Source organism: Agelaius tricolor, unplaced genomic scaffold (genome assembly GCF_023055355.1).
Source record: "Agelaius tricolor isolate 1412-34295 unplaced genomic scaffold, bAgeTri1.0.p SCAF_2, whole genome shotgun sequence".
In the NCBI taxonomy this organism is placed as follows: Eukaryota; Metazoa; Chordata; class Aves; order Passeriformes; family Icteridae; genus Agelaius; species Agelaius tricolor.
Window position 1 is genome coordinate 70,481,296 of NW_027269262.1, and position 1,153,433 is coordinate 71,634,728.

The 1,153,433-nt window shown below is 38.9% G+C and overlaps 16 protein-coding genes and 2 long non-coding RNA genes across 81 annotated transcripts; 8 read left to right on the forward strand and 10 right to left on the reverse strand.

Moving 5' to 3' along the window:
- The first annotated feature begins 100,602 nt into the window (after nt 1-100,602).
- On the forward strand, nt 100,603-150,744 carry LRP12 (LDL receptor related protein 12). Its single transcript, XM_071421397.1, has 7 exons — nt 100,603-101,041; nt 129,839-129,895; nt 136,726-136,861; nt 138,298-138,500; nt 143,140-144,241; nt 145,119-145,251; nt 147,521-150,744. Exons 1-7 carry the CDS (start codon nt 100,963-100,965, stop codon nt 148,382-148,384), a joined length of 2,574 nt encoding a protein of 857 aa, XP_071277498.1. The 5' UTR covers nt 100,603-100,962; the 3' UTR covers nt 148,385-150,744.
- A 7,855-nt stretch (nt 150,745-158,599) lies between these two features.
- DPYS (dihydropyrimidinase) lies at nt 158,600-189,120 on the forward strand. The gene is made up of 10 exons (XM_071449344.1): nt 158,600-158,869; nt 162,073-162,231; nt 164,354-164,533; nt 165,396-165,585; nt 172,255-172,411; nt 173,383-173,524; nt 175,359-175,501; nt 185,254-185,461; nt 186,961-187,066; nt 188,883-189,120. Exons 1-9 carry the CDS (start codon nt 158,600-158,602, stop codon nt 187,033-187,035), a joined length of 1,524 nt encoding a protein of 507 aa, XP_071305445.1. The 3' UTR covers nt 187,036-187,066; nt 188,883-189,120.
- An 8,446-nt stretch (nt 189,121-197,566) lies between these two features.
- On the reverse strand, nt 197,567-203,120 carry DCSTAMP (dendrocyte expressed seven transmembrane protein). Its single transcript, XM_071449357.1, has 3 exons — nt 202,064-203,120; nt 198,712-199,032; nt 197,567-197,961 (listed from the first exon to the last, which is right to left on the reverse strand). The coding sequence occupies exons 1-3, from the start codon at nt 203,087-203,089 to the stop codon at nt 197,890-197,892; spliced, it is 1,419 nt and encodes a 472-aa protein (XP_071305458.1). The 5' UTR covers nt 203,090-203,120; the 3' UTR covers nt 197,567-197,889.
- Nucleotides 203,121-245,383: 42,263 nt separating this feature from the next.
- On the reverse strand, nt 245,384-690,536 carry RIMS2 (regulating synaptic membrane exocytosis 2). Of its 50 annotated transcripts, XM_071421443.1 has the most exons (35): nt 690,092-690,536; nt 603,554-603,764; nt 577,119-577,426; nt 500,161-501,086; nt 459,613-459,821; nt 458,138-458,257; nt 456,193-456,292; nt 455,344-455,467; nt 450,590-450,636; nt 449,341-449,453; nt 443,700-443,747; nt 436,216-436,346; nt 433,365-433,536; nt 432,669-432,822; nt 424,910-424,936; nt 417,804-417,872; nt 407,226-407,382; nt 402,599-402,715; nt 377,991-378,170; nt 376,766-376,875; nt 375,920-375,952; nt 369,735-369,788; nt 368,299-368,343; nt 357,699-357,788; nt 349,140-349,172; nt 338,952-338,987; nt 334,075-334,175; nt 314,410-314,582; nt 313,201-313,440; nt 298,597-298,838; nt 252,226-252,367; nt 250,739-250,851; nt 249,893-249,994; nt 248,795-248,934; nt 245,384-248,336 (listed from the first exon to the last, which is right to left on the reverse strand). In XM_071421443.1, exons 1-35 carry the CDS (start codon nt 690,259-690,261, stop codon nt 248,118-248,120), a joined length of 5,256 nt encoding a protein of 1,751 aa, XP_071277544.1. In that variant the 5' UTR covers nt 690,262-690,536; the 3' UTR covers nt 245,384-248,117. The 50 variants fall into 50 exon arrangements, with proteins under 50 accessions (XP_071277544.1, XP_071277513.1, XP_071277500.1 ...); XM_071421412.1 differs by lacking the exons at nt 313,201-313,440; nt 357,699-357,788; nt 368,299-368,343; nt 369,735-369,788; nt 375,920-375,952 and adding exons at nt 629,321-629,407; nt 629,813-629,845 and having other exon boundaries at nt 407,226-407,295; XM_071421399.1 differs by lacking the exons at nt 313,201-313,440; nt 357,699-357,788; nt 368,299-368,343; nt 369,735-369,788; nt 375,920-375,952 and adding exons at nt 629,321-629,407; nt 629,813-629,845 and having other exon boundaries at nt 349,140-349,169.
- On the reverse strand, nt 385,512-391,854 carry LOC139587296 (uncharacterized). The gene is made up of 3 exons (XR_011678365.1): nt 391,577-391,854; nt 387,867-387,932; nt 385,512-385,574 (listed from the first exon to the last, which is right to left on the reverse strand). It is a non-coding gene; the product is annotated as an uncharacterized lncRNA (long non-coding RNA).
- A 20,566-nt stretch (nt 690,537-711,102) lies between the features above and the next one.
- Nucleotides 711,103-736,848, reverse strand: DCAF13 (DDB1 and CUL4 associated factor 13). The gene is made up of 11 exons (XM_071421454.1): nt 736,701-736,848; nt 735,524-735,723; nt 733,309-733,416; nt 731,488-731,577; nt 730,412-730,567; nt 729,632-729,709; nt 725,677-725,759; nt 723,597-723,761; nt 720,355-720,490; nt 712,443-712,606; nt 711,103-711,659 (listed from the first exon to the last, which is right to left on the reverse strand). The coding sequence occupies exons 1-11, from the start codon at nt 736,768-736,770 to the stop codon at nt 711,572-711,574; spliced, it is 1,338 nt and encodes a 445-aa protein (XP_071277555.1). The 5' UTR covers nt 736,771-736,848; the 3' UTR covers nt 711,103-711,571.
- A 16-nt stretch (nt 736,849-736,864) lies between these two features.
- Nucleotides 736,865-753,951, forward strand: SLC25A32 (solute carrier family 25 member 32). Its single transcript, XM_071421456.1, has 7 exons — nt 736,865-737,065; nt 739,784-739,934; nt 741,013-741,098; nt 742,318-742,478; nt 748,344-748,457; nt 749,017-749,162; nt 750,636-753,951. The coding sequence occupies exons 1-7, from the start codon at nt 736,894-736,896 to the stop codon at nt 750,769-750,771; spliced, it is 966 nt and encodes a 321-aa protein (XP_071277557.1). The 5' UTR covers nt 736,865-736,893; the 3' UTR covers nt 750,772-753,951.
- Nucleotides 753,530-760,860, reverse strand: CTHRC1 (collagen triple helix repeat containing 1). The gene is given in 5 exon segments (XM_071421457.1): nt 753,530-754,382; nt 755,520-755,736; nt 757,081-757,302; nt 760,245-760,423; nt 760,426-760,860. Coding segments are annotated over 5 exon segments (900 nt in total). The 5' UTR covers nt 760,565-760,860; the 3' UTR covers nt 753,530-754,239.
- A 303-nt stretch (nt 760,861-761,163) lies between these two features.
- LOC139587295 (uncharacterized) lies at nt 761,164-774,369 on the forward strand. Its single transcript, XR_011678364.1, has 2 exons — nt 761,164-761,766; nt 772,002-774,369. It is a non-coding gene; the product is annotated as an uncharacterized lncRNA (long non-coding RNA).
- FZD6 (frizzled class receptor 6) lies at nt 769,796-836,888 on the reverse strand. Of its 2 annotated transcripts, none has more exons than XM_071421453.1 (6): nt 836,752-836,888; nt 780,489-780,685; nt 776,612-777,629; nt 774,125-774,273; nt 772,314-772,742; nt 769,796-771,825 (listed from the first exon to the last, which is right to left on the reverse strand). In XM_071421453.1, exons 2-6 carry the CDS (start codon nt 780,668-780,670, stop codon nt 771,669-771,671), a joined length of 1,935 nt encoding a protein of 644 aa, XP_071277554.1. In that variant the 5' UTR covers nt 780,671-780,685; nt 836,752-836,888; the 3' UTR covers nt 769,796-771,668. The 2 variants fall into 2 exon arrangements, with proteins under 2 accessions (XP_071277554.1, XP_071277553.1); XM_071421452.1 differs by lacking the exon at nt 836,752-836,888 and adding an exon at nt 797,420-797,789.
- LOC139587542 (uncharacterized) lies at nt 797,661-801,126 on the reverse strand. Its single transcript, XM_071421977.1, has 3 exons — nt 801,072-801,126; nt 798,301-799,144; nt 797,661-797,800 (listed from the first exon to the last, which is right to left on the reverse strand). The coding sequence occupies exons 1-3, from the start codon at nt 801,124-801,126 to the stop codon at nt 797,779-797,781; spliced, it is 921 nt and encodes a 306-aa protein (XP_071278078.1). The 3' UTR covers nt 797,661-797,778.
- On the reverse strand, nt 801,740-837,087 carry BAALC (BAALC binder of MAP3K1 and KLF4). 2 transcript variants are annotated; one of them, XR_011678363.1, is made up of 4 exons: nt 836,752-837,087; nt 819,404-819,573; nt 806,225-806,377; nt 801,740-805,505 (listed from the first exon to the last, which is right to left on the reverse strand). XR_011678363.1 is itself a non-coding variant. In XM_071421458.1 (3 exons), the coding sequence occupies exons 1-3, from the start codon at nt 836,915-836,917 to the stop codon at nt 814,212-814,214; spliced, it is 441 nt and encodes a 146-aa protein (XP_071277559.1). In that variant the 5' UTR covers nt 836,918-837,079; the 3' UTR covers nt 810,873-814,211. The 2 variants fall into 2 exon arrangements, 1 of the variants encoding a protein (XP_071277559.1); XM_071421458.1 differs by lacking the exons at nt 801,740-805,505; nt 806,225-806,377 and adding an exon at nt 810,873-814,316 and having other exon boundaries at nt 836,752-837,079.
- Nucleotides 837,088-856,165: 19,078 nt separating this feature from the next.
- Nucleotides 856,166-875,646, reverse strand: ATP6V1C1 (ATPase H+ transporting V1 subunit C1). Its single transcript, XM_071421459.1, has 13 exons — nt 875,497-875,646; nt 871,528-871,710; nt 869,393-869,460; nt 868,224-868,309; nt 867,434-867,528; nt 863,663-863,754; nt 862,526-862,624; nt 861,141-861,209; nt 859,742-859,834; nt 859,560-859,653; nt 858,936-859,033; nt 857,688-857,814; nt 856,166-856,775 (listed from the first exon to the last, which is right to left on the reverse strand). Exons 2-13 carry the CDS (start codon nt 871,657-871,659, stop codon nt 856,680-856,682), a joined length of 1,149 nt encoding a protein of 382 aa, XP_071277560.1. The 5' UTR covers nt 871,660-871,710; nt 875,497-875,646; the 3' UTR covers nt 856,166-856,679.
- A 28,952-nt stretch (nt 875,647-904,598) lies between these two features.
- Nucleotides 904,599-930,378, forward strand: AZIN1 (antizyme inhibitor 1). The gene is made up of 12 exons (XM_071421460.1): nt 904,599-904,894; nt 910,480-910,617; nt 917,412-917,609; nt 919,636-919,809; nt 920,071-920,243; nt 922,870-923,004; nt 924,500-924,581; nt 925,403-925,477; nt 926,543-926,708; nt 927,238-927,356; nt 927,531-927,745; nt 928,360-930,378. The coding sequence occupies exons 3-12, from the start codon at nt 917,508-917,510 to the stop codon at nt 928,469-928,471; spliced, it is 1,353 nt and encodes a 450-aa protein (XP_071277561.1). The 5' UTR covers nt 904,599-904,894; nt 910,480-910,617; nt 917,412-917,507; the 3' UTR covers nt 928,472-930,378.
- Nucleotides 930,379-953,454: 23,076 nt separating this feature from the next.
- Nucleotides 953,455-958,921, forward strand: KLF10 (KLF transcription factor 10). Of its 3 annotated transcripts, XM_071421462.1 has the most exons (5): nt 953,455-953,650; nt 953,850-953,985; nt 955,205-955,444; nt 955,547-956,423; nt 957,343-958,921. In XM_071421462.1, exons 3-5 carry the CDS (start codon nt 955,214-955,216, stop codon nt 957,600-957,602), a joined length of 1,368 nt encoding a protein of 455 aa, XP_071277563.1. In that variant the 5' UTR covers nt 953,455-953,650; nt 953,850-953,985; nt 955,205-955,213; the 3' UTR covers nt 957,603-958,921. The 3 variants fall into 3 exon arrangements, with proteins under 3 accessions (XP_071277563.1, XP_071277562.1, XP_071277564.1); XM_071421461.1 differs by lacking the exon at nt 953,850-953,985 and having other exon boundaries at nt 953,458-953,650; XM_071421463.1 differs by lacking the exons at nt 953,455-953,650; nt 953,850-953,985 and adding an exon at nt 954,665-954,686.
- Nucleotides 958,922-983,087: 24,166 nt separating this feature from the next.
- Nucleotides 983,088-1,005,636, reverse strand: ODF1 (outer dense fiber of sperm tails 1). The gene is made up of 6 exons (XM_071421475.1): nt 1,005,519-1,005,636; nt 990,529-991,601; nt 990,039-990,139; nt 987,936-988,070; nt 983,690-983,865; nt 983,088-983,501 (listed from the first exon to the last, which is right to left on the reverse strand). Exons 3-6 carry the CDS (start codon nt 990,042-990,044, stop codon nt 983,207-983,209), a joined length of 612 nt encoding a protein of 203 aa, XP_071277576.1. The 5' UTR covers nt 990,045-990,139; nt 990,529-991,601; nt 1,005,519-1,005,636; the 3' UTR covers nt 983,088-983,206.
- Nucleotides 1,005,637-1,006,161: 525 nt separating this feature from the next.
- On the forward strand, nt 1,006,162-1,091,064 carry UBR5 (ubiquitin protein ligase E3 component n-recognin 5). Of its 10 annotated transcripts, none has more exons than XM_071421467.1 (60): nt 1,006,162-1,006,539; nt 1,023,841-1,023,885; nt 1,024,355-1,024,436; nt 1,024,613-1,024,689; nt 1,025,472-1,025,591; nt 1,028,695-1,028,884; nt 1,030,603-1,030,762; nt 1,037,213-1,037,362; nt 1,039,336-1,039,547; nt 1,043,876-1,043,992; nt 1,044,072-1,044,182; nt 1,044,892-1,045,046; nt 1,046,932-1,047,049; nt 1,047,858-1,048,042; nt 1,048,817-1,048,926; nt 1,050,534-1,050,646; nt 1,057,248-1,057,391; nt 1,057,489-1,057,600; nt 1,057,806-1,057,960; nt 1,058,797-1,058,994; nt 1,060,128-1,060,338; nt 1,060,974-1,061,018; nt 1,064,069-1,064,195; nt 1,065,110-1,065,261; nt 1,065,661-1,065,756; nt 1,066,171-1,066,294; nt 1,066,614-1,066,711; nt 1,067,514-1,067,662; nt 1,068,097-1,068,188; nt 1,069,106-1,069,252; nt 1,069,352-1,069,470; nt 1,069,566-1,069,692; nt 1,069,798-1,069,921; nt 1,070,143-1,070,303; nt 1,070,810-1,071,049; nt 1,071,202-1,071,325; nt 1,071,922-1,072,033; nt 1,073,084-1,073,215; nt 1,073,857-1,074,118; nt 1,074,462-1,074,726; nt 1,076,452-1,076,663; nt 1,077,020-1,077,250; nt 1,078,793-1,078,866; nt 1,079,429-1,079,601; nt 1,079,701-1,079,814; nt 1,080,353-1,080,573; nt 1,081,219-1,081,339; nt 1,081,444-1,081,542; nt 1,081,810-1,082,053; nt 1,082,639-1,082,750; nt 1,083,299-1,083,443; nt 1,083,738-1,083,868; nt 1,084,751-1,084,811; nt 1,085,099-1,085,274; nt 1,085,642-1,085,726; nt 1,086,630-1,086,785; nt 1,087,166-1,087,279; nt 1,088,543-1,088,687; nt 1,089,273-1,089,358; nt 1,090,444-1,091,064. In XM_071421467.1, the coding sequence occupies exons 1-60, from the start codon at nt 1,006,478-1,006,480 to the stop codon at nt 1,090,654-1,090,656; spliced, it is 8,436 nt and encodes a 2,811-aa protein (XP_071277568.1). In that variant the 5' UTR covers nt 1,006,162-1,006,477; the 3' UTR covers nt 1,090,657-1,091,064. The 10 variants fall into 10 exon arrangements, with proteins under 10 accessions (XP_071277568.1, XP_071277571.1, XP_071277566.1 ...); XM_071421470.1 differs by having other exon boundaries at nt 1,065,712-1,065,756; nt 1,069,792-1,069,921; XM_071421465.1 differs by having other exon boundaries at nt 1,064,072-1,064,195; nt 1,069,792-1,069,921.
- A 5,401-nt stretch (nt 1,091,065-1,096,465) lies between these two features.
- On the forward strand, nt 1,096,466-1,117,124 carry RRM2B (ribonucleotide reductase regulatory TP53 inducible subunit M2B). Of its 2 annotated transcripts, XM_071421477.1 has the most exons (10): nt 1,096,466-1,096,739; nt 1,101,217-1,101,369; nt 1,102,813-1,102,929; nt 1,103,873-1,104,006; nt 1,105,535-1,105,629; nt 1,107,607-1,107,740; nt 1,113,052-1,113,156; nt 1,114,219-1,114,332; nt 1,114,806-1,114,976; nt 1,116,678-1,117,124. In XM_071421477.1, exons 1-9 carry the CDS (start codon nt 1,096,632-1,096,634, stop codon nt 1,114,956-1,114,958), a joined length of 1,113 nt encoding a protein of 370 aa, XP_071277578.1. In that variant the 5' UTR covers nt 1,096,466-1,096,631; the 3' UTR covers nt 1,114,959-1,114,976; nt 1,116,678-1,117,124. The 2 variants fall into 2 exon arrangements, with proteins under 2 accessions (XP_071277578.1, XP_071277577.1); XM_071421476.1 differs by having other exon boundaries at nt 1,096,467-1,096,739; nt 1,114,806-1,117,124.
- Nucleotides 1,117,125-1,153,433: the final 36,309 nt, after the last annotated feature.

Sequence of the window (1,153,433 nt, forward strand, 5' to 3'; positions counted from 1 at the left end):
AGACCCCAGATAGAGTAATGTTTCCCATTTTGGTCACCACACTTCAGAACAGATACAGACAATTTAGAGAGAATCCAGAGGAAAGCAAAAAGAATGATAAGAGCTTTGGAAAACCTGACCTACAAGGAAAGGTTGAAAGAGTTGGATTTGTTTAGTCTGGAAAAGGGAAGACTGAAGGCAGGCATGATAATGTCTTCAAATATATAGAGCTTGTTAGAAAGAGTGCGGCGATCAATTATTCTTAGGGCCTGAGTGGGATTTGTAGGAGAAGAAAGCCAAATAATTTGAAGCAAAGGAGATTCAGGTTACAAGGTTTCCAACTGGAAGGGCAGTTAAGGGTTGAAACAGTTCACTGAGGCAGGTTGCAGAATCTCTTTCACTGAAGGTTTTTAAGAGTAAGTGAGATATGTCATGCTTGTTTTATGTACAGTGAGGATAGGGGATGAATTATCCTATGTCTGTAGATACCTTCCAGCCCTATATATCTGTGATTCCCATGACAATGAAGCATTGATTCCACAGACACAAAAAAGGATATTGTGGGATGTATCTATAGACTGCTTCTTGACAGTAATTTGTATGACTGCATTGTAGACTGTACTGTGTGTTCCAGAAATTAAAGAGCTAAAATGTCCCTAGTAAAGATCTCTACTAAGCTGGTTCTTCAAATAATAAATAATGTGGGTTTATACACATGGATAAAGTGAGCAAGATGTCCTATTTACTCTTCACATAAATAAAATAAACACATTTCTCTTGGAAATACAAAAATATGGAAATATTTTGTTTCTTAGAAGAAAAATTACTATTTGTCAAACCATGAACCAGTAAGTGGCTAAAATGAACATAAAGACAATGCCCACTGGGTTGGTAGCCTCCTATCTCATTACAGTGGATGAGATACCCATAAAATTCTGTGATTTTCTAGCTGATAACAAACACCACATAAACTGAGACCATTATCACAGTATTTCATCAATGGCAGGAATTCACTGCAGCATCTGAACCTTGGAGACTAGCAAAACTGTGCTGCCCATGTCCAGATGAGTATCTAAGCATAAACAAAGTCAGGGTGATGTAAGCCAGAATATGAACTAAGTACTGCATTGCTCTAAGTATGCAAAAGTAGGTTTTTTGCATTATCATATGAAATTTGTTAATGGCAATGAGAGCTAAACTGCTCCCATGAGGATTGCAGTGGAAGAATAGCATACTTTGGTACATCAGCACACAGGGATGTCAAATTCTTTACACTCACAAGTCAGGGCCCTCAAACCATGTAATTGGCTTTAAAATATGCCTTTACAGTCTCTTACAGTGTTTGTTTCATTTGCTTTCTAGGTTTTAAGCCTGCAGTGTGGACCCAGACCACATTTTCAGCCTTTTTTCAACAACAAAATTCATTGGCTTTTTAACTTTTGTAGGGAGGAAAATAAGTAATGAAAAAAATACATTTGCAATCAAATCTCTAGCCAATACTAGTTTCTGTTATGATTTACATTTTTTCCAGATATAGGTGAACTGCTTTGGCCAGCATGGTGATGCTGGTGAGCCTGGATCTGAGCACTAGAACACAAGCTCTAGTGCTCAGATCCAGCAACTATATTGCTTTATTGTTAGTACACTGCCTCACAAAATTTTCACTTCATGCTGTGTAGTTTTCTTTGTGACAACACCTGCACATGACTTATATTACAGCACAAGTCAAGGACCAGCCTCAGCAATAAGCAAAAGAGAAGCCAGAATTCCTATGTATGACCAATTGTGCACTTTTTTCTAAGTTTTACTTCCATTTGCCAAAGAGAGAGAAAAGCACACAATATGTGTTCATCTCCAGCCAAAATTAAGTGACCAGAACCCTTCAAAATCCAGGTGCCCTCTGCTTCATTTAAACTGCATGTAAATAAACAGAAGGAAATCCTGCTGCCACTAAACTCCTGACATTATTTCACCTATGGATTTTCACATGAAGCTTTATTGAACAGGAGGACTGCTACTGGGAGAAAGAATAGCAGTTAGTCCAGAAAGGAAGGAAAAAGTCACTTTTGGCTTTTTGCATGCTATGCCATGATACGTCCATCTGTGATGGGAAACAGAGCAAACTGGATGCAACAGCCTTCACACAGAAAATAAGAAAATACGGTGAATAAATACAGGAAGATATTTACATCCCATATAACAATATAAACATATCAGTAAGCAGTATTTACATGTGTAGATCTAGATATGTGTCCCATTTAGACATGTATTCTAATATAGATAGATATATAGGTAGAGATATAGATACACACACACGCAAACACAAATAATGGGTTATATTTATACTCCTTCTTAATATCCAGGACACCTCTCTCATCAATGGCAGAGCTGAAGCCTTTCTTGAAACCTGTTTGAATTTTCCCTTTACCGTAAGGACAATAAATTAACTTTAAACTAACCTCTAAATTGGGATTTCATCTCATACAAAGTAAAGTCAAAAGCCAGCAGGTTACCAGTGGAGCATTAGAGAACATGGTATCTGCACTGATACAGTGGGTGGGGAGAGGAAGCTATTAACATGTCTGTAACACTTCGCTTTATACACAACTACCCTGCTTTTAACTCCAGCCTTGGTCGCTGAGGTCAGGCAAGACAGAGCTGAGTAATAGTGTCGCTTTCCTCCTGCCTTCAGTGCTCACCCCGGCGCAGCACGACAGCCAGCGCTGGAGGGGGTGGTGTAACACCTCGGCGGGCGCCGGAGAATCGCTCAGTGCAGCTTTTCATTAGTGGTGGATACTAGGGAAAGAAGTGTCACACTGCCACAGCTAAAAGCTGCTGAAAAGAGAGCTGCTTAGCCATTCATGAAACACTGTTATGTTAACACAATAATGAATAGGACAAGGTCCCTCATTGTCAAGCAGGTGGTGGACTTTTACCCAGCATGAAGGGACCTGAGTGCCCAAATTGCTCTAACCGAGTGTAAAGAAGCTCACAAAACATAGCTGTCAACTCATTATTTCAAGTTTAAAATATAAGTATGTGTGATGAAATGCTCCAACAGAAATTGAATCTTCAGAAGTTTCAGTTCATAAATGCGTCCTCCAGACTGATGTATGCAGAGGGGCATTCATATAAAGTTATAAGCTAGTGGAGCATGAAGCATTCATTCAATCATGTCATTTTTGAATACGAAATAACAGCAGATTTTTTGCAGAAAAAATCTGAAAATCAGTTTAACCTTTCCCCATCACTATGGCTGTATTTGTACCTGTCATTCAATAGAAAAATGAACACCAGAGTAAGGGGCTTTTCTCAAGTCCAGTCAGTCCACAGCTCACCAGCAAAGAACGGTGCCGTGGAGTGAGGGCTGTAGGCAATGCCTACCACTGCTACTTTCCTCCAGCTTCATAACTTTCATGCTCAGCACATTAGCATGGTTAAGAATCCAGCACTTCCTACAGAAAATTTCCAACAGGGAGACAATGGGAATTTTGCCCCTAAAGCTGAGTATTTTGGCCATAGGTACTGCAGTAACTGGAATACATGACTTAGAGAAATCTGGGCCAATATAGCACCACAAAACTGAGTCTATCTCTTAGCCTCAGGAATATTCCTAGACCAAGAAGAAGGCTGTCCTTCTCCAGCAGAAGAGCTTGAATCCTGAGTTCATGATGCTTTTTCCTTGTATCCTGAATCCAAAATGCTTTTCCATCACTCTTCTAGGGTAATTCAGATTTCCAGAATTGGAAGGTAAGAGGTGTTAATTTTACAGGTGATCTTTCTGATTCATCCTATTGTAAATCCTTTCAAGATTCCAAGCAATTCAAGATCCAATTTTCTCTTCCTAATACAGTTTTTTTTAATCAAATATAACATTGGGTCATTTTAGTTCATAGAAATTTGAATACACCACCCTTAACTAATGCGATAGAATTCTTGATGCTAAATGCACTTGATATAACTAAATTTATCAATCCTGCTTACAATGTAATTATTAATGTAATGGATAAAAAAAACCTAAAACCACAAGAAATTTTGTAGAAAATATATCTAGGACTTCAATGGCATTCTGAAATGGGAGAATTGATGCATACTTGCATTAAATATAACAATTAATGCAGAACCTCAATATCTCTTTTTTAATTAATGCTTTTTACTGGAAAATGAAACATAAATATGCTTATGGTATGTGGGATCACTTCTTTATAGAGAAATTTAAGACAATAGAATTATAGAATCAAACTATTAAAAACATGACAAACATTTCTAAAATGAAAAAAAACCAAAACCCTACAAAAAATAAATTAATAGAATAGCTCAGATATAATCTATCAAATCCAAAATGTTTCACTCAGTCATTCTTCCTGAAAACAGAACTTTTCCTTCCATCACTCCTGCTATTTTATTTTCTCTACAAAAATAATGCAGCATATAATGGAAATGGTAAAAAATACCACAATGACACTAAAAGAATTTCAGGGGTGTCACAGGTTGCCCTGTGCAAAGAACTGCCTATGAAAAACAGGAAGGAGTATTAAACCAGAGGATTGAACCTCCAAACAAAACAGATTCTTTCCTGTAGACAGGAACAGGTAATTCCTCTAATGTACCCATGTGGAGCAGATTTTCCAGTTCCTTACTCCTACAGTTTCCTAGCAATTCTGTTCAGTTTGGTGAACTCACAAATAAACTGGAAAAGGATGTAACAACTGGAGTGTTTGCCTAGCCTTTTTAAATTAGAAATTTATTTTGAACAATGATTCCCAGCTTTAAAATCAGGCAACAGACTTGTCCATAATACCAGATGATTCATTTTACTTTCTCTAAAGAGACTATGGATTTAGACAGACATTTGTCAAAGATGGTACACTGAGAAGCAATTACACATTCAGTAAGGACTTCATTCAAAACACACAGGCAGAGCTGATGCTTAGTGAGACATCTGAAATACTGCATCTGCTTTTGATAACCCAGTGTGAGGACACTTATAAACTTCAATTTAGAACCTCCAGCTGGACATGGTGGAGAATTTGCTGTATAAGCAAGCTGAGCTCCTCCAACCTGAAGGGGCAATTCCAGGCATCTAAGAGCCTCCTACCAACACCTGCTGGGAGGCTAGGCAGTTTCCATCTCTTTGTTTTTCAAGAACAGACCAGATAGAGCCCTATGCCCTAACATAATACATACAATATTATAGTTGTGTACTCCAACTATCATTGTTTATACTGATGATCATATTTTCTTGGTTGAATTAATAGGAATCTTGAATCAGTGTAAGCCTAAGGAAATGCTAAAAAGTTTGTCCCCACTTCATCCACAATATCAACAGAGTTGCAGGCTGTGTTAGAGAGTGATGCAGTGCATCACTGGCTGATTTGACCCCTGTTTCTCTCTGTGGCTAGACAGAAGACAATATAACAGGAAGACTGATTTAATAATGAAGACTGATCTTCCTTCCTCTCATATTCCTTCTTCTACATCTCACATAGTCACCCAAGAACAGGAGGATTCTGAGTTAGTTGAACATGAATTTCACTGTGATACTTCCTTTTGTTTAACCAGCAGCATTCCTAAAGCACAGCACACAGATTCTTGGGAGATGCTTCACTACTTCAGTGTAGCAGTGGGATTTGAGAAGCTTGGAAGGTCCTGCATAATGTCTTGTTGTGCTAGTAAAAGAAAACAAACTTTTCCTTCAGAGACAAGAACTATTGAATTAGGTCCAAAGACTCCTATTTGTTCTGTGGGTCAATTCTCTATATTCAATGCATCTGGAGTTCCCAGCAAGAGAGAGGAATCAGTCCTGAGTTTGAATGTATGAAGAATTTAATTATTTGTATAAATGTTTAAAAATTAAATTTTAATTTTCTTTGTGAACATTTAATTTTCAAAGTTGTCTTTAATAGTTACACTTCAGAAATCAATTAATGGGAAGAGTGTCAGTTAATGGGAACTAGAGAATCAGTGCAATGCACATCTGAATTCACTCACTGTGGAGTCAGTCACAGTTTACAGCCATGAAGATTAGTACACAATCTGGCCATATTTTCTTTTTCACAGTCTTCAGCTAAAGAATGACAGCATGGCCATCTTCATGATGTTAACTGAAGTTGTTTCTTCCTTGTATCTCACCTCTGTACACATTTGGAGTCTGTACACAGTATTGGAGTCTTGAGTATCAGGTGGGTTCTTGCAAGACTTCAAAGCAGTACTTCTCACTACAGACCTGGGCCACGAATGTGAAGTGCAGAAACACAGGCTGCACACATTTATAAACACCTGGGCTTCAAACAGCCCCCCATCAGGGCATTTATCTTTCTAATAAGCACTCTTTAAATGCCAGTTATTAAAATGAAAGAAATTCCTTCGTTGAAAATACTGTTGATACTGGCAAATCCTTTCTGTGGTGGAACAATTAATTGGAAAGCAATTGATTGTATTTGGTCACTGCTTCAGAATGTAAAAATCCCTACATTTTTTCACCTCCAAGGCTGTTTTTAAAAAAGCCAAAACCATAATTTTTTAATATATTTTTGAACATGCCAGCAACGTGAACTTTTTTTTTTCCTAATGGTAACAGAACAAGGAATTTCTACAATATGGATAAAGTAAATGCTAACTATCAATAAAATATAGGCCTCACAGGGACATGACAAGATGAATACTTTTACAAGGCTAAGGTGTGATACACCTTAAATATGGCAAGCCTTGTAAAAGAAAAGTCATTATAAAGAGGGATGAAGAGTTTTCCATACAGAAATGTTCTAAAAAGCTTGAAACACATTTCAGAGTAGCTTACATCAGCAATGCACCCTCACTTAACTTCATAAATGGCTATGTGTACTTGAGAATTCATGAACATATTCTGCTGGGTCGTCAATCTATTTAGGTTTTCTGTTGGATCATGTGGTCAGAACTTTGTTCCAGGCATCATATTGAGCTGGGCAAGAATCCTACATACAGACTGGCCTAGATAACATTATTTTCATTTTAGGTCTCTCTTCCACCCCTTGTTTCTCAGGCCAGCATGATTTTTCATTACTTAGATATCAATAAGCACTCCACTGGGGCTTGCTTTGCTGAAAAGTCAGAATTCAAAGCAGGAACAAATCTGGAGGCAGTGTAATGGTGGAAGATATTGTAGTATAAGAAAGCAATCCCTTTTTCCTCCTTGCTTCATGCATTTTAGTGGGTTCCATAGAGCCTCAGCACTACTTGATGGTCACAGGTTAGCAGGGTGCATGTGGCTGAAGTGGAGGAAAACTGGGTAGGCAGGGAAATGATAGTATAGAAGGAAGAGTTTTGGTGCTGATGGTTTCCCTTGACTAGCTGAAATGGGCAATAATGGAAAAGACGTATGGGATAATCTACTGCCACACAGTCTCACACACATTAGTACAATTATGACCAAGTTGCAGCACACCTGTCATGCCTACTCCTTTCTTTTCATGATAATGTATTACAAGACTTTGTGGTAATAGCTAAAAAATAGAAAGTAATTTTCTAAACCATTATGATTTTGAATACATTACCCATCTCAAACTCATTCCAACATCACTGCAGATTTAAAGGAAAATAGGAATTTTAACGGCACACTGAATACAGGAATGTAGAAAAATAAAAATAAGGCAACTGACCACTGTCATAGTGGCACAGATAGAAACCCTGCCCCTTAACTTTTGTTATGTAAATTTCCTGCAATAGATCATGGCTTAAATTTCTTGCTCAATTACTCACTGTAAATCAGGGACATTTAGGCATCATTTAGGCATATACATATTGGATACAGACTTGTGTCCCAGATTTTTCTAGAATGACAGTAGACACTTCCTGGGCATGAGATTTAAAAAATAATTAGAGGATATGTGAACCTATGCCTTACAAGTAGGAAAGTATATCATAGAAAATATATGTGAATCAGGATAAAAGGTCCTGTGAAATAGATTGCATTCTGGTATAGCAGTTCAGTGAAAAACTATTTTGAAAGTTAGTTTAGAAAATAATTAAATGTAAAGTCATTTTAATATACAAATGTCTGACAGGAACTTGAAGTCTAACCTTTAACCCTGAAAAAAAAAGATAAAATATATTTAGATTAAAAAAGGATTTGAATTTCTCTAAAATCCACAGAAAATGTTACCATTTAGTAATGACATTCCCTTTCCATTTGACCCCAACTTGACATGCTGAATTGCTCTGAACATCCACCACCATGTACAGAAAGTCTTACTTCTTAACTCTTGCCATTCTAATTTGCACACAAAAGTACATTAAAAGGGATGTTAAGGCTGTGACATAGAACAATAAAAGCAGAAAATTCATAAGTAATTAGGAAATATACTATACAAAATGTTCTCCAGTGCAAAAGGGCTGCTGATACATCACAGGCAATAGAGTTCTATGAGAAAACAATGGAGTTTTCTGATACATAATGCCATGTTTCCATTTTACAGGGAATAAAAGAGTAACTGCAGCTAGTAAAGAGAGACTAGAATAGCTATGTATGCTTATAAAATATTATGGCTGATTCAGAGACAAAGTCAGCACCATTCTTTCAGAGGTGTAGATATCCAAAGGAGTGCCTAAAAAATGTTTTAGACCTCTATTCTCCTATGCAAACTATGTCTCTGAAAGCATCAAAGGCACCTTCAATACTTTCCTTCATCTTTCTTCTTTTTTCGCCCCAAATTCCACTGAAATCATGTGGAGAGAAAGAGAGATCAAACAGTACAAAGGTGAAAGCTCTTGATTCTTCCTGAGGATGGGCAACTGTCTGCTCTCCTTCAAGGAAGGCTGAATGCACTAGACTGATGTGAACAAAGACTTAGACCTACTTCACTAAGCTGAACAATTGCAGCTTCCCACAGGTTTCAGGCAAGGGCAGGGGTAAGCACAAAAATGCTGGCAGAAGGATGGCTCTGGAAGTAGAATGGGATTTGTTATTGACCCACTGATACCAGTGAGAGATAGAGCTACATCATGCACCTCTGAAAAATGGCATTGCAAGCTCTTTGGGAATCTGCTCTGAAGAAGGGGAGAAGGAATTGTTTTACATATCGAACACCCAGAGCAATTGTAAGTGCTAAATAATGTAGCAGCATGTTTCAGGGCATATAAACTCTGCTGAAAGGGGACTAATTCAATAATAGCATTAGGTACTTCTGGTATTATCTATCAAGGTATGAGTCAAATTTCCCTGAAAATTTTAAATACTTTAAGGCAGTGGTTTTTTGTTTATATCTCCACGCCTCATTTTGCTAGCTCCTTTCCCAAAGGTCTTTCCCAGATACTTTCTCAATGCCAAGCTCTCAGAGTTTCTGCAGATGTAGCCCTGCCACAGTGTAAGACTCTCCAAGTCAGGTCTGCCATAGTCACAGTCCGTGTCTCCTCCAGAATCACCTATTTGTCCTCCATCCACAATGGTGACCCAGTAAAGGAACCAGAGACATCAATGGAACAACACAATGACATTTTTTTAACAGATAAGTTCAGAATCAGCACACAGACAAGGAACAAGCAGTCGAGAGCTGGTGAAGGGAAGGCAGAGCCCACCTAGATGGGATTATGACACTGTAGAACTGGGCTCTGAGTCTCATCTTTTCCTGCATTTCGGCTGTTTCCTGCCCTTGCATAAAAATTTCAGTACAAAAAAGGTATTAGCACTTTTTTTGTACATACATTTTGTTAATATATTCTGGTTAGAAACATGTCTGTGATTAGAAGGCAGAATGCTAGCTATATAAAGGATTTAAATGGTTAAATTTATGGACTGCATGCCATTAAAGATGGTGGTTACGTACTCCTTTTTCAGAGGAATCTGGCTCAATCTAAAGCAGAGTTGTCAGCATTTCTTGATGGTATTTTGTATTTTTAAATGGAAATTGAAGAACAATGGAAAACATATTCTTTTTTTTTGTTTTTCCTAAATGAACAAATCAAGCTTATGCTGATTTATACATGGCATTCAGTTCTTGCAAGCATTCAGGTGATAACCTAGTATTTGTAAAAAATACAGTTATGAAATTATTGTAGGAGAAGCAGTTTTCTGGGAATCAATATCAGAACTGTATTCTTTTTATTTACTGTTTTTAAAATCACATTTTTCCTTCACTCTTTTTAATATATCATTTTTTAATTTTAAAAATGTCTTCCAGTAAAAGAGCAGAAAAAGATCACATTAAGTCAAGTGAAAAATCTCAGTCCTTCTACCAGCTGGAAAAAGCAAACAGCCATCTGCCTCAAAATGGAAGCCCAGTGAAGACAGAATTCCTAGTACTTGCAACAGGATTCGATGTCAGGTACCAGCAACAATTCTCTTAAGAGAACAATAGAGGTAAGAGGAAACATTTCCCCCTAGATGTTAATAAAAGAAATATTTTGCTGTGATCTTTAATATGTTAAGTTGTAAGATGCTTTGTAAATACTGACTGCCCCAAATTTGGGAGTCAAAATTTCCTTTTCCTTACAATAAATTTCCTTCACATTATACACATTTAGATTTCTTCTTCCCAGCAGTCTCCCTTCTTAGAATTTTGACTGAATCCAGTAAAGCAATAAAAACCTAATTAAACACAAGCAAGGAAATACACATAGTTAGCTCTAGGAACACATCTCTTCATTAAATGCTTCTGGAGTCCTTTCTGTGTCCCATATGCCTATGTGCATCGCACTTATCATCCAGTTTGCTTTCTTCTATCACTCTTACATCTCCTATACACACAAGGTCTCTGATGCTATCACTCTGATATCTCTTGTTCTTTCACTTTAAGGTCTCTTGTTCTCTCACCCCTATCTCCTGGTATAGCAGGTTTCTCCAAGTTTCACCCACTCCTAAAGTCTGTTGTTGTCTGTTGTGTACTGTTATTACAAGTGTGAAACAACTAAAAAAATGATGTATTTTGTCTTAAAGATAAAGCAATTTTGTTATTTCTTTGCCTACATTTCTAACCTCTCTATGACCCTTTGTATCATTTCTTGTTTCTTGCAATATCTCTCATCCAGTTTAGTATACAATAATATTGTTAACATGCTGGCTGCTGCTTCATCTTGAGATCATTAATTACACTACTAAAGCCTGGAGCTACTATTTAAGAGTACCGCTGCCCTCCACAGGAGAGAATGACAGACTGGATTGTGTCCAAAACACCGTGTCTGTAGAGCCACACCTTACAGAGAGTCTTCATTTCATCTGGAAGAAACCATCAATCATCAGTGGTCTAAAAGGACAGAAACGTGACAGTGACATGTTCCATGTATGGGTGAGGTCACCTAGGGAATGAAGATTCTCAGCAGCCCTGCCCATTTATTCTCATTAGCAAGTGTCCACCGACTGTTGTTTCCCTTTCTGCTTCTGGGTAAAACACAACACATGAATACTCCCTCCTTAACTTTGCCGCTTGATCAACAGTAGAAAAGTAAATCCTTTGCCCTTCATCTTGTGAAAACATCATGCAAATACTTTCTATGTGTTTCCTCCCTCTCTGTTAATCCATATCCCCCACAGCAAATATTTCTTCTTTCCATGAAAGCCTTCCACTTTGGAACCTCCTCACTTGCAGACTTTCCTTACTCTCTAATCAAAAGCACTTGAGTATTAAAGCCAATGAAGTAATTTAGTGGATCATTTGCCCTGTAAATCTAAATCTAATCTAAATCTATCCTACACTGAGAGACCTACATCTTCTTCCTCTCAGATTTGCCTTTACCAATGACTATGAAGTGCCCCAGTCTCCTGTAAAACTTACTTTTCAATAGCTGCTACTGACCCAGATCAAACAGAACAAGAAAGCCCTCAAAGTTTTCCTAGTGCCACTTAGTCTACTGAACTGCATCCTTACTTTGCTGGTACATGGTCTTGATTCCCCACTACCCCCAGTCAATTATACTGAAGTATGGTAAATGCTGAAAAAATGAATTTGAAAATAGTAAGTAGTTTGCGCAAGGTAACATTTATTTGGGAACCTGAATGTTTTTCTCTTTATCTAGAAACGACTGATTAACTGCATTACAAAAGATCAGTTCCCAACACATAGTATTAGGACTGGCCACATCACTCTCATCAACATTAACAGATGTGCTCATCTATAAACTCAGTCCTTTACCTTTACATGTGGTGAAGTATTCTGAGATAAGACAATCACAGAGGGAAAATGAGTAATATTCACTCCTTCACTTCTGGTTTTGCCTGGAGTGATTCCAACATCAGCAGTGAGTTGTCTCTTTTTTTGTTTCCCTATAAATAAACACGAGAGTGGCCAGTTTTACTTCTCATTATTTATAAATAACAATGTGAAGTGTTATCTCAAAAGGGAATTTTGGTAGTGAAGTTACATATCCTTTACAAGAAGGATTTATAACAGGAACATATATAGAAAGAAACTATACCCTTGGTATTGTAATTACGCTTTTAAAACCCGATAATTCAGTGTTATTTGTTTTTCCTTTCTTTGATGAACTGATAAATGTCACTTGAATATTTGCATGAGCACTCAGTAGAGAAGCTAGTTTTCTTCAAAAGAAAATAGCACACACACTTATTTCTCCTCTGCTGTACATAAATTCTAAATAGTACCTTGGAAGAATTATGAAATAAAAATGGATGTTTTTAAAGGCATTTGTGCAGTCTGGGGAATAAATGATAGAATTTTCTTATATTTCTCATATATGCAGATAACAGATACATTTAATGCAAGAAGGAAATAGAATTTTAATAGAATTTTTAACTAAAGATCTTGAAACAAAACTAGACATACATTTTAATTGAATTTCTGGCTCAAATTACAGCAAACCATTATAAATCATTAGGAATCAGTTTTAAAACTGCTTTCACTTTTACCCGTATTACAAACACAGAGGTAAGCTTTTACAGCTACAGATAAGTGTTAATAAATTACCCGAATTTCAAAATTAATGGCTGCCCGGCTGCTTTGGGGAGATATCATTGTGTTTCATGAATATTTTGATTTTGTGATTAGATCAAAATGCACTGAATTCCTAAACAGTCATAACTAAGGTCTGCTGATCATAAACTGTTCTTTTTTTAATAAATTATATTCCTCACAAATCTGCTGATATGGAATAATTAGAAATTGGTTGCCTGCATTTACTGTAATATTTGCATGACTTTAGATCTCCACCTACTGATCTAGTGGCTGGCAGGAAATGTACATTTTGTACATTTCTAAATATACCTTGCCTGCAGAGATAATGGTTTATATTGTGATGTTAAGAAGGTTTTTATTTGCAAAAAAACAAAGAGGTGTCACTTGCCAGTTCTGGAAGACATTGATTAGGCTGTTTGTGTCATTCCTATTCAGAACTTATTATTTACAGCTTTCCTGTTTCCTTTCCTTTGTAGGAGATAATGATCTGTCTCCTGTAAACTGCTTAAAGTGTGCCTATTTTCTCTTTTTTTTTTTTTTAGGGAGTCTTGAAATACATTTTATAGAAGGCAAGCATATTGAAATGGAATGTAAACTGTAAAATACAGCATATTAATCGAAAATGATATCTTTCAGTATAATCTTTAAATTAAGTGGCATACAAATATTTATAGTTAGGGAAAATGAAAATTGCAAATCCATTTTTCATTGTGGAAGGCACATGCATCTGAATGTGATCCTGTAAGACATATACATCCTACAATTAAATACACTTATATTTTGGGAACTATTCATTTTAACAGTACTGTACATGGGCATATCTGTTTTTTGCTACAGATCTTTATTGAGGGAAGGGAGTGCTCATTGCTGTCTAGCATTCAGGTCTCAGAATGGCCTAAGCACACAGTGTCCCCATGGATGCTTTATAACCATGTGCTTCAGGACACATTTCAAATTTAGAAAGGTGGATTCATTTTTTTTGCCACATACTGCAGAGATTTAACATAATTGTGAATGTTTACTGCATTAACATGAACAAATATTAAAATCAATGCATCACAGGGGTAGGCTGTAGTCTAGTATATAATATAATTAGATAGCAGGGCAAATGTATTTGGGATAGGCACATGCTAAAATAATCCTCCATTTCAAGAAAAGCAAATAAAAATTGTTACCATTGCCATGGCTTTGTAATGTGAATGATAGATCAAGGAAAACAAATTGATGACAGGTAAATACTCAGCCAGTTCATGAGACCTATAATTTATTCTAATGATTTCTGAAGAAAATTCTATTTAATTTTGAAAAAAAAATTGATCCCACTCTTTATTCCATCCCCATTGCTACTGTAGTTGTTTTTGCAGCCCAATGAACAGATCTTATTCCCACACTGGACAATTAGTCCTGTAAACTAAAAGATACGTAAAGTGATCAAGGAGAAAGCTGTTAATTGCTCACAATCATGCTCTTTTACCATTTCAGTCCAGCCTGTGTGGTATTTATTTTATGGGTATTTATCCCATTTGCCCTGGTAGTGTGACCTACTCGCATTATAACTTAATACTGAGTTTCATTACCAAGGTATCCTATACCAATTTCAACTCTCCCACAAATAAAATCTTTTTTCTTTTTTAAGATGAATAAAATAAGCGTAGAACAAGTCCAGTGCCTCCACTTGTGGAATCATGTATTGATTGATTGATTGATTGATTGATGCTTCATCATTAGCCCTTAAACCCAGAAACATTAATGTCTATAGAAAGTGCTCCTGCAATTGTGAAAAACCTAATCGTGTGCTATTCCTTTTTCATGGGTTGTACTGGATAACAGATTCCTGGTTTCCACGTTGGAAACCTGGCACTTTGGCTGAAGTCCATGGTTCAGAGCGTGGTGATGTGTTGGCCCTTCTTCAAAACATTGTTTTTAGCCCATGAGTAATTTCTGGTCAGAAGCAAACCCAAAGGGGAGGATAGGAAATGTGGAGAGCCTTCTCTGTGCCCACAGGTTGGGCACATTGCCTGGGCAAGGGGGAATGTGACCCACAGGAAGCAGAAAAGAACGGGCTCTCCGAGCACCAAACAAGGTACTTTAGGTGCCTAAACTGGACATCTTTGGTTCTCACAAAGGTTTCTTTGGGAAATTTTCAGACAGGAAATCAACTTAGGCAGCCTAAAGTGTGCTCTAGAAGAGTCATTGTCCTCATTAGCTACATTGGAAGCTGAGAAATGGCAATTTGGAGTGCAAATTAGGCATCTAGAGTTGGCCAAGGAACATACTAGTAAAAAGGTACTAGCAGTTTTATACTAAGTATAAAAAATAACAAATAACTGTAGAAAGACAGCACACAATGCAAAACATTAATAATTGAATTGAGGTAGGGTTGTGTTTCTTTGTTTCATTTTGGTTTTACCTAAATTTTTAAATTAAAATCTGCAAAATAATCTGGAAAACAAGACTGAAGTTGGAACAAATAAATAACTAGAACGTCTGACATTTGAGGAATATTTGTTGTTCTGTGGAACAGAGACCCATAAAAAGAAAATTTCATGGCCTAGAGGGAGAAAAAATATGTTTTACTTTGAAAGCTATGTTTGACCAATATATCCTTAAAAAGTACTATGTAGGACATGAGAGCTGCTATGGTTACAGCAGTGAAGATTGTTTTATTTGAACCTAAAGATTTCTGTGAGAATCCTAATTCTACTCTTAGCGGATATAGCTAACTCCCATTGATGTTAGTTCTTCATGGGACAAAGTTTGGGCTGGAGGATTGTTAACTGCTATAATTCTTATGAAAAGAGAATATACATTTCTTCCTGCAAAGAAATAACAAGGGATAATCTGAAGTGCTCTAAGCCACCATCAGGAGGAAGAATTATTATCTTTTCTTTTCACAAGGAAAAAAGAACCTACATTTAAGCTAATATTGACAGATCTCTGCAGACCAGAAGAGAAACAATCCCACAGCCTAAGCAAAGCAAAGAGATCAGTCTCTGACATCCATTCAGAGACCAGCTGCTGGTGAAAGAGAACAGAGGAGCCAGGAGCAGGAGGAACAGATGTGTCTGATGAGATGTGTGCAGGGCATATTCCTGGGTCCCAGTAAGTAGGCCCAGCTATTTAGTAGATTTTGTAAAGTACCTTTTGTGTGGAGAATAAATAGACTAAACTATGATCCTGAAGATTTCAGGATCATACATGGCATAAGAAACTTGGGGAGCATCAGTGTTCTGCTGCTGAATTATTTGTACCTGCACATGTTTGCCTTAGCGATAGTGACTTCAAAGCGCTGGGGTGACAGTCATTCTGCATAATGCCAAACAGCCAAGCCTGTTTTAACAAGGGGGCAGGATTACATTTTCAACAGTTCTGGCACTATTTGCTTTGTGAAAATGCTTAATTGTATGTTAAATTGACTGTAGACATGATCTATTAAAGCTTGGTTTTTCAAGGGTACCTCAGGGAGTTAGCGCCCACCTCCCCATGACACATCATGTGATTTGGGCAGGGAACTCCCTCAGGCTCATGTGAATATCCCAGCCTCACTGCACATTTCTGAGCAGATGTGGTGAGCATTGTCCTGACTCGTGGGCTGATTAGTCAATATTTATATTGTGTTCTGCTGGCTGGAAAGTAGGAGAGAAGTGCTAACTCTTGTTGTTTTTATTACTGATTTACAACATGAGGAAGCTGTGGAAACCTCTCCTATGAATCACAATCATGTTCACACAGTTTGTGTTAAAATATCCAGCCTCAGGAATACGCTTGGCAGTCTTTGAACACTATGCATTTACATGTGTTCATGTCTCCTGCCCCTGAGTCACAGAAACTGCGCATGTGTGACTGCAACCAGGAGCATCATACCCTTAAATCAGGGAAAAAAGGGCCCAATATGTTTGCTTGGGTTGCAGTGAGATGCAGTGTAAGGGACAGAGAGACAAAATCTCTAGTGTTTCCTACCAGTACCTAAATTGCAGGACTAGTTCAGTGTATAGTCAAAACCAAAGTTAGTCTGTGTCATGCAGACTTTGGAGAGGTGGGATTTTGCTTATAACTTTCCTAAATCCATCCTCAAGAAGATGACTGGTCCTCTTTTTGTCTTCCATTCCTATCTGATCATCCAGAATCTTCTTTCTTCCATCACTGGTGTGCTCTGGTGTGCTCTTCACAGCAGACCTCCCTGGATGTAGATGTGATCATGAAAAATGATGTGGTCAAGAGACTGGAAAGATTGCTTTCCACTTTTGGTCTATTTGGTAAGGACCACAAGGGAAGGTGCAGTTAGGATTATAAGAATAGGAAGTGCTTGTTAGGAGACCTGGAATTACTGAGTATGTTGCTACTGCAGCTCCCTGAACATAAAGACGAAAGACACCAATTGCTAGAGGTAAACTGTAGGACAGGCAACATTTGGCATGTCAGAAGTCCATCTTTATTTGCCTTTATTCCATCAGACCAGAGGACAGCAATGTTCAGAAATGAACAAGGCATTTGGGACAGGCTGCAAAAAGCCAATCTCCACTTAACACCACTTATGTGGTACTAAGACTTTCCAGTTCTCACTGGAACCAGTTTATTTCCTGATGTGTGTGGAAACATTCCTGTCATTATCAAGTTGAAATAGTGTGTGTTCTATTCAAATCCATCCTTGTGCCTGATTTTGGGCTTATTAGTGCACACATTTCTACTATGACACAGAAAAGCAAATTTATTCTACTGTGTGTAAACCAACATGAATTTAGAAAATGAAACCCTAGCCTCTGCATATTTAGACACTTTGTAACCAATTAAGAGTGTTCCATGAAACACAATATTGCATCACACATGCTTGTCTTTTTAGAGTAGCCACTGACTATGGCTTCTTAGAAGATGGATCAGTTATAGTTCTGCTGAAATAGGCAGATGTGCAAAATACTGATTCCTTACCTGGATTCTGACTCACCAGAATGGCAACTGGATATGGCAAAAGCAAAGATTCAGTTGACAAAGGGGAACATTACCTATGAATATTTATTCATACTCATATGTATGGTAAATTTCTTCAAACTGCAGCTGGAATTATGACTGACATGTGAAAAAGAGCTTACATATCTGAAACAGGATGAAGTTAGCTGTAAAAAATCAAGAGGGATATCTTTAAATATCCCTCTTGAAATATTCAACTCAAGAGAACAATTAAGCCCAAGAGTAGGCCCCCAAGGCACAACCTAGAGGCACCTCATCCTAGAGGCACCTGTGTTATTTATGAGCTGGGATATGTGCCCACACAACAAAGAAAGTGCTGTGAAAAACATCCTTTGGAATTCAGATGCAATATAGATGCTTTTGAAGATCATTCCTCCTGATGTCAGGGGTAGTTCCCAGCTCCTGTGCTACTGTATAGTGTTGTGCAGGTGTCCATTAAGATCCAATGGATATTGCAGAGGTAAGGGCATCCCTACTTATTGTTTCTCTTGCTGCTGTCCTCCCTATGGAACTTTTCTGCCCGCAATGCGGGACTGGGAGATCACTGTCCCTGACTGGATTCCTTCTCCCTTTGATTCACTGCTTGGCCTGTTTCAGGGCAAGCACTATAGACCAACATTTTCAAAATTAAGCAGGTCAACCAGACACTTCAACCCATGTAAGTCACTTCAAAGAGTGGACAGATTCTACATCATGTAAGTGCTACACCTTTCATAAGATTGATTTGGAGGTATCTGTGCTCAGCAGCTCTAAAATCTAGGACATTTTTATTTAGACTCCTAAAGCCAAAATCAAATACTTAGCTTTAGGCAACTTCATCCTGAACCTTGGTCCTAATCTCTTTTTTAATACTCTGCTAAGTAGAAAGATGCAAATAGTTACTGTGTACATAAATCAGTGTTGTTTCAAAGATTAGTTACGACTAATGTTATGCAAAGTTATGTGTTAGGGTAAATGTTATGCAACACATTAAGCATTTCCATTTTTATTCTGTAAAGACAGTGGAAATAAAAGACAATCACTTTTATCTAACTTTTTCTGTAACTCACATTACAGTATTATTCAAGTTGTACATTAAGCTTAAGTTTTCCACATGGGTTGATTCTCTCTAGAGAGAGTATGAAATTCCTGTGGGATAGTTGCTCTGGATTGTGGTAATTTTGTTTTAAATTTACAAGCTTCTTTGGGGTCCTGTTAGATAATTCAATGAAGAAGTTGTTTTCCAGGAGGAAATTTAGTGAAGTTGATGTGGGGAAGATCAAGAAAACCTTTACTTGTACTGAGAAACATTGCCATGAACTGCCATACTTCATGAATAGATGATAGGAAGGCCAAATATAAGTATTTTATTTGTAGCTGTGGCTAGACAAATTATGGATAAATCTTTATTACACTGAACTAGTGGGAATTTAAAGATTTTTCATATCTCCAAGGAGTTTAGAATTAGAGATATGATGAAAGTTTTTCGAAAAAGTTGGATTATGAAGCTTACTCTAAAATTCCTGGAATTTTGCCATTAATAAAATGAGTAGATTTTGGTGGTAAGAGCACAAAATAATTTAGGATCTTGGAAGAATATATCTACATGTAATAATCCATTCTTAAATTTCTCCAAGAAGCTAAAGAAATTCACTAGGCAGGCTCACACTCAGACATAAATTCTCTCTGAATTTACTTCAAGAATAACTGCACATCCACAACTGTGGTGATCCACATGGAAGTACTTTTAGGAGTAATTACTTGCCATCAAGGAGCACATAATCAGGCTCATGGTCTTCTTGTAACAGTGATTGCCTCTGATTCTGCAAACCACCAGCAGCTCAAAATTGGAAACTCCCTGTAAATCATGGCTAGCCTAATCCAAAAGCTCACCCCAATGCTCGTGTGAAGTCAACAAGGGTGATGCAGCTTTCTCCCTAGTCATTGTTATTCATGCACATTAATTAGCCATTTCAAAACCAGACATTTGAAGAAAGAGAAAATTATAGATTTCACAGAACCATTCAAAGAAACAGAGTCCAACAGAGGGTCAAGCATTAACTTCTGCTGTTAAAAAAAAAAAAAGCTCTTTTCCAGTTAATTTGTGATCTAAAAATTGTATTACATACAGAGCTCTCCATTTGTCCTAAATATCCTAAAGGAGATATTTTCAGTCCTAAAGGCTGAAAAACCTTCAGCATCTCCAGGATATAGTCATAACTTTTCAGTGTTCTGTGGAATGATTGCTGGATGGTATGAGGTCTTCGTAGAGCTGGACATCTCTGACAGTTTGAAACACCTCTTTCACTTAAAAGTTTCTCAAGGTCATATTATGTTGTTCTATTTCTAGAGTCCTATACCTCTTTGGTGCCTTCTTATGGCTGCTGATCTTCACAGCACAGACTCTTTCTTCTGCATGTTGTGCTCTCTCAGTTCAGGGCTCTTTCAAGGCTCTCCCTGACTGGCTAACCCACCCCCTTTTATCTCAGTTACCTTTATTGGTCACAGCTGCAGCCTAATTAAGGACCTCACAGCTGCAGCCCATCAAGGACAGCCAGGACCTCCCGGGGTAAAGCCTATGTACAGATATTCAAGTACAATACACTTCCTCTACTATATTTTCCCCTTTTCTTTTACTTACAGACCTAGGTTTTTCATATAATACTTCAAGTACAATACATACATTTCTCTATGACTCAAAGGCCACATACAACACCTATAGCTCTTTGCTCAAAGGCCATACTCTTTCACAGCTCTTTGACCTAAAGGCTATGTTCTTTCACAGCTCTTGGCTGTCTTATCTTCTACCAAACATCACCACAGCTCTTGACTGTCTCATCCTCTGCTAACTATCACATCGGGGTCACCAATCATTGCTGTTCTATTTCTAGAGTCCTATACCTCTTTGGTGCATTCTTATGGCTGCTGATCTTCACAGCACAGACTCCCTCTTCTGCATGTTATTCTCTCTCAGTTCAGGACTCTTTCAAGGCTCTCCCTGACTGGCTGACCCACCCCCTTTTATCCCAGTTATCTTCATTGGTCACAGCTGCAGCCTAATTAAGGACCTCACAGCTGCAGCCCATCAAGGACAACCGGGACCTCCCGGGGCAAAGCCTATATACAGATATTCAAGTACAATACATTTCCTCTACTATAGTCGTATGTTTTAGCCCATGAATTCAGAAGAATTTAAAAAAAAAGAAAGATGTATCACTTAACTTCATTAATCGTAATAGAAAAATTTGTCATAAGGGGAATTTCTGTTTGAAAGTTTTACCAATTTTACATATCCAAAGTAAGAAACTATGGTGTGCGTCTCAATTTCTTAACAGGATAATCACTTTCAAAGCATGAAATGTCCAAGTAGAAAAGAGTATACTCACACTTTTCCAGGTACTCATCTTATGCCTGAGAGCACAGGTCTCTTCAAATGTATATACCAATAAAATTGGTTTCAAAGCACTTCCTGTTGTAATGAAAACACTTTAGAACAATATTTATTGTTCTGAAATTATACTGAATTTAAACACTGAAATGAATTACATATTGAAGTACTCTAAATCATAGAAGCAATACAAATCTGCTGGCTAATTCATAAATTACCAAGATGTAGTGCTGGAAAATATAATTTGATTATATCACCTGATCTTCTACATAAGGCAGGTATATGGAAGCTAATATTCTTTACAAATAGGCAGAATTGTAACAAATAATATCCACATTGTTTATTTTCTCCTCACTGGAGCATCCTGCAAGACCCCTAATTTTAGGCAAAGTTGCATGAGATAGTAATTAGTACTTTTGTATTGCACCATGAGAGAAATCAATCCTTGTGGAAATTTTCCATACAGAGACAATGTCATAGCAATTTTGCTAAAAAAAACTGTACAATTTCTGCCTGGAGGATTGAAGGACCACAATTACAGCCTGAAAGACATATCCACTCAAACACTCCTTCAAGCACCTGAAGAGGAGGAACAAACACTAAGTGATTTCAACAGAGCTACACAAGTAGCCTCCTGCCTCTGTTAGCAATCTTTTGGCTTTTGGGACTGCACAGGAAAACTTGTATCAGGGTACCACTTTTGGAACAGAAAATATTTCTGTCACTGCTCCCTATTGTTATGAGAATTCACAGAATTCACAGAATCACTAGGTTGGAAGAGACCTTCAAGATCATTGAGTCCAACTCATGCCCCAACATCTCAAATAAATCATGGCACCCAGTGCCATACTCAGTCTTTTTTTAAACACATCCAGGGATGGTGACTCCACCACTTCCCCAGGCAGACCATTCCAGTACTTTACCACTCTTTCCATAAGAAACTTTTTCCTAATATCCAACCTATATTTACCTTGGCACAGCTTGAGACTGTGTCCTCTGCTTCTGTCAGTTTCTGCCTGGAGAAAGAGACCAACCCCCATCTTTCAGGGAGTTGTAGAGAGTGATAAGGTCACTTCTGAGTCTCCTTTTCTCCAGGCTAAACAACTCCAGCTCCCTCAGTCGTTCCTCACAGGGTTTGTGTTCCAAGCCCCTCACCAGCCTCTTGCCTCCTCTAGAAGTGCTCAAGCATCTCAACATCCTTCCCAAACTGAGGGGCCCAGAACTGGACACAGCACTCAAGGTGGGGCCTCACCAGTGCCGAGTACAGGGGAAGGATGAAAGGATGATCTCCCTGCTCCTGCTGGCCACACTGTTCCTGATGCAGGCCAGGATGCCCTTGGCCTTCTTGGCCACCAGGGCTCACTGCTGGCTCATGTCCAGTCTGTGGCCAACCAGCACCCCCAGGTCCCTTTCTGCCTGGGCACTGTCCAGCTACACCATGCCCAGCCTATAACACTGCACGGGGTTATTGTGACCAAAATGCAGGACTCAGCACTTGGACTTATTGAACTTCATCCTATTGGACTCTGCCCATCCATCCACCCGATCCAGGTCTCTCTGCAGAGCCCTCCTACTTCCAACAGATAGACACATGCTCCCAGCTTAGTGTCATCTGCAAAATTACTAATGGAAGACTCAATCACCTCATCCATGTCATCAATAAAAATATTGAACAGAACTGGCACCAGCACAAGCCCCTGAGGGACACCACTCCTTGCCTCAGTAAACTGAGCTATAAACAGCTATGGGATAGCTGTTTATTTTCTCTGAAAAGAAACTGTGTATCATCCCAAAATTTCTCTATTATAGAGAAATCTCCAATGACTATTATGGTAGTACCACACCTATTACAGCAACATCATTCTCCTGCACTTGTATCTTCCCAGTTGGTCAACACTTTGTGAGGAGATATTTATATTAAAAGCCTTGTAAAGTGAAGAGAATGAATTTTGAATAGGCTAGAGTTTCTCAAGATGGGACTGGGATGGAGTACCTTTTCTGAGCATTTAAAATCATCCATCCTAACAAAGTGTGCCTCTGCACCATAGAAAAAAAAAATGGAAGAGTGAACAGTCTTCAGAGCATGGCATATTTAGAGTTTATCAAAATACTAACCTAATTTTTACAAAAGCTGATGATGCCAAAACTATCCAGTAGCTGTTTGCATTTGAAGTCATGCATCAAAAGGAAATTATAGTGTTGAGATGCTGATAAGTACAAGCAGAGCATGGAGCTGACTGGGGCAACCACTGGACAGACTGTAATGCAGTATGTCATATCCCAGGTAGGTACCACTACACTGACCTCAAAAGAAGACACAAAGTTATGAAGCAAAAACTATTTTGAAGGACATTATGACCCAGTCATTCTCTGATGTTGAAGCTGTTCTGAACACTGGCTTCTAGGTCTCTGCAAAGAGAATTTCAATGTGAATTAACACCTGTCAAATTATCAGACTTAAAAAATTCTGCTCTCTAAAGCTTTTCAGAAGTATGTATTTTAAAATACATATCTCAAGGGCAGCAGAAAAACATTTTAATGAATGCTAACATGTTTGTAAACACAATGAAAATGGTATTTCCTACTGAGCAGTATAGGATCATTTAAATAAAATATCTGCCTTTGGACATCAGACCCTGCTGGTGATCCCAATAGGATTTGTGCTTCATTTTTCTATTGGAAAACACATCATATATGGACATGTTTTATGAGGACTGATAAAAAGAGAAATATCTGACACATGCCATCTGTACAGATTTCTCCTTTTTAAATCTGTATATCTTAATAAACTTCCAAAATTCATCCCTGAAACTGTGTTGACTTGTTCCAAATGCCTCATGCTAAGAGGTGAATATCAGCATAAGAATTCATTATTTTAATAGAACTAAAGTCTGTCAGAGGTAGGAGAACAGAATGCAAATGTCAACATTGCTGGAGGTACCAGCAAACTGATAAAGGCCATTTATTTATATGACTATATTTCCAGTAGAACAGTGTCACTTGAATATCTTCAGTCACATTTGGTTTATCCTACTTTCTTTATAAAGTGACTTCTACCTAACACCACAACTTGAGGTACTTACTCAGTAAATACTGAGTTTTCAACCGATAAAATTTTTTTGGGGCTAAATCCTGAAAAATCAATTAAAACAGTGAGTAGAGACAGTGCTGGAAGACCTTTCACTCTGAGTAAGTGAGAGCTACAAGTAAGAGAGCATGAGCATGTGAAGGTGACCAGAGAACATCCCAAGGCTCAGACTCCTTGTTTTGGTGGGAACCAAAGCCTGAGGACCCTGATGGGTGACCAAGACCCACAGATGCCTGCTGCCATCTGTGTTTTCACCCACCTGCTCTTAAAGACCTGCTTGTTCTTGTGCAGTCAGTGGCTGTTTGGTGGAACAGCACCTCTCTCTGACCCCATATAGGTAGTAGCCATGACTTCCCTAAGTACTGTAGGCACAGCAAAAGGAAGATTTTTCTCCTCTGAGTTTCTTTTTCTCACATCCTACAGCTAGTCCTTCTACAGCACTTCCAGTTTGGATAAATATTTTTTTAGACAGCAATGTCAGATTTTTGCACAGAGCAACAAAGGAGGCCTTATTAGCACAGTGTGTAATGGCCCTAATACATTTTTTTCTCATAAGTTCTCTTCTGTATTTGTCTTCTTCATCACTGCAGATTCCCAGCAGCCTTCAGCCATCCTGTGGTGATCTGGTACACCAGGCCCTCCTCCACTACAGGTTTTTGCAGACGGTAACCTCTCAGGATGAGTTTCTGAACATATTTTTTTTCCTAATGAAGACCAAACCAAAACTGACACATCACTTTCAAAATGGTCCTGTGGGATGTGAGCTGTATGAAGCTATCAAGTAGCTGTGCTTCAAACCACTGTAAATTCATTTGCCATAAACTGCCCAATCTATTCAGCTCACTATGTATTTTAATTTATTTTTCTTAAAGAAAACATATGCAGAACTGATTTTTTTTTCTTTTATTTCAAAATATTATTTTTATTTCCTATTGAGAATAGCAGGAAGATTTATATATATGTACTCACAGCAACCACATCTACCAGTATTTCTATAGCTCATTACTGAATCTAACGAAGGACTATTCACATTCACGTCAGTGATATATATTCAGTAGCATAATTTATGACATTTGCAACACTGGATGGATACTGACTAGGAAATTCTAGCTATGTGTGATACAGCACTGAAAAAAATCTGAAGGAACACATTTTTAAACGCAAGGTCTGAGTGCTGATTGACATGCTTTGTACGATAGTAAAATCTGGCAGGTGCATTAACTTGCATTCCTCTGATCTGTACACATCCACACTTGTCTTCTTAGGGTACTTGGTAATAAGCTTCTTTAAAGATCCCTGAGTAAGCACTGAAGATAATATCTGGAGTATGTAGCACTCAGTCCTTTTAGAATGGCTTTTTCCTGCTCCTTTCGTTTTCTTAAGAAAATGTCAGTTTAATCATATCTTAATGCTTTGATAATGCGTTTCTTTACATAGCTGTAGAACACTCACTTCAGTGTTTTAAAAGAATTAATGTAGATGTAAAAATGCCAGTTAAATGAGATTTCTTTCAACGGGCTAACAAAACTGAAGTGCAAGGCTTCAAAACTTGCAAGACACTCGCACAGCGACTCAAACGTGCCACAGCAGAGGCCACTCTGTGTTTATCATTGCTGAAGAAATTCTGTCCCCATTTGGCAACTTCAGAGAATCTATATACAAGCTAGCTTGCTGTCAAATGCTATATTCAACTTTTTCAGAAAAGTTTATTTCTTATTTCTACCTAGCAGTACCACAAATTTCACCAACCCAGGAACCCCTGTGGCAGCCCTTCATAATAAATATTTGTTTCCAGAGCTAGCCAAACTCATTATACTTGCCAAACTCATTAACCCTGCTACTGCTGAACAAGGTGAAGAATTGCACCATGCACCATGTTGCCACTGGCTTGCTCCATACCAACAAATACGTTACAAACCAGTAACATATTCTGTGCAGGTTGTCATGAAAGAGCGGGCACACCATAGATGGGGTTGAGGGAAGAGCCTTCAGAGGCAGGCAGACATTCCTCAGCTGAGTTCTACTTGGTTCACAGCCTCCAAAAATATATCTCAAACTGCTTGTGTCTCTAAGCAAAAGTAGCCATGACTTTACCTTTCAATTATTTTCTTCTTACAACTTATTCTCAAATACAAAACTTTCTTGTTCAGTTAAATAAAATTCACTTATTTACAAAATAAAATTAAATGTGTTGCAATGGCATAGTTAGAACTGGCCCAGGGAGTATTTGTGTTTGGCATTTAATTTAAGAGAATCTGCAGACTTAGGAGATTCTACAGAATTCCTTCTTCACAATTACATTTGACTATCAAGAGACATCTACTTTTTATTATTGATTTCTAGACTCAGCTCTTCATATAAGTATAATGGAATGGTTTTGTGATTCTTGCACGTTAGTTGCTAAGATTAAAAGAGGCTTTTTCCTCCAAGAAGAGCACAATTTATGATGTACTGCAATACACATTGCATGAGATAAATTGACAACTTGCATGTCTTCAGCTGTAATCACTTTCTATAAGTAGAAAATGCTTCTTATTCCCTGTGTGTTTTGCAAAAATTAAATATCTACTCTGAAATCCAAATGCAATTTGGCAGAATACAACATCAAGTAAGATGATCCTACCTTCAGGTATTTTGTTTGAAATTGCAGCCAACACTCTTCAGTGTTTCAATAGGCATAGAATAAAACCAAGGAAATTCTTCACCCACACCCATATGACTTTAATGAAATTAATTTAATGGATGAATGAATACATAGGTCTGGAATATTTGTGGTCTGATATTATTTTAAAAATACTTCTACTACAAATTGGTTTCATATGAATAAAGGTTTGGAGGATATGTCCTTTTTATGCCCTATGTCAGAACAAGTATGACCAAGGCCAAAATTGTAACAGAAATAATGAAGCACAATTATTCAGAAAGTTCATCTTCCATTTATGCCCTTATCTAAAGCATATGTAGATTAATCAATTTTTTTCCAATGATACAGTAGTCTTTGGATGAAGGCCTTACAGAGGCACAAAATTTACAAAGTTACATAGTCGTATAACAAGTGAAAATGTGAGAGAACCAAGACTTTCTTAGCTTACAAACCTTTATCCAAGAGATTTTGAAAAATTTACGTATTATTAAAAAAATGTTTAGTGTCATTGCTCCAGATTATTATTTGAGCAAATTGTATTTTTTGGTTTTGCTCCAAGAGGATGTTTCACTCCTGAACTGATAAATCTTCAGCCATTTTCTTTTGAGATATGTTGGCTTGATTCCAGCCCTATTGTTTGACATCATTTTTTGGGCTGTTCCTTGTAACTGTACAGACAAGTCTGTTCTTGTTGCCCCCCATCATCAGGATGGATCCATTTTTTCTTTGCTTGGTTTATACCAGGGATAGGCAGGGACAGCTAACATCAAGAAGAGCCACTAAAGCCATTACTTCTTCGTGAGCACTAGGTGAGTCACAGCAGACTATTTTTAGGATTAATAATTGGACTTCCTAAGTAAAAAGTGAAAATTCACAAATCCTTTTAAAACTGAGAATTGGTAACAATTTCAGAATTCAGAATAAAAATTGCATTAACGGGGCTTTTGTCTTTGAACTCCAATATAGATATTCCAACAACAAATTCTCTGCCTGGAGAAGACATGCTTTATTGGCATACCCAGAAATACAACTTCACTTAGATGAGAAAGAACAGAGCTCAGAAGTGTAAGGTAGAATAGCAGACTAAAGGAAATACAAAGAACTACTGTTGAAACAAAGAAAGTACAGAATTTGACACAAAGTCTTTCTAATAAGTAACTTACAGCTCTTAAAGCTAGTATCTAGCTGTTCTCCTCATCCTTCTCATGCCTTTAAAACTATGTGAGATAGAGCCTGTGATTTTGTTATAAAGAGCTGTGGATAAAAAACATGAGCCAAAGATACTTAGGGCTCTTGTTTTGTTCTGCAACTAAATATTATGGTTAGTTCTCATTGAAACAACAGGATGCATTAGGACTGCAGACTTTAAGAGTGGGTCTCAACAAGTCTATGGGGAGATAAGATGCTTAGAATTAGACTTTAAAAATTAATTATTAATTTAGTTTCCCAAATGATTATCTAGGGCAATATTTGCTTGAAGTAGGCTCATTCAAATAAAATGAACTCAAACTACCTAATAGAAGTTCTTTCTTCTGCTGTTAAAAGAAGGTGTCACAGTTTTGACAAAAAGGAGAAATTGCTTTTTTATCAAGTCTAATGAATGCAAAGTCTAGCCTTCCAAACTTTATTTGTGCCTTCCTTACAATCTCTTTTTGTCCTCCAATGAGCCATAAATCATCAATAATTGTGAAGTAGCAAACAATGCATCAGTTGAAGGATGTGACCTCTTTATCATTATGCACCTCTAACACCCATTTTCTTCTATTGCATGTTGCATTGGCTTTACAATGAACAGGAAATGTGCAGGGCATGGACCACAGCATTTGGATTGTGTGTTCTCCCAATGAAAGTCCAGTCCTGACTGGACTTAATATTGCGAATGCCAATCTTAAAACTAAACAATTATGGACGTTACTCTATCTGATTAGCCAAGATTACCTCCAACTGTTTAAGCTTGTACTATTTCATGCTGCATAAAGCCGTCATTATATTTGAATTCTGGGTGTGGATTTGTCACTGTAAAAGTATCAAAAAGGAATAAAGATACTAGATAATTCAATTAACTCAGTTTTCACCTGTTTCAATTGGAGGTCCTGGATCTTCTTAAAGATTTAAATTCTTCTTTAAAATTTCTTAAAGACTCCACAGAGGGGAAACATGTTTCCCATGGTGAAAATTGGGGAAAAACACCTCCTACTGGTAATTTTTTATTAAGAAAAGGCAGTCTGCCAGAAGCTTTCAAGCATGCATTTATTTGGTCCTTACTCAATAAATCCTCTTCTGACACTAATTTTCTTGTGAAGAAATTATTGTCTGATTGCTAAACATCCCACTTCTAGGCAAGATTATTGAAGAGATGATAAATAGCAAGTACTGTCTAACATCTTTCCGTCTTAATTTTTAGACATCAATCAGTCAGGTTTCAGATTTCTACATGGCATCTGGAGGGCATCAGTTTCTGTGACTGAAATGCTCCCTATGTCACTAGGACAATGTTCAGTGTCCTCACTAATAAATCCAGGTCTCAGTGACCTTCTATCTTCAATTCCAGAGACTGCCATGTGCTGTTTATTTGACTGCAGAACCTAACAAATGCTAAAAAAAATTAGTTTATCCTTTCTTATGCTGGAGAGGATCCAGAGGATGGGTTATGATCATTCGCTTTTCTTCTTTAGGGGCTTTTCTGGGGCTGCCTCTGAAGTACAGCCCTGACAGCCTTAATCCTCTTTTTTTTCTGTGCTGAGGGGAAGACAAACTAGGAAGCAGGAAAGTCATTTAAACAAAACTGGGCAAATTTACAAATGTAGAGCTGATGATATTCCACTTGGCCTCCTTTTTTTTCCAGATCCTGGCCCTGAATTAAATACTCTCAGGTAAAGGTCTTGCTGGCATGGAGGCAATGCTGGTGGAGGAAAGCCTACTAGCAAACAAATAAAACTTACAAGCTTTCCACCAAGGAACAGCATCTTCCTTTACATTTATAAGGGGATATGTGTAGATACGTGGCCATGCCAAATTAAACCTGGGTCTGTTTTCCCAAATGAAAAGGATCCAGGTACATGTTTCTGTTCTGCAGTTAGAACAGAGCAGATGCCACCACTCTCAGCATATTTCTCTTTTGCCAGGGTTACACCAGAACATGCATCACATATGACCTACTGTGAAATGTTTGTGACATTCACATACAAAACTCAGTGGTCAAAGTCCACATAATTGGAAGAAAGTTCCTTTCTCTCTCTCTTTCAAACCCACACATCTACTGCAGTGCTAAGTGGAGCCAACCAAAGAAAGTGGGGCTTGGACAGTTCAGAGGGCTTGTTCTCTTATTATCCTATGTGCAATTCAGGATGTAATGAAGTAAATACAGGAGCAAAGGATTGTGTCCACATGGTGGTGGTGGTGTCTAATTCATCCTGGTTTTGAGGCTTCCTCCCTCCCTGCCTGGGAGAAAGCAGAACTATCTGTGCCTGCTCCTGGGAAATGGTTGCTTTTTACTCAGATGTAGTAGCATTAGATGTCTTGGATTGAGGGATGGAGCCCCTCCCAAATAAACCCAAAACAGTGACAAGGTAAAATAAGGATTAATGTCAACTAATAAGATCAAAGTTAGAAGCCATGGATTTAAAATCTTACTGAGAAAAACAGATTCTGAAACAAGTTGTTAAAAAACCCTTGCATCAAAAATATAGATTGCTGCTGTTTCTGCAATGTATTTTATGGACATTAAGCATTTGAATAACATTGTGGAGACTGAATTTTCAAATGGCTTTCCACCTTCTCCCTTTCCCCACTAAGGGTGTCCTTTGTGATGAACATTCCCCACTTCTGGGTAATTATGTAATATGGGAGTCAGCCACTCACCAGTCTGTCTAAAGTTTCCCTCCTTTCATATCTGGTACACATTTGGATTTTGGAACTCTAAATCCCACTGGAATCAATGAACACTGCAGCCTTCCCCTTCCAGCTTCACAAATTCAAATGGTTACAGGAGATAGTTTATATGCAGTATGAGGGAGATCTAATAATATGTGTTTAAATGCAATTGTGAGCCAGTGCCATATATTCTTCAGAGTCTGCACAAGGCATTTCTTGCAGTACCTTGGTCTCTGCATTGCACTACCCTGAGAGATTTAAGGCATGTCATATAATAAAGAACCAGGGGAATAAGTGAATTTTCAAATAAATATGAAAGAGATTTCATATAGAGTTACAGATATTGAAAAATTATAGATTATGAAAAACATAAAGCAAATTTTTATTTATTTGAATCTTGGTTTCTTCTATTGATACCTCTGTATCATATCACAAAATGATCAAGAATTTACCATAAGAGAAATATGAGAGCCCAAAGAGAGCAGCACCAAAAAGCAGACCAAATACCACATGGTCACACAACCTGCAAATTCATGTAAGGCATTTGTACCTATAATTCAACTTGAGCCAAATCTTAAATTCATCTTCGGACAGAATAAAGTAAAAATACTCTCCTCAGATATTTTGACAAAAGTGCTGCTTTGCAGAAATATTTTCCTAGCATTAAATTGTTCCAAAATCATTGGAAACATATTTCAGTAAGAATACTTAAAGGAGACTAGCATAATTGGCTGGAAATATTAATATTATATATTTTTCCTGAATAATGAGGGGTTCTTGCAAATAGAAGGTGATATATCAGATTTACAGAATTCACATAGAAAGCCAAATATAACCATAATTTCATTAAAAATATTGAGCATTGTTATGTATTATACTTTGCAATGTTCTCTGAAGGGAACTGTAGGAAGCTTCATCACTTCAATCTCTTAAGGCTGGATTAAGTAAAACATGTTGGGAGGGAAAAAATTGCAACTGGTAGATATGGAAGACTAAAATTTCTAGCAACAGATCTTTTCCATTTCCCATTTGATTTTGGTATATTAACGTGAGAAATACAGAGAAGCAGAATTATGCATCATCACAGCATAGTGTTACTTTCCACAGATAGAATTTATCTGGTAAGATTTTAAAAATCCTGGTGCTACAGCAGGGAAAGCCGAAGCTGTCAGAAACTAGGCTGAAACCTGAACACAGTTCAGTGTGTACACAGTTTCCAGTCCGCTTACTCAGATCCACACAGTTGTTAGAAACTGAAAAAGGATTTGTCTGTTGAAAGCCCTTGATTACTGCAAGTAAATGCAGGGCCACAGCCCCATTTAGCTGCTTCTCTTAAAAATATTGTTGAGCTTTTGAACTGCTATTATTAACATGTATTTTTTTGCCCTCTGCAGCAATTATCCAGTGAGCATTTCTGTTGTGGAGAATACATAATAAACACTTCCACAACCTGAAAAGCTATAGTTTCAAGCCAGTACTCAGTAATAGCCCTTTTACTCTAAATAAAATTTTGTATGTATTATTGTCAGATACAGCTTTCTTTTAACAACAAGCTACTGATGAACCAAATTATTTTATGAGAGACTTCATTACAGCATAATTTTTCCCTATTGTCACAGATGTTGTTATTTGGTAAAAAAATCAATCCTAATGGTTAAACTGTAACTGGAATATGTATCTTTATTCACAAATCCAATATTTAATACTCTTTTGTATCCAGCAAATCATGCAATCACTTTTCCCCTCATTCCTCAACAGAATGGGTGATGTCCTCTGCCCTGCCTCATATAGCTCAACATCAAGCTTTGAGACTTAATTAGCTAGAATCCATTAAGTGTTTTAAAAATCTCAAACAAAATATGTAGAGCTACTCTGAAATCACCCCTGCTTTTTGCAGGTCTCTTCAATTGCCCTAAATATATACAGAACATGTATTTGGGTCTTTTTATTATTTTCTGATTCTGGAAAGGTTTGTTCTTTCTGCTATTTTAATATCTCAGGTTTAGGATGGGAAGAATAAAATGTCCCTGTCGATGTATACTGCATGTAGCAGCTGCTAAGATACCACAAAATAAAGGTTAAGTCAAAGAAACACATTTAACTAAATAAAGAGGTGCTGGCAGGGAAAGTCAGGAAAAACCTTTACCCATCTCTTCTTAGAAATAATAAGAAAGTTATCAAAAGATTTCAACATTTCAGGATTTCAAAATAACTGGAATTCATAAGTCTTAAGAAAAAGGACTTTGCTAAGTGAAGTAAGTTCAGTCTTTGCAATGTAATTCAAATTGCACTTGTAATTCAGGTCCTGGAATTAACCCACTGAAGCAAAGCTTGAAAAGATTTAGATTTACTCAGGCTACCAACAATACAATAATATCTTACAATTTCACAACTCCCTGTCTATTGGTGATACTGCCAAATGGCGGTAATCTGTCAGTTTGAGGCTCAGACTTGCTAATTGTTAAAAAATGAACCTGGACATCATTCCTGAGTTTCTCTGGCTGAAAACTTGTAGAAATTCAAGCACTTTTTAATCAGGATAAGATAACAACTGAGCTCTTAATTGAGATACTTAAGGAATGATTTCTACTGTGGTGCTGCAGCCCCATTTTTTAAGATAGGAGTGTTCAGGAGACAATTCTTGCATTGTCCAACCATTGACTCTGATGAAAAAAGACTCTCTCAGACCATTGTTCTCCTTGAGGTAAAATTCACATCACCTCAGCTATCAATATATTTTCAGAGGACGAACTTGTTGGATATTGAGCACAGGGATATTATTTTATATTGATATTAAAATATTTTGTTTTTTAATTACATTGTTTACTTATTTTTATTTATTAATAATATTATTGTTTATTGCTATTGGAAGGAAAGAAGTGGGAATCTGGGGGGAGAAGAGAAAGAAGGAGGGAGAGAGGGAGGAACGGAGGGAGGTATGGGGAGGTGGGCTGGGAGAAGGACTTGGTTGAGGGTATCAGGACATGGCACAATCAGCACATGGGGCTGTCTGTTGGCCTTCTATAGAAGCAATTTAGGCTAACTCTGCTATTACATCTCTATCAAATTTAGCAACCATTCAGACAGTAAAGCAAATAGGGTTTAAAGCTTCATTTTTAATAGCTATTATCTTTGACACCCCGCCCCCCAACAATGCTGCAAAATGAGTAACATTATTGTGATGGAAAATATAAAATTTCATCAACATATCCAGCTATTTTTAGAAGTGTTCATGATTATTTGGAAAACCTGTCTGAACCCCCAGGGGACACTGAATACAACTCTTCTTTGTCTTAATCTCCATCCCCAGGGGCAAGTCAACTTCAGCTATCTCAGCCCCTCCAATGATTTCAGTGGGCTTTGGATCCAGCTCACTCTGAGTAAGAGAAAGCTGCAGTAATGTACTAAAACTGGTGCTACATAAACAACTAAAATAATAGGAAAACATAATGATTTCAAAATTGCACACACACAGAGATAACAAACAAAATGCTTCATGCAGATGCTGCTCCTACATGAAAAAAGAATTATTTGGACTACCATAAGGGAAGTATTGCTGGTGAAATCAGAATTCTTTCCAGCATTTTTATATGATACCCCTACATGAAAGATATTTGTTATCACAAAATATGTATACTTCTTGTCTCATAAATAAGATAAAATTTAGTATTAGAATACTGTATTTTCTGCTAAAAGCACCATATGCAAAGCAGTGCAGTTTTACATATATTTAGCTTCCTGCTTTCTCTCTTTTAAAACATTTATTAACCAGAAAGACCTCACTGACATGTAAATTTCATTTTCTATGCCCAGCAGATTAAAATACATCTGTTTCAGACATCATTCAGTAAAGAAAAAATTTGAATAGTTCATTTTATTAGAAAAAGATTTATGTCAGCATTCAACTACAACAAGAGAGGGGGATAGTGGCATGTGCACAATACTGGAAACAGATTTTCCATGAAAAGTATCTGCATTGAACAGAATCGTTCCAGAAATAATGTGGGCTTTTTGAGTACAGGTTAACCTAGTAGGTTGTGGACAACACCTGTCTTTCCAGGTAGAGTTATTCTGTTCCTTCACTGTACAATTTACTCGTGCTCCTGAATTAGCAGCTGAGTCAATGTACGTTTAATGCACACTGGGAGAATGTGTAGGATGGAGTAGATGGGGAGTCAATCCTGTCTCACTATATGGATCTCCAGGGGTTGAGGAGACAAATTTCATTCTCATGAGGATTTAATTGTACTGTCTCAGGAAAAGTTCATTTTATTTTATTTTTAATTTCTTAGAGTTTGCAGCAAGATCAATAGGCAAAGGATCTCTTTCATAAGGACACAGTGAACCTAAAGCATAATTAATACAGGAATAACACATCAGCATGTGGTATCCTGGGCTATATGATCTAGCAGCATATTATAACACACTGGCATCTGAAAGGTGATAAAGTTCCATGCATGGCTAGGTAGTTTAGGGCATTAGAATATAATACAGATCCCATGTTATCTAGGTCACTACTCTAAAAGCAAGCTGTTTTTTGTGATCGAAAGTCATTATTATCCAATGTATTTTTAGTACTCTACTTGGTTAAGATCATCATAACTTCATATTTTAAGAGAAAGTATTCCCCCCTCACATCGGCTAAACTCTGGTTTCTTCCAGGACTGAACAAAAGCGACTACTGTGTTTTGAAATTTTTGATTTTTATAAATATCAGGATAGTATGCATACTATCATATATTCATAATGTAAATATCAAATAATTAATTTCCTTGGAATATTCACACTAGTCTGAGAAAAATGTTTGATCCTGTCAAAGTTAAGATATGCTTTTCAAAACATGCCTAAATACAGAAGGTGGGAAGCCTTCTTGAACTGGAGCATCCAAGGAAAATGTAAAGTGGAAGAAAGGATATCTCTATTAAACAACTTCTTTGAGGAAGATTATTCAAGTTAAGATTGTTATTAAAATATACTGGCAGGTAGATTCAGAAGAAATTGATGTCTCTGCACCTCTAATTCAGTCATACCATGCTTGTAAATCTCAGCTGCTGGTCTAGGGACTACATTACTACAAAACTTCAGATGCAGAACACAAAAAAAAAGTCACACTGGTTGAGCATATTGCAGCATTGTAATGTGTTCCTGTTCATACAAATATTTGATAATACTGAACATCCAATGCAGGCAGATGCAGAAAAACAGAGTATCAAAATAGAAGCAGAAAGAAAATATCTTCAATACAACCATTATTGTTGTATTATCAAGTTAAATCTTGATAAAAAATCACACAATTTTTTTACTAAGTTGCCAATCCTTGCTTATGATAGATATCCTTTAAAAAAGGATTTTAAAGCACTTGCTTTATATACCTAAGAGATATTGAAATAAATCTTGAGACGTGAAAAAATATGTACAACTCAGTTTGAGATAAAATATTGATAGAATAGAAAAAAATTTGGAGGAGAGTGGTAAGAGGTTTTTTTTTTAAATACTAGCTATAGTATTCATCGATCAACATTTGTGTTCTTCACTGGCAAAAGTATATCTATATCGGCCTAATCTTGTAAACCTTTTAAATGTCTGCATTGCTTTGGCTCTACTCTGCTAAAAAAAAACTGGTAAGAAACTGACACACTGGTTTGCTTCAAAATCCTTAGAGTAATTTTTGAATTTGGCTAGCTATAACTAGAGATTTGGAAAACAGTTCCTCACATTGCAATACAGTTATAAATCGGACCTCTATAACTTAGGAAGAAAACTTGATTTTGTATAACAATTAATATCTAAATGCATTGAAATTGTCTCTTAAACCTTTTCCATCCTTTAAATATTTAAACAATATATTTTCCACATGTATCACCATTCAATTCTATGTAATTATCTCAGTACATGTACAAGCTAGAGTGAATAGTGGCTTGTTTTAACATATATATTATGTTCCGCATACAAATAAACACAAATCAAAAAGTTTTACAGACTAAAATTACTTTTACACCAATTTTATGTTCATGTTTGGAAGCCATTACAATATGTTTCTGAGATATATGAGTACTGCCCTATTTTCACATTAAAAAAAATGGAGTAATAAATGAGCTTTTGAACACATTTTTCTTTCTGCAGTGTATTGCAACTCTCGGTTAGAGATCTCCTGAGAAGGACATTTATGATGAGAAGGTACTGTATGTCTCAATTTAAGGATCATCTCCTGGTTAAATAAACCAAATTAAACTTTTCATAGTAAAATAACAAACAGGAAAGTCTCTTGCATGATGCCAAACATCTCCATTCCTCTTTTTGTTGTAGATGTGATTTCCAACCATTTGTACCTCCTGAAGGATTAACAATAAATGAGAAGTAGAGAAGATTGCCAGTTTGTGGTGTGGGACCAGGCTTGAACCCATACACCATTTATTTTTTATTAATGAAATCAGGTATGGCAAGCCTTGTTTAACCCATTCCTGCTTCATGCAATCCCTGTTTTATTCAATGTAAAATAGCCTTTTAAAAAAAAACAGGCTAAAGAAAATCCTTTTCAGAGCTTTGTATCAAAAGCCATTCCCTTTAATTAAATTCTTGGCAATAAAAAAATTTTTATTATTATATCTCTGAAATAGATTTGGTGACATCCATCATAAAGGACCACAAGCTGTCTCACAAAAAAAAGTGTGTGCATGTTTTTCAAGCCCACAGTTTCACAAGGAGGTGAAATTTTTCAGAGCAAACAGTTGCTTTTTAACACTGGAATGGAAAAGGGTGCACAAAAATGCTGCACTGCATGATTATATTTTTCTTTTTTAGGAAGAAAATTCAGAGAGCTCTCATTGACGGGAGTTGGGAAGGAAAAGCCCAGATCCAAACTGCTGGTGCAGGGAAGGGAAGCAGCACAGCTGCAGGATTGGGCCCACGTGCGCTGCTTGGGCGCCGCTGCTCTCGCTGAGTGCCGGGGGGAGAGATTGGCTCACAAGGGTTTCCTCACCCACACTTCGAGTCAAATATCATTTAATTATTAAGGCCTTTAAAAGCAAGAAAGACTAAAAGAAAGAAGAGATCTTGGAAAGATCTGAAGGGAAAATGGCATTTTTATTAATATAGAGATTATTTAACTTTGGAGCTCTACTAATGATAATTTCTGTGACCAAAAATGTCCCCTTATGATTAATCAATTATGCAAACCATCCCCATTTCAAGGCTAGTAAAGACTTATTTAATGACATTTTTCATGCATCTCATGTCTTTAATATATTATTTTTTCCTTTTGCTCTGACAGAGCAATCAGCTCTGCAGAAGCAGCACTGTGTGTCATCAAATAAAATCATTCTCCATATCGAGAAACAATTGTTTATTTATAATACATTCTAAAAATTCATCCTTTTTAAAAGAACTGGTTCGGTGTTCAGCTTGTTTCTCTGCAGCACGAATTATTCCTTCACCGGCATGTTTCAGTTCGGAGTGTTCCAACAATAATGGCATGAGGCATAAGAACAACAGGCCACTGCAGGGTTGATTGTTTTCTTTTCCCTCCTTTCTGCTGCCCGAGGAATGATCCCATTTCACCTTGGATATACCCTGGCTCCACAGATGCTGCAAGAAGTCATTCAGTCCTTTCACTAATTCCTTCCTGAGTATTTTCTGGGAAAGAACTGGCAATAATCCCAAACTGCATGTTACATAGTGTGGGCTAGTGTGTCCCTACAAAATGAGCTGAGACAGCCACTTTAGCCAAGACCAATCCACAGCAGAGTCTGAAGGCATGAGGTTGGTGCCTCATATATGCTTCTTTACAATGCAATTTGCAAAGCCCAGTTTACTGAAGGAAGAAGAAAGAATCCTTTGAGAAAGGAACTATTTAAGACAATGGCTAAAAATATGATTCACATTTTAAGGCTGAGCTTGACATCACATGAAAGAAAGAGATACTAAACAAACAACAACATGGTAACAAGAGAGATTAATTTATTATCATGTATAAAAGTCATATGGAGATTTGGGGAAGATTGAAGGAAAGCAGCTTTCACAGCTGTATTTCTCAGGTTTAGTTAGCACACAAAGATCTCATTTATGGAAATAACAATGCTTGGGTCATTAGTACTGCCGCAAATGAGCGACTCCGCCGCCTCTCCCCTTGTCAAAATCTGTGCTACACAGCGGTGAGACAATTGTCACTGTAAACTGCATCCCTCACTGAAAAGTGAGAAAACAATTGCAGTGTGCCATTGGAATTAAACAAATAATTAGGACGAAGAAGAGCATGTGCTCTACAGTTCCAGATGCATTCCCTTCTGTTTTGAAAGATGCAATGTAGCCTTAATTAAACTTGCATTTTAAAAAGTAAATATTTATTTACTGTAGATTACCCTTCCCCCCAAAAAACCTTAGTATAAATATAAATGCCTGAAGAGTAAACTTGCATCGCATGTACTCTGTCCATGATAAAACAGATTAAAATAAAGAAAAAGCAGGATAAAGGTGTCTCTGGCATGACTGACTCAAGATCCCCATCTAGCGTCCAGATGAAGATTAACAGAACCTTTTGAAAACTGGGTTTTAAATTTAAAAAAAAAAAAAAAAACAAAACAAACCCAGAGAAAACCAAAAAAACAAAACCAAAACCCACACACAAACAAACAAAAGCACCAACAAAGAAAAAAAAATTCATTTTTGGCCACTGTTTGGTTTTCTCTTCACTTCACGAATCACTTCTCGTCTAGTCTAGTCCATTCATGTCCTTTAACTGCCCTCCTAACTATTTATTAGTATCTTTAAGGGGTACACTGAGTATGTAGATATGATAGACACTTCATGTATTTTCCTTCTATCTTCTCTTCAATAGCAATTATGTTTAGGGATATGTTTAACTAGGGTATACTGTGGAGAAGAGTGGCTTTGAGTCCAACTGGTTTGTGTTAATTGCTTTTTGTTGTTGTTGTTGTCACTGCACATGCACATATTTGTCAGAATATTTGCCATAAAAAGCAAGATCAGAATAAATTTCTGAGTACTCACAGCAGCAAGTTTGACAGTTTGAGAACCTGGGTTCTGCTGCTACCATTTGGGCCCAACATTCCCTTCCCATAGAAATAATCATACTAAAATAGGGTGTTCATATGTGAACATATCCCATAGTCATGGGATGTTCACACATCTGATCCCCCAATGGACGGCAACACAGTAACAAAAACCAGGGAAATAAAAGTTCCTAATATTTATTCCAAGCCTATCATACACACTTAAAGCAGTCTTTTAAAAGACCATTTAAAGTTAAAGGGAAGAATTTCCCCCTTTTCTCCTCATTCTTGTTCTACTCTTCTATGGTTCCTATAGTTTAAATAGGAAAATGGTTTTTAATTTATTTTTTTTTTACAGTATGCAGGACATACACCTCAGCCAGCATCCTCTAGCTAGCAATGTGGGAAGAAACAGCTGCATGGACTCAGCAGTGCACAGGAAAGATGCATGCCCCTCTTGGCTGCTCAAGCCTGGCTCTAACTCAGCTACACCCAAAAGTGCTGGCCCTGAGTGCAAGGCAGAGCCCTGCAAAGTCTTGTTTATCCAGGGAAACCCAGGGCTGTCACTCTTCCATTCTGTGGTCCTGGATGAAGGGGTCTTAGGGCACAGGATGCCTTGATGGTTACCTGGATCAGAGCCACTCTCAGGTGCAAAGTTTTGGATGTATCTTCAGTGCTGGCAACAGTCAACTCAGGAGGAGAAGGAAGAGCATTATGGGATGCCTTTTGTACTTAAAAACAAACCACAAAAGGCTGAGATGGTAAAATATGCTGAGGTTTAATATTGCTTCCAACAGGTTTGTAACAAGTATACAAAAAATTGTAAGAAAATGTCTTCTCAGAGATATTCCTGGACTAGAGCAGTCAGGGTGAAATGAGCCTGCAGCTTCCTGAGGCTTGTGCTTCTTTTCTTCCTGTGAACTGAAACACTTGATGGGCACATTTATAAAGCTGCCCATGGTTTTCACAATTTCATAAAATCATAGGAATACTTAGGTTGGAAGGGACATTTAAGATCATTGAGGCTTCCAGGCTTTTGCAACAGCCCTTATATTTACAGTGGTGAATGCCCCTAGAATTGGTAATATTTCTGAAAGTGGAATCAATTTTTCAAGATCAGGACTGTAACTAAGCCCATTACAGCCATGCTGAACTCAGCGAGTGAACAAGGCTCTCTGAGGTGGCTCCTAAACCCAAGAGGATATTCTGAAAGGCAAGGATAAAACAGTCTGTCTTTTCTATATCTAAACTTTCAGAGCAGCAGTGGGCTTTCCAACACATGAAGACACATACTCCTGCTGCATACACACACTGTGGTAGTGCCTCCCAGCTTTGCCTGGAGGCTTGTTACAGGAGCTGCACAAATGCAAGAGAATGAGCAGGAGTGAACCCCACACGCCATAACAGTCAGATGGATATAGACAGGGAGACAATTCTTGTAAGTAATGGACAGTTATCCACAAAGCAGTCACCTCAACAATGGCAGATTGTCCTGCAGACACCAAGGCAAAGGTGTTTTAACTATGAAGGCTAAGGACACCATTCTCTCAGACATTTTAGAGATGGAGGTTAAGGAAAACAATCTTTTAGACATCTCCCAAGCCTGGGGCCAGTGTGGGAGAAAGAAGTAAGATGTTTCTGGTAAAAGGTAAAACTAGGAAACAACAGCTGGCACTCACAGGGCAAAAGGAGGTTGGAATCAACCATGTCAAAACCAAAGCAAGATACGGAGGATGAGAGAGAGAATTAATACCTGAGCAGTGAAATGACAAAAACACAAAAGCAAAAGGAGGTGAGAGGGGTAAAGCTCTTTATGGGGCAGAGCAGTGTCTTTCTTCCTCAAGACACCAAGGGCTGAGGATCAGAGACATGCTTTTGGCTATTATTAATGTTGTTATTTCTTTCTCATAGTAAGAATCAACTACACCTTTAAAAGAGTAACTAGAAAATTATAAATTCGTACATAATTATATACTATATGCCAACATTCTTGGATTGTTAGAAGCAAAAATATCTCCAGAAGTTTCTTTTTTCTTTAATTTTTTTAAGCCAAATCTGTTGACTTTTTCCATTGTTCTGGGTAAAGCAATATAATTGCATATAAATATATACAGTGCATGTGTGCTTCCTTTAATTCACTAATAGCTGTTCTTTGACTGTACTTATATAAACTGTCAAATATTTTGTTTAACATAAATGATGGAGGAATGGCAAACTGACAAATAAAATGAATATTAATAAATTTCTCATGATCTTTTATGTACCAGTGAAATAATCACTTTCTCAGTGGTCACTGCATCTTTTCCACCCATATTCATCAAGGTTCATTTTCTGTGCTCCTCGTGCTTTTAAGAGCAGCCCTTCTATCCAAACTTCTTTCCTCTTCAGATCAGTTCTGGAATTCCTTCTCCAACACACTTTGATTCCCTTGTTTCCTGTGATTACCCAAAACAGGTTGTATGGCTTCCTGTCTGGTATGTAAACACCTTTCCATTAGTAGTACAGTGAGGATACTTTTTGTGGGACTATGTGCTGCTGTTTGATAAGATAGCAGGAATGAAGCTATTTTCTGATTTAAAGATAGGGTGTCTCTCCTGATTGCTTGTGTGACAGTTAAAAAGTTCTAAAAACATTTGGATTCCCATTAGGACTCTGATGGTAGGGTACAGATAAAACATGTCAAATTTTATCAACACACAGAAATTCCCTCCATTTTTAAGGTGTAAATGACATCCTAATATATCAAGCATTAATTCTTTAGGCAAAACAAAAGTCACAGAAATTAAGGGACCTGTAGGGTAGAGAGGACTGTACTACAAACCCTGGCCTCATTTGCAAAGTTTTTATCGAAGAAAGGGCAACTTCACATGGATTTCTTGGTGAATAAGCTTTCAGCTATAAAAACTGACAAGGTTTATGGTTATAAATCAGTTCCCCAGTATCATCAGTATCTGACCACCAAGCATGCTGTCTCACTTAGACTTTTTTGTGAAATGTACTGGGACAGTTTTACTCACAGCATTGTCAACAGTAATTTCTTAGCACTGCAGGCCCTTGACACACACAAGAAGTATTTGCTTTCTACTTAATTCTTTCTATAAATAAATATGCCTTCAGAGTGGTGCAGTAACTTTGCAAAAGTATCAGTGAATTTGATGAGTAGTCTCCCATTGCAGCTTTGGTAATGTTTCCTCACAGCTGATGTTTCCTCACAGCTCATGTGTGCTCTCTTTCTTGGGCATGATGGTAGCATTTAATAGTAGGCTCATGGCCTTTTCTGGGGCTGCCCATGCAGATTAAAAAATTTCAGTAGTTTTTTCTAGCACTAAGGCTTTTCCTCAGTCCTGTCTCACCAGTCTCATTCTGATGACCTGGTATCATTAAGGTTGTATTTACATAGCCCTTAAGCAGTGTGCTGTCACCTGGTACCAATGCAATGATAGAGAACTTGGGAAAAAAACTGTCTCAGATAAAAAATAAAACCAGAGAACAATATATCCAGGCCTCCACACTGCCAATCTAAATCTAGCTGGGGTGCAATCACCAAAGCTGTGGTCTCAGCTTTAGGGTAGTAAACTCTCCCTTTGTGCTCTTTGTATCCCAGGGAAATCACCATTCATCTCCGGATATCAGTTTTCAAAACTGAAGTACAGTTTAATATTTAAACAAGACATTGTTTATTCAGAGTGGGAGAGACAGAAGATACTGACAAAGCCAAGAAATAAAATACAAGCCTGACCAGAAACTTCCTAGAGGAACTTAAATATCAAATATCATTGTGAAATAGTGGTAGCATTAACCTTCCATGGAGCTGACTCCCTCTCTGATATCAATAATCCTTAACAGGTCACCCAAAACCTTTTCTTCATCTTCCAAAACATCTGGTACTCACTTCCAAGAAGAAACTGTTCCCCCACAGGCTCCAGACAAGGAAACACCCCTGAACTGTGCTCATCTCAGCCACAGCAGCGGCTGCTGCTTGAGAACTGCTTTAAATCAACACACTTACCAGATGCTCGGCCCCGCCAGCTTTGGCAGCTGCACCATCTGTCTCAGTCCCCAAGATGGAGTAGACTTGGTGGGCTGCTTGTAACTCCCATGGGACCCTCTGCACAGACCATACACTGCTGGGAATGGCAATGTACCAGGGCTCTGCCAAAAACCCACAAGGAATTAATCCATCTGAATGCCCCGGGGCAAAAATGAGGGTAGCATGTTCCACAAACTGTCTCCTGCAATCTGCATCCCAGAGGAGGTAATCTTTATTTTCATATAGAACTCCCAGTTTCAGAAGAGATGACAGCCTTGGGTTTTAAATCTACAAAGACTTCTTAAAGTTCTACCAACTCCTTCTTTCTTGTATCTTTTGGCTGAAGTCTGGAGAAATTGTTATCACTTGCCCTTGGAATTCAATGCTTCTCTCTTTCCTGGCTGCCTGAAGGATCTTCTCCTTATCTCTCATTTCCACTAAAGTCAGAAGCATTGTGTTCTTGGAAGGAGTACCCTTGAGTTGGTTGTGGGTGAGTATTTTTTAGCATCAATCAATGCAGGAAACATCCTCATTCTCTGACAGCTCACAAATAGCAGACTGCAATTTTTCTAGGAAATCCACTAGATCTTTTCTGTCATTTCCAGCTGAAGATACTGAGATTTATTCACAACACGGGTCTGGTTTAAATACCAGCTTTTTTTTCTGAGCATGGCAACACTCTGACCATAGATTACATGGTTCAGTTTAACAGATCTCTGTTTAGTCTGCATGCAGAAGGCTTTTCTGTCAAGCCATTGATCTGTGCAGTCAATCTGATTTCCTTTTATCCATGTAGAGCAGTAGTACTCACTAACTTTGCTAGAAGCTAAACATCATCCATACAACAAATACAAAACCTGCATTAGTAATTAGGATCTGAAGATGCAATGTTATCATTCCCTCCTCATTCTTTTTCTCTCCCTTAATCTGGAAATCAGCCATTTGTAGGGCTGTAAAAGAGAGTGTAGGCACAAAAGACCTCAGATGAAACGTCATTTAATAAAATTGATTCAACCCTCTGAAGTACTTTTATGATCCAGAGTAAAAGCCCAGAGCTGTAATGGCCTAACAATACATAGGACTAGAAACTTTGGTTTACTGGGGGACAATCTCAGGAAGAAGACAAGGAGGGCAGGAGAACTGGATTCTGCTTCTGCCTCCACCACTGAGCTGTGCTTGGCAAATCACCTCAGCTGTTGCTGCCTCCTGGCCCCCTCCACATTTTGCACTTTTTGACTGGGGTGGCAGGGTATAGCATGTGGTCAAAAAGAGGTTTCAATCTCTCAAGATTACTTACAGTACAAATTACTGTTAATCATAAAATCCAAGGTAAAGAGTGTGTGTGACAGGCTGCAGTGGCCCCTGGATGTGCACCCGAGGGATGCTCATGATTTCCCAGTACATGGGGTGTGGTGGGGAGCACTGTGTACCTGATGACTCTCCCCACCTTTGCCTCTGAAAGCGTTGCAGCCAACAGGGGTAGCTGCAGGAGATGGAGAAAGGGCCTCTCCTTCAGCAGCCAGTTTGTGCAGAACTGGGGGAGTGAGGAGGTGCTCGAGCCATCCTGCTCTTCTCTTCATTATCACCTCTGAGTAACAGAGAGGCAAGACTGCTGGCTGCAGAAGGCCTGGCTGGGCAAGCTGTGCCTGTGTACAAGCCATAGTGATGGTAAAAGATGCAGAAAAGGGGCTGTGAGGGTGTAGCAGAGAAGAGGACAGGAGACAAAAGCCCCACAGAACTGAATGACAGCATGGTTGAGCCTTTGAGGATGAGAAACAAGATGCAAGGGCAGAACAATGGCAGACATTTGATGACAAATTCTTTCCAGAAGACTTTAATCACAAAAGCTGACATTCTCTACTGAATGCTATAGCCTTATACTGATGACCACATATATGCCACTATATTCATTAACATCTCAAGTCATACTTAATTATAGTAATTATCTCCTTTTCCTCTGTTATTTTCCTCCTGGATTTTATTTCTTCATTTCTCTTTCTAATTTTGCTTTTTGTTATTCACTTTCCCATCTCTTTAAAATTCCATTAATTGTTGGAGACTGCAAAGATTTTATTAAAAAGTTTATATTAAAAAAAAAGCATCCCTCACTGAGTGCCTGATAAAATCAAATTACATGTTAGTCCATATTAGATGCATTACAGGAATGATCTTTTCTGTAAAGTTCCAGATCTCTCTGTGCTGAAGGGGTGGAGTGTGGAGAAATCCACAGATCCCATTTCAGGGACTATCAGATACTCAAAAAAAAAAAAAAAAAAGAAAAAAGGGTACAATAAAATTTTGCTGTGTCACCTCTGTGCCATGTTGCGATTACACCCACCCTTTTTCCACTGGAGCAACCCAGGGTGTGATGGAAATAATTGCACAAATTCTCTACCAGCCAGAGCTCCTCCACCTCTGGATACTTTCTGAGCAAGCTGTTTCTGGTACCTTGTTTCAAGTTAGATCTTCATGAGGACTAAATCAGATTAGCTCCACGGACTGCAGGGAAATCATATCAGTATAAATCAATTCAGACTGTGATAAAATCTTCTTGAAACTAATTGAAGTAGTCTTCATTAGGAAACTTTCAAGACTCTAATTAAAATTAGGAGGTTATTATTTGACATAAACTGCAAGAAACATATATATGGCAATTTTTACCTTTTTTCCTTTACAAATTAACAACAAATGAGTTATAAATTTGTCACATACACTTATTGTTTGAAGTCAGTGGAAACTATGAATAATTTAATCCTTAAATTGTGTATCTCCAGGACTTACTAAGAATTTGGTATTCACAGTCTCCGATATTTATTTTTGTTTTGACTGAACACACAGATCAGTGATGGATTTCTGCTCATTAGTATGAATTTTATGTTGTTGCACATAAGATTTACTAGCCCATAAATAATATCAGCAAACTCATTTGTTAGTATAGCCTGACAAAATGAACACAAAACGAGTATAAGCACAGCTGCATATAATGTAGCTAGAAACTGAATATTCACAGAATTTGACCTTTTCGAAGCCTCTTTGTATGAGTCCAGTTTTAGTATGCTGCAGAGCAGTCAAATATCTAATGTACTTGGGAGAAAACTGCATTTATGTTCCTTTACACCTTTATAAATGGTCTCAAAGGGAATTGAAAGTATATACTGATGAGATGCTGAAAAGGTAACAGCTGGGGGAAAGGTAGAGACAAAGAGCTGGGCAGAAGGTGGACCTTGGGCATATGATGAGAAAATAATAAAATAAATTCAATCTGCAAATATGCTGGGAGCAGAGGGAGGCAGCACCTGCTCTGGGGCCACATGGTGAGCCAGCAGTTGAAATAGCCATGGCTGGTTAGAGAGACAATTACAGAGGTTAGAGAGGTTAGACATCGTCCTTTTTTTCCAGCCTCACCCCCCAAGTTCTGCCTATTTCTCGCCATGGCTCCTTTTCCTTGAGGGAATTTGTAGCAACCATACGACCTTTCTGCTGCTGTTTCAGGGCTGGAGCAGCTCTGGGGTACCCCTGCTGTCAAGCCTCACCCACAGTCTCAGGGTGCTGGCCTGAACCTCCCCAAAGAGTCCACGGGGCATTGCAGCTCTCTCCAGGAGGCCTGTGAAAGTCTGCCAACAGGAGCATTTCACTTCTCCTGGGTCAATTTGCTTTGTTTGAAGTCTGTTATGTTTGCCCTTGAAATAACTTCTCCTGCAGTGGAAATCTCTATTTGTTCTCATTTGATACTGTTTTTCTCAGGCACTGGGTTTTTGGTACAGCATTACACTGGTATTTGAAACAGCTATCTTGAAAGCAGTTTCTGTCCAAGTACTTTCAGAATTTGCTGGAAGACTACTTGCCTGAGCAGAGGTAGACAGTATAAATGTTTAGGTTTTTCAATATGCAACTACAAAGTGCCATTTTATTTTTTAGAATTAAATGGGTAAAAATCCTTCTGTGGGTCTACATAGATTTTTCTCTTTGCTTGTGAGTTTTAGTTTGGGGTTTTTTTTGTCTTTTGGCTGGTGAATGCTTTGACATTAAGGATTTAATCATAGAACCACAGAATAGTTTTCCTTAGAAGGAACCTTTGCATGTTATCTAGTCCAAATCTCCTTGCACTGAGCAGGAACATCTTCAATGAGATCAGATTGCTTAGAGTCCCAGTCCAACTTGACCTTGAATGTTTCCAGGAATGGGGCATCTGCTACCTCTCTGGGCAACCTGTGCCAGTGTTATACCACTCTCATAATAAAAATGTGTACCAGATACCTAACCAAAATCAACCCTTCTTCAGTTTAAAACCAGTACCTCTGCAGTGTTCTATTGCAACAGGCCCTGCTAAAAAGTCTGTCCCCATCTTTCTTATAAACCCCTTTAAATACAGAGATGCGGCTACAAGATCTGCCTGGAGATTTCCTTTCTCCAGTCTGAACAACCCCAAGTATGTCAAGCTTGTCTTCATGGGAGAGGTGCTCCAGCCCTCTGATCAACTTCATATCCCTTTTCTGGACTGGTCCATGACCTCTCTCCCCAGAGCTGAACACAGTACTCCAGGGAGGCCTTACAGGAGTGGAGTAGAGGGGCAAAATCACCTCCTTGATCTGCCAGTCACGCTTCATTTGATGCAGCCCAGGATATGTTGGCTTTCTGGGCTACAAGTGAACAATGCTGGGTCACATCCATCTTGTCCTCCACTTAGTATGTCTGCCTGTTCTCCAAAACAGAAGTGCCATAAAGCTCCATAAAGGGCAATGTAACAAATGTATTCTTACATGTGCTATGTGCTCAACTTATTTTTAAGGGTTTCTGTTGTTTCTCTTTTCTTGATGCTTCAGACTATTTCTTTTCCTAAATTATTTTTATTGAAAGATGAGAAAACTGCAAAGCCCTAGCTTACAATCTCAGCTGAGAAATGAGTCATACCACCATGGACACTTCCCAATAATGCCGCAAGATTTGTGTGCATGATTTGTAGTCATAGTTTGCAGGAGAAAGGAGAAACTAATTTATAACTATGCATCATGGCAATGTTTCTTAGTGAAAAAAAAAATACTGTCAGGAAAAAATGAGGCCTTAAAGGACCTTTAGGAGGGAGGGCATAGCTAACAAAAATAAAAATGGGGGAGGTAGGGCTGCACTGGAGAAGCTGCATCCTCTTGGACTGAGCTTGTATTTGGAATCCCTTTGAGAGGAGGCTGTTTGTGCAGCCTGCTGTCGATAAATAAAACATTCACAAACTAGGTCAAGATTAGAGCTATGAGACACTAACAAAACTGGATGATGAGAGGCTTTTTTATGTTGTTGAATAAATACACCAAGACCCATGAGCTGAAACTACTAAAAATTACTTGTTACTAACTTTAAAAGTCCAGGGGAAAAAATGAGGCCCATATGAAAGAATTCTCTGGAAAAAATTCTTTGGGCAGAATAAGTATCCAGGGTATGGCTGCACAACTTTGGTTGAAACTTCTCAGCTTCAGGAACTTGAACTCTGAAGAATTTTTATAAATATTAAATATTTTTCAGAGATCTGTTTGGCGTATCCAGGCTATGTAGAAAGTAGAAACAAAATTGGAAATTAAATATGAAATAAATCAAATAAACATGTTTTGTTTACTGTATTTGTTTACAGTCTTTATGATTCAGCTTATACAGTGTACAAGATTGTCAGGAATGGCTTGGCAGAACTACTGGAAGCAAAAACCAAAATTTGCTATCAGTCAACTTGTGACAGGCAAAGCAGATGCCAGCATGCCGAAGGCATGTTATTGAACAAGACCTATCCCAGGCCACTCTTCTTGTTTCCACAAAGTTTCACTGCCATGTGTACAGAATCAGAGGATCAAAGGATCATTTATGTTAGAAAAGACCCCTGAGGTCATCGAGTTCAACCTTTGACCAAGCAACACCATGTCAACTAGACCACAACACTAAATGCCAGGAGTAATTTCTCAAATACCTCTAGGGATGGTGACTCCACCACCTCCCTGGACAGCCCATTCCAATGTTTAACAACCCTTTCTGTGAAGAAATTCCTCCTGAAATCCAACCTGAATCGCACCTGGCACATGTTCAGTGGGCTGTTGACCAGCACCCCCAGGTCCTTTTCCCCTGGACAGCCACCCTTCCCCAGGTCTGTAGCACTGCCTGCAGTCACTGTGGCTGAAGCATAGGAGTGGGAATCATGCTTTGTACACTCTCTGCCCCTGAGGCTGGGAACTGGGATGGTGCAAAAGAGGCAACAACAAACAGAGGATCTCTCAGAGATGGTGCAAAAGAGATAACAAATAGAGGATCTCTCACAACACTTCAGTCTCACTAGGTGGGCCTGTCAGCTTGGAAAAAACTTTGGTTGTGGTCTAGTTCTAGATCCTGACTGCAGGTCTGATGTAGGATTGTTATGGTAGTTCATTTAATCTGTGCAGTTATATTACTGTGTCATTTCTACAGTCTGCGTGCCTCTGGTGTTAGTATCACATGTTAATCACACTTTGATTTAAATTTCTCCACATCTTAAGAACAAAATATCATTCTTACTGAAAGGTTATTCAATCTCCAGCATCACACAACCCTGCTCCCAGCTCAATGCCACTGGATGCTATGCTAATATAGATGACCAAAGGAGTGTTTTTGTGAAATATACCTCAAAGGCTTGATCCAGAACTTGTCAGTCCATGGATTTTCAATTAGATTGATGGTGTTGCTATGCTGCAGGATGTGCTCCGTCAGCTGAAGAAGCCACTTCCAAGTTTACTTCTAAAGGACTGCTCCTGCAGCTTGGGTTGTTCCAGAATGTGCAAATAATATTTACTAAATAGGCCAATAAATTGTAAATTAATAAATTAAAGTGTTAATTAAACACAGGGGATTCACAGATCTATATATCAGCATTTGGTCCACGCACTGTGAATTTGGTCAGATAAATGCAAACTGTATGAAAGAGAAAACATAGTTTTTCTTGATTTCTGGCAGAACACATACAAAATGTTTTATTGCTTATCTGTTCATTTATGTGGACATACCTGTTTGGCATCAGTGAAAGGACACTAATCTGAGCCTCGAGATGAGCTGTTGGCAGATTAGCAGCTGGTTGATGATGCTACATGCCCTAGCAAGTTTTCTCATTTTCACTGCTCTTGTTCTCTTTCTCTTGTTTTTACCCACCCAGTGAGCTCACCCTAGCTGGACCTGCCTCAGGACAAGTTCTGGATGGGGAGTGCTGGGTTTTTACAGAGAATTGTTGCCTGTGACAAGAAGTTAGTAGCAGGCTGGCGTAAGTACCCTGAACAGGGACAGACTGCTGAACAGGGCCAAAGCAGCGGCACTTTACATCGGATGGAGACGAGTTTCTTAAGGAAGAGCCCGACCCGGGCCGCGGGCACCCGCGCCGCCGGCCTGGCTCCTTCGCCTTGGTTTCCCAGCTGCGCACCTGAGCTCGCAGCACCCACCGAGCTGCGGAGTTCACAGTCGGTGGTGCGGGCGGCAATGGTTCACCAGGCGGCTGTAATTCCCTGTGTCACAAACCAAGCGCAGAGCAGCCGCCACGCCGCCCTCACCTCCTCCGGCCCCGGCCCCGGCCCTGCCGCGGCCCCGGCGCGGGGCGGGGCTGGCGGTGCCGCCGGGGCGCGGTGCCGCCGGCAGAGGGCGCTGTGGCGCCGGCGCTGTGGCGCCGCCGGGCCTGGCTCGGCTGCGGGCGCAGCGCAGCGCGGCGGGCACGGGCCGGGGCCTCCCCGGGAGCCCCGGTAAACTCTGGCACCGCTTTTATAGCAGCTTTATAGAGCCAGCCCCCGGCAGGTTAAAAAAGATATGGAGTACAGGTATAGTCTGTGGAACAGTTCTAACCAGAGGTGTTATTTAGGCAACATTTTTTTTATCAGGCCCGTGTAGGATTTAGGACATCATGGTTTTAATCAGAGGGAGGGTCGATTTCGTTCGGATATAAGCGAGAAGTGTTTTGCGATGAGGGTGGTGAAACCCTGGAACAAGCTGCCCAGAGATTTCCCATGCCTGGAAACATTTAAGACCCTGTTTGATGGGGCTCTGAGCAAGGTGGTATCCCTGCCCATGGTAGGGGAGCTGGAACTACAGGACTTTCAAAAGTTTCTTCCAACCAAAACAATTCTGTGATTCTGTTATCTATTATGATGTACAGATCATAGTCGTGCATACTGATACTTTTCTTCCCCTGCGGTGGCCCAAGAATCAGTGACTCCTGTTCTACAGGCACAGCTCCATATCCAGATTTGCACCTCTTGTGGACACTTCTGTTGTGAACACTTGCTGTGGGCTGATCAGGCACAGGTCTTCCCTCTGCAATAGAGATCTGGCTGGTAGGCCCTGTGTGCTTGAATTAATGGTTATGTTTTCCTTAAAGGGGTCGATTTGAGCTCTAATATATGAACCTTCCCAGCTCTATATTTGTACTGTCATGAAAACTGATTTTCAGACTAAAATTCTTTTGGCAGCAATTTTTCCAAGATTATTTACACATTTTAAGTGAACTCTACACTAAAGCACACATTAGTGCTTCTGTGCAGCAATGCTCCAACATTACATTTTCTAATTTTAAAAAGCTGGCTAACCCCCTTTTCTTTCTTTTTTTCATTAAAAGTCCATAAATTGTTTTTGTGACACTGAACATATACACACACATACACATACATAAATCCATTAATTTTCATAATTTTCATTTGCAGTGACATAAGTCTGTTCAGTAAATAATAATGTGGGTCATAATCTTAGCATAATGGCATCAGAATCGGTAGAAAAGGATAGCTGACTGTAACTTTCAGCCACTCTTCTGTTGTTCAGCCTGTTGTTTCTTTCTGGGGTCAGGCTCTGACCATAACACTGTTTGCCCACTGAGATACCTCCTGCTGCTGCTGCTGCTGAGGGATATTCATTACTTCCAAAATTATCTCTGTTCACAACTCTGCTTTGAAAACTGCTTCTACTTTGCAATTAAAAGCTATTGTTGCTAATAGTATCTGGATGCTGCACAGCACCCTTAGTCCTTTGTAGGTGTTTAGATATGCGTGTATCTTTTTCTAAGAATAACTAAATCACACTGGGAAAACACTCTTCAAAACACTGCAAGCTGCTGTATTATTTGTCTGCTCCCAAGTTTGTTAAAAAGGAGGTCACAGGTCTGCATGTCAGCATTTGGTTTTGGAAGTCTGTAAGTTCCCTGATCCGTGAAGCTTACCTAACTATGCCCCACTTGTCCTTTCCAGTATCTGTCATCATTTGTCTCACTGACCATTCTGGTTGCTAGGAGGGAGAGGTAAACAGAATCTTGTCTATGTATTGCTCTACATTCATTCAAACTGATGGGCACCACAGCTTTCCTCTTCTCTGTTTTCGCATTGCAAATACTTCTGAGGGACTTTTGCATTTTATTCTTCATATAATCAGAGAATATCCTGGGTTGGAAGGGACCCCCGAAGATCATCTAGTCCAGCTCCTGGCTCTGCACCCAACAACCCCAAATACCACAGCATGTGCCTGACAGCATTGTCCAAACGTTTCTTGCCAAACCCTGGCAGGCATGGTACTGTGGCCAGTTCTCTAGGAAGCCTATTTTAATGCTTTCTCTTACAAATATTGCAACTTGAAGTAACTTTAATACTCCATACAGGCCTAAAAGACTTTTTAAACTAAGTTAGAAAGCAGAAAAAAAATGAAATTAACTCTGGCATGGATTTGTGTGATAGATAAAATAATGTTTTGCTTCAGCCACTGTTTCAGCCATAAGAATGTGTACTTATGTCATGCAGGCAAAGGTGTAGCTAGCAGGAGGCCAGGCCTCCTGGATATGGAGGGGAGAAAAAGAGGAGTGAAATGATGCTTGTTACTTCAGAGTCCCTAGTTCTGAGAGGGACAGAAAGGGGAGGGGAAAGGAGGCATCAGTTTGAAGGTGGTAGGCAGTGGAAAGAATGTGAATTCCTGAGTAGTCAGCCAAAGGGAAAAAGGGACAGGGACCCCACAAGTTGAGGAAGTGTCTAAAAGTTTGTGCATTTTAGAGAGAGAGGTTTGCCTCCTTAGTGAGATGTGCTTGACTCAGCTTACTTGTTGATATCAATGAATAGTTTTGCTTTGATGACTTTGTCCTCTTTCAGTTTTGTAAGTGAATGACTATTTCTCACAGCTGGAAGGATCATCATCACAGACAAAGTAAATTGAAGGGATCAGAAACAGCAATCCACTCTTTCAAAGAAGCTGCCTTTACTCCTGAGAGTGGAGGAAAAAGAGAGAATCCTGTCCTTCAGGTGATTACTACTGGTTTTCTCATTAGCCCAAGCTCAAAGATTCATCTGCAAAACCACAGGGGAATGTTATAGTGAGGCACTATAAGAAGGAAGGTGATAAAAAAGAAATTTGTGTATGTGAGACTACTAGATCTGAACTGCCAGCCCTGGACTACTTTTGAGATAGGGAACACTTGGTAGGGATGGAATAAAATATTTCATTTCAGATTTCAGTTTAAGCTAATAATGATAAATGCTCTGATTTTTGTTGAATTCAGAATTGCTGTCTTGAAAATAAATAAAATAATAGACATGAAATTAGAGAAAAAAGCCTCATTTTTTTTCCTCCATACAACACCAAGCTGAGTTGCAGTGTTGATCTGCTGAGGAAATGAATGCTCTTCAGAGAGGTCAGGACAGACTAGATCAGTGGGCTGAGGCCACCTGTGTGAGGTTCAACAAGGCCAAGTGCTGGGTCCTGCACTCAGCTCACAACAACAGCCTGGGGACAGAGTGACTGAAAAGCTTCCCAGTGGAAAAGGACCTGAGTGTGCTGGTTGATGGCAGCTGAACATGAGCCAGCCTGTGCCCAGGTGGCCAAGAAGGCCCGTGGCATCCTGGTCTGGATCTGCAATAGTGTGGCCAGCAGGGCAGGGATTGTCCTCCTGTACTGGGCACTGGTGAGGCCTCACCTTGAATCCTGTGTCCAGTTCTGGGCCCCTCAGTTCAGGAAGGACAGAGTGTGTCCAGAGAAGGACAACAGAGCTGGTGAAGGGCCTGGAGCACAAGTCAGGAGCAGCTGAGGGAGCTTGGGGTGTTTAGCCTGGAGAAAAGGAGGCTCAGGGGTGACCTTATCATTCTCTACAAGTACTTGAGAGGTGGAAGTCAGTCTCTTTTCCCAGGTAGCAAGCAAGTTTGAGAGGGACTGACCTCCTTGGTTTAGACTGGGTATTTAGAAACATTTCTTCACTGAAAGGGTTGTTATGCTTTGGAACAGGCTGCCAGGGAATACCCTGCAGGCATTTAAAAGACATGTGGATGAGACACTTAAGGGCATGGTTTAGTGATAGACTTAGCAGTGCTGGGTTTATATTTGAACTCAATCTTAGAGGTCTTTTCAAACCTAACTGGTTCTGTGACTCTACAAATCTACCAGAAACAAACAAAATTGTTTTAGTCAATATCTTTTCTTTATTTCTTTAAAGGAATAAGGAAATTTATCCAAAACAGTGCTTCCCTTACATATATGTATTTTTATTTATTTATATATATATATATATATATATCTGAAAGGAGGGCGATGTATAACTCTGCCATAAGGCACAGAGCAAGTCAGGAATATGACAGTAGTCTTAAAAAATCTGAATTGAAAAGAAAAAAAAAGGTGAACTGTTGATAATTCTTCAGAATAGCCAACTTTCTGTAGCATCAGGTTCTCAACTACATTAGATGGGAAATGGTCTCTTCTCTGCTTTGTTTTTTAACAGGGCACTTTGATGAGAAATTGTACTTACTCTTGCAATTTGACAAATCTTAGCATAGAGCCATACCAATGTTTAACTGAAGACTGGATCCTGTCAAACCCTTTTTTAAGTAGCTGTAATCACAAAATAACCTGTTCTGCCTATAAACAAGTCAGTAGGGGCCCTTTTGGTCATGAATGCTCAATGCTTCTTACTTCATCCTTGTCTCCTCTTTGTCTGATTTCCTAAGTACCTGAATGCCTTCACTATGCACTAAGTGAGCTCACTGAGATTTTGTCATGTGTAAATCTTTCCATCTTTCATCCCTTACTCCAGGAAAAAAATATTTATCCAACTTGTTAATGCATGTAGTTATGAAAGGTAAGGAGCATTTGAAGCAGGGCATGCATGGTTTTGCCTTTTACCCATAAATTACTTTATGAACAGTAGGATGGGGATTGAAGGATGAGAAATGTATTCCAAAATACAAAAATACAAAATACAATCTCCCAGATTTCTTAACATCCACAAAACCAGAATAGGGATTAAGCTATTGTAGCCATTCAATTGTTTTTCTGTTATATCAGCATATAACAGGAATCAAAGCATATTCAGCAGAACTGTATTTCTGTACTGACAAAAAATAGGACAGAAGAAACCTTCAGAAGGGTAAAGACGTGTACAGAGGAAGGACATATGCAGAAAGAGACTACAAAACTGTTTTAGAAACAATGCTAAAAAAAGTTACTCTGTATGTTGCCCCAAAGTTCTATCAAATCATCTACTCACTCTGCCCAGCAGAATCATTAGGGAGCCTTGTGCTTCTTGACCAAGCCTCTGCTATGTGCTCTGCTTAGCACAGAGGAAAAGGATGCTATCCTTAATACTTAGACATTGACAGTTTAAAAATACACAAATGGCAGGGAAGTGTCCATCTAAGAGTGATTTTTTGAAGAAACTATGGGTTCAATGAAAGCAAATCACTTGGGATCCCATCTGGCAGGATGGATCTCAAGATACCTATTAGCTGGCTGCTCTCCCTGCCTGGTGGGTGAGCCACCTCCCTCCCAACAAAGGATTCCGTCGGTCTACTTAAAATGTGTGGGTAGTGAAAGCTGGCACACCAGCATCAGGCTGCTGTGAGCCTCCTCCCACTTAGACCCAGCTGGGCATTTTCTGCTGAAGGTGAGAATATGCCTTAGGGGAATTTGAAGTTCAGCACCCTCTTGGCCTGAAACAAGCATGCGCCTTACATGACCTGGAAAAATGCTGCAACCACTGGGGTAAAATTAAGCTTTGGGAAACATATTTCTCCTCCTACTGCTGAAGAACTGCCTCTGTGGGTAACACAAACAAAACCCACATGGTGAAAAATGGGAATGGCGTTAAGTGTAATTATGTAATTGTCTGTGCATTTTATGCTAAACATTCATTAGATTAAAAGAATAGAAGAACCCAGGGAACAAATTCTCAGTTCCTTTCCTGTTGAGCTGACAAGTTTTTATCACTTCTGATGCTTATTTTGGAATTTGAGAAATAAAAAACCCCTGTTCTTAGGCAAGGAAAAATTTAAGTGAGAAGTTACAGGAAACTTTAATGGTCATAAAATATGCAGCTTCTCAAATCTGGCTGACAAAATCACTTCAGCTGACAGTTTCCATTGTTAGGGATGTAATGGGTTTAAAAATATATAGGAAGCAAATTATAGGCTCTCTACAAATCAAACCCACCTAGCACATTTCTGTGGTATGCAGCAGTCATTTCTGCAAGTCTCTGCCAGGCAGAGACCAGGGTGGAAGGCATGGTATACCTACAAGAGGCTAATGTGAAATACTGGTGAGGTGAATACACTGAATTGCAGAAATACTTTGCAGGGATGTGACATTAAACTTGTAAACTTTTATCCTTCACTCACAGTGTTTTAAATTTATTCTTTTGGACTGCATCACCTGGCACATATTTTTGAAGGACTGTTCCGCATCCTCCCAAGTTAGTCTTCTGTAGCTTTCCTGGGATCTAGCCTGAAAGACTCACAGTTACCTTGCCTAGCTAGAACAGATTTTGTGTCACCCTCTCCCTTCACCCCCTTAGGAACCCCCTTACTGGTAGAGCACACTTGTTGCTGGGGACCAGCAGGAAGAGACCAGTGAGTAGCAAGAGGAGGCAACAGGGCAGAGTTGAATCAGATGCCAGAGGGGAGGCCCCTGGTTTCCTCAGTGCCTGCTCCCCTCCCTCTAGATACACTGGGGATAACAGGATCTTGTCCTGCTCCCCTCCAGGATTACTGGGGATACCAAGGGGTGGAAGGTGTGTTGGCATCTGCTGCACAGATGTGAGAGTGTGAGTGCCCTCCTGACCTCTTTTCCCACTCAGTAGTGGCAAAAAGGTTGTGGCCGGCTTTGTGGCAATCATTTGCCATCACCACCTGATTTAAAGCTGCTATTCCAAATGGCATACAGGTCTCATTCCTTGTGCAGTTCTATTCAAAATGGCACTTAACTGTGCTGAGTGAATGCTGATGAATGATCTTTAATTAAAGTGCTGTAATAAAAAACATACGACATCTGTGCCAAGGTGCTAAGTAATCTGTCTAAACAGATGTCTAATTTTAAGTTTGGTCATATAATTCAAAAATTACTTAAAATTTTCAAATGGGAAATAGGGTGGTTGCTTTTCATATGTGCATTGTATTTCTTTTCACTCAATGCAAATCTCAGTCTGCATTTGGTACTATTTGAAGTTCAGGAGCTTTTCTGTTCCTTTGGGCTTCCAGTTAAGCAGCAGACATGCCGTGTTGGAAGACCGAAAAAAATTCCCTCTTTTTTAATTGTGGTTTAACATCCTAGCATTTATTGCATCTAAACTACTGGAAAGAAATAGATGTGCAGACATCTACTTCTATGATAAATTTGGTGAGCAGAAAACATTTGGGATTGCTTGTGTTGCAAACAATCCTTTTGATAAAGAGACATTTACTTGAACAAGCTGACCTTGTTAATGAGCTCTGCAGTGCTCCACAAGCCTCTGTTTTTAGTAGGGAGCCAACAGACTCCAGCATAGCCTGACTGCTGACCTTGAACACACAAAACTGCACATAATCCTAAACTCCACATGGGAGAGGCAAGAGACAACAGCCTGAGCTTTTCTAACAGGTATCTTCTACAAAACATAAAGTGAGATTTGATTCTACAAGAAGTTAGCTAAAAAAACCCCCAACATTTATTTCCAGGAATGATCAAGCTGATATTCACAAGCTATATCCACATGCTTGCATCTTTTCACTCTGTTTATTTTATATCCTCTCTGTAAAAAGGAAGTTCTAAATCAGTATTATTGCTGCTTCTCCTGTCACTAGTATCCACTAAAAATGAGATGACACCTTTCACCTTCTCTTTGCCTTTAAAGCTCTCTCTCACCTTCTGCTTTAGCCTTGGTATCACAACTTGTCTTGGGACGAAGTGCCAGCACCAGTAGGATTTGGCTGAATGTCAGAGCTCTGGAAACAGTTGACAACCACCTGGGCACTGGGAGAGCATGGGGCACCTCAGGCAGCAAGGCACACTTGGTGCAGTTTCACTAAAAGGTTTCTGGGATAAAGCCCCATTCTAAAAGTAGCTTTAATTAAGGTTTGTCACATTCTGTCAAGGTTTTCCCAACATTTGGAGAAATAAAGGCATATTTTTATTGTCCTTCCTGATGGCTGAAGCTTACCCCAGCTAAAGCTTGTCACTCACTACCCTACAGGGAGAAAAGCATGAAGAAGGTTATTTATTAGAAAAAAAAAACACAAGGAAAAATAGAAGGGGAAAGTCCTCTAACCAGGGCAGTGTTACAAACCTAAACTATATTGAGAGGTAGAAGGGCCAAAAGACTTTTTGCCTGCCAGTTTTTATGTGAGATGGGTAGCTTTTTCCAAAGGGAAGAGCAAATGGCCCTGACACTGACCCCAAGCCAGTGGCCATTGGAGACATAATCAGAAAAAAAAAAAAAGAAAAAGGAGAGGATATAAAGCTTCTTATATTCTTGAGGGGAGGTGATTTTACTCCAGGGATAGGTGGAAGGTGGGAATATAAAAAGTGCTGTCTGTGTGCAGTGAAAAAATTCAGAAAATGTTCAGTTGTTAGAAAGGACAGAAAAGGCGTGTGTGGATGATCATGGGGAGATAATGTAGGAAGTATGTGCAGAATCCTGTGTACATCAGGAAGGCAAATAAATGCAGGTGTGTGGAGAGAAAGACATTCGGGCACATGAACCCCAGTGAGAAGCTGGGTGTGGGGAGAGGGGCAGGAAAGAAATTAGTGGGACCAGGAAATGCAGACAAGTCTGGAAGTTGGAAGAATTTGCATTCTGTTCCCAATAGGCTGAGTGACCCTTGGGTCCTCTGCATGGGTTAAAAGGTGGAACTAGTCTTCTTCTAGACTACAGCTTAGGTATACAGGTACATAGCTAGGTTGTCTTAGATGCATTCTTCTCCTGTCTGAAAATTGTTCTTTGGTATCCCGTGTTTCCTGGCATGCAGCAACCTGGCAAACTGTAATTTCTCAGGTATTCCAGCCTATGTGCTGTGTGCTCCAAATCCTAAGCAACACCACTGTGGAGTGAATGCCAGCAGAAGAAGCAGCTGTGCTGCTATACATGAACTTTTCTGCACAAGCAGGAGATGCAGGCTCTCCCAGTGCATCTGAATTCACAGGGTGCGAACAGTGGGGGTCAGTATGAAGTTATGTGGAGGCACCACACAGCCTGTGCCAGGCAGTCTTTACATATGAACCTTTAAAAAGGGCCAGTGTTCCCTTGTTTTACTAAGACTTTCCAAGGATTTTTGTTGAGAGATGGAGAATTAACTCATACTTCTGGCTGCCAGTCAAGTAGGTCTTAGGAAAGCATTGGTGAGGCACACAGCAAAAGCAGCGTGTCCAACTTAATTCTTTTCTCCTTTAGATGGCGTGACTGTGGTCACAAGGGTTTTCAGGATGAAGAAGAGACGAGAATGTTGACTCCATGATCAGAAGGCTTGATTTATTTTTTTATGATATATGTTACATTAAGACTATACTAAAAGAAATAGAAAGGAAAAGGTTTCTTCAGAAGCTAGCTAAGCTAACAATAGAAAAGAATGAATAACAAAGATCTGTGTCTCAGACAGAGCAAGAGCCAGCTCTGCCATGAGTGGTCAAGAAATCCAAACACCCATAGGAGACCAATCACGGGTCTACCTGTTGCATTCCACAGCAGCAGATAACCATTGTTTACTTTGGTTGCTGAAACTGCAGCTTCTCACAAGGAAAAATCCTAAGAAAGGATTTTTCATGAAAGATGTCTGCGACAAGATGGTCCTAAGACATTTTTCTGTCTTGCCTGCATGTGGGGATTGGTTATGTCCTATTTCCTGCCCTCTCTATAGTCATGCTCTGTGACCTGCCACAAAATAACAACAAAGAAACCCCTCCAAGGAAATAACTGTTGCACCAAGCAAGTAGCAGCTCAGAAGATCTCTGCATTTGGTAGGAATAAAAGATGGGAGGCAGAGACTGGAGGAGCAGATGATCCAGCAGGATGGGAAGACAGACCCTGCAGTCAGATGGGTGGGATGTCCCGAGGGCCATCTGTTTTGCTGTCCTGGCTGGGCGGATGGAGCCCTGGAGCATAAGTGTAATAGCTGCCTCTGATTTATGTCTTCAGTAGCAGAAGTGCTGGGCAGCAAGGAGTAAGTGTCCCTGCATGAATGGTTTCTAGAAGGCAGATGCCGAGGAGCAGGAGAGGGAGAAAAGCTGTGATTTGATTTAATTGTGGCACTGACCCTGTCAGGATGCGGGAGTGGGCAACCTGATGTATTGTGTTACAGTTCTACAGAAAGCAGCTTGAAATTTCTTTAATCAGTCCTGATACTAATGGAAACCCGGTTTCTTGGAGTTGCAAGCAGTTCCACAAATGGGCAGCCATCCTCTCCTTCCATTACCATGTCCTAAGGCTACATGCTTATGAGATCTATAGGTTTGAATGGATCTTTGTAAATATTCATCTTCTGGTCTTTAAGCTATATCAGTCTTTATCATCTGAGGACTAATTTACAGTAATTTCATGTAATGCCTGCAAATATACTTCTGCATTTTCTATGGTCTCCACAGACTTTTTTACAGCCTTCAAAGATTTACCTCAGTTGTAGCTCCCTGCTCCCTGATTAAAGCTTGGCTTCTAGTGAGGTGACTCTATTCCTTATTTACCAGAAGGACCAAAACAAAGGAAAATATAGCAAATGCCATATTGATCTAGTCCATTAGTGTTGCAGCTTAGCATATCTAATTCTCAGAACAGCAAGCTTTCTAGAGAAAGGAGGATTTTTCCTTGTTTATGTTGTTTCTAAAACAATGAAGTCCAAGTCCTTGATGTGTGCTGTATTAAAGACTAATAGTACCTTTTTTTTTTTTTGTGGTAAAGAGAATGAAGCAAACAAGAAGGAGATGAAGCTCTATTTCTAAGGGCAGTGCAGAGGAAATGGCTCAGAGGAACATTCCATGGTCCAGTGCACCTGAGTTTGTAAGTAATATAAATGATCTCTTACAGGCGTCTTTGTCTTTGTGCACACAAGTGCAGGACCAGCATCCAAGAAAAAGAAACCATAGACTTAGGTTAAGGAATGGTGAGCACAAAAAAAGAATAGGTCTCCTGTCCCAGAAAAAATACCCTTCACACTGCTGCAAGGATTTGTGCTTGGATATCTGCCATTTCTAACCTAGGTGAAAGGATTCAGACGAATGTTCCAATGTGAACTGGTTAAAATATTAAGACTAAAGTGTTTCAAAAGCAGGATAAGCTTTGTGTGTATTAGCTGGAGAGGAGGCGATACCTGGAACAAATGGATTTTCTGAAAATACTTTCTGGGAGCATGATGTAATGGAGTTCCAGGAAGGAGGCAGATACCTTGTTTAATTAGACACTCTTTGTCTCCTCGGTTGTTTCCTTTCCTATTGGTTATTTTTCTCAGAAATTAATGCAGGAATTAACTAGAACAATGTAGGGAAAAAGTGACACTCATGAAAATCAAATGCTGTATTTACATAAATGCATGGGCAGAAAGGTTTACATAAATGTAAATTTACATAAATACATTGTATTTACATAAATGCATGGTCAGAAAGGTTTATGCACAAATGTATGTTAACCACTTTGCAATATCTCTGTTTTTCCTCTTGTTTTTTAAGAAGTTATAATTTAAGCAGTAAAAAAGTGTGACTTCTTACATGCAATTCTGCTGATTTTTTTTCCTAAGTGGAGGCAGTTCATCATGTGGTTTGTGTTTTGTACGAATGTGGTAAGTATTTATGTAGCTCAAAGACTTTCCTGGTAACTGAAAGTCACATTTGTGCAACTGACAAGTCATAACATGCTCTTGTTTTATTCTTACTGGGTCCTGAGGATATTTAATCAACAGTGTAGTCTGAACAAGTCTAGAAAATTAGTGTTGTTAATTAATAACTGTTTCAGTTGCAAAGATTGAGATGTTTCCAGTCAAAATAAGTAGAAGACAATTACATAGTGTGAATGTTTTCCTATTTCAAAACTATAAATATTTTATTTAAAATGTTAGAAATAAATATTTTCCTGCTGATCTGGTAAATAAATGCCATCAAGCCATTCATCATATTTTTTTTCAGTCTGCAGTTGTTTCTGTTTGCAAACTATTAATAAAACATATTTAGGTCTGAGAAATTTTGGACATGTCAGCCCAAGGCTTCTTTGCTCTGCTTTGGCTATTTCCTCACTCTTGTTAATAAGGTTTCCTGAAGTCCTGACAAATCTCATTGCAGATTGCATCTCATCTCTGGTCAGCTGAAACTTAAAAAGGGGAAGGGATTCTGAGTATCATTAATGATAGCTGAGTAAGCAGGACTAACTCATATTTTTTAATTTAGCAGGTTAGCTGCTCAAATACCACAGTTAACAAACTTTGTGTAACTCCACTTCTGAAACCCTTCATGATTGGTTCTATAGGCCATTTCAAAACAGAGAACCAGGCATTCTCATGAAGCTATTTTAAAAAGCAAATATAGCCATGAGTGAGCAAATTCAAGGAAATTGAATTTGACAATAAATGTGGAAATTGAAAAGACCCTAAAATCAGCTAAAATATATTTATTTTCCTAGCTGTAACATTCATACTGTGCTTGCTGCTACCAGTGGTTTCTTTTTTGTATAGCATATATGCCTGACTAGTTGATACTAAACCATGGTCTTGCTATTACATAACTTCCTCATCCACCTTGTCCTGTCTTCATCTTGCCCTGATTTTTGTTGTCTCAGTGTCTGTATGAGTGGTGCATTGTAGCCAGATGGGGGCTGCCTATTGACTTGTGGAACGTGGCTCCTGCTTGCTCCAGACATCTGTGTACACCACAAACAAAATAACTACAACTACTGTACTCTACTATGGGAATTGTTGAAAATGAAAATTATCACAGAGCTGTAAATCTCAAATAAATTTGGAATGTCTGTACTATGTAGCAATTTGTAGTAATTGAGTGTCTGTCCTTATTACTTTAAACAAGTTTCTTCTTTGGCAAGCAGCAAGGGATGATCCTTTGGAGGATGATTTTACATTAAGTATTCATGGCCATATTTTTTCACTGTGCTCACGTATGATGATTCCAAGAATATTTATCCATTGAAAAGGAGATACCATGCTCTTAGGTGTGCATTCACATTCTCTGAACAGAGAGAGACATAATTCTCTCTCTCAGTTTTTTCCTGGAGAAGCACAGAGATCAAAATAATTCTTATCTCATTTGCTGCTCCTGTGTTTGTGCCCATGTGGAATGTATTCTGGAGATTGTTTACCCAAGGTGACCAATTGGAGCCACATGTCTGGGTCAGGACTCTCAGGCAGAGAGTCATGTGTTTTTCAGTTAGCAGTTAGTAGAAGTTAGTTAGAAGTTAGGAATGATATGTATGATATAGTATAGTATGTATCTCTTTAATATAATATAATATAATATAATGTAATATAGTTTTAATAAAGTGAGCATTCAGCATTCCAAAGCCATGGAGTCAGATGCCAGTCATTTCCCAGACATCAGGGACACCCTGCTTTTACAATACTTAGGCACTGGAACTTGTCTGCCATGGGGACACCTTGATAATTAAGGATTATCACCAGCTGTGAGCAGGAGCAGAGATGGTGTTTGCTTTGGATGACACTACAGAAGGCTGTGCCCTTCCTGCTTACATTGCCTGCGGCAATACTGGGCAGGTCACTATTGGAAGTGGAGCTACAATGTGAGGATGAGGACACATGTGGGCAGCCCAGGCCCACGGGAGTGCCCAGACCTTCTCTCTGGCAGCAGCAAACCAAACAAACTCTATACCTTCACAAGATTCCTGTGGTGATTCTGCCCCTTCCCATGATCAAAGCCCTGAGGGTCCGTCCTTGGAGAGGTAAAATTAAATTTTGCTAATGCCCCTGGGGAGCCTTAACCTGTCTCTCCATACTGCAATTCCACACTTCATAATTAAAATCTCTTTTTTATCCTCCTCCTACACAAAACCTTTTCAGTTGAGGACCTCAGAAAATTTTCTGCATGGCTTCTGTGGCCTGAAAAGTAGCACTTAAGGGATTACTACACTGCATTGTATTAAAATCTTATCCAGTATTGCAGATAATAAAAAAAATCCGGAAAATTACAATCTTTAGCTGAAAACAAGTAGTGTTAAAAATAAAGTATGCATACATACATGTATATATTTTGATGAGTATGAACAGGTAGGTTATAAATTATATAATGTAACAAGTAGAAAAGCTAATACAGTACTTGATCTGAAAATGAGAACTAACCAACAATAGATCATTGTAACTGTGCATTTTAGCTCATTTGACATGTTTGTTCAACTCACCCTTGTATAAATATTGTTGTATTGCATATATGTCAGAGTTGAGAGGGCCACAATACACAGAGTATCACCATGCAATTTCAGAAGGCTTTAGGCAACTGCCCATACAGACAGACATCATATCACTTCAGAAGGCTTCAAGTGTTTACCCTCCTTGTTCTTTAGCCCAGCCTTTTATACCCCTCATGTTGATCATTGCACCTGTGTGCCCTCTGTTCCCTTTGGTGGTTGGTCAGTGCACCTGGGCCCTCCATGTCTCATTGCTGCCAGTGCTGCTCACCTGCTTTCCACAGCTGTGCCCACTGGGGATGAGGCTCGGCCGCAGCCCCAATCCCAATCACCATAAACTGTGTACCTACACATATACAATCACATTTAAAGCTAGTGGGGAAAGAATGTATTTAACTCCTAATTTGTAAATGACTGCATGATTCTGACCTGTTATTAATAGAGGTAGACTTGATGTTAACTTCAAATTTGAGATATGGAACCAGAGACAGACACACTTAAAGGTCCATAATTACTTGGAGTCAGGGATTAATTTGCTTACTAATTATTTCTCCAAGATCAAGTGGGCTAAGTAAATATATTAATCTTCAACACCTTGTTCTCTAGAGGATATATGCAATCCTTCAGCAATAATTTTAAATTTTTAAATTCTCCTCTTAAAATAAATACATGGTTTGGCCCCAGAAGGCAGCTAATGTAACATCATTTTATCATGAGGTCTTAGAAAACATTTGCACAACTGAGTATTTAAGAATTGTGTATAAACTGAGTATTTAAGAATATGTTTCATATTTTCATGCTGAAATGTATGCAAAAAAAATTTTCCATAATTACTGGAATCCTTAAACATCTGCATGAGGATAATCCACTTTCTTTTAAGATTCAGGTAGATGTCAGAAATAGAAGCCTGGCTGAGCTGTGCCTCCCTTTGATCCTGTTGTCATAGAGAGGATTCCTTTCATAGAAAAGTTTTGGTGTCTTTCTTTGGAAGCTAATGACAAATTCCTCCTGGTCTTAGGGGCAGCAAGCCTTCACTCAGCACAGGCGGCGGCTCCTGGCAGAGGTGTGTCACCGAGTCAGAGCAGGGAAGGGATAGCCCAGCACCTTGGATCAGTGATGACTCTTTGGTGAGAGGACGAGTACTGAAATACCTTTGAGGGATCTGGGAGTTTTATTGTCATTGTTTGTAACTGGGTGTCAGTCAGTTAAGCTAGTAATTAGGTAGCAAACTGTACCAAGCTTTTAAGGCCCATCTGGAGCAAAACATGTAAATGGAAAAGGGGGAAGCACATTTAGCCTTAAAATTATCACTGATGGTTTACTACCATCAGTGCTGCATCTCATCTTTATGGCTTTGCAGTCTAGGAAAGAATAACTGCTCGACTCTGGCTAGATGTATTTTAAATGTAATTACCTTGGTTGTTCAGCCCGTCAGGCCTAAACCAGATTTAAGATGACAAAGCATGGCATAGAGTTGTTTTCCATGGCAACTGTAAATATGAGCTGTCTATTGTAACTGTTCTCTGAATATACAGTTTTGAAGTGCTTATCCAAGCATATCCCATCTACCTGGAAAGGGGTAGAATAAGGTGCAGGGTGCAGAAGGCTATAAATAAGGCAGAACAAGCCCTGAGGGGTGTAATTGGGTAAAACTTTTCACCTCACAGCTTCTTCCACCTGCTTTTATGTGTGCTGTAGTTCAGTGTTCAGTGTATCTTACCTGTATGTACTACAAAGGGGGATGCAGTTCATCTTTAATGAAGTGCTATGGGCAGTCCTGAGGAAAGCTGATGCAGAAGATGCTCTTTCCCTGGGGAGGACTTTGGCTGCCAGGACTCTTTCAGAGCACAGCAGGAGAGTGGGAATAGCAGTAGGAAATTTTGGAGAGTAGCTGCAGGTCCTGTGCATGCAGTTGAAGAGAACTTGGAAGAGTTGGTCTCAGTTTTGATTGTAGGATTGAAGAATGCAGACAGCAGCTGGGAGAACCAGATGCACAAGGACACAGCTCAAATGCTATACAGCCATCTCAGGGCTATGTTCTTCCCATACTAAATGAGGACTTAGAGAAGAGTTTGGAAACTATCCTTTAATACATTGTTGACTGAGAGATTTCTGTGGGCCATTCACTTTGATGTGACAGGAAAAACTAAGGGCTGACTTGTTTCCCAGCTATTGCCTCTGATGGAGAACTGATGAATGTCTGAGGTGCAGTGTTGCAGATGAAGATGTGACTGGTACCCAAGTAGTATGTGCTTGATAAAATCCAGTCTAGAAACTAAAACCCAGAGACTTTCTTTCCTTTGTTATTTCTTTATTATTGTTTGAGTGGTGAAGACAAACAATTAACCAACAAATGCTGCAGGTGGTGTACTACCTTTATTGTTTTTAATAAATCTGAACCACTTTGATCTACATGGCTTTAAGTGGTTGCTTATTCAAGGATATTCTATAGCCTTGTCCATCAGAAAAAAAGATTATGGTCATGGTTCACTCTAATACGTGGAAGATTTTGTTGCTACTTAAAATACAGAAACAAACTAATATGTATCAAACAAGCATTGAATTTCCCACAGTGCTTGCCCTCAGTCTGGTGGGAAGAAGAAGAGACAGGAAAAAAGATACACAAACAAATACTGTGTGAACTAAAAATAGGATGTTCATAATAACTGGTTTTCAACTGGTAGAGAAGGGGCTTGATGAATTCCCACAGAATTGGCAAATGACATACATCACCCATTCCCACAAGGTCAGTGGGATGTTTCATCCTAATTCCTCCCGAAATCCACCCAAGAAAATAAAGCATATTTGGGGGGGGGGGAGGTACAGAAAATGGTTTTTTGCTGCCTGGTGAGATTTGGTGAGATTTGAAGTAATTTCCTGCTCTTGAACTTCCTCTACACAGCGAATCCTTTTCTTTCTGTGTGACTAGAAGATGCACATTGAGTCCAAAAAGAAAAACCAGTCAGGATGACTAGTTAAAATGGTATCTGCAAACTGATTTCAGAACTTCCTTGTACCTCATCCTGTGACCTTAAATGTTGTCTCTTAAGGTTGTTTGGCTAGGTCATTTTCATTTTGCTATGGAGAACACCTACTCCCTACCTTCTCTGAAATCTTAAAGTCTGTATAAATATTTCTGTGGGGGTTTTAATATGTGCCTCTATGGTGCCCAGTCTCCAGTTGCACCAGGATGCTGTTGTGTTGGAACAGTAAAGAAACACATGGACAAACATTCCCTTTCCAATACATTAGCTGCTTAAGTAGAAAAGTACTTTCATTTCATCTGACAAATGCGAAGCTATGAATAGAAACATGAATTGCATTGCTAAATACAAGAATTGACTTTAGGTGTTCCAACTGTAAACCCAAGATTTTAATCACATGTCAATCCAGCCAATCTCTCTTCTAGTTGTGGGCTTTTCTTTCATTAAGTCTTTTCATTATTGTTTTCTTTTTAATTTTTTGGCAGGTATTTTGTACAGTGGTTGCTGCAGAGTCTTAACAGATCACACTTCCTTCAGTGTGATAAATTAATTTACAATAATTCTCCTGGTGTGACTGGGGAATGGGTCATTTACAAAGCTTGATAATGATAAGCAAATGCAAAAGGACACTTATAAACCAAAATTTATTATAGTCTGATCTTTCTAAAATAAATACACATAATAAAATCTTCCTGAAATCAATGCTGTTGATCTAATGATCTAATGATCAATGCTGTTGATCTAACACCAGGTTATCTCTAATATATGAGATTAATTTATACTTTTAGTATGGGAAGGGTGCTAATGTTCTTATTAGCAATTATATAAAAAGATCTCTTAGCACAGTTATAAACTATTGCTTTGTAGGGTTTAAAAGCAGTTTGGAACTCTTAAGGACCATGCTATATATAGCTAATCTTTTCTGTGTGAGTAGAGAATGTGTTTCTATTGAAATGTATGTAAATTCGACACATCAGGTCAGTTCTAGAAAGGTAAAGAAAAAAGATTAGCAGTAACTAAATTGAATGAATTATGTACTTACTGACAAAGAACACTGGTATTTTCTAATCCCTTCTAAGACATTTTCTCTATGTGCAAGATTATGGGTAGTTTTCCTGAATATAATAATGTTTTCAAAGGTCCCTAAAGGCTGACACCTGAATCTTCTTACATTTTACAAAGAAAAATTATTTCTTAAAATTATGGGGCATTATTAACACTTTCAAACTGGTTCAGAAAGAGATTAGAAAGTTATACCCTACCAGATGGCAGTCAACATTTCTGAGAAAAAAAAATTTGTCTCCAAAGGAAACTAAGACTTTTGCGTGGGGTCAGTGTCTTTTTGTAAATCACCCCAGAATGGTCTTAGGTTGCCAACATTTTGGCTGACAATTATAGCTAACTTCCTGTAGAAATTTACGTTACGTTCACTTTCATATGGGTCAAAGAGTGATGAATCATATGCCCTTATAAAAAGTCCCTCTCCAGCTCTCTTGTAGTTTCCTCTGGGCTCTGGAACACTGCTATAAGGGCAGCCCTGCTCCTCCTCTGGCTGAACAACTCCAATTCCCTGAGCCTGTCTTCATGGGAGAGCTGCTCCACCCCTCTGATCATATCCGTGGCTCTCCTTCAGACTCACTCAAAGCTGTTTCCCACTCACAAATTTCTACTTTAAATCATAAAGCTATAATTATAAATACTTTAATACAGTATTTTCTAAATGATTTTATTTTTATTTCAAGGAGAAGACTAGAGAAAGGACCTCCCCTTGAATACATTTGATCGAAATTAAAATCTTTTGAACTGCACTAAAACTCTCTCTCTGAAATCAGTTCAACCTTTATGTGTTATGGATGGTTTCATGGATTTGTGCAAATGTTTTTGTGCCCCTCTCTTACTCCATGGTCTGAGCTTCTGTTTGCCTGTACATCTCTCTCATGATGCATTTTGGCATACTGTCACAGCAATCATGCACTGCAGAAAAGGCTGCCTAACTCTTAGGCAGGAGGGAGGGCTCTGGAATGACAGATCTCACGAGGCACTTCACCCTCACAGACTGCTAGATCTTTATGTGGCCTTCAATCAACTTTTCTTCAGTTGGTTCTAATGCAAGAAAATTAAATACGCTGATATGAAAATGCTGAAATTATTCTTTTGGATTTGGAGAAAAAAAAATCTTTTCTGGTTTTTTTTCCAAAACATTTCAAACAATTTCTCAGAATGTTTTGGTATTCAGTCTGTTTCTGGAACAAAAGTAACATCAAAATATTTGAGCTTAGAAAACATTTGAGTGAATGTTCGTGGGTGTCTCAGTCAATCCCTAAAATGAAAAAATATGCTGTTGAAGACAAATAAAAGGAAGAGGAGTTCCCAAAAGACGGTAGTGACACAATGAAATGTTGGGTACATAAAGTGGCTTTTATGTGAATGTCAGGGAACTGCTTGTCATGTATACAGTGGTTTTCATAGAATCATAGACTAAGCTGAGTCAGAAGGGACCTACAAGGATCATGGAAGTCCAGCTCCTGGCCCTGCACAGCACCGTCCCTAAGAATCACATCATGTGCCTGAGTGTATTTTCCAAATGCTTCTTGAACTCTGTCAGGCTTGAGGCCATGTTCACTTCCCTGGGGAGTCTGTTCCAGTGCCCAACCATCCTCTGGGGGAAGAATAACTTCCTAATATCCAATCTTCCCTTCATGCCATTCCCTGGGGTTGTATTGTTGGTCACCAAATAGAAGGAATCCCTCCACTTCACCTCATGAGGAAGCTGTAGAGCACTGTGAGGTCTCCCCTCACTCTCCTCCAGGCTGAACAGACCAAGTGACTTCAGATGCTCCTGATATGGCTTCCCAACAGGGCCCTTCACCATCCTCATGCTGCTACTTTGGGTGCTCTCTAAGAGCTTTATATCCTTCTTAAATTGTGGCACCCAAAACTGCACACAGGACTTGAGGTGAGGCTGCACTAGCACAGAGTTGAGCAGGATAGTAGCTGATGAGGCTGAATGACTTAAAATGCTCTTTTCTTAGCCTTTTGTCTAGGATGTGCTACTACTTGTTTCCTATTCCTCTGCATGGATGTACCTCCATAGTCGTCATGAGTTAAGCTATTCTTTTATTTAGTTGAGTTTCTTGAGAATTTTTTACTAGTTTATTTGGTATTTTATTTGACCAGAGTGGTCAATTGAAAATAACTGGCTAATGTTTCTCATTAATTTTGACTATGGGAAACTCCATAGATGGACCAATATCTAAAAAGCACTTTGGTTTATGGCTTATTATAGAAATGAAAGCATGCTGCCTTTGTGCAAGCATATACAGATGTGCATACCCTTCTTAATCACTTTTAAGCTCATTGTCCTTGCAGAAATCAGCCCTCAGAGACAATTGCATTTTGTGAAAATAGATGATTGTTTAGAGAAAGAAGATACCATACATGCCCTCAGGAAAAGATGTTGGGTGAGCTCATCCTTTTTTAAGCACTAGGAAATCAACAGCAGAAGGACAATACAAAAATGAGCTGGCTTTAGAAGTTTCAGGGGAGCTTGCACCTTTCTAGAGAAGTACAACAGAAGTGACTTACAAGTTGTAGAAATCAGGCAAAGTTCATTTTAGTATTTGCAATGTTTGAAGAGAAAATATCCATGTACTACCATGGTAGTCATTCATTCATTCAAAGTGGAAAGTTTCTAAACCTGAATTAAGGATCAGACAGAGAAAAGTTTTTCAGTGAGATGTTTGTGCTCCTGCAGTTCTTCAAAGTGATTCCTGTCTGGTAAGTGTCAAGGGAAGAAAAGAAACTAAAAATACAAGTTAAGTATAGCTAATGTATTTCTCTCTATTCTGCCATGTAGCTATATCAGTATATGATCAAGGGATGCTCTGGTCTCTCTTTATGTCACAGTGCTATGCTTGGCACAGAGCTGCTACAGAAAGATATTGGATAGGAAGAGGCTTATCAACTGTACTTTGTTCCTTTTTTGTTTTGACATCCTGCTATCAAGAAGGTCTTCTGAGGAAAAAGAGATGAGATTGTTAGATAATTCATCTACGTCAGACTGGTATTAAATAGAAACAAGTAAAATTCTTGCATTTCATGAAGTATGGAGTTAATATTCTGTGACATTTTCATTCAAAACTTTGCTTTGTTTCAGAACTGGAAGTCATTTTAGTGTCCTTTTAATACAAAGACCAGGGAGGAGAAGTTCCAGAAGAACCAAAATCCCTTCTTTAGGAACAATGCTATGCCATAAAAACTGTGCTAATTGAATTTGCATATTCTGCAAAGAGAGCTGAAATGAATTACCAAGTGATGGATGTTGCTTAGTCAAATGTCACTTTGACTTTAGTGTAAATGTTCAGCAGAAAGCTTTTTCATGAGATTTAGATTTCTTCCTAAAAGTCATGCTTCATCTACCTTCTGTGGAGGGAGGGGAATTCAGCCTAAATATGTGAGGTTGGTAGAGCTGACTTGTTTTTATCTCAGTCCAAAAGCCACTAATATTGAAATCTGGTCTCCCTCTATACCTCTAACTGACCCTAAAACCCAGCCAAAGTAAACACTGAATCGGTGAGGAGGTCCCAGGCAAAATTTGGATGCCACAGCTTATGCGCAATGTCTAAACTTTTCCTTCTATAGTTGACAATGTCTTAGATTTATCTCTATTATACTGCTGTCAGTGCTCATCGATTTTGCACACTCTAGCTTGATGGACCATTTAATTAACATTAATCTGTTTTGGATATACAGCCTGCATAGGTAAGATGTGTACCCTGTTCCTTGTTAAGTGCTATCTTTATATAATTAACTGTTGATAGCCTATACCTCATTTACAGATAAGCTCCTTATGAATTTCCTGTAGTGTGACAATTTGTTTTGTTTTGTTTTTCATTTTGGGTTTTTTTGTTGTTTTTAATGCAAGGTCATTGGCAAAGTTGCAGGTGTAATTTCTTACTGTAAAGCCTGACTTCTAACACCATACTGGTAAGTGGATTATACAGCTGGTTCTTGAAAATAGGCCTTTGAATCATTTGCCATCTGGTTACTTTGAAGTTTATGGAAAATGGATTTGGTGTCATTCCCCAGATGTCCAACCTCTTTTGCCATTTATGTTAATTGACCCAGTTTGTTGGCCAAGTTCAAAGAAGGAGCAAAAAGTTAATATATTCTAGAGATCAAATTTCTCTGTCTCATTGAAATGACTGAAAGGCTGGCAGGATGGGTCAGGAGAGCCAGCACTCCTAATTTACTTTCCAAGAGGAAAGCACTTCTTGAAATAGTCAGGGAATTTATAGAAAATCTGAATGAGACTTCTTGTCTTATTTAAAGAAAAGCTTTCATTCCCAGCGGGTATGGTGTTTATTAGAACAGTGAAAATATACATTCAAGATGAGCAACCAACACTAGCCAAGCTGAAAATTATTATAAGGGGTCTCTTAGGAGTAGCTTGTTATAATTTTTTTGTCCTATAGTCAAGGTTAGGAGAGAAGAAATAAAGGTTCATTTCAAGTATTTCAGGTACATCTGAAATAAAATATTGTCTACCTTCTCAATGTAGGTATCAAACTACAGAACCATGCTATGTAATTTCAATAATTCTTTTGGAAGAGGGGAATATAATGACTGAGAATTGTAGAAGGTGAACTTATTGACCGTAAAGAACACTAATATTAGAAATATTATAAGATTTGTGGTATGTCTTCCTCTTACAAAGGCTATTCTCTCAAGTCACTGAAGCAAAAAAATTACTCCAAGTTGTGATTTTTTGATTCTAAGATTAACCAGGATCCAAGAATTTTCTAAGAGAACTTCAGACATGGGAACTTTGGTGTATCTGAGATGCTGCTTACACCATTAGCTATGCAGGCCATATCTTTATACAGGTAGTCATGGAAATCAATAATGAGAGGAAACTGAAAAACCACCACATCAAAGCTGGAACTTCAGGTAAGCAAGTATCAGATTTACCTTACTCCAAAGGTAAATCATTAGCTTTGCCTCAGGACCTGCTTTCTGCTTTTTAAAAGGATTTTCTAGGCAGACCAGTGATACACATCTTAATCATTGTTTTTTTGAAAGACTGATTATTACATGAAGACCCGTGATCCATATGGTAATCAGTTTCAAAATTTTGGATACTGTTCAAGGCAAAGATGTAATGCCAGATCTAGATCTAAAATCTCTTGGTATTTCACTGTCATTTTTTGGTTTCTACAGGCAAAGACTCCACTGAGAGAAAGAAAACAGATGAACAAGTGCTACATGCCTTAATTCTGTCCAAGGGAATTGGTAACAGCCATGTCAGCAGAAATATTATTTTGCTGGTGTAAGTGAGGCTGTGGACTCCCCTCCCTCTCCATGTTGGCTGCACTGACTGGAGATATTATTGTACCCCAGCTGCTCATTGTAATCCTGTCCCCATCCACAGCTTTTCAAAGGAAGATAATCATGCCACCACTTCTGGGCTATCTGGGTGAACTGAAACCAGAGACCTGGGTGGACTGAATCCACTGGCCATGCTGACAGCAAGTGTAAAAGGGAAGTATCCCCCTGATATTCCTACCTGCAAAACAGGGATGGCAACAGCTTCCAGCAAAGAGTAGGCAACCAAGAACTGAGAATGCAGTAGCACACTCAGCCTGTAAGGCTGTCAAAAAGCTTATTTTAGGATGGTGTGCTGCTATGGTTCTTAGAGAACAGGAAGGTTTTTCTAGTGAAAACAGGTTTAAATTATTCCATAGACAGTAGTGTGAAAGAATATGTTCAAAAAACCTGCATATAATGAATATGCAAAAGGTTGTGCTGACACATTTAACTTTGGCTGGTTTTGCAGTCTCTATGTATCCTGAGGATAGCTTTTATATGGAATATATGTGCATGTGTATATATATATATAATATATATATATATATACACACATATATATATACACATATATATACACACACATACAGTATTTAACATAATCCAATGCTTTTCCTATATAAAATACCATAAAAAATCTTGGCTTCTTGTGATGACAAATAGCAAGAAAACTCTCAGAGCTAATGCATTTAAATTGACTGATATAAAATGGAGGCTTTTTTTTTAAAGGCTCTGAACATTTTCAGCAGTGCAGACACTCTAATTCATGTTCTGTGCTTAACTAATGGCAGCTGTATTCTCCAAAATTGTACATTTGGTCCTGTCTTCCCATATGCTCTAACAGCTAACCAACAAAAGCTCTCAGGAGTTAAAAAAAATCTTTCTGAGCTGAGGGCAAAAAAGGTTTTTACACTGATATTATGTTGCAGGCCTTTTATAAATCAATTTATCAAAGCAATAAGCAAATCTAAATTTTTAATTCTAACTATGCATGCAATAATTATTAATAAACTGATGGACAGCAGTTGAGTGTTCATGATGTACTAAATATTAGTTCTGCAGATGTCTCATTTACTTTGCTTTCAACATTCAGATATCAATATAAGTCATTAAAACAACCGTTTTTAATTAATGATAGATGATTTTATTGGAGCCTTAATCTTCTAGAGAACTGATACTTAACATTACTGATGCTAACAAACAGACTAGTCAGAAGTTTCGCTGACCACAGTTTTATTTATACAATTAAGTTTCAAGTGGCCAGGTTTGAAAATTAGGTGCCCAATTTAAGCATAGTTTGGAGTGTCATGTCTAGGGGATCATCCTAAAGACAGATGTTTTTAAAAATATATTAACAATTGGCAGAAATGCCCATAACAAAGGAAGAGGAAGAAATCTCTCCCTTTTTCCAGAGCCAGCAATTAGTAGGAATTATATTTACTGTAGTATTTACTGTGCAAAGATGTGTATTATCACATGGTGTTTTACTCTCATGGTACTAAAAAATTCCAAGAAACTAGCTTGCAATGCAAACAGAAAAATTATGTCAATAACTAAAAAACTAACCAAACAAAAAACTCCCCACCAAAGCAAAACAAATTAGCCAATGCATTTGGCTGTCTGTATTTTAGATTTACAGATTTCCTTCCACATCGATGAATAGTCTCCAGCCATGGAGCAACCCTTTATCACTATGTGACCATTTGTGCCTGAAAAAGACAGTCACTCTCGTAGGCAGACTCTGTGTTCAGTGGGGCTGTCTCACCCTTCTTGATGTTCACAGGAGTTCTGTGACATGCAGAGCATGTACAGTGGATTTAATACTTTTATACTTGGACCATCCATGAAAATGTTAGATCAGACTGACCAGTCTTTTAACACCACTCTGCATTTTGGTTTTAGAGGAATTTGAGGGTTGTCCCTGCACCAGGGCCATCCGTTGTGGCACTGCCTGATGCTGTTGGATAATCCAAAACCTAGACTGTGGTTATCCTTGGGGCACTGGAACACCCCTTCATTGTTTGCAGCTGGACTGTTACTGTTTTCTTCTTTCTTAACCACTTGGTCTTTTGGCCAAGGGAAACTTTTGATAGACAGTCTTTAGGGTCAGGATTAAGACCTGTGTTGCCAAATGCAGAGGATGTGATCTATTTGTTGTGTAAGAGCACTAAGAGAAGCATCAGTCTGAAATCACTTTGGGGCAAAAAGTTATAGTACAGACAATTTTGTCATCAAAGGGCTTTCATGTGTCAGTTGTTCACCCAGAAAGATTTTGGGGACTGGAAAAAAGGTCAAGTCTCTACCTAGCCCAGACATTTGGTAGCCTTGCTTACAATCTAGGGTGTCCTGATTTTCCCCCAAATTCTACTGCAGTGCTGCATCTTGACACATGTTGTGGGAAGCAGTCAGTCTCTCTAGAAGATATGTCTCTCAGTCTCATAAATGTCCTCCTCCTTTGAACTGCAGCTGTCCTCCAGCACTTTGACCCACTATGCTGGAGATGTAGCAGAGAGGGGAAACAACTCTGCCTGTGTAAGGGCATGATGCAGAACTAACTGCAGAGTTTCAACTCCTTTTGAGCCTTATGGAATGGGAGACTGAAATGTTAATTGTTAATGACTCAAAAAATCAGCCAGTTGCAAAAGCAACGGTGTGTTTTGGTGAGGCCAGATTTGCACTCCCAACAAAAGCCAGGGAGGAGAGGTTTTTGTGTGTGGTGGCAAAATCTCTGATCCACATAAGACAGAGGGGGTGAGCGCTCATCACCAGGAGATGACCACAAAAACCAACCTTTGTTTAGTAACAAGCTAGGGTTTGAGCCACATAAGGGAGAGAGCCAATAAGAAACAGATCCTACTTGGTGGGATAATGCATTTTATCAAGCCAATTTCCTCCCTTACACAACTGTCTCAGTTGTAAAACTTCCCCCCTCCCAGGAAGTACCAAGACATTCTCATGCAGGCATGAAGGTATTCATCCCTTCTGATGGGGCATAACTGGCTCAACTATGCTGCCTGGTGTGAGAGACAGCTGTCATGTCTTAGAAGGTGTCATGTACCATCAAAGATCCCCAAAGTGCCCCCAGACACATCTCTGAGGCTTTCCACCTCAGAGAACTGTGCATAATCCAGTGTTGCAAGAGATCTACAGGGTTACATCAGGCAGTGTAAAACTGCCCCCTCAGGGGAGGTACCTGGGCATTCCCACATAAACCTGAATTGATATTAACCCACTGAAGTCTGTGTTTTGTGGGCCTCCCCTACTCTGATGGATCGAGATTTTAATGACCAGTTCAACCAGCGGACATCAAAATTGAAATAGTCAAGTCTCATTTCTGGATCCACAGGTGGTGATATTTTCCTCTCCACAATCTACTCCTATCCTTTCTTTTTCTTTCTTTTCCTTATGTATTTTCTTGAGTGATATCTTTATACTTCTATAATGTTATATTACTATAGAGAATAATAACCAAAATGGCTACATACCTCCTTTCTATTGCAACCAAATTGTTCCAAAATAAACCCTACACACATATATTTAAACACTGATCATTCACTGTTGTTTCACTCTAATCCACCCCACGGGAATCTATTGAAAAGAACTTCAGTTACCCTCACCTTCAGGGACAGGTCATAACACTGAGTCTGTAATTTTAACAATCTAAGTATTGGGAGTCCAATTCCCTTTCCTCATTCGTGTCATTATTCTAGCATGATGCCAATGAAAGGTTTCTGGCTGCTGAAATTGGGAGCTGCATTTAAAAACAGTGAGTGATGAATCTAACATATGTTTTTATCTGCAAGCATTTATTAGGACTGAGCTGGTAAAGAGGGACATGGGACTAAGCAAGGTAAGAGGGGAAGTAGAAATTAATGGCAGGGAGCTAGGAAAAAGCAAAATGACAAAAAGTAGCCTGAGAGGAAGAAAGATGATGGAAACAAAAGAATCATTGCTGAAACAGAAGGATGCTTCAAAAGTGAACTCACAGACATGGTAGCACACTGGGGAAAGAAGATGTACAGAAAAGGAGGGAAATTAATAATGTATTGGTCCATTGAACTTCAATTCTGAAGTGGATGCTGGAATTATTACTGCAATTTTAAAGTTTTCCAACTGAATTGGAATCAAGCTCTCACTTCACCCTTCACATCCTATTAGGCAGTTCTTAGATCATAGCTTATAGGTGCTCATAATCTCCCATCCTGACTATGGTGGCCTTGGTGCAGCTTGACCTCCTTGAGCCTTGTCTTCCCCCTGGCACAGACTAAATGCAGCCAGCTCTGCATCCATCTGCAGCTGACCTCCCTTTTCATCCTATCACTCTGAGTTTTCCCTTATGAAACCTTTCCAACAATTTCTGTGTTTACCTTCTTTTTGCATCATCCCATTCATGGCATTTACAACAAAGGCTTCCATGTACAATGCCTGTCACATTTTATACCATACTGCCCTCTATAACTTGAATCTCATTTAAGTCCAGAAAATTATATAATCAAAAAGTGTTTCATGAACCAGAAGCTACTATTTAACAGGAGTAAATTTTCCTGTCAAGCTCAGGCACCAAAATGCAGCCTATTGTAAGCTGCATCCTTTCAATTACTGTTCATTAATTTTATGCTTTTTGTGACAAGTTTTGCATTTTCTTCACTGGTTGGAAAATACCTACTGTATGGGTGTTATGATCCAGTTCTTTAAGTTATTAGAAATGTCTCTGCCCGAATTGAGGTGCAAACAGGACCGTATGCCAAAGTCAATAGTATGGATTTTATTTAAAAGTAAATGAAAGAGGGAGAAAAAGAGAAAGAAAGAGAAAAGAGTTGGGGGGACAGAAAGAGAGTGAAAGAGACAGATAAAGTAGAAAATATCACCACTCCCAACAATGTCCTATTGATCCTCTCTATCCAGTCTTCTTGGTGGTGAGGATCCCCCCAGAAACATAGAGTCTGATGGACAAATATACATTTAAGCGAGGTGGGAATGCCCAGGGACCACTCAGGAGGAGGGCAGGTAATTTTAACACTGGGTCTTGTAACAGACTTTGGATCTGTTGAATTGCTTTGCATCATGTGCAGTGCTGTGAGCAAGGCCTCGGGAATAAGTCTGGGGAGCACTTTGGGAGGTCTTTGATGGGGTATGACACCCCCTCAGCTGCTCCTCACATGAATATCCCATGGATATGGCCTTCCTGGGGTGGGGGAGAGGAAGTCTGTGCAAACCTGCCCTCAACAGAGAGCCTGAGGGCTATGGCTTTCCCCACGCCATGGAACCCAGACAGGGATGATTTTCGGGACAGCTGCTGGGTTTGGCTTTCTTGTGGATGTATTCTTCTCCCTAAGCCTTGTTTGCTTTTTGAGATGACTGAAAATAGTGTCACCTCTATCTTATCTCAAGTTGCCTTAGGTGGCTTAGCTCAGAGTCCAAAGTTCCCTTTAGGATGCATCTTCAGGGAGGGGAGGGCTTTGGTGATCACATGTTCTTTATACAGTTTTGTCATCATGGGGAAAAGATCCTTCTTGACAATGTTTCAGCTATGAACCATAACATTTCAGTCTCTGACAATTGGGAAAAGAAAACCATTTCAGAAAGTGAAGACAGTCTTCATGAGTAAAGGTCATAATAAGCAAGCCTTGACTTCAGCCTGGCTTGCTAAGTTTTTGCTTTAGGCTACTGGGTTTTCTGAATCTCTCCATGAAAAGTAAATTGAAAAGTAACACAAAGGTCATCTGATTTACAGCTGAATGAGTTTTGAGACTGAGAAGAGACTGCCTGTCTCTTATCCACCTCTTCCCCACCTTTAGCCCTTCCACTGCCTTTGCCCCTCCGTCCAGCACCAAGGGATTTAAATTGTTGTACTTCCAATTATTTCATAGCTTGAGGTAAAGGAAATGCTTTGCTGCCTTCATCTACATGCACTGTGTAATGCGGGCAATTAGCAAGAGGTGGTAACACTGACATCCTCTCTAACACTGGAAGGACGACCAGTGCTCCAATTCACCATTTATGTAACTAGAAGATTTCTGAATCTGACTGTCTTTGGTGAACCAAAGCAGTTGTCACCAGAAACAATATGCCCCACCAGCCCTTCTTCTGTTCACAGAGCAAAGGGCAGGTCTTCACCAGGAGAGGAAGAGCTGATCACGCTCAGTGAGAAATTGAATAACAGGCACAGCAGAAGCCCTGCTGTAATTTCATTTTTTTCTTATTGTGTTCTTAAAATTATTCTGTTGTTGGTTAAAAGTTGTTGTTTGGCTTCAGTTATCTAGAAGTCCAAGATATGTAAAGTAGGCATTTTAAATGTAATAATCAGATTAAAGTGTATCTTGTGAAATATGATCAATATATAATTTCAGCCCTCACTGGACTGTTAGGCATCTGCATGACCATGCTGCCTAGTGCTCCCACAGCTGACAGCAAGTCCCATGAGACCTGTGACTGAAAGGCCACAAGACACCTGCTCCCAACTCACCAATATTTACCTTTTCCTCAATATCAAATTGAATAAATAAATGCAGGTTATGCCACCTGCTAACCTGCTTATGCCTTCTCTACACAGTCAGCAGCTCTGGAGAGCCATCCCTGGGTGGAACTCCACTGGGTAATAAGGCATTGTCAGCCACTGCTATGACCATGCACTTGACTGCCCATATCTCTACCTCAGAACAACCATCATCATGTATTTGCTTTTTTTGTTTGTTTCAGAGTGCACAAGCAGCAGAACCAAATGCATACCATTAGACTCATAAAGAATGTTTTCCCCTCTGCCAATAAATGTCAGCACCTGTATCTTTTTCTTTAGCTATTGCCACAACTTTATGGGCCACTTAGATCAATGAGACAGGCAAAAGAGTGATTTGGTTTTGGAACAATCCTAACATATTTTACAGTTCTGAAAACATAGTTTAAGAACTATCTGGCCAAAATTTCCTGTCAAGGATGGACTCATCTGTTCTTTGCAGTTTTAAAATAGGGAAACCAAAATGCATCAGTGAGATCACTTGCCCTGCCACATCTAACATAGCCCACAATGTGCACAAAACCTCAAGAGGAAAGAATCCTCTCCTTCTGCCTGGAGTTGACTCCCATGCAAAACCAAAGAGCAGATATTTTCAATTCAGCAAAACAGTTGTGTTGCTCTATGGCAACTCTGCTATAGAGCAGCAAAAGAAAAACCTCTGTCTTTTACATCACAGAGAAGATGCATCTGTCCCTCTTCAGGGAATAGCCCTATGAAAAGGAAGCACTGCTTTTTACTTTTCTTTTTGAGGTACCTGTACCCCAAAGGCAAAAATCTCATTATCTTTCTCTGTCCATCTTGGCCTGGAAATATTTTTAAGTATTCCCTCTGGAAATTAGGTCCGTGTTTTCCAGAACATATGCTTAGTGTGTGTCCTGTTGTTCTTTCAGATTTTAACAGGTCCAAATGCTGCCTTCCTTCCCATCCTATGGGTTTGCATGCTCTCCGTGACAGAGAGTGCTGCATGGCTGTGGCAGCTGGGTGCTGCAGAACCTGTGGACATGCTGTAACATATCTTCTCTGATTATGGGCAGTTTAACAGCAATGGGCAAAAATCAGGCACAGAAACTTACTGCTGATGTTCATATTTTTTGTGTCCCATTTTTAATTTGGGGCATGTACTTAAAGCCACAAAGTCTCCCAGGAAAAAATCTTCACTTTCCTTGGCCTCCCAATATGTTGGAAAAGAGAAGAGGGCAGACTCTACATTAGAAGTTAGGCTCCTGCCAGGTCACTACTCACATTCCTTTGTTGAGGTTGGGCTCACTTCTCTGCAAGCCTTGATCCAGGGGAATTGCCTGGAAAAGGTCTCTGCCCCAGGTTGCAACACCTGCTTTCCTGGCAGACCCAGCTGTCTCCCTGAAAGCACCATGCTAATGGTACTACCCTACTGTCTGTCTGTCTGTTTTAATGCTTGAACTACGTCTAGAGATGTGGTTAGAGAACCCATGGCTCCTTCATGAGTCCTTGGAAAGCAAAATGAACATTTGTGATTAGTGAAATGGTGGTGTATTCTGATTATGGTACCACTGCTTAATGCCACATTTACCCACACTGTACAAAAATGTGATCTAGTCTGGAGTGTTATAACTACTACAGGCCGTTAACCACAGCCTACAACTAACAAGGCTTGAAATTTGCCTGTTTACATGGCTGATAGATGAGGACTAGATTTGCAGTACAGACTAGATTTGCAAGTGTGACTAGTAGAGCAGAACCCCTTCACAGTGCTTGCTTTACTGCTGAGTAGATGAAGGGAGAACAGCAAAAATGCATATGTGAAGAGAGACTGGGAGAGGGGTAGTCTTTGGAGAGTCTTCCTAATCCCAGGCACTCAACTCTGGTCACTGGCCGTCAGTATACCCTCCATAAGCAAGTGTGTGCAGAGCATGAGCATGTCCTCTCTCTAAAGATGGCATTGTCTGCCCTTCAGCCTTGCTCCCCAAACTAACAGCAAGCATACCAGCAGCAGCTCACTTGCAGAGTAATGCCATAATGCTGGCTAGGTCAGGCTGCTTAGCTATGACTTATGCTGAACTGGAGGAAAAGTGTCACTGCCATGGCTACAGACTGGGCCTGGAACAACCTTCTTCTGTGTCTTGGAAACGAATATAGACAGGATGAATCATCTGATTTGGTCATAGACACTTTGTAAAGCATGAGGACCAGCTTAGTAGCAAGGGTAAATCTAGTGAGCTACTCAAGACTGAAGACTTGTTTTGGGGGAACAAGGATGTTCCACTCTGAGGTTTTATTTCTAAGTGAATTTTCTATTTCTTGGTTTCCTGATCCATGTGTACCAGGCCTGGGACAGATTAGTGCAACCAAACCAATACTTATGGGAAAACAAAGCTCATCCTCACCACCTTTGCTGCTGTTACAGCAGAAGGGAGTAGGTGAGAGCTGCTCACTGCAGTGCTGCATGTCACATCATTGGGCACAGTTATGGTGCCTTGTGCTTGGTGGCATGGGGCAAGGAGGTGGCAGAGTACACGGGTAAACTGGAATCCCAATTGCAATCTTGTCAGCTGTGACTACTTGCAGTTGCTTTGAAACCATCTGCCTGCCTCCAAACTTTTCCTTGCAGACAGATCAACACATAGGCAGCATGGATGACAGTGGACTAGAGCCCCTGTGAGAAATTCAGTCCAAACAGTATAAACACATTGTCTCATTACACATTGCTGCTGACAATGTTAAAAGAACTAAAGTAATATTTTGTTTTTCAGAAGTCAGGCTATAGATATCTATGATTAGGAACTTATCCACAAAGCACTGGAACATTACTAACAAAGTCATATGAAAAAGCTATGAAATTCTGTTACATGGGTTTCATGCCCTAAAGAATGCAAGTTTTCTCCCTCTCTTGGTTGAAGTTTCATGAGCAGAATCTTTGCTGAAAGAAATCCCAAATACTTTTCCATCAATGATGCATGGTGTCAGTGTATATGTTCCTGTCTGAAACAGAGAAACTGGAAAGCAAGGCAGCTGTGGTGAGGTTGATAGTAAATTAGTATTTTCCTATGGGAGTGTCTAGAGGGAGGTGAGAAGTATTATTAATTCTCAGTCTCCCCCACGGAATGGAAGCTGCGGTCATTTCACTACAGATTGTGTCTGCTGGTGTTTTTTCCTCAGAGAAGGACTCCTCACTTTCTCTGTGCCAGTGTGGGGTCACTCCCATGGCAGACAGTCCTCCATGAACTTCTCCAAAGTGAGTCTTTCCCACAGCCTCCAGTGTGGGTCCCTTCCATGGCATGCAGTTCTTCAGGAACATGCTGGTCCAGTGTGGGTTCCTCCCAAGGACACAAGTCCTGTCAGAAGGCTGCTCCAGCATAAGTGTCTCACAGGGTCACAGTCTCCTTCAGGCTCCATCCATAGCTGTACAGGCTTTTCCCCTTCTTAAATCCATTACCCCAGAGGTGCTGCCACTGTTACTGATGGCCTTGGCCTTGGCCAGTTGCAGGTCCATCTTGTAGCTGCTTGGCATCGCCTCCATTGGACATAGAGGAATCTTCTTACAGCTTCTCACAGAAGCCAACCCTATAGTATTCCCATTTCAAAAATCTTACCATGGAAACCCAATACAAAGACTTAAGAAAACTATTCAGTTATCTTGCAACTTAACATTTTGCAATGCTGCTTAACATTCAGCTACAGTAAGTGAAAGCCAGCACTGGCTACTGTGCCGTACTTCTTATTAAAGTTAACAGAGCAATACAGAGAAAGATTTATGGTTACTAGCAGAGAGGGAGGAAATGTTTCCAGCAAGAGGGAAAAGAAAATCATTCACAGGGCAAATGTTACTTTCATTTAGTTTCTGTTATTTATCTATGGCCCCAAACTCAATATGTGATTCTGAATAAGAGGAAGCTATTCATTAATGAAATGTATTTTCATGTAGTCAAATGAACAACATTTATTACAAATGAAGTTTTATACAATTGCCTCAAGATTGATCTATAGATTTAAACACTAAAAGACATAAACTGCCTAAATTACACAGATTAATTTCACTACACCTGGTGAAGTTGCTTAGTGTTCACACCTGTATGTGGGAGATCTTTAGTTACTTTTAAATCCCTAAGTGTGCTGTTGCACTCTTTTGACTGTTATATGATAGTCTGCTTAGTTTTGGCATAAAGCACAAGGACACATAGGCTTATTTAATAATAATATTTCTTCAAGACTTTATCAAAAAGGCATATGTACATTTATGTACCTAGCATCTTCTAAGTTCCCCAGCCTAATTGTGTATTGGGGTGTTACAGAAGAAATTCTTTTGCTTTTGCATAATGACATTAGATACGGAGGGACAATTCTGGGGTTTGTGAGCTGGAGGAAGCAAGTTGATAATGAGTCCAGCCACTTCTTAGCTGGAATCTCTCCTGATTCTTCACCCTTCTGTGCCAACACAGGCTTTTGAATGCCTCTTCTTTAAAGTGAGGACTGGTATATGCCTCCACACTGAAGCAAAGATAAATAAAGTTCAGTAAGAGATAATCTTTCTTTTTATGCCTCCACTGATTTATTTGCCATCAATTTCCCATTTGGTAGAGGTGATTTTCCTGCATCATCTGTATTTGGACTTTGCTTTGAAACCCGAAGAGGCATGAAAGAAATCTGCTGTAGAAAGGCAGACTATTTCTAGTGTTTATGCTTTTCAATACTGGTAGTAAGAAAGTGAAAGTGTCACTGAGAACAGTGACAGAGAGCATTGGGGATAAAGCTGAAGAAGAAATAAGTTGTATAATGTTCCAGAATAGGCTTGAAAAGATTCTTTTAGTAACTTTTCTACTATGCTCAAAGCTTTATCTTCTTGTTTTTTGACTCAAGTGTTTAGCCAGTATTCAGAGCTGTGCTCAATTAGTCTGCTGGTAAGGGGAATCGATTTTTACAATAAGATCTTTCTTTAGATAAATTCAGTTTATTTACAAAGGAATACACCCAGTGTCCTACTTCTATGGACTTACTAAGACCAAATATCCAGTTCACTTCCTCACATTTTCCAAGCTGTCCTTTCCACTGACTTTCACCTTGGGAGCTCAGCATTCTCCTTCCCCACACAACTGCAGACATGGGTCCTTGGGGTGATGGCTCTGCCCTCCTGCCCTTCTTCCCTATGGCCTTGGATAAAAGATGCACATATCTGCTGTCAGTCCATCTGCTGGTCCATGAGGCTTAGCTGTGCTCTGGCCCTGCCATCCTGCCATCTGGCCCTGTGAATATTTGTTTCATTTTGTGCATAATATGGCTAGCACCTGCAGAAACTATAAGAAAAGTATGCTACTGCCTGTTCCAGTTGATGTTTTTATGGAATTTCTTCATATATGTTCATGCTCACATTGTACAAAGCATCCCTTCAAAATGAATAGGGAGACCCTGTTCACATGTGAATTTAGAAAGGAATAGGAATACCATGTTTGGGAAGGAATGTGCATGTCCCAGTGTTACAGATGAAGTTTTGGTATGGATCATCACTGCTAACAGTTCTGAATTCCCCAGCATTCAGAATATACCAGTGGGGGCTATTTAATTTTATGCAAAAGTATTACAGATTCGGATTTTTAAAAAACACAATTGGATCATTTAAGAGAAAATATTGAAGAGTATAAAGCAAGTGTGAATGTGGAAATTCTTAGGGAAGCAAAGAGACTTCTGCTGGTGGGTATATGGGAAAATTTCATCAAGAGAATTGAAGTAAATATCTTGCTTGGTAATAGTATCAATGACCTATAGTAACAAAAATTCTCTTTTATTATTTTTAAGTGGTAGCATGTAACATTTTACTGTTTATAGAAGGAAGTTAAAGATTTTAGGTTAAAATCCTAACTGTGGGTGTTCCTTAGATACTGTTTTAATTCTGAGACTGTTGCCATTATGTGCATTTATAATGAATAGAAATTTTTGTAATTTGAAGAGCTATCCAAAGAAACCCAGACCTTTTTTCACAACTAAAATATCAATATTTAGGAGTAGTCAAAAGACTGCGTTATAGCTTTGATACTGAAGTTATGAATTATTCTAATACAGTAACTAAGATTTAACTCTAGCTGCCAGTTTTTAAAATGTTGACTTTTAAAATACAGTGTATGACTAGAGGGGAGGAGACAACCTCAATAGCTCCTTTACATTGAAAATTTTCATGGTGTGACTTTCCCTAGCTTTCCCCCAGGTAAGGACATTGCTGTTGTTTACATAATGCTGAACTTGTTTTTTCCTGTAAGGAGTGCATGACACACGAGCTGAATGTTTTCATATATGTAAGAATAAAATATGATGGTATTTCATTTTCTTGCATTTGTAATGGGAATTTGTTGATTGTTCAGCCTTGAATTATTTTATGAAATGTTGCCTGTTACACTGGAAAAAAACACATCTGTTTTCTTTGTTTTCAGATTAAGGAAGAACAGTGTTTGAGGAAATACTACATCAGATTTATAATCAGTACTTTTAAATAAAATAGCAGATGATTGATCTGTTATTTAGGTGTTCCCTAGAGTTAGCAATATAATCTCTAAGTACACTATTTAAACTCAATATTAACTAGAAAGATTACAGCTAGAAAGATGTAATTTCAGACATTATCATTTGGATACCATTAGACTCAAATTAAGAAATGGGCATTTTATTTTTTTATTTCCATAATTTTGTATCATATGATTAGTGAAATTCTATCTTCTGTATTCCACCAGTGACCAGCTACAGCAGCATTTTGGGTTTGTTGTTTTGTTTCATGTTTTTTTTCTTTAAGAATTATGATAGTAGATCAAATGGTAAATGGGTTACCTAACAGATGTTTTACATTTTTCAATTTACCAGACTTTAATGACATTTTGTTTCAAACAGTATATTTCTGTTTAAGACATTCTGTGTGATGCCTTTGTATCCCTTTGCAGCACTTAACTTGACTTCTTTAATTTGTCAATAATTACTCTTAAAGGACCGTTTGCTGAGCAAGCTAAATAAACGTAGATAGTATTCCACCTCTGGTAAAACTCAGAGGTCCTGCACGATAATCAGAACAAGCTACTCTTCTGAATTAAAAATGTACAAAGAGAAGGATTCTTAGAAATTAAGCTACTTTGGACAGGATGAAATATAGGTCAGATAACTCAGCAGATGAAAAACTGGCAGTATAATGCCGTGAAAGTGAAATGTCATTGAAAACTCTCTTACCCCTGCAGCTCCTCATTGCTAGCACTGCTTACATTGGTGTAAGAGCCATACAGCCAGGCTGGTGAGGAGATGTACAGACATGGCCTTAAACCTTCATCCTGGCAGCCTCTCTGCACTGGCATCATTACAGAGCTCCTTTCAGTGGCCAAATCTGTGTGGTAGCCACAGACCATATGTGTCTGATTCCAGATATACTTCACCTCCTGCATCCACATCCAGTGCAGTTTTCACATACTTGCACTGCAGTAACCCAGTGGGATCTATCCATTTCACCTCTGGAGAAAAGCACACCACCAGTACATCTTCACTTCTGCCCCAAGGGAGCAGCTGAGTGGCAGATAGATGTCCATCATCACCCTAATGCCCTGCAAAACACTCTGAGACCACAGCAATAAATGCAGTGTAAAAACTTTAGGTTGAATAAAATGGTAAAAAATATTGTCTACTTCCCACAGGAGTTCATGGGTCTTTTGTTTTTGACTTCAAATTCATGTAGAATTCTACCCATGCTTTTTCAAGCTAACTGGAAAGTTTTCTTGAAAAATTCTGTCAAATTTGGAATAAAATATTTTTTATTTTTCTTCTCCTTTTTTTTTTAATGAAGGCTTTCTCTGTATTTAACTAGGCTCGGCTTGTTAGGGTATGGTGCTAATAACAGCAAGATTGTAGGTTCAATCCCCATATGAGCTATTTACTTAAGAGTTGGACTTAATCCTTGTAGGTCCCTTCCAACTCAGAATATTCTGTGAATCTCTGATCTCAAACTCGTATTGTGGTTGACTATGGAATTTCTCCTCTTTCCATAACTCCTCAAGTCCCATCAGGTTTTACAGTTGTATCTAATAATCTAATGAAATTCTGACCTAAAATATTAAGGTGCCATATTGCCTTTGCATCTGCATCCTTTGAAACGTTAGTAGTCCTCACTGGAGTAGATACTTATAGATGTTCTTATTTATGATCTTAATTAAATTTATGATAGTTCAAGGTATATTTAGCAAATTGTAATTACTACTATTTCTTTATATGTAACCAAAAAAATAATCAGTCTATCTTTTCATTTCCAATCCCTTAGATATAATTCTGGCTCTCCTTTAACTTACAAAATATAATTACAAGTCATACAGTAATTTTATTAGTGAATACTCTGAAGACTACAGGATGCATATCTTCTAGACTGGCTCATCCTTATATATTCTGTTTCTTCATGTATTCCCTTACCTGCCAAATCACCAGATATAGTGGCATTATCTTCATTACTTAATTATAGTTATTAGTCAAGGGGTTTCTACCCCAGACATGCAGCTTTTGAGCAGTCTGTTGAACAGATTAGCAACAGGTTTAAAAAATAAACCATTTAATGATGGGAATATTATCTGCTAGCCACCTAAGAAGAACAGTAGAGTAAATACTACTTTAATATTTGAAGAGTCCTATATAATGAGCACGTACAAATACAGAATAAAGGCTGTTTGTGCATCCATTACTAAAATTTATTCATTTTTGAATGCACTGCAGTTTAAAGTACTTTTTCACGCAACATATGAATTATGCATGTATACATAGACATATATCAAAAATATTTGTATATTACTTATGTGGGCTATGACATTTCTTGGAGGAATTAAAATAAGAGGGGAGGGCTGCTTGATATTCCAGTGAAATCTAATTTGCAAGAAATTTGCAACTATAAATTTCACTCAAGAGATTTCCAGGTGTTTGGTGCACACCTACACATAGGAAGAATTTCCCAAGAAATTAACCTTAACAGCTGCAGTAAAATGTATCAGAGGCTTTACCTTTGCATCTCAACTCTCTGTGAATTTCTGCTTCATGGATCTGTCTTTTGCTTTTGTACTGTCCTTGTTTTTTAAAGGCAGATGAACAGACTTTTTACTAATGAGTTATATTAAGAGGCTGCTGGATTTCCAGACATACATGTCATGAATTATAGTTATGTTTTACAAAGACAGTTTTTCAATTCAGTTTCCTAAACACACTGCAGAATGCCTAAAACCAGAATCACTGAACTATGGGCAGTGTACATTTTTGCAGTAACACATCCACCATCAAAATCCTCAGTTTAAAGAAAATGGTGGGTAAAAGAGTATTACCTCATTTTTTACCTTGGAAAGTCAGAAAAATCTTGTTTTTTACAATGTCAGTGAGGATAATGGAAGCAAAGACGTTATCTCTTGATTTAGTGCCAGTTTGTGCCAGCTTCCATGGATGTCATGTCAGCAGCACTCCAATCTTCTATTACTCTTGGCTTTCTTTTTTCTTTTCTGGCAAAGCCTAAATGTCACAAGTTGTCACAGAGCTAAGCAGATCTTGCAGGTAGGCTGGATTATCCTATGCAGAGCTGTCTGTACTGAAGGTGATACTTTAGTCTAGGTTTGTTTAATGGGCAGTTGAAGGAGTCAGCAAAGCGAAATATGAAAGTTCCACTTCTCTGCACTACTAGTTAGAAGAGCAAGAAATGAGTAACTAAGAGTCTACAGAAAAATCGCAGCAATATGTGAAGCTTTCAGTGACCTTTCCTTTGTCAAGAACCCTTCAATCCTTAGAACAGCAAGTGCCATGTCTGTACTGGGCCTGGTCAGGAAACGCCAGAATGTTGCCTGCAAACAGCCCAACAGCAGCTGAATGGGAGGTTGTCTTCATAGGTTTCTTGATGCCTCAGATTGCTGGAATGAAGTTCTATAGTTCTGTCCCTCTTTTCATCAGATTTTAATCTCCTCCTACAGGAAGAAATTGCTAGGATTTGTTCTAGCACTTTATGTCCACATTCAGGCTAGGAAGTTGAAGTCTTCCAAGGAAGCAACCAAGGGAGTTTTATTTTCTCCTTGGTGTCAACAGAAGCTTCTCTAGAAAGCTGTATCTGTTCAGTGCATGTAGAGATTACCAGCATGGCCAGAGTGTATACTGTCTCTGGACACACAGATTAAGTGTGAGGAAATACTGGCTTCCTCTCAATTTTTATCCTTCCAGCTCTAGATCTGGGATGAATAAGGCGGGGGAGGAGGGCACACAGGGGAGTAAAATGAGAGATGGGTGCAGCAGTGTCAGGTAGCTGGCTTTTTGTGACACAGGCCAGTCATCAGAGACAGTGACAGAGGGTTTAGTGCTGACAGAGCCTATGTCTTTATCCTTTGGACCTGGACAGTCATGAATAAACAAGTAACTGTGAAAAATAACAAAATGCCTTTCGGAATTTTAAGAGCCTCACATGCTAGTTCTCATGAAAACTATCCCTACTGCCAGTATTTCCAGGACTCCCAGATACCTCCTCCAATGCAATTATGCAGGCTCAGTAGTAAACTGTTCTGCACATTTGGAGCTAAAGGACAATGTAATAAATGACTGCAGTAAACTACATTGATATTGCCTCTGAATCCAACACTACCAGTGTTGAAAATCTGCCCTTCGGCCTCTCACTGTCCTCTTGTCTGCTTACATCCTCCTTGATACTGCAATACCAGTGTGAGTCCAAGGTAGATTAAGAGCAGCTGTTCTGTAGCAAACAAACAAAAGCCTTTGTCTATTAGGCCCTATCACTTTTTTCCAGTGGGGAAAAAAAGCCAGATGTCTGTTTGCAGACAAGTGAAACTTCATCAAATGCTTGAATTTTTCACAAACAGAAAATCTGAAGCTTGATCCAAGAGTGATTTCAGGCAAATCTGGTATTAGTGGAGTTTCATTCACTTTGAAGAACAATGTTAATTCCTGCAGTTCATGATACAGCCTCTAACTCAAAAGTCTCTGAATATTGCCATGAAAATATTTCAGTGTTATTGTAGAAGCCTAAAGGAATATATTTTAAAAAATCACGTCAATAGATGAGCAGCATAACGTAGCAGGACTAAAGCTTAAAAGGGAAAAATGAAGTGCCAAATTGCCTGGTACAATGAAGAACTAAAATGTAAAACAACTGAGTCTAGCCCTAAATGTATTTTTGATATGTTGAAATGCTCCTCCAAATGATCATTCTAATTGTAACCCACTGATATCTGTAGCTACAGGGAAACAAAATATTAGGACATTCCTTCTGCTGTGAGTCTCCCACTGTCACTCATGGGAGATGCATTGAAAGAAGCAAATGGGATTCAGACACTCAGGCTTTAATTTACTCCTGTAGCTCTAATGACTAGAAGTAAAATGCACAGTTGATATGTTCTCTGAAGAATAGGTGACAGAATGTGAATGTGATAATCTTAATCTTCCTTTCACATTTTCTTGTAGATTAGTTAAAAGATGGGGAAATGCAAAAACAAAAATGTAATACATCTTTCTTCACTACAGGATATCACCCTACCACAAGGTCCAATTAGAATACTGAATTATTACATTTAGGACATTTTATTTTAATTTATATTACTTGAATAGGTACATCTTCAGGGTCTTGAAATGCACTTGCTCTGTCTTATGAGTGTTTTAATAGGGGTTTGCTTTTAGAAATAAGGAAAAGTTTGTGTATGGAGTTTCAAATAAAGGTGGTTTTGTCAGAGTGGACTAGAATGGTCTATAAAATACCTTTGTAAATGGAAACAAACTGCAAAATTAAATTTGCCTTGAGTTCTAATTTACATGCATATTTTGTACATACTTCAGAACTAAAAAGTTTGTATTCATCTTGGGGACATCCAATGCTTTGTAAATCCCTGGCACTCTTAACATAGTAGCACATGGTTTATGTTTTAGCTTTACTGCATCACCAAGTTTTATGAGTCAAGTCATAGGCAAAGTTTTATTGAGAGCCTTACAATTTTTTAATAACCATGTAATTTGGGGCAAGGGAAGGTGAGAACTAGAATGACTCTTAGGATTTTTTGAAATAGGTACTACTAAGATTAAAGTACCTAAGTAAGAATGGAAGGTGGAACAGTATATTTTAACGTAATACATACACACACACAGAGGTGTGTATGTGTCTGCTATAAACTTGGACTTTTGACAGAATAACTGTCATGTTCATTTGGTTAAGCACAAAAGTGTGGTACTCCTTGGAATGCTTTTGCTCAAGCCAGTAGCTGTTAGTTGCTCCTTCTGTATTTAACAGATGACAGCTTCTCTTGGGAGAAGCTCTTAGAAGACCCTTGCATCTAACCCTGGGTGTCCTGTTGCTTATCTTAAGGTCTTATTATAGTTAGATTATCTGACTCATAGTTCTCATAAATGTAAGAGATACCATTGTTTTTGGATTTAAGACTGTAGTTCCTCTCGCCAAATCCAGTTCAGTCATGCCTTAAGACCCAAATTATGATTTTGAAGGATAGTTTCCACTGGTTGGAAAGGAAAGGATGGAATGGAAAGGATGAGTAAGATTGAAGCAATGTAATCCCACTCTATCTGGCTCCTCTAGGTGTTCCTCCCTTTGAAGTTAGCCGTTATCCTACAGAGTGGTCATCACCACCTCCACATGTTTAGAGAAAACCCTATGGTTTTCTCCAAATCACAAATCACATCAATAAAAGGGCATTAGATATGGCTAAGTCAAACAAAATTTGGTAAGAATTTTAAAACAGCATAATTTCAACTCTCATCATGTAAGAAAAACAAACAACTTCATTCTTGGTCCTGGACAATTGTAGACATCAGTTCTGGCATCTACTAAGGAAGGAGACTGGATTAAGGTCCTGAATAATCATAGAACTGGGTTATTGGGTTGGGTTGGAAGGGACCTGAAAGATCATCAAGTTCCAAGGCCCCTGCCATGAGAAAGAACACCTTCCACCAGGTTGCTAAAAGCACCATCCAATCGGGCCTTAAACATTTCCAGAGATGGGACAACTGTAACTTCTCTGGGCAAATGGTTCCAGGGCCTCACCATCCTCCCCGTAAAGCATTTCCTCCTAATACCTAATCTAAACCAGCCCTCTTTCAGTTCAGATAAATTCTTCCTTGTCCTATCAATACCCACCTATGTAAAAAGGCCACCCTCTTTTTTATAAGCTTCCTTTAGCTACTGAAAGGTTGCTCTAGGGTCTCCTTGGATCCTTCTCTTTTCCAGGCTGAACACCCTTACTTCTGTCAGCCTGTCTTCATAGGAGAGGTGCTCCAGTGCTTGGATCATCTTCATGGTCCTCCTCTGGACTCGCTCTAAGAGTTTCACAGCTTTCTTATGCTGAGGATTACTGAGTCTGGAATCCTTCCCTCAGACTCAAAGTCTTCCACTTGGAGGTTATGGGTGCGCAGTAGAAACAGATGATCTGGAACCATGACTAAATACTAGCTGCACTCAACAAGATTAAAAAATCTGTTTGGGCAAAATATGAACATATTACACTTATTGCCTTTTCTTCCAGGTCTATCAACATGCAGAACATGACTACCACTATAAAACTGCAATTTATTGTGCTTCTTCAAACTTTAATAAATTCAGTAACTTTAAACTGCTGTACTTCAGAAGTAGTTCACTACTTCAGACTTTGTGCTGTTTCTGCTTTAATGACCAGTGGAGACATAATGTGCGTGTGCAGGCCAGATAAAGGTTCTAATTTAACCTAATTAAAAATCAAGAATATTACCAGTGTCAGAATGGAGCTTGAAAAGATAATTGCTTCAAAAATTGTATGTAAGAAAAAATAAATTTAATTTAGAAAATGAAAAAATCCACAAAAAACAACTCGTGGGCTTTTTAATAGTTCTTTTCACACTAACTAATTAGCCTCTTAAGTTTAGAAAACTGCTCATGAAATGTTCTGTTAGTATTGAAGAGATTTTTTTGATTTTCTATGCAATCATGAAGTCTTTTGCTTTAGCTTTTTCTTTCTTTCTTTTTTTTTTTCTTTTTTGCATATTCAGGATTTTTTGCCTTTTTCTTCCCTTTGGTCTTTGGGCTTATTCTAAAATTAAAATAACAGTTTAGTTCTTAATTTTATCCATGAATCAGCAGAACAGCTGAGCTCTTTCTGTGACTGCATAATTTTTAAAAGATATTTGAAATCTTTATACAAACATCTTCAGCTATAAATACATTGTTTTTACTAGACTTTAAACTCAGGCCTTTGTAATGGGTTTATTATGTTTTATTCAGTAATGTGTAAAAATCAAACAGAGATTTCAGGGATTTCAGAAGTTTCTCCAGGTATCAACAAGCAGATCTGGTTCCTTAATCCTGAGAAGATAAATTCAAAATATGAGAATGGCTGTGAAGAGCAGCCTTAGGTCTCTAACAACTGGAGTGAAAGACTAAATCTTCTTCTGGGGTGCAATGTAACTATAGACTCTGATTATCTCCTATCTTCTGATACTATTCAACCACTTGAGATAACCACTGCTGTTTGTCTAATGCACTGGAAATTTTGTAGTAAAGCAATGCTAATATAATGGTTCTTAAAGCGCTTCTGGGGCTGTTATTAAAGAAGCAGGCAGAAGAGTGAAGATATCACCACACTTGTTGATCTTTGCCTGTCGTTTAGGTCCACAGTAAGAGTTAAGCTGCTTTACTTAACAGTAAGGAATGCACTAAAGCAGTTTCAATACCAGTGGTGTTACCATGTTGTACTTATCTAAGCAATAAGTTATGTGGTGTAATTGCAGGCTGAATTAGGTCACGCTTTGTCACATGGCTTATTCCAAATTGATGTTACTTCTGTTTGATTGTCCTTTCAGAAGCAGCAATGTACTTCAATAAATAAATAAGCTTGGGCAACATTTCCAGAACTGTTTAAAACTACAAAATCAGGCAATTGCAATTCATGCAGCATATGACAGAAGTGCTATAACTGTCAGAGAAACTGCAGAATTTATAACCACAACTCATGATTTATTCTGCAGAGTTAGATGAACATAAAGCAGTTGTAAAAATATTTAAAGTATAATATCTGATACATGTAAGAGAGACAGTCCAGATTTGGATGATGAGCAAAGAAAACCCAACTACTGTCATGTTAGGGACATGAAGTACTTTTTAGCTGAAGTAAGAAATTTTGTGGACAGTTCTTAAAACTTGTTTGTACAAAAATCCCTTTCTCCTGAGGGAGATACAGTTACTTTGTTTAGCTTCTAGGCAAAGAGCTTACAAACTGTCTACAAATAGGTCCTCAGTCCAGAAAGCATCAAAAAGGAGCAGTGACCTACTCCAAGTGCTCTGCAGTGGTTTGAAGAAACAAACGTGAATCCCACAAGCAGCTAGTGGAGTATAAGTGCTTAAACTAATGTGCCCTACAAAATTAGTTTGGGTGGGTGCAAGCTACAAGGATGCAGCTACACTGTCACTGTCTCCAGGCACACTTCATTTGCTGTTAGCTGAACTATATTTGGACTACTTTCACTGCTAATGTACAGCATGTCCTGTGTCTGTAGAGTCCTTAGCAAAATGGGACCCTGCTCTTGACTGACCTCTAGACTGCACAGTGATAGTAATAATAAATACCAGGGAAATAAATGATGACTTAACACATTTGATATATTTCCCCCAGTATGAAAGAGCAATATGAATATGTACACCAGCACACTGTAAGCAGATTCTGATGTATGCTATATATTTTTAGCTCAATGGCCTTGCTCCAGACATTTCTGACAACATCTCTACTGTCTTTCATCATTTTGCAGTGGAGTTATGTAGGGTACTCTAGATTTGAGGTAGCTGTGGTTTAGTGTTAAAATTAAAGTTGTATAAAAATATAGTTTAGTATCACCCTTTAGACAACTGCTGTGCAAACAATCATTTGTTAGAAAAAATAAATGACTGAATAGATGGCACAAATAACTTTTGTCCCAGTGTTCATACGTTGTGCTGCAAAATAAACAAGTCTAGAGGAGAAATTCAGTTCCTCTGCTGCCTATTTTCTATGCTTTACTGTTTATAAATAATTGGTTTTACAAAAACTAATAAGAATATTTAGAATTCCATTGCTGTGCCTCTTATGATAAACTTCTGCAAAAAACAGAAGTAAATTCAAGTAAATTCAGATGTGATACAGGGCTCACCAAAAAGTTAAACACTGGTACTGATTATAGCAATATTTCTTTTGACTTCATGTAAAGGGAAGTTATGGGACAGAAAATAATGAGATTGCTAAAAAGAAGAATACTATTACTTTATTTAGCTGAGATCTAGTGAACATCTTAAATTTTTCTCATTCTCAATGTGTATTAAAATGGTGCTGAGAGGTTCCAACCAGGAATTGGCATTAGAAAGACACTGTAAGATCTTCTCCAATTTTACACACAGTCAGAGCAGGAATAGAGAGAAAGGAATTAAATGTGGAGTAGTTTTACAATGGACCATAAAAATGCTGTTAAATCTGTGGGTGGCATTTGCTAACACCATAATCTGAACTGGGAGAACTGATGAGGAAAAGGAAAAAAAGAAGAGCAAGGATGGCAAAAAGGAAGTGCATTTAGCAGGAAGTAAAATGAAACTGAAGTGACTATACCTAACTGATCAGTAAAAACATAATAATGTTGCAAAGAAAAGTACAGGAGGAAAAAAAATCATATGCTGATATTGTCAGTGCCTGATAATTCTTGCTGAAGCTGCCTCAGTAACTTCATGTGCCAACCTAAAGCATCAGACAGAAGAATAACTGCCTGTGACAGTAATCTTGATTTGGTTCAAGGTGAAGCATGTGTGCTTTCTTTTATCTTCACCTGCCTTCAAATACAAAAGAAAGATGCTGTCAACATCTGTGCCAGCATTTAAAATTATTCCTAGTAATAAACTTCTATTAGTCATCTTCAGATAACAGTACAGAGAAAAATCCAAACAAAAATGCAGCCATGATTAGAATTTCATGTACATAAAGTTATGACTGTGATTTACAACATACTTTTCAGGCATAGGAGTAATGATATTCTCCCAAAACATCAAAGAGATTAAGAAAGCTCTCAGCAGAGACCAAAAAGAGTAGCAAAAAAATGCCAAAAAATTAATAAGACTTTTTATTTGGCTAGGAAAGAAGTTCATAGATCTGGTGGACCTGCTAAGGGCATTGTGTGAGTAGATGTTGCTTGACATCCTGAGTGTTTTACCAGGACTGCTAACACATTTCCTTCCCTGGACTTAGAAGATACAGCTCATCTCATATGCAGGCAAACTGCTCCTGCAGTTTTGTTGTTTTTTTTTCTTTAGATGATCATTTTGGTATCTCACCATTAATTTGCCAAGCTCATTTAGTACTCTACTGAGGCAAGGCTATTTTGCATATTAGTCTTCACTCTGCATCTTTAAGAAGGGTGTTGGAATTAAGCCCCTGATGCCAGGGGTAGGTGCTCTGCTCTCTCTCATGAATGATCAACCTGGGTACATGGTAAAGCGTAGCCACTTGTTTCTGGAGTAGGCTGAAAGAAGTTTTGCCAACAGAGATATTTAAGTTGTTTGGAATTGCATTTAATCTTAAAAGATAATTAGTGTTGTCTTCTTTTTTATGCAACTAAAATCTATGGAAAGAGAATCATACCACACCTCTGTTTCAGCTGTAATTACCGTGCAAAGGTTAGAAGTCCCTGCATGCTCATAGGTTTTGTGTGGTGCCTGTTCATAAAAGCAGTAATGCCTCTCTCAGAAGCTACAGACCAGACCTCCTGAGCATTCCTTCAGTGCCCCCTCATCAATAATTACAAATAAAAAAGAAATGGGATAGAGTGCATGAAAAAAAGACCACCTGAGGTTTCACTGAAGAAGTTAGTTAGACTTGTGAGTAAAAAGAAACCTAAAAGATTGTTGGCCAAGCTGCTGTGAATGCTTCACATATTTTTATAAAACTATAGGCTGTGTATTCTTCTTCCATGAAATGTTAATTTTGTGTGCAAACTCACAGCTTTGGAGAGATGAACACTCATAGGTTCAAACAGTGACTAAAGGCCAATGTACTGAAGACCAACCCATTAAAAACTGTTAAATGCAATCATGCCACCTCAGGGTGTTTCTGGACCACAACTTCCCAGACTTGGAAAGAATTCATGCTTGGCTGGTTTCCCTTCCTTTTTTCGTTACAATTATTAATGCTGAATCTTCATCCTGATGCTCACCCTTAAACAAACATCTCCTCCTTTTCAAATGAGACATCCCCCAATATATTTCTCTTCCTTCCCAAATAGATGGGGATTTGGAAACAAATGCAGGAGAAATCACAGGACAATAAATGAAGGGAAGTGACATCGAGTTGTGACAGAAAAAGTTACTGAGTACTAGGAAACATTTCTTCACAGAAAGGGTTGTCAGGCACTGTAACAGGCAAGTAATTGACCCTCCGTTCCTGGAGGTATTTAAAGGATTTGTAGATGTGGCATGTGGGGACATGGTTTAGTTGTGGACTTGGCAATGCTATATTTACAGTTGGACTCAATGATTTAATGATTTTAAGGGTGTTTTCCAACCAAAATGATTTCATGATTCTATAAAAAATTGAGATGAATGAGAAGAAATAGCATAGAGTACTCTCCATAGCAATGACCATTTGTGGAGCAAGAACTCTGGTCTGACTCAACACATCTGCTTTCAAGGCGTAGCTGTAAAGCCTTACCAAAGTAAGTTTTGCTTTTCTCGGGAAGGGCAATACTTTGTTATTCCAAACAAATGGTTCTAGTGGAACAGGGTCAATAAATACTTCTCAAGGTCTGCAACAGCCATGGCAAAATTAAAGCAAAATATCAAAATTGTGCTGTGAATCCCACTTGCTTTTGACAACAGGTAACTGTGCAGCAGGAAAACAGGAACTGTAATCGAACAGGAAGTGTCACAAGGAATTTCTATGGGGTCCATAATTTTGCATGTACAGCAGTTGTGGTTTTTGTGCTCCCACGGTAATTTTTCGGTCTCGCTGCTGAAATGCAGATTTGGAGGTCAGAAGCACAGCAGCCACCAGCTGCCAGAGTACCCCTGTGCTTACAGACTGCGCTCGGATTCAGGCAGTTTTACTCAGGGCGGAGAGCCAGGGCACTCAAACACCCACTGGGTTGTCCTGTGTGGGCCGGGGTTTGGGGCTGCTCAGCCGCCGGCACATTCACCCTCCAATCTCCGGAAGCGGCCCCAGCCCCGCTGCTGGCGGGGGCTGCCTCGCTGGGACGGGGCGGGCCGAAACTCGGCGGCTGCTGCCCCGACGGGGTGGGAGGGGAAGGAGGAGGTGCCGAAGGAGGAGCGGGCAGGGCGGCGCTGCGCCGAGCGCGGCGGCTCGGGCCCGCCCCCGCCGTCTGGGGGCCGCCGCTCCGCCCCGCTCGCCCGCCCGGCCCGCGGCTGCCGGGAGCGGCTCCATGCGCTCGTGCCGGCAGTGCGCAGCCGCGGCGGAGCCCAGCCGGGAGGAGGAAGCGGCGCGCGGGGAGGGAGGCCGAGGCCGGCGGCGGTGGCGGCGGCTCATGGCTCGGCGGACGGGCGGGCGGCCGAGGCGTGCGGGCCGCTAGCGCTCCCCGAGGCGGCGGCTCCGGCAGGCGAGGGGGCGAGGCGCCGCCGGCCCCTCCTGCGGCGGCGGCGGCGGCGGCAGCTCCGGCTCCGTGTCGGGGGCGCGGCGGTGGCAGCTCCGGCTCCGCGCCGCCTCCCCGCGGGCGGGTGTTATGGCCCCTTGGGGGAGCGCAGAGGGCTCCCCGGCTTGGAGGTCAGCGCAACTCCTGCTCCTCGTCGTCTCCTGCTGCGGTAGGTACCGGGCAGTGACGCCGCCCGTCCGCCTCCGGCTCGCGGGCCGGGAGGCGGCCGCGGGGGAGGGGGAACAAAGCGGCCTTTCTCCCGGCCGGCCGCGGCGGGGTCCCTGGAGCCTCTCAGGACCGCCGCCACGGCCGGCTGGTGTCCCCGTACTTCCCTTCTCTGCCCCCAGCCCCGTCTCCTCCTTCGAACTCGACTGCTCCAAAATTCGCTCCGGGGTTTTTTGTTTGTTTGTTTTGGGTTTTTTTGTGTGTTGTTAATTTATTTATTTATTATTTGTGGGGATGGACGGAAATCTCCTCTGGGAAGTCCTTAAAACTGCGGCCGGGATTCTGGGATTTGGCCCAGCTGCCCTGGGCTTGCTCTCCCGCAGATGTGCGGTGCCGGGAACTCCGGAGTTGGCGCGGGGCCGCACAAACAAGCCAGCCCCAAATCCTCTGAGTCACGAGTAATCGCTGCCTGTGGATAATAGGGATGGATGCTTGGGAGATGTTCCACGTCCGGCCAGGACGAACGAGGCCTGGTGTCGGGGGCAGGGCGGCCCCTCCGGGCCGCGGAGTCGGGGGCTGGCACTGGTGATGAGTTTGTGACACATCGGCACAGGCCTGGAAGACCTTCCAGGGACCTTTGCTTCTGCTCAGCCTATCCGCAGTTCATACCCGAAGAGGATTTAATTCCTGGCTATTAACCCATCTTTAAAGCAGAACTGCTAATGAAAAATATTTGTGTAAATGTACGGAGGTTGGGTTTTACAGTGTAAAGGTGGCCCAGTAACACATGACAGATCAAAAACACAGATGCTTGACAAAGAGAGTCGTCTCATGTTTTCTCAGGGAGTTGTGTTTGTTTTAGGAAGTCGAGCATAGGCTGTGTCCATGGGCCTCAAGCAGGAAAAGCAGCCTTTGGCACAGAGCTGGGCATGTGCCTTGCCCTGAGGAGGACAGCGACAGGGGCCCTGCTTCAGCAGTTCCTGATGTAGATGCCTTTGCCCTAAACAAACGATTGAACATAAGAAATTGGAATCTCTCTCACTGTTGAAAAAGCAAGCTTGTATTTGGAACATCAAGATATTTCAGATTTGCCTTTGCAAAGTGTTTTGTCCAGCGCATGCCTGTGCTGTAACAATCAGTCCAAACTCTAAAAATGTAGATGTACTACATAAACTTGTAGGATTGTTTCCCATTTCATATTTACATGAGTAGAAGAGTAAGGAAGGTTTCTTCAAACAGAGCTACAACTATGCCAGTACCCATAACCAAATAGATACACTGGTAAAGTTTAATTTTTGAGTGGGTATATTTGCATAAACAAGTGGGGTACTGACTAGTCTTAAATGCGTATTAAGTAAAGCAAAAAAATTTCATGTCAAAAAGTAAACTACAAACACAACTGAAAGGGAGTTAGCTATTGGTGGAGCAGGAAGTGGTAGCAAAAATCTCAAGTTTCAATATATTAAGCTGTTCTTCTGTTTGCATGCTTAATGTACTTAAAAAATTAATTTTTGTGAAAAGGTTTTTTAACAAACTCAGTGTTCTGGTTTTATTATACTCATCACAGAATTGAAATTAAAAGTCAAAATTATAATTGTGATATTCCTCATCAGCCTGACCTAAGTAAAACGTTTTGAACTGTGATACTGTAACTTAGGTGTTACTGTCAGCATTTCCCTTACAAAAACTTAAATCACAAGCATAATCTTTGGTTTGAGAAAAACCAACCAAATTCAATTTTTTCTGGATAACGCTATTCATAGACCTTTAATCAAGACTTTTGAAAGTTCAGCCAAGAAGGCTTCATAAGTTTCTTCTGCCTTGCTAAGAAACACATCACCATCCATTAATACCACTGCCAGGAAGGAGAAGGTGCTTCTGATTTTGATCAGCATGCTGTGTCACTTCATCCTCATGAGGAATTAGTTTCTCTTAACAGTTTTTGTTAAAAATGTCTTAAGTTCTGACCAGTTTCACTGCTCAAAGGAAAGGAGCTTTATCGTTCCTAGGCTATAGTATCTGAAACAAAAGCAAGCATTTATTGTGTAGCTTTCTCTAGCTTTCACTTTGATTTCTCACATTTATTTATTTTGGGAGAAAAAAGTGAGACTGGGAACTATGTCCTATTAAAGCATTTTAACTTCCTGTACCACTGCTTTTAGCTCTTCCAAACTGATTTAGTATTGACATGAATTTGATCAAGACTGCTGTCAGCATAGCTCTGGACTGTAATGTTGATGCTGAGCAGAGCCTTGCAGATATCATTATGTTAAGGCTTTGAATGCAGTAGGCAGTACTCAAGGTAAATGCATGCCTGGGAAAGCAATGGTGCATCACTTCAGTTGCCTTCCATTATGTAGTTGCACAGCTAAAATGTCTAGAATTTTCTGCTAATTAAAATACTAAATTCACCAAGGTTGTTATGTGGGCATTGAGCTCTCCAGAGAATGTTTCTGTTTCCCTGTAGTTGGTGAATTTTTCAAACCTTCTTTCTGATGATGACTGTAATTATAAAAATTTGAGAAGGAGGAATACTGATGAGTGAAATATTGGAATAGCACTGACTGACAAGAATTACAGCTTGGTAGGGCATCGGGCAACAGTATTTTTGGTTTATATTTCCAGCCTTCCTGTTGGCCTTGAGAGTTTTATATCCAAGAAGTAATTGATTTTATGTGTCTCTATATAATCCTGGCCTAGCTTTTACTGGGACAAATATTAAGGCATTTCTGCTTATCTCAAAGGCCATAACAGTTATCTGAGTTTAAAACAGAACCATATGTTGTGCAAGTAATTATTTTAGGGGGAAAAATGTTGTTTTAGAAATCAGTCCTGTTCTTGAGGGAAGTATTTTTCAAACCCAAGTTCCATGATTGATAAGCTGTAAATTAAGTAAATCTTGGAATCATAGAATCGTGTAGGTTAGAATAGACCTTCAAGATCATAGAATCCAACTTTAAATCCAGGACTGCCAAGTCCATCATTAAACCACGTCCCTGAATGACACATCTACATGTGTTTGAAGTACCTCCAGGCATGCTGATCTTATTTCTTTTTTTTGCTGTAACATAAGTTTCAGTTAGAGAATTGAATTTCTAATGTTACCACTTTGTTTGATATTTATTTAACTCTTGGCAGTATGGTGGTTCATATCTGATTGGTACTGTGATGGAGCACTTTCGGGACCAGTTTGTGAGGGATTGGTGTTCAGAGCAGAAGCTGAGTTATGAAAACTCTCTGAGGTGGTATAGTGCCAGAAGCTAGGACATGCCTTCCTTTGGAATGGAGTCTGGAAACATGGGTATTTGGCTTCTTCAGCTTTCTGGAAATTCAAACTTTATATAGTCTTAACTATATTTGTCACCTAGATATATTAATTCGAATTTCTGTCGCACTGAGCAGAAGACTAGAGGCAATTTCTATAAAGTTTTGTACAGTTGGTAGCAGTCAGTGCAGTGGTACAGTAGATGAATCTCCCTGCTTCTGACTTCCAGATGTAAATGTTTGTCAAAAAAATATTTACAGTAGTAGGACAGGGACACTAAAAGAGTTCCAAGGTAGAAATGGCATCAGAGGAGGTCAGTCTTATTTATCCTTATTTCTAGGTTGGTCTTTGTTTTGGTGGGTTCCCTTGGAAGCACTGATGACTGAGAAACATTAGTAGAGATCATAAAAGAATAATTCCCCAAAATTGTGATTGAAACGTTGTTTTATGTTAGACTACTGAGACCACAGTGCTACTGATATTATTTTGCCCTGTTAAAGAAAAACATAGTACACTTATATCAGCTTTAAAACATTTAATTTTGGATTAGAACCATTCCAGGTTTCTGTACTACAGATGTTGCTGGAAGTGATAACTATGCTGTGTATATAACTCATACTTCATTTGGTTCTAAGGGAAGACAAGTAAAATTGTCATAAAAGTTCACTTGTCAGGACCCGAACTTTACTTGCGTGTCAGTTTGTTAATGATGGTGTGAATGCAGAAGAATAAATAGTTTTTTGGGTTCATTCACCTTGTTTGAAATAACAGCCTGAATCATATAAGCAATTAAAGTCTGCCAGCCAGTTTATTCAATTTTCTAAAGAAGTTGAACTCTAAAGCCAGAACAGACTGTCCTAAAGGAATCGCTTGACTTAATAAATTATTATATCTTAAACTCTTGACTGTCAGTCTTTAGTGATATTTTGTGATATACTGAACAGATATATTTTGCTAAGCTATAAATCATATTATTGGCAAAACCACTGCATTTAATTTATTAGAACAGTTTTGTAATCCTTTAAGAGAACATGTCCTAATTTTAACACTGTAGAAATTTATGTTGTCTAATAAGTTTATCGTATGTCAACTTGTTCAAGTATGTACACATTCAACTGACTGTTCAGAGCCAATATGGCATCTATAGTCAAAATGTCTGTGAGGTCATGTGGATAATATTTAAAGCAACTTTCATTCAAGGGGAGGAAAAAAAAACATATCCTAAACAACTTCATAGCAAAAAGTTTGAAAATTGAATATAAGGTAGTCGGTGTAATTGTTATTATGCAGTAAATGAGAATACTGTCAGCCAGAGAAAGAGCAGAGGTGTACTTGTAACCAGAATCATGACAGAAGCCATCTGACTCCATTCCTGTCATCAGAGCAGAGCATGTAATGAGGATGGCTTTTTCATCTGTTCTGTCACTGCTAGGAGAGGAAGAGCTCTACTGCATTGGTGTTGGAAGGACCCTACAGGTGAACTTACTTGATTCATTTACTTCAGTCACTACTGTTTTAATATCAAATAGATGTACATTGTATCAGTATTATTTTCAACTAAGCACTAAATATTTATTGTTTTGTACTTGGTCTGGCTAAAACTTAAAATTATTATCAGTGTTGTGATTTGTTAGCAGATCTCAAATTTTTAAACTTTGTGCCTTGGGTGTATTAGGTACATTCCTTCACACATAATATACCTTTGACCAGATTCCTCAGGTTTCCCCAGGTGTAGACATTATTTCCATACTTACGAAGTATAATTCACTAATTTCCTTACAGGTTTTTAAAAAATTCATGGGTACTCTTTGTACTGTGTAAATAGTGTGGTTTTGCTTTCTTAGATGTCTCTGCATTTTCTAGTTTTAGTGTTCCATTTATACTGTCCCAGATAGTTAATGATTATGTTAAAATACTGGAACAGGTGAGATATCTAGCTAGGCAGTAATTGAGAGAGTTTGATTTGTTGACACCCTGGGATGTTTTTAGCTTGTATGCATTTCAGAATTACTAGCTGTGGTGTTTTTGCAGTACTAGTTATTACTTGAGGTGTCAGTTTGTTGGAAAAATTGAGCGTCCATAGTTTACATGGTTTTAAGAAAACACTGGGTACCAGTGCGTTGGATACGAAAAAATTTGGTTGTAGATTTGAGTTCCTGTGTTTATCCCCTCAGTAGAAATAAATGCTCAGACTGGTTTATAGCAGGCTGTATGATACCATACGCTGAAATATTGTGAAGTATTTGTGTTGTTCTATGTTATTTTTTTGTTCCCTATACTTGATTTTTTGCTGCAGTTGTTACTTCACTGATGATTTATTATGCAAAGCTGTACAATTGCTTTGAAATATACACTATTGATTCTTGTGAGTATCTAAGTTAAAACTACTGAATTCAGCATAATTGGCAGATCAGTGCAAACACTTCAAAAACGCCCTAATCTAAGTTGTGGTTCGGACTTGTTTCTCTGAACAGCTGCTTTAAATTTTGGATATACTGTTAACTTTTGATACATTGCAATCATGGTAGTGGAGTCTTCTTATCAAGGCTAGAATATTTAATGGCTATGTACTAGCTATTAAATATGTACTAGATTTTTTTTTCCTGCTATTCTATTTGACACTGAATTTTATGTTATGAGGGAATTTCTGTATATCTTTCTCAGCTATTTAGTGAGGAGTAACTTTTTGTAACTAGTCAGGAAGTTAGCAAGCAAAAATAAAAGCCTCCCCGAAATTAAGAAAGCTTACAAGTAGAGCATGTTTGGAAGGGAGGAAGGGAGTCACACAAAACCATTTGGTTTAGTACCTTGAGTCAAGGTGGTCTCTCACATAAGCATTTTGCGAGTTTTGGTACTTACGAGACTTTCCCAGATACATTTATTTGGTCGTGGAATTTTTTGTTGTGCAGGAAAGCTCAATGTGGTTACACTCAGTAAATCATAAATTCTGCAAAGCAATGAAAGTGAACTAGTTGTGTTTCTCTGTGAGGGGAAAGTACGTTTGAACTATATATATTGAAACTGCATGTTTCACCCATGTGATTGTGTGTAATTCATGACTACCCTTTGCTTAACCTTGCAGATGTTTCCTCTGCTAAGTGGAAGCCCCTGGGACTGGCTGTGGGTGACCAGAGCAGACATGCAAAGTCAGTTGTAGCCATGTAACAGTAGAGTGATCCTCCAACAAGCAGTGTGAGCACACTTTGTCATGTAGTAAAAGTGTCTGTAATGAAGTTCCTTGTATTTAAAAGTTAAGAAAAAATTAGTCTGCTAGAGGGTCCTGTATCTTGGTTTTATTACTCCAGCTTCGTATGCATGTATTGGGAGATAGAGATAAGTCCCTCTGTAAGTACAGAAGGATTGTGAGAATATTTACTTTGTGGAAAAAATAAGATTTTCTTCTAATTTATATCTAGTGTTACTAGAAATAATTTTGTTCTAGTCAATAGTGTATCTTAAAAATTTAATGATCCTACTCATTTAAGGAGCTGCTTCTTTAGAAAGAACTTTTCAATAACTGAAGGCAAGCAGTGTAGAACAGAAAAATGAAATCTTGTTTGATGTACCTTGTAGTGGGAAGGCACACACATTCATATGCTCTGACTTCTAGAATTTAGCTGTATATGAATTTTCATAAGACTTTGCTTAATATCTTTTTTCCTATACTTCACAAAGGGTATTATAATTCAGTGAATTAGTGTTTCCTGGTAGGGTGTTTTCCTTCTAGGAAACTGTATGGAATAGCTCAAATAAAAGCTTCCATTAGAGATATTGTAGTAACTAGGACTGAGATAATGAATACATCACATACAGTAAACAAATTCATATATATATGTGCTTCTCTTATCACATAGATTTAAGTGGAGAATTTAACCTTCCCTTTCTTTATTTCCTGCACATAGAGTTCAACAGAGTAATTTTCAAACAGAGATTCATTTTAGAGTCCTAATTAAGGTGCTTTTTTTGTTTGTAATATTGTTGTATTTACTATAAGTAAATACAATATTACAAACAAAAAAAGCACCTTCATTTTACTAAAGAATTACATTTTTCCATTTGCTGTCTTCTAGAGAAGTGCTTAGGGAGAGTGTAGAGGGATTTAACTCAAAATGTGTGTTTAAACAACTTTGAAATATTTGTAACTGGACTTGAGAGAATACATATTTCATTTTTTCCAATTTTTAATTTTTTAAAGGTATGGAGGAAGAACATGATCTAAACATCAGTTAAAATTACCTAAGAGAGATGTCTACTCCTCAGTCAGGAAGATGAATGACATCAGACACATGACTCTTGATCACAGCAACTTGCAGCTGGAAGCACTGATGGGGATGGACTTGGGTGACTCTATAATTAGCAGAAATAGCTTCCCTTGTCAGGGCACCTCCCATTTGTCATGTTTCCTATCTAAAGGTACTGAACAAGCAGTCAGTTCCATGGCTAAAGTTCAGCTGGTGTCTGTGGTTGGAGAGATTCATGACGACAGAAGAGCTGGCATGGCAAGGGAGGGAAAGATTGGGATGTCTTGTTAAGGCGCGTTCACAGCTAAATGTGGCAGAACTGTTTTTCAGAGTGGAATAGGAGGCCAAGATGTCTACAAGAACAGCTGTTTTGTAAGAGGTTGGGCAAATAGAGGGAAGGAAAGGAACCATCCTTTTATTTTGAGGGTATTATGATGCCTGAGTGAGCATCTAATCAGTCTAAGAGGTTGCTCTTATGGGCAAGGAAAGAAAAGGTTTTGAATGCAGAAAGAGCTTGGAAATTTCTTGAGGTCTTGATCTCTGGCTATCCAAGTATTCTCAGGCAGAGGGGTATTACAGGAACATTAGATTCCTGCATTTGACCTGTACTTTAGCAAATAAGGAAATAAATAACTAGTAGAGATCTTTGAACATTTTGTAATTCAGCGAATGGTTTTTGTCAATATTTTTAAGCTTCCATTTTTGTGATCCCTTTTCTGGCTGATACTGGCGTTTGGCATTTCTGCACTCCAGCAGCTTTACTGCAGGATGTGCCTGGGATCTGCATGTTTATAGAGTCCAGTTACTAATAACCTACCTCCCTCTTGTTGCTCATCCAGCTAATGCTGTTGCCAGTGCCTGTTGCCTAGGTGTCATGTAGTTTGTCTCACTTCAATTCCAGATTTTAAATTATCTGTTGTGTCTGTCATCTATGCATACAGTAACAAAGCCTCAGTGGTATCACAGTTCTCATGCACATGACAATCCAATATACCACAGCTGAGTGATAATGTTAGTAATCCCTTTTTAGTCCACAATACTAGCTTTCTGGTTTTCCTCATCTGTTGTGGAAATGTGGGATAGTACAGAGGCCTTTTGCCTTTACACTGTAGATGAGTAAGGCTTGAGGGGAAGAACTCTACCTTTGTTGTCTTGCCATAGTGAGGAGCACAGTCCACTTTCCCCACTGTTAGTTGGAATTGCAGAGCTTGTGTGTAGAGCTGTAGTGGGCTGATTCTGACTGAATACCAGGCACCCACAAAAGCCACTCTTTAACTCCCTTCTTCAACTGGACAGGGTGGAGAATGTGTAACAAAAGGGCTAATGGATTGAGATAAGATCCTTAAGAGAGCTCACTCACCAGATACTGTCATAGACCAAACAGACTCGAGTTAGAGATATTAACTGAATTTAACAAAATTAGAGCAGGAAAATGAGAAGTAAAAACAGACCTTAAAACACCATCCCCCTCCCTTCCCTCTTTATTAGCTCTACCTCATTTCCACCAGTGGCACAGGGAGACAGGGAATAGGGGTTAGGTGAGTTCATTGCAGTTCATCCCTGCTGCTGCTCAGGGAGAGGAGTCCTTCTCCTGCTTCAGTGTAGGGTTCCTTGCATGAGAGACAGTTCTCCATGAACTTCTCCACAGGCAATAGCGGGAACTGCTGCATCATGGGCCATTCTTCCTTGGGGTGCTGTCCTTAAAGAGCAAGCTACTCCAGCCTGGATTCCCCACAGGGTCACAAGTCCTAGCAGGAAACCTTCTCCAGTGTGAGCTTCTGTCTCCATGGGGTTGCAGATCCCTGCCAGGAGCGTGCTCAGCGTGGGCCTCCCAGGTGTCACAGACTCCTCTCAACATCCACCTGCTGCAGTGTAGGTCTCCTCCGCAGGTGCACGTGGATCTCTGCATCCCTGTGGTCCTCCATGGGCTGCAGGGGCACAGCTGCCTCGCCACGGGCTGGCTGCACCATGGTCTGCTGAGGAATCTCCTGGCTCTCCTGGACACAGTGGAAGCTTCCAGCAGATCTTGTGGAAAGCCAACTCCTGTAACCAACCACCTGCTACTAAAACCTGGCCATGTAAACCCAATATAGGTGCTTTTAAGGTTCATGAGGAGTTTTCCTGGAAAAAGCAATCCTAATTGTGCAGATTAGTAGGAGCAGCAGTGCAACTGTCCTACACAATGATGACATCCTTCAAGTCAAATCTGCCCAGAGAGTAAAGTTAAAGTCATTGCTAGGGAGTTGAGAGACATCCCTCACTCCTACAGAACAGAAAGTTTTATTGGTGCTTGATAGTGACTTTTTTTGAATTATTATCTTGAAATATTCAGCTGTGTATCACTCTTAAAGCATGGGAGCCAGGAATATGTATGTGAAAATTAAATTAATAGGTCTGTGTTTCACTTCCTTTCACTAGTTTTCTGAAACCATCTGTATTTTGAAGCTTTACAAAGAAGGTCTATCTGAAGTCTGAGATAGCAGTTTAAAGTGTTGGTCATGAAGGAATTCGGCATAAAATATAAACGCTTTCAGAAATGATTGATGATTAAAATAAAGCTGAATTTAAGTTTTTAATCTGAGGTCTTACTTCCTAACCATACTGCACATTTGAGAGCCAATAAAGTGCTCAAAGTATCTAATTTGAAATAAACATGTGCAGTTTCTCAGGCATTTGTGTTGCTCAACTAAAATGATCATGTCAAACAATTTTTTTTGAGGGAGATGAGTTACTGTGGTTGCAAGGAGGTCTGAACTAGCTTTAAACTTGTTTGAATGTGGTGTATAAATTAGTGCTATGAACATAAGTATCATGGCGTTAGATTCTTACTAAGCACCTCCTTTATGCCTGTACTGAAATACATTGTACTTTGATGTATTTTTGAAGTGTCTTGATGATACTTAAATTTATTTAGGCAAGTAATCAGAGTTTGGTTTGCACTTTATAGAGTTCCATTGTCCTGGGAATGCTTTTCTCCCAGATCTGGAAATCTGCTCTTAAACAGGAATGATATGTACTTAAATTAGCAATATACTTCATTATATAAAGGCAGATAAATAGGAATTTGAACATGTAGGCATTATGTCTGACATTGATCTTGTACTTGTCACCATGCTGTGTCACATTTTTTGCTATTTTAAAATACAGTGCCTCCCTTTAAAAGGGCCGTAGGAGCAAGTGCTGAATTTTGTTATCAGGTTGGCTTTTAATAGAGTGAAATGTATGTAAAATGAAAGTATTTTTTTACCCTTTATTTTCCAGCTGAATTAATGCATTGAAACCTCCTCTTCCAGCTATATTTCCTAAAAAGGAAAGCCATAGCTGTTGGAACCTTAGAACCTTTTAGATGCAGAATAAAGTATCACCTGTTGTGGCATTTAAAAAATTTGCGACACCTATACAGTGGTGAGGACAAAGGCCGACAGAAATGCCATCTGTGTGGCTGCCTTTAGCCACAGTAAGCCTAACCAGTTACCTTCTGGAGACTGAACCAGCTCAAGTACTTTGAGTGAATACACAAATGTCTTGAGAAATCACATTGTCTTGATGCCCTAACACTGATAATGGCAGATTCCATCTAAAAGTTACCATGTAATGTCAGTTCTGAGCCTCTGAGTACTTCTGTAGATGATCCAGAAAGAAAAGGGAGTAAATAGTCAAGTGGATAACAATCAGAGTGAAGTATAAATAGTGTAAGAATTTGCAAGTATGCTGTCTTCACAACATCTGCTTTATCACAAATAAGCCTTACTCTTCAGTTTTGTAATCTCTATCAACTTGAAATTTCTCCCTAATTTTAGAAAGTTGTATATGTATCTACCATCAATAACAGATGAAGAATGAAAAACTCTGGTACAATGAAATATTCCAGGTTTTCTTTATACTTGTTTCCCAGAACTGAACCTCTTCTTGAGATACCCTTTTTGTTTCTCAAAGAGCCAACACACAGCAAAGCCAATGCCCTTAAACTGTGACTTACTATTATTATTCATTAGACAAAGTTACCAGTAAGGAATTGTAAGGGATGTAATCTGCTTTCATCAATGCAAAAGTGTAACAATGCTTTTCATGTGCATTGAAAAGAATCTACATCCAAAAGAATACAACTGCCTGTCAAGTTTGGTAAATGGTATTAACATAAGAAAGTAATGTATTTTTCACTTAGCTCTTTTTCCAAAGCATTCTTCATCCCTTCAAAAAAACACTTTTTTTTTTCTTTTTTTTTTTTTTTTTCAGTCTTACACAGGTTGAATCTGAGTGTCCCAACAAATGGCTGTTGTTTCTTTCCCTAGTTGGCTGTTAACTTCTCATGTGATCTCTCTTTATAAAGGAGCATGTATGTACCTAGTGGTGACTTGCTGGTACTGAGCTTTCTTCTCAAAAATAGGCTTACTCCAAAAGCATGCTATAAACTTCACTTACATCTGAATTTACTGTGCTTCAAGATGTGACACAGTTGGTAGCAAACCTTCAGTAAATATTTTTGTTTTAATATATTCTTTGCATTATCTTCTAAAAGCCCTTTACTCTCTAAATAAGGTTTAATTATTAAGATAGACTAATCCTGACAGTATTCCTGTAAAGTATGTTGAGCAAGGTAGAAACTGAAGCACAGAAAATAAGTAGCTGTTTCATGGTTGTGTGCGCATAGAGTTTGTTACTCCACATTTCTGATCCTATACTGATTCTGTGCGAGTGAACCGGGGAGTCTTGATTTGGTGTAATTTAAGGCAGAGTCTGTGTGGGAAAAGACAGGCTTATTAAAGGAATGTGAGGCAACAGGAGCATGACTTAATGATCTGAACTCCTCTGCAGAGAAGTCTCAATTCTCAGTGTAGGAAGATTAGTCTGGCCCTTAGAGGGAAGATAGAGAATGAAGAGTTGTCCTAAATTATTTAAATGCCAACAGCATCCTTCTGGGAAATACCCAGTTGCTGAGTTTTGTTATAGAAGTGGAAATAGGTTACTTTCAGAGCAGTGTCTGTTCTGCTTTATTTAAAACTCCAGCTCTTATCCTTGTCTGGTTTTACAATTGTTACTAACAACTGATTTCCTCTCATCTGCTCATTAGAAACACAGTCTATTGTATAGTTCAGCTGTGTTTAAGTGAGTGGATGCAGAGTGCTTTAAGAGTTTTAGTGATGATCTGCTGCTGCCACTTAAAGAGCTCCTTCAGACCACATACATTTTCTTGGAAGCAGAGGTAGAACATTCTTTATCATGGATTACTGTATTCTTTGTGGAATCTGTTACACTTAGTAGCAAATCTACAATGAAACCTCTATGTTGGAATACATATAGAAATGTTGTGCCAAACGTAGAAATAGTCCAAAGTGTTTGGAAGTTGTGAGGAGTCTGCAGATATGCACAGCTGAGTGATCCACAGGAAGTGAAGCTTGAATTGATAGTTAAATTGTTGGGTAACAGTGAATATACTCAAATTAAACAACTGAAGTGGCTTTTGGAGGATGAGGTGAACTGGATGGACAAAGGAGCAAGCAGTTACTATGTAACTTGACATTCAGTCATCTGGTGTTTATCAGAATTATTCTTGACAGGATTATCCACAGAGAGAGTTAATTTTTTAAAATATTATCCCATATATTTTAATAAGTTCTTTTTAGGAAGCTGGATTGCAGAAAGAAATAGTTGTTTCAAAATACCCTTAGGAAGTTAATGACTTCTGTAACAAGTAGTGAGAATGTTTTTTGATCAAGAAAAGCATAGATCTGAAGAGCTTGTGTCAAAGAGATGAGGTGTACTAGGTGTAGGGATAGCATACTGGAAGGTAATTACAAATATGAATGTAAGGGTATGTGGTGACAAGCATTTTGGAAGTACCTGTTAGATGGCATTCTCTTCTCCAAGGTGTTCATTCCTCTTACTATGTTTAAACCTCTCTTCCTATTTGTGCTTTTGTCGTTGGAAGCCTGCCCTAGAGCAAATGTGTTGGTATTGGTGTTCGTGTTTGTTTGTTTGTGTGTGTTTGTTACTCCTGGCTGCCTGCTTTTCCCCCCCAAGGAACTGATGGTTTGGTAAGGTTTTTCAGAACACTGCAGAATGGTGCTCTTTGGTTTTCCCAGTGCTCATCCCCAGTAGGCAAGTTTCTTTGAACCTTCTTTCCTAGTTCTGCTGGTGGGATAGGCATGTGGGTGAGCCTGAGAACAGGAGTATTAGAAATGGGCGGCCTCCTGCTGGCCTTGTTGAAGCTGAGGGAGATGGCATGGTTCCAAGTATGGCTGTGTTTCAGTGAGAGGAAGCTTATTTCTTTATCATTCATCTCTGTAGGCTTTTCCGTTGGTAACTGAATGAAAAAGGGAGAGTGGGCCAATTCACACTTCTGTAAACCTATTTCAGCTATCTAACTTCTGAAAACCTATTTGCTCTTTTGAATTGCAGTGAAATTACCTCTAAAACATGATAGTTCAGAGTGCAATGTGCCACCACACTTGAGTTAATTTGACCCTGAGATAAACATGTAACATGAATTTTATAGATGTTTCCAATTCTTTGCAAAGCTCTTTGATAGAAATTACGGTTCTGCTGCCCGGGACTACATGGATGTAGTTGACAGACAGATGGGAATATCTGTGCATATTTAAGGAAATCTGGATGTAGTTCAAATTTCATGTTACAGAAAAGAATGAAAGATTCTTGAAGGCTTAGAGCTACTGTAATATAATAAAATTTGGGGTTTTGTGACCAATAAAATGTGAGACTTTCTCTTACCGACTACTGAGAGTAGGCACAGAAAGTGCCTTTAGGGTCATACAAACAAGCCTTCATTTGTAAGGGGTGGCGTCTGTGAGTAATTGTGATCCTTAAGTTTCTGTGACAGATACTTGCTATGTAAAAAGCCAAAACCAGAATCCATATAGCAAATTACTTGTGTGTCTACTTTAACACAGTTATAGTTTTTCAGGAGTAATTTGTGAGTCTCAGGAATGTAGTTTGACAGTGGAAAATTACATACTTAAGTGTTTTAAAACAGTCTTTGTTGTGTTCTCTTCAACCAATGTTAGGTATACTATGGCTGTCTTGAAGTTGAGCTGTACTCTACTGAACTGCAGCTGCCTAAACTGTCTATCTTGTCAGATGCTTATCTAGCTCTACAGAAATTTTGATTTCTGGATTACAGGATTTTATTTTTCTTTTTTTTGCAGTTGTGGAGTCATAGTACTATCCAACACTCATGTTTGTAGTCACTGATAATAGAAGATTATCTTTTCTAACTACTGGGAACCCCCATGGCAAGAGGCTGTAGTACCCTACAGTCCTGTGCAATAAGAGAAACAGTATTCTGGCTGTCAGAAGTGCACTTGTTTCTAGTGCATATAAAGGTGGTAACGTTAACTGTGCTTATCTTAGAATTACTGTATTAAAAGTGTTTTCATGTAATTTCTCTTGTCTCTGTTACTACCTCCAGGACAATCAATGTAATTCAGGATTTCCAAATGTTTCATGAAAGGGACAAGCCTTTCCCTTTGGTGCTCAGAATTTTGTACTTTTCTCTCAGTGACTTGGGGGAAAGCAGGAAGGTGAAGCACAATGAGGGGATAGTTGTTAGTACAGGATATCTGTGTGTCAATTCTGTTTCACTTGGTTTTATTCTGCTGTTGTTCTGTATTTCTTTAGTCCTGATAGCTTTATCACTTATGAACATTACTCAAGGCTAGTCATTCTTTCCTTTGTGCTTCCCACTACCTGGGTAGTTCTGTCCAGGGAAACACAAAGTCATCATATGTGCTTTCTTTAACCCCACCTATCTCTGCTGTGCTTCCTGTAAAGCACAGCCATTTGATTATGTTTTGGAACGTGGTGGGTTGAGATTTCCAGTTTTTACAAAGCAATGAGTTCTGTGGAGCAAGAGTTGTTTTTCTTGTTTGTGCAGTTCCTGACACAATAAAACTATAATAATGAGAAAAGTTTATTTATTATTCCTGTATATTATTCCTGTACTGTTACAGGAAAAATAGCCATGCAGTGATATGTTACTGTATCATGAGCCAAGTAAAGAAGACTCCAAATTTATCACAAATTTATTTTGAAAATTTATTTCTAAGATACTCCATGGTGTTTGAAATAAAACAAGTGTACTCATGCTCATGTGTGATGTACAGCACCAGCATTATTCTTGCAGGACAAAAATCACAGGATTTATAGCAAATAGCGTGGAAGGGAAGGAGGAAGAAAGGAAAAGATCTTTTCAATGAGAGGGAGAGAATTTGGGTCTCAGTGATATGCATCTATTTGTCTATTGGTTTTAACTTTTTTTGAATACATATAGACAGTTTCTAGACTTTTAAAAAATTATCCATGAGGCTCTCAGGACTTTCCTATTTGGAATCAATTACTTGAATTAATGCAGTAGCTGTAGTGGAGTTTTCTCAAACAAGAATATAGATTTTGCATAAAACACTGGAGACAAAATAATTTTTACTAAATCATAAATTTTATTGGCTATTTCCCTTATCATGTTTGCTTTGGTGGATCAAGTCTATTTGAACAAAAGAATCTAAAAATATCAAGGGTGCCCTGCACAGAATTCTTTCTTAAATGGGTGCTGAGTGTACCCATTTAAGTATGTGCACACATGTTAATGTTAGGAGTATGCTTTAGCAATTTCAAGATCTGATTCTTACTTAAAGAAGCTACTGATCTGGGTAAAATGATGTCTTGCAGGCCATCTATCTTCTGTTAATGTCTTGGCTTTTTTTACTTGTTGCGATTCACAGTACATTTTGAGGAATGCAATATCTTATGACCATCAGGTTGTAGCAAGTTCATCTCTTATTCTTCCTGAGTCCTGAGGATATTTAATAAGCAGCACTGTTTAGACAACTCTAGAAAGTTAGTGTAGCTAATTAATAACCTTTCCTATCGTAGCAATTGAAATTTCCCAGCTGACATTGTTAGAGCAAGAATTGTGTCAACTCAATGGCTTTTCCGTAGCAAGAACAGAAGCTCCTGTGGTTGCCTTTAAACTCGGTGACATCTCCACTTCTGTCTGCTGTAACTAGAGTAGATCAAATAGCTTGTAATAAATAATGAAATTAATTTTGCACAAGGTTGTTTGCATGCGACTAACAAAAATATTGTTTCACACATGTTGAAGGGACAGGCAAAAAAGGTGCATTGCCTTAGAAGCTCTTTCCCCCTTTGGTTGTGCTTTTTCACACTGGGTGCACAATGGGTGCCGGGTTACACTGTGCAATGTTACTTCTACATTTTAATTAGTTCAGTGAAGCATTAACAAGGGACCCAAGAGTATGTCTTGTGTTACTGGAAGGTAGCTGGGCAGACAGCGTGACATTTGGTTTAAGTTCAGTTTCAGTGTGAATAGGTGCGTAGGGTCTAAAAACTCCAGGTACCAGACTATGCGTAAACAAGTCTGCACAAGTCTTTGCAAGGTCTGTGATTTCAGTGAACTTTTTCATACGTTAAAGGAAACGAGTTTTCTTAGGAACTTTACAGTGCTTTTTAATTCTATCAGTAAGAAAACAAAACACATTAAAAAGTATAAAAAGTTGTCAAAATCAAAGTTCTATTTCTAGTAATGATAGCAAGAAGGAAAGAAAACAGTTTTATCTTTCAAATGAGGATATTTTTCTTAGATGCAATAAACATGCAGTGTTTTTATGATTTTTATATTTGATATATGTGCAAAATGTGCTGTAAATATACTGTTGCTTCATTGCCCTTCCTGGTAAACTGCTTGCTTTCAAGTCACTTGTGTCACTACGGTGAGTTCAGCTGGGATGTATTGCAGTTAATTCTAACTTATTGTTACTGTCATAAAGGTGGAGTTAAAGCTCAGCAGTGCTATACCACTGATTCCAGTATTCCCTGGTTTGCTCAGGCCAATGTTCCAAAAAGAATATAGCAGATCTGGAAATTACGGTTTGATTTCTCAATCCTCTATTTTTGCTTCTATCAGAACTATGACATTTTCTCCTTGATCTCTGTCTGGATTGTGACAGCGTAGACCTTCTGCTGAATAAAGGCTTGAAATAAATTGATGTTGTAACTTTATTTTATTAATCCAGTTAATTCTGGATATTGAAACCATTATTCTCTAGATGTATCTTAGGCCTTTTTTTTTTGGCGCATGACATGTAGGCTCACTAGTAAATGTGCAGCAGTAGAGCAGTGTTTTCCTCCTTTGCAAAAACCCTTGTGATTCTCCCCCACCCTACAATATCAAGTACTCCTACACTAGTTCAGTCTTTTTTGGAAAAAAAAAAAATCAGTTTTAAATCTGAGTCATACTGTAGTCTGGAACCAGAAGCTTCAATGTTTTGTGGGTTCCTGGTAGAGATTCATGGAGTAATAGGAGATTATATTTTCAACCTTATAAGTTTTTGATGGTTGCAGTTATTATTTATGAATAATGATTTAATTTCTTTTGTTAGCATTTTTTCAGGATGGCACAGGCCCGAATCGTGAGAGGAAAAGAGGATAACCAACAGTATTTTATTTTAAGAATATAGGACCTGATGAAGTCCTGCTGTTAGCATTTAACTTGTGACAGAGTAGTGAAATCTTCTTTTTGTTTGTATATGGTTATGGGGTTTTGATTTTAATTTTTTAAAATACAATACACTAGCTCTACATAGATTGTTGTGTGCAAGCATTTGTTCTGTACTTACAAAGAATCAAGATAAGAAATAATTTAGCATGATGTAAAAACAAAACCAATTTTTTTTACTGCAGCCGTAATTTAAAGAAACCAGTAGGCAAAAGTACGAAACATGTGAAGAGTATGAATCAAATTTGCATTGCTCTTCCCTCTACTGTATAAGCACTGTGCAGCCCACACATCAAAATTTTCCCCTAGTCTGGCACTTCTCAAATGTGACGTAGTTTAAATTCTGAAATGGGGTTTTAGAAAAGGATAGTTATAGCCATTGAACATGTACAAATGGGCTAAGCAGTTCTTTCATAACTGTGTTTTAATACTTTAAATAGCTGTTTAAAATAGCTAGAAACTTGGGTTTTTTCTAGTTTTTTAAGTAATATAGCAGTGGAAGTTTCCAAATAGGAGGGCGAAGTGTTAGATTCAAATTAGTGGTAGGGTCTAATCAGCTAAGAATAGGCTTCTAACCCTCATAATGGACATAGCTCATTTAAGGACGGGCATAGGCAGTATGGTCTCTCTTGCTTACCCTGCTAGTTTGGATCTACTCTCTTTTCCTCTGATTTCCTCACTTTTTTCATTGAGATTTAGTTGTAATTTAGGTGACTGAATTCACTGTTTGAATTGTTTGATTTTGGTTTAGTAATCTGTTTTTTTTTCTACTCTGTCTAATGCAAAGTTAGATTGCCTGAGAAGATGTACAACCTTCAGGCAGCAGTCAGTCAGGTAACCTCCCTTATACCTGGCAGGGCAGAAGTAGGGTAGGGTGTGACGTGAATAGAACTACTTATGTACTTTAAATCAGGAATCTTGTTGAAGCTGAGCCAGTGTCTCTGCTAGATTTCCAATTTCCACTGCTTGCTGCCAAGTATATTAGAGCTATCTATAAATAGTTTGTGGAATTTTTGACTGAGAATAAAAAATAATGTCAGGTTCTTTTCTGTCCCTGCCTTTTAAAACAACAACTGAGAAGCTTTAACTGTTTTCTTTGTTTGTTTTTTTTTTTTTTTTGTTCTGAAACTTTCACACAAAAATCCCTCAGTCAAATCAGTTTAGCTGCTACTTTAAAATTATGTATTTTAATGGTAGCAGACTCAAAATACAAAGAAGAGTGGAAAGTGACTTAGGCACAAGAATGTGAATCATTTGTTGACTGCAGCATCTTTGAAACGTTTGCTTGATGTTTCCTGATGGTGCTTTGGGCTCTGTTTTGAGACTCAAGCATCATCTGGATGGCAGCATGTATGTGAAATTTGTATTATGCTAACATCTCAGATGATAGGGAATTTTATACAGTTTCTTATGTGTGTTGCAATGGCATTCACAACTGGTGTAATATTGGTGAATAATGTATGCAGTGCCTAGTGAATGCAGAATGAGAACTTGTGTAGTTTACACTGAATGGCTGCAGAGGCTGAGCTTATTCCTGAAATTGAGGTGGAGCCTCCCTGGCAGCGCTGGAGCTGTGGTGAGTAGAGGACATGCTTGGGTGTGTGTTGGTACATCCCACAGCCTGGCAAAAGGGGGTTCGTGGAGCAAAACAAGTTATGCTGAAGACACAAGTTTGTGCTATATACGTTTCTAAAGGGTTTTTCTTGAACTAGGTCTAATGTGGCCCAGAAACCTCAGTATCCATTACAAGTAGGAGCATATTCTCTAAAAGAAATCCAGTTTACTGATTCCAAGGCCCCAGTGTAATGTGCATGAAAGCACAGGGAGTGGAGGAGATCAGGACATTCAGAAACATGTCCTTACCAGAAACAAAATACTAATGTAGACAGATCCCATGTTCATGCTATAAAACTATCAGGAATAAAGAATGTATTATGTTTTGGTAGAGAAGCTAATAGATTTGTAATTTGTAAATTCAAAGCATTTACTGATGTAGCAAACTTAGATTTTTAGAGTATGGATTGTAATAGTCAATTTTTGAAGAAAGAATGCAGACTTTTTTTTAAGTTTGGAGGTAATTACAATGCTAAGAAACGTAAAAGTAGGAGGACATTTGTCTTTGGAGATTTTTAATTCAGTGTTACAAATTATAACATATCATTATAGAATGGCCTGTGCTATTAAAGGACCATCTATTTCACCTACTGTAGGCAGGGGACTTTCCACTAGACCAGCTTGCTCTAAGCCCCATCCAACATGACCCTGAACGCTTCCAGGGATGGGGCATTTTTAGGGGCAGAAAACATCTCTGTTCTTCACCAGCCTCACAGCAAAGAATTTCCTCCTGGTATCCAAACTAAACCTGCTCTCTTTTGGTGTAATCATTACCCCTTGTCCTGTCACTACAGGCCCTCTCCAGCTCTCCTATAGGCCCACTTTAGGCACTGAAGTAACCACAGCTGAATAACCACAGCTCTCACTCAGCCTTTCCTCATAGGAGAGGTGCTCCAGCCCTCTGATCACCTTTGTGGCCCTACTTATGGCAATAAAAGTAGGTGTGATGTTCATTCAAGTGCTGAATAACTTTTGAGCTTAGGCTTTTTAGAGCAAATGTTTTTTTGGAAGCTTCATGACTGTTTTATTCACCAAGAAATGAATAAAGACCTGTTTTTCAAAAGTGTCATGCAACTACATGTTATACAAAAAGTTCCTCTGAGAAAAGGAAAGGACAGTGTGAGAGAGTGATTAATAGAAAACAGTGTTAGACAAGTTTTGAATGTACAGTGCAGACTTTCAGCAGCACCATTCCCATTATTTTATACCCAAGAATAATTGTCTAAGCATGAAATGGTGGATATTGGTTGTTGCAAAAGGTAAAAAAAAAAAGTCTAAAACCTACATAAAATTATTCCATTGCAGAATTGATCCTTTAGGTTTTGTCTTAGTTTACTGAATAAAGTTACATCACAGTTGGTCTAAAATGAAAATGGTGCCACCACGTAAAATAATAGCATTGAGTATTGTAAGCAAATTCTGTGCTTTATCTGCTTTTACATTGAAATTGTATGTGCTTATTTCTGAATTGTGTATTGTTAAACATTTAAATAAGCCACTGTTTCAGTATAGTTTCATCTGTTAGTCATTTTTATTCTTATTTAGAGAAATTACCTATGCCACTGTAGTGTTTGCATATACAACACTTTCTCATTTTGTCTGAGCACTGGCTTTCACTCTTTGAAATTTTAGATATATTAACTGTATCCTCTTTGTAGCAAGTGTTCTTCTGTTACTGGAAGGTGCAATAAAGGTTATCACTGTTGCCTTGCATGCCTTCAGTAGAAAATCCTGACTGATGCCTATATGGCAGTGTTTCTGTTGTGTCTTGCATGTGTAATTTTATATTAAAATAAATGGTTGTTTAATCCATTCCTCACATAAAGGATACTTGGCATCTTGCTGCACATTTGAAATCTGATTTACAAATGATCACCTGAAATTCTGGTAACTCCAGTACTTAACCCTAAGGAAATATGGAAAAAAAAAGTAAACCTAACTAGTTAATGCCAAACTGTTGATTTAAAAATATATAATATAAAATTTGTCAATAACTCTTCTAGAGATTCTTCAGCTACACTGGAGATTATTGATCAGTTAATTCCTAAAAGTATCATTCCTTCAGTATCACCCCTTCTCATGATACTTTTTAAATTGCTTTCTGTCATGAGTTGCATGTTGCCCTTTGTCAAGGAAGTAAGGAGCAGCTGGTGTAGGACAAAAACTAGTGGTCAAAGTGCAATACACTGTAAAAAGTCAGTGAAGACAGGAAAATATGAGATTACTGTGATTTGTGAATCTTATTCCAAGTAGTTGATCCAAATACATATTGATGCACAAGCTAATTTTATTTCATGCATATCTCTAGTAGAAGGGATGTAGTGATTGCAAACTAAACTGTCAGAAGGCAGAAAATAGTAAAATGGTGCTACCTGTAAAAGCTTGGATGGGTATTGTAGAAATTTGGGAATGATACTGCTAATTTGCGTTTTTACTGGATATGGAGATATTACAAATAGTTGCCTGACTGCAGTGGACTGTATGTTCTGAGCTGTGCTCCACCTTAGTTTGAAGCATTTCCTGGTAGCAATAACTCCATATTTCACAGACTGTTCTGGGTGGGGGATAAGTTTCAAACTATTAGACTGGTTTGGTTTTTTTTTTCCCTTTTTCTCCACTGTTTGCTTCACTTTCAGTTCCTTCGCTCATGTAATTTGAAGTGCACATGCGGCTCTTCCTGTCTTCTCAGGAAGAGAAAATTTGAATTTCTGTAGTTCGATTTAGCAGTGGTTGGAGAACACATGGTGCACAGATAGAAAAGAAACTACAGGAGAAACCTTAATTTTAGAGACTCTGAGTTATAAATGAGGGAAAAACACATCTAGTCCTTTTTGCATGCTCATGTCCATCTGAGATTACAGAAAGTATTTCTTTCATTTGGTACTTTCAGTATACTGAATACTGATCCTTCTGTAGTGCAGGAGAGCTTGGTAGCAGTATGGCCATATACCTATGCATGTGTAGCTTTTGGCTGTGGATACAGCTTTAAATTCCTTCAGCTGGTGCATTTTATTCTAAATGCACATTAGTTTAACAAATATAAGGAAAGTGTTCAAGAGATGAGGTTGTAAATGATGGGTCAAAAGACTGAGAAGGCTCCTAACTGATTTTTTTTTTGGCTCATTTAATGCAGGTGGCCCACGAGTAAGTAATTCAATAAAGTATTTTGGGTTACATACCGAACTAAGGCTTTTATCATAGAATGGTTTGTGTTGGAAGGAACCTTTATAGATCATCTAGTTTATCTGAAGAGTAGTAGTACTTGTTTTTCTGTTGGTCTTCTACATGCTGTGCTCTGAGCTGTATCATAACCATGGATTAGCCTTAGGCGTGGTAGGCAGGCAGTGGCCTTTGCCACTTTTCTCCCACAGGCTTGGCAGAGGAGCCTGACTGTGGTTCAGCAGGACACACAGCATCTTCAGTGGAAGCTTGTTTCTGTTTCTGCTCAGCTGTGCTTAGGTGTTTGCAGGAAATGGGCCACTGGCTGGGACTGTCATAAAATGTGCTATCAAAAAGGGTCATTCCAAGAAGGCATCATGGATTTTCCAGCTCCTGCGTCTGTAGATGAAGAAGGTTATTTTTATTTTTTGTACTCAGTAGTCAAAGTACCATTGCTAATTGGTTTTTTAGGGAGGTGATATGGGAGGCAGCACCAGTTTGTTCTTGAAAGCATATAGTAACCTTATTTTGGTCAATTAGAAACAAAACTTAGTGAAGAATAATGCAGGGTAACTTCAGGACAAGGGGCAGTTTTGTAAGGTACAGGGTGAGAAGAAATTTTGGGGGTAGGATGAAGAAAGGATGTTTGGTCGTGAAATACGTTGTCTAAAGTAAAGCAAGTTGAACACGTATTATGATAAAGGGTGTTTAGGAACACATAATATACAGGAACTGTTGTTGATCTCTTGCCCTTGATAATTGTGATTCAAGAAAAATACCCTGTCCAGACTGCTTATGTAGCATTCATTAAAAAGTACCACTGTACCTTTTAACTCAAGGTAGTTTAGAAAAAGCTATCTCTTTATAGCTGTTCAGTTACAGCACTTCTTCAATTTGTACAGCTCTATTTATAGGGGGTTGTAATTTGGCTGTTGAGGATAATGGCACAGGCTTAATCTTGATACAGAAGAATTTAGCTTCAACAGAGATAGGTGTATGTGATTTTTCTTTGTGAACAGTAACTACTTAGTGTAACAGCAGAAATAAAGGTGACTTAAGTAGCCTTTGCTACTATGATTTTTTTTTCTTTTAATTTTTTAATTTCAACAATCAATTTTTCTGTAAAACACCATCTGGATTTAATTCAGTCTCAAGGTACATGATGTTATTTCAAACTGAAGTTACAGAGTTTGATTTTACAATCACAGTGGACAAAGTTGCATGTACCAGATCTTTTTGTGTGCTTTTTCACTATTTATCATTTCAGTGTATTATATTAGTATTACTAATTTTAGTCAATCTGAAATCAAAACTGCTTCATTTAAGAGTCATTATTTACTGTCTCAAATATATCAGCATTTAGGTAAACTTGTTGTTTGTTCAAATCCTTCAAGTTCACCTATATATATGTATTTATATATCTGGAGAGCAGAAGGTTGCCTTGTTTAATCTGAATATTTTGACTAAGGAACACTTAACTATAGGAGGGTGGAGGTTAGTGGGGGTCTGTTTCCTATGGTTTTGTAAATGTATGAATTTGGGTACAAATCAAAGGAGTAGCTCATATCAGGACCATTGGCTTAGTTTTATGATCTGAAGATACATGCACATAATCCTTTGAGTCTGATACTCTTCCCATTTTGAGAGAGCTGTGCTGCATAGGCTGTGGGGAAAGATGGATGTAGGGGTGTAACACCTTAAAATGAAGGCTGCTGCATTGTGGTTAGCCTCCAGAGTGAGGCTCAGCATCACTGCTACTATCTGGGTTTCAAATATATAGAACTTGGCAGGTGATTTTTCCAAACATGTCATGTTTTTCTAGTGTGAAAGCATTCTTTTCCTTTGCTCTTTAATTGAAGTGTTTGCTGCTGCCACATTTCCTTTGTTGCCAGCCCACTCCCCAGGCCTGTATTTAATCTCCTACCTGTGATGAAACTCAGAAGTAGTTAGTGAATCAAATACCTTCCAAGGCTATGGGTGTTACCTGCTGCATAGTTCTGTTCACCTCTCCCGATTACATGTAGGAGTCTTGGACCAGGATATTGGGAACTGATGTTTAGACAGTGCCAGGATTTTCTGGGTGGGGTATGAGATGTTTCCCATAGTTTCATATGGATTTGTAGGGGAGAAATTCCCCAACTGCTAGAAAACCTGAAGGCAGACCTAGTGTAATCTTGCTTGCTTCTGTGGTCAGTCAGCTGTGAGACATGAATCAAAAGGAATTAATTCAAGTGTCTGTGAAACTACTGGTCTGTCTCTGCCTGCTCCTTAGATGAGGTGGCATTACAGCCCAGAGGATTTGAGTGGACCAGAAAAAAGTGATGGAGGTCAAAAGGTCTGGCTTTGTGCTGTGAAAGTAAAATAAAATTTTATGGATACATCTATAAGAATGGGTGAACAACTTTGAACACAGCCATTCTTCCTTTGAACATTTGGGAGATTTTTAAATTTGTTGAAGACAGAAAGGTACCTCAAATGTTGGAGGTTGTTCCATGCTGTAAAACATTCTATCAAGAGTCCAACTCATTTAGTGACAGGTTGGGTGTGTTTTTTTGTATTGCAGTCAAGCAGTATTTAGAGATATTACCATGTATGGTGGCAACAAACTCATGTGCACCTCAGTAGAAAGCCATTAAAAGCACTTTCCATACTTTTCCTTAACCTATAGGCTACCAGTAGTTTAAAATCTCATATTCTGTTTATGAATTTATTTTGTTTTGTTTAGAAAAAGTATATTAAATGCTTGATTTTATCTTGATCCTTGTCCATTTGAATTTTCTAACTTACATGCAGTTGCTGACCATATCTTAAGCTGCAGGGCTAAAGTTGACATATATTTCTGCTTTGTATTTGTACTAAGTGTTTATAAAAGGATGTGAAGAAAGTGGATATAGTCCTGGTTACATAAGTGATGGAAGATGTTGGTTTTAAAGAAAACAATCCTAGTTTTTCACAGGCAGCACAGAAGGCAGGATCTTTTTGGTGTGTAGCTTCCAGTGTTGTGTGCTGTCAAGACTCCTATAACTGATATGGACCAACCTAGTGCTGAGTTTTGTTAGGTGACAACTGCTTCAGTTTAAAACTTCAGGTTGAAATGGGCATAAATAGCAAATATTTCTTTAGGACATAAAGAAATATAAAAACTTCGTGGTGACCTAAGAAATTTTATTTTACATTTTCATATTCTGCTGTGTTAAATAGATTAACAGGAATTTCGTTCCCATGTCTTAATGGAAGGTACTGATCTGTTACATGATATATTGGTCTTCTAGAAGGCTAACTTTAAAAGGAACCATGTGATTATTTGTTGAGATCATACAAGGATCACCGCCTAAAAATTTCATAAAGTTGTCAGCAGTTAGTAACATTTAAATGGCATATGAACACACTGTTTCAATGATAGTTTTCAAATAAAGAGGAAGTAATAATCTGAGAGATTCCTCATCTTTAATGTAATGAAAGTTTAGTGGGAGTTTATTTTTTGTAAAAAGACCAAAGACCTTATTTTGATACTGTAGTACTTGGATCTGAGTTTAAGCTTCAGCATCACACATTAGTGCCACTTCTGACTAATCATTGAAGTTAGTTTGACAATAAATATGACAACTCTTTATCTCAAGAGATGAATTGTTCGATTGTAAAGCATATTTAGATGGAAAATATTCAAGTGTTCTCTCTTTAGGTATTCAAGATTAAATTCTTCCTTTGAACATTTGGGAGATTTAAGTTTTCTTAACCCATTAATTCTGAGTCAACTCATAGAGGATTTGGACACAAGTTCCCATTTTAGTATGCTTCTCATTATTAATGATTTATAGTTTTTGTCAGTCTTTGATACATATATACTTTGTTTTGTTTTCCATCACGTCAGCGTTATGTCAGTCTTTTCATGTTTCATTGTATTTTTACCAGAACTGATTTTGTTAGTATTCTGAGGTTTTTGTTTTACTGGTCTTTGCATACAGGCAGTTTGTCAGGAATTCAGATTCTGGGAGCATCAATGATGTGCTCAAATACTGACTATCTTCAATGTAATTACTTCTGGGTTATTCATATTTCTAGATGTTTGTGAATTCCTTCTTTTTTGTCATGATGCTCATTTTCAGTGTTCAATAACAACTGCAGATATAACTGTATGTGTTAATGCCCCTTTTTACAAGTAAAAAGGTGAATAATCCCTGGTGTACTTGAAAGATGAAATGTCAGCAAGTTATTTTTATGTTAGACAAGAGGTTCTGAAATGTGTTAATGTTTTCTTTATGCTGATGGAAATAATGGAAAACAAAACAATCAGAAATATGCTTCTGTGGAATTAGTTCCAAGTAAAATCATTTTCCAGCAAAGATGTTTATTTTGTAAATTGAGAGCTATGTGTTACTGTACACACAAAATTAGAGTGGCAACATCCTTTGGCATGTCAGTGATATGCAAATCAGAGAAATTATTTGGACAACAGTTTTTTAAAACTTAGATGTATATTTTACTTTGAAAATAGTTTAATTGAAAAATAGTTGCTCACCAACACAGTATTTGAAATAGCATTTGTTTTAAAAATACTTCAGTGTTTTGAACATTGAGGAGAATTGTTGCAGTGTGGAATTTTTTTAACAACTGAGACAAAGCAATTTGGTATGTAAATATATGCAGTGAAATTAGTACTTTGAAAATGGAGTGGGAAACATGCCACTTTGAAGAACCAAGGAATTTAGTTTTTAAAACTAAAAAAATTAAACTTACTATTTTTCTACAAATTATGATCATCAGGTTTCTAACTGTATTGTGTCTCTAAGAAGCTAAAAATTACGGTTCTCTGTATTTGGTGTCAACCCTGGGAGCAATTTCTTAAACATCCTGTGTATAATCATTCTACCAGAGGAGCACCGAGGTATGCTCTGTTCTTGGTCAACATGTAACAGTCTTTAAATTGGTATAAAAGGAATTTGTGTTTTCTTCATATATTTAAGGTTCTTGTTCCCAGACATAGTACACTGACATTGCAGTGCTGGTAGAACAACTGTTATCACATGCATGAAAATCTGTGTGACATGGCAAATGTTAAATACTACAAAACTTTTAAGGGTTAAGAGTTGTGGGTTTTTTGCTTAGTGAAGTATTATACATTGTAGATTCACTGCCTGTGTTCAAAGGAACTTATATATCAAAGTAGCTGTTTCCTCCTAAAATTTCTGGAAGATTTTACTAAAAATTTGTTGTAAAGCTTAAAAGAAAAGATAATGAATAAAGGAGGGGAGAAATGCACACAAATACAATTTGATGTGTCACATCCTGTACAAGGACTGCCACCTGCCAGCAAATATGTTGGCTTTACCAGGCTTCTTTTACTTTGGAGAGTACAAAGTAGGATGGTGTTTGGAGGGATAGCTTTTTTTAGTCTCTTACTCTCGATGACCACATGGGTCTTGTTCTTGTTTGCAAGTCTACTTTGTTTTAATGAACACTGGGGGGGAGTTACTGTCAAAGGTAGCTGGTTCCCTGCTGTATCTGAACTGTCTTTCTGGACAAAGGGTGTAGGCTGCAGTTTTTCTGAAATAGATGGGTATAGTCCCCTGGATGTCTTATTTGCATAGCATTTACCAGCAAATCTTGCTCTAGAAGGAGATGAGGAAGGTGCATTGAAAGAGACCTTTCTTAAAAATAAAATAGCACTTGATGCAAAATACAAAGTTTACCATCTGACATGCATAAGGTTTCTCAAAAATTACAGTATCAGTCTCTGCTTTTTCCTTAACTTTCTAGTACATCTAATTGTTCCTAGTAAACTAACAATGCTTGGGTGGGGGCATTTTTTATTGTATGGTAACTTTCTCTCTAGTTTTTCTCTTTAATTTATGACAAAACTTATGTTGGACCTTTCATGTTTAATATTAATTAAAAGAACTTCAAGTTTGTTCATTCTGTTCTGTAAAAAGGTATCTGAAGAATTTTTACAAATTTTATCTTGGAAATTAGCTTATTCATTATGTTTAATTTTAGGAAATGGTGCTCTTGCAGAACATTCTGAAAATGTGCATATTTCAGGAGTGTCAACGGGTAAGTCATTTTTTGTAATGTTTAAATTTCATGCATGACTTAAATAGTAAATATTGAAAGCCACCTGGTATCTTATGAAGAGATATTTGGCTATAAAAATTATTACTGCCTTTTGCAGCATGTAATAAGGAATGAAGCAACTGGAACATGGAAAAATTCTCATAAGATAAAACTGATACCTGCATGCTCATGAACAGATTATGCCTTTCTAAGTGGACTGCTTAATTATTTTTCCATACAAACATTGAACTAAGAGAAAAGTTGGTTTAAGTTGAATTGATATTTTCTTTCCACAGTGAAGTTTTTGTGAAATGAAATTTACTGAAATGTAATTTTGGACACTGCTACTATCAAATAACATAAATCCAAGAGTTATGCATTCACCTGATTAGATTTAACTGAAATGACTGTACACTTGGCTGCACAGTTTCTTTAACACAAGAAAAAAAATTTAGAACTCATGAAACTGAGAAACTGATGAGATGCTGGGAGCAGAGGGGGTATAAAAGCAGTACACACTGCTCAAAAGTTTCTATGTTCCTTTGCAATAAGTCAGTTTTAGGCCTCTTCTGGGTAGCAGCCGCAGCCAGGTCTGTTGTGTGTTAGTGATGGGACTGTGTGGCCATTGAGACATTGGCGTGCAGTCTTTGTTCTTCAGATGCTGTGCAGTGTCAGCAGCTGCTGGGCATGGTTTATCATACAGATACCCAGAATATGTGCAAACAGCGAGATAAAGGCTCCTCAGCAGGTAGCAGAATACAAGCCTGATTCTTTCCCTAGGAAAGCTGCCTCTAATCCCTAGAATTTAAACTGATTTTCATACTTCCTTCTCCTAAAATAAGAGTCAAAATGCAAAGTTGTCCTTTTTGAGAACAACTTGTACATTTCACTGTAGTTATCCTTGCAGTATTGCTTTAAACATTACGTTGCTACTTATGCTTCTATGGTTGAGTTTTTGGATAAATTTATGGTCAGTGGGTGGTCTCTGTTACACCTACTGCTTTCTATTTCCCTTGTATTGTTCACCACTCAAGCACTGTTAAAAGTCTGTTGATAGAAGATCTTTCTTACCCATTCTTGTGCTGCATCATGAAGAATGCTGTTGCTTTTTAATAGTACTGGTGCACCAAGTATCATATGTACTGCATTTATGGCACACTGTAAATAATAAATACCTACATAGCTACTTGCCCCTCTTTGAGCAATTATTGCTGGAATTGGAATGGATGAGAGATGCCAAATCAACCTAAAATCTCGCTATGCAGCATTCAGAGTATGTTTTAACAATCCCTCACACCTTTGTTGACTGCAATGGTTGTGTCAAAAGTCACAATACAGGCGGAAAAGCATCTGCTGGGCAAGAGGTGAATGGAATTTTTGACTCTGCTTCCAGTACTTTGGCCAGCATGCTTGAATAGGCAGTGCCAAGAAGAGCAGAACACAACGTACTTTGTACACAAGATAACAGCAGCTGGTAGATAGAACTTTAACTACTGAGAAGAAAGATCCATTTAGAAATAAATAATAACAGCAACAACCAAAAAACCCAAAGCAAAACAAAAAAGGTATCTCTGATGTTCTTGTGTTTTTAAATAGCTTTCCAGATGAGAAAAGTTCTGTACTCCTAAGTTTTTTTCTTAATACAAAGTGCAACTTCTTCACTGGGGAATTTTGAGGTAATGGGAAGGGGTGATCTGTTCAGAGCAACCTCAAGAAAGCATAGACTGACCCAGTAGCATTTTCCTTACTGTTCTTTGTATGTACATCTTAAATTTTAAGTTCATAACCCAAATATAAAAGATGGTGATGAATAAAATTATTTTTTAGTTCCTTTTAAATAAATTGGGTCTCCCAAACGTATTGTGTAACTTGCAGCTTATATGTTTCATTAAGCATACCTGGACAACTTTACATTTAGCAGAACAATTTTAAGTTGAGTTTCTGTAAAATAGAACAAAAGACATCTGGCTTTTAATCTTTCTAAATCCAGCTTTCATCTGGTGTTGAAACCAAGCAAGCTATTGTCTTGGACAGTTGTAAAAAGACAGGATTTAAAATGAAACTTTTGTCTTGATGGTAGTTTTGCTGTCATGCTGCTGTAAGACTATATGACCTACCTTACTAAATTACATTTTAATAGCACAGACCTTTGTGGCGTTCAGTATTTATGCTTCTGCTGGATATTACATTGGCAAGTTACAGGTACCCCTCTGTATATGAGCGTGCTTTTTCTGCCAGCAGCAATTAGTGGAATGTTGTCTCTTTGCATATAAGTTATCACTACTGAGGAAGTGTTTATGCCTTTAAAATCTGAAGAGTTCAGAAATATTTTCATGTCTGTCTTTGAGGTATGTTGAGCCATAATTGTCATGATTGCAAAACCAATTCCCCATCTCCCCAACCCCTCACTCTACATTTTAAAGAACTGCAGCACTGTCATATATATAAAAAATGATTTCTTTTTTCTGCAAATGTCTCTGTATTGCAGAGTAAAGGGCATTTTAAATTAAAGCCTTTTGGCTTGACCTGGAGGCAAAGATTCCCATGCCTTCTTCCCCTGTAGTGCTTCACATAAGACTTTCAGTGGCTCCTGAGAGTTACAATGCAATAATTATCCTCTCTGTTCACGGTTTAGACTTTATCACAACATTATTCTCTTTTTACTCTAAGCTGTTTTAAACACCTTCAGATCATTTATCCAGCTGCATTCATGTCCTTACCATGTCCAATATAATGCATACCTTATCATCCTGTGGTTCACATTGAAAGCTAATTCTTTTATCTTTTCAACTAATCTCCTGGCATTACTGTGAAGATAAATCCCTAATCTCCCTCTCCCTGCTTTTCTGAAGTGACTTTTTTCCTTGACATGTTGTTCACTCTTACTACAGGTACTTTACTTCTCAAGATCTTGCTACAGAATTTTTGCATAGGTTTCTTAATTTTTTTCTTATAACTTTGTAGTTGAATTTGGTACAGTAAACTTTTAATTGGTTCTCTTCTGTTTACCAGTCAACATCCTGTAGTTTACAATAATGTTCTGTAATCTGGGATGGTAAAAAAATTTCAGGAAGAAGGAAATAAGAACAATTGTTTTGTCTGTTTTTAAAAAGTCTACAGGAAAATCCATATACACTAGAAAATTTACGTGCAAGTTCTTTTGACCATTAGTTTACACTGTAATATGTGAAACATCCTCAGTCCTAATTGCAGTATTGCAATTTACTGAACAGTTATATCAGAGTAACAAACAGAATTGCAAATAGATTTTTAATCAAATAAAGGTTATCAAAGGAAAGAGTTTGAAACAGGTAGGAGATGAATGAGCAGAATTGTGCCAAAGAATACTGGGGCATTGAAGGGAATGTAAGCAGACACAACACTCACCTAGAAATGGTTGTGCAGGAGGAATTTGTTCTCCCCTCCAAATATTACAGCCACCACCATGAGATTTGAAAACATCTTGGGCATGCATCACTGGGTGTCTTTGCTTCTCTATGATGCAACCTTCTCAATTTTTTTTGTGCTTCTGCCTTGATTGCAGACTCATTTCCTTTTATCCTGACTCGTCTAATTTTCATTCTGCTGTTCTCTTATGTATCTTTAATACTTTAAATAAATTATTCTAAACCTAATCAGTTTACCTGTTGTTTTAAGTTGTCCTAGACACAACTGACCTGTATGACAAATGCTTGTAGGGCTGCTAGCAATTGAGATTAAAAGTCCAAGTTTTCCTCAGCTTAAAGTAAGGATGTTTGCCTCTATTGATGCATTTCTGTTTTACTGCCATTTGGAATTTTTTTCAATCCCATATCCTTCGTGATGTTGCTTGCATTCTGCATGTTTACAAATATGTGAATAAAATGTATTTTACACTATAGTCTATTGTGGTGTAGGAGAAACATCCTTGTTAGGCAGAGGGTCAGGAACTGATTTTAAAGGCTTGCTATTATCTTTACAAAGTATATTCCCTTTAAAGCTGTTCTATTTCAAAAGGTTACCCTTGATTTAAAAAATTTATCTGAGAAATTATTCTCTCTCAAAAAGACTGCACTTCTGAAGTGCAGTTTCTGCACAGTTATCTTGACCTTTATACACTTTTTAAGCAAACAGATTTCTGTTGTCTCTTGAGTAATAAGTAAGAGATTTTAGTGCATGAATATATATCAAGTATGCAAATGTGTTTAGCTTGTCTAGCCAACTTGAAGTTGAGAAAGCTGTAATTCGCTTTTCAAGTCCCTTCCCTTTTTTTTGACTCCCCACTTTGTCACATGAATACTTTCTTCAGTGTTTTCTCCTCTACAGCACTTGTACAGTTTTATTCACCATGTGTTACTGTGTCTGCGATCATTCTTGCTTCCTTGTGTCCTCCATAGTCTGCTTCTCTCTCCCCATGTTGGGTGCTGTTGCAAGTGATCATCTTTTGCTCTCAGCTCAGTAGTGTGAGCTTTACTGGAAACAGAGAGAAAGACATCTTAATAAAAGCATGTAGAAATTACAGGGATAAGGTTGGTTCTGTAAAGGATAAAAAAATCCTGAGTTTGAGTAAAACTGGAAGCTTTCATGTGCTGTAGAAGTACTACCTTGGTTATACAGGATTTCCATGTGAAATTTCTTCCATTCACACTTGTGTACAAATACATTACTGTTTGTACTACTGTAGGGTTTAGCATGTTAATGTTTTTGGAGGTGGACTCTGTAAAACTGAATGAGCCCATGTTGAATGGATTTTTTTAATGTATTTTAGTGCAAAGTTTCCTTTGTCACATAAACTTAATAGCTTCTTTAGAAGTTCTCTGTTACAAAATTTTGTCTGTCAGTTTGGTAATATCTGATAGCATGTGTATCTTGTAATGTAAATTTTACTTCTAGGCAACTTCTTTGAAGTTGGGGGCTATTTCAGTAGTAACCAAGTAGTATATGGATTTGTTGCCAGCATTTGCAAGCTTGGTATAAAATGTCTTACACATTCTTCTACTTTTTTGCATGTTTTTGTTCTGTATGTTTTTTGGTTTTTGTTAAAACTGCTATTTTACTTTTAACAACTGAATAACCAGCTTTTCTTCAAGTCCTTACATTTATTGCCTGAACAAATGTGAAGTATCAAAAGATCACTTACACAGGAGCTGTGTTCCAAATTATGATGGTGTTAGAGCACCACCTATAGGGTTTGCTCAAAAATTAAAAAGAAAGAATGATTGCATATTCAAATTAAATAATATCTTTCTGTATTTTGTGACTTTCATCCCAAGATATTAGGGCAGCTCCTGTGTCCTACAGTTAAGGTATGTTAATACTTAACTGTGAAGCATGACTAAAGCTCTAAAAACATGTGAAAGCATGTGAAAAACTATTTAAAGCATTTTTCTCTTACAGATATACAGGAAAATAGAAAATTTCCTGAGTTTTTGCTGTGGTATTTAAATTAATATAGAAAATTCAGACATAAGTCAGCATTTTTGTCTTTTAGTCCTTCTAAAATATATTTTAAAGTGTATTTGTTATTCCATATAGAAATACTTTAATAATAATCTAATATTATAACTTACTATAATTTCAAGTCCCTATAGTATTGCAAAATTATTTTAAAAGCTTGATTATGTATACAAATAGAAAAAAGTAACCTGTCCACAAATTACATTATTGCAACTTTTCCACTGTTATAAATGCAGTTCATTCTTCATCATATTTGTTTATTCATCAGTTCTGATTGAATATTTTAATCAAATAGGAATTCTAAGAGGTTTTGATGATCAAACAATAATGGAAGTGCTTCCTTATTGGTAATAGTTCTTGTGCTCAAACTACTGTGTGTAACTTACTGGGCTACCAGTAACTTTGACAGCTTGGCAGATTTTGGACTATCAGTGATAAAACTGAAAAATAAAAACACAGAGGTTAGTTATTTTAATGTGTTTTCTCACCACTGAGACTTCCTCATAATTTGAAGCTCTGCAGTGAGAGTATTCCAGCCTTTCTGTCTATGTGAAGGTTGTGTATATGCTGTATGACAGGTTTTGGATATGAGGCTGCTAAGAGGGGGGCAAAACAGGAAAAAAAAATCCACAAAGTGTAAGTATATACTTCAAATAAAATCAGAAGAATTAAGAACACTCCAGCTGTGGAAGGAGCAGCAGCTGAGTTAAGGCCAGTGCAGGAAGCTATACTTATAATAAAGTAAGAGTACAAATGACTGAGTTATTTCAGTTGCATATAATTAGACCTATAAATGTAAGCTTTCTAGTCCATTATCAGAAATGTAGTTATGCAGGTCTCTCTGCTGCAGTAAGTGCTCTTTTCCTTTCAAGCATTTTGAATCATGTGTATGGAGTTCCATGCCAAGAACTGGAAGGGGGAAGATATTTAATTGATGGTCAAACACTGGGTCTGCCTAAGACAGGAAATTCCAGCTACTTGATTATTTAGCTTTAATTTGTTTTTCACCTTCTAATACACTTGTCAGTAAAAGGTGTTAATGCATGGGTAAATTGAACTGAATCTTTGTAAAGACTAAAAATAAATCTAAAAATAAAAAAAATCTTTAACCTAACAAAGTTGTAAAAGTCCACATAGAATAATCTTTTTTAATCTGTAATAGTAATTGACATAAGTGCAAACTGCTGCACTGGCAGCATTGGAAAACATCTTCTGGCTGATGTGTTCCATTACAAACTCCTTTAGAAGTTGTGGGTCTTTTAATTGGTATGTCATCTAACTCACTCTGTTCTCCCTGATTAGGTGATGATTGGTGGGATGGGGTTTTTTTGTCCTACTGGCTTTTTACAAAAATGAATTAATCAAGATGCTTTCAATATATGTGTCTTTTTTAGCTTGTGGAGATATTCCAGAACAAATTCGATCACCAAGCGGGACAATCACAAGTCCAGGGTGGCCCTCTGAGTATCCTGCCCGAATTAACTGTAGCTGGTACATCCATGCCAACCCAGGGGAGATCATTACTATAAGGTAACAGTGCTCCTGTAATATCCATGTGGGTGAAAGAAATACTAACCAGACATTTTTAGCTGCCAGTTGTACACATACCAGTTTTCTCTTCCTTCCTGTAAGTGAAGGATTTCAGTTCTGTCTGGGTTTTGCCTTTCCTTTTATCTGATTTGCCTGCACAGTCATGTAGCATTTGTTTTTAGCTGGACAATGGCTGACTAGAAGAAATTTTGGTGTGCTCATTTAATTGCATTTTTTCTGTGTGTCTGAAACATAGGAATTTTTCATTAAAAAGCATGTAAGTAAATGTGACTAAATGCTGTAATGCTTCATTGCTCTGAGGTCTCTTGGTGTGTTTAAAAATGTTGGAGACAAATAACAAGTCAATAGATAGCAGCTTAGAAAAGTCTGAGTTTTAATGCAGGGAGTTCCTCACAGTTTCACATACCTTGTAACTTTTCTAGAGTAGTAATGTAAAAAACTTGTGGATTCATGAGTTCATTTCTGACTACTGATTTCTTTTAGCATCAACATACAAATTAGTAGTGCTTCATAGACTTGATTATGAAACTGCGTTACCTGCATATTTTTTTCAGTTTCCAGTTCAGACTTGCTGACCTAAGAAACTGCTCTTCGTTATGAAGTATTTACTTTGACATCAGTTACTTGTTTAAATTCTGCCTCTTAATTTAAACAGTCCTCCTACTAAATATTTGACTGGCATAAATGCAATGTAAAGTAGGTAAAACTGTTCAGCTACTAGAATGCTTTCTAAACTTTTCATACTGTTTATTTTTAATAAAACTCTTTTTTTCTTTCATGTTGTTTTCTTCCCCTCATACATCCCACATTTCAGTTCTGATTGTGCTCTGTTGTCTGTACAGACCTGTTAAGCACAGTCTCCCCCTCACACGTCATTAGCATGGCAGCTTGTCTTGACCAAGTGCTGCCATACCATGGCAGTCCATGACATAATGCTGGGATAGCCAAGTAGTGCAGCTGGGAGAAAGTCTTATCTGAAAACATAATTTTGAACAATTCAGCTGTATTTATAATGTCAAATCACGTTACTGCCATAAGTGTAGCATTAGCTAAAATTCTGGTGAAATTTGAGTTAAAATCCCTTAGTAGTGTATGAAAGTCATTATATAAGACACATAAGGACAATTTAATTACCAGAATTTTAGATTAAGACAGTGTGTGTTTTCATAGCAAAATTGCATTTCTTTAAGTGGTGGATGCAATATTTTGTTAGACAGAATAGGTCCTTGCTGTCCTCATAATATAAAAGTATCAGCACAAGGTTAAACCCTATTTCTACATGGGTAGAGAGAAGGTACTCTTTTTATTTCAGAAGAAGTATTTATTTCAAAAAGAACTTCAAGCTAATTTTCATTCAGCATCTTGTTTGTGTTATATTCAGTTCAGTAGCAATTTTGACCTTTTCTCTTTTTCAGCTTTCAAGATTTTGATGTTCAGGGATCTCGACGATGCAGCTCAGATTGGTTAACAATTGGAAGCTACAAGAACATTGAAGGCTATAGAGCATGTGGCTCTTCCATTCCCTCACCATACATCTCTTCACAGGATCATGTTTGGATAAGGTTTCATTCAGATGATAGCATCTCCAGAAAAGGCTTCAGATTAGCCTACTTTGCTGGTATGTTTCAAATGATACCTTGTATAATTTTATGGTTTCACTTTTTATTTCCTCTTTCAAGAATTACTTCCTCGTAACAGGGTGCAGTACTGACCACGGGTCTTTCCTGTAGTCACCTCAAGGTCTGTTAAAATCAGAGAAAATACAGATTAGGTAATGTATTTTGATCCCATGCACAATCTGAATATTCAGAGTAGGAGTAACAATAAGCAAATTGAATAATATTTGGGAAGAAAAGGTTAGCCAGTGGTAGTAGGCACCTGGAAGTTCTTTAAACATAGTAAGATTTGAAATGTTTTCATCAGACTAAAATTAATTTCTTGGGTAAACTTGCGAGTATCATAAATACAGTGAGAGAGGAAATAAGTGGCAGGATTTTTTTTTTTTTTACTTTTCTTACAGAATTTGCATCATTTTTCCCATCTCCAGAAGGCATACTATCTTTTAAAAAAATAAATCTAAAAACACCCTCCCCCCATTGATAGATTCCAGCTGAGTGCAGACATGGTTCTGTACATGCAAAATTTTTCTTGTGTAATTACAGGCTGTGATAAGAGCTAGTTATCAGTAGTAATAGTTTGAGACTGGTTTGTGAGCCATTCTTGTTCTAATAAAGGTTGCCAAGAGAGAGGAGGAAGCCAGGATCAAGACTAGTTCCAAATTTTTCCTGGCTTTAAGAGATGATACAGTTTTATGTAATAGTATGATTCTGGTGTTCTACATCATGATCATCCCATATACTGGATTAGATTGCTCTTGGTTTTCACAGTGATTTCATGTTACCTTACTCCCTCCAAGTGTGCCTATATCCACTCACTGGCCTGCTCCAGATTCCTGTGCACGCCGGCTTTTGACTCCTCCATAAAACAATTCATACTTGTAAACATATCCAGTGCTACCCACCATCAAAACTGTTTCAGCAAGATTCAGTAAATCTACCCCTGATCTCCTCTAGTCTAAGCTCTTGGTTTTTAATCTGCACTCTTCTTACCTTGTAGCTTCCTCCGCTATGTCAGTCTCTCACAAACAAGCTTCCAAGCAGGCTTATCCCTCTCTGTCACCTGTTCTCAAGTCTACAAAAAAGCTCCTGCTGTGGTTCAGCTCCTTGCACTTTAGCAGGTCTTGGGGAAGTAATGCAGCCTTGCATTTGATGCTAGCCCAGCTTTCAGGGCAGTGTTCTACCTGGGTTTTGTGCACTGTCTACCAAAAACATGTCAGGGAGCAGGGAAGAAGCCACTGGCCAGTCAGTCATCCTGTGCCAGTCAGTCATTTCTGCCAATGGCCCAGGGGAACACTGCTACCTGTGTCAGGCATCAGCTTCTGCCCTTTTTCACCTCCCTCTTGAAGTAGGTGCAGAGGAAAGACAGCATTCCTTCCTGAGGGGTTTTGAGAAGGAAAGATACCTTGGATAAAAGTGTGGAATGGGTAGGGGAGGTAAGCCATGGGCTTTGTAGAATTTTTCCTCTTTCCAAATCCTTTCCTCTCTTTTTCTCTAATCTTGAGACAATTTCATTATGTAACCCCTCTTGGAAGAAGCTCTAACATTTTCAGTAACAAGCAGTTTTTTCTGTTAATTGATTTCTTCTATTTTGTGTTGTAGATTAGAGTGCTTAAAACCTTAATCTTATGTATATAAATGTCTTTTTTTAAAGAAATAAGTTTTATTTTGGGGAGATTTGTTCATTTTTTTAACAAACAAGCCTTGCTGAAACTTCGGCTTGAGTTTGCTCCTTATGTTGGATACAATATTTAGGAAGTATTACACAATTGAGGTGTAAGTGTAGTGTTTCAGTGATCAGAGTGATTTTTTGATGCTTTAAACTAACCTGTACATAGGTAGAGTTGCTTTAATAATCATCTGGTCATTTCTGCTTTGGAGTGTCAAAAAAGGCTCCTGAAATGCTAAGGCATTTGCTATGCATTCAACTGTGCCATTATGTTTAGTTTCTTCTCATCAGCATCATGCAATAGTGCTCAGATTAACACCTCAATAGGTTATTTAATTCAGTGTTTTTAAGGCTACTCTCAAAGTTGGCAAGTCAGCGATTGTAGAAAAAGGGGGGAAAAAAGTAATACATCAGTTACTTGGATGCAAGTTAGGCCTATCTGTGCTGGAATGATCAAAACACTACAGATTCCAAGTACAAAAGTGATCATTAGGGAGCCCCATGTTTAAAATCTGATATGGAAGACAGGTCTTGTGAATTGTTTGAATGAATTACTGTTTAAAGAAAATAATAGGGAAATATTCATATTTAACTTAAACCAGTAATAGGAAAGAAAAAAGCTTTACAGGTAGTAAGGGTACTGGACTAGAAAGTAAATTTTGGGCCACTTTTATTTGTCTTTCTTTCCTCTGTCTTCCTCCCACTACTTATTTATCACCCTTTTAAATTACAGGAGCTGAAATGGGACAGAGTTTCCTAATGGTGATGTAGAGTGGAAAATAAAGTTACTAAAAGCACTAAGAGGTCAATGGCCACTATAAATACAGGGAAGAATTGTGTTAGTCCTTTGGCTACAACTGGTTATGGGTGCTGCTAATCATCTGGTGCTGTCCTGAATCTTTTGTGTTACAGCTCCCAAAGTTAGTCTTATTTAGTATCTCTCTTATCTTTTTAAGACTCTAATTTTTGATTCATAGGTAAATTTTCTTCATGTAAGGATTGCAGGATTGTTGATTAAAAATGCTAAACCGAGTTCACGTATCCCTGCTCTTTTCTGGGATGTTTAAAAGCTTGTTGAAGGAAGAGCTTGGGTTGAAATTGTATCTGTTTTGTTACTGCAATATTCCCATCCCAATATTTATAACTCCGTGTTACAGCCTTCTTCTCAACCTCTTCCAGGTTCTGCAATGCATGAGGACTGAGGTAGATTATAATCAGTACTTGAAGGTTGAACATGAGGTTCAATGATGCATCTTCTCCTACCTCTTATTCTGCTACCTCCCACCTACATTCTATTACCTCCAGCTTTGGAGCTTAGTCATTCAATTTAGGTAGGACTAGCCCGGCAGTTCAGTTCTACAGGTTCTAAATTCAAGGCGAAGGTTCCAACTTTGCCATACTAATCTTGTCAACCATATGTATGTCTGAGTGTACTATAAATACTTACATATCTGTAACAGATCAAGAAGATTCTATCCTTTATACTGCATCTGTTCTTTGGATTTGTTTTGCTGTGAAATGAACATATTCTGAAAATTAGTCACTGACAACACATACATTTTGCTCTCCTTTCATTCTTCAGTCTCTGAAAGCAAATTTGTAGACTTAAACATTCTTCAGCAGTACATATAACATTTATCACTCTTGATGATTTCATTTTTTCCGTGCATTCACTTTTTAAAAGCCAAAGCATTTGTGAAATTTTAAAACTGTGTTGTACTTTTCTAAAGAAAAATTTTTATTTTAAGTTAGTGTATTTATTTTCAATGCTTTCTAAGTATTAAAGAAAGAAAAAAAAAAAAAGAGAACCAAAGTGTGATATAACTTGACCTATCACAGCAGATTAGTTCCAGCAAGAAAAACTCAAACTAGCTGTGAAAACTTTTATCATGTTGTATAGCAAATCACTGGAACTTTAAAAATACTTGATTGGAGAAGGCCCTGAAGAGCCTAATCAAACACCAGTTGACCCTGTTTTGAGCAGATGATTTTATTAGATGGCCTCCATTCCAATCTGAATTGTTCTCTTGTAAAAAAAGATAAAACATGCTTCTCCTGGGAGCATTGGGATTTCAGTGAGTTTATCATGCTGCCTTTCCTGTTTCCTTATTAAAACTGTAGGTATAGTGTTCCTTAGAATGAATGTATCTTTGTCTAGTTTATTTTCTGAATTACTGTTGTGTAGGACCATCTGCATTGCAGACTTGTTTTAAATATTTTGACCATGACAGTTTGTTTTATAGCAAATTTGACAGTCTGCACTGTGGTTTGTAGAAATAACTGATTGAAAATTATGCAGCAGTGTTTGACTCAGCTGAATTGTTGCAGAGCTGAAATAACTTGGATTCCAGGTATGCTTCTGTATTCAACATGGCTGGAACTTTAATAAGTAAAGGCATGCATGTGTTTTTGCATTTGCTGCACTCCCATCTTAGTTGCTGCAGGAGACAGGAACAAACAGTGGGAACAGGAGAGGGCAGAGGTTTCTTTTTGTGGTTGGTGATAATATGTAATCTTCAGCTGTCAGCTTCTCTCTTGCCTTAGATCCTTTGGTACGAAGTAGCAACCTCCAAAAGCAGGAGACAGTCTGACTGCTTTTCTGGGAAAGAGTTTGAGGAGATAACCAGTACTGCAGCACAAAATGTTTCTGTATTTTGAGTGATAGATGAGTGTTTTTCTAACTTATGTTTAGCATATTTGAAGTCAGATTTCTCAATAGCTATAAATGAGCATTGTTTTCTTGCTTGGGTTAAAGTTATTTGAGTGAAATCAGCTAAGGATAAGGTCCATGCTGATGTGTTGATGGAATTTTGATTTGAAAAACCTGTTTTGTCTTGAAATTTGCTAAAAGTTGCCGTGGTTTAAAGACACTTCAGACATTTGCTTTGCCCTGAAGCACCTGGCGCAGCAAATAAACACAACACAAACCATGAAGGGCTAAACTCTAAGGAAATTTTTTTTTTAACTTTCAGGGAAATCTGATGAACCAAGTTGTGATTGTGACCAATTTCATTGTGCTAATGGGAAGTGTATTCCAGAAAGTTGGAAATGTAACAATATGGATGAATGTGGAGACAACTCAGACGAGGAAATCTGTGCCAAAGCTAATCCTCCGACAGCTTCTTCCTTTCAGCCTTGTGCACCCGATCAGTTCCAGTGTCTTTCCCGCTTCACCAAGCTTTACACTTGCCTTCCAGAATCGTTAAAATGTGATGGTAACATTGATTGTCTTGACCTGGGAGATGAAATAGACTGTGATGTGCCAACATGTGGACAGTGGTTAAAATACTTTTATGGTACTTTCAGTTCTCCCAACTATCCTGACTTCTACCCGCCTGGCAGCAACTGCACCTGGCTGATAGACACTGGTGATCATCGCAAAGTAATTTTGCGATTCACCGATTTTAAACTTGATGGTACAGGTTACGGAGACTATGTCAAAATATATGATGGATTGGAGGAGAATCCACGGAGACTGTTGCGAGTACTGACAGCATTTGACTCTCATGCTCCCCTCACAGTTGTTTCATCCTCAGGACAGATAAGAGTGCATTTTTGTGCTGACAAAGTGAACGCTGCAAGAGGGTTCAATGCAACGTATCAAGTTGATGGCTTCTGTTTGCCCTGGGAAATCCCATGCGGTGGGAATTGGGGGTGCTACACAGAGCAGCAACGCTGCGACGGCTACTGGCACTGTCCAAATGGAAGGGATGAAACCAACTGCACCATGTGCCAAAGAGATGAGTTTCCCTGCTCTCGAAATGGTGTTTGCTACCCTCGTTCAGATCGCTGCAACTACCAGAATCATTGCCCTAATGGTTCGGATGAGAAGAATTGTTTCTTCTGTCAGCCAGGCAATTTTCACTGTAAAAATAACCGCTGTGTGTTTGAGAGCTGGGTTTGTGATTCTCAAGATGACTGTGGCGATGGCAGTGACGAAGAGAATTGCCCAGTCATTGTGCCCACTAGAGTGATAACTGCAGCTGTCATTGGGAGTCTTATTTGTGGATTGCTGCTTGTCATTGCACTGGGATGTACTTGTAAATTGTACTCACTCAGGATGTTTGAGCGAAGGTAAGTAGAACTCAACTTTATGAAATATTTTGGTGTTTTCTTCTGTTTGTACTTGAAGCAATTTTGTTGCCACATGGCTATTGTTGCACATGATTTGTAAAGACATTGCTCCTTTTTCTTTGATAGTAAAAAGAGGTTTGTTAATCATAGACTTTATCAGATTGGAAGGGACCCATAAGGAATATCAAGTCCGACTCCCTACTTCTTGCAGGACATCTGAAGCCAAACCTTGCTAAGACCTATGGCTGAGCATTGTCCAGATGCTCCTTGAGCTCTGAAGGCTGGGGAGCCAATTTTCTGGAGAGCCTGTTTCAGGGACTGACTACTTCCCCAGTGAAGAAAAGGGGATAGAAGTATTCTGATCACTTCACTATAGAGGGTTAAAGCTTTCAGATGGTATTACCAAAAAGGAAGTTTGGGGAAACTGCAGTTAATTAATTTGCAATTTGTATCACAGTTCTGTATATAACAGCATGTTTCTTCTCTTGTAGGCTGGTTCATACCAGGATTACATATCCTTCAATCTTTTACAATAATATAAGTGTTACTTGTGGTGCTTTTTATATTTAACTCATGGATTTGGGCTGGTTTGTTTATTTTTAAAAAATTTATTGTTGGGTTTGTTTTTTTGCTCTCATTTCAGCTGGACAGACTGACAGGAATGACTTTATATTCTTTGCCAATTAAATTTCAATTAAATTAGCAAAACTTCATCTTCTGAAGTTTTTTATTTCAGATTATAATAGTCTGATGTACTTTCATTCATTCATATGTATATATATATATATATATATATATATATATATATATATATATATATGTATATATATATAAATCAGTGTCTTATGTATTCAGAAATTTCTTTTCTCTTTGAAAGGTCGTTTGAAACTCATTTGTCAAGGGTTGAGGCTGAGCTGTTAAGAAGAGAAGCTCCTCCATCCTATGGACAATTAATTGCCCAGGGTTTAATTCCACCAGTTGAAGATTTCCCTGTTTGTTCCCCAAATCAGGTAAGATTTTAAACTAGCAAGCAAACCCCTTAAATTTTAGGGAGACTGAAATAAAAATATTTTAACTTTCATCTGCTTCCTTTTCCTCTTTAACATTTCCTTTTTCTCCTTTCAAGTCAATAGTGTTATACAAATGATTAGCCCTTGAACAAAATCAATGGTATAGTAACACCACAGTTTCTTCTGCAGGTTTTCTTTTGTTGGCAATGCCAGTAATACACACTATAGAACCCCCTCTTGCATGAAAAGTAATAGATTACTGTTGTGAAAGTAAAGATTGCAAGATGGCACTTTGCAATTTGGGAAAGAAGACCTAGACTTCTAATGAGGAATGGTAGTTCACATGCACAGTGTGTAGGTATGTTCATGCTTGCTGTGCATAACAAGATGATGGGGAAAGACAGGATGTCATATCATATAAAATTACCATGAGTGAGTAATAAAGCAAAAGCTAGTAAATGGATGGATGATTGGTGCATTTCTTACTTGGCTGATAAATGAGTTTCTCTCAAAAAGCTTTTCAAGGAGTTAAAAAATGTCTTACAGTTATAAAGCTCTTGTGAGAAATAGAAGTCTTAGTCTGGGAATCCTGGTGTGTTCTATTAGAGTTGGCATTAATTATATTGTGTTGCAGTTAATACAGCAAAGTTTATGGTAAGAAAAAATTGCATTACTATTACATGTTCTTTCATGCTCACATGTTCACAAGCAGCTGGAATCTGCCACAAAAGATTAGAGGAAAAGAGGAAAATAAATTGCAATTTACATGAGAAGCTTTAAAGAAACATTGTAAAGATTTTTTGGATAGCTAAATTAGTACTGAACTTCATTAAAGAATCTATTAATTGTCTGTAGTGAACACTGTAGAATCCCTTGTTCTTTTTCAGTGGATTACTGTGGTTATAATAAAGATCAGTATGTTCCTGTTTCAATCACCAGTTCTGTACTTTTACAAATTTGTCTTACTGTCCTCTTTTCCAAAAAAATTAACCTTCACTGGTGTATGATGGATCTGTGTTCACAAGTCTCTTGAGGTAGCGTTAGCTTAAGAACGTCTCTGGAGACAATGCAGTTGTCATGCCCAGATGTGTAAGTCCTCTAGTACAGGTAACTTGGAACAAACCAGTGCTTCCTGAAGAAGCACTGTCTGAAGGATGGTGGAAGAGAGATAAAAGTGACAGCATGAGAACACTAAATTTCAGTTTTTATAAATTAAGGGGAATACATGCATGTGTGTTAAGGGTTTAATCAGGCAATGGCTCTTCTGAAGAATATTCTATTTTTTTTGCCATAATCTTAATGAAAAGTTGTGAATATAGGCTTTATCCTCTAATTAAACACATTTGTGAATATTTTTAGAATGATGGGCACCCGGAAGATCTTCTGCCCTATTTTAAAATGGAGCTACTTAGCTGAGGCAGTGTTTTCTCTAAGTTTGAGTTAGGGATCTCCAGGATAAAGGACTTTGTGTTCTTATGTTTATGTTACCTTACAGTTGAAAAGTTATACAGGATTTTAAAGAGGAAAATTCAGGTATGCATTCTTCTGTAGCTGGATAACTAGAAAATGTATACTGAATTTGGGAAATTTATAGTTTAGAACACATAAGATAATTTTATTTAAATAGAAGCATTAAAGCATTTTGAAACTGGAATTACTGATTACATCAGAAAGGGGGGAAATAAGCCTCTGCTGGGGAAGATACTTAATTTAGTCCCTTTGAGGAAGCCCTATGGTAGTGGATAAAGAAGGTGGCCACCTTTGTTAAATCTTTCTGGAGGACTTTGTTTACAAATCCTAAACTTTTTGAGACTTGTTTCTCTGTGCTGTGCAGTAAAATCCACAGTGACTACCTTTTTGGTAAGACTGTAACAGATTCTGCGTGCCTCCTCTACTGGCTCTGTGGTTGTATTTTTCTTTAATCTGTGTTCCATATCCAGACTATAGTGCCTTGCTTTCACATTGTCTTTATTTAGAGATCCTTTTTTAGGGCAGAAATATACCTTGTATTGAAGCTCTTTTATTGCCTGTTAATATGTATTTCCACTTAATTTGCCTGTTTATAATGCTTTTCCTCTAGAGCATCTAGACTTTTGTCATTACTTTTGTAAATAGCATTTTGCTACATATACCAGATCCTTATTAAGAAGGATGCAACATTTTGTAATATTTAAGATTCTACATTTAACTTTGTTAAATGCTGTTTTGCACAATTATAGTTGTACCAGCAGACTGTCAATGCTTGATTGTTGCTTGTCTTCTTATTTAGGCTTCAGTTCTGGAAAACCTCAGGCTGGCAGTACGATCTCAGCTTGGATTTACCTCAATCAGACTTCCTATTGCTGGCAGATCAAGTAACATTTGGAATCGAATTTTTAATTTTGCGAGGTCACGTCATTCTGGATCGTTGGCATTGGTCTCGGCAGATGGAGATGATGTTGCCAGCCAAAGTACTAGTAGAGAAGGTGAAAGAAATAATACTCACAGAAGTTTGTTTTCAGTTGAATCTGATGATACAGACACAGAAAATGAAAGAAGAGACACAGCAGGAGCAGTTGGTGGTGTTGCTGCCACCTTGCCTCAAAAAGTCCCTCCTGCAACAGCAATAGAAGCAACAGTGGGAGCGTGTGGGAGTTCCTCTGCTCATAGCAGCAGCAGCAGCAGCACGGATGGTGGAAGAGAAGTGACAAATGTAGAGCCCCCGAGCACAAGTCCCGCACGCCACCAGCTCTCGAGCGCACTAAGCCGTATGACTCAAGGCTTGCGCTGGGTACGCTTTACTTTAGGGAGATCAAGCTCAGTGAATCAGAACCAAAGTCCTTTGAGACAGCTTGATAATGGGGTAAGTGGAAGAGAAGAGGATGATGATGTTGAAATGTTAATTCCAGTCTCTGATGTAGCATCAGACTTTGACATGAATGACTGTTCAAGACCTCTACTTGATCTCAGCTCAGATCAAGGACCAGGGCTTAGACAGCCTTACAGTGCAGCACATCACAGTGTAAGGTCCTGCAGTCGAGATGGCCCCTGTGAGAGCTGTGGCATCGTACACACTGCCCAGATACCCGACACTTGCTTAGAGGCAACAGTGAAAAACGAAACTAGTGACGATGAGGCATTATTACTCTGCTAGGTACGGATTGTTTAGGAAAGATTGTGTACAAGTTGGAGCAATATCTGTCATTGTTTTGTACTTCACAGTTAAAATTAGTTTTTAGTTTTGAAAAATCCAGGACAACATTATGTTAAAGCTATTTTAGCCTGTGTGGTTGATTAAACTTTTCTTATACTGGATGACATTATGGAACTATAAGAGTGAACATTTTAATGGCTCTGAATACACAATGTGTGTATCCAGTATAATTGGATTACTCTTTAAACTGAAGTTTTCCCCATTAGTTTCAAATTTAGTTTATCCTGGTACTATAGTTCAAACCCGAAACATGGCTGCTCAAGACTTAGTGGCTGCCTGTTTAACCCCATATTAACAGGTGAATTTGTACAGAATTATTTTCCTTTAGGAACTGACTCTGTTGTATTACTGCCAACATACTTGTAACTTAATATACTAAATATGGTAAGGATTGTTACTGTAAAATATGTACTTTCTTTGAGTTTATTCAACACTTTGTCTAAATATTCTTGAATTTCATCATAATGTGAACTTTCTTAAAGGGAGGAGAAACTTTCTCCAGGAGTATTCTTTTTCTTTCAGAAGTACAAAATGCGATGATATATGAAATTTAGGCATAATAGATAAAGTGATGGCAAAAGCTTTTTTAGCACTGACTTTCCTAAACTGCGATCTAATATGGTACAAGCCAAATAGTATGTAAAATCCCCAGTCATTAGTCTTTTTGATTTGAAGTAAAAAAGGGCCGAAGATATTACAATATGTGTTAGTTCTTTAAATATCCAATATGTACAAATACACTACAGAATAAGTTCCAACTGGTAATAGATCTTTCCCTAATACTGTAGGTTATAAAGCTTGTTTGGTCTCAAGGGATTTGCACTAAAATCATATTAAGGTCTCTAATGAGCTTAGTGCACAAGCACTATCACTTTAAGTACTATTATTGTCTAATATTGCAATGGCTATATATTTCCATGGCTCTTTTCTTGGGGTGTTGCGTTTTTGTTGCAATTGAATTTGCTTTACTAATTCCCTATTTATTCATTGTATTTAAAAACTGGTTTACTCAGTTGCAGACTGGTTGTTTAAAATAAACCAAAAGAAAACCCTTTTAGTGTATTTTTTTATGATATTACATGTTGGAGCAAAACAGATCAGTGAGGAAAAAAGCTCGTAACTTCCAATTTTCTGATAAGCAGGTTAATACGTGGCTACTAGTGTGACAACAAGAAACTACACCTTTTAAAAACAAAACTGTCAACTACTGTTTTATTTATTCTTTGCCAGTCTGTTTTTAGTAGGCTTAAAGATCCAGTATGAAATGTATTTGTGTGTGATTGTATGCTATTTATTAAATTTTAAATACTTTGTTGAATGTCATTTTAAAGCATGTTTAAAGTCTTGTGCATTTCTGTCGTGTTATGCTGTCGGGCAGAACTGACTAAAATTTTAATATGTATCAAAATTAAATTGAATTTTTGTTATGTTTTTGAGGTACTTTTAAAGACAAATCCAAGGTCTGTCTGGCTTTTTATTTTTTTTAAATCCTCATCTCTGAAGTACAAATCACATGCAGAAGGAAAAAACAATTGAATGGATTCCAAAGTGTATATATCTTCTCCCTCTTCTCTTCATTCACAGACACTGGGATGAGAAAAATAAACAATTTTACCATCTGGTTGATTTTTTTCGTGAGAGTTAGCAGGTAAATTCTGAGTTCAGGATGCAATGACGTAGATTTGTGCTTTTGAGGAACCTTATGTGCAATACAATTGTAAAAGATTTTATTATAACAACCCATGTGGTTTCAAGTTTCAGAACAGATCACATCACACTGGTACCAGATCAGGTACAAGTTGGCCCATAATTACACGTACTCAAGTAAAAGTCATCAATGGCCATTTTTATTCACATTGAATAATATCTAAATCTGTGGGTAATCTCTAGTCTGATTTCAGTAGCATTGCTTATAGAGCAGGCAGCTTTGCAATAGGAACATGGTAACATACCCTGAAGTATATGTGAACAGTATGTCCTGGTATAAAATACTGGGTTTTTAAACCTTCCTGATTAATTGTCATTAGAAAGTGGTTGTGGAAATGCTTGTCCCTGAGGCAGATAAATTTTAAAGAAAGAGTCTTCACAGAATACCTTCAGTGTTTAACACACATAGTGATCTAAATTTGTTCCATTAGATGCCCCAAATAGCATGTACCTATGGACTCCATATTGCAGATGTAAAAAGAACACAATGTTTAATTTGTTTTAAAGGAAAAATGCTACACATTTAACTGAGAAGTTGGATTTGATTGATAATTTGAAAATTGTAAATAAAATTCATATTTGTATGAGGTGAATTTGTTGCAGTGATTTTTTTTTTCTTAGTGATATTAAAAGGAGTGATTGATTTTTCTTTTGAGTAATGCATGAGTGATTGGTTGCATTCGTTTTGTTTGGTTTTATTGAGGGTTTCAATAAGACATTATTACCCTGTTTCTTTTTATGCTGGAGAGCTTGAATTAGTATTTTGTTTAATTGATTCTTGATTTAGCTGTGCTAAAATACTAAGGCAGTTTGAAAAAAAAGGCAGAAATATTTACTGTAGAATTGTCTTGTTTTCTGTAATAAATCACTTTCATCTGCCAGCTTTAAAGAACCTAGGTTATTGTGAGGCAAGTTTTCTCCTCATGTAAAGTTACTTAAACATGGAAAGAGTTTGTCACCATTCTTTTTCACATACCGCACTTTTTTTGTCATTTGAAACATTAGGGAGGGCTGACTGAGCTTCAGATGGTGGAAGGGCTTGTTTTGTTTCCAGAGTTCATTTTCAGTACAAGTTCAGCAAGTGTTGCTGATAACTCTTCTTTCAAAACAGGTTCCTGGAGCGGATGCTGGAATTAGTTACTGTATTATGTGTTCACTTTCTGTCTGAATGTCAAAGCATGAACTCGTGCCAAAGCTTGGATTCAGTCCAGGGAAATCAAGTTCAGGTTGGGACACAAATACTGTTTCAGTGAAGTTTATATATTAAATACTCACTGCAGATCAAATCATGGCTTTTTCTGTTGGGATGAGGTTTTGCTTCCTTTCTGAAAAGTGAGTGTTTTATTCTCCTATATACATCTCCAGATATTCAGCTGTGTCAATTGTCCTGAGGAAGTGCTGCACATTTCCCATAAATCTTGGTTTAATTCAAAAGTTTTAATCCTCCTTCAGTTGTGATGAAGCTTTCTGTGAAGTGTTTTGTCAGTTTGTGGGGTTTTTTTGACTGTATCTCTTTTCTTCCTCCCTTGTGACCTTGTGAGTTTCTGAAAATAAGCAGTTGTTAACTGAATTCCTCCAGGACAGCAGCTACAAGTCAATTGCCCAGAATGGGGTGTGTTCTGAAAGGACAAGGGAGAAGACTGTCTTGTCCCTTTGCCATGTCACCAAAAATATATGGAGGTAAACAGATTGATAGTTAAAACTCTTTCCCTTCTATCCTCCACTGGGATTTCAATAATTAGCTTTTGCTTCATCCAAGTGAAGTCCATAATTATTGGACTTGATACAGAGAAGTTCTATAGCACAACATTCAGGTCAGTATGTCTAGTTGAGGTTTCTGTTCATGTGCAGTACCCACTATCTGGTGAGTAGTTACGTGGGGGAAGAGAATGTAGGATTCACTAATGTGAAGTATTATCTAAGAATTCAGATGGACAAGACTCCCCATGTCATCAATGGAGGGAATAAGAGACATCACTCTCAGCAGTGTCAGTGATTCCTAATCACATTTTGAGAAAGGGCATTTACAGTAAACAAAATATAGCTAATCTTTGTGCATATCTGAGAACAAATTAGTGTTGGTGATATTTTTACATGCAAATTGAAAAAAAATTAGCAGATGAGTTTGGTTTCCAGCATTAATTTCTCCTTGTGACCAAGTTACATCCTTTTATCAAAGAACCAAAGAAAAGACTCAAATGCAAGTGAAGTTTTTGCAAGATTGAGGTTTTTTGCAGATCACAGTTGCCTTTTATGCTGTTTGTGAAGGAAAGAAATGAGTAGAAAACACAGGAAGCAAAAAAAAAAAAAAGATTAAAAGTTTGAGTCACTAGATTTTGAATTTGAATTTTAGAAAGGTTGTAATGAAACAGACAAGATACTCTAAAGGAATATAATTATATTACATTGCCCAAAGGTTTGTTGGTTTTTTTTGAGACACACAATTGTAGGAGACCTTCCCAAAAATAAGTCATAGTGGGTAGGACATGTGAAATCAGGAGATAAGAGAAAGAAGGAAGGAGTTATAGTTTACTGTGGACTCCCTTACAAATAATAAAGGTTTTTATGCAAAATGTAAAGGACAAAGAAATAAACTTGCTTTAAGGAATGAGGACATGATCCCTGAAATAAGCATACATTGTACATATTATCTAAGAGGCAGGTGTCTGAATTCAAAGCAGAAATCTCAGATTTCATCAGAACATGATGACTTGTGTTACAGAGGTTTTGTAGAATTGCATTAGTACCTTTGCAATGAAATAATCATGCTTCTGAAGGTGTGCCAACAGAACTGAAGAAAGAGATTTATCTGCTTCTCCAGGTTTATAAAATTGAGGAAAAGCAACTGGTAAAATACATTGGTTTAATCTGTTGTCTTTCCTGTGGTTAGTTAAGAACCACCTTGAACAGTCACGGTTAAAAGAAGAAGTTTTGGTGCACCAGAGGAAAAAGAGGAGCAATATACAGGATAGTGAGAAATGTCATAAACTGACAGCGTATTTCTGCAGTGGCACAGCAAGGAACAGAGATGTTCAGTTTTGCTTTCTCTCATCTACTCTGTTAGCCAGCAGTTTTAGTTCTGACTTTGTGTTCCTTCAATAGATGCTGAGTTTAAGAGTTGGAGAAAATACAACTAATATTTTGCAGTGGGTTTTTTTTGACAATGCATGAGTAAAGATAACAGTTTCCAAAGATAGCTAATCCCTGTGCTTTTGTGGTTATGTTTCTTGGAGTTTGGAAAAATCCCACCTAAGAACTTAGTTTCTTTGACTGAGGTTGTGCTCCAGGAAGTAACTGACAGGTATGATGAGTTGTTTTTTTTTCCATGGTACTGTGAGACTTAGAACTTCAATGCCTGAGTTGAACTGTCTCACACATATTTAGAAAGTGGACATTTCATTAGACCCTTATGAACCAATGAATAGTGAAAAGAGCAAAGAGCACTTTGAGAGAGAATATGAGGGTTTCTTAGTTGCTCCTCTGCTGGATTCCTGGTCATTCCTTTTTCTTTTTTGGTTGTACTGTCTGTGGTTCACCATTTGTGTTGATCAAAGAGGAGGAGGCACTTGGTCTTATGAGAATGAAAGAACAGTCACTACTTATTGCTTCTCTAAAAAGTAGAATGGTCTTCAGCACACACACACCTTTGTCTGCCTTCCTTTGTGTCACATGTGTGGAACCCAAGGCTGGGTGCTAATGGGCTTCATCACTGCTGCTGTATTTGGGGCACTAGGAACTTGGATGTGGTCCGGTACTTAGGAGACCATGTTTATAGTTCAGGTCACGTGGAACTAGAGGATTGAATTCCTTTCTTAATGTTTTTTAGCCTTGTTTGGTTATAGAAAACCATGGGGTATGCTTGCTAGTTTTGGAAAGCTTTTACAACTGAAGAAGGCTTGGGAGCTTAGGTTTTGAAACCTCACCACTTGTTTGTGTCTGAAAATCCATCTCATGAAAGTAGCCAGCAGACTCTTCTGAAAACTTGTGAGGTTTTGATAAGGGCACCTGACTTGTCTCACAGTTATGAAGACTTTGCAGGTGCAATTACATTTAGACTGTCTGGTTTTATTGAATGTGTTAAATTCCCACTGCAGAGAAGAGTGTGAAAGTAAATCCCAGGTGAACAGGCATTATGGGTTTTTTAATAGGAGTTGCAAAGAAATGCTTACTGAGTATTCAGTCCTTCTGATTTTCTGAATATGGCAAAAGATAACCATTCTTTCCTTTCTGCAAATCCAGACTGCACCTCAAACTCACCAATTCTCCAAAACCTAATGCTTTATCCATCCTTACTGAAAGCTGTTGGTACTGTTTTTGTTAATTTTCTCACATTGCAAATGTTCATGATCCGCTCTTTCTTCCTTGGAGGAAAGTTGTCAAAAATAAGTAATATTATAAATCACACATCTTCATTAGCTGAGCTTTCCCTCTGCTGCCCATTATCAGCCTCTAGCTTCCTTCACAAAATGTCTCTGTTTGTTCAAAAGCCTATTTGTCTGCTGCTCCTGCATTTTGAGATACATTTCAGCTTCACCAACTTAAATTTGAAGGTTAATGACAGTAGGAGTCCTGGAGTTAAGAAAGAGCTGAAGACTGTGTGGTGGTAGAAGAGCTTTACAGCACTAGGGTGTTGTAAGAAGAATGTGAAAATGGAAGCAAATGGAAGATAAGAGTAAGGTGTGATAATTAAAGGAGAAGTTAAAAATAAATAATATTTTATGCAGGCAGGTAGCAGTTAAAGGTTCCAGGATGAAGTGGGTGAAAGTATGTGTCTTAGAGGACTTTAAACTGATGGTTTCTGCATTATAATGACTTTTAGATGCCCTCAAGGTTTGCTGGATGTTCCAAAATTCAGTCCCCCGTTTCTTGCAAAATTAGCCCTAAATTTGCTAAATTATTTTCATTTGGTAAATCATGGATGTGGATTCTGTTTCCTTCAGAGTTGTTTAAATGGAATCAGTTTATCATTAGGCTACTGTGAAACCTCCTATGATTGTATTTCTGTGATAGTTACACTAAACAAGACACTGCATGTTTAGATTTCTAGAATTATTTGCTTTGCTAGACACAACAAACGCATTAGCATATGGTTCAACCTCAGATTTCTGAGCTTGGGAAGACATTCTGCAATGACTCTCAAATTGTTGAGCTACTATGTAACATTTTAGGATCCGTAAATGTTTCCTAACAGGAAACTTCTCTGCGGAGTTGTGGTATAAGCCCAGCTGGTATTTGATCACTGCGCAGCCACTCACTCAATCAACTTGGAAGGGAGATAGTGTGAAAACTCATGGGTTTGAGATAGGTAAAGCAAAAGCTGCACTTGTGAGCAAAGCAAAACTAATTCATCCCTCACTTCACAGGGGGAGGCAGGTGTTCTGCCATCTCCAGAAAAGCAGATCTCCACCATCCACTAAGGGTGACTTGGGAAGACAAATGCTGCATACACCGTATGTCTCTCCCCTTCCTTCTTCTCTCCCCAGCTTTATATGCTGAGCATGACACCATATGGCCGGGGGTGTTCTTGGGTTCAGTTGGGCTCAGCTGTCATGGCTTTGTCCCCTTCCAGCTTCTTGTGCACCCCCAGCCTCCTCACTGGGGGGGCACTGTGAGATGCAGAAAAGCCCTTGACATTGTGCAAGTGCTGCTCAGCAATCATGAGAACTTTCCTTTGTTACCAACAGTGCAGCACAGATGCAAAACAGAGCAATATCAGGTACTATGACAGAGTTGAACTCTTCCAGCCCAGATCACTACAACAGAGCAGAGTCAAACATTAATATGGGGCAAAGATTTGTTTGAATCTCTGCAAAGAGAAAGATAAAAAGGTAAAATGTTTTGTGGGTAAGTAAATACTACAAAGTCAATTAGGAGCCAGAAGCCCTGTTGGAGCAGCAGTAGATATTCAGTGATCACTAAAAATGTAGGACCAGTTGTCTTCTCTGAGTATTTTAAGTATCATTTCTGCTCCACCAGTGGTATTTCAGGCTATTTTTTCTGACAACAGCTGAGCTGTGAAGTATTTACCAAATATACATAAATGCAACTGATGTGAGATTATCTTTTTGGTCCAAATGGTTTAAATAAAAGGGCTGCTTAGACAGAATCTTGTTATATACCAATATGTTATTTAATGTGTTCAAAACCCCCTGTGGGATAAATTCAGTTTTCCTAGGCACAGCATTGCAAGATGTTATGTTGCTGGTTTGTGGGCAGTTGTGCTATTTTGAACTGGGCATGAAATCACAGATAGGAAGGTTTAGGCATTTAAGAGTAGGATCCACAAAGTCTAAATTACCCAGGAGGAAATCAGAGGAGAGGAAACAGAGTTCAAGCCTGTTCTTGTTCAGAAGCAGATGTAAATACTCTTGAGCTGTGCTACTCTTCATGCATTTATGTATGAAAGTTGTATCAGCTTTTTCCTGTGCAACACACACAAAGAGGGAACTGGATATCCCAGTGCACACTACAATCTGCTGTGATGTGGCTGATCTGCCTTCAGATCTCCCTCTGATCGCCCAATTTGACAGAAAGATTTGAGCAAAAACAGTTCCCGACTGCTACTAGCCCAAGAGCACACTCAGAGATGGCTGTCTAGGTCTGTCATGTCAAAACTCCTTTCACAGAAAATACTAAGTAGTCATTGGCCAGGGAGAAATTACAAGAAAGTGCCTATTTTAGGTTGGTAGTCTAGGTATTGAAGTGATGCTGAAATTTCAGGGTGAAGTCTCTTTGACAATAAATACTGTAAAATCTGTTGATGCTGTTCAACATCAAATCATTAAATATCCATTGGATGGGCATAGGAGCTTAACTGCTATACACAACATGATCAGATGAACCTCTGACTTCGCTACCCCCTCTCCTCACTTAACAAAGGTCACTTAATTTATGCAAAGGGAAGCTGCTTTTCCAAATGAGTTTTGACCTGTTTTGTTGCTGTGTCAGGTCATAAATCCCAGTAGGTCTCTGTTCCATTGCAGAAAGGTGAGATGTAAGACAAGATACTTTGGGATGAGCAGATAGAAAACTAAATGTATGGTAATTCTCTCTTACCCATCATAAGGGAAGGAACAAAGGTGACATGCTGATGGGAAGGTGAGATTTTTCCATATCTTGCGTCCATTGTCTAAATGGCTTTTTGATATCCTATGTGTGCACCCTCTCACAGCCCTCAGAGGCAGTGTTCTATCTTGCTAAATCATCACCACTGAACTGGAAGAGGTTAGGGGATGAAGATGCAAGTGCTCAGCAGATTTAGGGACACACTTGAGCAGTGCCATGTCACTGCTGAGTTTGCAAATCCAGGGTTATGGGAGAATTGGGAAAATGCCATAGAAATGAGTGCCTCTGAGATGGTACTGAGCAGGTCTTTCCTCTGCTGTTGACAGTCTCTAGCTCATTTTTCAGTCGTCCTCCTTTTACTTCCCCACCTCTTTTTACAGGTGTATATTCTGAAACACACAAGCCACATCCTGCCAAGGTCACACCAGCCTTGTGTGAGACCCACCACAGAGGATCCTGACTTTCCCCTGGCCCTCGGGAAGGGCTCCTGTGGGGCAGGGAGGTTCGAGGGGCCGGCACAGCCAGGCTGGCAGTGGTTGTGGGGGCAGCAGTGTGGGGTGTGGCGAGCACAGGCCGGGCCTGCCGGGCGGGCACAGCGGGGCTGTGGGGCTGGTGGAACCTCAGGTACTGAAATGGGATTTTGGATGTTGGCACACACACTCTGGCTGCCCCCTCAGGCCGGAGTGCTGTCTATGTGGTGTCATTGCAGTGGCAGCAGGGAGCCATGTTTGGATCCTGAGGGTGGTGTGTCCCAAATCCTTTGACAAACAGCCTGGGAGCAGTGTGGGCCCCACCATCTCCACTGAGAAGGATGCAACACCTGGCTCACCAGAGCACTGCACTCTGCCTTTCCCTCTGCACAGGCTGGACCCAAGGGCTCCCCAGACATGGCTGCAGGAAGCTCAGGTCACCCCATGGCTCTCTGGCTGCTTCTGTGGAGAGCCCAGGTCACCCTTGGTTTCCTCCAATGTGGCTGCAAAGAGCTTAGTTTGTTTTTGGGCATCACAAGATGACAAAATAGCCCCACTTTCAAAGCAGCTCAGCAAGCTGCAAACCCACAGGTGCACAGGGCAGGCTGGAGCGTGTGCTGTGAGAGCACCCTGAAAGCCTGGCTCGCCTCGTCCAGGCAGGGTCTGGAGCAGAAGGGCCCAAGGGCAGTGCCCTGCTCCCATCCGTGTCACTGGGCTGCACGGGAGGAGGGAGGAGGAAGGAGGAGCTGCCAGGGGCAGAGGGGGCAGTTCCATCGGTGTCTGTTTAAAGAGCATGGTGTGCTGTGTGTTCAGGGCCATTTGGAGAGAGCTGCTGCTCTGGGAGGACGGGGCAGTGAACTACTCTGAGGCAAGAGCAAGTTTCTGAGCTGAGGCCTCGCTCTCACCTGCTGGCATGCCACCCCAAACCCGGGCTCAGCAGAGACTTTTGATCAAAGGGGGAAAAGTTGTGAATGATGACCTCTCTGTGGTGGCTGATGTGTATGTGGCAGATGGAGTGGTGCAGCAGGTGGGAACAAACCTAAACCCGGAGCCCTCGACTGGACTTGTTGTGCTGGATGCGACCAACAAGCTGGTGATCCCTGGGGGCATTGATACTCACACACACATGGAGTTCCCTTTCATGGGTAGCAGGTCAAAAGATGACTTCTACACTGGAACCAAGGTGGGTGCACATGTGCATGTCTGTGTGTGCATCTGGGCTTTCTCAGAGCGGGATGTCTGCTGGTCCTCCAGTATTATTTCTAAAATAGAGAATAGAATGTGAATCAAGCATGGCCAGTTGTTCCTGTCCCTTTGTCTGTACTCAGGTGGGGTACTCAGAGGTCCACCCCTAACCAGTATGTTATTTGGGCTCCTCCAGAAACTATTGTGATTGCAGGGGTCAAGTGGGGCAGGCATTTACCCTGGCTGTCAGCATGCAGACTACAACCTGCCTTGATGCATCAAGCTTCATACTTCTCTGAGCAAAGGTTAACTAAAGCAACAGTTTAATTCCCCTGTGCTGTTTAAGCACTTTTGTGGTAATCTGATCTTTCTCCTCTGTTAGCATGAGGGAATGCAGGCTTTTCTTCTGTCATTCACTTTGGTGCTTACTGTGTGTCTCAATGAAAGTACACTTCAAATACACTTTATGAAAGTACATTATTTCTCCCAGTTTTACACTTGGAGTGGGTTTTTTTTCAGCTTTTTAGCTGATCTTATTATATTCTCTGAATATGAATAGTGTATCAATTACTCATATTAACAGTATTATGCATCATCTCCATACAGGTTCCATAACCAAAACTTTCAAGGCACTTTTCTAAGAGCTTTGTTGTGCAGACTGAAATCCTTTGTTCACAGAAAGGATCACATTGCCCCACTTGGTTTGTCTGCTAGCCATCACCTTCACAGAGATTGTTATATCCAGCTCGTCTCACTGGGGAACAGGGATTTACTAAGAAACAGAAAATAAGTTTTTAAGGTTTTCTCAGTAATTCTGAGGTACTTATAGGACAGGGAAGCTGCAAGACAGAGGCTGCATACACAAAACAGGATGTCCAGATAGTTGCTTCAGTGCCTACAAGAAAATTCTAGATCCAGCTTAGCAATCAGATGTCAAAAAGTTAGAGATTGTGGCTATCCTTAACCCAGGTCAAAGTGTGGAAAGTATTCAGACTATTCACTGATGGTCATCCTCTGACAAATATTTTGGCAAGAAATTCAGTGGACAGAGTTGTATTCCAGGTATTGCAAAATGTGCTACAATGATTAGCTATAATGATTTACCCATTCAGTTGAACAAGTAAAGGCATCTCTCTTTACAGACAGAGGGGGAAAAAGATGTAGGGAATAAAAAGAGACTTCAAGTGGAGTTGTGGAACCCATGACTTTTTTTTTTCTTGAAGTCTATAAATTTTCTTTAAATCCTGTTTAATAAATAAGTCAATCAGTCTTGTTGAAAAATATTTGACAGTTTGAACAACTTTTCCTGAAGAAAATGTTTTGCTCAATTCATTAGAAATTACAAATACTTGTGTCACTCTCCAAACTTCTCTTTTTGCAAAATATACTGACATATTTACAGTTATTCTTCTGAATTCTAAATGAGCAGAAGGAAGAAAGAGACTAATTGTTGTAGAAAAAGGAAAAGTAATACAGCATGAGGGACCTGGACAGGTTGGATAGATGGGCTGAGTCCAACAATACAAGGTTGAACAAGTCCAAGTGCAGCATCCTGCACTTTGGCCACAACAACTCCCTGCAGCGTTACAGGCTGGGGACAGAGAGGCTGGACACTGCCCAGGGGACCTGGGGGTGCTGGCTGGCAACAGACTGAACATGAGCCAGTGTGTGCCCAATGGCCAAGAAGGCCAATGGCATCCTGGCCTGTATCAGCCACAGGCCAGCAGGAGCAGGGAGGTCATTGTTCCACTGTACTGGGCACTGGTGAGGCCACACCTCGAGTGCTGTGTCCAGTTCTGGACCCCTCAATTCAGGGAGAGCATTGAGGTCTCAAATGCATCCAGAGAAGGGCAACAAGGCTGGTGAAGGGTCTGGAACACAAGGCTTGTGAGGAGCAGCTGAGGGAGCTGGAGCTGTTCAGCCTGGAGGAGGCTCAGGGGAGACCTCATCCCGAGAGGAGGGCGCAGCCAGGTGGGCTTGGTCTCCCAGAAAACTGGCGACAGGACAAGAGGACACAGTCCTAATCTGAGCCAGGGGAAATTTAGGCTGGACATTAGGAAAAAATTCTTCACAGGAGGAATGACTGGGCATTGGAATGGGCTGCCTAGGGAGGTGGTGGAGTTGCCATCCCTGGAGGTGTTCAAAGAAAGACTGGATGTGTCACTTAGTGCCATGGTTTAGTTGATAAGGTGGTGTTAGGTCATAGGTTGGACTTGATCTCAAAGGTAGTTTTGAATCTAGCTAATTCTGTGATTCTCTGATCCTGTGAATTTGAGCTGTACATATTTTGATCTGAATTGGTTGTTGCTGTTTTGCAAAGGGACATTGCTCAGACCAAAAGAGAGGATTTCTTTTGCTAATCTGGAAGAAAGCAACAATTTCAACAAAGGAACTTCTGTATTGTATCAATTTCTTTTAGTCAAGGATCTGGCATCTGTGTAACTTTTTTTCTCTCCAAAGGCAAGAAAAGTAATAATTCAGTTTTCCATTAATAAGAGTGGAAATTATTGGTTAAAAAGCAATTTTTGATCACCATTCGTCTGTTAAGTAAAGTTGTAGTTTATTTTATTACTTTACAACATTTATGTAGAGAATGTAAATTCCTCATTCTATTTAAAACCCTCTATGCAGTTTTACTAAATTATATTCTGTTTCTAATAAAAATACGTTTTTAAACACTGTAAAATATTTTAGTATTAGTCAAGAGTTTGGGGGTTTTCATATTGCATTTTCAAACTCAATGGTGCTTTTTGCTGTTGTGTATTTGCCCCTTAGCACTTGCCTGTCACTCAGGCTTGTTTTTTCCACTACACAGACTCTGAGGCAGCACATCTCAAGCTGACTGTGCTCTTCTAGTGCTCTTCTTCCTCAGTGATTCCATACACTTGAGGAAATTCACTGATGCATAAACACTACAGACACATCTCCACTTCTTTGATAAGTTTTTGTACACAAAGAGAAGCTTCTCCTTCAGTGTGAGAATTTCACTTGGATTCTCCTGAACATGCTTTTGAGAACATTTTTCTCAAAGCAAATGAAATTAATCTCCAAAATCATTTTTCAAGTCTGGACTTTACTCCGGGGAACTCCTCAGTGGGTTTTGGCTTTTCATTCCAGATTAATTGATGTAAAGGAGTTGGAGAGGGTGGTAGGAAATTTGCATTATTTCTGATTGCTAAATATTAACTTTCTTCTTTTCAGGCAGCTATAGCAGGAGGAACCACTATGATCATCGACTTTGCCATCCCTCAGAAAGGCTGCTCTCTTACTGAAGCTTTTGATACATGGAAAAGCTGGGCAGACCCTAAAGTCTGCTGTGATTATTCATTGCATGTGGCAGTTACATGGTGGAGCAACAAGGTAGACACAAGAGCTGATTTTAAATTCCATAAATTTGTACTACACCTGCTTGGAATCAGTCTTCATGTGCTAAATATTGCTTGCTGGTTAGTGATTTTCTAATTAAAAACATTTTAAATAGCCCACACCCTTCTGAGGGTATATGTATTTGAAAGAAGATTGCAGATAGCCTATATCTCTGGAAAATACTGCACAAAGTTAAAGGTAGGGATTGTGCAAGACAAAAATCAGGCAGGTCAGAGGGGGAAAGAGGTGTTCACAATAATTTTGTCTTTTGTTGCTTGAACACTTGATATTTTATGCTTCTGATGAGTTTGGTTGTTTTTTTTAATACAAGTATATACATAAAAAATATGGTACTTGACTTCATTTATAGAGGAAGACTTATTTTCCTGGGTGGCTGCAGTAAAAACCATGTAAAGTAAAGCAGGACTGTAGCAAATAGTACATTGAATGTGAAATAGTCTAAAAAACCTTTTTTGAATTTACATATTGGAGAATCATCTTTGCTGAGTGAATGTTTGCTGATACCCTGAAAGCTTCACTGATAAATTAATTTTTCAGGTGCTTGATATCTATTGGAATGAGACCCATGTTTTACAATATGACTTTGGATTCTTGGAGAACTATGCATCAGTACACAGATATACTAAGTAAATTCCTATTTTATATATGAGTACTTCCTCTAATTTTTAAATTCTAGAATATATGCACCAAAGCATTCACTCTTCAAAAAACACATCTTTGGTATTCTGTGTACTGAGTGCTAAAATAGCCTGATCACACCTTCTAACTTAAGGCAAAGTCATGAAATGAATTCTCCAACGAAATATGAGTAATGTACATTTGAAACAGCCTCAGCAGACAATAGTGGAATTGTACTGACAAATCCAATAAAAACAGGGTGATGTAAATCAATGAAATGTTCTAGTTTATATTAAGAATGTATCTGTTTTTAAAGGCCAAGATTAAAAGAAATAGGTTGGACATTTTGTAGCTGCAAAAGGCCTGGGTGAAAAAGACTGATATGTCATACCCATCTGATCAGCTCTCATCTCATCAGGATTAATTAATTGAACCATTAATTAAAAGCATACATTCTTTACAATGCCTTCTGTGAGTTGTAAACAGTGAAGAGGATAAATGACATGTCTCTATATTTGTGCCATTTTGTCAGGTACTTCTTTGATAACTCCCACTCAAAATGTGCTCCCATCCCTCCTCTGGATAACTAAAATATCTCCTTGAATTTTTTATATATCTTACCCTTCTTGGGCAGACTCTACCAGATTATTAGAGAGAAGATGAAAAATAATATTTTACTTTTTGAAAGGAATTAATCCCATGGAAATTCTAATAGCATTACAGATGCATATCAACTACAGTAACCATCATTTTACTGGGAGGGGAGAACCAAAGTTATGTAATATATGTTTCTAGCTAACCAGTTGTGCAAGAAGCCTTGAGATTAAAATATGTGTCTTTCTTTCTTTGTGATGTAATGTTTTGCTGGGCTTCATAGGCTCTAGCTGAAGCAGGGAATCCTAACAGAAGTGAATTAAAAAAAAAAAAAAGAAAAAAAGGCAGGCCTCCACGTAGCATTTTGGAGCTGTTTTGTTTGACAACAAAATGTTTCAAAAGGCTGTGTGTGTTGTTTAGAGTCAGGACAAAGCTCTAAAAGATGAAATCTTTTCTGTCACTGTGTTGTTTGCTAGAAGCTGCAGCCCACTGCAATCCAATTTTGAAAATCAGTTTTGCATAAATGTCCATGTTGTGTGAGTTGGACACATTGACTGTAATATTGGAATGGGTGTTTTCAACACCAGAAGGTTTATTTGAAATAAAATTCTGCCTCATTACCTTTTGTAAAAAGCATTCCCTCCTGCAATTAGCTTGTGCTTCTAATATTTTCACTGCAGTGCTACCCTTTTATATACTTTGAGAATCAATTTGATACAAGAAGAAGAGTCTAAACCAGTCTTTAAATACGTGACTATTTGTAACTATTTGGGCTATTTGTACTGAACATATGTTTGATGGTGAGTAAAGGTTCACCCTCCATACTTAAAATTTCTTTATATAAAATTATTAATATGTAAAATATAATTGCTGTATTTTTCAGGTGAAGCAAGAAATGGAAAGTCTTGTTCAAAACAAAGGTGTCAACTCCTTCAAGATGTTTATGGCCTATAAAGATATATACATGGTCAATGATGAGGAGCTGTATGAAGCCTTTTCCTGCTGTAAGGAGCTTGGGGCAGTTGCTCAAGTCCATGCGGAGAATGGGGAGCTAATTGCACAGGTGCACATTTGACATTTTGTCCATCAAAGTCAGGAATATAGAGGTCCTAGGCCTAGGTCTGTCCAGACATAGTCAGCTCATGCAACAGAAGCAGATCCAGAAGTATGGAGAAAGCTCCAGTGGCTGGGCACAGAAGTCTCAACATCCCTCTGTGCATAATTCATAAATGCTTCTCTCCATACTTGCTTCTGCTACCTTAGTGCTGAGGGGAGGCACTGAGAGCTCTGGGGCCCTGAGGGTGTAACTACACTGGTAATACTGGACATCAGTGGTAACTTGAGTGGCTCTAATAGAATATTCTCTTCAGCTATTCCAGTCAACAGCGCTTTGACTCTGCCCCACGTCCCGTAACAGAAATTAATTCATTGCTAAATAAACTCAAATAAGCAAATCTTAAATTCCTGGAACAGCATAGGGAAAAAACCTTTTTGCCTCTTAAAACCTCTTTGCTTCTTGGAGTTTTCGGAGGCTCTGGATATGCATCTTTGTGCTTAGTAAGAATTTTTCCTTTTTTTCTCTCCAGTGAGGGTTAGTAGCATCATTGGACATCATTGGCCATGATAGTTAAATGTACATATTGAGAGAGGAGTAGGATTTTCAAGAGCAGTGATTTAATCCTGCAAGCCAGTGAAATGTGTTCTCTGAATTTACTTCAGTATTCTGAGACCTGAATTTACTGAGAGATATATTAGATTTCAGGTAAAACTACAGTAGCTTATTTTGGAAAATAATCACAACTGCCTGGATTTTTTTCCTTGAACTGGCTGCAATGGCTGCTTCAGAATCCATTTGACTGGCAGCATGCTCATGACACCGTAGATACATTTTAACTGACTCTTACATGCTTGTGTGGGGTCTGCAGGGTGCAAAGAAGATGCTGGCAATGGGAATAACTGGCCCTGAGGGTCATGAACTGTGTCGTCCTGAAGAAGTGGAAGCTGAAGCTACACAAAGAGCCATTACCATAGCAAATGCTGTGAACTGCCCCCTTTATGTAGTCCATGTCATGAGTAAATCTTCAGCTAAGGTGATAAGCAATGCACGAAGAGAAGGTAAAAGTTGTAATTCTTTTATGCTTGGACAATGGCATTGGGGGAAGGGTCATGGAAAACCAAACACAGCATTAGTGTCTTACTTTTCATGGGTGTTATAAGCCTCAGATCATGGGTGAATTTCTTGGAGTGGGATGTCTAAATTGTGTGTGTGTGTGTCTGTCTGTCTGTCTGTCTGTGTATTGTTGGGCTCAAGGGGAGCAGCGTCTAAGAACAGCAACCACAATTCTCCCCAGAGCAAATTTTTTCTCTTCTTACTGTACTTCCAAGGTCAAAATGATGGTCAGGACAGCATTATTGCATTAAAAATTATGTGAACAGTTCAAAACAATAAATACTCTACTGTTCTTCTCTCTCAAGTTAGTCTGTAAGACTTTACCAAATATCTTGATGAGAAATTCTATAACAGAGACCACACCATATTTTTACAGACAGTGCCATGATGACTTCTATTCACTGGGCATTTAAAAGTCATGGTGAAGATGACAGTGTCTGAAAACCTTGATTCCCACCAGTGCAGAGCTGCTCAGGTTTGCACTGCAGTGTTCACAAATAACTCTGGTCAGCCAAGGGGGCCTGACTTTCCTGACCATCTGTTAGGTAGGCTAGAAGCAGCCTGAAGGCTGTAGGTATTCAGGATGCTTTATCTCCTCATCTGTAAATTCATGTAAATTCATTCACAGAACAGCACTGTGAGGAGACATTATCAAGGTGGAAGGAGCAGGACAGGAGCCCAAGATTTGGAGGACTTAAAATTATGTGTCCTCATTATCTTTTTGAATCTTTTTTACTATGGTTTTACATCTTTTGTATTTACAGCTTGTTTTCACCTGACTTGGTACGAATTTCATATATACCTCAGTTTTACTATTTCTTGTCTTTACATAATGCCCCTACACAGGGGGCACAGATTATTAATATTAAAATGTAGAGTATGTGATCATGTTAAATCAAAGCAGTGTGATGTCATTGTACTAATATAGATGTATATGTTTATGCACAATATGTATGACCATGACTTCTATAAGATTTAGCAGTAATTCAAGTTTGTGAAAGAATTTACCAGAATATATTTTATTGGCACATTTTCTACTGTGCTATACTGGATTCCTCCACTAGATGCCAGTGCTGCCAGGAATGTGGATTATATCCACCGGCTGGTTGTACATTCACAGGGTGTACATTCACAGGGTGCACATTAACTACAAGTTATGACAACAGTTGAAATACCCAGATTAAAGATGAAAAACTGTCTGTGAACATAGAAGAGCTAAGATAGTATTTTATAATACTGTTCAAGTAAAGAATTTTATGCTGACACTAAATACTGTAAAACATGGATGAGGTGTGTGTTGTAAGAATAGTCTGCAGTGCCAGTTTGATTACTGAGGATAGATGTATGCTTTTCCAATATGTATGCTTTCCCAATATTACTAAGAAAAAATTGGGACAATTGATGCAGATTGGGGAGCAAATTGTATTTTATTGCCTCCTGGGCTGCTGCAGTCAGATTCACCAATGCTTTCCTTTGTGCACAGCAACATATAACATATCTTCATAATTCATATCATCTGCATAGAAGTATACTGTTTGTAAAAAAGAAATATAAGATTGATTAAGAAATGTCAAAAGATAACCAGGGTACCACAAAGGTAGTTACAGGAATTGTAGTTTTTAATGAGATTGATCTGCATGAATTTTGGTAATTGAAAATTCACTATTGTTGGTTTCAGTAGAAGTTATTTTTCATTTTTCAGTAAAGAGTGGTAATAAAAAGCAAGGAATTCCAGACAAAAAAAAAATTCGCAAAGTATTGTATGAATGATATAATGGACAGGTTAAAAACTACTCTAAATCTGAAAGTTGTGTAAACTCTTAGATACTGGACGCCTCTCAAACATTTGAAATATTCACTCTAAAACAGTTTATGCATCTTTTCAAGATCATTTCTCCATGTCTTCCTGCTATTCACAATTGTGAAATTTTTCATTGTTCTTTTCAAGCACTTAGCATGAAATACAAAGTGTGTGTACATATTCATCCCTGCCCATGTCAGAGGAAGATTGATATCCCTTCCAATTCCATCACTGACCTCAGAAGGGGAAAAACAGGTCTTCAGTGAGTGAAATCTATTTTCTGGTTGACAGTGTGATACCAGAATTGAATTGCAATTGAAGAGCTCTTGCATTGCTTCTCAAATTCTATGAGATAGTAATTTTTCTTGTCAAAAATGTAACTCAGAGCCCAGCTCTTCCTTGTCACTCATTTAGCTATACAAGGTGAGCTACCATTAGAGGCTGAAGGCCTGATAGAGCTTGCTCTAGACACTAGGCATAATTCTGTTGTCTTCAGTGAGCTATGGCTCAGACCTTGAAGGTTAAAATCAGTCATACACTCTGTAAAGGACCAGCAGTTCTTATTCTAGATTAAGCAAATTTAAGAGAATGAGGTGAGCAAAAATCTTTCCTTCTCTCTTCTGTGTCAGAGTTCACCATCTATGTCTGCTCTGATCTCCAGCAACACCACTCAAGGAAGGAGAGCTCCAGATTATAGCAGCATGTTTTTCATGTACATCTGTAATAGCTGCTGAATATTCAGCAGGGAATCCAAAATTCCACACTGTGGCCATGTTGGAGATGGACAAGCTAACTCATGCCCCTACCCTGTTATTTTTGTGGGGTCCTACCAGCCTGTTTGCCAAAAGCAAGGTTCATCAGCTCTCCACTGAGAGGATCAAAGACAGCACCTCTGTGAGAACGGCAGTGTGTGACAGGTGTGACAGCACCTCTGTCCTTGCTTGTCTCAGTGGGCTGTTTCTTCATCCCTGTGCAAAATATGGCCTTGAATCTGGACAGAGTAGGTAGAGGAATTGTATTCTTCTACATAAGGGCAGTTTGATATATTTGTGTGCATGACACTCTCATTCCCTCAAGTGGGAAGACAAAAGGGATTCTCTTCCTGCTATTGTGTAAAATCTTCCCTCCAATGAGAATAAAAGGCTGTAGAGCTCTCGTGTCAGGCTGTGCAGCTCCTTCTCCTTATTAGGATTACCTGATGTGAACTTACTGGGGAAAAATAATGTGACCTTGTCAACCACTCCTGCCACCAGAAATGCTTGTGGAGAGAACAAGGCTAATAAAATGTGATTATGGGGTACATGATTTATACTGTTTCCTCCTAAAAAATGCTTTCAATCCTAAGATAAATCTCAGCTAAAGATGGAAACCATAGAATCATAGAGTGGTTTGGGTTGGAAGGGATCTTAAGGATCATGCAGTGTGATGATTAAAGGTCATGTCCCTTTTCTCATTTAATGTGATGCTACAGCCAGGAATGGAACTTTCTAGTGGAAACCTGGAGAGCACAATCTTACTGAAAAAGTAATTTTTAATAAAAGTTTCTCCTTTTTAAAAAAGTGCATAGAAAAATATGTCCTTGGCCAGATTCTAAGAAGCTTACTTAGGCTTACAAAATTGCTTCCTACCAAGTCACGAGTTATGTCTCTTCTTGGTGAGGGGAAAGGCATGTCCATTGCTGAGGGAATACAAACTCTCAAACTGATTCTGAGCACAGGAATGCAGCTAAAAATGTCAAATTTTTAGCTGTCTCATGCAGGACAGCTCAGGTCCACGCTGTGTATAGCCTAATGGATGCAATGCTATCTGTGATTCAGTAAACCCTGCTTTGCAGTTCTGCTCCTTTCAGAGCTTGTGAGTATCTTTGCCCCATATGACCTTATCCTAAGTGCTTCTAAAACTTATACTAGAATAAGAACATATGGACTAGTTTTTCAAATCTGTCAATGTTAGTTGGTGTTTCAACTCAGTATTTCAACTCTTTTTGAGTTCTGGTAGGTGGTACAAAAATAGCAATTGAATGCTCTACTTTTTGATAAAGTAATCTATTAAAAATAGATTTTTTAGCTAGCCAGTTAGGGCATGTGATAAAAAGTCACCAAATACACAGATGTTTACCAGCTGCTCAGAGGTGTCAGGAAGACCAAACAGCAGAACACTTAGTGGTTCCTTTTTTAATTGAATGCTGGAAAATATAAAAATTTGAAAGACATGATTTATTACTGCATTACTTCACTTTTATGCCTATAGGCAGAAGTCAATCAAGCTAGAAGAACCTTAATGCAGAATTCCCTTGTTGCCAGTTCAGCTGAAAGAGCCTTAGTGCAGAATTTCCTTTTTCACTAGGTTTAAAGCAGAATCTTGATGTTATTGTATCCTTCAGGCTGGCTTGTCATGGCCCAAGTGAAATGCAGGAAGTTGCACATTCAGCAGAACTGTCCAGAGGTAGTCTGTTGAAACTGCAGTGTTCAGATTCAAAATCACTTGAGGGAATAACTTCTATTCCTCCCCACTCATGGGAACAAAGGGAGCTGGTCAGCTCAAACTCTGACTGCAGAAATACTGTCATCAGCTATGGTACATGAGCTAGAATCAGTTCAGCATATCCAACTGGGAGCTTGGAAACTTCTTTTCATTTTCATGTTGTGAAACTACGATGAGAAAATTATTTTTCTATTATTCTCTGAAGTATTTATTAAGCAAAAAAATAATTTTTTCCTGCAATTTTAATTTTAATAATTTGTAGCTATGTCCTAATGATTCATAGCTCAGGTTTACTTTGGATGAAAGCTTCTTTATCTTGTTTAAATGCAGAAGAAGAGACTCGAACCACACTTCCCCTCCCTCCCTCCCCTTTCTGGTGGCTTTGAAAAATCTGCCAAAGGACTAATAGGTAAATGTGACAGATTGGTTACATATACCAGACCTTCTCTATATACCTCTAGTTTGGTGGCAGCCTACCCTCAAATACAGTGTTTGGAGTTGGCCAGGGAAGGCCAAGGGTTCCTGCAAGAGTCAGGGAAGACCTTGCACTAAGGTGAACCGGGTTTCATCCTACTTTCATCCATTCTCCTGGGTTTATCCATGTCTCTTCTTAGGTTTCCTCATTCAGCTCTGAATTAAGAAAACACTGATCTGCTCACATCTCCTCATCAGTGAGTGACCATATCACTTCCATACATGGCCTCATAGTCAGTGCTTTTGAGCTCCGAAAATAAGATGTAAAAAACCAGTAAATATCTGCCTAAGTAATGTTTTCAAGTCTAAAAATTGTGGTCTCCCTCTGAGCCCAAGTATTAATCTATAACATACGTAGGTAAGTGGGACTGAGAGCTTAGAATGCTCCAAGCCAAAGCATCAACATGAGACAAGCACATTGAGCATGTCAGAGTGCACTGACACTGAGGTTGTTGCAGCAAATTAGTTATGCTAACAGGGAGGCTTTAGGCTGTGGACAAAGCTGTACTAGGTAGTACTTGGAATAAATGTACAATACAGTAGCACCAAAGCAGACCTTGAACCACATAGAGATAAAGTTGTATGAGGCCTTTTAGCAAATCTAGCACCAAAGATTTCACAAATGGCACTAGTGCAATGAGAAGTGTATTTTGAAGGTAATTGAGCTCCTCAGTAGCTACCTATGCCAGTGCAGGAGTTACGATCCAGTAGCTCACAGAAGTAGCAGTCTAATGTACAGAGAGAGATCTGCAAAGCTTTGCTTTTTCTTTTCCCACAGTACCATGACTGCATGATTTACACTCAGAAGGTCAGAGAAAGGTCACAGGGTTGTATCACCAAGCAACCCCCAGCTGTGGCCTTGCTGGGTCAATGCAGTGATGGTTCCAATAGAAACTGTGCCTGGACTGAAATCTGGCATCCAATGCAAAATACCCACTGTCTGTAGGGACCAGGGGAGGGAGAAGGCTCTTGCTGGGACCCAGCAGAGGCTGCATTTAACCAGCACCAAGTGGCCTCTCAGCAGGTGTGGGAGGTCATCCTGGTTCTTTAGTGGCCATTGCAGTTGGGGGCATTTCCACCTGTCAGCTGCAGAACTGCAAAGCGTCTGGACCACTCAGGGAGTGTTCATCTTGTTCTGATGAGTGTCAAATTCATGTTTCCCAGAAGAAAAAAGTAGTTAAAATATGCTAGCTCTGTCCAAAGGCTAACAGCCAGTCTGGTTTGATGACTTCTTCTGAGGAAAATAGGATACTGTGCAGCAAAGGATAAAAGATTAAAATTTGGGAGAAACTTTTAAAATCAAGTTATTTATAGTTTTTGATCTGGGAAATCTTTCTATACTTTCTGGCTTATGTCTCCTGCCATATTGTTCTTCCAGGCATAATTATAGCCTGACAATTGAAAGTGCCACCTTGCAAAGTCTGTATGCTGTATATATTAACTGACACTGTTGTGTAGTCAGTAATTTCAAAGCACTAAACAGGTACTAGCAAGTATATGAATCTTAAACATAATTAATGCAACTGAGGACTGCTTTCTTTTTGAAATCTCAATCACATTCCTAGTAAACAATGTGTAAAACCCATTACAGTATATCTATCAACAATTTAATTAAAAAACTTGCCCAAGCAATGTTCTTAGGAGAAATTATATTGGGAAATCACTAGCAGAAAATTCAGAACAAAGATGCTGTGTTATAGCTTAGTTTATTATGTCCTTCCATATGTAGGTGTTTAATTTGAAACACTCATTCAAATTTAAATTCATTGCCACCAAAAAGATCCTTAGCAGAGAAAATACAGGTTATGTATTTTTATGTTTTTTGAGGATGATACCTTTGCTTTACATTTTTCAGGAAAGGTGGTTTATGGGGAGCCTATTGCTGCAAGTCTTGGCACTGATGGCACCAACTACTGGAATAAAGACTGGGCTCATGCTGCAGCATATGTGATGGGACCCCCACTGAGACCAGATCCATCTACTCCTGGTTTCCTCATGAACTTACTGGCCAAGTAAGCAGATGAACAGTGACCACTGATACCCAAATGCACAGCAAATTTTGTCAGGAGTACATAATAGCCGGCTGATGCTCTGGAGATTTTTTAAGTACAGAATGTTACATTATCAGAAAAGGAGAAATGGAGGGTGAAATCACAGATTGAAAGAATTTCTCTTTTCATATTTTATTTCTCTGAACTCTTACAGCCTTCTGTCCACATGTGATTTTATTCAATAAGCCTTGCCTTGCTCATACCACAGCAAAAATTGTAACATGACCAGGAAGACAGGCTGTAAGTCAGTGGGAAATGTGTAAAAGGTGAGGTCACAGCCAGATTTTCTGGGGTTTGTTGTCTGATGTCTTTTTCACTTGAAATTCAAGCCTGCTAACTTCTGAAGGTACATATAAGATATTCACTTCATAACATCTACTTAAGAAGCATGTAGAAAAAGAGGAATCTTTAGGACATCTGCACTTAACAAGATGTGTGGTTTGCTGTGTCATCTCATTACCAGTAAGGGTTAACTGCACAAAAGGGTTGAATTTGATGGAACAGCCTGTAAAGGTATGCCTGAACACAGAATAACTGTTGTGCAGATCCATAGTAATTTCAGAGGTAATATGGAGTGACACAGACTGGGGAATTTCATTTCTCAATGTGAGGGTGAAACCAAGCTGCTTGTTCTGGGCAAAGTGGACAATTCCTCCATTTGTGGGATGTCTTTGACATATCCAGAGTAAAAGAGTCAGTGTTGGTGCTTGTTTTCTTCTGAGGGGTTTCTGAAGAGGAAACTGCTTCATAGGGCAACTAGCTGTTACTGTGGAGCCAGTCTTGGAGGATGGGACTGAGGGCAGGCTGGCAGGGCATATCAGGTTTTGTCTTGAAGGATGGATGTCTTTATCTAGCCAGCCTTTCAACAGGCTTTCCTCTGTGCTACTGTCTGGTACATGCCCTGATTCATAATGAACTTTGTTTCTCTGCAGTGGGGACCTATCTGTGACAGGGACTGACAATTGCACCTTTGACATATGCCAGAAAGCTCTGGGAAAAGATGACTTCACAAAAATCCCTAATGGAGTGAATGGTGTGGAGGATAGGATGTCAGTCATATGGGAAAAAGGCGTTGTAAGTAAATCAAAATGTCCAAACATAGAGTAATTGATTTCTCCCACAAAACATGATCTCTCAGCAGGTACTAACTCTTCAGTTTTATCCAGTGTGTTTATCATAAGATAACTCATTCAATTGAAAATTGTTACAATTTTTATTAGCTCTCACTTTATGCTTATGGAAGAGGGAAGAAGATTCTTAGTGTTTAAAGTATTTCACTAAAGAATAATTTCTAGTGTTTAGCATTAAGGGATTGCTATTGTTTCAGTGGTACTGCAAGTATATTTTCTTGAAGCATTTTTTTCAACTTGTGAAATGAAAATAAAAGAGGTACCTACAGTTTCAACTCTATCAGCTGTGTATTTTTTTCCTTTTTGATCTCTCTCCAACTTAGCCATTGGAGGAGTTTGCACAGTGGTGTGCCTATCAACTTCTAATTTATGTTTTAAGAAATGCTTCTCTAATGTGATAAGATGAAATGAGCAGCTTCAAGTCCCACTGACTTCAGATTCTCATACCAACACAAGAATGGTCAGTGCTTCTGATGAGGGGGGAGGTAAGGAAATCTCTCAAGGAATCTGCTGCATACTAGGTGTTATGATTGCTCTGGCTAATGCAAAACTGTGACGTTCTGGAGGCTGCAGTTCTATTGAAGTTCTCTTGCAGTAGTGAAGTCACCTTGACAATGCACTGTGAAGCATATTCACTTGTCACAGTATAATTACCTACCTCACACACTTGGTGAGAATGTGGTTCATGATATCTCTTGCTTATCTGTATTTGGGATTTCAGCTTCAGCTGGTATGTTCAAAACACACACTTGTGCCTGTACTTCCCTGTGGCACAGCTCTAGTGAGATTTCTTATGGTGTAAACAGAAATCTAGCTTGTGGCTCATATGAAACTGAGACATGAATGTGTTCAGCAGTGCTACTTTTGAACAGTGCATCCTGTTGGGCAAATTCATTTTTTAAAAGTTCTTCAATTGATAATATCCTCCCTTTTCTCATTTGTAAAATATTACACAGCTGTGTGAGTTTGTTTGAGCAGCTTCCCTCTCCTCCCACACACTATTACTTAGAAGAGCAGTGTTCACCATTTTCATTATACTTTTCTTCTCAGATGACTGCTTGCAGACCACCATAAACACATTTTTGTGATAGTCTGATTCCCAGACTGGCCTGTGCACAATATTACTGCCAGTGTAGGTGGCTTCCCAAACAAACAACAGTCGTGGCAGCTGGATTAAATTAGTTACACAGCAGTGGACAGTCTCAAGACAAATGTATATCCGTTGTTATTTGCTATTTTTCTGGAATGTCACATCAGCAATCTGTTTTTTATACTATTTGATTGCAGCATTTGCTGATCGCTGCTACACTCTGTGTCATTGCTAAAGAAATTTGCAAATCAGTTTTCCTGTATTACACATTGTACCTTGCCTTGCCTTATCACCTTCTAGGCTCCCCTTAACACTGTGTCACCATTTTCAGAACCAAGATACTCAAGAGATGCTACATTTCCTGAGGAAATTGCTGAGCAGAACTACAGATTTTAAAGCCACCTAAAACATTTCATTTCAGTGGACTTGAGGCTGGATCCACAGAGTGTTTGGTTTAAAGTTGTCTTTTTTTTTCTCTTTGCTGTGGGATAAAGATAAAGTTACTGTATTTAGTAAAAGTACATTGCATTATGGGCATCTGAGACAGTTACTTTTACTTCTAAATTCTTCAGTATGACCTTTTATAAAAATGATGGATGTCACTCACCCTAGTTTTTCAACAAGAAGAGCATTTTTTCATTCTGTGTTTAAAAAAGTAATGAGTTTGCTTTTGTGTACTGTTTTGCAGCACAGTGGAAAAATGGATGAAAACAGATTTGTAGCTGTTACCAGCACAAATGCAGCAAAAATCTTTAACCTTTACCCAAAGAAGGGCAGAATTGCTGTGGGCTCTGATGCTGACATTGTAATTTGGGATCCTAAAGCTACAAGGTATGCATGGGAAGTTGTTCTCCCCCCTCCCTCCCCTTCCCCCAACCCTTCCAGCCTTTCTGTAGGAAAAAAAGCAACACAAAGACTTTGTACAACAATTAGCCTTTAGTTGAGGTTATGGTAGTTTTAAATAGCACCTTGTGTGAATTAATTAAAGGGGTTTTTCTCCAACAATAGCGTAGGTAAGGAGAGATCTTTGATCTCTAGATGGATTAAAAGGCATTCTCTCTGATTGCTGACCAAGTACAAAAATTAAAAAGTCTGCACATTATGCAACCAGAGCTTGGTATCCTAAGAGTAAAAATAACTCCTTTGGGATTTTAGAGCAACTCTTTTTAGTGCTGGAGTATGTTTGAATTCTTCCACTGCAAAGGGCAGGGAGAAGAGACTGCTGCAGCATGACCCATTACAAACTTGTGTTTTGAACTTAGAGCCACTTAAAGCATGTTCAAAGGTAGATTGAACTTACTTCTGAACGTCAATCTTTTCATGATTATGCTTTTATTTAATGAGTTTTCTGATTGTGTGCACAGTAATTCTGCTAGAATAGAGCTTGTGGTACCAACAGATGCACAAACAGTGTCCTGGTGTCTCACCCTGCATGACTTGATCCCATGGTACACCATGGAAAGGGCATGAAGTGAACTCACACAGCATAGTGTGCATTACAGCTGATTCCTGTCCTCAGGTGTATTCACACATCAGCCAACTCCGTGGTCAGGACTCTATAAACATTTCAGGAATTATGTCTTGAGTCTTGCTCTGGCTCTTGTGCCCATCCTGGTCTTGTTTCAGCTGCCTGGAAATGGTCTGAGGGCTGTCTGTCAGAGCCAGATCTCCTGGGCAGTTGTGTCTCAGCTGAGCTGCCTAGAGCTCTGTGAGTGCATCTCCACTGTCCCAGTGCTGTGCAGGGTAACTCAAGTCTGCAGGACCTGTAACAGCCAAGCCCTGCCTCTGATCACCCGTGCGCACAGCAGGAGCAGCAACAGGTCAGGAAGTGCTCTGGGCTGGTGGTTTTCTTCATGGGCTCAGCTCTAGTGAGCAGTGTGACCATACAACTGTGCTTTCAGTCTTTGATTTTTGAGAAGGAAAAAGTTAAATACTCTGTTCATGGTGTAGGAAAGTTCTGAAGCATAACTGGACATGTCTAATTTTGGTAGCCAAATAGATAACATGCTGCACAGCCTCTGCCCAATCCTAGATTTACCTTACACAGAGGTCTTTTGACCAATCTTCTGGGTTTTTGATTTTTGATATGCAATTCTCAGTCATTTCAGTATATTAATGAGTACAAAAAACAAGTGAAAGTGTGAAGTCTTCTGTGTTTTAAGCTACAACATTTGAGGATATGGAAGTTGCTTGTGACAGTGTTCACAGGGGTTTCAGGCTGAGGGAAGAGACGAGGACTTGACTCCATGTTTCAGAAGGCCTGATTTATTATTTTATGATATATATTACATAAAAACTATACTAAAAGAATAGAAGAAAGGATTTCCTCAGAAGACTAGCTAAGAATAGAATAAGAAGGAATGATAACAAAGGTTTGTGGCTCAGGCTCTCTGTCCGAGCCAGCTGGGCTGTGATTGGCCATTAATTACAAACATCCAACATGGGCCAATCAAAGATCCACCTGTTGCATTCCACAGCAGCAGATAATCAGTGTTTACATTTTGTTCCTGAGGCCTCTCAGCTTCTCAGGAGGAAAATCCTAAGGAAAGGATTTTTTATAAAAGATGTCTGTGATAGGCTGCTATTCAGAAGTCCCACAAAAAAACTGACAGTACCAGCAAAAGAATTTTCAGGAGTGTCAACAACCCAAATAAATATAGAGGCTTGCCCAGTGCTGGGTCAGGGAGATTTTCATGTGCATTATGCCTTCTGGCATGTTGAGCAGGCATATTTTGAGATACCAGCACTAAGCTATTTCAGGAGAGTGGAGCTATGAACTCTGATTTAAAAAACCCCTGAAGGATTGTTTTCTGAACTCTCTTCTGCTCTGCCTGGGGACAAATGAATCTAGAGGGATAGCAGAGTTCTGACAATGTTCTCAAGGTGCTTTGTCAGCCCCTGTAATTATTTAATTTTTTTGCCCCTCAAACATTTCTTCTGCTCCCCTTCACTCTCTCCTGAGTGCCCTAATTGCCTTTTCACCCTCTTTAGCTGTGAAAGTGCAGTTTTTCTGTAAGCATTTTTTTTAAATTTTAAACTGTATTTTCTTATTGAGCAAGCTTATTTAAGGTTCAGCCAATATTTTTCTTCAGGAACTGGTACTGTTTCCACTGTTGATCCATTTGGGTTTGCTGGGAACAGTCTCTCTGCAGGTACAATTTTGTGAACTATATGAGACAGTATAAATAAATCTCACTGGAACTTGTCTATTAATTTCACTACAAATCCTGAAGAGGGCATAAACAGCCCAGTAGAAAAAAGGGATCTAGCTAATGGATTTCAGCCATTTAAGATGTTACACAAGGCACAGCCTCCTGTGCTTTGTTGATTCTGGGGAGTGATTTTCAGTTTCACAATAGGCTTGTTCCTCTTTCTTGCTAAGTTCTTCCTCTTTTGTGCATGATTTTTTTTCTTATTTGCAACCATGAGTCTTGCAATTTTCCCGTTCTGGTTTGAGATTATTTTGCTGTAGTCTTAAAATTCTGATTGAAGCCAGCCTAATGAGTTAGACAGTTGCTGAAGTATTGCTGTGAGGAATCAATCTTATCACTGTCTGTCAGAGGAAGTCTATACAGAAGATTCTAGAGTCATTTAGAAAGGTAGTGCAGCTCTTTCATACAAAAAACTTGTATCCCCATAAAATCAGCGGCATTTCCCCACCCACATCATTGCCCAATAATGTTGGGTGCTGAGCTCTCAGGATTTTCTCTTTCTAGGTTACGAAACCCCAGTGAATTCGATGTGACGGTTCTGCAAACTGGGAGCAATTGCAATTTAACATTCTGCTTCCAGCACTGCTGCTCTAGCTGAGGCTTTCAAGTGTCAGCTTCATTGACTGGCCTATTTCTGTAGCATTTTCTGGTAATTTCTGCAGAAAATACTATATCAACAAGTGTAACATTTGCTACTGTGTTTAAAAGCATCTGAATATTGGTTTTAGCAGGTCTGCATGACAGCAAGCATTATTGGGAAAAAACATTAAATGTACAAATTGGTTAGAAACTGCATTACAAAAGATGGGTTGTGAGTCCTGCCCCAAAGTAGGTGTTTTCGTTAGCTTCCTTATACTTATTCCATTCATTAAAGGCCACAAAAATACAAAAGGGATCTGTTGGTTTATTGCAAGCCATGTGCTACCAAATATCATATTGCAGACCTCAACACCCTCAGCATCCCAAGTACAGTCTGTGCATACAGGATTGTTCTGTGAAAACTCCTTGGGAAAATGCATGTAGGCAGCAAATGTGTACTCACTGTACCATCTTATTTTAATCTGTGCTTTGATCAAGACTGTTCACTGACTTCTTTTGTGGCTGCACACAAATAATATAAAAGTCCCAAGTCTGTGAGACAAAAGCAACTGTAATGACTTTTTTAGGAGGAGAAAGCAGGGTAAGTAAGGGAAAGGGAATTTCACCTGTCAGCAAGTCAGTGTCCTCTATAGCTGATGCCTTTAGCTATTTGAAAGCAAGCAAGAGTATAAAATCTCTAAGGTTTGTTCCAGAAATGCTCAGCAAGGAATCTAAACACTGCAGTGCCCGATTCAGGCAGTGAAGAGCTGAGCATCCCTTGTAAAGTAGGGGCAGAAGGTCCTAAAGATCTTGTAAAGAGACATCCAGCTCCCAGCAGATATTAGGGCTCAATTAATTCACTGTAGCCTGTCAGAGCCTTGCAAGTAAACTCTGGATCAGGTCCCAAAGGCAAGATCAAACACCCATAAGGATAAAAAACCTGTCTCAAATAGAGTTTAACTTTCTAAGTCCAGCCACTTCATTATAACAACATGCAAATTGGGAAGCCACACTCCCCAGGGTTTTTCCCTCATTAAATATAGCTGAAAAGTTAGATACTTCTGGTTGCAAAGGCAGAGCTGGCTGTGCAGGTAGCACCATCCTCTTAGGGCTTTGCTGGAGTGGCCCTCTTTGGCAGTGTGTGCCCCACATGTGCTGGTGCAGCTGGGCTCAAGCCCTGAGCAGGGCAGGGGTGGCTACAGCCCCAGTGCAGCTGCCAGAGTGGGGGCCCTGACCAGCAGGAGATATGGGAAAGCTTTAGTGGGGGTGGGAGGGAGGAAAGGGACAGGTCACTCTGTAATCTACCTGCCTGACATGACAGAGGAAGATTTTTGTTTCTAGTTTGTTTCTAGTATTTTTGCATTTTAAGGGAAACAGTGACTGGAGGTGAATCAGCAAAATGTCAGAGTTCCCCTGTCTCCTGGCATATGCCTTTGCTTCCATGCAGATATGTTCATGGCTAAATCTTTTGCATTTGTTAGAACCAAAATCTGTAGCCTATGTCTGTCTCATTTGTAGTCAAGTCTTCAGCCTCAGAGGCTTAAGTGGGGACTTCACAATGTTTAAGCACCCTGCCAAGTAACTGCCTGTAATTTTTAGTAACATAAGAGAGGAAGAAACCAGGATGTTAGCAGAAGTTTAGAATAAATAATGCTGTAACTATCTTACTCTTTTGATGAATGAGCATAATTTTGAATACTGAATATATGGATGACTGCATCTAATCACAATGAGACAAAATTAAATAATGTGGTGTACAAATATCTATGCATAGGACAAGTATGTTCTGGCATTTTCAATAGCCCCATGTTCTGCACAAGTGAAAGCAGTGTGCACTCATGAATGTACACTAATTCACCAGAATCCTGCCAAAGACATCTTATCTCAGATTAAATAAATGGGGAGAAGGAAACAATAGGCACAAGTTAAAATATAGGAAGTTCCATTTCAACATGATAAATAATATTGTTTTTCTGTGATGGTGATCAAACACTGGCACAGGTTGCCCATAGAGATTGTGGATGTCCCTCCTTAAAACCCAATTTAACATGGCCCTGAGAAGCCTACTTAGACTGACCCTGATCAGAACAGAGGGCTTGAAATAGATGATATCCAGAGATGTTTTCCAACCTCAGTGACACTGGTTCTGTGGCCTGTAAAAAGATGAGCCTCTCTGACAGTGCTTGATGTTTGTTTCCCTAGTAACTTGCCATCTCCAAAATGTCACTTGGTCTCTTCAGAAAAGTGAATCTTAGAAATGTTACCCAAAAAATTAAATAATTCTTTATTTTCCCTTTACATAATTCTGACTTTTTCCCTTGTAAGCACTTCAAGATCTTCTCTAGTCATTGAATAGACTAATTCGTGTTCTTCTTTTTTTTGTGTGCTTTTCTGCAAGCTATTTTTTGCAAGCTATTTTTTCATTACTGCTTCTCTTCTGCCCACAGTTTTTCCCAAATGTTCACTTCCATTCTGTATCAGCTTGGAACAATCGGTAGGACCAGACTGGATAATATTGTTTACAAATGAGCTACTTACCATAATAAAAAAAATTATTTTGTTGTCATTGTCTAATCCCCTTAAAATGATGAATTTTAGGAGATATGATTGCATGAAATAAATATCCCATTTCTTCAGATAAGTCAATTTGATCTGAAGCTCCCAAACATTCTCTTTCTCCCTCTTTTTATCTACAAATCTTCTCAATTCATATGACTACTCAAAACTAATATTTATTGAAGATAATTTTTAAGAGGCTAGGAACTTTACAAATAGTTGCCTGCATATTTTTGCATATGCAGTTATTGCAACTCCTTAATATAAAGTAGACCGTAAGGTTTTTAATCCACATTATAGGCTTATAGCTATATTTTTACACTCAGATTTGAAGACTTTCTTATATTTCCTCTACTTTTTTTTCCCTGTTCTTTGCTTTTCTTTTTAATAAAACTCTTAATTATCATTATAAATGAGTGGTGACTCAGAAAACACAGAAAGGTGAAAGATTTATTTTTTTCTAGATTTTAGAAAAGCAGGTTAACAATATGTAGAATTCAAAGGTATCTGACGATGAAGAGGCAATTCACAAAGGCTGATAGTGTCCTCAGCCAAATGGCATTTCTCACCTACCCCCAGCTCTGAACAGCTCAGAGATACTGCACAATAAGCATTGAGAGAATTTACTTACAGCTCAAATACTCACTCCTACATAAACTGGTTTTCTTTGGCAGCTGTCAACAAAGCAACTATTTTCAATTACAGGCTTTCTTATTACATTTTAAATTAGGTAATTAATTGATTATAAAATAGGTGTCCTCCCTTTACTGAAATGTTGAACAGCTATTGTTGCCTAAGGGCTGTCATCTACAGCATTCCTTCATATTCCTGTCGCTGAACTATTTAAAGAAATCTGAGTGAGGTATGTAGCCATTTCTATTGACTGTAATTAAATTCTTCATTTGCTTGCTTATGTGATCTTGAAAATTAAAAGGACAATCCTTATGACTGTCAAAGTTTAGGTTCTAGAGCTGATGAACCTTCATGTCCTATGCATTAGGAAAGGTGTAAGATCACTCTAATATATCCAATGATTTCCCTTCATCCATGCCCCCTCCTGCCCAGCTGTAACTCAATGTTTACTGTTTCCACCTCTGACTGGAGCATTGGCATGTTTTTGAGATGCAAACTGGTCCCTCTAACTCCTTAACAAAGTTTAGGTCATAACTTGAGCTGACTACCTTTATAATCTTGAATTTCACCCTATGTGAAATTCAAGTCTAAGCTGCTGCTCTTTTTCAAGTTTCAAGCTGCAGTCTGTGTCTTATTTAGTTGCAATACTCTAGGAGTGGCTGTAAAGTCCTTTCTCATGTAGAGCATAAATAAATACAGTACTGCTTGTCACTGCATCTTCACACAGAGCAAATCTGTCAGCTGTTCTTAGACTAAATTACTCTTTGACTCTAAATTAGTTGGACAGATGTATGATGGTGAAAAAAAGACAATTTCAGAAGCGTGTCTTCCTCTTTGGTACTAGAGGAATGGCAATGTATATATTAATAACTTCAAATTGCTTTGCAAGCCAGGTATATCAAAAGCAGCTGAAGTGAACTGCATGGAAACACTGATGTGAGTAAGAGCGGTACAGGACCTGATGTCTTTAGAGTATCCTCTTTGTAGAGGAGAATGTTCTTTTAAATGTTGAAGTAATTGCTCTGATCTCAGCCTCCATTTGAGAAAGGGTTGTTTGAAAAAAGAGCCACTGCAATTTATAACCAGAATTAGATAATTTTACAAGTCTTCTTTTAAAAATACAATACAAAGTTTTGAAAGGAATCTGTTTTCATGCTGAGTAACACTTTATCACTTGGGATGCTGGAGACAGCTGTTAAGTTGTACTCTGCCATGGTGGTAGCCTTGGTTTCTTGGATTATTAGTGGGTTACAATTGTTTTTGCCATTAGCTGAGAAAAAACATCAGAACTTTGCTAAGCTGCCTGCTACTGAAATGGGTGACACAGCTGTAAACAGTCTGTTGCATCAGGTTGCTGAATTGTGAGCTTCAGACCCAAACATACCATCTAGTTCTATTAGGTTGGTTGGTTGCTTGCTTGCTACCTGAAGCTTTTACTGGCATTGATAATGTCAGAGGGTTAAATCACAGGCAAATTTCGGTGATTTCCATCAGGGAAAATGCACTTCACCTTCAGAAAGGGCAGCATGATCAACAGCTTGTTTCAACAGAAAAGCTGTAAATGAATTCTCTTGAGGTTTGTTGCTGAGGCTAGCTCTGGAAATGTGTTTTGTCCTATTGCAAAGTTTACCTGTACAAATGGATATTACTTTAAAATGTTCCAACTTCCATTCATTTTGTATCTTTAAATGAAGGATGTACTTACCTCTGAGACATGGTTACCACTAGTGATCCTGTTCTTGCACCTTTAAACAGCTCACATGTTGATGAAGAATCTTGCTTATTTTTCTGCATTTCCTCAAATTACCCTCTTCATTTTTATTTTCATGTCCTGGTGCTATTGTGCAAGTAGATAGGATATATGGGCAGAGAATGCTGAAGATTATTATATTACAGTTGTTCTTACTTACTGTTCTAGCAATTGCACCCACAAGGGTAATGCAATAAGCCTGAGGAATATGTTCAGAAACTCCTATTAGGGCAATTATAACAACCATGCATAAATTTGTTTGACAGCATTCGATAGGACCAGTGAAAACAAGAGAGGTTTGATTTTTCCCAACGTGAACCTACAAGGTGATGCTGATATTGGTGAGCAGGCATGCATAAGTTTTCTGTTCAAGGTGTGTTGTATAAGGCAAAGTTTTTACTTCTATGGGTAGACTAGTCATAGACAGTATTTACATATGCATATATATAGCCTTTGAAATGTCAGTTACCACCAAGATTTAAATGTAGCCCTTAGCAGAACCAATTATTCTTAGTTCAACAGAATGATATGAAAGAACACTGTGTCCCTCCATGAATTCTTTTTTCCTCTTTATATGTAATAATTTTTAATATTTAGTATGATTGTTTTTGAAAATGCTATACTTCAAGTAAGATACAGATTTTTGTGTTTCTCATTTTGGTAAGGATATTGATTAAAGTTTAAAAAAATTCTTCTCCAAATGGATCAATATTTTAATCTATTAATATTTCATATTTCTTTTGACTTTGATAATTCCTTTGCAGAAAGATGTAGTCTCTGGAACAATATGTATGCACGTATATGCATTATAATATATGCATGATAGATTTTTGACTGCATGAGCACCCATCCTGGAAAAAGCCCGATTAGTAGCCAAAAGCATGAAGCCTCTTTCTTTTCAGAGACTAGAAATGATGATAAAAATATAAACTCTCAAATAATATATATAATCTGTAGCTTGGATACAGGAAGTTAATAAAATAGTTAACTGAAACTCAAAGTCTGTTGTTACAGTATATAGTAAGTAGCTTAGGAGGGAAAATGGACAATAAAGGAGGTGTACACAGCCTGGAACTTCCAGACAGTAATGTCAGCTCTAGCATTGGCTCTGCCTTTAAAGTAGCCAGCTGGGATTGGAAAAATGGTCTAGAAAAATGGAAATCATATAGAATGAAGTCTATATATACAAAACCCAACAATACAATCATTCAAATGAATACTGTTGAAGTCTGAAGTTCTAATTTACTTAATACCCTTGGAGGAAAGGTATATAGAAGTGTGATGTCTTTATTATTTAGCAGCCTTAAGATATTTGGGCTGTCAGTCATTGAATCAATTGAGCTCACACCAAGCATTACCAAAAATCATTACCATCTACTGACTTTCCAATGAAATGGTCTTTGTGTTATTTGTGAGACTCAATCTCTGAAACATTGTAGCCATGCTTTTCAAACTTGAAATTGCAAGTCATTCCAGCTAAAAGGTCAGAGCTTTTTCTGATCGAATTGTGCATAGATATTTGCTTGACAAGGCAAAATAAAATCATGTTATCCAAAGAAAATATTACAACCTGGGTTTTTTTCCACTAATCTCTTTTGAAGTGGAAAATTTTGCATTTAAAGGCTGCTGAGTTCTGTCCTTTTGACTCCCTCTTCATTCTTTTGAAATGCAATTACTGTTCAATGAAATGTTATTGTGCTATCCTATTTTTACAGCTGCTCTCTGATGTACTGTACAGGGCTGTAGTTAAATAATGCTGCTAAATTTTCTTCCTATATCAATTTATCAACATTTTATAATGAAGTCAAATGCACGAATCATAGTAATTTTTGTGTGTTGTTTTGCAAACACAGGACAATATCTGCAAAGACACATCACCAGGCAAATAACTTCAATATATTTGAAGGAATGGTCTGCCATGGAGTTCCAGTTGTGACAGTTTCAAGAGGCAAAGTGGTTTATGAAGGTGGAGTTTTCAATGTCACAGCAGGAGAAGGCAAATATGTCTCCCGTCCACCATTCCCTCCATATGTCTACAAACGAGTCAGACAGCGGGAACAGGTTAATTAAACTAATAAATCTCTGAAATGCCTTGTACAACATGAGGATAACTAGCTCTTGAGAAAAGAAGTTTGGGGATTCAATGGTAATTTTCCTTACTAATCAAAATATGCCAAGGTGGGAGGAAAGGAAATGAAGGACTCAAATTTTATTGGTCTTTATATTACAGAAAAATATTGTAGACTAGTTCCTGCTCTTACATTAGTCTGTCCAGCTTGTGAACTAAGCCTCAGTACTTTTAGAAATAAACATGTCCTACTTGCAATCAAAATGGACAAAGCTTTGCTTCTGGGTAATCTGCTACATTTCATCACTGATTTCACTGAAAATCAGAGAGCCCAAATTTCATATGGAGGAAGAAATATTGCACCACGGAAGAAATAAAAAATTTTCTAATTCTTTCATAGATCAGATATTTTGATATTAACCCTGCAGACCACTGAACATTTTGCTGTGTTCCAGCAAGAATGTGTTAAAACAGAACATCTGCAAACGACACTGCTGGGCCAAGCAAGTAGCTCTATTTAGGCTTTTGTTTTCTTCTATTTTTTAAAGAGAAATATTTCAAATACATAAAGATTGGATTTTCAGTGCCTATTTACTGTGCAAGCATCCATGATGCTTTTGCATCCTTAATGTACTGTGAATAGTAAAGCACACTGAGCAAGTACATTTTAAAATCACCACCTGAATCAGTGGGATTCATTGCAGGATCTAAAAGCTGAATCCATGTGAAATAAGGCCCAGTGAAATGCCTCCAAAATAATTTTGTATATTTCCTTTTTTCTGTTGTCTTGATGGACTGAGAAGGGCATGTGAAAGTGGCTGAAGGATGCTTTCCTCCAAAGAACACAATTTCACAGCATGTAGTGAGCTGCCTGCATGTTCACACATACAATACAGTATCAAAAGTAAACTAAACTGAAATTTATAAGAAATTTGATAATTACACAATTCTGAAGGACTTCCATGAATGTAGTGGTTACAATTTCCCATCAAAGCTAGAGAGAATTTTCCCTTAACCCAAATATCAATTGCAGCATGTCTTCAGAAGTGATTTTTCAACCAGCTCAGACTCCTGCAGCCAGCAATTGGAATAGTGAGTGATAGATACCTACACAAGGCAGAATTTGCTTTGTTTCATTTATATTTATTTACCTCTCTTACCTGATGTATTGAAAACATCACTGGAAAATGTGAATACTCTAACAAATAGAAGAATCCATAAAATGAGGTGGCACATGTTGTTTCTTAAAAAATGGATTTAGAATTGGATTGCTACAGTGTTGAGCAGATTTAGCCATCATCTCCTGATGAAAGCTGAGAACTGAACAGTTTGATCCCAGTGCAAGAGATCTTTTCCAGAGAGAAGTTAGATGAAAGTATTGGGATGCATTTCATAGAAAGAAGATTATCATAGGACTTCTATTTCAATTTTGTCCAATTAGCAATTGCAAGAGAAGACAAAATAGTGAAAGATTTAAAATATTTTTTTGCAGGTATGTCAGCCTGTTCCTGTCCAGAGGGCACCATATACAGGCACGGTCTCAGGAACACCTGTCACACGAAAATAACAGGCTCATCCCCCAGTTTTGGCTGTTGCAGGTAACCATCTCTTTTTCTTAGTAAAGACTACTTATTGCTTCTCTGAAACTTCAAGAAAACAAAAGGGGAGCAGGCTGTTTATCTGGTGAAAGGCTTGTCTGAAATAAGCCCTCTCAGAAGCTGAGTTGTCTTGGTATCCGTAAATTCAACAGGAAGGTCTGGCATCCCAGGCATGGAGAACCTCATTTTGATTGGAACCTTATTTAAAAAGTTCAGCTGAAAGAAACTGATGAAGTTTAGCTGTTAGACTGAGACATGGGTATGAAGGCCCATACAAAACCTGGGTTCAGTTAGCAACAAGAGTACAAAATGAAGCATGACTGTTTGACTTGCAAATTTACAAACAGCTTGATGTGAAAAATTAAATTTGTTATTGTCCTGTGTTACAGACAATAACCCCCCAACAAATGTGCTGTTTGGGTTAAGCTGACAGATTTGTTTTGCAAAACCAAAAGCTGTCTTCACAGAAAGAGAAGGCTCCAGGGAGACCTTAGAGCAGCCTTTCAGTACCTAAAAGAAGCCTGTAAGAGAGCTGGAGTGGGATTTATTTTACAAGGACATGGAGTAGTTGGACAAGGTAGAATGGCATTGCACTGAAAGAGAGAGTAGGTTTAGATTAGATATTAGGAAGAAATTCTTTACTGTGAAGTTGGTAAGGAACTGGAGCTGGTTATCCAGAAAATTTGTGGATGCCCCATCTGTGGAAGTGTTCAAGGCCAAGCTGGATGGGGATCTGAGCAACCTGGTTTAATGGAAAACATCCCTGCCCATGGCAGAGGGGCTGGAACTAGATGATCTTTAAGCTTCCTTCCAACCTACACCATTCTGTGATTCCACAAATAAAGGTGCTGCAGGCAGTGCCAGCAGTGTTTGAATGAGTGTGAGCTCATCACTGCTAACAGGAGCAACACCCAGCATCTCCCTTTCCCTCCTCTGCAGTGTCCACAGTGTGTAACTTGGTTATTGACAGTCCTTGTATATGCCCTGGTGCTTGGCAGATCTTTCTGTGAGCAGAAATCAATTAGATTTGTTTCCTGGGTTAGTTTTCTGTTGCCTTGGTGAGTTGAAGTGTCTCTTAGAAGAACCAAACAAAGACCTGGGCAGTGCAGCATACGAGTGGGGTGAGGCACTGGGAACAAGGACTAGTGACAGCACCACACTCTCCAACTGCTCAACAAGCAGAGGAAATGCTTCAGGAAAAGGTGAAAACCAGGCAAGTCCTTCAGCAAGCACAGTCGAGCCATGCTGCTGCTCTGTGCCAGCTGCAGCTGAAATGTTGTCAGCTACAGCAGGGGAGTTGATTAGTATGGGCAGGGGGAACAGTGAGTGGCAGGAAACATGCCAAAATCCAAGCTGAAGATTTGGGTGCATATGTGTATCAACAATGAGATCAGCTAGTTTGAGAAATGATTTCCCAAGAGGTGAACAGAAAGCCCCAGTTTGTACCTCAGATAAAATGAGTCTGCTCTTAGTGCTAATTAATATGGGACAGGAGCAGACCTGCTATGGTAGGAGGGTGAAATTAACTTTTCCACATTTCATGATATCATTCTTTTAAGCTACCTTACAGTGAACCTCATCCAGGGCAGCAGTAGCAGCAACAGAATGCAGTATCCTATTTGTTTTTCTCTGTCCGAGGGGAAAAGCTTTTCTAATAGAGAGGACTAAAGGCTAAAGCTTCAGTAGAGTGAGGGAGCAATAATCATTCTTTCTAGCTCCTAGCACTCCTTCTCCATTATTACCTCTGAGTGACAAATTGCAAAGAAGAGATTTTCTTTTGAAAGATGATATTGTATTGTCTTTTTCTCCTCTGTAGATAAAAGCAACTGAAAATGACCTTGCTGCCCCCACCAGCAGTTCCTTCTGGGTCCAGCAATCAATCCACTATCAACTTCTCAAGAGCCAACATGAAACAATAGTAACCAACAAGCATTATACTTGGTTTCCTACATAAAATTGTCATTGAAATTTATCTTTGAAAATACTTTTGCTTTAAGAATTGGAAAATTCTTTTTAGAAAATGGAGTAATAATTTAAAAACCTTACAATTATAATGTGGCAACAGTGCTGTGCATTCTTAAAATCTTGTAAGTTTTGGGATGGTATTTCTTAATGTTTATCTTTAGAAGGTATCAGCTATCCAATAAAGTAAAAGCAATGAACACTGGTGTTTAAGAATGGTTTTTAAACTCCTGCTCCATTGAGTCCCAAGAGATGAACCCTAATCCATTAATTTTATATGTTAGGAAGATCTCTGTTGTGCTTGGCAATGCAGAGAATTCTGAGAGCAGATGCTGAATTTTATTTTTTTAATTTTCTCTATCTGGAAGTGGTCAGTACAGAAAAATGCTGATTCAGAACACTCAGTATTTTGGAGCTGCTGCCCCATCTCCATGTCACTATTTTTAAAGAACTTTATATATTTTGTCCCTGCCAACTGCACCACCGAGCTTTTATTGGTGGCTTCAGCTATTTCCCTTGTTGAGAAACAAGGGAAAATGGCAAACCTATACCAAACATACTTGTGAACTCACCTACAGTAATAGTTCGTGTTCTGGCTTCATGGAGAGACACACTTATCACCTGAAGGCTTATGAACTGAGATCACCAGAACAAAACATTAGTATCAAAAAACCCTTTTAACTGAAAATTAGGTTTTTCCCAGTGTAACTAATACCTTGTTTTTTGTAGGATAGGATTCCTAATTTAAAAAAAAGTATCTCTTTTCCTCAATTTATCTAATTCCCATTTTCAGAGGTTGTAGTACTTTCAGAAGCACTATTCTGCTACCATGTCTAGACAAATTTTGATTTGGAGAACTGGAATGTTGTTTAAAGTTGCACTTTCATATGCAATAGCTGTCCATTTTAAGCAGCCACCACTGGGAAAAATTTGAGACTGTCATGGTTTAATCCCAGCTGGCAGCAAAGTACCACACAGACATTTGCTTGATTTCCCCCCTCCCCAGTTATGTGGGGAAGAGGATCAGAAGGGTAAAAGTTAGAAAACTCTTAGGTTGGGATAAAGACAGTTTAACTGGTAAAGCAAAAGCCACGCCTACAAGCAAAGCAAAACAAGAATTTCACTCCCCATTGTCAGGCAGGAGCTCAGGCATCCCCAGGAAAGCGCTCTGAATGTTCCCCCTGCTTCTTCCCCAGTTTTACATGCTGAGCATGAGCATATGGTCTGGAGCATTCCTGGGGTCAGCTGAGGTCAGCTCTCCTGGCTGTGTCCCATCCCATCTCCTTGTGCATGCCCAGCCCTCCTGCTGATGGGGTGGGTGAAAAACAGAAAAGGCCTTGATGCTGTGTGAGCATTGCTCATTGATAATGAAAATATCCTTGAATTACCAATTCTGCTTCCAGCACAAATCCAAAACATAACCCCACACAAGCCACTGTGAAGAAAATTAACTCTACCCCAGCCAAAAACACCGCAGAGAGAAATGAGGCCAACACAAAATCACCTGTACAGTGAGTTGGCTGTCCTATGTGTAGAAACAATGTAACCTGTACTGTGCACCCACAGGCCAAACAGGCACAGAAAGTGCTGCTTATTTTAAGACACATTAAACACATTAGGTACACATTAAACATATGATAATTAATATTATTTTTGACAGTGGAAAGCAGACTTGCAGTTTCTGCTATATTCATAGGCATACAGTGATGTATGAGCTTTTATAAAAAATAAACTACTATTAGGTCAGTAGTTCTTGTGTCTCTAAACAGAAAAAGAGGGTTTTCCTTGTAGGATGATGGAGGATAGTCATGGGTATGATTGAGAAGGTCTAGCAGCATTTCTCAGGTTTATCTTTGGTGTGGCAGAACGTCAGAACCAACCAACAATCCAGCACTATTACAAGGAAACAGAGTTCACTGCTCAGTACAGACTTCTGTACTGTCATGCTCTGCATCTCAGTTTGTTGTCCAGGCTCCCTTTACAATCAACAGAGAAAGAGATACTTCTGCAACTTTTTTTTGTCTCTGCATCAAGATCTCACATAGGTAAGATAAATTGGTCTGGAGCTGTTCTTTGGGATGAGGGGGGCAGTTTTCTTGCAATACTGGTTTGTATCCATTGATTATCTCCAAAGTCTGTGTAACTATGGTGCAGACTTCTACTCTGCAGCTGCCTTCCACTCAGCCCATCTTTACCTCTCAGAACTGGAACTTTCTTGTATGAAGGATGCCTGTCTTTTCTTATGTTTTCACTCATCAACAGTGCAGGTCAACCACGAATCCATTCTTCCTAATTAATCTTTTGCTACATTAGAAGAAGAGCAGAAATTTGATAAGAGTAATCTCCAAACTATGAACATGTATTGTCTATGGAAAACTGTATAATTCCCTATGTTTGTACTTACTTCTCTGTATCATGGACTATTCTTCCTATAGGGCTATACTATTTTTTGTTTAAGAAATACCTACTTTTGAATTCCAGTGAGTCTTAACTATTGTGCAGATGAAAGAAATTACCTGCATATTGTGAACTGAGATTTACACCAAATCATCTGCTGTATTTTTGCATCCTTGGGTACAATAAGCTATTGAGCCTGTCAAATCTGTTATATTTATGAATATTTGTTTTGCCATGACATGTGCTGGCCCTAGTACCTGAATCCTGCCTCAAGCCACAAGGTTCCAAGCAATAGCCCTTGAGGAGCTGTGTGACATCAAAAGAATTTCAACTGTGCTGTTCAGGCACTCCTACTAATGTTGAAACTGTCAGATTGTAAATCTCTGTCATCCTTGTTCTTTTTCCCCTTACATGGGCTAGGCTATGATGGTGGGATCTTCATAGGGATGTAATTTTGGGACTGCCCAGGTCTCCATTCTGAAACACCAGTAAGGAGTGATAGCAGAGCCAAAAACAGAAGCATGGGATTTTTTTAGTGGGCATATAGTTTGGGATTCAATGGGATTACAGTTATGTCAGCACAGGTCCTGAACTGGAGCACTGGAAGAAGCACTGACTGGTCTCTCAGTTGTATCTCAGCCTCTAGACCCTGACAAGACTTCTGAATTCATTCTACAATCCATCCTTGAGCTATCACTTGCTCATTACATTCTCAAGTTGCTGCTTTGTCTGTTCTGTAAATGTCATGCTAAGACAACAGATGCCACACACTAGGTTGGAAAGGTGGTTTAGAGATGACTTCTGCAGGCCACACAGTTGTCCTGAGCCTTTCATGGGAAAGCAAGACAGATGTTTGAATCCTGTCTCATTTAGCCATAATCCTCAGGTTTCTCCACCACCTACTGAGAAAAAGGTTTCCTTGCTTTGACTCTTCCTTCAGTCTGTTGATCACTCTGATTGCTTTGAGAGGGGATACTGCTGCATTAAACCCCTTTTTCTCTGGAGCAGTGCCTGTGCAGAGGAGCCAAGGAACTGTTTTGTCAAGGCTAAAACACTGAACATCCTTTTGTTGCTTAGCACTTCTTGGAATGCTAGTGGTTTCCATCTCTTTTATTGTATGGAAAAGTTTATCATCACAGGTCCACAGCCAGGTAATAATTAGCATTGACTCCATGATTCCAGAAAGCTGATCAATTATTCTATTCTATTCTATTCTATTCTATTCTATTCTATTCTATTCTATTCTATTCTATTCTATTTTACTTATTAAGAAACTCATCCCCCTACAGACAGTCCAATACAGCTTTTACCTAGTTGGTCAATCAATCCAAACAGTGTCCAATTAAGAAATCACCCTTTGGTAAACAAATCTCCATAACACATTTCACATGTGCACAACAACAGGTGCAGCAAGTGGAGATAAGAATTGTTTATCATTATCATTCTTTTTTCTGATCTTCTCACAGCCTTCTCCTGGAAAATGCCTGGGGAAGTCATGCCTGCTTCTCTCTATGGAGAGAGCTGCAGCTACAAAGCTTGAAGATTCAAACACTTTGTTAAAGTAAGGAAAATATTCTGTTAACCATATTTTCATCTCTCTCCCCACCCAGACAGAAATTTGGGATCTTTAGTATTCCATTCTCCCTGGTGATGTGGATTCCAGAGGCAGGAGCAGAAAAGCAATTTGGAAGATCAGATCCCTGATTGCACAGTAGTGCTTTCATCACCATCATTTGCCAGAGGAAGCCTCATATGGACGGTCTGTGCTTATTGCTGGCACTGAGCTCACCACCTGTGAAACCCACGGCTGTGCTGCAAACACCCACGCCTGCAGCACTTCTCTCTTCAGCTGGAGCAGCACGGGGGGATCTCTGCAGAGCAGCAGTCCTGGGCCCTGTGGCTGCACTGGGCCACTGGAGGGCAGGGCAGGTACGAGGTATCAGCCGAGAAAGGCGGAGGAAGGAAGGCACTGCCATGCACAGCAGCACCCGTGAAGCGGGCTCACGGCTGGAAATCCGTGCCCCTAAAGCCGACAGAAACATCCCTGTTTCCAGGCTTTATTTTATCAGCAGCAGAGAGTGATCCTTTGGTCCTTACTCTCCACTTTTGCGAGGTAAAACAGAATTAGAGGAAAAGCTTTGATTATCCATTTATTTTTTAACTGCATCTCTGGACTATTTAAACTGGGATGAAGGCAGCGAGTCAATGTGATAATATTGACAGAGCAGAGATCACGGTGACAGCAGTTGTAACCCAGCACCCTTTGCACACCCAGCTGCTCACATGAAATGCTGCAATGAAACCAGAACAGAGGAAAAGAAGCCTTTAGCTTGGCTTGGCTTGGCTTTAGAAGCCAGCCAGGTTTGGGGTATGGGGTGCTGATAAGGAGAGGGCCATAAACATAGCTGCTGAAAGGAAATGTCCTTGTTTGTCAGGAGGGTCAGGAGCACTAGCATGTCTCTCTGAATTACCTTCACAAGACAATCAGGTCAGCCTTTCATTAATTTTACAAACCAGATTTGATCCAATTGGAGGATTTTTTTACAGTAAATCAAACAGCTCCTCCAGTGAAGGATGTTTAAAAAGGAAGTTGAGTTCTGCTGGGAGCTGAGAGAAGGACAGGGATGACTGAGTCAAAAGCCAAATCCAGATTTCTCACACTTGTTCTTAGTGCTGAATGTGTTTCTGACAAGTCCTAGAGAATCATTTAGAGACAAAACCCAGTAACATGATATTAATAGACATTAAAATTTATATTACACCAACAAATGAATAAAAATGCTTCATTTCAACTGCACCTATAGTTCTCTTGTTCTCAGCAGAAAGAGAAGCATTGTATGCTTTTATGGATGAGAAAGAATGACTGTTGGAGGTGAAGAAAACATACTAAAAGAGGAAAGAACACTATGAAGGCAAGAAGAGGAACAGAAATAATTGTGGGTGGAACACTGTTTTTATATTGTAATTCATCGACTTTGTTTTTAAAGAAAAAGGAACAACTGAATCCTGTGGTTGAGGGTTATGGTTAGCAGAGAAGCCAAGGAAATAGCTGAACAACTTGCAGAGGAGACAGCTGAAGATAAACAAACCCTAGACTTCCCCTGCTCATATGACATAAAGAAATGGAAGAAACTAAAAAGAAAGTAAGGTCTGGAGAGAAAGAGAAGTGTGTCTCTGTGTAATTTCAGGGGAGTGACAGACCTGCCTTTTCATCTGTACAGCTAAAGAAAGACACTGGGCAACTGAAGGAATAGGTCCTTTACTGTAGGTCAGGGTAAGAACTGTCCTGCTGCTGAGATAAAACTCAATACCTTTGAGGCATAGAAGGTAGATTTCATTTATTAAAAAATATTTTAAAAAAAGGTGCAGAATGTGCCATTTTCCCTGATAAACCAGGTTTAGGGAGATGGAGGGAGAGCAAAATTATCTCCTTTTTACCTGCCATTCGGGTCATGTTCAGCATATAGGTATGCATGTGTATGATCACAAACAAAGTGTGCATTAATCCACTCAAGTATGTGACTTTTCTGAGTGTAATTGTAACAATATTTTTCAGTTGGCACCCTTGATGCTGGCACAGCATATTCACAAATTAAAACAAGCTTTTGCTGTGCATATCTAGTATTTTTCCTAAAATGTGCTGTGTTAAAATCAATAATCACAACATGGCTGAGGCTGTTGGGCAGCTCTGGAGATATCTGCTCCAGCTTTGCTGCTCTGAGGTGCTCAGAGCAATGTCTAGTGGCTTTTAAGTATTCCCAAGGCTGGAGATTCCATAACCTCTCTGGGCCTCCCATTCCAGTGTTTGACCACCCTCACAGTAAAAAAGTTTTCCTGTGTTTCAGTGTTATACCAGTCAGCTTCCTGGCCTTTATGTTTGGAAGCAGCTACCAGGGGAAAATTTTCCATCACCTTCCCACAGATTGAGATGAGTCTGACAAATCTGTAGTTTCTCAGATTTTCCTTCTTGCCCTGCTTGAAAATTGGAGTGACATGTGCTTCCTTCCAGTTGTCAGTAATGCCTCCTGATCACCAAGACCTTTTACAAAAAATCAAGATACCTTTCAGTGACATCAACCAGCACCATCAATAGCCATGGATACCTCTCTTCATGTCTCATAGTGTTTGAGTGCTCCTGTGTGTTTGAGTCCTCTCTAACTACAAGGGGTAAGTCCTCCTTGCTCCAGCCTTTCCTTCAGGTCTGAGAGGTCTATGGCTAAAGACCAGTCTTACCTGCAAAGACCAAGACAAAGAAATACCTTGGACTTTTCCATGTCTTCTGTCACTGGTAGTGAGGTCAAGCCTAGGTAAAATATTTACCAGAACTGAACATGTTTTACAGAATTACAGTTAGTTGCCCAAGAAGGATTGGTTTTTATCAGTTTGAAGGGCAAACTAAGCAATGTTTAACTGTCCTGACAGGTAGTGGGGTGAGCATCCACATTCAACATTGGCTGAATTTCCTTAAGTAAATGAAAAATGCAGAAATGGCACTGTCCTGAGAGTGTACTATGGAATTCAAAATCCTAGCATATTTAGGCATCTCTCCCAAAGATTCACCAGCATCTGAGTAATTTTGATGAACCATTCCCATGGGCTTCAAAGCTTTCGTGTGCTCCTCATAGAACAACAGAGTGAAAAGGTATTCTGAGTGGCAGCACCATCAAACAGGACAGGCAAGAAACTCCAAACCAAAGTTTTCCTCCAGGTGATAAGTGCATGGTGTTCTGTGGTAGTGCTGTCAGTCAGATTTGCCCCCATATTGGGGCTTCTCACCAGCTTGTCCTTTGGGATTAGAAGGAGCACATCCAACTCCTGCCTGCAATTAGTGAGAACTCTGCCAAAAATACTTAGCTCTTATTGACCTGTAACTCTTCCCCTTTCATCTGCAATGATAACAAGAGTGTGATCCTCTTATCAATAGTACCTGGATAGCTATTCTGTTTTGGGTTCCAAATTTAGAGCAACCTTCTAAATGCTTCACTCTCACCAGAAAGCTTCTTGCTACTGGTGCTTGACAGTAGCACCTAAAATACAAGCTGACATTCTGCTGCTATTCAGGGCTGTCCCGCTTTAGCAAAAAGGACATAGTCAGGCCTCTCAGAGACATTCAGCACAACCCTCAATAATGCATGGCTTTAATCCAGCACTGTTTCCCAGAGACAAATTGTTGTTACACCAGCAACCTGAACCACCTGCGTGCATGGAGAAGTGAGACTTTGGAAGGCCCAAAGAAGAGCAGTCTTTGTGTTTTTCAGTGTTTTAAGTGCAAAATAACTTCTGACACTTGCTACTGGAGAGTTTTAAGTCTTAATTCATTCAGATAACAGAGACATTGATCAATGGCTGTCCTGAAACCATGCATGTATTATAGAGGAAGAGAGCAGAATTTCCTATTATTCAGACTAAAAAAGGAAGTTGGCTGTGGCTGCAAATCAGAAATATACTGCCTGTTGGGTATATTTTTTAGCTCTACATTAAATCTCTAAAGCTACATAAGTCATTCCTACGTCTTTAGGTGTTTTGCATTTGCTCTTGTATCATATGAAGGGCACATCAGCATTGTTGGTTGAATAGGTGAAGCACTTCAGTATTGGCTCAGTTTAATTGAATTGAAGTAATTGGTGCTTATGCAACATGATTAAGCCCATTATTGTCCCTTCTTCAAGCTTCCTCAGTCTGCAAGATCTGAAATGTTGTTCACCTCTACTTACATGCCTCATCCTTTAATGATACCTTGTTTGCCTGCACAGCACCTGATTCCTCTCCATTCTAGCTCTTGTGACCATTCTCAGTTCTGCCTGTTACATGATTTATCATGATTATCAAAGTCATAGAACAGTCTGCACTAGTGATACAGTCTATGGATATGTGGAACTGGGGACTAAGACCAAGTAAGGAATTCTGGGTGGGAGACTAGATAGGAGACTAGAAACTAGGGATGACAAAGATCCAGGCTGAAGAGCTTGAGGCTTGAGAAATGGATAAAAATGTCTAGAAACATCTAAGTCCCAGTTCTTGGCCATTCCAGAAGGCAACGGATGCACAGCCTCTGCTGTGTCTTCTATCTTCGGTGTCTGGCAAACCTGAAGACAAACCTGCTGATGTCACTACATCCTCTGTTAGCTCAATCCAAAGAGGTTTCTGGTGTAGACCTAAAAGGTCCAAACTATTTTATTGCTTTAGACAGAATTACAGATCATCCACGATTATCTCAAGTACCAGATAATGCAAACCCCAAGCTGAAAAACAACTGTTAATGCAATCCAGAGAGATCTGTGGTGAACTGCATGCACACTACCCACAATGGCATCTTTTCCAAAATACTGCTACTCAGCCTTTGAGTGTGAAATTTTTACATTTTACAATTGACATTCTATAGGAAAAATGATGCAAAAAACAGGTGGAGCTAAAGCATCTCAGCCATATCCAAAGATTCACTTGGTCTCTTTCACATCATCCTGTCATTCTGCTATACTCCTTTCTTTCTTCCTCACTGCCTCTCTTGCCTTGAGTATTGGAAACCAAAAGTTGACCTGAAAAAACAGAAATATGATCTGTATGATAGTATTACTGAGTTAAGATCACCCAGACACTGATACCCTGTATATTCAGTATTGAAGGCTGTTAAAAAAATGAACTTAAACAAACTATATGTCTGCAGCTTTCTATCTGGATATGCCATAGGTATATGCATGTGTGCTAGTTGTTTCCATTAGTGTGTCTGTGTGTGTGTGCATGTGTATATATATATATATATATATATATGTATATATATATATATGTGTGTGTGTGTGTGTACAGGATAAATGTTTTTGCAAGCAAAAGTTCTGTTTCCTAATAGTATATGCAGTCATACTGTGTTTTAAAATAGAAATATACCACCTTCCATATTGCTAAGCAATATCAGAATATCTTTCTCTACATTTAGGGCTGCTCTTATTGCCTAGCACTTGCTATCTAGATTCAGGAATACTCTAAGTGCTTTTCATATGTTCATGAAAACAAAGTTTCTTCTCTGGAGGACTCTGAATCTGAGAAGTATTTTCTTACCAGTACATAGTCATTTGAGTATACCAATGTCATGTCTGAGGCATGTGTGCTGAAGTACAGAACAAAACTATTAGATGATCTAATCTTACCATTAGGCAATATGTGTCTGGCTTCTGAGCATTGGGGAAAGTCTATTAGCACATAATTGAAGTTAACAAGTGTCTAAGTATTTCCTGCATCTGGCTACCACCCAGTTGGAAGGTTTATTTTTTTCCCCAGAGCTCATGGCTTACCGTTCTTGCAAACATGTTCTTCCCAGTTTTCTCTTGTAGCTTTTTTCTTTTTTTGAGTAATTTTGCATGTAAATAATGTATCCGTTTCATCTCAGTATCAGGATAAAAGGAAGTTGACACGAGTATTTTAAGTTGGGTCAGGAGGCCAGAGAATAACCCAAAAATTATTAAGAAGAAGATGATGACTCCAAGCTGAATCCATGTTGTGGAGAGAGCAAGCTCGGGATGAGGGATGCAGTTTTGCTTAACCAAAGGGATCTTGAAAGAATCAGTCTTGCCAATATGCTCTTTCATAGAAATTATATAGCTTTTCTCATTCTTCTGCACAAGAAAAGTGAAAAAAAAGGTGTTGATTATAAGACAGATTCCCTCCTTTCTTAATATTTCTTCCACTGGACATTCAGATTTCAAAGGACTCTAAATCATCTAGACCATCCAGTGTCTATATACAGTATGCTCAAAACAATATATATATTGGCTATTTATAAATGTTTTGGACTCTATTTTCACAATTTCTCTTGGTGGACAATGTCCAGCACTTTGGATCATTAAAAACTTACCTTCTCAGTGGCTCTGACAGGGAAATATTTAGCTAATGTGGTTATAATAGTTTAGTATTTTTCCACTCCTATGACTCTGCTCGGATGCCCTGTTGGAGGGTCCTTCGTTGAGAGTAAAACTGCAGAGCAGAGTGTCTGTCCCTTTGGTTTTGTCTCAGCACATGATCAGCAGTGCTCCCACACCATGGTTCCACAACAGCCAGAAATTAAACTCCAAATAAGCCTCTCCCCTTCCAGAAAGAGAGGGACAAAGGCAGAGACTATGGGTGGAGATAGCAAGTTACTGAAAGCAGCAAGCAATGGAATAAGACATGCACAGTAACAGCAGCAATATTATTAACAAAAGTACATAAAAAGAGAAGGTGGTTTACCTACAAAAGGTATTCACCATCTCGACTTAGTTCCACGTGGCCCTGGGACAAAGCCAGGATGGTGGCTCTTCCTATGCCCGGCACCACGTGGCTGTCCCCAGACAAAGACAAGGTGGCAGTCACTCACCACAGCACTCTCTCTGTGCCTGAGCCTGAGACAGCAGAAAACAACAACAGACAAACCCCTAAAAGTATGAAAGTATGATTGTCCTCGCCACACTGCGCCACTGCTTCGGACACTGGACTCAACTCTGTGCAGCAGTTTCCAGTACTGGTGCTACTGACTGCTCCTCCCAGCTCCACCCAGCTCCACTCAGCTCCTTTCAGCTCAGCTCAGACTTGGCTGGGCTCAGGCTCACTTCTGCCACTCTGTTCCCCGCAGCTGCTATTCAGTACCGTGTGCCTGAGTCAAGTCTTGGATGAACAGGAGGGCAATGGGCAGCAGAGGGGCAGGGCTGATCCTGACAACCTTCCCAATGGAGAGAGGGAGGCAAAAACGTCGCATGATCAGGGTGCTCACCTTTTTTTCCCCCTGAAACCACACCTGCAGTGATGTTGTGCGTGGTCTAGAACAGCAACCCAGCCATGCCCACACGGCACTAAGCTCTGTCCCCTCTCTGCAGCCACACACTGGACCAGGCAGTGCTCTGACCAAAGGCTGTCACACAAATGAGGCTGCCTGACCTCCTCTTGTAGCTGCCTCTGCTTAGCTGATGTCTTTCACTGCTTGTGGACTGAAAAGCTCAATAAGAAGAGTAAATTAGACGTGCTGCTGGGACCATACTATCAGGCAACTTTCTGTTCTGTGAATTAGAACACTGTAGAGTCACTGAATAACCCAGCCTCTTTTCTGATCATGTCAAAGGAATAATAAGGTCTTCCTTGTGGCTTTTCTAATCACCCTACAGAGGCCAAGCACTTCTGTTAGATGTTCATTGGACAAATGAAGTTCCCAAAGCATGCTACCCAACTTCAGCCTGTTAGCCCTTCCTTGACATTATCCTGTTCCAAACTATCTCAGGCCATTTTATCCCTAAACTGAACTGATGTATAGGCAAGAAAAATCTTCATTAGGAACTCAGTATGAAACAGGGGTACTAGTGCATGAAGAATTTTACTGTTCATGCTAATTAATAAACATCTCAAGTGTCTGAGTCTGTCCTTTTCACCCAGCTTCCTGGACTCCCTGGGATCAGCAGCCCTGAGGCATGATATTACAAATCTGTTGAGATTAAATTTTACATTTTAATGTACTTAGCTTTCTTTGGGGAACTAGAAACAATCTGATGATGGCATTAGTTTTCTGTTTTGAAAGAGTCAAGCAGCTTTCCACATGAGTGAATGATGCACACAAAGAGAGAAAATTCATAGCACAGGAGCCATGAATCAGCCAGGCATAGTGCTCAGGACTTCCGTCCATGGGTAGTGGGACTAAGCTCCTTTGCCCTGACTCAGGTCACACCCAAGGCAGGTCATGATAAGAGGTTGCCTTCAAGGTACAAAGGATAGAAACACAGGCAAAACGACACACAAAAATACACAGAAAATAGTGAGTACACAGCAAAGGCACAACAACAGGTTGATTAGGGTTGTGATCAATTGGCTCCTTATTATCTTCAGGAATGGACATCCCACAACCTATCTCAGAAACTTGTTCTATTGTTTGATCAACTGAAGAGTAAACAAAAAATGTATTTCCTTCACTTTGTCCTAATTTTCTCTTCTCCCTGAATGGTGCACAGAACTGAAAGGTCACAGAATCATAGAACAATTAATGTTGGAAAAGACCTCCAAGATCATTGAGTCCAATATTTGATCAAACAACACCATTAAAACTTGGTGCTATTAGTACCATGCTCTAACCAGCATGTCCTTGGTTTGAGCATGAGGTTGGTCTTGATGGCCTCCAGACTTATCTTCCAACCTAGCTAATCTATGGTTCTCCATGCTGCTGCTCCTGCTAGAGGGACCTGGAGATTTTGGCAACAAGTCATTATTTTGTGTGTATGCGCCCATCCATACAAGCAATGATGCATCCTCACAATACTCAGTAAAAGAAAGGTAGACATCTCTTACATCAGTGTCACAGTGACTTTTGACTATAAAAAGTAGTGCTTCACAAATTTCAGTTCTGTGAGTTTCCAATTTCAAGCCTCTGGTTTTCTTCATATATATAAATGGAGGAATGAAAATCCTTCTTCTTAAATTTACCATTCTCTAGAAATATGACAATGCTCTGGAAAGAGCTGTCTGGTTCCATCCAACCAATGTATGCTGAGGCAATGACCCTTTTTGAAATGAATGATATTCCAGGAAAGAATTGATGGCTCATTGCTATATGTTTGCTCTTGCAGCTGCTGAAGATTAAGAGAAATTTTTCAGCAATAAACTAAGAAATATATGGTACTGATAAGTACTTACATTCTGAAAGAGACTGAGTTGAATGTCTAGATCCGGTACTTCTTGGAGATATTTGTTCACAGAAATAATTAACAAATAAAACAAAGAGTCTACTGCAGCAAACAGAAGCCAGATGCAAAGATGAATAATTATAGGGAGAAAATAACGCAGCATTTTTTTCCTGTCCTTTCTTGTGAAGAAGAAGGATGGGATCATCACATAATCTTTTCTCTCTTTTCTGTTAAGTGGCAGAAGACAGGGTCTTTGCTGTTGCTTTTGCTGCTCATCAAATGCAATGAACTGTTTTGTGATATAAGTATTCTTAAATTTGGTACTATGAGAACCCACAAATTTTTTGATAAAGAGGCCAGTTCCAAAAGAAACTAGAAAAACCCCAAATACAGGCAATATTTTCTGACCTATATAGGGCAGTATAGTCAACATAAAAGATATCTGGTTAGCAATTCTCTGAATTTCTTGCTCTGTGTCATTTAGCTCTTGTTTTAATGCATCATCTAAAATTGAATAAGATGATGTGAATTTGTGCTTTAGGACCACTATATCTTTAGGTAGCTCAGCAGGAAGCTTGGCCACCTCATAAATCCATTTTATTGCCTCAATATAATATTTTATCAAGGCAAATTGCTCCTGCTTTAAATGACAGGTTATACTGTCTGCCAGAACCTTTAGATTGTGAAAAATATTTTGAATGTTGCTGGCCACAACAACACCCATGCCAGCAGTAATAAGAGCATCCCTGCCATTTTTCAGTCCGCAAGAAAGGAGGAACAGAACACTGAAACAGCGCAGATGCTTGAAACAAAAGAGTATGATAGAAAACAAAATCCAGATGAATCCAGAAATCAGTAAGGGCCCCAAGGAATGGTGTGCCAAGGAGAAGTGCATGCTAAGGAAAAACAAAAAGCTGGAGAGGAAGCCAACTGCAGAGCAAACTGCAAAAAGCTGCATCTGATACTTCCAGCCAGGCTTCCTTTCAGATATAAAAATTTCCCATGCATTCTGAGCTATTGAGATGAATTTTTGCATTTTCTTCTGATTGTTGCTGACACTGCAATGGCTCAAACTAAAAGGAAAGGAAAAGAAAAACACTGTTATTTACAGGGTCACACTAATGACAATGATGTGCTTTTAACTGACTGTCTGATACTTCTTCACACTGCACAATCTGACATGAGGGTGAACCACCACACATGAGACCAAAATATTTGTCTCCAATATCACAGATATAAATATTGAAGAGGTGACTCTAAAAGCATTTCTATCTTTTGCCCTTTTATATTTTGCACACTGATTTTTCATTAGCTATGTAGAGACAATGGTTCACATGCACATGTGTATGTGTGTGTGGGTGTGAGTGCATGTATAAGAAAGAGACCAGCCTCCTGTAGCACGCACTGCTCCCCACAGATGCTAGCTTTGCCCTGTAAGCACCAAGAAGGGAAAAAGAGGAGCACAGAAACTTCCTATTGGTAGCCCAATGAAGGGGAGCATGGCTCAATCTGCAGGGAGCAGGCAGAGCAGCTGCCAGGGAGGAAGGAGCTGGCAAAGCAGCATGTGCACACTGCCCAGGGATGGGGAATGAAGCACAGCTTCTTCAGGTGGAGGTAGGTTAGTACAGAGCAAAGGAAATGTGCCTCAGAGGCACCATTCCTTCTTTGGGTCTCCCCTGGAGTAGCACACCTACAAATTTGTCCATATCCAACAAGCTGTCCATGAGCCAGCAGGGTGCCTCATGGCCAAGAAGGCCAATCCTGGAGTGCATTAAGAAGAACATTCACAGCAGGCTGAGGGAGGTGATCCTGCCCCTCTGCTCTGCCCTGGTGAGGCACATCTGGAGTGCTGTGTCCAGTTCTGGGCTCCTCAGTACAAGAGAGACTTGGAGCTCCTGAAACAGGCTCAGTGAACGGCTATAAACATGATGAGGGAACTGGAGCATCTCTCTCAGGAGGACAGGCTGAGGGAGCTGAGCCTGTTCAGCCTTCAGAAGAGATCATTGAGAGGGCAATCTCATTAATGTATACGAGGAGCTGAAGGGAATGTCTCAAGGCTCTTCTCAGTGATGACAAGCAACAGGACAAGAGCCAATGGGCAGAAACTGATGCACAGAAAGTTCCACCAGAACTTGAGGAAAAACTTCTTTACTCTTGTAAGATCCCCAAAACCCTTGTTCAACATGGCTCTTAGAAGGGCTTACAGTTGCTCATGTAAGCTCTGAGTTAGATGCACAGGACAAATATGGACATGATATTCTCAAGGGGTCAAAACAACTAAAAAGCTTTGCTGGCAACTTAAAAAATCAGAGAACTTTGACACAATATTCAGTGCAACATTCAATCAATATAAAACACTTCTCAAAGCATTAACTTAGGAAACTCTGATGTTAAGTTGCACAAAAATTCTGAGAAGAAAGAATTAGAAACAGAAAGGCAGAAAATACACAGATACATAGGAGCCACAAAACTCCCACTCCTGGATTCCAGTGGTGTGCAGCTGATAGAAATTCCAAGAGGCTGTAGAGTCAAGACATGCTTGCCTCATGTTGCCCTTTAAACACCCCTTGGCCCTTCCCCCAGGGGGGACTCCCAGTCATTTGGTCACTCAGGAGTGGGTAAGGGGCTCCAGGGGTGGCGTGTGCAGCTTTGCCTCCAGTGTGCCAGGGACTGGAGCCACTGCCAGGCTGTGATACAGGCTCTGGGCTTGGGGCTGTAGGGCTGGACACTTCCTCACCAGGGCAAGGCTCCACCTGCCCCTTCCCCCACACACATGCACCCCAAAACATCTGGAGACGTCAATCATTCCAGCCTCTCCTAACTGTGAGGGTGACCAGGCACCGGGAAAGGCTCCCAGAGAGGTTGTGAAATCTCCATCACTGGAGATACTCAAGAACCACCTGGATTCAATCCTGTGCCATGTGCTCTGGGATGACCCTGCCTGAGCAGGGGGGTTGGAGCAGATGACTGACTCACTGTGCTCCCTTCCAACCTTACCATTTTGTGTTTAACCCTTATTAAGCCTAATTGCTTGTGCTTGTCACCATCTGTCCTGCTTACCAGTAAGCCTGTTATGTAAATTACAGAGTATTTCTGTGATTCAATTCTGTTTGATGGGAGATGTTATAATATAATATTTATAGTGCAATTTGTCCAAAGATGCAAGGTCAATTCACATGCATATTAGCATTTTAACATTCTAGAATAAATGAGATAATAATTAAATAAAATAAACAGTGGTAAATTTATCTTAAATAGGGAATAGTTGTCTTTGTAAAATACATCCTGAAGATACTACTTCGTCTTTTGCTTAGCTTGAGCACAGCAGGTAGCCAGGAACTAAACTATAATTTTGTACACATACTATATTTTACTAGTATTAGCCTTTATGAATCCTGCTAGCATTCACTGCACCATTTCTCCCTCCTTCTCATTGTAATTAGTTATTAGTTGTGTCATTATCTCCTTTGTACGCAACAGGAGCTGAATATTATGGGAGCAAGCATCCATCACCAGCTGGGACCTTGTTGTACTGATGTGCTGCTTTTCCTTGGCCTTACTTGGGCTTGATCCTTTATAGTGCTGAGGACTATTCTGAAAAATGCTGGGTGTTTTTTGTGTTTAACCACTTCACACAGGCAAGCAGTGGGCAGTAGGCCCTTGGGGGGGGTTAATTCCTAGCACTATCACAGGGCCTAGGAAGGCTGAGAAAATCGCTCCCCTCCAGTGCCTAAGTGAACTCAGCTGTAAATGAAGTACAAGAGCAATTAACAGCTCCTTCGCAGAAGCAAAATTAGTTAGTCAATGCCCTAGAAGTAAGTAGAAGAAACCTTCCATGTTTGGGAAGGTGCTGCAAGTGAAATGGGGAGGAGAGTTAGCACAGTCCAGCTCTGCTATGAGCAGAGCTGCCCTTCTGCTTATATGGATGGTCTGCTTTGTCCTTTTTCTACTGAAAGATGTTTTTAGGAAACATAATCAAAAAGGAGAGGTTTATGATCCTGAAATCAAGAAGAACCAGACCTAACAGCCAGCAAAACTTGTCAGCAAATCCTGACACCTCCGTGATCAGATCGTTAAACAGTATGGGCTGCCACAACTTCTTTGTAGATCTAAGAAAAATTGCCTTGCACAGTGAATACATCTGGCATTCTGTTCTTGATTTAAGAAACCTTAACAAAATAAAAAGCAAGAAGGCTATTTATCTAACACTGTCCAAAACATCTGTATAAGAAAATAACACATTTTCAGTTTTCTTTAGCAGCACCAATTTCACAGCTGTTCTCAGGCACAGTTTTTACATGGTTTTGAGCATTTTATGTATGAATATGGTGAATTTGGGTTAATGCTTATAAGCATTCAGTAAACGGCTGCAATATGTGACTGGGATTTTGGCATGACGGCATCCCTAGATTTAATAAAGTACTTCTGGACTGGGAGGCTGGAGACTTGCAAAATATGGGCAGAACTCAAAAAGAATCAAAAAGTCTCATTTTCTGAACAGATTCAGTCCTGTTACATGAGATTCCTGCAGTATTCAGAACATATATGATAGGTTTGTCCTGACCTGCGTGAGCCCAGAGCTTTAAGGCAGGAAAATCATTGTAAAGACACATTTTGTAATTTTGGAGCCTGTGGCATGGATGTTCAAGTGTCTCTTCATGGTCATTGGAGGTCACAAAGGGAGCATCCTCATCCCCTCAAGAGCCCATCTCTAAGCTTAAACCTTTCCAGGGTAAGAGTCAGGCTCACAGTGTGCATTTCTCTGGCTTGCCTGACACCTCAGTTTTCCCCACATGAGGTATCAGCAATAGGTATAGATATTCAGCACTGAGTACAGGAGAACCACTCAAAGGATGAAAACTCTAAACCTGAAAAAAAATCTTTGGAGGCTGAACATTCTTCTATCACTAGGCACTTACACAGCTGTGAATGCTTGGGAAAGGAAAATAATACTCTGGCTTAGAGGTAGAAATAAATTCTTGGCATCACTAAAGAGGCTAATTCAGAACTTCAAGAAATAGTAAATTGTGAGAGCTTTCTGGAATGATTCTTCTTAAAAACATAAATCACAAAAGTTTCCTGAGGCTGTTTGGTGCAGTTAGAAATTATAACAGGAGGCTGACAAGAACAAAACCTTCATTTCAATTGCAGTCTGAAGCAAAATACTTTTTCTCCTGTCCTGTAACATGAACTAAGGTGGGGGCTGCTGCCACTATTTATGTAGCATAAGGAAAGAATGATTCTTGGAAAGCTGTTTCTTGCTCTGAACTCCCAATTTCTTTCCACCATAGTTTCTAGTGATGAAAAACTCCCCCTCCCACAGAGGGGAGCCGGAAATTCTTGTGCTCTAGTTCTGATTCTGTAACTGATTTTTTAGTTGGGTCCAAGGGGAACCTCTCTATGCTTTAGTTTCCCTCTCTAGGAAATATTTACTCAACTCTGAAAGCATGATATTCTTCTACCATATGGCATGCTGGCAGGAGTAATTATAAAAACAAATTCTCCAAAGGAGCTTCTCTGGCAAGGAGGTTGGGCCACAGTTCTTAAGACTTGTGATGTACTGAATTTAATGCAACATATTTAAAAGGCATTTTTCTAGTTTCATTTTAAAATAAAAAGACAAATTTAAAAGCATTTTAAGTTCCTGTTTGTGTTTTTTCAGATATGGCTACAGATTTGAGGAAGCAGAAGATAAGTACAAAGCATCAAGAGTCCCTTAGAAATGTCCTTCCAGTTCAGCCATGACCCCTGTGCTGGAGCTATGTAATTTTTTTAAAAGCATGTGTTTGTTATGTATGAATTCCTCCCTGCCTTCTGTGGAGACTCCTCCATATTTATCCTCCAAGCAGTTGTGGCTGCCTCTGCTACCAGCTTGGTCCTGCCCTAGTCCCTTGCTCACCCTGCAGCTGATGATGGCCTTGCTACAGATAGAATGGAATAGAACAGGGCAATTGAGTTGGAAAGGGCCAACAACAATAATCTAGTCCAACTGCTATAGATTGAAACTCTAAATATTTTCGGAGAGTATTTGTGAAATCTTTTCTACATAGGTTGCTTGCTTAGAGATGAACAGCAGGTCTATATGTCTAGTATGTGGATTAGTCACTCATGCAAACATCTTGCCAATTTTTAATACAAAGGAAGAAGCAGGTATCTCCTAAAAATATATAGTGAGTAAAAGAATAGGATTTACTAAATAATTAGGGGTTTTTAACAGAGACACAGCTGATTTGGCAAAGCATGACAAAAGGAGTCAGATCTCTAAGTCTACTTTCGATTTTGATCCAGACCTAAGTCAGGCAAAGCCTGGGGATTACAACAGACATTGATTTAGGCCTGAAAGTACCACCCAGTTTTTGCATCTTCACATCAAGTCTGATATATAACTTTCTCTGCACAGCACTGTTGTTTGGGCTGATCTCAGGAGCAGTATGGAAGTTTGGCAGGCCCTTTGCCCAGAACAGTGTGTAGGATCCTTATACATAAAAACAAAATCTTATTAAGAAAAACATTAGATCCCATTGACACCCAGCTTCACAGTGATCTTTGCCTCATAAATCCTGTTGGGATTTTATACAGGAATTAAAGAATAGAAAGGAACAATAAGATTTTAAAAAGAAATATTTCCTTTTTTGGCAGTTTCAGGAGCCTTCTTTTCTAGCCTGAATCAGTTACATTGAAATGCAAGAAAATTACTTCCCTTTTTTGGATGCCGTCAAAAAATCCAGTACTGAACTATGGCATAGTAAAAGCAAAAATACAGGAGGGAGTCCCACACTATTTCCTTTGGTCAATACAGAGCATTCAACAGAGAAATAGCAGCCAAATAAAAAATCCAGCAACATTACTGCAGCTATCCCCAGGGCTTCATTGACACCCTCACAATTTCTCAAGTTCATATTATTTGCTTTTAGCTGCATGAGGAAAGAAAGTAAATGGTACTAAACACATTAAACAGAAGGGATGACTAAAATATCTAATCATGTATGTGCACATAGGAACTTGAAATACTAAACAACACAGCAATGCAAATATAACGATTTATACACAAGGAAAAACAAACATGCAAAAATAGCAACTGAGTGAGATCTCTTTTTCTTCATGTATTGAAAATAGCTTGGGATAATTCTTAGCACTGCACAATATGACAAGTTCTCTAGGATACCACAAGTTGATTAAATGTCATATATATGAGATGTCTATAGCTGGAGGTTGGACTTGATGATCTTCAAAAAGGGTTCTAACCCAAGTCTTCTGTGATTCTGTGATGTCCACTTCTGAGCTGTCTGTATGTCAATGAAGAGAAAAGGGCAGCCACCCAGAACCATTACTTCAGACCTGTTTTAGAAGTCCACCCTCTCAGAAGATGGATTGCATTCTATGAGAACTTTAGCTCAATTGTGAAAAGTGTCTGAGTTACTCAGACAGAGCTATCCAAAGCCTGGGAAGATGAACCTCTCCCTTTGTTCCCTAATTGCCAGCACAGGCTGTATTTCACTGAGCTGGGTACTCAGAGAAGGACACAGAAAAGATGTTTTGGGCACCCACGGAAGATGGACAGCTATGGAAGGGACATAGAAAAAGAAATCAAATTTTCTCACAACCCTATGGGCTGTGTTAGGAAGCTGTGATGCAATAAACCTACAGCAATTCTTCCCTTAAAACACAGGAAGGAATGTAGGCCCAGTTTGGGAAATCCAAATGGCAATTTGCCTATTGCCAAAAACAACTCTACAAAACACAGAAAATTCTAGTGTGAGGGAAGGAAGGGAACATATGAGATTACATAGTCCCTCTCCTACACAGAATGGCTCTACACATACTTTTGGGAGAGTTTAGGAGTAAATAGTTTCACAAACTTTAGGAATAGACTCTCCAATCGGTAAGGTGACAGCAGTTAACTTAAAGCAAGTCCTTTTACCTTAGAACAGCTAGCTCAGTCCATGATCACTGTCCAAAGTTCCTTATTAACCTTAAAGTGTTACTTACAGGCACTGCTGTAAAGCACTTGAAGGTTCTTCCCAGTGCTGTGTGTCTCTTGACTTTGGTGGGGAACCGAGACAGACAGTAGTAAAAAATCTCACATGAGTAATTTTTTTCCTATACCCTCCCTCAATGACTCAGACACAATACAATTTTGAAATTGTTCTGGTTTTGACAAAGATTCATGAGGAAGTAACTTGTGCACAAGACCAGAATAGCATATAATTTGCAAGTGCCACTTTCCACCTTTTTTCTGGCAGGGTAATAGATATCAGCAAATGAGTTCAGGGCCCAAATTTCAATGATTTAATATTATGTTGAGTAATGCCTTAGGTCTAGAACATTTTAGCTATTTTGGTACTTCCTTTGAAACTTGCAGAAATTCAGTACCCAAATAAATTTAAAGCTCTAATAATTTTCACCCCAAAAATGTTCCTACTGAGATCTGTGCAAATACTTTTGTAGACAGTCAAAATATGGTCCTTAGAATAAGACACATCTTAAATATACAATAAAGACACAAGTTATATATAATACAGATAATTTATATACAGGAGGGTTGAAATGTTATGCAGAGGAACTTCAATTTTTGTTTTAAATCTGCTATTGGTTTCTGCAGACACAGTTTTCATATGCATTTGTGCGTACAGAGGAGAAAGATAATTCTGGACACCCATACTCCCCACATGAAATGTGTCACAACATCCTGCCAATTATTGGATTGATCTATTGAACTAGTCAGTCCTTTTATTCAGTTGTCATCAGGACCATCTGATAAAGAGGACAACAGATTTAAAGCAAACCAAAGGCTTATACACAGCTTCACAAGGACAACAGCAATGAAAAGAGTAAGAGGATTGTTACATAGCTACAATACCTTTTCAATAACATCCTTCATACACTGCCTTTTCCAGCCATTTTCAGAACTAACTTGCAATTATGGTTTTACTGTTTATGTTTAACCTTTCAGATTCATTTTTCTCAAAAATGTCGTAGGTAGTTTGGTCCATTGCAGAGAAGTTACCTGCTACACGTAAGGAATTCTAAACTGGAAATTGACTCTTATTTAGACTCTGATTTCAAAGATCCAGAGCTGTACACTAGTCTCAGTTCTGTCCTTGGACTCTTCACAGAATCCAATCAGTAGCTACTGTAGTGCTGGCATGCGCATTATCTATTTGCCCTTGCTTGAAATGTCCCTGCATGTAATTTTCCAGACAGCTGGTTTTGCAGCAGACACTGATAGTACTGAAGTAGCAGGTTGAGCCCAGGTTTCCCCTCCACAGAGCAGCCATATCCTTGCTCTTCCAAAAGCAGCCACTGAACAAGTTCAGAAAGCTGGCAGACAGAATGGTGAACATAGCACAATGTTCATAGCATCTAAATTATGCATAATGTAGGGCTATAATTAGATAGAGTGGACCATCTATAACTGGAGAAAGTCTCTGATTATTATAGGTTGAATAGATGAAATGATCTTTTAGCAGAACATATTGTTCATATTATGAAATAAGGGAATATTCTGTTAAGGGATGCAGGTAGGTGCATATTAAATCAGACCAAGTCTCCACTGAACCCTTAATAGCAGCATATAGCAGATGTTTACAGAATCCCACATGGGCAATATGGACCATTTGGACATGGTCTAGGTGACCCTGCAAGGAGGGGGAGGGAGGGGTGGAGGTGACCTCCAGAGGTCCCTTCCAACCTCAACTATTATTTGATTCCATGATCATTGACATTCGTCTTTTCATTTTTCTATCCTCTGAGGCCAATCCAAATGGCAACACAACCATCTGGGGTATCAGGCATCCCTCTTAGGTTATTGTCATCTGCAAAGCTTCTGAGGGTGCACCCCTTCTAGGTCAGTAATGAAGATGTTATTATTACTGTATGGGCCCCAGTATGAACCCATGGCACACACCACTAGTGAACTTTGTGTGACTGAACTTCCTGTGCCTGACCCCTGGGACCAGTAGCTCACCCAGTTTCCAATCCAACTCACTGTCCATTATCTACCCAATAGTTTCTCAGCTTGTCTATGAGAATATTATGGGAGACTCTGTGAAAGCCTTTTGGAGGGCGAGGTAAACAGCATCCACTGCTCTCCCCTCCCCCACTTAGTTAGTCACCTCGTTGCACTCTGTCACACTGAGTAAGCGTGAATTCCCCTTTGTAAATGCATGCTGAATACTCACTGCAAATGATTTACGAGATTAGTTGCTTTGTATCCTTCCCAGGGATCAAAATGAGGCTGACCAGTTCCCTGGATCATCCTCCTTCCATTCTTGAAGGTGGGAGTAACATCTGCTTTCTTCCACTCTCCAGGAATGTCTCCCAAGCCCCATGATGTTTCAGAAACAGTCAAAAGTGGCCTCACAGTGACATCAGCCAGCACCCTCAGCACCCCTGTGTGCCTCCCATCAGGTCCCGTGGTTGCACACCTGCTTAAATGTGCCCCAACATGGTTATCCTCCACCGAGGTTAAGTCCTCCTTGCTCCATCTTTGCCCTTGTCTCAAAGGCCTGGTGCTCCTAAAGGCTGGTCCTCCTAGTAGAGACACAGTTGAAGAAAGGCATTTTTGCATTCCCTTGGGCTCTATATGAGAAAGAAAGTAGTTTATGGTCACGTGGAGGGACTATTTCCACACCTTACATTTTCAAGAACAAGGAGTTGTATGGGCAGGCTTTACCCATATCCACCAATTTGGATCAAGTGCTGACAGTGACGGGCAGCATTTCTAGTGTCTCCTAGAGAATCAAATATTCTGTAAAGTACATACAGACAATGTAGAAATCAACCCTGCAATCCAAAATCTACCTAAGGCCACAGCTCCCTTCAGAGGTACAACATTTTGATAAAGAGCTTCAGCTGGTCTTTCTCAACCCCTATGCGGCAACCAGGTGTGCTGGTGTCACTGCATTTTTTTGACAGGTTTTTTAACAGGGAATATTTTAGTGACCCACTCACAGCACGCCCTCACAAACTCTTGTCAGTACCACAATTTCTGGGATCAAGGTGAATGCCTGCTGGCTGGTGGTGGCTGAGGAGGGATAATATTCCCCCTGATGGGGGAATATTGTCTCTAGCAAACATCAGCTGCTGAGGCTTCTGGTTCCTGGACTTCCCTGCTGACATTGTTGACTATTGGTCACTGTAGAATGGGAGGAACAGACAGTTCACAAATTGTAACAACAGTACAGTAATGGTGTCGCAGACATCTTTTTATGAAAATCCTTTCCTTAGGATTTTTTTTCCTCCTGAGAAGTTGAGAGGCCTCAGGGACAAAATGTAAACAATGATTGTCTGCTGCTGTGGAATGCATCAGGTGCATCTGTGATTGGCCTCATGTGCTTGTTTGTAATTAATGGCCAATCATGGCACAGCTAGCTCTCTCTCTGTCCGAGCCACAAACCTTTGTTATTCATTCTTTTCTATTCTTAGCTTAGCTAGCCTTCTGATGAGAACTTTTTCTTCTATTCTTCTAGTATAGTTTTAATGTAATATATATCATAAAATAATAAATCAAGCCTTCTGAAATATGGAGTCAACATTCTCGTCTCTTCCCTCATCTGAAAACCCCTGTGAACACCGTCACATAATGGCTCCTGGCTTTTCTTCTGCTCTGTCTGCCAGTGCAGTGTAGATGCTTCTGCACTCAAAAAAAGTGATAATCATTTCAAAATTAGTGCATCTATGACCATTTCCCCAATTTTCTTCTTAATCACCACAGAATGACTAGCAAAACTTGCTTGCACATAAAAGGTATTAAAAATGTCACTGCTTGAGCTCCTACTGTTCTGGCAATTGCTCAATGCATTTCAACAGATAATGATGAGAGTAACACAGTATGTGTATTAATTTCAACTGTGATTAGCATCGTTTGGATAACACTGTGCTTCAACCATTGTAACATGCAGGCTGGATGAGTGGTTTTTGGGCTTTTCTTTAGGATACTAAGATTGCTTCCTTTTGTGGCAGCTGTGTGTGACAAAAACAAAGCAAGCTCAGAGCTCTGAACATCACATCTCATTGAAAGCACTCCCTATTCTGCTTTGCTTTCTCCTACCTAAGGAAGATTAGCTATCATCTAATAGTCCTTCCTTGTGGCTGGCTTCCAGAGAGCAAGGAAAGAAACAAACATAAGCATTTGTAAATATTTGCACCCTTATTTTTGAGTCATGGCTCTAATTATTGTTTCTGTTTTACTGCTACAGCAGGAATTCAGATTAAAAAAAGACAATTGCATTTTATTTTCTAAATATCTGAGGAAATGAAATAATGACAGTGGGTTGTTATTCCCAATGAGCTGCACCGGATGAGCAGTGTGTCTGGAGCCAGCAACAAAGCAGCTATGAGTAAATGACTCTTGGATTGAATCAGGAGTGTAGAAACTCAGTTCTGAGGGGCCCCAGTGAAAAAACCTAATCCAAATACTGCTGAGCTTGGGTAAAGTTTGTATTTAATGCTGGTAGCTGAATCTAATCTTTATATGATATACAGGTACTGTTTGAACCTTTGAAAACACTGACTGGATGTTTGCTATAAAGAACTATTCCTGTAGGCAGAGCTGAGGAATGCTCCAAAAAGCCTCCAGGAAAGCAGTTAAGTTTTCAGCTGACTAATTGTCATTGATAGCCACATAAATGCTTCTGACTTGGTCCCAGGAAATTGAGATATTGATATCTCTCTATGGAGTCTTGATTGAGTGTCCAAGAGGTATCATGAAGTGACTGCCCAAGGTGCAGATTTATCACATCCTTCTTTTCATGAAAGCTGGAAATGTCTCTCTTTGCTGCTATAAGTTACTTTACTTTGTTTGTATTTCATAACCTCCTCTATGTAGGAGATGCCACTTCCAACAAATTATAGAGCCAGCTACAGCTGCTACCTCCAAATGCAGAGAGAATAGGCATTTCAAATGGAACATAAAATCAAAATTTAAAAAAGCACTTTTAGCAGTTTCACAGTTATAATGAAGAGCTGCACCTGCCAAACTAGCTCTTCCAAAAAACAGGATACAGCATCTGTGAGATCCTGGATTAAGGGGTCTGTAACAACAACCTTATTTGGAAATAAATGCTGGTTGGTTCATGGCTGCCTGTGGGATTCCTGCCTTCGCTCCACAAACTGAGCTGTTGAGCAGATTCATGGGCACATTCTTTTGGGCTGGAGTTTTGCCTGGTGTAGTTATGTACCTTGTTTTGGACTCATGTGAGTCCCTGGCCTGAGCATTCCCACCCTCCCTAGCATTATGTACCCAGCTGCTCACCTATTCCTGCTTTAATTCATTACAAAATCACACTGCTTAGAAAAAATATATTTTTAAAACCCCTTTAAAATAAGTGGTATCACTTTAACACTGTTAGACTGGCTAGAGACTGAACAAGAGATTATTCTAGAAAATTTGGGAGGGGAAGTATTCTCTGCTGAGCCACAATAATGGGAATGGACTGTGAAGAGCACAGAAAGTTCTCAGCCTGAAGATGCTGTGTGCACTCCTGCTTGATGGGGGTACACCTGGGGGTACTCACAAGACACATTTCCAAGAAGCAGCTTCTAGATTATTTTCAGCTTAAAGTGACCCTCAAACTATTCATACATTGATAACTGACTTTTCATTCCTTTTTTTCTCCTTTGTGTTTTCATCCAAATATTTACTTAATATCATATTAGCTTTTATACCAAAACAAAAATACACCAGACATAGGACCTGAATTCTTTAAAAAACCTAAAGGAAGTGCAAAAAAATAGGACATGCTACAAAAAGTTTTTACCCCAGACAGTTACACTGTAATGAAATACCAAACAATTCCAATCTCATTTTTCTATAATATATGCTATTCCAGATAACTGAAGCCAGCATTGCTCCAGTGAAGATGCCCAAACAGCAAAGACTGACAAAATGATAAAGGAAAAAGGTTATATGGAGAAAAAGAGTTAAATATAATAACAGCATTTGTTGGACCATATCTTACCAGGAAATCTGATACATTACTAATAAATTTCTTACTGTATACTATGAAAAGAGTCACTGAGATAAGAAAAGAAATAATATTTCCAAGGAACAGCAACTAGATAGCAATCTTAGCTTAGAATAATGTAAGTTGAATTTATAATGGATCTATCAAAGCATCAGGCAATGTTGCTATAAAACAGGTCTGGCATTTCCATTTTTACCCCTCACTTACTTAGAAGGCATTTATAACTTTGCTAACCTGCTTGAAACTTGCAGTAAAGTATTATTTTCCAGTCTAGCTTGGATGTTTGGGTATTGTTAGTGACTCAGTCTGCCTTATTTCTTCTTCTTTTTTCTGACAAAAAAAAAAAAAAAAGGAAGAAGAAATAAGGCAGACTGAGTTCTACAAGGCAATACTTGCCCAGTTCTTTCCAAAGCCTTTCCTTGTGTTGCCTGCTTTTGACCAAAGACTGAAATTTCTGTCTTCTCTTTTCTGCCTTTCGCATGGTTGTGCTAAAGAATGGCTTCTTTATATTAAAAAGAAATTACAAGGCAGGAAGTGGTTGATGCAATGAAGTTCTTGTGCACAATGAATATATGATACTAAAATCAGTATAGAAATAGAGTGTTATGAGAAAGAAGAAGTGGCAAAACAAAGAGGAAGACAGAGAATGAAACCCACAGAGTATTATAAAACAAACCTCAACACATATGAGTTTGCAGAGTTATGGAAATAGTTACACTTGCATGAGATACTAATTTACAGGATCCCATCTGCCCTGTAACTTTACAGGACATGCTGTCTCCCAGGATAATTATTGCTTTGGGTTAAAAGGGACCATAAAGACCATTAAGTTCCACCTTCCCTGCCATGGGCTGGGACACCTCCCACTGGACCAAGTTGCTCAAAGCCCAGCCAGCCTGACCCTGAGCAGTTCCAAGGAGGAGGCACCCACAGCCTCTCTGGGCGACCTGTGCTTCACCATGCTCACAGTGAAGATTTTCTTCTTCATATCTAATCTAAATCTACTCCCTGTCAGTTTAAAATACATTATTCCTTATGGAAGCAAGCAAAGAGAGATGGCACACAGCCTCCTCACTGGAAATTGCAGCTCATGACAGTTCTGGTCAGGAGAAGGATAACTCAAATATGGAGAAGTAAATGTGTATTTATAAATAACATTATAACTCTAGTAAAAAGTGAGCTCCCAGTGTGAAAAACTGAAAGGTGGGATCCTGCTTTTCTTCTGATCTATACAGAAAGTTTTTGACCCCAATATTTACTAATAAAATCAGAGGACTAGCTGTATGACACCTTAAAAGAAATTTGGTGTAGTGAAAAAGTAAAAGAAAAGCATTTTCTTATTGATGATATAAATACTGCTAATCGTCCGCAAAGAGTGGAAAATGAAAGAAATTTCCTGTGGTTATACAGTTTTTTAAAAATCTTAAACTGATTCATTATAAGTTTTGAAGTCTCGTACAGTGATTGCAGCAAATAATTATTTGTTACAGGTAAACAGCATACATCAAATGAAGCAAAATATAAAATCCGACATTAAATGGTAAAGTATGTGATTTATAACAAAAAGGGGTTTCTATTCTTGCAGATGTACTTCCTTCTGCGTTTTTATGAAAAGCAACATTCAGGCTTCCCATATATCATCCTTTCTTCAGTAATTGAAACTTCAATTAGCATTTGTCAACATTTGTACTTCTTTAGGAAGAAAACATCTCATGAGCCATTTCCTTTCCTGCAATCAGGCAAAGATTGTGTTCAGGGTGGGACAAGCCAATTTGGAACTGAAAAATTTTCTGTAAATATGGGAAAGAATAGGGGGAAACAGGTTGCAGCATGAAAGATTTCTCAGGTAATAAGGCATTTGACAGAAAACAGGGGAGTAAGGAGGCTTTTAGGAAAACAACTTTCCAGCTGAATTTCAGCGGTCAGAGCCTGAGCTTTCTACAAGCACTCAAACAACACAGATCATACTCCAACACCAGGCAAACATGGTTAAAAACTGATTTGAACAAAAAGATTTATAGGACAGGTAGCTGTTTTGAGGACACTTTTGTGTTGAACTGTAATTGCTAATGGGATGAATTACACTTTGCTGAAGGAGCTCAAGAATAGCCATGACACTGTTAAGGATTGTTTAGACACCAGCCAGACTGCCTGGAAGCAGGACAGGGAGTGAGCCTGAGGCTGGTTCCTCCCTCCCCTTTGGGAAACTGAGACAGTACAGAAGAGAGTTTGCAAGGAGAGTTAGCTCAAAATCTAAAATATAGATTATACTATATTTTAAAAGCTCTGTAATTAAAGTGAATAATTCTTGCTGAAAAACTTGCTCCTAGCTAGCAAATGCCCTGTTTAGTACTTTTTAGTGTTCCCAAAGAAAATATCAGTGCTATGACATAATTTTTTTTTCTTTGCTTTTGGCATGCTGCAAATGTTTTACTCAATTGGATGAGAATAACGGAAGATGTTCAATACACTGTAATTACTTTCCCTATTTCTTGATTTACCAGTTCTCAATGGATCTTCCCTCTTCATCACCATTATACTGAAAGCTCTTTATTTCTTTATCTTTTCCATAGAGATCGTTTAAATATGAATGAGATGAAATGACTGTAAAAGGAAGTGCAACCAAGTATTTTCAGTAACAGTCAGTGAATTTCATCCTTGTTTCATTTAAGTATCATAACAAGATTTATATCTCAGTTACTGGAAAGAAAAAATCTTTGTCATTTCTTTAGTCAAACTGATTTGCTACCATTTATTCAGAACACAAGTGCCATGAAGAATTTAATCTTGCTCTAGTATAATGAGTAACTATTGAAGTCTATTATGTATGAACCCTACATTTCCTGTAGTTTGCTAAATATTCATTAAAATACAATTAGATTGTTTCATTTTTTTTAATGGAAAAACTTTTTTTTCCTAAGTGCCACTGCTCCAGTGTCCCTAGAAGGGAAAGACCTAATCCACATTAGTGGAATTTATGTAGATGGTAGTCAATTGTTTTGCCTTCTTCTTTGGCAAAAACCCCCACCTTGGACCTTTTCCTACAGCTCTAGTCCTCTATTCAAGCAGAACATCTAGGATTTGATTTAGGCACATGATGTCTCATAGCCACACAAATTATGTTAACATTTCTAATACACAAATGATTCCTTTCTTCATGCAACCCAAACAAACCATATAATGCAAACAAACTATATAATGCACCTTTCCATGCCTTCCTGCTTCCCCACTCCTGATTGTTCTTTGGGCTTTTATCTTTCTCCCTGGGAAGCAAACCTCATGTTCCACACCAGGCATTTTCTTCAAATCATGGAGCATCTCATATCCTCTCATATCCTTCTCCCTTTCTAAAACATCCAAACTTCCTTTCTGTATAGTTTATAACCCATATCAAGATGATGCCAAGAAAAAAACCCTTCTCAGATTGTTATTACTGACCCCACCAGACCTTTGGCCCCACCAGCCAACCCAGGTGCCTTCTTGGTCTGGCCATGCCCTTGTCCAGAGATTCAAGCAGAAATGTTTTGCAGCTTCACAGAAGTCTGGTTTTAGTCCTGTGTCACCACTTCCAAAAATTTCAAAGGTGAAGGCAAAAAATTTTCAGATTTGGCTACTTCAGTAATTACATAGCAGTGGCAGTTCATGTCTTCAGCTGGAAATATCACCCTAAATTGGCTAGATATCACAAAATTGCAATGCAGAGCTGGTGGTTGTATTCTTCAGTCCAGATACATTAGAAACTGGCTGAAAATGGGCTTGTCTCCAGTGCCCATGTGAAATGACCCAGGCCAGATCTGCCATGGTGGACAGATTTCCTGACACCCTGCTACAGGGTCAGAGCTGTGACATTCATCACAGGAGCACCCAATGCTTCAGCTGCATCACAGAGGCTGCCAGCCACCAGCCCAGTCAGTGGCACTCCTGCAGCCCTAACAGCTCCCTGCAGCTCCTCAGGACCAACCCAACGCTCTCCTGTGCTCCTCCCACACAGTGGGAGAGGAGATATTTGTAGGGAAAGGTAGCAGGAGAGAGGAAAAACTAAATTAGATAGTTTTAAGAACTTTCTGGGGACAGGGGAGGAAGGAGAAATGTAATCTTGGCTGCTAGTCTTGGTCCACTCTCATATCATAGTCAATCACCTACATAATTCCCTCCTTAAGCAGGACTGGAGGCTCTCCCAACACCACAGCTGGGCATCATTGTCTGGGGATTATTTGATAATTTGTCTGGGGATTTCTTGTGTTGATTTTTTGCTGTTGTTGTTTTTGTTTGGTTGGTCTGGGTTTTGTTTTCTTGTTTTTTCTTTTTTGCTTTTTTTTATCCTCTCCAGGATACATAACTCCTTTTTCATATAATATAAAGAAAACTCTCAAGCTGCCTTGACTATCAACAGCTGGGCTCGTGGTGGGAGTGTGGAGCTGGCTTCCCAAGGATCATTTAAAGGATTTTGCCCCACACATGTGTAAAGCTGTGTAACAACTCTATGCGTATTTGAAGTTTACTTGACCTTGTGTCAACAAAATACTTACCCAGCCTCTAGGGCTATTCTTTGATGGCCCTTTCTTATATGTCTTTGCATTTAATAAGTTGCTTTTCTGTTTTAGAGTGGCAGGGTGTGCCTGTGTGAGGGTGTGTGTCACAAGAAACATAAGACTCTTTTAGAGCCCAACTAAAATGTCTTGTTTTCACTCATCTGACAGTTGTAAGGAATAAGAAGATCAAAACACAGCTGACCATACCTGGGGGATACCAGTGGGATACACATCACTGACAGTGCCATAAGGTACTTTTGAGTGGGCAGACAGGCTCTTCCTGGGGCATCCAGTGGCACGAGTCCACTGCACTTCCTATCCAAAATCTGGGTTACTCAGAATGTACCACAGAGATTGCTGCTGATCCTTCACCCCAATGTGATTGAGAAACACATTCTTAAACTACTCTAAACTGATTTAAAATCTCTGTGCAGGCACAACTCCATGCAGCTGGCCAGGACGTGTTCTCTCCACAGCCCAGGGTTAAATAGCAATTGCAGTAAAACTGCGAAGTTGTATTTTTTTTGCAGAATATTGTGATTTTATTTATGAAATGAATGAAATTATGTCATAAAATACTTAGATTATATATTTTTCTCCCTTTTAACTACAAAGCAATACTTGAAAGACCATGTAAATGGCCTGTGGATATTTTTCCCTCAAAATTAAAGTTCTTTACTTAAAACAGGTTAGGATAAATGGCTTTGGTGGCACAAATGCAGCATATTAAAACCGGTAATTAGCCCATGTGGCAAAGAAGAATGGAACTTGTTTCTGTTTCCCAAACTCAGAATGATTGTGTGTATTTTATTTTGTTTTTGTTTTTAATTAAAACTCCAGTACAGCATCTTTTGTGTTTGTGGTAATTATGCTGAACTTTGTATCCCAAAGGAGAAATGTGTAAATGGTTCACTCTTTTGTGGCTATTTGTTTGTGACATTAGCTCAGGAAATATATTTTCCAAGCACTGCATTAGTTTAGCCAACTGGTAACAAAAGCAGCCATTTGTGTAAACACAAGAAGAGCAGAGTTAAGCAACAGAATAGACTACATTTTTAAGTAATATAATATGACCATCTGAGGAAGCAGTAATTGTACAGAATTATTTAAGTTTATTCTTTATTATTCATATGCTAGTTGTCAATGTGGATGGAGAACAGCTCATAAATCTTTTACAGCTGTCTCTGGAAATGTTTATGTTTTGAGAATTTTTCAAGCTGTCCTGCTGTCCTTGAAACCAACATGGATACTACTCTCAACTTGCATTGTAACAGGGAATTTAGGTTTTATCAACCATATATAATACTGTCTGTCATGGATTTGAAGGATCCACTAAAGATGCACCTGGACAGGTGGCTGAGGCTCTGCCGTGAGCCAGCAATGCTGCAGCACACAAGCAGAGATGCTGAGGGCCACTTACCAGCTCCAGAGGGGAAATAACTGAGTGATCCTTCACCAGCACAAATATAACTGGTAGGGCAGCATGGTACAGGCATCCATGAGCTACCACACCAAAGATTTTGGAGAAAAAAGGGTGTGCATTTCAAGACAAAAATGTTGAAGTCAGTACAAGTCCATCAACATACAGTGAGTTCCCATGGAGGTAAGTGTTACAGTACAGAGAGTTTGCACTCTTAGGGTCCATGGGGGATACAGGACAGATCTGGATTCCAGTGGTACAATGGAATTCAGGAGAGTGATACCTGCCCACTGCTCACCTCTGGTGGTAAGCCACATCCAGAGCTGCACATGGTTGCTGGAGGGCCCCATGCTGCTCCTTGATCCCCACAAACTCACTGGGACACAGAGAGGGTCCTTACACTGTTTTTACAAACTCCCACAGGGCTCTGGAATTACAGACACCTGCCAAGCTCACCTCCTGGCCGCCTTCCAGCTCCACATCCTGAAAGTCCCTGCTCCCTTCCCCAAGTCCTTTCCATATCCCAATTTCTCCTTTGGGGATCCCAGGGCTGTACCTTCTGCCACCTCCACTGCCAGCCTTCAGTCTTGGCTGATCCTGCTGAAAATCCAGCCTGAGTTTGTGCTGGCAGCACCCACATCCCTGCAGACAGCCTACCAGCACCCTGAGCTCCCTGCCCCATGCTGTGCCAGCCCACCCTGCCACAGTCTGTGCCTTATGCCAGGTAGCTGCCTGCTTCTGCAGAAATGCTCTGGAAATACCTTTCCAAAGAGCTTCTCCACTTAATATCAAGAGCTGACATGGAATAGTGCCAACAGATTGTTTAGACTGTCTGGCATGCACTCTCCCTTAAAAACACCACCTCTAAACCCCTTCTGTTCTACAGTGTTTCAAATACTCCTGTTTCGTGCTAAAACCAGGAGTATTCCTGCAGCAAATTCTTACATGTAATAAATCCTGACAAACATACTTTTGCAGTAATCCTGAAAGTTTAAATTTCATAAGTTTGCACTTCAGAACTTGAATCTCAAAAATGGTGCATGTTTTCTCAAACGCGTGCCATATCAAACTGAGGACCCTCCCATCCCAGCCAGCTCCACTAGGTCACATCACCTGTACAATCATGTCCATATTCCCTCTCCAACAGGAGGCTGGACTAAAGTCCAGCTGAGGTCCCCTCTATGATTCTACTATTCCTTCCCAGGTACAGGACATTTTATTTGTCTTTAATGAATTTGTGCTTTTGGCCCAATGACACAGAGCTCTCGAGCATTTGCCCGATTCCTGCCCCCTAGTTGGGTGTTGAATGCAAACTTGCTGAGAGCAAACTCCACTTTGTCATCAGTAAAGATGTTTAAGTTGACAGGTCCCAGGACAGACCCCTGAACTCTACTCCTTCAGCATCCAGAATTCAATGGATTATTTCCCATTAACCACTGCTCTTTAATCCTGACTGCACAATCAATTTTTTACTCATCTAGCTGTCTACCCGTTTAGACGGTCACATCCTAACTCTGCTACTTGATGGACTTCATGTTTGCAAAACAGAGGACATGCTCTGTCAGCTCTTCTTGAGCTTTCTGAGAACTGCCATGAGGATCTATTGATCCATTTTTAACGTCAGCTCTACAGTCTTTAAGAGCTTCATTGCATGTCCTTTCCTTGTCTTGGATCTGTGTCAAATGAGTCTGAATCACTGATTATCCAAACTTTAACTGGAGTTTAAAGTCAGAGTAATCTTATATGTCAACTAGGTTTAGAAAACCATTACATTGTAAACACTCTAGACAATAGCTGTTTCAATGATTATTTTATGTGAGCTCTAGTTGACAGCTGAGAGCTTTCTCCTGTCTGATTGCTACCATTGACCTGCAATGCTTGTATTTTCTGTAATGGCTCAAGGACAGGTGAACAAGAGCTATTCTGTCCCTCACAAAATACCGATCTTTGTAACACAGTGCTAAGGAAATCAGACATTTGAAAACTAGAGACAAGTAATGCTTGGCTGGTTGTCTGCTGCTCTGACAATGCAAGCATGGTTTTGCTGGCCAGTGAACTCTGCCTGCTATGGACTGTTCTGAATATTTCCTTAAAAGTTGAAAAAATTTGAATGATTTTGCCACCAGACTCCATAACAGAAAACATTAAAAATAGCAAAGGATGTTGCTCAGTGTTTATTTATAGACTCAATGCTAATTGTTAAAGCCCAAAGATATTTCTAGACAAGAATGGAGATAAAGCTGCTCATCAGCAAGATAGGGGTAACAAATACACACTCCAAATTACCTACTCTGAAGCCAGATAATTCAAAGTCAAGCCAACAGAACTATGCTGACTACTAGTGACGTATCACTGAGACATCCACAAAAACTTAATGCTTCCCAGCAGTGATAATGTGAAAGCAAGATTTTTTAAAAGAAGGTCTTTAAAAAAAATCACAAAATCAAAGAGTACTTGAGGCTGACAGACATCTCTGGAAACCATCTAGTCCAGCCTCTTATTCAAGCAGGCTTGGCTATAGCAGGTTTTTGGGACCATGTCCAGTCAGGATTTGAGTATCTCCAAGGCCTGTCAGTCCACCACCTCTCTGGGTAATCTGCTCAGTTTGACCAACTGAGCAGTAAACATAATATTTTCCTTATGTGGGAGTGGAATTTCCCATTTCAATGTAACGCTATTGCCTCTTGTCCCCACACTGGGCACCGCAAAGAAGAGTTGAGCTTCAAGAAGAGGTCGGATTGAGAAGTAGATTGGACTCAAATTATCTCAGAGGTATTTTTCAACCAAAGTGATTCTTTGATCCTGCAATTCTAACTCTGAATCCTCTTATTTACACCCACTCATCATCAGATATCTACAAACACTGATGAGATCTTTCTGAGTAATTTCTTTTCAGCCTCTCCTTGTATGACAGAGGCTCCTGCTCTTTCATCAACTTTGTGAACGTGCACTGGGCTTGTTCCATTCTGACCTTGTCTCTCTTGTGCTGGGAAGCTCAGCAGGGGTACAGCTTTCCAGATGGGCCTCACCAGTGCTGAGCGGAGGGGAAGGATCCCCTGCCTTGACCTGCTGGCAATACTTGACCTAATACAGCCTGGGGTACGTTGGCTTCCTTGCCACAGTGTTGGCTCATGATTAACCTCTTGCCCATACTCGTGAGGTTTTCTCTGCAAAACTGCTTCCCAGGCAGGAGGCCCCCAGCACCTGTGATGGTGCATGCAAATCCTTTCAGTCTGTTAAGAAAAAAATAAGGGTAACATTCACCAGATGACCAATGTCAGAGGCCTCCTTTTAGGGGTGCACTGAGTGTCTCATACGTGCTGACAACACATTGTACAAAACCACAACAAAAGCATCACAACTAAGGTGTGATGTTGTCTCTTACTGCTGTGGCTGTAGTGGTCAGGGCACCAGAATGTGTTACTTTTCCTTCACTCTTCACCCCTTGCCCATGTTGCCCTGTGCTGAAGGCATGTCATGGAGAAGAAAAAGAAAAATTACTTTTCATCACCTTAGGTAGTGCAATGACCTGACACAAAGCCTCCTTCCACTGAGGCACTGGAGAAAATATACAAACAATGGCTTCTTTCTAGTTGACTTTTTAGGGAAAGAATTGTAAGCCAGTCATTCCCATTCAAAGAATATGACAGTGCAAAATCCAGTCCCACAAAAGCACCTCAAGGTTGCAGGTAAGCACTTCTGCCCAAGAAAGAAAGAGAGAAAGAGGGAAAAAAAGTCAGTTGCTTCTTCAGAATCATAATTCCTTTTTTCTCCCTTTCTGTGCTTTTCCTCCATCTCTGGTACTATTGTTATCTCCCTCTCAAGACAAATGGGATGGCTATGGGATTTCATCTTTGCAGAGCAGAGCCAAAGATGCTTGGATGTTCTAAGGATATTACAAGTTACTTCATCTCAAGTTACAATCTGGATACCATTTTCCAGGTTGTATAACTTTTAGTTATAACTTTCTGATGCTCTGTGCTTCGTTTACTTTCCTTTTCCTTCAATGCCATCTTAACATATCTAGGAACATCAACAAGAAAACTAATTCCAGTTTTTCTGTTGTTTTGCATCTCACTCTACAAGTTCTTCTATAGATACATGTTCTGTACTACTGCTAAGAACTCCCCAAATTCTGACTATTCTTGTCATAAACTATTTTTGTTCTTGAAGCTGTACATTCAGGAATGTCTAAGCTTACTGAAGCAAGGACAAAAGGTTGGAGGCTTTTTTGCTGGAATATATGAGCCACTGGGCAGTGCAAAACCGGAGGGCCAGGGTAAGGCTACAACAGTGCTGTACCCCTTCAGAAAGTAGAAGTTTCCTGCACAGAAGCTGCAATGACTCAGCTGCAGGGTGCACAGTGACTGCAGGTTTTAGGAGCAGCTGGTTTAGAGTGATCCAAAAATATCTTCTGAATCACCAAAGGATCCCAAACTGCATTCTCTGTGATGCCATGGCAAAGCTTTCTGTTTCTGTTTCAGGTCTTTTCTGAAAGTGGGTGAAATTCATGGTATGCCTTTGACATGCTGCCTGAGCATGTAAAGACAGTCTTTTCCTCTCTTCAACTACAAGCAGAGAAGACACTACAGTCAATCAGAACAAATATCACCAAAATCAGTGGATCATGCTGATGGATTTCTAAATTCTGTGTAGATTTCACTTTCACAGCACTTGAGTCTGTTACAATCAATGAATTTCATGTAAGGACTAGGTATAGAAAACAATATATAAAAAATATATAATATATTGAATTAATATAATCAAATAATTGGTCAATGTATTTCCTAAGCAATATATTATATTCATAATATATTATAAACCAATAGATTATTTATGAAATAATAATAATAATAATAATAATAATAATAATAATAATAATAATAAATATAAGCAGTATGAAATTATAGAAATGTCAGGTCAGATACTATGACTGAATTTTTAACAGAGATTGCTGAAGTCCTTATCCTTGTGCTTTTTATGTGTGAGGCACAATATAGTGGTATAAATCAGCCATGTACCAGTGAGGTTATTCAGTAGGAGCAATAAATGACTCTTTAATCACATCAGCCACTTCACATGGAGAGAAACAATGCAAAGCTCTCTTCCCAGCTGAACTTGCAGAGATCCCTTTGCCAGGAAGATACAATTGCCTGGGACAGAGAACTCCCATCACATTTCTTATGTTTCCCAGTGGCCAGAATGGTTCACCTTCAAACCCATAAACCAAGTCCACTCCTTTAGGAGAATGCTGTGCATAAATTCATGCACAGCATCAGTGCAGCAGCTCTCAGTGGGAAAAGCCCACATCCTACATTGACAGCACTGCTTTTCATGTCTGTTGCTCAGAGCTTTCCTGCCAGCCTCCTACCAGCCCTGAGATATCCCACTCAAACAGTTCAGCTCCAGAAAGATGGATGAAACCAGAGCACACAACCATACAGCTGGAGACCATCTTCTCTCTGGACTTAACTCTAGGCAGTAGGACCTACAGATGTGTGAGCATGTGTTACTACAAAGCACAGAACAAGAAATGGTGTGTGTAGCAAGGATGAAGATGTGAATAGGAACAATTAATTAAGTGCAGAGGCAGAAGAAATTGTGGAAGCAGTGCAGGATTTGTGGAAGGAGTGCCTAAAGCATGGACCTTAACAGTTGTGTAGCAGTGCCATGGCCTGGTGCTTCTCTCTGGCCAGTGAATATTTGATTCTTATACATCAAAATGAGGACACTTAATAATATGGGTAGTGTATTCTGAAAAAACTTAGTTTGTGACCCCTGCCAATGTATACACAGAATCCAGGTAAGACTTGGTAGCAAGCAGTTTTAACTAAATCATCAGATGGCAATGCAGCTTTATTACTTAAAACCTGCCTGCCCCCTGTTATGAGTGAGGGCAGCTGTGTGTGTTACTGTAGGCAGCTGCAGAATAGGGACCCAATGCTAACAGAGGCAGTCAGTGCAGGTTAAGGATAGATGTGCACCAAGACTCTGCTCTGTTCCTCAGGAGGTCCATGCAAGCTGCTCCAGTGTGTTGCCTGAAGCCAGGTCCCAGGAGCAGCACTGAAACCCCTGAACAGACCCACCCTAAGAGTGCAGCTCTGCAGCCAGAGCCCAAGCTACTTCCAGGGAAGGCGATTCCTCCCTGCCCTTACTCTGTGCCCATGTATTCTCAACACCTTCATCTGCCAGCCCCAGATTCACACAACTACATGGTTACTGGATCAGAGAGCTAATGAGATCTACTCCTGGGCATAATACAGCTTCTATTGTCAGTATGGCAGAGCTCAGCCTAACTTACCTGAAATCCCACTCAGATTTGTATGCTTTGCCTTGAGGAACAAGGAGTTGATCAAACCCCATGTCAAACTCAATACAAAGTGGGCAAAGATGACTCATTAGCATGCCAAAGGATCACATGATGACTGTGTGAATAATAACTGAACTCATCTTGTCCCACTACCGAAATAATTACCAAGGAAATGTGCAGATTTCTCATGCGAGTTCTCTCTGCCAGTCCCTGTCTCAGATTTCTGCTCAGGTTTTTTTAAGATCTCTTCTGGGCTTATTTTCCTCCCTTTTACTTGTAATAAAAAACTTAGCTTTAAGTTTAAAGGGAACAGAGTAAGGTCTGTTTGGCAAATTTCCTCAAGTAAACATAAAATTACAAGGGTGTAGGTAAAAAATTGCAGTAAGCACTTCCAGTCACATCAGAACATGATTTTGAGTAGCATTTATCTGCTAATGATCCCTTAATGGTTATGTTTGGCAAATAAAACAATGAGAGGAACTTAAAAAATGTCTCTGCTGCTGATTATGACTTCTGTGGTGAGAGATACAGATCTGTCTCGGGTGAGTCAAAGGTAGGGTATGGGAAACATTACAGTGACAAGAACTTGGTTTCAGATGTTTCTCATCGCCTATGGAGAAACACCAGTTATGGAAGTGTTGTATTTCATTTGACCCTGTAGGAAGACAAGCTTTCACAGATTTTGGTGGGGTTTGTGAATCTTTGTCCCTTTGCTTTAAAACACAATAGCTGGCGCAGGCAACCTTCACATTTTTGGTCTGGCTGCAGAACATGTTCAGCTGCACAACATAGCTGTGGTTTTCCTTCCTATTAAAACCAGGATATCATGGATTCAGCTATTACATTCCTTTATTTTTGTTATGTAAAAGTGTAATACCAGGTATTACAAGAGGCTGTCCCCAGCCTACAGCATGAAACTCCATGCTATTCAGAAACCTTCCCAGCACCATGAAGAAGTGTTGATAGCTCTGTGCTACCTCCTGTATGCCACTGTCTGTCTGTCACCACCATGGTGCTCTCACAGCTCTAGGGGAGGCTGATAAAAGTAATTCCTTAAGCCAGGTACATTTACATAAAACACATATGTGCAAGATAAATCATGGCTTTAGACTGCTCAGAGCTGTATTTTAGAGGAACCTTTTTCTAGTCTTTCTCTAGTTTGCTTATAGCACCTCTGTTTTCATGGTTGACTTAGCAAAGCAGGAAATCATGATTTATAAACATGGGAGGAAAGACTGGGAACAAACACATGTAAATAAAAATAAATAAAATAAAAGTAACAAAATATGAGAAAGAATCTCCTGGATACAGTCCTGTGTAATGCATTTTAGGTCAACCCTGACTGAGCAGGGAGGTTGGACCAGATGACCCCCTGTGGTCCCCTCCAACCCTACCCAATCTGTGATTCTGCAAATGGAAGACCTGGTGCCTCAGGACTTTGTAGGCTATGGTACTTAAGGTGATTTTCCAAGATATTTGCTCCATCTAGGTTATAGAGGCATTTACCTACAGACAATTGATAGCATAATGTGGGTCACATATGTCTTACCAGGAAAAAAAATCACATCTGCTTCTGCAGTTGCTTTTGGTTTTGCTCTGTTTTCACTAACACAGGCAGCACAGAGCACCACACTGGGACATCAGGGGACTGTGTAAGCACAAAGCCCTGGACTATCCTATTGCTATCCCTAGTAACAAACCATAAGCTTTGATACAAGTCTGATGAACCTCTGATATAAGCCTTTAGGACTGAAGATGGTCATGCTTGCCTTGCCTGAACTCTTCCTCACCTGCCTCCAGCTCTGCTTACTTGGTTGAGAGAGCAACTCCTCTGACTGTTCAGATGTCTGTGGCTAAATTCTTTTATTTTGTGAGACACAGTCAGAGTAACAAGAAGCTAGTCTGTCCTGGGTGAGATGCACCACTCCAGCAGCAGATGCAGTGCAGAGAAATACAGACCTGGGGCTACAGCAGAGATCTTGGGAAGCAGGGACATGGAATGCAATGTAGAGAAGCACAGGCAAGACATGATAAGAGATGGGGTGTAGGCTGTCACCAGAGACACTGTGGCTATAAACAGTGCCCTAAGGGTCAGTTAAAGCAACACAGAGACAAATCTGGAGAAAAGTGGGTTTAGGGGAAACAAAGAGAATGAAAGATTGTATCTAACCAATGTAAAAGGTAGAATTTACAGTAAATGTGGACACAACATGAAGCTGCACTGGTCAAGACAGGACAGAGGTGCAAGAGCATGTTAGCAAAGGATGACTTGGGTGGATCTTGGAAAGAGAGGAAGAAGAAACCATAAACACGAACATTATATTCCTTCTGAGAGGCACTCCAGGTGCTGAAATCTCCCCCACCACCAGAACACATTCACCAGCCTTTAGATCCATTGGAGCAGCGGAGGGATGAGAGGGAAAAGGAGTAGAAAATAATGTGTGTGTGTGTGTGTGTGTGTACAACAGTTTTTAATTTGGTTCTTGTTTTGGGAATCATCCTCTAAGCGGAAAAGCAAGGTACACAGAAATCCTCTGTGTTCTGACGTGCGGCATTATTATTATTGTTGTTGTTATTATTTTCTTCTAAATTGGGAACTGAGTTCCACAGGAATGTTTATTGTACTTACATATGGCTTCAATGACTACTTCATGACTTCACAAAATGTCTGTGAAATGCAGGCATCTCAGAAAAGTCACTGACTATGGTCCTTCCAGTTGCAGTTCCACATCCATCCTATTAGATAACTCTGAAACTGCCCAAGGTCAATCCATACAGAATTACTTCTCCATTTACAGAAAATTGAACATCTGAAACATTTCAAAACATGTGATTTTGAAATTGTTATTCCTCCCTCTTGACACGGAGTTTCAGTTCCTTCAGTGAATATTTATACCCTCTGACTTAATATTATTAACACTATAAAATATATTATTGACACTAAAGAAATATGGGGAAAATATTTCTTATGGTTATTGTTTAGCATCCAGAAATCTTATGTTTCATGTCTCACCCTTAAATTCATGAATGCATTCAGTTCCTAAAAGAGTCCCAATAGGCACAAAGAGTCATGTTGATTTCTGTTGCATTTGGGAGGTCTGGAGCCAAGGTTTTAGTGCAAGACTGCTCATGAGATGTTTTCTGGAAACAACATAAGTGGTTTAAAGTCTACGAGCACTTAAAGGCCACATGGGGATATTTGTATTACTGCTTTACCTACTACTTTAGTAGGTAAAAGGAAAACTTCAATGTCCAAGGCTATTGAGCTGGCTCTAAGAATGTCTCCAGCAGCTTTGTTTCAGTGTTGGCCAGAGAAGAATTATTGAAATCAGTTTTAATTATCCAAGGTGATCCAACCAGATGATGCAGGGGTAAAACCCCCTTGCATAGTGACTAGAAATACTCATGCAATTTTCAGTGGTGAAAGTTGTGATTTGGCATTTGCCTTCTGAGCAAAGCTTTCAGGCAATTTCAACCAAGTAGCCACTGATATTATAGCCCAGGTATTAATTAGTCTGGAGCATGTTTTTGATACCCAAACCCTTGGAAATTAAAAAACAGATTTGAAATCCAGTCCAGTAATGCACATGTTTTGTACACAGTCACCCTTGCCTCATAGGTGTCAGGGAGATACATCTGAGAAGTGAAAGTGGTTGCTGCAATTATTAGAGAGCAGTGATTGAAAAACAAGGGCATCATCTTAACATCAGGGGTTTGTAGATCTTAGGATTTAGCTTGCACTGTGTGTGAGATGAATAACTGAACAAAAAGTAATGCAACCTGAGTAGGCTGCAAGAGTTTATCTTGTCTTCCTTCCCTCTTTTATTAATTATTTCATGGCCCTTATTTGTAAGTATCGATTCTTTAGTAAATGTTAATATGGGATTCTCCTCCAAGAAAAAGGTCAGAATATTAAACCATGTATTTTAGTGGTCACATAACAGGGTTAAGTGGGGCAGTGATGCATCTTAAATCTACCAAAGGGAAAAATGCCATCAGAGCTAGAGGATGGGAAAGATGTCAGGACCCCACTGAACAGATTCAGTGGAGTCTTCACTGTCCCTGTGTGTGCATGGCTGGCTTCTGTCTGTCAAATGCAGTACATGCAAAAGATAATGCTGAACAGCAGGAAAGAGCAGAATGCAAAATATCACAGAGAAATACATAAAAGCCCATTGCTAAATAATGCCCTTTTCTAGCTGGAAAAAAAAGCAGTGCATGTAGCACAGTTCAGCAGAAGGCTTTTCAGAGAAGTCCTGTGGTGGCTGAGCACCTCATTGCAGCCACCCTTTCCATGGAGCCTTGCACTTGAAGGGTGAGATAATCTAACCTGAAGTTCATCTCTGTCCTGCCCATCACGTGCCTGGGAGTGTGACTGCAGAGCCTGACAGGGACAGGCAGCCAAGGGCTGTGTGTGCTGGCAGGAGAGGCTGCTGCCAGCCTGTGCCGCTGCTCTCGTGTGCCAGTAACACTTAGCACAAGCATCTAATGTAGAACTCTTTTCTGTAATTTGAGTATGCTGTGATCTGCAGTGGAATAAATGAATCCTGCAGTACAAAGATGAGAAGGAAAACCTCTTTCTCCACAGGTGGCGCAAAGCCCTCAAAACTAATTTGCAAAGAACAAACTAATGATAGATAACTCTCCACTTTTCCTTTCTTGGGCTAAGCAAAATGTTCAGAAAAGCAAAAATGCTCAGACCACCATTAAAACTGAAATTTATTTTAGAGATCAAACTTTTTAATATAGGAAATGAGAGGTTTTAGTGGAAATAAAACATTTTACGTTTTGGTTTCCTGCCACTCTTCATTGCTCAAGGCAAGCCTGTTTTCTCCCACCAGTTTCCTGGGACTCTGCAGGGCCCCAAGTGACTCAGAGCAGAGGCTGCAAATCTTTCTCCAATCAGCCACCCGCAGCTGATTGCTTCTCTCCATGGCTCTGTTCTCATCCATCCCGGAAATTGTCACCCCTATCAGTATAACACTTTATTTACCTTTGTTACATTCTGGAGAAACATTCAAGAAAGTATCTTTTTTGTGTTGCTCATTTTAATAGTCACCATATTAAACAACCAACCAACCGGCCGACCAACCAACCAACCAACCAACCAACCAAAAAACATTGGAAACTTTTCTCCACTTGGAGGTTCCAAAGTCCTTAAAAGTCAATAGACAGATGTCCACCAGATACAGTTTTAACTGCAACAGTCAATAGGAATTTTGTTGATGGCATTGATTAAAGAAGGAACTGAAACAGATATCTCTGTCTCAGGGTGGGCTCCTCAAGTTTAAATAGTAAATTGTTTTAAAACAGAGGGTATAATTCCTGCATGGTTTTCTGTGTTCCCAGCTTGTACTGAAAACACAGACTGACTTGCAAGTTCCATTATCTTCCTTTATACATCTTTTCTACAAGCTTGGGTTCAAAACAAGGCTCAAGTTAAATAGTAGCCAGTTCAACCCAAGGTTAATAGCATAGAATGGCCAGAGAGAGTGGCCATAGGCACAAATATGGCATTCAGCTTAATTTCATCTGCTTTAGAAATAATATCTAATATTAAAAATAAACCTGCACAAATCTGCTCTCCAAGGTAACAGCTTTATTTGTTTACCAACATGCTTGCACAAATCTGGTTTCAAACAGATGATCAATTCCTCATCCTCTGAGTGCAGAGGAAAACAGATGAATGTGAGAATTGATGAATACATTTAGGCCACAGAACCCTGCTCTGAAGTTCCTGTATAAAGTCAGGGGTCTTCCCTCATGCTGAAGGTAATTTTTCAGTACAACAGCCAGGCCCTAAAAACTAACAGTAATGCTGAAAGCATCATGTCTGCAGGCTAGCAGCATATGAACCAATAATATCCCAGAAGGAAAGAAAAGAAAAGAAAAGGTTACATTTTGTTATCAGAAAATGCTGAAAGCCTTACCACTTTGTCTTTGGTCTTGTTGAGCCTTTTCTGTGGGGCTGGAGACCTGTCAATTAGTGGACGTTTTGTTCCTGAATAGACCAGGCTTGAAAATTTGGAAGGAAAGCCCAGGAGTAGCATACAGGGAGAACTTTAAGAAATACAAGTAACGCATTTCCCCTAGTGTGTTCTGCCTTGCTTTCTTCTAGCACCTATTTGGTTGCATGCCTCTGGAGCAGCCTCAGGAGGCAGCACTCATCCTCTGGCTGTGCTCTGAACATGGTGCTGTCACCTCCTTGGGCTGGACTGGCCTGTTGTTGTCCGTAGGACTCATAAAGAAAAGTTCCTTACGTGTCTGTGATTTTCTCAACCAATGTCATGTGTATATTTTAGGCTAAACTGTCTTACAAAAATGGTCCGCTAAGATCAGGCTTAGCCCACAAGTGTAGCAGTGATTTCTGCAGCTCATACACAAACCAGATTCCCTTTAGCACAACACTTCCAGCCTCACAGCACTGGAAGTGTCAGTCTGGACAATAACAGCACCTTCCTCAGCCATAGGTTATTTCAGCTGCTGTTATTACAGCACTCAATATGTATCTCCAGTGGCTTCAGAGGGGATGCCACAGTGGGGCCTCTTCAGTGCTAGGGCAATGTAGCAGGCTTCAGTCAAAAGCCCATTTGAGTCAACAGCAAGACTCAGTTTATGGGTTCCAGTGGACTAGATGTGCATCTGAGCTACTCCCTTTATAGCCAGGGCAAGAATAGGCACAGCTAAGCTATGACTCATTTTCTTCTTAAAGGAGTGTGCTGGTTTGAATGTAAACCAGTAGGAGAAATGAACCTCACACAACTGCCTCGAGATTTTAGGTTGGAGTTAAAATGCAATAGAAATATTACAATAAATGCAATGATACCTAGAAAACTGGCTTAAACCCACTAAGTCAGAGTACAGCCTCACACCCTGTTGGTCAGGGTGATGGTTACAGTCCTGTTGAAGTGATGGTGGTTGCAGTCAAAAGTGGTGGTCTTGTAGAGGTTCTGGTCATCCTCTGGACCCATTGAGTGGTGGTAGTAATGCCCCAAGTTCCCAGTTATATATGGTCAGGTTCAGGTGGGAATGCTCAGTACCACTCCCACTCAGGGCAGGATTTTTACAATGGAATGATGTAATCCAGTGAGTCATCTGCCCATTTTGGTGGTGCCATTGTGTCCATGATAGCCTGCTAGCAGAATTGACCCCCCCAGGAAGGGTGTGACTGTGCTGGTGCTTCCCCAGGGGGAGTTATCACAGCTGAGTTGTTTGTGAAAAGAAACACAGCCCTGCTTCGAAGGGTTGCCTCTTGTCCTTTGTCTCATTTGATACCCAGCTTGTAGCCTGTGTGTACTGGGCAGCTCCTGCAAAAGACCCTTGAGTAACAGCTTGTCAGAAATCATATAGAGGGGAGTAGAATACACAGTTTGGGTTACACCCACATAGTGCAAAACTTTTCCTGTAACCTGGGCAGGAGATGTCTAAAATATGTTTCAAAGGTACCAATTCCACTGCATATACAGAGAGACCAGAAGACACATGCCCATCTGGCTGACCACTGAAATTAGGTGAGATGAGTTCATACAGAGTTGCCAGACAGAGGAGCAGCCTCAAGCTTCAGTACCTGGGTGAAGGTATTGCAAAACACAGGGGAGGTGTTGATGCAGTTAAGGGACATGCATAACCCAGGCAAGGCATTTAAGAAACCCATGCAGCAGGGAATAGAATCTGATGTCAGGGCAGGCAGAGAGCCCAGTTTGTAACAGGGATCAACCATCACAAAATCTGTCCAGTGCCATTAGATGAAAAAGCTGGAAGAGTCCTTTCTCACAGGGGGACTGACAGAGGGAGGTAATGTACCTCTTTTATGCAGATACCGATGTGTAGTTTATTCACCTGTCATGAGGGGTCCCAGTCTTCCAGGGTAGTGGAGCACTTAGCAGAGGGCACTCCTCAGACCATGCACAGAAAGGGTTTGGTAACACAATAACATCATTCAGTGCTGACTGGAGCAGTGATTAGAGGGCAGGTCTTTCTCAAAGCTACATGCTGATCAGCATCCAACTCAGCCATGACCATCATCCCTGAAGACCTCAAGGGATCTGTGCGGTTTCACAACCCCCACAAGTGGTTCCTCTGAGGCTGGCTTGAGCTCTTCTCCCAACAAAGAAAAGTTCCAGAGAAAGCTCAGTGGGAGATGACTGCATCACAGCTTCTTCCAGCTTATTCTTCCCCTGCGGAGTTTGGGTAATAGATCTTCACTTCCAGGGAAGATGATGTATGTGATTTGGCACCAATTGACAATGGCCTATTGTGGAGCCTTGCAAGGCAGGCACTTATTCCTTAACTTTCCTTTTCTGCATGAATTGTGTGCTGTCTCCATGCAATTTGCCATGTTCTTCTTGGCCCTTACTCAAGAAACCACATTTTTTTTTTTTAAGAAGAATTTGTCTTGAACAATTCAAGCTGTATTAACAGTTATGACCTGAGTACACGTTGTCAACAAATAATAGCATAGTAAAATATAAAACAAAATCACATTTGGATGTAAGGATGATTGAGAAAGAAAGCAGGTGTCAATTGATGACTTACAAACAAGTCATCTCATCTTTGTGCCATCTAATTTCACTGTTATTTGGCATCCTTAAAGACAGTCCAGCAGCAAGACTAAAGCTGGTCTTGAAAAACATGGGAGTCACCACCCTGGATCCCAGTCTCCTGTTTCACTTTGGTTTGTCAAGTATCCTTGTTAAATGCTTCAGAAGAAAGTACACAATATTCTTTGGATAGAAGCAGGGTAATCTGACCTAACAAAACAATTTATCTTCTCTTGTGCCTAGAAGCCTTTTTCAGCCCTTCAGCCCTGAAACTTGAGTAATTGCATCACTTCCAGAAATTTGTCAGGAGTGGTTGTAATACTGAGATCAGTGATGGCTCTTTATGAGAAAACCCACCAGCATGCTGCTTGGTTTTTTACCTGTTGAAACAATAATGGGGTTGTATCACAGGTGCTGAACAAGACAAGACAACACTGTGGTTGTAGCCAAGGGATGGAGAGGAAACAACACCTTAGCAGGTGTTTTGGTTTTTTTGTCTTTTCCTTGGACTTTAATTACTTTGCTTGGTTCATTCATGTTATCCTTATTAATTATGATTAATTGACTGACCAAGAGTCTGTTCTCCTTTTGCAAACTTGTACAAGTAGGACCAATTTGAGCAAGGTAAATATTCATCCAGGACAGCAGACTTCTGGAAAAGTGGAGAATAGATCCTGTAATTTACTTTTCCTGCAGCATCTCCTCAGGAAGCTTGTTGGCTCTTACCTTTCTTGCTGATGGAAAGCAGGGTATGTGCTGAAGTGCTTTTTAGTACCTTCTTCTCCTCCCAGACCTTCCATCTCTCCTGTGGTGGCAGCAGCACACTGTGGTACTTAAACACCATCCAGATGTTTCACAAGCGCAGAATTGTTGGAAGGGATCTCTGGAGATCATTCAGTTCAATACTCTGCCAAGGCAGGGTAACCTACAGCAGGTGACACAGGAAAGTGTCCAGAGAGTTTCTGAATGTCTCCAGAGAGGGAGACTCCATGACCTCACTTGGTAGCCTGTTCTAGTGCTCTGTCACCCTCAAGGTAAAGTTCTTCCTCATGTTGAGGTGTGTTTTAGTGTTCATGTGTTTTAGTTTCTGGCCATTGCTCCTCATCCTGTCTCTGGGCACCACCAAAAACAGCCTGGCAGCGTCCTCTTAGCACCTGCCTTTGAGATATTTGTATGTATTGGTGAGATCCCCACTCAGTCTTCTCCAAACTAAACAGGCCCAGCTCCCACAGTTTCTCCTTATAAGAGAGATGTCCTCATCATCTCTGGGGCCTCTGCTGGACCTTCTGCAGTAGCTCCTTGTGTGCTTCAGACCAAAACTTCCAATTTTGCTCACAGTGCCCAGGAGCTTGGCCATCTTACAATAGCTTTAATTTAAAAATTCTTGTCGATTTCAGCCTTTCTCCCTTAATAGACTTGCATTTATTTACAGATTTGTTTAAGACCACATGGAGTGAAAGAACAGGCTTCAAATCTGGCAGAAGAAGTGCTGTGTTCCCGGTTCAAAAAGGACAGATTTACCCTTTGCTCATCCACTTGGACTCCCATCTGGCTCTGCCTCCCCACATGCCAAGGTGGCCAGGCTGCATCTGTAAGCAGGGACAGGCCATGTCCTAAAGCCCTGGCCTGTGCCACACTCCCTGTGCCATCTCTGTCATGGCCCCTGCCATGGTTTTAACCCACAGAAGAAAACATTCTCCCAGGAAATGCTTTATGGTGGCATTGGCGAGCCCTTGCTCCCAGAAACCTGGGAGAGGAAAACTCATTTGGGGCAGGGAAGGAGCAAGAGGAAAGGAAGTGAGTTCAGGTGTATGGATGCAAATCACACCATTCTGCTGGGTCTCCAGGGCTGCAAAATGGAGCTGGCATGCTTCAGTGAGCAGTGCAGATGTGACCCAACTGAACAAGGGCCAGAGGCTGAAGGGAGGCAGGGGTGCCAGGATAAGGCTGTTGTAGGGCTCCAGCAGCCAGCTGACACTTTGCTGTCTGCAAATGGAGCTCCAGTAGCTGTTTGAGAGCAGGAGTACGACCAAACCTCATGCTGTGACCTCTCACTGAGGCCAAGGTCAGACATGGTGTTAGTCTGAAGGGCTGAGGTTTGCATGAGAAGATAGAGAAGCTTCAGTGGGTCCATTTTTTCTCTTCCCCACATTTTTGCTTTCATAATGTTCAATTTCATTGTAATTTGGTTCTCAGGAAGGAGATTTTCCCAGGTGTTTTCTGGGAGCAAAATGTACTGAAGAGAGTAAGGACCTGATATTCTTCTATGTCTTATCCATAGTGGCATCCTCATTTTAGGAGCTATTTGCATTACCTACCCTGGAAGCTGAACTGCCTTAGACCTCATAGGCAGCTAATAGTAAAAACTGTTCAAAATGGCTTTCCAGAAGATCCTAAATTAGAGTTACCATGGAGGTTCTCCTGTCCCTTTTCATTGAGTGCAATTAAATAGACTATTAATTTTGGCCCTCTGAGTTTCACCTAAATTAGATGTCTGAACACATCCTGAGTATCCATCTTGGACTGTAACTGTGGCTTGACCCAGCTGTCACAGCTAAGTTTATAATCCAACACTGGTTAGGAAAGCAAAGCTGCTGAGGGTGTAAGAAAACTGTGTTCTGAATCTGTTGCCTAAGGCACCTGCTCATATTTGAAGTATCAGATATGCATGAGATGTGGAAAAGTCACAAGGAAGCATCTTGGTTCTGGATCCTTCTTAAAGAAAACAAGGAAATAAAAACCGTGCCTAAATAGTTAAAGAAAACAGTATAAAAATATGTTCTTAGTTAAACATGTATAACTAAAGAAACTGGTCCTACAGCTGCACAGATACTGTGATTTTTACTGATACCATGCTAATTGAAAACAAAAAAATCCTGGGTTAGAAATGAGAAGAATTCGCAGCAATCCAAAATGAGGATTCTTACGTTAATTTTTCTTAGTTTTTCATCTTAATGAAACTTTCAGAGCTGGAACTGTGCCAACATTGTTTTGTTTTGTTTAAGATTCTTTAATGTGCTGACAGGAATATGTCACCTCTGTATGAATGGGGATTCAACATTTCTTTGTCTATCACCTGACTCATGTGTTCAGGGGACAACTCAGAAATGCAGTTGCATTTTAAGTGATTTAAGTGGCCTTTTTCCCTTCATGTTATCCAAATGCTTCTTGGCTCACTCTGAGATCCACCCTTCTTAGCTCTCACTTTATTTCAATAGCCAAAGCACATGAGGATATATAAAAAATGTCAATTCTCCAAGTTGTATTTTTGCTAGTGAAGAATCAACTTGTCTGTTGGTGAAGTGCCACCCTACCCCAGGGCTGTTCCTAGAGAGCCAGAGCTGCTGGCTTCCAGACTGTTGAGCCAAAACAGTATTTGTACAGCCAAAACACAGTGAAGGACAGGACTCATTTGTTCGTGCATGAGGTTGTGTAACTGTGTGCACTGACACCTCAGGCATGTGGCAGATGGTAACTGAGGTGTCTGGAAGGCCTGGTTAGCAGATGTGAGAGTAAGCAGTTCTTGAGTACAAATTCCAAAACACAAAATCATAGCTCAGAATTTGGTACGGAATCAGAACATAGGCTGAGAAACTGTTAGATAAAGAAAATCTTTGCGACATTTCTGGTGCGTGGGAGACTGTAAGAAGAAACTTCAAAAGTCCTCAAGCTTCTTAACTGAGTTTCTTCCCAAGCAGCAGAACTCACAGTGTGCTGGTCCCTGAGAGATGCTGCCTGATATAAATGATTCTTCCTTGTCTTCAGGGATCTGTTTTGCCAGTATTCAAGAATGTTGCAGCAAAAATACTAATAAACAAGAAACAAAAGGGGGGGATCAGAATAGATATCAATAAAGTATCTGCTACTTTGATAATTTCACATTACTATTTAATCCCTCAGTATTATCTAAATCTCTTTTAATTCTCATCAAGGGGATAATAATTTTGGCTGCTATCAGCATTCTCCACTGGCAAAGGTAGTACTGGCCCTTTTCTTCATGTGCCAGTTGCACTATCAGCATAGCTGGACCTACTGGTTGAGTTTTTGCCTAGCAAGTTTTGGTGTTTTCGTTTGTTTTCATTTCAGTGAATGGTGTCACCCTAATATAAATATAATCTTTAAAATTCCTTTACCAAAACTGTAGCTAGACAGAAGGACCTTGACTAACAACTCTTACATGAGCCCTAACAGCTGTCCAAAGAAATCATGGAATATCTCGAGTTGGAAGGGATCCCTAAGGAGCACCGAGTCCAACTCCTTGCTTCTCACAGGACTAAGAGCATCCTCCAGACACTTCTTGAACTCAAGACTGCTTCTATGGAGAGCCTGTTTCAGTGAGTGACCACCTTTTAGTTGAAAAGCCTTTCCCTAATATTCAATCTGAACTTAGACCAATGCAGCTCCATTCCATTTCCCCATGTCCTATCACTGCTCCCTGTCATGGTTTGACACTGGCACGATGCCAGTGCCCCTATGAGAATACCCTCTCCCTGGTTTCTCCTGTGAGATGTGACCAGGAATAAGCAAAGCAGGCTCCCACTTAGAAAAAAAAAAATATTAACTAAACTACAAGGAAAAAAAAAAACACACAAGGAAAATGAAAACTTCACAAATACATCTCCTCCTCCTCCCCACCAAATTCCCCATACAATACATCCCCCAATCATCGACTCTCAGTCTGGCACCACCCTTCAGAACACTCAATCCTCAGTTCATCAAGAGGAGGAGGAGTCCTTCTTGTGCCAATGGTGACCTCTTCCTTTCATGTCCAGCGCTCTCACCACTGAACACGGACCAGAGCTGCTTCTAGGGTCGACTTTTAAGGATGCTTCATCCCACTCCAAAAAGGCACTGTCTCAACTTTGGGACATCTGTCCCCCCCATATTTTTCACCCCCTGGGGCTGGGGGGTACCCACACCAAACCCTCTTGGTCCTGAGGCATTGCCTCCCCCTAGAATGCAGTCCCCGTATCACAAGGAAACATGGCTCTGTCCATGGCTACACAAAAAGAGTCCAGCATAAGCTACTCCATCATCTCTTCCACCTGAGTTCTTCTCTATTTCTCTCGTGGCCCATTTCCTCTTATCTTTATCTGTCTTCTCATTCAGCTCCAGGAGGATTAGCATTTGTAAGGTTTCCATCATCCAAGAAAAGGGTTAAAAATCTGAGGCTCTGTCTGTCCAGAACTCCCACGGCTGCCCAGCCAGGCACCTTCTCGCACTCCCCCCTTCTCCTTCTCGGCCGGCCACTATTAAATTTCAAGGTGGCTCAAGCACAGGCACAGGCTCTCTCTCTGTCTCTCCTGGGTGAGGGTGGCTGCCCGGTGCCTCTCCGTGCTCCTCCACCCTTCCATCCTGGAGGGGCCTTCCCCTCCCTTCTGTCCAGGGCCCGGCCTACCTCACCCGGCCCCATGGCTGCCCCTGCCCCGCCCAGCCCGCAGCCGGGCAGGGGAGCTCTGAACCTTTCCCTGACCGGAACCCAAGAGAGCCTCCCAGGGGAGAGCCCTGCTTTAACCCCGTGTGCTCAGAGGCGGATCCAATGTCCCAATGGCCACATTAGGTGCCAATATTAAAATCTGAGCACCCATTGGCCTGACCACAGCATCCCAGAAAACATATTTCCTGTCAAACCACCACACTCCCCAAGAAGGAGATCAGCACCTCCCCCTCCACTGGCCCCCGGGAGGAAGCTTTAGACTGTGGTCTAAGGAGTCACTCCTTATCCTTCTCCAAGCTGAGAAAGCCAAGGGACTTCAGCCACTGCTCGTGAGTCTTGAGCTTGAAACACTACCAGTGCCAAACCTGCTCCCACATCATTAAGGTATCCTAAACCTCCATGTCTATAAAATTAATGGCATCCAGCACCACTCACCTATTCCATCTTCATGCCAACATCACTTCCATTATATCTACATTTTGGATAGCACTTGATAAACTGTTCTTGGTTACAGGAATAGTCACACCAGACAAGCACTTTTGACAAACTTTTCCTTAGTCCTGTGCCCTGCACCCTCTGCACATCTAGGATGATGTTTCTTTTCCATGTGACCTCATGGCATATTTTAGGGCATCAGTGCTCTGTGATTTAATTAGTATGGCTGCTTTTCTTTCTCCCTGGGGCTGGGCTGAGGAGTGACCTGACATGACAGTATGTCAGATCTGGGAAATTATTTCACACCCATTTCCTCCTTCATTAGTTATTGGCTGCTTGCTGCCCTCAGTCCTGATAATTATACAGGCAGTTCAGATAGGTCTTGCTACTGAAGGACTATGTAATCCTCATTCTTATTTCTGGCTATTATGCCTGGATCTGCTTCTCCTAAGCACAGCTGCTGTGAAGATAGAAATTCAGCACAAACCAGTCATCACTTTCTGCCTCTGTGGCCAATGGAGAGAGAAGGAGAGAATCTGATGTCCACAGCGTGACTCATCCCGTTCTAAACAAGATATCAAAAATAGGCAGGTATTAAGAAAATAGTGCCAGAAGTTAATTTATCTTTGGTATTAGTAGCAGATAGCTGTAATTTTTTTCTAGCCAGCTAAGCTAGGTCCCATAAACCTGTCCTTTGAAGGTGAACCAATCTTTGCTGGGCACATGTATCTTCTTTCTTGCATTGCTGCTTGCTCCTGGTGAAGCATTGCTGTAAATACTTACCAAGGAAGGGACAGAGAGGATAGTCACAACTGGAAGCTGGTTGTGATATCTACAGCTGTGGTGTCTGCTCTTTGCTGCTTGGGTATCAGAGAAGTGAGAATCGCACAGAAATGTGCCAAGGGAAGAAGTACAGACTGTTCTAGACTCCCACACAGCATTATCTAACTTTGTGAGGAAGCTATGAAATCTATTGCTTTGTTATCTTTTATGCCATATTAAATCTCTATATAAAAAACTATAACATTTTAAGTATTATACAGCTGTGAACAGATATTTGATAGTAGTGGGAAGCTGCGAGAATGCAATGGTGTGCTGGTTAGGAGACACTGGCCCCATGCTCACTCTCAACATGGTGCCTGATATACTACTGCTATGCCATCATGCTACTTAAACCTTCTAAAACTGAAGTAAAGGCATGGAAGTAGAAAGCCCCACAGTTAGGGCACCATGGTGTTTTACTGCATTTTTTACAGGCACAAACTCTTCTCAGCATAACCAGATGATTCAGCCATCTGAGCCAATGTTGAGTAGTCATGAGTAAGGTGGTACTGTTAATATTAAAATGATCTAGTTTTGTTCTGAAATTAAGTGGACATAGACAAGAAGAAATTGGAGAGGGGAAACAGCAAGCAATCTTGAGAAATTGTCTCAGAGAATAGGACCCTTTAGAAAAGTACATGTTGTAGCTTTCTTGGTCTGTACAAAGGGTCTTTTCAAGGATTCGCTGAGTGTAATGGAGTACATTTCTAACAAGTACATTTCTAAAAGACAGACACAGTCTCATGCTCAGCTGTGGGAGGAGGTGTTTTGCTGCCACCCCACCACAGGGCTGGAAGTGATGTGCTCCAGGGCACAGGGCAGCCTCACCTGCCCCCATAGTCCAGTTCCTACCCAGAGACTTGCCTGACATGCAACAGCAATGTCAGCATCAGCAGAAGAGGGACCTGCAGGGGTATTAGTGGTTTAACACACCAGAAACCTGGGTCTGTTCCTCCAGCAATCCACTTGCAGATGCCACGCAACAAATGGAGTTTCTGTCTTCACAGTTCCCACAACTGCTCTCGGCCCAAAATACATTTGCTTGCTTTTTTGGAGGTTTTGTCTCATGACAGTACTGCAGTGCTTTTCTTTCACCTCATATCTAGAAATAAATACACACACTTTGCTGTGCAAACTGCCAGCCACTCTTCAGTAAATTTCCAAGTCATAAGTGCTTAAGTTTTGCCTAGTCACCACTGCCTGTGCTGATGCTGTCTCTGAAGGGTCAGGGAGAGATAAATCCTCTATTCTCCCATCTCCACCCACCCCTCTCATTGCTGCAGAGTTGTTGAACCCCTGCTCCCTTCTGCAGAGGCTGCATGAGCCCTTGCAGGCACCACTGTCAGGTGGGCATTCTGTCCTCATTTGTACCCTGCTCATGAAGAAAAAAGGCAGCTAACATTAGGTGGTACATAGGGATAGGGTGGAAGTCTGACTGGATGGTGCAGCCACTCCACAGCAGCTGAGGGCACCTCCTCATGGTCTCAGCACATTTAGTGCACTGGTTATATCAGAGCTGGAGCTTGTCCTGGCAGCCAGGAGCCTGTCCTGGCAGCCAGAGCCGGCAGCTTGGAGCCAGCTCCATCCTGGGAGCCGTGCACTGGGCACGGGAGCCCGAGGGTGGCCAGAGCACAGAGCCCAGGGCCTGGCTGGTGACAGGCACAGCTGGCTCCCACTGCTCCTGAGCCTGGCAGTGACAGGGGCACCTTGACATGGCATTTCACCTGCAGCCCTGTGGCAGAAGAAAAGCACAGTGTTCTCCAGCTTGCTCTCCAGCTGCGTGAGCCGCTTGCACCAGCTCCACCGAAGGGTGTGGAAGGATGCTGCTGACCGCCTTAGAGAAAAGCAACAAAATTCTGCACACAAATTCTGTAAAGAAAATGTTTTATTTAAAGTGTTAAATACCATCACCAGAATGAGTTTGATTTACATTAGTTGGTGTTCATTACAGGCCTAATCTGCCCTTTTTTTTCCCCAACTGTAATTCCTTTTAACTTTTTAAAACGTACTATTTACAAGACAGCAGTGATCACTGGAATAGTACTATTTACATGACTAAACCATAAGTAGAATTGCAGACGTGTGAAAATTAAAAAAAATACATTAATTTTTTTAAAATAAATACTGCATAATGACAATTATGTACAAACCTTCCATGCGTCATGTCCTTGATTTTAAAATTTGAAATAATTTATAGAGGACTATGCATACAAGAATGTGTGAGCACATCTCACAGTGTCAGGAAAATGGTTATGTATTTCTGTTTAATATCCTAGGGGATATTGTAGACTGCATGTTAGTAGTATTTATTTGCTGCTGGTAGACAGGTGTCTAAATTATTTCAATAAATACAATTTTACCAGTCTGTCTATTAACTTAACAATAATCCATTATATAAACTCTGCAGACAAGACACAATCTCATTTTCTATGATATTGCACAAAGTAAAAGGCATTATAAGTGATGCTGTTATTACCTTTTCCCTCTTATGAGGCATATACAATTTGTAAATGGGAAACTTCAACAGATTTTCAAATAAAATCAGAATAATTCTGTGTGGCCATAAAGGTAAATGTAACATACTTCAAAAATTATTGCAAGATTTCAATATTAAACCTTAAGTAGGTATTAAAGGCATACAAAGACCCAGGAAAAAGAAAAAAAGAAAAGGATATTTTGTTATTAAACGTTAGCCAGTTACATTCCCTTTAAATAATAAAACTTAATGAAAAGCTTGAACTTGCAGCACCACCCAATGGTAGTTACTGTCTGCTACAAAACCCAGGGTTCTGAAGATCCATTACCTCCAGCGAGGTTCTGGCAATGGTGTCAAATAGCTGACAGAGTGGTACTGAGAAGTTTTCTTTAAGGCTATTTTACCAACCAAAGACTGATACTTTCCAGACTGATATTATCTAATTATGTCTTTTGCAATGCAAATGTAATTCATGAAAATTGAACTTTACAGCAGAAGAACTGTATGGATTTGTAAGCTTTGTTGCTTCTGTTATTTCAAAAATGTAGCAATCAATTTGGTTTAGTGCAAATAAAAGTGCTTAAATTCGTTTCCTAAAAATCAATCAGGTACTTAATTTTTCCTCTTTCCAAAAACCTTCAAGAAATAATAGTTCAGTCTTTGAATGAAAGATGCTGGTGCTGAACACAAATTTATTGAAGACATCTTACAATGGCCACATGATTCCAGTATTTTGCTGTAGAATTCAATTTGAAGGTGAGAAAAAATGAAAATAAGTTACCATGCACTGTACAATAAATTGCAAAAGTTCAAATATCTTCTTTATCAAATACATGCTGAATTACATTAATGTACTCCCAAGCCATGTTGCAAAATCCTTTTCAACATGCTTGAAAAAAAGTAAGCTCTCAAACAATATTTTTCTCAAATAATTCAGAAATGCAGAACAATCTGCAACCCTGAACCAAATATGGGGCATAAGACAGGAATAAGTCAAAAGGTAGCCATTTTAGAATATGCTGATCATCCTGGGAGGTAGAGGGGGAAAAGAGCAAAAGGAAGAAGGGAGACTGGGAGGAGAGATAGAGAAAGAAGGAGGTAAAAGAAGTGTACAATTTGCACATTATGTTGAACTTTACAAGGCTTGTACCTTTTACATTTAAATAAATTTAATATATTACACTTATTTCTTGTCACATAAACAGAATTTTAAATATTTGCTAGAAATTATTTTTTTATTTTTAATATAAGTCTGCAAAAACACAGACCATGACTGGTTTAAAGAATGATAAACGTGGTATGTCTTTGTATCACCCTGTTGCATTCTCTTCCCTTTAAAACCATGCACTAGTGAAATTTATCTTTAAAAATAATATAAACTGTTGAAAATGGCTGATTTATTCTTTTTTTTTTTTTTTTGCAAGTTGCAGCCCCAAGAAAATAATTTAAGTGTTCAGCTAAATCTGTGTCCATGCAAAAAAGTTTCTTAATTTCATACAGTACAGTATATCCACAGAACTTTATTTTTCAGAGAGTCCATCATGTCTGGGGTTTCACCGTGTGGACAGCTGGAGGTATGAAGCCCACCACTTTAAGTCTTGAACCTTTTCAATATGAAGAGTTTTCAGATCTCAAGCAACTGCTGCAAGTGCCAGTTGACTTTTCCATCATCCTTAGATTCTTCTTTTCTTCCAATGTCTGCTAATCCACTGACTTGTAACGTGGCTCCATGGGAGGGTAACTCCGTTTCTGTGGCATAACCAAACTTTAGGAGGGGAGGGCAGATAAATAAAGAAAAGGGAGCAACAAAACAGATATGCCATTGAAAAGGACTTTTGTTGCATGAAACAGATTGACTTTTTTTAGTTTAGTCCATGGCTTCAGATTGGACCAAAACTGAGTCCCTGAACTCCAAACCTATCAGTTCTTCATGATTTCAGTCCATCACCTGAGGGCCTTCCGTAGGGCACAATGTGTGCAACTTCCTTGAGAACACAGGATCGCGTTGCAGCCCTAGAAACAGGCTCAGAAGACACAACATTAAGCATGCAGTGTTACCAGGGTTTGCGACCTGTAATTTTATTTTTTTGTAACGCTGGTTGCTATGACAACAGTTTCACAGCTGCTATGAGCGAGCATACGAAGGTCCTGTTGAACTTTCAAGAGATGATTGGGAAGCTCTTCTAGTGAGAGGAGCTAAGGTTGGGTCTACTAGGGAAGAAGGAGGGAAAAGTTTGAACCACCCAATCACCATGTTGGACAGGTCCAGTTCATCTAAAAGTATCTGTGCCACTCCCATAAAGGATTTGTGATCCATACGTCCATAGTCTCCCCAAACAATTATCTGTTAGGTAAAGAAACACAAGAAAATAGAAAAAAATTAGTGAAAATGTCAAAAGCTTTAATCTGATTTGTCAAAAATGTCTGGTTGTTTAATTACAGTAAGGAATGAAATATCCAACTGCTGCCATAGTTTAGTTCTGTGTATCCTAATCATGATGCAGTGACAGCAATGATCTGGGCACAAACAACAGTTATCCACGATACCAGGGAAAGCCCAGTGAGAGGAGCCCATTCATACAGCAGAAGGAAAATAATCCATAACTCACTTTTGCTCCCTTCTACTTGCATACTCAGTTTCTACTGGCATAAATAGCTATTACTGTTGTGTTTATCTGCTCAGCAAGTATATAAAATATGAGCATTTACTGCCAAATGAAACCTGAAAGAAGTTTGAAACTCATTCAGTGAAAACTGTACAGGTGACATTTTCAGGTTCAGAGGAATATTTATGCAAATTACCTGTAAAACTTTCCCTTGGGGACTTTCTTCAAACGATAGAAGTTGCTGATAAAGTGGTTCCAGCGTTTTTCTTGCTACCTTTGTTTTCTTTTTGGCTATGCAGACTCCATTTTCTAATAGATACACCTTTACATATGGTGCTTAGAAGAATGAAAATAGAGAACAGTAGGTAAAGAAGAAGTCCAGTTTTTTTGTGTAACACACACACTTTCTATCACCATATAAAAATTTGCTTTTAAAGGATATATAACTTACAAGAAGAAATATCCACAAGCAATATTAACAATTATTCCCATAAAAAGCATCCATGCATTTTCTTTACTGTTCTCTTTGGGTGTATTTTTTTCTTGACTTCTTTTTGTATGTCTCTTTTACCATAAAACAATTCAGATTTTGACCTGAACAAATCAAGTATTCCTATATATAGCATCCCTATACTATACAATATGCAAAATAGGCCTATTAAGTAAATGCAAGACTTGCAATGACTTTGGTGAAATCTGGATCAATGCTCCAAATTGTTAATAATTTAAAATTATCTACAAGGTGAAAATCAGTGAAGAAAGGACTCTGACACAATTTCTATTTTGGCAGAAGAGCTTGCTAAAAATATCATTATATTGTCCTTTTTACATAGTGTTACAGGACATCAGATTATAAAATAAGGAGTAAGTATCAAATATTGGTCTACTTTTTGAGTAGATACCTATTCCACATCTCTTAATTCCCTCTTCATTCCTGAGACTCCTATATAAAATCTTCAGTATATACTTTTCTTCCTACCCCATAACTAAGGATGCCTTTGCTATTACCAAAAATACTTTGAGGTCTTCTGGCAGCCTGATTTTTAATTTCCTCCTGAATTAGGGCTGATTTCTGATTTCAATACAGTATGAATTTCAGTACAAAACATTATAACCTACTGGGACTTGAACTTGTTAAGAGCTGGCAAAGCTGAACAGAAAAGCCACAGACCTTTTTGGTAGAATGCCATTCTCAGAATCATAGAATATACTGAATTGAAAGGGACCCATTAGGATCATCAAGTCTAAGCCCTGGCCCTGTGCTAAGATTGTTACTAAGGTTTTTCTTCCTTACCTGGCAGTGTCTTTGAACCTGGTTTTACAACAAGGCCACGGGCTCGGATTATTTCTACTTCCAGTTGTCCTTTCTTATCCACCATTCCCACCTGAATATCTCCTAGATAACAAAAAGAAATCCCAGCATTGTAATTCAGAACTACTTTAATATATGAAATGTTGAAAAAATTTCTAGGATGAATATGTGGTGACTTTTATCACCTGTTTTCCATCAATAAGTATGATCTGGATTTTAACACTACTATGTAATTTAATGTTTATCCTCTTCACTGCTGTTTATGTTAGTAAACAATTTAAAACCTCTTCAATAACACCTTCTCTCCCATCTTCCATGCCTCTATAATTTCAAATTAATTTCTATTTCCTAAGAGTTTCATATTAAAAAAAAAGGCAGCGAGGGAATTAATACAAAGCAGCTCTGTAAAACTGCTTGAAATCTCTTCACCATCCCTGTAGTTAAAGACAAATTATTAAAAGATAACTTGTGAATATACAAGCCTCTAAACACAATAGTAACAAACATTTTGCACCTAAATTACCAATTTTTATACAATATTATCCAAGTGATTCAGAGAAAAGTTTGGTGTCATTAGCCCCATTTTAAAGATGGAAAACTGAAGAAGAGGTAAAAGGCTGACCTTTTCAAAGCAACTTTCTACTTTTGCATGCCTTCATAAGCATCCACGATTACATTCAACTTTGGCTGAGGTTAGAACTTTGGTCTTAACTGAGTTGTTCAAAACCACAAGAGAAATCCATATTTTAAAGGGACTCTAGATAAATTTTATGTTCTAATTACCTGACCAAATAGAATAGATCCTATCTAGAAGGCACAAACACTTACCCATTGATGGCGTTGCCAATGTCTGTCGTCCTACAAGCTGGGCAGGACCAAGTCCATCCAGAAAATCACTGAACTGGCTGTCTGCAGCCAACCTCACACCAGGGAAGATCAAACTAGATATAATATTGAAAAAGAAACCAAACAAAAATACACTTAAATTTGCCCTTTGTTCGTTTGTGGTTTTATTTATTTGTTTGGTTTTTTGTTTTGTTTTGGCTTGGGTTTGTTTTTTGTTTTCTAGATGTTTTGCACTTAATGTTTGTGGGTTTGGTACTACTGTAAGGAACTTACAAAACAATTACTGTAATTTTTGAAATCCCACAGTGTTCAACAAGCAGTAATTTAGCCTCCAGCATATAAACAAACAGGTAAAGAAAGCACTCCCCTCAATAATTTCCAAATTTTTATTCTTCCATAATGTTCTCCTTTTCTAATGCATTAAAGACCATTGTTAATTAGTGCTGATATGAGACCAGTTCATTAAGATACTAACACACACCCTTACCAGTGATTTAGTTACATGAAGGTTACATTGCTCACACTTCTCAGTTACTGAGAATTCAATGGTTAAATATCAAATGTATGCAGTGAAAGGAAGACATTAGACCAAATACTGGTTGCTATTTTCAAAATCGCCATTCATTCAAAATATTTTGTAGAAAATGTCTTTGAGAATGACGTCTATTCAATAATAGAACTGAAATCCCTTGTGGCAAATGACCAAAGTAACTTAAAATTAAAATGCTTGCCATAAATTATCTGTTACCCATTACAGAGCAACAAGAACTAATGAAATTTGTAATGACCTATCATTAAGAAATGTCCATTTCAAATGCATATAGTGCAACAATTGGAAACACAATATATATTGTGCAGCACAGATGGATTGTCCAGTGCTGGGAACACCACTAATAAATCAACCTTCAATAAGACTTCTCTAGGCAATGTCTCAGATACATCACTTGGAAGCTTTAACTTGGGTTTTTATGATGCTATGATAACCATGATACATTACAGACTTGTACTGCTGCCCAGATAATTTCTTCAGGTTAAAAGTAGCAGAATCTTTGAAAAACTCTTGAGCCCAGTGACCTGGAAATGCTCTGGAAATGCTTTGCTCTGCATAGCACTGGCATATGCCAGGAGTTTTTGGAAGAGAACTTATCCATATCTGTGTTTTACTTGGTGTACTGCACCTGCTTCCCCTCCTGACACACGTCATGATGATGATCTGACCTCCGACGTGCCCTTCTCATGGCACAGCAGAAATGATCCTCCTCCTTCCTGCACCAACACTGGGAGACTCTTTCCAGTTACAGGGGAAGACTTAGGCTGAGTCCATCAATGACACTGGCTTGTGAAGGGAATTCTGACTGAACAGGACCTACACACTCACTGTGCTTCTCTCTAACAACCAGTTTCATGGAGAAACGTCCCCCAGCTTCATGGAGAAACGTCAGGAAACCACAGGTGTAAATGCCGCTTACTTTCCCTCAGAGCTGTAGCTGTTCATGCTCCCATCCGTTGACTCCCGGCTCGCCTGGCGAGTCATCCAGTTCCTCATCTCCACGGCCAGCCCCGTCTCCGTGCTCCTCTGGACGGTGCTCCGCAGCTTCTTGCCCCCTGCTTCTGTTGGAGACAAAAGAGAAGCCCCCATGCCACTGTGCTGCCGCAGCTGGGCAGCTGTGCACACCCCTGCACCATGTGGTACAGACAGTCAGAGCCACAAATTAATCACCTGTAACAAAGCTTCCATTTAAAATGCATCAATTTTTTAGTAACAGGAAAACAGCATCATAAATATCTTTACAGGATCTTAGTTCTGTCACCACGTGCTTCCCAAGGTCAGACAACACAAGTCTGCCCATGGAGGTAACCAGATTTAAACAATCCACAGTCTAGCATGTTTAAAATATATTTTCCCTGGATGAATAAATCCCTCTTAGGAATTAAATTAAAATGTTACCATGATGTCAAAACCTGAAGAGAAATGTTCTAAATCAGATGGTCATTATCTCCTAAATCAAGTTACAGATATCCATAAGTGAGGATAGTAAACTAAAAATCAAGAAGCCTTCTCATGCCTTCTTCTCCATTCATTAGCTGATAAATTTAAATTTATATTTAAAATATACAGTATTTATATGCACAATAAGAAACCTTATCACCTTCAAGAATAACATCTTTTTCTATCTATTTGCATAGTTTAATTTTACTTAGACAAGGGAAAAAATACTCAAACAATATAATAGCATTTTAGTGTAGGAATTTTGATCAAGACCTCAACTGGATAAAATGAGTAGGAATGAAGCCTCAGTTTTTCTTTTATGAATAAGACAGATGGTCCATGTAATTTCTGATTTTAAATGCTGTTTCTTGCACTGGGACAAGGAATTCTGCATACTTATTTCTTTTAATCTGTTCTATGCACCTCTGAGTGCAGCACAGTTTTGTGTAATATACTGATATTATAAAAGAGAAAAAAAGTTTAAAACACTACAATAATAACAATTCTTAAATACTGATACAATGAGGGCCGAGTAATATCCAATAGCTTATGACATCAATGGACTCAACTTCCTTGTGCAGTTATTTGTAGCATGTTACCCTTTACACCTTCTCTGCCTTGTCATGTTCTAGAGGTCAGAAGAACTTCTGGACCTGTGAGGATGGTGAAGCATTAGGGATTTGAAAAAGGAAATGAGCAAAAGGAGGAGATTGTCCTGGGATGAGGACTATCACACCCCAGGGGGAATGTGGGAGCACAGGAACTGGCTTAGAGTAAGAGGATCTGCACCCTTGGGCAGGGAATGGGAGAGAGACCACAATTTCCATTGTCACTGTCCTACAGGCTGCAGTGTGGGTTGAAGTCTCCCAGGCCCCTCAGTCAGGAGGAATATTAGGTCAATAAAGAACATGGGAAATGTAGTGATGTGGGAACTAGACACCAAAAATACCTTGAAAACCACTGCCTCCTTGTCAAGAAAGATTAATAACTCTGCAATATTTAGCAGCAGTAAGACATTTGTACAGCAGTATCATGAGTGGTTCAAATAATATTGCTTATTAAAAGTCTTCTATGTATTCCTTAAGACCATCACTTTGAATCAGTACATACAGATAGTAACAATAATAGAAGTAAAAATTTTCCTCTAGAATTTCAGCTACACAAATGAATTCAGTACACAGGAGAGTGAAAAAATAAATTTTATTGCATCAAAATTACTTCTAAAAATGCCTATCATCTTACATCATGTTACCTGATGTAAGAAATGCAAATAAAAAAGGCACCAGGCTACTACAACATACAAAAATGAAGGTCAGAAATCAAGAATTTAATTTCTTTTGGGTTGTATCATTCCAAGTGCCTGCTGGTTTATTATTTATATTCAACTAATGAAAGCTGGCATCTAACTTCCAATAGTGGTCCAGAGCTGTTCTAAAATACAAGCACTCATTTCAAAGAAATATTCCCACAAACTGCCAGGAAAATATCGTGCTGTAGTTTTGTAGAAAAGGTACACTGCATCACAGTAACATGTGAAAAGCATACAACTCTGAAGCCCCACAGGACATTACTCCTCTGTTCTAAGAACTCTTTAGATGAGTAAGCATTAATTTTCATTCAGCCTCATTGAATGATGGTCATTCTCAATTCATTATTGCAAAATGAAGCCCTTAATGCAAATTCAAAAGAACATCTCCATCTTGCATGATTCTTCAGTATCTTCATACATGTTTCAAAGATTTGGGAGTTTGAGAGAAATATATGTTTGATTATGTAATATGTGAAGGAGTGTATAGTAACTTTTATTAATTTGTAAGGCAGATTTTTTTTTCTGAACTAGAATTGTAAGTCTGTATGCCTTCATTGTAGAAGAACAGAATAAAAAAATGAACATAACCATTGCACATCAATTGACTGAGAAATTAAGGCAGAACTCATGCAACTGCCAATCAAGTCTTCATAGAGACACATGCGTTTACAGCATCCCTCTAAACCTTAATTTAAAGCAGTTTTACTTTCCCACATTCATTTTAACTGAAATAAGTAGTCTGGTTCATATGACAACAGGCACACAAAGATACAACTTTGATACAGCATGAAAGTTAGATGTGTAGTATATCCAACTTTTGTATAAGTACAAGAAAGGAGGTTATGTGAATAACTATTTCCTAATTTTCAATAGAAACAGGCAGTGCTCTTGAAAGGTCTCCAAAGAGAAAGATCTGACCTTTCATCAATAAATAATCCTACAATTCCTCAAACAATTTAAAAGCAAAGATAGTGTTTTTGTCATCCATACTTCATGTTTCATAAATTCAGCATTAAAAAATTAAAAAGGTTTCAAACAGCAATGAAACCACAAAGTAGCTGCTCAGCTTAAAGAAATAGCCTTTGGTGCCAGACTTCCAAGCTGTAGCTGGTAGAGAATCTGACTGAAGATCATATCACTCTACTAAAACCAAACTGTTTTCCTCATTCCTGCCTGGAAACTGAAACCTCTTCTCTTGTGCTAATTCAACTACCCATGTAGCTGCATTCCATACTGGACCCAAATTAAAAGGAACAAACAAAAAATATGATTTAAAGTTGTTCTTTTTCTTTCAAGACAGATAATTTTGGAAAAGATATTTATCAAGACAAAGCATACAGCTGAATGAACCCAACAAAGGCAATGCTAACCTCTAGCTACACAAGTAACTTGGGTACTTGAGTACCACTCACTCAGAAATAACTATCTAACTGGTGTCACTGCAAAAGTGAGGGTTGGTTTTATAATCCTGAAGTATATATACTAATACCACTCATGTTATGCATGCTGTTTTAATCTTAACAAATGAAAAGATACGGAAGTGAGAGCTTAGAAGTGTACTTTGTTTTTATGTTGCTGAGTACTTACAATCAAAATAATTTTACTTATCATTTCCTAAACTCTAAAAAATAACATTGAAAATGTTCTCCAAATTAGTATAAGCTAATTGCCCTAGCAAAAAGAAATTTCTCTCAAGTCCCCCAACAAAATATGGAATATATTATCTGAAAAACACTAGCTCAGATTCTCACAGCCATATCACAAGGAGTGGAATAAATTACCACAAATAATTGCACTGGTATTTATGAAAGCACACTCATTCTTACAGTTAATCACACTGGTAATTTAACTAATATGGTTGCTGCAAATAGACTCTGCAGGCCACATTTTCTAAGTTATGCACGGAATTATTTGTTCCCACAACTTGGAGTGCAAATCACTTACAAATTAGGGATGCAAAACTACTGATACAATCTTCAACAGCGAGAAGTCAAAAGCTGCAGTGAATGCAGCAGATTACCTTCCATCATCTGGGATGCAGCCAGATGAAATCCGCTGCTGGTGGTGAGAGTGAGAGCTCTCAGCTTGCTCTCGGCAGGAGCTTCCTACAACTGCTCCCCAGCAGGCACAGAGCCATGAGAAGACAAGGCACAGGCACAGGCAGGCTGGCTATGCCAGTCCCCAGATGGTATGTGATCTCTTGGTAGGACTTGTAGGGGGTACAGAGCAGCTGTGGCTTCAGAAACACACTGAAGTGCTTGAGGTGGCTCTTCTCTGCTTTCCCCACCTCATCAGAAAAGCTGCATAAAAACTCCTTCAGCATTGTCATCTCAACTCAAGAGTTAGATCCACAAAGAGAATAAGCTGCCTTTAAGTGCCCATTTTTTAAGACTAAAATTATTTACAAACCTAGTTACCCGTTCCAGATATGTTAACAACTGGCTAGATAAAAGACAGTCTAAGAAAATGTGAACCAGTGGAAATGTGGACCAGTTATGTCCCAAGAAAAGGCGGACAGGGTAGGTCTCAAATTCCCTTGCAGCTGCACAGCTGTTTCTGGAGTAGCCCAAGTTTTGTTTGCACTGAAGAAGGCATTTAGCTCTTGTTGAAGCTCTAGGAAGCACAGCCAAGTTATTTTTTTCCCTGTGTTACCCACAGACCCCAAGCAGAAGACACAGTTTTAGAATCTATTAATTTAAGCAGGATTTGGGCAACACGGATTCCATTGCCACTTGAGTTTGAGCTCATTTCACTGATTCTCTTAGGCCAGTGCTAACAATCAGTTAATGAAATTTTGGGTTACAGTCCTTCCAATGGATATTTTCAAAGTGCATGCTGTCAGCACTTCTGAAACCCAAAGAGCATTTCAGAGCCAGGGGAAACTGTTATGGGGGCTTTCTCTTACTTGTAAGGAAGAAAGGAAGATCTGCATTCTAGTTCCTGCTTCCATGAGTATCTGAATGTAAAATACTGATAAACTGTGACTGGGTCAGGAATGGCCTGCACTGATATGCCCAAAGCAGAGCTGCCTTCAGCAAGAAAGCACTTCAGGATGGGAGCAGCCAGGTTTGGAAGGTGTGAGAGTCTGGGCTGTGGGTGTCAGTCTGCCCCATGCATTTTTAGATTTCTTAGGAGACTCATTAGTTTTTCATTTTTGGTCAAGAAACACTTTTTCACTCTTGTCCTACTCTTTTTTTTTTCTTTCTCTGGCCATAATGGAGGCATGGTTAATCAAGAGAGCACCTAAGAAAACGTAAAAGATAGAACTGAATTAAATAATCAACAATAATCAACTGCAAAACTGTTGCATGCACTTCTGGTCAAAAGCTGGTATAGAAGACTTGGCATGCCATTCTTGATGAATTTCCTACAGGACCCAAGAGGCATTATGAATCTCATTTGCTCCTGGCCAGACTGCAGCATCCTTTGCCTGCATTCTGCTTCCCTGCCATGGCAAGGCTGGTCATATGTTCAGCCAACTCTGTGCCTTGCTGTGGCCATGTGATGTGAAGTCAGTTTGCCACGTGGCTTCTGAGCAATGCTGTGGTTTAAGGCAAGGATCTGCTCTTTATTCTCTCCCACATCTTAATTACATCTGCCACTGTAATTTCACTGTTGCTCTGATGCCCATTCTCCAGTCTTAACTGATCCTTCATAATTGTTAAGAGCATCAGAAAAGAGAAACTGATTTTGTGTGTGGCACCCATCACTTTAGGATCTTCAACTCATGGTTTTATGTTCCCAAAAAGGTTTTTGAAATATTTTTACAGGACTGAACTGTAAACAAAGAGCTGTTTTCCTGCATGCATTAAGTACAATAAGTACTTAATGTTCATAAAACTTTACTTACCCCAGCATTTTTATTCAGAATCATATGCTACACATAAAAAGCATGAATAACCATCTTGAACACCCAATGGTTTGTTTTCAAGTACCAGTGCTAAGTAACACTCCTGGTAATCCCAAGAAAGTATATACAGCATCAGAATCATTGTGTATATATATACAGTACATACAGCACAGAGGTCTGATGCTTGGCCACTCCCTTGACAAAGAATTTACCCCTGATAAGAGAGGCTGTCCCAGGGAATCAAAACTAATTAACCACAGCTGTAAGGAAGAGAACAGTTAGTGCTGATGTAATTCCCACTTCTCTTTTGGTTATCTGACTCTGGTTATACAACAGCAAACACGCTATGCAGGTCTGGCTGGATCTTTGTTTTTCAGGTGCTGATTACAGATCTTGACAGTGAGATGCAGATCAAGAATAGAACTACACACAGACACTCAGGCCCTTCCAGCACCACTCTGTTACTGATAAGGCCCTCAGTTTTCTAGGTGTGGTCCGAGGATTTACCTGCCAAAAGCCGTTTACCTGCTGCAAACCTGAACACAGAGATAAGACAACAAAAAGCACATGTCTTTGTAGCCCACAGCTGTATCTACCATGCGACAAGTGACCTGAATGAACAGATTCTCAAGAGCCCTCAGTTAGACCAGTTATGATCTCCACACAGATAAATGTTCTTATCATTCAAATGTAATAGGTCTATAATCATTTGTACATATTTTGTGCATGTGTCAGAATGGTAGCATTCTATATCCACTTTGTACATCCTGTACAACAATCTATATATATACATATATATATATACACATATACATACATTACATATATATACATATACATTATATATATATATATATATAATGTAACTACAAAAAGTGCAAAGCAGTGGAAAATCAGTCTCATCCCAAATCTATTAAAATCCTGAAAAACAGAGAAAGTAATTTTGTGGAATTACATTCTAATTTTGTATACAATTTATATAAGGAATATAGATGTAGAACTAGATAGGTGTACATCTTCACCACAGGAACTCTTTACATCCAGTCTCTGATTTTGCCAATGACAAAGGATGATCATCCAAAGTAAATAGAAACCATTTCTGCAGTTTTAAGAGGTAAATGATTTTTATGTTTACATGTACACTCAATTTTCTGGATGTATACCATTCTTATATATTTTTTAATAACTATTATTTCATGCAGTGTCAAAAGCAGATTAAAAATGCTTAAGCAGCAAAGAGTACATTTATTGAGGAGCTTAGAATTGCTTTTTTTTTTTTTTTTTTGCATTATATGAAGTGAGAGATACTTTCTAAATTTGGAATAATGGCAGTAACACTATTCTTTATCTCAACCTCTATTATATTTATTGTAGCAAGGGTCATTGCATACACTATCAGACAGATCTGGGCAGCATTTTTGAATGATGTAGCAAATGTGTTGAAACAATTCAACACCCTCTATTAAGGCTTAATGAGGTAGATGGTGCCAAGAACTTGGATGGCTACTGAGATTACACAAATTAGAAACAGCTCTTCCTCCATTTCTTTGTCTAAGATGAATAATGATCCTATGCAAATACCATTATTTAAATAACCACAGTTCACAAAAAAGGGAGCAAATTTCACACTGAAATGACCTATTTTCAAACTACTGCTCTTAAACATTTACCTCTCCAAACTGAAACAATGACAACACATTGCATTGTTCTTCTGACCACATTCTTGACTTTGACATTGAAAAATGAAAATTACAGCACATAGATAGGAGATGGGTTTTTACACATTTATGTAGGTACCACCAGAGATGCAACCTATCATACACTGTAGCTCCACTGCTGCTGCTACAGCCCCATCCGAGTTATCTGTCAGCTATTCAGGTACAGGCTGCAGTGTAACCAGCAGCGCAGAAGAGAAACACAACTATTAGAGAAATACAGCTTTAAAAATCTACTGGGCATTTCTAACTCAGTTTGAAGTATGTTGTGCTTTGAATGCCAATCTTTCTGCAGTTTCTTCCACTTTTCCCTTAGTTTTCCAGAACACATAAGATTTTTTTTGTCACGCTCTTTGCTTTGCCAGCAACAGTATAGTTTTTTCTATGCTTATTTTTTTAAAGGTCTTATCAATTTTGGCATCTACAGCCACTTCATTAGTACAGTACCTGAGTATAACTGGTAAAAACACTTGTGACTTGCTTGAAATGCCTGCTATACTGCCTACACCCTTGAACTCAGCCCATGGAGCTGCAGAAATGGGACAGACCGACCACCATGATGGAAAGGCTGACCCAAGACAGCCCCTGAACTGTGCCTTAACAGCAAACAGAAAAAATAATTAACTATAAAATTAAATGTCATGCAGATTCTTACGGAACAATAATTATTGCATATTCAGAGTGCTTTTTATCTCCAAGATGAGTGACCCCACCATTGCATGCAACGTGCAGCAGACGATCTCTGGTGTGTTAGCATCAATCGAGGCAAGATCTTTAAAGGTTCATCTCTTACAGGATAACCTGTCACAGGGCATTATACCCTTCTTTCATATCCTTCCTTGGCTCTGCCTATGAACATTCCACATAAACAAGGTCATCTTTACCACCAAGGCTAAAATGTAGGCCAATTCCCCCAAGATGATGTAGTTATTTTCGTTTTCTTCATAGCCTGATACTCCTATATTACTTTATTCTTTTTAAGATGGTAATTTTAAAGGATAACTACTTAATCTGCAGAATTCTCTTCACTTTAGTAATTACTGTGCTAATGAATTTATTGTTACTACTTCCCCCATTTTCTATTTCTGGTCAAATTATTGTCTGCTTGTTATTGTCTACTGGGACCTCCAGAGGGACACTGTGATCTGGCGGTCTAACCACAGGAACAGAATCCAGGAACTGCTGAGTTTTATTCCAGCTGTACCAATGTGCAGTGATTAATCAGTGAGAAATGCCACTGAAGCCATTACCAGTGCTCAACTGAGCAGCTCTGTGTACCTTTAAATAAAGTCCTGAGTCTTCACTCAGGGGCAGCACTCCTGCTGACACCTATGTGGGATCCAACAACCCCTCCAGCAAGTTTCCCAGATAATTATCAGCCCGATGACAGGAGAGTAAAATGTGCTTCTATTCCTACTGAACTCCTGCAGCCACACTCAGATACTTCTTTCAGTAGACATCAATATGCAAAACTGAAACGTAACTTCTCCTCAGCTAACGCAACTAACTTTTGCTATTTTTGGCATGATTGTCTTGGACTGAAGAACATTCTCTGGCTTTCTTTTTAATTGCCTTTTGTTTTTCTAACATACTGGGAAACCAAGATGCTTTCCAGTTCTTTCTGAATTAATTTATGTCTTAAATTATCATAAATTATCTCTTGAATTGTCTTCAGCACCTGCAAAGCATTTGGCTTTCCCCTTCAATCTCATAGCTTCACTACCACCCAAAAACTTCAGCAAAGGAAGATATTAAATTGAAATATACTCCCTTTTGGTGGGCATTGTTCTGCATACAGACCTTGCCATAACCAGCAGCTCCACAGCTGCACTCCTGGCAATGTGCTATTTAACTGTTTATTACAACACCTCAGTGTAAATGCAAATCAGAAGTGAAGTATAAAAAGGAAATCATAGTGAAAATTTATTACAGTAAACAATACACAGTGTAATTTGAGGAAGCACCAAGTTACCAGTCCCGCTCATAAAAACAGACATAGGCCTTCTAGTGATCACATCATGTGACCTGAGCCTCTCTTCTTTTCTCTGCACGTTGGATAACTCTACTTCTTCTCCAGTAAGCCTCTTGTACATAAGAATTCATTCGCTCAGTTGTTCACAGGAAAGTTTAGTGCACTCATGCACTACTTGTAAATGTAGCACGTGCACGAGACTTTGCACCATGACTACACAGACATCTAAAACGATGCCACATATATTTATAGTGGAAATTCTCTTATCGTTTGACAGTCACAAAATTTCTTTAACTTCAACCAAGCCAAGATTTCAGAAAAAATATGAATGCCTCAAGAGCATTCATACGGATACTGATTGGTACTCTGTCCCCATACCTCTTCAACAATTTCCATGTAATAAATTGCATTTCCATGTAATTCCAAGTCTGTTCTAAGTGGTATTTGACACCAATTCTCACTTCAGTATGCAGGCCACACATTTTATCATTAGTGAATCTAATAAAATAAAATGCAAAAGACATCTCTTTAAAATCCTTGATACTTTGACAACATAAATTTCTGGCACCATGTTAATCCTGTGTGTATACATGCAGAAATGCCAAGAAGAAATGGATAATACAAGGAATTTTTTGCTAACACCTTTTACTAGATATGGTTAAGAATAATAAACTCCTAAATAATGAATGTGCATAAACTTGAAGGATTCATCTCATCTGATCAGCAGGTAAGAAATGCTATTTTAAATAGCATTTCTTAAATAGCAGCTCCCTGTACTGCAAACCAGGCCAACCAGGGCAAGTTTAAGCCTAGCCATGACAAATTCCCCTGTACTCTGCATTGGTGAGGCCACACTTCGAGTGCTGTGTTCATTTTCCGGTCCCCCAAGGACACTGAGATGCTGGAGGGTGTCCAGAGAAAGGCAACAATGCTCTAAAAACCAGATCTTATGAGAAATAGCTGAGGGAGCTGGGCTTGTTTAGCCTGGAGGAGACTCAGGGGGACCTCATCACTCTCTACAAGCACCTGACAGGAGGTTGTAGTGAGGTGAGCCTCAGTCTCTTCTGCCATGCCTGCAGTGAGAGGATGAGAGAAAATGGCCTTAAACTGAGACAGGGGAGATTCAGATTAGATACTAGAAACAAAAATTCACTGTTAGGGTGGTCAGGCATTGGAATGGGTTGCCCAGGGAGATGGTGGAGTCACCACCCCTGGAGGTGTTCAAGAGGTGTCTGGATCTGGCTCTGGGTGATGGGGTGTAGGGGTTGCAGTGACAGTGCTGGGTGGGCAGCTGGACCGCATGTTCTTGAAGGCCTCTTCCAACCTTGATGATTCTGTGATTCAAATTCATGGCTACCAAAAACAACAAACAGCAGCCTTTCCACAGCCCACTTCTTCCGTACATCACAGCTTGGATGCCAGGGCTTAAGAGATCTCCTCCTTTAATCAGCCGACAGGTAAAGGGATCTTCTTAATCATCAGGTTCAAAAATAGCTACAAAAATTATTAATTTGTTGTATTGAGTTACTTGCTAATAAATTACTTCTGAACCTGACAGTACTCATATTCTTTCATACCAAAAGATACACCTCTGGACCAGTATATCTACTTCAGCAGTTAATAAAAGAAGTCTTCAAGAGAGTATCTCAAATGTATGCCTCAACAGGTATTTTCTAGATTTTTCTATTTGTATTAAAAATATGACTGAGTGTGAAATGTAAAAAAAAAAAAAAAGAAGAAAAAGAAAAGCACCCTTGTAACAGGTCATATTTTTTTTTTGCAGAAATAACTACATCACACGCAGAAATAACTACATCACTAGGACAGTTAACTTATGAAGTGGGTCTGACACCTTTTTCAGATGAAACTGTAAAAGAACATTTGTATGTGAACATGGGAGTATGTACCACAACCACTTTAATTACATTTCATTAATATAATTGTATAAACACTCATAAGACAACAAATTCCAATTTGAGTGCAGAGGTGTTTGCCATCCAGAGAACACATCACAGTTTTTTCTTTCTAATCCCACTGAGAACACTTGGGAAATGATTTTTGCTGTCATGCCTGCCATTCCCTCTGTAACCTGGTATGTCTAAACTGAGGTAGAAGAAACTCAAATCCATAGAACTGCATAGCAGTTCCATTTCTATTTTTTTCATGGGAATTAATGAAATGCATTTTCAAGTGTAGCCTACATCTAAATGGGATCTGATAACACAAATCAACACAATATGTGACATGTTCATCATTATACAATCTTTTAACACTTCTCTTTGAATAATTTACCAGCACAAAATAAATAAATCATTACAATTATCCTTAAATTTACAGATATTTCTCTACTGACTTTCATGCACTTCATATTTCTTTGAACCAGTGAACAGTTTTAAGCAAACACAGATTCCATCAAGGAATAAATTACATGCTTCCTAGAGAAGGAAAGAAAACCAAGTAGAAGAAAACAAATCAATACTCTGATTTCACACAGGATTAATGCAATTATTGTATCTAAAAATCAGGACTGAAAAGAAAAAGCTTCAGGAATGATAAAGAAAAATATTCTTCAAAGAATACCTACACATTTAGTTTAGGATAATTTATGATATTTTCGGTGTGTGCTTTCAGCCATAGTGTTTATTAGCACATCAATAGTATTAAAAATGCCATCTGAAGCCTACCCTGCAGTCTACTGGCAATATTTTGCAGTTCACTTCATTGTTCAAGGCAGGGAGCAGATGAGAGTACTGAAGGACAGCAGAGTTTGCCCCAGGGGGAAGCCACTTCTCTTCCACTGAATGTGGCAGGCTGGCCAGCCCCAGAGTAAGAGCAGGGAAAAGGTGAGGGACCATGCCTGGGGATTCAATCAGAATTGAGAGGTGCTTTGGAGAAAATAAATCAGAGACCATCGCACGTGAGAAGATAAAACACACAAAGACAGACATTACCCACTGAACTCAGCCTGAAATGTGGAAGGTGATAAATGAACATGCAGGTATTTTAAATAGATCATGAATAGTGTACACACAGAGCTGAAACATGTTTGCACAGCAGCACTGGACATTGGTTTCTCTGTTTTATAGTGTTCAAATCTATTGAAGGTGCAATTTGCTCCATTAATCTTAATGAAATTAAAAATCTTGAATTAGTTCTGATAAAAAAAGGGAAATCCCATGGGTTCATTCTATACATAAACATATTTAAACACAACAGATTACTTTCTTTATGAAACCAGTATACTCAAAACAAACTCATGAAATACAAGTTCCATCCTGGACACAGTTTGGTGCCATGCATAACTAAGAATGTACATTTGCACATTCCAAATAGCAAGTCTTTTGGGGGGCCATGGCCACACACAAAATGCACTGCATTTCTCCTGTTAGCCTTCCACCCACACTGCTGCCTCTAAGGAAAGGGTACTTGGGGCCAGAATGTAATTGCTCAACTCTGGTTCTATACAAATTCTGTTATAATAACAGACAAGGGGTATCTGAACAAGCCCGCAGATTGTCAGAAAAGCACCCGCGAGGAAGTGTGGCTTGTTTTTCGTATGAATGAGCAGAAAATGGAAAGAATGGAAAGACCCTCTATCCTTTATTTCTCCCCCCAACATAACTAAACTTCAGCTAGCACCTTCATTCCCAATGTGACGATAAACATCATCCGTTAAATCCCACCTCACTCTCCAGCTACAAGCACGGTGCTACAAATCTCTCTCTCAGCCCAAGCCACTCTCCATCACTCGCGTCCCCCATCCAGCTCCTCGCCCAGCCGAACCCCGGCCCTTCCCGGCGGGCGGCCGCCGCCGAGCCCGGCCCGTCCCCGGAGTGGCCCGGAGCGCCCGCGGTCCCCGCGCACACCTGCGGCCACCATGCCCCGGCCCCTCACCTCTGTCCTCCTCCTCCAGGGAGTTCATGCAGGGAAAGTAGACGGCCAGTGCCTCGAAGGAGGCGGAGAGGCTGCTCCGGCTCTGCGACCGCTGCATGGCGCGCCCGCCGGCCGCCGTCTGCCGGCCCATCTTGGCCGAGCGGCACCCGCCTTTGGCGCGGTACAAGAAGCGCGGCGTCTTGGCGGCGGGGGCTGAGGGCGGCGGGGAGCGCTGGGCGGGCTGCGCGCCGCGGAGCTGGGCTCTGCCCCGCTGTGCCCGGCTCTGCCCCGCGGTGCCCGGCTCTGCCCCGCTGCCGCCGCCGCTGCTCTCGGCGGGGCGGGCCGCCGCAGCCGGCACGGGGCCGCCTACCAGCGGGGCGAGCAGTCAGCCGGCGGCGCGGGGCTCCGGGGCGGGCGGAGCTGGACGGCGCCGTCGTGCGAGACTCGCGGGCGGGACGGCCCGGCCGCGGCCGCTGTAAATACCGAGCGCGCCGGAGGCAGGACCGGGGCACGGCGCCGGCCGGTAGCGGCGGGACGTCCCGCAGGCACCGCCCGCAGACTTTGTTCTCCGCCCGGTTCACGCCGGGCTGGCGAGCGGCCCCAGCGCGGCAGCAGGCGGGAGGGGCGCGCCGGGGCCGGCCGGGGCTCGCAGGGATGCTGGAGGCGGGGGGAGGCCGTAGAAGGGGCGGCCCCGTGGCCCGGCACGGAGCGGGGAACGCAGCTGCGGCCCCGGCGGGGAGTGGGGCTGGTCAGCGCTGCCCCCACTCCCGGCCGGCAGGACACACCTGCCGCCTACGGGCGAGAGTCTTCTCGGGTGGGGTCTGTAAAAGAGGGAACGAACCACTGGACCAGAGAAAGACTGAGCTGGGAAGGGGTCGCTGGGTCATGAGGCAGGGTCACCAGGGCCAGCTGCCCTGACTGGGGGCCAGACGGCTTTGAGTATCTCCAAGGATGGAAACTCAGCCTCCCTGGGAAACCACTCATCAATGCTCACTCACCCTCACAGTGAAAAACTGCTGATGTTCAGCGTGAGGCTTCTGTGCTCACTGAGCTTGTGCTCATTGCTTCTGTCAGTGGCCCAGCATCTCCTGAGGAGCTGGGCCTGCAAGCCACAGGCAAATCCTTCATCTCTTCTCCACTTTAAGCCAAGCTGTATTTCTCTAAAGCACATCTGCCTCCTTAGCAAACATTAGTGTACCTTTTCTAAAGTCAGTCCTTAGAGGATTTGCTTATAGCTACATCACATAATTTTGGGGCTTTTATCCAGTCTTACTTCCATATCTTCCTCAACACTATTAAATGTTACCTTTTTTTCTTTTATCCAGTATGTTACATTGAGTATATAGCAATTGGCAAACTTTTCCCTAAACTGCTAAGAAAATAAAGCACTGGACATGATTAAAAAGAGGTACTAGCTACTGCACCCATCTTTTGAAGCATCAGCAACTTATTCCACCATAGTTCATGATAGTGCAAAAGTGCTACCAAACCTTGCACATGGTAGTTGTTTCCTTACAGGCCCTTTGAACAGTAATGACAGTAAATGCAGGGCTTGGGGTGCACTCAGTTTTCTTTCAAATAAAAAAAGAATTATCTCAAAATAATGGTTAAATATAATGTTTAGGGCTTGATCTAACAAATTTTGCAGACAGAATGATGGTTTGAAGTGAACTGAAACTCTTCATGAAGAAAGTGTGTAGAGTGAAGTACACTTCACACCCCTCATGTGACTTCCTTGAGCTGATGATTGGAAAGGATAATAATAAGACATTAAAACCAGCCAACACTATCACTGATATACTTTGCTGAGGAATGAAAACTAGTTGGAACTTTAGCATTCAGGGATGGAACCATCACCACTCAATCTACAGCAAAGCAGTGAGTTTTTACAGCTATTTTTATCATTTGCCCAATAACTTGATTTCTAGATAACTTATAATACACTAAAGCACGTTTCATGTAACATCATAGGAACTTATTTTAGAAGAACATAAATCCCTTTTTTCCTCTTTACTGGCTATAAAAGATGCCCAGGGCAGCTTCTCTAGGCTCTGACATCTTTTAGATGTCTCGTTCAGGTCATGTTCCAAAATGTGTGTTTAGTTGCTCATCATGTTTCTCTGGCCACATGCCCAATTTTGTCCCCTCCCTGTGATGTTTTTCAGATTAACAAGAAGGTGAGCTGCCAAGACCAGCAGACACCTCTCTGGTATGCCACAGGCAGGCCCACAGGCACTCCATGATGGCAGAGACCTGCCAAGGTCTGTGGAGGACACCTGGTCAGCCTGCAGTACCTCTTCCCCTAAAATCACCCTTTGCATTACATCCCTTTAAAGTATTTTCAAGTGGTAGAGTGAGCTTTTCCTGTTTACACTTCACTCTAAAAAGACATTACTGAAATACTATAAAGCAAACAACTCTAAAAGAAAGTGTAATGGTAGTAATAATAATAAATGTCTAATATACAAAATCATATAATTGGCAAAACCCAATAAAATGTGTTGAAATAATTGCTAAAGATATTTTTAAAAGACTTGGTGACTATAGAATTTTCTATCTATAAACATTAAAGCAGACAAAATAACTTCCTTCAACATTTTTATGAATGTAAGATTTGGCAGAAAAGTAAATGTCCATTAAATAATAATTCATGACTGCTTTTGAGAAGTTGGATAATAAAAATGAGTTAATGTTCATTACATTTCAGATGAACTACTGGTTACTTTCACAAAAACAGTTAAATAAAACTGAAAAGACATTGAGAATGCAGAGAAAGGCAAAACAACAGTTGGGTGACTTGGAGATAGATAAATATAAATATATTATATTAAATATAAAATATAAATAAACTCTAGAATACATATTCAAAAAAGAGCAACTGATTTGGAACATCTGTTTCATCTACTTTCACTCACATTTATAAATATTCTTGTGTAAGTACTCCCCTTAGAAGTGTCTCTTGTAGAAGAAATAATACCTGCTTGGAAGCCAGGAGGCTTCTAAGCCATTAACAACAAATTGACATTTTTGCTAATATTGTCAATATAAAAAACCTGTTGCTGTCATTGATAAAATCAGCCTATACCAAGAAAAGCACTTTAAAGCCTCAAACATCTGTAGTCAATTACAAATAACCCCAAAGAGACATTGGGATATTAGGCACCTATGCAAAAAAATCCGTAACAAAACACTGGATCACCATCCTATCCAAGCTTCCTCAATATGCTTCTGTCCTAATTTTCTTTCTTTAAAATAAATGTTTAAATTGAGAATGAAAATAGACATAAAGAACTGAGGTGAGAAATCCATAAATTCTCATGGTATTTGAGGAGGCTGTCCTCAGTTTCTAATGATTGCATTATACAAATAATCTAATTGATGGCAATCTAGACACATCCTGAACTGCAGAAAACAAGTTTACTACCCTGGCATTGACAACATCCCCCAGCTGTTTTGCTGATTGTTTAAATTTTAACTGACACTCATTGATTTGCTTCACCAGGTAGAAGTGAATAAAATTCCTGTTAAAGGAACAGCACCCGAATTCCCACGTCAATGCTAAATATTAAGACAAAGCAAAAGACTCCCAGGTATGCTATTTTTTTAACATTTTCATAGTTTGCTGAAAGACACTATGTTGTAGGAATCCAGGTCAAACAGAACAAGGTCAAACACCTTCTATAAATGTATGTACTGTCCTAAAGAAATGCTATTTGTAGGGTTGGATTTAATATCAAATATTTTGGTGGCTCGTCTAAAGAACTGTGGAAGCAATTGCTTACTAGTTGTGTTCCCTGAAAATTACTTAAAGATGAATTTGTGGCACTGGATATTTGGTGTCAACCTACTCTAAATACAGCCAGCCAATAATAGAATTCTAAATTTAATAAATGTACCTTTCTCTTTTTATGTAGATATGCCATGTGAGGTAATTTAAAAAGTAGCATGGAAGTTAATGTATTCCCCATGCTTTTCCATGTTTCATCTGTAACTGGGTGTATTTCAGCAAGCTTGCTTCAAGTAAACACTAATTATTAGACTTAAAATGGAGATGCTTCAGAAAAATAATGATTTGATGATTCCTTCATGAAACCATAACTTTTATCAAGGACAGAAAAATCAAAAGGAAAAATTAAATTTCTTCACTTCCCATTTCTACTTCTATGTACTGAACCCACAGGTCATAATTCCCTGGAATGAAGAATTCAATAATTTTTATGGCAATTATTATTTTATTATTGCCTATATTATGGATTAATTCCTAAAGCCTGCTTCAGCTTCTGAACATAAGATAAAAGCACACATTGCCATAAAAGAGTTCTTGAGCCCTTGTGCACATTTTGGAGAGGATTCTCCAGGGCAGCCACTATGGAAGGGTGATCTAAAGTTTCTCCTTTAACGTGCACTTAAGGAAGGTATCCTGGGAATGGGACTAGAAAGGAATTATTGACTTTTCTTTGTTACCTCTTCTGTCGAGCATTGCCCACAGACTTCTTTTGTTGGCTACAGAAGGGATTTATTTTGTTCATGATTGTCTTCAAAAAGAACCAATTCAGTGGCTGAGCTTTATATGCTGGTTAATTATCTTTAACTTGTACCACACCTATCAACTACTAGGCATAACATATTAAAATTGTAATTCAAACTCTTAATGAATTCCCACTTATAAGAAATCTTTGTGCAACGTGTCACTACAACAAGGGCAAACTGCTTCCTCTTAAAACAGGAGGGAGAATCCCCCACACCTCCCACACTGTGTTTTGTTTCACTGAGTTTTTGTCTCCTCTCATGCCTCAGTCTTCACTAATCAGAGACAGCCAACATGAGACAGAGAAGAAATATTTGACAAGGACCTTAAAAAGAGTTAACTGAATTGTCTCCCACTCCAAAAAATAACCCAGTTTGAAAACCCAGCATTTATCTAATTCTAGGAAGACACAAAAGGAAAAATAAATACCAGTATTGGTTGGAGGAAATGTTATTCTCCAACTGAGTCTCCAATTATTCAAGTAATTTCCAGTAATTTGTGCAGATTAAGTATCACTGGAATATACAACTGCTATTATTACTGAATTGAACCTTTTTTTTCCTTTGTGTAAAGCTAAAACAATACACGGAAAAGATCATTAAAAACATGGCCCAGTTAGTGTAAAACAGGGCTTATGTATAAAAACTTGTAACATGTAGTAACAAGCTGCTATTGTCTATAATTTGCTAAATGTTAGGACTGTGCTGGCTGCCCTCATTCCCTACAGAGACGGCCAAGTGCCAGCTCCAGCCCAGCACTTTGAAAGGGCAGATTCCAGAAATCTACAAGATCCTTCACAAAGTAATGGCTGCTTTTACTGAATCCTGTCTTACAAAAATTCACTGTTCTTGACTTAGTATTTTTTTGATCATGATCAAAGAATCATAGAATGGTTTAGGTTGAAAGGGACAGTTAAAACTCATGTAGTCCAATGCTTTTGTGATGAGCAGGGACACCTTCCACTACACCAGGTTGCTCAGAGCCTGATCCAGCCTGATCCAGCCTGATCTTGAATGTTTGCAGGGTTGACATATCTACCTGTTCCAGAGTTTTACCACAATTGTTATAAAAAAACTTTCCTTATATCTTATCTAAACCTACCCTCATCTGGTTTAAAACCATTACCCCTTGTCCTGTCACAACAGACTGTGCTAAATAGTTGTCCCTGACTCGTCATGACCTTTGTCATGAACTCCATCCCAGGGCAATAGCTCCCATGCAGCATTGACCTTCAGTGGTCTCCGACTCTTCTTAAACTTTCATGATATAACAATAATTCCTATGTTATTTCTACATCTAGCAGTTAGCTATAACTTTTCTAAATTCTACTTTATTTAAGTCATACATTTGGGGTTTTCTGAGCATCCCCTACTAAGCAGTCCCAGAGACTGCAGGTACACTTTTCTGTCCACTTACATGGTAACAGTAAATTTTTCCATTCTCCCACTTCTTTGGCATTTTCTACTGTAAGGTCAACTCCACCCCAATATCAAGCTAGGTACACAGTACAGATTTATACTAAAATAGCTTTGCTGACTGACACAGCTGTTCTGGGAGAATTCCCTAGTTGTTAGTGCAAGTGCAGTTATATCAGCAAAACAGGATTCTCCTAGAACTGCTTGTTTTGCATGCCCACCTTAGGACTCATTTACAGGTACACAATTCCAGCATTCCTGCATGGGAATAGTGGTTCCGCTGATCCCATCACCTTAACAGTCTCTGCCAATGGGACTCTACCTTCAAGCAATTCAGCCTGTGCAGAGATAATTTCAAAGTCTTGCACATTTTCAAAGGATACAGATTTGAAGAGCTGAAAGAAATTACTTTCACTACATCTCTTTCAAACACTCAACAAATTTCAGTTTCTAAAAATAAAATTGGGAAATTTTAACATAAAAAATGTTTTAAAAGGTAGAAATAGAAAAGTCCTTTGGTTTTTTTCTTGGAAACATAGGCTGCTTTCAGATGCATAAAGACACCAATTTTAGTTTCTTAAACAACATAGTTGTATTGCTTGTCCTGCAGTTGGCATTCTCTTCTGCATTAAGCTCTCTATAATGAACATAAAGGAAATCTATAAAAGTAACTCTTTTTCTTTAATGCTAATATTAATCACATGTGAAAGCTTTCTGTTCTTATTTACACAAAATATATTTACTTTCCCCTTCAAGGTTTATGAGAAAACCACAAAACCAAAATAAAGTAATAATTTTTCTGAATAACAAAAGGAGTTTTTAATGGGCTAGCATTAAGCAACACAATGTAGATAGCTCACAAGTAGCTAAGAGGTTGGAGAGAGAAGCTCTACTCTGCTGACTATTTCTGTTTTGATTAAAATAATTTCACATCTTTATGATCACAAGGTGATCTGCAAATCACAAGGTGTTTTAGAGCTTGGCAAAAACTATTACTTCGTAATGCTTCATCAGGGAGAGAAACCAAGAGCACAGAAAAAAAAAAAGCTACATGTTTTTTTGAGGAAAGAAGTGTTGAGAAAAGAAACCCATAGGAGAAATATCAAGCAGTTTGAAAAACTAAAGGCAAGTGGCGGGGTTTTGTTTGATTTGGTTTGTTTTTTTTTTTTTTGTTATAAATGCATATGTTCTATCTGCTTCCTCTGTTTTGATCCCAACCCACCTTTTTGCCTCTGAGAATGACCTTCATAATTCATCACACCCATCAGCTTAAAAACAAGCTGTAGTTATTCATTTATATGCTCAAATTATATTATTGCAGCTGCCTGTGTACTCTACTGAAAGTTTCAGAATGTCTTAGAGGAGGACAGTGTAATTAGTTTCAGACACTCTAATTTCATGAAACATGATTTGTTTCCCTTATAATTCCATCTTCAGTAGAGATGGGACAAAACCAGTACAGAACTATTGGCACTTGAGTGGCGTGTGGAGCACAGCGTCCTGAACCTCTGTTTGGGCTGCAATCTGCTGATGCTACTGAAGAGGATGTACTGCAGAAGAACACTCTATGATCTTTATGCTTCTATTCTGGGTCTTTATTCTTGTATTCTGCCAGAAAAAAAAATACAAAGAGCATCCTACTGAAATGAAATGTGTTTTGCAAACAATATGTAAAATTATGAACATGTAAACAACAAAGTGAAAAGTGTGTACCTGTCACACGTTGTTCTCTGCACTCAAGAACTGCAGTGACTAGAGAACATAGTTTGCCAAGGACAGAGCAGGTCTGGTTCAATATGTTTGCCTTTTAAGAGTAATATGTTATCATCAAGTGTCAAAAGCCTTGTGAGTCCAAATGTCAGTGTTGAAGAGACATTTGTCTTGCAAGTCAGTCAGGTAATTTCAAAATACCCCGTAGAAGGTTAATATATATTAAGGTGGTGTGATTTTGCAAAGTTCTGTGCCTATTAGGTTATCTGTTTTCTTGAGACCACAGATTACATTCATTGAAAACACTGTGTGCCAGAGTCCTGTGCATGATTTCAGTGCAGAACAACCAAATGGGATTTTCTGAGGCTCCTTATGCTCTGCAAAGCACTGCAGAGACTTGCCACACCTATTTGGTAAATCATGCTCTTTCAGACTGCCTGCACTGTGTAGAGCACAGGTAACCAGCTCCATCCATCAGCCAGCCTGGCTTTCAGGCTGGCTGTAACCATCATATGGTTCCACCTATAACCTTATGGTTACCATCCATATGGTTACTGCTAACTGGTAGAGGGGAATCTCTGAATGCCTCAGAGTTCCAGAATGTCAGTGGAAGCTACACCATTTTAATGATGTCATAAATTTCTCTTCTTATGGGTACAAGTGTATAGGCTGCAAATACTTTAAACCTTAACTAGGATTTCACAAAGGGACCATATTCACTAATGAAACACCTTATTTTTAATGGTCAGCACTGAACTCACTGTTTAGAATCTGAGTCAGCTGGTGGGCACCAGAATCTACCTAGAAATAACAATAAAAATATTTTCCAAGCAAAGTTTAAATATATTTTGATCTGCTGAGGTCATGTTTATCTGACAAAATCACAGATTTCAATTTTATTTTGTAAGTTTTTACGTTATTTATAATTCTGGCTGAGGAATGTGTGCTGTTGTCATTAAATGTCTCTCATTTCCATGGTGTTTTAGTCATAGCAGTGTCTCTTCAGACATGCTCACACAATCCATGAATCTCAAAATGCCAATAATGAAAAACAATTTTATTTTTCTATTTCATTTGTTTATATCTGGTAATCCACAGCTATGTCAACATGAGCAAATACAATATCAGGACACATTCTGATGCACAGAATGTGTTGAGCTGGAAGGGACCTTAAAAATGATCTAGTTCCAACCCGCGTGCTGTGGGCAAGGACACATTTCGCTATACCACATTGCTCCAAGCCCCATCCAACCTGGCCTTGAACACTTCCAGAGGTGAGGCACCCTCTCAGCTTCTCTAGGCAGCCTGTTCCAGTGCCTCACCACACTCTGAGTAAAGAATTTCTTCCTAATATCTAATCTAAACCTTCCCTCTTTCAATTTTAACCCATTACCTCTTGTCCTATCACTACATGCCCTTGTGAAAAGTCGTTCTCCAGCATTTTTTTATAGGCCCGCTTTTGGGTACTGGAAGGCTTTTATTAGGAACTGGATCATTTTACAGCTACGTTTTCAAAAGAGTCTCTAGCACAGTATCAGCTTAAAGTTGTAGAGCATCTTCAAAGATGCTCTGATTCAGGAGTTCAAATGGGCCAGAAATCACATCTGAAGTCTGTTTTGGTGTATTACAATCTGGATTTGTGTAATTGTGCCACCTGGACTCAGTGCCAGGGTTCCACCCTGTGTGATTTAACACTGTAATACAGTAGAACCTTCTCTCGGGTATGACACTGCTACATATTTAAAACTGGCAGGGAGGATTTGAATTGCAGATGTAAAATACAAAGTTTTACAACAACTTATTTGACCCCAGAGTCACTGTGCTACAAAGAACATTTCCTCAGTTAGCTGTTTGAAAGCCAGTTAGCCATACTATCACCATATTAATGAGTTCAAATGGGATTTGAAACACCATATACAAAGGCTTAATGTGTGTGCATAACCTGGAACTCTTGGAAAGCTTTCATTCACATTTCATACATGTAAGGCCACACTGGACATCATTTCACAATCTAGCATTTCAGGACTGAGAGTAACAGATAGAAAGCAGTAAAATTTCATTGACTAAGATTCTACTGCTACTGCTACTGTTGTTACTAGTGCACTAGCTAATATTGATTACAGACCAGATGTGCTGATACAAATTTGGCAATGCATTTGGTGTATCCTACAAAATACAGAATAACTTAAGCTTCTTTACTTATGCTGACCTTTAAGAAATAAATTTTACTTCTCCAGCCAGTAAGGTGTCCCATCCAAGAGGATCTAAATATATCATACTTTCCAAAAATCCCCCAGATATGAGTCTCATTATCTTCCATATACAAATTAGGCTGTCACCTAAAGAGTAAATAACTGAAGCCAAAAAGGTGAGAGGTGTATAATTGATGTCAACCTCAAAATAATTTTGTTCATCTGCAAAACCACTTATGAGCATAGGTCTGTGAATAATTTTCACCCTTTTGATCAGTCTTGCCAGGATTATACAATGCTTGCTCTTTGTATTTCAGAATCTGGCTACTTTTTGCTGCATGTTTAGTTAATGATAATGCTAGAAGAGCAAGAAAGCTTGGACATGAATATAGAAAACACTATATGAACTCAAATAATTTGAGTTTTTTTCCTAAAAGAGTTTGCAATCTTGATGCTACAGCAGATAAAAACCTCAGGCTGCAGCATAGAAAGAAATGGCACCAAATTTACATTACCCCCAGTAAATCAGCAGCAAAAACTTCCTGCCATCTGGATAATCTCCATCAGCATAGAATATTTCAAATGAACTAGCAAATAACATCCTACAAATCTTTTCATATGTTTCTATATTAAGAGAGAGTTTGTATCAACTTCCTTTTCACTTGTGTTATTTCAGACTGGTGTATTGAAGTGAGGATTATGATTTCCTCAGTGGAAGGGACACTGAAATGTGTGCCTCTTTCTTTGTCTCCTTGTATTAGCTTTTTAAAATAAAAGCCAGCACCAATATAATTCAAAGAATTCTATTCTTTTTCAAGGGTCCTAGCAGTCCTCATTGCTAGTGATAACCTAAAGACTCACCTAAGGACAAAGGTGTTTCTCTGGTTTAGAGAAGAAAAGAGTCTCTTAACTAAAGAGAAAGGAAAAAAAAAAACCAACTCCCAGTGGTTCATGCTGAGTGACATAATATGTTTACTTAGCACAATGGACCCAGTACTTTAGCCCCATCTCAGGTACTGGAAACTACATCAGTGCTGGGTCTGGCCAGGCTAAATAGCTTTGCAGGAAGTCACTTGTTTGCCTGGAGTTAGCTCAGGTATTTGCAACCCTACTGTGCTGTGTGGCCATGACATGCACCAAGAGCCATCTCATTTCACTTCTGCATACCAAAAGTAGGAGTCTAGTCTAAACCAGCTGCCTGTACACAATGGACAAAAATTTGAAACAACATGACTGCAATGCCAGAGTACCAACTATAGCAAATGAATGAATTTTCAGTCCCAGAGGAGTTAACAGCCAATGCCAACTGAAAATAGAAAGCCCATGGACTCCAATAGGAACTACACACAGCCGCAAAAAATGCAAAAATATCAGAACCTAGAAGATGACGGAACCCCAAAAATCTGACTCATCTGGTGACAGTCAGCTCTGTAAAAGGGCTTCTCAAACCTTTTTGGACTAGTAAAGACACATCCTTCCTCCATAAATTTCAGCTAAATAGTACATAAGCTATTTCACACAGGAGCTAAGAAATATTCCACTTCTTTTGGAGTGATTTTTCAGGAACTCTGGGTTTTCAGAACCCTAAAAATCAAGCCAATAATTCTTTGCTTATTTCTTTCCTTCTATCCTGCTTCTTTTGTTTCAGAAAAAAAAAAAAAACAAACCAAACCCAAAAAGATACACATTTTGTTAATTAAAATTCCTTTTTTTTTCTGTATGAATACTGGCTATTGTTACTTTCTAAAATAATCCTTTGTGGATTTAACAAATGTCAGGATTCTGCACCAGCATTCTTGTTTAGAGAGCTCTTCAAAATTCAATTAGAATAGAAGCAACCCACTAAGTTGAGCAAATTAGTTATTTGAATACTTTTTTTACATCTGCCTATTATGCACTGCATCAAAAATAGTTGACTTTTTTCTTAATTTTATAATGCAATTTCTTAGTTAATGTTTGAATAAAGTTAATAAACTTTAAATTTTCTCTATAGCTATCCTTATTCAGTCTGTCCATGTATAATAATCTTAATATCTTTGTATTTAGTTTGGGGAATATCTTGAGATTCAGGGTCATTTAATACACAGGTGACTCCAGTTCTGTATGCATGGAAAGAGAGAAGAATGTTCTCCAAGAATGAATGTGACAAATGAGCATATGAGAACATTTTTTTTCCTGTAAATATTTAGAGAACATTTTAAATTTTAATTTAAGCCTTATTTTAATCTATGAAATGTCATATATAGCCAAAAGGTACAGACTGCACAGCTAAACTTTTGGTGCCAATGTCTACTGAAGACATCTCCTGTCAGCTTGTACCCATGCAAATATGTAGCTACTCCATGAACCTCTCTAGATGATCACTAAATTTGAGTTTTCATAAAAGTGTGTCAGGTAAGCACAGCAATCAGTTGAGTTATGCACCTATTTGATTTAAAATAATTTATAATTAAGCTAAGATCATAGTTAGAGTATTGTTTGTAGGAGAAATATATTATTGAGCAGTAGTAAAGATAAAAAGCTTAATGAAATGTTAAGCTCTTTAACTGGGATGATGAAAACCAGCTTTGATATGAACTACTTAGACTTTTACCAAAAGCCAACCAAAATTGATAAGAGATGAAGACTTCAGAGTGAGGAAGGAGATGTGACTTTAAAGAGCTGAATCTACCATGCTAGATAAAAAAGGCACACAAACTTCTGGTTTCCAAGATCCACACAATCTAGCAGTCAGACTGCTTTTTTCAAGTCCCAGACCAGAGGCAAATATGAACAAAACATAAGAAAATCCAAATGGCCATACCAGGAAAAAAAAGAAAGATCCAATTATTCAGTATCCTTTGTCAGCATGGCTAATAACAAAGCTTAAGAAATATATGTAAGAAAAGAAAAGTATGGGAAAGAACACCTTTCCTTTGCTGACTGCTGGTTTAGAGGCTGAGTTAGACCTCTTTGTGTTTAATTGCCATTGCTAGATCAAACCCAGCTCGCTGGTCTGATCTCTTCTTGAGCCAGTACATACATCAGGTCCATGCAATATCCTACAGAATGGGTCCCTTAGTCTAAATTTGTACTGTGAATTACTTCCTCTGGTAATTGTCTGCAATGCTCTCGTTCTTGCATTGTGGGAGCAATAAATAAATCATTCTGTAGTCATCTTTTTCACAGTATCCCTGACTTTACAGGCCTCAAATGTCTCCTTCAGTAATTTTTTTTCTGTACTGAAAAAATCCTGTTTCACATTCTTCATCATCGCTGCTGCAATCTCTTCCTACTTTCTTTAGCTCTGTGTCCTTTCTGAAGCTGTGGGGCCATTAGATGTGCATACATCAGAATAATTATATTTTCTGTGCTGCTTTGTGATATTATTTTCCAACAATTGGAACTTCATATTTTGGGGGAAAGAAAGCACATAGGAATTTGAGTATGGAGACAAAACAGAGGGGAAAAACATTAAACCACATCTTCAATTTGAGATGACTAAATAAGAAATGAACTCTCTCATTTTTTAAAAACTTCTAAGCTGTAAAGAATGATGAAAATATTTCTTTTCTGTTTTGGAAAGCCTTGGCAGATAAAAATCTCTGTTGAGACAGTGAGCAAACTGAGTTTTTGAACTCAGGGACCTGTGCCTCTTTCAGCACACAGTATTTGATTCAGGTCCTGTACTTACTTCATATTGCATCCAGCATGACTGAAGTGTATCAGATAATCCCATTTCAAGTCCATGTATAATTGACAGAGAGAAAACTATAAACTCTGACCATTTTACAAAATGAAACTATAGAGAAAAATGGGAAACTTTGCCTTCCTAAGTAGGAAAGTCTTTGAGTGTAAGTAGAATTTTGTGATGGCATTAAGGAAAATAAGTGGCTAAGTTGTTTCCAAACAACTAAAGAGATCTGTCAGAGGAAGCCAGCAGTCATATCTGGAGAGAGAAATGTTAGGTGATGATCATATATAAGTGAATGATAAAACAAAATCAATTGCTTCCTAGGGTGCACACTAAGGAATGACAACAATCTATATGGAAACTGGAAAACACTCTAAAACACAGGAAAATACCTCAGTCTGTGGTTTGACATGGATTGTGCAATTAATTTCCACATGAGACTAGGAGAAATCACTGATCCTCAGTGTCAAATTTCAGTTGGAAGGGGAAAAAAAAATACCATTCATGCAGTTCAGGATAGACCGATAAAAATGAATTAAAAGAATGACTGTAGTCAGCTACCCAGGAAATCTGTGGCCCAAATAACATAAAGGAACCTGTAGACAAAATCCCTAATGCCTCCAGAGGGATGGTGATCATAGTGAAATCTGCAGGGACATAAGGTCTGAATAGTCATTTACTAGCTCTGCACCCTAGGAAAAGGATTTTTGATATAGGCAAGTACATGCAAAGACCAATTGGAAGACAGATAATTGGTTCGTATTTGAATTCTATATGTCCAAGGATGGGATTTCTTATGGAAGAGAAACAATTTAAAGCAGAAAAAATTCACTGTGAAAGGAAACTTCATCAATCATATGAAGATTGGGAACATGAGGAAATTTGCAACAACTGCAGAGGAAAATAGACTGAGAACCCTGCTGAAGGCAGCTTCAGAAGATTGTGCTGGGAAGGTAACCTTGTGAGATTTGAAGTCACTGAAGGGTTCAGAATTTATCCTTTTGGCTTGGGTGAAACTAGCAGAGAATTGTGCCTATTTTTGTTACAGAGAACACAGAGGCATTGATTATGATTTGGACTCCTAACCAAATGTCCAGATAACACACATAACCGACATTATAGGAAATTTGACTTTGTTTTCAACTGGCTAAAGCATCAAGTAGTGTGGTCATTGCCTATTCCACTGCCCTGAGACCCCAGTCCATGTTCCATGAGGTGCAAGGAGGTAGGTCCTTCCAGCTGGTACCCTGGCCAGCCCTGCCTGCCAGCTGTGGCAAACTCTTGGGACAGAGATCCAACTACTACACTTTAAATCACAACCTCCAGTCACTTTGAGGCAGTAAAAGAGGGAGTCTTTGCTCAGTGGCTAAGGTTTAGCAGTTCTGACTCCAATCTTTTCCTTTTTTCTGCAGTGCTTTTGCAGGTATCCTGCCCGTGGCAGAAGGCTTGGAATTAAATGATTTTTAAAGTAAAAAATTATTCCAAACTATTCCATCATCCCGTGATTTTATGATTTTCAGTTAATATTTTCTTTTGTTTGCTTGTGCTTTCTCACTATGGTCCTACATATTGGTATCATATCCAAGGTTACTGCTAGAAGGCTGTTTTACCTACACATGAAGGCTGTTTTATAAGATGGCATCATATCTTTGATTCACAGTTTAAACTCAAACATACAAATTATCACATCAAAGCAACCTAAACACTTTCAAATTAGGAAGACTTAGGCATTTTGTATCATGGCTACCTCATGAACTACTTCCTCCTTTTGTAATGACTCCACTAGAGAGTGTCAGCTGTACCTAATCTATCAAACAAAAAAGATGTCAAGAGAAGGTTAGTTTTAGAAAAGGATTCTTCGCTTTCTACTGTATTTCTGCTTAAAGATCAGGAATGTCTAAATTTTAGGGGAGTCTGTGAACCTTTCCTTCTTCCTTAGGATTTAATTTTTAGAAACAACACTATATGAAAAGAATCCTTTAAGAAAATGTAAGAAATTTGTGAAAGATCATAGTACTAAATAATGTTTAGTCTGTGAGATACTGTGTTTATAAATCAACTATTTCATTAGAGAGGCTCCTTTAACCTCAGCTTATATTGGGTTCATTTTCAGTAAAAAATCTGATCGAGTGCCTTGGGCACTGGAGGGGTGTCAGTCCAAAACACTTCTGGAAAGGACTTGGGTCATTGGAACTGCAGCTCCCTTGCTGCAGGACTTTGGAATCCACGAGGTTTGAAAAGACAGCATTTACAGGTGGCCACATTGCTATTTTTCAGTCTCTCATCAAGATGCATTAAATGTTTTGTGCCACCTGCCCTGCTTTCCTTGGACTTCCACAGAAGTGCCAAAGGTGCATTAAGCCTCAAGATCTGTCTCTTTGCCACAATCCTGTTTAGGAAGATTAACCAGTGAGAATATGGGAGTAAACAGTCAAATGCAGATTAATTGGGGTAAGAAATAATGATGCTGAGGTAAAATAATATTAGCATCATAAGTGCTGAATATGCTGAATCTGGATAAACAGTCATATGAAAATCAGGTTAACAGATTTCTAAAAGAGCTTTGGAGTTCAATAGCAAGGAACACATCTGTTCTTCCTTACAACTGAGGTACTTTTAGTGACCTTTTCTTTAAAAAGCTGCACTCTCAAGAATACACATTTATTATTTAACATTTCATTAAATACTTCTGCATAATCAAAAGATAATGTACATGGTCTGAATGTCTAAATGATGAGTTTGAGAGTGGAATGAAGTTGCATTCCTGTTCCTTTTATGGTTTTCTGTACTGGCAATTTATTTTCAGAACAAATAAAAGTAACATTGTAATTATCCTTTTATGCTAACAGTTTTGGTATTGTATTAAAAATGTTTTAAAAGGAACACATGGTATTCACTGGTATAAACACTTGTGAAATTGCCCCATTCTGCTTATGCCTGCTTCTCCACTGATATAATTTAAATATAAATTTAAATATATTTAAATATATTTAAATATAAATGAAATAATATAACTGCCTATATTATATTTCTATTTCAGCAAGTTATCATTTTTATGAGCAAATACAGTATTGTTTGACAAAATAGAAGGAAATAGAGAAGTCCTGATCTACATTATTAAGATCATATTGTGTACTTAATTGCCAATAAACTTGATGATTCTAATTTAATATGACCAGATGAAGTAAAATACAATGATGTTCAGAAAAGTATCAAAATATTGCATGTTAATAGTTAGGATGCAACTCAAAAGGAGTGTGGTTTTCTGGCATTGTAAGACAAAAGAGGGTGGAAAAAGAAGTGCATGAAAAATAAGTTTACTGGCATAATGTTAATGCTTATCAGATTATATGAATGAAGGTTCAACATTCATTCAGGAAATGGGAAAAGCACAAGTGTGCAGAACACTACATTTCTGTCAAAACAGCTGGGGAGCCAATGACATAACAGAGCTGCAGGTTAGGCAGAATAATTTTAGGCACTCAGTACAATCTACACATCAACCATGCATAGGACTAATCTTTTAATAAAAGTTAATTCCACTGAGCTCTACCCTGTCTGACAGCCTAATATTAATTTCTCCATCACTGAACTAGTATCTTCCCGAAATTTCTTTTTTGAATGTTCACCTTACCTCCCTTGTTGAACTATAATAATCTAAATATTTTTTCTATGACATATAGTGGTGTACATGTATATGTAAACAGAGTGAGAGAGAGAACAATTGTCTTCTCTTCCCACAATAAACCTTCTTCATTTCCCTTCTTTTTTAAAATGGAGAAAAAACACTTTGTTCACTTGCTCCATTGTTTTCTAGCCACTGAAAAACCATGTAACCCAAACCTGAGAGCCTAAAATTGTAAAAGAGAGATTTTTACCAAAAAGAGAGATAATTTACCTAGTTTATAAATATGCAAGGCTGTTTTCTGTAATAGAGCAAAGGAACTTACTTAAAAATTATTATGATGGTCCTTGCCATGGTCTACCCAACATAATTTTCTAGTTTTTCTTCAGTCCAAACTCTATCTTTGCATCTAGCTCAGCCATGAGAGTGAAAGGAAAAGAAGTAACTTGATGAGAAGCAAAACTCACTTAGGACAAGAGGATGAATCATGAGGGATGTTGAAATTCAGGACATTGGGTTTAAATTTATGGACATAAAAAGCAAGAAAGTCTGTCAGAGAAGTAGGTAGGGGAAATTATTTTTAACTACCAAGTACATGAGGGTTTGCTGACAGACAGGAGAAATCAAAACATCCTGGGCTGCAGGACAGAGCTGCATATACAGCACAGAACTCTACAGTACAACAATAGAACTTGACTACTCTGGGAAAGGGAGTTACTGTAAAATAGTGATTGCCTTCAAAAATTAATTGTTTGCAATTTTCCCTACAAAAACTAATCTTTTTACACAATATCAAGTCTCATCATTCCTGTGTCTGTCATATTCTATCCTAATAAAAATAAGTACTCTGCGCTTATGAAGCTAAGCAAGGATCTACAATTAAGTCCTGAAGGAAGTCACAGGAAAAAACAGCTCCAGGAATAATCAATGGTGAAGTCTTTAATTTAATGTAATTTAATTCAGTTTAATTTAATTTCAGTCATTCTTTCAATTGATCTTCTTTCTGCTTAGGGCTTAGGCTTTTGCAAAACAAAGCTTTGTTGTGTTTTCAATCTGGTAAAGAGTGGGTGGAAGTAATAGTCACCATTAAGAAATCATTTCCATGCCTTCATGTAAATCTCACTCTTCTTTCTTGGAGTACTTCTATGGCCTTCCTCACTCATGACTGAAATGTATTAAATTTTGCATATGAACTGCATATGGAGATTGATCAGTAGATGGTCCCTGAAGCTGTCTCTTGACAAATCAGAAGAAAAAGAATCCCACACCCTTTTAGTGCCAATTTATTGCAAAATGAACTGAAGAACTACCACAGTGCAGATGAGCTTGCATGAATGAGTCAGAAATTAAGCTGTTGCTCGCCCTTCCAGAGAAAGCATAAGCATAGGCACTGTTACTTTCTCATAATGGCTCAGTTTGGAAGATGAGAGTGGAGTTCAGTTAGAATAATATCTATCACATATATAGAATATATCATTTTTCATCAAGAAAATTACAGAAATTAGAAACAGAGAAATCTCTCAATCCAGCTACCCACTGCCAATGCCAGAGCCAGCTTGTATACTCTCAGGAAGCCCATTCAGGAAAGGAGCAAAAATGCATGAAGCTGTTACTTACTGTATGTTGGACCAATTGCATTTTTAAAAATAACTCAGCCTTTCTACAATACACTATTAATTGTTATGTAAGGAAGACATTAATTTACAGGCTTCACTTACATACATATGGCTTTAAATTTGGGTCAGAAACCAGTTCATAGCATAGTCCCTCAGAAAGACATTGCAAACTCCATGACCAAGCACCCGAGCCAACTCACACATTCCAGCTGGCAACTCTGTGCTCAGCCCAGAAGTGAAAAGTGATGGTGACAGTGAGAAAAGCTCCATTTCAGGACTGAAGTATGCCACCAGTATTGGTTATCATGTCCTGATGCACCAAGAACCCAGCAGTGCCCAGTGCTGCAGCCAGGCAGGATCACTGCAGCTGCCCAGCACAAAAACCAGGGCTGTAATTCCTCAGTAACCCCAGTAAAAGGTTCTCACACAGTCAGTCACCTGTCTGCCTGTGTGGGCATTCTCCTCTAACTAACTTTTCAACCAACCCATGTAACATTTTCCTTTACATCCATGGTAGATAGAGGTATTAACTTCCTGGGGGTTAAATGAAAGCAAGGAGCCCGAGCTCAGGCTGGACTGTGCCAGTCACCATTTGCACAGCTCATGTCCCGCAGGAGGGAGGGCGTGTGGGAGGGAGCTCAGGGACCTTCATGGGCGTAGGAGGTTTGAACTGAATGAGAGATGTGACCTTATTGTTCCAATGAATGATGTAGCTTCCAATGCTTCTAATATTTGTAGAAAAACTGAAGTTAGGAAGAAATAAAAAACTTTAAATGTGTACACAGAGAATACATATATGCCCATATATGTGTGTTTTTATTAAAAATCCATGACAGAAGTGTGTACCACTCAAACACATTTAAATCAGGTAGGTATGCTTTGTGACTGTTGAATCTAAATTTTTTCCAAGTAATCAAATATTTTCTATTTTTCATTATAAAATTAAAAGAGATACTTCAAAAAAAAACCCACCTCGGAGGCATCTTAAGGTAATACAAAAATCCAGATGAACTTTTAAATCAAAATAAAAAGAGAATTTAACACAGCTGTCTAATTTTTTAATGTGTTGAGTGAGGATGGCTTTGTGAAACTATAATCTCATTTCCTGTCCCCAACAAAGCAGTGATTTTCAATTACTGTTTTTGCTTATTAGAAACAAAACAACATTTTTTTATTATTAAATTCAATAGTAATTATTTAATAATTAATATTAAAACCAACAGGGGATACATTAACAATATGTAAATATTTTTACTGAGCTCAAACAACAGCAGAAAGCTAATTAAGTCTTCCAAGGAATGCAGAAGAAAAAAGCATAACAGTGAGAAAAGAAAAGGAATTGCTCTCTGAGTTGCTCTTGTACTCTGCTTTCTCAGGACTGCCCTGGTCACTCCAAACTGTCCTACACAATTCTCCTTCACAAAAGCTTTTGTCTTTTGCTATAATTTTTTCCAGCTCCTCTAACTGCCTTGTTCCTGATTCCCACACTCTAATGTGCAGCCAGAACCATGCTGTCATTTAGTCCCCTCCTGTGTGTGCCTTCTTCTCCCTCTTTCACTGCTATAATTGCTGAATTTCTCCATACTCCACTTCCCTCACCTCTTGACTTTCTCTCACATTAAAGTCTGCATTGCTGCCTCCTGCTGTGGTTCATCCTCATCAATCACTGCTGCTCTCAGACTGTGGCTCATCTTTGCTGAAAGTCTTTTCAACAGGCTCCCTGCTACCAGCCACTGACCCTGAGCCCTTCAGCCTGGACCTGTGCACTTCTACTGAGCAGGTCTACCTCACCACCTTCCCTTGATGCCAGCATTATCCCACAATATTAGCTACTCCCTTCATACTGATTCAAGGCCCACGTCTTAAAGACCTGTTTTCACAGAACAGAAAAGTTTCTTCTTAATATTTTGAACTATTAAGGCTTTTTTTCTAAAATCTGGAAAATTCCTAGGAGGTCACTTTTTTTAATATCTCATATCATGTCAAGGATACTTACTTTTGGTGAGATCCAAACTGTCTGTGCTGAAAACAAAAAAGCAACCAAATATGTTCACCTCTTTGGTGTTTAGACACTGGACAGACATGCCATAACTCAGGATGAGAGACAGAGAAAAAGCAGGAATTGATGGGCTGAAGGTGGAACTGGAAAACACAGTTAACTCTGCTAAAGGGAAGGAGCTTAAATTAGCTGCAAATGGCTAACTAACTGCCTACAAAGTATTTTCATGTGGAAACAGAATTCTTGGTGAGATGCCAAAAATTTAAATGGAAAATAAGGTCAAGGATTTTAATGAGTTTTACCTGTGTGATCACTGACAGATTTTGGCCACTTCTATCCTGTCCACACTTATATATATATGAGTGTGTATGTGTGTAAAAGAAAAGAATTAGGAAACACAAAGCTATAAATCAGAATAAAAAATGTGGAAACAGAGGCTGCAATAGGATTTATATGTAGGTACTTATTATGAGCACATTACTCTGCCATCTACCTTATTCTCCTCAAGTTATTTATTTTTGTGGTCTATTTATTAATATGTAGATGAAATTAACCAAAACATTATAAAATTGTAAGGAGTTATGGACAGTGCATGCAGACAAATAAATCCTCCATCATGTAGGGGTGACTGCACAAAAATAATTTTCTCAGGCTATGTTTAAAATACCAGAGACTGTGGTAATTTTATTTATCCTTACAGACAAAACCTTAAATGATCATAAGATTGAGAGCTTTAGAGGTCTTTCCAGAAGGAGACCTTCAGGTTCCTTTCCCCATATACTGCATATCTTCAAATGCCAGATGATTATAGGATGACACTAAGGTCTAATCAAATGACAAAAATTTTCTTTTTTAATCCTGAAGGGGTTAGGATATGCAACTTGAACAAAATTGGCACATGCTAAGATTCATTTCCCCACTGAGAAAAGACAAGCATGGTTGTAAAATCCAGGATCCAGCTTTAACCATCTGAAAAAAATTCATTTCAGAATTGCAAAGAATTCTTTTCCCAGTAGGGTTCTGTTCAACAATTCCTATAATCAGCCAACACGCTGCATGGAAGCATTTGCTTAAATTGAATAGCAAAATGCATGCAAGTTAATGACTTCTACTGAGCACTGAGCACTTAAGGCTTCATAGGAAAACTGCTGAAATGATTTATCTGTGTAATTCTATGCAGCCTGACCTCTGAGGGCTACCAGCTGCTGGCACCTGGCTTTGGCAGTGCAGAAACAGAATGTGAGGAGGCTCAGCCTGCACACTGCTAAGAAATGCTGCTTTCAAAGGTAACTCCTATGGCAAAATGGTCTCCAGTCAGTGACGGATTGGCACAGGGAACCGTTCTGTCCAGACTTTCATGTGCATTATTTAACTGCAAGAAAACTGCAAGATACTTGACTGCAATTAATTTTCTAAGCTTCCCTGCATTTCTGTCCTTCTCCTGATGAAGACATGACTTTGGCTATTGATTGGGTGGTGAGGTTAAACTACAAAGCATAGCAATGGCAGCAGTGACAGAGATGAAGAAGATTCATCTAATTCTTGTCTCTTAGTGGTCCCTCCAAAGAAAGAGAGCAGAAGGGAAACGGGATTGCCTGTGTATGAAAAGTGGATTCATGTCTTCCTCCCCTGTGTGAGGGTCAGATTTCCTCAAATGAACTACTAACTTAAGTGGAGCTACTCATATGCTTTTTAGTAATCACTGTACATAGCTAATTTCCAACATACAAAAATAATATTCAAGCTCTGAAATAATACCAACATCGGAAATAAAATCAGAATGTCTGTAAAGCGGACAAACAATAAAAAGTCTGCCTAAACGTTCTTCTTCCTTCAAGTTATGCAGATTCATACAAATCAATTTTATTTTCATCTTCTGGATGTGAGCTCAATTTTCAGTCACTAATGCAACTCATGGCTTACAGAGATTAGGACCAGGAATTTTTCAGTTACCTACAAACTCAACCAAGGAAAGAACCAAATGCTTGCTCTGTAGGTAGGTCCAAGACCAGCAGGGAGATCAGCACTGCCAGTGAAACAAGAGAACATAGCAATTGGGAAAGAGTGACAGAACAAGGAAATACAGCTGGTAGCAGGGAGAAGTTCTTTGTCCTTTTCAAGAAAAAGAATGCTTTGGTGAAGCAGGTAATGCTTCTCACTAGATCTTCAAATTCAATGGTATTTTTATGATGTTCATATATCATAGCATATTTCTATGCTGTATTGAAAAAAAAAAAGTAGAATATTGCCTTGCTAGAACATGTAAGTTACAAATTTTAGGACACCTCAAATATAAACTTTCTATAGAACTTAGCTTTGTTTTTTTAATGTGCTACTATGTTAACTTTTCTACATAAATATTTAAATTGGCTGTGCCTTAACACTGCAGGTTATAAAAAAGATATTGCATTAATTTAAAATTTAAAAAATATTAAACACATCCACCTTATGAAAAAATCCATAATGCTGATAACTATTAATTAATTTAGTTAATCCGAGGGTAGTAATTTTTCCTTCACAGTACAAATTTGTTCTTGACAGATCTTACTGCAGCAAATAGTAACAAGAACAGTACTTATTACTGTGAATATTTTCAATTAAGTCTCAACATGATTTCATAGACTGAGCTAAAAATAATTTTTGCTGGCACCAAATTCTAACCAGACAAGGGCAAACCCAAAATATAAGAGTACTATAGTTACAAAAATGAATAAAATCTGACTGTAACTTTTGGAGCAGAGATTTAATTAGTACAAGAAAACACATATAGTTTAACATTTCATTAAATGAAATGATCATGACAGTAAAAAATTTAATGTCATTCACACAAGCACTTGCAAGCATAGGATAAACTCTTAAAAGTAAATATAAAAGGACAATCCACCATTAAGGAAACTATGTTTTGCTTACTTTACCAAAAAAATGTAAGACTGCTAAAAAAATATCTCCCAAAGGATCTGTTTTTCTTAGGTAGACAAAGAACCATGCACAAATTATTTAGGTGATAAGGAAAGAGGTAAATTTTGCATTTGTTAAGAGGCAATTAATCTTTTCCTAGGTAGACTACATTACAAATGGGTTGCAAACAGCTTAAATGTTTTTGTCCTTCTATGAAATGTTCTCCATGACAATTTTTGGCTGCCTGAGCATGAAAAGCAAGTTTAACTGAACTCACATATGCCTAACAGTATTGGAGAAAATTGTATCACTTTGTTCAAGCAATACTCAAAAGGCAATAACAAAACCTGTACAGACATTTACAAATAATATGTGGAAGCAATCCTCAGTTGTAAACAACCAGAATATAAAATACTGCATCAAAAATACACAGTTAGCCACTGCACTCCTTGAGCTAGATTGTCATGTTTCCACTTAATTTGATGCACTTGGGATGTCTTTAATCTATCCATTTCCTCAGTATCCACTGCCAAAGCATTTGGTATTTGTAAAGTATAAGGATGTGTTTTGCTTTCTCAAATTTAAAAAAATTAAGACTTTAACCTGGAGTTCTTCAATAGCATAATTAAGAAGCACAATGAGCAATCCAGAAGGACAGAAAAAATAATTTCACAAAATCCTTTTTGTTGTGCTAAAACAGAAAGTAAAGTATTGATGAGTTTTAAGTTTATATTTGGCACTCCATTGACTGCTGCTGGTCTCAAGTAATTTTTTTCTGTTCTTTTCTTATAGCCGGCTGTGTTTGTCTCACTTCTCTATACAGACTGCAAAATCACATATGAATGAAAACCAGCTTAGTATTGGATACAAATTCCTAAAATGCACAGGAATCAATCATCTCATTCCAAAGTAAAAAAAAAGTTCCTCAGATTCAGTATTTTTCTCCTAATTTTCCTTCCAATTTTGATTCTATACTGGCTGAGACACCACTGACTTGCCACCATGGAGATGGCAGGGCACATGAGCATTCAGAAAACACAGGTCCTGCGCATTCTGCCTCAGGGACAGATCTGGCAAGCTTTTAAAAATGCAGCTGCAGAACTTGGCTCAAGAAATTTAGTTTTGACTGCTGCTTTATTTTATTATGTCTCTAGAGAAGCAGAGACCAAATGTCTGTCTCATATTGCAACTAACCAACATGTATCTGTGATTGCAGATCTGTGTTCAGAGCCCCTCCCTTGCTGAAGGAAAATAAAGTTTCCCAGTTTCTTGGACCATACCTGGCATACACCATCTGGCACACACCTGAGATGCATGCACTATTTTGCAAACTGAAGTTTTTGCTAGCATCCAAAAAAAAAGAAAAAGGATGACCCAATATGACAAATAAAGCATGGATAAGAGACTTGAATATAAACTAATAGGGTATCTTGATTGTGAGCAAAAGGTTCAGCTTCCTGATCAAATGGTTGCCTGTGTATTTATCAAAGCTACACTTAAATAACTTTAAATGACTCTGTTAATTTAATTTCTCCTGTAGAGGTCTCTGTTAAGAGTTTACTGTTAGTTTTGGGTGATATCACCACACTTGTTCCTTGTAAGACAAAGCCAGGCTAAAGAGCCTGGAGGTGCACTGTGAGTCATAGCCCAGTTCATTACACACAAAGTGCCTGGAAATGTGAATAGCACAACTGTGGGCTCAGCACCTGTGTGATTTCCCACAGGCTGTACATGCCGTGGGGTGTTTAAAAGCAGGAGTTCTGTAACTTTTCCCTCCCTGTTTTATCCTACAGAACCCCGGATTGCTGTGTTGTAAGGCAATTGACAGCAGCAGCAGAAAGGGGCAACGGGAGAGTGCAGTCAAGGGAACTTCTGTGACACAGCAATGTCCATTAACTTGGATACCAGTCAAGGCCAGAGAGCTGTTCTGAATTAGTCTGCACAGCATGCCTCTATTACCACCTTTTGTTTTGAGGCTATTTTCATGACTTTTTTATTTCCAGGTAATTTTTCTATAAATTCACTTTTATCCTTAGAAAGAGAATTCCATTTATCAAAGGGTTATTAATAACATTGATAGCATGGGTAGTGTAAAAGACATTATTTAATATTAAGATACAACTTGCCAAAAGACATTTAATACTGCATTCCATTTAAGTACAAAGAAAGAAATCCTGTATTATTACGAAATGTTAAATTAAAAAAATATGCAGCTGTAATGAATCTGTAAATATAACTGTAATATTTATTTTTGGTGTGCAAACCATGTCTCTGATAACTGTTCAACAGCAAAGTACTACAGCCCTTTTCCTGCTGGCCTTTGGAGATATGAAGTAAATCTCCCTTCACAGCCCAGTGTTATTTAGTGACGATGGTTCACAGAGCAATGGCTAGACTAATATTTTCCTTCTAGAATAATACAAAGAGTGTTCATTCAGGTGGTTATGTATGAAATTGACATAACTAGAGATATTATTTAAGCTGAGAAAAAAACCCAACTGAATTTTCTTTCTTGAAGTATAAACTACATATATACACAGAACTGTAACTTCAGATAAATATCGCAGACATTTCAGCCAAAGTGAAAACTGAATAATTGCCAAGGTATGAGATTGCCCTATAAAGTTCTCTTTTTTGACTCTCAAGTTTCAGTAGACTGAAATCAGTGCCTTCTTTCACAGAATAATGAAAAAGAAATTCTCATATATTATATCACATGTTAACTAAGGGATTAAAAATCCCAAAAGGAGTTTCTAAATGGAAACTTTCTTAAGGAAAGCCTAAATTTTTCCTTATGTAACAACACAAAAAACCCCAAATCTTGTTTACTGCAAAACCAGAAATAAAACAGCTTTATAGTTTGGGGTTTTTATGAGATGTATATTTTTTTTAGCAGGGATCTTATGAGAATTCTTCCACTCTGAAAAAGAAAAATAGTTAAGCAGTATTCTTACCAGGAAAGATCACACCACATTTCTGTCTATTTTTGCCTCAAATTATGGAAAGAAAGAAATTTTTTAGAAGGTCAAGCTAAATGTTCTGCTCCCACTTCAAACTTTCTCCTTTTTTTCCCCCTTATTAATGAGTTCAAGTAGTAATATAAGAAACCTTCTTTTTAGTAAAGAAATGCAGAAAATCATTTTTAAATGATAAGTAAGGATTTTTAATATCATAAATGCCTACAGCTAGGGGGATTAGTTCTACTTCTACCACAGGCAGGAGAAAGTCTTAAGGTGAGTACCTCACTGAGCTGATAACTATATTACAGAAAAGTTTGATGAGTTATTTGTGACTGAGGCAGTAAGGCTCAGTTGGTGTACATGATCTGCACCTTTTTTCCTGAAATTAAGTCTTTTATTCTAACTCTCTAGTTTTACCACAGGGTTTCCTTCTCATTTGCCTGGAGTTTCTCCTCATATATGGTGTAAGGTGTCTGCCACACTTTGTGTGTGAGAAATGTCTTTCAGAGGACTTCTATAAGATCACAGCTAGCATTGGCTGGAGTTCAGTTCTGGCATCTCAACTCTATGTTTGTTTTCACTGCATCCATCTCTCAGAAAACCTTTGTGAACATGTGAAGATTCAAATGCACACCTACTTCCTCTACAGAAAATCTGCATAAATTTTTCCCTGCCATAACTCCTTTCCTAGTCTTTTCCTACATGTAGAGAAAAACAACAGAATTTAAATACATTTTAAACCCTTTTTAGTTTGCAATTAGAGTCTCTTTATTTATTAGCATACTTTTCAGAGCTTATTTAGTAAAAGCTGATTAATGCTCTTGGTAATGTATTTATTATAATAGTGCTTTCTCTTTGGTAAAGGATTCAGTTCACAATTCTCAACTAATGAGTAAGATAAATATGCCCTAATCTCTTGTCAACTGCTAATCCTATATTTCTATCAATGCATTATGTGTTAATTTTGAAAGTAAATCAGATTACACATCAAGAGTATTGATGCAAGTGTAATACTACACATTAAGCAATCTATTACATTAGCAGTCTGTCTCTGGAATAGGAGAAGAAAAAACCCCCAAACAAATAGCTTGTTTCAAATTGCCTGTATTATATATATGATTTAAAAAAAATTAAAATACAATTCCAAATTAAAAGTAGTGGATGATAATTTCAGTTGCCATTTTGATCACAGAAATTAATTCTAAAAAAAAACAATTCTAAAAAATAGCAATTATGTAAACCTTGTAAACAATTATGCCTATTATGCAAACAAATACACTTTTATTCAGTAAATTGTATGCTTACCATATACTATCTCATTTTAGACAATGAAAGGCAATCAGTGTAGTTTCTCCTTTAGTCACCATGATTCCAAGTGATTAAGCACCCTCTTTTTAATAGGAACAACACTGACTGTATGTGTAGTAGAATACTATTTTTGTATAAATCAAATTTTGAATTGAGAAATGTGAAGTTCTATACCACACCAAGAACAATATTACCAATAAATTCCTCTCAATTATTCCATAAGTTGAGGAAATTGCTCTACAGGCAATATCATTGGTTCCTAACAGACATAAGTGAGACTGTTCTACTTATAAGTACAGCACTTCAGACTGCAGTTTCAACACTCTTCAAACCATACAGATTCCAAAATTTGGTTTTAAACACAAATAAAATAAAATCTCACTCAAATGTTTTGCTCTGAGACCTAGTTCTCTTATATTTCTTCTAAGATGAAGCCATGAAACATCAACATTTCTAAATACTTTAATCTCTTTTCACATGGGACCTCTCCAGAATTTGCTAAAATGGAAATACCTCATTTTGATAAAAACTATTGAGTTCACACAACATCAATCATCATTTTGTTGTCACAGAATCAACTGCTGTTTGTACTTTTCCTATAGAGAATTATAATTTCAATAATATATGGCGAAGTTTAACCTCAGCAAAATTATGAAGGATACCAAAATATCTCCTAACACTGTCTCAAAATTTCAATTTCACAGCCCTATAACTTCATGCCACATTTGGCATCCTAGCGAGGGTTCTTAGGTGACATGGAGCAACATGTTGGCACAAAGCAAGTGCAGTTCATGCAGCATCAGCTGCCCCCAGCACCACCTGCTACGTTTACGTGTGCAGGGCCCTCTAGAGCGCGGCGCCTTGGAGCAACACTCTGCAGAGACACGCGAGGGCTCTGATTTCTATCCAAACATAGTTACACCTCTCCGAAGGCATTCCTGCACTGGTCACTCTCAAGTTGGGCTGTTACTTCCTTTTTTCATCTCTTTTAATAGATTCCTCCTATTTGTAATCAGATTGCCAAAGACATGATGGGTCTCAGTCCCTGAGAGTGCGCTGGACCTGCACGGGTCACCCAACATACACACGTGATGTTTTAGTATATAAGATCCATGGACTGCCCCAGATTCTGAAAAGGTGCATTAAAGTGCTTTGGCTCTTGGCTATAATCAGCCTACAAACACAATAGGCTTTGGCTAACTAAAGAAAAGACAAAATATTTACCTTGCTGAAAGAGAAACGTCAGCTAAATAAGGGCAGTGAAGGCACACGGGTATCTGCCTGCCAGAGACAGTGCGTGTAAATTGAAAGGGATGCCTAAGATGGCATGATAAGAGTATGGCAAAGATTTTACTTATTAATGAAATATAACTGAGAATTAGGTCTGCATCTCTATAGAAATCTGATCAGTTCCCTCAGGGCTGACCAGCAGGAAAACAATTTCACTCCAGATATGAATAGCTAAGCCTGTTAAGTATTGCATTTTGCATTCTGTCTTCCCCAGTAAAGAAAGCTGTCTTTTCCACAAGGAAGAATGCCTGTTACAACATAAACTTCTAACCCATCAAATTTTAGCTTTTAGAATCGATAGCTTGACTCAAGAATGAGGAGTATACCTTTAGCTATGTTTGGAGCCCTGGAAACGTACAGGAACCAGAAATAAAATAAATTCTTATTTATCCTGCTGCTCTATTCTTCAGAATCTTGTCATTTACCCAAGTCTTAAGTAAAAGCTACCTTACGAAAAATTACTTTTGTGTCATTCTCTTTACCCATAAAACAACTGTTCCTACCTGAAAAGGAATACAGAGCAGAATAAAAAATAAATTTCTATATCTATTTTGAGTGTCAACTTCTTAACACTATGAAATAGCAAGAAACATTATAAACATAATTTGAAAATGCATTTAAAACTGACCTTATAAGGCATGTATTGTAAGTCTGATACACAGTCCTGAAAACAGTTATGATGACCTACTTTCAGAAAAACTTCTGGCATAGATTTAGTTATAAAATATGAATGAAGAAAACCACTGAAGTAAAACTGTACTTTACAAAACACTTGAAAAAAGCTTCAGAGATACAGAGAGTATCTCTGTATGCTCATATGGAAATACTATCTGTTTCTCAGAGATAGTGTAAAAAAAGTTATATATATATATATATAACTTTTTATAGAAGTAGTGTTATCTTCTGATATTGGTATGCTTTCTCAAGCCTGATATGTAAGGAGATACTTAGTCAGCATATTATATGACATAATATCTTCAGAAAGTACCTAAGAAACTTATATACTTAATCCAGTTTCTACATGGTACCAGTGCCCTGACACCAGAATAACTCCTGCCTCTCCATTCCAGAAAACTGTACTTACAAGACACCTGCAGGAAATTAGTGTTTTGGTTCCAGATTGTACCAATACATGATTCCTTGTGCAGGCACCCACCGTCTGAGAAAAGGAACATGATGAGACAAGCTAGAGAAATTTATAAATTCATTAAACACCTTATTTGTAAGTTTTAATTCTCTGGTATCAACATACAATGCTGGTGTCCAGCATTTTCTGTAAGATGTACCAATGGATGGAAACAGAACACTTTGGGTTGGAAGGGACCTTAAACCCATCTAGTTACTACCCCCCTGCAGGGGGGACAGAGACACCCTCCACTTGGGTTGCTCAGACCCCCATCTAACCTTGCCTTGAACATTTCCAGGGATGGGTCATCCACAAGGCAACCTGTTCTGGTGTCTCACCATTCTCTTTGTGAAGGATCTGAAGACATGCCAGGTATTTCTTCATGGTGTGGCCTCACACTCACCAACCCAACAGGCCATCGCGTTGTGTCACTGTAGACACAGCACCATGCACGCACCTCATCCAGGGCCTGACATGTGGCCACAGGCCTGCTCACCAGAACCAGCAACGCTTTTGTGACCCAGCTATTAAAGATGCTTGTGCTGTCCTGTAGCAGCAGCCACATGTGGCCACCAGACAGGGCCCCTTGGAGACACTTGTCCAATAGAGCAGCAGGAGCAGGTGTGCAGTACCAGCTCTACAACACAACCCTCAGCCCCCACCTGTATTCCCACCAACCAACATGAGGGGCTTTTCCAGGAGAAGGCAGCAGGAGCTGCTCTGGCTGCTCTGGTCAGGGCCAGGCACAGGCCAGCCCTGAGCACAGGACAGTCCTGGGGAGCAGCCAAGGGCCAGGGGCTGCTAGCCAGAGCCTTGCCAGCTCCCCAGCTCTTGCCACTCCTCTAACAGCACCAAATTATGGCTCCTCACTCAAGAGTTTGTCTGAACGCCCCACTCACCGTCAGTGGGTCTAAAGACTTTGAGTACTCTTTGAGACAGTTATATTTCACATTTGTCCCTGACTGGAGCATCTAATCAGTCATTGGGCAACTGATTGGATATAACAGAGAGAAAAACTTCAGTTTAAAAGTACCAAATAACAAAGACAGTGTGGTATTTAAATCAGATCTAGACCAGACACACAATACAGATTTTCTCTAATGCTGAGACATACTTGAGCAATGTACAAAGAGCTGCCATCTGTCATTTAATAGCTCTTATGGCAAGAGAGACCAGATTAGATAATAAAAAGTAATGTAGTGCATTGTATATGATTTGATATTCAAATACATCTGTACAGTTACATAGCTGTGTACTATCAGAAGGCAAAATTTTAGACTTCCAGGTAAGCAGGAGATCAATTTTTTTTCTTGCCTAACCAGACACTTCCCAGATTTGTCCAAAAGTGATTTCATCTTTTATCTGTCATTTATTTCAAAGAAATTAGAAATGTACATGAACCTGCCCTGTAAGTGAACTGGTAAAACACAAGGTTGCTGCAAAGTCTTGCCTACTAAGGGACTACTAACGGAGTCATCAGTGTCTGCATGATATTCTGGGTTTTCTCTATAGATATTCTTTCCCCTCTTCTTCATTCCCTCCTGTTCATACTACATTCAATAAAGACAAGCTTCCCACCCTCTTCCACATTGTTACCTCTCCTTCTTTCCTTTTTTTTTTAGTTTTACTCTTTACAGTACTTGAAATCCCACCCACACCCCTCAAAAGTTTAATTTAAAAATTTACCACATTTTCTGACAGTGCAAATCATTGTTTTGCTCCATTTTGTTGTACATTAAAACTCTTACCACTTTGGTTTGGAAAGAACCGAGAAATTTCTTATCTGTGTTTCAATGGTGGTTAGCACAAAGGAGACCTTCAGATAGGACCTCACACAGCAGGGCACTGTAAACTTACATTGCACTGTATGAAAGCATCACAACAGCTTTTTCTTAAATACTGAGAATACAACATATCTTCTGTATGTACCTTGAAATATATATTATATATTTATATATGCATACTTATATAAAGTGATTAAATACTTCTTTTATATGAATATTATTGAAACACAAGTAACATTTTTCCATGTAAAATACACTTGTCCTATACAGTGTCATTATTTAACATTGAGCTTTTCAGAGTGCATTATATGGATTTTCCCCAGAATAGGAAGAAATAGAAAAAAAACATGTAAGATTTTAAGTGCTTTGGACATCAAAGCAGAAAAACTCTTCATTTTCCTAGGCAGCACATTGAAGTATCCAATTTTAATTGAGAGAAACAGAAATGAGGAAAATTTCTACGGATGGCGAATAGGCTCGTAGGCTGAAAAGAAAATAATCAAAACACAAGAAAACATTTGCACTAAAGTAACAGAACATATCATTTTGTTCAGGAAAATTGCTTTGTTTCAAAATAAGGTTGCATGTTTAAAGGTGAAAAAACCTCATGTTCAAATACACAAACACACTATCTGTGACAAAACCAAAGGCATCTTGCAGCATTTCAGCGACCTTTCAGAAACTTTAGTAAGGAATCCCCTCAAATGAAAGTACAGCTCATGCTGGTTCCTGAAAAGCTGAAAAGTAAGGAATTAGTGTATTAAGCAGGTTCCAGCAAGCAGAAGATAAAAGCTTCAGTCCAACCTGAAAAGGATCTTTGCTGAAAAAAATAATTTAGTAAATGTTCAGAGGAAAAAAGATAATTGACCATTTTCTTCATTCCACAGAATATTGTTGATGAGGCAACTTCAACAGGATCTTCAAATGATTAAACTGTAATATATAAGTATTATATTATGCACATTTAACTGATAATTTGAGAGAGAGAAAAAAACTGTAGTTCCTACCAGTTTGGCTGAGTTGTGACGTGCTACGGCTCTTTCTGGACAGCCCCACGATGGCGACCATCTTTGCACCAATGCTGGAGCGCCTCTTTTTGCTGCCACCACCAACAGTACCCACTGCCGTGTCCGACTGGCTGCCATCATTCTTCTCCAGCGTGTACATCTCCCCACTGATGCTGGTGCTCTTTGTCATGTTCTTTCCTGAGATGGCCATCTGTCTGCTTTGCATTTTGGATGTAAAGACACTGTCAGCCAGTTGATGGATAAACAGTGCAGACAAAGAGTAAAAAGGGGAAGACAGAAAAGGACAGGTTTCAGATGGAAGGTTTTGGGAGACTAGTGGGTAAAAGCAGCTAATCACACAGATAGGGTTTGGTTTTAAGAGGTAAAAGGAGAAACTTTAATTCTAGGGTCCTGTTTGGTCCACTGTAAAAATACTTGGCTCATCAAAATTGTGTTTTAAATAACAAGCTCTTATTTACCAATCGACTAAAAACTTATTACTAGCAAAAGCATACCAAAGAATTAATGCATCCATATATCATATAATACTTCTTGCTTGGAAAATTTAAGTTCTGGACTCAGTGCTGTGTGCCTCTTTTTCTCACATATATACACTCAAATAACCTATATTCCTCTGGGAAACAGACACTTGATTCTTTACTGAGTGGAAAAGAGCATCAGTCTGAAGCCCAGTTTTGATTATTAGCCATCCAGATATTTCAAGGATGTTCTCATTAATCTGGTTTAGCTCAGTTCATCATACAGTAATGAACACCCACAGGTTTTTCCTCCATCTCTGCATCAACAAATGCAAGTACTAGATATCCATTTCACTCAACACTTGACTGTTATGTGGCATAGATCATCAGTACTGATAAAATTGAATTCAATTCTAATGTATCTTTTGTACTTGTTTAGAGGCTCTGTAAACGTGCTCTATGTGGCTGCATCTAAACTGTCTGATGCAGCATTTCAGGTGTCCCAGGGGAACCTGATCTACCAGCAGTCCAGGCTAAGAGACCTTTCCTTTCCTCAGAAATGGCCATCTACACTGATGACAACAGCACTTATCCAAATTTTGCCCTGACATCTAATTGGTAGGTATCTGAACAAATATGCAGAACTGGAAGCTCTGGGAGACATGTGGGGCTGAAAATATAGAGAATTTTCTATATCAATGAAGATCTTGCACAGAACTTAGACCTTTATTATTCTTTTCAGTACAGTACTTCTTACCAAAAAGTCCCCATGAGATTCCATTTTAAACAATCCACAAAACTGTGGAATATTTCTGGAACCCAGGGGAAATTTTTTTTTGTTAAATATATAGATAAATTTGTTATTTATTTATATTATAGATAAATTTTTTTTGTTAAATAGATAAATGCTCAAATGAATATTTTTTTCTTCTTAAACAGATTTTCAAATACATGCAAAAGCTGTTGCTAGAGCTTTAGTGCTCAGCAAATGTCTCTAGAACAAATTTTTCTGTGTATAGAAAAATATATCTACTCCTCTTCCTTTACCTATTATGGCCTGAAATCGATTTCCTAAAAGGAAGGAATTATTGTTTCTTTATGAAGATTTTTGCAATACTCTTTCAGTTTTTTTCAATATTCTATCAGTAACTTGTCTATGGAATTAATGCAGTGCACTCAAAAGTAAATAAATACTTATAGCTTAGCCCCAACCCAAAGGGAAAGCTAAGAGTCTACTTCTACACAGCAGAAGTAGACCTTTGCCATCGAAAAATACTGAGTGTACTTCTCAGGGAAGGCACAGGGAAAAATATGAATAAGAGTTTGGGTCAGCAGATGGAGAAGAACAAAACAAAGCTGAGAAAAAGTCATAGTGGCCTTGCCTGGACACACAATCACAAAGTACTGAACACAGTGGTAACCTGAAAGCTTTTTTCTTACCCTCTTAAGCTCTCTGTGTTGTTATGTGTTAGTACACAGTGACTCTCATTAGTACATTTATCACCAAGGGAGGAGTGGGATAGGATGTGGGTAAAGAGGAAGGCAGGGAAACAGTAATAGAGAATTTGTATTTCTGTGTCTTATTAGCACCATGTTAACTTACTTGTTAGATGATAGCATCACATGCTGTATTTTTAATCAAACTAACTCCTCTAAGAATTCAGTCAAAGAAAACAGACAACACTGAAACCATTTCTCAGTTTCAACATTACCTTGCATGTAAAAATACTAGAGGTCTAGGAAAAACATGGCTGTGAAGAGCTAGTATCTTCAACTTTATCTTAAGCAAAATTTTATTAAGAATCAGAAAATTAGAGCCCCTTATCCAATAAGGCTATTTTTAATCCAAATTCTCAAAGGAAATATGATAATTGTGTGCTTTCAGTCGATCTCCTTCTTTTCAATGTGTTTTAAAATCAGATAAATTTGACAGAGCAGTAGGAAACTAAACTATTTAGTTTCTAAAACTGTTTTGAAAACAGATCCCTGGAGAGAGATCTTATGCATGCCTCTTTGGGGAAAGATGGCAGAAGAAGTCATGGAATCTCTCTTAGTGGAAGCTAATTCACAGATACAGGCTGGCGGAGGAAGTAAGGTTTTCACTGCTTGCAGAACAACCTATTTCAGTGATTCCTTTTTTCAAAAATAATACCCAGAAAATCAGTGAGTTCCTATCATATAGCAAACAGTAATCAATGCATTGTTTTTTAAGTGTTGTTACCATTCAATAAAAGTCCTATGTCATCAGTGGAAACAAATATTCTGCATTTTAGTATAAAAGTTACACTGAAAAGAAAGTCACAATTTCCTGAGTTGAATGTGTCTTTGAGGTGCTTTTTTGTGTCCTTTCCAAGATTTATAGTTCTATTTAAGTGGAATGGATTACAGTAGTTGCTCTATTAAAGAAATCAGTGTCTTTAAAGAGGCTGGTTGCTATAGTTTCACTGTGCTGTTATCTGTGAAATTGTTTTGAATTACTAAAATTTGCTTCTTGACTTCTGTACCACAAAATGTTTTGCTGTATACTGCTGCCAGTAATGATATAGGCTTCAGTCAGACACCTTCTCTTGGCCAACTTTTTAAGAAAGGTAGGAAAGGGAATTCAAATGAGAAGAAAAGAAGGGATTTAGATTTAAGCGGATATACCAAATACTAGTACAAATAGCTGATACTGAAAATTCATTCACAAACCTCTATTTTTTTTTTCCAGTCGAACTCTGTTTTCTTCCATTAAAGGCTTGGGGGTTTTCCCCTTCTCTAAAAGCAGCAGGGAATACATCTTTTCTACAGTCCTAACCAGCAAACAGCCCTTGGAGAAAGCCATCCCATAGCAGGGACTTTGGTTTTTTGCAATTCCACTTAGCAAAAAAACTTTGAGAAATACATACCAGGAGAGTTATGAGTGGTTTATAGTGCCTCAAAATAAACCTAGAGTGGTCATGAGCACTTCCTCCAGCAGCACTTTGAATCCTTTCTGGCCATCCAAACCCTCATTTACTAATTTTTCTTAGCAGATACTTGATACCCTCTCCAGTAGAAACCATCCTTCTACCCAGCCTGACTTTTGAAAGTGCCACAGATGGATCATTCTCAGAAAAACTGGGTATTGTATGTCAGATTTGGTTCCTTTCTGGGCTAATAGAAAGGTTTTCCTCAGAGTAAAATTTAGGGAGTAAATCATACAATCTTTTTTCTTAACAGGAAACAGAAATTACTGGAAGTTTTCTTTATATTACATATACACAAACCTAATCTCACTCACATCCAAATACATTCAACAGTATTTTAAAATAGACATTATATAAAAGTAATTTATGAAATTGTATGAGGTAATGAATAGATATGAAGTAAAAATAGGGTTCTCAAGGTGTCTAATAAGATAATAATAATTTTTAAAATATCCTCAGCAAAGAGAATATGCAGCCAGATGCTGGGGGAAGAATCAAATACAGAAGGAAATAAAGTAATTATCCTAGTCCAAATAATATGTGCATAATGACATAATAATACTATTATTAGAATGAAAACCAGAACAAAATCAGCACACAACCCCAGCTATGTGGCAGCCCACAGCCTACAGCAAGAGCAGAGTGAAGGTGGCAGCCAGGCTACTGCCTTTGGCTTAACAGGACCAAACAATCAGCAAGAGCAGGATGAAGGGCAAAGCTCCCATAGGAACATTGCTTCCTGCACTATCCCAAAATCCAGGAAAACTCTTGAGGAAACCAAGAGCTGCAGACAGGTCTTAGTGTAAATATCTTTTCAGACACTTCAGTTTTCCAGTGAAAAAAGGAAAAGGAAAGATGCATACACTTTAGAGGAATACTCAAAGATAAAACAGAAAGTCCTTTAAAAAAAACCACAAGAGAAACATAAGACATTAGAAAAGATATTACAGTGAGATAGCTATATAGATTTGTAATTTAAAGCCAATGGTGGAGTATGAGAGCCCTAGCTACTAAATAGTATTCTTAAAAATATACTATGTTAGCCAGCTGAGGAGAGTCAGACTGACAGAGACCTGTCATGTCAAAGGTATTCTAAAGTTTGCTGATGATACTAGATTAGGAGAAGCTCCTGACTCCCTTGAATGCAGAAAGGCTCAGCAGAGACTTTGACAAATTAGAGGTCTGGGAAATCACCAACCATATGAAGTTTAACAAAGACAAGTGCTGGATTCTGCACCTGGGATGGGGATTGTGCATACAGAACACGAAACAAGTCTGGAAATCGGCACCACAAAAAGGGACCTGGGGGTCACTGGCAAGCTGACCGTGAGCCAGCAGTGCCCTGGCAGCCAGGAGGGCCACGGGTGTCCTGAGGGGCATCAGGCACAGCATCACCAGGCAGCCAGGAGGGGATTGTCCTGCTCTGCTCTGCACTGGGGCGGCCTCGCCTTGAGTCCTGGGGGTAAATTTGGGCACCACAATACAAGAAAGATATAAAGGTATTAAAGGGCACCCAAATGGCAATGAATAGTGAAGGGCCTTGAGGAGAAGCCATATGAGAAGCAGATCAGGTTACTTGGTGTGTTCGCTCCGGAGGAGACTGAGGGGAGACCAGTCTTTACAGCAGTATTAGAAATCACAATTTTTAATTTCATTGCTCTGCCATAAACATATGTATCAGAGAATCAGATTTACACAAGTCATTTGGCAGACCTTGCAGGTTTCTTTATTTCTTTATTTCAAAGTCAAAGCAAAATTAATATTATTGCTTTCCAGCTCAGTTTTTTGTTAATGATCCCTAACGAAGAAAAGGCATCCAAATTAGTGAAAATTCACATTGCCAAGTGTGTAGTACAGCTGTGGGCTGTGATGTCCTAGAGAAAGGATTTTAACAATTTTTCAGATGTTGTAAAAGATATATTCTAATATATGTCTCCTGTGAGACTGGACAACCCACTGAAGACTTTGTTTACTGCTTTTTACAAGCAGGAGATGAATTTTAATGCCATTCATAATAGACCTGCTAACTCAATCAGAGATGCTCTTATTTCATTAATTTACTGAAGAAATTTAACAAAACCAGCGTTATGGGGACAGCTGTGATGTAGGAAATAACATTTCCATGGGAATAGCGCTTCCGGCCAATACTCGTACTCATCTGCCAATTCACATCCAAGAGAGACACTGTAGGTTCAAAATTATAATGACTTAGTCTCTGGAGATCCAAAATTATTCAAATGGTCAAAAATTATTCTATTAACTTATTGGTGGTATAAATCTCTAATAGCTACTGGACTGACTTAATTGTTAGGTTCGTTTCATTGAAATTATTACAAGAAAGTTGGGAGGAAAAACAGAGCAGTCTTTATAATCTATTTTTTTATGTATATTGCCATTCAAATAAAATTAGTGGCCACATCTCAAAATAGAAGTAGAAATATTTTGATATGAAATTTCTTTTTTCAAAACTCTCTTTCATTACAAATCAGGAATACCTCACCTGCTACAGTACATAGGTTGACTTGAGCTGTATTTCCCCCTTTCTGGTAGATGTAAAGCTGTCCACACTGCTTTATTATTATAAATTGATGGAAGTATTCCATGACATCTCTAGCAATTTTTTTTCAAATAGGAATAAATGGCAGAGGCAGGGGTCAGGGCATTAGATTATTTACAAATCATAGCCACAGCAAATGAATGATGCAGAAAAAACACTGTAACAACTAGCTGTTTCCAAATGCTAGCAGTTGAATTATACACGGAGCTTCAGAGATTTTTGATATAATTTCTCACCTTCAGAGATTTTTGATATAATTTCTCACCTCTGATAAAATAATTGGATATTTTCAAACATAAAAATACAGTTGATATCTTCTGTTAATTTAAATAGCAATTATAATGAAGATTACAGTAATATTCATCTAGTGTCAATAAATTTTCAAGTTTTCCTCTACAAAGTTACAAAAGAGCTTTATTACCCTGCTAACAGTAATGAATCTTTGATGAAATCCCTTTTTTGGATATAGTGAACTAAACCAGTGATTTACTCTGCATGGATGCAAAAAAAGTCTAGCAAGAAAATTAGTTGAGGTCTAGAAGTCTTGCATTAGTCAGCTGTCTCATATTCACTGGTAATGAAAGAAGTCCATATGAGCTCTGAAGGCTTGGAAATAAAGTACATTGCAGTCAAAGACCAAGTGAACTTTGAATAACATCCAAATTCTTTGAGCTTAGAAACCATCTTCTTTAACCCAGCCTGGCAAAGAGGCAGTTTGTAAAAGCTGGGTACCAACTAGCTTGCTAAATTAAAACTGATCATGAGCAACCTGATTTAATCGAGACTGTTCTCTTGCAGAAATGTGCCTTGCATGAACTTCATCTGAAAGTTAAATGTTGTGTGCCTGTTCCAGCCTGCTGTTTAATTAGTCTTCCAACAGGGAGGGAGGAGAGGGCCCAGTTTTCTGTATTTACACTGCTATGTCACAATCTATGCTGCAAACTGGCTTAGTGCTGCTCAGTGCTGTTTCTTGAAGGGCTGAATAGAGCTCTATGAAATGGCAGGCAAGCAGTGAATAGCTAAACCAGACATTAAATCCAGTATGTGTCCCAGACCTCAAATCACCAGAGAAATAATGTAAAATTAAGTCAGGAAAGTGAAAAAAAATTCAGACTTGAAGGCTGAAGTGCTCAAAAATATACAGAGGTAAGACACATAATGTTTTGCCTGAGGGTAAGAAGTACTATAATTTATCATCTTGCTAAACTGAAATTGCTGTGAGGGAGATTTAAGTATTTAGAAAACTCACTGACAGTTAGAAAACTTTGTAAGATAGACATAGGGGAACTAGACAGGATGAACTACTGAGATTACATTAAGAGAAAAATCACATAATACACAGGGAAGATCCAAATGTCTTGGAAAAGGGCTTTATTTAAATAAATTTCTGTCAGCAATATGGATCTCACTATAGCTGCATCTATACTTCACTCATGAAAGACAGTATTTCTATGATTAGTACTGCACAAAGGGAATATGCTCAGGCTCATTTTAATGTTTATGTGCATGTATGTGGCAGTGGCTGTCTAAAGACTACAACAACTCTAACATTTCCTTCATCCTTGTGAATGCAGGTTGCTTGAGGACTCTGAAAAATCAGGGTCAGAATAGGCACTGCTAACATCTCCAAAACTCATAGCATGTCTCTGAATTGATCTTCTGGGACTGAGAACTAAATGGACACGAGCAAGAAATCTGAAGCCGTAATTACTTCAACCAAAGACACATTATCTGGGACACCATGATCTTGCCTGTCTGACTTCTGTCACTTTGACAAAATGACTTTGAGTCACTTTTGGTCTCTGGGGGAAATTATAAAAGCATACAGAAAACTTAAGACCATCATAAAAAAGAAAATGTGAGGAAAGGTGTCTCACATCTTTCTGAGCATGAGCCTGAAACCTTTGTTTTTCTGAGCTGGAGAAGGCAGGTCTGTGACCAAATGTCCCTGCTGAGACAGTGTGTACATGGCACACCATGCAAGTTTGAAGCAGCTTTCCTCTTTTTTACCTTGGGCCTCCATAGGAGTCATGTTTATGCCATGGCTGCTATCTGGGAAGTGCTGGGCTCTCAGTGGTATTTGTCAGGAAGTTTGATTTCCTCCTAGGGGCTACCTGATGACACATCTCCCAGCTTGTTTAGCTGGCACCTTATGGGCCTTAGGAGAAGTATGAACATGCAGTGAAATTACTGAAAATGTTAATATGTTTGGTCAAAACCCATTAAAAACAGACATATGGGCAATGCCCAACCACTGGAACATTATCTTTCCACAGCTATTAAGCACACAGTAGTAAGAGCAGCACTGGGCCCCTTATCCTTAGTTAAATATAGTTCTTGCTAGATAGGCCTGACAATGTGTTTCAAAGGCAATAGCACAAATCCAGCAACTGCATTTTAGGAATACTTCTAAGAAGTAACATGAAGGAATTTATATTTGCTTATTGGAAGGCTAAATGATAAGCTTATTAAGTATTTTTAATGAAGTACATTTTTAGGAATATGTATTAATTTTACAGAATCTTGTCACTCTTCTTTTAAAATAATACTCAGGTAAAAAGAGTGAAAAGATGGAATCACTAAGACAGAGCCATATCTGTGCAATCATAATGTCCAAGAAAGAAAAGCCTTATAATCTTCAATATTCAATCCCTTGTTTTGATAAGTTTCTACAACACTTCTAGTTTTTCTGTTGCTATTCTTGTCTGTTGTGCTCAGTCCTGTACAAATAAAAAAGTCTGTCTATTGAAAATCTTATTATTCAATCTAGCTTTAAATATTTTTAGAAAATTAATCTTTTTATAACACACTTTAAAGTGCAAAAACTAATTTCAACATTTATATTTGCTACAAACCCTCATTTTAACTTTTTCCTTCATCTCTGCTTCCTTGAGTGTCTACAGGGCTTTCTCCCTTCATTTCTTGTGGTTTTGTTTTGTATAAACTACTGATGTACAGTTTTAAAATAAACTTTAGCAACAGGAGTGCATCATGGCTCAGGAGTGCTTTATGAACCACAGGTCAGAGCTGGCTCAACAGAGGTAAAACTGCAGGCTTCATTTCATGGAGAGGGAAGCAGTCTCAAAGTAATTGCACTGCAGTCCAAGTAAGAATGTCTGAGTTCCCTGCTGAATGCCTGATATCAAAGCTGCAGACTGTTTCAAATAACTTATTTTTATTGTTCACCTGTTAATAATGTGCACTTCCAAATTCATTAATTTATTATATCCCAGCATATCAAAATGAATTTACTAACTGTAAAGAAGCCTATATATCTTTTGTATTTACTCCAAAGTAACAGGAAAAAATAAGAATCCAAGGGTTCTATAGACAGTGACAAATAACTTAGAAACAGGTGACTTTACTAGATTTCTTAAATTATTTTTATTCTATTCTCAGTACAGATTTCATAAAAAATATATTTGTTCATATAATTTGGATTGGAACCATTGATCTTCTGCATATTTTTCCATAATATTTTTCCAGAAGCTATAGATAATTTACTTCTAAATTTCATCTATGAAAATGTAAAAAAATAAATGGCCAAATTATTGTCCATGTGTGTTGGTACAGACCCAGCAGCTCTCTGAATTTATAGCTTTTGAATATATTTGCCTTTGTGTAGAAAATTACAGGTAAAAATCTTACATTGAAAAGTAGTGACCTTGAATGTAAGCTTCAAATGGTCAAGAGTTTTTCATAAATTCCTAACAGATTCCACCCAGATCAATAATACAAGGAAAATTTTACTGAAAAAACCCTTTCTTTTTTTGAGTCCTTTTTTTTTAAAGACACAGACTGGCAAAATGCAAGCAGCTCTGCTTATCTAGTCATAAGAGCACAAAAGAGTAATGTTAGAGAGACAGAAAGTTGCTGCTTCTTTTTCAAGGACCCAGTGCCTCACACCTGCCCCAATTGTCTGGATAATGCAACATTTTGCAGCTGAAAAGAGCAACATTGTACTGCAAACTGCCATTCTCATCCCAGGAATGGCAAGACCACTTGGTTGTCATGTTAAAAAGTTGAAAAAGACCAACATCTTCTGTTGAGAGCTGTAGGAAACCGCATGCTGGCAATCTTTCCCTGAAAACCTACGTGAACATGGATATACTGAACCCAGGTTCTCTCTCCTTCCACGGCAGAAATGACACTGGGTGAAATCTATCTATCTATCTATCTATCTATCTATCTATCTATCTATCTATCTATCTATCTATCTACCTCTGTTGGAAGCACAGACTACCTTTACTGCAATTCTGCTACAAGACTGATCATGCAGTGGGGAAAGAGTCTCATGCTACATTTTTCTCTTCCAAACATTTGACCTGTTTGGCTACAAAGGTTAGACACAATTAACTTCTTTCATCGAATAGTCTAGTTGAAGCAATCATTAAAATACTTTTGAAATAGCTTTAAAAACCAAACAGCACATATAATTGAAAATGGATTCTTAGTGTCTGTTATCTTTTGTACAGTTTTTTATATTTTTACCAGAATAAAGACTTTCAAAACCATTACTGGCTTCCATCCCTGTGAAGGAGCTTGCAAAGACTGCATTGACATGCTTTTTCTTCCAGAAAAAGTACTGCATTTAACTGTTAATAGCTGCAGTCACAGTGGAAGGGTCATAAAACCTGAAATACTAAAATTACAATGTAATGAAAAACTAAGGAACAAATAGTCATCAGGAATCAGTTTTAAAACCTACAAATTAAATTCTTTAATGTCTTTTTTTTACTGAATGAACTAGAACTAGAGAGTAAATTAGAAATGAATCTTTATACCTAACAATGGAAGGTGCACAAAAAGCATTAAGAACCTTTGGAAAGAAATAAGGATTCAGCTAAATAAATACACTACTTAAAGCCATACATTGCACTCTGTTTCTTGAATTTTTAAGTGCTCTGCAAAATTACATCCCAGCTGAATTTTTCCACAACAAATTTTCCTTTCTTGGTTGTGTCATCTTCTTACTTAATCAGCTCTATTTCTTCTACTATCTTTTAGAATTCACTTTCTTTTTTCAAACAGGATATCACTGATTCCTTCCAAATAAATAGCAATATTTTGTGACTTGCACATGCTTTTTATTTCCAATCTCTGCCCTCTCTGTCCACCCACATAGACAATTTCTTTGTCCACTCTCTCACCATTTCAAATGACAGGTACTGCATTACTTTTCTCTAGCCCTGGCAATTTACCCAATAACCCCTTCAAGGACACTAGAGAAAAGGTAAGTTTCATAGCCTTTCTATTTGGTTGTCTCATCTTCCTCCACATATCAGTAAAAAGTTACACTCTCTTTTACACAGTTGTCCATAATTCATCCTTCTTCCTAGTATCTTGGCACTTGTTCCTTATCACATTTATCATCTTTCATTCAAGACTGAAAGATCAACTCCTGATCATCAAGCTTGCCCCTCATGCACTTGATATATTTTTAGCAAGGACCTCATGTTTTGTCCTCATTGTCTTGAATGCTTGAAAATAGCTCTCCAGAAACATTCACAAAGATACTTATTTTCTCTCCTCAAATCTCCCTTTAGTATTTGTTCTCTGTTGTCAAGATGTCTCCAGCACTGTGTTGTACCTATCTCCTGTGGAACTTCTCTTTGTTCTGTGCTTCCCTCTCTGGACTCATATGTTATTTCATAATTTAGACTCTGTGTGCTTGGAACAGAAGTTGTATTTTTCTACTGTATTTCAACAGTGAAATCCTGCTCTGTCACTACATTTGCTCTGTACTCTCATGGTAAAACAAAACTATTGTGACCATCAGAATTAATGCTTGGGACTGACATTTTAAAAAATATTAAGGGATAAAATTTAGGGCAGTCTAAAACAGATTCACTTTAATAAAAAGTATTAATGATCAAAGATTATAGATAAGGAGCATTTATTTTTTACCCTAAGATTATCAAGGAGATGGAGTAAGAAAAAAAGTTAGTGAACTCCACATAATAAATACCCAACAGCAAAGCTGGAGCCACTCTTTGTTTGTTAACGTGCACTGCAAAGAACACAATTATGATTTCCCTACATATCAAGCATATGCCAAAGTTTAGTTTTACAAAGTTTAATTAAGGCTAAATCTGATGCTGCAACTACTTCTGGCAAAAAAATTAACTGATTTAATGTACACCAGTGCTCCAAAAGCTAATGCCTTTTATTGTGCCAAGGTACTCTGTGAAATAGGCATGGGATGAATTAGTGATCAATGTCTGTGTTTACAGCCATTTCAACCCACCCATGATCTCAGCAGATTGAAGACCTCAGTGGGACTATTACCATTACTGCTGAAGTATATAAACACAGAAACATCAAGAGGGATGATGTATCCTTAACAAGGTGATTTTTTGATGTTGGAGTGATTGTGAGCAGCCCCTGCATTCCATAGTGCCCAGAGGAAAGGTGGCTGCTGTCCAACTACAGATGCACCTCTGAAGTAAAAAATATCTTGAAAATTCCCATCTGCAATATATCTTTCCTTGATGCCTAAGATCTCAAGAACTACATGATAATTTGCTACTATTCTATCAAGGGAGAATTGGCTGCCTTTTCTGCTGGGTGTCTCAAATACCTATTGATATTTTTAATTGATATGTTTGGTTACTTTTAATATTTGTGGTGTGTCTGAAAACATTCTTTTTTGGAAGCTGAAGTCATTACCCTATCTTATAAATTTCCAAGTGTCTGTTATTTTAAAAATTGCCAGAGAAATGAGCAGAAGGCACGGAATTTTCAAAAACTGATCCTGCCTTTGGGTTTGTCCACTGAACACACAAGTCATAATATTTCAATATGTTAATGAGACACAGCTACATGTGTATATAAATGTGTATACATATCTATAGCTGCCCCTATCCAGGAATCAATCTGGCTTTTCTGTTTCATTCTTACCCTAGAAAAATGCTCAGACAATGCTAAAAAATGAGCACTGACTCTACCATAGTAAAGGAGGTGAATACAAACTTTTCTGTTCATTCCCAGCTTGCATACTAAAATGGTCAAAATGTGCAAAGTGGGGAAATAATATTAGAGACTGATTTCCTTGAAGGGAGCCAAACTCTAACACAAACAAAAGTCACTACGCAACAGTCACTTAATAACATCTTGTTTCTTTATAGGGATTCCTGACTTGTGTCACTTCTTCCTGAAGGCAGAGAGCAGCTAGCAAGCAGAAGAACAAGCTGGCTCAGGAAACAAGGAGGTGCTCCTCAAAAAAGGATGTTACTTTCTATGGGGAACATCATATTGGCTAAAGACCAGCTTGAGTGATCTAGAAACCTGGAACAGAGTCATGCTGTTGAAAGGCCAGACTTTCAGATCCATTAGACTGGGAAATTAGTGGGAAATGAAAAAGGTCTTCAAGTAATCCTTTCACACAGTACCATACTACAGGCCCTAGAACACATATGCCAAGGCACTCTTAAAGACAGCTGGTTCTAAACAACTGTTTTTGCTAAAATCTAAAATGCATGAATGTGAGTAAAAGGAATGATGGCACAATATATAAAGGCAGTAGTATGGATATGCCAGTTCCTATCACCCAAGACTCTACACTAGTCATCTTGATTCTCTCTTTGAATCCCCTTTGTTTTAAGTATGTTATGTATGTGAATATCTACAAGCAAGCACATGTATAAGTTTGTAGCAAGGAAAGAAAATGGATTTCCATGGATTGCTCTACACTTACCCTAACGTATATGAGCACAATATAACAGGCATAAGTTATTTAGAGGTAGTCCAGAATTGTCAGGCTAAAAGAAAATGTATTTTTTTCTGAGATTTTCTGCCATTCTTGTGTGACAGAGAATGGGTTCAAGAATATTCATCAAACCGGAAACTCATTTTTTCTAATGAAGAAAAGAGGAATGTTGTATTTCTCTCAATGGGACATATATGGATTTTGCAATACAAAAAGTCAGACAGTTACATTGTTTTAAGGATTTGTGGCAAAATGTATAATTCTAGAATATTATCTAATAAAACCAGAGCCAGTTGGGCTGCAATGTTTCTGGATACAACACAGCAGCTGAAGTGCATGACCCTTCCACAATACTGCAAACCTTGACAATTATTCACATGGAACAAAAAAAGAAAAAGGAAGAATCCGCTTTATCCACATAGATTGCCAATCAGTATGCACCACAAAGAGGACTGAAAAAAAAATCCAGATTTTCTTCTTTAGTATGGCCATAAATGTAAGTAAAGATAATTTTGATATTGCTGAGTTTTCACTCAACAAAAAATTTTTCCATTAAATAATAATTCAAGTAGGAAATCTAATAAAGAAGCTTAAAATTTCTACTGTTTATTACAGTCAAACCCAAACTTTAGTCTAAACTAATTTAAAAAATAATATGCTGCAGTTGTATGCATATTAATGACTCAAGTTGATGTGCTGCCTCATTTGCTATGCAGAACAAGTTCATTGAAGCTGAGAATGAAACTTGATTAAATATGAAAGCATGATGACTGAAAGCAAAAACAAACAAACAAAAAAAAAGAGCTGCAGAGAGCACAGGCAATAAGCAAGCAAAGGGAATAAAAAGGGAAGACAAGTAGGGTGCTGGAACAGGAAAAAGAATAGATCTACATAAACAGAAATATATTTTACCTGTCATCCTCTTTCCCTTCCTCAGCTTGGTCTTCTTGAGCTTTTTCATCATGTCCTGATTCTTTGATCTCCTCCTTATCACAGTTCTCTGTCACCTCTTGCCCTTCCCCTTTTTCATTAATTTCTTGCTCTTTAGCTTTTTCCTCCTCCTCCTCTTTTTCTTCCTCCTCAGGAAATACTTCATCTTGTTCATCCCCTTCCAGCCCTCCCTCTTTTTTCCCCTCTATATCCCTTGTTCTTCTGAAGTCAATAAAATTGAAAAAGGCATGCAAAAAGTAAAAAGAAAAGAATAAATTAAAGTTAGGAGAAGAGCATGCATGAAGAAAGGAAATGCAAAAGAAATTAAATAAAAACTAAAGGATAGAAGCAGACATAATGTAAGTCATGCTTGCTAGGAGCCCAGCCTACACTGGAGAGCTTTGGAGCATTTTCTTAGTAAGTCCCTATTCAAATAAAACTTGCATGGCAATACCTCACATTTAGAAAGAAATGTGTGACAGAAACAATGTGGTCCTAACAATGCTCATATGAGCAGATGCTTAAATTTGCAAATACTTTCTTTTAAGAGGACAATTTTCTGAGAATTACTATAGGTGATGGAGGTGGGTTACACCTAGAAAAGTTAACTTTCATTTGTGCACCAAATGAAACCCAAAGCTCCTCTGAGTGCACACAGGGTGCAGGCAAAGAAAATGCTGTGCTTTGGTCACAGATACACAATGTACATCTTGTCGAAGAGCAGCTCAATGATTGTACACCTACAGTTAAGTTGGACTAGTGTAAGAATTAAATAAATTGAATTGGTCTCTCTAAGTATTAAATAATACATCTATAAAAGTTCAGCGTTCTATTTAAAAGAAAAATAAGATGCCTCTGCTGGCACAAAATTTTTAAGTTAAACTGTCTTTTCAGTCATATTAAGTATATTTTACAAAATGGTTTTCAGAAAGCGTGTCTAATGCTTCCTGACAGCATATGTTTGTTATTTCCTTGTATGTTAGATAATCCAAGACAACAAAACTTGGCTAAAAACAAATTCCATGAAGACTTCAAGAAGCATTAGATAAAAAAGACATTTGAGCCAGTATTTTGCAAAATCCCTGCAGATATCATTCTAGGCGAAATGCTAATGTCAAACACAAATAGTGATAAGTGTTCCATTACTAAAATTACACAGCTACGGCTGCCACTGTAGCTCATGAGGCTCACCTTATTTTCTTGCTGCCCCTGGGGCGCTCTGACTGCACAGACATGTAGCTGGTGCTGCTGAAGCGGGACGCGCTGCTGGTGCGGGACACGGCCGAGACGTCACTGACATCGCTGTCCGAGGACTTGTTGGAAACGTTGTCCGAGCCTCGGTGAGGATCCCGCCCCGACCGATACTGCAGGAGCAAAGGGACAGAGATATGGTGTTGTTGTGACAGGCTACCACAGAGCAGCTGTGGACCTGGTCCCTCCTGCTATCCAAACTGCCTTTGTCACCACACTGCCTGAACTTTTAAATGAAGATTTTCCCTGATACAGAACAGAAGTTATGTCTTGGTATCTATTAATTTTAGTCTGCTTTGCTACCCCGGTCCTCAGTTTCAATTTGTACAAAATTTCCAGCATGTCCAAAAGTTTCACAAAGCTTAGAAAAGACATCTAAACCCTCAAAGAATATTCGTACCACAACTGTTTCACCAGTGCAGAAAGGAAAGCAGAGAGATTAGTGACTTGCCTATGATTACTGAGCTCATGAAAGATTAAACAGGAGACAGAATGTGCTGCATGCTATCTATAAAGTACAAGTCTCTTTTGGGGCCTAGCCTGTTTACAAGAACTTCTAACTAACAAATGTTATTTTTTTTTCTTTTCGAAGTAAATAGATAAAGTTATCATATAAAAAGACAAAGTGATGTTGCAGCTGTGCAAACAAACCCACATCTTGCTGAACTGCTGGACTGAGAAGTCTGAAAGGATGGGACTGTACTAGAGGTGATTTGTAGAGAAGAAAACGTATATTTGCCTCAGAAACTAAAAGATTGCAAAGGCATTTGAGCTTGTTAACAGTAATATCAAACATAGAACTGGCAGGTGACTGGTGATCAGCAGTCAGCCCATACAACATAGACAGTATCCTGCAGCAGTCTTCAGGTTAGATCTGAACAAAATATGATCGATATTTGTTTTTGTTACACATTACACTAAATTAATGTTAAGTCTGTGCCACTCTGCATGGCACTATATGTAAATATAGTAAATACCAGAATTATATTTTTCCTTCTCTTTATATACACACATGTCTGTGTATACAGAAATCTGATGGGCTGCTACTGGTAAACTTTTCAGGAAAATAGTACTTCAAGATGAATTGTCAATGATCACCAGGTGATTCTTTGGAAATAAGACAGTACAGAGCAGTACAGATGAAGAACAGCACAGACAGGACTGAAAGAAAACAATAGGAAAAAATAATCTACCCAACACACCAGTGGCTTGTTAAACTCTTGGGAATAGCGACATAGTACTCAGCCACATGTAGAAAAGAAATCATAATGTAAAATGGCAGACCTGTGAGGTACTGCAGAAGAGAAGGGTGTCCAGGTTTAGCTCTTAAATTGGTCCCTTTTTTATAGATTTAGAAGAACTGTCTTTTGTGAACTAGACAGATAATTTGTTTCTGTTCTCTTGCAAGGAATGTTACACTGGGAAATATTGTGAAAGACTGTGCAATATCTAAATAGGATTTCAGATATATCTGAATAGGATTTCAAAATATCATTTCAGTGCCTTTCTCAGAAATTATTTTTACATGTAGAAATAGTAAGCTATTTTACTCATTTTAAGACAGGGAAATGAACAAGACAAAAATGCTCATGCAAGTTAGACTGTACATCTGCTGCAGAGAGTGACCAATCATAGCCATAACTCCACACTTACAAAAATGGTTGCACATTCTATGCCAGTCTTTATCATTTTTCCTGATCTGTACTAATTTACCATACTTGTGTTCATCAACAACCACTCAAGTCCCTCACAGCCTTTAAGTGTAAAAGTGAACTTAGCCACCCATAAACTCAGAGTACCTCTGTGATTATAATATTCAAAAGTTTTAATATTTACTAACTGGTTTTATTGATGCCATTAATGTTGTTGCTTGATGAAGAAGACAGTGCATATTATTACTTATATATTCTATTGGGAATTTAAAAGCAATGATTAAACATCTGTCCTGATCATCGGAGATAATGGAACATTATACCAGAATAAAAGGAGTATCCTTTTAAAGGAGCAACTACTTAGCCCTTTAGAGAAATAAAAAACAATTATGCCTAGAGATATGGTCATGTATTGAGTCCTATCCCCCCACCTAACCTTCCCTAGGATGATTCTTCATTTAGACAAAGTTATGAATGTGGTTTCTGCTGATTTAGCCTAAAGCTACCAAGCACAGCCGGGTGTACTGTGCAAGCATCACACACCATGGAAAAGGCAATGCAGAGCTGCCCCCAGGCCTCAGGCAGGCAGATGTCACTGCTGTGCCAAGCCCTGTGCTGCCATGGCCACAGTGCCACTGGCTCCCAGCAAGGCAAGGCACAGCCAGGACATGGATGCCTGTGTGAGCAGGGCTCCTGCTGCCCGCGGCGCTGGGCACGCCGCTGGCTCTGCTTTGGAGAACACAGCACCACGTGAAAGCCATTGATGGAATTATTAATCCTATGGCAGTCAGCAGATATAGACAATCAGGTGTGGTGACTCATAGAATAACAGGACTCAACCTGCAGATCCTACACTGAGCTTGCCCTGCAGTCCATGGAAATGAGTCCTTCTAAATTAAACATGAAGTCACAAACAGAATCAGCATTGCACAAAGTTGTTCTAGAGTCATTCTGCAATACACAAAGTGTCAAAAATATGTGGTTTTGATTTTCTGTTTCATTTCTACACCTAGAGAATGTCAGTTTTTAAACTACTACATAGCAATGTGGTGTATATAACAAATCAGACATTTCCATAAATAAAAACAACCCTTATTGTGTTGGTTTGGGGTTTTTTTTTAGCCATGCAATGGTAATAATCTAGTGATATAGAATGAAGACTGAGAATTGTTTTGGAAAGAATAGCAACCTAAAAGTAAATAATTTTACAAATATAATGTGGAAAAGGTCATCAAATCACTACCTTGTCTGTTTTTTCTCAGTTGTACATAAAGATATTTCCTATTAAATGCTTTTTGTTGAGACAGATGTCACTGAAATATTATTTGACTGTTACAGCTTCAGGATGTTTTAAGATTAAAAATGGGAAAGCTAATTGTTCCTGTCATTAAATTGGAATGTCTCAATATACAATATTTTCTAAAGGTTTTGTTTATACCTTGTCTGAGTTACAGTCTCTTGTTCCTTGTCTGAGTTACAGCTACCGGTTCTAATATATACAAAAATGCTGCCCACCAAGGAAATGAAAATTAAATGTAAATGAAATTAAATTGTCTTTCTTGCTGGAAAAAATTCAGATACCTCATATTCACTCATAAACTGCTCCTGATTAACCTTTATTCTGCTGCTGAGGTGTACTTTTAACCTTATGTCTGACTTAATTTTGTTTAGGAAACTGATTACAGTAGGGTATTGCACATTAGTGTTTCTGTTACTCCAGCAAAGAAGACCAAAGGAACCATATTGCTTGTCTGAGAGAAGCTATGCTGCCACTTTAGTTTCGGATTTGTTTCTTAAATTGCAGTTCTATACAAGGCTTTTGAAGTGCTCCTTTGCTGACTGCCTCAAGAGTAAAATTGCACTTTCACTGTGCAAATACTGATTTTTTCAAAAGCATTTGGTCCTCATGTCATATACTTCAACTGTAAAATGCAATCATTTCTTTCAGTTTTGTACTACTGCTTTTTCATCTTTTGTGTGGTTAAAGTTGCCCCAAGGCATCACATCATATATTTCACATCCAAATTTCTTTCTTCCTCCATATTTCACTTTCCTTTTTTCCTAAATGTCACCCACTGTATGACAAGATCAACTATTGGATTGAAAAAGTAATTTTTAACCAAGTGCTAGCCCCCCATTATATCTGAGAAACAGATACCATTTTCCATCCCTCTCCACTGCTGTTCCTGTGTCTTGTGCTGCAGGATCTGCACAATCTGACTGCACATTGATAGGGAACTGCAGTCCCCATGGCTGGATCAGCATGGCCACTGATTTTGATCATCCAGCAATTACCCTGTGTGGTCCAGCATCCCTCAGCAGAAAACATGAGTGCAAGCACACTAATGAGCATCACGCCTCCTCTGGGTTGAACAATCAGATGATCAGGGTGTGGTGAAATGTACCTGCACACTATGAAGATTAGCTAAAAGGTTTCTTTCAGATTCTTTTTTTTTGTTTTTTAAATGCCAGCCATGACAGTAGGAAAATTATCTCCTGACTTTCTCCAGGCTGGAAATAGTGTTGGAATATGGCTAAATTTTCATTTCCACCCCAATAAAGACTCATATAATAAAGGTAATATTCTGGACTTTATAAGCCAGTGAGCAGTCAACCCAACCTCTTCAAGCTGCTTCAAAAATGGGAAGTCTGCTGAAAGCAGAGGGATTGATTAAAAGCTGCTTTTGAAATTTTAATAGTAAGATGGCTTTTTCCTATTTTGCAGTATTGAAGAATGAAAAAAATTTCATTATTACAGATTCTATTAAACAAGTATTCCAAAGTTTCTAAAAGCATTTTTATCTGTGTTAGCAGAAAAATCAGCTGGAGAGCCTAACAAAATGACAGTTAGGTATTAGTACCTATGCCTTTTAACTTCAAGAAGTTACTGTCCTTTAGTGAAAAATTCATTATTTTTAAAGCTGAAAAACAAATACCTACTCTGCTTCCTAATACAACAACCTCTGCAAACATTTTGACCTCTTTGTGAACTATCAGTAAATGGCTGACAGGACACAGAGAGCTGCAACTTCTCTGACACTGATGCTCTTTTTTCTGCAAAGAAACTGGCTTGGAGCTTCTAGTTCAAAGGGAGTTTTAAAGTGTTTCATGTTGCTTTACTCTATTGTTACCAGTCTTCTATCTTGGACTATACAGTCATGCAGTTGTCCAGACAATTGACATTGTCAGTGATTTCTAAATGTCTTTCTATTTTTTTAATCTTTTTATTATCTTTTCTTTTTTTATAGTCTACTCATCAGGTTTTATTTGCTAGCATTTACATAGGGACATACAAATCTGGTCAATGTTTTCAGTGATCAAAATGTTGGGAAGATGTTTCAGACAATTGTCTATTGTGCTACTACCAGAAGATTAAAGAACCATTCTGGACTATTTCAACAGTTCTTTGGCTCACTAACAAAAGCTCTCAAGCAGCCAGAGCACAGCAATTTGAAACCTTCTATACCTCTTGGTGTGAATTCACAACCTCTAAAGGCACTGTAAATTTTAGTTATTACCACACATTATTTGAATAAATGTTACTGGATTGTTTGATTCTTTCTAAAACTTTTGTTAATGGCTGCCTAATGAAGTCTGCCATTAAAATTAAAGCCAAATACTTACTGACAATTACAGCAATAACATTAGACTTATATAAAGCAAAAAATTCAGACATTTTTACAAAATATCACATACACATGAGTATATATGTTTATCTTTAGCTTGCATACACACAAACTCAAGATGAAGGCTATGATTAATCTGCCCTTTTATGTAATTTATACATAGCCAGCTCAATAATCTGTGTTTACATTTGCCACTCCTGTCAAGATCAATCAAGATAATTGAGGTACAGCCAGTCAGGTCTGCCTTTGCCAGTTCTGCTTTAGCTATCACATGGCACACAGCAGTCCCTCAGGAGATTAATTCTTGCACTGCTCTTGCATTAGATGTTAGGTATGAGATCCACAGTTGCCTTGGGCTTCTCAATATGGAGCTGCAGCCAGTCTACCTTAGACTCATTCTTGGCTGCCGATCCTGTCTTCTGCTTTGTAGTCCTGGATCCTTCCTATCTTCCTCTTTTTTATTTCTAACTCTTGGATCATACTTTTTAACCCTATAATTTTCATCTGATGAGTCATTGGAACACTGGCATTGTTCCAACTTTTCTCCCTTCCCCCAGTTCTTGCTTTGTATTCAGCACTCTCTGATCTCCTGAGCCTGGCCCTGTGCACCTCACCTGGCATTCTTGCCTTGCACTAACATAAAGGAGGGAGCTATTGTGTTGCTACTTCTGAGCAGGACAGTGCCTGGACCAGTAAATCTAAATCTAGCTGGATGTACAGTGGTTCTCTATACATTCATCCATCACTTCCATTCCTTATGCAATGACTTTTTTCCTCAGTATTCAAAACATTCCAATCCACTTCTACCTTGAATAAAAAGAACTGGCTGTAATCCGATTTGCAAACCCACCTTCTAAACCATCCAAATTTCCAATAAATTAGACCACCAACTAAAACATCAATAAAAAGGAACATTCATATTTCTATTGAACATGTGAAAAACCTTTTTTCAAAAGTTTTCACATCCTTTCCTTTGTTGTGTGGTGTCATCTATTTATCAATTTCACTAACCAATACTCACATATGCAGCCTTACAGAGTTCCTAAAACCTGATTTCACTATGGAATTAAGAAATGCTGCAAATTGCATCCTACAGCTAAATTAGGGAAGGAAAACAACAATGAAAAAGATCAAGTCAGCAGTGGGGCTTTGCAGGAGATAAGGGAAGCTTTGGTTGTACTGACTTGAGCACAAATAGAACAAGAGGAGAGATTATTCCCCTCTATTCAGCAGTCACTAGCCTGCATCTACAATATTGTAAGCAGTTTTGAGACCCCAAGTGAAACACTGACATGGATAAACTGGATTAAGTTTATTTGGAAGGCCACCAAGCTGGCTGGGGGTGCTTGGCTGGTTCTGACTGAGCAGTGATAGCTGTGGGAGTACCTAACAGCAGATTATCAGGTCATAGAGGGAAGAAGTCAAAAAGACAGAGCAAAGAAATTTACAGCAGCTCTGAGTGGTATAAGGCCCATTTTTACCATAGGCAGAGTGAAGTAATGGATCAAGTTACCCAGAGTTTTGATCCTTGAATATTTTCAAGACCTGACCAGCTAAAGCCCTGAGGAGCCTGTATTGATGTCACACTGACCTTGCCTTGGACTCCTGCTAAAGGTTGGGCTAGACAGCTTTTGAGGTCCTTTCCAACACAAATTACTCAGGGTGATCCAGGAGTTGAAGTTGAAACTTCAAGAGCAGAAGTAATACAGAAGTCACCAATGTATCAGTGCCTAGGGACAACTGGAAATCTAGAGGGAAGTAGTCCGGAGGCAAGCCAAATCAAAAGACAAAAAATCATCAGCTTCACATATGTTGGCATATGGTGTAATTTTTTTAAAGAACTTTCTAAGTGCACAATGTTGTATAAAAAACAGGAGAGTACTAGAAAATATTCTGTCGTTACTTCAAGAGAACTTACAGACCCTGTAAATATTTGGTAAAGTAGGAGCAGTAACGCACCTCTTAAGTATTTGTGTCTTTTAGTGAGCTTGAAAATTAGCTTGTCAACAAGTTTGTCTTCCTACAAAAGAATATGTTCCTACAGTAATTTTCAAACACCAAGTAGCTTTTTCTCTCATGGGTTTTTTTTCATACAGTATGACTTTTGGAATATCAAGGCAACCTCTAATTTCAACTGCTCTAATACTTGTTCTGAAATCAAGCTGTTATTGATGCAGAATTAATTCACAAAGATTCTTTCATCTAGTCTAGGGAGCTAAATGTTATTATTTAATCTTACTTTAAGTCAGGACCAAATTTAAAAAATTTTGGAAGGAGAGAGAACTGCAAACTTTCAGCTGGAATATATAAAGTTACCACTTTATTCCAGACTGTTCAAAATCACAAAGACATTGTTTAAAATCCCATCTCTTCTTTGATAAACACAGTGGGTGAAAAACTGTTGTGTAAGATAAAGTAAAAGACAAATCAAGAGAGGAATAATTATAATCATCACCACAAAAAATTCTTAAAAGGCAATCTAAGTTGTGCTACATATTGCAATGAAAATATAGGGTTTATGATGGCCAAGCAGGTGTCTCCTAATATCTCATCAAAAGCTACCTTAAAATAATTACACATAGAGAGAGCTTCTACATCAAATCATAAACATAATTGAAGCGTGGGACATGACACCACAGCAACCCCACAGACCCCTTTGGTGGTATGCCTCATCTACTGGATAACCAGACACCATCTTTAAAAGTGAAGGCAACAGCTTTCTATTATTTATCCATGAAATTGAGGTGTTTAGGAGGAGTTTTGACAGCTGGAATAATAAAGGTGATTCTGACAGATTAATTGAGGCAAAAGAGAGGCCCGGGTACAGCACATGGCTAGGGTGAAACAGCTATAATTGACCATATAAGCTACAAGGAATAGAAAATCTTATGTGTCCTGTGGATGAACTTCATCTTGCTACAAGAGCTGATGCTTTGTATCAAGTTATAAGCAAAGCACAGAATGCATTTCTCTAACCACAAAATACCCAACATTTCTTGAAAAAAGGCCAAGATCTTGAAGAAATATGAGTCTACCTAATATGAAGGTGAACAAATAAGAGCTTCAAAGGAAGATCCTTGCAATCATACTTAAGGGTAGAAGGATATCCAACAATCACTCCTCCTTTTCCATGTGAAAGGAATTCAGAAAAGTATACAAAATGGAAAATAAAACAACGATCTTCCAATGATTTCTTTGAAACATTTACTATCCAATTTCCCTTTCATATTGCTGATCTCCACCAGAATTTTAATTGCTATTTAAAACAGGGCAAAGTCAGTCACCAAGTTTCACTTTAGAGAAATGGGTCCACAGTCTGGCTATGTGATGGTGGGTAATAAACTCTAAAGTACATCTTCTCATATTTCCCTGAATCTTTTTGACTGCCATACATTAACTATTCTGTCTTACACAGAAGGGAGAATTTTTTTTTAAAATAGACACCAGCAATCCTTTAGCATTCCACAGCACCACGTCAAGACTCCTGAAGATGCATCACCATGGACACAATTCACTGTAAAAAGTCTGGGTTGTTCAAGTCAGGGCAATTGCAAAAGACAGGTATCCAGGGCCTGCCGAATTTACTGTGCAATTACATTGGACTGTATCTCCAGTATTTAACTCCTGTTGAACTTCAGAATGTTTGTAGGACAGCCTGGTGAGCCTACACTTGCTCAATGGGTCCAGTTTGGGTGATAACTCTGTTTTTTCTGCTCTAACACTAGTACATCCTACTCACATTGGATAGAATGAATCAAAGTATGCTTCCTGTATTTGTTTCCATTCCTCAAGTGGTTCACATGCCATTTCTGCCACCACTGCACTCAAAATCTTTTGCACTTCATATACTCCTGGAATGCAGTCAACAGCTTATTTTTTAAAAATAGTAACAAGGCAGAATTCCTGCTTAAAAAAAACCAAAACACTTTTTCCTATGGTTGTTCTACCTAATTTGGGCTCCTTTGAGATGTTACTTTGCAAATGGAAGCTAGGACATCAAATCATATGCAGTTTATGGAATTCTTTTATACATTAACCTGGATTTTAAACTTTATTTCCATAATTTGATTTCAGTCCTTTGGTCTCATGAAACAAGTACAAATGAAATAAAAAGATGGCAAGGCAACCATCTTTTCTTATCACAGAATTTCTGTTTCATTACACTTTATTTCAACCCAAAAGCCTATTAACTATTTCAGCATACCTGATGGCTTAAGAACAGGAATACAAACTTTCCCCTTAATCCTACCTTCATTATGTAACATTTAATATGCCTTTCACCAAATTTGTCCTGGGACAAAGCACCTTCAAAAGAATTCATGCTGAAGAGAACAGCTGGATTGACACATGGCCATCTGGTGAGTGCTCATTCCTGTAAGCAGAAGTGCCTAAGGCCACAATTGTTCAAGAACAGGATATATTTATATCTTTATACAGCTATGATTTCACTTTCCAAGTCCTTAAATCCACAGATATCAGAGGACAGCCTGTAAAATCAAGCATGATTTGAGGGGACGTGACATAATCTTCTTTCTTAACGTTTTGTTTTCACTGATTATTAGGATACATCTTGGAAAATCCATGCACAATAAGAAAATGCAAGCTCAGCTGATAACTTTCCTGAAAATTTTATGCTGATTCATGTCAAGCTAAAGGAGGAACCAATCTGCAAGATAGATACCATCATTTCCTTATCAATCCATAAACAAGGTAAACTGCTTAGAAAACATTATTTTCCCTAAAACATATTTCCTCAGCAGCTTTACTCTTGCTTTATTGCAACTAGCGAAACAAAGGCTGCAGGGAGATCCTGAACAAGCAAACTTGCAAGATCTCCTACAGATCAGAAAAACTGAACTCTCTTTTTCTCCCAGTCATTGTCCTTGAGGGAGTAATTAGAAAACATTTACTACTTATGTCTCCCATATCTCATTTTAAATAATGTGATTTGCCTTTGCTTGCTTGTAAGGTTAATCTGAGTTCACTTTTACTGAAAACATGCAACATCTATTCATATTATTTACAATTTCATCTTCACCACAGAAACCACTTAAAGAGTAGGGCATAATATGTAACATTTGCAGAAAAAAAAATTAAAAAATATCAATTGAAACCACATGAAGAATTTATTTCATTTCAAAAGACAGGTACTTAGATTAGAGCTATTCTGAGATCAAAACTTCTGTAAATATTTTTGAAGATTTTTAATGTCTATGAATTCTTAGAATAACTTCAGATCTTGAAGTTATTTTAATTTTATAAATGTTTCCTCAGAATAGCATTAACATAATATTTCCCAAATTTATGTGACTAGAAACTAGCTTAGATGAGGGAAAGGAAATATTTTAAAATGCCTCCTAAATATCACCCAATCTGCTTCTTTACAATTCTTGAAACTCAGAGTCAGCCAGAAATTAATTTAAGTTTTTGTCCCTTACTTACAGAACTCTATGTCACAGTGTTTTGATTTTTTTTAATAGAAAATCAGATGCTAATTAAAGTTCAGATGCTAATTTATTAATTAGCTAGTAGTTTCAGATTAAACTGCAGAACTATGCAAATCACCAGAGTTATTCTTTACCTGATGGCATATGTCACTCAAGAGAGAGCAGAAAGAGAATTATGTATCCTGGTTCTCTGAAATTAATGCATCTAAGATGCTCTATATGATGCAACAAATTTAACATCCTTCAAGGATTTTACACAGTTTGAAGAAAAAAGATATATCAGAATAATTTTACTGTGATAGAACAAGCAGAAGCTCAGACAAAATTGTGTTATTTCCTGCTATTATTCACTGACTCCAGACTGTCAATGAAATCTCTGGTAAAACAATGATTTCCATCCACAGAAGAAGGATAATACTCCTCCTGATAAATTACTAAAGAAAATATTCTGTTTCCTAGCACTAAAAAATACTAGTTCTTGTAAGCAAAGCCTTTAGTTCCCAGAAACAGCAGTAAAAAATACCACAGGTTAGAAAGGACACAGAGGTAATTTCATGTCTTAGTAATATTCTCACTGTGAGTGTTGTTGAAGGCATTGAGGCTTTACAAGAACCTCCCTATGGTGAGCTGACTCTCCAAGGTCCTGACCCTACTTTGATTAGCTCCATTGTGCAGAACCAACTTTTCAGAATAATGGCTCTGTGGAACATCTCTCTAAACCCTTCATATGAGCTACTTGCAGTACAGGTGCTTGAAGCCACAGTTATATTAATGAAAAATAACTGTAAGAGTTTAGGTAGTTAAGGTACTTACTAAAATAAGAATCAAAAATCCACAGAGAAATCTGATAGACACACACACACATAGCATTCTTTCCCATGTAACAGCTGGCAAAATTCCTCAAAACCACAAACCTATTGCTTGGAAAAAAAAGTTGATAAGCTGGTTAAATTTTCATTTATAATTTTGGGGTTGCTATCAAAGAAAATCAACCTATTTAATAAAGAGGAGCACTCCCAGATGTGAATAAAACATCCAGACCACTAAAACATTATTATAGCCAGACTTACAAATGATAACAGTTATCTCTGGGCAAATCCTTCCTCTAAGTGTGCTCAAGCTAAACCACAGGAGCAGCTCTCCAGGGGCTGTCCCAGGAGCACCTCCTGGAGTTGGGCAGGGCAGGAGGGGTGTGAGGTGAGGGGGGAGCCAGCAAATCTGACAGTCCCTTCTGAGCCACCCTCTGTGAAGCAGACAAAGGCCCTGCTTCTTCAGCCTGGAGAAGAGAAGGCTCCAGGAAGACCTTACAGAAGCCTTCAGTAAAAACTGAAGGACTTTTCTACAAGACTCTGTAGTGATAGAATGAGGGGTAATGGCTTTAAACTGAAAGAATAGATAACGTATTAGGAAGAAATTCCTTACTGTGATGGTGGTAAGGCACTGGAACAGGTAGCCCAGAGAAATTGTAGATGCCCCATAGGTGAAGTGATCAAGACACAGCAGGGTGGACCTTTGAGCAGCCTGGTCTAGTGGAAGGTGGCCCAGCCCAAAGCAGGGGGATAGGAAGCAGATGATCTTTAAGGTCCTTTCCAACTCAGGCAATTCCATTATTCATTCTATGGTTCATTTTGAATCCTACACAATTAAACAGGCTCTGCGCAAGCCCTGCACTGAGATTTCAGGTCTGTCCTTTCTAAGTGTGTGTCACACTTTCCTTGATTTTTCAGGGTCAGCAGTCTAGCAGATTGATCTGGCAAACCTGTTTCCATCATGGAGCCACTGCTCTTTTGTACTTCAAATGTGAATAATGACTTTTTTGTACACATTTGGCATGGCACAGAATTAAGTAGCACAATATGGTGTGATTCATGTTATCACAGATTATTTTTCCAACTTCTTAGAGTTCCCTGATTGTTGTAGCAATTCAATTAACTTCATATGTTGTCTATTTTTGAATCCCACACCTTGGCACCCAGATATTTAGTACATATTTCCCAGTTAATTTTTTTTTTCTGTAGATTTTCTCATGTATTATCAGCCTAACAACAGTTTCAGAACAACTTAAATAATTAATTCAAGCATAGTCAAAGTATTTTGCACACTAATTGCTACTTAGTTCAATAGCATCTTGGAACTTTACAGCTTAAATTCAGATAAAAACTGTACACAGAAATAATTGAATTTACGATGAAAAGACAGTAGCTCTGAACCAATAGACTAACAGTTTAGCAATTCACTTGTCTATACAAAGCCATTCAGAAAGGAAAATACATTCTATTATAAAAAGGATAAAAGGATTTAAGATAGATTGCAGTGATTGCTCCGACTGGAAGTTGATCAAAACATCTCCCAGGTGAGTTTAAAATGTGATTATTAAAGGAATGGTTACAATGCTCAATTGAATTTGGCTTTTACAGAAAGCTTTTGATATAAATTTTGCTGTATATGAGGTATATATGTGCTTATTAAAATATTTTTTTCTTGAAAATACTTGCTCTTTGCAAAAGAATATTTAACTCATCACTATAGAACACAGGACTGTCTTACAGTTAGCATTTGTGCTTTTTAATGGAAACCCAATTTGCTGTTATTGAAAAGCCCTTTTTTTTCCCTAGTAGACACCTATAACTAATGAAAATTCAGAGCCAAAATAGAATGATGGTTTTACTTTTTTAACTTTGGGGTCATTTTTTCTCTTTGAGATTCATTGTAAAATTATAAGGTACTTCTTCAATAACATTTTATCATGTATTTAACCTCTTCTTTCTAAACATGATTACCAATAGAAGCTTACACAAAATCGAAGAAAATGTGACAACAGAAAGTACCTGTTGACAGCTAAAGACAGCCAGCATCAGCCTCCTTTCAGATGTTTAAATTTCAGACACAAGCATCATATGTGAATGCAGTATTTTTGGTAATCACAGTATTAAATTTTAAAATACCCTAAATTTCAGATAGAGACATGGACACTCAAGATTAAAAAAAATTAATTGAAAAATTATCAAAGCCAAAATAAATAAAAAGAGTGCTTAAATTTAAGGAAAAGGAAAATGACAGCAACAGATATATTTTCTAGGAGCTTGCCACACCTTTTACTGAAGAAGAAAATACTAGAAATCACAGCAACCCCTATCTATATTCAAAGTCACTAACTTAATTCTAACACATCAGCAAAATACAGTTTGATAAAAATAGAAATTAAAGAAGAGGTATTTTCTACATTACCATGTATATAGAGTTCAGTTCTGAATTTATTTCATCTAGATATATTTTTAAGGCTTATAACTGAGCTTTAAATCCTGTACTTATAGGAACCAGAACTTCCATTTCAGCAATTTATTCCCAACATTTTTTCTATTAAAAATACAATGAAATACTTGATTGAAAATATAGATGCTACCAGCACTATGGGCCAGAGAGATGCTCTGCCACTGACCAGCAAAATTCATTACAGATCCTGCACACATGAGTGATGGATTAGATGACCTGAGCACCCACAGGATGTTGGCAGTGACAGAACCTCTCCTTCCAGACCAGCTGGTGGAGCTACCAAGTTTCTGGCCCAAAGAACAATATTCATTAGTCCTCAGGAAAGCACAAAAGCCATGGAACAGGCAATAAGTAAAATGTTTCCTTCCCTGGGAAATTCTCAGTTGGTCTAATTGGTGTTTGGTTTATTTTCTGAAGACAAGAGCTTATTGGTGCAGAGGAGGGCAATGGGAAGGAGCAGGGAACTACACAGTGCTATTCCCTTTGGAAGCCTACCAAATTCTACTGGCAAGGCCCTTAGCTGTATAGGCATTCTACAGAAATTTATTGCACTCAATATTTGTGGGTAGTCTTTGCTTTCTTAACTATTCTCCAGCTCAGCTCCTTTAGAATTATTTTGTTTCTCCAAGTTTTATTCAGATACTTAAAATTTTAAAATTTAAACTGGTATATTAAAAAGAAGTATCTACAAAACAATTTATGAGCTGTTTTGAGGGCATTTGGATATCTAAATAGCCTCCATTTTGTAATTAGTATTTTGAATATTTCTAATTACATCCTTAACAGCATCAGCTGTAAGAAACAATTATAGATCAAAGAGGTATATGCATAATTATCATAAATTGTCAAATTATCACTGGGTATCTCATGATCCTCCAATAACTCTAAAACAGTTGTCAATATAAAACCAATATAAATCAAATACAGCTTATATGCAGCGAAATATCAAAGTTCTCAACATCCCTTTAGTTGAATGTTTGTTTAACTCCCTTTTCCACAAGAGTTTCAAGAAGAAAGGTGGAAAGTGCTTCTGCTAGCACACTTTGCTGCTCTGCATAAGGCTCTGCTTTGATTTTAGAGGAGACAAAGGGATTCCCAAAACACCATTATATGAAATCTTTCAGTTGACAGCAAAGGTCAAAGGATTCCACATGTAGTGTACCCATGGCAAAACTACTTCCTACAGGTTTCAGAGGGAAAAGGCAGCTCTTGGCAATGCTTTTGCACTTTACATGACCTTACAATTAAGATCTGCTTCTGAGGCATTCAAATTCGGCCTCCTCCACCTTCAGATCTTACCTTTTCCACATTCTCTCACACAGGAATCCCTTAAGGTTTTACTTGATTCACTGCTGAATCAAAGTGTCTCATTCTGCAGAGCTGCAGCTGCATCTACACTACTCAAAAAGCTAAACACATGCTTGACTCTTCTTTTCCACAGTTTAATTTGTCTTGATCTTGTTATCAGGCTAGAAGATCACAAACTAGCATGCTAGTATGCCTTATAGCACACCAAACACAGAGAATTATGCTTGTATCTAAAACTTGAATTGTGCTTGTTGATTATCAGGAAATGCAGCTTTACATATATCTGATGATGCAGAAAGTTCCAGTATTATAATCAATATGAATCATTAAAGGTGGAGTTAGGAAATCCTCTTTGATGTTCTGTATTATTCTGTATTTGATGTAGTCTTTTCTACATTTGGCTAAATAAGCTTGTTCAGCAAAAAAGTCAAGTTTTTATCTGCTCTTTTACTTCTTTTATCCCAACTTTATTCCTTGTTGCTCTAACATACTCTATTGCTAATTAATACGTTACTGACTGTTACTAATTGCTATATTATGTAACTGGATTTCTCTGCCTTTTTGTAGGTCATTTTTTTTCCTAATAAAACAAATAAAACGAGTCTCAAGATACTTAGAGGTTTAAATGTGTGTCAGCTAGTTGTCAGTCTCTGTTTTACCTTTGTTCCTAAAGAAAGCCATAATTTGTCACTGCTGCTGCTCCTACATAATTCCAGCTCCCTTTAGATTGACATCAGTGACCAGACTTTCTGTAGGGGCTAACATTAGCCCGAGTTATTGGAATTCTCTCTTGATTTCACTCTGGTTGCAAACACTTCTAGGGTTCTTTATACCAGAAGTATCTTCTCTCTTTTTTTCTTAGCAGCAGCAAAGCTTTTTAACTCTCCTCAGCCGATCCACTGTGCACGTTCTAGTCCTTGGGGCAAGGAGAGAGGAATGACAGGATTTCTCTCATCCTCCATCCTCAATTTGTCAGCAGGAATTCCTGTATCTGAGCACTGGTGGGAATGGCCAGAGGAAGATCCTGCTCACCAAACACAGCACTACCAATTTGTTTGCCAGAATGATGGGAGTAAAGAGCAGGAAGCAAGGCAGAGAGGTTCAGAGAGGTTTGATGAGGGAGTTTGGGAAGTGACTCCAAAAGCCACCTCCACAAAATGTGAACTGTGTGAGTCCAGCATGTGGCTCGCTCAGCTCCCATCTTCTCCTTCCCTCTTCAGAGTACATCTTGCTTAAAAATTTAGAACTGGGAAGCTTAGCTCTTATGCAAAACAATAAGCTAGTCACAGAAAGATTCTTGAGGGAAATTACACAAATCAGGCTGGGGTTGCAGAGGCACAGTATGGTAAATGGCTAATTTTGCTTCTGGTGGAACACTCTTGTGCTACTGAGCATTTTTTCTTTATTTCTATAGTTCAGGTTTTCCATTATGTCAGCATCTACCAGCACTGAAATTCAGACTTTACTATATATATCCTATTTAGTACAAGTTTACTAGTACCCAATAAGCAGAAATAAATAGTTGTTCCAATACCAGAAATTAATTTACCTCATCCTTAGTGCCTACAATGTTTTTCTCTCATCTGCTTAGCTGTAAATATTCATATGAAAGTTAATATATTACTTGCTTTTCATATGTCTGTCCTGAAACCACACTTCAGCAGCTTCTGAAGGAAGTTATTTAAGGAAATGTCTTTTGCACCCTACTAAACTAATGTATACAAAATATTATGGAAGCAGAAAAATTATTGTTCCAAAAATAATGAGGAATGTATAAGAATAATAGAGATACAATCTTTATCAACCCTGAGTTAAAAATATAAGGAGAATCAATTTCATATTTCAGCAGCTTCTAAGAACACTGAGATCTGGAATTAAACTTTTCCCACAAACTTCTTAATGTATGACTATGCACCACAGAAGGGTATGTACCTTCCTCTAAAGCCTCTAGTACTGACTTCCAGAGGTAGAACAAAGCTAGAGAGATACAACACAGGGTGACTATTTTAATATTTCAATATTTAATAGAACTCCTATTCTTATACCTTTTGCCTTCTCAGCAAGGAATGATACTCAATATTTTTTCTTAAGTTAAAGTAATCAAGAGGGACATAAAGATGCTGTTGACCTGTTGACTTCTATTTAAAGAAGGAAATAGAAAAGGTAAAAGAAAATTCTATGTGCTGGCTTTTCTGAATGTGCCTTAATGCCTACTTAACGATATTTTTCTCAAGCATGGCCATCATGAGTGCCTGCTTGTGCCAGTTGAGAAGTCTAAAAAAATCAAAGCCACTGTACACTGTACAGGACATTACAGTCAGCATTCGACATACATGTTTCAGTTCATGATTTCTAAAGAATTTTTGTAGAAACCCGGTAGATAAATTTTACTTACTTGTTTTCTGTCTCTAGATAATATAGGAATTTAATTAAGGGGAATTGAAGCAGTGGTAGTAAAAAAGTGAAGACGAAACTCTCATATGGCTTATGAGATTTATGGTTCTCACATGGCTTTGAAACTACACAATGTTAAGAATGCATGCTGAATTGCTACACATATGTGAATATTCAGTGTCTAGTTCCACAGGTTCGTTGATAGAATAAATAACTCACTTTCAAGTACTGAAACTACACTTAAGCAGAAGAATAAATTAACTGTTTATTTCTGGAGACATTGTTTGATATGTGCAAGAAATAAACCACCATATTCATCAAATAATTCCATTTATAATTTTCCTCTTTAATACATTCCAATAATACTGAAGGCAAAATTTTAATTAAAGAGATAAAAGATGTAGAGTGATGCCCAATAATATGGTGTAGGTGAAATGGAAAAACAAGGGTAATAAATACTTCCTTAGGTAGTCATGTTCTATCTCACTCCTTTACATGAGAACCAATTTAATCTGCACCAGTCCTACTTCTGACTCAAATTTCAGCTAAGCATTGAGGGAGCAGGAAAATCAGCAGATTAATTCTGGTTGTACATACAATACATAAAGTCATATTTTTGTGGTACATACAATCACAGCACTTAAGATAAGGGCCACTCACAGTGTTACGCTCATCCCTCAAAGGCAACGCCTTTCACAGCCGACAATATAGAAATTCTTTCCATAAGTGTCACATGAAAAAACAGCTAAACACGACAGTACCCAAGTCCCTCTTACATGTTAATAAACATTCCTATGCTTTGTGCAGTTAAAACTACATTTGCAAAATACCCAAATAACCATGCAGCACATCTACGGAATTTTAAAGTATCTTAAGCCATTTTCATGGTCTTGGTTTTTTTGTCAATTCTATTTTCAGTAGTAGGGCTTTCCATTTAGAAATGGACTTTGCTAAAGTGCTTCTATTTTCCCACACTGAAATGTATATTCTAGAAAGCAATTATATGAAGTGTATTAGTCTAAATTATTTGCAAAACAAATAATAATTAATTATAATAATAGTTAATAATTAATAATTAATAAATTTGATGGTTTATTTGCATTCAAATACTAAATGTCTCATTTTACAGTAGCTTTGCCAATCCTGAGAGCAAGGAAAAACAACCTGGAAATAAAAGTCTAAACCAGATATCTTTTCCTCAGCCAAATTTTATAGGTCAGAAGTCTCGTGTTTTCCACTTAAAATGCGACCTCAATTAATGAAGTCCTTTAGAGGACACTAAATTATTTTTGCATAATAGAAATTTAAATTGAAAATATCTTGATTATTTTAATTAACATACTCTATATGACATGACCCTGTTCCAGATACCAGGAAATTTTGGATAGTATATTTAAGGTTATATTACTACGTAGATATTCAGATTCTTGGCAATCTGCCACAGCTGGGGTAAAAGCTTTTGTTGCTGTACAAAATACTTTTCCAAGTGCTAAAAAGCCACTATTAAGCTAAGTAACTCTGCATCTTCCAGTTTTCAATGGATCAAGATAACTCTCTGCTCAACTATATGAAAGCCATGAACAAGTTTCAATAGCTCTCATGCCATCTGTCACTCAATAAACATCTTTTTTTCCCTCTTTGAGTTTTTAAATCATGGCACTATTGTTCATTCTGATAGACAATTACACTGCTTCTTTCATTTGCTTTAACTTATATTTCTTATATTTTAATAATCAAGAACACTGTGTGTTAAGAGTTTTGCTGCACATTTCCAAAATTTTATTATAGACACATTAGAAACTTTTACTGAAGAAACAACCTGGCACTCATCTATTACTTTCTAATAGGATGTTGGATATTTCAGTTTAGCATATTTTGTTGCTTTTCAAAACAAAACTCCCTTGCCTTAGAATGATAATCTTGTTCCAGCCTGGAATCTGATCCTGCTACCTGTTTGTACTTGCTCATTTTCATTTGGCGATTCCTTTCTTCTACATCCAGTGCACCTGTTAAGTTAAAAACAGAAGGAAAAAAAGAAAATAAATACACAAGCAGTCATCACTTTCAAGGTTAAAATTATGCTCATGGAAGTTTTAACAGAAAGAGATGAAATTTACTTAAGTTCCGTGCATGTAATTTTAGTTCCTGAATTATGATTTTGCAGAAAACCAAAAAGTTGTAACAGGAGGAAAATAGCAGATAAGTATTTCAGCAGAATCTTAATAAGTGTAACAGCCATGGACTAGCAGACCTTCCATTTACTATTTGAGTATATTCTTAGTATGCTCCAAAAATTCAAAGAATGACTAAAGGAATCTTAAAGAGCCACCCAGTGGCGTCACTGTATTACATTCTAATGAAACACAGCTTCAAGAACAATTCCAGGATTCACTCATCTTGGATAACATATGTGATTGGCTTTAGCCAGGGATGGGGTCTCACTACATGACTCAGCCAGTTATCTGCTTTCAACAAACTGGTACTGTACCACAATTTACAATGTAAAATAATAAGGAAGTGCCAAAGCTGAGGTGGAAGACTGAGAAATAGAAAAAATGAGAGGAAGACAACAGCTCAGAAAAGATTTTCAAACATAATATAATTAGCTATCATTCACACATAAGTATGATTCTTTTCCACTTTAACCTGGTGTAAGTCAAGAATAAATCATTACCCATCAAATGCTGAAAACCATTAATTTTGAATGACATTTGTCTTAAAATATCCATAATTTTAATGCAAAAGTTGTCTAGGATAAAAATTTCAGGATCCTGTTAATCATAAACAGAAGCTTCTGTATATTGTAAGTATTGAGCAATATGGATTGCATTTATGGAACTGAGATGGGAATTTCAGGGAATTTAGTGTACTACAGAAACCTGGTTTAAATTCTAAATCTCAGTTGAAAGCCATTATTTAACAGCAAAGTGGAGCTTGGCACACAACCTGGGCCTCTCAGCTTTCTGGTTTCTTTTTTTGAGAGCAATAGGTGTGGGAGCATATACTATGAGAGGTTGTGGCACTTCATAGGAAATCTGGAAGAAGAAGAGGTAAAAGGAAGTGGGAATGCAAAAACACTAAGCTGTTCTGTTCTCTATAAACTCTCTGGCTTCTAGTTTTTGTATTCTGACTCTCTAACTTTACACTCTACAACAACATGAAAGAAAAGACTGCATAAAAAATTTTAAGAGAAATTAAAATGAAGAAAAATTAATGAGAAAGAATAAATGGTGCTTTATAGGAAGAAATAAAATGAAAAAGAACGCAGCAGATGAAAATTTCTAAAATAAAATACAGTTCATTTTTCCTATCATAATTTTCCTCAACCATTATAGAACCCATAGCAGTGTTTGTCAATTTATCATTAAGATTAAGTGAATTTTTTAGGATCTAGTTTTAAAAGCTCTATTTTTTTTCTCTTGAAAACAAAAAGTTACACTGGAAAATATTTTCTTTTTTCAATGACAGAAGTAACACATGCTTTTTTTGAAGTAAAATACTCCAGCCTCCTCTCAAAGAAAGAAATCATCTTTTGCTGAAATCAAAATCTTCTTGTCATTTTTCAGTAATGTAAGAAAGGAGACATTTTTCACAAAAAGGGACATTTTTTCAATTTTTCTTATGTTTTATCATAAAACCATGGCATGTTTTCTCTGTCTCCAGACATTCTGCCAAATTTCAGGAAAGTGCAAGTGAAGAAATAACAGTTCCTGAGCATAAACTAGAAACTTCACAATTGCTTGAGAAAATATTCATTCTTATCTATGATCAGTCAGCAAAGTGAAAGTTAGATTTCCATACATCCAATTGCCTATGATATGTACAATATATGCCATTCAAAAGGGAAACATAAGATATAAGGCCTTGGTGTGAGTCCTCTGCAACAAAACAAACAAAATTTGTAGCTTATTTTTTCTCAAGAGAAAAACAAGACAGAAAAATGTTGAAGAAAAATTATTCAATTCCCATAAAATCTTATTAAAGGAAAATCTAACTTCCTTTGTATTTTTGAAACTGTCTTTAACAAGTGGGCGAATTCAGTTACGAGCAAAAAGAGGAAAAGCCGAGGGCAGTGGACAGTTCATAAAGCAGCAGAAAGCTCTGGCTCTGCTGTGCATGGAGCTGACAAGCAGAGAGTGCAGGGTCACTCTGTGCCCTGGGCTGAGCTCACTGGAACTGCAGCCAGAAGCAGCTGGGACCTGCATGGCAGCAGGAAAGGCTGGAGAGCATCTTCCCATTGCCCTGGGCCAGCATGAAAGCACGTCACACTGAGTGCTGGGAATGCAGGGCCATCATCACCTCCACTTCTGCTGGCAAACCTCTGCTTAGCTCACACCTGTGTGGGAGGGCTTAGCAGGAGAAAAAATACTTGTGGAGAGCTCAGTAACAGTCTGGGTGCATTAAAGCTTCAGCTTTTAACATGAGCTTGGTAACCAAGGCAGAACATTGGTCCTACCCAAGGACTCCAGTGCAGTCAGGAGCTGTTCATGGAGCATGTGTCAACAAACAAGAACTAACCTGAATCTAACCATTAGTTATCAACAGTGCTTAAAATGTAGGAGCATAAGCTTTCACACACCTGAATTACAAGGGCTGACTGAGCCCTTGTGTTATTAGATCCTGAGCTGGAGCCGAGTACAACACATTTTCAGGGCTATAAAGACTGGCACTAGAAAAGTTAAAGCTGCTTCTGATATACTGAAGTACTGCCACAATATATCAAAGTGTATGCAACCAAACTTTGGCCAGCTAAAATGAATTCAATTCTTCATGAACATCCTTTCAGAATTTTGCTTATAAACAGTAGTTGTGCCTCCAATAGAACTATCCAATGAGACACTAAAATTCCAGCCATATGAATGCAAAAAATTAAGACTGAAGGGAAGAACAAAGCCTGGTGCTGCTCATCAGACATAACTGGGGGCATTGCACTGTAGGCAACATTCTGGAGTTTTGGTTATTTTGAACTCTCTAGCATTAAATACCCATGGCCTGAAGGTTAGTTCAGTGGAGTTTTCATGGGCACAAGGCAATTCCTGGCTGACAGAGAGACAACTGCTGATTCATTACCAGCTATTCCCCATATTTTCAGAAGAGAATTTGCTAAGGGAAAGTAATATAACTACAGAACAAGGACTCCTGAAATGCTAGAGTAAGCACAGAAGTACTGAGCAGTGCAGCCCTGTAATCTCAGATCCAAAAGGTCTGCAGTGAGAGGCTGCTGTGCCAGAGCTTAGCTCTAGTGACTACAGTAAATTAAACCTTGAGCCACATGAATTTAATGCTTGCTTTTATCTATGGAAATGTACCTAATAGACAATGAACTATAATTTCAACTTTAGCTATAGGATATTTTGCAACAAAAGTAGGGATATTTCTCAAGACACAGACAAAAAGGTGCCTGGAGGCTGTGGGAGTAAATCAGAAGAGAAGACCCCAGATGCTGCAAACAGGATTGTATGAGCAGGAATGCAGTCAGAAAATGAAGCCACCTATAGAGACTATAAAATCCAGTAACAAGCAACAGGCAGGGCCCCAAATAAGAGGCACCCAGCTTGAACTCTAAATACTATTGCCAATTAAACATAGTAGAAAAAGGAACTCTGCTTGATTCTTTTATTGAACTGGAAGCTAGGGAGAAGTCCTATTGAGGTAAGATCCACATAATTCCTACCATGGTCTAGGTAGTGGCTGTATAATTCCACTCCTGCAACAGGACGCAGGACAGGCACTAAAATCACTGCTTCAGCTTCAAATAGAAAACATTATTTTCATGTTTTAACTTGAAATAAGCTAAGACGAAACAAGATAAGATTCAGCTACTTCACCACTAAAGTGAAAGGCTGCAATCAGTGATTTGGTTAATACCTAACTTTTCCTAACCCCTGAGCTGCTCAGTGAGTCATAGTTTTACAAGGAGATAAGCAATCATTGAATTCAGCCTAGAGCTAAAGACTGGTATTTGCTCTTCAGGTCAAATACTGGCTACTCTCTAGGGTAAGATTCTTCAGCTGATAGCCTGTGAGCCACACCAGAGACAAAAGGGACAACAAACTGGCCTTATCATCCAGCTAAGGCAAACCTATCTGGTTAAAAATCATAACCAGCTGGGACCTCTGCTCTTTCATTCTTCCTCTCATTGTCTTCTCCAGTAGGACGTAATAAACCATTCTAGTTCCTAGAGATGCTGGTGATGGAGATCCTGTTGAAGGATCTGAGTTTGGAAGAGGAGTTTGCTGTACAGTGAGGCATCTGTGGCACAAAGAATTAAAGGGAATCTGGTATGGAAGAAGAGTGAAGTTTGCCTTATAATATTAGAACAGATTTAGTTTTGAATATATATGGACAAAAGGGATAGAAAATTTGGGAGGCACAGCCACTAAGGCATGGGGAAAAAACGCATAATGAGGGGACTAAAGTCTGATAAAGACTGATATTTTGGAAATCAGAAACCTCTAATAGAGCAGAAACACATGTGCAGATGAGCATGCTCTGTGTCTGGAGAGGGGAGGACAGAAAGACGTCTTAAAGTGTATGATATCTGCATTTAGCTGATTCTGGTCTCTTTCTTACCATTTCTCACCCTTAATTGACACCCTTAAAATAGCAAAGGAAATACATTTGGGAAAGTCCTTTCTTAGGTTCCATTTCCTAGTGTCTATTTTGAAATCTGTAAAATACATAAAAATTGCACTCGAACTCTTTGCTGCATATTTGCTCAACATAACAGATCAAAGAACTTAAGAGAAAAACACAAAAATATTTTTAATAAGTCACCCTACCTGTATCCCCATTCTCTGGATCTGTTTTCTTTTCTTCTAAAACAAATGAAAGCAATACGTAAAGCAAAAAGAAGGGGAGAGAAAAAAAATGCAGAAATAATAATAAAAGTAATATAAAATGCATTAAAAAGGAAAACATTAACAAAACTCACCAAATTAATATAACATGAAGAATTTAGTCAACCAACCAAGTATGGTGCTCTGAATCTAGAGGCATATTCACTGCATGCTAGGGCATACATTTGTGTGCTGATATTGAACATTTACTGAAGGGAACCCATGGATATTTTGTGCACTTCCAGAATCATTAACACACTCAAGAAAAAGAGAGCAAGGTAGGTGTCAGGTAGAGTTACTTTCCAGTTTCCTTAATCAGGATGACACAAAAATAGAAGTTAAAAAAAATTTGCTTGTGCTGTAGGTTTTATGCAGTGCACACACAAGACACAGTCTAATGGTTCAGGCATAAAAATTGAATGTGTCAGAATCGCTTTTGGCAATTACTTTAAATCTTCTTTGGTTTAATCAATTCTCATAGCTTCTACAGGTTAAAAGGTTTAATAATAATATTACTGCAACTTGTCTTAGAGTTAAAAATTAGGAAGAACCAAAGACACTACAATCAATACTCAGAAACCCAGTTCATGCACAAAAACTCAGCTGACTGATGCCAACTCTGAATACATATCAAAGGTTGTAAATGGCTCAGGGCATTCATCTGTCACAAAGAAATGAAAATATATTGGATCCCTATCAAATAATTTGGCAGCCCATAAATAATCTGAAATCCAGTTTTGGTAAATAATGTGAAAGAATTTTAAGTCAGATGAAATTTACTTAAATTAGAAATACATTAACTTTGAAATAGGTTCTGTTTCCTTTTCAAAACTATATTAAATTCAATTAAAACAATCCCATGAATATAGAACAACAGCCCCCAGGCTACACACCAAAAATAGTATGCATTAGTAAAACTAAATATTTTTCCAGTTATTGGTTATTGAGGATTGCTCAAAAAATTATGATCTAATTTACAGTACACAGACTGAAGAAGAAAACAAGAGTTGTTGTATTTTAAGGAAACATAATTTTGTAAGTGGGTATCAAAGCAAAGGATGAAGTCAAATTCAGAGAGAAATCATACTCAAGCAAGGTAGAATCATAAGAAAGAAAAATGTGTTCCTACAGAGAGCATAAATAATATGCTACACTCCAATAGGACCTGGCTTCCTATCATGTGTGGGATCAAGATTATTGTTCTGCTGGCAATTTCTAGTGGAACTATTAGGCAAATTAATGGGAAACAGATATGGCAGGTCATAAGCCTACACTTTCAGCAATCAGTGGCTATTGAATCAGTTCTTGGAACTTCTCCCATTCCCTGACCTTTCCTGCCCCACACTCTACACCATTTTTAAATAAGGCTTTTTGTGCTCTTCTGAGTTGGCCTTTGGGCAGCCTGGCCTTACTATCTATGTGGGCTGTGGATAGTGCTAGGAAAATAGCAGAGAATGATCGATTTTTTTGCTCTTCAACCTTTTCCTTCAATCAAAAGATTTTTATTTTTCTTTTAGTTTTAAATTGCTGTTACAAACATATAATCTACAAATACAATATCTTTTATTGTTGCATTACTTTTTAAAGCAGAAAGCAATTTGATAGCTATAGCACTGATCCAACATAATGCACAATAGAAGAAAGTGAATTGAGTCATTATAACACCCATGAGCTTGAGCTCAGAGAGAATGATGACATTTCTAGGTTGGTCCATATGCATAGTGAAAAGAAATCTTTACTTTGCCTAAATATTATCTTAATATAGAAATCTTATACAGAGTAATAATTTTAAGAGGCCTAGAAGTCCATTTATCCTTATGTATAGATGTCTTTCAAACATGTATCTTTAAATAAATACATTGTCAAAATAAAGAAGTTTGAAACCTGTCAGACTTTCACTCATTCTTGTTCTAGATATAGAAAGTATATAGGAAAATATTTTCAAACCAGACCATAGAAATTAATATCATAGCATTTGCAAACATAGAAGTCTATTTGATTCTTGAATTTTAAAAGTGTGATTGAAGGGCTGTAACAAATCTCTACAATAGATATATTCTTTAGGTTTTAGTAGAAGGCTCAACACAGTGGATCCGACTCTTCACAATACATATGAACTGAGGTTTCATATGTATTGTGAAGAGCTGCCTGAAGAAGTACTAGAAAGGTTTGAAGATTGAATTGAGGAAGATCTTATTTGGGTGGAAGCAGCAGAACTGAACAAAACTGATATTATCCATTTACCAAATAAAAAAATATTAACATCACAGCAGCAAAGATCTTCACTGCAGCTATGGGGCTATTCATCACCTCTAAAGGAATTCATAGCAGGTTCAGGATGTTGATACTAAAGTAATTAATGCTTTTGTTTGTAATGTGTTCAAAACAAAAAAGCTCTAAGGACCCTTAATGTCTTGAAACTGCTGAAAACCCATAAATCACTATAAGATTATTTTAAAATGTCTCAAACTGAAAAGTATGAGAAGACAAAGTCACTCCTAAAAAATCTTGATCTGATTTTTTTTCTATATATGACCAGTATCATCACATTAGTCATTATTTTTCTACATTATCTAATTTAACCTTGATTTACAAAGTGAAAAGCATATATTGTGTCCTGTGGTGTAATGTTCTCAATTCAAGAACTAATTTTTTCAGAGCAATGTACTTTGAAGAAAATAAATCAATGCTTTAATGGAGATATTTCTGCATGTTACAGAAAATAATTGTATGTTTTCTGCTTTATCAGACTACAGATATATTTAAGTATATGGATGAAATATAGGAATGAACTATAGATATAGAGAGATTGAAATGCTAAAATATTCTCTCTCACAACCTTCTTCTACCATCAAAGTAGACATTGCTATTATAATGACCACTGACATTTTATTTAATAGTAGACACAGCCATGCTCCCATGGTCTAACTCCTTGTTTTTTCTAACTGGTTCTAATATCTCTGAGAGAGATCTAACAATTGAATATGTATCTGGAAGATAAAATGAATAGAAAAGAATACAAGAGCAGACTTGTCAAGAACTAAAACTGATCTAAAATGGCCTTGATTTTCTTGGAAATGCCTTAATTCAATGAACTTTACTCTTCTGATGGGTACCTGGGGGTGCCAGGACCCCCATCAGACTTCACCCACATCAAACCAAGAAGTCTCATGTAGCAGGGACTCCAAGTTCCTTGGAACAGATGAGAGAATAGAATAACAGTTCCACAGAAGAAGCAGGATAGCAGATTTCTCCCTAGTCATGGATACTGTGGCAGTATTGAACAATTTCTCAAAAATTACTGATGGCAGCATTGAACAACTGCTCAAACTTGCTGGCTTCCTGGTGGAGATAAGGGGCAACCTGATTGTGCAGCCTTAAGGTTACAGCTGGGAGGTGCTGGGCTTCCCAGGGTTTCTCCCTTCTCTCACAGGTGACTGCTCCAAACTTAAGGTTAAATCCTGGTTCTGTCTTGACCTTTCTCTTCTCATTCACCTGGGATCCAGGTGAATGAGATTTGCATAAACTGAACAGAGGTCTAAAATAAATCTTGACCTCCTTGCTTTGAATGAAAAAAAAATGCAGCTTCCAATGCTGGAGGATACACATGTCACTGCAAGAGACAGATATGGAAGTCCTAGTCTGTTTCTGAGTTTAGGCACAAGATATGACAATGACATAAAAGGTTTTATCCTTCTATTTTTCATATTTGCAGACACCTAGTATCAGCAATATGACTATGAATATGAATTCTATTTCTACAGCGGGTAAATTACCTCCTCTACTTATCTGCTTTATTAAAAATTGAGTCTGATTTCTCAAGGTAGTCCAAATTATTAAATAACATTTTATTTTTAAAATTAAATATATATGTAGTATCCTAACTTTGGGTAAGTACTTCAGAAAAATGCTAGCTGAATTTCTTACTAGAGATTTCTCTTGAAATGTTATTCATGAGAATATGGGAAAATCAATTTTATTCTGAAAAAAAATCCCTGAAACAACATCACAAAATCACAGAATATTCTGAGCTGCGAGGGACCCATAAGGATCATTGAGTCCAGCTCCTGGCCCTTTACAGGACAGCCCCAAGAGTTTCACCATGTGCCTAGGAGTATTGCTCGAAGATTTCTTGAACTCTGTCAGGCTTGGTGCTGTTGCCCCTGGGGAGCCTGTTACAGTGCCCAACCATCTTCTGGCTGAAGAATCTTTTTCCTAATATCCAACCTAAAGCTCCCCTGATGCAACTTCAGGCCATTCCCTCAGGTCCTGTGATTGGGCACCACAAAGAGAGATCAGTGTCTGCCTCTCCTCTTCCCCTCACAAGGAAGTTATAGACTTCCCCAAGGTCTTCCCTCGGTCTCCTCCAAGCTGAATAGACCAAGTCACCTCAGTCATTCCTTGTATGGCTTCTACTCAAGCCCCTGAACCATCCTCATAGCCTTATTATCAAATCAGGCAAAGGAAAGAAGATTGTCTCCTAAAATTAAATAATAAAATGTAGAAGTATTTGCTTTGAACATCAAAACTTGCCACTTAAAGGTCTTGTACTCAAAGGATAACATTTCCTCCTGTTTGCTGAGCTATTAAATTCCAAGTCTACCTCTAAGGAGTTAGCTCTAAATTTTTTCATTCTGGCTTTCAACAGTGTGAAAAATTAAACTGCCTAACTGGTACAGGTCTAGCAAAGTATCAGATGCTGTGATATAAATGGTTACTGAACTTCACTCCGGGGGTTCTTTTCTGATCTGTGGCAAATATAAAAAAAATATTGCTGCCGCAAACAAGTTCTTTCCAAGTCTGTGATCCACATCACAGTTTGAATGAAAAGAAAAAATAATTAATGGTTGTTGAAGGGTTCTTCTATATATATATATATATATATTAACTTATATATTCTTGATACTTAATATTACTGTTTAAATATAACTTATTTCTCTTAAAAGGACATGCTCAAAAAAAGACTATTTCAGCCAGCCAACTTCCTAGCGGGGAACATGGCTTCACATTCCTGTTTGCTATTTGAGGATTGCTTGATGGCTTTTTTCTTTTGTTGGTGTTTTTTTTATTTTTCTTGTTGGTTTCAAGCTTGACATACCAAAGAAAGACTAAAACCTGGGGGACATTTCTTGCCACTTAAATAAATTTTTATCACAATGCTAAAAGCATGTTAACAATGTTCCTTTGGATTATTTGCAGAATACACGACACTGTTTAGTAAAAGAACTAAATAAAATGGTGTGGTAATCTAAACAGGGAAGTTAAAGAATCTCTACAATCCTGGGTTTATAAATTGACAGGGTCAGCTAAGGTCTTCATCATTAGGTACAGATCAGTGCAGATGGTAAAGTGCAAATATATTTTTAAGCAAGTTGGAAAGTTCTATTTTGCATATTTATTAAAGTAATGATTAGGGCTATGGCTAACCCTTTTTTTATGCTGCCTAGATCCTTTTCTGTGATTATTTTTGCAGGGTAGCTGGTGATGTTTTTCTGTGCCTCGTACAAATGTGTACACACATTTTGGTGGCTTTCATAAAATACTGAGGTCTACATGGAAAAAACATGGAAGAAAGAAGTAGTAAGTCAAATATTAGCTAAAACATCCCATTTAGCCTCTCCCAGGAATTCTGGCACATCCTCCCTATATAACTGACATGAAATAGGATTTTGAAAGTGTAAAAGAAAAATATCTGAGTAGCCAGTAGGCCCTTATATTCTGTACCCATATAAATCAATTCAGATCAGCCCCACTATAAGTTCATCATTGTTTTCAGGAAAACCTGAGCAGTCTTATTATAAAGCTTTCCAATATCCTGCTTGCCAAGCATGCTTCTCAGAGTTCCCACCACTGGTACACTCCACAGCATAACCACAGAGAATTTCACATTTTGATACAGCCACTTCCAATCATAGGCACAAACATTTGGTAATAATTGTGCCTCTGCTCTCAGAAAAGCTAACAGGTACTAATAGAGATTCTTCAGCAATAGAAGAATGCAAAACACATCAATTAGCATCTCAATAACTAGAAAGATACTCAAAGGTTTAGCCAAAGAACACAAAATGATCACCTGCATTTGGAACTCAGAATAGTTACAAATTAAACTACCAAACATTTTGCAAAATTATGCTGTCATTTTAAATTACATGATCTGATGTATTTACTATTTTAGCTTCAGCAGACTGATCATCAGCATTTATTTTTGGGGTTTAGTACAGATGGCTACTTCAGAAGTCTTTGGCTTCTGGATTTAATTCTAAACAAACTAAAAAATAAGGACAAAGAGCTGCCCAGCCATCCAGTATAATACATCTATTACTATGCTAAGTACCTGTAGATTGAATTCAGAGTTTACAAAATTAGACTGAATTTGGAGTTTAACCTTTGGGTTTTGTTGACCAAATACAGATTTAGATGCTTTAAATGTCTCCTTCACAGTCTAAGGCACCAGATTTTAAATAAGCCTGTCAAACTAAATATCACAGAAGTGTTCAGAGATGCACAAGTAATTTAATCATAGTTGTGCTAAAATGTTACAAATCCTACCCAGAAATTTTTTTTCAACATAAGGAAAATGGAAACAGAACAGGCATCATCCTGTTCTATAAAGGAAAGTGTGTCACAGAATACTGACTGTAATAATAACTCAAAAGCAGAGGGGTGTCATGTTCTGTTTATAAAGGGTAAGTATATCACAGAAGATTCTCTTTTGGAAGACTTGAAAAACCTCTCATGGTTCTGTAAGATAAGAATGAATTAACAGACCTGTGCTCCTTGTCTTCTAATGCAGTTGATTTCTTAAACACTCTGAACTGTACCATTTTTTTTTTGTCCTTGTTTTCTCCTACAGTAAATTTGCCACACTGTTTGTTCACTGTTTGGCCCTTCACTGTCCAGGTTTATGAGCTCTTCCAATTTGGTCACTCATCCTCAGTAGGGTTTGTTAGTTTTTGTAGGCTTCATTTCCATAAATCATGTTATTACAAAGAAACTTCATAATTAAGCACCAAAAAATGGTATTTCAAAGTCCTTATCTATTTGAATTTCACTCTGAAAGTCAACAAAAACTCTAATCAAGCCTTTGTGTGCTCTTAACATGACAGTTTTACGCCAGAGGATGCAAAAAAGGACTTCAATATCTATTTCCATTCCTTTCATGGCCCTTTAGAAATGGAACAGTCTCTTCTAACTTCCATTCATGTTAGAAAGTTTAGAATGCCTGGGTATTACTATGCCAGCCCTTCTCATCCTAGAATTACTCACTCAGCACTATTTCTGCTGTATGTGCCCTGACTGCCATACCCTGACTGGCATGGATCTGCCTTTTGCAATGCCTTGATGATCATTTTTTGGGCAGTTACTTGAGTCAGCTAGATCAATTGTTGGAATTCTGAAGAATGTTCTCTGTATTTTATATGTTTGAAGAACCAGTAAGTATTATGTGCAATTGCCAGTAATTTTTGCCACGATGATAACTGGTTGGTCTCACCCATCTTAGAGATGAAAATAAAGATGTATGCTTCTCACTAAGGCTCTTGGGTAGACAAGGGCTCACTTCCACTTCTCCTGAATGGAAAAACTCTTAGTGAAGACATTCTCAACAGTTTTGACAACATCTAAACCTATGAAACATGTTAATTTGGAAAATATGAAAACCCTGCATCTCAAAGCAGGTTTGTGAAAGCCCTGGATCGCAAAGCTCCTCCTTCACCCAAGAAAAACAGGGTTTACTCATTAAGGATGCTATCAAGCTGTACTGCTGTCAGATAACAAAACTGATATTAAAATTCTTTTGCTTCTCATCTTTCTGAACTTGTTTTGTTTTTTGCGCTTGAAATATACAGCAAAAGCTTTGCACACACTTTCATAAAACTTTTCAACAAAAAAATCTAAGTTTTGTCAAGGGATATTTTTTTTTTTACAATTATAGATTTTAATATCCAGAGAGAGGAAATTGCAGAATTTTTCTGTCAATGCAGTTGTAACATATTCAGATATTTATCTTTCACAGGACTTCTTGGTCTAATAACACCCTTAAATCAATAGCTAATCCTCTGAAATACATTAATGTTTGGTAGCATGAAAAATAAACCATGATAAATAAACTATGTGAAAACCATCTCCTAAGAAAACCTGTAAATTGATAATCCTAGATTCACACTTTTTAAAGCAAATTCTAAAGCAATGGGAAAACAGTTTGTTCTAAAGTAGGCCTTTGAAATGAATCCCTTGCTTTTTAGCTGTGGTCCAAGTGCCTTGGATTGAAACGTGTAACCTTATTTGTTACTAAGGCAAACATGGAAGAGGACCTGTTTCAAATGTGCATCTGAAAATATGTTACTATACACACAACAATTTTCTCCTGAGTTTAAGGATATTAATAACAATTATTGCAACTGCAGAGCTGATCATGCTTTGGCATTTTTGTGCTAGACAATTAAATTCATCAGTGCCAAATACATTTACTTAACACTGTGAGCTAAGTAGTGTTTTGTAGAATTGCAATGTCAAAAATTTTAATAATAAAGAGTATTAACTACTTATATATGTTCAAGAAACACAGGTGATGAAAATAAATGGGTTTTTTTGACCAATTTAAGGTCTGATTTCTTTGAGTACTGAGACAGATATGGACTGATTCCACATTCTGATTTAATATATGGATTCAATCAATAACTCAGAGGAAGGTTTCGGAATAAAAAGGCCTACAGCTTTTATTATGAACAGATAGGAAATGGGTCACCCAATCTTCTAGTTCATTTTTGCAATAAAAGAGATTCAGAATCACTGCACAGGAACTGGCAGTGAATCATAAGCACAAGGTAAGTAAACTCAGTCTTTCCACAGCATAATTTATTAATTCCTAATAATAGTGATTTACAAAAGAGCACTTTCAGAAAATCCTGCCAGTTGTCTTCCCTACCCATCCTCAACTTTTTTTTAGCCTGTAATTTTAACAATTTCTATATTGCTATTTGTTTAAGATGAAAACCACAGCAAATAACATCTGCAAGATTCTGTAAAAAAAATCTATGGTTCTAATTAGGACAAGACCAGTATGAAAGGTAAAACTGAGCTCTGAAGGAGCCAGTCATAGTATAGAAAAGACAAAAATGTTTCACTAAATATCACCTAAATTTAATGGACCAGTCAATATACCCCAAAACTTCTCCAGATTTGCTAACCTAAATGGCATCCAAGTGGCTTCTCTAATTTGTTGGGATAATAGCAGAGAAACAGGAAATTAATTAAAGCTTTTACACAGTAATTGTAAAATTTGAATTTTATAGCTGAATTTAATTTAATTAAATTTGGGGAATTGTGGTATGTTGTTCTACATACCATAACTGAACAAACAGAGTAATGTGAACAAATACTGCATTTTTCGAGCTAGGGTGCCTTGATAGATATTAGTTCTCTGCCAGTAATATAAAGTACATGGAAAATTCAATTAAATGGCAGCTTAAAAAATTGTTATGAAAGAAACCATAAGTAATGTACAATATGCCTCATAAACAATGCAGCTAAGTGAGGACTCCTTCAGTGTTCTGACTTCTTGCTTTCATACTATCATAACTTTTTGATTTCCATTTTTGGCATGAGAAAAGAGCTTTTGTTCACTAAAAACTCTCTAACTGAAACACTAAGTTTGGAATTCAGTGCATGAAATTTAACTTACTGAAATTATTCCGTTTTGAAATTATATCCTCCCAGAGTCAAAAAGAACTAGTTATAGAAGAGTTTCTGCAGTTTTGTAGCAGTTTTCAAATGCATAGATAAAACAAATTATAGATTGCTTTCATGTGTTATCTGGAACTTTAAGGGCTAATTTTCAAATGATTTGAGATGGGAAATAAGAACTCATGTGATAGAATTCAAATCAGTTTAAAGTCTTAAGGTATAGCCTACTTGTCATCAGCTACCTTTCATGACTTTAATAGAGTTCATAGTTAATAGGTAATAGAAATTACATAAGTGTTTTAAATTAAAATTCTTAAACCTTGTCAATATTTTGCCAGTTTATTGAGGGGGAAGAGAGGGAAAAGTATGTGAAGTGAGCTGTGATAAAATCTATAGAAAAGGTAAAATGAAAAAATAACACAGAGAAAAGCAGTAGAAGAGACAGACCTGAGTTTGTTCTCCTTGATGATTCCGCTTCTTCTGTGATCACATCGTGTAATGTACAGACATAGACAAAGGAGATGGGCGTGAGAGGATGTATTCAGAAGGTTAAAACTGACACTGAGGGAAAGGGCCAAAAATTGTTTTAGAGAGAAGTCTGCAGAGCAGAGTTAGTAAGTGGAGAAAAAAAAAAAAAAAAAAGACACTAGAAGAAAAAAGAAAGCTGAGAAAGAAGTGGTTAAACTACTGTTGTTGGAAAAGAACAGTAAAGACAGAGTTAGTATAGAAGCTGAGGAAATAATAAAAGTTATAATTGAAAGCAAAGTCAATCCCTGTAATGATGCTGAAGAAAAAGCTGGATAGTAAAAGGTATGTTAACTAGCATAAATAATTTTGATCATGACTGTTCATTTTTTTGAATGTTATCTACTTGAATGCAAATATTATTTTTCTCTTTCAAGTATTGAACACTCAGTTTAATATTCAAGGGACTTCTGCTGTTAGATTTTTCAATTATTAAATTATTGTAATTTATGCTGAACCAAACTTCAGACACCCAAAACAGAAAATAATATTTTTTTTTGCAAATGTATGTACAAGCTCAAACATTTCAGAATCCACATAACACACTCTGGAAAGGACTGCATTATTTTAATGCTCTGCCAAAGGCAAAATTATCAAAACCAAAATACAGAACGTGTGAAAAGAGAATGTATAGCTATTAACTCTCATGGTCAGCTCAGAATACTTTTTCAGAACTAATGTTGGTCTCATCTCACACAAGTCTAAGTTACTACAAATGCATGCAAGTCAAATGCCAAAGCAACTATCTCATCATTTATGTTGTTACTTCACATTCAAAAGCACACTGCCATTTTAGACATGGAAAACATCTGAGGGACAGTGTCATACTATGTACTGAAAATCTATTTGTAGCTAAAGGATGGGAGGAATTCATCTTGAAAAGTAAAAACAATTACAAAGAACTGTGAAGCCACTGGTGCTAGCAGAACAAATGCTTTCTCCCAAAAATCATCAGAAACAGAAAAAAAAATCTATAAGCTTGGTCTAATTTCAACATGCAGTTTTCCAATAAGTCACAAAACACTGCTCATAAATTATTAATGCTGAAGATACTAGATAAAGAAGTCCAGAAAGTTTTACACATCACAAAAATATCTGTAATTTTATCATTATTTTACAGTCAATATCAAGATACCATTGAAAAAATGCAAAATTAGAATAAGCAACATAAATCAGTAAAACAAAATTAAAGACAACACCAAATTTTATCTGATAACCATTGTCTTCTGTACTTAACAATTTTATATTATAGTGTTAGATTATATTTCAATCTACTACCAAATGCCAAGACTACCAAAGTTGTTGCAAAACCAAGCAGCTTGAAATATACATAATTAGAATGCATTTCTAGGCAATTAAATTTGCTTACAGAATGAACACACATTAGAGCTATATATGAGATATGTAGTGTGAAAGCATAGCAGCTGTAGTTTTGACAAAAGTTGCTAAGTTTTTGCATGTTAAAAAAACAACAATGGAGTATAAATATTTTTTTATCTGGGCAAGTATAAAGAATCCATTGGAAGAAATACAAATAAGCAAATAGAAAGATCTAATTCTCTATGTCATGTTACACTCATACTGATAAAATGTAGCTATAATTGCTGTAAGTGCTAAATAAATAAATAAATCATTTTTAGCACCATCAAAACACAGCTAAAAGTATTCAAAATGATCTGAAAATATTTGATATTACTTATGTATAGCCCCGAAGTGAACATTCCTACTATAGCAAAAGCAGCTATGAGAAAGTCTCTACCAAGACCCCACTCCTTGGTTTATTTTTTTTAATATCCATAAGAATTAGTAGCTTTGAGACATATACTGCAGCAAGATAAATCCTTCTCTATAAATTTTCAAAGTATTGAATCATGTTATTTCCAAACTTGGAACATGTCTGGTAAGATAATGCAAGGTATTCTAGTAATGCCAGACAAACACAACTGAATAGCAAGGACGTCTCTTTGAATATTTTAGGATCAAATTATCAGTATTTGCGTGCATATCAGTCACATATACCAATACTTTTTTAAAATAGCCTTTTTAAAAGTCCTCATGCAAAGTATTTGTTATGAAAAAAAAAATTTACATTTCAAAGCGGCAAACAAAAACCATTCTTAATTACAAATATTTTCCAGTTTTAGATTTTTACTTATCAAACATATTAGAAGAATATTTCTAATAGAAGCCAGAGGGGAAAAAACGTAATAGTTGTTGTCTCACTGTGGATACCTGATCAACAGCTACCTCATCTGTTGAGATAAATGGATTATAATATTTTTGTATTTATTGTTGGAAATATTAAAGAATTCATAGAAGTGGCATGGTAATGCACCAGCTTCTTCCAAATAATGATGTGAAGAAGAAAGTACTAATAGACTGATTAATTTAAAAGCAGTGCGACTTATGTGAATCACTTTTTCTCTTGATTAAGACACCATGCCACAAATCTCAAACAATAGCTTGAAAATTCTCTGGTTTTGTAGCTTTTAATCTAAAAAATAATATTTTTGATAGAAATAGGTTTAAATGTAAGAATAAAACAACATCACCAATTCTATTAAATTTACATCATGTCAATAGCCAGTCTCCGTTTGTAGTTATTGCTTTTTTTTGTGGAACCAGCATTTATTTTCAACAATTGTTCATCTCAATGTATGAGAGTAGTATGTATAAGGCTATTATATACAAATTTAGAAACAGATGAAAATCTCAATAAATAAACATAAAAAGTTAACAAAAACTTTAAGTCTGAAACCTGCCCAAAATAAGTACCATCTCTTTTATCATGCTTCAACATACAGCTGTTCATTGTAAGTAATGTCACCCATTGAAGAGAAGTATTTAGGAACTCAGTGTTCAAAATATCTTTACATGGCAAACAGACCCAACTAAAATTCTTACAGAAGCAAAGGAAAGAGAGATATAAGTAAATTACTGGCTTTTTTCTCCTCAAGAGTTTTCTTAATTTCATTTTTATCTTTTCCTAAGAACCAAAGATCTTTCACTGCAAACAGAAGCTCAGATTTGTAAAGTCTCATTTCTGACACTCTTCACAAAATATGATCTGCAATAGCACAATCAAATAAGCATCATCTTAAAACACGGAATAGACTCTAAGACAGAAATGCTCCATAGAGTCTGTATGTTCCATAATTATATGTCATCAATCTGGATGAGATTAGACCTGAAGACTGATATAATACATTTAACTCTCAGGTAAGATATCCCCTGACATTATTCTAACTCTGCAATGCTAAGGATACATATAAACAAGAGTAGATAGAAAAGCTAAGAGTACAAATACTTGTTAGCAGAAGATTTAGATGGAAAGGCCATTTTACTACATTGAGATGTGAATAAAATCAGTATTACTTAATATTCTCCAAAAGCATTAAACCACAACTAGATACAGAGCCTGTCCCACACTTCTGAACTTTTTAATGAGGTAGGTCCCTCTTAGTTAGAGTTCTTTACCTTAAAGCATAAACCTATACACACAAAATAGCATCTGTATACTGGATGTATGCTGACATTTTTACTCAAAAATACATCAAAAATACAGGAAAGACTAAAGCAATACATTTAATTCTGCAATTACATAATATAGACTATATGTAATATACACTACATAAAAAGCACAATAGGTAAAGACAGTAAATATGAAAAATCTTACTCTTACCCAAAGACAAGGATAGTAGATACAATGGTAGAAAATAACAGAAGAAATTGTAAATATTCTCAGTATCATAAAATCTCTAATTCAAATTAAACCAAGTAGATTGCATAAATTTTTCGTAAATCTCAAAAGGTAAACTAAATGAAGAATCCAGAGAGAGCTTTTATTGCTTTGCTTCTCTGAGTAAAGTTCACGTGGTAATTTTATAAGGGGGGGAAAAAGAAAAAATAGTAACACTTCAAAATATTAATGCACTATAGTACACATTGGATTGGAATTATTATGAATCCTGAGAAGGAAATTAATTCTCTCTCTCTCTCTCTCTCTCTGCCCTATCCTTACTTTGCCTTTTTCAACTCATTTCTAACTATTTTCCAACTCTTTTCTCCCTTTTCATAATTTTCAATCTGTCATACTGTGAATTCTGACTACAAACTTCTAGTGAAATAAACACAATTTTGAATGATTTTGGACTACTGTTTGCACACTACAACTGAATTCATGGTAATAGATAAGCTACAATTAGTTTTCATTACATAACATTAGATTTGTGAAAGTCTTTGTCTATGTAGGTGTCATGGCATAGTCCTACCCAGGAGAGAGACTTAAGTGTTCCACAGATAAAAATAAGCATGACTCCCTTTAAATGGAAAGCAAATCTACCCATATAAAGACTTATCATTTTTAAGTATACATTAACGTTATATTTTTTGATGTGTTTAATCTACAATTGCTATGATTTCTCTAAAACTTTATTTTACTTCCATATTACAGAAATATGTCTTTCCCCAAATTAATTACAAGGACAATCAATTTTTACTTAATTCCAGTCCAAGATTTATAAATCCATTTTAACTACCCTGTGTTCTTCTGTTCAATAATATTAATATATGTTCAGCACTTTCTCACCATTCTGTTCTTCAACTGCTCCTTGGAAATCAAAAGTTTCTGTTGTAAAGGTTGGATATTTGATGACACTGCAATGTGCTCAACAGCCAGTGATAATGAAACCATTACAGGAGTGTTTCAGGTAATACCCATCAAATCTACTGGCTCTCTGTAGGAAAAACAGGGGAAAGCCAATCCTGCCCTCTTTGCTATCCTACAAAGGCAGTTTCTGTATTGTCACCTCTGGGTGGAGACACAGGTTGCTAGGCTGTATTCAGCTTCCAATATTTTGGATCGTGAAATGGAACAGAAATGAGTATCTCTGCCATGGTACCCTAAACTATGTCCTTTTCCCATTTTAATTACTTTGGTGGGGTCAAAAGACACTAGTGATGATACTGATTAAAAGAATTGCTTTTTAAGAAAAACAGTATCCTGCCTAGTTTTATCCATATCAGTACAGGACACATTCTCTACGCATAACCTTCTTTTCCAACTTCTTCTCTTAAGGCCTCATATATAAAAATGCAAAACCACGTGAAAATGTTTGCTTCCTGTATTTCTTTTTCTTTTCTTTTCACTGAAAAACAAAATCTGATTAGAGTACCAGAGTTTTATTCACTTTCTTTCAAATACCTTCTATTACAGTTCAGATGCAGTGGTGAGTGCTGAAGGTACTTAATAATCTCAGGTATGAACAAGTAACTGTTTCTAATGCTTTTTGATGTAGTGGTGTCTAGAATGCAGTATTCTCTGACAGAGTACTGACATCAGCCAAAGGAAGGGGACAGATTCAAAATATGGCTTGAATTTTTATGCTATGCTTACCTACGATTCTGTAGTTTTACCCTTCCAATCCTTCAAAATCTTCACATAAATACAATTGAGTCTTTGAAATATGCTTAACACTAATTCTGCAAATTGCATCAGAACTTAGAGTTTAAAAACACTGTTAAAAAACCCCATCACTTTGGTTTCTGATATTCAGGAAGAGAAATCTTATCATCAACTTCTTTTGAAAAGTCTGCAACACAAGAACCATTTCGCTATGTAATTTAATGACCTTCAATTGTCCTCCAACAAATTTGCTAATCCCATTTCCAGTCATGCATATTTCTTGAATATTAATGCTTTACAAGGTACAGTATTACTGTTATTTTTCTGGGGTTTGAAATTTCCTTTGTTATCTATTCATTTGCTCATAGATCTCAGTTCTGCACTCATGGTACTCATGTAATCAATGCCTATTTGCTCTCCCAGGTCTTCTCAGCTATACTACTGCCATGGCTATTTCCATGGCACTGGTTAGGTTGAATTCTTAACAGACAAACTGCACTTAAAGACAGTATAAGCTTTCATAACAGATCATATCAGAAAACTCATCAACAGATGAAAAGGCAATCACAACAGGGGAATATGAGGTGGTCCCTATTCCTTCTTGCCTCCATTGCACCCTCTGCATTCAGGAACTAAGTTTCATTAGTATCTCTTCACTGTTTTCTGTGCAGACAGAACATTTAAAGCACTCACAGATGAAAGAAAGTGCAGTCCTGTGCAGAGGGTAAATCCTATATTGTAAGGGTTCAAGGTATTTGAAGCTTTCTAGGTAGCTTCTGCCAGGCTGCATCACCATTAGATCATGGTCATAGATACAATATAGTTCAACATCCAGATATGAGTACAGTGTTGTGGCACCTTCTTCTAGATGTCCTGACTGCTATGCCTTGAAAGGTAACTGAAATGATACAGGGATGTCTACAGGGAACAATAGTGTGCAGACATAGCAGATTATGCCAGTCCTGCAAGTTGCATTACTCCACTCCTACCACTGAAGTACATAAAGGTTTTTGAAAGATTCAGTTTGGAAAAGCATCTGAGGAATACAGGGATGTGCCATTTGAGGCCCATTGTAGCTTGTTCAGAAGCACCTCAACGTTTCTGCCTCGTGTATCACCATCCCATGCATTACTGATTACAAGATATTGTTGATAATGCAAATTAAAAGAGAAGTTATGCTCTTATCAGGCATCAGCCCTCACAAAAAGACTTAGGACTGTAAAGTGAAGAACACAAGTTTTACTTAACTTTGTATCTATTCTAGACTTTGATAATGGTGACTGTGGCTTTTCAAACCAAGTCTGACTGGAGATCACTGGTTCTGTTCCAGACAGAAAAATAGATAGAAATCAGATGACTATCATTTTAATATACAGAACACCTGTAAAGTGAGAACTTTTCATTGCTCATATTTGATTCCAATTTCTATTCTTCTGCCTGTTTTTTTCTTTCAATTATAAGATTTTACTCATCCTCCAAAATGTAGAATACCCCAAGAGCAGCCATCTAAAAAATATGCTACCTCTCTCTAAAATATGAGGAAGGTGGCCCTAAATTTACTGCCAATAACTATAAATAAGTTTTCTGTCTAGAACACAGTCCTAAGCCCACCTCAGCTGGAAGATGGAGTTACTGTTCCTACTTAGATACTACATAAGAGAAAAGTCAGGGCACAGGCACTATTCTGCTCAGCTCTCCCTGGAAAGACAACAGTGCAGATGTGTAGACATTGTATTTTGAATCTATCATGTAACAGTTAAAACAGCTAGAAAAGAAGATATATGATATTCTGATCCTGACTCTCATAAACAGTATTTGTTTTATCCTGTAACTTCTGATGCACCAAAAATTTGGGGAACAGGAAATGCAAGGGCACATCTGGACTTTTAATGCTAGGTTGTCTAATTCCTAGGTTAGAATCAAGACAGATTTCACTGGTTTTCTTCAGTTCTGAGTCTTGCACTTTCAGCTGTACAGTAGTTGAACTTCAGCAAAACATTTGGATATTATCAGTATTCTATTATTATGTAGGTGAGATTGCATTATTAATTTAGGAGGTGACACAGCCAGCCAATCTTGTAAATTTTAATTTGTGCAATTGGGAGAAGGGTTGTTATTAGAGTGAGACAACTAATATGCACAATAGAGTTATTTGCAACACAAAACTGAACCAAGGCATTCTCGCAACTGAAAAATCCCATTGACTTGAGTAGATTGGATCAATCTTTAAAAACAGGATGAAACCTGCAATATAAAGATCCCATTTCCCTTTTCTTTCCCCTCCCCTTCCTTCTCTTCTCCCTACCTTCTCTACTCCTTAAAGTGTGCTTGCCCTTTGCAAGTGTATAAATTAATGTGATTAGGACATTTTATTCTCTGATTATGGAGACAGAATAACACTATTATTATCATCATTTTTATTATTACTAGCTTTACATTTTATTGCTATGCATTTGTAGGAACAAAGATAGCTGAATAATTGAACTTGCCATTTGAGGTGAAAAAAAGTTTATGACAGTTTTTAGTTTCAGAAGAAATCCATTTGTGTACAGAATGGAGGAAAGAAGAGATTTTTAAGATTTGAGAACTTCCAAGTATGAAGATATAAACTGCAGCTTGTATAAAAAATTACACTGGAACATTATTTCTGCCATGTGTGATAGTGAAAGAAGGTTTCAGATTTAAGTCTGTAGAAGATTATTTTCTCACCATACATGCAGTAGATACCTTGGTTTGGTCAACTAAATAAGAATCAGCATAGATTATACTTGGATTCCTGAGGCTTGCACAAACATATTAAGTCATAACAAAATTCAAAACTAAAAGCAAAATATATCTAATACTGTGCCAGAACACTTCTTTTCTAATGTATGTGCATTCTAACACAATTGTTTACAAAAGCAAATCTATTTTGGCTATTCTAAAACAAGACTATATCATCTAAATGGTCTCTACATGCTAAATATTTCACACCAAAGTGAAAAAATAAGGTACATAAAGCACACACGCATTACAAAAGCATGAAATGTGGTCTTATTGTCTCATGCTTTCATGTGGTTTTCCAAACCCTGACAAACCTGTCTCAGAATGGTGTTTCTTTTTCGGCAATGGTTTGTCATCAGTTATTGTACCATTCACCTTTTTCTGCTGGTCTTCCCATGTAACTTCTAGTGTAAATCAAAAAAAAAAATCAGAAAAATTATGTAACTTAAATTATAATACTCCTAATATCATCGGGGACAACTCAATCTAAACAAATGTATTATCATTAACAATAAAATTTAGATTAGTTCTTAGAGGCCTGGGGTGAAGAGAATAATTACATATCTTAAACACTCTGGAACAGAACATCTTATCCGAAAGTTAGTGCCTATGTAAATTGTCAAATATTCTGGTGTCTTTAGTATTTAACAACTGACATACAAAGCAGGGGCTTGTTTACACAATAATTTGGTCCATTTAAAAAAATTATTGTTCTACATTCTATAGCGTTTTACTATAGATTATAATACACATATAGCTTATAGTTTATACATAGATTATAGTATATGTATAGCTTATAACTATAAATTCTTATTATCATTGTGTTTCTGTAAGTTATACAGGAAGTTAGAAATATTTTGGTAAAAAATTCTATGCAAAGATATAATTAACAAAAATAACCCACCAAACAAAATAAATTAACAAACAAACAAACAAACAAAAGCAAATGAACAAAAAACCTGAACAAGCAACAATGCGTGCCTAATTTAAGTTGAAAAAGTGTTTTTAACAACTAATTCTTAAGCCAAAACTAAGTCAGATTTATTTTCAAAATCTGGAACTTGATTTAAATTAAGTTTTTAATTTGAGCAGATTAAACTACTCAATAAGAACTTTTGCACCAATTAGTCCTGTATCTGAAACTGGCATTTCTGATGTAACTGCTCAGGAAAAGAGCTATAGATAGAATCATGTACACTGCTGCACAGAACTACATTCTCTAGACTTGAGAGCTGTTAGCATTTTGAGGTTGTCAATTTATTTTTTTTTACACTTTAATTCTCTATCTTCTGACAAAATAGGTAGTTAGCATAAATACTATCAGTTTTAAACCCTTTGGGATCTCATGGCAAAACCAAATCAACACCAATTAATGGGAGAGATCCAATACTCCAAGCTCCATTTTTGCTTTGGGCTGTTGGGAATCTGCTTACTTTGCTTATCGTGTAAAGTACAGAGCTCCTCACAACCATTGCCCCCAGATGTTATCACTTTTACAGTCACAGAAATACCCAGTGATGGAGAATAATATGACAGATATGGAAAACGTTTTTAATCTTACCAATTCAAAGTAAACTGACACAAAGTATTTTAGCCCATGACTTTTTTTTTTTTCCTTTTTCAAGAAAACGGATGGATATCTAACATTCAAAATGCAAACTTGTGAAAGTGTTATCTGTGTGCATCCTGCAGCCTTTTCTCTGTGGCTGTTGTTGGTCCATGACAGGCTGGTGTCCTATAAAAGGCTGCTTTGGTTTTTGAAATGGGTGGAAATGTAGGTTGAAGTAAATTGTCACTGTAATGATTTCATGACACCACAGATACGCAAGCTGAAACAGTCTCTATCATCTTTGAAGTACCATGTGTAGTGAGTACTAAATGAGAAATTTCAAACAGAACATTCTGTTACCAAACCATGGCAATAAAATCCTAATATGATTATTCCTAGCGAGAATGTGATTCTTTCTTTTTCTCTATGAATATGCACAGTTAACAATAAAATCTTTTTTCTCAAATGAGTCCAGAAGTATCTTCTTAATTCACAAATCAAAAACTCAATGACCTTACTAAAACTACTTTTTAATTTAAGGAATAGTCACTGCTACCAAAAAATACCATTAACAGTAATTCAGGCCAAATAGTGGAGATTGTACTTAGAATAAGATAAAAAGTAGGCATACAAAAATCCAAAGGATTTTTTCATAATACACAACAAATAATCTAAATACTGGAGAACACTGAAGAATATCAGGAAGTCCACTGATTTCCATGCTATTTTAATGCAAATTTTAGAAGAGACTCTCTCTCTCTCCCTGACTCCTGGTGAGCGTCCTTTTCAGACCTCCTGGTTTAGTTCTGAACCTAAAAACTGTAGTTGTCGCAGCCACCAAAGTCACTTATTATAAAAAAAGTTCCCTATCAAAAGAAAAGCTTTACTAAACCTTGATAATTCTTTGAGAGCTCAGCATCTAGAAAATAGTTAACCCTCTCAGTAACACTCTGTTATAACGTTTGAACTGACATGAGTGAGGAAATAAAAATCAAATAAAAGTATCATTCTTTGAATAAATACTTTTGCCTCATGTTAACCTTAAAAAGAAAAACTAACAACATTACAAAAAGCAAGACAGGCTACTGTATGTTTTTGAGGAAAGTCATAGCATGAGCATGCAGACACTTCCAGAAAAGGTTCCAAATGACCTCTTTTCTATAGCTTCAGTTAAATTTATGGCATATCAGCATGAAATTCAAATGGCTGTTTAGTTTTATCAGAAGTTAAGTACAACGTTTAGATTGAGTATATGGGGTTTGGCAGTACTCCAGATCAAGTCAAAAACTCCACTAACTTCTAGAATATTGCAAGAGTTTTACTAATAATGGTTATTGTTTCAACTGAGAAATAAAAATAGATCTACCCATTGGAATTAACCAAACATTTGACCTTTTTTTCAACATTTCCTAATTTCATTTCCATTTCTATGTTTTACAAAGATGAGACAATATGTTTTAAGGAGAGCTTAAAGGACAGCTTTCTGTTTGGGAACTAGCATAAGATGCTGATGCTTATTCAAAGTGCCAAAATGTCAGTGTTGCCCTCTAACTCTCTGGTTAGACAAATAAGTTTAGTTAACAATGTACTTTGCACAATGTAGTTTCTAAAATCTTTTTTTTTCCCCAAGGCAAAGTGCCACCATCTATTCCCTTGTTGTTTTAATCAAAGCCAACTTTGGTCAGATAGTAAATATTTTGAAAGAAACCATACATTTTCTAGATCATCAGTCTCCTATTATCACTCTCACTTCCCATAACATAAACTTCATCCTATCATCTGTTGTGATAATCAGCTTGGACTTATGTATAAAGAGAGATGAAAAAATATTAAATATTTATCCAAAAAGATCTTATATAGATTACATAAAATATGGGATTCTTGAATCAGAGTATTCAACTGGCCAATGCACCTTTAGGGCCAGAAGGATTTGACAGGTGCCCAATGCAGATTTTTCCCACCAGAACGAAATGGACAATCTTTAGATGCAATTGTTTCTTTAGATTGAATTGTTGCACCTACCCCTGGGCACTGCACACCACAGTGAATAATGCAGCTGGGGTGACACTTGGTGTTGTGCCTTTCCCTGTGAGAGTGACACTCACCTGTGCTGCCTGGGAGAGGGGGCCTGGTGTGCTCCAGTACTCAGTGTCATGTACAACCTCAGCATTTCTCACACTTTTGTTTAGAATATTTAATATGGAAAACATTTAAAATGTGGAAATAATATCTGAGAAGAATAGTTGCATATTTCAGCTTTTCTGAATTTCTAACCATGCCAACTTAGCACCAAGAATGTTGCAGTTGAATTGGAAATGGTGCAGCAAACTGCAGAAGTACAAGATGATGCAGCAAAATACCAGATACTAATGATGAGGATTTTTCTTATGCCAATACTTGCCTTCTCTCTTCTTTTCTCAATACTACAAACAGTAATAGTGTTTCTCACAATACCCTTCACTTGAAACATTTTTTTATATTTTGTCTTTTTTTTTTTTTTTAATGAAAACCATGTCAGCTTTTATCTTTTTTTCAGCACCTAACTTTTCTGGGAACCAATTTTTATCAGTGCATTTCTAGTTTTAGACTTGATTAGGTTATCATAAAGTCTTCTCTGTTTCATTAGGACATATTTAATTTAGTCATCTTTTTCTGCAAATGAAAAGTACTCAGAACTTCTGTCTATTTTTAATTTTATATGAAGAATGCTCAGAAAGAAATTATGTTATTAATAATATATGGTGACAACTACTGTAAAAATAAGTCAAAAGTGGATTTGGCTAGTGCTTCTTAAACCAATGCAGCACAATAGGAAGTCATTTAAACTGTGGGATAAACTGTCAAAAGATGAGAAACTGTTTTGAATCATATACTTAAGATCTCAATTCATGCATGCAGGTTGCAAGAAGAAGAATTAATTAAGACTAAATTCATGGCATACAAGTTTTATTTTTTGTGAAACAAGGTCCGTAAGAAAATTAAAGAACATCGGTCTCTAGAGCTCACACAGAGAGAAATATTTTCAATGTGTCAAACCTCTACTAGGGGAAAGCAAATGGCTTCAAACCATGATGTATGAATTGTCCCAGATGTACTGAATTGTGTCTGGAATGAATCCAGTCCCACCTTGCAGCACCAGTGTGCTGCTTAATGGCATCAAGGCCAACTCGAAGTGACACAAAGTCAGCAGTCAAGATTTTATGCCAGACTGCTGATGTTCCTACACCAGAGAAACCTTCAGGTGCTTCATTAAAACAGTGTTGATGCTTCCTTACCCTGATGTAACAGGAACAAAACTCATCCAGTACCCAAAAACAACACACGTAGGAACACACGTAGTATTTCTCTGACAAATACAGAACAAGACCTCCTGCCTCCCCAGGCAACCCACAGCCAACCTGAGGACATAATCTTTTAGCTTCCTCTCTTGTCACAGTAACAGTTGATCTACATTTTTTTCTCCATACACTGGAAGAATACTTTACAGAATGTTTCTGTACCTTAGAGATCAAGGCATTTATCTGAGAACCGATGATCTGCCTTTCCTTCAAAATCTTAAATGCCTCTTAACACATTGCCCTGAATGCTGATAAAGTGTGGACAGTATAAAGGCAGGGAGGCAGGGACACACATACACATATGCACACACAACCTTCATGTGAAAGTAGTTTGCATATTAGTGCCAAATCAACCAATGAATACTAAGAAATGTTCTAAAATTTTAAAATAAAGAAATTGTTCATTAATGGCTTATATAATGGTTTTTAATGAATAGAGTGTTCCAATGCAATTTCTGACATATCTTAATTATTTATTTTGTCTTGATTTAATCTTTCTTACTAAACTACATACACATTCTTCAAAAAAAGTAAAAAACAAACAAAAAAAAAACCCCCAGTACCCAAACCCTGAGCTTCATTTCCTGAGGCTGCAGTTGGAATACATTAAAAGAACTTCAATGTAAATCACCAGGTCAGCAATAAAAAGAACTGCAACATATCTACATTTCATACTGTTGTTACTAACATTAAAAACATAATAATGCACTGTAGATTATTCCTTACTCCAGAAATGTTTTCTTCAAGCTGACTCCAAGGCTACATTCATTATTTGTAACTGCAAATCACTTAAGTCTAGTCCAGTAGCAGTCTCTTCTTATAATATTCTCTACCTTCAAATTCAGTCAATTATATTTTAAATTTATATTTTAAATTTTTTGCTAGTGGATTTCTCTATATGGGGAATAAATTGATTGTAATCTTCTATCTAAAAAAAAATTAGATATACTCAAGCAAGGTCTCAGAGAGCCCTTGCTGAAATATCGATCAGTAAAGTCATAGGCTATCTTTAGGTAAAAATCAGAGTAACATGTTACTACTTTTATAAATACAATGGATTTGTAAAACATGAAAAAATGACAGAAAATAAATTAATCCTCCAGATGGCTAAGAAGAAAACAGTCAGTTAATGTTACATTAAATATGAGTACATTAATATTTATTAAAGTATATTTAAATAACACAAAGATATTATTTGTAAGCCACTTCCAAGACTTTTTTTTTCCAGTACCATTTGAGGCATGGGGAGGAGTTGTTTGTTCGTTTCGCATCTTTTTTCATGTCTTTAAAATACGGCAGCTTTGCTCCCCCTTCTGGTTAAACGCCTGCACCACGGCAGGCTGCGCTAGAGCGGGGTCACTCAATTGGCTTCTCTGGGACATCTGGAAGGACAGCTCCCCCAAGTCCCTTGTTTCCATAAGCACTCCGGGGGGCATTTTGAAAGGACTGATTTAAGGAGGAAGAAACAACACTGAGAACCTATGAGGGAGATGAAGGCACCCTGCAAAGATACCACTGTTGTTTATGCAGATTCCTGAGGCACAGGGCATAGGAGACTGGGCAGCCAGGATCCTGGATAAGCTTCACTACACACTTGAACAGAATTCACAGAATTCACAGAATGACTAGGTTGGAAGAGACCTCTGAGACCATCAAGTCCAACCCACGCCCCAACAACTCAACTAGACCATGGCACTGAGTGCCACATCCAGTCTTTTCTTAAATGCATCCAGGGATGGTGACTCCATCACCTCCCCAAGAAGACAATTCCAGAACTTTATCACTCTTTCCATTAAAAACTTTTTCCTAATATCCAACCTATATTTCCCTTGGCACAGCTTGAGTCTGTGTCCTCTGGTTCTCTCAGTTGCTGCCTGGAGAAAGAGACCAACCCCCACTGACTACAGCCACCTTTCAGGGAGTTGTAGAGAGTGATAAGGTCACCTCTGAGTCTCCTCTTCCCCAGGCTAAACACCCCCAGCTGCCTCAGTCATTCCTCATAGGACTTGAAGAGTTCCAGACTCTTCACCAGCCTCGTTGTCTCCTCTGGATGCGCAGAATCGTCCCAACGTCCTTCCCAAACTGAGGGCCCAAAACTGGACACAGCACTCAAGGAGCAGCCTCACCTGTGCTGAGTACAGGGGAAGAATGACTCCTTGCTCCTGCTGGCCACACTATTCCCAGTACAGGAATATTTGTCCTGCTTATTTCCCTTTCCCTCAGCATCTACACCTGGTCTACTGAAGACCAGACACTGGGCTACATGGATTTTTAGTCAGAAACTGGTATGGGAATCCTCATACTGCTGCAATAGGTAAACACAATAAAAATCAAAATATCTTCAGAATTTAATGAATAATTAATTAAAAAAAAAGAAAATTACAAGTAATGTCCAAAATAAATATGGAATAAATATGGAGCAAAGAACAAGCTTCTGCTCTACACCTCTTTTCCATAGTGCCTCCTCAGTTTGCATTTCCATGCCCTGGATGTCAGGGAATACTCTGTGCATACAAGAAAATGTGAACAGCATACAAATTCATTCTGCAGAATGCAGAAGGCAAGGTTTAGCTTGATATAGGGTTTAGTATTTTCTTTCCATGTTATTTTTATATTTATTGAAAAAGATGCAATCTTATTGTAAGTCCTCAAACATTTTGCAGAAAGATAATTTTGTATTATATGATTATATATTTCTCACAAACACACCACACAAAAAGAAAAGCTCTGCAAGGTGCTAAGATGCAGCTAAGATTGAAGATTATGGTACCATTCTAAATTGTAAAAAAAGTCATTCTGCTCACGAAAGGGGTCTGAAACTAAGCCAAAAGATGTAAGCAATAATACCAACCAATAAAGAAATTACAATAAATGGCTTACACAAAGATGAAAAATACATATTTCTTTCTTCAGAAAGATCTAGTTTTTTCTGAATGTCAATTACTACTAAATAACATAAAAGTTTTCTTATTGCTCCAATTTGCGTGCAAATTGTACTTGCATCTTTACGTGCAAATACTGTTTGCACCAAAAGGCCCGTTTCACTCTTCTGCATTACTTACATTAGGTTAGTAACCAGACAAATTGTGTTTGTCTAGCAGATAAAATGACATCCCATTGTCACATACCAGTCTCAGAAATGCCATGTGGTATTGCCATGTACTTTTGAAAGATGAAAACTCAAATTTTTTATAAGTAAAATTTGAAGGTATTTATGGACAAGTTAGTAGCTAGACTTTTTGTCATCTGTAACATCTCCCTGGCAGTTTTAGAGCTAAATTTGTCAAATAGCCCCCTATATCATAAGGAATTTTAGCAGAATGTAGGTTCTTCAGTCTCGAGCATTTTACAGGTACTTCATTTTTCCTGGTTTGTGTTATTGTATTGTGGGGGTATTCTAATTTCACTCCTTTCCCAGCATGCAAATTGAAGTTATGTGCCTGTCCACAACTAGCACAATCTAACCAGGTCTTTACTTTATTTAAACCTTACTTTGCTTGAACTAGAATTTAATTAAAATGCAGTGTTTCTCTAGGTACTCATAACACATAGGAATATGTTAAGTATTCTCACAGCCCACGTAAAACACATCCAGTATAATTTCTCATGCAAAATTCAGAAGCTGTTGTGGTCTCTTAGTGAAGTCTGGAGTCAGTGAGCCAGAGGAAGAGAAAGCACCTAGGAGACTCACAGCAGTCATGTTCAGTAGTTCAGGCAAAGTGTAGGCCCCAGTTCCACAAATCCAAATGGTCTTAGAATGGAAAAAGATGCTTGGATCAGCCATTAAGATGAGAATGCCCTCTGGCCTGACAGGAACTTGCTTGTTTTTCAACAAAGTGTATTTGAATACTGCTTCTGCAAGTCAGTTAAGCAGGTCCATCTGTCATCGCTTCTTTGACTGGAGCCCCTCTATTCTGCCTAGTTTGCCTTTCAGTCACCTAAATTCTTTAGATTGTGTCTAAACTGTACAACAGTTTAGAATAATCTGGAATACAGAATAGTTTCAGTTCTATTCCTTCAGGCATCCAGACTGCTCACAGAGGAGTGGGACTCCCATGCATGAGGAAACCAGAGTGCACAGAAAGGGCAGGACTCAGAGACTTGGTTCTTGTCTTGCTATAAACTCAAGACACAAATATGCTCCAGACACTTCTCACTCTGGGAGATGAGAGCTGCAAAGCATTCCTAATTCCATAATACAGACATGCTGTAATGTAATCCTATAAAATATTCTGAAGAGTGAGGGAATATGAAACACTTAAAATTTTGCTTTAGTAACTTCATCATCTTCTATGCACCTAAATCAAGACAGCAAAGGGCAGAATTAACTGGATCCTTTTCCCACAAACTCAAATGATCAAAAGATGTCATAAAAAAAACATGAAAGGGAAATGCTAAAGACCTCAGGAACATTGGAAAGGGATGACAGTTTGGGTAATAAATATTTGAAATTCAATAGTAGAAACTGATCATTTTTTGAAGCTTAAGAGCTCTACAGAAAAAAATTTCTAAAACATAAAATGGACACCTTTGAGAACTTAATAAAAGTATGAAACAAACTATCTAAATAAAGGTTAGTAGGTAGTTTATTGTGCAATGTACATACACCTTTCAGGTTCTATAAGTGTATGATATAATGGTTTTGTTGAAGGAGTGGAAGACAAACCAAGAACAAAACCAACTTTAGCCTGACCAAATCACTGTTAATCGTTTTGTCAGCTTTGCCAGGTCAGTGGCAGAAGTCTTCAATCTTACTATGATTGAAATTTAGATCTTAAAAGTAAGACACTGAACTATCTGGTTAGTAGCACACATTGCAGTTAAAAAAGCAGACTTTCAGATTTGAATTCATTCAGGACTATGCTGGCACAGCCACCAGAGCAGGCAAGGTGACCCCTCAGGCTGGTGACACGGCCCCTTCTCTGCAAAGGCATTCCATTTGGTCTTGTCTACACTTGATATCAGAGACATTAAAAATGGTGTGGTTGTCCTTCCCAGACAACAAACTAGCACAGGCAAAAAAGAATCCCTGCTCTCCTGATATCTGTATTCCATCTGCTAAGTTGTTCTGGGGAATAGACAGCTAGATATGGTCCATAACAATGTAACTGGGTCTATACCCCTTGTAGTCTCCTGGTAGAGAGGGAACTGTAAGAGTGAATACCCAAATTTTAATAAATCCAAAACACTACCTACTTCATATTTCATTCACTGGCAGACGACACCAATGACACAAAATATACACGTAATAGGGTCTTAGAAGTACATGGAAAAGTAGTAACATACTTCTTCAAAATTATCAAAGCAATTTAGAAGCATGAACTCGAATAAAACTTCAAAGTAAGCTATGGTTGTTCATTGTAACTTTCTTGTTCTAATTTTTAGATACGAAACCTAAATCTCCATGTTAACATTTCAGCACTTTGAATTAAGCTTATTTCTACAGAATTTGAAAAAGAACATCAAACAGGACTACAAACCAGACAATAGAAATGACTGCTAATAACATAAGCCTTTCTCTAAAAGTATATGATAATTAAAATGGTCAGTTTTTTCTAGTCACATTAAAAAGTGCCAAGCTTGTAAAATATCCAAGCAATGTAAAAGAATATAGACCTGGTAAAAAGTGGAAGATAATGCAGACAATTTTGCAGGTGTCTGCAAACTTTATTTGGCCTCTTAGGGCAAGGCAGCCTAGGAATTCCAAAATAAGAAGAAATATAAACCTACCCCCTTAGCTCTCCATAGCCAACCTGATCACATATCAGCCTAGTGTAAACTATACCTTCAGTAATACAGTTAGCTGCAAAAACATAAACATTTGTAGGTTTTGATTCCAATAAATATTTTTAAACCTCAGTTGAAAATAATTATATCCAAGAAGTAAAACAACACACTGGAATTGAACATATGTGAACTTACTAATTTTGAGCTAGTAGAACTATGCAACACACACACATGCAGCAAAAAAAAAAATTAAATTTCTCAAGCACCCACAATTCATAAGCAATACCATAATCAACTTGCCTTTTCGCCCATTAACAGGTGGGGTTTGATGTTTTTCCTCACAGTCTTTACAACATTAAAAACAGACAATGATGATTAACAGTTGGAACAGGTACTATGAAGAAAAATGTAACTACAAGCACACACAAAACTGTTGCAAGCTATGTGAGCAAAACTCCATGCACTAGGCTAGAGTTACCACAAAACACACAGAGAGAAGAGCACACAGCACACAGCCCACCGAACACCACAGATACAGAATCCTAACAAAAGCAATAAAAAAGTAAACTGTACTATAACAAAAAATGGGAAAATGTTAAAGGACAATTTGGATGCCTAAGTGAGAACTAAAATTTAAAAAAAGTTTTTAAATTTTTAAATTAAACCTACTTTCCACCACTGAAATCGTGAAATTACGTGTTTTGAACAAGTAATGAATCCCATCACATCCCATCACTCCTGACTTTTCTTCATAGAAACAAATACTAATCTGCATTTTCTTCTCTTCAATATTCAATAATAATAATGGAAAGAAGGTTCAGGGCACAGGATTCGGACACAATTTTAAGCAGCATTTAGCATCTTAGGCATACCTTTGTAAGCTAGTAATTTTTCCTACCAGCTAGTACTAAATGTGTTTCTTGATCAACTCATCTATTTTTGTGCACCAGGCCTCCACCACTTTGGGAAATTATTAACTGTTAATTCATTATGGACAACAGAATGTAACCTATTAACAAGGCATGTAAATGCAAATGTATGCATTTATGATTCTTCCTTTGAGAAGGAAACTGAATAGAGAAATTATATCTTTAGATCTCTGCATATCTTTGAACCAGTACTGGGTGTTTCCTGAAGTTAGAAGTTAAATTTATGTTTTAATCACATTGTATTTGAATGGAAAAAAGTATTTGCAACTGTTTGATTTGATCATGAACTGTTCGTTGTCATCACACTACCAACTGTCTTCCGAGCAGGATGGAGGACATCATACAAAATGGTTGAAGTATTTCTACCTAATGCAGTTGCCTACTATTTTTGTCCAGCATCAGTCTGCTAACACAAACTAAGGGAAAAAAACCTGTCATGATACAAAATAATTTACTTCCCTGCATGTAAAACTTATTAATGCAAAGTACCACATCTAAGAGGTACCCACCCAGATCTGCCAAGGCTGTTACTTGAGCATAGTGACAGAGTAACTTCATAAAAAAGAATAATAAGAGTAAAATAGTTGGGTACTTTTTTTCACATTTAATTATTTTAAGCATTCACAACTGGCAAATAAACTCAATTAATTTGTTTTTATTGTTCTTTCATAAAAGAATATAAATGATATAAATATTCTGTGGGGGTTTTTTTATGTTCAATATATTTACAAGCTCGCTGGTAAATCTTCCCTATATACTCAGGGGAAAACATATCTAAAGGAGATAGGCACTTGTGGTCAGACAGACCTGCCTCAACCTCTGCCTCCTCAACTCCAGCACGCTTGTTTTCTTCAGCTCCTGCTGCATTAGATAAGCAAGGGATGGGAGAGGGAGAAAAAGCAAGACAAAAACACGCATGCTTTGTTACAAGCTGTTCAAATAAAAGAAAAACATCAAACAAAAGACCTCCACAATAACATACAAACCCTCAGCCTATGGCAGAAATTATTTTTTTAGTGAATCAAAGATGAAATAAATTGTTGTGCTATTTTTCATTTATATCTTTAGCTAATTCCAATGAGATCGTTCTGCAAGTAATGATGCTCGTATGCAGTCCTTAATGTTCTTTGTCACCAATTTCCTACTAAACTTTTAAGCACTGGAAAGCAGAAAATAAGTAGCAAAGCAGAGAAAACAGACAGGTATTGGTAGATAATTAGTTTAAATCTTCTGCTTGGCTTTGTTTTAGTTTATCTGGGAAAAAAGTCCAAGCTTCCATTCTCAAACACCATATTTAAAACTGTATATTAATCATAAACTAGTGGACATACTTGGTACCTAAAAAGAGCAGAAGAAACAAAGCAAATGCTTTTTCAGCTTGGGAAAAAAATATCCCAAATTTGCCAGATAATATGCTTTTTTTATCTGGATTTCAGAGTAGTTAGAACACAAAAAGAAAGACATTTTCCACTAGTACCTACAGTTGCCTAGAGCATATTTAGATACTAGAGAATGCTGTTGGGAACAGCAGTGAAAGTGCTATTAATGATAAGAAACACCAATATATTTTTAATGTCATTAATAAAGTACCACAGCTTTCTTTAGTGACAAAGCTCATGAGGGTAACAACAGTAATAATATTGAAGAGTGTCAAACTGAATTACTGATATGCCATATGCCTACTTTAATTTAAATGTCAATTATTTATTAAACAGCTTTGATGTGATGCAATATAGTGTAGTTTTTCAAGGCTTAGATTTTGATTGCTTATTGATTTTTCATGTTCTCTGTTTCTAGAATTCTTTCCAGTTCTCTCATTACATGTATAAGTTTATGTTCAATTAAATAGTTCATTGAATTACTTGACTTTGGGTTTAGCTAGCATGTAATAGTAATTTTAAAATTACTGTTTCTAGGAGGGTATTGTTAATAGAGAAATTCAGGCTATAATCAATGCAGTGCAATGCAAACTACTCTGCGCTTAGATTTTTGCTCTCCAACTCCATGATAAAACCAGGACACTTAAATTCCAATTGAAATCAGGACATTGAAAATTTCAATTAAAATATTCAGCAGGGATGTAATCTATACAGTCAACCTTCTCTCATTAAAACAAATGTATAGAAGATGTGCCTAAGACTTTAAAAAACCCTTTTCAGTAGAGTTGAATTAATATGTTTTTGGCATGTAGGTACCCTGAAAGGTAAATGAACAATGGCTGTCATAAGCACAGTTGTATGACTTCTCAGTCATTTTCCTTTTATGCCCTTTGTAGTCTCAGACCTATACAGCAAGATCTTCAAATTTCATAAAGCTGTTTAATTTCTTCTCTTGCCAATCCAAGAGAAATTTATAAGCTATTACTTCCCCTGAAAGATCAGAATTTTTAAGTAAGCACTTTAAACTCTAGGTTATAGGTAACATTTGTTCAAGTTTTTCTATGGAAATTGTACCAATGCAGCTTAAATATTTTAATACTCTTCAAGGTCTGCTGCCTCTCAGGGCAGTGAACTGATCATCCACAGTGAAACCCAAAGGTGAGTTTTTGCAAATTCGTAGTTGAAATCAAAACCCAAGAGTAGACTCAGAAAGTATCCTAAGGAAGCCTTACTGATGTTAACTAACCCATCCCGTTTACTTTGCTGTCAAGCACACAAAATGCAAGTTACACTGTGCAAGTATGAAGGCCAGTACCACAGAAGTAGTCACACAAAAAAGAGGCTGGTGCAAAGCTTTATATTTCCATCTTTTGGGCTGCTGTGTTTGCCTAAGACATCAAGTTCACAGCCAAGTTGAAGTAATCTAAGACCATATCCTATATTTTATACATATGATCAATCATTTTTATAAAACAAAGTATCCATATGCCATATATTTTTAAAACCCTGCAAAATCACATCTGATAGAGTATGATTGAATCATGACCAGTTCTTAACACCGGTTTTCTGCATTATAACCACCTTTCTGTGTCTCCCATCAAACTAGGGTAGGGCTGTGTAAACACAATAAGATTCCTTTCCATTTTGCAAAATAAATTCTCATTTAATGAAATTGCATTCTAAATGAGATAAAACCCCTTAAAATAAATGATATGCACTTCTGTTAGTAGAATCTGTGCCTTCCTAACCATCAGAATCTCTCTGTAGCTTCCACTCCAGACTGCATGAGTTGGAAAAGTATGTTCTCACTATACATCTGTCCCTTTTAGAGATTTCAATCTGTACCTGAGAGATACAAACCCTAACTAATGGTTTCTAGCTATCCCTGATTAAACCTAATCAAGCATTCCTGTTAATCCCATATTCCTGCTAATTTTCATATCTAATTTTATTCTGGAAAAAGATTACCCACACCTGAAGTTAAGAGAGGACAGTTAATCAGCATTAATTTCAGGCCTAACAGGTTCTGAAATAATTTTCCCAAGACACAAGATTATTATGAGATCATATAATTAAAGTCTTTATGATAGAGCATAAATAGAAAGGCAAATCCTTACCGAGCTCTATTTGTTAAATTTCTGAGCACTTCATTTCCAAATTCTAAGGTTTTATTACATCTGTTTAGCCTAACATGATTTTCTATTTTTTTAGGGTCGGGTGAATGGTTGGGGGATGTTTTTGTAGAAAGAAGGAAGAAAGGGCTGTGTTGATTTTTAAAAGGAAAAATAAAAATCTATATTAGGAAAAAGTACTCTCTCTCTGATTAGTAATTAACAATGAACTGAAAGGGTGAATACTGAATACTTTAACTTTATGGTGCTCCATTTTAATTAGGAGCAAGTGGTCAGTGATTTCATCCTTCTGCCACGGTGAGTAAGGTGAAAGAAATACATTGTAGCCACATATAAATGAAAAAAAAAATAATGTTGACCCTTAAGAACTATAAATACTGCACTTTTCACTTCTTGTCAACTAGTGTGAAAAATACAGAACACTTAAGAATACATCAACATGTTAGCACTAAAACCAAGTTCAATTTAACAATACTTTCTACAAATGTTCATTTCAGCAAGATATTTCTATCTCTCATGTAATTAAAAAATATACAAGCAAAAGTTTAGCTGAAAAAAAAGTCTTCTGGCATTTCAGTAGTGAAAATTTGTTAAGTGGTCCCAGACATCTTTTCAGAACTATTTTCAAGCCACATAACATGAAAATATACCAAAGTAATAAAATCTAAAGCAAAACCCAAACTGCCTAGATGCTAAGCTATAGCCTGGGTAGACAAGGCAATGACATGCATTTCAGAAATACCCAGTTATTCTTCTCAACAGGCAAAACTGATACTGCAATAAACACAGCAGTGGCAACCTAAGGAATTAGCAAAAAAATCATAACCATAAAAGGCTGTAAATGCAATATAACTAAGGATAGTGTATGTTCTACTGAGCATGTGGGACACTGATTAAAATGTTTGGACCGGTACACCACAGATAGGTGTGGTCCTTCTTAGCTACTCCCAGGTAGCTTTCTTGAAAGCAAACAGTTTGGGTTATTTTGAAATAAAGTATTCAAGAGGAACCTTCATGTCCTGGAGCAAAAACTTGCAACCACATAATACAGCTCATGGAACTAAAGCTAACCCAAATCAATGTTTTTTACTTCTGATCCTAACTTGGAAAGCAGTTACCCAAAGGGTTGGGTTTTTCCCTGTAGATTCCTTCCCTTCCATTTCTAGTCACAGCCATAAGCATACCATATTCCACATTCTAGTGAATGCTGCCCTGCAACAAAAAAATATCTCCAGCAGCAAATTACTCCCTTCTTTCTACTTGAGTTCTGGCATTTGTACAACATTTAAAGAAAAGGTATGCAGATACAACCGTGTAAGAAATACTAATTATTCAAATGTATGCAAGCTAAATGAGCCCACAGAAGGAGTCTGCTACAGATAAGTTTTTCCTACTTTCTTTTTCTCTTTTACAAAGCTAGGATGACTCCCAATTCATCATTGCCTATAAGGTACCTTTAACTAACTCTTTTCATCAGTTTGATTTTAATTTTATCTAGTCAACAATAAAATCTTGATTTCAAAATACAGAAAGTTTAACCTTCCCAGCACGTTCCCCTGCAATATAGAAACACCTTTCTCATTTGAGTCAAGTATGTGTTCTGCAAGACAGAAAGGAGTGACAACTCCGTGACAACATTTTTAGATATGGTCATATAGCCTCCCCAACCACATACAAAAGTTTTGATTCACTGAGGCTTAAAAAAGGCATTAAAACTTACTCAAATATCTACAAAACTTGCAGGTTTACTTGGTGCTATATTTGCTAAATATTAACATAAGTTCCTTCTATTATAGTCAGTGTTTCCAATTCTACTAAATTTCAGTTTTTGTAACTAGTACTTCATTTGCCTAAAATAACTTTCTGTAAAATTCAATTCTCCACAGTAAAAAGACTGCTATTAATCTTAATTATTTCTGCCACTGAACAAAGTTAGGTAATCTGCTGTTCTTGCAGAAGACTATCCTTTTTAAAGAAAATTATTACTGCCTTTAAAGAAAATTATTAGAAAATCCTAGAGAAGGACAGGAAAATCCTCAAAGAAAAACTCTATTGGTATTAGAATATGAGCTCTTAATTCATGACAGAAAATTACATAGAATGCTCTATGAAAGCTGTAGCTCTGGATTAGGTTTTAAAGAGTGTTTACCATCTTTGTACGTGTAAGTTCAATATGAAATGTATCTTGTTATTGTATCTCGATGATACTTATGATGCTTTGGTTGTATATTAGAACATCAGAGTCTGTGGATCTGACAATTTTCCATAACCCAGATTTTCCAAAAGACTACTTTTTTGAAAAGACAAAGTAAAAGGAAAATATTACTCAGTTTTTGAGTAAAAAGAGATTTCCTCAAGTCCCAGCAATACTTACCAGAGGAAACAATTCTAGAATTCCTATAAAAAATAGTTATTTTATTGTATTTATTACATTTCTCTCTATAGAACCTATGACATAAATGATAAATAAGACTTTTACCCTCTCTAATCAAACACAGCAAAAGTACAGCACTTCACAATTGCTGCTCTGAGGAGCTCACAGTCTAAATAGATATACTAAGCAAAGAGCAGGGAAGAGTGGTAAAACATAAAAGCATATACGGCAATGACAGGAAACATCATGTGATTAGATGTGATTATTTTCTGGAATATCTAAACTCTATTTCATATAAGCAATTCACAACACATAAGGTGACAAAGAAATTAATTTAATAAGAGTAATGATCCGAGAAAACAAGAGTTTTCTTTTCATGAAGTTTTGTTTCCAAAATGGAAATAAATATTGTAAACATTGGAAATACTAAATTAAAAAGTCTGATGAGACAAACACAGTAATACTACATAAAGACCCTCAGTGGTACAACCAAGGACTGCAATTGATATCTTGTGGCGTGCTATTAAGCAAATTAAATTGTTTTAATACTGTAAAATATAAGGGGATTTTATTTTAAGCAAAAATGTTTTAACTTTTTGAAAGACTACCTCAATTGAATATTTTTTCCCATAATATTTGCAAATTACCTACTAATTCAACAAATGTATCACACTACAAAATATTTGGAATAAAAACATTCTGATTAAATGAATGGCTAGCATAAAACATGTCAAATATCCTCCAATGCTTATATAGAAACATGTGCCTGAATATCTGCTAATCTGGGAAAGGTACATACATAACTGCTGAAATGCTTTTATTTGCCATAGGGTAAATTCTAGGTTTTTAAAAATGGGTACTTGTCTAGGTACTTTTCTAATGACAATCATAATTAGATAGCATTATTTATATTGTCTTTTTTTCATGCAGAATCCTGTAGAATTTATGAGCCACAGGGCTAAAAATAAACACTAACTCATTATGACAATAATTCTGACTATGTCTGTGCAATCAAGTAACATCAATTGCAGCTGGGTTTGTTTTTCCCTATACAGCCTCTGAAAAAAGGCTTCCAGGTGAAAAACAAGCCCTTCTTTATGTACAGACCTTCATAAGACTCTATCTCCTTGTCTCCATTGTCTACAGAAAGTCACAAAAACAAAACAAACAAAAACAAAAAACAAAAAAAAGGAACCAAAGCACAGGGGTTAAAAACAACAGAATTTTTTAAAAGATACAATATACATGTTAAGAAGGATCAAAAAAAAGGAGTGTATATGTCCATTTAGACTGATTTTGCACAGCACACCTAGTTACTAAAAACAGAAGTGTGAAAATGTATTTGCTGTCAATAATGTATTTATATACTTTGTTTCTAAACATTTCAGAAAATATCTCCATCAACCAGTGCTTTTAATAGACATTAAAGATAAGCACAATTACAGTACCAGTAAAACATGAATCATGAAATATCTGACATTTCTTATTTTAAAAATCATTACCTGTCTTCTTGCTCTTCCTGTTTCAAGATGCAGAGGTTTTATATCAGCATTCTGTAATACACTCCATGTGAGCCCACAAATTATCAACTAGGTTCCTGACTCCCAAAAGAGCCAGAATTTTGTCGCTAGACAATACACTAAAGATCACTTCCTGTGCCTGTTGAAGTCAATGACCAAACACCTACTGACTTCAAAAGGAATAGGATCATGCTAATAGTCCACCTTGTTTTGTGTGCATTATACTGCTAATTATTCATGTCAGCCAAGAGTATCGTAGATGTTAAAACATAACAGAAGAAAACAGTAGAAAATGCAATACCATTACCAAATCCCAACTCTGTACACAAAAAATCAAGAGATTTCAACTGTAATGGCAAAAGAAAAATAATGAATACCATCAACCTTCGTGAGCAATTGGGCAATGTCATTAGGAAGAAAACCATCCACTTACTTCTCTCCAACGTCCCCTTTGGTGGGAGCTGCGGTAGCTGCCTGCCCCTTCGCCCTACTACTGGAGTACTTGATGGGCTTGTCTGGACAGACCCAGTTCGAGGATGTGACCTATGAGACACATATCAAAACAAACCACAGCCATTAAACGACCAAGTCATTCTTAAATATCGTCAAGAACTGATCATGTAACTAAGTAGACTTTACATCACTTGGGACCCTTGCAGTACCAGAGGGAAACTATTATCCCTATTCAGAAAAAGACCTGATTAAAAAGAGAAATCTCTCCATTAAAAGGAAGCCAAATTGAGGCTGAGGATGCTTCCATAAGGTACTTTTTTACACAGTCAAGCCAGAAAATGTGTTGTGTGCATATTCATGTGCATATGGATATAATAGCCACATACACATAAATTTATTCACAAGTCAAATTCAATTATCTTTACTCAGCTGGTATTTTTTTAAATTACCTTTGAGTTGCAGTGAGATTACATGAATTTTTCTAAACAGAGTAATGAACTGAGGAAAGACAATGATATTTGACCCAATTTTCACTGGGGATTTGATGATACTAACTCTAACTTTCAGAAAACAAAATAATGTATTCTGCAGTTCTAAAATACAGAAAGGCTTTCCTGAACATGATCTAGACCAGAATGTGCTCATCTTTTTATTGTATTATGTTTGTTTAAGCTAAGACTAATGTATAGAAATCCTCAAAATATCAATAAGGGGTACTCAAACAGGAACAGTACAGACTATGGCACAGTAAAATGTAGTCAGAGAAAATGGTGGTTAAAATGATAAATAATAGACAAAGTTAGTACAGTGCATCTAAAGAAACTTTTTTTTTAAAAAAATAGTTTCATTTGATGTTATGATGATTGTTCCATAAGCAATGTCTGATGAACACAAATAATTTCTCATTCTGTAAGAGAAGAATATGATAGTTATGAGGTGCTTTATGTGGAAACCATCCAGGATTCCTGACAAATGAGAAATCATAAACAAACGTAGTTAAATACTGTTAGCAAGCAATTTGCAATGGTAGTCACACCATTATATCCAGAGTAGAATATAAATAGTGTGTTCACACTGAAAGGGTTAGTATCTATTGCTGCTAGTGATCGGCTAAGGATGAGGCGATACCAATCAGCTACTGGGAAAATAAAATGGTGAGCTGGTGGGGCAGAAGGGGTTTAGTCCGATTGATTTGTCTGTTTCACCTCGGTAAGGCAGGTGAAGGAGGGGCAGATCTTCCAGTCATTAATGAAGGCATCGACCTGATGAGGTTTGAGTCAGGACGCTCTGTGGATCGGGAGCGGGAGTTGGTCCGCTCTAGCACAGGACGTTGCTCTGTTGATCTGGATCTTTGATATGGCTGTCTATCTGCTGCTTCACAATTCCTGTAACGTTAGTCAAAAAGCAGCTCAGTTGAACTTTAGCTTTTCTATTAGTTATAAAATATGCTGCATGATACTGGTTTGGAGCAAATCATTTTATTACATACATTTTTAGGGGGAATAAATTTTCTGAGATAACTTCTTGATAACATATAGTTTGTTTACACGTATGATTTGACTTGCTCCATACTCTTGATAAATGGGCTGAAATGTTTCCAATGTCTCAGTAATGACTATCCATGCAATAGTCTGTTTCCTGACAATTTCTGGATTAAAATATTGTTATTTTGTCTATTAATGTATCAACCTGTGAAAAAAGAGTAGCTGACATAATCTTAAGTCTCAATAAAGCTAAGAACTCATTAATAGTGCAGTTTAATTGTGCATTTTTTTCTCAAATGAATAGGTTTTTACGTATTTCTTCGAGATTTCATTCTCTCTAGAGGTAGCACTCTTGTTTGTAGGAAAGTCCACAATCTGGATGTTATAATTACCATGTAGCACTGTTAACTATTATTAGACTTGGGGATGTCTGTCTATAGGCTAGTCAATAAGTGATAGATTCATATGTGGTGCTGAGACTGTAACCAGGTGAAAATCTATATCATTAGTACTTACAGAGGTTCCAACAACAAGAAAAAAATTGGTTTGTAATTCAAAAATTCTTTTAACCCACAGCCTATGGAACTGTACCAAAACAGCAGTGGAAAGAGTTATTGTTGGAGATGTAATGGGAAGAAATTAGACTGAGTAAAAGAGATTTTTTTGATCAAGCAGTGATATCTTCTACTATCTCAGGCTATTAATCAGGTCATTACTTTCAGAAATTAATCAAGCCCCACCTTTTTTCCCAATGTAATTGGTCTGTTTTCAAAGAGTAATATTTGTTAGCAATATCCTGAAATACATTAAATCAACGCAATTTAAAAAGTAAAATCCATAGCCTAATGGAGCTATTTGTTAAAACCACACTCCTCCCAGCTCTCCTTGAGTAACTGAACAGATACAGAATACAAATGGGGAATGTGTACCCTTCAGGACTTTTCCTTGAGCGAAGTCATGCATTTTACAATGAAGTCAGTTAATACAATGAGTGGCTTGATGGTGATTAAGAGTAACAAGGAGTCAAATTTTAATTAGTATCAAAAGGAGAGAGACATACCACAGCCTTATTATGAAGACTTTTATGTTAGTAACAGCATTTTATTTCTAAAAGCATTGAAAAAGAGTATAGTGGCTGACTTTGCCGAATGTGTTTATAAAATATTCATTTAAAACAGTCTTTTCAGGCCTTCCATGAGGTCATAATTGCACTCCTAGCACATACAAAGGGCTTGCCACAGACAGATTCAGAACAATACCATACATCATGAACCTACATCTATAAGCTCCTAACAAGCAAACACACCACAGTAACACATAAATGGTAATTATAAGCTGAGGCACTAAAGATTGTAGGAAAAGTACAATGAGCCTGGCACAAAACCACAACAAAATTACCTCACTTCTTCTTCTATCAGTTCTGTTTCTGAATAGGAAGCTTCATCAGCAAAAACATCCACTGTCTCGCTTCTTTAACATTGTTGATAGACAGAGAAACACAACCTTAGCTTTGATATGAATGCTGTTTAGTTTAAGTGACAGTTTAAGTGAGGTTTCTGTGTTATGGAAGGTGAGAAAAATGTCACCCATCTTCATGATGCCAAGAAATGAACATAGAATACATTCTTTGACTATAGGAATAAATTCCAAGAAAAAATATTCAACAAAATTACAAATAATTATATCCAGGTCTTGAAAAACCCACCCTTATCATGTTTATCCACATATTTAAGAATATTAATGAGCCTTCTGAGACTCTCTCCTTCCAACAGCCAGTAGGACACACAGAGGAACAGGTGAGTGGCAGCCACATGCTTCTCATAAAGACTTCATGAGAAGTTAAGGCTTCCATTTGTTACTCTTAAGGCCTCATTCTCTTTAGCTCTATAGGTATAAAAAATAGTTTTTAGGATATTAGGGGTCTGACCTATTGCCTGATTAGAAGGAAAGTAGGCATTCTTACCATTGGGATCAATACTAATGGCTTAATGGGCAGATTTTGTGCTCTGCAGAACATCATGGAGCAACTGCAGCTAAACAGATAAGGCCTCAAAAATGTCACACTCAGTAGCTAATACACTGTTTGCCACAATCTCCAGTGGGCATTTCCTTCAAGTGCAAAAACAACCAGGAGTTCCCCGAAGTGAAGGAGAGGGTGGATTTTGCCAGTAAACCTTTGAAGCTGAGGCAATGCTGTTTTGTAGACTGAAGGATTTGAAGACTGAGTCCTGAAGCCAAACTGATTATCACCCTCAGGTTCCAGGTGTCAGGCTGCAATCCTCCCAATAAGCACTACAGCAAATGGAGGGCTATGTCAAGGGGACAATCTTCCACTTGAAAGCTTCACTTTGTGGTTTTGCATCATACGCATATAAAGAGCAATTCAAAAAATAGTTTTACTCTCTTCATCCTCACTTATTCTTTTATCCTTTTAACAGTAAACACATGTACTACATCATCCCAGTCTTCAACAATGGTCCCTTTTACAGAAAAACTATCTGATAACCTGCTTGTGCAGGGAAACCCCTTCCTTACCAATTATGCTTGAATATCAAAATCCAGCCATACTTATGGGAGGAAGTTAAATTAAAAATGGAAGTTTCTAAATCTTCAGATATCATTCTTAAAGACTTAGGCTTACAAATTATCTAGATGAAACTTTCTTCTTTTCTCATTAGAAACCATATCATGTGAATTACTGATTTTTGAAGAGGGAAATATGGTAGTCTTAGTTAAACTATTCAACATCCATATAATATTTTAATGTCCACTAGCACTGTTTACCTTTGCTAAAAGACTTTCATTATGAAAATACAGTTAATGAAACATCAAATAATGACCTCCTCCATCTAATTCTACCTATTTTAGCACCCTTCTATTTTTGCTAGGGAAGACAGGCATGGTAGATGGCTAATTTCCATGCCAAAGTCTACAAGACTTGTAAGCATAACAGTCCCTTACTCTGAGGAAAAGGTACAGCAGTGTTTGCTTCTAAACCAAGCAAGCCAATCCCTATGAGACTGTTTGAGCTCTCTGTAAGTCACTACACAGAAAGCTCTGTAAGTATTCACGGTTTAACTTCTTGTTCCAAACCCATCAAGTATTAGAAATAGAATCTAGTATCATTTAGGTACCACTGTAAACTTTAGTTGCTGTAGTACCTAACCAAAGGTGCTCACAGATTTTATATTTTATATTCTGATTTATCTCCATTTATATATATATATATATATATATATATATATATATATATATATATATATATATATATATGCATATATATATACTTCAAATTTCAAATGTGAACTCTTTTTCCCAAAGCAGTAAATAACTTTCCAATTTTTAATTTTTCAGATTTGTTACTTTTCTTCACAAATAAAAAAGAATTTTCAACAAATTACTATAGTCATTTATCTAAACTTATGGATAGAGAAAGCTTTATAAAAGATTAACATTTTCCAACAGTAAGCAATTGTAACAGCTTACATAACAAATAGACTATTTTTCCCCCCCCAAAATTACTGAAAACCATTTATTTAAAAGCCCATCTTAAATTTTTTTTACTCTGTAAAAATAATGAGGTTATGTCAATCACCATTTTAGCATTAGGTTTTTCTTGTAACAAAAAACTGAAGAAATAAAAATAGAATTGCTGTAGGATTACAGTACACTACAATTCAGCTCCTAGTGTATTTTTTTCATCTATAAACACTGAACAGAACAAGAAAAATACAACCACACACTTTCTAAGTACCATAATTTCAAACTCCAGCTAATATACAATGGCAATACCTGTCAGTGTCTGTGGATGGCTGCTGGATTTCAATCCTTGGACATGTTATTCTTCTACTATCTATAGGAACTTTGCTGTTTAGTCACAGACACAAGATCCTCTGTTAGCATAACATAGATAGGCATGTCTAAAAACAAATGATATTTCTAATACCAAAAAAAACTTAAATTTGAGTCATAAATATTGCAGTGGAAAATGGGAAGTAGTACACTGTCCAATCTCTAGAAAAACTGGTGACAGGATATCTCAGCAAGTAACTAACTCATCTGTACTCATAAAGGAAAACTCATCTATACTCATAAAGGAGCTTAATATAAAATCATGTGCTGCTATAGTTTTTAAAGGACAAGAATGTAAAGCTTTTAGGTACTCTGGTTTAAAAAAAGGTAAAGAAAGATATTTTGGTTGCTGTAATATTCTGTAATGTTTTTTATATATGTTATATATATATATATACACACATATGTATACACATATATATATGCATCCATACACTGATATGATCTGGTCACATGCATTAATACCCTGTGGTATATGGGATAACTACCAGTATATCCCCATGCCAGTGACAGTCATGATTAAATCGCAACATGACAGAGTCTGAACTATTCTGCTAACTCAGCAGACAAAGCAGGGAACTCTGCCATGATCCCAGGCACGTTGTGCTCCACACTCCTGGGTTCTGCTGCAGCCACAGAAAATTGCTCCCAGCTTGCTCAGGTATCTGGACCTGATGCTGCGGTCACTTCATGACCATGCTAACACATGGCATGGTACAATTATAAAAATGCTTAAGGAAAGCATATATATCTACGCCCATGGAGATTTACTCTCCAAAATATGTGTCATCATTGATATATTTGCTGAGGAATAGCAAAGTCATGCTTCACAGAGAGTTAGAGGAGACAATGTTTTTTCCAACACAAACTATTTTATGATTCTTCTGATGCAGAAGAATCATAAAATAGTTTGTGTTGGAAAAAACAAACTTTAGAGAGCTTTATACTAGGTATTACAATCAAATATAAATAAACCAAATAAGTAACGTAAATCCTTGGAATACTGAAATTATATGCATTTTATGTCATTTTTATCTGCAAAAAAGTTGTAGAGTGTTTTTACTTTATTGCTTCTGGTACTTGCAATATATCTTTTGACTTATATAGCCAGCTGCCTTATATAATATCTTGTATTTTGACAACTTCTTCTAACTTTCAACATCCTTTAACACAGACACTCAACTGACACATGTAAAAGAATCACCCTGCAGGAATAAGCATCTCTATGTTCATGAGATGACTCACTGAAGATCATGATAAAGCTGATTAGGATTCAAAAGCTGCGAATTCAAAATTCTCAAAGATGAGAGCTGAAAACCTCTCCTCTCTTTCACCCCAGCTCAGTTTTATAACTGAATCTACTGCAGTGATTCTCTCTAGATAATAATCTAAACTTCCATTAAAGTACTGGAAATATTCCAAAATATAACACTTTCAGCTTTATATTATAAACATATTCCACAGTTTTTCCCATTTCAGAACACAACATTTCACCCACTCAACTTGAATATTATACCACGATGCATGAGCAAAACCAGGAACATGCCTGGGTTTTAATTAATATGTCTCATGACTGAAATATAGTGGTACATAAGACAATGCATAGAGGATCTTGAGAGGGGAGCAATGAAAAAGAAGAATTTTCTAGTAGAGCTTGAGTATTCAAATGTAGTTCAGCAGAGCACCTAGACTAATCAATTGAAGTAGTTCAGGCTTAAAACTAAGCATGAAACTTAAATATGCCTTTTAAAAGTGCAGTACTAAATGCAAAATATGAAAAGTACTTGGTTCTTGATGGATTTTGTGAGATTTTTTCTCTCAGATCTTAAATATAACTTTATTTCTATATGCCACATACACATAGTTGCCTTTTTTTCAGTGGCATTTTCAAACACCAATAATATGGCAGATGTTTAAATAGTAAATTACCACAAGAGTTGTAACTATGAAGTTACTGCATATATATACTGCAGCTACCTATTTACCTTCTTCTTAACTTTTGGCAACAGATCTGCAATTCTGACCTCTCTGATAACAAGGGTTTTGTCCCTTGATGAGACCAGGATTTCAATCAGATCATTCAAACAGGAGCAGGTATGTAAGGCTTTATCATCTTTAGAGTTCTTAAATTATGAATGAACAAAATAGCATTCAGTTTTTGTTAAAGGCATTCTCTAAATCCATTGACCTGTACAGAATCTGATCCATTTCAGCAGTCTTTACTCTAACGAAGTGTTTTCTATGCCTTATGTTTTATGTAAAAGTCATAATGGTTCACAACAAATTATTTTATCTTTTTTTCTTTTTGCCAAACATTTTAGGAGCTAAATTTAAATGGAGAAAGAGAGTAGTAACTAATAAGTTTCTTTTTCATGCTAAAAAACTATTTTTAGATATTTACCCCTGATATTTACCTATGTTAGCATCATCTACTCAGCATAAAAAGTAAGAAAAGAGAAGACAACTATTTCATGTGATTATCGAAAGCAAAAGCTTTAGTTACACCAAGCACTTTCCAAACTCCTTTAAATGCTGTTCATTTTCAGTTTGTTTATGTAGTTTCCAGGATGAAGTAATAAGTATGGCCTTTGCTGTGCACTTAAAAATGAAGAGCCAAGGAACAGTGGCACTGTGGTTCAAAAAGCTAGAGAATATATATGGTCTCAAGTCTCTGCAACTGCACTAATGTTTAGCCAAAAGACCTTCACAGATCTCTCCTGTCTAAAGAGGAGAAAAGTCCACATTAGAATATTGATTAATTAAATCTGGGTTCTAATTTCAATTTAACTGTGTCTCATGTTCTCTGTTCATATTCAAAAGGAAGTAAAAAAAAAAAAGAAAATTCTTGCAAGAGCAATAATAAAATGAGGGAGAAGCAGTAAAGTCAACGAACTAAAAGCAAGGAAAATTTGTGTGCTTTCTTGATCAGAAGCCAGCCACCACTGGGAAGAGCTACAGATTCTAAGGCACACAGCACTTTGCATGGGTTATGCATCAATCACAAAGGAAGATAGGTTAGACAGATAGAACTGGGATTATTTCTAAAAGTAAAAATGTATTAGGTTTCAAAGGCACCTTCCCCAGCCCTGCAGATGTAGGCAGGTATCACTAAAAAGTTGCTTTTCATCAAAGCAGCCCTGAACAGTGAGAACATGTTTTAAAAATAGTTCAAACATAATTAATGTTCTTTTTCTATTTGTAACTGAATAAAACAGTTTAATCTTGGAAAAAAGACTAGAACATAAGTGCCTTAGTTCTGAGTCAAGAAAGAAAGACATCAAGAAAAAGACATTTACTAGGAATAAATTTGGTACAACTATAAATGAACTCATATTATAAAGATCCAAAATACATTTTAGTTTTATCTGTAACACTACACTCTTTACTTACCCATATTTTTCAGCTGAACCATTGACTATATCATCTGCCCATGAACTTGCACCATTGTACCACCTTACAATGCAGTCAAAATAAAAGAAGTGTTATTAAAAAATTATGTATTACTATTACTATTAGCACTCTAATTCATGTGACATGACCACTTCTCAACAAAATAGGAAGATTTCCAAATGTTTTCAAATAATTTTGTACATTTCATATTTTGTTTCAGGTATGAAGAAAACCAACTTTTTCAAAACCAAACACCAAGAAAATCATAGGGCTTTTTTTTTCCTTATATAACTATAATATTTTATCTCTAGTCTTTTCAGCAGTTAAGCCATAAACTTCAGTTACATAAAGACTAATTGATCTCTTGTCTTTGCGCACATAAATGTCTTCATGTTTTCAATGGCCATTGAACTTGTGGAATAATAAAAATTAATTGTGGAGACAAAACATTAACAAAAATAACATAATATACATTAAGAGTTTAAAATATTGCTTTTAACTTCAAATACATGACCTTGCCAGTTGTAATCTTTTTTTCTGTTTGATAGGGTAGATGATTTCTCACAGGTATGTAAGAAGCAGAAAAAAATTTGCTTCAATGATCAAACAATGAAAACTAATTAAATTTTATAGTGGTATTGTTCTTCCAAGTACTGAATATGGGGTGCCCAAGCATTTGCAGCAGCACTTCAGCACATCAGTTGAAGAAAACATAAAACACATATAGAAGTATTTTATCTTAAGAGAAAACATAGAGAAAAGAAATAATGCGACAAAAAAGGTTGCTTTAAGAAATCAGGGGATAAACTTCTTATGTGCCACTACTCCAATATATCAAAAATTAAAAGTAGATAAAAATCATGCACCATTTGGTTAGGGAGTTTCAACTAAATCTCTGGAGTTTTATACTTTCAGGATCTCCCTAGGGTAAAGCCAGGGAACTCTTATGTTGTCTGTATTCAATGATTTCCACATGACAATGAGTAAGAAGACAGGGATTATCAGCAAATATCAAGACACCATTATATGATCAATTTGCTTGTCTGCCTTTTCTCCAAACTTCACATGGTGCAGAATCTGAGCATTTGCAGTATGTTTACAAACTTAATAACCCCACATCTCCTGGATATTATGTTGAGGGAAGACCATATGGGGTGCAATATATGTGAATGTCAATCAGCTGCCCTTGTTTATTCTCTGTCCAATTGGATGGTATGGGGAGCAACTTTTTTTTTTTTTTTCTTCATGGTTTATAGCCAGATCAATGGCTGGATGAAAGTCACTTCAGTTAAATCTACTTGAGTTTTAGACTTAATCACATATAAATTAGAACAATGCTGGAGTATGACAGGTACATCTTTATACTCTGCCTGATAATCCATATCCTGAAAACTAAAGCCAGTCTCTCCAGTTAGCCAGTATTTTAAATAAGAGTTTTTGATAAAACTACTACATTGCAGACACCATAAATACATAAATATGGGTTTAAAATTGCAGTGCACTTTATTTTTTCTTAAATATGACTGTATTTATTTATAGCAATCAAATAAAAACAAAATTTCTCGCTATTTGTTAGGAAAAGATCCCTGCTTTAACTGTTCTCATAACATAGACAAAAATCAGACATTTAAAGAGGGAGAGGAACATTGATTTCCTCTTTTCTTCACATTTCCTTCTCTTTTGGCCTAGCTCTTTAAACACGAACAGCTGTTATCAAATAACTATTGCCAGAGACACTCCAAAACTTTTCAGATTACATGTCAGATTTTAGTGATATTATTCTCGTTGTGATACATTATACACATAACAAAATTTAGGAAGAACAACAGTACTTTGATTCCTAGCATGGTAAACACTCAAAACCAATTTGAAAGCATTTGGGTAGTCCTTTTTTAAGTCAATGTGGGCAGTAACATGCTAAAAATTGAGCACCATCTTAGGGTACTCAGGTTATTGAAGGAATGAAATTGAGGACTGTAAATTGCCCTTGAACCACTTCTGGTGACAGAAAAGGTTAGCCATTAGAATTATGGTGCAGTTAAGTTTAGAAAAACCCTTCAGTTGTACCTAAGCTCCTCTGTACTATTCAGTTTTCCTCCCACATCTAATGAATAAAAATTTTTTCAAGCTAAGAATTATGCTTAAAAAAATCCTAAAGTCAAATTAATGGAGGGCTAAAAAGAAAATGAGGTACTTAAAACTATGGAGATTAGTTGTTCTGTATTTAGAGAAATATGGCATAAAGTGCACTGTAAATTTAAATATCATTAGTCTAGGTCAATTAGAATTTTAGACTATGCTTCATAAAAATTTATTACTCAACTCTATCTATTTTTACTATATAAATTAAAATACCTTTCAGGAGTATAGGCTGTGTCATCATAATATGAATTAGGCACTCTTCTCTCCTGCCTAGTCCTCCTGAATGTGGAATAAATAGCACAGATATTTCAGACATTTTAGAGGGTGCTTTTTTCATTATGTATTCCCTTACTGTATTATTAAGATGTGATGAAGATGGAGCTAATTTATCTTCAATTCAGCTATATACTCTGAACATATATTTTCATATATATATATATATATATATACGTATATATATGAAATTTAAAATCCTGCTTTCAAATTCAATTCAGAAATATGTAACAACTTACTGAGAACAATTGATCAATGCACATATATTTCATGGAAGTAAAAAGTTATATTGACAGAAAACTGGTACTTGAACAACAGAGAATGTTCAACAAAAGAAGGATTTTGATGTTAGAAAATGTCTGCTGGGTAAAATAAAAGTCAGGAAAGAAAATGGAAGCAAAATCTAATTTCCTTAAGTGAAACAACAGAAATTCTGCCTGAAAGAAACCTCACATCCTGCACAAAACATACACAAACCAGCTTTTATGGACCTACAAATGCTAAACTCAAAGGCTAAGTGGAAAAAATAAATTGGACAGTGTGGTGCTCTTGCTGATTAAGCTGTGCTCTTAGGTTGGGAAGCTGAGAAAGAATTTCATTTCAGTGAGGTTTTCAGCATAATTTTATTTGGAATGAACTGCTAATATTTTTTAAACACAAGAAAAAGGTTAAGAACAAGAACCTTGAGAACATTACTTTGTTTTTGAGATCATTGGTGCATCAGACAATTTAAAATGTTACTGTCCAATTATGAATTAGTCCATATAACTCTGCAGGATTCTGAGCTGGGGGATACAGATGCAGTGTAAGTAAAGCTCAGCATGTCCAGCCATGATGCCTTGTGTACCTGCACTGTGAGTAGCTGCAGCAGGGTGAATTGAGCCCAGCTGGTGCTACCATGCTGACTGGAACTTTGAACAGCCAAGGGACCTTGGGGTGTGGCACAGAGCAGCAGGATGCTCTTGGCAAGACCGCAGGTCCTAAGGGCTCTGAAGTCACTGAAGATGCACAGGTGCTTATTGCCTTTCTTAGGCATAGGCTGGAGTAAATATCTTGTCTATGCTGCTGTTCCTTTTGGGAGGGAAACAGTTGGACTTCTTCAAAAGGGGGGAGCTATCAGAAAAAAAAAATTATAACCTAAGAATGACCTCAGAAATTAAGGGTTTTGATAATGTTAATGTGTCCTAGAACTAATGAACTGAAGTCTGTCATATCAGATAAACAGTGACTGACACAAACTTCAGCAGAGAAAAGACAAAAGAGAACCAAGTAGTCACTCTGTGGGAAAAAAAAAAAGGAAAAAATGCTAGAAGAGACCACAAGAGTTAATGGAGTGGCTGTGAATGACTACAAGATAAGCAATAAAAGGAGCCATGAATAACAAAGGCAATTTTGACTAATATGTTTATATCATTTATTTGCCTGCAGGACACAGACACTGATGGATTCAGAGTGACATGAGATAAAAAACTCTCTGTCCCAGATGAGAGACTCTTTCCTGAATGCTGAACTGTACAGAGCAATATTTGCTATTTTGGTGAATAGTGGAAACTGGAAAGTTGATTCATATGCATGATAAAGTGAAAGTAAAAGACAGGAAGAAATGTAGTTGCTTGATATCAACAAGACATTGATTAAGAAGATGGAACAAAGAAGACAGGAAAAACACCTTGGCCTACAAAATAATGTATTTTAGAGCAACCACTGAACTGGGAAAGCTGTAAAGATAAAAGAGGAAACACTGTTTAAAAGTAATTGTTCATATAATTACAATGAAATTGTGAAATAGAAAATTACTTAGTGTTTTTCAATGTCTAAGGAGAAACTGGATAATGATTATGCTATAAATTGTTCTTCCATTGCTGTTAGAGTACAGGAAGACAAAAAAGATGAAAAGTCCAGGAACTAGAATTGTGGCTTTGAGGTATTGAGAGGAGCTCATATCTGGCAGGATGACTCAAGTAACTTGAACACTAATGTTACCCTCAGGCAGCTTGGATTCCAGAGGATCATAGAATCCAGGATCAGTTCCTAGGCCCAAGGAATCTTGAGATACTGTTCTAACAGTGAGCTAGAAATATTCCACTTCATGTCGGATTTTCATTTCTGATCCAGGCAGAATTAGCTTTAATAACCTTCAGTTCCATAAAGCCTTGGAAAAGATTTTCCCACTGCTTAAATCCTAGCTTTTTCATCTTTATGAAGTACTGTAACTTTTGTTCTTTAGTTTCATTGACTTTATTTTTGAGAGAATAATTTCAGAAACAAAGATTGAAATTAACAAGTCAAGAACCTCAAAGTAAAACAATTTGAGAATAGCTCCAAATTTCACTAATATCTGAACAGTCACAGACATAACCAGTAATCTGAAACAGGTTCAGAGAAACTAGTGCAAATCAGAGTATATTTCTAAGGCAAAAAAAAGTGTATAAGAATTAATTATTGAAATAGCATACAGATGAGCACACTTCATCATGCATTTTAAGAAAACAAAAAATCCTCTCCTTATTGAAGTTTTTACATGTGGACAGAAATATTTATACATTTCCTTTATACTAGGTTTCATGTAAAACAGCATCATTTCAAAACAAATGCTTGACTGAGTTCTAAATGTCAAAATTTTTAATATACCATAGTTTTGGAGAATTTTAAAAAAGGAATATTTCTTTCAAAGGATTTTTCAGATCCTTTTTTTGTTTCTGCACACAAAAGTAATTTCACATTCACTTAAATATATGGTGACATATGATCTGAATACAGAGCAAGGATTAATGAACTTCTCAGACTCATATCCAGAGGGCAGCCATGAAGTTAATATATAAAGAGTTCTTTACTTGCTTTGGAAATTTTTTATATGGCCCCTCTTTTAAAGCAACACCTCTATCAACCATTGTATCTGATCTGAAGTCACCACTTCCTCTTTACTGGCTCACAGCTTTCAGTTTGATATTCTTATTTCTATTTACACACAGCTATGTAAACTTTTTTGGTTTGCAACAATTTTGAAAATATCTTAATTACTGTACTTGAGCAGCATAACTTAAAAGCCACTGTATTTCAAGTGGCAAGTTATTTCACAGAAATTGTCATGGGCTCAAATTCTCGCTCCATATATTTCATGTGTAAATAGGAACTACGATGTTCTGCAATCACACACAGGTATTGTGAGTGTGTACAAGTATTCCTAAATCACAGAATATATGTTTATACAAATATAAACAACATAAGCTTACATAAGCATACACTTTTCACTCTATTTTTCAGTTAAGCAAAGTATAAGACTTCAGCAGACACTCTTTCTGTGTACTTTAAAGTAGATAGGCTTTTCCTTGTTATTTCAAAGAGAATAATAAATACTACAAGTGCTCTGGAAAATTCCAGCAAAAATAAGGGTTATAAAAGACACAGATATGTAATATCCCTATAATCTATGTAAAGCTGGCTTCTGCAAAGCTATTTGGTACCTCTTGGGATTTACCCATGGCCCCAAGTAGTCAGTTTTAAGATGCATACATAATCATCAAGTACTATAAAAATATATTTACTGCATGTGTTTATCTCTTAAAACACAGATCACATTCCCAGTTTGTAAATCAAACATGGCAGCGTCAGCGTGGCAGAGCTAATGGCACACTCCACATCAGTTATACCTCTCAAGATCATAGTAAGCACCCTCAGAATAGGTACGGCACATCGTACGGGAGCGGAGCAATCTGATTGCATCTTCACAAAATAGAGGATACATTGTGTGATCCTGGCTGCCAAAACAGAATGGGTGAACACAATGAAAAGCAACAAAAAGATGAAACAAGGACAAAACAATATGAAAAGCAAGCAATGTCAGCAATAGAACAAAACACTGGAACAGAACATGACTGGAACTTTGGTGAACTTTGAAAACTACTTTTAAAAATTTAATTATATTGGCTCACAGCTACAAGAGCTACTAGACTGAGAAAGGTATCACTCTCCAGTTTTATCATAACCTTTAGCACAGCCACTCATATATGGTTTTATGCATACTAAAGTCACAGTATTAGCAGGTATTAGTGTTTGCTAGTTTAAATTATTTTCTTTATGTATTCTCTAAAAGACGTCAGAGTGATGTAAATAAAGCATTATCTTTGAGGACCATCAATTACAGACTATTGGAAGTGATAAAATATTCAAGTGAAGCACAGGAAGAATTACCCAGTGCACACTATATTAACAAATCTAAGGATGATACTAACTCAACTTCTAAGTTTTCTACCACTATACACAGACAAATAAAACCAGAAGGGAACATGTAGGTACAAGAAATACATGCATTACCCACACATAGTCACACAGAGGAAAACATATACCTGACATCCCTGTAATGGTGATCTGAGGACTGGGTGTACCGGGAACGAGGTAAAGTAACATAATGACTGAGGTGATGCCAGAAAGAAAAATACAGATATGAGACAATAAGATGGAGAAGGAATGATACACAACACAAAACAGAAAACATTATAATCATAACATTATGGTTTAAGAACACTGGACTTATTAACAAAATAATATGATATATGGTTCTAAACATAAATTATCTAGATGATTCACATATTTATTCTGAGAAGCCAGTGGGAGATTATGGATCAAGAAGATAGCTAAAATTTGGGATTTTCTACAGTATTTCAATTATTTTTCTTCCTAATTGAAATACTGTAGAAAAAATAAATACATTTTACTGTAGTAAAATGCATAAATCTCTGAAAGCAAATCAGAAGTTGGATTGCTTATTTCCTTTTTTGAAGGCAGTCATAACTTTAGTATGAATAATATCTTTGAAAGAGATTTACCTAATCTGTCTGAAAGGCTACCACCATTTTGAAATCTGTCCCCACGCAGCTCCAGAGCTTTCACATTTCCACATGTGAGTTCTCCTAATACTGATCATATTGTGATAAAAGGTGAACTTAGATCAAAATGTTTAATTATTTAAATAAATAATGAAGAGATGTAACCTCAGTACCAGAATATGCAAAAAAAACCCAAACAAATGCAATTCAAATAATAAAAGTAAGTTATTTATATTTTGTTTGTATTATGAAACAATGTCAAAATTTATATATTTTAAATATATTGGTTACTCTAAATATTCTCCAATTAGCAAAAATAAAAGAAAGTAATTTTACTTTTACTACAAATATAAGCACGCAGTACAGGGAAAAGGGTTTGGAAAAGAGAGGGGTTTACCAATAACAAGGAGTTTGTGACTACAGTTTCCATGAAGATGGGATATTTCAAAGGGAAGTCTAATCACAACTGCCCACATTGGAAGTGTAAACTGACTTCACAAGAAACATGGAAAACCTCACCCTTCATTTTTATTTCTCATATCTTAAAATTTGCTTATGATTACTGTTTTCCCAGTAATCAAACACACTGTTACCAGTAGGCATATTACATATATTTATTATATTTACCTCTTTTGCATGAGGATAAAATGCAGCATCACCCACATTAAAATATTCCTTACATTATGTCAATTATATATAGTATGAGATGTCTTTGTGTTCACTTCTTGTCAAATAAATGCAAAAGAGTTTCCACTATAAACAACAAACTTAAATCCCTGATTATGCAATTTAAACTTTGCAGTTTGTTACAAGAATGAGGATCTGTAAACAATTCAACAGGGCCCAATTTAACATGGTATAGTTAAAATTTGAAGAAGAACTAATAATTATTAAAATAGTCACAGAGTTTACACTGCAAGCTGTGAAAAAGTATGAATGTTTCTAAAGTAATGTAAAGACCTAAGTATCAAAAGCAGTCTACCCATAACTGCCTGTCAGTCAGCATGTTGTCAAGAAACATTAAAAAAAATTCACCATGATCTTAAAATATTCTTTGGAATATATGCACACCCACAGGAAGAACAATCAAATAAAAATCTAGGAGTCTACCCCCAGGAGCTAAATGTAGGATGATGGCAAACAACTGCATACCAGGTTATTCTCTCCACTACATGGATACATTGCCAGGCTATGCCCACATCAATATGCCTTTAAATTATACAGGTGCAACCCTGGAATTAACATCTCAAAACTCTTGCTCTACTATTAATAAGCAATGAAGTGTTTCCAGCTGGTAGATGACATTTTAATTTTAACAATTCACTTTATCGTTCCAGTGAACTGCTGACAAGTTTTCCTGGTAGTTTTTGAAAAATATATGACATAAATAAATGCAATATATTTAACCATTATTTAAAAACAAACATCTTAAACAAAACTAGGACTTTAGGCAGAACATGTGCTGCAGAACATGAGTGTGCACAGAAATGCACATGCTATTTGCAAGTAGATTACTCACGGCCCATAAGAAGGAACGCCCCAGACTGTTCACTTCACTGATTTGGACATGAATGAGACACCATCAGTTCATGTTCTGCTTAGGATTTCAGTCCTAATAGCTTTTCATATCTCCACCAAACTATGTTGATTGCCCAATTTCTGGTATTGAGTTTTGATTTAATACTTCTAGAAACTCAGAACTCCAGTGTCCTTACCAAGTTCTGGGAATTTTTCTTGGGAATTTCTGGTAGGAAGTTCAATCTTTTCCCTTTTTTTTTTTTTTTTTTTCATTCTGTTCAGGATTTCAGAATCAGTATGATAGCATTTAGATGGCTTTTAGAGACAACCACTTATGCAATTTGATATGCAATAACTTGCAACAAGTTTAAAATAAGCTTCTTCATCACCCAGAACTTTGCCTATCTGTATATAGGAGTGGGGTTAGCTTGAGCTTATACTTGACCTGACCCTCTGGAATTACTTTCTATTCATACTTTTCCTTTTTTCTCAGAGCCCATGTTAACCATGCTATTTAACTTGACAGAATCATAGAATCACTATCAAAGATCATAAAACACAACCCTTGACCAAATACAATAAGCCCACTAAACTATATTGTAAAGTGCCACTTCTACTCATTTTTTGGACACTTCCAGAAATGGTGACTCAACCATTTCCCTGGAGAGTGTGTTCTAATGCATAGACTCTCCTCTCTTTCAGTGAAAAAATATTTCTTAATATCCAGCCTGATTCAACATGCAGAGCAAAATGCTTCAATGTCATTTTTCTTCTGAGCATCCAGCCAATACCATACTAGTTGATTTTTACCATTAAATACATTACTATACATTTTTATCATTTTATATATTTAGGTTCAAATAAATTCCTTTTGCTTTTATAAATATGTTAGCAACACCAAAAATGCCCATGACTTATTCTCAATGTCCAAAACTGAAACATACATCATATTTATTTGGCTAATCCCCAGTACAAACTGCTTAAAATCATAAAGTAAATGTATTATAATGTAGTAAAAACATTAAGCTTTTCATTGCCTAAGTGCAAAAGAACTCCAGTAATGTTCCAGATCTCCATCTCAACTAAATATATCATTTGAGCTGTCAATAAAAATCATTACCCTATATGCACATATACACGGGAATGCTCAGAAGACAATGGAGACATGGACAAAATTTAGATCTGTCAGATTTTAATATGACAAAAAACCTCCAGGATACCTTTTTTTCTTTTTTTTTTTTTTGTGACATTGATTTAGATTTCTAGCCTCTTATTACACATTCTTTACTTCCTACATTATAGTACCTCATGGTACTAGTATGTAAAATGATGGCATGGCAAAATGAGCCTAACCCACATCCTAACAGACTTATGAAATATTACCTATTTTGTTACAGATAGAATAGACAGAAAATTTGCAGCTACAATTCATCATTTTACTTAAAATAATGAAGTTTTTCTAATAAGGCAGCATTATAGGTTTTGCAATATGATCATTATTATACACATCCACACTACCATCTCCCCTTCCACACCATATCAGCTGAAAAGTGATTTCCACTGTTCTGACAAGAAGATTCCAGGTACATAGGTAAACAGGATAGCTTTCCTTTTTCTAAAAGTGAACAGAAAATTAATTAAAAATTTTCTGATATTTCTCACCTATTTGTCCATTTTCTTACAAAATTCAGTGAACCATTAGGGTAAGAAATCAGTGATTCAGCAACTGATTAGATTGCCAAATTGGAAGTACTTAGTATCCAGGATCAGGCTTAGAAAACCAGAAGAGTCTCAGAAGCATGCATGAAAACACTCACACACAGAGTACCTCACTTGAGCCTCATGGAATACCTTTCTGTCCTTCCTATGCAGCAAGGGGAGTTTAACCTGCTCTCCATTGCTTGGGATATTTTGTTTAATAGTGAAGAAGAGGCATTTAGGAGATAATTTATTCCATTCAATTTTCACTCTCTGTGACTAGGTCCTAAAATTTGATTGACATTCCACCTTTACTAATACAGTGGGTAGTAGAGGCCCAAATGTTTTTGTGGAAAGGCTAAAGTGCTGTGCATTATTACACCCTTGTGCTTATTGGAATATCCTTAAATAATTCTGAATACAAAACAAGTCTTTGTGTTCCTTTCTGTTAAAGCCTGCATGAATGAAACTTCAAAGAAATTTCTCTCATCCTATCACTGTTTATCTATTCCCATATTCAACTATTTACAGTGTATTGCAATTAAAGCAATATATTGTATCATTTGCAATAGTATTATCCTCTATTTTCAGTAACACTCCTTTACATTTTTTTCAACTGAAATAACAAATTAAATGTAGGGAAATTATAAAATTCTTTAAATCATTAAAAAATAAATATTTTTTACTGGTATGAACTTGCCTTTAACCAAATACTCCCGAATTTCTCAAGTTACAATTTTCTGAAAACTAGCAACATGATAAAACAGAAATTAGCTTAATCAGACTGCAGAGTAAGAAACAGGTGGTTCTTGGGGTCAACCAGTTGGAAATTTAGGGGGGAAAGAGCCACTGAAAGTGGTAGAAAAGAGAAAGCTGCCATATGAAATTTAGGGTAAGCACTATGGTAAGGAAGGAAGTGAAAAATTGTTCTTGGGATCACACTGACTGTGAGGTTGAGCACAGAATTGTTCAAGGGAAAAGGAGGCAGGAATAATAAAGTGATATGGATTCAGAGAAAAGGCACAGCTCTGTGAGTAGCTTGCTCATTTCAACAATGCAAAGCAACTAAACTAAAACTAATTTTTCCAGGGTCCAGTTATGCCATTCTAAAAGATTATATTCTCCTCTGAATAAAGCAACAGTTAATGTTCTCTGTGGTAGAATGTTTTCCATGCTGCTTCCCAAACACCTGGCAAATCACATCAACAAACTATGTGAACAAAATGTGAAGTCAAGCTCTTAACTCTTAGAAAATGTCAAATGCCATTCAAGAATAAAGCACTGGTTGTGTAATTTCCCCTGCTACATTTCACTGAATACATCAATAGAATAGTTTTATTTAATAATTGGTTTTTTTAAAGAAAAAAACAGATTTTCTTTACTTATAAACATGAACAATTTTTCCACCAATAATGGTATGGGTGCTTTTTGTTACACTGATTCTATAGAAATTTCTGCTAATCTCCTGGAATAGATGAAATCCTAGAAATGTTCCATCTGAATGTAACTGACAATTTAAAGACTTTAGTTGTGAAACAATAGCAATTATCAGCAGAAAATTATCAGCTGACACACATTCAATCAAGATGACTTTAAATAAGAAAATCAGTATCACATTATCACAGTGCTCCCATACTGCCTTTTAAATCATTGCTCCAAAGGTGCAACACTGAAGTCTTTTATCAGAACTGCATTGTTTTTAACACAGGCTTGGGTTTGGGTTTTTGGGGGTTTTTTGGGTTGTTTTGTTTTATTTTGTTTTTTGGGGGTTTTTGTGTGTGTGTGTGTGTGTGTGTGTGTGTGTGCATTTTGTGTATTTTATTCTGAGGAATATATCTATGACTCTTGGTGGTGGGGTTTTTTTAGAAAATTTGACTCAAAGCTTCTTCTTTACCACCTTCCTACCTCGCCATCCCTGCTGGAGATAATCATCCTTCAGCAGACTCATTGAGGTACCAGGTGGGTGGTGCAGATAATTGTGCAATTAAACAGTGATTTGAAAGGAGAAAAAGAACTTAAAGACACACTGCAATTATTGAGAATCAAACCAGTGCAAACATTTTATACCATAGCTATAAGCAAATTTTCAGCAATGCATTTCTTTTACTTTACTGGGTATTCAAAGATGCAAAGCAGTGACATTACATAGCCCCATATGGGAATGTTACCCACACAGTACACACTACTGAAACCTGAAAAAATTGTCCCAAAATTTCCAAACAAAGCATCAGGAACTCTTTATACTTTATAAGATCTTTGTATTTTAATTTGCATTTAAACGATTTTGAAGTAAAATTTAATAAACAATAAATAATAAATAAATGGCTACCTAGTTACCTATTATTCAGGTCTGTATTTAATAAAGACTGGGGGAAAAAAAGAGTTCTTTTCAGTGTTTTAATATGGAAAAATGTATCAAAAAAACTTTACCTAGTTTGACCTAATCTGGCATCTATTTAATAACAGTATTAGATTAAGAGTCTGCTACCCGTAGATGAAGCAAGTGCGCAGTTTAAGATGACATTTAGAGATGTAAAATTTATGTTGCTCTTGCCCACCTTTAACTTTGTGTCAAATAATAGAAGAAAATATTTACACTGTGTTTTAGCTAACATTTAACAGGCTCTTTGTAGTGAATTATTTTGGTCCTCACTGGTTTGATTATAGCAAATGCAATTGTTTGGCATGTATTTCAACATTCACTTTATGTTAAAAAAATCCAAGTCACGTGGTTTCAACAGAATAAAAAAAAACCAAACAAGTGTGTATTCAAATATGTGAATGAAATATCCTCTCAGTAACAGGGTGTGATAGTCCTGCTAGTCCCAGCACATCTGGATAACATCTTTAAAGTGATTTTAAAATAATGGACAATATTTCTCTAAATAACCATGCTTATGACTACCCAATTAGTTTAACAAAACAGGTAGCAACTTTTCTTCTTTCAAATGGAAAGTGTGCAATAGCTTTGATGAACAAATAGTGGATAATTTCCCTTTTCTCTTGTTTTCTTGGAGGTGCTTCTCAGAAAAACACTCCAGGAGCTTTCTCATACATTTCTCCTGCAGGACTACTTGAGTTAGGCATTCTCAGAATGCTCTGGCTTTAAATACTTATCCTAAATAGCCCATGGGAAACTTTATTCCTCAGGGAGAACCCACCTTGGACATTAAATATAGTTAAATCAATACTTGTTAAATAATATCTAAGTTTGTTGAGGTTGTGGGCCTGAGTACAATTTTCCCACACTGTCTTGGTTAACAGTTGTTAACTGCAATTAACAGTTTCTAACTGTTGATATATCTTGCAGAAAGAAACACATAGATATAGCTTGGTGTTTTTGTTGTTGTTTGTTTTTTTCTTTCTGGAACTATGCTAATATTCTCACATTTTTCCTCTAATTCACCTAATTATATTGATTGTTTAAATATAAAACTCTGAGGTTAAACCCAACTGTTTCCAAATTTTTCTCAATAGTTTCTATAGTTTCAGTTTCTCAAGGAAGGTAAAATCAGTTTTAGAAAATTTATCAAAACATATCAAACTGACATTTACAAGGTTATTCCATTACAGAAAATGTTCTTATGGAAATTGGGTCCATATTAGGTCATAAGCATTCATATTTCTTTACATTACAAACCTTGGCTATTTCATAGGAGTGTGAGTGCCCACAAAAAACTTCACATTTTGATAACAATTAACGAGTAGATCTATATTACATATACAGGTAAAAATTTGACATGGTTTCTCAATTTGAGTTAGCAGTATACATAGTGCAATTTCACACTTTTGTTAATATAGCAACAGATACAAATCTAAACGGTTAATTTACCCTTACATTTTACAAAAATAATTATATTATATGGCCATATTTTACATAATTAAGGGTGTTTGAAATTAAAAATATGTCCAAATGTGTCTTTCAGGGGTTTTAATTTTTTTTTTTTCTATTCTAACTATGCCTTCAGTTTTGAAGGAATGCTTCATTGTCATTTGACTTGAGATCAATAGACTTTTTTTATGTGGTTTCAACTAACTCCTCAGCACAATATACTTTAGAGAACTTAATGCTGAATTATCTAGAAAAGGAAGGAAAGAATTTTCTTACTCATATTCTCAGTCACACTTTAACTTAGCATCTGAGCACATCTACAAGACTATTTCAAAATCCTCTTTTTGGAAGCAGCTTCAAAAGCTGTTTCATGGAAACAAGAAGCATCAGAGCTGTGGGAAGGAAATATGTGATTTGTTTTCAAAGCAAAATGTGGATAACATGTAGACAGATTACAAACCTATACAAAAATGCAGTTTTTCAACTTCCCCCAACTGCCTGCCATTCTAGAAGTTTTCAAGAGCAATACTATTAAAGAGCTGCTTTAGGGATACCATTGGGTTTTTATTATATAGCAGAGACAGCATCATAAATACTCATTAAAAAAATTGAAATATAATAATTTTTCCATGCAAAAAATCACTGTCAAATTAACAATGAATATAAAAAAATATAAATATTTTGAAATAGTCTTTTCCTGTTCAGAGATTGCATGTTGCAATAGAGGCATAGCTAGTCAATAATTAGCTTGCACAGGCAACAACTCACCATGTGAGAAGAGGGGATGTTACAGACAGTATATACAGTATACAGACAATGTATAAAACTGTGTTCAGAGACTCAGAGCACCCCTCTCAAGCAAACACCTATTAATCTAGAACGGTCATGAAAATTCAATAATCTCATCCCCAACAACCTTCTGACATTGTTTTTCTGACGTGCTCTAAAAAACCCAGTTATTTTTCTCTAAATCAAGTCTGTCAGTCCAGGAGGGATTATTTGACTGAAGGGATGGAAAAACATTGTAGTACTGAAATTCAAGCAACCTTTCAGAGCTACGTATTTATCTGGAAGGCAGGAAATGAACTTGCACAGTGAGCAAATGCAGAGCATTCCATAAGGCATACACAGGCTGTAGGGATGAGTTTAGATTCTGTTTCAAGGATGACTGGTCTAAAAATCAACATAATATTGCATCCCAAAAGGATTCTGTAGTCATCTTTTAAAGAAACAGCACAGAATCTTCAAGTTATTGCCTTCTGTATGAAAATCATATTCTAATGAATCAAGTGAATATATTTTTTTCCATAATTTAAACAGAAATAGTAATTATTTTAATGCTAAAAAGAGGTTGACTTATGATCTACCGTGATGAATACACTTATGATCTACTTGTGATGAATACGCTTCCTATTCTAGATGATAAACATTTCACTGTTTTTTCATTAGCTTTATTTTTGCCCATTTGACTTTTTTATTCACCAAATTAAATTACAAATCACTTTGAATAGATTTGGGTTTTAATTCCTTTTGATACTTTTTTGTAACATGTCTTTGGGAAAAATTAATTCATTTTTTAATCTTATGAAATTAAGATATAATGTTTTGAAAAGTATTTTCTTGCATTCCATATGATCATTGATGATCACATTACTTAGGAAATATGGTCTCTTAAGACATATTTATCTTTTCTGTTCCATATTGCTAACAAAAAGCCACTGATTTCTCAAATTCTTTGTATTACTGTTAGAAACCCTAGAGATGTGTTTTGATGTCACTTGAAGAATAACCTGTGATAGCTATCTGTAAAAGCATTGACTTCAAATGCTAGTCCTATATTCCTCAAGATTACAAAACATATCTGTATTACTCCTTGGTATATGCAATTATAAAATAAGACAAAAGCTAGCATTATGCCTCTCATTATAAAGTGCAGGAATTTCAACTTGGTGCAAAACAGCTGAAATATTTTTACAATTAAAGATAATAAATGCTTTCTGTTTTGATTTTCTACCTGAAGACAATGAGGTGGAAAAGACCAATAATTTTTTTAATGTAACAAAGTCATTGCCACAATTAATTCAGCTAAATTAACTACATTGTTCAATTATTGCTGCAATTCTTTTTTACATCATTAAAATTCATAGAGGTTGCTTAAGCTCTACTTACTGTTTGGGAAGTTCCATTAGGCAAAACATAATTCATAGTGAGATGTAGCTTCTAAACATAAAGACTCTGATTTCATACATGCTGTCCTAATAATTTTTTCCTTTTCTTTTTTACCAAGGGTCTCAGAAGGTTGAGCAAAGACAAAAACAGAACACAGTACTAGAATATACTTTTGTTACATATGTGAACTGCACTGTATCCAAAGGGAGTATTACATTAACACTGAGCTGAAATTATCTACTTTTATGCCTCTTTATTCAGCAGCAAAAACAATCAAGTCTACTGAAGTTTTTAAAAAAATATTTGGTACTTAAAGAATTCACTGTAAAACACACAAACCAAAAATATTTTATATGAAAAAGGACAACTAAACTATTCAAATTTTATATTATACATTTTCTCATAGATTTTTTCAGATTCCCTCCTGGCAAACATACACTCACTGGACAGTTTTGTCAGCCTTATGTGCACTGATATTTTGTAATATATGTCATGTGACTGGTGGATAAAGGAGAAATGCTAATCTCTGGGATTAGGTACGTAATTTATTTTAGCAAACTACCCTGCTGAAGTTACTCACATTGATGCCTGTAGGCTGCAGCTGCTCCTAATTCCAGCCAGGTACTTACCTCTCTCTGTCTGGGGAGTAGTGGTCCTCTACTGCTCGGTGTCTGTCCATCCGGTTCAGGGTGTTGTAGTGCGCAGGGGTGGATCGAGTCCCTCGCAGTCCCTGATCCACATTCCGACTAAGGATAAAAGATATCAGACCCTGAGTTTTGCCTGCCTCCTCTCACTGCTCTGTGCAAACAATTATCAGCAACCATGCTGGTAACAAGGTCTGTTAGCTGGCCAGACTTTTCTATACATTTAAAGTAAAATAATTTTAAATCTTAAAGTAAAAAAAAAAAAAAAAAAGTCTCATTTAGAAAATGGTGCCAAGTCCATGATAGGGATAGAGTTCTCTTTTTTTGTTCCAATGTTTTCTAGAAATATAAGGAAAGCTTTTTCATTTCTTCATTAAAAATGTTAATCTTGCACAACATTTCATTAGTCTTTCCAGACTTCAAGCAAAAATTCATTTCTGATGGAAACATGCACTGTAAATAATTTTTCATGAGTTCTTGATTTTGGCTTTACTATAAAGATGTAAACTGTAGTAGGACACAATGGGGACTTGTGGCTGTTGCAGTAGAGTGCAGCCTGATGAAAACATGGTCATCTGAATTTAAAAATAGGACTGTATGTAGTACCCACTTAGTGGGTTAGAGCAGGCTTGGGTAAAGATCACCTGTTCTAATTGAGACCAGAGCTTTGCCAATCGATTGTTTTGCTCAGTTTATCTATCAATACCTACTGACACACATTTTACTTTTTGTGCTCTGTAAAACAAATCCAAGAATAGGAAAATAGGAGACAATGGTTAACTGTAATAATTATTGGATAATAAAAACATAATTGTTTTGTATCAAATTGAAAATAACAAATTGGATGCTTCGCTCCACACAAGTTCAAGACCAATAAATTCTTCTGTCTCCCATCCTTTATTACAATCTTCTCTAGTGTGAGCCTCAGTTTCCTTTATTGTTTTGATTTTGTATGGCTCAGTTCCCCTTTCTTTTCTTGTCACTATGTCTGCCCTTTTGGTACCTGTCATATTTAACCTTTGTCTTTTACCACTTTCTGACTAATGTTAACTTGTACTGCTGCTGCCATGACATTATTTATTTCTGCATATAAGTGCTATAAAGATGTTGCATTACACATAAATTTTTGCCTTCAGGTCTACCTCATTTGTCACAAAGCATTTTCCACTCTGGCATTCTTGAATCCAAATACTGGGTTTACTCTGGCTAGTAAAGAGTAACAAGAGCAGTAACAAGATATTGACAGCTACGATGTAGTGGGCCTTTGGGGGAGTTTATTAAAAAACTATGTAGGATTGAGGACTACAAAATGGTTTCTAAGAAATAACAGCAACTCCTATGGCCCAAAACCTCCTGCCTGCAGGAAAATCTCTGGGCATGCAGAGTGCTCAATGCAGTTTGGACATTTATAGAGTAGCACATGTATAACAAACAGGGTGCAAAATGTGATAATTCTTATAGATTTCCCGAATAGACATGCATTTTCAGTAGAACTAAAAAAGATATTTCTGTAACTCATAGCTTATACTTCTCTTCTGCAAATCCTCAAACTCTCATAACCAAATTTTCTGAGCTCAACAAGTCCTCAAAGAATTTGTTTGGTGTGTGGGCAGGGAAATATTACTCAAATAATGCATTTGATTCTGACATTGTAGGAAACAGCTGCAATAAATTCAAAACTATATTTAAAAATTTAGCTTTAGGAAAGTTAAAAAGCAAGAGATTTTGAACATGTAAAGAAATCCAAGACTACAAGAAAATGAAAAGTGGATTTTTCAATGGTGTTAAACAAGTGTTAATCATCAGCTTGGGTAAAACTTCTGCCAAAAATGCACACAGCATGCATGCAGACAGAAAAACACAAAACCACAAACACACACACACAAAGAGGTTTTGCTTATATTTATGTCTATATCCAAGACAAATAACCTTTGGAGATTTAGTGTAGGCAATTACTTAGGCTGAAATCAGTATATTAAGAATCAGAATAGGCCCCTTTGTGTCTATCACTTATGTCTCATTTCAAGTCAGGCTGACTTGGTTTTAGATGGGTTTAGATTTCAAGTAGAAACACACAGTTTCTGCCTCTTAGCTGTATGAGATGATGTGGGATAATTTGAAATCCTAATATCTCACTAATGCAAAAGGCTATCATATAGGCTATATCCATTAGACAAAATGGTAAGTAAAAACATAAGTAAGACCTTATGAAGTCAAGAGAATTTTAACTTAACAAAAATGTCGTGGTTTGAGAGGAAATGAGTTTTTTGGGATGCTGTGGTCAAAACAATAGATGCTCAGATTTGAATATTGGCACCTGGTGTGGCCATTGGGGACATGGATATGCCTCTGAGAACACAGAGGTTAAAAGCAGAGAACTCCCAGGAAATCTCTCTGAGAACACGGAGGTTAAAAGCAGAGAACTCCCAGGAAATCTCTCTCTTGGGTTCCAGCGGGGAAACAGGCAGACCTCTCCCCTGCCCAGCTGCTGTGGCTGGGCGGGGCAGGGGACGCCGTGCGGCCGGGTGAGGTTGGCCTGGGCCCTGAGGATGGAAGGGTGGATGGAGGAGCACCAAGAGACATCGGGCAGCCACCCCCCCAGGAGACAGAGAGAGCTGGTGTCTGTGTGCCTGTGCCACCTTGAAATTTGATAGCAGCCAGCCGAGATGGAGAAGGGGAGGGGGGTGCGGCGAGAAGGTGCCCGGCAGGGCAGTGTGGGAGTTCTGGACAGGCAGAGACTGAGATTTTTAACCCTTTTCTTGGATGATGGAAACCTCACAAATGCTAATTCTTCTGGAGCTGAATGAGAAGAGAGACAGAGATGAGATAAGACGAAATAGGCCACAAGAGAAGTGGAGAAGAATCTTGGGTGGGAGGAGGTGATGGAGTGGCCTTTGGCTGGACTTTTCTTGTATAGCCATGGACAGAACCATTTTTTTCCTATGACACAGAGACTGCATTTAGGGGGAGGCAATGGCTTGGAGCCAAGAGAGTGCAGTGATGCTATGGGAGTGCATGAACAGAGACAAGGGGTGAGGAGGGTGGTTGGTGCCCTCGATCTTCAGTGAAAGAGAAGATCTCTGTTCTTGAGACCCCTCGGCCCCAGGGGGTGAAATTTGGGGGGGACAGGTGTCCCAAAAGTGAGAGACTGTGCTCTTTCTGGAACTGGACAAAGCACCCTTAAAAGGAAAACCCTAGAAGCAGCTCTGGTCCCTGGGCAGTGGTGAGAGCACTGGGCATGGAAGGAAGATGTCACGATGGCAATGATTTCCGGGCGGTGCCATGAGTGACAGGAAACCCAAGAGGTCTCAACTGTGTTTCCAGGGGAAGCCTATGGCACAAGAGGGACTCCTCACTCCTTGATGAACTGAGAATTGATTATCTAAAGGGTGATGATGGACTGAGAGTTGGTGTTCTGAGGGATGGATGTATTGGAAATTTGGTTGGGGGAGGAGGAATGTTTTTGGAAGGCTTTCATTCTTTCTGTGTTTTTCTTTTTACATATAGTTGTAGGTTAGTAAAGTTTTCTCTTCTGTATTCCTAAGTTGGAGCCTGCTTTGCTCTATTCCTGGTCACATCTCACAGCAGACACCAGGGAGAATGTATTTTCATGGGCGCACTGGCATTGTGCCAGCGTCAAACCATGACAAAAAAGAACAAAGATAACAGAAAGGAAAGCAGAACAAAAGAGAATTAGGATGTCTGAGAAAAAGGGAGATGAACATGGACCTGCCAGAAAGTATTGGATAACAGATCTTCAGTATCAAAGGGAAATTGTGAACATTATGGGCAAAACAGAAAACTTCCACTTTCATTTCAACTGAATTACTTCATCTGGAAACCTACCCATACATAGCAACAAAAGGGCTGGAAAACAGGTTTCATTCCCATTTACATCTATCTCTCTGCTTCCTTTCTCTTAAGAAAGCTTATCCTGCAGGGTACTAAATCAATTATTACATGTTATCCAAAAGTACTAGGTTTTTGGAAGAAATTTCCTGGTCTAATTTTCTCAAGATAAATACTTATCAGAGATCTCCCAAGATCAGGAGTTGATACCTTTCACTATAAAATTGTATGTCTGTCAGTTTATTCTTGGTGATTTAGAAGTATGAAAGAAATAGTAGAAAGGAAGCTACTCTGGGCAGCAAGGGAGGCTACCCAGAATCTTAATTCTACAGAAATAAAAGGGTTGAAAACATCTGCTGTCATATGAATGCTAAGGTAATGTTGAACTATCACATACTATAAAACATGGCACCTGTAAATAGCTCTAGGAAATGAAAATGTGGAGAGATATTTTTCTTTCCTTAGATTGGACTGTACTGAATTTTGAAGAAAATCAAGATATAAATAGTCAGAAGTAAGATACAATTGTGAAATCATATAATAATTTTAAATAATATAGTAATAATAAACCATAAGTAACACAGAATTATATATAAATTAGGCACATCACTATAATGTAAAAAAACCAAAAACATTATTGGCTTAACAGAATTTTGTAAGATCTAACCAATTCATTTTTGAAAGTCTGGAGATTATTTCCAGTATTGGTACAAGATCAATACCAGTTTAACTAATTTAACTGCATAGTTGAACAAGAGTTTACCTTTGTGGGGGAGGGACACTGGGAGACCACGATCTAGTCCGTCCTATACTATCTCCACGGTGAGGGGACCCTGATCGAGAACAATGATTAGATGACATTACTTGCTCTGGCACTGACAGTGTTGAACTTTGCAGATCTCTCCCGTTATGTCGGTAATCTAAAAAGAAATGTAAATATTCAGTGAATCTGAAGTTGCACTTTTCAACTTCCTGCCGTATCTGTAGTAATGAGTTTCTCAGGATTTGATCAAGAATGTTATAGTGTGTTCTTGGGTTTTATAATAAAACACACATATGTAAATTGACTCCTGTTGTTATGCTGTATTTAAGTACAATTACAGTTCCTATAGTTATGCTTCAATAGTATAGAAATTAATACCATGCACCAAACTGGGGACTTACCATTTATGGTTAATACAATGTATTAATAATAAAACAAATTAAACTGATTTTTCCTTAGAATAAAAAACCTAATTGTTGCATTTTTAATTAAAATTATATTTCAAATGTTGTGTAAAATGTTTTTCAAATAGAAATGTCCATAATTAAAAATTAATCCAAAATTTAGTTTAAAAATTTGGGATAGGAAGCTACTATGGAGTTAAATAATGAGATTGAGTTCAAGAAAGATTTGTATTTCAGAAATATTTAAGGTAACAATGACCCAATGACATCAGATTTCACTCACAATTCTGAATTTAAAAATACATTTTCTTCACAAATATCAAGCACCCTGGACTAATCTTGAATAAGCCTAACGGAGGGCATAAATGGTCTAAGCAAAAGCCTCCAAGTTACACTGGCCTAAAAGGCTACCACATGGACATTTAACACAGGCTTTTAATGAAAATCTTTTTTAAAAGCTTTATGTGTTAAAAGTGATGGTCTTCATGTAATTGAAAAAGTTGAACTCACTGTCCCATGGTGCAATATTCTCTGTGGAAAAAAAAAATACTACATATACAGCAATTTCAAGTAAGTTTCCCCAAATTTTGTGATGATGAAATTAAAACATAACAATAAGAAATTGAAGATTTGCAATTGTTAACCTGATTATAACACTTAGCAGGAATAGGTCTTCAGAGAGTTCCTGGTGGCTATGACAACTGATAGAACTGATTTCTTTGTTCCAAAGACAGTAACCAAAAAAAGAATACTTAGAGAAATCCACCCGGCACTGGAAAAATTCTGGCTCATGCAACTGTTATACTTTTCCCATGAGAATCTTCCAAGAGTAGAATAATCTTCTGCTCATGATTTTCTTATTTTTCTTCCCGGAAAATGTTCATTAGAACCTAAACAAAACCTTAATAATTCATTCCACTTTATGGTTCCAAGTATGTTCAATACTTTCAACTTTAGAACCTAAAAAAAACCTTATTAATTCATTCCACTTTATGGTTCCAAGTATGTTCAATACTTTCAAATGAGTACTCATATTTACTATATGGCCTTACAACCAGGGATATATATAAACAATTCTAATTCGTAAACAACTTCTTCCTTCTATGTTTAGTATAAATGGCTTTGTGTGTATCTGGCATGTGTACTAAAGGGAAAAAAAAAAGCACATCACCCTTATATTCCACTAATATAATGATGCTGAGGATGACATAGTCTCTCCTCACTACACCACAGTCAAATCATGTCATGCGTGCCTTCAGCTAAGAGTCAGTAATGAAATACCAACTTTTATCCTATATACGAAGTAAATTATTATCATAAGCACTGAAAAAATATATAGGGGCCAGTGGAACATAATTCTGAGATCATCACAGGCAAGATGGGAAATTTTATGTGTTTTTGAAACAGGGTGTTATTCACTCACTAGTAAAATGTAGGAGATAAATAAATTTTTTGCAAGTCAGTCTGGAAATCAATACACTCTGCAATTCTGCAATTCTTTAAGTAAAAGAGCTAAAGGAACAGTAGTGAAGAGCCCACCCTGCAGCAGACTCCTGGCAGGACCTGTGGACCTGTGAAGAGAGAAGCCCCCCCTGTAACAGGTTTGCTGGCAGGACTTGTGACCCAGCCTGGAGTAGTTTTGAGCGGCTGCACCCTGTGGAAGGGACTCATGCTGGAGCAGTTTGTGAAGAGCTGCAGTCCATGGGATGAACTGACATTGGGGAGGTTCATGAGGGACTGTCTCCCATGAGAGGGACCTCACTCTGGAGCAGAGGGATAGAGTGAAGGGAGGAAGGAGCAGCAGAGACAACGTGTGATGAAGTGACTGCAATCCCCATTGTGCAGCTGAGAGGGAGGAGGTAGAGAGCCAGGAGGGAAGTTGAGACCAGGGAGAAGGAAGGGATGGGGGTAAGGCTTTAAAATTTCAGGGGGTTATTTTCTCATTATGCTACTCTGTTATTTGCCATAAAATAATATCTCTGAGTTGTCTCTTTTGCCCATGACCATAACGGGGAGTGATCTCTTCCTGTCCTTATCTCCACCCACAATATATTTCCCACAATAACCCACTGTTATATTTCCTCTCCCGTTTCCAGCCTGTGAGGGCAGTGATGGAGCAGTTTTGGCAGCCACTTGGCACCTAGCCAGAGTCAATCCACCACACATAAATGAGCAGCAAGTTATTATAAACTTCTAGATATTGAAATAAAAAACAATTACAGTACAAGAACAGAGAGAAATATTGCCTTATTATCCTAAAAATGCATATCTATTGCATAAAAGAAAGAGATAGTCTATCTAGATAGATCTCCTTGCATACACAAGTAGAATTTGTTGAATTTGGAGATGAAAAACAATGTAGAGTAGTAACATGAAGAAACAGGTAAATCCTTTGAAAAAGTCAGCAGTTTATATAATATTTGATATGTACAGACATCGAAGTATGAGGGGAATGAGCAATACTCTAAGATTTTCTAGGTGAATAAACATAATGAAGGGCAAGGTAATCCATTAAAAAAACACAAACAAAAACCTCCTTTAAAATTCTAAAAAATGCTAAAAAAGTCTAAAAAATTCCTAGAAGTGAGAACAAGTAAATCAAAATTATTGAACTTATTACATCTGGACAAAGAAACAAATTAATTACTTTGGAACAAAAAGCCTCTTCCAGCTCTAATTTGTTATTGTAGTTGACCAAATGAGCAGTATTTTTGCAATAAATCAAAATATATGAGTTTGTAATTAATTGTCAAGTCTAATCCTGATCAAATATGTGCTTTACATTAATTTTGAGGTAGTCATGCAGTGCTTTCTAGTAACTAACTCTGATACTGCTTCCTTATAACAAAGGCAGAAACAACCAGCATTCCTAGAAATTTTGCTGAATCTTGATAAACTTTTGCTACATTTTTTGAAGAAAACTAGAGGTGTTTAGCTGTGATCAAAGAAATAGATTAATGTTGTCTAATAATATTGTTACAAAAAAAAATTGACATTTATGATCCATTTACCTAAAACAAAAATAATTATATTTACAAACTCCTCTTTTTCCAACAGGCCACACATTGAAAAGAACTGTTTAAATAAGACAACCCACTAACATGTGTTAATGAGGTAATTTCAAAGTTATCCTTCAGTTTTGTAGAGTTAATGTAGCTCTGATTTAACTGCCTGTACTGTAGGTAATTTACCTTCTGATTTCAAAAACTATTGCACATCCTGAAAATAAGGTTAGAGAAGTTAAGTAAAAAACATTTTCTTGTGAAAATAAACTATAGACAGAAAAGACAGGTCATAAGGGCAGCTTGACCAATGAGTTGCTATTGAGCAAAGCAGATATTTATAGCAGTAGTAAAAATAGGATAAACATTATCCTGCTTGCAGCTATAAATATTGAGTCATTACCATAGAATCAAAGGCTCTGTAACTATGGCAAGCCTCTTAAATCAACATAGAGGGTACACAGAACCTGATAATCAGTGTAGACATAATCAGTGGTAAACAACTGTGAGCTGCAGACACCTAAAAGACAGACACATGACAAAGATAACTGCAATGCCACCACCTTCTTCTGTCATGGGAAGGTTTCATTAAAAACTGATACATATGAAAAGAGGGATTTTACAAAGCACACTAAATACAGCTTCTTCAGACCTGAAGTTTTAGTTTTATCTGATTTAAGAGAGACTATTAATATATTTGACTTAAAATATTAATCCACACAGTATGTACTGTGCTAATATTATGCTATGCAGGTTACATATTCAGTAAATACTGATGATTGAATTGTTATTAAATTATGAATCTTTCAGGTCCAAAATTACAGAAAATCACAAATTTCCAAATATCAGGTTCATATCAAACAGCCCTAAAATAGGCCTAAAAAGAATTAACTGAAGTGTATTAATGAAGATTTTAATTTAAATGCCTTGCTGCTTGATTTACTTGAAAGAAACTCTTAGTATGAAAATTGTTCAAGAAAGGCAGTACTAGAATGGCTGCTCATCATAGGCAATGTAATTGACCTGTTTCTGACACCGATGTTAAGTGGAGTTTTCTCCACTTTAACATCTGTATTTGATTGAAGCATCAAGCTTTCAGATATTGAACTTTTTAATACTCACAGTGGTTGGGCTTTGAACAAGCACTAATTAAAATCAATTATATAATCAAATTGCCAGAAATGCCTAACATACCAACATTTCACATATGGGCACTTTAGAGAGAGTTCAGTTCTTTCATACAAATGTGCTCAGCTTCTGGGCTGATTTGCACATCTAAATGAAGATTTTAGATGTCCTCTAAAAAAATTGCTGACAGTCTCTGATCAAATAAATTGAATTATTGATATCTGAATGCTTTATAAGTTGAAAATACATTATTAATTGCTTTGGGGATTTTTTCCTTTTTTTTAATAAATATTATTCTGCAAATATGGGAGGAATTAATGTACAGTCAAAGGAATCAGTAAACATTACAGTAGGAACAACTGCTTACTTGCTGCATAGCAGCTCAATTTCTCACAGGCATATTTAGCTCTACAGCACTAATTGTATTTATGGGCCCATGACACTTGAGACAATTCTTTTCTTATGGAAAAGCATTCCCACACAGTAACTAAAGCTTGCTGAGTTTTCAGCGCTGTTCCTACATCCAGCATGACATGCAAAGCTTGGGTGGGGGGAAAAACCCTAAACCACCACAGGTACTCTAAAGATCTTTCTTCCTAGTTAAGCACTCTCCATATATATTTCTGTCCAACAAGTCTCCCAAATTAGCCTCCTCTTCACACTGTTGATTGGAATTTATCAGTCTTTCTTGCTACATTTCCTTTCTAGAAGTGCTCCTCTAAATTACCACAATTGTAACTCACCCCAACCAGTGATCCCCTTATGTGAAAAGTATCCACAAAGAGCATGTCTAATAGGAATGCAATTTCATTGCAATTTTCATTGCCTTTTGATGCCTTTGTTACTCCATCGATATAGCTCTGTGGTAAAATCTAAACAAACACACCAAGTTCATATTTCCTTAACTTTCTTCAAAGAGAGTGCTATTGATAATTAATTATCTGAAAATAAAACTTGAATCAAGTTACATCCTTACTTACAAAGTGAAGTGATATAGCTTATATTTAAAAATAGTTTTGACTAGTTTAAAGAAAAGCATTGAGAGAATTTGGATGTTTGAGGAGAAAGATGATTTTTCAGCTGGGGAAATTATACTGAAGATTTTCTTTATTGTTTTTAAATAATAAAAGTATTACATTCAAAATTTAAATAAGAGAATAAACATGTAAAATGGAAAGTATATATTAGGAAAGAAAACTAAAATGAAAGAAAATCTTGAAGAATTATAATAATGTGTAAATAACTTTAGGCAAAAAGTTATAAATAATATATAAATTATTTTTTTGAAAGAAAGGAAAATGGTTAAAGATCCATTGATCTAGGCAGTCAGCATAAGGACTATTTAACATTGCTTGAACTTCAATTTGGAAGGGGGATTTTTGTGATACACAGACTAACATTTTTAACCAAGGGAGAGCCCAAAAAGAACACATTTTAGAGCAGGGCATTTGGTATCAACATACAATAAAATAAAACCCTTGTCAGTGTTTAGGTCTGAAGTTACTGGGCTTTTGGGTCACAACAGGCTCCCATTTAGAGCTAGCTGGTAATCTGGTAATACAATGAAATCTGTATTTTAGTAGGGATAAAAGTAATCCACTCTATGTGCTAATGCTGTAAGATATCTTTCTATAGGCAGTGGTAAATTCTAGTTGATTTTAATCTGTAACCAAAGTGTGTTTTCTGCATCTGCTTTAAGAAGCAATCATCCACAGGATTCAGGCATAAAAATTCAGCCCACGTTATCAACAAATAGAGAAAAAGACATTTCCTCTGCAGCAAAGGCTGCAACATGACAGTGAAGGTATTCTTTTGAACAAAGAATTCCTCAGGTGTTTTAAGAGGTGAAACAAAAATTGATAATTTCTTTTCATTCTTCTTCAAACACAGAAATATTTTTGAAGGTTCAGTAATAACTGCTGTACTGATGGTATTCTGCACTATTTTTTCAGAATTTACATGGACCCAACTATCTGAATAAATATCTTCTTTGTATTCTTATTTCCTCCTGAAACATACAGCTATCTTCTTCATAATGATAAAAACTTATCACTATAAATGTTTTTCTTCTCAAAGCCAGAGACTGCACTCTTTTACTCAGAAAAGCTCTTCTCTACAGAGGCTTGTAATGCAGTCTATGCAGCATTCACTGCCTTACATTCTTCCATGATTCATTTGTTGCTTCTGTTGAAACATATCTCAGATTGCAAGTGTTTCATAATACATAATCTGTTGTAATGCAGATGAGCTATTGGTGTAGAACTGAATTTTAAACATTATTATCCTACTTAATATTTTAGTGTTACAAAAACAATAGGTGAGAATTTTATGATTAAATGGTCTTGACAATACATGTCTCTGTTCATAAAGTCAGACTCAGTAGGCTGCTTGTATTCCCTAGGTTCAACATACACTAGAAAGTATCTGGGAAGAAAACTATTTAGAAATTTTAGTCCATATTCCTTGAATTTGTTAACTGCAATGCATGCTTAACTTTGGACTAGAAAGAAAAAAAAAACACCTAAAAAGCCAATCTGCCTTTCACTGAGTTGTATTTATTGTTATAATATAAATGATGTTTTGTAAGCCTTTCTGGCATTAAAAAAAAAATCAATGTAAAAATACTGTATAGCTTTTATCAAAAAGGACATAAGAGCATTCAAAAGGGCAGGTGTAGATGCTGATGTAATCTCACACAGAACTAGAACTGCTGGTGACAACTCTGAGGGCCCAGGTTTATTGTTCAGGACAGCAAAATAGATGCTTCTAACTGTTTGAGAGCTATGTATAACCAATCTAGAGACATAACCAGAATTGCTAATGCTGCTTATTCCACTTTCCTATGGTAAGATTAATGCTAGCAAAGATGAAATATTAATAAAGATTCTATTCTAGTGTTTTCCAAGATGAATTTACATAATATTTGAAGAGAGATATTTTAGAATCTAGTAAAAATTTGCTTTTTAAATATGTAATATGCTATAACTCTTTGTGACAATTGCTGTTGGAGAAAACATGTAGCCAGAAAAAAAGACATTGAAGTTTTTCAATCTGTTTCTCACTATTTTTTTAAGGGCCTTTCCTGTTGACAGAAAAACAGACTGAAGTTTATTACATTTGTCTAAGAAGGCTAAGATCCAATCCACAAGAAGTGATAGATTCGGTAAATAATTTTTCCAAAAGTTCATAAAATGACAGAATAGTTTTAATTGGAAGGGAACTTTAAAGAACATCTAGTCAACCATTATGAATAAAAGTAAATTGAAGAGGAGCAAAGAGTTAATTTTTCTTCCTCTTAAAGGCTTCTGGAGTTTAGTTCACAGGTGTGATACTAGGAATTAATTTTACGGAAAGGATCACTGAGAGTACTTGAAAGATGTTGGCAAGCTTAGTTCATGTAATGCACTATTTATATAGCAGACAGAAGAAGAGCAAAGTGTCATGTTAAATAAACCTGAAAATACAAAATGAAAGAACTGGGATAAGTAAGAAAGAAAGAAAACTAAGAGAGACAAATGGTGCATAACAGTGCATATATTTAAACCAAGATTGTGATGAGTCTACAAATGAAGAGAGGAACTTTAAACGATTGAGGGATTGATAAGGAGAGTGGATGGTAAGACAAGACAAGACTAAACAAGAAGACTTACAAACATAGTGGCAGCAGCACAAAAAAAGTAAGGCACTAAATATTTCAAAACCTAAAAACCATCCAATTTTCCTACCCACACAGCCCAGCTGAATTAAAATCCAAATAAGGTGTGGAATTGTTCAGCAAAAATTCAATAGCTGAAAGATCCTAAAAAAGTAAAGGTACGTCAGAAACTCAGGTAAGGAAAGTAGGGTCAGTCATTGAATTGTAAAGACCATAATTTTACAAGTTGTCAAAAGATAAGTTTATTGAATCAAAGTTGTAAATCTAGGTGCTCCATAAGAATCCTGCTGACGTTCAAGCACCTGGTAAAAAAAATCTGCAAAACTTGGTACCTTTTTCCAGGACAGGAAAAACATTTCACTATCAAAATTATACTCTACTGGGCACTCTAGAAATATATCCATTAAATCCAGTTATTTCCTGCCTTTGTTTTTAAGCTCCTAAATTAGATTGATACATTTTAATTTAACTGACCTATAGCAATATGAAAGCTCTTATTTTTGGGAGGACAGGCAATTTGAACATCTTAGTGACTACTAATTACAGACAGCAAGCTCATCAAGGGCTGAAAGTACAGTAAATAGGAACAAAGGGCTTCTGAGGATGGTTGCCTCTTTGGTTCCAGTACTTCACACCACTCTGGCTATCCTTCCTGTGTTCTGACTGCAATAAAGCAAACAGGGGAGTGGGAATATAAAAATGCTGTAAATGTTCCTTAATAGTTTTCTAATTAAAGTAATAATCTGAAAAAATAGCCTGTTAATGTTTGAAGATAAATGTTTTAAGGAACACAGAAACTTTAGTGCTTTGGCAGGCCTAACGTTCTTTTTTTAATCTGGTAAAACTCCTGGAATCTTAGTACAAATATGACTTGCCCTGTTTAAATCATAAAGTCTGCAAAATTTTATCAGAAAAATAACTGATTTTTAATAACATTTACATGCTGTATATTATAAAAAAATATAAAAAGTTATCTCCTTATCCCAGCAAGTGCAAGACCCATAGCATGGAATAGTAACATACCAGGGTCAAAAATGAAGCACAGCCTATGAGCTAACCATGAAATAGCTGGAAATAAAAGCATGACTATGAAGACAAAACAGAAATACATCTAAGCTCAGACAGCTAACAGATTTTAAAGCAGGACTAGGCCAACTCATATAATTAGATAGTTCACTAAATGTCTGGATTGATCAATACTTGGCTTCGCACCATCTCACAATATTCAGGATTGCCTACCTCACCTCTTTTTATTCCCTCTTAGCTCTGAGGTGAGCTGTATTCCTCTCATTCCCCTTTCCTGTCTCCCCTCCCTCAGCCTCCAGCAGAAGGTCCTGTAGCCCATGTGCTGATGGGTGGCTTGGACTGACCCGAGCAGATCACACTCCCACAGCTGCTGTGTAGAGCAGACAGATTATACTGCTCAGCTTTTCCCAAACCCCACTGTCTCACACTGGAGCTGGACCTCACCCAAGAGAACCAGAAGTTGTCTAGCACAGAAAACCCTGTGTGTTAAAAATCTCAGAACAGCAGCAGGGCAACAGAACATACACTGAGAGGAGTACCCCACTCTGTGCTGATAGCAGCAGCACTCAGTACTGGTTAGAGGTAGCACAGGTGCCTCCTTTGGACTGGATACTGGGAAAAATCTTCCTGAAAGAGTTGTCCAGCAATGGAACAGGCTGCCCAGGGAAGGGGTGGAGTGACCACTCCTGCAGGTATTTAAAAGACATGTGGCTGTGGGACTGGGGGGCAAGGTTTAGTAGTGGATTTTGCAGTTCTAGCAGTTGGACTTGATCCAACCAAAACATGTCCTTGATTCTTAAATATATTCTCTGTTGTAGTAATCAAAAGTATATGGTTGGGATTTTATTGTTTTCAGCAATGATAATTTTTTATTTGGTATTATCTTTTCTCTTGGAAGGGGAGACATACTCTTTGACATAACTTTTTTCTCCAATGGGCTCCATTCCAATACTTAGTGAAACAGATTATCTGCTATCTCCTGTCCTGCCTTAAAATGTTCATGTTTCAGACCTTTGGCAGTGTTATTATTCCATCATGAAATTTTATAGGATATATCAACATATGTCTGTCAAAAAAAGAGAAATTAACATTTCTGGACATTTATAAAAAAAAAAACTACCTTTATGCTATTTTTATCATTATATAAAAGCAATAAGGACATTCACACACTGACTTTTTTCCCCCATTAGTAATTTTTGAGTTTAGACATGCATTATACATAATATTTATTTTGTGTCTCTTAGAAAAATATATACTTAAGTTCCACTTATACTTCATCAGAAAAACATTGCAAAATTCATAACAAATTGTAAATAAGAAATATTTCTACTGAACTTGGAGAAGTAAATGTAAACATTAGTACCTGAAACAACACCAATTCCATCATCACAGTCATAATCAGAGACTTCACTGTCACTGATTCTTTTGGATCCTGGAAAAAGAAAAGACATGTGTCATCTTCCTTCCTGTAAGTTAAAACTATCCTCTGTCAATAATACCTAAAATAGTGTATGCATTTCATACTATACCATGAAGCATTAACATCAGCATATAAATGTAATTATTAATGTTATAATTGTGGAACATATATGACTGCATCAATTATTTCAGCTAAATATTAAAAGTAATATAAAATGAAATGCTGAAATACATCTCTACAACATTGCTTTTATGAAATATTTTTATATAGTTTATATTAATTCCATATACACAGATATTTGTATTCATTCTGTACTGAAACTAGCATCACACTGTTCATCTTCCAAGTTTTCACATACAAGGCACCATCCCTCCCCAAAGTCTCTGAATAACAGAAAGATTATTAATAGCAATAATATTAAATGCATGTAGTACTTTCTTCAAGTTCTTAATAAGGATTATCAGGAGAAAGGGCAGCTTCACACATATAGCGTGCCATGGAACACAATCAATTACATTTATACCTGCCAAAATATCTAGAGCTGAGTTGGCTAAAGCAGATTCCACTTCCACAATTAGAACCCAAATGTAGGTCACACAGGAAAAGTAAATATGTGAGGTTTTGTTCTGCCTAAATTTACTTCAGTCTTCTGTGGCATATTTAAACATATTTTATTGTTGATATCACTGGCATGTGACTGATAATTATTCATTTACTTCTTTTAAAAGTGAAAAAATCCCTGCTCTTCAGCAAGATGGTGTGTCTATTTTAAGTTTCTGACCATCTAAAAATGGGTAATTGGAAGGCAGAAACTTTAATTGTCACCATACCTTCAATCACATGCAAGATTTTTTTTCCTGCCTCAGAACAATTTTTCTGAAAAATGTAGACACAAAAATATCAGTAAAAAAACTTTGAGTAAACCTGAAGAAGCCCAGGACAAAGCAGCCTTAATGCTCTGAGTGACTGGCACAGAAGAATGTCTACCCTCCTTTCCCAGCAAAAAACTGGGAGAACATGTACTTAAGAGTGGTTTTGACAAAAATGAAGAGTTTTCAATGTAAAGAAACTTTAGAAATTATTTGAATTATAAGAACTGCTGTCATTTTAGACTGTTGAACATCTGTTTACCTACCCCACTAGAGGATAGTGGAAGGTTTTCTTTAGCAGAAAGAGTGTGCTTACAGGATCTGAGACTTCTCCTAAGCCATCCTGTATACAATAATTAATCAACTTATTCTCTACATGTAATTTCATTTTTAGTCACAGTATTCTCTTGGCCTCTGCAATATTCTATGTGAGTAAATTCTGCAGTTGGAGTATGCATTGTGTGAAATCAACTTCCCTATATTTTATATCTATTATCTCATTTTAGACAATGCCCTCCAAGCTTTTGTATTCTGAGAAACATGAATCAGCATTCTGTGTTCTGCTATAGTTATCTCTTTGGTTTGCACTTTTTTTGAGCTGAAATATCATTCTTTGGTTCCTGCACACATGCCAACCTTTCCAAATTTCTGATTGTTCCTGCTGTATTAGTTTGTACATTTTCTATTTCTTCTCTGCCTTTTATGAGAAGTCAGAAGTCACTGCAGCATTTAAGATGTGGGTGTATGGATTTGTAATCTGGACTGCAGACTATTTCTTTGAGGATAAAAATTTCTCAGTTTAAAACTTATTCAACTAAAAAATGGTGTGTGATATGTGCTAATTATTAGAAAACAATTTAGCCTGCCAATACATTATGCAATTTCAGTAAAGAAATTTTAATTGTCTTTATTTAATTGCACTAAAGGCTGATGTTTTCCTCACAAATAGGAAATTAAAGCTCAGGGAAAGTCACGCAATTCTTATATAGTAGCTCAATTTATTATAAAATTTTAGAAATAGCCACGCTACAATGGGTAGGGGACAAATATTTTTGAATTCAAGAAATAACAAGTCTTTCTCTAAAACAAAAAAATTACAAGCAAGTGATGACAATTAGCACTCAGGAAAACCTAGATGATGAGGGCAGAAATGAAGGAAAAGGTTTCGACCTCCTCTGATTATTTTCTTAATTATAGTATTACAAAGGCCCACTCTCTCTTTTTCCCCAAAGAAAGGATCCATTCCACCTGTGATGCTGTCCCTGTTGCCATTTTCAGGAGAAGCTTCTAATGGTATAGTGATACATGTGCCAGTAAGCAAGAAGGATTAGTGTCCATTCTTCTTAGCCACTGATTCAAATCCAGGTCCACTAAAAGAGGACAATATTTGTGACCAAACACTAAGCAAGAGAGCCCTACTAGCTGGCTGGGCTTTGGCTGGGACCTGGAAGGCAAAAGGCCCAAAGGGAGTGCAAAGCAGTGGGATTCTGTCTTTTGGTAGCCCTGACACTGATGTTGCAGTGGGTCTGTGGCTGCTGTGCAGAGATGCCAATAATGTTACCCAGGCCCTGTCAGAGAGGGGATTATGGCATGGGAAGATGAGGGTAGATGAGTTTGCTGATGTTCATCACATGGCTGCTTGGAAAGGTTTCATCATGAAAGATGTAAAAAGGCTGAATCAACTATGATTTGAATAGATGTCATTTACTCATCAACTAATTCATTCTTATGAATGAATCTAATTAATTGCAACTGAGGTTGCTTTTTATTTATGTTTATATTTACAGCTAAGTACATCTGCTTTAACATATTTTTAGAATATTATATTCTGTATTCAGGAGGAGATATTTGCATCTTTGAGGATGAAAATAGTCAGCTGTTGTCACAGTGGGCTCTACACTTCCCAGCTGTGTAGCTAAAATTATATATTGTTGTAGTCACAGGATACATCTGGCAGAAAAGAGAGATTAGGAAGCTTCAAGAGAGCACAGGTATAAAAGACAGGGTTCTCTCTCTCTCTGTCCTCTCAAGCCACATCCACCTGTTCCAGAATTTCCTAATACCTCAGCTCCACATCATCTTCCAGGATCTAGAGATCTGAGCCTCAGGAAAGAGCCAGTGCAAGAGAAAGTGAACGGGCCAGGATTGAGACCTGCCCAAAGGATAGGAGTAGAAAAAGAATAAAAGTAAAGGAAGAATCAGATTTCAGTGATTTCTCAAACTGTCTTTGCCACTGAAAAGAGGAGAGTCTCTTGTAACACCTGACATCCTTAAATATGAAAGCTTGATCTGTAAGATGATATGAAGTTTCTTCAGCTCAGATCATCCACTCTAACTCCTCAAGCTGCTACAAGCCAGCTCTAACTACTAACAGAATTAAACCAATTGAAAAAATAATCACGTTTAAGGAATAGTTTTCATTTCCTTACAAATGTAAATTTAAATTATAGTAAAGAAGTCAGAAATTTAAAGCAGAATTAATGACTTGGTTTTATCTTTGGCAATCAATTTTTTCAGGAAGGGGGAAGGAAAGCAATGCTATGTCAATTAAATGTGTAATATTGAGAACTACTGCCTGGAATACATAATTTCTGCAAAGGAATCAGATTATACATATTTAAAACATTTTCCATTAACTTCAGAAATGGAACAAACTAGAAAGTGCACAGGTCAAAACCTTTTATTGAAGCAAGTATTTGAAATGTCAGTATAATTACTAGCAGAACAGTTTAATAGTTTTTAGAATCTTTGCAAGAGTGATTTCATCTGCTTTAAAATAATTTTAGATGGTACTTTCCTTTTTAACCTATTGACAATGTAAATGTGAAGATTTAGGCATGTGTCCCACCTTAGCCATGTCTTTTCAAAGTAGTACTTCACTAAGTAATTTGGACCACTGATTACAAAAAAGAGAAAGAAAAATTCATATCTTATCTGTGAAATGGGACATTGAAGCCTCTCACAAATTATTGCAAATTAATATTGTGAATGAAACTGTTATTTAGTATTTAGTTAATGTCTTAAACTCTTTGACATATACATTATAAAATATCGTCCAAAAATCAAGACCAAAGGGTTTAAGTCCATTCTTACATAAATTCAGAATTCAGAAAAATCTTAAATTCCAGGATACTGTCTACATTAAATGAATGCACTGGTGCCAAAGGTTTGCCTGTAGTTAACTTTTTCTTTGACGCCATTCCACTAGTACGTAGTTTATTTATAAAACTTTATTGGAGGTATTATTCACCTTTTGTCTGATAACTGGGCAGTAATAGATGGTGAAGACAAACTTTCAAATCCCTTCCACCCAGATTAACAATTATTACAGTTACGGACTGAAGGCAAAATAGATCCCAAGCTACTGTAACCCTCAAAAATGCCTTATTTCAGCATAGCCCCAGGGAAATAAAAATATATATTTTTTATTCCATTTAGCAAGTTTGGGTTTAACAGCCTTAAACTATCAATAAAACTTTTCAGGGGAGAGTTTATATTGGGGACAATGGAAAACCTCCCCACCAGAACTTGCCAACGTTCAGCATCCTCCTGCCCTTCCACGCTTCCCTACTCCTTCCCTGCAGTGCTGCTCAGGCTACCACCTCACCCAGCACAAGAGCTCTGTGAGAACATGTGCACAGCAGAACTGGAAGTTCACAGCACTTGCAGGGTAGGGGAAAAACCCTGTCACCTAAAAAACATTAGGACCATTATTTTCAATTTCAATTTAGCAAGTACTTTCTATTTAATTTTTTACTATTTGCATTTTTACTTTCTATTACACAGAAAAGGAACTTATAATACAGTAGTTTCTTAGTATAAAAACATTTCCATTTTTCATCCTCGGGGATGAAGTAACAGGAAGTAAAGAAGTAGTAGGAAGTAAAGTAGTAATAAGAAGTAGAGAACAAAATGAGGTGTTTCATTCAATTTCATTAAGGAAACAGTTATTTATTTTTTGTAAACTTTTCATGGGATGCAGTGTTGATGGCCGTGGAAAGCTCTGACATCTTCTAGATAAAAAATAATATGGGGAAAATTGAAAAAATGTTTATAGAATATTCTTTGGTTTTCCCCAAGCTGTCCATGTTTAAAAAGCATTTGGACGATGTATTTAATAACATGCTTTAGATTTTGGTCAGCACTGAATGGTTGGGCTCTTGGACTAGATGATTGTGGTAGGTCCCTGCCAACTGGAATATTTTATTCTATTTCACCAGAATCACATTTCCCTTCATAACAACATTCTAAATAACTGGAACTCTCCCATATGAATGAAACAATACGTAAAAAAAATATTTTCTTACAAAGCAACCAAAATCTGTGGAGGGTTCCAAAAAACCTTCTGCCTTCCACATGACAACTGCAGTTGGCACACAGCTTTTCTTCACTCTCTTTTTAATATACAGAGGAAATAATACAAACTACCTTCTGAGCTTCATAAATTCCCCACAGACATTTCTGATAGACTTCAAGAGAAGATTAACACAGGAGGTTCAATGTTCTATTAAAGTGTATTTGATTGACCAACATAGTTAGCAAAATTAACTAGGACAGGGGGTAGAAGGAGAAATAAAATTAGTGTGCATCAGCCTAAATACAGAAGTGCCAAATTTATGGCTCAGTAATTCTGCACTTTTCTTGTGGAGAAAGGAAAAAAAAGGAAAAAGAAAGCAGACCAGGCTCCCAGTGCTGTCCCTTACAATGCAGGAAGCTTTTACAAGGTTTTGTAGACTCCCTGGGGCAACCAAGGGTAGTAAAGCATGCTCACAGTTCCCTCCCTGGAGCTCACAGAAGGCCTTCACAACCACTTAAAGTCGCTTAGCATAGCCTGTATTTCTTCTGTGTTCAGAGCTGACATACAAGCACCCCCAAAAGAGTCTCATAACAAGTGTTTTAAGAATTTGCTCTTTGATATTCATCCAGCCTGTGCCTGAGGGTCCTTAGTGTGAGCTAATTTCTCATGCAGTCCTGCTGTCTCCATGTCAGTCTGTCACTTCATCTTCCTGCACATAATAGTGGGGTTTAGAGGCTTTAGACCAATTTCATCTACACTGACAGAGGAGTTTAAATATCAAATTCTATTAAGTTCCTACAGGTCTTTGAAAATCGTTAGAATAGGATAGATGAGAAAGATAAAAGAGAGAGATACAACGTATGGATGGAAGAGAGAGATACAAATTGGAAGTCTTTAATCAAGACTCTTTTTTAGAATTTTTAAAATCTCTCAAGATTCTTTTTTTAATCAAAAAGAAACTATCCATATAGAATTTGCAGCTAATCCTCATGTGTGCAAGCCCACAGATGCCACACCAAACTTGGTCTCTCCCCATGTGAAGATATTGTAAAACATGAGAAGAATGTGGGATTATTTCAGGAGAGAAAGGAGTAGAAGAAATATGGGAGACTGACATTAGATGTAATGGAAAATGGATTTTATTAGTACTACTCTGAAGAAAGTTCTGCCCTAAGGGGGTTTTGTTTCTCTCCATCATGGTATGGATCTATTTTCATAACAATGTGAGTTTCATTTTTTAAACATAACTAAAAGATAATTAGTTGAACCAATTCTCAAAGAGATTCCAATAATTAAAACTGAAAAACAGTAAAAAGTCCCAAATGAAAAGCACTGCAAAATTTAAGTTGGCAAAAACTGTATGTTATTAATTTACTTATATTTAATTAAGGCAAATTCCTCAGATAGAGCTGGATTTGTAATGGGGATTTATATCAACAAGAAACTGTAAAAATATATACCAGTGTAAATACTGATTTTGCCAGTACTTCACTTACCCCACATCTGTATTCTAAATATACTTACACTAGTTCTCAAACAGCTGCAATATAATAGCATTCCTTTTAATCCAGTTAAAGCTAGATTTTCCTAGTATAGTTAATAAAGCTCACAACAGCTTTCCTACCATATCTCTACCTAAAATAAAGGCAAGCAAAGCAAGTATGGTGCTACAGTATTGCTCCAATATCAAAACTGAGACATTAACAATAGAGAAAGAAAGCCAACAAAAGACCTATTACTGAAAAGCAGACAAGAAAAGCCAAAGAACTTTTATGCAATTTAGTATCTGCGCAATAGGTAGCAAAAGCACACCAATAAAATATCAAATTAAATTTTGCACATATATGGAAGCAATAAGCATTTATGGCATGCTGAAAATTTACCTGAATTATATGAATATAAGCCTTTATCTGGAAAAAAAATATTGAAATGAAGTAGTGTCAGGGAAAAATATATGAACCAACACATGTAACAGGGATGATTAGAACCTTAAACTTTTCTATAACTGCTGCCAGAGATGGAAGAATTTGATAGTGTAGGCCACACTCCTTCAAAATTATAAAACTCAAGCAGCTAAGAGAAATTAAACCACAAAAATGCCAATCACTTCTGGATCAATAGTTTTTACAACAGCCATAGGGATCTAGTAGAGCAATTTCAGTCATTTCCAATTTTGAAATACGGTCGCACACTTATTGTTATAAGTGTTTAAATTTTTAAGGGCAAAATGTATATTCACTTGGGCATACAATATGAGCTGCTACCCTTAAAAATATTGCATGCTTCTCTTGGCCCTGCAGCACTAGCAGAACTTTCCCAAGGTGTAGTTTTGAATGCTCCTTTAAAATTAACATACTCTGAAGTGATGTGCCAGTCAATCTTCTCCCTCTTGCTAGGTCTTGACCTGGTAAATATGTACATACACAAGAATCTTAATTATATATTGTTGTTACCACTGAATTTTTAGAATCCTGATATGAGGTCAATGATTAAATGCTTGTAATACCTGATTTATTGTTTGCATTCCTTAAATCTGACTGGTTTATGTATTTTAGCTTTCCAAACAATCATACCAAGTTTTCTCAACTGAACCAAAGAATAGGATGTGGATATCTGGACAATTCTGGAATAGTGAAATGTTAATTGGATTCGTAGATTTTGAAATATGACTTCCATAAGATGTCATAATACAAAGAAGGCAGGAAGCCAGAATAACATTAATAATATCCTGTCATTAGCAAGATTTTGTAAATATTTTTATTCCTTGTAGTTGAAAAGCTCTCAGACAACATACTAAACAGAAGAGTGCCAGTCTGTAAGTAAATGATGCACCTCAGATGATATGATATGACAGTGTTAGAGAAAATTTCAATTTCTTGCCAAATGGTGCTGTTAATGGATTCACTGGATGACTAAGTGCCTTCTGGCAAGTCACACTTTTTCTGACATCCAGGTACTAACTATTTTAATATGTGGATCATATTACTAAATCACCTACTACTTACAATTTCTAACTCTCTATATTTTCAACTTTGGTTTCCTGATAAATGTAATACATTTTTATGTCTCAGAATTCTATTAGGCAATATAATTTCAAAGTAAATTATAGGGTTTTTTTCAGCATCACTTACAACCTTTTAGATGGGATTTATTGTGTAAGTTCTCTAATATTTGTATTCCTTAATACTAATCTCTTCTGGTTATGGACTTCATTAAAAATGATACTTTTTTGGCTACAAAATTATGAAAAATGCAGTTTAGAGACTTTGTCTAGTTTACCCTGACAACATCAGGTGTTACCTGAACACTAAAGGTGGAAGCATGCCATGTGCCCACAAAATAAATCTATTAAGACAGTGTAGAAATTATTCATCTAGTTAAAAATTATGGACTTTCTGAATTTAACTGCTGGATAGATCTTCAAAAACATACAGATTCTTGAAGAGAACAAGAATATGAAATTAGTGATATTATAATGGGATTGAGGACTAGGAAAGCAATTTTTGTTTCTATATGGTCATAACACAGAAATGAAGAAGTCAGAATAGTATTAAAACCATCTGAAAATTTCATTGCACAACAGAAGAGTAGTTTAATAACATGATTTTATCAAGTACCAGAGAAATAAAGTAATTCTCTTCAACTGCTTCAAAAAAGGTTTTCAAATATTTTTGTAGTTTAATTACAATTTAGTAAATTAATATTCTAAATTAGTTTCTTTCATTAGAAAAATAAAAATATTTTGATATTTTTAAGGCCTTTTTAGACATCCCTGTATCATGTTAAATACCTTTTAATTAAAGTATTTAAGAAACCATAGATGTACAATAAAATATAATAAATAAATAATAGATGTACAATAAATACAATACTGGTATATATATCCATATTCTGTGAACAAAGTATCAATGCATGCAAACCAAGATAACATGCCCAAGGCCTATGCTTCATTTAAAGAAAGAGAAAAACTAAGGAAGAAGCATGAAAGAGAAAATTAATTGTCATTTTGCCTCTCTAGGGTAAAATGCATGTAATAAATTAATCATGGCCTGTGCCACTGACCATAAAATGCTCCATATTATAATTTGGAAAAAAGTCTCTGATGCGTGTGTCCATTAGCTACAATTCACTTACCTACTAGTGAACAGCATTATTGTCATTTCCTCAAGTCAGGTTCAGTGACATTCATTGAAAATGATGGTGCTGACTTCCCAAGCTCACAACAAACTAACAGGAACTTGCTGAGACAGCAAGATCCTGATTCTGCAGTGAAATGAGCCTCTACAGGGCTCCAAGGAAGTGATTAATTTTCAGTGGAAGAAGATTGGCCATCATTTCACAGGGGCTCATATTTCACAGATTAAAGTTTCAGATACATTTGTAATTAATTGTTGTTAAACTTTAATGATTTTGGTACTAAGAAATGTATATCTTGATGTTCTACCATATAGACTTGATAGCTTTACCATTTAAATAATGGAAGAGAGGGATTAAATTAACAGTTATGACATTCCTCCTTGATCAGATAGATCAGGTAGAGCCAGAGGACATTCAAAAACTAAAAACTGTCAGCACTCAGCAATGACGAGTCCCTCTGAAAATGTTTTTCAAAAATTAATAAGCAATGGGATTATTTATTTTTTAATTCAGTCTATCAGTTTGATTTTTTCTAGTCAGATTTAATGATTTTTATCATGTTAAGGTCTCAGCATTGCTGCAGAAAACACAGTTTGATGGAAAAATGTACAAAGTAAAAAATTGAAAAGATGACAAAATTTTTCATGTTACTCAAAACACTTTGTTTACACATCATAGCTTTTCTTTATTCCCATCCAAAGAGTGAGTAAAATTAGGAAAAAAAAAGAGTTATATATATAGCTTTTTGCACACTATATGCAGATTTTTTTTTAGAACATAACTGCAGTCAGATTTTGTCCCGACAGTTTAAATTCTCATTACTGTAATTTGTCTCCTTCCAGATTTTTTTATGGACCTGGTGAATCATGGAATGCAGTGAATGGAGTCATTGATGAATTTCATTCTAAAAGTAACGAAATTCCTTTTACAAGAAAACTACTCCAAAGTCTGTTTATTTACATTTACTTTAATTTTAATTGATTTTTTCTGGTCTTCAGATCTTGGGAAAAAAAAAATTGACTTCTACATGTTGATTTTTAAACACTGTAATTTCTAAAATCTTTGAGATCTTGTTCTCAGCAGAGTTTATCTTCCGTAGATTTATAAGTTTTCCCTTACTGAGGATGTTCAAAATATAATTTTTTTATTTTTCAAACCATATTGTGAATTCTCATGGTATTCAAAAACTGTAGAGACCTGCTGCTGTACAGACCTATGCTGCAGCAAGAGACCTGAAAATGTCTGGGTTTATTGCTATATTCACATTTCTTCTCATTTGCACACTTAGCTGTTACCTACACTGCACATTGCACTCTCTGTAGGCTGCAGATCAATAATTCAGACAGTTTCATTTTAAAGCTGCAGAATCTGACTTAGAAAAGAAGTGTCAGTCACTTTTCAATCCTAAGTATTTGGGAAAGTCTTAAAAAACTTGGAGTAAAACAAAATCTGCTTCTGAAACAAATTCAGCATTAATATAAAACTAAAATACTGTTGTTCTTCAAAACATAAAATAACCCCATATTCTTTCTCAATTCACAATACCAGCTCACACTTCAAAAATGCTCACATTACATAGATAAAACTGTAAAAGATGCAATTTGATTTCTATCTCTATATTCTGGGCTCATGGAGAGGAACTAATTTTAGATACACGATCCCATGGTATAAACCTTGTTTTATTTCTGTATAATTTCTCAACAAACAGAAATAATAACAATAACTTGCACATCCTAATTACCATGGACACAGCACACAAAGCACATTCAATTTGGTATGTATTCTCCAATATGATTCTTAGCTAACGTGAGATGGAAAAACAGCTTACCAAAAATGGGAATTCCTAAATATTCTCTAAAATTATTTTTAATTTTCTGGTTACAATCTTTTTCAGAGGCAATATAAAAAGAACTTCAGTTTGGCTGTAATTCTAATTAATGTCTGGAATTCTGGGTGTATGGCTGATTTTATGGTAAATATTAGAGAAAATGAATTCTAAAAACTCACTTTTAAAGCTGAGCACAGTAAGTAAAATAGACCTACTCATTACCCCACATTTCTCATAAAAAAAGTTTAAAATAAACTCATTGGATCAGGTTATAAAAATCTCTAATATAATTAGCTGAAAGAGCTAGTAAGTCATAATCCTATGTTCTATATTAGTTCCAGTTTCTAAGTAGATGTCTGTCAAAAAACACAAAGGGAAAAGTATAGGAATGATTCTTTATCACTAGGAAATTAATGGAATGTATGGATCAGAGGACTGGGAAAGAGAAGGTGGACAGCTGACTTAGATCAGTCTGTACCACAACACACTGCCCACTCAAAGATATTGAGAGATAAATATATGTAGAAACTAAGCTACTGTCTCTGAAAGCTGGCTCCTAAAAAACCAGCATATGGGGCTCCGTGGGAAGCTTGCACTTTGCTACTGGCAATCTGTAAATACAACTTCACTCTTCAGGGCTGACAGTCTGCTCTTCTTCAGGAACACTGCAATCCAGGGATATTAAAAAGAGAATAGAAGTGCTAAGTGTAGGTGGTTCTTTTAAACTACCTTTAGAGAGTAACACTTAAGTATTGTCTTCAAATAAATATGTTTATCCCTACTCAACAATCATAAGGATAAAAAAGCTTAGATGTGTAATGTGTATTTATACAAACAAAAAAGAACCTTTTAATTCAAAATATCTCTCCTGTCATTTCCCACACTAGCAATTTTTGAGGGTATACAATAAATTCCTTCATCACTAATTCTATACATAGAGAGAATGCAGAAAAGAGCAAAAGGTAGGAGGACTGAACTGCTGAGATTTTGCACCCCCAAAAAATTGAAATCAGCCTGCTTAATAACAGCCCAGTACATGTTCTAAGAAGTGATTTGGAAAGCATTGACAAACATGCTAGACATGCCTTGCTCTAGAGATTTTCTTCACGTTGTCATAATGTGCTGCTGGATAGCATGTTCTGTTTCATCATATATAAGAATGTTATTGAGAGATACAGAAACATCTTCAGACACAAGAAACTGATCTATTGACTTCATACTCTTTTGACACCTCAAAAAAGGTAAAAATCCTAGACTTCTATGCTTTATTAATATAGTATAAACATTTTACTTAGTGAGGGCAAACAGTCTTAAGAGGTGCTGTCTGCCCTTCACCAGTCCCCGGTGATGACATTTAGATTGGGAAGAGCATTTTGGAGCCCATCTGTCTCAGGCTTGGACAACTTGCACTGCATTGTTTACAGCCTTGTTCAGTTGGGTACTGGACCTCTCAGTAGGATATTGCATGACCTCTTTGGACACCAAGAAGTACTTTTATTTTCATTTCAGAGGTGTGACAGCAATAAAAGAAAAATTTTATTTTCCCACTGCTAAATGGATTCCGCTGCCCTAGCTGAGCTCTGATCAGATGCTAAATTTCAAATTGTATACTTTTTCAGTCCCCAGAAAGCAAGGATTTTAATTCCAGGATACCTTGTTCTGTACTTTTAAACTTATCTGTTTAAACTGAAAATTATTTATGATACACAAGGATTCAAGACATTAATATATCCCTAGGCCACTAGAGAAAATCCTTCTTTATTGGGTTCCTATCTCTGTACAAAAGGAAATAGAATAATTTAGTGTAGAAACATCTGAATTCTCCAGCAATAATAGTGAACATCTGAAACTGCTTATTTGATTGAATTTTTTAAAACCAGAGGCTGAAAAACTAGCCCTCTGGGAACAGTCAGGCTAAACCACCTTCACTGAAAAGCAGGACTTCTATAACAAATCTTCATATTTCACCAAAACAGAAGATTTGCTAAGTCCTTTCCTCTATATTTACAGAGAAGCATGTACAATTGTTCAGTTGAGCACATTATGAGTATTAGTACTTATTAGTTATTTTTTTATTATTTATTAGTATATAGCAAGATTACTACGTAAAAAAAACCTGAATGTCTTTCAAATTTTGAGTCAATATCATCCAACAGAACTTCACTCAAATATCACTAAAATTTGTTAAAAAAATCATGAATTCATTCTTAATGTCAGTTATTTATTGCACAGACAGAAATTCTGATAGACAAATAGTGTTTGTTTGCAGGACTGGATATTTCCTGAAAACCAGAATTTCACTAACTTCACATACAAAGAGTCCAACTGTAAAAATAGTTGTAGATGGAAACTTCTTAAAATGTATTTAAAAATGGCATAGACCGTATAAGAATTATTATTTAAAAACTTTAGTTAAATAACAGTCATGTCATATAAGACTGAAGAGGATTGAATTTCAATAGAACTCCTTACCTTTTAACTATCACTTCTTTCATCTTTTTGGGGACAAGTATAATCTTAAAACATCAAGGCTATGCAGTGTAAGTCTCTGACAGTGTGTCTATCTCAGAATATTATGATATGGAGCATTTTAATCCTTCTCACCATCAAGTGTACAGAACCAAAACAGATCAACTGCTTGAAATACTTGTATACAATGGGTTATATAATAAAAACTCTACATAGCACATATGAAATATCCAAGGTTGTTTTCATGACTACACACATAAGTTTCTGCGAGTTTGTGTGAAACATGCACACACACTCACATTTCTTCTTGAGTCATTCTTCAATGACTCAAAGAAACTCCAAGTAAATCTTAAAAATTACATTTGGGCTGTTGTGTTATTATGGGTGTTTCTGTTTGTTTTGAGGTTTTGGTTTTGTTTTGGGGGGGTTTTGGGGTGGTGGTGGGTCTTTCGGGTTTTGGGAGTTTTATTAATTTGATTGGTTCATTTGGTTTGTTGGTTTTTTTAAAAATAACTGCCAACTGCTATTTATAAAGTTTATTCAGTGAAGAAGAGCTTTAAATCACTGGCAGTATTGAACAGTTAAACTGGAGAAACCATGAAGTATTGAAGAAGTAGATTTTTCCCCTTTACTGTTTTATTCTTATGTATCTATTTTTATTACCATATTTTATATATGCTAGTTTCAAAATATCTACTGATTAACTACTATGGACCAAGTATAACAAACTCTACAAAGTAGAATTTTTAAAGAAATTCTGTTGGTGAATCTAAGCACATAAAATAATATCAAAGCAAGACAACAGGCCATGATATTAATTTATCTACATATGATGTTATATACAGGTTACTTTAAGAAATATGAGCTAAAGAGAGGTCCTACAAATCTACTTTTGCTTAAACAATGAAATTATGAACATAATACAAAAAAAAGAGCTTCATGAAAAAAAGAGCACATTGCAAAAAACAAGATAATTTACTCCAGCTGAGAATCTGAACTGAGTTATAAGAAAAAAATGGTGCAATGCACAGTGGTTTATACCATTTGTAGCATGTCACTCTTATCAGTAACCACAATGATCTAATTCGTAACAGCTACAAATTAACATAAAAATTCTGTCAGCTTTCCATTTGCAAGAATCTAATAGATTTTATTATGCATTCATTCAAATGAACTATACACAGAGTGAAAAACTAATAATAACCTACTTTGTAACCTCCGTGTGGGACTCTCGCCATGGAGCTGTCTGCGTGGCAAATATGGTGAGGGATGGGGAAGTGGCAATGAAGAGACATCATGTGTTTGAAGTTTGTACCAGTGGGGTTCATCATCTAGTAATGCTGTCTCTAACTCAATAAGAATCTGAAAAAGAAAAAATGGTTAAAAGTAGGAAAGCATTGCGCGACAGAATATTTTAAAATAGATATACCCATGAAATTTATTCTATTATTCTCTTACTGCTAAGGACTTTGTCTGAAGTTATATAAGAACCTTGCTTTAATATGCAAGAATCTTCTGTGCCTTTTAGAACACTAAATATACCCAAAAAATCGTTCACAAAACCCTTATTACCTTATGAGAGCCTTTACAGCTTTCAAATAAGTAAATGAGCAATGTTCCAAAGTTTTAGTAAAATATGACTATGGATAATATGGATTTGAATGAACAATTAGCAATTAAGAAACCACATTCATGCTGTTACTAAAACAGAAAAATGCAGAAAGTATCTCATATCAGGATTATGTAATTTGCGTGAGATCACTGTTTACTACTAAGTGAAAGAAAAAGTAAAACAATAAAACCAACATTGCTTTGCACAGTTAGTAATTTTTTGAAAATAAGTATCTATACATGAGTATGAGAGAGCAACTGTATTTCTGTAGCAACTACCAATACTTGTATACCTCTCCTAAAAATTCACTTTCTTCCTCTCGAACTCGTGCTTGGTCCCAAAGAGTGATTTCTAACATTCGTTCTCTAAACTCTCTCCGATGAACTGGAGAATAAATAAATGTCTGATTCCACTTAGGTTCCAATGTTTTCTTTACTGTTTTTGTTCTTCTTTTATTTTTATCACTGAAAAAAACAGTTAAATATTAAATATGTTCAAAACACCATTAAACTGAATTAAGTATATAATGGAAAACAGGAAATCTTAAATCAGCAGTTCAGTTTGTAGGATCGGGGTACTATAATCTATATCACATTATAATGGTCACTGCATATATTGAGGATAATTCATAAGCTCATATTAAAAACTCAGGCTAGGTGATCTCAAGTTTACGTGCCAATTCCAATTTTAAGATGTTTCCCAAAACCCACAAATGTTTTAATATGATTTTGCATGTATTCTCTTTTATTTTGGAAATAGCATTTTATAAAATAAAATGTACTTCCATAAATGGGATTTCCACAAGGCACAGTCTGACAGTAGAACATCTCTACAGACAACATTGGGCATTGAGCTGCATTTCAAAAAATGAGCCAGCTGGTTCACTCAAGTTCCAGTCCTACAGCGGCTCCCTCCAGCTGCAGAGCAGGAAGGAGCAGCTGGCCCACATGAAGGATGGTCAGGGAGCTGGGGGCAGTACAGGGTTTTCCTGGCTAAGGGCTCCTTATCCACCTGGGAAACCAGAAGCCCCCAAAAAAGTTACATGTTCTTTTCCAGCAATACTCGAACAAACAGCCTTCTCAAAACAGCTTCCCAAATCCTTTGGTCGCTCCAGTGAATCACCAGGCTGAAGGTGGACCTCCACTGTGAGGTGAGGTCTCCAGGCAAGGCTACCCTGGCAGCCTTGGTTCTGGCTCCAGGGTGTTGTTGAAAGTAATGTTTTTGCAGAATATTTCTGCTAGAAAGAATTAATATTTTCTGATTGAAACAATTTTTGCTGGAAAACACCCACACTGCTCCTACTGAGAATACTGACAAGAGTCCTCATAACAATGCTTATTCTAAACCTGCTGATTGCTGCATAATGCAGCTGCCAGACTAATTTATAAGGATTTTTTAATAGGCAATGCAGATGCAGTCCATTCATTAATACTTGCAATTTTAATAAAGTCATTGTATTTCTGAACTGTTGCTTGGAAGTTGGATCAAAAAATTACCAAAGTAATAACACTTTTAGACACACTGTTAAAAAAAAACATAAATTATTTCTAACATACTAAAGGTTTCTTTACCCTTGTGAACTGAAATAAGTTACATTGTACAATATTTTGCAATTAAATTTCTTAATTCAAAGAGAATTCGGCATCTTCATCTAATTAAATGCTTGACTTACTTAAGTGTATTTTACCTCCAGCATGTTTCTTTCTACTACACAAGAAATATACTGTTGCTTACTTAGCTTTTAAATCTAAGGAAACAAAAATGAATTTCCACATCAGAAAAAAACCCACAATTCTACAAGACAAATTGCTGATCATAAACACATAAAGCAACTAAAGGAAAGTTCTGAATACTTCTCATAAATGGGAAAAAATATATATTAATAAAATTTAATGTCAATATATTTTAGTTATCACAATTTACATTGTAAAACATTGTGAACACACTTTTGTTAGCCTATTAATAACTCATTATTATTGAAAAAGCAGGTAAGATAATTGAAGCAGACCTGATTCTCAGTTTAGCACAGCTTCAGCAGCTACAAACACACTACACCAGTTTGAATAAACTAGGGATCTACACCAAGTGTTCAAATACTGGTGAGCCTGAGAAAATCTATCCAAAACCTTTTAATCATCAATGACACAGCAAATTAGGAAGTCACAGAAAATTTGCTTGTCAACATATGGTATACAATAAAAGTGGAAAAGCAACTTGGAAAAGTCTTCCAAAATACTAAATAGCTTTAATTCTTGCTGAAGTCAAATGGTAACGGAGATAGCTAGCACCTTCCCAGTTTAGCTATTTGGAAAAGCGAAGGAAGTAAAAATACAAGTTACATTCTGTTCTAAAGATTCAGTAATCCAATGATCTATTATTTTGAGTGACAGTAAGACTTGGAATTATTTGGTTAGTATATTATAAAATAAAGGTAAACATGTTCCCCTACTGACACAATCTGAGGAAACATCAATTAAAAAAATAAACTGGAAAACGCACTATCTCCTCTGCTGGTCTTCCCAACACCCAAATTGAACCACAGAAAATCATGGACTAAGAGGTGAAAGAGCTTTTCAGGAATAGGGGTCCCACCACAGTTTAACTTTTCCTAAGTGCATATATGATACCATCCAGATTAACATGAGTCCTGTGCTCTAGGGAAAGTTTTCAAAGTGCAAATGTGAACTCTCAGCTGTGTCCCCTTCAGCCTTACCTCAATTATATTGTGAACAAGTATCTGTGGGTTTCAGACGCCAAACCTGTTACTGCCTTAGAATATAAAGATGGGCCAAACCAAACTGCTGGACTCATCAGTCCAGAAATTTACGAACCCAACCGTGTAGCATCTCCTTTGCTCTAGAGAAGAATAACTGGCATAGGAAATATAGGCACTATAGTACAACATTCTTTGCAAAGCATGTTTACCTTTCCTTTCCTTTTCTATTCAGTACTTTATAACATAACCAGGGAAAGCAAATTTGTGCTTAGTGTTCAAAGACACCTTGCTGTTACATACCATGTTCAACACAAGAGCTCAACACTGTAAGGCTTTTTCCATGTAAGCATGGCTGATAAACTCAGCTGTGCATGTCACCTGAGTATCAGACTAATTCAAATATTCCTTGTCTTTGTGTTCACCCTACCTTCTGTCTGGAAGAAAGTAAATTTTAACATAAGGATTCCTTGGCCTCCCATCTTCCCTTGAAGGAAGATCCTTTGCTCCCAGTATGGTCACTATTAACTGATGACCAACCTTGTCATACCACAGTTTTATCTGTAGGAAGAAAAGATTAATTAGTGAACTCATTTCTACAATGAAGTTGTATATTAATCCTTAAAAATAATTTTACTCATGAGCTTCTATTTATATTGGTTACTTAAACAGAAAATATTATATTCTACTTTTCATTTATAACAAAGAATAAAAATAAGTTAATATTGTAATAGCTTCAGTATATACCAGGAGTTACTCTTTTTTTTAAAACCCTGTACTATAAGTACCTTACTTCACACTAATTGTTTTTCACATGGTGCTCTGGTTAGGATTATTCTCCTTTGTATTGTATTACTTGCATTATTAATGTACAGTATTCATATATATACATCTCTAAGGAGTTTATGCACAATGAATAAATAATTTTTCATCTGCTGTTGTGCTAAAGAGACTATGGGATAAACCCGTAAATATTTCATATCACTTAATATTTTTCAACATATATACACTTATTCTGAAATCATATAAGTCCTCCATAAATACTGAGAGGAAGGCTCAGTAATCCAACCTTCTTCATAGTCCAACTCAGTAACAAGATAAAAACCACTATTATTCATTTGTAGAAATTGTTATTAACCAGTCTAAGGCTTAATTTGCTATCCTTTTTTACTACAGTCATTACAAGCTGCTATTCAGCTATTTCAGTTTGAATTCTACGACTGCAAGTACATCAGCCAAGAAAGGGATATAACTACTCCAGGGCAGTCACTGCAGAAGGGGGAAATGGTGCAGTTAGGGCAAAGCAAAGCCTTCCAAATAGGCAGGGGGCCACTGCATGCTGGTAGCACTGCAGTGTCACTAGCTGCAGCTTACTGAGGAGCCTCTCTTCATGCGGACTTTGCCCGAGACAGGACAAACCAGGACATTTAAAGAAAACAGTGACCCTGCCTGAACTTAAGGGAATCAGAGAGGATAATGCCCAGCTGCACACCTACCCAGGCAATACACCTTTAGGCATGAATATACCCTATCTAAGGTAGACATAAAGAGGGGAAGGTGCATTTTCTGTGGAAACAATCTCACTTAATTTCAGCGACAAGGTTTTCTTCTGCTATCATAGCTCCTCATCTTCAACATTTCAGACTCCTAAAGAAAGGTCTTGATGTAATTCTCAAGACTTTTAACCCATAAAGAAGAGGCTAATTTAGCTCTCTGCCATTCCTAATACCTCACTAAGTGAGATTACACTAAGACACACCAACTCAGTTATTGGTGGCAGTGTACTTCTTCCTTCACTGCTTCAGATCTTGCAATTCCTGTAGCCACTAACCATTTGAATGGATATTAAAAATGGGATATTTGTCCTCCATTACCCTGTCATTAGCCCTGCTACAGACTTTAAAGGCTTCTGGTACTAATAATTAAAGGGCCCTGTGGCAAATCATCTCAGTGTGAATTTTAGATATTGTTCCTACATTCTTACAAGCCAGGGGCTTTGAAAGTATTTTTTCTACACCGAGAATTATCTAGACTTCTAGCTATCTCCATCCAGCTACAGATCAAAAGCAGAAAGCTTTGTACCAACAGTACACCTTTAATGACCTCTGAAGTGCAAGTCAACTTAAATGTTCTTTGACACTAAATGTATCCACCCGCAGGTTTCCTTGGGAGTCCTGAAGCAAAAGACAGACTTGGCTAGTCCGACATCTCAAGGGGAACAGCACTGAAGACAATCTTCTTCATCTGCTTTTTGTGGAAAATTATGCTTGCTTAAGGAGAATGAAATATATTTGTGATACAGATACTATCACAGACTGTGACTGATGAATGTGAAATCATCTAGATATAGGCACCAAGAATACAACCAGAATTATGTGTTCATATGCAAGCTAAATATATTTGTTTCAGGCTGATTTTTTTACAGGAAAACTTCAGTCAAAATATTTAGAGAATTACTTAAGCAGAAACTGAAATAATCTGACACCACTTCATTGAGATGCTTTAACAACGGCAGTTTGGATCAAGAGCTCAACATTTGCATTGACTTGTACCTTCTACTTTTCCCTTGATGTTCTGAAATAAAAAAATTGGAAAAACTTGAACTTAATGGGCATATTTTCCCTGTAAGGCTCTTTAATTTGCCTTGTTACAGGAAAAGCCAGGAGTCAGAATTACGACCAGAAAGCTCTCTACCCTATATTCACACTGCTAGCACTCCAATACACAGCACAGGTACTTGTAACCCAAGCAGTCGTTTGACTAGGATGCAAGGAGAAGAAGGGAAGAAACTGTGAGAGAATGGTCAAAGAAGCCCATTGAGGGGAGAATGGGATTGCATTCTTATGGGATTAGAAGAAGGAAGAAGGGACAAATAAAAAGCTGCTTTATAATTACAGTGAAAGTAAAATAGACAGGATACTTTTTGGTGAAACACGGGAAGAATGGAACCACTAACGTCAGGGACCAGAGATTAAAAGACGGGCAAGAATAGAATGAATGAGAGAAATGCTATGAGGTGAATAAATAACTAGCCATGCTAACTGGCACAAAATATGTTGAAAGAGAGACTGGGATGAACAAGAATCTAGCAAGATTTTTTACAAACACACACATTTGTATAATTTTAGAACATCTAAGAAACTTCAACAAAGCAATCCTGTTATAAATGAAGGAAATGGAAAGCTAAACTAGCGACACATAAAATATGCTATATAAAAAATCATGCTAGCTGATGCTAATGTTGAGACTAACACCTGAACAAAACCTTCTTGAATGGGATTTTGTCTGTCTAGGTTACTTATGATGTAGGCACCTAAGATTCACTTGGAAGTGGTGCAACCTGAATACTTTCCCACTTTGCACTGAAGTCCTGGAGACCAATTAGCCATACACATGCTCATATACTTTCCTTCCCTGGGCTCCTTCAGCAGCCAGACATGCACCTAATGCTTTATTAAGTTTGTGCTGTGACCTACATTCAGGCAAACAGGCATCTAAATTCCGTGTATCCTGATACTGAGATGCATTGAGATGGTCTGTTATTCACCGAGGGGTGCATCTGCTGCAGACAGGCTGCCAGGTAGGAATAACTGCCACAGAGTGCAGGAAACAGGAACTCCTCTGCACTCAGAGGATTGAAGGAAACAGAGATGTGGCTCTGACCCCAGTTTCATTCCTTCTGGTTTTTAACCAGTAGTGTTCTAATACAAGAGGAATACAGGTCTGGAACCTGTTATGCTAAACTGAAGCATGCTTTGGTAACACCACACACTCCTATTCCCAACCAAAGTGCGTCTCAGCTTCAGATGAGACTTTGTACTCCAGAGAAGAATGGGATGTGGCATAGCTTGATAATAAAGGCACTATTTTGATACACAGGTTCAACCTCTTCAGTCTAAACAGTATTTAAACAGCAGTATATGTCCTGTTTCTGGAATAAGCTTCCCACACAAACAGTATATAAAAGCTGACTGCTGCTGTTGCATTCTGATAAGTGAGGATGCAGGTATCTAGAACATCTATTTAGCATTCCTGGTTTAGAGAATCACAGAATAATGGGTTAGATTGGTCCTCTGTAGCCTCAGTAGAAGGTGCCTCCCCTGGAGAATCAACTCACCCTCTGGAGCAGCCTTAGTTTCAAATAGATTTAAAGGGCTTAGGTGTCTTTTATTTGGGTTAATCACCCACTGCAGGTATTGAGGTACTTAGATCTTTCCTTCAACTGTACAGGTGAAAGCTCTTCCTCAAGGCACCTCAAATTTATGTGAAGTTAGTGTAAGTTACATAAATTAAGGATATAAATTCAGTTTACTAGATTTCATTTTTTTCTATTAGATCTCATCTTCACTAAAAATTTTAGAGGACTGACTGAGGTCAGAGTTTAGAAAAAAAGTAATCATGTATAAGGAACCCCTACTCTTATTCCCCCTGATAAGGGAATCAGTTAAGAAAATCTGGAAAATATTATTGTTGCACTTCCTATACTCCTATCTCATGAACGTGTGACTGCTTCCTCAACTATGCAATTCTAATGTAGTTTTATACACAGGACATACAGGCAAAACATATCTTCAGCCATAATTTAGATTTAGAAACAGAGAATATTTGAAGTTTTAAATCCTATGTTACAGTTATGTCTTTGTTATATAAGGGTTACTTCATGAATCTCATGAAAAGAGATAAAACTTATGCCACTGGGAGAGACCATCTGCCCTACAGCTGATTTTTACCACCACAACCTACTCAAACATCTCTGGCTTTTAGAGACAGCTGGCCAGGCTTTTTTTTTTTTTTTCTTCTGTTACTCATTATAATATTTCATGTAACCTACACAGATGTTTATTATGTTTATTATTATTTTAAAATTATATACTAATTTTCTTTCTCACATTATTCTGAAACCAAAGTGGGATCTGTTGTTTGAAAAAAAAAAATCTCAGCTCATTTTTAAAAATACTTGCAGTAATCTTTTTATTGGACTTAAGCTTATGTAGATGCTGAAACTGCCCTGAGGTGGTGATGTCTGTGGCAGAGCTGAGGCCACTTTTGAATGTTGTTAAACACACCTCTAAAAAATCCTGAGCAATGAGGGTTGCTAAATCAAGCTACTATTGCTTTCTGCTTCAGCTGCTGTCTAATATGCTTGAACAATTACAAGAAAAGACTGTCAAATGGAAAAGCGTGTAGGATATAAAGACCAGGAAATTATAGAAGTATTTATGCTGCCCTAATCTATGTTTATTTCTTAAATCTCTTTTTTAGTGGTTTCCCCTTTTATATATTTTTATACATGATCAAATATATTGATGTTCTGTATTAAAGCCAAAAGGATGGCTGAAATTTTTGAAGTTAGAAAAATCCAGAGGCAACTCAAGCTCAAAAGAATGCTTTGCCAAGTAAACAAGAGATACTGCATAGAAAACACAATTTTAAGAACAGATTTTTCCCTACAGAGATTCATAAAGCATCACTCTGTAAGTTTAAAAATTACTGGTAAGCCAAACTGAATCTAAAAGTTCAGGAAATAAAGATGCACTTTTACAAGTACTGTAAAATTAGTAAAAGCTCAGTGGGCATTTGATAGGAAAGAAACTGAATGTCTTTCTTCCCAATGAAATAATGATGATTCTATGAAATCACCCAGTGAGGTAGAAGATGAATGGAATGTCATGGAGGGAAATGTGGAAGAGGAGCTTTTGCCAGAAAGGATCAGTTTCAGACTAACAAGTAAAGAAGATGCAAGCAAGAATAAAGATACACATTTCCTGTTTAGAGTGATGAAACAAATAAGTATAAACAGAATGTTTGGAGATTCTCATTCTTGTAAGGAGTTCTACAGACACAGCTATACCTCAGCCCACAATGAAATGTATACTTCCTGACAACCGTAAACAGCAGCTCAGAGCTCTGATTTAGTGAATTTGTCATGCCAAAAAAGTAACCAGAATTCTGCACTGCTGCTGGACTGCTCCTAATACCCTTGTTTGAAGACCACTGGAGAATTCCTGTTCTTTCAGCAGCTTGCCTGGTAACTATATCTAACATTAATCTTTTTATACTATCTACTATCACCACAAAAAGTGGGCAGAGAAATGACTTTTTGTTTCAGAGTAGGAGCAATGATTTTGCCAATGTCATAATTTTGAGTTTTTCAGGAACTCTTGTCAAAACCCTTATGTTTAGCATAGATTGTTACTAGGCTCTGCAAAAAAAACTGTTAGACAGGTCCACAAGGACTCCACAGGCACTGATTGTTTAGACAAAACTGGGTCTAAGGACAATTCTTACCTACAATATAAAAAATAATGCATCCAAAGGGTGAGCAAGTAAGCCTTAAATATTTTCACCTCTTGTTAGATACTTTCTAGCAAACGACGCTTCTTTTCTTTTCTCAACTACCATAATCATTTGAGTAAAGTATTTTTTTGTTTCATGAGAGGATATTAGTCTAAGTGGAACAAACAACTTTTATGTCTATGTCTTTATTTTGTATAATGGAATTAAAATATGGAACTACTACATGTCATTTCTACATTACAGTATTTCATGAAACATGCAGATTTCAGGCAGAGATTTCCTTTTTAAATTGAACAATCAACTGTCATATAACTTATAATTTATTTAGCACATATATAAAAAGAAAATAAATATTAAAAAAACTACTTATATAATATTTACCTCTATGAACTACTTAACAACTCGTAATTGTACCTCTCTGATTTCATTATCATGAGCAGAATACAACTTTCTTAATCATGCTAAAGGATGTTTTAAATTTTTCATACAAAGCCAGTTTATGTCAATAGCACATAATAAATTAGCTTTAAATCATACAATCAAGGCATTATTTTATAATCTCTTTTTTCTTTAGAAGTTCTTAATTTTTGAATTTATATTCAGGCACTTGTAAGGAATACTCTTGAGAATACTGCGTTGTGAAAAAAAGTGTACTTTATCAAATATGAGTCATATCTGATGTCTTAATTACAGTCTTATTTAGAATTACTTTATAAAAAAATGATCTCTTTTCCATTTCATAATGAAATTCAGTCATCTCTTTCTGATCACTTAGGTCATCCTTTACATTTTGGTCAATTAATCAAAGAAAAACATTTATAAAGCTGCCACACAAAAGATTAACATCTCCATAAAGATATTTTGTAAGAAAATCAGATAATATTCTGGTTAAAAAAAAAAAAAAGAAAACATGCAGCAAAGCAAGATAAGCATTATAAAATATTAGTAAAACCTATTTTTGCATAAATCTATAGTACCTTAGAAGCTTCCTAATGAAAAAAAGGCAAACAACTTGTACCTAAACAGAATATCAAAGCTAAATAAATTCAGTAAGACAATGGGAGAATTCATTTTTTATTCAAGTAAAATTTGGCTATATTGATGTACTTAAAAATGCAAGAACCAAGTTCCATAAACAAGAAATTTGTTTATTTTAACAAGGTACAAATTTTTTGCCCATCTTCTACTCAAGGCGCTACTATTATGTGGAAAATGCAAAAAAAATATATGTTAAGTAATGATAATGAATGATTTAAAGAGACATTCATCTTTACATAATAAACTCAAGCACAAAATTATTTATTGCCTTAACAATGCACAAATTTTGTATGTGGGATGTATAGTCATCATCACTATTGAAACCTGTTTCAGTTTAATATTGGGCAACTAGAAAAAACTAGATGTCTCTTTAAATTTAAATTTAATGTTTTAACCCCCATGCAGAATTTTACAAGCTGCTCACAAGATGACATGAAAGTTGTTAATATGGTTTAAAGCAACACACTCAAAATATGGGAAAACGGACTATAATGTAACGTTTTCCTACTATGCATTTTCCATAACAAACAAAAGAAAAACCCACAACTTTAGTTTCTGTCAGGCAGACGAAGTCTTTACCTGAACCCTAGGAACAAAAGGCGTTGTTCTTCTACTAAGGCTTTGGCTCTGGTAAGCAAAATTAAAGAAAAAGCAATAAAACAAAACCAAAAACGACAACACGCTGGAAACTAAAAGACCAAAAGTAAAAACAAAGACACATAACTATTACTTTAAACACAGCTTTACACCAACAACATATTTATCTAACAAAAAGTATTTTAATGCAATGCATAAATTAAATCTGCAAATCTGTTACCAAATCATATCAAAACTCTTTGGTGGAAATTCTTGCCGTAGGGAAGTCAGCAGGAATTTTGCCACTGATTCCCCACAAGCAAGGATTTCTCTTTGCAAGTCTATAGACAACATTTACAATAGATTTAGAAATAACATGTAACAGAAACAAGAGGTAGGCAAAGTGTGATTTAAAAGTGGGGTAGGAAACGTAAGGTTGATCATCTCTTTCAGGGAGATTGTACATGCATATTCAGAGAGAAACAAGTACAATTCACATACTGACAGCTTTGGTTACTTAGGAAAGTGAGTAAAAGAAAAGGTTTTCTCTTTTTTGCAATTTTAAGAGTCATGTCTTTGATAAGTCCTCCTAAATACTTAGAAAACAATTAAAAGAAAGTTTGTGCTCTCTGATATTAACTTTACATGTGGGAAGGTACAATCTATGTTTTTCAACTCTCTAGCAATCACAACAGAAATGACCTATGGTATACACACAAAATCCTTGCATGAAATGGGATCTAGAAAATTTAACAAACTGCATATATAGATGCATTTATAACATATTTTTGTGCTGTAACACTTCAGACCACATACAACCTTGTGGCCTCCAGCGGGTTCATCAAGACTACATCGAGAACAGGCAACACAAGTTCCTGGACTACCTGCAAATTCCAAGCAACCACTCCCCACCTTCAGTTTAGGCCAGCAGCTAATGGAGTGGCACAGAATTGGTACAGAGTATGGGACATGGACAGGAAAAGGAGCATCTGTTGATACCTCAGAGGGCTGGTGAGTGGGAGAACAGGAGCATGGAGTAGGTCACAATAATCACAGCCATCTGACAGGTTGGAATCTCCTTTACCTATGCTCAGTTTTCCTGATATTATTGTTCTAATTCAAAATGATAGAAAGAAGCTACTACTCAATATTCACTTCCATTAGAAATGTACTCAAAGCATGGAAATAGGCACTGTGCTGATGCTTCTGCCACCCTCCTTGCTTATTTGGCATGCACAGATGATCAAGAAATCTGTTCTATAAAATGTGTGAAATAATCTGTTCTTATATCAAAGAAAGAGGATACATAAGAAAATTTGGCAGTCTGGATCACGGGTTTTGTCTGATGTGCTCCCTGCGTTCTGCAAGGTGCAGCAGCAGCACTCTCCTGCCACTCTGCACAGGCAGGACTGCAGAGCCCAGTGTTAAGGGTGTCAGAATGTGACCTAGTCACAATAAAAGTAGACCTTCAGCTTGCTTCAGCTCCATTTTACAAGGGAAAAAATAAATTATCACAGGATATTGCAATCCCAAGAATCTCTCCCACCATGCACCAAGGGTTCTCACCTGTCATATTCTGCCTTGGAAATGGAGGAAAATCAATACATTGTGTGCACTACCTAGAACTTTCCAGGTTTTGGTGTTAGAGCAACAGCAATTTAATTTTATAGAGGTACAAAGGGAAGGAAGAAAAGGAAAAAGAACACATGAAAGGGGAGGGGTAGCATGTGTTGTACTTGATCTCATCCCCTCGATGTGCTGACATATAGGCCCTTCATAATATACCATAAAGGCTTTCAATTATGTTGCATATATTACAACTATAATTACTATAACTTTATTTTTATTGCTTTATAAACTGAATATGTATGGAAAATCTATTGAAGTGGTTCTATGGTTCAAGTGTACAGGGATATAGATTAATTTTATAAATGACACCCCTTTTCTGCTAGAACTTCCACCAGTACAAAAATTTAATACTGTGATTTTATACTGGTATCCATTTACATGGTCTTATAGTTATGTTGTTATTCCCCAAACCTAACTATTGGAAAAGAATTTCAATTATACTTTTCATACAGTATCAAAAATGTAGATAAAATTCAGTAGTTAAGCTAAGAGCACCAACATACAAAGAATACTTTTGACTTTTTCAAAATTACATTAAAGGAAAAACAACTCAGTGAAAAAAAAACAGAAACAGGAATGAGACAAAGCAAATAATAGAAAAACTATAATTGCAATAACAAACAGATACTCCCCTGAAAAACAACATAAATAAAAAGTGCTATAAATAAAACACAGATAATATGGATAAATAATATTAGCAAGTTATAACACACAATAGTTTACTGTAGTTGCACATAATTTGTTCAATTAAATATGTACTTGGGCAGAATAATTATTAATGTAAAGAGGATTTCCTGCCTATGTGCAATGGTTTACTTTGTGGTCAATCCTATTAGTCAGCTCTAGACTGACACTGTGACCTCCACAAAGAAAACATTTACACAGACCAGTGCCAATACAGAGGAAAACATGGAAGACTGAACAGACAGAGAAAGACATCCCTGAATGCTACAGTGGCATTGCTGCAGCTAAACCAGCCAAAACCATACTGAACATAAAGAAATAGATTCCAAATTCCAACTACATATAAAAATGCTTTAAGGATCTAGAGTACTATTTGAATAAGCCTATACTCAAGTATTCATTTAAATACTTCAGACTTTCATCCAAACTGTTGTTATCTCCATTTCTGCCTACATCTCTTGTATTTCACTGGCTATGCCAGTAACCACAGCTGCACTAACAGCAACCCCTCAGGATACATGCTACTGTTCAAAGGCACAGAAAATACAGAAAACACTTCCAAAATCTTGCCTTTCATCTGTTCCCTGAGATCCATCACACCTGCTTGAATTCAGCCACCATCACCCAGAATATCACTGACCCACCACTTCCACAAAAAACAGCATCCTCATTTACTAATTTACAGATCATTTGTTGCCAGGGTTCTGTAGTTATTCTCCTGTCTAGGCACTCCCCACAAAGAGCACATTCACAATTACATTCAGAATTTAGTATTTCCTTTCATTTCTACCTTACTCAGCTATTTTGAATGAATATATGATCCATCAACTGTTCTGTTAGAAAAGAGACAGTTAAGACATGGAAAACCAAAATACTGAAGCACATCCATTTTGAAGCATTCAAAATAAAATATATTTTGTAACTTTAAAATTCAGTTTTACCTTACTACTTCACTTTTGTTAAAGGTCCAAAATTAGAAAATCTCATAGTTTATTCTAATTTTTCAAAACATCTCTAACTTTACAAACAGAATTTTTTCACTATCTCTTCTAAAGTTTCAAAACTTCCAAAAATTGTAGAATGATAAACCCAAATATTAAAAAGTGAAGGAAAAATTATTCATCATACTACTTTCAAGAACATAAACACCCAAATCTGATGTCACAACATTTTTAATTTTTCAAAACTATCTTAAAGGATCAGACCAAAAAGAAACTACATTGATTGTTTTGAAAACACTCTTCCTGTAGAATACTTCAATTCTCCTAAAGTCCTCTATTTCTAAAAATGCATTTAGCCTATACATTGCAATTTACCCACTTAGACCTCATGTTGCCACCAATGCAGAGCATCTTCAGACACTATGACAGCCATCTTTGCTAGCAAAGCAAAAATTTAGTACTTCCCTCATAAAGTCTTGACCCAACAGCAGCAGGAGCTGGTTTGTGCCCTTAACATGATTAACATGAAATACAGCTATTTCCATTGTTTCATTAGCTGGGCAGACAAGGCCAGCTTCCAAACTTTCAAACTGCCTACTAATTTTAGATGTCTAAATTGCAACTTTAGAGAGTTACAGAGGATTTCTGACTTCAGTTTCATCCAGCTGGAGCTTTGTGTTCTCAGATAGATATCAGCTGCTCTCTGAGGGAAAGAGATAATATGAAGTAGGGAGTATTGAATATAATTGCAAACAGTAGATAAGGAAGTACCAAAAAAAAGCAAAGATTTTCTAATGTCTCGTAATATTATTGGATTTCCTTAGATGGAAAAAACATTTTAGAATAGGCATTTATATATTGAAACATTCAAAAAATAAATAAAATTAGGAATTATGCCTTTTTGAGGTAAACACTGCATTTTGTATAACATTCTGAGAAATAAAAGCTTTGGATTTCTGTTATTCTCAATATAATAGAATATACCTCAAAATTTCCCAATACTGTGATTATATACCTTAAACCTCAGTATCCTATGAAGCCACTAAATCAAAATATTTACTGACTTTACTAAAAAATCTTAATCTTAAACTCATGATTTTGATCTGAAACTGAGAAAGTGAGAAAGTCAGTTCTATGTAGTTTCTATTTGAACAATTATTCCATCGTGTGTGTGCACTGGTCAACTGAGCAGCTACTCTGGCTCTTGAATTTCCTGCTGGGAGCTAGACACCGCAACTTTTTGACAGCCTAATCTTTTATGAAGTTTAGAAAAAAGGAATTTCTTCCTTGTCTCCCCTATCAACAATTTTTACTGTCTTGTAGAAATAAGGTTTTTAGAAACTTTGGTCTGTGTATTTTGACAGTTCATGTTCCCTTGTCATTGTACTTTTGCAAAGCACTTTGAATTCTGCAGTCAAGATTTTTCGTTTTCCATTTATGCAAATGATTGAATCTTTCAAAGTAGTTAAGTACAACAACTACAGAAAATTATGTATTGTAAATGGTTTTTCTGATGAGCAAACAAATAATGTCTCATGCACTGCAAGATGGAGCCAACATGGCCACTGAAGAGACAAAAATATTCTCTGTCTCCTCTATCCATACCATAAACCATTTCTGTGAGACCTAGAAACAGTCTGCTTGGATTTTATTCATATTTTTATGGTACACTCAACATATAAAACTTGGAAGTAACATGAATGTGACATTTCCAAACTTCTTTAACATCAGTTTTGCACTGCTTCCCTTCCATTTGCCTTTCCTTTTCAATATGTCGGGCCTCACCTGAACACTTTTGAAAAATCACACTTTGGAATTTTAAATAACATGGAAAGATGCACAAAACCCAACTTTTTCAGTTTATTAAAAAAAAAGTACCCTTTAAAAGAAAATATTCACATAATGAACTTTCTTCTCAGTGAGAGTGAAGAACAAAACTGAGTAACATCAGTACACAGAATACAACATGAGTAAAATATCAGAGGGATATCTGGGGAAGTTATATATGAAAGTTAGTGCATAAGAAATAAAGAGTTGTAACATCCAGGCACACAGGTAATAAAATCTACCAACTCTACACACAAGTATGACAGTTGAAAAAATGTTTACTCTCAACTGCACAAACATAACTAGAGGCCAAGATAAGACCCTTCTGAAAATTTGACTCTACCAGTCTAGCTTACCAGATACATATACATGTATATATCAAATTTCAAAAAGCTAATAAAAGGAATATGATTATGAAATTCTGTTCCTGCCTACACTGAGATGTATAGCATTAAACAAAAAATGTAGCTAGTTTAACAAGAAATTTCTGTAGCTAGCACTACAATAAGAGTTGTATATGCTGCAAAAAGTAGAACATTAAAATCAATGAAATGTTTACATACTGAAAGTTGTCCAGACAAGAACTGTGGAACATCCCTTAACATGCCAGGACTCATAGGAGAAGTCACTGAAATAGAAGGTCGGTCCATTTTTTGAGACTCAAACGAACTAGAACCTGTAATTATAAAGAAAAATATTTTATACATAGTAGAAGTTATGCATATATTTCAACATTCTTTAAACAGAAATGGTAGAAATATTACCAAACATGCAGTAAAACTGTGATAAATATCAGTTTTTAAAATCTATTTAAAATTACCAAATGATGATACTCAATCTCTTGGTGATCAGATGCAATCAGGAGCTTTTATTTATAGAATGGAATATAGATTATTCAGATATTTCTGACTGTAATTATGTCAGTAAGTTGAAGGTCCAAAAATAAACACTTCACTGTGGTCAAATGAATTCAGTCTTCTGACTTATTATCTCGTACAATCAACTAATTTTTAATTAGATTTTTACAAAAATATCAAGATGTACGCAATGGGTTTGTACATTTTGTTTCAAATCTACAAGGTCTGAAAATGGTCAGAGGACAAGTTTTGACATACAAAACATAGAAGAAAAGTGAAGTATTTTTATAAATACAAAAGACAATCCACATCTCACAAAACATAAAATTAATTTTAAGAATTGGGCAATGAGTAAAATGTCATTGAAGGAGTTTTTCATATTATTATAATCAAGCTTATGCCATTTCATTTATTCATGGCTTCTATTATAATAGTATTCTAAAACAATGATAAAAAATAACTCCAGGCTGAAATCCATCTTATCAGATCCAAGCCAAAGAACAAGTTATTCTTCCCTACATGAAATATGGGTTTAGTCAATTTAAGTACCAGTGAGTGGCTCTAATAAAGGGTATTCTGAGTTCAAAGTAGCTATCACTCAGGCTGTAAACCAAAAACATTTATTTCCCATTAGATTATAAGATACTATTGAAATGCAAAGCAAGAGAACAGGAATTAAAAATTGCTATTAATGTTTTTATATATTAGTTAGAATTATATTTTCTTCAATCAAAACTCATCTAAGCTTATAACCAATGTTGAACCTAAATCACAAGATTCTGTTTTGATAGCTTATTATTAAACAAAGGTAGATAGATAATACAGTAAGATGACATATTGAGACAAATATAGACAAAAAGACAAGACCTGTACTGACTGCAGAGGACATTTTTCAGTCTATTTGTGCTTGCATAAAAGAGAGAGAAGATTTTCCTACCCCACAATTGAAACTTACTGGACTCCAGCTGTGCATGTGTGCTGTCGGGTATTCTGGGAATGTCCCTGAAATCAGGAAAATTAAGACAGGCTGATCCTTCATCTAACAAGCATATTTAAATTTCAGTTACACTATAACACTTCCCAATCCACCATGGAATGCCTCAGGAATTGTGCATGATCTGCTGGCTGTCTTCAGCTGCTGGGATGATTATCTGTTATCCAGTATAAATAATTTCAGTGTCAACTTAAATCCTACAGAAAAGATTTGGTGGAAGTAGGAAACAGGCTGCACAGTCACAAATAAAATAATTCAGTAAATAAAAGAACAGTCTCAGAGTTAATGGTAGACTAAAACTGTGAGTAGTAGCTTGACAATGACATAACACATTAATTACATTTACTGGACCCTCACCAAAAGATACTCGGCTGCCAATCATGGCTATCCCAGTACATTCTTTACTGAACTTGAACCACAAATTCAAACTATCTTACCTTTTCCATAACCAAATAAAATGTATAAGTTCATTTGGCAAAATTGCATTCTTTCATATACAAGACATGTTGCAGCGCCTGTATTAAATTGTGTGCAGAGCCACATCATTTTAAATCACTCAATCACATCCCCCCAAGCAAAAGATCATATTATTCCTCTGGGGGGGCAAACATTACTGTATGCTAATAAAAACTATCAATATGCTAATAAACAGTTTCAGAGCTATTTGAGCAAAACTGAGCAAGATGAAGAGCTTCAGTTCAGAGTCACAGCAAAACCAATATTTACAATCCTGTTGTGTGTTTCAGTGCAGTTGGTTTCTCCAAGGCCACAGCCAGTCCTGAGGGGTGGCCATGGTGAGGAGAGGCTGTGGCTGCACCATGCTGGGCCCAGCTGGCTCCTTGGGTGCCACTGTGATAACATGTTTAATAAAGGACAAAACAGCTGTGCAGCAGCTGTGAGAGAAAACAATGAGAAAAAAGGCCATGAGAGAAAAGTCATTGCAGACATCAAGGTCAGGGAAGAAGTGGAGGAGGAGGACTGGCTGCAACTCCCTTTCCCCATGCCATGGAGTGCTTTGTGGAGAAGGAGACAGAAAAACCAGCGAAAAATGAGTGAATTTGAGCCTGGGAAAAAGAGAGGTAGGGGTAAGGGGGCTTCAGTTTTGGTTTTATTTCTCACTATTCTTTTATTTTATTAATTCCTAAAAAATTAATCTTCCTCAAGTTTGTTTTGCCCACAATGGTAACTACTGAGTGGCCCATAAATTTTTTCATCTTATTTCCTCCACGAGTCCTGCTGAGGAGGGAAATGGAGAGAGCAAGTCTTTGGTGCTCAGTCAAGGTCAACCCACCACAAAGGTAAATGAAAAGGAAGGGGAAATGAAAAAAGTTCCAGTGATAGCTACTGTTTCATACAATGAAAGAGTCAGTATGATACATAAATAACTTATCTATTTTCTTTAGAAAAACTTTTCCAGAATACCTTCAGTATTCACTAGAAAGACAGCTTTACTAAGTAGACTGTGGAATCTTTCCAAGTGAGTTGATGCACAGTATCCAATAATTGAAATAAACCAGAGGGCATGAAACTGCTCTAAGTGCCCACTACAGACAAGAAAAAAATCTCTGTTGTTAGTACCCAAAATTTGTGAGAAACTCACAAGCACTGTTGAAGAAGCAAATATTTAAGTTTGTATATAAGGAGAATTTATAACAGGATCCAATACTTGCCTAGTAATTGACTCAGAACTACACTCTTGAGCTTAACTCATAAATACAAAAAAACTTCTACCATACAAGTCTGACAAGAAAACCTTGGGAAAAAAAAGGGGTATATATAATACATAAATCATTCTGAACAGAATGAATAGGAGTTTTCTATAGATAGCTGAAAAAATAAACTTGAGAGTTTTGAACATTATCATTTACACTCCTAAAGCATACAGATCCCCATATTTCATGGTAATGTGAATGGTTTTTCTCATTAGGAACTCTCATAGAGATAAACAGATGGAGGAGAAGTAAAATTAGTTTCATAAAGACTCTTAGCATAGTAAGTTACGTTCCACTGCAAACAGGTTGTATAGAGTAATTATTAAAACACAGTGCATTACTTCTTCCAAATCCAAAACTGAAGAAACCATTAAAATTAAATGCACTTTAAGTTCTCTGTTTCTGAGAATTAGAAGGCAGAATAAAGGTAAGTTCCTGGGCATAACAGACAGCCAGCTCACACTGATTAGCAATTTGGCCATCAATTTTTATTCTAAGATTAAAAAAGTGATAAATTGCACGATAAACTGGCATGTTTTGTTGGGATTTTTTCAGAATGGCTTTCAATTTTATCTGCCTTGTCATCTTAGCCTGTCATCTTCAGTTTTCATAGCACTCAGCCCATAATAAAGAGAAAAAAACAAATAACTGTCTTTACTGGAATTTGGGTTTGTTCTCAGAGTATCAGGACGTGAACAGGTTCTCAGCTAAGTTAATTTCTGGTAACTGGAGATTTTTTGCACTATTTAAAGTGTTGCCATGAAACCATCAAGAAATTCTCCTTATAAATAATAGGATTTATCTCAATCCAAAAGTAAAACCCTTCAACTGGGCATTGATAATTCTAATAAAATAAATATCACTTCTGATATCTAGGAAATAAGAACTTTTAAATACTGTGCATACACTGAGACTTTACTTCCCAGAGCAGAACACAATTTTATGAAGTTATTGTTCCTTGGACAAACATAACTTATTAATTTTTGTTGTGCATTTGATTATGAACATAAATCTTCTAAACTGAAAAGAGTAATAGTCTTTCTAGTTCACCAGCTCTAACTTCATGAAAAACATTTCTGACGTTATGCTGTTAATATCAAACTCCTAAGAGTTACACACACCTAACCAAAATCTAAAACCTACCAATTTGTAGGAAGTATTCATCACTGAGACTTTTACATATACTGCAAACTGACACTGGGAATCAAATAAACTGATCTTTTATCACTGATTTAGCTTCGTTCTTCAGACTATGAGGTAAAAGAAAAAGGCATCTTGAGAGCCCACAACACTTGGTTTAAGGAATTATAGATGAGCTGCTCAAGTGACAGCAACATAATGGAGGGCATGATGATAAGGAAGCTGAAAAAGAGACAGCAAATATAAAAGCACAAGAAATAATACAGGAGATTTTACTCAATGAAAAGAATGCAGAAAGATTTTTAAAAATGGATTTTTCAAGATGTGAGTTGTTCTTTGAAACTTTTGCTATAAACTTCTATTTGAGAGATACTATGGAAGATTTGTGCATGAAATTGATTTGAGACCTCCTTTTCTGAGACGAGTAATGTCTCAGAAAAGGAGTAAAGTCTGTCCCTTACCATTACTATTATACCCACACCTCCCAAGTTTTGCTAAGACATGACAGATGATACAGTCATTACCCTAAAGGGGTTGCAATTCCATATGTATGCAGGACATAACCTCTCATCTCAGTGACAACATAAAGCTAGTTTTTGTTATTATCAAGTTTGTTTAAAATTGTCATACCAAATTAAATTCCTACACCTTAAGTTCCTGATGTGTCCAACACAATAAGTTCCTATTATAGCTGAAACCCTAACAGTCATCCTCACTGAAATGCCATTCTCAGATTATATAGTTCTAGATTTTTTTAGTACTTCTTAATTTTTAGTCATGTTTTCTTATATTAAGATCATATGCGTCTTATACAAAATAAAGGGATACATATATTTATTTAAATGTAATTATAAAATCCTAAAACAGTCCAGGTTGGAAGTGATCTTGAAAGATCACCTGGTCCAACCTAAAATTAAAAGGGAATCTAGATGATATTACCTATCACCCTGTCCAGTTCTGTGTCCCGTATATCACAAAAAAAATCTGGGAGAAAAAAAGAAAATTCTTAATAACTGTAAATATCTTCAAAATCAGTGATAATCATTCCCCTCTTCACAACCCTGATGTAACCAGATATGGAACTTCCAATAGAGAATTAAAAACGTGATGCATATGCCTTTAGGGTGTAGGAATTTGGAAGAAAAAGAACAGTTGAAGAAGAGGAAGTACAGTCCAATACAGCAAAGCAACTACTGCTATGAAAGAAAAAATAAAGTTTAGACATTGAGAGATAGGTTTGAAGCTTAATAAAAATGGGCAATGTACAGCACTAAAGAAAAAGTCCTATACAATTCTAACTATTCATTCAGGTGTGTTCTGTATTGCATAAAAAGCGATAATTTAATAGTTCCATAGATGAAGGTGATGTAAATGTGGATTTGAGACTTTCCAAAGCATATTGATTTTCTTCATTAGCATATTATATTTCACACAAAATTCTACATTGCAGATTGTCAATAAATGGAGTTCATCATCTGTTCATAGACCAATTATGATCTCATAATTTTATGTATGTATAATAAAAAATGCGAAAAGAGAAATAAAAATCAACAGTCAAGATTCACATCAACCAGTATAACCACAGTTTCAGAGCCAATATAGGCTGGCTCACCAACTGAAAAGCCAGAGAAGGGAACGTATTTTTAACCATAACAGCAGATGATGCCCAAGACTCTGAGAACACAGGATTTCACACCAGCTCTTTTTACTCACTGGCATGATCTATCATTCTAACTACATTTTTGGTTTACAGAATTTTGCGTAAGATTTTTCTTTTTACAATGTTAATGAATGTTTGATATACTCCATCCTAAAAGTGAACAATTTTATAATATTTAATATAAAACACATGAAATTACTTACCCTATTGGTCTTGAAACTACAAGCTCTACTTGTGGCTCAGGTTTGGATTCTAAAATGATATTATACACCTCCTCAAAGGTAGCTCCTTGTAGTATCCTTCCATTCCATTCTAATACTTCATCACCTGTAAGTAATAACACCTTGCTTAGGAAGTTTGCTGTGGACAGCACTTACAACAACTATTTAACCCATTCTACTGTCAGTTTATTGGATTGTGAAACCTGTGTTATAGAACAAGTTTGGAGGCCTTCATGCAGGAAAAACCTGAGTATTAAAGGTTTTCTGCAGCTCAGCCTCAAACATGTAAAGTTCTGTGAAACAATAATATAATCAGTAGGACCCCTACTGACTTAGATGGTGCTCTTACTTGCTTTGGCAGCTGTGGCTTACAGAAATCCCAACATGCTCTTTAGAAAATTCATAACTAAAACATCATATCTCATCAACTTGGTTCAGATAGTTCATATGCTAATATTTCTTGAACATCCAGTGCAGCAATCTATGGTTTGCATGTTGGAACAGAAGCAGCTTCCTAGGCAAGGTGGTTCTGCTCATACCTTTTCATAGCCTGGTTTGCTCTAAACAAAATATACACCACAAAATGACTGGGGAGGACATCAACAGAATATTACTTTGAGTATAAAAATGAGAAAAAATATTAAAATATTTTTTGAACAGCATAAGAATATATATTTTTATAAAAGCAACCATCTAGTAACAGTGTCAGGTCAAATTCTGCAGTATTTCATCACATCTATTCAATATAATTTCACATGTAATTAAACTTGTTCACTTGTTATCACCTTCAGAAAAGAAACTCAGCAGTATAGATCTGTAGTAGATACATACCTGGTCTAAGATGCCCCACTGTATCAGCTAAGCTTCCTTTTTTAACTTTGGTGATAAATGCGCAGAGTCGACCTGATTCAGTCATCTTTCCTCCTACTACCTGTTTCAAATAGGAAGTATTTTCACAGTATGAAAATTACTTTAGATTATTAAAATGTTCTGGCAATAGAAAGAATTCAGCTTTTTCCTTGTGTTTTATGCAGTCCAGGTAACACATATACACTAGGAAAAAACACCACAGAAGTTTGGCTATGGCAGGTAATTTTTCTAGCTATTCTGGCAATTTGTACAATTGAAAAAGAATGTAAATAGAGAATCCTAAAGCTTTTACTTTTTAGCAAATAAATGTATAGTATCTCATTGTATTATAAATTACCACCCAAAACAATATAAGTTATTGGTCATTTAATTGCTCGCTTCGCTATTTTTTTAACTGGGAAAAGATATATTAATGTAACACAACTCAGGATGTTCACAGTAAGCAATGAAATTCCTTTGGCTTGGCAAGTCAGATGAAAACACTTGTCACACTGAAAGTCCAGACAGGACATGGCTTTCTCTACAGGGAACTTCAAAAGGTTTGACCTTAATATTTATCTTACTATCAGACTTACATGTCAGAATCAGTAATAGCTGAATAATCTTCAAATTCTTTAAGTTTCTTACTGGTCTTCATACTGGGATTTAAAATTTGTAATACTAAATCCAGTTTAGTTTACTTTCAATATGTAAATACTTGAAAATTCAGGTCAGGGATAACTGTTGGAAATCACTCTTTCCAGATGTCTATTGAGATTAAAAAGTAGTTACTCTTGAATCTGAACTATTAATGAATCTCACTGAAGAGTTCATCTTCATAATATGAGATTTGAGAAATTTTAACATAGATTTTTAAACAAAAAGTGCTTCCTAATGGCACTGTTAATCTTTTCTCTTGCATTTTCTGACAAGACAAAAATAAACATTTAAAACTTGATGTTCAACTGGCTTCTCCATTGACTTCAAATAAAATTATTTATTAATTAAATAAAAATTTTAAATCTTTCCAAAACATGTTAGCATATTTAATACATAAACACACTGATTTAATCCTTACTCACAGGGTGTGACAATAATGTAATCTGTATACCTGAGGTGAAGTAAGAGTCATGCTAAAGGAGAACAGAAAATTTAAACTCCTTAATAATTTCTCGCAGCAATGATATGGAATCAAAATAAATACATGTCTGTTTCTTTCACTGTTTATAGTTTCTTCTCATTCTTGTACTAACATTTCTGGGACTGCAAATAATAGTATCACACAAAATTGAGATTAATATCTGAGCTAGAAATAATTAATAATGTATTTAAAGAACACTGCATCATGAAAAAGATGTTAACACATAAAAAAGAGTAGATTTTGTGATAAAAACCAAAAATATTAAACTATTTTCCATTTTTTGTTTTTAAAATGAGGCAAATCCAGCAATCAGAGGAGCGAAAAATTCAAAGAGGAAGTTCCATTGGCATACTCTGATCTGGACTGAAATGTTATTAACTCACAGATGGCCCCCAGGTCTTCAAGAGAGATAATTTTTTTTCATTTTTCTTCTCTTTCTTGGGAAATAGAAGTTATACCATGGTGCAATGCTCCATACTGAACAAGACAGACAGGACTTGGCTTTCCTAGCAAAGGTGCAATTTGCACTTTGCTAAGAAGACGTCCTCAGAAAACATCTGAAAACACGTCTAGTCTTTCAGAAAGACACAGTTTTTTAATTCTGCCAAGGACCCTACAAAATTACTCTAGGTAAATTAATATATTATGTCTATGTTGTAATTTTGAGAATGATAAGGCATTATCAATATTGGTATGCATGCACTATATAGTGTGAGAATACTTTAATTATAAAAGTAGCTAGTTTAACTGAGAGAGTTGTTAGTTTCAAAATTGCTCATGACCAACCTTCAATCCAAGCATTGCTCCTGAATCTCTAGGCACACTTCCATCTTTCAGTCGCTTATTTAACAAAATCCGACCGATGAGACGATCTCCATCTTTGGATGGTTGCCAAGTTACTGGATGCTATCATATGGTGTTAATGGAAAATACAGTGAATAGCATTTTAATGAAAAATATTTCAGTAATACTTTTCATTTGCTGATATATTTTAAAAATGCTATGAAAGCATTATGATTACACCAAAATTTAATATAAAAATGACAGAAAATTGTGCTGGAAAATATTTATTTGGACATATCATACATCAAAATGGATATCTAATATTTAATACCATTATCTATTTTACTAAATCAAATTTGTAAACATCTAGAATGATCTTTCAATCTTGACTTGACAGACATAGACAAATACTCATAGTTATCTACACACAATGAGATTTACACCTCAGTATTGAGAAAAACTTTGCTAAAAGTCTAGTATAAGAATAATACTGGAAAAGAAGTTTAACTCAAACTGAAAGTTTGATATTAGAAATATCTTATTTTTCCACTCCTTCAAACATTTCAATTTTTATCCAAGACCAACAAATATTTTTAGTGTTTTACATTCTCTCAGTAGTAGTACATTCAAATTTTAAAATACTGGTAAAAGGTATATTCATTAATTAATTTTAATATTCTGTTTCTTTCTTGGAATAATTAATTCACACATGAAGCACAGTTTCAGTGAGCATTATTATTCCATTACTATACATGGGCACAGTTATACTTGTCTATTGGCCTAATTAATGAATTGTTCAGATTTTCTTTTGTGTAATCATAGTACTTTCTCACAGAAAAATATTATTTCATGCTCTATTTCATGCAAAATTAGCAGGCACAGATAAATCTGCTCCCATTACAACTATTAACTCTAAAAAGATTTATCATAATCTCCACCAAACAGAAAGCAAAAATAAAAAATACCAAAGCAGATGGCAAAGTCTTTAATTCTGCACAGTACTGCACAAAAATTACATGGCAACAAAACAAATGAACAACTATGACAGTGAAAGGGAAAAAAGAAAAACAACTTTTCTGTGCAGAGAGACCCAATTTTCTCCCTTTTTCACCTGGGGTTTAAACTATTAATTTAATTTCAGCCCCAGGAGTTTGGAAATAATAAATCAAATAAGCCAATTGGTAGAATCCTTATTGTTAATTACTTTGTTCTTGAAGGTAATATCAAGATATGCTAATTTGCAACCATAAGAACAACATTCCTTTATGCCTCTCAATTTTTTTTCTTAGGCTGCCAAACAGTAAAAGCTGCAAGCATGCAAAGACTTTTCATTTGTTTTTCTTTTCTGCACCTTAAGAAATGCTATATTGCCTCTAGAAACACCCTATCTTTTATTTTATGCACTATTTTAATGAGTGACAGAGAGCAAACAAAGACCAAATGAGCAGGTTAAAATGCAGGCTCCATAATCTCAGTACCTTCTCACTATGGCTATGTTCCTCGTTTAGAGTGGTGCTACTACACGTATCTACCCCAGAGTCTTTTATCTGAGGCTCAGACCATTCCAAGTCCTCTTCCAAGGAGTGGCCACCAAAGCACACCATTTTCTTTTGCCTCTCGGATAAGGTGTTAGAATCCGACAAAACTGCCTGCTCACTAGTTTTTCTTTTTCCCCTTTGACTGTCCCCTATAGGTGTGGGATAAAAAAGGATACAAAAAAAGAAAACATGCAAAGGTGTAAATAAAACCAAGGAAATGTAAAATGACAAAGGCAACTAAATGGTAAGGCTCCACATGTCTCACCAAAGACATTGGGGATGCCTCACTGCTATGCCAAGATGTATGGTCCAACCAGTTGTAATCCATGTCTCCTGCGAGAATCAGACAGACAAGATAGTGCAGTAAAGGAAAGGTGAAAGAAGGACAAACAAAGATACAGTAAAATTGTAAAGACTTCTGATTATCCTATCTGATTCATAACCTCTGCCTGGAGGACTTGCAAAGGGCTTCCAAGAAAAAGTTAAGGCTTCAACAACAGAGTACATGGAATATGAAAAACAGTGAGGAAGGAGATACATTTGTGTGTGTTGATGTGTGCAAAGAATTATGTACAGAGCAAAGCATCCTTGCGCCAGATTCATTAACTGTCCCTACAAAATTATAAAATTAAAAGGCAAATTGTATTTCTAATAGAATATCCAGAAGGGAAAGCATTTTAATACAGAATGTCTTAAGGAACATATTTCTTTGCTTTTCTAACACAAATTAGTATTTATTCTAATCACATCAATAAAATAATTAAAACAATGGCACACTGCATTCATTTTGCAGTAGATGATGTTAAGGAAGGTTAAATGAAAATAAAAATCTAGAAACTATATTGAGAATAAAAAGCATATTAACTTTGCTTTGTCTACTGGTCAAATATTAGGATTAATTCTAGTAAGTGCAGGTACCCCACAAAAGGGAGTGTTTAGGGTTTTGACAAAACAAATATTTCATAGAATCAGAATTTAACCTCCATGGCAGACGCACAGTAGAAAGAAAAGTTTGAAAAACAGTTTAAGAAGAGATCTAAATTAATGCTGCTGTCCAAAGAATTGGGGAATGACTCATGTATTTTAATAAAACATTCTCTTTTATGTCGGTACTTTAAACTGTAAATTATGCCTACACATTCTGCACTATTATGTTTATCTCTTTTTTTTCTCTCACCATTGTTACTACATGTAATATGAAAAATATTTTGTTACTGAATGTTGCATAATATTGTTATATTACTATGTGCAGGAAACAAATGTCTAATTTTCTATCAAATTTGACCAAACTAAAGCAAAGTAGTTCAGGGTGCCTTAATACAGACCTCAAAAAACATTTTTCTCTTTCTGTTACTTCAGATCCTGCTTCAACATCACTCAGCCTGTTCCTCCGGAACTACATCAGTAGGGTGGTGAAATGTAACTAACAAGTCTTAGCAATGTCTTAACACTTGTCTAGAAAACTTTACAGAAAGGATGTGAAGATACAGCCCCATAAAACTACAAAAAACAAAAGAGGCTTTAGTAAAGTAAAACATTCTCCTTGGAGAGGTATCACAGAATTAACTAGGTTGGAAAAGCCCTTGGAGCTCATCAAGTCCAACTTAGTATATTGTATATGTACAATGAGAAATACAATTTTTCAATTGTTGCCTCCGAAAATAGAGACTTGCATATGCTGTATGGAAAAAAAAAATCAAGTCTCGTTTTCATTTTAAAGAAGGACATATTCAAAATACAAAGGCTTTGTTTTCAAAAAGATACTTTGAACTTAGTCCCTTACACATTGCAGAAATCTTGTAGCATATTAAATAGCCTTTTCTTTCATAAAAACAATGATAAAGTAACTTCATAGAATTATTTTGAGGCATCAAATAATTCATATTTTCTAAATAATAAATAGGCTGTAAATCTATTAACTACGTTTCTTGACTCTCGAAAGGAAGATAGCATTTAAAAATGGGAAATTTTTACCAAAACTGCTTTGCCATGAATGTTAACATCTTGCCTGTATTACAGATTAAAGTGTGGTTATCTTGCCAAAGGGGAAAGAAATACTGTTTTGAAAGCTAGTAATATTTTGCTAAAGCTACTTCTGCAATGGAATTTCCAGTGCTACTTTTGCCTCCAGACATTGCTTCAAGGGGTACTGAGTGAAATCATCAGTGAGCTCATGAAGATCTAGCCCTTACTCACAAATACACATTTAGAGATATCCAGAGGATAGCAAGAGTTCCAGCTTACATATTGCCTGTTTTACAAATTCCCTGGGGCCTTTAAGCATTGGTCCCAGGCTCGTCTGCTGGTATAACTGGTTTCTGCTTATTCCATGTCCTGTTACCCTTTTATTACTGTATGGTGCATCCACAAACAGTATGTGTCCAAGATTAGATTCAGTCATTTTGCAAAAACAGTTACTCTTCATCAAATGATAAGCCCTGGAGCTAAAGCTGCACAGAGGAACACTTGCAAAACTGAGCCTGTTACCTGATAAAAGCACTCCCTCTTCTTGCTCTACCATTTTCTCTTCCTCTTTTCAAACTAGATGTAGAAGGCTTTTTTTATTGTAGTTGTGTCTCACAGTAAATACTAAATAATTGGCATTTATAAAATGAAAAATTAAAATAAGCAACAACTCCATCCAAATACTGTTTTGGTTTTATCTGTGTAAAATATGCAGTTACCTGTTTCCAAAAATTATCATATAAATTAGAAGTTGTAAAGCTATTGTAGATCTTATAGATTTTGCCCTTAATACTGTATTAATTGATCTAAATAACAGGCATAAATACTATGCAAGTTAAGAAAAGGATGATTGTCTGGAAGCCCTGTAGTGTATTACATTTTTATGACAGACACGTATGGCTTAGTATACCTACAACTTTTTGAAGTAAAACTAATAGCTTGATAAAGTCACTGGACATCAGTTTTTCAATGGAAGTTCTAGAAATATTAAAATCTTGACAAGGGAAATGATTTTCGAAATCTTGTCAAATTTAAAGTAATATATGTAGAACACATAGGTCTTTGCATACAAGAAAAAAACTATAAGTAAATAAACAAACAAAAAAAAAGTTAAAACATGATCTTTTGTAACATAGACACCATAGTTGTAACTCTTGAGTACCAGAGTTTGCTGCTCTCTTAGAAATTAATCATCATTAATAATCATAATTAATATTAAAAATACATTTGCTGCTGTCTTAGAAATTAATCAGCCACTATAGAAAATACTTTATTATTGAGAATATATACATTTAGGGTATGCAGCAGAAATTATACAGGAAAAAATGTCACTTCATTGATAAATTAAAAAGGATATAATATCAAAATCATGATTCATGGAAAAGGGACCTAATACATTACTAAGGAAGACACAGTCCTAGTTTACTAGTTTATGCCATTATAACAATATTCAGATGCTTTTTGAGTTCAGGAGTACAGCTGGATATAGGAAAGGACATATGTGAGGTCTGCTCTTATTAATGTCAATGAGTTCTATGTGTATATGGAAAGCTTCCATGGACTAATCAGGTTGGGAGAACCACAACATCAGTAACCTTGCCCTTCTGCAGAAACAAGGTTAAGCTGAAGTCTTTGTAACCTTACTGTTATTCAGTGTTCTTTTCTTATTTTCTCTTTACAAAGCCAAACAGGCAGAGGAAAATATGTTTTTCTTCTACATTCAGGACCCCCCAGCAATAGGACCTTCCTGTAGCAATGGGAACTTAGAATTTTAGAGTATATTTTAAAAGAATTTTGGTCAGTTTCTGGTTTTTGTTTACTATAATGACTTTCCCACACAGAAATACCATAATTGAGTATTTTTTTATAAAGCATTAAGGAATTTGTATCTAACATACATCTCCTAACTGCTCAGCTCCCAGTGCAACCTTGTACCAGAAGGTCTCTGGAGTGAAGTAAAAAGTGAATACAGCTATTAAGAACTTCCATTTAAGCAGGTTACTTTCTGTGTTTGCAATACTATCCATCCAGACTGCCACACAGTGGGTGACTCCAAAGAGGAGCTACACAGCTAGAACTGCCTGGAGGTGATTATATGAGTGCTTAAACAATTGCTTTGTCAGCTCTGGACATTTCAGGGACATTGTAGCTTTTGGTGCAGGAGCAAACGTAAAGCTGCCTGTCACACAGCTGACTGTAAAGCACAGAAATATTTTCCAACACAGTCACTGATGAAGTCTGAGTGCTGATTAAAAAAAGAAGCACCTTCCTGCAGGGCTTGCAGCAGGCTTTGAAAATTCCTACCATGCATTTCAACATTTCTTCTTGGAAAACTATTATTTCTCTGGATTTGTCAACTTTCAACATGGAACAGCCTAGGAAAATGTCTGAAGGATCTGATCCTACCAAAGGAAAAAAAGAGAAGCTGTTCTTTAGGTAAAGGATATGAAGTATATTTTGACTTTTTATAAGTGAAATACAGAGAAATACAGCAATTAGGAGAAAATTGTATAAATCTCCATTAGTGAATAGCAGAGTGCCACATTCCACAAGGCAGGTGAGAGAAAAGACTGAGGGAGGTGGGAGCAGGTAACAGTGCATACCCCTGTGGCAAGAATGATGACATTGACACCATACAACTATTGAATAGAGACACTGCTAGCAAAGAAATGTCTCTGGACCTCATGGGCTAGTCACTGAGAACTTAGTAATATCCTGAATTTCTTTTTTTTTTTTTTTTTTGTTTTTGTTTTAAGGGATACTGTTCAGGGGAAGATCTTACTAAGAGATTTTACTTGAAGAACCTGGTTTACCCTCAAAAACTATGTAGCCCTGCTTTCAACTACTACAAGAACTGCTTAACAGAAAAGATATTACTCTTGATGTAAAGATTACCTAATGTAAAGGTGAAAGGGTTCCAGCATGTCTATTTCGTTCTGCTTCTCTTTCTGAAACTGACACTTAGGATCACTATTAATAGAAGAATATTTACTGGAAGTATTTTATTTAATTATGTTTTGCTAGAAGGATTTAAATTGCTTTCTTCAAAATTACATATTCTAAAACAAAATTATGCTCAGTCTGTTCATCAAACATATTTTGATAAATGTTTTTCCCTGGAATAAATTGAAAGAAAGCATATTTGCATGGCAAATATACTTGGTCACAGCTCAGTACACAAGCTGGATGACCTTATACATGTAAAATTATGTCTCTCATACGACACCTAAAGTGTGACACTGTATGCCACACCATGACCTCTATCATATGATTCAATACACAAACTTAATCAACAAGAAAATGGACAGGTACAGTTTAGTTATATGGGAGACAGCCAGACATTTTATACTGTGGTTGCAGTCTACCACAGCCAATTTGTTTTCTAATTAGGATTCAAACTTTTCAGGTTTGCACACCTTTGTTATATATTCCCTGCTACTCTAATAAGATCAGGGAAAACTAAAACTAATTAAGTATAATATCCTATGGGTTTCTCTCTTGCTTGATTATCTTTAAGACTTTATCTTAGGAAGCTGCTTATTTCAAATTATGCTTTTGACCCTACTTAGAGCATTTTCACTTTTTCCCTTCTTCCTTCTGCTGTTAAGAAATTTAGAACCTGTACCTGAAAAAAGGAAGTTCTTTTGGCAGAATGCAAAGGAAAACACACATTGAAAAATTTCACTAAGACAGTATTTTTGGATCATGCCCAGTGGTAAGTAATCAAATGCAATTTATTACTCTTTCATTATTATTTTTAAAATACTTCTTTTTCTTCCCTATTCGCATCCACAAAGACCACATATGTATTCCTGGGCTGACCTCACACATCTTCCCTGATTGTGTGTTATAACCGCATCCTTTCACCTTAGGGTGATCTGCCAGCTTGATCACAAGTTCTTCACCATCTCAGGCCTGCAACCAGTATCAGCAATACCAGCTTGCCTACATCTGAATGAGGGACTCATATAAAGAGGAAACAATGCAGGGGAGAATAATCCTATTAAAGAATCTCATATCTGGCTCTTGTTTCAGCATCTTAGAGCTGTATAATACTGCGAAAATGTTCTCATCAGCTAAAACCAGATAGCCTATTTAGGTGTTCCCAATGAGCCCAACCTTTTTCACAGACTGGTCTGCTGAAAGTCAACAAGTTCTTGGATATAATGCACAGAGGAATTATTTGGTGTCTAGAAGGTGAGGAAAACCCCTGTATTTCCTGAATCACTGAAATCCTGATTCAGAAAAATGAGCCATCTTGACAACTGCTAAGGAAGCACAGAATCCAACGTTTCTTTGATGTGTTGGAACTGCTGCACAACTGGCAACCAAACCACACATGCACAAGAAATCTGTCCTCAGACTTTGAAACCAGTCCAGGCAAATTCAACTGTTTTGCTGCCAACAGGAAGGCAATAGTAAAACCTGACAAGCCAGTTGGAAACAAGCCTTATAGCCCCCTGGAAGTGAAGACAGTTCATAATTGGAACACTGAAAATTTGTGAGAAACAGCTGCAAAATTTAGGAAACAGGTTTGGGGTTTTGTGTGCTCTCAGTACCTATTTCCATTAGACTTTTCATTACCATTTTATATACACTCACTGAAGAAGGCTTAGTTAAACTGAAGAAATAAGTAGCTTGATGAAAACTCTATTTAGCATTAGTAGACCTATTTGCTTATGCAATTCACTTCATGCTGGCTTACCCTATACCCAGCTTTCTGCAGATATACACTTTTCTACATCCTGAAGTTGTGACTGTGCCAAAATTACTGTCAGAGTAGCTCCAACAAGGCTGCCTGGCATCTCCAAGTCTCAAGGCCATAGGATTTAATTCACATGAACTGAATCCTAAATGTGACCCTATTTCTATTTGGACAGAAATAAGCTCTCTGCCTTTGAGAGGCAGAGTATAACCAGGTGTATTTTCATTCCTTTTAGTAATGGACATATGTTGACAGGGAGCCTATAATAATGTTTTCTATATGCATAGTTTCTTCTAATACTTATTAACAAAAGAAAAAAGAAACCAACAACAACAACAAAAAAAAAAAAAAAACCTCCCCTATATTGTGTCCTTATTTACTTTCAATCTTTACTGCTTTGATGCCAACACTAATTACTACAGAAAATAACCCCAAGCTACTTTGAATCAGTATATCTTAATTAATAAGTACGCTTCAAATTTGCAAAATTAAGACAACAGGAGACCAAGAAAAACAGCAAAGGAATGGATTCTTCATGAGGCACAATATCAAATTCACAAATAAGGACATGGACTTAACATGCCAGTTGTACTCATGACAGAGCTGTACTGTCATAAGTACAACTGGCATGCTAAGAGTTCATCAAGAGAACTATCAACCATAAGTAAAGCTGAAATAGTGAACATGTCAAGCAGAAAAGTCTTCTTAGCTCAGGTTTAAAGAAACATAAATATATTTATTCATAACAGTTTCCTATCTTTTATCCCATGTAGAGTTAATCCTAATGAAAGGAGACATTACTAACATAGAGATGGCTCCTTTCATAGGCACATCATTATCTAGAATCAATTTCCATCACCAGCCCAGCAGCCACCCATATATCATGACTGAGGACAACCCAGTTCTTTCATTGATCACATCTTTTTCCTTTCTCTCCACTACTTCCAGTCAAGATCGCTGGCATCTTGCTACCAAAAAGTGATATTAAGAATTACTTATTTTGTGATTTTTCAGTAAGAGATAAACAATATAAAAATAACCTATATAATTCTTTTTATCTAATAGAAAAATTCATCATCAACAACAATAATAATAAATTAAAAATATAAAAACTTTTACATTTTTGAGATGAAACAGTTTTCTAAAATAATCAAACCGGTATCTAAGTTCCAGGTACTTGCTGCCTTTTTCTGTTCAGTTCTTAGATTTTGTTTGGGATGAAAATACATTTTTACTTTTACCCTTGGACATGGCTGTTATCCCACAAGGACAGCTGAAGGGAAGGACTAATGCAAAAAAGGTCCAGTTCATGTTTTTAAGCATAGCATTATTTCTTACAAACTCTCAGTGGGTACAGAACACTCTAAATTCACTCTAAATGTCTTGATAACTGATGAGGAAATGCACATTTCAGAATAGAAATAAAAATAACCTTTAAAACAGTCCTCTGTATTACATACTTGAACAACTAGTATTTCAATAGTAAATCATCATTCAGTAGTTAAACTGATTAATTTTCTTGTCTGTAAATCTCAGTTTACATTATGCAGAAAGACATGGGCAAATCTCATAATTCTACCTAACAATCAAGAGGGAAGTAAAACTACTGTGGCAAGTGTCACCTTTTACACTGTGCATAACAAAGAAATACAGCATTTTTTTACAAGTCATAGCAGTTTTTTGGTTTTGTTTTTCTTTAAACCTGACCTAACATTTCTCACATGGAGTACAAATAACTTTCTGGTTGTCTAAACAAATATAATTTTTAACCTGCTAGCTTCTCAAAACTAAACTGCAGGAGACACAACATACATTCACTTTACTTTTAAAATTGTTTGCTTTAAGACACAAGAGCTTAATAGCAGGTGTAAGTCCAAAGCATCATCCATCCCTGGCAGCACACATGCCATAAATTATCTAGAAATATGCAGTGCATCTGCTGATTCAGTTAGTTGTACTGGAAGCAAAAATAAAAACAGTGCAGGAGGCTCTTTCATCACCTTGACACTGCAATAAAAGCCTTTGTAAACTAGTAATTGGATCATTAATTATTGATCTCCCTTTTAGCAGTCATGATTAAGAAAGTAATTTGGTATATGTAAAAACACCTTTTGTTTTGAGCTTGCTTACATGTTATTTTTGTCAAACCATCTTCTTTGAAGGAAATTAATTACCCCTTTAAAGATGAAGAGAAATCTGAAAATGAAACTCCAGTAGATCCCAGAAGTAAAAATCATATCCAACTGTCTTACTTAGTTTCATACCTTCTGTGCATAGGCTTGACAGTGTGATACTGTATAATCAAATTAGTTTAGAGCAATGATCTGTTACACCTGGGTTACAGCTTAAAGAACAGATGTGCAAAAATAAAATAGCAATGATGGTGGTTGTTTTTTAAGACACTTAAACACAATGAAGGTTATTTTGCTCATGTACACACGTTTATACATACATGCAGGAAAATTCCCATACACATTACATTAAGAGGAAGGGCAGGTTGAAAAATTAAATATTCAGTAAGTAAGGGTGGCACAAGACTTAGCTTGCCATGAAGCATTTATTTAGTCCCTATACAAATGTATTTACGTAAAATATTTCATAATACTGTGGTAAAGTCCCCCATCCTCACAATGGATCTCCTGTGCACAGAAAGAAAGGTGTAACCTAAATAAGGAACTAGCTCATATCATTGTTTCTTCAGTTAATGACCCCTTTCATTAGTTACTGAACATAATCTAAACGCAAAATTATTTGTCTCCTGAGAGCTCTGGTGCTGTGAGAATAGAGTCAGGGTTAAATTCAAGGAATTGTTCTTTGTGGACTGTCTGCATAATGAAATGAGCAAGATGCTACAATTAACCTCTTAAAATGAGCTGCTGACATACAGATGTACCATCAAACACTTTGAAATATTCCAAACAACTTTCAGTGCCAAACATGAGAAATACGGGGCTTGAATTTTTTTTTTATATTTTCTCAGATTTTAGTTCTGCCTTTTCCCTGCTCTATTATACCTATTCTTAGAAAATGTCAAGAATTTATACAAATCTACTCACAAACTGAGCAGTAAATTTTATTATATGATTAAAACAAACAGAAAAAAAATCATATTCCCAACATTTATCCAAGACTGCTCATGTCTATGTATACAAGCTGGATGGAAACCTCCTTCAAACAGAAATTCCCTAAGACTGTATTTCAAAGAAAACCAAAATAGTTTAAAAAATGTTGTGGAGATTTAAGGGTAAGATTGTTAAAGTAATAAATAGAGAGATACAGATGCAATTTGCATTTTAAATTAATTTAGAATCCTAATGAAAAAAGGTGTATTTTTTCATTGTAATTTGCACTGACTTCATTATTTCGGAAGAATATAGAACAATGGAAGAAGTGTCCACAGAAGAATAGGGGATGTTAGCTCTGCAATTATTTCATTTCGCTGAATACATAAAGAAGCACATTGCTCAGGGACCTTTCAACAGTCAACAAGAACTACACTCATAATTATAGCCTTTATGGTAGCTGAAGCTGTAATAAAAGTTACATAAGGGATTTAATCTCAGTCTCTTGTTTTTCTACGATCACAATTACCCAAAAATATATCTCCTGAGGCTAAATATTTCCAGAACGAGTTTAAGTAAAAGGTCAGTATTTTCCACTACTTTTGAAGGAAAATTCCCTCACATCCTCTACTTGTTCATGTTTAAATTTCTGGAAATTTGTGATAAGAGAAGAAAACCATCAGGGTTTTCAGATGCATCATCAGATGCAAAACCATCAGGGAATTCTGCCTCATAAATTGGACCAGACCCTGCACTTTGGAGGCTCTGATTGCTCAAAGCAGTTCTTCAGACAATGTAATTTGTCTGGGTCACACAGAGGTTTTCAGAAGGAATCACACTGGGTAGCAGAGGGTGGACCAGCCTTCTCCAGGTAGAAGAGCTACATCACAAAATAGAAGGGGCATAATTGTGATGTAAACACAGAGGCTACTGCTTAAAGGGAGGTCAGTAACTTATTCTAGTTACAAATGTATTTAGGACAACAAAGCAATATTCTTCAAAAGGCTTCAGCTGACTTCAGACAGAGTTGAGTAAGACACTTGTAGTACAGCCAGTTTCAAGCCATCCTCTCCCTTGCTTCATTTGCTCATTTCCTTAGGTATGCACCTTACTTGACAATATAATTTATCCAGATTAACAGAACTCTTCAAACCAAAGTTTTACATTTGCCTGGTGACTGTCCAGTTCAATTTCATTTTCAGATAAACTGCTAGCAAACTAACCTGCTACTGCCTAAAGAAGACTAACAGAAAAGGCATCATGTTATCTCCATAATTTGTCCAAAGTCTTATGCACTTCACTCATGAACTACTTATTTATCTCTATACAGTATGAAGCTGAAAGTCCTTAACAAGGAAACATAGAAAGAAATATGAAAATCACATGTAAACATTTTTGATTGATTGGAGGATTTCGGTATTTTTTTTAAATTTTAAATTAAAGAGGCTCCTCTTTTCATTATGCATTCTTAATATGAATGAATATAACACTCAGATGTGGCACAGACAGCTGGCACAGGTGTCAACACAATGACCTTACCAGCTATGGCCATCTGACTGTTAAACAACAAAAGGATCATTCCCCTGATTTAAATCTGGCAGTGAACACTTGAAAATGCCTCCATTAGACCCTTGCAAGACTGCTCAGCAAATTTTTCTTGGAGTTCCAAAACATTTTTCTGCCTCTGTCTGCTCAGCGCAGACGAAATTGCATAGAGCATCTTCACTGCACTGGAAGAACTGCAGTCTTGTCACAGTGAAGGTTTTATAAAAATGCAGAGCATGAATAAGCTATAATAAATTTATTATGATTAGACTATGGTATTACCTAAATCTGCCATTTTTTAAAAGTCTGTGATAATATTTTACTTATTTTATAGTGATTAGAAATAATTTTAGCTGTCAGTATCTTTCTGTTGCTGCTTATTATCATGCAAGTAAATTTGGACTATTCATATCTATCAAAAGAAAATAAAATTTTACTCAAATGAAATTTTGATTGGTAATACTGAAAATGTACAAATAGTGACACCATTAACATTTATTATTTTACATTTTATAATGGACTATGATTTGTAATTAATTCCCTTTCTCGAATTTGTTGAAATAAGGAGATACCACAGGTCTTTGGAAATGTAGAATTGGCTATGCTCACAGCTATACACTGTATACAACACAACTAAATGACTTTTTAGGGTGACATTGCTGTTCTGCTTTTCCTTTTTTTTTTAGATTATATTCTGTCAAATCTGATAAAGAACTGGAAAGTATAATATGCTTTGGGAATAACAACTTTGGCAAACTACTCATCTCAATGTAAACAGTTACAGATTTTGACTGCTTCTCTGCCACAAGTCAGCATCTTTTCTTTTTTATTGTTGATTTCAAATGAGATCTTATGCCATAAAAAATGGCATTTCATAGAATCTACATTTCATAGAATCATAGAATTATTTGGATGGGAAGATTCTCTAGTTCCAACATTCAACTTCATAAATGACTGTGTTATTAAGATGTTTCTTGGAACTTTCTTCTTTTCTTGTTTTGCAACATCCTTTCTTTTATAAGGAAAATATAATAAGGAATTTGTTATTTCTTCAAGTCAGAAGCAACAAAATTTTACAATTAAAAAATCCTACTTCCCAACTTCATATATTTCCAAGTATTAAAGAGTTCCAATAGGGGGCAAGTAAAACTTCACGGCACTTTGTCTTTCATTTCAGCTACTGCACACCCCAAGAACTTAGTAGGAGATTTGTGCAATCCTAGAGCAAGACAATTTTGGATACAATTTTACTCAGCTACTTGTCTCAACCTGCATCAAACCAGTACAATGCTATAGTCTTCTCACTGGCAGCTGCTGCTTTCATACTTCATTCTTTTGTGTCCCTGAACATGACAGGGAAGCATTCCAGGTGACACCTTAGAGTAAGCCATAGCTTATGAGTTACCAATCCACAGTGTAACAGAAGACCTACATGACCACTGACCTCGTCCTGACAGCTTGGGGACACTGAGGAATGGGAGCCCTGTCATCTAAGACAGGCATAATAAAATAGTTGACTCTGCAAGATTCATGCACTTTTTAGCTTCCATGGAAGCTGTCTACTCCAGCAACAAACACTCTAGAGCTGTTGTGTAACCAGCAAATGGGGCATGGTGGATGTCAGGACTGCAGTTCTTTCCCTGGTTTAAAGGCACCCATCAGGAGGATGAGCGGGCAGACGGCACAAGGAGGCACCAGTGTGGGTTGTCCTTCCTCAAACGCTGTGTAACAAAGGCAGACATTCCCCACTGAAGACTTCAGGCCCTGTTCCCAGCCCTGGCCTTGTACAATGCCCTAGTTACTTAATCTGCTAGAAGAGATTAATCATAAAAAGAGCAAATTTGGGAGAGCTTTGAACGCGGAAAAAGGGTTATGAAGTTGATGCACAGGAATGAAAAACTGCTAATAGAAGAGAGTGAAATGCATATCACAGTTTAAGAATTTAGAGATTTTGATTTTTGCAAATTTTACAAGACCCAGAAGAAGGAAGACTGTCATGCAGAAAGTGAAAGGAGCAAGCCTGGCAGTTAGAAGGAAGTGAACTGAATGAAGGAAAAAAATTGATCTTTTGCTTTGTTTAAATGCTTTGTGCCTTGACAGAACCCAGATTTTAGCAAGCAATCCCAACTGAAATCTAATAATTATAAAAATAGTTAGCTGAAATGTGGATCTTCAGTTCTTCACAAAAGAGTAATGAGCAAAGGACTCAAAATACAAGGGATTTGAATGCTAAGCTGAGTTCTGACAGTGATCCATTGATTTCCAGTCCATAAAACCAAGATAATAAAGCTTTCTTCCACGTATGGAAATAAAGGAATAAATGCAAGCCATTGAAACACTACTGTGATGAGTGTTCTGCAAAGGACCATTAAAAGATTGGACCATTAAAATAATTCAGGCTCTCTTAATAAGAATTAAAAGAATAAGTATGTCTCATTTTTCCAGATACCATCCATTTCTACAGTGAAAAAGGCAGATGCTGAAAAAGGACCATGGGGTAATAAGCAAAAAGAGATTGGTACAAATGAAATATTTCAGGAAGCAAAATATAGCTGACCATGCAATCTACTTACTTACATTTTTTAATTCATACGTGATTCTGAAGCACAACAATATTGTTCAAGGGAAGTAATGAGAGATGGGCTCTGATTCTGTGCACAAAGGAGCAAATACCTTCTCAAAGGTAAATACCCAGAGTTTAGATTCATCTGGCTGATATGTAGAATCTTTTTTTGGCACACTGTGAATTTAGTTTTCAAGAGTAACCTTAATTTTTTTGCACCAGTTACTTTTTTTAAAAGCTCTTCTTTACAGTTCTTGTTTGCTTTTGAGTTAAGTCACATTCTAGTATGATAACTTGGAAAAGTGAAAGAAATTACATTAAAAATTCACCTAGTTCAGCTATTTCACACAAAGCTAATGTAAATTAAATTAGTCTATGTATAAATAAAATAAAAGAATAAATAAATAAATGTGATCACAGCTATGATGCTTGGGAGTATACACACATACTTTTTTACTCAATTCAGATATTGTTAACGTCAATATTATAATAGCATTAATTATACCTCAGCAAGTATTATGCTGTATTTACTAACATCAAAATACTGTTCTCAGTCCATATTTGACATCACCAAGAATGTTGTCAGATTGCATTCCAAATACAGATGTGAAAAAGAATTTGGCTGGCATTTCTCGCATTGTATTTATGGACTAGTTTATTTCTTCTGGCTTAGGAAAATACTTGGCTTTGTTTTATAGAGATATAGCCCTTTTAAGTAAGTGTTAATGGGGATATTTTTATTTTGCTTTCTGCTAACATTACAGATATGAGGATCATTGAAAGAGAAGTATGCCCATCATTACACCACATTAAATAAGCTGTATTCATGGGCACATTTTTTTTAGAATTGAGGGGAAAAATGTGTTTCTTCATATAGAAAATTCTCATTTTTGAATTTGTAAAATACAGTAAAAATTAAATACATCACTTTCATCTGTCAAGAGTAATTACTTTTGTAGCTTGACACAATTTGCCTTTGGTGACTAGGGTCACATGAGGTATATTATGCCAGAATGTGCATTGTTACAAAAGCCTTATGTGAAAAGTTGCAAACTTTTGGTCTTTCTGCAAGCAGCTAATGCTGTATTTAATGGAATTTTTCCAGGACTTCACAATTAAAAAGATCTGATTGCAATAAAACAATACTCATTTTTCAGATCTTGAATACTGCTTTGTTAGTCAGTTCTACATAAATTGTTTTCAGTATTTAGCCCTTCTGCACACAATGAACATAAATCCCCAGCCTCTTCCTCATTAGAACTTCCTCCAAAATCTGCACTACACTGTGCACAATATGGAGAATACAATGGACTTGATAAAGAAAAATTACAGTATAATGTCTGCTTCAACATTACTATAAACAGTCAACATTTTAAAATATTACCACACTGCTTCAATACTTATTCCTGTTTTTTCATATGACATATTGTTTCACATTGTTTCTGCTGGGAGTAAGTTACAGATATAAACAAGCTCACTAGATTTCTAGCTTTGACTATGCATTAACATTATCCTTAGTAAAAAAGACAACCATAATCCGTATAAATGCCTCCAAAGGAAATAGAAAAATTCTCAGCTGACTTCTGAATTCATGACTTGCATATTTTGCCCTTTGCTCTGCCTTGTTCATTATTCATGATTCAGGATAACAGATACCAGGACACATTAACATTTAAAATTGAAAATTCAATTTTTGTACCCTTTCCTACCAATAGAAATACTTCTCAACTAAAGGCAAAAAGTAACTTTCAGTGCATATTAAAATCTTTCCCTAAAGCGAGTTACAGACTTTAATGAAGAGCTTTCAGTCTGCCAGCATTAAGTATCACATGCACTTGCCATGCTGCATTTCCACTACCAATTGCTGGTACTTTTCTCTCATTTTCTTTGCAGAGTTCTAAAGGCCTGCTGCTGGGTAAAAGACATGTAATTTCTTAGAAGCTAGCATAAGTGGAAACTCATATAACTCTAACTTTCAAAACAAGAACTTCAGAAAGTCGCCTTTTCCCAGAAAAGATGCAAAAGTTGCCAATGAACATCACAAATAGAACGAAGAACAAATAGAACTAAGATTTCCAGTCATTGCTCAGCTAAAAGGAGCTATAAAATATGGAGCTCCATACTGATGTCTGGTGATTTCTGGATGAAATCTGCCCCTACTGCAAGCTTAAAAGGCACTGTTTCCACAGGAAAATCAGCCTGTACCTCAAGACCCTCTTCAAGCTTGTACAACTCCAACTGGAATTTGCTTTGCAACCAGAACTTTTCTGATTTCTGGAATTGAGAAATAAACCATCTTTTCCTCCCACATCTCTGGGGTGTTTACAAGGACACGCAAAAGAACATTAGTGAAGAGATTTGACAGGGATGGCAGCTCTTTTCACTAAAACACCAATTTTAAAGTCATCTTACAGAGGAAATAAAACACTTTCAGCTGTGGCTGAAGAAGGAATAATACAACTGCTATTAAACAAATATATTGTTCCAAGAATACAATCTCATAAGATTAATGAACACTTTGCTTTTCTGAATTTCTACATTGAATGAGAAAGTAACTTCAGAGTTTATTCGTTCCCCATGTTTTAATTTATTTATAAATTTGCATATAAATCAAATAATAATAGGACTCACCACTAAGAGTAACATAATGAAATATATGAAAACAATTTTTGTTATAAATAATGACTGACACAAAACAAATTAATAAGAAATGGCAAATGCTTTGGCAGTGTAAAGTTCTCTGCTTTGTCTCTAATTTCTATTTCTTTAGTTGTGAGTTCTGTGTAACAATGCAGAGATGTAAGCAAAACAGGTGAAGTGTATAGCAAGCTTAGATTATTGCATAATATACAACCTGCATTTTTTTCTAGTGAATTGACTGTTTAGGAAACATTTCAAAAACCATGGATTTTTCTGGATGTTCATGAATTTCCTGATGCTAGTAAACTTTTTCTTTTGAAATAATACAAAAATATTTATATTGCAATTCATAAGGCAATGAAGGCCTTAACAGATAAATCTCTCTGGTATAATGGACTCATTTCATATATTTTAAAAATTGTTTTAAAATGCTGGTAGCATGCAACATGGATTTACAGCATCACCAGGGCCACTGTCATATACTTGCCTATTTTCTTCATCAAATACCAGTATAGCAAATTTCACCCTTTAATCTCAGAATACTTTAAATCTGTAGATTCATAGAATAGTTTGGATTGTAAGGGATCTCTAAAACCCCTAGTCTAACTCCACTCCCCATTCCCATCTATCACATCTCTGGGCATCCTAGTGCTAGTGCTAGTGTTTTACCACCCTCTTTTTAAAAACCGTCTTACATCTAGTTTAAAACTCTCCTCTTCTACTTGAAAATAATTCCCCCTTATTCTATCACTACATGCCCTTGTAGAAAATCCATCTCTATCTGTCCTGTAGGTGCCTTTTAGGTACTGGAAGGTGCTCTAAGGTCTCCTCAGAGCCTTCTCTTCTCCAGGCTGAACAGCTCCAATTCTAACAGCCTCTCTCCACAGGAGAAGTGCTTCAGCTCTCTGATTATCTTGGTGGCCTCCTCTGCACTTTTTCAAACAGGTCCACATCCTTATTTTGGGACTCCCAGAGCTGGCTGCTGCACTGCATGTGGGCTCTCAGCAGAGCAGAGCAGAGGGGCAGAATCCCCTCCCTGGCCCTGCTGCCCACAGGGCTCTGGATGCAGCCCAGGACACATTTGGCTTTCTGGGCTGTGAGTGACCATTGCTGGGTCATGTCCAGCCTCTCACCCATCAGCATCCCCAGGTCCTTCTGGGCAGGGCTGCTCTCAATCTGTTCATCCCCCAGCCTGGATCAGTACTGAGATTGCCCTGACCTGGGTGTAGCATGAGCACTTGGCTTTGTTGAACCTCATGATGTTCCCATGGCTCTGTTCTTGAGCTTGTCCAGGTCCCTCTGGGCAGCATCCCATCCTTCAAGTGTTTCAACAGCACCACTCAGCTTGCTGCAGACTTGTGAGAGTGCACTGGATCCCACATCTCATTCACAAAATATTTCAAATTAGAAAGATTGGGTAGGGAAGAGCAAAACAGTGGAAATTTGTATGGACTTACTTAAGAGTATAGAATCTAACAGCATTGAAGGGAAATAAACTCCAAATTTTGCTTCATTAATTCTCTCAAAATTTATCATTCAAAAGTTGAAAAGAAAGAAGGAAGCATGCCTTTACTTTCTTTGCATGCAGAACTGCTTATTTGTAACTCTCTTTTAATTGCTGAGCTGTCAGTGGGATTAATTTGATCTGATACGCACAAGCAAAAGAATAAATGTTCAGAGTAGAAAATATGCCTCATCCCCACTGCAATTCACTTTCTCTTCAAAAACGTGTCATTCCATCCTGTTTGTTGACCAAACCAGCACTGAACTTCAGGAAAACAGAACAGCTGTTTCACGAAGCTGAAATTGCAATAAAAGATACAAAGTTCCAGAAACAAATCATTTGGATTATCTTTGACAAGGGCTGTGCAGTGAGCAGCCATGAGAGAACTTGGAAGATTTGCATTAGAAATGCTTTTAGCCGTTCTATCAGTCTGACTCATGTCAATGACAGGCATTATCTTCGTGATTGCTCTGTTTGCTGCACTGCATTTCAGTGCTCTTACGTGCGAATCCAGGGTGTTAGCCTGGATTTACTGCCCTCCTGTCCTACTGCAGGGACCTACATCAGCCCTGTGTCCCAGTTCTCTGTGTTGCAAATGCCTCTTGCCAGGTCCACACTGTTCCATTTTCCTCCCTTTTCCTTGCTACCATTATTATTTTTTTCTTCTCTCTGCTCTCTGTTCTTTCTTTACTAGGGTGCCAGAAAATGCAAAGACAGATCCTGCTCTGTGATTCTGATTCTTCAGGTTGGCAGATGCTTTCTATATTTTTTCATATAATTAAACCATCACTGTTAGGAAATGACTTGCCAAGTGTTTTACCACCAAAGTACCACGGGAATGAATTCACTGTGAACAAATCGCAAGCAAATGAACATAATTTTTATCCATAATATAAAGGTTCTAAGTTGATTGTTTCCTAATGAAATTTCTTATGTGAATATGATTACTTTATTTGATCCAATCTTATCCTGTGTCAAACTGATGCTTTTTTGAAATTTGTCACAAACAGCCTTTTTCTTCCCCTCAAACAAAAGCCATAATTCCTCTGTTTGCTAAGAAGTAAAAATATTAATATAAGAAAAAAAATAAGAAAATGGTGGTGCTTTCATCTTCCAAGACAATTATTACATTAAAAGTCTCTCTTAAGGGGAATGCTTTCACCAAGACTAGCAGGGGAAAAAGGCCGGAACATGAAAAAAGACTAAAGACTAGACACAGAAATATGGTTGGATAAAAGGTGGTTAATCCCAAAGACTTGAATTAGAGGATTATGGGGCTTCTGTAGGGCAGATGGTTGTTTATTCATGTCACAGGACATAAAAAGTAAACAGAGGGGGAAAAATGAATAATCTTTCACTGACTAAAGACTTCAACATGCTAGATACACCTAGTAGTATAGACATTCTTCAAAACCACACAACAAACCCTGGTTTGCCTACAGACTGCAAAGGCAGTAAGGAGTTTTATTTGTCAGTTTTCAGTTATATTCCCCATCTCTTTTCAGCAGTTTATAACTGTCACACTGCAAGTGTCCTGTGTGGCAAATATTCACAAGCTGCCTTCATAGGGAAAATCATTAACACTCAGAGAAATTACAGCATAGAAAGAAGGTCACAACGAACAAGTCTGCCCTTTGAAGTTCACCTCAGTGAATGAGCACTACATTATAATGATTGTATTCCCTCATCCTTTCTATCCTTAACAAATAGTGTGCTGTATTCTCCCCACTGTCTTAGGAGAGCATTCCATCTCAAATGAACTTATTCTGCAAATGTGAGTAATGTCAAATAAAAGATAAGAATGTGTAAGTTGTTTACTAATAAGTTGAATCAAGAAGCTAATTATGAAAAATTAAACTCCCTGCAGATATAAATATCTACAACTGCAAAAATAAAATCTGGGACAGAAAACCTTGAGCTTAATTTGAATTAAACACAAAATTTTATTGTCACTTTACCTGAGCATAGTATCAAAAATTTAAATTCTGAAATTACATTATCTTAGCCTCATAATGCATAAGAATTTGTAGTGCTGAAACATTTTTTTTATTATTTTTTAGCTGAAGCACCTGGCTAAAAGCAACATATGACTTAAATTTTTTCTCATCTATAATTTATGCAGACTGTGAGCCTTTTATTTTGTGAGGAATGCACATCATGGAAGCAAAACATGTCATATGCACAATTTTCAACTGCATTACAATCCCACATTGTATCACGACATAAATAAAGTTTTACAGCACAACCTAGTTTAGAAAAAATAATGTAGATGACATGCTTTTTACTGCTTAGTCATATATGTGATGCTATAAAAAGAAGGTTGTAATCCTTACAACCTTCTTATCAGAGAGATATTTTAACCCTGGGCTTCAAAAGTCCATGTGCTATTCACCACCATTCAGAATTTCCCTGGTTTGAATCTTACTCTTCCACCAATACAATTCTCTTTTGTGTTGCTGAAACTATATTCATGATGATACTTTTTTCTAAATCTGCTCATGAGAAGAAACTTTCATAAAATCATAAAGACAACTCACCAGCCTTCATATTGAAGTATTTGTATAGATGCAATTCAAACACCTCCTCAAAAAACATCAATGTATTTGGAAAGAAGACTAAAAATTTCAGTCAATGATGAGGCAGAGCTTTGCAAAAACATTGCAGTCTTGGCACAGATGCAATTAATAATTATGTGCAGATGATTTTCACAGCAGATGTATAAGTGCTTTACTTAGTCACATCTGCACAGACATTTGAGAGCAGACCTTATCTGGTGTGCCAATACATTATCATAGCAAAGGTTTACCATACTAATAATTAAACATAGTTTTGGTTTCCTCTTAAAGAAAATAATTCAGATTTTCTTAAAGGCAAAAAATATTTAATTCAAAATTATGGCTCCCAGAAAAACAGGTTTGACTTTCAAGACTTTTCCCAAATAAAAATTAAGAAAATAGAAATACTGCCATTGAAAGTGCATTCTTCTTTATTTCTTTTTTAAAATTTTTGTAGTATATAGCAAGCAGAAGTTGTTCCAGGTATTTTACAGGTCCTCCACATAAATGTGGATGTGCTTCCAATTCAGATATTTAAGTATTTATAACTTAACAATCTTTTTTCATTCATGCTTTTGCCTGATATTAAAACTTTCTACCACTTTCAATTTTTATGTTGTTTTACTTGAGAAGATTTCTTAAGAATTTTGAGTCAAATGACCACTGAAAAGTTACACAAACTGTCATGTTCAGCTTCTATTGGCTTCTAGCAGAAAAATCTAGTCTGCAAACATTAGTCTTTGCAAGAAAGTGGCTGAGCATTTGCATTTGTTAAAATAGATTTTTTTGAAAGTGCTTAACTTAACTGAATTCATTTTTTGTAATTAAAACACAAATCCTCACTCCAATTGATGCATTTGAGAAACTTCCTACTAAATTCAGGGAAGTCAAAAATATTCTGGCCAGATTGATTCAACAGAAAATAATCTCATTGTCTAGGTCTTTGTGCAAACTCTTCAAATGCACATTTAAAATAAAAATTGATGTTAAATGTAGAAAACACATTTTGATGGTTTATTATCAATGATAATGCCCCTCTCAACAAATAAACTTGGTTGCATCTAAAAAAGGAACAAAAACTCCCATTGACTGCAGAGCCTAGATTTCTCTACTGCAGAATACCGTGGAGATGCCACTGGCCATCAGGATCTGCAGCTCCCACTTTGTCATCCTGGAGACCAAACCTTTGCTTTCAGGCTGCTTTACTCACCATTCCTGATGGCACTGCTCTTCCTGCTGATGACCTAGATGGGTCACACCAGAAACCTGTGAAGGGGCTGGCTGGGTGAAACAGCCTTCAGGAATACACTCAGAATCATTATTACATTTTCTCCTTCACCACATTTCATTTCCTTCTCTGACATTTTCTTGACTTCTATATAAGCAGTTCCAAAACTGCCCAGTTTCTGAATTGACTTCATGGTATCACCACCATCATAACTAGTATGAGAAACTCAGATGTAGTTAGCAATATTGTCCAGACTGATAGCAAAAGTAAAGGAGGAGAAAAGCAAAGCAATTAGTATAACCCCAAACTAAAGTCCAGAGATTAAAAGCCTGCCTATTGTCAAATATTATGTTTTCATATTCCTGTACCTATTGCACAAAAAAAAATAAAAACAAAAAACCAACCAAACAAACAAAACCCAAAAAAACTAATGGGAAAGAAGTTTCCTTATTTGTTTTTTTTTTTTATGAATACTATGTTCCTAAACTGAAGAAACAAAGTTAGCAAATACAAATGAGCCCAAAATCCCAAAATCCTCACTTTTTTACCTCTCCTTTTCCCCAGTAGTAACAATTTGCACATGTGAGAGTCCCCTTAACAGGTGGGATTTTTTTCCTTCTGAGGATGTTAGAGAATATGAAAGAAAAAGAGTCATTCATTATTTCACTTTAATATTCCAGTCATCAATTCATTTTCTGGTTTTGACTGTAGATATTATAGATGTCAGTAGCAATAACTTTTAAAAAAATTCTTCCTGTGGAAGAAAAAACTGTTTTTAAGGGCCCATCAACCATAAAGAGCTGTTCTGTTGCTGCAACAGTACTTTTGCACATACTATTCCCATCCTTATAATAGATATCATCTATAGAGACAAAGGGAGAGTGGTCAATGTGCTGGTTTAGATTATGATCTGAAAAAATTAATTAGAAAGACATCTACTCATCCTTTGATCTCCTCTGTTCTGCAGGAGACCAGAAATGTTAGCAGACACGTACAGAGCCAAAGAAAAGTTTCTCAATTTTGTAGAAAGAAGTGAAATTTTCTGCACTGAAGTCCAGTGGTGTCCTGTATTTTGGGAGAAGGAGGCAGAGGACATGGAGGTGAGGGTTAAGGATTCAGCACCAGGTTTGTTGTTCCTGCTTCCTTCAGGCCATGGCTGTCACTGCAGCCTGAGGCAACCACTCAGCTCATCCTCTCCCTGTCCTCAGCAGCAGCCACTGCACCAAACACAAACCTCTCTTACAGCAGCAACAGCAAGCTCAGCATGCAGAATAATCAACTGGGCAATTTCACCAACCCTAATTATTCTGGGCTGCTGCCTACTTAGATTAGTCCTGAAACTCATCCAAAACATTATCTACACAATCAGCTGCAAAGTCCGACCTGCTTTCTTCTTCTACCACTTCTGCCAAAGATGCACAAACAAACCCTCAGTTGGAAAGGGCATAATTGTATTTATGCAAACTGTGATCATGCTGGTAACCCTAGCCACTCTATTGAGTTTATTACCAGTCACACACAAACGTGTAGAAATGTCTGATGGCAAATGCTGCTCTAGTTCAGAGCACAGAAGGGGATGGCACTTACCTCTGAGGATACATTCAATTGCTAATTTTACTCATTTGCATCTTGTTAGAAATTCAAGCCAATCCAAGTAACACAATACATCAGTCTTAGAGACACAGAAAATTCAGTTCTTTTCAGTAAACATGAAATACTTCATTTATTTTAATAGTCTTAATATGTCACTTCTACATAAAAAGGCCTCCTAAGGCACGTGATGCCAGGTTTATCGAGTATCCACAGTTTACATAAATATTTTTGCTTTAGTTCATTCCAAGTACTTTAAGGTAGAAATACCTTCACCAAGCACTTCAACCTGCTCCTTTAGGCAGAGGTTACCTGCTCACACTGTCAGGAAGGAACTGTTTAGTACAAACCCTCCCTGCATCAGCCTGCTGCAGGATCCCCCGTGCCACCAGGAGCTCAGTGTTTGCCCCATAAGAGCTGGCAAGGGACTGTTTTCCCACTTCTCAGCCCATCCCACCAGCAAAGAGGCTGAGGGTGCATGAGAAGCTAGGAGGGGACACAGCTGGGACAGCCAGCCCCAGTTTGACCAAAGGGTGCCCCACACCATACAATGTGTTGGGTTCCAATAAAAACTGCAGGGGAAGAAAATAAAATCTGAAAGAACAAAAGTTCTTTTGCAGTCCACAGGAAAAATACTTCATGTCTATTCTCACTCTTTGACAACTGTATTAATCAGGAAATAGATGATGAAATTGAGCTATTTTTCATTCTTTCTTCAATATTTTAATTTCAGTTGTCATAAAACCCATTTTTTCCATTTTAAATATGATCTGACTGTTCAATTCTTCAAATTAATACAGTTTCTAGATCTGATGTAGTAAAATAGTGTATTGAAGTTCAACAGTCATGAATTCAGTAATTCCAAGCAAATTTCCAATTTTCAAGTACACAAAAGATATTTAATGAATCATTTGAGCCTAATTATAAATCTGTATTTTCTCCTCACATAATTTTAGAACTGCGTCCCCTCACTAATTTTAAATTCACTAAGCATCTTTTTCTAGTAAGATAAATGGCTAAATTATTACATCATATATCTTATTCTCTCTTATCACTGGAATGATAATGATAGAAATAACCATTTTCTTGGATCCTCATTTTAAAGAGCAGGAAAGAACTTATACTCTAAATCTAATTGGTTTTGAATTTCTTCCCAAAAAACCTATTGTTCTCTTCTCTGCAGGTCTTTTCCTATATAAACTTTTATCTAATTTTAATATTCCTCTTTAAATAATATTAATCTATTTACAGGTTGATAGCTCTCAACATCTAGACTATCATGAAAACCTAAAACAAATCAGTCAGTTCATATGAGACACACAGCAATGCGTATCCTCAAACATAAATATCATTCTATAATTAAAACACAGTATAATCTGTTCTGCTTATTTCTTCACATCTTTTAAATTCAAAACTTCTCATATTAAAAGATGGAAAAGACATCGAGCTGAACTCCAGAGCACAGCAGTTAGGAGATCTGTTTAGGCATTGAACTAAGGTTATTTTGTCTTTTTTAGATAGGCTCAGTCCTCATAATTGTTAATGAAGATATATTCAAGTTTAATGAGATGAAGTTTTACTATTTGCAGCAATCCTAGGAGCCCAGATTACATGTAGCTATGAGTGTTGCTGTCTATTTCTGTTTACACACAGTCTTGGGCAAATGCAGAAACTTATATTTTAAGATGAATTCCACTGACTTTACCAGGATGCTTTAGAATGCATAAAATTAAGACTGTATCTTTCAAGATGAAGGTTTAAAATACATGCAAGGCTAGATTAATGTTTTGAATGTAAATTCTCACCTTAAATGGCAACAGAAATCATCTATTTAAATTAACTTTTAAGAGACATCATAGATTCTGATCTCTCCATCACACAAATGCTGGATGCCTTTCAAGAAATGCCCTTTGATCAAGCACGAGATGTTCTTCAGTAATACAAGTTATTGAGCTCAATAACAAATTAACAGCATGTCACTGAATGGACTATGATAAATAGCAGGCTGCATTAGATGTTGTAATGGTAATTATTCATTCTAAATTCTGTGAAGCTATAAAAACAGTTTAGAAAAAAGCAGCAGAAACACTCCACAAGTCCTAAAGCAGAGCTCTCCTGCTCAATAAAACATTGTCAGTTCACCAAGTTAGACTCTAGACTGCACTATATTGGTTCTATTGCTATAGTACCTAAAAGCAGCAGTCAAGGATTAGGACTCTCTTGACTATTCCTCAGCCTGTAATTTGGAAATGCAGCTACAATTTTATGCTTATGTTTTTATGATAAATAGTTTGCAAGTACATGATCCGATGGGGCTGTCTAGTTCAGCAAAATCTGCTTTATTTTTACAGGGAATATAACAGCCGAAGCATTTGGTGGATTATGCTATGTAATACCAAATTTAAACCTCTGATAGGCAGGCCAGATCCCTGGCCTTGAAAAAGACCTACTGTGTACTCCTAAGCCATCCAAGCAGGCTTAGCCAGGCTTCTGATGAGCCAGAGGGGCTGAGAAAGTTTTGGGGTAGGTAGCATGGAAATGAAAACGCCAGCTACTTGGCATATACTTGTGCAACCAAAATATTTCTGCACCCCAGCAAGGCTCAGCCTAATAAAGAATCAATTGGACAGGCAAAAATATGTATCTACATTTTAGAGGACACTAGGACATCACAAGCTGATGTGATACAGTCCAGTCACAGCTGTGCAACACTTGAACTGCAGCTGTATCCTCCAGAGTCACACTGACACCCTACCCACTCTGTCCTCCAAGAACAGTAAAGCTTTTGGGAGCTGTTGTATATGTAACTTCAGTGACAGATAAAATAAACAAACCTCATGAAGTAGGATCAACAAATGAATACAGATCCAAAGCCTAAAATGCAAGGGAAAACTCAAATCCATCAATCTTCTACAACTGAGTTGAATTCCCTTTTGTCACTTGCTATTAGGCAATCCATTTGAAAATTATTTACAACCCCTCTTGACAAATACGATTAGAAAAGATTTGGCAACTGTACTAGCTGCAATCATACGAAGATAAATCTTTAATAACTTCTACCCTTACAGCATCAGAGTTTTCAAAACAAAATTGGAGAAAAAAAATTCAGCTAGAAAGATCTAAAGAATAGCAAATACTGAGAAAAATATAGAGCAGCTAAAAGATAGATGAAATATATTAAAAACTAAAAATTTATTGAAATTTGTTCCAAAAAATGCAATTCCTGAAGTTTTGTTTTTTGAGCTTGCTTATCCCATTGCAATTAACTGACAGAACCATGTAATAGAGAACAGTAGAGACAGTTTCTATGCCTTGTTATTGCCAAAGAAAGCACTTAATAATGTATTTTAGTGCATCTCTGCCAGAAGTCTAGACTGCAGGAATTTACTTAAGGAACAATATTATTATAAGTACAAACAACTTACAATAATGATTTTAATTAAATTGCAGAGAGTACTATCTGAACAACATTTAACATAATTCTCGCCAACCAACATAAGGAGTCCTGGGGTCAGCAGTATGTAGAAGACATATCAAGAATACAAAATATATAGTCCTTATTTTGTAATCCTATTCTGCCTTGGTTCAGAGCACTTAAAGGGGAAATCCTCTTGTGGCTATGAGTATGCAAGACAAAACAACTTAATTCCTTAGGAAAGGTCCCTATGTATTGCAGTTATACACAGTAGCCTCAAGAAGTACAGCAGAGCCATAGATATGAGCAGCCAAACACTAACAATTCTCTCCTAAGCCTCTGTGAATTATGATTTTTGTTCAGAGGCTTATAATAAACTCTGCCAGTTTTCCTCAGTGACATAAAATTCATGCCCTCAGAAGGAAGGTTATGCACCACTTCAAATTAGTGTCTTACGTGTTTTAACATGGACAAAACAAGACATTTTCCTGAAGACTCATTCTTCGAAATGGCAGAATTACATTTTCTGAATTGTTATGGGGATTTAAAAAAAAAAAAAAAGAAGAAAAAATCATCCCACAGCACAAATCCAACACATACAGCCAAGTCTCACTGATATAGAACCTAAAGACAAAGCAGGAAGTCAGAGACAGTGCTACAACCTGGGTTTTTTTTCAAACAGGTGACCTGCAGCTGTTATCTATAATTAGGAACAAAATTACATAAATACAATGTACTTTCATAGTACTTCTTACAGCACAATTTACTGTCAATAAAAAGGGAGCTTGAGCTTCTCACAGCTCTGTCAAATGCTCAGTGAGCTGAATCTGCACAGTCACTGAAGGTCAGCGCCTTCAAAGGGTGATGGGATTTCACACTCACTCAACACAAATGTAAACCACTCAAAGAGACAGGGCACTGTGTACAAGTCTCTTTCCAGATATTTAAAAAGAACAAAGGTGTTGACTAAAGCATTCTGTGCTTTCATTGAATTTCATAGACACACTGAGGCTTTACACTTCTGAAAAATAAAGCTTTTATCTTCCCCTGCAATGCATGTTGTCTAATCATCTGATCTACTGTGGAGTGAACACAAGGAAGGTGTTAGTATTAATGCTAGCAAATCAGAATATTAATTTCTTACACCCACTTTTTAGTTACTTTGTACAGATAAAAAGAGACGGGAACAACAGAAATTCAGGCTCAGAAAATATTGAATGAGAATCATGTCAAGATTCCTTATTATGTATCTATTTTTGGTGCATTTTTCCTTTCTTACAAAAAACTATTAGTAAAAAAGGCAACAACATTAAGCAGATAAGACATTTTTCTGATACAAAGTTTGCCACAACCATATATTTTGTGAACATAACCTACAGTAGTAACACAAAGTACTGGCATTTTCCTAGATGCTTGTTCTCATCTTACACAGGTGCCATAAAGGACTCTTATTTGCACAAGCTTACTGCTTAGACTAGTCATCCCTTTCCAAGAGGCCAGGGTTGAAAAGCTGCTTATCTCACAGGGTATCTGTTCAACAGCAGAGCCTCTGTAGTAACAAGGACATGGACACAGCAGCTCAGCACACACTCATCACGTGAATATTTACCCAGGGTCTCAGCAGTCAGCACTCTGCAGCTCCAGCTATCAGCACTTTAACTGCTGCCCTCCAAAATGGTTTGCATCTGCCAAGATGAGCTGCAGTCATGCTTTGGGCTGCAGTGCAGACCTATCTTTAGATAAGATATGTGGTTTCAATTTTAGGAAAATAGGAATACCAAGAGGTTCTCACCTACTCTGTCACTTCTCAAGCTGTCACTTACATCACCCTTTATAATTTGCAATTTTGCCTGTGATGTTGCCAGTGTTGCTTGAAAGTCATACTATTATTTATTGCTTAGTGGAAATGTGGTCCATTAGGCAGCTGAGTTATCTAAGAGCTCTTTGTCACTGGGCATGGCTCTCACTCTTCTCCATGCTGCTCCCAGCAGTGTGACTGTGCTCTTTTGTGCCAGTTCTGGTAAAGGTGATATGCCATAGTAACTCTTCAGCTTATTAAGGTGAAAGGAATGTGTTCATTTGTTGTAGCAGCTTAGTTTCATACCAGTAGTCACCTACAATGGCTTGCTAAAAGTCAAGTAAATTATGGATTTAGTCCAGATAAATAATCATGAGATAGGATGAGGATGATAGGATGATTTCCTTCCAGGTGACAATGAGCTTCTGGCTCACTACAGCTCACCCTTCTGAGCCACACTTCAAGATAAAACCTTGTGTTCTCAGTCTCTTGAAGTGGGACCCTAGCACTTGGTGACTTCACTTTTTATGGGGTCTTTAAATTGGTTCACCCACTCCACTGGCCTGAGTTTCCATGAAAATTTTATACATTTACAATGAAATTCATGGGTTTGAAGAGATTAATTTTTTCTTGCAATACTACAAACACAAAGCAAAGAGCAGAAAACCTTCTCCAACTACCTCTGGTTATACTGAATTACATCTATGAAGATTTCAACTACTGACCAGCTTTGACTTTTGTAAAGGTTCATAATGATTGACTTGAGGCAATGGACTACATATGTCAGAAAAGAACTTTCAGCCTTATAAATATATGTTGTACACTAAAAAAAAATTTAAAAAGCAGCCCTTTAAATTGTGCTGGGATATTAGTCTGAAGTTCAAACCTAATTCTGATGACTTTCCTCAGTCAGAAGCTTTCAAGAATAAATTCAATTTCTTCAACACATCAATATCCTAGATTTAAAAAATGGCAACTTTGTAATATTCTTTTATAAAGTGTATTTAAATTGTGTGATTAAAACAGAACATGAAGACTTTTCAAAGGAACTCATCTTTTAGAAACTTTCAGTATGAACAGATTTTCAGAGTTAATCTCAGAAAAAAAAAATTAAACAAAATGATAATATGCAGAAATGGCAAAATTATTAGAAATTATAAATTCTAATGAAATATACTGCATACATTCACTCCCTAGGAGTAGTAAGTGTAGTATCTAAACATCTTTCATAGTGCATCACAAGTTCAGCTTTTCCTTGTTATAGATGTATATAGAAAATTACCTATAAATAGGCAAAACAGTAAATAGTCATGGAGGTTTGTGATGAAAACTTTTATTTTATTCTATTTAGATTATATAACTAATGCCCATATATTTACATTTTCCAAGTAAACAGGTTATATAACTAGGAACCTAAAAGATATTCATAATCTAAATGTTCAGAAAGGCAGAAAGTATAAACACAGGAACTATCTCTTATAGAATATTTCTCTAGAATAACACTGATCTGAGTACATTTTCATAAGAATTGGTGCCTTCAGTCTGGTGTAAACCTCAGTGCGTGACACAGGTGTTTTTTATGCACATATTCATTCAGTTCATCTGCCTTTACACATTTCAAAAGAACATCTTAACATAGAATATAGTGTTGCATGAATACAGGCTACTAGGTTCACTTTTCTATTGCAACAGATGAGTCATAAACCTGAAGCTTCAATATCACACACTTCTTTCACAATCTGCTCATGAATGCTACTCAAACCCTTCCTTGGAAACAACTTACTTAATCAGTGAGGTGAAATGGAGAAATCAGATGTACCTGACTTCTACAGCACTTTTGACAATTTAGCAAGTTAAATATTAACTGAAATAAACTCTTTCAAAAGTATCTTCAAGTCTGAAAGCCTGTTAAGTGCTGCAGCATGATCAAACAAATCATTGCCTAAACTACATGGCTTCAAAAAAGAGGGAAGGGTGAAAAAAACTATAGAAAAATTGAAAATTCAGTAAAGAGAAGAAAAACCACTGAGTAATGTAAAGACTTTGATGGGTTATACAAAGGGAGACCAGGCTGCAGTGTAAGTAATGGGGGAACTCCATGAAATTTCTGAGAGATATTTCTCCATTTTCCCCCTTCTCTTTTATTATGTAATGGTTCTGTAAACATGTGACAATGCCCAACCACGTTCAGTACTAGCTAGGACCAAAAGCCTGAAGACTTGCTTTGTTCTCAATACAGCAGAATATTATAGAATGTCACCATTTTAGTGGAAAAGCATGATATATTTTGTGTGAAATATTTTCCGAAGTAAATTAGGAATTAATTTTTTTAATCCTTTCACATTTCAAAGCCTCATATTTTATGGCAATAAAAGTTATGATTTACAGCCAAGAAAAAGCAATGGGGGCTAAACATTCTTATTTTCTTTGTGCAATAGTCTTTACCCTTTCCATGAATGATAAGACTACTTCAGTAGAAAAGGTAAAAATATTATTATATATGTTAGCATAAAACTTCACTCTTAAGAGAGAAATAGATACTTTGTATTTCAAAGCAAAACAAATTCCTCACACAACTTTATAAAAAAAACACTTAGCACTAATTTGATAGACTGCAATGACCCAATCCTCTTCAAACAGTTTTATTTAACATTTTCTTAATTATCATAAATTTCATTATCATTACATCCTTTTTTTCTATCCTCCCCCTAAAATAAGGATTTCATCATCAGTGGACCATCAGAGGAGAAATGCGTTAATAATTTTTTGATGTTACTGATAAACACCAAAAACTTTAAAACACATATATAGGGTTTTAAATATACTTTTGACAGAATATTACTATTGGAAAAAGTTAGCTAGAATTTTCAACTTAGCCAGAAATTGGGTGAAATTGCATTCCTAAATCAATAATCAGACTCCTAGGCACATGGCCTGATTTTTGAGGCACTCAGCACCTGCTGAGGCTCTGAGTAGGAAGGGTTTCTGTAGGACTGTCCTTGGGACTGCCCCAAGTGTCTGTCTCACCCCCCACACTTGTGCCAGGGCTTACCCCCAGGAGCAGCTTCACTGTCACACAGCAGCTCCTCAACAGCTGCAGCTGACACTACAGCCAGACAGAGAAGGACACAGAAATTGGTGCCACCTTGCCCAGACTATCTGTATAAAATATTTCTTCCTGGCGCCCAGATTGTGAATTGCAATGGATGAGACTTGGATGGAGTGAGAACTGTGAGAAGATGGAAAGAACATGCTTTCCTCTGACAAGCATATGCTTCCAGGTCTCACCCCTGACAATATTTAGTTTAATCTCAAGCAGTTTCTGTGAACAACTCCAGGTCTTGAATGGCACATTTTGGGGAGCTTGGGACAACAGGGCCAAAGGATAGAGCATCTGAGGAACAGTTCTCACATGAATGACATATGTACAGCCTGTTCTGCTTATTTCCCCTTCACTTTGGTCTCTCTATTTCTCCCATACTGATTATCCTATCTCTAATGAAATACACAAAATAAAAACAGAACAAGAAAGACATGTTTTTACAGAAAATGAAAAAAAAAAAAAAACAAACCCAAACCACTCAATTGATAAAATACAACCAACTAAATAATCTTTCTTTTCATTAATTAAATTTATTTGACAGTGACCCATTTAGTTTCTGACAGTTAACAGAAGATGTAACAAAATTACCTGCAAAATCAATAAATAATAAATATGCCATAGGAACGCACTAACATAATCTAAAATGACACAAAGTATAATCTGTGACAGATAGATTTGTTTTGTTTCATTAGAAGAACAATGATTTCATCAAAGTATGAAGAAAATTATAATTTGAAAAATACACTTCATGTATTCTGGAGATAGTACATGTGGGGTTTTTTCTTTTTGTGTTGTCATAATTTCTGTTTGTTGGGACTCTGTAAAAAAGACTAAAAAATCACAGTATTTACATAAATATTAAGAAAACTTCAAAAGAAAAACTCCATGATGGTTTTTTGTTCTAGCATGGCATTGTAAAGAACTGAAATGTTTCACATAGAATCCAGTAGGTCTTCATTTTGTCTTATCTGTGCCAAATCTGTATTAATTATTAGCACTTAGCCCTGATGCAAGATTTGATTATCAAGTAAAAATTTCTAACTTAGCTAAAGTGTAATTGCAGTTTGAAATAAGTGGAGTGGGTTGAATAAGATAAGAATTCCCTACATTGGAAGCCTTGCATTTCATAGGATGACTCCCTTTCCAGCCATGTTTGTACAAAAATTTCTTTCATCACTATTAAAAAGTTAATGGATATTTATTGATTTTATTCAGCAAATATTCCACCTGCCAAGATGGTAAAGAATAGTGAAAAAAGTATCTTGGAATGATAATTCAATTTTCTTTTGTTTTCTATTTAAATTTCAAAAAGATAAAAAAGGGGTACAGAGAAAGCAAAAATTGTTTATGATACTTTTAATATTGGTCACTCATATGATTCAGTGGTCTACAGTTTCAATTGAAAAAGAACAATCCTTACCTTCAGAATAGAATATTTTCATAAATTCCAGGGGAAAGGAATCATACATACATACATCTTGCAGTTAGTGTTAAAAGGTAAACTAAAGCTAGGTTCCAATGATTCATAGGTTAAAAATATTAAAAATCATGTTGCTTTGTTAATAAAAAACTTAATCTCACCTTAAACCACAGATAACTACAACAAATACACTAAAATACTTCAGTAATAATTCATAGTTCTTGTGTTACACTATTTCAGAAGCTTATTAATCTTTTGCCCAGACAACAATTCACCTACAGCCATAGTTCCAGCAAAATCACAGAGTAAAAGGAAACATGATTAAAGAATTACAGTTTTAATTATTCCTGTACATCTTTATACAGAAGGTATACAAGAAAATTGAATATTAGACATTTTTGTTTGAATTTATGTGCTAGGAAATTATTCATGTTCATTTAACTATGATAAAATATTCTGTATGCTCTGATTACTATATGAAAATATTTCTGCTTCCTGATTTCAGGAAATCCCTGTCTATCCTCACATTCTGAGAATGCAAAGTTACACACCATCTTTTCAGCATGTATTCTAAAATCTTAGAGGACAATCATCATTTAATAAGGAAGCTTCTAATGTTAATATTTACCATCTTTTCACCTAGTTAGAGTTACCCCACAAAGGTTTCCTGGCTTGATGCAGTGTGCACCTGCCTGAATGCTTCTGCCAGAGGGAGTGATAATAAGGATGTGAATATGCAGCCAAGAATAGGGAAAAGGCAGGGCTTTTTTCAGTGAGGGATGTTATTGGCTTACACAAATATTTTAAATTACTGCAAATTTAAAATATGTTACAGTAGAGTCCTCTAAGTGCTGCAAAGGTCACACCCTTTTCATGCCTTCTAAGTACCATGGAAGTGTGTAATTAGGAGAAGGTTTAGCAATACTTTTTTTTTAAAATTCTCTACAATTAGAAATTTCTGTAACTTTAAACATTCTAGTTCTATTCTCATCTATACATCTGTGAAAGATATTTTTTATAAAAAATATCATAGGCAATACTAATACTTTAAAGTAGTTAGGTACTTCTTAGTCAATGTTATAAGAAGTACTTTCAAAGCAGTGACTTTTTATTGCTTAAAAATAGACAGAGAAAAATGTTATATTTCTTATCTCTCAATATTTCTTATATTTGCACCTAAAATAGAGGTAGTTCATAGGAGTAAGATTAAAAAATGGAATAATAGCATTCTGAATTTCCAGTCAAACTCTTTATATATTCAAGTTATATTTATCTTACATAGGAGGTAGAGGTGTCTATAAAAATAAAAGCTATTCAATCACAAAAACAAAACACAATCTCCTAAACTGCAATATTAAGTGAAATTATAAAAGGAAATTTTGTCACTCTCTGAAATCTGTTTTAATAAAACATGTCAAACATTTCATCATTTTAAATAAAAATTTTGCTTTGATCATTTAAAATTTGTACTTTGAATTGTAATATATTTCTATACTGAAACTGTGTGAAAATTCAGTCTTTTCGTTCAACTGCTGCAGCTCAATCCTGAAATTTTGCCTTCTAGTATAATTTGTTCCAGAGAAGTTAGACTTTCAGGAACTTTCTAACCTGAATGAAACAAATTTTAGAAACAATGACCTCGTTCTGATCTAATTTAGCTCAGTGTAAGTTTGAAGCCAAAGTTGTTGAAGATGTATGAAACTGGCACAAGCAAGATTGAAATCAGGTCCCTTATCTCTCTGAATTTAAAAGTGAGAGCTCTCTGATGGAATCCCACTTCCTTGGCATTTCTGCTCATGTAAGACACTCACTGTTCTTGCAGTAGCACTCAGGAAATGTGCTTTCTGCTTCTCACACCATGAGCTACCACACTTTTTCTAACTTGTGACAAGCATATTGTTTTCAAATAGACCTAATTCTCCATCAAAAACTAAACTGGATGTCTACCAGATTGGTTTCAAATCTGCAATAAACAAGTAGGCCCTGGAGGCTATTCCAGATATGAGGATATTTTTGCTTCTATTACGAAAAAGGACGGCCCTTCACAAGTTGTGTAAATGACCACAACACAGCCAGTGCAAGGTTATGTATTTATGTTTTAATGTGCTTAGTGACAAAGTGTATTTTCACCTGGTCCTGCAAGCACACATTTCTGCTCAGACAGCCTGCACTCTGCAGCTTTCAATCAACAACACACGGATGTTTAATATTTTAAGATTGCTCGAGTCTATCCACATGTTTTGTTAGGAGGTTGGTGAACAGCTGGCTGAATATGAGCTGGCAGCATGCCTGGATGACTAAGAAGGCCAGTCACATCCTGGCTGGTATCAGCAAAAGTGTGGCCAGCAGGACCAGGGCAGTGATCATCCTCTGGTACTCAGCACTGGTGATGCTGCACTTGAAATACTGGGTTTGGTTTGGGGCCCCTCACTACAAGACAGACATGGAAGTGCTGGAGCGAGTCCAGAGAAGGGTAACAAAGCTGGTGAAGGTTCTGGAGCACAAGTCCTATGAGGAGTGGCTGAGAGAGATGGGGGCATTTAGCCTGGAGAAAAGGAGGTTCAGGGGGGACCTTATCACCCTCTACAACTACCTGAGAGGAGTTGTAGCCACATCGGTGTGGGACTCTTCTCCAAAGTAACAAGCAACACAAAGGAGAGAAATGGCCTCATGATGTGGCAGGGGAAATTTAGACTGGGTATAAGAAAAAAATTCTTCACTGAAAGGGTTATCAAACACAAGAACAGGAACAGGCTGCCCAGGGGACGAGTTGATTCCCTAGTCCCTTGGGCAGCCTTGAAGGTATTTAAAAGGCATGGATGTGACACTGGTTTAGTGGTGACATTGTCATTCTTAAGTTAACAGTAGGACTTTATCCCAAAGATCTCTTCCAACCTAAAGGTTTCTATCTTTCTATGTATATGAGTTTCTTTGACAATAAAAACTAACTAGCTATCGTGTTTTAATAAAATAAGAGTGAAAGCAAACACTAAATTTAAGAACTGACAAAACGCAAACACATTTCACTTTCCCACCACAGATTCCACCCACATTAGATGTCAGCCACCATTTGTGCAAACAGATACCTCTCACAGGGTGCTCTGAAAAGTGCTGGGAGCATGGTTTGCATGTATGCCTGAACTGTTTACCATCATTGGAGATCTACTATGTCCTACTTTCTATTTTGAACAAATTAGGGCAATATTTAGAACTATCACACACCTAGATTTCCTTGAATGAATTCTCTTCTTCCATGTAGAGATTGTCTCTTGCTGAATCCCTAGAGCTTGAGAGATTTGTAAAGACTTGTTTTTAAGACCCTCAAGTGTTTGGGGAAGATGCAGACAGAACCCCAGCTTCAGCGCAGGTCACCTCTCTCATGCCTTTGCTCTGAGTGGGGGTAAAACAACCCCAGGAATCACAAGCTTTCCTGAGTCTCTTCATATTGGTCCTTTGGCAGACTGCAGGTGTGACAGTATTGCCATAAGGAACACATGGGCAGTGGTACTGTTTGATTTTCTAAATTTACCTGTAAAGCCTGTGGACACACAGAATTAGCCACTCGGCTTCACATCTGCTTCATGCTGGCTAGCAAATTATGGGGGCCCTTTCAAACCTCCCCTTAAGGCCTCCTCCTTAGAATTGCACTGAGAAACATCTAACTGAACATGAAGGTAAAAAAGTACTCTAACTGTCCCTCGCAATAGAAGACACTTAAATTGGACAATCAATGTAGAAAGGTTGGCCTGACTTGCACACCACAAAATACAGCTTTATTTGGACCTCTGTAGGTGACATAGTTAACTCTGCTACAATACCATCACAAATGTTCTCTTTTTATTACCCCCATTTCTCAGCGCCTTCAAACTGCACCATGTAAACTGAGATGTTTTTGGGAAAGAATTGGTGATTTGAACAGTCTAGAACATTTATAATCTCATTATAATCCCTGGGTTTAGTGATGAAGGAGCTATTTTACAGCCATTTAAAATTCACAATTTCATAAAAACATTGGCATTTCATTAATTGTTTTTCTCTAACATTTTAAGCAATTTTGATCTTTCATTATTAGGGAAAATAGCAATATACCTAATATTTTGGTCCAAAACATATAGGCAACTTCTTTTTTAACTCCAAAGTGTATTTCCTAAGACAGCCAGGAGGTCCTGTCATGGAGATACAGCTTTGAACTGTCTGCTACACTGATCTCAGGACTGGCAATAAGTGTTGTAAATTGAGACATCTTTGCAGTTACAGAGTCTGGTATTCACAGCAAGAGTGAAGAAGGGTTTCTTACATAATGTGGAGAAAATATTATTAGTTTCAGAAAAATTTGAATAACACAATAAGAAAGAATTGTTCATCCTATTCACAGATAAAGGCAGAGGCCATCTATTAAATTGGTGCTCGGTTACGTCACTAAAGAGAGTTTCAATGTCTGTGAAGACCTGCACAAAATTCACTCTGAAAAATATGTCTAATTCTGGCACAACATAAGTTTCAGGTAAACACATTTGTAATTTCAGCTATGTCCATTTAGCACTGTTCTCATGCGTTGTTTCCTGAGCTTCTAAAGAATAACTCACCTGTCAGTGTCAGGTCCTGACCATGGTCTTAGCATATCTCATCCCACCAAACACCATCCCAGCCCTTCATGTCAATGCTGCCAGGTCCACATTTCTTGCACAGGAGTCCCTGTCCCTCTTTGCAAAAAATGCCACTCCAGTGGTTAAAGAGCAGGGGAGAAGTAGGAGGGTCTGAGGATATTATTTGATTATGTGACGTGGGCTGCTGAGCCTGGCACAGCTGGCTCTGGTTCCAGGTACAGGAGTTACTGCTGGAATGACTTCCTGTGCTATGCATGGTCACTTCCCCCAGCCCAGGATCCCCAGCACAGGCTGGGAGCAGACACAGTCAAAGCAGTCACATCCTGCCCCAGTTCAAGCAGTTGCTCTTCTCCTTTATGAAAAACCAAGGTTTTCTCCACATCAGTTTCAGCTGCAGGCCACCACTAGGCCACTTTGACACAGTTATACTCTGTATGTCATTACAAAGTGCTTACACTAATTCAATCAAGATGAACAAAGCATAGTACAGAATGTTTTTCCCCTGCAAAATCTTTGCAAGCTTTTTAAGTTAATTTGTATAACAAATATTTAGCTTCATTCACTCCTTCAGGAATCAGGACAGACATAACATTGTCATTATTATTAACTACTGTTATCAGTAAGAATGTTGTCTTTGACACCTAAAATGCAAAATTATTTAAGTGAAAGCTGTAAGTTTTGTAAGATGACAAAGAACCTAGAATTTATTACAGAGAACCTAGAATTGTTAGAATTGTAGAGGATGTTCTAAACTCTCATCTGAAAGGAGCAGAAGGCCCAATATGCAGACGAGACCCACTTCTTGTCAAAGTCCAGTGGATCCCTGAGACCCAGCTGTGAAGGGAAAGGTTCCTATCCTAGCAAGGCCTTCAGCAGTTATGGATTGTTCAGGTGGGCAGAAAAGTGGCAAGAAGAAATCCAAGAGCAATCAAAGAGAGACATCAATGCTTTAGGATGACAGGTTAAGGAACCAGAAGTACAAGTGGGCTTCTCCTCTATTCTCCCAGTTGCAGGAAATGAGGAGGGAAGAGAGGGACCCAGCAGACCAATATTGGAGTCTGAGCCTGGTGTCACCAGCAGAATTCTGTGGGTTTTTGATCATGTTTACAGTTTATATGACACCACGCCTGCTGATGACAAATGGGGGTCACCTATCTCAAAAGGAAAAGGATTTTTCTCAGGCATTAGCAGGGTTCATCGACAGAGCCTTAAACTAGGTCTGAAGGGGAAAGGCATGAAACCAGACTTGTTACAGATAAACTAGGCAGCACCCTTCCAGTGTCTGAGAGACATTGTGCTAGTGGGGTCCTTCATTCTGCTGTCTCCATGGAGGTAGGGGATAGAGAGCCGTGCAGCAGCAGACACAAGGGTTATTGATGTGTTAGAAGCCATGGAAGTGCTAAATTAGTGGAAATCAATAATCTTGAAGATCTTTTCCAACCTAAATGATTCTGTGCTTTTATAATCCTAAATGTATATGCTTTGTTATGTGTACAAAAATATATTGTCTATATTATCTTGTATAATACATTTCCTGCGCTGAATGGCATCAAATAAACATTTTGTTACTACTTCCCCTGTATTGATTGGTCCTATCTTTCTCAAGGTTGCTTCTAAGAGCAAAATCATGAACACCATAAAGTTGGTATAAGTTTTTTCTACTCATCAGGAAGACTAAGGGGGTCAAGGTTTCAGCACAGTTGTTTCACATACGTACATGCAACTGTCTACTTTGACGTAGTGAAATTTCCTTCCATTCTACACAATCTTGCTCCTTACTTATCAGACCATGGTTGTGGATATTGACATATGAAAATTCAGAGTTATTTCACTTACTCAAGTTAATTACTTGCTTCAGAACCAACTTGATAACAATATTAATAATAATAAAATAAATAGTAGTAAATTTTCTATTCACAATCCACAACAGCAGATAACCATTTAGGGGAAGTAACAAAGGTTCACTGGTATAAGAATAATAACTCAAAAAAAGCTTAAAACAACATAAATGAAGGTAAGTGAACTCATAATATTCATTTGATTGAGTTTAAATTCATGGTCTCCAATACTTTCATATTTAATTAGAAATTATCCTTTTATAGGCTGGGAAGTAATTTCAATCAATCTTAGTTTTCTTTCTGAAAGTCATTCCAAAACTATTTCTAAAAAGCACTAAAATCAAAATTCATCATAGCACCACAAGAAAAAGAAACCTCCATTGGTGTAAACAGCATCAGTCATTTTAAATTTGTCTCAAAACTTCAGTGGGTTAACCTTATATACACAGATCTTTTTGCAGATCAGACATTCTTTAACCTGCAGCAGACAGCGTGAAACCGGCATAAGGGCTGTATCATGTGCTCCAGTTAATTCAACAAAAACGCGGTCATGCGCCCACACTTGATCCAGATCAAATATGCACTCATTGTGATCCAGGAGCACGCAAATCTGGTATTAAAGAACATGAAACCGTGGCCTTATATGACAGCCCAGCTTTAGATATTTTGCAGATTTCATTGATAGGTTTTTCAGTAGGCATGTTTTTTCCTTTAACTAATCCAAATACTTATAGGAGCTGTGATGTTCTTTTCCACATAAATCATCACATTTATGTAAATGAAACACAAAATCAGAAAAAAACATCCCAATTCCCATCACAACAAAGTTGAGTCATCTGTGAAGGGCTGTAGATGTGTGGTTGCAACCATTTTAAATAGCTAAATGTCCAAAGTAATAGAAACCAAATCAAATCTATATAGTGAACTAATCAAAAAATTAGAAATCTTACCTTTTTCACTAACACTTTCACTTTCAATCTCTACATCATCACAACTTGTATATTCTGGAGTGGATGCCAATTCTTCTTCTGAGCTACTTAATGAAACCTGGCGCATTTTACCTCCTTTTTTCGTTTTATGGGGCTTTGGTGGTGGAGGTCTGACGGATTCAGACTGGTCCGAGCTGAGTGAATCATTCCGTAACATGGTCTCCATCTTTTCACGCTTTGTTTTCCGAACAGCAGAACTGGGATCCAAATGGTGCTGTTTCCTTAAAGAATCAGAGCGCCTCATGTCTGGTCTTTCCAGAGGAATTGGACTCCTCCTAGGTGTAGGAGGGCTATGATTTGTGGTCCTCTGACGATTGGGACTTGGTCCCTGAGCCTCTCGAGTTCTTTCCATAGAGTATGAACGTTGGTTTTCCATGGCGGCCCTGCGCTCAGACACTGATCTTTGTCTTGATGGCCGTTCCATCCTGAGCATGGACATCCGAGAATCTTCCAGCTCTGTATTTGCCAGTGAGACATCGCTATGCCTGCGTTCATGACGCGCGCGGGACACTTCAGCATGGATACGCATTTGTTCCTCATATGGCTGTGGCTTGACTGGATAACGAGCCAAATTAGGATCACTCCGGTATCGTGCCTGGTATTCCTCTTCCCTCCTTTGCCTCTCATATTCTTCCCTGCTTTGCGCATCTTCTTCTTCTACCGGATACTCCTTGGAACGCCTGCGGCTCCTTCTGTTGGAATCTCTATAATCACCCAGTTCAGGTTCTTCGTACAACTGGGGCCCACGCTGTGACCGCCTATCTGAATAATCTGATGGTGACCTGGGCATCGCACTGTCTGATGTAGCATACTGTGAGTATTCGTCTCTCTCGTCCCTTTGGTCGTATCTTCTGCTCTGTTCTCTTGATATTGAAGGGCTTCTTTTCCTAAATAATCATGGCAAGAAAGCAGAAAGAGAATCCTGTCAATATTTTATGTAGCACAAATATACAGTTAATGCTAGTTAAAAGATAAAATGACCAGCTGATGGAAAAAAAAATACGTTCATTGCATTTTTTGTGAATATGCTCTCACATTTTCTGTACCAAATTAAAGAAAGGATGCCATGCTATAAATCTGCTTACAGTGCATAGTTTGAATAAAAAACAGCTTCGAAGGAAAAATGCTGATGTGACTTTATAAAATATAGAATGCAAACACTTAGGCTACTTTGTAGTCATGACTGCTTTACAAGTACCAAAATTTTATAATCCTTTGTAATCATTTTACAGCAATATAACTTGACCATATACTTCTCTTTAATGGAGTTTTTTAATCACCATGAAAATTAGGGCTAGAAGGATCATTCAGTTAGTTTACTCTTTTAGCAGCTGTTATTGCTCAAAAACACACATTTCAGTTACCACAAAACTATAATTTGTGCCAAGGGCAGAAAACAAAGATTCAATGGCAGCACTTTTCTAAATCAGATGAACTCAGAAGTCCTGAACTCAGAAAACAAACCACATTTTTTTGTTGTGGAGGGAAAGAGTTTCGAAGTGCTGCCTCTGTCTATCTGATAGGAGAGAAAACATTATTTTCACAGCCAGGAAGGAAATGCAGTCTCTGCACAACAAGGAAAAACAACAACTGTCAGTGCAGAGTGTGCATGGCCTGTGGGGTGTCTGGCAAACTGGCATCCTGTACTGTTTTAGGTACTGTGCTTGAAAGATTTGGACCCAGTATTGCCTTGTAAATAGTAAAGTACTTTAGCTTTGCAATGGCATGTAAAAATGAGAAAACTAATTAAATCTTGCAAAAATGAAACTCTTTGTGTGAAGCATGACAAGTTCTGTAAGCATCATGCAGATGCCTATTTGCTTACAGTGAAGCTAAGATGTCCCATCTGTGTTGCTACAGTGGTGTGTTAGTACCAGCAGAAATTATAACCTCTGTATGTTTTACAAAATCTCTACAGACTCTGCTACTGGGGACTCAACTTGAATCATTCTAATGTAACATGAACAGAGTTTCAGAAGGCTAAAACCAGAATGGCCAACAGGAAGGGACAATTAGAACAACAGAACTACCCGAATGCAGACAGTTTGCAAAGATATAGAAGCTTCATTAGGACAACAGAGATTAGATGCAGAAATGCTTTCAGGAAGATAAATATTTTTCACTTAAATACTTGAGACAATGAAAAATTTTGCCACATCCCAAAATAAGTTGTTCCAATAGAAAATTACTCAATTCCTGAAAATTTCTGTCATGGCTATAGCAAAAGTGTGCATAACTTCATCTCCCCAGTTTTGTCCCTCATAGAGGAAAAATCTGCATTGATCAGATACAGGCATTAATCCATGTGAATCTCATTGCAAATTTGAGACAAATACATGTACACATGAAATGTACACATACTATACTGCCAATATTCATACTGTCTATACTCAGTCTATATAACCTTCATGTGTCTTCAGAGCCACATTGTTCACATCAATTTGATCCTCCAAAGCATTAAAACTCTCTAGAACATGTGGTTTGTAGGATCAGCTCCATGATGAACAGTGTAACACACAAAGCCATACAGATTCTAGTTTGACAAATCTCATGTGTGCCTTGGAGCAGCCTGAGTGTACACATGCTTCAGTATTAAACATCTACACACTTGTATCTACAGCAATACAAACAACACAGCAGTAAGAACTGGTTTAGCTACAAATAGAAGGTTATATAAACATACACAAAACATGCACATGTGTATATATACATAAAAATAAATAAATATATCACTCTATGTCACAGCAGCCTCATATGGATACAATCCTCTTCTGATGGCATTACAGCTATAATGTCATGGGGGGGAGGCTGAGGGGGATAAAAGACATGGATTTCTGTACAAGTAAAAATATTGTTGTAGACTTGCTGCTGAGGAAAATGTATTTCTATTAAGGAAAGACATCATCAGATGAACTGGCACAAGACTTACTAAAAAGTATGCCTCTTTTTTCTAGCATTGACTATGATAATGAGAGGATAATGTGCTGATTTAGCATTATATTTTTATACCACTTCTACAAACATTCTCTAACCTCATGTGCTACATTTACTACAAACAGTAATTTTCCTCCCTCCATTTAAGATATAAAAATAGGAAACCATCTATGGCAGACAGTAATGTGAAGAGCAGCTGGGTCCTCAATCTACTCTAACCTTTAATGAAGGAAAAAGCTTTGCATGGCTGGCCTGTGTGTGGCAACTACTAGGGCACATGCAAGAAAAAGGACTTACCTGCAAATATAGTGGTTTTCTTCAGAGAAAGCAGCCTAATAGAAAAAAGTAACTAATTGAATTCCTGGCCTATGTTGACTGACACCATCAAGCCCCCTTTCTAATTAATTTCATTCCTGTTGAAGTCAGTTTACCTCACTACTGAAGTTACTGAACTAACCAGAAGCTGTAGTCCTGTCCATCAGAAATAAATTAACTGTACTGTACACCTGATCAGCCAGAAACCTTCTGCCAGGAGAGGGCTCATCCTGCCCCACAGTCACCAGACCCTTAGTACTAAAGTCTGTCATTCTCTACTGATCATCACAGCACAAATTGCCTCCCTTTAATATTCAACAAATTTTTAATTCTAAAAATACCTGCTATATACAGAGTTGTAGAATGAATGCTATACATTTTAAATCAGAGTTATGAAATCACAGTAGGAGGCAACTAGTACTGATGAAAACTTATGGCCTGTCCCTAATATTAAAAATCTGCTGCTATTTTTAGATCACTAGCTAATTCTCACTCACCTTCATCTGTCTAAGCCATTTCTCACCATTAACTACCTTAAGGATACCTTAATAAAACCCTTTCATCAAGTACCCCCAGCTGGATACACTATGGAAAATGACTACTCCTGTCTTCCCAGGACTTCCCTGGAACCTTAAAAGCTAAGTGAACTTTAAGGGTGTGATATGCACCCTCCAGCTGCCAGCTGAACTAAGCACTATATATCTCTTGTCAGAAGGATTACCACCTTTTCTGAAAAGGTTATCACACCTTTTCTGAAAAATCCTCCAGGCCATTGTGATTGCTACTTGTTTGAAACAACCATAAAAAAAAAATCTCTATTATGGTTTAAAAACTGCAAAAATCTCTTTGTCAGGCACATTCTATAAATGGTTTTTTTTTTTCAGATACAGAATATGAAACTTATTTTTCCTACTTATTACTGTGTATTTATTTTTATTGTAATTTATCAATACATGACATTTGGTCTTTTAATACACAACCCATAACCCTACACTGATGGAAACCTTATTTGAAGTGCACTACAGATATCACTAATATTATGGAAAAGCAAATAGCTTGACTGTAATCTGTACTCCTGCTCATAAAGTTAAATTATTCAACTCCCCCACATCACAATAGAACTCAAGTGCTTAAAATATAACATAGAAGAATATAAGACAGCTATTCAACTTTGATGGCTGTGATTTCCATAATGGAACTAAATATCTTGAAACTCTTTGACATTCACTTGGATTCTGCCTTAAAGAGAAAAACTCTACTTCTTTGATTTAGTTTTTTAGAAAATTGACCCAAATATATTGTAGAAAAGGATATTTTAAAAATTAAGTCTCCATCACATTTCAGAAGTCAGAGACATTAAAAAACATTGTAATGTGTAAAGTATTTATATCACTGTCAAAACTAGATATCAGACCCTCCTGCTAATAATCTTTTCCTCAGACTAACAAAATACACATTTGAACTGGAGAAAAACCTTCATGAAGATATCATTCTGAAGTTGTATTTGACCACCTGAAGCAAGCTTATTGCATTTACTTGAAGAGTATTATTTATCAGAAGCTTTGGGTGAATTAAAAAATTATAATTTGGGTCATTAAATAATGCTCTGAGTGGGCCTGAGCCATCAGCTACTTGGAAATTAATACTGGCCATCTACTTGTAAGACCTAATTATAATTTACTAGACAATACTTTCAAATTTTGTTCTCTCTTTCCTATAAATTATCAAGGAATAAAGTTGAATGGAAAATTAAAACTGAAAATATCTCTCCTGCATATATTGTAATTTTGCTTAACTCAAAATGTGATCCTTTCAGTACATGAAAGAATAACTCAGAGAAGGTAAAAAATTGACATTTGCCACCAGAACTTTTTGACAAAAGCCATTCAAGATACAGATAAGATACAAGAGCTCCTTGTTAGAGACCTCATCAAATACCCTGAACACAGCTTCATTTCTCCTTTACTGTACAGTTTCTGTCCTGGAAAGTGCATTTGTTGGTCCCTGAGTGATCATTTAAGAATAGTCCTACTATTTGAAATTTTGTATTTCTATGTGTTGAATTCAAAGGTCAGGACACTTATTTTAAAACAGCAGTGACAGGGAGCAGATAAAGCACTTGTCACACAGTTCCCAGGCTGCCAGGAGCTGAGCTGGGCACTCTCTGGACCTTGCACCCAAAGCCCCATGAGTGCAATGAACCCAGAAAACTTGCTGTGCAGCTTTAGAGTCTGCCAGCCTTTCACAGGGAGGGTTCTACTCTCTCATTTAGGAAACCATCTCCACAGACTTCCTTTGCCAGACTGAAAAATCTCCAAATTTTTTGGCAGCGGTTTTAAGAGGCTGTCTGGTAATGATTTAACTCTTCATTCTCCTCATAACTTCTGCCTCTGCTGAGTCATACTGTGCAGGAGAATTAATTTTGCACATTCTTCAAAGCAGCTATGGCTCCCTTATTGAAAAAAGAGGTATTTTTTTGACTTCAAAGCAGTTCCAGTTTTCACCACGATCTCTCTTTACAGTTACTCTATGCTGTCCAGTTTTATACTAGATTAAACTTATGATTTATAAGTTCCCCTTTCTTAGTTTCTCACCCCTCAAAAAAATGAAGAATGTAGGCAACCAGTGCACAATTCACAAGTTCATTAATTTAAACAGCTTACTTTGATAAATAGAAAAGGTGTTTATTGCATTTGACCAATATGGTTTCAAAAAATTATTCTGAAGTACATCTAACACTCTCACATCTAAGGAATCCACTAGATAAAGCTCATGTGAGATAATATTTCATTCCTCATTTCAGCCATGCCTTGGAATTTTACCTTATAGAAACCATACTTAAAAACATTAGAATACATTCCAGCTAAATATCTCCGAAGAATATGAATCAAGCTTACAATGAATATGAATTAAGTTTACAATTCAATAAATTTCCTGAAGCATGAGATTGGTAGAGCGGATGTTGATCTCTATTAGATTTTATCTGAAAATAAGAATTCACTGTCTGCAGGCTTGTATCAACAGAATGAAAGGAAATCTGTAGTAACAAAATGTTAATATAATTAAAGTCACTACTGATAACAATTTTGCTTTGAACTTGACATGATTGCACAGACATATGAAATAATACATTTTTATTCTATACAAGCAATTCAGCAAAAATTCAGAATTGCAGCAGAGCTACTTTCAATTTGTGTGAGGAAAAGAGTTACAACATGGAAAAAACTGCTGAACAAAAGAGGTGATTTAAGTATCAATTGCTAATTTACAAATTTTTAGGCAATACATTTGTTTCACTTTTTTTTCTTTAAATAAAAAACAACACAGATAGGAAAACTGGATTATTAGAAATTATTTTGTCCTCCTTTATTTTGCCTGAGTATTCAGTAGCCCTTAAATCATATAATATGATTTTAGAGAACTGCAAGCTGAGAAATAAAGCAATTGTATTTTACTGAGTGTTCTTTCAGATATATTGAAGAATGCTTACCTCTTAAAAATAGGTTAAACATGCCAAGATTTTTCATTCTTTCTACTTCTGAACATTTTCAAAATTAATATTTTGCTAATTATTTCCACTTAATAGAGAAACAAGCAATATTGCACCTTTTCTTTCAGTAAAAATTTTGTCTCAAAAAAGATAATAATAAAAACTATACTAAAGAGCAAATTGATTAGATTGTTTTCAAGAATATAATTGGTAGGAATGGGCATTCTTGTTATCTGCATCAGTACCAACACTACCAAAACCATTTGCAGAAGGGTGGAATCAATTAACATCTGTCTAACAGCAGGATTTAAATTACTTTAAAACACAGGGTGTTAAAAGAATAGTAGGTCACAAAAAACACTAACATAAGAATGAGTAAATATAATACTGAACTGTTACTAAAAAGTACAAATAATATAAAATAAAAGAACATTTCAAAATTCTATATATACTATTTTTATTAAAATAAATATGTTTCAAGAATTATTTTTATCACAGAAAATAGAATACAATTTAAGAAACTAAGTTATAGAGTAGCAAAAGATTTTTTTAAAGATAATATTTGCATATATCTGAAGCACAAGAAAAAGTTTTTCAGTACTTCCATTGATTTTTTTACTAAAAGTAAAAAAAATCTCCCTAATCATCTCCCCAGAAGAGCAAGAAATGCTGAGCATAGACATGGTTTTCACACAACACATTCTGCATCTTTCTTCCCTGCTTTACCTTTTGATCAGCCACTGCACATCTGGGTAGTTGGAAGCCTCGGGTTCATGAGAATACATCAATTTCTGCTCTCGCTAGCGCTTTCATTTAATCCTCTAGGTTCAGTGAAATCACACAAACAGTCTCTTCATTTCGAGACACAATTTTTAGGCATGTATTTTGCAAACCCTTCCCTGCCCCCAAAATGCACTTATAAAATATAAGGCATCTAGGAAAAAAATAAAGTTTAGTATCTGCAACAACAGCAATTCAAGTCAGAGAGCTGACCCAATGGGAAGCTATTGAGAGCATGAGGGGAGTGTTATAGTTTAATGCTGTTACCATGTGCTGTATATAGCTGGAGGTCAAGTAAGAATTTACCCTATAAGGAGGATTATGGTACTTAGCTGATTAGTGCCTTGCTACAGTACTATTGCCTACAAATGTACATGCTGGTCAGGACACTTCATTTAAACTGTTTTTAAAATTCAGCAGGTCCAGTATTTCATATTTTGTGATACTAGTTCCAGCATTTTCTTTATGTTCTAGGTCTCCAGTAAAGTTATGTATTATCATACTTTAATTTGAAGTTTTAGTTTTAGTAAGAAGTCAAATTTTGGCATAATTTTCAACTATTAGGCTAAAATAGTTGTGGCATCTATTTCAGTCTGATGTGTTGCCCATACTGTAAAACTGAAAACGTTTTTTCTTACACAGTTAAAAAAAACAGTGAAAATCAATGGACTAATTATTTCCAAAAACAGTTGTAAAAACTCACATTCAAAATATGTTGAAAATGTGAAAATAATAGAAAGCAAATGCGTATCTTCATTTGCCTTAAATAGATTATAAACACATTTTTGTACAGTTTTCAACAGCATTTTCTACCTATGCAAACTAGCTTATGAATACATTATGTTTAATATAAAGCACCAACCATATCTGACTGCAATATATTTAAGCCATGATAAAGTAGCATGACATGGAAAAACTAAAGACTTAGCAGAAACCTAGATTTTCTTCACCTCAATAAAAGTGAGTTCAGATTCCAAGGAAAGCATTCTGCCATCAAAGTTTATTTGCTCAGCCATCACAGAGAATATATTATAATAGACTTAATCTATACATCATTTCATCTAATTTTGAGTCTAATCTTTTTTAAGTGTTTCAGTTTCTTATCACAAGGATTGTTCAGCAGGTGCTTTTACCAGCAGCTGGAAGTATCCTGGTTCTTCAAAGGAAACCTTTAAGTTTGATGACAGGGAGAATTTTCTTTCAAATAAACACTCCATTATAATGTGGGCATTATTACCATTACATAAAAAATAAAGTTATTTCAATAATGACCAAACTAAGAAAATATCAGTGACATGAACTGTCACTTGAGAATTGTTTTCCCTAATAACATCTGGAGGCTACTTTGGACTGTTGAACTTTTAGAACTCTAACTTTACTAATGAACTTGAGTCAGTACCTATTCTGTTTTTTCTCTCTATCTTCATTGTGTCCACAATTACAATATAAATGTGATATCATACAATGAACATAAGTCTTAAAATATCTCTGTGATTCATACTTCAGTCTGGAAGAGATGAAATAGATCATACTGAGCAGTTTTGATGCCTCCATAAAAGAGCAAGCATAAAATAACCGCTGTGAAAATGTCCAGTTGCCTCAGTTATGGGAGGTAAAGACCCGTTATTAAATCTTGTGAATTAGATCACTGGTGGCTCATCAGTGAATGATGGGCTGTCTGCACCAGCTTCTCCAAGACCAAGATGTCAGGGTAAATGTGTTCCTGCTAGGGAACATCAGCTGGACCATTATGGAATGAGACAAGTGCATTAAATAACTCTTGGAAATTACCTTGGTACATAAAACTTTAAATTTCTGGTTCAATTGTAATTCTCAACATACTGCTGAGATGAGATTAAATGTCGGTATTTTAAAGTAGCACCTAAGTCTATCATAGAAGCAGACCACAAGTTTAGATGAAATTAAGTTGTATTTCTGTAAAAACTATAGCACCTGCGTTATGAGTTGGTAGGACATGATTTTACAATGCTTTTTAAGCAAAAGAACTTTCTCCACAGTACTTTAAGCAGTGGGCTCACAATCCACAGCTGTTATGCACCAAAATGTTCAGGATCAAATGGTTATGGCTGCCTAGACAGAGCTCCTTCAGTTCAGAGCCCCTCAGGCAAGAGGTAAGGATGGAAATCATTATCTGCACTGCTGGGTTTTCAGAGACACTATCTGAAAAATTTCCCACCACACTACCATGTAGTAACAACCTCACAGTGGATAATAACAGCCTGGTTTTTGAAACATCAACAGGTCAAAGAGCCATCCTTAGATACTCAGTTCAGATCTCTGATGTAGGTATTTCTACCAGCATTACTTTGTTTTTCTGCAGTGCTGAGACCAGCTCAGGATATTCCTCCCCTTTTATTCTCTTATCATCTCTTAGAGATGTCTGCACTAGAGCAAGCCTTCCCTAAAGAGGCTCAATACAAAGCTTTCTTAAAAGAAAATATATTCATGGATGTTTGCAAAAATCCATATGGAAAATCACGAAGTACTCTAGAAAGTGTGTGGAAGTGAACACTTGGAAGTGAAAAGGGTAACCTGGCATCTTAGCAACTTCCATACAAAAAGGTAGCACTCAGTTAACATGACAACAGTACAGACCACATCGAGGAAAATAGCAACCACTTCTAGCACGAAGCAAAACAATACTGAGTAGTCTTTATAGAACTACTAGCAACAACATAGCACTGAATGAAAGTCACTGAAATGTTGACTATGTTTCTTCCAAGAAAATTGTGTGGAAATCTAAGGCAATTTAAAATTAAACAACTAAAATAAACTTCATCTTGTAACATAAACAAGTCCACAGATGTATTCTACATTCTACTGCAATCAAGGTAGACTTAGTTACTCTAGTTTTACTTCTAAAATAAGATGACAGCTTTTTATATTCCACAGGAGAAATGAATGCACATTTTGTAACTTCATGTGTATATAAACAGCCCAACTCATTCAAGTTTTACAGTTCCTGTCACCAACATTATCTGCTTTACCCAATAAACTTGTTTCCAGCAGGATCCTACAAAGTCAAATGATGAAATTCCAACTGAAGTTCAGGCTGTGCTATTAGCAGATTTTTGACATAACATTGGCCACTTTTTCCATCAATTACAGAATTACTGTTATTATCAGATTTTGGGGACCAGGAGTATGTTTTAAGCTAAACTTTCATTGTTGACCCGAGCATGAAAGGTTAAATGTTTGCTCACTGAAGCACTTTTCAAAAATGAGATCAACTGGATAACAGGCTGGGGAGCCAGGCTATAAAAATTATTCAAGATGCTTAAGTTGACAGAGCAGAAAATCACAATCAAGTTTCAGTAATTCAGTTACTGTAATTTAAATGGTAAAAATGGATAGTTGGCAGATCTGACTTTTACAATTAGCACAGAATATTTCATGGTATATAATAATTTTGAAATGCATATTGAGGTGAACTAACACAAAATAGTTACAATATTATTAGATTCATATATAAAAAAGAGAGAAGAGAAACCATGATCAAGTAGTTTGATTTCCTTCTTCCTGGATACTTTTACAGAAATGAGATTAATGCTGGATATGAATGAAACTTTGCTGAGAAGGAATAAAAAATCAAATTAAAATCCTTATATTTGGCCTTACAATGGCACCAAGCTCATTTACCGTTATCATTAGAGAGATATATCCCAAAACAATGGATTCAATTATTTTGGATGATTATATGGATGATATGCTATTAAAAGCACAACCTGAAGAACTATTACATTTCCACTAGCTGGCCATTTCCCTACTTCAAGTCTTGTAGCAAGGTGAGAAAAACCAACACTACTCTGTTGGAATTGAGTTTGATTCATAAATACATAGAAATTTGGAGTAGAGGTTGGAGGGAGAGGCAGAGAAGAAAAGGAAGTGAATAATTATAGCCATGTTAGAATGTTCTTGCAGTATATAAAAAACACTTAAAATACAGGGAAATTCTTAAGAGAATTATCATCAATACCTAATAGAAAAGAAGAGGTTTTCTAAGGTCAGGTTTTTGTGAAAAGTGGACTGAAATATATCACTGGGGTAGTGGCTGTGGACATCACTTCTTTGGCCCCTTTTTGCTTTTTTTGACTAGTTTCAATATCTTCAATAACACATTAGAAACTGTCTGTGAGTGAAGATCTCAGGTGCAGTTGCTGATCAATAGAGTGAAGGGTAAAAGCTGACATTATTGATACAGAAGCATTTTCTATTCAATGTTAGAAAAATACAATATTAAAACACAATTTTTTTTTCAAAACTAGAGAAATATTATGACATATTTTCTCTTCCTAATTCCTTTAAGCTAAGAGGAAGAACTTTATTTATGTTCTATGATGTAAGAATGCCCTGCCTTGCTGATTGTTTATTCTGCACTTGCTCTTGTGCCTTGTGATGTCTGTTCCACTAGACCGTTAATTACATACAACAAAGTTACACTGCACCAGCATTAGTTGGGATAGTTCCTCCCAGTGCAACATACCCAGAGACTTCCAGAGACAAGTGCCAAGGCAGATTCACTTACTCTGCTTCAACATTAAGGTAATGTCAAGTGGAAAGTTTTTACACTGAAATATGAAAAAAAAGTCAAACTTCTAAAGTCATTAGGAATAACACGCATTTCTGCATGAGAGAAACTTAACATGAAAAACTCTTTCATAGCCAAGAGATTCAACATTTTACCAGACACTATGAACAATGTTTGTCAAGAATCATTAAAGATTGAGATCCACAGGCTAGTACAGCAAAATACCTGAGGACTTTGCAAGACTGGCAAAAGTTGGCAATTATGTAATTCATCCTAATTCAACTTAATGCAAAATTCTGTTTTCTCTCTTTCTCAACATTTTCAGGTCAGGTCAACCTAACATTAGAAGGGCCATGTTGTCTCACTGTCTGCAAATGGTAACGTTTTGTTCAAAAACTCTGAATTTAAAAAAGAGCCTTTAACTTGTACAAGAAGCTGGAAGATTTTGGTTTTGATTATCAAAGATAATGGATCTATTTATCACAAAAAATAAAATCATGAAAGATTTTAATAAAGACAATTGGATGACTGGCATTTTACGCAAATTATGTATAAACAGAGGGACTACCACAGGGGCCTGTAAATCCTGCCAGAACCTGCACTGGGAACTGCTATTATTTTAAAAATACAGGGAAGCTACAAACAAACATAGGCATAAGCATTTCAGTGAAGTGGAATAAAATGCTTGCATTAATTATTTTATATGGAAGGTTTATGTCTTGCAATCAGTATTGATCACCAGTTGGTACAATGGGCAAAGGATCTCATTAAGGTAAATTCTTAATCTAAGGAAGTTGTACTCAAAAAGATAATGAAATTGTCATTAATAGTGATTTGGAAAAAAAGAACAAGAACTGTAAATTGAGATTACAGCTTTTCAAATACTGCCTACAGAAATCAAAAAAAAAACCCAAAAAACCAGTGCCTTGAAAGACAGGCACAAAATAAAATGCAAACCAGGATATTTCTAATTTGATCTAATTTGATAGGTTTCTGTCATTTCATCCTCTGTAATAACAATGCCAGTTAGAAACAAGAAGGAGTGTTGTACATTCTACAGGAGCTATAATTTTCTCAGTGTAAGTACAGGCTAAGTACCTGTGCAGGAACAAATCATGATACTCTTTTTTATTTAGTTACGTAAAGACATGCTCAGAAATATCCCTGCTTTCAAATGTTCCTTATCATTCCCACTCCCAAGTTTTCAAATATAATTTTGTTAGGCTTTGTATGATTAGGAATGATTTGTCCCTTATTCTTCCTACTTGGAATGGATATTGCCCCAAAGAATCTTCTGGTCTGGAATGGGACAGTGTTTCTTCCCAATGGCACCTTCTTGTCTATCAATTCAAAGGAAAGTAGGGAGTTAACTGAGAAACTTATGTCCTAATCAGCCTTAAACTAGCAACAAGATGACAATAATTTACTCCTCACCTTAAAAGAAAAAGGGCAAACAAAGCACACACACACAAAAAAACAACCCTTTTTTCTCTTAAAAAATATGGGAGTGGCCAAGATTAAGAATTCAAGATCCCAAAGGGCCTTATGATATATACTCACAAACTCTAATTTTCAGTAAATCTCCATGTTAGAGTTTAACAAGAAGGAGTACAAGTCTCCATATTTCATTGTTTATGGCAAGCTTGCAGGTGCCTGAAAATGTCTCTCTGGCAATTATCTCATAAAAAATAGGAACAACTGCATGAGTAAAGTTAGGATAAGCATATAAGCACTAGGAATCCCAACAGAAATGCTCACATGAACAGCCTTCAGAAGTGAACAACAACAGGTAAATTTGATGAGGACATGTGAAAAAGCAGTGGTGTAGCCTGATTCCATGACCAAGCTCAAGCACCAGCTTAAGAGGGGGTTTTTAATATATATTACATCCAAAGATCAAGCCACAATTAATCCCATGGACTTCTTTCTTAAGCTCGTTGACTATTAAAGGGAGCTTCAAGACAGACTTGATTTCCTTTCCTGATCCCCTCTGCTGTCAAGCTACCTGCTGTCTAACAATAATTATGCTAATTTCATATAGCACACCAAGACATAAATACTCCAAATATTCTAACACAGAAGTTCATTTGTTTTGGTGCCCAAGACCCAAATATAGGTTTCTTCCAGCAACACAACCTGAACACACATTCTATTGCAAAACTTGTTTTCTGCTCATGCATTTTTTAAACTTTCCAATTCTTTTTATGTCCAGTAGTTCACTGGCATACTGAGGCACATAATGCCAGGTGGCAAAAGAGAAAATTAAAAGAAATCCACTTTATATAGACACACTTATCATATTTTAGTTAGCCTTCCATGTATTCTTGTTCTTTGCCATCAAAAGTATCTTGTGACCTTGGTTAAACCACAACATTACCAACACAAGGGATCCAGGACCTCTACGATCTCACACCATTTTTTATGAAGGGGTAAAAAATGAGGTTTCAGATGCAGTGCAGTGAATCAGATCTCTTCCATCAGAGAACCTATTTGCAAATCAGGCCTTCCAACAAAATATATTTTTTAAGCATCTCTCTTCAGACCATTTTTCTGACAAATCATACTGTCTTTCTGGGTCATCTTTTATGACACCCCTTTCTGAGGTAGGCAACAAAAAACCAGGCATTGGATTGAATGGTATCTCCTCATATGAACAGGACTATGCAGGCTTTTTTCAAGCAATGATTCAAGATCATCATGGGGGATAAAACTGAAACACATTCATATAAGAAGTGGATAATAAGCAAATAGAAAGATTAAAATCAGCAATTTAAATTAGAAAACTCCCAGAATTCTTGGTTTGAGGTGACCTCTCTGATTATCTTACAGTAACTAGTACACCAAGGAATAATTGTACAATTACTCTCCAATTTCTAACAATTACTTTTACAGCTAAAATTATTTAACATGCTATCTTCACTATTCCTATTCAATATTGTGCAGAGTGGCGCCTAGCCATGAACACAATTTAGGTGAAATCACAACACTTAAGCAAAGCCTCCAATGCTGCAACTGTATGAGGAAGTTTCAATGTTCATTGCCCATACTCTCTCGTATAGAAACCAAGATGCATAGAACATCAACACACACATATTCTGATTGGAAGTAACACTTCATTCTTCTGAATTTATTACTTTAGTAATGGATCAAAAAGAAGAAAGTCCATGGCAAATATAAAACCTTTATTTGGAATTTAGATGGAAAATGTAAAGTATAAGGATATATGACTCAATCTTCACAAGCTACTCTGCTGTCAGAATGAGACCATAGATTACTCCTCAATGCCTTCAGCACAAGAAGAAATGGAGAGAAAGAACAAAGAGGGAAGAATACATCTGCACAACTTCAAACAGGAGGCTGTAGAAAAAGAAATAGGAAGAGAAGCCAAAGAGCATGTGCACCATAATCTGCACCTGCTGTAAATGGCATTCTCTTTATTACTTTTGGAGGCCTATTTGGTGGTTCTGATATCAACAAATTTACTACAGCAAGCAGTCTGAGATTCTCAAAAATGCCTAACATCTCAGTCCATATTTCTTGACTTTTCCCAAAACCATTACTTTAAGACAGATAATCTTCACCAGAAAAACTATTTTCCTCTTATTACTTTTATCTCAGTAGAATTGCTGTAGGGGATTTAAAACCTCTTTATAGCTGGTCCATAACACTCAGCTAAATAGCACTCTGAACATCAGAAATCTAAGTGAAAAACTGTTTAAATACATGTTCCTTAAAATAATAAGTCCTTACTATTGACCATCTTTTTCTCTCAAAGAAACTTTAATATAGAAAAAAATTAATAAATCTAAACATTCTTTGTGTGAACATTCAGTATAAAAAATTTATCTTAATAGTGACTGGTTGAAACAAAAATTTTTCTTCTATCCGGACTACTGTTTTAACAAACATTTTTTAAGACTTTATTGTACTAAAGAGTAAAAACTACTCTAGGATCACTAACAATTTTCTGTAACTGCAGAACATGCATTGTCTCATCTTTGAAGAATTAGTCACCTATTCCTTGAAAGCTGATGTTCCTGTCACACATATTGTAGTGGTGGTTAATAACACAAAATTTATTCAGTCAGGATAACTATCAGCAGCCAGTAAGTTTCAAAGCCTATTTAAAATGTAAGTTATGAAATCAAGTCCACTTAGTCAGTCATATCCAGAGAATTCAAGATATTTCAACAATATTTAAAACAGGATTTTTAAAAAAGGAGGACTGACAACAGGAAATAATTATTCCATATATCATTGGATGGTTTATTGTACTTGATTTTACTAAAAATATTCATTTTCTCCTTCTTTTTGTTGAGATAAAAATAAGACAAAAAATAAAAGTATTGGTTGAAATTCAAAATTATGCATTTTAACAAAGCTTAATCTGACATTTGTCATGTGTGATCATCTCCTGCTGATATCACTATTAACAAAAACGTGGCATCCTCTAAAGAGTCCAAACCCTCTAAATCTGGAAAAATAATCCATTAAAAAAAATCTCATACTAGGTTAGATTTTCTGATGAAAAGCACAATATCAGGGGAAAAAAAAATCTATTTGGATAACCTCAGCCTTTATTGTAAGTGGCTAAAAGTAAGTATTGGTGGGAAGCCTGATTTTAGAAAGACAGAGATGTCCAAGTAGACATAACTTTAATTGCAATTCCAGGCACAAAGAACAGATAATGTCAATTTTTAAAAGATGTCCAGAGCTCTGTCAGGATGATGAAAGCTGGCTGAGGCAATAGGCAATCATGCTATAAGTTTAATAAAGTTTCAAATCTTTTAACCAGCAGAGTGTTGACAATTTCATCAGACAGTTTGGTTTCACTGTAAACCAGTTTTCAGGGCTTAAACAGCTAACATCAAAACATTGAATAAATGCATGTTTATGAACTCTCTGGACCACTTTATATAGATTAAGATTTATGCTTTTACATAAATCATAATACTGCTATTTTACCACACTCTGATCAGATAAAACAGAGTAAAAGAGATATTTCTGTTATGTTTTCATAGTGAACACAAAACCAAATGCAGCAAGTAAATGTCTTTATAATTCAAATCTTTTTTCCTAAATCCCAGATTACATTACTTCTGAAATAGAAAACAATTTACCAGTGCTTCTAAAACATTTTGAAACAAAGGACAGTAAAATTAAACATGTTATGCTGTTATAGTTAAAACTGCAGCTGTTTTTCTTCTCAGGATCTAAGGGGGGACATTATACAAGATATAAAATGACTGCTGGATCAAAAATGTGAGAGGGAGAGATGCTTCCTTATCTACTTTGGAGTATTGCACCTACATTTGTCACTTTTCCAAAGACATTTGTATGGAAATTTCTCAATTATCAAGGTTCAATATGCCCCTGAAGGATGCTCCTCAGAGTAAGAAAGCCTTGGAGATTTTTACATGTATTTTCTCTCTTGAAAATCATACTTCAGTGAATACATTAACTTGAGGTTTCTACACATCACATCTTTTTAAATCCATAGCATCCCTCGCTTCCAAAACAATGAGGTTGGACCATTTTTATTATCAGCTTAGAATAGAAAATATACCAAAATACTAGTAAATTATATTTTTCTAGCACTCAGAACCAAGATTATTTTTTACGATAAATGCATTAATACATTATTAAAATTTCCATCCCTCTGGCATAAAGTATTTAACTAGTTTAACCTATCTTTCCCCAGTATTAATTATACAATGAGATAATTATATAAAGCAACTGACTTAGTGTCAAGGTGATTTTCTGTTCTGCTAATGCATGTATTTTTTGAACCTTTAAAGGGTTAGGATTTTTTCCAGATAGAGACAGCTTCTAAAAATCACCATTGTATTTAGTCTCTAAATATTCTCTAAAACTCCATACTTTTCATACTGGAGAGTACATGCTGGGGCTGCATTGTACTTTCCAGTTGAAAGAACAGCAAAAGGAGAGAACTGCACATTTATTCTGATATTCACTAGAAAAACCTTTAATCCCTGCAAAACAAAAAACATGTTCACTCTGAGAGGCACAATAAAAATGCGAATAAAAAATCCTTTCAGCAAATAATGACTCATGCATTTAGTCTTTGTTCATTCTCTCTTATGGCTCATACGAAATGCTACAAAATATTGGGTCACTGAATATATAAAATGTAACTGCACACTAGTATCACAAAGACATGTTCCTTTACAGACTCTTTTAATAACAGGACATAGCTAACAAATTCAAAATATGCAATGCGGTCTACTGAATAAACCATAAAAGTGATGTGTCTCAGTTTACATTTGTGGCTGTGCTTAAGAAATGTAATTAAATGATCAAGCAACAACAGAAGAATCTAATCAGAGATGGCTTTCTGAGAGAATTCAGTGCCCTGTACAAACAGAAGAATTCTTAGAGAAAGTCAGTGAAAATAAATATCATCAGAAGAAAATATACAGTAATACATAAGCAGTCTGATTTTTATTTATTTTCCAAAGGGCAGACACCAAAAGAGAAGAAATATCTACAATAATTAAGGTTCTGAGTCACTTATTTCAAAGCATTATATAAAAAAAAAAGTAAGATGACCATAGAATTTAAAACCTCAAAAGGAGACTGAAATCTTTTAAAAACTATTATCTTTACTCTTCTGTGAATCACCAGATATTATGCAACAGCTCTGGACATTTGAAAGCATACTCAGCTCTTCCACCTGTGTATGCAATAAAAATTTCATTTATCTACTCATCATTTAGTCACTGCAGATAAGGGAGATCCATAAAATTTCACAGGAAGAGGCAGACTTTTTGGTAGTTCATTTTTAAAACTAAAGGCTAAAAGAAGCCAATTCAAAATTTGGTTTTACAGATAACTTTTGCAGCCATCATTTTTTCAGATAAGCCCTTTAAAGCACACATAGAGACTTAATCAGTTTGCCTGTTTGTAGGATTAACCATGGGAAGAGAGAAAAAAAGAAGAACAAAAGAGAGAATAATTACTTACCTTACAGTAATTGGAGTTCTGCAAGATGAATCGCTTTGGTGCACAGACACCTCAGGCACTCACCATGGAATCTTAAGGCCATCAATATTGGTTGGGGCTGTACCTGACTGATCAAACCCTGCCCCTTATGAGCACTGAGAGGGTGAGGTGTGGTCCTGCAGCTCAGGCCACTGCAGGATCCAGCTGGGAGATCCCTCAGTGGGAGCAGGGAGGAAGCACCATGCCTCCACAAGCACAGGATGCCTCTGGGAACCACAGGTATTGACATCTGCTGTCTTTGGCAAATGACAGGTCATCAGCAACTCATTTTTGCTGACTCACAAACAGTAACCTGATATGCAGAGTCTAGATGCTCCAAGTCCATCTAAAAATGACTCATGCAATTCTGCCAAAATGAGCTGCATACCTATAAGCCTTTATAGAGGAATACTATCCCACAAATGTCCATATTAACCCCAGAGAGAAGTGTTTTAAGAAAACCTACAATCCAGTTCAGAAAGTAAAGACTCAAGTTCCAGCATGTTCATGTTCCTTAAAAATAATTCACTAAAATAGTAAAAAACAAACAAATAAACAAAACCAGAAAACCGCCAAGCAAACAAAAAATCCCTGCCCCCAAAATACCAAATCACCCAATGATTGACTGTGTTGCACTCTATACAGAGTGCCTTCCCAAAACAAAAGAATTAAGAAGGGGGAAATGCTGAATTTCCTTCTGTAAGCTTGTTTAAAATTAACTACAAGGAAGCATCACCGAAAGTTTATGACTCAGGGTTTCATAAACCTGTACAATAAAAGTGATGAAAGGGTTAGTCACAAGCAAAATCTTTGTTGTCAAATTCACTACAAAATTAAACTTGAACATAAAACTGATGCTGTCAAAGGTACATTAAATTTCAGTATTGCTAACAAAGAGAGTGATTTTCTGGACCATTTTGCACATTGAGCCTTATGTTGCATTCACCCTGTTATCCCTACCAGTTTAAAATAATTTAATTTCTATTTTACTACCAAATGACATCAGAAATATACAGGGATTATATTTTTTCTTTTACTTTGAGGTACCTATATAAGGGTATTTTAGTAAATCATGTTTACCTATTAAAAATCAATAAATACTATGGCTAACATTATTAAGACTACATAAAGATCATATCAAGATAAAAGTCATTCAATTCAATAAATATATTTTTGCTGCATTCAACAGCAATAAAATCTGATCTGTCACATAACGAGTGTGTGTATGTATATTTGAAAACTCCTACCTGAAATTCAGAGTATGCAGAAAAAAATTAGAATTAGAAAACTGAATAACACACGCATGCAAACCCCTATCATTCTGTATCTTAAAATAAAAATGAAATCTAGTATATTTCACCCTAGAATTAACAGATTTTACTCCATCTGACATGCTACAGTGTGATACTGCTTTTAAAGATGCAAACAAAATAGCCTGTGGTTCACTCCCTCTCTCAGATATGGGACAAGAACCTTAATTCCCAACACACCCCTCAATGGGTGTACAAGGCCCATAATGCTTCCAGAGCCTTGGAGCCCCCTGTGTGCTTACCTGGGGATATTCAGACACTCCGAGTCACACCTGAGAATCTGCTCTCCCAGCTCCCCACTACAGTCAGGGTAGAGGGAGGCAGAAGATTCCAATGGGCAATTCAGAACAGAAAACTAAGCTTAGTTTAGGTTCTCTGAATGATCCCCTCGAAGCCCTTTCCCTTGACTATAAAGAGGGCCAAGGGAGATACCTTCAAGCTAAACTTAACATTTATCAACCTGTTGCATTTTACCGCATTTTGTAAGGTCTGAATGAACTAGCACATTTGTCATGGCTAAGAACTGATATCTACATCCCTTTTGGATGCTGTTTTGTGAGGAGAAAAAAAAAAAAGGAGAATCATTCACTTACATGGGCAATTTCCAAAACTTCAAAATTAAATTGGAAGTTTTGCCTGATATTGAACTTTACATGTTAAGATGTCCAAACTAGAAATCATCATCATCATTAAGACTCAATTGAAAGTCCAGAAGGAAAGCAACCTAAAAACATTATCAATGTTGTTTTCAATAGAACTAGTGGCCTTTTTACATTAAAAAGAATGAAAAATTTCATAAAACAACAGGAAAAAAAGAAACCCCAGACCAAGGGACCAGGTGATTTCACCTTGTTGGAAAGAACCAGTCATTTAGGCACTTCAGAGCAAGCTTCTTAAGTCATCTGTCAGTTCCTTAAACTAACTAGAAAGAAACAACACTTAGAGAATCTAAATTTCATCTCTTGCATGGAAAGAGATGATTTTTTTCCTAGACCTGCTTATTTATCTCCTTCTAAAGGAAGACTAGACAACTAAGATACAGTCTCCTACACTGTAGACTTATAATATCAAAAGAGAAGAATCCAAACTAAAGCCAAAAGCATTAAACTATCCCAACCAAAAAAATCCTAAACAAATAAAGGCAAACCAATCATGTAAGAAAACAAGAAAAATAGAAATAGAAAAACCATGCTCTAAGCTATAAAATAAGTTTATAAGAAAAGCAAGTTTACTAGGATCAGAATACAAGGGGAAAAAAAATCCTGTCCTTTACTTTCAGACTGTGTATGTGGGGTATATGTGATGCAGCTTCTGCATCAAGAACTGAGATGAATCGCATATTGATCTAAAACTAAACAAGTGTGACATGTAGTCATACCTGATGTGGATGTTGCTTAGTAGTCTACTTCTAATACTCTACCAATGATTATATAACTTTTCATGACATGAAATTAAAAAATATCAAAATAATTTGTTTAATAGAACCCCTGTATATCTTGGTCTCCTTTTGCTGGTGTTTTCACTGAGAAATAAAAATTGCATAAGCAGGTTATTTACTGCTAGAACAGGGAGCATTTCATAGCAACACAGAAATGTTGGGGTAAGACATCTTGAAGATCTTCTAGTTCCAATCCCCCTGCCATGAGCAGATACACCTTCCACTAGACCAGGTTGCTCAGAGCCACATCCAGCCTGGCCTGGAACACTTCCAGAGATGGGGCATCCACAACATCTCTGGGCAACCTGTTTCAGTGACTAATCACTACCTTTTTTGTTTTCCCTTAAGTGCAATCTACCTTATTTAGGTTTAAAACTATTGCCTCTTGTCTTGTCACTGCAGGCCCTAAGAAAGAGTCTTTCTCCATCTTTCATGTAAGTCCATTTATATATCAAAGGCCATGATCAGGTCTCCCTGGAGCCTGCTCTTTTTTATTCTTTGATATTTCTCTGAAATCTTTCAAGCAGATTGAGAGTCTTCGAAAGCAGTAAAATCTCTTGCAGAGCAAGAATTAAAGTTGAGGAAAATACTGTGTATTTTTGCATCACTATTAGCCTAGTGTTGCCCCTTTATATGTTGGAAAGCCCAGAATCAACATGTATGCTGCTTTTTGAGACACAAAGAATACCTGCCCTGCATTGGTCTCTATTCCATTGTTCTAGAAGACAGAAGATTTGAAGTATTTTTTTGACATTTATATTTCTTGCCTCCGTCTTGCTTCTTTTCTTGCTGCCCAACTCACATGCTGTCTATCACCATTACATATCTGATAAAAGGATGAGGCCATCTGGCATGAATGTTCTTTTCTCTCTCTGAATAAATGGCAGCCAGGATGACAACATTGCCCTCCAAATGTCCAATGCGAACTTTGAGACAAAAAGAGAATTGACTGAGACCTCACCAGGTTTAAAGCAGGATCTGAAAGCAAGGCCTTTTTCATTGATAATGTCTCAGTTGGTTTTGGCTTATTTTCCAAAACAGTATCAAAGAACTTTTGCAAAACAACCCAGAGAGCTTTAAATTTATTTTAATAAGTGGCTTCATGGAATAATTTAAATGTCAGGCAACAACAAAGGACTAATAAACAGTTGTTATAGGATTGATGTACCTTGAGCAAAATTTTTAAAATTTAAAATGTCTTTTTGGTTGATATTAAAAAGAGTTCATGATTTCTGAACAGAAAAATATTCTTTTATATATTTTAATCACAATTTGATTAAAATTTACAGGAAAAAGGCCCTAAGTCTAAAGATGTTTTGTAAACTGAGAAAAATTGGAGTATTGATTAGTTAATCAATAGTGTTCCTGAAGGGTTCTGATTTTTGACTTGACATTAAATAAAACTATTTCACATTATTCAGTCAATTTTTCGGTTGCTAACCCTGAATTATGAGTATCTCCAGGCTCTGCCTGCAAATATAAGAACAATGCTCTTTTATTTAGTAAAAATTAGTATTCTATATAGGTTACAGAGCTTTAAATAACACAGAAACTGAATTGTAGGGTCATAGACATCTTCCACTAGACCAGGCTGCTCAGAGTCCCATTCAGCCTGGCCACATCCAGGGATGGGGCATCCACAACTTCCAAGGACAACCTATGCTAGTGCCTCAGCACCCTCCCCATAATTTTTCTTTCCCTTTTGTTTTATCTTAATCTACCCTCTTTCAGTTTAAAACCATTGTCTCTCATTATTACTGCACTTTCTGATAAAGAGTCCTTCTCCATCTTTCTTGTAGTCCCCCTTTAAGTACTGGAAAGTGCTATAAATTCTCCTGAAGCCTTCTCTTTTTTTTTCTTTTTCTTCTTTTTTTTTTTTTAATGCAAACTCTGCAGAGCACTGATTTTTTGTCTTTCTGGCTGTCCTCTGGAACAGGTTTATGGGTTTCTTTTGCTGAGAACCCCAGAGCTGGACAGAGTACTCCAGGTGGGGTCTGTGAGAGCAGAGTAGAAGGGCAGGAACATTTCCCATGACCACACTTCTCTTGAGGCAGGCCAGAACAGGACTGGCTGTCTGGGCTGTGAGCCCACATTGTCTTGACTAGAAAAATACATATTCCAGAGGTGTATCAATGCCTCATTAATCAATCCATATTACTGCAACAATTTACTAATACCAGTTTAGATAAAATTAAGTGAATCTTACCTATTGCATCAATTTTTACAGGAAATTCTAAATTTTTGTTAAATAGAGAAGACATTGCTGCAGTCTGTTGTGTTAGTCTGACCTGCCAAAAAAACCCCAAAGAAATAAACTTTAATAGTCAATGGTTTCAGATAATGTGCAATTTTCCTGCCAGTATGTGTTTTTAAATAGTTTGTTGAAGTACTATATTATTATCCCAAATATAATAGCCAATCCAACAGAACAGTTCTAGCCAAAGCTCTTTCTAAATGCTGGTGAGTATAAAAATTTTCTTAAGTAAATGCTAGTGAAATATATATTCATTATTTTTCTGAGAGACATTCAGGCACTACTCAATATTTTCTGACTTGAGTAAGGAACTTTTGCAGTCAGTCTGGAAAATCCCATTCCCTAACAGGATCTGAGCTTGGATGCCTTCATTAAGATATTTTACTGAGTTTAAGCATTAATGTGAGCTGACAGAGCAACTGGCTCATGCTCGCAAGGTCAAAATGCAGGGCGATGTAAAATACACACAGTTAAAGAGTGCAGGGGAGAAGAGGTTCCTGGGGAGTTAACTCCATTTCAATAGAGCTTGTGTTGTTTTGCTATGAGATCTGAGCTCCTACATTTCCTGACAGAGATTCTCAGCTGGTGAGACAAGAAATGTCCCCTAAAAAAACAATGTTTAAGTGTACACCTGAAAGTCACACATGGCTATCAAGGAACCATTTTTGTAATGCCACCTATAACTGTTATTTGCTGAGATTATAGCACATAACACTCACAGATCTATCAAAAATCTAATTTTCTGTATCTTCTCCTTAATAAACATCCTCAATCACCTTTTTTTTTTCTCTTTATTCAAGTTACTTAGTAACAGGAAATACCTTGAAAATTTACTAAGGAAAAAAAATGCAAATCACTTGCAAACTTTTTATGTATGATACAACACAAAAACCAATTTTGTATCATCTAATGTAAATCAAGTCAAATCACTTTGATAATGGTTTTTAAATTGTTAAGCTTCCACTTACTTTTCACCTTTCAATCAGACTGCAGCACCTTCTTCCCCAGTTTCAGCACACTCTCACACTGGGAAATTATGGTACTATTCTAGTTCCAAAAGGACTACATTGACGCTTGTATTCTTACAAAGACCTTTGAATCCAAATTTAAATATTTTCTTAGATTTTGAAAAATAAAATGGGAAGTTATGTAAGGAGCTAATCTTACACCCAGCAGGTATAAGGATTAGAAGTGCAAATATTCAGAAAGCTGTGAAACAGCTTAGATAAACATTCCTTTCCTCATCCTCAATCAAAATATACCCCAATATTATTTGCCTGTAGACCTTCACAGTAAGAAAAGAAATATATTATCTCAACGGTAATTCACATTTTTATGGGAATCTAAAGCCAAAATGAAAATTAAATCTCCATACTAGTTCATTTTTAATGCTAAGATCAAAATACAGAACTGTAATTTTTAACCTTCATCATAAAAAGCTGTGGAAGCTAGAATATTATATATTTAGAGCCCATTAAAAAGAAAAAAAAATGGACCTTGTGTCAAAATTGAATAAAACTGCTGGAAACGAAAGGCTTTTATAATAACACTAAAAAAGGAATAAGAATATTTTAAGAGCAAATTATTTCTTAAAGACAAATGAAGGCTCAATTTCTAGTAGCACTTGCAGCATGTACAGTGGCTCTTATGTCATTTACTGGGAACAGGTACATGATTCTATTGTAAATTTCAAATATGCTAAATGAACATTCTGGTAATACAATTCAACTTTGTTCAGAGACAAAAGGATGTTTCAGTAATGCACAGCCTAATTTAAATACAGTATATCCAGATTAGCTGGGCAAATAATGCAGGCACTCCAAATAAAGAAAAACTTGTAGTTACGGTATAATGAAATCTGAAATATTTTGCATTCTGATCATTCTTGGCATTCTCAATTGTGCTTTCACAGTTCACTGCAACCTTAGTCAGCTATTCACCTCAAAATAAAATCAGCTTCAGCTAAAATTTTTGCATTTACATTTTGTTCATTCAAGTTGCTGTAATAATTCACTTTAAAGCAATTTACAGAAGGAAAAAACCCCAACACTAAAAACTTGATTAAAATTCCTCTTTTCATACCATTACAGAACACCCCGCAACTTTTGGTAATGGAATATTATACTGTATGCAATATTATGGTTTGCAACACTCTATATTCTGTTACATGAATATTAGCATGCTTTTGCCCCACATAGCCTATTCAACCTTTCAGTATTCAAAAATAATGTGTGGAAAGTAAAATGTCTTCATAAAATATCTTAATATCTTTTGTCCTTTATACTGTGACTTGCCAAGTAAAAAAAAAATTACTCTGCAACCAAAAAGTAAAAGAATAAAAAGATCTAATTATACTTTTCTTCTAAAGCTTCTTTTCCTATGTAGGACTAGCCCATTTAAGCCAGAGGCTACAAGAATGCCTTACCAAGCAAAATACATGACTAATTAATTTTTACAGCGTGATCTCATTTAAAAATTTACTTCCCAAAAATAAAACTTCAGCAAGCAAGGATCATTTTTGACACATTTACTTAAGAGGTATAACTATGAGGAACTTGTCATTAGTCAAAGGAAAAAAAAAAAAACAGACAAGTAACAAGAGAAAGCAAGAGATGCCCATTTTAGCTGTGTAAGCATTATATGTATAGCAATTCTTAACTCAGCCAGAAAAATGAAATTAAAAAAAAATACAATGGTTCACATGGGATTTTTCTCCTAAATGAAGCTTCAAACAAAAGCTCAAGTTGCCTATGGGAGCTAATTACACAGCCTTCAAAGATAGTTGGTATAGGTGTTTAAGGGCATTGAGGGTAAAAATAGAAGTCTGAACAACTAGTAAAGTATCTCTAATCCAAACGTTTTTCAAAGGGAAAAAAAGTCACTGTATAATGTACAGCTGCATAACTAACAAATTATCCCTATGCACTACTATGGAGTTACAATGTATGAGAAAGAGCAATGTAAAACAAATTTGGTTTATAAGGTAATTGCATGAAATAAATAGAAGTCCAGTAATGCATAAGCAGACTAACACATTATCTCTGAATTTTAGTTACAGGTATTCTCTTTACCATGATCAATATCAATACTCAGTATTAATAACAAATAATGGACTAGAAAGCCATGGTGCAGCAGGACCCCAGTGAGAGCACAGAAAGTACAGGGTCCCCCATATCTATGCTTTCATTTTGACTCAACTACTGTTTTTTATTTATTAAGTATCTAAAATTGTATAGGAAGTGGTCCAGCATGCTGCTCAAGGATGCACCACCTAAACTGAAGGAGCCATGAATGAGTTCTTGCAGCCCATCTGTCCAAAGGGATGGAAAACTGTGCCTTTAGAGCTAGGAATGTGAGAGATGAGATATGGGACAGATGAGAACAGACCGAAAACTCTTCAGCTGTCAAAGACAGTGTCATCTAAACTGTATTCTGAGCAGACTAATTGATGACTCACATATTCAAACTTAGGCAAAACACTTTTTGTGTTCCTGCACAAGATGGTCACTTGCATTTTTAAAGCTGTATTTCATCATATTCATTTCATTACAGATGGTATTTTACTAGGATTCACCCTATTTCACCCCTTTTTTCCAACTCAGGTGTTAGCAACTTCTCTCATTTAGCATTATCAGGATATTTAATTCACATAATATTAATCTCAACATACTTTAATAAAAATGTAGCACAAGATCAGATTACCCATTGCTATACAATGACCCTACAATAATGTTTAGCTAATAAGCTGGTTTATAATGGTAAACGCTAAAAAGCATAAAAGGGCAAAAAAACAGTAAGCAGATTTAACTTCTAGAAAACCATAAATAAGCTATTATTATCTCAAAAGCCTGAGACATTGTGGTCATTTTTCTGAAATATCATCTCAGTGGTCAATAGTGGTCAAAAGCATAGAAATAATGCATTGAAATGTTGAAAAGAAACTGTAGGCTGATGGAAGAAGCTTTCAGTTTATAAAGTCATGTATAAAAAGAAAAGATAAACAGAAAACACATCATCTCACAAAACTGAAAATACCAGATGAAACTGTCAAATTACAGATTTCAAAACTAGCAAAAAGGAAACAATTTTATTCCACAAAGGATGTAACTCACATGTTGTAGTATTAGTCTGTGGATGCTAAAACACTAAATGGAATAAGAAATTTGTTTAAAAATGTGAGAACAGATCTACCAGACAGCATCTATGTATAACAATGCCTCAAAAAGTCCCCGAATTTTTTGTCAGTGAAGCTGTTCTCCACTTTCACTGCTGTTCATATTCCTCCCTAAACATCTGTTGCTCATCCCAGTCAGAGACAAGACACTGTATGGAAATCTCTGACCTATATGGCCTCATTTACATTATGAAAATGCCAAAGGATGGGAAAAGAAAAAATAAAGGTTGTCCTTTAACAGGCACAAGGAACCAGACTTTTACATTATCATTATACAGCATGGTCCTATGGCATTAGAGTAGGAGCACAGTTATAAGGGGAACTATACAGCCAAAATAGTTTTTCTATTTTCTCCAAATATGTTTGCTTTCCAATGTATCTAATAAATTTTTTGTGACTAAAGTATCAGAAGGTGATTTCTGTGTAGTAGACCATGTTTTACCCTCTATTAAGTGATGGAATCATTGCTTCTTAAAAAATTCATGCAAGTTGAATATTACTTAGATGATCCATGTATTTAGCAGGGGAAAAAAAAAGAAAAAGAAAAAAAATAAGGAATCTCAGCTCTCTTATTTAAAAATCAAACACATCATTTTTAAAATAAGTTTAAATAGTTCTTACAGTGGACCCTCAATCCTAAAAATACCAAAATGAAGATTTACGACATCCACTCTTGGGATCAGAAGAAAAAATCCAAACCTCTGATTTTACAACCAACCTGAACTGAACCTTTAAACTTTAGTTTTGCTTTTCTTAGTCATAAAACTTGGTTGTGCAAGTGTTGTTTTATAAATTTATATAGTGTCTGGCAACAACTAAACACAGAAATGTGCAGTCCAAAATGATTCATGTTTACCAGCTGAAATTGACAGTTTCCAGATATGAAAAACAATCGTGGTTCTAGGAGTAATCAGAAAGTTACTTCTGGTAACAGAAAGAAGTTTGGTAACCTTGTATGATGCATTGTAAGACATCGTTTAGAGTACCTTATGTGCTTTGAGTCACCTTTAAAAAAAAATAAGTCACAAAACCTACTGGAATGACTTAGAAAATGAAGAATTTCACTAAAAATTATTTTAAAAATAGCTTGGCTTATCTAGCTATGTAAAATGAAACTCAAGAGGGACTATTATGACTCTAATTAGAGATACATATTGAGAGAAAGGAATAACTTTAGCGGGATAATGCTCTAGCAAGCATTATCAATACACATCAGTCATGAATAAACTAAGATAAATAAATACAAATAAACTAACAATATAAATAAACTAACAATACACATCAGTCATGAATAAACTAAGACTAAGAACCGAAATGTAACCTAATCATATAAGAATTATTTTTCTGTGACTGTGTTCCAAATAGGGTAATAGAGGCATGAAATCTGCATTGTTTTACAACAGAAAAAGTACTTTTAAGTTAGATGTCATCTGACCAAGATATATGAATATGAGCCTGAATTTTAGGCACATAGAAGTCTGTTTAACATTCACAAGGAAATGTTGAAAAGCAAGGCTTGGATCCTGCTCATTCCACCATCTTAATTAACTAGTCCTGCACTTCATGGCTTTCAGTGATCTAATTCTTGTTTCCAAGAAGCATAATTTGATTTTAGTTTTGCTAGACTTTAGTTTTCACCAATGTGTGAGAATCTGGCTCTATCTAGCAACAGATTTTTGAGAAGAGGACAAGCATGCTCCAGATGGTATGAAAAAAAAATCTCAGCTGTCTTATTGTTGCATCTTCTTTACCCTTTCATGGATAGCCTAATGGATGCAATTGGGGTCAAGAATGAATTTTAGGTATGTCAGATTACCAGGGACTTATTTATTCTTTCTCTAAAGTATTGTCTTCTTTTAGTGTTGTCATTTGGTATTCTTATCTATGAGTGCTTTCAAAAATATCTGATACTGGTAAAGCTCTTGGTCATTCCTTCCCTTTCCTTGAAATCTCACACAACGTCTCATTTTTTTAAGTGGTAAAAGAAAAAAGACAAAGAAATAGAAAAAGCAAGCCACAGTACTTTGTAGCATGCAGTATTTTGTAAACCTTCCAGAAGTATCAGTTTGCATCCTAAACAGCAATGAAAGTGATTGGACTCAACTACAGTACCCTATGTTGTATTTGAAGATCTATGATCTCCTTTGAGAACCTTTATACATTTCTGAAGGTAAGACACTAATTAGCAGCACAACCCAGCTGAGAAAGGCCAAAGGGTTCTCATCCAAACAAAGATGTACCACTGAGTCAAATTGTATTTATTAAATGGGTGAATTTGGCTACAAAGAATTGTTTCATAGGCTGCAATATTGAATGGGCCTCAAATAAATGTGGCCATAGCCCTGCTTGGCTGAGCTCTTTATACAGAAGAATGTAAGTGTTATTGTAAGTTTCATTACATGATCTCATTAATATTGGAAAACTTTAAATGGAATCACCTTTGCACTTTTCCCCATAGAGTACATACATTCCATTTTAGTTTTTAAAGGTTTTCTCTTTCTCTCTCCCCCCCCTCTCAAAAAGGATTCTTTTTTCACATTAGGAGCATGCAAAGGTTGGTGGGTTATTGCTTTGTTGGCTTTTTTCCTGAGTAGACAGGAGCCTAAAGGAAAAGGACAGAAAGAAAAATAGGCTGTTTGACTTGAAAGTGTGCAAATACTAGGGAAGTAGGAAAGTGACCTAAGGGACATTTTGTTTATATGTCCTGTGGCAAGTAGTAAAACACTACAAACCTCAGTCTTGCAAAATATCTGCCAGATACTATTATGGCTATCAGAAGGCAGCTTTAAGTAATAATTGTGCAAAGGAACAGTGCCTTGGAGAAAAAAAATGCTGCTTGCCTTTGCATTTTAATCCACTGAATTTCATTTCAGATAAAGCACTGCTTTTCTCACTAGTAGAAAAGCATAGGTAAGGTATTTGGAAAGCTTCTAAAATTTTTCAAGATGTCAGTGAAGTGCTGAAGAATGAAATCATATTTTGTTCACATACTTGTTTTAAGGTCTATCCAGCCCAAAGAGCAAGCCAAACAAAGATGTCCAAAGAGAGAGAGCAGGAAATATTCAAGAGATAGATATGGTCACTGATGATCTCTACTGATAGAATATAATGAAAACTTTTTTTAAAAATCAGTCAAAAATGAATACACTATTGATGCTATACAGCCTTCTAAAGTCAAGTTACAAGTTATAATTATTGCCTGATAGTGGCTTCTGCCACTAGTCATGATATATATTAGAATTAATGACACTGCCACACAACCCCTTCATAGGTTAGAAGAGTGCAGAACACTAAGAACTAATGACTAATTTTGAAGACATTATTAATCACATTTTGGAACTGAACATTTGCTTAGGTGTGGATTTAAAGAATAAATGCATCATCTCATAAAAGACTCATTTCTTCATACAATTCATGTCAATGAATGGGGGTCAGATAATTCAAATAATTCACTTTTCTAAATTACTTTCCTTTAATTCCTTTACCTGTTTTACATTCTCTGAATAACTTTCAGTAAAATTATGTCAAATGTTTTAGCATATAAAACAAGAGACAGAGTACAAGCTTGCTATAATTTCCCAGTCATGCATGAGCATCATCATGCACATACTTTGTGTCATGTGACAGGGCATCAATCAGTTGTTCCACTTTCATGTGTGGCTGCTGAGCTTCAGCCTATCTACAAAGTGTCCAGTCACTAGCTGAGTAAGTGACAAATTCATTAAGACTATAGACTATAACCTACAGAGCAACAAAATAAAACCTTTTCAATAATGGGGAAACATTAGAATAAGCAAATATGCCACATACTGGACATCTCAGGCTATCAATGCCAAAGTGTATCTAGAATTTTTTAGAATGCTGTCAATAGTGAGAAAAAAAATACTTCATCAACAGAAGACAGATATCATCCTGAGAGAACTAAGTCTGAGTAACATCCGAGGTACAACTGATCACAATTACTTTGTAAATGTTATATGATTGACAGTCAAATCCTTGTCTTAAATACAATGGGGTTTAAAGTCATCTGCACTCCAAAGCTCAAAACAATTTCAAATCAGGAACCAAATCTAATGATGGAAAAAAATATGAACTGAAAAGTTGAAATTCTGATCTATTACTCTTAACAACATTTTAGCACCTGTTCCTTACTTGAATGGTTAGTGAAAGCAGTTACACAAATATAACACACAGAAAAGAGGAAAAGATGATAATAATTGACATAAACCTAGAAGTTATCATGAACCTAGTAATTGAGCCAAAAATATATAAGGAAAATTGTTGCAGTGTGATGTAATATCCCGTCTCAGTATCCCGGTCCTTTCCCCAGGTGTGCCAATAACCTCTCCCTTCCCCTCCCTTGCTCCCTGCTTAGTGCTGTCAGTCAATCTTAGCATTCCAGCAGGGGCGTCGTGTGATTGGCAAAGTTCAGAAGATGCCTCTCAGCCCTGGGGACATTGGGCCATCCAGGTGTCATTTGTCCCCTGACACTTCCCCCCCCTTACCTGGTTGGTGGGACCCCTACCCCTTCCCTCCCCCTCTCCCCAGGGTTAAAAGACACAGCAACCACGCGGTTCTTGGTTCTGTTGGAGCTGTGGCTGCATTCAGAGGCCTGTGTGCCAGGAATAAAGCTCTGGATCGAAACCCTCCAGCAGAACCCAACTCCCTTTCCTTCACCTCGCCTAAAGCCTTTCCACCAGAGGTAAACCTGAGCTCCTGCATGCCTGGACTTGTCCCAAGTGCCCAAATGCAGCATCCAGCTGGCCAAAGGTGTCTCTGAGGTGAAACCACCACAGCTGCCGCCTCTGGTCAAGCAGCAAGGCCAGACGAGCCCAGGCACGTTCCATCCAGCAATACTGGGATTTGATTCCAACAGAAAATCCCTTGTCAGATGAGATTAGAAAGGCATGAAGTATTTCTGCAAGCACCTTTAGAGCACAGGAATTCTAACAATTATATGAGCCTTGTTATGAAATAGAAATTTTTTCAGTGGCAGAGAGAAACACCCAGCAAGTATTGCTCTCCTGTAGTTTGGAAGGAAGTCACATGATTTATTGATATTAGGAACTATTAGGTGGCATGATCACAGTATTTCCCATTCCATCACTACCAACATTACTCTAATGTTAGTAATGATTGGCTTATACTTTTTAATGATACAGAGTTTTTAAGTTTGTACACAGTAGCTTCAAATGGGGTACACAATGAGCAAGGTGATGTGTTAACTGTGATTTCCTAGACCCTGAAGCAATGGGGGTGTTGTGCCAATAGTTACTTACACATTGACATTTATGTATCTCCCAAATAGGCATGTACTTGTCAGGATGACACTAACTGAATGACTAAAGGGAGGAATAACTTCAAAAATCATGTTGCAGAAGAGCTAAAAATGCAATTCTTAACAGCAAGAGAAAACAGGCAAGTCATAATATTAGAATGGAAGACTCCAAACTGGGAAGTGGTCACTTCAATTTTCAAGAAAGAGCAGAGGGACTGATACAACCCTTGAATTTATAACTAAGAACTGAGGAAATTTAATTGATTACAGAAGTTGTATTATTATATTAAATTTATATTGCAACTGCCTTTGAAAATCAGGTCTGCATCTAATGATTGAACTCCAGGAAGCACAGATAGGCATGGTTCAACCGCTGGGAATATGTCACTTAAGAAAGACTCCATCAATAAAATGTATTTTGTTTATCAAAAGAGAAACAAATTTCCTAGGTTTCCCTTGATTTAAGAGAAAGAGCAACATGATCTAATGCATGGAAATAGAAACCAAATGATGAGTTGTGCTTCTTTAACAATAACCCCGTTAGAATTGGAATGATTTGGAAAGACTACGATGGATTGTAATGAAAGCTGTTGCTTGAAATATGAATATTTTCTGAACAATATAAAAGCATGAGTCCATTAAGCTTCAGCACTTATGAGATGAACAAGGACAAAGAAATTTATGAGTATCATCATAGATACTTTGATGGGGGCTACAGGAAACAGCAGTACACACCCCCTTGGAAAAGCTTCTTAAAATGCACAGAAACATACTACTAAATCTACTACTAAATTTATACATAAGGCATGTAATAAATACAATTAAAAACATACAGTAGTATATATTTAAATAATAAACAAGATATAAAATTATATTTTCAAGTAAGATAGTGATGTCTTAAAGCTTGTTTTAAAGCAAAATTAATGATAAAATTAATACTATTTGAAATGTCTGCTATGGAAAATTTGCTTGAATTAAAATATATGTTCTTGACTGCTGGCAGCTACAAAACACATTAGTAAGGATGTCAAAAGAAGAGCAAAATTTTCCAGTCTTTCACTGGAAAAAAATGGATGTCATACAAAGCAAATGTCTAAGGAGAAAAAATTAAACATCATTGTGTATAATATTTTATTATCAAGTCGAATTCTTGAATTCAAAATAATTTCTTAAATTCAAAAATTTTCCTTCAAAAGTGAAATCATATTCACCAGTTTGTGCTCAATTAATATTGCTGCTTTTTCATGTTATTGTTGATATTGTTCTTATACATAGACAAAGTAACAAAACAAAGAATATGACGTTCACAAAAAATAAACTTAGTGACCGTTTCTCACAGGAGTATCTTAAGGAAAAAGAATAATAAGATGACCATGCTGCCTGATATATATCCAGGTATGAAGGACCATGTGTCCATAAGCAGACTGCATTACTGCTATGCACTTTTACACTCTGCTCCCATACTATGGTTTTATCTCCACCCAGACACTTACTCCCTTATATTTACTACAGACTTATTTATCTTCCTTTGTCACAAATCTCTGAGGATATAGGTTTTTGTAGTTTTATATCCTCCACTTGGTCTTTAGTTACTATATAAATTACATTGTAGGGAAATTATTCTTATCAACTTCTGAGCTCTCACAGATAACAAAGACTAGAAGATTTCTTACACCACAACCATAAATTGCATTCCAGTTGAAAAACAATTTTCTGAAAAATATTCAGTTGTGATTTCGAGTATTTTGATGTCAAGTCTCTGAATCCAAGAACAAAACTTCTATCTTATTCTAGTCTGAGATATTACTTTCCTTGCAGCTAATGGATTTTGTTGCACCTAAGAATACTTTTCAGGGAGCAGACACTTATCAACGATTGCAAAGTGAATATTTCACCTTCTTTAAATATGCTGCATCTTTAGTCTCTTCAACTTTAAGGTAGGTTTTCCAGACTTTGAACTCCAATGTAGAGCTTTCTTAAGCTCTTCCCAGGAGGGAAAATCCCTATGGAAGAGCTGAATCTAAAACTGGCTACGGATAATGATCTTACTAATATTTTTCACACTTATCTCCCACATGGGTGAATCTGGTCATACTTGATTTATATTCACACCTCTCAGAAAAACAGAATTTTATCTAAATGAATAACTAAGTCATGAAATACAAGCCAAAAGTCACCACCAAAAGAAACGTACTAACTCATCAAGCCATTACCCCATTGTCAAACTCACCCATTTGAAACTCTTATTGTTCCTTTATTAGTATTCTACCCAATTAATTTTCTTTGAATTTTACCCTGATCATGAGTGAACTTTGGAATTGCAACATTCCTATGAGAAGTTCCTGAAATGTTAGTAATTCATTCAATTTTTCAGATACTCATGTTCTTGCTCCAAACTTTACCTCACCTCCAGTCCTGCTTGAGCATCCTCAGTTCTTTCTCTTTTCTCACATGTAAGATTTAATTACAGAAACCATAATAACTTAGCACAATACCATAATGATGATAATAAGTCACATACTGCTGTGAAGGTGACAGATTTTTTGCACTTCACTTATGATATCCACAGAGAGGCTTCTTCCTATGCCAAAACCATGGGAAAGAGCCTTGTGACTCTGAGCCCTTGCCTCTTTCACTCCCCTTCATTAAATCCATCACATTGAGTAGCTTGACTGCACTGTTTGGACACCAGCTGGATATCATTTAACCACTTCCACAATATACTGTGCTGGATGATGGTCTGCTTTATTACTCTCCTCTACAACTTGTAAGTGATTATTTCTGTTAGGGTTTGAGCATCTTAAAGCTACAATATTGTATAAGACTACAGTGAATGCAGTAGTGGGTCAGCAAATCTATACAATAATAATCTATCAATTTATTAAGTAATTAATTATCTATTTATGGATGACAAAAATAGTAAAATATTTTTATGCTGGACCGTTACTATTATTATTGCATTGTTAGTAGAATACTTTTATTTAAAATAGAGAGCTTCATGGACATTTTTCACTCAACTTATGTGTACAATTAAATGTTTCCAGAGCAGTTTAGACCAAACATCAAAATCTGGATTCTTTCTAACCTAGAAATTAATCTTCTAACAGCAAAAATAGAGAACAGAGTTTCTTTTAAGTGAAAGGATGTATTTGCATGATACAGCTTTGTTGTTGCCAATGCTTACCTTGTCATCTATAACCTATGGACAAATGGTTACTACATAATTGATAATAATAACAGCACATACTCCTTTTCTGCTCCTTAGGAAAACCTCAAGGGCTGCTGAGATATCAAAACCCAAAAATATAGATTCATAGAATTGTTTGGATTGGAAGTGACATTAAACACCATCTAGTTCCAATGCCCCAGCTGTAAGCAGGGACACCTTTCATCAGATCAGGTTTTTCAGAGCTCTATCTAACCTGGTCTTGAAAATTCCAGGCATGGGGCACCTCTCTGGGCAATATATTCCAGTGCCTCACCATCCTCAGATTAAATAATTTTTTTTCTAATATCCAATCTAAACCTACTCTCCTTCAGTTTGAAGCCATTCCCCCTTGCCCTGTCTCTACATGGCCTCATAAAAAGTCTGTCCATCCTTCTTGTAGATTTCCTTCAGCTGCTGGATGGCCTCAATTAGATCATCCTGAAGCCTTCTCTTTTCCAGACTGAACAATCCCAATTCTCTAAACCTAACCTCCTAGGAGAGGTGTTCCATCCCTCAGATCAACTTGGTGTCCCTCCTCTGGACTGATTCCAACAGGTCCATGCCCACCCTGTTCCAGGGATCCCAGAGGTGGGTGCAGCCCTGCAGGTGGGGTCTCACCAGAGCAGAGGGGCAGAATCCCCTCCCTGGCCCTGCTGCCCACAGGGCTCTGGATGCAGCCCAGGACACATTTGGCTTTCTGGGCTGTGAGTGACCATTGCTGGGTCATGTCCAGCCTCTCACCCATCAGCATCCCCAGGTCCTTCTGGGCAGGGCTGCTCTCAATCTGTTCATCCCCCAGCCTGAATTGATACCAAGGGTGGCCTTGATCCAGCTGCAGCACCAGCACTTGATCTTGTTAAACCTCATGACATTTCCACAGGCCCATTTCCTGAGCTTGTGCAGGTCTCTCTGGCTGGATCCTGTTCTTCATGTGTGTCAGTCAGTGTCAGCTTGATGTCAGCAGCAAACTCACTCAGGGTGAACTCAATCCCTTCATCTATGTAATTAATACATTCTTTTATTACAGTCTGAGAACACATTCTAGATAAACAATTTCATTTAAATGAAAGTATTTGAATCAGTCCTGTCTCTCTCATACTGTTTCTGACAACAAATCTGTTAATCAGGTTATCAAGATCAATCTCATACAAAGAATTTTTACCAATATTCCTTCATCCATCCCACCATTCCCCTGCAGTAAATAATCCACTAAACAGGAGAAAAACAGAAGGAAGGTAACTTTTCAGTATCTCTAGCTAGAACCTGAACTAAACACACCACCATCTAGAGCTTAGAAAATTAGGAAAAAACTGATATTACACAGAAATTACTAATGTTGTAGATTAAACTCTAGGGGGTATCTTTAATCTTCTCTGATAACATCTTTAACTATGAGAATTCATATAAGGAGATTCCACTGGTAGCTAAGGACTCCTCTGAACTCCTATGAGTAGAAGAGAGGGAGAAAGAATGATTAGAAAGGAGGGAGAAATAACGATGAAATCACTCACAATTTATCTATGTGACCTGCTGATATTCTTAAGATGCAACACTTCACCCATTTGCTCAAAAAGTTGGACAATGCTTATCTTGGTATGATAATTTTTTATCCCATATCTTCTTTGAAACTGCCCATCAGTAGAGACCTGGCATATTATGTATTATTGTATCTTCCCACAAGAACTTATCTACAACCTATTGCTTAATGTGCTTAGCAAGTAAATTTTATGCAGTCCATATCAACAGTTGTTTAATTACAGTTACCAAAATCTCAATATTTTATGTAAGAGGGAGTATATAAAATAGTGTATCAAAGTAAAAAAAAAAAACCAACAAATTATTCATTAATGACTTGCTATTAACCTATAAAGATTCCTTTATTTTCTCCTATTTCATGGGGTCTATCTTCATCAACAGCCTGCTTTCGATATAATTTTTTTTGCTTGAAATTTTATAAGCTTTACATTCAGAGGAAATGAACCGAAACAGAAACATTTACTTGTTCTTAGTCTACAAGATAATGATATATTTTTAAATGTGCTGCTGTCAGATTTTATTACATACGTGCATAAATATCCATTACACATAGGAGAAAAAGAAAAAAAAAGGAACTGTTTGTCCCACCTTCTAATAAATCGGATCTTAAAATCAGAAAATAGGGTCTGACTACGCTAAGGTTGCAGAGTCAAAGAGGAGAAAAAGATAATCTTCCATCCTTGCAAGAACTTAGGTATGAGAACAATGACAATTGCTTCCTAAGTAATTTATGAAGTGAGAAGTGAAATGCAAAGTTAATAATTAACCATTCTTATATTAGCAAATTAGAAGATTAAGGAATCTGAGAATTTGACTCACTGTGTTTCTAAGCAGTATATGGGAGACCTAAGTCAACGAATATAGGCGTCTGCTCCAACATTTGACCAGATTCCTGGCCATAATGAAACAGGCCATATCACCAGCAGAGAAAATTCTTAGTAGATTTTGGCATTTTTGGTATGTACTCTCATTCCCTCATCTCCTTCTTCCCTTGCCTTGAGCATCCCCCCACCTCCCTGGTGCTTCCAGGAAGTAGTGACCGCTGCCTGGAGAGCTTTGCTTTGTCTCTCAGCTCTGAGCCCCTGACTGTGGTCACCTTCTAGGATGTCCTTATTCTTTCACTAACAGGGGCGCAGGCTGCAGCTGTGCACTCTCCAACTGAGCTGTTATGAGGGCTCTGTGAGTGTTTCTGAGTGCCAAGGTCAGAGTGCCTTGTGCTGCCTTCAGGTCTGGGAATGCCCTCTGAGCACTCCTACTGCCCCACAGTGCTCCACGTGATGCCTTGTGAAGGCTGACCTAGAACAGAGGCTAGATAGAGTTAAAGAATAAAGCAGGTATTTATTAGAAGGCCTCAATGGACATACCTTGGGCAGCACAAGAGCCCAGCCAGGGCTACACCCAAGATGAACCCAAAATGGTCATAAAATGACAACAGGTCACACTTTTATAAGTTCTGGTCCATTAGCATATTGGAGTTAATTGTCCAATTATAGCTTTAGGTTATGAAGTCTCATCCTTCTTGTTTTTCTCTCTGCAGTCCACTGCTATTTATTCTCTGGGGCCTGAAATTTGGATCATTTGTCCTTGGTCCCTAGCTGGAGAAGGAATTGTTTTGCCTGCCTACTCTGTGAAGAGAGCTTACTATCCCCTAATATGAAGCTCAGAACTGCACACTAAAACAGTAAAGAATCTGAAAAATATAAAAGCTAAAACCTAAGGCATCACACTCAGGAACTTCATACAGTACTACCTGCTCGTTAGGTGACAAGCCATTGCAGAACTGGCAGAAATTTCTCAGAACTATGTCATAATTATGCAAATTGATTCATAAAAATGTAGGTGTCTGTGATCTATCAACTACCTACATACTTATCCACAGATTTCTATGACCTTCTTGATTTACAAGATGCACACATATTTATTTTCCAAAATGTATGCCAAATATTAAAAAAAGTAATTTTTCTTTAGGATAGTCACAAATGTTTTTTAATTATTACATCTATTTTAAAAAATGTGCACTAGTGTATGCATACATATTCTGAAAAATATCCTTGATGGATTTTTACAATAATTTACAGTCTAATGTTGCATCTCTAAATGACCGAAGAGAAAACTTATCTGGAACCAGACAGTCTGACAGTGCAGTTGGATATGTATTCTGAAGCATTTGGTGAAGTATGCTTTTTGTTTGAGTGAATTAATTGCGCAGTGTTTCAGAGCTATTAAATTAAATTTTGTGCTGCCTCTACTTTATAGAAAAAGAAAAAAAGGAGAAATTTCTGGAAACTGTAGCACAGGAGATAAAATGAAGTTAAAACAGAAATAAACAGACAATGATAAGTTTAATTTTAAGCACTGATTACTTTTATCCTGTGGCTATTCTTTAAACACAATCAGAATCAAGGCAAACATCTTCTTAGAGAAATAACTATATGACAAGCATTGCTTATTACTTTTAATTAATTAGTAATATTATTTTTCTTTTGGTGCACAGAGCCTAAATTAATATTCTGTAAAATGTGACTACATTTTATGCTGATTCTTTTTCATTTCAGTCTTTGCACCAGCTGCTGTTGACAGCCATAAGGAAAGCAAAGGTAGGCAGCACTGTAGTTATCTTTAGGCTATCATGGATGTAGAACATATTTAAAAGAAATTTAAACAAGCTGAAATAGACTAATTTAAAATGTACCCTCATTGGGAATATGATGATTTTTTATAAGTCTGAAATATTTTCTGAGAGTTTTTTGTGCAAGATTATATTTGAAGTTTTCAGTTTAGAAATCAATCTCTGTAAAGTGCAGGAAGTTGAATGGTGTTAAACAGTGAAGGTGTTTGAAAAAATAACTCTGAGAGTTACTACTCTGATATGTAGTTTAGTTGAAAATAATCTGCTTCTATGGCAAGTATTACAGTATAGAGCTCACTGAAGGAAACCACATTAAATTGTGGTTGCAGTGATAGATTTGATAAATTTACTTTCTGTAAAGTTCCAGTGCTCTCAAAGCATACAAGGATAAACAAAAGTTGCTGCAGGTTGGATCCCCCATTAAAAGAACATTCAAAGATTATTTTTGGATTTCAATAGATATATTTGAGTAGCCTCAGTCAGCATTTTAATTTTCACAGACTCAGGCTGTGATAATAAGAATTTCACTATTCTTATATTATGTATTTCTTTTAACTGTTACATAATAAAATTTTAATGTTTATTCTCTAAGCAGCACCATTGCTCTTATCAAAACAATCATAGTAGCTAGAGAAAAGAATAAGGGGGTTTTTAATAAACACTACATGTCAACTGCTAAGGAAAAGGATAGCATTTCTCTATCACACTATTTGAGACATGAATTCTTTTCTCTGTATGAATCCTACAATCAAAGTAGAAGCAATTGTTTTGCCTAAGGAAAAATACAGAAACTATTAATATTATAAACAAGCATTTAATCTTTAGCAACTTCAGTTTTCTTTAGATTTTACATTACCATTTAATATTTCCATGCATTACAATGCCAAAGTAACCACACAAATCCCTATAAGAAGGATACACTGTCCTCATTTAGACAAGTGATCCAAAATCTGGGTGCATCTAATGGTCATATTCATATGAGATAATTAATATTTGTGTCACAGTCCTTTTCTCAGATTACTCTGCATTTCATTATAATTGCCATTAACTGGTTAATTATCTTCAGCACGTGAAATGCTAGATGGCAATGTGAGCCAGGAGCATGAAGTGGGGATCTAGGCATCAAGGAAATTTTCAAGGAACAGTAATTGCATCCCTTGCACCCTCATCCCTCTGTAAATGAGCTCCCCAAAACAATAAAGCTACTACTGCCACCCCTCTTCAGGTCAGCCAAACACTTAAATTAATGCAGCTGCCTAAAGTATGGCACATGGCTCTGCCCTAAAACACTGATGTGTCTCCACTGATTTCACTGGAGGCCTGTGGTGCTCCCAAGCAGCATGGGAAGTCAGGTGAGACAAAAGCCTCATTTCCTTCTGGGTACCTGATACCAGCCCCTCAAACACAGTGTTAGCTTTTGAAATATTCCTTCCAGATTTTGAACTTTTAATATAAGCTCCATTTCATGTGTTGGTAAATACACTGTCTGACTCATAAAGTTTATATAACTGAAAATTATTTTAGCAATGCAAAGGGTAAAACCTTTCTGCTGAAAATTTAGAAACTGCAGATAAGTGTAGCAAGCACTAAGACTGCCTTCAGAATCTCTACATTCTGTTCCTGGATTTTTTTACTACTTCTTTATATAGATATTTGATTTCAGAACTAAGTTCTGTGAAGATAGACTAAATATACAATTAGAATTTAAGCAAACACAACTGCTGATGATGTCTAAACTACTGGTATGACCAGGTGAAAGTTGCCTCTTTGGAAGAAAGAGTGTTAGATTGGTGCTAGGTCAAATTAATTTTTAACCTCATGGGAAGAAACACATATTTTATCTGCAATATTATTCTTTAGAGAATCCTCCAAGCAAATAGTTTACATTATAAAATCTTGTGTAATGGGTAACATACAAACATGATAAATACATTTTTCTGAAAACTAGGTCTTTCTTGTCAAAGGGATAATTTAGATAAAGGATAAATAAAAATAATTAATTTTTATTTCAGCTCTTTGGCTTGCCTTGCATTGGACTGAGAGACAGCACAATTAGACAAATATAATAGAAGTGATGCTCACATGATGCCTAAAAAAACAGGAATAATAGTAGCAATATTTGACCTATTATTAATGAGATTTAGTCCATGTGTTTTAATTAGGCATTTATGCTTTGGAAACAATTCCTATTTTATCTTAATGAAATATAAACTTCCTGAGATAGTACTTAAATCTCACCTCTTGTATAGTATCCTGTAATGCCAGACAGTGAAAATAATCAAAAATACCTCCATTTTCTAAATTCACCTGAAAGTGAATGGCAGAAATAGAACACAGCTAGAGATGGAAAACATTTATTAGATCATCTAGTTTGTTTCCATGACAATGAAAGCTCTTTCCCCACAGTACATTTTCTAGAATTTACTCAATCTAATTTAAGGCTTATACCATTTCCTATGGGATTAATTCTATACTGTGGTAGGTTAAGAAATTTGCATAGGCATTCAGTGTAAGCCTTCCACTCTTTACACCACATTCCATGTTTGTTTTTTTTTATATCTCCCAAATAAATCTTTTTTCTTCTTGTCATTTAAGTAATTGCATACATATAGCTGCTGCTACTCTGTCTCTTTTAAATGCTAGCTAAACTAACCTGGACATATTTCCATTTCTCTTTACAATTCTCTCCTGAAATTTTTTACCTTATGCTTTTTCTGAAGCCCATATTTGCTAAAAATGCATTTCCAGAATTATGCACAGTGATCCAAGTATCAGGGTCTCAGAGACACGTTGGATGGCATATTAACTCTTATAGTTAACAATTAGAAATATTATGCAAAACCAAAGACAGTCTTCAAATCTTTTTATTTAGTTGATAACCTACCAGTCATGGTCAGCCCCAGCAGGCATCTGTGGACTTTTTGTGGAAAACATTAAATTGCCATGCTACAAATTATGTTTATCTAAAGTTCACTGTTGTTTCTAAAATATTTTCCATATTATCTCAGGCTTAGTTTCTAAGTGATATACAATAAACATATGTTCATCTTTAAGAGTTCAGATACAAAGTTCCTTTTTCCAACTAGTTCTCTAGAAGCCAAAATTTTCATCAACATACAGAAAGACAGTTTACAGAAAAATATAAGGCTGCTTGGGAGAGGTACTGATTTTATGGCAAAATGTACACCTACTTTGTTGAATTATATTTCCTGAGGACAACAATACAATACAAAACAAAACAAAAAAGGGTCAGGTTGGATGAGGCATTGAGGAACCTGGTCAAGTGGAAGGTGTCCCTGCCTATGGCAGGGGAGTTGGAACTGGATGATCTTTAAGGTCCCTTCCAATCCAAGCCATTCTATCATTCTGTAATGATAAATATTGAATCCTCTTTTATCACATAAATTATTTCTGAATATAAAAATTAAAATAAAACTAACCACCAGAGTGAAAAAAAAATCTTAATTGACTAATCAAGATCCATAATGATTCAGGGAAAGCAGCCTTAGCCAGTGACAGTCTTTTTCAGTTAGCAGATCATATAGTTAGAAAGAAATTGGGAAAATTTATCCTGATACCTTATTCCTTTTACTGTTTGTGCAGAGTTTTAAATACAAAGAGACACAGTTTATATATATCTATAATAGTATTTTACAGGATTAAAGATGAGATTTCAAAATACTCAGATAAATCTAACTTTCCTGAGAGAATGTTAGGAATACCTGAGATTGTTTTCCTTCATACAAATAACGAAGTTAAATATTCTCCTTCGAAGGAAAAAAAAAAATTACATTACCTATGGAACCATAATTAATTCATGATAATTTATGGATACCTGCATTAATGTAGTATCATTACTGGCTAAATATTCAAACAGCCTTATTTATTATACATGATTAAATAGCACAAATAAAATGCAGCAGCCCTGCAGCAGAAAGTAGAACTAATCAGCACACAGATAGAAAATATAATCATGTGAAATGGAGACTATGCTTTCACTGCAGAGTTAATACAGACTTCTGTTGTGATGCTGGCATTATTCTCCATCACAGCAGCTCGCAGAACCCCCTTTTTCCTGTTTAGTAATGCTTCTAAATTGGACTTCACAATAAGTTTAAAGTACAGCAAAGTCTATATGCAAAGGTCCTTACTATTTTTCTTTTTTTTTCTGTAGATGTATATAGGTATATAAACATAAAATCAGATTCATGCTAGCATTAGTCAATTTGCAATCAGTATAAAGTACATTCAGATTGATGATTGTAGCATTTCTTTATTTAGTATATCTAGTTCAGTCTTTGCTAAAGCGTGCTCTAAAATAACACTGTATGAAGTAATTAAGTACAAAACATATCCAAATAATAGAAAATAAAATTTTCTTTCTAGATCTGCTCAGTACATAGACTAATCCAGTACAGCTCTGAAAAAAAAAATTGAAATTAATTTTTTAGGCTGAGAACACGTTACCTTCTCTTGGTTTTGGTTATATAACTTAAATTAGTGCATTCTCTACTGGTAAGTAAAAAGACCTAACAATGGCCATTAGTGCAAAATTATTTTAAAATTTTAAACAAATGTAAGCTATTCGGTAGTGGTATGAGCAAAGAAAGACACTGGACTTTTAATTAAGTGTTTTTATGTAATAAATTCAGATTCAACCCCATATATAGTAATAAAGAGAGAAATTAGCTTCTGTAATATCTTATTTAGGTACATGGAGGTAACGAAATATTCCACTCTATTGCCATAGTTTAAATTTTGCATTGCGAAAAGGATACATGACATAGGATTTAATGAGATATTCTATTATTTTGAAGCATTTTTTCACCAAAGCAGGAGAAGAAAATCATATATATAGGCAAGAAACAGAAATAACTGCAACTCAGTGAATAGGTCCATACAATAAATTCTGTTTCCTATCTTACCTCTGCCCTGTAGCACCCCTTACATTGCAGTCTACTTTTTCTACACATTTTCATTCAAGTTAACATCACGTTCTGGAGACAAAACCATATCACATAAATACCACTAAATAAATAATAATAAATACATCACTCTAAATTTGGAATTGTTATAATGAATCTCCCGGAATTCATGTAAAGCTGATGTCCTGCCAAAGATGTATTAAAAGAAATATAATTCTTTCTTCCCTTTAGTTAGCTCATCTCACATCAGCCTGAAAGAGCAGTAGATTTGAGATTAGTTCTCAACCTGATCTGAGCTCTGGTTTCAATATCCACTTGCTCCAATCAAGGTGAATATATGCCACAGACTTCTTTCTGTATGCCAAAAGTGCAGGTCAGATATCACCTGTATGTGATCAAAATTAAATACAACTAATGTATTTTGCATAATTTCCATGAAAAAAGTGATTTTTGAGACAGCATTTAGACACCAGTGATTATTCTAAAACCTTCCCAAATAACAGTAAGTAGGAAATGGGTTTACTTCTATATTCAGCCATGAACTCCAAGATACAGACTTGCTCATAGTGGATTACATCAGAAGACCAAAATCCAATAAAAATCCCTTTGCATTAGTTGCATGGAAGTAATAATAAAATCCACAAAAATGTAGACTTGCAGTTTTTTGACCACTATACTATCAAGAGGCCACACAAAATTCTGTTCAGAATTGATAACAAATAAATAATTATTAATTAATAATTAAAAATAAGTTTTGGTCTGTGTTTAACGTGAGAACAGGTTCTTTTTGTATGCTACTGCAATCTTGTGAGCATAGTCTCCAAGTATCTTGTATGGTTACCCAATTTTTTAGTGCCTCCATTACACTTTACATTTTACATTACAATGTCTATAATATTAATATGTGTGTCATATATTAAATGTGATATAATAAACTACATCATATTATTAATATCTTTCAGGGACAAGATTTAGTGGTGGTCTTGGCAGTCCTGAGTTAACAGTTGCAAATGATGACCTTAAAGGTCTTTTCCAACCTAAAGAATTCTATGACTCTACAATTTTAACATGCTGACTGTACATCCTAACAATTGTTACAAATTTCCTTGTGAATTGCTTTATTTGTATATGAATATGCTTTATTTGTATATGAATAATGTTCAATATTTGAATTTAAAAGTTCTGAAAGACCTATCTCAAGAAAAAAAAATCTCACTGTAGTGAGGATACATCAGCCATGTAGCTGGCAGTACCAAAGGAAACAATCTGGTTAGTAATATGAAATAATGTGCAGCTGCTAAGACTAAGGGTGCAAATGCAGGGCAAGGCACAAAATCCTTGTATATCTCTAAGGTACTTAAGTTACTCTGCCACATGTTCTAATGCCTAGAGATGTACCTAAATTCCAAAAGAAAAGGGAAAATTTAATTTGTACTTTCATTTGCGTATACTCAAAAATTCATGATCATAAGACCTCTGCAAATATTTATAAATTAAAATTCATAGATGCACACGAGGCATTAAATAAGACATATATTCCTGGGAACTCCAGCTGTGAAGTTCACATGATTTTCTGGCACTACAAAGGAGATGTTGACAGTGGCAAGTGTAGAAATTAGACCTCTGTACTTGCCAGGTTCTTTGACTGAACAACACTATACTTTCGACTCATGCTTTATTAAAAAAAAAATTTGAATTATGATTTCTGGTAGTCCTTGTACATTCTGATTATGCCGTGTCTTACAAATTAGCAACTGCAAGATGAAATATATCTGTTAAGCACAAGCAAGCTTTTGTGGACATAAATAATTTGAATTATTCAGTTTTTTATATTGTAAGCCTTCCTGCATTTTAAAATCTTTTCTGTCCTCTCTGACACTTTTCAAAAACTTGCAAAGTATGACAGGTAGATGAAGCATGTCTTACTGGAAGAGTTCTTGCAAACAGGGCATTTAGAAGATTTTACTGTAGCTTATCTGAATAATGCTTGAACTGTGTTAGAGTCACTGTGACACAGAAGAGCAATAAAAAATGAGTTTTCTCTAAAACACTCATTGTTCTGGTAATTTTGTAGCAGAACAATGCCACCATTAGCAGGGAAAAAATGAAGGTCCTTAAGTGAATGAAAGACTGACTGCCCCTGGGGTCCTCAACTCCACACAAAATGCACTTGTTCTGAGCGCAACCTGAAGACACAGGAGCAACAACCTAAAACATAATATTAGGAAAATCAGGAAACATGAAGAGAAACATCATTGTATAGAAGAGGAGAGGTAAGAGGGGAGGAGAGATTTTAAACATCCTGTTTCAGGCAAAGATTTTAATGTTATTTTAATTTAGTTTGTATATCTATACTGGAAAACACATTTTGTAGGACAAGAAATAGTCAATATTCCTGAAATTCTGAGGTTCTATCTTTTACTAATGTTTTATTCATCATCTCCTTTGGTCACTTTAAAACTATTTTTAATGTCTTATATAGAGAAAAAAATACTAAAATTTGCAAAAAACTATTCTTATCTCATTATTCTACTATTTATTTATTATTGAAACTATGTTTTATTTATGACATGTAATACATGCCAAAAGGTCTTATATTTGGTGCACAGTAGTCAAACCATAGGCTAAACTTTTTGATTTAGAGCATTTCTCTGTGACTATATGTTCTATTTTAAAGGTTAATAATGAAAACTGTCTTAAAGGAATTATAATTGCATTACTTGCTTGTCAACTTAGTTTTGTATACCTTTACCAATCAAAGTTTATTATTCCTATTATTACATATGTGACTACCATTTTCTAAGACACAAGGGCTTAAAACTTATTTATTCAAAATGTTCATGAAGTTTCACGACAAAAAATTGACTTGAATACCAGAAGATGTGAATTTGGAAGTATATCTTAATCAGAAAAATGACTCAAATATTGCAGCAAGGTATTAATCAAGACATATTTTCATTCTTATAAATAAAGACACCATGCAAATTCCCTCTGATGTGCAATATATCCAGCTCAATTCTTATTATAAAATAAACAAAGTTAAAGTTTCAGCATTTCAATCGCTAATCTCTTTCAAACTTAGGCAACTTTGGGACAAATTTCTCCAATACATAACATTTTTATTTCATTTCTCAATCTCATATTTTTCCTTCTCAGGTTCAGAACCAAAAAAGAGCTTTCAGAAGGCTGACTTTCCCTCCCTATCACTAAGCACATGCTGAAGTGAAGCCAAGGACCTGAAATACCTCCAGCTTATGCTTCAAACCTTTTATCTCAGGGTAAAGTTAAAATTATGCCATTACCTCCAAACTCATCTCAGATTTCACAATTTTTCAGGGGTCAATATTATATTCATTGATTTCTTTCTCAGAACCCTGTAAATCATTTGGGCTCAATACCAATCTTTCTTGAACCACTTTGAAACACAGTGTTTCACACAGTTCTATGAGTAAACCTTCATTCTGCCTTTATAGTGGAAAATCCAGAGTATACTCCTGAGAAATATAAAGGGATGATGGGTCCATAAATAGTGACTGACAGTCCCATCACACCTGACAGGAAAGGAGCTGAGTAACTGCAGTACTCCTCCCTTCCATTCTCCCCAGCTTAGCCAGACCTACACAGCCAAACATCCCAATGCTATTTGTGCTATTTTATCTGTCTGTGCTTTCTATCCAGAAAGAAATAATGAAACTCACACCAATAGAAATGGTCTTCTTTCCACTGCTTCAGTAAATAAGTAACTGCGGTGGGAACAGCAGTAAAACTTCTCAATCAAGGAACAAAGTGAAGGCATAGCTTTTTTTGCTGGTAAGGAAAGTTTTGCTTTTCAAAGCCCCATATTTCTACCATGCAGTATAATTACTGCTCCTGACCTGCTAAAGGGATAGTGCCATTAGTAGGCACATCTTACCATAAATGTGCATGTGATTACTAACACAAAATGGAAAAAGCTAAAAGGATAAAGGAGTGTAAAGAAGGTGAGGGCTATGAGAGTGCTGTTAACCATTATTTTGTGCAGTTTTGGACCCAAGAATATAAGAAAGATTAAGCTCTTAGCATCCAAAGGAGGGAAACAAAGACAGTGAAGGGCCTTGAGGGGAAGCCATATATGTGAGTGGCTGAGGTCACTTGGTCAGTTCAAGAGACTGAGGGGAGACCTCATTGCAGTTAAACTTCCTCATGAGAGGAAGAGGAGGGGCAGGCACTGATCCCTGCTCTGTGGTCCCAGTGACAGGATCTGAGGGAATGGACTGGAATTGTGTCAGAGGAGGTTTAGGTTGGATATCACAAAAAGGTTTTCCCCCAGGGGGTGGTGGGGCACTGGAACAGCTCCCCAGAGAAGTGGTCACAGCATCAGCCAACTTTCAAGGAGTGTTTGGACAGTGCTCTCAGACACATGGTGTGACTCCTGGGGATGGAGCTGTGCAGGGCCAGGAATTGGAATTTTGTGATCCTTGTGGGTCCCTTCCAACTCAGAATATTCTATGATTTTTAACATACTTGGTAACAAGCAAAGAAGGATTGGTGAAGACTCTCACTAGAAGCTTTTGACCATATAGCTGGGGAAAATGAAATATTTATGCATATGACTCTGACCAGTTACAGGAAACAGTCTGACATTGACTTTGCTGCACACCAATACAAAAAACTAACTCCCAGCTGAGGGAGGACTTGCTTAGTACTCATGGCAGTTTTATCAGAGTGACAGCACCCTAAAGAAGAGTAAAACTGATACATAGGGCCCCTTATTGTTGTAGTCACCACAGCTCTGCCCTGCTCTGCCCTAGTCTGGACTCTTGAGTGGATAATAGGATGCACCTATTACCCACTCAAGGGTCAAGACTAGCAACCTTGATTTCTGGATGTTGGAACATGCAGTTCCCATAAAATACTGGGCTCTTGGCATTGAACAAATCTCTTAAATGCTTCAACTATACAATATCATAGTCATTTTTAATATCATGCTCTCTGCCTTTTCTTTTTCCAAAAAAAGAAGATAATACCCACATCTTATTGGGCTGTTCTGAGAAATGACAGGAATCATCTGAGTTATTCAAGAATAGAAAGAGATTTTTTTTTACATATTCTCTTCAAAAGGTTGTATTTGGTAACTCAGTTATTCCTTAGATTTCTGTTGCTCTCACCCAGGTGGGGAAAAAAAATCAAGTTTTAAAGCATATTTAATCATTTCTAAATTTAGGATTATTTAAATTTCTGAATTTAAGATACTAGCTGAATTGAGACAAATTATCCACCTCTGATCCATCCTCTTTTTTCTTCCTGGTGGGAGGTTAGGATCATATGCCAGCTAGGATTTTATTGCCATCGTCAGATAACAGCAGTTGATGCACAATGAGAATAGAGAGAAACCTGTTATGGCTGCAAATATCCACAGCTCTGTGAGATGCATGGAGGAAGCATATGTCACCTTATTAAATCTGTAGCAACTGAGGTGGAAGTAACAGAAGGTATCTCTCCCCAGAGCTGGAAGAGATGGGAAAAGAAATGGCTCTGTAAGGAAATCTCTTACTTTTCTGTCTCTGAAAATATCTGTAACAGAATGTTACAGGGAGGGTTTTTCCTAGAAATAGGGACTTAAAAACAAACCCAAAACCCAACAGCCACCTAGACGGGATGGAATACACAACTTCCTCTGAGAAAGAAATAGCTTTGCGGCAAGTTAGTACGTTGAGCTGCTTCCTCCAAAGAAAACAGAAACATGAGAAGATGAGAAAAATCATACTGCTTGTCCCACTTTGTCCCAAAAAGGCTAATCAAGGGCCAAAGGACTGATGAAGTTAGATACACTTATTTGCAGCGCAAAGAGGACATAAGAGTTCTCTGTGAGGAATGTTTGGCAAAGGTGCAGAAAAGACCAAATACACAGCTGTATTATTTCTCTCTGCCTTTTAAACTTGCTTTCCCAGCTGCCAGTCTTCCCTTTGTGTTTAGAGAAGTTCACATATATATATAGATATATATGCACATAGGGATTTACCTGAATATGGCTTATTTCTCTAATTTTAGGAAGAAAATAAGATAGAGGACTATTTGACATGGGCAAGTTTCCTACAGTAATACAGAGATCTAGAACTGGAATCAGCTTAGTTTTGGAATTCTGTTTGTGACTGAGGCAAGACACAGACAGTTAAGAACAAGAGGAGGAAATAGCTTTGCTATGTCTTTAATACATATTAAGGAAATATGTATTATATACAAATAAGGAAATACAAATTAAGGAAAAATTACATAGTAGGAATACAAATAAATGTATTTATGAACACTGTATATGTTTTACTTGAGAAAGCACATCAACTACAAATTTGAGGAATATACTTAAAACATGATTCTATTAATCTAGTGTGGAGGTAAAAAGGAGCAGATGTGAAAATCCCAGCAAAATAGAATTTTAAAGGTAGCTATAGACAAGCTAGTTTTGAAAAGGGGGGAGAGGCAGTTTCAATTACATATTACATATGTAATTACATACAATTACATACAGTATTCAGCAGTATTGCACCACAGAATATGGACAATATACTGTCAGTTCTAACACCATTATGGTGGTTTTCTTCTTGGCTCTTAGACTAGTAATATTTGAAAATGCAACATTGTCTTAGAGTATTAGAAAACCTCTTGCTACATTGAACCAATATAGTCAGGGGAAAAAAAAAAACTCAAATCTATTCTACAGAAATATTCTGACAATTTTTTTTCCCAACAAGGAAGGGAAAATTATCATTTTCCTTCAATGTCAAAGTAATAATTGTCAACACCAGAAAAAATAACAATTGCCTGTGATAGTAATTCCTGACATCATTTGATGGCTTCATTATAAAATGGACCTTTGGTAAATAGCTACTATATATATTGGTTAGATATATTGGAGGAAACAAAACAGAAAATTAAATAATGAAAAGAAATCATATGTTTCTGCTAAAATGATACTTTCAGAGGAAATGTCTAGTTTTGCCAAGTAACTAATTTATTTTGTTGTTTTATTCATCTTTTAAAAATCAGTATATATATACGTAAAAGATGCTCACCAAGGGATTTCAAAAGTGAAAACTCTTAAGAGTCTTCAAAAACACTGGAGTTTAATTTAATGAAAGAAAATACAATTTGTTTTTTTTAAGCTAGGTGTTTCTAATTTCAAAATGAGACAATTCCTAAGTCTCTATTGTACACAGAATTTGGTGAACAATCTTTGTACTGGTTCTAGGCTCAATATGTTAGTTATCTTATGCCCCTGTGTGGCCAAGCTAGACAGTAAACTGACTTTCACAGAACTGTAAAAAAATCCTAACAATATGTCATGTGAGAAACCAAGTTTAGGTGAATGGACCGCTTTCCATTTGACGAGAAAAGCTTCTAATATAAACTGCAATTGCAAAATTGGATTGATAGTCCTCTGTACATTTTCTACCAAGCTGAGTCACAAAAGATGCTTGCCATTATGCAGTAATGTGTTAATCTCAATACTGCCCAAAGCAATTGTGACTTCTAAAAGCATGTTGCTACAAATAGAGCATCCAACAGCACAGTATTTGTAGACTAAACACAAAATGAAGGATGGAAATCTGAAAATCCAGCTAACTAATTTACTAAAGGTTTAAAATAAATTTTAAAACTTATTTCATTGTTTTTTGTCATTTGAACAAATAGCATGTCAGTGAAAGTAATCAGAAAAATTTTAGACTGCACAAAAAGCAAACCTCCTTTAGATGCTGCTGTAAAATTTGGATGTAATGCAAGCACATACTGTGTTTTCATAAAAGGTCTCTTGATTTCTTTTCTGGACACATGATGAATTTATTCCATAAACTAGTTATTTGCCAAATGCTCAAAATACAGAACAATTCTTATGGTTTCCCAACATGAGGCCATTCTAATAATTTAAAAAAAAAAAATAACTTATTACCCAGGAAATAGCACCCCAATCCCCAACACAATTTTGAGGTAAAATGATAGCTCTTACTGCTTCAGCTGGCTGGAGTTGGTAATGTTAGACAGAGCTGTGTAGGAGCAAGAGGGAGGCCCAGCAAACCAGCTTTCTCTTTTACACTCACAATAGCATCTTACAGCAAAGTGCTGCCCTGTAGCTGGCAGAGGAGAACTCAGCAGCAATATTCCTCCATTAGAGGCTGCTGGGAGGGGATAACTAAAACCATTTAAGTACTAAAATCAATCTAACTCACAAGGACCTTAATATCATTTGGGGCCTCTCATATCAGCTACTGCAAAGCCAGAACTATGCAAATAAAAACCCAACTCTTACAAAATTCTTATGGGAAATGATAAAAAACAGTTTAATGTATGTTTCTGTCAATGGTTAGCATAGCAAGAGAAAGCAAAGCCCAAGATCCCTATCTTTCCTTCAACAAAATCTCAGTATGTCTAAACTTTCTGAAGAACTGAAGAACAAGAACTCCAAGAAAAAATGATGTGAAACTTAAGAGGAATGTCTATTCAATTAAAATTATCCATATACCACCTCCTTTCCTATGACTTTGTTTTACACTCTATTATCAACTGTACGATTTGTATGCATGAAGCTGTTTTCTTGACATTATTACTTTGTGGCAGTAGCAGTTAATCACTCTGTGCGTAATGTCAGCCGTTATCTTTCTGGACTCTGACTTGTACTTCTCAGATGTAAAAACAGAAAAAACCTTATTCAAAAGAGAAAGGATCATCAAAGGACAAAATATATAACTTTGAAGACTAAAGAGATAGAGCTCACTATACCTCATCAAAGCAGACTTACATGCGGGAGGTACACCACAGTTCTGAAGCATTAACTCTTAATGCATGAACAATTAGCTTTTAGCAAGTGCCTTACATTTATCCTGCAAAGCTTTAAATGAAAAACCTATCTAAATTACAGACTACATTCATTTAATTAAAAAAAAATAAACCAGATTTTTTTTAAATCAGTAAGACAATCAAAGGACTACCCTCTGTGATAAATGCCAGTGAGATTTTTAGTGACTAATAGATGACTTCTTCAAAAGCCTTTTATCAAGATCAGATTTAAAATACAAATAGATCTTTGGAAGAAAGAATCTTTTTACTCAAAACCTTAAAATACTTTCACATAACTTTATTTTCAGAAGACAGAGAAAGCATGAATTAGTCTCTCACAATTACTGCTGCATATTGTTTAAAAATTGCACAATGTTTTCTTGAGGCCAAAAGCATTGATACCTAGAAAAACACAACATTGCTCCTTATAAATACAGGAATATTCTCCTCCTAAGCAAAACAGGCCATACTAGGTAGGAGGTCTGTTCAATTTCCTAAGAATCCTTTCTTGTTTGCCAGTCTTCTAGAATAAATATACTCCTAAATATACTCTAAGGCACAGCAAATGAATAAAATAACTCTGTCTTTTTATCTGACACTGTATGCAGCTTTTGCCCAGGTCTCACAAGCAAAATAAACAGCAAAAAGCACCACGTACATGTATCTGTAAAAAAAAATTTTCAAAAAGTGTGCACCTCGATCTACAAAAAGCATGTACTCTGATCTGCAAAAGCAGAGCCAGGGAATCAGGACTGGGATGGTGGCTGATTAGAACAGTTGCTAAGGGCTTTGCTGGTTGCTGCAGGCCTGAAACTATGCACTTGGAAATATGCAGTTTTACAATCCCAGCTGATAATACGTAAATTATTGCTCCATTTTGTAGAGCTTCAAATATTTCACAGTGTACCAAAGGGATATAAGAAAAATCTCATTGAATACAGATTTCATATATACCTAAAAATACCTTAATTCATAACTGTGATTATGATTGCTAAAACTACCTACATAATTTTACATACCTAATTAGAAATTCATAACCAAGGTAACAAAACTTGAGAACAGTAACATTAAATAAATATCAACAGATTTTAAAAGGAAATATCAGCAGTAAGGGAGAGAATCCTTACAACAAAATTATGGGAAATAAAATTATAACCATCTTCTGAAGTATCAAGTGCAAATATCCCTGTAGTTAAGAAATTATATCCCATTTAAAAGAGATCTCTCCCACAGAGGCAGAGAAGAAGATTAAAATGCTGGATATAGTCTCTGCCTATTACTTCCACCCTTTTTCCAGAATGTTTCCATCAGTGCACTATCTTTATAAAAAACTACAGGATTCTTTTTCTTCCTGACCTGCACTTCCACTCTCTTAGATAAAATTATTAATATTTTTATGTTTAATATTTAATAGCAGTATGAAAAAGTTCCAAACGTCAGCACTATAATATGTTTAATGAATAATGACACAGAAATGTGGCGTTATTAATTAATTTTGCCCCTCCAAAAGTCCTAAGAAACCTATTCAAAAATTCTCACACCAATAAACAACAAGTTCACCTTATCATTTTTAATTCCCACAAAACAACAGCTATTCACAGAAGGATACCTTACAGGGCTGACTGACCTGCTGCAAAGCATCCACTAATCAGCTACAATTTGACCAGTTAAAAACATTATTGAAAAGCATTACACACAGGATCTAAATCTTTTTACAATAAGGAACTGCTTTCTATTTTGCAAAAGGTATGCAGGACTACTAATTTGCATCTTCCAATAAATTATGCATGGTTAAACAGACACATCTCTGAGCATTTAATCTTTTCACTGCCATATCCACATAGAAATCATTTTCTCTGACAAATTTGTTTATGAATATTTAATATGCTTTAAGGATTACAGCTAATAATGCTAGCTTCTAATGGCAGCTAATGTACTTGAAAGATACATAACCATCTTAAATATTTTATTCTATCTTTGCTGGCTTTATTTCTGCAGATTGAGTTATCATGTAAATCCTTACATAAAACATAAAAACACTAACAGACTCACTGCTACCATGAAAATATTAATATCTAGGAGTGTAGTTATAAAAGTACCCCACTGAAAAGCATGCAGATAGATTGCCATCAGCACAAAAGGAGAAATGATAAAGCAAAAATATTTCATTTCTACTTACCTAGTGTTGTTCAACGTTTGTCCAAAAAGATCATTTTGTAAAATATTTGGAGGGGATGAGAAAACCCCATGAAAATGAGATAAAACAGAATTGCAGACCTGGCGCAGTGTTTCAAATTGCATTTTCTCCCTTTCTTTCCCTTCTATTTTTCTTCACCACCTGTCTTAAAAGTCATCTATTTTGTACACACCATCAAATACAAATATGCCAATCAAGTTCCATATTTCTCCTGATCTCTGTAAAAACTGTGCCTAAATGAGCAGGGGCTGATAGTTAATTGTACAGTCATTATTCTTCTAATTCAGTCGTAGAAGATTTAGTACCCGAGCAGCTTTCTCCTGACTGTAGCAAGAATTCTAAACAGCAGTAAGCTTTTTGGGCATTCCCAGCTGAAGTGTGAAGCTGAGCTGCTTTCATGTACTCTACTCATATTTCTCTAAGCCTATTAAAAACACGCAGTGAATAGATGCTGTCGTCAGGAGTTTCAGCACATCTGGCTGCCAGCAATAAAATCTCAGAAGTAAAAAAAAGGAGGACAAGGCATCCTCACACTGTTACTACTATCTAAAAGGAGGAGGATTTCTGCATCTTCCCCTCCTCCTTCCCTCCCCTGTAAAAATGACTAATATCCGTGACCATGTATGTAGAATTCTTAATTTTTTCATAATGTAATGGCAATTCTAAAGGACTGAAAGACCACTCTAAAAAAAAATATGCACATAATAAACAACATGTAGCACTGAGACTGTAACAATAGATCTTTTGTCTCATATCTGAAAAGCTATACTGTATCTGAGATAACAGGATTTTAGTGCAAACATTTAAATGTAGTATCAATTCACGACTGAAGCAAACAGTATACATTCTATACCTAACACTCTGTCAGGGATTGTACATACAGCATCAAGGCAATGATTTACCATGCAAACTTGAGCAATTACTAAAAGGAATGGCTGCATTATATATAAGCACTGCATTACAAAATGAAACGTCTTCAGTATTTTTTAAAAGTTTATTGCACTGAATCAGCCATGATAGAACTGAGAAAAATCAATCACTTCTTAGGGTGCTCCAAAGCCATCTGCTTCCAGGAAAACCCACTATTTTAGGAGCCTGTGTACTGGTACACAGAAGTATCAGATATCAAAGAGCAAGAAGCAGAATCAGTCATCTAACGGAACAGAGTGAGCTTTTGCAACATAGTATGCACTGTGAATACCATGAAACGTACAGAAAATAAGTATCTCTGACTAAAAACCATTTTTTCTTTTCCTTCAATGCTTGTGCCAGAGGATGATGTTACATAACAATACAGAAAATAGTTTATCATTGTCAAATTAAAGAATAACAACTAAAAATATTTTATTTATAATACTTCATTTTCTATCCACAGCTTTTAATGTCTTAGCACTTATTACAAAATCTCCAAGTAAACAAACATAAAACGAGGTCTATTATTAAAGCTCTTCCACTGAAAGCAATTTGAATCTCAGATGATGTGGGAAAAAGCATCTTTCCAGCTAATTCAAGTGTGTTGATGTGCTCAGGAGGAAGAAGCCATCCAAGCTTCTTTGGCCAGAAGGATGGCAGCTACAACACAGATTTTATCAGAAAAAAGGAAATGGGAAGAAATTCATCTCCTGGCCCCTGTAAAAGGGATATATGTGACTCCCTCCTACCACCCATGTTAAATATTTTTTTACAAATCATGAAAATATCTACTAATAAATCTGTTTGCAAAACTCATGTGAAAACCTACCAAGTACTACCCAAAACAGTTTTAATACTTTTTTTTCTGTCCATAGCATACTGTGCATTATGAAAGCATTTGTATTTGAGCAATGTATTACAATTTATGATAAAAGAAATAGGCTCTATGTTTGCCAAAGCTGGTAACTTTTGAGATCCTGAAGGAGGAAACAATGGCCATTTGTGGCTATCTTACTATAATAAAATGAAAAAGGAATTCTTGGTAACCACCTTACTTATATTACAGAGAAGTCATGTTTGTAATGCAGGAAAATTTTCCTTTACATTCATTCCACCAAAAAACCCAAATTTTCTAATCTGTTCCAAGAAACAGTCATCTTGTCACAAAAGTTCGTCATTCCAATCAGTATAATATGCACCACTTCACAGTTCAGAGGCAATGTTGGCCATGGAGTAGATACAAGACCAGTATTTTATCATACATTTCAAGCACATTACCCTTTTGTTGCATGCCTTATAAATGGGCATCACAGTCAAAATGCTCTTGTAGTTGCAACAAAGTGCTGAACATTTGACATTCATCTTTCTATGCCTTCATTCTCAGATATTTAAAATGGAAGTTAGGGCATACACTCTATTTTTTTCTCTTCCTTATTTTTTTTTAAGATTGTCCTAAAACTATAGACAAAAGAAACATATTATAACTTTATGGTTTTTTTATTTTTATTTTGGAGTAAGGAATAAAGAGTACCCTGCAGATACTCATGCATGTAAAATGTTTCATAGGGATGTAAAAGAATACTTTTAAAGGCAAATACTTCATAGTTGCTGCTAGCAGAAAATTCAGCTATGAAGAAATGCCATTTGTGCAAATGCATATGTTTTTGGTCATCTAGAATTTTCATCAAAATTGACTGTACTATTGATTTAAAATACTATTTTTTATTTCAAAAAAAAAGAATGGAACAGAATAAAATAGAATTGCTTTTCTTTCCTGACCCTTCTAATGCACTCCAAGAGACCCTTTAGCCAATAAGCTATTGTTTCCTGTATTTTATTATGTGGTCTAGGGTAGTGTAGTGACCCTACTATGTGGACATCTACTAACATCTCTTTTAGGTCCTTCCACCTTTTCCAAAATGTCATCATTCATCTGGGAAGAATCAAGGAAGTAAGGAGACCTAACAAGAAGAGGCTGGAGGGAATGGAATGAAGGAGCAGGAGCAGAGTAGGCTCTGCCCACTGAAGTACCTGTCCTTTGAGAACCAGAATGAAATTGACAATCAAAAGAAGTCAGTAGAACCACACATAAAATGTATTGTCTGTACATGGATATTGTTTGTGAACAAAATGGAACAGGTACTATTTACCATATTTCAGTGCTGTTACAGATCTTCAAATGTGTCACTGTTTCTTACACTGAAAAATTCCTGTTGGGAAGGGCAGTGATTCAGCGTAATTTCTAAGGCTCAGGAAATTATACCCTCAGCGTTCCCAAATTAAAAGCTTCAGATAATAATGTTGAAAAAGACAGGGATTACTTTTCTGCCTATTTGATATTTAACTAGAGATCTCCTTTTCTGTTCTTCAGGCTCTCAGTCTATACTCGTTAATATCCACACTAGAAGAAAAAGATGTCTGATATGCACAGGCTTCTTTCTTTTGGAACACCCCTAATTGTGTACTTAATAAGCACCAGGTAAGCCAAGCACTGCTTAAACACTTCTGTTTCTAGCATTTCCTATCCTCTGAGGGCCTCATTAAAATAATTTTGACAGTGATCTTTATTATGGCATTTGGTGTATTTATACTTGCAAAAAGATATGTGTACATGCTCTTGCTATTTATGGTTTCATAATAATATATTTCATTTTCACGCAAATTTTATCAAGGATTTTATGGAAATGAAGACCAAGTACTTTAAAGATACTGCAGAGAAAAAGCAAAATGAGTACTAGATAGTCTGAACAACTACCTGACATGGTTGACAGCCTATTTCAAAATGAAAAGACAAGCCTGAGAAAGCATCATTGGATCCATTAAGCCAAGCTACATTGAGGTCCATACAGATACATTTCTCTGTAGCCAAACTGAATCTTAATAAAGGTGCACCAGATACAAGCTTTTAAGATGAAAAGTTAACTAGAAATCTCCCAAATATGAGGTTTTCAAATTTATATGAAATATTTCTATTTCAAACATAAGATTAAACTTCCTTGAATTGATTCTAGATTTCAGAAATGTAAATCTATTATACAAGAAAGTTGACAATATATATAAATATGTTATCTCCAACATTACTTACATGCATCACTTCTTATTATAGGCATACAAAAAAGATTTCACAGGACGTTGTAGTTTAAACAAGGTAGAGTCATACAAACTTATTAAAGCTACACATTACAGCTTATAGGACAAAGATTTTTCTATGATAAAAGATACTATCAAGAACAATTTTGGATTCAATTCCATTTTAATCTACAGGATAGTATGTAAGTATAGTTTGATGGAAATGCAGAAGAAAATTGTAGAGCTAAGTCACTTGGAGTTTGGGGATAAAAGTGGGATTTTTGAAATGTACAGAAAGTCTAATGTCTACTGTTTTTTCCATCTTGATACTACATAAAACTTTGTAATTAATCGCACATAAGTACCTGAATTTATAAACACCACCATCGCTCTCCAATATGCCCTTATCAAAGCACTTAGTTAACTACTCATGATCAAAAAATTTTGACTGACATCCATTTTGAGAAGAATAAATCTCTGAACAAATTCTTTTCAAAGAGGTAAGTTAACAACAGCGGCCTTGGACATTAAATAGTGTTGTATTATCACTGTTTATAAGACTAGTCCTTTTGGGTCAGCAAACTGATGCTCCCAGGTGGGACATGATTTTAAGGACAATTGGAAATTCCATTCAAGGATGGGCATTTCACTTCACTACTGCAAGTGAAATGCAAACAGACTTTCTTTTGGAATAAAGCACACACCCATTTGTATTTCATCACGTCAATGTTCAAAGGTTCAGTTTCACAAGAGAAGTTTATCTAATGCAAAATCCATAACAAGAAATTTAAACACATAACAGCACTCATAGAAGTGAGTATTCTGAACACTTACTATAGGAAATAATAAAGAAAGGGACACTAATAAAGCCTCAAACCCAAAAGGATAAAAGTACCTAAATCCAGGCTACAGGGAAGCATCAGTCTCTGTCCAAGACCTGTAAAAATGAATCTTCTTGTTCTGCTGGTGCCTGAGCAGTCATTCAAAATGCACCATTCTTCTTATTACAGGTAGCTGGGCCGTTAGAACAGTGTTAGAAAGCATGGAAAACTGAGTCCCAGGTTTCTCTACTGGCTTCCTAAAATATGCCCACAAAGTTTTTTATCAACATGCCCCTGGTTATTCCTAAGGGAATTTGTCTTTGCTGTTGACACTGTTCTCTCTCCCGTAAAATAATTAAATATTGAAAGAACTATTTAATTCACTGAGTTAAACATTAATCAAGAATGGAAAAGTGATACTGATTTTAATCCTTGGTAGTCAGGTCACAGATCTACAATGGAAGATACTGAAATTCCAGCTAAGAGAGCAAAGCTCGTTACAGAAAATATCCACTACTAAAGTATAGTAATGTAAAAGAAAGTAAATTCATCCTCATCTCACACCATAACATATTGGGGTTTTTTCTTCTGTTTTATTCTCAGCATCTTCACATTTCTTTATTTCTTTTTTGAGGCACTCTATTTACTTCTTCTCAGTATCCCTATTCATAATTCTCCCATGTAGCCATTTAAATTAATCTATACTCTTCCTTTAGTGTAAGTTACACTGTTTGGGCCAATAGATGAGATTTAGAAATCTGGACAGTCTGTTTATCCCTTTTTTCCTCCATACTACCATCTATCATCATGACTAATATGCTTGAGGTGACTGGGTAATTTCATAGGGCATAAGTATTTATATAGTTAAATTCCAGCAATCTCTGTGAAAATTTGTGTCATCACAGGAGGACAAAGACCCAAGTCAGTGCGCATGGAGGAAGAGTGGGTAGAACTGAGAACCATTACTCATTGACTTTTACAGCAGAAAGACAGTCAGAGCATGGTCAGCAAATAGCCACAACACTGCCACCTGAACTTAGGCAAAATTATCAAAAGTGATAGGAAAAGTTGCTTAAGTTATTGTGGTCCTCCACCATAACACAGAAGAATTAGGATGAAAAAACACGATATTCCACTATAGGCTGTACTGATTCTGGAGCTCATGGAACTGCCTCCCAGGTGTATTTAACTCCCCCTTCTTCATTTTCTATCAGATTTTCTATTAGAGGCATCCCATGCAGAAAGAACTCACAAAAGTTTATCTCCTGTTCCACCAACATTAATATCGAACAATGAAATAACAATAATTTATTCTTAGAATAAGCATCAAAAAAGAGTTAATTATTACAAACCTTGTAAGCATATTCTCTATTAAATGCTTTAAGATATGAAGCTTAAGTGATATGATTAAGGTTGCAGGTAAGAATAATGTCAGTAGTCCACACAGGAAGTGTGGACCCCAAGCCCTTGTCTTACTTGCTGTGCAGGATACTAGAACTTTGCCATTCCAAAGTCTGTTGAAATACATTCCTTGTAGCATCAAGTGTTAAGTAGCCTAATTCCAGTGAGATCAGGGATAACACTGCATGCCAACAGCCTTTGGATTAAGGCCCAAAAGCACAGTTCAACACTGTGCCTCTAGCACGTTCCCAGATACTGGAGCTGCTCTAGTGCCAGCGGAAGCAGCCTGTGCTCTGCTCCTCAGTCACGAACTCACCCAGCAAGTACAACAACACCCAAAATGGTAAGGAGGATGCTCTCATTAACCTACTTACTTTGAGGATAAAGTAAGCTGTCAGTTTACCTTTAGCGCCTTTACAGGTATCTGGATATTCCCATCTCTGAAAATTCTCAGTACTTATGTCTTCGACACACAGAGAAAAAAGGTAAACAACTGTCTACTTTTTAATAAAAGCAAAACTAACCTGGACATCTATAGATTCTCAAGGAAGTCAAGGAGTACAAAGTACACCAGCCCAAAAAGCTAAGTCTTGACGGTAAATTCCAGGGCAGCTTTGGACTCCCTAAGTAGAAAAGTGCCAACTGTCCTTTATTAGGTGTGCTGAGTTCTGTGAGGACACAACTCATTTCCCTGCATCTCATCATGGTCTAAGTAAATGAAAGAAATAATCATGATCCACTGATCAGGACACCTTTAAAACTTCCTAGAAAGTGGCCAACATGTTAAACATCATCTTTTGCCTGCATACTTACTGCTTAGGAAAGAATATATTCTACAAATAAAATACTTGGAAGCTGATATTTTGTATTTTAATCAGTTTTTTTAAATAAAATTTTAAACCTGCAAAATGATAAAATAAAGACTTGCGAAAGTTAAATGTCAGACGACTTACAATAAATACTTTAACTGACAAAATAACTCTACATTTTTTAAAACTCAGATAACACAATGGTAGGTCTAACTTTGTTCCTTACACAGATACTAGGAAATGTGCCATATGCTCACTTGGGAAATCCTACTGTTAGGGCTGGTATGGACACATACAAAAGCTGGCACTGACCACACACACATTGCGCATTTGAGGATGAGTAAGACGGGAAAAAAAACCAAACAAATTAGACAAAGGATATAGGAAAATCATAATTTGAAAACCTATTGTTATTTATTATGATAGACCACACCACAACAGTACTAATTCTTGAAATGAATAAGTAAATATGCCTCACAACTGGGTATACCTCCCAGTATAATTATTTTTAAGACATCTCTAACATGAGTAACTTTGACTTATTGTTTAATTTCCTTAGCTCAGTATAAATTACGGCTTCTCAAACCTCTCTGTGGAATTATCTTTAATACATTAGCTGAAAGGCAATATGGGAAGTATTATTTAAATATGACAAGGCATAGAATACTTGCAAATAATTACATAAAATGTATAATTTTAATTATTTCTCATATCTTTTTTTCTTCTGAATATTACACAATATATACAGCTTGCTTGGTCTGCAATAAAATTCCAGTGCTGCCTTCTACCTCATTTGCCAGTTCTGGGCTTTTCTAAGTATTCCTTGCTTAGGGAAGTCTATGCTTAAAAATGAAGGTGTTACTGATTTTAGGCAAATTCAGAAGTTGAATTTAGATTGTTTGACCTTAAAAACAAAGACACCCAGATTCATCCCACCTTAATGTAGATGACTAAGGAGTGCAATTTGGAAAGTTAGACACCTTTTCCTTCCTGTATGATTAATAGAAAGAAAGAGGAACATGTAGGGGGGAAAAATCATGTGACCCAAAACTGCATGAGCACCCAAAAACAGATTTAATGAAGTGTTCTTGTGCTTATCTAATTACTTTATTTTTGGTTTCATTTCTATTGCTAGATCTGAGAACACTTTCCAGTTCCTGCCTTGGCTGTGTTCTGACACCAAAAAAAATACAGGTGTGTGCATTCTCTCCCTTTTTCCAACTCATGCATTTTCCCCACATATAACACAGATGTTTTAGGGATCTTCATGGTTTCTAGCAAAACTCCTATTGATGGCAGATGTCATATATAAAAAAGAAGCCTTCAAATCTAGGGAAATGGGTTTTTTTTTATCCTGACCTAAGACATAATTTATATAAAGAGCTACTGAGGCAGAAATTGCATTTGATAAACAAGAAAGCTAACCTGTTTTTCTAATAAACGTATACAAATCACTTCTTCAATCTGCAAGAGCGTGATTCTACTTTGTACTAAAATAACTCATAAATGTTACTAATTTTTTTTTTCATTTCTGCAGGGCTGACCAGCTTCCTATAGGAGAAATACATCTCCACAAAATAAATTTCTTGAAACTCTGGATCAAATTATGGTTCCATAATCAGTTCTCTGCTTTCCCAGAGTTCTGATAGTTTACTGAAATGGCTAAGCATCCTAACTTTTTAGTGTGAATGTATACATTTGTCCATACATGTAGTATACAATATATAAATAATATTTCTAAAAGTATTGAAGGGATACTATTAAGGTGAAAGAATCAGAGTTAGAAAAGATCTAAGTGAGACCTCATTCCCCTCACTAAAGCAATAGCTCCTTTTCCAACAGGAACACCCAATTTTCAATATACTGGTTGAAGAAGTAGAGAAGTCTGTGTAATACTCAAGGATGCAAAAGCTCAATATTCAGTAGATGCTGCACCTTGTAGAAAATGTGGTTTAGAATAGTATATTTCAACCAGTTTTACCTTCAGCTGACTTACAATCAATTGATATTTTCTTGCACCTCATAATAGTACATGAATCCTGCTTTATGCCTCATTTGCAGTTCTGGATGGTTCACCAATAAGATGTGTCTCACTAGACAAGAACTGCTGGCCTAGAACCGAGATTTGATTGATTTTTGAAACAGTGCACTGAAAACTTCATCTGCTACAGAAGAGATTTCTGTTCCTCACTTTTATAAAAACTGATCATTTTTCACCTTTCAAAACCACAAAAGTTGATTTAAACACTACTAAAAAAGTATTATGCATGATTAATAATGTAAAATACTAGAAACAGGATCTGAAAAGACACTCACTAACAGTTTGCAGACACCTGTCTTTCCTCTCCATTTCAGGATGAAGTATTTAAGGTGCAAGTTAATTTCTTCAGTGCTCACAGGCAGTCTGTACTTATACCCATTATTCTCCAAGTTATAGAAATTTAAGCAATCAGTCAGCAAAAAACAAATCCTACAACAGTCCAAAAATGATTATCAATTACGTAAATGCCCCCAACAGAAATGATTCCAATATATACATTCAGATGAAGAGATAATGTTTTCTTCATGAAAGACACGGTTACCACAGTTACGACATCCTTTACACAAGCGCTTTTTTGGTGAGCAAGCTGATCATAAAGTTCCTTGTTATGTAAAGAAAATAACAATTGCATTGATCCTGAAATCCATGGTTATACATTGCAGAAATGATTTCTCATTCACAATGAATCTGGGAGTTTAATTAATTTTAGAAATTACTTTTTTCACTTGGAAAATATCTTGAGATTTATTACCATATCTCTATTTTCAGATGACTGATTTGGTCCTTAAAGGTCCAAACTTGTGTTGGGTGTCAATGTGTCCAGGTGATCTGTGATGGAAACAAAGACTAATATATGTGCAAACTAAAAGATACATCATTGTTCCAAATAACAATAATATTAAAATCAGTCTTTTCATTTAGCATAACAGAGGCTATGAAAACACATCTATGAACTGGATTGTGTATTAATTTTTGCTGCTCAGTCCACTGGTTAAAAATTTGAGCCTTCCATATCTTGGGGATAAGTTCAAAGAGACTAATTTATCTTCCTTTCATGTCATTATGAGATTTATGGTCTCCTGGGTTGCTCCTATATTCAGCTGATTGGAATACCAGAAGAATATTTTCCTGATGATCACACACTTCTGGAATTCAATTCCTTTGACAGTGTCATGGAGCCTGGATTTTATAAGCATTAAGGCTGTATAAATATTTTACTTTGGAAAGATTTCCATTTAATACAGAAGTTCTATTTTAGTGGAATAAAGGCATTATTGGCCACTTGGGAAGGGAGTAGGGGTTAATTTCATAATTGATTGTTGTAACTGTAAGGTTTCATGATACTTGATGACATACCACAGAATAAATTCCTAAATAAATCTCATTTTCAGACAGAAAAAAAAAAAAGTGCTTCTGAAAGAAATATCTGTATGCCACATAGAGAATGAAATTTCAAATCCTTGTCTTGAATGAAATCTCCTGGTTTGGTTGGCTTTGCCAAGCTTAACACTGAAAACAACTGACAGCTTTTGGGAACATCTGCCAAAAGGATACTAACATTCTTATATATGCTCTTAATCACCTGAAGGAGAAGTAAAGTAAAGTAGGTGAAAATTATCCAGATCTATGTTAGTGCATCAATCATTACTGCAATGCAGTTTATCACCATTGAAAACAATTTTTTTTAAAAGTTGAGACACTATAAATACTGTACTTAATATCCAAAGCTCGAGAGTTTGAGTTCCATCTACAAAATATTCCTATCTTTTCCATTATTCAAGTGACATATCTTCCTCTTTTCCTTCTTACTCTGGTTCTCAGGGTCTTTAGAAGTGACATTCTAATTTTGGAAAGAATGTCTGCATTAAAAAATCTGCTGAGTAGAAATTAAATTATACTTGACTTCAATTTTACTTTATTCAGAAGATCAAATTTCTTGCTTCAGATATTGATGTATATTTTTAAAATGAGAGTCAGTTCTTCAGTCTTCATTGCACGTACTTGAGACACAAGACACACCCAAATTCTGCATTGTTTTATATGAAATGCATATCCAAGTTAAATTTGGTTCCTTTCAAGAATATGTTTTTGTTCTAGACCTTGCTAATAAATGGTACAGGAAGATTAATCACTACATGACCATTTTAGGAATAAAATACAATTATCTCATCCTAGTGAGGAGGTGGAATTACTGAACTAATCTTTGAGTTGTCAAATTTCTTATATTCTTATATTATAAAAGGGTTGACATTGTTGAACTAATTTTGACTCCTCTTCTAGCTTAAATATTTTTCACAGTTCTAACTGCAGCACAAAGATGCAACTCAAGCAGGTCATTTTTTGTCAGCCCAGCACCTCATGCCAGATTCAAAAAGATTCAATTAAAATTAATCTACCTCTTCAAAAAAAATCGGGTTTGTGCACTGATTTGGAACTTTAGAATGAAATGTCCTTCTGAAGCTTAGCAATTTATTTGGCATTATAAAGCAAATCAGATGTTTTTTGCTTTAATCTCCTTGGCCTTGCTAGGTATTTGTAAAATTTTTTTAGGTGATCATCAAGAACTCATTTAAAGTCCAATATTTTCACAAAGTCATTACAAATGTAACTTCTTGCAGCCAAAATGCATTTCTTTCTATCACAACCTTACCATAAGAACTCTTCTTCTTGCCATTTTCTTTTTACAAAGAAAATGGGGTTTCTGCAGCAAAGTTCATGGCTCGTCCTATTACATACTGCATAATGGAAACTTGCTTCGGCAGATAAATTACATCTGGGGGCCAATTCAAGCAGATAATACCAGCTGACAAAACAGCAGAGCAGAAATCCAGAAAGCTGTGTTTGGAGCAACTTAACCTCTTGATATTCTATGAAGATGATAGACTTTCTGAGGTCCCTAATAGCATTTTCAGGAAGCTCAGTGCTGCAGAACCGGGCACTTGCTGAAGTCATTTTCTAAAAACATCAGGGCACGGTTACAGGGAACAGAGCTGCATAGTGCAGGAAGTCAGAACAAGTTGCACGTATACACAACCCACTGCATATCATATACAGATATTACATTGGATTTTAGAGCACCACTTTAAGAGTCACTGACTTCAGGTCACCTGCATTTCCTACTTAACTGGAAATGACATTGTACTGCACTACTTTGCTGCAACCATTCCCTTAAAAGGTCTGTGGCTGTCTTATTCTTGTTAGTAAAGAATGGATAGCTCTGTTTTTTCTGAAAGGTACAAAATTATGATTTCTCAAAGCTTTGGAGAGAAGTATCCAATTAGTTCACCACAAAACTGGAAGGACACTTGGGAATGGTTTCAGAATTATTGGTTGTGAAGTGAGAAAAAGAAGTGAACTACGTCATGGAGAAAGTAAAAGAAGTGGCTTAGAGAGTTAAAGAATGTCTGTCTTTAGGGTGAAAAAAGATCATGGGTATATCTTTGAAACCACTTTCAATGTCTAGCCAGAGTTTGGTTTTGTTTCTCACACTGGTGGAAAAGAGATAGCGATACACAAAAAAATAAGTTAATAAAATAACTAACTAAATAAATAATTCTATAAGGACATTCCAGAGTAGGCAAAGGGATGAAAGGATATGTCTTGAAGCAGGGCAGAAAAAGAAATTGAATAATCGTGCTAAAGAAAAGGTACAAAGAAAATCGTATTGCTTAATAATGTAACTTTGATTTATGAAAATATGGTCACCCTGGTCCTATTACATTCATTATTGTTACATTTTTTCCTCAAATCTGACTTAATAAAATAGATTGACAGGTACTAAAATTTTTAATCTTACCATCTAAAAGATAAGTGACAACTAAATTACACTAAAGAAGTGATTTCTTTATCATTTGTGACTTCTAGAGACACAAAGAAAAAGCCAAAGAAATTGCACCAGTCCATTTGCACCAGACCATTTGCATGCCATCTCACAGTTCTAGAATTTTTCTTTTCTCTTTCTCTCTTTTACAAACAGATTATCTTTCTCAAACAAAAAGGATCCAAAATTGTAGCTGCCATTGGTCGAAGGCCCAATGCTACTCAGTATAGGTTCTACAGCTAGATAAAGGTTCTGCTTAAAATAATCATAAAAGGTATATTTTAATAAATCATAATCAGTTAGAGAAAATAACAGGGGAGGAAGGGAAGCAATGCACAGCTCAGACAAACGCCACAGATGTCACAGTGTGGCTGCAGGTCCTGAACATTGTGTCAGAGATGACACTGCCCATGTGAGCAGGAGATACACAGAACCAATATTAGGAGACAAAGAACTGTACAAGGAGTTTCATTTCTCAAAAAACAGACAATTCTGCAAAGGTAATGGAGAGAAAAAGCTACACCTCTTTTTCAGAAGTTAGAACAGAATGAATATGCTACAACCTGCTGCAACCTAATAATGACAGGTAGAAACAAAGTGTACCCACTGTGGGTAGTCTGGACTGTTAATGGACAATGTAAATATCCTTCAGGAACTCCTTACAGAGACCTTGCCTTACAAAGAATATCAAAATCCTTACTCATCTTCATGTGTGGGTGTAGCTTAATCCTTGTCGTAAGTGTCTAATTATTTAATTAAAATTTCTGCACTAAAGGATTTCTGACTTTCTATATTTCACAAATACATGCACTAAAGGATTTCTGACTTCCTTAGACCCAAGGTGGTATTTCTCAATAATTAAATACTGTACTTTCTCTGGCTCTCTTCCCACAGATTTCAATTGCTTCCTCTGGCCATAGTTATTATTAAATTATTTTTTAATGTCATGTGGGATTGAGACTGCAGATAAACTTAACTTCAGTTTCTACCTAAAAACTGGAACAGCCATGAAATGCTGATCCACACCTATAATCCTATGTGTAGATGAATTAAATAATTAGAAGAGCAGTTCTGTGAAGAAAAACCTAATTTATTTGTTCTAAACTATTATCTCAAGAATCATAGAAAGCATACAATGAAATGAAAGCACAAGAAACAAAAGCAAAACTACTGAGAGTAGTTTCCAGATTGACATTTTACTTTACAGCTCTAAGGACTACTAAAGTGGTAAAAAATGCTGGATTGGGAGTAGGAAGATGAAAATAAAACCTTATTCAGATGAGTTCCAATTCTGTAAAACCTAAATATTTAGTCAATATGTTAAAAATACTGTAGAGTACCTCTAAAGACCTTTGCATCCTGTTCTAGAGCCAGGGAAAGTCATTGTGAGGCCTTTGCAGTCATGCATGGAAAAGAATACTGATTCAATTTTAAACTCAACCTGCAAATTTCTTGTATAGAGTATTAGACTAATTAATTAAGTGAAAGAATATAATTATACTTATCAACAATTGTGGGGTTTTGCTACTGTGGTAGTTAAAATGTCTAAAAAAAATCAAATTTTTTATGCCTTACATGAAGAATTCTAAAAGGTTTAGAGACACTGTTGTCTGAGCATGAACAAATCTGCACACAGCTTTATCAGTCTGACTCTTGAATGCCAACACAATTTAAATACTTTCTCTACATAACTATTTTAATATTTCTCACTGTATTTAAATATGTCAGCAGCTAAAAGAAATAGGTTAAAAAATTTAAAATACCTCTATTTTATTTGAGAATCAGGGAAAATACTTTGCTTTCAAATATGCTTAGTCTCCACGGGTCCAAGTAAAGGGGTTTTGACACATCTGGCCTAGAAATCTATCAACTCAGGTACTCAGAAATAGAAACAATCAAAACCAGAGGTTGCACTACAGGGACATGTCATAAGTGTTGCCGCAGAAAAATAGTGATAATCTCAAGAAATGGGCAGTTTTCAGCTTTTCAAAAATAAGTATAATTGACTGACTTTAATGTTACACTGTCATATTTTAAGTTGCAATAAACTACCATCAGTGCTATTCTCAGTGTCCATTGTTCATGATCCAGCAATTAAAGAAGAATCATTTTTAAAAGATATAAACATGAAACAGATGGACACACATTTTCATTTTCAAATTCATGCTGCTCTTTCATGTTTCTTGTCTCACTTATGCCTGCTTTTTTCCTCTCTCCTTCTTTTTCTCTCTTGTTTTGGTCTCTTTTCCTCTCTATTCACACCCTGACATCCCCAACTGCAGTCCCAAAAGACAGATCCTATGCTGCCAGCTCATACTGGCATTCCTCCCAAGAATGGAAGCGAAGGGACACAGGAAACCACTTTCAATGCTACTGCTATTTGGTGACACAACAGAATAAAGCCTTTATATGTGGGAAGCACATGTATACATTTCATAAAGAATACATGCACAAATCCTTCAGACCCTAGTAGACTCTTGTTTGCATTTCTCACTCAGAATAAAATACATCCTCCAAGCCTCCTATATAGTGTGTGGAAACCACCCTAAAAACCCCCTTTTTTTTCTGAAGTAAGAGGGTTGATAGAATATAATAAACCCCCAAATACATATGTATCACTGAAAGGAGAAAACAGGGGAGAGGGAAGTAGGATATATCTTTACTGTGTCTGCTGGCCTGGAAAATAAATACTGCTGTTGTGCAACTCTGCAGCTGCTCACTCTCTCAATTTGTTGTTTTTGTTCTGGTTTTTATGATTTAATCTCATATCCTTACAGTTAATCTGAAAAGGGTTCAGGCAGCTTTATTTATTAGTCTTCCTTCAGATCATGAGCTTACAGATCATGATCTTTTCCTATACCAAGAACCAATTCTCTCTTTGTGACAAGGCTCAACCTCTGATAGATGTAGCAGGAATAAATTGACTTATAACACATTAAAATGAACATTTCACAATATTTTCACTTTCTTTTTTTCATTGAATTTCATGAAAAATATCCTTGAGGAAGTTTTTCTTCCATTAATATAATGCCTGAAAAATATATATTGTAAAATTAAAGTCATAATTTTAAAATTTTGAAGAACATTTTGGATTCCTAAAATACAGATTAGGGAAAATAATAATAATTTTTTAAAACCCTCAAAAATCCACATCTACCTGAACTGCTTCAGATATATATTAATAGCTGTGTCATTGTAACCTTGCTTTGGGAAGATGCATGAGTCGTTTACTACTTTTAGAGAGCTATGCATATGTACAGAATAAAGGTTTGTGAAGCAATACTTCTGGAATGCCACAAAATATTTACAGTTTAAAACACTGAGTTCATATGTGGAAAATTACTGAAATGGCTTTTCAATGGATCCTACTGAGAGAAAAAAAATAATTATTTTAAAAGCTAAGTATGGCAACACCGCATAAAGATCTAACAATTCAGGCAAAGAGAATGACAAAGAAAAAAAGCTTCATAGGTTCCTTGTTTCCCAGATTTTAATTTTAGGGTGTTGTACCCATTTTAATAGGACATTTTAAACATGGGCTAGGAATGAAGAAAACAACCATTTCACAAGCTGATTGCCTCCTGCAGAATGACTGAAAAAAAAGAGATTATGTCTGTTCAAATTATTTTTCTTCAAGAAATAAAACACATATTGTATGATGAGTAGTGTAGATCTTGGAAACAATAGACTACGTGAAAGATCTTAATGAAAATAAAATAAAATCAGACCCCTTTGCCTAATCTCAGAATTAACGTGAATCTGCAAATCAAAGAACTGCGGCTACAAATCTACCATCTGTGCTCAGCAGACCTCAGAATAGACCTTCTGAATCTATGGATTGCTTAAAATAATATTTCACATTTCTTGGATTCGCGTCATTTTGCAGTTTTCAGGGAATCTGGTGTTACACTGTATCAGCATTCATACAACCTGCACACAAGTTTAAGTCTGTGAAAACCACTACATATGAGCACAGTTCAACTGTGCTTAGCACAAAAGCTCCATGTGGGACAAATTCCATTGGTCTCACCTCAAACAATGTCAAATACACCATGACCATTTAGTGAATCATACACGTGTGCCTACTGGCCCTGCCCTACCCACAGGTTTACTACATAAAAAGCAGTAAAAGCACCATGGGCCAGATTGTAAATACTGTGGTAAAGAATTTAAACTGAAAGAGGGTAGATTTAGGCTAGATATATGGAATAAAATCTTTACTGTGAGGGTAGTGCCACACAGGAACTGGTTATCCAGAAAAGCTGTGGATGGCCCCATCTCTGGAAATGTTCAAGGCCAGGCTGGATGGGCTTTGAGCAGTGGCAGGTGGGGGGGGTCTAGATGATTTTAAAGTTGCAGTCTAAGTCATGCTATGATTCTATTATATGAACTAAAAAAAAATGTAATGAAAAACTGTTCTGCTCTTGTTAAGTACAACTTACTTCTGAACATAATTTTTTTACATTTTGCTTTTTTCTGTTATGGATCCAATATAAGAAACGTGTTTTGGAGGATGTGTAATCCAAAATCATTCATTCTAGTCTTCTTCAGGCAAAAAATATAGATCAGTCAGAGAAGATCTATAAACAAGTACCTATCTATCTGTCTAAACAGGCTGGGATCTATCAATTGCAAATGGGACTGTTGCTTACATCAAGGAAACAGAATAGTAGTCTAATGGTTGAAACAATAAAATTTTAATGAAGAATAATACTAGTAAAGAGAGCAGGAAAAAAAATATGGTGAGTACTATTCAAGTATGGAAAAACAAAAAAGCACAATGAGAAAAGACACGGTGAGGAGTGAGACAGAAAGGACATTGATGACCTTGAGATTAAAGGAGTGAATGTTGCCCTTTACTCTGTGACCAACATGTTTCCAGATGACCAAGATAAGATATATGATACTTGATTAAAGAACTTCTAAGCAACGATTGCTGCAACACCCATGGAAGCTAGAAAAAGAGGTAAAAAAATTTGACAAAAAGAATATATTTTACCTTTCTAGTCAAATCATAACCCAAATGTATAAAGTCTTAGCAATACCTTTCTTTTCACAAGTGGTTATTGGTTTTAACTTTTTGAAATTATTTTTTGTGTCAAAACTAATGTCCTTCTGATGAAAAATAAGACAGAAAATACAGTTCTCACTTTCTACTTTTGTTTCTATTTACATACATCCATTATTGTGATTATGCAAGGCAAGCAACAACCACTTCTAAATACTTGAGACTTTTTTGTTTATTTCATTATTATTTTGGACATTTTGAATGGCCAAGTTTTTCTCAAAGAATTCCTTCATGTAGATAAATAGTCTAACATACTAGTTAGTGGCTAAATTTCTGCAGATACCTAGTTGAACTCTGGGATAGTCTTTCTCAGAACTGTTGATATTCTCATCTAAAAGCCCATTTGAATGGGCATCACAGAGGAATCTTTTAGACCTTCCATTAGAACCAGAAAAAAAGTATATGTGAGGAACATTAGGGAATAAAATTATTCAGAAGACCCTCTATCCTTCAGTAGCATATAATATATATCATATTCTAAGCATATTTGTATATGTTAATTAGGGAACATCAGTATTATTATCCAAATAAAATATGAATAGGCTAATGACTGAAAAAACTATCTGAACTTAAATAATATATCAAGTAGAAGTAATCACAATCAGCAAAACAGTTCTGATTTCAGGCACAAACCCTACATTCATCCTGTTGGAAAGTATTACTTTATACTGTCCATGTTTATCATTTAACTCTATTTAGGGTAGATACATATTGCATATCTCAATTATACATTTATTCATATATCACTCTCTACCTCCATATTTCTGCATGCATATAATACAAAACCACTTTCAGAGTTAAATTTCTGCTGCTAACAAGTGTTTGGAATTTTTTTTTATTATCTTTTTATCTATGATACCAATTTCCTGGCAAAATTAGTGGGAAAAAATGAGCCACAAGAGAATCAGTCTGTCTCTCCTGCTCTCTAATGTCAGATTAGGGTGCCAGTTGTGATTTTCAGACACTATACATCTAACTGAGGAGCACTTAGGACAACTAAGTACTGAACCCAACAGCCGAAATCAGAGCAAACAGCAATAGGCAGAAGACATTAAACAAAAAAGGTTAAATTCATTACATTCAATTTGCTCTCATGTAAGACCAAAAATAAGAAATAAAATACGGGGGAATACAAGACGTAAAGAAAAACGAAAACTATTTCCCTTATACTAAATGGAAAAGATACTATATCTGTCTAATTTCTTTCAGGCTCACAGAATAAATGTTGTAATGAGGTCATTTCTGGGCAGCAGAGAAAAGCTGCCAGATTATACTGCTCTGGCTGCCAGATTCCGAGGCAGTTGGAGGTCTCTTACACGCGCATGAGGATATCATTTCCATGGAAACACCTGAGCAACCGCACTCTCATCTTTCCCTTCCCACCATATTTAAAGTTCTATAGCAGTGTGGTTTAGGAAAAAATTAAACCTATTCAATGAAACCATTTTTATTTTTGTGTTCCCGTAAAACCCAGCCACTGAGATTGAGAGTTTTCTGGTGCCTCTTGGAATAATCACATTAAGAAAAAGAGAGGGAAGTTCTTGTTCCAGTCTCTGACTAAACCAACTCTTACTACATTAGCACTAAGAGTTACAGTTTCAAACAACACAAGTAACACCAATTTAAATCAGGGAAGAAAAAAAATATTTATACTAATGACAGTAGCTAACAGCAAGAAACTCAGAAACCATGAAAAGACTCAGGTCATTACACAAGGATTTCACCATCCTCAATACTATGTACTGCAAGTACAATCAGATGTCTTAATTCAGGAGTCTGAACAGATGCTGTCTTCCATTAATCTGCCTTTTTGAGTCCTATTTTGGATTTGCTATAGTGACCACAAAAGAAATATGGTGACATTCTGCACAGCACAATTACTGTAATTTGACCAAGTTGCAAGCACATGGACAAACTCTGTCACACTGCAACTGTCATGTCCCACATTTTTTGAGTGAGAAGGAATGAAGAGCACACACTGGCTATGACCATCTGAAACCAACAAAAGGCTTCTCAGTGCTGCTTCAAAATGCCCAGTATGTATTTTATAGGCTACAGAATAAAAACAAGACAAAATTATAAAAGATAAAATCAATTTTGTAGCATAAATTCATCAGATCTTACCAGGATAATCATTAAATATTTTCTTACCTGTCTGATGTGTCACTTGTTACTGGATGCTTTACTGTTGAACCATTCTTAACTGAGTCTTGTCTTGTGAGCCCTTGAGATCTGTTTTTGTCCAAAGCTTGTGTGGATATGTCACCTGGTGGTCCCTGGTACTGCGGATGCTCCTGCAGTTTTGCTTTTTTCTCTTGAGGTGCTTCCTCATTCCTCAGAGCTCTCACTCCTTCCTGGTCCGGCGGCTGCGGCGCGTGTGAGCCGCTGTTATAGAACCAGGCTCCCGATTTCGTGAGGATTTCCTGTTGTTTTCGGCACAAGTTACAGACCCACATTACCTGTGCAGACACATTTAAATGCAAAATCCGTTAGCTTGTGAACACTGTATGCAACATTTCCAGCAAGCACACATCAACTGACTGTTACCATTTCCAAAGGTAGAAAGACTACAGCTTTAATTCTATTAAAATTACAATATCTTAGCTACAATATAATAAAGTATGTCTGTACAACCTTGGAGTAACTGGTTTTCAAAAAAAATACAAACAAAAATACTTTTAGTCTTTTTTTTTCATTATTGGTAGTGCAAGGAAAAGCAACAGATAGTAGCAATAGAAATGAAAAGGTTCTAATACTGAGGTTCCAATGGTAATAAATGTAAGCTTTGAAAACTAACACTATAATTTGAGGATGGCAGAAAAAATGAATTAAAAAATCATTGAAATTTTAATCCATTTTAATTCTCTCACTAAGGAAGGAATATTAGAAAAAGTCATCTGCTGTTGCAAACAAGTCATTTTATAATTCTCCAAAATGCTCTGCTAATTTTCTTCCATGGTGTTCTATAGCCAATGCCTACTTGAAGATGCTGACTTCAAGATGTAACTTCAATTCCATAGCAATTTTAACTTAAAGCTGTTTTATAACTAGAATAACACAATGGATAAGGTGGTGTTTTTCTCCACTTCTCACCCACAATTTAGCTTGCACTATATGCTTACTAAATTATATAAGCATTACAGCTTCCCAGTCATTTGATCCTGCATGTAGTAATGAGATTTTTTTTAATATTCAAAAATGTACTTCTTTGCAAAGCTTTTGTATCTGATCACCCTAGTCCTGGCAGTTCAGGAAATCAACACAAATTATCTGTGATAAGTTAATTTCATAATAACAGACAGTTATTATGTTATATGAGAATAAATCAGAATGCAGTGAAACAAATACAACACACCAGCCATGAACACATTCAAACTGATTACTGTGTTACCCTAAAATTTGGATTGTAGACAGTATTAATTTACTGCAAGTTTCCTCCTTCGCTCTTTAATCTTCATTTTTCTTAATCCTTAGCTTTCTTTTCTTTTTCTTTCTCTTCCCTTTATATATTTTTGTTTAAGTTCACAGACAAAATTGTACCAGTTTTACTATATATTCCTTGAATGTCTATGCTCAGCCTTCAATGTCTCCAGTCCTAATCCTACAGAGAGCTGGTGGTTTTTTTCAATGGTTTGGAGTTTAGGACGTGCAAAGGCTTACATCAACATTCATCACTCTTTTAAATGTAGCCAGCTCCATGGAATCACATGGAAGATGTAGTCTCTACCTCCACCATAAATCTAGCTCAGTCCTCCAGAAAAGATTTCAGAAGTTACAATCTGTATCTTGCTTTCATTCTCCAGGCTGTTATCTAATAGATAATTTGGGCTCTCTAGTCAAGTCTCACATAAAATCTTTCAATGAGAGCTTCATGTAGAAGGTTATTTGGGTGCAAGGGTCAGACTCAAACTAAAGTCAACAACTGCCTCATTCTCAAACTGTCGGGCTGGGGCAGGAAAAGGAGGCATCACTTGCCCATTTAATGGTGGTGGTATGCCCCTTCCTTCTTACTTTTTACAGGGCTGTTATCACTTATGAGAACTCATGTCTGCTTATATCAACAATACAGAACAAACCACCAAAGCACTGAGGGGAAAAAGAGAGACTGCCCAAGAAGCAGCTTGCTCTCTGAGGTACATTTGATGTCCTTAGAGGACATTCAAAGGACAAAAATGCGTATGCTTTGGGCCTGGACATCATTCAAATACATATTTAAGAACAGGTCTGTATTACCTTTGCTAATTAAGCTAGGAAGTACATGAGAAAGCAGCAAAGTGAAATTTCAGACCCCAAGACAGAAGTATTTTTGCCCTCTTTAAATAGCTATTAAAAGGCTTTAATATTTCTGCTAGGTCTGTACACAGCTGAAAATAGTTCTAAACTTTCCATGTATGTGTCAGAGCAATGAAAGGACCAGATGTGATACAATTATGTAAGTATACAAATATATAACAACTTGAGTGACAATGAGATAAAATCCCCTGAAGTTCTCATTTGCTATTTTCACTTCTTTTAGTAGATGTTAAAATATCACAAAGGTTAGATACTACAGTCAAAACATTTGGGCAATTTTTCCTTGGCTGACAATCATAATTTTGTCCCCAAACAATGGACTCCAGGATGACCAGTTTTATTCTCCTGTACTCAACAGAAAAAAAGTTCCCTCTGAATTAAAATTATTTCCTATCCCCTCCTCTAAAAGTAGAATCAGGAAGACTACTCCTGACGTAACCTGATTCCTGAAAAGTTTATTTAGAGCATTTCAGATTGAAAAAAAAAATCAAACACATGGATTTAAAATGCAGAGATGTATGAATGTTGCAGATTTTTTTCTGCTTTTCTAGGCGCATTTAATGATAATTACAAGTCAGACTTCTGATGAAGCCTTATTTCCAAAATAACTTCAAAACATGCAGGATTTCATAGTGTTGACCCTAACATAATTTTAGCATCAAATACACACAGTGGGAAGAATGGGAACTGTAACATAGACAGAAATGTTTGTGCTTTCGGTGAGCACAAAAATTACAAGCCCTCAAATAGCTCTGGACAAAATTGCCTTCCCCATCTTATCGCAGCATGTAGAAGCATTCTCACAATTTAAAAAATACTGGCAATTTATGGTGCAGACCTCTCAATTAAATCCAGACACACTTGTAAGATGGTGTCAGAAGAGCACAGAGGGCACAGTGGCATGTTCCTGGACAGGATTTCTCCTCCTGCCCCAGTGCCTCAGCAGCTCCCACACATGCAGAGCAGCTCTGTCCCTGCCAGGCCAGAGCAGTTACTGAGACTGTGACAGCAGCACTGCCGAGTGGACTGCATGCTCAATACAGGCATTTTGGCAAACCGGGGAGGAGAAAACATAGAATTTTGCCTTCTAAAACTGAAATAATAAAGGAATAACCCCTTACATCAGAAATCTGCACTCCAGGGTAGGCACATTATCTATTACACACATTTGCAACTCTCCTAACCACCCTCCTAAAAACAGTCATAAGCACATTTTGTACACAAAAATCAGTGTTGCAATTTGTGGGTGTCAATCCTCCATACGAGAACACTGCCAATTTGAAAAGGAAAATATGGGAAAAAATCTCCTCTCCAACGCTAAGTACTAGTTCAAAACTAGAACCTCAGGTGCTAGAGGCACTGGATTGGGATGTTCTTTTCCATAGGAAAGGCTGAAACTCCACCTAGTGCATGCAAGAGGCATTGCCCAAGTTCAGTTCAAATCAGCTTCTCATTGTTGAAAAGAACGCACTAAACACACCTGACGTTTTCACATTACCCCTTATATCCATTTTTTCAAAGAAAAATTTCTTTTTTTTAATATACAACACAAGGATATAGTATGACATTCATTTTAGTATTTTCAGATGGATCGTGTGAAAAGACAGCTATCTTAAAAAACACCATTCACTGTCCCTGTAAGTACAGTTATTGATGGTCTAACACCTAATCCTGAGAAGAAAATGGAAACCTTATTTTATTGAAGATGAGATTAAAAGGCTCAGTATATTTGATTACACAGAAGCTTGAGTTTGATAGCTTTAACACTACAACCTAAGAAATAATTACACCAAATCCTCATCAGCCTTTAGAACATTACTTTGAATTACTGGTGTGCTGAGGTGAAAAATTGTAGTGCAATGTTTGCAGTATTTCACCAAATCTATTAGAGTCACCTGCTTGGCAGAAGCATCTAATATATATTGGCATTACATTGACTGCTGCACTTGCTGCTAGTAGTCTTGAGCAAATTTCATATGTTTTTGTTGGGTTTTTGGCTCTCATATTTCATGTAGGATACAATTCTTTAAAAATTATACAAGGTAACAAGACTACAGCACTGAAAACAAGAAGGACACAAAAGGAAGAGTAGAAAAACTCTGCTTGGGTCATCAAGGTAATTAATCATGATTACAAACACATTACTGCTAGTCCTTTTTGTTTTCCTAATTTGTCACCAGTACAAAACTTCATTACATCATGGAGCAGTGCAGTGTTTGAAGCCACCCTATACTAAGGAAGTTTCTTTAGGCATGTAGTACATCTCTCCATTAGGCACTATGTTGATGACAGGTGCACAGAATCATTAGGGTTGGAAGGGACCTCTGGAGATGATCCAGTCCAACCCCTCTGCCAAGGCAGGGTCATCTGGAGCAGGTGACACAGGAATGTGTGGTTTGGTTTCCAGGTGGGTTTGGAATGTCTCCAGAAAGGGAGCCACATTCCTGGGCAGCCCATTCCACTGCTCTGCCACCCTCAATGTTAATAAGCTCTTCCTCATGCTGAGGTGGAACTTCTTGTACTTTACTTTGTGGCTGTGGCTCCTTATCCTGTCCCTGGGCACCACCCAAAAGAGTCCACATGCCAATGTGGAATGCACACTGCCAAACCAGCACTGCCATGAAGTAACATGCGTCACCCTCCTCTGTGCAGTCAGGGAAACTACAATTTACTGTAGCAAATCTGTCCATCTTCAGGGAATACAGACCCAGTATCAGTAGGGGTCAATGGTATCTTCTTTACCTCTAGCCCATTTCTGCTAATCTTTCCTCATTTTGCCTTTGTGAAAGGCAAAACGGCTTCCAAGGAACTGTAATAAGTGAGTGTCCTGGGTTTAGGACTGTGAGGATTCCTTTGAACATCCACTCCCCAGAAAATGAGATGGAACTGCTTTTCTGGTTCTTGGGTTTTTTTCATAATACATTAAGCTCTCCCAAAAGTTTTCAGTAATATAACACCATTATTAATTGTCCCTGTCAGAAGTAAAACTTTTTAGTACACTACTTATTACTTAGAATTCAATCTTCCTCAAATCAGACTAGAAAACTTCTAGAAGTTAGCTAAAACTTAAAATCTTATCTACTTTGTTCTATACACTATGAAAACATGTCTCATGTTTGTATTAAAAACACGGTAGTTCCCTTTTGCTCTCTGAAGTCTTTGTTCTCTCTTACAACCAGGAGTACTGATTTCCACTACTGCTGGGGGAAAATTTGTGCTATTTTCTGTAAGGTGTTTCCTTTAAAAATTTCTGGGTTGACATTGCTTTTTAATGAAAGTGTCTATGACTGTGGAAGACTTATATAGAGCATGTGCTATCCATAGCCAACATTTATATTTTTGGAAAACACAGAGCCTTTTGCAATGTCTGTATGGTCTCTCTATGGAGACATAATTCTAGAGCTTTGGGTCCAGAATACAGGTGCATCTTTTGCAGCTGCTAAGATGTATTTTAAAGACACAAAATCATTATTTTGGAGTTATTGGAATAAATCTTTATGCTCTTATACTGCAAGCAGCAGAGTCTGGTTATAACTTTAATGAAACAGAAAATCTTCCATTTCATTTTACTGTTCTGACTGTACTGACAAGTCCCCTTTACATTTTCTTCTGTTACATTAACACATTTAGTCAGTGAAGCACATTACATAAGCAAAGTTAATCTCTGAATTTGTGACTTTTATAAAAGTTGATAAAGATTACCTGTTTTTTCAATATTTTTCTATGCCACTAGTCTGTGCTATGGTACTGACTTTCATGTTATAATCAGTTTGACTGAATATCAAAACTGCTAGAATAATTATTTGTCTTTTATATGTAATGACAAACGGATATCTATCCCTCAAATTTGTATTAAATACCACAAGAATTCCAATACCAGCTAAGAAAAGTGAGAATGTTTATAGTACTGGTATGAGACAAACACCTTTACATATATTTTAAGAGATACGTGTATTTGCACTACAACAATTCTTTGTACTGGGGGAGTGATTATATTCATTCTTGACTTTGTAGTGAATGGATACATCATGTATGAAAAGTTATAATGGCTGTAAATAACCAAATCAGAGTGAAATAAGCATATCATATCTTGTGCATGCATGTGATACAGTATATATTTACATGACACTACCTTTCTAGCAGAAAATTATGTGACTACAATTTTTAAAAGGTACATTCTTTGGTACAAATGGTGACCTTATTCTAATGGACAGTGTATCTCTTTTGTATCACTCTTTTACTATCCTTAAGACATATGCTAGTAATTTTGTTCATACTTTTTTCAACGCCTCTACATGCACAGCAGGACTAGAAACTTTAGACTAGGACTAGGCCTGTAAAGGCAGTAATTTGGGTTTTTTCATTGTGGCACAGGCACAACTCAAAACTGTCCAGTCCATGCCAATGAAGACAGTGGAAAATTCCTACACAGTGCCATATTTACCATACTTAGCTCCTTCATGAGCTTTCATGATTTCATTAAGAACTAGAATGATGTGCAGACTTCCAGTGACAAAATGGCTGTTGTGACATGGGGTGTGCTTTGGACATAGCACAAACTGATCAGTATTATGTCTCAACAAATGCTGCTGCACTCCTTCCAAAATGGAATCCATTAACCTACCTAGTAGTCCAGAGGACCATGAGGGTTTATTAAATAAGTGCACTGGGTTTGGCATGAAATAAATCTGCTCTAAGTGAACAGAGTTTACAACATGGTTCACAAAGAAAGTCTTTAATTTTGGAAATTTGAATAATTACTTAATATACTGAGAATATACAGTTGACCAAGCTACATGTTTACCAAACTTTCAGATTTGTAACAGTCTCAGAAAAACAACAGACCTGAGTACACAGTTCCTGCACTTTTGTTAGTAAACTTAAGCTCATTAAGTGTACTGGATAGGAAGAAACCTCATGGATTGCTTCCAGTTGCCTGCTGTTTCAAAGTTTTTTTAATTTCATAATATAATAAACTTTCTTAAAATTAACTATAAATAATGAGCCCAAAATCTGTCAAAACACTTTCCCAAGTCCTACAGCTACAATGGAAAGAATGCCTTTCAATTTCCAGTGCTCATGTGTTCCAAACTAGTTTATTGCTATTAATTCTTGTACCATTGGCATTTCTCTCCTCAGCGTTTGCTGCCTGATGTTTTTACAGTTACCAATCACACACCCTCTCTGCTTTCATTTTTCAAGACCAAATAGATTTTGCTCTTTGAGACTACACCTATACTAGGAAGACATAACCCTGTCTCAGGCCAGGTGCTGGCCCAGGATTCCTGCTAATTCTCATGCTTCCTGGCACAGTCACACCTTTGCTAACCAGCATCTCCCAGACAATGCCAGCACACAGTGTAGGAGAACAGCATGGAGCAAAAACTGCTCCTAATAAGCAGCTTGGACTCAGTTACCCTGCTATGGAAAGCAGAATTCAGGACTGTTGATCAAGACTGAGCCACACAGGAGTCCCTGGCCTGTAGTTCAGAGAAGAAAACCTTATTAGTCCTTAAATTCCTGATTTTACACTTAGTGGTGTTTTCTTGCATTCATTTTCACTATGGGAGTTCAGAAGGTCATCTGGTTCTCTAATGTGCAGTATCCCATTGCTCTCCTGTGCTGATAAGTATCCAACTTCTTGTAATGTATTTAATTACAGCTTTCTTGTTCTCTATGCCAAAGCCACTAGTGACAACATTAAAGGTCTTCCCCAGTGCTAAGGCTTGAGGAACTCATGTAGGATGTTGATTACAGCTTTCCCCTCTTTTTCTTTTATTCAATTAATTCTCATAGTTTCAGTTTAACCAGTTATTTCTGTTGGTCTTCTATAATTTAAGCTTCTGCAAAGAAGTTAGTTCTTTTACACTACCCCTTAGCCATCCCTGCACAAAAACAAGTTACTTAACTCCTCAGTCCAATTGTTTTTGCCTATTTGTTCCCTTAATGCCTCAAAAAATAATTATCTCTGTAAAGACTGTTGTCAGAGCAACTTTGCCCATTAGAAATTAGGATTAGAAATTTGTGATGGAGAAAAGGCAAATTTTTTTTGGTAAAAAATACAAATAGGCAATTATGATTGCAATAAGGAAATAAAAATAGGCATTAGAATTACTATTTTTCAAAATTTTTCTAGCAAAGTGAATCCTATTAACAGCTTTTACACAAATATTGAATGTCTGAAAATATTAAGGTTTTTTTAAATAAAATATCATTACAATATTTTATTAAGTTTTTAATAAAAATTAATTATTATGAGCTATCATTATACTAAATTCTTGTTTTCCACCAAATTTGGGACATAGGAAACAATCCAAATGACATCTCCAAGTTGTTTTATTTTACAAAGAGTTTTGCTCTCAAAGGCAATGTTAAATAATATTGAAGTATCATAAAATGATTTCATTCTGAGACTTTTGTTTCCTACAATTCTCAATTAGATGTTATTTATGCCTCTTTGTGTTCAAAAAATCTGTAATAATGTCACAGCTTCATTAAGAGATCAGCTAATAAAAATAACAAATTATCTACAGCCCAGAGGTGCTGAGCATATTCGTTAATTAACATGTGTAAACTGTCTGAAGATGAATGCACTAAGTGTTCACGAGTTATTTATAAATAGAAGACACAATATCAACATCAACAAGGGACCAAAAGGGAGGAAATGTGACAGGACCACAATAAGCCTGGGGTCTGTATGCAGATGGCACTAAACTGAAATGAACAGAATTACACCATTTGCATCATCTGTGTCATCATTCATTACTGAAATTGTCTGAGAAAAATGAAAGATCCAGCTCTAATGAAGTGTAACATAATGGTAATAGAAAAATTGAGATGCTTATCATGTAGTTACTGCTGTATTGAATCCCACATAAACATTCTTCAACTTCACATGAACTTGCTGCCTGAGCTCTAACAATGTAGTCACAGCAGCATAGCTCTCAGACAAAATGTAAAACATTTAAAATCATAGAATATGCTGAGTTGGAAGGGATCCATAAAGAGCATAGACTCCAATTCCCTGCTCCTCAAAGGACTGCCTACAACCGACCCGTATCACTGTGGGCATTACCCAGATGCTCCTGGAAGAGGCTTGGTGCCATGTCCAGGTCTCTGGGGGGGACTGTTCCACTGAAAACCCTTGCTCTGGTTGGACAGCCTTTTCCTAATGTCCCATCTGAAGCTCCCCAGTCCACCTCCCTGTGCCTGTGAGGAAGCCATAGATTGCAATGAGGGCACCCTTCTGCCTTCTCCAGCCAGGACAAGCCGAGTGACCTCAGCCACTACCCTTAAGTCTTGCCCTTGAGAATTTTCACCAATTTAAACTCCTTCCCCTGGACTCACTCTAACAGTCTGATGTCCTTTGTACAGTGTGGTACCCCAAACTGCACCCAGCACTCAGTGAGGTCACACCAGCTCATGGTATGGTGGGACAATCACCTCCCTGCACCATTCTCAGTGCTGTTCTGTCCAGCCTGGAAACCTACGCCAAGCTGCATGCTACAACAGCTGCACATCTTATGCCTGCAATAGATCCAGCCATTGCTAACCCTGACAGAACAGCAAGAAAATCTAACACTTAAAAAAATTATATGTATGTCAGTATGCTTGTTTCATGAATTTCAAAATAGAATAGACTACGGGTAAAAAAGCAACAGACTTAGTGACACCTTAGTCAGGTATATCTGCCTATCAGTATGCTGGAGAGAACAATTGTATTTAACAAAAGGACAAAAAGAACAATGAAATAAAGCTTTCTTTTTCTTTTTTGTTTAATCCAATGTCAAATAGTCCCCTTTGTTAGGAAGCAAATACAGTTAACTGTCTATACTTCTACTTCATTTCAATAAACTACACTATGCTTCTATATCAATTATGCACTTCCATAATTACTTTTTACTTTAAAATAGCTATAAATTCCACATATGCAAGTTCTTCTGCTACTTCAGCAGTGGCAGATTGGTGAATGCTTCCCCTTCTCTGCTAGTATAAATTAGCAGGCTTTGAAAGCATTATTAGTGAGAATTATCACCTTCCCTAAATTTAGTTCTATTTCAAATTCTCTCAGATAATTGTATCTACAGTTTAATGACCACTTCCTGCTTTATAATTCTATTGTATCATTCCCTCTGGCAGGAAAAGCTAAATATATCATGATAGAACTCTTCACGTACATATTCTGTGTGTGTGAACTGACAGTCCAAAGGAGTCATACTTTAATAATAATAAGTCCTTCATGTTCTTCCAAACTCTTAGTATGAGAATCCAGATGAAGCAAGAATAGCAAAAAAGCCATGGACAAAGTGTCTTGAAGAACATCAATCACAGAACTTCTCTTCAAAAAACAACCCACACCAAAATTGCAATTTGCAGCTAACAACTAAGTAGTAGGCTTTCCAAAGAATATTAAAAAAAGAATTTTGTCCTGAAAAATTTTGCATCAGTATTTGAAGCTCTCACAAGAATAAAGGGCCTTCTAGAAGTATATCCTGGAAACTATGTCTGTGCCTTAGAAAGGACACAGAATTTGCCTAAAAAAACCCATGTAACTTGTTGGGAATTCTTTCTAAATAGGTTGTGTAGTTTTACATTCCAACTCACAGCTGGAAGCTCCTATCAATTTACCCAGTTAAACCACGGAATCTTACTATTGATACATCTCCATGTGGCTTCTGCTTCTCCCTTCATTTTTTCAATGTTCACTACAGACAATGTCGAAGGAAGCAAGTCAGCTCTGTGAAGACACCACATGCAGCCTATATAATTGGGCTAGACTAAATGTTTGAGGCTTTAGAAAGAAAAGTGGTTAAACAGCCACTCTTGTTGAGATTAAATCCTGACACAATGATTTCTTTATGCAAGAATTTTTAATCTCCTCAGAAGATTAAATTATATATGGCTGAATTCTCAATTCTATTCAATTCAATTCTGGACCAGATTAACCCACATTCAAGTCCATGAAAAGTGAAGATGGTGGTCTGCTTCTCTTTGATAAAGCCCTCTGTTCCTTCCCTAACTGCTAAGTGTAAATTGTAACTGGCGGCAGGTTCTCTTTTGAGTAAGGGCTTTACACAGCAGGCAGCCTTTTGGTGGACTTGGGGCATGAACAAACCCTTACCTAAGACAGTATCAGAATCCCATTCATAATACTAAACATATCTACAGCATTTTTTTAAGCTTATGATCCAATAAAATTGCAGAAGCAATTTTAGGATTCTAGGATTCTAGGATCATAGCTATTCTATTTCAAAGTCTTTTATAAATAGCCAGTTAAGATAAACACATGAACAAGCTATAAAACAAAAACAATCATATTAATCTAGAAGTAATCAGGAAACACAAATTATGACCAAAAAATCTTTTGCAACAGGGTCAATATTAATAAAGCACTTTCTTTTTAATAAAATATAGCTTTTTAGACATTTTCAATGAGTACTTGAGATTAGTGTCTGAATCTATACACTACGTTTTTAACTAATTTTCACTTTTTGCTATACAACAACATTAAGAACAATGTAAACAATTATGCTCCTCCCAAGTTAATGAGGCCAGATATCCACTACATGGAAAGTTTTCTTTGGCCACTCACAATGATGTCAATAAAAAATAGAAGTCAAACAAGTATTAGATAAAACTAAAAAATAATTTGAAGCAAAGCAGGAGGAATTTGCTTCACATCTACAGAGCAAAACCAATTTGTTAAAAAAAATATAATCATCATAGCGTTATAATCTAAAAATTATCTAATATTGAATGCAAGGACACTAGGCAATTGCACACATTTGGAGAAATAGACATTTGAATCCTATCTTTAATGTAGAGGGTAAACTATTCTAATCCCTTAGAAAGATCCCATACTTTGTCTACCTAAAACGGTAAGAAATCCAAATCCTCAACAGTAATAAATATCATCTTTCATAATCACATGACCAAGTATCTGAGAGCAGGAACACCTTAATTAAACAGGTCATGACTCTGAAGTTATGTAGCAATTACACTGAAACTGAAAGATGAACAGGTTAAATGAGCACTAGTGATTAACTCTGACCAACTTTAAACATTTAAAGATAAATGGGAGGTATATGCAGACATAGGAAAAAAAATTACTAGGATTCCCACTTAATAAAGATACATCTGGATTCTATCAGTAATAAAACATTGTAGGGATTTATTTTGTGTAAGTATATTATCCCCCATATCAAACAGAAGTCCTGTTCATATGTATATGGTTTACAAACCTTAGATATTTTATTTCTTGCAGATCTAAAATGCTAAAAAGGGCTTGTGAACTACATGAAACTGATTCTCAAAAAGCCACAAACAGTAATACATATAAATTGACTGAAATTGAATTAGCTACCTGAAATCCAGGCTTTCTGTAGATCTTCTTGATGCTGAATGATGGCATCTTTATAATAATTTACACCAAGGAAGTTTTAATTTTTGAATACCCTGTTTATAGTTCATAGGTGACGTCTTGTTTTAACACAGAATTTTTCACTTTTTTTTTTTCCTTGAATGCACTGAAGTTCAGCATCTGCTAAAACTGTCTACATAAGTGCACTCACACTAAGCTGAAGAACTGCCTTGTCTGTGCATACAGTATTTCATATATCAACAGATGCTGGCCATGCAAATTCCATTTTTCACACAGCAGATCTAAAGAGCAAACAGATATTAACCCAGATGCAAAGCCTTTTTCATTTAATTCCTAAACCTACCACTAATCTGTTCCTTGAAGGCACTAGCTAAATAAAGCTCTAAATAAACAGTTGAGGGGGGAAAAACACCTTGGGAGGTTTGCTGCTTTACTCTATTACTAGCAATGTCTTCATTATTTATATATATAGGCACTGGTTTCCAGCCACTGAAGCTGAATCTAGATAATTAAACATTTATACCATCCCCTGCTGTGCCATAAAGTCTAACTGTGTCCAAAGAGTCCTAGGTGTGCTGTTACACACCTGGGACTGAAATGAGGAATTTGCTGAGCTACCTTTGATAAAGGTCTACACCTGGAACTCAATAGCACATGGTAATGTTTCTGCATATTGCAACAGGTGGCAAATAAAACTTACTGCTCAAGAACTGTTTCATCTTCTGGTTCCAGAATTGCTATTTGTAATTGCTCTTGCTCTATTAATTTGAACAAAAGTGAAAATCTATTGATGTGCTATAGTTTTTATTGTTATAGCAATGCTTCCATACATGTTTTAAGACAAGATTATTTTAGGATAGCTTGAAGAAGAATTTCAATGGAAAATTAATCTATTTTGAATAATTTGAAATTAAAAGATAAAATTCTATGGCTACCAGGATGGGAAAAATAGCTAGCAAAACAAAAACAGGTCACTCTAATTTCACCAGACTCTCTCTAAATCACCCCTAGTGCTTTTCAGAAATTCAGTACACCTAAAACCAAACCAGCTACTTCTAATTTCTGTAGTGCAAAATTATACCATCACAGTATGTAAAGGACAAGGTTTATAGGAAGGACTAGCATCTTTTACACATACTATGGTGGGTTAAAAAAATTATTCAAGTTTTTGGGCATTTAAACCCTTGCTCATCTAGTACAGAAGTACAAATATGACTGCAAAAAGAATTTCAGACTCACTCACAGTCATTTTTTTTTTCTGTATTTGCCTCTGTTCTTAAGCAAGAAACATATCTGAGTGTGCTTTTTAAGCACGGAGCATAGATAATGAAAGAAAAGTCTCCTTACATGGATCTAAAACTCCATGTAGCTATTGCATTGACATAGCTAAAACCATTTTAAAGCTACATCATGTGAAGAATTTGTCTTATTTCTATTCTCCAATTAAATTTCAAGCAGAAGCTGGAAAAGGAGATTGGCAGTTCCTAGGAAGACATATCCCTTTCCTTGAACCTTGTGGAGGGTAAGCCAATGATCTGTGCATGAAAAAATAGAGCAATGGGCATTGCAGAAAAGGCAAAAAAGAAAAAAAAAAAGGGGAAGAAAATAAAAAATTAAATCCCCCAACGTCTCCAACTCAAAAACTCAAAGAAGTTAATATAAAGTTGGACTATGGACTATAATGTAGTGTAATCTCCCTGTTCTTTGACTGTGATGGCCAACCAACAGTGTATTTTGGTATGACAGTAAGGCCCTAAAAGTTAGCAACACATGAGATCTCATTCAGAGAAAACATTTGCATGCCAATTTAACCATTAGTAGGAGATATTTTCTATGTATTGTCTTCACCAGGATCTCAGGCAAGTTTAACTCTGCTACTTGCAGATTTAAAAATCTGCGTATACTGACTACATTCTATTGTGTCACATCATGACAGTCCTGAAAACACTGAAAATAAAGCTGTATAACATATTTTGAGTAGAGGACATGTCTTGATTGCAGGATAATTTTGACAGGCAAAAGGAGAACCTAGTATTGAAATATGTTTGGCAATCCAAATCCAATTTCAACCAAGTTTGTTCACCTTCTGCTACTGGAGGTGCTTTCTGTTAGTGATCAAGGAAACAAGAGTGCAGTCTGAATGCAGTAAGATAAAGAAGAGCAACTTAGACAAATGGATATGTGAGAAACAGGATCAGAGAACAGGCTGGGACAAGTGGCCCAAGTGGATTCAGGAAGATCTAAGTTGCCAACTCTCTGAATGACTTTTAGAGATCCCAATCTGAAAGACAATACTCACGAGCAGAGGAAAATCATTAAGTTTCCCACAGCAAAGAGGTATCTCAGAAAACAATCCTATGTAATACCTGGTACAGGAGACTTTTGTCAGAGATATTCTAAGTATAGGAAATATTCTATATTTTATAGTGAGTCTCTTTCTAAAAAATTGATTTTTTTCCAAATTTCAGTGATCTGGAAGTTAACATATTTCTTTGTTAAAAAAAGATACCCAGAGCATACACAGGCCATGAAAATCTTGATGAGACTCTGAGTCTGTTTCTTCATAAGACACAAAATCAGCTTGAGTCAAGTGTCAAGAACAGGGCAAGAGTTTCTCCAAACAGATTATTTTCCAGAAGCAAGAAGGCAGAGGTAGGAGAAGCAGCCTATGGCTTCTGCAAATATTTCTCACATTTTTTCAGTTCCAGATGAGAAAGTTTTCAGGTGCTGTGGAGGTACAGAACTACAACACTGCTCGTTTAGAAATACTACAGAGCTTGGTAGGGCCCAAGACCTCTTCAGAATGGCAGAAGTAAAATGAGAAAAACTTTCTCTCTTTTTTAACAGTGAAATTTTCACAAAAGTGACAGAAAACATTATCATCAACACCTAGATCTCTCCTGACTGGAATAACAATGTTGAATACTTTGGAACATGGTGAAGTAAAACTGGGGAATAGGAAGTTTTAACTGCAGTAAGATAAAGGGATAAAGAAAAATGCCCTATGATAATTGCTTTTTTATCCTTTCTACTGTAATTTTATATATAACTGTTTTAGGAAAAAAACAGTTTTTAGGACTGGTGGAGGTTTCAGAATAGATTTTTAAATACAAGCTATTTGTCTGTGTCTTAAGTATTTCAAAATTAATAACATTAGAAAGGTAGAAGACTTACTTCAAAGAAAGTGCCAAATACTTTATTTCCTTGCACAGAAAATAAGGACAGAACAAAAAACAAGTTCCCTTGCATTCTTCCTCAGGTTTATCCTGTACGAAATTATAAACAGTTTCGGTGAAGGCTTTGATCTGTAGCAGTTTAAAACAGATTCTCTAAAAACAAGTTCCTGAATCCACTGGAAAAGAAGAATGAACCAAAAATGTATCAGAAGCTCTGAGGGCCATGCCACTACTGATTTCATGTCACTACAAAAACTTCTCACTCGAAAACAAACACTTAAAAATATGAATCAATTAATCTAAACCTCAAATGTTCATAACAAAACACTCCACTGGAATTTTACCAGCTTTAAAAAGCCAGACAATAACCAGCAAAGTGAAGGAACCCCATTTTCTCCTGTCAGCTCTTTCCAAAAATGCATTAGGTTGCTTACTTATTTGTTGTCCCCAAAGTATCAGTGGTTAGTTTAAAGTCATGGTCTCCAATGAAAGGTAAAAAGTCTATAATTTTATTTAAATTCATGATGAAATTTAGTAAAAATTTAGAAATTCTACTACTTTTGCATTTCCTACTATTTAAATAAAGATATATTTTTACCCAAACTGCATTGCACTTCCTAGTTCCTCATCAGTTTAACCACACTTTCCGTGATTTTCAGTGATACAGTCACAAAATTTCAGTATTCCAGCCAACATTGTTGCTCATTTCAATAAAGTCATTTGCTTAGGAATATAATTGTCATAATATAAGTAAAAGGGAGATTGTCCTGTGTACCTTTATTTTTTAAATCAATTTCATTTTTAAGAGTCTTAATTGATTCTAGTTTCTCAAAGAAATCTCTACCTCACAGTCACATTTTGACTGAAAATTAGTGACAGAAATGCAGGAAATCTTTTAAAATGTACCTTTGTTTCTTAAAGAAAAACCATCCAAAAGTTGGAAAAAATTCACACTATTTTTCAATTTTAAAACATCAGCTGTTTCCTTCTCAGACATGATCTCTTTTAATCTTAAATTACTCCTTTCTGGCACACTGGGGTCTCAATTTTGTAAAAGTACTTCTTTGTATACCTGAGTAAGGAAGGACTGAGACTTTAATGAGTCACTCCCATCTTCTGTGTGGGAAGAGGCACAGTGAGCTGCAAACTCTGAAGTGCTATTTAATATCATAGAACCATAGAATGGTTTGGGATGGAATGGACCTTTAAAGCTCATCTAGTCCAATCCCCCTGCCATGGGCAGGAACAGCTTCAATTTGATTGGATTGCTCAGAGCATCACTCCACCACCTCTCTTGCCAACCTGTTCCAGCATTTTACTTCCCACAATCTAAAATCCTTCTCTAGCATCTAAGTAAACCAACCCTCCTTCAGTTGAAAACCATATTCCCCTCTTCCTATTGCAGCAGACCCTGCTAAAACTATTTGTCCTCATCTTCCTTGAAGGATCCTTTTAGGTGCTGGAAGGCTGCTCTAAGGTCTTCCCAGAGTCTTCTCTTGGGATTGTTCAGCCTGGAGAATCATCTCAGCCTTTCCTCATAGGAGAGGTGCTCTGATTCCTCTGACCATCTTGGTGGCCTCCTCTGGACTCCCTCCAAGGTCCATGTCCTTCCTGTGCTGAGAACCCCAGAGCTGGATGCAGCACTCCAGGTAGGGTCGCACAAGTGGAATAGGAGGACGTGTAGTATAAGCTCCCTTGTGTGCATGTTTAATGATACAACACTAAAACACAACCAGGATCCATGTCTAACTCCATTCCCCATCACCATTAATAGCACCAGGAAACTGCTTTATGGTTGTCCCAATTATTCAACTCCATGTGCAGTTCCAGCTTTACTCTGCAAAATTAATCAAAAGACGTAACAATTACTTCTACACTAAAATATATTTCTTACTCTTTACAGATCTGATGCTTTGAATACATCTCATTTTCCAAAGCTATTTTTTAAATTGGGTCAACAAACCATCAGCAGTCACAAAGTATCTATAGCTTTATCTAGAAGCATTTTCTATTGAACTTGCCATTCTATTGTTACAAAATACAGAATAGGCCTCCTAAGAAATACTGGAATTCAGACCTTCTACACTAACACTGGAAAATGAAGGATAAAAAATAATATTAAGGCTTCACTGGGAGTGTGTTAATCTACTGGTAAGTGCTGTAGCATACAAAACACCACTATATTGAAGGTACCTATTTTGATACATTGCCCTGCATTCAATACACCAGAGCTTTTAACCTTACAGTAAGTACTAAAATACAAACAAAAATACCCCTGCTGTTCTTTCTTTACAATATTTATAGTTGAGAAAAAGTTGACTTAATGTATTTGTTGTTTTTTTTGCCTTCTAAAACATCTATTTCAAAATCAGCAGAATCAGACATTACATAAAGCAACTTAACCACTGTCCTTTTTCATGGAAAAATCTAACCAGTTGATTAGCTAGAGAAATTCCTGTCCCTTTCCTCCTTAGCATATGTACATGGCAAAGCCAGATAACAATATAACCTTCACATGTTTTTTTAATTTTATTTTCCAGGTGAATTTAGTATTTGACATGGCTCCAGCATGGATGATATCGCAGACATCAGTTGTTGGACTGACTGTGGGAATAAGCACTGTTAGCATGCATCAGTTACTTGTGAGGTTATACAGAAAGGGTACATTCTTCAAGGAGAAAATTGTTCCTTTTCTTCATCTCCTTTTTCTATTCAGCAGCTACCTGTGTATTCTACAAACTGCTGTTACTTCACAGCTTTTGAACTTTCACAGCCTTTTAACTGTGAGAAACACTGATGAAAAAGGCCAAAAGAAAGCTGTGTACCCTCCAACAGACTGGGCCACCAGGAGATGGTCCACCTCAAATGTCACTTGCCTGCTACTAAAGATATGTCCTCAATGGTATCAACAGCACATGGCTTACAACTTCTGTGTGAAGCAAAGTATTTCTGAATCATATGTGCAAGTCAAATGTGAGACTTGACACTTCTATCAGGAAGAAAAAATTACATTTCATTATAGAAAAAGCCATTCTCTGTATACATTAACAAAAAGTATACTAACTTTAAAGAATTTCTTTACTCCATCTCAATCAGGAACTTATTTTTCAAGCATTAAAGGGCAAATGGCTTTTGTAATTTAAGTTCTTTAGAATACAGCAGAGAGTTTGATGGACAACAGATTTACACCAGCTCATGTCGTTTTCTCAATTCTCTTATTTAGAAACCACTACACTAATTTGGTGAAAATATTGAAACATACCCAGGCTCATTCCCAGATTCAGATTTATACTACTATTTAAACCTGGCTAAACTAAAAGATGAAGGTAAAATATTTTTTCTATGTGTATTATTATCAAGACAAACAGAATGTCAGAGACATGCATAACATTTAACATTATTTCGACATTATGCTGAATACAATATGTGCACTATATTATAGGAAAGCCTACAAACCAGTTTGGAAAATAATTTATATTAGTGGATAACTCTATGACATTGCTGGCATATTCCTAAAAGTTTAAGATAGATATGTTTTCTTAATATCTACTGGTATCTAATTGTATTGTCATTGACAATCAGAACTGAACTACCATGCCAAAAAAATTACAACCTAAAATGTGGAAAGCATACATATCAGTGATACAGAGTGTAAAAATCATTATGATCACTTTATGCCACTTCTACAAGAACACAAATGAATTTTATCAAAGAAACACCTGTGACACAAATGACATTTAACTATTTTAAGCTGTGCACATATATTGCAAAAGCAAAGGAAAGGCAGGGGCATGCTCACAAAAGCTGCAAACAGAGAGGAATACCATGCATACTGTTCACAACAACTCACAGGTTATTAGTAAGCCATTTGAAAAACAGTTAAGCCTTTTATGCCAAGCATTGCTTTCATTTTAATGACAGTAATTCCCCTTGCCTTCAGTGGGAATTACACCTGTGTAAATGAGAGCAAATGTAGGGCAGGAAATAATTTGACCATAAAAGAAAATAATTTTAAACAGAAAAAAGGCTCTAACCACTTTGTCCTCCTGGAGTTCATATCCACGAAAGCAAGAAAGAAAGGACAGGGGGGAAAAAAAACACAAATAAGGAAAGAGTCACATCCATTTTAAAAGTACTAGAATTTTTTAGTAAGATAAACAAATAAATATCAAAGGAAGTAATATATATATTTCTTATTTTCCCTAGTGGTAAAGGAGATATGGTGAAAAAAAGTAATTTTAATAATTTTCATTATCTTCTCATGAGTGAAATTGAGGCTATCTTATAATAAAAAATTGTAGAAAAAAGCTCAAAGGAAGTAATTTTCATAAAAATAATTTGTGAGTCATAACTGAATTATGTTCACAAAAGAGTGGGTCTTGTCATCAAAAGGATGCAGCATTTAGCTCATACCTTGGATCCCAATACTGCAAATGATTAGCATTCATCAATCCTTTGCACTTGCAAAGAGTTCAGTGAAATTAAGAACGTTTGTTTATTACAGACAACTTGAGGGTATTCAAATGGCAAAACTGCATGTTAGTCACTCAAGAGATCTGTAAAATCCTGGAGTTATAAAGCACAAGGAGACAGACTTTGTCACAAGTATTTACTGCATGTCATGCCAGGTCTATAACACATATACTTTCCTTTTCATACCCATCAATATTATATACAAACATTCCTATTGGCTATTTTCCTCGAAGAAATTGTCTTCTTAGCTACCTAAATTGTAAATGGAACAATACTTTAGAAAAAAAAATAATATTTTTAGTCAAAAATATTCCCTCTTTTACTGAATGAAGAATGGTGATTTTTATCTGGTATTTTAATTTCACATGCAGAGTGAAATACAGAGACTAAATCTAGGCACTTGGTTAAGCATTGACTGTGCTGGGAATACAACTGTTTACCAAAAAAGGGTGACAACTAATTTGTTCTTCCAATACCTGTATGAAATGTAACTTTATAACATGTAATTCTTAGAGAAGGCTTAGGTTCCCTCCAATCCTAAAGTTACAAACAAACAGGAGAGAATACAACAGAGGCCAAACAAGACAGGCAATAAAATGCACAATATACAAGGAGAAGCTGAGGGAGTTAGGCTTGTTTAGCCTAAAGAAGGCTGGGATAGGGAAGGATGTGGGAAGACAGGAACTACTTGCATCCCTCAACTGTTTGACTTTTAGCTATAGGAAACACAAAGACAGAATTTTCTTGAAGATGCACAGGAAATAAACAAAATGTGACAATTAAGGTATTGTATGGCATGTAAGAAAAAAAAAATCACAAGAGTTGTTAATCACTGAAAGAGGTTGTCTCATGGGGTTTGGGATTCACTCTCTTAAGAGGTTTTTACAATTCAGTTGAACAAGGTCCTAAAAACCTCATCTGACTTTGAAGTTAATCCTGCATGGAGCAGGAGATTGGTCCAGAAAAACCTCCACGGGTCCCATCTGACCCAATTTATTCTATGATCCTATGATCAGTGGCAAAAGATTAAAGCATTTTAAAGATGCTATGGGTTTTAGTGGTATTCTCAGTAATACAAATAGTAAATAGCATAGGAAGCTATCTAAATCACAGGATATCCATGCATTATCACTCCGCAGAGACATTTTTCTGCTCAGTACCAGGTAGTCTCATACTTTCCTAGCATGGTTTCCTGTCCCATTGCAGTAAGAAAGTCGTGTTCAGAGACATTTCGTATGAAAATATCTACAGCCTCGATTTCTCATCCTCACCTCTGAAGAAATACACTCTACTATCCAAGACAATTATAATCCATAAATATGATTCAAAATACTGTCATTCATACTTTGATCATAACAGTAACCAAGACTTAATTCACACAATTAACCTATGTTGAATAATGTCCAGGATAAAAGAATCTCTTTTCAGAAACAAGCTACAAAATGTAAAGATATGTGAAGAAGTTCAAGGCATGCCATCACACTTTACGAAACACCCATGACTTCTTCCAACCTCTCAGCTTCCTCCACACACACATTCTTGAGTTCATAGCAATACACTGCAAGCAATTACGTTATTGAGAATCTGAAAGACAGCCTAGTCAGGCATTTCAATAGCAAAGACATTAAAGAAATCATTCAATTCAGTTTTCAAAGAACAGGGGTATTTGTCCTGTTCCACATGAAAATGCAGGTATATTTTAAAAGTGGTTTTAAGGCGAAAGGCCTTATCTCCATGAGTATTCAGTCACAAAGAAATATTAACAAAATAACCCATCCTATACTCAAAAAAAATAAAAGCCTAGAATGAGTAAGTATTTATCCCTTATCCTTTTCTTAAAAGATTTATTACAAGGTCAATCTGGCATCTGACTGCCTGAGCCAAAGCTACTCTTCAAGACTGTATGTTTCTCACTTTAATTGCCTAAAATTATAAGTCTGGGTAAAACTGGGCATTCTTCATTGTATCAGGATCATAACAACCTCTAAGGTTTATGAAAGCTTTATAGTAAAGAGTTTAAACATGAAGCCTCTGTTGAAATTGAGATCATCATTTGCTGTTTATTGAGATCAAAAGAGCTATTAAATGTAAATAGTTTCAAATAAATAAAACTAATAACAGAAATAGTTTGTGCAGTTGTCATTTGAAGGACTGATAATATCCACAAAGCTTGTATTAAAATCACAGGGGTTTTTAACAATCAAGAGAATCCCAAGAATCAGAACAGAAATGCAGATTCTGAATATTAGTTCTGCTAGGCATTCGTTTGCAAGTAAAGTAGTTTTTAAGTAAATTTACAGACTGGAAAGGAGCAATACCTCTTGGTTCAAAACAGTAGTTCACTAACTGTTTAGAGGAATCCTTTCCTCATGTTTGCAGTGTTATGCGTCTTTTGTAGAGAAATACAAACTCAAACCACATCTCCTAAAGACCAACTTACTTGTATGCAATAACAAACCATGGAGTGTATTTCAAATCCTAGTGACTTGGAAAACCTGACTGTGACAGACTAATTCTTCAGTTCTTGCTAATTCTCAACAGAATGGAAATGATTATGCATTATCACAAGTATGCTACCGTTTCGTGTTGCAACTCCATACAGATCACATTGCAAGTCCAGCAGTGAGAATCATTCAGTAAAGGGCTTGTTTTTTTCAAAATCAAACAACCCCAGGGAAATAATCAGAACACAAAGCTTGCACTGAACCAGGGGAACTGAGAGAAGTTCCCTACTTACACCTTGCACATTTCCCATGTTGTTTTTGGGTCCTACAAAACGACAGAAAATCTCTTACTATTCTTCTTCAAAGACAAAGAAATAAGGATGTTTCAGTAGCTCCAAGTGCTAGTAAGTTGCCAAATACCCTGAAAGAAGGTATTCAGCACGCATTAGGTTAACTTTCAGGACAAGCATTGCTTCCTTTCTGTACAAGTAAAAGGTTGGTTTAGTGAACTGCCATTCTGAGGTGCTAAAATTTATATTTGCTGCACAAAATGTTGTATCAAATCTGGAGGCTGTATTTTAGCATTTACATTTCTCACCTGCATAAACCTCATTCTGCTGTCTACTGACTCATTCAATGTGCATTTCCCTATATAAATTAGTATATAATAAAAAAAAAGAACAGGAGTATATTTAATATTTCAGTGGTACTCTTATTACTAAGAATTACTACTGCTTGCTCTCACATGATTTATTATTTAAATTTTAATCAATCTGAAAGTGTTCACAAACATAAAAGATGACTGTTCAAGGTTTTTTTACTCCCTTGAAATTTAATCCCCATTTAGCTAAATAAACCATTCACCAAGATAATAAATTGTACAGAAGAAGTGCTACCATTATCATTTTTATTTGTTTGAGCTAGAAGGAACTCCCACATAATGATAATTTTGTACAGCTTGAACTGAATGCTAATGCCTATATATTTAAGGCGCTTTAACAAAACTGAAAAAGGAATAAATCATTCAAACATTTTGAGAATCCTAATCTAATGCTCTGACAACTGTCAAAACATTTCCACTCCCTGCTCCTACTCATGGCCATGAACCATGTAAGCAGTAGTCAGCCTTGAGACCTTTGAAAGAGGAGTATTCTTTGCAATTTTCCATCATCTGAGGTGCAGGCTGCTAATACTGGTCTGTACTAAACAATTTAGGAGAAGAATCTGGAGTAAAAGGCAAAAGTTTAGCTTGAAACTTGATATTATGAAGATCTCAAACAGATCCACCAAAGAACATTTCAGACGGCATAAGTATCACCTTATGTAAGGTCCAAAGCAGACATATATATATAATGTCTACAGAGACCAAAAAAAGCAAATTTAAAATAGGAAGTTAATAGAAGTCATCTTTCCAGAAACTGAAGTTGTATTCAGAAAAGAAGAGAGATAAGAATGAATCCTGGCAGACCAAAATAGTATTAATAGAATAATCAGTGTAGGCATAAAGCAAGGAGACTGCAACAGTCTTTCTGGATTAGATCTTTTCAGTTCATATTCAGTGATTAGGAAGGTATTTACTCTAGAATATTATTTTATGCAGAATAAACTGGAGGACATACCTTGAACTAATATTTCAGAAAGAGAAGCTATAAAGTGAGTCAACAAAAAAATAACTTTTTTTTAATTAAATTATAGTTAGTGTAAAGAATCTCCAGTCTAGAATAGTTAGTAACTGTAATACAGTCTTTCACTGATAAGTATAAAAGGTGGCAAAAATACCGAAATGTTTTTAAGGAATTTCAACATTATATCAATTGAAGAATAGACAATTGAGTCTGACATCCACATTGGACAGATTTTTAGAAACTCAAACACACAATAAAATTAGCAAGCATATGAATAAATTATGATAAAACGAGGAGAAGTCAGAATGGATTTAGTAGAGGGAATTCACATCTGTTACATGTATTAGAATTCTTTCAAGTAGTCACAGAGAAAGTAAGAAAACGGGATTTAGTCCTACTGCTCAGTTGGGATTTACATGCTTTTAAAGAATCTCAGCTGCCATGGAATAGGAATAAATTCATCCATGAGAAAACTTAATTAATGAAAGGACAAGAAAAATAAACAGCAATAAATGATCAGGGTTTTTTTAAGCAAAATTTTCACCAGCAAAGCCTCACAGGAGATCTGTCCAGAGATACTCTGTTCACCTTATTCATAAATTATCTAGAACAAAAATGAATGAGGTGCAGGAAAGCCTCACACTAAACTAGCAAAAAGAAGAAATAGAGGAAAATGCCAGCTGAGAAGTGTTGCAGAACAGTCTCAGACTGAATGGAGAAGTTGACTTACTGAAAGACAGATTTGGGTTAGACAGTAAGAAAAGCTATCTGTGGTGAGCATGGTGAGTAGGAATTACCTAAGACTCTGTGGAAGAATCTCACTGGAAATCTGTCAAGAGAAGTCAGACATATATCTATCTGTCAAGTTCAAATGATCCATCTCAAGGAGAATCTAAATGGTCTATCAGAATGTGTCATTAGGAAATGAAGCATTCTTCCTAATGCTATGTTTCTAAGGATGTAGGCATAATGACTCAAATATCTGTCCTAATTGGCTTTTGTAATCAGTCTAAATGAATACAGAAATTATCTCTCTTATTACTAGCAACATGACTTAGTCAGTTATAAAAAAAAACAACAAATAAAATACGTAAACGTACTGAAGGCAGCATTTTTAAATTACCTTAATGGAAACCAAGGCGATTTAACCCATTTAGACATAATCTCAGTTATTTTAATTATCAGGAACTATTATTAAATTTTTATAATTTTTTATTATTTTATACTTTGTTAATCAAAAACTTCAGTCTGTTATTTAAACCTACTTTTCAATCTTAGGCCAAGAAATACATAACATGCATACTATTGTCTCCTACCTTACAAAAAATAATATTTACCAAATGCATGGTATTTGTAATGAGCATATTACTGAAAAAATTGACTTATGTAACTAAATTATATAAAAATATCACATGAATAAACATTAAAATAATAAAATTGTATTGTTTACAAAATACATATTTTCAAAAAAGACTAGCATAATACTTCTTGAATATTGCCATAAGTCTTCTACAAGTATCTGACAGAATCTGAGAATGATTCTGTATATCAGATATGAGCATTTTATCTAAAATGTTGAGTAAAATGATCTCAGAGGAGTTTTCTGTGATTACATCAGTTGTGCTGAATTTTTTACTCTATCCTTCAGCTTTTTTAAGAATTCAGATAGCTGTTTACCACTTGTTATATTATAAACTCCAGCATATACAGAACAATATATCTTAGTGCATTTAATTATTTCCCAGAAATAGGTTAGCATTTGCATATGTATGTACATATAAATATGCATAATATGTGTGGTATGTACAATAGCTAATAAATATTTTAAGGCACATTCTATCAAATAAAATGTTCTAACACTAATTTTACAATAATCTTGTACAGAAGAGCCCAGGCAAGCATTAGCATCACTAGATATACTTCTGTTTCTCAAATAGAGACTCATTCACCAATCAAAGAAATTTACTTGCTTGTTAGTCAAAAAAGGATATGCATTAACTTAAAAGCCATAATCACAAATTCATAGGCAATTGGAAATTACATGAAATGAGGCCAGGTATCTTAAAAGGCCCTGGAGTAGATTTCTCCTTGGAGGAAATCCATTTCAGTAGTTATGTGATTTGGATTCATAAGCAATGAGTAAGAGACCCTGAGTTTAGGAGGAACCTGCTGTTCAGCTCTCACAGCTCCATACCTTGTTGGACCGCAGAGACACTCTTCCTCCGCAGCGCGCGCAGAATTTTGTTTGGCAATAGGAACAGTTATGGCCACAGCCATCAGCAAATTTGGTTTTGTGGCAGATGCCACAGGTTGGGGCATCACCCTTCTGCTCCTGGTGCTGCTGTGATTCTTCACCCATCTTCTTCACTTGCTCCTTATACATCTCAAACTGCTGATGTAATTTTCTGCAGAAGAGAAGAGATCATTAGTTGTTGTTTACTTTTTCCCACAAATACTTCACAGTCACTAAATCATAATCATTTTTACAAATGAGAGAGAAACACTGTAGTAAAGCAAATATATTTAATTTATGTTCCAGAAGTGCTACATTCAAGAATTACTTCTTTTTCATTATAACTTAACTCTAGGAGGAAGCTCAACATTGGTAACACTGAGCTTGCAGTCCAGCTATTACAAAGAGATGAAACTTTGCTTTAGGGTGGGACCAGATGTTTGCTATAAATACAACAGCTGGAAACACAGGATAAGTGATCCAAGAGCTCAGATGCTAAATAATAAACTAGCTAAGAGGAGGGAAAAAAAATCTAATTATTCTTTAAAGTATACCTTTATCTAATTCCACCAGATAGATGCAAATATCTTTTCTTGATCTAGCTTATCTTCATTTATCTAACAACACTGCATAGAATAATGATTCCAAAATGATTTTCAATGACTTTTCAATCACCAGGTTTAAGCTCATAATAAGTTACCTCACATTAACAAATTATTATAAGTCATTTAAGCCATTCATATCATTGGATAGGAACTCTCATCTCAAGTAAAATGTAATGTAGAAGACAGCCTTAGATGTAAAATCCAGGAAAAATTGCTTAAGATACACATATATATTACCATCTATTTCCAGAACTAGAAACAAATGCAGTCAGTGGCCATGAGTGTCCAGAACTGCAACGTTCATTTATCATGTTAATCCATCCATATTTCTGAGTCCACAATCATCTAATCTCAATACATGATAATGGGAAGTGTCTCATGCTGACCAAACCTACAGACACATCTAATGCTCTATAATGGTCGTTTTTCTCAAGAGCTCTATTTCTAAAGGTAAATTATGTCATGGGAAATTTAATTTTCATTATAAATAGCCATAATATTTTAGCTTTTGCAGATTCTGAAAAAGATGGGGAGGGTGACATTGCATATCACAAGAGTTTCAAACCCATTGAGGAAAAAAAAAGAACTTTTACTTTTTTTTTATCATTGTGATTTAAAAGGGTCTGAACAGTGATGTCTAAATTTAATTTTGCAATCAAGACTTTAAAGTTTAGTAAATTAGAAGTTACTAATCTAATTTAGGCAGATTTTTTAGTTACTTGAATAAGTTCACGCAAAACCCAAAAAATTAAACACTTTTTGTGAAATATTAAAAATGTAAAGTAAGACCAAAAAAAAATTGCAAAAGGCATTTATTTTTCCTTAGAATTACTCTTCTTGAAAATATTGAGATTAAGGTAATAAAAAATACACATGAATCATTAGATAGAACAAAAAATGACCTCCTAGAAAACAACTAAATCCAGGACACCAACTTTCTTAAACATAAATATGTCATTTATATAGATCACATATAAATGAATGATGCAAAACTATTTCATCAGAGTTTTCAGAGGTGCCTACCAAAACAAGTATTACACAAGTCAGTTAAAAATTAACTTAAACAGTTATTTACCATGGATATTCACACATATGGCAAGAATTGCTGGGATTCACTTTGTTTTTCAGGCAAACTCCCCTAAGAATGTACTTGACATTAGACCACAGAGGAATTGTAGGAACAGGCAGGCAGCTCCCTCGCTCCAGCAGGAAGGACAGGAGGCTGGAGTCATGCCTCTCCTCTATACCAACCTGCTGCCTGAACTCCCAGCTGCCACCAGCCCTTTCCCAGGAGGAGGGAAAGAGGGTTACTTCATTTGCTGATGGGTCATTTTTCTGTGTACCTGCTCTTGTCACTTCAAGATCAATCCCAAGTCCAGCAGTGTGGGCTCCCAGCAGCAGTGGCTCCCTTTTCCCTCACCTTCAGCCCTTTCCCACCTGCACCAGCAGGGAGAGGGGCTCATCTGGGACCTCTGCAGGAGGGAAGGCAGAGCTGGCATTGCCCTAAAAGCCATTTGGGCAGTCAGGAGCTTCCTCTGCCTTCTCCCTGCTTCCAAAGAGCTCACTGCTGAGTGCTCTTTGTTGAATGGGGCAAGACACAAGTTACTAATAAGCAAGAGCTGAATGAAGTTGAAAAAACTGGAAGTCTGGAAACACGGCACATTTCAGTTTTTACACTGACAACACTAGATAATTGGTAGTTGGTAGTCTGGCCTGTTTCCATCAATAACACATGTAATCTCTGAGACCTTGCCTGCCTTTTAATTTTGCTTAACACTGCATTCTTCATTTAAAGCATATTATCTATGCTGAACTCCAAGTTTATTTTTAGGCTGCATTCAGTTTTGTGGCTTCCTTATAATCTACAGCCTTTGTTTGTATGATTACTTGCTTACCAGTCTCACTGATGCATAAAAAGCACAAGGCTTTTGCCAAATCTTAAGCCTCATGTACTGAAATAATTTCACTTGTATTTCCTCTTGGGCACAAGAATCTATGTAAAGGTCATAACTTCTCCTTTAAAGTATAAACTTTCAAAGGTCATACAGAGTAGTTTTCCAAAATCCTTGTTCTAGTAAGAGACACTTCATCTGCCAAAATTGTTCCTTATTACATCTTTTTCTGATTTGAGAAAAATATTACATGTATTTATAGCTGTCAGAAAAAAATTAAACAGAGAAGACAAGGATCTATGAAATATTCCATTAGACACAATATGTGTTCTATTTACTAAGCAGAACCACCTGAGATATGTACTCAAAACAAAATACAGAGTATTCATTTTAAGAATTTCATTTTTAAAATTTTGATCTGTTCTGTAGATAATTATTTTTTTATCATCTAGCCTGCACAGGTTTAAGCCAAAATTTAAGCTAAAAAACATACAGCAGTAATTAGGTGTTTAGAATAGCACAGTATCTGCAACACATTTAGCAAAAACTTGATAACAAAAATACATTTCAGAAAACATAACGCAAAATAAAATTCCATTTTGTTCAAGCTGTCTGCAGTCATTGCTGCCTGAGGGCTCAGAAGTTCACTTGCTAGGGAAATGAAAGTAACCAGTACCAAGGCAAACTTCAGAGTCTGAAGCCAAACTCAAGTATCCCAGGACTACAATTCCCAGTCCCAATATCCAGCGAGTTACTCTGTTAATGCAAGAGGTCAAGAGCCATCCATGATGGTTTAGGCTGGAATAGACTTCTAAGATCATTGAGTCCAGCTGTTCACCCAGCACTGCCAAGGTCACTGCTGATCTATGTCCCCAAATGCCACATCCACACATCTTTTAAATACCTCCAGGGATGGTGACTCAAACACTTCCCTGAACAGCCTGTTCTGATGCTTGAAAACCCTTTCCATGCAGAATTTTATAGATATCCAACCTACACCTCCCCTGGTGCAACTAGAGCCATTTCCTCTCATCCAACCACTGGTTACCTGTGGAAGAGCCTGACCCACACATGGCTGCACCCTCCTTTCAGGCAGAGAGTGATAGGGTCACCCCTGAGCTTCTTTGTCTCCAGGCTAAACAATCCCTGCACCCTCGGCTGCTCCTCATGGGACTCCAGACCCTTCACCAAATTCATTGCCCTTCTCTGGACACACTTCACCACCTCAATGTCTTTCTAGCAGTGAAAAAATGGGTTCTGCCCAAGAGTTGTATTTCAGGTCAAACTTTTGTTCCACAATGAAAAGCCTTATTTTTAGACATGATAGGGACTTTTTTTGTTTGTAAATCCAGATAGTTATATTAAATCATAATTAACTGCTCATTTAAGTGGAAAACTCAGAAATGCATACCCATGACCTTTATATAAGTGTATTTTAGCAACGGCCTCTACAGCACCTGCCATCTATCTGTACTGATGCAAAGTCTTACTCCTTTACTACATTTGTTTCAAAAATACAACTATGTACTTTAACAACTGCTATAAATTTTCGAGGAAAAGGAGAAGTTGGCGTGATTTTACACAGACACCTAATGATACTGAAAATTTAGTCTGGGAAACTGGTAATTAAGTTCTGTTCTTGTGAGAATTACTTCCCTGAACCACACTTGTATTGGCTGGAAGTTACAGCTCATGAGGCTTACATGACTAGACAAGCTGGTTTTTTTAAAACAACATATGCAAGATAACTTCATAAGAAGACATCTCACTGTGAAAAGCAGCTAAGCAAGATTTTGGATTGCTCTGCCAGCATCAAGATATAGTCTGTATTTGAATACTTCCTCTGTTCTGGAATGGAGTTAATTTAATTCTGCTTTTCCTGATTGCCCACCTTTCCGGAAATGAAAAATTCACTATCAGTCAAAAACTCAATATCAGTGAGTCTCTCTTGATCTGTGCCAAAGGCAAGTAAGAAAGTCAAGTTTATTATTGACATTTTATTACTGTACAGAAATTTTAATTTTCTCCTTCCTTCCAAAACTACCCCTAAAACTTTCAGCATTTTACCAAAACTAAAAAAAATTTATTGGCAAGTAGTTCTGAAACTATACCTACCTCCCAAAAGCTCACATAAATGTTTCTGAAACTTCTAAATATGCTAAAAATCTGCCACTAGAAGGGCAACTGTTAAGAAAGAATCCAGGATGCTTAGGCCAGATGTGAGCATAGAAGCCACTTCTCATTTCCTCATTTCTCTCTCAAAGTTTTATTACAGATGTAGCACTTGCCTCATTTCACATTCTCAGGCACAGACCACGGATGTGGCTTTAATCCAGCTTCAGAAAGGGTTTGTTCACTTTCAGTTCTGCCAAGTCCATTCATTTAACAATTTTTCTGCTGGTGGCAATGACTGGTAGCATATGACATTCTTCCTGTACTGTACTCTTGAAGTGCTTGCTTTTACAATTGTGCCAGCTAACCTGTCACTGCCTACACCCACTTCTTAATGGATATTACTCTTATATATAGAGCCCCATGTGTTGGTAGAGGTTGGGAAACAGCAGGCTGAACAGGAGTTCCACTGATAACAATCCCTGGAATGGCTGGAAATGGGCAATGGGTGGAAACCAGGCAAGGAGCCAGTGATGTGTGTGCTTGCATTACAAATTGGACAAATTACATATGGTCCATATCAGCAAGAGTATGAGCAGCAGAATAAGGGAAGTTATTTATTCCCTTTGACTGGCACTGGAAAGGCTGCACCTGGACTATTGTGCCCAGGTTGGTGTCTGCCTGCTATTGATGGATGTGGAAAAATTGGACACATTTGACAAGTCCAGTTTGTCAACAAAAAAGAAAATGATCATGTCTTTTCTCAATCCAGTGAAGAGGAATGGACTAAGGAGTGATTTAACACCTGTCTGAAACTAGCTATCTAATCTAAGCATTACTGAAAAGAAAAATTACAGAGCCAAATTCTTCCTAGTAGTCAAAAATCCAAGTCGAGCAGCAAAAGGCACTAACACGGCACTTTGTGAGGAGGTTCAGGCTGGGCATCAGAAGAAGCACGTACATTTGGAAGGCAATGCAGCACTGAAAAAAGTTGTCCCAAGACACTGTGGGATCACTACGCCTCGAGCTTTTCAAAACTTGCCCAGATAAGAGCTCCAGTTGCCTTAACTGAGTCTTGGCAATAACCATGCTCTGAGCAGGAGGTCAGTTCAGAGACACTCTTCAGAGAACATTCCTGTTGTTACATTATTGGCAAGAGCTTTATGGAATCAGACAAGAGATATGAAGTATAAACCCAAGCAGAATAATAAAGAAAAATATTCAACAAGAACTATTTGGCTTAGCAGTGTTGAAAAGAAAAAAAGTAACCACTTTTACTAACAGAAAAACCCCAGATCTCGATGTTTTTCATAAACTACTGTGAGAATAGCTCTCTCAAAGTCTGACCAATGAACCCACATTTGCTTTCAACTCTATGAAGTGCAAAGGGCAGAAAAACCTGGTTTTGATTTATGCTTTGATATGAGTATGCAAAGGCAGTAAAATAGAAATGAAAGCTAAAAAAAAAAACCAACAATGTTCAGCAATGCAAAATAGGACATTTATTAATTGAAAAGTGATCATTTTACCAGTATTCAACTGAAATGAGAATGGGAACCACACAAAACTCCTCCTCAGAAGACTATGATTCTGCTCTAATTCTACCAGATAAAGAAAAATTAAGCAACCAAAGACTCAAATCTAACTTCAAACAAAAACCTTACATCTAATTCTACTTGAAATTAATGGGTTATCATACCCAGGCAGATAACACAACTAGAGTATTGAAGCCATTCACAATTCAGAGTTTTCAGCTTTCATATCAATGAAAATGAAATATTGACAGAATGTAGATATCAGCAGAGATCTCTGCAAACATTCACTCAATTCACAGCACTTTAACTTTCTTGCTGGCAAGATCTCAACTGTCTCATCGGAATTGACATAGTTAATTTTTATTTGAGGAAGTCAGACAGTTAGAAATCCTATCTTCTAATGTTAGAAGGTTTAACTTCAGGACCACCTAAGTGAAATATCTAAACTTGGACCTTAGAATAAAAAAAGTATACTTCAAACTGAGAGGGCTTAAAAACAACTGTCAAGTAAAAATGCTGCTTTTTAATCTATGCACTGGAATTTACAATAAGTAGGAGAAATCTAATATATTGAAAGGAGCTAGACAAGAAGCGCTTGCTTTGATTTCTGCTGAAAGTACCAGTTTTAGCTAAACTTTCACAAACTTTTTCTTTTAAAACAGAAAGCTACCATAAAATCCAATTCATTTGAATCTCTACCTGCCTGGAGTCCAAGAAATCTATTCAGAAACAATAACTCCCAAGCTTATCTCAGAAGTGTGCATAGTTTCTCCTGTGAGTTGTACTTAGCATAAATATTCTGATTTTTATCTATTTAAGCAAAGAATATAGCAGAAAATGAACTCTACTATTTTTTTCCAGGCAGGAAATGCATTTTCCCGACTTTAAAAGTTAACAGATTTTTTCCTACCATTTTCAGTATTTTGTTTAGTAAATGAAGGTTAAAAGCAAATAATGACAATATTCGCTGCTATTCAGCAGTGTCAAATAGTGAGAGATTTCATTTTGACATTTTTTCTTAATAGAGTAAATCCTCCTGAAAATGTCAGTGGAAACAAATCTAAAATTTTTAGCTTTTTCACCTATTCTGTTTTGAGTTGGTTTACAGGTGGAACTACCTAGGAAAAGACCCATGATTTTCATGTCTTCTAATCTCTAACCTATTAAGGAATTATTCTTTAATTATTCTGTGATATTCATTAACATGAAAGAGACACATAAGAACAGCGATGTAATTTTAAGTGCAGAACATCTTTAAAGAGGGTACAGATTTGACCAGTCAGAGAATAAGGCAGCCCTAAGCATGGTAAAAGGTTTACTTACAAAAAAAAATAACTTTGTTCACACCAAGAAAAATACTACCTGCCTCTCAATCAGCGAAGTATTTATTTATCAATATCATATTCTCACTGAATTCACAAAAAAACCTTTAAGAAACCAAGAAAAAAAACCTCTAAGAAAAACACCTCTATATGGCCAAAGTCTGGATCCCAAGTAAAAAGGGCACAGAGTTAAAATAAGTTCACACATATGGAACTTGATGTCTTTGGATAGTTTCCCTGAAAAAATACTGTAAAATTCATATACTTTTAGTCTAATGCATAAATATATTCTAAATCTAAGTGAATTACATGGACTGTGCCAGAAATGCTGAAGAGACAAAAAAGAGCTAAGAGAATGGAAAGGAAGCAATGTGGCTGCTAAATGATCTTGCCCTTGGTTCATACCAGTGCCGCTGCTCAATTACAATTCAAGTGGGAAAAGCCAACTATATCTGAGCTAATGAGCATCCAAAACTACCAGATCTCTCTTTCAGTGTCTCTTTTCCATGCAAGGGAGCAGATGTAAAGATATAAAGATGTAAAGAACATAAAGATGTTCTGTTATGACCTAACATCATTTGCTTCATGTTGGAGAAGGAACCCAAATATTCTCTTTTGGTGGGAACCTCATAACAGGCTGTTCTTAGAAGTAAAATACATGGCCAATACGATGTCTTCAAGTTGGCCTGGCTCCATTCTCTCTTTTCCCCACTTACTAGGCTTACAGGTCACACTGCATCATATTTTGTTCACAGTTTGACCTCCCTCACAAAGTAGAAAATATTCTCCTATTGCATTCTTCCTGACATCAGAATGAATTACTTACTTTGGTATGATCCTAAATAAATTTTTGGCTACAGATGAAGCCACATCACTGACTCTAGCTTAACTTAAAACAGTCAGAAAGTCATTTAAAAAAAAGACAAGCAAGAATGTGGGAAAAAAAGCCCTTAATAAATGAGAATACAACTGTAAATGAATCAACAGGAAACACACCAGCTGGACAAAAAGCCTACCTGGAACAGACAGGATTACTTTACCTATTTTTTTTCTCTTTATAATGCTCAGTATTGAATAAAACTGCAGCCTTTGTTTATTAATTTTGTTTATTAGCAGAAGTGAAACTGCTCTTTATTAACAGGGGAGCAAGGAACAATAGCTAAGTACAATAGTCCTGTGAACACAAGAAAAAGTGAACATGAAGATGAACATACAGGCTAAAAAGGACTGACATAATTAATGCTATCATATTTCTGTATGGGTTTAATGATATTGAGATAAGCCAGACAAAATGCATAAAAAGGAAAAACAAAGTGGGTAGCGCCTGGCTGTACCTGTTACTCCCAGTTTTCCTCAGAACAACAGATACTTGCTCCTACCTTTTCCTCAGCAGTTCAAAGATTAAATTGCAAGACTGTTTCTTGTTTATTAAAATTCATCATTACTGAATTGTTTATTCTACTTTTACAATTAGAAAGACACAAGAAAATCTTTAACAGACAAAGCTAGAAAGTTGCAACTAAGTTTTAAACAGACATAATAGAGTAAAACATCCAATTTATCAAGATCTTTTCCAACACTTGTTTGGTGATAAGAAATATGGGTATTTAAAATTAAAGACAATACCACATTGCTCCAAAAGTTTAATGGCCAAATCATTCAGATAAAGCTCCCTAATTTCCCCATAGCTGATAGTTATGAGAGTAACTACCTGTAAACAAGTAAGGTTCCTTCAGAAGTCCATATGGAAACTACTTTACACCTTTGAATATTTTCACAGCACTGTTTTATTTCAATGTAACCTAGAAGGTTCTAATTATTCTTTTCTGGATCTTATTTAAAATCCTATGTTACAACAGAAGTTTCCACAACTTTCATGCAAATATTATGGTGATTACACTGTGATATTTTTCCTCATTCTCCATAGCTGCTCATGCTGCTCATAGTTTAAAAAAGAAATTAGAAAATCGTTTCTTAAACCATTGTGAGTCTGTGTATTCCTACCATGTTTTTCTTATTTGACTCTAAAATAGAATCAAAAATGCAACTAAGAATGTTTTTCTCCATAAACAAAGTCTTCATTTTTCCTCTAACAGATTTTTTCATCTAATTCTTTACCTCCTCCAGCTGTACTGGAAGTATCAGTGTGACTCTGGTTTTAATGTCTAAGAATCAAGAGGGTAAGCTAAATCCATACTGTTACACATAACTGTGGTAGTTTTCCTTCTGCTCTTTACCCTTGCAACAAGGCCAACGCTTCCCAGGTAATTTTAGGTCTCATTTAAAGTAAGATTAACCATGCCAGTTGTAATTGAAAAAGTGCCTGACTCTCCAAGGAAACTCTCCAAGTTCATTCCACAACTGCATTCATGCAGTTAAAAATATTTTATCTCCAGTTCCATGGCCTCGTCCCTGTGTTTGTAATCCACACTATCCCAAAGGAGCTGCTTGGATAAAGTGCTGAAGCTGTAAGAACTGAACCTCAGCTGACAATGAAGATCAAGCAGTTGAACTTACAGCAAAAGTAGGCTTCCAGGAACTATGTAAAACATAAAAGTAGGCTTCCAGGAAATGTAAAAATTACAGATAATTATGGTCAATTTTTTAACTAACTCATTACAAAAAATTATGTAAAAAGTCAATCTGCATGCTTTACATGTCCAGATACCTTCAACTTCACATAAAAAAGTTTTGCCAATTCTGATACAAAAAAAAAAAACCTATTGTCTCAAATACCATTGTGTTTCAAGTTTGGAAAAATAGTCCTAGTGACAGAAGGAACCTTTTAGAACTCTCTCATTTAATGGTAACAATGCAACATGAGCTCAAGCTTTACTGAATATTAAAAAGGACTCCATCAGAGACACCTTATAATCGGTGATACTCTTTGAATCTTCAGTTCTACTGATGCCACGGTATTATCATGTACCACTGCTGCTAAGCACTTTGGACAACTCAAAGTGGAGTTTTCAGAAATTGTGCATAGGAATAGTGAACTTTTCTTTCTGCATTCAGTCTCATATTGATGAGACATCTGTCCTTAATTTCTATAAGAAAAGGCACAACGGACAGGGAAGATCTTTAGCCTTATATTGCTGTAAAAGAAGCACATCAGGCACAGCATTATTCACACCCAGAATCATGACACGCTCAACTACCACCTCTTGCAGCTGTCTATTAGAAATTCCCAACCAGAAATCAAAATGTCTCTAGACCTACAAGCCAATCAACCACAAAAGATCCCCAGGTAAAAAAAAAAAAAGGAGAAAGGGTCAGAGCTCCTTGCTGAACAGAAAGGAAATAACATCTTGTGACTTTAAAAAAAAAACAACAGCAGAAAAGTGTTTTATTTTCTAGAATTATGATTATCTTGCAGCTATTGCAGCACCCTTAATATGTTATGAGCTTTATGCAAAACTCAAGACTCCTATTGGGATATTTTCCACACACAGTTGAGATAGGATGTAAACAAACTTTCATATCCTATACAAAAATTCTCACCTGAAATCTAAACTCCTAGAAATATACTTGGCTCCCATAAAAGTTTGCTTTTAGTCTTATTTTATCCTATCATTCTACTTTTTGTATCTATGCTGATAAAAACATGCTGATTTTTATAGTTAGAAGTTTCTTCCTCATTCACTTGAATGCTGTTTTGAAGCAGAAATATTACACTAATATAAAAGCATTAGAAATCCAGTTGTCCCTTAATTATCTCTACATTTTTGCAGATACTGCTTATTTTAGGAATTCTATTAATTATCAGTTTTAAGGAACCTGAGGCACATTTATAAAAATTTTAATTACTAGAAGTTACTTTTATACAGCCTTATTATTTAAAGTATACAAATTACTGTTCTAGCTAAATTATTCACTCAGAAGTTTCAGTTTCTCTTAGATTTTACTTGTTTGCACAAATGACACTTTTATTAATTTTATTCTAAATTTCCTTCTAAAGGGATACAGTATTTACCAAATGTGACAGAAAAAGAGGCTAATTCATATGTTGGCAATTAAGCACATTGCAACATTATTACATTTATAAAGGGCATCTCCAGCAGAGATAGTATTTCTCATAGTAACTCGGGTTACGTTTTTTGGATCATCTGTTGACTTACAATCGGAAGCATTCACTTCACAACTGTAGTTTTAGAAATGTCCAAAAGAAGTAAGGTACTGTGATCGATGTTTCTATCTTTACTATGAATAGAAAAATTACTTTTTCATTGGACAGTTACACACATAGCCAAAATAAACACACGCTGAATAATAGGTCAGACTGTCTCGGCTCCGAAATGTAACACCTCCTGACATTGCAGTATCATGATTAGAATGAGTTCATTCCACATTGTTTACAACATTCATGAGCATTTTCAATTATTAAGTAGCCCCTATCTTTTTACTTCTGTGACAGGAGTGTTCCTATCTTGATGATTTTCCTTTTCTAACAAACAGGAAATAAATGTGACCAATGCTGGGAAAGCCAGTGTAAGCAAGTCTTGGTTGTGCTCAACACACAGTTATCTCAACTTCACCCAAGCAAACTACACCAACATGCTTGATGCTGAATAATCACCACCAGAAGTGGAATTTGCAATTATTCCTGATGCATCTCAGTTTTGACTGTGTCAGAATTCTTACTGTAAAAGTAGCACCAATGAAGCCACATTCTCAGCAGCACTCTAGGGGGAGAACCTCTTGCAAGTTTGCCAATTCTGAGAAGACTTATCTTCCATACTGCTCATATTTTTAAAGTAACAGGAAGTAAGGCCAAAACACAAATTACTCTCATCATGCTAATATATATATTTTTTTTAATGAGGAAGGAGCTCAGTGAGGCTGATGTTCTCACCTGCAGAAGGGTCTTTTTGTAACTGTGTGAACAAGGTGTGTAATGATTTTCCTCACACTAATTATATCTAAATCCATGCCTCCATACATCCCCTTCACTGTAAAAGTGCACTGAACTCAAACTTCACTTCTCAGAAGCAAAATATGTCAGTTTAGGTTGCAGCAGTATTTCTTCATTTAAGATTAAAAGTATTTGATGAAAAGTATTTGGTAAAAGATAAGAAATTTTGGCATCAAAAACTGTATAAATAGTAGTAAATATACTATTTCTGACAGATAATGCTTGAGTTTTCCAAATAAGTGTAGTTGTACAAAACCAGCCCAACTAATCAGTGTCAGAGAGAAGATCAGAATTTAATCCTATATTGAAATCCTTTAACCTCTTAATTAAAGCCTATTAATTAACCATTAAGAGCTCAGAGTTACTGGGTACACATGAGGGTTGTAAGAGAATGAAGCCAGGCCACCAGCTGGCCTGCTGCCCATAACCCCACAAAGCGAAGGAAGCAGCAGCAGCGGGCCCTGGGAGCTACCAGAGGGAGCAGGGACACTGATAATCCTGTGAATATCTGTTTTCCTACAAAGCTTGAGTACTGTTGCAAATATAAATAAATTTTACTCGCATTTGTATAAGCACAACTGCACTTAAACAAGAAGAATAAGTCTTAGTTCTGCTCCTCATCGAGCACTTATTTTCCTGCATCGTAGTTCTTATTTCCATGCATTTAATTTTTTTATATCTTTATTGTTCAGGGCACATAGATTACTATCTTGTTATGCCATTGTGTAAATTGCTGAGAAGCCTTTTTTTCCCCATTTTTTTCTTTTTAAAAATATCTGCAGGCCTAATCCCTGAGTGGGTTCAATGCAAGTCAAACTTGGTAGACTGGCAGAAGGAAAGTCCTACTTTATTAGGTTATTTTCCTTTTGTTCTTTCTCAAAGAAGTACCCTCAACTACCATGACTTTGTAAAAAATCTACTATCCTAATTGTAGACATTGTGGAATAAAATTTTGGGGGAAACAAAGAATAGTTATTATCCTTCCCACTGCAGAATGTGGTCAATTCCATCATGCTCAAAATCAATTGCCACTCTTATTTTCTATGTCTTTTGTATGCAGGACTAACCAGACATCACTATTCAAAGATGAAACAATATCAACACTGATATATTTCCAACTTTTTCTCCTATTGTAACTAAGCTGCTTCAACAGGATCTTTGCAACAGTCTGTTTCCAACCTTGGAAAGAGCCTTCTTTAAATATGGAAGAAAGAGCCTTCTTTAAATATGGACACCCAAAGAAGCAATTTATTATACCTGCATCTTACTTTCATCTTTCCCTGGCCTCTAAAGGTAGAGTCAAAAGAGAGGCAGAGGCATGGCTGTGATATCACAGCCAATACCTGAACAAATCACCAGAGGAGATAAAGTTGTGATCCCAGGATTATCACAACTCGTCAATGTTGCATGTCTAAGCAAAGAAAGAATATTCATTTAGTGTACAGAGGTAATTAGCATTGCAACAGCTAGGAAATGGGAAGTGTACACAATGGAGTCCCAAATCCAATAGTTAATGTTTTAAAGAATAATTTCCAACAAGAATGCACAGCATAATGTTTTCTTAATAAAATTCAATATAGGTACTGTAAAGAGAAGGCAGCAACATCACTAGATATGATTAAATATGACTACAGTACACTTGTTAATTTAAATTCACATTTAATCCTGAAACAGACAACATGCTGCTGTTTCTGAAGTTACCTGTTAATCAGATTTTTGTCATACAAATATTAATGGTTTTCACCCTGTTGGTGAACACTGCACTAGAAACAATAAAACATGTTTAGCTCTTAGGTACATAACTGTGAGAAGGGGTGTTCACAATTGTTCCAGAACTGTTTTCTGACATGGTCTGTATGCATGGATAAAGTATACCTGAGATTAGAGGCCTGACTCTCTTCCAGCTGACAAAATCAAAGTTCTCACTGCTTAATAGCCTCACACTGAAACAAGAAAATCCACTTCCTACAACAAACCTATTCTTACTAATCAGCAGTGGAAACTAGTATACATACAGATGCAAAACTCCCTAAAGGATGAGAAAAAGGTGACATGTGAAAGAGTAACTTGAGTTACTGATCAGCTTTCAGATTTTGGGGCAATTGAATCATGCAAGTGACAAATCCAAATTCCAAATAGTCCTTGATAAAAACTGGATTTTTGTTTCTGTGACAGTGCCTTTTTTTGCTCTGTGAGAATCTTCACCGTCTGTTAATGTTATTCATAGATGAGACTTTGTACCCAGTGGTATTCCTCCTCACCCCAGGCTTCTGATCAGCTCACTCTGGTACCATCTGTCTCTGTTTGTTCTGAGGCCAAGATACTCCAGGAGCCACATCACTATGAATTTACTTTCTCTCTCTACAGAACAGAATCAGAAAAACATCTTTTGGAAGAGATAGGTAAATTTCCTACTTTTTAAAAATCTATATTAATTCTTCTATCATCAAAGAAAGCACCCATGAGTGCACAAGTAAAAGCAAATGGGAATGATGATGTTGAAAAAGTAAAAAAGTACACTTATCTGTAAATAGAAGGGCTGATGGAGGGTTTCATGATACAAATATTCTGTGGACTGGCCTCCTTTTGGAGCATACCTGAATGTTCTGACTATCTGTTCAATTGTCCTTAAATATCTAAAACTACAAGTAGAGTGAAGACTACCATCACATAAGAAAAATCTTCCCCTGATGATAAAAGACAATTGTCTCATCTAGTATGTCTTCTGTAAGTAAACATGGCAGAGCTCCACATCCTGTAGTCAGCCTTTCCAAATCAGTCTAATCCTTTCCTGCCTTAAATAAGGGAGAATAGACACTTTTTTCCTCCAGCCTTGCTGCCCCCCAACAACACTTCAGTTAAAGAACGAACATTATGATTTTTTATAATTAACTGAGAAAATACTACAACTATTCCTTATCAAAAGAATAAAACAAGACAACAGTGATAATAACACTTAACTCATCTTCACTCTGAAAATTATGCAACAACCACTGCAAATACATCAAAATAAAAGTACACAACTGAGACACTAAACCCTCCCAAAGACAAACACAGCATTAACTCACAGGCTTCAATTTAACAGAAATGTTGTTGAAAGAAGTTGGGAATTTAAAAGCATGTAACCAACATTACTGAACTTTCACTTGAAAAGCTCTGCAGCTGGGAAGCCTAACTGTATTTTCAGCAAGCCTAATTGTGTTTCCTGACTCCAGGGGCCAGGAATTCCCCAGATACTCTTGACTGACAGGTCTGGTTCTGCTTTCAACCTGCAAGTAAGCAAAAATACCCACTGCTAGTCAAACTAAGTATGAAAACCATCACTGTTTCCACTGGTATCATTAGCAGCTGGAAGTGCCCATATTAGCATTCAGTACTGCCCACAGCTGGGTCATTTGTAGAAGTCATTCCAGAGATACAAACTAGTCTCAGCACCAGCATTCAGTAGGAAGCCTTAATATATATGGCTTAGACCACACAGGAAGACTTGGTGAAGTACCAAACATTTTCTGTATGAAGAAACTCCATAGAGTTAAAAGGTATCCACCAGATCCATGTCTAGAGTTCCTGGCATTAACTGTTTCAGAACTTGCCTCCTGGTTCTGAGATTTGGTATTGTTTCATGAACCTAATTGCTGATTTTCCAGGAGTTCAATCCAACATCTTGAGGGTATTTATGCAGTTATGGTGCTATAATTGATTCAACCATGGTCACTGAATTTCTCCTCTTTTCTGAATATTTATTCAATATTTTTCATTATGCTTTTATCATGATATCGCTACCTGTGGTGCAAAATAGAAATATTTAGAATATTTTTAATATCAAATTGCTGTCCATTAAAACTACCTGTTGAAAGTCTTTTTTATTGCACCAATCACTACTGATTTAAGAAGCCTGATGTATTTGATACAAATAGTTAAAAGTAATTAGTAAATACAGATTGTTTCAGGAAATGTTATTTTTTACCACTGAATAAGCTTTTATACATCTCTGACTTGAAATCTGTCATCAGAATTGTCTTCAATTCATCTTATTGGATGAATTGTCTTCCCAATTCATCCAATAATTAAAAAACTTCTAGTTATTTCCAGAAATTTTTCAATCACTCAGTAGTACACACAGCAGAAGAAATGAAGCTATCTTCTGGTCATGTTTTCTTACTAACAGTTTATATGGAGAAAAAAAAACCGAACCAAACCAAAACTGGGATTACTCTGGATAAAGATACTGCTCTCCAAAAACTATACAAGTTAACACCTTTACATTATTCATACCCTTACTCATGTGTGATACCTCAATAACCTCAATATCTTGGGAGGTTATTCCTCTTTGGTAAAAGCCATGCTGAGTTTTTCCACATAAAATGTTGAAAGGATGAAACAGAAAGGAGGAGATAAGGAGGAATATATTGAGGAGAGGTACCAAAGGACTGTTTTGATCTCCAGCCTCATGCAAAAAGTCTAAAGAATCATCCCTGGAGAAAGTAGCTCTTAACCTATAATACCAGGTGAGCCAAATTACAAGTATTGAACACTAAAAAGCTCAAGTCAGCAATTTTCATAAAAAAACAGAAGCTGTATTACCAAAACAAGCCCAAGTCAGCCACAATTATTCCTCCTAAGTGATGAAAACAGACACTCATAACTCTGCTGTCTTGTGTGAGTGCATCCTGAACATACTCTTTACATTTACAGTACTATGAGGGTGGCTGCATGACTCACAGAAGCATGGCTTCAGGGAGGAGAGAGATCAGTTCTATTAAAGTCTAACTAGTTCCAACATCCTTTGATTTTATGATTCTGACTGCTAAGTTTATTATTTTCTTTTGGAAAATTCAACCAAAAAGAAGAACACTAACCTATAAGCATCTATTTTGACATAATTTCAAACTAGATAATGCAGAAAACACTATAATGGGTTGATCTATTCTCCAAATCCAATAATATTAAATTAAATTTAAAATGTTTAGAACACAGAAAATACTGACAAAATAACAAATATCCATGGTGAGGAAAACTTGAACAGAATGGAGCAGCACAGAGAACCAAAAAAAATACATGGGAAACTTGTCGAAGAGAGATAAGAAAATCTTTAAACTAGGAAAACAGTAGTCTTGAGTTTGAAGAAGACAGTCTGTGAAAACAACTTTTGTATTATTAAAAGGAATTGTCTCAACTAACTGGCACCCAGAAATCATATACAAGAAGCACAGCCTGGCTGGACATTCTGGTTCTCTGTTAGGTTTCAGATTAGGATTCTGTCTGTGCACAAAGGCTGTAGAATTGCTGAACTCCCAAGCTTCCTTTCAGTTTCAAGCACTCTAACTGCTGTTCTATAGCAGAAAGTTTTTCTGCTGGGCCTGTATTTCTAATGGGAATATTAATTCAAAATGAAAAATTACCAGAGGGCAAATAATGGCATAAAACATGCCATGCAAAGTGATTCAGATAATATAAACCCCATGGAAGTTCAGATTTTGGTATTTGCTGTGTTCACAATGAGAATCATGAATCTGACCACAATTCAGCAGCATAATATCACACATGTATTTTTTATTTTCCATCCAATTATGAGAAGAAAATTGTTCCCTGCAGAAACAGAGAAAGGCAAACATATTAAAAAAGCTGATGAAATTTTCTATCAAACTAACAAAACATAAGAAAAAGATATTCTCTTTTTCTTTTCTTTTGCTTAGTCTCTGCCAAGTCATCTCCATGAATGTGACTAAGAGGTTATTTTCTCAAAATAGAAACTCCATAAGAAAGCTAAGAATATGTCACTTATTGTAATATTTCCTTGGTTAAAAGAAAAAACAGTTATTAAAAAGTTACCTCCACAAACTTGAATTTCCCTCAAATTGACATAAATAAAAATTTCTGTACCATGAATGGTTGAAAATTTATAGATAATCCATAAAAAAAACCTCTGTACATCATAGCAGCTGTTTGTGCACTGAATAGTCACTTCTCATTAAAAAAAAAAAAAGACTTCCTTTAGCAAGTCAAAACCATCTTATGCCACTTCTTGGAATAATCTTACTTGGAACTAGTACCAGTCCATGTAAAACAGTGTTCACATCACTTCCACTCACAGAATACAACATGTCCAGCCATTTTAAGGACACTGACATTAAATTATCATTAATAAGGTAGAGCCATTAGAGTGCAGCAGCTGGGGTCTGATTTTCCCTAGAAGTTTTGACCTTGCTAATATCAGGACTTGATAAATCATATAAATTGATGCATGATTTTTAGCATCAATTCTTCACAGAATGAAATGCGTGATTCTTCTTTGGAAAATAAAAATTAAAGCATTCATTAGGGTTTCAGGTATTGCCAAAATGAGTGTATAGAGCCTTTATGTCCTGCAAGAACACCTTTTGCCTCTGTCCTAAACATTGCATTTGAAACTGAGTTCACTGATTCAGCTGCAGGCTTAACATGGTTTCCTCTTACGATAAGAATATCACTTCTGTCTTGTTTAAGTTAAGCTTAAGCCAGCATTTTCTAAATCTATTTGCTTATCTCATTCAGACAACCTGTCATCCCTCTAGGGGTACTGTCTATTTATTTTTGAAAGCAGTTCAAATCAGGATGTTGTCAGCATATTAGTAGTGCCACAGCCTGTGACATTCACAAACCCTGAGAAATTGCAAAAATAAGAGTGAAAATATTTCCCACAAAGGTTTTAGGAGCAGTTCTATGTTAATATGTTGTCTAGAAATCATCACCTTACACCTTTATGCATATACATATGGAAACACTCCCTTCTTCAATCATATCATATGTTTTACTACTTCTGTTATAGAACACAAAACATCTAGAGATTTTAGTACACAAAATAGGTCAGATACAGCTCCAATTCAGCCCTACCTTATTCATAAGTGGGCATTTTCCTTTATTATTCTTTTGTCCAGTTTATTATTTGAGTAAAGTATATAAACACAGATTATGTCATTTTGGGGGACTTCTTTCACCTTTTCCTTGCCCCTAATGCCAACTGCTGGCCAGGTAAGTACTTCTGGTTGTATTCTTCCTTCTATATGCAAGTCTGTTTTCATAACCCCATATCCTCAAGGAATTCTTCATTATATCATACTACTTGGTTTTTGGTTTAAGTTTAGCTCTATCTTTCACAAACAGACAATAGGTTTCTTACATTTTCCCTGATCTTTTTAAAATTCCTTAATAAAGTTTATAAATAAACTTTATTTTTTTTTAATGCAGCATCTATTTCTTTTTAATTAACCATATTCTGTGGTTCTACTGAATTACAAATCCATGTATGTTTTAGGATTTAAATAGATCAATTGGGGTACAATAAGAAATATATTTCTTATGATTACTATATTTACCTGTTCCAAAAATTTATTATTTATATAATGTTTTATACATGTTTGTCAGCATGTCTGCTGAAAAAACTTAGTTCCACTATATCCATAGAATCATTAAGATTGGAAAAGGCCTCCAATATTGAGTCCAACCTTTGACTGAACACCACCATGCTAAATAAACCACTGCACTAAGTGCCACATCCAGTCATTCCTTGAACACTTCCAGGGATGGTGAATCCATCTCTTCCCTAGGCAGCTTCTACCAATGCTTAAGAAGCCATTTCTTCACTGAAAGGGTATCCTAACCTCATAAACATTGTGAACAATCCAACCAACATAGAAAAGTTTTTCTTGTGTTAAATATTTTGAGAAAAAGGTCCAGGGCAACCATACAATCAGGAAACTACCATGTCATGTTGCAAATGGTAAATTTCATAGTCTCAGTAAGAGATGTAACAAGCCATCAAAATGACATCAGAATGACCAAAGCAACAGAAGTTCTTTTGTTACCTCATATTTACTACATTAAGGAGACAAAACCCGTTTCATAGTTAAGAGGTATTTTGTGGATTTCTATTTTCATTTACAGAAGCTACAATCTCCCTATATTCTTTTTTTATATATATTGCAAATTATAATTTTAACTCATTTACTCTGTTTTCTTTCTATCTTACTGCCCAAGAAAACACAGCAGAATGTTAGACTTCTCATGACTCCAATGTCACAACTATTGGCTGCAGAGACCTATTTTTCTCTTTCCTGAAATTATTTTTTCAAGTAGAGTGTTTTTAACAGGTTCTGTAAAAAAGCAGCCTGAACAGGAACTGCACTGACTGCAAATAAACCCACTGAGTGTATATATATAGTGTAAATTGCATTAAATAATGGTTGATGTGGGCTTGCTATCACATGTCCATTAGATAATTTGAAGACATTCAAAACTACCTTGTGGTTGACAGACATTCTTTATGCAGTAAATTTAGAATTTAAAATTAATGATCCATTGATTTCTGTTAAGTATGTGAGAAAAGTCGCTCTAGTTTAGAATTCATTAGAAATTCTTACAAACAGAAAATTTTACTGTTTTGCTGGTGTCATCTACCACGATAGAAAAGTTAATTTACAGAAAAATAGGCACAAAAAGGTTTTACTAGGTGTCGTCTTACAGTAATCTGCAACCCTCATTTCCTTAAGTGATAACATGACTTTCAGAAAAAACAAATATATATTTATTTACAAGCCAGTTTTGGCAGAAAAAAATACCTGTTGTGCTAAGCAATGTACATTTTTCAATCTCGCCTAGAATTAGTCTAGTTAAAGTCCAAAAAGGCAACAAAATATTGTATTTATTTTGAAATTATTTAGGTACAAAAAGCATTATGTTTAATAACTTCTGATGCTGACTCTATTTTGTCTACTGTTCATTAATATGCTCATAACTACCAAAAAGAAGAAGAGAGGCTCAATTTCTGCTGTCAAATTCAATGATGGACCTCTTACAGTTCTTAGCAATTAACCAAAATTCCAGCCTGAAAATAAACAAAAATGTTTATGGGAAAAGGGATAAAACCCACCATCTTTTCAATATTTGGATATCTTTAAGCAGCAAACATTAGAAACTTTCCTAAATCACTACTTAAAAACACAGAGCTCTCATATCTTGAATGCTGTGACACTGATCACTGTTAACTAAAAAGATCTAATCAGGCTTTTAAAGGGAGATAAGACAACAATGATGACCATAAGCAGTTCCTATCATAGAAGGAAAAACTCTAACTCCAGCTTAATGGTATTACTATGAAATATAATAGACTGCATGGAACAGAATAGAAATGTGGAAAGGTTGTCCATGTTATAAATTATATAACACAACACTAGCACTTCCCATTGAAAATATCAGGAAGCAGTTTTAAAACAAAAAGGTGACAATTTCTCCATACAGATAATTAAGTTGAAGAATTCAGTTTCACCAAATTCTGAAACCAAGAATACAAGTAGGTGTAAAACGGGACTGTAATTAACTGTGGCAAGCAGATTCCTTATTGCCAGGGAATAAATCCAGCAGTATGCATGCAGCCACTGCCTCAGGAAGTCACTAAATACCTGTATCACAACCATCCTATGCACACCCTTATCTTTATGTGTGTTCTCAGGTATTCATTGCTGAATATTGCCAATATACAATATTACAATAGTGGAATCTTCAGTGCCTTCTAGTACTGGAATTCCTTTATTGTGACAGGAGATTAACACCATTACATAACATTCCAAGACTCATTCAGAGGAAAGAAATAAATCCCAAGTCCAACCCTTAGGCACAAGACCACCACATCCTAATGAGGAACAACCTGAATACACCTTTTACAAAATCTATACTCTATAAATCTGAAGAAATAAAAATTGGCAGACTTATTGTTAAGCATCAGAACAGTTGCTTCAGAGGGCAACTAAGAATTTCTACTCTTTAAGGATTAAAATAGGGAAATATCTCAAACACTGCTGATAAAACTCATGATGAAGTACACACATGCTGGAGATAGACGTATTCTTCATCAAGCCAAGATATGCAAGACTACTCTCGGTATCAGAAGATCACAGAAACTGGGAGAGGTGCCAACATCTGTGGAAAGGAAAATGTCACTTCCATCTTGAAGAAGTGTAAGGATCTACAGAGCCACAGACTGGTCAGACTCATCTCAATTCCTGGAAAAGTGATGATACAACTAATCCTGGGAACTATTTCTAGGAACATGAACTACAAAGCAGTGATCAGGAGTCAGCAGACATTAACCAAGGGAAGTCATACTCAACCAATGTAATGACCCTCTACAATGAAATGACTGCAATTAGGGGAGAGCAGTGAATATTGTCCATCTTGTCTCAAATAAAGCTTTTCCCATTGTCTCCCATAACATCCTCATAGAGAAGCTGATGAAGTACAGACTGGGTGAGCAGACTCTGAAGTAGACTGGGACCTGGCTGAATGGCTGGGCCCAGAGCAGGGAGATCAGTGGCACGAAGTCTAGTTGGAGGCCGGTTCCTAGAGGTTTAGACCAGGGGTCATTTTTGAGTCCATTCCTGTTCAATAACTTACTTAACCAGAGATTTTCTAGAGTCTGCATCCCTAGATATAATCAAAATCCAGCTACACATAGTTTTAAACAGTGCCCCGAGGTGACAGCGTGAAAAGAAATGTTGGGCAAAATGACCTCCAGAAGTCTCTTCCAACCTCAACCATTCTGTGATTTTGTGGTACAGAACTCATGTCCAAGAGCATCAGACTAATCCTACCTCTGCCCATAGGCACACATGGTCAATGGTTCTACAAAAATACCTTTTCCAGAGCAAAAGTGAAATCTGTAACATGATACCTTGTTTTTAGACACTACTTACTCCTATTCTGCTAGTACTCACCACATTTTGTCCTCCCCAGATTCACTGTAAATAAGCTTTTTCATCAGCAAATGTGGACATTCAGTATATCTCAAAATTAGACTCAGATTCTGACAGCAATTTCAAGTGGAAAATACCCTAATATGTATGAATAGCAGTAAAAGTTTCTACAGACATTTATTCTCCTCCCCAGTGTCCCACAGTTCTCCCTGGTACAACACTTTTTTGTAAGCCACTAATGTCAGAAAAATAAATAAAATTTAAAAGCTGCACCACTAGTATTTCTGTTCAATTTTCTCCCTGAATGTTTACAATAATCACAAAAACAAATCCTGATAATTAACACATGAATGAAATTATCACAAATAAACAGTGCTGGAAGACACTTTTAAAAGTCATTTAGTCCATTCTCTTGTTCCAGCACATGACCAGCTACACTTGTGTCTCTTCTAACAGGTATTTGCCAAACCTGCTCCTTCAGATTTTCACAGCTTCCAAACAAGCCCTAAAAAAAGTATGCAAACATTTTAAGTTTTCTTTCCATTAAAAAATTCTCCCTACCAAGTTCAGTCCTCCCTAATGCAATCTAAGCTTACTCCTTTCAGCTTCACCATGAGATCAACATGGAAAAGCGATAATTTCCTTTCACTTGTCCATCTCCTTCATTCCCTGGGATTTTCTTTTAGGAGGCTAAATTAACTCATGTGTTTGATTCTTTCCTAACACATACCATGGTTTTTAGACACCTAATTATTCATTCCTATTACTCTCCACTGAATTACAACTGCTCCACATAATTTTTGAAGGGTATGCTATTCCAGATGAGACCATACCAAAGCCTAGTAGTGGGAAAACTTCTTCACAGTGCTTCCTGGCCAGTGTCTGTACATTCCTGTATGACATTAATCTCTTTCAGGATACTGGCTACTGCTCAACTTACATACTATTAGGGCTCCCTGATTCTCTGCCAAAGATCATTTCCCTACACAATTTTTCTTTGTCCTATGTCAACCACATAAACTACCCCTACGGAACATCCCTTGGCATTTTTCCTTTTGAATAGCATCATAACATCATAACCATTGTTTGGGGTTTTCAGGATAATTTTTAATATAATCATGCCATGAGTTGTTAACACAAGAATGGGAGAAGTGTATCTAAAAATTCAGTTAGTATACCAATTAATTCATTTCTTAGTTATATAATAAAAACACTGAACAAGACTGGTTCCCAAAGAGGTCCCAAAGAGATTCAAAAAGATCCTTCCATTCTAACAGTAACCATTTATTAATATTTTTTGTTAACTATAACTCATCGTTTAGACTGCCCATATAGTATTTTAAGTTTCTTGAAAGCCATATGCTTCATATTTACAACACTAGTGAGCAGAAGAACTTTTACTGTTAAGGAAACGGGGAATACAAAGTACTGTATAAAAAGTGTAATATTGCCAGTATCTAATAGTAACAATTAATATGTACACAATTTTATAAGCAGCTAAGTAAGAATATCAGAATATTCTCAGCTCAGAATAATACACTGCTTTACAGAATATCAATTTTATATCCTATTTTTCCATTTTAATTTGTGAAATGTTTTCACCATGTATTCTCAGAAAACATCACAGCTTTCATGACCCACAAGTAAGAAGATCCATTTAAATACATATATTAAAAAATAAACAAAAATTGATTCTGCTTAGAAAGTAATTAGCAAGTTATATGCATGCTTTAAACCAATTATGCATGAGTTCAAAAGTAAACATTTCTTTTGTCACATGAATTTACAATGTATAAACCTCTAGAAGAAAGAAGAGAGAGCAACTTAACTGTTTAAAGCTCAAATAACATCCAAAATACATTTTAGCAATTTGAAAATTTATAACAAATATTTTTAGTTTCTCTTTATGAAAGGAATATTTTCCTCTCCATGCTTTAAGTTCTACTCTAAGACCCAATGTCCCAGCTTTGCCAGTTTCTGTTAAAACTTAAGATTTTCAGATAGCAAAAAAAAAAAAATCATATAAAAGGATCACAGATGAAATACTGGCTCCATCAAAGTCAAAATTTCCTCTGCTTTGATTGACCCAAGATTTCACCTTATATCTGTTGAAGTTCTGAAACATTACAGATATTCTAAAAGCATGAAAAAAATGACATGATATGTTCCTGGTACTTAGAAAGCTCTTCTGATATATTATGTAGATTCATATAGCATTCTATGCATGACTCAGACCACACATATGCATAGACATGCTATAAATAATGCTACATGTCTTATCATTCCAGCTCCTCATGCACAGAAAACACATCACTTGACCAGAAGTTTCATTATAAGGGACATTTGCCAAAGGACAGACAAAAAAAAAAAACCAAAAAAAAACCACAGTAGCAGTAACTCCTTAAATTGTACTCTAATGCAATCACTTAAGTTGCTGATAAGGAGAGCAAGACCTGATTTTCAGTTTTCGCTTTGCGAATGAATGGTTGGAAAGCAAATTGTGCTCAGCTTGTAAAATGCCCTCGCCTGCATGTTCTAAAGGGGAAATTATTTTAAACATACCCTCCACCATGTTCTAATGCTATACAGATGTTACTTAATCTACAGAGAGCAGCTTACTTACGTCTGGGGCTCCTTTTCATTTTGCTGTTTTTGCTGTGGTTGAAGAACGTTATTTACCAGCTCAGTGATCCCACTAAAGGGAAACCACCTGTTTAAACAAGCAAATAATGTGACTGAATAACCAACAAAACCACACTAGTTGAAATGTTTTCTTATCCAACATTAGTAGAAATAGACAGGCAGAAAAGCTAGAGCCAATGGGAATGTGAGCTGCAGAACTAAAGAACTAAGTCAGCCACTAAGGGTGTAAGGGAAGTAAAGTTCTACAAGTCACCAGTTCACAAGCAGGCAGCAAGAACCTACATCCAGCTAACATGTGGATGGAGTAAGAAGCTACAGGCAGCTCTCTTACAAGCCAGTCAGGAAGCAGATGACAAACTACCTGCAGCCTATCAGGTATCAGTGAAAGCTAATACCATCAAAGGTGCAGAGAGCAGAACATGGCAAAGGTAGAAAAGTCAAGCCTAGTGCATCTTGAAGAGACTTTACTTACTGTGTCGGCTGTGGTTTTTGCTCTTCTTTGACCCTAAAAAGATAAGTTTGCACAACTGAGTGCAACATGTTCAAAACAACTACGCTGAATACTAACATCTGTATCAAATGGGAAGGGAAAAGTCCCTATTTTGAATTAAAAGGATTTGCTTTAATATTTGTCGCATGTTTATATTAAGCTGTACTATGGGTTTGTTTTTATTTCCATTTATTTTTAAAAATGGGGAGTGCCAAGAATAGAAAATTTTAATATGTAACTAAAAATTAAATGAGTCATGTTACCTGACTTCCAATTTTTTGCACATAATACCATATTAAAACATTTCCAGCAATACTTTCAGCAATAAATACAAAGGAAGGTGCTTTGATTATGTGAACTACAATCTATTTCTTTTTTATTTGCAACCAAACTGCCTGTCATAGTTCAAGGCAAATCTATAACATCTAATATGCTATTTAAAATGCAATAGATTAAAAGAAAATCTGCATTATATTTATTAAACTACAGTGATGTCAGAACCTGAAGACAACATAACTAAAAACTAAGGAAGGAAAGCAAGGAATTTTACTCAGTGAACTTTACTAGGATTTGCTTAAAGAAATAACTGGATAATACATACAGTAGGGTCTGTTTTGTACTGATTAGTAGTTGTCCACTGTCTTAAGCAAAATATTCCAACTAAAATACATGCTTTAACTTAAATGAGCAAGCTGATGTTCTGTACCAAACCTGTGCTGGTTTCAGCTGGGGTAGAGTTAATTTTCTTCATAGTGGCTGTATGGGTCTGTGGTTTGACTTTGTGCTGAACACAGGGTTGATAATATAGAGATGTTTTTGCTATTGCTGAGCAGGGCTTACACAGAGCCAAGGCCTTTTCTGCTTCTCCTACTGCCACTCTGGGGAAGAAGTTGGGGGTGCATGGGAAGTTGGGAGGAGACACCACCAGGACAGGTGACCCAAACTGGCCAAAAGGATATTCCAGACCATGTGGCATCATGCTCAGTAAGTTGGGAGAAGCAGGAAGAGGGGATGTGTGGAGTGATGGAGTTCACCTTCCCAGGTAACTGTTACACCTGATGGGGCCCTGCTCTCCTGGAGATGGCTGAACACCTCCCTGCCTATGGGAAACACTGAATTAATTCCTTTTTTAGCTTTGCTTGTGTGACTAGCTTCTACTTTCCCTATTAAGCTGCCTTTATTTCAACCCACAAGTTTTCTATCTTTTACCCTTTTGATTCTCTCCCTGATCCTACTGGTGAGGGAATGAGTGAGCAGCTGACTGGGCCTTGTTTACTAACTGGGGTTAAACCATGACAAAACCCAAGAATAGAGACATTGACCCACAGGAATATTTACATCCTCTAATTGCAGGTATTGGTCTTAAATATCAAGTTAGGATCTACTTTCCCTATATGCTCAAAAACCCAAAAAGGTTCCTATATAGATATTCTGAATGTCTCCATAGAGAATACTCTCACCTAACTAAACAGGAAGCACAGGCTCATAATTTTAAGTGGATGCTTGGTGTTGCACGGAAAAATAAAGCTCACCAAAATACCTCCATATCTTGTCCACCATATGATATCACAGGAAATAACTTCATAAACAGGATTCAGTGACTAAATAAGATTTAAATAAGTGGATGATGAGAAACACTAATGTCTTTCCAAAACTGAGTACTGAAAGGGAAAACTGAATATGCAACACACAGTAAAATGTCTTCTAACACAGTTTTGCCTCTTCAGCACTTTAGAAATACATATTAAAGTAACATTCCAGAACAAAAACCAAAATAAATAAACAAAGCCCACAAAATCAAGCAGGAATATTAAACAAAAAAGAAAAAAAAAGTAAAAACAAAAATGTCACATGCCATTGCAATTCCATTCTACCATGCATCTTAATCATATTATTATCTTTAATCAAGATAATCCACACTTGTTTTTCAATGTAGAAAATTCAAAGCAGGACAAATGGGAGGGATAGGAAATCAAAGCATGTCCATACTTTGCTCACAAGGTAGCTCAGGACATTTAATTTAGATGCCCAACATTATGAGCCTTGAGGCTCTGCGGTCAGCTGTGAGGAGAAAACTCCTAGATAATGATTCAGAATACCTAAGTTCCTTATGCAGAACTAGACACTAAAATGTGACCTCCGTGACAACTGGGCATTGAAAACTGAATGTATCACTAATCTATACATTCCTTTCCATACATTATTTTTAAACCTTCGTACTCAACTCTTTTATTACTTCATTGTGAATTGTTCTGCAGAACTAAACAAAGGAAATCCGAGCCCTTCATATAATCAGATTACAACCAACATATTTTCTTTGGATAGTGACCATGGTCAGTAATTTTTCATGTGTGGAACTGAGATCAAATTAGTGTAAGATCCTAAGTGTGTAGTTTGAAATCTTTGGTACACTTTTTTCAACAAGATCGAGCATATTTACATTATAGTATACATATGGTGGCTTCAATTGCAGTTGGAAACCCTCAGTATTTTTGAAAATCCTACAATCAATTTTTAGTTTTCCACCATCAAATAAAACACATTGTCCATTATCAGACACGTTGAAAACCAGCATTTAAAATTAATTTCTCCACATTTTATAGAAACACTGTGTTCTAAGTCAGATATGATATGACCCTAGAATTCAAAATATCTTCCTTACAAATTAATCTTTTTGCCTCCTATAATTCTGTCTCACTCACTATCCACTTTCCAACACTGCAGCTATGTGAGGACAAGAGCTTCCATTATTATATAACAGTGACGCATTCCTCCAGCACTCTCCATACATCCTTCAGTCCCCGGATTAGGAAATTATCTTCCTTGACTTTATAACAAGCATAGAAGACAAACTACAATTTGAAAAGAAATTATTAAGAAATCTATTGAATTAATAGATTTTACCATATGATTTTAAATTAATATTAACCTTGTGGATCAACAGGCCTGAAGCCTTCAGGTGTGCAGCCAGGTATTTATCTTTCAAGGTCAGAGAATGGATACAGATTCTGGATCTAAATACAAAAACCACTGACTAATTTCTGCTTTTTTTTTTTTCAAAAGACTTCATTCAGATGAAATTACAAGTTGTAGCAACTGATAGAAATAATTATACATTAGATGAAATGCACTGAATGTATTTTTAGCATTGCTGTGGTTTAAATATCTTTTTCTAGACAGAAAAGGACGAAAGAGACTCCAGATAACTTGAACCCTGCCTACATGTACACATACAGTTGTATTTCCTTTGGTTACAAGAGCTGGTTTGTGTTACACTGGATTGCATACCCCCATATTTATGCATTGTTTCTATCCTCCTTTCAAAAATCAGCAACAAACAAGTGCTTAAAAGTGCCTTGCCAGGTCAGCAAACCCCCAAACTTCGCTTTTCTCAACAAACCAACTGAAATACCCCAAGCAATATAACTACATTCTGCTCCTTCCAGGCTACCTGTCTTCATTTAATCTTCCTATGTCATTTCAGCTCTATCCACTCAAAACCCTATCAAGAACAGTGCCAGTTCTCATTATTCACTAGAAACAAATTCTGCTCTAAAAACACCAAGAGGCTGCAGATAATGTGTCTGATCTACAGTAACTGAGACAATGTATTCTAACAGTGCAGAATACTAAGTATTTTACCACCTATTAGAGGAGTTTGAACATTTTGTCACTACTTTTTTTTTTGAAAGATCACAACTCCATACACTACTCCACTTGAAAACAAGCCAGGATTTTTCTACTTGCCAACAATAAAGAATTTTTACACCTAGCACTTTGTTAGGGGAACCTCTGCCCTTTGAAACACACACAGCACCATTACTCTTGTGTTCCTCTGCAAGCTGACACAGTCCAAGTCCCAGACCCCTTTGATCTTTTCCAGTAGCTGGAATCATTAAGCTAAATCTCAAGTTACTGTGAACAGTTTTTGATGTTAGATCCTCTCTGTGTACTAAAAATTTCCTCAAAGATTAAGGCTATTCCCACTGGCACAAGGAATGAATATGAGAACAGAACAGAAAGAAGAGGGAAGAGAACAAGAAAAATGGAAGCAGGAAACTAAGTAATGAAATCAATATAAAAATTATTATCCCTTTAATCTCCTAATACTTTTCTATTTTTCAATCTACTGCCACCAGTAAAAGCTTCTCTCTAAAATCTGCTATGTCAAAACCATAAAATATTTTTTCCAAAAGGTGCTTTGGAGACAGGAAAACTAAAAAGCACTCTGTTACCAGAGCTCATCTCTATTTTCACATACTTGGATGCGTAGCCACAAAAACATAGGGGAAGAACTCAAGTGTCTCAATCTATGAAAATAACCCTTAAAATAGACTCTATACCTCCTAGATATTTGTATTAGTTCTTCTCAAGTGATGTTTGGGGAATCTGTATTTTAGAATCAGCCATCCTTGGCAGGGATAAACATCATAACATCTACCTCCAACCCAGAAATACTCACAAGATTCACACTTGCCATCCATGGACCTACAAGCACAAGGAGATCAAATGTTCAGGAGTAAACTGCGTGTACCTAATGTCTCCTAGAAACACTTAGTTGCATGTATAGCATATAACATTCTATATCACTGTCATTTAAAAATATATAGGTCAGTAATTTCAATCTTTTTCTCAATAATAGTCTATGTTTTCCATACTTCCTAACCAACTCCATGGACTAGGATGGACCAGGATAGAAGTTTTTTCTAGCCCTTTTGTTGAAATTGAGAAGATTGGAAAAGCAAGTCAATTTTTTGCTTGAAACTCACCCATGAAAAAAAAAAATCTAAATATATTTTATGATTACTGTTGATGCTGTAATGTTGCAAGTACCAATTTTAAAAAGCTGTTGATGCTTCTAGAGTAGTTATTTTTATCAAATATATTGCCTAGGAAATCCAGGGAGTTGGAGACTTGTATGAAATGTTTAAGTTTAGAGAATGTAGATCCTAATGACAAAGCAGGATATATGTGCAGTAGTCTCAATGAGCAGTGCATGTTACACTAAACTTGATTAAGAATCAACATGAGATTAAATATTAATGCTCCAAACTATCTGGTTTTCCTAAAGCAAATCATACAGGAAGGATGAGGGACAGTCTCAGATCTATAAAAAGAATTGTCACATTTTGCTTCCTCTGCAGATACCATACTGACATTGACCTCCAGCTTTGTTCACAATAAAGAAATAGAAATAGTTGAGAGAAGACAGCAGCAAATAATTTCATCTCAAACCCAGATTTATATTATACGCAATAAAAATGTGGAAAGCTGCTATTTTTCAAATAAAAACAGCAGCATGAATGCTAACTAGTTCATAACTAACTGTATTATAAGGTGAATTAAACTGAATACTATTCTCAGGATTAGGATTTTAACTTATTTGCATTCTGGACCCCACTAACCCAGAGGAGAGCACAGAGATGCAGCTTTCTCAAGAGTCAAGGCACCAACATCTTTGAAGTGTTCTCTCTCTCTTCAATAACTGTCCACAATTTTAAGCAGATTTGAACTATTCCAGAATCACTTCATAGTTAGCAAATGTCTTTTCAATGCAGAACTTGTGAAAAAATTTTAATGAAGGTATGTAACTAGCTTTACCTGGAATTTATATATTCCCATTGTCACAGCATATGAATATAATAATCTCTAAAAGTATTTACCATTGGCAATATTTCTTAATTTAGAACAACTTCCTCCCCTGGAACTTATACCCTTGAAAATGGCACTGAAAATAATATAGATTTAAAGAAACAATGATAAAATTCTAACCTCCCTTCTCTCTTGCTTCCCATTATTTCTGTCAAAAAAATTGCATTCTATGCATAACTATATCCAAACCACTGTGAAGATACCCATTCCCTCATTTTAATTTTGCTGAATGGGAGAGATCATCAGCTCCAGCAACATTTGAAGGTTTCCACCACCCTGTCTTAGAATGCAAGGTCCATTAATCCATTTTCCTAGATTGCCTGCTGTGGACTCTTTCCTTTTTTTTTTCCCCTAAGTCTTCATAACAGTATTTCAATTACATGCCCTGCACCAAATGAACAAACAAAAAAGGGTTAGTTGCAGTGACTACACTCACACATTGGAAGTCAAGACACGACACAAGCACAGTATATAACTTGGCCTGCATCCACCCTTGACAGAACAGGGGAGTTAACACAGACATATATTCAAATATAACCAGCTATTTTCTTGAGAAGGCATTTCTACAGATTAATTATGTTAAATTATGTAAGTATGTTAAACTCCAAGAAAGGAGGTCAAACATAAATCCATGCCAATTACATAACTGTAAAATACTATACATTACTGAATTGATTCTTTGCATTTATTATGATTATATATAAAAACCACATAATAACATGCAGTTTAGCTATTTTGATCACACTTCAAGTCTTTAATTTATATTACTGTTCCAAGTGTTTTATTATTTTAGAGAGTATCAACAGTTGAATTGAGAAGGACCATATTTTGGACAAGAAAGTAATGTCTTGAGGAATATTTTCCTTAATATATATGCAGGTGATTTTACTGTAACTTTGTAATGTTTGTAACAAACATACCAGTAGTTTCCAAAAAAAGCACTTCCACAATCAGTAGAGGAGTGGTAACTGGATATTTGATATAAGTGAACAAGCAGGTGGAGAAGTTGGGTACTTGGGCTAGAAACAATATTTTTTCTGGTACACAGAAAAAATTTAAAACCTAACTAAATCTAAGCTTAAAAGGTTAAACATTCCTTGAAGTCCAAACTAAATTTACTTTAAAGATATCTGACAAACAACAAGAAGGCACCATACATACTTTACAGATAAGCACAGACATATACATGCTCCTGTATAACAGCCTAAGCTGAATGAGATCCCTGAATGAGCCTCAGATGAAGATCATCCATAAACATAACAAGCTCTGTGAGATAAAGCCTACTCTGACATTTAGATGTTAACTAGAAATGGGATGGTTTAATCTAAGGTTCCAGACAGACAAGTTGTAAAGTTTGATGCTAATATTTTTATAAAATATCTACTAAAATGTGGCTCACTGTGACCAAAACCAGTGCTCAACAGCCCTGTACTTTTAACTCTAAAACTGAAGAAATGACAGTATGTTTTGAGTATTTCAGAATCAGCAAAACAAATTGGATTCTGCTTATCTTAGGATAAGAACTCCTCAGGGCAGAAATGCTTCCTACCATTCATTTCTGGGATGGGAGAAGGAGACACTTTGTTCTACAAATGAAAGCTCCCTCGCCTCTCACACATCCTAACTCAGCCAGACTTCTTCCCTGCTATTTGTTATGGTGTTCAGAGTAAAAGGATAAAAATCAATGTCAAACTCACCAATCAGCACATGAGAAAGTTATTATAGCAATATTAAATTAAAACTGTACTATTAAATAAGTACTACAATGAACAGTAGCCATTATGTTATATACAGTTACACATACACTATGTATATATAGTATATACACATACTGTATATAACATATACAGATGTTATGTGCAGTCCCAATAATTCATTCACCAATCAATGCTCTCTTTTGAAGGTTATACAAAATTGCAAGCAGGAGGCTTATACCAGGGAGGTGATATTATTAAAAGGTCTATGGGTTTGTCCAAACATACCACACAGTTTAAAATGAACTACTGCAGCTTTTTCCTTACTAAATATAGGGGAAAAATATTTTAGTTATCACAGATTAAATGGGAATTCTAAGATTTTGAAAGCCCTCAGCATTATAATTTGTTGCCCAGTTGCAGCAGACCAGCTGCTTCCCACATAGGTATCATGTGTCTGCTGAGGGAATGAGACATGTACAAAAACTTGGAAAAACAAAATTATAAAGTAAGAAATAATAGAAGGTCATGGATCACACAAAGCTGTCAAAGAGGGGCAGCAACCAGAAAACAATATAAACAAACCTAACAAAGGAATTATATTGGGTGAAATTGTATCTTTCAATCCTAAAACTTCAGAAGTTTTTTTTCAGATTGTCACATTACTAATATTTTTGAACTAGTAGTCCCACTAGATTTGCTTTTTTATCTGGGTAAAGCAACCAATATCTGTTCATCTCTAGCATCATATATAATAGCTGCAAGATTGGACCACCTAACTTGCAACACATAAAGCCAAAAATTAGCCTGTTTTAGAAATGCAGTAAGAACAAAAAAAAGATCAAATTCATGCATAAGAAGGATGTCAAGGGCAGCAGATGATAAACACACACAAATTTAAGGAATCCTTGAACCATAGTAGATATTCCTTTAAAAGTAGTTTACCTGTTCAGTTTTTATCAGCTCATTTAAAGAGCATCTAATGTTGCATCATTCTTCACTATAATGAATTTCCAAGTCCATTTCAAGGACATGAGATACAAGTAAATACCTCCTTGAATGCAATCAGTTTGTTCTGTCAGTAGACCCCTTTTCAGATTAAAAAAAAAAGGGGGCAATACACCTACAAATAACTTTCAATTTCTGTCAAAAGTTCAACTTTGAGAAAACAGTCACTGTCCTGCTTTATATTTGGTCACACTAATGTCTCCCTCACACAATCTGAAAAGCCCTGAGTTCTCTCTGATCTCAGGTCTCATATTTTAAACAGGCAGAAACACCTCACATGGGAGCCTGACACTTGTTCACAGCCTCTATAAGTAGCAACTGCCTTCAGTCAGGATGTTTTAGCTGATTGAACTTTAAGCACATGCATATTTCAATTCATTGGAGGAAAATAGATTTATTTGGATTTAATTTTTTCCCCAATTTATTAAATGTTACTCTCCTAAGTCCTGTAGATATGTAGATATTTCAGGCAGATGACTTACAGAGAATGAAAGAAATCACTCTGAGACAGCAGGCATCAAACCTGAAAAAAATGTTGGACTTTCCTCTAATTTTCCAAGGAGGAATAGAGACAAAGTTGTCCAATTGTCACATAGCATTTGTTATTAGATGCAATTTTCTGTAATTATGAGGACCTCATAGCAAGCCTTGGGTGAGATTTGCATTGAAAAAATGTTGAAGTTACAGATATCTCTACAACCTAAACTCTAGCAAAGATTAATTTTTGAGAGCTAGCATTCATTTGACTGTATCTATTTTCAAAAAGTCAGGTTTCTCCAAGGAAGAATAGCACTTAGGTCTGCCACATATTTTGTGTAAAGAGGAAAAAAAATATTATGCGTATTTTTTTTACACATATCTTGTGTAAAGAGTAAAAAAATGTTTTTCATTCTTGCCTACAGGACGTGTGAAATGAACCACAATAGCTGCATTACAGTGAGCCATATTCAATACCTGGAAATAAGAATGACTGTAACAAGGTAAATTTTATAGTCTTTTTCATGACCAAAATGCAAACATTTCCCACTACTATAGTAATAACACATGCATAAATACATCCAAATGTAGCATACACATGTACAAGACTATTCAAACTTTAGTAAATTATTATCTCCAAACAGTTTTACCAGAGTGAACTTCTGTAATGGATAATCAAATACCAAATAAGGTTTTGTCCTACAACAGTTTTTCTTAGAAAACACTCAAAAAAGGCTTAAATATTTTAAATTAGAATTTTAATCAAAAGGATTTTTAAGCAGATTTATTTCAGTGTTTGGATCACAACTTTTCTTACTTAATGCAATATTTCTTCTTTCTGTATTGGAAAGATGAGACTTGATGTTTTACTTATGCTTCAAAATGTTTTGCAATTAACTGAAATTCTCAAGGAATTCATAAAATAAAACAGAAAGCCCTAATTTTAAAATTGATACAAAAGCTAGGATATTGAAATCAAACACATTAGGACCTTTTTAGAACATGAGTTGAATTCTAATGTAAGTGTCCATTAATATAGAAATTTCTCCTAAGGGTTTTGAGTTGCTTTTGGATTGGATTTTTACTTTTTCAACAGTAGATGGCATTCCAAGCATCTCCTGCAGAAAGTGCTTTTATAGATGCTTGTTCTATCACCAGCTGCTAGTGAAAGATGCAACCCTGGGCTCAGATGCTAGCAGGTGAATTAAAACCAATTAATTTTAACTCTGTAATTAATTTTAAATGCTCTGGTAATTACTTTGGACTTGATATGTTATTTTGCCTGTTAAACAGCTATTCTATAATATTATCTCTGAGATATCCACCAGCTGAAAATCTTATACACTAGAGCTTAAAAACTACACAGTAGACAATAAGCTATATTTCTGACTGTGACATTTAATTGTGTGAAAGAGATTCAAATTTCTTCCATAGTTCAGGCAATCCTAGAGAAGAGTTATTGCAAAGGCTACAACTGGAACAGAAATTTTAAAAAAAATTATTAATTTGCTCCCATTCTTCTCTTCCAAACTAACTCTAACAAAGAGCCCCTTTTTGGAGCAGACTTGTGTCCTGCAGCCCCTCTGCACTGGATCACTATTGATCACAATGAAGCTCTGGATCACTATTGCAAAACAAACAGGGTGTTGGCAGGACAAGTGCTTCAGCTGTAAGGCTGGATTACTAAATGGCTTGAAAAATTCAAGTTCCCTACCAAACAAGAAACACAATATAACTTTTGCTACAAAAAAAGATATTACATTCTAAGATTTAAACAAGAAGTGAAAAACCAGGAAAAGAAAAAATGAGTGAGAAATACAACAGTAATGCATACAAATTCAATGACAATACTTCCAAATAGTCTATTTATCAAGAAATCATTCATTTTTTTCTGATTTGGTGGTGTTTTTCACATATATCTTGAGAGTTAAAAAGACTCTTATTTAATATTTTATGAGGGAATCATGCCTATGTTATTACATTATTCTATTATCTATTCTATATAATAATATAGAAGCTACTATACATTATTAGGCTGATGGTGGTATTATGATGATAATATCATTATATTATGACGCTATTACAGTATTATTAAGACCTCTTTTGTGAGACTAAAACATAAAATACTGGGGTTTTTCCTGAGAATATATTTAGTTGAATAAAAAAATAAATGGGAATACTTGCAGATAGCATTGAATTCTCTATTCACATACTCTATATAATTTATAGTTCATATCTGGAGGTCACAGGAAATTACTGTGATGTAATCTTATCTGTGATGTAATGTCTCTGACCACATGAGATACTAGAAGTAAATACAATGCCCAGTTTACATGCTACTGAGAGAAAGCATGAGAGGTTTTCTTTAAAAAACAGATGTTGTCTGGTGATTCATTTGATGACGAGAAAGTTTAGAATCATAAATAGAATATTATTATAAACTGTCTGCATGACTAGTTATAGCAACACAGTTTACAATAGTGGAAATGTTCTTCTCCATTGGTTTTATATGCCTGAAACAATGTTCCACTAAGAAAGAAAATATTCCAGAATTGTTTGCTATTTCTGTCTACATTTCTCTTTTTATCAGTATTCTGCTGGGGTTTGCTTGCTATTTGCACCTTTATTTTAAAGTGAACAAAAGTTAGATGATACTTGGAACACCATTTTCCTTGATTTTTTTCTGATGCTTTGTTTTTTATGCCCTTGTCTTGTATTTTTGCATGAGTAAGGCTCCCCTAGTTTGAGGGGTTTATTTAAATTGATCATTTTTGTGCACATTTTCCTTTCTCATATTGTACAGACATATTTACAGTGAGCAAGAAAGTGTTCCCAGAGCTACATCATGGATGCCAACTAAACTGGGGCTTGTATTTGTTTTAGTGAGCAAACTTTGGGCTCCAGACATGAACATAATCCAAACCCATGAGCACAGTCAGTTTTGAAACTACTGACAATTTTGCCTACATGCCACTCTCTCTGCTCTTAAAACATCCAACTCTTAAGGTTTTAAAAGACAGATGGTATTCTCTGAATATTGTTTTTAAAAAAAGGAACTACTTTAGCAAATGCCTTCTAAACAGAAAACAACTAATCAATAAAGGAAATAACACATACAAAAAAAACCTCATACAGAGCACATTGGCAAAATTAATCTTTAACAATTTTGATTTTTTTATCAGAATTAAAATTCTTTCAAATCATTTCTATGTCACAAATAACAATGTAAGCAGAAGCTTAAAAGCATTTAAATGACCTGCTATTAAAATTAATTAAAATATTTTCTTTCAATCTAAGCTGTAAGGGCTTCTGATCAAAGTATCTTGTCTTGGCTGACAATGCCAAGTTTTAGTTTTAAAACCTAAAACTATATTAACCATTAAACTGTATTAATAATCTCCATTAATTCGCATTAGGTCCTGCCACATATGATCCTCTGCAGTGGTCAGTGGCTGAATCAGAGACATTTCCAAGTTGAAGGAGTTGTGGATTTACTCAGCCTATGAAAATCTTGAGGTTTTGGGTCCACTGGGTTTGACATTCCAGAGTACAATGCAGGTTGATGTATCAAGCTGTTCTATATTTCAATGCTGCAGTGACATTATAAATTTATTTTTGCTTTGGGTGTTAATTTCCTTCAGTGTCTTTTTACAGTTTATTCAGAAAATTGCTTTAATAAACAATGAAAAAAGCCCTTAAATTTCAAATGGTACTACTATTTAATAAATTCCATGTTTATTTAAACTTCATTAATTGGCTTTCATAGGGTAACTACTCAGAAATTATTTTAACTCTTCCTCTGAGCAAATGATCTAACCTCTGAGGTCATACATAAATCACAGTTTAAGTCAATACAAGTTGTTGAGACATTTCCTTCTTATTCTGATTCAAAAAGTATATCCCAGTGGTTCCTGAAAGTAGTACATTCATTTCAATAAATGCCAAAATTCCCTCCCAGAATGATGAAGAAGATTGATCATGTGATTACTTTTAACATGTATTCGATTTCAGAATCTAGTATCCCTGAATTTGTAACAATCTTACCATTTTCTGTCTGACTTTTTTCTATATTTTTACTAAGATTAACTTTCCTAGTCAGGCTGCAAAAAGAACTTCAAACAATCTTCAAGACACAAACTCAAGTGCTGGTAACCTCTAAACCTTCTCACCAAAACTTATGGAAATTTAAGTGTACAATTAAACATCATACACTACTTAAGAATACAGTATTCTCTCAAAATTTAGCATTTTGATGTTGACTCAATACCTGAACTTCCTGAAAGGATGCAATGTCATTTGCATGACATTATAAAGTAGAATCTGAAGTTTACCCCCTTTGTTTTCTATTTCCTGGGAATAAATTTACTAACAAATTAAGAACTCAGAATGCTCTCCCTTACACACATCTTACCTGAAATGCTCATTACTCCTTTCTAAGAGTGATCAGTCTGGGATTCCAGAAACTTGGGACTGGCTATAATAGGTTAAAGGCATTTGTAGCAGGGGGAAGGCAGGGATAGGAAAAATAAACTTCAGATCTCAAATTCCTCCTTCAGCAAAACTACACCCGTTCTAGAGGCATTGACAGAATGCCACCTGTAGAAATAGTAATTTTGTGAGCATCATTATTCCTAAACATATGTTATACAAACTCTTATCTGAACAGAAGTTCTAAATGTTTAATAAGGGAATCCTGCATAGCAGCTTTGAATGATCTTTTAATGCCTAAATCTTTATTGTAATGCAGACACTCATTGTTCTCATTCCTAGTGAATAGCAAATATTCATTCGTGTCTGTCTGCAATTAGAGTACATTTAACATTAATAGAACTGCCATTCATGAGGACAGTAAATAAAAATGAAACTTAGTAAACACAAAGTGACATCAAAACCAGCTCAGATAATAGTCCTATGATTTAAAATGTGGTACATGCTAAACATCCTTGAAGAACTCACAAGTTAACAAACTCTGCAGAGCTACACCAGTATCAATTTGCAGCTGGGAGTATGAAACTAAGTTTTGTGAATTCAGTATTTTTTCATACCTATACTAGCAGTATAAATGAGAAGTAAAGGCAATCTACGGAAAACAAGTTTAAAAGTGATTCTCAAGTTCAAAACTTAGTAAATGCCTATGTTGCTGTTTTGTAACAAAAATACTCACTCCTTTCTTCTGAGTAAAGAGGTGTGTGGATTTTTGTTTAAAGAAAACATTTCTGAGATGAAAAACCTACCCAAAACCAGCAAAAGGAGTCAATTTTCAAAACTGCAGAAATTAATGACAGAAGGATGAGATTAGTATGTTTCAGAATGGTTATTTTCATTAGTCATTGTCTACCCCCATCATAAGTTCAATGCACTAAGTTGTGTGAGAGGCAAATGAGAAAACAGTACATTAAATAGATGAATATCTAACAAAACTTAGATCTATTTTCTATCTTCTCTGAATCTCCAAAAGTTAAGCTCAATACTTTTTGTCCCATCATCCACTCAGGGCATGAAAAACAGCAGCCTTTCATTTCTTGGAAATTTTGAAGTTCCCCTAAGTCTTCTGTCCTAAAGCTTATCTAAAGTGTTTAGCCTCTCCTCATGGCCTGTTTTCTAGAGATCTCACCTGTCAACTTACCCACTGCTATTTTCAGCTACAATTTCAAAAACTAAACTCATTCTAGCTGTGCGTTTAGTGGTGTTCATTATTGCCTGACAGTTTTGTAGGATATAGTAATGTTTATGCAACTTATGATAGCAAGTATCCTTTCCATAACCACATGTGCAATTAACATTCATTTTCAGCATAAGAGGCAGTTTAGAGCCTAGATACTGAACTTGGGAATAGATCCATAGTCAGTAGCTAACTTGAATTTCAACATATCATTAAGTAAGCATAGTACTTACTGAATAATATCCCTGTTGAATATCATTCAGTAATTTTAGACCATATCTCTATTTCCTAAAATTAATTTATAACTTTTCTAACATGCTTGTAGGTGCACTCTATTCCACCATTCTTAACATTAATGGATGTGCTTGACAACTTCAGCCAAGTTTCATTTGGTAAATCTTCGTTTAGACAGAAAATCATCCATGTATAGGAAGTAAAACTTTCTGGTTCATTACTCATGGGTAAATATTACTATTCTACAGTAGTTTTCTCTGTAGCAGCTGCCCTGGATTACTTAGGAATGTGTTTTTCAAGAAGATATGAAAGCCTTCCTAAAGATACTCAATTACCACTTCTCTGTCTACAGAAGCTGATATATGTTGCAGAATTAAATTAGATTTTTCTGGCATGATTTGTTCTTGATAAATCCACATTGACTGCTATTCCTTTATTTCTTACCTTCTAGATATTTACAAAAACTTAGCTTATTTCTTTCCCCTGGCTTTCTTGGAATTTCAGTAGACTGATTCACTGCTAAACCTTGGCTCTTCTTCCACTCACACCACCCCAGTTTTCTAAAGGGGTATTCTGTTCTTGCTGTTTTCTCATCTTATATAAGAACATACCCAGAAAAGTGATTCCATCACATTTTCTGAACTCATAAAATAGCTTACAATAAAATCCACAAGACCACAATAATAAGTAATTTTATCCTTTGTGACTTACAAATAAATTTAAAGTCACAACTTTAGAGACAATCTTAGCATCTCAATTAAAATACTACTTCAGCCTACTTTCTAAAGCCCTGTGTTGCTATCATTATATTGCAAGAGCTCTATTGTCATTTTATTACAATGGTTCTATATTGCTAGAGTGTTGTACCTCCTTGATGGTTCTTGCAGGGAGCTCCTCTAGGCACCAACTCTTCCTTATCCTCACAGCAGCCACCAATCCACTCTTTTATAACACTCTTCTGATTGGCTACAGCTGCAGCCTGTTAACATCAGGCCTGCTCCTAATCCTTAATAATTGGCTCAGCTGCAGCTCTTTAGGGGATAAGATTACTTTCTATACTAACTTTATTTACTTACATTGTATGCCCCTACACTGTCTATTCACATAGATACCTTGATCTGAATAAAAATATTAATAGGAAGCACGAGCTTGACCTTCTAGAATAAGACAAAGTATAGAATATCTGCAATCACTTCTGAAATTTTTCGCATTCCCATTGCTGAAAAAAAAAGGCAATGGTCTGTGTAGGTACAAGGTGCTCTCTCTGAAAACAATCACATTAACTAATTAAAAAAAAATTAAAACTGATTAATACTTTTGGGCAACACTATCTTAGAAAGCACAATGGTTTCATATTTTTACATATGATCCCTACTCACCAAAGACAGAGCAAGCACATGAATCATAACCCTGTGAGGCCCATCTGTGGCACTGCTTGCCTGTACCAAACATTCCCGATTTCCTTTAACTTATCTGGTCTATTCCCTCAAGATCTCAGTATTCTTAGTCACAGTTGAACTCTTACTTGAAAAGGCAGCCCTGATGGAGAATAGAAAATGAAGATTTATGGATGTGCTTGTCACAGCTGCAGAAATAACACATTTTGAAACTCATAGCCTCAGTTTTTTCATATAGCTAATAATGTACTTCTTTTTCCCTTTAAAAGAGATCTTAACTTTAGGAAAGACAAAGGCAGCTAAGCTGAATCCCAAAATTCATGAACAATGTACACAATTCAAAAATTTAGTTTAACCTTTCTTTGCAAACCATGTACAGCAAAGCAGGAGTGAAAACTGACAAATAACATTAAAGAGTTCAGAAAAGACGGGCAAGAGTGACATGGGAATTGGGAAAATGTGAGACCTGAGTTCAGAATTTTTTAACCTTATTGGAAAATTGATAAAAGTATGGTTTTGATTTCAATCTGGTTAATTTTTATGTTCACAGGAGACACAGACACTTTAACAGGCATTTTGACTGTTGGTTCATTTTCTCTTTGGCACTGTAGCCCCTTGACCATTCAAAGTGTGCACATAGCAGTTTGTAGCCAGCCCTATTATGACTGAACCAAGCTGTTACCTTGACTCAGGAAAAGCAGCTATGGATGAGAAGATAATGCAGGTTGGTCTGCATGGTGAATACAAGTCCTAGCTGGCTTGGATGCCTGGGTTTGTATCCTAACATATAGAACAGAATAGGATTGATATAAACTGAAATATCTGTTCTTTAGGAAGAGACATTTTGAGGAAAGAGGGAGGAAATTAGAACTAAAATGCAAATTTTGAAAGTTTAAGTTTTGTAAATATTGAAACATTTTACTCATTAATAATAGTGAAACTTAAGTCAATATTGGTTGTATTTCAAAATATGTTCTATTTTAATCTCATGTTCTTGAGCTTGATGCAGTTGCTCAAAGAGATTGATCACATTTGTGATGCAACCAAATCTTAATGGTTCCTCATCTGACTTAAAAATCTACTTAACCACTCTTTCCTCCTCTTACTATGAACTCAGAAAACTTCCCCTGTGGGATTTCAAATATGCAGCCTTTTTCAATTGATCACGCACTCTCATATAAGTCATATATGTCACTATCTATGTCCTAATGATAAATTAACAGCCATTTAACTGAAAAGTGAGATATATTTGAAATTAACTGTATGTGAGTACTTTTCACAGCTACTTAAATATTTAGAGGGTAAAAAAGATGTATTGAAAACAAAATAAAGATTGCATTCTACACACGAGGCATATGTTATGTTAATACAATACCACCACCACAAAATTTAAATCTATTTCAAATGCATACTATATAGATATTTTTAAATTATAATTAATTAATAACATTATGTAAAATTTTATGGGGGTTTATGTGCCCATTTTTCTCATGAACTATCCAAACAAATCTCTGTAGTTTGCATAGCTAAAACTATGAGAGTCCTTTTTTAGTTTGCTTAGAATTGTTTCAGCATCTCTGATAATAGCTGTAATGCAAATGATGTGATACAATGTAATACAAACAATGCCCTTCCCAAATAAATGCAATATTTTCTCACAACCTGCATTGACTAAAAACAGTAGCACTGCACAAAAGGAAGGGCTACATTTAGTAAGACTATAAAACTACAAAACTACTGAGCTTCAGAAGGAGAAATTAGCAAATTCTTCCAAATTATGAGAAAAGAGATCTTTTTACTTTCTGGAGAACTTGCATACAGTGGCTCCTATTGCAGCTCAAAGAAACCACACCTGGTTAGCATATTACTTTAGATAATGGACCTGACTTCTGCAAAGAATATAAGCACTCTAGGCTGACCTATAAAAAGCACAAAAAATTACTACCTAATTAATTACACATAATGTTTCTCATTGCTAATACAATAACACTGGAGAATAACACTGATTTGCAAAATGTTCGCAGAACAGAAAGCAGTGCTAGAAGTACTCTGCCATCTTCCACAGTTCTCAGAAGGAAATAGCAAGCTCTTTTGATTTCAATAAAAAGACATTCTATAAATAAAATGTATTTATATCTTTGCAAATAAGCAGAAGAGTTGCACTGATCATGGCTTTAGAAATCTTGCCTAATTTTTCCAAGATGCTTCAAAGCTCAGCTTAGCATCTGGATGTGCTGATTTTTATGGCTTTTATAGTGATAACAGGGTTTCACTACTTAAACAAGATCACCTCAGGAATGAAGAACAGCTGGTGCAAGCTGAACAAAAAGTAAATGGGCACAAGAGACCACTTTCTGTATCTCTATTTTGTTGGACATATATATTATCAAACTGTTAAATTAGTCAATTTAGTCAATCAGAATTTAGAATTCTCTTGGAATTCCTCCTGATAATGGCTTACCATACAGCACCTCCAGCAGTTTTCTCCTTTCCTCATTTGCTAGGAAAGTTTGCTATTCATCTTTAATTGTGCCAGTATTTATCAGCTGCCATTACCCTTACCTACCTCACCACAGTAATCCAAAATTCATCAGCAAGAAGCCATCAGCCATTATCACATTCCCTTTAACATTTTTCCACCATAAGCACTGTGGCCTACTTTTCTACTCTCTGCATTGATTTTTAAGAGAAGAGAGCATTGAGTGGTACTTTTCAATTCTTATGTTCAAAATGCTCAGCACCTTGTGTCCAACATGTCCAAGATAAAGATCACGGTCAGCAATTTCCCTCCTCAGGCATAATAATGGTTTTAGTCTATATGAATGGAGACAGAATTTTCCTACAACAATCATCCACTCCTAAACCATTCTGTCTTTTGTTGTAGGTGCAAAGTGCACTGACCTCACCTCTTCTAATATGAACACAAATATACATATTTTAAAAAACCCCCTCCATGTTATAACAAACCCCACTAACTGCACATGAAATTCCTCCCCCAGGGAGAGAATGTGAGAGAACAAATCAAATGTAACAGATGTTAGTCATATCATTTAATGCATGACTGGAAGACTAAAGATATATGTTGATGAGGACAACATAAGAACCTCCGCAGAACAGCATGGGATTAGCACTTCAGCATCTATTGTTAAAATAAGGGAACAGTATAAAATAAAAAACAAAGCCAAATCTCTTTTTCACATTTAATTAAATTGAGAACTACAGAATGAGCAACAAAGGCACATCAGAACTTCTAATTTGCTATAAAGCCTGTCAAAACCCCAGAAGCCTATAATTCAAAATGAACATTAAATCTGCCACAGATGACCACACCACAGCACTGTGGTCAAACTTACTGACACTAATAATACCCTTTGTCTTTTGTTGTTCCTGTGTATAGTTTCAGGATGCAAATGGGTAGACTTCATCACAGGCATTATCTTAATTAGTTACTGAAACAACAAGTGAATGCCAAAATTCCTATAATTATTGTATCATTAATTACAGATATTATTACAGCAGGTCAAAAAAAATGGAATTTGTTCTGTACATCACTAACAGTAGCTTTGAAAAAGCTATAATAAAAAAAACATTAAAAGCTATGTCTAAAAAACCTGTATAATAATTATATTTATTGGCAGTTACTTAAAAACCTCAGAACTCAACATGAACACCCATAAAGAGAGTACATAAATTTTAAATGTCTTTAAATATCCTTAAGAATATTTTTAAATGCTAGCCATTTTCCTAAATATTAGTTGAAGTTAAGAGAATTATTAAAGCAGGTGGTCAACTAGCAATTAAAAAAATATGTATGATGTCAAATATCCCTGTGGAATAGCCACAGTAGCCTTTCCTGTTATGAAACTTCAAATAGGCAGGAAATATAAGCTATTTTCTATAAAATGGGCCAGAATAGTAGCATCTGTGATGACACTGTTATAATTAACGTATTTTATCTAAAAATGCCACCTTCATGATAACTCTACAAAAATATATTCTGGTTGGAATGTCAATGAGCACTTAAAATTTTTATAGCTCTTTAAATATAAATCAATTTTGGATACTGCAAGTCCTTCTAAAACAAACAAAACACAAATTATCATTCATTCCCCAGGAAAGGGCAAATTCCCTGTAATCATCCCTGGAAGGAATCCTACCCCAGGATTACTAGTCTTGTATACAATTGATAGCTTAGACCTTTTAAGCACTCAGAGACAAAAATCTTACTGCAAGAGCCTTACACTTTTCAGGTATCTCATTTAAAAATAACAGCATTATTTTATACATATCTGGTATTTTTTACTCCATCACGGACATATCCATTTGCTGTGGCCATAATACAGACACAGCTATCAGGCAAGCAAATACAAAAGTCTTACACAAGGCAAGGCTAAATCAACCTTCAAGAAACAGAGTTAGAGTTCCAACAAAAAATATTATTTCTCTGCATAATGATATAACATGGAGGCCACAGGCAACTCCTCTCCTCCACTTATATGTTAAAGCCCATAGATACAGCAAAAAAAAAAAGACTGAAAATATTTAGGAACATCCCTAACTTCACACAAGTGTCTGAACATACAAGGACTTAATAGCAAGACTTAGCACCTGTTGTGCTGCACTCTTATGAGGCCTAAAGAGTACCCAAGAAAACTAAATTATGCACTAAGTATAATAAAGGAAGTATCCTCAAAACATAATGCAGACACCCAAAATCCAAAAAATAAGCTTTATAGATCTAACCAGCAGAAAGATAAGGACACTACTCTTCTGAATTTCAGTCTTTTCCATGAATTTGGGTACCTGACTGAGGCCTCTCTACATGTATGAACTTTTAAATTATGTGCAATAGTACCACAGATTATCTCTTCACAGAATATTCTTGTAGAAGTCAATATTTAACTGAACAAATTCATTTATTTTATAAATATGGTATTGATCCTTTGGCTAATAGCTTCTCTGGCCAGAAATAAAATTAATGGGACAGAAATCCAGATTGTTTTGCCCTCTCAGCTGAAGTCTGTACTTGTAGGACACTGACCTTGCTTTCCTGTGAGTCTCTGCATTTTCTGCATAATATCATAGGTTCAATACCTGGGAGAATGAAGGTGCTATCAGACATTCATGGAAGGTTTTGGGACATATCCTGGTGGATGCCATTTCCAAGCACAGGAGCGCGCAAACGTGTTTGAATTATCTGACTGCCACCTCTGGCTGTGTGAGGGGGCTGCAAAGCCTCGTGACCTGGTCTCCCATGGCATCCTCCTCGACAAACTGGGGACACATGGATTGGACAAGCAGATGAAAACCTGGTTGGACTGCAAGGCTCAGGGGGTAGTGCACAAAGATTGAAGTCCAACTGGTAGCCCAGAACTAGTGATGTTCCCCCAGGACCTTTTGTTTTCTGGGCTTGTATTCTGGTTACCTTCTTTCATTTCCTTATCAAAATACATTTTATGACAGACTCAAAACCATAGGTTTTCATAAGGTGAGCCTGCTGTATGTCTGATGATACTCAGACAGAGTTTAGGAAATTTTCTGGCTGTTTTTTGATTGTGACAAACTGAATCTACTTTTTCTTCCTGTTAAGACACATCTATGCACATGCTAAGGCCCAAACTTAGACATGCAAGGAGCTCTAGACCAAATACCAGGTTGCATGGTGATAGGTAGGCATAGGTCAGAAGATAAATTGCTAAGACATCCTGATCTTGCAAATATTCCTAAGACTGTGAGTAACCTTAGAAATTCTGAAGATTATTCACTTTTCTCAAGTTAATCATGGCTGTTCAAAGCAAAGTAGTACATTCATTGTTGCCTGCTGGTATAAGCATTGCTTTCTTTCTATTTCAACAGAAATGGCTCATTCCACAAACAAGTATCAGCTCCACTTTTTAAATTACATTTTTTTGTGTCATCATTCATTACACTACCTATCCATTTCCAAATATTATTGCAGTCTATAAAACCAAATATTTGAAGGAGGATTCAAAGAAACTTCTAGAAAAATAAGATTGGCCATTTTTCTAAATTATAGGTAAGTACTAGTGTAAAAAAAAGTTATTGTGCTTTTCATTTAAGTACACACTGTCCAAAAGAAAGAGTTGAAGTATCACCTTTACTTTGTCATCTGAAAAGCTGAAACAGCAAAATCTATGCAAGTTCCATTTTTTTGATTGTTGGAACTTATTACAAAATGTACTAGCTGTAAAAAACTTAAATAGAGTAATGAATATTTGTGCTGAAATGTGCAAACACAGTTCCTGTAATTGTTCTTACCTAAAGCAAAACGCATCTAACAAATAACTATATCCAGTAACATGACAGGTGGGTTCTAACAAATGCCACTGATCCTTTTTTGTTTAATACAGAGCAAATTATCACTATGTGACAAAGCGAACATAACATTCCTAGAATCATTTAGGTTGGAAAAGGCCTTTAAAATCATCCAGTACAACCATTAACCTAACACTCTCAAGTCCACCACTAAACCAAATTCCTAACATTTGCTTTGCAAAGGATTCACTGATAACAAGTGGACTGGCTACTTCCGTTTTAAAATTATTTTTATTTTCAAAATCTGCTGTACAAAAGGGATAAATTCATCATCCTGATGTTATGGATATCAAACAGGCACTTCATCTTTGACTGTTCACAGAAGGTGTTTCAATTAGTTGATCACAGAAGGTGTTTCAATTAGTTGATATATAAAAGACATCTTCCTTTCTAATAGAAAACAAGAGATTTAGAGCTCCAACAGTTGTCCCACTCTGAAAAGTTGCTCAAACCTAAGGATTAAAATAAGCAGGCAAATGAAACATGCTCATGCTCAGGAGATCTGGGCAATTTTTTAAAGACTGTGTTTCATGATTTTTTCAATTGACCAAATATGTTTAAAATATGGGCTTACACTAATACCCATTTGGAAGACAAGAGATCCTGTGATGTGTATTCATAAAAATATAAGTAGTGGCCTTTATCAGTATTTCTTTTTAGTTTTACAATGAAAGGACACAAATTTTGCTAGTAATGAAAGCGCAAAGTTCAATATCCAAAGAAAGGTGAAGATATAGAAGAATAGCTATATAATTTTTAACTAGCTCTCATAGCCAAAGTTTTTATCACAGACTACTACAAAAATTCTGCAATATGTTATACAGAAGTTAGACCATATGGTCATAATGACACCTCTTTAGGAGGATCTTCTCATAGCTGTAAAATCGATGACCGAACACTTTAACTACAAAATGTTAGGATGCATGCTGAATTAAGTTTACAGCAGCTTGGTACTTTTAAGGTAGATCTGACTAGTGACAGCAATTTTGTATTTCTTTCTGAAGAGGAAGCCTAAAGTGTCACATGAAAAAAAACTTAACCATGTCCAACAATAACTATTGTTTCAATCGTGATTTTTTTTAATAAAGCACAAAAAATTCAACTCTCTCCTACAATAGAAGTCATTCTTAATTTTTATTATGATTTAGTTATGACACAAAAGGATAATGATCTTTCATTATGAATTTATTATAGGACTGAATTTTGAAGTAATGACACTGATAAGCAGAATGTTTAGAAGTTATCCTAAATAAATCAGTACAACTATTTGCCTCTAAATTTTGTTTGAATTAACTTATTTCTATCAAATGTTTTTATTTCCACTAAAATATATTTATTTTTGTTTTGTAATTTTTCATTAAAAATAATGGAAATCAGCAAAAAAAAATGAGTCCCACCTTGATTAAGTAATAATTACACTATATATAATTAATGTATACATTATTTTGTTCTTCTTTTATGTTGACTGGTACAAGAATAAAAAGAAGAAACTCTGAAGGATGAAAAAGTTCTGCTTACACCACTGCAAGCATGCAGTTTTCTCTGTCTTGAGTAGAAGGTTTATGTGACAACTGATACAATGACAACTTTAGAGTAAAAAAATACCAAAAAAAATTCTAGGTGTGAGTAGTGTACATATGAATCTGACAAGATTTGAAGACCTAAATTTCAATTTAAAATAACTAGTTAGGTTATTGTATTGGGACTGTGCTTCTCGAAGTCTCAGCTGTTCTGTCACTGTGCTTCATTCCTAATCAACTCAGGACATGAAGATACTGTACAAGAAGGAATCCTACCTTTGCAATAAATCATAAGTCTTCCATGTTGAATTACTCTTAAAATTTTAACTGTCTTAGAACAATTGATATTGACAGGAAAAGATCCAGTAGGCAGAAAAAGCAAGTTAGCAACGAAAAGAACTTTTATTTCAAAATATATTTCTATCACCAAAGGACAATGTGTTAATGACACGTGGTAAACTAAACAGAAGATCAGAAACTAGCCTTAAATTATGGGAAAATACCAGCTGAAGAATGGGCTATGTTGGATTATGTCTTTAGTCATCATTTGCCACAGGACTATTTGCATCCCTTCATCTCCTGCGACCCACTGACCAAAGCATCAGTAACAAGCATTCATTGGACTGATCCTAAGAAATATCCCAGCCAGTCCAAAATTGTCATAAAAGGCATCTCAAACAGGTGTTCATAAATCACAGAAAAAACTTTGAGGAATGACCTATAACCTGTCCATCTCTTCTTTGCCTTTTACTTCCTCTTTCATTTCAGCTCCCATTGGCACCAGGTCAGAAACCTCCTCCAGAGCCCCAGACTCATGACTGGAGCACCCCCATGAGCCAGCACCGAGTACAACAGCGAGTACCAGATACTCCAGGCCAAGACGTTGTGCTCTGCTCTGCTGTTAAATTGTTTGCTAAACCCATTTATCCCCTCAAAACTGACTGAATATCACTCCTCTATGGCAGCTCAGCTAGTCTATTATTATTAACTTTAGCTATGGCAGCTTCCTGAGTGTTGAATGTTGTATGAAGTATAAGACAGCATGACCCCTCCTACACCAAATCACAATTTTCAATCACCAAACAGAAAAAAAAAGACAGGGGAAAGTAATTCAATATTCAGTAATTTAGTAATACCATATGAAAACAGGGTGGGTACCACCATCAGATCAGAAACAAAACTTGCTAACTGAAGAACAAGCAGCAAATTGATTGGTTTCATAATTCTATTTGAGAAAATCGACACAATTTAGTGAACAAAAAAGTGAAATTGAATTTATTCTTCCTAGCAATTACAATGTGATGTAGAAGTTATTGGTTTTCTGTGAAGACAGAAAGGCCCATGAACTAAAGTTATTTAAGGCTTCCATTTTATCAACAACTACAATATTAATAAAGTATTCAAATGATCTATTTTTACACTGATATAAGACAGTGTAAATACAAAATACATAGTATTATTTAATTTTTATATAAATACTACATATACTTCAGAAGGCTAAGTCCTTTAAATAGAAGTTTCCATCTCAAAAAAAATACACCTTGACACACTGCAAAAACTTTTCAATAAAATTTCAGGATTATTTAGAATATTAGAAAGAAAATCTGGAAATACATTTATCTGGACATACTGGTTCTTTCTGTGCTTTAAACACGCCGTGTGCATCACAGGTGAGATACAGCACTGCCCCTCTAACCAGGAGCCACCCATGGGAAGTGACCATTCCTGGTCCACATTCCATAGGGCACGTGAGCACACGCCAGGTAAAACAGAACCTCTGTAAGCACAGGCTGCTGTGAGAGTGACACTGATATGTGTCCTAAAAGTAAGAGTCAGCAAGTCAATTATTTTATTCCATGTTTACACCAATGAAGCTAGGTGCTCTTTTAACTTCAAATCTGATTATACCTCCCTCACTTGGCATTCTTTAAAAATCTGGCACACTTTCTTGCTTTGTTCTCCTCAATAAAACAAGAAAATTTTATATAAACATAAAAAATTAATGAATGTAATGCAGACATTTAAGTGTACTATCTTACCTACTCTCCATAAAAACTTATTTCATTATGCAAAAGGTTTTCTTCAATGCACAATTGAAAACAAATTGTAATTCTCTTTTTACAAATGTATATTTCATTTCTGTAATATGTGAGGCATACCATGTTTGTAGTATAAGTGTACATTCACAGACAACAACCTCCCACAAATACATTTACAGTGGGAAAAAAAAAACTTCCTTTACAGTTGTGAGTTGTTCTAGAGTTCTCCCAGTGTTGTCAGAGACCATAAAAATGGCAAATTTTTGTTAATAATGTATAATTTTTTAAGTTAAAATTACTGTCTTAATATGTTTTCCTTCTGTTTTTAAGTCACTTTCTTACATAATTATGTTTTCATTAATTTTTTACCTCCACTAATTTACCCAGCATTGTTCTGACAGTGAAATAAACTATATTTCAATTTACAGCCTAATTTTTCACTGTGCTATATTTTATAACTGTGCTATATTTGATATATTTTGACCTCTATTCATTTTTAGGAAAATTATTTACTGGCATTCCTTTTCCTGATACAGGAATTTTCATATGATAAAGAACATAAGTGAAAAGAGCCATGAGTTTAATTTAAAAATTCCCAGGATTTAAAGTCTAGCAGCTATAAAGCACTAAGATTTTGTTTCAAAGGTTTTGTTTTGTCTTTTTTCTGTTTCCTTAAAGATGACAGACTCCACCAGACATACGTGGAACTCCATACTGTCATTTCCACTTAGCCATTTTTCAAACATAACCACATGATCGGTTGCCTTTAGCCTCTCCTGTTCTCAAACACTCAACAAAAGAGATACTATTTCATACAGAGGACATCAGCCCCTACATCCTACCAAAGGTAAAATTAATCTTATTGAGTTTTCAGAGTGGATCGTGGACTCTTTTTTTAGCTACATCTGTGCCCTGCCCCTAAATTATTTTTCTGTGGTAAGAAACCAAAATTAATACACTATAATTTTAAAGAAAAAAAAAAAATATATATACACACATACGAATTCAGGTATGTTTAGTTTAGCCAATTAGTTTAACAATATTCTTCATTATTAATAGACAAGATTGATAATGGACTTCCTGTTATAAAATACTGTTTTCAATTGCATAAAACTTTGTCACTTTTCAACCATTCAACCTGACATTCTACACCACAGGTTTTCATTCACTCTTTCTTTGAATACCTCGATAATGGCCTGTATTTACATAAATAAAGCTGCGAGAGAACAAACTACTTTATTTTTTAAAAAAAATTTTTAAAAATTTAAATATTATATCATATTGAGCAAAAATCTCTTGTGGAAGACCTTAATATTTAACAAAGGATGTGCCATTGGACATCATACAGAAACCAGGGGAAAAAAAAAAAAGTTACTCTGAGAGTAACTTCAGATCACACATACTAAAGAGAATTCTTATATTTTAGAAGACAAATCCTCCAGACATTTTGTCTGCAAGGAGAGTCTTCTAACCTGGGCTGAACACAACCATATCCATAATGATAGGTCTGAGCTTCTGTGAGTCATATCAGGTTTTGATCCAGACAGTTGAAGTAAGAACAGAAAGACTTTTTCCTGAGCTCCCTGCTGGGTTCAGGCATCTTACAGGAGATGCATTATAATCCTCTATAAATCCTAATATGTGTTACATTTATTTCCCAACTCAGCTAAACCCAGAACCCACAACCCAGAGCATTCCTCTCCTAATACTGTTGAGAGTCACTGGCAAAATATCCCATCATAGGATTTCTGTGCATTCAGGAGAAATCAAGAACAGTCAATGCTAATTCTTCATTAGCTCCTGTAACAGAGATCAGAGCTGTCATTCTAGAGGTTCCATCCTCATGAGGACCAGTGTAAGGCAGCCTGATGTAGTATCTTTGTACACCTTCACTTTTGTTTATAAAAGGAGGACCTGAAGAGTTAGAAACCATATTAGAAAATTGGTGTTTTTTCTGTGTTCTTAGTGCTTTCATACTAGTCAAGAATTTTTATGTGCTTTACTGTGAGGGTCTTTGTTTGCCTCCAGTTCAGAGACAGAAGGGCAAAATAGTTTTGTTTAATATATATATATAAAATGTAAATTATTCTATACAACCCGTATGGAAAGTGACATCCAAGATGTGAAGCCATGTTCCAGTTTTGGAACAATATACAATTTTCAATTAACTTAATTAAACAAAGACTTTTAGAACTTATCTTGGATCCTTTTCTAAGTGAAATCTTATTGAGAAAAACCTATAGGGATAATCTTCTATAAGACTTTCAACATTTCAGACAAAAATTGCAGCCAGAAACCAAAAAAAAGCAGCACTGGTCCAGAGATGAAAGAATTACTGTAATGCCAGAGAATAAAACACAGTGAGGCACACGGGCACCAAATGAACCTACCATCACTGATACAATTTATCAATGTCTAAATGGAAGAGAAAGGTCACCTCAGGGTATAGTAAGGAAAAAAGAACTGTTGAGGAACTGGAAGTAGAACAAAGGAATGTTTCTTCAATCTCCAAACCACCTGAATAGCTGTGTGTCACACGTAAAAGGCACAACTTTGTTCTACACAGCACTAGGGGACTCCAAATAATCCCCTATTCTCCTGTTCCTTTTGTGGAGTTTTTTTAGATAGGATCTCTGCAGGTGTACTGAATTTGGCTGGGATGGAGTAAATTTTCTTCACAGCAGCCTCTATGGTCCTGAAGTTTTTTGCATTTGTGACTAACACTGTTGATAACACACCAGAATTCTGGTTATTGCTGAACAGGGCTTGCACAGTGCTAAGGCTTTTTCCCAGTCTATCACTCCAGAAGCAGGCTGGTGTTGGCAAGAAACTGGAAGAACACACAGCTGGAAGAGCTGATCCTATTGATCAAAAGGATGTTCTATACCATATAATATTTTTCTGAGCCATAAAATCCCAAGAAAGGGGCACGGAAGCAGGGAAAGTCATGGTTACACCCTGAGGCCACACTTACCAGAAATCGGTTAAATATCTGGCTGCTAGTGGAAAGCAGTGAATAAATTCCTTTACTTTGCATGCAAATATAGCTTTTGCTTCACCTATTAAACTGCCTTTATCTTGATTCACAAATGTTAATGCCTTTCTTTTATTTTTCCCCTCATTCCACAGGAGAGGGGAAGGAGTGAGCAGCTGTTTTTAGCTGCTGGCCAGGGTCAAACCACCAAAGCAGAAGAGGAAGAGTATCTACTAATGGCTATGTGCAATGGAAAGAACATGATAACAGCATCAAAATTATGCTCTAAAGACTACTTCTGTGGATGAAACACACTAAGTATTAAACTAATCTTGAAAATTCCTCACTTATTCAAGCAAAATTCCAGAGAGAAGCCCATATTCCAATTAATAAATTCATTTCCATTCTGACCTAAGCTGCCAGAGTGGAAAATATCTGCTGAAACTCTCAGACACGAAGTTTGGAGATTTTTTTGCCGTTCTTTCCTATTTCTGAGCTCAAACATCTGGCAATCACTGAACTCTTCCAAACATGTCTGCTCCCAGACACACATCCAAGAAGGTAAGAATGGCTGTCTGACAGAAGGGTGCTGTACTGAATGCCAAGCAAGGCCAGAAGCCAGAGCACTTTTTTAAGAAGCAGATTTGTGAAGAAAGTAAACTAAAGTCCAGGGAAAAGTTGTAAGAAATGAACTTTCCAGGGAAAAGTTATAAGAAATTAACTTTCCCATATTTATGAACAGACAGGAAAGGAAAAAAAGAGTAAATAAAACATAAGTAAATAGAGCAAATACAGGGGGAAAAAAGTAATGAAAAAAAAGAAAGAAAAAAATTATCAAAATTAAGATAAATTTTCCAGCTTAAAGACATGACATCCAGGATGTGCCTCATTTATTTGGATTTCTGAGGAAAGTATATAAGTCTGAAGAGGAGTATGCTGTACATAAGTCACTAAGGATAACAAAGTTCTTGAGATCATTATCAAAACCACTTGTGCCAGGGACACCTTCCACAAGACCAGGCTGCTCAAAACCCCAAGCAGCCTGGCCTTCAAGTCTTGCAGGTGTGGGGCATTTACAGTTTTGTGGGCAACCTATTCCAGTGTCTAACTGCCCACACACTAAAGAATTTCTTCTTAATATACAATCTAAACCTGCCCTCTTTCAGTTTAGAGCCATTCCCCCTTGTTCTGTCACCACATGTCCTTGTGAAAAGTCCTTCTCCCTCTTTTTTGTGAGCCTCATTCAGATACTGGAAGGTTCTATAAGGTGTCCCCAGGGCTTTCTCTTCTCCAGTTTGAACTACCCCAAATCTCTCAGCCTGTCTTCCGGCTCCAGAGGTGCTCCAGTCCTCTAAGCATCTCTGTGGCCATTCTCTGGGCTTGGCCCAGCATGTCCATGTCTTTTATATGCTGGGGACTCCAGAACTGGCTGCAGTTCTCCAAGTGGGGCCTCACAAGACAGGAGTAGAGGTATTGACCTGCTGGCCACACTTCTTTAGTCACAGCCCAGGATGCATCTGGCTTTCTGCTCTGCAAGAACACATTGCCAGGTTGTGTCCAGCTTTCCATGCAGCAACACCTCAAAGTCTCCTCATAGTTTCTCTCAATCTATTCCCTGCCCAGTCTGCATCTTTGCATGGGGTTTCCCTGACCCAGGGGCAGGATCTTGCACCTGGACTTGTTGAATTTCATGGGTTTAGGAGCTATAGCATCACAAACTAAAAGGAAGTAATTGTTTCCTCAGTCATCAGTATTATTCTGATGTGGAGCTGCTGGAGCAAGTCCAGAGGAGGGCCACAAAGATGATTAGAGGGATGGAGAACTTCTCCTATGAAGACAGGCTGAGAGAGTTTGGATTGTTCAGCCTGAAGAAGAGAAGGGTCCAGGGAGACCCCATTGCAGCCTTTCAGTATTAAAGGAAGTTTGTAAAGCAAGGAGAGCAACTTTTTGCACAGTAAGACAAGGGGAAACAGTTTTAAAGTAAAAGGTGAAATATTTAGATGTTAGGAAAAAGTTTGTTAGTGTATGAGTGGTGAGACACAGCAAAAGGTGAATTACAGAATTATAGGGAAATTATAGATGCCCCTCTCAGAATTGTTCAAGGTGAGGTTTCATGGGGCCCTGGGCAACCCCACGTGGTGGGTGGCAGTCCAGCTCTTGGCAAGGGGGTTGGAACAATACACCAATGATTTTGAAGGTCCCTTCCAACCCAAACCATTCATGACTCTATAATCTCTGCTCACAGAGGATCATGTGAGGAACTGTAGTGCTGACCACCAGCTTTGCTCCTAGGCCTTGCCCTCTACCTGATGGAGCAGGGAGGTCACGTAATTCATTAACATCAAATATATCTGTGATTAAGTATGCTGCTGGTATAAAAGATCATTTAGTCTCCATGCTCCTAGTTCCTTCTCAAAGCGCTACAGACAGTTGTACCCAGTACAAGATCAAGCTTTTGGAAGCCAATGTACAAAAGTCATTCATACTAGAGAGCAAGCAGAGAGGGCAAATAATTTGCAGAATAGAAGAGGAGAGTAACTGGAGAAAGATAACTAATCCAGCCACTTATGGTAAAGAAAGAAGCATTAATGCCAACACAGTGGTCCTGTGAAAACTTTGCCTTGAACACCACACACAGTCCTGTTTATCTATCTTCAAGAAAAATGAACTTAACACCTGGAGAGTTAGCAGGATGATTAGGGGATACAGAACATGATTTAAGAAGTAGGAGACATCTGAATTGTAGCAAAATAATAAATAAAAAGTTAGAGTAAAGGTACAGCCAAATATCAGAGAAAGAAGAAAAACAATGAAGAACAGGCATAAATTATCTGGGACTGGTTTAAGCAGGAAATTAGAAGATGGCTTCTAGCTGTAAAGAGAATGGTATACTAATGCATCTTCAAGTAAGAATAGTGAGAGCAGAAGACAGTTAAACTAATCAAGTTCTACCTATAAAATAGTTATGAAAGGGGCTATTAAGACTGCTTGACTGAGAGCTAGGGTTTGGACCTTATGACCTAAGAATCATCCATCCTGTCTAGAGATTCATCTTCCATTCATTCCATACATACTAAAAGAAGAGAAATAAAGAATAATTATCATGTTTCCTCTTAAAATAAAAAAAAAAGAAATATACCAGTAGAAACTTGGCATTTCTCCCTTTTTCCTCAAACACTTCCAAATATTTTTAAGTACACATGCCCCCATCCACCCACCCCAAAAAAATCTACATTTTCAAGAGTCAGCAATAAAGGTGGCTTGGATATTTAAACATACTGGTGAGACTTAGGGAATAGTCTTCAATAGGTATTTCTGTGTTATGTGGAATCCTCTGGTTGTAGGAGCCTTGTACATTTTGCAAGCATGGCTCTCACAGAATGCAGTGTAAATGCAGCACAGCAAGTACATTATAATCTTCCCAAAACTATCAGAAAGCAGTGTAATGCCAAATTTTCTAAATGTTACCAAAACAAACCAACCAACCAACCAATTAAAAAAAAATCCTTGAAAACCCAGAGATGAAAATGGATATTAAATAAATAAATTTTAAAACCTTAACCTGAAAAGAACAGCACTCCATCTGTTCTGTTATCTAAATTACAGTCACATATATCATTTTAACAGGAATTCCAGCTAAGTAAATAAATCTTGTACTATGACCATATACACATATGTCTATATTCTCTAAATTGTTCCACTTAGTAGAGCTTTGCTCTTTTTAAGGCAAACCAAATACTTGGCAAAAATTCTAAACAAAAAAAGGGGTAAGTTTTACTGCATAAAGTTATATTTATATTTAGACCATTTTTTCAGAATTTCCCTTACATTTGCATACATAACTATTAAAGTCTAACACTAATAATAAAATGATGTCTTGTAGTTCTGAGGTACAAAAAGATTTATGTTCAGTAACTGGATCATTAGAAGGCAAGTGAGTAATATTTGTATTCAAATCTACTTCAGGTTGTATCAATTTAATAAAATTATCAAACTACAGGAATTTCTCATCCAGACTGTACCTAGGACAAGAAAAATCTGAGAAAACCTTCATTGGGAGCATTACAAAGTTTTTAATTAAATATATGTGTTCAATTCCATATCTAGCACATTCTCATTTCAAGAGGGCAGTTCTCAAAGCATGAATATTGTCATCCAAACACAAGGCAAATATGAAAATACAAGTTTTGGTGAATGAATTCCCCAATGGTACAGACTTGCTGTAATTTTGTAACTAAATGCTAGATAACAGTCAGTGTGGGTACATAAAAAAGTAATGCATGTGACAAAAATAACCCTAGCAACAGATGTAAAGCTCTCTGATAAATTAGCTATTATGTTTCAGGAAAAAAAATCAGTTTCTAGTAGTAATCAAGAAAAGCAAAAGCGATAACTTTGGAGTTTATTATGAAAGACAATATACTACTATATTACTTGATAAATATGTGGTATTCTCATATCTTTAACCTTTCAGATCTAGTTACCACCCCTCAGAAAAAAAAAATTTATTTTAAAAAACTTACAAGAAGGACAGTAAGGGTGATCAATGGCAGAGAATTATTTCCACATTGGAAAAAGCTATGCGTGGTACTTTTAAGAACCCAAGATCAAACTGAGATAAACTGAAAATATCTAAACTGTAAAATCAAAAATTCAGAGGACATGTAGAAAATTCTATTTAAACACAATGAATTTGGTCAAGGCAAATTTGTTTTCATATAGAGCAAAAAAGGCTATAAAACTGTCTGGTGAGATATTATTTCTTACATATTTATGCCTGGCCCCTGTCAAAGATATCAGCCTGTATATGAGTGCAGGGGACCAGTTTGGTAGTTTGGACATCTTAATCATTTAGTCTGTCATTGTACATATTAATCTTTTAGTCTCTCATTCACAAATAAAATTATTTTGTCTGTCTTTTGCATTACTGAGAAGGTGAGGCAAAACAAAGCATTTATTACAAAAATTCAATGAGATTTACAATCCACAGGGCTATCCAGATCATTCTCCACTCTGTAATTGACTGTAACACCAGTGTAGATCAGCCTCATTTACAGTCAAGATGGACTAAATGATATTTCATTCCAACTCTTACAGAAAAACGATAAAAATATTGAAAAAATATTTTTATTCCTGTTCTGTGGAGAGCGGGGAAAAGACAGATCTCCTCTAGTATTTAAAGATTTGTTCCTGAATTACACTGTAGGTTCTTACTACATCAGAGAAACCAGGGAAATTGGGGTTTCTCTTACTATTTCAACTCCTGATGTCTCTGACCTTTGCAAAATGTACATCAGAAAACTGAGAAAGGCACAGTGTACTCTTTCTTTCCCAGCATATTTATTAATGAATGATCAATAATTACTTAGCACAGGACTTCCGATATTTATCTACATAGTAAATCACATCTGTATTAACCTCATTTTCTTATTGCCCATCCATTATTCTCTCAAGAGAATGGCTAACTTAGCACCTCATATTCCTGCAGAAGTTGACAAATTCTACTTATTTCTTCACCATTATTTGAGGTGAAAATATTAAAAGTCTAAGGATGCACTCACATGACATCCCTCATGTTGAAGGTTGTTTATCTTGGTGCACATGACTGTATCATTTACTGAATTACTGAAAGCCTCCTTTGGCCCCAAGCCAAAACAAAGTCATATCTGATTCTTCTGCAAAACCTCACTTTCTTCCCCAATACATCTGTTGTATTCTATAACATTTCTCTTGAATAAAATATTCCATAGCAAATAGCATCCCACTATGAATACAATATGTGTTTCAAAAATCATAAACAGGTATCTATATTCCCAGCTTCAATCAAGAGGTTTCACATTATTTTTAATTCTACTTCTCACCAACCAGGGGAACAACTGTTCCCTAACAGGCCTACTGTTACAGGCCTGTTACCAAATGATATTGCAAATGCATGACTCGTGCCCAGAAAAGAGATCTGTTGATAGGCATTACCAAACATAATTGGGTTAGAAACCCCTTCAGTTGTAGTGCCAAATTGTAAAGCACTGTAGGAAGTGAAAATAGCAGTCTGGAACAGGCAAACTTTTTCTCAGCATGCATTTACACATCTGTGACTATTTTGCCCCATAAATTAGTGTTTTGAATCTCTCCCATGTTAGCTTCTTCTATCCCCTTTACCGTAGCATATCCTACAAAGTTTGAAAGATGTCATAACATTTCTTTGGTGTCATGTTCCTCAAAACAATGACCTATAGCTTTTCCCTTAGATTCTTCAATCTCTGATTTTACTATATCCCTTTTCACATATATTTTCTAACACAGTCCTGGCAATATTAAACCAAATTCCTAGCTGTGACAGCTGTCTTGGGAATGCATACTAGCAAATGTGACTGCTTGCTCTATCATCTTATACCTTTAGCTTGGAAAATAATTACTTATAAAAATTAGAAACTGAAATTCCTGATGTTCCTGAGACACAGGAGCCTCATTAATTGACAATTTTAAATTTATAATTATTTTAGCAACTGAGGAAAAATTTATAGCTTAGTTTTTTACAGGTATTACAAGCCTATGAAAGCAATCCCAACTCCTACATTGTGCATTTGGCAAACAGAAAGGCTTTTCTGGTTCTGTAATCAGACAGAGGTAAAACAACACATCCAATCTGTCAAGGCTAGAACTTACAAGTGAAGCTAGGTCCATAGGGATCCCAGAAGTGGCAAAATAGCATTTAGGAAAGACCCACAGAGTCATTCGAACATGACTGGCAATAATATGCCAGTTGAGCTTTGGATCAATAATGTAACAAAAAGCAAACAGGTGAAAATGGCCTAAATACAGGCATAGCTATAGCAAATAATAAAAAAAAAATATAAAACATGCTTGGTGATTTTACATGGCCATTACCAACAGACTTTCTGATCTATGCCACTTCGAAACACAACAAAACAAAACAATCCGAAACCAACAATCTCTCTAAAAATCTATCTTCTGAGAAGTTCTCTAAAATATTTGTGCATAACATAGCACAAAATATTCCTTGTAGGTAGTTATGACCATAACCTTTTGGGTTGCCTCTTTTCTAAATGTTCTGTAGATGAAATAGAAGACACCAGATGAACATAAAATTAAATAGAAATCCCAATTTCAATAGATGTTCTCAAAAATTAAGCCTATACAATTTTATTATGCTAACACTTCATAATGATTGGATATCCTCAATTTCTTCATTCTCTTCCTGGAAATGGGCAGAGACTAGACTCTGCAAAGGTTTTGGTGAAAAGCCAGAGATATCCCACTGCTCTTCTGTTACCTTCTAACTTGTACCTGGAGGAAAACCACCTCCTTTCCAAAACAGTGGAATCACAGAATCGTTAAAATTGTAAAAGACCTCCAAGATCATCAAGTTCAACCTTAGACTGAATACCTTAGACTGAATATGAGTACCACCAGACCCACAAAACCACATCATGATAATATCCAAACTGAACCTCCCCTGATGTAACTTGAGGCCATTTTCCCTTGTCCTATCCCTAGTCGCCTGGGAGAAGCGGGACAACCCCCACCTCAACACAATCTCCCACCTCATTGCAACAAAAAAGGACACAAAGAAATTTCAAATATTTTACTTATTCAGAATTCTCCAAATGTCTCTTTGTTCAGCCTAATCTTCTGACATTTACCCCTTCAGACTTTTTGGTTGGCATGCCATGTTATAATAGAAACTAAAGAAAAAGGAGGAATTTAAATAACCAAAAACTGTGAAGGACAGAAAGAACATGATTTCAGTTCCATCGCTACATTGCTGTCTAGAGAGAAGCCCTGAAAATCTTCTTGACAGACTTTCCATCACAGAAGACACCATCAGGACACATAGCCCTTCCCAGAAAATCCAACTCTTATTTAGAATAAGCAAGGAATTCTATATGTGAATTAAGTGTCAGGCTGAAAGGTGAAAAGTCCGGTTTGATCCAAAATTTCTTTGTATGTTTTCAGTCTGCTATGGATACAAGGTAAAGAGATTAATGACAAAAACTTTCAGAACATCCAAACTGATCACCACTCCCCAAATTAATTCCAAGATAGTAAAAAATTCCTCCTGTTTCAAGGATTTCAGACTAAAACCCACTTTTCTTTCCAAGAAAATTGCTTCTATATGAATGAAACAGTCTGACAACAGCAACACAGCACTCCAACATTCCATGCAGATTTGCATGTGTAGCCTGCAACATAGAATAAACACAATTCTGGAAAAGCACGCCATAAAATCACTCAGGCTTAAAGCAAGAATGGCGAAAAACAGAGGGAATTAGTTATATTCCTCCAAGTGTAGATGAGCACTTCACTTCACCCACAAGTCAAGCTTCAAGATTTCTCACTTGGAATGTTAAATAAACTCAGAGAAAAAAAATGAAAATAAAATCTTCCAGTTCTACTGACTCAATGGAAAGAGTCAGTAGACTGCAATTTATTCTGAATCTTTCAGTTCTACTGACTCAATGGAAAGAGTCAGTAGACTGCAATTTATTCTTATCCTATAGATGTAAGACCACACCTTCAGCATCTTCCAAAGCATTTTTCTGACTAGAACACTTGCTCTTCATCATTTAGAAAAAATTCCAAAGATAGTACAGAAGAATTTTCATTTTTCTCCAAACTGTTTATCTGTGAATACCTCAGAGATCTTCCTCTTATTCTCTTATTCTTTTACCTCTTCTTGTGCAGCTACCTATTCTTTTTTCAGAGATTGACCCCCTGACTAAAAGGGCAGCTGTCTGAGTGTGTGGAACTGCTCCAGTAAAGTAGTCCTGGGAGAATAACCCAACACGAAATTCAGATGGTAGAGGAATTTATAAACCAGGAAACAGAAGGCTGTTGTTCTCTGGCCCCAACCTTTTTTAGTGAAGAAACAAAAGTAAAACCCCTAAACTAAAAAAAAAAAAAAAAAAAAAAAAAAAAAAAAAAAAAAAAAAGAACACCCTAAAAAACAGGTGAAAGTGTGAAACTACATACTTTTTATCTTAATGTCTTTGAATATCTGATGATAAATGGAAAAAGAAAAAAAACTGTTTAACATGGATTCACCCTTCAATAAATTTAAAGTTGAAATTTGTGTTAATTTTGTTTACTATTCTCCTTTTACATTTATAATTTTTTATTCTTATCTCTTTGTATGCTTTCAGCATGAGATCTTTTCCAGATTGCCCAAAAATTAATGAAAGCAGAGGCTTATTTAAGATTAAATCCTTTGGGGAATGCCAATCACAGTTATGTTTAAAAAAAAAACTTAAAGGCAAATGGTTACCACAAATTTAGCATAACCCAGAGTAGCCATGAACATCTAAAATAATAAAAACTCCTGTGAGCTGCCCCCAAATGCTAACAATATAAATTAGACAAGGAAAATAAGGAAAGGCAGGCAATTAAATTTTTTCTCTACTATTCTATAAGGATGGTACTAATTTAGTTTTCTAAGGAGTTAAAGAAGTTTCTTGTTCTAAATTAGACAACAGAAGGCTACTTGTTCAGTAATAACAATAATTAGAAGTATGTTTTGTTTGTTGTCTGTGTTGAATACACAGAAAAGTGTATTTAAATACTATATGGTATAGGAAATATCAAAGTTTTCATAGCAGAGTTTTAGCCCACTATGCTGCTAGATTAATATAAGAATGAACCATTGGTTCATTTTAATCAAATATTGGAACAAAATCAATTTAAAATTTTATGCCAATTCAGGATGAAAACTTAGTTGGTTTATGCAGTTTCAGTGGTTATTTCAGAGACTTCAGTCCCCAGTAAAGAGAGAGGCAGTCAAACTTAATAAGAATCTCTCACTGTATAGACTAACTGGGTTGAAATTTTCATCTTATCTGAAAAACATGTCAGATCATACATTCTTATAATTTCAATATTTCATTTGTAAAAGTACTCTTTAACCGTAAACATTGTTCTGCCACCAACAGAAGAGGGAAAGGTAAATGAGAGAAAGGCATTACATTCATTTGAGATACCAAAAAAATCCAGAGAGGAGAGCATTCAAAATTCACATAAGGAAAGGAATATACAAGCTGCAAGTCTAGCAGTGATTCTGTTTTATGGAAGAATGAAGACCACATATTTCAAATTTTTTCACAAACTGGAATTACTTTTTTTTTACCCACTTTAATTGGGAGTTCGGGTTTTGCAAAAAGCTGCCTGACATGCTGCCCAGAATTAAGGGTCCTGGAAGCTCCAGCTGTCTCTGTTGCTGAAGAACCAGGGACTGAACAAGTCAAAGGATGCAGAATATGGCTTCCCACCAGCCTGCCAGCGAGGCTGCCAAAGAGCTGGGGAAAGGACCTGGCAGAAATTCAGGTTTCTTCCATCAGAATCCAGATATCAAAACCTGTCTGGCTTTTAGCATCACATGAAAAGTTCTGTCAAAAAAAAATCCTGGCAAAAATTGAAAATAATCTTTGATTACTTCAACGAACATGAAAATTCCCAAAAAAGTTAAGAAGGTGTAATGAAGCTTTGAGTACATCAAGACCTTACTGAGGAGAAAAGATCCCAATGAGCTTAGAACATGCACAATACACTGCAGTAGAAAAATCTGTCGGTAGAATTTGAAGATAAATAAAACCCTGAAAACTCTACACAAAAGAAAGGTGCTTTCTCCTCTTAAAAATTTCCTAATATCACTTTTTACCTGGAACTGCCTTTCAGTGGTTCTCCTCCTGCCTTCCCTCCTGCCATCTCCCAAATGCCATATCTGATGCTGAATTCCTTGTCATTTTAGGAGTGCCAAACACTTCTCCTCCTGCCTTCCCCTGAGGAATTGATAGCAGCTGAGATTTCTCCTTTCCTTGCCCTTTTTTTCTTTATTTTTTTCTGTTTTATTTCCTCCAATGTTATATCACCTTTATTTCTGAACCAAGGAAATTTATGACAGCAAGCTAAATTCATCTATCATAAATGTCCTTGCAACAAATTTCCTGACATATAATAACATTTTTTTCCTGGAATGTAAAAGGAAAGAACAGGTCAAATAAACCCCACCTAATAGTATTCAACAGCAAAACTGTTGAAACAAGAATAAATGTCATTATTTGCTCTTAGATTACAGCCAGAGGCAGAGCAAGCTGATTGCTTCATTACAATGGACAGATTAGATTATTAAGAATGAAATGATTATCAAGTGCACTATCATAGAGTTAAACTGGATTCCTCATTTCTCCTGGTGGCACAGTTGTACTGATGGCAAAATAGTGTTTTTAAGACCATAAGTATCCAGGAGGCTGAACTTGCTGTTTTCAAATGAGAACAATGTCACTTTTTTTCATGCTTTAATCATTTTCTATGTAGAGTATTTCAACTTTTCCTAAAAAATATGAGAAAACATAACTTGTATAAAATTCAGAAACCTCCATGTCCAACAAGAAACAAGAACAACTGAGAGAACCACATCACCACACACTACAGTTAAAAACATGACTGCAGGGCAAGCTACAGGTTTTGCTGCAATAGATAGAATACTGCTATATTACATGGGTAATGGATACTACAATGCCATGCACCCTGCAGGTAATAGAATTTAGGAGGGGACCGAAGGTAAACCTAAACAAATCCTTTGTGATGCATCAGGACTCAGATATCCTCACCTCTGTGATCAGCTATTTTTTATAGTATACTATAACTGTCACAGAGAGGCTTCCTTTTTGTGGAAACCAAGACACAGGAAGCCTGGAGAGACTTGATAGACACTTTAATTTGGTGCTATTATGGAGTAATACCTCAAAGTTGAGTTGCATATCTGAATCCAGAGAACATGGAAGATGTACCATGCTGCAGGTACTGGGAAATGTGTTCTGAGAAGCTCTTGGATTCTCAGTACTCAGTAGAGAATAGTATTCTACCTGAAACACAAGTTTCTCAACTTTGTTTTCAACGACTAGACTTCCCAGTGAAAACTTTTGCAATAATAACATCCTTCCTCAAGGACAGAAAATAAAAGAAGCAGAAAGAGAGAGACAAAGATGAGCACACTAAGATATGAGTCTCGTGGATGATGCGCTTTTGCTCTATTTTTACCAAAAGCCCAGAGAAAGGAACAAAACCTACTTGTGCTGCTTCAGGGGCAACATTTGTTCAAGGCAGTAAAAATGTATTTTGGGAGTGCAAAAGGATAATCTAAGTCAGATTTGTTCTTGCTTCTAATCACCTCCTTCTTTGTGAGAGTGTAGACAATTACAAAACTTGCTAACAAATGTTAAGGTCAATTCCCTCTCCACTTTTGTCCAGGAAACACCCACATAACAGCTGGAGATGGAAAGTAGCAGTCCTCAAAAAAACTTTGCATTCCTCTTCAGTACAGGCAGAAACAGGATTAGGTGATTTCACTGTACCTTCAGCATTTTGGTGTCATTTTTACAAGCACCTTGACTCAATCTATCCACCCTCCAAAGAACGTAGACCAATCTGCACTAATCAAAACTGGAAAAAACAGATTGTTAAAATAAAGAAACATGGGGAAACAAAACTAGGGTAGAAATGTAGACTACAACTTCCTTTAAGTGTATCTGACAGATTGAGAAAGCACAAGTAGGTTGTAGCAAAGCAAGGAAGTGAATAAGCAAATGAACAGAAACTGATAGGAACCAGGCTCGCGCATTTTGACTGGCACGGCTGTCTGTCAGAAGCAAATTAAAAACAGTACTTCAGTTGGAAATGGTGCAGCTGACAGCACAAAAAAAGCTTCAACTATCAGATGCCAGCTCTTAGAAATAACATTAAATAAATTGGCCCTTTTAGGATATTGTTACTTTGATGCTTACTTGACAAAACTGGATAAATTTATCAGGACAGCAGTTAATTTTGTTAGCACCCATTTCTTTGGTAAGAGAAATATAGGGATTTTCCACCAAAAAGAGCTAATAGAAAGCTGTAGGTACAAAGATTATTCTAGGCAATACAACAGCTATATTTACATATTGTCTACTACAGATAAAATAGTGTTAAGACATTTTAAAAGGCAAAGCAAAAAACTTTGGATCAGAAAGATTTTCTTAATGAGACCCCAAAGGATACTGAGTAGCTATTGTTTATTTTTCAAAAATAGCTGTAGTTTTTTATTAAAATTGTGTGTACAAACATACAGAGGATATTTCAGATTTTTAGTAATAGTCAAGTGCATTCATAACTTCTTTTTTGCACTTGATTATTGAAATAACTTTCTTTTACCTTTAAATCAGAAATGTTCTTCAAATATTTTTTTATTTCCAGAAACATTTGTATAAAAATTGATTCATGTAACTCAAATAGTGTACGTGCTCTTAAAGGTGAGCTAACTGTAGAGAGACAACAAGAACCACCAAAAGCCCTACTGTCCTCCCTTTATCTGCTGTAAACAAACAAAAACCTAAAGCTGTATCTACATAAAAGCTGATGTCATAAGTGAAAATATCAATTTGCAATTTCCTTCAGCTCCTTCACTTTCTATTACTGTAAGCAGAATACTTGCTACACATGTGATTATTCTTGAACTTTAACCCAAAGCTTTATCATGTTTGTGAAACACACACTAATTTCAGTTTATTAAATTCTGAACCTTTATACTGTGTGTATTGCACAAATTAATGTTACACAAAAATATCCAGAGGTAGCAGAGTAGTCAAAGATGTATGAGATTAATCAAGTAATTAAGTTTAAAAAAAATAAAGGAGCATGCTCTAGAACCAACAGTGAAAACCACTGAGTGCTGATACTACAAGGCTAAGATCTTCACCTTTTACAGGTACAGTGGATAGCTGGATGAATTTCAACAGTTATAATGGATAACTGTAATTTTACTCTTGCTAGGCTATTTCTGGACTAGGTGGCTCAATTTTCATTTTATCTATTTTATATTTATCATACAAATATTTACATATAAATATATAAATTTATATAATAAAATTATATTATCATATGAATATTCACATATTTTATCTATTTATCTACATTCGGTGAAACACTAGATATTATGATGTTTATCCACTTCTTAGAAGGGAAAATAATATCAATCTTAACAGAAATTACCAGAAAACACGTTACTGTTTAAGAAAAATAAAGACATCTGCAGAATATTAGGAGTCAATCTACAATCCATGCTTTCACTACATGCACCTCCTGCTCCAGCAATGGTAACAGTAAATGTTAATTTACTGCTAACAGGAAACTTCAAAGCCTGTACAGTGAATATGAAAATGAAATAAGTATCCTTTTTATCAAGTAAGAAGGCAAAAAATCTTACAAAACCAAAGAATACAATTCCAATGTGACAGACTGTGTTTTCATTTGTTTCAAGATTTCACCAGGATGGGCACTACACCTCACTTCAGATTTCTGTTCTCTTCACTCTTCCTCGGGCAGCAAAGACAGTTCAGGAAGTACAAATTCATGGCTTAAATTCTACAGGGCTGGAGCAAGGTGGTCTGCAGTCTCTCACTCCCGCCTGGCCCTTATAGGTTTTGACATAAATGATGAAAATGATGCATGTAATTACTTTTCTTTCACAATAAGATTAAATCAGAAGTGATCTAATGAGATTAGTAGACTTCTAACAGAATAAAAGAATTCAAGTTAAACCAAAATTCAGCTCTATTGTTTCATTATGGAAACAAAATTTTCAGGAAAGCAAAACAAGAAAGCCCTGAAGTGTTTTATTTGCCAGTGAGAGGGTCTAAACCAAATATTTTCTTACAAGCTTCATTATGTCTCTAGAAAATGAGTTGGAGGAAGTGAACAACTTTAAATATGTGTATTAAAATACAAAGAACTGGCAGACTTAAATGGTCATCTCCCAGAATTCTTTTACATACAAAATGGATTTTAAATGCAAAAATTTGGAAATCCTATCTTGTATAACTTAAATGAAAGTAAAATAAAAATATTAAACTAGAATTTACTTGATTTAAAACTTATTTGTAGCATTGGAAGAAATATATAACTTCTTCTGTAGAAAAAATTCTTGTTAAACATGTACATGTCTTTCACAATATCTTTCATTTTTCAGAATAATCCCATTATCATCTCAGGTAGATCTCTATAGATGTTCTATTCTCCTTTTCTAGAGAGAGAAACATCTAATATAAGTGCTCTTTCTTTACATATAGCATTAGGAGGAAAGACCTTTTGGTATTTCACTTTACACTAACACAGACATTCTAGGCACCAGTACTACAAACCAGTAATGGAGTCACCGTACAGTCAGACACTGGAAATTTTTAACCAGCCACTGAAACAGTCCAAATATTAACCTGTGAGAAGGTAAAAGCTCACTATATCCTCCAGAAATGTGTGTGTGACATTGATAGGAAGAAGTTCAAAACAAAGTTGTAATAAAATTACTGGCTTCTGAATGAATATGACTTTTTTTAAATGCATAATTTATTCAGATTTGGGGGCAGCATATCTTTCCAGAAGAGTGGGCTTTGATTATGAAAGGAGGACCATCACAGTCATTTGGGGATATTACACATGTTAACATATTACAATATTGCTTTTGTAGTAATTTTTACCAGGACTCTAGAGGGGAGACATAAGAAAGGGGACAGCTGTTTTATTTTTCAATACAATGCAGATCAAAGATGAAAGTTCCAGCAATCTAAGAGAAAAAAAATTCTAACCAATAGTAGAATGTAGGTCCTTATGAATACTGGGCTAATATTAGCAACCAAGTAGTACAAAATATGTGAATATTTAATATTCCTACATAATAGTCCTAGTCCTGATAGATTCATTTCTCTTCTGAAAGAATGAAATGTCCTTCTAAATATAGCATTGCTTAAAAATAAGAATGCTAGGTAGGCATTCAGAAAATTGCTACTAGCATGGCAATATTTTTAATTGCTACATTTCTCAGACATTTTTTTAAATTCAATTAAGCCAATGAGGCTACATCTCAAATGCACAAGTAAGTCTGCAAGCCTGCAACTTAGGAGAATCAATTACTTTTATTGCGATTATAAAAAAAATAAATGCTTTGATGCAAGGTTTATCTTTTTATTATGTGTCGGCATAGACAGAATGATAAGTTCACACTTTGTATTTCTCTATGTAATCTTAAAAACATTCAGTAGTTAATGAATTCATGGCCCTAGCATATTGAAAGTCAATCATAATTTTTGTAATCCACAAGATCTCTATTTAAAATTATGTTTCAGAAACAGATTAAATTAGAACAAAAACTATTTCTGTGTCCTGTTTTTAAAAATATTGATGTAGCCTATATTTCAAGTAAATTGCAAACAAACTTAGAGCCAAAGCCATCACACAGTTTAAATGATCAGAAGATCTTCCCCTACATAATCTGAAATACTAGGGGTGAAGCAGCTCTCCCATTTTACACCACAAAAAGACTGTCCAGTCACCTGTGAAAATACAAGTGTGCATGTGTGCAGCAATTACAACTATGGCCTTTGCTACATATCTTTCATTATTTATGTCCCAGATCGCATTGGAAAATGCAACAGCTCATTCACTTAACCTGAGTCATCTGAGGTATTTTATCTCACCTTTTTGTCTTTTTCCTCTGAGCTGAACTAACTTATGTCTGAAAATCAGAGTTTTAAAAGGGTTAAAGAAGAAAACCTGCTGTTTAATATGGAGATACAAAACCTAGTTCTATCTAAAGTAACAACACTAATGACTTTCCAACTCCAGTTATTCAGCAGAAAAATTTTAGGAGCATTTTGTTTTCTTCACCAAAAATTTTTTCAACACTAATTTTGGTGGCATTGATTCACAGACCTTAAACAGCAACTTCAAAATCAAAACTTAGTTTGTACATGTTAGTCCACTGGTTTTCTCAATGACAGCAACATAACCAGTCTTTGCACACTGTGGAAATAGTGGTGGAATAATTTCATTGCTCTCAGAGACTCCAAAAGAACTGGAGCTAATCTCTCTCAGCCCCTCAGCTGTGCTAGCTCAGGATTTTGTAGGACTGTATAGTAAATCAGATGAGTTCCTTTCTGTAGCTTAAGAAGATGCTCTGCCAAAGTGATGAAGGGGGAAAAAATTTTTTCATTAGTTTAACCTCCCTGAAATAGTTTCACTAGGCAGCTCAACAGATACTTGCACCAGGGCCATGATGGTGTCATGGAGGCAGGAAGGAGCAGCTGGGCTGGCAATGGAGCTGCGGGTGCTGCACTGACAGCACAGAATTGCCTGGGGCTCTGGAGCTGAATTTAGCCTCTCAGATCTGCCTTCTAGAGAAGCCTCTCTTTTTCATACTGTATTGATTCCACAGGGACCCAGGAAGAGTAGTATCATCTATGCTCAAGTTAGACTTTGCAAATAAATTTGCTAAATAAATATTGTGGCGGATTAACCTTGGATGGCTGCCAGACACCCAACAAGCTATTCTTTCATTCCCCTTCCTCAGCAGGACAGGGCACAGAATAGGATGGAAAAGCTCATAGGTCAAGATAAAGACAGAGAGACCACTCACCAGTAACCAGACTCCAATTTTGGAAGATTAATTCAAGTTATTGTCACTTAATTACAGGGTAGGACAGTGAAAATAAAAAATCTAATAACAGTTCCCCCCCCCCCCCCCCACCTCTTCCTTCTTTTCAGGCTCAGCTTCACTTATGAATCTTTTACCTCCACACTTGGAGCAGTGCAGGCGGAGGGAGCGGGGGCATTGTGGTCAGTTGAGTGCTCTTCATCTCTGTGACTCATTTTTCCTCATACTTGTCCCCTGCTCCAACATGGGGTCCTTCCCATGGGATACAGTCCTTACTGAACTGCTCCAACATGGTCCTTCTCACAGCCTACAGTTCTTCAAGAACTGCTTCAGGTCTCTTCCACGGGGCACAGTCCTTCAGGAACATCTGCTCCAGCATGGGGCCCCTGGAGAATCAGAAGTCTTGCCCAAAAACCTACTTCAGTGTGGGTGCCTCTCTCCACAGGCTGCAGTACCTGCCAGGAGCCTGCTTCAGAGTGGGCTCTCCATGAGGGCCCAGCCTCATACAAGGTGCATCCACCTGCCCTGGCACGAGGTCCCCCACAGGCTACAGGGGCACATCTGCCTCACCATGATCTTGACCATGGGCTGCAGGGCAATCTCTGCTCTGGTGCCTGGAGGCACCTCCTGCCTCTCCTTCCTCACTGACTTTGGCACCTTCAGGGCTGTTTCTCCTATATTTTTCTCACCCCCTCTCTCTCACAGCTGTTGCACAGGATTTTTTATCTTCTCTTACACATTATCCACAGAGTTAATGTATGACTGTCCAGCAGTGTCACTAATGGACAATACAGCCAGTGGCAGATCCATTTTGGAGCTGGCAGGAACCAGTTTTTTCTGACATGAGGGCAGGTCTTGGTGTCTTCTGCAACCCCTGCAGCTTCACCCCAACATCTGGACATGTAGATGCAGCACGAATACTTCCTTCACACCAGAAGTGATACCATTTTTAGTTATTAATCTAGTGAGTTACACGCTTCCATATAAGTTTCTATAAGTTTTGTAAGTTTCCATTTATTATAGCAATATAAAGTTAATTATTAATTAAAAGGCAAAGAATAGTTGGATTGGTGAGCATCAGTTCAATAACTCCTTTCCTTCCTTTGATTCACATACTGAGAAAATTGTTGAAGAAAATCTTTATATTAAACTGAAACTAAGGGTAGAATATGTTTCGGCAATGTAATTACAAAAGCTATTATGCAGATGTTCAAACAGTCCCTAAAAAGATATTAACAATGCCCAAACCTACCAAGCAGTAGAAAGGCACTTTAGAATTTAAACCTCCTTCCACATCCTAATACCATTCAGGAACTAAATAAAATTTACTTATGTCCAAAATAGAAGATTTTTAATGGCAATTTCCCTCTTTTAACACAAACCAACATCTTTCTTTTGGGCAGCTTTACTGAAAATCCAGCAGTTTCAATGGCAGGAAAGAGCTGTTTTAAAATAGGTCATCATGTTTAGTCTTATTCATGTTAGGACCAGCAGTCCCTTTGAAATACAAATTTTTTGTGGATTACTATAATAAAACGCTCCTAAGCCCTTATCAAAGAAAAACCTTGTGGCTATGAAGAGTGACAAAACATGTTACCAATTCTAAACTGCTCTTTCTTATTTAACCTAAAAATAAAATTAGGAGCATATCATTAATTATTTTAATAATAACAAGAAAAAATAAACATCAGTGCTTTTACTTATTATGACCACATGATCAATACCTATTGAATTATGACTTAGTTTCCATAGTGAAACTCTAGGTTCGGTGAATGATTTTTGATTATTAAAGTTTTATTAGGAAAAATTATAAATCTAAACAAAGGCACTATTTTAACCCATATTCCTTTTAATAAACAAACTTCTTACTTGTAACTAACTGGTCTTACTTAATTAAGCAATAGTTATTTATATCTGAGACATTAAGTTAGGACACAGTGTTATCATTGACTAATTCTATCACTCTTCTTTGTGCAGAAGAAATATGATCGTTCATACTAAAAGTTAAAAATGTAACTAAATGTTTATTCTGTCTTTCTCCAAACAAAACCTTCTTCTATACATGAGAATATCTGTGTGATAGAAAGCTTGGGAATACATTACTCAGACCAAATTTTAGACAAGAACATTCCACAAATTCTGCAGAAGACAAGCTCATGTAAACTCTACAAAGTAGCTAAAAACACTTATCTTCCACCTTGTCTAAATAAATTCAGAATACATAAATGTACATTAGTGCTCAGCTATAGCACATGAAATTTCATTCAGCTTTGGCCACCTGCATTTTCAGATATCAAGCAGACAGAATTCAAGGCTTTCAAATAACAAGTACTTTCTCTGTACTCTACCCTGAAAGCACCTTTTCTTGGCCCAGTGCCTTCAGAGCATCCTCTACAGCAATTTTTCAGATGAACCATAAACAGGGCAGGAAAAAAATAGATTTGGATTTTTTATACATATTTTTGGAAGCTACAGTTTTTAAAGAGAAATATGGATACTAGGTAAAAATACAGTTTTCTTTCAATCATATTGGGATTTTGCTTAACTTTAAAATCTGGTGGAATCTTTGGTAAAGCTCCACAAAGAAATTAGAATTACTGCTTCACTTGAAATGTCTTCTGATGTAATATGTATTAGCATGGAAGTAATATCAACACTTCAGAAATATTTACCATTCACTTAAACTTAGCCCATCAGACTTACTACTTATATGTAAATCAGATTATCGTCAAAATATCAACAGGCATAACTTTACTACCAATCCAAAAAGCTAATACATTAATAAAAACCAGAACAAGCTGCTTCATTCTATCCATAGAATAAAATTAAGTTCTTAATTTTAAATAGTTTATAGTGTTTGCTATGTTATTTCATCACTTCATTACTGCAATGTTACAAGTAGTTTGAAAAAATATGATATTTTCCTGAAGCATTTTAACTTTAGTAAAAAATATGTGTTCGATAAAACCATAATCTTCAGCCTTCTAGAAGTGACAGTGATGTTATTTTTCTAGCTGTTGGATAATACATAGTTCAGCTGTCACTTACTGTGCAGCAGTCGGTTACACAGAATGAAATGAATCATAATCACAATGACTAGCCAAATTAATGAAAGCATGCTGAATCAAAACTCATGCTCCCAAACTGTCTTAGGGCCTGATTCAGCAAAAATATGTTTGATTTAAATACCATACAGCATATTCCATAGATACCTGTTTATCAAGATTTTCAAAGCAAGTAAATGCTGAATTCAGAATGCATAGCAGGACAACAGTGTGCTTTTAACACCCTACCATCAAAAGAGACCTATCAGCTTGTAAATACACAGTAGCTAAACAAATCCCATTAAAACAATACATAGCAAAAGAGAGGTGGTGTGTGACTTAAGGAAAGAAACTGTCAAACTTTATAGAGTTTATAGAGCTTTCTTTGGGTCTTAATGTTACATTGTTTTAATCCTACAAGTAGTAGACAAATCCAGTTTGTGACTTCCCATCTAGCAATCTGACTAGCTTAATCTATGAGATTCTACCTTAAAATATCTGTTAGTCATTCTTATTGGGGAATGGCATTGGAAGGTTTTCTTTGCAATGTTCTTTTGATGATGGGCATGCTTAATCCCACATGCTGGAAAGATTTTATATTCCAAGGTCTTCTTTTAGATCTCATTCTTCAAAGGCTTTCTGAATTCAGTATATAAAATATACCAAATCCTAATAATAACCAGGGACTAGAAGGGAAGCATACTCAGGTTCCCAGCAGAGAGTCTCAAATAGTAAAGTTATGGATAAATGAGCATATCCTAATTAATAATTGATAGAAATATAAGCAAAATATGCAGATTCAAAAACAGCTTCTAGGGAACCATAAACATCAGTGTCAGCTGGCAGTGTCCATGGCATTCTTACAAGACCAAATATATAATGAAGAGTTACTCTCAAAGGCAGAACTCTGCAAGGCAGACTCAACTTACCTAGCTCCAGAAGTCTGTGAGATAGACCTCTACATCTGACATATTCACTCTATCTTATTTTTAAGTCCACAGCCAGAAATAGGCTCTGCAATTCATCTGGCCCATTTGAAATGTCTAATTTAAGATAAGATGGATCACATCCTAAAGGCACCTCTTTATTTCCATTTGCTTCAAATTGAACCTAAGTGATTTCAGAAATGGATGTCTTCCTCTGTAGGTATTCAGATCTTGTCAGAAGAATCCCAAAGAATTTCTGGGCTCAAATAGTGTAATTCAAGCTTTAAACGATGTAGTGTGGAAATTAAAAAGATACCAAAACTGAGGAAATGATGTTAATTAGCCAAACAGTTCTATGCATGCTGAAGTTAAAGAAGTCTGATTTTGTGGGGACTCACACCTCATGATGGATTTATGTTGATGCCAGTGTTGGTTCTCCCCTGTAAGAACTCCTCGGTATGTAGAATGGTGTGAGTAGACTTTTTCAATCAGGAGTATGGACAATCACTTCCATTACCCATCTTCTTATCTTCATTGAACCCCTAATAATTATGTATTTTTGGGACCTCAAATTTTTGTCAAATTTTTTGTAAGTCAACCAACATCTTGCACCTACTGAATAAATATGGCAGCAGATGCAACTGTTTCCCTTAAAATAATATAGCATTTGTGTATTTCCAAGTTGGTGAAAGACCTCCTTTATCAGGAAGAGATTTGAACACAGCTCTCACTTCCCAAATGAACCAGTTATGGGTTCTGGAAAAGTTTATTCTGCATCCTAACAATGAAGGTATACAAGCGTGCAGTCAGGAATGAGAATGGACAGGCAAGAGGAAGTCAAATATCTCTGTGATTAGGATACTCTCTGTCCAGAGGCAAGTCCTCATTCCTGCTCCAAGGGCTGTTGTGCATTTTATTTAAGCAAATTGAATGCAAAATTCATAAGAGGCATCTGATATAGACAGAATACAACTCAATGGCACTAAAGACAAACACTGCATAGCTGAGGTAATCAAATTCAAAATACAAAATGAGAAATTACTGATTCAACAAGAGCTCTGCAGAAAAGCATGGTGAAAGGATAGTAGATCACAAGCTGACCATGAATCCATAAGTGCTGTACCACAACAAAAACCCCAAACACATGTGACATTGTCTATACAAGGAAAGAGTTCCATGCAAGACAGTTTTATCATCATGCTCTCCCCATACTTTTGGAATATGTGTCTGGGTTTGGACACTGTATTAAAAAAAAAAAATCAGTCAAAAAGTATATATAAAGACTATCAGCAAGAATGGTCAGAATTCTAGAAAATATGACTTGTTGAATCCACAGAAAGGAGTGATGAAAATACACAGGAGGAGATATTACCACATTTATGAAATACATAAAAGGTTGCTGCAAACCGAAAAATAACAGACTGCATTGCACTTCCATTGTGGACAGAGCAAGCAGCAAATGTCAGGAAAGAGATTTAGGTTTAACAGTAGGGGGGAAATTCTAGTGATAAGGATAAGGACTTTGAGTAACTGAGACAAATTATCTAGGGAATTCAAGAAATCTCCATCCCTGGTTGAGTAGGTAGTGTAGTCATTCTTCTCACACCTTTCAAGAGTAATCTATCATTTGAAAAATGTAAAATTTTCATACTGTATACAAGAGCTTTACCCTAAGATCTGCTTGGCCCACTCTTCACTTTCTGCTACATAGGCAACACAGCACTTGCAGAGATGATTAGCTTGAATTCAGTGCATTGTCTGCTATGTGCCCTTGCCTCGGCCAGAAAAGCTATTTATTTCACTGGTTAGGTGGGGTCTCACAATTGCTAATCACTACTTTATATAAATAAGTGTCAGAAACTTCTGTCTTGAGAGCCGGTCATGCCTTGAGGCAAAGGATGAACTGCATGACCTGTTGAGGTCACAACCAGCTATGTTTTCTATTATTCCATGTGTTCTCTGGGCTTTAAACAGCTTTAAAATCACTTCTTCTCACTCATCCTTTCTGTGATCAGAAAAATGTATAAATGCACCAAGAGTTAGATAAACACTATATGGAAAAGGATTTCTTGATAGCACACTGGAGTACACATTTTTGAAAAGTCATACAAAAGATGGTTGTAAACCATTTTCCAAAACAGGCTAACTTCTTCTAACTCACAATTTTATTTAAAGGTGAAAAAATTTTATGTCCTTCATATGCTTAAGATAGTACACATTCTAAAGTAAGTCAGCCCTCAAAAATACACAGAACCAAAATGCCACGTTATATTGAATACCTAGTAATGTTATGACCTGTTAAATAGTCTGAGAACAAATACAATATCATATTTGCTATAAGAAATGATTCACCTTAAAAATATTAATGTCAAATAAAGAATAGGTCATCAGGTAGTATTTAAGCAACCTCATATGAGATTTAAGAAGAAAAAACCAGCCCCATAGAGACAGTAAACAAAGAAAATAATGGGCTTTATGTGTTGTTTAAAGTTTAAAGATTTTTCTTATGAATTTTCAAAATAGAAGCACTCAGACTTGTTTGAAACACGAGTTCAACTCTTGCTAACTCCTGCTAGAACAAACTCACTATATTTTTAATAAAAAGGATATCTCACTATATTTTTAATAAAAAGTTTAAAGTTTAAATCAAAGATATTCTTTATGGCCTCACATCAAAACTTAGAAACTCCTAAAGATACAGATACATAAAATCAACTATTATGACTATTACTTTTCCTCTATCAAAATGCGTGAGTTTGATTTCTTTATCAAAATGCAACTGAGATCACTCTGCAAGCATGTACTGTGATGACAGCCGATACTTAAATTCAAGACTATAAAAATACTGTCTTCCACTTTCAATGACAGAAACCAGCAGAAATTGCTTTGAACTCTTACTATCCAAAAATTACATGCATTTACTTCTTATATGCTCCGCTATTCCCCTATACAATCTCTTTCTGTTTGTCACATTAACTCTTACAGTCTCAGTCCTTACTGACATCTTCACAGCTTCAAGACCATAGCTTCAAAAAACTACATAAGGACACAGCCACCACATGATATCATGCAGAGGCAGCTGTTGAGCACAGCACTGATTTTGCAATTGAATTCAGTGCATTGTCTGCTATGTGCCCTTGCCTCGGCCAGGAAAGCTATTTATTTCACTGGTTACATGGGGTCTCACAATTGAAAATCACTACTTTATACAAATAAGTGTCAGAAACTTCTGTCTTGAGAGCTGGTCATGCCAGCTTTTGGATCACCAGAAGTACAAATAGCTCCTGAGATGAAGTTGTTGGAGTTTACTGAGTTTACAAATGCACCACCAGATTTGGTGTAAACTGTTTTTATTAATAAACTATAACAAACCCTCAACAGAGTTCCTTCAAGGGTGTAACAGCTCCTCCTGTTACACCATGTAGTCCTGCAAAAGAGTCTAAACTCAGTAAGCATTGAAAACAATATAGGTTAATATGAACTTCAGATTTATAATATGAATAACTTTGTCTGAACAACGACTGCCTTCGAATGCCATTTGTAGACAACTAGTATTTCAAGAGATTCTTCCTGCTTATGAGTTTAAATTAAAACAAAGACTTGGCCACTCCTAGAGAGATGAGGTTTTCTAAGGTAAATTGTAGCCAATAACCTTGATATAGTAAAACATATTATTGAAACAGCCCTTGTGATCTAAACTTAACTTAAAAAATCATCCTCACCTCAAAGCTCATTGTTAATGTATAATGTCTGTTGCAGTAAAACAGGAATAGATGAGACCATAATGTGTTCACTTAATGTGTTCTTGGGATTTTATCTCCCCAGGTTTCTGTCAAAATGCATCATCAGTGAATACATTGGGGGAAAAGGAAAGATCATACCAAAATAATCCTTCTTGGAAAAAGATGGTCTAATGGTCTTAGAAACTACCCTAGCATTCTGACTGACTGTAAATATGATAACAAACTTGAAGGAAGCCACTAAAGCAAAAGGGTGAGGGGTGGCATTAAGCTGAAGAAAATCCCATTCCACTGGCTTAAAATTGCAAGTTCAAACTACCAGTTTACTTTTTCCTCCTTATTATGGAACTTTGAATATGTTGCAAGTATTTTAAGACTTCACTGGCAGGGTAAAACCACATTTTACACCAGTTCTGCAGTAACCAATAACTTCTGTGTATTTTGACACTTACAATATATACACTAATTAGCCATTGTTTCAATGGAAAAATCAATTATTTGACATTCTCAGTTATTTAAATGTTACCCAGCTCAGAGATGCATGCAGACAAAATCCAGAATGGACCATTCAGTCTCCTAACCTCACCTCCAGAGACCACTGCATTTCACCCAGTCACTGCTTTCTAGGATACAGTCCCAGCACCTTAAAATTATGATCTTCACTCCTCTCTTTCAGATGTAAAATTAAATGGTTTTTTCTCTTTTTTTTTTCAAAGAAGTGCAGAAAGATATTTATTTGACAAGACTGCAGAAAGCACATACTATCTGGTGTTGAATGTCTATTTTGGGGTTCTTTTTTAACTAAATCCTGTATCTGTTAGACAGATATTTCTCAGCCCTGTATGATGTCAAGCCTTTCTACATCCAACCAATCCTACTTGTACTTCTTGAATGTGGGAATGTCAGCACTATTGCAGTCTTCTAAAACTTTACTCAACATAAAAATTATCAAGCCAAATAATTAGTGTAACTGGTGCTCTGTATAATCTCCAAATATATTCTGCTTAGTCACTAGGAGGAAGTACTGCTTTAATCATTTGTAGACAGTGTCTAAAAGTGAGTTAGGTTCTTTAGAGAACAATTGTAAACACTGAGTCTTCTTGAAGAGCTAATGGTACAAGCCATAACAAGCGGACAAGTATTATCTACAGTATAAAATCTGTCATCAGTCTAAGCATGTGATAAGAGTGAAGAGCAAGGAACAATGACAACTTTGAGAGAGGCCCAAAAAGCAGTACAAATTATTAAAACAAAAGAAAGGGGAGACTATAAAGAATATTACAAGGGAGCAGAATGAGGTGGTTGGAAGGGAAGAGGACCTGGCAGGGCATGAAAGAGGGCAAGTATCCTCCTCAGCTATATATATATGTATATTTGTGTAACTTCCACTATCACTTATTTTATACTGCATAAAGTTATTACTTTTAATGTCACTTGGACCATATTTGATTTTATAAAACAGAGAAACAAGAGCAAAATTATGAGTGGTGTAGCAATGAACCGTTCTAATCAGCACTCCAAATTCAGACAAAATGCGGTGCAAAATTATGGGAGCATAACATAACTAACATTGCCTGAAGTCCTAGTTTACTTTTTAGTCAAAAGCAAATCTTTTTGCCTTTTACTCTGGAAACTTTAGGAATTCCTATACATATCTCCATTTTCCAAAAGCAAAATCAATAATCACCACATATATCTTCTTTCCAGCCCTGAAATCCAAATCCAAAACATACAATACTTTTAAGACAGTGTAAATCAGAGCTGATTATTTATAAAGTAAGATAATTATTTATAAAATAGTACAATAGCTTTGTGAGTCTGATATTTACACTTCTGTGAGTCATGGCCATCGACTTATTGCTTCCTCTTCCCCAGGTGAGCATCCTGCCCCACACCTCACCCACTCACAGTGTCATACAGAGCTCACAAAGCCCAGCTTCCTTGGTTTTGTTTGTCAGAGGTTTTGTTTCATTCAGTGTTGCTACCCCATTTTTATCACATCTGTGCAATCACCGCCACAGTAACTGAGCCTGCAGTCAGTTGTGCCTTCCTAAAGTTCACTCTGGACTTGACAGTGGTGGTTCACAGAGAGCCACCATCCTCTAGCTAGCCCACTGTTTCCACCTTCCTTAGGTAAATCAGCTGACAAAGCCACACACTTCTTTTAAAAGAAATCTTTTACAAGGACCTCATGGTAAACCTGTAATGCTTTGCAAATATATGAAAAGTTGGATGATTTCATTAAAAATTTTTTTCTTGGGAAAATTTGTCTACTACTGAGCCAGACTCTTGTGAAAAGTTGAAATACATGTATTTTCAGAGCTATGAGTTTGACTTTATGAGGAGAGCACTTTATCTTTAGAATACTTGTGATATTTCAAGTAGGAAAGTGTAGATGCACATCACACAGGCTGAAACAGAAGTCTTAATAAATAATGGCAGCATCCTAACATCTATTTTTATTCCTGTGTGCATTCTCTCAACGCAGTTCTTTGATACAGAAACGAAGTACAAATTAAAAGTAAAAAAGCACAAGACTGATCCCATAAGTCAGTCTGTATGGAGGAAATGTGCTGTCTAAAATCTGTTAAAAAGCTTACACACACAAAACTGGATTTTATAAGAGGAAGGATGTGCATAATTTAAAGGAAAAGTGATCATCAAAAATTCTATCCTCTATCCAAGACAGTAAAATATCCACAAAGAAAAAAGTTGAAAATATGTAAATATTCTTTAAACAGCAAAGACTTACACCCAGAGTACAGACATAAATTCATTCTGTCACGCATTATGCATATTAAATATTATGCAAAATATATATTCAATAACCTTGTCAAAAAGACAACTTCTTAGCCCATAACACTCAAAATGCACTCCAAGGGTCCCAAAAATTCTAGAAGAGAGACAGCCAAAGCAGCAGAGTTTGCCACCCATCCTTTTTAAAGCAGAAGCTCCACCTCAGGAACACAGTGCACAACTGTAGCTCAGCGTATTTCACAGACCAAACCAGGCCAAAGGACAGAGCAAATCTGGAAAGCTTCTGCTTTCCATGCCATCATGTTCCATCAAATCCTGGCAAGAATTCATGCTGACCCGATCACTATTAGTTGCTACAGATTACAACTCAATACCATCTGTATTCCCTTCCCCAAAAAGAGTAAAACAGGCATAAGGAGAAATTATGTATCTATTTTAAATCCACACATCTTTACCCCAGGGAGTGAAAGGAAAAGAATAAATAGTCCACATTACAGATGTGAGTCACACTACTTAATGCTCTTTTGGAAAATGCTCAAATACCACAGTGATGGGAACAGCATAAGAATTTGAAAAACACAAGATAGAAACAGAATGGAGAAAGGAAGTAGAGCCCAGGGAGAAGCCATTCATGCTGACAGTCAATCACCATAAATGATTTAAAAATAAATAGAGGGAATACATGCTTGCTGCTTTCTTCAACATTTGAACAGTCCTTGTGTTAATATCTCTAAATGTCAACTGTTGTTTTCAGCATTTTTTTAATCCTGCTATATGTCTCCACGAAATGAAATGACACAATTTTATTGCTGAGGCAAAAATACCTTCCACTTCAAAAGAAGCTTGCCTTCGAGGAGAATTACACTTGAACAAAGACTGCAGGATTTAGCTCTATATTTATCTCTATGCAATAACAGTAGTTCATTCATATAAACATGGGAGGGTTTTTTTATTCTTTCTCAGAAGGAAAATATCTCTAAAGAGAATTAAACTCAGTAATATCTACATAAAGATGCTGGTATGACTGGTGGAGGGTTGTGCTTGATAAATCTGTAGATATTTTTAGAATAAACATGTACCTGATGGTTCAAGGAGACACTTCATTTTAAGAAAAATGAAACTGATGAGTTATTCATCTGACACCAGCTCACTTCTCACTACCCTCTAAAATACTGTGCGCCATCTATTCAAATTCCATTGACAACAGCATTTTCCTGATAGCACTGCTTTAGGCTATCCTTTATGTATAAACTTTACACCTTACCATCTCCCTCACAGCTTACACAGAACTCAAGAGGACACTTTTAGTGAGACATAATGAGAAACTAAACCCTACATAAATTTTATCCTTAGATATGATCAAGACCTTTTATTTGCCCATTGTCAGCTTCCAAGATTCTCACTATTACAAATGAAAACAATTCTGCTTCATTTCTTAAGTTAGTTTTACCTTACCATTACTTGAGAACAGTTTATTCTTCATTTGCAAGCTTAACCATTCAAGCTCATCCTGGTATTGTACTGATGTTTTACTTCATATTTGATCATAAATATTACTCTCCACAGCAAAAGTTGACAGGAGCCTTCTTTAAAACTTTAATGTTATTATTATATATTTAATAAAAATAAATGCAACCTTAATTCCTTGAATTCCTGCAGCTTCCAACTTGAACTTCCATTTTTATTAATGATTTTTAAGAGTGCAAAAATTTTAGATGAAAATTTGCATTTATTTTGGTATATCACGCAACTTAATAAAATAGTCTAAATGGTTTCAAAATAAAGTATTCCAATAGCAAACAAACTGTAGAGCAAGAGACTAAGATGTGGTGACAAAAGAAGGTATGGTACTTTATTTCCAGTGCTCACATTACACTGTCGTCCTTCAGAATGTTCATTCAACAAAAACCTTTTTAAACAGATTTTGAAATGTTTTTAGGAGATCTCTTCAACATTTAGGAGCTGTCACACAAAGTATATTTGAAGTTTTTGGTATGATGCAGTGAATCTTGGAAACAGACTTCCAAAGTCAGCAACTAAAGCCCAGAAGACAGCTTCCAGGTGCTGAGTGTGAAAGACCAGCTGCAATTAACATGTCCAAGACACAATGCTAATTTTGGTACAAAAAAAAACCCACTTAGAGCTTAGAGCTTCAGCTTCACCACACTCATCAAAGTCACATCCACGACAGCAGTAGCTTTGCTTATTTTTAAACCACTAGAAGTCAGCGTGGTTACTCCATCACTAAGGGAGAACAGTTTTCTCGACTTTACTCAGTGTCTGCCAGCCGACTGAGAAGGGCGTGACCCACGCCGTGCACGGCAGCGGGACCCCCGGGCCTGCAAGGAGATCGGTGTCACCCCGGGAACGGGGCACGGTGCACGGGGAAACTCGCGCTTCCCGGGCCCCGCGCTCCTGCCCGGACACTCCCGGTGCCGAACCGGGCGGCCGAGGACAGCTCCCGGTGCTGAGCTGGGCCGGGGGACTGTGGACAGCTCCCGGTGCTGAGCTGGGCCGGGGGACTGTGGACAGCTCCCGGTGCTGAGCTGGGCCGGGGGACTGTGGACAGCTCCCGGTGCTGAGCTGGGCCGGGCGGCTGTGGACAGCTCCCGGTGCTGAGCTGGGCCGGGGGACTGTGGACAGCTAGCTCCAAATGCTGAGCCGGGTCTCTCCGGACAGCTGCCGGTGCCGGTGCCGGTGCTGGGGCCGGGGCCGCCCCCACGCCCGCGCCGGGCAGGCGGAAGGCGTCCCGCTTTCCCCGGCGCCGGGGCTCACGCTTGGAAAGAGCAGCGGGGCGGGGGCGGGCGGCAGACACGTTGTCGGGGGAAGATGGCGGCTGTGGCAAACCCACCCAGCCAGGCGGCCGGAGCCCAGGCCCCGGCGGTGCCGCTCCGCCCGGCAGGGCCGCCGCCGCCAGCACGGAGCCCGCCGCGCCCCCGGCACCGGGCCCGATGCTGCCGGTCCGCCCCCTTCGGCGGCGCCGACCGCCGCCCCGACCCACCCGCGTCCTCCCGATGGAACACGCCGGGTGAGGACGGCACCTGTGCGGCCATGTTGGGCGCCCGGTTCCCGCCGGCGCCGGGGCGTGCGGAGCCGGAGCCGCCCCGCGGAGCTCGACTAAGGCAGGCGCCGAGCGCTGCCGCGTCCCTGGCCGCTCCCGCGGGTCCCTCCCGCCGTGCCCCACACTCGCCCGGCGCCGAGCACCCCTGCCCGACCCCGGCCGCCCGACTCCTCTCTCCCGCCCTGGCCGTGCGGCCCCCGGGGCCAGAGGAGAGACTTTCGCGGCCCCGGGCCCGGGAGGACGAGAAAGGGATGCACCCGCCCTTACTTGAGCACGGATTGCTCCTTCTCCTCTTCCTTCTTCTGGCGGTCCATGACGGCCAGGATGATCTTCCGCTCTTCCTCCGTGAGGTGGCTGAGGTCCGGCATCTCGGGCTGCGGGGCCGGAGGAGGCTGAGGAGCGGCGGGGCCGCTCCGGGGCCCGGCGGGAGCCGACATGTTTGGTAGGAGCTGCCGCCGCCGCTACGAGAAGCGCTGCCCGAACTCCAGCAGCACCAGCGGGAGCGGCCGGCGCCGGGAGAAGCACATACAAATCAATACCCTGTAATCAACCGGCAGCCTAATGACGGCCCCGCCGGGGAGGGGCGGGGTGCCCGGCAGCCCCGACCTCGCACCCACCCGCCGGGCCGCCGGCGGCAGCGGGAGGACGGGGACGGAGGGGCCCCGGGGGGCGAGCAGGGGGAGCGGGGAGGGGAGAGGGCAGCAGAGGAAGGGCCGGGGGCGGGGTGGGGAGGGAGAGGGGAGAGGGCAGGATTAGCCGCGGGAGCTCTGTGGTTTGGGTGCGAGCGAGATTATCCCAACCCCGAGCGCCAGGCAGGGAGAGGGGGGACGGAGCGAGCGTCGGGGGGTCAGGAGACGGGGGCAGCGACTGCCGCCGTACGAGAGCGGAGCCCCGGCGCCCCGAGGCGCGCAGCGGGGAAAGCCCCAGCGGGCGAGCGCCAGTCCCGGCCGCCGGCCGCGGCTCATAATTCCTCGCCGCCGTCCATGGAAGGGGCCGCGGGGCGCCGCGCTCGCCTCCCGCCGCCGCCGCCTCCCGCCGCTCTTCTGCCGGACCGCGCCGCTTCCTGCCGCCGCCTCGCTTGGCTGGTGCCCTCTCGGCTGCGGGATGGAGTCCGCCTAACCCATGGCATGGCGGAGAGCCGGAGTCACGGGAGGGGGCTCCGCATCGCCCCGCTGCCTCCCTCTCCTGAGCCGAGCGGCGCGGGGCGATGCGGGGCCCGGCTGCCGCCCCTAGCGGCGCCGCGCGGGCTGGCGGCGGGGGGCGGCGGGCGGCAGCTGCCCTTATTTATTTATTTATCCCCGCACAAAAAATGGACGCGATAAAAATCACGCGAGGAAGGACAAGGAGGAGCCAAGGCGCCGGCGACGCGCTGGGAGGACCGAGCCCGGCGGCCGCGGGGGGGCAAGGGGGAGGGCGGGGAGACGCTGCCCCTGCCGCCGCTCCCGCATCTCCCGCCGCTCCCGCTGCCCCTGCCGCCCGCAGGGCGGCCGGAGAGGGGCACCCGCTCGGCCGGGCCGGTCCCCAAACGCAGCCCTAGGGAGAAGGATCTGGCGGGGGGGAGCGCCGGCCCCGGGAGGAGGAAATGGAGGCAGAGGGAAAGGCGAGGGCGAGCCGCCCGGGAGGCCAGCAGAGCACCCATATCCCTGTCCCCTCGTAGGCCCCACGGCACGGCCCGCAGATCGGGCAGAGAACCGCAGAGCACCATCAAGGGAGACGCGGGGTGTGCGCCGGACCGGCCTCCGGTTCCCCCGAGCCGAGAACCGCATCGCTGTTCAGCCGTGCGAATCCAGCCCAACAGACCTGCTGCTCCACGATCGCCCACATAAGGTCCTGCTGGAGTGTCCTTCACCCCACGCAAGGCGTGAAATCTACCCCAGCCTCTGTCTGGACAGATTCCTCTAACCCAGAAGAGCAAGAATGTGACACCCATTAGAGAAGATTGGAGAAGAAAGTCCTCCTCCCACATGGGCACCAGGTAGTGGTGAAATAAACCTCTCAAAACTCTTTTGCTACCTATAAATCCCCCACCTGAGTAGTCATTTTGTTGCAAGAAATAATTTCTGGGAAAAGCATCCTACACTACCCAAAATGCCATTCAGACCAAATAAATGGGAAATACCCTATCCAAGAATGCCAAAGAAACAATTCAATCCAAATCTGTATGTTTTTACTCTGTAAGAGACAAGAGTTCTTCTTGCTGTTTTCTCACTTGATGAGACATAACATCAGTGCTGGATAACATGGAAGTGTATACAGCAATAATAAAGTGATTTTAAAAGGTTTCATTTCAGCACTTTGAAATCTCATCCCAGATCATATAGTCTTGGAGCTGGTGTTGTTATCTGCCATGACATCAATTTATAACCACATGCAAAGACATGGGGGAAAAAGTAATGTTCCAGAACCTATTGTGGTCCTCATTAGCTGTATTTCCATGGAGAATAAACTCTAGGATGTGGGTCCACAAACTAAAGAGTTCTGCCTGCATGTGAAAACACCATTCCTTTGTGGAAACAAATTCTAGAGGAACAGATTGTTGGAAGGACAGGGGAGGTTTGCTGCGGTAAAGCAGGTCTTAAAATAATCTCTACCTATCATCAGGCACATAATTTCATTGAATTTTAATTTTTTCTGAGAAATGTCACTGGCATCCTTAGCTAAAGGAGACCATTCCATTTCTTGATGTAAACTTTTTATAGTAGACCCTATGGTAAAAACCATAAGCCATTGTGTAAGACACTGAGCGTATTATATTTAAGCAGATATCCTTGTAAAATAAACTGTGTAATTTTTCATTCAGTCCTGAAAACATTCTGCTCCTCCAGTTCACATCACCTTCACCTTTCAGACTGGATTCCAGCCAGCTGGCTCTCACCGAATTCCTGGTTTCTTCCAGGCACTAGATAAATCTGGCATCAAAATCAAAAAGAAGAGGAAATTTAGAACCATGTGTCATCAGATTCCCAAAGATAGTACATTCTTTATCAATCTATGAATGTTGAATGGAAGAATTAACTGTAGAGAAGCCTTTGGAAAATACATTTTATCCCAGGGAAGTGAAGAACAAGAGAAATCAGTCAATCACTTCTAAGAACGATTACAAAGAATCAGACCAATTGAAAGTAGTCACTCCTGTCAGGTTACACAGTTGGTTCAAGAATATTTCATGCCATGCCTCAACCATTCAGGCTGTAGTTTTGGTTGCAAGACATCACTACGGTTTTTTGTGTATTGCCTCATTCAGCTGAGATTCCTTCCAATGGATATTTATCTTTGAACTCTCTGGATTTACAGTACCTGCTTCTTTTCAATGTGCCTGTGATATTTCATCCACAAATGACAAATACTTGCTCTCAGCATTACTGTAGAATTTCAAGAGCTTTCTTTTCTCCTTGGTATTTGCCTTGTTTCCACTAAATCCCCTGCCATTACTGTAAACAAACAAATACAGGGACAGGAACTGTAATCCCCATATGTTATCTAGCTAATTGTTTTGAAAAGAGAGAGAGCAGATTCAGAGTGGAAGACATCCTGTCTTGATGACAATGAAATAATGGTTCAGCTTAACCTTTCTAAGCTTCTACCTTCCTTTCTCATAATCAGTTCCACCTATCATTCCTCACATTTTTCTGCAATTGAAAACAAACACTTTTTGTTCATGTTCCTGTCAGCCTGCACAGCATTGTCTCATGTTGCTACTGTTATTTACATTACTCAGGTGATATATTAATGACAACATACAGCACAGACTTCCCTACCCACTCCAGTGTAATGGGGTCAACAGCAGTTTATAATCGACCAACAAATGATCATACTATAATGAAGTATGATCAAAAATTATTTTTAAGGAGCATTCATTTTTAATTCTGACCTTCCCATTCATGTGTCTCCAGTTTCCCTGCCCTTCCTGTTCTTTTCATTTCTCATTCTGAACTCACTACCACCCTCCAAAAAAACAGATTCCCATTCCTGGTTTACAATCCTCTGCTGAAATTGTTCTTCACTGCAAAATCTGTAAATGAAAATTCACTCTAATTGTATATCAAAGTCATGTGATACTTTCTTTTAGCTTCTTTGGCTTCTGTAAGTCATCTAAATGTACTGACACCAGCAGTGTTATTAATATATTTTTTCTGATACCCTTTTTTTATCTGTTCCTTTTCAGTTCTGCTAGACATGAGGGGTTCCCAAGGAAACAGTGATATTGTAACCTAGTTTTATATATCATCACAAAATGTCTTTCTCTAAGGGTCTCATTATACTTACTCCCATTTCCTTCCTCATAGCAACTACAAGAGTAAATGAGTTGGTAGATTCATTGTTTAATCATGTCAAGTATAAGTCTTCTCTGAAAAGGAAGTGCTAACATCTGCTTTATAATGTTTTGTATAAGGGGAAAAAATCCAGTGTAACTAATTATTTATTATTTCTGTCCCAATTTGAAGCTCAGAAAACATTTTTATGTAGCTGACATGAAGGGAACTTTTAAGCATTCTATTATGGATGAGTGAATGGAGGAAATTAAAGACATACTCATGATTGAAAATGACCAGTACTCAGACTCTCAGTGGATCAAGTCAGATGTATAACCAGCAAGAAATATTTCCTGCAGGACACTTCATGGAATCAATCTGCAGGGAACTCCTCAAAGTCCCATACAGGAAGGAAAAACTACACTGCAACAAATTGTGTTTTCCAGGTCCTGTACTAAATGCTATCCAACCATCATGGACTGGTTTTCTGGTGCAGTCTTGGATCATTCCCAGCTTCCTCCTGTCTAAATTGAGGAAACATATTATATAATGTCATCAAATTGTCATTTGATTGCTTTCGGGAGGATTTTGCTACTCTCTATGCAATTCTTTTTATGCTCCAAGCAAATTTCTATTAGTTGGATACTTCCCCACAAGTGATTTGGACAATACTAGATATTTATGGGTAGAAGTTAGATTTTTTTATTTGTTAATCTCATTCCCTATAAAAGAGTGTCATCCATAGTATACACAGTACTGGCCATAACCAACTATATTAATGAAATACTTCCTCCCAATTTAACTGGTGTTAAGGATCTGTCTGCAGCAGATGGAAAGGTATTGGTCTTTCATCTACAGAACACATTCTTTCCTCCAGACTGTGAATACGATCAGCATCTTCACTGAGTCAGAATGGTAAATTTCTTAAGTTGCTCTGAAATGTGTAACTTAATTTTTACCCTCTACCAAACCCTTTCCCTGCTCAAGGAGAACCATTAACAAAACCCTTTTGGATTAGAGGACTGGGGGCTCTCCATGGGCATCATGGGAACTGCTTGAGTTATGGAGGATGTCCAACCTTATTCCTAAATTAGCTCTGCTAGGAAGAGATTTATTTGCCTTCTCTCAGTGGACTGAGGAGCTGGGATCCAGGTTGTATTTTGAAATGCAATATAGTAGAGGCCTTACCAAATATGTTTTCTGTAAGCACAGCTGGCTGAAAACTGAAGAGAGGTTCAGATCAATTAGATAGTTTTCTGGTTTAAGGTTGGGAGGGTTAGGGCAGCTCAGCCTGGAGAAGAGAAGGCTCTGGTAACCTTAATGTGGCCTAAAGAGAGTCTGTAAGTTAGATGGGGAAATATGTTTTAGCCTGTTGCAGACTAAAGTAGATATATAGAAGGAAGAAATTTTTTTATCGTAGGGGTAATAAAACTAGAACGTGTTGCTCAGAGGGGTGGTGGATTAGATGACCTTTAAAGGTTCCTTCCAACCTAAACTATTCTGTGAATGGGATACTTGCTAAACATGATTTCTGTAGCTTGAATGTTTTGTCCAGAGCAGTTATACACACACACAGGGTATATAAGTTTGTAAATATGATCAATACTACTAACTTTATTTTCTCTCATTCCTGCAGTTCTGTTTCCATGCTCAGTTTGAATATTCTGTCATATTTGTGACACAAAACAGGCTGAATTAAAGATGCAGGCTAAAATCTTTACAGGATCTTAAACTCAGTATTTTCTGTCTGAATTTGACAGTTCAATTTCGATTATTCAGTTAGTTGATTGAAAGACAAAGGAGGAAGTTTTGAAAGAACCTAAAAGTTCCCATGTAATGACAGTTCTTTGGTTATACATTTCCATTTGATTCTCTACATGTACCAGCAATGTTTCTAAGTAACTGGGCAGCAAGTTTATTCTTATAATCTAACAATCCTGATTGTAATAAATCAACAGTGTTGCAATTGTCCAGCTAAAAGAATTGTAGAACCAAGAATCCTAGCAAAACTATACAAATCTATTTTTTAGTCCCTTACAGATCATTCCTTGATATTTAATAGCTTTATTGGTATTAAAAATTGTCCCCAGCTTGAGCACTCTGGTTTCTTTTCCATTGTTCTGAGTTGTCAGATAGTACACTGGTTTCTAAATGATGGATATATAGGCATTATTCAACACATAAAGCACAGGCTAACATTAGCACAGTTGGTGCTTAGAACATTATCATATGTTCCTGTAAATTATGGATGCAGCATTGTCTTCCCTCTTTGCTGCCTTCTAATCCCTCTTCCCTGACCCCTCCTGCATTTATGAAACTCAAGCTGTTTCAGAAGAAACACCAGTATTCTTAAGTCCCATGTGATTTTTTTTAATTCAGTCATAAGATTGTCCTCCAGAGTTGGTACAGAATATCCTGTTCCAGATCTCAGGAATATATTCATTCCTATTGTAGTGACATCTTGAAAGTCCCCAATCTCCTGATTTTATACAAGATAGAAATGACTGTTTGCCCTTTTTCTTTTCTTCTTTTTTCCTTTCTTTCTTTTTTTTCTTTTTTTTTTTTTTCTTTTGTGGACTGCACTATGTGATTCTGTCTCTCAATTTATTATTCATTATTAAAAGTATTAATAATATCCTGATTTGTTGTTGTTGTTGCTGTTGTTGTTGTTGTTGTTGTTGTTATTACAGTCATGCTTAGAAAGCCTAATCATGTATGAAGAGTCTAGTGCCCTAGAAATCAATAGAAAAAATAGCACAAGAAACAGCCTATTGCCATAGAAAACTCAGAGAGCCACAGACAAAACACAATTCATGGGTAACTCAGACAAATGCAATTGAAATGAGAAGACAGCAGTAAGATAAAGGTAGCAACACTAGAGAAGTGAAAGATGACTACTTTTTCATGGACATTATTACAAGATGGTGTTAAACTGATCTTTGAAGAAAAATGAGACAGAATTTGGGAGACAGAGCATCTTTGCTAGAGTAGAGAAGAACTGTTCAGAGTTTTCCCAAAGTAGCATTTGAGTGGAAAGTTCTCAAGGTAACATCCATTAATGCAAAACCAGTCCACTACTGAGGTTCCTTTTTTACTGCATCCAGTTTAAGCTCTGACCTCTCTGTTGGCAAGAGATAGAAAATACTGGTTTGACTTTTTGTTTTCCTCAAAATCCAAAGGCAGCAGGGCTTTAGCTGTTTGGATTTTCAACTACAGTATATTCTCACAGACCCAGACTATAGCAGTTTTGATAATGAAAACATGCCTGAAAGGGATGATAATTAAAGTTTAGCATCTGGTATTTTCTATCTAGAAATGTACCTTTCTAGGTTGCACATCTGTCAAATGACCAAAAATTATCAGGAAGTTCAATTAATTCAAATAATAGATAAAGGCAGAAGGAGTAGCATTGTGAAACTGTTCCTAAAAGCACAGTGCTACAGGCAACTTAATTTTTTTTTAAATTCAAGTAAGCATACAATTTTAGCTCCAGTACATGAAGAAAGGAGCCAGTATCTTGTGAAAGTTCATTTTACACTCCAGAGACAGAAGGCACTAGAATGGCAAAAGCTAAAGTCTAATTGGAAAACAATTTCTTTCTTGTACATTGAGATCATTAGCACTTATTTGACACTTTCTAGCACTGTTTCCCTGAAAAGGCTCCCCATGAGATCCTAGTTGACATGCCTCAGATAAAATCAAACTGTGCAGCATGAAAAGTTTATGAACAGTCTTAATCAACGTTAATCAACTTTGGCATTTTACTAGGCTAAGGGGAAAATTGCATTAGGCCAAATGAGAGTCAGCAAACGCATAGTAACATGATGATGGCTGCTTTGTGTTCTGCTCTCCAGACCAGGATTCTGCCATACTTAGAAGTACAAGTATGATTAAAACAAGATTCATTCACTAGCTACATTAGTATAATTACATTCATAGTGATTTTCTAATAAGTAGAAAATCAAAACATTCTGAGAAGGGATTCACATGCACAAAAGCCTGGCTATTTTTACTAGCAATATTTGTCTCCGAAAATACACAACCTTTGAGTACAATTATTACCTTTCTCATGCTACAGCATCTTACAAATTGATACAAAAACTGTATGTTAGGATTGCTGTCAGACAAAGGTATTTAAAATATAAATGGATTACAAGTTACAATTTTATTTCCAGCTTTCCTGATGATAGTGAAGTATAAGCAGCAGCACTTGAACAAAGTCTGGTTTTTATAGTGGACAGGAAAAAATTCTCTGTAAAGAATGATCTTACAAAGGAAGGATGGAAGGAAAGGAATAATAAAATATGAGATCATTTTTGACATTTCCTCTTGCATTTCAAAGAGGTATATCAAAAAAAGAAGGTGCAAGGTATCTCCTACTTTGAATGCAAAAGGAGTTCTTCCACTGCCAGTGTGCAGAGAATCTTCTAGAGAGACAATATTTTACACTATCAGCTGCTAAAGTCTGCCTTGTTTCTTATAAAAGGGAATACATCCACCATAAAATTAGTAGATGACACTTTCAAAAACAGAGGGTTTAGGAGTTGGAAAAGGAAAGAACAAGACCAGTAACTACCCTAATAGCCACAAAGTATGAAACACTGAGTCAACACGGCTGCTTAGCCTAAATGTCATTAACACTATACTACAGTTCAGATTAGTGCTACAGAATTTATATACTACAAAGCCAAAGAGGATACACTTGTGCAGAAAGACTTCCTAGCCTCGTCTCTACTTTTCCATAGGAAATATTTTCACAGCAATTGTTCATGCTCTCCATGGAGCAAACTGAGCAGGTATTGGCAAGTACCCAGATGCACTGAGGGGCACATGTCTATAGTTTCTTCAGTAAAGCAGCCCTGTCCTTACAATGCTTGTCTCACTACTGCTGTACTTCTTTCCATAACAGTGGGCAGATTAATAACCTTTCTTACTTCCCACTGTATGTCTCAACATTAAATATCCAAATAATTTTTTCTAGTTATCTGGGTGCATTTTTTCCTATATTTCTGTCTTGAATATGACCTGGTCTGATGAGTAGCCACATTCTGTGTGCAGTCTCCCCTGTGCCAGCTATTTCAAAAGATACCAAGGAAAAAAAATCAATAACAGCTGATGGCATTTTGTTGGTGATACTGTGGATTTCATAGGTATTCATCCATCCATCATTCACAGTTGTTTTCAAAAGTATTCATGGCCGTCAAGAGTTCAAACCCATTCAAAACTCAGCCATAAAAATACAGAAAACTAAGTTATACACTAAAATAAAGCATTGCTTCTTATGTACAAATCACTGCAGTCCACAAGGTGGTCAAATCAACATTTGACAATTCTGGATGCAGAGGGAAACAGTGACATAGGATGAGGACAAGGCTGAGGTACTTAATGGCTCCTTTGCTTCAGTCTTTGACAGCAAGACCGATTGTTTTCTGGATATCCAGTCCTCTGAGCCAGAAGACAGAGATTGGGAGCAGAATGAAGCTCCCATAATTCAAGAGGAAATAGCAGCAACCTGCTATGTGATTGAAACACCACAAGTCTATGGGGCTAGATGGGATCCACCTAAGTGTACTGATGGAGCTGGCAGAAGAGCTTGCCACGATGCTTTCAGTCATCACCAGTAGTTCTGGGTAACTGTAGAGGTCCCAGTTGACTGGAAATTAGCAAATGTGTACAAGAAAGGCTGGAACGAGGTTTCAACAAGGTTTCAGCCTGACCTCAGTGCCAGAGAAGTCATGGAGCAGATCATCTTGAGTGCCAACATGGGGCATGTACAGGACAAGCAGGAAATCAGGCCTGGCAAGGTTGGTTTTATGAAAGGCAGGTCCTGCTTGACCAACCTGATCTCCTTCTGTGATGGTGTGACCTGTCTTGTGGATGAGGGAAAGGCTGTGGACATTGTCTGCCTGGGCTTCAGTAGAGCCTTTTAGCCTAGCCCCTAACCTGCAGTGGCAGATGACTGCAAACAACTCCAGCACTGCTGACTCACATCCTGAGAGCAAACAGGACATGTTGGACACATGGCTCTTTGCTTCCCTCACAAGGAACTACTTCTCATTTCTAGTCAGAAAGTTGCTTCCTGTGACTTTGTTCACCTGATGTAACATCTTAGGCTTTCATAGAGTTACCTGCTATTGCCCTACACTGTTACTGTCCATAATTCCATATCCAGCAAGCATTTAATTCCATTCTTTATGTCATGTTTCTTTCTATCAGTTCATAGGATGAGAAGTACATGCAAAGATGTCTCAGCTTTGCTTTATTCTCTCACAGAATATCTTAAAAAGAGGAAAAGGTAAACCTGTTCACTAGCTGAGGAGAAGTACTTTGTCTCCCTAGTAGATGATGTCCACATGTCCTTCAAAAAGACATTTTGTTGTGATCAGACCTTTGAAGCAGGAGAAAGGTAACATGAAGAAAGCAGCACAAATTATTCTGTTCGTGTATACTTTTTTTTTCATATTTGGTTCTACATCATGTATATACTGATTGCCTCTTGTACTTCTCCAATTTTGGTACAACAAATACTATACTATTTTTGAAAAAGAAGAAAAATTAGCACAGTATTTTTTCCCCAAAATGGTGAAGTTAGATGAAGTAAAAAATATATGAAAACAGTGTAGGGTGAAACAGAGCTAATCACTCAAGAAAGCAGTATCTGGGGTGATAGGAGACAACATTTGCATGACTCAAGAAGGTATAGAAATTTCTACAGGGCATGAATTCATGAGTCAGAATCACATATTAAAAATAAGCAATGGGCAAAGTAAATACTTTTGATTTATAGAGGTATTATTCCATTGAGAGTTTCTGCTAAGTGGACCATAAATTATCCGAACTTTACTCCTGTGCTTTATAACACCACTGAAACCTCCTCATATAGTCCATTATGTGTCTTTATTTTCCCTTATATTCTCACACACACAAATGTAGCAGTCTGCATAACCTAAAACATTACTTAAATACTGAAAGAATTTATCAGATTTCTAATCACATGCCATTTAGAAATATTTTACATCATGTGAAGAAAAAAACTTTAAAAAAAACCCAATCATATAATAGTCCACCAGACAACATGTAACAGTTGTTGTAGGTTCTATGAAATTAGCTGATGGCTGAGAATAGGATTTTCCAAATCCTCTAAGCACCAGATATGAACAAATAGAGGAAAAGCTAAATTAACCTGCTTAATTCTAAGTACAGTAGAATACAAATTGCCAGAATTATGCAAAGTACACACACGCACACGCATGCACACACACCCCACACAGAGGTAAACCCACATTTTCCCCCATTTCTGAACCTGGTACCTTGCTCTGTTGGGCTGCTTAGGAGACTCTGATCCAAAGTTATATCAGCAGGATTATGGAAGCTCCCAACACATCTACCAAGGCTGGGTAAATCAAAGACAGAGACCAGACAGAAATTTCTCTCTTGATTCTTCAAGCGTGGGAGCTGGATGCAAGGCTGACCACCTTCCTCTTCAGAAATATTCCTGGCTAAGCCTTCACTTTGTCTCCATAACAATATCCATCTCAGTTCCTCGGATTAGTGGATAGTCCCAGGTGAATCTGTGCAACAAGCATCAGTCCAATCCCATCTCAGCAAGAAGCTCAAACCTTGAAGTATCTGCTTCTCCATGTTATGTACAAGATCCTGGCGTGTACATCCAATGCTGCAAGCTGGAAAAATCAGCTCAAGTTATGAGGGAGATGGAAAATTACAGTATTGATATTCTCAGCATGAGTGGGTACAGATGGTCAGGAACAGATTGTATCAAATTGAAGAACAATAATAAAATCATGAACTACTGAGGTTCCCCTGCTGGAGGAAAACAGATAAGTTGCACTGATTGTGAGTGACACCACATAAAAAGCCCTGTGAGACTGATGAGGAACCAATTAGCAGCAAAGCAGCAGGTACACAGTTCAAGTAAGTGAGGATGAAAAGCCTCCAAATGGTACCATGATACAAAACAACTTCTTAAAACATCTTACAGAACCTTATTAACAGTAGCACACCCTCATCGACATGGCTGGGCATAAATGGGAAAGTAGGGAGGACTAATTATGGACAGAACATGACTGGGGATCTGGAATCTGTTCACACAGCAGCACCAATAAAGACATTATCCAACTTTGGTAACTAAATTATCTCTTGATGGCAAGAGCATGTTCTTCTGCCCACAAAATCACATCAGACTGGTGATAATAAAATACGGGCACAACATGGTTTTAACCTGTATTAATTTTTATTTGTTCCTCTGAACGTTTGAGCATGTAAGTTTTAGGTACCAACAGTGATGTGACATATATGCTGCCATTGTGGAAAAGAAATAAAATACTTGCAGAAGTAAATAAAAAATAGCCACTCAAATGCATGGTGTTTAAATGCTTTTCTTTAAAAAGCAATTTTTCCACTGAAAGGCATAATTTTCAGGTATCACAAAAACAAAACTTGAGTATCCTTAGCAAAATATGTTAGTAGAACTAAGACTTTTCTGGTATTTTTCAATAAAAATAGGGCTGGGTCACTGCAATGCTGTGGAGTAGCAGTGCCAGAAAGGGACCAGCAAAGCAGTACTTCCCAAATGGTCAGGACAAGTCCCATTAAAATGGAAAAAGTGAATAAATGTTTAGACATCACATTGGCAGATAGCGAAAAGGGGGCTCCTGATTTTGATAATAGCTAGAATTAACTAATAAAAAACAAAGGAGGAAATACCATTACCATATAAGAAACCCTACCCCAAATTAAGGAGGAGACTTCCACTTCATACTGAAACTGCCCTATCAATTGAAAAATAATCTATGTGGCTAATTTAAATAAGACAATAACTGTGAGAAAATAATCTTGCATTAACACAAAAATAGCTTAAAAGCAAAGAACTGGAAGGCACAACACAGTGTAGGGTAACACATATCAGATCTGATCAAAGGCAGCAAAAAGAATCACAAAATGATGCTCTAAACCTTGAACTGAGAACAAGAGAATGGATCCACTTTAGAAGAAAGTAGAAGAAAAACCTACAAAACTACCTGAAAGACAATTTTAGTGACTGTAAGGCTAACATAGCATCACAGTCCTCTCCAGAAAATTATCCTACATACTTACACTGAATTGGATTTGCAACATCACTGCATCATCAGGTACCTTAAGAACAGCAGATTACTTCTGGCAGCTGCTCTTGTGCTGACTGCATGTTCACTGTCACTGAACAACCAGTGCACAGTGGGACACAGGGCACATTCCAAACATACCTACACTGTGGCCTTTGGTATTGACTTTCAGGAAGCTTTCAAGAGGATCTCTGAAATCTTTTAGTGAATCTGTACAATACCCAGAAAATGTTATGGTTTTCATTAAGACACCAGATAGATGGACCAAGATCTCTAACCAGCTGGCTTGAAGTTAATAGTGAATTTACTGTATTTTGGAGGTAACACGTCATCAAGACAATGAAATTCTGTGGTCATGTCACGCACATGTAGGTCTGGACATTGCTGATGGTATCTGCTTCCTGGAGACATTGATAAAAAACACGCTGCTTGGGAACTGTCAGAACTGAATAAAATGTCCTGAAGTCAGAAAGTTGATAAACAAAGGTGATAAAAACCAGTGTGACCTCAGAGAATTGTATTGCTCCATAAGAGGGAAGTCTAAAGTATCATTACCTCACTAAAACAGCAACTTTTGCACGATTTCGACTGTGAGCAAATGACTCAAGTGGAAAGCTTTGCTTTGCCGTGGCTGGCCTCCAGCAGGGAAATCTAACGCCCTCCATGACAAGCTAAGAGTCTTTTGTAGCTATGCATTAAACATATATCTGCAGGTCAGGAAGGAACAGATGGAAAACTGCTGTCAGCATTGGTATTCCCCTTGGCTACTCAGAAACAGTTGCACAGAATAAAGCAGGCCCTGATCTCGGACTGGACATTGTGGCCCAAAACACCTGACCTCTGGCATCCCCAAAGACAAGAAAACCAGAGACATTTTCAGCACAGTATTCACTAAAGCAGCAGTTTTGCAAGAAAATTTGGGAAACTGTGATGGTGTTGGCTTCTGATAGTACTTCCTCAAGGCAGCTGAAGTCTTATGCTTTTGGTGATATGAAAAGTAGGTTGAATTAAGACAGATAAAATGAGAACCTGACAGATTTGCAGTTTCTTCCTTCAGGTATTTCTCACTGAAATATGTAACTGGTTAGTTTAGCAATCCACTGCGTACTATTTTAGCTTTTCCTATCATATGAATAAAATCTTTGGTTACTAAACATTTTAACGAAACTCATTTTAATAGGTTTTTTAAGAATTTAGTTCTGATCTGTTCTGCCACATTTTTTCCATGTCTGCTACTGTGACTCCATCCTTTAGTGTGACCATCCGTTTGAATTTTGGCTCTGTCCAAAATTCACTATGACATTTCTTCAACATAGAGAGCTCTGTCAAAATCTCTGTCTAGGGCTGTTCACACAAAAGATTCTCTACAGAGTAAGGCACAAAACACAAAGGTATTTGTCTTTTGAAGCAAATTACTACACATTGTCCATAATTTAGGGAATTGTCACTAAGCCAGATTTCTGGTTTTATTCCTTTATTCCTGGAGGGGAAAAAAACCCTCTTCTGACTAAACCTTAGTTTCAAATCACATTTGGGCACCCAATTACTGAATTAAGTTTATTCCACAGTTTGACATCAGTATCATAATCCAGTTACCTATCCCATGCTGCTTTAACTTGTGATAGTGAACATTTTCTGTTTGAGATATTGTACCACAGCTACTGGACAGCCATAACTGATAGGATTATGTAAAAACAGCAGCTTATCACGAATATCCTAACGTTTTCTGATGTTAAATACTCACTTGAGAATGATGCAACTGCAAATATTGCCAGTGGTTTTGTTTGCCAAGGTTATATTTTGCCTTAAGTGATGCAAAAGAACACAGGCTCTATTCCTGAAATAGCTGGTCTATAAATATGATACCTTTAGATACCCAGCTGAGCCAATGATTCTTTTGCCTTCAGACTTAAATGCTGGATTATCCCATTTGTGAGGAAAAAAAAATAGGTGTTTTTGATATTTCACCTTACATTCTTATAGCATAAGAGGGATTGAATTTTCCCTTTCATCTTCACTCAAACTGAGCGAGAAAACTGCTGACATGTTCCTTTCTTTTTGATCTGTGCCTTATAGCTCCCCCATCTCCTGCCATGCCAAACTGCACCCCTTTGGCCAGTTTGCAATTATATTTTGGTAATACTCTTTCCCCTTTGGCTCTCCTGGCTTCTCACCCTCCATGAATTTTTGAGTCCAGGTTTCCTTTCCCTTAATGCATCCCAAATACTGCGCACACCATAGGGTAGATTCACAGGCATCTGCAAATGATTAAAGCAACCATAGGTCTTTAAAAGCAAAACTATCCTCATTTTTGGAGGGATTAGAAGTAATATTGCCCCAGATATTATACAGTAGAAATAGCCTCAAAAAAGAAGTATTTCTATTTTCTGATTAGCAAAACCTAAGTCATTCAGCCAAGTCAATGATAACCACAGAGAAAGCAAGAATTTCTGAGGTGCTATTTTGGGAAGCAGGGATGTGAAGAGAACAAAAACAGAAGAGAAGGAAAACCATAATGCTGGAAAATCTGGAATCCTCAGATCAAAAGAGTTTTACAAATAGGAAGAAGTGATTTCATCCTCAGGTACTGTTCGATCTCTACCCTAGATCTCAAAGTGCAGAAAAACAGCAAACAGCTGTTCTCACAGGACAGAGTGAAAGGGAAATGAGTAATGATGAATGCTGCTGCTTAGCTACCCAGGGATGTTTGCCCCAGATAGCAAAAGCAGGAGTGCCCAGACTGGGACTCTGCAGCTGTTGATAAGGCCTGGCTCTGTCATGAACTAGTGGAGTTGTTTTAGGCAGTTGTTTGATGCAATGGCCTCTCTTAGCAGGTGTAACAGATCCCCTATCCCTTGCTACACCCCACAGCCCACTTGTACTTTACACCACTACAGCTTTCATATATTGCTTTGTAAGTAATTGGCATTTTTCAGGTTGCTGAAAAAAATTGTCATATTCTACAATAAGGCTCTTAGATAAAATCCCACATCTTCAAATAATTCCACTCTGACTGAATACAAGTTAGAGGCTTGGATGTCAGTATTGTAATAAATACATGAACACAATATGTCTACTGAATCTATATTAAATCTGTGGTTTTCTATCATATTATGGTTTTTAATCACATTTTTACAATGACAGTCAAAATACCATCTCCATCCCTTTATCTTCTTAATAATCAGCAATGCTCTTTTGTCTGCTGAAAGATCTTTGGTTTTGCCCACACAAGCCATAAAAGTAGAAAACATGATGCAACATGCTATAAGCTCACACTTTTTGTACCTGCTGACACTGCTCCAGCCCTGGACGAAATGAAATCATTAAGTATACTAATATTCATTAATATAAAAAAAATTAAACTCAAGATATTCCACTTTATATTCTAAAAACTTCAGAGATAACAGATCAAACTTTGAAGGGACTGGAAAACAGCAGCTCTGCCTTAAGTTAGTCTAACAGTAATTACTCACTACCTTTGAAATTAAGTCCTTAAGGCTGTTTCAAACTATTTATAAAGCACACAATCTTCAACTGAGAGAAATGTATACTTTTTTCATTTATTATAGTAAGCAATGACACTTTCAGCAGTTTTTAGTTGGTGGTATTTGAACTGTGATCTTTAATTTTGTGCTAGAATTCTTCGCGCACCTTCTAAGGCCCCAGAAGTCTTGGGTGAGCACATCACAGTCTTTTCTTTCTAATTAAAGTCCCTCTTCTTCAAACACCTTTCCATCTTTCTCTAGTTTAACACTGAGCTTGTTTCCCACAAACCATTATCCACAGAAATTTTTTGTCTTCAGTTACAAAACCTCATTCATCTCTCTTCAAACATTTTTAGACTTTTAGGTGCAGAATTGCAGAAGGTGCAAAAGGTGTTCATTTGTCACTGGTTTTGCTCATCTTGAACCTCATTGCCTCTGTGTGCAATTGTGTCCAAACCTAGACAGATAGTCATAAGTTAACTAGTCATATTTCACATCATAATGTTATGTATAAAAATAAGTTTTAACTAAAATACAAATGTCTGAAGCATGGGATAAACACCTCTTGAAATAAGCATTTACCCCCACTGAGTACAGATCAGGTATGCAAAGCTGTGCACTAGGCCTGCACTTCATACATCTAAGGTTAAGCAAGATGAAATCTACTGCCTCCACCACATTCTTGGTCCAGTCACTGGGAAAGTACTGCAGAGACACTTCCATATAACAGAGCATGTTACCTGACTAAAGGTTACCAATTAAACACAAAGTCACAGCAAGGATCAGAACAATTAGCAAAAACCAAGTGCACAGACCAATCCAAAAAACATGGAAGGGGAACGATACAGATGACTGCTCCTAATGCAAAACCCACTAAATAAGTGTAGGAAACTCCCCAGAAAACTCTGCAAACTGAGGGATTATCTAAAGATTATAAAACTTCAGAGGAATAAGAATTTAGGGAGTGTGTAAAATTTATTAGAGGATTATTTTTTTAGTGGACTGCAGCAGTGTGCCAAACTTCCTCTGGGATGTTTAAGGTAACCACAAAAAGTTTGTAAAGGGAGTGACTAAAGTAGACTGGAGAGAAAGAGGCATAGGAAAACCAAGGACAAAGAGGATAAAGGGGACCAGTCCCATGTAGCAGCTTACCAATTACACTGCAGTGCTGCAGTCCATCCCATATTAGTATTGCACCATATTTCCAACTAGTCTTGTGTGCATGTACCTGTCAAGGCTAGCAAACCTCAAGTGAGACTAGCCCATAAGCAGGACAACAGGAGCATGATCCACTGGAGCAGGACCACATGGCCAAGGCACTTGAAGGTCCAGGGAAAGGGAAACACAGCAGTCACTCCTGGAGGGTCACCCAGAGCAGCCACCAGAGCCCCACTGCAGCTGTGTGGACACCCAGAGGTGAGGCTCAGCCTGGCCAGCCGGAGAAGGAAGAGGGAGGAGCAGCAACACCCAGCCCAGTCTCTGTTTACACAGGTGCCAATACAGGCACTGCACTCTGCCCCTGGGATTTGTGGCTGGCAGTGTTTATTGTTTGTATTGTGTGTAGGTGTGCACACAGGTATTGTTTTATATTGTTACAAGCTTGATGATACAGGAATCACAACAGCCTGGGGTCCTCTGGCTTGGGAGGGGAAACTAAAAAAAGCCCTCATCCCAAAAGTCAGGGTATTGCTAAGGTATTGCTATCATGAGCAAAGTGAAGAAGGGTCATGCAGACACAGGCAAAAAAACCATCCTGTTGAAATTTTCAGTTGGTCTAAAGGTTTATATACTTCCACATACCTGAGTGGTCATTTAGTTTGTTTTAGGTATCTGTAACATATGGAGAGTAAAAGAAATTACTTTATTCAAATATCTGTTTCATTTCATAATTTGGCTATGATGAAATAGAAATAAAACATTGATGACTCCATAGCTGCTGTATGGAGAAACACTAAGGCTATGAATTCACCAATGCTATGAATACTGTTCTAAGTATTTATGCAATAAAGAAATTATTTTTCTTTCAAACCACTTCTTAGGTATCTCCCCAAAGAAAGAACATACACAGAAGTCTGGGGGCTTTTTTAATTAGCAGGTCTGTAGGCATTGGTTTAGAAAATAATGTCATTTTCCTTTTTTTCTTTAATCAACAACACCAAAATTTTTAAGGGAAACATTACCAGTTTCCTTTGATTTTCAGTATCTTATGTGGAACTAAGGATTTTATTCTGCATATACTTGGGTACACAAACATGCAGATGCATGTATCCATAGTCTTTCTACATACAGTCATTTTGATAAATCTAGGTAGCACCATTAAGGTGGTTAAGATGAGGTCTGATTACACCCCTCAAATCACTGAAAGGAAAAAATAATAAAAACCCCTGCCAAATAAGAACTTATTAAGGGCTCCAGCTCCTTTATTTTAATTTCTAAACCATTTCAGCAATGGCCTGTAACAGACTTACATGAGCACTTCTTGCAAGCACAGCTACCACCTGGCAACTACTACATTTAAATAAATGTTTTTGAGTGTTGTTGCATTATGCACTTCAGGTGGATGACCACAAAAAGCACCAAAGACAAACTGTAAGAGTTTCCAAAAGGGATAAATCAACAGCAGATAGCCCAACAGCATACAAATCCCTGGCCATGGATCCTCTGAACTGAAAGAGGATCCATGCAAAATTCCAATTAACTGATTTCCAAGCAGAAAGTCCCAGCTCAGAGCTACACTGATTTTACAACTAGCATGTTTCAATAAGTCACAGCAAGACTTGACTCTGGAAAACACTTTTTCCTGGAATGATAAGAGGGTGTGCCACTTGATGCCAAGACAAATCTCTGTGTAAAACTACATCCACAGATTTTGGAGAAGGAATTCATAACCGGAGGCACAGACTCTGAGTACTCTCCTAACATTAAAATTCCTTTTTTCAGCATAATTACAATCTTTCTACTAATTTTTAGCCAACCCCAATCATTTGAGTTGCACCACTCCAGATTCTCTCTGAAAGCAACAGTTCACAAAGGTGTTAGAACACGAGGAGATCCTTTGGACATGGCTCACACCCACGGCTCCACACCAATGCCACACCACAACCTAACCCAACTCCACAACTGAAAGCTCTCAGTACATTCAGAGTTCTGCAGCAAAGCTAATAAATTCCAAGCAGCAGGGCTTGTTCACACCAGCGGTTACCATGACTCAACAAATCAATAATCAACAGCTTCAACTCACGCAAAACTGACAAGGCTGAAAATTTTTAATCACATTTCAGGAGATTAGTCTGGTTTTGCAAATTGTGCAAGACTTGACTACAGCTGTGTCACAAGCCATATTTTGGACTGCATATTCTCCCTCAATTTTTTCAGTATTTCAGGAAGAAAATAAACTGTATTTGGCACAGAGTGCACTGTATTAGTACAACAGGCACACAGCCAGCATCAGCCTATTTCCTGATCTGTTCCACTTCTTCTCATCATCCTACTTATAGCTCTTCAGATCTGCTTCTCTTCCTGCATCACCCCATAAAGGTAAGTGATCCAGAGAGTCAAAGATACATTATGGCCTCTTATCACTAAAGAGCCATAATTTTGCCATGATGATTCAGGAATCTTCCCCAAACAGTACTGCAAGAGACAAGTTAAAGAGTAAGAACCAGAAATGCATATGGATTAGTGTCAGCAAAAGCATTAAACAGGATACTATATGAAGGCAAGTGCTCAAAGTGCTCAATTTCCAGATTTAAAAAAAAAATAAAAAATTAAGTTTACTCTAATTGAGTTCACTTTTTTTTTGTGCATAAGCTCAGGTTAAGGGGAGTGTCATTACACACTCTAGTGTTAAGACTTAAAAAGAGCTTTTTGTAGAGGTGATGTTAAGCAATTACAGTTATTACATATCTCATATCTCTCTTCAGTCTAGACAGCCTAGTTTAATTCCAGCAGAGTTTTCTCATCACCTTGGCAACTTCAATAAAAGGCTGTTTATTGCATGGGAAGAGAAACAGGGTGTTTCCCAGGCAAACTGTAAAGGAACTTTGGAATACAAATACCTTTTAAAGTGTGAAACTTCCATTTTTCTTCTATAAATGTAAAATAGAAAGCTTATAATAAATCTCATCCAAAGGAGTTTCTGTGGTTTATAAAATATATGTAATTTTTAAATCCAGATTTTGCAAGTTTTAAAGAGAAAAAAATTATTCAACTAAGTAATTATAAATATTAGCAACTTAACAGTCTAAAGTTTGGTCAGCTTATATAACAATAGTTAGAAAGACAGAGCAAAACTATAAACATTTACAGATGTCTGAAAATCCTGTTGAATTTCTTTCTGGATAAAAGAAAAATAATACATTGTACTGTAAGAAGTATAATGCAGACATTAAGAATAATCAGTTGAAATAATCAAAATCCAGTCCATTGCTTAATGTCACTTTATTAAATTTGTTTAAATAAAATTTTTTAAAAAGGACAGCATAAGGACAATAATTTTTGTAACTCTATATGGAGCAGGTTTTTTTGCTTTGGCAAGTATTAACCTATTTTATCCCTTTTTTGTAGTAACAGTACCAAGGAATAGAACTGGAATTACAGATATTTTCCACCAAGTTATTTGCTTGTATCAAAAGGGTCAAACTCCACTGCAATATGCAGTGTTGGGCCAGTAACATCAGACAAATGGCAAAAAAATATTACAGGGAAAATTCTCATAACTACTCAAAACAGATGATGACTTAAGAAGTCAGAGGATGAACAAAGTTGGAAGAAAAGTCAGGTTTCTGGAACCACATGCTGTCTTAGCAAAGTCCATCAAATTTTGTACAGTGTATTATTTTAATAGTGACATTTTTCTTTCATTGTGGCATTTTGTACATGTGAAAACAATTATTTCACTACTGCCACAATATGCTTCTTCCTCTCTGGCACGAAGGGCACGGATCCTGGCTTGCTGTGCTTACGACGATTCAATTCCCTAGGAACAAAACAGAAAAATGAAACTCAGTAGTCAGCACAAATGTTTAAGAAATCCTGTCTTCCTCCTCAAGCTACTGATGAAGTCATCCTACAAAGAAAGCCAAAAAAGTTAAGAATTGCTCTGTTTCTAATAACCAAAAGCCATATACTACCTTGGGAAAAAGGACTATCCCTTTTGAAAATAACTTTAAAGTAGGCTAATTTAGAAAGGTTTCAAATTAGCCTTTCTTTGGGAGCTCAGCTTGGTTTTCATGTCAACACAATCAGCTGCTCAAGTTTGTGGAGTTTTTAGCTAATAAATATGACTATTACCCGCCACTTTACTGTTAATTCAACAGCCATAGCAAAGTACATCACCTTCTACTCCTAGAAATTCCAACATGGCAATGATCCAGGTGGTATGAAACACTCATCCTGGAATCTGGCATTATCAAAAAAACCAAAACCAGAAACCCACGAAAAGCCAAACAAAAACCAAAAAACCCTCCACACACCCTGTAACAGTCCATCCTATTTCCACTGCAATGGGGCACCATGTCATGCTTAACTCAGCACTGTGGCTCTTTTCAACATGGCATCTGTTGCCATGTCTTCACTGTACTTCTGGGAAGCAGCCAGCCCTCACTGCCACTGGCACTCATCTGCGTTTTCCTTAGAATCAATCCAGTAGCTCATGATCCCTCATTGAGATGCTCCAAGGAGCTCTATCACTCCCACAGGCCACAGCAGGGATGGGTTTTATTTAGAGGAAGAGAAAGTGAAGGCAAAGAGGAGCACGCACTTGCGGCGCCGAGCCTCCCTCATGATGCGCTGCTCCTTGATCTGGCAGTAGATGCTCTTGGGCAGGTGCCGGTGCTGAGCTATGCGCCGGATCTGGGGGTGGAACTGGAACTTCTCCTTCAGCTTCTGATTGTAATTCATGGCTGCCTTCTCTCGGGGTGCAAGCTGCAGGGAAAATAACACAGACAAGCACGTTATAAAGGAACAGGGATTTAACTGTTCATCTCCTCTACAAAATAAAATTTTAACTTTTCATTCAAATGGCTTCTTTCTAGTAAATTCCTCCAGAATACAGGAAGGTAAGTATTAAAAAACCTAAAATTCCAACAATATCCCAATGCTCAAACACAAAACGTTATCATTTTAAAGCTGAGTGAAGTAACCAAATTTAATTCCAGAGAATCAGATTTTAATGTGCTGTAGAGTGACAAATGAGAACCTGAATAGCTGACAGTAAACACTCTTTGATTAGTCTTTCCTAACCTCGGATGTCAACCAACTTTCCCTGTAAAACAAAGATTTTCAGGCATTTTAATCACTAGGCAGTGTAATTAAAAATGCTAGAGGAACTGCCCTCATGAACAGCTTTACAGAAAGCTCTTCAGGTGGCCTGAATCTTACCCAGCTTCCCTGATCCCTTGGGAAGCACAAAGCATGGATCAGATTTCAAGTATTAGCTTGACTATATAGCACACAGAGAGCTCCGACTTTCTTCAAGCAGCTCAAAAAGTCTTGGTATCACAAGCACATGAAATACAGGTGAGCTGGTATTGCCATAAAAGACTAATTTTCAATTCATGTTCAAAATTCTGTCCAAGCCACCACCAACAACACCAAAAGTAAGAAACATGTTCTCTTGACAGTCCATCTACAGAAGATTTTTTTTTTCAACTAGGCTTTTTCCCTCTGGTTCTAATGTCTATTTATCAAAAAGAAAAAAATGTGTTTCCTGTGGTTTTGTTTAAAGCATGAATTGCTTCATGAGCAACCTCTATGTATTTTGGATTTACTTGGATCTTTGGAAATTTCAGCTGCATTTCAGTCTAGTGAGTTTTCATATAAACATAAAATCTGTTAATACAAATTTAATATGATTTTAATCCCATCCGCTTTTTCCTACCCTCCTGCCCAAACTCTGTAACTCCAATATTTCAGACATCTTAAAAACCCTTCATATTTTCCATTAAACCATGGCACCAGTCTTTTGCCATCCCATGTTTATGTCACAGTACTATCTCCACCTAAACCATTAAAAGTAGAACAATAGTTCATGCAACTACTATTTATTCAGCTTTGCAAATGACTCTGTGTCACTAACTTCTCACTTTCCAGAAAAGTCAAACTGATTCTAACAAAAAAAAAAAAAAAAAGCAACAAAACCAACAACTTTATTACACACACAATTGGAAATTTCACTTACAATATAAGGAGACACATGATTTCCCCCCCCCCCGCTTGAAATCAGCAATTGGCTACTTATTCTCCACTCTGGAGATCACTTTTGTGTGTGCCTTCTGGTAGAATTTTTCATGAATTCCGAATAAATAATTATCACACTCAGATGATTTTGGTCTAGAATACCATAAATGGTCTGAAAACAAGTATTAAAAAGTTACCCCAAAGGAGCTTCTGATTTGGGACATTAAGGAAACCAGGTACCAGATACAGAGTTGCTCATGGCTCAAAAAATTCTTATTCAAACATCAGAGATACATGATGCTCTTAACCTGTTTCTCCACACCCTCTTGTTCATAAAATCCAAATCCTTCTGCTTTACTTACTCATTGTGGCCTCTGAAATTGAAATTGAGTATATTTTACAGTCTTAGCCCACTAAAGTTACCCTCCCCCTTTTACTGAAATTCCTTCTTGTGAGCCAGCCTGTGAATAGCTGGTTCACTCTCAGTAAATCCCAGGTGTTCCCACTTTGCAGAAAACTGCCGACATAATCCAAATTAAAGAGCTTTATTTTAATTAAATGCAATGATTTTTCTTTAATTTTAGAAGAGCAAATTGCTGCCTATTTAGTATAACCTTGATGATTCTACAGACAAGAGGTGATTCTGTAAATTAAAGATACATCCAGGACATCTTATTTTAAAAAATAATATAGATTAAGAGATGGTGGAGCCTGACTCCATTTTTATGGGTAATGTGGTATAGAGAAAGGGACACAGCTGGTGACTTTCCACCCAACTACCAGATGCCAGCGGCCAATACACCCGGCTGTGCCAAGTGCACCCTCATCCACACAATGGGAAAAGAAAATGTTGCAGTAATGACAAGTTTCCTTCATGAGAGGTAGCAGATAGCTAAGAAAGCACATTGCAATAATGCACTGAATTCCAGCTCTCTCTTGTAAGTCACTTTGTGAAGTTCAGTGTGAACAGCTCAAGAGAACTGTGTTATTTCCCATTCTGTTTTGGGCTGGAGAAGATGCACAGCAGGATTAGAGATTTCATTTATAGGGACTAGAACACTCTCCAATTTAATATATGTAATAAATTAGGATTTATGTGACATCATGAGGGGAAGACATAGTTAAAGGTGACATATGACTGTTTTTTCCTATGTTCAAATAATGAATGTGCAATTTCTTTCCAACATGAGAAAAATGAAGATTATGTGGCAGAAACATAACTGATTTGTGTCCCTTACACAGGAGGACTTCACAGCAAATACTTAGGGTGAAAAAAGGGAGAAAGAGCTCTTAAATGCAACCAAGTTGTCAGCAATAGGAAAATGCCTCTTCGAGTAAACTGCCCATGCCTCTTCTCCTCCCTCTTGATGACATAGACTGCTTATTTTTCCATCTAAGCAGAAGGAAAGTAAGCATTTTTGCAGAGCCCTGATTAGAAGCTAAAACCACCCTTAAAAAATTCTTCTCTTCAAGAGGGCTGTATTTAAAACTCCACACTATTAAGACTTCTGTAATTCAGCATGAGAATATGAAATGAATGTTTATCTGTCCTCTTCAGGTTGCCCTTCTAGGATAGGGCAGGCAAGAGCACAGATGCAATATATTTTTAGAATCCAGATATATCCCAGCAATTTTCTACACCATAGCTTGTCTTTATTTATTTTTCTATTGCTCTGCGGAAAACACCTTCTAAATTTATAGCCATGAAGTTCATTATTCATTCTTTCCTGGACCAAAAATTTTGATCTCTTTACATCTAAATGGATGACAAAAGCAAAAAACCAGAAAGGTAATGTAGGGCAATGTAGATGTTAAGAGCATAAAATCATAGCTACAGGGCTGAATTTGCAGGTGCACTGAATCACAAACTGAAAATCACTATCAAAAGAATGCCATGACCCACAGTGTCTGGTACTGCTTGTTATCAGCATTATCTCAGAAAATGGAACCACATACTAGAAACAGACTGAAAGGATAAACAATTGCTTAAGACAGTTTGGAGTGCTCCTGCTAATGCACTTTGCTAGATCAAAACCAAGACTTCTAACAGCACTTTCTCCTCTCTCTACTAGCCCATACTCAAAATCTGCTATTTCTGCATTTTTAAGAAAGCAGTAAACCTATGCTCCACTACTGTTCACTCATTCATCAATAGTTTCACTAAAATTCTAAGCATCCTAACCCACTGGTCTGTACTAATTCATAAAAGTAACAGAGACAGAATTTTGCAGCTGTTACTCACAGAAGTTACTAAGAATTCACACTCTAAGAAGTGCAGGTATAGTTTCTTTTTTAATGTGGCAGACTGAAGAGCAATACAGCTTCTACAAGTTTTACTGATGGTTCATTACTTTCAGTACAATTTGGAGAAACCCAGTCTATCCCTTTCTTTCTGTCAATTAAATTAATTGTACACTATTAACTGAAATCCACTATATTACTGCTGCTTTTTCAGCCTTTCCACTCAGATCAGGCTCAATTTTCCTCCTCAAAAGTCAAAATCATTTTCCTTTTCATAAATCCCAAACTTCTTCAAAAGCACAGGTTAAATAAGCATCAAACATACTTAACAAGCCATATATTATGTATTTGAACAGTCTAGAGTTTCTCAAGTCTTAACTGAGTCTTTTGCTTCTGGGCATGCTGAGATAGATGCTCACTGCTTTAAAAGTAACACCTGTTACATCCTATTTAATAATACATACTAATCAATTGATGAAAATTTATTAAAAGCTAAATGTAGAAAATTATTTTGAAGCAACCTCTGCAGTAGCTCCAACACAGGTATTTGGGTTTTGTTACCCCGACATAAAACCTGTGCAGACTTAATTGTCAGTGGAGTAGAGACACAAGATGCCTCTGGCTCCTCCAGAAACTTTTCTTCTTTCTTTCATGTTTCACTGATTTTGAGTAATGAGTGCAGTGCCAAATACATTAAAACCAAAAAGAAACATGCATGTCAGAACTGATGACTGCTTGGGTACAGCTCAGAAAGTACAACTTTCCAACTGGATAAATGTTCACCAGCCACAACATGAGTATTACATATTCACTATAACTTCCTTTGAACTCAGCAATGTGAAAAAATAACTATGTACTCACCAAAGGAAAAAAACCAAAGTTTGATTACTATTTTTCTTTCTCAGTCAGGATGTTGATTTTTACCCACCCCTGGCACAAAAAATATCCATCTTAAAATACAATGTATTGCAAGATTTTAGCATTATATCAGAAATACAGTGACCTTTGGATGAGTCATTCAAAAAAATCTTCTCAGCAAAGAAAAACAGCAGACCAAGCAACTAAGCATTTAAGACATATTTTGACACTTCTGACAGAATTACTGAATGTTCAGCTTTGAATATTCAAAACATTCAAAAAATAGCCACAGACTGTGGAATGACTGGACACTTATAAAATAAGCAAGCATATGTCTGTGAAGATAAGAACACCAACACTCTAAAAAAGAAGCAGATACTAAAAAAACATCAGTGGAACCTGCTAAATAGCCATTAACAGTTGCATTCTTAAGAATCACAGGAACTACCAGGCTGGATCAAACAGGGATTCGCACTGAATCCAAGCAACATTCCCAAGATATATCCAAGAGCCTGATAAGCCATGAGGACTCCTGAGTCCTATTAGCTACAATTGCTCTCTAAACATCTGAAAAATAAAACTTCATAGTGCTTCTAAAAAAATTTTAATCAACTATAGCCACTTCAGACAGCTTCAAATTCTGTGTCTTGCTAAATTCATGGCTTCAACAACACCATGCTTGAACACATTACCACATAAGATACAGAGGTGTGAAATGTTCTTTTCTCATTATAATGTAATTCTTCACAAATTCTTCTCTGTTCTGTGAAGTGAGAGCAATTTTTCTATGCCCCTTTTAAGTTCTTCCTGTATTTCTAAATAGTTTTGCCTCTTAAGATGACTTTTTGATGTTGCGAGGTGTTTTCTCTAAGATAGGATGATAAATTATGGGAGGATTTTCACTTCTGACAGTAAAAAAAAAACCCAACCAACCAAAAAGAAAAAAAAACAGAAAAAAAAATCCCCCCAAGAATAATTTAAAAAACAGGGAAAAAAAAATCAAATAATAAACCACATATCCCTTGACCTGTGTCATATATAGCTATTGATTTGGTTCTCTTGGGAGCCGACAGCCCAAGTGCTGTGACAGAAACACACACTTTTACAGAGGTTACAAAAACTTCACTGGAATGATCCCACAAGAGCAGAACCATATTGTGGGTGCAGCCCCCAAGGGGCACATCAAGCAACAACACTGTACTCACAAGGGAAAACAGCAAAGGCTGTTTTTTGAAGGACTCCTGTAAGGTCAAGGAACACAAGAGTATTAACATGCAGACCATATCCAATAGCCAGTAGTCGCAACTAAGTACTGTCTTTTTTTAGGCCCATCCATGGCCAGTTTTCACTGAGCAAATACTACAGAAAAGAGCAGAATGTCATTTACCAGTCTGTGTTCTGAACACTTAAACAACAGCTAAGCTGTCCTTTTGGTATGCAACATTTCTGCAATGTAGGAGTAGCTGTGCTTGCCTATTATTTCCCAGTCTTTCATAACAAAAGCAGCCAATGCCATCTAGTAGTAGTCAGTGCAGTGAACTTTTTGTTCACATCTGAAAATATCAGGAATGCTTCTACACAAAAATTACATTTGTGACATTTTTTTTACCCACTTGTCCTTCACATGAAGGGCTCAGAGTAAAGATGAACATCAAAAATACCAGACAATTCTGTTACAGAACAGCATCTTAGAGAAACATCATGATCTCTTGCTAAAAATATAGTGAGCAAATGGAGAAAGCGTCAGTTAATATAATAAAATTAGGTAAAAAGGGTGTTGCCATGGGCATACGGATATAACAGAAGGAACACAGACAATATTTCTATCCAACACTGCACTATCTAAACAAATTCAACATGAACATTAAATCCAAAAGTAAAGTCTCAAAATAAGCAACTATGGAATTGATAATTAAGTCTTTGACTAAAGCACCAATGGGAAAATACCAATAATCAATGCAGAAGAGCGGGGAAAAAAAAAAGAAAAAAAAGTATCCATTAAAAAATTAAAATAAAAAAATTCAACATAAACAGTCATTTGTAATCAGAATTACTGCAGAGACCACAAAGCTGTGCGGTTTTTTTATCTACTGCTCTGTAGCAAAACTGGGAATACTAACAGGACTTCCCAATACCTATGGTGGGCCATGGCTAAAGATATACATGTTATTTTAACTGTGCTACTCCACATCCAGTGCTTCAGAGAGCACAGCAGTTCATGAATTATCCTGTGTCCAGTGTAGCCCAAAGTACTCCTCCACTCCCTCCACCTGCCACCTCTCCCAGCTCTGTTTCACTTCCCTCCTACAGATAATTCAAGTTGATGGAGCTTCAGGTAATCACAAGCAGTCCTAGACATCAGTATGCAAGAGATCCAGCATCTCAGCTGTACCACATTCTTCCCTGAATCACAGCTTCCCTTTCCTCTCCCCACAACCTTTCACAAGACCAAGCAGAAACTCCCCCAGACATTATCTGACAGCTCTGCTGATGGGCTAAGAAAAGGCAATCTAAGCACCTCCAAAATACCATAACAATATAAAGCTACATAAAGGGATTACTCCCAACACACAAAGTGCCAAATTCATTCTCCAAAGTCACTCAATACTTTGACTCAACTGTGCAGATGAATCTATGCAATTGGTAACTGAAAGGGAACATTTGGGCTTTGTCTGTACACAAACATTTGAACAAGTATGACAGAGAAGTCTTCCCTAATGAGGCTGGTGATCGTTCACACTAGGAACACCCCGACCAAACAGACTTACACGGAATTAAGCAGACTTCAGATAGCACCCTAGTTTTCCCACTTGGTATCTGAGAGTTACAAAGGTTAACAACAATCTCGGTGTCAAACTACACATCAGTGCAAAGCCTACTTTACAATACATATGCTTATCATAGCATGACTTTTTTTAATATACTTTTTTTTTAACAAACTGCATGAATGAATATGAACTAATCACATTTCAGTCAAAATCTTTAAAAGTAGTGACTCTAAACTTCAACAGAATTACTTAAGTATGGCTAAACAGAATTTATTACCTTTTTCCCAGTGGTAAAGGATGAATTCTAACCATTAGCACACACGTAAAAAATTCAATTCTAGTTTAGATAGAACTGATAATTATTGTTAACATTAAACATGACCAAAAGAAGTCATCTTGTATAGCAATAATGAGGCATCTCATTTTCTTCTTATTATTATAAGCTGCAGTAAATGCAATGAGCTGTACTGCACACGTCAATCTACAAATTAAACACAAATGTCATAATATTATTTTATAGCTTCCCTACATAAACAAGTTTTAAAAGTTGAAACGGCTAACTGGTTGCAATAATAACAAAACCCCCCAAACATCTTGTGATAACAAAAAGCAAAATGCAACTCTTACCACTCCCAGTTTTTCAGAGGCATTAGCTTTCCACAGGCGAATATTCATCTCATCCGAGCCACACAGAATGTATTTGTTATCTGAAGTCCATTTTACAGTGATGACGTGCTGCATTCGTTTGGTATGATAAACCTCCCTAGAGCAGAGACACATTTTTAAAGTATCTTTCATCACTTTTCTCACCATTACCTTTCAAATAGCACAGAGCATTCTGTTCAAGGCAAAATATTTTTGCATTTTCTTGCTGTTGTTTTTAAAAAAATCTGACCTTTTTAAACACTGCTGATCTTACCTTTCTATAGATAGAGATTCAAAAAAAGTGTGATAGATTGATAAAGGACTACCTAGGATAAGATGCTTTTTAAATAAGTGCTTTCACAGAAATCATAGTACTGAGTTAAATAATAACAACTCTTTTTGCAAATCATGCTAAAGGTATACAATATGAAATCCATACTGTTCCTGAAATAATTTTGATTAATATGCTTTTACATTGAGAGTATTACAGAATGGGAATGCAGAAAAATAGGCGCCAAAGAATCTAACACCAAACAGCAACGAAACACCTCCCAGCTGTCCATTTATGATATGGCAGTGGATTTGCTACTCTTCATTGTGATTTCCCTCCTTTATCCAAAAACGGACTCCATTTCTTTTTTAATTTCTGCTGATCAGACTCCTGCTCAACAAGTGCTGTTGAAAAATGTTTCTGCATGCTGCATTTAAACCAATATTTAGGTTAAACTTTTGTCTAAACTTTTGTTAAATTTGTCTAATTTTTAGATGTATCAAACAAGTTTATTCTTTTATTTCTGCTATAAAAATAAAGGACTAAATACACTTTTTTGGGAATTCTAGTTATTCATTAGCATTCTGAATTAGCATTCTGAAAAGAAGGAAGAAGTAAGGTCTATTTATTGTCTACCAATAGTCATTCCTTTGATGCATCAGTCATGCACTACAGCTTATTTTCTTTCTTCCATTCAGTTATTTTTGCAAGGAAAACCCAAGTAATAATGTAAAAGAAACACAGAAGCAACAGCTATTCAAGTGATGTGGAGAAACTTGACTGGGGTTGAGCTGAAATGGTTGCAAGAAAAGTAATCAATATATCAGAATAAATAAGCTTTAGTAAGCTTAATCACCTCTTCATTCACCAGCAAGCAATACTCTACAAGAACAACTATGTGGAAGACTAAGCACAACTACCATCAGAAAACATTAATACTCACATCGGCTTTTCACTGTTTAATGGCATGTGTGCACATCTGCACTTTCACAACAGCTTCTGTGTTTTACTTTCCTTCTGCCACATGACTCAGTAACAAAGCTTTTCTTCACCCACCTTTGGGGAACTAAGTCATTTTCATTTTCATACTTTGAATTTGCAGCCTTTGCCTATCCTGTGGCTGTCATCACAAGGTATTAAATGTCATTTTTCAGGGACAGGAAAAACAGAAAACATGGCCAAATAACCTGGATCTGTCATTTAGAAGTTTGCATAGAAATACAGTTCTGTCTGCTAAGCATTTACTAAATTTAATCAACTTCATAAAAAACCTTATTTCTTAGGGCTAAACAATTTCACTATTTGAATTTTCATTTAAAAATAAAATAGAAAGCAATTGCAGTTAGGAGTTTTTCAGACTGGGAGGACATCAGAAGTAAAAACTAGAATAGCACCAGGATCCTTATTTACAGTTATTCCTAACTGCCCTCTCAGTTTTCCAAGCAGGATCAGATCTTCTCTTTAGAGACTTTCTCCATTCTGTGAGATTAAAATGAACTGTGCAATTCTAAAGAAGCCCAGCTTCTAAAAAAATTTAAGTGTACCAGAACACTCTAATCAGCTTACATGAGGCAAAATTTTTCATTTGTAAAGCTTCTCCTCACTAGATTTATGGCTACAACACAAAAGGGGGAAAAGTGTGGACAAAGAAAAACCCCTTCCACAGGCCTTGGCAACAATCTGCTAAAATGTGAAATAAAGCCTTTTAGTGTTGTGCTATGGGGTCTGAAAACTTCTCTGCAGTGATGTGTGTTAACTTTACATATCACCACTTCCGTGAACATTCTTAATTCATACAAAGAAGCTGCTAACCATATTGTTTAATAATGCAAGTCAGAAAAAACTCCCAAACCTACAAAGAAACTGCACCATCTAATCACATTTAAAGTATTATTGCAAGACAAAAAGAACATGAAAACTATCAGCAGATTAGATACAGAGGGAATGTAAATAGCCCCTCCCACTATTTAATGCAGCATAGGAACACAAACAGTTACTCAGCATGCACAATTTCATCAATCAATAATAAAAATATACTCCTTCACCAAACCAGTATTTCAACGTTTTCAGCCTCAAACCACCTAGAACTTGACTCAGTAACAACCTTCTGGGAGGACAAGGCTGGAGAGAGGAAGTCAAGCAGAAGTAAAATAAAATTAAGAATAAAGAAAAAGGAGGAAGAACTGACAAGAAAGAATAATGAAGGCAGGTTTATGAAGATCAAATGATACCAGAAAGATCAGATAACTTGCCCCAGTTTTCATGAAACTGAAAGAAAACAAAAAATAATGGAGACACAGTAGATTCAATCTGAACTCAAGCAAAATATTTAATATACTGACTTATGAAACCTTACATGAAAAACAAACTCCATGTGAATTGTATTCAAAGCACTGTATTACAAATCAAAACCAGGTTAACAAAATATGAACAAAAGGTAGTAAATGCACTGAAATAGATCACAAAAGGGTCCCAAACTGATCCTCGGGAATTCATACAGCAATCTATTTTACATAATGTCTTCAGCAATCATTCACACAGGATGAAGACAATCCCTAGGAAACCAAATGCTCCAATGCTGTAATACATGGCAAACTCAAGTGGTGACAAAAACAGAACAAAGCAACCTAAAATCACTAAAGATGCATCAACAGGGAAATCAAATGGGATTCACCATGGTAAAATACAAATGACAGGAACACAGTAATCCACTCTAATTTCACCTCCATATTGTGGAAGAACTGCTACTTGTTAAATAGTTCAACTCTTGATCCATACTCCAGAACTAAGTCAACTACACAGCCTGTCAGTTTCAAACTACCGACAGAATTAGATTTCAACACTCACAGGAAGCAAATGCCCCAATGAAGATGTTAATGAATGAATCAGTAATTTTGAGGATTTGGAAGGAAGTCACTGGAATGAAGAGAGAGAAAGGTGTAAAACTACTCACCTGCTGTGACCTTTGTCTACAGGAAAAATGCGGATGGACTTATCAAAGCTGGCAGACACAAATTCTTTGCCAGTGGGTGAATAATCCACATCAAGGACAGCAGACACATGATCCATGTGCACCATCACAGGTGATTCAAGAAAGCGCATATCAAAAGTATATAAGCTGTAAAATAAACACATCACTAGCTTAGTATCTGAACAAGTCCTAAGTAAAGAGTACATTTTACATAAACCACACTTAAGGATAGAGCCATACTGCAGAGGGAACTCCTTAAAACAGCTCATAATATGTGAAAAGAAAGAAAATGGCTTTGTTTAGGGTTTGGAAGAAGCTTGTTAATCAAAGGATCTAGTTATTGGATCAGGTTTCTTGCTCCCTATCAAAGGACAGATAGGCTCCACTTCATCATCTGTCCATGGGTCAGATTGCAGGCATCACACTGGCCTCCTTTACTCCATCTTCCCATGTAAGTATGCACCCTGAACTTGTAAAAGCACCTCTCAATCATTACAGAAAGCCCATCAGTTCTGAAAGGTTTCCTAATATTCCCCTGCTGTGAACTCCTAGTAATTCAGAGTCTACTGTAAAGTTCCATTTGGTTGGCATCCTTTCTTACTGCCTAATTATCTTAGGCAGACAAGTGCAAGGAAAGCTTGGTGTAGCAAGTCTAGGAGTGCAGGGAAAGCTTGGTCCTTACCCATGGAGATGCTAGTTCAGCAGAGCACACTATCCATAGAAAAACATGGAAGGCAGGTGTTTTATGTTAAAAGTAAACAGTCAGCTGCTGGACCACAGCTGGTTTGCTCTTAAGGACTTGAAAGCTCAGATAAAGCCTACCTCTACTCCCTCTGAATAAAGAAGCCAGGCATAATCAATATGCAGATCATCAAATAAGCATATGTGAATTACAGACAATGCATTTTTTGGAACCTGATTAAGATATACCATTTAGTAGGACTATTATGTTAAAAAAGTTTAATTCAACAGATTTCTCACCTTTCTTTCTGCAGATGAATGCATAACTGAAATTAAATATATCTTACTGAATACTATAATGGTGATTATTGCTTTTTCCTTCTAAATTCCCCAAGTATGCAGCATCTTATTCAAAATTGCTACTCCATATAACCAGCAAATACTTGCATATGCATTGTTGATGTGTGCACTTGCCTTTGCATACTAAATGCTTCAGGCTACAAGAGAACAGTTGTCCCTAACAAAAACAGCTATAATTTTTAGTTTAGCAAGAGGAAAAAAAAAAAAATTGAAAAAACCCAAACCAGCCAAAACCCAAATTCATAAACAAAAACCTCAAACTTATAAACAAACAGATTAGGTAGTCTAATAGTTTTACCATAACATAAATACAAGAAAAACAGCACATTGAATATAACACCACTTTCAAGGTCTGAGCCAGATTCCATTTCCTTAGAAAAACAGCCTTAAGATAAGTGATAAAATTCCTATGTTCTAGAAGAAAACAGTGATCTATTGTTAGATCACTGACTTCCTGGAAAAAAGGATATGGAGCATATTTGCAATGGCCTAGTTTTGAAGAGACAGCTTTTTCAATATCAGATTAGCTGTTCATATGAATAGTATTGTTGAAAAGTAAAAAACTGCTCCGAGACATTGAAAGGATAAGTACTGCAGTCTCCAGAACTGTCTCACAAAAGATTATTTTTTTTAAGAAATGTTCTCATGAAAATAACTGATCAGTACAATGTATCAAGCTTCACAAGAGCTGGCAAGAAAATAAACACTTATATTGCCTCAGACTGGACCAATGGTACTTATTTTCCAGGGCCTATCTCAAGTTATACTTGCATTCAGCTGCATTTATTCTAAGTTACACTGCTTTTTACCCCCCAGGTACTGAGACACACAGAGTGGCAGTCTATCATCAATTCATATTTCTTAAAATCAGTATTCCTATAATTCTCTAGATTGTAAAGCAATCCAAATTTAGAGTTTGAGTAGTCTTTTAAAATTTTATTTTAGCACAATCATAAATAACCAAGATACAGATGAAAAATATAATCTGTCCAGGATTATCAAAAATCAAGGTTACACTTACTTGTAATCTTCATTGGCTGCAGTAAAATTGAAAGCTTCCATAGGGTTCCAACACAGTGTATTTGTCCTCATGTTCAAGATAACCTGAAATATATTTACACATTGCTACCTTGTTAAAGGCAGTAAAATACTCAGTGCAGTTCAAAACTTCCTACGTTCCCGAAGACAAGGACTTAGTAGACAGATAATTATGGCAGAGGAATAGTACATGACAGAATGTTTCCTCAGCAGTGTTAGAAGTGAAACCCAAGAACCTCCTGTCCCTCATTACATACTTCTGCTTTGGGCTACACAACAATTAAATTTTCCTCTGTAAATCACCTTAGAATCAAATTCATCTAAGTGGTCATTTAACATGGCAACCTGTTAGTAGTCAACAAGTAAATCTGGAACTTCCAAAAAATTTCACTTCTCTGTCCTATTTACAGGAACCTTTAGTTAAGTAATCTATAGACACACCTAATTAAATGGTTATTTCAAGGGACATAGTCATTAATTGAAGCTGTGAACCAACATTTGCAAAGCAATTGTAACATGTTTATGTTCTCCCAGTTATTACTCCTTCATTATTTTATGTCTAAAATTGCAGTTCACCAATTCTCCTGGCCAGCTGCCATTTCTTGTGGAAGTGCCAAGCAATGCACACACAAGTTACTGTGTTGTCAGGTACTCAGCACTCTCACTGTACCAGCAGTGAATCATTCCTCACACATTTCTAAGATTTGCTTGCTGCTTGTAAGCATATGGCCAACAAAGAGGCCAGCTGGCCCTGAAGTGGGAGGAAGGCAGCTGATAACAGATTAATAAAACCCTTCTGCTTTCTAACTGCAGACTAGACAAGAGGCACTAGCAAGCTGTATGTTGGATGTCCCCACCTTGGAGGACAGCTGGGCCCCTGTGGGACAAGGCAAGGCAGGGACAAAGTCATCTGACACATCAGACACTGCAGCTTTGGCTTCTGCTGAGTCTGAGAGGAACTTCCAACCATTTACTTGAAAATAAGAGCTATACAGTATGCCTGACACAAAGTGGATGTGTAATTACAGAGCAACTGATTAACAAACTGAACAACTCTATAAACAGGATTTTCTACAATGCTCCAGGCCAGCTATAATCCTACTTAAAAATCCTGAAATTTGTTTAACGGTATGGTATTCAAATCTCATTTTTATTCTTGGCTTACTACACTGAACACCATAAATTTACACACCTATTTCAGACTATAGTTGTACAATTATAACCCTTACGGTAATGAACACAGTCTCAAAACAAGTGATGATTTTACTGAACATCCCTCCAAAAGATTGCAATGAATGTGTGTCTATTCCTGTAATTCTCATTCTCCCTAAATCCTCATTCCCTAGGTGACACCATCCTGTTCATTATAAACTCTGTGCAGCAGAACACTGCTTATTTTCAGGAACTGCATGCAAGCAGAAGGGAATGCAACCATCAGATCTCTACAGTGACTCTAGTTTAAAAAGCAGACACTGAGATGTCCTCTGTTTACTCTAATGCAACAACTAGAATTTGCTCAGATTTCAGTATTGTTCTAGTTATAAAACTTGCACAAAACTGGGAAGTTAATAATCAAGGACTGTTCTTTATTCCTTCCTGGTACAAGTTTACCAGCCACTGCAAGATGAGCACACAATCAATGTTAGCCCACCATATCTATAAGTACTTTAAGCTGTTTTACAAAATAACTTCAATATTGCTAAAAATCCATCTCTTTCAAACGGAGTCAAGTCCTGTCATGCTCCGAATCTCTATTTTTACACCAAAATTTACAAGCCTTCAGTTGACTTCAGCAGTGGCTTTTGGAATTAAAATAGTACCTAAGAAATGAGATTGTATCTACAGTTCTAGCATTAGGTTTAGTAACAACTATGTAAGGCAACCTGGGCTGGAAGTGATTTAAGTTGCTGTAAATACATTAATAATGGCATTTCAGAACTATCTAAACCCATGCCAGAGCCATTTTTAACTGCTATTTTTAATCTATTGTACATCTTCTTAGAAAATGGGTAAGTTTAAGTCCCCATTAAGACAAGTCAAAATTGTGAAGTACCTGAAGACTTGGTTCTCTGGGTTTAATTATTTTAACTGTGAACAGTTGCTTACAAAGAATGTCAGTCTGGAAATGCTGACGTTATTTTAGTACAGAAACATTACCCAAATAATTAACCTGTCTTCCCTTACTATCAGCAAGGTTTTTGGTTGAGATGAACACCTAAGAATGTAACAAGCAAGAGAAAACACAGCTCCTGTCAGCTGTTAAAATGCTAAAGTCTATCTTTACAACACCCTAAGCTTTCCTGATCCCACAGGTTGCACAAGAATGACTTTTAAAGTGTACCAATTCCTATGAAAACATTTTCCTCTTGTCTCTGAACAGAATTGCTTTCATTCATCTTTCCCAGCTTTTTTTAGACTAGTTCTTCTTTTGAACCTAGGTAGCATCTCACTATCTCATCCCTCCCTTTTTAAAACTAAAGGCTTTGAAATCCACACTCAGGACAAACGGGCAACAGTGTGAGAATTGTGTGAATAGGAATGCATGTGTGATGTACTCCTATTTCCATTCATGAAGGGACTGCCACTGAGTTCCAACTGCTCTGCTGATCAAATTCCAGGAATGCAGCAGTGCCAGAAACCAGTGCCCATACATAAGTATGGTAACATTAATAAGCAAAACCAATCCCTTAGGAGTTCCAAAGTTCTTAGCTCTCAATGCAAAAATGGACATTTCACCTCCTCTCCACAGGAGAATTATCCCTATCTCAGGAGGAAACCCAGTACTGTGCCCATGGAAGCAAGGAAGTCCTAACCAGTGTTTTATTCCTACAGCATGAAATGCATCTCAGCATGCTGCTTACATGAGATACACATACACAAACATGTGCACCCAGTCTACAGTAATTCTATATCCACACATATGTACAGTCATATATTTAGCATATATACATAAGTAAAACTCTGTTAGATTCAAACGTAGTTCACAAAGGATCCAACTGCATCTTTTGACCAGATGCTGCAGCTCTACAGCACTGGCTGGGTTCATTTCAACATTCAGGTCTTTAGCTGGCATCACTGACAAGTTTCTATAAGCACTGCCTCAGTGGCCCAAATGAAACTTCACTAACAATTATTGGGGCACAGGGAGAGAAAGAAACACTGTTATGCCAACAACATTCCTTTTTATAACTAAGTACCATTTTAATGTTGTAGTGTGTATCAGCTCAATGACACCGCAGGCAGTATGTAACACTGAATACATACTCGCAAGCCAGAATATTGTATTTCAAGAAGAACATAGTTAAAATCGATCTGGGGCTTAGAACTACTGAACTTGATTGAGGTTTGATAGATGTGTATGAATTACCAGCCTCTTATCTAAATAAATACAAATATTCTGTTAAATAGGAATCTTTAGGTCATCAGTATGTTCCACATATAAATATTATTTTGATTACACTGCAAAGGATTTCTGAATGTTTATGGTGGGTGTATAGGGAAGGGTTTCTCTCCCTTTGAAAGAAAAACACCTTTTCAAATACAGAGCAAGGCTCTCCAGTGGTGAAGTTAGCTTGTTTCCTTCTGGTAAGGAAGAGAAAAAAAAATTTAAAAAAAAAAAAAAATCACACATACATAGACAGAATGCAATACAGGAACATAAAGTTCTTATTGTGAAATTGCTGTCAGGTCAGGCACTTGATCAAGAATTACAACAGAGTGAGCATGACAGCCTGTCTGGATGCAGAAGAAGGCCCTTCTAACTCTGCATTGTTTAAATCCCAACGTTAATTCAAACTCAGAAGACTCAGACAATGAAAACTCAGTTAACTCAGATTTCAGAGCTTCCCATTCTCTACTGTCACCAACAGTTACATGCTATTAACATATTCAGTATGATTATTAGCACCAGTAATTAATCTTAAAAAGAAAAATATTACCTTCTTTAATGGAGTTGATTTTCTGATATCATACAGCACAATATTTCTGTCAGAAGCACAGCTTCCCAAGAGGTAAGTCTGAAAAAAAAAACCCCAAAACCAGTGTTTATGGTCTTCTGAATACTTCTAGAGTGTGGTTAATAGCTTACATCAAATACCTAAGCTGTTTCACAAAGCTGGTCATGAGTTTCTTTTTCAGTCAAGGAAATACCTTCATCAATTTTTCTGTGCAGCTAATTACCCAGCACAAAGATTTTAAATAGCTTTCCCTGTAAGATCCAGAATCCATGCAGCGCCCTCTACTTTAAAACTAACGGACAATTCCTCATAAACACTTTTTCTGTGAGCACAGCCCAGTCAAGGGGTATAACAGAAGTGCTGTAAAAGATCAAATGCAATTGTTTTGCTGTGGGAAGAGAAGTCTCAGTCACGGGGAGCAGAATACTGGAACAGATGAACTGGCAGCTCCTCAGCCACTTAACTGCTACACTGCATGACTGAGGTACTAGGTATGTTGTTGTTGTGGGCAGAATGGAGACTGCTCTGCTTTTGTTTCTCCTCTCCCACACTAGGAGAGACAAAAGAGAGGAAGAAAAAATTGTATGGTACTACATTCCAAAATAATATAACCATCAAAATCTATATATGCATCTCCTTATATATTCCATTAAAACAAAATCTAAATTTGGAAGGAAAAAAAATCAAGATGGTGTAAACAGAGTTTACATTTCATATTGTTCAAGAAAAATACTAATTTCCAATAAATTACATAATCATTACCTCAATGGGATTAAATTTTACACTGCTTATGCTATCAAAACCCCAAGTCAGAGAACACTTGGGGCTTGTCCTTTGTTCATCCCAAATGTCCACTTGATGGCCACAGGTAGCAAAAACAGGCTCCTTCCAGTGGTGATCAATTCCCGTATACACTGTCTTTAAGGGAAAATAACAAAAAACAAAGCAAAAATTTAAAAACCCAATTGTATGCATAAATACTCAATTATGTTCTGTTAGGGAAAAAAAAAAATCAACAAATCTTTGCATGTGGAGTCTCACATGGTTTTTCTCATTTATATTACTGAAAATTATATTGGTGAAATATAGCAATGGTGAAAATTAAGTCACCATTGCTACTAGAAACTAAACTTTATCAGATGTACCCATGCCAGTAGGCAAGCTTTCTTTTCCATTTAAGGTGCATGTATGCATTTTTTGGTAATTTACAATGGAGTTGGCACTAAAGGCATATTTACAAAATCCTGGCTCATTTTAAAGCAAATGAAAAATTTAAGAGCGCAACTGTATTTTCAGTAGGGACTTGAACGGATCTCACAGACATTACAATAACTAAAGAGTTTCAAACCATCAATTTGAAAAAAGCATTTAACGTTTTTCTTAACACAAGCTTATCATAAATTCAAAGTGCCAAAATATCTATTTTTAGACTGCTTTTGTCAATAAGGAAGATGTAAAGTTAGTATTTTGTACTGAATGGCTGTGAGATTGGTATGAAAAGTAACTTATTTAATGCAGACTAAGCACTGACAATACACATCTGAAGAGACTACAGAGAAATGTGGCCAGTTTGCAGGAAAGGGATAATTAGTACAGACAGAGCTAAGCAGTCTCTGGTGGCATTCCAGGAGTCCTTTCTGGTTACATATAAAGTAAGTGCAATAAAAACATGAAGATACTTTAAAAATGCCACAATAAAACTTGATGCCAGCAAATTACAACCCATTATGATAATAGGTGATATCAAATTATTTCTCTCTCCTTCAAAAGCTAGATAAGAAATTATTCAAACTTAATTCAAAAGAGGTGTGGGAAAATCAAAACTCCTATTTTACTACCTTTCCAAGAATTGTATGAACAGGTTCTTCTTCTTCTCCATATTCTGGGCTCTCCATTTTCCACTGCTTTATGGTTTTGTCATCACCAACCTGGAAATATTGGAGAATTTATGTAATGTTTTATGTAAATATATTCTCTTTTATTTTGCTAGATGAGCTTTGCAATTAAATACAGGCATCCTTTCAAAAAAATATTCTGTGATATACACACATGCTTCCTCCTGTTTATTTTTTGTTCCATTTTACATCTTCAAGCTACAGATTAGCTCTCCTGGTCACAACATGTCATTAAAACATGTACATGGTCCGGCTGCAGTGAATATTCTTCACAGCAGCCCACCTGGCACTGTATTTTTGATGAAAAAAACATCAGGGCTGAAAAAAACATTTGAGCTGAAACAGCCCTGATACAGCCCCCAAGCCTTGGCTGTGCACTTCCCCCTGCTCCCACTCTGTCTCCATCATCCCTGCCTCACCCACCAGCAACAGGCTTGGGGTGGGCAGCAGACTGGGAGGGGACACGGGCATGACAGATGTCCTGAACTGGCCATAGGAGTATTCCATACCCCAGAACAATGCTCTGCAATAAAAGCTGCAGTACTGGGAGCAGAAAGAGGAGGTGGGGGCTGCTCAGAGATTGTCTGGGGATCTGTCAGCTTCTGAGAGCCAGCGATGGATTCCCAGTTTGTTGCTTGTTTCCCACCACCACCTTTCCTTCACCAATTCCATTGTCCATCTTGATTCACAAGGCTTTTCCAATTTCCAATATAGATAGCTGAATAGGAAAAAGGTGAGCTGGAATGATGGCTATTTTGTAAGGCTAAATTTTGTGGTTTTTAAACTGCAAATTATCTTCTGGAAGTGACTTTGGTGAGCCTGTAATCAGTTAAAAGGCACTTTCCACCTCAGTTGCTCTGGTTGCCTGCTCCAAATTTTGTTCTACCTCTTGCACTAATGCCAGCACAAGCTTTTGCAGGGCTGTGCAGTGACCTGGATCATGAAAAAAAAAGGCCTAAAAAAATGTTAGCTTTACAAGTTTATCCTCCCCTCCCTGACTGCACTATTACTATTTCTCTCCCTCTCTCAATTTTCAGGCAGACATTTCAAAAGGGGAGTAACTAACTTGGAGTCACTTAGGATTTTTTACTGTGACTTTCCCTATATCCTAACTACTGTCCCTGTGACCTAGTCTATACCTTAGAAAAAATAAATATACTGTAGCGAAAATGGCTCTTCTATGACCAGTTTAAACAAAGCATAACCTCAGGACACTCCCTGTTTTCAAAAACAGTTCTTGTTGTGTTATCTCAGAACTGTTTTAATGCCAACAGGAAGACATACTATTTCCAAGCAGTTTACATGCAACTGAATCTGTTGTGGTTTTTTATGAATCAATAAAGCTTTTTTCACCTGGAATGGTCTTAACTTAATCAGATTACTTTTAATCATAGTATATGCAAATGGTTACTTTTTTACATGGAATATGTGTATGCAAATGGTTACTTTTTAACTTTTTTAAGTCTTGCAATGAGCTACTACTACTTTACTACTTTAACAAAAACTAGTTTACTGGAGTTTTAATTACAAGACCATGTGTTAGCTCTTTGCTCATATTTATCTCTTCCATGCTCTTGAATGATATCCATATCCCAACATCAGAAAAAACTTCATCCTAAATAGAACTGTCGGGTTCACCGACACATTTAATAAGTGTATTCATACAATATTTAAATGTTCTATGGCAGAGAGCAAGCTTCTCAGTGGAAAACAGGTGGTGAGCAGGTGTGCTGCTGCACTGCTGAGGAGCCACATAATACTCACAGTGAAGAATGATGTGCCACAGAAACGGGCACACATGCCTCGAACAAAGCCTTCATGGGCTTGTATCGTGCGGATACACTGTCGTTTGGTCAAGTTCCAAATCTTAACCTGATAAAAACAAAAAGCAAATATTCTGTAAGCTTTCCACAGCTGCAGTTCAGTATTCAAGTAGAAGAGACCACACATGTTGTAATGAAATGGCAGAGTTGGCTTGGACACCGGTCAGATTTTATCATGTTAAAAAAGAATTATTTCTTTCTTGAAAAATAATTTTAGAAGTGAGGCTCTTTTGTTCCTACACTCCCCCCTGACCTAAGCTGTATACTTTCTGCATTTTGCACTCCCATGTTTTTGAACTAGAATTCTTGCTAAAAAACAGCAGCAGTTATAAAATTAGCAAAAAAATACCCTTTTAAAGACAAAAACACAAAGAAATTTGGAATCAACAGAATTTTTTCTGTCCAGTTGCTGTACTACATTGTCTATAGATGTCCACCTCTCACAGAGGTTTCTGTTTAAAAGCTTTTGGGCTCATTTAAAAACCAACAACAAAGAAATGGAGTTCACTTTTTATATTTTTATGTATTTACAGTACCCTGTACTTCACTTGCTCTATCAGTGAATAAGAAATTTAGGTAAGAACTTTCATAGAAATTTGTTCCACTTTCTCTGAAAAGGTTAACCTCCCTTATACTACTGCATGACATGAGCACTTTCTATAAAAAGCAGAAAGCAGCCAACTGCCTAGAAGACCTTTAAACTGCCCTTGATTACCTTTAAAGTATTCAAGTACCATCAAATGAGCAATGTAAGGGTGAGAAAAGACAGGTAATTCAGAAAAGACAGTTTTTTCGGCCACTAGTTCCACTAGTCCTTGATTGCTATTTATAATAGTTATGTAAAACAATAAAATATATATTAGCCTTTTTTAGGCAATAGGAAACCCTGCTATTCCAAAAAATTTTTGGCTGTATGCCCTTTCACCTTAGCTAATCTGGCAGTTTAACTTCTTTAGGGAAAGCCACATAATACTCACAGTGGCTCTTTAGGGAAAATCCCAACGTGTATTGGGTTTGCACAGCCAGGTTTTGGTAGTGGGAGTCTACAGGGGTGGCTTCTCTGAGAAGCTGCTGGAATCTTCCTCCACATCCAACAGAGCCAATGCCAGCCAGCTCCCACACAGACCCACCCCTGGCCAAGGCCAAGCTAATAAGAAATGGTGGTAACAACTCCATGATAACACATTTAAAAAGGAATAAAAGTAACTGCACTCAGAGAAGAGAGGGGCAAGAATACATGAGAGGAATAACTGCAGACACCAAGGTGAAGGAAGAAGGAGGAGGAAGAATGAGGTTCCTCTGAGCCTCTTGTGAAGACCATGGTGAGGCAGCAGGGCCCCTGGTGCTCATGGAGGAGGTTAATGGGAGTGCAGAGATCCACCTGCAACTGTGGAGAAGACCGAGACCAGATGCACCCAAAGCAGGCTGTGATCCATGGCAAGCCCTTGCTGGAGCAGTCTCCTGGCAGGGACCTCAGAACCCATGGAGAGAGGAGCCTACACTGGAGCAGGTTTCCCAGGACTTGTGACCCTGTGGGGGCCCATCCTGGAGCAGCCTCCTCTTGAAGGACTACACAACGTGGAACAGCCACCAACAGCAGCAATTCATGAAAAGCTGCAGTCTGTGGAAAGGACTCACACTGCAGAAGGACATGGAGAACTGCCTCCCATGGGAGGGACCATGGTGGAGCAGCAGAGCATCTCCTCTCCCTGAGTAGAGGCAGGAACAACTTGTAATGAACTGACTGTAACCCCCTTTCCTTGTGCTGATAGGGAGAAGGGAGAGCCTGGGGAAGGAGGGAGGGGTGGGGGGAAGGTAATTTTAAGGTCTTATTTTACTTCTCATTATTTTGTTCTGAGTTTGTTAATATTAAATTCAATTATTAACCCCGTGTTCAGTCTGTTTTGTCCTCGGTGGTAATAGGTGGGTGATCCCTCCCTGTCCTTATCTTGGCCCATGAACCTTTCACTACAGTCTGTCTCCCAAGTTTGTCTCCCATGTACAGTGGCAGAGTTATAGAGCAGCAAAACTGCGTGAGGTTGGAGGTAACATGTTGAACAGAGGCAGAAAAGTAAGGTGTGACCAAACCAACCAAACAACCCAACAAAACACAAAAGAGAAAAAAAACGTGTGTTTGTTGTGGTTTGCAAGCTTACCTCCCCATCACAGGCTCCAGACAGCACAGTAGACAAACTTTTTGGATGTTTGGCCATGCAATTAACTCCATCTCTGTGGCCATCAAGTGAACTAAGAAAGGGTTTTGCAAACACACGTTCTAGCTTTGTGGCATTCAGAGCTCTTACGTACTCTCGTGCAACCTCAAATGGATGCAATGCAGGGTCATAGTTCCTTGGAACTGCAACAGAAAGAACACACATTAGAAACCCACGCTGGAGCAGGTCCAGAGGAGAGATGAGCAGAGGGATGAACTACCTCTCCCATGAGGAAAGGCTGAAAGAGCTGGGGTTGTTCAGCCTGGAGAAGAGACACCTCAGAGCAGACCCCACTGTGGCCTTTCAGTATTTAAAGGGGGCTGTGAGAAAGATGGGGACAGACTTTTTAGATGGTCTATTATGATATGACGATGAGTAATTAGAGGGTAAATTTACACTAGTAAGAAGTGTTTTACAATGAGATGGCACATGCCCCATCAATGTTCTGAGCAGCCTGATCTAGCTGAACATGTCCCTGTTCACCACAGGGCAGGGTGCGGGGGGTTGGACTGGATAACCTTTAGAGCTCCCTTCCAACCGACAAAACTCTATTATTCTATGAGTAAAATCAACACAATTTTTGGCAGTTTAAATAATGATTGTACAAGAAGCAGAACTCCATATACCAGGAATGGAACAGCATTAAGTGCAAAAAACTGAAAAGGGTAATCTAGGAAATATTAAGCGCAATCTCGGGGTACCAAATCAGTGATTAAACCGCCAGCCCCCACTCCTGCTCTGACGCCGCTTCCAGACCAGGCTCTGGAAGCTCCAGGCTCTGCCACCCCGATGGGAGCTCCCGGCAGCCGCCGCCCGGGCCACAGCAAGGCAAGTTCAGCCCCGCAGAGGCCCCGCACGCGAATCCCCGCCTGGGAGCGGCACCCGCGGGGAGAGCTCCCGGTGCCCGCAAGGAGGGAAGCCCAAAGCCCCTGCCCGAGCTCTCCGACTCTCGCTGCTAGTGGTCAGCGGCGGAGGGGAAGGGACCGGAGCGGAGCGCGGACGACGGGCGCTCGAACGCCTTCCCGGGCCGCCGGCCTCATCCCTTCCGGGCGGGCCGTGCCGTGCCGTGCCGGGCCGGGCCGGGCCGGGGGCCAAGGGCCGGTGCCGGAGCCGCACTCACCGCGCTGCAGGTCCAGCTTAGTCTCCCTCACGTAGTCATCGGGGTTGCGGCTCAGCACCTTCACCCGCATCGCGCCGCGCCGGCACCGCGTGCCCACGTGACCGGATGCGCCGCGCGGGCCGTTCTCGCGCGAGGCCACGAGCCTCGCCGCGGCCCCGGCCCCGCCCCCGCTCCTGCGCGCGCGCGGCCGGCGATGGGCGCCGCGGGCCCCGCGTGCGCGGCGCGCGAGCCGCTGTCACGCGAGCCGGCGCTGCGCTCCGTGCTGCGGCACGTGCGGCTGGAGAACCTGGCGGCGGGAATGAGCGGCGGCGTCCTGTCCACCCTGGCGCTGCACCCGCTGGACCTCGTCAAGATCCGCTTCGCAGGTGAGGCCGGAGCGGCCGCCCGCCGCCGTCCCGCGCTAAGCACGCACCGGCGTGCCCGGGCCCGCCGAGCCGGCCCGGGACCTGCCGGGCTTCTCGCCCACAGCCCGCGCTTGTCTGCCCGCCCCGTGCGCGGCTGCAGCGCCCCGGTGCCGGGGGCAGCCCCACGGCTTGGAATAAACTGGCCGTGAGCCGGGAGGGTCTCCCGTTCTCTTCCCTGCTATCCCAAGGTGCTCCTTGTCCCGTGTAGGGGCTGCAGCGTGTGCGGTGGCCCCGAGCTGGTTGCGGGCAGGTCGGGGAGCTGCCAGCCTCTCCCCCCTGCCGTGGCCGCCAGTGCCAGAGGCACCCGAGCGCTGCCCCTTCAGCAGGCGGGCTGCCCAAGCCCACGTTCAAAGTTCACCTCTATGCCAGAGATTTTTAACACTCAGAGCTAGCGGTGGTTTTGGAATAACCTTGGTTGTTAACAATAGGGGTTTTGTCTTGCAGAAAACTCTGTGACTGGTTTGTTTCTCCACAGAGGTTGAAACATTGAAACATTTTACTGTATCTTTGGATTGTTTTCTTAAATATGGATGTTTATTCTTAAAAATTGATGATCTCAAAACCAAACTATCACAGAGACATTTTTCAAAATTCAAAACGTTGCATGTCCTAGTTGGGCACATCCTGGGCTGCATTCTGAGAAGCACAGCCAGCAGAAGGGCTCTTTTCTCTCTTTTTTCCATTTGTAAGACTGTCAGAAGTACTGTGTTTATTTTGGGGCTCTCCGAGACAAGGAAGGAAGACAGTGACACACTGGTGTGACTCCAGTGGAAGCCACCAGACTGGTGAAGGGGCTGGAGCACATGGCACAGAACAGGCTGACAGAACAGGATCCCTTTGGCCTCAGAAAGGAAGGGCTGAAGGGAGCTAAAATTGCAATCTATGACAGTGTTCTTGGAAGGCACAGAGAAGGTAAAGCCAGATTCTTTGAGATAGTTAGAAGGACCCGAAAAGGAACAGGCACAAGCATGGAGAATTCCAGTTATTTTACTGTGAGAATGGTCAAATACTGGAAAAGGTTACCCAGACAGGCTGTAATCTCTTCAGCCATGGAAACATTCAGGAGTCAACTGGTCATGTCCCTAAGTAACCAGGTCTAATTAGATCTGGTTTGAATACAGGTTTGGATTAGGTGGCTTTTGGAGGTCATGTACTTTCACATGCTTCTTTGGGTTGAAAATAATAATTCCTGTGTTTTGTCTTCAATGAGGCAGCGTGAGCTGATATCAGAAATGAATGTTGTCAAGATTCTTGGCAGCATCATTGACAGAAAGACTTGTGTTTGTGTCTCTGATTTCCAGTGTTGTTTCATATGTTTATAAACTTGACCTAGTGTCTGCATGGTAAAAGATTTCACAAATGTCTTTGGAAAGGTCTAGCAACACTTACTCAGGAAGGAGACAAAAGGTGTTTGTGTTCTAGTTTTGAGGGTTGTCAAGGTGTCCAGACGTTGTCACACTGTGCTCAGCAAAAGCATTTTGTCTTTAATGCTGAAGTCTGTCACACTGTCAATGGGACAAAGAGTTCAAAAGGAATTAGTAATAATGTGGCACTGAATAGAAGATGCCTGTTTACCAGGATTCATTTTGGTGGGGACACAAAAACTACACTTCTTATAAAACTTTGAGCTCAGTTTTCAGTACAGTTGCAGTCTAGCCATACAACTGTAGTAAGAATGAAAACTGCTGCTATGTTGGCATCACAGAGTAATTTAGCTCAGAAGAGAGCTGAGGAGTTCACCCCCTACTCAGATAAGCTCTGCTTAGATCAGTTTGTTCAGTCTTGTGCACTGGAGTTTTGAGTAGCTCCAAAGATGCTCTTCAGGCAACTTATTCATGTATTTGGCCATTCTGCTGGATAAAAAGTTCTGGTCAAAATTCCTTGTATTTCAGTTTGTGTCTGTTACCTCTTGTCATCTCACCATGGACTGCATCACATACCCCATCAGTAACCAACTTACTCCTTTGTTGTTATGGTAGGAGCAATAGTAGTCACCACTCCGAGCTTTGTGGACATCCTTGTTCTACATGATCTGTCAGACAAAAACTTGTCGTTTTCTGTATTTTTGAAGTGGTATTTTCTGAACATTTGGACAACCAGCTGTTAGGTTATTAGGTGGGAGAAGAAGCCTTTGTGTATCCTGGTAAAAAGGGATTGGCTTTGACTTGGGAATCAGTAAGACGTGAGCCATTGCTTTACAGAACATTTTAAGGAGAAAATTTGAATTTAAGGGTTGTTACTTAGGACTTGTCTAAACAACTTAGAGAAACATGTCAAGGATGCCATCCATATCACTTGAAATATGATGCACAATTGCTGGAGTGCTAAAAAGAAGAGACAGAAAACTTCAGATCCGCTGCTCATCAAAAATGTACAAAAGTGCCTTTACTTAGCCTTGTCAGATTCATAGGAACTTTCCTCTTACCAAGCTAAGTAGTTATCTCTGGTTTTTATTTCTTTTCCCCCCCTTTTTTCCCTAAGTTCTTCAACTCTAAGCTTATAAAGCTGTAAACCTCAGCTCTTGCATACTTGTGAAATAACACTCATGTAATACAGTTGATCAATTATGTTTCATGTTCATTTATTGCTTTGGAGGCTGTGGACTCCTGGGTTGGCTTGGAGGCAGTTGAACTTTATGCTTCCCGAAATGTTTTCCAGTATCATTTCTCTCTTTTGTAGTAAGTGATGGATTGGAGCTGAGGCCAAAGTACAATGGAATTCTTCACTGTATGAGCACAGTCTGGAAGCATGAGGGGCTTCGAGGCCTGTACCAAGGGGTAACTCCAAACATGGTGGGAGCAGGGGCCTCCTGGGGACTTTACTTCTTCTTGTAAGTAGAGCTGTAAAATGTGTCACTCACTGCCTGCACAATGTAGTGTTCAGATATACATTGCATCTTCTTTGTGAGGTATAAAAATGTGCTAAAGGACTTACAAACTTGTCATTCTCTTAGCTAGTCCAGGTTTGTTAATGTTTATTATGGTTTGCTGTTTTAGAATTTAAGCAATTTGAGTCAGAGAGTTGTTCCTTTGTCAGGTACAGTGCATTCCCTTGCTGCTGTGAAAATACTAAGGAATTTGAGAGGTGGTGATACTATTCAGAAAGAATTCTCTAAAAGTGCCAATACACTGTTCTTAAACCCCATGAAAAACAAGAATCTAAATTGATTTCTTGAAAATAAAGAGCGTGAAGTTTTCTACTAAAACTAAATGTTTGATTGTTTTTAATCATTTTAGTGACAGTTTTTTCATTGTTTTTGTCAGTTCATGGGCTTTGCTTTTAAAGCCCATTTTTAAATATTCTACTTTATTAACTCTGTTAGTACTTATCCCTGTTAATTCAAACATTTTAGGGACTCTGGGGACTTTACAGTTAGCTGGTATGCCTATGCAAAGCTCACTTGTCAGTTGTCTAAACTCTATTATTGTTGTACTTTGTTGTATTGTACTTTGTTGTATTGCTGTTGTATTGTTGTACTCCTTAAGCTTTGCTGTAGATTGCTATTGACATTTCATCTTCTGTTGACAATTCCTTAATTCACAAAGATTGCAAACTGGATCAAGAGAAGAATGCTCAGTGTATTTCTGAGCTAGAGGGTCAATACCTAGCACTGTGGGTCCCACTAAAATTCTTTTAAAAGTTAATTCTGGATATCTGATAATTTTCAAGATGCAGTCCCATTGATACTGACAGTTTAATTTTACAATTTAAATATATATTACCATAGTTCACTTTAAAGAGCTGACTGCTCAGAGACAATTAATCAATTAAATAACAGTAGTTTGGATGCCTTTTCTTCAGAGGCTGTGTACCACCATGATCTTAAGTCAGGTATGTCATTCTGGATTGGGTTTTTTGTGATGTAGGTCTGTGTTCACCTTCACTAAACTATGTTGTACATTTTCCAGTTACAATGCCATCAAAGCTTACAAGAAGGAAGGGAAGATGGAAAGTCTCAGTGCGAGCGAACACCTAGTGTCAGCTGCAGAGGCTGGTGAGGTTAAATGCAAAAATTAACGTTCACTTGTAGCCTTTCCATATGCTGTTACCTGCCTTTCTCTGTCAATGCAGCTTTTTCTTACAGATGGCAAGGGTAAGTGTTCCAGCCCAGCTGCAATAGTTTGTTGTCTGTAAATAAAACAAAGATGTCTGGCACAAATAGGTGGGTGACTGTGGTCTTCAGTTTTGTGCAGAATTAGCAGTTGTCAAAATGTCTTTTGTCCTAGTTTTCATTCTGTATAGGCACTTTACGTATTTAGTACTGTATTGGGTCCCAAAATGTAACTATAGAAATCTGCTGCTATCAGATTGTTAACTTGTTAAATATTTAACACCTGGACCTGGAAAGGAGGTAGCCTGTTGAATCATGGAATGGTTTGGGTTGGAAGGGACCTTAAAAATAATCTAGTTCCAACCCCCTGTCTTTGGCTGGGACACCTCCCACTAGACCAGGTTGCTCAAAGCCCCATCCAGCCTGGTCTTGAACACTTCCAGAGGTGGAGCATCCCCAGCATTTCTGGGCAACCTATTCCAGTGCCTCACCACTGTCACAGTAAAGAATTTCTGCCTTGTATCGAATCTAAACCTACTCTCTTTCAGTTTGAATCATTCCCCCTTGTCCTGTCACTACATGCTGTACAGGCAATTTGGAAAACTTCATTAGGCTTTTGAAACATTCATTTAAAGTTGAAATGTAAAGCATATTGTTTGAATGAAATGTCATAATGGATTCTGTCACAATGGTATTTTTAATAACTTATAAAGCTATAAGAGGTTCTTGCTATTAACCTGTCAAAATTATTAAGCAAATCTCACATCACTGAGATGTCCATTAAATTTTGAATTATTGTATATTGAAGAATAACTTGGATAATCAGTGGTACATTAAGAAACTGCATTTACTGTCTACTTCAGATTATACTACTAACTGTGGAAAGGTGAAGCAAAAAAGGGACTGTACTAGGAATATGCAAAAATACTTGTGCCCTGCAAAAAAGTACCACAGCAGGAGTGAATTGGACTGGACTGTGAGCTTTGGAGGGAGAGGGAGGGAGCAATGGAGGGCATAAACTTCACCTGTTTTGAACAGTATAAGTACTCTGGTAGGAGAAGTAGTTTTGTCATTGTAGAAGCCTGTGTTATATTGGACTGAACAGACTGGGACAATCTGTGGAGTTGGCATAACAATGGGAGTAACTTCTGTGTGTTCTCAGGAGCCATGACCCTGTGCATTACAAACCCAATATGGGTAACCAAGACTCGACTTGTGCTGCAGTATAATGCTGGTGTGGATCCATCCAAGCGGCAGTACAGAGGAATGTTTGATGCTCTCATAAAGATATACAAGACAGAAGGCATCCGTGGCTTATATAAGGTAATCACATTTCAGAAAAATTCCATGATTACCTGGCACCACCCAGTAGCATGGTGAGACTTCTAAATATTTGTCTACAAAAAAAATAAATTTTAATAGCTCACTTTGATTCTGTGAGTCTTCCCCACTGAAGAACTGCAGCAAAAAGGCTTAGTCAGAAGAAAAACCATTATACTGGTGATAAACTGCTTTGTAATTTTTTTGAATCTTCTTATAATTAGAATTTGGTTAAGCAGGGCAGCAACTATGTTGCTGGCAGTACTTCCTTGCATTTTATCCCTTATCTCTGTATTTCTAACCTCTTCTGGAAGATAACATGACTAAAGTACTTGCTAATTTTTTCTTCCACAATGCATGGTTTCACAACTGCTTATTTGCCCTCTGGTTATTGATGTCTGTAATCTGTCAGCTCTAGATACATTAAATTTGCAGACTTCTAAATAGGGCCTGCATATGTGTGGGGTTTTTGTTCCCTTTAATTTAGGGAAACAGATGGCAACAAGATTTGGACTTTTTGCCTCCTCCTCTTTTCAGGTCATGACATCAAGATGCATTCATCAGTGCCTGGAAGTTGTGAAGAAACCTATTTTAGTTCAGGCTGGCTCTTCTCCTGCAAGTCATGCTGCAGAATCATAGAATGGCTTGGGTTGGAAGGCATCTTAAAGATATTCTTGTTCCAACACCCCTGTGATGGGCAGGTGTACCTTCCACTAGCCCAGGCTGCTCAGAGCCCATCCAGCCTGGCCCTGAACACTGCCAGGAATAGGGAACAAGACCACTTTCTCTTAGAAATTATCCTGACTTCTGAACATTAGCTTATTTTATTCTCAGAGAAAAATGTGATCCTTCCTATTTTGTAAGACTTGCGTGCTTCATGGCAATGATTGCCAAATTCTAACACCAGGAACAGGGCACCTTACTTATTCCTAAATTGAAATTGTCAGGTTTGCCTGCCTGGATGTCTGCTCTGTTCCATGTAGATAAGTTCTGATTTCTTGGATCTGTTAGGTTTTAAGATGTCCTTCCACCCTTCTTTTCAGATTATTCCTGCCAGTAGCATGTGTCGCCTTTGGCACTAGACACTTCTTTGTAGTGTTAATCTGCAAATGTGGGACTAAAGCAGCTACTTCCTTTGAAAGAGCAAATTACTTGCTTAAATCTGCAAAGAAGGTGACCTAAATAGGTCCTGAGTGACCTACATAAGTATGCACACTGTGCAACTTCCATTTGACGTCAGGACTCTCTCAGCCTTGTCTGTACTGGGGAAAAAGGCACCTCTTCAGGTGGCTCTTGGACTTGTACATGCTTTAGCTTCCTCCATTTCAGTGTTTGGGGGAGCTTTTATTTTTCTTGCACTATTTGAAATTGTACAGCTAAAGCTTTGTTAATTGCTCTGAGTCAGGAGTTGTTGTACACACAATTGTCTTCTTTTTCCTCATAATCTTCATTTCAGATAGCATTCCTTGTAGCAGATAAGGGGATCTCAGGTAGTACCACCTTATAGTAAGTGAAGGGATCTCAAACAGAGCAACTGTCTCAGATAGAATTGGAAATAAAATCCGGAAGCAGTTTCTTTCTGTTTGAGATTTGTCTCCTTAGACAATAAAGAATGGTATTTCTGACCAAGCAATTCAATATTGCTCTTTACTGCACAGATGCTGTTACTGATCTGAGCAAATCCTTTCAGTCCTTTGAGGTACAAATAGGTTATGTCAGGCTACATCAATCTTTCTAGCAGGGATCAAAGCTGTCTTTATTAGCTCTGCTGGGTATTGATTGTTCATCAAACATAGTTTGTCTGAATCTGGGTTTCTCAGTAAGTTGTTCCTCTTGAACTTGGCCTGGTTCTGAAAAGGCAGGAGGAGTCCCCTTTGCTCCTTATCCCAGTCATCATCCAGTCAGTGATCTTCCACACCCTCCATCCACTGGGCTTTGTCTTCTGGCCCCCTGATGACAGAGCTGCTCTGCTGCACACCAGGCTGAATTAAAAAACAGCTTGGGGTTATGTACTTTGAACACACCCATGGATCTGCTGGATATTTGAGCTCTAAAAATTACCTTGCCATTAATGAATGCAACCATCTCCATTTTATGAGTGCTGTGTTGTTCTTTTCAAGCATAAGGTAGGAGTGCCCAAACAAGGTAAAATAGTTGTAAGATTGTAGGATTGGTGCTCTTAGGAAAACCTAAAATATCTCTGAGTTGTTGAGAAACTGTTAGATGTATATTCTAGAGTGACTGGCTACTAAGACATCAGTCAGGAATGCAACTAGCATCCTTCATGGCCTCTGTATTTCTGTATGTGCATTTTTTATTCTCTTTTATTGATGATATAGAAGCAGCAGTTGGAAATAGAGCAATGCTTAATAATCAAGAGTAAAATACACAGTAAATGTATAAAATTTAAGGAGATTAAAGTAAAATCCAGGTTCATCAAGACTGAGAATAATAATGTAGCATGCTGACAACAACAAAAGTCATAACATTAATGTGTGCTCGTTACCAAGTGAAATATATTTGGGCACTTCTGTGTTGGCATTTCACTTTTGGTAGGCAAGATTCTATGCTCTGAGGATAAAGTGCTTTTCCTGGTCCCTCAATGGCTAAGGCACTTAGCTCTCTTTATTTTGCATGCTTTGCTTCTGTTATTTTTCTTCTTGTAAATATGAAGCTTGTAAGCTTTCTATATCTTTGTACTTGTACATAGCAAAATCCATTGAGATTCGGCCATCTTGATTTTAATTTAAGTTGCAGGTTCTACAAAGACACATAAGCATAAGTGGCTTTCACATAAAAGATGGTAACATTTTTCACCATGAGGGAATCAAGATGATAATGGCAACTTCAGTGTCTTGTCTGCACAAGTTGTCAGAGCTGGGCACTCAGATGGTGCAGGTCTCTGACACACTGAGAGCCCAAATGAGGGCGGCACTGGAGAGATTACAAGAGGTATTTGCTGCATTCTTTTGAAACAGACAGCAGAGGCTGTTCTGGCTTGAGTGCTGTCAAACACTTCAGGCAGTGATGTGAGTACCACATCACCAAGTGAACCTTGTTCCCTTCTTTACTAAGAAGCACAGGTTTTCCATTGTGTATATTTGCTTGTGTTTCTTTTTATTGTGATGGGTAACCTTTGAAACACTGACCAACAGGACATTTTCTTCTTGTCTGGATTTTCAGCACTTAAAATACTTTAAGCCAACTTTAAAATATTTCTTTATTCCCACTGTCTGCTACTCAGAATTATATGCATTTAAATTTTTAATTATAGAATATAAATATAGAACTGTATTTAATTCCATCTATTGTTCTAATCCGTTGAAAGAGAATTCAAGCAAGACTTCTTTGAGGAACCATTCATCTTGTCATGTTTTCATTGGAAAAATCTTCTAAATATATATTTCAAATATTAAAGTAGAAAATAACAAGAAGTATGTGAAGTTATTATAAAATTTCTCTTTACAGTCATATTATGTATTAAAAAAAAACATTAAATTCTATCAAATTTTGTGGCAAGAAAGAATTTTGAATTCAAGTATTCTAAGAATAAGAAAACAGAATATGTTTCAAAAAGTTCCCCAGCCAAGATATTTCAGTGCTGCAAAGAAATCAGTTTTGCTTTGAAACATTTTTCCATCAGAGTACATTATTTTCTATGATCAATAAAGGTCTGGGTCAGCTCCTATTTTACTGAGGCACATTGGCTGACAGTTGCCTCACTCCCTTCTTGCATTTTTTAATATTGGCCCAACATTAAAAGTCCCTTAGCCCTTGGAAGCTCAGCACAAGACTTTAAGCCTGCTGGTATTTGTGTATGAAGTACAACCAGTAGATGCTTTAGGACTCAAGGGTGCAAGTTATCCAAACCTTCTGGCTTAAGTTTTAAGCGTTTAGCTCTCTTAAAGGTTGTTTAACATTCTTGTTTTGTTGGCAGGGAAAGTATTACCTCATTTTTCTATGATATAAATACATTGTTCTAATTCTTTCCAAGTGGAGAACAATTACTTCCACTGTCCTTTAGTTGTTTTACTGATTAATCACCAAGAAATGTTTGTGAAGATTTTCCCTGCTATCACTGTCCATAAGTTTCATACTGTTTTTGGTGGGTTTTTTTGCTGACCTGGATAATTTTTTCTTTGACATTTTTGTATAGATTTTTTTTTCTTCTTCTGTTTTTATATTGCTTTTATTTTCTTCTCTGATCCAGGATTTCTGAAAACCAAAGGTGTCCTTTTCCCTCTGTTGGGGCCCTTTGGCTTCAACTTCACTTTGTGCTGACAAAATACAGATAAGTGGTTTAATTCCACTTGTTCTCATTTGGGGAAGGTTTTTTTCCTGGGACTTTCACTAGGCTTTAATGCATTTCATTAGTTTGTGATCACTGATGTTGAGTTCATGACCATTATTTCTTACTGTGAGAAGAAGAAATTCTAAAAAATCATTTCCTGAAAGACTGAAAAACTTTAGAAATCTGTATGTAGCATTTGGAAAGCTGATCCCTGAAGTGGTATTTTGTGTATTATCCGTGCAATTTTTATGCCTGCTGTAGTTTTAGTTGTTGGCGTTTTTCTGCAATTTAGGATTTTTTTTATTTTGTCTTGTTAACACTAATTCAGTGGACTCCTTCAGGGATCTCTTCTCCTTTTCACCTTCTCCAGGCTTTTAATCATATTCTGATTAAGTCAGACTAAGTCTTCAACATTTTGGGCTTGACTTTTAGTCTAACACAGACTTTGGCATCTGAACACATTTTTTAATTCCTTTTTCTTGCCTGAATGGATCATGGGAAATAAACTTTGGTTCTTTGAGTCCTTTTACCCGCATTTTGAACACTTTACTCTGTTATAATTGTACCCTAATAGTTTGCAGCAAGCTTTTGAGTCCCTTTCTGGCCAAGATGAATAATCATCCATTTATTTGTGTTTTTCAATGCAAGTGACCAACTCTTCAAAAAGAATTAGTGCTTTTCAGAACCCCTGCAGCTGGCAGGTCATTTTAATGGAGCTGCCAGCTGCCAGGGGGGACTCCTGTCTTCTCTTCTCCTGCTCCTAGGGGAACTCCTGTCTTCTCTTTCTTGGGGAGACAGTTCAGAAAGTACCTGTTTTCCCCCTTCATTTCAACTTTTTTGAACCTAAATGTTGATGTGTATTTTCATGTGTTTGTGTGTGTATGAAAGACAATGCTGGAGCAGCTCAGTCTCTTCTCCCACAGAGACATGTTATAGTAGTGGACATGGCAGTGTTAGGTTTATAGTTAGATTTGATAATCCTAAAGATCTTTTCCAACCAAAATGATTCTGTTATTCTATATAGGCACAAACATTTTTAGTCTAGAAATATGTATATATATACATATATAATATGTATATATCTCATAGACACACATTTTTGTAGAGACACACATGCAAACACATGCATATCTATTTCCCAGGCTCAATCACAATAATGTTTTGTATCTGTGCTCCTGGTGGCTCTTCTCTGAGTTGCCAGCATCTGTCATTGCTTTAGCAGTCTCAGGTGGAACCAGACCCCTCAGTGCCAGTCTCTGGAAATGTGCACTGAGCTTGATTTGTGATCTTGCAATCCTAATCTGTGTTACCAGCTTGTGCTCTGTGAGGTGGAGTCCCTGGGCCATTTGTTTTATCTCAGTGACTCAGGAGGTGACTTTAGGCTGTATGTCAGAAAAGTAGCATTTTTTGAGTGTTGGTGTGATGCCTGCCCTTAAGGATACTGAGTCAGACTGGAACTGCAGTGCAGGCACAGTCTGTACATTAAGGGAGGACAAATGTAGGGGTGTGAGCTGTGCTCTGTCAAGTTGTTTAGATTTTGTGCATTACCCTTTAACCTTGTTTTATCCTTTTTTTAGGGATTTGTGCCTGGTCTGTTCGGAACATCACATGGAGCACTTCAGTTCATGGCCTACGAGGATTTGAAAGAGAGATACAACAAGTATAGAAACAGAGTATCAGATACAAAACTGGTAGGATGCTTGAGAATAAAATTGTGTTGTGGCATGTAAATAATCAGAAGTAGATTCCATTTGTCAGGTTATACAGCAGCCAAATGTGCAAAGTATTGGTACATTAATTAAAGTGCAGAATATATTGAAGGAAATAATACTTTCTCACTTTTTAGGAACAAGCAACTGGTTCTCACTGGTTTTGAAAACCAACTTCTTATTTTGGCAAGTGTTTTGAGAATTTTAGAGGAGGGAATGAGGGTTTTTTCTTACATTGTGGAACGAGAGGGAGTGGTATTAAACCCTGGAAAACTGTTTGGATGCAAGCTGGGCAAAGGTAGCTACTATTGGAAGAAGTGTTTCTCTTAATGGGAATGAGAAGGCACAGCACATGTTTTACAGTCAATTACTTGTAGCACTGCATGTAGTAAAAACTGACATTTCTTTTAATATGTTGTATCATAAGAGGGAAAAATCTAGAGTATTGTTTGGTTGTACGTTTAAAAATCAAATAAGATTTTGGGAACTGGCTAATTTAAACTATACCTAAGGCAAGCCTGACAATTTTTGTTGCTTTCAGAACACTGTGGAATACATAATGATGGCAGCTGTATCCAAAATATTTGCTGTGGTAGCAACATATCCCTATCAAGTTGTGCGAGCTCGTCTTCAAGACCAGCATAACACATACTCTGGGGTGTTTGATGTGATCCGCAGGACCTGGAGGTAGGTGTGCAAAATTAAAAAGCCTGCATGTTGCAGACTGAGTTTTACAGAATCAGAGCTACCTTTACTGGCTTCTTGCTGACTTGCAGAACCAGTACAGTTCAGAGCAATCAAAGTGTTAGTTGTACAAAGTCATGTTGTGCAAGATGCCACCAACAGCAGTAAGCTAAGGAGAGAGGAGGAGATGGGAGAGAGCCAATGCCCCCTGCAGGTTCCTGTTGTTTATTCTGTCTCCCTTCTCTCTTCTCCAGCAAATTTCACAGGCTTAAAAATAACATTGTCATGGCTGGTTTGGGACACTAAATGAAGTCTCACTTGAACTGCTTTGGCTTATCACATAGGACAGGAGCATTGTGCTGCTGGGAGTTGTGGCTAATCCAAATTCCTGGCAAGGTGAAGTGAGCTAGCCAGAGCTGATTATACTGATGTCCCTGGTTACCCTGGGGCCTGACTGCACTTGTTGTCTGGTCCCACCTTCCTGTAGGACCTTTAGAGACCTGTGACCTCACACCTATTCATATCTTCTCACAAACCTTCCCTGAGCTGCACAGTGCAGGGGAGAGTTTGCATACAGACCTGTGTGTTTACCAAGGGTGGCCACCTCTGCATGTGCATCCTTGGCTTTGGGCAGTGCTTCTGGGTTGGGCCATATTGCTGCAGAGGTGGGAATGGGCTCCTGGCTGTGAAGAGGGGCCAGCTCAGTAAGTGCAGTAAGTGCCAGCTCTGTTGTTCCAGGAGCACCCCTGGTTCAGAGGCTGTGCAACCATTTCAACTGGAGGCAATTCAGAGCAAAAGTAGCTCTGATGTGTCTGTGCTGAGCCCTTCCGTGCTGCAGGCTGCAGGAAGGCTTTTTAGTTCTGGTCAAGTGTAGTGCAGCCATTCTGGAGCCACTGCTGAGCTCTTGATGAAACAAATGGGACTTAAGGAGGGTTGTGTAAACCACACCCAAGCATTTCTTTGGATCTCCGTTTGCTCCTCCTTCCAGGTGTTCTATGCCTATGAGGTCTGCACCTAAAGAGCTGAGATTTAATGTCTCTAAAACTTTTTAACAGCCCTAGCATGACACACTGATTCAAATTGGGTGAAATTAGGTTCTTATTTATTGGCCAGTAGAATCAAAATTCTGGAAGGGGTGCTTAAAATCTCAAAAAATGAATGGTGACTTTTCTTAGTTGTTTACCCAGTTGTTGTAGCATGAAGAAAGATGGTAAATTGCCTTACTTAGACAAGACCCACAAAAAACACTCAAAGCCTGGGCTAAATAACTGATCTACTTAATGCTATTATATGTTCAGAAGAAAAAACAATGGGTTAATACTTGATGCACTTAAGCACTGTCTGAAATTGTAATTTCTAACCTGAAGTACATCTCTCAATGGGAGTGTGAGAAATAAAATGCCAGGCTTTGTTTTATGTCTCATTTTTTTCTATTAAAAGACATTAATTAAAACCTTTTTTTTTTTGTCTTTAAAGGAAAGAAGGTGTTCATGGATTTTACAAAGGAATTATACCTAACGTAATCAGAGTGACTCCTGCCTGCTGTATTACCTTTGTAGTTTATGAAAATGTGTCTGGCTTTTTACTTGGTTTTAGGAAAGAAAATAATTAAAGGTATGGACTTGTATTCCTAGGAAGGAATCTATCCTTTATTTTTTATATTCATGATCTGGGAGAAATTTACTTCAGCAGTCTTCTTTGACACTGTGAATTGATCTGGTATTTTAAGGAAAGAATGTAGAGACAATAAACCCTGCCAACATCTCTCCTGTTGAACGTTCCTGCATTGCTGCCTTCCTCCCTGAATCAGCTGTGTCTGCTTGAAGCAGATGTCTGCAACCGTGAAATAAGAGTGCTGTGACTGGGTGAAGGCAGCTGCACAGCAATTCCATTCATCCTGGCCTGCCTGGAATAACTCACTAAGCAGTTTCAGCAAGTCTCAAGATAACAGTTGGTGCAATTCTGCTCCTGCACAAGTGGAAAACTTCATATGAAAGCAACCCTGGGGGCTGTCAAAACTTTCTTAAATATCTGAGTCTCATTAAAACAAGGAATGTCATCTGAATCCACCTCTGTGTTATTCATCAGATTTTAGCATGTGGAATGCTCCAGACTCCATTGTTCATCCAACACAAAAATGTATGTCTCAGTGGGGTGCAGTTTGGAAACAAATTGTTTTTTTAAAACAGCTGTCCATTCTTGGGTTTGAATAATTGCAAGTCTGATGAAGCTCAGTTCTTGTCTCATAGCAGGCCAGGTTTGCACTGTGGTTTTTGACTTGGTTTTAGCAGCAGACCAACATGCTGAAAGTGCATACGTTGCTGGCAGCTTAATTCATTTTCTCTCTTTCATTCTCTCTCCATCTCTCTCTGTGCCAGTCTGTCTCCATTAATGATACAGCTGACCACATATTACTAAGAAATGCATATTTTAAAGTAGGCTTACATTTTAAAGATGAGGATTTTTTTTCTAGTAATCCCATAGTGATGCAGTGTTCAAGCCAGTGTAGCAAAAAATAGGACCACACTTACTTTCAGTAATATTCTCTGGGAAAAAAAAATGTTTCTAGTCTCAAAAAATCCTGTGCACAGGACTTTATTTAAAAAAACAGAACAATAGGTTAATGTCTTCTGATTTGGTTTAAGGAAAAGATTGTTGATATATTGATTGCTAATTTACTGATAAATTAAATTATAGTACATATCAGTAAATTTTTATAATAGTTATGGGTTTTTTTCCCACACCAATAATTGCCATCAAGGATATGTACTGTTTAGAGTTCTGGGTTTGGTGGTTTTGGGTCTTATTTATTTAATAAAGACATTACTGACCCTGACATCTGCCTCCTGCTGTTGGTAAGAAGATATTAAGTATCTAGTAAGTATCATTTAACTAGGAAATAAGTTAGCAAAGGCTATCAACAGGGGAAAATCATCAGTTTCATAGGGAGCAGAGTAATCACTTAGAGAAGTTTCCTGTTTACCAGGCTAACCTAAAGCAGAAAGAACAATTTTTAATAAAAATTTAACATATTAGGGACTTGGTTTAAATTTTAAGTTAAAAGCTGGAAAGCTACAGAAACTACTCAGTATTTTGAGTCTTCATTTCAGTAATCCACTCTCTTGTTTTTGTAGATACTGTTGCCAAATACCACATATTGTGTGTAACTAAACTTATTCATAATTTACACTTTCTCTTCCACAATCCCATCCCCTCTACTGATAGAGTTGATAATCTCATTGGAAAGAATAATCTCATCTGGGGCCAGCATGGCTGGCTTTGGTTTTTATTACGGAAGGTTCTGTGTGTATTTAGCTGAAGATAAATTTACTGGAAGTTTTACTGGCAGAAGCTTCTGCCTTTGGAGGGTGCTTACTGGGGTTTGTGTGTTTGGTGGTACACAGAATGAATTTAATGGAACGCTGAGTTAACTCTATCACCCAGGATCCAAAATCTATTGTGAAGACATATGAAAACATGATAAAAGAGGAAAAGCTGTGCACGTACTAGCCTGGATTAGTCTGCTCTGGGCCAGAACAGCTTACCCATGCTTCAGGATAAATGCAGGGGCAGGCTGTGAGCATGTGCACAATCACTCACTGTGTGTTAGCTGACGTTCTCTAAGTTCACACCACAGCCCAGCTCATAGTAACTTGTTTGTGTTCAGGTACCTTAAAACCATCCTCCAAGCCAGTGAAAACATTGCAGTTCTTCAGAGACAAAATACCAGCTGTGTAACTTGCTGGCTTGCAGCAAATCCCACACACCATCTTGCAGTTGGGCAAGCCCAAGTGCTCCCCTCACTGCAGGTGTCCTCCCCAGTATCTGCAACAACAGCTACAGGCAAGGGCTGCCCATCCTGGGGCAAATCTTACAGCTTGTTCATAAAAGAAAATGAGATTTAATTCTAAATAGCTGAAATAAATTCATTATCTCAGATTTAATGGGTTTTTTCCTTTTAATTTGTGGGAAGAGTGGAGATTTTTGCATGTTGTACATGCTTTTCATGAGTTTTTTTATTTTGTTAATGTAAAATTGGTTTTGTAATACAAATATGATTGTTGTTTCTCTTTAGAATATGTAAAAATTTTAAAAATGTTTGAATATGCCACTTGCAGCATTTGAAAGAAAATACTTAAAACACTGAAGCTTATGGTCTGTTGGCATGATCAGTGTTGTCACTTGTCAAACAGCTGTGACATCATTGTTTCACTTTACCAGTTCAGTTTTGGAAAGCCTAGGCATTTCAACCTGTCTTATGTCTGTATCTTCTAAACAGTTTAATACATCTAGCTTTTAACTAACACCAAAGTGATTCTGTATAACTGAAAGGCTAAATCCAGGAGAATTATTTTATTGGAGCAATGAAATTAAGTGTTGTAACTGTAAATTTATTTAGTGTCTGCATCTTAGTAGTGGAGACCAGTCATAGATATTACACTGAAATCCAGTCTATCAAGAAGCAAGAGAGGGAAGAAGAGCTTAGATAGTCCAGTTTTGCTCAGTTATTCATAATGAGGTATTTAACACTTACCACATTGTCTGGGTCACAGTTAATTCACCAGGAGTTCATTGAGACAAGACTGTAACAGCAGAGCATCCTATTCTGCAGTCAGATTTACAGGAGTGCATTTTATGTATGTTTTCTGAAGGCTAAAGCCAACACCTGGTTTTACTTTCTTTGAACTTTATCTATAAAGCCTTCTAAAGAAATCGTGTATCACAACACCATGTAAAATACCTTAAACAGATTAATGTTCAATAAAATAACCCGGATTTCTTTTTTGTAAAAGGTCTTATTTATTTGATACAAAAAGTTATGGTTAATTCTAAAAACAGTGGTGGTATAACATCAAAAAAGAAATTTAAAATGTTAATGAACTTGGTTTTGATATTTGTATTCTAAAATGATTATTATAAAAAGCCTCTGCTGTGTACAAAACAAGACAAAGGCTACAGATGCAAGGCTTTGGTGCCTTTCAGTCCAGTACTTGTGTCCAACTCTATTGAAATAAATTCTGAAAAAAATAGTACAAAATTTAAAAAAAAAAAAAAAAGGTATTATAAAAAGAGAGGGAAGTTATTTTGGCAGTTCTTCAATGATGATTCGGGAGACTGAATTCCATCCAGTAGAAGCATCTCCCCGTGGATAATCTGAGCACGTCCCCACCCAGATGGCAATATCCACCAAGCCAGCGTTGATCCCTTCACACAGACCTTCCACTGGTTAAAGACAAAAGTCAGGTTACCTCACCAGACACAATCCCTTTGTATTTCACAACTGAAGGTGGAATCAAGTGCATAAGAACAGCAGCTTGTTGCAAGCTTGTGCTATTTAGTTAAATGTGAAAAAGTTTTAGAATTTTAAAACAATTTCAGCAATAAAAACTCTTATGTAGATATGTGGCAACATCAGTTAAAGGCATGCAGCGCCTGTCTGTGCTGCTCTTTGACACTCACTGCAGTACCTGAAGCAGATCACCATCCACAGGATGGCAAAATGGGAGGTATAGCTGCTGCTTTAAAACCCAAATTTACACACTGGGAGCTGGAATATGGCTTCATACCCTTCCAGACATCTTTCTAGCAGTGATGGGAGGGGGTGGGGTTTACAGCCCAGCTCTGTAAAGGTGATTGCCACCCTGTAAGCTTTTCCACTCGTCATCACTGCTTCTGCATGAAGTTGCACTCCTGATGCCTCGCTAGCACCACTAGATGGAGGTGGGGTAATGAAGACAAGTCAGCTCTACCCCCTATGCTGAAAAAATCCTATAACAGCTCTAGACATTAGATTTCATGCAGTCATGCAGTACAGGGAGAAAAATGGAGAACGGACACAGACATTACATTCCTTTTTCTTAGTATCACATCCTTTTATGTTGAATGAATTCACTAATTTGCCTCTGCTAAGCGAATGAATAATTGCTCCCAGATTGCTCCCCACTTTGGAGGTACTTTTGTGCCCCTCCTGAAATCAGAGTAGAAATTGCAGGAGGAAAGTCTCATTTTTGCACTGATAATGTGCAAATACCAGTATTTTAAGCCAGGATGACACTGTCTACTTGGCAGTAAGGCTGTTTCTCCATGGGTTAATACAGCACAGAATGTCTCTGTAGTCATGTTGTGGCAGAGATCAGTAGACCTGTCTGGACAGAAATCTCTTCCATTTCTAAATCTCAGGATGTAGTACCACAAAAAGTACCAGAGCAAGAAAGTACCACTTAATAAATAATTATAATACTATTACTTATCAATAGCCAGCTCTGAGACAGCAGAGTAAGAGAACAAGTGTGAGTTGGCCACTCTCTGTGTTTGCTGCTCCCTCCTTCTGCTCCATCTCTGCTCTCCCAGCATACATACCTGAGGAAGTTCTGTGTATGTTAATGGTAGAGTTCAGCTCTGGGCTTCCTTGATCTAAGTATATGATGGCTTCGATGGGCAGTGGGCCGGCACACTCTGCCCCGTTGAAGGTGAAGTACCAGCGCTGGCAGCAGGCGCTCCTGCACTTGAGCCGCAGCGAGCCGCTGAAGAGCACGCGCAGGGCGCTGTTGGAGCGCATCTTGGTAAACGTGCATTCCTGACAGGAGACAAAGGTGCTTTGGCACAAACCTCTGGGTTTGAGCCCATTTATTTCCTATATATTTATATTTAGGACACTGATTTAGGAATGTATTTATTTCAAAATGTTTTGGCTATTCTCTTTAGGTCCCTCTGGGGGGAAAAAAAAAATTACAGCCTGGGAAATCCCTTGTGGTGCAAAGATGCAAATCAGAACAGCACCTCATAGATGGTAAAGGAGAAATGGATTATGGAAATTCTTAATTTTATTTAGACAATACCTGCTGTTCAATTGCTAGCCTAGTCACCTTCTGGGATTTATGTAAAAGGATATAAGCTCTCTGAAAGCTGCACTCAAGCCACAGGATCACACAATCATAAGGGTTGGAAGGGACCTCTAGAAGATTATCTAGTCCAACCCCCAAGTCCTTGCACAACAAGACAGCACAGTTTCTGTCTCTGCTAACAGAAATCCTGGACTTAACGATTACCACAAGACTTCTGAGCAGTTTATACCCAATAAAAGCTCCACAGCTGAAAAATAAATACTTTCAGGTTTTTAAGTGGTTGTTAACCTGTCTTCAAAATGCTTGATATCATAGGGGGAAAAAAAGACCAAAAAAAAAGAAAAAAAAAATAAAAAAAAAGACAAAAAAAAAAAAGACCAAAAGAGACCAAAAAAGAGGGAAAAAAGGAAAAAAGAAAAAAGAAAAAAAAAAAGAAAAAGCTAGGGACCATTCTGCAAGTACAAGGCAGGCAGTAAAAAAAGTCTACTGAAAAAGTTGATTCTCTCTCTAGCCACAGCACAGCAGTTAAACTGCTATAATCACTCTGGGCTTTGCTTCATAGCTGGGATTGAGCAGGGATTTTTTCTAAAAGTTTTACACCCAGGGCTGCAGTGAGGACAGACTGTTTGTGTCAGTCTGGGTGACACTGGCAACTCTGTTCCTGAGCAATGCTGATCCTTTGCAGTAGCATCCTGCAACTGCAACTGAGTTTCAGTGAGTAACCACTATGAAGCAAGAGTTATAAAGACGGGTACAAATAGCCGATTAAAGATGTTCATCCCTTCTTAGCATTGAAATGGTGAAAACCTTGCCCTGTTTTGGGCAAGCTAGAGGTACTTTTTTGGTACTGTGACTTTCAGCCTTACAGTTACAGATCTGGTCTACTGAACGTACTCTTACACCAGCTACAAAATTCTTCCTAAACCCTATTCCAGGAATGCAAGAGGCACAGAGCTGAAGCACAGCTGAGAGCAATCCAAAGTAGCTAGGCCTTTGAGAAGTTCCCCCTGGCATGCAGAAAAGCAGTAAATCTGTGAGGCCGGTGCAGTGTTGGCCCGCGGGGCAGCGCCGCTTACCGCGATCTTGCCCAGGTCGATGCCGTAGTTGAGCGCGCTCCACGAGCACTGCTTGAAGTTGGGCGTCCAGGACTCCTCGATGCTCTCGCGCATGCACTCGCCCTTCTCCCCCTTCAGCCCGTCCCTTCCCGGAATCCCAGGTGTCCCAGGGATCCCATTGGCTCCCGGGTTTCCATCCCGTCCAGGAACGCCGCTGGGGCCTTGCAAGCACATGCCATTATACTGGAAGAGAGAAGAGATCTTGCTGCTTCCACCCCTCCATTCCGAGGCTAACCAAGTCAAACACAAGTGAATAACAACAAAGCGCACACCCCCTGCTGTGCCACAATGGGCTATTTCTGCATCTCCCAGAAAACGGTTCCACTGAAGTAAAAAAAAAAAGGAAGAATGAGCAGTGCCAGCAGAATTTGCTGTAAAATAAGATGCTTTTTTAAATTAAAAGTTGCATAAATCCTAGCATTAAAAAATTGCCTAGTCCAAGAATTAAAACCTGTTGGAAAACCTCACAAGAGTCAAAACAGAAACAAAAAAAGAAGTCACATCTTAATAATTACTTTCTCCTAACCCACCATCACTTGTATAACTGTCTACGCTAATGCATATTCAGTATTATTTTTCCTTTTTTTTTTTTTAAGAAAATTTTCCATTTCATAGAGCAAAGGGTAGTGCCACTTTTCTTCTCTCACTGCTCCTCTGGTGAGGAGGTGACAACTAAATGGTGATAATCAAGCCCCACAATTCAGTCTCCAATATGCACACAAATGGATGGTGATATGGATGTGGGAAGCTGCATCCTGGAATAAAGCTGAACTCAGGAAGCTGTTTGTAACAGTGGGAAAGCAGACATGGGAGGAGGGCACACTCACATCCTTCCTAACATCACAGCATTAGGAAAGGTCAAATGTTGCTCTCCCAAACTCCATGTTAACACACATCACCTTCCCACCTTCTGCCCACCTTGGAGAGTAGGTTTGTGAAGCCCAGAGCTCCCTCCCTCAGCAGCCTGAGGGCTGGGATGTGGGAGGAGCACTGGGCATGGGAATGGTGAGCAGAAACCTGCAGGGGCTGGCCAGGGCTTTTACTTCATGTGCTCTGTCCTATCTGGTGACTGACTGCTTCCTCCAGTCTTCATCCCAAATCCTCACAGATTCTGTGAGGATTCTGCCCTTCCACTTTCTCACATTTATTTGTCTTCATCTAGTTTAAACCACTTAATGCCCATCTGTTTCAAAAAGAAACAGTGGTGCAGCTATTCCCCCTCATGCCAGCCATGCCCCTGTCTGCACTGCAGGAGCTGTAAACTACAGCCTCTGCCCTCTTTCCTTTGTCAGATTGGTGAATTTTCTTCTCTGAGGCTGTGCCTTTTCACAGGTTCTGGTGCAAAACCAGCAGAGCCATCACAGGTTTAGCTGGAGCCACACCAAAAGTAAAATCAGTGACTACATGGAGAGGTCTAGTAAGAAGTCAGATGAGGGTTTGACTAATGGTTGCTAGCTTTCTTACTACCTTTACCAAAGAAAACCCTGCTGGCTAAAGGCAGTGGAAATATTGGAATATTTTCACAAAGAAAACCATGTTTCAGAAAAGTTAGCTGAGAGAGGGCTGGTTGGCAAAGCACCAACCCAGGAGAACAATGCAAGGACATTTCTATTTCACACAGCAACAGTTATCTGGTTTTGCTCTTGCTTTCCCACTGGACTCCATTTGTAATGGTGACTGACTCTGGCTTTCGCATGTGGTTCCTCACCACAGAAATCCTGCATGTGGAAATAGGCAAGAGCTGGGTCAGGCCAAAGCTGTGGCCTATTGCCCCCATCCCCAGAGACACCAGGAAGGGCTGGCCTGTCCCCACACAGGGGCTGCCACTCACAGCCAGACAGGGAGAGCACCTCAGCCATGGCACGTCCCAAAAAATAAATGGGAGCACAAGAATCACCTGGGCTTTGGGCTCTACTCCAGCTAAAATGGTCTGTCTTGCCAAGTCAAGTCTTTTTCATGTTTGCTTAAGCTGGAAATGCATAAAACATACTTTAAACATCCACTGAAGGCAGGATCCCCCCTCAGTTCTGCCTCCACTCTGCCCTGGCAGGGCTTCTGCAGAAGCATCTGTACAGCTGGGCTGTGCATGAGTCAGCTGCCGTTGATTTACCCACACTTTGCTGCTCACTCTGCTGCATCCAAAAAGCACCAAGCAATTTCAATGCAATGAGGGACCCTGAAACACTGCTCAGAAAATGTTAGCTCATCCAAGTGTACAGGTTCCTTATTCTCAATGCAATTCAATTTCCACAATAAAAGTGAAAAGGCAACGAAGTAGTGTGAAAGGGAAGGAGCTTTGCTAGCAGTGTTGCTTCCAGCACATCACTTTAGGGGATCTCTCTGGAGATCATGGAAGAAATGGTGATACCACTGACACTCCAGCAACTCACAGAAATACCTTCACATCTGCTTTCTACATTCCAAGGACTGGAAAATTTCCCTCCTGTCATCTATCCCTGAGATGGGATAGTCCCAATGCATTCAGGTTTCTAGTAGCAGTGGAATTGCAAACAATGGTGTGCAGTCCCTGCTGCCAAAGGAAATAGTGCATTCGTGCAACTCCAAGGAAAAGTGTGCTCGGTGAGCATGCAGATAGTTTTCAGAGCATGCAGATAGTTTTTCTCATTACTATTTATCCACTAGCACTTTAGGAGCTAAACAGCAGTTAACTGCTTACGTTGGAAGGAACTAAGCAGCATTCACTGCTGATGTTGGAAGGGCTGGAAGATTCCGGCGTTGCCCCTGCCGTGCGCGGAGCCAGCCCCGGCACCGGGCACGGCGGGGAGTGCGGGCTGGGCCGGCTCCAGCCGCCATCCCCGCCCGGGGCCCGATGGGGAAGCCCACAAACACACACCGGGCCGCCGAGACCCCGCGGTTTGTGTCAAAGCCCGTGCAGCGCCTTCTCCGCTTTTTCCTGATTCAGCACAACAAGGGCTCAATTAACTGAACCGAGAGATGCCCAGCGGCGCGGGACCGGCGCTGCCTTGCCTGGAGCGGCCGCCAGGCTTTTCGAAAGCCTCTGATCTATCGCTTTTTTCGTATCTTTGCAATAACAAAGCGGCTGCGTGGCTCCTCCAGCCACCCCCCGCCCGCACCGCTCCCGGCCCCCGGCCCGCCGCTCTCACCACGTCCACCACCTCCCGCTGGCGGAGCGCCTTCTGCTTCCCCCTGGGGCTCTCGGAGCCGCCGTGCGGCGGGGCCGCCGCCAGCAGCAGCGCCAGCAGCAGCAGCAGCGGGGCGGCGGCGGCGGCCGGGCCGCGGGGCATCGTGCGGGGCGGGATGCGCGGGGCCGGCGCGGCAGAGCCCGGCTCCCCGCTCTGGGCGGCAGCGCGGCGATAAATGAGCCTTTCAGAGCGCGCAGCCCGAGCTCCCTCCCCGGGGAGGCCGGGAATTTCCATCCTGTAACCGAGCGAGACAGCCAGGCAGAGCCACCCCCCTCAGCCATTGGCACGGGGCCGGGGGCTCCCGCCCCCTCGGGCCGGCCCCGCCGAGCCTTCCCCGGGCCGCGCCGGAGCCCCTGGCCGAGCCGAGCCGAGCCGAGCCGGAGCCGAGCCGAGCCGAGCAGGAGCCGAGCCGAGCCGGAGCCGAGCCGAGCCGAGCCGAGCCGAGCCGAGCCGAGCCGAACCGAGCCGAGCCGAGCCGAGCCGAACCGAGCCGAGCCGCGCCGAGCCGAGCCGAGCCGAGCCGAGCCGAGCCGAGCCGAGCCGAACCGAGCCGAGCCGAGCCGAGCCGAGCCGAGCCGAGCCGAGCCTCGCGAGCGGCGGCAGCGCTGCGGGGCCATGCCCGGCGCTCCCGGAGCCCCTCCCGGCTCTCCTCCCGGCTCTCCTCCCGGCTCTCCTCCTGCACTCCCGGAGCCCCAGGCAGTTCCACGTCTTCAGGTGCTTGCTCGGCGCTCGGTAGCTCCTTTCCGATGAAGGAGCTGTGTCTCAAGACACCGCCAAACGCCACAGCGAAATGCTGATGCACCGCGAGGGAAACTGTGATAAGGTATCAGCTGGGCATCTGTCACAGATTTCACTTTAACAGAAGTTGAGGTAAGGACGCAAAATCCTTCTGAACAATAGAGGATTTTTGACTTTTTCGAAAAACCTGGTATTGCCAGACTGAACATTGGCAATTTAGTAACGAAGGGAAAGTTTTTGGCTACCCAATGTAAACCATCCCATACTGCTTTCATTCCGAATCAGACTTTGCTTTTCATCATTCTAGAATAGAAAGCGCTGTAAAATAAAGGATGTGATATATTCTCAAGAATTCAAAATAGAAATAACAAATGTTTGAGAGGTAGCTTCTGTATACTGCAAACTTCGCGGTATTTGCAGAGGTAGAGTTTCCAGAAGGGGGAGATAAGCTTCAACACTTTTTTTTTCCCCCTGAAGTATTTAACAAAACCACACATTTCTCCTGCAGGAAAGAATGCTACAAGAAGTTGAGTCATTCAAACAGGCTGCATGGAACCATATTTTTGTGTAGGCTGAACCCCTTCATGCGGCTCTTCACTTAAGCCACTTCTCCCCTTTCCATGTCTGTGCCTGTGGAACAATAGCAGTGAAGTGGGAGCTACACCACAGGTCAGTCACACTGCTGTCATCAACCCCGTCACACGCTGTCCTGAGAGCTGGGACTGACGTCAGCCACATTGCTGAGGTGAAGACTCCTACCTTGTGAAGAAGAGCAGCATTACATCCTGCCAAGTTCAAAAAAACAGCTGGTAAATTATAATGGTTCCCTAAACCAGCTGGGAAATTTTATGGAATGATGTAAATCCTTAATTGTAACAATTGCTTTGATGACAGCCTCAGTCAGCATCCACAAACACAGGCAGAGGCTTCAATTGAGCAATGGCTCAGTGCTGTCAGCAAACCCTGCTGCCTCTGGGCTGATGGCCGTGCTGTGAGGGCGGTGATGTTTGATTTCTCTGTCACCTGCATGTTCACACAGGCGTCCTTACCGAGGGCTGGGATCCTCAGCATCAACTCAGGCTGTTGCTAAGGTGTGTCCCTTCACAGGGTGCCAGACTTCTGCATTACAGAATTAATTTCCTCAGGCAAGGTGCAGCAGCTGAAGTACACAGTGCAGCAGCACTGCACGCCTTCCTAAGGCAATCACTCAGGGTTTTAGAGAATAAAATTTCCATGGACGTTCACAATTATTTCCCCACCTGGGTTTGCTCACCAAATGTTTGAGTGTGGTTTAGAAGCTTTGAAATTCCACATGGCTTTGCCAGAGGAAGCAAACTGAGGAGCACTGTAAGAGAAGGTCTTAGCAAACAGCGGTGGGACATCTGCTTTGAGCTCTGGTGAGTGCACTGTGCAGCTCCTAACCCTTGTTTGACTTGCAGTGTGCATTTCCATCTGGAAAACAGAAATGTCAACATCCTCCTTAGCCTTCTTCAGCCCAAGCAAGCCTTGCCATCTGTTAGGCTTATGTTTTGTGGTCTTCTGATATATTTAAATGCTTCTGAGGGCACAAACCACTGCCAAATGCTGGTGAGATACTCAAATTGAATCAGAACTACTGATCTACTTTGCCTTAACTATTTTGCAGTTCAAGGGAGTGATAATAAACTTGCCTGAGCATCCTCTGACCATGATCCATATTACATCAACTAGTGATTCTTTCATTTTATCCATCCTGCCATATGATATAGGCTTTATCTTTTATATCAGAACATATTAGGAGTTGTCATTAATGTCACTAAAATCTCCCAGATGGCCAGTCTGCTCCTTCACAGCCTGGGCAGGTTCACACAAGGTCACTGTGGCACAGTCAATGCATCTTGCACCACAGATGCTCTTAGATGAGGCTGGTACCATGAGTGCAGTCTCTCTGCTGCAGCTTGAGCTGGTTTCCCCCTCACACAGCCTCTCAGCATCCCAAAAATCCAGACACACAAGTCTGGAGAGAAGGATGTTCCCATACACACATGTGTTTCCATTCACCTCAGCTACAACATATTTAAATTCAAGGGACTGCCCATGGGGTCACTGGGTCTCTCTGCCTTTCCTGTCCAAACTATTCCAGTTGATGGATCCTGTTTGTTAGCACACTGGTTTGACTTCATCCACTGAGTATTTGTTATTCAATTTAGTTGTTATTCAGTCCTCAGTCTTTACAGTGTGAAATAACCGCAGGGAACCAGGAGCACCAGACTTAGGTGTCTATAAACATTACAGAATGTTCAAGGCTGAGGATCCTGAGACAAAAGAGGCCCAGTAAGGTAAGTGCCAAGACTTGGACTTTTCATCTGCCTTTAACTCTTATTGCTTCCTACATTTCCCTGTTCTGAGGAGTCTGGGGATTTTGACTTTGGCTGGCAGCCTGATCTCTGCATCACTCTGGGGAGCATGTTGTTATACCCTGGGTAACAGCAGAGCACAGAGGTTAGCACTGCAGTGCTCAGCACCAGAACACTCAGCATCCTTGCCAACCTGCCCTTGGTGCTTTTAACTGTGGAGTTCATCATTTTAGATCTTGTTCACTTTAATACTGACATTTCAGGGTGAATTATAATAAGTTGGTGTAAAAGGCTGAGATCAGGGAAAACTGTTGAATTTTTCAAATGGCTCTTTGCAGGCTGCCTGTCTGATCAAGGAGACAAAGAGCTGTCTGTACTGCTGTGGAAGAAAACCAAAGTAAGATCTCTCATGTAATTTATTACAGATTTAAGAAATTGATTCCAACTTACACCAAAGAAGCCTTTGGATCTGCATAAAAATCAATAGGATTGTGGCCTTAGTCCCTTCTAACACCTCTTAATTTAAATATATGATTGATATGAGTAAGATTTTTTTTAAAAATCCAAAACGTCTCTCTCTCTATTTTATTACTTTACTAGCACAGATAGACCTATTTAAAAAAATTCCAGTAGCTTCTGCATAAAATTATAAAAGCATTATATCCCCAGCAGTGCTTTGCAGGTACACATATTAACATTTCAATCTTAAAATCTAATTAGGGGCATGTGCTCACCCTTCAGAGGCTTGTCTGCAGAAGAGAATTCCTGTGTTCACACACATGAGGACAGCATTTTTTGAGTGTGAGAAAAAAAAATTCTGACAGTAAATGTTAATTCTTTTTTTCTGAATAAGCACATGGCAGTTTTAATGTTACTATAGGAAATGTATTTTTACACAATAAAAAACAACATGAGAGAATCAACACTTTTTGTTATTCATATTAATTATGTTTTCTATGGAGAGAAATATTTAACATTGTCTCTGACAAGTCAAGACCAGGACATAGGTCAGATACCAATGAAAACTTATGGAAACAGTTCCTTCCATTGCCTGCTGGGGTTCCAGGCAGATCTGTTTTTTTCTGTCCAAGTCATCAGTTGATTTATAGTTGCATTTGCTTGTAGCTGTGTTTCTACAGTAATAATGGAGGCACCGAATATTTTAAACTAAACACTATTCGCAGTCAGAGAGAGATAAACTTTAATAGAACTATTTGGGAGAACTGTCTGCCTCACTGACAAAGGATAAATCAGGACATCCAGATGTTTCCACAGTGCAAACTTTATGATGAAAAGCCCATCCTGCTTCCATTAGCTGCTGGTTGCAAATTTCAGACCCTGAAGGAGTCTGGTCTGTGCCTCTGCAAGGCTGCTCCCAAGAGCAGCTGGCACAATCCCAGCTCCAGTCACAGAAACATTTGGGTCTGCAGGGACATTAGGAGCACATCTGGCTGAAGCAGGTCCACTTGGATTGGGTTGTTCAAGGACTTGTAGAATGGTAAAATTATTTCAGTCCAGTTAAAAATTAAATTCACTGGGTGACCAGTGAATCATCACGTGCAAGGGGAGAGCTGAGTCTCAGGAGGAACATTTGCTCATTAGAGTGGCTGGGAATCAGCCAGTGGTAGACAAATCACTTGGCTACCTCATGAAACCTCAATGAATAGAAAGGCTTATACAGAACTGAAAAGCTAACTTTCCTTGAATCCTGTGCTAATAAATGGCTATTAGGATGTGAAATACAGTGCTCTATTCAGACAAGAAGGCTTCTTCAAATGAAGAGCACAATCTGCATTTTTCTACACCACTCATCAAATGCACTGCCAGAAGTTTGTTCTTCCAGTTTTGGAAGGTAGTAGCTCAAATTAGTGATAATCCTGAAATTAAAGGAATAGACTTTAACTTTGAAAGTTTTATTTTATTTGTGTCCAGTAAACCCTTTGAAAAGAAGTTCCTCAGGATAAGCAAGCTATGAGCAGGGCTGAGGCAGGGCTCTGCAGCCCTTCAAGGTGGCTTACAGAAACCAGAGGTCTACAGCCACCATAACAGGCACACACAAAATGCACACAGGTACATGAAAGATTTGGTCAAAGAAACAAACTAAATTTGCTCAAAGAAACAAACAAATTTTGGCCCATTTGTACAAAACTCAGAAGAGAGACAGATGAGCAGGGCCAAACAACAATGACAGATGGGAACACACGTGGTCACAGCAGCTCTGCCTCTTGGATGTAGTGGTGGATCTTGAAGCCTGTGGCATTCCTGTCACCTGGCTCCCCATGCCCACACTGAACTCAGTGAAAAAGTGCCATGGCTTGAGGCAAGCAGGGCTGTGGAGCTTCTGGGCACCACCTCCAGCATGTGCTCACTCATGATCCACTGTCACTGAAAGGGCGATGCATGGACAGGGGCTGCTGGGTCAGGCACAGGGAGGTTCACCACAAGTGGCTCAGTGGGGTCGTCCTTCAGCCCTGAGGACACTGAAATAGGTAAACTCTTGTATTTAAGTTGTTTTATGTGCTAATATAGGAATAATATTTGACTTACATCAACAAGTGACTGGTACAGTAGCACTGAAAAGGATCAAGCACCTGAATCCCTGGCTTATGTGGAGATGAAATTGTGTTTGGCCAGAGCAGCAAAAGACCCACCAGGTTCCTGTGAAGAAAAATGTGGTTTTGAGCCCATCTTTAAATTATATTTTTACAGCAGGTGCACATCTAACTATACTTTTGTGAGACATAACTTAGTGCTGGTTTCCTTGCTTCTATCCTTGTAACTTTGCTGTAATTACAGCACCTCTTGATTGATTACAGATCTTATTTATGAGTCCATCATTTCCCATTGTCAAGTAGAGCAACTTTCAGGATTTGTGTCCTAAAAATGCTGTTGAAGTAATATTAATTTAAAAGGCAAATTCCTCCTTTTTTTTTTTTTCTTTTGTCTGTGTGTGTGTGTGTGTGTATGCATGTGTGCTTTCTTGGCTTTTCCTGCAGGTTTGGTGACTGTCCATTTCTCTCCATAGAGAACCTCATCACAGCTATCAGCATCTTTAAGTTTTCCTCAGGATAATCTTAGGAAAAATAAATTAATTTGCATGGTGAGCCCTGACTTCAGCCAGCCCAACACATTTGCATCTCATCCACCCACTGGCACATCACACCTATCAGTGCCACATCTCCACATTCCACAGATTCATGTGTCTAGATTATTTACCCCTGCAGTGCATCCACTTGTTCTTTACTTGGCAGTCTGGATCACAGCCATGCCTGTAGGAATCTGGCAGGAGGAGAGCAAGTCCCAGATAGGACTGTGTCCAGTGGGCAACACCAGTGGCTCAAACCTAGTGCTCAACTGCTTCAGCTTCCTCAAAGCCTCCATATTCAGTCATTCAAGACTTACCTGCATTCCTGGATAGTAGGTATGATACTACTGGATTTGGGTCTGGAGGGAATGCTTCCCAGAGAGCTTAAGCCTTCAACTGATAAATAATTAACTATTAATTTCTTGTGATCTAGTTTCATGTGGTAAGGTAGAACATCAGGAAGATAATGGGGACACACATTCTCTTCTTAGTCCTTCATACACAACCAACATGGAACATCCTTTTTCCTGTTAATCCTTTGATGGCCATGTCTAATCATCCCCCCTCACCTCTCTAACAAAACTACTCAATGGCAACAAAATGTCTTCTTGCTGTTTCTCTTCACCTTGTATGGCAAAAATGAGTCCTAAAACACCTTTCCCCTTCAAATACCTGATGTTCTCTCATGACTATCCTGCTGTACATGAGAGTGCTCTCTGGGAGGGAAGTCAGTGTCCCTCCACATCACCTCCACCCAGCACTGAGTGCCTGTTTAGCACTGCCCTTCCACAAAAAGTGCTTTCTTCCAAACAGCAGGAACTACTCTCCTCTCAGCTCCTGTCTGTGCTAAGAAACCAGCTCTGACCCGTTTAATGAAGGTAATTTGTTTAAAGACCTCATTGGCCATTACTTTATTTCGACTAATAAAACTTGAAAGAAAGCAAACTTTTATTTCACATTTTGTTTCAGTGATCAAAGTTTGAAATGCAGGGAATAAACATTAACAACTAAGAGCTCAGATATAAATGTCCTGGCTGGTTTTTAATTATAATTTAAATTATTTTTTTTTATAATTTTAAGATTATACTTTTAATCTCAAGGGCTTTTTAACAGGAACTAAAAGCCAGTTAATAAACAGAAGTGGATTTCATAGACATACATCAGAAATACATTCTGAGCTCCACTTCTAGGTATACAAAGCAGAAAGCTCATGAATGCATGGTATAAGTTGCTTTAATTAAACTCCAGTCCATTAAAAAGTACAAGTATGATAAGTGTAAAGGCATGAAAGAATAAGTGCAAAAATAAAAAAAAGAAACTTGCAGGAAATAACATCTATACTCATGAGACTCTGAAATACCTTTGGTGCCAGCCATGTCAATTACTGCAAATACCACTGGTTAATACTGGCAGTGAGCTTTACCAGTGAATGCAGGCAGAGAGCAGCCAGATGCCTTCAAAGACTGATCCAACAAGTGGCCAGTGTGAAAGGAAGGATGCAGAATCTGTCCTTTGATGTGCAGCCTTCTGAAACAGCACGTTGAGACTGGGTGGTCAAACTCCACAGCAGAACAGGATTTTCATTCTCTTCAGCTACTGCATTTTTCAGCATTTTGCAGAATGCTAAACTTATTCTTATTAAAGAAGTTCAACTTTTCATATTGCTTTTTTTCTATTTTTCTTCTGAATTTCAACTGGATTTGACTGTTTAAACCAAATATATTCTGTATCCTGTAAGGAAAAAGGAGCTACAGTTCTCTGTAAATCAGCTGAACAGTTGTCAAAGAAAATTGTATGATACTTCAGCTTCTTAGTGCTCCATCACTGAATTGTTGGGATTTTTACTCTAAAAAAACCAGTAAGTTTTAAATAACTGCAGGTTTTTGTGGGGTTTTTTTTTCCCTTTGGCAATAGCACATTTTAAATGTTACAAACATAATTTTCTTTATATTTTCAAACTTAGACTTATTTTTTCAACTATATGCAGAGATTTACACTCTAGGTAAAGTCTACCCTGGTTTTCACCAAACACATTTAGCAAAATAGAGCAGTAAGATACAGTATAAACAACATGTACCATAAAAGTACCATATTGGTAATTTCAGGTGCTGTTTATTTCACAAATCAAGTATTATTTGATATGCTAATTTTATCTTGTCCTTTGAAAGATTTTCTATGCAATCTGAAAACTCAGTGCAATGCATAATTTGAACAGATTTATGACATCTTCATTCAGAGAAAGACTATTTGGCACACATAATTCCAGGTTTGGAGAAGCTGTCAGTATCCTGTGATCTAGCTTCTTGCATACAGTGGCAGCAAACAAGACTAAAATGGCTGTATCAGTGTAAATAGCTGGATTTACAGCACATCTTCCAGAAGACTGCTAGCCTCCATTAAACAACTTCAGCTGATGGAGATCAGCTCCCTTCTTCCCAGGGAGAAGTCATTCTCACAGGTTCAGAAATGCCCTTTGAACATGAATGGTTTAACTTCATTCAGATAACAAGAGGAAAGCAAACAAAAAAATACCTTTTGTTAGAGAAGCTGCTTATGAGATTCTGCATTGCCCCTCACCATAAGGCAGTCAGTCTTCCAGGCCCTGACTCATCTCTGTGCCCCTTTTCTCTCAGTTTCCTTCTCCTCATCACTGCTGTGAGCATTCAAACAGAACTTTAACTTCCCATTCACTGCTTGAGGACTTGGTTAAAGCACCCAGAGAGGGCACAGCCTCTGCCTGCAAGGATCACCCTGGGAATTCTGTTTTTTCTGGTGCAGCTGCCCTGGAACACAAAGTGCTACAGTCTCAATCTACCACTGATGAGTTTCACTGCCAGTCTATGTTTTGATTATTGCTTTGTAATTCACACTTTGATAATTTACCTATTTTTAAGCCCACAGTATTGCTGTAACTTCAAAATTACTTTACTTTTTGTAGAGCAGTTACCACAAAACAAACTTTTTTCCAGAGGTTCGTAAAAAGGGGGAATAGCACTAAAAATAAAAAATCAGTATTTTAAGAAGGTGGCAGCATGAGCAGTCTGGAAATACACATTCTACATAATCTAAAGGAGGTCTTTAGAGGTCATGAAAGAAAAGATGCTGTAAATATTAGGATGAAAGAACTAGTTCAAGTTCCTTACTCCTGCATAAGTCTGTGTTCCTGAGAACAATTTCCAGCATTGTTCTGTCTCAGTTTCTCACACAGGAGAAATAAAAACATTGCAATACTTACTAACTCACACAGCCCTACTAAAAAATACTTGTGTTTTAGGTGCAAAAGTACTACAGTAGTGGGTAGAGCAACAAACATGCCACATCTAGTTACTGAGAAATATCCACTCAGAAGCTCATAGTATACAACAGCATATTTTATTACCAACAAATACAGTAATAACAAAACTACTGAACATGTGTATAAAGTTACCTGGTTACAAACAGAACTAGAAAAATGAAGGGTATTTTGTGCACCTTTGCACAGGAGGTTTTTCATATCTTTCCTACTGCCCACTCAGTAGCAAGAATTCTGTGTACTTTTAATGGGAAAATTCTAAAAGAAAGAGCATATCCCATTGATGGCAATAAATTACAAATGCTAAAATGCAGATACTGTAATATAAAGGTAAATAAATTTCATTTTTAATGCATGATGGATAAAACAAATAACTTTGGTTTATCAGAACATAGTTCCTGTTGTTCCAGCATTTACATGTCCTTTGTACCATGCAATTTTCATTGTTCAATGCATCACCATGAATGCTGCCCCAACTCACAGTAAATTCTCTGCCTAATACCATAACATTGAGACACATTCTTATTAGTAGTCAAATGCAAGATGCTGGACAGTTTTACAAAATGCACTGACATTTAGGTTTAGAAAACAGCAAAATCTCTCTCCAAATTATCTCAAGTAACAAACCCCATTGGCTCTTAAAAAAAATTGACTCAAATGAAGTCAGACAATGAAATTGTCATCCACATCAGCAGTACTTGCTCCTGAGAACCACCTAGCATAAGAAAGGCTATATGTATTAAGGCCTTTTTGATTTAGAGAAAATATATTGCTGTAGCATAATAGAAAATTAGGCTTTGTAGAAAACTAGATTTTGGAGGAAAAGTACTAAGGCTGTCTTCTCTGTAAATAGATTGTTAAAGAAACCTGCATATTCATAACTCACCAGTTATTCGCAGCAGTTATCTGCAAGATATTTCTTTATAGCATTTTTTAAAAAATGAAGTTACTCACATAGAAACAGCACGAGATGAGCTCTCACTGCAGCTCAGGACAAAAGCCCCAAGCCTGCACATCAGGCTGTGCCCACTGAGCCCAGGAGTCTGAGGTGTCCCCTTTGTCACCATGCCCTGGAACACCAGGCCAGGAGAGGCTCCAGGAGGCATTTCTGAGAGCTGCACCTTCTGCAGCATCCCTGCAGCAGGGCCTGTCTCAGCCCAATCATCAATGCATGATATGGGTAAAGGTCCAGCCTGCTTTTCTCAGAACTGTCATGTTGCCTGATCACCAGGGGACTGCTGGCTTCAGCAACACCCTTAGGGAAACACAGGAACTTTCCCAAGTTTGTACATTACATACAAAAGAGCAATTCTAAAGATTGACCTTATGCAGTCACTTATTTACAAAATTCATTTTTATGTACAAAATAAACTGCTATAATTTCAGATTCCTTTTCATATTCAGTGTACAAGCTACCATAAACCAGTGCTATAATTGATACAACATGATGCATCATTTAGAGTATTTAGAAATTTGTGCATCACTTACTTAAGTGATACTGTTGTTTAAGAGACAGTAAAAAAGAGAAAAAATTACAAGTTTTGAAAAATATTGAAGAGGCAGATGGAATTTTATACCTTGAGAAGTAACAGTGCTTTTGAAGCATTATTTTAATGCAATTCATTACAAAGTGTTCTTTATATAAGGAATAATATTTGTCTCTCATCTTTTTCTTACATTATTGCCATGTCCTACAGAACTTCAATTTCCATTAGTCCTGGACAGGATTAAATACAGTACATTATTGCTAGCTGTCCCCACAACAAAACATACATTTTTTAAGTGCAAAGCAGGATATATGTGTTTTTAATAAGGCACAGAATATCCATTATTTCCAGTGTAACAAAGAACTCATGTCAGTTTTATACAATGCAAATGTTCATATAAATTTTCAGTCTTATGCAATACAAATGTTCATATACATTTGCCATCTTTCAAGGATTAGAACTGTTTCCTGAATCCAACTCTCTTCTGGTGTCTGAAGCTGAGTAGACAAGTAGTGATATGGAAGGTGACTGTGGGACATCAGGTATTTGGGAACAGCTCCTTTGCAGTGAAGGAGATTCACTAAAATCATTTTTAGGAGTTATTCTGTAAGTAAAGAAAAATAAAAGACAGTAACTTTTAAGCACAGTTTAATTTCCATTACACTGGGAAAAAATTGAGTAGTGAAATCATAATATATATTCAGCTGTATTCTTTTCAAAAGAATGCAGTAGAGTTCTGTACACTTTCCCAAGCCTACAATCATCATTGCTCTTTTTCAGACTCATCACCTCTCAAAGTGATTGCAGTGCAGACACAGGTTTCTTGAGGGTCACTGTTCAGCAAGGCAAGAATATCCTACAAGCTGAAGCTCCAGCACACAATGCTTAAAAGAAAAAGAAGAACCCTACAAAAATACAAAACAGCCCAGAAGCCAAACATACATGGCCACAGTCTGCAAGTTCTCTTGACAACTACTGAAGGTCAGGTGCATCCTGAGACTACCCTGATTCTTCAGAGAGAAGAAACAGAACACCAATAAAACCAGTGGTAATATGTAGAAACAAAGAAAACACTGAGTTCAGGAGCCTTACCTTCCTTCACCTACTCTCTTAATACTCTCAGCCAAAGTACTCATATGGCAGGTGCTGTCTGCTTTGTTTCTCCTTTCCAGCTGATCCACGGTCAGTTTAGCACTGGGGAACATCTGATCTCCGCTGGTTTCACCTTCCTCCACTCTTCGGGCGGACGCTCCATCTGCCTCCATCTCCTTCTCAGATGTCTCTGGAGAGCTTTTAATTTCTGCCACAGTTTCTTGGCTCAAGTAATCATGATTAGTGATTGCTACTGCAGAAGTTCCATGATTTGTTGTGCCACCTGTACTGGTCCCCATTGACTTTGAAATGACTTTCAGTCTGTGTGAAGTTGACTTGTAGTGCTTCTTTTTATGTTTAACTTTGGAATTGTGCCTCAAGAAAAATTCACATGATTCTTGCAGCACTCTTCGACTCTCGCTGATTGGACTGGAAGATAGTACAAGCACATCACTGAGCAAAGAGGATAATGTTAGCTATAATATAATAAAGAGTAGTACACAAAACCTTGAAAGAATAGCAACCAGTGATGCAACCTGAGCTGGGTGTTAATGAACACAGGGAAAAAATTATATGTGAGAAGAGGAGGAAAAATCATAACGGCTCCAAAGTAACTGTCTGTGGAACAAATAAATAAAGCAGATTTCTACATTTCTTACTTCTGCAAATAGGTCCAATAACTACAGTGAATTAATGATCTACTAGAGAGAAAAGAACAATTAGCTCATAAGCAGTTGCATTACCAACTCTATATAGAGTCAACCTCCTCCAAATGAAAAAATATTAGCATTGTAAAAATAACTTCATTATTTTTAAATCCTTGTAGCTAAAAGCAATTGACATCTGAAACACAAGGAAAAATTATACAGGAAATGGAAAAAGAGGGGAGAGGGAAAGGAAGCTATAGATTCACCATTGAGGAATGGAGATGTAAAATAAAAAGACCTTAGAGACTACTGCCTTGGGAAAACCGAAGAAACAAAATTATCTAAAGCCACAATATCATTTATAAGTAACAGATAATCTGAAAAGAAATAATCAAGACATAAAAAAGAATTGAAAAAAGCAACAACTATAAGAAATGGAGACAATATTTATAAGCTATTTAAATCCACAGATATAAATTTGCTTAAATTAGGTAATAAAACAGAATTCTTCTGTTTAATTAAAAGACATAATCAAGACATAAAAAAGAATTGAAAAAGCAACAACTATAAGAAATGGAGACAATATTTATAAGCTATTTAAATCCACAGATATAAATTTGCTTAAATTAGGTAATAAAACGGAATTCTTCTGTTTAATTAAAAAAAAAAAAAGGAACACTAGATTAATGCAATAAAAGTGGTAGTAAGGAGGGTTCAATGAATATTAATTTCAAAAGAAGACAAGCCTGGCAGAGGAGAAAAGAGAATATTACTACTGCATGACAGTAAACATAGTACTAAGTACTGTGTCAAATGAGGTGGTCACAATACCTGAAAAGAACTAAACTGATGGCTGATACTATCTTTCCTCCTTTGACTGTGAACCAGATCTGTATTAGCCAATGCTAAACACAGCAACACACCTTCTGCTCTACAAAAGAGAAATCAGCAGAGGAAAATATTTTCTGTCTTCTTGAGACTGTTGTTAAAGGGTCAGTGCATATTTAAAACTTCCCCAGATTCCAGTGGAATTCTGCTGATGCTCAAAGCAGCATTTATAGTCTGAGGACAACATTTTGATTATCTGAGCTATATATAAAAACACATGTCTGAAAGCCAAATTTAAGTATACACTTTAAAAAACAGAGGAAAAAAAATTCTTACTCTCTTTTGCGGTTTCTGTTGAAGAAATTGGCCCATTCGGAGCAGGTCTTTTTACTTCCCACCCAGAACACTGGAGATATGCCAACAATTAATGTCAGCAAATATTTCATCAGAAACAAAAATATTTCTGGTCTTGCTAGTGCCTTTGCCTAGAAGATAAAAAAATTTAATAAATGCAAAGAAGAAAATATACTCATTGATTTATTTTTTTAAATGAAGAAAACAAATACATTTCTTAAATGAGAGACTTTCTCCTTATGACTGTTGCTCTTTGTTGAGGCTTGTAGTGTGGACAAACATCAGACATGTACAGACAAGTCAGATGTGTTCAGCTGAATATACACACAGAAGAGATCTGTCAGAAGGAATTGCTTTTCTTTTAAATTGAAAGGAAACATAATTTTGGGAGTAATAGTATGAATAAAAATGTTCTCCAGAGGTAAATATGAAAGATTTATCCCTTCAACTTAAAAGAAACAATAAGTGGATCACAGAATGGTTTGGGTTGGAAGGGACCTTAAAGATCATCAACTTCCATCCCAGATGCCACAGGCAGGAACACCTCCCACTAGACCAGGTTGATCAAAGCCCCATTCCAGCCTGGCCTTGAACACTTCAGGGATAAGGTATCCACAACTTCTTTGGCAAACCCGTTCCAGTGCCTCTCCACCTTCAAAGTAAAGGATTTCTTCCTAATATCTTCCTAATCTAAACTTACTCTCTTTTCAGTTCAAAGCTATTCCCCCGTGTCCTGTCACTACATGCCCTTGTAAAAAGCCTCTCTTCCTCTTTCTTGTAGGCTCCCTTCAGGTACTGGAAGGATTAGTTGGGAGTTAATCTGATTAGACAGCATCTTCAAGGAGCTGCAGGGAACTGCACAGTAGCTGTTTATTGCAAATTTAATCCACCTATTTGCAGAGCTGTATCATAGGAGCTGAGACATTTAACCCAGTGAGAGATCATTATCTTCAGCAGTCATGCTGCAAGTTTAATTTATGCCACTTGTCTTATCTGCCAGACCCATCTATGAAAGCCACTATTTTTGTTAGCCAGGTAACATTAGCTACTTCAGTCTGGTTTTATTTGGTTTTCATCTGGCAAATGTAACAAAAGTCTACAAGCCAGCTCAGATAAGGCAAGGCCAAGCACACCACTTTGAGCTATTCCACAATTAGCACACGCTGTCTATCATAGGCACAGATCCCATAAAGTAGATCTTTGTGTAATATTTAATGCTTATATTTCTTCCTTCCAATGGGTTAATTAAAGGCTAAAAATACATGCTCTGTGTTATTATGCCAAGCTGTTATATTTAAGCACCACAAAACAAATTTATTGATTATTTTTAAAGCATAAAAGTCTTGTTTTCAAACTTGTATATTCTGAAGCATTTAGGTTTATACAGAGCTCAGAATAAAACCCACTGAAGTCAAAATACACTTGTTAAGAAACAGCATCGGAAGCCAAAATAACTAAGTAGTCTGTGAGCTGTGCTGCTCTCAGCCTACACTGACTTCAATCCAGAGGATACTAAATGGTGTTTAAGAATGAAAAAGGTCAATCCTGATCATTCAATAATGCCTGTATTTCTATTCCTCATTTTTAATGATAGTTTATTGCAGCAAAAAACATAGATGGGAAGTGTAATGCAATGAAAGATGACACAAGACACTTGCATTTTTTAGTGATGCTGTCTTCTTATATATTTGTTCTTAAATAGAAAGAAATAATACTTGTCAGTATACAAAACTCCCTGCAACTGCAGAAAATTTAATCTACTGAACATAGGCAGATTTAATTTAAAAGTCTTTCCAAAGAAGTTGGATCATAAGAGGCAAATATTAAACACAATCACCTCCACAATTTTAGTTGAGGTTTTTTTCTTTATTTGCTTTTTGTTTTGATTGGTTTTTTTAATAAAGAATTCTTTGCATATCTGAAAATCAGCCTGCAAACTACAGCTATTGTGGAAAAAAATATATGGGAAATTTGTTCTGTAATTTCACATGGTTTACACTTCTACACTTTAAAGAAAAAAAAAAGTGATTCTAAATCTGTGGTTATAAGCAGCATTTAAAATCCAATTTAGTCTAAATTTTTAAGAATCCTTATTTCAGCTTCAACCAAAATTGATGAAAATTCAATTTATGTACTTTGATAATGAGCTTGGCACTGAAGTACTAAGCAAATGCTTTCAGAAACAAATATTGTGAAGAACGACCCTCCTCCATCACAATTTGTAACATCAAGTTCAAAGATTGCAAAAAGCTATATATTCTGTTAGAGCTGCAAGTTGAATTTAATTGCTGAATGCTACCAATTAGATTAAAATTTTCAAAGCAAAAATAATATTCCATTGTTTTTTGACTTGAAAAGAAACTAATCACTCCATGTTTTTGAACTGATTACTCATTGCATGGCAGATATGCATAAGGGTTTTTGCTAATTAACTTTACAGTATTATTTATAAAGGAAAACGTTACTTGCCTGATAAGGGCAAGGAATATGGTACTGGTCACAGTGGTCAAACACCCAAGTAGTTTCCCAGATCTTCCGATTCACCAGTTCATAAACGTAACATCCAAGAAGGGCTACAAGAGGCACCAAGTACAACCCACTGAAAACTCCAATTCGGATCATGAACTTCTTGAGCTTCTCCTGGTTCCTGCCGTCGTGCTGAATGACCTGCCGCACGTGGTTCAGAGAAATGATGCCAGCTAAAAGGAGAGAGAGACCGAAAAACACACAGAGGCACAGCGGCAAAAGCACGAAGTACAGCGAGGCATCCAGGTCGTAGAGACCCACAAAACAAACTCCACTGATATTGTCCCCTTCCACTTTGTTCATTGCAAGGAGCATAATGGTTAGAAAACCAGGTATTCCCCAGGCAACTGCATGGAACCACATGGCCTTCTGTGCAATAGCTTCACAGCTCCATTTTCTTCCCGCTGCAAGGAACCAAGTGATGGTCAGAATCACCCACCATATAGTTCCTGCCATAGTGAAAAAGTACAAAACCATGAAAAGGACAGTACAGGCTTTGTTCTGGGAGCCAAGAACAACTGTTTCACCAATTTCTAACTTCTCATCTGCCTCATTACAGGCAGTTCTGTTCCCAAGTAAAAATCCAATAAAGTACATTAGAGAGACTATGCTGTAACAGACAGAATAATAGATGATTGGTCTCTCTGGGTATCTAAACCTTTTAACATCAATCAGAAAAGTTAGGAACGTGAACAGTGTAGCACAAAGACAAAAGATTGAAACTATTCCAATAAAACTTTTTGCCACATCCAATTCATAATTCTTGAAGTACATATTGGGACATGGGGGTGCACACTGATCAATTCCTAGAAACTTGTAGCCTTGTCCATTGGTAGTGTGTAGGTGTCGGGGACACCAGAATCCATAATCCCTTCGGATCTGGCTTGGGGTCTTCTGAGTTCCATGTATGTTTGTGGTTACAGCAGCAGTGGCAGGAGCAGCCTCATCACAGTTGATTAACCTGAATAAGTAAAGAGAAGAGGAAATACCTCAATAGCCCTCATCCTCAACTAGAATTGATGCCTTAGGTTTTAGCTTTTATATTTTTCAGACTCTTTACTGCTTTAGTGTGTAGTTCTGAGCTTCATATTATGAGATGGTAAGCTCTCTTCACAGAGCAGCTAGACAAAAACAATTCCTTTCCTAGCTTGGAACCAAGGACAACTACCCAAATTTCAGGCCCCAGAGCATAAACAACATGGACTGAAGAGAGAAAAACAAGAAGGATGAGACTTCATAACCTAAATCTAAAATTGGACAATTAACTCCAATATGCTAATGGACCAAAACTTATAAAAGTGAGAAACCTCGTGACCAGTTGTCCATTTTGTGACCATTTTGGGTTCATCTTGGGTGTAGCCCTGGCTGGGCTCTTGTGCTGCCCAAGGTGTATCCATTGAGGCCTTCTAATAAATACCCGCTTTATTCTTTAACTCTATCTAGCCTCTGTTCTAGGTCAGCCTTGATAAGACATCAGAATCACTTCTTATAAATATGAGAAAAATCTGATCCTAAGCACTATTAAATTTTATAGATGATGCAAATGTGAAATGATGTGAAAAAAAATCAGATGACATTATAAAATCCAAACTTCAACTATTCTAATTTCAGAAGATTTCAATTGCATTTAACTGTTGCTCTCTAGCTGTTGCTTTATAATTTATGAAACACTACTCAAATTGCAATCATTCTACACTTTAAAATTAAAATTATTATTATTATGTAAAATTTTACATATGCACATAAAATATTTACAGTATATCTTTTTTAAAAATGTTTGATAACTGACTGTTTGTGACAGCAAAAAATCTTGTGAAAATACAAGCTTCCAATTAAGGAAGAAGACAGACATCATACTTGATGACTAGTACATGATTATTAGAATTTTTTGTGTTGTACTGCTATTTCATTACCAACAATAAACAAACTAACTGAAAAAAAACCTAAGTAGAAAATGCAAGCACTGTCAAAATTATTAGTATTGTCACAATTTTCTAGCACTGTGCTGTTAATTTAAAAACTGCTCCAGGGTTTAACTGGACACAGGATGTGATCTTTTTATAATACTACCATATTAGTAGTGCTGGATGTATCTTCAAATAAGATTATGTAACTCAAGCAGGTAAGCATTTACTCAAAATGGGATTGATGGTCACAGGCCTTCCAAGTTTAAATGTACATTAAAAGGAACAAGTTTCGCATTCTAGCTTTTAAAGTGTAATTCTGTTACGTTGACATTCTTTGTCAAACACTATTACAAGAGCCTCTCAATTCAGTGTCCAAGCTCAGCTCCAGCTAAAAACTCCTTCAGTTCTGTGTTTTACTGCCTATCATGCTGTCCAACTAAATCCAGACTAATTGTTAAGAAAACTGATTCTGTGGCAGATTCTCTCATTAACCACAGGCTGGAGCAGTGCATGTGGAAAGAGAGTGAACTTCATTCACTCATTGTCTTACTCAGCTTCATGTTCCTCTGTAAGAATACAGAAGTGTGGACTTCAGTATTTCAGTTACATGCTCACACCAGCTCCTCTTCCATGGGCTGCAGAAGCAGGATCTCTGCTGCTCTAACAACATCCTGGACTTCTCAGAACATGGACTTTTCAGTACTGGCTACCAGGGAGGTATAACTTCATATATGAACAGGAAAGGTTCATTTCAGTAAACAGTATTAAAATAATTTGAAGTTGCACTAAATCCTGCAAAAAACATAATTTGATTTTAAATGTCATTTTAAAGATATATTGAATAATTGGATTCACTTGTAATTGTCACACTTTTTCAAAATAATCCTTAAAGATATCTGCTGGCTGATGGGCACTATTGTCACATAGAACCCCACAAAAGATGGGAGAAGTTAATGCCTCCTTGTCTTAAAACTCCACAACTTCTATTTTTCTGAAGAACTATGGGAAATGGCATTAATGTCACTTGTCATATTGACTCCAGTACTGATCTCTACCAGAAGTGATCCCCAGGACAACTGTCCCAGCTCTCCCTCAGCCCCATCACAGATTAGCAACCGCTAAAAATTGAGTTTCCAGTCTCTGCTCCTTTCCTGCACCTCTTGACTGGATGTGTGTTAACAAACAAAAAAAAAAATCTGGCCTTAATAATTTATAAATATCCACAGTTGGAGGTCATAATCTCAAAAAGATTGCATTGGAGTGTTTCCAGTGGTTTCCATTTAAAATATATAGAAATCTTTTCCCCAAATGAAGTATTAATTGTCCTCTATCTGAAACAGACATGTGAACACCTTTGAGGAAAAGGTGACACTTCAAAAAAGGGAGTTTTGGCAGGCAGTACAGGAAAAGCAACACAAGACTAGGTTGGCACACTAAAACAGTTAGGGGCAATGGAAAGTTTCTACTGTGCAATGTTCTGGGTCTGTTGAAATACAGAATATTCTACATTCCATCATCTTATGAGCAGTTACTTCTAAAACCCCTAATAAAGTAAGCATGATCATATCCCTAGTTTAGAGATCAGAAACCAAAGCAAAATCTCTGCTGTAACATATAATACTTAAAATTTTAGAAATGTACAGTGAAAAAGCTACCTCTTGCCAGGATGTGATTACTGAAAAGAACTGTCGCAGAGCTTTGTTGCAAAAACTGTCACAGGCAGAAAATGCAGATGATAATTTGAATAACAAAAAAGTTTTAATAAAGAAATGGTCCCATGCATAAGCACTGCAGGGTCAGCATAGTAAGGAAATTACTGCGAGGTGATATTTAACAGCCTGCCTCAGATTTTCAACTCAGTCTGTGTGAAACATGAAAATACCACTCCCACCACCTGTCAATATGAAAAATACCTGGTACATTCCAGCTCTTCAGGCCATGCAATTCCAAAAGTGTCCATCAACTGCTTGCAGTCAGAATACACTTTCTCACAGAGGCTTCGGCAGGGGTGAATCACGTGAATCTGATCTAGGCAGGCTGGGACAAAGGCTCTGCACAGAAATGTGTGGACGTCTGGTGAACAGTGAAGATTCATAAGAATAAGGAAAGGCTACAGGGAAGAAAAAGGCTTTGGTTAGCAATTTTTAAAAGCTAATTCAAAGCATCAAAACTAACTTTCATCACTGGGGCTTACATTTAATCCTATATAGGTTTTGAAAAAATATTAGAAAATAGTGTTTGTTCAGCAGTTCTGAAAAAGCAAAACCCACTGGCTTGAGTGGCAAGAGGCTCTGTTGGCACTTCCAGCCCAGCCCTTGTCCCAGGATCTTGGACAAGGATCTTTGGATTTGGCTATCCAAACTTCATTTTTCCTATGTGACAACATTAGAAATCTGAAAGGTATTATGAATGCCCAAGGTATTTAAAAATAAAGTAAAACATTGAGTTTCTTTGTACATCAGTCAGCTTCTAAACAAATGCCCTGAGGTTTTCTAAGGTGTGTCTGTTCCTGTAGTTCCTGTTAGATTACATTTTCAGTCCTAAGTGGTGTGATATACTCATCTCTCATGCTAATTAAATTTAGAGCTTTTTTTTTTGTTAATGAGGTCTAAACATTATTTCTCATTTTTAAACATCCCATTTAAAATCTCTCTCAACATGACTGAGAATTTCTTTGCCTGGATTACCAAGTATCGGGCAGTGAGTAACTGATGACTATTCTTACTAGAGAATGCATAGAATGAAGTTTAACTTTTTCTGCTCAATGCATTCAATTGCTTATTCACAGTCAGACAGGCTTTTAAGTAAAAAAACCCCAGCCTTTCTGTTCTACATTTTCTCAGCTTTATTGTTAGGGCAAATTATTTTGCTCAAAATACTACCGTGTGTGCAAATGTTATGTGTGATGTTAAACAGGAACAGCATGCAATTTTCAAAGTAGGTCAAGCTTTTAGTAAGATTTTTGTTTACTAAGAATTTTATTTAATTATTTCCCATCAGTATCTATGTCTTTCAGACATTCAACCAATGGCTGAAAAAGGAAAGATTAGATTCTGAGTCCAGAACAGTATCCTTACTTTTTCTAGCTTTTAAGCATTGCATATCTATCTATCTATCTATCTATCTATCTATCTATCCATCTATCTATCCATCTATCTATCTATCTACCTCCTTACTCAAGAAGCAAGTCTTGCTACTGAACATGCAGTTTAAAAGAAAAGACATTGCTAAATAAAATTCCCTTACAAAATGGAATACCTACAAGTCCTTAAAGGGTAATAAATACAGGAGGAATGTATGGGGAGGAAGGAAGAAGATAAGGCAGAGCAAGAATAACATACAAGTGCTTTATGACAAACCAAAAAATGCTGGCAGTATCCTTCAGAGCACTCCAGTTGTGTGCTGCATCTGCACAAGCCATTACAAGAGGCACAGATTAGTTTGACCCCCTCTCTGAATGTCTCCTCTGGAGCTGCCTTTGCTGGAACCCTATATTTGAGTATTTCGTGACAAGGACAGAAATGCAGCTCTGGTATACTGTGTTCCAGTTCCATAAATTGGATTATTTCCTAAAGTCTGCATCGCTTCAGATGAAAAAAGTACTCAGGAGTTTACCTTAAATGAATTAAATTCCCTTTGCATAATTATGATGCTTCTTTTCTTCTCAATTCTTAATTTGTATTTGCTCTGTTCTTCCCGGAACTTAGGATAAACAAAATAGCCTGGGTAGTCATATTCAATTGTTACAGAAATTGAGTTTATTTTTGACATTGTCTTGCAGAATTTGTCTTGATTGTTCTGAATTCTTCCTTTTTGTCATCCACAGTTCATCTCAATCAATAAGAAGTAAAATTAATTTTCTAGAGCAAATTTTGGACTACCAGCCAAAAACTTTTTCATCAATCTTATCTAGAAAAGTAAAGATTTTTTAAAATCTCAGTATTTATATCAATGAAACTGAGTTTACCTACAGTGATATTTTACCAACTATTTTCATAAGCAACTTGACAGTTTCTAAATAGCATTTTCCAATACAGATAATAGGCTTACATATTTTAAGCCTGCAACTTTGATAGAGAAAATGAGCATAAAGAAAACATCCAGAGAAGAAAGTCAGGACATAAAACTAACCTCTACCACTCTAACAGAGTTTCTGTCATATGAAGCTACCTAAAAGCTAAAATAGCACAAAAATCACAACATGTATAATGATATTGTATATTAGAGGCAGATAATGAATGACAAGCAAGAATAAAATGCTTGCATTTGCATAAAGAGTTTTACTAAAGCATGTGGTCATTGTCTAAACACTCGTTTAAAGAGTATATTTTATTTAAATGCAAAACCACCCTAACAGATAAATTTAAAAATTTTTACGAAGAATGCCATGTTTAGCCTATATTGTAATCAGAGCAGTATTCCAAGGACTTGGCTGCCAAGAGTAACTGTCCTTACAATATTTCTTTGATTTCTTTCAGCTTGCTAAAAATATTTACCTTCTGACACCTGAAAGTATGAGCACAAGAGCAAGTTTAATGTTCTGAAAACACAAGCTGACCTCCTGAGTCAGACCATCCAGCTGGACACCTCATTCCCCCCTGGCTGGTAGCAAGGGGGCTGTAATAAGACAAGCTGACATCTCTTCCAGTTTCCTACTAGCAAGGGTTTAGGAAACATGCTGCACATTGCAACACAACCACTGTGTTGAGAAGAGTGACAAACCTTTCTTCCTAAAATGCATCTTCTCCCTTTTTCAATCATTTCTGTTTGAACCCTTTGTAAAATACTACAGCAATAAGTTGTCCAGCATAATTTAAACAGACATTGGCAAGAAAATAATGCACTTTATCTGTTTATTGTAACTCCTGGTTTTGCAGCCTAATGTGTGTTTTGACAAACAGGTAACAGATTGCACTATACTTTTTCCTTTCCATTTTGTCTTCCTGCTATAATTTTTATAATATATTTATATATTAGTATAGTAATGCTTTAAATTTTGATTTCTGCTCCTTTTCATAATATACTTTGTCTTCTATTTGCCTTGACTAAATTTGAAGACTGACATCACATTTCCAGTGACAACAAAGACTTTCTGAGTGACAGTAACTGGTAAAATACTGTGCCCACCCACTAGTACAGATAGTGGGTGTTACTTTTCCCCCATATTTATTACTCTGGGGGTTATTTTCCCCCAAACTTATTACTCTGCATTTCCCTACCCTAGATCATACCTACCATATTTTATTGTCCAGTTGCTTCTAGTACATGATCTCTCTGCAATTCTTTCATCCCATTTTGTTTTCTCAGCAAATTCAGTACCTATCTCTCTTCTAGATCCATTTATGAATTAGTTTGTTATCAGAGGTTTCAGTACAAGTAACTAAGGGGAACCACTCCAGTGATTTATGTGGTATAGCATGAAACTATCAGCTCAGGATTTAATACCTCTTATTGGGAAAAAAACATTTATCTATTTATTTATACCTACTTTTCTTCTTGTGCTTTAGGCAGGCATTGGAAAACAAAGTCTACAATGGGTTACCAGCATAGTTTCTTAAAAAAATATAGGCTGTGAACATGTTTTTGGAAACTGAAGTATATATAATCTGAATTATCCCTTTCAACAGAAGCATGGAGTCCCTCAAAAAACTAATAGATTTTACAGCCAATGAGTTTTCTCAACCAAAAAAAAACCTCTATAAAACGTAAAACTTTGCCTCAAGCACACACATATGGAATTTGTAAATACAGATTTATTTTCAGCAACTGCTTATTTTTACCATTTAAGAACATCAGAAGTGTTAGTGAATTGTGCCTGGAACTCTGCTAAAATGAAGTATATTTAAATGTGGGCTTCACTTCCAGCTAGCCAAAATGGAAAAGTCTGCTCATAGAAAATAGTATGTCTGTGTTTCCTGATGGACCATAAAAGCAAAATCTTACCAAAACCAAAGTATTTGCTCCTCCAGCTTCATAGTCTGGAAGCACAAAGTAAAGCCAAGATCACAAGCTCACTGACAGTAAAATTCAGTTCTTTCAAGGACACTTTATCTGAACCATGGATGTCCCAACCACAAACCACATTTTACCCACGTGGTCAGCTGGGTAAACTGCATGCATGCACATGCTGGCGTCCTAAGCATGCAAGTCTGGGATTAAACTCACAATCTTATACCATAATCCTCCTCTCTTCAGGAAGTTCAGGGTCTGCATGTGGCACAAACAAACAAAATTCGCTCTTCCAGGAAACCAAGGCACTTGGCATTTTAAGCATTAGCAACCACTGCCCTGTCATATGAAGAAGAGATGAAAATCTGCACACTGGGTGATGAGAATGCTAAAAATAGAGTGAAACTACGCTCTTGAAAAAACAGAAAGGGAGCCTCACACAGTCAGTGTAAGTTCTAAAATATAAATTTTCATCTTCTTGACAATGGGAAACAAAACTCAGTAAATGTAAGACAAACTAGAATACAGTAACAATCTTTAAAAAAAAACAACAACAAAAAAACCCAAACCAACAATCTAATAGCAGGTGTAAAGACAAAGATGATGTAGCCTGTAACAGCAAGAGGGGCATGCCTCAAGCACTATCAATGAAGAACCAAGGACTGTGGGATGCAAACTTTCCACTAACAAACAGGAACACCTTATGAAGTCCTAGAGTCCTTACAAGGTGTGTCTATGTTAAATTATCTCCAGCAGCAAAGACAAGCTACCTCAGAAATCCAGTTATGGGGTGGTTCTACAAACAGTAACACAACAGAGACAAGTGAAGACAAATGGTGCAAAACACAGAAAGAATGTCTAAGTGCAAACATGTCCTTAAATGTGCTTTGCCAACAAGTAAATTGCAACCTAGAACTATATATGGATCCTGTGCTCCCCATGCTTCTCTGTTTTGTGCTTAGCAGGCTTACAACTGCAAGACACAAGAGAAACAAGTTCACTATTCCATGCAAACATTTCAAATGCTTGTTGTACCTCACCTCAGTCTGATCCAGAGAGAAGCATTACCAGAGATGATCAGTCTCTGGGGTTCAGATGTATGATAACTACCAGCATATACCAAAACAAGTAAGTGAAAATACTCTCCTGTACTCTGCTGATCAGTGTCACAGAGACACTTTCATAATATAGAAAACTGTGGACTGAAATATCAAAGTCTTTGTTACAATCATCCATGGCAAACCTTCATTGTAAAAGACAGGAAATACCTTGAATTGCACAGAGGACTTGAGCCTTTTTTCAGCCACTGGAGTCAGATACCTAAGACAGTAAGAACCTGCTCTCCTAACCACTGGGCTCTACCTACCATGTGAAAGCATTTAGCTTCATTAATCTAGTTAACATTGAGGTTACCCAAGTTAAACAATGACAGACACTAACTGTCGTGGTGTTAAGCCATGTCAGCTCTTTGATACATATGTTTTGATTAAAGGAACAACACTACAACCTTGTTGCTTACAGAACTCTGTATTTCAGTCACCGAAGCAAAGGCAGGCTTAAATCTGTATTTCTACAATTTTACTCCACTGTGTACCTCAGATTCCTACCTATACTAAAGATACCCATTGCTATTCATGTAACTATGTATCTGCTTTAAAGGAAATAACACCCACCTAAATAATGAATAATTAGGGTCATAGAACATCTCAGATTGGAAGGGGCCCAGAAGGATCACCAACTCCCTTGCTTATTGCAGGGCACTTTCATGATTAATAATTAAAAATTAATTGTTAATAATTTACAGTACCATACAAACAAACCTACTATCCAGTCACTAGAGAACTGAAGTATAGCCTCAAACTCTAAACCAAATATATTTAGAAACATGTAAGTTTTCAGATGTGATAGTCAGGAAATATAGCCACTGTCAATCACAGTGCATATAACCTATCTCAGAAGAAGAGACAGTAATTACTCTTTCTACTCACAGAGCTACACTAACAATCTTCACCGTATCTTTAGCCACTTTTACAATGATAATCTGTTTCCATTAAAAACAGTGGAGCAAGTATGGCACGGCTGATTTAATCCTACACTATTGTTACAATGGAGTTATTCTCAACTGGATGCACACAAGATTAGCATCACACCCAGAGGGATTAATGCCTTCATGCAATTCCTAGACAGGCTGGCAAGGGTGGCAATTTGCTGATGGCCATAGTGAATCAGCTGCCAAGAACCTCCGACTTCTAGTTCATGCACAATTAACTAAGTCATGATAAATAAATGTCCCAACACATGAAACTAAATGAAGGATGAAATGTACAAGTCCAATAGATTCAAAGCAAGGTTGAGAAAAGACTAGGTTTTTCCCACTGGAAGTTACATTGAGGAATTTAGATCAAAGGCAAGTTAAATACACTTAATTTGGTATGTAAGGATTTTGCAGGAAGCTGAGGCAGTTTAAGTGTCAGTGCCTTGTTGCTACATGCCTGCTAAAAGCTGCTACTTAACAGAACTGCAAAACAGGAACATGGGAATGCACAGAAACATTAGTGCAATGTAAACCATGCTTTAAACCAGCAAGGAACATGGTATGAGCTCATCTGAGAGCCCATATACACCATGTCTCTACCTGAGCTCTGAGTAATAATCAACTACTGCTGCCAGCAGCAAGTATCAGCTGTAATCTGTATTTTCTCAATTCAGTTAAAATTACATGGGTAAACCAACAAAAGTTTTTCAGGACTAAAAGTCACCATTTATATTTTAGCTATAAATGGATATAAGATGTACACTATAAATCTGAATACTTTTAAGTTTAATATGCATTATTAGTGCATCTTGATTTCACAGACGTAAAAAGAAAACCATCAAACATACATGAATTTGACTTCTATTTTAAAAAGTTGCTTTAAAAAAAACAGCATTACTTTCTGCAGCTTCCACAATAAACTAAAAGCACATGAAGTTTTGTTTAATCTAAAAGCTTTTCAAACATTTTAAAAATGTAATCAACTTAACATTTACATAGATAAGAATGAAGTATTTTGTCAGAGTACAAAGTAGGTTGCCCCCGTAGTTTAAAAGACAATAGTTTAAGTTTCCTACTCCAGGAAATCTGAAGTTCAAAGAGCTGGTAGAGGCTAGGAGTGGTCAGAGAAAGAAATGGGCAGTAAACAAGCAGTGGGACAAACGATGCCGTTCTGCAGAAAGATGTTTGCAAAGATATAAGCTTATTTTTGTCCTTCAACCGAACAGCAAAGGCAACACATGCACTTAGACTGTCGAAGGGCTGTGAACAAAGCCTGGCACAGCCCCGTGCAGTGGCTGATAAGCCCGACCGTGCCCAGCAGCGCTCCTCCCACAGCCGGACGGCCCGAGCTGCCTGCGGCGGATCAGTGTTCAGAGGGCAAAGGATGGCAGCTGATCCCCAAAACCCCTGTGCTGTGAAGTGCCCTGGCACCGGCCAGAGGGCAGCCAGGTGCCCCTGGGGGCGGGACTGAGCTTCATCATTCATCACTCGTCCAAGCAGGAGGGCAGATGCCGGGCTGGGCAATCGCTCAGGGAGCCCCATCGCTCAGCAGCCAAATGTTCAATGGATCTGCAGCAAGAACGAGACTGACTGCAAACTCTTCACCATCCCTCCTCCAACACAATATAATATACATACATACATCATATATATGCATGCAATATACACACATACATATATATTATATATATATATATACACACACACATGTGTCTGCATACACATCCTGGTCTGAACTTTCATATTAGCTACTCAAAGGTTATGGGAATATTAATCAAAAATCCTACCAGGGCAAGGATAAAGCACATGGGGGAATGTTTTCAAAGGTTGATAGGACAGCAAGGCACTCATGCACTTTCAAAAAAAGGTAAGACAAACTCCATAAAACAACTCCAATACCACACCTTGGCACTAAGGTTGCCATTGACACTATAAATGGGCACAGACACAGAAGGATAAAGCAGGCTATTCTGCTTCTTTACTTTTATACACTCTGAATGGTTTTGTACTAACTGTACAGAGCTGCAAGATATTCTGAGTTGGAAGGGAATCACTAGGACCAAGTCCAACTCAAGAGAATGGCCCACACAGGGATCTAGCAACAGAATTTCTTTCTGTAGTAAAACAACTTAATTCCATATTTTCTCTTTAAGTATTTTCACATGCAAAATAAAAATACATATATGCCTATATTTTTTAAGTATAGCAAAGGTTATAAACAATACAGACAGGAATTTTACATCTCACTATCTGAAACAAACTAAAGTACAAGTATTTCAAATACTTTTCAAAATAGCTTATGACCAAAATCCACTGCATTTTTTTGTTCTAACCTAAATTATAACTTGACCTAAATTATAGATATTCCAGCCTCTGCAATTTACAGTCTTTAACAAACATGAGAGCTTTTTCCCAAGTGTTACAGAACTGAACTATTTTTACAAAGATTTTCAGTTATACATTGTATCTGATTTAGGTTTTGCGTAAACTAGACAGCATAAAAGACAGAAAACTATGAGTTAACTGAAGGAAGGTATAATGCCGGCCCTCAGACATCTGAAGTCTAGACAAAGCTTCATTACATCTGGACTGCAGTAGCATAAGAATCTCAAATCTTAGACTCTCCTTGTATTTGCCATATGTTACAAGAGTACGTGGATTTATTGCTAAACTTTTGTGCAGCATTCAATGTAAAGGATTACCTGTAATAATGTTGATAGACAGTCTTATCTTTAAAAAAGCCCCCCATTTCTAAGAAATTCCAGCAGAAGTCATTACTGCTCTGGTTCCAAAAGTCATCCAGATTTATGCTTCCCCCTCTCTCTGTGAGCGAGGAGACACACTTCAGCACAACAGCACCGCCCAAGTCACCAGAGTAGTAAACCTGCACCGTTTCTTTCTTGCCTACTGCATTTTTGAGCAGTCTTAAATGAAAACTTTAGTGGTCTTTAAAAAAACAACTTTGTTATGATGTAGGAGATATCAGTCAGGCATGCACAAGTCATTTGACCAAGCTGAAGCCCATGAAGCTGCAGTCACCTACCTCAGCATCTGCAATCATTACCTCTGTCTGCTGCTTTCACTACTTCCAGTTGGTCATACTTTGAGACACTCCCTAGCTTTGAAAACCTGCATCAGACACCGTTTCCTTATTGTTAGCCCACAGTGCTCATCTTGGTGACATTTCGCTCATTATCCTCCCTATTTCTCCTGTTCTAAAAACTTAAGGCCACCTTTTCTTTCTCCCTGTCACGTTACAATTTGTGGGCCGCGTTAACCTTCGACATTTAACATTCTGTTTGTAACTCTGTGTATAATCCCCAGCGAGATCCTCCACCCAACTGGATTCTTAGAATGGTGCACCTTGTACCTTCCTTGCAAGAGCATTAGCTCATGTGAAACAGTATGCAGCAGGGACATGGCACCCTAGCAAACAGGTATTGCTAGGTCACCATGAGGTGGATGGGTACAATCCCTCTCCAGAAAAGAAATTCTTTTAATTTTGCATGCAGGAAAACTGTGTGGAGAGTTTGGCCACTAAGTGCTTTGTGGCAGTAGCTACTGAGTCTAAAGAAGTCTGGTTATGCAGGCCCTCTGGGGAATACAGCATGAGCCAAACTTGGAAGGATGTGGTTATTCTTTGAAATAACTTGATCTACCAGAAGTTTAAGTACAGGAAAGGTGGATTTTTTTTTCTTCCCAGGAAGCTCTTGTCTAGAGGAAAGGTATCTTCAGTAAGAGGACATCCTTACTGTCCTACAAAGACTGATCATCCAGGCCTCTCTCCCCTCATATACAGTAGCTTCTCACACAGTTCTTACACACCCCTGCCCGCCTCTCCCAATAGCTATGCAGAAATCCAGCAAGTCTCCACTCGTCTACACTACACAGCTCAGAAAAAGAGGGCAGACATATGCATCTTTTACTCTGGCAGACAAATTACCAACGTGTTACAGCAATCACAGATGCACACAAACACACAGAGAAGACCCAAAAAGGCAACCATGTGACAAAGGAACTATGTTTGCCCCTAAGGGCTGGTGAATCAACAGTCAGCACTGAGAGAGAGAAAAAGGCAGCAAATTTTGTGGTGCAGTTACTCCCACCCCCTCCTCTGGAATACAGTAAAGAACTAAAGAGATGAAACAACAGTAGTCTTAGAAATTGTCAGCTTTAATCACTGCATTGTCAAACTAGAAAAGAAACCATGGACATGTGACCACATTCCCCATCCAATGTGGTTATTTTCTGGACCATTTGCTTTTATGGTCTTTATCAAAGAAGGCATAGGTAGTATCTTGTAGCCAAGTTATCACTTTGAACATCCATCCTGCAAATGGAAAACTAAGCCTGCATTCCACCTCCACCAGCAAAAAAGGGGCCTGAGCTCCATCCAGCCTCCTGACCACAGAGCACTGTGGGCAAAGAGCATCTCACACCCAAACACCACAAAGCTTGCTTCAGAAAGACATCAGGATCCTCTGCCATTCTTAGGCTAGATTTGTAGATGACAAGCATCAGGAGCCTTGCAAAGATGTCCCACCATGTACCTTGCTTCACCAAATCCTTCAAGACTACCCAGTTGCTGTTGCCAGAGCTGCTGTGGGCCAATGCACTGGGTGTGAGTTGTTACCCAGTTGTTGATCCCACAGTTTGACAGCTCACAGACAGCAAAGGGCAAACAGTGTGGACCACCAGCACACAACAATATACAGTTTTGTCCTACTTGCCTACTATTCAAAGAAAGATATGTGAAGATGACCTTCAAAATCATGGTCACCATATCACCCTCAGCAGACCTATCCTACCTAATCTAATGCTCGGTTTTACTAATGACCAGGTGAAGTTCACAAGGTTCCATTGGGCAGCAGCCACTTCCACAAAAACACTAAGACAATATGGAAATTGCACCTGTGTCTCAAAGCTTTGTACCCACTGCTGACTCTCCCCACCACCAAGGATTATGTGTTCTCAGCAGACAGCTCAGCTCCCAGGCCATAACTGTCTTCCATCAGTGAAGGCAAAGCAGTCAAACTCAGTAGCTCTGTTCCTGCTTTCATTCTCTATATAAAGTTTCAGGGAAGCTGTTCTGTTCATCCACAGGTGTCCTCTAGGAGTAGGCTACAGCCACAGGACTAAGTCCATCACTGCCTTCATTTACCCAGTAATTGCAGATTTGAGTGTGGAGAAGAGGGAATTGGAGACAAGGCTGCACAGCAGGACTAAGAAACCACCTACAGCTTGCAGCTGCACTTAAATATTTACCAGGGCACTGCAGAAGGGACAGACATCCGCAGGAGACAAACAACAAGATACCATGGTATTTCTCAGAAGCTGACAAAGATCTGCAAGACAGCCTTCCACAGGCCAGCGTCAGACCCCATGAACAGTGAGACTGGCCAAAATCTAACCCAGAGTAGAACTCCTCTGTCTCAGGCAGCAGACAGGTAAGAAGTGTGCTGACAACTTCACCTAGTGATCCACTCCTGTAACACCAAATTATTTGCCAGAGTAGGCATAACCTCAGAAGATGGATAAAGAGGAGGCTCTTGGAATCACACTGTCAACACCATCTCCAAGAACCCCAGCCACCATCTCTTTGCCAAGCAAGCAGTATTTTGGACCCCCATGCATTCTAAACAGCATCCTTGCAGAACAAAGCCCAAGGCAGTGCTATGCACATCATCAAGCGGGCAAGTCCTGCTGCTCAGAGAAAGCAGCAGCAGATTTTGCAGACGACTGATATGCTCAGAGCCAGGATAATGGGATTCACAGATTTGCCTGTCTGCTTTCAGTCAATCTGCACAAGCCAATCACACTTGAAGGGCCTCAGTACTACAGGTAGCAAACACTTTTTTAGTGGCTGTAATTTACTGTACCCATAAGAATCAGCAAAAATGGTTTATGAATGTTGCTATAAGCACCACTCTAAGAAATAAACATGATGTATGTTTCCTTGGAATACCTGAGAGCAAGAGAGTACAAAAAATGAACACACATCCCAAATTTTTATGTTGTTTTACAAAATTACACAGATAATTCACATGTTTTCAAACCCCTAGTCAATGCTTTTCTGCAACTTCCAAGGTGATGCTCAAAAGAATTACTCATGTCCACTATATTTCTTGAGACATAACAAACAGAGAAGTCAGTTGTACTATCTTGTATTTCCTTTGATCCATATGAAGTATGTATAAAAAATACTTTGGCATCTGCCAACTTCCATTTAACAAGCATCAATTCAGCTGTTTCATCACCACAATCTTTTGTGACATGCACTACATTCTGAGAAGCTAGAAAAGTTTGTAAACAGTAACACATGATGTTCTAAATTTACCACTTTTTACAAAAGCCTCCCCTGCTCTTTAGTATCATGGTAAAGCAACAACAAAAATGTTACAACCAAAATATGAATTAAAGACTCCTTTGTGCTTGTTCCATTGGGTCAATGTCCACACCTCTGCACACATTTCTCCACTTTAGGGTCTGAGGCAGCACCAGGGACAAAACATAACTCCAAGCAGATCAAGAACACTAAAAGATGCTGAGATTTAAGCTGCAGGTTTCAAGTACTAGTGTTTCATGTATTACACCGAGCACTGCTCATGTGGAGCACAAGCAGGAAGCAAAGATGGCTGTCTCTAGAGATTAAGTAAATTCACATCTGTGATACTTTGCAGGCTATCCCAGTAATAACCTTTTCATGAAACAGCACTTATTTGCCCTAAACTCCCAACCTACAGTGGTAGACAGCTTTTTCCTTCCTGTGTGTACACACACACATGTACCAACTTAAGCTTGCAGACACCAGGTTTGCAGGTTTTTATAAGTATTGTTATATTGAATTAACTGTAAATTTGGATTTAGTGGAAGCAAATGAAGCCACTACATTACAAATTTTAACTCACACAACTTCAGTATTAAACTTTGGAAGGTACTTTTTAACCCCCTCTAAATGGCTTTGTTTCAACTGACCCCAGTTCTCACACAATTTCTGCCACTGCTGCAGCCAGCTGCATTTAACCCTCCACAGACACGCACACACATATTCTGGCACATGGCCATGAACTCACAAGTGAGTGGAAAACTCACTACTGAATCATTTTTTCAGTCTCTCTGAGGTACTTCATTGTTCTCTGTGCAACATTTTCCAGTGTTTTCTATAGTCTCCTCTAAAAGCTCACTGGCAAGGCTTTTCCCTTTGTACTTCTACAGACCTGGATCTTGCCCACAACAGGAAGTCTTAAGGGCTTGTCTCCTGTGGACACATTCCAGAACTGCAGCAGAACAGATTAAGAGATACGAATGTAAGTTACAACACAGTAACTCTCTGCCTTGATGGAATAATGCCTTCAGTTGACAACCTATACCAGGATAGTTAAAGTAGGAATTACTTTGGAATTAGAAGTGACTTGTTTTTGTGGACGACCACGAGGGGGAGTTACACCTATTTAAGTACAGCTGTAATGAACCAGATCTTCTTTTATGTCCACTCATTTTCCTCATCAGACAAACCGTACATCTTCCACCTCCCAATCTGAACTAGTAGTAACAAGAACAGTTACTGATAAACTGCTTTGAGATACAGAGGTGGTAGGCATCTGCAAATAATCAGATTCCAGAGTCATGCAGCTGTTTAGCAAACATACCCAAAACTTCACACCACAAAACCATGTGGTTTTACTTTCCTAAAGCCACCATTTGTTGTGTAAACAAAATGAATCCAAATATAAAGTAAAACTCAAGAAGCCAAAACTTGGTCTGTCAAGTTGAAAGCTCAAAATTAAACTAAATAATGGAGGAATGTGAATGGAGGGAGCAACTAGAAATTACTTATTTTTTATTGCAGAAAACAAGATCCCAGAGGGACTATCCTCACTAGCCAGAACATCCATACAGAGGCCCTAGGACTGAGTTAGTCATCTTCCTGTTCTAGTGTTGCAGTGTTCTGGTTTATAGCACATCATTATGAACAGCTGATACATGAGGCAGAATTGTAAAACCATCTATCAGCTGCTTTCCTCAAAGACAACCACTACCTGAGACAGTAGCTCCACATCATCCTCTTCTGGAGGATTACTGTGAAGACACCATCCAGAAATACCAATTTAACACACCCCCAGCACAGCTCTTCTTGCTATGCAACACTCCCTTGCAGCAGAACACACCTGTAGAGCCTTCAGAGTGGGGCATTGTGAGTTACCACTGTTTTGGAGAGTGAACTTCACCTTGTGGTGAGACTTGCCCCCTTGACAAATCATCATCCTTTTGGGGAGCAAACACTCCCCAAAAATTCTTAGAGGGGGTAGAAACATAAACCTGCATTAACACTAGGGCTCTTTGCACAAAATATTTTTGATTTCTGGAAGAAGGCCCTACCTTGTTCCTTAGGATTGCATGATCCTACTAAAAGTCAGTTATGATACAGGGAGCAAAATACTGCAGGCCTCAACCTCAAAACCCTGTGAGACCTTACACGCAAATATGTAAATCTCATGCCCAATTTTGAGAACAGGGGGAAGGGAGGGGGAAGAGCAAGACAGAATTAAAAAAGAAAGCCTTTAAGCATTCCTACTGAGGATCAAAGGAAAGCACTTCTATAGAGTGAAAACATGCCATTAAAATTCTTTCTTTGGTATGAATGAAGTTTGGACTGAAAATTAGAAAAAAATTTAAGCTCTTAAAACAACAGAAGTCTCCTCCACCTCCTAACACACTGCCTTGCTATGGCTGCAAACTGAAATTAAATGCTATTCCAGAAGTGAGTGACTCCTCCTCCCCTGCTGCAACACTGAAAATCCCCTGAAAAGCAGAATCCTTTGACAGTCCTGAGAAGGTTCTCAGTTGCAATCAACTATGGACAAATTGGCACCATTACTGAATGATATGAAGAATGACATCAAAACGTGTGACACCGGTACACACTGGCCCTCTCAGAAAGAAGGCCCAGCAATGAACCACGGTAAGCTTTTACCATTTTAATGCCAAATCTAACCACTAGCAGTGAATTCAACATGAACTTCATACAGAGTGGAGCAAAGACCCTTTCACCTGTAAAGCAGCTGTCTTAAAAATTCTCTTTGACCAAGTAATCCATCATCACCGCTGGACCACAACAAAGGCAGGCAGCCCACCACACAAGAGGCAGCTCAGAAATGTCTGCGCAGCACCACAGTAGTTAGGAATATCAAATTAGAGGCCAGGCAGTGGGAATGACAGGAGACTAGGAAGCAAATCAAAGAGGGTAGGCAAATTAAACCCTAATAGACACTGTTGTTCCCTGCAGCCACCCAGCCAGTTGGCTGAGTAGTAATCCAACACTAGTAGTCAGGTTATAAGGGTGACAGGATGGAAAAAGAGAGAAAACAAGAAAACTTCTCACTACCACACAATTGTTAATGAAATAGCTATACAAGAAGGTAGGTAGCTATATGTAAGGCAAGCCATGAATACTTTCCAGGAGGAACTCACTCCACACATGCACTAGACACAAGTTACTGACAGTTGAGAAAAGTCAGCCATAGCAACCTAATAAAAATGGCTCTGTGGTCTTTCTGCCCTAGCAGCAGCATGACTGGAAGGCACAAATACTGACAAGTGCTGGCTCAATGGCTGCAGTTAACACACACCGAGTCAGAAGCAGCAGCATATCTGAGGAGATAAAGTGGCAGACACTGCAGGAAGCACTCCTGAGAAGTGATGGCCAGAGAAGCACTGCACAGCTCACACCTGAAGCCTACAGCCTGCCTTCCAACTAAAAAGCCTTCAATTTGTCAGAGATCTGCAGCAAATTCAGTTGTCTGCATACAGATGGCTTAACATTTGATACCAGAATTTCTCACACATCTACACTGGGTTGACAAAACCAACATGAGACCAAAGCCTATGCTATTCCAGGCTGGGAGGGAATTGTGATTATCCCGAGCAACACTAAAAACATGTTTCGGCAGCTGAACCAAGCTCCTCCTCCAAGCTCAGTAAACAGTATGCAAATAAGATTTTAGTAGCAGTACCTTCAACACCACATATAATTTTTTTTGAAACAGAAACTTAATATTCACCTCACTTCTGTTGCACTCTCTGCATAGCACAAGACACTGAGCTTTTCAAGACCTGTGTTAAGTTTTTCCCCCTCCTCTTACCACTGAAAAGCCATTATTAAAACAGGTTTAAAACTTGTTTTACAAGCCTCTCACCCAGAGAGGCTCTCACCCTTCACAGGTATTGCTATGGGCAAAGCCTTTCCACAACGACGCATATTCTCAGGGGAGCCACACTTAGAGTCAGTTCAGGTAAGCAAAGTGCTTATTTTCAGTTTAAAAGAGTAAAGTTGCTCTTTCAGTCAGAAGTTTCAGCATCCAGTTAGAAGACATCAGAATGCAAAAGCCACAATGGAGAACAGGGCTAAGAATAACTTCAGGTGATCCTCCTTAGTAGATGTAAGGTGACAGAGGAGCAAAGAGCATCTTCTAAATATGATTTTTGCACTGAGTTCAGGCAGGCCAGGATATTATAAACTATTTCTCCTGAGAATTTCAACAATTGTTCTGTATAACAGTAAAGTGCCTGAGCCACATGTGATCAGCTCTGCCAAAATGCTCTGAATAGCCACATTGCTGTGCTACACCCATTCCTCTTCCACTCTAATACAGGATCCAAGGCAGGGCGGAGGGAGGAAGTTGGTAGCTCCCCTTATATAGTGCTTTACCAGGAGCTCTAGAACACTCTGTTTGAAGACACATCTACTAACTAAACATTACCAGTCTTGTCATTCAGTGCAACAGGTATCCCAAATAGTTTCTTAATGACAAATTTGTTACATACAATTTGGGGGGGGGGAGACGGGGGTGAGAAACTTACGTCCATTTTGCGAGCAGCCGTGTCCTGATCATAGTGTCCCATGAGGTTTGGGAAAAAAGTCATATTGTAAGGCATTCCTGAACATCTGGAAATAGTAATTGGCTCACAGGTGAATAAGCTGTGCCCTTGCACCAGAGCTAGAAGTAAACTGCAGGTCGCAGAGAACACAAGTGCTCCCATTTTGTCAGGATCTCCAACTTCAGCACATTGCTCTGTTCAGTAGTTAGACAGACCGGCGTTGCACAAGGATAAAAACATGCATCTTCCTCTGCTAGCTCCGGCACAAGGCAGCAAGGCACACAATCAGACTCCTCAGAGCTGCTTTAGCTATTGTCCCATTTTAGCTGAGCGCGACTTTGCTAAATCCCTTCTTCTTCGAGTCTGGACGTGCAAAGACGGGACAGAGAAGTGAACAGCAGAAACAACCCGACCGCGACCACCCGTCCGAAGGCCGAGCTCGGCCTCCCGGCCGGCCTGCAGGCGAGAGGGCGGCTCCGGCCGGGCCGGGTGCCCCCGCGGCGCCTCCCCGACCCCACACACCCCGCCGGGGCCGCGGCTCGCCGCAGCCGCGCTCCGGGAGCGGCGCGTTCGTCCCCCGCTCCCGCCCGGGCCCCGGAGCCGCCGCCGCTCCCAACGCCCCGTTCCCAGCCCCGCCCTGGGAAGCGGCGCCCGCGGGCTCGGCAGTGCAGTCGGCCCAGGACCCGGGGCTCGCCGGGCGCGGCCCCGGCGCCGCATCCCCGCCACGCCCGGGCCGCGCCCCCGCCGCCCCCTCACCGGGACCCGCCTCCCGGCGGCCACCCCGCGGCAACGCTCCGAGTTGGAGTCGCTGCTCCCTGGGACGAGACGGGACGGGGCCCTGACCCGCTGCCCGCTGCACTCACCGGTGGCGGCCCCTCCGCGATGGCCGCCCCGCGGCACCTGCAGGATGTGGCGTCTGGCGGGCGGGGCGGGGCGGCTGCACCTTCCCGCCCCGGCGGGGCTGCGGGCCGGTGGCGGCGGGCGGGGCCCCGGCCGGGGCTCTGGGGAGCAGCGGGGAGCAGCGGGGAGCAGCGGGGAGCAGCGGGGAGCAGCGGGGAGCAGCGGGGAGCAGCGGCCCGGCCATGCGGCCACGGCCGCGAAGTCGTCCGTGCTGTTCCAGCGCGCCTCGCATGCCGGGGGACCCCTGGCAGAGAAGGCCTCCGGGACTGCAGTACAGACGGAAACGGCGTGAAAATCCCTTCAAACTGACTCGGCACTGGGGTTTTCCTAAACATCTCTGTAAAGCACTGTATAAATTCTGAAGGCAATTTACAGACATTCGAGTGTCGGGCCGTGAACCTGTCCCGCCGTTGGAAGCGATCTCGAGGATTGTCTCCCAACGCACCTCGGCCTCTGCCAGGCGGGAGGCCCCGCGGCAGAGGGCGGCGGGCCCCGCGCTGACACCTTCACCGACACCTTCACCGTCACTTTCACCGACACCTTCACCGTCACCTTCACCAACACCTTCACTGCCACCTTCACCGTCACCTTCACTGACATCTTTGCTGCCACCTTCACTGCCACCTTCACTGACACCCTTGCTGCCACCTTCACTGTCACTCTCTCTGCCAGCCGTGCTGCGACCTTCACTGCCACCCTGGTTGCTACTTTCACTGCTACTTTTGCTGGCACCCAAGCTGCCATCCTGCAAAAGGCCCGAATCCTCAGGACATGATGGGTGCAGACACTCAGTAGATGAGGCTACAGCTGAGGAAGAGATTGATATTAGAAGTCAATGTTCAACAATTTAATTTAATGAAGGAAAGGGAAGTAATCAGAAATATTTGGTGAGGAAAGGGATGCTGTGGTGAGAGCAAAGGGAAAGAGACTGTTCAAGTGAAGGAGGAGCATTGTAGTGACTTTGGTGCTCAGACACTGCTGTCTTCCAGAAATGCAGCTGGAGGATGTGTGAACTGTCCTCCCACTGCTCCCGCACCTGCTGCTGGCCGAGACCACACATAGCAGACAAGTACTGGCCAGTAGTGCTCAACTGTGTTCACAAACACAGACCTGAGCTAATGAGATCTAACTATAGAAATGTGGAATGTTACTAAGCAGAGGTGACCAAATTTCTCAGCATGGAGCCATCCAAGGTCTCATCAGGCTGTCGTTCAGCCATGCAAGTTGCTCCATGCTCCAGGACTGGAACAGGAAACACCAGATGCCGAGACATGCAAACCAGATTTAGGAATGGTTTGATGATGTTCAGGCAGCACTGCTTCTCTTCTAATGAGCCCCTGGATAGTCTGTGCAGTCTGGCACATTCATCCAGAGAATCCCTCCATGGATTGTGTGTGGAGAGCATGAAACCTACATGTGGTTATTCAAAAGACAATAAGTATCTGGAAGCTCTCATTCGTGCAGATATTTTGTGTGTCATTGCCTGTGTCACCCTAAAGAAACATAAAACTGCTCCATGTTCCCTTACACCATACCATTTCAGCACCTCTATGAATCATGAGGAGAATTATATCTACCTGCTGCATATCCACATAGTCCTGGCACTTGAGCACATGGAGTAACTTGATACGTGGAATTAAATTTGCTGTACAAACAAGCAAATGATGCTAAATTAAATGTTATTTGCAGGTTGTGGAAGTTAATGTACTTTACTATTTGATAAACCCATCTACATTATCCTTTGTCGTTGCTCCATTTCTCATCTTCCAGCTGTCTTCTGTCCTAGTCTCTCAGTAGCTCTTCCTATCCTTGAAATACTACATTTTTCTTTTCATGAGCTCTGAGAGGCCACATACTCTAGGGGTGTGGAAGTGAGAGCCCCAGGAGCATGCAAGGGACAGTTTCCCCACTCCACTTCTGCAGAAGTTCTTATTGGGAAGTTCTTGATCAGCCCTTGCTGAAGTTCCAGAGTTGCTCTCAGCTCTGGGAGCAGCATCAGACACACTGAAACCTTGCAGAGACAAAGCATGTTCAGTGCAAATTCACAATCCACCAGATTTCTAATGAACTCTCTTTCCTTTCTAGTTCCATTGACTAAGGCATTATATAAGGTTGTGGCATAGTTTGTTCCATCAGAATGCATTTTTTAACATAAATCTCTGAAAAACAGATATGGTTAAGTAACATTATTTTCCTTCCCTGAAGACTCTCATGTTTTTATTAGATGACAGGAAAAGGCAGAGAACAGGAAGCATGAGCCCTTTCTTTCTTCAGTCACTCTATTAATATACTTTCTTTGCTCAGAACCTAGTTGTTAAGCAAGTTATTCCAGAGGCTGGTTCTCAGAGTATGATCTAAATATATTTGTTTCTGGCTCTATTAAAGTCTTGACTAACCAGAGGGGGGAGTGTGAGCACTCTCTTTGGTATCTAGCAAAGCACCTTCAAGTATGATTTAGTATTTTAAGCATGTGCTCAGCTGTATTGCTGATTAGGGATGCAGCTACTCAGATGTGTAAATACTTTTCTTACCTGGCACTGGAGATATTGTTAACATTCCAGTTAATATTGATTTGCTGATCTTCCCTGGCACTGCCTCAAACTGCAGAGAGTATAAGTTATTTAAAGCCTTATTTAAATCCTAGGTCATCTTCAGATGTCTTTCAACAAATTTAGCAGAAGGGAATTCAGCAGTCACGGACAGCAGATCCCTTCCAAGCTCTGCTTGCTCCCACCATCTTTGGAATGGATGTTCTGGAACAGGCTTTGTGCCATCCCCTCCATGCCCATGCTCCCTCCAGCTTGCTTAAACCCACCCTCAGCAGAAACATTCACATCTTGCCTGGGCTATGAGCTAAAACACCATTTTCTCCATCCAATTTTTTTGTGGTGACATCCCTCCAGCCAAGGCAAACAGCAAGGTGACCATGTTTACCCTGCTGCATGAACATGTTAGTGCCCCATGTGATTTGTGGAGGAGGTATCTCAAGCAGTGGCAGTTGTCAGGAAGAAGCCTTCCTCTCACACACCAGGGGGATGTGTGTGGTGATAATGCTTGGAGTCTGCACTTGTACATGAGCTTTCTCCTCTTGACACATCTAAAAGCTTCATAATTGAATTGCACTGTTGGAACATTGTACCGAAGTTTCACCTAATGTTATTTAAATGTTACAGATTTGCCAATTACATAGCTTGATGTCGGCTGATTCAGTTATAAGGCTCATAATGTTCTTATTATTCTGCATTTAAAACACATTATTCATATTTTTTTGGAATTTAAAAGGACTAAATAGCCAGTAGATGGCACCAGTCAATCCTGTTGTGAGACTTAGAATGGCAAAATGTAGTTCTTGTCTTTTTTACAAATGCATTTTGGAAATGAAAAAAACTAGACAAAACAGCATTACTGACAAAATTTTACTTTTTAATTTACAGTAATAGTTTTTGAACATAATGTTTGTCTGAAGTCAAAACCCTACCGTGTTATTGAACACATAAACTTGTGAGGAAGAACACAAAAATGTCTTACACTATTTCCCACTTATTTAGAAAATCCAGTCATTGATGGGTTAGTCCTTTCTGAGTACTTCTGCAGTCTCATTCAGCTGCATCAGCTTAAACCTTGTTTATAACATTTTCTTCCATAAAGCCTTTAAACTCTAACTCACCCCCCTCAACTCACTACAGCAATGAGGACTAGAGAAGGCTCATATAGAGAAAGCCAGAATGTTGGTGCATTGCTCTGTATTAATCTCATTACTGGGTACTTGGAACCCATGTCATCTTCCTCCCTGAACAAAGAATGTTATTTAGACTTTAGTCCTTCAAAATATTACAGCTGTGTGGGTTGTGGCACCCACACACAAGAAGATGTTGATTTCTTTGATGTAAGAAAGATCTCAAGAAAGATCTCATCTTTCATTTGTCTGTAAATGACAACAGCATGCCTTCACAGCATTGCTTTAATAAAACAGTGATTATGCTAATAGTATTTCTTTCCAAACAGGTTACCTCGCCTAGGCTCAGATATTAAGCATGATGCAAACTAAACAGGAAGTATGCTTGTAAAGAGTAAGCTGTCCTAACAGTTTAAGGCCAAGGACACTTCATTCCTTGTGGACCTTTAGCAGCTGCCTTCACTCCTGATAAATCTGCAGCCCATCTGGGTGGGTGACAGTAATGGTAGCAGCAGCAGTGAGTGTTTTTCTTGACAGAGCCCCTCTAGTCCCGTTGTTCCTGTGGCTGTAGTGGAACTCACCTTAGACAATGTCACACAGGCTGGGGAAAAAGAAATCTCTGTTTCAGAGCATGAGTGATTTCCTATGGAAAAGACTGACACAAACCAAGCGATCTCTTAGAATGGACAGGCAAGGTATAGGTGATTCTGACAGCAAAACAGAAAATCCTGGCTTAATGAGGTATATTGTAGCTTTGGGTTTTACTCCCTCCAAAAGATCAACCCATTAATTTGAGGTGAACTGCCCATTTTAATACAACGTGCAATTATCAAAGCAGAAGTGTCACATATAGGTAAAACCTTACCAAAAAAGGCCTTGTAAAACCATGGTTCAGGCCTTGTTACTTTGGCTAAGTATAGCTAACAGCTAGCCTGTTCCATGAGAACCTGCAAGCACATCAGCCATTGCTCATGAAAACCTGTGAAAATAAGAAGTTTATCCCGTGAGAATCCATGAAGAATAAATGTGAACATCTGTTGAAGAAGATGGCCTTAACACATACACACATGAGCACCTATGAACCAATTAATTGAGTGGCAAGAAAGTTACTAACCAATTAGAATTAAACACAAGGCTTTTGAAAACTGTATAAAAATAGGCTGTGAACATTAAAGTGCAGTTTTGGCTGCTTGACTTTGAAAGTGTCGTGTCCATCTTTATCTTTCTCACAGCTACACAGGAATGACTTCAGATACATTTCAAATGCTGTTCTTTAAGTTGGTAGTTCAAGATATTTATTGAAATGTGAGCATGCTAGAGATACAAGAAAACAATAGCTTTGGAAGTTCAGAGGCACCTACTACAAGGTGATTCATGTCAGCCTGTTAAAGGCAGACTAATGAGCATCCACAGCAGTGTTCCAGGACATTGATAATTATATCCATCCCTTAACCAGCTACTGTATCATCTCTCCTCCTCATACCACTCCTGTGCTGCAGGGATTTCCCAGGTTCTGGTGAGCTACATAACAGAGTACCTTGTAAAAATAAAACAGATCTGCCTGTAAATACATCCTCTCAACACCTTCTCCCAGAGGGAATTCTGGAGTAGCAGATTCACTATTTGCTAAAACATGAAGAAAGAAGTTCAGATAAGAAGCATAAGTCTTTCATTATTATTGCTTCTCAATTGCTTTACTAGCATTTCTTTTAAATCCTGTGGAATAAAGTTGTTGTTAATGTGTGGAAAATTAATTGGAAAGTGTCATGATCATTGTATGCGTCACCCTTACAAACAGAACAGCAAGTCATTTTCTGTCTTTTTTTAGTCACTGTTTATGACAACAAAAACTTATTTTAATAATGGTTTTAATGCTCAAAAATAATGTTTTTCCTAAGCTTGCTTGCAGGTGCTCCTAAACCATTATAAATAGAAGCATCATGCAGAATACTAAGTATGTTTTCAGCTGAGACATACAGTTTTGCCTGAGATCAATGCACAATACAAAAATGAGTCACACTTTAGATCTTATAGTAAGTATAACCACATAAGAACTTATTTCTCAGGTTAATAAAACCTGCTACACTCCAGGACTTGTGTCAGCACAACTGTTGTAAATTAGGATTTGCAAAATAGGGTTCTGAAACCAACTGTGTTCTGGGAGATAGTGCTGACCACTTTTAAGGCTTCCAAATTATATAAACCTCATTTTCTTAGTCTCCTTCCATGTTTTTTCATCCTTGATGTTTAAGATCAACCATCGTAGAACCAGTCAATGTCTGGAAACTAAGACTTTCCATCCAGGCATTTGTAGTCAGATGATAGAGACAACTGTGTGAGTGTGAAAGCATCTCAAATACACATTATAGCAGAAAATAAAATCATGGAATTACAGAATGGTTTGGGTTGTAAGTGGATCCTAAAGATCATCTCATTTCAATTTCCCTGACATGGGCAGGGACATCTCCAAATAGACCAGGTTGCTTAGAGCCCCATCCCACCTGGCCTTGAACACCTGCAGGGGTGGAACAAGTGGAACGTGGAATATTGTCAGGCAAAAAAATTAAAATAGACAAAGCCAATAATGAATGAGATAGGAAAGATTTTAGTATGCATCAGTAGTAATCACAGTAGGTCATAAACAGAAAAAAAAAGTTTCATTAGTGAGGGATTGAGTCTAACCATAAAAATGTTTTTCTGACTACATCTAGTTAACATTCAAATTTGTCTTCCCACTTGGCATGCCAGAGTTTCAGTAATTCACAGATATCATCAACTGTGACAGCAGACAATTTGGGACACAAGGAGGCAGACAAGGAGACAAGGGGCTAACCACTCTCATGTATTTTTACATGACTTTTGTACAAAGTGTACTGATTTCATGTTTGTGCCTTCACTTCCCTTCTCAGACTTTCTGACATATAACTGAGTGCGTTCAACTTGAAGGTGAAATAGGAGGCCAAAAGTCAGAAATTAAAGCTTCAGATAGAGAAGGAAGGCCAGGAGCCAACAGGGACAGAGGGGCACAATTCTTTGATGCCTAAGTATGAGAAGCAGAGGAGGAAGACCAGGAGTTCTTTGCTTCTCTGAGAAGAGTGTATGGCATGCTGGGTGAGAGATTACATGCTGGATGGAGATGGAAATTGTAAAGCTCAGCTGTGGGCAATTCCTAAGGATCTTACAAAGCATCCAAAATGGCAAAGCAAAGCAGAAATGTGGCATATAAGCAAGAAGAAAGGGGAAGCCTGAGATACCAGGTGGGATTTATGCTTCTCTGTGACACAGGAATCCTAATCCACCCTTCTCAGAGCCATCAGTTCCTGGATCCTAGAGACCTTCTGAGAAAAAGACAGGATCCATGGGAAAGTTCTCAGGGTTTCCTTCCCAACAGCAGCCTAATCTGTCATCTTTGTCCTCAGAGGACCCAAATTGCCCTTGAATGAGAGAGATGTCCATGTCCTCTTCCATGGAGCATGATGTGATGCCCTTGTCCTGCAACAGAACACAATTCAGAGCCTTCCAGTAGCAGAGGACAATGACTTAGCAATGGATAACTGCTCATTATTGTATTTAACTGTTTTCCAAGTCCAGCTCAGGGCTTTAGTTTTAGTCCTGCACTGCAATAAGTTGCATTCCTACCTGTGCTGGGCCATATGGGCACAAAAGACCACAGTGAGTCACCCTGTGCCACCAATTGCCAGCTCATGCACTGATGATCCTTTGCTCAAACTTTCAAGCAGTTTAAGAACCATCCAAAAGGTTCAATTTGATCATGATATGCTGGAGGTACACATTCTTTTGGAGCATTGTTTTTCATGGTTGTATTTAGGGGTAAGTTTGGAACTATTTTCTACGTCTGGTCCAATTTCAGAGTGGTATCATTCTGTAGAGCTGATACTTTCATGGTGGAAAGTGAAGAAAGGCAAAACAATCCCAGTGTAGTAGCAGAGGCCGTAGGTCTGCTGAGCAATAAGGTGGAAAGATTAATCATGGCTGGGAGCCACTCCAGAGCTAAGGATACTGACAACACTTAAGGGAATAGGCCAACCAATCCATGTAAAGAGGAGTATGGACATCCAGAGATGGCAACCCTGTTTACAGAGGTCAGAAAGATATTCCATAGCAAAGGTATTGTAATACACATCCTGGGACCCTTTCAAAATGTCAGTAGAGCAAAATCAATAGACAAGTAAAAAATCAGTTTAACTCACCCAATTCAATTTATGATGGAAATTCAATTGGAATAATGTTACTAGAATTTGTCAGTTTGGCCCTTGGATTCATAAATCCTTCATAAATTCAATTGTCCTGTCTCTTCTTTGTGCATCACCACTCAAGCAGTTATTTGCTCTTGAACAAAGGGACTGAAATTAAATAACAGACAAAGACAGCATTTTTTTTCTATTCTCCTCTTTGCACTTGCATTATATGAACATATGCCTCATATTTTGCACCAAATTGACTCAACTTCCTTAGAAAAACTCAGATGAAGCTGTTTAAGAAAGTGTTGTGCAGTAATTTATCCTAAAAACAGATACTAACAATTTCAATAGAAGTTAATTACAAGTTCTGTTATCATATGAAAAATTTAATGTATTCATTGATTTATGCAGGTATAACTAAAACAACAATTTAATCCAATGGACTGACATTCCTTTAATTTCATAATTTGTATGTTTCCCTTGTTCCATTCTCCTCTCTGGGCCTTTTCTGGCAAGATATACATGTTTCTGCATCTCTGCCAATTGCATTGTGTCTTTTCTTCAGCCACTAGCAAATACAAGGTTTCTACACTCCTGTGAGTAAAGTGAATAATTTAGCTAAGTTTTGTTTGAGCTCTACAAGGACTGTGTGAGTGAAACTGTTGAATGCCAGGAACAAGTTCTCAAATCTCCACCAATTCAGAAGAATCTAAAGTTGCTTTATATTCAGGAGCTCTAGCTGTGTCAGCTGAAGTGCTGCTTTTAACCTGTATCTGAATTTGAAAGCAATAAAAAGGGCAGAAAATCAAACCTGCATTACTAGGGCTTTCTGCTTTCATACTAATTTGTAGTGAAGTAACATGGTTTCTTCTAGATTGTAGACTATTGTAGGAGAACAGCAGCAGCATAATCCATGTTGAATGAATGAAACCAGAGGCTCACTAATGAGCAGAGCAAAGTAATTTTTTGGTATAAAAAATGTTTCTAAAATGTTGTCTAAAATTATAGAAAAAGTTATTTTTATGTTGTATAAAATTATATAAGCAAAACCGTAGGAAAAACTACAAATGCACTGATTTGAGCCCACAGTTAAGTCACTGTATGTCACAGTGCCAATAGAAAGTGTATAGAGTGTGCAAGCCATACTCACTTTAAAGTTTTTATGCTAACAAAGTAGACAATGGGGTATGCAAGGGCTTTAGTAGTAGTGAAAATCAGTGTCTCTTGAATCAGAACTTACCTTTGCTAAATGCAACCAAAATGGTTAGTTAATGGAAGGAAAAAGATATCACATAGACCTATTGCCACAGAGTTTTAGATATATGGAAGAAAATAACAGAGTAGAAAAAATTTCTATTAAATTGCACTGGTATAAGCAAAGCTTAAACTTGCCTGTCATGTGAAGATGGAAATCATTATTTCTTTTGATCTCAAAGACATCCCAAACACCCAGCTGAGGTGGAAGGTGCTATTACTTTTCTAAGAGTACAACAGACAGTCTGAGGGCACTGTCAAGATATATTTTATTATACTACACATGTCAAAAAAGTGGTCACCTGGAGTTGCTCCAGCAAATCTCCAACAGGTTCTTGAGAGCACAGAAATATATCTGAGTTGCACTGCCTCTTCAAGTATGTGGGATAAACCCCACATGAATTTGAAGAGAAACAGTCCAAAGAACTGAGCAGATATAAGTGAGGGTATCCTAAGCTAATCATAAATTTGCAACTGAAGATGTCCTGGAGCAGCACAGTTTTATTGCAGAGGGAACTGGTTGTTTTCTTCCTGTGTGTTCACCAGAGGTGGACTTGCACATGTACCACGTGTGCACAGATGGTCTGGGACTAGGATCCAGGAGCAGATATTGGAGCTAAGAGATTTGGCAGCATAAATTCACCCTGTGATAAAAATGCATCTGTAATATGAAATACCAGCAAGAGCTTATTAGACAGAAGTTAAAAATACCTATATGGTGAAGGCATAAGAAATTATTTCTCACCATGGATGCAAGTAATCAATACACTGTAAGAAAAGACAGCATGCAGACAGATGAGCAGCAATGATGACACCAATTTTGTGCTGGAAAAAAAAAATATATATACCAGTATATATGCTGGAAGTTATTCTGTTATACTTGTTAATTACTCCTCTAAATTGTCAAAAGATATCAGGCACAGACCAAGGACAGAAAATCCTTATCAGGTATGAAATCCCAGCTAGAGCAGGAATAGGTATAAAGTGTTGGCTTCCACCATGATTTTAAACATGTTAGTTCATCTGAAAGATGGTTTTGAGTCAGAAATATGGATAATGAATATCATTTGCATAGGACACTATACATGTACATTAATATTGCACTCCCTACATCCCAACATTTCCCAGAGGTGATGATACTGCTTGGGTGGGGTTGTGGCTCTTCAGTGAGTTAATGAGAATTAATTTTGTCCCTGTGCTTGGCAGTTGTGCTCATGAGCTTTAGTTTTCAGACTCACGTCTGAATTGGTAAAATTATGCTCTCAATAATATAATCATGTGTCTAATAATGTGCTGCAAAAAATATGTCATATTAATAATAAAAAAGGAAAATAATAAAGTGGAAAAAATCTTCTAGGAGGGAACTAATTTGAGGGCAAAGGAAATGCAACTGCACTGCAGAAGGGCTGGTTTAGGGACCTGCACAGGCCACAACACCCTATGTTTTAGGTTCAAATCTGTCCTTGAGTCAGGCAAACTGAACATAAAGCCACTTACAAGTGTGACCTGGAAAGTTCTCCCTCCCTTACATGAACAACCCCAATATTTAATTTCCTGGTAAAACCAGATGAACATGACTAATTTCATGCCTTTTGTATCTGACAGCTCTTCATAGCTGATAAAGAATAGGCTGCTGCTTAGCTATGGTGCCTTTTCTTAAGCTGCTTTTTGACTGTGAGCAAACTGTTTTTTCTATCCATGCAGTAATACCCCAGACACGTTTCCCTGTATCCAAACATGTGGGTGTTTTGCAGAGGTTAATGGAAATTAAATTAAAGCTGAATAATACTAATTATAATGCTAAAGAGTCAAGCAAAGCTAATGAATACAACTGGCAGCATAGCTCAGTCTTGCCCTCTGACACCACTCTCTCTCTTTTTCTCCCTCCATCCCATTTTTTTCCTAAGCAGGGACCCACAGCAACCTAAAGCTACTTGTTTTATACAGTCTTGAATGGACAGATACACAGCAGCATCCCACTTTTTGCACTCAGGACTTAAATGATATTCAGTCCTCCAGAAATGAATGAAAAGCTATTATGTTCTCCCTTTTTTCTTCTTGCTTATGAACATCCTAGTTCTACCATTAGGATTTCAGTATTTCCTAGATTTTAGTGTTTGCTGAGATTTTCTGTGCAAGGAGCTGTTGCAAATAAACTTGGATTTTATCTTTATTAAGTGACATATGTCAACAAATGTAATTTCTGGTGGACCACCTCACTTTTTATCCTATATTAATGACCCAACTTTGCCATTAGTTTACCAAAGGGCAGAAGAATGACTTTTAACTATGGATAGTATGTACAGGCTAGCTGAAAAATAAAAAATTGAAAATCAGAAGGAAATATTTGAAAACTAGAGGGTGGTAACAGGGCAGAATGAGATCTTGCATCCCTGCATCTTACAGTACACCTTATTTCTTGCTAGCACCCTTTCCACATGCTTCACTGAGACAGTCTGGAAAGCAGGCATCTGAGAAGGCATTGGTGCAATGAGGGATGCTTGGCCTGAGGACAATGAAAGTTTAGTGTTTCAAAACGAAACAGTGTATTGAGTTCAAAGGCTCCACTTGTAAGGTACTGTCTGATCCCAGATTTTGAAGCATCCTGTTTGTAGGGTTCCCATGGGCTGTTACATGCCTGAGTGCTGGACTACAGCTTCCTTGTGTCCCTAAATCCTTCTTTTTTGGCACATCTGAAAGCCATTCCTTTGATACTATTCTTCCTTTTCCACAGGAAACAAACCAGTTGTTGTGTCAGCATCCTGGCCAGGAATCAAAGAGAACAAGCAACTTGTCAGGCAACCCCAAGGGCACAGACAATTAGGATGGGGAGAATATTTCAGCAATAGCCTTTCCGCTAGTAAGGAAAAATATAATGAAAATTTCATGCAATTTTGGAAAAAAATAAGAAGCATCATCTGTAAAAGTTATGAGTTTATTTCTATGGCAGAAGTGAAACAACACCACAGCTACTTTTCCATCCTGTGCTCTCCAGTTCAGGCAGGAAAGAGAGCTTTTTTAGCTAGGTATTCTAGTTGCCTCATAGCTGCATCATGGCATCTTAGTAGACAAAGTGTCTCAGATTCCCACTGTCTTCCACTTTAGCCATGACAGCAACCACAAACTCTCCCATTTCTAATTACACAGGTACAACTGTATTTTGACCTCATAATCCCTCTTTGGCAAATACACCGATTTCTTATTGGAATATATATATTTTGCCTTCTTTCATATGAACAAACAGTCCATGAGCCACAACCTGAGGACATCAGATACAGAAATATTCTGATTCCATGAATAGCAGGTGTGCCATTCATTACACCTTTGCCCTCTTTGATCTCAGCTTTAAAAGCTAACCCAACCACAAACGCAGAAAAGTGAAATAAGTGGAGTAATAAACAGACACTTTAAAAATGTTCTTTATTTTTATTTTCAAATTTAAGGTCAATCTTCATTAATTTGTAGAGAGTACAAAAATGTTCCCGTTAGTCTAGCTTGAATTTAGATGTATTTGTAAATAAAACTAAGCCTGCTTTTTCAAATACCATTTCTGTGCACAAATGATATATCTCATTCTTTTCATAAAGCATGTAAAACAAATTTCAGTTCAAACATTAAAATATTTTACACTTGGGCATCAGAATTACAAACAGAAATTAAAAGTTCTCAGAAAAATGTGCCTGAAGCGCAGAAGTACACACTAAAGACATTACAACATACACATGCAGAGACATGCACAAATAAATATGTATATGAGCATACTAGGAAGATCAAAACTACCTGTGTCCTGTTTTTTATGAAATCTCAGTAAGTCTACTAACAAGAATGCATGTTTAATGCAGTACTCATATATTGCTTACACAATAATTATAGTTTCCTATTTATGTCAGTAGAAAATCATTTCAGTCACACATTAAAATTGTGTGTCTTCCTTCAGTGTCCTACAGTGATGCTGAAATGAAGAAATATGTTAAGGAATCGTAAGGGAGAAGATGAAGGAATAGTGCAAAATAAAGTTGTACTGAGTCTTTGAGAAGATTAATTTGCCTCATGATGAATTGGTAACTGTAAATCCTCTCTCTTCTTTAGACAATATCCTCTTGATTTTGAATGATTCCGTTTGTCACATAGTGAAAGAAAATATATCAAGATATATAGGAAAATTCTATGTATTTATGTATTTATTGTGTTGGAATTGTGGAAATGTGACAAAGTTTCTGTTTAAAATCTGAACTTAGATAAATCACAAGAACTCACCATCTGTTGGCAAATCCCTCCAGCAGAAAGTGTGTTGTTTCAGTGTAACTGTAGAAATCTTCACGTGCAGCCAAGGGACATCAAATAAATTATGTGTCAATAATGCCTTTTTGGGGGAAATTACATTTAAATAATCCTGACATATAAGACAGAGATGCCCACAGGTCCTTCATCTGAAAGTTCATGTCTTTTAACGTGGTTATTTTATTTGATGTCTTTGAGCCATTTATATTTGAAAGATGATGCTCAAAGAACAGACCCTGTAAATAAGACTCCTCATTTCTAGGAAGGCCACCTGGAGTGAAAATGTCCAGATGATTCTTTGGGCTTTCTTCTTCCACTAAAACTAAGATGGGAATCCATTATGAGGACTTTAAATTGTCTGAAGTAGTACAGACTAGATTCTGTCACCCTAATTATACAGAGTGGGGTATTATTTTATAAATTGGTTGTTTCTATTTGTGGTTATCTCTAGTCAAAGGAAAGTAAACATAAGTATATCCCAATCTGTGTACAGAAGCAAGATCTACATATCCACAATATGCTCTTAGTTTTGTTAAGGTCATTGGAAGCTTGCACATCAAACACTAAGAAGCTACCTAGGACATAATGTAATTTCTTTTCAGTTACTAATGCCTAATGATAAGAACAGTAATGTATTATATGGGGAGTGTGGATAAAATTGCTTGTTACTAAACATGGCTTTTACCACAGAAGTTGGATCCAATCTTTGAATGTCATAAAGTTAAGTTTCAGGATATAAACAGATTCAGGGGATCTTGGAGTAGCTCAGGAACATTATCATGAGCAGTGCAGGGCAGGCAGCATCCAGCACGCTGCAGCTGCTGCCCTGATGGGGGATGTGGTCAGCATGAGCAAGGTCTGTGCTGTTGCCCAGATAATTGTGTACCAAGGCCATCTCCTGCAAGCCATCCTGTCACAGCTCATGCTGGGAATACAAGGCTCAAGAGCTGCCTCCCTGATGGCTGCTGCCATGAGCCAGGGCAGCTTCATGTGCCATGCAGCTCATGGCCTTCCTTCTGTGGTGTGACCCGAGCTGTGTGACACATCTGCTCAGCTCATCATCACTAAATAATTTCTTAGCTAATAAATACTCTCACTGCCAGGACTCCTTTGTTCTTGCATCTACTCACTCTGATGTGGTATCCACCCAAGGCCACAATCTCTGGAACAGCTTCTTACCCAACCAACCTTCCATTTAGCCTTCCTTCAAAATCCTGTTTATCCTTAAACACATCAGGATCATTAATCACTTTCTGTAGCTTTCTTGTATCATATAAGTTTATACTGCACTCTCTCTGCCAGCAAATCCTTTTAGAATATGCTATGGTATACAAAATTCTGGCTCTAACTCTGGATTCCAGTTTGCCTTTTTGTTGGAGTAATTAATAAACAATTCCTATTGCATAGACTTGTTCTACAACAAGGAAAGTAACTCACACACCTAAGCAGCAAGCTATTAAAATGATCCTAATACAGAATAAACTAGGGTTCCATTCACAATTCTATTCTTTTATGCTTGTTTGAACACTTAAATGGCCCTTTAAGGATACTAATATACATCCATATATATATATATATATATATATATATGTATGCATGTATATTATGGATATATGGATATATGTCTGAAGAAAGAAAGTTAACTTTTTGAACTGACATTAGAATATGACTTTAAAAATTGTGGTTATTTTCTTGTAATGTTAAAGGTAACTTTTTTCCTAGTCAGACTGGGCTTCAACATAATCAAAGGGGCATTTATAAAACAACCAAGTAGCCACAACTCTACTTGCTAGTTGAGACTAGGACCTTCAAGTAAGGCTGATCAATATGAAAGTTACTATTTTTAAGACCAAAATAATGTCAATACAAACAATAAATTAAAACTAAGTAATTGAACATTTAATATAGAAAAACATTACTGTATGACTTAAATATATATAACCTATATATATAATTGAAAAGAGATTTTGTGGAAGACTAGACTTTAGTCTCACTTTCTTGAGATGTCTGGGTTTGTGTTTTAAAGTATGTGAGTGCTTTAAATGAACTCTGGGTTTCAAAACAACTTTATGATTAAAAATTCAGATTCATTTGTTCATTTCCTAGTTTTAATTGTGATGAGCTGTACCCCTTATTATCCAGCCTCATCTTAATAGCAATGTGGAACAGGACGTACACAAGGGATAACATGGAAGTTGGTAAAAACCAAATATAATGAATTTCTGTGTATGTCTGTGCAGTGCCACTGCTTTAGACAAATGACTATGTCTGTCTTTAGACAAACACTGTAATGTCTACAGTGCTTGCACTGGTTTCCACAAGACCTGCTTCTGGAGGCACTCAGTAGCAGCTGCCTGCTGTATTCAACCTGGAACACCTAGAGATCTTCATGTCTTCAGCCACTGACATTTAAAGTGCAGCGAAGCTTTGTTAAGTCCATCCTCTTCTGCAATTTTCTTCATTAATTGGCACAATTCTTTGTTTTTCTCCTGTCACTTTGTCTGATGCTTTTTGTAACATTAATGGCAACTTCTTGTGTGGACGTTTTCTGTGTGTCCCATTTACTCTGTGAGAGTTTTAAACAGTACAGTGAGTTCCACAAGGACAACAGAGTCACTGATGATTAACCCCTAATTTACAAAAACAGTTCTATGTAATTAACAGAATGTCTCCAGCATCCTTCATACAGCACTGTGGTGCAGAGCAACTGTCTCATTCAGTGTGGACACAAGCTTTTATCTGCTGCAAAGACAGCAGATATCAGTAGGCTTTGGATCAACATTCTTGCCTATAATTATCATCTCTGCATGTGTGTACTGTAAAGGCAGAGCAAATAAATCTGGTTTCAGTCCAGAAGTGAAAATTAGAGGTTCCTTTTCATGTCACTGTGAATAGTGCATCACTAGCCTGAGCTTGAATTTTCTGTACTTGATTTTATGTTTCTGATGTGAAAATATAGTTTTAAATTAACACTTCTGCCTGCATACAAGATCCAAGCACAATGTATACCTTTCAGAGATTCATCAGTTTATTTTCAATATTCAAAAAAGTCAGTCTGTCTGAGGCATGCAAGTACATCCCTAATTCAAATTTGTACTTTTCCATCTCCCAGACTGCTTGTTACCATAAGCAATGCACCATAATGCACAGGAAACTGGACAGGTCTAATAAAGTGTACCCAGATCTGGGCTGATAGAGACACACAGCTGGGTTAGGTGGGTTTGATTATTGCATTGCCAGTGTTCCACGAGACTATTTGTCAGTGTAAGGAATGTTAGGTAAATTAGGCATTATTTACGTGGTAAGAGTGCCAGGTAAAATAATATCTGATAAAGTTCAGCCATTGACATAAGGGAAAGGTTCATATATATCACAGAGAAACACCTGGAGTTAATTTGTTGCTGTGTATTATTTCACATTTCTGCAGCCTGAATACACCATCTCCTTTGCTATTTGCTCCCCCTGTGCTACTGCTCATGCAAGTCCTTGCCAAAAACTACAATGAGAATCAAACCAGATTATTGTCAGTCAGGGACATAATCTGGATACCACCTTTTCTTTGGAGGGATATCTGACCAACCTGTTACCTTCACTGGTATTAGCACTCTTTTCTTTATTACCGTCATCATCATCATCATCATCTTTTACTTCTAAATTGTTTTGACATTACAGTCATGAGAGGATAATAAAATTTCTGAGTCAGTCGGTGTCAAACCTTTTCTCCTTCAACAGCACAAGCTGTACCCTGTCATACCCAGGTATCAAGGGATAAGGCAGATGGCTGCTTTAGAGCTTGATGCAGGAGAAAGTGAGAAACAGAGGGGTGACATGATTTATCCCCTGCTAGCCCACAGGCCAATGGCACAACCCAAGCCTTGCAAGGGCACTATATGCTGCATTGCACTGTATCCCATAGCATGTCGAGACAAAAGAAAAACTCTAGGCATCTAAACTTAAGGTGTTCACATTATATGCTCACCTTATGGTCCCCTAAAAGTGGAAAAACAGAGATGCAGAATGGCAGACCAGAGCTGGAGCCTAAATTAGCTACTACACTTTCTCTCTAGGCATGTATATTTCTTTTTTTACTAAAAGAAGTTCAAACAACTTCTTATGTACCTGCATTGGATGTGGAGAATGATGTAAATGCTTTAGTTATTATCAGAAATTGTTTTGCACTGAGCTGCAACAGCAGAGATACATGTTACTGAATGTATCTCAGCTAGAAAATGCAGGAGGGTATCTTCAAAGTCATGGGGCCTCAGGACAGGAACCCACACTTCACTGATTAGTACCATTACAGTCAACACTCACATGATTAATATGTTGTGGGAATCTGCCCATACTCCCTGCTAAGTGCAATACAGAAGTAATTTTCCATTCAATTACAAAATTAGACAATTTTGTCTAACAGTAGGACAGGTGCACAGTGTAATCATCAATTGTGACCAAGTCTTTTTCAAATTGGATTGATAATTTTGTAGTTCTGTTTGACCATATCCAACCTCACCAATTAAGATTTCTCTGTGGGCTAGTGGCTAGGACAAGCATTTGGGCTTTTCATTTACAGAAATCCCATGGCTCTAGACGTCATGCTGCTGTGGAATGTGCCCCTGTCCACCTGGAGGTGCAGTATCTCATGAAAAGATACAGCAGTATCTGATGAAAAGATACAGTATCTTTTATGTCACCTGGGAATACCTTTGTACTATAGCAATACAAAAGACAATAATACAGTGGAGCTATAAAATAAATAGACATGTACTGATGTGTTGTGTGTTGGCAAATGCAAGGTGAAGTTCAACCCAAATTTCCTTTTTCATTTGCTCAGACCCCTTGGTTTAAGGATGTGACTCTCAAGATGGGACAGCTTCTGATGGGGTGGGTGTAGCTGTTCTGCCACACGCTGTGCTGAGGCACTTTCTGTGGAAAAATGTCAAAAGACTCAGCAAGGAGGAGTGTGCACACTGGCAGTAATTCAACAAACTGTGCACGCCTGAGGAGCAGGGACACCAGGGGAGCTTGTTCATGTCTGAGAGAGGCAAGAAACAAAGGATGGAATTGCAGAGAGGTGTTGCAGTCATTCTCTGTTTAAAACAACATATCTAACAGGACTTAAGCTGAAGGAATGACCAAAATGGTGACCAAAAGCTGAAATTTGCTTGAACTTGAAAAGTTCAACATCTTCCTTTTCATGCCCCATGTAGTATGCTAGCAAAGTAAAACCTGTACAGTCTTTACATGTATATAAAGTTACTCAAATGCCATTTAAGTGTGAAATTATGTCAACTGAAACATTTCCCCCCATCCTTGAAGAGAACAATATAAATATGACTTAACAGGGGAGGGAGGTCAGAGGAGGCTCTTCCTTTGTGTCCTGGGATGCTCAACAGTTCCCCATGGGAACTCCTGTCAGGTAAGCTTTATTCCAATAGTAAGTAATACTACTGCTTATGCATTCTGATGTCAGTGCATTTATCAACAGCAGTTTGTGGACCTTACTCTGTCCAAGAAGCAAGAAATTGCCCTGTTTGTGAATGTGGAGTTTGCCCAGACTTACAGTGCAATGCATGTCAGTTCTGCATCAGGGATTGCACTCCTGACCAGAATTACTGTGCCACCACTCTGTGCCTCTGGCACCTCCCCAGACTCAGAGTGCCAGAGTGCTTACTCTGAAATATTGTCTGTGAAGGTCTCCCAGGCTCTCAGACAGGCAGATAATACTGAGTGAGGAAGGGAAGGCCCCCAGGCCCACTACATCTGCAGACAACACAGAAAGCAAGGGGGGGTCTGCCTTTCCTAATTTTTTATGTGACAGAAGAATTGGTGTAGCCAGCAGGATTGCCATGGATAAACAGTTACAGAAGTATGAACGTGCTCCTTCCCAGGCAGGAAAGAAATGGGCCCAAAAATTCTGAAAAGATGAAGCAATTATTTGTGCAGTATTGGAGGCTCATTTATCTTACATGCAAAAGGGAATCAAAGAGTCCTTGTCTCAAATATATTATATATAGAACATGCTGCTTTGAAATCAGAAAATGGAGTATTAAAGTCATCACTGGCTTTTGAGAGGGAAATAAAAGAAAGATTGGAAACCAAATAACAAGCTTATAACTGAGAAAGATAATTTTAAAGTTCTGTTCGCTTCAACAGAGCATAGGGAAAGACAATTATTGTAGAAATTAGGTAGGAAAAAACCATAGCAGTGTGAAACAAAATCTGAGAGAGGAAATAGAGGGCAGGAAAACAACTGAATTGTTACTATCTTTGGAAACCAAGCAGCTGCACAAACAGTTGCAGAAAGAAAAGGAGATAAAGCAAAAACTGGAAGAAAAGGTAAAAATTATGCTTAAGAGGGCTGCCAATACAGCCAGCATTGTACAGATAAGAAAAACAATTGTATCCCTTGGAGAATGGTGAAAAAGCTGAGGGGATAGTGGCCACTCACCATTGTCTGCAGGAGACTGAATGCCAATATTACACCTTTAACTACTGCTGTGCCAAATTTTGTGGAACTGTAATGCAAATTCAGGGAGCATCCTATTCACAGAGGATAAAACTCGATGTAAAAGATGTTATTTATGATTCCACTCTGGGAATACCTCCAGGCTCAATTCATGCTCACCCAGAAGGAAGTGCAGTGTACCTTTGACAGATTCCCACAGGGATGTAAACATTCACCCATGACTGCTCATTCTGTGATTGCCAAACCTTTACAGTCTCCCTCTCCCCAGATGTGAAATTCTATGATATTGTAGCAAGAGGAGACTCCCCTGAAAAAGTAGGGGAAGCAGCAACAGCAGCATGGCAAGCACTTCTCAAAGTAGAAACTGAGATTCCCCCAGAAATGCCAAGGACCATGTAAAAGACTTTGTCTGCTACATCTGCAGATAACCCAGAAGACAAGGAAGTCTTCCTTCCCCTAATTTTTAGCTAACATCTTCTCATATGAGAAACCAAGGAAGCAGTAAACCAGCCATAGATTTTGGCTTTCTTTATTCTGCAGCAGCTCAGCAGCTGCTGTGCAAACAGGGCAGCAAGTGGAAGGAGGCTGTAGGAGACAGGTGGGTGGGTAGGCAGCTGTGGCAGGAGAAAGCTGGACTTTGGTATAGCCCCAAAGCCTTGTCCTTACAATGTATGCAATGTACACAACACATAAGTGAGGGGGAAAAGGGGGGAGGATCTGATCCAAAGCCTACTGAAGTTATTGAAAAAACACCCATTGACTTTTTCAAGCTTCATGTCCAGCTTTGGATGAACCAGGGTTCATGCAGTGCACATATTTTAAGCAGAACAGCAATTAAGGGAAAACATGTTCCTTTTCAGATAATTAATCTAAGTAGTTTGTATGATACATGCCACAACTGGCCTGAGTTGGAAAGAAATGAGCATTGGGGCTTTTTTTTCTACTGTAGCAAGTGTGTGCTACAGTGATTGACAAATAAAACATCAATTCTGTGGCTGTTCAGGCATGAAGCATTGCCAGAGGTACTCAGCTCAATCATGCCATGCCTGTAGTGCAGCCTGGCACCATTTTCTCATGTCTCAAGACATTGAATACAGTTTCACTGCAAAGAGAAAGGCTGTCACAAAAGTAACTTAGACCTGGTTGAAGCTAGTGCTGGGCAATAGGGACCATAATTATACTCATACCTCAGTGGTCCTGAAGCCATTCTGTCTCTGTGTTGTAGCTCCCATGCTGTGGGCTATGGGGTTTGCACACTGAGAGCCACAGTTGCTCCTCTTCTCAGCATTCAGCATTCCAGCTGTGGCTGATGCTGTAGGTACACCTGTGTGAGCCAATTTCCCATCCTCCAGAAGACCTAGCAGGGACACATGGAATTGGGCAGTTAATACTGAGGAGCAATTTGAGCTGGCTCTGCCGTGCCTCTATTTTGTCTCATTTTGTGGTGGTGCCAGTGATGCAAGGTGTGGTACAGTACCCCAGAGAGAGCAGTCTGCCTCCCTGTGGCATCTTCATCCTCACATTTGACATCATTTGGCCTTTTTCCTATGGTCCACTGGTCTGGGAAACATTGGCTCAGGAAATCTTGGGAAAACAGTCAATGAGTGCAGCATGTCAGTGGATTTTTGTCACCTGCAGGTCTCCACTGGCCTCTCTACACACACACCTCCTTGCATGAGCAAGAGTTGAACTTAAGATCCAGAGAAGGCCCCCTTAAATCTGTTTCAGTTCTGGGAAATGAAGGGGTTAGATGTGAGCATGACAGATGAGACCAATATGGATGAAAGGTTGCTCTATGCATGGCCTTGCCTTGAATGTTCTTTTCATTTGAAGTTAAGAAATTTAGAAAAAAATTATTTCATGTTGTTTTGCCTATCAGCAATGAAATAAATGAGTAATTTGCTTTCTGCTCTAGCTGTGTGGATACACATGAATTGTACGATATGATATTGGACAGCATAGGTGAATTTTCCCATCTTACTGCATTAACAAAAATCAGTTGTCATTTATGGTGGGTGCAGAGCACTCAACATCTGGTTGCAACAATGGGTCAGAAATCCAAATACAGGGGGTAAGTGGGATGCATGACTGTTGCTCTCAGTTGAGTTTTGGTCAAAGCTTATATATTAAGAGCTTTTCGTTAAAAGAGAAACTAAGAAGGCAAATTTACTAACTGATAATGCAGGTATCAAACCTAAAAAAATTAAGGAGTCACAGACACTAAATGAGAAAAAAGTATGTGGAAAAACAATGACAAGCCATGGCTGTATGAAGTGACATTGTGCCATCAAAACCTTCTACATTAATCAGGTAGGAATTCAAGTGCTGTGTTAAAGATATTAAAAATGAAGCAAAGTCGTGAATTCTTTTTCAGGAATCTGTAAGAAAAGATGATTTTTCAGTAGAAAGCAACATTTGTCAGTATTAGCTAGCAAAGGCAATGACTGAATTCAACAAAGTTTCACCCAAATATTCAAAGCCTTGGTCTTGAAAATATATAAAATTTTGTGAATAAAAGGTCTTTAAGTTTTCTTCTGACTCAAGCCATTCTATGATTCTGTGAGTTAATGTCTGACTACAAACTAGTCACTGCATTTCCCTGAGCAGTCAGAAGATGGAGGCAGAGTATTCCAAAGACACTTTGACTTGTAGTGGTTGTAACTAATAATGCTGTCATGTAGGTTTTGATAGAAAAAAATTGAACTGAAAGTTGAAAATATTATAATTTATTAAAAAAAAAAAAAGACTTCTGTCTTTGGAAACTGCCTTTTCTGCTAGATATAAAAACTGATGTTGTTCTTGTGTCCAAGTTTAGATGCAACTTCAGTAAGGCAACAGTAAACTTCACCTCTCCTACATCTCCCAGAATTCTCCTCCTAGATGTGTTTCAGGTCTTACCTCTCCCTGTCACTCCACAGGACCAGAGGAGAGGCAGACAAAGCCTTGGTGCAGAGCAGTGAATGGCACAGGCTGATGTTGCAGACAAAGGCAGCTGTCAGGAAGGGAGGTGGAGAGGCAGTGAGCCCCGTGTGAGTCAGAGCTCCAGCCAGGAGCTCATTGCTTCACCTTGCAGTGGGGCTCTGAGGATGAGCTTGAGCACAGCTTTCAACAGGAAAACTGCACAGGAATTACACACTAATTCCATTAATTGAGTCTTTGACATTTCAAACTTCCAAATGATGAGTTTTTTCTTCTGTGGAGTCATCCTATGAAATTATTTCCACCATGTATCTCTTTGGCCATCTGGTCTCTGACTAAATTGTCTGGTGAAACATCTGTCAGCTAAAAAGCCATTTTGTTATTAAGTCCAATTGTTCATTTATCGGATTGTGTTGCATCTTTTGGTCTTGCACAGAAAACTTTTTCTTACATTAATCCATTTTCAGAGGCAGATGGAAAATCTCAATCCTGAAAATGTGTATCTGTATCATTTTTTTGTCTCTGTTAGTTTGCAGCCTGAGCATACTTGCTGCATCCTGTGTTGCAGGGGTGTGACTTTTTTTGCAATACTTGTCAAATATAAACCAAGGATACTGAGCCTTCTACTATCACTACTATAAGTTTTATATGGATGACCTAGTGGCCACCAATACTAGGCAAAAAGATTTTTTATTTTATACTGTAATATGTTTGCTATTCTGAAGTTAAGGAACTATTTTAGAATTCATTTTCATTGGCAAATAGATTATTTAGACAGTGGGCAAGAGCTTAGAGGCTTCAGTGACTTGCTCATTATGTATGAACAGCAAGAAGAAATTACAGTGAGCATACATAAGCAGTGCTGTTAAGAGCATGAGATTTGTTGGCAATCCATAAAGCAATACCTATTTTATAGGCTAGATACATAACACAAAATGATGATTGCAAAACAGAGATGATGTTTAAAAAGGATTAGGAACACAGGGTTGATTTTAAGATAGCAAATATTTTTGCATTGCTATGTAGGATTTGCCACAGTACACAAAAGTGAAGAGTTAACTCTCTTCTGTACTATTGGAATTTAAAAGCCAGCAGGGTGGCAATAGTAAAGGTCTTGCCTCATTGTGGTTTAAAACAAGCAAACTGTTGAGATATTTATGCCATCCTCACAGCAGGGGTTTGGTAAATAATCTCCTTGGTCTTTCATGGTAGAGCTTCAGTTTACATCAGTGTTGTTAAATCACTGTAATATCTAAATGAACGGGTTCAGTAATGCTGTTTTCATTCTCATCTTCTCATTCATGGCACCCCTGCCAAAAGTCTGTGGGCCTCTTTAGGCCAGGGGAAACAGCAGATCCCCCCTCAGTGCTCTGCCAAGTACACACTTTACTTTCAAATGACCTGGCAAGGCTGCAATATTCTCAAGGTTCCCTTCCCAAAACCTGGGTTTCTGGGTGATTATTAAACGCCCACAAATGTGATGGGGACCCTTCCCTGGGGAATGGCTGCTTGGGGTTTGGGGACTGCCAGGCTGCTCCCTCTGTGGGCAGGAATGGAGGACGAGGGGCAGGTATTCCACTGCTTGCAGTAAAGTTTATTTGGAAGGAACACACATGAGTTCTGTGTCAATGGCCACAGGGAGAACAGCTCTGCAGCAGCTCCATTGCTCATAAATTCATAAATCCAAATCTACCTTTCCAGCACAAAGTGTGCCTAAAAGAACTGTCCTCCCACGGCAACGTTTTCCACCTTCCTCTTTGCTTGCTGGCCTGCACAGGCACACCAAGTCTTGCCTTTTTTACCATGCCAATAGAAATCCCTTAGGCTGGAGCTTGACAAATGCTTTTTTCAGCAGCATCAGGGGGAAAAAAGGGTTATTTTAAACTGAAGTCCATCCTAGACTTTATTCTTCCCCCAATGACGCAAGCAGCCAGACTGGCACAACTTGGGAGGTAGCACAGGAATCAGAACAAGCAGCTGAAAGCAGCTTAGCTTGGTGTGCTCTCCAAAAAAACAAAGCAAACACGATAATTTTAAAATTTTGAATGAGTTTTCATAAATTTTCAGATAGCATCATCCCAAATTTTGTGGTTTAGGAGACATTTAAAATTGCAGTCTGAAAGATTGCTCACAGACTTGCAAGCTTATGTCCATTCAAAATGTTTAAATCATATAGCTCTAAACCTCCCCCCCACATTTACCTGGGGAGGCGCTGTCTAAGAAAGCTTTGAAAATAATTATTTTAGTAAATAAGGTGCTCATCACAGAGAAGTCAGTGAAAATGTAAAATTCAGAATGAAAATTTAAGACATTAGACCTGTATTTCTTATTTTTTCTGGTTTCTTTTATTATAATGACAACACTAGTGAAAACCAAAGAGAAACATTGCATACATGCTGCTCTAGTTCTTCATACAGCCTAGTTACACCTAAGAATTCAAATTATTCAATAACAGTATTTCATAAAGAAAAGAGGAAATTTTTACTCTTAACTCTTTCTAGCCAGTTTTGTATGAATATTTTTGTATCACCTTTGTACAAAGATGATGTGAAAAGGGGGGAAATCACCTAATTTATTCAGCTTTTGAATGTAAAACTGGTCTGAAAAGCAAAGTAATGTCATGGATTGACATCTGGCACAGAGAGACAGAAAAGAGATCCAGCAGGCACAATTCTGTAGCCCTTAAATATCAGGACCACAGGAAACTTCTCAAACCACAAATAACACTTAGGTAGGTCTGCCTGCATCTCCTGCACAGGCTTAATCCAAAGAGTAAATCTTAGCAAGGTTCAAGGTGACCTGAACATTTCTGTGGCTAAGAAAATCAGTGATGCTGCAGTAGCTAATGCTGTTGAGAAGTTTGGGCAGGGTATGAAGCCTTGCAGTGAGGAGACAAAGTTAATCTTAGCCAGAAGAATCAACTGTTTGTAGAGAAAATTATTGCATGTGTGTTTGCCACAGTATTCTCCCACTTCATTTTAAAGCAGGACATGAATTCAGACCCAAACCTGCTCTAGGTCTGACCCAGTACCCAGGAGACCCTGTGCTATCAGGTGCTCTGTTATGGAACAACAAGCATACATTTGTTTAAAGCAGGTAGCTGTTGATTAGCTGAATTTATACCTTTGGAACTGACTATAAACAAACCAGTGGGTTCCATTTTCTAGTTCAGCAACACCCTTTTTTATTTATCAGGACTGTTATCTCATGTACAATGCATAAGATGCTGGTTTACAGAGTGCCTGCCTAAAAAGATGCTGCACTGTAAAGATGGACTCTGAGAAAGCTCATAGGGAAGAAAAATGGAAAGTATTATCACCACATACAGGTGCTTCCAGAGGAAATATGTGCTTGCAATCATCACCAAGTTTCTTGCATTTCATGTTAGAGTGATAATAAGCACAGAAAGCACTGAAACATTTGCTTTCTCTACCTATTTTCCTGATTTGAAACTATTTATTTTTGGGAAAGCCACGCACCTGCAGGCCTGAGGGCTGGTGCACACTTTGGCTGCAAAAACCAGACATAGCAAGGATCCAATAAAAAATGGAGTGGGGGCTGTGACAAAAGTCAGGTTTAAGTCATTTCCTCCAAAGCAGTAGCCTCGGGGATGAGGCCAGATGCTCAGGAAATATGCAATAGCTCTTTTACCTAACAAGAAACAATTTAGAAACTTTGAGGCACAGCAGAGAGTGGGTTTGTGAGCTAGGATGAAGGATCCAGATTTACAGAGGGATGACCTACTGCAGCAGGAAAATATTATCAGAAAAAATGTTTTGTAAATATAATAATGCAATAAATTTTCTTCCCAGACATTCAGAGGATCCAGAATGATTTCTCTGAACTCTAATGTGATATGAATTTTAGACAGTGAAGCAAAATACAACAAATGCATTTTCACTTTCCACTCTCCACAGCTGTCTCCAGGCAGCAGGGCTGAGCCATGCCCAGGCACAGTGCTGGGGTGGGGAGGCAGCCAGGAGCTCTGTGCCTTCCTCCATACTTACAGGAGGAAGCTTATTTCCAGTGAGCTCCTCCTAAAGCACAAACAAACTCTCAAGCTGCAAACCTTGATATCACTTGCATGGTCTAAATTCATAAGGACATGCTAAATTTTTGCATATTGGTATATTTCAATTTCAAATGGGGATACAGAATCACAGAATAACTGTCTTGTAAACAAATTTAATAGTGTTGTAACCATGTCTGTGAAATAAAGGTGAATATAAAAATTTATATTTATTCCAAATGGGAAAAGCATGCTGCAACACTCTAACAAATGTGTGATCATTTCAAAGCTCCAGACAAAGGGTTCTTCATGGCAAATAGACCCCAGAAGATGAATTAAAGGGAATTGGCCTGACCATCAAGGGAAGATACAAAAGGTAAACTTGAGAGAATTGTAATCATGGTGCTAGGCAAGGACTTAACACCAGAAAGATAACAGAGTTTAATGCATGAAGGTAGAAATTTTGATAACTGGAACAAGATAGAAGAACCAAATTTTCACTGTATTTTGGAATAAGCATCAGCAACATTTTGGAAGACCTTGACAGCTGAATACATCTTTTGCCTGGGAAAAATAACACAGAATGGATTCAGCAACTAACTAGTGTCACATGATGTGCCAGAAACAGATCACTCCTTCCTCCAACCTGAAAAACTAACACAAAATAGCAAAGCTCTGAAGTGCTTTTCATGGTACTGGATTTTAGAAGGATAGAGAGTGGGGGTATTTGCTTTTCCACATGCAAAGATACTGGCTGTGTTTCAGTAAAGCCCTTAAAAAGTACATGTTAAAAAATATATGCTCCATGCACAATACCTTATATCATGGGTCCAAATTATGACAAATCAGCCTGTTTTCCCAAAGTGCTGGCTTTTGGCTCACTTCCTGTCTAAACCTTTCCTTAAAATGCCAAGAAAGAAGTTTTCCTTACAGGAGAGCACTGTGTGAGATGGAAAACAAGCAGCAGGCAGCTGGCCCTCTCTCAGTCACGCTTCCCACCGCAGTACCCAGCCTGTTCTGTGCAGTGCCTTACAGCTGCAGGTGTCTGTCCACAGGCTCTTTGCCTCCCTCCCTCTCCTTTACCTGGGCTTTCCTTCTCCTTTGGGATTGGTAATAAAACAGCTCTCTTTATGGTCTAGACTAATTTCCAACATGGACATGGAAAGCATTACCATCAGTCTCATTACCTAGCTAAACACACGTGGAGTTTTATGATGAGTGAAATGCATCATTTCACTTAATCACACTGAGGAGCAGCAAAAATATGTAGGCAGACTAAATATAAATATAAATCCTCAAGAAAAACATTTGAAGGTATACATGAAACATGAGCTGAAATGAATCCTCACTTTTGCTTACCAAGGTTCAGCAGCTGGAATTGAAGTTAAACATTCCAAGTAGTACCTTGCACATTTGTCACCAGGATATTTTCTGAAACATCCCTTCACCAGGATTTTTCTCCTGAGAAGCTGAGAAGCCTCAGAAAGGAAATGTAAACAATAATTATCTGATTGCTTGGAATGTGGTTTGGAGGTTGCTTACTAACAGGTGCATCTTTGATTGGTTCCATGTGAATTGGTTTTACTTAATGACCAATCCCAGTCCAGTTGTGTTGGACTCTCTGGTCACTCACAGGTTTTATTATCATTCTTGTCTAGCCTTCTGATGTCTCCTTTTTCTTTCTTTAGTATAGTGATATGATATATAATATGATTTAATATTATTAACATAACATAGTATAATATAATATAATATAATATAATATAATATAATATAATATAATATAATATAATATAATATAATATAATATAATATAATATAATATAATATAATATAATATAATATAATATAATATAATATAATATATCAGCCTTCTGAGAACTTGGAGTCAATTCTCATCTCTCACCTTGTCCTGGGGACCCACAACACTGCAGCACACATTTATTTTTTAAAATAGTGATTGACTACTGGGATAATTTACAAAGGCTTAGGCAAAATGTCAACCACTGGAAAGCTGTAAGTTCAGTCTCAATATCCCAAAGGTATGTGTGGGAATTAACTCAGGGCAGTCCAGTGGGCTGTATGGCCTGGTGCCATTCCCAGCCTTACAGTATAAATATACAGGAGGATACTGCTGACTTAACCAGTGTAACTATGATCATAAAGTGCTCTGCCTTTAATGTATCTGTATGCCTGTGAAAAAGTCATCACTCACATTTATGTTCACTCCAAAATGAAGGCAGTAGCTACATTAAAACTTCATGCCATCAGCCATCAACCATCTTCTAGATAAATCCATTGCATTTTTCCATCTTTTCCACACACAGTGTAAACATTCAGAAAGCACTCAGGCATCAGCATTGTGCAAATGTCAGATATTCATGCTTTTAGTACTGCAAGTGCTTGAAACCATTCTGATGGCCCACATGGGAAATGCTAGCAGTTTACAAAAATGAAAAGTGCAAATGAGGACAATATCCAGACAAAATGTACAAAGACAGAAACACATCTATATACACTGTTTGGAAACTGGTAAAAAAACCCACAATAAAAATATTTCAGTCAGTCAATAAAGAATGAGCTGGTTATTTTTCTCTTCAGTAGCTAGCATGTATCTGGACCAGCTAGCCTAAATCTTCCATCTCCCAGGAGGAGATGGAGCCAGGAGGAGGCTCAACATTGCTTTGTTTTAATCAGCTGCTTAAAATGTGAGGCTCAGTTAAGCAAACAGCAATGTAGAGGGGCTCAGTGAACTCAGGAAAAACTTAAAATGTAAAGTCCTGGCTCACAGCCTCCAGCTGTCCATGTTAATTGGTAAAACACCACTCCTTCATCTACCTCTTTCACCTACTTTTAACGTGTTTTTTTCCTAAACAGAACAGAAAAGGCATTGTGGCAGTCTAGGAGAGCAGACTGGTGTTTTATTTTCTAATGTATTCATCAGAAGATAAAATTGCCTTATTGCATTATTTCTTTGTGCACAGCAAGGGACCAAGGCCCTTGTTTCATGTGACAGCTGCTGAAAAATGGACCCACTCACCAGAGCCCCAGAGATCTGCTCCTGTGCTCCAGAAAAGAGGGGTGCAGGTCAGAGAGAAAGCCTTACAATAAACTGCTGGCTTTGATCATTCTGATCCTGGGTCTTAAATATTACATATTCAATTGAAGATAAACCCCAGCTTTCAATCCCAGATTTCTTTTAACTGGAATATGTTTTAAACTGCAGGGACATTTGAGGGAAAAAAGTTGGAACTAGCAATACCATTTCTGTTTCTATGAAGAGATATATTTAGAGAACTGATTACAGTTAAAGAAAAGAGAGATTTTGGCCACTTCAATGCTGAATTACTGCCTAGTAATTCAGCATTGAAGTGCTTTATGTGGAAATTTTGGAAATTTTAATCAATGAGCAAGGCAAACTGCACTCTGAACTGTGTTTCCTGTGTGCAATACATTGCTCTTCTGCTTTGAGATTGGCAGGAATCTTTGCTTAAATCTAATTAAATTTTTAATTTTTTGCTGTGAATTTTACATTCCTAAACTGGAAAATGCAGAATTAGAACTGGCTAGAAAGTGTAACATTCCCAAGGAAAAGAAAAAACAATTTTTAAATGTCCTGAATCAGATATAAAGGCTGGGATGGAGCAAAGAGTGCTGTTTCCACAAAAAGAGTAATTTTGCAGAGCAATTTCCTTCTCAGCAATTTGCTGGCAGGATCTGCCATTGACAAAACCATGACTCAGGTTTTCTGTTCAATCCTTTCAGGCACTCTCCCTCTCTCATCATCCCTCCTCCCCACCACCTGCTGCAGAGACAGAGTAAAACTTCTTCCTTTAGTTAATGACAGACCTTTGGCTCTCAATAACTAGGAATATTTTTGCCTTTAAAGATTTCAGTGCTGCAAAAAAGATGTTTTTTTCACAGGGAAGTAATTTGGAGAGATGGTTCCAGTTCATCTTCCTGCAAATCATCTCTATTGATGCTCAACAGCCTTTCTGCTTTCTGGTACTGGGACAGCTGGGAAAGTCTTTCATGTAATTCAAGTGCTCCTGTATGTGACATTTTCAGTGAATTTACTTTATCATTGGGTAAATTATTATACTGGGGTAAACTGTGGGTGATCAATCCTAGCAGGTCTGCCTTAGACTGTAGGGAGGGTTTATCAAGGCTGTTGGCCACTAACTGAATGGATACTAATCAAAGCCTGAGAGGTTTTGTGGAAAGGTTATCACAGTTTAGGTTGGCTGGCATTACAACTTTTGCAGTGTTTTAAGAAAATCACAGAAGCAGACAGTGCAATGAAGAGGCTGCTGAGGAAGGAGGAAGCATCTGGAGAGCCCTGCCCTCCCTTCCTGTCCCAGGGCTGGGAGCTGGCTGCTCCCACCTGAGACACAAGGACTGGTCAGGAGGCTTCAAGCATTATCTCAATCACCTACTCTCAAACAAGATTGAAGATTTCCCAACAATTGGGTCTGATACATCTCACAGAATAGCAAGCTGAAGGGTCATAGAAAGAAATTTCTCATCTCTCAATTACCTTTGACATTTTTACTTAAGTTCTGCTATCTATGGATGCATCCTTTTTTTTATGGCAGTCAATATTTATTAAAAACCAATTAATTTAAAAATACTTCCAGAGGTGGTGGGGTAGATTGCTTAGCATAATCTAATGGGCCAAATAAGTATTGGTGCTGTTTTTTAACTGAAATGTGAAATGAAACCATTATTGCACTATCAAATGACAGCAAAGGTGAAATGTATGGAATGGAAGCATTAACAGCTAGGGTTGGGCTGAAAAATATGGTCATTACAAAATTTGTATTTATCATCTGAGTCTGATTTTTTTTCCAATCATTTCAGTGCTTTCTTGTGGAGCAACAAATAGTGATTTAGGCCAACACTGTAATCCTTGATTGGCTTCTACACTGAGCAAACCCCAAGTATATGATGTACTGTACAAGAAAATCCAAACAAAGGCTATAGTGTAGTGGTAATTTTCCTGCCAGAGAAGAGCAGAGTGAGAATAGGTGAGAGAAACAACCTTGCAGACACCAAGGTCAGTGGAGAAGGAGGGACAGGAGGTGCTCCAGGCACTGGAGCTGAGATTCCTCTGCAGCCCTTGGTGCAGCCCACAGTGAAGCAGCTGTGCCCTGCAGCCCACTGAGGTCCAAAGGGATGCAGAGATCCACCTGGAAATGTGGATGAGACCCACACTGGAGCTGTGGAGCTCACAACATGCCTGGAGGAGGTTGTGACCCTGTGGAAGAGCCAGTGGAGAGAGGGCCCTGCCCCCAGGCTGGAGCAGCTGTCCTTGGAGGGCTGCAGCCATGGCAGAGTGACCCACACTGCAGCAGTGGTGGGAGGACAGTTGTCCATGGGATGGACTCACACTGCAGCTGTTCACACAGAGCTGTTGCTCGTGAGATGGACTCACATTGGAGAAATTCATGGAGAACTGTCTCCTGTGAGAGGGACACCCCTATTCTCCCTGAGCAGCAGGAGAAGCCTCAGGTGATGAACTGACCATAAACCCCATTCCCTGCCTCCTTGAGCCACTGGGGGAGGAGGTAGAGCTGGGAAGGAGGGCTTATTTTACTTCTCATTATCCTGCTCTGATTTTGTTAGTGCAGTAAATTAATTTCAGATCGCTAAGTTGAGCCTGTTTTGCCAGTGACAGTATTTAACAAGTGATCTCTCTCCCGGTCCTTATCTCAACCCATGAAATCTTTATTCAATTTTCTCTCCTCTGTCCAGCTGGGAGGGGAGTGAGTGAGTGCCTGACAGCTGGCCCAGGTCAACCCACAACAGTGTGTTGAATGGGAAATGGCCAAGGCACTGCTCTCACAAATTCTCTCTCCTCTCTCCAGCTGCTGTTCTGCAGGTTCTTCCCCCCATTACTTCTTAAATATGTTATCCCAGAGGTGTCACCACTACTGCTGATGAGCTAAGCCTTGGCCAGTGGTGGGTCCATCTTGGAGCTGCCTGGCTCCTCAGGACATGGGGAAAGCTTCTGGCAGCTTCTCACAGAAACCAGCCCTGTACCCTGCTCCCCACTACAAAACATTGCCACGCAAACACAACACATTATTGTACCCAAGGTCTGGACTAACATGGAAAGGGAATGGCTGCAATATGTCTACAGTCCAGAGGAGCTGCATTTATTCACTTTTACTGTAATTCTGAACTGTAATAAGGCTATCTCCTGAAAATATCACATCAGAATCACTGTTATAGTTGTTTATTAAACACACCAGATTTTGAAACAGCCCATTAATAAAAGAACATAAGGGCACAAGAGCACAAAGAGATCCTGATATACCTAGGTAATGCGCTGATCCATCTTTTCCTCTTGACCTAAAACAGATGGTTTATTAAACACTTCTCTGCAGCCCAATTCACGAAAAACACTCTGCTGCACCGGGTTCTTAATTGACCTGATGTTTGCTTATTTATGTCCGTGGAGCTCTTGACTTTGCGTGCACCTGGCGAGGGCGGGAGCGGATGACGGCAGCGCGGTCCGAGCCAGCATCGTCCCGTTGTCACGGCAACCGGAGCTGGCACAGCCCGGCCCGGCTGCGGCTGCTCGCAGCGCCCGCCGCACGCCGTGCACATCGGACTGGCCAAAACTTCCCCGCAAAGGTTACCTCTGAAAGGCCGCCTTCGGCATCCTGGGGCCTGAGCACAGCGATGGTGATGAGCCTGGTCCAGGAAACGCCCCGGAGCTGTCAGCCACCGGGGAACAGCGGAGCAGCAGCAGGAACCAGGCACTCAGCCCCAGAGAGCAGGGCAAGAATCACTCATAAACACACAGGCATGTCAGGGCAATTATGCAAGATTAAACTGTTAGCCAGCCAGATTGCTAGACAGTGATAACATTTCTCCTGTATTCCTCTGATTCTCCCTATTTATTTTACAAAGGACTCGATTGCCCTCCCATTTCATAGCTGTTCTGCAAATGTCTTCACTGATCCTAAATTGCAGGTTTCATTCCTGGCAGACCACTTACTGCAGTTCTGTTTGCTGATGCCATGGGCAAGTTTTCCTTCTGAGTACATCAGGTGAGTCTGTGTGAAATATGGATAATGTTTTCTTTAATATGCTTCAGGAAAAAAAAAACCTACTTCACTAAGGAAAAAGTGTAAAGTTCAAAGAATAAAAAGCCATTTTTTTAGCTGATACTGTGGGTGACATCATGATAAAAAATCAACAAATAATTTAATAGCTGAGGAACAAGTCAGCCCTGAGGCAATCCGTATTCAGCTTTTCCATTCTGAGACAAGAGAATTATTTTTTGCTTGGGTGCTACATCATTTAAAAATTAATTACTTTTATTTGCATTTCAATAACAATCCCTATTAAAGACTGGGGTCTTACTGTGCTTGTTGTTGCTGTGGGAAAACAGTAAGGAGAGACCCTGTCTTAAGGCACTTGCAGCCCATGGGGTAAATGGATTGTAAAGTCTCTCTGACCACAAGACAACAAGCCATATCCACTCTGAGGGGCTTTCAGCTATAATAAAGAAAACATAATTGAATACAGCAGCTAACCTTGTAAGTGAAAATAGAAAGAAGTAGAAATAAGAGATGGCTTTAAACCTGCTTTAAAACAAACAACATTAATTTTTTTTTTTTGTTCATATTGAATGTGTTTATAGAGTACATTTACAGTTCTGGTTTCTGGCAATAAACTATACATCTTAAATTTCTAGGATATACATATACATATACATTTCAGCAAGTTATCCCAATATAACATAACAGGTTGTGCAAGCACGTTCCAAAATACTTGAGAGTTTTTGTGTGCTTTTTGTGAATTCAACCTTTTCTCCGTGGTTTGCGTGCAACCCTTGGTGGCTGCCCTGGGGACTCATCTGTACCCACAGATTATTACTTCCTCCAAAAGTCATTACTTTGCTAACAGTTCCACTCAGCTGAATCAGACCCTCTAAAGAGAAAGCAATTTGTGCAAAGAGTTGCAAGGATCAAGGAACGGTTACTAAGCAGAAATGCAGCCTATTATTTCCCCCAGCTATAGCCTACGCAGTAGCTCAGTCCTGTGAAAAGTTCTTTGCTCACATAGCAATGGATGTTCTTCCAAGAAATGGCTTTATTGTAAGGGCTCATTGTGATTCTTTCCTTTTTTTCTCCCTCACAGAAGCCACTCATCCTATGAACAGTACGTACACTTATTTTCCAGAAAATGCCTTTCAATTCCAGCACCTACAGTGCTTCATGGAGTTATTACTTTTCTATCCCTCCTCATCCACACCTGGTTGCCCTGTTCCTCATTGCCAAAGCCTCAGCAGTGTACTGCAACGCTATCAAGTTACATAATATACATTGCTATATAGGTTACAACCACCTATATTTGTGTCTGTTGGTGACTTCTCACCCCCAAAGTCACTTCTCATGAACCTAAGACCATGTCTCTTATTTTAGGTATGTTATAGCAACTAATACTGGTCTCTGTGTCTTCCTGTAAAAAATAGGGAGATTACAATACACTTTATAAAAATGGATGTAAAAAATCAAGTAGGGAAATTAATGAATAGTCTAAGAAGGGATCAATTGAAATTGGAAAAATAGAAAAGCAAATTAGAAAATTAAAAAACCTCAGTACTTTCCTATTAATTTAATAATATTTAAGCTTTCAAAATGCTTTGGTAAAAGCACAAACATTTGGCTACAGAAATACTCATAATTCCAATGAGAGTAGGCACAAAAAGCTGAATATACTGGATAAAAAAAGAGAAGCATATGATGAAATTTGTGATGGTATGAAATTACTAAGATTAATGTATGGGAGTTACTAACCCTTTCCTCACTGATACACTCTCTGATTCTGTATACACAACATTCTTTCATCCCTGAGTGATTTACTCCTATTTACATTTTGATGTCCAATTCTGCTGTTTTTTCTACAACTGAAACATGTTGGAAATCACAACCACCTCTTACTGCTTTTGTCTTTTCCCAATTTTTTTTCCCCAAATATTTCTTTCATCCTATCTCTATGTCTCTCTCTTCACAGAATTTCACCAGTTTATTGCAAATGAAAAATGACAGAGAAGAACTTCAACCTCTTTCCCCAGCCTCATTTGGCTGGTGCCCCCTTGCCTGCCTCGTCCCTTTCTGTCCCAGTTACAGCTCCTTCCTACCTTACCTTGTGCCAGTGCCATCTCCCATTTCCCCATCTCTCCCATCCTGCTCTTGTCCCCTCCCTTACCCTCCCTTTTTGTCTCTCACTCTAAGGTAGTTTTCAGTTCTCACAATAAAGTCACCTATTCCTCTTCATGTCTTAAACCCATATTTGACCTCATTTGCCCCTCCAATTGCTCCTTCCTCTCCCTTTCATCTGTAAATTCACTTAAAGTACTGTTATTGTCCCTGGAGTACCTCTCCTTATCCCTTTTCCTTCCCTACCTCAAACTTTACCCTACAACAGCTCTCCCTGAAGTACTTTATGACTTTTGAGGCACTAACTGGGAGCAGTGTGTGTTCCTCAGGCTCCTTAAACTGCTGCCACCACAGCTCTGTTGAAGAGTGAATCTCTGTTGAAGAGTGAATTGTTTTTGCTTCTACTCTGTCCTTTCCTCATCACTTTCCTTCTGATTTCTTCTGCAAGGTTGTCTTGTAAAGTGTTTCATGCCCTCATCAGTCTCTGCTGGTCTCAAGTGTTGTTCTCTTCTCCTTATCTCTGGTATTCTCATCTCCAAACACAAAGTATATAACCCCATGTTTCTAGGAAGAATACTTACTGATCTACCTCTTGATTACCTCCTGTTCAGAGTCAGATCTTGAACTGTCTAGCTTCTGTTTATGATTAGGCACAACTCAAAGTAAACATGGCTAAGATAATGGTAAGTGTGGGTAAAAAGCTAACACTCTATTTAGCTTTCACTGCTGGAACACAACACTGTTACCCATAATTTGAATTTACTGCTCAGCATCATCTTGAGCTTCTTTAAATTTCTTATCTAATCTTCTTTAATATGGTATTTCATAGACCCATTCACCTTCAAATTCTCATGGTTTCCCATGTGACTACTGCAGAGTCTTTCTTTAGCCTTTAGGAGTACAACATAGATCCTTTGTGACTTCTCCCTCCCTGTCTTATTTTGGTCAGCAGAGAGATTTGGTCTCCCTATTCCAGCTGGCCTGTGATGCCCACCTTTGTGTATTTTCACTCCTGCACTTTCATAATTTCTTCCTCATGCTTTGTTACTTTCTACAAAAGTCTGTAAAGCTACTTATTTACATCTGAACCTGCCTATAGGCATTCACTGCTTTACACGGAAATTGTAATTATTCTGGGCAGCAACCATTTGTACAGTATCTAGCACAATGAATTTCTGGACTTAAGCTGAGATTTCTAGATACTGCTGCAATACACAATAATTCTTAAATCAATTTAAACTGCACATCAGATCAGAGCTCCTCAATCCCTCTCTCATATCTGTCGCTTCTGTAACACCTCAGGTGCACAACTGGGGATGTAGCATACTGACAAGAACTGGGAAATTCAAACTTGCAAGTCTGCTTCTATCCAACCCACCCTCTGGTCAACTTTCTGTGTATCAGAAGGCATCAGAGGTAGTGTGGAAAAAAGCTGCCTCTTCCCCAATTTCAATTTATTTCCTAAGTTACTTGTCTTGTAAAAGAAAGAGCCACGTATGGGTAGAACCTCAAGAACCTCAAGGACCGAGTTCTCTTCCCTCTGATAACATTGCTCCACAGTTGACGGCGTCTGTACGCTGTCGCTCGTAGACCAGCATCCAGAGGCCGTGAGGGGCTCTAGAGGCCGAGCCGGCTCTGGTAGCGCAGAGCCCGGAGCGCATGGGGCCGCTCCCGACTCTGCCCGGCCCCGGGGCCGCTCCCGACTCTGCCCGGCCCCGGGGCCGCTCTGGCCGGGCCGAGCCGGGCAGGGCAGAGGCTCCGGGCGCTCCGAGCAGCCTCGGGCGCCTGCATTTCCCGCCGGGGGAGCTGGAGCGGAGGGGTACGTTCTGCTCACAGCAGGAACGCGGGTACACCCCGCTCCATGCACACACCGTGCGTGTGTACGGGTATATCCAGCGGCTGTCGGTGCACACACAGCGGGTGTCGGTGCACACAGGATGTGTAGGGGCACACACACGGTGTGTAGGTGCACACACAGGATGAGTAGGTGCACACACAGGATGAGTAGGTGCACACACAGGATGAGTAGGTGCACACACAGGATGTGTAGGGGCACACGCAGGATGTATAGGTGCACACACAGGATGTGTAGGTGCACACACAGGATGTGTAGGTGCACACACAGGATCTGTAGGTGCACACACAGGATCTGTAGGTGCACACACATGGTGTGTAGGTGCACACACAGGATGAGTAGATGCACAGACATGGTGTGTAGGTGCACACACAGGATGTGTAGGGGCACACACACGGTGTATAGGTGCACACACACGGTGTGTAGGTGCACACGCAGGATGTGTAGGGGCACACACACGGTGTGTAGGTGCACACACACGGTGTATAGGTACACACACAGGGTGTGTAGAGGCACACACAGGGTGTCGCCGCCGCTCCCCTCCCCGCGGTGCCCGCCCGCCTCTCCCGCACTCACCGGGTAGCGGGCCGCCCTGCTCCCGGCCGGGGCCCTCGGCGCTGCCGCCCTCCTGCGGCGGGCTCTCGGAGTCCGTGTTGGTCAGCCAGGTGGACTCGGTCTCCCGCGTCCAGCTCTCGTAGTAGCGGGGCTCGATCGCGTCGGCCCGGCTGCCCCCGCAGCCCATGGCGACGCCCGCTCAGAGCCGCCGCCGCCGCCGCCGCCCGGGCAGCATCGCCCCGCCGGGCACGGCCGCCCCGCCGGCCCCGCTCACGCCCTCGGCCCCATCCCCGCTCGTCCAGCTCTCCCTGGCTCCGCTCTTCCGTCTACCCCTTCTCCCCGGCTTTCTTATCTCCGCTGTCCCCCCCGCACCCCACCCAGACTCCTGGCTGTCCCCTCCCCTTCTCCTCCCGCAACCCTCTTCCCTCCCCTCCCGCTTCTCTCCCATCCCACCGCCTCCCGGCTGTCCCCGATCTTTCCCCAGAAGCGGGGCTGGCGCTGCCTCCGCCGGGGGCCGGCCCTGCCCTGCCGAGCCGCTCCGGTGCCCGCGGCCGGGGGCAGACACGGGGGCAGCTCTCTCCTCCCCGGGTTAGGGTCTGCATAGAAAGGATTTACACGTACATGCCCTGTGCCACAGCTGGCACCGCACAGCAGCCCCCCGGCCCGGTCCTGCACCCAGATCGTGTGCCCGGGCTGGGTCTTGGGCTCTGTTCCACTGAGCCATCCGTCCCTTCCCTGTTTCAGCCGGGAGAGCCTTGCTCCCACTTTGGTGCTACAGTTTGCTGCTGCATAATTGGGAACTGAAGCTGCAATACTGAGTGCTCAACTCCACTCTTTCCTCTTGAATACTCAGCTTGGGAAACAACCAAGAACAAGACTCCAGCAAAACAGACTGTAATTTAAACTGGTGCTCGGGTAATCGAAGTGACAGGCAGAGATTCTGCACTGAGTCATATTGATGGTGGTTGCAGTTTGTATTGCAAGAGCTGCTTCACAAGGTCCCTGCAGGGCTGGAACCAGCCCCATGAACAGTAGGCACTGTGGGATCATATCCTGAGGGGGAGACTTTATCCCAGGTAAAGTTTCTCTCCTGGAGTAATTTTGCAGTAGAGCAGCAGGAATGACTCTTTCCCCTGTGAGAACTTACAGAACAATACAGAAGTCATGTTCTGCACTTCATGCCATCACCCAGCATGGCTGTTGGCTATAAAGGATTCATCCACTGAAATCCAAAATCAAGCTGTCCAGCGTTTTGGGAGCTACAAAACACAAAGGAACACGAAGTCTCTGGAGTAAAAGCTCCTGTCCCTAAGGCTGGCTCAAGGTCTTTATGAGGATCCCACAGGCCTTAGCTCTGCATCCCAGGCAGTAGGTCCTGTTTCTTGTTCTGAAGGGATTCAGGTCAGACACTGCTGAACAAGCTGCCAAATCACCCACTGTGCTTCCCAAAACAGATGGCCACTGAGGTGCTTCTAAGCAGCTTCCCAGCCAAATACTCACTCCCAGCAATCTTAATTTCTGACTGAGATCTGCTGAGTTCCCTTACCCACATGGGTGCTGCCAGCAGCTCTTGTCCCCATAGCTGTGCTACCAAGGTCCCAGGGTGACTGGGGCAGTGATCTGAGCTACTTTTTCATTGCTGTGGTAATGTTTTGCTGATTAAAAATACATTATTTCTATAAAAAGCATAAAAAAGAGATTGTATTTCAATCCCCCTGCTCCCCAGGGCAATGGGACATAGTGGTGTCTGAGGCCAATAAGGAATGCCCAACACACATCCTGACTCCCTTCCCAGGAGTTGTGTGTGCCCTGGGTGAGCATAGGGCATGGCCCAGGAAAAACTGCCAGACATCCCTGAGTCTTCAAATGAAAACCTGACCAACACATCAGTGTCTCACACTGTAATTGTGCAAAACTTCCTCGACCAAGAGCTCTAAATGAAGAACACACTGGAGCAGAACCTTGGGGGAGCCTTTGTATATTGTTTCATTTTAATTTGAAAGTTTAAGGGGCTCTGGCAGGCTGCTCCCTGCTGGCATGTGTGCTTTCACATCACTTTGATTTCAGTTCTAGCTCTATTTGCAAGAACTTTGTCTTCTGACACTTATTTTCCTAGCAGTTTTCAAACCCTTGAAAAACCAATGGCAAGAGAGCAACAAACGGCTTCTCTTTCTTTCCTGTTATTACCACCACCACTAAAGAGGAATTAGACCATAAATGTGGAGTCTTAAAGCATTTTATTGAACCATGTTCATTTTCCTTGCACTAGTATTTCACATCACCTTCCAAATTTCCACTTTTGGTGGAGCATTGAGAAAATTACTGCAGAAAAATAATAATGGAGCTATTACAGATTTCATGTTTAAACTTCTGGTGTCATTTTGATTTTGAATTTAAAAACAAACTTTCAAATAAGATTTTTTTGTATGACTAAAATAAAATGTTTGTTAACTCTAGTAAGTAAATGATTTTATTTACTGAGAACTACTTTTTGAAACTGTAATTTTTTCCCCATAGCTAAAGGAAGTTTCATTCTTTGGTGTGTTTAAAATAAATTTAAGAGACTAGGAGAAAAAAAGATATTTGCATTGTTTTATTGAAAGTGCCAAATACAATTGTGGGTACCCTTTTATCATAATTAATTCTGAATTATTAAAAATGACTCCTCACTGCCAAGAGTGCAGGGCACAACGCTGATGGATCTGCCCCATTCTGACTCCCTCCTGAGCTAAAGAGCAAGCTCTGAGGCACAAAGGCACAGAGCCATTGTGCAGAGGGTGTGTGCTGTAGCTATAAAATACCACAGCCTAGGGCAGGGAAGTGCATGGCATGAAACAGAGATGGCATCTTTAATACAGCAAGGTAACAGTACAAGGGTATGAATTCAATAATGTTAGCTTTGTACTGAGAATTGTATAGGGAAAGGAAGTGGACAGACAAGGAAATCTGCCTCCAGAAACAGAAAATACCCAGGATCAGTTGAATCCCTGGTCTGAGTCCATCTCTTCCAGGAGGGTAATCATATGGGAACTACTCAACTGCTCACTACCCCTGTGAAGCTGGGTGGAGATCAATTGATGCAGGGCAGGGAGAGGTTGATGACAATGTGCAAGTGAAGAATTAAAATCTGCAGAACACTTAAGGGGAAAAACTTTACAATTTGTTTTTCTTCCTTTACTTCAGCACCTGAGGTGGTGTAGCCTAGCAGGAGAGGGATTAAAAATGCAATTTTTTAGATCAAGTTTAATTTGTCATGCTGCTACCCTCACACTTGGAGATGATTAAGGCATTAAAATCTGACCTCTCTTCATTAATTGCTAAAAAAGGGTGGTCTCCCACAGATCCTATTAGTGGAGCTTGGACTGTGTTTTAGCTGCTCTGGTTTTGTGCTGCCTTGTGCACACTGCAGTGATGTTTTTCCTCCTCATGCTGTCAGTGATGTCTGCTCTGTGTATGCTGGTTTCAAAATATGCTACTTGAAATAATGGGAGTAGGAAGTAAAAGGGCAGGGTGGGCAGGGGATGAACAAGGGAAGGGAATTTCAAGGAATTTACATTTACATTTACCTCGAAAATATGTTTAAAATAATGAAAAGAAACTCTTACTCATAAAATCCATGTGTAATTGTTGTAGGACCCATTACTAATTTTCCCTTTGGTGATACTGGGTCAGTAAATTCCTTTGCATCCCAATGGCCATTTCAGTGTTAGGTGCAGAAGAAGCAACAGGAGATTTAGGAGATGTCCTGCCTCTCTTCATTTTTTTTTTTGTGTGGCATCTCTGCTTGTTTTATTAGATGGTATTAAATCTGGTTTCAGACCCCACCTTTTCTCACAAATCTGTTCTCTTCACCCCAGAATGTAGATAGCAGATCAGTTTACTCACCTACTTAGGACCCCTGTAGTTCAAGAACATTATTAGAGGAGGGAGAAGAATTTGAATTTAAAACTTTTTCTTTCTAGTAATGTATTTTGTGTATCTGAGGAGAAATACAATTATTTAGCTGTGTAATACCCATTTGACATCATCACTCCAAGCTTGCAATATGTCTGGAAGCAAGATTTCACACTGTTTATATGAGTAAATGATCAAGCATTCCTCTTTACTGCTGTGAACACGTGAAGGATATAATTTGCTTGCCTTGATTTCTCAAATGATTGTCTTTAAAAGTTTTAAATTTATACCATATAATTTCCACATTGCTCTGCATTAATTATGCATTTCTTTCAACAAAGAAATAGTAGCCTTCATTTATCTGATATGGCAAATCAAACAAGGAAAGTTTTCAGTTTAGTATTCACAGCTTCCTGCACATGTGTGGGTGATACTCAATATTAACTACATGTGAAGGTTTGGTAAGATAGCTCCAAACAGCTCATAAACAGAGAGAAGTAAATTAACTCACTTGTCCACTGATTCTTTTTCATGTTTGAAAATTACTCTGAAACAGAACCTCAAATTCCAGTTTCACAGGGTCAGAGAGCAAGGCCTTGAATTCCCCCATCTGAAACTTTCAATTTAGTTTCAGAATAATAATTTACTAGATTCTCAATTGTGAATAACTGTAGCCTGGCAGCACAGAAGTTTCCTGTGATGGAGTACTATAAAGGAAATTTTGTGGTCATTTCTTTTCAGCTTTCTCAGCCTTTGAACCCACACCTGGACTCAAATGCTGACCTGAACTTGCCAGGGTCCAGTCTCCTTCCCTTGTGAATAGTGAATGTTTCCCAGTGAACAAGCTGTAAGCTTTGCATAAGTGGGAAGTTTAGGATCAGTATAATCATACTCACTTTCCCAGCAAGTAGTGAAAAACCAATACACTGCAGGCATCAAGGAGTCCTCACTGTGTGGCATCTCACTGATACCTTATGGAAATTGGGGCAGATGTGCATATCTGTACAATGTGCATCCTGCCCTTTCTGTGAGCTGTGTGAACAGAAATCTTCAAAATCCATATGTGGAAAGACAAAACCTTAGGTTTGCCTCATCTAACTTCTGACACATTGGAAGTTCAAACATTCCAAAGTTGCATGAGGATCTTTGCTCCGTGTGTGAATTGAGCAGCAGTGCCCTTTACTGCTCTTGGAATGCAGAGTTACCCCATTTGCAGTCAAGGATAGAAAGTAGATTGCAGAGACTGGGTGATGGTGATGGAAAAGTGGGATGCTTGGGGGATAGCATCCTTGCTAATTGCTAGCTGTATTTGTCCTCATGGAAAATATCTCCTACTTTCCTGTGAGTTCAAATAGTTCAAAGGGATCAAAAGAAAAGGAGGTAGGAAAAAGGTCATAATAGAGAAGTTTTGGCTTGGATGAACTTTGGATAAACTTTGTCACCTTGAGAGCTGCTGGTTGTTCTAAACAGCCCTTGCCTTCACCAGACTGTTTGGAGGGTGCAATGACCACCTATGGAAACACATCCTACAAATATTGCTAGGCTGTGACAGCCCAGCTAAGATCTCTTTCTTAAAGAAGGTCTAAGGTCTTCCACCAGTCCCTCTGGGTGTCCCAGGCTTGTTCAAATAAACAGGTATCTAGTGAAATAAAATTATTTTCTGGGAAAAAAAAAAACATTTGTCAGCTGTGCACCAGGCCTCATTTGAGAGTGTTTAAATATGTATTGATTAGGGCTCCTGAATAAAGGACATCAAGTGTAATATCCAGCAAGGATATTAGGTGTAAGAAAGAAAGGATAATGCAAAGAGAAGCTCAAAGTACTGGGTGGTGCTCCCCAGCAGAAAGAGCCATTGAGTTTGTCCCTAAAAGGTGCAAATCAGTCACTGCTGCCCTGCAGAAGCTGACATGGGCACCAACTGTGATGTCCCTGGAAAACTTAGACTGCAAATAGAGCTGTAGCACAGAGCAGTGATGGATTTATTCTCATTTACCCAAGTCTCTGCAGAGCTCCTCCACATCAAATCTGTTTATCTTGTACTCTGTTCCAAGACTACACTTTGTTCCTAAATAAGAAGGTAAATCATAAAACCTAGTTATGAAAGCAATATTTTATGTAACTAAGTATCATACTGGGTAAACATTTAGCACTTCAGTTGTTCCTGGCAGAGCAAGCCTGAAATTTTATGGCCCTAATACCCAAGTCTTAATTAAAATATATTTGACTTTTTCCTTTGGATGCATTCTTCTCTCTGTGGGTATTACAAAATTAAGCATGTACTGTCACAGTTTAATTGTTTACAGGTAATTCATTTGTTTTGAAACATACTAGATGCTCTATCAGCCTAATGCAACAGTGCAGGAAAATCTAAATGCAATTAAAAAGGAAGTAGTCAGACACTCCATTAGTTGTGTTCTACATTAGGAAAGCTCTGTAATTTGAGGAGTTTCTAGTTCTACATATACAGGGCCTACTCGGTCAACTATAAACCTGACAAGTACAATTTTTTTGCTGTCTTCTTTTCCTAGGCTTTTTTTCTGTTCCCTACAGTGCCAGGAGGACAGGAAAAAGGAGATGGAAACTGGCAGGACTTAATTACATTTGTGTTATAAGTGTATAAGAGTCCAATTAAGAGCAATCATGATGAATTTTAAACCATATTTTGTCATCTAAAAAAGAAAATGTCATCAAAATTTTGTCATCAAAAAAAGGAGAAAAAAATCATCTCCATTCAATAAGTACTTGTGAATATTTCTAAGCTTCAGCAGAACCTTTTGTACATGCCTTCCTTTGAGCTCCACTGCTTCTGCTGAGCTTATTTGAAAGTGCCACTGAAAGTTTACCTCAGTGCAATTATTCTGAATTCAGTCTCACTCTTTATAAATGCTAATTCTGAAAGATCCTGTCCTGCTATCTGTCCTCTTTTATTCTGTCTAAACACTGTGGAGCCTAGAGCAGCATCTTGCTAAGATTCCTCCAAAGTTTTGACTCCTGGGTTGGATGTGGTCAGTCCAGGGGAAACCAGAATAGCTGTGCACCACCCATGCCCACTCCCAATACCTTTTAGCAATGAGATGTGAAATGCAACTGTAAATATTTTGAGGTTTCCCCCCTTTTAGGTTGGTACACAGCATATGACTCACTGGCTGCTGCACAGAGCCGGTGTTTGCTGTTGCAGAAAGCAGATGATACTGTTATTATGCAAAATCACTTCCACCCACCCTGGTGACTCACCAGCACGTCACCAAACAGGATTTACATCAGTTTCAAAATATATCTCCATTACCATTCCCATCTCAGCAGATTACTGATTTCTTCCTTGCACTCCTTCTCTGGATGACGACAGCGCGGCCGCGTTTTCCTCTCGGAAGCAGAGCAGGGCTGGAGGCTGCTCCTGCCTGCTTGAGCTCAGTTTGCCAGAAGGTTTCACTTACAGATGGAGCAGAAACGCTGGCAAGGGCTGCCTCTCCATCGAATGACCAAGCCCTTTTCCTATGAGGGAGGTTTCCCTCTTCAGCTAAGATTTTTCTTGCTCTCTTAAGATCAGTATCATTAATTTGTATCTTAAAGAGTTGATTCACCTGTGAATTAACATAAGGTAGCACTGATCTCAGCTTGCTGTGATGTGACAGTCTGTAAATGGTGACAACTCAAGGGCTGCTTGACTTAAACAGATTAATTTGCCTCAGTCTAAAATTGTTACCCTTTTTAACTCCATAGTCAAACAAACTGCAGTGGGAAGTCCATCAATTCAGGAAAGGAAAACGAAGATAATCCTCTTTTAGAAATGTCTGTTATTCTCCTGTGGTAAGACACTACCTTAGTCTTGTGGAAGCACCTGGTGATGATAGTAAATAACTAAATGCATTCCTATTTATTTGAGGAATTCTATTAAATTATGAATTTCATGGTTCTCCACTCAGGCACGTTTTGTGTCTCAAAGTGAATAGATAACATTTAAGTGTCATTGAATATTTGGGCTTAAATTTAATTGAGATTGGATGGATTTGCAAACCTGAACATATTTGGAAATTAGGAAGTTTAGCTCTCTCCCTCATTTACAAACCTGCAAAAAGGCAATATTCCAGCCCTTGTTTGCTGGAAAAATAAATAAACACATTGAATGGGACACCATGCCAGTACACCAACTAGGATATATGTATAAAAGCTAGGATATGTATAAAAGAGGTCCCTCAGGAAGATCCATCCTGAGGAGTATCCCAGCTGCTTTGAGGAGGCATGGGCTCATTCAGGCTCAGAACATTCTCTGAATTTTTGATTCACCCAGCTACTCTTTTCAGAAGGAGCTGTTCTGTGGACCAAAACACTGCTGAAGGGTATCATCTCTTTATCCATTAGGTCTATCCATGACATCCTTTCAGTGCCCAGGTGTTCACTCTGCCTCTGCTGTGTGCTGTGGCTGCATTGTGCAAGCAGAGCAGCCTGAGTCAGCTGGCCCCAGAGGAGAGCAGCAGCTGGGAGGGCACCAAGTGTTTGCTCTTTGCACACCTGATGGTTGAGACCAAGCCACGAGCCTGAAGCTGCTGGGTCTGACCACAGCTGGATCAGTCCCAGTGCACTCCTCAATGCTTGGCTGGCTTCACACTTGGCAGCACCTTTCATGTTCTGTGTGTGATTCACCATAAAGATAGGGAAAAACCCCACAAATTTAAATAGCAAAACAGAGATTTGCAGAGAGCTCCAGGGAAGAACTGCAGCTTGAGGAGGTTGGAGACATCATAGTGTGGAAATGAAGCCCTTGGGATTCAGTATGAGATGAAGACATGTAACCCTGTCTATGGCCCACTACCTTCCATGGGGATCTAAGGAACAGAGAAGTTCAGCTGCTCAGCCAGAGGGGATTCAGGCAGACAAGCAAAGCATTTCATGATCCAGGCAGGATCCAGGTGGATATGGGCCTCCTACTGGCCCCATGTCTTACCTATCATCCTACCTTTGATGATCTTAAAGGTCTTTTCTAACCTAAAAATTCTGTGATTCTACCAGCAGATCTCGGCTGCCTTATTGTGTTTGAACTGGCCACCCCTGCTCACACAGCCCTGACAAACTGCTGCTCAGGCTGTCTGTGGTGAGAGCTGAGCCAGCCAGCTTACATGCAGACATCACCATTTTTGCTGTTTAGAGCTCAATTTCACACTTTGGTTAAGCTGCCTTCTGTTTGCTAACCCTGCTCCTCCCATTCTTTTGCAGGAAATGCTTCACATCCTGGTTCCCTTGCCAAGTTATGCAAGAAGGTTGGCTACTTCAAAATATATTGCTTTTAGATATTGTCCTTTGCCAATATTTGCTTAAGATAAGACAAGGTGTTAGTAATTACATTAAAAAAATAGTTCTATAAAGCAGCTGATCCACTTCCAGAGGTTGTTGTGAAATTCACAACTATCTTCTGAAACTTGAACTTCATTGTTGTGGAGGACCACTTGTTGTGGGTTTGTTGGTTTTGGTTTGGGTTTTTTTGGTTGGTTGTGGGTTTTGGGGTTTTTTGTGGAGAGAGTTGTTGTGGGTTGTGGGTTTGATTTTTAGTTTTTTGTTGCTTTTTTGTTTGTTTGTTTGTTTTGATTTTAATTAGGAAATAGTTCAAGATGAACAATGTATCCACACAGTTATTTTAAACAAAAATGGATTTTGTATTATTATTCTCGTTTGACTATTACATTTCTTGGGGTCAGCTGTGTGAGAGCCTGAATTAGGAGTCTGAACTGTCCTCCAGCAAAGCAGAACAACAGGAAAATTACAGGTTTGATTTAGCATTTTGAATGTAATCCAAGTCTGACAGAAACAAGTGGCAAGAGATCATTAACTGAAATGGGGATGGTATGTAACCTGCTCATTTTAGCTCCAAGTTTTGAAGCTTTGAAGTTTGAAGTGCTTGAATGAAAAATGTACTTTTTTATTACAACAGCTTTTTTCACAGAAACAAAAGAGAATCCCTATCTGTCTTAAGCAATACCTTTTAATAAGGCCAACTGAAATATTTAATAACTCTAAACCTGATTTTTAAGAATTAAAAGTGGTGTTTTTTTTAAAGAATGTGAAGTTATTTTAACCTAATTATTGTATTAGTATGTTTTCTATTAGGAAATATACTAAAATAATTTTAAACCACTACTTTACAGCACTAACCACAGTAATTTTTACAAAAATACCAAGATGCAGGTACCATAATCCATTCTGGTATCAGCTGGGCTAATTCTTCCTAAATAGTTTAATTATCAATTTTCCACTGAGTTTGGTCCCACTGAAAAACACTGAGTATTAGGTTTGAAACTGTTATTTGCAGTACTAATGACTGCCACAGCAGTCACAGTGCTGAACACAGTGGCAGTAAATGCCTACTTAGTATCTACAAAAAATACACCCAAGCCCATGAGGTGTGTTGGTGTTTCCACATGGCTTTAGTGCTGTCCCCTCAGAGACACAATTCCAAAAGTTCTGGTTCTTTCATCCATCTTCATTCATCTACAGTGCCACTGGAACACCTCAAATCTTCAGAGGAGGAAAACATCCTTTGCAAAAGAGCCAGCCAAAGCTCCCTCTGCCAAAGCAGGGCAAAGATGTTTTTCTAAACCACAGCATTTCCACAAGATGACAATCCCAGGTGAAGACCAGAGGGAAACTGGATTAAAAGCAACTCTAGCTGGTAACAAAGTTGCTCACAGATATGTACTTACAAGCATTTTTCTAAATTCTTATGAAAATTTAGCCACTACAGGTGTGTCACACATTTTTAGAAACGAACCATTTTGGACAGTTTAAGTGAAGAATTCTTATTGCACCAGTTTGGTATTTGGGAAGAAACTTGTTATTTCATTCTGATCAAGTGAAATTGATATAAGCTTTATTCTTCAAAGTTATGTACCCCAGTTAAAAATATAATTGATTTACTATTTAGCAGAAAATAGTTCATCATTATTAATTTCAAATTTTGTTGCCAGCACGAATGAAAATCTGCTGTTTTACAGTTTCTCTGTAAGTGCAGACACAGGGAGCCTTACAACACTCTGTGTGGACAGAACAGTTTCACTGGTGTAGAGCCAGGATCCTCCAGCACAGCAATGGTGCCAGAACTGATCCTTTTCAGATGGGGAAATACACTCAGCAAGTGCCACAATGGCATGTTAAGGCAGACCCTGCCACTTCACACCAGGCTGTGTGCAGGTAACAGCAGTGGCAGAGTAACAGCATCCCACTGGTTCAACACTATTTTATATGGAGAATTATTTGCTGGGAGAAGAAGGAAGCCAGAGATTCCTATTAGTTTAGAGCAAATGACAGTAAGAAATTCCTACAGGCTGGGGCTCTGCATGGCAGACATTCCTCTCTGTGCACAGATTATTCATCATGGTCTGAAAAAGTACATTTAAATTTTCCTTACAGTGTCTCTAAAGGTTCTGAGCCCTTCTAAGCCATCTGCATGCCCAGTGTATCAGTGGCAGGCTGGCAAAGCCTCCATGGTGCCACAGTGGCACTGACACCTCTCCCACACAGTCCCACAAGCAGTACAGGCCTGTCAGCTGGGCATGAACTCTCTCTGGCTGCACCTGCTGTCCATTTCCTATTGCATTCATCTAAGCTCATGATGCTTGTTTTCTTGGTTTTTTTCTGACACCTATTTAACTCTGAATTAAGTTGAAAGAACACTGACATAGCTAACTCAGATCCACAGTTTCACAAGGGGTAAGTGGAATTTTTATGGATAGTTTGACTCCAATAGCTGGTGAAAACAGTGTCTTTTAACCTTCATTAGTTGCTGTAGCATTAGTAGCTGAAAATCCATATGTAATTTAGTATTTTCAGACTCTTAATCAGTGGAGCATAATGAGCAGATTGGCCAAATAATCAGCCTTTCCTTTGCTTCACAATACTTTGGGGCATTGGTGATGGCTGCAGCATGATGGGATTCAAGTCACAGGCTCCAGAGCCTGGTCCAGGTTGGATAAACCCTTATGAGCAGGTTGCAAGTCTCTTGTAACAACACACAACACAGTCAACAAATACATTGTGAAATATAACCAATTCTGAAACAGTATTGTCCAAGAAAACAGTTTTAGTAATGACTACAAGCTTTCACAAGGGTGAATGTGGCAAGGTAAACTCTTATTTAGCTATGGGAGATAAAGACAAAAATGCATCTGAATTTAGGGCAACTAAGTGGGAACTGCAGGTACTAAACACTTCTAAGAAAACCAGGCTGTTGAGAAGAGAGGAAAAATATCACTTAGCAACATGAAAACATTCAAAAATGCAGCCTCTGGTAGTGTGGCAATTTATAAATACAAGAGGAACAAGGAAAGGGAGAAGTAGAAGAGTGTTAAGAAGTGGGAAAAAGGGGAAAATGGAGGACAGAGAATTAAGAGATTCAGTAAGGAACGTGCAAGGACCTGTGACAGAGTAATGACACCAAGGTGATATGAGAGAGCAGAACAGGACTGGGAAGCCAGCAGGGCTGAGTCCCTGCTCCTGGCTGCTCTGCTGTGGGAAAGCAGGGGGCCTTACCACGTGAGATTGTCCCATGTAAGCCAGAGTGACACTTCTTACAGCTGCTTTCTCCATCATGTGTACAGGTGAAAACAGCTCTCTGTTTTCCCTTAGCCAAAGGAGGTAACCAGGGCATGGGAAAACAGGTGGGGTTCAGCTGGACCAGCTGGCAGATCTGCTTTGGAGTGATGCTGTTGCTCACATAAGGCAAAACAAACAGGTGCAAGAGAAAATAACTGTGTCATGATTCCCACATGTCCCCAGAGACCAGGAATTTCTCCTGAAGAGTCTGAAAGGAAAAGGCCAGGCTCTACTAGAAGTTATCAAAGTCCTCCATTTTGGGTATTTGATTTTAAAAATCTAAGTTTGTTGTGGAAATAAAACTTAGTAGCTCAGGGACTACAGGAATATTTTCACACATCAAAAAACTCACAAATCTATTTAAAAAAAGATTGAAAGGCCTGCATTAAAGTTCTACAGCCTTCATCTGCAGGATCTCTCCTGTTGCCATGGGTGTGGAGCAGGGTTGAACACTGCAAAATAAGATAGTACAGAAGGTTGGAAGCTGAAGACTTTTGCTTTGATGGAAAGTAAATGTGATCCCTCAAATTCCTTCATTTAATATTTGGTAAAATAAGCAGTACTAGTAAACAGTGTAATCAAAGAACCTACTTTTAAAATATTGAAATCTTATAATGTACCTTAAATTAGACATATACCATTTTAAGTAGCAATTCTGAGTCCACCAGAATTCTCTTCCACCACTGGGACATGCCAATTGCTTCAGGCTCTTCAGAGAGAAGCTGGATATGTGCTTAGCACCACATGAATCTTTAGGGAGTACAGGGAAGCAAAACATAGTAATCATGGAGAATATTAAAAACTTCCTTGGTACTATGAGACCACGAGACCATTCAAAGACCAAACATTTCAGTTCAAACTCAAATCATTCAGCAAAGGCTCCGTGAGAGCTTTACCCCGGCAGTTATTTGAGAGCAGCTCGAGATTGCTCTCTAGAGGTGGAAAATACAGATTTCACTTCTGCAGATGATGCAATCAAAGCAACTCGTCAAGGACTCGTGACAGCACGCACCCGGACAGAGTTAGACAGGAGAGATCCTTGATGAGCCTGCAGAGGACAAAAGCTAAACCCATTTCATTTCCAGAAAAGCGATAGTGAGGCCAAAACCAAGCGATCAGTCCTACGATGGTGTGCACACACACTGCTCTTTGTAACTCTTTAGCATGACAGCGTTGTCATCTGCTCAAAGCTGGCTCTCCACCACCTCCTTTTGCCCAAAGTAGTTTCCCCTGTAGTTTTCTCATTGGCTCTGTCCAATGTAGGACTGTCCAGAAGTGTCCACACAGCCACAGCTTCCCAGGTCCCACCACCACCATCCCACCCAGTGTCTCAGGGAAATACAGCATTGCAACAACCTACTCACAAACTCCAAAGAACCTCAGGAAAACCACATTCCACTCAGTGAAGCTGAAGGAATACAAATATTACACTTGTATTTTCCCAGAGCCTTGGGATGTAAGCTTCTTGGTGAAACAGAAACCCCAGACCTCTGCAAGAGGAAACATTGATGATTTAGTGTATCCACAATTCTTGCCATCAATGCCACAGTACAGAGAGTGACGGAGTTCATTTGTTTATACTGAAGCAATATTAAATGATCCCAGGCAGGGATTCTATCCCCATGAAGTCAAGTGTGATACCATTTGCTTCTGACTCATCTCACCAATTGTGCTCTTAAAGATATTTAAGTCAGTATAAGATAAACTACACACTGTCTGCCTGAAAACAAACACTAAGCTGCTGGCAAATACTGGAGTCTTTCACTCTAAGAATCCAGTCCTGGTTGGGCGGAAGACAAACACTGCAATTGTTGACATAAGTGATGGACCACAATTCAAACATCCCTTCTACAGTGGGAATTCTGCCAGAAAAACACAATTAAAGTACAAAGATATCTGGGAAGAAGTTACTTTCTAAACACTTCTGAGAAACCAGACACTGCCTGAACTATATCTAATAGTTCAGCAGATCATAGATACATTTATCTTTCAGAAAGCTTCCAAAATCATCAACATCTTTATGAAACCTGAATTAATATAGAGGTTTAAATGCTAAGTATTTCAAACTATTATATATTAAAAAGAAACTGAAACAAAGATCCCACATCTGCTGGTCACCATGCATCGCTATATCCAAGAGCTATATTCCTTACAATAGAAATAACCCCAGAAGACAAGTGCTTGAACACTGCAGAGGCCTTCAGTACTCTCTGCTCAAGAAAATAATTAATCTCAAGAGCACCTTATCAATGTTTATTCATACTGGTGGGAGGGTGTAAAGAAGAAGCCTGACTTCTCAGTGGTGCCCAAACAGACAATGGGCACAGAGATGCATCTTATCCTGTCTAAACAGAACACAGGTTTACTACCTGGATGTTTGAACGCCAGGGAAGATTGCACTGAGAGGGTTGTGGAGTATCCAGTCTTGGAGATTTTCAACCCCTCACTGGACACAGTAGTGAGCAATCTGTTTTTCCTGACCTGCTTCAGGAGGGAGGACTCAATGATGGTCTTCAGGTATTGCCTGCCAACATCAGCCACTGCCAAGCTGTGGTGTCTCCTTAGTGCTGAGGTGAAGGGAATGAACCACCCTCCTCTACCCATTGGCAGTGCTCTTCCTAAGGTGTGCTGCTGGCCTTCTGCACTACAAAGGGACATTGCTGCCTCATGCTCAGCTTTTGCAAATGGAGCCCTGGGTCCTTTTTCTGCAAAAAAGCTTCCTGGCCAGTTGGCTACCAGTGTGTACTGGTATGTGGCCAATCTGGTATTCTTCCTCAGATGTGGGATTGACATTTCCCTCTGTTGAACTTCACAAAGTTCCCATGTTCCAACTTCTGCAGTGTACTGAGTGCCTCTGAACAGGGACCATTTGGCATATGAGCCTCTCCTCTCAGTTTTGTGTCATCAGCAAATTTGGTGAAGGTGCACTGTCCCATCATCCAGGTCACTAATAAAAATGTTTAAAAATACTGGCCCCAGTACTGAACCCTGGTATATACCAGTAGTAGCTGGTGGCTTCTGCATGGACTTTGTGTCACTGATTACAAACCTTTGGCCCCACAAATTCACCTACTTCTCAGTCCACCTCACCATGCATTTACCTAGTCTGTAGTCCATCAGATTGCCAATGATGCTACAGGAGACAGCATCGAGGGCCATACACAAACAGCTACTGCTCTGCTCTCATCCACTGATCCAATCATCTCATTGCAGAAGTCCATCAGGTCAGTAAGGCACAAATCCAGACTGACTACCCTTAATCACCTTCCTATCCTTGGCACAGTTTGCTCCTTCATCCTTCCCAGAGATCAAGGCCAAGCTGCCCAGACCTCATCAGTAAATCTGGGTTAGTAGTTCCCCAGATCCTCCTCTTGGACTTCTTCAAGAGAGATGCTTATTTTCTTCCAACAGGTTTGTCGTGGTTCATTTTCCTTAAAGTTCACTGAAGTCCTCTCTGACCTCAGCTATTGTGATGCTCCCCCATACCCTTTCCTGTTCAGTAAGGAATTACTAGGTCTGCTTAACTGCCCCTCCTGCAAGCTCCTGGCTGCACATTCCTACTGCCTCTCCCCAGTTCCCTGCTCATTCTTCTTCCCAGTCCTGGTGATTCCAGAACTCACTGCAGGTATTGCTTTGTCACACAATTTCATTACTAAGTTTTATTGGTGAGCTTTCAAATGGCATCCATCAGCATTTCAAGATCTATCTTAATTTTACTAAAATACTAGTGTATTGCTATTGTAGATACTTCTGCTACACAGGAGAAGAATCTCCCCTTCTCAGACTTTGACTACAGACTGTAAATTGTAACAATCCAGTTATGTCTGCTTTTCTTATTAAGACATAAATCATCTGTTGTTACTTATATTATAAGAAAAATAACATTCCCATACTCCTCACATTCCAGAGTGTACTATGTTTTTCATTTCTTCCACAAATTACTTTCTAACCTAATCACTTGCCATGCTTCTTGGAAACAAAATGAAAAATTTCCATTTCTACACAGTTTTAACTTTGTTTCAGTTGCCAGGAATCTTTGAAGAACCACAGAAATACAATAAACTGTAAAATTATGTGGTTCTGGTCCTAACTTCTCCCTATAAATCAAAACTAACAGACTGACTAACTAATCTGACTCCTGGCTCCTGTATCCAGGAATCTCTCTTCATCACTAGAAAGGTCCAACAATATCCAGACATCAGCTATTCCAGGCTGGTTACTAATATTTAATACTCTGCCATTTTCCCTTGTTTTAAACAGCAATTTTGAGTCTACTCAGCCACAAGTAATGCCAGACTAGATACATCACTGAAAAGAAATGCACTGCAGGTTATTTATTTACCTGTAGCCCACAGAGGGAACCACAGTGGAGCAGGAACTGTCCTGCAGCCAAATTAGAGGTCTGTGCCAGAGCACATATCCACACTGCAGCCTCTGGAGGACCCAAATCAGACCAGGGGAACAAGCCCTGAAGGAAATGTGACTCACAGAGGATCTGTGCTAGACTAGGCTTACTCTGAAGGACTGCAGCCTGTGGAAGGAGCCATGGTGGAGCAGGGGAAACGTGTGAGGGGGAAGATAAAGCAGAGAGGAATTATGAACATTTGACCATAACCTCTATTCCCCATCCCTCTAAGCTGCTGGACAGAAGGACAGAGGTTAGAAGGAGTTAAGCTGAGCCTCAGGAAAAACAAAGGGGATGAGGTGCTTCACTTTTTGTCTGCTTCTCACAAACCAAATCTTGAACTGGCAATAAACTCCTGCAACTCCAACTCTCCCATCTTGCCAAAGCCTAGCCTGTTTTGCCTGTGACAGTAACTGGCAAGCAATCTCTACATCTTTTTCTAAAACAGGAGCTTTAGCAGCCTGTTTTCTCCCCTGTCCCATCAAGCAGTAGTGAGAGAGCAGCTGGTGGGTAACTGGCCATCAGCCAAGGTCAACCCACCACAGCCTCCAGTGAGCATTTCCCGCATTCAAACTTGCATCCCTTGCCTCTCCTTATTGCCATGTACCTCTGAGAAGTTCTCAGACACCTCAGAAGGCTCCATCTTCTCTGTATCCTCTGTTCAGGCAGTTGGAAATATCAGTAAAATCTGCTCTTTGCTTTTCCCATCTCTTCCCCAGCATGGAGAGAGACACAATTGTCCCAGGCAGTGTCACATGCTCCACCTCCCTGACAAGCTTGGGTAGCTTCCACTGGACTTTCCATTGTGGTGCTCCATTTTCTTGCATTATAGAGCCCAGACAGGACTCTACAAGTGCCAAATACTGGGGAAGGATGGCTACCCTCTAGCTAGCAGCCATCCCAGGAGAAGGCTGGCCACAAGCACAACTAGTTTCCCATGAGAAATCCCAGCTCCTTCTCTGCAATGCTGCTTCCTGTCTAGTCCACACCCAGCCCACACTGGGGCATAAGAGTTTCTCATCCCCCAGCACTGAACTTGGCAATTCTCTTTGCTGCAGTCCCTGTAGGGCCTGTCAGCCCATTTCTACAGCATTTCCACATCTCTCTGTTTTTCAGCATATTAACTGCTTCCCTCACTTTGGATGGTGATGTCATTCTATTGTCCACCTGCCCTTTGCCTCCATTCATTTCAGAAGGATCTAAGGCTGACTGAGCAAGCACCAGTATCTTGAGCAGGGTGAAATACACAGCAAAGCATTTCATACAGCGCTTACTGAAAACCCAAGCCCTTACCTGCACTTGTTTGTAGAACAGCTTTGAAAACAAAATCAAAAGAGAACTAAGGTGAAAAACAGAGACAACAGTTTAGCCTGATTTCTCCTGTGATTAGAGAGGCAGGACAAAAAACCCCTCTTTACCTTTAAGCAGTGTGTACATGTTATAGTGGGCTCAGAACCAAGATGACAACCTTTGTGAGCAGCAGTAACAAAAGCCAGTGGAAGAGACAGGGCTGGGTGATAAAAGGGAAAACCCCTTCCACTTGGGCACACTTTTAACAACCTGGACAACAGACTAAATAGCTGTTATCTTCTGTAAGGAACTGAGAAGTGGGAGAAGCAGAAATGTGACCTCAACAGGACACCTGATCTCACTATTTCCCTTTTTGTCTATAAAAACGGGAAGAAAAGCAAACATAAATTTACACAGCAAATATTTTCATAGATGTCAAACCCTATCAAAATCAGTAGCTAGATGCAACTCTTGCACTCAAAACCTAGACTTCCCTTTTAATAATTAGAGATATCAATGTAGGCATACAAAGTTAGCCAGTTCCTCCAAGGTGCTGCTGGGTTATGATTAGAGATTCTACAGCTGAAATCTCTATAGTGCTTGGAGGTCTGATATTTTCAGTTAAGGACTAAATGAGAAAAGAATCCAGTGGTTACAGTACTTCAAATACTAATTTTGATAAATCAGAACTCCTCCAGTCTCACTCGACTCAAGTCAGTTTTAAACAATACTTCAGCTTTTACTGCATATTTAGCTACTCAGACAGGTAGAATACTTGTAATAGCTGCTACTGAAATAAACAACTCCTCTCTATCCACATTAGAAGGAAGCCATCATATTCCCTGTATGGAGAACAGATATTGCAAAAAAAAAAAAAAATTGAGCATCTAACAGTACAGTGCACAAAGCTATAAAATTGTCTCAAGCTTCAACTGACTGAAAAGAAAGAAGAATTACCAAAATCCCAGCTCAGCCTAGCTTGTTATTATCCCAGCTTGCCATCATCTTCCCAGTGATTGTCTCACATCTTTTCTTTAGTTACAAAGATACAAACATGAAAAACACTCATACATGTATGTGGTGGCCAAACGACTTGAGCCTTTCTGCACAAAGCAGAATTAGTTCCTGCATCTCCTACAAGTACTTGTGCTGAAGCCAATTGTATCTCTGTACCAGTGCATGCAGGATGCAGCACTATTAAAGACTTGATGCATTGCTTCAGTTTAGACACAAGTATCTGCAATTTTATGTGGTAGAAGAAAGTGACACATTTGCACAGGTATGTTTATTTTCCCTGCGTTTACAGTGCATCAGTTGTAATTTTAAACCATTCAGAAAGCACGATTTCATACCAATTTTACATACTTTACATCACAGTTCAACAACGTTAACACAGTTGTATCTACTAAATCAAATGAACAAAATGGCCATGAACATTTACACTAGTCTTCTGTAAACAAGTTTTTTGTATAAACAACAGTAAATGGAATTAACACAGACCACCATAGGAAAGAGGGATAAGCTTTTCCTTAAATAAATCACTCTGTTTATAAATACTTCAATTCTCTCAATATACATTTACAGACATAGTCGATTAAAAGCTGGTTACCTACACTGCTCTTTAAAAAGAAAATGTCTAGAGATGGACCACAGTGTGTTCAATTCACCTAACATAAGAAGCAAGCATATGATTAGTAGAATGTTAAAAGTATTACTATACTTCAACCTCACTTCTGTTTGTTTACATCAACACTGAGAAGATTGTCATGTTAGGGAACTTTTACTTGAATTCCAGCAAATTACAATCGATCTTGTAGTACACATATGGGTAGTACTCCTGTTGGCTGAGGTTTAAACCTGGAATATCCATAGTTGCCTGCAAATAAAGTTTTGAAACCAGTTATACTCTTACAATTCAGACTCCTATTAAGAAGTAGCTGAAATATTAATATATTTTAGAAGCAAATAGGCCAGGTAAGATTTCAAGGTTAAATTTTCAGATTCAAGTGACTGTTTAAGTAACAGGTAAAGTTAGAACTTTGATAAATGACTAACAGTATTTTTCATAAGTAAATACAAAGTGCTTTTTCAAACTCTAAGTAGTTCTGTACCAATAATTCACATCCATTGCTATAGTAAACACATCATCACTATTACATCTAAACACTGCCAGTTTCTGATGAGAATGCTATAGGGTGCTGAATGATCCAGGACATTATATAAGTTCAGCATCTTTAATTTTCACCTAAATTGTCTCACATCCTCTTTCCACAAAAAGGTCTGGAAATACATTACATTCAATATAACATTAAGAATCTTTTTTAATTCAGCTAAACTCATGGTATCTTCAGTTAACCTTTGACTACGAACATCATCACTTTTCAATACAAAGCCAATTAGTAGAATAGGCCTCCCAACAAACCAGTTTTTACACATGAAAATGAGACCTCTACAGATGGAAAGGCTGATTCCATTTTGACAATGACTCAGCCTTCAACAGCAGAGGACTACTATGCTAACTTGCAGTCTGTATCTTTCCATCAGCAGTAGGAAAGAATGCAGTAAGAAGAAATTACATGTGACTTTTAAACTAGACAGCTCTTCAAATATATTGGTTGCAACTTTAAATACCATCTGCCTTGCAAAAGTGTAAAACAGAGGCAGCATTTTTTTAAGGAGACAAAATTCTCTGTACTGTGAGAAAATGAAGAATATGGAGAGGTACAGCTTTTTAATGATGCCAATAGACTTTGTTTAAACATACTAGTAGCAGTTAAAAAGTACTTACATCAATGATAGCTGCTGCACTGCTGTCAAGATGTTTGTACAAGTCATACAGAACTTCCCTCAGTTTCTTCATTGTTTTCTTATTAGGCTGAAGCAGCATTGCCTGGAAGTTAACTGGCAAACCATACCTGAGGAAGTCAAGTAGAAAACCATGGAAATGCTGAAATAAACCTTCTTTCATAATTCAAAGCAGAATTTTTTTTTTAGAAAGGATCCTATTGCTGAAGAGGAAATTCTGCTAATTTCCATTTTTGCAAAACCATTCTGTGTCTACAATTCATAAGACATCAAAAAAGAACTTCAAGCTTAAAATAACAAAACAGAAGCCTAAATATTTTTAAAATAATTTAAAATCCTTGAATATTTAGCATAATTCTCAATGTTACCTGAACACAGACTAAATTTTGAACATTCCATTAATTTACTTTGCTTATGACACTTGGTGGACAATGTAGTTTCTACTTAATCTTCCTTTCTAGGAGTGTGGAAACTGCTGCCAACATTTCAGTCAGGTTCAGCTTTCTTCTTTACTCTTTACTCAAGTTTTGTCTTCACAATAAGGCCATAGCAGCAAGAATGCAAGTTCATGTGATTTGTTTTCTTTTTCTCCTCTGCTTTTCTCCTTTATGACCAGTAATCAAAAAGGCTAAAAACACCTTGCCCTTTACTGACCGTAGTAGGAACGTCTTCAACTATTAAAAATAAAGGTCTTTCCTTTGCAGAACAACTACATCTGTTCTTGACTAGTAACAACACTTGTGGATAGTATGAAGAAAAAAAAGCAGATAAAATTTCTAATTAGAATATTGAGTGGTTTAAAACTGAAAAATTTAGATTACAAAAGGCATGTCATAAAGAAAAAGCATAGATTTCATGATGCCAAGCTATTGTTATTCTGAACTATTCAAATTTTCCATTTAAATATAAGATGTAGTTAGTTCTTGTTACAAGCAGCTCTTTAAGTAACCTAAAAATCAGCAAATATGTCTCCCTGCTATGTACAGAGTATCTGTAACTCCTAAAGCAATAGTGAAAAGACTATCCAAGGGGAAGATACACAATTATCTACTTCAAATATTTCAAAACTGGCAACAAGAGCTATTGCCACCAACTATTCTTACCGCCCTGCTTTTTGCTTCCTCCTTCCCAGAAGAGCAGCATTCAGATGCTTCAATTTGGTAAACCCAAGCTAGATGTGAATTTTTACCAAGTCTAGGAAGGAAATCACTATTCAAATCTGCCTCATTACCTTAAAACAGATTCAACAAAAACACGTAATGCTTTCACATGAATCCATGCAATGAAAGCTTCACTGAAATTAACTTTCAGCCACCGAACCAGAGGCCCCTGTGAAAAAAAAGAGAGGGAAAAAAAATAAGCTAGTCAAACATCAGAAAAAGACTCAGCCCATTATGTATGTTTGAGCAGCTACTCAATATCTGTACCATAATAAAAGACAAGCTAAAGACAGAGTTCACTATGGACATAATTGGTCAAGAGTGTTTTGATAGAAAGTAAAGAGACATTTAATGACACTTCCCATTGTCCCTTCAGGTCCCCATCTCAGTTGTCATGATCTAACTATATTAAAGATCCTTTTAGTAATATCTGATTATGCAATTCAAACACTTGTCTATTTTCAAACTTCAAACATTATCAGCTGCAATACCAGCCCTTGGTTCAATGCAGTGAGGAGCACTTGTGCTGCACAAAATTCAATTATCCTGGAGTAGATTAGCTGGGTGGCAGGCTGGCTACATCATATCATCCCTACAATGCTTTCTCTGAATCACAACTTCATGAAAATTTTATGTAGCAATAACAAGTCTTAGATGTCTCACATTTCTGTAATGACCACTTTATTAAGACTTACAAACTGTTTCTTCTTGTCAGTTGACAGTCTATTCATTTCTTCTTTATCGGCTTTCATCTCTTCTTCATTGTACTGGAAGTCACGGACCATAAATCTGCATTTGGAAGTGAATAAAATCAGAAGTGTCTATCCAGAGATCCTTCAAAGCATGAGAGACAGAATGCACACAAAATAAACCTTACTTATATTCTCTGGCTTTGTGCTTGAAGTCATCCACTGCCTTCCTGAACAAGGTGACATTACAAAGGTAGCTGTCTTGGTCTTCAAAGAGTACACTACACAGAAAGAAAACAAACCAAGTGTCAGAATTAACCAGGATCAAGCCAGCACAGATCAGTCACACAGTACCACGTGTTGTACTTTATTGCTACAAGGCAAGACATGAATGTAGATAATTATACAAGTTTAGTTCCCAAATTAAGCACCTCATACAGAATGTCACTGACTGCTCTTAATTGCTCCCTTCATAAATAATGGCAGCTTACACTTCACATTGAGAGACTTCATCACACAAAATCACTTCATATGATATTTGTTCAAATTAAAACTTATTTAACAAAAAAAGTAACTGAAGCTGGTTTAGTACTGAAACGTTTGGACATTTATTAGAAATGTGTGTTTTAAAGAAAAATGAAATGGATATAAAACAGAAAAATACACAAATTAAAAATATACAGGTTGGCAAAACAAAATGTTTCTTAGGCTGCAAAGATGACCCTTAGATTTACTATTTTATAATTAAAAATAATATTGCTTATTTTGAGGCTTTACCTTAGGAAAAAAAAGCTTGAATGGATTTAGACTGTTCCTCAATGTCATACTGTCTTCAATACAAGCATTATCCAACAGTTTAACAAGTTGCCTTTTCTTAAGCTAGCCCTAGGCCATGGTTTCCAAATAATTAAATAAGAAGCACTAGCAGGTCTTCCAAATGTGAAGCTAGCCAGAGCAAGTTCAGATTTTTTAAGTGGCACAGAACTGGTAGCATCAGATTTTCCTGATCAAAACCTCAGTCTGTCAGTTAAAATTAACCCCAAATAGATGTTTTGTGCTACACATGGACTTCATCTTTCAAAGTGGTTACAAGGCTGCTAAAATGGTTTAATCTTGCCCACCACAGCACCTAGCACCAGCCTGATACCAAGGACCCAAAGAGACAAGCTACCTTTCTTTGAACACAACAAATTTACACTTCCAGTTGTCCATTCTTTGGAAGCTTTCACAGTTCATATAACTTGGTTCAAGTCCTGTGAATACAGACCTAAAGCCTACAGGCCAGCAGCCAGAATTTGTTGCTTATCTTCACCACACTCCACCCAGAGGCTGAATATATCTGACCAGAACTAGATTAACTCTTGAATCCTCTTACTCTTCTCACGTAAGTTTGATAATTTTGGTTAACCCTAGAGTTCTATTTTAATCTTTCCTCAATTATTTGATCAGATTTGATCAGATAAAGCTAGAAAGTTAGATATATTGACAAGTTTTTTGACCAATCTTTAAAATTCACAGTCTTTGTAGATAAAGACACCCCTGAAACACAGCACATTCAAATATGAGGTTTAGCATTTCACAACTTACTTGCTGGAACGTGGTACAACCATCTCTGCTAGTGTTTCATACTGCTTAACCCAGTCATTGTAATTTAACCTAGAGAATACACAGGTTATTGTTAGACTTTTAATCTGAGATTAATGGATCAAGGGTTTTTTTTAAAGGTAAAAACATTTAATCATCACATCTTCCATCTCAGGTATAGGTTTTAAGAAATATGCCAGACTCAAAAAACACTCAGTTCTCCTCATGCTGTTTTTATAATTATTGATAAATAAACTATAGTGATTGCAAAAGTAACATATTTTCAGTCTTCATGTCAGTTTACAAGTGCAACATTTTTTAAACCAAAGAACTATGAAATTAAATCATCATTAAGTAGAGATCTCAGGGGACCAAATGGAATTAACTGTCAAGGTTAATCAGCAACTCCTCATGCAACTCTGCTCTTTTGAGCAGAGGAATACTTCTTCCACAATTATAAACAGGTTCCCTAGACTCCTACACTTGCCTGAAGACTGGGAATTTTGGAAGCCCTGCCTTTCTCTAGGTACTTGTGAAGAGGTTCCATCCTTTTAACAGCAAAAACAAGACAAATAACAGCAGAGATATTCTAACCACCTGCTTTCTGCTAAAGCCACCGCAAAATTGGTTTTCCTTCACCAGAGGAAAAACATGTGACAGACTCTAATGGCTCCTGTGGTAAAGAGAGCCAGTGGGCTTTTCATAAATTAGGAGCCTTCTGCTTGCAGCTCCAGTCAAGGACCATTTTTTCACTTTACAACAGTTTTGAGGGCATCTGTATCACCACTTTCCTTGGCCAAGGGAAAACATGAGGTTTTTGTTGTTCACACATTTCAAATAAGAACAGCCTGCTCACCCAGCAATCCTTTGACAGAACATAAGCAGGGTTCCAATGGCACAGACTTAGTTAAGTAAAAAAAAACCCAAAAAACAGTGTTCAGGCAATCTAAAAACGTGCAGAGCAAAGCAGTAAAGAGTTCACTCAGTAAATTATGGAAGTTGGCATAGTCCTAACCAGGATAATTTAATGATTAAGCCTTCTAATGTAAAACAAGTCATGTTTTTACTCGGCACTTATTTTCATAAGGACACCCATCTGGAGCATGTCTAGTCATAGCAAACACTGAATAAGAGATATAAATCTAATTTCTAGTTTCTTCAAGAAATTCATGAGCACCCAGCAGTCCTTAGAAGAAGTTTTTGTGAACAAAGGAACACAGGCACAGACGCTTACTTATCTCTCCTGAGCATCTTAACAGTTCTGTTTGCTCATCCAGGAAAGCCCCAAGTAAATTGAGATGTCATTCTGACAGTATTATAGAGTTGTGAGATCTATTAAATTATTTATATTTCTTATTGTATTCTACTCTTAGGATGAATAGACTTACTTGGGCACAATCACTAATAATGTGACCAAATATTCTGAATCAAGTACAAAGTCCTCTTTCTTTACAATATCAGCAAGACTTCTGGTTAGCAAGCTTCCCCTGCAGAGAAACAAAGCCAGAACAATTACACATTTAAGAACTGAATTTGTCTGGACAACAGTTTCCAGTGCTTGATAATATAGCATTCTCAAAAATACATTTTACCTACACAATTGCTATTAGTAGAGCAAACAAAATGTCCTTATATGCACTTTATATCTCACTGTCCAAAGTCACTGACGTTTTTATCAGTAGCTCTGCTGCTGTGCGTCATTTCCATATTCCAAATACGTCACACGCTTAAGGGGCCAACTTGTCTTTTAAAAAGTGATTTAAAATTGCAAGAACCACTAAAGCCATTAAGTGTGGATTCTAGCACATGGAGCCTCAGAGTTATAACTAACGTAGTACGATCTACACACAGAATATCAATAAAAACTTAAAGCAGTGTATTTCCTTGTATTCATAAAAGGTTTAATGGCGCTCAGCTGACAAACTGCCATGGCTTAGCACAGAACTGATGTCTCACTCCTACAACAGCTTGTCATGTACTGTCATTGGCATGACCCATGGCTCTGAGTCAGCCAGCAGGCTTGTGCCATTCACTGTAACAGCAGGCACATTAATCAGCCCCATTTGCACAGAATAACTACTGTACCCCAACTATACTTATAATCATCACGCGTACGTGACAAGGCAACACACAGTCCTCGTTTAATTTAATATCTGTGTGTACCTAACAGCTGTCTCTGCTGGTAAATTCTGAGGGAAGAAAACCAGTTAAGGTGGTGTGAAGGGAAGACTTTCTTATTTAAACAAGACACCTAAGTAGCAGCACTACCACTAACAGCAAGCTCCTCTCAGAAGTTCCAGCAATTTATGCTATTTGTACATGCTTCTGTGATTTCTTAATTGCTTTTCAGTCACAGCTAAGTTAGCACCAACCAGACAGCTGATAATAAATGTTCTTTTATGACAGCTGCTCTTCAAGACTAATAAACACCTCAAAAATACATTAAGCTTAGAGTTAACATTTTCTTAAGTTTTCATAATTAGATAATGTTCCTGCACTACATTAGAAAAAATAATACAACTTACGCATTCTTTCTTTCCAAATTCTGAAGATTCCCTTTCAGATTATTGTATGCCGAGGCTCTTGCTTTTAGATCATTGTCAATCTGGTTTACTCCCTTAAAAATGAAAAGAAAAGGAGCTGTATCTAAAGAACTAGAATAGAACTTATGTTCAGCTTGCCATTACTTGGTCGCTCAAGTAATCCTGGAGGATGGATTTGAGAAGGATGGCTTAATTAGCATGATTACCAAAAATGATTCATTCCCAGCTAGATAACTTGGCAGCAAGTGGGAGACTACAAAACAAATGAAGCACTTTAATTAATGTGTGTTAAACTGCCAACCATACTCATATCGGTGTGCACCCTATACAAGGAGGTGTTTTAAAATCAGCACACTCAGTAACAGTTGGGTAACTGCAATGGCACAGTGTTGGTCTGGGATTATAATGCTGCCTACTGCTTCCTTCACTGCCTCCTCACTGTAGTAAGGAAGTACAAGCATGAAAAAATTCCCAGGGAAAAGTTTCTGAACACTGTCAAGGGACTCTCCCTTTATATAGACTTAGACCACTGATAAAACATTTTGTTTGCATAAAACACTTCAGCTTGGAGATTCAGATATGATTTTGTTTCTACAAAATAAATCTCTCTTAAAAGCAAGGTCACTTAATTAAATAGTGACCTTGTTTATGGTAGCACCTAAGTTGGTTTGTCTGTAGCAGGAAGTCATCAAAATCCTGAACATTCTGTTCGTTTCATGTAGCAACACATTAACAGCTTGCACCTTTACAGATACAGAAATCCTTTAGACAAAATACTCTGAAAATGACAAAATTAAACAGATGAGTACTTAAGGCTATTTAAATCCTTTGACTGATACAACCTTTAGCAAAGCAACATGCGGAACATTTCAGCAGGTGTCACACAACGCATATACCTTCATGAAAACTTTTTAATACTACAAGAAGTAACACCAGCACCTTTTTTTTTACATCTAGAGGACACCATAAGGGGAAAATTAAACAGAATATATTAAGCTAGTACCTTTGTGCATTTTAGCTCTTCCCCAGACTGACAACCCTTTGCCTTTTCCAAGGATCAAAACTTTCAACAACAGTATAACTATGCATTATTAATGACAAAACCCAAAAACTTTTGATACCATCATTGCCTTTACAAACCAGTTCCATTCAGCATTTCCTACTTGACAATACTTTTAATTGCTCTCATTTGTAGAGTCAGTAGTCTTTTAAAAAATGACTGCTTAGATAAAAACCTGTTACTGCTGCACTGACTGAAGTTTATTGTGAAAAACAACCAGCTTTGCTTCCTACTGAATGTTAGAGAATACAGAACCACAAACCTCTATGCCACAACAGAGCTCTTGAAAATAAATGTTTGTAAAATTACCAAATGAAGCAACAATACAAACTTCCTTCTGCGAGTAGAATTGGTGAATAACTCACAAAGGTCACTGCAAAAGGAGGCAGACTCACAGTATTGCTAAGGAAAGTGCTGTCTAACACAGGAAGCCTATCTCTACACAGAGCAATCCCAGATATTTAAACCCCTTAGGTAGTCATTGGCAATACATCAGTGTCTTGTAGCCATACAGCTGAAATGTTGCACTTTGATGCATGCCTGGGCTGCTGAAAAGGTTGGACATGGGCACTGAAAATATTGAGGCTGTCTCCTTGCATAAGTCTGATCACTAACTTCAAATCCAAAGAATAACTCAATTAAGTGACAGCTCTCAGCACAATGCCATCTCAAAAGTCTTCTGTATTCACGGTGGGGCTCACAAAATTTCTGTAAGTTGAAAGCTGAAAAAACCTGATGAAGAGTTTCAGCAGATATTTTATTTTAAATGTTTCTGACACTGCTGTAATTTCTTCTCAACTGACAAATCCCCACCGCAATTGCCATTACTCATTTTGACAGACATCAGAATCTGCTGCCTGAGTGAGTGAGGATGACATAAAACCACACAGGAAATGTAGTAATTCATTATTTGACAAACTTTTCAAATTATTTAACATCAACCTGTCAAGAGGCTTCACAGATTTTAATTAATGTAGCTCTATCAATTTTCCTATATCTTCACTTTGGCATGTGATTACATGAAGACTTTATCTCTGTCAGGACTCTTTCTGCCTTGGGACAAAACTGTTTCAAGTCCTGTGATATGATCTCCTTGGGGTCATTTCTGTAGGAACCTAAGGCATCTTCAGTCATCTTCCTTCTCTACTTTATGGACATACATCTACGGCTCACAGCTGAAAATATTTTGTAAACTATTTGAAATCAGATTTATTACACATTTATGTCCTAAAGCTGTTCCTATGGAATACAAGCACAGCTAAACATGAAGCAAAATGGAAAACCCCAACAGGATGACTCAAGCCAAACTCCAGCAGACCTGTTTGTCTACATTTACTATTCAATACAACAGGTCAATGAGGTCCCTAAAGTAGATGAAGAATGTAAGACAGTTGAAGTTAAGGTTCTAGAGCTTTGTTGAAGCAGATTATTTATCTAGCAGACTTTGGGACACAGAATAACATGCACTGAATATTTGATAATTTTCAAAAAAGTGCATATCTCTTCATGTCCTAGATTTCTTTTTCAACAAATTCAATTTCTGCAAAAACAAGTGCTGTACTATAACTGCTGTAAAAGCTTAGTGCTTCATTTTGCTACCTTCTTCTGAAGAAGCAAATATGTGCTAGTGTCAGATATTAATATTTTTATTTTATATCTGTAATATATTCTTAATGTGCAAATCTTCAGAGCCATAAGACAGCCAGTCATCCTCTAACAAAAGGCCACACTGCAGGTGTTTTCCAAGAATACTTACTAAATGTAATTTGTGAAATAAATTCAAGATACAATGATACTCCCAAAGAAAATGTCAAAAATGAAAGTACTAATTGCATTTTCAGTCAGCTTTGTAGCATATATTAAAATTTTGTAATCTCTGCAAAAAAAATAATGTAATAGTTTCAGGAATCTGCAGTAATAGCAAAGCACAAGTCTGCCAGCACTTACCACCATCCCAACCCCATTATAGTCCCTACACATCCACCACCAAAGACTGTCTCTATAGTACCCAGAAGAGCCTCTTCTTTTTTGCAAGTTATGTACTTCAGTTAGTAACACAGGAAGTTCCAAGAGCCAGTCTGTAGATTACAGAAAACAGGGAAGGGAAAAAAACAACCTGAAGAGGCTGGGAAGATCTTAGAGCAAGGATTGTCTACAGAGAATTCTCTCACTGTCTAAACCAGTCACTGCTGAGGATCCTGTAGAGGCTCACAAGCAAGTAAAAAAATAAAGCCCTTCATGTATGAAACACTTTGCCAAAGTTAAGATGAGGAAAACACATGAAAACTCTACATCTAACAATGAAGGCTTATTTCTCCCCTCACAACTGAGTGCCACAGCTTTCAAAATGTGAATAAGTTCCCTGGTTCACTGCTAACAGCCCACAAGGTTTGAGAACATCAGACAAACAATATGCTAGCAGAGCAAAACTAAAATGGAAGCATCATTTCCTGGCTATTTATTTGTTAGCTCAGTGATCCTAGGAAACAAAAATCAGCAGAGACAGCATGTTGGCCTTCAGGGAGCACTCTCCAAGTCCTAGCCACATCCCATGTATTTCTTTGGTTACTAACTGCTACAAAGTTCACTACTATTGTTTGCTGACTAAAACAGACAAATTGCTTTGAGAGCAAGTTTTGTGCATAAATATCTCAAGTTCAAATAGGGAAGTTTTATAAAACAAGTTACCTTACCTTTGCAATAATTTCTGAAATATTCTTCAAGGATTGCTTGATGGGGTATTTGGCCATATCCCACTGGAACCTTGTTATATAGGTGACCAAGTCAACTAAAATTTTAAAGAACTTTGTTAAGACTGACAATAAAAAGACAACTGTATTATATTCTGTGAAGAACTGCTCTAACAGAAGAGAACTGTAACAGACTGGACCTTCCCAGGTGTGGACCCTGTTGCTTAAGAAATTTGAAAATAAACAAGCTGTAAATTCTCCATGACCTCTGCCTTCAGACAGTGGTTTCACCACCTCTGTAGACTGTAAATGACATTTATTACTAAGTCAAGGATGGTTGGAGAACTACAGACAAAAGCAACTTCTTTTTGCTCTGTGTGAAAAATGGGTGGGAGAAGGGAAGGTTATTATGGCAAAAAAGGCAGCAATGATCATGTGGCTCCCCTGAAATGACAGGTTTGTACAGCTATCTACAAAAGACACTACTCCAAGCCCTTACCCACTGATACTAGCCTCTCTTGCATCAATACAAGCTGTGATAATTCTATTAAATGGCTCTGAAAATAAAATATTGGTTCAGAGAAAAGTGCAGCTCTTTACTGAAATAAAAAGCACACTGGCACCTGTAGGCACCCCAAGTCCTTCTTAGCAGGGCTGCTCTTGATCCATTCATGCCCCTGACCCAGGAGCAGCCCCTTGCACTTGGCTTCCTGGTACCTCAGTAAGTTTCAGGATCATTGCCTTCCCTTCTACAGTTTTAGAATCCATTAGGATATCATGGTTAACACATTACCTCCATTGGCCAGAAGATTCTCCTGAACTTTATCTTTACTGTCTTCCAGAACATCAGCCATATATTGGGCCACCTTCTTTACAACACTGAAAATTGGAAGATAAAGATATATTTTAAAAAAACAATAAATCCCCAAACCTGCTATTTGAGAAATACCATTCATAAAACTCATTTTAAGTTGCCTGAGATTGGATCAAAAGTGACTGGATCAAACAAGGATGATGACTGCTCTACATCCAAACTTTCTGAGAGCACAAGCTGGGCTCAATATCTGAAGGAGACCAATTTCTCAGTATTCCACACCTTTATTTAAAATCTCTACTGCTGCTACTCACCAGTTCTCAACAAGGTGAGGCTAGCTCCCTCACATTGGTGTTGACTTCAAGTGTAAAGTCACTATATTGCAAAATTTGTTTTAAGTCTGTTGTACTTCCAAAATTCTAACCCCTTTCTAGAAACAGGTAGAGGGGTAGAAGTCAACAGTAATACAAGCTAAACACAGGGTAACCCTGACAATGCAATGTGACATTCAAGACCTGCCTTCCTAACTGAAAAGCCATGTATAATATTATTCACATGTGCCAGGCCAAAGAGTTTCCTTTTCTATTTAAAAATGTCTATTTAAGATTGCTCTCCTTGAAACAGAAGATGGCTCCATGAGTTCTGGTTATGTGAAATTTTGCTACTTTTGCTTGAAATCACTTTCAAAAGGTCATTCGTTTCTTCAAAATTAGTAAGTTTTGCATTTTAATATTAGTACTTTTAAGTATTTCTATGGATTAGGAAATTACACGGTTACTTTCTCAAAGTGTGTAAACAGTATTCCTGCTAGAATTACAAGCTTTTACTTCATTTCCTCACCACTTCCTGCACCTGTCAGGCTCAATTTTTAACAATTCTCCAGGACCCAGCACCACACAGCACTACTGAAGAGAGAATGCATAATGTTCCACTATTCCATAAGAAGTTTAGAATTATTTTTCTTTTTTCAAGAACAGATACTGTGAAAACCAGCATCTTAGCTTTCTTAAATCTGAGCTTGCTGACTGGCTGCAGAGGATCACTGTGATACAAAAAAATGCTGAAAATAACCTGTGTATTATTAGAACTCAGCAAACCATCACATCATCATTCTAATACTTTCCATCCTAGTAAAAATGAACTGGTACCTCTCCACAAACGCATCCAGTTTAGCCAGCTCATCAGATAAACCAACCAAAACATCCAGTGTGCCAACCTAGAAGCAAAGATCAAAATGCATTAGCAGATGTATATAAACATAGAAAGAGAAAACCAGCTAACAGTAAAAGATACATCTCCCAAGAGGTATCTCTCCAGAACTACATAAAATGCTGGACTCTCAAGATTTCAGACATCTTGATTTACCAAAGTCACACTCTGTTTCACTTGTTAAGATATCGCCCCTGCTTCAAAACACCACAGGATCAGATCTAACTCACTAGTTTGGTGCTCAGTTTCAGTTCTGCAATCCAACCATCCAAAACATGTTAAAACAATGCCTATGCTATAAATTGGCTGCACTTTTCACAAAGCAGTTGCTTGAGCACTTAATTCACTACTTTAGATCAAATGAGAAATTTCACTGATCAGGAATCTCAGCACTGGAGGCAACACGGGCATCGAAAACTTTGACAATACAAGAGTACTGCAGCAGTGAGACCAACAAGAGTCTGGACTTTTTGCATCTTGGGTAATAAAATATCTAGCTTGTCTACAAGCTTTCACTCTTTCTTCCCTTCTCCTCCAGAAAAACACTTTCTTCCCTAATCTCATGTATCTAGAGTACACATTCCTCACTGAAATATTACAGGGCTAGTAACATTTAACATACTTGTAATCTAGCATCTACTTTCTATATATCTGACCACTCAAATTCATATTAGTCCTTTTCTGTTTAGTTCTGAAGCAGAAAGGAGCAGAATTACTTAAGAAATATCACATAAAATGACTTTCCATGCCTCACCTTCCTGTGGGCCACAAGCAGAATAAGGAAGCTCATTTTAACTAGTCACTTAAAAGCCTCAGGACTAGCAAGTCTTTAAGCAATAAGACTGCTGTTCAGCAGAGACTAAACCACTGTTTAAATGAGTTTTAACTAAAGGTTCTCACTGCTTTAACAGTCTCACAGAAGCCAGACTATTTCCCACTGTATATAAAGTATATTCAGTTTCTGGCCCTTTTAGGAAACACAGTCGAAGCAAAAGAAATTGCTTCTAACCCTGATGGGCCCCAACAGATTTCAGCAATAACTCCTCTAAATGCTGCAGGCACCCTACAGTTTGAAAGCTATCCTGACTCCTGTCCAAGGATATCCTGGGAGGAGACAGACATTTGTTCTAGTCACTGTTCTAACTCAGGACAGTCCAAATGTGAACACAAGTTAGGGCAGTCTGAAGATGTTAAAAGGCAGACTGAAGCACTCTGTGCCCTGGGCTCATTCCTTAGCAGCCACAGGAAAAAGGCATTATGCCACCTGACCTTGATGCACTTGTAGACCAAGACTGATGGCATTTTTCTCCTCAATTTTGTAAGCCTTAACGGGCTTTAACTGAGCTCCAATTCTTGTTCAAGAAACATCCAGGCATCATGAAAGACCTTTTCTAAATGAATACACTGGCTCATAACTTTTCCATATCCTGATGATTGTATTAACCCAAGATTAACTACTTATTTTGTTACTATTTGCTTCTCACAGAATAGTTCAAACAGATTTTTTTTTCATTTTCCACAACACATTGGCAGGTGACACTGGAATGCTCAGCCAGAGATAAACCACTGCTCTCATAGAAGAATGCTACTTCTGGACAGAGAAAAGGCAGAGCAGCTCTTTGATCAACTCCTGTATTTTAATTTGAACCTTTCACTGTATCTCAGACAGAGAAAAGGAGCAGACAATTCAGAAAGGGAAAAAACTTAAAATAATTTTTTAAAAAGGCAAAACAAAACCGTCAAAGGAAATTCTCAATAATCAGATCACAAGTTCCTATTTTTCTTCTCCAAGTAACTGCTACCATCATGAGATCAAGACTACAATCCTCAGAAAAAACTGCTTTATTTGCTGAAAGAACACAGGTTGCTGAATCTTGAAAACTTACAGTGTGAACAACTAGCTTAGAAGTTCAGAAAAAAAGATAACCGTTGTCTGAATTATTTCTTAGATCCACACATACACATCAAGAGAAGTCAGCTACTCTCTCTAAAACATCTGCAGGTTTTAATCTAAAGAAACAAAGATGGTGCAAAACAAACACACTTCTTAGGACAGGACACAGGGCTTACATACCTTCAAGTCCGGAATATTGAACTTTGAATTAGTGGAAAGGTTGTTGTGTTTTGTAGTTGCTGCATGTAGCTTCTCCCATGTCTGCTGACAGGTCTTTTCTCCAGGAGCAGAAATCAGCCAAAACTCTGTCATTTTTGTGCCTTTATCTTGATGGCTGTTGATTCTGAGGATAAAGGCAAGATGCTAGCAGAAGAGAAGCAAGAGAAAGAAGAAAAAATATCTGCCATTAATACAGCAGTCAAAGCTTTGCCCGAAGAAAAACATCTCACTCCACATTGCTATAGTGCTGTTACAGCCACTCTAAGAGATTTTACCAGAAGTATCATGTGGTTTCAAATTCATTTTTTCCTATCTTCCAAATCATATTTACACAGTTAGAAAATGTTTTTAAACTGCCCATCCTGTATGTTAAAGTGGGCTGAGTTTGCAACATTAGCACCTTTCATTAGCAACTGCAATTTCATAGAAAGATAACAAGCAAACAATCTAACTGAAAAGAAATCAAATAAAACAGGACCCACATTATATTTTCACAGCTATATACCTTTTCCAGTCTTGGGAGGTTGCAGTTTATTGCAGCCCCAAGACGTGTGAAAAGTCTCCGTTTTGGCCTGCATGTTCAAAGAATGAGTCGGAGTTCTTCAGTTCTTGGTCTCAAGGTTGTTTATTGTATCTCATCTATAAAATTCTTTCTCCTGCCCTGCCGAGATCTGTCCAGGAGGACAATTCCAGGCACTCTGCCTGCCCCCAGGAAGGTGGTGTCTCTTTATACTACATACTACGTATACAATGTTTACAATTACTTTCCAATACCTATCACCTATGTTAGACAGTGAGCTTCTACTCTAAACCAATATAAAAGTGCCAACATCACAGCAGAAGATGAAGGTAGAGAAGAAGAAAAGCTGGACACACCCAAGTCCCTCCATCTTGTCCCCAAAACCTCTATTCTAAAAACCCCAAAATCTACTTTAGGTAGTGATAATTTTATTATTACACTACTTAAACTTCTGTGGCTTTCAGGTCTTCATACAGAGCTGGTCATTTGCTCCATAGGTCATAATCAAACCCACAGGTGTTCTGGGCTGTGTGCCAGGGTCTCTGAACCCCCTGGCAGGGGTCCCGGCAACTCTGGACACCCAGAGAGATGTCCTGAGTTCCAACATTCCAGTGTCTGTATAACAGACAACTTTTTCTGAAAACATCAGAAAAAACAAGCAAAACCAAAAAATTTCAACTCTGACATCTTTTCTCCAATCACTTTTCAGATTAGGACAGTGTTTTAAACTAAATAAATGCCTAAAATTATTTAAATGCAATAATCTCTAGTTTGTTCTTTCAAGTAAAGAAGCTTCTGCTGGCAGCTAAACATTTCAACAAAAAGGAGAACACTTTCTAGTCTTGATATCTCTGTTACAACTGCAAACCATCAATAAGATTACACATACTGGCATTAGTCAAGAAAGTGTTGGTACTAAATACAAATGATGCTGGCTTATGTTGCAGACAAGCTCAGGAAGTTAAGAGTATGTGTTTTTTTGTCACTAAGAAGCAGAAACAGCTGGTTGAGAGTTACTGGATGTTTTTAATAAGAGAATGAAAAACAAAATCAAAGTGTACCTTGACAGAATCTAAATTTTGATATCTGCAATGTCTTTTGTAGCAGCGTTAAGGAGTAGAGACTAACCTGTATTTCATGAGCACAGAGTACAGCACTCAATTTTTCTGAGGGAGAATGAATCAAGTGTTGTATTTGCTAGAACTAGTATGTGGTAGCAAACTTTGCCCAAAACAACACATAGGTCCTTCCCCTCTGTATTCATTCAAGGGTGTTGAAAATCCAGGTGAGACACAGGCTTGGTTGCTGATTCTTTTGCTCAGCTCCTCAGGAAGCCTAAAGCTGAAGTTTACCAGCCATTAAATCACTATCATGAAGCACAGCCTGGCATAGCAGCCATCCATCCTCCTTGGACTTAAGGGGCCTTGTTCCCAGCAGGAGATGATGACACCCAGTTCTGAGGCCCTTGACAGGACACACTCTGTGACATCTGGCACTGCCCACCAGGCCCAGCACAGCAGTGCCAGACAATGCCAAGGCAGGTACAGGTAGCTGATAAATCACAGCATTTACAAGACCAGACACACAACATCAGTCATCATCATGCCACAGGGCTTCTTGGTTTAGCACCAGCTGCAGTATCTCACATAACAGGTCTCCACAGGACGTCTATTAATTACTGATGATATGGAACAAAACAAATTTTCCTCTTATTCAGGCTACTATGATGCATTATCTTCCTTAATGCATGCCAGACTTGGCTCAAGAGAGGTTTTCCTGCACTCCGCTGAACTCTGGCCCTATAAGAGGCACAGCCAAGGCTACAGTAAACTTCACCTACTCAGAGAGACACCACTACAACTGACACACACTCTCAAAGTTTGTTAAAGCTTTAAATTGTTTTTGTCTGGATTTGACTAGGCTAGGACTGGAAAAAGTTGTTGGGTAAACTAAGTGGTGGCAGCAGCAACTTACAAATATCCAAGCAAAAGACAGAAAAGCAATAACACAGAAATCCAGAATCCTACTCAGGAAGACACAAGGTACATTGCATTCTCATGTTTTCCACAAACATCAATACTCTCTACAGAATACTTATAAAATTTCCAGAAGAAACAGTTGTAGCTGCCAGGAATCATTAAGTCACTGCACTTCCCTTTCTCCCTCACCATTTTTTGTCTGTGTGGTTGTTTTTCCTGAAGCTGTGTTCCATCTCTAACAGTCATGGGAAGTAAGATGATTTCACGTTTCAGGTAAAAAGGAGGTATTATTAAATACACACAAGGGAACAAAAAGCTTGATAGAAGAGTTTTAAATGTTTTTTACATGAGGGGCCTTGAAACCAGAACAATGGAGAATACTAAACAAGAAGTGAAGAAAGGAGAAGTGCTACAGAGCGGTTTGAAAAACAGATACAAATGCTGGTCAGACAAAAAATACATACACACTGATTGTTAAAACGAAAGCCAAGCAAATTAAAGGACCACAGGATAAAGCTGGAAATACCAAGTGTTCAAAATAAAACCTAGAATAAGCAGTAAGAATGGGTAGCTTATTCACACAATATACCTCTTTAACCAGGACTTTTTTGTAATGTTCACTGCTTCATCCCTATGTTACTAGGAAAATGGATTTCCAAAGAAAAATCTTTCATGCAGTATACTACAATCTAAAATAAAACTTATGGTACAACAAGTGTTGTACCCAGAAAAACATATAGCCACGTCAAAACAGAATCTCAACTACAGCATTGCATTTTTCAAAAAAAAAAAAAAAAAAAATCCAGGGCAAGGGGCAGGGGACAATTGCTTCTATTTAGCTCAATAGGAAACCTCCGTTTACTGATGCGGCCCAGCACAGAGTCCCTAAAGTGTCACTTCTTCAAGCTCGTCTTCAGAAATCACGTCTGGTGCTTGGCCTCCACGTTCCCCAAGCAGAAGCGGCCATAGCGAGGCAGCCGGGGACATTGCTCCGTGGGGAGTCCCCACGCTTGTGCGGAGCGACCTGGGGCTGGCCCCGGGAACGAGGGGCGCTGCCCTCGCTCCCCACGGAGCCGCCGAGCCGCATCTCAGGGATTGGATGTCAGTTCCCACAGCCCGGCACCGCCGGCTCGGGCTCCCCGGGCCGCGCTGTCCCTTCGGCCTCCCCGAGGTAAACACTCCCGGCAGCGGCAGAGCGGCGGCCTGGCGGCCCCGAGGCCCAGCAAAGCCCCCGGGAGCCGCGGTACCGCCGGGCCCGGCCGGCGCTGCCCTTCGTGCCAGGCCTGCGCGGCCCGGAGCCGGGGGAGGCCGTGCGCCGGGGCAGGCCGGGGCGCTGCGGTAGCCGCTCGGGGTAGCCCAGACACTCGTCCTTCCTTCCGTCCTCCCCTCCTTCCCTGCCCCCGCCCGCTCCAGGCCCGGGCCCGCCGTTACCGTCACTGCTCCATCCCCGGCGCCGCCGCCCGCTCACCCGCCGGTGGGTCACGTGACCCGCGGTCAGCTGACGCCGCCGCAGCGCCGGGCACGAGGGGCGGGAGGAGGCGCTGTGCCGCGGCTGCGCGGTGACTGCCGGGTGCGCTGGGACTGCGGGTTCGAGCCCCGCCACGGCGGTATGGCTGCTGTCCTGCGTAGCTCGCCGTCGTCACAGGCGCCTCAGAGTACCGACTGCCTCACGCCACTTCTGATTAATCTGGGCTTGATTAGGGAATTGGTGTAAAACTACATGTGGCTCAGGGCGGCCCTGCGTCAAGAAGGCTTTGTACGATTCTGCTCTTTGGGCAGAGAAGAATGGTCGGGTTTGAAAGCGTGTGTGTTTCTTGCTGTGGCCAGTAGATTTTCCTCAGATTACGGAAACACAGGGCCAAGGAAACATTTAGACTGGAGAAGACCTCTAGGATCATCGAATCCACCACGTTGAACACTACCATATAAACCAGACTCTGCCACTGGGTGCCACATCCAGTCTATCTTTAAGGACCTCCGGGGATGGTGACTCCACCACCTCCCTAGGCATGGACAGTCCATTCCACTGTTTAATCACTCCTCCAGTGAAGAAGTTCCGCCTGATGTCCAACCTAAACCTCCCCTGGCACAGTCTGAGGCCTTGCCCTCTTACTCTACTGCTTGTTACCTGGGAGAAGAGCCCGACCCTCCCCTGGCCTCAGGCTCCTCTCAGGGCTCTGCAGAGAGCGCTCAGGTCACAGCCGAGCCTCCTTTGCTCCAGGCCGAGCACCCCCAGCCCCATCAGCTGCTCCGCTCAGGGCTTGGGCTCCAGAGCCTTCCCCAGCTCCTCTGCCCTTCTCTGGACTCGCTCCAGCTCCTCAATGCCCTTCCTGAACTGAGGGGCCCAGAACTGGACACAGCACTCGAAATGCGTCCTCACGAATGCCCAGTAGAGGGGAAAAGATCAGCTTTGGGAAAACACACAGTGCTGGAAAACAGAGTGTACTTTAGAGATCTTAGCTATGGGAACATGTGCTGAAATGCTTAACTGCTGTCAGTCTGCAGTGAAGGGCTTGAGAAAAGAGGAGGCTTGCATGCAGGTGACAGTGGAAAAACATGCACATGAGAAGAAACTGCTGCTGTTTTATTTTGGCACCTAACCCCATTTGTCTTAGCTTAGAGTAGAAATGCTGAGTGAAAAAGAGCAGATTGTAAATTGCTCTATTGCTAGCTAAGTTGTGTGAAAATGCCTGTCATTGTAATTCACAACATTATCTGAAGAAAGCAGAAACTGTACACAAAAGAGATTTTGGTTTGCTGGTTGTAGGGAAACAAATAGTTTGTTCCTATTTTTCTTCAGTTTTTTTTTTTTCTTTTTCCAAATAAGCAAGAGTTGGAACCATTGTATAGCTGTGGGTGGCTTGTGGGGAACTGCAGCAGAGAGAAGGCACAAATGTGACCAGAGATATCAGAAAGGTGACTTCACACAGTTTCAACCCAGCGAAGGATGTGGCTTTGTCACTCTGGGAGCAACTTCAGGCCTCTAGTCCTGTGCTCTTCTGCCTTTAAGTATTTAAAGATGCAGAAGCTCTAAACTCTGTTTAGTCAAAGTATGAATGTTGTTAAACAATATCTGATCTGACAGATCAGTTTTCCTTCAGCCATTTATGTTGTCCTTCAACCACCAGAGGCTGCTGAAAATGTTCCCATTGCTGGAGTGGCCATGGCCCTTTAAAATGCTCTTACATGCTCCTACTGGTAAAATTTTGTTAGAGAGGCTTTTCTCATATCAGTATAAAAAGGCTTACCCTAAACTAACACAGCAAAATAGAAACTTGCCTACCTTAAAAGTGGGCAGACTTATTTTTAAATCCCAAATTAACAATTGCAGCAAGAAAAATTTCTTAATAGATGCATTATTGAGTTCTCAATGAAAAATCCTATAAAATTTCACAATAGGCACATTTTTGCATTAGTATTGCAAGCCATTTCCTCAAAATGTGGCAATAAATGCCATAGGCAAACACTAACCAACAAATTCAAGACATTATCTGTGTTATTTTTGGAACAAGATAAGATTTTTTTGAGTGATCCGTAGCTCCAAGCTATCAGAGGGAAACTTGGCATCAACCTCTATAAATAAACAGAGTGGTTAGTAAATGATACTCTAAAAGTCTTTAAGAGATGAACAGCAAGCATTTCTAACCTGCAAAATGACAACATGCCTGTAAAACTGCAGGAGGGGATTCTGAGAACATGGACCTATGATCTGCTACCTAATGTCCACTGCCTAATGTGGTTGGTTCTATAATGATATTTGCCATTTGATTAACTGATATCAATGGGGTACAAAGCAAGGCTGTAGGCAATCTATAACTCTTCACTAGAAAACAAAAAATAAAAGGAAAAAGTGCTTAGCACAAATCAAACAACCAGGATATTAGCATTCATGGAATAAATGCACAGGACTGGTGAGCTGCAATATGGTCCTTAAATGAGCTGTTGGTGAGAAACCCAAGCCAGATGTGCAATCATTATAAATGCTGTTAGGGTGAAATCTGTAAATAGTAGCATTTAAAACCACAGCTGCTACAATAGGAGTGGATATATGGTAGATTAAACAGATATGTTCAATAATATTTTTATAATGCTTCCCTGTACTATTACTCCATCTGGCCTGACAGGATATTTGTATGAAGACTCTGAAGCCTGGAAAAAAATAAATACTTCTTCTTTTCTTATGTCTTGAGAAATCTATTTGTTGAAATTTCATTCAGGGAGGAGGGAACTATTAATGTGTCTTTTTGATCTCAGTTATTTTCTGTTGTAATTTTTGAAAAATAATTATCTCTTTAAATCATTGTATAGAAGTTTTGTTCTATAATAAAAATATATGTCAAAAATTACTTTGGGTCAGGTCTCAGTGTAGGCCTGTATTGAGCTTTGAATATCTGAATGATTCATTTTTGTTGAATACCCTTAATATGCACAGGCTAAACACAGATTGACTTGAGTATGCACTGGGCTGCACAGAGGTATTTGAGATAAAACTACTTAGGATTGAGGAAGCTTACCTGGGAGTAAGCAAGAAGTGATGGGGGCACGGCTGCCCTTAGACTTGATCTTTTACCAGCTGCATGAAGTGGTTGCTTTTTTAAATCTCTAGAGTGAAAATTAGAACACCTGAGATAGGTTATAAAAGTAGCTGCTGCAGTTTGAAGATGCTGATGATGACAGTAACCCTACTCAGGGTTAGGAGGGTCCCCCGAGCACGTCTTTAAGAGATGAACAGCAAGCATTTCTAACCTGCAAAATGACAACATGCCTGTAAAACTACAGGAGGGGATTCTGAGAACATGGACCTATGATCTGCTACCTAATGTCCACTGCCTAATGTGGTTGGTTCTATAATGATATTTGCCATTTGATTAACTGATATCAATGGGGTACAAAGCAAGGCTGTAGGCAATCTATAACTCTTCACTAGAAAACAAAAAATAAAAGGAAAAAGTGCTTAGCACAAATCAAACAACCAGGATATTAGCATTCATGGAATAAATGCACAGGACTGGTGAGCTGCAATATGGTCATTAAATGAGCTGTTGGTGAGAAACCCGGGAGTCCCCAGGGAGGGAGCCCAGGGCAGCTGGGCAGGAGCCGCGGCCAAGGAGCAATTGTGGGCAGCTGCCAGAAGCGTCCAGGGCTCTGTCCTGCAGAATCCTCTCAGCCCTGAGTGCAGACTGACATTCCACATGCCCTCACAGCAATGAGTGAACAACTAATGTGGTGAAAACATTCTAGCTTTCTAGTGTGATGGGTCTTGACATCTCTATCTCCCTCATTTTTGAGGGAAATAGAGATTTTATTTGAATTCTGGTTATTCACCTCTTCTAAATTTATTTATTTGATTTTTAGCCAAATTTCCTCCAATTATTATTGCAAAGCTGTGTGTTCTTTGATATGTGGATGTATCTAACAGAGATCATCAGAGATGGTACAGATTTCCCTTGCTTTTTGGTGTCCTCTGAGGCTTCTCTGATATACTAAGAAAAGCTGACAAACTGACTTGCTGAAGACAATGGGAATTTAATCATCAGATTTAACATTATCATAATTTTAAATTATTTTTTATTTATATGTCAGTGGGATTATTTTTTTATTCTGGTAATAAAGGTGGTAAAATAAGGATTCTATACAATTTGCAGGACTAAAGCCCTAAAAATTGAAAGTTATGATTTTAAAGCTGAAAAATATCTGTAGATCAAAAGATAGGGAAGAATAATATTGCTATAGTTATATTCCAATATCATGTTGTGCAGTATTAAAATATCTGAAAAATAAATGCCATTAGGTAAGGTCATAATGTTCTGTGTAACATGGGTAAACTGCAATATAAAGCCCCATCCTGCAGCTTCCATCGGTTTGGCTGATATGAGAATGAGATAAAAAATACTATTGTTTTCCCAAAATTATTCAAAGAAAGCAGAGAAAAAAAATTCCATTACTTTGTTATTTATTTTTCCTGGAGGTGCTCTTTTGAAAGCATTTTAATAAAAAATACCTATCAAAGCACACTGCACTTCAATCTTTCCTGATGTTGCCTGGGAGACACAAGCCTTAAGATTGAAATGTAAGTCTTTGAAAAAAAGACATTTGCAAACTGTAGAAAATATTTTTTGTCAGGTAAGCTTTGTGCTGGAGACAGAAAGTCACTTTCCTAGCTGCTTCTGTGTTTAAAACTTCATCCCTGAGTTTCAGCTTCAGTTCAAGTAGATGAACTTGAGGCAGATAATAAATCTGAATTTTCCAATTTTTTTTTAATTCCTAAATTACCACAATTTACACTGAAATCCCCATTTATATGTATTTATGCATATGAACATTTAATTATTCTCTACAATGTGGGCAGCATGTTCAGGACAGGTGCAGAAGGATTTAAACCATCATGCCTGAAAAGCTGTGGGGCAGGCTGTACTCTGACAGAGTTGAAATCCGTGTCCAAAGCCTTGTTCCAAATCAAGCTGAGGGAAGCTATGAACAGCATTTGTGATCCCAGTTGCACACTCCACATGGACAGCACTGACCCTGCCTCCCTCCTTCCAAACAGGACAGAGTTCTCAAATATTCTGCTGTTATTTGGGAGAGCACCTGATTTATGGAAGGGGGCACTGGGAAGCTCAGTATTGCCATGGATCTTTGTTTCAGAGCCCCTCATTCAGAGTTCTGGTGTAGAGACAAGCTGATGGGGGCTTCTTGTGGGGCTCCTAACTCCAGGCTTGCATTGATCAGAAGGGGCTGGGAAGGCTGTAGCCCTGTACAGTGTCCCACACCTGGGGACACGTTCAGCCCCATGGCTGTGCAGCACTTCCATCCACACCTGCTGCATCCAGATCTCATGTTAGTCCCATTCCCAAATCACCCAAAGTCAGAGGCAGTTCCCTCTTTGTCCAGTACACCTGTATCTACAGCAGAGCCCAGCTGGCCGGGCTCAGGCAGCAGAACTTTGCAGGGTGCACAGCAGAGCAGTGCACAGTTACTGATCTGTACAGTGGAAGGAATCTCTAAGTCCAGAGGGGTCTGTCAGCAGAATGGTTGGATGCTTCAGCAGCTGTGGGAGAAGCCATGAACAAGATCTTGGGACACCAGGGATGCCAGGTATCACTTCCCTGGATCCTCCCTACTGTGAGCCTACACTGAATTACAATTCCATTTAGATAATTTCATTATCATAGAGTAGTGTTAAGTGAGTTATATGGCTGTATATTCTGAAAAATGGAAACCATATGTAATCACATCAGTAATAGCAATAATGGGTTGGCAATTTATGTTTTATGACAGAAGATATGAGTGACAATAAAGTACTAACTGTTAAAATTTGGCACCCAGCTCTAGAAGCGCTCATTCAGCCTAGCAGGATGTATGTCCCTTGTGCCTTTGTAGATGACACATTGGAACAGAAGTTGCTGACTAAAGAAGACATAATACAGACTACCACCATGGTAGTTTTGACAGGAAAAGCAAAATCCCTGTATCGCTACTACAAAATTGTCCTAGACAGCTTTCCTTTAAAATTATTATTTAAATACCAATTTGAATAATTCAATTCATTGTATTCTCATAAGTTCTCAGTTTCCTCTCATTCAAATCCTTTGGTTATAATCCTGGCCAAATATTTTCCTCATCACAGCATTATGTTAGAAAATATGTTTTAGGACATATTTTGATAATGAACTGCTTGATATCAGATTGCAAAGACAGTTTATAATGTCATCATCTCCCTTCTATGTTCTTGTCTGCTGGTCCTGCCCCACATTTCCTCCCCTTTTGACCAGCATGAGCAATCTGCAACCACATAATTGACTCATGTGGCTGGAAAACAACCTTTTTCCATCCCCTCAGTTATTTTTCAGTGGAATCAGTTCTTTAACCTAATCTACTCAGTAGTTGTAAGTGTGCCAGTGCTTGAAGGACAGAGCTGGTGGGGGAACAAGAGGCTGATCCATGCAGCACTTCCTTTGAATCTTGTCATCACATAAATAAAATTATGTCTGTGTTTGTGATTTATATGGTGTTATATGTTTCTTTTGCTAACTACACGAATAACATCTGCTACATACAGAATTAATAAATCATGTAACTTTTGTCTTTACTTCAAATTTCTGATAGAGGGCAATGTTAGAACAGCTTATCTCCTGTCCTTGTTTTTCACAGTCTATAAAGGATGGTATGTCTGGCTCTTCACAGACGTGCAGCAGAGCTAATAATTCACTCCAGGTTCCTGGGAGCTGAAGTCCCATTTTGTCACAGATACCTCCAAGGCAACCACATGGACTTTGTGAAACTTATCACTGCCAGTTTATTTTTAATTTGCCAAAAGGGTGGTGATTTACCTGCTGGTAAATTTAGATCTTTGAGTATATTCCCCATTTTTTTTACCAAAATGAAATTATCTCACAGGAGGCACTGAAGTTTATGGTAGCACTTATTCCTTATTTATGAGAATAAGTGATCACCCGCAGTGGCATTTTGGATATTTTATCTCTGAGTCTATTCTACAAGTGTATCCCAAAGTTCAGACAAGCAGTACATTTTATTCTGTCTGACACCTGGAATGCAGAAACACAATAAACATTTTTCAGTTAATTCCATCACATCCCTTGCATCTTTTTGTCTTTTGTTTATTTTGGAGCTAAAAACATTGGAAGTCTCTCTTTTTAGCTGGCTCTTCTGGAGCTGGGCTAAATAAAATACTAGATTCTTCCATGTCAAATTCCTTTCAATCACATTTGTTCTGCTTGGGTGGATTAGTAATGAGATCAACAGTGTTTCAATTAAAAAATGAAGATAACACAATCTTGCACTGAATTCCCTGTATTTGGAAAGTACAATGAGAAACAGCACCTTCTTAAGATAAGGCATGCATTGAGAAGAAAAGGGATAGCTGGAAGAACTGTTGACACTTGTTACATGTATTTGAGGCAGCAGTAAGATACAGAGGCACTTTTTCTTGCCTGAAGCACAACCTGGATGGCAAAAAACCAAATTTGGTAGATGCAGTTCCAAGTTTCATGTAAGGTAATGCCTAACACGTTGCGGGTGAGAAAGGATATGTAAAAGTGTGAATAATAATAAAATACAATAGCAAAGATATCTCTTTAACATTACTTTCACTCTTAAATCTCAAATATAGGTCTCTCATATATGTTTATTTTATGAATGAGGAGGATGAAGCATTGGGAAGGGATCTGACTTGCTCTCATTCAAGCAGTGTTTGAGTGAAGATTGAATCCAGGCTTCCAGCCCCTAGCACATGGTCAGAAAGGCCCCACTGTGGAAATTGCTACCTTCTCCAGGCTGTCTTTTCTCATTAACAGCAGAAATCTAGATTTGTATTTGAGGATGCGCCTCTACTAATAGGACTGCTGGTTCTTACCATGCAAAGGCTGGCTGAAAGGATGCACTTCTCAATCAGGAAAATGAGCACAGGAGGGCTTCAAAAAGGACATAAATGGTGCAGTTCAACTTGGGATCATTATATTTGAAATCAACTGTCTAAATGCTGTATTTTACCTGTGTTTCAGGTAAAAATGTATTTAAGAAGGGCATAATTGCCAAAGGAAAGAAATGGCCTTCTCAGGCTATGACAGAGGGGAGGTCATCTAGCTGGACAGAAATTCATGGAAAACCTTATTTCTTCACATTATATATATATTTAAAGAGATATTTTGGCAGACAGTGCTTGTGGCAATGCAGAGCACATGCTGCTCACAGAAGTGTTTGGTGGATCACTTCCCTTCCTGTGTAACTGAATAAGATCCCTATGCTAACTTCAGCAACTGCTTTGGTTTATAACTACTATTGGGATAGGAACTACTTTTTTTCTTTCTTTAAAGGTGTTTTGCATGTTTTATTTCTTTTTTGAGCAAGTTAATTGATCTTGACTTCTTCACTCTCACATGCTTTTCTTCTTCTCAGTGTGTTTTTCCTCTATGCCTATTCTTCCTCACATTTTGCACACTGATCTGCTCCTCCTCTCCACGAGCCCTCCAGGGCAGTGCTGTCCTGCAAGTGAGGGACCACTATGGTTGCTGTGATGTGGTAGCCATGATTTGGAGGTAGCTCTTGAGTTTCTGTCACCCCTCTTCTTTAATAATGACAACTCCTGGGATCTTTTGGCCCAGAGGCTTGTGGGTTTCCAGGCTACCGTGAGCAAGAGTTTATTCTGATCTGATCTTCTAGTTGCATCACTGGGATTTGAGGAGTCATTGTCTGTTAATACCTGGAGTTACATTTATACAGTAGATTGGTAGGAGCTACTGTATGCTGTGGTCATGAGGACAGAGTGCCTTGGGAAAGCCTGGATGTGCCTCTAATGCATGCCCAGACTAAATGTCACAGCTGTGGGACCTGTGCATAGCAGTGCAGCTCTGCAGGATGGAGCAGGTTGCTCAGAGAAGTTGTGGATGCCCTCTTCCTGAAAGTGTTCAAGGCCAGGCTGCATGGGGCTTTGAACAACCTGGCTGAGTGAAAGGTGTCTGTGCCTATGGCACGGGGTTGAAACTAGGTGATCATTAACATCCCTTCTAACCCAAATCAGCCTGTGATTCTCTGATTCCATTTATATCTCTGTGGTGACGTAGATCTCATGTCTGTGTGAAGGATACACAGCTGAGCAAGGGCTGGCTGGCAGAAAGAGTAAGTGCCATTTCTGTGCTTCGTTGCTCTGCACCAAAATAGTGATAGTAATGTACAATCTGCAGCATGCCAGCTACAAAAACTACAAAATAAGTAATTTTAAAAAACCCCTTCTGATTACATTTTATTGATATCTGCTATTTTCTGATGCCACTAACAACCCCCACCTTTGAGTTTTTCTACACAGCCCATGATTTTTTCTTTTAATGAACATGCAGTAAGTGGGTAAAAACCAGTGTAATACTGTATGCTCCTCCAGTCCCTGTTGCAAGCATTGTGACACCGCCTCTGTCTCCCCACATTGGCAGAGAGACCTTTTGCCTTGGTAGCTTGCACATCCCATTGGTCTGAATGGCACACAGCCAGTCTGAAGGATTAATGCAGACTGTGACAACTGATAAGAGCTGGTGCTTGCAGGGAACCCAGGGTATAGGAGATCTAATACTTGATATGTCCTTTGCTGAGCTGGAGATGTGCACAGACTGCTGGATATTTCTGCTAGTGTGATTATATTTTAAATTTGACTTCTAAGTACTCAAAGTAGGCTATTTTTACAGAGTTATATATATTTAAATAGGTTTCTTTAAAGTGTCCCTTTATGGAAAGGAAGTGTGCAGGGCTAATTATGGTTGAGCACTAGCCTTATATATCCAAGGCCATAACATACCTGTAATCTAACCCATGCATCTGATTTTTAAGGGCAGCACACACAGGCTCCTGGCAGCTTCCACCTCCCATCCAGTCACTAGGTAGCTAATTTTCCAGATTTTACATTTCTGTCATTTTCATTTCCAAGTTCTTAATGAATTTATACAAGGCATAGAATACTCAAATGGGTGAGATACTCCTTAAAAGGAAAGCCACTGCCACCAAGGCCTCTAAGTATTACAAAGTCATGCTGTTTTTAATGCAACATTCATGTGTATGTCACACCAGCTGTTTTGCTGGATTAGCTACATGACTCACATGGCATTATATTCTTTCCCTAACAGTATTCAGCAGAGGAAGGGGCAAGAAATATCCTAATCATGTTTAGCTGAGGATTGAGGTAAACCATGACTGATTTCAAAATTTCAATGTGTTGCAACTCTGAACACTGATGTTGGTGTTCATGCCCTTACCAACTCCTACAGAGTTTTAGCCATTGGTGATATCTATCAGCTGGGAGTCCCACAGTTGAACTGTCTCTCATGAGAAAGAACCTTACTTCATGTCACTCCTAAATGGGTCACATTTTGATTTCTTCAACTCTCCATTCCTCCTTGTATCAGAAGAGATACTAGAAATCCACACTACACATTTTCTGTATTGTCATTATCTGATGCATTTCTGGTACTCATGTTTCTGTGCTTAAGCAGACTTTTCCATCTTCAGGCTTATCCACCCTGGAAATAAGCTGTTGTTAAGGAAGTTAGAGTGTGAAATTGAAGGTCAGTATTATTTTGCACAAACTTTTTGCACAGCTACTCCTTCTCTGCACTTGGAGGGCTTTTAAAAGTGTCTTCCAGATTGCTTCTACTGCATACTGAGAGCACGTTGTGAAGGTGCCAGCTTACTCCCCACAGCTCAGATCCTTTCCCACTATACCTCAACAGGCAGGGCAGATGTGCTGAGCCAGGTGCCGTGCACAGCAACACCATCTGGGCAGGACAGCCATGTCCCCTGGCAAGCTCCACTGCTAGCCCTGTGCAAGCAGCCCCTCCAGAAGGTTGTTGATGACCTCCCCAAAGCCTCCTTTAATCCCCTCTGACTCTATTGTTCCTGAAATAGGGTGAAGTGCTGTCATTGTGTGCATAGACATGGCTGGGCACAGTGCAAAGGAAAGGGCAGAGAGGGTTGTAGGTAAATAATTTGGCTGTGATTTCACAAATTCCGCATAATATGGAAGATTAAAATGATTTTAAAAAGAAGTGGAAAAAAATTAGATAAAAAAAAGGAGAAGAAGACATGTCCCTCCATTTTTCATGTCTGCATTTGCTGTGCAATCACAAATGCTTTGGTGCTCTGATTCAAGGAGAATTTTGTCATATGGGTGAGTTTGGAGGTAATCTTTGTATAATTCCTTAGCTTGTAGAGCAATAGTATGTCCCAGGTGGAGCTCTGCAGAGCTGTCAGTTTTATTTGTTAGTTGGGTTTTTTGGTGGTTTTTTTTTAATTATTATTTACAAAATATCTGAACATTTGAGCTACAAGAGCAATGCAGAAATCATTTATTCTGTAAGGACTTTTGCCTTAAAGGCAAGCTCACAGCCTAAAAGGTCTCCCAGGCTCCGTGGAGGGCTGGCAGGAGTTTCTGAGTGAAGGCCAAAAATATGTTCTTGCAGCAGTGTTTCCAAACTGATGGCACTACAACAGAGGCAGCTCCACTAGAGACGAAGCAAGCAAACCCACGCTTTGGCAGGCTGGGGAGTTCTGCCTGCCTAGACGTAAGGGTAGCTGTCATCTTTTCAGTTTTATTTGTCTTTGCCTAAGGCACTGGGAGGAATTATGTTCATATGGTAAATAAAAATAGTCCAGGTAAAAATATCCTGTGTCTTTATCCTCTCACTTTTATCTTACCCAAGAGTTATCTGCATCACTTGGGAAAGCTGATACTCTCTGAACACAGCACAAGCCCTATATAGTGTTGGGTGCTGTGACTAATTACTGGGTAGTTACAAGTGCTGAAAAGAGCAAAGAAGAAGATAGACCCCCTGAACCTTCCACTGTTTTTGTCTTGCTTTAGCTGCCATGGGCTTAGCACTCCTTTCAGCTGGGGCCAAGAAGAGGTTTCAAATGACTGGTGCAAATGAACTAAAATTTCAGGGTAGCACATTCCTGGGAGGACATTCTCTTCTACCAAGCTAATTCCCAAAATATAATCAGCAGGCATCGGCTGAGCTGAGGGAGCCTCTCACTTGTACAGTGCTTTACCCTGCTGGTTGACCTAGTTGCTGATGCAGAGAGTTTCACACAATGCCAAGCCTGTTAAGTGACTGCAGCTTTCTTCACACAAACAAGCAAACAAGAAATTAAAGAAAAGCTTCAGCAATGCTGATAAGCTTGTAGGGGGCACTTAGGGCTTGTTTGTTTGGTTTGGGATTCAGTTTGGCCTTTCTTTGAACCCAGCTAAGATGGAAAGCTGTAGTAAGCTTCAGTGCAGCACACAAGACCAGAGGAGGCCAGAGGTGGCTGCAGCTCCCTGGCCATTTGGGGCTTGCAAGAGCACACACAGCATCAGTCCTGCTCTGTGTGTCAGCTTCCCCAACGCCCTGGAAGTGTTTGCTCTGTCATGCTGGTGTTGAAGAGATAAAAGGAAAGATTGAAACCATCTGTGCTATAACACACCCTAGTCAAAGGTGTCCCAGGGTTTCTGAAAAGGAGCAGTGTCAGTGACGTTGCCATGCCTGCTTACCCATGATTATCATATCACTGAACATTAAAGAGACTTTGAGGAACTTCGAAGGGGCCTGAAAAGTGGAAAAGTGTGTAGCAATTTGTGCACAGTAGCTTGGTAAGGTCTACATCATCCTTAAAGGATCATTTAACTGCTGGTCTAAATCCTTTTCACTCCTAAAAGTACACAAATATGGAAATGCAAATACATTTAGTACTAGCCACATGTGTTTTAGACCTATATTTAAGTGCCATGTAAATGTTCTGGGGTAGTAGTTTAAAATAATTTCAGTAATTTTAGAAATTTTTTTTTCAGTAAATAAACTTTTGTTTTTAGTACCAGGCATTTAGTACCACAAAGTGTAGGAGATTATGGTAAAACATGATGATGGTGGAGAAGTGAAGCTTACTCCTCTAGGAGGCCCTTATCCCTGTAACACAGATAGGCAGGAACTGTTTTTATGTTCTACTTTGAAAGATTATTTCTGAATAATTTAAGAACTGAAGACAGGATTTATGATGCACAAAGAGAAGATAGTTCTTTGCTCAGTGGTATTACTGCTCAAAGAGCCAGACACTTTACTGGGTCATTTGTTGCTCTGCCTTTTTCAGAATATTTTCATCAGGTGTTTTTCTTATTTTTAGTATGTCTTCAGGCAGGGAGAAGTGACCTCATAATTTTGTTTTATTGAAAAGAAGGACCATGAATTTTCCTTCTCAGTTTGACTGTATATATGAGGTGTATGCACTGTGGTACTGGGTAGAAGACTACAACTCATGGATAATATTCAGGGCTGTGATGCTTTAGATATGTAACTGCAATAAGCTGTGGGTAAATGAATCTGATCTGCATATAAAATATTCTCCTAATGAAAAAGCACATGAAAGTAGACAGATCTTGATGGTACATCTACATTTTTAGGATCCTGATGACGATCACAGACTCTTTCAGCAACATTTTTGTGAGACATGAATGATCTAGAAAACATTCTTCCTACTAAAGATGAAACTGTGGAAAGAATCTTCTCATCACCAGCAGCACAAAGGACCCCCCCAGAACTGCTTTTCATTTATAATATATTACCCTGCATAAACATTAATGGGCCACGTGTGCTAGAGCCAAACCTTCTGAACCAGATCCAACAACCACAGGCATTACCATGGCAGTGTCTCCACCAGCTTCTGAGCAGTCTTCTTGAGCAGCTCCACCGTGCTGGCTCTTGTTCAGAGCCTGAGACCCAAACTCAGTCCCACAGACCTTCTTTTCCTACCCAGCTAATTACTGTCCTCTAGTACCCTTGCTACACAATTGCACAACCACAGCTAAGGTTTGCACTCTCCATGACAGTGCTGTCAACAAAAGGTCTCTTTGCATGGTTTTTGGGCTGAATGCTCAGAGATCTGTACTGCAACAAGGTCCCCAGGGATGTGGTCATGGCCCCAGGCCTGACAGTGGGCAAGAAGACTTTGTACAAAGCTTTTAGATGCATGGTTTATGTTTTAGTCTGCCCTTTGGCAGGAGTTGGATTGAATGATCTTGAGTCTCTCCCAACTCAGAATACCGTATGATTCTAAGTTTCTAGTGTTTTCTGCTTTTCCCACTTCTTGACATGTGACTACAAGGACATTAGCACAACTCTTTGGTGAAAACTTTTGAGATCACTAGCTGCAATAAATAAGAATAGAAGAGGGCTTAGCTTTCTTAGCTTTTAATTAAATCCAAAAACCCAAATAATGTTGCTTACTTACAATGCAATAGAAGTATCATCTGTTGGAGAAGGACAAACAAAGCTAATATGCAAACTCAAGCTGTCCTTCAGTGCATGTTACTATGGCTGGTAGGATTTTTACAATCTGCCTCCCCTGCTATTGTCACTTTATCCTACCATGGAAGTCTTACTCAGCTGAAAGTGTTGGTAACTTATCAATGCCCTGCTAGAGTCTGGATGTGAGCCTGTTTGCTGGATGAACACAAGTGCCAGGAGTAGCAGCTGGCCAAGGGCTGGCAGCAGGAAGAGGTGTCCCTCCATCTGTAAAGAAAATCCTTAGTCATAAATGAATCAAACCAGAACTATTACACTACCTTATGCAATGTTTTTAGAAGGGCATTTATCCTGATATATTGTGAACCTGGAAATCTCTTTTTCTCTCCTCCCACTCCCCTGAAGATATGTATTAAAACATTAAAAAATTGTGGCTGCTCGTACTTTTATATTTGCAGACTTAATTTCTAAAGCAGAGTGATTCTTTTTACTGCAAGATCTAACTAGAGGGTACTTAACTCTGCACCTCCAGTAATAAAAGAGGCACTGTTTCATTTATGAGAAGAAGCAACTGCAAGGTTAAGGTTTCTTCCTAACATCTCAGCAGCTGCATTACAAAAGACCATCACTTATACTGTCCATATTTCCATATTCTAAATATCACCAAAGCATGTAGACTACAAGAATCTGGACCTAATGTCAGAGAAGCTCCTTTATCTCACTTCTTGCAATGCATAAGAAAAGCCCAGTCATGGTAAAATGCTCATTGCTGCAAATTACATTTTAAGCACAATTGACATTCCAGGCTCAAATCTGGAAAAAAGTTCAAGGAAGGATTCCTTTCCAGGGGTTCTTTGAATTAATTCTTTGTGTATCATTGTAGCTATTAAGTCCTTAGTATTGGTCTTGTATATGTATGAAATTGTGATTACCCTGTGGTGAACCAAAGTACTGTTTTCACATAACATAGAGGATTGAGATGATATCCATTATCACCTTGGTACTGATTGTGGGTAACACTGAAGTAGCTTTTATTAAATTGACCACTTCAGGAAACAGGCAATAGGTCACTGAACTTACCAAAATGAGTTATTTGTTCAGGATTTATTTGAAACCTGATTGCTTGCAAGAGATGAAGCTGGAAAATAAGACAAATGTATCTGTAACTAAGACTACATATCTGAAGCATAGTTTGTCCTTGGCCTTCTATTATATCTGGAGTTGTTATGACAAGTTTAAGGGATGTGTGGCCTTCTGGGCCAAATCCTATTTTAATAATGCTGATGTATCTGAAGCTTCTATAAAATTACTGTGCTGAAGGATCACCTTCAGGATCACCTATGCTTGAGTATGATTTTTTTAAATTATTCTTTTGCTTTAGGAGCACAAGTATTCCCATATTCCCACAAAATGTATTTGCAAACTTTCCTGGCTGATATTTTTCTCCCAGTGAGCTGTAATTCTCACCTAACTGAAGGAACAGATCTGTGTTTTCAGAGGTCTGGACACCTTATATGCCATGTTTAGGACTTCTAACTTAAATAATTGAAAAAGAGAAATTTAAATGTTTCTGGTGTCATCACATCCAATGTAATTTCAGGGTGACTTTGATCTTTCCCAGCCTCCCAAAATACAATATAGTGGCTTGAAACTTGGTGTACTTCTTTCCAAAGAGCCCCTCTGGTGATGGGAGGATATGAATGACTGCTAAAGCATTTTCTGCTTCATATTTTATCCCCTAAAATACTGCATATAATTTGGTTGATTTTGCAATTACTGCAGTGGATACTAAACACTGGGAGATGGGGATGTACTATTATTTAAATAATGTTATTTCTAATAGTGTACCAACATATCAAACTTCAAGCATATTCCAGACAAGGAGCCTCTGTAGCCAGTAGCTCCTTGTCTCACAGCTTAGTTGCTTCAGTTGGTGCTGTGACTGCCATTACAGTGACACTTTCAGAGCACCAGTCAAGCACATTAATGCAGCTTTAATTACTGATACAGTTACTCTACAGGTATATAAACCTCACTCTACCAGCCAGTTAATTCTTTGTGGGCATTTATGTTTATGATTTAACCCACAGCTCAAAATCACTAATCCTTTAATAAAGTTTGTTGCTTTATCTCTCTATATCATGCCCTATACAAGTCTTTCAAAATTTATTCCTCACAGGTTTAGAAGTCATCACTTCCACTATATTATTAAGAAAACCTGAACTTCTTATCTGGGGTTCGGGTTGAATTTTTCATTTTTATCTTCCCCCGCAGCTTCTTTGGAATATCAGGTCTCTGATCTGCCTGCAAACCCCAAGCAGTTAAATACTACTTTGGGCAGCTTTTCTACTTAAGGGCATGATTTCAGATTGTTTGCTCTGACAGCCTTGCAGTACCAGTTGTTATCTGGCACGAGTAACTATTTAACTTTGTATTTTCATTGGAATCACACTCCTTTATTCTCTGTTCAGTGAGTACTGGAAGTTTAACATGTCATTTGGATTCTCTGTGGTATTTTGAAAAATATCAGCTGAATCATTATGATACAAGGAAAATAGGTGCCTCCCAAATTTGTCTCCAGTTTTCCTCCTCTTAGGGCATGCAAACTATGTGAAAACTTCATTTTTGGCTTGGCACAAAAGCAGTTCCACATAGAGCTGAACATTAGTGAAAACTAATTACACCATCCTCGGCTTCCCAGCAGTGAAAGAAAAGAGGAGTTATCAGAGGAGGATGAGCCAAGAGAATGACCTGGTTTTCCAACAGTGTGCACAGAGAGACATAAGCTGTGGCTGATGAGGAATGCTAATGGTATCATGCAGCTGGCATCCCCTGCTAAAGCAAGCAGCCACAGTGACAGCTTGGTCTGCCATCAGAGGAAATCAGTGCCTGTCTTGCAGGAAGCAGAGCTGCCTGGTTTCTCATCAGTGTCCTGAGGGATTTCACTGTAGCTCTTTATTATGACCTTTATTTTATCCTTCACTCATGGGGTCATTAAGCATGCCGTGTGAATGTGTGATTTAGATCTCCCCTATGGGGCTCTGGTGCATGGCAATGGTACATGAACTGCATGGCTTTGTGGTGTCATTGTCCCACAGAGGCTTATCTGAGGTGTGGTAGGAGAAGACAATTTGCCCCATGGACAGCAGCAGTAACCATGTCTGCTTCCCACAATTTGTGCAGAAATCCTATCTCACCTCATCCCATCCTTGTCTCCCTCCTCCTCCACAGCCCCAGGTTCCCTCCATATCTCCTAATATCCTTTGCCCCCAGTAGCCTGCCAAGGACTGGCCAGGGAGAAAACAGTGTATGCTGAGGCTGGTCCAAGCCAGTGCTGTTTGGCTAAACAGAGCAGATGATCACTGAGCTCCTGCTGATACCTCATCTCGGTGCAAGCAGCCACTCGGCTGCAGAAAAAGATGATGAGCAGAATGTGTTTACCCAGTGCCTGCTCCCCAAAAGAAGAGGAGGAGTTATTTGCTAAATAAATCCTTTTTACTCAGAAGAAAAAGCTGAAGACAAAACCTTCTGCAGGTGGTTCATTTTAACATGACTTCCTAGAAAAAGATGAGTGCTACTCTGGAGAAATACAAGGACTTTGGAGTACTAAAATCACAGAGCTGTATCTGACTGGAGTTGAGTGGAAGGCATAGCAAGTGTGATGGACTGCCTTTGCTGCAATGATAGACTGCTACTATTGGTGCCTGCAGCTTTCCTCAAACTGAAAAAGAAGCAGCTCTCTGCCACTTTCTGATATTTCTGTTGGAAAACCAAAGTTAAGAAGGTATGCATCATCTGTCAAAAATCTTTATGAATCTTACTAAGATAAAGATGAATAAAGATGATAAATAAAGATGCAGGGGCGATGAATACATACTATGGAGTGTAGGGGCAGAGTTAAGCAGAGCTTGCAGCTTCAGGCAGCCCTAGGCCAGTCATGCAGAATTTGTGGAGGTCTCTTTTATCTAGATGGAGAGCCTCAAGGGAAATGTTATCCCAGCCAAAATGTTGGCAGGAGACAGGATGTCATTTGGATTATGTGAACATACATCTGATCAGAATTTAGAGACCAGACAGTTTACAGAGAAAATAATGAGGCAGAGCCTAAAGTAAAGGCTACCAAAAACAGCAGTGTATTAGGTTGGTCCTGCAAGTGAAATTTCCCAAGTCAAATCTCCCTGTTGCAGCTGTTTTTATTCAAGATTAACAGATTAATGAAGATATTGTATGGACAACAAAATTGGAAGGATGATTTGAATGTCTAGGACACTTCTTTTTCTTCTAAGCAAAAATGCCAAGATGCCCTTTTTATTTCTATGTAATCCTTGGCAGAAGGGGTAATCCATGGTTGCTAATTTTTAAGATTTTACTGAGACCAGTATGATATTTGTGATTTTTTTAAGTGTTCATCATGAAACACTGGTATATTTTCTAAGTTTCCCTTCATCCCTAGTGTCAACTCTTCCTATCATCTTCAGGGGGATTGAACTGTTGAGAAGAATAACCCCTGCATACAAGGAGCAAGAACACATGGAGCTCAGAAAATGGGAGAAGGTACTAGACTGAGAAAAAATCTCTGAGGAATGGCAGAAGAGTGTAAGATTTAGGGATGTGCCTGGAGGGGCTGCAGCCAGGTGTGGGTGGAAGGAAGAACAGGGAGAGCTGGAGGTGTTTGGGAGGAGGCAGATAAGCGTGTGCAGGGTGACTGGGGCAGAGCCACCTGGTGTAGGCCTGGCTTGCTACTATTAAGGTAACCACAGAAATAGTAATTAATTGTCCATTTCTGTAACCCATCATGTTATGGAAGTATTTCCTCTAACAACAACCAGAATTTGCGGTCTGCATTATTTTGAAACTTTGAATAATATAAATCAAGATGGGACAGACCTGCCTTTTGAAGATAGAAGAAAATTTGGAAATAAGTGTATCATTGTTTGACACTGGCCAAATGCCAGGCACAGTTGAAATCTGCTCACTCACCTTCCCCTGCTACAGCTGGACAGAGGAGAGTAAAATTTAACAGAGGGTTCATGAGTTAAAGACCAGGAGAAAACACTCCAAGAGTAAAACAGGCTCACCGAGGAGATATAGAGTGAGTTTATTACCAAGAAAATCAGAGGAGGATAATGACAAGTAAAATATACCCTTAAAAACACCTTTTCTTCCCCCAATGCTTCCCTCCTTCCCACTGACAGTGCAGGGAGATAGGCCATGGGGGTTTTGATCAGTTCATCACCTGAGGTTTTCTTCCACTCCTCGGGGAGAGAAGTTATTCCCCTGTGAGACCATGGGGTCCCTTCCCACAGGAGACAGTTCTCCACAAACCAGTCCTCCCAAAACTGCTGCAACGTGAGTCCCTCCCACAGATACACAGTGCTCCCAAAATTTCTATGGTGTTGGTCACTTCCTTGGGGTGCAGTCCTCCAAGGAAGGCTGCTCCAACCTGGAAGCAAGGGCCCTCTGTCTCTGTTTGGGTCTCCCGCTGGATCACAGGCAGAAGTGCATCAGGCGTCTGCCCGGCTCCAGCATGGACATCTCCCCCAGGGGCTGTGGGTGGATCTCTGCATACCCCATGGATCCCCAGGGGCTGTGGGTGGATCTCTGCGTCCCCCATGGATTCTCATGGGCTGTGGGTGGATCTCTGCATCCCCTATAGATCCCCATGGGCTGTGGGTGGATCTCTGCATCTCCCATGGATCCCCATGGGCTGTGGGTGGATCTCTGCATCCCCCATGGATTCTCATGGGCTGTGGGTGGATCTCTGTGTCCCCTATAGATCCCCATGAGCTGTGGGTGGATCTCTGCATCCCCCATGGATCCCCATGGGCTGCAGGGACACAGCTGCTTCACCATGGTCTGCACTATGGCTATCACCATGGCCTGCAGAGGAATCTCAGCTCTGGTACCTGGAACACCTCCTCCCCTTCTTTCTCCACTGACCTTGGTGTCTCTGTGTTGTTTCCCTCACATGTTCTCACCTCCTCCTCTTCTCTGGCTGGAATTAGAACTGCACCTCCCACCTTTGTTTTGATTTCTTCTTAAATCTGTTATCACAGAGGGGTTACCATCACTTCTCATTGGCCCAGCCTTGGCCAGCAGGATGTCCATCTTCTGAGCCCTCAGGGATTGACTCTGCTGGACATGATGGAAGCTTCCAGCAGCTTCTCACAGAAGCCACCTCTGTGGTCCCCCTGCTACCAAAAACCAGGCCATGCAAAACCAACACAAAGTGAAAAATTAGGAAATTACTTTTGTCTTCTGAAGTACTACATTCTCTTTGTTAATTTTTCAATTATCGCGGTGAGCTCATAATAAATTTCTGGAGGGAAAAAAAAGTAATAATTTTCTTGTTAACAATCAGAAGATGCATTATGTTAAAAATGCCATAAGAACGTTTAAATTTGAACATTTTCCTTAAGATTAAATATCCATTAAGTGATTGCAAATCACTAAGAGGCAGCATAATTATTTTTTTATTTGTGCAGTTATGAGAAATATATATAAAACTCTTCCAATTTAAGGTTTTATGACTTGAGCATTGACAAGGATTTATTAAATGAAACTCATTAATGGAATCACTTTTTTCTAGCCTTTAGTATCTAATTTTGAAACTTATCAGTTTGCTACGGTTTAATATACATTAGATTTGTTAAATGCAAGAGTATAACCATTAGCTTTGGATAATAAATGGTCTGTTGTAAGAAATAATTTAGCATATCATCAAAGCAAATAGTAGAACTAATTGCATTCCATTTATCATTGACCATGTCAAATCTGGTGTGGTATTTAAAAGCAAACTTTGTCTGAGAATTAAATGGAAGTCATTGACATTGATTACACTTATGATTGTGTTTACATGTAGTAAAACCTCAGAAACACACTCTGCAGTTATTATTATAATCATTCATTTAAACTCTGCTGCTGTCATAAAAAATGGTAAGCACGCCTTTGGTTTCTCACAACAAACCTAAGCCCAAGGCCCTGCTCCATAACTAACAACATATTGGGATGTTCTGAGTAAAGGGCCATCTGGGAGATGGTAACCTTAAATACACACTGCTTTGGGCATTTTTTTCCAGGGTGGATGACATGGGGGCAGCCATCTCTCCTTCCAGCTCCTGTGGCACCTGAGCTGATGATCCAGCTCAACCATGGGACTACAGCAGCTTCCCAGATGCTGTGCTGGGTCCCTACCCCACATTTCCCATCAGGAGAAAAGAGAGGAACCAAATTCTAAATCATGCAAGAAAATTATACATGACAAGAAAGCTGATGGTGGCTTTGCTTTTTTTTTTGTTTGTTTGTTTTAGTTTCAAGATGGAACAGCAATTATCTGTGCCTTTGGAAAACTGTATCTAATAAAAAGAAACAAACCCCATTGTAAGAGCATCAGGCAAAGCTAATGGCCCAAGTCCAGTTTAGGTGGCATTTTTCATGAGCAGATGCAGAGTAAGTATGCAGGAAGCAGCCACTGCAGTGTGCTTACTGGTACCAGTAATAGCTCCTTAAATCAGACCATCTCCCTGCTCCTTGCAGCAGTGGAGCTTGCAGAGGCTGTTCCTTGGCCTGGGAGCTCTCTGCAGAGAGGTAAACAGCAGAGACATGGCAGAGCACCGTGGCAGGGAGAGGGCCAGGAGCCCTGAGGACTGGCTGGGGCTGAAGGCTCAGCTCAGCTCATCTCAGCAGCTCTTTGCCCTCTGCTCTTCCTGCTCTGCAGCCACCCAGTGGGGCTCTGGCTACAGCCCCCACTGTCCTGGGGCTTCCTGGCTGGTGTGACCCCATTGTCCTGCACCATATCCTCTTTGGGTCTTGCCCTGGGGTTTGGGAGATGTTAAAAATAGGTGAGACCTTCTGGCTTTGCACTTACATCTTCTGGTGTGAGTGTGCACAAAAGGCTGCTCACTCTTGCTGATGAAACAGGGCAGGACAAAGGACATCAACACAAGACACTGCTCCAGGCTTGTCTGGGGCTCACTTCAAGTTCAGTTTTCACTTGCATTTCTATCTGGTCAGACTTGGAAGGTACTGAGTACTTTGACCAGCTGCAAGGAAATGGAGTGTAACAAAAATAACCCAGCACTGTTTGCCTTGCTTTGCTAACTTTCCTGTTGCTTCTGCAAACCTGGCTGGAAATAGTGAAGCTGGGGAATAGCACTGACACAGTACCCTGAGCAGGTGATTTCCATAGCTACTGTTTCACCTCCAACAATGTAGCTGAGCCAGGACATAGCTCCACATTCTTGAGCCAAGGATGTCTCGAGTCCTAAACAAGATCAGGGATCTTAATGGCAACAAAATTAAAAAGGGGTTTCCTTCCTCGATTTTGAGGACCACAAAAAGACTGAGGCTGGGAAAACAAATTGCAAGCTATAAATCTTAGCATTAAGGCCCAGGCCCTAGAGAGAAAGAGTAGAAGGTACACAGACACAAATTCTTGAGGTGAAGATCAAATTTGGTTGAGTAAAATAAGGGACTCAGAAGCATGTTGACAAACAACTTGTTTGAAGACCCTGAGTTCCAGCAGCATCACACCTGCAGTGCTCTCACAACCAGACAATGGACATGACAACACCCTGTTCTTTCCTATGTGCAGGTGACACAGATGTGACAGATCCTTCTGTATCTCTGAACTGTGTTAAGGAGGTAACTATTCCATGCTGGTCACTATTGCCAACCCATAATCTGTGGCTTTTCTGTTTTTTTATATGGAAGAAAAAATAATTCTTTTTTTAAACAGCCTTCAATTTCTAAGGGAAAAATGTATATGTCACAGAAAATTCAAATGCAGAGGAAGTGAATAGTGCTACATGCTGCTCATGTTCCTCCTGCTAACATAACAACTCTAATCATGCAAGCAAAGTAAACAAGATTTACAGGATTTATATTAAATGGGTCAATTTTTCTTTTCAAATGTGCTGTTACTTGCTTTTAAAATAGCAGAGGAGTTTGCTAGATTTTTGTAAGAGTCCTGATCCTTTCATGCTAGTGGGAAAGTCCTCCTGCCTTTCATGCTAGTGGGAAAGTCCTCCTGCCTTGACTTGTGGTTCTCTCAACCCCAAAATGTGTGAGACAACATTGTCAGTGAGAGAGAAAATGCAGGCACACATTTGGAGGCATCTCCAATGGCACTGGAGTGCAATCTCAAGAGAGGACTTCCTTTCTTGCTGCTCTTGGATAACAAGGGGGAGATCATCACCACCTCTCAGAGCTGGGAGGGTGATGAAAGACATTGACAAGTAGAAAGTTCTTCTCCAGGTGTTAGCTGGAAATCTTTCTTTTGAAGACTGTGAGTCTTCACTCTTGCCAAAAGGCCCTAGCAGCCTGGGGAAGCACAGCAAAACTGGAGGCTATCAGGGGACGCTGTTACTAGAAATCATGAGACAAACATGTGCATGTTCAGAAAGCTGAAATGTGACTGCCACTGAAACTAGCAAGCCAAGCAGCCTGAAAAACACTCTTAATCATTGCATAAAGCTAGGATCACATTAGAGGAAGACTGCTTACACAAGAAGTACAGGGCTGAGAATAAACATCTGGGAACAAAAACTTCTTGCAAATGCAGCCAATGATGACAGAGAGAGTATTCATTCCAAAAAAAGTTAATAAGAAGAGTCTCCCCATTCAGTAACCATCAGTCACAGCACATGATATGCATACTTTTAACCTCCTTGCATGGTACACAGACCACTTCATCCTGCTTTAGTGTTTGGACTGTTGTGTTTTAAACTTGATTTATTGCTGCTGACCAGTTCACTCTTCTGGGAACCAGCACCTCCTGTTTATCTGCACAGGGGAACTCCATGCCACTTCTCCAAGTCCACAGAGGCATAACCTTTGGTCTTCAGCTGACCCTTCAGGTATTAGTGATGATCCATTGCACCTGGATAACAGGAACTGGAATGGGTGTCATTAATAGACAGCTCAAAATCTATCACACCATGAACCCAATGAACCCTAATTTCTAACCTAATTTCAACTTGGGCACATTTCCTACAGTAAAAAGTCCATATCATGTTGCAGATACTTAAAACTTTCAAGTTTTCTTTACTACTTAAAGTAGGCATGAAGGTGGCTAGACTCTCAAGTAATGATCATATCTGAATATTCTCTTAAATAGCCTTCATTTAGTAGCTTGAATGGTGCTGTTTTGGCTGGGGTAGAGTTAGTTTTCTTCACCGTGGCGGGTATGGGGCTACGATTTGGATTTTTGCTGAACACAGGGCTTCAAATACAGTGATGTTTTTGTTATTGCTGAACAGGGCTTACACAGAGCCAAGGGCTTTTCTGCTTTTCATGCTGCCATGCTGGCAGGGAGGCTGGGGTTGCATGGGAGATTGAGAGAAGACACAGCCAGAACAGGTGACTCAAACTGACCAAAGGGATAGTCCAGACCAAATGACATCATGCTCAGTAAAAAAACTGGGGGTAAGAAAGAGGGAGGGGGGCACATTTGGAGTGACAGCATTTATCTTCCCAAGTAACTGTTACATCTGATGGAGCCTTGCTGTCCTGGACATGGCTGAACACCTGCCTGCCCCTGGGAAGCAGTGATTCATTCTTTTCTTATTTTGCTTTACTTGTGTGAGTGGCTTTTGCTTTACCTAGTAAACTGTCTTTCTCTCAACCCAGGAGTTCTCCAGCTTTTACCCTTCTGATTCTCTCCCAGTCCCACTGGTGAGGGAGTGAGTGAGGTGATGTGATACTTGGTTTCTGGCTGGTTCTTATCTCTTAGTTTCTGCCCATCCAGTCTAGATTTTTTGGTGCTGACATTGTTCTAGCATTGAACTGCAATCAGCTTATGGTAAATCACTGAATATTTATAAACTGAGACTGACTTTTCTCTTGTTCTTTCCCTCTTTTTATTTGACCTTGTAAAACAACCCAAATTTAATTTTAATTACTTGTGATGCCCTTATGTAGTGCTTTGAGCTGATATTTCCATTAACTTTGTGTAAACTACTTGGTTTGAGTATGAGATCTATTCTGTAGCTATTCTCCATGGAAATTACACTCTTCTGAAACCAATAGAAAGGTGGAACCCTATTTTTGCCCCAGTTGTTTTGATTCAGTAAAACAGTCATTAAATATAGGTGAAAGGTGACTGTCCCTGTGAGTTAAGGAAGAGATGTCTTTCCTCCCATTGCCTCTGAGCTTTTAATAATTATGAATCATCCTCCAACTGGTTATCAGCATTTCTGTCAACTGGCTGGAACACTAATAGTTCCAAAGAATGCAGCAATAAAAAAGGTCTGAAGATCAGACTATCAATTGATACTACTTCTACAAGGTCCTATTTATACAGATTATTTTACTAAAAAGAGGAGCTACTGAAGTTCTAGTATTTCTATGTCATTGTTGGTGTGAGGGATCCAGAGCTATCACAGCCTTCATTTTCTTTTTCTTGTAACTCTTCCCTTTGCATAGGCGTTCCTGCCCTGAGCAGCTCAGACAAAAATGCACTTTGGACTGATTCTTTCCTCCCACCCCAAGAGCTGAGTGCTCCAGCTGGATGGTTACAGATTTTTAACTATACTGTGTCAACTATACCGAGTGCCACCACATGTAAAAGGAGATGGAACGGGGAACAGACTCTCAAGTCCAAGCATTCAGAAATTGAAGCAACTTTTTCCCTAGTTTGGGAGGTGGATCATTATTTGTATTTGTCTTCTGTTGCACTGAGTTTGCAATAGCTAGGAACATTTTATTTTCAATGGAAGATGAAATTCCTGCATAATCACGTAATTCCTGCACCTGAGGCTTTAAGAAAAAACACTGACCGCTGCAGGAGTTGGCAGCAGTGGGGGAAGAGGAAGAGGAGATGGAGGAGGAAATAATCTCATTCTCTCACTGCAGGCGTGGAATCCGACCCTGCTGCTGATGAGTGGCGATAGAGGGAGAGGAAATGGGAGAAGCAGAGGAGAAAAGAGCCCTTAGGAAGACATCCTTAAGAGAAGGAAATACCTGGGATTAGCAGGGAAGGTCATCAGGCTGGGCAGCCCTCAGACATCTGTCCAAACCAATCCAGAGCTCCTGGCCACTGGGGTGCCTCATTAGTGAGTATTTTTTGCACTCCAAAAGATGGGGTGGGGAAGGATGTCTTTCCTGCTCCGGTTTATCTGCGTCAGAGGGACAACACCTGATTTTGTCTATATCCAACTGTGAACCATACTCAAAACAAAGTGTGGAGGCAAAAAAAAAAACCAAACCAAAATGGTAGATGTGCCTCACAGTTGGAAGTTAGGGAAACTCAGAGCTGGAGATGCATTTTGTGCTTTATTCACTTTCTCTCTTTGGAGCAGAAAATGTAAATTTTTACTCTACTAACCTATGAAATGTGGATATGGAGCCATACAATGTTAGGAATCCAAGTATTAAAACTGAGTGCAGAGAAATGAGGCAGAAGGAAATTTTATACAAGCTTTTTTTTATATTTTGCCTCTCCAGACAAAACAGGACTGCTAAAATATGTACATATACATTGAGCTGTGGCATCAGTTTTCTAGTTCTGCATTAATATAATCTGTAGTAGCAGAAACGCTGCATAAAGCATTCATCCATCATTTTTTTCTCATTTTGTGTAAAGTGACTACACAGTTCAGTCTTGTACTCTCCCTAATAGTGTGCCACTCTTCTTTGTCCTGTAGATTTGAGAGGATGAAGTTTATGTTTCTGTTTTCAAGTGTTGCTTCCTTCATAAGCAGGAAATCCTCCCTCCCTCCATGCATTTTTAAAATAGTTGACAGATCCCCCAATTAATTGCATATCAAACTGAAGTTCTTTTCCTGTCCTATGTCACTATGCACTCCTCTTAAATAGTCCATCTGTTTTCTTACTCCAAATAAGAATATTAAAAACATCCCCTACCTACCAAAACAAAAACTCCCCTGGGAAGATGAATGTGGCAGTAACATGTGCCAATGAGATCACTCATATATCACTGGGATATCTTTGAGTATTACCAACAGGAGACCCCTAAGAACATATATAAAATACATAGTAACATCTCCAAAATAGTCAAGTCCTTTTCCTAGTTTATATCCCTTCCAAAGATGTGTTTTGAAAAATCCACCTTCCTAATGAATACAGTTTTCTGGGTTGCTCTTCTGTATACATCACTATGACCTTTGTACTCCCCTCTATCCCTTCCTTCTTTCTTTGCCTGTTAATAATTCACAATTACTGTACCATAACCAAGCTCTGCCCAAATTTCTCTTCCTGTCTCTCTATAGCTTTTTCTGGTTTGGTTTTGTTTGTTGGTTGGTTGTTTTTGTTTTGTTTTTTAATATAATCTAATCCCTCGTCCTGCACTTGCATTCTGGAATGGGAACTCAAAACACAAGTAAGTCACTGATGAAGGGTATAATACACAACACACCTGAAAAAACAGCATTGTAAACTGTAAAGCTGAATTTTGGTCTTCAAGGGTTTGTTGCAAGTGTATGTAAGAGGTTTTCTGACTTTCTAATCAATGTACTTGCTTTAACTAACTTCATCTATAACCTGCTAGTGCTTTCATCACAAAAAAGGAGACATGATAATGAGACTGCATATATTTCTCAGTTCACTTCCTCCTCATTTAAAATTATTTGCAAAAGAGAACATGGTAACAGATGAAAAGAGTAAACAAATTCCATCTCTGTGTGCTGTGGAACCTCACTCCCATTCTTTTACTGAAGATATGACAAGTGTATATCTATTCACTCCTTTTCTAAATTCTCTCTGCTATACAACTAAACAAACCCAAATTTGCTTTGGAAAAAAAAAAATGCAAACTGTACTAACATACCTTTTAAAAAGAACATAAATGTGCCCTGAGAAGAAGTACTTTTGGGAACAAGTGTATCTTTTGGTGGGTTTCAGTGAACTGCATCCCTATATATTTTAGTATCTGGAAAAAATTGTGCTGGGATGAATTTTTCAAAAAGCAGCTCTGTGAGGTTTAGTAAAATTGACCGAGCAGAGCCAGGCTGGTAGATCAGGGTTCATCCACAGCTCCACCATGAAACAGTTTTGTGGCTTTTAACTGAGGCACCTCATCTCTGGGTGGCTCTTTTCTACTTGCAGCTGAGCAACGCTCCCTCATAAGGGCGTTGAGAGAGAACTAAAGGCTTTGAGGTGTGCTGAAGATGTCCCAGAGCTTCAGTGAAACTCTGTGTGAATTCTATGGGTCAGCTAAAGCCTTCCATCCATGTATTTACTTACAGGATTCTTGAAGGCCTGAAATTGCTGGGAGACTGAGGCTGCCAGCTATGCAGTGTAATTAGTTTCCTCTGGTGAGCATTATGAGCAGCTTATCAATGCCCAGGGAATCAGGGCGAGCTGTCAGGCTGTTATTAACTCGGTGAACGAGGCCTCTGGCTGAACATTGAACCCTGGGCTCTTTTTCCACCTGCTCAAAGCCGTAGTGACACAGAATAGATCTCGGGTTAGTGGAAGCCATGACAGAAGCACAGATCCCAGATGCCGTGTGAAGACACGTATGGTAACCACCTGCCCGGGATGCTGACGGTGGCCCTGCCCTGGCTTGTGTCAGGAACTAACCAAAGACCTGACCGCTCCTGCAGCGCTCTCGGTGCCAGCCAGGGCGGGCGGCCCGCCGCAGACACGCCATCCCCGCCGGGGACACAAGCCTCACTTCCCCGGCCCAGCGCGCCCCGGCCGCCGCGGCGGGGGAAGGCGGCGGATCCCGCCCCCGGTGCGGTGACGGCGGCCCGGGTCCCGCCCCCCCCGCCTGCTCTATAAAAGCGCTGCCGGGGACGGCCCCTTCTTCTCGCTCCCTGTATCCGCTCGCTCGCTCGCAGCTCATCGGCCGCGCTCTCATCTCCGCTCGCCGCTGCCGCAGCCCCCGGCCCGCTCCGGCTCTGTCTCTCTTCGCCTGTGCCCTCTGGTCCCAGCGCTGCGCTGCGCTTTCCCCGCCGGCCGCCCCCGCAGCCTATGGCCCTGGAAGGCGCCGCTGCCGCCGCCTGTATTTCTGCTGTAGGTTCCCACATCCCTCTTTAAAAATTCCGCCTAAAAAGAGAAGACGATTTACCAAATCTTTCGGGCCGTTATCTCACGTGAGTACCGGAGCGGGAGACCTGGGGCTCTCGCCGCCCGTGGGGGGTGGTGGTGGGAGTGAGGGAGGGAAGCAGTGGCGACGCCCACCCCAAGCTCCGAACCGGGCTGGAGGGTCCGTGGTCACCGGCGGCGGGTGGGAGCGTTAGGGGCTTCCCTCTGCCTGGGGCCTGGGGCTCGGGGCAACGCAGGGAGGGACGGGCAGCGGTGGTCGTGGTGCCCGGAAAGGGCGGAGGGGCAGCCGGCGGGCAGTACCGTGGCGGTGACTGCCGGGGAGGTTTGGGGATGGGGCCAGTTCCTCCCGCTGCCCTTTCTCCGCCCGGCGGCATGGGGCGAGAGCGGCTGCCACCGGCAGCGGCAGATGGAGAGCGGCGGAATGAGTCAGGGCCGGAGCTCCCCCCGTCCCCCGGCGCGCCGGGCGGTGCGGGGCCGCAGTGCGGGGGCCGAGCGGGCGGGCAGCGGGACCCCCGCACCCGGGAGGTGTCGGCGGCGGCGGGCGGAGGGTCAACGGCCGCCGCGCTAACATGGCGGACAGCGCTGCGTGCGAGCGGTGACGGGGCGGGAGCGGAGGCCGGGCACCGGGGTGAACGCTGCGGCGGTGCCGCCGGTCCCCTTCTCCCGCAGTCCTCGGGACGCGGAAGGGCGGCGGGGCCGCCGGCTTCGCGGCCGGCGGGGGCTCGGGGCGGCCGCCCTAACATGGCGGATTCCTGCGGAGGGGGGCTGTACGGTGTCTTCCCCCTCGCAGCCGGGGCAGTGCCCGCGGCTGGAGACCCGCGCCTACCGGGCGCTGCTGCCTCTCGCAGGGCGCCCCTGCCTGGGAGTGGGGGCCGAGGGGCGTCCTCGCCTGGATCCCTCAGGGCGAGGGGCTGCCCGATGCCCTGTGGCAGCAGCCTGGGCTGCGGTGCGGGTGCTGCAGGCTCCCTTTACGCGTGTGACCCACACGCCGTACGCTCCCCCGAGCCCCCGGGGGCAGCCGTGTGTGACAGGCTTCAGCGTTGGCAGCCTGACGGGGGCAGAGGCAGAAGTGCTGGTGGCATGGCCGCGGCGTCTCCTCGCCTGCTTCTCAGGGGCCATGTTGTGCTTCTGTGAGCGTGATTATCCATCCGGGCTCCCGCTGCCATGCTCCACTTTTCCCCTCACCTGAGCTGCACGAGGCCTCCTCACCTGTCCCCTCGGCATGGTCAGCAGGGGCCACGCCGAGGAGCAGGGCGGCAGCGCCGGCTGTCAGAGCAACGCCCGAGCCGTAAGGGCATTGCACAAGTGACGCTTTCCGGGACTGCCTTCACGCTGAAGAGCCGTGGGGTCACCCGGCATTTGGAAGGGGAACCCTTCCCTCCCGTTAGCAGTCCTCTCCCTTTGCCCGGGGAGTAGTTCTCTGGTCATTAAACGGGTGCACCCTTTACCCTTCCCCTTGGTCCGACCCTTAGTGTAGCAGTAGCAGGTTTGGTGCCGCCGGTCCTTTTGGAGGTCTCTTGGTTGAGCTCAACCTTCTGGGCTTGGCTGTCTCTGCCAACGTATTTTGGTCCATTTGGCCACTGGTGTACTAGTGGCTTTTGGAAAGTATGGAGAAGAGATTCTGGTTCAGCTGCCAGCTGAATTCTTGTGTGTAAAGTGTGTGCACCCGAATGTTGGGGTAGCCAAAGTGTGTGCGTGTTGCCTGCAGTGCCGTTCCCTGTTTGGTAGGAGGTCAGCAGAGTTATAGTGGTGGGAGATCAGTGTAGGTGTCTGTTCCTGGTGGTAGGGGAGCTGAAGGCACGGTGAGCAAGTGGGCTCATGTGTGCGTAAGTGGGACGGTGGGAGTGCAGGGTCGTGGTGTGGCTGAAGAGGATGCTGGTATGACTAAGTACTGGACAGCACTGCAGGTCTTTTCCAGTCATCAGTCTGAGCCCATGAAGATGCCTGTGTGTGCTGGGGGTTACCTGGTTGTGGTGAAAAGGCAAGAAAGTGAGCTTAAATCTTTTGAGCCTTTCTGAAGGCATCCCCTGCGGTACTAAATCCTGTACGGCTGCCTTGTGCCTGTAGGCAGGAGAAGCACTGCATTTCAGACCTCTGCAGCAGTCTCTGGTGACTAACAATTGTGTAGTCCCAGTCGGTTGTAGCCACCCTGAATGAAAACACGGTGTGAAGGCCAATAAAACAGCGTAGAAATGCCTACCATCTAGTCAGATGCGTGATTGGGTCTCTTGTGTGTGAGTGGATTGGGGGGTAGTCCTGCCCTACTTCTTCTGCCCTCCCCAGCTGCCGGATTTTTGTCTCTGAAGACACTGCACTTGCCCATTATTCTTCCTTGGATAAACGTGGGAGGTAGTGGTGCTGGGGGGGAGGTGGGGGTTGTGAATAATGGTGATGGTAGGAGGGGTTTGTTCCAGTCTGGACTGGTCCAGTCTAGTTCTTTCCTTCCTGTCACCGTGTGAACAATGCTGCTGCTGCTGTGGCTGATGCCTGTGACAAGGCAGCCCCTTCCCCGTGTGCCTCTGGCTGTGGCGAGCTCCCTTCTCTGCCTCCTCTAGGCCAGCATCCCCGGCCTGCTCTCCCCCATCCCTCCTGCTGGGCATTGAGCTCCAGGGGAAGGCTGTTAAACCCCAGAAAAAGGAGGCTCTTTGGGAGGGGGAGGGTGTTGTTTGGTGGTGAGCAGCTGTGGGAATGTTTCTCCTGTGGGCACAGTTTTACTGGAGGCAAGAGGCAGGATTACTGCCTTTGAGCACTGCAGCCGGCCCCTGGACCCGCAGCTCGTGCCTCTCACTGCTCCCTGGCAGGCTGCTGCAGGTGTGTGATGGCAGCAGTGCTGCTGGAAATGATTCCAGCTCTCCAAATTAAAGGGGAGACAGAGTGCTCTGGAAGAGAATTAAGACTGTCTCTTCCTAGAAGCGAGGCTTAATCGTGTAGTGCACTAATTGAGGTATAATGGTAGATTTCAGCTCTAGATGCCGTTGACATATCACAGGAGCAAGAGTGTGGTTCATGGAGAGCTCCTCAGGGACCTGTGCTTCCTTCAGGACCTGATTCCCCCCCGGGATCCCCGTGCCACAGTGTCCTCTCCCTGCTCTGGAAAATGCTAACTGTAACTCAAAAATACCTAGGTTTTTCTGGGAACCAGAGTAATTTGGTGCCTTGGAGTCTGTCACTTGGTGTAAATGTGCAAGGTCATTGTAATTCTAGATTTTTAGGGTTTGGTTAATGGATATTTTTGCTCAAGCCACTAAAGGGTCTCTCCTCGGAAACAGATGCAGTGGATTTTTTTTTTTTTTCAAGAAAATGGACTGATGCCTGGTTTTGTAGGCCTGTTACCACACACAGGGAGGTGAGGGGGGCCAGTGAACTGGAAAAAGCCCAGCCCTGCTGGGCACTTACAGGGCTTGCTGCAGGGGTGCAGGTGTTCTGACAATTCTGTGCTGTGGACAGCTGGGGGGTGATTTGGGTCCTCAGGTGAGTTGTGACTGTTGTTGCTTGAGCTGTAGTCAAACCTCAGGAACCTGCTAGTAGAGTATACCAACAGATGAGAGATAAACACGTGCATATAGGTGCCACTTGAATATTAAAAGGCAGAGCTATCTTGCTTAACTATTCCCACAACTCAAAGCTCACTGCTTAGCAAAAAATACCTTTATACCTACTTTAAAACCCTTAAACAAGGAATGCTTCATTGTGGTTGATAACATGTGCAATTTTTGTAAAACTGGGTTTGCCCATATGGGTTATGGACATCTAACACACTTGTACTTAGTGGTAGCCCAGCTCTGCCACTCAACAGCAAAATCCCTTTCTACTGGTTAAGATAGACTTAAGTGACTGCAATTGGAAAAGCTCAAATTGTTCCATTTTCCTCTGAATGTTTAGAAGTGGGAAAGCTGCACAGAAAGAGCAGTCAGACTATTTTGTATATGTTTGTGGAGATCCTTTACATAAATATCATTTAGGAGAAGTTCTGAAAGACAGTTAGAACTTGGCACAACTCAAAGTTAACTGTTGCTACAGAAAATTGTTGGGTTTCATTCCTGCTCCACAGGAATTTTCACTGTGACCTTTCTTCCTTGAGACATGGGAGAATATTTATTGGCATAATATTGCAGGTGTTATTTGGCTGAAGCATTGCATTTTAAGTTTTGCACTTAAGGTTGTGTGCTCTACCTAGAAGCACTTGTGTTTAATGACTTGTTTGGCTAGGAAGGTAAACTTAATTCCTGTCACTGGAAAATTTGTATGAATTCTTGAGTATAATCAGAAGAGCAGTAGGAAGTAGTGTGACTACCAGTTAATTTTAAATGTTGGCCACACCTTCCTGTTGTGTGCAGAACTAAATGTTACTAACTTGCTTTAGTGAAAGAAAAGGATAAGCTTAAATGTAATACATATGCATTAATTCTAGCTGGCAAAATTCTGTAATATCTCAATTTTGAAGCATCGAGGTTTGTTTTTAATGTTGCATGCTAGTAAATGCTAATTTATGTGGTAAAGCTGCAGGGATTGCTCGGTGGGAGCTGCTGTGAAACAGTTACCCTCAAGTTTCATTACCTCTGTGTGTTATGCAGTACTTCATGGAGTGCACTTGTTTAGTTTTCCAATAGCAAGAATTAAGTGGAAAAGTGTATTTCAGGAGTTTAACTTACAGGGCCGTGATCTTTTGTGTTGGGTGATTCCCAGAAGTCAGGCTTTTGTAGTCAGCTCATGTAGTATTACTTAAATAATGGAAGTAGGAATGGTTCATTTTTAGAATAGGTTGGTATGTTCTATGTTTAATGCCATATATCACAGTGACTTTGTAGAAACTTTATTGTATGTTGGGTTTACATGTGACCAATTTGGTAGTGTATTTAATTGCATGAAAATTATTGTTGCTTTTAGGAGGAATAACTTCTCAACAGGCCTAATAAATGTTTCCTTGACTGCTTTTATGCTCATTGTTCTGTTTGTGTGATTGCTTTACCTTGAGTAAGCGAGCCTTGTACTTTAAAATGCTGCTTTGCTGATGTGTGTAATAGCCTTTAAGGGCTAGCTGAAATGTTTCCTCATTCCTGAAGACGAGCATAAGTTACTTTGTTTTTACTGTCTTGCTCATTTCTGGATTTGTCTGTGTGGTGCTCAGTTTCACTATATAAAGCACTATTTTTCACCCACATAGCTTTTTCACCCACATGCCATGTTCATTCACAGCAGAGGGAGTTAGGAACGTGGCAAGGGAATTCTAAAATAGAAAGGAAGTGGGGAGGGGAAGAATGCAGTGGTTACAGGGTTAAAAACACTTCAGGGAGAGTAATCCAGTGTCAAGGCATACTTACCCTACCATAGGATCATGTAGAGATCTTTGCCATTAGTTTTGAAAATCTTCTCATTCAGACTGTGAAAGATAAGTAAAATAAGCAGTCTCATGTGTTTTAGCAGTTCTTTGTACATCTGCCTTGTTCTGGCTCAGAGTTTGTATTAACTCTTGAAAACTGGGTGTTTGATGTGATTATAAACTTCCATGGTGGGGTGTTGCAAGCCTCCTTAAAAGCACTACTGAAAAGGTATTTGTTACATGTTTTATGATAAAGCTTTTATTCTGTTCTGGCTATGAAATTTATTTTTGTGTGCATTTTTCTCCCTACAGGGCAAAATCTCTGATCAAGTTTACAACTATCCAGAGGGCTTAGGAGAAGTGCTTTATAGAGAGCAGTTCGACTTCAACGCTGAGCCACCTTGGGAACCTAGCTGATGATAGTAGGGTTCCATCTCCTAACTTGTCCATGTAAGTCTCTCTTCATCTGTATGCAGGAGGATAAGCACTTGCAAAAATACAGCTTGTTTTTTGATAAGCAAGGTCTGGATGTAGATTAACAAAATTACGTAGGACTTTCATTCAGGATGGTGAGAGGGACTAAACTAAACATTTTATTCACCTAACACATTTCTCAGTGCAATTATCTGATAAAATTCTGCAGTAAACTTGGTAAATAAAGCTACTTTTCTGAATTAGGGGTGTTAGCTGCAGAAATCCTGAAATAAAATGCTGTAACTTCAGTCTCAGTGATAATTCTGAAGTCATGAATTGGACTGCATGACTGTTAAGATCAACTCATGACTTGCTAAGTGCGGTGTAGTTTGAGTAGTTCATACTGAAATAGTTAAGATTTGCTATTGTAAACGGTAACTCAGGCTGATCATGAAGGGTGTGCCTTCCCAAATGCCTGTCTCCATTATTTGTTAATTACTATCCATTTCCACAAATAGTTGTAGTGGGGTTACAGTAGAATGTGGAATTTAATGTTGGATGGAAAATGTGTACCAGCTATAAATGCCTTTATATTTTGAAGTGGCAAATGGGTATTAAAGGAAAACAAGACCTTGATAATGGAAAACAAATGAATGCACTTAGCTGATCTTAAGGAGCATAGAAAACTCTGAAATGTATATGGTTATCATGTTCTGTTAACTTAAAATAGTTTTATGTGGTTTTTAACAATAGTCTTAGATATTACAAATGCATTCAAGCTGACTTTATACAGTATTTGTACAGTATTACTTTTTTCCTTTCTAGCTGAAGGCATTTTTGTTTGGCTTACTACCTATAAATTATGGAATGCTTTTTAATGTAGAACTTGCAAGTGGTTAAGTACATCTTACTGAGCCAGGTACTTTTTAAAGACCACAAAGATTCCAAATGCCAGTTGTGTTAGTATGCATCCTAATAAGGTACTTAATATAGATAAACTCATTCTTTGAAAATACCACAATTGCTGAGGCACAGGATGAGCTTGGTTTATCCTGACTTTTGGCTGTATCTCCAGAGGTTATGTTCTTTGTTTTGTTTGAAACTTACTGAATTAACTGCATATATCTGATTCTTTGTAGTTGAATACTCCAGTCAAGTGAATTCAGTTAACACTGAGAATTTTCTGAATATCACTGTGATGTTTAAGGTGTGGTTTTTATAAGCAAAATATCTGAGAAAATTGCCTCTCCTGTTCAGTTTAAGTTTTGGTTTGCTCTTGTATGTGGCTAGAACTCTTGCATGACATTTTGCATTTGAACAGGAATAAAGTAAAGTAGTAAAAAGCTAGGAAAGGCAGAAGAATTGTTAGAAATGAGTGAATAAAGTATACAATCTTAAGGTACTATACATGCATCTTAATTTCTAAAACTGTTCTAAAACTGAAGAGAATTTTGGCTGTGACAGAAGTTCTTACTCTTGAGATGAAGGCTGTTCTGGTACCTTCTTTGAGATACTCCTTCTCTAACTGGTAGACTCCTGTGCTGTGACAAATGATACAAGGTATAAGTTGCCCTAGAATGGAAATGCCACTGGATTTGCTTCATTTGCAGCTGAATGTTCAGATAATGTGTATTTATTTTGAGGTTGGATCTATTACGTGTTCAGCAATTATGTACTGTACACAAATAGAAGTGATTCAGTATTGAATGTAGTGCTGATGTAGGTAGCAGTGGTGTTTGCCAGGAAATCTGCACCTGTTTTGGTGTGCTGAAGCACAGGTCATTGCCTCAAATGCAGCTAGGATGCAAGTTAAAGAGCTAATTGGTACTTTGTCTTGTTCAACTTGCAAAGTGATTTAATGGGAAAAAGGTCAAGTGAGCTTTTAAATATCACTGTAATGATATATGTTAATGTTCCAGTGGAACTAAAATAAAAATCTTCTGTCTGAAGAAGGTGTACTTACATTTCCATTAAACTCACTTTTTATCATTTTCTCCATCTCATTTTTTCATTGTATTACACTGGTGGGGGGAAGACTTGGGGTTTAGTTCCATCTGCTCTTCAGGCTCTCGCTCCCTGAGCAGTCCAGCAGCTGTGACCTGAAGTCTTTCTCCTTTAAAATCTCTTCTGTGTGTTGCCCCATCTGATTGGCCAGAAATGATGGAAGTCTGATGTATTAGCAAGCCCTGGCTATGCTAAGTGGAAGCAGTAGCTATCTGGACTCACTAATTGACAGTCCAGGATACTAATTTTGAAAGCCTTAGTAACTTAGTGTAGCTGGAGCTGGTGGCAGCTGGGGAACAGCAGGGCTGGGGGCTGGGAGTCGTGGGGGCAGTGGGGAGGCCAAACACTAACACTGACTGAGCAAGTAAGGAGATGGAATAGGGAAGTGACTGCTTGCACTGTTGTAAAAGAGAAGTGCTGGTCTGCTACCACGGAAGTATATGTGCACTCAGAAGAGTAACCATTCTTTTGTAAGCTTTGTGACCTTCTTGGGTCTGAATAATGTATTCAAACTCAAGGAATGCAGAAGGAGGTTTTTGTTCCTGTACAAGATGCTGGATGGGGCCATTATTTTTTCAGTTTCTATCCCAGTTGCTTGCTTCAGCAGAATTGTTCTTTCTACACTGCTCACTTAACTGTGTGGAATGCTGCTGAGAGAACAGAGTAAGCTGCAACTGACCTAAGCTGTACAGGTACCCTGCTTATGGCCTTCAGTGGATTTGTGCTGAGAGATAACTTGAGTAATGCAAAAGACACCTGTTTCAGCATTTCCATCAGCTGGTTAGTGGTGGTGTTCAGATAACTGAATTACAGTTGGTGAAATGGTGTCTTGGAATTTTTTTTTAAAGATACTTCCATTATAATTAGGTATTCCCTGCACTGAAAGCGGATGACTCGTGTATAAGGAGTATATATATATAATATATATACTTCTCTACTATACCTGTTCTGTACTGAATTGCTCGTGTCAGTGACAAAATTTCTTGTTTTGATTTGTTACCCCTGCAGAACCAGTATTGCAAGGAATGAGAAAATAATTTGTTTTTAGCCCTTTTTGATTTTTGCATCAGCATTATTGTTATTGGTCATAAATACTTTTGTTTAATAAGATGTGGTTGAGAGACATTATTTGGAGCCCATTTCATTTGCAGAGACTTTTTTTGCAGAGGAAGTTTTTAATGAAAGACCCAAACCTATAGGTGTTTGGGGTTTTTAAAGTTCTTTTCTTAGGCCAAACAATACATAGTTTGGACAATGTAAAGAAAAGAAAATTGTGTGTGTTATGGATGCTTACATGTGACAAGCATGTATTTAGACTCTGTTCAGAGAATTTTAATTTTCTTTTATTCCAGATGTCTGCGGTAATTGCAGTGTTTAAATAGGTACACTTTTATCTTAGAGTTCTTCATCTGGGAAGCCATTGTGTTAAAGAGCCTGAGGATGTAATGCTTACTTCAAAGAAAGCAATTACATGCCTATGTAGAAGTCTCATACCACTTGACAGCTTTTGTTTGACTTAAAATATATGTCCTGGAGCATTGTGCAGACTAACATTTCAGGTGTGAGAATGGGTGGTGTTACCACACCAAGTCTGTCAAATAATGACTTGCAGTAAGTCAGCATTTCCAGCAAGGAGTGAGCTCTGTGCTCTAATGAGTTCTGACTCATCTTAGAGACATCAAAAAAAGTCCTAAACCATCATTTAGATTTCCTTCTGCAAATTTTATCACTGATTCTCCTCACCCCCCTCAGGAGGGAACTAGTCAGGACAGAATAAGGTGACAGCAGAGTCCCAAGTCCTACTGTAAGGTATTAACCCCTTAAATTTCTCTAGCCACTGTCTTGTAGTGGTGCTGTAGCAGTGCTTCTAGGAATTTGTTTTTTCTTTGTAGAATATTCTTCTATCAAGACTGAAGAGATGTAATTTATTCCAAAAAGGGGGAATTGGACAGTAGTCAAACATTAGCTTTTTTTCTACTAGATTAATTTTGTTAAAAGGAAAAGCTTCCATGTCTTGGATGTGCTTATAAAAGCAATCACTGTTTAGCATGCTGGGAGAGGATATATCAGGTTGTTTATGGTTTGTTGCAATTGTCATTGAATCTGTACTGGCATATATTCCTTTTGGTGTACCTGCCTCTTGACCATAAGATGCATTTTGATGAATGAGCAGGAGGCAAGTCTTGTTTAGGAAATAATCTTTATCAAAACTAACTTACTAGATAATTGTTCTTTTTGTTGGTGGTGACTTTGGGAGTTGGTGTTAAAGAGTCCTCCCCCCCCATGCTTTACTTGAACTGAGTCTCCCCAAAATTAAAGGGGCAGCTTTTGAAGGAAAGTATACTTCTACACCATCTGTCTGAAAGCTGTGGACACCACAGTCATTAACTATGGAAAAAAAAGCCTTTCTTTTAAGACTACTAAACAATTAGCTTAAATCTACTCCACTGTAACTCAGATGAACATCCACACTCAAAGAGGAAAAGTGTGCAGTTAATTAGATTGGGCTGCTTCATTTGAAATAGCAGGTACAAGCAATTAGCTATATGTGTCTGGTGAGTGTAAAAATCATTCAGGCTGTGCCTGGTTCCACTGGGTGTGCTGAGACCTTCCAGTAGGGTAGATCTGGGGTGGAAGGGACTCTTGACTGTCTGCAAGCTTTAGAGTGTAGGAAGTGGCTTGTAGCATGAAAAAAAAAACCTCAACCAAAATTTAAAAATCTAGCTAAGTAGTGCCCTTATATATACAGTAATTCCTTAAAATGTTTCAGTAAAAAGCTGATGCCAGCATTTTTTTCTTGGGGGGGAAAAGATAACTCAGCTTTTTGGTCCTCTGCCTCTGAAAACCATGGATATTTTATGAAGGTAGTGTTCATCTTTGTTGGACTGATTCTAAGGCAAACTAAGTTCACAAGCTTCTTTTGTTCAGTGGTGGTATTTTTTTAAGGAGTTTTAGCTATTAGTCTCATTCTGAGATATGACTGACTAAAGACTTTTCTGGTTATTATAGTCTACCACCTAGTCATTGTTTTTATAACTCATTAAATCCTTACACCAATGTGATAATTATCTTGCTCTTCTGTGATTTGGATCTTCAGGATTCCCTTAAATAATCATAGGACTCACTATATATGTGTGAGACAACTATTTCTTACCTGCTCTACTTGTCTTTATCGTTCAGCTTCTGAACAGAACTGAATATTCTTGCTGCCACTGACTTAGCTCACCTGGCAGTAAATTCCTCTTGTAACAAACATAGGGGGCACATTTGAGTTGTGCAGAAAGCATATAAAAAAACCCTGCTGGCTCCTTTCCCGTTATTTGGCATAATGACAAGCAGGAGCAACTGCTGCTTAGTTGTGGTAGTATTAAACTACAGCAAAGTAACTTTGTTCCTATTGTTGACAACATTAACCAAACCTATGTTGCAAATTGTGTATTTTTTTTTTTTTTTTACTGTATGGAGGTGGTGGATGAAACATGAGACTGAGTTAATACCATGGCCCTGTGATGATTTGAAGCCAAAATTATCTTAATTTATATAGTCTTAATGAAGTATTTTTGGCTTTCAGCTGTAATGGTTGTGGTTTCTATAAATACTTTTAATTAGAAAAATAATTCTGCTATTGTAAATCTAAGTGCAGGTGGCTTTAGAAAACAACCATCATTTTTTACAAGTACTATGCAACTTCTGTTGAGATATTAAAAAAGCCTTAGGTCTTCATTTAGAGAAGGAATCTAGTTAGCTAGCTGGTTTTGATCCATCTTGTGTTAGTCATAAAGATGACAGTTGAAACAAAAATGTGGTCAGTGGGTTGATGTAAGCTAAGAAGCTGTTTTTAAACAACACCCACAACTCTAATGGAATGTGAACTGCAGATTGTTCTATTCATCAAGTAAAGCAAATGAAGGTATATAGTCAGCTGTTGGTAATTTTCTGCTGTCTGCTGATTTTTACTTGAGATTAGTCAATCTGCATTCTAAGACTATATTTAACAGTATTTTCAGTGTTTTGACTTTGTTGATTTAGATTGTCTTTTGGAAAACACTGTATAAACTACTAACTACCAAGCTAATTTGCAGTGAAGATCTGAGGAGAAGCAAGATGCAAATAAAGTTATACTGTAACTGTTACTTTATTTTAATAACAATGCTACTTGCTAAGATTATCACTTTTTAAATTACTTCTAGCCTAGGGGCTTCTTTACATTAACCTCTGTTTTGCAATTAACAGTTTTAAGTGTTGTAGGCAACGTTATGAACAGAACAACAAAATAAATGTAATAAATATGATGTGTAAATGCAGTGGTTATAAATTAGCATTGAAAGAACTAGAACATTAGTACAAATATCACTGCTAACATTTAATCAATAAGCTACAAGTTTTGTATAACGAATTCAGGAATGTTCTGTTACAGGCAGTCTTCCAGTTGCATATTTGAATGCTAGCATTGCTTAAGATGCTTTACTTGAAAAGAACCGAGCTGAGGCATTTGTACAATTATGCTGCACTCGCAGTATTTTCATAGTTTGCATAAACTCAGTGCAGATCAGTGTGCATACAGTCTGGAATTCTTCTCAAGAACAGCCTTGCATCAGTTGTATCTGGAAGTTAGTGTCAGATTTTAAGTTTTATTCTTGTCTTCCATAGAATTGTTCTATCCATATGTCTGACAAATGCAGGGTGAGCAGAGTAAAAACATCTTTGGTCTTTGTAGAGGGTGTGTTACTGTTTGTAGGACATCAGGTGTAGAAAGCTGATTTTTAAACAGCAGCATGGTGTGCTTTGTGCCTCTTTTTCCATTGACACATGTCTTCTTTCTACAGTTTGTTGCATAATTTAAGGACCCGGATTTAAGGCTTGGAAGCCCATCCCTTGTGTTTCTTGGTTTATGACTGTCGGCTTTGTGGAATACGGCTGAGATGAAAGGATTTCTTGAGGATGCAAATTACTCCATTGGTCTGTTGGATGAAGGAGCAACTCTTGCAGATGTTATTGACAACTGTATTTATGAACATACTCATGTAAGTTTGCTTTCCAGGTCTTTTCATTTAGTTCCCTAAGTCTTCAAACTAGGTCAAAGTATTTTAGAGCTGATGAGCTGACAGCAACAGAGAAACAGTCAGCTAAGCCTCACTCACCTTATTTATAAAGTAGTTTCCTCTTCTAATTCTGCTGCTTTGCTGTTTTCTTGCTTTGGGCAGAATTCTGTTGGGGAAATTTGGGCATCAACTCTTACTGTCCTGAGTGTGACTAGCAGGAAAGTAGTCTGGCTGATGTAATTAAATACAGGTTCCCATCTCACTGTTTGAAGAGATTTTATTAGCAATGGGGTTTAGATCAAGCACCTAAAATTATCCAAGTGGATATATTCAGTTAGAACCTTTTTGTTATTTCCTTGAAAATAATGCAGAGTTCTGAAAAATGTTTATGCTGAGCCTGTTTAAAGCCATGTTTAAATTTTCTGTAGCCCATCATGGTTAATATTCATACATCTTCCTGTTACCCTTCTCCCCAGTGGAAACTCTGGTACAAGCACATTGTGAGGTTCTCTCTTTCAAGAAAAACTGTAAAAGCTACTGAAGTTCAGCTGCCAACTGGAAAGAAAGTCGAATAATTCTGTGTATACAGTAGTCATTTTTTGAATAAGGCTTCACTCATTTCTTAGGAGGCAGGAAGATGTAGCTTTTGTTCTGTAGACAAAATTGTAGAAAGAGCAAACTTTAAAAATGTTTCATTAAGCAAATCCTGTGTTCTTCATATGCCATACCTGTGAGTTGCTCACTTTTCCCTTGGTTTATCAGAACTAATATTCATGTGCAAGTGGTCAGCTATAGTACATCAAATAGCTAAATTCCATGGCCTTCTGAACTCAGGTGTAGGATTCCCAAATCCTGATTCCTAATATTCTTTTTCTGTCTAGCAAATAAATAGGTAAACTACTGGCAACATGTCATGTCTCCAACCACTGGCTGGCTCACAGAGGATAGCTGCCTCCTGCTGCTTTCATTTACTCCTTTAGCTCAAGGGGTAGAGGCCTGTGCCATGGATCTAAAGCTCCAGATCCCAATCCTGCTGGTGACCCGTACAGGGGGTCAGTATGCTTCCACCCGATGGAATTTCTATTTGTGTTTTTTAAACAGAAATAAAGAATTTGTATAAAATAAGCCACAACATGTAGAGTTTCATATCTGCAAAAGTCAAGTGCTAGAATTAACATTTGATGTACAGTCTTGATTCAGATCCATCATGTGTTTTGTGATGGTCTTTGATTGATTTACAGTAGGGCATTCACCTACAGTACTTTTACAGAGTGCACATTATGGGCAAATCTGGAATGATCTGTTTGCAGTTGGATCCACTACACCTGCATCATGACTCGATAGTGGAAAAGACTATATTGTAACAGATGTGCAGAACTTAACATTCCAGAAAAGTCTGTGCATTTTCTTAAAGATTATGTACTTGATTCTGTCACCTTTAACGTGAAGTCTAGTTCTTAAAATTCCTTTTGAACTTCATTCTTCACAAGATGTGGAGAACAGTCTCAAACTTGACTTCCTGAACTAAAATACCATCAGACAAATTTTCAGTAAAACAAGCTATTAGATGTTAAAATAATGTTAGTGCATCAGATTTTATTCCATTTATAAGATAAATTCATTGAGACTGTGGAAGCTTTCATCCCAATGGATCTTCTTTCTATAAATAGCGGCAGACTTCTGAAAATAAAAAGTTGAAAAAAGTGTGTAACTTAATCTGTGTTTTTTTATAAAATCAGCATTTGGCATTTAAGTAGAATCTTTTATTCAGGAATCTCAGAATATTGTCAATAGCATTCATAATATCTCTGAAGTGGTAGGTATTCCCTTTGGTTTTTTAAAACTAGTTCATATTGCTAGTTGAACAGAAAAACATTATTCAAGGTCAAATCTAAAAGTTAAGAGCAGGGTAAAAAAAGGTACATAGTTCTTTAAGACTTGGGGTTGTTTGTCTTGACAGCAAACCTACAATTTTAGACATTTTATTTTCCTATTCTTCCTTTTGCAGACTGGAAAAAAGGCATTTTATGTTGGAGATCTTGGAAAGCTTGTAAGGAATAACATGCAATGGCAGAATGTGATGGCACCAATAAAGCCATTTTATCCTGTAAAATGCAATTCTACTCCAGGTGTACTCGAAATTCTGGGAACCCTTGGTGTTGGTTTTGCATGTTCCAGTAAAGTAAGTTTTTCTTGCCTGTGTGCCTTATTTTCTTTCATATGTCTGCTGGTGTAAATTCATCTCTTTGGTGCCAGGTGCCATGATTATAAATAACATTTGAACTGTGAATTCATTTGTGACTCGCTATTGAAAATCTGTACTTCTGCCCTAGAAGCAGTAGATAGTTTTCACTTTAGTGTGGTAGAAGAGCACATCTAATAAAAATTCAGGAAAGATGGTGCCGTGCACTTTGTCAAACTCTGGTATGCTCCTGCTTTTCAGTCTGAAATGGCATTGGTACAAGACCTGGGCATTTCTCCTGAAAACATCATCTACACAAACCCTTGCAAGCAAGCCTCTCAGATCAAGTATGCAGCAAAAGCTGGGATAAACATCATGACTTGTGACAATGACATTGAGCTGAAGAAAATTGCACGTAACCATCCGAATGCCAAGTAAGTGTCAAAATCCTGGTTTTGCTTTTAATGTAGGGGAAACTTTTTGCCTGTATTCTGGGTGGTTTGAGTTGCAAGCAAAGTTCATGGCTTCTTTAGTACAAATCACTTGTATCTGTTCTCCTTCTGTCTCCTTCGAAAATAGCTTTTTTGCATCTTTTCCTACTGAGTCTTGGCTTCCTAATACAATGGCCCTTGGTTTGGGAAAGATCTTGGGAGAAAGTGATTTTTTTTTTTTTTTTAGGGCAATCTTCATGTAAAGGTTTCAGGGATTAAAGTTCAGAAGTCTAGTATTTCATCATCTGCAAATAACATCTTCCTCCTGCTCTGTTTTGGCTTCAGTGTTATCTTCCAGGGAGTTGTATTTGGATATTAGTGGCTCTGGCTGAAGTCAGGGCTGAGCTACCAGCAAATGACCATGTGCATTGGATCCCATCTGGGGTTTGGGCACACTCTGCAGGTCTATTAAATACACCTACAGGCATTTCCACATAATTAAAACAGGGAGAAATTTTTTCAGTCACTTTGGTATTAGCTCAGCTGCTCTCTGTAGAATAGTGGTCAAAGCTGATAATCTGGCTGTTAAATATGGCAACTTTATTGCTAGCAATGGATAATGGTCTTTTGGACTGACAGGCACTCCTGTCATTTCACATCACATCCCTCACATATGAATGCTTTAGCTTTGGGCCATGCCTTTAAGAAATATGGAGCCAGAGCGAAGTCAATGTTACAGTGCTTTGCAGTGATTGAAGATGTAGCTTTCTATAAATGTCATTGGAAAAACTGAATTCCTGATATCCTTAACAAATTCCTTGGTTCTGAACAGTCATGATTAAAGTATTGTGTCATCTCCCAAAACTGTGACTTGTTTTGGTGCTTTTTTGGGGGGGTGGTGGTATTTGAGAGAGTTTTTTTCTTTGTTCAAGACTACAAGATTTAATATTGCTGTTGCTGGTGATTACACTTCATCCTCATGGAAGTCTGTTTGTGCTTTGCATACTGGAGAGAAATTTCTGTGCAAAAATGTTATGCATGATAAGTAAACTTTTCTGTAACTGCTGGCCTTGGTATACTTAGTGGATTCGAAAGCCTTGGCAATGCTAAAGCTGACTGGTAAATCATTAGTGTTTTACCAGTTATTCACTGGTGGCTTTAGAGTTTTGTTAGTTTTTATGTTGATTTATTTCCATGATTCGAACAACTTCTTAGATTTCTAGAAGTCAGATTTAGTGGGTTTTGCTTGAAAATACCTCGATTCACTTAAAATGCTGCTATAACAATTTGTCAATTTAATGTTGGATGTCTTAAGGAGGGGTTTTAACTAATCTTAATATGAGGTTACAAATCATAGTATGGATTTGAATTTTTCTATTACATTTTAAAGAGTTTGACTTGTAACAATTTTTTGCTTCAGTTAGCACATTTTTCCAAATGCTTCACAGAATATTGTTTGACTACAGATTTTTTGAACACAGTTTTCTGTGCTAGTGAGAAGCAGGAAAGGAAATGCTTGTGAGTTTCTCAAGATGAAATGGTACAAATGAACAAGGATTGCAGGGCAACCTGTTTGAGAACTCAGGACCTTTTGCTCTTTACAAAATGCATGTTAAACACACCAGGAAACATTTGGAAAGTACTTGTAGAAGTCATGGTAGATGTTAGGCCAGCTGTAGTGGCCAGGCTGAGTTCTGTTTGGTGCTTGTCTTATAAAGAGCTGTTTCACTCTGTGTGCAGAGTTTCTTCCACTCATTTACACTCCCCATCCTGGTTAGCTGCAATGTGCTCTGCCCAGTCTGCATGTATGTCATGACACCACCTCTGTTTAGTTTACTGGATGACTAATTACTTGATCTTATGGGGGGAGGGTGTGGCTTTCTCAGTGGACAGCAGTTTGAATTTGGGAGGTTTGGGGGTATGTCTCTAGAGGTTTGGATGTGACCATGCCTTTGCCCCTCAAGTGTTACTTTAACATAGAGAAAGGTCAGCATTGGCACTGCAGTTTGCCAAACCTACCTAAAATGAGGCTTTGACCAGACAGAGGAAGGTGTTCCACTGCATAAGAATGTAATAAATGGTGCCTGCTGCCTCTGTGCTCCACAGTGTCCTGGAAGAAGGGGCAGGGAATGGACTGACCACCCTACCCCCTCATCCTGAGTCCATGTGCTCAGCCAAAAGGGGAGGTTATGTGATATTGCCAGGGTGTGCTTTCAGCCTGGATGCTGAGTTTAACTAAATCTGATACATGTCTGACTGGAGGGGAACCTCTGGGCTGGGGAGGGGTACAGAGATGGGAAAAATCATATTAGTCTTACTGATTTTTTTGAGGAACTATGCTTTATTAGAAGGTAACATTATTTTTTATTACAGCACTCAACAGACTCTTGCTGCTGCAAGAGTCTTAGTTGCTGCATTTCGAAATCCCTTGTCCTTGTTGGCTCCATGTTTTAGCCCCTAATTGCTAGTTTTTTCTCTGTACAGGATTGTTATTATTAGGTTGCCTTGATTCATCCATCGATGGAGCTGGAGTACTGACAACATAATCAACACACTTCTGACAATCTTCAGGCTTCACATGTGCTGATGATGTAAACCAACTGCCCCAATCATCTTCCCCTTCTCTTAGGCTCTTACTGCACATTGCCACAGAAGACATTACTGCTGGTGAGGAGATGAATATGAAGTTTGGCACCACCCTGAAGAACTGTAGGCACCTTATGGAATGTGCTAAGGAGCTGGGAGTCCAAATAGTTGGTGTCAAGTGAGTAACTTTATTGTCCTCTGCTGGCTGAATAGATATTTGTGTGAGGTACTTAACATGTAAAAGAGAAAAGGATTTTTCCCTGGTGACACTATTTTACAGGGTTTTAAAAAAAATCAACAAAAACCCCAGACAAACAATATCATATTAATTTAGAATTGTGAGCTTTTGCTTGCAAGCACAAACTAGTATGAAACAAAGTAACTATTACAGGGATCAAAACAACAGGAAATTAAGTGTCATAAATTCCTTCTGTCAGCATGAAAACTAAGTTTAGAAGCCTCTCTTATTCTCTAACTGTACTCTTGAGCTTCCATGATAACTTGATTTGTATTTTTCCACCAATAAACGTCATAACAGAAGCACTAGTACAGCATGAAATAGGTTGGATAGTTTGAACAAGATGAACATGGGGTCAGATTTTGTAAGAGTTAAGGTTCTATGTCACTCTTTGATCATATCAAGACAAAATACTCAGATAAGTTGTTGGCTTGCAGGTGGCAGGAATGAATCCTAGAGTTCCAAATTCTTACAAATCTGTGGTATTTTAATTGGAAGCTTGATGGATATTTTACTGTATCTGAGAAAAATGCATGCACAAGTCTGCTCTGTCTACCTTCAGCTACAAATCTATCACATGCTCATAACTGTTTTAGGAAAGCAACCAAACAAATAAATGGGTCATCAAGACAATAAAAAAATGTTAAGCCAGATTTTGATGATTTAAACCACAAATGTTTTGTTGTGTATCTGTTTGAAATGGATGTTAAAGCATAAACTGCAAATGTCTTAAAAAATAGATACTACTGAAAAAAACATGCCTCTTCGTATAGTGTCTTAACCAACTTTTATAAAAACCATGTGCCTCTTGTACATTTTTTTAAAATAATTTTTAAATCCACACATGGATTCATGCAAGTAAGTTTGAAAAGTGACCTTTGCCTCAGAATGGCGTTCCTTAAAGGAGTAGACTTGGAGTAGAGAGCACTGTGTCTCGGGTGTGTGTATGGTCTGTCTAGAAGCAGTGGGCCATATGCCTCTTGAGGAATCCCATGGGAATGCTGGCACTTGTTCTAGCACCTCAGTGACTAAGTGCATAGGGCAGTACTTGAATCTCTTGAACAAGGAACAAGAGGGGATTCAGGTGCTTGTGGTAGGCATCAGTACTTCTCTGCAGCTTTGGCACTACTGAAAAACAACTTTCAGCTACTGTGATAGTGAAGACTGAAAAATTCAGTAAATCTGTTGTTTCTCAAAGATGAGAATATTGTGGAACATTCTTAGGATTAAGAGGAAGAGAATTCTCAAGTACAAGTTCAATAGCAGGCAGTGGTGGTCAGAGCTTCTTTGCACAGTTGCTGTATATTATCATTTAATCTTGTTTTGGGGCACTTGGGAATGAATTGCTTCTGTTGCTGTTTTATATGATGAAATTATTTGCTTGGTCTGAAAGCTGCATGGTTCAGTGTATTTACTGTGTTTTTATTTCTTTCAGATTTCATGTTTCAGGCTCTTGCAAGGATCTGCAAACATACATTCATGCTTTGTCTGATGCTCGGTGTGTGTTTGACATGGCTGTAAGTACATCTATACTCACATGCAATTGCTACAGTAGAGGAGCCATTCTATTCTGATTATATTAACAAACTAACTACATTCTTTCCAAAATAAATCCTTGGAAATTGAACTTTTAGTAAGGGACTAAATACTGCTTTGTCATGTGTGATAGAAGTAAAACCAACTTTGTCCTAATTATGGTAATGAATACTGTCCCACTGACAGGCAGTAGCCTTACATGCTGTTTAAATTAGTTTCCCACTTTTGCTCAAGCCTTTTTGATATTCAAATCTCAGTCCTGTAAATACACAACTGATGCTTTTAGGTTACATTGAAATTGAACAATTGTATGCTGGCATCTATTGTGGTATGAGGAGTTTGTAAACTAAACAGAGAAGACTGCAAGTCTTTTTACTCTTATTACTGCAGTGCCTTAGCTGTGGCTGGTAACATGTGGGGGCAATAAAACTGAGGATCTCACTGATCTTTGTGCAAATTTGTTGCAGTTGTCTTGTCACAAAATTTGTGAAATCCTAAAATTGTTTTGTCAGAATACACCACCTGTTCAGCAAATACTGTCTGCATTTAACAAAAGCCACAAGATGGGAGTTGATATTGCTGTGGGGCTTGCAGAGAATTGTATAACCAGCCTCTACTGACATCCCAGTGCTTTGCTCCTAGATTTAATGGAGCTGTACTATGCCCTTACTCCCTCATTAGATGTACTCAACTAAATAGTTTCAAAAGCTTAAATACACAGAAAACAACCACAGTAAGGAGCAACAAAATCTTTTTGCATTTACTGTTGTTCGTGTACTTACATTCTGCCTATGCATTTTAGGAAGAATTTGGCTTTAAGATGAACATGTTGGATATTGGTGGGGGCTTCACAGGTTCAGAACTTCAGCTGGAAGAGGTATGCAATGTGTTGGAAATTGAAACTCTTACTTTTGAAGAAATTGAGTGTTTAACCTTCAAACTGTAGCTTGAATTGATAGCTGAAACATGGTTAAGTTCCATGTTAGACTGTAACTCAAGATGTCACTAGTTGGGTTTGTATTCTTGATCATGGATAGTGTAATCCCTTCTTGGGGGTGATCATGACTTCTTTTTAATCCTGTTCATCTGGGGTGAATGCTCATTTAAGTGTGTTAGAGATTAAATTGCTATCTGAAGCAGCCTCAGAAGTAATACTTCAAGGTTTTTCTTGACTATTGTCCAGCTGGTGACTTGCATGGTTTTGGGCAGGGTGCCTTAGCATGCTTTGGATCATTAACCCTGTTGCTACTGGATGAAAATTTCCAGTATTTTGCTTTGGAACAGAAAGCTAAAGGTCTTGATTTGGCTGGCCTCTGATTTGGCCTAAATGCCACCTTTAGTATGAAGTGGCATGTAGAACAGGATACCCAGTTTACACTGGTATGTTGTCTTAAACACAGGCTCCATGAATTCAGCACAGAGAAAATGAGGCATTGCTAACAGCAATCAGGGCTTTTCTCTCAATTCTAATGGTTCTGTTACACATCCAAAATATTTGGTAATCTTGACATATTTGTCCTAATATATGAACATTAGTATTAAATAATTCTGTTTCTAATATGATACTGTTCAGAACTGATCATGAAAAGGTCCTTTACCCATTCTTGTGGGTTCATATGTAATTTTACATTATCTGATGTGCTGGATGGGCATTGAAGTTACTGGTGCACTTGTGAGTACCACAGCTTGAGCTTCAGTTGTGAAAAGAGACTGTGTAGTACTCAGACTCATGGTTCTCAATCTTCAGTGTTTAGCAGAATGACCAGCTTTCTTACATGTTTTTTTTATAAATTGTTTACCTCTGGTAAAGGCATTTCTCAGAGATTGGAGGGGCAGAGTAAGCATTTGGTGTGCTGACTAGACTTGTTGCTGACTGGAAGTATGTGTGTGATACATCTGTAAGCTGAGTTCTTTGGCCTTACCTCTGACTTCAATTTCCTAGGTTAATCATGTCATCAGGCCATTGCTGGATGTCTACTTTCCTAAGGAATCTGGTGTTAATGTGATTGCAGAGCCTGGATGTTATTATGTTTCATCTGCATTTACACTGGCAGTGAATGTCATTGCAAAGAAGACTGTTGGGTATGATAAACTTCTTCCTTCTGGAGGTAAGGGTTGGATTTGTTTTCTGTGTTATGACTCAGTACAGGTAACTGCCCACTATTAGTTGGGATTGACTAGTTTGTTTATATGTTTAGTGCATCCCCTAATTCTTACACTGTAATATGCCTTCTGGATTCTGACCATATGTTATCTGTGTGTCTCACTGGTACTTTTATGTGGCACTTCTTGTATCCTTACTAGGTTAAACCTATATTGGGTGCATCACAGATGGTGTGTTAGAAGGTTCTGTATTAGAACATAAAAAATCATGTCACAAAGCAAGCTACTTCCCTGCTTCTCTGGATTTATATTCTTAGCAGTAGTTATTACTGAAAGTATTAATTTTATTAAGCCTCTCAATGTTATAACTGAATTTATAATCTGGTCTCATACAGATTACTCTGCTTGTAATTCTCCTATTCTAGTATATATGGAACCCCCTTGTCAGGAGAAAGCAGCTGACTTAAGTTAGATTGCAGAAGGACTACTTATGACAAAACATGCATGCAAGACAAGTTCTTTTTTTACTTCCAGTGGAGCAAACCAGGAATGATGATGAACCAGTATTTACATATTACATAAATGATGGTGTTTATGGTTCTTTTGCAAGTAAATTGTCTGAGAAACTGAATACTATCCCAGAGGTTCACAAGGTGAGTCCTTCTATATTCTTCAGAGGTAGTCCTTTCTATCCTTGTCTATTGAATATATATTTAACACTTCATACATATATAATTGCATATTATTTATTAAATTAACCTTCTGTATATTTGAAAATTCTTGTTCAATTAACTGAAGCCTGAATTGCATCAATCATTTCCATATAGAAATACAAGGAAGATGAGCCTCTGTTTGCAAGCAGCCTTTGGGGTCCATCCTGTGATGAGCTTGATCAAATTGTGGAAAACTGTCTTCTTCCTGAGTTGAGCGTGGGAGACTGGCTGATCTTTGACAATATGGGTTCTGGTACCTTGGGTGAACAGTCCGCCTTTAACGACTATCAGAGGCCACTGATTTACTACATGATGTCTTTCAGTGACTGGTAAGAAAACTGTCTTGGTAGTGGCAAGGTTGCTTTTTCCTTCAGGAGTGTACACTTAGGAATTACATTCACAAATACAGGGAAATGCTGAGTGCAAGAATGTGCCTTTTTAGTTTGTGGATTTTTTTTTTGTCTCTGTTGTTTGACTGCTGAGACTAAACTGAGATCTGTGATAAAATGCCTACTTTGCTTTAGGGCTGACAAAGGAAAGCAGAATACCTGACCGATCTTACCTGGGAGTTCAGTGGCAGTTGTAAAGTCTTGTACTGGCTTAACAAAAGCTGTTTAACATCAACCTTTGAGCTTTCCTAATACACATATCCACAGCTTGTGTGCAGTGTTGTCACTGCCGTGGGCAGGAAGGGGAGTGATGCTCTTGTGGTGATCGGGAGTGTAGTACCCCATTTCTGTGCCCAGGCAGGGCCCTGTGCTCCCACCCTGGCGAGTGGCAGCATTTCTGAGTGCCAGGCACTGCCACAGCTGGGCTCCCTTCTGCTGAGCCAGGGCCAAGCATGCGGGGGCAGTTGGCTGCACACACTGCATGGTGGCTGCTTTCTGAAGGGAAATTGAACCGGAAAACCTGCTGTTACATCTCTTGACCTTTTCTGCTGCAGGGATGAGATGCAAGATGCTGGAATTGCTTCAGACACATTGATGAAGAACTTCTTCTTTGTGCCTTCGTGCATTCAGCTGAGCCCGGAAGAACGCTTTTCCACTGCAGCTTAAACAGGCATTAACGCTTCATTTAGACCTGCAGTTGCAAGTCTGTAGTTTGTCTGGTCAACATTCCAATCTGGAAGAAATGGAACAATCTTCAATTCAATTCATTCTCTTCAAAACTTGAAAACATATTAATAGTAATGGGGACCAGGCAAAACAAGCTACAGCTACAATTCAGTGGGGGGTGGGAGGGTTAGATAATGGTGTCCAAATTTAAAATCAAGTTCATTCAACCCCTGAGCGTTAAATATGCAACAAAATGGATGACTTAGTGGAGATGGAAACCCATCACTTGGGTTCTTCAACAGTTTACATACAAGTACACAGTTTTTATACTAAGGATTCCTGTTAGAAAAGTCTTGTAAAGTTATTGTCTTTCGCCCAGATATATCAAATGTCAGTGGGAGACCCGTGTGACTTCATTAGATGTTTTAGTGTATTTAGAATGTGTAAATTTGTGCTTTGAACTGTAGTTTAATAAATGTAAAATTGCATCATAGTATTTGTTGTATTTGACCCATGATGTATCCCTTGTATGATTGCAATAAAACTTTGTGTAGATTTTACTGTTTTTCAGGCTAACTTTGGGAGGAGCTAGGCAGATAGCTATAAAGTAGATGTATATATGATTGATTTGAGAAGCTTTCTTTTCTCAAGCCCATTGGTTCAGCTTTGTGTTAAACAGTAAAAATGTTAAGATTGATCAATCTGTATGAAGTGAAAGTCATGTAAGTTCCTGGAAGGCTAAAAGGCAATTTGTGGTGTGTTTTTAGAGCATGACCTTAGATTCAGTTCTTCACACCAACCAGCTAACCTGCACTAGGCATGGGTGTGCATGGAGAGGTTGTCCCAGCTTGTGTGCATGCAGTGCCCTGAGGCAGCATGAGTTAGTCCAATTCTGCATGTTGTCACAGAACCTTTGGCTCCTTTTTTAATAGTGTTTGTTTGAAAAGTCTTAACTTTCAACTTTAGCTAGTTCTGTATAGTGCTGACTCTAGGGTAGGGCTGCACAAGACTACAGAAACCTCAAATGCTCTCTTGCACTGGACTTCATTTCTGTATCCATAATGTAAAGGTAAATCAGACTGCTGCAAGTATATGTGCATTGAGTAATGAGCTGCTTGAACTGGTCAGAGAATTTCTTTTTGTGTTACTTTAGCCTCTCAATTTCTTCAAGGTCCTTTGCTTGCTTTCTCACTTTAACTTTCCCTACTTGAAGACTGGGGGGAGGAGGAGAAGGGGGTATTAGGGTTTTGAAATAATGCACTGAGGCCTAGATCCTACAGGTAATAGGGACTTTTTGAACCCTTTAGTTGGAGGTAAAAGTTATACCCTTTGGCTGCAAGTGTACTTCACATGAGTGCCAGCCAGGAGGAAATTTTATTTTCTGACTCTGTAAAGGAAAGGTTTTATGAAACTTCATTAAGTTTTACTTGAAAGTAAATTCTCAGTTTGGATTTTTCAGAACAGTTTTACAGGTCAGTTAGGAGATAAAAAATGGCTTATGCTTTGGAGATGCAGTCTAAGAAACACTTATTACTCTAATTAAATGTACAAGTGAAAAGGGAGTAAATTAAAGGGGGGAATGTGTGATTTGGTTTGGTTTTGGTTTTCTTTTTTTTTTAACCTGAAGTTACTAGCTGACCCATGTCAAGCAGTGATAAGCTCTTCCATTTACTGTTGAGGTCTTTCTAGACAAGACAGACTGCTGTGTGGTTTTTGACTAAATGCAACTACAGTTGCCTAAGGTTAGGTAATCAAACAGGTTTCTGTCATACAGTTTTTAAAAGTTGTTTTATGTTAACATACAGAGAAGTAGAAAACAATTTCTCTATGAATGCAGCAGTGGTCAGAGCAGAAATACTTGCTGTACTTGAAGACAGTCTGCCATTAAAGCCAACCTGGAGTCTGAACACAGTATGTATTTCAGTTTGATTTGCTGCGTGCTACTGTTTATGTTGTAACTGCAGTTTGGAATTTTTACCAGATATGAAAGCTGGATGATTTCTTTAGAGTACTTGGAGCTGATGTAGCCCTGTTGTGCTTGCTGGACAGCTGCAGCCCCTCCTGCTGCTGAGGCTGTGGCAAGAGCAGGGGTGTCTGACACAGGCCTGCAGACGCTGCTTCCCTGTGTGCTGTGCTGGTCCTGCATGGCCTGAACGCTTCCCTGACCCAGCCCTGCAGCCTGCCTTCCATTGCCTAAGAAGGATCCAGGGCTGTGGGCCCAGACAAGGCTGGTACTGTGGTACTGTGTACAATTGGTGTTGCCAATTACTTCTTAGGAACAGGAGGAAACGGTTCCAACTTTTCATTGTGTGCCCAAGCGGCTGCACGACTGGCTTACATTGGATCAGAATAAAAGTGGGTGCCCTGGATCCACCACTGGATCTTTTGCTGCTTCCTATGTACTCTTCTTGTTTCTGCTTTTTGGGGAGGGGGAGGGGTGTGTGGAATTGTCTATGTCTCAGGTTTGAACCCTTGGGGTTCTTTTAATTAAAAAAAAAACAAAAAAACCACCTAAAACCAAACGAAAAGAAAACCTGCCACCCAACCAAAAACAACACCCCCCAAAAAAAACTTGGGCTAGAAAACAGCTTTTAATCCTTGACAGCCAGGCAACTGCCCTTGTTCTGGTCCAGACTGATCTTGCTGAGCCAGTACCTTGTGAGTCTCCTTTTCTGTGAGGTGAGGAGAGGCAATGCTTTCCGGACTTTTCTAAGGCCTTGGGCAACAGCTGGAAAGAAAATTCGGCCCTAGGAAGCAGCCTGGATGCCAGCAAGGGGGTGGCAGTGGCTGCCTGTAGGAGGAGTTCAGTGGCTGCTGGCAGTACCAGCTGATTGCTGCAAGGAGCCAGGAGAAGCAACAGGGTATGTACCAAAGATGGCTTAACTGGCCTGATCGTAATTGAAGGAGAAAATATCTGTGGCTGCCACATGTACTGCAGGAGGGTGTCAGATGTTACACACCTGATTTTTCCTTTTGCTGGAAGTAAAGTACTTGCCCCGAGTTTTAGGGAAAAGCATGATCTGTTGTATCCATTGCTGATGGGAGTGGGGGTGTCTGTGGCACTGGTGGAGGGGCTGCCACGTGAAGGTCTCTCTAACCCAGGACTCCAGGGCTATTCCCTAAGAGCTGGTCCTTTCTGCTCCCACAGATGTGGGAGGGTGGGGACCCTTCCTATTACAGTCCTTGTGCTTGGAGTAACACGCATATTCACTTTATTTGCAAGCTTGTTTCCCTCTACATTTCCATCTATTTGCAACTCAGTCTCAGAGCTGAATTAGGGGCATTAACAGGATTACCCTCTTGGCTCACAGGACAAAGCTAATTGTGTTTGTCAGCCTGAGTTTGGATGTGGCAGCAGGGACTCCCTGCTGATCCCCCCTGTCTTCAGCTGGCTGCTTCCCATAAGTTCTGTTAAATATAATCCTTTATTTTAATGTTCTCTTGAAATGCTTGAATGCTGCAGTGGGCAGTAGTGCAGAACCCAATCTGTCACATGTGCATCGTGTCTTGTCCTACTGTGCCATGTCAATACAGGCAACTCCTTCGTATCAGTCAAATAGAGGAGAGAATTCAAGCCCAAGATTTTGCATTTAGATCTTGACTATATTTTGCTTAACTATCCCCTCTCTGAATTCCCTTCTTCATACCCTTAAGCAAACCACTTAGCTATGCGTGTCAGCAGCTTATTACCCCTTTCCAGGGGAAATCCCCGGATTGAAGGTGATGAAGCAAGGAGAAGCTGTGCACTACAGGTCACTTGTCAGTGCTTGCTGCAGCCAGGGATGGCCGAGGGATGTTCTGGGCAGCAGTGCTGGGCTCCACGGTGGACACCTTCCTCCCAGTAACCCCTTTGGAGCACCAGCAACACGCAGCGAGCTCCAGTGCGAGTAGTGCCGTTCGGAAGCAGCCCCTGAAGCAGCGGCCCTGGGGCACTGCTGGGTCTCCCGGCCCCTCTCCTTCCCCCGGCGGCCGCTGGAGCTGTGGCAGCATCGGGGCCGCGGGAACTGCGGCCAGCAGGGAGCTCCAGCGCCCGCCCGGAGCCGCTGCGGGGGGGAAGCGGGGAGGAGGGAAAAGCCCTGCCCCGCTCCAGGCCCGGGCCCTGCCCCGCTCCAGGCCCGGCCCAGCCCCTCTCCCGCCCGGGCCCTGCCCCGCTCCAGGCCCGGCCCTGCCCCGCTCCCGCCCGGGCCCAGCCCCGCTCCAGGCCCGTCCCAGCCCCGCTCCAGGCCCGGCCCTGCCTCGCTCCCGTCCGGGCCCAGCCCCGCTCCCGCGTCCCGGCGGCGCCGGGGAGTCCCCGCCACACGCTGCGAGCCGCCACGTCACGCTGTAACGCGCTCCTTAAATGCTCTTGGAACTGCGAACGGGGAAAGCCTCTGGATGCGTGAGGCAGTGCCAAGGGCTGCCCAGACAGGCTGTCGGGATCCTTTCCCAGCCCCGACGGGACACAGCCCTGGGCAGCCTGGTCTGACCTAATGGCTGAACCTGCCCAGAGCCCGCAGTTGAACCTAAGACCTGCCGGGCCCTCTTCCCCACAGAATCACCCGGTGAGTCTGACAGCGGATCACAAACCCCCTTTGTGGTTTGTGCTGCACCACTGCCCTGGCTGAGCGCTGCTGGCCCACACGGCTGGAGCTGTGCTGGCAGGTGCTGGCTGGAAAAGCCATTCTTTTGAGCTGTCTGAGTGAGGATCCAAAGCCTTTCTGTTTCGTGTGAGAGTGGGGACTGACCTACCCACACTAGTACCAGATACAGGGGAAAGGTGGGAGACACTCCAGGACACAGGACCAGGGGACTCTGTCTCCCATACACATACGAACATTCCCATCAAAAGTTGCAATTTCGACAAATTACTACTCTTTTCCAACAGCGAACACCTGAACAGCAAGTTCCCAGCCCGCCCTAGGTTTTAAAGTGCGTGGTCCTGGGATATCAGCACTGAGGGGAAGGATGAGGAGCGGACACTCCCTTCTCCAGCTGGGCTTCACCGGGAGGCGCTCGCCCCCGCCGGCTCCAGGCCGCGGTCCCTGGCCCCAGGCGAGCTCCCCTGGCACGGCTTCAAGGCCGGCGCTAAGGGCTGTGCCGTCAGCAGGGCTGGTGACACGGCCCATGTTATTCCTGCAGGACAGGGATTAGCCCCGCCAGCCACCGCACCCAGCGTCCCTGCCGCTGCACCCGCTCCATGGGCTGCACCGAGGGCAGGGACTGCCGCGGGGAGACGGGAACAAGGTGGAAAGGCAGCCCTGAGCACCTGGAGAGCTGGCGCGGTTCATTCCCTGGCGGGGAGCGGTAACAGCGGCGGCAGCGGCCCCGCCGTTTGAGGGCTGCATCCCAGCGCTGCGCTCCCCTGGGCTCAGGTTTCCTTCCTCCCCACCGGAGCCGCTGCCAGACCCAGCCCTGCCCGCGTGGCAGGCACGGGCTCCTGTGGAGCCGTCTGTCTGTCCGTCCGTCCGTGCTGCAGAGCCAGTGGCAGCTGGGCCTCACCTCCCTTAACCCCGCCAGCTGAAATCAGTTCAGATGAAATTTTCCACTTGAGAATCGTGCGAGACCAGAATAGCTTTCCAGGGTATTCTTGTTTTTTTTCCCTGCTAGCTAGAGGAAAGCCAGGCAATGCTTTGCAATATTTGCATTTAAAACACTCTCTAGATGGCTTTAGGAAGTCTCTACTGCATGGGCAGCCCCACAAGGAGGACCACTCAGGCTCCAGCGTGCCAGGCTGTGGCCGCTGACTCGGCTGCTGTTCCCCTGGCAGTCCTAGCCCTCCATCCCTTGGGACCATCAAGCTGAGTCCCACGGAACCATAGTGCATTTTTCCACAGTGCTGCTGCAGCGGCTGTGGGGGCCCTGTGAGATCCTGCAAGGAGCTGGACAAGTGGGGAATGGACAAGCAGGGGAAAGGCAGAAACAGAAAAACAGAAGAGGCATTCCCAGCTTCTGCTCGGGCCCCAAAGTGGTGTTTGTTTGGTGGCTTGTGAGAAAAAAAACAAACAATCCACAAAGCAAAGTTGGTTTGGCTTAGCACATTTAGCCTGCTGTGCTTCTGCTTCTGCCAAATGCATTTTGCAATGTCCCTGGAGCAGGGGCTCTCCCATCGCTGGCGCTGCCAAAGGGCTGGAGCCCCTCTCCAGCAGCAGCAGGCAGCCACAGCCCCAGCCCCACTGCACCCATGGCATGCACCCACCCACTACCACCCCCACGGGCCACTGCTGCTCTGCCTGCATGGCTGGCATGCAGCTGCTCTCCCCTGAGCCTGAGGCCTTGGAGGATGCCACCTGCTTTGGCATTCCTCTGGGGTTCAGCCATCTCAAACCTCAAAGCCAAGATAAGGGGAGTCACCTGTAGCCTGGCAATGAAGTGGCAGGCACATAAAGCCCACAGCAGCCTTGCAGCCCACGGCTCACGCATAGCCTAGCTCCAGATCCTGGTGCTCTGGATGACCTTCTGGTGCCTCTCACCTGGCTGCAGGCATGGAAAGCTGTGGCTCCAGACACTAGCTTGGCACAGCACACAAAGCTGCTGCTGCTGCTGGCCCAAGCAGTCTCTGGCAACCATGAGGTAACACCTCCAGCTCAGAGCAGGGAGTTTCTTTGACATTAAACCTATTAAACCATCAGACTGGTTATATTGGATGCACCTTGAGCAGGATGAGTCCTGCTCCAGTGCAAAACCCTGGAGGACACCAGAATTAGAGAAGTTTTAGAGGAGATCTCTCTGTCTCACATGCCAAGTGCCCTATCATGCACTCACACAGGACTAAAGCACTCAGATGAGATGGTGGCCACAAGCCCCTGGTGCAAGAATGCAGACAGCCTGCATGCCACACCAGGGCCACACTGCAGCCACAGCCAAGCTGTGTGCCTGGCTGCCGAGGCACTGGCATCTTCCACGCCTGCCAGCCAGAGCCCTGCACCTGCCAGGACAGGGCAGGAGACCACTCTGGATGTGACATGGCCAGCAGAGAGAGGAGAGAGGGGATATGGTGCCACTGTCACACTCTGTCACACCACAGCCCTCTGCAGTGCATCACAGCCCCCTGCCCCCAGCAGCACTGGGTTTCCTAGGAGCTGGTGCAGGCTCCCTGTGCCACAGACTGAGCCCATCTGCCCAACGTGCTGCTCTGGGCTTGGAGAGGGTGCAGCTGGGCTTGCTCCACCTGCCTCTTTCCATATGATCACATTTTCTTTCTACCTGTGACTTTCTATTGCCTCTCCAGTGACTATTAACAGTCCCCTAAACTCAGACTGACGTTGTCCCTTCGAGCTTCTGGGGTTTGTCTCATACTGCAGCAATTTCACCTTAAAACGTTGTCTCGTAAGCTTCTATTTCCACACAGTGCATGTTTTACACACACAGCATACTGGGCTTTCTGCAGCATGTCCCCAGGGTATTCAATAAACCAAAAGCTGTTTCTTTACCCACTACAGTTCCCAGCTTCCCACATAAATGAGATCTAAGGTGATTTGTTTCATTTTTAATTCCAAATGAATGATTGCAAGTCCCAGGAGCAGGGTTTCAGATAAGATGCACAATGGAAAGGTGAAGCTGAGGACATGCACCATAACATATAAGGCATCATGGTCTGGAATTAGCTACACTCAAACCAGCTGAAGGCCCTGACAGCTAGTCAGAAGGCATTGTTTCAGCATTAAGTAGATTGCTAATTTTTTCCAAAGACAATCAATTTCTACACTAGGCTCCCTTGCCCAGTTGAACAAACTGATAAAAGCAAGAAGCAGAACTGTAATGCTCCAGATGGAAGCACAGTGTTTGGCTTGGTATCTAGTCTGTAATTCACACAGTGTGTCTGTACTACTGTCTACAAATGGCAGGACCAGATCAGTAGAGACAACTTATTAAATGATTATGGCTTCTGTGGATGTTTTAAAATCAGTGATCTTGGGATTTCACAACAGATCTCCTAAAGGTCCTTTTGGATGGTGCACAGGCTGTCCTGTGCCCATGGAAAAACAGCAAAGGAGGAGGATACATGGTAGTATGCCTGTCTCACTGTTAAGGAAGTTTCTGTCTCCATTTGGGAGCCACTCTGGGAGTCTCACTCACATCACCCAAACTGGGCAGCTCCAGTGAATTGCCAGGTGCCCCACCTGACTCCAATCACACACCACTCACACGGTCACCATCCCCACCCTGCCTTTCCCCTAGCAGAATTTCAAACATCTGGCTCCTTTAAGTATTTTAATTGTGGTGCAGCAACAACAGCTTGAGCGGGTGCCTTTGGGGAGGGAACCCCCACAAAGAGATCTCCTTGGTTTCATACCTTCCCAGTCTGTGCACCTGCTCTTCGCATGCCTTGCACACATCTCTGGGTCCACTGATGATCTGTGGTCTCAGCTGTGCTGTTCATCGGGCCCCGCGTGACCATCCACCCCCACTGGGTCCCCGTGCAGGCAAAGGGTTGGTGTCCACTCATGGCTCGTTTCCTGCAGGCAATTATCCCCCCCAAGGCATGATGAGCAGCTGGCACACCCAGCTACTGGCACACCCAGCTACTGGCACTCAGTGTGCTCCTCAGGCCTCTCCCGAGCTGGCATGGCTTGTAGATGAGTAACTGAAGCATGATGATGCAGCCATGAGCTGTCACTCACTGCATGTGCTGTAGGTGCTTTCAGCCCTCTCACCTGGAGCAGAGAGGAGCTGCTGGCCACTCCTCATGCCCCTGGCAGAACATGGGGCTGCTCTTGCTGCAGGCATGAGGGAGCAGGGCCCTGGGGATGGGGCTGATGCCTCCAGCCTGCTCTGTGGCCACTCCTGTTCAACCAGAGTCAAACCAGAGTGTGTCTGCAAGTGTGCAAAGGAGGCACACCCTGAGCTGGCCGAGCAAGCCCTGCAGAGGGGATTACACTCATGGCAGGGACCACAGACATCAGGGAGCCACAGGCTCCCCTCCTGAGTGCCAGCGGCTCCGTGTGCCAGGCTACAATTAAAAAAACAAAAAGGAGTGCAGGAGAAGGTGCTGGTGCTCCATGGCAGTTCTCAGCCCTTTTGGTCACAGGGACAGCTGCAGGGCATGTGGTCCTTCCAGGGCTTGGAGTCTTATTTGTCAGCTCTTGTTCTTGGGGCTGGAGAGGAAATGGGGAGGGAAGCACCTTTGATAAATTGCTGGGGACAATTGAGTATTTTCTTTAACAAAACACCTACAGCATTTCCATCACTTGCAGACAACCCAAAATCTGAGGTTCATAGCATTTCAACGTGTACAGGTAAGGCAAAGTAATGTTTAAAAACCAGTCTAAAGCTATTGAGTTGCATCTTCTTTTGTGTGTGCCTAAAGCACAGCCAGTCAGTTCCATGCTCACTCTGAGAATAAGCAAAATCCCAAATTATGGTATTCCCAAGGAAATCCTCTCCTTGGTGGGAGTGAATGAGGAAAATGTTGCCCTAAACTAGAAGTCAAACCCAACAGAGTGCCACCCAAAAGATTGGCAAGGAGATCCAGGTCAGGTCTGGGGATGGGCTGGTTTTCCCCACACTTGGGCTTGCTCCAGCACTCTGCAGTGCACCAGCCCATCTCCACCATCCAGGCAGCTCAGAAAGGCATCACTCACCCTGTGCAGCCTGGAGCCGCGCTGGGTAGCCCCACTGACAGTGCTAGGAGCCCTGTGTCCACTGCCCGCAGCCGCTTCCACTGCTCGCACTGGCCTCCCCTGGGCCGCGGGCCGGGGATTTCCTTGCAGCGGAGCAGCTGGGAAGGCACTGGGATGGATGGATGGATGGATGGATGGATGGATGGATGGATGGATGGATGGAAGGAACACGCTGCGGCTGAGGCTCCTCAGGGCTTCAAGCAGCACCTTGCCAGATATGGAGAGTGGCGCAACGAGCCGCCTGGGGAAGCAGCACCCAGACAAGCTGTGCTTTCCTCTTCCTGCCCGGACAGAGCTGCCTGTGCAACATGAGCGCTCCCCGCTCGCACGGTGTAAACAGAGCACCCGCAGCCTTTCACCTACTCCGCTCTGTTTACAGATCCCATCCTCCCTCTTTTCCCACCGCTGCACAGCAGCTCCTGCTCTGCGTGCGCAGTGTTGCACTTGGCAGGGCCGTGTGGTGCTCTCCTGACATACATCTGAGGCCAGATACGTAACTGTACTGCTGAGAGATTTAAGATGAGAAAACCTTTCCAGGACATTTAAGCTGTACAAATAATGATAATAAAAGGCCTTTACAGATGTGTAGGCTTAGTCCAGACAAACCCTTTGCTACTCTGCTCAGTACAAAATATAAACAGACTGTGATTTAAGAGCTCCCTCAGTAAACGAAACAGCAAATGAGTAAAATAAACTGATATGTCTAGAAAAACAAATGCTTCTTAAAATTCCACTAAAACACATTTTTATTTCATGGCAGCAAGAAAAGAGCACTTAGAAATTATTTTAACATGGAAAAGGTCTTACCCCAATATGCTAAGATAAGCAAAGAATTATGACTGAGATTTTCAAATCTACCTAAGGGATTCAAGCCTCCAATTAAAACAAACAAAGTTTTAATCTTTAAGCAGCCTTGAAAACGATCCTATCTCTGTGCACAGGTCCATGCATATAAAAGTATATAGAGCTTCATGAGTAAAGATCTAGCATAGACCAAAGCAAGCATTTCAAAGCATTCTGAAAATATAAATACATAAAAATGAACTCTGGAGAGTGCGGTATTTGAAAGAGTGCTCATATGATCTAATCAATACTCACTGTTTATTTAACAAGAGTAAATTTGATCCAAAAGTTTCTAAAACCTCAAGCTCTCCAACACCCAGTGTCAGCAGGATTATCCAAGGGCATTCACCCAGAGTTGCCAAATAGCTCTTCAGTAACCAAACAGACCCACACAGCACTTGAATTTGGGCTGGTCAGATACTGTGCCAATAATAGTCATCCCAAAGAGAGGAGAGGGGTCTGTGCATGCAGGCTTACTCGTAGATCTGCACCTAAAAACAAACATGTCTTTGCTGTATCATCTGTGTCATCCTAATTTGGATCCAAAAAGCTTCCTTCAGCATGGGTTGCTATGCTGTGTTTCTTTAATTTAGGAAATGCTTTCCAGACATGGTTTTATTTCACGTACATGTACTTTAGTGTCTCAGCTTTGCCCTCCATGGCTGTGCTGACCAGGATGGTACAGCACTGATTTCTCTATGACAGCAATTCCTCCAGTTGCTCTTAAATGACATCTGAGCTTTTAATTAACTGAGCCTAAGGAAACAGACCCAAACTGTGACAGGCTGACAATATGTGACAATGCAGCTCATATAGGACACAAAACACTGCAGGGAATGAGAAGGAGGTGTCACACCAGTTTTAGGAGTTCCCAGGACTTCACCAGAAGCAGGAAGTCTTGTGAACCTGAAGCTCAAACAGCAGGCAAAGCTTTCTGGAGAATTGTTACGGATATTACATGTTCCAGATAAATTACAGTTTAGATCATTCCCTGTCTCATGAGACTGACCTGGATTTGAGGTTAACATCAAAGTTTCCTGAGGACAAAGGAACCCAAAGGGCTTCCACCTTCCTCCTTTTTTTCTGTACTCATGTTCCAGCACTGGTCCCAGACAGTGCTCACTGATTGTGAGCAGGACTCCTGAGAGCAGCATCCACCACCAGTGCATCCAGGTTTGTGCAGCTGAAGAATGAACACACAAGCAGAATAAAAGTGTGGAAAATGTGACCTGCTTTATCTGACAAAGCCTTCTGCAGGCACAAGAAGACCCTGACCCTTGCTGCTTTCTCTTCCACTCACACCCACATTGATGCTGGGAATGCCCTTTTTTGGGGGGGGGCTCTGAAGACTGTTCCTGGTGAGTGCATGACCCTGACTGCACAGAGCAGGATGTAACAATTTTCTGACAGTTAAAACTGTTCTAGCTGCAAAACAAACACATGTACACACACAGACATTATAACATCAGTGGGGTTTTTTACATCTGGTGCCATCAAATATATGAAGATGGTCTTCAGGACCATCTTGAAAACTTCTCAAAACTAACTAAGGCATCTTTAAACTAACCAAAGCATCTTGTTAGCTTCTTGAAACTAACGACTAGATGCAAGCTTTCTTCTGGTACACACCTCTTTCCCATTGCCTTTTAGTCCTTGCGCTTTACTCTTGATGCCAGTTCACTGCACTGGCATCAAGAGCTGCAGAATCACACTGTCTTTATTTCTGTCCAATATCTGCATTTTCAATCCCTAAAAAAAGGGAGATGAAACAGTATTTTGCAAGAATAATTTTGTCCTTCCACTACTGCAAAACAGTAACTTTTCAACAGCACCTGTGCAAAGGCTTCCTGAAAGTTTGTGATGGAAATGAGCACATCAGTCCATTTTCAGCCAATCCTCTTTGTGTAGAAATAGAGCTTACCTTCAAAACTCACCTTAAGGTAACTCAGAAACAGAAAGATACTAGAAAAATGTTGAAAGAAAAAAAAAACATTTTACAAAACCAAATGTTCCTAGAAGTAGCGAGAAATTAATGTCAACTCTCTCCTGGGAGAATGGAGCTAGTTACACACAGGCTGTCTCCTGACTTTTAAAATTATTTTTCAATACAAAATATACTTGTGAAAACTAAACTGAAAACCAAAGGGATCACAAAGCCTTTTACATCAGTCCTTCAGCTTTACCCAAAGAGACAGAGCCAGGGGCCAAAGAAGAGATTTTCACGATGGACAAGCGTGTTCCTGAAAAACCTGGAGGAACAGAGCCACTGCCCCTCAGCAGAGCAAACTTGCCAGTGACAGCTGCCATGCTGTGCAGCACATCCAAGGGGAATGGGCAAAATGGAGGCTTCTGGTGCAGGATAACAGTAACCAAGCTTCCCCTGAGGCAGCTGCTCTCTGTGAGACCCTGGTTCACTACAGGTCTGAAACTCTCCTTTATGTGTCCCGTCTCAATAGCTACACCATACCTACTTCTCTGCTTCCTTGGTGCCCTTGCAAGTCCCTCAGCATTTTCACCTTCTCTAAATTTGAGTGCCTGTCACAGTGTCTCCTCTCTCCCCTCAGTTTTTCCTCAGGTCTCTTGGCAGCAAAGGGTGGTGTGTGCTATGTTTGAGCTGCAGAGGTGGGTGTGAACACCTGCACGCCAACAGCCAGCAAACAGCCTGAACTGCTCCCACTGTACCTCCACAGGACTCTGCTCTGCCCAGCTGATGGTTCTTGTGGGCTTGTGGGGGGATCCACCTCACTCCACCTGCTTTGTAGAGTCACCCACTGAGGCTGCTGCCCAGGTTTCCATTATCATCAGGGAGATGGAGGCAACAGAGCTCAGAATGTAGTTCAGTCCACATCAGGGAAAATAACAACTTGCTTGAACCTGGTGGTTTATATTTATTAGCCCTTCACTGATGATAAAAAGAGCTATAAAACCAGATGCTTGTGTTATAAACACCTAATCTTAAATGAATTCGACCCATAGTGACTCTGGGTACACTTATATACACTTTGCTGTTGAAACCGAAGAACAACCATGGGCCCAGGGTAAAACACTGCAAACTGGCTCAGTTCTCTGCTGCAGACAACAAGGATCCTTTGGAGTAGACAGTTTGTACCTACAGAGAAGATGAAGGGGAGCATGTCAGCACAGGGCCCACCTGCCCAGGCCTTCTTGCCTTCCCATGCCTGTGTACTCTCCATGCTCAAGAGCCTTCCATGGCTGTTTTGCAACAGATGCATGCCCACATATCTACACCCTTTCAGACACTGACCTTATCCGCTGTCCCTTCTTCCCCTCGTGGAGAGGAGACTTTGGACCAGGACAACAGCAGTCATAGGCAGGTTCAGGTTGATGAGCTGTTTAGAAGGCTGCTTGCCAGCCCTTTAATGCCAACACATCACTCACAGGCCCTGCAGAGTTGTGGGTACCATAACCAGCTACATGGACCCAGTCTGCACCACAGATTCGGTTGGAAAAATGTATCCTCGCTACTATAGACAAGACAGTCCCTCTTCTACAAAAGCTTCCATTAGGTCAGGATGCCACTGTGCATGTCACCTCAAACAAGGCTCATACTGTCCCCTTTTCTTCTTACTGTTTGTTGTGGTTTAACTTCAGCTGGCAACTAAAGACCGTGTAGTTGTGTTGTTTGCTCACTGCTCCCCCCACCCCGTGGGATGAGGAAGAGAATTGGAAAAAAAGGTACAACATTTTAGTTGAGATAACAACAGCTTAATAATTGAAATAAAATGAGAGATAATAATCATAATAATGAAATATAATATATATGAATATAATGAAAAGGGAGGGAACAAAAAGAGCTATAAACCCAAGAAAGACAAGTGATGCATAGTGCAACTGCTTACCACCCCTGTCCAATACCCATCCTACCCCTGGGCAGTAACTAGCAGTTTCCAGACAATTCCCCACAGTTTATGTACCAAACATGGTATTCTATGGTATGGAATATCCCTTTGGCCAGTTCAGGTCAGCTGTCCTGGTTGTGCTCCCTACTGCTTCTTGTGCAACTCCTCATTAGCAGAACAGAGAAAGCTGAAAAAACCTTGATTTTTGGCAAGCCCCACTAGCAGCAACTAAACCATGAGTGTGTTATCAACATTATTCTTATCTTAAATTGAAAACATAGGACTGTACCAGCTTCTGGGAAGAAAATTAACTCTATACCAGCCAAAACCAGGATACTGTGGCTCCCACAGAGTGGGATGTCTGTAGGACCAAGGATGAGCTGTGGGAGTGAGGTGACTCTCCAATAGTGAGCTGCAAGACCAAAGTGTCTGTGTCCCATGCAGAGCTGCAGGAATGAAGTGTATGTCCCCAAAACTGAGCTGCAAGAGCCAAGTGAGACACACACAGAGGAGAATTCAGGGAGCAGATGGATGCTGGCAGCCTGCTGCCACCCAGGGTTTGGTATGCATAACCTGCTACACCTGGGATCCCAGCCACACCTGGGATCTTGCAAACGGATGAAAATCTTTGGGCAAGTTTTTCTGGTCATGAGGGCAACCCCACTGACAGGGGTTCCCTCCCTGAAGTCTCTGACCAAGCCAACACTGTCCCTGCACATTGTGCATTTTGAGAACAAAGAGAGATCTATCTCCCTGCAGCCCCACATGCCAGTCTGAGCTCACAGTGGAGATACTTGCACTGAGGAACACCAAAGCTGGCTTTCACAAAGGCTCTTGTTTTAAAGATTTAAAGAAGAATTGCTTAGTCCTTATATTGCTGCTAAGAGACTACGTGAGCAGTGAAGGTGTGGCTCTTATGATGTCTCTAAATGAAACACAAAGCCCTGATCTCCACAGGTCTCACAAGTGTGCCCCTTGCATTAATTCCTGTAAAATCTTAAGAAAAATAAGGAAATCAATTACTAATAGAGAGTGGGTGGCTTAACAGCGTGTTAGTGATGTGTTTTGTACCATGATGCCAAGGGTGTGGTATGTGAGCCAGGAATTTGGCAAGAGACAGCAGCAGGACATGGGAGAGCTCAAGGCCTGCTGACACATACAGAAGGAGTGTATCAGCTGCAGGGGGCCAAACTGGATGCAGTTTAGTCTCTGTCAGATGAAGGACATGCTACCTGCCCTTTTTCATTTTAATTTTCCTATCTAGAGATTGTTTGTTTGTTTGAATATAAACTGAGATACACAGTGGGTTCAGGTATTACATTCATAAATTAACACTGTGGGAGCTATTAACATCTCTATCTCATTTGTCATATGAAGATTAAATTAGTCAATAGTCCAAAAATAATTAAAAGTAGATTTAAAGGAAAGAAGATCCTTGGATCCCATGACTTCTATCAAAATACATGTCATGGTTAAAACCCTACCACTCAGCATACACAGCCACTTGATTATTCCCTGGCAATGGGAAGAGAATCAGAAAAATGAGAAAATTCAGGGACTGAGATAAAGACAGTCTAATAGGAACACAAACAAAGCAAACTAAGGAATTTGGAATTCATTCACCCCTCTCCATGGACAGCCAGGTGTTCAGCCAGCCTCAGGAAAGCAGGGCTCCATCACATGGAATGGTGACTTCAGAAGACAAACGTCATTGCTCCAGACATCCTCCCCTTCCTTCTTCTTCCCCTGGATTTATATGCTGACCATGATATGCTGATCCATAGGGTGTGGGATATCCCTCTGGGATATATAGCTGGCATCAGCTATCCCAGCTCCCTGTGCTCCTCCAGCCTCCTCACCAGGGGCATGAGGTGAGAAGCAGAAAAGACTTTGACTCTGTATTAGTGCTGCTCAGTGATAATGAAAACATTCCTCTGTTATAAACACTGTTTTCAGGACAAATCCCAAACACAGGCCTAAACCTGCTACCACAAATACAATTAGCTATACTGCAGCCAATGCCAGCACCTTCTCCACCCCTTGTTCCACACCATTTATGCCATGCTCAGGTCCCACATGGTGTGGGGACCTGAGCGTGACGTTCTATGGTCTGGAATGTCCCTTTGGCCAGTTTGGTTCAGATGTCCTGGCTGTGCTACCTCCAGGCTTCTGTGCAGCTCCTCACGGGCAGAGCATGGGAAACTGAAAAGTCCTTGACTTAGGGGAAGCACTACTTAGCAACAACTAAAACATCAGCATGCTATCAATGTTATTCTGATGCTGAATTCGTAACACAGCACTGTACCAGCTACTGGGAAGAAGATTAACTCTGTACCAGCCAAACCAGGACAATACCTATAGTGGGAGGTCTGGAAATTCCTGTGTTAGGAAAAAAGGCAAAGTGTCCCTGCTGACTTTTATATTATAGTGCTACATCCCATACCACCACCACCTCATCTCCTTCATACCTTTACGATGCTAATTTAGGATTTAGCCCATCAGATCATCTTAAAATGAAGCAGCCTTTAGGTCATAGTATAATAAGCAAATTCTGTTTTGGCAGGAAAAGGACACAAATGTGTTTCTAACACTTCCATTGGGAAAAATATTTATTTGATCATAGCAAGAACAGGTGGCTTTGTTAGCTACACAAGCTTATTCTGCAATGTTTACAGGCTGTCTGCTTCTCATTTTATTGGCTGTCAGTTCAGCTTCTAAGTAACTGATTTTTGATAGCACAAAATTCAAATTGATCATTTAAGTTTTATACTGAATAGTTTAATCAATCATGACACTGAGAAAACTCGAAATATATTAAATATACCTTTTCAAGTGATGAAATACACAGACCTTTATGCTATCCTCTCAAGCAGAAAACATTCTCTGTTGTGTTTTCTGATATTTTCCAAGCTCTGTCTGCAACAAAAGCAATGTCACTTTGCCACACTCTTCCACAGCTCTCCAAAGGTACCTATATTGTTGTGAAACGACAAACTCCATGTGACACAGCAGTGTTGCACCTCACTGGAGGTTATCAACAAACACACCAGCATTGCACAAGTGAAGAAAGATCACACAAGATACTAAACAAAAATAAACACATGGTCACACCATGGGAAGTGAAATAGTAAGCACTGAAGGAATTAACAAATCATTCCAATATTAATTCCTGATTGCCACTGTACTCCCAGGATTTCTTGGGTCAAGACACTCAGTGAGTATGTGACTTGGCTGGTTTGAGCTGACCAGACTCCTGTTTTGATTTGCCTTCCAAAAATTCAGATGGAAGCAGGGCTGTAGCTGTGCAGGACCCACCATCCTGTACGGTGTCCTCAGAAGAAACACAGCCACAGGACCCAAGGAAAGTTCTTGTTGGCATACAACCTAATCCTGCACTGAAACAGTTGAGTATAAAACCTCTCACAATTTTTAGTGTGTGTTGAAGCAATCTTTACTTACCTGGGTTCTTTCTGTGCTGACTAAAATAGCCATCTTGTCCTACAGTCTTATGTGAAATATGTACTCATCAGAAGTAAAAAATACCCCTTGATGTCCTGACATGAGAAGTGGAAAATGTCTCTTGCTTATTTGTAGGTAGAAATTAAAGAGTTTAGGATAAAGGAACAACTTAAAACACCTTCTTAATTTTGCATGTCAAAGCCAAGATAAGCCACAGATAACAAAGCTGTTTTTCTGAAGTGAGGGGTGAGATTCAGGAGACTGTAGTTTCACCTGACTTCGCCTCAGCCCCTAGACCAGTTAGAAAGCTGGCCAGTACATTACTAGCTGTGTTCCCAATTTTCTTTTCTAATTTATTGTCCCAATCCCATGACAATTTAGCTTTTCAATCAGAAAAACAAGGTACTCTATCCCTGGAAGAGTTCACAGCCAGGCTGGATGTGGCTTTGAGCAACCTGGTCAAGGAAGGTGTCCCTGCCTGTGGCAAGGAAGTTGGAAACAGATGATCCTTAAGGTTCCTTTCAACTCAAACCATTCTATGACCTGCAGGATGGACAAGTGGGTCTTCTGGAAATTTAAAGATATAGTGTAAGAGGCATACATAATAACCAACAAGTGCTTAACAGTCAAAATGCTAAACATACATACGAGAAAGAAAAAAGAAACATACATTTCCTCCTGGGTGGCATAAAACCACATTCCCAGCTTCTCTGGGAAACTGATTGGAAAATACTTGTGAATTGACAGTGATCCTTTAGCTGCTTCCAGTGCTACCAGAGAAGATCAACTTCACTGGAAACAGCTCACTTGCCAGAAAGAAGTTTCTCTCACCTGCCCTTTGGCTTCACTAGGGATGTTTAAAGTTTCCCCTGACCCCACGAAGCTGTCTCCTATGGCAGCAGTGCAAACTTCAACACTGCCAACAGCCTCTGAGCCTTCCACTGAGCAGGCACAGCAGGACTGGAACTGCAGTGACTCAGGCACAGCCACAAATGCTCCAGAGACAAAGGGCCATGAGCAATAATCTGTAAAATGCACGTACACAGAAACTGGGGTGACTATCACACAGAGCTGGGGAGGAACATGGCACTGCCAGGCAAACAGAATTTGCTCCATCTGGCAATCAGACTGGTAAAGCACAGTACAACCCATAAACTGAAATCTTAATGACAAGTTGTGTTTTTCACTTGGTATTCCAATCAGCAATTGAAGAACCGGGATGAAGCAGATTTTTCTTAAGGTTAGGATATGTGAGGAAAATGGGGCATGAAGAAGAAGGAAAAAGGAGACGAAAAAAGCACCAAGTTGTCTTGTTGCTGACTGTATGCTCCCTCTCCCCAGTTATCTGATATATCAAGCTTGGCAATTGCTGTCAGTAGCAGCAGAGATACTTATCTAATTCAATAACTGAACGGGAGCAGTAGAAGGACAGGGGGAAAAGAACAGCCCCACACAGTACAACCCTCTCATGGCCTGGACTTGCTGTCTGCTGCCTCCGGCCCTCCTTCCGCCCCCTCCCCGTTCTTCATTTGCTCCCTTCCTTCCGTCCTTCCTCTCATGTTCCCCAGCTGCCATTTCAGAGCTGCCTGTCCCCAGCCACCCCCTCAGCCTCAGCTGCTTTCAGACACCCACTGCATCGTTCTGCATATGAAAATGAGCTGTCACATTTTCCAGCCTCTGAAGCAAGAGATTATTTTTGGGAGAGGTGGTTTTGACAGTTCTGCTCTGTAACTCGAAGGCAGAGCACAGAGCAGGGGGAGAAGATACAGTGTATGAACATACACACAGGGCTCCTGACTGTGCATTTAGAAGGGACTGGAGGTCTCTGAGGGGACACAAAGCTCCTGTGGACTGTGGGACTCAAGGAACTGATATGTCTCCTCACTTCTGAGGACTGCTCTTCCCTGAGCCAAGGCCAGCTGCTACCAACACAGCTACAGGACATGCCACTGAGATGACAGTCGAGCCTGCTTGTGGAGGACAGGCACAGCAAACCCCCTCTCCACCCTCTCACAAAGTCCTTCACCCTACCTGCATCCCGATCCCCCACACCACCAGGCAGTCTTTTTTACAGAGCCCCCTGCCAAACCCAGAACTGGTCTGAAGATCTGGCCTAAAGGAGGGGAAGTAAAACAGTTTTTTGACCTACCAGTCCAACCCCAGTCTTTCTGAGTATTTTGACTGCAGCTGGTCAGTGCACAACGCAACACTTGCAGGGCCCTGCACCTGGATGGCAGCAGCAGCAGACAAGCATTGACATGGTGGGAACAAAGCCCAGGGGTGAGAAGAATCTCTCACACAGCAGAATGAGCAAGAGGCTGCCTGAGTAACCAGACAAGCAGACTGGAGAAAGGCGTGGTTGCAGAGGGCTGCTCTGGAAATTACAGTTGAAACAAGCTGCTTTAAAGAAGGAAAGAGGGCAGTTGGGGAGGCAGGGCTGGAAACATCAGTGGCTGGAGGTGTCAGTGAAGGAGGAATACATTAGGGAGGGTCCAGAAATGGTGGAGGAGGCAGCAGAATCTGAATGGCCATAAGTGATGCAGAGCAGGCTCTGGCAAGTGCAGGTTACTGGGAATGAGGCTTTCATGGAGCAAAAGCAGTACAGACATCATGGAAAGGAAGGTGCACTAAGGGGTATTAAGAAACATGGTGTGTGCCAGGGGCACGTAAGACTGGCAGCTGGGACAGGCAAGCCAAGAGGACCTGTGGAGAATCACTGCTGAAAGAGGTGCCAAGGCCAGCAAGGGTGATCCTGCAGCAACCACAGCAACAAAGAGCTGAAATGGCTTTCTGGGAAGGCGAGAGGAGGATGGGCAAGGAGATAAAGCAAGGACAGGGGAGAGAGAAGTAAGAGTGGGAAGAGAACAAAACAGAACAGGCCACCTGAAGCATGAGCTGCCATTGCAGGTCACTCCTTTATTTTCTCATAGTCACACCATAGCAGAGTCGAGAATACCTGTCAGTGTTGGATCCTAACTCACTGCATGTCACATAAACAAAGAAATATGGCAAAAACTCCAAAGTCACCCTTACGACAAATCTGAAATGCACATGATCAAGCTTAAACATCACTACGCTAATTTCACCTTTCCATTTTATATGAAAATAATTGCATTCCCTCCAAAGAGCACTTTACTTATAGAAGATTACTGTGGAATCACTGTAACTTCTTCCAACAGTCCAGCACACACCTTCAGGATGTTGCCATAGCAAGCAAACTAAAAATGGTGACAGTCGTTCATGTTACAGACTTCTGTTCATGTTGGAAACAAGATTTTTAACAGTTAAGTTCTTACTGTATCAGTAAAATATTTTTTATATGCATTACATACAAGTAAGGGTGAAAAAGTGACAATTTTCTGCTGAATGTACAGAGAAACTATTAGTTTTGTGAGTGGATTTATCACATTGGCTGGTGCAACTTTTAAGATTTAGTTTTAGTGGCAATAATTTGTTTCAAATGAGATTTCGGAATGTTTTAAATAAAACTACTTGCAATCACAAAAACTATGACAGAACTTGCCATAAACAGCAAAAAAAGAATTGCACCAAGAACTACTGAGTATTTGTTCCACAACCTTTATTTCAGCCAGGGCAGATGCACTTGTGGGGCAGGAGCTCTCTCCCCAGCTGTGCTTTGTGTGACAGTAGCACCTTCTGGCAAAGGACAGCATGTTCTGGGAGCCAAGCAACCATTTTATCAACATTCTTCCCTGTAGATTTGAGTGTGAAACACACAGTAAACACACTTTCTCCTTTCTCCACCCAGAGACATGGGATCCAATGCAGTAATTTGTAAACAACTGTTTGCTACTAGTAGTGAAAGGAGTTTGGATCATCCTGAAGTGAATTCTCTTTTGGGAATTCCCTCTAGATAAGGCAGTCAAGCCCCAATGTGTTTCCCTGCAGGCACTGCAGGAATCTTATAAAATCTGTCAGAAAGTCAGGCAGATACCCAGGCTGCACAGCAGAGACAGGGGATGGGAGATGCTGGTTTCCCTCTATGGCATGCTTTCCTACAGGTGCCAATTGTGGCAGCTGTAGGAGCAAGGAGAAAGGGATCCCACCACTGGCAGCCTGGTGCAAGGGGGCATAGTAGGAGAGCACATCCCATCAGATGTGCCTGGGGTACCACTGTGAAGCCAAATAACAGAGATTCCATCTGTACAATGTATCAGTTGAAATACTGGAATTAAAGCAATAAATAAACAAACAAACAAATTTTAAAAGTGTCTTCCTGGGAATAACATTACCACTCTTGTCAATACATGTGTGTGAAATGATTAAGTACTACTTTAAATTACTTACATCTATGGTCATGTTTTGCAATATTTATATCCCTTTTATCCTTTTTTATCTTCAGGCTGGAGAAACTGCTCATTTCTCGCAGGTTGGTTTGGGTTTTTTGGTGGTTTTGTTTGTTTGTTTGTTTTGGTTTTTGTTTGTTTGGGTTGGTTTTGTTTTGGTTTGGTTTTTTTTTCCTCTTTCAGGCATAATTAAACTCTCTGGGATAGGTGTTCCTTGCTTCCTTGTGCTCCAGCAAGTTACAGGAACACATCATCTGCTGCCAGACCCCTTCTGCCAATTGGGATTGGCTGACATGGGGAAGAATTCAGCAGAATGAAAGAATAGGACTGTGACACCATTGAAAAGGGGAAGGACAGGAAGAATGATATAATCACAGACCAATTAGGTTTGAAAAGGCATCTGAGACCTTTGACTGAACACCACCATGCCAATTTGACCACCTGAGTGCCACCTCCAGTCTTTCCTTAAACACCCCCAGGGATGACTCCAGGGCCTCCCCGGGCAGCCCATTTCAGTGCCTAATCACCCTTTGTGTGAAGAAATTCCTCCTAATGTCCGACCTAAACTGTCCCTGAGGCAGCTTGAGGCTGAATTCTCATCCTGTTGTTTGCTGCCTGGGAAGAAAGCTCAACCCCCACCTGGCTACACCCTCTCCTCAGGGAGTTACAGAGTGATAAGGTCACCCCCAGCCTGCTTTTCTCCAGGCTAAGCACCCCAAGTTCCCTCAGCTCCTCCTCTCAGGACTGGTGCTCCAGGCCCTACATCAGCTCAGCTATCCTTCTTTGGACTCTCTCCAGCACCTCCATGTCCTTCTTGAATTGAGGAACCTTGAACTGGACCAGCACCCAAGGTGTGGCCTCACCAGTGCTGGGGAGGGTCACTGCCCTGCTCCTGCTGGCCACACTATTGCTGATGCAGGCCAGGATGCCACTGGCCTTCTTGGCCACCTGGGCACAGGCTGGATGATGTTCAGTAGCTGTTGAGCAGCACCACCAGGTCCTTTTCTTCTGCACAGCTTTCCAGACACTGCCACAGCAGGTAGTGCTGCATGGGGTTATATGGACAAAAGTGTAGGACTGAGCAATTCTCCTTATTGAACCCCCTACCACTGGCTTTGGGCCATGGATTCAACTTGTCCAGATCCCTCTGCAGGGAATTCCTACTCCACAGCAGACTGACACTCACACCCAGCTTGGTGCCATCCACAAATTTATTGGATCCCCTCATGCAGATCATCAGTGAAGAAATGAAACAGGACTGGGCCCAACACTCATCCCTGGGGGACACCACTGGTGACTGGATGCCAAATGGATGTAGCAACATTCACCACCACTCTCTGGGCCTGGCCATCCAGGGAAGAACTTGCCTCTCCAAGCCATGGGCTGCCATCTTTTTCAGGAGTATGCCATGGGACATGGAGTCAAAAGCTTTCCTGAAGTCCAGGTAGACTACATCCACAACCTTCCCCTTAGATCACCTGGTCATAAAATGGCAATCAAGTTGGTAAGGCAGGACCTGGCTTTCCTAAACTATCCTGGCTGGGACTGATCCCGTGGTTGTCTTGTATGTGTCAAGTGACTGCACTCAAGATGATCTGCTTCATAACCTTGCTGGGCACTGAGGTTAGGCTGACAGGCCTGCAGTTCTCTGGATCCACCTTCTGGCTCTTCCTGTGGATGGGTGTCAGGTTGGCCAGCTTCCAGTCACGTGGGACCTCCCTAGTTAGCCAGGACTGATGATAAATGATGAAGAGGGGCTTGGTGAGCTTTTCCACCAGCTCCCTCATCACCCTAGGATGAGTTCAACCCAGTCCCATGGAGTTGTAAGCATCTGTGGCACAACAGGTCTGCTTCCTCCTGGATTACCGGATTACAGGGTGTCCATTCTGCTCCCTGTCCCTGTCTACCAGCTCAGGAGGCCTGAGAATAACTGGTCTTACTGTGGAAGACTGAGGCAAAGAAGGTGTTAGAAAGAAAAAAAAAAAAAAAAAAAAAAGGAAAAAAAGGAAAATGCTCTGACCAAACGATGCTGGACTGCTTGGGAGAAGAAGGAGGGGAAATCTCTTAAGTGAGGCTAAATAAGCAGGAGGAAAGAAACTGAACCACAATTAAGCGTCAAAGCATTTCTAGCGCCCAACACCAGTCACAGCTGCAGCCTGGCCTGGATCTGGCTTCTCAGGTCCTGACACACACAGTCGCTCTTTCAACTCTCATTACAACTTTCTGACGGGAAAGAGCCCGCCCTAAACCCTGCATGGAGCAGAGCGGCTGACACGGCTCCCGCCCTGCTGGCGCGCCGCAGCCCGCGGGGTACCGCGATCAGCAGTGACCCAGCTACGCCGCAGCTGTTCCGAGCCGCCCGGGCGGCAGCAGCCGCGGAGCGGCCGAGGCAGCGCGGGCAGACACGGCCGAGCCCGCGGGGCCGACCTGCCCGGGGTCTCCTCACGCTGCGTCTGCCTCGGGTCCCCGCCAACAGCGGCGCCCTGGGCTGGCACGGGCAGTGCCGGTGCAGATCGGGGTGGTCCCGACGCGTGGCAGCGACCTCCCCCACCCCGAGGGTGCTGCCAGGACACAGCAGCGGGTCCCCCGGGCGCGCCCAGCCACGGGCACGGGCCAGAAAGGCCCGAGGAGGTCGGAACCACCGCGCCGCTCTCTCCCTCCCCCTACCCGCCCGCGGCCCCGCTTCACCTCAGCCCTGCGGGGAGCGGGGCCGCACCGGGGAGGCTGCTCCCTCCCCCGCCGCCGTGTGACCTCATGCAGGAGGAAGCGCCGGGCCGCCCCCGCCGCTCCCACACGGATGCCGGGGAGGGGAGGGAAGGGCACGGCAGGGGGGGCGGGGGCGGCCGCCCTGACTCAGCCGCCGGCGGGGACACGCCGCGCTGACACTCCGGCCACGCCGCCGCGCGGCCGCCGATCACGCGCGGCAGCCCTGCGCCCATTGGCTACCGCCCCACACACCTTTGCCGGCGATTGGCCGGCGGGCGGCCGGGGCCCCGCCCACCCCCCCGCGCGCGGGCCCGGGGGCGCCGCCGCCCGAGTGGGGAGCGGCGAACAAAAAGAGGAAAACCGGGAGAGCGGCGGCGGCACCTCGGGGCGGGTTCGGCTCCTCCGGTGAGCGAACCGGGCATTCCGGGGGTCCGGGCGGCTGGGACGGAGGGAGTTCCCGGGGGTGGTGCGGCACGGGGATCCCTGGGGCACGTGCGGGAGGTACCCCCCGATAGGAGGGACGGCGGGCAGGAGGTCGGGCTGGGGCAGCGGCTGGAGGGGCTGAGTCGCGGTGTGGGACTGGAGCTGCTGGGGTGGGCTGTAGGAGCGCCGCCCGTGTGGAGAGCCCTCCGCGGGGCAAGCCGGCGAGGGAAGCCGCGAGAGAGACAGAAACCGCCGAGAACCTGTTGGCAGCGCCGGTCCGGCGCCGTGCAGCCCCTTGTGCCTGCGTTCCCGACCAGGTGCGGGCGCTGGCCTCGGCGGCTGCATGTACCGGGTGGCAGCGGTGACGGAGGAGGAGAAAGCCGGGGGGATCCCGGCGCCACGCGGGGTGGGCGGCGCGGCGGCAGGGAAGCGGGGCGGCGCGGCGGCAGGGAAGCGGAGCGGCGCTGCGGGAAGAGCCGGCCGTCGCCCCCGTAACCCGCTTCCCGCAGGGTCGCCGCTTCGCTTCGCTTCCCTTCCCTCGCGGCGGGAGGCGTCGGGTGTGGCGGCGCTGACCCCAGCCCGGCCCCCGCCCGCGGTGACGGCTCCTCCCGCCCGGGCTCCTTCCCCCGCCCGCCCTCACAGCCGGCCGCCGCCGCTCGCCGGAGGCGGGGGCGCCGCGCGGGGGAACTGGGGGAAAGGTCGGCGCGCGGCGGCGCCCGATCACGCTTTGTTCAGGTGCCCCGCCCCGGGCCGCGCCCTGCTCGGTGCGGACCAATGGGCGCCCGGCGCGGCTCCGGGGGAACCAATAGGGGAGGGCGGGGGCGGTGCGCGCGGGGGCGGCCGGCGGGGTGCGCTGAGGTGAGGGTGGCGCGCGCCCAACAGCCGGGGGTGGGGCCCGCGCCTGAGCCCCGCCCAAAGCCCTGCGTGAGGGCCGGGCAGGGAATACACAGAGCGGGGGTGCGGACGTGTGTATCTGTACGTGTGTCTCGGTTCTCCAAGCAAGTGATTTCCCTTGCATGTACGTGTGTGTGAGAGAGGTCTTTTGAGTATTTTCTAGAACATTTTTTGTTGTTAATACCTTTCGAAGAAAATGTGAATCAGCCCCAATGCGGTTCTTTCTCATCTGCCAAAATAAGCGCAATCCTGAGGGCTGTGTGTTTCCAAAGCAAAAATAGAAAGAGGGTGGGATGGTGGAGGAAGCTCTGATTTACTTTTTTTGGGGGGGTGTGAAGATTTTTCTTAAGTTCTCAGACACAGCTCTTGCAATGTGGAATAACTTTAACATACTTAAGATCCAGAGTAGTTCTTTTGTCTCAAGTAATTATATAATTTTCATCTGATGGTCAGATTTCCTTGCTAACAACTTCAGAAAAATATTACATAAATAAGGAAGGCAGGAAAATACAGGTACACAAAATGGATTTACCTTGTACGTGTTGCCCCGTTTGTTTTTACCAATGCCTTCTTACAGGCAGCTGCAAAATACTCAAACTTAGCATCAGGTTTAAAGTTTCTCTTTTTGTCTAACCAAAACAGGAGTAAGAAATGGAGATGATGACTGAAAAACAGAGAGATATGAAGTATTTCTGGAACAATACGCCTGAAAAAAGCGATTATGAGGCTGTAGAAGCCCTTATTTCTATGAGTTGCAACTGGAAATCAGACATCAAGAAACATGCAGAAATGAGACCTATAACTCCTGCATCTGACATGTCAGAAGAAAGTGACGAGGCTTTGCTTCCTGGAGCAGCAGACTTCAATGCCATACCAGCATTTGTAAGTTTTCCAATTTGTGTGTGTGTCTGCTTGTTTTTAACAATTAATGTGGTGAAGTCCTGTTAGCATCCCCCACTTACTGTGTCTCTTTCTCCTTCACAGTGCCTGACCCCTCCCTACAGCCCTTCTGACTTGGAGATGTCGCAGGCGATCCATCCTCTCGGCAAGGCGCTGCCCGAGGCTGCCAAGCCTCCTCTGGCCACACCTCGCAGAGAAGCAGAGAGGTCTCCAGCAGCCAGGCCTCTGAAAGCTCGCGTGACAAGTGTTATCCGCCACACGGCTGATGCCCAGCTCTGTGACCACAAAACCTGCCCTGTGAGAGCAGCCAGTGTGCTCCAATACCAGGACAGTGCTCGGAGGGAAGCAAACAGGAAGCAGAAGGCCAAGGAGGAGCCCTCCGTGTGCTCTGCCGAGGCACCGAGTGCAGCCGCTGCTGAGGCCAGCGAACTGTCCGAGGCAGAGGGAAGAACTGCAGAGCCAGCTGCTGGTCCCGTGCCCTTGACAAAGCCCTCCGTGAGCAAGGAGGAGTCTGTCCCTGAGCCAGCAGAGCAGCCAGCGGGGGCAGCACCGCTGTCCCCTGCCCAAGGCAGCGGGGCCCCCCCTGTGCCAGTGATTTGCCAGATGGTCCCACTGCCCACGAACAACAATGTGGTGACGGCCGTGGTGCCCAGCGCCGCGCCGAGCCAGCAGCCTGCCCTCTGTCAGCCCATGGTCTTCATGGGCACCCAGGTTCCCAAGGGTGCTGTCATGTTTGTTGTGCCCCAGCCGGTTGTGCAGGGCACAAAGGCTCCCATTGTTAGTCCAAATGGCACGAGACTCTCTCCCATTGCCCCCGCTCCTGGCTTTGTACCTTCTACAGCAAAAACCACTCCTCAGGCTGATTCTTCAAGAATAAGAAGTCACATTTGTGGCTACCCAGGATGTGGGAAAACGTACTTCAAGAGCTCCCATTTGAAGGCTCACGTCAGAACACACACAGGTTGGTTACTGCTGCTGCGTGCTAAAATCTAATGTAGGAAACTATGGTTGTGTGTACACCTTGTTACAGTTGTAGTGATTTCTGGGTCTGTTTATTGAACAAATGGTGGGCCAGCGATGAAACACTCTTTTTGCCAGCGTGCATTATAATGCTGCCTAATCTCTGACGGGAAGTCTCCCCGAGGGGAAGTTGACTCAGCACTTTGTTTGTGCTGGACTCGCTTTGGGTCAGAAGGTGTTCAGTAATGCATCTGTGGAAGCAAGGCCTTGCCCAACGTGGAGCATGCTTTCCAGAGTTAAAGATGCCTCAGTAGGCTTTTCCTCAGGAATGCCTTTGCCAGAATGGGTGAAACTTGGATATAGTTTTATGAGAGGATGTGAGAATCCACTCCAAACTATTCCTGCCTTGGTTATTCTAGAGTAACTTCTCCAGGCTCAGCCCTTAACTGCAGTAGCAGAAAGAGTTCCATGTATTTTCACAGAGGCTCACAGTGCACTTCTGGGGCTCAGTTACATAAAGCACCACTGCAGGCTGCGCTTCAGAGGGGAGTTTTGGGCGTGCTGAGTCATCATTATCCGCAGTTTACACGGAGCTGAGTGTTAAAATCAGCTGTCTTGAGATGTGAAGAGCATTTCAAACAATTTGGTTCTGGAGAATTTTTAACCTTTAACCCTTTTTAATCCTTTAACCCTTACCCATACTACTTAGCCTTGGAGATAGTGAGTCTGCATGTTTAAATATTAGTATATAAACAATTTTCCACATTTTGTGTGTATAATGCTTGCTTACTTAGATTTTTGGTTCAGCTGCCTTAATAGAAACTTTCCTGCCAATTAAGTGAAATCCTGCCAGTTTAGGCAGCGGTGTTTATTGCTCAGTACTCACTGCGTTTTTCCCTTTGTACTTTCTTCCCTTCCAGGAGAGAAGCCGTTCAGTTGCAGCTGGAAAGGCTGCGAGAGGAGGTTTGCCCGCTCTGATGAACTGTCTCGGCACCGCAGGACGCACACCGGGGAGAAGAAGTTTGCCTGCCCAATGTGCGAGCGGCGCTTCATGCGCAGCGACCACCTCACGAAGCACGCGCGTCGCCACTTGTCGGCAAAGAAATTACCCAACTGGCAGATGGAAGTGAGCAAGCTCAGTGATGTAGCCGTGCCACCAGCCTCTGCGACCGCCCAGTGAAAGGACTTGATCTGAAGACGGTGGAATTAACTGTTGTTGCTGGGATGGGCTGGCTGAAAAAAGGCTTTTTCTCCCGGTCTGTGGTTCTCCTGCACTGGCTGCTGCCAGCAGTACAGAGAGGCAAAGGCAGCCTGCGCTCAGTCACAAAAAATGCTGCTGGGAGAACCAGTGGCTGACTGGAATAGCGGGTGTCTTTTGCACTGGTGAGGAGAGAAAGAAAGGGAAGGCTCTAGAGCCGAGCAGCCACATTGTGCCAGTTTTGAATTTTGCAAATCACTTGTGTATGCTCTAGATCCAGTCCCATGCAAGTGTTTCTGAGGGTTTGCTGCTCATGCCTGAGACCAACTCCAGTTTTAGCTGTCAGTTGTCCATCTTCAGTAGGCGCAGATAAGGACAGCGGCAATGTTCAGGCACAGGCTTGAAAGCCCAGGACCCACCTGCGTAAGATAATCTAAATCTGTTTTGCTACTTCTGCCACCTTTGCTTGGTAGGAGTCTTTTTCTCCTAACTGTTCTCCAGCCCCATCGTAATCGATGATTTGGTGCCAGCCTCCTGGAGATTTTGGACATCTCCTTCTGCATGGGGTGGTTTACACACCCAGCTTTACACTGCTGTGTCCAGAGGGGCTTGGGATGGGCATGCAGGGGCAGTGCATGGGCAGCCAAAGGGCAGGAACATTTCCGAATCGTTATTAGCTTTGTAATGTTTTCCCAGCTGCTTTGGCAAGCTTTGTGATTGTTACAGCTGGTTATAGCTGGGCATCGCATGATGCTTCTGCTTTTGTGTTGCTTATGGTTTCCTTTCCACCTTCTCACTGCGCTTGTCATGAGTGGGTAACGGGCACCTTGAAGACAAACTTGGTAGCTGTAAACTACTCTGGTTGATTAAAGAGGAAAACCAAGAATCTTAGGCTTCTTGATTGTGTTATTCTTTGAAAGGCAGTTTATGCTAAAATTGAAAGGGATATATTATATATTGTATTAAATTAGAAAGTTGTGATTCAAAGAGGAAAACAAGGCAGTAAAGACACGGGCCTAGAATTTAAACCAGCTTTTGTGACAATGCATCGATTTTCACTATTTGTATTTTATCATATTATGTTGAGGACACATATCAGAAAGTGAATGGTTTGAAAATAGTGTATTAGATCTGCTTTTTGTGACTACTTTAAAGATTTGCACATTTCTTATGTTGTACTTTATACTTTGTTTACAATAAACCAATTTTCTGTAATGTTGACCTTTTTTTTTAATTCATAGTGGAACTTATCCCTTTGCAAGGAAAATAACCTCAAAATAAAATTGTCCTGACCAATGGAACACTATCTCTTAATTTTTCAATATTTTTAAAGCACTATAAAGCCCATGGGAATGGAGTTTCAAGTCTGTGCTTACTACTGTGCATCTCTTTTGGATTGATTTTGGGTTCTTTGTCCCAGCTTTGTCCCCCTGCTTTTCTTCAGCACCCAAGCTAATCATGCCTCTGTGGGCCATTATGACTCTGTTGAAAAGTATTTCCTTGACGTTGGTGATTGCACTGCCTTCCCCAGGAAGGAACCTGCTCGTGTTCCTGATGGCCGGGCTGTCGGGCAGAGGTGGTGGCTGCCACCCCACAGTGTGGGATCTGGGTCTCTTGTGGCCCTCCCCAGGGCCACTGGGCATGAGGTGCTGGCACCGAGATGGGCTCCAGGCTGGGGGTTTGCCTGCCCTATTGCAGGTGTTGCTGCAGGAATCCCCTGCCAGGAGGAGAGCAGGGAATTGGGGTTCTCAGGGCAGAGGCTGGGCAGTCTGGCTTCTCTGGCTGCTGCCCCGTGTGCCAGTGATGGCCATTGGCACCGCTAGTGTGGGCTCTTCCGCCTCCTGCTCAGATCCCTGCACGCAGGGATTCCCACATTTCATAATGGCACGGATGCTGACTCAGTGCCCTTCCCTGCTGTGGGTTTGGGGCACTCCTTACCTTATCCTATGTGGCACAGGGCCCTGCATAGGGAGCCTCTGAGTCATTGCCCTTCTCGTTCCAGGTGGGATATGCCATCATAGCCCAATGCAAAAGAGAGGCTCCTTCCTCAGAAATGTGAGATTTGAGTCCCATTCCACCATCTTGCTTCATGGTATTTCTCATTTCATGGCCATGAGATAAAATATTTTAACAGCTCTTAGGTCTGAAACCTTTCCATATTTGCAAGTAGCCACTGGACTAGGAACAAGGTCCCCTCACCAGCTCTCCTGTCATGCTGATCCTTGAGTGCCATTTTCTGCTGCAGGCCTGCAGAAGAAGAGCATACAGAAGGTGCCACCTCCCCACTGGTACTGTGCCCGTGCAATGTCACTGTCCCTCCTCAGCAGCGCATGCAGTGCGCTTTGAAGCCCCTCTCTCTAAGCATGGAGCTGAACTTAAATCTGACTTTCCAGGCAAGCACTCTCCTGCTGCCATGCAACAACAGAGGAAGAAAGTGGGTTTCCATGCCGTGATCTCCACTGCCTGTGTTTTCTGAAGGAAAAGCAGCTGCTGGTGCTTTTTGAGCAGCAACGCACTCTGGAGGTATGCAGGGGCTGTGCCCTGGGACCACCCACTGGCTGCACTGCTGGGAGGCTGCCGAGGGAAGCTTGTTCCTGGCATGCTGTGAGCTAAATAAAATACAGCTTCTCCCTCTAAATACAGAACTTAACAGCAAGAAGTGCACTTCTGGCTGGTTCCAGCTGAAGACAGAATCATAGTTGTGAATTTACCTCATGCCATTTTTAAAGCTTAACCGTGAAAGCCAGCTGGAAATTACATCAGCTATTTTGGGGTTTAATCCAAGGCTAACCTGAAAAATGTAGTTGAAAGGGCATTATTAGACACCTTTTCAATGCTAACTTTATTGTGCAATCAAATTTGGCTGCATAGTAGGAAGATTGATTTTTATGAATTTTCTACAGATTGCTGTGGATAATTAGAACCTCCTTATTCCTGTATGTAAAACAAAGGCACACCTCGTATTTTTTCCTCCTGTTTGGGTTCAGTGATGAAGCCAAACAGAAATACAAACCAAGATGCTCCCAGCAACGCCCACAATTAGTACTTGGATGCCAACACTGGCTGGCACTGGCTGTGGCAGGGCTTGCCAGGGTGGCCACGACTCTCATTTGCTGTGCAGACACGTGGCTCTGGGGAGTTAATCCAAAGGGATCCAAGAGATAGCATACATTCTTGGTAGATTTTGGAAGGATGGATAAAACCTCCAGCTTGCAGCTTAGCACTGCACTCTGGAGTGAGGCACACACAGAAAAGTTGATGCTGCAGGGCTGACATGGATTACAGGAGCTGGAGTGAGACACATTCTGTGTCTCAGATTGCAGTAGGGAAGAGCAGTGGGAGTGTCACAACAAACTGTCCTGGGAAAGGAGGGAGCTAGCCCCTGTGTCCAAAGCAAAGCAATACCACCCCACGCTCAGTGTCCCTCCCTTAGCACTGGGGAAGAGCAGGAGAGGGAGGCTGAGGGTGCCTGCCTGCCCTGGGTGTAGCACAGGCAGCTCATTCCAGTCACAGGACTGGCATCAGCAGGATAGGTTAGGGGGCTTGAGGTCTGCTTATCCCACCCAAACGGATCAGCAGTAGGGAACTGCAGTGCCAGAGTACCCTGCATACATCCTAAGTACTCTGTGAGTGTTCAGAGATTTCAGTCTCCAGAGAGGATGGAGAGAAGGCTGGAAATAGCAGACATTTTTCCTTGTGGTTTGGAAAAGAATGATTTCCATTACAGCAGGAGTATTTGTGGGAGACTTAGATGCTCTATGAGTGAACTAATATGTATTTCAAAAGAAGAAGGGTCCTGAGCTGGGTCAGCATGTCTGGACCCCCAAATGCAGCTGAGACAGGAACCAGGGCAGCCTGTCTACCCTTCTTTCCTGGTGAGTGTGGCTCTATGAGGCTTTTCCTCCTGAGCTTTACCATTCGGCAGCACTATTTCGAGACACCCTTAACCAACCAGTCCTGTAACCCTGGCACAGGCTGTCTTCAGCCTCTGTGCCAGGGTGGGTGCCATAGTGCAGATGGGGCTTGTGCCCAGAGAGCTGAGAGGAAGGACTCGATCATCAGCTGGCCTGAGACTTGCATGCCACATGCAGCGACATCAGGTATTCCCTTGGCAGCTCCCCACTTTTACTGTAAATGGATGATTCATTTGTCTGCTTTGGCAACAAACTTAGATAACCAAGGAAACAATCTGTTAGAAAAGCTGGAGCACAAAATCAGGTCAAGAGAAATGATGAATGAATATGTGCATTATGGGCTCAAGCTTTTAGTTCTGTATTGCATATTTTCTGCAGAGAAACTTTGCTTCTCCTGGAACATGTGGTCAGGGGGAGTAATATTCAGCTAGAACAATTGGGTTTGGGTCTTACAATGTAATTTAACATGTCACACAGAGCTTCCATGTGTAGGAATATGAGGATCTGGAATGCTTTCTGTTGTGCCCAAAAGAAAATGTGATACTTTGGCAGTAAGAGAACAAGAGCAAAACACATCCTTAGCTATCTCATTATATTAATGAAAAGACAGGAGATAAACTTGCCAACTCACTTCCTGTGCTGTGATATAGTAATCATCATATAAAATGCATTAAATAATTCAGAAGCTTTTTTAGGATAACACAGTTTTGATGAAAATTCATACTTTACTATGTAGCCTACTCTGAAAGTCATAGTTGTCTGAGGGAAAAAAAATTCTGCTGTTACCATGACTTCATTTCAACTACTCAGGAGGTTTTGGTAGATGTCAAGGTACTTGCATGGCAACAACTTCCTAAAAAAATGTACACAGCTGTGGTGGGGACTGCCTGTGCACTAACAGCTGTGGAGAGGCTGTTAGTGCACCCTGCCTTAGCTAAGTATTCCCCAGATCCTTAGCAAAACTTAAGTGGCTTTGAATAGCTAGGACAGAATCTCCTCTCTGCCCACCTCATCTCCTGACTGCTTCCAACACATGCAAGAGGATTTGACATTTGTCAAGTCTACCTTTAAAAAAAAAAAACCAAAGAAAATAACAAAAGCCTTCACAAACTTCTCTTTATTGCCATCCGGGCTGAATTCCATACAATTGTCTTTGTTTAATGGTGAAGGCTGGGATCTTCTCAGGGATAGCCAGGAAACTGGCATGGGGTTCTTGTTGTGAGCAACAACCTCAGGCAGTTAAAACCCTTCTGCTTGTGAAACAGAGCCTTTAGTGCTTAATTGCCTGGCAGTCACTTGGAAAGAGCAACCCTCACCTCCCCTAAATCAGAGAGTATTGCATGCAGCCTGCCTGGAATGAAAGAAAAACAGGATACAGAGAGTACCTTAATGGCCTAAAATGCAGGGTTATCAAAACGTGAATGAAACTCCCATCCAGCGAACAAAGCAAGTCCCCTGAGCACCCATCAGCCGTGATGTAACATCACCAGTCGCTGCACAGCAGAGGAGCAGCTGCTAAATAAAAAGGCATTTGGGAGGCACAACATGACAAGAGGGCAGAGCAGCCATCTTCAAAGAAGCTGTGCAATCAGCTCAATGAAGACAGAACTCTTGATCAGCTGTAATCAGTATTCCTCAGGTAATCCTGACTGAGGCAGTAGGGGCTGCAAAAGCAGAAGTGAGGGCTAGGAAAACCAAAGGGATTCCCCTGTTTGCAGCTGAGTGTGTTGTGCTGCTGCTGGCATCTGGTTGCTATGCAGGTTTAGGGAGTAGTTGCCTCTAATGCTCTTGGTTGAGCATAAGTGGTTTTACTTCCTTTTCTTCTCTCCATCATGACCTGCCCTCACAGTGCCATGCAGGTGCTCTGAGATGTCAGGATTCCTGCCTTCCTGGAGATGAGAGCACCTGTTCCTACCTGCAAGTGGCTGAATGCAGTCCTGGCAAGAGGGACTCCCCCCACTCTTAGGCTGTGGGGCACCTTACCAGGAACTCCCACCACAGAGAATTGGGTTTCCCACTGGTGCCACATTCCTTCCACCTGCAGGTGACAGTCACCCTGTCACCCCACCTTGTGGCACCACTCTGCTCCTGGTTCTTCATCAGCTTCTGCAGCCCAGAGCAGGGCTTGGGGCATGGGAAACCAGAAGCAGCCCTGTGGCACGGCAGCCTTGCTGGGGGCACTGGAGCAGCTTGAACCTCTCATTGATGCTGCTGGCTGCATCCCTCACTGGCCCTGACTCATGGGCTCACCTTCCCTTCCAGCACTGGCACCCACCAAACCCCCAGCCCAGCTTGGCAGCCATCCAAAACTGGGGGCTCTTCTTCTCCTGAAGCCTGGGAGATGTTAGTTAGTGTCTTTGGGTCCTCACCTCCTCACCTGGCTGCAGCTGAGGTGTCCCAGGAGCTTCCCAGGCTGCCAGCAAAGCTGGTGGCTGCTCAGGAGGGTGGTGTGAAACCTCCACGTCCTTTTGCTAGGAAGCTGCTGGCAAGAGAGTCATTCAATTTTTTGGAATAAAGGGAAAACTGTGGCATCCCTGCGAAATTCTCAATGCAGTACAGGAGTCAAAAATGCCAGTCATTGAGCTAAGGGAAAGAAAGAAATTGTTACTGTCTGGAGGTACCCAGAGGGAAGCAGGGCAGGCAGAAAGGAGGAGCACTTACAGACTGGCTGGCCTAGATAGCATTGCTCTGCCTCGCACTGATTCATCTCAGCATGAGCCTCCCAGCCATGGGACAGCAGGAATTACTTCAGGTCTTTCAGTATGAAGTGGTCAGTTGGTAATCTGCAGCTGGGGAATTTTTTTTCCCCCATTTAAGCAAGGGACTTTTCAATGCCCTATTTAAGTGAAGCAACAAGTATGATGAGTCGATGATGAGTCACCAGGCCAGGAAAAAAGCTGTAGGAAGGCTGGACTATTTATAAAATGTAAAAGAAAGAAAGGAAATATATTCTAGATGCAGTTAGATCTGGACGGTGACTCCAACTTCTCTTGTGGGACAGCATATTCCCAGGCGCCAGACGGCAAAGCTCTCGGGAGGGAGGGAGGGAGGGAGGGCAAGCGCTGCCAGGGCGCACACGGATTTTCCGAGAGGATTCATTGGCGCGGCAGGGAGCGAGGCGCTCCGCAGAGCCGCCGCCTACCGCGGGAGAGCTCCGCAGTCTGCCCCGAGGGGCACGGCCGGGCAGCCGCGCTGCATCCATGGGAGCGGAGGGACATCGGGCAGCCCGGCTGCATCCATGGGAGGGGAAGGACATCGGGCAGCCCGGCTGCATCCATGGGAGCGGAGGGACATCGGGCAGCCCGGCTGCATCCATGGGAGCGGAGGGACATCGGGCAGCCCGGCTGCATCCATGGGAGCGGAGGGACATCGGGCAGCCGGGCTGCATCCATGGGAGCGGAGGGACATCGGGCTCCCCGGCTCCCCAGCGCCACGGCACAGGCGTGGGCTGCGAGTGCCGAGGCGGCGCCCGGCAAGCGTGCGTCACCGCTCGGTACCCCGGTGTGTCACAGCCCAGTACCACCGTGTGAATCCCCTCTCGGTACCCCAGTGTGTCACCTCCCAGTACCCCCGTGAATCCCCGCCCGGTACCCCAGTGTGTGTCCCCGCCCGGTACCCCCGTGTGAGTCACCGCCGCGGCCGCGCAGGCGTCGCGCTCCGCTGGAGCGGCGGCGGAGGAGGCTGGAGGGGATTCCTCCTCCGCCTCGTCCTCGTCCTCGTCCTCGTCCTCATCCTCGTCCTCGTCCTCCTCCTCCTCCTCCTCCGCCGGGAGGCCCCGGGCCCGAGCGGAAAGCTCTCTGTAGCTCAGCCCCTGCAGCTCGGCTCCTCAGCTCACACCGCCGTCCCACTGGGAGGGCTGCGGAGGTGCCGCGGGAAGAAAAGCCGACCAAAAGAGCTCTTTGGCAGTAATTGTGCGGTGCTGGCACGGCTGGCAAGGGCAGCAGTGCGACTGCAAGCCGGCCCAGGGGATCCCACAGACAGGAGACAGCACTGCCTGACAGGAGGCTGGGCAGCGGAAAGCAACGAGAGCTTCACCTCCGGCAAGCACCGCCCGAGCAGACGCCAAGGGCACAACGTGGCATGGCCTCCTGATACAGCAGATATTTGTGTACAATATACACATTCCTTGGCCTTTTGACACTTAAATTCTGGACAGTTGTAGCTGTTCTGGAATACAGCTGGGCAGGGTTGGAGGGAAGGACCCATTGCTGGGAGGCAAAGAGCATCCGAGAGCCTCAGAGTCTCACTTGCAGAGCAAGATCCGTACCTGTGGGAAGGGGTTGGGCTGCAGGAACACCTCGTGCTTTGGGTGCAGAGGGGTCCTGAGCACGGGTCGGGCCGGTGGCTGACACAGCTCTGTCCTCACATCCCTGCCTATGCTCACATAATCCCTACTTCTGGCACTGTGTCAAAATCCAAAAGCCTGACACAAAACCGTGTCATGGCACGGTCAAAGAGGTGCTTAAACAGGACAGGGGGACCAGAAGGTGACAAGCTTTCTTTATCACTTTAGACATGGATTATGTGCTGCTGGCTTGATCCAGTGTGATCCACAGTTCTGATTCAGGACATGGCTTGGTGCTGATGTTCAGCACGCCCCAGTTTGTGGGACACCTGCACACCTAATGAGATTAATACCTTTAGGAGTTTATTTAGGCTCTAGTTTCATAAAGCACAGGATCTGGGGAAGAAGGAGGACTTGGAGTGTTTAGGTGACAGTGTCTCTTGACTGACTGAGTGTACTCAAAGTGAAAATATGGTCAGTGCTATTTGCACCCACTTCAGGCTTTGAATGGGCAGCAGCAGTCTGTGAGTGAGCAGTGTGAGCTGAGTGGCAGCTCCTCACCTGCTGTATCTTTAAAGAAACCACCCAGATCAGTGTGTTTCCAAAGAGAAATCAAAGTGATGCCTTACTGGGGAAAGTTAGGTTTTTTTGCCATAGTTAAGAAAGTTGGCTGCCCTTGTTAGCTACAGCCTTTAAGGAACAAAAAGAGGAGTCCAATTTGATGTACTTACAGTATTTTTGGTGTTAGTAGGTAGCAAGACAAAATGTGTTCCTGTGAGGCTATTTCAGTGGCTTTTACCACCACCACCATCAATAGAAGCTCTGCAACAAAGGATTAACAGATTTAATTTTTCAGTGCTGCTGCTGGGGAGGAGGAGAATTCCTCAGCAGTATGACAGTGCTGTCTTGTGTTCATCACATCATGTCAAAAAAATACAGACCCTGCCTCCTGAAAGAACTTCAGCCTATGTTGAAGACCATTTCAACCCTAAAGCAAATTTTAATTGACCTGAAAGATGTTGTTTTCTTAAATTACTTCAATAAAAATTATTTTTTATTACTTACTCCCAGTAAGGAATGGATCTGCTTTATTTCTACATGTTGCTAATGTTGGTTGGCTCAAATAGGCTGTAAATAAACTTTTTTTTTTTTTTTGCTTGCATTGTTGCAGCATGCAGTCTGTGTTGGTTTGGAGCTCTTGGGAAGGCACTGCCTTACTCCACAGAGGCTGAGCAGGGCTTGCAGGGTCTGGCAGCTTCAAAGCAGGTTTTAGATGTTACAATATCTGCTGCTCCAGTTTAGTGCCAGGTGAGACAGCCTGAAGTGTCCGCAGGCTGGAGACACCTCTCCGTGTCAGTATTTGGATGGTTGTATGTGGTTCTGGGTGTCTTTCCCCTGGACTCACCTTCCTGTCTGGAGCTCTGAGCCTCTGGTAGTTACTCTGTGAGAACTTTGGTTCTTATCTTACTGGCAGCTGCAGTGGCTGTGCTTGGCAGAGGGGATTGCCTGTGCTGTGTTGCAGAGGAGTCAGGAGGGCCAAGCACTGCTTGGGCTCAAGGGCAAAGGGTGGTTTCCATTTCCCTTCTTTCTTCCTCTGCTGGGTGTTGATTGACTGGGGAGAGGGAGGTGCACTTTGCCCTCCCCATTGTGAGCCTCTGAACTGGTACAGAGGTATTGGTACCTCAGGTGTGGGGCTTGGGGGGGAGGAGAGAACCAGGCAGGAGGAGCAGAGGTTTGGGGCCAGCCCCGCAGCCACCTGCACCAGGAACCACAGCTGAGGCCGTGCCCCTGTGAGTGTAATTAATGCCTGGGTTACAGGGGCACTTTGCAACCCTGAGTACCGATTGCAGTGTCATTTCAGGGCTGGGCTTGACATCACAAGGCTCTCTCTAAGTGTCACCCAAGTAAAATAAATTGTTGCTGGTAATTAACCCTTTTGCCTTTAGGCCTGTTTTTTTCCCTGGTACTTTTTGTTTACACACTGATGTTCTCCTTTCTGTTTTCCTTGTTGCTGCCTACTTACTTCTGTCTTCAACGTGTATTGAACAAATTTAATTTCCTATCCTCTGCACAGTTGATTTGCCACCATTGCAATTTGTCCCCAGCTTTGTGGGTGCACAAGTGGAAGTGGGATGCTTTGATACGCTGGGCTGGATTTTAAAGTTTTGACAAACACTGATATTTCCCATGGCAACAAGCTCCATACAATACTCAGCAAAAACCTTGCTCTTGCAGAAACAAATGCAGCTCTGCAGTGTCAACTGCTTAGATATGAAATGGGCTTCTGTGGCTCAGGTAGGATGGGGGAAGCCCCAGGGCTATGCTGGATACCACAAAATTAACCACACAAATTTACTGGATGTGACCTGACACTGTGCAAGATGAAGAGTCTTTGGGTTTTGCTAGGACAGTAGCTGGTACACAAACCTCTTCCTGTAAGTCCCCCTTGCTCTGGCACCCTTCTGGATCCCCCAGAGAGCAGGCACCACTGCCAGTGTTCCAGGTCTGGGTACTTGCTGCCTGACCTGTTGACATGTTAAACTGAGCACCCCTCTGACAAGGCATTTCCAGGGCAGCCCAGGACGTGCCCCTGTGGAGCCAGCTGGGCTTACCCAGCTCTCTGGCCTTGGTTTGCCTCCTGGCTGGCCAGGCTTGGAAATGCCACTATGCCATGCTATTTCCTTTGCATCCAGTTTCTAAGGACATCTAGGAAAACCCTCCTGATCCTGAGGCCACAAGAAGAAATTTAAATCTGTGGTGGAGCTCCTTTAAGCTCTCCCTTTTTGTACTTCCCAGCATACCAGAGCCAGGACTGAACTACCTTGTGTTTCAGAGAGAAACATATACAGAACTCTGTGTGAGTGTGTGTACCCACTTTTCTTTTTTCCTAAGAATGTCCAAAATTGTTTATTCCTGACATTTCATTCTGAACCAGCACTTGCACAGCTGCCTGCTGAGAAGTCCCTGAAAGGTACAGCTTTCCTACATGACACATCATTTGTGTAGGACACACCATGTGTCTTCTAAGGCCTCACAAACCTGCCTGAGCAGGGGGACCATGTCACAGGGATGCCAAGGCTTGAGCAATGGGGGAGAACTCCTGGGAGGAGGCAGCAGTCAGGGGAGGGCTGTTGCAGAAGGTCCACTTGGACAGTGTGTTCCACTGGGCAGCACCTGTGCTGTGAGCAGGGGGGGCTGGCTGGACACAGCAGCCCCAGCTGTTCTGGCCACTGTGGTGCAGCAAATGGAGCTACAGAGGAGGAAGTTGTCAGTGTAATGGGCCAGGACCAGGTAATAAGTTACATAGACTCCATGCTTTTATAGAAGGCTGAATATTTTTATTAAAATATTTTTTATTAAGAAACCCAGGCTTTTATACCTTAGTTTGTTACAGGTTGACCTAATTGGTCCTTCAATCAAAATACTGTCACCATTGGCTAATTAAAAAACCACCCTTTGCTAAACTAATGTCCATAACACATTCCACATGTTCACAATACCAGGTGTAGTAAGTTAAGAATTGTTTCTCGTTCTTTTCTCTGATCTTCTCACAGCCTTTCCCAGAGGGATGCCTGGGAAAGTTGTCTGTTTCTCTCTGTGGCCAGGGAGCTGCTGCCACAGGAGGCCACAGGGAGCTGCTGGGGGTGCCAGGGCTCTGCTTGTGGCACACGAGGTTTGCTGTCCTGAAGAGAGGGACTGGAGGAAGACTGAAGAGTGAGAGGCTGGGGTGGGAATTGCAATGGGTCCCTGAGGGAGCACAGGGTATGGGCAGGGCAGGGTGTCTGCTGGCACACTGATAGTTTGGAGTTGTGGCTCATGGGGTTCAAAAATATGTTACCCTAGCATTGTGCAAAGCGTAAAAGCTCTAAAAATGACAAATTTAGTTGTAGCTCGGCTTCCCACAAAAAAAATTAAGCCCAAGTAATGTTTTCCTTCTGCTGTTTTCTTCCCATTCTTAAGTGCAGTGCATTGGCATTCCTCATGCATTCCTCTCCTTGAGTCAGACCCCGGGGGGAGAGAGCAGCAAGGGCCAGGCCAGGCCAGGGCTGCAGGATCTTGGCTGCAGGATCCCAGCTCCAGGCCAGGGCTGCAGGATCCCAGCTCCAGGCCAGGCCAGGGCTGCAGGATCTCAGCTCCAGGCCAGGCCAGGGCTGCAGGATCTCAGCTCCAGGCCAGGGTGAGGGCTGCAGGATCCCAGCTCCAGGCCAGGGTGAGGGCTGCAGGATCCCAGCTCCAGGCCAGGCCAGGGCTGCAGGATCTCAGCTCCAGGCCAGGGTGAGGGCTGCAGGATCTCGGCTCCAGGCCAGGGTGAGGGCTGCAGGATCCCAGCTCCAGGCCAGGCTGAGTGCTGCAGGATCTCGGCTCCAGGCCAGGGTGAGGGCTGCAGGATCTCGGCTCCAGGCCAGGCCAGGGCTGCAGGATCTCGGCTCCAGGCCAGGGCCAGGGCTGCAGGATCTCAGCTCCAGGCCAGGGCTGCAGGATCTCAGCTCCAGGCCAGGGTGAGTGCTCTGCTGCAGGGATCTCAGCTCTGCTGTGTCCATGTCCAGCAGAGGCCAAGGCCATGCTGTGCTGCAGGCTGGCAGCTCAGTGCCATCCCATCCCTGCTCCTGCCTGTCACACACTCAGGAATGATGCGTAGGGAGCACTTGTTTGGGGGCTGTTTTTATTGTAGCTGTTCTTCCTTTTTCCCCTTTCAGAGTTTTGAAATCAAGGGCATGAACTCTTCCAGCAGGGATCTAAGACTCAATTACAGGAATGTTGCATGTCCCTGGCACAGGGAACGATGGGGAAGAAGGGCTGAATGTGCCTGTCAAGAAGGGAGCGGAGAGCAGCAAAAGCAGAGGAAGCTTTTCTGCTGTGGCTGAGCTGGGAAAGCTGTTACCTGTGGCTCCTGTAACATCACTTGCAACCTCCTTTGAGGCAAGACCTGCAGAACCTGCAGCTGGGAGTTTCATCTTGGCAATGTCTTGTATTTTTTTTTCTTTTTTCCTGTCCTGAGGTAATTTATTTCCCCTTCCTCCACATAGTCCTAAAATTAAGCAAAAAGGGGCCGAGAGGAGTTTTGTGACACACAACATTCCTGCAAAGCAGGAGACATTCTGTGCTGCCAAGGCTTTGCTCCCCATCCTTGCTGGAGCTGCCTCTGCCTGCGTGTCAGTCCCCAGGAGCCACCGTGGTGGGACAGAACAGCCTTGGCACGTCCTGCTCAGAGCGGGCTCCCCGGAGCCCAGAGCTCCTCCCAGAGACTGAGCCGCGATGCAGGCGGCCACCCCTCCCCTTCTGCTGCCATGTGACAGCCCGGTTTGCAATTCAGGAGAAAAACAGAGAAAACCTGCTTCTATTAATTTTTATTTTGGCATTAGAAAGGCAAATTGCAGTTCTCAGCAGACTGGACTGATCTGATTAAATTCTAAGTGGTTCCTATGCTGATGGCAGCGCTTCAGGTAACTCAGTAAATAGCCAAAAAATACTGCTTTACTGAGAAATATGGGAGGTTTATTTTTCAGTCCCTGTAGCTGCTTTAAGATTTTTTTTTTTTAAAACAAACAAACAAACCAACCAACCAAATCAAAGTAACAAAAATCCCACCCCCCTTTTCTGAATCTGAATATACTGATTTGGAAATGAAGCCATAAACTTTGAAATCCTCCATCCCAAGACCTTGGTGTCTGGGACATGGACACAGCATTTTGTTTCATGCAATGGGGTTTTCATTAGTCAAAGCTGACAAAAAGCCTCCAGCCCGATTCTTATCATTCTCCTGGTGTTTCCAAGGGCATTTAGGAGATCATAAATACAATAAGGGCCTTTAGGAAAGTTTACAAAGGAACACAGGAAGTTTCTAAGCTATGGTTGACCCCCAGAGGTATGAAGGGCACTAGTAACTATATGGAAACCTGATTTTAGGAAGTTAGTTCTGTAGTAAAGTCTGTGCTAATAAAAGATAGAAACAGATCTTCACACAGTGACACTTTCTCTCTGCCATTGCACTGTTGGAAGAAATCTAAGCCAGCACAGCAGGAGGGTGTTCAGCAAGTGGTGCCACCTGTGGGGATGTGGGCACCTCCAGAGCAACCCCACAGCAAGGGCTGCCCCTCTCCCAGTGTACAGCCCAGTCACTCCACTTGCAGTTTGCAGCTCCTGGTGCTGAGCCTGAAGATGCTGAGGCTGCCCAGCACAGGGTGCCCAGAGACATTGTGGATGCTCCACTACTGGGAGTGTTCAAGGCCATGTGGGACAGAGCCCTGAGCAACCAGATCCATGGCAGTAGGGTTGGGACCAGAGGGACTTAAAGGTCCCTCTTCCCCAAACCATTCTATGGTTTTTGAGCAGGAACTGGTGTGGGGACATGCTGGCCCCAGTGCCAGGCACTTGGGATCTGAGCTGGCTGGGCTAGGTCAGTGGTGAGCAGCATGGGGAACAGCCACATCCTGCCCAGGGAGAGAGCCTGGGACATTCCTCTGTGCCTGCCTGCACCCCAGCCCATGGATTGCACTGCCCAGGTAAATGCCAGAGCTGCTGGAGCAGCAGTGAGGAGGACAAGCTTGTTCTCTCCTGGCATTGGTCACTGCACCCCTGGAAAGGTCAGCTTTGGATGGTGGGAGAGAGCCCAACCCCTCAGCCACAACACCCTCCTGAGCACCTGGTGTAGATGCTCCTAAATGGCAAATACAGGAGAGATGCTTACCCAAGGCTGCAGTCAGGAAGACTTTGCCCATTCCATGCTGTGGGCTTTTCTTGCCCAGCTCTGCCTTTCCTGCCACAGAGAATTGATCTAGGCTTGCCCACTGTCAGCTGTTGCCTGGTGGGCTTCCCTGAGCAGTGGTCCTTTTGGGGCAGGAGGTGGCCCAGGACCAAATCTGCAGCCTCCTCTGTGTGTGATACTGAGATGTTGCTGCAGGAAGAGCCCTGCCAGCACCTGCAGTGGAGCTTTGGAGAGAAAATAATTTTAGCTGGCTAGGCTCAGTGCTCAGCAGAGGCTGAAACAGCCTCTCCAAGAATTTCAGCCCTGTCCAAGACATCTTCAAATCCTGGGAGACCGGAGCTGGGAGCAGAGTGTGACAAACTGCCGTGCTTCTGGGCAAACACTGGAGGTGGTGAGGAGGCCGTGGTGAACCTGGTGCTCCCTGGCACCACCTGGATATTCCTGGTGCTCCCTGGCACCACCTGGATATTCCTGGTGCTCCCTGGCACCACCTGGATATTCCTGGTGCTCCCTGACACGTGGGTGCCCTCGGTGTGCTGAGCAAGCACGTCGCTGCGGCATGGGCAGCTGCCTTCAGCCTGCTGCAATCTGGCTCTCTGCAGAGCAGGAATTGGAGCCAGGTGCAGCAGTGACCCAGGGAAAAGACAATTTTTTATTTCCTTTTAGGCTCCTAAACTAAACAGAAAATAATTTTGTGCTGCAGATGGTTTTGAATGCTTCTTTTCTGTAAATATACCTGCATCCAAGATCCAAACTGCAGTTTCTCTGTGCCAAGAGTAGTCCACAAACAGCGACTGATGGCCTTCTGTACCAGGAGTGAATGTCCTAAAATAAACAAGCAAAAAAGGGGAAGAGAAAGTTTGATCAAAAGGAATGTCAGTTGATAAAGTAACAAATCCATTTGCTTATGTAACTTTTACAACCCCTTAGAACTGTGGCCAAAAATTGAGCAATTCCCTTACTTCTCTCTGGTGCCAAGTGACTTTCAATCTGCACTATCTATATTAGCTCATATGAAACTCTTTTGCTACTGCTTTGTTGATTTTAAAGCCCAACTAACTTGGTGTTTTGAATTTAAATTACTGTGGCATTTGCTGGTGGAAAATACAATAAATTACTGTGGCTGGTGGAAAACACGAGCCTGTGTGACTTGCTTTTGTTCTTTATTTTTCTTTATTTGGAAATTTTAAGTTTATTTCTTTGCCCAGTCAATGACACTGGTGATGGTCACTTTTATTTCAGCTGAAATGTGTCTTAAAACCTGCTGGAGAGTCTCTTTGGCAGTGTGAATGTCTTGTCCTCTGAATGCCACCTGCCCCAGCCTGGGGTCCCTATCCCATCTGGAGGTGACAGGAGCCAAGGTTTATCTGGTCAGAAGAACCCAGCCTTATGTGGTCAGCATGGATGGATTTGTAACCATGTGCCCTCTGTCCTCAGCCCTTTGTGTGGAGCTGGGCACCTCCTGGCAAGCATTTATGTGGTGTAGGAACAAAAGAACAGGTGGGGTATGTGCAAAAGGATTTACCAGCACTTCCTTTAAAATGTTAATGCTGCCTCGGGCCTCTTGAGGGTGTTCAGTGATGTGCAATAAATTGCTTTTATATGGCTTTGTAAGCAGTTGTGAATTTAAGACTGTTTTCAAGGAGCAAGAAGTGGTCTATCAATAATCACAGTCAGGGAGATGGAATAAAAACCTTTCCAGCAAGCGAACATAAAAATATCTGGCCTTTACCTTTTAAGTCTTCTTGATAACGTCTGAAATCCAGTTAAACCTCTATACCCAGGAGAAAACTAGCACAAATAATGTCAGAGAGATTGATGCTAATGCTAAGCAAGGGACAGAGCCTTGGGCTCTTCAAACACATTCACTTACCTTTCCTTCTGTAAAAATAAAAGGAATATTCTAAAAATGTTATATTATTAGAGGTCAGCTCAGCTCCCTACTTGTGATTTGTCATACTCTGCTCTGGCATAATAAATGTAAGTGATGAGCTGTTGTTTCTGCCAGATCTCATGGGCCTTCCCCCATGAATCATTGGGAGCAAACTGAACTTCATCTCTAATTGGAATTCAAAGAGGCTGATGGATAGAAAGCTGTTAATAGGTCAGAAAGAATAAACTGAGGCCTAGAAAGGCACCTGAATTTGAGTGGAAAGTCTGGGTCTCCCTGAGGGGAAGCAAAGTGGGTGAGAAGGGTAGGTGCTGTGGGATGTTTCACTTCCAAGCCAGCCCCCATGATGGCACAGATGAAGTCAGGTCTCTGGGTGCTGTCAGGAGACACTCCTGCACAGATCCCAAGCCTCAGACTTACATCTCCAAAACATGATGGGCCAGGACTGACCCAATATTGCTGGAAGAAAAGAGATTAAGGACCAAAATTCAAATCCTGGGGAAACCAGAGGCTTTCTTGGAGCACTACAAGATGTACAAGATTTACAGACAAAGAACCAATTAAGCTTTCTTGTATGAAGATACCTGTTGTGCAAGAATGTGAGTGTTTAACTGGTAATTTCATCTATTTCTGATTTGAAAGACAAAATTTCCCTTACAGAATACAAAATGTGCTGGGATTCAAGCTGCTGCTGCCATTGGCAGGGGAGGTGCAGGAGCTCCTTCCTACACCCTGTGGTGAGACTTCCCCAGGATGCTCTGTAGAAGCTAATGAGCCTTTCAGACCAGCAGGCACATCAGGCCATCTGTTCAGCACACTGTGCTTCAGACCATTACATCTCAGCTGCCTGTCCCTGAGTTGAGCTAAATCTTGGGCTCTACTCCAGTTTTTGTCGAGAGGAATCCAGTATTGCCATGACACACCATCAGCAGGGGGAAATGCCACCAAAGCTTTTGGCATGTCAGCCATATTCCAAAGCCTGTGCCTCTCCCTGGTTTTGGGACAGGCTATTTGTGTAGCCATGCCCACTATTTTCCTGTTTGCATTGCTCCAAAGCCAGCTTTCCTCCTAACATGCTCTTACGTTTTATGCTCTTACTTTAAATTTGTCCCTCACTCTGATTCCTTCTGATGTTGTTTGGAACCTCTGCTCTTTGCTCTTTTAATATTTTGTCCATGTTTTTTTCACTCAGATGAAGTACAGACTCAAGCACTCTCTGTACCATACTGTGCTGAGTCTCAGACACAGAAGCTTTCTGCCAAAACAGTTGGGTACTGGACATGGTTCTCAGGCAGTCTAAGTGTGCAGCATCTCCCAGCACAATGACTCCAATGTCCTCAAGCCTGTGTTTATCTTGTCTATGGAAATTCTTACCTGAATTTTTTTTTCTGCCACCATTGACCAACCTTATCCTTGTTCTGTCAGTAAAACATTCCCAGAGAGATGGGCAGAAAAACAGAAAGGCCCCACCACTGTCCTTAGGCAGCACTGCTTCTCATCCTGGGTGACTCCTGTCTCCAGTAGCTGTGGACATGGCACAGCAGAGGCCCAGTGTGCTCCTGGCACAGAGCAGGGGGCACAATGATCTGGCTGCAAACAAGGTGCAGCTTTTGCTTTGGGGTCCCAGCACCCAGGGGACAGTCTATGACTGATAAATTCCTGTCACATAGGCTATTAGAGGGCAAGTTTTGGTTGTGCTGCCTGCAGAGCTGCCTGCTGCTGCTGACACCAACAGGCAAGGCATCCCTCCTCTCCCCAGCTGCACAGTGCTCCATGAGTTCATTTTCAAATGGCCTCTTTTAGAGCAGATTTTACCTTGCATCTAAATCTAACCATCTCCTGGTGGGAGCCAAGCTTTCCTGCTCCCTGGCAGCACATGGCCCTGAGGCGCAGGCTGGGGGCTCAGCAGTGGGTGTGCAGCCCTGGTGAGCTGTGTGTGTGTTTTCTCTCATACAGCTCAAGGGTTCATGCAAAATGCACCAAGTGTGCAGCACATCTAGCTGCATCCCATGCAGGGTGTCCCGTGTGCTGTGGTTCCCATGTGCTCATGCTGACATCAAGACCTGCATTGGCTTCTGGCTCAGTCCTCTCCACTTGCTGTCAGGGTGATGCAACACCTCTTTAAAGGTTTGTTTGTGCTTTAGAAAATTCCCCCCAAACACAGCTGGCACATTTGCCCTCACTAGATCCTCTCTGCAAGGGCTCTGGATCCATGTGGTGGGATTGAGGTGGTTGATCCCACTTCCACAGCAGGCTGCAGGCCCCCTGGGAGAAGAATGGGGTCCTGCTGTGGTATTCAACCCTGCAAACACACAAAGTGGGGACCCAGGAGCAGGAAACTTGTTCTTCTTACTATTAATGTCCTTGGGTGGGCTGGCGCTGACGGAGCTCAGCGCCGAGGGTGCACTGCACTGTGCCTGCTGGGAGCCAGGAGGACAAGAGCCAGTTTCAGGAGCTCCCATGAGGACAGGGCTCAAGCTGCAGGCAGCAGGACCCTGCCTGCAGGGAGCCCAGGCAGCCTGAGCCAGGCACTGCTGGGAGCCAGCAGGCTGCCCAGCCCCCAGGGCCACTGTCTGGCCAGTGGTTACTGACCTATTTACTGCTGCTCCCTCCCTGCCTGCAGCCATCCTCTGCCATGTCAGGACTTGCTTTTCCTCTGCTTCCAAATGAAGCAAGCACATACAAATGTCTTAATAGTACTACAGTGCAAGCATTGCTCCTGCTCCTTTAGTAGCTGCTCTGAAGAGTAAACAGTGAGTGCTTCCATCCTCCAGGTTGTTTTGGTGCTTTAATCCAATATGAAGTGTCATTCTCTGTGCACACTTTGCATACCTCTCCTAGAAGAAACCTACCATATTGTCATGGAGTCAGCTGCACCACATTTGAAATGTCCTGCTAACTGGGTACCCAGGCCAGACTGGATGGCTTGGAGTTTATGTAGGTCAGTCCTTGGGCTATTTTTAAATATTGAGGTGAGGATTACATTACACTGGTGCACTACCATCCACAAATGTCTCTGGGTGCCAGCCCGGGATTTCAAGCTAAGTGCCTGGCTCTCCAGGCACACCAAGCAGCCAAGAATGGGTGGGTACCTGGTCAGACAAGGTGGGATTTTGACACTTTCCCCAAGATGATTGAATTTTCCTCTTAGCTCTGTGTCCTGGTCATGTAAATATCTCTGTGTTTCTCCAAGGGCGTTAACTGCGTAGGTGTTCACAGAAATGGTGAAGATCTGCTGTGTGCTATTGTTGTCCAGAGGATTTAGTGGGAATAGAAAGTGCTCAAGACATGGCATGAGTGGGCTCATAGTACTGGAATTTAAATTTATTCATCTCTTTTCAATGTCCTGAAGCCTTACTGAGTTTGGAGTCAGTGAAACCTCAGCAAGGCTGCATGACTTTTAGCTGCTACAATCAGCTGTTGCTACCTGCTACAGTGCTGGTTTCCTTTTCTTCTGCTGCCTCTCTACCAAAAGATGCTCACTGATCTCTTCTGCATCCTGCAGATTCTGCTCAAATTTAAACATTTCTAGCAGGTTTCCAGAAGAGAGGGAAAAGCCAAGACACAAAGCAATGGTGGTCACAGCTTGGCATTTCTGCTGCAGCTGGATGAGCAGGAGGCAATGGCTCTGAAGCACCTTGGAGTTGCTCCGAGGGGCTGTGCTCAGGTTTGAGTGTCTTCAGTGCACCGTGCATGGCCCAGCCTCTCCTCTTCCCCACCCTCTTCTGCTCTGCCAGAGGACAGAGCCTTCCCTCCCTGCTGGGCTCTGGAGAGTCTGTCCCAGTGGCTGCCCAAAGCTGGGCTCCAGTGCCTTGCCATGGCTGGTGTCAGGCTGCTCAGCCCTGGGTGTGACAAACTCTGCCGGGTCCCTGTGCCTTCCCACTGGCTCCTGCTCACACTCTCCTGGAGGCTCTTCCCGGGCCATAGACAGCTGCTCTGGCTGGTGCTCCTGGTTCTGTGCCTGCAGGAGCACGGCCCTGTGTCCCACAAGCACAGGCAGGTGGTGGCTGCTGGCCGCCCAGGTGGCAGCCCGGGGCCGGGGCGTGGGACGTGGGAGGGGACAGGCTCGGCTGCTGTGGCTGCTGCGGGCCCTGCCCCTCCCTGACATGACCCAGGACTCTGCAGGGCTTTGGGGCCCAGACCTCGGCAGAGAGAGGATTTTGTTTTCTCTTTTGACGTGTTATAAAGTGCCACATGCACTCGTGTGACTGTGAGGAAGAGCCCTGGCAGCTCTCTCTTTTGCAGGCTTTTCTGCACGCACATGTGGAGATGCAAAAAACTATGACAAAAAACCCCCCAAACCCAAACAAACAAAAAAGAAGAGGCTGCATTTTATTATTCTAGCAAGTTAAAATCTGTTCTAGTGAGGTGTGGGTGCTGATGATTTTTAGTTTTCAGATTTTTTAATTCTAGCATTGTTGTCACTTGCAGGCCTTTAAAGACTCTGTAACACCCCAAGATAGGGACCAGCACAAGCAACCAGAGAGTGCAGGAGAGACCTGCATTATTGATAATTGATGCTGAAATTGAGAAACACAATTGCATGGAAAGGATTTCACACCACATAGCAGGGCAATTGAAAGGATAACCTCCAGGACAGCAAAACTTGTTTCACATAGAGTGGGGTTTCAAGAGAAGAAGCAAACCCTCACACATCACTTGTCAAAAGAAAGGCCTGACCTACAGCAATTGGAGGGGCACAAATGGGATGGCGGAGGGAATTAGAAGACAGACAAAGTTGGAAAACTTCCTTTTCATTCCAGAGACCAGGGAAAGGACCTGTAGGGTTAAAGAAGAGAAGCAAGAGCCAGTGTCCCATGCTCGTGGAGGTGGCAGCTTCATGACAGTCATGCCAAGCGTGCTGGGAGGATCAGCTTACTCCTCACCTAAATTCAGTGCAGCGTTATTAATGAGGTGGCAAGTGCAGAGTCCAGAATGACAACAAATCTATGGAGTCCTTGGTACAAAGCAGAGTTGAAAACATGGGTCCTGCTCTCTCTTATAAACTCTAAGGGCTTTCTCCAGGGGAGATGATGGAAAACAGGCTTGGAAAATTTACCTAAGAGACTAAGATGCCAAACAGCTTAGCAAGGACAATGGTTATATTTAACTTTAGGCACAAACACGATGGATGGATGAAGCTTCTCACCTCATGAGGAGGTGCAGTAGAGGGCAGCTGCACCAGCCCCACCTGGCTGGGGTGATGCCCAAAGCCTGGCCATGCTGCTGCTCTGAGGATGAGGACAGGAGGTGTGAAGAGTGGAGCTGGCCCCTGTGACAGGCATTTAATTTAGTCCTCAGCAGAAAGAGCCCTGCCAAGTAGGCACTGCCCACTGGGAGCAGCAGCCCCCTGCCTGAGCAGTGCTGTACTCTCAGGAGCAGTGGGCACCGAGGCACCGGGGGAGAGGAAAGATGGGACCTTTTCACCTTCTCATGAAGACACTGCTCTCCCCAGGTTTTCAATAGCAGGGAGAGAAACAACAGTTCAACACAGCCTCAGCCTGTGTAGAGCACAGCAGAGCACTGCCTGGCTGTAGGAAAACCCCTAGAAATTGATGCCTGAGGAAAGGTCTGGATTTAGCATCCTCAGATGACCTCTTGTTACAAATTCCTTGGCTATTTATAAATGCCCCCCATAAGACTAGAGTTCAAGAATGCACTAACATTTAGAACTACAGAGCCAATTCACCCTCGCTGATATCTTCCTCGTGCTAGGGAATTCAGAGAGAGGATCTACTGCATGAGGATGGTCAAGATTGGCCCCAAAAATAATTTTTTGCAACAACATGCTGAAGAATACATGAACCACTGAAGCTCCTGTTGGGCTGATAACTGTGGCAGAGACAGGCTGGTGAAGGAAATGAAAATGGCCTTAAACAGGAGCCTTAGCTCCATGGGGGAGAGCTGCAGGATCAAAGGTCAATACAATCCAGAGTAGTAACCTAATGGGATGGTGGTCTGTCAACAGGTGGTCTGTCCTGAGAGCTCTTGCACACCCAGGATCACAAAACAGCTCTGTCTCTTGTTCTCCTCTTCACTTGCTATTAGTGTTACAGAAAAAAACGCCAGCTCCAGTGTGTGCCAACCCCATTGCTTTGTGACACCACCCTCAGTGTGCTTGCTCTAAATAAAAGAGTTGCACGGTGGTAAATTTTAAAAAATAGTATCTGCCACCTAGTGGTAAATGAATTTTTTTTATGAGAGAAGATGATGTTACAGCTTGCTGGGTTAATGTTGGCTTTCTGAAGGTATTTTCTCTTTGAAAACTCTCAGTACATGTTTATGATAGATTTTGGGCTAAGTTCTAAATTGTTAACAGCATGTAGGTATTAACAAAACTAAGTGACTATTTCAGTGATTTGATTCTATTACAGAAAAGGTCTCCAAGATACTCCTACCAGGCTAGACTAGCAATTCACAGGATTTTGAAATTATGAATTCAGAATTTTCCTCAGAAAGTCATATCTGTCAATAAGTGCTCAAGAGTGTAATTTGGTTTCAGGAGCACGAGGAGCCTAATTTAGGGACAGAGTGTGAAGAGCATGTGTTAAAGGATGAGCAATAAGGATAAGAGCAGCCATAGCCAGCCCTGTGATTGCCGTGGGACTCGATGTATTCTGCAAGTCATGGGTAGAGGGGAGGTGTTCAAATATGTTTCCCTTTTGCATGCTTAGACAGCTTCTCTAGAAATCATTACAAAGTGCAAAAATCCTGTCACAAAGGGGTTTTGGTTTTATTACTTGGTGGGTTGCTTTGTAGGAAGATGGTCTTTCCCAGTCCATCCCCAGTCCCTATGCCTGCTGTGTGCTCTCACTGGAGGCTCCCTTGCAGCCTCCCAGGTGAGAGAGGTGGCTTAGGTTTAAACATCCTTGGCCAACACCAGCAGAATCAAACTACCTGTGCATGGGCACCCTCTCAGTATATTAGAAATGTCTGTAAGAATGATGAAGAGACACTTGATACCAAGGCCTGTAGTGACTGGAGAAGCAGTTTTAAATGGAAAAAGATTAGATTTAAATGTGACATAAGGAACATTATTTTTTTTAAATTATGAAGGTGGTGATACACAGGTTGCCCAGAGGCCAGGTTGGATGGGCGCTTGAGCAGCCTGGAAGATGTTCCTGGTCATGGTAGGGGCCTTAGACAAGGTCACCTTCCAAAACTATTCCATGGTTGTATGGTTCTATATTGACCCAGCTACACACTAAGCCCATAAAGTTTAACATTTATTAACAGATGTTATTTTAAGTGATAGCTGGATGCTGAAAGTATCCCAGAAGCAGTTAATTTCTTGCAGCACAGTTAAATTACCAAGCTGTTTCTAGCCAAGCTAAACTGATCCTCAGCTGATCTGTGTGTAACATGTTTGACTGAAGGAGCTCCCTTCCACCCAGAGAACAGGAGCAGGTGGTGATGGAGCCTCCCCCAGCCATGGACTCAGGGCTCTGTAACCCATCCCCTGTGATTCACCACCCTCATGAGGTGAAAGTCAACTGTGAAAGTGAGCCTGTCTGTGTGCAGGCTGTACATAAACGACTGGCATTGTTTTCTTCAGGTGTGTTTCCAGGGGAATATTCCCTGCTGCAGCAGTGAGTGGGTGCTTTTGGCACTGGGGACCCCTTGGGTGCACTGAGATACATTGATCCAGTTGGTGTGAGGGTCCTTTAGGAGTCAGGGTCTCCACAGGTGACAGCAACCAACTGCATTTCTCAGGCAGGCTAATGGCAGGGACAGCACTCCACTCTGAAGAGTTGCAGCTGTGCAGCACACCTGCACAGCAGCAGCCCACAGGTGCTCACCCTCTCCCCCAGCAGGTTAGGGAACAGATTCTGTGCCAGCACAGCCTAAAACATTGAGCTCCCTGTTAGAGAAGTCTGCTGCAGGGGAGTGCATCACATGAAGAGGAGGCAACCTTCCTCCCTCCAGCCCCAGGGGCTCATGAAGCCTGAAGCAGGTGGTGCTCACTGGGGAGATGCTGGCCCAGGTGGCTGGTAAATGCAGGTACGTTCTGCTACACTTTTCACTACACTTTTAAAGCATTACCTTTCTGCAGTGGGAGGTAATGCTACTTCCCACAGGAGTGCATACCCAAGTGCTGAGGCTAGGGCAGTAAATTAAAATTGCCTTCAAGCAATTATACTGACAATTCTCCCCCTCTCCCAACATGAAAAATGTTTTCTTATTATTTTGGAGCCATTGATTCAGCAGGAAATGATGTCATTCCCTCCTCAGCTGCTAAGAGTTCTACCCTAATCCCAACTCTTCTAAGGAAAAGCTCTCTGTCCTTCATCCACGGCTTTTCCTAGCCAGGCACTCTGTGCAAGAACCAAGCCAAGGGAACAAAGGGTATGGCTTGATCTTTTGGGGAGAAGGCTCCTCCCCTCAAGGGGTTTCTCTTCAAGATTTTCCTCCTAGAAGTACCCTAGAGCTCAAATGGAAGAGGTTGGATTGAGAGAAGTGTCCTTACAGAAATGTGACTGATCATAAGTGGTGCCTCTCAGCCTTTAAAATCTGTGAGATTGTATGCCCTGAATCCACCATCTCTAGCCCTGCTTTCAGTACCCAGCAAGTGCCCACAGTCATGTATGCCCAAAAATATCTTTGTGTTTTCCTGATGGCACTCCCCTTTTTGCCCACCAAACCCCTTCAAAATGAGGCTCACTCAACTTGCTCAGAATGCCGTTTTCTTTAATGGAAGAGGTAAGAGAAGCTCTGACACAGATCTAAATGTGACAAGGAGAAGGCTTGAGGCAGAGGAACGGCCTGGCTGGTTTGGCTTCCTGCTGCCGCTCAGTAAGGGCAGAGATAAGGGCAGCACTTGGGTGGCGGGAGGCACTTGGATTCCACGGAGTATGTCACCTCCTTGTCACACACCCCTGGCGGCAGGCAGAATTCCTTCACGAACTTTTTGTAGTTACTGGTCTTTGACAGGCCGGTGTTGCACTCCACCTTGCGCTCCGCTGACACCGTCACCTTCCCGTCCTTCACCGTCACCGTGATGTCTCTGGGGTCAAAACCCTTCACATCGATCAAAGCCAAATTTTGACCACTGCACGAGTTCAACATCATGCCAAGTCTTTTCGTTCTGGAATTAAAACGAGAGACCAGTCTTTACTTTCCCGTATCCCTTGCAATTTATTTCTCCAAAATGGCTATTTTGCTCCCACCCTACTTACCTGTATGAACCTTTGCTCCCGATAGCAATGTCAAACCTCCCTTTATCCTACCCTAAAGGTTGCCAATGCCCGTAGGAAGCAGGCAGCTCTCTCTTACCTCTCGTTTCTCGCAGCGATGCACCTTCTCCGGAAGCAGGGCTGGGGCAGGCAGCAGCAGGAGAGGACGCAGCGGTTCAGGCGGGCCGAGCACAGCCTCTCCCGGAGCAGCTGCAGCCGCAGGTCCAGCAGCCTCATCTGCCTGTTGATGTGCCGCAGGTTCTGCATGCTGTCCTCCTGGAAGTAACAGTGCGACATTGTCAGGCTGTAAGTGTGTCAGGGCAAGAGCGGTCTGGAGCGCCCTGAGAGCTTCATCTGCTGCTGAGCCTGGGGCAGGGCTGCCGTTGTTCCCGCAGCCTCCCGGCGCTGCCTCACGGCCCGGCCGCCACCGTTCCGCCGTCACCATGGCAACAACGGCCGGGCCCGCGCTCAGCCCAGGGCCTGCAGCGCCCGGCCCGGCCGGGGATGGACATGGCAGGGACAGGCTGGGGATGGACCCGGCAGGGACAGGCCGGGGATGGACCCAGCAGGGACAGGCTAGAGATGGACACGGCAGGGACAGGCCAGAGATGGACACGGCAGGGACAGGCCGGGGCTGGACACGGCAGGGACAGGCCGGGGCTGGACACGGCAGCAGGACATGTGCGCAGTGGCTGGGCTGCAGAGCCCCCACGGGCCTTGGGGAGCACGACTTGCATGCAGTTTTGTACACAATGTTGCTTCAGTGCTGCTGCCCAAAATTCCCAACAATGATACTGACCATCAGCTTCCATCCCGTCACCTCTGACAAGGTCTGGAGCCCAAGACATGAAACATATTCCCTGGGACTGGCCTGTGACACAAAAGCTAATCCCAGCCTCAGCAGCACCAACACCCTTGTGTCTCAGGCATCTGCCCAGTGGCAAGCCAGATGATGTGTTATTTTCCCAAGGTGAAATATGAATTTGGCTTATCAAAAAATCAAAATAGCCATATTATTTTATATTTTTATATTTTATATTATTTTATATTGAATGGTAGCCTCATCCATAAAAAGAAATAAATTGCTTTGTGCTTTATTACTCATAAAAGGCATCACTTTTTTGGTCTGAAGACCAATCTTTTATTTAAAAGCTGAATTCAAAGGCTGACAACACGTGAAGTGTCCCTCTTGTGTGGAGCCTGCACACCCCTCTGATGGCACTACTTTATCTTTAAAACTCTGACACTATTCTTTTCAGCTCTACATGAAAGAGTCCTTCAGGAGGTCTCTCTTGCCTGCTGAGCCTGAACCCTTTATTTCCCAGAGGGGGTTTTGTTTGCCAAGCCCAGTCTGAAGAGATGAGGTCTGGAGCCAATCACTTGAACTGAGCTGATCACTCTAATCAAGCTCAGTCTCCCTTCTGATACACGAGTAGGGACCACAAATGCCCCTGCAGAGCAAAGATGCTGAACACAAGGGTGTGTATCAAAACAAAACTTCTGCAGGGAAAGCAACAGCTCAAAAAACAATTTGAAGCTAAACCTTGCTGGTACATGAAACTGGGGGGTTGAGGATTTGCCATGTGCCCCACAGGAGATTGAGGAGGGTCTGCAGGCAGTGGGTTGCTGACTCCTTTGGGATGCATCTTTCTGCCAAGGGATGTGAGCTTTTCCTCACAGGCATGCTCATCCAGGGAGACTGTCCCCAGAGCAGGAGAGCATCAGCATGGTCTGCAAGCAGAACACTGAGCAGAGGGGCCTGCAGGCAAAATAACCCTGGGGGGGGCATCACCACATACCATACACAGGATAAGCAGGTGTGTGTGGACACAAATCAACCAAGCAGGTGCTGGCCAAGCTCTGCTCTCCTCCACTGCCCCCTTTCCCACCATCATCACAGGCAGAAGGGCAGTACCCAGCAGTGCTGTTGGCTTGCATTGCCTTGGGAGCAGTGTGTGCTTTGCCTTGTCTCACTGTGTCCTGTCCCAAAACCTCCCAGGAAATCCTGCAGTTGGATGAAACACTGTGCCCACTGTGGAATTAATTAATCCAGGGATGACAACACTGGTTTATAGAGACTTCCCAAAACACCCCTGTGTGGAGCTCCTCATCCCCAAGGGCTCTCTCACACCAGCCACATACCTGCACTTATGTTTGCAAGCAGTGTTTAAAAAACATAAAAGCCTATCTGCAGGCAGGATGTTTTTGTAATGCTCTGAAAAAAAGGGCTGTAGCTTTTAAAACAATGGAAACATAGAGCTCTGAAAGTAATTTGTAGCCTTGTTTTCCATTACTGCAGCAGCTAAGCAATGTTGGTAAAGATTTTCTTCATGCTTCTATTGCTGTTTTTCGTTACTCCCACACACTTCAAACTTTTGGTCTTCTGCTGCAAATTGTTCACTTTGCACATATAAGAGATGGATGGGTGGCTAGACTAGACAACTCAATAATTATGTTTCATCTTATATTTTATGAAATTTCTATGAAGATCTGCATGGCAATCATCCTCAGTGTGACTTCCTGGAGGCTGAGCAGAAGTGGGAACCTGCTGTGGCTGACAAACGACTCTCTTGGTAATATGTACTTGGAGAGAGCTTTGGAAAGTGGTTCCTACCTCTTTCTACCACTAAGCACTGTTTGCAGATTACAGCAGCTGAGTATTAGAAATTTAATTTCAGTGTTCTCAGATATATGTGGTCATTTCCAGTAATGCCTCCAGAGAGCTTACAGTCTGTGGGTGTCATTTTTAGGAAAGGGGCCCTCAAAAGCATTCAGAGAAGAAGGACTGATCTGTCTCTCTTGGCAAATGAGGATGGGCTGCCTGGAATCCCTTTACAGGCTTTCACTCCCTTTGGGTGCTGGCAGCACACAGAAACCTGTGCTCTTAACAGCTCTAAGGAGTCAGATCCCACCTCAGGCTGGTACATGAAAGCCAAAAACTATTAACAATAAAAATCCCTGAATTACAGCGATTTCTGAAAAGATGTGACTCTGTAATAAGGGTTGGGCTCCTGACTCATGAGAAGTTATTTGATTTACAGAAACAGCTCACTCCTGAGGCAGGCTGATCTGCCATGTGTTAAACAAGCATTTCTTGATAGGCTGCTTCCCACAGCCACAGCCGTGTCCTCCACTTCCTCCCCAGCTTCCCTGCATCAACGTGCTGTGCTGGGCTGGAGCAGCCTCAGATGGGGTGGGATGGATGGCTGAGCCAGGCCATGAGGATCAGGCTGGAAAACATCACCCACTGTGAGTAATGCTGCTGCTGCTGCCTCTGGGATGTATCAGGAAGAGTGTTGTACTGCAGGAAGGTGAGCTGCTCTGTAATTATTTCCTGTGAGCTGTGGGACAGCTTGCCTGCCCTTCTGGGCATGGATGGGTAATTATGGGCCCACACTAGAGGAATAAGCAACCTCGTGCATGTGACTTGGACAATGTCACTACTGTGGAGCTGGTGATTCTCAGGCACAAGGAAGTGGCACTCACATTTCTGTGGGTCTGCCTAGCTGGCCTCACTTGAAAGGAGCACCAAGCACTTCCTGGAAGGTAGATGGACGAACAAGAATTGTTTTGAGTACAGATCAACTCCACCTTGAGGGTGTGCTGTCTGTCATTTCAAGAACCAACTCAGCTCCATTTCCCTAGGAGAAGGAGGGACCTCTGGCACACAGTGTGTTACTGCACCTGCTGGTGGGGTAGTTCCAGTACTTCTGGTAGAGAGGATTTCTTGGTGTTTCTCTTTCACTGCAAGTCAGCTGGTGCTGTAAATGCAATGTGGAGTTGCTGGTGGCATGCTGGTACGTGGGTGCTGCATGTTACTGGGCCATGGACAATCAGCAGGGTAATAGCACTGTGGTTTCAGCTTTAGCAAGTCCCTGCCCACTGAAGCCAAGGTGAATTTTGACTTTTATGAAGACCAAGCCCCATGTTTGGGGATGTTAAGGAAGCGAGTCCACTAATGAGCCTAACTTGCAAGTGCTGCTTTGAAATTGTCTTTACTAATCAATGGAATAGGAAATCCTCCTGTTTTGTATCTGCTGCAGTCCTAGGGAGTCTGCACAGTCAGCTCTGATCTGGCATGAGGAGGAGAATGAAGGAGTACATGTGCTACAGCATCCATGTCTGATCCAGCCCTTGTCAGTCTCACAGGTTGCCTTGAACCCACTCCCACAGTGACCTCAAAGACAACATCTCAACACAGACAAGTCAAACACAGAATAGATTCTTTGGCTCCTTAAGCATCCCTGGCTGTCAAGGTCTTTCTGATACCCATGATGCTGAGAAACTCCTCAAATTTAAAAGCACAATGGAGCAATGGAATCTGGCAGATGTCCTTCATTGCTTACTGTCAGGTGTAACTCTCTCCCCTTGTTCATAGCACAGAGCCAGGGACCTCTCCACTCTGAGTCCACTGAGTTCACAGAGTCCAGTGAATTTCCTGGGGAGTCCACAGAGATGGATTTGAAGATACTCCATATTACCTGAAACTCAAAAAAAAGTTCCTAAAAAAAGTCCTCAAAAAACACCCCGCACAACTGACCAAACAAATAACCCAATCCTAAACCTCCAAAACCCCAAAATCTTACTCCCAGGGCTGGAAGCACTGCTATCTTCTTTGCCCTTTCAAACACAATTCCTGAATTAACCATTCCTTCAAGGTTTCTCTTGGTCTCTTTTGAGCAAGAGCACATCAAGTTCAGCAAGTACAGATCAATTCAGAGTGTGGTCAACATATTTTCAATACCAGGTTTTGACAGTGTCTGAAGCACTGATTTACAGGTATCAGGCAGAATCTATCAACACCCCAATCACCTTCTTGAGTGGGGTATAAGGATATCACTTGAAGCTGAGTCTGTACCAACCCTCAGAAGAAATCCAGGTGTTGTTTAACTGAGAGTGCAATTGCATACAGAGCACTGTAGCCACACACTGCACTCAGGTAAGCATGTGCTCAAATGGATAATAATGATCATTTCCTCCTCTTCTCATTTCCATATGGAACAGAAGTAATTAGCCATGTAACTGTGCCCCTAAGTCCAGTCAAGTATTGCTGAAAGGCTTGGAACAGACCCAGGTGTCAGGCTCCAGCTCAGCCTCCTGTTCCTTGGAGTGACTTCCAGTATGAACCTGTGGAATTAACTCCTGGGATGGTACTTCTGGATTGCCAACACACTGTTTATGTACATGAGACATCCTTTGATATTCTCTTGGTTTTTCCAACATATTTAACACTCTTTAACCTTCATAGGAAAAAATACTCATGCTATATCAATAACTGCTTTTTATATCTTTCCTCAAGGAATTCTTTCTCCACTTGAAACTCATAATGGAGCAGTTGAATTCCTTCAATTCAAATTTAAATGATTCATCAAATATTTTGCACTAACTCCTCAAGCTACTGCTCAGACACACTGATGCTTAGTCAACTTTTTTTAAGAGTTGTCTTTTCCTTGTTTTCCTAGTGCTGTCCTAACATGTCTTCCTACTAAATAATGTTTCTGCATTATCCTGGGCTCTCTCCCACTCCTGCTCTCCCACTGGCACACAGTGGTGGGGATCTGAGAGGCAAGACCATATTTTGTTACACCCAAGTGAATAAATGTCCTTCTTCCAAACAAGGTCTGCTCTAAACAGGCCAGGTGGAAGAAAAGGAAGAGGGTACCCTTCCCTTTAGCAGCAAACTGGTTAATCAGTTCCTGACCTGCTCATGGTATTATTCACTCTAGCTGTGCATGTTTGAATGTAATTAAAGCAGTGACAGGTCTTTCCCCAGCATACTTCAGGGCATCACACTACCCAGCATCATTGCTAAAGATGCTTTGTCCCATGTGCACAGGGATCTTGACTAAAACATCCTGCAGCACCATGCCATGGAGAGCAGAAGCCCATCAGTGGAATGTCAGTGGTGCTAATTCACATGAGGGCCTGGCCTTGCCAGCCCTGCCATTGCTCCTGCACTGGTGGGGCAGTGCAGACTGCCTGGGCTTGCAGCAGCTGCTTGCCATCCTGCACAAGGAGTGATGCTGTGGGAGAGCTTCTCACTCCCTCCATCAAGCCAGTCCCTCTTCCCAAAGGTAGTATCTGAAAGCTGCTGCAAGGCTTAAAGGGAACAGCCTGCTGAAAAATTGAAATTTTTTTCTGTCTGTCACCACCAGAGTAATTTCTAGGACCCCTCACCACCTTTCTGTAACAAAACGAGGGAGACTGAAGCAGTTTTCAGGCCCTAAAGCTGCTCTGAAAATCCCCTTGCTTCAGCTTTTGTTTTCAGCCAACATTACTGTATTCCTACTGTTCCCATTTAGTACAAATAGCTCAGCTAACTGAGCACCCAGAAGAGATGTAAATTGTGGAGTAGCTGAACATGGTCATTATTTGTGCTTTCCAGTCCTCAGAGGTATGAACAAGGTAAGTGGTATTAGCCAGCCATGTGCAACACCCCGGGTACAAACCCCCATCTGTGAGCAAGTGCCAAGAGCCACTGGTGCCTGTGGAGTTCAGTGTGTAATGTATCTACTGGTTCTTGTTCTTCCATTGAAGGTATCTTGTTCACCTAAGTGCAAACAAAAAGTTATTTGCTACAAAATCTGCATTCTATGTTGTTAGTCAATAGTCTGACATCTGCTTCTGTTCAGGAGAGTCCTCTACAAATGAAACAGTTTTGCTGCAGGAGTAGAAATCAATGTGCTAGTTGTCTCAGTTTGAAAAGACAAGCGTCTGCTAAGGAAGACAGGAATCTCCCTTGAAATGAAAAATGTAAACCCCCTCCCTCCAAATTATTATAATTTTGAAATTAAGGTGGTCTCAGGCAAAGATGTGAGAATAACAGTCCTGTACTAGGAAAATTAAAATAAAAATGCAGTAGTACAAAAAAACCAACCAACCAACCAACCAACCAACCAACCAACCAACCAAAACCTACTGACAGGGTCAGAATATAACCTGACAGCCTGTTGGTCAGGGTGTTGGTAGCAGTCTGATTAAATGGTGGCTGCAGTCCTCCTGGAGTGACAAATGCAGTTCTGTTGAAGCAGGGATCCTGCAGAATCAGGGTTCAGTTCTCCTCTGAAGGTCCAGTGGTGGTGCAGACAGTCCAGTCTTCCTCTGGGAATCCAGTGGAAAAGGCTGAAGGTGGTGTTCTAAATTTCAGGTTATATCCAGGTAGGAATGCTTGGCTCCTTCCCCTGGGCAGAGCATCTCACAATGTGAGATTACAGTGATTTTATCAGTCATGCAGTGACACTCAATGGCCCATTAACAGAAGATATCCCCCTGGAGGGAGGATAGTGGGGAAGACAAAGAGCACTGCCCTACCTGGCTTTAACAGATGGTAATAGAATACATACTTGCAGTTACATCTTGCATTGCAGCCTAAGGCACTAGTGCAATATGAGAGAGCTCTCTTTTAACAAGAACTCTCTCATTTCTTCAACATCCATGTTCTCTTCAAAAGAAGACAGTTTGCAGGTGCCTTTTGTTTTCTCTTCTAAAAGATGAAGGTAAGGCCTATCCACTTGTCAGAGATGTGTCCCCGTCATTTGAGCAGTATCAGAAGACCTCTACCTTTCCATCAGCATGCTTCAGAAGGTACTCCCCCAAAAGATGGTATTGGCTATTGATGCTGCTGCCCTGGAAGGTGACCCTGAGCATCCAGTAGGATGTGAGTGAGAATTCCCTTTGTGGCAGGTGTGCTGGACGTTTTGCAGCATCACTGAGTGCAAGGGGAGACTTGTCCATCAGCAGAGATCCTTGAGACTTATGCAAGAATGGTCAGAGCTGTGTGAGATGTCACATTTTCCTGGGAGAGGTGATTATTTCATACCTCCTTTCATTCCAAATTTGGAATGTAATAGAAATATCAAAACTAAGCTTCTTGAAGTCTTTTGTTTACATCCTGGTGTTTGGATTTTTTATGGGATTCATATAAAATCAAAAAGTATTAAAAGCACTTGATAATGGTGTCAAAGCTTCAGTGAAATCAGTGATTATGTGAAACATTTCCACTCTTGTCTGTTCTACTAGGAAGAAAAAAAAAAGTCAGCTTGAATAAAAAATTAATTACCAATTAAATTTATGCCACTCATTAACATCAGCTGTACATTCCAGGCAGTGTCTTCCTTTGGCAGCCAGCTACGACCACCAGCCTCCCATCATTTCTGTGACAGCTTTTCTCCACACAGATGGAACAAGACTCTTGTGATGACAAGAAAACCCCAATCTTATTTTGCCTTTTTTTTCATTCTTCCCTGTTTAAAGGGGGACGAGCAGTTCTTTTTTGCAGTGAGGATCTCCTTGGCAAGGTGCAGCAACAGCAGTGGCCCAGAAGAATGAGCTGTGAGCTTACAGGTCCTACCTCATGGCACTAAGCATGGTGAAACAGGAGGTGCCAGCCTTACTTTCTTCTGTAAATCTATCCTAGGGTCTCAGAGGTTTTATCTACAATATCCTTAGAGCAGAGGTAAATAAGGCTGGTGGCTAAAATCCAAGGGCTTCTGTTATCTTGTTTCTGCGGTGGTTTAGGGCCCCTTACAGGGATGTGAACATCTACCTGGAAATACATCCTGATGTGCCACTCTACAAGAGTTGTTTAACCACTTAAGTACCGTGAAATAAAAAGTTCCTCAATTTTGAAACAAATTTGTCTTTTCTTCTATATTTTTTCCCTTTTCAATTGCTGGTTTCCAATCTGGAGAACACCTGGAGATTACCCAAGGTTTGTTGAATCATTTTTCAGCCTCTGTGAGTAATCATAAAATTAAATAGTTTAAGAAGAAAAAATGGAAAAATTCTTTTTTGAGAGGAAAAATGAATTAGCCTTGGAGCTTGGTGTCCTCTCCCAAGAAACTTGTGAAGTGTGTCTTACAATGTGGGAACAGCAATTTGATTGTATTATAAAACAAGACTGGAAAAATGCACAAATCAGACTGACAGGCACTTCCAGTCAGCGGTGATTACAAAAACTCCAGCTCACAGCATGAGCTCTCTCTAATCACATCCAGGGGGTTCTATTTTTGAAAGGGATCAAAGACCTGACAAAAACATTCTCACCATCTCCATTTTAGAAGAATTCTGAATCACTCCATATGCCACGGTGTAAAATTTCAATTCTTTCCCTCCTCCTTTGGCAACACTGTTAGGGTGTGAGACAGGGTCAGACAGTAACTACTTGTATGACTGAGGAGTTTAAAGTTAAGCCTGTGCTTTGATGAACCGTAACAATCACACCCTATTTCAGAAGCACTGATCTCTGAGATGGCCCAGATGCTTTGCACCTCCTAGGCTCAGGTCTGTGAGGGCTGCTGCTTTGGAAGAGGCAATTACCTGTGCACAAGGATGTTGTGGTGATGAGCAAGGCTCAGGTTTGCTCCAGAATCCTGCCTCTAACAGTCCTGCCTGTGCTGGTTACTTTGGGGAAGACCCCTTCTCATTTCCAGCTGGAGACACAGTGCTGCCATAGCATATCCTGATGGGAGGGCTCCAGTGCACACCAGTAGGCTGCACGGGGCTGTGCCTGCTCACTTGGTGTTACTACATCACCTTTTCCCTTTGTGTCACACCAGCCTTTGGACTTGCCTTTCCTGTTTCTCCTCACTACTCAGCTGTCCTGCATCTGAGCAAGACCTGCCCGGGTCCTGCCTGCTCTGCACCAGTCTAAGGCCCATGGCTGTGGTGAGCACAGAGACCCAGAGATGTAGTGACACATTAACTTGTGTGGCTGAGGAGATGATTCACGGGAGGAGCACATCCTTGCTTTGGGGCAGCTGTGCCTACCAGAGGGGCAGGATGGACAGCACAGCTGCAAGGGATGCCTGCTTCAGCCACCCAGCACCAAGGGGAACCTGCATCTCCCAGCACCCCATCTGGGGTGGCTCTGCCTTCAGAGCAGGGAAAGCAGAAGGCTCCCCAGCTGCAGTCAGCAGGCACCTTGATGGGCTTCACCCTCTTCAAACCTCTAGCAAACACATCCACTTCCCTCTAAATTTTCTCTGCAGCTGACAAAGGAGAGGGGTGCTGCTAGGACATGGCTATTCCCATCAGCAGCTATCCAGCTGAGTCCGTTGGGTTCTCGTTTTCCTTACCTGCCATAAGGAAGGTGCAGGGAACTCCCTCAGGTGTGAATGTCACTGCTGTAAAAGCATGTGATGTGGGTGCTACTTTCTGAGTCACCAAGTGTGGAATCTGAGAGTCTTTGGATGAGACCTTGCTCCAGTAACACCACTGGAACTGCTTTCTGTGCATGCACATACTCCTTTCTGAAATGCAGAAAAACCTTCTTTGAACCAAGAAAGCTCCAGATGTTACTATAGCTCTTATAGTTTTCTTGCTCCAGAAACTAAAGGCTTTTCTTTAAATTAACAGCTGAGTTCCTGGCCTTACACACTGTTTTGAGCCCTCCCTCCCACAGCATCTCACAGGGACACAGCTCAAAAGGCTGATAGACCATCAAGTGCAGAGCTAGTCTATACCTGTCAGGAACATACTGTGCTGATTCCATACATTAATTATATGCTGTATAAAAAAGCATTTCCTAAGAGGTTTGTTTTTTTAAGTTAAACTGAAGATCTGGATCTTTTTTATGTGTCAACAAACTAGATAGACCAGAATGGAAAATCCTGTAAGAGCCATACTTCATGTATCAGTATTTCATATCCGCATCACATCTTCTCTGGAGTGCCTTCTTTGTTGTGGAATGAACCCTGTTGTTATAAAAGGAATCTTTCTTTGAAGGAGTGCCCTCAGGTTTAACATGCATTTCTTATTTCTCCTAATTTATTGCTTATCTTTGAAGGAGCAGGAAATCCCCTTGTCCACCTTTTGAGTACTAATGGCTTGTAGCAAGATGGGTGTTTCACCAGGTGGGCAGGGAGGAGTGCAGAATGAAGGACAGGAGTTTGCTGGTGACACACCTTCAGGGGGTTCCCACACAAAGGGAATTTCACAGCCTAGAAATTTCACAGCTCTGGTCATTGTGCTCACAGCAGCCATTCCTCCATCACTGTACCTCACATCACCCATTTTTGCAAAACGCTACCAGGGAAGTGTGTAGACAAGCAATCCTTAGCAACCCCTGATAGACATTGCCTGTCTTAATTCCAGTCATGAGCTGCACTGACAGATGACTTCATGATGAAAGAAAAACCTGGTCCCTGTTGATTCCCCAGTATTTTACCTTCCAGTTTCCTCATAGAAATGGTCTTAAATGGTTAAACTATGAAGTAGCCATACAAAAGAAATCAAGTGTTAAAAGGATTAAGATACCATCCTTAAGATTTCATCACAGTTACAACTACTTGGTATGAAATTAGGGTTTTAGCGTGTGCAGGCTGACACTGTGGACCTGCAATTGTAACATTTTTGATTGATGCACCTCAGCTTTCTGAAGCATCCCCATGCAGAGAACCCACCTGAGCTGGCAGCATGCCTGCAGGAAATCTCTGCTGGCAAAGCCACCATGCAGGTCAGTGCAAAGGCAAAGTGACTCCGTGGCTGTGCCTGCAGAGGGCTAGTCTAGCTTCCAGTTTACCTTATTGAAATCTCAGCATGGGCAAGGTTAGAGCTCACAGAAGCAAAGATCTTTGCTAAGAACCTAATTAAGATGAGTGCAGTCGGGGCAGACCTTGTCTGGACACAGAAGTCAAGGCTTCAGTGTTACTGTGGACAAGACCTTAGTGTTGAGTCTTCAGAGATGGTTCTGGGAAGAGCTTACAGTCCCCCCTGAAGCTGCAGTGACTTAAAATGAGCTGTAAGGCATTTCCAGGTGCTGCATTTATAGAAAACAAGGTGTACTACAATTTTACACCCCTGTTTTTAGGAAATGCCAGGCTGGCAGGTGGTGACAACTCTCTTATAGGTGCCTGTGCTGCAAAACTTTTCCAGAGCACCATAGAGGTTTCGTAGCAACTTCCTTCCATGGTCTTGGTGCTCAGCTATGTTGTTTGCCATCATAAAACAGTGCTTCTGCCTATTTAAAGTAGTTGAGTTCTTTTAAGCTGGCCAGGCATTGGCAGTACAGCAGCAGTGTCTGATTTATACCATTTTGAGCTTTCTATCCTTATATTCTTTTCCTCCAAAACTAACAAAACCTGAACCAATGTGAGTTTCAAGCTTTTTTTTTTTTTTACTAACCAGACCTTCAGCCCATTGCTTAAATAGAAAAACTGAGCAATAGATAAACTCCAAATTCAAAACAGAAAATCCAAATTTAAAAACAAATACACACAGCAGCAATGTATTCTCTGATCTCTCCATCTCTTACATAGCTCCTCTGGCATATCAAAACCAACAGATGTTGATCATGTGCTTTGGACAACTCTTTCCAAATACGTGAGACACATCACATTTTTGAGCCAAAAATGCTCTTAAGGACAAGCAAAACCAAAGTAGCTAAACTGAGATAACCTTTGTGTGCACACATGTGTATCCAGTTTGAAAATGGTCATAGGTTTTAAGCCTGTAAACTCACCAATAGCATCCAGGTTTGAACATATTGAAGTGTTTATTCAGTATTGCTGGTTGAGACAGGCAGCTTCTGACAGGCAGCTTGAAATTACATCTTTAACTAAAAAGAAAGTGTGAGGGAGCAATTTGGTGAGTGGAGAAAATTTTAAAGGGTTTGGGTGTAAGAGGGTGCAAGAGAGAAACCCAGATTACTTCTGTGTCCTGGAGCAGCCCCAAGACGTTGGCTCCTGAAGTAATTCACTACAGAAATACATATTCTGGTGTTTTCCTTGAAACCTGCACTGCTCTGTAAGCTCTCTCACAGAGAGCCATGAATAACTATCACTGTATGATTCTATTGTATGATTCTATGAACTGGAGTGCAGGAGGAAATGTGGATTCAAGTCCTCCCATACTGAAGCCAGAGTCCTTCCTGCCCTCACCAGGATCCACCCCTGCCTGATGCTGAACAAATCCAATATTCACAGGGCGTGGCATCCCACATGAGCATGACTGAAGCACAAACCCAGGCCTTCCAAAACTGCTCAATGTGAATTCTCTCCCTCTTTCCCTGGGCTTGGCTGCCACTATTTTAACCCATCATCAGGCACCTCCACTAGTGATCAGCTGCACTTACATCCTTGTGCATGTTGGGGATTTGCCTGCTCTTGCCATTTGCCAAACTTTACCGCTATAAAATACTGGATTTGTTGCTCAGCACTAGTGCTTGCACCAATGTGACTATGTCAGCTGTTGGCATCAGTTGCAGAGACCAGGGCAAACTTCCAGAGCAGATCAGACCTTGGATTTCTATCAAAACCCATCTGTTCCTGACTGAGAGTTATTCCCACCACCTTTATAGCTGGGTGGGATAATGAGCTATTGAACCCACAAATTAGCACAACATGGAGTTCTTTTAATAGCTTTCCTCTACAGAAAGTCAAGGCTGCTAGTGCATCTTGCGTATACAAGCCAGGCCAGCAAGCTAGAGGACTTAGAGCTGACAGTGTCAATTGTTTTTAAAGTGTTACTGCAGTGCTGGCATTTGAAAAGCAATTTAATATTTCTCCCATGACAGTCACTTCAAATATTCTGGAAACAACCCGTATGAAACCACGGATGACAGTTACAACACTTGTCTTTTCTGAGATGCCCAGACCAGATTTGTGTACAGCTTGTGCTGGGCAGGACTGTGAGGTGAACAATGCAGCAAACACAGCTCTTCCATCCACCTAAATTCACTTGGCACTGGGGGTGTACAGGGGGTGAGCCTCACACCTCAGGCCCTGCCACAGGAGTGTTGTAATTAAGGAGTACAAGGGCTGGAAGGAATTCACGCAGAGCTGCTGCAGCAGCACTCCCTCTGCAGCAAGCTGCAGCACCAAGGGTTAACACTCTGCTGCCTGCCTCACAAATCTGCATAATGCCTTGCTTTGGCAGCTCATTTGCATAATTTTAAATTACTCTTTTGTCTGGAAAATAAAATCTAAAACATAGGTTCAGACATAAGTGGTAGATACTAATGTTTCATATGCTAAGAAGGCTTGGTTAAGTCTATTTGTCTGAACTCGACAATAGAGGTTGTAAAAATAATTTTAACAGAGAGATGTTGTTTCTTTATTGCACAGCCTTGAGTGCCATTTTGACTTCCTAAATAAGGTCTAATGTGCTCACCCACCCCTCACAGAGGGGATGAAGCTTGCTCACTCTGGCTCTCCAGAGGGCTCTGCAGCTCCATGCTTTGCCGGGGGGGGGGGGGGGGGGGGGGGGCAGCCCACCCCTCTCATTAAACTGCAGAAACAACGCAGCAGCTGGAGACTGAATGCCTGTCATCAGCACATCCTTACCAGGAATGGGCTTCCAAGCTGTAGCTGTGTACTCAGAGGTGTTGACACACGATGAGCTCCGTGTCCCACCTCCCACTGCCCACTGCCGGAGGGATTCAGCTTAACAGAGGATGGATACCTACATTTCCTCAGATGAATCACACCCAGCTCCAAAGACTGCCATAACTAAGTCTCCAGTCTGGGAGATTAGACACCTAAATTCAGGTATCTGTTTTCTGGATCTGATTCCCACTCCAAATTCACCTGACAGCCTGTGAGGTGGTCTTTGTGGGCAGAGCCCCATACCTCTGTTATTTTTTACCTCATACTGGGAGAGAGATACAAAGCACAGTGTCTTTACTCTCCATGATGTGTTTCAGTGTAGGAAAAGGGGCTGTTAGCCTGCACTGGCACTTCAGTGTTTTAAATCATAGCTCATCAGAACAGCAGAATAAATCCTAGGAGATAGAAAGCCAAATGGATAAGTTGTCTGTCATTATGACTGAAGCCTGTTTGAACTCCTGCCCTAGTGCCTTACATGCTATAAACTTCTGTACATTCCTCAGGCAAAAGCCTATAGCTTGTGCATTAAAATTGAACAGCATTTCTAAATGAGACATCCCGAACCAATGTATTTGTGCTCTTGCCTCAGTAGTCCCAAAAGCTAGGTGACACAAGAAGACATTTCCCAATGGACATCAGCAGTGTGCCCAGCAGGCATTCTGCCCAGAGAAGCAGCCAAGGAGTTCCCCTGCCAGCTGGAAGGCATGGTGACCGGGAAAATTTCACACAAATTTAGCTGGGTCTAGGTAGGTTGTACAAAGTGTACGGGGGTAAAGGCCAAGTGTAAGTACGTAATCATGAGTGAACAGATCTGCCAAATCCTAACAAGTTTATACCTGGCTTACCTGGCAAATTCAAACTTTGAAGTTTCCTGCAAGTGATAATATACTGACTGCCCTCCTTCAGATTCTAGAGGCATTACAGTTTTCATGAAAATGTTTCAAAGATGACTTAGGGCCATATTTCTTCTCCTTTCCCATTTTGCAATACCTAAACCTTTTACTTGACACGTTTGTTAAAAAATAGACTACATACAGTATTAAATATTTAAGCCCCAATAATTAAAGTCTCAGTTCACAGCAAAAGGCAAGTGAAACTACCTGTATGTTCAGTTAGTAGCAAGTAATTCTGAATGTGCAAATCTGCCTGCAGCTTTGTGTCAACTACCTGTCTATAGAAATATGCTCACCAGCACATATACAGGCATACGCAACAGTGTTGCAATTGCTGTTATTCACAATAAAATGCTCAGCCATCAGTTAACTGTGTCCCTTTCCTCTTAACTGCAATGGAAGAAAAACCTTTCACACTATTTATTAATATTTTTTTCCTCCATTGGTTTTAGTGAAGCTAAATGTTAACTGCCAAAGCAGTTCCCAGCACAGCCTTTGTGTGCTGCATTTCCTATTGACCACTGTCTCTGTTGCAATTTTTTTTCTGCCTTTCAGTACTGAAGCACCATCACCATAAAAATCCTGTTTTGTGGGACTCCCAAATGTTAGAGCTACCTCTCTTCACATGAATTTAATATCTACTTTTTTTGACATTTAATCACTTCTGTGACTGGTTGCAAGACCCACTGCAACGGTGTTCTCATCTAGGGAAGATCCTATATGGACATGGAAGAACAGCAAAAAACAACCATCCTGTTCTATGTGAATGTCCTTAGTGATTGAAAGGGGGAAAACAAAGAAGAAAAAAGATCATAAGATTTTTAGCAGAAGGTGCAATCATCCCTGGAAGCAAAACTCATCCTTTAAAGGGAATGGGCTCTGTTTGACACTTTGCCTGCACCTCCTGATGGGAACCTCCAAGTGCTGAAATATGGCAGAGATATTTCAGAAGGGATGGTGGATTTGTAGTCTGTGTGTACACTCATTTTGCCAGGTCAAATTTCTCCTGAACAGCCGCTGTTTATAAGCCACTTCTCAAATGACACAGCCTCTGGTTTGCTTCAAGTGCCAGCTGTAAACGGGGGCTGCTTTGGAGCTATTTCACATGCAGATCGGTTTTCTGTCTGTGTGCCTGTGCTATTGTTCAAATCAGCAGTTTGGGCTCACAACTCGTCTTCCTCTCACCCTCTTCTGTTTGATGTTGTGGAGCAGCCTGAGAGCACACAATGTGGCCTCCTTTGGTTTGGTAAAACCAAATGGGAAACTCTGCTCCCAAAGTGCCTCGTTATCTCTAGGAAAGCTGGGGATGTTCAGTCCATGAGGAACAGTTAGAGCTGACCAACAAAACCACCCTCAGAAGGGGGATGGCTGGGGACTTGGCACCCACTGCTTTGTGCTACACTGAACTTCTCTGGAAATGTTAATTTTTAATATTTTTTTCAAGGGGAATTAAAATCCAAGAACTATCTATTGTTTCTTCCTGTATTATAAATAGCCATCCATGACAAATGGCTATTTAATGACAGAGGAACAGCAGCTAAAAAGTATGTATGGCTGAAAGAATGTATGCTGAAAGGTAAATCCTGGCCCCACTAGAGTCCATGGAATAATTCACTTGCTTTTGACCTGGAAGGTCTCCACTCCTTTCCCTGCCAGAAACAAATTTACTCTGCAATAATTTCAGAAGGCAGTACCTGAATCAAGGCCACACAGAACTATTGCTGTGAATGCATTTCATCCACACATTTTATAATGATGATTTTTTTTTCAAAACTGCCATCTTTGAAGGTAAACATGGTTACCTTCAGAGATGGCAGTTAGCTAAGAGTAGCTAACCCAATCAAATGAAACTAATAGGAAAATAAAAAAACCCATTTTCTTGTCCTAGTTAATCACCTGGACTCCCTTGACAGCCTGCAGACAGATAAGAAGGAGAAGGCAATTCCCTAGGGAACCCAGAAAACCCCCAGGAACATATACCCACCCTAAAGTTGCCAAAGTTCAAACAAATTCTGTCTTTCCTTACCAGGAACTTAAAGGAAGCTGCTCTGATACAAAAGAACACAATTCTGTTTTACAGCTGCCTGCACAGGAACACCTGTGCAGGTGACACAAAGTGTCAGAGGTACTGCCACCATGTACACTGTGCACGCCAGCTGTGCCCATGGGACAGTCACACAAGGGGATGCCCACAGCCTCTCCTCCCTCAGCTCCTGCATGGTGCCCAGGATGCCTGGTGAGCTCCTCTTGTCACACTCAGCTGCATTTGTCAGTGGCCAGGTCTGGTCTACACATAAGGAAGTGATCATGTAAACTTTGTGGTGGGGCCTGGACAAGAAGAGATGTCCTGGATGCCCAGTCAGAAGGAACAGATGTTCAGAGGTCTCTCTGTGGGAGCTGAAAGAGAAAGATGCAAGTAAGGGGCTACAGCCATGGTGAGAAGCAATGTCAAGTGAGTGTCAAATCTCAGACCACCAGGTTCTGGTGGATCTACAAACTCCACTGAACACCGGACAGAGACCTTACTTGCTCCCAGAGATGTTGTGCCAACACCCCCAAACAAAGAAAGCAAACCATACTGTAAAGAAAGGAGAAACAGAGCATGGGCTCCTTGAGTTATTTGGGTTGGAAGGGACATTAAAGAATATCCAGTTCCAACCTCCCTGCCATGGGCAGAGATACTTCCCACTAGACCAGGTTTCTCAAATCCCCATCCAACCTTGACTGCTTCCAGGGATGAGACATCCACAGCTTCTCCAGGCAGCCTGCTCCAGTGCACCACCACCTTCACACTGAATAATTTCGACCTTATCTTTCACCTAGATCTGCTCTCTTCCAGTGTAAAGCCATTATATGTACCTTTGTAGAAAGCCCCTCTCCAGCTTTCTTGGAGGCTAAATTTCTCGCAGAATCCTAATTTGTGTCCCTGGAGTCCTTCACTGCAGAGCTGAAGCGAGGAAATGCAGAGTAGATCAGACTAGGGAGGAGAAGGGAAATCAGGCACCTCCAGAACTGTCTGATTTTAAACAATGTATTTCAGTCCAGGCCGTGTGTCAAAGCTCACCATTTTCACTTCTGAATATCTGAGTCTCAGCCAAATTTTGACACAAATTTCTGGTATCAGAGGTCTCTGCTAGCTTAATTGACCTAAGCATTGGAGAGGCAGCAGGAGAACCACCTAGTCCTCCAGCTAGGGGAAAGATAAAGATCAAAGCAGAGCTCAGCTTTTTTTAGTTTCTGAAGAATCTGAGGACAGAGAAATGATGTGTGCACTATTAGACATTGAAAATCCCAGTGCAAGAAAAGTTCCATCGAAAGCGAGTTTTCATCAGCTCTGCTATGAAAGAACTACCTTGCTTCAGTCTGTGACACAAGGTGATGGAAACCTTGCCATGTACTTTGCTCCTCATTATAGGAACTTCTTTTCAGCCTTGGGAACAATCTAGAAACTGCAGTTTTCTGCACAGCATTCTTGCCTGACATTTCTAGGAATGTTGGCCTCATTTCTTCCAGAGTAACATACAATCTTACGGTGCCTGCCTGATGTCATCTTTGTTGACATGTGGAGTTAACAGCCTGGAAAGTGCACTCTGGAGCTCTCCTTCACTGCCTGAAGCCTTTATTTCAACTCAGGGCCTCTTCCCTGACTTCTGCAGGTCCCATTAGCCACAGCCCTCAGCCTGTGGTACACCTGCTGGCATCTGCTCCCACTGTTTACAGAGCAAAGTCCGTTGCAGTCTCTTACTCCAACCCTCCCATCTTTAGCAGGTCCCCTCCGCTCAGAACGAACAGACTCCTGTGTAAGCCACCAGGCCTGCTGCAGCTGCCTAGCAAGAAGTTGGGAATAGATCTGTCCCAGGGAATGTTATTCAGAAGTTCCTGATCCACTGGAACTGAACATTTGTGGAGCAGGAGGCTGGATAAGATGACCTCCAGAGATCCTTGCCAAACTGTGTGCTTCTACCAGTCTGAAACCCTCAAGAAACACTGAATCTCATCAAAACTGAATTTCAGACATGACAGCAGTGATTCCACAGGAGTTATTTTGTATGGTATTTCCAAGTTGACAAAACTCTTGCACAGAAAATCTATCAGCAAGAAACTTGTTCTGCTGGTTGGGTGTTGGTGCATTTATAGCTGCACCTTCATGAGGAAGCTGCTGCTTTACCTGCACACCTGAAAATAGCACTATCTACACGTGGAGGAGCTCTGCAATGTAGGCAGCCAAATTTCTTAGGCCAAGACATACAGTGTTGTCTCAAAGATATATTTTGTAAAGAAAAAAATCTGGTTTGGTCCATGACTTGGCAAACATGAATTTAAAATATCATTTCAGTATTGGATGCTCACATCCAAGACTGGGGCAATCGAGAGAACTTCAGACAAATCTTCTATTTTGAAGTTCTTAAAAAACACAAGTTGTAAGAATGAGTAGTTCTGCAATCAGAAAGCAATTCTATTGAAGTCAAATTCAGATAATCAAAGAGCCATCAAGCTGTAATTATCTTCCAAAAACAAGTGACCAAAGCAGTTCAATGCTTGCCACTTCCTGGTAATGCAAAAGTCAACCAGTAAGATGCAGCCTCACATCCCTGAGCTGGAGCTTCCTCCATATTCCAAACTCCTGTCAGAATAACACCATCAGCTGAGCACTTGGCTCTGTGTCCTCTCACCTGTGCTTAGCTGCCATTTTAGACAGCAGTGTAAACTCTTCATGTGAACAAGAGCTGACACTTGCACTACTCGAGTTTATTCTGGCTCTGAATACAAGTTCCAGTGGAATCCATTTTAATTTTTTTTTTCAATTTTGGTCACACCGAGTGTTTGCATTGGCAAAGCCACAAGCAATGGGTAAAACTGGGGTTTAGACACAATGTAAATAAAACTACAGAAAAAGATTGCTTGGAAATGGCCAGCAGCAGAATGCTGAGGCCTAACAGATGTGCACCCTTAGGGCTTTCCCAACTCCTTCCCTGTATCTAGCAGGTTTCCATAACCCATTAACTTTTAAAGGCTGTGTGTTAATGGTGGAAGGGAGAGAGCAATGGAAATCTCTTCCTTATACACATCCCCTTGAAGCATTCCAATGAAAAAGTCATTGCATTTGGAAATTTAAACACTTTGGAGAGCTACATCTTGAACAGAAAACCAAACATAATTATCTGGAACTTCCCAAAACCTACCAAAAATTCTTGACAGCATTCAGAAGGGCTCTGCGGGAAATCATATGACCCATCTTCCTACTGTTCAATGGAAAAAAGAAATGACTGCCAAAGGGAAATATTTATTTTTTTTTTGTCTGGGGAAAAAAAAATCAAATTGAGGAGCAAGGCTTTTCAGGTGCTTATCAAAACATGCAAGTGATTCTGATAAAATAACTCAAGTCTACATAGCTCATGGGAATCACTGTGATAAACACCACAAATATTTTCAGGGAAAGCATAAATACTGATTTTGGGGGGAAAAAGATAAAAAACCGAACAAACTTAGGTACAGTCAAACACAGAACTAAATAATAAATAAACTCTATGCTCTGTCCTAACAGGGAAAAAATGTAAAAAGGTAAACATGGACCTACTAGTTTGTAAATGCACAGCTACTGCACTGTCTCACTACCAAACAGAATGAGTGCTATTCCATGCCTTGTAGACTTCCAGAAATCTGTTAGTATTTCCTTCCCAGGATAAGCTAAATTACTTATTTGTATTCTTGAAGGCATTTCAGTATCAGTGCCACTTGAGAACAGAACATATGGGGAAACTTCATCTAAGAAATCTGGAATGCATCAATTGAGTACTTCTTCTCTCTATGACATTTCCTCATGTTAATGATAGCTTGGAAAAAAACCTTCACAAACTCCCTAAATCTCTGGGCAGCAAGCAGCTGCATCAGCCTATTCTTGGATTAGCTCCTTTCAGCTGAACTGGAAAAAGAGCCTAGGAAGAAAGAGGAGTGGAAGATGGGAAGTTTCAAAGTTTCTTAAGGTCTGGAAGTGGGGAAACAAACGGAGATTTTTAATGTTCATGATTATACAGACACAGAAATCAATTCTAACTCACTGAACTCGGTTCCAGAGGTTTTTTGCTACCGCTATCATGTGATTACCATAATTCCTCACATGCTAAAAAAATCCAAGTCAGTTTTCCAAATTTCTGATTTCCTGAAAACAAGAAAGAGCAGGCTGCAAAAGCAGTAAATTCCAGTTAAAAAAAAAAAATCACCAAAATCAATGCTTGGTACAATCCCTGCTAAGGTGTTTAGTTTCTATAGAAACAAATGGCTGTTCTATTGACTTTGCTACTCAACCTTCGGTACATTGAGATGTTAATTTGTTCAAAACAGCTCCATTGGCAAGGTGTGGAACAGCTGAAGCCTGTCCAGAGGGAAGGCATGCAAGGCCAGAGGCACCAGGAGTTTCACAGCGTGGTAACTCTTTTTATTCTTATATACCACCAACCCACTGGTTAGCCTAGAGAAGACTGAAGAGGGATCGCATCAAATATATAAATATCTTAAAGGAATGTGTCAAGAGGATGGTGCCAGACTCCTTTTGCTGGTGCCTAGCGACAGGACGAGGACTAAAGGCCAGAAACACAAGTGAGAAACAAGTCCCACCTCAATGTAAGGTAGAGCTGCCTTAGGCAGAGTGGCAGAGCAGTGGAACGGGCTGCCCAGGGATGTCCCTCCCTCTGTGGAGACATTCCAAACCCACCTGGCCACGTTCCTGTGTCACCTGCTCCAGATGACCCTGCCTTGGTAGAGGGGCTGGACTGGATCATCTCCAGAAGTCCCTTCCAACCCTAATGATTCTGGGAACCTCCCTGAAAAACGGTAAAAAACTCCAGCTGCTGCAGGGAAGGCTGGCTAGAAACGCAACAAGAAACGCAATTGGAAAGGACAGAGCCAGCAGCGGCCGCGGAGAGTGGGTGCCGACGGGCGCTGGGCTTGAAACACCTGCGGGCATCGGGGCAAATCCCTGTGCCCCCCACAGGGCACCCCTGGGACCGGCACAGCGCGGCCCCACACGCCCTCGCTTCCTCCCCGGGGCCGCTCGGGCCCTGAGGAAGCGGCTCCGGCTCCGCTCCCGCCCCGCGCCTCAGGGGAAGCCGCGCGCGCCGCCCGCCGGGGAGCCGCTCTGGGCGGGGAGGGGAGGGGGGGAAGAGAGCGGGGGGGGGGGGGGTGGGGGGTGAGGCACGTGGTGCTTTACGTCCCTCTTGCGCAATGACGTCATCGCGGCCCGCCGCGAGGGCGACGCACCGGGCCAATCGGCGGCGCGCTTAGTGGCAGGGGAGGGAGCCGCGCGCGCCAGTCAGCACGAGGCTTGCACGCGCGCCGCCGCGCGCGCCGGTCGAGCCCCGCCCCTTCCCCGTCGCGGCGCACGGAGGGCGGGGGAGGGGGGAGGGAGAAGGGCCCGCTGGAAGCCAAGATGGCGGCGCGTGCGTGAGCGCGGCGCGGGCCCAGCTCCGAGCGGCGCCGTTGCGGCCGTTCCGCCCCGCCCCGCGCCCGCAGCGCCGCGGCCGCCGAGAGCCCTAGACTCCGCCGGGCGGCCCCGAACCACCCCGGGGGAGGGACGGAGGCCGAGAGCCCCCTCCCCCGCCGCCCCCATTGTGTGCCCGGCCCCCGCCCGCCCGCCTCCCGCCGCCGCCGCCGGGGGGGGCACCGGCGCGGAACATGACCTCGATCCACTTCGTGGTGCACCCGCTGCCGGGCACCGAGGACCAGCTCAACGACCGGTGAGGGGGGGCGGAGGGGAGGGGCCCCCCGGGGGCGAGGGGAGGGGCCCCGGGACAGCGGGGCCGGGCCGACCCCCCCCCCCCCCCCCTTCCCCCATCCACCGGGCCGCGGTCCCGCCGGGTCCCGGCGCGTCCCGCTCCGAGCGGCCTCTCCCGGCCCCCGCCACCGCCGGCTTCGCCCCGCGCGGGGCTGGGGGGCCGCCGCTTTCGCCGCGGGCCCGGCGGGGGCTCCGGCCGGCCAGGGAAATCCCGGCGTCCGGCCGTGGAAGGGGGTTCCCTGGCCGAGGGAGCGGGTTCCCGGGGATCCCTGGCGGAGGAGCGAGAACGTGTCCATATTAATGAGGGATGGAGCGAGGCAGACAATGCGGATGGGGGATCGCGGTGTGTGAGAGAGAATGACGGGAGCGGCGATAAAGGCGGCAGCGCTGTCACACGCAGCGCCGGTGTGCGCTGCCTTCCCCTGCTCACGCACCGGGTGTTCGATACAAAAGGAGGCCCGGTCTCCGAATCACTGGTGGTGTGCGGTTTGGCTGAGATGGGGATGACAGCTGCCAGCCTGGAAACCACGCAGCTAACTTTATGTAGAATTGGGGGAGAGAAATTGCAGGCTGGGGAGAAACTGGAGTGCTTTGAGAGAAATGAATCCATGAACCAAATTTTCTTCACTGCTTGACGTTTATTTGACAGATCTGTGTGACTGTCAAATATTTCTTCTATAGCAATTGCTAATGGTATGTGTAATAGCTTGCAAATTTTACCTCTGCGCTTTAATACAGGAATTCTTAAAAACTTAATCTTTAATTTCTCACAAATTTATGTGTGAATAAATCGTGATGTTTAATCATCACTGGATAGAAACCTAAGGTGTTTTTACACTACAGATAAATGTTATTTAATGATTCTGAACAATATTTAAGTATTTTTAAGTCTTAAAAAGCATGAGCTCTTGGTTATACTCTCCTGGTTTCGATACTGCCAGTAGGTCAGGGTCCAGGTCGCTTCACAGTTGTTTGTAGTTAGGTCACTCTTCCTAGAGCAGTCTTTGCTGAGATGCCTCTTAGAGCAGGTGAGGTTGAATGTGTACAATGAGGAACAGAGGTAGTTTTAAAGACAGAAATTCTGCCTAGCTACGTAGTCTATATGTTTACACAGGGAAAAGATAAAACAGATCTAAAATCTGAAGTGTGTTAGTGTGGACTGTACTTTTTTCCCATAGCCTGATAATGCATTTTACAGAATCCTACTTCCTAGGAGGCCTAGCCATTCCTACAGAATCGATTTGCTTTCTCCATAGGTACTGCATTCAAATTTGGCATAGACCATATTCCTTTAGAGTGACAAACTGAGAGATGATGCTGTACTAGGACTTATTGCTTGCACTCTTTTGGTTTGGAGTAAGATCTAGGCCTTTGAACTTGAAAGGACCCCAGTGGGTTTTCTTTTTTTTTTCTTTTTATGTTGATAGGCCCTTAGAAAATATTTAGCATGTAATTATCACACTTTGCTCCAAGTGAGAGAGCTCATCTGTTTTTTCTTTAATGCTACCTCTTCTGTTGACATATTTATATAAAATACCAGTTCCTTTCAGTCTTCATAATGCTTTCTTGTTTTTTAAATTTTTTTTTCTTCTTACCACAGCAGCAGCTCTTACACCTACTTTTTGATACAGGAAGCTTCAAAATGGGTGGTAATTGATATATGGAGAAAGCTGCAGCAGTGCTGTTAAGTAGTGACTGTTCTGAAAAATCAAGTGACTCCTTGATCTGAGCTGCAAGTCAGAAATTTCGACTTCATAAATGTAATTTTACTAAAAGTGCAGTAGCTGTGTATCAGAACTTGTAATGCAGTGAAATCAGAATGATTCATAAATAGGGTTGAGGCACACACATATGTGCTGGAAATGCCAGTTCAATTTTATCAGTAGCATTGCTGCTTATTACTATTCTGTCAGTGTTGATCAAGATCTAGATAGCTTAATAAATTCTCATACCCCTAGAAGTTAGGATCTTGGAACATCTCGTGTCTCTGTGATGGTTCTTTTCTCTCTCACTTTATAGGCTTTTTTGAGTCTGTACTGCAGCCAGTGATCAGTCAGGGTTTTTTTCTGTCTGTGTTCTGAATGATAGTTGTTTCTCAAAATCAGATTTTGGGATCATATTTCTGTATTGTATGCTTTCAGTAATGGATTTGTGTTCTGCTCTTGAGGAGTAATCACTTAAAACCCAAGGCATTTATTGCTGCAGTCCCGTGTGTTCAGGATACAGGGCACTGTTGAATTTTGTAATTAAGCATTTGATACATTATGCTTAATAACCAGTGTAGATGTGTAAAGGCAGTAGTTTTTGGAAACCATCCTTCTTCTGAAGTGTTGCTCTGCTCTTAAGTAGTTGAAAAAATGTGAGGAAGTAGTTTTTTCCAGTTTGGTGTGGTGCATTTTCTGTCATTCTGTTCTACAGTTCTTATTAGGTTTTCTGTGTAATTTGTTATCACACTTATTCATGCAGCAACTGTGAGAATGGCAGAACACTTCAAAGAAAAGAGGAGAAAGCAGCTGTAGAGCCACAAATAATCAGAGGACTCCTGAACACATCTACTCATCATCTGAAAATACTTCTTACCTAGTGTTTTTGAAAATGTAGGTTAATATTGCACCTTGATGGTAATTATTAGTCCTCTCTTGAATAAGCTGAAACAGTGTTGACTTCTTCACTCGTGTCTGGGAGCTGTGACACTGAAGAGAGTTCACAGAGGACAAGGTCATACTTAATTTTGTTGTTGTATCAGGATTCATCTTTTGAAATGGATAGGGAGGCTAAGCTTTTGTTTAGGATGAACTGAGGTAATTAAGGTTTTTCTAGTAAGTTTATTAAGGAGGACAGATAACTTGGAATTTTTTCCTCAAGCCATTTGTTGTGAATGCAAACCATGCAAACTGAATATGAGGAGTTTAATGGGAGAAAAATTCAGTATGGCCTGCAGTTTGAGAAACAACTCCATAGGGTATGTGGGATGTAAATAATTAATGGCTTTAGTATTTGAAAAAGAGGTGTCCAGCTTCTGTTGCAATGGGGGTTAGGTATATTTTGTCAATTATCCACCTCTTTTGGGGTTGGAGACTTTGTGCTTTGTGGAGGAAGTTTGACACAGTTTCATAGATAAGTTAATCTGAGTAAATTCTTAATATATTTCTTAATTTTATATTGGGTGAGGAAGTGGGTGTAACCATGACAAATAGCCTTTTCTTGGCTGTTATGAAACCTCACAGGAGTAGTTTAACTTGCTGCTCTGGGAAGGAGAAGGGGAGTCTTTCACCTTACAGAAATGGCTTTCCTTACATGAACTAACCTTCACAGACAGGATTTATCTCAAAGCTTTGACTTTGTTTTTACCTTGTACTAAGAAAATTCTTGTCAGCTACACCATTTAAGTCTTAGCATAGAGTAAGATGTAATTTTTGAAGTGGTCATTGACACAATGTTAATGTGGTCTTTCCTGAAGATGAGATGTAATGAATTTGGTTAAACAGAGGGTATTCTGAATATGAGGGTTTAGAAGTGTCATGTAGTAAGTTTCTGGCAGTGACATCTTTGAAACCAGTAGCACACCTGAGAAAAGTTAATTTGAAGCTTCAGTGAGTCTGTATGTAGAGTCATCTTTGGGGGAAGAAAGGATGATCTCGTTCTTTACATGACTTTGTTTTCCCTTAATAATACATTCAGTGCCTGTCTCTGTTATTTGAATGTTACTTACTTTAGGCCGTGCCTGAACTGAAAATTTGTGTACTTTGCATTGCCTGCATTGTTTGCACTCTCTGAATTTATGTGGAAAAAATAGCTAGCAAGAACATACCTTTTTAATCTGCACATCAATTTAAGGTACTGTGCAAGTGATCTGTGGACTTGTGGCTGCTGCTCTGGGAAACGCCACCCCCCCTTGCATTTACTGATGAGCAAATCTGTTAAAAATCTCAAGCAGATGTTGCTGGAAGGAGCTGGCGTAGGGTGTGGTGTGGCTGTGCAGGGAGCCAGCAGGGATGTGGAGCTGGTGTCTTGGCCCCACACGTGTGCAGCAGCCCTGCGCAGGGAGGGACAGAGAGCTCCTGATAATGAAAGTGTTCCTGTTCAAGTGATACTGCACGACCTGCACCCCCTCTGCTACGGCTGGGGGAGTACCTGTCCTCTTGTGCAGAGGAAGGCAGCCTGAGCACAAACTTCTCTGCTGGTACTTATGTGTGATCTGCATTGCTGCCCCGAGTTGGAGAAAAGAAAGGATTGCAGATGTGTTCTTAAATAGAGAATCTGCAAGTTTTGTGCAGATAATACAGTACTTCTTTTATCTTAAGTGATTTACTTTGGTGTGCTTTAAACTCTTCCTAAGCTACTTAGCAAAAGTGCAGATTGCCCACCTCAAACGGGAATAGGTGGTTTAATTACTGGGAAGCCATAACTGATGTATTATTTGAATTCCCTGAGTTATAGCTGCTTGATGAACTTTAGTAACAGGCAAAGTGTTGAACTTGGTTTTAGGATTAATTTCTTGAAAGCATAGCCAAATTTAGATTGTGCTCTTTCAGAAGAGAAGAAGGGAACGGTATGACTGTCATGACATTATTATTATCATCAGACTCTTAGATGGAAACACTTTTTAAAATATCAAATGGTTTGGCTGTCCCAAAAGATTTGCACCACCACTCTGGTGCTATAGACTGTTACAAGATTCATATGTGCAGCAGTGCATTAAGATTTGATCTTGATTAGTATTGTTACTTAAGAACAATAATTTGGGAGGTTAAACATCAGAATGTACAGTGTTATTTCATGTCTGGTTGAATGTGGAAGATTAGTTTTACGTAGGCCAGTATTCTAGGCCTTTTTGGACTTTGCTCTGCCAGGGTCCTCTTGTGATTGCAGCTGCGTGCTACACCCCAGATGCTGCTTTTTAGAGAGTACATGTGTAATTGTCTGTGAATGTTCTTGCTGAAACTTTCCTGAGATGTTGTAAGTCAAAGTAATTGCTCTCTTCTGAAGGCGGAGGTTTGTTTTCCCCGCCTCTTACATTGCACTAACTGTAAGTTTCTGATCCCATAGGAAACTGACTTCAGTTGCTAAAATGATATAAAGATAGCCCTGGTAAAGTGAAGATAATTTAGTGCATTAAGAAGTTGAACTGGTTTATCTCCTTGTTGCGTGCACATCAGAATATTTTGAGAAGTGCTGCGGGAGGGAGAGTTGGTAGTGAAGAACGGGAAAGAGGAAGCAGGCTTGAGTTCCTTCCATTTTGAAAGCAGCAAGTTTATTTTGGCTACTGTAATGTGAAACTGTACTGTGAATGTGATATGGGCTGAGAGTAGTTGTGACCTGTCACAAGGAATTTGGTAAAATAGTAATTGGGGCACAAATGTTGCTTTCTTTTTCCTTCTCAAATCGGATATGTAAGGTTTGAGTGTATTTGTTGGACCAATAATAAAATAAGACTAATTGACTAAGATATTAGTAGCTGTATTTTAAGGTTGGCACTGCAAGTCAAAGCTGTCAGAGAACAACATTTTAAGTCAACAACATTTATGCACTAAATATTTGTAAAAGTTAAAAACTATAAACAATGACATACATTTGAGGTAATTTTTGGTATAGTATTTATGAAATATTCTGATTGCCATGTACAATCTTTGTCACATTTTTGATTCAATCAAAAAATAAACATGAAGGGTATGACACTTTCTTTCTTAAACTATCTGAAGTGGATAACAGTTCAGTACACAATTATACTTACATGAAAAATGACTTGACACTTGAGGAAAAACAACCAAGGATGTACCTAAGCTTGGCAAACTGCAAGGTATTGTAGCTGCCTTTTCACATTCCTGGCACAGTTAATAATTTGTGACTTAAATAGGTGATATTATGTATTTGAAACTTACATGAAGAAGAGAAGGGGGTTCAAGGTATTTTGTTTTAGTGATTACACTAGCAGCAATCTAATTTGCAGTTACTTTTGCAAGATGCTTAGTGTAAAAGCTGCTGTTTTGGCTTTCTTTGCACCAACAGCCATTTATGCAGGAAAAAAAATGCACAGAAAAGCTACTTGTGCTTTTCAGTTGTACAGATTTTTTTTTAACCTTAAGTTCATTGAAGTCCACTAAGGATTTGGTTCTTAGCAACAACTCCACATAGGAGACTGCAGCAGTTGGCATCTGTATGTGCCCCAGAGAAAAGGTGAAGACAAGGCCTGGTTGCAGTAGTTAGAGGATTTTAAATTGGGAGGAACAATTTGGAGAAAAAAGATTTTGAAATAAAAGCACAAACCTAATTTTCACAGTGCACACATGTATTTTGTCCAAACCCTTAAGCTTGACAGTTTAAGTGAAGATGACACAGCATTAGTTACTCCATTACAGGAATAATTATCCAAACTTCAGATCTTATTTGCTCTTTCTGGCATAGAACTATTTTGACAATAAACTCTGTGCTCTATTTCTACAAGTCTTTCTGTGCTTAAAAAATGCAGGTCACCAACATTGCTTTCTTTTCTCTTACCCTTCCCCTGCAAGGAAATTAGTATTTTGCTTCAATTTGAAAAATGTTTTTGTTTTATATGAGAGAGAACACATACTCACTGATACAAAGGCATGAAGTGCAACAATTCTGAGCACGTTGAAACATACTGTAAACCCAAACAGAAAGGTTTAAGGTGGGAACTCTGGTTGTCTGCATTTACACCTAAAACTGCCAGTTTGGTTCCAGGTGAGGAGTGATGTAACCATTCAATTTGCTGTCTTTGGAAATTCGTCTTCATCTCACAAGTCTCGCTGCTACACCCAGCATTGTCAGGGGAATTTCTCATACTAAATATGTTTCACCCAGTCTTTCAGCAAATCCTAGCTGCTGCACTTTAAAGTGCAGTGTGTTTTACAGCAGCAGTCCATGTTGGTACAGTGAATATTTAACATCCCAACTTGATTATTTTGTTGCAGTTCTAAAAATGATTTTTGGTGTAGCATTTTACAGTTTGTCTAACTGGCTGATTTTTGTAATCCCAAGCCAGCTGCTGTTAAGGTGATTTCTCAAATTGGTTATATCTACGGTGGAGATGAACCATGTATTTTCTGTAAGGTTGTTTTGGACAGCTTTTCATCAGTAAACTGGTTACTGCCTTTTATCAGAAAAAATGCCTGAAGATATTTTGGTCTATCTTTCTGATTTAGTTTTTACATTATAGTGTTTATGAAAGAGTGCAGAATAAAAACTTTGAAAACATTTCCATGATTAGTACTATTTTGGACATTAGCTGTGTTGGAATTTCTTGCTATCATTGTTTTATTGCCAGCCATGAGGTCTGCCAGTTTAGTTTGTGGCAGCAGTAGTGTAATGCAGCAGATAAAGGTACCAAGGCTGCTGGAGATTTCAGTAATCTTATGAAATTTGTCTTCAGCAAAAAAGAACCCCAAAAATAATCCACATTTGAGAGAGTGTGTTTTTTGTTTGTCAGATGAATCAGTTCAAAATATCTCAAATAGCTGAGGGTGATAATAACCATGCAACTGTAGTTTGTCTGTTCATTAGAAGATAGCCCAGAAACTGCTCTGTGCCCAGGTCTTGCTGGTGTTACTTTCTGCCTGCAGCATGTTTGCCATCATCTCTAGTTTAGATGGGTGCTAATTTTGTCTTTTTTTTTTCTATGTGCTGTAGAAGTAGTAGTTGACTACTTTAATCCAAACCCGTGATAAAACAGCATTTTAAAAATTTGCTTACCATCTTTCATTGTGCTTCATTGTCTATTATCTGTTATGTTTCCTCAACCTCTCACCTTTTTCACCCTCGGGATGAATTATCTCTCTATATAGGTAGCGAGTTCTGATACAGAACTCTATGTAGGTAGGGAGTTCTCAAATGAATCTTGGTTGGCATCTCTGGATTCTACTGAAAATTGTAATTTCACTGGGTAGGTGTCAGCATAGAGTCTGACATTGACTCTACATAAACAAATGTTTGTGTTACAGTGTTTTTCCAAAAACTTAACTGGAGAATAAGTATTTGCCTATGGGAATAAAGTTGAACGTACACCTTACTCTGCTTTTGCTTGAAGCCATTGGAGTTTGTCACTTCCTTCAGTAAGGATGGTATAATTTTAATTTTTTGTTCATTTTGCACAATTAATTTTCTTAAATGTGTCTCTGTATTTATTCTTTCATTTATTGTATTAAATTCTTGCTATTCTCTATCCAGCCTAAAAATAGTCAGAGCTGTATTTTTTTTCTCTCTAGTAAATATCAAGATACATTCTTCTGAAGGGAATTTATGGCTTTTAATATATTTCATATTTTTTTAGCTTGACTTATTGTTGTCTGATCTTTAATGAAGATCTTTCTTAGGTTGTTGGAACTCTTTTCTTTGGCTTTGAACACAGTATATTATTAACAGCAGTTTTTCTTCTCTCATTTTTCATTTTTTTAAGTCATGGTATACACAGTTCACTGACTTTGACAAAATGTGTCTGTCTCTAGAGCAGTAATTTAAAGGTACTTAATTAAACCTTCAAATGAGATGGATCATTACATCTTGTCATTGTGGGGCAGATTGGGTAGGCAGGAGGTAATCTGGCAAGGAGTGCCCTGTTCCTCATAGGAAGGCTGGGGACTAACAGGCTGTTTTGACCAAGTTTATTTTTGTCTCTTGTGGTGCAGAGTATGTATCTGGAAAGATTGTTACCAAAACTAATATGGCCCTAGGCAAAATGTGATGCAGGAGGTACAGAAGTGTGCTGCTTCTTCTAGGGGAACCAAAACACTGGTTAGTTACACCAAGGGAAGCACCTGGGGTTTCATGCCTGGGGTACAGGCAGATGGAAAAAAGAATTGTTTTTTTGGCAGTGCAAAAAAGTATTGGGATGAGCTGTGCACCTCAGAAGCTGGGGTTTCTTACTTTGCCTGTACTGTGCATCAGACAAAGCAATTTGGCTGCTTGTTTTTCTGGCGTGGTGCATGCTCTCTACTCTTTATTCCAGGCCTCAGTCCATTCCTAAATCAAAGATGCGGTCTGAGAGAAAGGTTTTGAAGATGTGTTTTTAGTGGAAGACAAAGCAATCTTCAAAGTGAAGAGGAGGTCTGGTATTTAAAAGGTGGTTTTTAGCAAGTTTGCAAAAATGACATGCAGATAACACTGTGATATCAGAGTTTTGTTGAATATTTCAGGGCTTGGAATTGGAGGAATTGGCAAGTAAAGGCCTGGACATAGTAAGTGATCTTTCCCTGTTGCTAAAACTAATTCAGAATGAGAATAAGGTCGTTGGACTTCATAGCAAAGCAATTAGAATTCAGTTCTTCTTTGTGCTTTGTTTTTAATAAAATCACTTGTACAAAACATACAGTTGCTTTTCTCTAGTCAAGACGCTGAGCATTTAACAATGTGACAGTTCTTACTTTAAAAAATATTTTTATAGCATTTGAATGCTCTAATCAAAGACCATTTTCCAACTTTGCCTAAAAAATGATCACAGCTCCCAAAAGCTTAGAGCAAAGGAAAATGGTGAAGAGATGATTTGGGTTCCCGCAGTGGCCTCAGCTGGGACTGGAACCCGGCTCTCCAGGTCTTAAGCTGGTATGCTGGTAAATTCACAGCCTCCCTGGTGGCTTGTTGTGAACTCCTGAAGGAACATCAACAATCTTATCACAATGGGACACAAAGAGGTTCTGTGATTTTCAGTGACTGGATTTTTATTTTGATAGCATTTTTTAATGGAATCACTACAGCACTGTTCTGACTGTAAAAATGGGATTTTTTCTTTTCTTTGTCTTAATGGGGTCTTTTAATTTTCACTCATTCTAGTTAAACAAGTATACAGCTTCCTATCTGTGTTTTGATAGCTAGCATTTTTTTGTTGTTCAGTGTAGTAACACTGCTCATGCTATTATCATGTGTGCATTTTTCAAGTATCCTTGAATTTAGAACCATGGGGTTCTAAATTCCCATTATTCGTGTTTTATTATCACAAGAGGATATACTTCCTAAAATGATGGATAGTTGAATAGCTTACAACCTTAGTTGTTTTAAGATTCAGAACTCACCCAACTGAGGTGGTTGATCCAGTTGTTTAGCTGTGGGGTTCTGGCTAAAGAAATGGTCTGCTAAATGTTAAACAAAACAGCTGCAAGGACATTGTGCAGTTGAACAGAATGTGGGACCACAAAATGATGATTTGATGCATTCTGCACCAGAGAACAGATTTCTATCTGGATTTGCAAACTATACTTTTGGAAATCTACTGCCATAGAAGGACCTCAGATTGAATCTGACTCATTCTCCTGTAATGTATTTTTCTTTTTTCCCCCCAGAAATGATACTAGGTGTTTAGGCAACTTGTAGCTATAGATAGACTTCACTATAGACTTCACTACCAAATCCTCTAGATAAAGTACTAAATAACATGTAGGCATGATGTTAACTCCTCTGTGGCAGTCCTGTCAGGATCATACCATTTGTGATTTCTTCCTGTTTGTATTCAGATTGTTAACTGAAAAGGGGCCATGCTGTTTCATAGTTTATGGGTATTTGCTTATTTAAAAAGCATGGTTGACTTTGTATTCCCCTTGAACTAGGCTATGGCCATCCTCTGCACTGTTGCACTGTGGTGCGGGGTTATGGTTCTGTCTTTTTTTTTTAAATTTTTTAGTCAGAGGGGGATGTTTTTAGTGTCACTGAAATCTGATGAAGGGGTGTAAGTAGTTTCTGAGCTAGAGGAACCAGTCACCCAGCTTAAGAAGTCATTGCTAGTTAGAGGCATTTCACAAATTCTACAGGTGTCTGCCCCTGGTCTTGCTGTTCCTGCTAAAGAAACAGAATACTTCCAGCTGGATATTTAAGTACCTGTGATTTTTTTACGGAATGTGTAACTCTCTGACACTTTCCTGGCTCATTGGTGTAACTTTTTTCCTGTGTCACTGACCATAGAGGGATTCTATGCAGCAAAACATGAGCTCCCAGCTTTTCAATGGCAAATCCCCTCCTTTTGCTCCTGTGCCTTCGAGTCAAATAGATGGAGATCACATCCTGAAAGCATTAAGTCCTCAATATCAATTGCAGAAAGGCTGAGGTTGAAGGGACCTCTGAATATCATCGGGTCCCATTACCAGGCAAGGCCATTTACAGCTGGTTGCCCAGGACTGTGTTCAGGTGGCTTTTCAATAACTCTCAAGGGTTGGGACTCTACAGTCTCCCTGAGCAGCCTGTGTGAGTAATTGGTCACCCTCACAGCAAAGAGAGTGTTTCCTGATGTTCAGACAGAGCCTCCTGTGTTTTAGTGTGTGTCTGCTGCCTCAGGTCCTGTCACTGGGTGCCACTGGAAAGAGCCTGGCTCTGTCTCCTTTACTACCCTTGCTTTAGGTGTTCATATATGTTGAGAAGATTCCCTCCAGAGCTTTCTCTTCCCCATGCTGAAGTCCCAGCTCTCTCAGCCTTTCCTCTTGTGAGAGATGCTCTAGTCCCTTAATCATTTTCGTGTCCCTTTGCTAGACTCTGTCCAGTATGCTCATGTCTCTCTTGTAGTGGGGAGTCCAGAAATCCAAATGTGGCCTCATGAGTGAGTGCTGAATAAAGAGAAGGACTGTCTGCCTCAGCATGCTGGCAGTACTTTCTCTATTGCAGCCAGAATGCTGTTTGCCTTCTTTGCTCAGGGCATGTTGGCTCATGTTCAACCTGGTGGCCACCAGGACTTCCAGGTCCTTTTCTGCCATGCTGTTTTCCAGCTGGACAGTCTCTGGCATGTGGTTGTTCCTGCTGAGGTGCAGGGGTTTGTGCCTTGCCTCCTCTTGGTTCTCATGAGGTTGCTGTGCTCTGGATGTCCTGCAGTTGGGTGCCATCAGCAAACTGGCCGAGGGTACCCACTGCCCCGTCATCTGCATTGTTAATGAAGGGCTGGACCCAGTACTGACCCGTGGGGCACACAGCTTGTCACTGGCCTCCAGCCAGACCTGGTGACACTAATCACCACCCTCTGGACCCAGATGTTCAGACAGTTTTTGGTTCACCTCACTGTCTGCTCATCCAACCTGAGCATCAATCAACAGCTTCTATGTGAGGATTTTGTGGAACACAGCGCTGTAAGCCTTGCTAGGCAATATACACTGCTCTCCCCTTGTTCTTCTGTACAGTGATACGAAATCTGCCTTCTTCCCTTAAAACTGGAACTAAAATACATGTTCTATTTTTGCTAATTTTTCCTGACATGCTTTAACCTTTTTGTGGGCTGTCTTATACCCAAGTTAGGTCATTGTCTATATCAGTGTTGTTATTAAATAGTAATGGTCTACTGTTAGAGAATTTTCATTCTACAATCACTGTATTAGCTGAAGACTATTCAGTGACAGAAAGCTGTTTTCAGGACATTGTTTGGTCTTTTCCATTAGCATTCTACTGCAGGTTCAGCACAATGTATTACCATTGCTCCAGAGGGAACTATGAAGTGATAAGAGCTACCTTTATCAACCAAACTGACAATCCTGCAAAACAGGAAATAAAGTTTGGGAGCCATGTTTTGTAAACCTGTGTTGGCTGATACTGTGAAATAAAAGAACAGCTGTTCAAGTCAGACAAGAAGTCCATCTTATTTTCCTCCTGTTTTCTGCTGACAGAGACCAGTGCTAGATTAACAGGAGAACGGTGTTAAAATAGGGCAAACATACAGTGATCCTTTTCTAACTTCTAAGAATTTGCAGCTTGGGGATTTCCTGAGCAACAGGTGTTGATTTAGTATATAATAACCAAATAGTCCTAATTTATAATTCTTGAAATGTAGAGAGGACACAGTGTAAGTACTCATGGTTCCCCTGAGTACTAACTGAGTAGAGCAATGGGTTTCTTTGTCATCTAGTTCATCTAGTTCATTTCAGTGATCTGTGTATTATAGTCTAAACACATTATCCCACTGCCCTGATGAGCAGTATGGGTTACCTTGGAGCCTGTCATTTTGTACTTCTGCTTGGGATTTCTTTTTTTTTTTTTTTTAATTTGCATTACTTTATTTTTACAGATAATCTTATTGCCTGCTTTTGTGTGGTACTTTAGCATTTGATTTTATGGATTCTTCTCCCTTTCTACCCAGAATGACTTAAAGCACACTCTAAATCTTCATTTATTCCAGTAGTAGAAAGGTGTAGCTGTGGAAGGCTGCCTCCTTGGAAGCCTCTCTCTAATGTTTGAGATGGCAGTCAGGGTGAGGATCTTTTTCTATGCTGTATTGTGGCACAGAAGATAGCTGGGTGTGACTTTGCATCAATGACAGTATCTAGTGTCAGAGTGTTATCATGGGATTAGGAAACAAATGTATTTGCTTAAGCTTTTCATTGGTGTCCATTTTCTGCATTTTTGAGACTGTTTTGTGACACTGATAGACTGGTACAGGAGCTCATTTCCATGTGATTCAGGACAGGCAGGTGAGAGAGGTCCTTGATCTGGAGGCTGAGTTGCTCTGCTGGGCCAGATCCTGTGAACTGACCCCAGAGGGGCTTCCCTGGCTCTGGCTCACTGTGCTCAGAGCACTTCAGGATCAGGGACAGGGATGAAGGTTGTATTTACCTTTTAAATGTTGATAGGTATGTAATACTGTTCTCCAGTGCTTAAATGGATTGTGTCATATGGGTGTGTCCCCTTGGCTATCTGCTTGTTATTTTTATTAGTATAAGTGTTAGACTTCCCTTGGAAAAGCATTGTAGTGGTACTTGAATACTTTTGTCTGCTCTGGTGTGGAAGTCCCATGTTTGTTGGCATACAGACTTCGTTGACATATTAAGTTGTTTTAAACATCACTTAAAAAAATCTACCAGGCCTGAAGTAGCTTTATTTCTTATTTATTTCCCTACTTGAAGTTGTTCATCATACCAAGCTGGTTTTAGTGTTTTGGGATGTGGTTTTTTTTTTGTTTGGTTCTTTCTGTGTGTGCCTGTGTGGTTTTTGTTTGGCTGGTTTATGTTTTGTTTATCTGGTTGGTTTTTTTAAAAAGTACCTTTTCTTCCTCTGCAACTCTTACTTTCAGTATTTTGAAATTGAGTTTCTCTACAACTCTTTTGCATTTTTGAGCCTAACTTGCTTTTATAAAACCAGATATGGTGGAAGGATGGCTCCTGAGATGAACTTGTCTGGAAATAGAAATCTTCTTTGAGAAAAGTAATGTCTTGTGATGAATAAAAGTGCCATGTCAGAAATCTGAGCTGTGTAGTCCTGACCTAGAGCCTTTTTGGTTGCTTAGTGTGAGCATAGATCTCTTCTATTCTGATTAGTTTCTAGTGGCTAGAAATTGGAGCTTCAAAACTTGAAATAAAAGAAATCCCTCCTTGTCTTGGACAAACTGAATTTATTTTCCTCACAACTGTTTTTGGATTAATTTCACTAATAATATTTAAAGAATGTGTGTCTTGATAGAAGCCATCATCACTAAACTTTTTGTCTAAAAGTGTTACCAAGCCTAGTGTATTTCTTCAAAAATGTTTGTGATGAAAATGCTTATTGCTTCTAACTTTGTCCTTTGAAGTAGTTTAATTGCCTTTAATGAGACCTTTTTGAAGTGTAGTCTGTCAAGGCATTTATATTGGAGATTTCATTTACCACAGAAAGGTCTTATGACCTTGATGTGAGAATTGACTAAATCATCTCTGCATTTACCTCTTCCTCCAGAGCACCATCAGTTGAAATTACTGCACTGTATAATTAAAATTAACCTGATCTTAAATAAGCTTTTCCCTTCAGAGGGTCAGTGATACAATACCCTGCAACTGTGCAGGTAGAAAGGCTTAGGTTGCTGCAGGAAATTATTTCAAGTTTTTATTTTCACAGAGACTCTCCATACAGACTATACAAACACATCTTTCTGCTTTGTTCTTGTTTTCCTCCTGGTTTGGTTTTGTGATTGGTGTTCATGTGAATGCTGGTGCCAGCACAAGAAAGGGGAGGAATGAGGGTGGAACCAGGAGCTCAGCAGGAACAACTCCAGTAGTGTTCTGCATCAAATTCAAGTCCTTGTGGACTTGTAGGAGCATATGAGCAGTACTTGATAATTTTGCTGTTACAGCAGTTGCATATGAGATGGTTGAGGCATGAGGTAGTTTTTACTTCTATTTTTCTTCCTATAGAAGAGTTTAGTACTTTCAGCATTGTTGCTTATAGCTTTCTCTGTTCCCTCCTGTTAAAGATTGACAACAGCCTCTTTTCAGCAGTGTTAGATCTCTTTTGGCCTGTGCTTGTTGCAGATAGACCTGCTCTCTTGAGATTGATGTTAGTCATGGATTCATTGCCTATTCAAGTCTTGGCTTTCTGAGCATATTTCTTTCCTATTATTTCATTTTTTACAGGTATAAAAGGAGTATGATGATATTTTTCAAATTTTAATGCTGATTTCTTTGGTAGTGGTCTGGTCTTGTGACCAAGGCTCAGATAAGGAAGCTTTAAATGTTTCTCATAGACTAGTCTAGTAACCATCTCCAATAAAGTGCTATTCTTTTGCCATCAGCTTTTCTTGAAGGCAGTGCAATGAATTTAAAGGTAGGTTTTCCTATTCTGTAATTATTACTCATGCTTGCCAGGAGAGAAATGTTAATGGGAAACTGCTCAGGATTCCTGTGGGAAATTGTTAGGTGATAAACTCAAGACATAGAACTTCAGGGATGTTTAACTTGTCAGGTATCACACAACAATCCCTGCTTGCTGTATAAAACCATATGATAAGGTGAGGAGTGTATGCTGTTCAACTTGGGGTTCATTCCATAGTCTCCCACAGTAGTTCACTCTTGTGGGGTACCTTTTGCACAGATTGCATGAGAAACTTGTGTTTTCTCTTGCTTTTGTGGGTTATCTTCACAGAAACCTTGTCTGCCTATGTACTCTTGGCCTGTGTGAAGTAGTTGTGGCTGGAAATTGGGAGTGTGAAATCGCCTACTTACATATTGGCAGCTTGGCTTGGTTAGCAAAAGGCAATTCTAAACACATTCAATTCCATCCTGCTGTCTTCTTTTCACTTCTCCCTTCTTCTTGGGCTTGGAAGTTACTTCTAACAGTATAAAATACCTGGTTTCTCAAACAGATTTAGAGATTTTTTTCTTTTTTTTTTCCCTTAGGACAAGTACTTTGGAGTTATACACTGTTGCTAATGTTAAGATTTCACTGTTTGGACCTCTAGTCTATTTTCTTTCTCATGCTCAGGGTTTGAAGTAGCTGAAGTCTGATGTCCATAGCCTGTGTGTAGAAACTGAAATTAAGCAAGTAAAAATGGAGGATTTTAAGGCATGGATTCAGAGGAAGACAGTGCTGGTGTGCCTGTTTTTTTGCTAGGTTTAGAAACGTGTTTCTGATTTATGCTAGGATGAGCATGGTACCAAAGCTGAGATTTTTTTATCTTATTTAAGACCTTACACAATTTTTACAGAATTAGTCTTGGTTTTATATCTTGATAAAATGCAGGTTCTCTGACTATAATTGGAAGCTCTTTGGGGATTTTTCAGGTTGCTTGTCTTCTTTGGGAAGAAAGGGACCTAAGCTTTAATTGACATTCTTACCTGATAGTACTCCAGTGTCTTTGCTGCCCATAGAGGATCTTTCCTCAGTGGATTGGAAGTTACCTTAGAAATTACTCTGTTGCTTTCTGGTTTTAGAGGCAGTGTCCTGTAAGCAGGAGTGGTATAGGAAAGTATACCTAGGGGTATAGGCCCTTTTTTGTGCTCTGATATTTTGAGCTTTTGGAAACATTGTCTACCTTTAGTAAAGGTAATGTTCTACATAACCCTATAAATAGTGATGTTTCTCTGGATTGTTTCTTCTGTTAGTCAGAATTTGTTTTTGTCCCTTTTGCTGTTGACTTTTTGTTCATCTATTTCCTTGTGTTTTCTGTTTTGGGGAATATACTGTCATAGTTTTGGCTCTCATGTGCCACATACTTGGATTTCTTAGAGGATTATAATCCTTTCTCCTCTGGGATACTGTATTCAATCTTATACAAGAAAATACAAGTATATCTACAGTTCCTGGTCATTGCTTTATGTGTTTATTTTGTGCATGAAATTGTAAATGGTTGTAACAAGGCAAGAGTAGTGGTTTTTGATAGTGACTTGCAAAACACACAGAAATGCAAGCAAACATTGGTTCTGTGGCAAGGGTTAAACTCCAGAGTAAAACAGCCTCACAGCACCAAGTAGCATTTATATTAAACTTCAATAAATGTGGTGGTAAGTTGTTCCCATAACATCATAAGTATGCTGGGTGAGTGGATGTTGTGGACTGTGGAGTATGTAATCAAATACAGCTTCGTTTCTTTCTGTTTCAGATTAAGGGAAGTTTCAGAGAAGCTGAACAAATATAATTTAAACAGGTAAGGCAAATCATATGCTGCTGTAAATAATTTAGGAAAGTACAATTTTTCTAATAGCAACAAGAATCAGAAGATTTTACAGTAGGTGATGGAACCTTAGAAATCCTCAGTGCTACTGATACTGAAATCCAGACATGCTTCAGATAACACAGGAAGAAAATGAGGGGTTCTCAGTTATGATAAATTGTATTATTAAAATCTTCATTACAGAATGACTTCTTAATATGAGGTATAAACCCTGTTGTTTATTGCTGATCAGATTAAGTGAAAACTATCATCTTTTAAGATCTTTTCTCTGGATTTTATGTGCTGTGTGCTTCAATTAATGCATGTTTAGTCATTTTTGAAAGTTTTTTGTAGTGGTAGCCACCACTGCACATTTTTCCTTTCATGTACAGCTTGACTTTTTTTTTATTTTCCAGATTTCAAAAGTTCTAGAATACTGTAAATTCTCACTTTTTATTTGCAGCCACCCGCCTTTGAATGTATTGGAACAGGCCACTATTAAACAGTGTGTGGTGGGACCAAATCACGCTGCATTTCTTCTGGAGGTAAGTTCCTGAAATCTTCTCGGATAACAAACTTGAAACCATATAGTTAAAATTAGGTATTCTAATATTAAATTGATTAATACTCTTCAATAACTGAAGACTTGTGTTTTAATTTTTTTGGTAAACTTGACTTACATTTCAGTTTTGAACACTTGCTTTTCTTGTTCTAAATACAGGATGGTAGAGTCTGCAGGATCGGTTTTTCAGTTCAACCAGACAGATTGGAATTGGGTAAACCTGAGAATAGTGATGGGTAAGGAATGCTTTTCTTCTAAGATATTTTTTAAACTCGATAAGCAGCTTGGCTGCTTTTCTGGTTTTGTTTTTATTTGTTTTCAAAGTAGATTTTGGAATTGGTACTTTGAGTAGAGACACAGTGGTTATGGTGGTGCAGCCAAACAGCCTAACTTGACAAACTGGTGTAGGAAGAAATAGTATATGTGATTCTGAAAGACTCACAGACTCTCTTTAACTTGAAGAAACAAGCTACTCCAAAAATAATCCTTAAGAAAGAAGCTGTGTTAAACTGTTAAGCTTAATGTAGAATCCACTCTGAAAGTAGTCCCATCTGGCAAGGCTCACTTTCTAGATCTGTGGTCCTTAGTCCAGGTAAGTCCCCCTTAACAGGACTAATTAATGGTTCACATTCGAATTTAAACTACTTAATATTGAAGTAGCATACTCAGGCTCAGGTTTATAGATAGAACACCTGCTGATTACAATTTGTACATATACACTAATGGAAAATTTAGCACAGTGGCTAACTCCAATCACAAATTAGCTTAATATGTATTTGCATCTGTGCTATTATGGATTGCTGATGTACGTAAGGTCTGTTAGGCATGCTTTCCACTTTCTTTTTCCAGTGTACTTCTTAATATACAGTTAGATTAGTTTGGAATATTCCCCAAGGGTGTTGCTTAAGCTGGTATGTTACCAGACTAAGTCCCTGAGAATTTCAACCTGGGATTCCAGGTTTTGTTCTTAACCCATTTGGGATTGTTTTGTGACTGATTTACCATCTTTTACTTTCAGTTCAAAGTTGAGCAGTGGCTCAGGGGCAGGAAGGACATCCAGGCCAGGCAGGACTAGTGACTCCCCATGGTTTCTGTCTGGTTCTGAAACTCTGGGCAGACTGGCAGGCAACACCCTTGGGTAAGTTTTGATAGGATTGAGGCTGCAATCTGTTTGTTCCATATTTGAGTATATGTGTATACACATATATAAATTGTATGCAGTATGTCTAAGGGAACGTATAACTACAGCAGTTGTGTAGGTAGGGTATAAGAAAAAAACTTGATTGACTTGGTTAAAATAACAGACATTTAAGTGACCCTTCAGCACATAGGGTACAGAGAATTTTTCATATATGTGCAAAGAATAACTTGGTTTGGGCTGTGTTGTCTTCTTTTGAATGTTTTTTTAGTTCCTTGATTTTTGAAAAACAGGCTTTTAGAGGGACACAATCAATTTAAACCATGATAGGCCAGGAGCATACAGTGAAATGAGTGCATTTGTGTAGGAAGAACCTTCATTATGGGCTCCATTGTTTTGTGCCTTCCACTCCCTTCTCCCAAGTCATAAATGGTGTTTTGATAGCCAGGGTCCTATACATAGTAATGGAAAAGGAACATATGGAAAAGGTTGTTTCTCAGAACCTTTAAAATTGTACTATATGCAAAATGTACTGTATAGATCCAGATTTCTTGTCATTAGCTTCAAAATTGATGGTGTCCCTTTTTATAGAAATGTAATTTACATTCCATAATGACAGTGATCTCTTTGTTATGTGTTTTTGTAAGACATGTCTAACTATGCTGCTTCCTAATGTTACTGACTGCAGTAATAAGAACCGTGGTTTCTGCATGTGAATGATTTGTTAAGAAGAAGGAACTACAGTGATTATGTAGTATACTAACTACAGTGATTATGAGTATATACTCTATCATACTCATACAGATCATATTTTCCATGATTTTCCAGAAAATTTTTTGTTTTTTTCATTACCAAATCAACTAATTTCATTTGGGCCTTAGTTGCATGAAGAATAACCCATAACCTTCCCAGTTTTTTTCTGAAACCATTACGCATCTTAACCTAAAAATCCGTGTGTTAAACATCAAATACAAACTAGTATTGTCATGTTTAAGAACTTACTGTGGGACATGTAACACTTTTTTTTCCCTCCTTATTCTTAGCTAAGCATAATGTGTTAAAATTGTTTGAATCTTAGAGATTAACCCTGAAGTGTTCCTAATGTCTTCTCTTGAATGTCTCAGAAGTTGGTAGTTGAAAGTCACTGAACTAGTAGAATAGCAGTAGGCACTATAACTAGTCTGTTAAATGGAGGGAGTAATTATCTTAATAAATTGAATCTAAACCCATTCAAACTTGTAGAGCCATTAGAGTAGGTAACTGGATTTGAAAAATTGCCAGCATGTTGCTGCATAGTAGAGAGATTTGGTAAACTAGTAGGTGAACAGAAATGAGATGAAAGGTTTCTATTCTATATTAATATTTATTTTAGGTTTAGATGGCTTTAATAGCAGTGGCTGTATCCTTATTTGCCTTAACAGGGCCAGGGTAGGACACACAGGGAATATTTGGATTGTTACACAAATAGAAATGGTTTTAACTGTTAGATGTCTAAATGATGCCATTGATAGTTTATAACTTAAAGTAGAAATTGGATCTGTAGTGAGTATTAATATCTAATATAGAACTTTTTCTTTAACCCCACCCCTCCCTGCAGAGTGTTGAATTGAAAGTTACTCAATAGAATTTGACTTCCCCTCAGTCCTGTTCTTTTCCTCTCAGCCACATTCCTACCTTTAGAACAGTTTAAGTGGCTCATTTTATTTAAAATGTCATATTCTTTAGTATTTTTTCTTTCTTTTTTCTGTTTTCAGTAGTATATTTTTATTTTTTAGAATTCTCTTTCTAACTCATGAGACAAGACTTTTCCTAAAGACATAATTGAACTGCTTTTTGTCTTGTCATTGTCTGTGGTCTCTAGCTAGAATTCTGAAAATGTAGGTGTCTGACAGAGCCTTGTCTTAAGCAAGACACTCGAGTTACTCTGTGATTGCTGGGTCTTGTCAGGAGGAAAAAAAAAAAACAATTAAAAAGGGTGCTAGTAATCAACTGAAGGCATACAATGCAAGACAAGTATTCTTACATAATTAGCTTTTAATAGCTTTTGATAGACTTTTAATGTAAATTTATTAGATACTGTTTCAGAGAACGTATCTTTATTTTCATGTCTGATTTTAAATGTATTTTTGAAAGGAGTTTGAGGCTTCAAGTGGTTGATAGCAGGAAGGGTCTGCTGATACAGATTATTAAGTAGCAGTAATACCATATCCAATAACCTTTAAGGTGTATTACAAGATAAAGCTTAGCTAACCTTGAAGAACAAGCTAGAGTCTCTTGTCTTTCATGGCAGCAGATTATCTTGTCTTAAATTCAGAGCAGATTCAATTGACACAGATCTGTGGTGATAATTATTAATGGATAATTGTAATGAAGGTGAGATGTCTATTTCTACAAATCACTGTCTTTTTGTTGCCTTATTTTGATGCTGATTTGTAGAAACAAAGAAACCGTTCAGTCAGTTAAGGCATGTTTTTGCAATGTGTGCAGTTGTTGATTTCTGCAATAGGAATATGTAAAAAGTAGAGTATCTCTTGAAAACTATTCCTGAGGATCAGAGAACTATCTAGTGTAAGATTTCTTTTGCTGTAGAGAAGATAACTTGATTTTTCTAGTGTAATCTTAACCAATTTCTTAATGTAAATCAAGTATCAGAATCTTTAGAAGATCCACCTAAGCATAGTGATGTTCTGTCAGAGCCACTGACAGTGAAATTGGTGCATGTGTGCTTTTATAGCAGGAAATTGACAGATAAGTGTTAAATGTTATGCTGCTGCTACTGCTTTTAGAAAAATCTGGGAATTGATCCTTTTATGTGTTTATGTATGTATACATCCACGCAGCTATATGAGTAGGAAAGAATGCAAGTTCCAGCTGGAGTCCTGTTTTTTTTATTTCTTCTGCATATTTCAGAACTTTATCAATTTCCTGGTGTTCTTGTTCTTTCTAGTTTTAAGAGTTACTTTTATAGTGTTTGTCTGTGAAGTCAAGCTGCAGTATTTTTCAGAGGATGTTAATAAGTTATTAGTAATAAAACTAAAGATGTTTGAAGTAGTCCCCAAGGTATGCTGCTGTACTAAAAAAACAAATAATCTAAATCTTCTAGAAGTCGCTGGAGTTCAGGGGTTGGTGGAAGTGGAGGAGGATCTTCTGGTAGATCATCTGCTGGAGCTCGAGACTCTCGAAGGCAGACCAGAGTTATACGCACAGGACGTGACAGAGGATCTGGACTGCTGGGGAGTCAGCCACAACCAGTGATTCCAGCATCAGTCATTCCAGAGGAACTAATTTCACAGGTGTGTGAACTAGAAACTGCTTGTTGCCAAAAACTTGCAGAGCTTCTCAGAGCATGTGTACTAGAATGTGTTGTAGTAGTACCCGTTCTCCAAGGAGTAATGGCATGCAATTGAAGAAATTGACTTTCCTTATCTGACTTGGTTTTATTCTTAAGTACGTAGTGGAAGTGACAGACTTTTGGATTAGAATTAGAATTTTCATTTCCAAACGTCACCCAAGACAAGGTGTATGTTTAATGTAGATGAGAAAGGCTGTGTTTGGTTGCAGAGGGGAGATTTAGTGAGAGAATCAGATATTTGAGAATAATATCAAATGTTAAGTTTCTTGAAGGAATGTAATGAAGGAAGGCAGATTCACTCTTTTTTTTTGTGTTTGATAGAAGGAATGATCCATTTCAGATGTAAATGAAAGATAGAAAATTTATTTATTCTCTTGAAAATACTGATAATTTTTCTTCATGGACACCTGTGCTTAATTTTTTATAAATGTGACTTTTATGAATGTTGGGTATATATTGCTCTGCTTTTGCCTTTTAATGCACTAAAGTCTGAAGAGGTGCTTCAGTCTATTAAAACATTTTCCTCTATATTTGAAGAAAAGAATACGTTCAAAATGTGTGACTAGTTAATGCATTTTAACTATTAGATTAGAACTAGTTCATGGTTGACATTTGAAATACAGAAGTTAGTTGCTAGGCAAAAGATAATCTGCTTTACTTCCCTTGCTGTGATATTTTGCCTTCTTTGTTTAATTTTATTTTTAAATAGCATACTTTGTTGACCTTCAAAATAGAACACGTCTGAAACATTTTTGAGGTAACTTGAAAACAGAGCAATGGGAAAGATCTTAGCAGATGGTCTGTATACTCTAGGAAGTCTGAAAAATCTGTAAACTTCTGGCATAGAAGTTTATGACAAAAAATTTACCTTTGTGTGCTATTAGAATTTTTTTTTTTGCTTGCCAGCAGACCATTTTATTTGATGCCTTATATTTACTCTGTTGTGAAAGTACTCAGAACTTGTTTCTTACATTCTTTTGTTTCTGATCTTTCAAAACTCTCATAATCTCTGACATTTGGTAGAGGCTAGTCTGGAAAAACAAAGTGCTCTGAGTCCTAGGGTCAGTGGAATAAATCAGAGTTTCTCTCTTTTTTTGTAAATTCATTGCACTTGATGTTTGGGAGGTTTTATCTACATTTGCACTTTGTTAATAAAAACTTCAGTGTTGCAGAAACTGCTGATGATAAGCCTTTAGAAACAGAATGATGAGAAAAATAGAGTCATTAAAGTGGTTTTGTTTGAAGGGCAGTGGAAAGAGAAACCAGTATAAAAGGGATTGAAGTGTAGTTTTGGCACAGCAATTGATTGCAAACTGTTGATTGACATACTAAGTTTAAACACTTTTATAGAAACATACAGAAACTCTCAAAACCAGATTATACTTATTATTTAACTGCAGCATTAAACATTCCAGGAAGTAGATTCTAAGATTCTGTTAGAAAATTTAGTGACAAAGGGGTTCAGTGACCTTACTGGAGCTGAGAGAAGGCTGGATATCAAGTACATGATACTGTGAAAAATTGATAGGAGCCTGTGTCTGTATGTACTGTTATTGACTTGTGATTCTTATTAGACTTTTTTTAGACTTAAGCATTTTCTTATGAATAGTGGTTGGTGATCTGAGAATGACCAGTAACCAATTCACTCTGCTCTTATAGGCACAAGTTGTTTTACAAGGGAAGTCCAGAAGTATTATTATTCGAGAACTCCAACGAACAAATCTTGATGTAAACCTTGCTGTAAATAATTTGTTGAGTCGTGATGATGAAGATGGAGATGATGGGGATGACACAGCAAGTGAATCATATCTTCCTGGAGGTTTGTATCCTGCAACTTTTGATAAAAAATCACCAACATGTTCTTATTTTTCTGTATTTAAGTACTGACAGTGAGTTCTGTGCTGTGCAAGGTACGCAGCGAAGACAATTGTTGCTTATAGGAACAAAGTCTAAAGATGTATAAAACAAAAGATGGACTGGGATGTCTTGAGGGATTAGAATAGCCACTGAAGAATAACTGTTGATAGTGTTTGTTGGGGGCATGAAAGTTATGGGGTTTTTTAGGATCCCAGGCTTTGTAACACTGGATTACTTTCATCTATTTTGCTGCTCAGTGAGATGCTGAGACTGCTGTGTGGCTTGCTCATAAAAGCTAATTCTAAAACTTTCTAGTGACTTGCATGTTTTTTACTACTAACATATATTCTTAATATTCGTAAAAGTTTTTAGAGCAAAAATTACGTGCTTTTCTAAAATCAAGAAGCCTTAATAGAGGGCAAAACACTTTACAGTGGTTACAATTAGATCGAGAATTTAGTCTTCATCTCAGGTTCCCCTTATAAATGCTGTTCTGGCTATAATGGCAAAATCCTGTAATGTAAGTGCAGCTGTTTTTGAAATACTGCCTGTCCCATAAAATTGCTTTTTATAAAAGACTTTGAATCTTCTTTTGCATTGGCTAAATAATTTAGGCAGTCTTTTCTTTCTGAGTGAACAGATTGGAAAACATAGCAGCCAAATCCAGGGTTGTGTTAGTTGCACTGCACGAAAAGAGCACATCTGAGCTCTGACTACATAGTAGCTTTTCTTCTGTGTGTCAAAATGATGTTTTGATATTTTTCTAATAAATGGTTGTATTTTGGTTTTTTCTTTCTGCTCATCTGGTTCACCAGGAAGGTTCATGGGCTTCGTCCATCTTTAGCTTGTCAGTCATGTGATTAGAGAATGGTTTTTTTTTTAATTTCTGCAACAAAAACTTTGCAGTTCATTTTGCTTCTTTTAGTTTTAGTTGCATCTGTCAAGCATCTTTATTTTGCTGTAGAATCAAGACTCTTTTGGTGAAAGGGGTGAAAAATCTTGAATCTCAGTCTTATTTTTTGGTGATCAGCTCAATAGGATTAGACAGATGCACTGGAGGAAGTTAAATCTCAGAAGTTTCCAAGTGTTCAGAGCACTTCTCAGTCTTAAGGATACCCAAGTGCATTCCTCCAGAATTGACCTTAGGAAGATAAATTACAGTTAGGAACTTCTACTGTAAATTACTGCTTTTAACCATACTAACCAGCCTTCAACAGCATCAGCTGTTCTCTGAGTACCTCTTGTGATTCTAAGGATCAATTAATAGGGACTGTCTGACAACCTGTGACTGGTAACATTTATTTGAAGGTGCCTCCACTACAGTCTGTGAGTCTCATCTATTTGACATGGGTTAAAGTGATATGCAGAGTTTCCTTGTCCTCACTGGATGTCCAGAAAAAAATTTTCTCCTTGGCTTAATCTTTAAATCTTCTTCCCTGTTCAGAGTAAATTTCCTGTAAGGGATTGCAATGTCCTAAAATTAGGTATTTTCCCTGTTTTACCCCACAGAGAAATTGGGCTATTTTTTCCCCAGTTTTTATGGGAAAATATATGGAAATGATGGCAGAAGTGACACTTGATCTGTCTTAATGCCACTCTTTGGAGATGTAATTTCTGATTTGTAGAATGTGCATGCCTTCTCTGTCCTAAGTTTTATGGGTGAAAAACAGTTTGTTGCACAGAAATTGATTTGTTTGGTATGATCAGTTTGAAACTGATCAAAAATCTAGCTGAACACTAGGCAGTGCTATCAGAACTCTACTGTTGAAACATTGAATAGTAAAAATTAGCAGCTTTGCTTGTGTCACATGACCATGCAAGCTAGTTTTCAGGAAAACCAAAATGGCCCGAGAAAGTTGCCTTTAGCTCTTTTGAAAAGTATTTTTGCTCTAGAAACTTTGCAGTCTTCCTGCTTTCACTTGCCATCTCACATCTGGGTGCCCCTTTGGAAATACAACATCATCAGAGAAAACTGTGGATAACTGATACATGCTATATGCATTCAATTGTTAGGCTTTTTTATTGTTCTGAAAGATAAAGAACCTTTTTTAAAATTATGCCAAATTATGCTTTAAAGCTTTTTGATTTTCATTTCAAGCACAAGAAAAGCAAGTGAGAAGACAGAATTTGCCTCTGGACTTTTGAGGCTCTTGCATTTCAATTAAAAGCATATGTTAATTTTGTCTTTCTGCCTTCTGCATGTCTGATGCTTTGTGACCCTTAAATTTAGGGGTTACTTCTCTAAGCTTTCCAAGCTAGAGAATTTTTTTAAAGCACTTTACATGTAATTAAAAAAAATAAATCATTAATAAGCTGAGATACTTTCCAAGTACTGTGAAATTAATATATTCTTGTTTAATGGATCATATATTATTAGTATTGTAAACATTATCTATCAGACTTTTTTTTGAGGTAGCAAAAAACATGTTTCAATCCTTCCTGAATTCTCAAAATGTCTTAAGTGAAGAGCAGAATGTTACTTTTCTGTACAGATTGCTGTCAATGAGTGTCTCTTAAATATTTATTTTTGGATCCTGGTGTACTTTGATTTTTGGTTTTCCTCATCTAGTCCTGTTTCTTTTGTTCTGTGATAGTTAGCAGAGAGGACTGTGGGTTCATTTGTTTCATAACAAATACGTAAGGAGAATAATCAAGGTAAAAATATATAGGACAAGTTCATTTATCATAGGAAAGACTTGACAGCCTCTATGAGGCTCATACCAGGCTGTATTAGAGGGTTCTTGTAGGCTTTATGTTCTGTTAATAGTTGGGCTAGAGATGCTGTAGATGTTAAAAGGTTTTATTGTTTGTGCAGTTCAGAGGAGTGCATATTTGCTCAGTAACTTTTGCATGGTACGATGGGTTCTCACTGGTGGGACTTGTGAAATGTGGGTTTGACAACATCCAGGCTGCTTTGCAGAGGAGAGAGATGGGCTGGTGTTGCAGCAAGGCTTCCTGTGCTGGCTTCCAGGGAGGGGAATGGGAACTACAGCCTAGTGTAGGATCAGCTCAGTGGTTTGCCTTTAGGGAAAACAATTAGATAATGGGGTTGGGGGTTTTTGTGGTTTTGTTGTTGTGGTTTGGTTTTCTTTGTTGTTGGGTTGGTTTTTTTTCTCTCTGTTTTTGTGAACTTCAAGTTGGGTAATATTTTGAATAAATATTATCTTATCAAGAATGAATTCTGGAGTTCTGTTTTAGTCTAGTTTCCTAGGAAACCAAAACAAATGTTTCTCTCCCTTCACTGTCGCAGTTTTGCCAATTTAATCCAAACTTGAAAGAGGAGGAGGTACTGAACACATTGAATACTTGAATATTTCATAAAAGTGTGCAGCTGAGAAGAGGGGAGAGAACTTATGATTGCACCCTTAAGGGAGAAGGTTTTAAAAGGATCTCTACTTGTCTAAGCAACGCCTTCAATTGATGAATCCGGTGATAATGCTATTTGATGTTTTGTTTTTTTCCTCTGAACTGGATATCTTTTTCCTTCCAATTTTCTTTGGTATTTAGTAGTGAATCATAGATATTTTCTTACAAAAATAGGTTCATCAGAAGTATCACACTTAGATGTGAAGGGAGCAGTCTGATTCTGGTCTAACACTGCACAAGATGAATGATATAATCCCATGGGATTTGTCTGAAGAGCAGGAAAATAAAGACATAGAGAATGTTTTTTTGGCTTTTTTTTTGGTTTTGTTTTGTTTCGTTTTTTTAAACTCTGGATTCTTAAACTGGATGTAGCCTTGCAGTATCTGTGTTTTCACAGCGCTAAAAAAATTCCAGTGATGTTTGAAGGGGAGTGGATTTGGCTCCTATCCCTACTGGTTTTAGCACCTTTCTTTGCTGATATAGAAAATGGAAGAAGGGGGATCTCTTTCAGAAATACTGGAAGAAAATTAAAATCTGATTTGAAGCTGAAATAAGAGGGTAAGAAAAGGCTTCATTTCGTTACTCATCTTAATGCGTATTTAGCCCAAAGCCACATAGTTTTGGTTCTTACGTCTGATACTTGAATTTTTACCTTTTTTTTTTGGAAACACAGCTAAACTCAAGATGCCTGACCTGGTGGAAGGTGTGTGTGTATGTGTGTGTTACAAGTTAGTGTGTGTTTTCTGTCGAGAGGATTTCTCACATAGCTTACCTTAAAAAAATCCAGTGTTGTCTGTTTTGAATGAGGGCAGAAAGTTCTTTTCTGTACTGGGCAATTTGGTTCCTAGAAAGAGATCAAAGTTCATTGCAGTTTTTTTTCCTGGACACTGACCAGAAGATAATCAGAACTAGTTGCTAGAGTATGGAGGGGTTGGAGCTTACCTAGGAAAAGATGGTTGTGGGAGGAGGGAGCAATATGTCAATATTGGGAAATACAACAGAATCTCATGTGTGTTCCCAGCTCTGAAAGTCTGTTACTTACAAGTTGACACTGAAGGTAAGGTGTACTGCAGCTTTATAATTGTGAAAAGCCAGTAGCAGGCAGGGTAGGGGTACTCTGAGTGATCTGAACTGTTTTAGATAAAGCCTGTTTGCCAAATGTGAATTTTCTTTCTAAGATCTCCAAGCAGCCTGTCATGGATGACTTCCTAAAGTGTACTGTGTGAACTATGGAGTCCCAAATGGTGTGCTTTTAGAAGCACAGCCTACACTTGAGTGGATTACTTAATTAATGCAAAAAGCATTTATGCAGGTCTTGCCTTAAACCCACTGTGCTCACTGGTTTGCAGTGCTGTTTTTCTGTGGACATTTGGTGGTATGTGTTACATTTCCTGTAGATGAGGGTTTAGAAATACAAGGATGAATATTCTGATGTGCAAGCATGTGAAAGTCTTAAGTGAATTAATACCATCTCTAAGAGCAGACTTCTGGCTCCTTTCAGTTTTTTGATACCCTCTACTTTGGGTTCCTCCCTCCATTTCATTCCAGACACTGAGAAAAAGACCCATTATAATCAGATTCTGCTGTCAAGAATGCTTGTTTTCTAGCCACTGTTTCCTTTTATGCCTATGAGATAGAGGCTGAGAACTGGATGTGCAGGAATTGTGCTGCTGCCAGGGTTCCTGAAGGGAGTCTGTGTATAGCCTCACATGGGATTTGTCGGTGGTTTAAGCTGATGAGGTTGTCTTGCTGCCAGAAGGCACTGTCCTGCCATTCCCTTGCTTGGGGATGAGATTTTTGGGCCTGTGTGGGATAGTAGAACCTAATTTGGGGAGCCTGATTTTTTTTTTTTTTTGGGTTTTTTTTTTTTTTGTTGTTTTTTTTAAAGTCAGATTTGCTTGAAGGTTTGGGAAGGGCAGAACTATTTCCTTTGACAGGAAGCAGTAGGGTCTGGTCAGCTTTGCAGCATGTGGTGAAGCTCCACATTTGGGGCTCTGATTACTCCATTAAGTCAGTCTGAAGATCCATCCCCACCTTACTTCTAAACCTAGTGAACTTGTGTTTCAAGCCAGGTGAATGCACTAGTTAGATTTAGAAATCCATCCTTGTCCCAGGGAGGTGCCCGCCACAGGGATAAAGGAGGGAAGTAGGGACTGACCTTTTGTGGTAAGATGGTGGTCAGGTTCACTTGTCTTGACAGTCCATATTGCTGGCCTTCAATAAGTCACATGAATTTCCAGTAGCCTCTTTTGTGTGTGGATAGAAGCTTTAGGTTAGTTACTGGAAGGAGATTGTTTTGCATTTTAATGATGATCATTACTCCAGGGAAACTCAAGTTTTCCAACACAGAAGCGAGGGTACTCACAGTATTTAAGTTCAACCTTTAGGTTTGGTTAGGTCTTCTTTTTAAACTGCATGGTATTAAAACATTGTGCTTTTCCCAGATAACTGTTGTTGTTCGTGTAGCTCCCATTTAAAGATTTTTATTGAGAGCTGCAAGTTGCTGGCTTGTGAATTAAATGAGTACATCATTCTCTGAAAGCAACATTGCATGGGGAAAGGTGCAGTCTTTGGCATCAAAGACGTGGCTGTGTGAAAGCTGCCTTTCTCTGTCAGCTCTGTCCTCCCTCCATTCTAGGTCATCCTGGGAGTTCTGCATCGCATGCATGAGTGTGTGTGCACATGTGTGTATATGTCTCCATCTTACTTTAGTGCCTTTAGTTCTTTCAATTGACAGTCAAAAGTTTGAATTTCTGGGATACAGAACAATATGTTTTGGGAAAGTCTTGTTTGGGAAATGTAGTTAGGTAAGTGACAGAGCAGTTCTTGCAGGGAAGCTGGTTTTGTTCACTAGTTCACCAAGCTTGATTGTAAATGTCGTTGCATAGGAGGCACATGAGTTTGCACTGGTGAATCTGAAGAGCAGAAATTCAATTAATAGATAGGATTTTTTTTTTTTGTTTTGATATTTGTTTAGTTGATGGTCTCTCTAGCTGATGTTTTAAGTAGCTGATTATTCACTTAAGATCCTTGTCTCCTCTTATAGAGGATCTTATGTCTCTTCTGGATGCTGACATACATTCTGCTCACCCAAGTGTCATTATTGATGCTGATGCTATGTTTTCAGAAGATATTAGTTACTTTGGTTATCCATCCTTTCGGCGCTCATCACTTTCCAGGCTAGGCTCATCCAGAGGTAATTTTGCACCTTTTTTCTTTGTAATATGTAGTTTGCTGTGGGAAAAGCTAGTGATAGTACACACTGGTGGTTTAGATGCTGATTTAATGTGAAAGTGGACTGTGCTATGTTGTCAAATATAGAGTAGGCAAGTAGATTGCTGCTCATCAAAATTTTTATGAATTCTGACTGTTAGCAGGTAAGTTCTGCAAGAACGTTGGTAGTCATATATTACAAATATAATTGTTGATCATTGCAAGGTGTTATAAAATTATTGCATGTCAAGTTTATTTTAAACTGTAGTGTATGTACCTACTAACATAGATTGCCATATAAATATATAATTTGGTTCAAAAATTAGTAATAATCGATGACATGCAGCATTCTTAATACTTTCTTTTTTTCTTCTTCTTCCTCTTCTTCTTCTTTCTTTCTTTCTTTTGGGTTGCTCTTTGTACGCTGTTCTTCATGTTTCCTTAGTTGTTCCATTACAGAAGTCACCTTTATGGAATGAGGAACTTTAGATAACAAGGAGGGAGAAGAAATCTAAATTTTACTTTTTTGAAGGATTTTTATAGTTGGATAAGGAGAACTATTGGCAGGTGATAAAAAAAGCTCCTTGAGCAGTGTTAGGGCATTTTTTCTTTCAAGCATTATACATTTGAAAAATTTATAGCAGACCATGCAGCAATTTCTTATCTTTTTGAGGGTGTTGCCAGAAATACCTAGAGTATTTCCAAACTGTTAATCCAGCCTCTGATGTGATTGTTTATCTAGTACAGTTTTGTTGCCTTTCATGAACATGTTTAAATATATTAATTGCTGAATATGTAAGTTCCTGTTACAAAATTATTAGTCAAGGGCCAGTGTGATGTTTGCTAGAAAGTAAGTACAGTACTTATATGAAATACATCTGTAAGACAGGCTGTCGTGTTTGGCTCATGTAAAAACTTTCCCATTTGTCTAATACAGCAAAAGACCCAAGACTTGGTGTAATCCATTGAAACTATGAGATAATAATGCATCATCTCATCAGTATATGTAGTTCCAGTTGATTTTTGTGAGCATAAGTGAGGTACTTCATAGGTTAAATACATTTATGTGCATGTGCGAATATTCAGCATCTGACATAACTCCTTCTAAATTCCTCCTTTTTTTTCCTTTCCTAAGGTTATTCTATATAAAAGGTTGTTCTGTATAAGATGTTACCACGATTTTCATAGTCCTTGTTTTCCATGTGTAGTTGATTTGTGGAAAGTTAGCTTGATTACCTGATTTAAAAAAAAATTTCTGCATGAGCGAACTGCAGAGTACTGGCTTTAGAAAGTTTATAGGCTAGTTGGAGGGGAAGCATTTTGGTAAGAACATTTTTCTGTCAGGATCCTTTTAAAAACTTGTCTGACTCTTGAAAAGTTTTCATTTAATCTACTCAAAGCAGATACACTTTAATTTATTAAATCCAGTCCTATAGAATATTGCTTTAAACGAAAGGGGTTGGATTATCAAATATGTATGAGAGCTTTTTTTAATGCTTTCTTTCTTTAACCTTTTCAAATTACTGTTTTTTCTGGGAAAGTTGCTGTGAAACTCTCTAATAAATAACTCTTTTTTGGTTTGCATAAAATCTGGCAGACTGTATAGACTTAAGATTCTTCTGTTAATGTAACTACATTGATAAAACTGCAAAACTGCATATTGTACTAGAAAACTAAATAGAAATGTTAAATGTATTTGGCCTCTTATGATGTAAGTGAAATTTCTCTAGCATTTTCATAGTGCAAAAAACTGTAAGCCTTTATTTCTAGCTTATTTTATGTTTAGTGATTCTAAAGTATATATTCTTGAAAGAGTTAATATGTTGAATGTTGCATGTCAGGACTATATTTTTGATCTGTATGAGTAGATTAAACTGCTGTTAGTTGCATCCTGAAGGGTCTTTACTAGAGAGTGGCTTACTTTTATCCCACTGGTGTGACCCAATTGCATACCAGTTCTCCTTCTTCCCTTAGAGAGAGACTCTGAGCTGTTGCGTGAACGTGAGTCCGTTTTACGTTTGCGTGAACGAAGGTGGCTTGATGGAGCCTCATTTGATAATGAAAGAGGCTCAACAAGTAAGGAAGGGGAACCAAACCTGGACAAGAAGAATACACCTGTACAAAGTCCTGTTTCTTTAGGAGAAGACTTGCAGTGGTGGCCAGATAAGGTATGGAATTCTTTAATCTATTATTTGCATGCTGAGCAATTGATCTGTTTATTTTTTTTTCTGAATAAATACTGTGAGTTGCCTTTTTGATGATGACTTTTTAGTTTTGTGAGATAATGTAATAAAGCATATTCCTTATTATGCACACGGTTAAATTACACATAATTATTGACACCCTTATAGCTGCCCTTCTGTTACTACTGTTTTAATTTTCTTCTCTGTGTATTTTCAAGATACTGCTGTAGATCATAAGGCTTAGGGTTTTCTGTTTCTTTCTTACATTTATTTGGGTGCTCAAAGCATTGGCAGTAGGGAACTCATGAAACAATCTAAACTATGCTTCATCAAAGAAATGTTTTTTGTTAAGCATTATTATTCCTAGAGATACTTTCAGTTTGAGTGGATTGGGCTTTTAAACTACAGTAGTAAAAATTTACATTTACTTGCAGTTGTGTTTTGAGTTGATCAATAACTTGGTTGCTCCTTCAAAGTCCTTTGGCTTTGATTAGCTGTTTTTCTTTATAACCTTAATTCCATTTTCAAGGCAAGAAGTAATAACTGCAGGAGATAAAAGTAGTAGAAACACCAGCTATATGTACCAACAGTTGAATATCTGTGGTCATTGTCTTTGTGAACTACCTAAATGTTTGGGGAGATGAGTTTTTAAAAGCCTAAATAAAATAAAACCCAAACCAAAGAGCTTCCTAAGAATGGAAGTGATCATCTATGTTTAGTAGACCAAATTTTATTGACTTGCTCTAGTGTTCCCATTTCTGTCTGTCCATGGGATCTGTGAGGTTGCTTTTTTGATCTGTCACACTTTCTTTCTCTGTGTCTCTGTTCATTTCAGACTAAATCTAGATAGAAAGCTTGAAAACAGAGGTGAATATAGAGGCTTATTTCTGCTAACAGCAGCAAGACTTCAGATGCAATTGTCTTCTTCTGGGCATTCAGACTGAGAAACTAAGAGACCTAAAAAGAATGTTTAGTATGTGTAGTATGTGTAGTAGTTGCTCTCTACCAGATCTTTTATGTCTAAAGTGTTTTTCCTTTGTTTGTTTTGGGTTTGTTGTTGGTTTGGTTTAGTTTTGTTTTTTTTATCTAGTAACATTGAACTTCTCTGTCAGTGAAAGTTGGCAGCTTTCGTCCCCCTAGCTCAGAATGAGAAAATCTAGCTTGGGAGAGAGACATTCCAGGAATTTAACATCAATGAATAAATGTAGTTTAGATTTGGAATACTGACTCATCATCTTTGTTTTGGTAACGTTACTATGGCCGTTATTACTAGTAGGGGTTTTTTGTTTGTTTTGCTGTGATATCTAACTGTATTCCTGTGCACTTTATACTAAACTGCTTCCCACTTACCTGTTTGCATATGCACTCATATAAACCCCAGCTTCTGGGCTTCCAGCTAAATCAAGGTGTCTAACTGGAAAGGCCTTCCATTTTTATTCAAAAGTAATTTAATTTTGCATCATTTCTTCCATCTGAACATTCATAAGAAGTGGTTCTGTGTCTTCTCCTGCTGTAAATCCAGTATGAATTTTTGTTGGTAGCATTTTCCAACAGAAATTCTTGAAGGGGAAAGTCCTGGGAGAGATGGTTTAGCAGAGAGGTCAGTTCAGATGTCTCTTCCACTTTGGAAAATAGGAAGGGGGTCTGGAAAGGTTACTGGAAAAGACAGTAAGGTAGGGGGCAAGTGAAAGCACACGAGAAACCACTACAAAAGAACCAGTCATGTTTGCAAATATTTTTCCTTTGTTTTTCATTATTTGGACCTTTAGCATTTGGGACAGAACTCTGTAGAAGGCTGTGATGAGGGTGGTTAACTTTTGTTTGCGGGAGGTGAAGTACCAACCTGGGAGGCATGGGTGAAACTTTCAGAAAGCTGATAGTGCTCCCAAGTGCATCAGTTTCACCAGCAATCTGAGACTGACAGTGTATAGACATGTTGCTCAGGTACTGCATTTTCTCCACCAAATAAACATCATCAACTGCTCAGGAATCCAAATCAGTGAGTACATTCTTCTGATATTTCAAATATCAGAATATTTGTTACACTGTGGTACTGCCAGTCTGCATTTGCACTATATCAGCCTTGTGCCACATGTGTGGGTAGTGTAGTAAAGGCAAGTATGGCTGGTTTTTCTTTTCTTGCTTGACTGTAATTTAGGTGCAAACCAAGCCCTTAGTTTTTTCAAGTAGGTGCATTCTGCTTGAGATACTGAGATTTTGCCAGTAGTCTGCATCATCTTCATGTATGTTGATTTCACTGGCCTGAAATCAGAATTTGTTGTTGAACACGAGTCTCAGGTTTACAGAAACAGAGCTGTTGTGTTGTTTGTGCATCTTTGGGCAGTTGGTTGAATGGCCCTCTGGAGGTGAATGCAGCATTGATCCTGAAGCACTTAGGTCACAACTGCTAGTATTTTGATGGAAGGGAATGAAAAAATTTGATTGGCAGGTCTCTCTAGTATTCAGCTTCTGGTACAAAGGTGTTTTGTTTTTAAAAGATCTGTTAGCAAGATGAAAAGTCAAAATGAGAGTGTCTTGGAGCAAAAATTAATTGCCTTCCATACTTAACTGTGAGGCATTAGGCCAGCTAACTTCTGAAGATTCATCTATGCTGATGAAGTCTAATGCATCTCATTAGACTACAGTAGGTTCTGATGACAGTTCTTTCTCAGAATGTACAATGTTTATGCCATGGCATGTATTAATAATCATAATGTGGATTAGTAGTTGTGTTACTTCTTTGCTATGTTGGTAGATGCCCTCCAGAACAAAGTAGTTCTCTAATGATTTAACCAATTCTAGAGACTCTTATCAGGGTATAAAAGAAAATTGCTTGTGATTGCTTCTGTCCTTTCCTCCTGCTGCTTTTCTTTTTCCCAGAAATACTGGTGAGCATTTGGTAAGAGCTGTACTGAATGAATCCTTTGTCACTCAAGGACACATTCACACCTTTTGGAATGTGCACTTCTGGGCATGAAAACAGTAAAAAATAGTGTAAATCCAGACTTTCAAAACTAAAAGTGTTTCCACTTTTAAACTTCTGTGGTGAAAAGTCTGCTAATTTAGAGGACAGGTAAATGTACTGGATAGTGGGACTTTTTAAATAGCTGAGTTCAGTTTCCCCTCAGATGGCTGAAGTACTTAAATGTGGTGAATTGTAATCTGAGAGTCAGTTAAACATACTGATCTGGGGAGATAACCACTGCAGAGAAGACCAGATATCATCTTTCACATCTGTAGCTGTAGAAGACAGCATTTGATTTTATGCTAGTTTAAGTTGGGTTTTTAAAAAATTTTTTGTGAAGCTGTAAGTGGAAGAAAAATTTGAGTTATTAGTAGTAAGGAACTTCAGAAAGAACATGTTTATCCTATAGCTGCACTTGCTGAGGAGCAGTGAAACTTTACAAATGTTTCTCAGTAAACAAAATTTAATGTTTTGTGAAATCACTCCAATTCTCTGTCGCTTGAGATCTGTTTCAATGCAAGGAAGAACAGGAATTTGCAGAGGTGAGGTTGTAACATTGTAAAGTTGCATTGATACAAAACCCAATCTAACAGGGAGGAAATCAGACCACTGAGATCCCTGTAGGTATAGGATGAAGCAAATGAACGAACTGATGCCATGTAAATAGTAGAAAGATACCAGGTGAGTTTTGATAAAATGTTAAAAAGGAGAAAAGGGCGAGACGAATAACCAGTAATTAGAAACTTTCCCAGCATGTCAGGTTATCATGATGCATTATTGAGATATAGCACACTGATTTTTTAAAAACTTGATGTTGTTTGCAGTTACTTACTTTCAGAAGTGAAAGATAAGAGTTAATTGACAAAGCAGTGAATTTGATAATTGATTTCTTGGGTAGCTTGGAAGATACTTTCCTGACTATACTTAGTAATGGAATAGTGGAATTATGTTGCATTTTTGTTAATTTCAAACAGCCAGAATTTCAAGCAGAATTTTTTTTTTCAATGTTGCAAGTCAAGAGATCTTCTCATCTCTAATTTTATGGGCTGTGTTGTATTCTTAAAGCACCATATAAGCTCTTAATAAACTGTCCAAGTTAATTGCCATGTATATGCTATTGATAAAGGTCTTGGAAATAATATCTTTGTTTATTCCCTCACTTCATCAGAAACAATGATGTTTTGTGTGAGGGGGCATGATGATCTTGAGACAGTCTGGATATATCTTTATTTTCAGGTTCAGCAATCATGGGTGCTCTGAAAAAAAACCAATTCCAAGTTCATTTTTTTGCATTTATAGATGTATTTATAATATCATTGTCTTAGATTTTGTATTTCTGTGTTTGTAGGATGGAACAAAGTTTATTTCTATTGGAGCTCTATATTCTGAGCTCGTGGCTGTTAGCAGTAAAGGAGAACTCTATCAGTGGAAATGGAGTGAATCAGAGCCTTACAGAAATGCACAGGTACTGTATAGCTTTAAATATTCCCCTTCAGAATTATTTATATGCTTTGAATATCTAAAATACTTTTTTGTTTCTAAAGAATCCTTCACTACATCATCCACGAGCTATGTTCTTGGGGTTAACCAATGAAAAGATTGTGCTCCTTTCTGCAAATAGTATTAGAGCAACTGTTGCCACGGAAAATAACAAGGTATGAAATGTTTGCTGGTTGCTGAATTTGACAAAGCTGGGTTTTTTCAATTGCTTGCAGTATATTGTAGAGAAGTTGTTTCTTCAGCTTCATCTGCACTAGAAAGTACTCAATTCATTTAGTCATTCATTTCCTTTCCTCCCCATGAAATTCAAAAAGTTTTAAAGAAAGATATCTATCAGATTTAGAGCTGAAACAGTGAAAAGGTTGCCTGATGATATGAAGCACTTGACTTTTTGCTCTTACGGTAGAAACTGACTCTGGTTTGAGAATAGAGAAGCTTGTTAATGTTCTGTAGAGATTTAGTAGAAAAACTAAGGACATTGAAGCTTTCAGTGATGTAAAGTAAGTTAGCTAAATATGCTTTTCAGCCCAGTTAGAGTGAACTTGAAATTGATTTGGTAAAGACACCAACACATCCATATACTTCGACAGGTTTCTCCTTTGTTTTCAGCCTTTTTTGTTAAGGTTGAGGACTGGAAAGAGAGGGGAAAACTAATCTGAAAAGCTCTTCTCTTCTGGGGAAAGAAAGATGGTAGGGGATAAATTTCTGATGCGTATAATTGTTTCTTTGTTTTGTGATACATTTTTCCCCCCATTCCAAACCCAGTAAATATTACATTAAAGATGCAACTGATGTGCAACTTTTCTTTTTCTTTTTTTTCCCCCCCCTTTACCTTCTCTGTTCCTTTCTTTCCCTCTCCCTTAGGTTGCTACATGGGTAGATGAAACTTTAAGCTCCGTAGCCTCTAAATTAGAACACACTGCACAGACATACTCAGAGCTTCAGGGAGAAAGGATTGTTTCTTTACATTGTTGTGCTCTTTACACGTGTGCTCAGCTAGAGAACAACTTGTATTGGTGGTAAGTAAATACTGTGGTTGTGTACAACAGTACAACAGTACACATGCTCTGGATGTCTTCATGTCTCTGGCTCTGAGAAGCATTGCAAAACTGCTGAACCACCATTGTTGATCTTTGGTTCCCTTTATAAAATATATTTATTCTCTTTTTTAATGCCTAAAGCTTCCAATTATAACATCTTTAACAGAATGAGGTCATTCTTTTAGGAGATGCGTGTAAGTGCTTTAGCATTCAGATGTATCAGTACTACACAGGATCAGAGAATAATCTCTATGCCTTTTGGGTCATTCAGATTATAAATATGGAACAAACGTACCCACATATGAGGTTGATGTTCCTCTGTCTGGCTCTGTTAGAAGATTTGGTCTATTAGTTTGTGGTCTAAATCTTAAAGAAGGGGGAAATAACAGCAAATGCTCCCTCTGGAGTTTGTTGTTAAAATATAACCCTTTCAGACATAAAATATGAAATGTTAGTTAAAACATTTTAACTAATAGCTTCATGATTAAGAAGCTTACACCAAAAAACCACAGACAAAACAAAGCAGAAAATGAACCCTCAAAAATAATACTTCCAAAGGGCTCTGAAATGAGTTTCTAATTTAAGAGAATTAATTGAGTAATACTAATGCATTGTCAGCATGCATTATTTTTCAGTGTGTCAGGAGTCATTGCATTATGTATCATGCCTAAAGTTCAAGTGGCTTTGAGGCATGGATGAGCTCAATACTCAGTGATGAGCTGGAAATGAGAGCATTGAAAATTAATTGTATGAAACAGCTTTCTCATTAAATTCTATTAACTCTGGAAAATATTTAAGTAGACTTGAAGCTATACTTGTAAACTTCTGGTTCTTGGCTCTTTCATTATTTCATGGCTGACATGGCACACTTTAATTACTCCTTGTAGAGATACTGCTAAGCTGTAGCATTAGATACTTGGCTATTAGAACCTTCCATATTTACTGGAATAATCTGTGCAAAGTACAATAATACTTATTAGTGTTTACATGCAATCTTTGGAAGCAGTTTATGATGTAATATGTCTTTTTCTGGTTGAATGTCAACCATGGTGATTTTATGTTACCAGATTGATACAGACGGAAGCTTCTGTTACTATTGATACCCTGAGTTACAGTGATCTGTCATACATGAGACAGGACTTCAATTTCCACTGTTTCACAGGACTGATGCTTTTTACATTTTACCTAACATGGAGGAGCTTCTTGAATCAAAGCTTCTAACTGCATAAGCCACTGACTGAAACATGAAGTATCAAAATAATAAGCATTATTATCATATAAGCTTATTATATAATAAGCTTAGCTGTGTATGCAGGCATGATTTTCAGCTAAACCAAGCGGATCCAATTACAAAAGAAATGGGTTTCCCCCCCTCTTGCAGTGGAAGTTGTAAGAGCCCCAGACACCTTCAGCCATGTGCCCAGAGAGAAAGTGAGGCTTTTCAAAAAATCATGTTCCCCAGAGGTTGCAAATTCTGGAAATTATCACTATTTGTGGGAAAGATATCCTCAAGTTCAGAGATACAAACTGCATGTTGAAAGCTGTGACTGGAGTATACCACTTGTGACAGAGGTTTTGCAGCACTTCAGACTGGAAGGAAAGCCATTTGACAATTAAATAAGTCATGTGCTCTGCCTCTTCCTCCTCCTCTGTATAAATTGGGGTAGTTGAGGTGAATTTGGAAAGTTGGGGTACATCTGGAAAAAGATGACATTTCTGCAGTGCTTTGAGATTTTGGAGAAGGTGGCACACACACTTGAATGTTTGCTCATGGTTACATTAAGCAGAAGAAATAAACTGTTCAAAGTTCTGAACAAAGCTTTTCTTTCACAGCCTTTTTAAAATAACATGCATTTTTCCACAGGGGTGTAGTTCCTTTCAGCCAAAGGAAGAAAATGCTAGAAAAGGCCAGAGCGAAAAATAAAAAGCCGAAGTCTAGTGCTGGTATCTCCTCTATGCCAAACATAACTGTTGGAACCCAGGCAAGTACAGCTGTCACCAGTGGCACTTCCACCATGCTATATGCTGAGCTTACAATGTGCTCTTAAAAAACCAAAAGTAATTAGCACAAAAAGTTATGCACAAAAGTGATAGCAAAAATGGGAAATAAAAATAGTATGTTTGAATTACATGCCTGTAAATGGCTGTGTCCTGTTAGTATTGTTGCTGTTCTACAAGTATGACTCTTGCTGCACAGAAGAACAAGATGTACTCATGCAAAGTACTTCTATTTTAACTTACCTACTGATACTGTATTTTGAGAGAAAGTATAGAAATACAATTCCCTGTAGAGCAAAAGGCTTTGTAAATGATGAGGCATTTAAATGCCTACAGTATTAATATCTGGGTTTGATTTATTTATGCAGTGTGATAGACCTTTGCTTTGAAGCCTTTACCAAAAAGGCTAATAACTGATACAGAGGATTTTTTTTGATAAGTACTAGAACTAATATGAGACAAAGCAGCCCTTTCCCAGGGAGCACATTTCTTTTGATTGCAGAACCATTTTAATTGACACTGTGATGAGTCTCTGTTATTGGATTAATTGTTCCTTTTGTAGTTGAGCATCTAAACATTGTACGTTTAACAGTTTCAATGCTAAAGCTGTTGCTTTCAGCTGTGAATTTCACAACAGCTGCTTTTTTCATACATAATGCTGACTTACCCCTTCACCTGATTCCATAAGTTTTCTATTTTGACTACTGCATATGCCACCAAGAGAATAAAGTACATATGATTTCCCTCAGTAGAATTAATTTTTCTCATAGAAATAAATATTTCTGTCTCCAGGTGTGTTTAAGAAATAACCCTCTCTATCATGCTGGAGCAGTTGCTTTTTCAATCAGTGCTGGAATTCCTAAAGTTGGTGTGCTAATGGAATCTGTTTGGAACATGAATGACAGCTGTCGATTTCAGCTTCGGTCCCCTGAGAGCTTGAAAAACATGGAGAAGGCCAGCAAAACTACCGAGGCCAAGTAAGTGTGGAGACCATCTGCATGTACACACAGCTTGTTCATGTGGTACTCTCCTGAACTGGGGAGCAATAATGGAAAAGGAGAGTCAAACTTTTGTAGTTTTGAAAATTTTGTGATCTTTATGAGGTATTAGGTTTCTTGTAAACTTGGCTAGATGTGCAGAAAGGTTCACTGCAGGAAAGGTGTCTCACTTCTGTGAAAGCACGAAGTACATGTGAAATGCAGGAGGACTATTAAATGAAGGCCTCCCTACAGTGTTTCATAAGGTTTCCAAGATTTTATATTTTAATAGCTGAAAATGGAACCAGCTGTTTCCTGGCTCTTCATGAGATTAAACAGATCTCTTTCAGCCCCTCCATAGCTTGAAAAAAAAAAAAAATCTTTTGGGTTGACAATGCCATTTAAATGTTTCATAAAGCAGATTTAAACAATTTCAAGTAAAGCTTGAGAATGTTTAGCAGCTCCAGAGTTTCAGGTTACTGTATAAAGCTAATAAAAAAGCTCAAATGAAGCTCATCATGTTTATTTTCTGTAATAGTGTGTCTTTGCTCAGTTAATGTTAAAAAGCTAATCCCTTATTAAGCAGTATTGTACCATCCCCAGCTTCAAGGTTTATAGCCTTGTCGGTTAGGATGGTTGTTTGCAAGTGTGGAGTTACTTCTTTAAAGTGTTGTTAAAGGAACAATGCTGGGATACACTGGTGCTTTGTCCATTGTCACAGAAAAAATTTCACTTTTTTCTTCCTTCATTTCTGAGTACTAACTTTTATTCTAGACCTGAAAGCAAACAGGAACCAGTGAAAACTGAAATGGGTCCTCCACCATCCCCAGCTTCCACTTGTAGTGATGCATCTTCAATAGCAAGCAGTGCATCAATGCCATATAGTAAGTAATGTGTAGCTCAGAATAAACTTAAATAATTATGCAGATAAGAAGTTTCCATAAAAGGCAATTCTACAGTGATTCTATCCTAATTTCAGAATCCTTTGGTGTTTCAGTCTGTACTGTAGTGTAGGTGAAGGCTTTTCTAATAGACTTCGAATAATCTGTGAATTGTCAGTGTTAAATAAATGTATAAGCAGTGACTCCTTGATGTGAGGTGTGTTTGTGCAAGCGTAACAGTTCTCAGAATCAAAAGTATCCTTCAAGAGGTGATCAAGAGGAAGTTCTAAAGATAAATTTATTTTTAGTTGCAATGTGATAATGAGTTTCTTTGCAGCCAGGAAGTTGAACTTGTTTTGGAAAACTTCTTTAAAGATTAAGCTGCTGTTGAACAGCTTGCCTTGTAGTTGAAAGTCAGTGCAGAAAGCAGTAGTTTGTATCTATAACAGAAAATGTCTAAAAGGAGACATTCTTTACTAACATACAAAAGCAGTCAGGGAAGTTTCATAGTACAAGTTGTGCTTAAAAACCTGAAGGGCTACATCCAAATTTGTGCAACTGGACTCCTTTAAGCATTTTTTTCTCTCAATTTCAACACATAAATAGATAAAACGTAATTACAATGCCATCATTTGAAGAAATCTTCTCTCTACGGCTTATTCTTCTGATTGTTCACAAGCTGCAGTTTTAAGCAGCTTTGACCTAATGACTCAAATGGCCTTGTGCAGTGACTGAGAATCTCATCTGCTCAGATCTGCAGTACTCACTTATTTTATTAGAAGTCTTCTACTATTGATTTCTTTTGCAGTTCATTCAGCTGTAATTTTCCACTGACTACAACTTTGCTTGGGCTTTTGATCTAGTGTTTGGAATTAACTGTGCAATTAGCTTAGAAGTTCTCTGCTTCTTACTTTAAATATGTTGATAGTATTAATTACACTATATACTCAACTTGGAAGATTAAAGGTTCTTGTCAGTGTTAATTTAGCCATGTTATGTATTTAGATTTGATTATGAGTGTTCTACAGTTGCTGTCCAGATAAAGTCTGCAGCAAATCTAACTGTACTGCAGTTGCCATTAGCCCAAATAGCTATTTTCTGCCTCATTTGCTGTTCTTCTAGAAGTTTACCAAGTAATCCATATGTGGTAGGCAAGCAGACTTTTTGTAAGATTGGTACAAAGCAGTGTAGTAGGGGTGGCTGAATGTTCTCAGAGTCAGCCATTTCACTTACAGCATGAGTATGTAAGCCCTGCCAAAACAGAGCTTGTTCCTTGTGTTTTAATTTTTTGTATTCTAGTTACTGTATTATTTAAAATTTTAAAAAATACTGTATTCTCTTACTTTTCTTAAATATCTTTAAAATTGCTTCACTTATCATATAGGCTTTATTAGTTTCCAAATCCATAGAAAAACATGAAAGTGACATGATACATTTGTTAGGTAGCTCTGACTCTTAAAGTTGTATTCATGTTAACCTCTTGTTAATTTCTGTATTTGACTGCTGATAATCTTTTTGGGGAAAGGTTTGGTGTTTACTGAAAAATGCATTTTGATGCTTTGATGAAGTATGTCAAGTCTTTCTTTTTGGTGCTAACTTTTCTGTCTCAGAGCGACGACGATCTACTCCTGCCCCGAAAGAGGAGGAGAAAGTGAATGAAGAACAGTGGTCTCTGAGGGAAGTTGTATTTGTGGAAGATGTTAAAAATGTTCCTGTTGGCAAGGTTTGTCTAAAATCTAAAACACACTGCCCCACTGTTTTTGGGGAGGGGGGAAGAAAGGGTTTTTCTTTTAAATAAGCTAACTATTTAAAAAAATCATACTTGCAGGGATGCTTGAGAATGTTTCTGATGAGTATGATTTTAGCTGTGTTTATATTTGTCCATAGCATAATGATAATAATAGAGTGGGTGTGTTGTGAGTAAAACATGATAAATCTTTAAAATTTTGGTATTTTAAGTTGAACTACAATATTACAAAAAACAGATGTGGTTTTATCCAAAATACTATTTTGTTGTCTTGAGCAATAACTCCCACATATCCAGTGAGATTGTGAAGGGTTCCAGTTGTTATAACTGACTTTTGCACACAAATAGGTAGAAGATTTGGGTGAATCTCATGTTCTCACAAGCAAAGAACATAAATATTTTTGTTAGAAATTACACACTTCATTAATATGATTAAAAAGTTATTTGATTTATTACTCCAGAAAATCCCTTTGTTTAATCCTTGTAATGTTTTCATTTTTTCTGTAATAAACCTTTGCTCTGACTCAAGAGCCATGTAGAGGAAAATACTCCCTTTTCTTCTTTGGCACTGTTGTGTGATGTTAGGAGGGATTAGGTCCTCTAGACAGTTCTCTGGTATGCTTTTCAAAAATAAAAGCAATGAGAAAACTGATAAGGTTTTCCTCAAAAGGAAAAGATTGGGTTGCTTTCTACTTGATTCATAAAAGATTTAAAAAAATGTTATCAGAAGAGGATCAATAACTGTCCAACAGAAGGCAGCTGAAGTTAGTAAGAGTTATTTTACTTGCATTCCTAATGGATTTACTTGTGTGGCAGTGTAAGGTTTGCCTTTAGCAGTATCTTTGAAAGGAGCAGGCTCACAATGAATTTTCATTATCAAGTTTAGGTCATTTCTGCAGAAGGGAATATGGAGCAACTTAGCTCATTGTAACACTTCAGTTTCTCAAAATAAGATTTTGAGATGTAGTTGCTGAATCCATTGTTTTCCTCTGACACCATCTTTGGGAAAATCCCTCTTGTCCTTATCTGTCCTTCTTGTTTTAGATCCCAAGATTTTCAATACAGAGACTGTTCCACTGTTTCTGTATACAGTTGCAGTGGTGTCTGTGCATTGCATCAAGAACTGCTATGATCAGTATAAAAGAGCTTGAATTTTTATGTTTACATTTTCACTGGAGTGCTAAAATCATTATGTGGCATGTCTTCTGAAAAGAGTTCAGTGGTGCTGAGTCTCTTCTAGATCAGTCATTTATGGCAAAAATGCTTCTTTTCCTTTATAAAGCATGCTGTCCTTTTCCAGTGTTGTATACTGCCACTCATGTTTTTCCTTTTGCGGTTTTGTAATACTTAATCTTTAGAGCTTAAGTAGAATCCAGCAGACAAAATCAATGCTGTTTTTTGCCTGGTGGTGTCCAGGTTAAAGTCAGAAATGCAGTTTATTACAAGGCAATTAACAAGTTTGAGCCTTGTTACATGTTCTGTTTGTAATTTGGATCAACTGTGTGATTGTAAGAAGGAAAACCAGAGGCACCTCAGTCTGCAGAAGTGTTACCCGTGGCAGTTTTCTCCTACAGACTCCAGAGTAATGTTGTTAATTATGGAACAGTAATATTTGTAATTGAGCTTGTTGTGAGCTGAATTATACACAAAGAGGATTTGAATTCTGAATAATCTGACTATTGTATCCATAAGTAATTTTTTAATGTGTGTGTACAGAGGTTCAGACTGCAAAAGCATGGTTAGATGGGTTTGGGCTCTTAGGACTTCATGAATTAAGAAGTTCTACCCTTTTATAGATACACATTAATCTGGTCTTCCATGGTCTTCTCTTTACTGACTATCTGAAAGGTCAGATCTTTGATGTTTTGTTATGGGAGGCTTGAGTGGTATGAGCATCTTGCACGAGATTATACTATTGCAGTGTAACCTGGGAACATGTTAGCCTTGGTGTTTCAGAAAATTGGAAAGGCTTTGAAACAACGTTGAGTTTTAAGAACTTGATGTTACAAATTGTGGTGTCAGTGGAGCAGCACTTAGCTTCTCTCAAAGTGTCATCCAGTAAAATACGTGGTCATGGAGCATTTGAATACTTGGGCATCTTTGAGAAATACACACTGGTAATTTGGTGGATATTTTTTGAGCACAGTATGAAGTCCATTGCACTAAATGAATTGATTTCTGAGGCCAAAAATCTTGCTGTATGTAATGATTCAGATTTGAAGGAGTAAGAGGAATAAAGCAATTATTTTTGTCCTTTTACCTGCAAGAGCATCTGAAACTTTAAACATTTATATTCTTTAAAATAAAATGAATAATGTGTGGTAGCCATGAGCTTCTGTCAAAATGTTTGCTGTCTTTTAAAATTATTTCGATAATTCTTTGTTTTACACAAAAAGAAAAATTTTCACTTAGTCTTCAGGAGTTGGAATTTAGAGGTAGGAAAGGAAGGGGTTCAGATTTACTGATGTACAGCCTGTGTTCCTGAAATGGTTTTGTTTCTAGAAATTTTATGTTCCCATGCTTTTGGATGTATGCAGCAGCTTCATGATGTCTCTAAAAAATGTCTGTTTAAAATCCTTCCATGACCCTTGCTGTGTTCTGTAGAACGATGGGCAGGTAGAAGATGCTGACTTCTAAAGTGCCCCTGTCTCTCTGGGCACTTCGTTGGTAATGTAGCAGCTCTCCCCTGAGTGCTGAGATCCAAGATGAGTGTTTGTGATCCTTCTGATACCAGTAGATTGTGCAATCTGCATTTTACACACTGCTTTTTAAGTGGGGATTTCATATGATGCCAAAGCAGTGAATGCCCAAAGAGTCTGATGAGAGTGCAAAGTCTTTACACTGAGGTGGTGTTGAAAGAGATTAAGAATGCATGTCTGCTAGATTCTCTCTTGTAGTTAGTCATCTCTTTGCTCCTTGGAATTTATTACCTTCCAGTCTCATTTCAATTTAAATCCTTCATGGCTTGGAATGAAATTAAGTCTTTATTCCTCCACATCCATCACTAGATGGGAGAGATAATCATTCCAGGATTATCTACCTGATAAAAGACTGATGGAATGAAATAGCCTGGCACTTGTCCTATCTCTTGTCTGCACTGGTGAGAAGTCTGATGGAGTGTTCTTTAGTGTTGTTGAGAAAAGATATGGGCTGAAATAAGCCTTTGTTACTGCTCACTAGCATCAGAGGAATGAAAGCTTTTTTCTGTTGATCCCATGCACTTTGGGATATTCTACTTCACCACATTAGCTTCTGGATCTGTTCTTCTGAAATGGCTTAAATGGTGTCTGAAACCACTGCTAGAACAGAGGGATGGGGAACCTGGGTTGGAGCTGCTTTTTTCTTCTTTGGCAGCTGCGGTTCGATTTGGTCTGAGGCTTTCCATTGGCAGTGTCCAAGGCCTCCCCAAACTGCTTCTGGTCATCAAAGTTATCCTCAACCAGGTGAGAATCCTGTGTATTACCAATTTTGCAGTTCCTACACCCAGAAAGCCTATCAGCTCCTAGGAATTTTGTAAAACATAAATTTGGATTTAGTAGTTTGTTCTTACTTTGTATTGCATTTTTTCAGTCAGTCACTTGATTTTGTTTTTTCCCTTTGATTCCTGTCTGAGATTGAAGCCTTCCAGTGAGAAGGATAAATTGAAAGAGATCAGACTGGATCTTGCCCTAGAACAGTTACCCACTCCCTATTATGAATCTGTTTGTAATCTTTCAAAGTTAAGTATTTTTTAAAATTGTGTCAGTATTTCTTTGAAGGTGAAGAAATATTTCGTTCTACCTTTGGGGTGGCGATAGAAGCCTTTTCTGTGATGTTAAAATTTCTTCCATTTCAAAAAGAAGATTGGATAGGAAGTTAAAAATTTATTTTCCCTGGTCTTCTCCTGCTGTGTTTTGAGGAAGAATGTGGTGATTTTGGAGAGGGAAAGATTCAATGATTTCCAGTGGCATTCTGGTGTTAGGGACTGTGGAAGTGGATTGATAGTAAAGATAAAGGAGTTAACAACTGTGTTCATCTTTTAGTTTCTCAAATAATTTTTTTATTCTATTAAAAAGACCAGGTGTTGTTATCTTGTTGCTGAAAATGCACTAAAAAGGTATTCTGCTTTTCAGAAAAAAATCTTTAGTTTTCCGTTTTGTTGCTTGCTTTTTTCATTCAATTCATTCTCTTAATTAAGTCCTAGTAAGGCACATACTGTGTATGTAGTTATGTAAAATGCTTGTTTCTAATTGGTGAAACTTCTGCATTAGCAGTATCAGCAGTACATTACTTGTGTAAGCTAAAGCATCTCAATCCTTTCAGTTTTTGCATTTTATTTTTTAATGAGTTCTAAAATTATCTCAGACTTACGTAAATTCAGTTAAAGAGGAATGTTTACGTTGCATATTTATCTTGTTTGGTGCTGGCTCATTATGCCACATCTTTGCTTTGGAGCTTTCTATGTCCAGTTGCTATCAAATGCTTCACTCAAGCTCATTGCTCACTACTACATCAGGAGATAGTTTTATTTTCCTTCTGTATAACAACCAACAGCTGTAGTAGTAACTTTACCTAAACTGATTTTAGGTTTGAAGAGGTGATTATCTTCTTAGCAAAATCTTAATAAGCATATTTTCCAGTTTTTAAAGATACATGATTTTCCTGGTGAATGGGAAAGAAAAAATATTTGTCATGTGGAGGCCGTAAGAGTTCCAGCGCTTCAAAACTGTCCTCATTTCTCTGAAGACATCAAAAGTGCTATAAGTGAGAAATTATGTAGTTGGTAACACTATGAGCAGCTAGAAAGCATGCAGTAAAAACTTTTTAATTGTGGAGATATGTTAAAGATTGGGGAATTGTATCTTTTCTTAAGGTATGCTTCCATCAGAAAGCAGCCCAAATTTATAGAGTTCTTGGAGCAACATTTGGTCATTTAAAAAAAGAAAAAGATTCTACATGTTGGACTAGAAGCTCTGATTGAACCATTGGCATGCAATTACAGGCCTATAAGTTAGTCTGATTATCTTAGAAACATCTTAATGTACATGGAATAAACTGTTTTTACTAAACCACAGTTTTCTTCTAGAAGGTTGTCTTACCAATCTCAATAGAATTCTGCCTTTGTATAGTCCAGATGATGGTTAATGTTTGTGAATCTTTTGACTAGGTCTGAATTTTGAAATTTTTGGGTAGTATTCTTACAGCTGTCAGTGATGCTCTACTACTGGAACTTGTAATTCTGCTTCCAGAGTCAAGTTTCAGCATGTAGGGAGCAGCTGCTGTAACTCTGTCCACAGTAATCTTTGTCACAAAAAAATCTGCTAATGCTTTAAGGTTGTCAATATATCATTTTCTCTAGTGCACTTGATAGGCTGCACTTAGCTAGAAAAATTGGTAGAAAACATAGATTTCTCTTACATACAGTATCTTGAAAATTTGAGACATGCTTTTTATTGTTGGAGACCTTTTAGATAAGTTGGTTACATCTAGAGTTTTGTTTGTTAAGCACTTTCTGTGTAGAAACAGTTGAGAAATTAGGGCTTATTAAAGACTGATGGTTGCTTATATCTAGTTTTGATCAAGACTGAGAGCATACAGAGTTCTTATTTCTGCTCATAATTAAAACATTGTCTCTTCTTTCCCCACCCCCTTCTGGCTTAGCTTTGTTTTTGTTTTGGGAAAATGATGGTCTCAGCTGGAAATTCAAAGGGCATTGCTGTTTGGTGATAGCACAAGAAGTTCCTGTATCAAGGAAGCCTGTTTTGACATGATTAGATATGCATGGCAGCAACTCTTTATAGAGGCTTACAGTCTTGGAAATGCCTGTGTCAGTGTAGAGTTGAATAGCTCCTGTTTCCTTGGGGGGCCAGAGGGCAGACACACACGCACACACACGAAGAACATCTGGATACACTTGGGTGAATCCTTCAGTCCTAAGGGACTGAGTGAAGAACTTGATCATTGAGTGTACAGAACAGATGCTAGACTGGTAAACTAAGAAGTCTTTTTTTCCACTGTGTACAGTCCTGTTGAGGAAAGAGGAAAAAAATTTTCAATTTTCAAATTTTCAAAAAAAAAGTCGTTTTCCTTTATCTTGTAATATAAGATCTAATGGGCACTTGAAGAAGGAGACTCAATGTAGACTTTGTTGTTGTTGAATTGTTGGCTAAAGTTTGGAATTCACTGCCACAAGAATAATGTTTATTTCCAGAAGTGATTGCACAAATCAATAAGAGAAAGGTCTATCCAGGCCATTAAACATGAAGTCGTCCTCCAGGAGGTGGAAGTTGGAAAGAGACCAGGGGAGTACTAGTAGGAGCTTCTCTAGTCAGTTGATGTTGGCTTCTCTTGGATGTAGGGTGCTGAAACGGAGGGACCTTGGATATGAGTCAGGATGCTTATGAAGTCATTAGGAAATCCAAGTTTTTCAAATTTTGGTTATTTTAGCAAAATGACAAGTCCAATGACCAAGAGCTATACAGTTTTATCACTGGATATTGCAAATTTTTTCCTCTCCCTGAAAAATGTGTGGTTTATTTTGAAGCAAATCAGATTCTGTTCAGCCTTTTGGTAAAACTCTATTGTGTTCTGCCTGTAGGTGCTAAAAGTGGATGGTGCATATGTTGCTGTGAAATTTCCAGGCACCTCCAATAATGCAAACTGTCAGAGCAGTTCTAACTCCGATCCTGATCCCTCTTCTCTCCTCCAAGACTGTAGGCTGCTCAGGATAGATGAACTGCAGGTATGTGTTTGTGAAACATGGAGGAAACAATCAGTATTTACAAGTGTCAGCACTGTGTGTGCTTAATTGCAGCTTAAAATTTTACATCTGTTTTCAGGTTGTGAAAACTGGTGGAACTCCAAAAGTTCCTGACTGTTTTCAAAGAACACCCAAAAAGCTGTGTATTCCTGAAAAAACAGAGATCCTAGCAGTAAATGTAGATTCAAAAGGTAAGTAGGATTTACCCCGTTAGTCCAGATCTGTTGGTTCCTTTATTACCTGTCTCTCATCCAAGTGAAAAACACCTACTTTCAAAGTGACATAAACAGGTGCTTCCATTGATATTAGTACTTTCTTGAAAGTGCTTTAGTTGGGAGTTCTTTTACTATATGCCATCCTTAAAACATTAACTTTTTTCTTCATGTGTTTTTGAAGGAGTGCATGCTGTTCTGAAAACTGGGAACTGGGTTCGATACTGCATATTTGACCTTGCCACAGGAAAGGCTGAACAGGAAAATAATTTCCCTACTAGCAGCATTGCATTCCTGGGTCAGAATGAGAGAAGTGTTGCTATTTTTACAGCTGGACAGGTTTGTGGTTTTGTGTCTCAATCATTTAACCTCACTGCATATCTGTCATATTTGAATGAGATGGTACAGCCTTCTGTAAGGCTTCTCCGAAATATGGCAAAGAAATAGTTTTTCAAACAGGTTATGAAAAACTTTCTGCTGCCTTTAATATTTTGATGGCATAAGGGCAATAGCAAACAACTTACCTAAGCACATCTTATTAAACTCTACCTTGAATGTAAAAAAGGGGAGAAAAAAGGTGACAGAATGGTTCTTGGATTAGTATCAACTTGTTATCTAGCTGCATTTTGGAATGTGATCTAGCTATATTTTGGAGCTGGGTCAGATACAAATCCACTCTTGAGAATAAATGGAAATATTAACAAATAAAAAAAATTAATCTGTAATTGACTGAAAGTACAGATTCCCTAAAAATGATTGAGGTTTTGTGCAACTCTTCCACAAATGTGGTATACTTTGTTTAGGATAATTGAAAGAAACAGTTTTTGCAAAATAATTGAATTTGAATGTTTCATTTCAATATATTCATCTTGGAGCATTTAAGTAGGCTACAAGTATAGTTACTATTTGTTTCACTGGTAATGTTAATCAATAAATGATTATCAGAAGGAAGATAGTTCTAGTAATATTTATTATGTTAAACACATTTCAGGCATTTGCAAAAGAGAATTTCCTATTTTATGTTGCACTACTTCCAATGATAGGAGTTAATGACATAAATGAGAATCTTTGGTAAACTGTTGTAATTGTTGTCAGTCAAGAACTGGATTTTTTGGGAAGGATAATATTTATAAATTGTGTGGACCTAATAATGAAACCTTTTTCCCCAAATGTAGGAATCGCCTATTATTCTTAGAGATGGAAATGGTACAATCTATCCAATGGCAAAAGATTGTATGGGTGGGATACGAGACCCTGACTGGCTTGATCTTCCACCTATTAGTAGTCTTGGAATGGGTGTTCATTCCTTAACAAATCTTCCTGCTAACTCGACCATCAAAAAGAAAGCTGCTATTATCATTATGGCTGTTGAGGTAAAATATTTTCTCTGCTACGGAAATTATATGCTTTTTTTTCCTCTTGTTATTATAAAGTTATGCTTAAAAGCAGATTCATGTTTAGATACTGATTTATGTTTTCACTGTTTGAAAGAAGCTAATTTCAACTGAAGATTCTCTTAGAAACACAAAAACACCAACAAAATTGCCAAGTAAAGTGAAAGACCCTTTTGTGGGGGGATGCATGACTTCTCTATCAGGCTTTTAATTAGTAGGGTTTTTTTAGGCATTGATTTTGAAATTGTTACCTTTTTATATCTGCTAACACCATGCAGTTTAATTTGTGTCATGGGTGCACAGTTTTTCTCAGAGATCCAACAACTTGTTTTGGTTGGATCCCTGAGAATGCAATACTTCTTTATTTATTTTCTATTATTTTAAAATTATCTATTTGGAGCATATACTAGGAAGCTAGGAGAGGAAAGTGAAGGTTTTTTCACTTGAAACACCTGTGGAGTTCTGTCCTCATCAGTGATGTTGTATGAGTAGTTCTGCTGTGAATTTATATGTGATACTTGTAAAATCTTGTCAGTAGTTTGTTAGCTCTGCCGTGTGTTCTGCTGCCACCCGGAGGTACTGTGTACCTGTTAGACTGAGATGGATTTCACAGTGCAGTAGTATTCCATCATTATGGAAAAACTGGTTATATATGGGGTGAACTTCCCAGACCTTCAACAGCTTTTAATCATTCACTTCTCAGCACATAAATCATATGTTTAAAAAGAACTAGGTTAGAACTCATTTGTGTACATCCTTAAGCTTTTTCAGTTGTATCACTTTTCCCACGTTACATGGAGCTATGAAATGGAAGTAATCTATCTTAAGAATCCAACTGTGAAGCCAAAGGAATGCTTTTGTGAGCCTGATGGCATCTGCTGCTCCGTTCCTTTTGCTTGTCTGTGCCTGAATGCACACAACTCTGTTTTTAACAGTGCTATAATTGAGATGATGAATATTCTGAACAGCTCCTGCACTAACTTCCAGCCAGTGCTGAAGATGAAGACCTTCCTATTAATTTCAAAATTAGAAGAAAATTAGAAGTATTTATGGAGCTTATATCTACCTTTTGTGCTTCACATTTCTGAAATATTTTATTCTTTTGAATATAGAAACAAACATTGATGCAGCACATTCTTCGATGTGACTATGAGGCTTGCAGACAATACCTGATGAATCTTGAGCAAGCAGTTGTCTTGGATCAGAACCCACAGATGCTGCAGACGTTCCTTGGCCACAGATGTGATGGAAACCGTAATATCCTGCATGCTTGTGTGTCTGTATGCTTTCCAACCAGCAACAAGGAAACAAAAGAGGAAGAGGGTGAGCTCAACAATATAATGAAAATAATTTGAAAATAATATTTTCATGCATTTTCAAGAAAATATGAAATAAAGGCTGCATTCTTCATATATGGGTATATTAAAAATTAGCACCTAAAATGTGCCCTGGCCTTTCAAAGGTGCTAAGACAACATTTTTATTACTCTCATAAAGTTTTATGAGAATTTTTAAAGAATTCAGTAGTTAAGAGCACTAAGCTGTTTAAATTGACTGTAAAAACTTTTGACATTCACATGTTAATTTTGAGATGAAAAACATATTTTTCTACCTTTGTATCACTAGTATCCCCTTTATATCACTAGTAAAATTTATGAGAAATGGTATTTAATAATTTTGAAGTGCTGTAGAATATGTTAATAGCTTCAATTAGAAATACTACTTGTCATTGATATGTATTAAGAAATGTGGAAGAACAACCTGTTAATGCCAGTTACTGACACAATTTTAAAATGTCTGTTAAATACTGTTATGTAAAAAGCATGTTAACAGAACAAGGTTGCTAAGTCAAGCACTCAAAAATTAGGGAATGGCAGAATTAAGTTTACCCATGTGCTGTACACGGGTGTGCATTGTGGAATGGTCTTTAATTACACCATCATACTATTTTTTCCACAGGACTACCTCATTCAGTGCACAAGATGGACGGTGCTCACCGAATGGGTAGCTATTCAATATTTCTTTTTATCCTCATCATTCAGTGTGTGGCCCCATTCCTTACTCTTGCACACCATACAAACCCTGCACTGAATAATGAATGAACTTCCTTGTGGGATTCTTGTATGGTGCTGTCATTGAATTTTAGTCATTTATAGACCTTAATTGTTCCTCATATCCCTATTTATAAAATGGGGGTAATGTGCAGCTTTTTCATCTCTTGCTTGGAGTTTTATTATAGCTTGAAGTTTTTCTGTATTCAAAGCTATTAACTAATTTTGAGCATTCTGTTTGAGAAGCCTAGGGCCTGATTTTGAGTAGGTGTTACTTCAAAACACTGAATTCTATGACTGGATTAATCATAGTTTTAGTTGTGCTGTGAATGTTAATTATTTCTGTGAGTCAAGCACATTTTAGGTGTCCAGAAATGAGTAAAATGTATCACAATCATCTGTAAAAACTTGTTTCACAAAGTTCTGTGTGCTGATAGATGTGTCAAATAGGTTCTGGTTTTCCAGAGCAATGTCCAGTGTCATTAAACACAACACAGTGTTTCCTCCTCTCCTTCCCAAGCTGTTGCTGCCTTACTACACCCCTCCCTAAGGCTGCAGCAAACAAGGCATAAACAGCCTGCTCTCTGTACAACCCTTCATCTCCAGTGTGTCGTCCATCCTGTGCACTGACTGAGGCAGGGGTATTGTTGCTGGGGTGACAAAACAATCCGAGACAAAAAACCCAAACCAAAATAAACAAACAAAACCAAACTGTGTAACTGAAGATTGTGTTACTATAAACACACAAGGAAGTTGAAATAAGGATGCATGGGCAAACTTAATCCGACTTCTCCTAATTTGAGTGCTTGTCTTTGCAACCTTGACATTTTTTTCAGTAACTTCATTTGGGTGTAATCTAACTTTCTGAAAAATGAAAAACATGAACCTGCTAGACTTGTGACACTCCTCTGCCTCTCTCTTTCTCCCTCATAAAACTTGTCCTTGAAGGAGATTCATGTCTTTAGATTCAGGTCACATTTAGCTTCCACTGTAACTGTTAGTGATGGATATTAGGACAAGCTTATTTTCTGTTTATCATCTGGAGGGCAGTGGTGACTTATGTTACTGTCTGTGAGTTATATGGTCGTCTCTTAAAATGTAAAAGAAGTTTGATTTAGAAGTAAAGGCTTCAATTCCAGACATACAGCTATGATGTTTCTTAAAAATTTCTTAACAATTTAGTGCCACTTCCCAGCTAGTACCTACTTGAGATTCTTCACTCTTGTTTATACAGATTTCTTCCGAAGTGCCAGAAAGGAAATATTGAGGGCTGGGATAAGCTTTTTTTTTTCCTTCTCTTCTTTCTCACATCCTGTGCCTAGTTTAGCTGTAGCTCCTGCAGTGTTGGATAAATGATAAATGAATTGCAGGAAAAGTGGCCCCAGAGCTGAAAAGCTGGGGGAAAGCTGCTCTGCTTCTGTGAATTGATACATCCTCTGTCTTGCCAGTAGAAGGGATCTTGGGAAAAGCATCTATAAAAGAAATGTCCAAAACATGTGAAATCATTAAAAAGTTGTGATACTGAATTTCAGCTAATGTCACTGAACATATAAAAACTGAGGGGTTTTGCCTGGAGAACTGGGACAGATTTCATTAGACAATAGAGCAGCAAATCTCCCATTAGAGCCAAAGCATTTACAACTGATGGTTCTCCAAAACCAGATGCTAACTTTGTAAGTGGAACAGTGAAAATTCAGTTACAGATCACTTTCTCCAGAACAGGTGAAACCTCTGCTGCAGAGAGTGGTTGTATTGCTTGAGGGATCACTCTCCAGAGCTGTGACCCCTTGTGTGAGAGGTCCAGAAGTGATGGGTTGTGAGTTATGAGAGCTAATGGGTCTGAGAAAGGAGTACAGCAAAAATACCACGGCAATTCATTTACAACTATGAAGCAACTTGTAGCTAGGGGGACAAGAATAGTATTCTCTCACTGCTAACTGTTTAATAGTTGTCTGCTTTGGGTAGTTGGTGATCTTTGTCTAAGAAACCTGCACATGCTTGTGAACAAGCAAAACCAAGGATTTCTTTTACTTAGGGTAGTGGTGAGTGGAAATACTTAAAGAATAACCTTACAGTAACAGCTGACACACACTGTCAGATTACCTTATTCTTTTCATTCTTTGAATGAAAGGTATTAATAGTACTTTCCTGTTAAAAAAAAATAAATAAAAGGGAACTGTCCAGGCCTTAATACTGTCACTCATGAAAATAAGTGTGCAGGGAATGGTGACTCTCAGTTTGAAAAGCCTTTGACTAGAAAGTGAGCACTAGCCCTTGCAACTTTGAGACATGTCCTGAAAGAACAACTAGAGTCACCTTAAGAAAATACTTTTCTTTGTTCAGAAATACACCTTTTCTGTCTACTTTTTTTTAAAATAATATTCTGTATCTCGCTTTTATATTCTGTATCCCACTTGACAAAATTCAGTCCTCATTAGGAATAGAACTGGTAGGTATTATGATGCTTAGGGTTGTAGATGTTAGAAGAAATGCTAGTTCTTTCTCATGTAAACTGATTGTATACTGCCTTCTTATACTCCAAACATAGCTCTCCTAAGCAGGTACATACCTGGAGTGTGTATATTACAAGCCCACACATTTGCCTTGTTCACAGATGCTCAATGTGCAGTGTGGTGTGTTTTCTTGTTCTCCCAGTCTGGTGTTTTGGTGGTTCTGTTTCTTTATTTGTTTTTGTGTACTTTTTATAGTTGTTTTTGTTTGTATTTTGTTTTCTTTGCTTTTTATAATTTTTATCAAGGCTTTTTTGAATCCTTGACTCAGCAAGTGTCTAGAATCAGTTGTATGATAGGACCTTGTATGTTGATGATACTGAAAGCTTGTTCAGGATCATTGTTAAGCTCATCCAAAATAAAAATTTGTATATGAGCCTAGTGTGTCTCTCTAAATGGGAGAAAAAAATAATAGTGATGTTCCATATTTTATACTCCTTTCTTATAATTTTCCCAAGTAAAATTTTAGCACTGACTTTTCTTAATTTTTCAGAAGCAGAGCGCTCTGAGAGGAACACCTTTGCTGAAAGGCTCTCAGCTGTGGAAGCTATTGCAAATGCAATCTCTGTTGTGTCAAGTAATGGTCCAGGAAATAGGGCAGGATCATCAAGCAGCAGGAGGTAAACTGAGTAATGCTTTTTTCTTGTTTTCTGAATGCTAATTTCTGTATTAATTACCAATCTGTTATTAATTCTTTTTTTCAGCCTAGCTTAAGAATTGGCCTCTGTTGCTAGCTTAAAATTGGATTTCAGTTCTTTAAGCACCAAACTAGAGGTCTAGTGTTTTTTTGAACCTTTTTTTGTGTAAGAACTAATGATGGGATATTTCTAAACCAATCCTCTTTTCTGGGGTTCATGCTTTGTCTATCAGTTGTGAAGTGGAAATATTCCTTCTTGTGGGGAAAAGGAATTTGAGGATAAGCGCTGGTGTTCTTTACCAAGAAGTGTGACAGAATTACTGTGATGGTGGCCAGGCTTGTTTTAAGAGAATTTCTGTGGGAGATGGTCACTTAAGCAGAGGAATAATAGTGAGACCAACAGAACACCACCGGGGAAGAATTTAAGTTGATTCATTTTATTCTAAGCAGTCATTAAAAAGAAATTCTATCAAGACCCAATTTTTTGTCCTTTCATTAACCTCTTTTTGTAGTTAGATTTTAAAAAGCAGTAGCAACAAAGGCAAATCCTTGCAAAAGCTTAACACTCCTGGCAATGAGCTTGGGCTAAAAAGAATGTCAGATAGCAGTAAGAATGCCCATCAGCTGCTGTCTGCAAGAGGCAGTGCTGTGGTGCCTAGGGATGTGTTCTGGGCTCAGATCTGACTTGAAGCATTGCTGAGTGACTCCTCTTCCAGGACTAAAACGTTCTGGTGCAACAAAATGTCAGCAGAAATACCTCCTGGCTCATTCTTACTTATGCTGAAATAAAATGGTGATAAGAGGAGTTTGGTTTCCTTTTTCAATGTGAAATTTTTCTTAAATGTGTTCTAATTATAAATGAAAATGATAGTATTTCTGCCTTGGTTTTGTATTTAGTTTGAGATTGAGGGAAATGATGAGAAGATCCTTGAGAGCTGCTGGATTGGGCAGACATGAAGCTGGTGCTTCATCAAGTGATCACCAAGACCCAGTTTCTCCACCAATAGCTCCTCCCAGCTGGGTTCCAGATCCTCCTGCAATGGATCCAGGTAAGTCTGCTCATATATCACATTAGACTGTAGAAGGAGAGATTTGATAAAGAACCCATGACTTTTAGGGTGAATAATAACTTACTTTAGTCTCACCCTGTAATCTGTCCAATGCCATTAAGGTAGCAAGTGTTCATTGAGATAACTTGAAGAGTTTACTGAAGACTTAACAGCTGTTTTTTAATCCAGTATATGTCTTTTTAATGCTGGTGTCAAACTGCTGGGAAGTCTGCTTTGTAATGCTGAGTTACATTACAGACCTAGGAATGTGGCCGTTTGTGGGAAAGATTGCCAGTTAAATACAGAAAACCTGCAGTGTGTTAGACATTGCAGCAAGAGCATATTGTTAGGGATGTTTTTATGTATTGATATACATCCTGCTGTTCTGTTTACTGAAAGATGGTGACATTGATTTTATCCTGGCCCCCGCTGTGGGATCTCTTACCACAGCAGCGACTGGCACCGGCCAAGGACCCAGCACCTCCACAATACCAGGTGAGGACATCCTGCTTATTTGATTATGCTTTAGAATGGAAATTAGCTCTAAAGCTGTCTTTGCTTGCACAGACTTTCTGCATATGAAAATGCCTCTTATCAGATGAAGATTGGATTGAAGCAGAATCACTCAAGTGTGCAGAAAGTAAATGAAGCACCATACTGTGTTTTATGTAAAAATATACATGGAGAGTGACAACTATGTAAAACTATGGAAATCAGCATGAAATTGGGATTACCCTCTCTATTTCAAATATAATTTGGAACTGAAATTTACAGTGCTTCATTGAAGTATTGCTGAAACCACTGAATAGTCAAGTTACCAGTTATTCACCACAGTGAACGACTTGCTTTTAGCAGGTAGTCATTTTTTGAGGAAAAACAGTTTCTCTGCAATTTTTTTTCTTGCTGCAGGTCCTTCTACAGAACCATCTGTAGTGGAATCGAAGGATCGGAAGGCAAATGCTCATTTCATACTGAAATTGCTGTGTGATAGTGTTGTTCTACAGCCTTATCTTCGAGAATTGCTGTCAGCTAAGTAAGGATTTTCATGAGAGTTCTTTTGTAATGTTACACTACCTTAAATCAACTACATAGAAGCCTTTTTAAAAAGGTTACATAAAGGCCTGTTAGTTAAAATTGAGAATGTTAGAATACAGCTGTGTTGTGTCCTGCCATCCTCTAAAAGTATGTCTGTTTCAGAGGAGCAAAATAAACAAGACTGCTTATTCACTCTGTGTTTTTCCTGTTTGCACAAGCTCAGCAGTGCTAAGTTTTCATGTATTTGCATCCTGCTTCTCCTGTTACAATGAAAAAATTTGGTGTTCTAACTTGTCTGTTGGGGTTTTTTTGCCTAGGGATGCGAGAGGCATGACACCATTTATGTCAGCAGTTAGTGGCCGGGCATATCCTGCTGCAATTACAATTCTAGAAACTGCACAGAAAATTGCTAAAGGTACAACAGTTTTAGTGACTGCTAGTGTGTGGCTTCCTTCTAAACTTTGGTGTGTGTGCAGAGTCGTAACTAGCACTGTAGATTGCTGCATGTTTTGGAAATTCTGCTGTTATGGAGTATCTTACTCTTTTGCAGTTTGTGTATTGCAGTAGATTTCTATGAATATTATTGCTTTTGTGTTCTTTGTAGTATTTTTGGCATTTCACTGTTGTATAAACCAGTGGATTAAGGTACTATTTTTTGGTAGCACAAGTTGCATCACATGGAACTTCTTTGGTGAAATTGAAAAAACCTGATATGATACAGTGATATGCCAAGCTAGATCCTATTCCTGAAAAGGCTTATATACAAACAAATACTTTGTGACTCTCTTGTAATATTGGTATTTAATTTTTTGGGAGAAATACATGAAATTGAATTTAGGGAAAAACTTTAACACATTAGAGCTTGTTGCACCACAGTTCTGTAGGACTTTATGTGGGACAAAAATACTTCTTTTAAGAATATTGTCCACAATCCTTCAAAATGGTGGTTAATTTAATTAATTAAAGTATTAGTGAATTTAAAACTGGGGAAGACATAATGGTTGTGTTTTTCAGTCAGGAATTTGCAGTGGCTTCTATAAGAAATAATGTGACAAGCAGAAAGTTTTCTCAAAAAGCTCCAACAGGTTTTATTCAAACTTCTAATGCTGTATGAGATTTTGTAATGGCAAGCATCTGCCAAGAATAGATTCTTTTGCTGGGTATTTTTGGGGTTTTTTGGGGGGGTTGTTTTTAACACTGTTATTCTATTATTTTAGCTGAAGCAACTTCCAGTGAAAAAGAAGATGATGTGTTTATGGGAATGGTTTGTCCTTCTGGTACAAATCCAGATGACTCTCCTTTGTATGTTTTGTGTTGTAATGATACATGCAGTTTTACCTGGACTGGTGCAGAACATATTAACCAAGTAAGTTGCTTTTTTTTTTAAGCAAATAGGAATGTGTTTCAGCCATGTATTGTGTTAGTCTACTAATCTGATTTTTAAATTATTAATTACATTGTTTAAATTACTGTGACTTTAAAGTCTGGTGTAAGTACTGCCTCCCCAAACTGCTGTGTAGTCTGGAAGCTGATTGTGTTCCTCACAACATGGTTGTTACTGGGTGTGGCTTTTCCCCTCTGGCTAACTTTGGCAGGAATTTTGATGGACATGGCTCTTGGAAATCACTGAATATTCTAACGTAACAACAAAGTTTCACTTTCTTGAACTGACCTACTTCTGAGTTTAGGCATCAATTTAAACAAGTGCAGTTTCATTGTAACCTGAACTAGTGTGATATTGCAAGCACTGTAAGGAAAAAAATGATACATAATACCCCCCCCTCCCCCCCCATTTTTTAGGATATATTTGAATGCCGAACATGTGGCCTGTTGGAATCACTTTGTTGTTGCACAGAATGTGCGAGGGTCTGTCACAAAGGACATGACTGCAAGTAAGTATTGTGTTCCATTTCTTAAAATTTAATCAGTATTTTGTGGTTTCCTTTGTTTATTGATGCTTAATAAATTTTTTCATTGTTTGAAGTGTTCCAAACCTAGAGAACAGAAGATAAATGAAATGGTTTCATGTCTACTCTATAACATTTATTTAATAGGTCAGAATTGAAAGAGTAACCTGAAGTGGTTTTGTACTTTCCACTTTGTAGTATTTAGAGTAAAAGAGTAATTCTCAAAGTGCATAATATTGTGAGAACATTATATCTAAATAATGCTGTGTTTTCATTTTGGGTGCCCCTCAGTGTTTTATGTATCCTGGTGATAGATCATTCTTAGGAATTTTTGGAAATAAATGTAGGATATTAATATTCTAAAAATCAACTGTAACAGAAGGAAAAGTGAGCAAACAATCAAGAAATCTCAGATCAACCTAGCCCAAAGCTTTGAACCTGCATGTGTTCTGTGCTGTTACAGAGTGTAAAAGTTACAGTATTAATATCCCAGCTATAATGAGATAACAAATACAATTATAAGGATATTCTCAGCACCATAACAGTTACTGACATTTTACTGCATGTCATGAGTACTTTCAGCTTAACTTTCTTGGATTGGAGGCTGTTTTAGGGAAGAATAAATGACCTTGGATGAGTTTTACTAAGACATTATGAAAAGCTCTTTAGTTAAACTGCCCTCTTAAGATGAGTGTAGGAAACATGGATGATAAACATCAAGTGCTGCCACATATAAAATCTGTATTTCTCTTTTCTAAGCTAGGTTTGGCATTTTGCTACTATCAGAAACAAAAAACTGCAGAAAGCAATCTAAGCATGTACACTAACACCCTCAGCTTGTGTAGAAAAGATTTGGGATGTTACTGAACAGTGTTGCAGTTCACCTTTTCTATTTCTTGTAGGCTCAAACGAACATCTCCAACAGCCTACTGTGATTGCTGGGAAAAGTGCAAGTGTAAAACACTAATTGCTGGGCAAAAGTCTGCTCGCCTTGATCTCCTTTACCGCCTGCTTACCACCACAAATCTTGTTACCATGCCAAATAGCAGGCAAGTTCATGTTAGCATTGACTAGGGCAGAATTTAAAAAATTATTTTCTAAATATATGTGGTATATTGTATTTCCACTAACAATTTTTTTCATTACAGGGGAGAACATCTGCTGTTGTTTTTAGTACAGACAGTTGCCAGGCAAACTGTAGAACACTGCCAGTACAGACCACCTAGAATCAGGGAAGATCGCAATCGGAAAACTGCAAATCCTGAAGGTAAGTGCTATTTCAGTGAAATAAATGGCAGATCCCATATTTCAGTACCTCTTCCTTATGCTTTCTTGGTTTTTTTGTTTGTTTTATCTTTCTAGATTCTGATATGCCTGATCATGATTTAGAGCCTCCTCGTTTTGCCCAGCTAGCACTGGAACGTGTTTTACAAGACTGGAATGCACTGAAGTCCATGATCATGTTTGGCTCCCAGGAAAATAAAGACCCGTGTGTATCTACACGTAGTTGTTGATGTAAAGTTTGATCTGAGATTTGACACCTGCTGGCTTACATAAATTTATTTCTTTTCTTCTTGTTTTTTCCAAGTCTTAGTGCAAGCAGTAGGATAGGTCATCTTCTGCCTGAAGAGCAAGTTTACCTTAATCAGCAAAGTGGAACTATTCGCTTGGACTGTTTTACACACTGCCTTATTGTCAAATGTACAGCAGACATTTTGGTAAGCACTCTTAGCCATGTTTTACATAGGCTTTCTGAATAATAGGATATTGTAAGGTATCTCAGGTCATGTGCTTGGAAACTAATTTGAAGGAAACTTCAAGTTAATCATGATTTTGTGAATTTATACTGTTATGACTGTGATCTCCTTTGAGTTTAATCTCTCATTTCATGCTTCAAAATTGCATGCAACTAATGAGTTGTAATGACCTCTTTCTCCAGCTGTTAGACACTTTGCTGGGTACTCTGGTGAAGGAATTACAGAACAAGTATACACCAGGCCGCAGAGAAGAAGCCATTGCTGTTACAATGAGATTCCTGCGTTCTGTGGCAAGAGTCTTTGTCATTCTTAGTGTGGAGATGGCTTCCTCCAAAAAGAAAAAGTAAGTGGCGAAGATGTATGTTAGTTGTGGTGTTTTTTTTCCTTTATTTACTTTTTTCCCTATATAATGAGTTGATAAAAATCAACAATAGGCAGAAACATCTGAATTATTTTGTATTCTGTAGACAGACTTGGAAAGATGTGCAATAGCTGCTAGTATGTCATGTAATTTCTTAATACAATGCTTGTTAAACTTACATGTTCATACCAAACTTTTTGTTTATAGTGTATGGGGTTTTGGAAATAGTTTTTTTTAAGCATATTAAAATTACAGCGTATGGTTGGTTGTCAGTAGTAGATTTAGATATCAAGCCTTAGTCTTGAATTATTGAATGATAAATGTTTTTCACTGACTTGAATAGGTGCATATTGTTTCTATACACACAAATGCATGTATCTCTTAAAAATTATTTTTTGAGAAAAAAATTAGGACAATTAATATTGCCATGAAGTTTTTGGGAAAAAAATATGTATTTGACATTTATCTTTCTGTATTTTATCCCCCAGCAATTTTATTCCACAGCCAATTGGAAAGTGTAAACGTGTATTTCAGGCATTATTGCCTTATGCTGTTGAAGAGTTGTGCAATGTAGCAGAATCTCTAATTATACCAGTCAGGATGGGAATTGCACGTCCTACAGCACCCTTTACCCTTGCTAGCACTAGTATAGATGCCATGCAGGGAAGTGAAGAACTATTTTCTGTGGAGCCTCTGCCACCCAGACCATCATCTGACCAGTCTAGCAGGTAAAACTTGTTAAAGCTTACTATCTGTTCTTTTCAAAGACTTCTTAAAGGTGGTTTTATTTTGGAGTTTTTGTTAGCTTTGCATTAAGTGATAACCAGAGGTCCAAATCGACATTTTTTTAGGACTTATTTTTATATATTTTTCTTTTAAGTTCTAGTCAATCTCAGTCATCCTACATAATAAGGAATCCTCAGCAAAGACGAATCAGCCAGTCACAACCAGTTCGTGGCAGGGATGAAGAACAGGATGATATTGTTTCAGCTGATGTAGAAGAGGTCAGTTTTATTTTTGTACTTTTTTTCTTCTCAACATAGCAGACCTAATACATTAGCCCATGCTTTGACATCTGAATCTGAAATCTATGCATTTGATTTGAAAAAGATGTTAAGTAGTACTTCATGAAATCTTACAGTGCTGTAAGCATTTTTAATAGAACTTTGTAATTGTTTTCTATTTTATTTCTCCCTGTTAAAGAAGTTTTTAAGTCTTTCAGCACATGGCAGCTATTATGTAGGTTCTGTTAGAGAGCTAGAAGGTTTTTCATCAGATAAAAGCAGATAATACCTCTTCAGTGTTTAGAAACTAATTGTTGATTTTGCAGTCAGTTTTATCCTTTATGGCATTAAAATCTAACATCCAAAGCTGTTTTATTTGTGTATGTGATTTTTCCCCCCCCCCACAATACTATAAACTGTACAGCCACATACAACTACTGTGGCTGTAAGTTAATTTTTTGTTCACATCAGTTCAATTTTGAGGTCATCTTTGTAAGATGGGTTTTTTTAAATCAAACTTTGCACTCTCTTTTGGAAAACTTATAGGTTCTCTGATATTGAAGATGGTCTGGCATAATATTACCATCTCTTTCCAGGTTGAGGTGGTTGAGGGGGTGGCAGGTGAAGAAGACCATCATGATGAACAGGAAGAACATGGTGAAGAAAATGCTGAAGCAGAAGGACAGCATGATGAGCATGATGAGGACGGTATGTTTAATGTACATCCTGCACATTTACTGCTTGAGTGAGAAAACTATGCATCAAAAAGAAAAGCATCTTTGGAGTCACCAGTGATAATGATTTGAGAGATTTGCACAAGTAGAGAGAATCCAAGGATTCCAGACTGCTCATCTTACAGAAGGAGATGTGTAAAATTTGAGATAACATGTTGTAGATAATACATGAACTTTTTCTGGCTGAGGAGAAAATATTAAGTTCCCAAAGGTATCAGATGTTATTATATTTTTGGTTAACAATGTGTTTTACCTTTTGTATTTGCTACTGTAAAATGTTCTTGATGATGGGCCAATGTCAAACCATGACAATGGTAGATGTGTTCTCAAAAGCAGTTTGTATCCTGGCAAGCTAATTCTCAAACTAATCATAAAGTACTAAATTAGGATTCAATATTTTGTAGACATAATTAATCAATCCTATATGAAAATGTTTGAAATTATTAAGACTTGTCTTGTATTACTTAGCTTGGGGTTAGATGACCCAAAGCTATGATTTTAAAAAAGTTATCTTCTCTTTCTGACTGTGCTTTGTGTTTCCAGTCAATCCATTTACAGTATAGTAAATCTGTTTACTGATTTGCTGAATATTCAAACATTTCATTCTTAAAGCTTAAAACTGAAATAGAACCTGTATATGTAATAAGGTTTTTTTAAGTTTTCAAGTATTCCTTAAATACTAGTTGAAACAGCATTTGGTAAATTGTCCTAGTACATGTGTATGAAGAGTTGTGGAGTCTTGTTGCTGGAGTGACTTATTTTGAATCCTAAAAGCCTTTATTTTCACTGTGTGTTGAATGTACATGTACAGAACAGAATGAGAGCGGGTGGTAATTGCTGGAAAATAAGAAAACATGCTCCAGGTATTGCTGGGTGTCTGCACTGCTTTTATGACCCCACTGCATATCCATTAACTTCTGCTGTAGTAAGAGTGTCTGGGGTTTGTTTCTGTCTTATATGAGTCACCACAGTAATTATAATTTTATCTTCTAAACATGAGATGTTTTGTCCGTTGTTTTTATAGGCAGTGATATGGAGTTGGATTTGCTGGCTGCTGCTGAAACAGAAAGTGACAGTGAGAGTAACCACAGTAACCAGGACAATGCCAGTGGGCGCAGAAGTGTTGTCACTGCAGCTACTGCTGGGTCAGAAGCAGGTACACCACATCTTTTTGGGTCTATTCTAGCTGGTTAAATTTAGATATTAGGAGTAAGTACTCTCCTCCTTCCCTAGATTTCCTGTTTTTCCTTTGCTCTAATAGTAAGGTACTGTGCAGACTTTTTGGAGAAGGAAATGCATGAAGTTGTGACCTACATTTTTTGCTCTTACAGAGCGGCTGCATGTGTTAGAAATTACCATGTACTCTTGTGTAGTGAAATTAAATGGTCTCACTGATTTTCAAGTGTAGTAGTTAGAAACAATGGTTTATGGTTTAAATCAATACACAAAACCTGAGCACTCATTGTACATGTTTTTGAAAGCAACTGCCTTACTGTCCAATTTGGAAACATAATTTTTAGAATTCTTTTCCTAGGGCTAGAATCGGTAAAGTATTTTTAAATCCAGTTACTTTTTAATTTATATTTTGAAGTGTAAGTAATCATACTGCTTTTTCATTACACCTGTGGATAATTAGCAGTATGTTATAATGATAATTTATTGAACCTTTTCAATAGTGGTATTTGAACCTTTTTAGTATCATGTAGTTACTCATGGAAGAAGTCTACTATGCTGACATGATACATGTATACATGCACTAGTGTGGAGCTGTCAGTTATTGCTTATTTTTCTCAACAGGAGCTAGCAGTGTTCCAGCATTTTTTTCTGAAGATGACTCTCAATCAAATGATTCCAGTGACTCTGATAGTAGCAGCAGTCAGAGTGATGACATAGAGCAGGAGACCTTCATGCTTGATGAGCCTCTGGAGCGAACCACAAACAGCTCGCATGCCAACGGTGCTGCGCAGGCTCCCCGTTCCATGCAGTGGGCTGTACGCAACACCCAAAACCAGAGGACTGCCAGCACAGCTCCCTCCAGTACGTCAACCCCAGCAGGCAAGTCTCAGTGAATTGCATGCATGAATGCCAGCTCTGGCTTTGTTCCTTCCTCTGCTTTTGTTTATTCTCTTAAGGATGAAATCTTATCTCCTTGTCGTACTGCTGACCTACTTTGACTGTTAGAGTTCCAGTTTTGAATTTAAAAAAAGGGAAAGATTCGTCGCAATTAAGATCTGAATATGCTTACTGTAGTTAACAATTGTTTGCTAGTTACAGTTGTGATGTCAGTAATATTTACAAGTTTATTTCTGTAAATCTTGATCATGAAATCAATCAACACACAAACGACACAGCAAAGATTAAATGAGTTCATTAATTTAATCTTTTCTTTTATATTTAGCAAGTTCAGCGGGCTTGATTTATATTGATCCCTCAAACCTTCGTCGGAGCGGTACCATCAGTACAAGTGCAGCAGCAGCTGCTGCAGCACTTGAAGCCAGCAATGCAAGCAGCTATTTAACATCTGCAAGCAGCTTAGCAAGAGCATACAGTATTGTGATACGGCAGATATCTGACCTGATGGGTCTGATTCCCAAATACAATCACTTAGTATACTCCCAGATTCCAGCTGCAGTGAAGCTGACTTACCAAGATGCAGTTAACTTGCAGGTAAGAACATGGAAATCTTCACAGAAAAAATGTAATTTCAATACAACTGGGGTTTTTAAGGTAAAATGATGGAATTGTTGAGATTGAAAGTGCATATTGACTAATCTCAATTTCTTTGAGGGTCAACAGTCTGCTCAGGACTGTCTGTTTATGTTTTGAATATCTCCAAGGATGGAGATTCCACAGCTGCTCTATTAAATGTTTGACAGCTCTCACAGTGAAAGAGAATTTTTCTTGAGTTTAAAGGGATGTACCAAGTATTTCAGTTTTTGCCCACTTATCCATTCACTGGGTATCAGTAAGAAGAGTCTGGCTTTGCATACTTCATAACTTTTTGTCAGGTGTTTGTACACACTGGTAAGATCCTCCTGAGTTTGTTTCTTCAGTCTAAAGTATTCCCTGCATTCTCAGCCTCTTCTTATGTTAAGAGAGAGTGTGGGCTAAAGTAACTGTGGTCACTTTTTAAATTAAATTGATAGTATTTCATATACATAATATTCTTTCAAAAAAAGGAACTTATGTTGACTTTGTTTAAACAATGTCTGACTGGTACGTAATTAATAGTTAAGTGAGAATTGACTAGGGATTTCTGCTAGACATCTGTTGCCATATTCTAGTTGACATAAACTGTTGAGTCTATATAAGAAGAAAGTTAGTAAGGGCCAAATAATTGAATGAAATAAAAGATTTGTACAGGTAAATGTACTGTTCACTGTCCCTTCCTTCAGGGACATGGTCATTATTTCCATGTTATGCACATATTTTTTATACTGTGCTCTTGACTGTCTGTTTTTGAAAATTTATGTAAAATGCATCTGTAGAGAAAATACATGTCAGACAGCAGTCTTCCCCTTCGTGTATAGATATTAGTTTCAGAGACTGACAAGATTGGAGGGACTCCAGAGTGTTTGGAAAGTATGTATTAACTTGTACCTGGGCATAGTGATAGGGTAAAATTGTATGTACTGAATTTAGTACAGAAGTCAGCTGTGAATAACACAGCTGCAGGAAAGGACTTCTGATTTGGGAGAGGAAGGTTAGAAAGATACTCTGGGATCAAATGCTGGGGTAAACAAACAGGGAAAGAAATAAGAGAGTGTAGTTTTATTATGGAGGAGGCTAAAATAATTTTTTATTCAGGAGATATTTAATGGGAAAAGTGAACAGGAGATCTGTCCAGCTGAGGCAGCAAGAGGTTTGTATTAGCACAGGAGGTTTCGTTTGGACACAGAAATGGGATTGAGACAGCATTTTGTTATTGTAGTGCATTAGAAGTGTGAGGGATATTTTTGAAGACCAGAATGCAGAGGAATGAAGAAAGCAGACTGATGTTGGATCAAAAAAATCCAACAGGTCAATGGAGTTAGCAGATGATAAGAAAAGCAGGCTGCAGGGCCAGTAGTGGGAACAGGTGAAGCAAAGATGAGACCAGGAGGTGAGACTTGTGTGCAGACATAGTTGTCTGTGCAGGTCTTAATGGGAGGAGTAGAAGAGATGCCCAAAAGAGAGAGAGATGGTGAGAATGCTTTATAGATATCAAAGTGGTAAGCAGTGAGAGCTGCAGTCCACCACTGTAAATCAACAGTCTCAATAGAGCTTTCAGAAACTGATCATCAGTAGTTCTTGAGCATGGTTTTACAGCCTCTCTGTAGGGAATCGGGAAGATTTCATTCTTGTCATCTAGTTCTATTGTTTGCAAAGCCAGTTAAATCTCATTTTCTGTAGAATTATGTGGAAGAAAAGCTTATTCCTACTTGGAATTGGATGGTCAGTATCATGGACTCTACTGAAGCTCAGCTGCGTTACGGTTCGGCATTATCATCTGCTGGTGATCCTGGGCATCCAAATCATCCTCTCCATGCTTCTCAGAACTCAGCTAGAAGGGAAAGGATGACGGCCCGTGAGGAAGCCAGCTTGAGAACACTTGAGGGAAGAAGGTATGAAAATAATTTGATTACTGCATGCAGTATGAATTATCAGTTTTATAGTCAAATCTTATTCACAGACATCGTAGGAATCTAATTCTGCAGCTCTGGAATGCAGTTGTTGTTTTGATTTAAGTTGGCTTCCTGTGTTTTTGCTACTATTTGGTTTATTCTGACATACTAGATTCATCTTGAGCATTAACTGAGCATCTGAGCTGCTTGAGCTATGCTTTTAGCTTGTTATCACTATTTTTGTGTAGAGTTCATTGAGATTTTACATCCACATTTTAAATACAGGGCTTATAGATAAAGTATGTGTTCTCCTGTGATGCCTGATGTCTCTGTATTCAATCCTTTTCCTTCACTAGACGTGCTACTTTGCTCAGTGCCCGTCAGGGAATGATGTCAGCACGCGGTGATTTCCTGAACTACGCGCTGTCCTTGATGCGTTCTCACAACGATGAGCACTCAGATGTTCTTCCTGTTCTAGATGTCTGCTCACTAAAGCATGTAGCATATGTGTTTCAAGCCCTTATTTATTGGATTAAAGCAATGAATCAGCAGACAACCTTGGATACTCCTCAGCTGGAAAGGAAAAGGTACTGAAGTTGACTCCTAGAAACAAAACCTACGTTAAAAAAAAAAAAAGCCCTTTTCAGTCATTGGTATTGTTCCTCAGCAGCTTACATCAACAGATGCATTAATCTGTATGTCTGTGTGTGGGTGTGTGTAGTAACATGCATATCATAAATGTGTGTAGTAACATACATATTATAGGAAGAGTTTCTGTAATGGTATATAATGTACCTGTGTTTGATAAGTCTGTTGCAGTACCCTCTTCACTTCTTTTTATACTGTAAAATGTTTTTTTTTACTGTTGAAACTTGAGTTGAATTTTTCACTCTGTAGCAGTGCCTCTAAAAGACATACTCAGGACAGTTTCTCAGGTAATGATATGAGACATACATTTGACATGATAGCAACTTAGATATCTGTCAAGCATGTTAAAGATGACATTGGAGAAAATGTCATTGTCTGATATAATGGGCTTTGTGGTTTTGAGATTCATCTGATATTTAAAGCACAGTAGGGAAATCAATAGCTGAAAATGTCCTTGAGTTGGAAAACTGCTATTTCAACTATCACATTTTACAAGGTGCATTTATTATGATGTTTTAAGATTTATTTTTATTTTTATTTTTTCATTTCAAATGCAGTTACAATACTGTGTTCTGTTTATTTTGGTAATGTAAGGTTTGTTATGACCTCAAAGATGTACCAAGGGGGTGTTATTAACAGTAGTTTCCTCACAAGTAAGAATGATATAGTACAGTAATCAACTTTTTGTACTGATTTGAGTAGTTATAGCCACAGCTTTAACCCTTTTCCAGGCAATTACATACTTCCAGAAGCTGCTTTTCAAGAAAAAAAAAAAAAAAATCCACGTACTGAAATCTGTCAAAAAACTGTTCATAAAAGAATTGGGAAATTTGCATGAAATGCTTTTAAAACTGTGAAGGCCTAGACCTTTTCAATTAAAAATGAGTGGTTCAAACAGTTGCTTCCATTAGATGACATATTAGTAGTCTGAGTTAAATGTATTTTATCAGTTTATCAATTTCATCTAGTTTCAGAACACATTTCACAATGCATAAGCTGCCAGAAATTAATACTAATCAAAGTTCTTGACAGAACAGTAGTATAATATAGTGAAATCAAGTTTTTTAATCTGCAGCTTGCAGACTTACCTTCTGGAACTACATCAGTGAGATTATTTTTAAATTTTAAAATAGTATTCACTTGCATTTTTCTTCCAGTAATGCAGGATTCCTAGGATTTTATATTGATACAGTGTTTAAAACCAAGTATCACTGCCCAAAGCTGATTTTGATCTTAACTTTTAAGATCAAAGTTGGTAGGTGGCTCTAAGGGTAACTGTGTGAGTGATGTAGTGAGTATGTAATGAAAAGTTCTCTACAGTGCTTCAGTTTTAGTTTTGGTTTTTTTATGTAAATCTCTTAAGTACACTTCCTGATTATGCTACAGATATAGATGTTTTGCCTAAGAATTTCTTCAAGACGATTGACTCTTTTTTATTTTCTTCTGTTTTGTTGTTGTTGTTTTGGATGTTTTTTATTAAGAACTCGTGAGCTTTTGGAACTGGGTCTTGACAACGAAGATTCAGAACATGAAAATGATGATGATACCAATCAAAGTTAGTATACAAAAATTGACATAGCATACCAAAATGCCAGACTTTCTTAGTGCTTTTTCCCTTTAGCTAGCTGAGATTTTGAATAAATTTTCCTGCTTGTATATGTAAAGTTGGGTTTAGCAAGATTTTCTTAGCACTGTTACTTTACCAAGTTTCTTCTACCATTGCCTATTTCATTGCCTCACATGTCAGGGCCATTTTTTCATCTTCTTTCTCACTAAACTGCAGCATTCCTTACCTACCATTCTACATTAAAATTTGAATCATAGTTAAACTTATCTTTTTTATCTGATGAAACTGTGCTGAAAATGGTAGAATATATACTCACACATACAGTGTAGGAGTGCCCGTTTAGTAAAGCTAGGTATAGTAAAAAGAATATAAACTATAACTAAGCAAATTAATAAAGATACAGCATTTGCAGGAGCATCCTGTAGAAGTGCTAAATTTGCAGAGATTCTCCTCTAGTCAGGTAGCTAAGAGGGAAGGATATTAATTTTTGGCATTTTATATCCTTTGCTTTTTTAACTGTCAAAACTGATATGAAATCTCTGATCTCTAGGTGCTACACTCAACGACAAAGATGATGACACCCTCCCAGCAGAGACTGGCCAAAACCATCCATTTTTCAGACGGTCAGACTCTATGACATTCCTCGGCTGCATTCCACCCAATCCTTTTGAGGTTCCTCTGGCAGAGGCCATCCCCTTGGCAGACCAGCCACATCTATTACAGGTGACATCAGAGATGGTGTTTTGGAAGAAAACTGCAGTTTGCTTTTTCATTCCTCACCGAAGTGCATTATTGACCCAGAGCTCTTGTGTTGCTTTTCAGCCAAATGCTCGCAAAGAGGATCTGTTCGGCCGGCCCAGTCAGGGTCTGTACTCGTCTTCTGCCAACAGTGGCAAGTGCTTAGTGGAAGTCACAGTGGATAGAAACTGCCTTGAGGTAAATGTAAAGCTTTATTGTTTTAAACAATATGGTAATTTAAACTAGAACCTTCATTCCTTAAAAAGACACTTTAATGTTTTCAGAGAGGATTTTATGTAGCTTTCAGAATGATAATTTAAAAGCTCAGTGCCTGTGAAAACTTGAAGTCTTTATGAAAAGTATGCTTAATATAGAAACTTGATGATTATTGACATATAGCAGCTTTCAGGTAGTATTTTTAAATGCAGCAGTACAATTCTGAGTTAATTTTAGAATGCTAATTATATAATTATTTTTAAATCTTCCTTTAGTCCATCCAGTAGATTTGACTTGCCTTCAGACTGATCATTAATTGGCAAACATATGAAATGCAAACACACAGTGGGGAAAATAGGGGGTTTTTTTGTATTTATTGAAATGATAGAGGTCACTGTGTTTTAACAGGTCAATTACAATGTTCACTTTTGTGTGATTTAAAATACACATCTATGAATATATGTGCTTAAAAGCTTCTACTCTGCTTTGAAAGTGCAGCTAAATTTTACTTCTCTTTTAGGTTCTTCCAACTAAAATGTCTTATGCAGCCAACTTAAAAAATGTTATGAGCATGCAAAATAGGCAGAAGAAGGAAGGGGAAGAACAAAATGTGCCTACAGAAGAATCTGAGAGTTCAAAACCAGGGCCTTCAGCTCATGATCTTGCAGCACAACTGAAAAGCAGCTTGTTGGCAGAGATAGGATTGACAGAAAGTGAAGGGCCACCCCTCACATCTTTCAGGTAGCTGAGTTAAAAATTATGTTTTGAAATATTACCGCTCTTCTAAATGGCTGTTTGGGAGTCTGGAAAGTATTTTTGAAATTAAAATGGGTAGCTTAATTTAGTTGGCATTTGTAGTTTGTGATTAGTATCTTCTAAAGTGAATAGTTCAGAAGTCTTCAAAGAGGTCTGTGCAAACTGTAGGCAAATTCCTTTACTCCCTGACTTCCTGCTGCAGATGTGCTGTGACGTCCTGGGCAGCCAGGCTGAGCAGTTGGAATCCACAGCTTGCTATCTCTGTCTGGTGGTGCTGCCCACACTTAATGCAGTTATGAATTGAACTGCAACTGCTCTCACTTCAAATTACAGCTGTTTTAAAAGAAATTGAGGTCTTGGTTGATGGGAGATCAGTAACAGTGCATTCCACATAGCACCAAGAGTTACATGCTTTTGGAGTAAGTACTCTTTGGAAGCAAGACTTGTGTTTCTGCTGAAACTAAGCAGCTTCATGTGCTTTTGTGCACAGACTTAGTGTACTGTGTCATTGTTTATCAGGAATAAAAAACTTAGTTGAATGCAGAGGGTAAGAAAAAGCTGAAGTACACAAAATGTGTCTGAAATTTAACTTGATTCCACGTGTCTGGTATTTTTTCTTCTTTCTGTCAGGCCTCAGTGTAGCTTCATGGGCATGGTTATTTCTCATGACATGTTGCTGGGACGTTGGCGCCTTTCTTTGGAGTTATTTGGTAGAGTGTTCATGGAAGATGTTGGAGCAGAGCCTGGATCGGTATGTATTTCTCAGTGTAAGGACACTTCCTCTTACAACTAAATTGTGACTCTCCCTAAGTATTCTAATTTTGGGGTTTGTCTGGTTTTTTTTTTAATTTTTAGATCTTGACTGAATTAGGTGGCTTTGAAGTAAAGGAATCGAAATTCCGCAGGGAGATGGAAAAACTTAGAAACCAGCAATCGAGGGATTTAACATTGGAGGTAAAAAATGTTAGTTTATCTTCTAATAAACTTTCATTAAAAGTTGAAGTATTACAGTAACTTGATAGGAAAATTTGTATTTCAGAGTCTGCAAGCAGGTGTCTTAAATCATGCTTTGTGAGTTATGTTGCAATTACTCTGTAGTTTTTCCCAGTCTGATTGTTATTTTTTGAATCTGTGGAGCAGTGTCCAGAAATCTGTTGTGAAGCTGAAGGTCTCCTAGAATGATAGTTAGTAAAGAAAGAATTTTTTTTTATTTTTTACTAGGTTGATCGAGACAGAGATCTTCTGATTCAGCAGACCATGAGGCAGCTGAACAATCATTTTGGTCGCAGGTGTGCTACCACTCCGATGGCTGTACACAGAGTGAAAGTTACTTTTAAGGATGAGCCTGGAGAAGGCAGCGGTGTAGCACGAAGCTTTTATACTGCTATTGCACAGGCTTTTCTGTCAAATGAAAAACTGCCAAATCTAGATTGCATTCAGAATGCCAACAAGGGTACCCATACAAGTAAGTGATGCACAGCAGTTAATCTACAGAAAATACGAATAAAAACCTTGGGTGCTTTATTTACATAGAAATACTTGGCCTTGTGCCAGAGACGGCTCTTGTTAGCTCAGCCCAGAATCCATAAAAATTATGCATTAGTTCTCTGGAGCAGGGAAATGGCTTTCCCCCCCTCCACACACTTTCAGAAACAGGAACTTCTTGTTTTTCTTGCAATAGGACTCTGCTTTAGGTGTGCTCAGATTTTTTGAGTGTCCTTCTCTCCAGCAGGTAATAATTGTCAAGATTTTAGCTACTAAGAGCTTATATATTTTATTACAGCTGCTCCATCTGACTTGCCACAAACACATTTTAATGTTTTGGAAAGTATATGTAAACTTTTAGAGTATTTCATCATTTTTAAGTTGGTACAAACACTTCAGGACCTTTCTTAAGTTTGGCTGAACCCAATCACTGCTTCAAGTGAAATGGTTCTGTCTCAGTGATGTCTGTCAAACTCTTCCAAACCTTAGTCTTCCTTACACTGAAACTTAGGTCGGAGAGAGAAATATAAAGATGTTTAAGTTTATGAGGTTTTTTGCCCTTCAGGTCTGATGCAGAGATTGCGAAATAGGGGAGAGAGAGATCGGGAAAGGGAGCGAGAGAGAGAAATGCGGAGAAGTAGTGGCTTGCGAACTGGTTCTCGGAGAGATAGGGATAGGTAAGTGATAATCTTTATCTTGATGAAGATATTTTGTCAAATACAGTAATTGCCTTGGATATTGTCAGGAAAGATACTTTTACTTCCTCCAGTCAAAGGAGTCTCTTTCAGGAGTGATTTGCAGGGTAATTTCTTGAAATTTGGTCTCTAGTTTTAATTATTTAAAGAATTATTATATATATATATATTATATTATAATGCTTACTTTATCATTAATCGGTTATGTCTCCACCATAGGCCATCAGTTTCTTCTGCTAAAACAGTAACAAAAACTTGTGTACTAGAATAAAATTGTGAGGTAGTTTAGAAACAACAGTGCCATTGGTGGCATGTCTGACAACTGTATCCAAAACACAAGTAATACTAAAATCTCTAGTTTATTTTGATTCTCTCTTTCTGATTCATTCTCTCCAAGCAGCTATGAGCAACACTACTATTCCAGCAGTAAAGCTAATGCTAATATCAATCTGTGTGCAAATAATATTGTCCCAGAGGATTTTTGAATTTTTCCTCTTGAAATGAGTACAAACTGCTCTGATTATCTTAAGGGACTTCAGAAGACAACTGTCCATTGACACACGGCCTTTTAGACCCGCCTCAGAAGGAAACCCCAGCGATGACCCTGACCCTCTCCCAGCACACAGACAAGCCCTTGGGGAACGGCTCTACCCTCGAGTGCAAGCAATGCAACCAGTAAGACTTCCCTAATACACTTAATGATTGTTCTTCTCAGCTTGTAATGTAAAAATTTAATTCCTTATCCATAATTGAAATAATTGAAACATAATTGATAGTATTCAAACATGCAAGACTGATTTTATTTTATTTTTAATTTTGTTAAGATTTTGTTTCTCTAATTTGTTTTTTAGCTTAGTAGGTATCTTGTAATGCATTCTCTATTTAAAATATCAGAACTTTCATAAGATCGTATTTGAAAATAAGAGAACTGGAGGAGAATAGTAAGACCTATCACTCCTTTATCCCCAGGCATTTGCAAGTAAAATCACAGGAATGTTGTTGGAATTGTCTCCTGCTCAGCTGCTTCTGTTACTAGCTAGTGAAGATTCTCTTAGAGCAAGAGTTGATGAAGCAATGGAACTCATTATTGCACATGGCAGGTAAAGTATCAAAAGTGAGAACTAATTATGTGGCCAAAGCACTTGTACTGTTCTACGTCTAACTCCAATACATGCAGCTTATTTCTTGATAGTCAAGATATTTTTCTTTGGACAAGTGACTTTTTGGCTTTGGTTTAATCTATTCTGACTGGTTTCAGAATATCACAGTTCCTTATTGAGAGCAGCCCTGCTGAGAAGGACTTGATGGGTGCTGGTGGATGAGAAACTGGACATGAGCTGGCCATGCAATGCACCAGATGTGTTCTGGGCTGCATCACAAACAGCGTGGCCAGCAGGTTGAGGGAGAGGATTCTGTCCCTCTGGCGAGACCCCACCTGCACTGCTGCATCCAGCTCAGGGGTCCCCAGCACAGAAGGACTTGGACCTGTTGGAGCAAGTCCTGAGGAGGTCACCAAGATGATCAGAAGAATGGAGTACCTGTCTTATGAAGAAATGCTGAGAGAACTGGGGTTGTTCAGCATGGAAAAGAGAAAGCTTATAGGTGACCTAATTGTGACCTTCCAGTCCCTGAAAGGAACCAGCAAAAAGATGGCAAGGGACTTTATACAAGAGCATGTAGTGACAATTCAAGGGGAATGGCTTCAAACTGAAAGAGAGGAGGTTTAGAATAGATAAGAAGAAGAAATTCTTTATTGTGAGGAATAGTGAAGCAGTGCAACAGGTTACCCAGAGAAGGTATAGATCCCTGGAGGTGATCAAGGCCAGGTTGGGGCTCTGAGCAACTTGCTCTAGAGGAAAGCATTCCTCTAGAGGGGGCTGGAACTAGATGATCTTCAAGGTCCCTTTCTAACCCAAACTATTCTATCATTCTGTGAGTCTGTGATGGTGAAATTAAATCTGCCTTTTTATTCCCTTCTCAAGGGAGAACGGTGCTGACAGTATATTGGATCTTGGATTGCTAGACTCTTCAGAAAAAGTGCAGGTAATGAATCACCTGTTGCACAAAATTTATGTAAGATTCAGTTTTATCAGTTGATTTTAATACCAGAAGCAACTAGAAGCTTTATCATGCAAGACGAAGTTCTGTTTAATCATTTTGTTTTGAAAGAATTAACCGTAATTAGTCAAAAGTATAACATGTAATCATTAGGAAATATCAGAGGAATTCTTAACCAAAGGAACCTGAATCTTTGGGTCCAAGCAAATAGCTTGATGTGTGTCAGTAACTGGAATGAAGTGTGTTAATTGCTGCTTTGACTTTGAAAACAGGAAAACAGAAAGCGCCATGGATCCAGCCGCAGTGTAGTAGATATGGAATTAGACGATACAGATGATGGGGATGATAATGCACCACTTTTCTACCAGCCTGGAAAACGAGGATTTTATACACCAAGACCTGGTAAAAACACAGAAGCAAGGCTGAATTGTTTCCGGAACATTGGCAGGTATTCTACCATAAACTTTTTAGTCTGAAAAAATGTAAAAGACAATCATGCACAACACCAGGGAGAGTACCAATGATCCAAGCTGGAAGAAACTTTTTTTTAAATGGTCTCTATTTCTCACACTGAGCCTAAGTAGGGGGGAATTTGGATATGTCAACTTAAGGTTTCTTTTCCTGTTAAATTTTATTTTTTTATCATTCTTTTTAAAAATTATGTATGCCTATCATTTTCATTTGTGAGCAGTATAATTGGAAAGCTGACTCCAGCTTAATTCTTAGATTATTAGAACTCTTAAATGTGAGTTTGCTGAAAGATCTCTAGTGTAATTTCTGCTGTACCAAAACCAACTCCAAATATATTTTTTCAGAATCCTAGGATTGTGCTTGTTGCAGAATGAACTATGTCCCATCACATTAAATAGACACGTAATCAAAGTTCTACTTGGCAGAAAGGTAAGTTGAACATAAAAATTTTAATTTCCTGTAATTACTTAAAACCTCATCCATAAAACCGGGCTTTTTCCCCTAACCACATGTGTGTTAACTAGCTGAGCTGATATGGGAACTGTATGGAGGTCTTCAATTTGAGGACTGTTAATTTTTTCATTTCCTAGATTTTGAACAGAGTGGATATACTAGAAGTCAGGTATTTGACTAAGATGTAATGATTTTGTAATAGGTTAGCCTTCAACTCTCTTCAGAAACTACAAACTGTCTCTGCTTTTTTTCTTCCTGAGCCTCAGAAACAATAGTGTTAGACAATACTAGGCAATAGCTTACAGAAAAGCATTTTTCTGGATATTTGAGAGAGCTCGTGGAATTAATTTGTAATTAAATTTTGTCTCAGGGGTAGATATAATTTAATTCAGAGCAATAATTACTTAAACTTTTAACCAAAACTGCTACCCTGGCCCAGTAAAAGCTAATCAGGTACTGCACTTTTGATGCATTAGTCAATAGCATTGTAAGTTCTGTCTGATCCAGCAAATTTAAACCAAGGTTTGTTACTACTGGTCTTTTCTTAAATTCACTTTTGATCACATAATCCGTTACTCAACATAGTATAATCTTTAATGAAAAAGAGTTAATGGGAGAAATGGCCTTTAAATTCCTCCTGGTGTCTTCCAAGAGTGATTGCCTTCTAAATATTCTCTAAAGGTTTTTTTTGTTGAATATGTATTCCTTTCAGTATTCCAATGTACCTTCTAAAGCAGACTGAAAGTAGGAGTTTAACTGCATTTATTTCTGTGTGTTTGTATCTTCTGTTGCTAGTGCATAGATCTGGCACAGGTCACGTAATTTTGAATACATTGTTAAACACCTGTTATGTTTCAAACTTCTGTGCTTTTTTTATAGGTGAACTGGCATGACTTCGCTTTTTTCGACCCAGTTATGTACGAAAGCCTTCGGCAGCTTATCCTCGCTTCCCAGAGTACAGATGCTGATGCAGTGTTTGCAGCAATGGATTTAGCCTTTGCGATAGACCTGTGTAAGGAGGAGGGTGGAGGGCAGGTAAGCACAGCTAAACTTGTGGCTCTCTAGTGTCAGAGTGTGACAGCTTATGCAGGGTGTAGTGTGCACATAATCCAGGCTCTTCTCAGATGGCAGATAAAACATTTTACTCTTCTTGGATTCAGTGCAGTGTTCTTAGATATTGAAGCCTGGATATTTTTCTTTGAAAATGGTCTAGAGCCTACTGTAGACCCTGGTAACTGTAGTCAGTCCTAGGGAATCTTTAAAACTAACCTGTAGTAGTGAATTTTACTTGGGTTTGGAGGTATATTGAGCAATAAATCACTCTGCAGCATACTGTGGTGGTTGTAATAATCTCATTTCCTTTATATCTCTTTTCTTCTTCCCCTTTTTATATGTTCCTTATTTCTTTGCCATAGGTTGAACTTATTTCCAATGGTGTAAATATACCAGTCACTCCTCAGAATGTATATGAGTATGTCCGGAAATATGCAGAACACCGAATGCTGGTAGTAGCAGAGCAGCCTCTACATGTAAGTTTTTAGTAGAGTTTTTTTAAAAAGAAGGAAAAAAAAATCTGTCATCTTTCCATCAGTTAATTATTCTCCTCATTGTGCTGTTGCTAATCAGGTTTCTTTAAAGTCTTGACAGCTTGATTAAAAGTAGTTAATTTTTTTTTGTAATTGTATAGCTGTTTATGTAGTACTGTGAAGACTGAGTGAGTAATTTATTTTATAGAATGAAAGATAATTTATTTTATTGTAGGTCTCATTGGTTAAATATATATGTTTATTTCTTGAGCTCAAATGGCACAAATCCTCTTGGAAATTTGGCTTTGTATTTGGCAGCTACTTTGTTCTTAATAATTTATTACCTTTGATTTGTTTGCATCCTTGTTCTAAGGAAAAATCATTTATAAAACCACTTATACTAGCCTGGCAAGAAACATAAAAATTGACTAGAAAACCATATTAAAAATTATTTGCTTTTTTAAAGCCCTTGTCAAATAACACTTAGAGAATAATATATTTTTGTAGACAGTTAATGAAGACCAGTCTGTCATGATGCTACATGTAAACTTGGTTGCTTGTGCTCATTGTGGTTTCCTGCTGCACATCTGAGATAGGGGAGCAGGGCAGATTACCTCTGTGCAGCTGAGGTCCAAATTCTCACAGAAAGAACATGTTCCTGGAATTAAGATACTTGATCTCCATGTCTGCATATATTGCTAATTTGACTCTTGTTTATTTTAAGAGTTGAAAATCCTTACACTTGTATTCACTTTGAAATTTTCTAAAGCAAATTGATTCATAGTATTTAATTTTGAATATGGAATTTCCTGTCTTTTCAGGATATTACTTATATAAAATATATGTGTATGTGTGTCTCTGTGTGTAGTATTTTTGAAGCAGAGTTGGCATGTGTCTGAGGAAGTAAAGTAAAAGGAGCATACAAGAGGCTTTTTTTTTTAATTCTCATCAAATTTAGCGCAGCTTAGCAAAATACCTGAACATTTTAGCATTAGAAGAGTTCCTGTGCTTCTGCTCCTGGTGAAATACAAGCTCAAGCCAGTACTGCTTTCTTTTGCTCTAGTAGGTTGGGTTTAAAAATTGGTGCAGTTCTTTGTTTCAGAAGATTTGCATCTCAGATGATAAAGCTTTAAAAGAAAAGAACAGCTCAGAGAATAATGAATCTTGAGTTAAAGGGAATTTCACATGAACCTTTTGAGTAATGTGTTTAAAGTAAATCTTAAAAGTTACAGGGTTACAACGTGCATTTTTTTGTTTTCACTTAAGGCAATGAGGAAGGGGCTCCTGGATGTACTTCCAAAGAATTCATTAGAAGATTTGACAGCAGAAGATTTCAGACTTTTGGTAAATGGCTGTGGTGAAGTAAATGTGCAAATGCTAATCAGCTTTACCTCTTTCAATGACGAATCAGGTATGAAATAACTTAGTCATAAACAGAGTTGCAGGTATAACTTAACAATGTTTTTTGTATGTGGAGTAGTTACTAGCATTAAACTTCAACTAGTAAGTCTGCCATTAGTTAATAAGCCAGTGAAAGCTGTAATAAAGTTATTACTTGGGATATTTTTTTTACATTCCTTAGAAAATATTTACCTTCAGTTAAGTGAGGGTGGAGAAAGCATGTTTTCCAACTTGACTGTCACAAGATGTTAAATACATGGACTGTATTACTGGTAGTATATCTTACTTGTGAAAATTCTCTAGAACTATAAATGTGATGGATGAAAGTTTAATACTTCTTACATAATTTTTAAACTGTGTTTAGTTGCAGTTGGGCTTTTTGGTAAGGAGGGAGGAGTGGGAGTGGTACTGAGCTTTGTCAGTGTTAGCCTTGCATTCAAAGCTATTCAGTTTGAAATTACTGATCTCCAATATCAGGACTTTATGAATGTGATTGTAGCTGAGATCCAGCTTGCAGCACATGTAAAACAGGTCTCTTAATGTTACTGTCCAGTGCAGCAGCTGAATTGTTATTTCAACTTGTTATTTCACACAGGAGAAAATGCTGAGAAGCTTTTGCAATTCAAGCGTTGGTTTTGGTCCATAGTTGAGAAGATGAGTATGACAGAAAGACAAGATCTGGTAAGTTGTCCATTCCCATTGGAAACATGCAGGAAGAATTGGAATAAGTCAATACTGTTCTTAACTGTGTCTACCTGCAGAGACTTTGTGAAGAGTTAAGGTAGCAGAGCAGGGTAGTAGGGTTGGGTAAGACTTGATTCTGGAAACAACAGGTGTGAATGCCAGACCTTCTTGTAACTGAAAGTAAGCGTGGTGTGTTCTCCCTGTTCATAGGTCTCTTACAGAAGCACAGTTTCACTCTGCACAGTTGCTCTTAAGATGAGTAACTGTGGTTATTCAACTCTGTTGTGGGCTGGTAGGGTTTTGAGGTCAAGTTCTCTTCATGCATCATCTACTCACCTGAATTCTGTGTACCCTGAGGGCAATATGTGTGTCCTCTCTGTAAGATGTCAGTAAATGATACCATGTCCTTCTCAAGGCCCTTTAGAAGTGAGAAGCTGATGAGAAGCATGAAAGAATAAGATACTGTTCAGGGGATTTCATTTTTAAAAACTTGCCTGTAAATTTTATTCATAGTACACCTCTTAAAATGGTTTGTTTTTAACTTCCTACTCTGTAAGGTAGTATCTCTCCCTTACAGTCTACTAAAAGGAAACAGAGAGTACTCTGAAAAGTGCAAACCCTCGAGCACATTTTTCAAAGAGTGTCTATGCTTACACCTTGGTGGTGACTCAGTATTTCACACTTGAGATAAAAAACCAAATGCTCTCTGTTGCTCCCTTTTGTCTGTACCAGTACTACATCCTGTAGTCTCTGACTGGTTTGTGAGACATTCCTGCTTCAATTTGTATTGATGGCAGTCACCACCTTCCCAGATGGATATTTGGACATGCTATTTACTGAGGATTTGTTGATACAGGATAATTTTGAGTGCTGCTTTTATCAGTTTTATGAATGAGCAGTTGTTGAAGGAAGTGAAGGAAGGTACTACAGAAGAAAGTAGAATAACTGTGGAGTTTAGTTTGGCATATTGAAGAGAACATAGTATGATCAATCTTGCTGTGATTGTGCAATTCTTTTTTAACCTATCCCTACACAATTTGTGGGCAGTATGGATCTTAATTTTAAACACTGTCTTTTTTCAGGTTTACTTTTGGACCTCAAGTCCATCATTGCCTGCCAGTGAGGAAGGGTTCCAGCCTATGCCATCCATCACAATAAGGCCACCAGATGACCAACATCTTCCAACAGCAAACACTTGCATTTCTCGCCTTTATGTCCCACTCTATTCCTCTAAGCAGATTTTGAAACAAAAATTGTTACTCGCCATTAAGACCAAGAATTTTGGTTTTGTGTAGAGTATAAAAAGTGTGTATTGCTGTGTAATATTACTAGCTAAGTTTTGTAGATTTTTCCATTTGTCTATAAAAGTTTATGAAAGTTAATGCTGTCATACCCCTGGTGGTACTTCAAAGATTTAAATGCAAACATTCCTGTACTAAATTTGTAACATAAAGGCCTAAGGAGCACTAGCAATATGTGATTGCAACAGTTTGCTAGTCAATAACTCCTTTGCCTAACCCCAGCCAAAGATGACAGCAGAACAATATAATTTACACTGTGATTTATCTTTTTGCTGAGGGAGAATATGTAAAATGTTCTGAAAATTCACTGCTGCCTTTGTGGAAAGTGTTTCAGCAAAGGTTCTTGTATAGAGGGAGTAGGGAATTTCAAAATAAAAAATTAAGTATGTTCTGTGTTTTTAACTTTTTTTTATGGTGTTTAATTTGTGGTTGGCTGCAGTTGTGTATCATGTATATTGAACTTGTAAAAAGTTCCTGACAGCTCAGATCCCAGAGTTGGGATTGTTCACTTATGAAACCACTTCCATTGCAATTTTTGTTCTATTGCATTGAACTCTGGCACATCAGATACCATCACTAATATTTTGCATGTAATCTGTACCTTTAGTGGGTTTTTTTTCCCCTGTACATATTTGATTAGGCCAATGCACAGTATTTCATAGTTCACAATCAACATTTTTGTATCCTTGTTACAGTGAACAGACAGTCAGGAGATTGTTCCACTACCAGTTCTAACCCAACAGTTGTACTACATTATCTAACTATGTAAACTCAGCCTGGGCACTTTCTGGTAACTGTAAAATGTTTATAAGATCATGATTATTGAAGATACATTTTTTGGAAAACTTTAATGTTCGTGAGCTGCTTAACTTCTTTTGTATCTAGCCTTTTTTTAAGTATCTTGTTACAGTTTTTTAATAAAGAAATTACAGACAAAATACCAAGTCATACTGAAGAAACAATAGTTTTTATTTATTAAGCCATTTATACTTTAGCTAACAGCATACACTAAACATAGTTGGTCATTAAAAATCTGAATTTTGTAGCTGAAAAATTGACATGCAGAAGACATTTAGCCTACATTTTACAGTTAGCAGAGAATCCTGAAAGAAATGGGCCAGGCAACCCCTCCTTTTAACAGAATTGGTTTGAAGGAAAAGTGGCTTGTTCTGAAAACTTTCAAGGCAATTAGGTTAGAATAAAATTCTCAAACTTCATTGTAGTAAGTTTTACTGTATGTTCACTTTTGAAGTGCTTGGTTAGTTTTGGGGAGGGCAGTCTTTGACCTTGATGTAGGATTTCTTTTCCCTAAGGCTTGAGAGGTTTTGAGTTAGAAATTGGTTGATGAAGAAAGGAGCTACTTTTTTAGTGTAAAACTAAATTTACGAAGCTTAGCAGACTGAAATATTGAGGGATAAGAACTTTTGTGGTGGTGATGTTCTTCTTTCTTGCTTCTGCAACCCCTTTAGTTCATGTTAATGATTTTTTTTCTCCCTTTTGTTGGGAAGAGCTGAAGTAATGTTCCATCCAAATCCTAGTAGAACTCACCTTTGCCAGAGCTCCTCTGGTTTTTCCTTTCTGTCAGCTAGTTGTAGGATGACCAAAAGTTATCTACATCTGATTTTCCAAAAAGCCTCTTCATTTATTTAGTTGCTAAAGGTATGGAGTACAGTTGATACCACAAATTCTGATCACCAGTTGCCAAATTGATGCTGAAAATCCTCTCTTCTAAAGAAGGTGGATCGTTTCAGGCTTGTGTAGTTAAACTGCAGATAAATAAAAAGATGTAGAATTATTTCTGCAGGTACTAATGCTTTCTCTAAATCGATCATCCTAGAAAAGGGTAGTTTCAATGTATGAGGATTGGAGCTAGATTTCCTGTTGTGACCTCCAGTGTATCTTAAGTTCAAAACTGATTTTACTATGCTAAAAAGCAAAAGCAGTACAGCCTCACAAATCTAGCTAAAGGCATTTTAGTATAGAGAAAAATTGTGCTGGTGTGGCTGTTCTCTTATACTAAGGAGGATAAGTTACAAAGGTACAAAGCAACATCTACCTTATACCTGACTATCAAACTGCTGTGATTATTTCCACTACCAAAACTGCCTCTAACTGAAATGTGCAAGGTTAGTAGAAAGCAACAAAAGAAACTGTTTAGAATAGCACCAAAACTCCAGTCTGTAAAATAAAGCTCTCTTCCTCACAAAGCTTTGTGAGGCTTCATGTACTAAGAATTATCCAAGGCCCTTGGATGAAAGGCCATATATACATGTAAAGTACTGTGTATATATATATGTATTGTGTGTATATGTATATAAGTGTATGTGTATGTATAACATATAAATATATGTTATATGTATATATATTTCTGTATATAGATTAAGCATTTTTTAAGTCCTGTAATGTATAGCTAGACAAAAGCTTTGCAGATAGCACAGTAGCTCACCATATATACACACACAAGGCATTCTGGTAAGCAGAGAGGGAATTTAGAATGATATATGCTGTCGTCATTGACTTGAAATATGTATGTAGCTTTATAAATAGCTTTTTTTCCTCTGTATGGTATATTTAAACTATATCAAGATTTTAATAAGAAAAATGTTTATTAAAATCATACACCTCCTCTCCCTTTGACTTAAGCCCTTCTGTTAGTTCACTTAAAGTGTGATAGAGAAACTAGTTAAATTCTGTAATGTTTATTCTTTTTAATAGTCTAAATCCTTAGCTGTTCACCATTGCTGAGAGGCGATAAAGGTAGCTACTAATAAAATATTATGACCAACTACTAGAGTAGGTCCTAATCTGAATCTAGCGGAACCTTGATACTTTAGTGCTAATTTCTGTGACTAATTCTTGGCTTTGGTTTCTTTTACTTAGCTAGCTGTATCCAACACAAGGTAAATCACTTGCTCCAGCTTTGATAATTTTCCAGGAATGAAAAATTTCATCAAGTGGTCTTTCCCACCTGTGTGGTTTGGAAGTGGTTTTTCTTTCCTACAAGTGAGTAATTTGGTCCCTAGATAACAAGCAGTGATAAAGATGGAAACTGGCAGTCTTATGAATCCAAAACCATACCCTTGCAGAGCAGCATTCAGGGGGGCAGAGGAAATTTTCCTCAACTCTTAAACAAGGTTTATCCTTGTATGCAATTGTGCAAACCATAGAGACCGGCTGGTTTTCAGAAGTTTACTTCTATGCATCTGAAGAGAAGTGTGTAGTGAGCAGGGCTGCACCTCTCCATGGTAGTTGGAGTGCAGGTGGGGGAAGTTCCCCAGCCACCACCAACTGCCTCCTGTGCGGTTGCTTCTCAGAGAGAGCCGGAATTCAGCACAGCTCCTGGTCACCCTTAACACCACGTGAATGATTGTTCACTAAGTTTGTGCTAACCTCCTCCATTCAATGCTAACTGCTGTGCCCTAACTCCCTCTTTATAGGTCCCACAGCCTGTGGATCATGTCTCTGTGTGCATCTGTAAATACCATGCTCTTCACTTCACTTGGATTTTTCTGGCTTCCTCTCTGTAAGGCAAACTGTGGATACCTTGTTTAGTTGCTCTGATTCCCTTCTTCTTTCAAGCTTTGTAGGATTTGACCTTTTTTCTGAATGCTTTCATTTGCCTATTTAGTAACAGGTCTGCTAAAACCAAATAGAAAATTCTGCATGTCCAGCTTAGCTGGATTTCAGCATGTGTGGCATTATCTTACTCTGAGGTAGAAGGTATATCCACACATTAAAATGTGGCGGTGAATGGGTCATGTGAAAGCTTCAGTGAGTGCCTGGAACTCACAGTGCTGGAAGTTTCCACATGATCTCCGTGGGGAGGATATGAACAGGCTTCACAACTGGACTGTGGCCTCCCTCAGTGCAGTCACTGCCCATCAGGACTTCTGGCATTATCAGGAGCTCCAGTGAATCCTTTGCTAGTTGGAAATTGCTTTTGTGGCTTTCATTTGCAGCTATTTCAGATTTGCTGAACTGAGAAGCATGGAGGACTTTTAATTTTTTATAAATTTTAATGGATTTTTTGTGGAGTTGTCTCAGAGGATAACTTCATGTCTTGCTTTGAAACACAATCCTGTTAGTATTTTCCACAAACTACTTTTTTCTATCACCACAAACTGCTATTATAGTAATAGACTGTTTAGCATAACAAGAGGCAGCTGGTTGCTCCCAGGTGTTTCAGGACTTTTCCATAATGGTGAAACTCTTCAGTATCCCTTTGTCCAGTGGCAGTGACAACTAACCAGATGAGTATGCTTGAATACTGTAGTCATGTTGGAAAATAGATTGTTGCCACAACCTATGGTAAGGTTTCTCTGCACAGAGACTGCAAGGAGACTTAAAGAAATTTTAGGCTTTAGACATACTGAAATAATTCACAAATTGATTTTCTGAGAGTGAACAGTGCTAAGCTGAAAAGCAGATTTCACTTTAATTTATAAATGAAAATTCTTCAATTTACCTGAAATGGTATTTTCATATACAAAATTAGAATTATAACCAGTTTTAAAAGGCAGCTGAGTTTGTTCCAAAAAGTAACACCTTTTGGGGGAGGGAAGACAGAGCTAGGATGGTTGAAGCAGTGAATACTACATTTGCTATAGCAGGACAGCTGCCACAGCAGTGAGGAACTAAGGGAGGAATACAGCTTCCACCACCTATCAGGGAGCTTGTTCTAAACAAGACATTGTAGGTGCAGCTGAGTAGTCTGAAATCTTGCAAAATTGTGCATAATGCTGTATTTCATTTGTATGTGCTTGTCAGTATTTTAGTGTCGGGTACATGATTTAATTTTTATAAAACAAAGCTAACAGAAGTTGGCAGACTTTTGTGAAGGTGCAAGAACCGTCACATGCTGTTTGGTTAATCCTTTCCAGTATTTTTCTTTTTTTGTGCATCTTTAGGCACCATGTAAGTAAACACAAGGGCAGGCATTTAAGAAGTTATCTCCAAATACTTGAACAATTTTCTATTGCTAATTATAGTAATTTATGGTAGATCTTAATCCCTGTCAGGACAGGGCATTTCCTTATTTAGGAACTCTGAAACAGCAGCCAGGACAATCAGATCTGGGGGCTAAGAAAACTGGTAGACCAGTCAATGTAATTTAATATGAATAGTCTGCTGCTTGTTGGTTTTGGTTCCACAAACTCATGCATCTCCCCCTTAAACCACCAGCAAGTTCTGTATTGCACACATCAATAGAATTTGTCTGTAAATGGGTCAGTTGGGTTTGCTCTACATCAATCAGTGTTCCTCTGATTGCTCTGGACAAAAAGCTGGAATCACTCATACTCCATATACTTGGTATGAGTGGAGCTGTTGGATGTAAAGATTAAGCAGCTTGTCTAGGTATCTCTGGGAAATAAAACTTCAAGGATGTCTCAGAAATAACAGTACTCAGGTAACAGCAGATATTGTTAATGTGAATCCAACTTTTCTCCTTTACTTTTTATGTGTTCCTGCTGTGCTTTGAAGTAAGTTGCTCAGTCACGTGTTTCTGCTCCTCAGAAAACTCAATGGAAGAAAACCAGAACTGTTTTTGTGCTTGGTCACAGATCTCACCACGGAACTTTTCTTATCCCCTGCGCTGGTGAGGCTTGGGCGTCTCTCACAAGGCATCAAAAAGCCGCAGGAAACAGATGCAGCCCAGAGGAGCGCAGCTGGCCTGACTCCCCCTTCCCATGCTTAGGAATGGAGAGAGGGGAGGTCTCAGTCACTGTGGCACTCAGGTGCCTTTAAAAAAAATACCCAAAATTCTTAACGGCACACGAATTCTTAAAGCGGCACCGAAAGTTACCTTTCTGGAAAGGGGACACCCGAATCTTTTGAAGCTCTATCTGCTTGCAAGAAGGGGGAGAAACAAGTATCCATCGTACTGCCACAGACAGGCCCTCGCCGAGCGCGGCCAGGCTGTGTTTGTTACACAACTGCTGAGCCCGCCCCGGGGCGGAGCGGCCTTGGCCATGGCCGTTCCCCCTTCCTCCGCCGCCGCCCCTCCCGGTGCAGTCCTGCCGGCCATGGGCGAGCGCCGGGCCCCGGCGGCGCCGCAGGAGGCGGCGGGCCCGGAGCGGGTAAGGCCGGGCGGGGCGGGGAGCGGGGCCGGGCCGGGCCGGGCCAGGCGGGGGCTCCGGGAGCGGCGGCGGCAGCGCAGCCCTGTCCGGCCGGGCCCCGCGGCCTCGCCGCCGGGCCGGGCCGCCGCGGGGGGGCCCCGGCACCGGGGACCCGCTGCTTCGGACAGCCCTGGAAAGGGCACGGGCCCGTCCCCCCGCGCACTTGTCCCGGCCGGGCTCGGCAGGGCCGGAGCGCTCGGGCACGGCGGCCCGGGCAGCGCTGGCAGCACCTGCGGGGGATTCGGGCCTCCGAGCGGCGGCCGCGGGCTGCGGCACGGGGTCCAGGCAGTGCCGCCCCTGCCGCCCCGGGGGCTCTGCGCCTGCCAGGGCCGGGAAAGTAGAGCTCGTCCTCCTGCCCCGAGCCGCCATGGAGGCAGGTGTGCGTGTTGGTGATGCTCCCGGCTTCCCAGGCCTTGCGGACCAGGAAGGTCTGCCCCTGGGAGGCGTCCGAGCTGCATTTTGGTGTCCCCAGTATAACCATGCTAAGCCGGGCTGAGGTGTTCAAGGAGAAAGGATCATCATGGCAGGGAAACCCACGTGGTCTTCCTGAGCCCTTGTGTCTCATCAGCACTCAAGTATCCAAAACCAGGTGTGCCATGTTAAATACAAGTATAAGAAACCCCTTACTCTGTCTCCCTGAACAGTGACGTGCTGTACCCATAGTGAAGTGCATGGTAGTCCTGTGATCCCCTCAAGCATATGAAACCAGCAGGTGTTGTGCTCCTCAGATGCTGTGCAGTGCAAACCATCTCTCCCAGGAATGGTGATGAACTCACTGCTGGCATGGTCTGTGCTGCCCAGGGCTGGCCTGGACACTTTGGGAGCTCGTGGGATGCACATGCAGCCTCTTACTGGGGTGTGATGTGAGAGTTCATGGTCACATACCACTGCGTGTGTGTTCCACATCTCAGTGCTGGCTCTGCCAGCACCTTTAGCTTTTTCCCTGGCTACAGCTGTTGTAACTGTGATGCTTGCACATCAAGCCCAGCAGCTGTAGCTGTTGGGGTGATGGTTGTGTGTGTATGTATGTTAATTATTTCCTTGTTTGCTGAATTTGAAATTAATGGGAGGCGTTTTAGCACCCCTAAGCAGTTATTGTTGTCCATTTGGTTTATTGTCATCACCAGAAGAGTTTTTCTCTCGCAGCATAACTGGGATATGATGTACTGGAGTGTGTCCAGCAAAGGGCTGATGATTAAGAGACTTCAGCATACAGAGAGAGGCCATGAGTACTGGGACTGTTCAGTCTGGAGAGGACTCCAGGGGATTGTGTGAGTGGGTGAAAATACCTAGTGGAGGGAATAAAGGAGACAGAGCCAGGCTCTTTTCAGTGGTGCCCCATGGTGGGACTAGGGGCATTGGTCACACACTGAAGTACAAGAGGTTGCATTTACGTGTGAGAAAGCACTTGTTTTTCCTGAAAGTGGTCAGATGCTGACACAGCTTGCTCACAGAGGTTGTGTAGTCTCCGTTCTTGGAGATACTGAAGCCTCATGTGCTTGACCCTGCTCATGCAAGGGTTGGCCTGTGCCCACCAGCTTCAGCTCTTTTACACATTTAGATCATGTTGTCTGAACAGAACGAAGCATGTACACACTATAAACTGGGTGCCCTTTGTCATTATGGTGAGTGTTGACTGTCATCATAGCATTGAGAAAAAGATCTGGGGTGCTCATTGAAGGTAGTGTTGACCTAGTGACTTCTACCTTCTCCTGCCCCTCACACTCCTGCCAGTGCCCCTGGATCCAGGAAGGCAAGGCAGGGAATGTGTTATGCTCCTTCAGCACAAGGTGGTGACTGCTCAGAAGCCTCAGCAGTGATCAGAATGTGCCACACACTTGAAACTGAGTTAGAGAGGATGGGATTGTCTTATAGCCACTGCCTGCCTGCCTGCCAATTTAGAGCACATGAAAGGCTCCTTTCCCAGCAGCCTACCTGTGAAACTCCTCTGCACCCCTGAAGGTGATAAGGGAGGTGAGATATAGGTTGAGCAGGAGGTTCCAGTATGTTCCAGTATACTCTCATTATTTGTTTGAGAGTATTTTCCTGTAACTGATCTTTCCTTTTCTGAAATGAAAAAACCCCAAACAACCAGAACTATTTATTTAACAAAATACTGGTACAATTTCTAAAACTGCAGGCCAGCCAGCCTCACCTGAATCCCTGGAAGGATCATGGGATGGCTCATCCTGCAGTCTATCTCTAAGCACATGGAAGACAAGACAGTCATCAGGAGTAGACACTGTGGATTCACCATAGGGGACTTATGCTTAACCAATCTGATTACCTTCTATGATGGTACAATTGGCTGAATAGACAAGGTAGAGCAGTGGATTTTGTCTGCATGGGCTTTAGCCAGGCTTTTGCCAGTGTCTCCCATGGTACCCTCATAGGCAAGCTCAGAAAGCGTGAGCTGGATGAGTGGATGCTGAGGTGGATTGAGCACTGGTCTAGTTTCAGGGCTGTCACTGGTTGTGTCCCCCAGGGTTCAGTGCTGGGCCCAGTATTCTTTCACTTATCCATCAGTGACTCAGATGAAGGGGCAGATGCCTCCTCAGCAAATTCACTGATGGCACAAAGCTGGGAGGAACAGCCAACAGGTGATGCTCCCTGGGAAGCCGGGAGCATCACCTGTACAGCCCTTCAGAAGGACCTGGGCAGGCTGGAGATGGGGAGAGGAATAGTCTGAAATTCAGCAAAGACAAATGCAGGTTTGGGGAGGAATAACCCTGGGGAGCAGTACAGGATGGGGGTGACCTGTTGGAAAGCAGCTCTGCAGAGAAGGATCTGGGGGGTCCTGGAGGACAGCAAGCTGTCCATGGGTCAGCAGTGGCTGGAATAGCAGGGAAGACTTTGTGTTTCCATTTTCAAGGATGTCACCTGGTGCAAAAACAGATGGAATTGGCTGGATGCCATTCCCTGAGCAGGTGTGTGCTAAGTCAAGGTGCTGAACCTGCCAACTCCAAATTCTCCCAATTCCAGTGAGTTACTGAAGCAGTCTATGGCCTGGAAAGTAAAAAAGTTCTTCAACTCTATGGCCTTCAGCAGAAACTCAAGATGATGCTGGGAAATCTATCTCATGTAATCAAGTAGTACTTAGAAATAGAATAAATTGGTAGAATTGTAACCCAGAATAATCTTCAGTGATGTATTCACTGGGCATCTGGTGTATCTATGCCAGCTATGCAATGTGCATGGATGTTTGGGTTTTGTTTGTTTTTTAAAATGTAAATGGCATTATTTGTTTGAGAGTATTTTCCAAATTGAAGTAAAGGAATGCTTTTTATTATGTGAGTAGTTACAAGCAGACTGGGTAGGGAAAAGACTGCCTGATAGCTCCAGGAAGGTAGAAAGAACGGTGTTCAAAACCTTCAGCTCCCCTTCTCTGCTGTATTATATGGAACACCTTGTGTACTGCCTGTGGTTAGTTATCCTCTACAGCAGTGTCAGTGGGATCTTGGAGCCAACCCAGAAAGGCATCCTGCTTGCTGAACTTGTGATCAGTGTGAGTCACCAGCCTTTCTGTAGAGCTTGCACCCTGCTGTCCTGACAGCTCTTCACAGCAGTTGTTTCTGGTGAGTGCTTGGTGACATGTCTGCAGGGATTGATCCTCGGAGCAGATGTCCCCAGCCAGAGGTGAGGTGAAGGCCCTGCTCAGAGTGAGGTGAAGGCCCTCTCTGCTACTTTCCACTGGCCTGTTTCCTAAATATCAGCTGTCCACACCTCCCCAGTTCGGCTGGGCTGGAACTCTGAAGAAGAGCTGTGCACAGATGTCCTCTGGAAGGCCACACAGGAGGATCAGTGTGGGATGGGTGACTCCAGGCAGAGGTTTTCCTGCTGCCAGCTGCTGGGAAGAGGCACTTTAGCTCCATATTGAGGGAGAGCCTCCAGACCCAAGCTGTTGTGTGGGCTGTCCTCACAGACTGCATACACAAACCTCCATGCTGAGACTCGCTGTGGCACAGGGCTGTCCTCTGCCAATTGGGTTAGTTACTGTCATCTCCTGGCTTTCTTAAGGCAGTCAGTCCATCCAGGTCCTAATGGCTGAGCGTAAAGCAAATGGCTGGGAGGTACCTGGGCAGTGAGGCTGGTGGAGCTGTGCTGGTGGCAGCTGCAGCACCGTGCCGTGACCTCACTCGTGTCTCCCGTGTACGGGACCGCAGTGGCTGATGTCGCCCCGGGCAGATTTCCCCCTGTGTGCACACAGACGCTTCCTGGCGCCGGCACGGCTGGGAGGGGGCGCTTGGTGAGAGCTGTGCTGGTAGAGCCGGGCGGGCAGCGCTGCGGGAGCACTGATGGAGGGCGAGGGGACACCTACCCCAGGGGGCCAGGTGGGTGTCTGTGTGACACGGGTGAGCTTCAAACCACACCTTTGGGATAGTGTGAGCAGGAGGAATAAATGGCAGTAACTTTAACCAGAACTGTGCTTTATTTTCAGAGCTCGTCGAGTGCTGCTGAAAATGGCTCCGACCTTGATGAAGAACCTCTCCTCAGAAAAAATCCCCGCCGGTTCGTCATCTTCCCCATCCAGTATCCAGACATATGGAAGATGTATAAGCAGGCTCAGGCCTCCTTTTGGACAGCAGAAGAGGTGAGCCCTGGGCCAGTGGGTTGGCAAAAGACAGACCACTGGGGTCCTGGCACATCTTTCCTAGCTCTGCTGATGGCTTCTGTGTTGCAAAAGTTGGAATTAATTTCATCAAACATCAGGTGCCAGCACCAAAGCAGAACTCCCTTCACTGACAGTGGAAAGCAAGCTGCTTCCACAGGGTGATTCAGCAGAGCTGTTTTAGTTGCTTAGTTTAGGCTGAGATGGAATTGTGTCCTGGCTTGCTTCTCTGGTTATAGAGAAATCCTAAGTCAGATTGCTCTGATTCATGGTCAGACAGCTCCGACCGTGCTGTGGTCTCTGAACCTGCAACTGACTCCTTGCCCATGTAAGATGCTTTGGGAAATTTCATGCTGTTCCTTAATATTAGGTACCTAAATTTCCAGACAGACAGTGTTAATTTTGCTAAAAATGCATTTAGCTGACTCCTGATTGCCCTGGTGAGGTTCTTGCCCTGGTGAGGTGCTTGCCCCATGTTCCAGTGCAACCTCTTAAGTTCTTCCCCAAGGTTGCTGGTTAGCTGGACCTGAGCTCGTTTGTGGGCAGTGGTCTGCAACTGCAGAGGAGTGAGATAAAAGCACTGGCAGCCTCTAAATAGACCAGAAAACATCATGGGATGATGAGGAGTTGCTGTTTGTTGAGGTGGTATTTCATTGCCTGGCTGGGCAGCTTGCTGCCCTGTTGCAGCAGATCTTCATTTAAACTGTTAAAGAAAAAGCATTTGAACTCCTGCCTTACCAGCATTTCTCTTTTACTATGTTACTGGTTCCTTCTTACACTGTCCTACCATCTGTGGGTGCTCTGCATTTTTCACATCTAACTCTACTTTAGTGCTGTTTTGGTTCAGAAATCCTACAAACAAACAGAAAAGGCCCATGTGAAGGAAGCTGTGGTTTTCTCTCATGGCTGGGGTTTGGTCTGATAGACAAGAACAGTTGCACAACATTTGCTCCACACCATTCTTTGACAACGTGGAGGATGAACACCTGCCAAAGGCAAAGTCCCCTCAGTCCATCTTTTGACATGCTTGGGTCTAGCTTTCTTGGAGTATCAGCGTTTATTTCAAGTAAAGTTTAAGTGTCTCAGAATGAGCTGTGGTTATTGGTGTGTGTTCATACTTGTGGCAAAAAGATACTAAGGGTTTTCAAAATCTCATTTATTTATTCAATAGACATCAATTTTCATTCCAAAATACAAAAGTGTTAACTTGTGAAACAAGTACATGATGTTACTGTTGCAGAGAGAGGCAACAGTACTGCAGTGTCTTTGTTGTCTTTTACAGTCACAAGTATTTAAATTCCCTACATGTAAAGATTTGAAAACAAATGCCAAAACTCTGCCTCAGTCACTTGACTGGGCTACTTGTTTTTACAGAATGATAAATACAGAAGGAGAATAATGTTTTCCTTTTTTTCTTTTCATTAGGTTGATTTGTCAAAGGACCTGCCTCACTGGAACAAGCTGAAAGCAGATGAAAAATACTTTATCTCTCATGTTTTGGCATTTTTTGCAGCCAGTGATGGAATTGTAAATGAAAATCTGGTGAGAAAGACTTACAGAGGGCTTGAATACTTAGTCGTGTTATTGTCTTATTAACTTTTCATTTTGGCTTTTTCACATTAATTCATAGGTTTATTAAATGTGTACTTTTTTTCTTTCCACCTCATCTTTGTCAAGTGGAACAAACAGCTTGTTTGTCTGGGAACAGTGTTCGAGTTAAATTGGGTCAGCTGTGGTCATCAGGGCTCCAAATCACATCACCATTTTTAAGTTCAGTCCCTGGTTGGCTGTGGGATGTGCATTTCTGAATGAATTAATGTAGCCCCATATTTTTCTTGTACTCATGTTAATTGAAAAGTAGGGAATACAGACCATGGCTGTGCTGTGTGTTCCTCATTTTGGTAAAATCTGTTTTGTTCTCACTGAATGGTATCCTAGAATCTCTTTGGGCTGCAGGTGGGTGCTGCTAAAAAGGTGGGGAATTCTTCCTGTTGATATCTGTTCTGGGCTGGAGAATATCTTATCACAGGTTAGCAGTGGTATCTGTCTGCAAATGCCCAGTTTAAATCTCAAATGTTTGAATGTTTATAACATTTGAATGTTTATAACATGTAGTATATATGTGCATGTATTGCATGAACATGCCTTATGTCATGCTCTTTTATATTTTTAATGATGAACACAAAGTTGGAGGCTTTGTTCAGTACTGTTTAGTACTGCATTATTTTGTTGTTCTTCCCCGTGTATGTGTGTCCTCATGCTTCAGCTCTTAGATGTATTTACTTCTGTATTTACTTGCTTTATTTTCTTTTTTATTTTCTTCTGCACCACAGCTGTCCTATTGACATGTCTGTGAACAAAGTAGGACAGAACTGCTCCCATCCTGTCTCTGTAGCAGAGATCTGTTGTCTCTCCTGTTGAGCTCAGAGCAGTGTCATGCAGGACTGTTTTGTTGTACTCATTGCATGCTTTCTGGTTTTGGCAGGTGGCACGTTTTAGTCAGGAGGTGCAGATCCCAGAAGCTCGTTGTTTCTATGGCTTTCAGATTCTCATTGAGAATGTTCACTCAGAGATGTACAGCTTGCTCATAGACACCTACATCAAAGATCCCAAGAAGAGGTAAACCTCTGGATGTGTTACAAACCTGTGGGAAATCTGTGGCTGAGGCCAGTGCCACTGTAGGGCAGCATGGCAGCTGTCTCCTGTTTTCATACTGACTTTCTGGGGAAGTTGGGGAAGGTTCCTTAAAGCTTTCAAGGAAAGGAGTGTTATTGACCAAGGCTTATTGTGGGAGTATCAGAAGGTTAGTTAATATGTGTATAAATCTTTTATTGCTGGAAGCATGGAGTATGGAAAAATGTTAAAGGTTAGATGGGCTCCTTGAGGTTATCGTGCTCCTGCAGTGCTTGCTCTTACATCAGCAAAGCATCAGCCTGAGGAAATTGAGTTCTCATCATCAAAGTGGTGTTTCCAATATACAGCAGTCAATGTATTGCATCCTTTTTGTCATCAGTGCTTTTTAATGCAATTTGAACTGCTTATTTTTGAATGATTGACTTCACCTTTTTTGTCTGAAGAGCTTCCTAGTCCAAACAGGACACATTTGAAAAGCAGCACTTTCCCTCAGAGACTCCATGGTGATGGTCAGGCAGAGCTTGCTTTCCCACAGTGCTTTCCCATCATCATGTGTTGGTGATAGTGGGAGGACTGCAAGGTTTCCTTTCAGGTTTTCAGCATAGGAACAGAGTCTGTGCACATGGGACTTGTCCAGTTTCTTTTGTGTAGCTGGGCAAGATGACGTTTTGCTCTATGGATAGTCTGAAGTAGCTGGCTTAAAGTCTGAGAGAGACTGTGATCTGGTGGGTGAGCACTCCTGGGATGGGATGTTTGAGTTCACAGCCTTCCTCCCCTGAGCCCTTGGGGATGTTGCATTCTGTACATTTACCTCCCTCTGCCCTTTTTATCACAGATGACATCATGGTTAAACCTGGCAGGCAGCTAACAGCACACAGCAGCACACAGCAGCTCACTCACTGCCTGCCCCTGCCCAGTGGGGTGGGAGAGAACTGGGGAGAAAAGTAGAACTGGTGGTTTGAGGTAAAGACACCTGGATAGGACAGGAAAGGAAAATAATAATGATAACGATAATAATAATATGCAAAACAAGTGATGCACAATGCAGTTGCTCACTGGCCCCTGGCCAACTTTCCCCTAGTTTATATTCTGAGCATGACATCATCTGGAATATCCCTTTGACCACTTGGGGTCTGCTGTCCTGGCTGGGTCCCCTCCCAGCTTCCTGTTCCCCCCAGCCTGCTCACTGGTGGAGTGGGGTTAGAAGCTGAAGAGTCCTGGACTTTGTATAAACACTGCTTAGCCACAACTAAAACATCAGTAAGTTATCAACATAATTCTCATTCCAAATATAAAATACAGCACTGTACAAGCAAACTAGGAAGAAAATGAACTCTATCCCAGATAAAGACAGTACAGATCACCGCTTCTTTGGGGTGGGAGTGGTCTCTTACTTGGGTTAGTTCAGAGCCTTGTGTAATGGCATCCTCTGTCTGGGGGAGCTGGAAGGGACAACCAGGGTGGATTTACCTAAATCATTATTATGATGTTTTGTCTCTGTTTTCTTCTATAGGGATTTCTTGTTTAATGCTATTGAAACAATGCCTTGTGTTAAGAAGAAAGCAGACTGGGCTCTGAAGTGGATTGAAGACCGAGAATCCACTTTTGGTGTGTAGCTTTTTATAAACTTGTTTCTATTGCATATCACAAACTGACCTTCTGTGAGTAAGCTGCACCCCTGGAACATGAAATGAAATTCTCCACAGATGTAGTGACTTCTGGGTCTCTGGTTTAACTAAAGAACTAGGAGTAAATTCTGGTGAGCTTGTATGTTTTTATCTTCAGGTAGAGAAATAAAGTAATGGCAGTGCCCCCTGAAATTATGTTATGAAAAATGCTCTTTTTTTATCTTTATACTGATACCCAGTATTCATTTATACTGAATAACTCTGGTTTCCTCAGTTTTTGCTTGTAGACCTTATTTTCTGGTTTTGATTATTTCTTCTAGTTGGTTCTTATTTTTCACTCAGTGTTCAGAACTGGGCAGCTGAAATTCTTGCAAGTCCAGGTATTTTCTGTGTTCATGTTCCTATAGAGAAATCCATGTTTTTTTTTTTTTTGTAACTGAGACATGACTGAGCCTGGACAAAAACGATTCAAGAACCATCTATTTCTGGTGTTTCTGGTTTGCTGTTGGAACCAGGTTTCTAGTTTTTCTATCTCATTTCAGAGCTGGGACAGTGGCTCAGCTTCCATCAGTGTGCTGCAGGGCATCCTTAGAAGTGTTCTGCATTCAGCATTACAGTGTTGACTTGGAAGGGTCTCCTGTAGCTGAAATGCATAATGGGTGCACTCTGGTGAATTTTTTAAAGGAAACATCCTCTATATTTTGAGAAAGTGTAGGAGATGGAGAGATTCAGCCTGGTGAACAAAATAAATCTGAACATCATTCTTTTGCAGCATCTGTTCACAGCTCGTGTTTGAGAGAGGTTCTTTTTTGTAGCTGTACATTGTTCTGTCCTGACTCCCACTGCCTCCCTGGTCTGGCTTTGCTTGCTGTGTGTGAAACCCCTTCATCATCTCTTTGTTTGGCTCCCAGCAAGTGTGGGGTGTGCCAGGAATCAGAAAGTTCCCTAACTCAAAAAGCAGTGTGCCCCCCTGCTCCCTGCCCCCAAGCTTAATGCATTTTATCCAGATAAGTAATCAGTCTTCTGCTTCATTAAACCTATATTTTATAAGCAGCCTTTCTCCATTCCTCTATAGCAGTAGATTTTTAGTGTTTCCAGAAAAAAATCTTTCTTTAATAACTTCTGTGATAGTTGTAAGTTGGTATTGCTCTCTGTGCTTTTTCCTAATTTGAATTTCTTCTGATCACCCAGTGGTTGGCGTTTGTATCTCATAGAGGAACTGGAACATCTGGCTACTTTAGGTTATTTTTTAAAACAAAATTCTGTGCAGTTCTTATTGGGAAAAGGCACCAGAACTTAGTGCCAAAGCTCTTCATGTCAGAACACGCACAATGAGTCTGTGAAGTTGTTTGAAGTAGTGTACATGGAGTGTTGTGGCTTCACTAAACAGTCAGATGGTCTTGTAGTCTGAAGAAATACATTCCTGTAGAGAACAGGGAGAACTGGTACCAATAATGCCTTGTTTTCTTTGGATTGAAGGTGGGATAACACAAGTAGTTATTTGTGTCTTGACTTATGTTCTGTAGACTTTCACTCCTTTAAGAATATGGTTTATGTAGATTCCCAACAAGAAGAAATTGTGGTGTAGGGTTTTTTGTTTCATTTATAAGAGATTGGCCCTTTTTTCAGTTTTGGCTGTCAGTTACACAGCTGCTTGCTTTCCTGCCTTCCAGGAGAAAGAGACAGTGGAGTACTAATGTCTTGGTCACTTTGGACAATTACCTTTTCCTTCTGACCTGGTTCTTCAGTTATGCTGGGGTTGTTATGGCTGAGTGCTGTGCGATGTGTAGACCCACTGTGCATCAGGATCTGCTGACAGATGTGGTCAAAAACAGTATCTGGTGCTGCAAGGGAGATTGCTTTTCTCCAGCATCACTCTGTCTGATGCAAATGGTGCCTCTTGCCAATAAGCAATAGAGCAATTTGTGTCTAACAAAAAATGTATTATGTTAAACAGGTGAGAGAGTGGTTGCCTTTGCTGCAGTGGAAGGCATCTTCTTTTCGGGTTCCTTTGCTGCTATATTTTGGCTGAAGAAGAGGGGCCTGATGCCTGGATTGACTTTCTCCAATGAACTTATTAGCAGAGATGAGGTAATGTGGCATAACCTACACACTATTTGGGAAGAAAAGTGAGTTTCCAGGGTGAGGGTAGAATTATGTATATGAAGAACCCGTAGTCTTGACAGAGGAAAGAAGCAGACTTTTACCAATAATTATAGAATCATAGAATCATTTAGATTGGAAAAGACCTTTAAGATCACTGAATCAAACTGTTAACCTGCCACTGCCAAGTCCACCCCTAAACCATGCCCCTAAGTGCTACATTCACGTGTCTTTTAAATACTTTCAGGGGTGGTGATTCAACCACTTCCCTTGACAGCAATTTCCATGAAGTTTTTTGTAATATCCAGTCTAATCCCCTGCTTGATGCAACTTGAGGCTATTTCCTCTTGTCCTGTTGCTTGGGAGAAGAGGGCGACCCACACCTCACTACAACCTTCTCTCAGGCAGTTGTAGAGAGCTCAGGTCTCTCCTGAGCCTCCTTTTCTCCAGTCTAAATACCTCCATCTCCCTCAGCCAATCCTCCTAAAACTGGTGCTCCAGACCCTTCACCAGCTTTGTTGCCCTTCCCTGGACTTGCTCCAGTGCCTCAATGTCCTTCTTGTAGTGAGGGGCTCAAAACTGAACCCAGGATTCAAGATATGACCTCACCAGTGCCGAGTACAATCACTGCCCGGGCCTTTTGCCACGCTATTCCCGACACAAGCCATGATACTGTTGGCCTTCTTGGCCACCTGGGCACACACTGGCTCGTGTTCATCTGCTCTCAACCAGCACCCTCTGGTCCTTTTCCACTGGGCTGCTTTCCAGCCCCTCTGCCTAAGTCTGTAGCACTGCAGGGGTTGTTGTGGCACAAGTGCTGGACATTTGGCCTTGTGGAACCTCGTACCATTGTCTTCAGTCCACTGACCCAGCCTGTCCACATCCCTCTGCCTTCCTAGCCTCCAGCAGATCAACATTCCTGCCAAACTTGGTGTCTTCTGCAAACTGACTGAGGGTGCACTCAATGCACTTTACCACTGATAAAGGTATGAAACAGGACTGGCCACTCAGGCCAGTAACATATATATGTATATATATCATACATAACATAGCACAACTGAGCCCTGGGGAGCACTGCCTGTGGCAGCCACCAACTGCATTTAATTCTTAGCATGTTTTTTGGCCTGGCCATCCAGACACTTCTATACCCAGCAAACAGCACTGATGAACTTAAAGCCTGGGTGCCTCTGGATCCCTCAGCAGAAATACCTGTTTTTAAAGGGAGCAAACATAAATACTGGTGTCCCAATTGTGATTTAACCCCAGCCAGCAATCAAGCGCCATGTAATTCTCTCACTCCCCCACCAGTAGTATCAGGAGAGAATAGGAATGTAAAAGCTGGAAAACTCGTGGGTTGATATGAAGACAGTTTAATAGTCACAAACATGAGCAAATCAAAACAAGGAATTAATTCAGTGTTTTCCATGGGCAGGTGTTCAGCTGTCTCTAAGAGAACAGGGCCCCATCAGGTGCAACAGTGACTTGGGAATACAAATGGCATTACTCCAAAGGCACCCCACCCCCTTCATTGTTCCTCCTTCCCCCCATTTTATATACTGAATGTCACATGGTCTGGAATATCCCTTTGGTCAGTTTGGTCATTTGTCTCAGCTTTGGACAGGTGTTGTGTCTCCTCCCAACCTCCCATGCACCCCCAACTTCCTCACCTGGGTGGCAGTACAAGAAGCAGAAAAGGCCTTGGCTCTGTGTAATCCCTGCTCAGCAATGGCAAAAACATCTCTGTTATCAACCCTGTGTTCAGCACAAATTCAAAACACAGCCCATACTGTACTTGAAGAACACCAACCCTACCCCAAAACAGCACACCAGCCAAAACCAGCACACCAGTGTATATAGTATTATCAAAAAGATGGACTTTTTAGATCGAAGGGGATGTTTGTTTTCCTGTGCTGTGAAGGGAGGCAAAGGCCCAGCTGCTCAAGGGATGGGGTGGAATTGCATGGTCCCCAGCTGCAGGGGGGGCTGGCTGGAGCAAGGATCTGGATAATGCATGACTGAGACTCGCTGTGCCTCAGCTGCTTCAGGCAGGTTCAGCTGGGCTCCAAGTAACACTCCTCACTTGCTTCTGGTTGTGGGTCCCAGAGCTTGCAGACAGCCACCTGCATCCATCACCAAGGCAGCTGTGGCAGGTTGCTGCAGAAGCAGCAGATACCACTCCTCTCCATGGTCTTGTGTTGCTGCACAGCAATAGAATCTCCTGGGAGAGGGCAACCACAGATCTGCCTTTGAGGAGAGTGGATCTTCACTTAAGATGTGAGGTGCCTGGGGGGCTGCAAGTCAGCACACCAAATACGACAAACCATGTGCTTACAGGTGCCCCTTCTTTGCACTGCTTCCTTCTTTCTTTTTCCTTGCTCCTTGCAAGTTGGCAGCTGTTGTTTATGGCTAGGGACTGTGTACTGCACTGCTTATGTCACTGTCAGCACTGAAAAACGAGAAAGACCAGTTTTGTATGCAGTATAAACATGCTAGTGGTTGTAACTTAGCAGAGTTGGTCTCAATGTGTAAAGAGCATTTTTATAATGGAAGTGATTTTCATGGGTTAGATAAATTGCTTTGAAATGAGACATCTTAAGATATGTCTTTAAAAGACACTTGAAGAAAGTGATATGATGAGTAAGGAAAACCAAATAGTTCTTCAGCCTTCACCTTCCTTGTTTCTTTTGTGAGTCATCATGAACTGATCCATTTGAGTGAGGCAGGATTTGTTTGTTACAAGGATCACTTGCAGGTGAGTGAATGTAACTGTACTTTTCTGCAGAGTCAAGCACCAAAAGACTAAAATTTTCTTGAGCTCTGCTGGCATAATTCCAACTGCAGTTCTGTTATGAAGGTTAAAGCTTGGTGTACAGAGCACCTGCACTGAAACCCAGTGGCAGTAAAAAGAATCCACAATGGAAAACTACAAACTGGTTTTTGATGCACCTGGACAGATAAAGGATCAACGCTCAATGTGTTTTTTGAGCTACTGGCTCTGTTCCCAGGCATTGTTGAGCTGGTGCATCTCTGATACTGAAAGGTGCAAAGCTGATGGGTGCACCAGTCAGCAGAGCACATGGTTCATGGAGAAGCCAGCCATGTCCTGTATGGTGATGTTGCCCTGCATAAGACCATGGGAAACCTTGCAGCAGGCAGCTAATGCAGTCACTAGAGGGGGGGATATTTCAGGGCTGTTTCATGACCTTAATCAGAAGGATTCTATAGACTTTCCAAAAAGGTTTTCACAGAATCACAGTATTGTTAGGGTTGGAAGAGTCCTCTGGAAATCCAAGCAGGGTCACCTGAAGCAGGTGACACAGGAAGGTGTCCAGGTGGGTTTGGAATGTCTCCAGAGAGGGAGGCTCTGCAATCACCTGGGCAGCCTGTTCCAGTGCTCTGTCACACTTGATGTGAAGAAGTTCTTCTTCGTGTTGAGGTGCAACTTCTTGTGTTTTAGTTTACAGCCATTGCTCCTCATCCTGCTGCTGGGCACGACTGATAAGAGTCTGGCACCCTCCTCTTGGCACCTACTTGTCCTGGCTTCAGCCAAAGACAGGGTTAATTTTTTTGCAGTAGCTGTGAGGGGTAGAGCCTGAAGCTGTATGGCTAAGACTCTACTGTTATTGGGTACCATCTCAGGTCATTGACAGGGGTGGGGAAAAGGGACTCCCTCTCTTGCTCTTGAGAAGAACGGTGTTCCTTCCAGTGGGAAAAAAAATGTAATTGGGAAGAACAGGTGGGTATTTGTTGTGGGTTTCCATGTAAATAGCTTCTTTGTCTTACACATTTGTTGTTCATATTGCTGTTAACCATTCCTTTTGTTATCTCATTGCTGTTTCCAGTAAATTGTTCTTACCCATCCCACGCTTTTCACCTTTTGTGCCTCCCTTCACAGAGCAGGAAGGGGCAAGGGGAAGCCAGGGGTGTCTTGGTGGGGGTGGGGAGCAAGCAAGTGGCATCTGGTTTGGGAGAGTCTTGGTAGGGGCACTGAACTGGGGAGTACCATTCCTAGACCACGACACCGCCTTTGAGATAATTATATGCATCAATGAGATCCCCTCTCAGTGTTCTCTTCTCCAGATTAAGCAGACCCAGCTCCTGCTGTCTCTTCTCATTAAAAGATGCTCCAGACCCCTCATCATTTTTGTGACCTCTGCTGGACCCTCTCCAGTAGCTCCTTGTCTCTTCCGTACTGAGGATCCCAGAACTGGACACAGCAGTCCAGATGTGACCCCACCAGGGATGGGCAGAGGGAGAGGATCACCTCCCTTGAGCCGCTGGCCCCACTCTTCCCAATGTACCCTGAGATACCTTTGGCCCTTCTCATCACAAGAGCACTGCAGGCTCAGTCAGCTTGTACCCACTGAGACTCCCAGGTCTTTTGCAGCAGAACAGCTCTCTAGTAGGTCAGCCCTCAGGTTTTGTTTTGACCCTTGTTAGTGATAATATTGGATTGTCTTGTAGCCCATAGTCTGCCAAATTCTTTCTGATTGGTTTTCACTCTGGATGTGCCCTCTTGGTGTTTATTGGCTGTTTGGCTGTAATCACCACCTTGCAGTTGAGAGGAGAGATGGCAGCACAGTGCTCCTTCAGTCTCACAGTGGTAGGTATGGTTGAAGCAAGTTAAAGAGAAGCTGAAGTGCCTCTTGGAGCAGCTGTCTGGGGTTGCTTGTCTCCTGATATTTTCTTACCTTGGCAGGAGAGTTTTCTGGAAATCCTGGAAAGGAGCACAGTTTACTAGGCTCTGTGTAGGATAGCTGAGTGAAATGAGAATGAGAGTTTAGTTGGGGAAGAGATGATTTGTTAATCTTGGGTTTGGTGGCTTTATTCTGAATCTGCATTTCTGAAAATGCTGTTGGGAGAAGCAAGGGAAGAAATGCTACTGAAAGAATTTAAATCAAGTATCTCAAAAGAAAGAGCAGGTAAACAGCCTGTTTTAACTCTTTAACTGTTTTAACAAGTAGTTTTGCAGGTCTTGATGTAGAAGTCTTTCAGCAAAATCATCCCTGACAGGAGGCAGAGACCAGCAAGGCTCTGTGTAGGATCACTCACAGTAGAGCAGCCCTCAGAAAAGTTTTACCTGAGAAACCTGTTTGCTGAACATTATTTTGGCACAGGCGTTAGATGTGAGATGTTACTGGATGGTAAACTACAAGTCCACACTATATGTGATAACATTAAGACTTTCATAAAAGCAGGAGTGGGAAACTTCAACCCAAATGACACTGCCTGAAAATAAGAGCAAACTATGTGGAAGAGGGAAAAACTGACTGTGTTTTTCATTGTTCTCTTATTTCAGGGTCTGCACTGTGATTTTGCTTGTCTAATGTTCCATTATTTAGTGAACAGACCATCAGAAGAGCGAGTGTGTGAGATCATCGTTAATGCTGTAGAGATTGAGCAGGTAATCCTGGCTGTGACAACATTGTGGGCAGCTCAGGCTCAGTCTGAGGTGTGAAAATAAACAAATTAACTTCTAAGTTTTGGGATTCCATGTTTGATTCTTGGCTCAGATGACTTCCTTAATGGTGACAATAAGAGTCAGAGACTTTCTGATTCAGTTGTCAAGCAACTGGGGCAAGCTGAAGCTGGCAGCTGGTTTTCTCCTTAATGACAGAAAGGAAGAAAGGCTGTCTTATTTGATAGTAAATAGAATAGTTACAGTTGGAAGGGACCTACAGTAATCATCTAGTCTAACTGCAGCTGTCTCTTAGACAGGAGTTTGTTTACATCTGTCCTTTCAGGATCTTTGTCTCTCCCTATTGTATTCACATTTCTGCTTGTCCTCAGGAGAAGGCAGGGTCTGTTCTGGCCATGACTATCATGCTGTCTTCTGGCTTTTCCTGAGGTTGATGTCAGGTTCTTTCATGTGAAATGCTGCCCTTCTGCTGGCACAAGTTTCTGCATGGCTGAGTGTTTGGCAGGATTTTCGTTCAGCTTTCTTTCCTGCTGTTATCTAACAACTGTGATGATGACAAATGTTCCTGCTTTGTCTCACAACACTGAGACAGGTATGCATTGGTGCCTGAATATACACATGAGTTCAGCACTCATACATATCACTGCCCTCTGATCTGTCACTCTAGTGGCTGGAAGCCAGGAAAAATGGTGATTTCTTGATCTATCCCTGCTCCCACTAGTATGGTCTGTAGGTTTATTGAAGTTGGAGCTTAAGCTTACACTGAAGCTTATGCTGGGGGATTGGAGAAAAGCAGATTAGAGGGGCAGTGATAAAAATCTTATGCCTTTTCCAGAGTAACAGGCTAAAAATAAAGGAAGATACAAACAGTTACTGAAAACAGAAGATATTTGTTGAATTTAGTGATGCAAGTTATTTATTTAGACAACTTCCTGGGGAGCCTGGAACATCACAAAGTATGTTACTGTGAAACACAGGTGTCTTCTCTCTTTTTTTTTTTTCCTGAAATTTCATTTCTCTAAATGTCATCTGTATTTTAACTTCTAGGAGTTTCTAACTGAGGCATTACCTGTGGGTTTGATTGGAATGAATTGCACCTTGATGAAACAATACATTGAATTTGTTGCAGACCGGTTACTAATGGAGCTTGGGTTCTCAAAGGTAAGAGATGCAGTTGCCCCAAATGCTGGCCTGCCAGTGCAGCCCAGGAGAGCTGTCAGCACAAAGCACTCCCTTGTCATGCTGGGGAGCAGGTCATATTTAGCACATGGGCTTCCTGTGAGTGACAGCTGAAACCACAGCATTCATACCTATGCTTCACTGTAAAAGAGCAAGAACAATTTAGGCCTTTGTTTCCCTTCAGCTGCTCAGCAGGTTTGTAATGGGAAATGTAAGCTGTGGTCAGATGCTGCAGTGCTTGAAGAATAGCAAGCACCTTGCACAAGTGAGCTAAACCACAGACCAAACTCCTGGGAGTGGCAGTGCTGAGTTTGCTTAGGTAGGGGTCCATAGATCCTCTAGGATATTGCAGCCAGAGGTGGTCTAGTTTGAAAGAGTTTGACAGTTTTGTTTGTGGTGGGGTTTTTAAAGCATTATTTCCCTGTCAGAATCACCAGTGTGTTTTCCTTCCCCAGGTCTTTAATGCAGAAAATCCTTTTGATTTCATGGAGAATATTTCTCTGGAAGGAAAAACAAATTTCTTTGAGAAGCGGGTTTCGGAATATCAACGTTTTGCTGTTATGGCAGAAACAATGGACAATGTCTTCACTCTGGATGCAGATTTTTGACAAATTGGCAAATGAATGGTGACTGTTTCCCTCTCCTCATCTCCCTTTATGCTGTGAAGTTGACTTAATTTCTTCTCATGGAAATCAGAGTCTACTGGGATATTTTTCCTGGGTTTTCATGTTGTTTGTCAGAGGAGTAAATATATTTCTCTCTGTGTCATTTGAAAAAAAAAAGGGGGATCATTTGTAAAAACTTTCGGCTTTGTAAAAGGATGGCCTTTTTAAGATTCCCTTGACTCATCTGCTGTCAATGCTGTCTTTAAAAATGACATGGAATGGATGCTACTACTTTTTTAAGACTTTGGTAGTGTTTTAAGAAAGCAAACTGCATATTTACCTCATGTTATGGTATTTTAATCTGAAAACCAGTTGAGGTATCACTCCATGTAAAATGTTGCTATAAATTAATTTCCTCTTTCTTGTTTTCATGTTTATAGATTTGGTATAGAGTAAAAGCTCTTCTGTTTCATCCTGTTGCAGATACAGTAATAATTGAATGTGGGAAAACATTAATGAGGTCTGAATAGTAATAGAATATTATTAAACCTGGGAATTATGGGTAATGTCCCCATTAACCTGGATTCTGGTCTGAAAAAATTTTTACTTGGGTTGGAAAACTGATGGGTCTTGGTAGGCATTTAATTCAAATACATTTGATTCTTGTGTTACAGCTGTTACTGAACAGGTCAGTGGACTTTGAATGGTCCTTGAAAAGGCACACCTGTTAACAGTGGAGAAAAACCACATCCTATAGTTCTTTGGCTTGTGCTGCCTGTTTTCCCATGCTTCACTGATCAAGTGCCTTATTAAGCAATCTGTAGTTGTATTTGTAATCATCTGACACTGAAACAGCCAGCTCTGGGTGTTGTCCATCTCCCCTTGTCATGCTGGGTGGTTTGATATTCTCCCCTTCTTGGTTGCACTTGTGCACTGAAGGGGTGAGAAGACATGTCATTCCAAGGGATTATTCCTTGAGGTGCTACAAACAGACTCCTGGGGCTGTAAGGAAGCACCCAGTAATGTATGAAGGTACATCAGGTTGTGTGTCTGATGTGAATCATTGGAACCATTGTCACAGAAGAGCTTCTGAAAGAAGGTATTAAACATTTCAAAAACAAACCAGAAGTAGTATGGAGTAGCAGCATCTTACAAATGGCTGTTTGGTTTTTGATTGTGTGCCTGAAAACTGTTTGTAATTTTTTGATACCACATGGAGAGAATGGAGTGATTGAAGAGTGGTTAATGCACTGCAGTGGTGCTTGGGGTGGAAGGGATACTATTCAGCTGTACCTGGCTTATCTGCAAATAAATAGGCTCTTTTTTCCAAGATAAGTGAATATACAGGAGCTAGACAAAGGGTTCTGCTTTATTAAACCCAAGCATTTTTCATAATATTCATAATTTTGTGGAAGAGCTTTTGTAAGTCTTACGGTTGCAAATATCTTATGCTGCTTTTGATATACCTGGCATGAGCCAAACTGACAGCCCATGATGGGGTAGCACATGTGTTATTTCCCTGCCAGCCCACATCAGCCATAGTCCTTGGTACCTGAGTTCCATGGAACAGGTCCACTACCTTAGCATAGTTCCCAGTGAACAACTGTCCCTGCTGTAAAAATAAGCAGCAAAATTCACTCTTGTTTTTTTAGACTCTTTTTAGTAAAAGATCAGGAGTATGTACTGAACATGGAAATGGAACAGCTTTTTTTTTTTTCCTAGAGAAGAGCCTGCATCATTTGACATAAGGTACTTGGAAGAGGGTGGAGTGGAACATTGAGAATACAGAGAAAAGTTGGAACTGGTGGCCCTCACTAACATCCTGGAACTGTGAGAGAACTGTAGACTCAGAGGGAAAACTCAGTGCCTTTTGGAAATTCTGAGTTGATAGGGCAGAAAGAGAAAATACTGTAAATGGGTCTGTTGTTGGAGTAATGGAACCTATTATGTCACTGAAAGTACTAAAAAGTATTTATTTTGAGTCTTGTGAATTATAATGAGAGTATAGAGAGCGTTCTAATATGAAACTGCAATGTGCTCAGGTTCTGTAAATGTCTATGAGATACCAAAGTCTGGTACAACGGCTCCCACTCGATTTGTATGTAAAATATGTGTGTTGTTTCAATAAAATCTGAGTGTGGGGAAGCCCATGCCTTCATTTATAAGTTACATGCTTCCTTGTGAAATCCAAAGTGATAAAATTGGGATATGACAGAGTAAGTCAGTATTCACAGCTTTTGGATTGTGGGAGAAAGTTGTGAGTGCTCCATATATTGTTTTGCACTTTTTGGAGCTCTTGACTTGCTCTTTCTTGTTCCTGGAAATAGGTTTTGCAGTCTAGTGAGCAAACAAGTGGGTTTGGTGTTTGTTTTGTTTTGTTTTGTTTTCATTTGGTATTTTCTGGCACAAGGAGAAATCTTTTGGGTGTCTATAAGGTTCAGTGAAGAAACACTCCAAATATGTATTGTCAGTGGGTGGTACCTGATACATCAAGAGCATCATGCCCTTGGGGCAGGCACCCTGACTGCCTGGGCACAGCATCATCAGGTTCAGGCCCCAAGCAGGGGCCAGCCAGGCACCTGCCTGAGGCCAAACTCTGATCACCTGGGTGTGAGCTGGCACAGCTTCACACCTGCTCATGTGGGCTGTCAGGGCTGTCATTTCAAAAGTCCTATCCCTGCAGCCTCCTTGAGACAGGCATGACAGGCAGAAGGCGCCTTCTTCCCCCAGCACTGGGCACTGAGCAGAAACCCCATGGGCCTCTGAGGGCTCTGTGTGTCTCACACTGTGGCCATCAAGCTTAAGAAAGCCTGGTGGGTGTGTGGGGGGGAGAAGGTGCAAAGCATCCCTTCAGTGTACATGGTCTGTGTGCCCTGAGTTGGAATAAAACTGGTGTGGGACTTCAGTGTGACAGTGAAGGTGCTTCCTGGAGGTGTTTGTCTCGTGATGAAGAACATCTGCAAGGGTCAGATGAGTAGAAACCTCCTTCTGGGGCCTGCAGTAGGAGCTGTAGCTCATGGGAAGAATTCCCACTTTTAATTCCAAAGTGGCCTCTGTAGTTCCCATTGTTCCCATTCAAGCAGACATGTGTCTCCTGGCAAGTCCCCTGAGTTGGTTATCAGTAGCCACAGGCAGAAATGGTGCTCCCAATGCTCTGCTCTGGCTGTGAAACCACTGCCCAGTGCAGTAGGTCAGTGAGTATTCCCAGCCCTTGCTGGGAAATCAAAGAAAGCAGGGGAAGGCAGGGCAGTTAGCAACCTCTTTCTTAGTGTTTCTGGACTGGTAAGATTTTTGCAGCAGATGAGGATGCTCTGTGTGTGGCAGCACCCTCAGAACTGCTGCCAGCCCCTGGCCAGCTGACACTGTGCTGATCCACTTCCACCACATTTCTTGTCCTTGTCTTTGAGTGATGAAAGCTTTGAAAGAGCAAGTGTGGCCTCCCTGCTGGTCACCCAGCCTGCCAGAGGAGCATCTTCCTTCTGGCCTTCCTCGGGGGATGATCTGGGCTGCTTTTTCCTCCTGGTGGAGCCCTTGAGTCAGCAAATATTGATGTTTCTGTCACTGTTATCCTGCACTCCTTCTGGGAGTCAGTCCCTGGCGATGCTGATGCGTTGCTATGTCATGCAGCCAGGTCTGTGTTTGCCAGGAGGCTGCTCCTGTGCCTGGGCCCGCTGTCAGCACCGCACGCTGCAGGGATGCCCAGACCCTGTGTGTGTGTGTGTGTGTGTGCGGGTGTGCACGCCTGGCACACGGGTGTGCGTGCACACCACACACACCAGCACAGCTGAGGGGAGGAGCTGTTGAATGGCAGCTTTTAGCAAACAGGGCAAGGTGGGCACTGTAATATCACTGTTAAGAGATGCTATTCTTGATTTGCCAGCAGCTCCTGCCTTGCCCTGGTTCCCATGGCCTGGGCACAGATGACAGCAGCAGCACAGCCTGGCCACAGATGGGCAGTGTTCCCATCCCATCAAACATAATCTGGCTCTAGGAACCAGGGCTGCCCTGAGGATAGAACGGTGCTCTGCTAACTTTAGCTGAAGTTTTTCAGCTTGAAACACAGGTAAATCTCAGGAATGGCTGGTTTTGGCCAATGTGGAGCACACATTTCTGCTTTGAACAGTAATTTTGGCATTTGGCTATTTGAATGTACTCACATGGGCAGGCTGGGGAATTCCCTGTTGAATTTTGACCCTTTGAATGAAATAAAAGGATTTGTGAATGACAGACATGAGATTTCCATGACAGGCAGCAGTGCTGCCAGTATTGCAGCTTCTTGTGGAGTGCTGCTGACCGGGGGGTCCTGCCCTGCAGATCCTGTCTTACAAATATGCTGAAGGACTTACCTGGGAAATCTCCTTCTTCTATTGCTTTAGCCAGCCCTGCTGATGGGTTCACAGGAGCAAATCTGTATCATCCATCCCTTTTTGTGCTGTAGTACGACTTGGTTACTGTTACTGTGGGAATGGCTCCTATAACTGCTGCAGCATCTCGAGGAGAGCTGTCACTGAGAACTGCCTGGCATTAGGGTGAGGTGTTGACTCCTGCCACGGGGACAGGCCATCTCTGGGGCTTGTTCCAAGGCCTTGCCTGTTCCTTTAGGAAATGCCTCTTGCTGCAGAGGCAGGGGGAAGTCCTCACCAGCAGATACTGAAAAGAGATCTACAGACTGGTGGAAAGTTATTTTGGATTCTTCTGTGACTTCACCAGCAGGGACCGATTTTGGATTCTGTCCCTCTGGTGCTGAGTGAATGTCAAAAAAACCATCTGTGCCAGCCCAGTGACAGCTGGATGTGATCTGCTCAAAGCCTATCCTTGAAAGTCTCTCCTAAATGCCATATTCCACTCCTACCCAAATCAGGCCACTGGGATGCCGTAAGCAACTCTGCTGCTCGCTGCTCTGCCCACTCTGTGTGATGGCTGGCAGGGTGCTGCTGTGCTCTTCCAGCTGCAGCTCAGGCTGAAGTCCTGCCTGGCTTGGACTTGGCTCTTGCTGGTCCCAGTGTGCAGTGCCAGAGCCAGAGGAAAGGCCTGCAGTGAAGCACTGGCCTCTCAGACTGGGGCAGATGCTGACCAGAACCTTGTTTGCTTGCCCCAGCCTGGGCTCAGAGGGAGCTGCATGCTCATGAGGCTGGTGTGGTTTTTATAAGCCCCTCAAAGAAGGCCCTCTTTTAGGTCATCCATAAGTTACTTTTAGTGAAGAGGCTCCCAAAATCACACTGGAGGCTCTCGTTGGATACCAAAGGAGTTGGTGGGTTTTTTTTTCCTTGTCAATGGGCAGATCCAAGAGAAGTGTTAAGAACAAATCTCAACATCCAAATACTTTTTACTGATCTGACAAACGCCTCTGGCAGTGCAGCTTAAGCTGAACTTGAGAGCTTCAGGGAAAGTCTGCCTCCCCATCACTATTCCTTAGCCCACAGACATGGCTCTGAAGAGATTATACTGGGTTTGATTTATGAGGAAATGCAAGAATCCTTTTCACAGCTGGTGGCCTTACCATGCAGGAGGTTGTCCAGGCTCTGCAGCTGGGCTGTGTCTGCAGGTCTGTAACCAAGCAGCCTGTCCAGGGCCCATTGTGTGCTGATGATGGTCACCACTGCTGGCCTCTGCCATGGGGGTCTCCAGGATGGGATGGGCTGCTTGCTGCTTCACAGGCAGTTTTGAGAGGTTAATTGAAGGCAAACTGCTGTGGCACATCAGCCACCTCCTAAGAGACTGGAACCACTCAGGGAGGGATGGAGAATCCTGAAAGCAGTGACATACCTTGGGTAGGAAAGGCATGACAAGAAAAAAATGTGCTGGTGGCAGTGGGAGTGACAGTGAATTCACTGCTCATTGCTTAGATGCCAGCAGCAGTGCCACAAAAGTGGCCATCATACACAGACTGGTGTGGTCACTCATGTCCTGCAAGAGCTTCCCTGAGGGCTTCATCACCCAGCTCTGGGGAACTGAACCCAATGGTGAGCAGCACAAATACTAACTAATAAATATCTAATAATAGTACTGAATAATCACACTGGTGCTACCATCTGCTCACTTGGAAGTCATGGCAGAATTAGCTTTGGGAGCCTGGAAAATCAGAATTTCTGGGAATATTGCCTGCCAGTGTTAAACCTGAGGAGCCCAGAGCAGACCTGGAGAGGCCTGAGCCCTGAAAGCTTCAGCCCCACCATGGCTGTTGCTGTTCTGACCTTGGCAGCAGCAATGCTGAGGACTGAGATGCCTCTGCTCTGAGCCACAGGCCCTCAGTGGAGAGATCCTCCTTGCCCAGAGCAGGGTCTGTGCATGAGGACAAGCCCTGGCAGACACAGGAAACTTTTGATCTCTTCGAAGAGGTGATTTACAGCTTTGGAACAAGTGTGATTCTCTACTGAACAGAATGTTTCATTATTAGGTCTCTAGCATTTGAAAATATTTCTATGGGCCTTTACTGGTTTATTTGCTACTGAGTTAACTTTTTCTGAGCTCAGGCTTGCTTTAATCCTCACAGTATGGAGCAGGACTTGGGGTGTCCTTTGGAAAGTGGCAGCTGTGGAGCAGCTCCTCCACACCAGGCCTGAATCCAGGTACATCTAAACCATCTTTTGATGCCCAGAAACTCCCCCAATATCTGCTTCTCTCTCAGACATCTCAGCTCTCCAGGTGGGAGGAAACCTGGGTTGCTGGGACTAAAAGGGAGAACGGGCATTAAACGAGGCTCCAGGAAAGCAAGAGCTTTAAAATTTACCTCAGCTATTGAGTTCCTCTTGGTGAGGTAACTATGGAGAAGAGTTTCCATTAATGAATTTAAGCCAGGTTAGTGAATTAAGGCTGTTCCAATCTTGGTTGCAGGGTCCCAGGGCAGTGATAAAACCCATGGTGCAGACGAGTACCAGTTTAGACTTGTTATAGCAAGCATTTCTGCCCCGTGAGAAGAGGCTTGCCTATCAGTTATTGATTTCTTTTTTCTTTCAGTTTGAAGGGAAATAGATTTAGATTACAGCTTATTAGACTGACTGGAGAATTGAATGTTTTTATTAAATCACTTCATTCACAGTGTGAGCAATTGCTGGCTTCAGAGACAGGTGTTATGATAAGCCCTGACAGAGCTGCCTTGCTCCTTGCTCAGTCATCCCTCTGTGGGATGCTGTCTGGAGGGCTCCTACTGCCACTACCACACGTGCCTTGTTTTTGGATTAACATCATCATGGAAAAAACAGCACTGCTTGGTTTGTTTCTCCAAGATTCCTGTTGTTAGAAACCCCTTCCATGAAGTTGGTCCAGTTTGCTTAATTCCTCATCAGCAGAGCAGGGTGTAAACCCAAAAAGTGTTTTCCCAGCTTCTCCCACATTGAGCAGGGCTTGAGGGCAGAGTGAGGATGTCACCTGCCTTTGGAGCAGCTTTGAAAGGACAGCAGCTGGCCAATGGCAATGCCACAAGCCCTGCACCCAGGCAGAGGGACAAGGTGATGAGTCTTCCTCCTTGTAACCCCTCATAGCTCTTGAGCTGTGAGGCTGTAGGGTAGTGGCCACAGCCATGGTGTCACAGACATCTTTTATGGAAAATCCTTTCCTTAGGATTTTTCCTCCTGAGAAGCTGAGAGGCCTCAGGAACAAAATGTAAACATTGATTATCTGCTGCTGTGGAATGCAACAGGTGGATCTTTGATTGGCCCATGTTGGATGTTTGTAATTAATGGCCAATCACAGCCCAGCTGGCTCGGACAGAGAGCTGAGCCACAAACCTTTGTTATCATTCTTTCTTATTCTATTCTTAGCCAGCCTTCTGATGAAACCTTTTCTTCTATTCTTTTAGTATAGTTTTAATGTAATATATATAATAAAATAATAAATCAGGTCTTCTGAAACATGGAGTCAGATCCTTGTCTCTTCCCTCATCCAAGAACCCCTGTGAACACCGTCACAGCCATGGGATGCACATCCTGCATTTGGTGCAGGCAGGAAGTTTTATGGCTCTCCATAGGCTGCTGAGGCCAGACAAACTCATGGGGAAACATTGCATGCTGCTGAGATCAATGCAGGGATTCTCCCAGCAGGGCATGGCCTACTGCAACACTAAGTCACTGGTTAAGAATTCCTCTGTATAATTAAAAATGTTAAAAAATTAAAATTATTATTAAAAATAATTGTCTTTTTGGCTGTCTTGATTTTTTCTTTTTCTCCCCCCGCACTGGCTGATTTTATTCACCTTAGGCCCATTAGATGTGCATACTTGAAAACCATGAGGTTCTTGAGATGTGTCTTAAAGCTCTTCTGTGACTTAGAATATTACCCTACATTTACTCTTGGTGCTGCTGTACCTAGTGGTGAGATACCTGCATAAGCAAATCTTTCTCTTCCACATCCATTAGATGGAAGTAGCAGCATTGGCACATGCTGATTTTAAGCATTGGCACTGTACTTTAAGCTCAAATAGTGTTACTCAAAGTCCATAAAACAGAGACCAATTGCTGCCACTTCTGTTTCATTTGTGTCATGCCAATTCATTTCCCTGTTGCTCCTGAGTGTAGGTCCAAATTAACAGGGACTGGTTAGTCTCACGCTGACCACACAAAAAGTCAGGGGTTTGGCCAGAAGTAGGGAAGGCAGTTTTTCCCTCCAGACAGGTCCTTTTGCTTGTGAGGCTGAAGAATGGAAGTTTACCACAGCTGGACATGCAGCAGTGTTGTTCCACATAAATACTGCTTCTACAGATGGATGGCTGGGGCTGGGGTGAGGAGCATTTTCCATAGACCTCAAAGATGGGAGGGCAGATCCTCACACAGGATACTGGTGAGTACAGAAGCACAAAATCACAAAATAGTTTGGGTTGGAAAGGATCTTAGGGAGAATTTAGCTCTAATTCCCCTGCTATGGGCTGGGACACTTTCCACTGACCCAGATGGCTCAAAGCCTCATTCAGCCTGGCCTTGAACACTTCCAGGTTGCTTCTCTTGGCACCCTGTTCCAGTGCCTCAGCACCCTCACAGTGAACAATTTCCTCCTAATATCCAGTTCAAGACTGCCCTCTTTCAGTGTCATGGGGAGCCACTGGAAACACTGGACCCAGTCAGTGCCTGACAGATGTGAGCCTGGAAGTGTGGCCTAAGCACCTATAAAGTCCCATTCTCTGCTCTTTCTTCATAAAGCAATGCTTACCCACAGGTGAGAGGGTAAGATAGAATGGAGTTTGTGCCATGCTAGGCAGGTGCTCACCTTCCCTGAGGGTCAGCAGCGTTTTAGACTACACTGGAACAAACATCCATTTAAAATAAACTGAGAGAGCTACAAAGCTGCAGCCCATTGGCAGAGACTGCCAGCCCTTGTGCTGTTCTGTGCTGGTGGGGACCCAGCCCTGCAAGCAGAAGCCAGCAGGGCCCCTTGCTTGACTGCCTGGTGCCTCCTGGCAGGATGAGGTTGGGCAGAGATTGCCAGGGGCACTTTACAGTGCTGGCTTAAGCAGCATTCATTTATTTCCCAGTGACCACCCTGAAGACCTTATCCAAAGCAAATTAATTGGCAGCAGCAGCAGCTGTCCCAATTTAATCACAACTGCCTGGCTTTTGCAATGAAAGGCAAGATCGTGAGAGGGTGGTAGACCTCGGTTCAGGGACAGCAAATACCTCCAGGGCAGTGTCCATCCATGTGGGGCACCCCAGCTGGCCTGGGTGCCACCCCAGCAGTCGTGGGCTGCAGGCAGCTGGTGATGTTTGTGGTGAGGAGCTCAGCCTCCCTGTTTCACAGCTTCCCTCCCTCTGGCCCCTTGGAGCAGCCTGTGCCACATCCCAGCACTGCTCCTGTTAAAGGGCTGTGGTAAAGCCCACACAGGTTATCCTTGGCTTCTGGGGCCATTTTGTGGCAGGGAGCATTTACAGGCTCATAAACTTTATTTGAGAGCCCTTGTAGATTAGCCAATAAACTTTCCAGGAGTGAAACATGATTCTACACAGAGAGGGGTTTTGCATCCAGAGGTTTTCCTCAGTGGCCAAATGTGTGGTGGTCTGGGACTGTGCTGTGCATGGATCTGTCAGCCAAGATAAGCAGCACGGGCTGAAAGGTGCCAGTGGGGCTGCCCTGCAGACTCTCTTACTTGTCCTTGCCCTGGGGTGTGAGGAAAAGGAAGATGTCTCTGTGAGATGCAGGTGGGTCTGAGAGACAGCCACAGCAAACACTGATCTGCAGCAGCTCTTGCTGTGGCTCAGTCTGTTGGGACCTGAATGTGCCATTCGCTGTCTCTATTTACATGTGCTGGGAGAGGAGGAATGAGAGGATCATGTGGAAGGCAAAATATACTTTACAAAATTAAAAATAAACCACAGCCCCCTGCTCAGCTGTTCTTTAGCATCTACTCCTCCACGGTAGGAGCATCTCCTGTGGCTCTCCATTAGTGATTGATGAGTTGTTTTTCCTAGAAACACTGGCCTGCATGATGTGGCATCCTCCCATGTGGAAGTGGATGCCAGCTGCTCCAGGGTGCCAGTGGCTCCCCCTGCTCAGGGATGAGTTGTGCCCATGGGAAGGAAATGCCACCAAGAAACCTGGTGTCTCCTTCCCTCCCTTCATCCCCTTAAGCAGGGCTTTCTGCTCCTGCCCTGGATGAAAACCAACCCCTAATCCTGATGGCCCCTGGGGTGGGTGCTGGCCATTCCTTCCTGCTTTTGTGCCACTGAAGCACTTGCTTTTTGCCCAGGGAAGCTCCCTGAGGAAGCACATGGGTGTTGGTGCCATAGCTCTGGGGTGTTCCATGTACCACTTTTGGTTTTGCAAGGCACTGGGCTATAAGGTAGAATGGAGCATGGCTGCTGGGCAGTCACTCTGTAATGCAGTAAAATTGTGTTTGTATTTCTGGCTACACATTAGCATGGATCTTGCTCTAGGGGTGTAATTAGTGTAAGTTATGAGCTGGGGTGCTTGAGGCAGAAGTTGGTGTGGAAACCAACTCTGCAAGCACCAGAAGAAGTAAATTAGAAAAATCTTGATGTGACCTAGCTTAATTTACACCTTCCTCACGTCCTTGCAGCTCTCTTCCAAACCTACAGAGTGTCAGCCACACAAGTTTTGGCTGCTGATTAAGAAAATTCATGGAATCTGTTATGTGAAGAAATCAGAGGAAGATTTCACTTAAATGTGTTCCCTTGGGATACACAATATCCTTCTGGACTTCTGGTAACACTCAGGCTGCGGTTCCAGGTGATGTTCATTGCACAGGACTCCAGCCCCAAGCTCAGAAAAATGTCATGGAGACTGGGACATTGGTGGATACAGGGCAAGTTTGACCCTATGAATTTCCTGGGTTTGCTACAGGACCTGTGTTATCTAACACTAAAGTCAGAAGAAAGGAGAAACTGTAGAGTTTTCAGAGTACTTGAGGTCCCCTGGGTAAACTTTGCCTTTCCTGAAAATTGCCTGAGGGAGCAGTTCAGTCACACTTTCTGTGTTAAAAGCTCCAGAGGTGAATCATGAAAGGTTTCCCAAGCACACTGCTGAGTAGGAACTGCAGGTATTGAGTGCAACAGGTAAATTCAGCCATGGCTGCTTTATAGCCATTGCACTACCATCATTTGTTTAGCACAAGCAATCTCCTTCTCTTCTTCTGGGGTCATAAAACAACCTGCCCCTACAGCCTTCTCCCCTGCACCCTCACAAACCATGGCAGTTTGTCTGTCTCTACCCTGTTGTTGTTCTATTTCTAGAGTTCCATACTGTTGTTATCAGATTTCTAAAGTCCATACCTCCTCAGCATATTCTTATGGCTGCAGATCTTCACAGCACAGACTCCTTCTACATCTTGTTCTCTCTCAGTTCAGGACTCCTCCAAGGCTCTCCCTGACTGGCTAACCCAGCCCCTTTTATCCCAGTTATCTTCATTGGTCACAGCTGCAGCCCAATTAAGGACATCACAGCTGCAGCCCATCAAGGACAACTGGGACCTCCCGGGGCAAAGCCTCTATACAGATATTCAAGTACAGATATTCAAATACAATACATTTCCTCTACTATACTACCCAGCAGGCTCTGGTGCAGAGCAGTAGCTAGAAAGGTGCTGGTGTGGCTGACAGGAGCTGGATCCATGCTGGAAGGTTGAAATCTGCACATGGATGCAGGATGGTGCCTGAAGTTGTTTCATCCCCTGTACACATAGGGACACACAACACATACATCTGGTATTGGCTCAGCACCAGATCCTGCCTTTCAAATGTGGAAGTGGCTTCCTGAGGAACAATATGGGTTAAACCACAAGGTACTGGACATGATTTGAGTCCTTCTGGGAGCAGTTTTGGCCAGTCATACTGGAAATTGGAGCAGATGATGAACATCTATCATTGAATTTATCAGTTCATAATGAAGAACCTCCAGAAGTAGAAATGTATAGTAGAGGAAATGTATTGTATTTGAATATCTGTATAGAGGCTTTGCCCCAGAGGACCTGGTTGTCCTTGATGGGCTGCAGCTGTGATGTCCTTAATTGGGCTGCAGCTGTGACCAATGAAGATATCTGGGATAAAAGGGGGTGGGTTAGCCAGTCAGGGAGAGTCTTGGAGGAGTCCTGAACGGAGAGAGAACAAGATGTAGAAGGAGTCTGTGCTGTGAAGATCTGCAGCCATAAGAACATGCTGAGGAGGTATGGACTTTAGAAATCTGATAACAACAGCAGTATGAGACTCTAGAAATAGAAGAACAACAACAGAAATGGTTCATGATGTTGATTCCAAGGCGATTACAGCTGAGAAAGCACTTGGTAGATGTGAGGGATAAAATAATGTTTTGCTTCAGCCATTGTAACTAGCCATAAGAACATGTGCTCGTGTCACCTTTGCAAAGGTGTAACTAGCACAAGGCCAGGCCTCATGAGAGTGAGGGGGAGGAAAAGGGGAGCAAATGATGCTGGCTGCTGGGGAGAGAAGGGAAAAAGGAAGAAGGTGTTGGTCTGAGCACAGTAGATGGTTGGGTGTGAATTCCTGAGTACCCGGCCCAAGGAAAAAAGGGACAGGGACCCCCATGGGCCAGGGAAGGACACAAAATTTTGTGCATTTTGAGGGGAGGTGTGCCTCCTCAGTGAGAGGCACCTGACTCAGCTGACTTGTTTATATTAATAAATAGTCTTGCTTTGATGACTTTTGTCTTTTTCCAACTTTATTGGTGAGTAAGTGTTTCTCACAGTAGATGCCCAGCTGCAGGTCCCTTCTGAGGAGCACCAAATCTTGACGGCAGTCTCATGTCTCTCAGGGAGTAGTACCTCAGGGAGGAATCCACTTTCTACCACACTTATCTCCTGGCTTTGCTTGGGAGGTAGATTATTGTTCTGGAGATAAGTTTGTCCTCTCTGCCCTCCAAAGCAAAGGATGCTTTTCAAGAAAGTGGAAAACCAAACCAGCATGAAACTTCTTTTTGGTTTTCTAAGCTGGGCCCAGTCAAGGCCAGACCTCGCTCTCCACTTACCAGCTTCAATCTTGGTTCATTAGCTCTGTCACATCTGCCTCATCTGGTCTGTCAAACCAACCTCTTGGGGTGACAGATTTGCCTCTGTTTGGTGGAAAGTGCTCAGGGAATTTATTTTAGCTTATGTGGTCTTCAGTGCCAAGAAGCTTGATCTGATCTGATGTATCTGATCTTTTCATGTGCCAAGTGTGTCTCACATTGTGGTGTTAGGAACAGCTCTCATTGCTCTTGATCTTTCTCCCTACCTTTTAGCACTGTTTCTTCAGTGGCTCCCATGTTCTGGTTTGCTCCTCTGGGGCTGGGAGGGGAACTGGCACATCCTCTGCAAGTGATGAGTTAGCTATCCCCCATTCATATTGTCACATCTATCTGAGGAAAAAAGCTCCAAGTGCTCCCATCTTCCTGGAAGGTGGAGATGTTAGTGTACTATATACTCTAGCAGGAGAAAATAAATGTCTGTAAGAGACATCAGCTAGGACCTGGCAACCTCTTGTTACACCAGTGTAAGCTGGGGGAGAAGGTGATGGATGCTGGGGATGGTGCTGGAAGGGATTGATTTCTTCCACGTTGAACTTCCATTCATATTAAAAAAAATTGATCCCAGCTCTTTTAAAAGACCACATGCATTACTACAGAGTCATATTACAAACCTGCAAATTTAGTGATGTATTTGAGCTCTCAGATGTTTGTTATTACAGTCTCAGTGTATCTTCTTTTCCTCTGAAGTATCCTTTTTGCAAACAATGTCTTTCCCATCGCTGCGTGTCCCTTTTCCTTCCCAGCTCCACCCCTTGTACTAGGAAGGCACCGTGGCCAGGCACTGATAGGCTGATGTTGTTGGGATGTTTGCAGGAGTGAATTTTCTTTAGTCAATTGAAAAGGGTCTCAGGTAAGTGAAAGTTCTCTCTAACTGTGAGTAATTGACAATCTCAGCTGGTAGTTTCCTCATTGCCTTTAGGCTGGGACAAGGCAGTTTAGTTTTGCTTTTAGGGTCACCCTTGTTACCATTCACATAGAACAAGCTATCTGAAAAATGTATTAGGTAAAATCAAGTGTATCAAGGAGCTATAGTTCTTTTCATGGTGGGTTTTAAGGTAGAAAAACCACTGTAACTTAGAGCATAATCTCAATTTAATTTTTAATAAATAACATCCATTTTTAAAAATTCAATGCCTGTTCTTGATTAAGTTTTGAAGAACTGTGTGTACTGGATAACAAGATGGAATTGCATTAACATTCATAATTTAATTTCTCATCAGACTTCAAAAGAATTTTCTGCTCACGTGAAGCAAATTTCAAAGTTGTTATGGTTCATCTTCCAAAAGTCCCATCTTTTTGATGTTAGTGTAAAAATGTATTGCACAGACCATGGGACAAGCAAAGTATGAAGTAATTTTCTTCAGCATCTTTCTTAAAAGGCCATAGAATTTTGACTTGTTTGTGAACAAGCAAATACCTAAAGGAAAATCCTTTGGTTAATCTGAGCAAAAATGTTTATTTATATTATCCCTTTTATCTAAGTTGTCTTGAAATATCTTACAAACAGGCTAAAAAAGGTATTTTAAAGTAAAACTGCATGAGTTGAAATGTAACTTCATCTGTAAATTATGGCAGAAATATTAGAATTCTCCAGAAATGTAATTCAACAGTTTAGTGTTGGTCTGAGCTTTAGTTACCATCCGGAAATTTAGAGAGGTTCAGGAAGGGACGCCTCAGATACAATTTCAAAGGATTAAATCTAGATTTCCCTGGTTTTTTGCCAAGTTTCCAATGGGTCTGTAACAACCCTACTGGATAAGAATGTGTCATTGCTGATGCTGTCATGCCCAAAACTAATAATTCTGTGGCTGTATTATATTAAAGCTCTTATCTATCAATTGCTATCTTAAAAAACAAAAGTTTTTTGTTCTCAGCAATGTTCTGAGGTGAAAATAGATGACAGGAAAGATAAACAGTCTCAGACTGCAATAAAATCCAGTGAAACAGGAGAAAAAATCAGACCTTGTATTTTGAAGGAAATAACATGGGCAGAAAGTAATACATAAAAGAAAACAATTTTGAACACATGTGTAGGATTATCACTGCAATTTGCCAATATATTATTCAATAGCTTAGTCTAAAGGGAATGTCCAAACCCATAAAATGTGTAATTGGAATTTGTGCCTTGACTGAGACCTATTTTGGTCTGTGTGAACTGCTCTTGTTGTATAAAGAAGGTAAGATTGAGAACTAACAAGAGGACTCATTAAGATAATTCTGACTGGCTCTAAATAGCCAAGAAAACTCATCAAGATAATTCCAGCTGGCTCTAAATAACTGGGGGTGTACCAGTTACTTTGCTGACAAATGTCATGACCATGAAGACTTCTATAAACTCAATGGAGTGTGATTCAAAGAACATTAAATTTTCATTACAAGCAGGTTTGTACCTCCTAAAACAAATTATACAGTGAGTCAGATTTCAGCTTTGGCAATCTGTGTGCATGCAGCATGGGTCAGTCAATGATGCTGCACTGTGATGCTGTGGGTAGGATGTTTAGCTGAGAGCCAAGGTGTAGTGGCACTGCATGGAGTAGGGTAACAGCCCCTTCAGCAGCCACTGAGAAGCTCTTCAAATGTATCAGCACAAGGTAAATAATCAAAAACCTGGTCCTTGTGACATAAAGAATGTGTGGTTTGAAGCCTTTAGGGTTTGCTTCATATGAAGTCCAGAAAAACCTTCCTGCTGCATGATCTCATTTTTCTTGAAAGCCTTATTTGATTTTCTAGACACCTTATGTTTAAGTACTCAGGATAAATAAAAACAGAAATTCTCACTTTTCTTGGTCCTGTGATGGATATTTTTCACTGTGTTGCTGCATAAATCTTTTGGTTTTGTGAAACTCACCCATTCCATCTTAGACTTCCAGGCCACATCTACAGTACTAAATTAAATGTGCCCATGTTTTTTAGCTGTTCCAAGATCAAGTTGAATGGGGCAGCCTGGTCTTGCACTGTTATCATCTCACCCTTGGTGCAGGGCTGCATCCACAGCACCTGCTGGGACAGCACTAACTCCCACATTTGGGGCTTGTTTGGGAGAGAATTGCATGATGTGGGCCAAGACCCTGCCAGGGACTCCTAAAATAATTGAACATCCCACAGTGTTCACAAGGCATCCCTCATGAAAGTATCTTGACATTCTCTTTATTTCCAAATGAAGCAGCAGCCTGTTGGTCTGAAAGAGAGTGATCTGGAACAAGGTAAAGATCAAAGGATGCTCAAACCCATCTGAGGAGAAATGAGGCCCAACTCTTGCAGTGTTGCATCAATGACGTTTTCAGTTGCTGCTTAATGAAACAAGTTTTGTATGGTATTTAAGGCATTCCTCCTACACTTCATGTTTTATGTATTTGTGTATTTGCATATGTGTCTGTGCCTTTTTTGTTTGATTTGCTGCCTATCAGATGCTTTCTGATGTCTTCCATGTGACCGGATTAAAAAAAAGTATTTTTTAATCACTTTTCTTCCATCTTGTTAAGTCTTCATCACTGCACATCTTCCCCAGATGTTTTGATTGGTCTAGCACATTACTTAAATTTAGGAAAAAAAAAAATTTGTTACGAAAGATATGAGAAATAATAGCTCAGCTGACATGGTGCAGGGCAGTCTGTTCTGGGTGGGCCAAGCAGGGTCTGGGACCAGGTCACTTCCAGAGATCCCTTCCCACCTCAACCATTCTGTGAGTCTCTGAGGGCATGTGTGTGGGGGTTAAACTTCATTATTGCTCCTCAGATTTGCCATGGCTGATTAAAGTCATGGATCAACATGTCCTGGGAGAGGATCTTGGAAAGTGTTGAAAGTAGCCCAGTTCCCATCAGGCTTATCCCATGCTGACCCCAAGTGCTGTTGCGGAACAAATCCTGTCTTCCTGCTAGGGACACATGGCTTCACTGCCTACTGATTGCCAAAAATGCAGCAGGGTTTGGCCTCATTTGACAGCCTTGTGGGTGATTATGCTATATATGTATTGATTGTGTGAATAATGACTATTTCTCCAGGTTTTGTTTTGCTCTGGACTGCAGTCTGTTTCCAGTGTGTAACAATATTCCTCTACATATGGACTTCCTATAAATACCTTGCTGCAAGTCTTTTCTGCAGTACAAATACAGCAGAGTCCCACTGATATGCTGGCCAGTCTGTGATCAGCAGAGGCTTGATTTTAATGCAGTTCAGATATGGCAGCTTAAGTCAACAGTCTGGAGTAGGATTGTCATTACTGTAACTGGGCAAAAGGGATGGAAATAACAATTGTGAGGCATGGAAGAATAGGACTGGTAGGGTCCTCAGGAGCCCACCCCAGTCATTCCTGTTGGCTAAGGCAGCACAAATCACACTTCTGTCAATCCTTATGTAATAGCCAAGCCTGTACTTGACAGGACAATCCAGGCTTCACTGCTGGATCCCATCATCATCCCAGGCACTGAAACCCAGTGTGTCACCTTAGGCAGTCTCAAACAAGCCTTCCTTCACAATATTTTAAAATTCCTTTACTTTTTCCTCACCAGGAGTGCAAAACAAACCCCTCAAAACGTAAGAAGTTAACTCACTGCCACTGTGCGGTTTGTGTTTGAAGAACATTCTGAATAAGCTGCCCAGCCTTGTCTTCCTTGCCTTTCCCCATGGGTTATGGTGAACAACCCAGCTGCCTCAGCAGTCCTTCTGAGTCCCCTGGCCATGCCTGTCAGTGTTTGGTGCATCACAAACCACGAGTCTTAGGGGTAAATGTCACAGATGGCACTACTCAAGACATCTGGCTCCTCTCATCAGCACAGACAGTGCTCTGCACCACATGCTCTGGCCATGGTGGTTGGGACCCATTTTCTGTTGGCCATTGCCAGAAGAAGTCTTGGAGCAGGAGAAAAGGACAGGTAATTTTCCACACAGAACAATGAAAAAGACAAAGAAACCAACAGGGACAGAGGAGAAAAGGCATCTCAAATTTAGACTGCCCAGAATGAGTTTCTCCATAATTACAAGTGACCTAATACTGCTCCTAGGGGAGTACCTGCCTCCTTTTGCTGGTTTTCTTGAAAATATGTCATTTTCTGCAGAAGGAAGTCAACTTCAAGTCCCCTCTTTTGAGATCCTTTGGGAATTGAAGGCATTTAGGCTGTTTCAGACAGAAACTACCATCCTGTTATTGGCTCCTCACCACTAACTCACTTCTCCTAAAGCTGACTCAAGCCATTGGTACCCCACGAACAGAATGCCATTTTTGGAAATGGATTTGTGAGAATGGCTTTTTGAAAAACTTAATTTCAGGTATTTTTTCTGGAAGGATTTCTGAAGGAAACTCCCCAAAGGCCTTCCTCTGTTCCCATCTCTGCCCCTTGTGCAAGGACACTAAGGTAACCTTAACTGCTGTCCCCTGCCCCTTTTGCCAAAACACCCGGATTGCTGGAGTCAGGCTGGCTTCCCACTGACATCCTTGCTGAATTCAGCTGGAGCTGCAAGGCATCTTTGCTTTACTTCCCTGTTCTTCCCCTTTGCTCACTGCAGTTTTGTCTTGCCCGGATGGCACAGAGCCATCTGTGACCATGGCCACCACACTGCCATGGGGTGCAGGGTGCTGCCCGTGGTGTGCCAACAGCTTTTCCAGAGGGAAAGCACCACGTGCACATGTGGGGTGCTGCTCTGTGGGGTGTGCCACTCAGCAGCTTTGTTTTGTCATTCTAGGGACACTATTGGAAATGACATTCATTGTAATGTGTTCATCCTACTGGATTTAATTAGAAACATTCAGCTTTAATTAAGTGTTTGTTTTGCAGTCCCAGTAGTTCCATTTTGATAAGGGTCTGTCATGCAAATGCCAAATGAAGCTGAGGAAGTAGATTATTGCATGTCATAGTTCCTGAGTAATGATTAAAGACAATGCAGTGTGAGATACAGTTGCTGAGAGTGGGAGGCAACTCTGCTTTTCTTCAAGTGTTTGCTTCATGCTTTCCAGGAAATTTCCTGTACTATTAGTTCTCTCTGTCCTCAGACTCATTCTTGGCTTTCCAGCATCCTCCTCCCACGACATTTTCAGGGACTGACAGGGGTGCAGTGGGGACAGGGAAGGTTGTGCTGTGCCACTGACTCCTCTATCCTTCCACCCAGGACAGGGGGAGCAGAGCTCCATGCCAAAACTGTAGGCTTCTTTTTCTCTCTCGTTTTCTCAGTAAACCTGCAATTTTTCCTTTTTATACAAGAGTTTGGGTGCTAATGCTGCAGCTGTCTGACTTGCCCATGGATGGGCCACTCTTTATATATAAAAAAGCTGCATATTCTGCAGCTGCTGCCTCTGTTAATGGTTTTCTCTACTTACATACAAACCTTTATTGTTTGAAGTGTAACTTGTAGCTTAGCAGAGAAATAGGTTCCAGTTATAATTAACACATAGGGAACAGACCGAAGCAAGAGTTTTCCCATGAAGCCTTACTAATGCATGAACTCTTGCTTTACAGCTTTACAGATGAAGATGTTTTCCACATCAAACATCCTAAATACTATTTTGGGGGGTTTTTTGAGAGAGAATGAGCAGAGAAAAGAATTCCACACCTCAGACCCAGGAACATAAATCAGCTCTGACTGAGGAATTTCTACCTGTGAAGAGCCACACCACTCCATGATGACAGTCTCTCTTTCCCTTGATTAGGCCATCATCAGAATGAACCCTTTGTTGTTGGCCTGGTGTCCTCTCCCTCTGGAAGTTCAGTCCTGAAGGAGATGAAAGATTATTAAAGGAAGACAAATCCCCACTCAAACAGATTTTGCAGTCAGACTGTGATTTGTGAGCAGATGAAGCAGCTTTGTGCAGAGCTTCTGAACCTCTGGAGGTTGCTTTTCTGGGGAGGCAGAGCAGGTAGAGCACCCAGGGCAAGATACCCTCCCCAGTGCAGTGCCCTGCAGGTAGAGTTTGCCCTTCCCTTGGAAGTTCCTCTGTCTCTGGGTAGGTACACAAGCAGATTGTTATTTGTCTTTTCTGTTCGCTCTTTTCTGTGCTAACAGCCTCTTGCTCAGTCTTCCTACTTCCTACTCTCACCCTGTCTTTCAATCTCTTCATTTTGCTCTTGGGAGTTTTTCTGCTCTCCTTCTGTCCTTTCCCTTTTCCAGCTTGATTTTCCCAAGGTGATCCAGCTTCAGTAAACAGCTGCTGATCTCAAGAACCTGCTGTTGTTCCTGGCAGAGACATCCCATATAAACCAAAGACAGGAGTTCCTCAGTCAAGAAATTTCCACAGTGGGAGCTTCATGACACTGTTCAGAGCCAGATCTCCAAATGTTAAGGTACTCAAGCAAAAACCATAGTTTAATATGTGAAATATTAACAGTATTTACATTTTATGCCATAGCATAAAAGAATTTGCATTTTAAGAAATGCAAATTGCCTTCCTTGAGTTTATTGTGTCTTCTGTCCTCCAACAATCCATCATGAGAAGCAGGCATGACAAACAGCCACAGAAGTTCCCATGGTGGTTTGAAGCCTGCTGAATACACCACACACAGCAACAGAAGCCTTCAGAAGTCAGCTTTGTCTCCAGATTTAAGTGTCCCTTTGGCTCTGCAGTGCTGCTGGCCAGTCTTCCAGCCCCTCTGGAGAGCAGCCTGATATGGGTTACATGCAGGAGCCAAGCAGGAGCTCCTCCTAGTGCAAAATATGGTGGAAAGAGAGAATCTCCATGCATGGGGTGTTGGGATGAACACATGGGCTGTGCACCATCCCCACCTCACTGAAACTCATGCCAGGAAAGGAGCAGACCTTCTTGCCTTGGCTGTGGTTTCCCTCCCCACAGGCAGTCATTGAGAAACATCCACACTTTGTCTCTGAGGTAGAAAGAAGTGAGAGAGAATGTTTTGAAAAGTGGGAGGTGAGGACTACCACACAGCTGCTCTGTCAGCTCAAAAACCTTTCAGTGCAATGATAACAACAGCCTTTGAGTGAGGCTTTTTCCTTTTCCTGATGGAGCCTGAAGCAACTAACTGTGCAGCTGGTCTGGGGAAATGGAGGAAGGACATAGGCCTGGGCTTGGACAGGGGTACCTCCTCCTTCTCACAGAACATGGGATGCTGCAAACCTCCCTGGTGCATGTGTAGAAGCTTTGTGAGGGAGCACCATGGTGCATTCCAGGAGTCACAAATAGCTGGTGACACACAGGAGGGGACCTTTGCCACGAGGCAGATCAGACCCCCTGCTACTCAGTGAGAGCAGTGGAACAGGGAGGGGACGTGCATGGAGGCTGTGGCACAGCTGAGGAATGTGCCACCCAAAGGGCAGAAAACAGTCATCCATTCCCACCTCCTTCCACTGATTTGGGGGATGAGTGCTTGGGCATCCACCTTAGCAGAGGCACAGGCTGTGTGGCACTGTGGTTCCAGAACCAGAAGCCCTGAACTTATTAGTGAGGGCAAGTAAGACCTTTCTAAATAATATTTGTTTTCTGGAGCTGACAAGTGATCTGAAAAAACATGAAGCCTTATGTAACTCCATCTGGGTAGGTGAAAGTCTTCTCCTAACTCCAGCCTAAAGCAAATTGCTTGCCATTACTTTCTTTTTGGCTTGACAAAGTAGCTGTTATTAAAAGCAGATCTTAACCATGAAGAAATGCCCTTTGCACTACTGTCTACCCCTTCCCATGCTGCAGAAGCTGGATGGGATTTCAACAGCACGTTTTGGGATTCTGGTAATGTTAGCCTGTTTTGGGGCACTGGTAATGTTAGCCTGTCTCTCCTTTCTCACACTGCCTTCTCTGCTTGTCTGTGGGACACATTTTCCACAGCGCTTCTTCCCACACACTTCAGATTTGCTCTCCCAGCATTGTAGCAGTGATTTATGTGCTTCTGTGCTGGCAGCCCACCACTGTGTATTGGTAGGATTACATAAAGATGGGTGACAGGGAGAGCTCTTAATCACTACATGAAAAAAGATTTAACTGTTACCTGTCTCACAATGAGGAACAGCACTTTTAAAGCACTTGTGACATTTCCATGCTTTCCATGCTTCAGAATTTTATTTCAAATTTTCTGTCATCACATGTAAGCCTTGATATTTGGTACAAGAATTAAAAATATTTGTGTATCAGCTTTCAGGGAAAGAACATGCAGGGTGTTAATGGCCTTTTGAGTTCAGTTTTTGGCTCCCATTCTGAGTTCCTATTCTCTCTGGATGTCCTGTATCAAAAACAAAGTCTCATTTTCCTTTGATATGCACATGGACACACACACAAACACTGAAAAGCAGATTGCAGAAGTGAACTGACATGCTGCCTGTTTATGAATACCCATTTCTCAAAAGCATTCTGGAATAACTTCCTCTGCTAACTTTTATTCCAAAACAACGTTTATACAGTGGATTATAACCAAACAGCTAAAATACAGCAGGGTTTTCTTTTGCCTCATAACAAAACTTAAATGTGCTCCCTTTCTATTCCCAATGTGATTTATTATATGTACAGCCTCCCCCCAAGGCAGACACCTCATCTTCTTTTGTGTCTTGAACACACAGCAGATGTTTAGGAAGTAGCAAACTTATAGTGTAACAGCAAGAGCTAGAATATAAAGATATGTGATTGTAATAAATGTTGTGGTAACAATATTAGATTTTTGTGGTTTGCAGTTTCAACTTTGACTTTCAGAAAGTGACATTTATATGTGCTCTGGGAATGTGATAATAATCTTGGTACTCCAAAGTAGTTTTCCAGTTTGAATGGTAATATAAAGCAAATTAATTTGTGTTCTTAGATTAAGCATTTCCCCTTCCCTAGATGGTAATGAGTCAAAGCTACTACAATAAAATTTAATGCCTGCTGTCCTCTTTGTGAGGTTTTTCCTTTAGCTCATATGCATTCAGTAAAACTAAAAATCCAGAACTGTTGATTAAATGTCTTTCCATACAAAAAGCTCCTAACGTTGACCATTCTGTGCACTCACAAATTAATTATAACTGTAGTGTTTAAGAAACAAACCAAACTAAACCAAAACAACAAAAAACTTTATTGCACTACACCTCTGTTTGCACAGACTCCACTTTTTCCCCTTTAAAATATTTACAAGGACATTTTCCATTCAGTATTTCCAGTGGGATGCTGCCCAAGAAGTGTTGCAGAACCCAGTGGGTGCTGACTGCAGATGCCACTGAACTTGATGAAGGTGGAAGACAGGGTAAATGCAAAGAAGACTGATAGGTGCATTACTGGCTGGAAATAAAAAGTCCATTTGAAACATTGATGTTCTTTAGCCTCTCAATTCAAATGTGGAGCAGCAGAAGGGACGACAAAGTGTCCTAACAAAGTATCCAGATGACTATGTTAAAAATCTGATCTTGGTTTCCAAGGAAGCTTTTTGTGTTTCAGCTATCAGAAAGATGCTATCAGAAAGAACATCATAAAATTGTTGCTCCATTCTGGAATGAAATAGAGGTGTTCTGACCTGGGGAGAAATTCAGAGGGATGTCTTTAGTCTGGAGCCTCTGCAGGGGGTGTGGACCTCAAGCTCCTACCAAGAGAAGCACAGATACATTTGAGTATCTTCTAAGGTTGTCATATATGCGCACAGAACCCTGGAATCTGCTGTTCACTGTTGGGCCCCTCACTACAAGAAAGACATTGAGGTGCTGAAGTGTGTCCAGAGAAGGTCAATGGAGCTGCTGAAGGGTCTGGAGCACAGGTCCCCTGAGGAGTGGTAGAGGGAGCTGGTGGTGTTTAGCCTGGAGAAAAAGAAGCTTGGGGTGACATTTTTGCTGCCTACAGCTGCCTGAAAGGAGGCTGCTGTAGGCAGCAAAAGGCAGCAGGTAGGGATCAGTCTCTTCTCCCAGGTAACTGGCATAGGACAGGAGGAAATGGCCTCAAGTTGCACCAGGGAAGGTTTAGGGAAAAATTTCTTCATAGAAAATGTTACCAAGCACCTGAAGGCTGTTCAGGGAACTGTTTGAGTCACCATCCCTTGAGGTATCCAAAAAATGTGTGGATATGGCATCAGGGGACATGATCTATTGGCAGATTTGTCAGTGTTGGCTTAACAGTTGTACTTGATGATCTTAAACGTCTTTCCCAATCTAAATCATTCTATAATACTGTGAAAAGATGCTACTTTGGATTGGGGGTTTGACATTGTCTTTCTGATGTGCTTCCCAGTATAAAAAACTTTTTTATCAGCAGAAAAATGAATATTGAGGGTATTTTATAGTCATTAAGAAGAAGCTTAGCTACATTCATAAACACAAGTATCTTAGCCAAGGCACACAGAGAAAGCCTAGTGTTTTGTTTACAAGGAGATAGCTGCCCTTCAAATATTTACAAAGAATGAAGGCAAATTCAAGAACAGTTGGCAGAAGGACTGGAAGCAGTATTGAGGATCTTCATGCAAGCTTATTATTCTTGGGGTGAAAAAAGATTTAGACTTTACAAAAATAGTTAAGCCTGAAATTATGAATGTAACTATGAAAAAAAATTTGAATTACAACAAATGCCAAACAAGTTCTGGATCTGCAGACACATTACTTGATATTGCCCTTTCAGTTTCTTTGATCAAGGAAGATTATATGCTGGAGGGAATACATCTTTGTGTTAGCAAATGTGAGTTACAAAGAGGTTAGGAATGTTCACACCTATCTGTGGACAAGGACAGTGTGTGCTACACGTTTTATTTAAAAAGGCATGGCAGGTGAGAAGAGAGGAATGTCTATTTACCACAGCCTGACTGAACAGGTTGAGTTTCTATGCCTGGGGATGGAAAGCTGTGCCTCAGCTGGGAGGAGTGTGAGTAATTTAGGACAGGGCAGGGAGGAGTGGAGAGAATGAGCAAACAGGGAACTCAAGTGCATGGATGGACCAAGGGACCTGGGGAGGAGAGGACCATATCTTGGCCCCTGGGATGGTGGAAAGGAGGGGCCCTTCTCAGGGGACCATGCAGGCTAAACTGCTGATGGGCAGAAAACAGAAGACTTTCTTCACCAAGCCAGAATGGACTGGGGGAAATTTGTTTTCTGGTCTTACTTTTTTAACATTTTACTTCCAGCAATTCTGATTATTTGCTTGTTGCTGTTTTTGTTTACAGACAGCAACTGTTTGCCTGGCTCTAGTTCATGATTTTGCCTCGTGATGAGTCATTCCTGCAGATGTCAGAGGCATTTCAGTGTGCCTGTTTGAAAGCACAGGTGAGCCAGGTCTGCCCTGAGGCTCTGGCCAGCACAAGACCTCACTGAGGTGTTTGGCCATGCTCTGCTACCCTGTGTGCAACTTGGCAGACGTGGTGCCATCTCTGCCAGTCTTACTGTGGGCGTCTTGCAGCTATGTTCTCTTTCAAAGACTTTGCACCATGCATAAAGGGAGTGATAGTTATCTGCTTTCCACCTCACATGTAGATTTTTCAGGGCTGTTTCTGTTCTGCTTTGAATGTGAGTGGAAAGTGCTTGGCCATTTCATGTGGCTCAGGCTGAGCTTTTTTCCCCCCCACTGGGGAAATATCTGCATCTGATGGCTCTTCACACTCATGAGCATGAAGAGCTGATGGCCACTGCCTTGTGACAGAGGATGCCAGTGCATGCCATTTGTCAGAGACTAGTTTTATTTATGTTGTTTGAGGATCATTGGACATTTTCCTCAACAGATTTAGAGGAAGAGCTTAATCTTCTTCCTCTTGATTTCCTTGAGTTTAAATTGTTGGAATGAATTAAGGACAGAAGGCATTTTCCTAAACATTTAGGCTGTGAGATTAGGTACTTCACCTCAGTACAGTCTTCACAGTCTTGCTGGTGTCAGATCCTCATGACTGCAATGGTTAAAAACTCAGTTTCCATCGTAGAACTATTTGAGGCCCATTTATAACTATTTGTTCTTGTTCCAAGGCTGTCTTCCAGTTTGAATAGCTCTTTTAACTCCCTGGTATTCCCCTTCCTCGAGGGATATTTATAAAATCTCTCCTATCACCTTTCAGCTTTTGCTTAGAGGCTGAGCAAGGACATCTTTCTTAATCTCTCCTGAAAATTCTGGTAGCTTTTTTCCTGCACTTCTTCCCATTTGAACTCTTCTTGGATATGGCTGATTGGAGTGATCAGCAGCAGTTTACTATCTGTGCTGCTGTGGATTGAGGAGTGCTTGATATAAGATCTGTCTGCTAGAGCTGCCTATTCACTTTTAACCCTGTTGTGCAAGTAACAGCAGGAGTTCTGTGGGAATGAACAGCCCCACTCCCTGCTCTAAGGCAGAGACATCCATCTCAGGTATTGGATAGGGGAAAAAGGAAAAAATAATACAATACAGCTGACACAAGCAGATCTTCACAGAAACATCTTGGAGCCATCAGATCTTGCAAAAAATTATCTGAAATCCGCACCATATGAGCCACCCTTGGGTAATGCACTTGATAAACAAACAAGATGAGCAGGACTGTCTCATCTGACTGGAAGACCCAGAGGTCTGAAAATCAAACCCTTAACAATGCAGCTGCAGCAAGTCTGCCTCTGTGGGGGTCAGGAGCACGAGACAGTCTTTTGAGGCCAAGAACTGGTGAAGCAGAGACCTGCCATGGAGCAATCCAGACTTGTGTCCCACTGACACTGCTGCAAACACCAGAAGTCCTGTCAGCAGACTTTGGCTCTGCCCTTGGACAGTGGCTCACTGTGCCCTGCTCCAAAGGAAGAACTGCAAAGGTCCAGCAAGACCAAATCATCCTCTGCCAAAGATATAGATATCTTTATTTCCAGAAGGCATTTCATGTACTGAGCTCTGGAGGTACAGCACCATGGCCAGATTCTCACACTGCCCTACATCCTCCTCTCCAACATATCCTTTCCTGCTGCTTGGCCTTGCTGCTCCATATCCAGCTGCCAGTTCTTGCCACTGAGCCTCAGCTTCATACCTAACACTTGGTGATGCAGCTATGGACCCCTTCTAGCCACTGCAGGGAAGGCAGGTTTGATGCTGTGAACAAGTGGGATACAGACCGAGATGGAGAGTGATGCAAAGACCACCGATGACATGTTGCACTTGGAACAGGCCAACTTCCTGGTGCTCACTTGTCATCTTGGGATGAAGTTGTGCTTGGTGTAATATTTGGTGGCAATATTTTTCAAGGTTTCCTTGTGCCCAGAAAGCTACTGTGAGAGATTTTCATTCTGTGGAAGAGATACTAAACTATTTTTTGAGAAGCTGCCAAACATTGCAATTAAACTGCTTGATCAGTCCCCAAATTCAGGGGACTTAGGCTGTAATTTCTGTTTAGTTGGTGCATTTCCCCAACCCTCTGTGTGGAAAAAATTGCTAGAGGCACAGTGCTGCTGAGTAATTGAAAAAACAGTGGCTGATGAAGTCAGTGTTTTCCACTGCAGTATGGACTAAGTTCCCATTCTCTCTGGGATCTGACAAACCAGAGAAGAGCAGATCTTAAACAGGCTGATGTCTACTCTGATAAGCTGCTTACTGTGCTGCCTGGCTTGCAGCATGTGATGTGATTTCATAAATGTAAGTTATTCTCTCCTGCACTGCACAATTTCTCTTGAAATGCTTCTCAAAGCTTCAATGCCATGAGCTAGAGTAAGGCTTATCTGTCCCTATTACACAACTTTTTGTCCTACTGTCCCTCCCCACCATACAAGACAGCTTATTTGGTCTCAGGGTGAGCTGAAATTACCCCAGCTTGAGCACCAGTTCTTACATGGTTCTGGCCCTTGGTTACTGTGCTCAAGATGTTTTCTCTTTGCACCACACCACACACTTGCCCATTCACCACTTCTACTTTCCTCCTTGCTCCTTGTCTTTCTGTGCTGGATCTTTCCACTCTTTCCTTTGACAATTGTCTTTGACTTGTGTGTCTTTGACAATTTGTGCTGTCAACCTCCTCTTCCAGGTCCTCTTTTTCTTCGTGCTTTCCTCCATTAAATTAACATTAGTTTTGCTTGCCTTGGTATCTTTCATTGCACATAATTTCTTGGTTCCTTTATGTTCTTTTTTTTTTTGGCTGCTGTTTTTCACACATTGAGGGATCTGCTGCTGGCTGCCACACTCACCAGTTCCCATGGGAATCTTCTTGGATGCTTTTTACAGAACTGGTCATTGACCACTGATTTTGCAGGAACCTTCTGTTCCAACAGAGCAAAAGCTCTGGCTGTCTCTGTGCACTGTCCCAGTTTGTGGATGGTCTGGCATCTCCCCTCCCCTGCAGGGGCTGCTCAGGGCACAGCATCAGAAAGCCAGAAATGGGGATAGTAGAGAGCCCTGTGAGCCCTACCAGTGCATGGCAGCACCAATTCTTCATTCTTCCAGCATCATTCCTGCAGTCTGCAGGGGGTGATGGTGCTGCTAGCTCTGCTCACCCTCTGCAAAGCTGTTTCCCAGGCTGACACAGGGAATATTTACTGCTGAGAGACAGACTGAGGGGAGAGAAGAGACTGTGGGTGGTGGATGAATGATACAGGGGGAAGGATGGTAAAGAGCAGCTTGTGAGGGTCCTGCTTGAGGGACCAGGTTGCTCTGGAGCCTTATTTCAGGCAAACAGAAAAATAAAAGGGTAATTCTGGTCATATTTATAGAAAAACACAGCAAGGCAGAGTTTTACTGGACAGAATGTTGGACACATGTTGGAGTGGGAAGTCTGGTAGTAAGATGTTCCTGTTGGAGATGTGCAAAAATATTAAGCATCATGGTTAAGAGCTTGTGCAGTTTGCCAGAAGAGACACGTGTTCCCCTAAGGAACAGACCTGCAAACTGTGGGCCTGCTGTGCAGAGTAGCTTTTCCTTCTGCTGCTGGTTTTCTTGACTTTTTCCTGCCTGTCTTCACCTCTACCCTTTGCAGCTCTTGGTCACACCTTATCCTGATTGCTAAAGATTAAATGCTGTTTCACATAAGCCTGTGCAGGTCCCTTGTGGTCTTTTCCTTTCTGGTTACTGTTTCAGATGGAGTGGAAAAGCCTTGGCAGGAATTTCAATAGGATTGAGATGCAGACAGAAAATGCTCATTGGCTTCAGGGCAAATCTAGAAGCAGGATCTGCAGGAAGATTTCAGTCTGCACATGAATGTGGCCTGTTCCTGAAATGGGGATTCTTGTCTCTGCACTACAGTGAAGGTGATGGGTAATGGTAAAGATGGGAAAGTGGGTATTTTTGGTGGAGTAGCAACTCTGATTAAAACCTGTGCATAGAATTGGATTAAACTTGAAATGGTCATCTGAATCAAAATCAGGAGATGTTGCCATCATTACTATTTCAACCCAGTCCCTAAGAGTGTGTGGCACATCCAAACTGAGGTATGCATCTGTTTTTGTAACATTTTAGCAGAGGCAAGTGGTTTTCAGATTTTTTTTCTGATTATAGCTATCTGCTGTCTGATATCAAGCTTTTAGGTCTGTTTGTTCTGAAAAAGAAATTATGGACTTGAAGATGAGATTTTACCTGTTCCCACTGTTTTTCATTAAATCTTTGACTGAACTCTTGCTATTATCAACAGAAACTGTCTCTGGGATTGCTCTAGCTGTTTTTTATGAAAAATGTTTTGTGTTTCCAGGCCAAAGTATGACATGATCCTGAGTCATGCTTAGAAGTGTAAACTGCCATCATTTTAATAATATTTCAAGGCATTCATCACTTTACCAGAATTAGTAAATAACATAAGAAACATTCACAGCTTTACTCCAAAAATTCATAAAAGTGCAGTGATTCCTTCCAGTGATTTCCTAATGAAAACACCCCAGAGTTTATGTATTTGTGCTCAAATTCCAACATTTCAATATTCCTGATGCTGTAACTATTGCCTGCCCCAATTTAAATGTAGGAAGAGTTTCAGATGTTATTGTGATAGCTTGGAGCTTGCAAGTACAGCCTCCCAAGAAAGGTGAAGCATTTCAGGGTCTCTGTAAAGCTTCTATCTTAGTTGCCCTCCTCTCTCCACAGAAGCAGTTGCAGAGAACACACATTACTAAATGTCCAGACACATGAGATTAATTTCTGTCATGTGCAAATGGACCTCAAGTTTTCATCTTGCTGATCTCTGAATCTCACCAATTATTCTGAAGCTGGTTTAGGCACATGGTAATTTGTGGGCATTTTACAGCACAAAGAATTGTCTGCAAGTCCTATTGAAATACCAGTTAGGCAAAAATGTTCTTAAAGAGAAATCTCTATTAATTTTGATGCTTTAATGTAAACTTCCCCATTTCTGCAAGGGTCACCATGTGATTGTGATATTTTTTTATTCTAAAATCTGGCAAACTGAAACATAAAGCATTTGAAAGTTATTTTGATTTTAAATTTCTGGTGACATTTTAAGAGAAGAAAAGTAAACAATATCCTTTAAATCTCTACAAAGCAGGGTTATGATGGACTTCTCACGTATCCTCCCTTTTGCTCAAAAGCCTTTGTTAGTATAGCATAAAATTTACTTTTGTATCCTCTTGGGAGGAAGGACAATCTGAGTGCACCAAAAGGCTTTGGATAAGGAAATACCACTCTCCCAGAAGTTACAAACCATGATGTGGGCATGAAAATGTGTAGGACTGCACATCAGTAGGGATTTTATAGTTTATAAATACTGCCACCAGTAGGACTGGACTGGATTTAGTTCTTGATGAACAAAGAAAGATTAGAAAAGTAAGCAAAATTCTAGATTCAAAAGAATTTTTTAAAATATCCACATCATCATGCCAACCCATAAATTCATGGGACACCTTCATCTAAAATACTTGTTTCAGTTCTGGTGGTCCTCAAGAAAAAACATGCCAAACTCTTCTGGACATTTGCAATGGAGGTGGTGAAAATTATTTAAAAGGCTGGAGAAATTTCTGTGGAATCAAACTGGACTCTTCAAATGTGAGTTGCATGAAAAAGGACTTAGTAAGGATGCATAGAAGAACAGGTCACAAGGAGAGGCAAACAACATCTGACCAACATGAAATGGAATATGACAAGGCATTATATGTCCAAAAAAGTGATAAGAAATACAGAACCCACTCTGACAGTGATTATGTTTGTAGCATTGTGCTGTTGATGACAAGTATCTGTACTTGGTTTATACAGCTTGAGACAGAGTGTTCACAGTGTATGGGCAACAGAGCAGAAGGGATGTGGGAAGTCCCAGAGCATCCCTTTGCTCTGATTTTCCTCCTAAATGGAATTTTGAATATTTTATTGAATAGCTGCCATGAAGTCATAGCAAACACTGTGTTTGCCTGTTTTGACAAATGTGTGACAAATGCAACTCAGTGTAAGCTCTGGCATGTCTTGTCCCCACCCAGCTGCTGCAGCACTGGAAGTGTCCCTTCCAGCAAGGTATCCCCACCTGCCCCTTGGAGAGAGCATGTCTGATGCTGATCTCTTCCAGGAGGAAGGTTATTGGATTAAATGGACCAGTAGCAGGGTCTGTGTGGTGATATGATAAAAAGAGAAGTGGGGGTACTGCAAAATGAAATCCCTTAATCAAAATAAATATAATTCAAGCAAGTTTGCCCCTGTTCCTGGCTGCAGCTGAGCCTGAGGAGCTCTCTGAGTGTGTGTGTGCACTCAGGGTGTAACATTCACTGTGCATTACGCAAATTGCCTTGGCAGCTCCTGACAGCCGTGCTCCTTGTGCCTCTGAGGCCAGGTAAGGAGCCTGCTCTGTGCAACAGCACCAAGGGTAGGCTTTCATTAGTTACTACTGAAAATATCAGTGGATGCCTACAGGTACTGCTGGTATCCAGTCACACATGACTTTGTTTTTCAGCTGTTTCTTCCTGGAGTGGATACTGGCTGGATTCTAAAATTATATATGTTGTATATTATCCAAGTGTCTGCCTATGGTCTCTGAACTGTAAGTTACTGTTTTTTAAAGTGTAATTCTTTCTTTCTTTCATACAATGGGGAAGGTTTTCTACAAAAATGATAAATAAAATTGTTTTAAGGCCAATTCAAAAATAATTCTTATTTCCTAACTTCTACATTTCCATATTCAGCCTCCACATCTGTTAATGTATGAATAATGTAAAAGCACTGTACTATTAACAGTTGTGGGCAGGAATGCAAAAGCAGAGCTAGCAGCAAAGGGCAGCTACTCACTTACTGACCCAGAGCTCTGACAAATTCTTAGTTTTTCTGGGCCTGAGAGATATATTTATTTTAAAATGGATGACTTCCTGCTGTATTTCTTGATAATCAACTTCATCCAGCACTGAGGTCTGTAAGATGTTTGCATTTCTGCTTCCCCATGCCTGTTTGTAAAGAACATATCTGCAGAAGAGAGAAATTAATCCACCAGTGCCTCTCTCTCCTCTTTCCTGTCTTTTCCTGACCTCCCACTCCCTTCTGCTTTTTCCCATGACAAGACCAATGGATTGAGAAGCATCCACTGGTTGGTATCTGCCCTGGTGCCTCCCAGGGTCACAGAGGAGCAAGGAGCCAGGGTGAGGTGTGCTCTGGCTGTGGGAGCTGCAGGTGCCTGGCTCCTTGTCTTCCCTCTCACACTCCTGCATGCTCACAGGCAGCTTCTTTCCCTGCCTATGGTCCCCAGAGCCAGGCAGGGAACTGTCCTTAGCTGGCAATGACAAAGCAGTGCCTGCAAGGTACTATCTTTCTGGAAAAGTTAATTAACATCTTCCTATATAGAGTATTTTCAGCTACTGTATCTGCCAAGTGACTCTCAAAGCAGCTTAACCTTCAGTACTGCTGAGCATTGGGGATTTCAGTTTAAAGGGTTCCAAATACCATTTTCTGCCTATTTTCTGTCACAGAGCTCCACTATCCCAGAGGTACAGAGTCATTGTTTTGACACTACCAAACACAAAGGAAAAAAGGAAAATTATTATTTCTGGCTGTTTTTTTTAAAGGATTTTAGTGTGGAAGAGAAAATGCAAGGGAAAGCTTCCTTTTGCTGTTTGGTAGTATGCTTCCACGGCAAAAAATAAAGATGTTATGAGGCTTTTGCAAAGCATATGTGTGTGATCAGGGGGCAGAGAGGTTGAGAGGAAAATATTATTAATAGATATAACATGGGAAAAATTCAAATTACAGTTCCTCACTTACGCATAAGGAAACAAATTAGAGGAGACTGAAGAATATCTTACCCAAAATGAGAATCTGATCAGACCAAATCTGTCCAAATCCACAGTTCAAGCAAAAGAAAATTACATGCCAGGAAGCCAAACAGCAGAGAACATAGAAACCTCTACAGGTTCATTCTCTATGGTCACTTCATATGGCACACTGTCCAGATGGGAAGAAATGTGAAGAGTGTTTTTGGGAAGAGCAGAGGCTCTGCCAGAGCAGGGATGGAGGGGCAGCGTGCCTCTCCCCGTGACTCCGAGACAAACCAGGCTGGAGATGAGCTCTGCTTTATCCCAGCAGGAATCCTGCCTGGCAGCCAGCCCTGCCTCTTCTGAGCAGCAGAATCAATCTGAAGCATGGCCTGAACAATCAGGTTTAGATTATGAACATTAGGGATGCTCTTTCTGTGTGACACTTGATCAGGAATGAAAGATGATGGGAAGGAGTGAATGGTAGTGCATTCCACAGTTTATTGCACTTCTCCTTTGGGTGACATTCTTGTTAACCCACATAAGTGTCACTCCAGCATTCAGCTCTGCTTCCTAAGGCACCTACCAAACACATTGCTTTCTTTAGTAAATCAACAAAGAATTGTGAAAACTGTAGTCTGGGGGCTTTTTGTTCTTTAATGACAGGCATTAGTTCATAGGAATCAGAGTGCTACAGACAGGAAGAGTTTGTGTATATCAAATCTGCAGCTTTTTTGGAGCCAAAGACCTGTATATTGTCTCATAAGCTTGAAACCACAGAGATTTGGTGTGTGGTGAGAAATAAAGTCTTTCTCTTTACTAGGCCAGGATTTCACCCTCTCTTAAGTGGTCCTTGGTTACCTACCTGTACCATGCAGAGGTGATTTAAGCTGCTCTTATGGGGCTCAAGCCTCTTCATGGGGTGGGATTTTGATTTTCCTCTGATGTAATATATATTTGAGAACCCTATCTTGGGTAACTACCTGCTGGTGGAACGGGCCAAGTCTCTACTGACAACTGTTGTGGGACAGAGCTGGAGGCATGGTGGAAAACATTGCCCTTTCTCTGACTCAGACATCACATCTGTGCATCCTTTCTGGAATTTCAGCTCAAATCATCTGTTAGCACACTGTGATTCTCTCTCTGAAACATCATCTGGGTTTGCCTTCAAAATGATACCTTGCTCCCTCTGTGTTTCATCTGCTGGCTGTTAATGAAATAGTTAATTATAATGACCCTTGGCAGCACTCAGTGCCCTGCTGGCCTGAACAGCCCCGTGCCACAGAGCTGGGGTGTTACTTAGTCAGTAGCTCCTTCTGGGCTTTTACACCCATCTCTAAGAATCCATTCAAGAACCTGTATATTTTTCACAATTATTACTACATGGAGAATTTTTTACCTGAGTACAACTCATGGAGAACCCTGTGTGTAAACAGGCTGTTGACAAAAATGCTTTCTTCCTGTGGTTCCTGTCCCTACACTTGGAATCAGATTCTTTCAGACAACATTTGGGAAAAGTACTTGAGTTTGATTAAAAGCCAAAATTCCCACATGGAGTTTTCTGTGTCAGATTAATGTTACCCTGCTAGAACAGGGCAATATATCCAAAGCATCATTTAAGGTAAATGGCATCCCACCAGCTGGGACACCAGCTAACACATCGGATTTGTCTAGTTAAGTACTTATTTTGTGGTTTATTACATCCTTAAAAGGAGATGCTGAACTTCCATGAATCCAGCTGACTGTAGCACAGATACAGATATTCAACATTTCACAAGACTCCATTTCACAGAGCTCCATCTCTGGCAGATACATACAGCAGTTTGGTCTTCACACTGCTGGTTGCTGCTCTCTTTTTGAGTGCCAAAGCACAGAGTGAGACTGAAGTGCAGCAAGCAGCAAGCACTTGGCTGACCTGTGCTGTGGAAGAGGTTGGTAGCCTAGAGAAGGCTTTGTTGAGAGCTCCAGCCTCTGTTCCCAGCAGTACCCTGCCTTGGCTGTGCCTTTTGCAGTAGCAATCTTTGTGTGTGCTGCCATGAGGGGCAGATGCTGAGGTTTGTTTGTGCAGCCCTCCAGCAGCAGGAGCAGGGGCTGTCCGTGTTCCATGTTCTCTGTTCCATGATCTTTTGCCAGCAGCCTGGGCTTGCTCCATTGCTGGTAACAAACCATTTGCATCATTCTTCTGCATGTTTTAGTGTGAGCTGTCACTGGCAGTGCCTATGGTTGGATGCAATGTAGCAGGGCTAAAGCAGCACATGCACGATTTTGAACCTGACTGTGACAAAAGACAGGGAGTGTTTCCTTGCAATGGTTGGTCAAGCTGTGTAAAATGACCAAATCAATTATTTGAAATGTTTATTTTCTGGCCAAACAGTGGTTTTAGCATGCCCAAGGGAGAGAAGTACCTGAAGATAAATGGAAGCTGCCAATAACACTGAAAAGAATCCAAACTAGGTAATTATAACAGTGCATTGAGTTGTTGTAGCATCACAGGAAATTCTCAGGGGAGTAGGAAAGACTTGTACCTGGCTAAAAACCCAGGGAAAAAACTGGTATGTGAGGATCTGTCCTAAACCCATGCTCACTCTAAGATGAAGGTCTTGTCTAAAGACTGAAAGCTGTGCAAGGTTGAAGAAAACAAGGTAGAAATCCTGGAGCTGAATACATGTTTTGAGTAAATATTTTGTCAGTCTTCAAACTGAAGTAGGTAATTTAATTCTTTGCTTCCCCATAACATTAATCCACTGCTAAGAGGGATCTTCAGAGGAGGTGGCAACCTAGGAATTTGTATGCAAGGAGAGGTGAAGCATAGAAGAACTAGTTCAGTTTCTTGCTGCCTGCCATTCTTGTACAAGGTGAAGGATATTTCAGAGTGAGAGGTTTTCCTCCAACAACCAGCACAGGTAACTGTGGAATCTAATCATCACTTCTGAAGAGGTATTTTCCAGTGACAAGCATGAACTAGACTCTCTCTGACATTTGGCAAAACAGTGAGAACTGCTCCTGACCTCTGAAACTCCTTCTTACCAGTTTGTGGTTGAAAGTCAACAAGATATACTGTAGTCAATAAAACCAACAGATTATTCATAACAATATTGAGATGTTCTCCTGATTCTGCTATATTTTGAAAATCTAAATGTGTTTTTTCAGTAATTACAGCTGTATTTTATTTAAGTAACTGGCATAACTGACCTGTCAAAATATGCATGTACACAGTTACTTTGTGAGGATAATAATATGTTACTAGAGCCTAGGGTTTGTTGATAAAAGTAAAATCTAATTTTTGAGACTTAGTCTTAAAAAGAACAGTGTGAAATGTATTTTACAAATTAAAAGAGGATGAAGTGCTTTTCAGAGTAGACCAAAGTTCTTTCCAGGAAATTTATGAGATCACATGTTACAGTGTATTAATAATGTGATGTGCAGATGAAGGTTACAGTAAAAATGATCTCCCAAATCATGTATAGACCTTGGTAAATTAGCTGAAGGCAACTTGTACTCCATTTGTAGTTCTTATGGTACTCAAAGACCTTTTCTTGACATTTCATTAGAGACACTTCTAGCATGTTATGCAGACATGCACATCTGAAGCTGGATCTTGCACTGTTTCTCATGTCCCTCCAATGGTGCACCACAGTGGTTGAAGGCACAGGAGGAGCAAGGCATCTCTTGTACCCCCAGCATTCAACTGCAAACAGCAAGGTCTTGTGACACCAGATAACAGATAACAGACACCAGTCAAGATTGCAGTTCAGTTAATGCCAATTCAGGGAATCAGTTGTTTTGCTGATTGTTTTTATTTAAAGCCTTTGCTGTAAGCAACATCTCTCCTGCATGGGGCAGGCCCTTCCAAAGACGATGGCTGGCTGCTGTGGTGTGATCCAGGGAAGAGTGTGGCAGTGCTTTGCAGATGAGGTGGGCTCCTCACACACATGCACATGCTTTGTGCTTTCTTTGAGCAGCATTTGCACTGTAAGTGTGCACAGCAGTCCTGTCAGGACACATTTTTCCCTTTGCAAAGGGAGCACCTTGGGGTCTTCCTACGAGACAGCAAATCTGTGCTAGTTTCAAAGCATCTTTCTGAACATTACCAAAGCTTCCATGGCCTTCTCAGCACAAGGTTCCTACCAGTCAGGAGCTGTTGGGGGCACTGCCTCTTCAGCTGGAAGCAATTTAAGCAAGCAAATGGGGGTTGTGTGCCCAGGATGTGTAGAAGCTTTATTTCTATTTTTAAATGACAGCCATTCCTCTCCTCCTGACAGGACAAGCTCAGAAGAGAGGCTCCTCCTGTGAATGAATCCTCAGGGGTCTCCAGCAGGGCCTGGGAAGTTCTCAGGCTGCTGATGGGCTCCTATAGGGCTTTGGGCACTCTAGGCCAAGCTCAGCAGGAGTAGGAGGAAAAGCATCACTCGCTGAGATCAAAGGAGCAGTGCCTGCTAACACCCTGGCTCCACCTGGCCCACCAGCCAAAAGCCCCAGAGAGCAGCTGTGTTTGCCCAGAGCTGTCTGAAAAGTGACTGCTTCTGATATAGTTTTAAAAATAGGGGTTTTGTCATCATAAGTCTTAATTCTGTGCTGTATTTTATGGAGGAAAAAAACCAGCATTAGTGCCAAAAGATGCAAAGAGCTGAAAGGAGGAGCCCTCTGCAGAGTGCTATTTCTCCTGTTCCATCCCTGCCTCCCCCAGCCTGGAGCATGGAAGAATGCTAAAAAGCATCTGTGTCTCCTGGGAGAAGCGCAGGGAAGCAGCAGCCATCCTGAAATGCCCCCATTCATGTGTGGGTGCTGGGAGCCCTGCCTGGCTCTGGGAGGTCTCTGTGCTGCTGCAGGCTGAATGGCTGAAGGGGAGGGTCAGCTCCCCACCCAGCTGGGACAGGCTCCAAAGGTTTCCATCCTGCCAGGACAGGAACGTGAGTGACAGCTGCTTCTTTCTTTCATTCAGGGCCTGACAGTCCTGCATTTAATTTCATGGAGTCATGGAATACTTCATGCTATTATTTTTATGTGTCAAAGTTCCACTGTGCATCCTAGTGAGTATGCTTAAGTAATGTGTATGTATAT

What these genes read in the sequence shown, in the direction of transcription:
- RIMS2 (XM_071421443.1), bottom strand. Translation starts at nt 690,261, where the DNA reads ATGTCGGCTCCCGCCGGGCCCCGGAGCGGCCCCGCCGCTCCTCAGCCT. An exon ending in TACTTTCTTCCAGACAGAAG is followed by an intron (nt 433,537 to 436,215) that starts GTAGGGTGAACA and finishes TGTTTTTTTCAG; the next exon opens with TGATAAAAATAAAAGAAGAA. An exon ending in TACTCCCCAGACAGAGAGAG is followed by an intron (nt 378,171 to 402,598) that starts GTAAGTACCTGG and finishes CTAACGTTACAG; the next exon opens with GAATTGTGAAGCAGCAGATA.
- UBR5 (XM_071421464.1), top strand. Translation starts at nt 1,006,478, where the DNA reads ATGACCTCGATCCACTTCGTGGTGCACCCGCTGCCGGGCACCGAGGAC. An exon ending in CTATTTTTACAGCTGGACAG is followed by an intron (nt 1,057,961 to 1,058,796) that starts GTTTGTGGTTTT and finishes CCCCAAATGTAG; the next exon opens with GAATCGCCTATTATTCTTAG. An exon ending in GGACGGTGCTCACCGAATGG is followed by an intron (nt 1,061,019 to 1,064,068) that starts GTAGCTATTCAA and finishes TTAATTTTTCAG; the next exon opens with AAGCAGAGCGCTCTGAGAGG.
- AZIN1 (XM_071421460.1), top strand. Translation starts at nt 917,508, where the DNA reads ATGAAAGGATTTCTTGAGGATGCAAATTACTCCATTGGTCTGTTGGAT. An exon ending in CGTAACCATCCGAATGCCAA is followed by an intron (nt 920,244 to 922,869) that starts GTAAGTGTCAAA and finishes CCCTTCTCTTAG; the next exon opens with GCTCTTACTGCACATTGCCA. An exon ending in CTATCCCAGAGGTTCACAAG is followed by an intron (nt 927,357 to 927,530) that starts GTGAGTCCTTCT and finishes ATTTCCATATAG; the next exon opens with AAATACAAGGAAGATGAGCC.
- FZD6 (XM_071421452.1), bottom strand. Translation starts at nt 797,599, where the DNA reads ATGGGAGCACTTGTGTTCTCTGCGACCTGCAGTTTACTTCTAGCTCTG. An exon ending in CGGCTGCTCGCAAAATGGAC is followed by an intron (nt 780,686 to 797,419) that starts GTAAGTTTCTCA and finishes TCTTCCCTGTAG; the next exon opens with CCTTTCCTTATTCTTATGAA. An exon ending in ATATTCCTTGCCCTTATCAG is followed by an intron (nt 774,274 to 776,611) that starts GCAAGTAACGTT and finishes TTTATCTTCTAG; the next exon opens with GCAAAGGCACTAGCAAGACC.
- ODF1 (XM_071421475.1), bottom strand. An exon ending in GGAGAGAGTTACACCTGACA is followed by an intron (nt 983,866 to 987,935) that starts GTAAGCAATGAA and finishes TGTTACTTCCAG; the next exon opens with GAGGACAGCATGCAGAACCT. An exon ending in ATCGCTGCGAGAAACGAGAG is followed by an intron (nt 983,502 to 983,689) that starts GTAAGAGAGAGC and finishes TTTTAATTCCAG; the next exon opens with AACGAAAAGACTTGGCATGA.
- LRP12 (XM_071421397.1), top strand. Translation starts at nt 100,963, where the DNA reads ATGGCCCCTTGGGGGAGCGCAGAGGGCTCCCCGGCTTGGAGGTCAGCG. An exon ending in TATTTCAGGAGTGTCAACGG is followed by an intron (nt 129,896 to 136,725) that starts GTAAGTCATTTT and finishes TGTCTTTTTTAG; the next exon opens with CTTGTGGAGATATTCCAGAA. An exon ending in CTCAGGATGTTTGAGCGAAG is followed by an intron (nt 144,242 to 145,118) that starts GTAAGTAGAACT and finishes TCTCTTTGAAAG; the next exon opens with GTCGTTTGAAACTCATTTGT.
- ATP6V1C1 (XM_071421459.1), bottom strand. Translation starts at nt 871,659, where the DNA reads ATGACAGAGTTTTGGCTGATTTCTGCTCCTGGAGAAAAGACCTGTCAG. An exon ending in TTTCAGAAATTATTGCAAAG is followed by an intron (nt 863,755 to 867,433) that starts GTAAGGTAACTT and finishes TTCATTTTTAAG; the next exon opens with GGAGTAAACCAGATTGACAA. An exon ending in CACAAAGCCAGAGAATATAA is followed by an intron (nt 859,654 to 859,741) that starts GTAAGGTTTATT and finishes TTCCAAATGCAG; the next exon opens with ATTTATGGTCCGTGACTTCC.
- DCAF13 (XM_071421454.1), bottom strand. Translation starts at nt 736,770, where the DNA reads ATGCGGGTGAAGGTGCTGAGCCGCAACCCCGATGACTACGTGAGGGAG. An exon ending in GTGGCACATCATTCTTCACT is followed by an intron (nt 731,578 to 733,308) that starts GTGAGTATTATG and finishes CAATATTTCCAG; the next exon opens with GTTGGTGATGACAAAACCAT. An exon ending in GCAGCCAATGAAGATTACAA is followed by an intron (nt 723,762 to 725,676) that starts GTAAGTGTAACC and finishes TTTATTTTACAG; the next exon opens with CTTATATACTTTTGATATGC.
- DCSTAMP (XM_071449357.1), bottom strand. Translation starts at nt 203,089, where the DNA reads ATGCAAAAATTCATCTCAATAGCTCAGAATGCATGGGAAATTTTTATA. An exon ending in AACTCAGTCTCTTTCAGAAT is followed by an intron (nt 199,033 to 202,063) that starts GTAAGTACTTAT and finishes TTTCTTGTGCAG; the next exon opens with AAGAATGAGAAAAGCTATAT. An exon ending in AGAACATGTTTGCAAGAACG is followed by an intron (nt 197,962 to 198,711) that starts GTAAGCCATGAG and finishes CTGTTTTTTCAG; the next exon opens with GTCAACTTTTGGTTTCCAAT.
- BAALC (XM_071421458.1), bottom strand. Translation starts at nt 836,917, where the DNA reads ATGGGCTGCGGGGGCAGCCGGGCCGACGCGATCGAGCCCCGCTACTAC. An exon ending in GCAGGGCGGCCCGCTACCCG is followed by an intron (nt 819,574 to 836,751) that starts GTGAGTGCGGGA and finishes TGTCCCTGCTAG; the next exon opens with GTCTTCTGGAGGATGGGAAA. An exon ending in ATGGCTTCAGGACCACTGAG is followed by an intron (nt 814,317 to 819,403) that starts GTATGAGTATAA and finishes AAACTCTCACAG; the next exon opens with AGTAAATGGGACACACAGAA.
- KLF10 (XM_071421462.1), top strand. Translation starts at nt 955,214, where the DNA reads ATGGAGATGATGACTGAAAAACAGAGAGATATGAAGTATTTCTGGAAC. An exon ending in TCAATGCCATACCAGCATTT is followed by an intron (nt 955,445 to 955,546) that starts GTAAGTTTTCCA and finishes TCTCCTTCACAG; the next exon opens with TGCCTGACCCCTCCCTACAG. An exon ending in TCACGTCAGAACACACACAG is followed by an intron (nt 956,424 to 957,342) that starts GTTGGTTACTGC and finishes CTTCCCTTCCAG; the next exon opens with GAGAGAAGCCGTTCAGTTGC.
- RRM2B (XM_071421477.1), top strand. Translation starts at nt 1,096,632, where the DNA reads ATGGCCGTTCCCCCTTCCTCCGCCGCCGCCCCTCCCGGTGCAGTCCTG. An exon ending in AGGCGGCGGGCCCGGAGCGG is followed by an intron (nt 1,096,740 to 1,101,216) that starts GTAAGGCCGGGC and finishes CTTTATTTTCAG; the next exon opens with AGCTCGTCGAGTGCTGCTGA. An exon ending in ATCAAAGATCCCAAGAAGAG is followed by an intron (nt 1,104,007 to 1,105,534) that starts GTAAACCTCTGG and finishes TTTCTTCTATAG; the next exon opens with GGATTTCTTGTTTAATGCTA.
- LOC139587542 (XM_071421977.1), bottom strand. Translation starts at nt 801,126, where the DNA reads ATGGGCATGGAGGGGATGGCACAAAGCCTGTTCCAGAACATCCATTCC. An exon ending in GAACATCCATTCCAAAGATG is followed by an intron (nt 799,145 to 801,071) that starts GTGGGAGCAAGC and finishes TCTCTTCCTCAG; the next exon opens with CTGTAGCCTCATCTACTGAG. An exon ending in TCGCGGAGGGGCCGCCACCG is followed by an intron (nt 797,801 to 798,300) that starts GTGAGTGCAGCG and finishes TTGCACGTCCAG; the next exon opens with ACTCGAAGAAGAAGGGATTT.
- SLC25A32 (XM_071421456.1), top strand. Translation starts at nt 736,894, where the DNA reads ATGGGCGCCGCGGGCCCCGCGTGCGCGGCGCGCGAGCCGCTGTCACGC. An exon ending in AGTGTCAGCTGCAGAGGCTG is followed by an intron (nt 741,099 to 742,317) that starts GTGAGGTTAAAT and finishes GTGTGTTCTCAG; the next exon opens with GAGCCATGACCCTGTGCATT. An exon ending in GAGTATCAGATACAAAACTG is followed by an intron (nt 748,458 to 749,016) that starts GTAGGATGCTTG and finishes TGTTGCTTTCAG; the next exon opens with AACACTGTGGAATACATAAT.
- DPYS (XM_071449344.1), top strand. Translation starts at nt 158,600, where the DNA reads ATGCCACCCCAAACCCGGGCTCAGCAGAGACTTTTGATCAAAGGGGGA. An exon ending in TCATATGGGAAAAAGGCGTT is followed by an intron (nt 173,525 to 175,358) that starts GTAAGTAAATCA and finishes ACTGTTTTGCAG; the next exon opens with CACAGTGGAAAAATGGATGA. An exon ending in GAGTCAGACAGCGGGAACAG is followed by an intron (nt 185,462 to 186,960) that starts GTTAATTAAACT and finishes ATTTTTTTGCAG; the next exon opens with GTATGTCAGCCTGTTCCTGT.